Here is a 1,153,433-nt window from a genome sequence, read left to right on the forward strand (position 1 = left end):
AGGGAAACCTGTGAACTCAGTTCATGACAGTTGAAAGGGACCATTTAATGCTAATATCTGCATTACATGCTGGACAAATGGAAATGTGTGACTTTACCCTGAGATCCATAATATTAGGGAACAGATAAAAGACCCAATCCCAGGAAATCTTCTGACACCAGTACAGTTAGTGAAGATGACATGCCTAGACAGCAATGTCTAGCAGAAATTCAGTTTCACCCAGGGATGCTAATTAAGCCAGGGAATGCTGATGAACCTCCACATCCAATCAACTAGAGTTAATGCAAGAAACTACTTCAGATATATAATGCAGTCCAACAAAATTTTTGGTGAATTCTCATTTGATTTGAAACCTTATTCTGCCATATCTTTCATGGGTTAAGAGACCATTGAACTTGTTCTCAAACTCAAATGTCTCTGAAACATCATCACCCCTCCTATGCAACCTTACCAGTATCTTTAGCCAAAACTCTATGAGATAGGAATTCTTTGTGGATATGCCATTTCATGATATTTAGAAGATAGTAGATTAGAGAAAAGGTATACTTCCCAGCAGCTCCTCAGCACTAGTCTTAAAAGCAGGAAGACTGTGCCTCATCAAGGTGGGTAACAAAGGGAACTCACTGAAACTTAACACTGGGTGGTAAAAAAAGACTGTAGAAACATAGAAACTTTGAATAGAATATAATAAATAATACGTTAGAGATGTACCAACTTTGAATAGAATATAATAAATAATACGTTAGAGATGTACCAGCTTGACTGGAAGCAGTGGCAGCCATTGTGGGGAGGGGAGCACAGGCAAAGAGATAAATTTTATTTTTTAAAAAATGGTTTTTGGCTTGGGAAAATCTGTGGATTAGAGATGGAGGCTGATCTTAATGAAAATAGAGTCAGGGTGGAGAGTTAGGTGGGAACAGAGCTTGCTGGCCTAGAAAACAACCAGGGTGCCCAGGGAATATCTATAAATGCCATGCAGCACCAAGCAGAGACAGATAAGGGACACATAAAGGAGGTAGCCAGCAGTCGCATTTTATGACCTGCAGAGTGCACCTGAACCAGAGTGCCTGAAATAGCCACAAAGAAAATTCTACCTGGCTCACATGGGCTCTGAATACCAAGGGGAGAAAGCTCCCTTGGTCACTGGCACTCCTTAAGAGACTGTAGTGGCCACAGGAGTGTCTGCACTTCAGGGCGCATACATACCTGGTAATTCACATTCATAGCAGTGAAGGTGAAACCTGTGGATGGTTAGTCCCTATACCCTAGAATTGGATTATTAAACCAGAGACCCCAGAGACCCAGATATCCAGCAGAGACAACATCTCCCCAGCAACAGGGGGCATGGATCAAATCTCAGATACACACCAAAGCAGTTCCAAAGGTCAACCAAAACGCAACTATTGGAACTTCCAATTTAGACCTCTGCATCACCTCTGCCATAGGATTACACAATTTATACTCCCTCCCCAGGCTCTCCCACCCTATACTGGGAGACTGGAAGCTGAGAGCTACAACATCCAGCTGGTAGTTAGGTGAGGAAAACAAAGACATTAGACTTAACAACCTCCAGTCCTGGATCCAAGGGTTATAGAGCCAAAAATAAATATAAAGAATGAATATCCATCTTTGCCAACAGCTTGACCACCACAGCAGAAACAAGGGTTTTTTTTATTTGTCATCAAGATTTTTCTCTTCTTTTTCCATATTCTCATTTAAAATTTTTTGTATACTTTGTTAAATTTTAGTTTTTTAAAATTTTCATTGTTTCATCATAGTATACTATTTTTTACTTTTTTCCATTATACATGATTTTGTGTAGGTGTAAGTGGGTGTGTTCTCACTGCACAAGTGTACACACACACATATATATACACACATGTATATATATATATTCATATAATTTTACTTTCATATTAACAACTTTACTCAGCACTTGTTTATTATTTAGCCTTGGTTTGAATTAAGTGGGGTACAATTATATGAGGGTTTAAGTTGTTTTGATCTTACATTTGTAGGTTTAATCATACCTTTGTTCTTTTCCTCCTATCACTCATTCTACTCTCTTTCCCAAATAACAGCCAAATTTTCCTTTCCCTCTTCTTCTCTTTAGTTCATTACTTTCATTTAATTTTTTTAATTTCTTCTTCCTTATAGCCATGTTCCATCTCCTGCCTCTCCTCTGATCACTTTTTAAAATATTTTAAATGTTCTCTCAGTTTCCTACCCTATTTTCTCTTACTTAAGAAACTGTAATCCCACTAAATAGTAGGATTATATAGTTTATGTCATTCCTACCCCATTCACCTTGTTGTGGTTATTAATGCAGTGGACAACAAAGTAGATATCTGCTGTCAGATGCCTGCTCTAGTTCAGTTTTCTATTGTTGATCCTGATGTTAAATGCTTACCCCACCACTCCTACTTAGGTGTCAATTCATGTTGATGTCAGAGTAGACACTAGACATTTACCTCAAGGCTGTACATTACTACCATTGCTGCCCACCCCACCACGAGGGGCTGGAAAGTGATTGGGAAACTTTAAGACCACAGAATAGAAATCCTGCTGCTGAGAAATACAACTCAGCCAAGCCACACTGATTCTCATGAACCTAAATTGAATTTCATGCATGTATGGTTTTCTCTGGATGAACCTAACTCCAATGTATAACTATAATGCTCTAATAAAAAAATGAATAAATAAACTTAAACAAACTTTTTAAAAAGAAAGAAAATGACATTTCTTTTTTCTGTCTTATCTCTCCCACCCCAAATTCCTGGCCAAACACAACACCAAAACTACTATTTTGTTCACATTCTATCTCGTGTTGCTCATTTACCTGGGTTATATCAATGGCTCTTTGCTTGATTTCTCAGTCCTGATTTATTTTACAAATATTGATTCAATACCTAGTACATATCTGACTTTGAAAATACAGCAATAAATAAAGGTAATTATCCCTCTGTACTATCCATTCCCAGTTTTGAGTCCATATATTGAGCATTTACTATTGCCAGTCACTAAACTGATAGATTTACATACATTTTTATTTAACAATATGAGGCATGCAAACTGCGTTATTTACAGGTAAAGAAAATAAAACTCAGGTAAGTAAAATTTTTTCTATGACTGGTAATTGAAGACCTTAAATTAACACTGAGGTTAATGTTTATGAACATCATAAAATAAGAGGTTGGCCAGTCTAATATGGCCATTACATTCTTTAGTGTTGGTTATTAAATTTAGTGACTCCACCCTACCAGGCACTCTTTAAATTAACTCAAGTTAGCTATGTAGGCAAGCATTAGATGACTTAGAACCTATTGGCTTATATAGCTAGAATCTTTTAAATGTAGCCTTATCTTATCCATTCTGATCAACAACTCAATTCTTTTTATCCTCAAATAGTTTGTTTCTATACCATTAGTCCCAACTGAATAATCTCATTTGGCTAAATATACATTTACTCTCAGATCTTGTCCTTGGGCATTTTTCACTTTGACAGTAACTAAGTCACAATTCTAGATCCTTAGTACTATGAGAATGACTAGCCTAACCAAATCTTTGAACAACCTCCCCACCAAAGAAGATGCCAATGAGATGGAAAAATGTATCTAATTTACTATTTTAAAAGAACCATTTGTATCAGAAAACTCTGGAGTGGTTCAACTCTGCTTTAATTTCTTCTGTGATAGTCATGCCAGATAGTCCTCCAAGAAAATCTTGCACAACACCAATATGGAAACATCTGCCATTCCATCTCTGGATACCTCTTTCTTATACTGATTCTACTTGATTGTGTGTGTATGGGTGGTCTTTTAACCCCTGTGATCAGAAAAAAAAAAACTCTATTCCTTTTTGCATAGGAATGTTACTCAATACTTGTGTGCTGTATCATGCTCCTTGTTGTGCCAGATTATTTCCCTCCACTCAAGTCTTTTCTCCCTGCCTAGCCCTCTCCCATGCATTCAACTTATCCTTGTATCAGAGGCTCCAGGTTATAACTATTTGCATCATTATCTTCTAAACACTCTCTAATGTATCTGAATCTCTCCTTAAGTATGATGCAAAATCATACACCATTTTTCAAGTCTTCAAAATGCATCTTTTTAAAAAAATGATTATGAAGTATTCCAGGAAAACAAAATAAAGAATATTACAACAAAAATATATGTATATATCACTAAGTTTAAATAGGATGTGTTCAAGTAGATGAAACTGTGTATACAGCCTCCCCTTCCTATCCTCCAGAGGTAATCACTACAGGATATCATTGTAATCAACAGAATGATAATTACTGTGTATCTGGCCAATGTATTTTTTACATCACCAAAGACTAGTCTTTATTATCCTTTATGCTGCTCATGCTGTTTCAAGATGATAACTATCTATCTTGCCTTTATAAATCTTCCATAAGAGTGAGTTGAATAATAACTCTTAACTTTGTTCTCCAGCTTTTCACATTCATCCTTCTCAATGTCTTCTTATATTTATGTTTAACTTAAATTCTTACTATTATTTATTAATCTAGAGATAACAACAACAGAAATGGAGGATACTTGTTCTCCATTTTCTGATGTATCCTTTCATATTTGAAGATGTTTGAAATCTTCTGTACAAATACCTCTTCACCAATCTAGGCAGGTACTAAATATGATCACATTGTGTTTTCTTTTCGGAAAGTTTGAGTTATGAGAATTGTAATCACTTCCAGTATCAGAGGTGATATTCGTTTGGTAGGCTGAGTCTCTCTTGGGAAGATTAAATTTCCCCCCATATATCTGAGGTCCTGAAAGTCTATTAATAGATTAATCTCCAAGCTTGATCTGGCAGATATAAATGTGGTTTTCCTGAGAATCCTTAAAAGATTGCATATATAACACAATGTCTGTTCCTAAGCTGGTAAGAAGGAGCTAAGTTTCCCCAATATTAGGGACTGTTGGCTCTTTTAAAATATCAAATTCTTTAAAGTACTTGATCTATAAAATACCTAGAGAGGCCATAAGTACAACTACATTATAGATGTTTAACATTGTAGCTTTGAGGATATTCTGAAAATGTACTTAAGAAGAAAATGTTCTCCATATTTCAATTTTCAACTGCTTAAAATAGACTCTTCAAAGAAATGATGTTTGGTTTAGTTTGGTTTTATTTTTTGCAATAAAAATAAAACTAAATCTAAAAGCATTTTTTTCCATATATTAAAGAAAAATAGTTTTAGTCTTTGTTACCAAATGCATTCTATCTTCATTAGACAGAAGGCAACAGATAAATCACTTTTGGCAAGGCAAGTTATACAAAAAAAAAAAAAAAAAGAAGTTAAATATAAATTATACCCTTGAGGAAGATTATATCTGAACCTTTAATATTAAATATCCTGGAGAATGTACAAATCTTTGTAGACATTAAAATGAATACTAATCAAATGAATTATATAGGTTCAATATTGGTAATAAAACTGTGCCTTTTATTTGTCCAGAAGAGAAATTTATTAAGTAAAATAAAACATTTCTGGAAAAAATGGATTAAATTAGCAGGACCTCAAAACCCAAATAATATAGTAATTAAATAGTCATGATTTTTTCCATTTTGGGGAAAATTACTAAAATAAAAATAATAATTAATAAACTCCAATGAACTCATCACCTAAAATCAGCAAATACTGTTAACATTTTAATATTTTTGCTCTAGCCTTTTAATTTAATAAAGGAAATATTTCAAATGAAAATGAATTAAAATTCCTTTTGTCTGAATCCCCAGTCCCAATCCTTTTTTTCTTTCCCAGAGGCAACTCTTACTTCAGTGATCATGAATGTAATGTATGTCCATTAATCCACATTTTTATACTCAGTACATTTTCTTTGTTTTTAACTTACAAAACTACTCTTTGTGGCATTTTAGATGTCAACTTGACTGTTTTAAAGAATACCTAAATCCCAGAAAAGCATTATTTTAGCTGTTTTTGAGGGTGTTTCCAGTGAAGGTTCGAATGTGAAACTGACCCTTGGGGGGGTGGGGCACGCAACAGCAAATTGTCTGGGGGTCTGAAAAGAACAAATACAGAATGCACATTGGTCTTTCCACTCCCTATTCTATCCCCAAGAACTGGGACACACCTCTTTCCTTGGATATCAGATGTTCACATTTTTTAGTTTTGGGACTCCAAACAGACCAGTAAACCCTTCCCCAGGTTCTCTTTTGGCCTCTAACCAAGAGTTACACGTCTCCTTCCCTGATTCTGAGGCCTCCAAACTTGAACTGAACCACATTGCCTTCATCTCAGGTCTCCAGCCTTTGGAGGATTTGTCACGGGACTTCTCAGACATTATAATTGAGTGAGTCCACTTCCCAATAAATCCCCTCTCATATATCTATATGCATATGTTACTGGTTCTGTCTCTCTGGAGAACCCTGATGAATATACTCTCAAATTGTATCTATCATTATTTCTGAAATAGACTTTTTCCCCATAATATTATTGGAGAAAATTATATTGATTAATGTGGACCCATGTCATTCTCTTTCTTTTGTTATATTCTATTTCATTTCATGACCCTCTATATTGACTTGCTGTTAGGAGGTCAGGTTATTTCTTATAGTATGCTATTTTAAACACTGCTGCAGTTATATTTTATATATCTTCTTGTGCACACATACTGGAGTTTCTCTAAAAATATATACTACTAGGTGGGTACATTTTAAATTGTAATACACATTACTGAAATACTCCCACATTGGCCACACCAATCACAGCTCTACTGGAGAGTTATTATCTCTATGCATCCTCTTCAGCTTGTGGTATCATTGATACAGAAAACATTTGTTATTCTTTTTTGGCTACTCAGTACTCTGAACATCCTTACCATGTTGGAAGAATCTCCAGTTATGAGTTTCCACCTCCCACTACAGATATTAGATTCTTTCTTTCCCACCCTTCCTCGGGTTTGCAAATTTTATCATGAGTAAAAAGCCAGTAATTTGGGAAGCAGGTGCTTCTTGGAATCCACTCTATTTGGCAGTAGCTACCTCCGTTTGTCAGACTCTCAGAGACAAGAGGTTCTAGAAGCAACATTCTAGTGTTGGTGCTAGCCCTGGGGACACAAACAGTGGTCTGTATGCAGGATTTCTGATGTTGTGGAGTTTCTTCCCTGATGTTGAAAGGTGTGATTTGGGAGGTGGTTCCTGGTCCACCTATAGACTCTTTGGGTTTTCTAATAGTTGGGTGCAGCTCTGAAGACAGCAAATTCTGGAAACAGGCTGCGTATGGTTAAACTTTTGTCTCTTGGTAGTTGACCAGCCCTGGACAAATGATCTATCAGATCCTCCACCTCCTCCTCTGTTAGATGTGAAAAATAACTGTACCTACCTTATATTGTTGTTGTGAGGATTAAATGAACAAATACCTATAAAATATCTGGAGCACAGAGTCCACAATCAGTAAATGTTATTTACTATAATTTAATACTTTTTTCCCTCTGTTTAAACTAACCATGGTTGGCTTCTATAGTTTTTAACAATAGAACCATGTCTCATCCATTCTGATGTTTTTATTCTTCCTAATCTGATGGATGGACAATGGAATCTTTCAGATTTGATTGCATTTTCCTCAATATTAGTGAATCAAAACCTTCTTTCATATATTTATGAGTCATTGGAATTTTATATTCTTTGAATTGCTTGTTAGTAGCCTTTGCATGTTTTCAATCAGGTTATTTTTCTTTTTTTTGTTGTAATGGTAGGCTGTCTTTACATATTCTGGATAGTAAACCTTTGTTTGCTTTATGTGTTGCAAGTATCTTCTCCTAGTCTGTCACTTGCCTTTAACTTTGTTTATGGTATCTTTTATTGCACTGAAGTTTAAAATTTTGATGTGATCCAATTTATTAGGCATTTCCTTTATAAGTTAGATATTTTGTGCCTTATTGAAATTCTTTTCTGTCCTGAGATTGTAAATATATTATCCTATTTTTCCCCCTGAGAGGTTTGAAGTATTCTTTTTCACATTTCAGTGTTTATACTCTATGAACCATGATTTTTAAGAGTAAATTATGAAAAAGGTTATAGCAATTGTAGCTTTCCATTATTTCCAGCTGCCAGCTTACTAACAATGAGTGAGGCAGGGTTGTCTATTCAGAAAGTGCAGAGCCATTTCACCCAGACACAGAGGCAGGCAAGGTGGAAAGAGGGATAACTCAGGCTGGCGAGTATGGTTTTGACCAATGTATTTAGTAGCACACTAATTTGCCTTTCTTTTTCTTTCTTTCTTTTTTTTTTAGTTGTAAGTAGAGATAATACCTTTATTTTATTTATTTATTTTTATGTGATGCTGAGGATCAAACCCAGTGCCTCACATGTGCTAGGCAAGTGCCCTACTACTGAGCTACAACCCCATCCCCTAATTTGCCTTTCTTAAAACCTTTCCAATCACATATAAACACATTTTGGACTCATCTCACCAGAGGTCAGCAACTTATGGGATGACACTTATGCTAGATTAAGGAGCAGTCAAAAAAAATCCATGGAAGTTCAGAGCTTCCAATAGCCTTTCTTCAGCCATATGTAGAGTTAGGGTGATGATGTTATCTAGCCATGGCCCCAGTGTGCTCAGCAGAGACTTGAAATGAATTGTGTCATTTTAAATTAGTCATTTCCAAACTTCTCTTCATATCTGTGTTGGCCCAGAGTAGAAGTCTAGTCTTGCATATTCTTTCTACCACTCAAATAAAATGACTCCCTTCATTTACTTCCATCTCTCTCCCCCAGGAGTCTATCTAAAGTTGGATTTTGTGCGTATACTATATAAATATTCATTTCCTTAAAACTAGGTTAGTTTTGCTTCATGTTGAAATTGGTGGGGGGACTTTGGTACAGATTAGAAAAGCATAATGGAGACTTGAAGACCTCTGTAATTACTTTGTGGCAATCTGCCCTGAGCTTGAAATCCTCAGTAGATATTAGAGATTTATACTTACATGTTAAGGTTTTGGTGTTCAAATTTTAGGGACCAAAAGAAAAAACTAGACAGCTGATGATTCTGAGCCTCATTTCTACAGATTCTGATTTGGCAAGTCTGGAATAAAGCTCAGGAATGTGCATTTTTACATACACTCCTTAAGAACATGGTCCAAGAATTTTGCTTTGAGGAAATGTAGGTCATGGTACATCATCTCTAGGAATCTTCCACTGCATTCTAAGTACCCAGGATCAGGGTGACACATTATACATTCATGTGAATCGATCATTAGTTTTGCTAGTCATCTAAGATCCCTGGGGGAGAGTGATTGAAGAAAAAGTATCTTTTGTTGAAGCGAAAAGCAGAGGGAGGGATAGATTTAAAGTGTAAAGCAAAAATTTCCTGGAAAGAAAAACTTGGTGGATCAGTAAATTGAAAGTCCTAAGAAACACACAGGAAACATGAACCTATACCAGGGAGTGTCACTAGGGAGGACTCACTTGCTAATACAGGCTTCCCATCTAGGTTTGTAAACATGGCTGTGTTTCTCTCTCTCTGTCTCTCTCTCTCTCTCTCTCTCTCTCTCTCTCTCTCTCTCTCTCCCTCCCTCCCTCTCTCTCCCCCTAACATTTTTACTTTCATTTTTTATTTGTTCTTTTTAAATATATAAGACAGTAGAGTGTATTTTGACATATTATACATACATGGAGTATAACTTCTTCTAATTAGAATCCTATTTTTGTGGTTGTACATGATGTGAAATTTCACTGGTGATGCATTCATACATGAATACAGGAAAGCTACATTCAATTCATTCTACTGTTCTTCCTTTACCTGGCCCCCTTCCTTTCCCTCATTCCCCTTTGTCTAATCCACTTAGACTTCTCTTCTAAACTGCATTCTTTCCCTCATGGATCTCACTTCAGTGGATAATTTTATGGTATGTGACTTATATATCAATAAAGCTAGAAGTTGTTTTTGTTTTTAAAGCCTGGGGTATAAAACAAAAGAAAAAATTAGTGAACTCACAAAGACAGGTCAATAAAAAAATCAAAAATAGAACAAAAAGAGATTTTTTAAAAAGAATAGCAGAAAAGAGTATAAGGGATATGTGATAGTAGGCCAGAAGACCTCAAATACATGTAACTATAGTCCTATGAGGAGGAAACAGAGTGTCTGTGACAGTAGCAATATTTGGAGAAATACTGTTGTGTAATCTCTGAAGCTGGTAAAAAAAAATCCACAAATTCAAGAGTCTTAGTGAACACAAAGTGGTATAAATACAAAGAAAACTAGATCTTGGCATTTCATAATCAGATTGCTAAAAAGAAAGTATTAACAAAATACTTAGAAATACTGAAATGACATTAACATGTTCCTTTGTCTCTTGGCTGGATTTTGCACATTGGTTTCAGAAGCCGTGGAAGAGAGAAGAAAGTGTTGAGAGAGGCCGAACACAGTGCTGACATTCATCTTGTGACTGGTTGCAGACCACATATCCACTATGTTTAAATAGGATCAAAGAAACTGGAGCTGAATGGCAGAATACTCACAAAGCCAGGTTGGCACCTGTCCAGATGTTTTCTGCCCTAGCCCAGGAAATTTGTGGACCTGTGCTTACCTGAGTGCATTTTGTTAACACCTGCAATTTATACTCATTGATTTAAACCAATTTCAGGGGCTCCTGGTTATAGGATGAGAGACAACAAGGTGTGGTAGGAAGAAAGGTTAGCTCAATAGGGTTATTATCTGACACACACCAAGAAAATAAAGAGCTCCCTCAGCAGTAGTACCTCACGCACCAGGGCTGGATTTCTTGCTCCAACACTGACTGGTCATATGATTCTGGGGCTTTCCAACATTGGTTTCTTCATCTAGCAATATTTATTATACTAATAATATTATCACCTTGCAAAACCATTAAGAAGATTAGAGAATATACTGTATATATAAAAATGGATGAAAATATGTATAATCCTACACACTGGGTGGTTTACAACATTAATTTGACTTCAACTAGAAACCGAGAGAATTCAAATATCCAGGCTCCATTTCCTACTACCACATCATGATGGCATAGCTCTTTAGTATACTATGCCAGAGTTAATAAAAGTCACCATTATTTTAAAAGAGGGATTTATGGTTGGTTATTTGGTATTCATCTTATTCTCCAGAGGCCTGTCTTTTGTCCAGTTAATTCAAACTTGTCAGGGCTGTCACTATAGCCTTGCTTAAAAATGTTATTTCAAAGGAAAATTTTAGCTTTGGGTCTATCCAACGAACAGAATAAATGCATCTTAAAAGAATTCCATCCTAGGACCCCTTTTTTTTCTTTCAAAAGCAAAATGCTAAAATCATGTACTCTAGAATGGTTGAACTCCTTAAGTTTTGATAAATATGACAGAACTTGAACATCACTCATTACCCTTCAGGTTATGGCATAAATATAGAGTTACCTGTGACTTTTACCTAAAAAAAAATCAGATTTAAGAACTAATAATTTTTCTTATTCAGCATAAATTTAAATGTACTGCTCATGATAGTTGAATTTTATTCACTACAAATAATATTCAGGTGTTTCCTTCAGAGTTCTGAATATTTTGGCATACATTTTCTACTTCTTTGCAAAGGAAGTAAAATTTGAATGAATTTCTCATTAGTCGTATTATAAAGATGACTCAAAGACAGCTCCAGGTGGAATTTTCCCTGTGACATTTTCTGTGGTAGATGCAATCACTTTCCTATGGATATACTGCTATATTTGGAAATTTATTTTTTGTGATGTCAATTTCCTTTCATACATTGTTGTTAATAAAGTTATCAAAAGATTAAAATATCATTAGAGGTAAAAAAGAAATCTCTAAGAGGAGTTTTCATGGTTTCTGAATTTAGGAAAGTATTGAGTCCTTAAGCTCACTCAAACCATTATTTTCTCAAATTTCCTTAGTATAGTTTGGTTTAAAAATCTCTCATTCTTACTATGTGTTTTTTGCAGTTGGTCATATTATTTAATCTGTGACAGTGTTCTCTACCATGAATAAAACATTTAAAATGCAGTTCTTACCTAGTGAGGTGACTTTTTAAATTCTAAATATTGAAGGAGTAGGGATCACCCTTTTCCTCTTGTGATCATTGTTGACAATTCCATTATAATGTGTGATTCAGCAAACATATTAACCATAATGATGCTTGATAGTTACACAGTACTTTCCTCCTGGGGAAGGTTCCAACCACTTTATAAGTTAAAAGAAGTGATAAACAAATCTCAGAGATCACAGCATTCACTCCTGAAATGCTGTCGCCCCTAGGGTGAAATTGCCACTGCTTAATAGTGCAGAGGGATGCTTCACGCTGGTTACAGGAAGTAAGCAAAAAAGAACAAGCCAAGTCACATTCCCTGGCAACTAAATAAGAGTTCCTTATATTTCAGCAAGGTGTTCAAAATCTCTGGGATACCTCAGACCATGAATCAGGTCTCTGTCCTTTGTGTTCAATTGAAACAGCATGCATACTTGAGCTGGCAGAATATCAAACCCATATATAAGCCAGGCTTCACTTAGGGACACAAAACCTAAAATCTATATCTTCAGCCCATATTCACATTATTGAAGCAATATGGAGAGAATTTAATTCACAAAGTGGAGAGAAAAATAATTTGGATATTTCAGAACAAATTTCTAAAGCAAATATGATTTTATTTTTCTATTACTTCTGAATAGAAAACAGTCTTCCAATGTGAACTGAAATTACAGTGCCAAACTAGAGTTTACTCATTGTGGCAGACAAAATCTAAAATGACCCTCAATGATTGCCTACCTCCTGGTATTTGTGCCTCTTGTAACCCCTTCCCTCTGACTGCGGGCAGGACTTGTAATTTCCTTCTCATTGACAGAATATGATAAAGATGATGGAATGTCATTCCTATTTTATATCATATTGCATAAGACTCTGCATTTGCCACTGGAGACTCTTCCTAGATTGATGAAGTAAGCAGCTATTTAAGAGAAACCCATGTGCAAGGAACAGAAGGTGGTCTGTAGGAAATGTGGGCAAATTCTAGGATCTGCGCACAACCTCCAGCCAACCAATAGCCAGCAAACACTTTGGCCTTCAGTCATACATCAGGACAGAAATGAATTCTGCCAACAACCTGAATGACCTTGGAAGCAGATCCCAGCTGGTCAAGCCTCCCGATGAGAATATAGCCTGGCCAACATTTCATCACAGCCTATAAGAAGACCCTGATAAATTGTACCTTTCATGCAAAGAAACAGTGATAAATACATTTGTATATCATTATTAGTCTCTAAGGTTGTGGCAATTAGTTATGCAGCTATAGAAAACTAATAAAGCCAAAAATGAAATACAGACAATACCAAGTGTTGGCAATGATGTGGAACAATGGTAATTTCCATATGCTGTTAGAGGGAATGGAAATTAGAAATTGGTTCCATTACTTCAGAAAACTGGCAGCATCTGTTAAAATTTATATCTTTGTCCAGATCTGTATCTCCTATGAGTCAGCAATATCGCTTCAAGGTATGACTAAGATAGATGCACACATTGACCCAAAGACATTTTCAAGATTGTCCTTATTTATACTGTTAGTAATAACCCTAAACTGAAAACCACCCAGATATCCATCATTTGCGGGTGCACTGCTCTTGGACTTCCCAGCCTCCAGAACATGGATAAGCTTCTATTATTTGCAAATTGTCCAATCTATGATATTTCTGTTATATCACATTGAAAAAAACTAATGCAATATATATAAAAGCCACCTAGAAACAAGAAAATACAATTAAACAAACAGGGCTTCCTGGCAGTTATGTTGCCTCATGACTTCTTCAAGTTGAATGAATACTTAGCCTTGCTCCTAGTGGACAAAGCCAGCCTTCCCAACATAGACAGATGCATTTATACAGTGTGGTGCTTTGTAGTTTATGAGGCACTTTCACAATCATTATCCCCATTGGTACTCATAACAACTCTCTGAGAGTGCTAGGGCATCATCATTATCAATTTATAGATGAGGACACTAAAACTTTTAGAAGTTAAGTATTTTAGAGTCCCACTGCTAATAAGGTTCTCAAATCCCAAAGCTAGTGTTATTTACATTGGTTCCCACTTTCCATTTAGGAAAGTGCTTCGGTCCTTTAGCATGGCTGGACACTTCAGGACAGATAATACAGGAGGAAGTCAGGAGTTCCCTCCACATCTCTGTGACTATTCAGCTACCAGCTTTATCTGACACCTACGCATGTGATGGGTGAGAACTTAGCTGTTCCATTCAAACTTTTATTGAACAATATAACCTCTCCTCCTTAATTCCTGTCCAAAATAACATGGTAAACAAGTAGCACTTTAAAACACATCATTTTGAAGATAGTGGAACCTGTCCAGAGGTAATGAAAATATGGCATAAATGTAAATGCAGTCAGTATCTTTATGAAATCTTAACAGAAAGATTCCATGTTTGATCATTTATGAACTTAAAAATGCCCTGTCCAAAACGCAAGTTACAAGAATGTTACTTTTTGAGCATAGTGTCAGATATCTGGAAACAGTGATTTTAGGCACAGTGTTCTAACAGATGTGTGTGTGTGTGTGTGTGTACACGCGCGCGCGCGTGCGTGTGTCTAATATCTTTTTTTCTACACAGTGGTGCTGAATGAATTTAGTCCTATATCCATGTTTATCTGTACTTTTATAACCCTGACATGTATACAAAAGATGAAATTTTATGTGACAGTTGTGAAAACCATGTCTTCTCACATTCACATCAGATTTCTTATAGGAAGAGATCTTCCATGGCATAGAAAATTGATTTTATTTGCTTAAATAATGGGACAAACACAAAAATTCTCAAAGCATCTTAGCCAGAGTAATTTTGCTATAGGGGGCTCATGGCTTTCCTAAGGAAAAAATAGGACAACCTATATTCCTTATAATTAAAACCACTGGGCTCCATTAGAGTTTCCTTATGCCTCAACTTACCTGGAAATATCTATGTCATTCTAAGTCATTTCAGTTTTCTGAGTGTATCTATACACCATTATAATCATGATCCTTGAAGTTATTCAAGCTCAGGAATTCTGGCTTCTCTTTTACATATGAAGGTATATACTAGTTTCATAGTAAACACTTCAGTAAAAGGAGGCCTTCTACTCTGCCTGATTCAGATATGTGCCTGTATGCACCTAAATATCAGGTCCAAATAAGGCGAAATACTATGTTTCCCACTTAAAAAGAAGAACAGTGAGTATAAGGGAAACTTCATTCATTCACCAAACAGTTATTGAGATCTTTCCTTCCATGAGCCAGCTACTCTGCTGGTCTCTGAAGGTTCAGCAGTAAACTTGACTGTTAAAGAACCCTGTTCTCGTGAAGCTTACATCTTAGAATGCTCAGAGGGACAAAACCACAAATGTATAAAGAAATTAAAAGAAAAATACAAATTCAAATGATAACAAATATTATTTTAAAAATGTAACAGAATAATGGGATAAAGAGTAGCCAGGAAGTTGGGCAGGTACTTTAAGATGAATCATCAAGGAAGGCTTCTCTAGGGAGGTGACAGCTAAACAGAGACCCGTGGACAGTCTTACGTAGATCGGGTATTTCAGGAAAGGAGCAGCATGTGTAAAGAAAGGTTTTTTAGATAACTGTTTGTTGGACAAGAACAAATGCCAATGTCATTGCAAGGTAGTCAATGATGAGAGGTATCTGCAGTTGAGGTCAAAGAGGTGAGACAGGCAAGAAGAGCCAGCCAGGATAGCAGAATACCTTTTTTGTAAAAGGACAAGGTTTTACTCCTTTGGGGAGAACCAAGTGTGTCACCAGTGGGAGATCAGTGACACTGTCAGATTGACTGGGCCAAGCACTGATTTAGATTTCTTTTCCCAGAAATCCTAAATCCAGTCTGAAATCCATGTTTCAATCTAAGATGTTCACTCTATTTTTCCTCTGAAAAGACCACTTATATTCAGCTGGAAAAACTTCACCCTTTCCTGGAAAAATGGATCACAGAGACACAGTAATCAAGAGAGAGAGAAGGAGAACATCAGCATGACAGATGACAAAGAATTAAATCATGCAGCTAACTTGTTGGGAGGCTGGGAAAGCACTTTACCTCTCCTGATGTCTGTTTTGACAACTGTAAAATGAAGGCTTCGACAAGATAATTTGGGAAGTCTCTTGCCCACTCTAAAGTGGAATTGTTTATTTGTACCTCTAAAATGAATTTTTAAAATGAGTTTTCTTGTTATTTAAGCAATCTTTTCCATATTAAAGAAAAAAATCTTCTTTTTTTCCTAAAGCAGACCTCACTTTACACTTCTCTCTCCCTTCTTGTATACAAACAATTTGTATTATTTAGGTGATTTATTTCCATTTGCACATATGTTCTCATTAAATTTTATTGTTAGCTTAGAATCCATAATTTGAATATGATACCATATTTCATCACATAACCATTACAGATTTTATGTCATTTTTTTGCAAACTGTTGAATATGAACATTACGTGAAGCTTTTTTAAAAAATATTATACCAGTATTACTTACAAATAATTTATTGTTAAACTTTCTTTGTTGCAAAATTAGAATGCACAGAATATTCTTGAATATATGCTAATGCAGTCGTGATAATTGTGCAGTGTAATACAGGTAAATTGAGGACTAAGTCCAACATACATCAACATTTGGAGGTCACTTATTTAATCCAGATGGCAATTCAAATATTTCTTTTATTACTGGCATATCATGAGCTATGCAAATTCTATTCCTTTTTTTCCTTTTTGATAGCTCAAAGCAACATTTGCCAGTTTCCCAATATCCTGGAACTCTTTTGCAAGATGCCCTAAAGATCCACATCTAAATCAAAGAACTCATACTTTGACAATTAAATGAGTCCCAGAAGGATAAACTGACTTGAAAATAAGCTCTCTAAAAACTCAATCTAGATGGGAATTCAGTTCTTTTGTAGCAATGTCTAACATCAATTTCTGGTCATAAATCTCCATCATAGAGAATATAAAGTAAATGTAATATATTGTTATCTTATCTTTAAGTTAGATAATAAGAATGCTCTTTATTGTTTTGTATAAGCTTCAATTATTCTGGCCTTTTACCTTTATTATAACATAATTTGGTCCATGTCATTTATTTAATGTGTTTTAAAACACATGTTCTTCCTTTCATGTTTTGTTCATTTGCATTACAATGCCATTTTATTTAGGAGGCAGAGGATATTTAATAGGTAACTCATAAAAGGAAAATACAAATTTGGAAAAAATATGGAAATACATAGTTCATATCACTGGTAATCAAAGTAATACAATCTTAGTGCAATAAAAAGATACATTTGCTTCTCAAATTGGAGAAGTTCAATAGCTATTGTTGGAAAGGACGACATCATAAAGATATTGTCCTGTTTTGGTAGTGAGAAAGTAAACTTCTATAATCGTGTTACATGACAACACTTTATCTGCACCTTTGATATGACTCTTCATTTTGGAATAATTTATCTTAAGGAAATAATCAGTGATGTGCACAAATTTATGTCTAGAAGTAGACTTATCATGGGACTGTTAGTAATTCAGAGAAAACTAAATGTCCAACACTAGGGATTGTGCATTAGGTTAAATAAATTATGATATATCCATTTAATTGACAACTATAAATCTATTAAATTTAAAATGTATAAAATGATAGAGAAAAAGTTTATAATATATTAAAATACAAATTTCAAGATTATTCATATTTGTGATCAAATTTTCACAAATATTTATATATGTAGTTCATTTATTCACTCATGACCTTAGACTACATACTTGAGATATACACCAGTCATAGACTCGATAGCTTACCTACATGACTGTCATTTTTCTTTTTTTATGGCAGAGTTCCAATTTAGTTCAGTTGACTATTTCTTTATCATGTAAATCCTAAGGTTAAGCCCTTCACAGTAATCCTACTTTTGCAGTGTTTAAGAGAAGGTCTGTGGATATGTATGGGAATCATTTCTGAGAAAGCCTTTCTGCTCTTGAGCATAACACTTTACAAGACAAACTCCTTTACTTTGGATTTTATCTTATTTTAATGTGATGAAAGGACATGTTCTAGAAATTATTGCCCATGAGGTAATTAAAATTTTCATCATTCTTCATTCCTTTCTATAACCCATTTTTTTCTGTACAGAATTATTTTCTTCTGCTTGATATACCATTTTTTAAATTGTTTTTAGTTGTAGATGGACACAATACCTTTATTTATTTATTTTCATGTGGTGCTGAGGATTGAACCCAGTGCCTCACATGTGCTAGGCAAACAGTTTACCATTGAGCCCCAACCCCAGCCCCTGACGTACCATATTTATAACTTTTTTTGAAGGGTGAGTCTACTGAAGAGTAAAACTCTTCTAACTTTTACATATGTAAAAAATCTTATCTCATTTTTATTATCAAAAGGTACTTTTGCTGGGTATAAAATTCTAGGCTGAAAGGTATTTCTCTTTAAAACTTTCTACAATTGTATTTTCTCATATTTTGCCTTCAACAAGAAATCTGTTTTCATACTTATCTATGTTCCTCTGTATAATGTATCTTTTTCTTCAGGCTGTTTAAAGATGCTCTCTTTATCACTGGTTTTGAGAAAATTAATTATGATGTGCCAGGGTATGTTTGTCTTGTTTCTTATGGTATGGTTAACATAGTTTCTTTGACTGTGAACTTACAGTTATCATGAAACTTGGAGTATTTTCTGCTATTATTTTTTTCAAATATTGTTTTCTGTTTTCTCATCTTTATTTTCTTTGGAGACTCTAATGATCTATGTGTTAGGATGCTTAAAGTGTCTCATGGATTATTGATGTTATATTTGGTTTTAAAATTTTTCCTACATTTAATTTTGCATAGTATCTGTTGCTTTATGTTTTAAAATTTATAAAACTTTTCTTCTATGGCATCTGCCCCAACATTAATCCCATACTGTGTATTTTTCATCCCAGATACATAGCTTTTATCTCCAGAACTTTAACTGCAGTCTTATTTCTTTCATATCTTCACTTAACTTTTTGAATGCATATAATATAATAGCTTTATTAATGTCCTCATCTCTTAATTCTATCATCTGTTCGACCTCAGGCCATATTTAGTTAATTGAATTTTCTCCTAATCATGGTTATATTTTTCTGCTTTTTCATGCCTGACAATTATTTTTTTGGATTTCAGATATTGTGATTTTAACTTGTGGTGAAATGGTTATTTTTGTAAACTTATAACTGTTTTTTGAGACTTGTTTGGTTATGCAGCTAAAATACTTGAAAAGAGTTTGATCTTTGGAGTATTGATTTTAAGATTTTAAATTGACAAAATACAGCATCCATTCATGATTAAAACACTAGAATATAGAGATAAAAGGATCATACCAGAACATTGTAAAAGCTATCTATGACAAACCCAAGGCCAACATCATTCTAAATGGAAAAAAACTGACAGCATTTTCTCTAAAAACAAGACCCAAACAGGGAGACCCATGTTTACCACATGTATTCAACATAGTCCTCAAATCTCTAGCCAGAGCAATTAGGCAAAAGGAGGAAGTAAAAGGGATATAAGTAAATAAATAAATAAATAAATAAGAGCTAAAGCAAACTCTATTTGCTGACAACATGATTCTATTTTTAGAGGGCCCTAAAAACTCCATTAGAAAATTTCTAAAATTCATAATGAATTCAGCAAAGTAGCAAGAAACAAAATAACACTCTTAAGTCAATTATGTTTCTATACTCCAATGATGAATCAGCTGAAAGTGTAATTAGAAAAACCATCCCATTCACATTAGCCTCAAAAAATAAAATACTTCGGAACCAGTCTAATAAAAAAATGTGATAGAATAAAATTGAGCCCCTATCTCTCACTCTACTCAAAACTCAGCTCAAAGTGAATCAAGGATCTAATGAAAATTACAGAACTCTAAAGAAATTGAAGAAGATCTTAGAAGACAGAAAGATCTCTCATGTTTTTGGTTAGGCAGAATTAATATTGTCAAAATGGACTTAATACCAAAAGCACTATACAGGTTCAATGCAATTCCCATCAAAATTCCAATGGCATTCTTCATGGAAATAAAAAAATCAGATAATAAATTCATTTGAAAAACAAGAGGCCCAGAATAGCCAAAACAAACAAACAAACAAACAAACAACCTTAGTGGGAAAAGCAAAGCAGGAGGCATTACAATACCAGACCTAAAATTATAGTATAGAGGTATAGTAACAAACAAACAAACAAAAAAGCATGGTATTGGTGGTATTGGTACAAAAATAGGCAAGAAGACCAATGGAACAGGATAGAAGACATAGAGACAAAAACAACAAAAATACAGTGATCTCATACTAGACAAAGGCACCAATAACATATACTGGAGAAAAGATACCTTCTTCTTTGGGCTGGGGATGTGGCTTGAGTGATAGCACTCTCGCCTGGCATGCGTGCGGTGCTGGGTTCATCCTCAGCATCACATACAAATAAAGATGTTATGTCAGCCGAAAACTAAAAAATATTTTTTTTTTTAAAAAGGTAGCTTTTTCAATAAATTGTACTGGAAATCCATATTGTGGGGAGTCTCCCAGCTCCAAAGACTAACTTCCCCATCCCCCACCCAAAAAGAGCCATCCAACTGTGAGGCCTGCTGGCTCATATGATCCTTACCCACCAATCAGACTGGCCCTGCTGACTCACATGATCCTTACCCACCAATCAGACTAGCCCTGTTGACTCACATGATCCTTACTCAGCAATCAGAAAGCACCCCATGCCAACTGTCAAACCCTTCAACCATTAAACTATCATAACTGTCAAACCACCCCCAGCTCTATAAATATGCAGAGCTGTTCCTCAATAAACGGGCATTTTCTCTGTCGATAAGCCTTGTTCGTTCTTTCACATATTTAATAGAATAAAATTGAGCCCCTATCTCTCACTCTACACAAAATTCAGCTCAAAGTGGATCAAGGATCTAGGTTTTAGGCCAGTAGTCCTGCACATACTTGAAGAAAAAGTAGGCCCAACACTTCAATATATTGGCTCAGGAACTGACTTCTTGAATTAAAGACTCCTAAAGTGTAAGAAATAAAATTAATATTCAATAAATGAGATGGTATCAAAATAAAAAGCTTCTTCACAGCAAAGAAAACGATTAAGAACTTGAAGAGAGAGTCTACAGAATGGGAGAAAATCTTTGCCACCTGCAGTTCAGATAGAACATTACTCTCCAGGATATACAAAGAGCTCAAAAAACTGAAGACCAAAAAAAAAAAAAAAAAAAAAAAAACCAAATAAGTTAATCATTAAATGGACAATTGAACTGAACAGATAATTCATAGAAGAATAAATACAAATGGTCAACATATATTTGAAAAAATGTTCAACATCTCTAGCAATGAGATAAATGCAAATTAAAACTATGCTGAGATTTCATTTCACTTTAGTCGGAATGGCAATTATCAAGAATAAAAGTAACAATAATTGTTGGTAAGGATGTGGAGGAAAATGTACACTCATACATTGCTGGTAGGCCTGAAAATTGGTGCAACCACTCTGGAAAGCAGTATGAAGAGTTCTCAAAATCTTGGAATGGAACCACCATTTGACCCAGTTATCCCACTCCTCAGCATATACCCCAAAGACTTAAAATCAGCATACTATAGTTATGCAGCCACATCAATGTCTATAGCAGCTCAACTCACAATAGCTAAGCTATGGAACCAACCTAGGTGCCCTTCAACAGTTGAATAGATAAAGACCCGCAATGGAGTATTAGTCTACCATAAAGAAGAACAACTTTATAACATTTGCCAGCAAATGAACGGTTCTGGAGACTAACCATTGTGCTAAGTGAGGTAAGCCAGTCCCAGAAAAGGCTGAATGTTTTTTGTGATATGTGGAAGCTAATTGACAATGGGGGATGGGTGGGTGAGGGGAACAATAGAAGTGCAGTAGATTAGACAATGGGAAATGAAGGCAAGAAAAAGTGAATAGAAAATTGACAAAACAAAAACACAGTGAATCTCACCATCACAGACATCCATAAGAATGGGATTCTAATTTGAATATATACTACCTGTTTGTATAATTATATCAGAATGGATTCTGCTATTGTATATAACTAAAAACAATCAATAAAAAGCTAATGAGGGCTCTTTATAGCCTACATTAGAAAATCATTAATCACATTTTTTAAAATGTGACTAAATGTAAAAGGTTCTGATGGACTGCGTCTCACTATACATGGAAAGAACTTAGGCTAAAAAAGAAAAAAAATCATTGTTTACTTGAAATTCAAATTTGAACAACTTGTATTTTATCTAGCAGCTCTATCTATATCCAAGACAGTGCCTAGAATATTGCAGATGCTCAATAAGTACATACTATGAGACTGAAAAGGAAAAAAAAAATATATTTTTTTTTTATTTTGCAGTACCAGAGAAACATTTAGTCTAAGGTAAACTATTCCTCATTATGGAAGTAAATCCTTCTGAGTACTCTATTAATGCACTGTGAATTATAAGGTTTTCCACTCTGGTTGATAATAATAAGCACTATTTCCAGCCATTTCTTAGTACTGTGCACAGTTACCTCTAATCCTTTCAAATGGTTCTTTCCTTAGTCTCAGGGAGTTTCTACACAAATGTGTGCTGTCTGTACTCTGCGAAACACTAGAGGGGAACCTCTGCAGATCCCTGGAATTCAATCTCTTTGCAGCTCTCTCCTCTCATGTACTTAGTTTTATGAACTCTAGCCCTCTTAATTCTCCCAAATCCTCACCTCTGCACCCACAACCCAGACTTCACATGGGTTTCCTTTCCCAGCACTGCAGGTTGGAAATTCTCTCAAGGAGTAATCTGGGATAATTACAGGATTCACTTAATTTTTTAAATGTATTTCTTATGGATCACTAACCTTAGTTTCCTGATGTTCAATTTCTAAAGTAGCCTTTTCATATATTTCATCCATTTGGTGGGCAGTTTAAGGTCAAGGAATAACCATGGTCTTTGTACTCCATCCTTTCTTTCATATTTTTTAATTGTTCTTTTCAGTGTTCAGTTAACCAGAGAAATTTCTGCATAGTTACATCGTCTTACTCTTTTACAATAAAATATCTGTGCAAATGATCTTCCTAACATCTAATCTCGCCTCATTATAATTTCAGTGTAATACCCCAAACCATTTTTCATTTACATTAATGGATATTTTTGCAGGCATTTTTTGTCCTCTGAATTTCCATTTACTTGAGCACATATCCCTATAGTTAGGCAGGGCCATATGATCAGCACTAATGCATAGACTAGGAATGGACATGATATCTGTTACTTTCGGGTCAAAGATTTTAAAAGAAAGAGTGAGCTTTCCATACATTCTCTTCCCTTTTACAGTGAAAGCTGAAATCACAAGTTGAGATAATAGGATCAAGAGATGGTGGACATTCCATTTATGTGAACCCTGGAGTAGAACTCCCTACCAACTTCTTATTCACATATAGATAGCATAATGGAAAATAAGTGTTTGTTGGATAAAACCACTGAGATCTTGGAGTTAATTTGTTAATGCCATAAACTCTGCTTAAGATGACTAATACACTCTGAAATAACAGCATATTTTCTTCATGTTTAAGTTGTAATAATATTTGAAACAAATTTCAATTGCTTGGAAGTAGCAATAATTTTTAAAACTCTCTCTGAAATACTTTTGGAGAAAAAAAACAATGTAATTACAAACTATATAGAAAATATTAACAGTGAGAATATTTTGTATTAAAATATATGGGATGCTGTGAAATCTGTATGCAAAGTATTATCAGTAGCTGACTGACTACTATAAAATGCACCATGACAAATGGAGCTTATTTCAAGTATGATTTAATGTTAGGAAATTTACTAATATAAGGCATCCACATCAAAAGGTTAAAGAAGAAAAATAATCTCCACAAATACTAAAAAGAGTTCCAATATGATTTTAAAAAAAATAATCCTCATAGCAAATGAGGACTAGGAATTTGCTTCTTTGAAATTATGATGAAAATCTAGCTGAACACAATACCATCGTGTTTAATGGCTAAACACAGAGCAAAGACAAGACAAATTCATGTAAAGCAATGAAAAGGCAAAGACTTCCTCTATCTGCACTCTACTATTTTTCTGCAAATTTTGGCCAAATGCAAGGAGAAAACAAAAAAGAAAAACAGCAAGAAAACAAAACAAGCATCATTTGAATCTGTTATCTGAAATGTCAGGAGAATCAGTTGAAAATATTTTGGAAGGAATAAAAAGTTCAGGAGTCTATAAATATATAAAAATTAGACTTCCATATTCCAGGAAAATCCAAAACTTTGAGCAAACAAAGGCAAATTGATAGATATCCCATAAATAGGCCTCTGGGACACCATTTGTTGAAGAGGCTCACAGAGACTGAAGCAGTAGCATGGAGTATGGAGTTTGATAGTACTCATCACATTCTGGAAAAGCATATGAGATCTAGTACATTAACTTGTCAGACACTAGGAGATGTATCCTGGTCCTGGGAATATGGAACTTCCAAACGTTGGGAAAACAGTAGTCTCTCCCTCACCAAGATTATGATAGAAACTTACCCTTCTCAGTTTGCTACCAATTTAGCACTCCCAGCTTGAGATGCACCAGAATTTTCTATGATATTATTTGCTACTATAGCAGATTCTATTTTACAAAAATGCCCTCGGCAATATTTCTGATCCCATATTCTCTTCTAAAACCTTGACAGACCCCACCAAAAGTAGAGTCTATTTAGCCTTTCCTTGAAGTAGGGTGTGCTTTTGACTTCTCCAGCCAACAGAATAAAGAGGAAATGATGTTGTATAACTTTCAAAGCTAGTTCATAAATCGGACACAGCTTCCATCTGGTTCTTCTTTTTTGAGGCACTGGGAACCAGCCACCACACTGCAGAAGTCTGAACTAACCTATATGGACATACTGCATGAAGAGACCAATGTGGAGAAGAACTGAGCCAGCCAACTGCAACCATCATCTGAGAGACATGTGAGTTACTAAGCCTTCAGGTATACCAGTCTCTAACATTAGAATCCTCCAGATGAGCTCCCAACATCAAGCAGAGAGAAGCTGCATCCTATTAAAGTTTCTGACTCATGAGCATAACAAATGCTTGTTTTATGCATCTAAATGTTGGGATAATTCGTTATGCAATGATAGTAACTAGAACCAAAACAAGAGTTTAAGTCTTAAATTTGTAGCTTATATGGCCAGTTACCAGATCCACCACCTCAATATTATAACATAATTGGTTGCTTCAACAACTGACTTTATCCAAGTTCTTTGACATTCTGCAGAAGGCCTATTCTCTGAAAACCTAACTACAAAAGATCAATCAAATAATGCTTTACTTCTGAACCAGATAGAAAAATATAATGGGAAAACCATTTCATAATAACAGTTACCAAAATCTCTAGAGGTTAACAAGAAGTTTATAGGGGCTAAATAAAGAAAATGAAAGGAAACTTTCTAAAGAACATAAGGGAGGACTGGACTGGTTAATTTAGAATGAAATGTTCCATGTGGAAAATCTCTCAGTTTTCACAAATTAATATGTAGGATTCTTGTGATTCTAATGAGAAATCCAAAAGGATTTTTCTTGAAATTTACAAATAAATTCCAAAATTCATTTAGAACAGTAAGATGATTCTGCATAAAATTTTTTAGTAAAAAAGGTGTCATTCAAGGTTTAATCAGGAGACAGAAATAAAACAATTATTTGAACATGGAATATTTAATATGAAGAATGAATAACCATAAAGAAGGTTAGAGTAATAAGGGAATAAGTAATAAGCCAATAAGAAGTAAAGAGAGCTAAAGGACATACAATAAGAGCACATACAATAAGCTACGTATTCTACTTCAGCTGGAGGAGCAGCCTCTTACCCTCCACACCAACCTTGCAATGTCTCTTTAGCACCCTCTACCTGCAAAAGTTATCATGCCACCTGGCAAAGAAAAATATTTAAAGAACCCAGCTCCTTTTCACAGAGCACTCACAGAAGGGTGAATTTGGAGCAGAGAGGTTATATATTGATTACCTGAATGGACAGTAACTTGAGTCATAATGATCTGATACTAAAATATATTATAAACCTATAATAGTGAAAACAACATGAGAGTGGCACAAGGCAAAAATACGTATGTATGTGTATGTAAGCCCCCCCCCACACACATATAAATTTGGTGTGTGAAAGAAGCAGCATTTCAAACAATTGAGGAAATAAAGTAGTTCTTTTTAAGGAAATTGACATAAGATTAGATTCTCATTTCACACTATATACCAAAATAAATTACCAACATATTAAAAATGCAATTTCAGAGAACTTGAACTTCCAATGATGATTGGTTACATCAATTTTCCTTGTCCCAGCTACTATTATTGCCCTTCCTATTGTCATCTATGACAAGTAGAACTCTGATGGAGAAAAGAATCTTTTTTTGATTCCATTAAAGGAACTTTATGTGGATAGCAAGAGCTCTACTACCGCAGAGTTTCCATAAGACAAGGGAGTATTATTTAGCTATAAAAAGAATGAAATCATGTCATTAGCAGGAAAATGGATAGAGCTAGGGATCATCGTGTTCAGTGAAATAAGCTAGCCTCAGAAAGACAAGAATTGCATGTTTATGGTGACATAAAAGTAGAAAAGAGACTACTGGAGAAGGGGAAAGGGATCAGGCAGGGAGGAGGGTCAGGAAAGGGAGTGTAATGATTTGATTGTATATTATATGCATGTATTCCACCATGAAAGGCCAAATTTGCCAGAAAAATTCTTAATAAATTTTGAATATTTTTAATAAAGAATTCTTGAAAATTATTAGGAGAAATGAAAAAATAAAACATATCATATAAAAATATATAAGATATTTAAAAATAAATCTAAGTAGCTAATAAGCATATTACCTTACGAATACCATGGTGATTGTTTCAGTCAGCTTTTTCTCAACTGTGACTAAAAGACCTGACTATAACAATTTTAAGGAAGAAAAGTTTATTTGGAGCCTCATTATTTCAGAGGACCTAGTCCATAGACAGCTCCATTCCTCAGGGCTTGAGGTGAGTTAAAATATCATGAAGGAAAAGTGTGGTGGAGGGAAGCAGGCCAGGACATGGCCACCATGCGGCAGAGAGACTCTGATTGGGTTAAAGCTCTTATAACCCAACCATTTTTCCTCTAAACCTTCTTGCATCATCTCACACATGAACATTTGGAGCACACCTCAGATCCAAAGCATAATAGTGATTAACTTGAAAGAAAATAATAAATTTTCTGTCAAACTGGCTCACATATTTTCACTATAACAAATGTCTTTGAATTACATATAATCTTTCATCCAACAATTACACTTCTACAATGTTATCTTAAGGAATTTATAATGAACATTTACAAGAGTTTATGGCCAAAGTTGTTCATGACAAAATTATTTAATTTGTGATAGCTTAAAAATTGAAACACCGTTGAAGTCCAACAATAGTAGATTGGTGGAATAAATTTTTGTAAATTCCTACAATAAAATAAATACTGTAATGTAATCGTTAAGACCATAGACTCTAGCTATAAATTACCTTGATTTAAATATGAATCTTCTAATGCTCACTTTTAGAGCCTTGAGAAAGTTCTTTTCCCTAAATCTCAGTAGAAAATGGGGATCCTAATAACACTTAATAGGAAGACTATAGCATTCTATGAGAAAAATCTAACAATGAACTCATCATATAGTGTCTACACATAGAGATAATGAAAATTAACTATTGGTATTTTTATTCTGATAGAGTATCATGTAAATATTAAAATAATGTCTCAGTAATACACTTAATAAGATGGGAAAATGTTTATGATGTATTATCAAGGGGAGAAATCAAAATATAAAATTTTATGCAAAGTGTAATACAAACTGTATAACAAAAGACACATGATAAAGGAAGATACAAAGCCAGGAAGATATACATCAAGATGTTACAGTGTTATCTCTAGATTACTATTTTGTCCTTTGTAATGTTCTATATTCTTTCCCAATGGATACCTTTTTTGTAATTTTTTTAAAAATGTCATATATAAAAATGTATCATGTTCAGTTTTCCCCCGGGGTTATCACATCATACATCATTTTATTTTTCCAAAGTTGAAGCACACCTACATTTTCAACAAATTCTTCCTTGTAGGCTATGATTAGATTCAAAGTAGCTGCTTCCCTTCACTGCTTTCCTTGCCTTTTGGCAGATAAAATTGTCAGGAAGGCTTGTCAAGAATGCACTTTCCTGGTTATAGTTGATTTAATGCCAGTCTCTCATTTAAAGTAATGTTTTGATTTTATTCCTGGAGCTCTAACAGGAGTAAGAGTAAAAATATAACGATCAAATCTATTGATTTGGTAATATTCAGAAGGAATTTAAATGAAAATTCAACATAACATTCACTGGTGTGTTTGAGTATTAACTATTCTAAGTTGTCTAGGCTACAAGTAAATAATACTGTGAATATTAATAACGATAATGATAAAATCACAATGTTTTACATGCCAAGAACATAGTAGTTGATCAGCAAATACTTATCCAGCAAAATGGAACTGAAAGAAGTATCAGGCATTGTGTACAAAATTTTCTTATTGAACTTAAGTTGTTCTTAAACTTCAGAGATGTTATGTATTTCATTGTTTATGAAAAAAAGCTTTTTTTTCATAAAGTTTTTGCCTAGGAAATTTGGGGACCCATATTTTAATTGTCACTGGGCTATTTAATAACACAGAGTATCTGTGTTAATACACATTTCACTGCTATAACAAAATACTCAACAAAAACCAACATAAAGGAGGAAATATTTGTTTGAACTCACAGTTTCAGAGGTTTCAGTTCATTATTGTCTGACTGCATTGCTTTGGGCCTGAGGTGAGGCAGAACTTCATGACAGAAGGGCATGACAGAGGAAATCTGCTTGCTTCCTGGCAAGCAGGAGGGAAAGAGGGAGTAGGGGGAATGGGAAGAGGCCAGGGGACAAAGTATATCCTCTAAGGATTTAGCCTCAGTGACCCACGTCTTCCAATTAGGCCCCACCTCCTAAAATTCCTACCACCTCTCATTATTGCCACCAACCGGGGTCTAAGCCTTTAACACATGAGTCTTCGGGGGACCATCCAGATCCCAACTATAAGGAGCATGTTTGACAACAGTAGTTTGTGGCACTTCCCTTCTCTTATAATAAACATCTTGCACTTGCTGTTCATCTTCCAGGAGTCCCAGTCCCTACCATTAACTCTCTTACAATCAAACTTATTCTTTTCATCATTAGTAGAGTCTTTGTTCTTATTACTATCCACCTGTAGTATAGATTGAGTTCAATATTCTAGAAACAAGATAATACCAGTCATCTTAGGAAAATTCAAGTCCAGAGGTAGAAGCAGTCCCTAACCAATAAGCGAGTTCTATGAGCTCATTCTGCCAAATCCACAGATGTCCTGGACTTCATGATTCAAGATGGCTGGTGGGACTTCACCCAACACAGCATGTTCCAGGCAGCATGGTACATGGTGGCAATGCTGTCTTCCTTGAAGGAAGCCTTCTGGAGGTGCCTCTTGGCTCTGCCTTTGAGTCTGCATTAATTGTCTTTTACTATGTAACAAATTACATCAAAACTTAATAGCTCAAAACAACAAATATTTACTATTTCACAGTTTCTTGTGGGTTAGGAATCCGCATGTGGCTAAGCTGGGTGCTCCTGACTTAGGGTATCTTGCAAGACAGCAATCAGTGTAGGCAGGGTTTACTGTCATCCAAAGGCTCACCTGGAGTGGTTATATTTCAGATGACTCACAAAAGATGTTGGCATGCCTCAGGTCCTCACTGGCTCTTGGATGGAGATACTCAAATCCTTGCCATATAGGTATCTCCACAGAGTAGGTTTCAGCAGTAGAGTAAATGTGCCCCAAGTTGGAAGCTGAAGTCTCTTCAAAACCTAATCTTGGAAGTGACATCCCTTCACTTTTGTCATATTCTGCTCATTACAAATGAGTCACTAGGCACAGCCCACTCTAGCAGAGGATGTGCCCAAGGAGATGAATATTGTGAGGGAGAGAACACTAGGGAGTAGTTGCCTATCACAAAATCTCATTACACTGAAGATGGCCACATATGCTTCCAGGGACCTGGAAAATGTAGTTTTCAATTATGTAATGACGTACTTAGCAAAATTCAAAATTCTGCTACTAAATGGAAAGGGGAAAATAAATATTTGTCAGCTAAGTAGAATTCTCTGCCATCCTCACCGGCACTTTGCTCTTCACTCTACAATTTCCTTTTTTCTCCTGTCCTTCTTTCTCTTCTTTAGTATTACTAGAGACTTCATCTAAGCTCTTTGTTTAGTAGAACCCTCCATATGTATTATTCTTATGCAAGAATCTTGCACCAAAACAACCATCCTCCTGAATCAGTTATCAGGATGCTCAGGAATTAGAAGTACCCACTTATTTTACTCCCTAAGCCTCTCTTATAGATTTGAGTTAATGTCAAAAGAGTTAGGTTCACTCTTCCTAAAACTGCTCAAAGTCATCTCTTTCTTTTCATTTACGCTGTAACTACCTTAACATGGACCCTCAATGTATCATGTCTGGAAATAATACCCTATTTGCTTTTAGTATCTTTTAAAAATCCATCCTTAAAAAATCCTATAAAATCAATCTTTCTAAAAGGGTCACATAAAGGCATAACAAGAAGAACTCTTGGATAGAAATTTGGGAGTTTGGAATTTAGTCTCAGCTTTCCTCCTTATACACTATTTGACCTCAAGACCACAAAATCCTCTGAGACTCCATTTCCTCACCTGTGATTTTAATATCAAATCATGATATGAGTACAATCAAGTTCCTCAGTGGAGAGGGGGAATGCAAAGAGTTTGTCTGGCAATTTCTTCTCTTCAGTTAGATTCCACAGTTGCTTAAATGACAAACACAGTTTTCAGTGGCTTTAATCCGGGTGAGATACACTCCCAAGCAAATAACTAATAAAGTTATGGGGAAGGGGACTTCCCAATTTTATTGTCTTGGTGTGCTGCATTTCACTACCACATGGTTTTCCTAAATCACATGATTCTCAACTTAGAGGCCATCAATGGCTTCCCAATGTCCATTCACTCATTTATTTAATAAATATGTATTAAACATTTACCATATGCCAGAACCCTTGTTGGGACCTAGAGACAATAAGGTGAACACAACCAATGTTGTTCCTGTCCTCAGAGAATATGAATTTAATGGGAGAAGTCACACAATTTAAAAAGCAGTGACAATAAAGTGTTATATGTGTTTGATAAAGGATATTCTATGAGCACTTAGTAGGAGCCTCTAACCTAGACGGAGTCAGAGAAACATTACAGAAAAGGAAATCTCAATTTATTTTCAAACTCTCCTTGTTCTTTTCACACCTATGGTTTTTACTATGTTTGCCCCCCACCTTTTTTTAAATACAATCACATCTGTGGTGAATATATTCTATAACACCATAAAATCACTGTCTCCCTCCAGAACCTCTCTCTTCTTCCTATTGCCAAACCATAAGTAATTCCAAGTAATATTTCAGACACTGGGAGCTTTTCATTTTGGCCTATCAACAAAGTTTTGGGGCCATATTTTTTTCTGACTTGTTTTATAACTGGCTTGTCTTCTTTAAACCCACTTCAACCTCTATTATTCAGCCGCCACTGCAGGGTAGTCTATAATCTAAAAAGGAACTTACAGTCATTTGCTCCAAGAAAGTTCACCAATGGACCCCTCAAGGATTCTGGGGATGTTTGAAATCCATTGAGATGGAAAAGTATGTTGGAAGTTTCGAAACAGCCTAATAATTGTATCAAGGTCCTTTATCGTAATGTCAAGCATGGGTGCATAAAATAGATTGAGTCCAACCGTGCTCATTATTTACTTGGGCTACACATCGTTAATGAAGGGTGAGAAATCAAACCAAGTGTTCTCAGCACCACTTCAACAAGCAATTCCACCAGGAAATCACCTTGGCAGTCTAGAAGGCAATTTGAAGTAATTTCATGTATTTCCATCACCCTATTTTAGCCGTATGTTTGATGTCCTTCCGATAGTACAACTCTTTATAAAAAGAGTTTGAGATACAAATTGATATTTGAAGGATTAGATAGGACCATAGTTGAACTCTGTTCTTGGCTTGAATTCTGCTGGGCATTTGCTGTGGGACCTATCAAAAGTTACCTGCCCACATACACCTGCTTTCCCATTATGAAATTGATAGTTCAAGGGAAATCTATGGCTTAAAAAGTGTCTATGAATCAATAGAATGCCTTGAAGAGACTATAATGTAATTCAAGTTCATTACTTCTGTTATCAATCACTTCTTTTCCTGATACATTATTTTTTAATATTTTTATTTTGTTTATTTATTTTTATGTGGAGCTAAGGATTAAACCCAGTGCCTAACATGTGCAAGGTAAACACTCTGCTGAGCCACAACCCCAGCCCTGATTCATTATTCATAGCAGCTAAATTAATATAATTGGTAATACACCTTAATTTTGTTTTTCACAATGACCATAGCACCTCTCTTGTTTTTATTCCTTCTTCCTTGTTTTAGCCTTGTACTTAGAAATAATCAACCATACACATTTCACTCATGGGGAAAAACAATAATCTTAACTAGATTTTCTAAATATTTTTTTAGTTGTAGATGTACACAGACTTTATTTTGTTTATTTATTTTTATGTGGTGCTGAGGATCAAACCCAGTGCCTCACACATGCTAGCTCTCTACCACAACCCCAGCCCCTAAATTTCTATTTTTGAGAAAAAAATTTTCCCCAAACAATTCCTTCTCTCTGCCATGCCAATAAATCGGCCATTGATAATCGTTCTTGCCATTTTTGCCCACAAAAAGCAGAGCATCTAAAAGTTAACAGCATTTGTTTATCTTTTTCATGCCTGTTTTTAGTGAGCTTTTTCAACTGCTGTGACTAAATGCCTCAACCAGCACACTGATCACAGTTTCAGAGATATCAATCCATAGACAGCGGGCTTCATTCCTCAGGGCTCCTGGTAAGACAGGAAAAACATGTCAGAAGCATGTGGCAGAGGGAAGCAGCTTACATGTGATGCGGAAGCCGAGAGAGTCTCCACTCTTGAGATACAAAATATGTACCCCACAGCCAAGCCTCAATTCCCACCTCCACCAGCCACACCCTACACTTCAGTTACCACTCAGTAAGTCCCTATCAGGGGATTAAATCACAGATTGGGTCAAGACTCTTAGAACCCAATCATTTCTCCTCTGAACCTTCTTGCATTATCTCACGTGAGCTTTGGGGGAACACCTCACATCCAAATCATAACAATGCCATATGTAACAGTTCATTCACCTTGAAGAAAACACTAGGATTGGCCTCAGTGATGAACTGAAAATTCTCTTCTGTACAAGACTGAAGGATATACAAGGCCGAGGTGGTTTCACAATCTGGCGTGAGCTGGGCACAGTGGCACAATGCCTGAAATTCCTGTGACTCTGGAGGCTGAGGCAAGAGGATCACAAATTCAAAGCCAGGCCAAGCAACTGAGCAAGGCCCTGAGTGACTTAGCAAGACCTTGTCTCAAAATAAAAAAAAATAAAATGGGCTGTGGATGTGTGGATGTGGCTCAGTGGTTAAGTGTTCTTGAGTTCAATCCCCAGTACCAAAAAAGAAAAAAAAAATTACATCAAACTGCAGCACCACCATTTAGCTGGGAGTTAGAGAAATACTGAATCAATCAAAGGTAAAATCATATGGAAGGTAAAACCTACTCTCTTACCTTCTACTTTTATCCCATCCCAGTATTCTCATGCTACCATGTTTTCCAATTTCTTTTGAGTTCTATCCCCTGGTAGTTCTTTTCCCTTGTGAAGATTCATCTATTCTGATATTGACTAGAATCCTAGAACCTCAGATTGGGAAAAGAACATGAACTCATCAGCTCTATTTAGTGAATAAATTCTGCTGTAACATTTGTCAGTATTGTTTCCAGCCTCTGCCTAGAAACCAAGAAATTTACAATCTCATGAAGTAGCCTTTTTCATTGTACAAGATGTAATTAATTAAAAGAATTGTTTTCTACTGAATCAAAATTTGCTGACTATTCATTTCCACTTCTGGCATTCTGTTCATTTGTTTGTTGAGGAGGAGAAAATTATGAAGAATATTTAAGGGTAACTCTAAGGGTTTCCAGAAAAAGCAGAAAGATCAGTGTATGAAAAAGCACAGTAGGTCTAGCTGCAAGTCATTTGGGGTAGATAGTTTACCCCTCTGGATGTTTGTGTCTCCCAAAATATGATGTGTTGAACTCCTAACCCCTGGCCTCATGGTGTTGGGAAGTGGGACACTGGGAGGTAATTAGATCGTGAGGGCTCTGCCCTCTGGAATTGTTGACCCTAGAGGCCCAAAGGAGCTCATTTTCCCCTTCCACCATGTGATGACTGGGCAAGAAGTCATCACTGATAGATCAGGAAACATGCCTTCACTAGACACAGAATTCTGTGATGCCTTAACCTTGTGGTTCCTGGCCTCCCAGAAGTGTGAGAGACTATTTCTGTGGTTTACTAGCCATTCAGTCTATAGTATTATTTAAAACAAACAAACAAGTGAACTGATACTTAATTCTCTGTGTCTTTTCTGTCTTGGGGAATTTTTCAGCCTTTACCATCCACACTTTTCTCTCTCCAAAACCTTGTACTACACTACTACATATCACCTCTTACATTTTCTATCACTCTACATTGTGCAGCCTTTTTTTGTTTGTTTGTTTTTGATACTGGCGATTGAACCTAGGAGTGCTTTAACATGGAGCTACATTCCCAGGCCTTTTTATTTTGTATTTAGAGACAGGGTCTCACTAAATTGCTTAAGGCCTCTTTAAGTTTCTAAGGCTGCCCTCCAACTTGTGATTCTCCTGCCTCGGATTCCTGAGTTGCTGGGATTATAGGCATAGCCCAGCATCTCCTGTATGTAGCCTTTCAGTCTGGTTTGAGTCATTTCCAACATCAACCCTGCTGGACCTCATGTTGTCACCCTGCTTCTCTTCTTTTCAAAAATAATGGAAAGAGGCTGTTTTCAAGATGGCAGAATAGAGGAGGTCACTTTCCTGGTTGCTCCATGGTGTGAAACCAAGAAAGCAGACAGGCAGCTTCTCATCAAAGTGGGTGAAATAAAAGGGGGTGGATACTTTACAGGGAAGTACTTCTGGATATTCAAAGCAGATAAGGGACTCAGGGAATGGATATAATAAGATAATGAAGAAATCCCAGAGCTGCCAGCACCAGTGGCACCAACCAGAGCAGTCCCTCCAAGAACAAAGTGGAAGGATAAGAGAATTAAAGAAACCCACACTTTTAGGAGGCCTGAGGTGTGTCTGGGCACAGAGAGATCAGATATCAAAGACACTACCCGACTAAACGGAAAGGTGTGCTGTACAATATGCAGAAAAGAAGCAGCATCTCTCCTGCTGCCTGCAGAGGATAGAGAAAGGAACCATATTACTGGGGGGCCTGCAACTGGGGGAGCAGATTCTCAGCAAACCTGAGCTTGGCCTGAAATATAGGCCTCACAAAGCCACACCACATGATATAGAGTGTGCCTAAGCAAGCAGGAGAAAATCAAATGTGGAGAGGAGTTTACACAAGGGAATAGAGGTCATAGAAACCCACCCAGCTCACCTACTCCCCCTTCTGACTGGTGCTATGCAGGACCAGCTGGGAGAAATGCCAGGCCAGTAATTCAGAAGGGCAGAGGCAGGCGTGATTGAGTTTGGAGTCTGAACCTGAGACCAGGAATTCAAGGTCCATGGGAGATGAACTAAGGATTGGCTCCTCCATGGCATAAGTTGAACCCACGGGAGATCCCTAGGGTAAGTCTTCCAGTAAGGAATGGCAATTCCTAGGCCTGGGAGGTGCACTGATTCAAAATCTTTAGACCAATTGCCATTCAACAAATAATGTGGAGCCTATCTAAGCCTAAACTCCACCTCCAAGAGCTCCAGCTATAGCATTTCCTTTCACACTGCAGCAACCCAACCTGAGACTGCTGAGGAGGGAAGCCGAGAATCTTTTGAACTCTAATGGAAAAAATTCATGAACTTTTCATCAAGATCTTGTTTTCTTTCTTTCTTTCTTTTTTTCTTTTCTCTATTTAATTGTGACCTGAATAGTTCATGGACACTTATACATATTTGTAATTGTTTCTTTTTTCTCATTCTACCATTTTTTAAAGAAAATTGTTTTTCATGGTTCAATATTTTTAGGATGTTTGATTAGTGTGTTTCAGTTTTGTTTTGTATTCTTTTATTTTTAATTTTTAAAATTTTTATTTCATATATTTTTTCTCTCACTTATCTGTTTTCCTTGATTCTCTTTCTTTCTTTTCTTTGCTAATAACCAATCTCTATTGTTCTCTCCTTCAATCTTCTTTTAATTTTTTATTTCTATTTTCTCTCCTCCTCCCTTATAATCATCACTTCCTACATCACTCTGCTTTCTCCCTGTTCACCATTCAAAATTGTAAAACCTTTTGAAAACTTACTGTTTGTTCTGTGGGAAATAATTGATCACATCATTTCTGTTTATTGTGACAATTAACATTGTAGATGTCATAGCAGGAACTATTTGGTTTAATGCTGTATATCATTTGCATTGGTTGTTGTTATTATTTATTACCTTTTAAATGGTGAGGTACTGGAAATATTTAGGGACCTTATAGGACCACAGTGTAGAAACTTTGCTGTCTCAGATCAATATTGTTAGAAGGGTAGACACACAAACAACATGAAAAAGCAAGAGAATAAATCATCCCAAACAGACAATAATACTTCAATAACAGAATCCATCAACAACACGGTGGAAGAAACGTCATGGAAGGATTTTGGAATGTTCATAGTTAAACTGATCTGCCAGGTAAAGGAAAATGTAAGAAGCAAAATCAGAGAAAGAATACAGGACATGAAAGATCACTTCAGTAAATAAACATTCTAAAAAAATCAAGCAGAAATCCTAGAAATGAAGAAACTAGTAAACCAAATTAAAAATTCAATGGAAAACATCACCTGCAAACTAGACCACTTGGAAGACAGAGTTTCAGGCAATGAAGACAAAATATATAATCTTGAAAATAAAGTTGACCATGTTGATAAGATGTTAAGAGACCATGAACAGAACTTACAAGAAATATGGGATAACATAAAAAGATTAAATGTAGGATTTATTGAAATAAATGAAAGCTTGGAGATACAAACCAAAGGAATGCATGATCTTTTCACTAAAATAATATCAGAAATTTCCCCAAATCTTAAGAATGAAATGGAGTATTAAATATAAGAGGCTTACAGGACCCCAAATGTACAAAATTGCAACAGACCCACATCAAGGCACCTTATTATGAAAATGCCTAACACCCAGAATGATAGAATTTTAAAGGCTTCCAGAGAAAAACAACAGGTCACATTTACAGGGGAACAAATCTGGATCTCAGCTGATTTCTCAACCCAGATCCTCAAAGTTTGTAATAATACATATCAAGCTCTGAAAGAAAATGGATGCCAGCCAAGAATACTCTACCCAGCAAAATTAAACTTTAGAATTGATGATTGTTATGGTTTGAATGTGAGTTGTCCCCCAAAAGCTCATGTGTGAGACAATGCAAGAAGATTCAGAGAAGAAATGATTGGGTTATGAAAACCTTAAGCCAATCAGTGAATTAATCACCTGATAGGATTGAGTGGTGACTAAAGGCTGATGGGGTGTGGCTGGAGGAGGTGGGGCATTGTGGGCATGGCTTTGGGGTATTTATATTTGTATCTTGCAAGTGAAGTAAGTCTCTCTCTCTCTCTCTCTCTCTCTCTGTCCCCCCACCCCATCCCCCACCGCTTTCTGACCATCATATGAGCCGCTTTCCTCCACTACTCTTCCACCATGATGTCCTGCCTCACTTCTACCCCCGAGGAATGGAGCCTGCTGTCTGTAGATTGAGATCTCTGAACCCCCCCCCCCCCCCCCCGCAATAAACTTTCCTCCTCTAACATGGTTCTGGTCTTATTTTAGTCACAGCAGTATATAAGCTAACTAAAACAGAAATTGGCACCAAGAAGTAGGGTCATTGTTCTCACTAACCTGACCATGTGGTTCAAGAGCTATTGGAGCTTTTTGGAGTTTGTTGGAGGAATTTTGAGATATGTGTAGCATTACAAACTGGAAATAGATTAGATTGTTGTAAATTGAACTTAATGGCTGATTCTGATGGGTAGCCTAAAGACCAGAATGCCAATAGGACAGCGGACAGTGAAAACAAGGCTCAAGTGTAAAAGGAGGACATCACTGGTAATAAGACTAAAGGCCATTTATGTTATGCTCTGGCTGAGAAGTTGTCTGTATTTTGCCCATGTCCTGAGACTTTTTGTGGGGCTGATTTTAAAAGTGATGGACTTCTTAATCTGGCAGAAGAAATGCCTAGGCAGCATAACATTCAGGAAGTGGCATGGGTATTGCAAGTGGCTTTTAGCCAAGTTTATTGTGATATTCAGAGAAGAAAACAGCAGGAAGATTTGAAGAACTTGGACTTGAAAGGCAGGAGTAAAACTGAGCCTAAGGGAGTTACAGTTGTTAAAGACATTACTGCCACTAAGAAAATCCTGAAGCCTTTTTAGAGACAATAAGAAAGATGACTTGAGGGCATCTCAGGAGCTGGCAAGACCACACCCATCTCAGGTTCAAGGGAATAAAAGTGAAAATTTCCTTGAGAAAAGATCATTGGGGAGTACTTCTTGCACAAGGGGGGCTAGGGAGCTTTTTTGAACTTGCTCAGCCACCCAGACACTCAGATCCTTCTGCAGCCAGGGTCCCTGGAGGCTTGGCTGCTGCTCAAAATGACAGCAGACCTTGGCATCAACCGTGTGGTGCTGGTTCTGGAGGAATGCAGGATACTAGAGTCAGGAGTTCATGGAATCTTCCACCAAGATTTCAAAGGAAATCCTGGGAGGCTAGGCAAAATGCAGCAGGGTCAGAGCCCTTGCAGGCAGCCCATAAAAGGGGAAATCATGGAGGTGTGAGGAGGAAGCTGAAGTTGCAATGAAGACCCCCAAGATTAAGAAATGTGAGTAATGTGGGTCAACATCCTAGGAAGGTTGAAGAAATTGAGCAAAGGCAAGCCAACAGAAAGTCCACTTGGGCTGCAACCAACAAGGCCACAGGGTTGCAAGTACAGAAGTCCTTTGGAGAGGGCATCATGCCATGTGCTGCAGATGCCAGATCCTGTAGAACCATTTTGTCCAGCTGGATTTCAGTCTTGCTTTGGTCTCATCCCATTTTTCTATGCCTCTATTTTTGTAAATGGAAATGTTTACTCAGTGCCTTTATATATTGGATATTTGTAAGTTGCTTTTAATTTTACAGGAGTTCATAATGTGAGATTGCCTTGATCCTCAGAGAAGACTTTGGACTTGAACTTCAAGCAATCTTTGAACTGTTAAGACTATGGGGACTCTTGGGAATGGACTAAATGTATTTTGCATTGTCAGATGAGTGTGAGCTTTTGGGGGCCAGGAGCAGAATGTGAGGTGTTCCCTAAAAGTTCACATGCGAGACAATTGCAAGAGGATTCAGAGAAGAAATGATTGGGTTACAAAAGCCTTAACCCAATAAGTGAATTAATCACCTGTTGGGATTAATTGAGTGGTAACTGAAGGCTGGTGGGGTGTGGTGGAGGAGGTGAGGCATTAGGGGTGTGATTTTGGGTTATATATTTGTGTCTGGCAAGTGGAATCTCTCTGCTTCCTGATTTTCGTGTGAGCTACTTCCCTCCACTACACTCTTCCACCATGATGCTCTGCCTCACCTCTAGTCCTGAGGAATGGAGCCTGCTGTCTGTGAATTGAGACTTCTGAAACTCTGAGCCTCCAAATAAACTCTTACTTTAATATTGTTCTGGTCTGGTCTTTTAGTCACAGCAGTAAAAAAGCTGACGAAAACAACAATGAAATAAAAACCTTCCATGATAAACCAAAGTTAAAAAAATTTACAACTAGAAAGTCTGCAGTATAAAACATACTCAAAGAGCTACTTCATGAAGAAGAAAGGAAAAATAAAAGTGAAAACCAGCAAAGAGAGGAACTACACTAGAAAAATGGTCATAGACATATGACATATCAATCAAAAGACATAGACTGGGAGATTGGATTAAAAATAAGACCCAACAATATGCTGTCTCTGAGAGACACACCTCATAGGCAAAGACATCCAAAGACTGAAGGTAAAAGGATGGGGGGAAATATAGTATTTACATGGATCTCAAAAATAAACACAGGTTTCTTTCTTCATATCAGTAAAGTGGACAAGCCAAAGCTTGTCCAGAAGGGGAAAAGAAGGTCATTTCACACTGTGAAAGGAATTATACGTAAACAAAACGTAACTATTATAATTATTTATGCCCCAAACAATGGAGCATTTACATACATCAAACAAACTCTTCTTAATTTCAAGAATCAACACAATAATCAACACACAACACAATTATACTGAGTGACTTTAACATGCCTCTCTCATCACTGGATATAGATTCTCCAAACAAAAACTGAACAAAGAAGCTATAGAATTAAAAAAATATAATCAATAATTTAGACATAGCAGACATATGTAGAATATTTTATTCATCAATGAATAAATACACTTTTTTATAGCAGCACATGGATCTTTTTCTAAATAGACCACATCTCAGGCCACAAAGCAACTCTTTATCAAATACAAAAAAAATAGAGATAATACCTTGCATTCTATCAGATCATAATGGAATGAAATTATAAATCAATGATAAAATTAAAAATAGAAATTATTTTAATAACTGTAGATTAAATGATACACTATTGAATGACCCATGGATATAAGAAGAAATCAGGTATTAAATAAAAAAATACTTAGTGGTAAATGAGAATAGCAACACATCATATCAAAATCTCTGGACAATCTTAAGAGGAAAATTCACTGCACTGAGTGCATTCATTAAAAAAAATCATGAAATAAATAATTTAACTACATATCTCAAAGACCTAAAAAAATAAGAACAAATCAACATCAAAAGCAGAAGGGAGGAAATAATTAAAATCAGAGCTAAAATCAATAAAATAAAAGCAAAATATTTTTTTAAAACTCAATGAAACAAAAAGTTTGTTCTTTGAAAAAAAATAAATAGAATTGGTAAACCCTTGGCCAAGCTAAGCTAGAGAAAAGGGGGAAAAAAACTCAAATTACTAAAATTTGTGATATAAAAGCAAATATCATTATGGACACTAATGAAATAAAGATAATAATCAAAAAATATGAAAATTCATACTTCAATAAATAGAAAATCTTGAGGACATTGACAAATTTCTAGAGACATATGACCTACCCATATTGAATCTGGAAGACACAAAAAGTTTAAACAGGTCAATTTCAAGCAATGAAATAGAAGACACCATCAAAAGCCCACCAACAAAGCAAAGCCCGGGACCAGGCAGATTTTTAGCTGAGTTCTATGAGACCTTCAATGAAGAACTAAAACCAATATTCCTCAAATTATTCCATGAAATAGAAAAGAAGGAAACCCTTCCAAATTCATTCTATGAAGCTAGTATCACCCTGATACTGAAACCAGACAAAGACACATCAAGGAAAGAAAACTTCAGACCAATATCCCTGATGAACATAGATGCAAAAATACTTAATAAAATACTGGCAAATAGCATAGAGAAATATATTTAAAAGATAGTGGACCATGATCAAGTGGAGTTCATCCCAGGAATGAAAGGTTGGTTCAACATACAGAAATCAATAAATGTAATTCATGACATGGATAGACTGAAGACAAGAATCAAATGATTTTCTCAATAGATGTAGAGAAAGCATTTGACAAAATACAGCATCCATTTATGCTCAAAACACTAGAAAAACTAGAGATAGTAGAAACATACCTCAACATTGTAAAAGTTATATATGTTAAACACAAGACAACATCATTCTAAACAGAGAAAAACTGAAAACATTCCCTCTAAATACTGGAACAAGACAGAGATGACCTCTGTCACCATTTCTATTCACTATAGTTCTTGAAACTCTAGCCAGAGCAATTAGACAAAAGAAAGAAATTTAAGGGATACAAATAGGAAAAGAAGAGTTCAAAATATTCCTATTGCCAACAAAATGGTTCTATATTTAGGAGACCCTGAAAACTCCACCAGAAAACTTTTAGTACTCATAAACAAATTCAGCAAAGTACCAGGATATAAAATTAATGCCCATAAATCAATTGCATTCCTATACACCAATGAAGAATCAGACGAAAGATAAATTAGGAAAACTACTCCATTCACAATAGCCTCAAGAAAATAAAATGCTTGGGAAAAAAAATCTAACAATAGAGATGAAAGTCCTTTATAAAGGTCTACAGAATGCTAAAGAAAGAAAAAAAGACCTTAGAAGATGGAAAGATCTCCCATGTTCTTGGGTAGACAGAATTAATATTTCTCAAAATAGCCATACTACCAAAAGCACTATACAGATTTAATGCAATTCCCATTAAAATTCCAATGATGTTTTTCAGAGAAAACAGCATGAAATTCATTTGGAAAAATGAATTAACAAAGCAATTCTTAGCGAGAAAGGTGAAGCAAGAGGCATCACAATGCTAGGCTTAAATTATAGTACAGAACTGTGGTAACAAAAATATCATGGTATTGGTACCAAAACAGAAATGAAGACTAATGGGACAGAAAAGAAGACATAGAGGCAAACCCATTGTAATACAGTTATCTCATACTAGACAAAGGTGCCATAAACATACACTGGAGAAAAAATAGCTTCTTCAACAAATGGTTCTGGGAAAACTGGAAATCCATATGTAGTAGAATAAAATTTAACCCCTATCTATCACCCTGAAGAAGACTCAACTCAAAGTTGATTAGGGACCAAGGCATTAGACCAGAGACCCCACACCTACTAGAAGAAAATGTAGGTCCAACTTTTCATCACATCAGCTTAAGAACCGACTTCCTCAGTAAGACTCCAAAAGTGCAGGAAATGAAATAAGATATCAATAAATGGGATTGCATCAAATTAAAAAGTTTCCCCACAGTGAAGGAAACAATCAATGATATTCCTTCAAAAGCCCAAACAAAATATGAGGCCTCATCCTGAAATGAGGTGGCTTCAAGGACATGTTATTTCTGGCTAGAAGTGTGCAGTCACCCGATCTGAAACCACATTATGTAGACTGGTTCGTGGGGTTTTTTAGTGATGGCATATTCAGAATCTTCGATCTCTAATTTGACTCTATTAGAAATACTTAGAAACCTTGGAAATTAATGTTGGTTTTGTATAATAATGACTTCCAAGGTGAATTAATAGATTTAGTAAAAATATAGATATATCTCTATCTCCATCTACCTATCTATCTATAAGAATGCAGCCCCCAGAGCTCCAATTACAAAACTGTCTGCCATTTTCCTTGTAAAGCAAAACTACTCTAAAGATGGAGAACCACCAAGGTACCTAATACTCCCAGCCTCCTCAGTCCATTGTAAACAAGCTCCTCTTCAATCTGTTTACTAACACTACAGTCTCAGGGGCATTCATGGCCTCTCCTCTGTAGCAATTTTCCACCATCCTTCAGTGATTTCACTCCTTGCTTTTGTCTACTTTCTTGCTGTCCTTTCTCTAACTCTCCATTCGCTCATGCTGAAAATGAAATTGCTTCCCAGGCATTTATCCATAGCTCTTTTCTTAATCTACATGTGCTCCTTGGGAGTTCTTCTAAATCCTGGCTCCAACTACCACTTATATATCTATGATTCACACATGCCCATGTTCTGCTTTACTGCTTTTTCAAGTTTCCTGCTAGTCATAACAAATCATTGAAGTTAAAATTTTTAGAAATAAAATGCTCCCACTGTATCCCCCCACCAACACATGTCCCCATTTGGGAGTCGGGGTAAATAAAATACCAGTGTGGATGTTTTCAACTCTAATAAAACCCAAACTCAATTATTTTAACAATAAGGAAAATATATTATTTCACATAATGAGAATTTTGGAGAGAGCCCAGTACCTTGGTTAGTTAACTCAGAGGATAAATGACCTCAAGCAAGACCCAGCTTCTTTCTATTTTTACTTTCTGCTATTCTTGCTCTGTTGGTTTAATCCTTAGGCTACTCACTCGTGAGATGGCTTCCTAATTCCAGACATCACAGCCAGATAGGATGATAATCGTTTGAAAAAGATAGGGGCCATTTCTTTTCCTGTGTGGTTTCTTGTCAGCAAAGAAAATCTGCCCCAGGAGTGGAGACTGCTCACTTATCTCAGTGGCCAGAATTGCATCACATGCACTTTCCAATATCATCTACTATAAAATAAAAATGGAGGAATCAGTGTGTTGAGCCTGCTTCCCTTGCCTCACCTTGAGAAAAAGGTGGGTGTCTGAGACAAGCAAGAATTCTTTTTGAAAATAGAGGAAGTATTGAATCAGTAATGATTAGGTTTGGATGGTATGAACAAAGACCCAATGCAACAGGCGTTTAAAATTTATAAAGAAATCCAAAGGCAGATAAATGTCTTGGCTTCCTGAAATGAAGAGGGATATTAGAGATTCCTTCTGAGCTTTCTGCTCTTCTATATGAGGCTTCCATACCACAGTCCAGCTACCTCTTCTGCATTCTAGGCAGCAGGATTAAGGAAATAAAAGAGAAGGGCGCAGCCTCTCTCTTTGTGGTATAGGGGATTGAACTCAGGGGTGCTCAACCAGTGGGCAACACCCACACCTCTTTTCATTTTCATTTTGAGACAGGGTCTCATTAAATTTCTGAGGCTGGCCTTGAACTTGTGATGCTCCTGACTCAGCCTCCTGAGTTATTGGGGCTACAGGTGTGTGCCACCCTACCCAGATCCAATCTCTCTCTTTTAAGGAGAGCTCCTAAATATTTCAGATAAGATTTGTGCTTACACTGTAAAGGAGAGTTGCTAAATGCCATCTTCAGCTTGTTCAGGGCTTTGTTACCAAGGAATGAGGTCTACTGGGAGGTAACCAGCAACTTTTCTATGGTGTGAATGGCTGCACAGGCAGCCAACTGAATCTGCTGCTCTCACCATTCTCCCAAGCCATTCAAGCTCGAATCCAAACATTTTAAATTAGTTAAGATACTGAAGGGGACACTGAGCCCCAGTGATTTAGTCTACAACACATTTAGCAAACCTTTTCCTTTATCTCAAATCCTATTGCCGTTGATCAGATCTTGTGCCATCTGGATGTTGTAACAGCTTCCTACCAGTCTCTCTATCTCCACACTTCCTACTGCAGACTACTCCACACATTTCCTCCAAGTTCTTTCTTAACCCATTAAATTCCAAGTTTTGGGCCCTGCAAATCTTTCAATGAAATTGACACAGGTGCATTAAAATAAATTGGAAATAATAATCTAGAGCTTACATATCCCTTCTTACCATTAAGAATGAACATACAGATTATTCTATAAATAGAACACTGGAACAGTACAGTATATATACACATAAGCCATCCAATATATACAACATTGGGAAAATATGATATCCATTTGTACATTACACAATATACAAAGAAGTGACTTTCATAACCTGTTCAACAATTAATTTGAAGGAAAGAAGTAAAACACTTGAAACAAACAGTGCATTACATTTTTTGACAATATGTTGCCAGTTTTACATGATAATGCTTGCTTTGACATCAGCTGTTCTTGCCCTTTGAGAATTATACATCTTCTCAGGTCCTGTCTGATATCTTAGATAATAGTAAGTCTGGGCATGTTGTGCTTTCTTCCTCTCTTTCCTTTGATCGTTTTAGGTATGCCAAGTAGATGTCTCTCAAAATCCAACAAATCTGTGAGTTATTTCTTGTTTTTGTTCACAAATTCATGAATAATCAATTATTTATTTATTTACTGGCTTTTAAAAATAGTTTTACTAAGGAGGTATAACTTGCATAAATCATAAAATTCACTCCATGTTAGTTGACAGTGATTTTTGGCATATTTATACAGTTGTGCAACAATCACAATTAGGTTTTGAAACATTTCCGTCAATTTGAAAAAATATAAACCATGCATTTATAATACACATGTCAATTATTCAAATGAACAAAGGTCAGTACCATTTTTTAACTCTAGTAGAAGTTGAATATTTTAACTAACCAATCGTGTTTCTTCATACCAGCATTGAAATTGCTTAAATACCTACTACCTTTGGTTGAGGCACATTGGTTCTACTCTTTATTTCTTTTTTCCATTATTGAACTTTGCCAAGGGGTACCATTATCATAGTTCATTCTAACAATAACATATTTATTATATAGGCGTTTTACAATGAGAATCTGTATCAAATGCGTGATCATACAACCCTCTTGCTTGTCTTTCATCAATGTTGTCAGTTTCAGAGCACACTGATTTAATCTGTTTTCCCTCATGGTGCCTATAGGTTGTAATCCAATATTTTGAAGATGTACCAACCAGTTATAACCAATGAATAGGTTATTGAAAAAATATCAGTGTGATTGTAGATTCTTGACTGCTTTCATCATTTGTAGAACTGCCTTATTCCCAAGCGAAAGAACATGATTGGGTCCCTTTTAAGCACTTTTTCCACAATACAAATCAAAATTCTAGCAATATCCCACTACACCACACAATGACCAGTATTTATAACCAAATCTTAAACACTTATCTCTTATAACGTTTTTCAGTAAATGATATCCATAATATGTGCCATGTATTCTTCAAAAATAACCAAAATTTTACCAAAATATTCATTTTTCTCAGGCATTCGGTTTAAGTGTTTTTCCTAATATATTCTTTGGAATATGAAAGCAGCTCACAAATGATCACTTGTCAACAAATGACCACCAGCATCAATATACTCAAGTTTATCAATCAGCAGTGCAGTACACAGCACATTTTCATACAGTGCACATTGTCCCCATGTCCTCTTACTAGGATGGCTACTTTAATGTTGATAATCTGAAATATAGTGCATTCCTCCAAATAAAATGACAACCTAGCTCCAAAAATACTTTCATGAATGCATTCCTTATGTTACATCAGTTATACATGTAATATTATGTTCTCTTGAACATTTAGTAAAAGTAACTTTTGCAGTAAAGTTTATGCCATTTTCATGATGAATTTAAAAATATTTTCAAACTCTCTAATCATTCAGCTATTACTTTTCTAAACAACATGGAACTCTTGAGGCTGGGGCTGGGGCTCAATGATAGTGCACTTGCCTGGCATGTGTGGGGCACTGGGTTCGATTCTCAGCACCGCACATAAATAAAGGTCTATCAACAACTAAAAAACAAAACTAAAAATTTTTTAAAAAATGGAATTCTAGAAGTATAATATTTTGACGTCACCACTAAGTGGCTTATTTATAGCTCAATTTAAGTTTTTTATAGGTTTTCCACATTTAGGACAATGGCACAAGATGTTAGACACAACAGTGATCCACTGAAACCATTACAACAGCACTCTTGCTTATGGAATAACACTAGCCTGCTTGGTATGCCAAAGAAAATCCTCAATACACTGACCTCAACCAACTTCCCACCAGCAAAAAAGCCTTTTACAGCCATCCGTGTAATGCTGATGTTTTTTTTAAATTTCAGTTTTGATAAAGTATTATGGTATGCGCTTGCCAAATAATTTTCCTCTTCCTTAAAAGGCTGCCAAACACTTTTGGCCAGTGAGATTTGAATGTGCTTTCCTAAGTTGTATATATTCTGCAGTGTGTGGTTTATTCCAATATGGGCTTTCTGTCAGTCATTTATTTTGATGGTCTGGCAAACAGTTTGGACCCATGATGGCTAATTAGAGATATGTATGTTGTATCCTTGAACTGATCACAAAGGAATAGGGGAAAATAACTCCCTGGACTTAACATTCAGGTATCTGCAAGGCAACGATGGAAACTCCATACAGTAATGGCCATCAGATCATTAGGGATTGGTGAAATTCTCTTGACATTTGAGAAGTGGATGTATATAGTATTTTGTTCAATTGAACATTTAGTAAAAGCAACTTTTGCAATAAAGTTTATGCTGACCAAGAGGATTTACCAGCATTTTTATGTTGGAAAATGCTTAGGCTGGACACACATCATGACTCCAGAAGTAGAAGACAATAAAAGAGAATTACCAGAGCAGGAAACTGGAAACACATTTTTACAAATTTATGCTGTAACAACCTGTATATATGGATTTAGTTAGTGCCTTTATTTCTAGGAGTGTATCCTCTGTTCAAGTACTTATGGGCAGAAACAGATTGATCATAAAACTCATAAAGATTATGGGTAAAAACACCCACATATGTAAATCCATTCTGAGGGACTGTAGCTACATATTCATGTGTCTGTATAGCTATTTTTAAATAATTTTAAATGACAGAGAAATTGTAAAAATTGATACATTGCTACTAGATGATCCTGAGATCCAATCTGAGCTTTGACGATTTTTCTAATCGTGTGCTGTATAGCAAAGGGATTCAATTTAGGATCATGTGTCGTATCTACTTTTCAGTCTATTTAGATTCCTTCAGTCTGAGACTGAATTAACCATTCTTATTTTATTTAGTGAAAAATAATCTGCTGTTATCATGCCTTATTTTGATCTCAAATTGTTCCATACTTGGCCAGTGGAAGCCCTTTCAAGCAGGCTCCTCTAAATTCTGACACATCCCATCATTCTGTGAGTACTTTTTGCTTTCTAAAACAACTGAATGTCCAAGTTATCTTGTAATTTCCCTGCTCTGAACCTGAAATGGTATTGAGATCTGGGCACTAGGGCTGTTCATTCCTTTGAGGTATCACATCTCAGAAAAGGCTAAACAATTGATGTATATATGCATGCTCAAATCTATATTTATATCTTTCTACATATGAATTCACACCAGTACCTCCCATTCTAACCCAATACTGTAAGGCTCATTTTAATTGTCAGTTAATATATTATAATTCTGTTCTCTAACAATGAAAAACTTTATTATCAAGACTTTCATTTATTGAGCCATTGGATCAATTCCTCCTTCATACGCTCAATTTTCTCTCCTTCCCACCTCCCAGCCACCTGGATGCTTCCTCACCCCTTGCTTGGACACACCCAAACATGCATTTTTCCTCATCTTACTTGGGCTCTGATACCCTACTCTGGGCAACCATTACCATTACCTCATCTCACCTTACCCCAAACTCAGATTTCCTTTTTACTCCTGGACTCCAACCTGCTGGACAATCCTCTCACCATTCCTGGCTCCATGGTCTACATCTACTCATTTCCCTTCACCTTTCACCCCCTTTAGGCTTTGCTACCCCATGCTGGGCTGCTGCTCCTGCTGCTACCATGTCTAATAAGTACCTGCCTGAATTGGTCCTGACTAGTGGATTTTGGAATAATTATTCAGGAAATAAGGGAGAGAAGTAAGGAACAAAGATAGAAGAGAGGAAGGAAGGGAGGGAGGAAAGAAGGAGAGGAAGGAAGTAAGGAAAGAAAGAAGTTTTGAGTTTTTATAAGTAAGGTTATTTACCTTTTCATAAATTTGGAAAATTAAGATCTTTTAACCTCAAAATCACTTAAGTACATTGCATCTTTCTACCAGAGCTTCTCCTCTGTCACAAGACACCTCGCGTTCTGTGGCATTTGAATTGACATAAGTATTTGGGGAAATAGCTAAGAAATTGAATTATAGTTATATTTAATTTGGATATAGTGGACTATAAATTATGTATTTATGTTTATTTTGCTAAATTAAAAGCACCCATGTGACTTGTTCAAAGTGAAACAAATCTATTGCATTATAACATGCCACTATGCAGCATTTGCAATCAAAGATTGTGATAAGTCATCTGCTATAAAGGTGAAGATAAAGATCTTTTTAAAAATTTATTCTAATTTGTGCATACAGGACAGCAGTATGCATTTCAATTCATAGTACACATATAGAGCATAATTTTTTATGTCTCTGGTTATACACAAAGTAGAGTTACACCATTCATGTCTTCATACATGTACTTAGAGTAACGATGTCTACACAGGAGTGTGGAGGTCCTGCACATGGGCAGTGGCCGGGTGTCTTACATGGGATCAGAGGCTAGAATTCCTGCACAAATGGCAGCCAGGAGTCCTCTGTGGGTGCTGATGCTGATGATCCTGCTTGGGCAGCATAGCGGGAGGTCCTGTGTGGTCAAGTGGCCAGGAGTCCTGCACTGACACTGAAGCATGAAGACCTGCACGGGCACAGCGGTCATAAATCCTGAGTGGGAGCAGCTGTCAGGGCCCTCTAATAACTTGCAGAGAAACAGTATTCCCACTCCTTGAATCCCAGGTCATGGAGCAACACAGAATGCAGCCTCCCTCTAGCCTGCCATCTTGGATCTCCAAGGATAAAGATCTTATTGTTCAGATCATCAATAAGTTTGCAGCATGTCTTGTATGCTGCTAATTCCTTAATCTTGTTGAAGAAAAAGATGGCCCCATTATTCCTGAGGTTGCTGATTACTTTGATATTTTATAAGTTGTATGGTTTTCAGCTCATCTCCTAAAGTGGGGTATTTAAATTTGGATTTTTTTTGGTGGGGGGGTGTTAAATGTAGCAACCTGGTTTGCCCATTTATAGAACTATTCAAGATGCAAAGAATATACAAAAAAAAGCTTATTCACAATTTAATAAAGCTCAAAAAATCATTAGGAACATCTTAAAACAACAAGTAAGAAATTACAGATTTCTGATTTAGATGTATATGAAAACACCTTTAATCATCTGTAAGGCTATTTAGTAAAGAAATATAAAATATTCAAATAAAATCAATAAAATACAAAACATGATAAAGCTATGTGATAAAATCTACAGAAATTATTTTGTCACTGAAAAAGCAATTTATTCTTAAGAGATAAATTTTGAATAAAATTAATAAAAGGTTTTAGATCTTGTTTGATAATCTAATTAATTAAAAGGAGTGAAGCATGTGGACATAGTGAAAAAATATTAAATTTATTGCTGATGTGACACAAAATAACTGACATCAAGGAAAATAAAATAAAGCTCATGATATACCACCATAATGAAGACACTAATGACAACAGCCTAATGATATCATTAATTCAAAGAGACTTAAAGATTAGCCACTGTTGAGGAAAAAAAAAGCCTTGAAATCTTATAACTCATGCATAAAAGGCACTTGATAGATGTTTCCCCAGATTTGACATAACACTCCTAAAAATTTACATGACTTTGCTAACAAGAGTTGTGAAATTGGAACATATTATTTTAAACCAGTAATAATAAAAATCAAATGTAATCAACATAGCTGTTGTCATATGAAAAAGCTATTAAACAATATATCCCTTTAAGATGTTGGGAAGTATTATAGAGTTATGTTAGAATGCTATAAATACAGTATTATTTTATTTCCCTGAAAGCATCCATATATCTTATCTGTAATAAGGTATATAATCATATCCACTGTCCTCCGATGGTGGAAAGCTCCTTGAAGGCATAGTGCAACATTGTTACTCAGTAAGATTTAGTAAATACTGGTGACAAATGAATTTATGAATGAGTTGTAATATGACACAACAGGGTGAAATTGTAGGATTTATAGATGTCAATAACCAGAGAGAGTATAATGCTTTCTTTGTTATCTTGCTCCTTAGATTCCTAGGTCTTCTCTGAGTTCTTTTGTGCCTATAGTACAACTCTTAAGGATGTTTTTCTATTGATGGAAAAACGCTTGCATCTTCTAAAACTGTTGTTAAGGTATCTCTTACAAAAAAGAAATTTATGGGGGTGTGTATTGGGAAGAGAAAGCAGGTTCCACAATGCTCAGGGGGAGCTTATCATTTCTTTGTATTGTGAACAGAGAAATAGAAATTTCTTTCATTTCCTGATCTATACAACTGTGTGTTAACTTCCTTCCCTTCATATACAATGAGCTTTTTTCTCCTGGTTGCTTTCTTTCTTTCTTTCTTTTTCTTTTTCTTTCTTTCTTTTTTTTTTTTTTTTTTTTTTTGGTATCTGGGATTGAACTCAGAGACACTTGACCACTGAGTCACATCCCCAGCCCTTTTTGGTATTTTGTTTAGAGACAGGGTCTCACTGAGTTACTTAGGGCCTGGCTAAGTTGTTTAGTCTGGCTTTGAACTCACCATCCTCCTGCCTCAGCCTCCCAAACCACTGGGATTACAGGTATGCACCACCACATCCAGCAGTTTTCTCCTCTCTTTGTAATATATTTCATTTCCTCCCTAATATTTAGCACATTCACTCTTTCTTTGTTTCAGCTCTTGTACTGCTTAATGCCAACACACATGTAACTGCCGAAGCCATTTGTCAGGCCTGCCTACGCTGCAGTTCCTGTTGTCACATCATTGGTTCATGTCCAGGCAGACTTGCACAAAGCCATACATGTCTTTGCTCAGGCTTTTGATGCATATTGTGTCCTAGATTGGATATGTCACCCCTCCCAGGATTCTCCTGTCCATCACCTTCTGCTGTACATTGCAAAATTAATTGGAGCTTCCATCATTCATCAACAACATGTTCCCCATTGTATTTCTGAAGAGTATTTATTGAAATGGGAGCAGCCCTTTTATCAGTGAGTGGTTTCATTATTGCCTTGTGCTTGCACTCAGTATTCATTTACGCATGTATTTATTCAGCAAACTATAATTGAGCACTTCATATGCATTAGTGACCATTAAGATATTGGAAGTACAAAAATTCATAGGATGGGATTTTGTCCATCAAAAATTCTGTCTGTAATTAAGGAGCTATGGAAAATAGGGACATTGATGTCAATAAAACTTGAATTGTATCCTAACTCTGCCTTCAACTGATTTTGAAAAAGTTAAACATATATGGTCTTAGATTAATAAGAGAAAAACAATATCTACATCCCACTGTTGTTGTTTGATTCAATATCATCATTTTCAAAGCATCGTTAAGTGATAGTTTAGGGAAGAGAGGGTTCATGTGTGATGTTTGTGTGAACATTCCAGGGTTTTGTTCATATTAATGGGAAGCACAGCTTTTTTACTTCCAAAGAAATGAAAGAGCTAGAACTACAAAGAAGCACCAAAGACAAGAAGTGGTCCCAGTGCCAGATCCCAGTTGAGCACCAGAATACAAAAGAAGCTGACCCAATGCAGGGCTTAAATACCTCCCTGTTCCTTCTTGCCCAGCATCAGGCTCCAGGTTCAGAGCTGACAGCAGCCTCCAGAGTGGCCGCAATATTGACAGAACACAGGAAGTGGTGACTCTGGGTAGAGTGATGCTCCGCAGGTTCCTTACTTCCAGGCACTTAGTATAGTGATGACCTTGACATCAGCACTCAGCTGCTACAGGTGGGGTCAATGATCTACCCACTGATTCAGAAGGAAGTATGAGTCTAGGGCTGGGGCACAGGAGGGAAGCTGGATTCCAGAATGATTTTTTTTTTTTTTGGTACAGTCAGGAGCTATTTGTTTTACTCTCTTCTCCTGAAATCACATACCACTGTTTTCCCAGTTTCATAGTCAGGAATTCATCTGCTCATGTGCAGAACTGCAAGCCAAATGGTTGGCTGGATTTATATATATTCCACCCTCACAATTCTTCAAGGTAAGTGTTATTGTCCCTGTTTTACAGATGAGGAGTCCAAGTTCAGAGAAAAGATCAATACAGGGGGAAACTTGGATTGCAACCTGAGGGTCTGACATAGCCGGACTGCTTCCAGCTCCCACCTTGTGAGTACTTAGCTTTATGGAATGGATTTTGAATGAATCCAGGGCCTGATTTCTCCTTCATAGTGCCCAAGAGATTCAAATATGGGCACTTAAAGTTTTCATGGCTATTACTTACTTTGTCATCTCCTGAGGAGGGCAGTGGAAATGTGGATTATACCCTGGGGAATTGCTGGAAGTGCTGCTCAATGACCTTACCCACTTCAGATAACTCCGTCTTTTATTGTGTGTTTGCTCATGCATGTGTGTGTGTGCACATAGACATATATCTGACTTCCTGCCTGAACTAATATTGCACAGAGGGGACTGGTATTTCTTTGTCACAGGTAGAAACACAAAAACATTCTTCTCCAAACATTTTTTTAACCTTTCACTTCTTCCGAGAATCCTTTCCAGAATGAATCCAATAGTAACACAATAGTTACACAATCCAGTGTGACACAATGCCCACATAGAATCCTTTATCTTAATTTGTACTTCTTGTTTTATTTTCCTTTATTATTTTTAAAGCATATATTCTCTCTTCAACTATATTGAACAATTCTAAAGTAAGAGACATGTTTCAGTGTTGTTGTATTCCCTTTGAATCTTGTAGAGGCTCATTAAGTATTATCATTTTTGAGCACTATGAGTGTGTTAGGGCTGGGGAATGGAGAGGAGAACACAGTGGAGGAACTGGGCTTCCTGAATAAAAGGTACTTTCATACATAACCTGTACTTCTCTAGGCCACAAAAACCTTGGGAGGATAGAGGGTGGAGGCTGAGGAAAAGGATCAAGAAGTCTTAACAAAAGGGTGTCTGTCTGATCTGGCTCTTCCAGAGGAATCTTGGGAAATGCTAGCCCCCTCCCAGACCTCTTGGAGCAGCTGACGAAATCCAAAAGTGTGTCTCTTCATAGGCTACGAATTTCCACCCCGTGGCTATGGCATGGGAGCCTTTGCTCTCCCTTTTCTCTGGAGCACTTGCTCCGGTGTCAGATTATTTTGATATCCAGCAGCCAGGTGGACGTGGTCCTTCCCCTTTCACCCATAAAACACTAGATAAGGGAATCCCAGCTGGCTGATCCAAATGGCATTCCTAGCATATAGTTGCTATAACATGTGCCAACTGCCTTCAAGCTGATCTTAGTAATCCCTCATACACACCACACACACACACACACACACACACACACACACACACACACACTTGGCTTATATTGTTATAGGCCACAGAACCACACTGCTTTGTCTGTGTCTTATAACACTTTTGATCAGATTCTTATCAGACACTCTTTCTCCTAGGCACTTGTACTAGTCTGGACACAAGGAGGGCCAGAGAGTAATCTAAGCAATATAATCCTTGTTAACCTCAGAATTTCCTCACCCCCCACAATGACCCATTGTCCTTGGGCCAAGTTTGTACACCTTGACCTTCTTTGGGTGAATTCTTTCCTGTAAGACCCCACGGTTTCTCTAGCAAATTATTCCTTGACAAGACAGACGGCCCTGCTGGTCCTCCCCACATGGTTGTGGGATATCGGGATTTGCAGTGGTTTCTCAGACCTAGAAGCTGCAATGCATTGGCTCCCTTATTGTCACTTTAAACAGTGAATTCTAATAAATGCCTGTGTTCCCACACAGCTGTTCACTCAACTGCCACTCCTCATTCTCTCATCAGAGTTACAGTGGGTTTGAAATTATTTAGGTTATATCATAGACTCCTATTTAGAAAGCTATTTCATTCCTTAATTTTTTGTCTTAAAAAGAGTTCTGAAATTATTTAGGAAACCAGATTACACACCATGATCAAGTTAGTTTCATTCCAGGGATTCAAGGATAGTTGAGCATAGACATATTAGCAAACATAATACAGTGGATAAATAGAATCAAAAATAAAATTTATATCATCATCTTGATAGATGCAGAAAAAGCCTTTGATAAAACAACATTCTGTATGATAAAATCCTAAATCAGTTAGGTATTGAAAGATTGAACCTCAATAGAATAAAGGCAATGTGCAACAAACCCATAGCCAACATCATACTGAATTGGGAAAAATTGAAAGCATTTTTATAAAATCAGCAACTAGGATGTCCATTGCTACCACTGTTATTCAACATAATAACAGCAAAATTTTTGATTTTTTTTTTTTTTTTGGAAATTTTAGCCTGAGCAACCAGGCAACAGAAAGAAATAAAAGAGGTACAAATAGGAAAGGAGGAAGTCAACTTATCACTGTTGGCAGTGATAGGCTTCTATACTTAGGAAACCCTAATGATTTCACCAAACAGCTCTTGGAACTGATGAACAAATTCAGCCAAGGAGCAGGACACAAAATCAACATTAAAAAAACAATAACTTTCCTATTCACCAATAATGAACTCCTAAAGAAAGAAATCAGGGAAACAACAGCCTCAAAACAAAAACAAAAACAAAACTAGGAATAAACTTAATCAAGGGGGTGATAACTCATAAAATGAAAGTTATAAAACAGTGAAGAAAGAAAAAGACACTAAAAGACTTCCTATATTCACAGATAGAGAGAATTAGCATTGCTGAAATAGTTGTACTACTGAAAACAATCTTGCAGATTCAATGGAATTCCCACCAAAACACCAATGACATTGTCACAGAACTAGAAAAAATGATCCTAAAATTCATATGGAACCATAAAAGATCCTTAATGGTCAAAGCAATCCTGAACAAAAAAGCAATGCTGGAGACATCAAATACCTGATTTCAAACTATACTAAAAAGCCACTGTAACAAAAACAGCATGGTAGTGACATGAAAATAGATAGACAGGGGCTGGGGTTGTGGCTCCGTGGTAGAGTGCTTGCCTAGCATGTGTGAGGCACTGGCTTGGATCCTCAGTACCACATAAAATTATAAATAAACAAAATAAAGGTATTGTGCCTGTCTACAAGTATAAAGAAATTTTTAAAAAATATATATGCAGACCCCAATGGAATAGAATATAGGACCCAGAAATAAACCCATGCCTTTACAACCAACTGCTTTTTGATATGGTTGCCAAAAACATGTTAGAGGAAAGACAACTGGGAAAACTAGACATCCACATATAAAGACTGACATTTCATTCCTATCTGTCATGTGGTGCAAAAATTAACTCAAAATGGACTGAAGGCTTTAATGTAAGGCTTGAAACTACTAAAGGAAAAAACACAGGAGAAATGCTTCAAGATATTGGCACATGCAATGGCAATGATTTCCTGAGTATAACTCCAACAGTTCAAGAAATAAAAAAGCAATAATTAACATATAGGATTACATCAAATTAAAAAGCTGCTGAACAGCAAAGGAAAAAATCAGTGGATCAAAAAGAACCTACAGAATGAGAGAAAATATTTACTATCCATTCATCTGATAGAGGACTAATATCCAGAATATAAAGAAAAAAAGAGCAAATAATTCAATCAATAAATGAGCAAATGATCTGAACAGACATTTCTTAAGAAAAGTAAATATATGAAAAAGTAAAGTAAATATATGAAAAAATGCCCAACATCTTTAGCCACCCTGAAAATGTAAATCAAAACTATATTGAGATTCCATCTCACCCTAGTCAAAATGGCTGTTACAAAAAGTAAATAAATAAGTAACAAATGCTGGCAAGGATGTAAAGGGAACTCTTATGAATTGGTGAGAATGTAAAGAAGGAGGAGGAGGAGGAGGAGGAGAAGAAGAAGAACTATCATATGATTAAGCTATACCACTCCTCAGTATTTACCTTAAGAAATGAACTCAGCATACAAAAGAGATACCTGCACACCCATGTTTATTACAGCACTATAACTCACAGTAGTCAAGATATGGAGTCAGACTAGGTTCCTGTCAACAGATGCATGGATAAAGAAAACATGATATACATACATACACAATGAGGTATTATCCAGTCATAAAGAAGAAAAAAATCATGTCATTTGCAGGAACATTGACAGAACTAGAGATTATCATGTTAAGCAAAATAAGTCAGACACAAAAATTCAAGAATCATATGTTTTCTTCTGCATGTAAAACATGAAATTGTTGTTTCTTTGTTTTGTTTTGTTAAATGACCTGAAACTAGTGGAGAGACCACTCGGGGAAGGGGAAAGTGATCAGGAGGAGTGGGTGAAAGAAAAGGATAAGGGTAGTAGAGAGGGAGGAATTGATCAGAGTACCATGTATTCACTTATGAACTTATGAAAGTGTCACAGTGAAACCCATAAATTTAACTAATATGAATTAAAAATTTTAATTTTAAAAAATTATGTAAGTAACCAATCCTTGCTACTAAATCTAGCTTAATAATTTCAAGCTCAAGGTGAAATTGGTTCTTTTTTTAAAAAAAATATTTTTATAGTTATAGATTTTTGGACAGAATGCCTTTATTTTATTTGTTTGTTTTCATGTGGTTCTAAGGATTGAACCCAGTGCCTCACTCATGCTAGGCAAGCACTCTGCCACTGAGCTATAGCTCCAGCCCTGAAATTAGTTCTTTTTTTCTTAATGTTTATTTTTTAGTTGGACACAATATCATCTTTATTTTATTTATTTATTTTTATGTGGTGCTGAGGTTCGAACCCAGGGCCTCACACATGCTAGATGAGCGCTCTACGGCTGAGCCACAACCCTAGCCCCTGAAATTAGTTCTTAGTAAGGGCTATCCTATTTACAAAAAGTTGCCAAAGAACTGGAAACTTGGCAGTCAGCCAGGATGGAGCAGTACATTTTAATTCTTTTTCTTTTGGAATTGAGTTCACATTACCAATTTATAAACTTTGAAGATTTCCCAAAGATATACCTAAGTGTGTTGGGGGGAAGGGTAGTATTCTCACTGATGCCGGAATGAAAATTTGGAAGGACGTCAATATTTTTTGAGAATTTTTTAAAAGTCCTGACATTAGGAACTCTTATAGGGAAAGAAAACTAAATTTCAATTGTTTCTCCTGTAACTTTTATATCCTTCCTCACAGGAAGGAGACGGAGAAGAAAAGGAAGATGAGATAGGAGGAGGAAAAGGGGAAAAAAAGAAAGTGCTCAGAATTGTGTTTCATTGGCTACAACTTATTTATTTGCTTGGTTTTTAGTTTGCAGCATTTTGAGGAGTCTGCTTCAATTTGTGAAATATTTAAATTAAAGAGCTGGAATCTTGAATGCATAATCTTAGTTGTTATAATGTGGCTAATCTTGGTTAAGCTTGTAATGTGTGGCTTAGACAAAGACAATTTAATCTTCTTATTTCTTATCCCCAAGGAGAAGATTATGCATACGAAATCAGAAAAATTCTAGTTAATAACTAAACCAGGGGTCCTCACACTTCATGATATTGTGAACTCTCCCTAAACTCTTTCACTGTCTCTAGTAGTTTCCTTAATTTAGATCTTGTCTTAATTTTGGACCTGGAAACAAGTGTGGAGAAATGAATTGTGATATGTTGCCAGAGGTTTTTTTTCTCTAACTCATTTGACTAGTTTTTTAATTGAACTAAATGAAATAAACCAAGAGGGAAATATCCAGGTGAGTGCTGGTCTCAACAATTTGGTAGAGATAACCCTACTCAACAGTGGACAAATGAAATTGCCATATGGTCCTAAGCTACTTTGGTAGCTTTGTTAGGCCTTTGAAAAAGATCACCAGAGGTCAGGTGGTCACTCAGAGAGGCAGACAGAGGGAAGTTGAGACAGACCGATCACAGCTGGTAAGCACAAGCCCTACTAGGTAGAATCATTTCATTAAATGATTATTTTAAATAATTTATACAAATTCAACTATGCTTGCTTGGGAGTGAAATAGATGTTAAAATAGCACTTTCCTGCCATCCCCCTCAGTGATCATCCTCCATAGAATGAGGCAAGTGATATGGATCTGCCACTAGTTAAGTCTATCTCTGTTCCCTTGTAAACATCCTTCCATATTTAAACATTCAATGTGGCCTCTACACTACAAATCGACTATTTTATCTGTGCTACTCAACCAAAGAAATCCAAATCTATTCCAATGCCAAAAGAAAACCTGGCAGCGCTCAGCTTGAGATGGTTTCCCAAAGGCACCTTTTAGAGGAATGTTCAAGGGTAATTTTGAACATCTCCTTTTTTTGTCTGGAGCTGATGTTCGGACACTACTCCTGAGTAATTTGCTACCCCAATGGACAATCATCTCATTACCGTTTACCTCTATCTCTGTATCTGTCTTCTCTTGTAGAAAAAAAAAAATCCTTGATCTCTCTTCTCTGTTCTTTTCATATTTGTTTTAAAATTCCAGCTAAGTTGGAGTGTAGTACGCATCACACTGAAGGCTGTCTGGTCCTGCTCAGCTTCATCTAGAACCTAATTCCAGTTTCCATAGTCTGAGGCTCTGTTACCTTCACCATGAGGTCGGCCTTGACCCTACCCTGTCCAAACTGGTAGTGTCACCTGTCCACATTCTCAGTGCCTCTTACCTGGCTCTTTTTTTTTTATTCTTTTTCTCAGGATACATTCACCTTGTCACTTTTTTATTGTACCTGTTTAACTCTGATATATCAGATTTTTAATTCTGATGTATTCAGAAAACATGTCTGTTTTCCATGACCAGAGAGCAAACTCTGCAAGGTAGGGATCTTTTTCAGTCTGTCCATCTGTGTCTTAATCACCAGGAACTCTGCCTGGCCTACATAAGTATTGAATACATATTTGCTGAATGAATGTTTGAGGCTTCTGCATCTTAATTCCCTGAGTAGAAATTGTTTGAGGGGTTGTTACTTTCTTAAAGCAGGTCTTACATCTATGCTTAATTCTCTCCTTATCATTATTGAAAACAGGCCCTGGGTAATTAGTGAGACTTCTCTAGTTACTCATCATTACTAGACCTATGTGAAGAGAGGTACAACACCAAAACAATTGACCGCTTGACAATAAATCAAAACCTATTATAGCAAATAGATTTGGAGCAGAAATTTGTATGACAGAAATGTCTAAATCTAGCCAGTGGCCCATTTATTTTAAATTAGGTTCTTATCCTCAAAATCCTATTACAGCAAAGTGATTTAAACAGATTCTTTGTCTTCTCTTTAATGTGACTTAACCTGGGTATTAAGAAGATTTCAATTAAAGAGTTTGATGAGGAATCTACATTTTCTAGACCACAAGAGTCATTTAAAACAAATGACACGTTTCTTAAACTCTTCTATTATCCAACTCTCAATAATGTCTGTCTCTTCCTCAAGTGATTTTCCTAGTGATGTGGACAAGGCTTAAATATTTTAAATGTTTACCTGCAGGTGCCCTCAAAGGGCACAAAAAATATATCTTAAAGAGTTATTTAAAACACCAACCTACATTTTCCTTAACGTTTGAAACTTACGCTGCCTGCTCACTTCAGGTGTGACCGGAATCAAACTGAGGGAAGTGAGCATTAGCAAATCGATGAAGCAAACCATTTCAGCACTGTGGGTCACATTTTTCTCTTTTTATTAAAATTCTAGTTTGTCCAGAGTCTCATTTTGTCGTGTTCAGCCATTATAATTTGTAACAGCTGATTTGAACCACAAAGGTATGGAGATTATATTTTCCAAGACAAAAAAAGAAAGAAAAAGAAAAGAAAAAATAGGCAGCATGCTGTAACCATTTTTTTTGGGATTCAGACAAACATTGATTGGAATCCTGGACCCACCCCTTCCCAGCAGAGCCTGATTTTCAGCGTGCTAGTGAACTATTCTGAGACTCGGTCTTTTCATCCATAAAACAAGCCTATTAACACCTACTTTGCAGAATCACCAGGGGCAAACTCCCCTATGGTGCCTGGCATGTAGAGGCAATAAATTCTTATTTGTCACAATGTAGATATATTAAGGCCAATTGCACCACAAGTCACAACTATCATCATGATTGTTAACTCCTCTGATTTAGCCATTTGTTTATTTGGAAGTTTCATAAAGGCACAAAGCCTAAGATATCTTTTAAATATGTTTAATCTTTTGCTTTTATTGAAAAGCATTATATAGAGTACGTGTATCCTAAAAAAATTCAGATCATGAAATTCCTGTTCTATAGGTCCTGGTTCTTGCCTGGATCCTGGAAGTAATCCTGACATTTTCAGAAGACCCAAATATCACTATTGGTCATTATACAATGGGATGTGTGTGGGGGTGTGTGGGTATGAGTTCCTGATGGTTATGGTTGACTTGTGTCCCTTAAAAAATATGTTAAAATTCCAGTTCCCAGTACTTTGGGACCTTATTTAGAAATAGGGTCTTTGCAGATGATCTCTTTAAGATGAGGTCATTAGGGTGGGGTCTAATCCAATGTGACTGTCCCTTTAAAAGGGGGCAATTTGAACACAAACACACCCACAGGGAAAATGCCATGTGATGTTGAAAGCAAAAATTGGGGTTATGTATCTAGTCACTTGCCAGACATGACCAGAACTAGGAGAGAAACATAGAACATTGTCTCCCTCCCAGTCTTCAGAAGGAAACAAACCTGCCAACACCCTGATCTTGAATGAGTAGCCACCAGAGCTGTAAGACACTTCATTTCTGTTGCTTAAGCTACCCAGTTTGCACTTTGTCACACAGTCCCAGCAAACAAATGCAATCACTCAGCACACCACAGCTGTTCAGGGAGGAGGGAGCAGCTTGTAGGTTGCTTCTAACATTGCTGCTCCACCATGTGTTCAACTCCTAGGTCTGGGAGGGACTCAGAATCCAGAATGCATATTTTACTTGACAATTTAAACATACCTTGTTGTCTGGTTCCAGGGTAAAGACAGGGAGAAGCAGAGGGAGGAAGAGGGGGAGAAGGAAGGCAAGGGATGGAGAGAGGGAGAATGAAAGGGACAGGTAGACAAGTGTTGAAATGCTACGAAGAAGAGAATGTGTACACAGATGTTTGCAAGTTCTGTCCCCTCCTCAGCTGGACCCCAGGAATCTTGCTATCACCAGGAAGATGATTTTTTTTTCTCTTTTTTAAAAGGTAGAAAGCTTTAAGCATCCCTCCTTCCCACTAGCTGTGTCATCAAGCTGCATGGGTGGCAGCTGAGTAATTGCTGCAGTTGGGCCCTCTGGTCAGCCTTCGCCTGCAAATCTCCAGGAGAGCCAGAAGAAGATTTGTCATTTCCTGCTTCCCTACGGCAGACCCCATTCAGGTCCTTTTGTGGCTAATGAAGCCAGCAGAGCCATCAGCTGTTGGTGCTTACTCTTGAATTAGCCAAAGCAGCACAGGAAATCATCGATCTGCCACTTATACATATAAATATGGCTAAGCAGTGGTTATCATTTACTGACTACCAACTATATGCCAAGCACTGTGCTAAGCATTTTTATGCATCATTTAATAAGAATTCATTCAACAACAAACAAGAGCCTACTACGTGCAAGTTGCTGAACTGGATGCTGAAGATATGATGAATAGTACAGATACAGTCCTACGGGCGACACTACTTTTGCTTACCAAACTGCCACTCCATCTTTCCTCCGCTATTTGGATTGTGCAAAATCTTACTCTCTTAGCCTCCTTTATAGCTTGGAGCTGTAAGCCACACAATTTTTGGCCAAGAATATAAGATGTGGTAAATGTAGATGTGATGGCTGGATTTGTAATGGCTATCTTAATCCCATGAAGTAAAAACCAGGTCCATACTGGGTGTGGTGGCGCAGGCCTGTAATCCCAGCAGCTCAGGAGGCTGAGGCAGATCCTGAGTTCAAAGGCAGCCTTAGCAACTTAGTGAGGCCCTAAGCAAATCATATATACCCTGTGTGTACATGAAATACAAAAAAGGGCTGAGGATGTGCCTCAGTGGTTAGGTGTCCCTGGGTTCAATCCCCAGTACCAGTACCAGGAAAAAAAAAAAAAAAACAGGTACAAGAGACATTCTGACATGCTTCTAGAACTTACCAGCAACCACAACCTCTGAACTTCTTATTTAGATGAGGAAAGCGAATCTGTATTTATCTAAGCCACTATAATTCATATTTTCTATTATTTGTAGCTGAACACACTCCAAAACTAATAATCTACCTTGATAAAGATAATATCTATCTGGGGAGACAGACATAACCAGTTTATTTCACAATAATCACTTGGTTGGATTGTGACAAGTGCAATGAGGAGATTCAGGACACCAGGACCTGTGTATCAGGTGTGTCCAATTTCAGAGGTCATGCTGTCCAAAAGCAGTCCTGGGTATAATTGTGATTCTGTCAGTTACTAGTTACATAACTTTGGGCAAGTTGATTGACCTTTCTAAGTCTCTGTTACCTTTGTAATCTGATAAGTAAGAAATAGAGTATTATATCTCATAGTTTTGTCATGAGAACTATATGATAAAATGCCTGTAAAATGGTTTGTAATTTCCTGCTATGTAGTAAGCCCTCAATGATAAGCCACCATTATTGTATTATATCACGTTACTATCACCTATGTATATTAATACATATTTGTGGTAGGCAGAATTCTAAAAAGGCTTCCAAGATTCCCACTTCCCTGTTTATAAACCTTGCACAATCCCCTCTCCTGAATGTGGCAGAACTTGTGAATATGAGAATAGATGTCTCCTGCAATAATACTACCTAATAGAGAAAAAGGGAGATTATCCCTGGAGGGCCTACCCTACTCAGGTGAACCTTTAAAAATAGAGCATTTTTTTTCAGCTGTTTACACAGAAATAAGTCATAGATGTATCCATGTTGGCTTGGAAGAAGAAATAGAAAGGTGTTATGAACTATCTCCAGGCCCACATGGCAAGGAACTGAAGGCTCTGAGAATGTTTGCTGACCCAACAGCTAGCAAGAAAATAGGAACTTCGCCCCACTCTCCAGGAGCAAGTAAATAACTGTGCCAACAACATGTGAGCTCAAAGACTCTTAACCTTAAATGAGGTGGCAGCTCCCACTGACCCCTAGGTCTCAGTCTGGGGAAACTTAAGCAGAACCTCACCAGGGCTGGACCTACAAAACCATGAGATAATAACCTTGTGATTCACAGCACTGTGGGTGGTAATTGAATATGCAGCAATTATAGAAACCAATATATAATTATATTGTATCATAGGGAATGATATATTGTATAAAACTATATTGCATCAGGGTAAAGTCTGATATATGTGGTCAAAGAGATCCCCAAATTCAAAATGACTAGAGAATAATCTAATGTACAAGGAGTTTGTTTCCCTCCTGCATTGCAATCCTGAAGTGAGCAGAGCAGTTTCAGAGGTGGCTTGAATTTACATGGGCATTCAGGTGCTCATATTTCTCTCATTTTGTTACCCAGGCAACCCCCAGTAGGACCTCTGTCCTCATCTGCACGGTCAAAGATGGGTCCCTGACACCAGTGCAATGAAAGAGAGACCAGGTCTGTAGCATCAATTTTACCTTCAGCAAATGATGCAGGAATGCTATTCACCCTCTGCGCTCACATTCAGCTTTTGAGAATTTTGCCTCTTGATCATACCTAGCCTCAAAGGAGTCTGGGAATCACAAACACAGGGTGGGATTGGGCATACACCCAGGAGAAGAGGAAAGTGGATTTGGTCAACAATTAGTAGTTTTTAACCACAAAGATTATGAAATAATAGTAGCCAGTATGTTATGCTATCAAATTCCTCTCCAACTTTGCTTTCCTGCTGATCACTTTGTTTTGATTATTTCAGAGAAGGCCAAACTTAATTGCAGAAGAGACACCTCACAATTTTTTAATGCTGACATGAGGCTATGTTGACCTCTGCCTGGAACAGAGGTAGCATTATGGACTGTAATGCTCACTGCTAATTATTGCAATTCATAATCAGATGTACTTTTCTTAGTGCTTTGCAAACAGGTACAAATATGTTCCGGTCCACAAGTTTTATCCACCTACCCATCTCCACCTGTGACATGGTGCCAGGAAAGGGAGATGACAAAATATCAGAATATAGAGCCCTTCCTGCACACAGCCTGACATTTCCCTCCTTACCCCTCATCTTTTCTCCTTCAGAGAACTGCAAGAAATATTGCTGAACAGAACATGGTCATTTTTGCTGTGATTTAGTCATCCGGTCAAAAGGGTTGTACACTGCTGTGTAGTACTTTCCTAGTGATGAGAAAGGCCATGAGGACAGCTTCAGATCCTCTTTGAGAATTAGCTTGATCTAAAGACCCCTTTTTCTGAGACTCCCCAAAGACATCAAGAGGATGGGTGTCTTGCAGGGATTCAGATATTGTAAATCTACAGGGTTGAAACAGTAGCCGCTCAATAAGTGTTTACCCATGTCAGCGACAGCATAGATGTACAAGATGATTCATTTTAAGAGAAAAGAGAAAATTCCTCACAGATTTTTCAAAATTCATACCACAGAATCTTACTCATTGTTTGTTTCCTCTCCTCTGAAACTGGAGCTTGGCTTTGAAGGTATTTTTCAAATGTTACATATTTTGCTAACTGTATGTACCTCCATGTGTCATTCCTCCAGAAACTTATTTCTGTGGTGGTGTTTAGTCTGAGCTCCAAGCTGGTGGTGTCCCTGGGTCTTGAGGGAAGTCTGCCTTCTGATAGGATTTCTACTGAATAGCAGAATTTCCTGGATTCGGATAGCATCCTTTACACGGGAATCAAAGCATCTATCCAAATTATAAGCCCCTTGTCTTATCTGACTCTATGTTCCCACAGCAAAAACAACATTTAATTATGTTTTCTTCTAAGAACATTTCTCCAGAAGAATCCTTTTTATTTCAAACTAACCCACCTAGATTAATGGTATAACTCTCCATTCTTTCAATCCATGAAGAGACAAAAAACTGATCTTTATAAGGCCTGATTAGGGCAGTCACATTTCAAAAGGTAGATCATGAATCTGTGGAATGACTCAAAGAGTGGCTAATCTACTGGTCAGAAAACCTGACAACATGGAATGTCAGGCCCAATAATGAATAAATAAGGAAACAGGCCCCCTTACTCCTGTCTCCTTTTCAGCATTCCTCATTTCACAGATGGATCTGTGCTTTGTTAAACCAAGAAGCCATTTAAGCATCTTTGGGGCCAGGAGCATGGCTGCCACAATTAGGTCTTTCCCTGACCAGACATGGGAAAATAAGAGATAACATTAAAAAATAATACGTGTTGCAGGAAACTACCAGGACTCAGAAGGAATGTTCTTTTCCAGTAGGGTTTGAGGTTTCCTTCAGATCTCTGATGAGCTACTGAGGTGGGTCTATTTGAGAACTAAACTCACTATGTCTTGAGTTAGTATGGCATTTCTAGTCTTCACATCTTGTTCCCATCTTTTATCTCAGATGTTCTCATAACAGCTCATGCAAATAGTATACTAGGAGCTCTATTACTGAGCACTCATTTTGTGCCATGTGTTCATATACTCACTTGCTGAATCTTCACCATAATCCTTAGAGTTAGGTTCATCAGCCCCATTTTTCAGAAGAGGCTTAAAAAGCTGGAAATGCTCAAATTTATACAGTAGCAAGTGATAGAACAAGCACTGTGGACCTAGCCATCTGGCTCCAGAGCCCAGATGCTAATCACTCTATTATACTGGTCCAGTGGCTTTTAGAGGATGTAAGTGACCAAGACCCAATAGCACTGGAACTAAAACCATCTGTCCTGCTTCTTTCTCTTGTCTCACAGGAAAGCTCATAGGCTTTGTGCTTTACAGGGACTTCTTTGCCTATGTCCACTGTGCCTGTGACTTCCCCCAGGGTAGTCACTGAGAAATCAACCTTTTTCCAAGGTCAAGCTCAGGATTTAAAACCTTTAATTTCCTGCAAGTTGACATTTTACCGTTTCATAGTCCCCAAGCCTCCTGCAGCTTTTTAAAGAGTGATTTCAGATATTCACTCCCCACAGCTCCAAGAACAATTCATTTCAATCTTGGGACATTGCCCAGAATTCAGGAAAACTAGCACTAACCTTCCAGTCTGGCTTTTTATTTCATCCACTGTCTAAAGCTCTGCTGACAAGCATCAACTACCAGGTAAGAAGTAGGAAAATGATTTGTTTTCCAGGTGATTGATATATATATAATTTTTTTAAAACAGGTATTTTTGGGAAAACGAAAGGCCCAGGTAACTTATGTGTTCCTTTATTCACATGAATGTTTTGGGGTCATGTAAACAGTAGAAAAATATGTTCAATAGGTTTAATCACCATTTAAATAATGGTAGAACAAATCCATCTAGTCTTATCATAATAAGAGTTACTTAGTAAATTTAAAATAAACCTCAGGAGCCCAGGAAAAAGAAAAGTTTTAATTATTTGTATCAGAGAACAGCTTTAGAAGGTTAATGTTAGAGAAGGATCTGTAATGGTTTTTATGTAACCCAAAAGTATGTATAGATTGGAGATAACAAATAGAAATAACTTTAGCAACTTAGCTTGAAATTAACAAAATTGCATCATTCTCTTGGAAATTCATTCCTGATAAGCTGTCTATCGATCAAAGTTGCTCTTGAAAAAATGTTAAAAGGGCTACTGGACTAAACATTTATTTTCTCTTTCTCTCTCTCTCTCTCTCTCTCTCTCTCTCTTTTTTTGGGGGGGGATACTGGGATTGAACTCAGGGGCACTTGACCACTGAGCCACATCCTTAGCCCTGTTTTGTATTTTATTAGAGAGAGGATCTCACTTAGTTGCTTAGCATCTTGCTGTTTTCTAAAACTGGCTTTGAATTCTTGATCCTCCTGCCTCTGCCTCCCGAGCTACTGGGATTATAGAAGTACACCACCACACCCGATCTTCTCCATTGCTTTAATTTTTTTCTTTATTGGTGGAATTTTTTTTTTAGTAAGCCAAAATTTGGGTTGTTACCAGATAACCTAGTAAGATAGTTTAAGTTAAATTTTATAGTGGAGATCTAGTCCAATAAACATTGATGAGGCGATTCTTTTTTAAAATGAGCATAAAAGCTAATGGTTCACAGTGAACCACAAGTCTATAAATGATTCTAGTGAAAAGTAAAGCTATTTCTTTATAATAGTGAAGAGAAGCACATTATTTGCAAATTTTATTTTATTTAGACATTTTGTAAAATTATCAGCCAATCCTTCAATCATCTCCAAAATTTGATATAGAATGAAATAATAAGAAGAGCTCACATTTTGTGAGGAGTGTCTTTATATTCAGGAATAACATTAAAAACTGCAAAGATCATTATAATAAATAAGAAAAAATGTTCACAATCTGTTGTCTTCCACTTTCTGCCACTATCTCCACATACTAAAGTCCACATTAGAGCAGAGTACCCTCTCAACCTAGGTTGTTCATCTAGAACCTATAAAGTGTGAGGGCAATAAACTCCTAGCACATTACATTATCTTCTAATTTTCTGAAATGTTGCATCTCTTTGAAAGAGCATTCTGGACTTTCCCTCTAATTTCCTCCAATTAAATGCTATAGAATGTTGTCCTTATCCCAAAACAAAAGAATCAACCTGTTTTGTTTGTTTGTTTGTTTGTTTAACATGTATCATTAGGTGACTTCTTGAAAGTCTGATGCCCAATCTGTTGGTAGTGTTGAATGTCATGGGACAGAGAAACAAATCTTTTGGACAAAATATTATCAACAGGAAATTCCCATCCTACTCCCTTCCTTCTGTCATTGATGGTAAGAAGTTACCACAGTGAAGAGACTGGGCAAGGTATTGTAATGTTTTGACTCATAAAATTTTCATGAAAACAACTCTTTCCCAATCAAGTTTGGACAGGTTTAATATCTGACTTTCTTGTGTGTGACATGCTATTAAAATCACCTAAGACTCTGTTATCCCACAGTCTGTTTGGCTTTCCATTTATCCCAGGATCCCAAATAGCCAAAAGCAGTTTACAAAAAGAAGGGGGGAGCTTATATCTAGTTACTTTAATATTATATTTTATAATTCCTCTTAAATTTCATTTTTACTATAATAATTGATGATAGATTTTTTTATAGATAATAAAATAGATACTCCAAAAGGATGTGAAACTTGCCAGAAACCAGGGAGCTGGGGCAAAATAACTTGGCTCTAACCCAATTGCGTTTGCCTTCAAGTCCTCAGCTCTCCACAGGCTCTTCCCTCTTCCTCCTCTGTGTCACATTGGCCCTCCTCTACTGCTGCTCAGCAGGGATGCCAAGAGGAGAACCACACCAAGATAGAAAACAGAAGTGTTTGTTAAATCACCCTCCCAGATGCCCTGTCAGTGCAATGAGCATGGAGGCAGAGTACACAATGCAAAAGCAGCACACTTTGAATTCAGAGCAAGACTCAAACAAAGTTCATTCCCTCCATTACTGAATGGTGTCTACTACCTAGATCAAGATGAGACTCCTAGGAGAACACATAATCAATGTGCCACAGCCTTTCGCCAAGTTGAAATCACTACCTCCCTCCAGTGTATGCTCCAAACTCTGGTCTCCACTCCAACTCTATCTCAGGGTGGAGCCCTCTTCTTACTAGATTGGTTACCATGGGCCCTCTCTTCAAGTCCTGCCAGACCTGAGAAACCTTCATGGTAGCAACCTACCCTCAACCTACTTAATTATTGTTCAGGATTAGAATTAGACTTGCCATGTCTCAAACTCCCAGTTTGGATTGCAGATTCCTTCCTAAGAATCTGGCAGTTCATGCCTCAGTTTCCTCTCACGTTTGCTCCTTTAGCAGCAGCTTGCTCCCTCCTCCCAGTTCTCCTAAAGAATTACCAGCAGGAGACCTGGATGGCTCCCCAGATCATTCATAGGTAACCCTGGGGCTCCTTCTGTGCACTACTGAGCTCACCTGGTATTTTTACAAATTGGCTCCAGTCTGGGTCACCCACTCTCCTCCAAAGTGATGAGGACAAAGTGAGGATTCTCCAAAACTAATCCATAAATCTGCCATTCTCCTAGCAAACACCTCTCTCCCCACCCTCCAGTCACCTGAAGTCTACATTTTATCAGACACCACATTTTATGAAGATTTTGTATGTTGAAAGCATCACTCGAATCCTATAAAATAGACACCATTTAATAGGATATGTGTTTTAGAATCAACTTCTCTCTTGACAATTGAGTTGCATTTTATCTGTAAAGAAATGAATTAATAACTGAATCCTTTAAAATATTTTATTATGAGTTGCAGGGAGTTTGGAAGAATTAGATGAACTCTAGATAGAGCAAAGGGGAGGGAGGGAAAAGGAGGGGGATGGAGGTAAGAAAGATGGTGGAATGAGATGGAAATCATTGCCCTAAGTACATTTATGAAGACACAAATGGTGTGACTCTACTTTGTGTACAACCAGAGATATGAAAAACTGTGCTCTATATATATAAAATGGATTGTAATGCATTCTGCTGTCATATATAACAAGTTGGAATAAAAAAAAAAGAAATAACATGCTTTGTTCTAAATAAATTCTCTCTAAAATTAAAATATATTTTTTTATTATGAAAAATTGTAAACATACAAAAGTGTACTGAAGAGTATAATGAACTGACTTCAGTGAGGCTTCATTCAGGACCAATATTTTGTCATTATATCCCATCCATATCTTTCATGTTCTGGATTATTTTATATAAATCCTAAAATGTGTATTATTTTAGCCATATTTTACTATATGTTTTTAAAGACAAAAATATTCCTTTAAAAATAATCACAATACCATTGTTATACCTAAAATTAATAATAGCTTCATATTACCAAATACTATAAAATACTCAGTCTGCAGATTTCTTTTACTATTTCCTAACACAATATTTTTTTTACACTTGCTTTGTTCAAATCAGGAACCAAAACACATGCATCACATTAATGTGTATTTCCAAAGTCCCTCAAAACATATCTGTACAGATTTATTTTTTTATTTTTCTAGAAATTTGTTGAATAGAGATGATAATTTGCCCTGTAGAATTTCCCATTCTGGGTTTTTATTATTGCCTCCCTGTGATAGCCTATGTTTTCTGCATCTCCTATGAAATTGGTAGTTAGATCTAGAGCCCTTGGTAAGAATCCCATTTAATTTTTATAATATTTGATAGGGTATATTTTCTTTCATATTGTACAAGGGAGCATAGAGCATGTGGTTGTTTCCCTTTTTGTAATGTTTAATTGATCAGTGGGTTCTGGGTTGTCAGATGATTCATACTTCATAAGGTTCCCCATTAGTGTTTTCCCTAATGGTTTAGAAATCATTGATGCTTATTGCCCAGCTTTAAAATTTCTTTTTTCTTTTCTTTTCTTTTTCTTTTTTTTTTTTTTAGGGATTGCAAACTGGTGATATTTAACTTCTGCTATTCCTTCTGCATTTATTAGCTACAATTCATTAAAACAACAATAAAAACTTTCCCTCATCAACTATTAGGTGACTCTGAGATATATATTTTTTTATGGGAAAAGCATGATAAATGCTTGTTCCCTTCTTGGTTACCAGTTTCCAAAGATGACAGATGAAGATTTTTAGGTATCATTATAAACTCTTATATATTTAACATATTTAATTCACTGCATCATGCGTTAATGTTTCTATATAGATGACATTCCTTACACAGTTGGTATGGACGTGTAAACAGACAAAGGAAAGACAAAGACTATATGCTAATCTCAACTTTTGTTTCTTTGGTTTTCATAGTGATGGGGATTGTACCTAGGGCCATGCTCATGCCAGGCAAATGCTTTACCACTGAGCTACATCCTCTGTCCTGAGAAATTTTTAACACTAAGAAAAAGACAGTTGGCAGAAATTTGATCAAACTACAAAAAGTGGTTAACAAGGGGTTGGAAGTGTAGCTCAGTGGTAAAGTATGTGCTTAGCATGCAGGGATGCCGGGGTTCAATCCCTAACATCACACAAACAAACAAACAAAAAACAAGATAAACAATTGTGGCAACAACAACAATGAAAGTCTGAAAAAAATTGGGGCAGAGTAGAAAGGACTGTCTGGCACTATACAAGCAGAAAGGCTTCTCTGCTTAGGAGCAGTGGAAGTCTGATGAGTGATGGGTAGACCGTAGAGAAGGCTCAAACACTGAGTCAGCACTGGGCACTTGCAGTGAGAGCACTTTTAATCTGGAACTAAAGAGGTAGAGCTGAAAGCCAGGGAGAAAGGTGTGAGTAAGCCTAGGGTGGGAGGGAAGAATATGAGCCAGCAAATGCAGCAGGGACCCATGAGGAACACTTTTTGAATCAGAGTAAGCAGTAAACTACAGCAAAGTAATTCAAGTAAGAACAAGGAGGCATCTGTATGTTGGCAAAATGCATACAGCAAGTGTGCTGTGTGCTCAATTCTGTTGCTATGCAGTCCTGCTGGCCATGTATCACAACCCAGAGATATTAACAGAAGGGTGAGGGCAATACAAAGAGGGGAAAAGGGGAAAATCCCTGGGTTCAAGAATATAACCTTTGGAAGAGAAATCTTTCAGAGTCCTTTTGCTCAAGCAGCAACCCACCAGAACTGTCTTTGGAGATTGTATAGGATTGCTATAATCCCTGCAGAAAGTCATAGCTGATTCAATGTCTTCATGTCCTTTTTTAGGCTAATAAAGCTATGTATATTACTTAACAATATTATAAAGATTTTTTACTACTAATTTTAATGGAAGGATTAATAAAATCAGAGATAATAGAATAGAAAGAACCTTAAAGGTTATAAAGTTGTTGTTCTAAATGAGAATATTAAGAAAATTTTTTATTCCATTAAAAAATAGTTCACATTGAGAACAAATTCAACAGAGGCCAAACTCTTTTGCCTCCTGGGAACAGAAGAAATAATAGCTTTATGAAAGAGTTTTAGTAATAAAATGTAACAACAAAAACAAACAAAACTCCCAATCATTATAAATTTTTCTTGTAAGGAGCATTCTGATGTCTTATGGAATTGGAGACTGGTTACTCTATTTACTTCCTAGAATTGGTAGTTTCAAACCAATATGCAAAAGGTTAACAATGAGATGATGATTTAGCATAAATACAGATTTTTTTTAAAAAAAGTAAGAAACTCAAGCATGGATTTGGGTAAGATTATATGTCCTTGATATTTTCCTTTTTATTAAATATAGCTTACTTTACCTACCCTTAAACAGAAGGGAGTTTTTATGTTTTTAGCAGCTGTTTATTTTTCAGCCTTCTTTTATCTTTACCTTTACTGGAAATACAATATTAAGATCTCTGAAAAACAGAAAGATTATGAGACCTGGTACATTTTCTCTTGAAGTGTTGTGACTACATGTGATATGTGTTAGGACAGAACAGTCAAAGCTTTAATTTCAGCCTACCTTTTCCAAAATGCCTCCAAATAGTCACATTTAATGGTTAAAAGCCTAACTTTACATTTGGAAGTACTTCCACTTAATAACAAAGTTAATTCTTATCAGGAATATTAAGCATTTGGGGCATATTCACCAATAATCCTCCCTACACATGCAATTTATTGTTCTTTAAGGAAAGGCTATAGATGAACACCAGCAAATACATAGAGAAGTCTAAAAGTAAACATTTAAATATAACATATTGGACCTGGGGATGTGGCTCAAGCGGTAGCGCACTGGCCTGGCATGCGTTCTGCCCGGGTTCTGTTCTCAGCACCACATACAAACAAAGATGTTGTGTCCACCAAAAACTGAAAAATAGATATTAAAAACATTCTCTATCTTTAAAAAATAAATAAATAAAACATATTGTTCAAAAGAATGTATTTAGGACAAATTATTTTATTATCTCCTAGGCAAGATTACCTCCTCACAGAGTGTATTGCGTGTGTGTGTGTGTGTGTGTGTGTTCATTCCCAGATGATGCCAGAATAACCATTAAAGTATCAATTTTTTGAGTACTATTTTGAGAAGACAAATAAAGATTCTATAATCACTCTCTATACAAAATTTGGACTGACTTTGCCCTTACAAAAGTTTAAAAATATAATTGTAATATCTTGTACAGACACTTCTGGGCTTAAATGGACCTGATGATATGTCTTTGCTTTGCATGTCAGGAGATTAAGGGACAAATATTGAATGTTCCATTCAATCAACACTAAAATTCATACGCTGAATGCCTCATTGTTCTTAAACAGAAATAATACTGCATTCTAACTGTTTCATGGAAATAGTACACCTCAATAGCCATAATTTTGAAATTGTCTTAACATTGAAGTAATGACTTATTTACATATGAAATATCTTCAGATATGATATACTTATAGAATATAGGACTAAAAAAATAGCTACATGAGGGCTGGGGTTGTAGCTCAGTGGTAGAGCACTTGCGTAGCATGTGTGAGGACTTGGGTTTGATCCTCAGCACCACATAAAAATAAATAAATAAAATAAAGGCAATGTGTCCAACTACACCTAAAGAATAAATATTAAAAAAATAGCTACATGAATTTCATCCCCCAAATTGAAAATACTTGTCTTATTATTATAGTCACACATTTAAGGACCTAAGTTACTCTGTAACCACCACCTGCCTTGCTAAAGTGTTCTAACCCAAGGAACTAACATTCTTTAGAAATGTTTACTCTTGGGAAAGATTGTTACATTCTTTGTCAAAGTAAAAAGAATGTGGGAAAACTGATGCTCTGATTTAAATAAGAGTTACTAAGTGTTTCAAATGGCCATCCCCTTTACTTTGGTGAACAGAAGGGAAATACTGGACAGGAATAGAGCATAGTCACGATGGTAATAGAGGTATATATGTGCTTGTGTGTGAGAGGTGTGTGTGTGTGTGTGTGTGTGTGTGTGTGTGTGTGTGGTATGGTGTGTATGTTCCTGAAAGTTTACCTTAAACCAGAGATAAGATTAACCATTCCAAAGAGAGTAACTATGTGTTTCTCCATGAATCAGTGAAGTGATATGGTCATTTTGACCTCTTGCAGCATAGCTTCAATCATTAAAAAACTAAGTTAGACTTGTCATTCATTCCAAAGTAAAACTGACTTTCAGATCATTATCAGATTATAAGCTCAATAAACAAACTTTGGACCATGAAACAAATAACTCCCTGGCAGTATCTCCTAGAGGCGATTCTAGCATTCATTTTGGGAAAAGAAAAATGTTGCCAAACAAGCAAACCTCTGTCAATGTTGCAGTTCTATTACTTCTTTCCCCCTTCACCTTGAGTGTACAGAAGGGTGATGTCTAAGGCAGGTTCTAGATGGCAGTAAAGGCAAGAAGAACCTTCTCCCCATGTTGGTGGTGGTTGTTAACGCAGTCATAATCACTTCTAAGTAGGCTTTGGGTATATCATCATGCAGCAATATATGTTTTGAGGCATGTGTAAGGAAGAGAGGCAGAGGAAATATGTTTCTGTTGCCTACTTTATAAGGATGGGATATGGGGTTTAGTAAATTTCACATTTGGACCTCAAGCAACTAGCAGAATCACTTTCCCACTATCTGGTCATGCTAGCAGGTCTCCAGCTAGCATTGAATATTAAGCCAATGCATGGAAGTGAGTTCATCCTTTTCAGCCTGGATTCACTACACCACAGACACAGCCTGCCAATGACCCCCTGAAGAGGCCAAAATGCCTCCCAAGCAGCCAGTGCAATGAAGAGAGTAAAACCAGGAAATACAAAATTGAATGGGATATGACTTTACTGAAATTTCTGACTTCATTTCATTGATTACTATATTTTATCACTAAATATACTCATTTGAAAGCATTGGAAGACCACATACTGTGTTACATGACAGTTTTACATGTGATTGCATAATAATCTGCACCAATAGAGAACTTTAAATTAACACTGCAGCATTTCATTTTTAATGTTGCCTGTGTTTAGTAATGATTATGTATTCACAAGTTAGTCTTGCCTCCCCAACTATGAGATATATTATTTAAGGGAAAAGACTAGGGTTTATAATCCTTCATAAAGTACCTATCCCAATAATAGATACCATACAGACATACGGTTCATTGATTATGATTTATTTGTTCAATACTTTGAATGATACCTGTATATAATTATAATGTTATGAAAATTTTATGTCACAAAAACAAATTCTAGTATAATAATATTTAATTATATAACCCTAATATCTGCCAATTTCTGAAGCACTTATTATACTCCACAAATAAATGGAATTATCATCCTCATATAACAGAAAAGAAAACAGACTCAACAAGGTGGTTTGCATTTGCAAACCTTGGATTCTAATGCAGTTCCAGCTGATTCTGTGCTATTAAGCACATTATTCTACCTCCCATATTTACATATTTAATGTGACCCTTTTATACTTAAATTTTTTTCTCCAATTTTAGCTTTTTCTATTTAAAACAAGTTGGGTGGTAAGGTATTGTTGGAGAGCATTTAGTATGAGCAGGGAGTGAGATGGCTCTCAGTTGCCCTCAATCCCTTAAATTTGTTCACCCATGAGGACTGGAGTGTTTTCTGCACTTTCCAGAAGAATAATGCTGTCTCATCAGCAATGTCAGAGTGTACCAAAAAAGATCAGGTTGCAGAATTTTAGAAGAATCTGGGTCTCAGTAAATACCAATAATTTTTATCAGATTAAGAAGTCAGGCAGTCTACTGTTATCCTAGTCAGAATCAAATCAAACTCCAAGTTGGGTGTAGAACTGAGGGGGGGGGGGAAGAAGGATGTTATAGCTGATAATATTTTCTCCATTTTACTGCAGACTCTGGATATTTTATTTAAAGATCCAGCTGAGCACCAGTAGCTTCAGAAGAACTGTTTTGGGCAATGTCTTCCTCCTGCCTATCCAGGGAGCTTCCCACCCCCTCAGTGTAAGTCTGACTTAAGAGCAACTGTATTTCTTGTTTCCACCACCTACCTAGTCTCCTGGCAGTTTTTACATACGGAGCTGGTTATTTATTGGTTAGAATGCAATTAATCAGTCTCTGGCTATGTTATAGCTAGTGCTAAAAAATTAGTGTGTTATATCCATATTTCAATGTGGACTTCAAGTAGACCAGCCTTGGCCCAAAGCTGATCTTTCTAGGATGGAGAACCATAATCTCTATAATAAATAAAGAATAATACTATGGTTATCTAACAGCCTGGAGGATTAAATTTGGAAACAGAAAAAAAAATGCTCAGAAGGGATCACTCTTTGGTGCTTATTCCAAATAACTGGGATCAATGAACAGATGAACTGCAAAACTTAAATCTCTGGATCCCAATCTGTACTTTAGTTAATTTTTTTTAAAAAAGAATCTATACTATAGCAAATCCTTTAAAAAGATTCTTTCCCCCCTCCTTTGGTTAGCTCAATAAATCTATAGCTGTAGCATAATCATGAATAAAAGTTCTTATTCTTGGTTAGAAGATATAGATTAATAAATTATATTCTTATGAGCAGTCACTGAAGCAGTAAAAATTGCTATTCTTCCATTTCAACTGAAAGCCTTCCTCTGAACAAGTTGTTAGAACATGTTCAGAGCTGCCTATCATGGGAACATATAATAGGGTAAATTGACTGTGGGAGTAGAAGGCGGGATTAGTCACTCAAAGTTGGCGGCATAAAGACAAGGTAAAGGGCTGCATACCAGGCTAAAAACCCTAAGATGAACTGGCAACCTGCCTTGGCTTGGGTGGGCACTTATTTCTTAATGAATTCAGGAGTTTTCCATAGACTTTCATAATAAAGCTGTAAAAGCAAAGAAAGAAGTTTAATTTATAATTTATTTGTTTTTAAGTAATATGCAATTTAAGAAGTAGACTTTAAAAGTTTTTCTGCTCACAGTATGTTCCTTTAGGATTATTAGTTTCCCAACAGGGTAATTCTTAATCAGATAAGATATGAAACTATAGACAAGCGAATAATGAACACGACAAAAATAAAATGCTAACTTTAAAAACATATTATTATTTTGTTATGCAACTGCCTGGTGATCTCAAACATACCTAGTTTGGGATAAATTCTTTCTAAATAACCATCCAATATTTATGTGTGTAATGATTACCAAGATAAGCAATCTGCTTCTATTATGGTTTGAATCTCAAAATGTCTCTCAAAGAGCTCATATGTTAGGCAATGTAGTAATGTTCAGAGGTGTGTTATCAGTGTATTAATCCATTTCATGAATAAATAATTTGGATGAACTACTAGGTGGTAACTTCAGGCAGGTGGGGCATGGTTGGAGCAAGTTGGTCATTGGTGGTATGGCCTTGAACTCTACACTGCCCCTGGCTCCTCAGTCTTTCACTCTACTTTCTGATTAGATAAACTGAACAGCTTACCTCCACCAAGCCCATCCACCATGATGTTCTACTTCACCTTAGGTCCAGAGCAATGGAGTTGACTGACCATGAATTAAACCTCTGAAATCATGAGCTCAAAATCAAGTTTTCTTTCTCTATGTTGTTCTTGTCAGGTTTTTTGGTCACGAGATAGAAAGATGACCAACACAGCTATTTTATTTACTATCAAGTTGTTTTATTTACTCAGTGCTTCTGAGTTAAGGCTTACACTAACAAATATCTCATTACTAGCACACTTTCTCTGGTCTTCCACAACATCTCATGGCTCCACAGACTAGTGTGTGTGTTTAAAAGGATGGTGAATTGAAACTTATCTTAGCTAGGAAATTACCTTAGGAAGGAAAGGCTCAGTCTAAAGCTGAAAGAGTTTGGAAGCAGCTGTGACTGTACGAAAAGGAGAATAGAATTTTCTTCCTGGCACAGAGGCCGGTAGAAGCAGACACGTGCAGAAGTTGGTATTCTTTTTTTTTAATATTTATTTTTTAGGTGTAGATGGACACAACACAATGCCTTTATTTTTATATTTTTTTTAAAGTGGTGCTGAGGATTGAACCTGGGTCCCGCCCATGCTAGGGGAGCGCTCTACTGCTGAGCCACAATCCCAGCCCAAAAGTGGATATTCTTAAATCCCAATCCACTCAGTGTTTGCAAAAGCTACATGAGATCAAAGACTCCCAGAATTATTAATATGTATGATCAGAAGAGGACATATTCAGAATATGAAAACAAAAGTACATGATGGTCTTTTCTGTTACCAGTCCTTCCTTTCCATTCTGTTCTTAGCCTTGTTTAACCTAACAGAATGGACTTCTAAGTATTGCTGCTGGGATCAGCCAGTGCCCAACTCATTGCTCATTGTTTGCATAAGGCATGATGATTTTCTTCATAATGCATATAAGCCCAGGATAGCAAACTTTGCCCCTGACATGTTAGACCAATTTCAACTTTCTTGTTAAAGTTTGTTATGAAGCATGTAGATTTATTTGAATATTTCTGGCATTTTGCTTTATGTCTCAATTTTGTTTTTTAAATTCCCAGGAAAGAATAGATTCTGAGTGGTTCCTCTCTCAGGCTTCCTTATTCTGTCTTCACAATGTGCATCACAATAAAATGACTGACTAAGGACTTTGAATACAAGTAAATATAGAAGCTCTATGTAAATATGCCTGTCAAATCAAGGAAAAGAAAGAAAAAGCTCTGAGGAATTGTTTATGCTTTCTTTCATCTGAAGTGCCATTTTCTCTGTACATCAGATAACATATTGATTTCAGTGTACTTCAATTCTCAATTTTCCATAAACCATAAAAACCTTAATGACTTTTCCAAAGCCCAAGTGAGAAACAATCAATTAATTTTCCCAGTAGTTCAACTCTGTCAAAATTAAAGGACTATTTTAATGAATTTTTCAGACATTTATGCTCTACACAATATTAATTTAATGCCCAAAGTCTTTCTTTTACCAGTTCAAGTTTAAATATATGCCTATTAAATAGAGAGTTCAAATGTTTTAACCTTTATTATAGACATGAAAATGCAAGTTGCATTGCATGACATTTTTTTTTTCCTAGGATTTAACCTAATGCTGAGCCCATAGCAGCTTTGAACAGAACTGTTGCAAAATCATCCATAATATAGTGGTCAAATTCATCAGCTACTACCCACGGGACACCATTCCTTCATATGATTTGAGGAACAACTTTTAAAAGCTATCTTATTTCTCCCCACAGATCTGATACCTTACCTACAATTCTTCCTGCTAATACCTCGTCTTTGAAGTAGGGCATCTGTTAAAAGACCACAGTAAAAATTCCCAGAAGGGAAAAGAGGACAGGAAAGTAACATCCTCTTATTTGCACAATGAAGACCAAGAGCACCTTAGCATGCATTAACATGGATCAGCTCACTTATCTGTCCCTTAGAAAGTAGAGATTACATTTGGGGCAAGTGCAGTTTAGGGATAGTGGAGAGAAGGTGAGAAGTTCTGTGTCTTGATATCATACCTAGGAGCAGGGGACAAAGCAGTGATAGAAGGGAGTGCTAAAGTGATCTGAATTTCAAAAGACTACAGGCAGCTTCCAAGTAAAATTTATTTCAGGCTGCTCTGAATATGACTAAGACCCAAACACTAGAAAGTTAATTGGGATTGTGAACTGAGTTAAAAATAGAACTACATTACAGGCACATAGGATACCTAACCTAAGTTTCATTAGTAGAATATGGACTATATTTTGTTGAAGTGAAAGTTTGGTGATGTTGCTTGCTTGAAAAAACCCAGTTTGTCTGGGGCAAGAGAGAATCCACTGTGCTTCATAGAAGACCTCTTTATGGCATTTCATTAAGGGTCTGCTCAGGTTTTTGTAAATTCTGCTTTCATTTTTTAAAAATTTTTCTGCTTTGTTTTTTCACTGGAGTTATAATCTAAAATTTACTTAATGACAGTGAATGTAGGAAAGTTGATCAAAGTTTCTTTGTTTGTAATTTTCTCTTTATACAAGACTGGATCTGTTTCCATCCCTTCATGAAGAGGGGGCACTATTTCTCACATGTAGAAATGAAAGAGACTGATTTGCCATTTGGCCTTGTTTCCTGTTAAATTCCCAAGTGGCTATAGATGTGTACATTTCTTGGTGCTCATCTAGTCTACTGCTTCTTAAGATTTTGGACTAATTCCATTGTCTACCTGTTAAATAGTACAGGTCTTTTCTAATCTCACATGGTGCTGACTGAAGTACTAGGGTCTCTTCTGAGTCAAACCCTGGCACTTTTTCACTTAGAGAGAGCAGGTGGATACTCCTTGGAAGCTGGCCTGCCTCATAGTTTCTAGGCTGGCTGTTGCCTTTCTGAACTGAATGCAATTATTTCTCCCCCCACTTTCACTCCCAGCCACATCTAAAGCTCAGGCAACTGTGTGGGTGGGCAAATGGAAGGACTGATTATCATTCAGGACATAAATAAAAATCAAGAGGCAACCCAGTCATCAAGTGCAAGGAAGTAAATCACATCATAAATCTTGTGAGTTATTTTCCATTTACATAACCAATAGCAAATATCACTTGCAGTGCTTAAATAATGTAAATATAAACTAGGAGCGACTTTATCCATGGATCTTAATGAAACATCATATGTAATAAGTATTGAGTAAAAAGGCTCATTGAACAGATTTTAAAAAGTCAAAGAGAACATAAACAAATGCTCATACATGCATAATACATATGTGTCAGGCACTTTGTGTTCATTGCTCAGACTGAATTTTGCAGGTTGTAAAAATAAATAAGCTTACAAATCCTTAGGGACATTGAAAAGAACATCTTTTGGTATATCAGACAGAAACTGATCTGAGGTTGCTGTTCCTGGGGATTTCAGTAGATTGGCTGGTCTGGGCCCCACAGCTAGGGTGGAAATGAGTGTTGCTTAGTGATAAGTTAAAGGGGAAATAGATTTGTCTTCCCAAAATGCTTTCTTCATATTTTTTGCTGAGACTCCCTGCAATTATTATATAATCTATTTGTTTCATTCCAGATGTGCATTACTTACACATTTCTTACACATTTCTTCCTATTCCCAGGAATAGGAAACTTCTAGAAAACCACATAGTTTGGAAGTGGCTAGGTTGGCAGAAACAAGAATGAAATGTTTTCAAACTTCCGTACTTCAGTTCTTAGGCTACTTATTGCAGAATTACTGTGGTAGTTTGGAAAAAAAATTCAATCTTTTTTTGTTCCCATCATTGTTTATGGTTTGTTGTTTTTAAAAACAACATAAACTGGGGCTGGGGTTGTGGCTCAGCGATAGAGTGCTCGCTTAGCATGTGCAAGGCCCTGAGTTCGATCCTTCAGCACCACATAAAAATAAATAAATAAATAAAGATATTGTCCAACTATAACTAAAAATAAAATATTAAAAAAACAACATAAACTAAAATTTTCCTTTAAAATGTGATATCATCTTGAGCATAACAATGTTTCAGTCAACAATACACTATGTGTACCATGGCTGTCCTATAAGATAATTATGGAGCTGAAAATCTTCGATCACTTTATGACATTGTAGCCATTGTAAAATTATACCACAGTGCATTACTCTTGTGTTTATAATGATGCTGGTGTATAAACAGACCTATGCTGCCAGTGGTAGAAAAATATAACACATATAATTTAGGACTTCATAATAATAATTAATAACTGTGTTACTAGTTTGTGTCCTTACTATACTACCCTTAGTGTGTGCTTAGTGTGTGTATGTGAGGTGGTTTGCTGCTGGATATTGAACCCAGGGGTGCTCTGCTGCTGAGCTACATCCTCATCCCTTTTCATTTTTCATTTTGAGACAAGGTCTTGTTAAGCAGCAGAGGCTGTACTCAAACTTGTGGTCCTTCTCCCTTAGACTCCTTATACTTCTTTTACTTTAAAAATAAATTTTACTGTAAAACAATATGCTGTGTTGTACGGCAATGGCCTTATACATCTTGTGTTAACCAAGTCTCTTTATTGGATCCTTTTCTCCCATGTTTGATTTAATCTTGTGTTGTTTTATTCATCATGGCCCTAGGACCCTAGAAGAAATAGGTCAATATGTATATATGTATGCATGTGTACTATATAACTAGGGGTTTAGCAGGCTATATGGTATCTAGGTTTGTGTAAGTCCTCTATGATGCTTGCACAATAACAAAATCAACTATTGATGCAGTTTTCAAAATAAATCCCCATCATTAAGCAACACATGCCACTTTTTTATAAAAAAGTGAAAATTATAAAAATTTATAAAAGGAGAATAAAACTCACAGATGATTTCAGTAGCCATAAAAAATGTTTGGTATATCTCTTACCATCTAAAAAAAAGTTTGATTTATACTCTATATGCATATTGCTTCTCATTAATCTAGTAGGTCATCTATGTTAATAGCCACCATTGTTTTATACACTATTAAAATAGTTCCCATACCATGACACAATTCTTAACTACTAAGAATTATTATTTTATACTTGTTGAAAGGAGTCCTTTAGACATACAGTTTATCAAATATCTTGAGCTTACATAAATAAAAAAAAAGTAAGTGGAATTAATTGCCTAGGTATTACTGAAACTTTTACATTCAAACTTCAGGACTTGTGACTCACTTCATGATTCAGACTCTTTGATGCTTGTGGTTTTCCACAGCATCTCTTCTGCCTCTGCTTAGGTATTGGTAATGCAGTATTTCTTGAAAAAGTATCTTGCTATTGTCTCTGGAACTTGCCTTCAAGCTGAAGCCCCTCCTCTACAAGTCTTAATACAGATATACCTTCAGAGAAAATACAGGAAACTTTCTGATTTTATGTATGTAAAAATATTTAAAACTGTGCTTCATAGAATCTACGAAATATAGTATATGTAGCCTCTTTGCTGAACTTTATACCATGTAAATTTTTTGCTATCTTTTAAGTCGGAGGCTTTACAACAATCAATATAATTTATGTAAACAATTCCTTATTACTGGAATTTAGAACCTTTCCCATTTTATTTTTGGCCATCATAAATAAAGAAGTGATAAACATCTTTGGATACAAACTCATAGCCACATATTTGATAATTTCCTTAGGAGAGAATTCCAAAAATAGCATAAGTAGGTAAAATGATATGTAATTTGCAGTGTCTCTCTATTGCCAGGTAGCTACCCAAAATGATAGAAGATGGGTACAAGCAGAATATGGGTACACAGGGTTTTCTAACCTGTAGTTTTCACTACTTATTGACATTATATATAAAGTAAATCTTGCTTCTTGACTAACCTACACTTTCCTTTTATTTCTATCTTCATTTTTATTTATCACTTGTCAATGTGTTAAATAATTCCTTTCCCTGTTTGTTATTTATTCCTAAACTGATCCTATAAATTTCTACCCAAGAAAGCTCTTACTCATTGCAATCTATAATAGCCAGCTCCCTTAATTTTCCTCTGAAGTAAGTTTTCTTAATCACTTTAGTGCTCTAATTTTTTAGATACTCAAGGGACTAAACCTGAATCCATTATTAGTAGCTTTTTGTCATGAAGGTAGGAATTACCTATTTAATTTTCCTGATGAAATGCTTATTTATGTCTAGTCTTCTCTTCAATCAGTAACTTTTGCCCTTGTTCACCATTGTCATAATAATAGTTATCACTCTCCATTCTGTCTTAAAAATTTTCTTTTACAAATATTGTCAGACTTTTAAAAAATAAACAAAATTTTATCATTTTATCAAAATTTTATCATTTATGGGCCAAATCTTCCTGCAGATTTATTTAGGAGATGAAAACTAGTTTTACCATATACCCTTTTAGCAAGCACCTATTGAGTACAAACTATTTGTGGGGTTCAATCATTACTACCTCTGACAATGCCAAGCAGTCTATGGAACATTCCTGGCCCAATGATAATATGTAAAAATTTTCAGATTCTCTCTATGTTTTAGCCATAGGTCTAAATGCATGCATGCATAATTAATCTAACTCATCCAGCAATGATGTGAGATTGGTCCTATCATTATCTCCATGGTACAAATAAAGAAAAGCAGGGAGAAATCAAGATCACGCAGATGGAGAACATAGGATTCAAATCTAGACCATGAGACTTCAGAATTTGGTCTGTTTAATGCATACTTCCCCATAGAAGGTAGCATTTAGTAGACTAGATCAGATCTACACATCTATAAGAAATACCATAAAATAAGGAAATATGGTTAGTATGAGGGGTTGGGGAAATAAGAGAAGTCAAAATCCACAGAAAAGATAGAATAAGTTTATTGGGTAGAAATCAAAGTGCGTTCTTCAATATGGGATGGAAAGAAGAAAATGTTGAGCCCACCACCCCTGGGTTCAAATTCTGGCTCCAGCACATATTTGTTAGAAGACAACGTCTCAGGTGCAGACACTTCACTTATTTTAGTTCTATTATGAGCAGGGATGTAAAGGTGGAGATATATGGCATACTTAGGGGATGGAAGTAACAGAGTAGAAGAAATTTCAGGAACTTGGGGAGCAGTTCAGGAAGGAAGGAGGGAAGGCAGGCACACATATGGCGCGGGATGGGAGGGATGATTGTGACAAAATGGAATGGGTAGGAGGAATTTGGGAAAGACTTAAAGACAGCAGAAAGATAGCCTGGTGTTTCAGTTAAGGAGAAACAACAACAAGGTTGATAGTTGTGTAGTTTGAGATAAAGAGAGACTGAAGAAATGAGCCTAAGGAATTGTCCAGTTGAAAGATAAAATAAGGGCATGAATCAGGTCAGTGTCATGGAAAAAGGAGAGATATTCCAGAATTATTTCATCAGTAAATCTGAAAGAATTTGGTGACCAACTGGGGACTTAGGACTGAGTCAAAATGTTCCTTCCATTTTCGCCCCAAGGGCCAAGAATGATGATAATGCCTTTTCAGAGAAATTGCAGTAACTTAGGTGTGAATCAGAGTTGAAAACTTGGGTGTCAGCAGTATAGATGACTTTGTAAAAAGTTTGAATGCAAAGAGAAAGAGGGGAGGTTTGAGGTGTTGGCAATCCTAAAGTTCATTAGGAAGGAAAAGCTTTTTTTGTGTTAACACTTTCCTTTCTTTAGCAAAACTAAAAATTAATTATATGTTATGGAATGTCTTTTTATGTTTATCAGGAATCTTAACACTCTTTTTGAATTAGGAATTCCTTTAAGATCTTGATGAACTCTTTGGTCTCTATCTCACTGTATGTATGATCATAAACACACACAAAAAAATTGCATTCACTAATAGGGAGTTCTTATATTTACAGAAGCCCACGAATCCTGACTCTACCCTGCCTCACTTTTTTTTTTTTTTTTTTTTTAACCAACATCTTTTTTGCCAACTATGATTAAATGCACATCAGGTACTGTGCTAAGTACTTAGCTTATATTAGCTCATTTAATCCTCACCACAACTTTGCCACATAGGTTTGGTATTTTAAACACAGGGGGACACAGAGCTAGTTTTCTTGTCCAGGTTCACAGAGTTAGTATGTGGCAGAACCAAAATTTGGTTTAAGGTCTCCATATTAGGGTTCTCCAATGTATCAGAACCAATAGCTGGGACATATATATGGGAGGAGACTTGAGGAATTGGCTCTGTGACTGTAGGCTGATAAGCCTCAAGTTCTGCAGGGTAAATGGGTAGGCTGGAGACCCAGGAGAGCTGATGGCATGGTTCCCCTATGAATCTAAAGGCCTGAGGCCCAGGAGAGTCAGTGGTGTAGTTCCAGTCTGAAGACAACGGGTTTGAGACCCAGGAAAAGGTGAAGTTTCAATTCCTATCTGAAAGTAGGGAAGGGCATTTTGGCAGCTAGACAGAGGAATTCTTTCTCCTTTGGAGGAGGGTCAGCCTTTTGTTCTATATAGGCCTTTAACTAATGGGGGTGGGGGGCAATCTGCTTTACTCAGCCCACTGATTTAAATGTTAATATTTATTCCAAAAACACTCTCAGAGACACATCCAGAATAATGTTTGACCAAATATATCTGGGTGCCTAGTGGCACAGTCAAGTGGACACAAGATTAAGCAGCTTTGATTCCAATTGCTATGCCCTATATAATTTTAAAACACATTGATAGTTTTCTCAGATGAATGTTCTTTTTGTTTTCATGTGTGCCTTACTTAAATTATTAACGTTGAAGCTTCTGCTCCCAAGTTTATCCTTTCTTCTGTTAAATTTTTCCAACTGAAAATTTTAAATAAAAACAACTTGGATTCGTTTTGTTTGTTTTCTGTTCTCTCTCTATGTTTTTCCTCTCCAAGAAGAAAAAGTATCCAAGGAAACTTCTTCCACTTCAAATGTTCAAAGAGGATTTTTCAGGTGAAAGAGAGTTAACAACATCTAAAAGAATCCATAGGTACCCTCCAGGAGTGCATATCAGGTGTTAAAAGTGTTTTCAAATTCACTGCATGCAATAGAAAATAAGTGCTGGCTTTTGGTAGCACTATTGAAACTTTCAGGGGCCTACTTAGTAAGCAGTGTCTTCATAAAGTCAATACAAGATTTAAAAAAATATATATTTATATATAAAATATATATAAAAAATATATATATAGATAGTGTTTTAGGCCTTGGAGCAAATCCAGAATAACAGCTGGGATTTTATATCTCCTGGGGGACTCTTCAAACTCATAAAATTCAGTCCCAAGAAGCCATAACACTGTTAGAGTGAAGACCCTGTGAGCAGAGATTGGAAGCTCAGTTGTCAGACTATAAAGGAAATGAAAGGGAAGCCGCTCCTTCCCACACACATTTCCAGTTCTTTAAAGGACTGAGTGTATGCACATAAGCTTGAAAAAGATGATCAAACAATAAAATTAAAGCTTTTAGTTTACAATTTTTTTTTCTTTCTTACCCGGTGAGGGAGGCACTAACAGTAAGAGAACATAACTTCATTTCCCTTTATTCTGAAAATTGTACATAGAAAAGGAAATCAAGCCAGGTCATACTTAGGAGTATGCTCTATGGCCTGTACAACTGTGCACACTGGATAGGGTAAAACAAATTAAATCAAAATTTGAATTCTATAAAACCAAGCTATAAAAGCCATTCATAGTGCATTACTTGGAAGAATTTATGTTCAAATAAGGTCCAAGAATTCATAATAAAAGTGAGATGATGTCTAGAGGTAAAGGTTGTAGTTACAGGTACAGTCTGTAAAGGGCATTAATTTTCAGATTGGTAAAATAGAAAAAGAATATATCTCATAAGATACTGGCTGGTCAATATCTTTCTCATAAAGGTCCAGATAGTGCTATAATTTTCTTAGAATAGATTTTTATATATAATGCTTTGACTATAAGGTGAATTTGGATAGTAGATCTGAATATATCAGACTAAGTTCTAAATGATCTATTTGTTGTTATTGTTGTTGTTGTTTTTGGTTTGATATTAGCAAGTAATCTGAACAGTAGAATAAAAAGGATTCATTAAAGGCTGATTTTTCTGCCATGATGTATGAGGGTTAGCCCAAATGAGGTTAAACACCATCTTCAGCAACCATCATTGACTGAGTGCTTACTGTCTTTGGCTCTGGGAATGAATTGAGTAAGTCATATTTCATTCTGACAGACTTTAGGGTCTCATCAAAGACTTAGCTGTACATTCAAATATGTTATAAGGCATTGGATATTAGTGAATGAGTGTTTAGACAACTAAGGGGTGGGTGTTTCTTGACTACTCTCAGTTCACAGTCCATAAAAGAATATCTAACCCCAATGCAAAAGAGAATATATTAATATGATCTTTCACTACCAAACTATGACTTCTTGTATCCTTGTCTTTTAGCCCAGAGTCCAATATATGGTAGAAATTGTGTATATCAGAGTTAAAAGACAATTAACAGTTATGAACTAGAACTCCCTGTCAACCTGTTGCTCATCTTGGTTAAACAGTTGTACCACTGAATGCAATGTAAACATTATGAGTAATGTTCAATCATACCAGATGTTTATTGTGTAGGCCTTCTAGAATTTTGCTTGTTAGAACAATCACACACATATAAGATATTATATAAGATGTTATAAAAATGTTGTGGTCATTTTTATGTTACCAAAACCTATTTCTTTGCCTTTATGTAAAACTAGATGATCTGGATATGATGGTCTTATCCTTTTTGGAAATCAATGACAGATACCTTCCCCCCTCCCCCATAATGTTGGTAGGACTAGGCCTTTAAACAAGTTTATGACAAGCAAAGTACCCAATGACTCTTGCTTATGTTAGGAGGAAGGTGGACCCTTTAAAGGTGAAAGGCATGACATTCATATTAATTTTCTGGATTTTACTTCTAAGAGAATCTGGAAAGAAGATTTGAGCAGCTCAGACAGGATTTCTACTGATAACTCCTTGGGATGGTGTGATTCTGCCCTTCTTTGAACTCTTAAGTTTTTCTTCTCTTGCAGTTTCTAGACCTGAGTCTCTTCTTAAGAGACATAGCCACTTGTCTTTGGCAGCTAGACAGCTGCACAGTTCTGTAATGACAGATGACCACCCAGGCAAGGGGCACACAGCAGGTGCAAACATCCCTGCTTAGTAAGACTGCTTACAGGATGGCACAGGAAAGAGATTCTATTTCTTAGTCTTTTATAGTTGTTATATTTCTTTGGAAATTTTATTATAGTTCCAAGAGAAGAGAGAGAGAAGGCTGGCATGAGCCATTGTTCTCAGTTTGGAATAGCAAAGTGCATTCTCTTCAGAGGCTAAAATAGGCTGCAGGACAGAGTCATAACTGTCCAATGGTTGGTCCCCAACAACCACAAACCGGTAGTTATAGCCTCAGGGGCTCAAAAATTTTCAGATAGGAGGGGAAGACACAAGTATTAAATAGCCAACCCTAGCCTTGAGGCGATGGATGTGATACTCCTGCAGGGCAGACAATTGCCTAGTATTCTCCTTCTAGCATTACTGAAATCACAAGCAAGAGCCCCCATGTCTGGGCAGAATCTTCCAGGGTTTATTTCAAAGCTCTCCTCCCCACACCCTTTATTCATTTTCCACTGATTTTCTATGAGCCTGTGACAAGAGGAAGAAACTAATCATAAAACCTGATCGAAAAATCCTTTTTATACTAGAAGACAGTTATTAAATATTCACTAAGCCAAGGTCTCCTTGCAACATTTAAACAAAAGAGGCTCTCCGCTCACGCCGTCCCCACCTCGCCAGAAAATGTGTTCCTGGACAAGCGCTGACCATCCCGAAAGTTGCTATTTCCCTCAGTTGAGGGTGAAGTTAGCGATTCCGTAGCTGCAAGTCTCAACTTGGGGGAGGGGGCGACAGCCAGGGCGGGGGTAGAGCGGCGAGGAGGAGGGACTAGAGGGAAGGACACTGCCCCCTACTTCATCGAGGTCGTCGCTTAAGCCGGTGGAGCTGCCAGTAGGGTTTGGGAGGGAGGCCGAGGTCGGGAGGGAGTGGCGGCCGCGGTGGGGCGGCTTGGGCTCCGCACCCGCGGCTGGGTGCCAGGCTCCGTACCTGGCGGGCCGGGCGCGCCCCGCAGGCCGGCCGCCCCGGGCGCGGAGGGTGTGAGCGCGCGCGCCCCCTCCGTGCCCGCTCAGCCTCGCGCGCGTCCCGGGGGAGGCTCCGCCGAGAGGCGCCCGGGGAGCCCGCAGCCTCAGTCCTGCCGCCGGCGGAGCTTTGTGCGGCATCGGCGGCTCCGAGTCCCACCTGCTGGCGGCTGAGAGACGAGGAAGGGGAAGAAGAAGAGGAGGAGGGGAAAGAGGCGGCGGCGCCAGCTCTCTCCTGCTGCCGGCGCCCACCTCTCGGGGGTTCCGCAGTCCCCAGCTCACGGCCTGCACCGGCCCCCCGCCCCCGGCCCGGCCCGGCCTCCCGGCCACACCGCGGCAGCCGCTGCTGCAGCCCCCCAACCCTGCCCGGCGCGGCCCAGCCCGGCCGCCACCGCCACCGCCACCTCTAGCCCCGGCGAGTTTGAGGCGAGCGCTGGGCGCGCGGCGCCGCCTCGATGTGCCTGGGAGCCGCCTTGGCGCCCCAGCCCCGCTGAACAGCCCCCTCTCGCAGCGGCCGGCCCGAGAGGGCCAGCGAGGAGGCGCGGCCAGCTCCAGAGAAAGAGCGAGAGAGAGAACGAGCCCGATCGCGAGCGCAGGGAGCAGACACCATGCCGGGCTGGAAGAAGAATATCCCCATCTGCTTGCAGGCGGAAGAGCAGGAGAGAGGTGAGTGAGGCGACCGGGCCGGGGAAGGCTAGGCTGGGGGTCCCGGTCAGGGGCCGCCCCCAGTGCCTTCCTGTCCCCCGGCTACTCCAGACCGGTCCACGGCCGATCGGGGAGGGGCGCCGCGCCCTCTGGGGCCGCGGGCGAAGCCAGGTGGCGTCTTGCGAACTCTGAGAGGTTTTTCGGGGGGTGGGGGGTGGCGGGAGAGGGGGAAAGGAATGGTGCTGCAGAGGGAACTTTTTACTTAGGGAAAGATTTTCTGGCGAGGATGTGGGGGAAACTCCTGTTTCTCCAGGGCCGGCTTGCACGTGGAGCCCCGAGCGGCTGTCTGTGGGGTGGGTGCTGGGGATGATGGTGGGGTGGGGGGAATATTGCACTGCTTTAAGTGACTTTTCAAACTTTCCTCCTCCTCTTGCGGACGCCTTCATGGTGTCCCAGCCTCTGGCGGGGCTACGATGGTGTTGCCAAGCGCAAAGTTGCTGGGCATTCGTAAAGGAGGAGGAGGGGGCAGAGTATGGGGGAGTGAAGGGGGCGCTACAAAAGGTTTCTGGAGGGGGAGGGGAAGTAGGAGAAGACTGTTCCCTGGCTGAGGGTCTGGGGCTGGAATGACTGCTGGGGAGATGAGTTATGCCTCAGCGCAGTCCCCGCTGTCAAGTTAATACCGCAGGACTGCGGGCTTTTCATAATTACTGTCTATTTTCTTTATAAAAGGCGTGCCTGTGCCTGGTGGCTTACAGACCTTTTGTGCTTCAGCCTGATAAGTGTACTGGGCACGATGCTATTAAGTGACTTGTGGAGAGGAAAGTTGAGGGCCTTTTGCACATTGAACGCTGGGTTCTGTTGAGGTCATTTTATGGTGTTTGGATCGTGCATAGGTTGGCCAGAAGTTCAGCTTGGTAACCTGGATATGATGTACTGTGTGCACCAGAATTTCCTATACAGGCCTCCTGGGGCTAGGGTGTGTGTGTGTGTGTGTGTGTGGTGTCTCTGCTAGCTTCCAGAGGGACCCTGACTGTCAAGGTTCATCAGGTTTAGTCCCCTGCTCCTTCTACCTCAGGCTGTCCTGAGTTTGAGGAAAATGTTTTAGAATTGACGGGATTTTCAGGATGTAGGTTCTGCATGGGTTGTGGCAAACAGTTGGTGCTGGAGGTTAAATGGTGCTGCAGGGATGGGTGGGTGGGTGAGGAAAGTGGGGAACCAATCTGGTGTGTAAAGGCAGAGTTTTCAAGGAAACCTAATCCTGGCAGCTTGATGAGCTGGTATGGACACTGGCTTGGTTACTGAGCACGCCAATAGTTTTGGGCTTTTGAAATAATGCTTACTACATAAGAACAAATGTACAATTTCCAGTTTTTCTCTAGGTGGCACAACCTGTCTTTGGTTTACATCCTGTTTAATGACTCAGGGAATTTATCCCTTTTAAACCACTTCCTTATTAGATTTGTGCATTCATTTTCCAGCACACTTTCTGACAGGTGACCTTATGTTTACCCACTCAAAAGGCAACCCTGCTGTAGAAATGCTTCTGCTTCTCTCTTTAGTAAATCATATCTTAAAAGTAGCATGTAGCAGTACCAATAATTTACAACCAGGTAAAAGCACTAAATGAAAGCATTCTGTCAAGCATGGAGTGTCTGTACTATCAACTAAATGTCACAATGCACTTGACGTTCAATGTATCCATTTGATAAAAAAAGAAATCAAATTACAGTGCTGCCAACAAGTTTTATCAGAATGCTGAAGTGGGTAGATTTTTGGATTGTGACAAAATGTACTTGTATGTCTTTTAGAAATATACGGTAACTTTGAAAGATGATCACCTAATCTGCTTGGTGGAGATAAGACTGAAATTCCTCCAGAACATAAAAATCTGAGTCACAAATTGGGCTGCCTTAGCTTGTCCAGTAGGAGGAGATGGAATGTTTGTTAACTTGGTGTCTTTTTTCACTTTAAAGGTTAGTTATTTCTTGCTCATATTATAAGATACTTTTCCAAACAATTAGTATTAGGAGGAGGGGCTGTGATTTTTTTTTTCTTTTTCTTTAAGGTTCTGTTTTATTGGGGCTGGGGTTGTGGTTCAGTGGTAGAGCGCTCGCCTAGCACGTTCGAGGACCTGGGTTCGATCCTTGGCACCACATAATAATAAATAGAATAAAAGTAAAAAAAGGTTCTGTTTTATTGAGAATACACAAATAGATGTTTTTGTTTCTTTAAAATTTTTCTGTCCACCTAGTATGTGTGTTTGTGTTTCTCTCTATGTGTGTGTGTGTGTGTGTGTGTGTGTGTGTGTGTGTGTGTTTAAACAAACTGAGATGCCCACATGACTTTTTATGCATCTGTCAGAGGACACTGTTTGAGCTTGTCTGATCCTTTTTGAAGAATTTTATTGTAGAGTGTTGAGCAATATTTTCTATTTGCATTTGAAGTCTGATTTTGTAGGGATTTTCCCCTTGGATCTTAAAATATTAACATTTAGGCAGTGTTGAATTATGTTCTTTTAAAACAGAAACAGAAGATTAATTTGTCAGGTCATTCAGGAAAATAATGAACATGGAACAAATACTTTTTAGATTTTGTTGGGGGATACCATTGACCAAAGAAAAAAAGAAAAAGAAAAAGAAAAAGAAAAAGAGAGATACTGAGGAATGAGACTAAACAAATTATATTTTTATGTTTTGTGCATGAATTTATAACAATGAATCCCACTATTATGTATAATTATAATGTATCAATAAAAATATGCAGAAAGGCCAATTTATATTACTATTAAATTCTAAGGTTGGTTGTGCTTATATAACCACTGCTCTTTCTATGTATTCTCCCCAACCCCAGTTTTCATCTAGACATTCTAAAATCTATTATGGAGACTACTCTAGCATAACCTTTTATTTATATATATATAAAATCTGTTTGAATTATAGCACAAATTAATACAAGATGTTAGCTTCCTAAAATACCACATATATGAACAAGTCTATATCTTAGCATTATTCTCTTTTAAAATGCTAGTTTTGATTCAAAGGCTGAGTGAACATGCTTTCTTGGTATTATTACAAACAAAAAGAGGTTTAAATGAGCTATATAATTTCATGTCGTACCTGCATGCCATTCCAAATGGGTTCATTTTGAAGGCCTCTGTCTGGATGATTCTGAATGAACTATTGCTATTGCATGCAATGTTAAGCCTGAGAAACTGTAACATATGGGTTATTGTAGCAAATACAGTCATTTCCAAAATGCCATGTTAAGATTCACCCATGTAGAGTGACATAGTATTAAAATTCAGGACACATTTTTCTGTCCTACCCCCGATTTTCTGCTTGTGCTCCTAAACCCAATCCATTCAGAGGCTATCAAATATACTTTTAGGTAAATGGTTTGGGAGAAATGATTCTCAAAAGTGTTCTATTTAATATCCCTTTCAATCAAATTAAATTAAGCAATTTATTGGTTGTTTTACATCTGCATATTAGCTGATGATGTGCTATAAGAATATAGTTGTTGAGTAAAATCTTAGTAAAAAAGGATAGGTTCATCTGTAATTAACAGTGCCTTTCTTTTGCTTTGTAACTTCTCTTCTAATTTGTGTGTCTCCTCTTAGTAAATGTTTATTGTGGCTTAATAATATGTAGTTAGGCTATGAAATCAAGTTGGTTAGGAAGATTATCATTTATCTCTGCAAACATTCTAGCTAGTTTCGGGGGAATATAAAAATATTAATTGGTATTTTTCTTATTTTTAAATTGTATCTATAATTACAATATATGAATATTATCTAATTATAAAGATATGATAAATGCATTTCACATCAGCATATCCAGGGGAAAACATATGCATTTTTGAAGTTCTCCACACCTTGCCTTTTTGTTTTTCTCATAAGTTTTGGGGGTCTACAAGTGAACTTGAGAACGTCCCTTTGAATTTTTGTTGTAGGAATTATTTTGTCTGTTTTTTAGCTTGTATTTTGGATCTCTTTAGATATAAATAATGAGCTTTTTATAAAATATCTATGAGAAAGCACAGGGGGCTTAAAAAGTGTGCCTGTACTACACCCTTGGTTTGTTTCAATTTCTACATTACAAGATCTGATGATCCTACCCGACAAACTATTTAATAAAAAGTCCAATTTGAAATTTGAGTTTTGATTGGGAAATGCTATGGGGAAAAGAGAAGAAATCACACACACCTAAATGTTTTACATGAAAAATTATTTGGTACAATTATTTGGTACCCACATGCCTGTAAGGGTTGTAAGGTAAGTATTATTAGATCCCTGTCTGAGGCTCAGAATCAATAAATTTGCTTAATGTTACAAAGTCAAGATTAGGGAATCAGTTTCTCAAGAGATAATTTGAAAAAGAAACTAAGTTACAATCTAAGAGTAAATTTGTTGAATTTTAAAATTTAACATTATAACATTTACTTTTTTTCTCTTGGAGTTTTAGTGCTACCACAAAATCTTTCATTAAGGATTCATCAGAAGCTGGGTGCAATGGCACATACCTGTAATCCTAGCAACTCCAGAGGCTGAGGCAGGATGATTGCAAGTTTGAGGTCAGCCTTAGCAACTTAATGAGAGATCCTGTCTCAAAATAAAATAAAATAAGATGAAATAATGGGCTGGGTACCTAACTTGGTGTGCAAGTGCCCCTGTGCTAAATCCCCAGTACCTACCCATTCCTCACCAATTCATCAGAAAAGTTTTGGTTTAGTTACATATATTGGGAAAACACTTCTAAGGTATACTTTGGGCATTTGAAAAGTTGACTTTGTAAGATTGGTATATTAACTTCAACAATAAGAACAGAAACTTCAACATAATTTTAAGTATAATTATCTGATTGAACTTAATGTAACTCATCTAAGTGAATGAATTTTTCCACTAAGGAATTGGCATGGTTATATAGTATTTCTTCTTTTAAAACAGTATTCACCATAAAGGGAAGAATTGGGTGTTGTTTCTTCATGGGTAAAGGACTGTGTTGTCAGTAGCCATTGTGCATTTGCTCTGTTGCCAATGTTTTATTTAATTAAAGCCATATATTTGAACTTTCCTGGCTACCAGTTGTCAATCAAATGGGCTTCAGAATTGCTTTCTTCTGCAGCAAACTGATAGGGTTCTTTTCTAAAGAAAAAGAAATATCCACTCATATTAGTAAAGGAAATTGAGAATTGAATACCATGGGTTTTAAGTTTATATTAGATGTTGCATGATAGGGGACTGTTTAAAGCATTTAAGATTTGATTTATTTTTAGTTAAGTTACAATAGTAGTAATATAAAATAAAAAGGTAATAGCAATATAACATGTCTAACAGAGAGCATTATTCCAATGCAAAGTCAAAAACCTGTAGTCCTGATTTTTCTTTTAAGTTTAAGTCTACTTCTTTTTAAATTGAAAAGTTTTCTAAATATAAATTTTAAAACTTATTGATACAAATTTCCTTATTCAAAAAGCCTAGTGGAGCTGGGGAGTGTAGTCAGCCTAACAAGCTGGAGGCCATGGGCTCAATTCCCAGCACTGCAAAAGAAGCCTAGTTTGGCCATGTTAGCGGCTAAAGGGGAGCTCTCAGTCTTATGGGAAAGTTAATCTTGTCTAAATATATCTACCAATTAAAATGCACCTGATGTAATTTCTTATCATCCTTCATTTCAACAGTGATTAAACTTTAAGCATCAAATGAGGAATGTGGAAAAGATATGGTTTGTATCCTAGAGAGATTTCTTAGCCTGGGCATGGTGACTGATAACAAAAAATTTGAAGTCAAACAGCATTGAGTTTAAATCCACTCTAGCATTTATTAGCTCTGTGGCCTTTTAACTTCTTAAAGCCTTTTTGTTCTCTTAAGATAAGGACAAGTAACATCTCTCTCATGTGAGGATTAAGTGAAATTAACAAATGTGAAGGAATTCATAATAGTATTTTTATATAGTTAGAGCTCAGTAATGGCAACTCTTATTATCATCAAATTAAGATATTCGTAAGTTTAACACCTTGGTTTATTCTGATGATGAAATGATAAGAGTTTTGTTTTTTGCAAACTTCATAAGCTAGCAGGAAAAATAAAAAAGCATTTTGTGAAAAGGTACACTGAAACATAGACTTTTCTGAGACCAAGTTCTTTGATATATTCGAAGAGCCTAACTCTCTTAGAGAAGAAGCTCCATTGTGGAAAGAAAAGCACCCAAGGCCATACTTCATACCCTTAGCAAATGTTTATTGAGCACCACCTGCCATAATGGATGCTGGGGATGCAAAAATGATGGTTTCCATTTTCAGGGAGATGATTAAGTATAGCTATAGAGTCATGGCATGACAGATGGCTGTAGTGTAGCCTCTGTACTCTTGTGCAGAGCAGTGTTAAGAAAGCAGAGAGGAGGGACTGATTATGCTGAGGGTGGGTGGGGAGAAAGAAGGTTCTGAAGACAGCTATCAGAAGGGGTGGCAAGAGGAAGTGTTAAAAGACTTGAAAAGAGGGCTGGGGTGAGGCATTGGGTTTGATCCTTAGCACCACAAATAAATAAATAAATAAATAAAATAAAAGTTCTGTGTCCACCTACAACTAAAAAAAAAAAAAAAAAAAAAAAAAAAAAGACTTGAAGGGAAAAGAAGGGAAAGCCTTGGAGGCCTTGGTGCAGACTTGTGGAAATGTATTTCAGGTGAAGGACATGCTGTGTTCTAAAGCATTGTGAAATGAGATATTCCATAGGCCACTACTGATTTCTTAAGGGCCTGAAGTATAGAAAATGAACATGCATATGGAGTATAGACTGTGAGTATTCATTTCTCCCATGAGTGGGTAAACTGGGTGGGAGAACATGAGACTTGGAGGTATGGATTCAGAAGGACTTCAAATATCAGATTAGAGCTCAGAGTGCAGGAGATGAGGAGTTAATTGAAGGATTTTCAATGGAGGAGTAACAAAATGAATTGTCTTCTTGTAAAGATCACCTTGGCAACATGGAGGAGGAAAGATTTTAAAAGCAGAGAGACTTGGATGAGTGGGGGTCAAATAGATGACTGTAGCCCTTTTATAGACATGCAGAGATACACAGGAAAGGGATTTGGTGAGCAGTCATTTAGGAAATATAGAGGGTTAGTTCTCCAGTTCAGGTACTAATTAAAGTATTGTCTCCAGACTCAATATCTTGATACAGAGTCTGGTATCTTTTCTACCATATAGTGCTTTTTTTTTTTTTTTTTTTAAGTTATACATTCCCACCCCCAATCTGTGTAGGGGAAAGAGTAAACATAATTTGGTATAATAATGAAAAAATAAAGGACTACTAGAATGGTTGGTTACCAGCATATGTCAATGTTAGCTTGTTGTGTATGCACTATCTTTTTTCTTTTAAAACTAATTGGAATTTAAGTGATTTTTTAAACTTAAAGAGAAAAATGGTAGTAATTATTGTATAGAACTGTCTTTTCTCTTGGTAGAATTGGGTAATATTTTAAAAATTATTTTTCTGAAAACAATAAAGACTGTGTCAATGGGTTCAATATACTTCTTTCACCAGACTCGGAGTCAGAAAATAGGGGTTAAGTTCTTTTCAGCCATTTTCCTGGCTATTTGGCCTAAGCATAAATAGCCCCTCTTAATTTTGTTTTTTTCATTTGCAAAGGGAGGATGATTCTTGGCATACTGATGTCCTGGGATTATGTTAAGAGGTGAAAGCCATTCTTGCTACATTGCTATATAAAGCTATTATTGCTACATTGCTATATTACAAAGGTGAGAAGTTGGCAGAAGACTAAGGGTCTTAAAGTACATTATTCTATTAGTGTGCCATCTCTGGATGAAGGTATTATTTGCATAACTTTTGTTATGCAAAAATTTTGGAAATTTTCATTAAAAAGTTAGCCTTTCAAAATGAAGTTCAATTATGTGCTTTCCCCATTGGATTTTTATACATAACGTTAGTAACAAAATCACAAAACTCATTTATAACAAAATAATACAAAGGGATGCAACTAAGTTACAGTGCATACAATGTTGCCCAGTTGCTTTCTACTGCAGCCTCATTCCTGGCTGTGGATGGAAAAGTCCTGCTCAATGCTGAGTGGACTTTGACTCTTTCTGTTTCTGATTCTCTCCATCACAGCCTTCTGACCTCAACACAGTATCCAAAAGACCATTATTTTTCAAATTGAAATCATGTTTGGAACATTTTTGGAGAGAAAAATTCTTGCAGATCTCTACTGCCAACTTCATTTATTTTTATTATGCTACTTAAATATATACTAACATAAAACTAGGTATGAATTCCTGATGCTTACAGTGCTTACACAACCACAAAAGCCAAACACATTTTTAAAAATGTAACAAAACAATACTACCCCCAAATCAATAACACCTAAGTTGGCAACATTAATTTCATGTGACTTGATATTATTTTCCTGAAACTAAATTCCCTGTTGCATTGTGAATATTGTACTTGCTGTTATATAAGGTAATGTTACCATTTTTTCCTAGTTGAACTCATATGGAAAGTTGGTTGGTTTTAAACAGCCTGCTGTTACTTAGTCTTTCCTGGGCATGAACACGTTATACATGTATGAAGTCTTCCATCTCATTATTCTACTTGGCACCGTTGCTATCCTAAATATGAAATCCAATATTAGTAATGAATTTGATGGCAGATTTAGGCTACATGTGTGTCTATATTTGTTCTTCATAAACAATTCATGGTGAGGGACTATTTTTCCCCATTTAGTCACAGGCTGATATGTGGTTCTACAGCATGGTGCATTCTGTGGAACTTACACATTTAAGTTTGACCACGTCTGCTCCTGCCTCTGCCCCATTCGTTGGGACAAGTACACCAATCACAGACTCAGATGTGGCCATGTCAGATTGCCATAGAAAATTCTAATTCTCATTTTTACCTACTTGTTGAGCCATGCACAGGTAATAAAAAGTTCATTGACCACACTTTGAATAGTACTGGTTTAGAACAGGCTTACATATTTGGGATTGGAGAGAAGGGTTTAGAAGATGGGTGTATGTGTGTAAACATTTACATATTCCTTTTAAGATATACAAGTGAAACATTTTCTATAGCTGCTTTACTTTGCCATTAAACTCCTATTCCCACCAAAAATGGAAAACATCTGATCTTGCCAATTAAGAGCACATTTAGTCTGCAGTTTTAAAACTCTTTTAGTGTTTCTAATTTCTCAAGAGTTTTCCCTTCCCTCATTCCCAAGGTGGTGTTTGTATGAAGGGAGAAGCTTCGTATCCTGGTGGCACTGGGCGAAAGGCATTTTATTCATTGTGTGACCCTCACTGTGTCCACTGCTCTGGACTTGGCATTCTTGGTGACTGGGCATTGTGCCCTTGTATCCACGGAAATTAGACTGTTCCCATTTGGTCTTTTGGATGTCATTCTGGCAGCTGATTTGGACTTCCTGGACCTCACTGTTGTGTCTGCTTGTGAGATACTTGTAGTTGGTGACCTTCCACCCAGACCTTTTTAGGTCCTAGTCCTATCATCATTTCTATCTCCTTCCTGGGAGCCAGAGAATGCTTTTCTGTTTTTCCTGAATTATAGTGGAATTTGTGGGATCTTTGGAGGCATCCTGGCTTCCCCAGTTTGAAGCACCTTCTGTGAATATCACCACTCTGTTAGTCCAGTGCATGTGGGATGCTGCATGGGCCAAATAGGAGACCTTCATGCTAGATGATAGAGCAATTGGCCAAAGTCTTCTCCAGTGCCCTCAGAGCCTCACAGGAGTTAGCTTCCCCCCCCCCCCCCCTTTTGCACTTGTTAAACAATTTTGAATCCCATAGGGCATCCTTTACCTGCTCTTTTGTCCACTTCCCCTTCTGCTGTCCTGGATATCCACAGTAGCTTAAGGGACTTGAAAATATCAACTAGAGGGGACAGGGATTAGAGGCATAAATGAATGGTAAGAAGGGAGAAAGAGTCCTGTTCTATGCCAGGTGGGCACTTCTCCCTAAAATCCAAATATCAGGGAAGTAAGAAATAGATATGGAGGTCAAACAGCCCAGAGGTGACATGGCTTGAAGCCGGCAAATAATTTTGATTAATACCTTCTACTAGTATAAATTTTTCTCACTTAATAGCAGAAGCTAGAAATTTGCCCTTTATTTCATCAGCAAACATGTGAACATGAGAAATGGCATATTTATTCTCATAGTTGGTAGTGTAATTGCAATGTGCTTTTTCTATTAGATATTGATGTATTTTAAAGACTTGCTTTTAATTTTGAGTAAAGATGCTTAGATCACTAGATATATTCAAGACTTCTTGTATGAATTGATAGAATTAATAAATCTCTTCTTTTTAGTGTTCAAGTGTTAATTTATTTATTTTCACAGCTGTTGAATACAGCAGACAATATGAAAATCTTACACACAGTTTGACAGCATAAATTACTAGAATTTGTGTCTTTTTTGGTATAGTTCATTATTTGAGAAACAGGTAATGAATGTAGTTTTCACCTGTTGGTACATTTAAAAAATAGCAGTAAAATAGTAGAAAATAACAGCTAAACTTTCAGATGATGTTTTAGATAATTATTTATTTATTCTGGTATGTAATCTGTGAATACCTTCTCTCTTTGGTATCTTTTGATGTCTAGTATTTATATCACCTATTACTGATATCGAAACTTCCATTTAGAAAGACTGACATGAATGCCCTAATCTCATCATAAAACCAAAATTATTTACTCATAAGGATTTCTACATTGCATTCTTTAGAAGTGTCAGGATTATTGACTACAAGAGACTGGCATTTAAAATTAGATTTATCAGATGAATTCAAATGTTTCTTTTCAAATGTGTAATTTCAAAAAGAATGTACAGAGTACATTTTCATTAAATGAAACCTTGAACAAGGCCATATAAATTTAGCTCCTTTGTTACTATTTCACATTTTCACCCTATAATTTTAGTTATGAGAATGAAAATTTGCCAGGCTAGAATCAGGCACCTGTAGTCCTACAGCTGCTGAGAAGGAATCTCATCTGGCTTTGTTAGTGAGTATGAATTCTGATAGACATATGAGAGTCCTATCACAAAAGGGTTGCCCTGTTTTCTTTTTTATGATGATTATGTTGTTGTTGTTGTGTGTTTTTTTTGTTGTTTTTTTTTTTTTGCATACCAACAATCTTATAAAGTTATTGAATATAATCTTGGTGCTGCATTTATGGCTATATTTACTTAAACTTCTACCCTCCTAGACCCTAATAATTCTCCTGAAAAAAGAAGGAAGGGCAATGTATTAGTCTGCTCAGGCTGCTGTAACAAAATAAAATAAACTTCGGGGCTTAAACAATAAGTTTATTTTCTTATCATTATGGAGACTAGAAGTTTATTATCTAGATGCCAGCATAATTGATTTCTGGTCCTATCCTTTGCTTGTAGATGGCTGTCTTCTTGCTGTGTGCCCACATTAATTTTCCTTGAGTTGGGGGGAGACCAATCATAAGCTGTCTAGACTTTAAAAAATTTTTTTTTTAGTTGTAGATAGAAAAAAAATATCTTTATTTATTTATTTTTTATGTGGTGCTGAGGATTGAACCCAATGCCTCACTTGTGCAAGGCAAGCGCTCTACCACTGAGCTACAGCCCCAGCCCTAGATTCTTTTTTATGAGGACACTGATCCCATTGCATCTGGACCCTGCCCTTGAAATTTGATTTAGCCTTCATTACTTTCTTAGGGGCCTCATCTCTCAATACAACCACAGTGTGCTGCTGGTAGAGTTGTGGTGAGTTAGTGCATACCTATGAATTCGGGGAGAACACAAATATTCAATCCATAATAAACACAAACAGAAGATTATTTAATGGTTTTTGAACAAAGTTTTTATTTGTTCTTTTTAGGTATACATGATAGTAGAATGTATTTTAATATATTATACATACATGGAGTATAACTTCCCATTCTTGTGTTTGAACATGATGTGGAGTTACACTGGTTATGTATTCATATATGAACATAGGAAAGTTATGTTCAATTCATTCTACTCTCTTTCCTATTCCCATACACCTTCTCTTTCCCCACTACCTCCTATCCAGTCCAGTGAACATCCATCCCCACTCCCCATTGTAAGTCAGCATATGCATATCAGAGAGAGTATTTGGTCTTTGGTTTTGGGGGAGTGGCTTATTTCACTTCCCTTGTGTATATATACCACATTTTGTTATCTATTAATCTGTTGAAGGGCACCTAGTTTGGTTCCATAGCTTAGCTATTGTGAATTGAGCTGCTATAGACATTGCTGTGGCTGCATCACAATAGTATGCTGATTTTAAGTTCTTTGTATATATGCTAAGGAGTGGGATAACTGGGTCAAATGGTGGTTTCATTAAAAGTTTTCTGAGGAATCTTCAGACTGCTTTCCTGAGTAGTTGCACCAATTTCCAGTCCCACCACCAATATATGAGTGTACCTTTCCCCCCATATCCTCATAAACATTTATTGTTACTTGTATTCTTCATAATTGCCATTCTGACTGGAGTGAAATGAAATTTCAGTGTAGTTTTAATTTGCATTTCTCTAATCGCTAGTGAGGGTGAACAGTTTTTTTCATATATTTGTTGATTGATTGTGTATCTTCTTCTGTGAAGTATCTGTTCAGTTCCTTTGCCCATTTATTGATTGGGTTAATGTATGCATGTGTGTGTGTGTGTGTGTGTCAACTTTTTTGAGTTCTTTATATCTCCTGTAGATTAATGCTCTATATTAGGTGCAGGTGTCAAAGATTTTCTCCCATTCTGTAGGCTCTCTCTTTACGTTCTTGATTGTTTTCTTTGCTGTGAAAAGCTGTTTAGTTTGATACTATCCCATTTATTGATTCTTGATTTTACTTCTAGCTCTTTAGGAGTCTTGTTGAGGAATTTGGTTCCTAAGCCAACATGATGGAAATTTGGGCCTGCTTTTTTTTTCTAGCAGGTGCGGGGACTTTGATCTAATGCCGAGGTCCTTGATCCATTTTGAGTTGAGTTTTGTGCAGGGTGAGAGATAAGGGTTTTCAATTTGCTATATATGTATTTTCTGTTTTCCCAGCACCATTTTTTAAAGAGGCTATTTTTTTCTCCATTGTATATTTTTGGTGTCTTTGTCTAGTATGAGATAACTGTTTTGTGTGGGTTTGTCCCTAAGTCTTCTATTCTGTACCATTAAGTTTCATGTAGTTTTGGTGCTAATGCAATCCATTTGTTACTGTAACTCTGTAGTATAATTTAAGGTCTGGTGTTGTAGTGTGTCCTGCTTCACTTTTCTCACTAAGGATTGATTTACCTATTCTGGGCCTCTTATTTTTCCAAATGAACTTCATGACTGCTCTTTCTATTTCTCTGAGGAATGTCAATAATATTCCTGTTAATTTCATCTTTCAGTGTTTGAAAACTACTCCTTTTGAACAAAAGAAAAATACGCTGGTTTTAAAATATGAGCTCTAATTTTTTTATTTGTGGTTTTCCTATTGAGTGCCTATTGTCCTCTCCACTTGGATCTGAGCAGACTTGTGGCTGCTTTAACTAATAGAGTGCTCTAAAAATGATGTTGTGACATCTGAGACTTGGATGCAAAAGTTGATGCAGCTCCCCCCTTACTAGCTGGAAACTTGTGCTTGGAACTCTGAGCCACCATATGGCATATAGTACTTCCTGAAGCCATCATCCTGTGAAGAAAGCAGTTCACATGAAGAGGCTGTGTGTAGCTGCCCTTGTTGGCAACTCTGGTCTCCTAGTATCTTCACCATAGGTACCAAGTAGGGAAGTAAATGAACCTTCAGATGATTCCAACCCCCAGTTGTTGAGTTACCCAAGGCTTTAGGTTTTCTTAGTTGATGTGCTAGATATCATGGAATAGATAGAAGCCACTTTCACTGTATCCTAGATGAATTCCTGACCTACAGAATCTCCAAAATTGTTCTTAAAGGCAGCTAAGGCTTTATCTATTCTGGGCCTATTCTAGATACTTTTAAAGGGTCTCCAAGGTCAAAACTTTCTCCATAATAATAGCATAATACTATAATTTGTTATACAATGATAGTAATGGGAACAGATACTGAATGGCCTTTTCTTGATTTCTTAAGTTTCTATATCAGATAATGCTGTTATTAAAAAGGACTTTAGATTGAGTAATTTATAAACAATAGAACTTTATTTTTTATAGTTCTGAAGGCTGAGAAGCATATGTTCAAGGTGCCAGTAGATTTTGCATCAGATGAGTGCTGCTCTCTGCTTCCAAGATGGCACCCTTTTGCTGTGTCCTCATATAGTGGAAGGTGGGAGGGCAGAGGGCACTAGTGTACTCCCTTCAGTGTCTTTATTTAGGAGCATTAATTCATTCAGGAAGGCAAAACTGACTTAATCTCTTACCAAAGGCCCTGCCTCTTAATACTATACATTTGGTTTTAGGTTCCTAGGTATACATTCTCAAGTCATAGCCATCCCTCTTCTATTGTACTCTCTGGAACTCATTGTCTCTTATCAGCAAAATCATTTATATCCTCGGCATCCTCCATTAACTTCCCCTTTCACCTTCTTTCTCTGACTGAAACTTGGCTCTCACTTAGATCTGTTCTTTCCGTTTGATGGATTCTCTGTTCTATGTTGTCCTCTCTTTCAATTGTTACATCCACCACTGTACCTAGGTTACTTGTTCCATGTCCACATCCCAGACCAGCAGCTCTGAAGTGGGATTCAACACCTACCTTTGGAGGTCCCTTAGATACTTTTAAAAGGTCTCCAAGGTCAAAACTTTCCCCATAATAGTAGCATGATACTATCTTTTGGGCTTCTGTCATAAGTGCACACTAGTTTTTCAGAGACTTACGGGTCTTGTGGTGACATCTTAATTCCGCAAGATAAAGGAATGTGTATTTATAGGTTGTTAAATTTAAAAAATTTCTAATGTGATAAATATCAATACATATAACCCATACAATCAAAAAGTCATTGGGTCCTCAGTAATTTTTAAAAATGTAAAGCAGTCCTGAGACCAGAATGTTTGAGAACTACCATCCTGGATTGTGTCATTACCAATAACTGCACTGCTTTGTCTTGCTTCAAGCATCTTGCTCTCCAGTCAACACCTACCTTTCTTTCTGACTTAGTCTCTGGTATTCTGACTCCTATAATCTTCCAGTCTCATTGGGACCTGGAACCCAGTGACCCTAAGCCTCCTATATTATTTTGTGCTTCTCTTATGTCTCCATTTCCCTTCTTCCCAACTTGAGTTCCTTCATATGTCATGTAATCCGTCTCTTGGGTCCACCTTTCATTTCCTCATTCCTCTCTCATTTTGTAGCACTTGCCTGGAAAATCTGATCAAACACACTTCTCTTCTTCTTGCACAATTTAATATGGTAACTTACTTCACTTTAATTTCATCATCACCAATCTCAAATGGGCCTTCAGTGGGCTGGCTACACTCCCTCAGTCACTTCATTTATGCCTGTGCTTTCCTAGATGACTGGTACCTTCCACTCTCTTCTCTTTCCTCAAATCTCCAACACCTCCTCTTCCCTTCTCACTCTCAGCTAAAGAATTTGCTTCTTATTGCACTTAGAAAATAGAAGCCTTTAGAATAGTACTTCTGCTAACATCTGTGCCTATTTACTCTGTCTTCAGTGCTGTTACTATGGTTGAACTGTGTGCTGTTACCCAGAACCAAACCTCCGCTGTGCATGTTCCCCACCCATAGTTGCAGCATACTGTCTTTTTCTTCCAGCATCATCAGTTACTCCTTCTCTGCAGGATTATTCCCAGTGGCCTATAAACATGATCTTTTACCTACTTTAAAAAATAATCCTTTCTTGATCCACATTTTTTCCATTTACCCCTTTACTTTTCTGCTTCCTTTAATAGCAAAATACATTGAAAGAGTAATGCATATTCACTATAATAATATGTATTCTCTTGAACCTAATTTAATCCTATTAAGCTTTCATGTCCCATTCTATCTTCTCCCAAGATGAAGATGGAATGATCTCCAATGAAATCCAATGACCTCTACCTTGATAAACCTAGCAGCCAGTTCTCAGTCACATACTACTTAACCAGTTAGCAGCATTTGAGATAATTAATCCCTTCATGGAAATACTTTTTTCACTTACCCTCTGGTATATCACATTATTCTGCTTTTCATGTCCCTCACTAACACTCCTTTTTGGTCTCTTTCTGGGGATTTTCCTTCATATTTATGATATCTATTTATTGGAGTACACCCAGGTTTTGTCCTTGTACTGTTTTCTTTCATATTTCTCTTCCAGTCTCATCAGTATGCCAATGGCTCCCAAATTTATAACTCCAGCTTGGTCCCTTTCCTGAACTGTAGGGTCCCTACTCACCCAGCCATTTACAATCTCCACTTGAATGTTGAACAGACAGAGATCTTACACCTAGCAGATCCAACTCCAGATATTCTCCTTCAAACCCAACTCTTCGTAAATGGCAGATTCATCTTTTTAACTGTTGATGACAAAATTTAAGAATAAGGTTTCTTCCTTATTCCTGTTTCTTTCACACCTTACATCTACTCTGTCGTCAACTACTGTTGACTCCACCTTCAAAATATAGCTAGAATCTGCTTATTCTTACCCCCCCCCCACCATTTTCAACTCAGTTCAAACCACCATCGTCTAGAATTACCTGGATTATTGCATTTAATTCTTATCTGGTTTCTCTGTCCCCTTGTCCTCTGTTCCTACAACTATTTTTTGCAGAATCACCATAGTTACAGTGTTCCTTTTAAAACTTGTTAGATCTCATCGAAACACTTTAATGACTCCCTTCTGACCCAGTGTGGAGATTAAACTTCAAGGTGCGACATATCCAGACTCCCTGGTAGCCCATCAGTCCACTATCCTTATCTCCTCATGACTGGCTCCAACCACCCCACCCCACCACACTGGCCTTAGCAACACCAGCTTTGCTACTGCTTTCCTTTCTGTGTGCTTGCTCTTCACTTTGCCTGAATAACTTGCTCTCTGATCTTCTCAAAATATATGAATAAATGCTCCTTTCTTAGTGAGGTCTTCATTTACACCTTATTTATTTTGTGTATGCCTATGTTTATTGTTAATGGAAGCTCCCTGAGGGTAGATATTTGTATCTGTTTTGCTATTGCTATATCCCCAGCACATAGAGGAGTACTTGGCTCCTAGCAGGTACCTAGTAAACATCTGTTGAATGAATAAAGTCTGTGTCAGGTGGTGTTACAAAGAGGGGAAGAGAAATTATTTGCAGATGATGGAGTGGTTATGGTCATTAGCTTTTCCATTGCTTTCAAGATTTGTGTTTGAACTTTAAGCATCTTGATTCTAGTCGAAGAAGAATCAGGAGTAATTTTGGTACTGCATCATTCTTGATCTCTCCTATGGGTTTGGAGAAGAATCAGGCACTGAACAAACATTGCCTCAACATCTCCCCATCAAAGAGGCAGATGAGCAAGGAATTTCTCGTCCACCACTGGCAACCCAGAGGCTGGTCCTGGAAACCAGCTTTTCAATGTCTAAGACTACAGATACTTTCTGTTAAAATACACCTCTGTCAATGGTACAGTTGATGCTTTAAAGCAGAAAAATGAAAGAGGAATGTTCTACAGTGAAAAATCCCTTTTCTTGATATTTATTCTGAGATGATTGCTATGTCAGTAATTGTGAAATAGTTGCCTCTACACTGCCTATCGTGGCATAGTATAGATGTTTAATCTTTGCCAAGTAAGGGAATAAATGATAAAAATGAGTTGGCTTTATAAAAAAATAATGGCATGAAGTAGGTCTATCTTCTCCCATCCATTCAGAGGTAAAACTATGTAGACAAGGGAAGAGTTTATTACCACCCAGAACTAGGACATATCAATGAATTACAGTGTGCAATAGGTCTAGGTGAAAAAAAAATTCTGGTATTATTCGTAATATTTAAAATATTTATGCCAAAAGCAAGGTGGTTTTAAAAACTGAATCATTTACATATTTTCTTATCTAGACTATTGTCTGGACTATTTGTTCACTCTTACTTCCTAGAAAAGAACTGAAGACATTATCTTTCTAACAACATTAGAAGAAGACATTATCTTTCTTATGGTCTCCAGATTGCTTTTACCAGTGTATAATAACATGTCAGTTAAATGAAGATTAGTATTTTTTGCCCTGTTTTCCCTAAACCAATTCATTGTACTATAATGGAGTGAAATAAAAAATGGCTTTTAATTGAATAATTTATTGTTCCATTTGTTTTTCTATGCATATCAAACATAGGAAATAAGTTCTTAATCAATTTCCTTGCTTCTTACTGAAACTAAAGGACAGCATACTTACAGTGCAGACCCAGTAGGGAATGTTTATGTATGTATTTTAGGAAAACATTTAGAATATTATTATACAGTGTCCTCACTTTGTTTTAAGGCTCTGTTTTATACGTACATCTCTTAATGTACTCTTAATCACAGATTTTTAAAATTTTGACACAGTTGGTTGCATAGTGGATAATCTCAAATTTCAACATAGCTATTAATTGTACTTAGATTAATGCAACTGGTTCAATGCAGTAGTTTTTGCATATCTTTTAACAGCAAAATTTCCCAGGCTCTCAGTACATGTAAGCTCTCATTTTGTCATGTATGTTTCTTCTTCATCCTTACAGGATCCCAACCCTATTTCTTCTCGGTTCCCTACCTTATTTCTCCCTGAATTCCCAAGGTAGATACTTATTTTTCCCTCTAAGCCCCCAACTTTAGAACATCAAAATTAGTTCTACTAACTCCCTTATGGTTTGTTTATTTGTTTGTTTGGTCATGCCTGGCACCACAGGCCTCAAGCATTGGTATAGATACTTGTTGATTGATTGATCTAATCCCTCACCCCTCCTGTAGACTGTTAACCTAAGGATGATTCCTGAATGAATCAAAGACCTCTCATGGACTCTTCCTCAGGTGATTAGATAGATTAAGAATGTACACAGTGGATGAGGAATGAATATCCACTGGTCAAAATTTTAATTTATATTATGAGGAAACAGTCTAGAAAACTAGACTTTGCTGCAGGATATAGATTTGAGCTTTTATAGTCAGAACTGGATTTGAATACTAACTCCTGTACTAACTGCTCTATGACTTTGGAAAATTCTTTGATCCCTCAATTTCTTCCTTTGTAAAAGGACCTTAACACACAATATTACAGTAGAGATTTTTAAATTACAGTATCTACAAAAGTACCTATCAATGGTGGGGCCTGAGGAGTGGTAGTTAAATATAGAACAGTGAAATTTAGGTAATAGTGTGCTAATTGTAAGATCAGATGCAAGGCATGGGCTAGGTTTTCAGCTTACTGTTGATGACACAGTTAACCTGAGGATTGGTTAAAAGGTGAGATTCATGATGTTTCGGGATTCTTGTACTTCATTAGGAGTTTAGAAGGGATGTTTTCAAATTTCTCATGTTAAAATAAATGTTTGGTAGCACATTTGTTAAAAATGATTATGAACATAACTCAGAAACTTACCTAGGTTAATTTTTATCAGACTTAAGGACCCCAAATTCAATATAAAATTATATATACCTGAATAAAAGGATTGAGTTGAAAGCTACATGTCTTCGTTTGTGTTGTTGCTGATATGTGGTTAAGCTGGACATCAAGCTCTTGAATCCCAGTTTTCTTTTCTCTTCCTGGCAGTGCCTTCATTTGAAGAATAGCTTTGTGCAATGTGATGCTTTAAATATAACGTTAAACCAAAATAATGAAGATACCAACTAAATGATTATCTTTTAGCATAACAAACCTGCAAAAGGATGTAATGATTTAGATTTTAACAGTTCAATTAATGTTTTACAGATAAAACCAAAACAAGACAAAAAACAAAACCAACTAACAAAACAAACCAAATAAAGCAATAATGCAGCCAGACAAAAAACTCCAGCAAAGCTGCTTTCTGATCTGGAGTGTGGCAAACCTAACTTGGGATCTGAGGCGATGATTCCTTTTGCCAGCTCAGATCCCCTGTGCCACTGGAAACTTGCATTATTTACAGCCATTAAGAGCTGCCTTGCTTCCCAACCCACCGACAACTACAACTACGCCTACCTCTTTGGCCCTCTGTGATTATTGTCTAGCCCAGTTCAGCTATGTCTCTCAGCACAGAGCATATAGGGACCCTTCCTGTGAAAACTAGATTTGGTATTGAGATGAGTGCTGATGATCCCATCTATTTGGTACCTAGTTCCAGTCTCAGTTGATTTAAGCAATCTGCTGCCAGACTACTTGAATGCACATATCACTAAAATCAACCGTAATCATTGTGCTAGTTAATTCAGGTCTTTGCCCATAAGTCTTTTTACCATAGTGGACAGACCCTCAAGTAGAAATTAAAAAAAAAAAAATTGAGGAATGCATTAGTCATGCCCTCAGTAAATGTATGTTGAATAAATAGCACATCTAGGAAGCAAGTGATTAGCATCCCTGGGGATCCCACATGCTGTGGTCCAGCCCAGTTCTTGGTAATTGGGAATGACATTGCTTCCAAGTCCCTCCATTCCATCTTCAGGCTCTATGTGGGTCCCAGTTTCCTGTTCCTGGTGCCTGGTCAATGATTTTCTGGGATCATTTGCTTCGTGCCCATGCCACCACATATCCTAAGTCCTGCCTGTGTCCTCAAATGTCTCCTGCTTTTTCTATGTCTCCTCCAGACACTGGAATTTTCTATGTCCCAAATGCATGCCTTTGTGCAATATCTGTCTGGATCCCAGAGTATTGGTTTTAGTTTTTTTTACTGGGACCTGATATTTTCCTCCTTCTATCCTATCTACCTGAGCACCCCAGACAAACTCTGACCTTAGCTTCCTCTTTGTCTCCTGTGAAAACTGGTCCCTGCAGAATTTCTCAGAGTGTTTATGAAAAAGTTCTCTGTGCTTTGGTATGTAGGTGAGTTGAGGAGGTGGGTAAACCAGTGTATAGGGGTTGCCAGATTCCTTTGATTATAGGATTCCTTTGCAATTAGAGCACCTTATAGGGTAATGTAGTTCAGAACAAAGAGAAATGTTGCCAAATAGAGTGGTAGTGATATTTGGGGCTTAAAAAATTCGGAAGAGCAAGTATTATCCTCTCAAAAACAAAAGAATATTAAAACTATGGGATGTTTGATTTTAAACTTTCTTGATTTTTTTTTTTTTTGGTGTGGTTCTGTAGTGTTACTCTAATTAAAATCTTTCCTCTTACTCTGATGTTTGGTTACTGAGTTTGTCATTTCTGAATGCTTTTTTCTTTCTAATTGAGCAAATTCAGCATTTATTGAGGACCAACTACAGGTCATACAGTGTGCTACTTGCCAGAAACACAAACATAAATATGCTCAGTCTGCCCTTGAAAAACAAATGATAGCATAAAATGAACCTTTTTATAAGAACTGGTCCTGCATCAAACCAATTATTTTGTGTTTCTTCATTTCAGGTCTAAAACTTTTTTTAACAGGGCTTTATTCTCTTACCACTCCAAATAACAAAGGATCCCCTAAGGGTAGAGTAGAAATTCCTGAGCATGTTGCAAAAAAAAGAAAACAGAATGAGTTGCATGAAAATTTAATAGTTCTATATGTCAAAACTTACCATAAACAAAATTAAAAGGCAAATAGTAAACTGGGAAGAACATTTGCAACATTAAAGACAAAGGTTTAGTATCCTTAAGAAAATGAGCACATAGTGGCTTTTAATAAATCATTGGATGAATGAATAAGTTAGAAGCAATATGGAAAAAAATCATTCCAGTAGAGAAAAGAGAAAAGATGAAAACATGTCATAGCACAAGTCACACACACACAGATTTATATCCAAATACAAAATAAACAAAGCAATGTAAAAATTAAAGCAAAATACCTTGTTACCTATTCATTAATTTGACAAAACCCCTGTTATTACCATATTGTTAATAGCTTATAAACTTTATTATTTTATTTAATTTAAACAACAATCCTTCTGAAAATGGTATTGTTATCTTCATTTTATCAATGACCAAAGGGCTTCAGGAAATTGAATTTATATCTGTCAGGCTTCAAAGCCATGCCATATTTCCTACTGTGGTCTTCTGGTAGCATTAAAAATTTAACAAAGGTTGTTTAATGATATGAGAAGTTGTTTAAATAAAAAAAAATTCACAACAGTATGTACATAGGATTTTACTTATGTTTCTTTAAACATAGTATATGCACAGATCAAAATTTGAAAAGATGCACTATACTTGTGATTAGGGCTTATTTATGACTTAACATTTTGACTGACATATATATATATATATATATATATATGTATATACAATATGTATATATTATATATGCTTATGTATTTGTGCATATATATGCATATATATAATATATTGAACTCAGGGACTTATACATGCTAAGCACGTATTCTACCACTGGGCTACATCCTCAGTCTCTGTTTATATGTGCTTTCTAATTTCTTTGCAATGTGTGTGTGTGTGTGTATGTGTTATAATTAATGTTTGATCTTATCAATCTAATCAAATGTGTCTGTGTATGAACATAACAGAATATTTTGAAATATATTTGGATGTATACCCAGAGATCAGAATAGTACATGCTGTGGGTGCAAGGAATATATTGATAAATGATATGACCAAACAAGTCAGAAAACAAGAAATACAAATGTTTAATACAGATTTGGAAAAATAGTTCATTTTAATAATTAAAACTTACAAATAAAATCATCACAAAATAACTATATTTCACATAGTGATTCAGAAAGTCTTAAAAAAAAAAAAAAGATTCCCAGTGCTTCCAATGGTATGCTGGAAAAGGTAACCTTAAGGTATAGCTTTGGAGAAAGCAATCGGATCATAGATACCAGAGATCTTGAAATGTTTATTCCAAACTTGACCCTACAATTCAAACCCTGTTACTTGAATCCATGTAAATAATCTAAATACCAAAAAAGCTTTACCCACAAAAGTATATAGTATTGTCTATAATTTTAAAAATGTGAAAGTAATCTAAATGTGCAGTGTGACTATCATGGAGTTATAAATGATAGGGTGAACTACTTATTTGTTGAATTATTCAACAAATATTCTTTGAGTATTTATACTGTACAGGAATTGCTTTGGGTGTTGAGGAGGCTGCAGTGAACAAAATAGGGGGGGTACCTCTTCCCAAATGATTTTTCAAAAGAATTTGCATAGCATGCATAATTGCTAACTTTTAAAATGTTGGGTGGATAAACAGAATATTAAATTGTATATAGACCTCAACTGTGTTAAAAATAGACAAAAGTATAAAAGAAAGTACATGAAAATATTATCTAGCAACTGGATCATGGATAAATTAATTTTTTTTGTTTTGTCCCAAAGTTTCTATAATAAAAATTTGTTGCTTTTTTTAAGTTAGAAAAATAAACATAACACTTAATTGCCATTATTTATTAAATGTTTGTAGCATTCTCTTTACATCAGAAAACAGGAACTTATGTCCAAGCAATGATGAGAATTTAATAGATCTAATTAAAACTACCAGAATTTGTGATTTTATTGAGCTTCTAAAACATCTTTGGTTTTACTGATATGTTTAAAGCCTTTAAGAAGCTGCTTCCATTAAAACACTTCTGTAGTAAATGGTAATTGTGTATTGAACAGATAAAAACTTACATCCAACAGATCAAAAAGTCCAACACAATGGTAGTTTGATAAGGTAAATCCAAATTTAACAGCCTAGTAATTCTTCAGACTTCTTATTTTACATGCCATAAAGCCAGCAATAATATAATTAAAATTCCAAAAATGGCTATTTAGGATAATGGTGGTTTTTTTTTTTTAAATCTTTTCCTTTTCCTATTTTAAAGTGAGATGAGCCAATTTAAATTTCTACTCGAGCATTATTTCCTACAGTGAAGGATTGATTCCACTACTGTAATTTTAAGTAAACTTTAATTATGTTCCATACTTATGTGTACATTTATTTTGTGTTATTTGGTTGTTTGTTGAAACGTTTTAGATAGATTCCTTTAAGTTCTGGAATTGTTTTTATATGTTATTAGAAAATAGGTTTCTATTAAAAATAGAAAATTTTGAAGTTAATCTAAAACCATAAAAGATTTCCGTAACAGCTTAAAATAGGTCAGAAATTTCTGTGCTTTGGTTTTTATCAGAGGTCATCATATCCAGCATAAATTTATTGTTAAGACTTAAAATCCAAGATTCAAAATTATTATAATTAGCATGAAATTCAAAGTTACTAGAAAAGCACAAAGCCCCGAGAATTGAAGCACCATCAAGAATCCTGTGTAGACTAGAATGCTCATGAATTGGGTTTTGTCAGAGTCTTGTTCCTGTGCTATTTGATCACAGGGATCCTGGGTTTTCCAAAGGCAAGTTGCCAGAGAAGGAAGAGGCCAGCTGAGAAGACCTGCCTCCAGAGCACTGCTCTTTGAAACACATTACACACATTCCTCTTTCTGCCCCTTTCAGAGGGGGAGGGAGTAAAGAGTTGCTGATTTTGACTTTAGGACTGAACCCAGCTGGGAACTGGAGGTCAACCAAAGACATCTCAGTTCCCCCCAACCCCAACCTTGGTTTAGCAGAAAATAAAGCAGCAGCTGCCCCCAGCCTCATCTCTTCTCTGTGAGATGTGTTTCAGATTCATGTTTTCCTATCATGGAGTCCATCCCTAGGGCCAGGCAGTGCAAAAGCGTCCCCCATCCCCAATTGGAGCCTTGACACTGTCACTGGCACTTAGCTGGTACTGGAACTCATGGAACAAAACACTTGGCCAGTGTGGGGTCTAACTGTTCGCCAGCCCATCCTCCAAACAGGCTGGTCTGCACTGCCACAAGGAGGTTCTTTTTGGCTCAGACTTTTTCTTAATATATCCACAGTTGTGAGTTAGGACTTGAGACTAATTCCTTCATGTGCTCAGAATTCCAGTAGGTCTCCCTGGCTTACTCTGGTATTTATTCCAAGTGTATTGTGTGTCTTCCCCAGACTCAGACAGTGTGTGTGTGTGCCTCTCTTTGACCTCCAAGAACTAAAATGAAAGTACATGGCTTTCATTATGGCCCTTCAGGAACATTGCATCCTGTAGACAGGCTGTTGGGACAAAAGAACGACAAAGCAGAAGGAAAATTTTCTGAAGTAAGATAGCTTTTCTTGTTAGCTTATTTGGTCTCTAATCCGTAAAGCAATCAGGATTTTCCAGCTTCCTTAAAATTTAGCAAAAGAACATACAGAATCTGTGTTTGTCTCCCTTCCTCCTTATCTTTGCCAATGCCCCATCCCTTTCCCTATTTATCTTCCTTGACTCAGAATCAACATTTGACTTGCTGACAAAATTAAATGAAAAAAAGATAAGAGAATACAATGGCATACCCCTCCCAGTGTACTTATAGATCTTGGTAATTTTTTCCAATATGATTTTAAATCTATGTGTACCGTCCTATTTTATTTTCTCAAGTATCACTCAGGCAGGTTGGGAGCACAGGCTCTGGAGATGGCCTGCTTCCATTCAAATCCTGACTCTACCATTTATTATCTATGACCTGTGACCCTAGGGAAGTCTTTGAGTGTCTCTGTTCCTTGGTTTGCTAATGTTTAAAATGGAGATAATTATTATACCTTCTTCATTGGATTATTGTGAGGGTTAAACCGACTAGCATAAAAATCTTATTGCATAGTTAAGTACTCAATATGAATTATTATACCACTGGCCAACTGAATTGCTCCTTCTTGAATAGTACATATTTTTCAATTGCAAAAAGCATTGAGAAATATGTACCCAGTGCATGGATTTTGTTGTATGATTTTTTTTGTGTGTGTGTATGTGTGTTTTCTTGATGTAGAATACTATATTCCATGAATCTGGAATGTTACAATGTGGTTAAATTCTAAAACAGAAACATTATGACAGTCACTAGAGGAAAATTAAAAGTAGCTGGTGTCAGGCTGAGCACAGCAGAATGAGATAAAGAGCAATTGTGATGCATAATACACCCTGGGAATCAACAGGAATTTTATAGTAATTATGATTATGACAATATTTGTTGTAGATTTTCACAGTAGGTTTTTACTTCAAAGATTTTTAAGGGAAATATGGAGCCACTTAGAAAGTCTATAAGGGGGAAAAAAAAGGCTTTTTATCACTTTTGTTTTCTATAGAAGGTGAAAGGGAACAAGAAAATTGTTGAGCAGCTACCCTGGGGAATAATACCAGATCAATAAGTGGCAAATCCAAGTAGCTTAATTTCTGATTTGCTTCTTTGTATCTACAAATCCTAATTCTCTCAAGATGGGAGCAATTTGCATGTGAGAAGGAAAAGTTGTTTTTTTTTTTTTTCCAATTAAATCCCATAGGTGAATGTAGCATTCTTTTTTCTTTCCTTCTGTAAAGATGTGTTACATAGAAGAAATGCCCTAAACACACATCTACTCCCTAGGAATGAGCCTACGGAAAGAGTTCTTGGGACAAATTGGAAGCATCATTAGCTTTTCTCTAAGTATTAGTGTGCTTTTCTAGTTCCTTAAGAGATGAATGTTTAGAATTAATAGGCAAATCTTTTAAGATTAAATCTCACAGCTCTATTATTAAAGGTTCTCTCAGGGTCAGCTTTACTGGTGGGTGGAGTGGGCCCTAAATGAGTTATTTCAATTCAGCGGCAGAGAAATGCCTTTGAATTTCTTCCAAATAGCTTCTTTATCTATTCACTGTATGAAATTCCACATTAGAGATTCTCCCCCTCCTACTTTTTAAAATAAACTTCATGTTTCAAGTCTTCTGTATAAATGCAAGTATCCCAGGCATAACCCTGCACAAGCATATTCAGAAATATGTTAGTAATGTGCAGTAACTTACAGTTATGTGTTAGTGAGTTTATGAACTATTTGATGGATTAGTGGGTTTTGGTGTGGCCTTTGATGCTATTGGTAAGGAATAGCACACCATGATTTTTGGTTGTTGAGAGAAGGGCTGATAGAATAAGGAGGTGATGTCAATGGTGAGAAAAGGGATATAGAAGAAAAGATGGTGTCTGGAAGTCAAATGCCCCCCAGTTCCTTCTTTTGCTCTGGGCTACGCCTTCTTTCTTGATCTTTGAATAAGTGGCAGAAAAAAATGTTAGACTTTATGCCTCAGGATTTTTAGTTCTCTTAGGTGATGCTGACATATTTTGCTTTTAAGAGCTTGGGATCACTCTCTTGTTCTCTGAGAAAAAAGGAAGAGTTTGGGAACTAAACAATTATAGTTTTAATGAAACTGGGATTTTTAGATTCTTCCCAAGTCCCCTTAGGAGAATTGAAGACTTTTCCCAATGTTTAGGCATTTCTCCTTTCAGCGGACTCGAGACAAGAATTCTGCACAAGAAAGACAAATTCTTAATCTGTGGGGCTTAAGAGAATGAAAACAAAAGGAAGAGTATATGCTCTATCAATTTCTATGATGGCAGTGGAACTGGAAGGACTCCCCAGACGATCTCTCAGCTGTTATCACATGCACCTGCAGAGCTAGCCTTGGCCTGTCAGTGAGCTGCCAGGCCATATCTGCCCATCCAGCCAGGCCATTTAAAGCCAGGATAGTAGGCAGATGGTGCTGCCCTGGGATTCTTTGCCATTCCAAATTGTGCTGTCAACTGGACAAGTCCATTTGTCCCATGTTAGGTTCTTCTCTGCTGACTTCTTGCAACTCGTATGCAAGGCATATTCTACCCCTGTCTCTATTTTCCCTTGGGACAGGCCCTTTCCTTCTGTGTTGCAGAGTCTTACCATGTGCTGTACTCTCTCCCAGCTCCTGCTGTGTAATGTTTTAGATGTGGTGTCCCCAAAGAGCTCGCGTGTGAGACAATTCAAGAAGGTTTGGAGGAGGAATGATTGGGTTATAGCCTTAACAAAATCAGCAAATTAATCCCTGATGGAATTAACTGGGTGGCAACTGGAGGCAGGTGGAGTGGGGCTGGAGGAAGTGGTTCATTGGGGGCATGGCTGTGGGTATATATTTTGTATCTGGAGCGTGGAGTCTCTCTCTGCTTCATGATCATCATTTGAGCCACTTGCCTCTGCCGCACACTCCAGCATGATGTTCAACTCGAGCCCTGAGGGATGGAATTTGCTGTCCATGGACTGAGAACTCTGAATCTGTGAGCCCTCAAATGAACTCTTCCTCCTCTAAAATTGTGCTGGTTGGGTCCTTTAGTCACAAGAGTGAAAAAGCTGACTAAAACAGGCTGCTTGAGCTTCACCCTTGCCTTCACGGCTCATGGTCATGACACGCCCCCTGCCCATCAGAAATGTCCCTTTGTCCTTTGCTTCTCTGATCTGGCTCTGTCCTAATTGTTCTCATGACTACATTGTCCTTGGTCTTGGCCTCCTGACCACTTGGAACCTGGCCTTCTCAGAGCTGTGTTTCTTATCATTAAAAAAGTAAAGATATTTAAAGCCAAATGCCAAGTAAGTGACTGAAAATTTAGGACACATCGGCTATAAGACAAGAACAAGTAAAGAATGAAAATGCCTGACAGAGAAATACAGATATTTATATCCTGTGAGTTGAAATAGAATGAAATTACTGGGTTTCAAGATCTCCTTTGACCTCCTGCTGAAGAAAAAAAAAACATGAAAAGAGACTGTGGAAAATTTTGTACTTCAAAGATACAAAGCTATTTTATTGTATTCCCTTATATGGAAAAAGGAGTTTTCATTTTAGGATGGTTTCATGAGCAAAACCAAGTCTGATAAGCATATACTTAAAAAAAAGTCAGTAGGCAATAAATGAATAATCCATGATTAATATTACTGTAAGTTTTGCTGGGAAGTTGTAGGCCTTTCATAGGCCCTCTAGGAGCTTACAATCCAACAGCAATACAGCATTAAAACACAAAACAGGGCTGGGGCTGTAGCTCAGTGGTAGAGTGCTTGCCCCTCACATGTGAGGCACTAGGTTCGATCCTCAGCGCCACATGAAAATAAATAAATAAAGATATTGTGTTTATCTACAACTAAAAAAAAATTAAATATATAAAACAATTTACTAATTTTAGGACTTTTTGGTGGCCTTTCTTAAATCGTCTAAAGAAGAGACAAAAATTAAAATTGTCAAATTTATTTGCAATAACTAGGAATGGGTTCAGAGTGATATTTTGATACCAAGACATACTTTTATACCAAGGTGAGCTACTTTGGAGTATTTACTTGTCTGGTTTTGCTGAGGATCATCCATTTTTTTTTTTTTTTTCTGTTTGAAGAAGGGAGAGGAACGATTATTTTTCTTCCAGCCTCCTTTGTTGTTGAAATCAAAGGAAGACCAGTGCACTGGATTTAGTAGTGTAATAATGATGATGATCTTAAATAAGAAAGTGACCATATTAATAGAGTTTTCCAGATTAATAGAACCAACAGGGTGTGGGGAGGGGGTGTGGTTGGAGATGGGGTTAAGGGGAAGAGGGAGAGAGAGATAAAGATAGCTACTGAGAGATTGAGATTGATTAACTGATTTTAAGGAAATTGGCCCACAGAATGGATTGATGGATTGTGGAGTTGTGGAGACTTGGTTACTACACAGTCTGCAGTGTAGGCAGGCAGATTGGACATGCAAGGAAGAGCTGTAGTTTGAGTCCAAAAGTAGAGTGTTTGTAGAATTTGCTCTTGCACATAGGAGGTCAGGTTTGATCTGTTAAAAATCTTCAACTGATTGGATGAGACGCATCCACATTGTAGTTGCGAGCTGCTTTACTCAAGTCTACCAATTTAAATGCTAATCTCAACCAAATATCACACAAATGAAAACATCCAAAATTTGTTTGAACAACTTTCTGAGCACTCTGTGGTTCAGCCAAGTGGGCACAATAATAACTATCAGAGTAATCAGACTTTAATGGGCATATTCTTAGTGCTAAGGCTCTGTGCTAAGTTCCTCTGACCATTGTTTCACTTAACTTTAAATTATGTCTGTCAATTGGATGTGTCCATTCTACAGCCAAGGAAACCTTAGGGATGAAGTGGATCCATTACTGGTTTAAGGTCACACAGATAGTAAGTGTTAGGATTCATGTTTTTTACCTCTCTGTTAAAACCCTAAAAGGACAGGTTGCGGAAAACCATTTAGGTTCCCTTAAAGTTGTGTTTCTTAGAACACTTGTTGAGTGTGAATTGTATTTTTATTTACTGAATTTGTGACTCATTACCATGATAGTGATTGCAACAGGGATTTGCAATCAAGAATTCTAAGGCATGGCTCAGAAGATCACTTGAAAATGTTATTGACTTTGTAAGCACAAGTTTAGAAAAAATATATTTTGTGTCTGAATGTGAGACAGTCTCTGTGATGTTGAGTCCAGAATTATTTCAATTTTTTGGAGCATGGACTGGCCACATGCTGTTGGAACTCACTCATTATACCTTTCTGGGGAGGGGCCTGCAAAAGGCAGAGCTTACAATGCACCCTAGTTACCCCTCAACTATCTAAAACTCTGAAGTTTTGAAGATGATTTAGTGCTTGGAGGTTAAGCATTTATCTAGAAAGTTATTTCTCCATAATGTTTCAGGATCCTGAGGTTCTGGATAGGTATCTTTATTAAATAATAATTGCCTAAAACTCTGAAGGTAACCAGAGTGTGAAAAAGGCCCATAAGTGCCATAAAATACATGGCCTGTAACCCTGTCACCCTGTGTATTCTTACCTGCCACCTTGGGTTCCAAGATGAGAGCAGGGTGAGAGGCTGTCCATTAGAAAGAGGAGGGAGGAGAGGCTTCGCAGGGGGCACTCAGTTTCGGAATAGTTAGAAATAACTGCTGGTTGGCTAAACTGGGCTTGGGGATCTTAAGAAAAGTACACATAAACCTAAAATAAACTACAATTGGGGTCCACTTAGCATAAAGTAAAACATCTTTTCACACCAAAGATCATTTGACACAGTCTGGTAATTGTCCTTCCTAATGAGCCACTAGGTGTTCATGTCAGATTTTGAGCACTCTAGTTAAGAAGGCCTAGAACTATGCAGCACATTCTAGAAGGATCCCTTGGAAAATAAGAAGATGATTTAGTGCTTGAAGGTTAAGCATTTATCTAGAAAGTTATTCTCCATAATGTTTCAGGATCCTAAGGTTCTGGATAGGTGTCTTTATTAAATAATAATTATTTTCCTGAAACCCTTTTAAATTCCTTGCTTTGGTACAGAACAAGTGTTGAAGGGCTCTTTTGGAAATGGGACTTTTGGCCTTAATTGACTTTTGACTAGTACCCTTACTGGCTGCAGTTTAAATAGAGTCTGAGAACTCAACTGTGCAAATTCATTTCCAGTGTGATAACTGAAATTCCTACTGATTATGCAGCTAAACTGACTGCCTTTTAACCTGCCTGAAACAAATTTATTTTTTATCTTGTGTATTTTAAATCAAAGAGTCACCATTTGGTTTACTTTTGGTGTCTATTTCTGGTAGTATGTGGCACGTTAAAAAAAAAAAAAATTAAAAAACAACCCAGGTCTGCATCCTTTTATCTAAATTTCTCAGATATCTGAAAGTAAGCTTGGTATTTAAGTTGTAACTATATTCAAATGATATATTTACCAGTTGTACTTGGGGGAACTTTCCAAACAGCAAAAAAAGAAGAAAAAAATTCCTCCCAACCTCAAGTATAAATCTTGTCTAACTGCCGATTTTCAGTTTGGGGAACAAGTGCTCACTGTGTGTGCATGTGTATGTGTACAGTTTAGGATTGTTTCTTGTTACTTATTTGTAGGGATTTGAGGATGAATTGGGCCATGTTGTCAAGTACATATTAAAGCCTGGCCTAGTCCTGTTTGTAGTATTGATCTGCAGCAAGTACAGAGTCATACGGTATTAAAGTATTGATTGATCATATTTTTAAAAGTCAATACTGGATCGCCTAAGATAAAATGTGTATTTTTGGCAATTGAGCTAATTCCAAGGGGGCAAAAATGCCCCTTTGATATGTAGAGATAATCTGCTCTGCCAAGAGGCAAAGGGCAGACACCTGAGAGGTGAAATTTCTGGGATTTCTTCCTCTGTCTTTCCCTCTCAGAATTGTATTTTGGGTTCACATGCTTTGGTTGTTTTATAAGTTTATACTGATGTATACATCGTGATTCTTGAAGACAGGCTCTGTGAAACACTAACTCAAAAGTTGTTAGCAGACATTATGCAAAAAGAAAAAGAAAGTTCTGGTTACTCTTAAATTTTGAAACTACTGTGGGGGAGTTTTCTGATAATTAATATTAATATACATTCTGAAACTCTAAAGAGAGGGCATGCTTTTTAAATAAAGATCTTTATTCCAAACAGACTGGAATTAAATTTAAAAGATAATTTATTATAAGGACTCAGAGCTATCTCATGGAACATGAAGGGGGAATAGAGCTGGGTGACAGCATTGTCTGGAAAAACCAAGGATCCTCTCCTTGTCCTTCTGCTTCTCTGATCAGTCTCTTCCCTTTCTGCACTGTCCGCCTCAGAAAGGACTCTCCTTGGAATCCCTTCTGCTTTTAATAACAATAAAGAAGCTTTGAAAGTCATTGGTAGGTCCTTCATATTGCATAGGCCACAGTGGCAGACATAAGAGGGCTAGTGTGGATTTTATTGATGAGTTTATGGTTGTCATCAATTTAAGTATGTAAAATTGATAAATGGCTTTAGGCAATTTCAGTATATTTAGGATAAACACATGTTTTAGTGCTACTAAATCCCCCTCTGTTAAAAGGTTATAAAAACCTGTATTAAGCTGTAGATGACCCAATATTTGGCAGTGTGGATCAAACAGTCGCGGCTAATGCCCAGCTGATAGGCTGAAATGTAATATGAAATAAAGTTGATAACATTTGCTTGAGAACAAAAGTTTGAATAATTTTTTTATGGTTATAACTCACGATAATTGCCATTATACTTTTGATGATTTATGACCTAGATTTCCTTTTTTTACATGTAAAGAAATGAACTGCTTTTGCTGGAAATACAACTCATTTTCTTTACCTCTGTTTTGTTTCGCTATGATAGACAACCTGACTCCTTTATGCCAAAATGCTGTATAGTTCTATTTATTCAGAATCTAAGAGCTTAAGTAATCATGTTTTCTTTGCACAGCAATGTATATAGAGAATAAGTGTTCAAAATAATGCCCTCTGGGCACTGCAAGAACTGGCTTCTGAATCTTCAAGGGAAGATTGTATTATGTTGGTATAACATCAGCATTAGACCATTTTATTCATAGAATATTAGAACAGCATTTAAGTATGCGCTCATATTCCCCAAACCGTACTGGTTTGCACACTTGTCAAAGATTCCTCAGGGTTTTCATGCTTCCAGAAGTGGATGGAATGTTTATTTAGTGTGTTTATATATTTGGGTTCATAGTTTTGTGAGATGGAGGAAGTATGGGGGCAGGAGGTAGTGGGGAGACAGCCTAGAAACTCTGGGGAGAAATCTAGTCCCTGGGCCTGAAAGAAATAAGTAAAAGCCTGGATTAGCAGGTTTAGTAACTTGGAGCTATGTGAGAAAGGAAGGGTTTTAGAGGCCAGGAATGAATAAAAGAGGTTTAATTATGAATCCACAGCAGGGGGTGCTGTGAAGATTGATATCCTCTGTGATTATGATTATACTCCTTTAGTAGAACATAAGGTGAGTGGAAAAGAACACTATTCTCAGGATGGTTGTCTTTCTCAAAGTAAACAATCCTGTGAAATACAAACTTGGCTACTAAGTTTTTTGTCATTGTTGTTGGAGTCAAGGCTAATGAATTACAAGCCTTTGGATAAGACACTTAGCTAACCCACACCTCTGGTTCCAATGGTGAAATGATGATAATGAACTTAATGTTATCCAGCTATAGGAACTAAATGATTTCTATGAAAATCTTGCATGGAGAGATGTCATATTTACATCAACTGTCTTTAGTATATGTTACAATTCATTTGTTCCATCCATTTCTTTATTCAGCTAATACTTTTTGAGAACCTATTGTGTAGGGAGACTGGGCATTGTTCTGGTGTTGAAGATATAACATTGTCTCTGCTGCCTTAGAGCCTGTGGTCTATTGGGAAGGAGGCACCACACATATAAGTTAAAAAATGCGTAGGTATGTATAATTTGTAGGAAATAAAGAAGGTGAGGTAATAAGAGTGGAGGGCTATTTTATACATGTGGTTAGAAAAACTAGTTTCCAAGAAGAATCCAGTTTTATTCACTCTCTGTTGTTTTTATGATAGTTTTGATGCGCCCCTTGGCAGCCTCACATTATCGCTAACCTCTCCACTCTGTGGGATCACATTTTCCAACAAACACACCATGAGCACTTATTTAAATGCCTAATCATTGGCAGGAATGCAGCTGTGTTCATCATTGTCAATTCTGATTTGTATGATGTTCCCATCCAAACATACCTTAGGGTACATTTGCACATCTAATTACAACATTAAAACTAATAATAGCCTGATAAAGTACTACTCAGACAAATGTCTAAGCAAACAGCTGGCTGTTTCATTGTGTCCTGAAGGACAGGCAGTTTGAGATTTTGTTCCCTAACTCCAGGGCCTGAATTCCAAACTACAAACCCTCCTCTGAAGGGAGGCACAGGCAGGAAGTATCTTATTCAAAGGATGTCCTTTAATAAAAGAGCTTCCATGAAACCTGCGCTTTAGGGAACTGCATGGAGGAAAGAAAAGTTTGTGTGTGTGTGTGTGTGTGTGTGTGTGTGTGAGAGAGAGAGAGAGAGAGAGAGAGAGAGAGAGAGAGAGAGAGAGAGATTCATTCTACCCAGAAATAGACTGACCAAATTCAAATTGGACCAAAATACAAAAAATAAAAATAAAAAGGGGGAAAAATGCATATGGTGCTAAACCTCCCTACAGCACTCAGAAAGTTAATACATAAAATTGTTGAGGATATAAGGGTAGGAATAATTTATGCTTTTCAGGTGTTTGAAGGGGCTCTGTTGTTATCACATAGGAAACAATGGCCAACTCTATTTACCAGAGTGCTTCTCTTGTGTTTTTTATTGCAAGTGGTGAATTTATTTTTATGCTCCCAGCACAGTGACCTCCATATTATCCATACCAGTCAAGGTGCACTATTTAGAAAATAAACGGCAGTCCTTTTTCCCATGGTAAGTTTTAGTGCAGTATACAAGCTTGATTCTAGTTTGTAGGTAGGAAATTTTTCCAGGAATGATGTCTAACTTTTCCTTCAAAATTAATTAAGCTAATAATTAAGCTATTTGATGCCTCTTAGAAATATTGACTAAAAAATGTATTCAGGTAGGAAAACTTTTGCATTATGAGTTATCCCTTATTGAAATGTATTGAGTGTATTGTCGAGATCAGTTGTATAGACCTTAAATCCCTTAAATAACAATTTAAAGTTTCATCAGCCTTGACAGATTAGAAATAATACTCCTAATAGGTAAGAACAGATTAAAATAAATCTCCAAGTTGCCCCTTACCGCTTTCTGATTCTGTTATTTGCTACCCTTTCAGATTCAGCAAATATGTATTTACATATATTAATTCATTTAAGGTAACTCATAAAAATGTAGATGTCATTGTTTCTGTGGTAGACTTGAGGAAGCCAATATTTCAACAGGTGAAGTTACACATTGAAAGTTGCCTAGCCAGGGTAAGCTGGGGAGGGGGCTTGGACCAGACTCAGAGATCTTGGATTCTGGCTTAGTCCACTAATAAGCTCTGAAATCTCACACTGATTTCTAATCCTGTCTAGAGTCCAGTTTCTTCATTTGTAGAGTAAAGGGGTTGCAGTGAAAAGATTTGAAATATGTTTCTCTCCCACCTCTGTAACATATAACCCAGGGGAAACTTGAATGAGATTAATATTTAATGAACGTGGCTTGGTTTTTGTATATTCTATGAAACTCCTGGAGTAGGATGTATAGATGTGTATTGTTCCCGGGGTGGGAATTTTGGGTGTGGACACAGCAAGTAAAAGCTGACCTCTTTATATTACCTAATGACTGCTGAACTAGGAGAGTAGAATTCTCTTATAGGTCTTTCATGAATTTCCTTATTTTTTCCACATCTACTTTCTTGTCACTGATTTCCTAACATCTGTCTCATTTGAAATGTGCTGTTTGTCTGATCCTGAACTTTTCTATACTTGATTATAGTTATGAATAGTTAGGGGACAAGAAAAGAAAAGCTTTCTTTATTCTTCTTGCAAAATGAGCTCTCTCTCAGCCTAGGGAAAACTCTCTACATCTGAGGTTTCTAACCTAGTAACCACTTGCCACATGTGGCTAAAAAATTGAAATTCAACCAGTGCTATGCCTCTAAAATACATACTGGAGTTGAAAGACTAGAAAGAAAAAAAAGAATGCAAATTATTTCATTAGTCATTTTTAGATGGATTATATGTTGAAATGATAATGGTTTGGCTATGCTGGGTTTACTAATTCAATCTTTTTATTTTTATGATTTTTGTTGTTGTTTTGTTTTGAGATGGATACTTACTATGCTGCTCTGCCTGTTCTCAAACTCCTAGGCTCAAGTGATCCTCCTGTCTCAGCTTCCCAAGTAGCTGGGTCTACAGATGGGGATCACCATGCCTGACTTGTTTCTTTTCATATTTTTAAATTTAACTCCTGGAATAAAGTTACACATGTTGCTTTCATTTTTAACTTACTTTGTACTTCTATATTGCCAGTCCTGGCTAAGATCAGTGGGTATATCCAGTGTAGAGGCCAGAGAAGCTGCTGATGTCCTGCAGTGCACAGGACAGCCCCTTTCTATCTTCAAAGAATTATTTGGTCCAGAATGTCAATAGTGCTGAGGTTGATAACTTCTGGTGTAGATGGTTCAGAAAGGAGGACTAGAGATAAAGATTGGAAATTTAGGTTAATTTGATGTGAGACATAAAAATGAATAAGCGTTCCATATACATTAATAGAATATGTTCAAATTGATAGTAAATGAGTTTAGATGTCTATGAGAAAGAATGTTAAACTTCAGGAATGAGCAAGTAAATATAGATTAAAACATTTTACTTATCAGATTAGCAAAAAACTGAAAGTTATCAACATTGCTGTTGGAAAAAAATATGTTCATACTGGTTTTGTGCAGTGCAAATGGGAATATTCTTTCAGAAGACAATTTGGCAGTTTGGATGGAGTTTTTGTCAGCATATTTTCACCATGAATTTCATTCCACAAAAGTATTAAAAAATCATTCATGTAAATGAAGAATAGATAGAACTGTTTTGTGAGTAAATAAAAATTAATTTTTAATAATTCAATTATAATTAATTTAAAATAATTGAATTAAAATCTAATTTTTGTTAAATTTGTGTACAGTCATATCACATGGCATTCTAAACAGCAGTTAAAGTGAAGTAATATACCCCACATGGATATTGATATTGAAATATCCACAAGTCATATATGTTAAATATGATAAATAAATGCCAGAAATACTCTATGATACTATATAATACAAAACTAGTTTATTTGCTTTCGTATATATTGAAGCATAAATACTTACAAAGTAATTTGGGAGAAAGTAAAAGAATTATGCCAGACACAGTGGTACATGTCTTTAATCCCAGCAGGTACTGGGGAGGTTGAGGCAAGAGGATTGTAATATTAAGGCGATTTATTGGCAGTTTAACTAACCTCTGTCCTGCCCACCAAATTATAATAAGAGAAAGAAAGAACAAAAGGACCAGGGATTTAGCTTAGTGATAAAATATCCCTGGATTCAAGTCCTTGTGTTTATAAAAAAAAAAAAAAAACGAAAGGAAAGAAAGAATAAAAACAAAGAGAAGTATTATTTGATACTATTTGAAATATTATGGTATCCTTAAAATAAAAACGAAAGGAAAGAAAGAATAAAAACAAAGAGAAGTATTATTTGATACTATTTGAAATATTATGGTATCCTTAAAATAAAAACGAAAGGAAAGAAAGAATAAAAACAAAGAGAAGTATTATTTGATACTATTTGAAATATTATGGTATCCTGATTTCAAATTATAAAGGAATGCATTTTTTCATACAAATGTTAAAAATGTTGCTTATTTAATGCAGTATGCAGTACATAGAGAAATGAATAGATGACTCATAAGTAGGATTATACTATTATATCGAGCATAGTTTTCTTTATACAATGATAGTTATTAAGAAGTTGAAATAAACATTTGAAATCAATAGATTTCTTGCTTAGGAAAGTATATGAATGTTTAAACACATTTTCTAATATAAAGCACATTAAAAACAACTTACATTTGTAGAAGTTCAACAACATGTACCTTACCAAACATTTGAGCTCTTGTAAATGTACTTTCCTCATCATTGTTTGGAGTCATTGCAACTTTAAAGAACAATTTTGTTGAGTCTGTCAAAGTGGGAATCTCATGATTATTCTTTAGATTTTAAATCAGTTTGTGTATAATAAATTTGTAAAATGAGGCAAACAACTACAAGCTAAAAAAAAGTAGAATGAGAATAAAATCACAGTCACAAATCATTTGATTCAAATGTATGATATGTCAAGATCATTGTATTGTCATGAGCAACTAATAAAATATATATATATATATATATATATATATATATATATATAAATAAAATATTTCACTACTGTGGAAAAAAATGAATAAGCATCTAACAGTATTAATGATGGGCTATTATTATAGGGAAGAATAAAGAAACTAGAGATAGTTTGGATAGACAAATAAAGCAACAGGTTTTGTTAGACATTTCAAAAATATTTATTGAATGATTGCAAATCCTTTTTGGAACAAGATGAAGAGAGAATAAATACACATTCAGACATATACAAATATTGAATTCTGTATGCAAAGCTTCTACTGGGGAAACAAAAGCAAATAAAATATGGTTCTGCCCTTCAAAAAGCCTACAGGATAGTAGGAGGTAGCATAAAAAAAGTACATTATCTTGTAAGGCAGCGCATTATGTTGGAAGAGAAATGTAAGAGAAATAACAATAAAAACCCTATGGATTTCAAAGGAAAATATATCATGTTTGGTTGGGGAAGTCAGAAGAGGCTCCGTGGAGAAAGTCCTATTTGTAGTATATTCCTAAAGATGGGTAGGATGGCAACCCATGCAGTTGGTATAAAGGCACACAAAACAGGGGGAGCATGGCCAGAGGCAGGGAGGAAGGAAGATAAGGGTCAGATTTGGAAATATTTATAGGCAAGGTGTCTAATGACTAAAATCCCAGTGGCAGGCAGTTGGAAATGAGACTAAAAATGAAAATACTCAACCAAAGAAAGCAAACAAAACCCAACAAGACTGAGGTCCTTCATAACAGACTGGCAAGGTTAATAAAAGGAGAAATGAGAGAGACAGAGTGTGTAGTTCTAGGCAATTGGTTCCATGTAGGTAGAAAAAAGAATTGAAGGTGAGCCTGGAGTTTTAAGCTTGGGTGCCTTGGGACATTCATATATAGAGAGAGATGAGGAGGGAGGATAGGCATGACAATAATGGGAAAATGATGAATTCAGGATTGTCTTGTTGAGTTGGAGGTAATAATGTTCATCTAGGTGGTGGAAAGAATGAAAAAGATTCTGGGAATCTGATCTGGAGGCCAAGAGGGTGGTAAGGTTCAGAGAATTTGGAGCCATCTCAAAAAAAGTGATCAATGAAGTTACTCCAGGATGATGGTGTCTAGTGAGAAGACCAGAACACAGGACATGGATGACTGTCTTTGGATGATGAAAGGAAAGACAGGAGTCAGCGAAGGAATTGAAAGACATGACAGAAGATGCAGAAGAGGATTTTCAAGTTAAGAGAAATTTCCATGGGGGACGCTCCATCGTGATATAAAGTACAGAGAATGGATGAAGCTGAAATTGCTCAGTCTTTGGATTTCACCCTTAGAAGGAGGTTGGGAGCTTCTGGGAGCTGAGGTGGAAAGCAGATGGTAAGGAGTGAGGGAGTAGGTAAGCTGGTTCCAGGGGACCCTGACTGCCTGAGAAGCCTCTGCTGGGAAATTAGGCTCTAAATTTGTGACAGTCTTTCTCTTGGGTCTTTCATTCCTTCAGCAGCGATCTACTGATCACTAATCTTTTATCTACTGGGAGGGGGTGGTTAAGTAAACCTATAATCCCTATCATCTCCACCTCAGGGCTCCAGAAGGCAGATCTAACAGTCATTGCTTGAAAAAATGACAGGAAGAAATTTTGAGTAATTAACCTCCTAACTTAGATTTGTTGCTCTTCCCCTGCCCCCCCCCCCCCCCCCCAATTTCTGGCAGCCTTAAGGTTGATTTCTTGAATAAGGGATCATGTCTAATTCTACTTTGCTTTTTGCAGTTTAGGCTGAGGATGTTTTTGGTAAGACAAGTAAAATAGAAACAAAAGGGCAGGGGGGGGGGTGTTGTTCCAAGTATATAAATAAACTCACCCTTGCCTTGATGGCATTTTAATAGAAGCAAAGTCATTTTATTTTTAAATTTTATTTATTAATTTCAGGGCATTTGGTGAACCCTAAAGGCCTAACTGCTTCATTTTAATATTTATGACTGAGGAGTAGAAGAAATAGCTGAAAACATTTTTTTATGTGAGAAAATAATATTTTTGAAGTACATTTCTGAGTTGGAACTTTTTGCTGAATATTAAACTGAATATTTTAAAAAATCTTAAATAGGTATTTTTGTTCTTTGCTATACACACCTCCTGGTTTCAGTTATGCTACCACAAAGATAGGTGCTTCTCAATCTGGGCTGGGTGGGATGTGTTTGCATTTTATCCTAATGCTTAAATGTTTCTGTGCATGTTGTTATTGATGACACCTTTTATTTCCCTATAGCAATTATCATATTATGATGACAACTTGTATTTCCCTATAGCAATAATCTCTTGATGTTCTAGGGAAAGTCTCTAGTAAGATTCTGGGTTAGATTTTGATTTTTTTTCAATATTATTATTATTGGAAATGATAAAAGCACTAAACAATTCATACTTGAAAAACTCAAATGTTTTAAAATACAAAAGTACAAAGCATACAAAAATAGAAACATCATTGCTACATATTGACAGTAGTATAAATAGTTAAAGTTTCAGTCAGCATGACTGACACACATCAGCTATTGCTTTTGAAGAACTTTTGTTCTAAAAATAGGTGGAAAAGTCAAAGCAATGTTATGTAGTTGCCAGAATTTTAGTTTGAGGATAAAAATATATTAGCTTTACCTCTGGATTTGCCAAAGGTTCATTAATTTGGCCTTGATTAAATTTTATGTAAGTCTATTTAATATTTAAGCTCAAGATTTCATGTTTATAAAATGAGAACACCAATGAATCTCATTATCAACTTTATGATGATTAAGAATCCAGTGTAATCTTAGGTCCTATAATAAATAACAAAGATTTGAGAAATTCTTTAACAAATGTTCTCCACAAATGCTGTTAACTAATTAATTTAAAAGTCAATTTGTAAAGTTCTGGTACAGTAAAATATAAAATGTTCATTTACTAAGACTGCAGAAACCGTTACCACAGGGACTGTTCTCTGCTTTGGGAATATATTAAATCATTGACATGAAAAACATGGTATGAGGAAAAAGGGGAAGGAGGCACAGCATATAATCTTATTAGTAAACAACACTCAAGACATATAAACTACTGAATTAAAAGAGTTCTTAAAATTTATTCATGAATCTCTATCAGCCATGCTAGCTATATTCTGTGCTAGAGTAGATAATAGACACATGGATAATATTTTCTTTTCCAACAATCTTTTTATGGTTTCTACTTGTACAAATCTTTTGGAAAATTGATATAAGTAACCATTCAATCTGAAATATGCTCATGAAGAAATTGATAAAAGTAAATCTATTTAAAAGTGGTTCTTTTCATATATGGTACTTTAATGTTCAGGTTTTTAAAAATTTTATTTTTATTTTTGGTATTTATTTATTTATTTATTTAGGTGCCAGGAAATGAACTTTGGGCCTCACGTGTGCTAGAGAAGCACTCTACCACTGAGCTATACCCCTTGTTCCTAATGTTCAATTTTAAGAAGAAAATATATGAAACCTCTGGATTTGGTTCTCGCCAAGATCCTAGTGGAATGGCTGAAAGGATGTAGAAACAGGGGAAATCAGCATTAACAAGGGAAACTGGCGATAGATGTATTATTCCCTGTGGCATAAGGTGAGGGGTTCTTTGGAGGGTCCAGGTTGTAGGAGAAGCCAGAGAACACCTTCCCCTCAGAGGCATTAGTGAACCCAGAAAATAACCAGGTGACCCGAGAGCTCCAGTGTTTGGGGGTGAGAACAGAGTGAGGGGCAGCTGGTAAACATGTAACCTGGATACCTTGAGGTTTACATTGCTTCCTGTGTGTCCCCAGCATCTATCTTGCCCTCTTCCAAATCCTTCTCATTAGACTTCCATGATCTTTTTAAGAGGCAGATCTGGGCATATGATCTCCTTGCCTAAACACTTCCAGGGATTTAGACTGCTTTCAGGATCAAGGTGGACATTCAGAACATGGCCCTTCCTGTCTCCCTAGTCATACCATCCCTTGTGCGTCTCCTGTGACTTACTGTATACCTCTGCCTCTGAGTGTTTGCACAGGACTGGAACTAGTTCCACTGGGGAACATTTTTCTTGCCCCTCTTAGTCATTTCCTAATCATCCTTTAAAACATAGTTCCATCACTATCTCCTTAGGAATCATCAGGGATCTATACTCTTATGATCTCATTGTATGGTCATTTTCATGGTATTTGTTCCTCCTATTAGACTTTGAGCTGCCCAAGGGTGGAAGTGGTATCTGATTATATGTACCATTGTAGCTCTAGCATTTAGCATAGCACTTGGTATGTGTAAATCTTCAGTAGATATTTACGGAATGAATGGGTGGATGAATGAATGAATCAATGAATGAATTGGTGGACAGCAGCATTTAGATTTCCATAGCTTCACGGGGCGGCCTGATGGTTGATTCCTGCACAGACAGCTACTGGCAGCAAAGGAAAGTTTGTGTTGACTGGAAAGTCCTGCTTGTTGCTCCTGGCCTGTCTGCCATGGCAGGCAGAAGTTTTGAAAAGTAAAGCATTTCCCAAACAATGAGATCCACATTGGGGATCCAGAGATGCTCATTCTGGAACCTTTGCTGTCCCCTCAGGCTGTTGAATGTCCTTACTAAAGACATATTGCCTCCCTTCTCACCTCACCCCTTTTCTGACCATTTTCCTTTCAGTGCAGACAAGGATATATCTCTAAGAATGATTTGGATAGAAATCCACATAAATTCTGCCAGAGAGCAGCTCAACTCTTATTAGGAAACCGTTTTATCAGAAAATAAGGTTCTCTCTTAGATTCTATTTTCTGTAATTTAAAAGAAAGGGGTTACCATTTTCTAAGGTTTCAGGGGAGTTATTTCTCCTTTAATAGATGGACTGTGAGAAATGAGATGATGTTAGAAAAAATATGTTGTTCTGCTTTCAGCAACGCTTGAGAGGATGTTGCAGGTGAGAACTATGACTAGCTAAGCAAGCCATCAAGCAGGGGGAAGAAGAAGGATTGTACAGAGTTGAAAACTCAAGAGCCAGCTTCAACTGGAATAATATAGGAGCTTGCATGTACTGAACATTCACTAGATGTCAGTAATTCTAATGACCCTCCTGTCTTAACCCATATAATGGCAACTCTTTGAGGAAGACACTATTATTAACCTCATTTAGGAAATCTTTATAGAGAAGTGAATAGAAAATGGGGCACTGTGGAATATTAAAAATAGTGAAGTAGAAATCAAATTTGAGAAAAAAAAGTTTACAGACAAAAGAAAGACAAAAGAAAATGTAGAAAATTAGAACTGTAGGAGAAATCAATAGTTTTAAATGGTGTTATTTGGGGTAATGAGATTATACATAGTTTTTATTTTCTTCTTTATACTTTTCAATGTTTTTAAATAGAAACTTTTATAAAATTATTGTTCTTTTAACAAAGAGCCTAGTTGACAGAGAGCATAAAAGCTTTTCATTAAATCTTAAGTCGGTGAAATTGAATTGCATTAGAAGCAGTAGTCAGTGAGTTAACAGGAGTGAAGGCAACCAGGTAGGAAATAAACCTCCTACATGGGAAAAGGGAACAGAGATGCATGCTGCTGAAGGAGCCCTGTGCACTTTCAGTCTTCCAACTGCATAAAACAAACCAAAAACCCCATAGAAGAACAGTGCTGGTTTGGACTATTTTGAGAATTTAGATTGAAGTGCTAAGTAAGCAATGTTATATGTGATAATTAAGAGCTAGAGAATAATTTATGCTTGTAATTTTAATACATTGTTCATTTTCAGTGAATGTGCATAATTGCCTGGATCATGTATGCTTTCATTTATGTACACCTGGGGCAAACCTATGTTGAGACCCAAGATACCACCTGATGGCAGGTATAGAACTTGCAGGTTAAACCCTGGGGAGAAATAAACCTTCCATGATAGTCCTGTTGTGGAAATTCAAATCCATGAGGAGATACTAAAGGTAAAGAATTTTTCTAGGACTGAGTTTGTAATGCTCATTTACTTATTCTCTTATTTATATGGAATTAGAAGGCTGAGTGTAAACTTACCTAGAAAAGGCTGTTTGAAATGGAATGGAATTTAAAATTTCTTGTTTTCTTATTTTTAGATAGTAGTCTTCTACTTTCTGAATTGTAGAGTTTTATTCAAAGGCTGCTTTGTTTCCTTTTATTATTCACATAGAAAGTATTTTATGCATTCTAACGGTAGAAATAGCCTTAAAAAACAAAAAACAAACAAACAAAAAAAAAAACATTGGCATAGATTCTCAACTACTTTGCTTGAAGGGATCCCCTGTACTAAATGAAAGAAAAACAAATGCCAGTGAAAAAAAGCCATGATTCTTTTAAATTGAAATAATTTTTGGAAACTCTTAATGGGAGAACTACTGACAGGTCATTATTATGGAAAACATTATTGTAAAGAACTCCTGGTTAAAATGCATGTATATCAATCATTTTCAGTCATTGAACTCCTTTGAGGCAGTTTCCTCCCCTGAAATATACATGTGTTGTCAGTCATTTGGACCATCCTGGTGGTAATTCTTTGTGTTGCATCTTTCTCAAGAATTGTGGAAAGTAAAGAAAGAGAGGACAATGGGAGAAGAGCATTGCTTGTTTGTTTTTGTTATTTTATTTATTTATTTATTTATTTATTTATTTATTTATTTATTTTAGTTGTAGTTGGACATTGCACATAATACCTTTGTTTTTATTTATTTATTTCTATGTGGTGCTGAGGATCGAACCCAGGGCCTCCTATGTGCTAGGCGAGCACTCTACCGCTGAGCCTCAACCCCAGCCCTGTTTTTGTTATTTTTGATGACTTGTAACTAACTATTACAAAAGGATCCAAAGATTCCCAATGGACGACAGTCCCAAGCAGGCTCTTTTCGTGTTTCAGGAACCTGTGAGCTGCAAAACAGCTGTGAAACACAACTCTGGTTGGAGGGTGATCATACTCTCAGTGGAAAGGGAGTTAGTGTGTAATAACTTCATATGGAAGGAAGGGAGAGAAGGCAGGAGGAGAAAAAATGGAAATAAAAGAAAAAAACAAAAAACAAGAAAAGGGGAGAGAGGGAACTAGCTTTGGGTCTGTGGAAAGTTAATGGCAAAAGATACCTTGTCTCTGGTTTTATCTCACTCTCCATCTGTGTTAGAGCCTTAGGCATTGGAAACACCATTGTAGTTACATGAGATGGCCAGTAGGGAGGGAGAAAAAAGTGGGAGGGAAGTTCCAGGTCCCGCTGCTTAACCTATAGATTCAATGTAATCCCAATCAAATTTCCAGCAGACTTTTTAAAAATAAAAATTAACAAATTGATTCTAAAACTCATATTGAAATACAAGGACTTAGAATATTCAAAAGAACTGGAAAAATAGAAAGAAAAAATGTGACTAATAATAAAAGGTTCCAGAATTTATTGTAAACCCACAATAATTAAGGCAGTTTGGTATCAATATCAAGGCAGACAAGTCAGAGGGACAAAAGAAAGAATCCAAAGCAAACTTGCATGTTTAGCACATTTATGGAGAACTCCCTTTAGATAAGAGTGCACAGGCAATTCAGTGGAGAAAGGATCATCTTTTAACAAATGGGACTTTAAAATAGAGTATCCATATCGAAAACATATAATTCAATCCACACTTTGTGCATATCTTATTAAAAAGTAATTGAGGGCTGGGGTTGTGGCTCAGTGGTAGAGCACTCGCCTAGCACGTGTGAGGCGCTGGGTTCCATCCTTAGCATCACATAAAAATAAATAAATAAGGTATTGTGTCCAACTACAATTAAAAAAAATCGTTGAAATTTTGTCATAGAATTAAATGTGAAACCTACAACTTCTGTAAGAAAACAGGAAAAAATAAATCCTTTGTGACTTTGGTTGATTAAGCAAAAAAAAAAAAAAAAAAAAAAAAAAAAAAAATTCTTAGATAAATCACCAAAAGCACAATCCCAAAACATACAAATTGAGAAACTGGATTTCCTCAATATTTGAAATATGTACTTTTTGAAAGACATTGTTAGTGAATGAAAAAACAAGCCAAAAGCTGGGAGAAAATAATTGTGAAGCATATATTTATCTTGTATCCAGAGTATATAAAGGACTTCCAAAGTGCAATAGTAAGAAATTAGACAATGTGATTTTTAAAAAATTGTGCAAAACATTTGAACAAACACTTAAGGAAAGGAAATGTATGGATACCAAGTAAATACATAAAAAGATGATCAACAGTGTTAGTCATTAGGAAGTAAAAGTTAAACTCACAATGAGATACTGTAAGCACCTATTATAATTGTTAACATTAAAAAGGTTGACCATACTAAGTGTTGGCAAGCATATGGGGAAACTAGAATTCTCATACACTATTGGGAGGAATGTGAGATAGTATAACCCTGTGGAAAACAGTCTGGTACAACTAACATAAATAAATATTTAAAAAGTTAAAATTTCATTCTATTTGTAGGCATTTATGTCAGAGAAACCAAAACGTGTAATACAAAGATTTGTACATGAAGATTCATATGAACTTTATTTGATAGACAAATAACCCAAATGTGTATCAACAGCTGCATGGATGGATAAACGGTATATATCTATAAAAAAGTACAGTTGGACACAATACCTTATTCATTTATTCAGCAACAAAAGGAATGGACTATTGATACATACTGAAGTGTGGATGAATCTCAGAATAATTAAGCTGAATAAAAGAAGCTAATGATCCCTGCAATGTGTAGTGTATGATCTCATTTGTATAAAATTTGAAGAAGTGCAAGAAGTTGTTTGCTTGCCTAGGGACAGGAAGAGGGAGGTTTTGAACCCTGGGGTTGGGTGAGGCACTAGCAAAAGAGTTTCATTTGGAAGCTTGGGGGAGATGAAGTACATGTTTTACATGCAGATGTCTAGTTTTATTTCGATCATGGTGATGATTTCTTGGATGCATGTCTAAGTTAAGTCTTATTAAATTATATATTTCAAATACATGCAGTTTACTTCACATCAATAATACTTTATAAAGTTGAGAAAAGAAAAAAATAATAAAGTTTAACCCACAAGTGTCAGTTTACTCTTACTGGTTTAAAATGTGCTTTTTGGAAGTGTCTGCTCTGAGGTTTAAATTTTCTGACAATTTAAGTTGACAATTCCTTTAGTGTTAATGTATGTAAATGTTTATACACATTCAATGTTATATAACATTGAATGGCTCAAAATGACACAAACATTGAAGGACCAACATTTCATGAGAGATAATGTGAAAGGCATCACAATTATGTATTAAATCAAACCTTGCTCTACAAGACACTGCAAGGAAGTGTGTGCTTTGTGCTAGTGTTGAAAACTCTGTTTTCTGTGTTTATTCATTCCTTTAAGTATGTATTAAGTGCTTATTTTTTCATTTAATACATAAGATGAGAAAAACTGAGTTCTAGAGGACTTTATACTTTGGTTGCAAAGATAAGATTTATTTATATAATCAAGTAAATGACAATTAAAAGGAACCCTTTAATTGACATCAAGAACATGGTAGTTAATATTTGTTTCCTGCACTCTTAACTTTTCAGGTTTTAATTGAGAGATCCAAATTTCTTCTACAAAATATAATGATGTTTTCTCATTTCAAGTCTTTATGTTAATTTTTTGTGTATGCATATTTTATCAAGAACTCCCTATCTGTCTTCATTTAGTAATTACATGGAATGATTATAGGAGAAATTGATTCTACATTATTCTGCTTTTGAACATACTTACCCAAGACCTGATTTGAAAATTGCTAATGCTGTTTCTGTGCTAGTCACCCTCACTTGAAATTAGAGCAGCAACGCTGAGTAGCATTAACATTTTTTCTAGATGCTACTTACTTCTCTGGCCATGAAGATGATTCATGTGAAGCGTAGAAACTGAAGGTACTTCCTAGAGAAGGACTTACCGTTTCTGCTGCTTTTATTTTGAGTGTCTGGACAGCAACCATTTTTCATGAGGTCTGTCTTTAACATATTTTTTTCCCCTCTTTCGGGTTTCATCCTTCAGTATGAGGCCTCTGTCTCATCAGGGCCAGCCAAGGGGCTGAGCCACTGTGTGCCTGCTGCTCTCTGGCAAGCTGGTTGAGGAGGAAGTGTCTGTATTTACATCTTGTCCTCATTCAGTCCTCCTGAGGTACTAATTTGCACGTTTGCATGGTGTAACTTCTAAGCAGCTTCTTGGACTGCCTGCTTCTCCTGTAGATATGCGTATGTGTATGTGTGCCAGCTCCAGGCAAAATCGATTGCCTTTTATGCCGTAACCATCATTTTTGAAATAATTTCTCTCTCATCCAATGAAATTCCCTTTTTAATACTGTGTGTGTGTGTGTGTGTGTGTGTGTGTGTGTGTGTGTGTGCTGGGAAGGAACCCATGGCCTTGGTATGCTGAACCACTCTACCACTGAGCCCTACCCTCAGACCCCTGTTCCATTTCTGGCTCAGTTTTTTGTGCTCTGTTCTCTCTGTCAAATTCTGCTTTGAGGGGGAAAATGAAAGATTCCAAAATCCAAAAGCCTGTTATCAACCCCACTGAATGTGAATTTAAGTCAACTTCTCCTTGAAGTGTCTGTATTTTCAACTTTCTGAGTGTGGTGTGAAAAAGTTTCTCTCTTTAAATGGAAATGAGAAATAAGTAGAGAGGAGGTAGTTTGAGGGAAAGGGAGTGTTTATCCAGTGCTTCTCAAACCATGCTGTGGGTCAGTGGTTTTCCAGCTATTTTTAGTCATATATCCCTTTTTGTGGAAGCTCAGTATATAAAATTACTTTTTTTTTTTTTTTAATGAAGCCCAGTGGCTAAGATAGGACTAGAGGGCTCATGCTCATGGATTCTCTCCATTTTTCTGGTTGCTGACCCCAAGGGCCCTCTGTGGACTTCTTAGAGTTCCCTGGATTGTAGTATAAAAACCAGCCATGTACTTCTGGTTTCCATCTGAAATTTGGAAACCTGACCCCAAAACCCATTGTACAGCTGAGGTTGCAGGGGAACCAACTTCAACCTGCATCTCTAGAGAGATTGAACACAGGCCTTGGTTTATTTGCAAAACTCTAAAGGAAGGCAGGGGTACCACAGAAGCAGGTAAACTCAATTTAGCTCAAATTGTTAACGAATTGCTAAAAGCCAAACTTGGAACATTGTGGGTGTGGGACCTGGGGATTGGTAAACAGTGATTTGCATCCTCTGGAAGACCCCCCTCCACATGCTTCCCTGGGAGCTCATGGGGAGGTGGGGTGGAGAGGTGGGGCAAGGAAAGAGACCTCAGAAATGAAGACACATAATTCCTATTCATGAGCCTCTGTTTGATTTTTCCAGTTGTGAGAAGGAGACTCTCTTGGTGGAGTAGGCCTGGAGAGCAGGAATCTTGGGTCCAGATTTCTGAGATCCTCCTACCACTGGATAAGTGGCAGAATCACCATTCTCGAGGCACAGGGATCTGGGACTTTGCTAAGACTGAGGCTGGACCAGGACAGCAGTGAGCACCTCTCATCAGCCTCACTCTGCCAAGCTTAAATCTCATGTTCTTTTCAGTGTTCCAGCTATTTATTGCAGTGTAGCAAACCACCTCAGGATTTAGTGGCCTGACATATGTGCAATTTATTCTTACTCAGAATTCTGCATCCTGGGCCATCTAGACAGTTCTTTGCACTCCATAGTGCCTGCAGGTGCTGGCACCACCACATTGCTTCCAGTGCATTCTGATTCGCTGGTCAAGGCAAGAGGCAGGGCCAGCCCAGGGGAAAGGAAAAGGGAGAGGAACAAACAATGGCAGTCAACTTTGTAAATTATCTGCATATTTAATTTGCCATCCATTTCCCCCCTGCTTCTGTCTTTGGTTTCCATGTTCCCTTCTATCTTTTAATAGTTTCTTTCTAAATCTTCACCTTTTAAAATATACCTCATTCTCCAAGGTCCAACCTAATTTCACCACCTTCACAAAAAGGCTGATCACATCATTGATCATGGAAACTAGGACACTGGGAGAGTGAAAGGGGCCACTGATAGGACAACAGGAATAAACAGTGATTTTTTTTTTTTCCTGGCAAACTGAAACATATAATACCTATTCAAGAGCCTCTCTCTGATTTTTCCACTCATGGATAAATCTTTCCCTTCTGCTGAATTTGTTCATATCTCTGATGGGACACAATTCATTCTTCCTGGTATTTTGAGTACAAATAACTGTCAAAGCTTTCCTAAATTGTAAATTCCTAGAAAGCAGATTCACGGTCTTGTTTGCCTTTCCCAGAGCCCTTGATACAGCATTGTGCACACAGTAAACACTCCACTGAGGTGGAAGAAGAGAAGAGCAAAGGAGAATACCAACATTGATAGTCCTGGGTCTTTCAAAGTGTCTTATTGAATAGTCACCTTCCAGTCTCACATCTAGCAATGCTACCCTATTCTGAGCTGGTGATTTAATATCCAGGCATCTCAGTCTATTGATCTAATACATGGGGGAAATTATACCCCTGCTGCATATTTTACAGGGATATTGTAAAGGCCAAAGGCAATGATGTATGCAAAATTTCTTTGAAGTATTACACATGAAAGTGCTTCCACAGATATAAGGCACTATTACTATTTCAGTTTTCTTATTTGTTTCTAAAAAGGATATCAGCTGAGTGGGTTTAGATAACTACTTCCTCCATGAAGTTGCTCTTTTCAGTGGGAATTCAGACTTTAATTCCCTCTTTCCACCATTCTTTGCTCTAATTTAAGATAAGGTGAAGGGGAGAGTAGGTCAAGAGTGATCAGAAGTCTCAGTACATCCATTTCCATCCACTGCTGTGTGTGTGAACAGGTCACTTAGCTTCTCTGGAGTCTGTTTCCATAACTGTAAAATAAAATAATATCTATTCTGTCCAGGGTGATAGAGTGAGGCTCATATTAAATACATGTGAAAAATCCTTTGAAATAACCATAAAGGGTCATGATATTAGTGATTATTTCAGAATACTCCTTTTTTCCCCCCTGTGGCTTCTTGCTTGAAATATGATTGTCTGTTTGTCTGTCTATCTATCTATATTTATCTTTTTGTGTGTACATGTGAGTTTGGAGTTATCAATAGTTGGACTATTGATGTGTCTCAATGCTCAAATTTCTCAAGTGTTTGGGATTTCTTCTGTCTTCTTTAGAGAAAGAACTACTTCAACCCATTTTCTTACACTTCCAAAAACACGTTATAAAACCAACTGTTGTTTCCCCTTCTGTCTCAAAGGATGTGACCTGTACATCTTAAATAAATAGCTGGACTCCTCAAGCTCCTACAGTACAAACAGCACAAAGGATCTTAGACCTCCTGTGACCTGGGAGTTACATGGTGTCAGATTTAAGCTATTGTGTCCTTCAATCCTCACTCCAGCCACCTGCAGGTGCCAGTCGGGAGCCATGGTGCTGGCGGTATGCCCAGGGTAAACCATTGTCAAGGTGGCTTCTACTTCATGCTCTATGCTAATGAAATGTGCTTGTTGCCTCTCTTGTGGGGCTAGTACTATTTCAGGGGCTCGGCATCATTTGCTGATTTTTTTTTTTGCCAGCGGTTCTGTTGTTAGCTGCTGAGAATCCTTCTGAACATGTCTCCTGAATCTCTCCTTCTAGAGAAATGGAAGGGAGGTTGCTTCCTTACCACTACAATGTGGTCGAAGCCCTTAAGCCCAGGTGTTGACACTCAGTATCCATCCCAGGACATTTCCTTCCTTGTGCAATTTTAGGCATTTGACGCCCAAGTCAAGCCACACATTCTCTCCCCCTCCTCACTCTCTCCATTTCAGATGCCCAATGTGGAATTCCTGTCAAAAGTCTTTTTAGAGTGCTTCCCCAAAGCTCTGAATTATAAGAATTCACCAGGCCCAAGTTGTAGTGAAGATGCCAATCTGTCTGCCGGAAGCAGGATTTATAGTAGGGCATCTCTCAAGCTTTTTGTTTTATTCTACTCAGAGTCAAGAGAACTCCCCTTGGGGACAGTGAAATATGCCCTGGCACATTTCTCCTGAGCACATGTTTATATTTCAGCATGAAAGAGCCCCCTTAGCTTGCTAAGAATTTATATAGCAAAGGTTGCAATTTCTCAAGTCCCGTGTAGTCATTATGGTTGATGTGACCTCTGGGATAAAGCACATCTTAAAGTGCTGCAGAATATCAGTGTATACACTTCTTGATCAGTGTAGAATTCTACTTAGATATGATTACTGGTGTGTATGTGTACATGCTCTTCAAGCTTTTTCTCCTTCTAGATGGTAAGATTTACACAATTCAGAAAGCTATAGCACCAACAAAGGTTCCACTTTACTTATGCAGTAGAGATAATTTCTGCTGTGCAATGCTTTTATTTCATAAGCCATTAAGCGAGGTGAGTTTTGTTTTTTCATTTATTTGATTATTTAATGCTTAAAATTTTATCCATTCTGAAAGGAAATCTTTGTAGAATACATTAAGTATTTTCAACCTTTCACACCAAAGACACTAAATGCAATTTGATGTTGTTTTTTTTTTTTCTTGATGACTCAGGGTTGCTAATTAATAACTGCAGCTTTTCCCAAATTGGTGTCAGCAGAATAGTTATCAACTGTGTACTATTAGGTATCTTTAAAAAAAAAAAAGTTCTCCGTGATCAAGTAAATTGGTTAAATACTGGGTAAACAAAGTTAAGTAATTTTCTTTTTTTTTTAGGATTACTCTGAGGTTTTTTCATGTTGATGTTTATCTAGGGATTATAGAATAGAACTCTTTTCAGATATAATGAACCAGAGAATGTCCTTTGCATTATATTTGTTATAGTTCCAACAGAGAATCTTTAGAACTTTTTTGGGAAAACACTACTCTAATGTGATAGTCTCCAGGGCTGTCAATATGTATGAGCTATTTACCTCTACATCCCAAGATCCCAGATTGCTGCTGTCTCTTGAGACACATTTTATGTTTCCTTACCTTCCTTCCTAAATTCCTCTTCCTTCTCCTCCTTCCCCTGCCCCACCCCTATACTGTGAATGTTTTGGCCATTCCTAACTGTCTGAAATCCTCCCCTTACCTCACATCAATTATGATATGGGAACTCAGATAACTTATCTTTGACATCAGAATTCTTTTGGATATGAAAGGGACTGTGACTCTCTAGAGCAAAGGAGGATTGTTACAGGTAATTTTTCTTTTTCTTTCTTTCTTTTTTTTGTAGTACTGGGGACTGAACCCAGAGGCACTCCACCATGGAACTAGATGCCGGCCACCCCCCACATTTTTCATTTTAAGATACAGGGCCTTGCTAAATTACACAGATTGGCCTTTTAGAATTTGTGATCCTCCAGGAGGCAGAGTGGCTAGGATTATAGATGTTCAATACTGAGCCCACCTTGGGTAACATAGAATCTAAAAACAAGCTAACATAAACAATGGAAGGAAGCATTTTCTTGGCTCAGAGGCTGATAGGTTTGGCCTGGTGGGATCAGGAGTCTGGCTTCATTTGCATGGCTCCATATTTACCCTGGGCTGGTCTATGTCATGGTGCAAAATAATGGTAACATTTTCAGATTCTATCTTGCTATCTATGGCCATACCACCCTGAATGTGTCCCATCTCATTGGATTACATCTTGCTATCCAGGTTGTATAGTTGGTCATCAGAAGAGCATCTTTGTCCCAGAATTCTTGCAAATTCTGAGCTAAGTGGATTGGAGAAACTTTGGAACAAATTCCCAAGACCCCGAGAAATCTAAGTGCTGTTGGTTTGGATGTGTTGCAGCCATATATATGGAAGGACGGTGGGATTATTATATTACCATGTTTGTCAGAGAGTATCCTTGGAAGTGAGTCTCAATTCCACCCAGATAGAATGGCTGTTGTACATTTGAGGCTAGATAGAATGGATCGGTGGGATCAGCCATGTTATCTGATAGACATTGTTTCTTATTTGTTTCCTCATTTCTTCTTCTTTTTAAAAAAATATATTTAGTTATAGATGGACACAATATGTTTATTAATTTATTTTTATGTGGTGCTGAAGATCAAACCCAGTGCCTCACATGTGCAAGGCAAGTGCTCTACCACTAAGCCATAATCCCAGCCCTTGTTTCCTCATTTCTGTAGGAGACTTAGAAAGGAGCTATCCAAGTTTATTAGTTTATTAGATTTACCTGTAAAGTAACAAGTGCTCAGAAGGCCTTCCTCTAATGAATGTGCATGAGTACTAGATATGTCACATCTGTTTGGGCTAGTCATAGTTTTTTTTTTTTTTCTTTCTTCCTAATTCTCAGTTGTGTTCTAGGTACAAGAGGCCAAATAAATGGCCAATAGACAGATGGAGTAATTAAGAAGGATTTGGCAAATAAATTACAGAGAAAATATTAAGAAATACATCCCAGGGTTGGGCCTGGAACTCAGAAGTAGAATGCTTGCCTAGGATGCTCAAGGTCCTGGGTTTCATCTCCAGCAAAGAAAGAAAGGAAGAAATCAATCAATCCCTAATCACATTGGTTTTGACACTTTTAGAAAGCAAGTAATATATGTTCATCATTAGAAAAATAGAAAAGATAGATAAGCAATTTAAAGGTAATAAAGAACACTTGCAATTCCTTAGCTCTGATTTTAAAATCATATTAATTTTTTACTCTTTCTGAAACAAAAATCGCCCATTTTTATATAAGCATTTGATTATGGAAATGGAAAGTCTAGTCTGTCTTTGAAAATCAGAAAAAGCAATGTTTATTCTGTATTGTACCTGAGATTTTTATTTCCTTATCAAATGTTGCCCAAATTATGTGATTCAAAATTTATCATATTACTTCAGTTATCTGTTTATCTTCTATTAAATGCAATTGAAAAATAATAGGTTTTTTCACAAAGATGAAAATATTTCTCTTAGGCATAAGTTATTTTGTATTTACAAATCTTTTACATTTATTCAGCGTCTCTCAAAGGAAAATTATTTTTAAACATGACTCTCTTAAGAAGCATGTTTCTTCATCATCCTATCAGAGCCATATAATGACTTTGATTCAAATTACTTTTTGAGAGGATTATCTTTTATTTCTGACTATATAGATGTAGGGGAGGAAAAACTATCCCATTGGAGGGTTCAGTAATTGAGTCTGTGAAATGAATTGACAACAGACAGATTAACAGGTAAAAAGATTTACAAATTTATTATGTGCACAGAGGCATCACATGGAAGAAAAGTGAATACCCATAAGCTCAATGAGGTCTAGCAGTTTACATACCCTTTTTATGGCAGGAAGGGGAGAGGGAATATAAGCAATTTAGGGGAAAAGAGGTGACTTGGGAAAGATGAATAGCTCCGGAAGCATTGGAAATAGCCTGTGACAAAGCCTATGGGTGTGGTGTTGACCTCTTCCTCCTCTCCTGTACTAGCAGCTAATCTGCCCTGGTTAATGAGATTCCCCATGAGGGACTCAGGACAGTGGGATTCTTTTTGGAGGCTGTGTGTCTAGGCAGGTAAGAAGTCCAGAGAAAGCCCCCTCCCTGTGTTTGCTGCTCCCAAGGTGCCCTCCATTTGAAATCCAAAGTGTCATATTTTGGGGTAGCATTTCTGAACTCCTTCCTAGGGACATGTTAGGAATTGCTTGTCTATAAATTTGAGGTTCCTGGAGTGATGCTGTCAAAAGGAGGGGTGTGGCCGAGGGAGGCTGTGGACTTTGTGATAAGAGCATAGTCACAGTCCCATCCTTCCTGGTTCTGCCCCTTTATCTTAACAACGGCTCTGAGTCTGAATGGAGATAAACCTGAGGGGTGTTTCAAGAACTAAACAAATCATAACATATAAAGCTCTTGTCACATTAGTAAAGGTGCTGTTATTCTTAGTGGGTAGGTCCTAAGGGGAATGGCTTAGGTCCATGATGTTGGAAGGCATCTTGGAGGTCTTCTGGTACAGCCTCCTCTTAATGCAAAAATCTGTCCTGGAGCATTGCTGGTAGATGGGTCTTTTGACCCACCGTGGGACTCCATCAACTCAAAAAGGGCAACCTGTGCATATATTTGGTCAGTTGTAATTCTTAATGATAGCAACACACATTTTGATTGAAGTTTACAAAATGCTTTCACATCTATTGTTTTAGCCTATCTGTATAGTAAATCTATAGAATTGATAGAAATCTTAGGAAGCTGCTTCTTACTTTGAACCCAAATCTGCTCTCCTATAATTTATACTTATTTTATACACACACACCCATGCATAGATAGTTAGATAGATAGATAGTTGTCAGTGGACCTTTATTTTATTTATAAGCAGTGCTGAGAATAGAACCCAGTGCCTCACACATACTAGGCAAGCGGTCTACCACTGAGCTACAACCCAGCCCTAATTTGTACTTATTGATCTGTAGAATGCAGATAAAACAACTATTTATCGCGCAACTACTATTTTGCAGGCACTTGTCTAAATAGAGATACAGCATTGACAAGAAAATAGTCTTGTCCATGACTCTCCGGTAATTATTGTTCAGTATGAAGGTCTGCATACTACAGTCTTTAAAATCCAGCCCACTACCTGTTTTTGCAAGTGAAGTTTTATTGGAATGCAGCCATGCCCAATCTTTGGTTTTTGTGCTAAAACAGCAAAGTTGAGTGTTTGCAACAGAGATTGTAGGCCTTGTCAAGCCAAAAATATTTACAGTGTGGCCCCTTTTAAGAAAAAATTTTGCTGACACTAGGCCTGGTGGATGAGGTAGATATTAAATTATTGTGTACATCAATAAACACATCATTTTGAACTTTTACTGTGAAGAACAATAACAGGGGACATTTAACTTAGATTGAGCAGTAAGGCAGGCCACCTTGAGAAAATAAAGTGTAAGCTGGGTCCTGAAGGACAAAGAAAAAACTGAACAATTGTGAGGATGCAAGGAGAAAATAGGCAGAGGGGCAACTTGCATCAAGTCCCTCAGAAGGGAAGAGGTTAGTGAATTAGAAGACTTGAAGGAAGAGCAGTGCGGCAGGAGCCAAGAGAGGAGTGAAGTTCTGCGGGAGAAGGAGGTGGAGGCCAGGTCACGAAGGCTCTTCCAAAAGCATTGCTAGGGTTTTAAGAAGACTTGTATTTTAAATCAACTAATTAGAGGGGGAGAGAAGTGGTGGCTTCAGTTATTTGGTGAACCTGTTGCTTCCAGGTGTAAGAAGAGAGGGTGAGGAGTCTGGGATGCTCTCCACCATCTAGTTTAAGCAATGAAGTGAGTGAAGTTGCCGTTGATGAGATGGAGAACCCTGGAAGAGAACAGAAGCAGGGCTAGTGAGTGATGATGATGTAAGTTTTGGAGATGTTGAGTTTGAAATGTCAGTTTGAGATTCTATCTAAGTGGAAATGTCAAGAGGACAATTGGATGCACAAATTTGAGATTTAGAGGATAGTACAAATGGTAGGCTGAATCTGAAGTCATCAGTATTTGTAGTCCTTTGAAATCATATTGGCAATGAGATTGCCTAGGGATACATGTGCTGGGAGGAGGGTATGAGGCTCAAGTTATCAGGACTCAGATGTTCAAAGTTTGGGTGGAAGGGGAGGAAGAGCCTTCAAAGGAGACTGAGAAGGAGCAGACAGAGGAGAATTGACATCCCTGTATAAGAAGGAGGTATTTCAAGAAGGAGGTCTGGTTTCATATATTGTATTCTGCTGCTGATGTAAGGTGAAGATTGAGTATCCACTAGACTGGACAAATGAGCATAGTGGTAACCTTGGTAAGAGCAGATTCAGCTGAGTAGTGAGGGCAGAACCAGACAAGAGTAGGTTAGGAGGCACATGATTAAAAGTGAGAATAAGGAAACCATTTTCTTCAAGACATTTGGCTGTGAAGTGTCAGAAAAAGAATTTACCAGTTAGAGAGGAGAGAAGATCCAGGGAAGTTGTTTTATTTGTTTTTAAGATGTTGGAGTGCAGATGGGAAGAACATAGTAGGATGGGAAGGTGAAGACACAGAGTTAAAGGACAATAGATGAAGAATAATAATAGATGAGCACATCAGAGGAGTGCAGGCCTTGAGCTCACATGGATAGACTGGTTTTCCATCGGAGAGAGAACACTTCTGTGGTTACAGGAAGGGAAGCAGTTGTTTTAGTCAACCTTTTCACTTCTGTGACTAAAAGATTTGGCCAGAACACTTTTAGGAGGAAAAATTAAGGGCTCATGGTTTTAGAGTTCTCAATCCATAGACAGCAGGTTTGGCTTGAGGTGAGGCAGGACATCATGGCGGAAGAGTGTGCTGGAGTGAAGCAGCTTCCATGACGATCAGGAAGCAGAGAGAGACTCCACTCTCCAGATACAAAATATATACCCCATAGCCGTGTTCCCAGTGCCCACCTCCACCAGCCGCACCCTACCAGTCTTCTGTTACCTCTCAGTTAATCCCCATTAGGGGATTAATTCACTGATTGGGTTAAGGCTCTCACAACCCAATCATTTCTCCTCTGAACCTTTTTGCATTGTCTTACACATGAGCTTTTGGGGGACACCTTGCCTCCAAACCATAATGTGGTCAAGAGGGATACAGGTGCAGCTTGTTTTGCCCATATGTTGGCAGGGAGTGGGGGAAATGTAATGAATGGCTTCTGTTTTCTTTGTGAAATATGAAACAAAGTCACCTGCTGGAAGTGGGAGAAAGAAGGAGGTCAGGAAGGAAATGCAGAGCTGGGGTGTAGCTCAGTGGTAGAGCACTTGCCTAGTGTTCAGGAAGCCTTGGGGCCTTGGCCAATGCTGAAAAAAAAATGCAAAATATGACATAGTTGTTGCTGAGAGAAGGAGGGCATGTTAACCAGCAGTTGATTGCTCATTAGTTGAATGTGAGGTTATAACTTTTTTGGGAACTAATTTCTGGTTTTGTGATGATTAGTGAAGGTGAGATCAAGGAATAGAGATACCAGGGTATTAGGTCACGTAGACTGATGTGGTTAGACAAGACTGTAAAGGAATCCTTAAATCTTTAGTGAGTGCAGTTAATTGATAGAAAAAAGGAGGGGAAAGTTGATATGCACATTACAGAAGCCGTGATATGGAAGTGCCCTTGGCAGACCAGACACACAACAGTGACATGATAGTGTGCTGGTAGGAGAGACTAGGCAGCTTCAGGGCACCTGAATCCTCTGATAATCAGCTTTCAGTGTTGAGAAAAGAGGTGCAGGGTAAGGGGGCGTTCTGGTCTCTGGAGTTCTAAAAGTCATAATTGAAGGGTGTAGGAAGGTGGGGTATGGGTGGAGCAGAGAGTACCTTTTGAGTAGTTAGGGAGAAGACAGTGGTGGTCATCTGTACCATTAGTGGAACAGTATCTCCCTGTACTATGTCCTTTTAAGATTGCATTTGATTCTTGTATGTGTCTTGCTTTAACCAATAAAATGTGCAGTGCCAAGCTAAGGTTAAGCTTCCACTCTCTGCAAATCTTTGGATGCCATTAAATATGTCTGCCTGCCCTATTGAGGAGACGATATGGAGTAGCATAGCAAGACCACATGGGGAGGGAAACCTCTGAGGCTACATGGAGAGAGAGAAGTAAGTGGGATGGAAGGAAGCACCCACTCCTCTTAGCTGAGCCCACTCTGTCTGCTTGCTGAATGCAGCCACTGAGTGGCAACCAACAAAGTCAACAGAACTGTCCAGCTAAGCTGAGCCCTGATTGCACAAGAGAGGGAGAAGTAAGTTGTTTTCAGCCTCTAAGTTTTGGGGTAGTTTGTTGGCAGCAATAGATAACTGAAGAGATATTTTAGTAGATAGTCCTGTATTTAGGAGTAATCATGGAAGCAGAGGATGTATGACTTCCTGTTGGTTTGATTCTTAATATTACCCTAGAAGACAGTGGGCTCTGAGACACAACCCGGTTCAGCTGTGGCCTACGTAAGTGATGCTTTGGACTTAGAGTGAGGGGCCCTATTTTTCCCATTGCTGTACCCAACTCTTCTTGACAGGAATTGGGTTTGCTATGAAGAAGAGGATAACAAATACCTGTTCTTGTTTTTTTTTTTCCCCTCTTACTAATCATCTTGATTTCGTTCAGAACTTTCTTGCATCTGGTTTAGAGACTCCTTAAAATTGCTTTCCTCAGGTATATTCAGCCTGTTAGTGACTTTTTAAATGTGGCACCCAGAACTGAACTCATCAATTCATGGTATGATTGTAGCCAGATATGATAGAAAAGGACTATTACATTTTCTTGCTTTAGACATTATTCTTTTTAACTGTACTTTCAGATTGCTTTAGCTTTTGGGGGAAGCTATCATACTGTTGACTCATATTTAGCATAAAGGCAACTAAAACACCTATGTCTTTTTTTAAAAAACACAGATTGCTATTGTTATCCAATCTTATTCTTGTGTCATCAAGTTTTTGAAATTAGGAATGAAGAATTAAATTGAATATGCTTTGTGTGAGTTTATTCATCTAATCTGTGGTTGCCTTTTTGAATACCTTTTACCTTGTACTAGTCCCAAGTTCTTTGTTTGTTTCTTTTAGTTCTAGGGATTGAACTCAGGGCCACTTGACCACTGAGCCATATCCCAGCCCTATTTTGTATTTTAGAGACAGGGTCTCACTGAGTTGCTTACTCTTTTGCTTTTGCTGAGGCTGGTTTTAAACTCCCTATCCTCCTGCCTCAGCCTCCCAATCTGCTGGGATTACAGGCATGTGCCACCGTGCCTGGCACTAGTCACAACTTTGTTGGTATATATTCTTTTATTTTCACCTGACATACTGATAAAACCTATTGAAAATAGGGCTTGGAGTCAGTCCCAGGGTATACCCATAGAAACTCGAACACCAAATCATTAAAAATACCACCTGAGATAATAGTTCCTTGCCTAAAAATATGATCCTTGCATTCACCAAACCTCTTTTGTTTAACATGAACATATTACTTGAAAATCAAAGAGAAGTTGGGCATCTTAACAACTGTTCCCTGGATGGCTCCCATACTTAGTCCTCAGCTAAAATTTCTTCAGTCTGGCCTCAAAATGTAGCCTAACTATTGTCAAAGGGGGTAGAATTTGGTTTCTCCAAATTATCTTTTTGCTAAGTACTCTTTTAAAAATGTATTAACCTTCACTGTGTCCTCTGCTTTCTCCTGGGTGAGGAGCCCCAGGTTGTAGTCTGTATTAAGTGATGTTCAGGAGTGCTGCAGGCCCTTCATAGTCTTCTTTTAATCCCTCTATCCATGTCAGTCTGTGAATCCACAGACAGGAACCATTTTAGGGCCAACTATAATTCAGCCTGCATCACAGGTGTTCATGCTTCTGAAAGGCCCAGTCGCCTAAACTCACTCTGAGAATGATAGTGGGTAAGAATGTGCTTTGTAGAACAAATTCCATGCCTAAATAACAGGAGATAGGAATGTCTTCTAGCAGTTTTGCCTTTTTACAGCATCAAATAATTCAGTGCAGACTGTAGATGAGCTGATAGCATGTCCTCCTGCCAAAGTTAATTGAAAGATAAGCATCTCCCTCCATTTTGTTAGTAAAGTAGGTGAAACCAGTGGCTAATTAGTCTCAAAAAGAAAGCAAAATAATCCTCTCTGACAAAATTTTTAGCAATTAGGTAGACAATATCAAATAAATTGCAATTTTTCTTGCTTGATTCGTAAGGGAAACAATTCATAGCTAGCTAACTCAATCTGGGAACACAATAGGATGCAGTTTTTTAAAATAAAAATTGGGTGAAAGTAGCCAGCTGGTCTTTTTCCTGCTCTTAAAATATTTCAGACCAAAGTCTGAGCTTGTTAACTACTTTGCTCAAATGCTGTTTTATCAGCTCTAATTTGATGTGTTTTTTTATTGTACATTAAATTGAATTCTTTTTTTTGAGAGTAAGCAGAATGTAAATAATTATGCATTGAGTGGCCTTCTGTTAGAATGGATTCATAACCTCATTGTTGGAAATCTGCAAAATGAGTCTTTATGTGCAATATGTTGAATAAACTTAAGACTTGAGTACCCAAACTCCACATTCTTTTCCCCAAAGAGTTGGCTACCTATACAAGATTTTCTTCATTTTTTCCCCCATATTTCTCTGTGTAAAGCTGTATTTTGAACATTCCTAGAGTAGTACCCTTTATCCTTCCATCCTGCACCACACATAAGCAGAGGCAGCAAAAGTTGACAGCATTTAGACTGGCAATAACTTTTCAATGAATATGGAAGAATTTGATGATATTCAGTCATTTGTCAAAGAGAAAAGTTTAAATACAGGCATATTATCCTATGTCATAGAAGCCTTTATTATGATTGATTCCTTCTGAAGCAGTATACTATGCAGATGTTTTATTCATGAGTTATTTCTGCAAAAACTCTGTGGGTTCCTATTTCATTTTCCTCAGCTGAATATGCTATGATTTGGGTTTTTTGTTAAATTTATCCTTATATAGGCAATATTATTTCTGAGAAGTTGATGCTTGCTGTAGGCTTTAGAACACAGCTGTTTGTAAAATTTAATGATTGTTGACTGCAGTTAAATTCCCCGAGTTGATAGTATAGATATCAAAGGCATTGATTGTGTAAGAAAATTTTGTCTTTGACATACATGGCAAGATTGCTGTCATACCATGACCCTAATTTTCCTTCACTGGCAGGATTATTTGTTGGTAGGAGAACACTGAAAGTAAATGACACATGACTGATAATAGTAACAAGAGGAATAAGAAATGTGGAGTGAACTCATCTGTCTAATAAACCTTTAAAAAGTCCATATTTAATAAAACAATTACATGTGGAAGTCTGGACACCAACATCCTATTAGCCCATCACTACTGCTATTTTATTGCCTTACTCTTCTTCTTTTGTTTTGTAGAAGGGTTCCTCTTTGTATTGAATCTTTTCCATATAAGAAATGCAATGGATTGTTAAAAATTATAGAAAAGGATTTAAAATTTAAAAATTTCAGGATTTAAAATCATGGATTATTAAAAATTGTAGGCTGTTATCTACTGGTAACATATTTTATGCGTTACTTTTCGGAACAAATGTTGAATGGATTCTTTTGTTCCCCTTAGTTTAATCTTATTGCCTTGATTTTTGGCAGAAATTGTATTGAATAATGGTGCAGAGAGTCCTTTTGTGCTGTGTGTGTGTGTGTGTGTACAACCACAGACAACACTATGATGATCTAGTTAGTAACTTAAAGTAGTTTTTGCCCTCTCCCCTCTTTGCAGGCCCTATCACCAAGTGCTCTTCCTACGAGAGTTTTATTTCCCGTTTTAGATATTCCAGGGAAACAGAACGTGAGCAGTGGTTGGTCTAACTGGATTCCAGCTTTGAATTCACAAGAGGAAACATTGTACATATATGTACTTGCTCTACAAACTGAGGCAACTGATGGCCTTTATTAAATAGTTTCACATGGTCAATGGAAAAGCAATGTGTGCAGGTGAGCATGCGCGTGCGCACACACAAACACATACACACACATACCCCATACACCTTTTGTTGTTGTTATTTCTGAGTTGAGACATTATTTTTTTCTATTTCTTCCTTTGGAGTCTGTTTCCTCTGTCTTGAGGTTTGCACCACCTGGCAGCCTCTTAGATGACCAAGAAGTCCTCTCAGGGGAAGACTGCCAGTGTGGTTTTTTAATGCCACTGTCCTCTTGTCACACAGGCAGCTGTGGGTAAGGGAACTTTGCCTTGACTTTGATGCTCACATTTCTTCTGTCTTGTTTTTGGATGCTTCTTTCTAGTCCTTTCTCTATATATTTACCATTTACTGTGTTGGGTCTTTAGAAAAATTGGCGCTATTTTTCCTGTTACAACATATTAAAAATGACGATGCTACCTAATTCTCACCTTGGAAAATCCAGGAAACTGGCATATGCCTGGGAGTCAAGGGAGATGGAGGTTTAAGGTAGTCACCCCTCAACAGTCAATTTAGATGACAAGGTTCCTTTCCTGTACTGGGTCAGAGATTGTCATATAAAATGTGACCTAAGCCACTGTCTTTATCATTGACACTGATTGTTAAGTATGTTTTTGAGTGTTCCTTGTGTGTGTGTGCTGATTTACCATTTACTAATGTGTGACTCTGGGCAAGTTGCATGGTATTTTGTGCATCAGTCTCCTGAGCTGGGTTTAGTAATAGTACTTCCCTCCCAGGAAGGTTGTGGGCAGTATTGTCACCTGTGCATGAGATGTCTAGGACACAGTAGACATTCTGCACATGATAGGTGCTATCACACAGCACTGGCAATGGATAGAGTTCCACAGACTACCTGTCTTTGAATTCTGGCTCTGTTACTTCTTGTCCTAGGATCTTGACTTCATTTTTCCTTACAGCAGAATTTCCATACCAAAAAAAAAAAAAGATCTTTGTGAAGATTTAAAGATCATGCAAGTTAAGTGCTTCATATGGTGGTTGGCCATACTAAGTAAATATTAGAGAAGTTTACCATTGTAGTGAATTTCTGGTAATTTCGTTATTGTCTTTATATATCACAACATTTTTAGTGGCATCTTTTTTGAGTCATCAACATCATGTTTATCACAAGATGTTATCACAAGACTGTTCTCTTTCTAGCCTCCAAATTTAGATTAGATGTGGATGAAGGGAGAAAAAGTTTCTGCACATTTGAGTTTGTTTCCTGAGGTATATGCGTTTTGTGAAGGAAAGAGGGCCACAAGTTGCTACATAAGCTTTCACATGGTCCAGAGAACACTACTTATGATGAGACTATTTTGGTCAGATCTTTATTATAGAAAAGTGACAATTCTTTCCTGTTTATTTCCTGTCCACAGTAATGAAAATAAGTTCATATTTTGTATTCTTTCAAAGTTATGCAGAAAGGCTTGTTTATGGCTTTTAAAACATGTTCTCATGATTTCACTTGAAGATGGTTTTTTCCCCCATTGCTGTTATTTCTTTGAGAATCTATTAAATTCCTTTCTCTTTCCAGGGTGTACACATTTCGAATGTTCGTGACTCTGCTCTATCCTAGATAAAATTTAATTAAATTTGTCATATTCTCTATTTTTAGTCTTCTCAAAAATGAATCCCACTCCCAACTCTGATTTTTATTGTTTCTCTTTAGCATAAACAAGTCATTTGTAGTTTTACTGCCATGTTGTGTTCAGCTTTTAACTCATGGTTTTTCATTTGGTGTCCCCAAATGCATATTTTGTCACTTCACTTTTTCTTCCATTCCATCCAACCAGAGTGGTCATGGGAGGATTGCATTTCAACACATTATGTCCCCCTTCTCTACATGAGCAGGCCGTTGTTGGTTTCCTAACAATAGAACTTTGTCCTGTTTGTGGAGGGCCTTCTAAATTGGGTCCTCATCAAGTTCTGAGAGAAATGGTTTTACCCAATGCATAATTTCTTAATTTAATCCAATTTACTGGGTCATACAGGTGACTTTACAGAGTATGACTTTTGAATCTTCCAGCTACCAAGTGCTAAGGGTGATGGTCACAACTGAACCTGTTTAGTGAGAATATAGGATCTGTATTCTGCTATGTAATTGAAAGATAGCAAGTAGCTGGCTGGTGATTTTCAGCCAATTAAGAATTTTATATGTAGTACTGTACTTATCTATTAGTAGGTTGAATAATAGCCACCCATAGAGGTCAAGTTCTGAATACTGTAATTTGTAAATGCTACCCTATTTCGATAACGGGTCTTTGCAGATGTAATTAAATCAAGGATTTTGAGATGAGACAGTTACCCTGGATTATTCAGTGAGCCCTAATGCCATCACAAGTGTCCTTATAAGAGAGAGTCAGAAAGATTGCACACAACAGAGGTGAAGGTGATGTGGAGATGGAGGCATAGGTTGGAATGAGGCAGCCCAAAGTTCAGGAATGCCAGGGTGGCGGGAAGAAGGAAGAACTCTCTTCTTGGGCCCTTGGTGGGGTTATAGCCCTGCTTGATCAGACTCCTAGTCTCCCAAACTATGAGATAATAAAATTCTATTGTTGTGGTAATTTGTTATAATAATTTCAGGAAATGAATGTGGCTCTCTTCTTCTTTTTCTTTCTTGGTGTTTTCACTTAAAAAGAAAATAAGAGGAGAGAGTGAGAGAGAGAGAGAGAGAGAGAGGATAAAATGATATGAGTTATCATTTTTGAGACATCAATATTATAGAATTAACAACGCGAAATTATATAATCAGGAAATTGATTGGAATAGTATTAATATAAACAACAAAATGTAATCATCTAAGTGTACTAGATTTACCCTTCCTGTAGCAATAGTTTGACATAGAATGTGATGCTGTTTAAGAAACTTGGTATATTGGGGTTGGGGCAGAAAGGAGGGGTTTGATAGTGGAGGAATAAGAGTGCAATGACATAAATTACTGAATGGTGGTGTTTGCATTGGGATTTAACTTTTTCTTAAGTTATGTGTTTAGGATTTTAGTGCTTACTGGGAAAGAAGATAGGTGCTTACTTCCAGACCACTGCTGCCATTTTTTCATAGTACCTAGAGCACAGAGCAACCTAACAGCTGCTCTTACACCGCCAGGGAGAACAGAGCCAAGGGTCAGGAAGAACCAAGGTACTGATGGGTAGGGGAGAGCCGACGGGTTCCCTTTCCTAAACAGTCTTTCCATATGGCAAAAAGCCTACCAGAATTCTGATTTAAATCTGATAGGAGCAAAATACTTTTTTTCTTAGAGAAGTCTAAGAAAGCCCCAGAAAGGAAAAGAAAAAGACATGAATAAAGGAAAGCAAAGGAGAAAACCATGCTTCGTGGTACAGTTCTTCAGGACATGGCAAGGTTCTATTAAAAATGATGGCATGACTAGAAAAGAGAAAAGAAAATAGATACGCATACCATATCCTGCATCACGAGGCCAATTAATCATGGGTGGCTGTTATGATAAAAGAGGACATTTGGTTTTGTTTCTTTGAACAGATTAGGGAGTTTTAATTTACTTTGTTTTGTCAATTGCCTTGTGGGAATGGCCAGCATCATCCTGTTTAGCTCCTTGAATAATTGAGCCTTTGTGAGAAGTTGAGGCAGCTGCCAAGTGAACATAAGGTGATGGACCACACCAGCATTCCAGGGTGTTCTGATACTGATGTGCAGCATTCACTATTTATTCTGTTGGTATAATTTGTAGCAGTGTCTCATTTACATCCTTTAATATTTAGGTCAGTGAATCTGAACATGAAGATTTGCTGACTTAAATAGTTTGCTTCAGGTTGACTTCAGTTTTTGACAGAGTGTACAATTGACGAACACTGTGTTTCAGGCAGGAAAAAATAGTTGTGTTACAATTTTGTCGAATAAAGAAAATTGGTTGCATCCATCAGTGCTCTAGTAATACAGAAAAGTATTGCATTTGTTCCCACTGAGTTTGAATCTAATATTGTTAATTTAATATGCAGTATTTTCAGGATTCTAAAACTCATGTTTTTCTCTTGATTTATAGCTCGGTGCATATTTTCCTCGGGGTGTTTTATTCCTAATCTTGTGTGTAAAACACTATGTGTTGTGATGGATTCAGATTTATTTTACAATTGGGTGAACACACTCATCTGTCTAGGTGTGACAGTGGACAAATGACTAGAAGAGATGGTGGACATTGGGATGCTTAGGTACAATGGGCCTGATTGGCTCATTGAAATCTTGGCAGAAGGGAGGAGGAACCAGGCTGGTTGGTTGTGGAGCCTTGCAAACTAAAGGGTTGATATGGAAGGGCACAAACTCCAAGGCTTCATTTTGTTCCATGCACTGCAGATGAGATGATAGCCAGTGCAGGGGGCTTAGGAGCATGGAGAGCACACATGCATGCTCAATCTTGTGGGCAGCTGTTGCTCAGCCCCAGCTTTCACTCTGTAGGAATGGAGGCAGGAAAGAGTTCCTGCTTTTTTTTTTTTTTTGCTAAGAGAATCTACCTGAAAAGATTTTAAGTAATATCCTGATTATTAAGTATATGTAATTAATCGAAAAACCGCATAGGATTATACTGTGTGGGACAAATAACACAATGGCGTCTGTTGGCTTGTGACTGATGGTCTATACCCATCAACTGCACTGAGCAGTGTTTTCCAAATTCAGAGTCTCACAGAAGAAGCTTGATGATTTGCATATGTGCCTTCCCTCTTCTTAGTGATGAGGCACATATTATGATGCTCTTTCCCCTTCTTTCTTTCACTCCTTGTGCCTGCAGAAGAGAATTAGACAGCTCACATGCTCTTGGTATAATTTATGTAGGGGAATCACTGGTAGAGACGTCACTCTTTTAAGGCAAAGAGCTGAGCTGAGCAGTATCTGAAGAGACAATCAGTAGTTATTTCAAAAATATCCTGTAGGAACAGAGCTGGGATAAGCAAGAGAGGGGGAGATTGGATGAGCCAGGAAGCATTCTACAAAAGCACAGGTTCAAGAAGCCTGATGTAATGCTCAGTGAAGATGATTCCAGAAATATGGGAAGTCTGATTTCCTTTTTAAACAATTTTATTTATTCATTTTAGTTGTGGATGGACCTTTATTTTTTATTTATATGTGGTACTGAGAATTGAACCCAGTGCCTCACACATTTGAGGCAAGTACTCTACCACCGAGCCACAACCCTAGTCCCAGGGAAGACTGATTTCTATGTGTTAGAGTTGTCATTCGATAAAATACAGGATGCCCAGTTAAATTTGAATTTCAGATAAATAATGAATAATGTTATAGAATAAGAATATCCTACATAATATTACATGGGGCATCCTTAGACTAAAAACTTTTTTCATTGTTTATCTAATATTCAAATTGAAATACTGGCATCTTAGGCTCTTATTTGCTAAATCTGGCAACCCAATACCACAAGCCTGGCAGAATATCCCAAATCTATAAGCCGGAATACCCAGATGAATTGTAACTAGTTCTTTCAATAATGTTTGGACTGGTTGTCTGATGTGGAAGTATCCTTATGAACTAGCTGAACTTTAAGATGCTCTTTGCATCTTAAAGCTCTTTGCTGCAGGTGAAGAGACAGACCAATCCAAATGCATAGACCTAATGCAGAAGCTTATAGGAGAATGTAGTTTAGGTGTTTATTCATAATTAACTGACACTCTGCAAAGGAATTCACTTTTAAGAATGCTCTGGAGGAAGATAGAAACTATTGGTTAGACATGTTAACGGATGTACAATAATGGAAAATAATTAGACATTGGTAGTGGCTAATATTATTCCTATTATTTGGCTAGGAAAGAAATAGAGATTTGGAAGATTCTTACACATTCCATAGAAACATGCTGTTCTTCTATTTTTATTTGATGCTGTCCTAGATGTTAGATAATTAAACATGTGAGGTTAGTCTTTGAGGAGAAATAGAGATGTCCAAGACAGAGTTGCCTTCCCCAAGAGGTCCCACGTCAGAGTGACAGTAAACATAGGGAAATCTAAAGAGTAATAGAGGATGTAAATATGTGCAGTCACATGGCTTGCTAGTCTGTGAGTTGTAGCAAAGATTTTGAAATGAAAGAAATCTTTGAATTCTTGACTCCAGCTAAACTTAATTGGAAGAGGAAGAAATGTTAGGAACTTTGAAATGAGAACAGAATGAGAAAAGTTACAGGTATTTATACAGGAGGTATGGTCAATGGAGCAGGTAGGATCATCTGTTATGAAAATATTCTACATTATGACCAAAGATTAACGAATATTGTGAATTGATGAATCCAAGATATATAATTATGTCTTAATTCTCTTTTCTTTTTTGTTATTTATAGTAACAATCCTCTTTTGCCTTTTTTTCTTTTAGTCTTTTCTCTTTGTTCCCATAAGTGCATTAATTAATTAATGCTATATTTTCCTTTTTGGTAATTAGTGCCCTTTGCCATTATCTTTATGACTTTTAGTTGGTTTCAATGTTGACTTTCTTAATATTCTCATTATTGAGTTTTAATTTTACTTATTTTGATGACTTAGTCAAAATGTTCATGTAATAAACAAACCAAAAGTGTATTTTATACCAACGATGTAGACAGGCAGTAACATGTAGTGATTGAAAGTATAGGCCAGCTTGGTTTTCAACCTGGATCTACCACTCACCAGCCATGTGGCCTTCGGCAAGTTACACACCCTACCCGGGCCTTAGTTTCTTAGGCTGTAAAATAAAATGCTGATAGCATATTTCTCAAAGCTTTGGAAATTGAATAAGGTAACCCATGCTTACCTGGACCATGGTCCATTAACTGTTGTTATTTACTGTATTTGTGAAATGGCTATGAACCAGACAGACAAGGTTTCTGCTGTCTTGGAACTATTTTTTCCCACTGTTAATAAGTATTATGAAGAAAACATCTCTAATGTGATAGAGACTCTAGAATGTGAGTCGTGGGAAGCTTTTGGTGGGCTTGTCAGCAATGGGTACCATGAAGAAGGGCCATTTGAACTGAGACCTAAATGAAGGGAGAAAGGAGAGAAGGGAAAGGAGGTTATAGTTTAAGAGCACTAGAGGCTCAAACAGTACCCCCTCCTTTTTGGGGGGTGGTGGTGGTGATGGGGATTAAACCCAGGGCATCATGCCTGGCAGGCAAGTGCTTTACCACTGAGCTATGTCCCCAGCCCTCTAAGACCATTTATTTTTAAAGAAAGCATTAGAGCATGTTTTAATGCTGGTGGACATGGCCCTGGAGAGCGGGTCGTTCATGTTGCTGGGGAGATGGAGAATGATGACAGAAGGGCTCTGGGCTCAGCTGAGGGGGCTGGTTTTCCTTAGAAGCTGAAACTCTTTTTGTTTGTGAAGAAGACAGTATGGCCTGATGCAGGTGGGTTCCTACTTGTCTTTTTGCTTTCTGTTTGAAGAATGAGGTAAGGTCTTTGGTGACTGGGAGGGGAGAATGGCCACTGGGCTGGGGAAATCTAGTTTGAAAGTTTGAGGAGAGAAATGAATGTGTGGAATGAATTTGTCATGGATCTGCTGTGGGATTCCAGGCAATTCTTATGGCCCACTTGGGATTTGTGGTCATGAATTTAAAATAAGACTAGCCAGCAGGATTGCATGCATAAACAAACATTTTTTTTTTCTCAGAAAGGTGCATTGGTAGTATATTTTCTGAGATTTCCACAGAAGTAAAAATTATATTCTCTAACCTTCAAACAGAATTTCCAACTTCCCTATGTAATTATTTGGGTGAGAACTGAGAACTGCCTCCCCCCTCCCTGAAAAAAAAAGGAAAAAATGAAAATTTCTATGGTCCCCACTGCTTAATAGAGTTTTCTGCAATGATAAAAATGGTTTGTACCTGTCTGTCCAACACAGGAGTCACATGTGGCTTTCAAATACTTGAAACATGTCTAGTGCCACTGGAAAACTAAAGCTTTTATTTTAATTGGTCTTTATTCTTTAAAAAGCCACATGTGGCTAGTGGCTAGTATTTTGGACAACATAGTTATATATATTACCTTATTGCCTTCTGACATTTACTACTGCAAAAGAAAATCCAAACTGAATTTGTCTTGCTTTTAGAAGTTTGATATTTTATAAATGATGGATTAGCTTTAGATTTCTTTTTAAATGAAACTTGTTGAGCACATGGCAATTACCAGGCCTTACCCAGGTTTTAGAAGTTTTCTTTTAGTGTGTCTTTGGAAGCTGTGTGATTAATAAAAATAAACATGTAGAAGCCATAAAGACCTGGGTCTGTACTTCTCTTTGCAAATTATAAGTTTGAGACCATTGGAAAATGCCTTACCTTTTCCCAGAATTATTTTTCTTCAAGAATTTCAATCAGGTCAAAGTAGAGGATTTATTCCTTTTCTCTACCCTACTGGATTCATCTGTCTTGGTTTCTACTTTTATTCATAGGCAGGACTTCTGATCAGACCTTCAAAATAGTTATTTTCAGGCTTATTCTTTTCCCAACTTTATTTATCCTTTTGGTTACTTTCTCAAATTTGTTCTTCATCCTTATTCCATTTTCTGTGATATAAAGAATGTTTTATATTGCTTCTGGTGTGAATTTAATTTCTTCTGCTGCACCTTTTATTTTGATATTCACTCTTCTTATTCTGTCTGTTGTCATTTAATAAAGATGGTATGTTCTTGAATCTTGGTGGAAACAGCAAACGTGTATGCTCTACGTATTACATGCCCAGCTGTAAAAATACTTTAAAGGAGGATTTTGTATTAAGTTCTAGGGAAATGTTCTTCTGTACTGCAGGTTTTTTTTTCCAGGGGTTTCATTTTTAAATTCTTGAGCAGTGGCAGAACTTGTTAGGTCTACTGTTGGAGATTTGGGGGATATCTTTTTCAATGTCTCTGTCCAGGGGTGTCCAGATACAGCTTAGGTCTCCAGCTGGAAGCTGTGTGGTCACTCTGGCCACAGTTCCAGGGACTTGACACATCTGTGTCAGTTCCTTTGCCTTTCTTTTAAGTGAGCAGTCTCTAGCAGATCCTTCTGGAAAAGTAAAAAGTTCTCAGGTTTGGAATGAAGTACATGGATTGGTGAGAACCTCTTTCCGTTGATAGAATTGCACTCAAAGAAGTGAAGGAAATATCTGTATGATTCCCAAGTGCTCTTAGGAAAACGGGAACAATGGGGACACAGTTTTTGGTGAAGTCCTGACCTTCTCTTGCTGTATATTCTTGGATAAGTCTGTCTCTGTCTACTGATCCTAGTTCCTCTTCCTCCACATGCTTTTGTGGTTAGGGGGAATATAATGGATGAATTTGGTCTGGATTTTTTTTTTTTAATTCCTTCATGCTGGTGAGGTGAAGATAATGGAGGAGTTAAAGGGGGACTTCAGGAAGACCACTCTTGAGATTCCAGGATTCACATGCCTTGTCTTTTATTCTTTTTTCTTTTTTAGTAGTGAGCACATTTCAAATCTTCAATTTATATTTTAACAGCTTTACTGGGGCTAATTCATATACCACACACAATTCACTCCTTTAAAATGTATCATACAATAACTTTAGGTTATTCAAAGTTGTGCGGCCATCACCACGATCAGTTTCTGAAGAACATTTCCACTACTTCAGGTTACTAATTTGATGCCTGTATTTTTACAGGTTTATTCAGGTTTTTTTTTTTTCTATTTCTTCTTGAATCAGTTTTAATAGCTTGTAGTATCTTTCTAAGAATTTGTCCATTTCATCTAAATTATCAAATTTCTCAGGATAAAATTTTTATAGTATTTCTTTATAATTTTTATTTTCTTCTGTGGTCAGTAGTAATGGTTAATCATTCAATTCTACTTTGAGTAATTTGAGTCTTTGTTTTTTTTTTTTTTTTTTGTCAATCTAGCAAAAGTTTATAACTTCTGGTATTTTCAAAGATCCACTTTTTGGTTTTGTAGAGTTTTCTCTGTTCTAAAAAATTTTATTAATGTCTTTTTAAATCTTTATTATTTCTTTCCTTCGGAGTGCTGTCTGTTTAGTTTTTTTTTTTTTTTTCTCTAGTGTTTTAAACTAGAAGATTAGGTTATCGACTTACGATGTTCCTTTTTTTTTTAATATAGAAGTTTCTGGCTATAAACTTCCCTCTTGGCACTGCTTTTGGCTGCATCCATAAATACTGATGTGTTGTATTTTCATTTTCATCCATATCAAACTGTTTTGTAATTTCCCTCATGATTCCTTCCTTGATCCATTTGTTATTTGGAAATATGTCTTTTAAATTATCACACATTTGTGAAGTTCCAGAATTTGTTGTTGTTGTTGTTGTTATTGATTTCTAGTTGTATTTCATTGTCCTCAGGAATCATGCTTTATGTAATTCTAATTTTCTAAATTACATTTTCAGGCTTGTTGTGTAGCAAGCCTTCTGGTCTGCCCTGGAGAATGTCCCATGTGCACTTGGGAAGAGGGTGCTGGTGGAGTGTCTGTAGATGTGCAATAGATCTTGTTAGTTTGTAGCTCCTGCTTCAAATATTTGTTGAATAGATTTATCAAGATATTTAATCAGGACTTGTTAGGATTATAATGTTTCTGAAAGAGCTAATAGCCTATTTTTACTTTCTCTCTGAATTGACATGTATCTAAACACACCAAAGTTAAAATTATATTAAGAAGCAAAACAAAACCAAATATATATTTTTTAGAATCTTAAAATTATTGCTCTAGGTGGAGGTAATATCTTCCAGCTTGGTGAGGGGTGATTGTCAAGTGCAGACTGATTATTCATTCTCTATTAGTGAACTGTCTTAGAAATGAATAGAACTACTACTTCTCTAAGAATTTTACAGCACAGGGAGAAGAAATTCAGAATTAGAAGAGATTCACTGATTGAGGTGAATGTGAGTTATGCTTTAAGGTCCTGCATTTATCCCCGATATCCACATTAGCAGAGTATTACCCATTATGTGGATAGGATTCGAGAATTAACTGAGTGCAACCTCAGTCTATAAAGAGAATACACCACAGTATTCTTGTGAACTTGAAGAGGGTTAAAAGTATTTCAGTATTATCATGAAATCTCTGAGTCAGTTCTGAGTAGTATTTGAATGTATCTTGTCCTGTCAAACCATTTTCTCTTTCATGAAGCTTCTGAAATTGAGGCCAACAGCTCCCATTAGCATTGTTGATCTGGAATCCAAATTGAGATGGTCTCTGGCTGAATGCACCCTAGAGAATCTGAGTTGTTCTGTTTGACAAATACCAAGGTTCTCATTGCTATCGATTAAAATATACTGATTATCACCAAGTATATTTTGGTGTGGGTTAAATTGTCTTTGCACTGCTTTTATATCACCATTAAAAATCTAACTGGCTTTATTTCAGCACTCTTATTAATAAATTATTTGGTTTTCACAGTGTGAATTTGTGAACATGTTGCCTGTTATTGAAAAATGGTTGTGTCCAGGCTGTCTTTATGTTGCCCTGTACTCTTTCTTTCATTCAGAAATAATGATTATTTGGAGAAATGAATAAAGTATGTTGATGAATAATTTTACATTTTTCTCTTACATTGACATTATTATATGTAACTACTTGATTTCCCCTCACGCACCCACATGGAAGAAATATTTCTTTCCTCCCCTACTTGCTCTGACAGTGCCTTATTCATCCTAATTTACAAAAGAAGTCATCTGTCTAATCATTGCTAATTGATTTTTTTTTCTATTGTAGCATTTTTGTAGAATCCACATATGGATTGGTTATACAGTAAGACAAACTGTCTTTAAGCCACCCTGCCTCCTGGATAGGTTATATGTGGAAACATTTGTTTCTATAGTGAAAGGACAGATAACAATAGTTTTACATCTCAGTTAAATCACACTACTATGTGATTTGGGGCGAGAGAGGCAACTTTTTGGTGAGCACTATTTAAGATGGGTATAGTGCCGCCTTCTCCAGGTTGCTGTGAGTGGGAGATGGACCTTGTGTCTATAAGGTGCATAGTGCAGTATATAGTACTTAGAGTACTCCACTGTTTATAGCCTCTTTCCTTTCCTTCCCTGTGGCAGATAAGCAAGGTCCTTAATTTTAGTAGTTTTATATGCATTACTTCTATATTTTTCAAATTTGACCTATATCAGGAGATTAGTCAAGTGCTAAATACCTTACTTTTTACAACTCTAACAACCTTTATGCATTCAAAGCAAATCTCCATTCCCCTAGGTTTCTAACTTTTTTTAGAATTTGAGTCAGTATTTCCTTCATTCTTGTCATGGCCTCCGCTATTAACAAATTACACTTACTATGTTGCTAGTCAAGAATAAGTATAACTATACTATTGGGAGCTTAGAACTAGCATTAATTTTTTTATTTATTTTAGTTCTGTAGAATGTTATCCAACAACACCTAACTGTATATTTGCAGTTGTGTCATTTTCTCCTGGATGTATAGTGCCTCTGAAATCACTTACACTTTTTTCTGCATGCCTCCCACATTGCAGCAATCAATACAGCTGATTGTATGTATTTCTTCAGTTGTAACTCACATTCCATTAAGGGTTTTAGTACTGTCAGCTATAGTGTACTGGAGCCAGGGATTCCATTTCCTACTAACAAACTAATATCATCCATTATTTTCTTCCTTGTCTAGTGGAAGTGTTTATTGCTGTTCCAAAGCCAGTTGGAAGCTTAACTTTAGAAACACTGTGCTTTAATCTGAGCACGTTTGGCCTTTAAAAAAAAAAAGTGAGAAAGATTTTCTGTTTAATGATGATTAATAACCTATTTGGATGTATTCATCTGAGGAACTGAAGACAATTTTGCCATCACACCCCTTGTATAAGGGCACAAACAGATGGATGGGTCTTACTCTAAACCCTGAAGGTAAACAGACAAGACTCCCCTTTAATTGCTTGGGGAAGAAGGTTTCCACAGCCATGTCTCCCTCCCAAGGACACACTGAACTTCACTGTGACAACTCCCAAATTTGTTATTTTCAATACAGCAAAAGGCCTCACTGCAGTCATTCAGTAAAGCTTTCCTGTACTGTGCTATACAAAGAAGAGTCTTTAGTGAGTACGTTTGCATTTAAACTATGTAGCTGCCACAGGTTTACATACAGGATTATCCAATTAACACAAATTTAGAAGTGTTCGAATCTTGGTTGGAGATTGCTTATGACCCTTGAAAATGACAACTTTAAAGCAAGAATCCTGGGCAGTCTCCACAGTTGCCTATCTCTTGTAATCTATTCTGTGGGACTAATAATAGCTTTCTTAGGGGACTATTGTAACAATAGGATTTTGCACTAGTCCATAGTAAGTGATTCACAAGTGGTAGTTAGGTGACATTTAGTTTCTGGAAATATTTGTCCAATATTAGCTAACTTGTCCATCATTCTAGTTTATAGAGATAAACATGTTAGCAAATCTTAAAAGTGGAGCATCTTTCATTAAAAATCAATCAAACCCATCCTTTTGTGTTGAGAGTCAATCAGTGAACACTTAGCTTCTTAACTTGTCTCTTGAATGACTGGATAAATGAACAAATCATATAATCTATAAGAATTTGAAACAAGAGCTTAAAATTCCCCAAATAATGATCAAATCTCAAGCAGATATCATTTAAAAATACAAATTTTGGAACATCAGAGAGGTAGCACAGTGCTATGATATAGTGAGTGCCTAGTAAATATTTCCTTATTTATTGATTAAATAAATAAGTGGCATCATTAGATTACAAGAAAGAATTAACTAGCACCATTATTTAACATTATCAAAGAAGATTATGGTTGGAGTCCTTTCTTAATTACTTATTGACCTGAAAAATTTGTGACTAGAAGGGACTGTTCAGTTGATCTATTCCCAACCTCTGGTTTTATAAATGAGGCACCAGAGGCCCTGGAGCTTAAATGATTTGGCCACAGGTAACTACTTAATGACTGAGGCAAGTTTAGAAATCAGTCTAGATTTATAGAGGGCATAGGAGAAGGGAAAATGTTCATTCCATGGCCTTCCCAGACTTATGCACATGTCAGTGCAATTGACAGAGGATTCCTGAAAGCAAGCTTGTCAGCAAGATGGTCAGAGAAAAGGAGAGCTGAAATAGAATGTTTCCTAAAAGAGAAGAAGAAGAACAAAAAGACTATACATGAAGGACAAAGGTTCTCCCTTCTCACTTTCACTGGGCCCCATTTTACTGTTTGGATACTACTTTGTGGCTGACATTAAAGATGTGTCTAACAAGTTATTAAAAAGGCCAGGCTCCAAGTAATGCTTCTTTCCAGATGGGATTGCAGAGATGACCCTGTGTTGATGCGGGTAGATTTTCTCAGGCAGATGTATCTGTATTTCTTTACATTTGTAATAGGGAGACCCAATTCTACACTTTAGTTGTCCAGATGGAGGGAGAAGGTTAGTATCTGACTTCAGCTAAGACTTGTACAGAAGGATAGAGCATGAATAAATTGATAAGGCCGAAATACCCTTGATGAACCCTTTATTTGCCTAGAAAACTCTAAATAGATAAAGCTTGTGTGTACTGTCTCTTTGGCTCTACTTGGCATCTCTAACCCTCTGGAAATTTCCATTAAGAATTCCAAACTCCAGATAATTTTCCGGCAATATCTTTTGCCAATACGAAAGGATCACTTGCTCAGATTTTGGATGTGTATTCAGAAGGAGTATAGAACTTAAGTTTTGTGATTGGACTAAATAAGATATAAAATTTATGTCAGTTAGAGGATGGGCATTTTAGGTAGAGAGTAACATCTTGGGGAAAAGTGATAATGAAGAGAGGAAGTGAAAAGATGGCCCTGAATTTTAGACATAAAAGAAATTCTGAGTACTTGTAATCAGAATGGAATCAATAACTGTTGCTGACCACGACCAGAGGCACATGAATCACTGTGATGGGGTTGTTTTCTAGTGTCCTCAGTGAAGGATCTACAAATGACATGCCATCTTGGCAAGGTGAAAAAAGATTTTGATTTACAGTGCTTTTTTAGGGCAAGATGAAATGTCTCAGAGGTGGTAGGTGTAACTGAAAGTGACATTTTGTCTTGAAGGCTTGAGTGACAGTGCTCATTTTTCCACTTTAACATGATGATGGGAAAATCTAATCTGTAATGATATCAGCTCTTATTTTCTTAACTATTCCCATTAGAAGAATGATTTAACCTCAAATTTGGTCCCCAGGAATTTGAAATTGAATCAGAAGCAATTACATTGTAAATTGAAATGTCTTAGAGCCCTATGACAGAAGAAAATTTATACAGTATAAATTTTATTTTAAAAACAACTCATGAGATGGTTAATTGTAGTCGGATATTGTTGATATCACACAGGTCCATTATACTTATTTTGTAAAGCTCTGATTTCTTTATTGTGACATCACATTTTCCAGAGATGGCTGCTACAGCATACCCCAAGTTTTTTTACAAGTTATTTTTACAATATGGCACCGATATTCTTTCTGTTAATGGAGTCTCTGTCTTCTTTGGACCTGGGCTGTCTTTGTGACCACCTTGACCAATGGTTGGAAATGATACATTTGACTTGTGAAGTTCAGTCATAAAAATGCCGTGTGCTTCCATAATATTCTTCTGGGATGCATGCTTTTGGAAACCAGCCAGCAAGCTATGAGGAAGCTTGGAAGCATATTGGCTAGCTGCCCAAAATGAAGTCCTACCTGACAGTGAACATCAACTCAATGGCTTTCAGATGCTTCTAGCCCTCAGGCAGAGAGCCACCCTCATGCCCACAATCTTTTAGCTACCTCAGCTGACAATATGTGGAGCAGAGAGGAGCCCTGTCCAGATTGCAGATTCATGAGCAAATACAATGTAATTATTGTAGTGTTAAGTCACTAAGTTTGAGATAGTTTATTTCACAGCAGAAGATAACCAGAATAAATTAACATACTCTAAGATAAATATACCTTATTAATCAAGTTTCTATAAGAGAATCTTTTCATTTAGTTTGTCCATACTAAAGAACAGTTCTTATCTCTCTCCATGGGTTCTAGTCAACAGCTAACAAGATCTGGATAAGTTTTTAGTGTAATGGTTGAGGGTGAGACTATCCACACAGCTCTTTTACCTCCTAGTTTGTGGGCAAGTTACTTAGTTTCTTTATCAATAAAATGGGGATAATGCTAATGCCCTTAACCAATAGAGTTGTTATGAGGGTTAAATGAGTTACTGTATATAAAGCTCTAAGAAACAATACCTGGCACCTATTAAGGGCTCAATAAATGTTAGATATGACTAGCATCATTTTAACTCATATGCTTTATGAAAACAATGTCAAGAGAAAATTGATCCCCAAACCAATTATTGGGTGTCATAGATTTCTATGTGTTCTTAACAATGATAAATTGGACAAGTGACACAATGGCTTTTATTAGTCCCAGGTTTCTCTTCAGTAAGATGCTCTGATGAGTCTTTAGCCAGTGGGGATGTGGGAATAATTCTGGTTCAAACTGGATCTTCCTTGTGATTATGCAGCTGCTGGAATGTCTGAGTTTTGCTCTATTTTCATTATAACTAGATTTCCCTGATTACTTATGTTCTCGAAATACAGTTTTGGGGATGAAAGGCTGGATTTATCTGTGGATTTCTAAGCATGACTTTGCTTTTCTTGAATTTCTTCTGAAAATTGTTGGCTGTGGTCATGTAATGCCATACCTGTAACCTGAACATCCTCATCTGTGTTGACTTTGCTGTAATTGAGGTATTCTATGTGCTGTGAAGATAAGAGGCGGGCTTTCAATCTCCTTAGAGGGAAGAGGTGCTTCCTCCCTGGAGTCTGATTTGAAAATAGATACACCATGGTGCAAAAACAGACAGCATGATACTTCCTGGTTGACACCATGAAAATATACCCTCAATAGCAGCAGCCAAGGGTAATGCTGCTTAATCACATCATGCACAATACCAAGTAGGTTATATAGATGTTACTGGCTGATGAAGTGTAGGTATTGAATTTAATTGTTTATTTAGTGGGCTTATAATATTTTGTGAATTATTTTAAAACAGATACAATTCCATCAAATCCATGTATAAAGAAAAGATTTAAAACTTTATATTGATTTAGTTATTGAGTTACAGTCAATAGATAAGCTTTATTATGATGTGATTATTAAAATAATTACCTACAAATATCTTAGTTCCAAAAATTTATTTGTAAGCCATTCTAAAAATATTGCTAAGAATTAAAATTATTTAAACTTGTCCATTCATTGTCAGTAATATCACACCTGATTTTTCCATAACATTTTGAGTGCTTAAAAATGTCAATAAGGTCTTATGTTCAAATTGCATTTCATAAGAACAAAGAGAGCATATCTGAGAGAGCAAAGCACTTCAGCTTATCTGAAGAAGGATGTTATCAGTCTCTCATTATATAGAGAAAACTGAAGCTCCAGATCAAATTGGGAAGGGAGTAATTAGTCGGAATTGCATTTGGTTTCAAACAATAGAACTCCAAGATTTCTTTTTCTTTTGTAACAAAATGTCAAGGGGAAGGCAAGTCCAGTGTTGGAATGGCAGCTCCATGATGCCACAGGGACTCAGGTTCGTGTGGGGTTTGTGCTTATGGTAATAAGATGACAGTTCTGACTTAAGGCATGAAATCTATGTTCCAGGAAGGAGAAAGGAGAAGGGAGAAGTGCAAAAAACTCACAAAACCGATTTTGTCCCTTTTCTTTTCTCTTTCTTTTATCAAGAAAACAGCACTTTTCCAGTTTTTCTTTGCATCAGACTTCTGCTTACTTCTAATGTGGCTCCTACTGACTTCAAAGGACATGTCACAGTAGTGTGTTGTTGCATAGCCTATTTTACCACCCTAACAGCTCTAAACTACTAGCTGATGGTCTAAAATTCCTGACAGATGCTCAGCTGCATGCCTCTGTCTCAAGGTCTCTCACAAGGTGTTGACTGAGGCTGCAGTTTCCTCTGGAGACTTGACAGAAAGGGAATCTAATACTAAGCCCACTTACATGGTTGTTGACAGGCTTCAGTTCCTACTGGATTGTTGGACTGATGACTCCTGTGCCTCGCTATCTGTTGGCCAATGTTCTATATCTTGCCATGAGATCCTGTCTATAGTGTAGGTCACAACACAGTACATCGCTTCCTTCAGAGTGAGCAAGAGAGTAAAAGGGTGGGGAACAAAATGGTAGCCACAGTCTTCTTAAACCTAGTTTTGAAAGTGACACATGACATCACATAATTTTTGCATGATTCCATTTTTATACATGTCACTGGAGCTAGCCTAGCCCATGCTTAGTGGAGGGGCTTTATCCAAAGGCTTGGGAACCAGGCAGTGAGCATCCCTGGGAGCCACCTTAGAGAATGCCAACCACAGTAGTCTAGGCACATGAATACTCTTAATGATATGTTACCATCATACAAAAATCAAGAAGACAATGAATATTGCATATGTAGTTAGCCACTTCTATTACAGAGAATAGATAAAAAGTATAGAATTTGGAGATACTAGGAACTGAATTTAAGCCCTGGATGTGCTACCCATATTGACATTTTTTTTTGACCTTGTTTTCTCCACAAAGTCACAAATTCATTGTGAGTTAAATGAGAGAACATAGCATAAAAGTATGCTTGATAATCTCTCAATGCATGATAGCTTGCTTATTTATTTATTTATCTATTTATTTATTTTACCCAGCTAAAACTAGAATGCAGTTTTCCTTGGGTAACAGCAGTAATTTTCCCTCACAATGGCACAATGTAGCCCAGACATATGTGCTATAAGATTTAGAGGGATGCTTGACATCCAGGCAGTTGACTTTTTTTTTACTTAGGATTCACCATCTTTTTAAATTAGGCTGGCTCCCTATCTAGGCAAATGTAAAGGACCTGAGTACAGTAAAGTCCAGTACTCTTACTACTGTGCTGTTAGAATACCTAGCCCAGTCCAACAGTATGTGCTTCCTTTAGCTCTGGAAACTACTGTTTCTGGTTGTCCTTGTAAGTAGAGCCTTTATCTTTTTGACCCATCTTTGAGTTAGATAAAGGTATGTCAGGACCTTGCTGCAAAGCTCCATTTTTTTCTTTTCTGCTCTGAAACTGTAAGTCTAAATTATAGTTTTGATAATAGATAGGAACTGATTCTTTAGGTGAAAATTCATTTAAGTTGCTCTGAGTGGATTGAATAATCTATCTCTAAACTTCAGCATATTATTCTAGTAGAACCACTTGCTTAATATTATAGTCATTATGTATTTACCCAATTTTTATTTGACAAATATGTTTTGAACACTGGTTTTATGCAAGGCACCAAGGAGGTTGATATGGAGGAGATAGACATAAAATGTAATTTTGTTACTAAGGCATTTATAAAGCAAAATGAAAAGTAACCACATGAACACAAATAATTGTAATAGAAGGTAGTTTCTGATAAACATCAAAAGAAGCACTAAATGTTGAGGGGGATTAGGGAGAAGAAGGGATCACTTCCAGCTTGTGCATCTTGAAGAAAATCACTCAAGTGAAAATCACTCCTGGTAAGGGATTAAGAATTTGAAAGGAAGATTTGCTGACATTGTCACCTTCTGTGTTTAAGTGCTTGGTTGACATAAATAGGAGCTTTGTTTACCATAATTCAATTGAAATAAAAGGCCTTTAAAATCAAAATACCTAACCTCTCTGCTCTAGGAAAAGTAGGAAACAGCACATTTGCTGAAAAACTCAGCCCTGCTATCCGTGGTCCCTTTACGTCTCCTACTGGTAATTTGGCTAATACCCAAAATTGGGTAGTGAAGAGCAAATCAGTAAGAACAGAGGAAGACAAAAGGCACGCAGTAGAAACAGCATCCTGGATGTGCTGAATAGTCAACCACATCTAGTGTAGATTTGTAATTGTGACACTATTGCATACTAGTGAAAAAACTGGCTCTGGAGTCGGAATACTTACAATTGTCAAACTGTGGTTCACTTGCTTTCTAAATGTGTGACCTTGGGTAAATGAATTTCTTCTTGTTTTAATTTCCTCATTTATATAATGAGGACAATAATCATGTTTCCTAGTGCTGTTGTAAGAATTAAATTAAGTAGTTCACAGGAACACTTAGTAAGGAGTCTGGTACACACTAACCACTCAAGATATGTCGGCTATGGTTGTTGTTTAAAGTGTGATGAATTTCCAGGGTGCCAATCACATTAAAATAGAAGTACAAAATGGTTTTGCAAAGGCAAATTGATTGAATGTTTTTTTAACATGCATCTCTTCATAGATGACTGAGAATTGAAAAAATTCAATGAATGGTAGTAGACTTTCACTATTCTGGTTGGGCAGTCTGGAGTCTTATAAAAGAAGGGTACTGTAGAAGCTTTGCTGCTGCTCTACTTAATAAGAGTCATCGTGATTTGTATCTTTTACCTAGAGATACCACACAAAGCACTGAAAACAGAATGGCTTAAAACAAGAGAAATTTATTCAGAAATTTATTCTTTCAAAGTTATGGAGGCTACAAGACCAAAATCAAAGTGACAGCAGGGCTAACCGCCCTCTGAGACCCTGGGAAGGCTTCTTCCTTGCCTTTTCCTGGCTTCTGATGTTGGCCACCCATTCTGGTGTTCCTGGACTTGCAGCGTAGTGGGCTTGCAGTTCTCTGACCTCTGCCTCGGTTGTCATACTGCGTTCTCTCTGTGAGTCTAGATTTTCATATAGCATTTTCCTCTAATATAGACACCAGGTCATACTGGATTAGGACCTAGCCTAATGATTTCATCTTAATTTGATTACATCTGCAAAGACCCTATTTCCAAATAAGGTAACATTCACATAATGATAAGGTACATATCTTTTTTGGTAGGGAGCATGACTCATAACACAGTGTCTATCAAACCTAAGGTTTGGAGTTTTAGGAGGAGTTAGGAGATGTTTTGATGAGTTGGTTCATGAAGACAGAATGCTAAAGGCTCTGATTAACTTTTTAATCCTGGCAAGTGTGTTTGATTGCCTAGCTAGGTTGGAAGTCACCTTTACTTCTGGTCCGTTCATTGCAATTTTCTTTTAATTTCCAAGATATATGGATTCATATAAGAGTAAAGCAGTTTCAGAATTCTCTAGTACTGATGGTACCTGTAAGATGACAGGTGGCTCTTTTATTTTTATTTTGCTTTCCTTTATTATTTAATTGAAGATAAGTTTTGTGGTTTGGGGATGTTTTTTGAATCCTCAGGTGGAGTCATGGGGATCAAAATGTTTTGGATTTATTACTGTGCAGGGAGAGTAATGTACTTTCTGTTTAATTCCTTGGGAAGAGTTACACATGGGATCCCAGTGGGTTTAGTAAATCATATAACCTGGGGGAGAAACCCAGATGGCATAAAGTTATTGACCCGCCGCAGAGGGGAGGCACGCTGCTAAAGGCGCAAAGCCTGGCCGGCTTCTGAGGGCTTGTGCAGGGCTGTGTCATGGTCTACCACTTTGCCATTTGTCCCTGTGGATCCTGAAAGCTGCAGATAAAATTTTCAAAGGCTTAGCTGCCTGTAATTTAAGAATGAACTTGGTAAGAAGTCAGATCAAGTAAAAGAAAATGAAAATGTCATTGCACAAGAGAAAAATGAACCATCTGGTAGAAGTGCAGTATTTCTAAGATAGAGTTTTCTGGTTTGTCTTTATTTTTGTTTCCTTTTGTCTTAGCTTTTGAAGCTAATATTTCTCTTGTTGGCTGTAATATAGTAATAGTTAATGGTTGGGGGAAAATCAGAAAGCAAGCTAGTTGGAGACCATGGGAAGAAAGAATGCTGAAGTGTGAGGAAGGAGGTACTATCACCTCTGCAGGGGCATTTCCTTCTTGGGAGACTGGAGCTGTTTATAATTACCCAAGACACAGGCTTAGGGGACAGAGAGTGCTTAATTCAATTGAAACCAGATAAAGCAAAGTTAGGTGCTTTTGATTTGATATGCATGTATTGATTTGATCTACAACTTAAAGTACATACAGTTTGTTTCTATGACAGTACTTTTAAATCAAACTTTCAAAAAATCCAGACTATAACACTTTATTATTTTTAGTGTAAAGGATCGATCCTTATGTGTATGAGTTATCCACAAGTCATCCTAATCATCAGGGTTGAGTTTGTTTGTTAATTCTTGTGGAGATAGTTTCTAGATTTGGGTTGAAAGTTTAAAAAACAGAACTTTATGAAATGTTTTAATTTGTGCTTTTTGATTACTAGTAGTACTGAACACACACACGTTATTTTTTCTAATTTATTCTAATTTGTTATATATGACAACAGAATGCATTTCAATTCATAGTACACATATAGAGCACAGTTTTTCATGTCTATGATTGTACACAAAGTAGAGTCACACCATTCATGTCTTCATACATGTACTTAGGGTAGTGATGTCCATCTCATTCCACCATCTTTCCTATCCCAATGCTTCCTCCCTTTATCTCCCTCTCCTTTGCCCTATCTAAAGTTCTTCCGTCCCATGCTTCTCACCATACCATTATGGATCAGCATCCACATATCAGAGAAAACATTCAACATTTGGCTTTTGGGCATTGGCTAACTTCACTTAGCGTAATATTCTCCAACTCCATCCATTTACCTGCAAATGCCATAATTTCATTCTCTTTTAATGCTGAATAATATTCCATTGTATATCAAAAACTAAAACAGCATACTACAGTGATGCAGTCACATCAACGTTTATAGGAGCACAATTCACAATAGCTAAATTGTGGAACTAACCTAGATGCCCTTCAGTAGATGAATGGATAAAGAAAATGAGATAGATATACACAATGGAATATTACTCAGCATATATGTCATTTTTATATCTTTCCTTATAGACTGTCCAGCCCAGTCCTTTGTCATTTTTCTATTAGAAAGGTGGTCTTTATCACCTGACTGGCAAACAAATGCTCAGTAAGTGTCAGATTGTATTTATACTACTTATCTTGCAATTGACCAGAATGACTGAAGGAAGCCACTCTTTGGTGGTACATTATAAAAATTGAGTATATAAATTATTATTATTATACATAATAACATAATTATGAGAAAAATAAATCAGATTTTTAAAAAAGAATGTTGTACTATTCCTATTTGTATAAATTTTAAAAATGAGCAAAACTAATCTATAGTTAGGGGAGATAGACTTGGAGGAAGCCTGATGGGTAATTGTTAGTTCATAATCTCGAGCTAATGATATGAATGTATCCGTTCTGTGAACTTATCAAGCTGTGTGTGCAATCATTTGTATACTTTTCTGTTACTATTATGTTACATTTTTCAAATGTTAAAAAGGTATATTATAGAACTTAATGGGCATTCAAAACTTTTCTTAAGATAATTTTATTCTGAAGAAGTTTAAATTGTGTAAGCTTACTGATGTATCTTCATGAAAGTCTGACCTATTGTTAATGATAGCAGATTTGGGAATGTTAATGTTTATATGTACTTTTTTCATAATTGCACCAAAATTGATGAATGCTTTTCTGGGAGCTGTCCATTGATATTCCTTGTAATTAGCAACCTGCTTGTGTTTCTGAAATTTTATTTTTCAATCATATAATTGTGTTCAAAAGCCTCTGTCGGGACCAGAATTAGCTACAATTTATATTCAATTCTGAACACAGAATTTGTTTCTCAACTTTCTCATTCACTTGGCAGTTCATAAACTTAAATGTATGTGCTTGTGGATGAAAGTTCTAGGAATCTGAGGATTGGCCAAAAGAGAAAGATTAAGATACTTGGAGGTGGTATAGAAGAGCTTGAGAAGAGTGGGGTAAGTAGAACTATAATACTAAAAGACACTAGTTTTTAAGTATTTGCTCAAAAGCAAGATGATGAGATGCTATTTTGCTGAAACACATCACACTTTAGTTAGCCATTTGTATCTAACTCCAGTTGATTGAATGGACTCAGCTGTAGATGTGGTGGAGTGGTAATAATAGGAGTTTAGATTTTGTTTTAAATATCACTTAATTAAAATACTTTGGTTCAATGCTGGGTAAAGGATAAGAAAGTATAAAATACAATATGATATGATATGTCATATTTTCTGCCAAGCAGGAATTTACATCTGCAGTTGCATAAACAAGGCATTTAAAGGTAAAATGTGTAAATTAAAATATATTTGTGAAATAAGTGGTATAAATATACAACTCTAACAACATTTGACACTTAATCATATGCTTATTTGTTTGCCAGTCAGGTGATAAAGACCAACTTTCTAATAGAAAAATGACAAAGAACTGGGCCACACAGTCAACAAGGAAAGATATAACAATATCAATACATATATAAAACTATGTGCAATATCACCAGTAATCCAATATTCATGAGTTAAAATTTCAACTATCAGATTAGCCGAATTAAGAAAAAATGGTAATAGCCAATGTAAATGAAGCTTCATGGAAACTGGGAGTGCCAATTCATATAATCTTTCCAATGTGAAATTAAGCAGCTTGTACCAAAATTTAAAATGTACATATTGTATGACCAGAGAGAGGTACAAGGACAGTGGAGTCTAAGCCTTATGCAATTGAGGGAGGGAAGGTTCTTTTTTTAAAATATTTTTTTAGTCGTTGATGGACATTTATTTTATTCATTTATTCATATGCGGTGCTGAGAATTGAACCCAGTGCTTCACATATGTGAGGCTAAGTGCTCTACCACTGGGCCAAAACCCAGACTGGGGAAGTTCTTTTTGAATAGAATTCCAAAGTTATAAATACAAAATTAAGTATGAAAGTAAATAGTTTGGAGGAGGAAAAGATTTTTTAAAAATATTATTTTAAATATTTAAAAATATTTTTAAAAATATTATTTTAGTTGTCAGTGGACCTTTATCTTATTTATATGTGGTACTGAGAATCGAACCCAGGGCCTCACACATGCTAGGTAAGCACTTTACCACTGAGCCACAACCCCACCCTATCACACCTCCTTTTACAAACGTCACAAAATTCATCTCTATGTGGCACCTTGAGTCAGTCTGACTCCAGGGCATGACTCTTAATGGCTGTGCTCTGACTTTCTCAAAATGTATCATTCATATATGTCTTTTGACTACTAATGACAAAAACATATTTGCAACCTCTTGGCACTTCTGCTCCTAGTGTCCTGGCCCAAACCTCTACCTTGTCTCTCTTGAATAATTGGAATAGCCTCCAATCTGATCTAACATTTTTAGTAATTAACTTCTGATATTTCTCTGTAATACCTTATCTCTCATATTATTTTGGTTATTCTTTGATTACCTTTTCATATGACAATGATTTTGTACTATTTACTACAAAGATATAGAAAAGATAATTAAGTCCTCCAGCATGGTAGATGGACATTTTTATTGTTAATAGCCAAGATACACAAAACTAGAAAATTCATACACATACCTACTTGCTGTTTATAGTAGTGCTACAGATTTGTTACACTTATAATTACATATACTGTATTATTAAACATATTCCTGATAGGAGAGACCTTCCATGTAATCTAAGCACTGATGAGAACTGAATACTTTGCTTACAATTTTAGACACCTGATGATAGAACTTTTTTTTTTTTAAACAGACTAGCTCCTGGCTCAGTACATTTCAAATTGTTTCTTCTCTACTACCCACATATTTCTGGTGCCAGCCTTGGCAAGAAGCATTCTCATTATAATGTAACCTCCAGCTCTATCGAGTGAGTTGGAGTGATGGGCAGTAGGAAAATTCCTGGTTACTTCTATTCTGGAACAACGATTGATAACTATCACTGGAAATGACTTCAAAACCTCTATATAACAGCCAGTAAACCAAAATAAAATCCAATTCCCAGCCCATTTTTCTCTACCAGATTCCCAAAATATTCATGGCCATTCAATATAAGAAGTGGTGAAAGGAAAATTAGGGAGGAAGGTGACAATAGTCATAAGTGCAGTTAAAAGATCTTATTTTTTATGAATTTTACAAAAACATAGGCCATTAAATACCTTTTGAGGATCTCTTATATCATGAAAGAGGCTGTGGCAAATGGGGAACCTGAATTTAATCTTTATTAGATACTTAATATATGTGCCTCTATGACCAGCAATTTTACATCCAAGGATTTATCTAAGGAAAGTGTTCAGTAAAATCAATAATAGGAAATAGTCATTGGGTGCTTACTGTGTGCAGATACCCTGCTAAGACTTCAATCTTGATTTTTTTGTGTGTATGTGGGGTGGTGGGGTTCTGGGTTTGAATCCAGGGCCTCACACATGCTAGGCAAGCACTCTATCATTGAGCTATACCCCATTTTGACTTTTTATAATGAGCTTTTGATTAATATAATAAAACTATGTTTTATATTTTCTAATATCAAAGAATAATACCAGTATTTAAATGAGAATATTCATTTAAACCGTGATAAAAATCATGGTCATTTCGCCTTATCTTTTCACTTCACCTTCTGTGTGGGACTTGTGTTCATTAAACTCATACACTATTTATTGAATGCTAGCCAGTATTCTGGATGTTCAAATCCCCATGGTCGTGAATTTTACACCCTAGTTGAGGCAGACACTAGGTAAGTTCATCCACAATTGAAGTATCTAAGTAAAGCCTATTATATATTAGATATTTATAAATATTAAGGGGAAACAGTGCAGCAAGTGAGAAGGAGAGATGTGTGTGTCTGTAGAGTAGGGCTGAGGCCTAAGATGACTCACTACATAGAGGGTAACTTTCACCTGAAGGGGATTGGGCACCTTGGAGGACCACAGTAGAGATTTTAGCTTTTCCCTTGTGTGAGATAGGAAGCATTTGAGCTTTGTTAAGAAATGACATGATCTGACATGTTTTAAAAGTACCCGCCCTGGCTATTGGGTTGAGAGTAGCAAAGTCATGGGTAGAAAATGGAGAGAGGTTAGCAGGTATTATTGTAATCTGGTGTTGGAGCAATAGAGATGTGTACTGGGAAGGCTGTGTTATAAGTACTGAGAAGGGCCATCTTTTCTGTTTGGTCTTTAAATAATTCTGTAGACATCAGATTTGGGGAATCCAAGGCAGTCATAGTTCTTAGGAACTAAGCCTGGCCAGTCTGACTCCAGGTTCTGCCACTCATGATGGGGATGATGACGTACAGGGACTTTTGTTCATGGGTCATACTAACTCTTCCCTTTAGAACTGGGAAGGTAAGGATTGGCTGGGGCTGTAGCTCAGTGGCACAGCACTTGCCTAGCATGTGTGAGGCACTGGGTTTGATCCTCAGCAATATATACAGCTAAAACAAAGGCATTAAAAAAATACTTTAAAAAAAAGAACTGGGAAGGTAAAACAAATACATATTCTGAATCACAAAGAGATGAATTCAAGTTTTTTATGCCTTGTCTTCTACTCAATTCTTATTTAAAACAAACAAACAAAAACCCAGTAAATATGGATTTGGGATAACTAATGTCAAGATGGATTATTCTTTGTCTAGAATTTTTATATTATGACTATTTGAACTGATGCTTGATATTAAAAAGAATGAGAATAAAAATGAACAGAAGAGGAAAAAGAATGCCTTCAAACCCTGAAAACCAGAGAAACTCGAGAATTGAATATTTGATATGCCACAGGGTCTTATGCAAGTTTAATGCCTGAATTACATTAGGATGATACTAAACAGAAGCCACAACTGTCAAATGGCTGAGGCACTTCTACTTGATATGTACTTTCGGAAAAGGCAATATAGTACCTACAAAATTATTTCAGTGTTATGTTATACTTGATCTTTTATTGAATCACATTGGAATGAATTACCACTTAAGGCAACAGAATTATCCTTCCTGAAGTCTTTTAAGCATAGGATAAACACTGGCAGACCTGTGAGGCCAATAGAGGTCAGATTTCTGGGCAGACTACACATCCTTTGATGTAGTAAGATGAATTCATTCAGAATTCTTTTCAAAATACACCCTTCTACATGGAGGTAGCAGAATATGAACCAAAGGAATTACAAACGGCTTTAACAGACTGAAAGAAATGTTTTGAAATGCACTTTTCTTTTTTTTTTTCCTCCTTTGAGTTGTCATGTCAAAAGAGAAGAAATTTGAGGGAGGAGGAAACCAAAATGAGCCCCTGAATGACTTACATAGTGTGTGTGTGTGTGTGTGTGTGTGTGCCCACGCACATGTGTGTATTTTAGTGTTAAGGAATGCTTTGTGCATGTGTATGTATATTTAATAATTTTCAATCATGGTTGTACTGAAGAAAGCACAACTACATGACACATAGAAATGGATAAAAATTATGTTACCGTGTTTATAGGAGAAAAGTGATGGCTATGGTATAAAAAGAAATCGAAACAACTTTTGTATGAAATTGCATACGTAATATTAGAACAGAAGGAAACTAGGCTCTAAGGAGTCCTGAGGCCTGCTTTCATCTCAGATTCTCATTTGTTATTTGATATCTCACAGTTAACTTTAATACTACCATTGTGTTCCATTTTCTTTTCTCACCTCTTACCCCAGCTCTCATTTGGGGGTCAGAGATTCCTTTGAGAATCTGAAGGCAGCTATGAAAGCTCTCCCCTCAAAATTATGCATATTTACACAAGAGATTTGCATAAAAATTCAGGGGTTTCATGGTTTCTGAAAACCATCTGTGGACCTCACAGGAGTGTGAGTAAATGAAAATGTCAGTAAGAACATGGGGGCTACAAAATATGCCACATGAACAATGGTTAGAGCATCACAGTGTGATGATTAACTAGAAGAAAAGCTTGCAGGACGGGCCAATAATGAACTGCCACACATATTTGAAGAATTATTACGTGGAAGTAATAAGTTTATTCTGGGTTGTTTTAGAGCAGTACAGTCCAACACTGTAACTACTGGGCACATGTGTCTATTTAAAAAATAATAATAATAAAATAAGATAAAATATAATAAATTCAGTTCTCCATTCATACTAGGCACAGTTCACATGTTCAGTGGCCACATGTGCTTAGTAGCTACTGAGATGGACAACAGAGATATAGAATATTCAATCACTGTGGAAACTTCCGTTGGACAGACTTGCTCTAAAATTGTAAACTTTAAGTGGAGTGAATTATGGAAAGTCTGATTTCAGCTCATTATAAACAAAAGCATTCCATCAACTTTAACTACTCAGTTCCTGCCTCAAAGAATAGTGAGCTTTCTGTCTCTTGAAAAACTCATGCAGAGACAGGTTCCTACCTATGGGGAATGGTGCAGAAGAGATTCCTTCAAAGAAACTTAGGGTATTTAAGTGTGAAGAGGTCTCAACAATTCAATTCTTTTAACTAAAACTGAGGACACAGAGTCAAAGCCCGTTGACTTTGCCCAGGGTGAGTTGGAAAGGCTAGTTGTCCTCATGAATCCCAGTTCAGTACTTATTCCTTTCTGCCCACTGACTAGATCCTTGTGGTTCTAGTTGAACAACTCATTTCTGACTCTGCATCAACCAGCTCTCCTACTTTTCTTTCGCACCACTCTGCAATGAAAACTATGCTGCAGCCCAGCTGAAGTGGCTGTATGGAGCACATAATTCTCATCCATCCTCAAATGTTCACCATTGCTGTGTTCTTTATCAAAGTGACATTTGCTCACAACCTTAGGTCTACTTATTTCCTAACTTCTGTCCAAATCCCAGAATACTCAACCCCATACCATTCCTTCTCTTTGGCGAACTACCTTACTAAACTCTGCTCAAAAATACATATTCTTTATCATTATTACATTTCAATTCTCTGGTTGTACATAGTATAGAGACGCACCACTTGTGCAATCATACATACACCTGGGGTAATGATGTCCATCTCATTACTCCATCTCTCCTACCCCTATCACCTCCCCTTTGCCCAATCCAAAGTTCCCCCATTCTTCCCATGACCCCCCCACCATCGTAGATCAGCATCCACTAATCAGAACATTCAGCCTTTAGTTTTTGGGGATTGGGTTACTTCACTTAGCATAATATTCTCTAACTCCATTTACCTGCAATAATTTTATTCTCTTTTAATGATGAGTAATATTCCATTGTGTATATATACCACAGTTTCTTTATCCATTTACCTATTCATGGGCATCTAGGTTGGTTTCACAGTTTAGCTATTATGAATTCAGCTGCTATAAACATTGGTGTGGCTATGTCACTATAGTATGCTGATTTTTAAGTCCTTTGGGTACAGAAGGAAGAGTGGGATAGCTGGATCAAATGGTGGTTCCATTCCAAGTTTTCTGAGGAATCTCTACACTGCTTTCCAAAGAGGTTGCACCAAACTGCAGTCCCACCAGCAATGTATGAGTGTACCTTTTCCCTCATATCCTCTCCAACACTTACTATTGCTTGTATTATTTTTTTATTTAAATATTTTTAGTTGTAGATTGATACAGTACCTTTGTTTATTTATTTATTTTTATGTGGTGCTGAGAATTGAACCCAGTGCTTCATATGTGCAAGGCAAGTGGTCTACCACTGAGCTACAACCCTAGCCCTTATTGCTTGTATTCTTGATAACTGCCATTCTGACTGGGGTGAGATGAAATCTTAGAGTTGTTTTGATTTGCATTTCTGTAATTACTAAAGATGTTGAATAGTTTTTTATATGTTGATTCCTTGTTTATCTTCTTCTGAGAAGTGTCTGTTCAGTTCTTTATTGATTGTGTTATTTGTTTTTTTGGTATTAAGTTTTTTAAGTTCTTTATATATCCTCTATCTGATGTATCCTGATCTATCCTCTATCAGTGCTCTATCTGATGTACATGTGATAAAAATTTGTTCCCCCACTGTAGGCTCTTTTCGAAAAGTATAATTAGAGAGGAGGTAAAATGGTATCATATAAAATACTTTAAGAAGTATGGGAGCAAATAATGTAGCAAATAGAAAAGTTACAAACATAGTAGATATTAATCCAATTATATAATCACTTTGAATGCAATGTGGATGGTCTAAATACACCAATTAACCAAATAGGTCACAGAGATTATCAGAGTAGATTTTAAAAGATCCAATTCTACTTATAAAGCCTTAGGTTGAAAGTAAATTATACTATATTAACACTAATTGAAAGAAAGTTAGATTATCTAAATTTCAGGTAAAGCAGACTAAAGTACAAGGAAAATTATCAGATAAAGAAGGCCATTCTTCAAAAAGAATGATAAAGGGCTTGGGTTAATTCTCCAAAATGACATAACAATGCTGAATTTGTAGGCACCTAACAAAAGATCATTAGAATACATAAGGCAAAAAATAAAGGATCTGCAAAGACAAATACACAAGTTCACTATTGTAGTTGCAGACTTTCAACACCTCTCTTTTAGTAATGGATAGATCACTTGTACAGAAAGTCAGTAAGTATATAGTTCACCTAAATAACACTATGAATGGACTTGATCTGACATTTATAGAACATTTCATTCAACAAATAGCAGAATCCACATTTTTCTTAAGATTTTTTTTGGAAATTTACCAAGGCAGACCCCATCTTGGCTCATAGAACACCTCTTAACACTCATAATAATTATAGCTGTTACAAACATACCTCAGCCAGATAATCAAGGTTGACATCAGCAGGGACAAATTGTGTTGATGATATAATGTGATAAGATAGCACTTTTCATTTGTGTTCTTCCTTTCCAAACGCATAACTTCAGTCTAATCATATAAAGTAACATCAAACAAATTTCAGTTGAAGGAACATTCTACAAGTAAGACTACTGCTCAAAATTGTCAAGGGCATACAAAACAAGGGAATTTAAAGAAATTGTTAGAGCTAAGAGGGGCTTAAGGAGACATGACAACTAATCAAATGTGTTATTTTTGGATAGGGTTCTGGAACAGAAAAATATTAGGTAAAAATAAAGACTATCTGAATAAAGTGGGGACTGTCATTAAAAATAATTTATAATATTAGCCTATTAATTTTAGCAAATGCACATGTGGGATGTTAATAGGGGAGACTCGCTGGGGCTATGAGAACTCTTTGTACTATCTAAGCAATTTTTCAGTACATCTAAAACTGTTCTAAAAATATATTTTATTTAAAAAAAATCAAGTATACTTACATATATGTTCATTTGTAGAACTCCTATCCAAGCAGACATTTTTTTCCAGTTTCAAGAGTTTCTGCTAAATAAAACTTTTGGTATTTATGATATTCAATTTATTTTTAGAACACAACGATTCTTTTATTTTCCTTTATAAACATACACAAAACCAAAAATGTCAGTCATTGAAATCCTATGACTTCCATGTATTTTTCAGTGACCATGTTATTCATGTTCACTTTGTAACTTTCTCTTTTAAAGGCAAAATATGTAGAATTACAAATGGAAAATAAAGAAGGACCATCTCATCTCCTCCTTATTTTATCATCATGCTGTGAAGAGTCAGTATGGAAAAGGCATCACTTTAAATGAGACTGGCAGAAACTGCAAAACTGCATTTTGTAATGGTGTCATCCAAACTCTGGGGAGTTCTGTTGTTCAGAAGTCTCCCTGGTTCATTCATGCATTAAGAGGATGGGCCTTGCTACTTTCTCATCCTGACAGGGGAGCATGTTGCTATGACAGCTGTTAGGAGATGTGGGATGCTGTTAAAGACATCCATAATGAAAAGAGAAAGTATCTTCTTAGATTTCACGGATAGTGCATGGAGTAGCATTCATGGAGTCTCAAAATGCATCTTGAAAATCTGTTAGCCTCATTTTAGTCTTAATATGTACTGCAATGGATTGAATATGGTTTTTGTCTCCCAAAGATCCACTGTGGTTGAAGGCTTGGTCTTCAGGGTGGTGCTATTGGGAGATGGGGACTACTGGGAGACCTTAGTTCATTGGGGGTGGTGTGTAAGATATTTCCTGTGCAACTCCTTTGTTAGTTCTTGAAATAAAGATGGACATTCCAAAAGATGAACATGTCAATTGTCATTATATAAGGAGCAAGCCTGTTCCTGGTTGTACACTCTCTCTGTGTTCCTGGTTTGAGATATAATCACTTGCTTATTCCTATATTAGCTCTTTCTATGATGTGCTGTCATTGGCCACTGTCACCAGAGGTTAAACTAGTGAGACTGCCTGATTATGAACTATAAGTCTCCAATACTTTGAGCTAAATAAACCTCCTCTCTAAGTAGCCTGTGTAAGGTATTTCATTATAGTGATAAGAAGCTGACTAACACACGTGCATGTGTGTACATGCAAACACACAGTTCATTTTTCAATAGCTCAAGCACAGATAGAAAAACTTCAGTTAAAACCATCTGGATACTTACTGTTTGATCTTTCAAGTATAGAATGAAGGTCTATCATATAGAAGATTTATAAAATTTGTGAATGATTGTTATAAAAGGAAATATTTTCTAAACAGAAGGAATCTTTTGTGAAAAGGTCGATGCTCCTCAAAACTAGAAAAGATGTTAGGTGTTACTGAAGAGTTTAAGAGGACTACTCTCCTTTTTGACACAAACAGAAGTATATTGTCTTTATTTAAAGATGTTAAAAAGGGGGCTGGGGTTGTGGCTCAGCGGTAGAGCACTCGCCTAGCATGTGCGAGGCCCTGGGTTCAATCCTCAGCACTACATAAAAATAAATAAATAAAGATATTGTGTCCAATTAAAAAAAGAATTAAAAAAAGTTGTTAAAGGAATATTTGTTAATTAAAGGATATGATGTTTTGCATTGCTTCAAAATAATATGGGATCAGGGAAGTGACAGGCTGATTGTACAATTTGTTTTTCTGGCTGGATTGTGCCCTCTTAAAATTCACATATTAAAACTCTAACTTCCAGTACCCCAAAGTGAAATTGTATTTGGAGATAAGGTCTTTAAAGAGGTAAGATAAAAAGAGGTTATTATAGTGGTTCCTACTCCAGTATGACTGGCATCCTTATAAGAAGAGGAAATTTAAATAAAATATTTTAAAAGGGACTGGGGATGTAGTTCAAGGTTCAATCCTTGGTACCAAAAAAAAAAGGAAATTTAGACACACAAAGAGCTACCAGGGCACCACATACATAGAGAAAAGATCATGTAGGTACTTGAGAAGTGGACATTTGCAAGCCAAGAAGAGAAACCAGACCTGTCGATACCTTGATCTTAGACTTCTAGCCCCCAGAACTATGAGAGAATACATTTCTGTAGTTTAAGTGACTTCATCCATGGTATTTTGTTTTGACAGTCATAGCATATGAATACAAATACTTATCATATGATCAAAACACTTTTTTTTTGTCTCTGGGCACTTATAGTTGAGAGAGGAACAGATGAGTAATTATGCAATGACAGTGTAGAGTGGTAAATACTATAATGGGGAAGTTTAAGTTGCTTTGGGAGCCTGATGATAGATTACAAAGCCAGAACTGGGGGATCTGGGACCGCTTGCTATAAATGGGTAGGAGTTAGCCTATGAAAAAACAGTGGGAAGAGAATTTTAAATAGAAGAAGCAGCATGTGCAGAGGCCTGGATACAGGACCGTGGCATGTTTGGGAAATTAAAAGTAGTTCATCAGGGCTGTGTGCCGATGAGGCAGTAGTGAGATTCTATATCATAGTAGCAAGATTTTATCACCATCTAAATGTGCACACACACACACACACACATGCATCATGTATCACATACACATATGTACACTTTGTTTCATTTCAGTTAGTGATGTCTTTTTTTTTTAAAATATTTTTTTAGCTGTAGATGGATACAATATCTTTATTTTTATTTATTTATGTTTATGTGGAGCTGAGGATTGAACCCAGTGCTTCATGCATGCAAGGCAAGCACCCTACTACTGAGCTACAACCCCAGCCCCTAGTGATGCCTTTTTGTCTCCTTTTTTATTATTGTGATTTTCACTCTCTGGCACAAAGAAGGTGTTCAACAACAACCAAAAAAAAAAAAAAAAAAAAAATTGCTAAATAAGTGAATGAGCAAGCTGTCTTTTCATAGGCTAACTCCTACCCATTTATAGCAAGTTGTCCCAGATCCCCCAGTTCTGGCTTTGTACTCTATCATCAGGAAAATCACTTTGAGAAAAATGTTTGAATATGGCCCCAAGCAGGGATAACAGTTAGGATAACAGGTAGGTGGCTGTGCTGTTGCCATAATCCTGCTAAAGCTGATGATTGAGGTGTGGATGCAAATATCACTGAATGTAGGGCTTGAGAGGGAAGGATCACTCTCAAGTTGGAAGAGTCATTTCCTGAGGTGAACAACTCATGTAGAAGAGTTAAGTTTGGGGCATGAGTTGGAGATACTGAGTTCAGTGTAGGTCATGTTTACTTTTAGGTACAGGAAGATATCCAACTCATGATATCTACATAACAGTGATGTAGAGGAAGACCATCTGGGCTGGATCTAGTTAGAAATCTCCAAGATAGAAAACTGAAGCCATGGAAATAAATAGAATAGTGTGTAGACACAGAAGATAAGAAAAAGGAGCACCAAGAGTGAAGTGGAAACAAAGTCAAAGCAAGCAGTGAGAAGTTCAGTGCCCTCCAGAAAGTTCTATGAATTCTTTATTTTTATGTTTGTCATTACTTTACAGAACCTTCAGAAGAATGCATAGTTCAAATTCTAGCTCTGAAGCTATAATCTTGGTAAGTCACTTAATCTTTCTGCATCTTATTTTTCTTCATCTGTAAAATGGATTCAATGATTTTACCTACCTATATTACAGATTTATTGTGAAGTCTAGAAGAAATGGATGGGAAGCCTTTAGCATATAATATGCAATCCACTTAGCTCTTATCATTTTTAATTATTAGAATTAAACTTTAATTTTTAAGCCTAATTATGAAGTTTACTTAATCAGTTTCCAATTTAGAACACTAGCACTTATGGATTCAAGACTTAACCACAGGTTTCTCTAGTGTGGATTGTTAATAGAGACAGAGCACTCATTATGCTATATTTGTGAGTAGGTATATTTGTGAATGATTGTTAAAACAGTGAATTTAGTTAATAACAAATTATTAATATGCCTACTAATTACTGATTACAAGTTGTAAAACAAATGGTATAAGACTTAAAGTCACATGAAGAAAAATATGAACTGCAGAATAGTATTGAGTGTGCTATCAACTAAATCTTATTTGCTGCTAATTGGCATTTTACTATTTTCTCCTTTTCATTTGCAGATGGATGTCTATATAAGTATCTTGAATATCTAAAAGTCCTGGACCCCTACACATTTACTGGCTTATTAAAGTGTGCATTTCCAGTTTGTTTTTGTTTTTTGTTGTTTTTTTTTTTTTTTAATATCCTGTATAATCAACATCTTGATGGCATGGTTTCCTGGGGTGCCTGGTTCTGACTGTTCCCTGCCTACTTTCAGCAGAGTCTCCTTTCCCTTTCTAATGCCATTCTTGTTCTAAATGGCACTGTTTAGAGAGAAGACAGGCATGCTGCTACAAAGGCCTTGTGCTTGAGTGCCCTGTAAAATGTTCCCCTGTGACCATCATTTCCTAATCAGGAAAGTCCTCTCCACTTGACCCACTTCTCCTGTCTTAACTCCATTCTCCTTTGAAGTCCAATGTGGAAGTTTCTTTGCATAAAATTGTTTACGATAATACATTAATCCTGTTAGTAGGTTTCCATACATTTCAAAAACTCGCCTCTCCTGAAGATTCCCTTATATTTCTGAAGGAAATAGGATCTTTTCTTTCTAAATTTAAAACGCATCAGCTTGTGATGCGTTTGTATCACTATTACCACAGCCATAGCAAAAATGGAGATGTTTTAGTATCTCAAAGGGAGGAAGAGACCCGTGAGTATAATATGTAAATGGGGTATAAATGTATGTGTGTGTCCATTATGTGCATGTGTATGTATGCTATTAAATATATATATGTGTGTATATATATGTGTGTGTGTGTATGTGTGTGTGTGTGTGTGTATTATATATATATATATATATATATATATATATATATATATATCTCAAAGATACTGTTTGAGAGAGGCAGATTCCAGTGGTAGGCTCCCTGGCTGGACTGAACTGTTTATGGGGAACATTTCTCATTCAAAATATCATTCTTAACACTGCCAGGCTGCTTTCTAGCAAGTTTATAGGGTAATCCTGCATAAAAATTTACCCTTTGGAAATATAAACATCAAGTTTGACCTTAAAACTACATTCATTCATTTGTTCATTACTTAGATTCATTTGTTCATTAATCATTTTTTTATCTTTTGGATGCCAGGCAGTAATGGTAGTTTCTTAGCATTTGGTATCGAGTAGAGTAAACATGGTGCTTGCTCACACAGAGTTTAGCATTTAGAGGGGGACCCGACACTAAGACCTATGTAAGCATGAATCAGTATTTGATGAATAAATGAGCTCTAAAAAAATTGAAATTGTAGGTATTTTTAAGAAAGAGAGATGAATCAGACATAACTTTCCTATGTTCATATGTGAATACTCAACCATGTAACTTCACATCATGTACAACCACAGGAATGGGAAGTTATACTCCATGTATGTATAATATGTCAAAATATATTATACTGTCATGTACAACTAAAAAGAACAAATGAAAAATTAAAAAATCAAAAGAGGAAGGCAGCTGACTTTTTAAAACCATCCCAAACCTCCTGAACTCATAGACTTCTTGAACTGTCAGTAGCATCAAAAGAAAGATGTTACAGGTTAAACAGGTATTTTTATTTTTTCCTTAAATGTGATACTTGCCATAACATCATCTTCATCTCCGTAGGGAAGATGCATGCAGAATTCCAAATAACAGGTTCTTAAGTGATCATTTGGAATGGTTTGTATCTGCAAGTGGGGCCTGTTTATATTCTATATAAAGTATTTATCCTTTTTATTAGTCCAGATTCCCTCCCTCCTTCTTTCCTCCCTATTCCTATTCCTTCAATCAGTGGTCAGCTATCTCTCCTTTGAGGTAAGCCTCTGCAAAATAGAGAAATATAGGAAGGTGACCAAGGTTGGGGATTAATGGAAAGTGATGCAGAATTTCATTTCTCTTTTATGAATAGATGATTATTTTGTAGCCTCTTAAAAAATTAACAGGTTGGAAAATATTTTCAGAAGAATAAAAATAAAGTGTCTGTATGAATTAGAATCTAAATCAGTATATATAATGCTTTCTTGTCCACAGTTGCCCAAACTTTTTTCTCTCTGTGTTGGTGACACCAGACCCACCTGGTGTACTCTGTGGTTGCTCCTCCTCAGTCTGTTCTGGATCCACTGTGGTCTCTAGATGGAGCCCTCATGTCATTGCACTCTATACCAGGTATCTCAGCGTTGACACTATTGACATTTAGTTCTGGAAAATCTTTGCTAGGAGGACCTGTTCTGTGCATTGTAGGATGTTTAGCAGTGTCCACTGTCTCTCTTCTTTAGATGCTCCAGTTGTGACAATCAAAGTCTTCAGACATTGTCAAACATCCCCTAATGGCAAAATGCCTACAACCAACTTCCAGTTGAGAGCCACTGCTTTGTGCTTTTTCCCTAAGCAATCCTGTCCACACTCGAGGTGTCAACTATGATCCACAGCCTGGCCTTTTTTCTTAGCTCCAGTGACATGTCTTGTATATTTCAAAGGAATTGCAAAACCAAACGTGTAAATGCTAGTGTTCTTACCACAGGGCTGCCCTCAGTGTTTCCTGTCTCCTGATGAGACACTACCACCCACTTATCTCCACTTCTCTGTTTGTAGTCAGCTGCTAAGTGCTGTTTGTTTTGCATTTCAATTCTACCCCAAGTGCATTTTCCTCTCTGTATATTTAGAGTCCCCGCCCCTGCAGTTAGTCATTATCTATTACTGGGACTGCCAATGAGTCTTAGGACTGGACATAGGGAACTTTTGCTTTCCTTCAATTGTTCTCTGCATCATTTTAGAGTCTTATAAAGCAATGGATTTAAACAGATCACTTACATGCACTTCCATCTACTTTCAGTTTAAGACTCAAACAGGACAGGATGGCCTGTGTGATTTGGCCCCTGATTGCCTTCCCTCTGTCTCTTGAGTATACCATATGTCTTATCGTTGTGTCTCTGTGCATGACTAACATGTTCCTAGTTATCTCCTCCTCAACCCTACCATTCCTAGCTATTTCCTATTCCTAGAAACTTATATTTTTTTCTTTCCTCATTTGAAATTTCACTAATGCTATTATAATGAAGATGGTATCATTAGTTTCATTTTTTTTGGTACGTGTATGTTTGTTATAATCTATATATATCCTTTTCTTAAAATGAGAAAAATGTACTGATAAAAATATGAAACTAGTGTGAGAAATAAGAAAGTGGAGAGTGAATAATATACATACACCTGTCTACATGTGCATTTGATATCACTTTTTAAATTTTTTTTATTTATCAATTTTTGGTGCATTTCCTTTTTTATTTCTTTAGAAGGTATCAAGATGTTTGAAAAAAATGTTCTGGTAAGAAAATGTACTATATCATAAAGATTCAAAAGGAGATAATTTGTGGCTACTGAGCCAGAAATGTGTATGAGTCATAAATTAAACCTGACAAACCTGTCATAAAATATAAATTTTAATAGAAGCATAATCTGTCCTTTCATGACTGTGTCAGAATCAATAGTACATCATCAGCTCTTTTTTAGATTAGCTCACATAATGCAAAAATGTGAAAGTAAACACATTTTTTAGTCCATGAACATAATTGTAAAATGTAAATATGGCTTAGGCAAAAAAATAATTAATTTAAAAATACACACATACACACACACATATATATATAAAATTGTAGAATATGGAATATGGGAAGCTATTGTTTAAAAAGAAATAGGCCATAAGACAAATTAGAAGGCAAATGGCAAATTGGAGAGAGATAGGTAAATATATACTATAGGCTAAGAGTTAATCTAAGAGTTAATTTTTTTAATATATAAATGCTCTTACCTACGATTTTAAAAAAGTATATCAATAGAAAAGTGAACAAAGAAAGCATTTTAAAATGAGGATTCATATGGAAAATGTACATTTAAAATATTGTTCATTATAGCTTGGAATCAGTTACAACTACAAAGAAAATTTTATCTATTACATAGGAAATTATTTTTAAAATAGCAGTAATAATAGATAGCAGACGATGGAGAGTTTGCAGGGCAGTGGGTACTTGTTCTCTGCAGGTGGGACTATAGGAACTTCTTTTATACCATGCATTAAAAGCCCTAAGTTCACAATTTACCATTCTACAAATTTATCCTGAGGAAATAATTAGTTATTTGTATGGTAATTTTATCTAGGCATTGTTTATAATACTGAAATATAGAAACAGGATCAATGTCCATCACTAGAATACACAGTCTATTCCCACAGTGAATACACACAGTGTTTTATGCAGTTGTAAGAAATGATCATGTTATTCACATGGAAAAAATATTTATAATGGATTATTATGTTGAAAATCTAGGATATATACATAGGACCCATATCTTTGTTCCTAATACTGTTATCCAGTAAGATAAACCTGGGCTTCTTGCAGAAACAGCTGATTCTGGAACTGGGGGATAGGAAAGAAAATGAAGGGCATTTTGTCGTGCCAGAAAGGAAGTGTTGAAAAACAAACCAAAGCACTGAGCACACGATGATGTGATATTTCATTCAAAGTGACATAGGATCCAACTGAAAAACTTTCAATGGCTAAAGCTGGGACAAGTTGAATGACAAAGTAATATTGGATTAGCATCCAGTGAGTAAAATAGATTTTCATGAGTATATACTAAAATAAATGGTTGAATATATAAATAGAGGACAAGAGAGAAATCTATGCAGAGAAATTTCAAAGAATTTATATAGCTACTCTAGTCTCAAAGAGATGAAGTTTAACTCTGCACTGTTATGGTCTACTCATAGTGACTTCCTTCCAAACCATACAGAATGGAAGTGGGGTGGGGGAGAACTCTATAGTGGAGAAATCTGACCAACACTACCTCAGCCATATAAGGCCGATATCAACAGTGATAATTCACATTCACGGCATATATCCTCGATATGATGTGAGGCAAATGGCTCTCTGGCCCTCCCCCTGAAACCCATAAACCCGTGCTCATCATGAGGAAACCATCAGACAAATCCCTGCTGAGGGACATTCTGCACAATATCTGGCTTATAATCTTTGAACTGCAAGATCATCAGAAACAAGGGAAATCTAAAAGATGGTCATATCCATGAAGAACAAGAGACCGGGTGATTAAATGTAATGCAGTAAAAGCAGAAAAATAATATTAGGTTAAAACTAAGGAAATCTGAATAAAGACTTTAGTTATTCATAATGTATCAATATTGCTTATTTAATTTTAATCTCTAAAAGTCTGCGTTCAAGGTATTGCAGGGTTGATTCCTTCTGAGGGCCACGAGGAGAGGACGTGCTCCAGGCCTCTCTCCTTGGCTCATAGGTGGCCCTCTTGTGTCTTCACATTGGCTTTTCTTGTACATATCTGTTCAAATTTCCTCTTCTTATAAGTGCAGCAGCTATATTGGATTAGGGACTACTCTATTGAAGTCATTTTAACTTACTTTTCAAATATGGTTGCAATCTGACATACTTAGGGATTGAATTCAACCTGCTAATTTTGTGGGGGACACACATCAGCCTATCACACCAGGTTTCTGTCAGAGGAAGAAGAGGAAGAGGAAGAGGAAGCAGAAGAGGAAGGCTTGAATGAGCCCTGTGGTGATAGAATCAGAGGACTCATGCTTACTTTAATAAGTGTAAAGATAGCTACAGTGATGAATACTGACACGTACATACAAAGTGGTTAGTGTGTGTGTATATGCTGCATAGTGCTGTCTGTTGAGAGAGCCTAGATGCAGTAACATCCCAGTAGCAATGACTTGCCTATCCACTGGATGGCCTGTAACCCTGATGTGATGACATGACAAGAGCCCTTTATTTACCACATTCTTCCACAAATCCATAACCCTATTCTATTAATGTAAAACAACAACAGAAACAAACAAACAAAAAAAATGAGGGACATTCTACAAAATACCTGACCAGTTTGCTTCAGAAGTATCGAGGTCTGCTGGCAATATAACTCAGAGGAAGAGCACTTGCCCAACAAGTGAAAGACCCTGGGTTGGATCCCCAGTACCACAAAGTAAAAAAGAAAAAGAAACCAAAATCTGTCGAGGACATGAAAAACAAAGAAAGTCTGAAAAATTGAGAAACTGTCATGAACCAGAGGAAACTAACCAGACATGATGACCAAGAGCCACATGCTATTCTGAACTGCAGAAGGACATTATCAGGAAGACTGGTGAAATCCAAATCAAGTCAGAGGCTTAGTTATGTCCATGTTAGTGTCATAGTTTTGATAAATGTTGTTTAAGATGGTAACGTTAGTGGAAGCTGCTTGAAGGCTGTATGGGGACTCTAGCTTGTATGGGGACAACTCTTCTGTAAATCTAAAACTTTTATAAACTAAAAGGTTAAAATATATGATAGCATTAGTTCACCCCAAACTGTTTTTTTTTTAATACTTAATATGTGCCAGTTACTCTTCTATGTGATAAGAATACTCCAGTAGGTAAAACTGATAATCTTGCTCTTATAAGCTTTCATTGTATTGCAAATTGATATAATACATGTTTATTTGTAAGTTTCAAATCTATTTCATATTATGTATTTATTCCATATTATACATGCTATTTATTTTTAAGGCTTAATGGAAAAAATAAGTGGAAGTGTTTGAATGAAAGTATTACTATTGGAAGAGGAAGTATATAATTTTGACCAGAATGTAGGATTTTGGAGACAGAAAGGTCTTTACATTGGTAGTTCTCTAAATGTGCTCTTTGTTGAGCATTCTCAAGAGTAGACAGGATGTGGAGGAAGTCCCAACAGCAGCATGGTCTGATAACTTGCTAAAGATACAAATCCTCAGGCCAAACCCCAGTTTTACCAAATTACCAGCAATGTTTTAATAAGCCAACCAAGTGATTCCACTGCTGCAAATCACGGTTTTCTGTCTGTAACATGCAAACATTGGGTGGTTTTATGTATCTTGGGGATTATGCAATCCAATTTAGCAGTACCTGGCACATTTTAAGTGCATCAGTATGAGACAGCAATCAAGACCAGATAGTGTCACCACCCCCTCAAATATGTTCATGGTCAAATCCCTCATTTTTATTGGGGCTTTGCTTGAATGGCGCTTTATCAATGGGGCTTTCCTTGACTATATCTTTACAGTTAGACCATGGCTCACCCTCTTGTCCTGCTATCTGGAATTCCAATTTCATTTTCTCTCCTTTCTCGCTGCAACAGCACTTATCTCTAAATAAATTATATAATGTGGGCTGGGGTTGTGGCTCAGTGGTAGAGTGCTCATCTAGCATGCATGAGGTACTGGGTTCGATCCTTAGCACCACATAAATGTAAAATAAAGATATCGTGTTCACCTAAAACAAAAAAAAATATTAAAAAATTATATAATGTGTCTGTTCATTATGTGCATTTAACAATGTCTGTTGCTTCTGCTGGATTGTAGCTTCTTCAGGGCAGAGGATCTTTGTATTAACTGATGTAGTCCAATTGCTAAAATCAGTGTCTGGCACATAGTAAAATGTTTATTTCCATAATGCATGGTTAATATCATTGTCTGATATAAGTGAGTTGCAAACTGTTCCTCAAACACTTTAGGAATTCTGCATATTTAATTTTTTTCAGGAGAAGTTTCCATAATGATTCACTTTTGGTACTGAATGGCAGTCTCTGTACTCAAAGCCACCCTAGCACTGCTATGGCTAGGGTGCATGTCTGCCTGCCTGGCTCATTCATCTGTCTCCTAGATAGCAAGTTCTAAGTGGCTGGATTCTGTAAGATATTTCACTCAGAAGTACTGTGCAACTAAAAGAGTTTGAAACTGACTTCTCTATATCATTAAGTTAGAATGAGTTTGTTTTCCCAAATATTGCTGAACTCTACAGCCATTTTTTACTGATGAAAGTGGCAGTTAAGAGCTACAAAGTTGTTTTTGGCAGGAGGAACCAAGTGGAGATGTCATGAAGAAAGAATTAGAAGGGAAAAGATGAGACAGAGGGGATTTAGATGGGTCGGACACATCCACAGATAGTGGGTTAATAAAGTAGGAGAGGTGATAAAGGCAGAGCCCACATCAGGAGAAGGCTGTGAAACCCAATAAGAGAAATGTGAACTTTGTGCAAGGGAATCAGTGGAGAATTCTATGAGAACCATTGTGACAGCTGCAAAAGAGATGGGTTTGGGCATTGTTCTGTTTTATTTATTTATTTTTAGCAGTGTTGGGCACTGGGAAGTGCTATTGTAATCTGCTGAGACCAGATTCTGAGTATGAAGTTTTATTATAAGGTAGAGAAAGCTCAGACCCTCATTACTAGGTTATAGATGGTGTGTGTGTGTGTGTGTGTGTGTGTGTGTGTGTCTTAGACATACTTTCTTTGATCTGTCATTCAGTAGCTGATATGGGGTTATCCAGTGTTGTTCAGTCTCATCTACTTCTTCTTGTCTACTTCTTTTCTATTTTTTCTAATCCTTCATGGTACTACCTTTTAGTTTATCATCATGGGTGAGACCAGGAGTCTTCACAAGTAGTCACTAATACTCAAAATCATCAGCACAGTAACAAAATCATTGTTACTTTGGTGACAGCATTTCTAAAAGCCTGCTTTCTCTATTATTTTTGTGAGCAGAATTTAAATTTTTTTTTTGAGGTCTCAGGATACCCTTGTGAGTATGGGGGCTTGCGGTAAAAACAAACAGAAACAAAACAACTTTCTAAGCTTTAGTTTCCTTGTCTTAAGTGATGATAATGACATTACCAGCCCCTTCAGAGCTGCTGCAGTGGTCAAATGAGATGGTCAGATGGAGCACTTCCTGAGTCCTGACCGAGTAGGAAGTACTGAATGAATGGTGGCTTCAGGAGTCACCACTACCTTCTGACCTCCCCAGACTGCTATAATCCACCCACCTTATTGTCCTTTTCCTTCATAGTCTTGTCATGATTTTGATTTTCCTTTCAAGTAGATTATGTCTGTTCTGTTCACACCTATGGTTTAGTTACCCAACAACAGTTACACTATTGTTCAATTAAATAATTAAATAATGACAAAATGAATCATTGAGCATGATTATTTTGGATTTCCTTTCTTCTTCTTCTTTTTGGTTGAAAGACAGTCCCTGTTGCTAGCTGAGTGATTTATTTGGAGATGTGGTTTAGTTTCTGTGATTTGGAGTCTACGCAGTACAACATTTCCCCTTCTGATTTGTGTTGCAGCCATGTTCAACCAATTTTGGAATTTAAATTTCTATGTGTGGCATAGTCAAGCTATGCAGAATATTTATAAAAGCCCTCATGTAACTCTAATCATAAACTTGAATAACTTTGCAAGTGTGCACAATAAAAATGAACTAAAAATGGCATATGTTTACTCATCAGAATCATGTTCCTTTCAGTATTCTAGGGCCTGGATCATGTGTGCAATTTATGAAATCATTCATCCAGCACCAAATAGAGAATGGTTTTAATAAAATGTTAAATAAGATTGGATTGTGGTCATGAAAGATGTTGAATATATTGAGTAATAGAAATTTGAACTCTACTGAGATGAAACATTATGCTTTGTATTAAAAAAGGAAAGTAAATGTTTATCGGCCATTCATATTTTGTTTTAAAGTCCTATTTTACCATAGCTGAAGGCAAGATGATATGTTTAATCATGGAAAAATGTGAATGAAATCTGGTATCATTTGTACATTTGTTATAAAAGGGGACGGTTGTTTACCCTATTACTGGGTCTCAGTTGTACGCCACTTGCAAGTAGTACTACCTGCTATTTCCATTCCTATTATGCAGTTTTGAAACTCTTGACATTTATACCAGGGAAATGTAGTGCCCTAATAATATTATCTCTTTCTGATTACTAGGACCTCTGATGCCCTCAGAGTCTAAGATTTAAGAAGTACTTTTCAGTCCTCATGTTGTGAAACCCCTCAACAGTACCTCACCTGATGGCCACTCCCTTCCTGAAACTGCCCCTTCCTTGGCTTTGGCACATGCTTTTCCTTTAGAGTTTCTGGCTGCTCCTTCTCTGCCCTGCTCAGCCATCATCCTGCAGTTCCTCAAGGCTCAGTGTGATGCTTCTTCTGTTCCCTTTTCCTTCCCTCCCTAACTCCTCTGCTGCCCTTCTCTCTTCTCACTTGTACTCTTTCTGAAGCAATATCATCTATTTTCTGCAATAGATTGTTAATTTTCAAAATAAGAATCTTCCATTCAGATCTCTTTTTTAAAACCCAAACCTCCTTATCCAAATATCTCCCCTTTTCCTCTAAGGTGTCTCTGATGCTGAATTTAAGACCTTCTTTCACATTGCCACTGTCCATCCAGGGCTATATGCTGAGACCTAGAAGATATCCTGAGAGCAAGTACCTCTTTTATTATCCTTCCAAGTCTACCCAGTCACCTGTTTATTTCAGTCCATAAGAGCTTTCCAAATCTATCTGGTTCTCTTCATCACTACTGCCAGCAGAACTTTTCAAATGGACTAGAGAAGAATTGATATTATAAACAAGAACAGTCTTCAGACCAGTTTTCTCACGTCTATTTAGGTTTTTTAATTAGCTATAAACACATTGCACATGGAGTGATCTTTTTTAAAAAATTAATTATATTTTGTCCTCCCTATTAAAATCAAAATCTTTAATAGGGTCACAAGTTTCTACATGGTTTGGCTCCCACCAACCTCCGCAGACTCATGTAAGATGCTTTCCTGATGGTCTCTGTTACAACTGAATTTATTCCTTCGGTTCATGGAGATGTGCCCTGATGCCTCCTGGCACAGAACCTTTAAACCTCTATTTTCTCTGCCAGAAATGTTCTTCTCATTTCCCCTAGTTTACTACTTCTCATCCTTAAGATTTCAGCTTAAATATCAATTCCTCAGGAAACTTTCTGAAGGATATATAATTGCACTTTTAAGTATGGAAATGTTTATAATACATAAGAAACTACTACTTAAATATTGTCAGTATCAGTAAAATATTATCGCATAAGATGTCATATTCACTCAGCTGTCCATATCCACGCATCCATGGATTCAACCAACATGGGTTGAAAATATTTGAAAATATTTTTAAAAAAATGCATCTGTACTGAACATGTACAATTTTTATTTATCATTATTTTCTAAACAATACAGTATGACATCTATTTCCATTGTATTAGGTATTATAAGTACTCTATTGATGATTTAAAGTATAAAGGAAGATGGACATAGGTTTATGCCATCTATATAACTATGCATATACACCACCCTGTAAGGCACTTGAGCATCTGTGTCTTTTACTATCTGCAAGGAGTTCTGGAACCAGTTCTCCCATGGATATCAAGGAATATTATCATTACAGGCTGAGACTCCCTAATCTGAAAATCTAAAATCCTAAATACTCCAAAATCCTTTGTTTCATGCACAGAATTATTAAAATATTATATAAAGTTACCTTTGTGTTATGTATATGAAGTCTAAAACTTAAATGAATTTTGTGTCAAGTCTTGAATTCCATCTTTAAGATTTTGATTAAAGTAGTCTTTAGGAAAAAATGGGAAATAGTACGGAATTGGAGGGAAGGCACTTCTTTTCCTAACTTGCTTTTCCTGTAGGTCAACTATATGCTTTTCACTGCAAAACATCATTAATAATTTATACCAGAGATTCTCTAACAACTGACTTAAAATGGAAGTGAAAATAAGTATAAAATGAAATTCTACAATTTTTATTTTCTAAGGTGGTAAGTTAGGAACTTGTCCTTGATGAAAATGGAAGAAAGGATGGAACTCCATGACCTTTCCTCTCTCTCCTTTCTTCTTCTTCTGTTGTCCTTGCCTCCTTTGAAATCCAACTCAAAAGCCTCCATTTGAAGCCTTCTTCATTTTCCCAGGCAAAATTAGTCCTTCCTTACCTAGTGTTCCCAGTATATCATGTTTATTCATCTCTTTCCACACCCTGTGTTACCAGGTCATCTAGTCACACCTCTGCCTCTGGACTGTGAGCATCTTCAGGACAAATACCATCATTTCAGGAATCCCTTTGTCCAACATGTGCTTAAGACATAATATCTGTCCTATACAATCTGATGATTGAGAAATACATTTCTGTACTTAAGAGTTCTAAAGCACAGTCACACTATACCTCATTCAGATAAAAGAATGGGAGAACAGTGAAGAGACAAGCCCAGTGTCTGCAAAAGGGAATAAAAAAATATTTAAGGATCAATCTAAAATCCTATACTGCCCCAGAAGGATATATAATTGTACTTTTCAGTATGGAAATGTTTCTAAGACATAAGAAACATCAATTTTCTAAATTCTTTTAACATAAACCGTATTTATGCTCTGGATTTGGGAATCAGCACATTATCTGATTTTTAGATTTAAGCTTTTTCTGCTGGAGTGGGAGTAGCCTGTATATCTTGATACAACCTGACACACTGAGCAGGTGAACTCATGAAACAAAGGCGTCTTATGAACAATGAGGCCCTGCGCGCGTCCTCAGAGAGAGCTCTGAGAGGAACTAAATATGTGCCAGAGGAGGTTAGCAAAATGCAGGAGCATCTCCCCCTTCTACACTGAGACATGGAGATGGTCCCTTAATTTCAGCTGCAGATGTTGTTTTCAGAGCCTGCCACTGTGTATGTGTGTGTGGAGGGGGGGCTTTGTGTCACACTTGATTATTGATTAGGTCAGTAAATACAAAGAATCCTGCAGAAATTGCCTGTCTCAGGAGAAACCTCACTGGGAAGAAGATACTGAAAAAGTGGCTAACATTTTGGTTACAGTTCTCATCCACACTGCCTTATCCATGGTGTTGTGGAAGCAGCCATCTCATCAGAGCACTAATCTTTTCCATGCCAGAAGTCACCCATCTGTCACCTGCTCAGAAGAGTCCAAAAGCTTGAAGCTGCATGTATCATATCAACTGTTTTCATCTCCTTCAAAACTTCACACTTTTTGCTTATTCACTCCCCTCAGCATTCAGGAGCAATCAGCAACAATCACCGTGATTAAGGAGAAACTAGGGGGCTGAAATATGAGCAGCCTCTTCTAAGTTTCATGTTTACTCTAAGCATACCCTGTGGCCACTGTGATGACAGGGGTCTGGGAGGGATGATTAATATGCAGACCATAGTGGCTCTGGCTCAGGAGATCTTAGAGGAAATAGAAGTGGGATCTGTGGGGACAGGATGATTCATCACTAATGTGGGCTGAAGGGGACAGGTGAAAGTGTTCACTACCCACACCTTCAGCAGAAAACTCCAGCCATTATGTTAGTAACAGCTTTGAGATGTACTTTCTGCCCTTCTCAGGCAAAGAGGACAGGAACTTCTGTTAAGCATTGGTTCTTTTTTTTTTTTAAGCAGCTGTAAAAAATTTTTTCTTAGTTTTAGATGGATGCAATAGCTTTATTTTATTTATTTATTTTTATGTGATAATGAGGATCAAACTTAGTGCCTCATGGGTGCTAGGCAAGCACTTTACCACTGAGCCACAACTCCAGCCCCTAAGCACTGGTTCTTAAATACTGGCAATATCTGGCACATGTTTGAAGTACAAACTCCTGAAACTACTGCAGCAGAAATCCTGGAGATAGGGCCCAGTAATCTGTTTTACCCAATCCTCCAGTTGATCCTGGTAATAAAGTTTGAGAATAACTATATTAAAGTATATAAAGAATAATGAATTCCTGGTGCCACTTTTTGGAAATCATGATAATACATTTAGGCTAACTCTTGATGTCCATCATTCAAAATATATATATTTTTTAATATTTTTGTAATTGAAATGTCATTATTTAGAACCACAACTACTACCTAATTGTCTTTTTTTTCTTTTTTTTAGTTATAACATTAGGAATCATATTATTTTATATATATTATATATTAGGAATCATATCATTTTATATGATTGATTATAATTATAAAATAATTATAAAAGCATGGAATATAATTTGCTCTAATTCAGTCTCCAGTATTTCTCCCTTCCCTGTACTTTGCTGATCTTTCTGTTCATCATCTTTAAGAAAAGTCTACAATCTTAGGCTCTCTCCTGCATTTGGGTTATCCACAACTGGACCTGGAATTGATTTTATAAGATAGATCAGGAAAATACTGAATTGCTTTAAATAACAAAGTGAGATTATTTAGAATTTCCTTGAGCATTGTGGGAATTACAGGGAGAAAACAGTGAGCAAATAGGGAGGGACCCAGGTAGAATGGCCCAATGAGAATTATTAGGATGGAAAGAAAGCTTTTTAAGGAAAGATTAGTCTCCTCCCTCAATCTCTCAGCAAGAACAGTGAATAATTGTGTGGCTGGAAGGAAGGGACATATGGTGGTGAACCAAAAGGAATTTTGCTTTTGGATCTGTGCTGAGGTTGAGGAAAAGAATAGCTGCCAGGTATTGATCAATGAATAAGAATTCAGTAGAAGTGGAAAAGCAGGGCCAGGGCACATGAGCCTCCAGAATTTACTATAAACATTGAGGAAGCTAGTGGGTTTTTAAATAGGATGCAGACTGGAGGTTGAAGCCAAACTTTTCTGAATCTTAAATGGTGTCATGGTCAAATTTAATATTAGGGCTCCATTTTTATTATCACGGTTAGATGAACGTTGTTATAGTGAAATTTGCTGTCTTGTGAAAGCAAATGGTAATTCCATATTAAAAACCTGTTTACTTTGACTTCAACACTTTTGTTGAGGAAACGGTACGGTACCAAAAGGCTCAGAAGCAGCCCTCTGTGTGATTGCCCAGGCCCTGAGGTTAGGAGGGGATGCAGCTTATCTTTTACTTTCTTACCCTGTGTCACTCTCCTGTCTTCCATGCCTTCCTCTTCCCATCAGAACTTTCTCATTCACAGTCCTCGAATCATTTACCTCTTCCCAGAATTCCATCCTTCCCCTTTCTTCATTGCTTGGAGTGAATGTGGCACCCGGTTAATTGAAGTCCCTGTCAAAGATGTGAAGTACTCTAACTGAAATGAATCAGTATTCTGCTTCATCAACTTGAATTTCAAGCTGTATGTCACCTTTACCAGAAGGACTTAGCCTTTTACATAAAAAAAAAAAAAAATTATAGTAGCCTCAGGCTCAGGCTACTGGTCATGCTCTAATTCTACAAAGGAGAAGAGTAAATCATTCACAATCCACAGAATCAGCATATCAGTAGGGAGGACCTGTGGTATCACAGAGTCCCTGTAACTAACAGATGAAAAGTCTGAAAGGTAAATGAATTTCCTCAGCTAAAATGAGTGCCCTTTCATAGCCCAACAGTCTATGGAAAAATGCATAGGATCCCCTCTGCCACTGAAGTTTTACTTGGAAGAATTCAGCAATGTAATCCATCACATGAGCCCTGAAAGCCCGGAGTTGCGATTATTGAATATCACCAAGTATCAGAGAGTGATTGGAAATGATAGGTTTAAGGAATATTCTTATTAGTGTTTTAACCTAGGCCAAAGTGAAACTTCTAAAAAATACTTAAGCAATGAGAATATTAGGTAGGACTCTCTTACCTGCTTCCAGCTGAAACAAAGGAAACTTAAAAATTAAGCATTCACTGAATAGAATAAAATTTCCCACCATTTTAGTAGATTTTTAGTTACATTGCATTTTTAGGAACCACTGAAGATTCTTTTGAATTAAAAGAACAAAACAAAGTAAAAAAACGTTCTAAGTGTTCTATGGTCCAGAGATTAACAAGATGACATGGTGCCTCGCAAATGAAATTTCACAAGCCGAATGAATGATCTATGGATATATTTACTGTTACATTGCTTCCCTTTTAAAAATTTTAATCAGGCATCACTTATTGCCTTTCTTTCCTTTTGCATTTGATATAAACAGAAGCAATTTCATAGGAAAGAGTAAGCTTTCCCATTGATTCTTCTGTGCGAAATGCTTGCCATGGTCTTTGTGTGGGACATAGCCTGTTGTTGGTGTGTCATCCTTGTTTGTTGTGTGGTTGGATGAATTCTATAAAATGTGAAGAGACTTGATAATTTTATTATTCCTAACATAGTTTGTGAGTAATCTTCCCCTGAATAATGCTACATACTTCAGAACAATGAAGCATTCAGGCAGATTGTGGTTATGTTACTGGCTTCCATTTAATGGTATGTCCTTTTAATTATCAGTGTGTTTATGATTCTGTTTTGTATACTTGGGAGTGGTTTGAAGTGAAAATGGAAAGGCCGTGGGGGTAATGAGAAGGAGAAATGAGCAGGGATATTGAGGCCTGGTGCCTTGAGGATACCTGTAGCGGGGCCTCCTGGTAAGCAGATGAGTTGAAGGAATGTTCAGCTTTGAAGTGGAGAATGTTTTAAGGGACCAGCTCCTTTGTGGCAGGGACTAGATTTATGCTTGTTATAGCTCAGGATAGGAGGATAAAAATAACTGGAGAGAAGATTTCAATTCATTGTAAAGAAGACATTTCAGAAATGGCAACAGTGACCTTATAAAAGGGGTGAGTCATTGGAACTGTTTAACAGAGACTAAATAACCACATGTCATGAATGTTATTGATAGAATTCCAGTGTGTCTGGGAGACTGAAAGTGAATAATTTCCAGGGAGTGTTCCAACACAGAGGCTTTATATTCTTTTTGTTTTAAAATTTTAATTTATTTTTTAATTGGTCCATAAAAATTATATGTGATTGTGGGGGTGATGTTTCAATACATGTGTACATTGTGTAATGTGTATATCTGGTTCAACACATTTCTCAAACATTTCTCATTTCTTTATGGTAAAATCCTTCAAAATCCCTTTGTCTGGCTTTTTAGGATACGAAGTACTTCATTGTTATCTATAGTCACCCCACTGTGCAGTAGCACACCACAACTTCTTACTCCTAACTTCAGCCTAGTACCATTTCCTTCCTTCCTCTTACTGACCTCCTGCTTCTCCCTACCATTCTACTCACCTTCAATGAGATCAAATTTAAAATATATATATATATATATATATATATATATATATATATATATTATTTTTTAGTTGTAGTTGGACACAATACCTTTATTTTATTTATTTTACTTTTATGAGGATCGAACCTAGGGCTTTGCACATGTTAGGTGAGCACTCTGCCTCTGAGCAACAATCCCAGCCCGAGATCAAATTCTTTATGTTCCACATGAGTAAGGTCATATGATATTTGTCTTTCTGTGCCTTTCTTTTTTCTTTTCACTTAACATGATCTCCATTTCTATCAATGTTATTGCAAATGTCAAGGTTTCATTTCTTTTTTTGCCATATAGTATCCCATTGTGGATATGTATCATGTTTTCTTTATCCATTCATTGGTTGATTGACACTTGGGTTGTTTCCATTTCTTGGCTCTTGTGAATCTCTTTATGATACTGATTTCATTTCCCTTGAATGTATACCAGTGGTGGGATCGTTGGATTATATAGTAATTTTAATTTTAATTTTTTGTGAAGCCTCTATGCTTTTCTCTTCAAGGTGGTTGGATGATTTACACCAATGTTATGCAAATCTTTCCTTTTTTCCACATCTTGGCATCTTGAGTCTTTTTGACAGTAGCTATTCTTACTGGGATGAAATGATAAACACATTTTCAGGCAGCGAAGTGGCTGAGCTGATTTGGGTTCTAGTACAGGATCTGCCACTTAGGGAGTGAGAGTCTGGGTAAGTCCAGGCTCTCAGGTCTGCCCAAACCAAAAGTGGACATCAAAATACCTGACTGCCTGAATGGAATTTTTTAAAAAATTACATGAATAATGCATAGTCTCCTCATCACATGTTGTTAAAGTATATTTGCTTTTAGTGCTTATTTGTCATTTCCTGCACATTCATTAAGTGCCCCATTCACTGGAGAGTGTACTCAGCATGATGGTTTATTTTAATAAAATGCACATTCTTTTATTTAGGGATGTTTTGGTGGAAATTCTACTTATTCAAGTATAAAAAGGGACTGATATCTTTAGTAAGTAAAAGATTAAAATTTTATCTTACTTCTTTACAGAGTTTTTAAAGTAGGTTATTTTTCTGATTAGAAGAAGAACATGCCGTGTAGGGGTATTATGAGACATTATTCTATTGAATTTTATTTTATTTATTTAAAACTTCCTGAGGGTCTCACTATGTTGTCCATCCTAGTCTTGAGCTTGTGAGTACGAGCAATTCTCCTGCCTATCCTGAGTAGCTGGGACTACAGGTGTGCATGCACCACCATGACAAGATATGGAATTTTAAGTTGTTGGAATTTAGTGAGCAAAGTTTATAAGCCTTTACTCATGCTGATAAAGACAAGATTCTCATCAAGCCTTACTATAATTTGTTCTTTTAGCTTTACAGAAACTGAATCAATAGTCTGTCATGACTCTGATGATGTTCCTGCTTTTCAAAGACTATTCAATTAGCTTGGATTAATTTTGCTACAAAATCCTCAAGCATTTAATTTTTAATATAAATTAATGAGAATTTTATTGTGAAAGCCATGTTCTTTCATTTTAGTATGTAGTATATGCTCAGCTACTTTGCTGCTGCCCTGGTGCCTTTAGGAGAACAATATCAGAAAGCAGTCTACTGTGTTGACTGAGGTAATTCTGTCATTCTTTGGTGGGGCAGGCTGTCATGACCAAGCTATTAGAGGCAGTGGGGTTTGGAGGAAAGAAAAAAGATTAGACTGTAACGCTTTCTGAGCACACCTACTGTGTGCCCAAATTTCATTTAATTTTCACAATGCTAGGGCTGTGTAGTTTATTGTCCCCATTATCTTGGTGATGAAATTGAAGTTCTAAGTTCTAAGAAACTAATAAAGAATTTATAAAGCCTAAGATACCAAATTTAATAATCAGTGGTGAGATTTGGACCTAGGTTTCCCTGAACCAAATGCTTAATGTCTGTTGCTGGTATGGGCCTATTCAAACCAGGCTGCCCGAGAATATCAGCTTTTGCCCCCGAGACTTTTCACTTTTGGTATCACTGTGCATGTGTGTGGGTGCATGCATGCCCATGTGTACACACACACATACACATACACACACACACACACAGGTTGTTTTCATTGCTATCTTCACCTTTGCTTTGATGCCTTTGAAGAAATGAGAAGAGGGTCACATAAGCTGATTTTTTTTTTCTACTGATGAATTTACTCTTTTAAGAATTTTTTTTTAGTTGTAGATGGACACAATACCTTTATTTTGTTTATTTGTTTATTTATTTTTTTATGTAGTGCTAAGGATGGAACTCAGTGCCTCACACATGCTAGGCGATCGCTCTACCACTGAGCCACAACCCCAGCCTAATTTGCACTTTTAAGATTACACCTTTAAGAAACAACCCATATATGTTTTGAAGGAAACTGGGAAAATGAAACCATGCAGCATCTTAAAGATAGATTATACAGGGCTGAGGCTGTAGCTTAATGGCAGAGTGCTTCCTTACCATGTGTGAGGAACTGGGTTCGATCCTTAGCACCATATAAGAACAAACAAATAAAGGATTCTGTCTATCTACAACTACAAAAAAAATTAAAAAAGATTATACAGGTAGCATCAAATACACATTTTGTTTCATATAGAAGTGCCTAAAAATAAAATCATAGAATATAAGCTGTCATTTTAAAAGTTTTTGAATTAGGTGTAGGTATAATTTAAATGAAAGAAAATAGAATACATTTGTAAACTTTATTTTCCTTGATGCCTATAAGTGGTTTCATGGGAGATACATTTTTCCCCCAGACAAAAGCTTTAATGATTTTAAGTAAAAGAAGGCATGACCCCTTTTTGTAGCTAGAACTGAAGTTACGCTGAATGGACTATTTCTTCAACCCATGCCCCAATAGGAATGGTGGCATACAGAAGTCAAGTGTGTATGTCTCTCTATGTTCTGACCTCAGGACCTAACTTATACTTAATTACTGAATTTGCCAGGATACGTATTGGAGTTTATCTATTTTTATATATTCATCTCCCCTACTAGTCTGAGAGCAATTTGAGGGCAGGAACATCTTCATCTTTAGGTTCCTACAGCCCAGGAGACATGAAGTCTGCCACAATTTGTTGTGTTATAATTGCATGGCTCACTCATCTTTAGAGTGAAGTTGTTCTTAACTAGAAGAACTGGTCTCAGCTCTAGAACTGGCATTGAGTAGATGAACTTAGGTATCTACCTCTCCTGTGATTAGATCTACCAACCTGCCTCTGACACCTAGATTATACCTTTTCCCCAACAACCATTTTACCTCTTTCCTGATGCCAGAACTCTGCTCTCTCTTAAAGATACTCCTTCTCTGGCAGCTTCTCTACTGGGCTCATGTCTTCTCTCCTTTCCCTAGATTCTTAGGGGCTGATGTCAAATCTGCAGAATTCTTTATATACCCTTGAGATACTACTAGTTCAGGGTCACCAACAGAAATATGATGATAACCACGTACATCATTTAAATATTCTGTTAGTCACATTAAAAAATGAAAAGAAACAATGAAGTGAATGTTAATTGTGTTTTGTTTAACCTAACATACCCCGAAGTATCCTTTTAACATGTAATTTATACAAAAATTGTTAACAAGATGTGCTACAGTCTTCTATTTATATTAAAACTTTGAAATTTGATCTACATTTTGAACTTTGACAGCATATCAAAACAGACTAGCTACTGTAGAAATGCTCAGTTGCTCCGGATGTCTAGATGTGTAGATCAGCTGTTTTAAACCACTATTTCTCTGCAATTTCTCAATATTTTAGAGACTCTATTTTATACTTCTTGTTTCTTGTAATCTTCACTGTGACCAATAAGATAATTTTCTATTTTTCTGAATTAGAGTAGCATTATTTGCTATATAATCCATCCTCTGTCCTTTTTCCTGCTACCATTTTTGAAACTCTAATACTTGTGGACTTAATATTTCTCAATATCTTATCATATTCACTTCACATGGTATCATCATCTCCATTCTTTTATCCTTATTATTATGCTCAAATCTTTTAAGCCCCATGGGCACTTTCTCTGGCTACATTTTCTACCATTCTGCTATTATCTATCCTTATACTTTTTCTTTTTTTTTTAATTTTGGGGTATTTTTCTTACAAGTACTTTAGGAACGAGCATGTGGATTACTTATCTAAGCTGCAGAGCCTACCAGACCTCAGGAAAGCTAATTGTTGGTGCATGTGTCACATATTTTTTAAACACCCTTTATTTATTATGCATTCTTCTTGGTGCTAAGGATAAAGCAGTGGACAAGCAGCCATAGATATCTGCCCACATGGGGATACAGATGAGAAACAAGTCATCATCATATGGAGTATGTCAGTTAGTGATAAATGTTGTGGAGTAATATAAAACACAGAAGGTGATAGCCATGTGTTGGGTTGGGAGTTAAAATTGCAGACAACATGGCCACTAAAGAACAACAGGACATTGACATTTATGAAAAGCTTTGAAGGAAGTGAGACATTGAACCACACAGATGCCTGAGGGAGGACTATTTCAGGTAAAGAATAGAGGAAGTGCCAAGGTCTTAAACCTATCTTCTGCCATTGTTAATACAAGAAGTTATAAAGGGAAATCATCCATAGGGAGAAGAGATTATGATTTTTCCTCCAAATGGAGACTAATGGGAACACTGTAAAGATAGGAAATGGCAGAAGCCACTGGGTCCATCCTCATTTACTGTTGAGAAAACTGATACTCTATAACCCTATTAGTTTATAATTTGCTCAGGAACACAGCTATAAAATGGTAGGTTTGACCTTGGACCCATGTTCCATGACTCCAGGCCTGCCATGTTTTATTGATGCTAAATAAAGTTATGGTTACCATGGTGGTACAGTGTATTATTGCAACATAGTTCTGATGGCAACCATCCCCAAAGTTATCACAGATCCTACAGGATAAGTGAAGAATCCCCAACAAGATCTCCCTCACTTCAGATGCCAGGTGCAAGCTTGGGGGCCCTCTAGCCACCTGCATTTCTGACTATAAATTCAGGGGTTCCCACATATTGAAGATTTGATAAGTTTCTAAAATGTTCCACAAAACTCAGGAAAGCACTGTGCTTATATTTACATTTTTATTATAAAAGATGCAAATCAGCTGGGGTTGTGGCTCAGCAGTAGAGCGCTCTCCTAGCATGCGGGCCACTGGGTTCGATCCTCAGCACCACTTGAAAATAAAATAAAGGTATTGTATCCAATTACAACTAAAACAAAAAAAATTTAAAAAGCTGCAAATCAGAATCAACAAAATGAAGAGACATGTAAGGCCAAGTGTGGAAGAGTCTTAAACCCAGAATTTTCATGTGTTCTCCTTTTAGAACCAGGACACGTTGCCCTCTGGGAACATCAGTGTGTTTGACCTCCCTATCAAAGAGCTCATCTGGGCATTGATGTCCATAGTTCTTTGGGGGGTTTTATTACATAGGCATGATTGATTGAATCATTGGCTACATGATTGAACTCAATCTTTATCCCTTCTTCCCTCCTCAGAAGTTGGGCTGATGTAACCTGACTTAAAGTTCCAATCCTCTAATCACATAGTTGGCCATTCTAGCTTGGCGAACCACCATCCTAAAACTTCTAAGGGCCCACATGAATTACTTAATTAGCATAAACAGGTGTGTTCTGAGGACCTACATGAATAACAGACATTTCTACTTTTTTGGGGGGTAGAGGAGGATTGACCCCAGGACCTCAAATTTACTAAGCAAACACTCTAAATAAGTATTCCACAGTGGCTTAGATAAGTAATCCACATGCTCATTTCTAAAATACTTGTAAGACAAATACCCCAAAAGAAAAAAGAAAAAAAGGAGCTGATCTTCATCCTCCAGCCACAAAGACACTTCTATCACGTGGGAAATTCCAAGGGTTTAGAAGCTCCATCCCAGGAACCTCAGACAAAGACCAGGCACATTCTTTATTTATATGAAAGACAAATTAAAAATGTTTGGCTTATTAATTTTATTATAAGATAGCTAGCACAGAGATAAGAAAGTGGTAACAAATTGAGGTTAAAAATCCTATCAAGAGAATTTCCACAAAGGTCAAGTTCATCTCTTTGTTAGAGGAGCAGCTGGTAAGGATATAAAATAACAATAAAGGAAACCATATTTAACTCAATCTTTTTCACCCAGGCCTCTTCTAGAGGACATGGCATTGTAGAAAGTTAAAGGATAAAGTTGATGTCACCCACTGCTTGGCCTGAGGGTTTTGGCAATTCCCCTTTCATTACCTCATAGATGAAGGAAGATCTTTGCTAATGAAGTTCTTTCTGGTGTCTCCTGGGCAGAGGGTAAATCTCACAACACATATTTGTTCAGTTGCTTACTGTGCTTCCTCCATCATCTTCCATGATCCCTGAAGGATTTTTCAAGTTTAAACAAGCACTTACTTGTGTTTGATATCTAGTTAAAACAGGAGAAAAATAAACAGACAGCTTGTGTTGAAGAGAAGAAAAACATTGGACAGAGAACTAACAAATATTCCTTGGTTAAAAGAATTTAATAATTTCCTAAGTTTCTGTCACTTGTTACTTTTACTATTAAAATTTTATTCAAGTGTACTTTTAATTCATTCAAGTATTTATTGAGCCAAAGTCTGATTATTTGCCATATTAAAGGCCCTCTATATTTCCCTAGTACCAAACATGGCCAGGACTCATCTGTCCTTTTAGATCTGCAACTAAATGATTGCAATACAGTATGGTAAGTTTAATTGATGAAATCATTTCTTGTGTATTGTGGAAGCACAGGGGAGAACTTACATGATGATCCCCAGGAAGCAGAGATGTAAAGGTCAGGGGAAGTTTCTTGGGGGTGGTGGTGGTAATATCTGAAATGTTACAGAATGAATAGACATTTGCCTGGGAAAGCATATGGCCAAAGACCATTCCAGGTAGTGTGTAGATCATGAGCAAAGGCCGGGAGGGGACAAGTGGCATGCTGTGCTTGAGAAACAAAAGCAATTCTGTAGAATATAAAGTGAGCTATAAAAAAAGATCTGGGGGAAAAAAAAGAATGATTACATTGTAAGCCACATTAGTAGACCTTGGAGGTCTATTAAAAGAGGAGAACAAGGACAACAGGAAAGTACCATCCAAAACAAAGTGCTCTCATATAAGAATATGAATAGTGAGAATATTTTTTGTGCAATTTGGAACAATGAGTAATTTTGTTCAGGAGGATGGTAGAGTTAGGAATGAAAAAACAAATAACAAAAAACAAACCTACATTAAAGGTAACAAGAAAGGCAAATGAAGCAATCTATTGTAGGCAAAAGCAGCCCAAAGTTTATTATGTAAATCTAAGATTTAGATGTGAGCTATAATTTAATATTATGCACAATAGAACTTGCTTAGAGACTTGTGTAGATCCCTGACACTATTAAAATATTTCCAAGTTTAGAAGGGAAACACATTACACTTTCGATTGGATAAACATATTGGACTATATAGATAGGTGGTATGTTTATGGGTATGAATGTGCATTTATATGTACATCCATTAAAATGTAAACTCCCTGAGTGTAGAGATATCATTTTTCTTATTCTATTTTATTACTATGTCCTCAGATCCTAGAAAAAATGACTGGTATAGAGTAACCCATCCATTATTTTTGCTTGACGGACTAAATCCGAAAAAAAAACAAGAGATATATTCTGGTAAAACTGTATAGATGAAGAAATTTAATAGTAGATAATATGCATTGAGCATGGCAGATGAATTTCAAAATCAACAAAATGATATGCTGATTTTACGCTGAGACTAGAGTTATGTTTGGAGAAAATGTCAGCAGTAGTTTCCATATAAGACAAAATTTATTTTTAGTTCAATTACACAGAAGTGATCTCATCTTTTATTGTAGATTTCTCTGGAGAATCAACATGTTGATGATCCTGAATCCTCTGCAGCTCCTCTGGGAAGAAGGATGCACTTAGTCATGTCTCTATATTGGATAAGACGTGGAAAGGTGTTGCCAACCTCAGTTTGTGTTGCCTATATTCAAGAAAGAGGTCAGGTCATATTCTCAAAAGTTAGTTTTCTATAGAAACTCATGCTCCACCAATAAGTCCAGTATTCAGGAGGGAAAGAAGACTAAAGGCTAAAAGATGTCACACACAGGAAAGATTGCTAATAAAAATAGAGGTCATCACCTACAGGAATGCTGTCATCCGGGCTAGGTTCATTGTCATTAAACCATATTAGTAATCTGTGAAACTTTCTCCCTTTATCCCCTCTGATTTTAGTTTCCAGAGCCAAATGCATTGAAAATATATATATATATATATATATATATATATATATATATATATATATATATATACACACACACACACACACACCTTTGCTCAAGTCACTAAGAGACTCACAAACTGTTTTAATGTCAAACTAAGTGACCTATTTGCTTGTCTCAGAGCACTGTTTTAGTTGAGTCACTTTCTAAAATTTAAAATATTGAAACAGATTGTGAATCTTTTGGATGATTCCTTTCCAGGACAGGAGTTAGTTCTTTGGAATTTAAAGTTTTCAATTCATTACCTTTTCCAAATGACCAATAGAGTAAAATAATTAGGCACTAGTAGATGTTTAGACCAATGGAGTGAGCATCTGTGAGGCTTGAGGGGGATGTGTCTTATAACTGAGATAACACTTAGTTCTTGGGTTATACTGCCTTTACCAAATTTGCTTTCAATCGGAGCCTTCTGTTACTCCTTAGTCTTATTAGGTTGTAGGTGGTAAGAGTATATCTTTGGCTGGATCTAGTGGTGCACAGCTATAATCCTATTGCATCTGGAGGCTGAGGTGGGAGAATCACGAGTTCATGGCCAGCTCAGGCAACCCAAAGTAAAAAATAAGAAGGGCTGGGATGTAGCTCAGTGGTAGAACACCCTGAATTCAATTTCCAGTACTACCAGAAAAAAAAAAGAGAGAAAATTTTAATACTGACAGCTTATAAGATATGAAAGGAAATGTTTAATAACTTCTCCTTGCCTATAAAATGCATATATGTTTTAATGCTATTGAAAAAAATTTCACTTTCTTCTACTATAATGTACATATTCAATGAGTGTTGTAGTATCACATTTCTGTATCTGTGACAAAATACCTAAGAAAAACTGCTTAATGAAGGCAAGATTTATTTTAGCTCATGATTTCAGAGTTTTCTGTCCAAGGTCACTTGGCCTTGTTGCTTTGGGCTTGTAGAAGTACAGTACCTCATGGTAGGAGCAGACTACTGAGCAGACTACTCACTTCATGGTGGTTAGGATGCAAGAGAGAGAGGGAAAGCGGAGGGGGAGGAGGAGGAAGAGGACAGGGTTTCAATACCCCTGTCAAGGGCACACCCCTAGTGACCTAACTTCTTCTACCTGGGCTCCACCTCTTAAATGTTCTAACACCTCCCCATGGTGCTATAGACTGGTAAGGCCTTTAATATGAGCCTTGGGGTTGGGGGGGACTGTCAAACCATACAAATTCACTGTTTTATTTAGTATTAGAAGAAAATTTGGCATATAATCCACTTTTATATGGAGATGTTCAGAAATCCCATGGTGATTTAGCAGAGTTAAGAAAAAAAAATGTTCAACTACAGCATTGGAGTAATCATAGAACCTCGAGGAGGCATAACGTTTCTTCTCTGGTATTTTATCTAATCTTCTCAGATTTCCAAATTCTGGTGTTGAATTCATCTCCTTTTGTGCCCCTTTATTTATAGGACGACTTACAGAATGGTTACTCTCACTACTTTCTAAACCTGAGATAATCTTCCCACACTCAAAAAAAGCAATTATGTCTATTATTTTGCTTAGAGATTTAAATAGTGCTGGTAGGATTTAATGTCTCTGGTGTTTAATAGACGACTACTATCTATCTCTCCCCGTATTTCACTGTCAATCTTCCTCAGCAAGCATGCCCTAGTTTCCCTTTCTTCATCATTGCACTCATTGCTTAATCACCTGCCAGAATGATATTCTTTGTTATCGCTCTTCTGGTAATTCCAGGGACATCAGGGGCCTCCTAATCATGCAGTATTCTTTCTTTTTCCTTGATGAAATCCTTGACATTGATGGTATTCAACTCTCTCTCTGCTTCAGGTCATCTTATGGGATGACTTGGTTATCATTTAGCTCACACTGCTGCCCCTCACTTTCTTTCATAGGGCCAGCAATTTTTAAGGTTTAATTCTTGGCCTCTTGCTATTTCCCTTTTATTCTGTTTTCCATGAAGAGATTTTAGTTCTGTTCTTTTGACTTTGTCCATTTAAAGGCAACAAATGCAGAAAATAACAGGGCAGAACATTGTGTAGCAGGAGCTGGAGGAGAAGTGCCTTGAATCTTAGGAAATGCTTTAGCCTGTGTGTGCTTTATGTATAAGTGCATTGCATCTTAGGAAGGAAATATTTTTCCTTGTAATGAAGTTCAAGAGCATAGGAACGAACCTATTCTTGCAGTAGGGTTGGGAAAAGATCCCACCTAAGTCCACCTGCACTGCTCTAAATCAGGCTAGTTTATGGAAGCTAGAATAGATCTGGCATGCCAATTTTTCCTTTGTTTTATGCCTAGGAATCAATCTGTTCTCTGGTCAACAGTGAGTGGGGGCTAACACCTTTCTAAATCATCTGTTTGGTCATCATGTGAGTCTGTTTAGAACTCTCTCTATGGTGAAAACAGAAGAAACACTAAATTTGGGGCCCATAAAATAATAGTGCAGATAAGGGAACGAAACATCAACCCTGATGATCAAAGGAAGTGGATATTTCAGAATATAATTTATTGCAGAAAACGGCATACTATGTTAAGTAACTTTTAGTCGTCCTAAATGGACTAGAAAGAGATAGTCTTAATGCAAAGAGTAGAAAGACCAAAGGAATGAATACATTGGGGTATAAAGAGAACTTGGATAATAAAAGATGACAAAAGATGGCTAGGGAAAAGAAAAAACAAATGAAACAACCAGAGTATATTTTGCATTGATGTGTTTTAGGAACAGAATTGACATAGTGGAAAAAATAGTCGATCATGAGTAGGATAAATTTTGAAAATGTTTCTAGAACAGAGAGAAAAAGGACAGAGATGAGGAAGGCAAATGAGTAGGTGGTAGAAGTGAAAGGCTGGGATGAAAGGTCCACATCTTTCAACATCTGGGAACACAAAGGTGAGTAAGACAGGTTTCCTGTTCTCAATGTCCTCACAAGCTAGTCAGTTATGTAGATCTCAAGGAGTCTTCCCAAGAGCCAAGATTTGAGGTGTACTTGGGAGAGTGTTTTAGTCAGCTTTCCATCACTGTGACAGATACCTGAGACAATCAACTTAAAAGAAGGGAAAGTGTATTTTGGCTCACGGTTTCAGGGGTTCCCACCCGTGGTCACTCGGCCCTACTGTTTTGGGCCTGTGACAACATAGTGTCTCATAGCTGCTCACCTCACACACTCAGGAAGTTAAAAGGAGGAGAGGTTAGGGCCAGTCCTGATATTCCCGCAAGGGCCCCCAGCAATCTAACTTCCTTCCATTAGGCCCACCTCTCAAAACTTCTGTCACCTCTTAATAGTGCCACAGGTTGGAGAACAAACCTTCAACCCAATGGGTAATACTTGAGCAGGCAAATTTGGAGGAGGAAAGATATTTTAGGAGAGTGGTAGCTTGGGTAAAGATAGAAAGGAAAGAGAGTATAAAGATTCATTTGCTTTTCAAAAAATAGTTTTCAACGTTCTTCTCTGTGGGAACCCCCAATTTTGGTGTGAGCAATAAAATGGATAGAAAAAGTCTCTTCTTTTGTGGAGCTTATAATCAAGAGTGAGGAAACCAGACAATGTAAAAAGGGAATGCATACACAAATAAGGTGATTTCAAATTGTAAGATATCTTATGAAAGGACCAAATCAGATATGGCAGAGAGAAATGGGGGTGGAGGAGACCACTCTAGAAAGTGCAGTGAGGGAAGGCCTCTGCTCTGAAGTGGTGATGTTTGACTGAGATGTGAGTGATGGAATGAAATTAGCCATGCAGTCAGAAGAGCCTTCTAGAAAGAAGGAATGCAAATACATTGGCATGAGGCTGGCATGGTCCAGGAGTGATCTGTAGCCCTGTATATTTGATTAGAGCTGTAGCTGAACTTTTGGGGGTTGTTTCCATTTGCATATAAAGATTAAAAGAAGCATTTGGAAAGGGTACCAGTCTTGGGGGCAGAATGGGCTTGGTTCTGTTCAGAGCTCTGCCAGTAACTATCTTCAGAACTTTTAGCAAATTATTTGCGTCTCCTGGCCTCAGTTCTCTGATCTGTGACATGAGAGTAATGGTCTATGGCTGTATGCTTGCACTTGGGTAAACATACCATCTGTCCCTGGGGATGGTACACAGTAGTGTGCCAGTAGAGGTCAACCCAGTGCCACAGTATAGATAGACACTGTGCAACTTTCTGAGCTAATAATTTCAATAAGAATTTGGAGGAAATTTATATATAAATATCACTTTTTCACTAGAAAATCCAAGTTCCCTTGCATTTTTTAGATTAAAAAGTCAAATGCCAACATAGTTCATGTTTTTGACAAGCCACTTCAGACCCAGTTTCCAAGCTTCCAAAAATGTTTCCCACATGAACATGTGGGAAAGTGGAAAAGTTTCAAAACTATTCACCCAACAATCTTTAAGGTTGTTTACACCCATGGGTCTATGATCCCATGATTCTTTCAAAGGCTCTCAATTTTCAGATTATTTATTATTAATACTTTTCTTCTATGAATGTATGATTTAGCCAATGCAGATTGTTTTATGTTGCTTTTTATTTAAGGGAACTCCTTTTTAATTCAAAGAAAGAACTTTAAGACCATAGCACTTGTAAGTGTCCTGGGTGTATGAAACACCAGGTTCTCTCTTCTCTCACTAATACACAAGGGTCTAGTGTCAAGCTGAGCTGAGATCGGAGGCCAGGCAATTCTCCACATCACGTCTCTAGGAATTCAGCTCTGCTCTCTTCTGTGTGTGACCATTTTTCTCAACTCATCTTCCACACTGGTCTTAAGATAATTGTCACAATTAACAGGAATTATACTTAATTGTAGTCAGAGAAAGGTCTTGTTCTCCCATCAAATTAAAAATCTTTTCTTCCAGTTGCGGTAGTTTAGGTCATTTGCTTACTCCTGAGCCATTAGCATGCAGACAAAGAGATGACCTTAGTAAGATATCTGGACTCAGCCTTGGATAAGGAGATAGGATTCCTTACATGAGAACAGTGTGCCGCATCAGAGAGTACAAACTACTGAACTAAATCACGACTCCATTAGAAAAAGGAAGAGGAAGATGGATACTTGGTGGGCAACCACTCTTGTAGGGAAAGAATTTATGGAAACAATTGTAGATATTTTTAAAAACTAAATGTTTTTTAGTTGTAGATGAACACAATACCTTTATTTTATTTATTTCATTTCATGTGGTGCTGAGAATCGAACCCAGTGCCTCACACATGCCAGGCAAGCGCTCTACCACTGAGCCACAACCCCAGCCCCGTTGTAGATGTTTTAATGACACGTTTTAATTTATTTTTTTTATTTATGCCTCATCCAAGTTTTCTTTTCTTTTCTTTTTTTTCCCCAATGCTAGAGCTTGGACCCAGGGCCACACACATGCTAGGCAAGCATTCTACCACTGAACAAGTTTCTAATCCTCATTCAAGTTTTGTGGAACAGCAGTTTCCTGATTGTCAAGACAAGCAGAGAAGGATTAAAATTTTTCATTTATTTAGAAAAGATTTGCTAGGCTCCTGTTGCTTTTTAAGAACTGAAATCTGCAGGCTACTCATATAAATAATAACAAGAAAATCACACAAGTAAGTTGTAATAGTAGATGTGGAGGTGACCATGAGCAGAGGGATGTGTCTTTTAGTTGTTATTCATCTTTAATCAATATCTACTTAATTATAAGTTCTGTGACAATAGGGACTTTTCTTCTACTTTGTTCACTATGTATTTCTAATGCCTAACACATTGCCTGACACATACTGAGCAGGCTGCACATATTTATTAAGGTAATGTTTCTTGGAGCTAAAATCATTAATGATTTTTTGAAAGGATAATAGGATAATAGAGGCCTGTACGACAGTAGCTTGGTGGCAGGCTTGAATACTTGGATGGTTCTGTAAGGTAAGAAGTCTGAGGGGGAAATTAATTCCTTCTTACTTGGAGGGTGAGAGCAGGTAATAAAAGACATTTGATGTCAGAAAAGCTGTGAGCCCTTGATATAATGTGACAAGTTGGAATGGTATCTATGCCCTAGAAGGCTTTTTAATCCATAAGAATATTTAGCACAGCACCTTACATGTAGTACACATTCAGTAAATAATTTATAAATCAATGAATGAATGGTGAGCTTTCTAATTAGATTTGGGAGAATATTATGATTAGATTAAGTGGTTCATATCCCACTGTGCATACATGCATTTATTTATTTATTTTCTTTGCTTTTAGTGTTGTAATTTGTGATAGTATTATTGTGTTGTTATTTTAATGAAGAGCTATATTTCTATCTTTATTTTCTTTCTTTTTTTTTTTTTGTGGTGCTGGGGATTGAACCCAGGGCCTTGTACATGTGAGGCAAGAGTTCTAACAACTGAGCTATATCCCCAGCCCGAAGAGCTATATTTCTTTTATATATATGTATGTATGTGTGTCTGTGTATATATATATATATATATATATATATATGTACACACACATATATATATATATATATATATATACATTTTTTTTAATGTGGTGCCAAGGATCGAACCCAGTGCCTCACACAAGCAAGGCAAGTGCTCTACCACTGAGCCACAGCCCCAGCCTCAAAGAGCTATATTTGTAATGGAAAAGTGTAGCCCAGTAAAATGTGCTTTGGCTCAGTATTCCATGCCAAACAAAATTCGGCTTCTTTGGAGCACATGGGGGTTGACTTCGCAACTAACACAATTGCCTCTTTAGTGTCTGAAAGGGAATTACATCAACGTCTGCTAACTACATATGCAAACAAAACTGATGGTTAAAGTCATATAGAATTACTTAATTTGCAAGGAACTTGAAAGACCATCTAACCCAAATCCTCTATTTTGTAGATAGCAAAACATGAGAACAGAGAAGCAGGGCAAAGGCCAACTGCTTTAGTGCTGGTAGACAGATGTGGGAGAACTTGAACTCAAGATTCCTCAACTTAACTGCATCCCTTCAACTATGTGAGGAAATAGAGGGTAACTGAGAGCAGCTGGCTTCCTTTAAAAGTCTACTTTTGTAGGAAATAGGGGAGACACTTCAACATATAGGTATAGGTGAAGATTTCCTGAATGGGAAGTCTTATAGCTTAGGAATAAGAACAAGAATCAACAAATGGGATGCCATCAAATTGAAAAACTTCTGCACAGCAAACAATTAGCAGAACAAAGAGAAAGAATGGAAGAAAGTCTTTGCCAGCTGCTCTTCCCACAGAGGATTAATATCCCGAATGTATAAAGAACTAAAAAAGCTCAACATTAAAAACAACCCAGTCAATAAATAGACAAATTGAGAACAGACACTTCTCAAAGAACTACAAATGGCCACAAATTACATGAAAAAAATCCTCAACATCTTTAGTCATCCGGGAAATGCAAATTTTTAAAACTTCATTGAGTTCAACACATAACAAGGTGGGGGGGAGGGTAAAAATAGATGTTGGATTAGACAAAGGGTAATGAAGGGAAGGGAGAGGGGTAAGAATAGGAACGACAGTAGAATGAATCTGATATAACTTGCCTATGTTCATATGTAAATACGCCACAGTGCATCTCCACATCATGTACAATCACAAGAATGGGATCCTAATTAGAATAAGATATACTCCATGTATGTATAATATGTCGAAATATACCATACAGTCTTGCATATAAAAAAAAAAAAAACAAATAAAAAGCAAAGAGGGCTGGGGCTGTAGCTCAGTGGCAGAGCACTTGCCACTGTGTGAGGCACCGGGTTCGATCCTCAGCACCACATGCAAATAACAAATAAAATAAAGGCATGCTGTCCATCTACAACTGCAAAAGAAAAAAAAAAAATTAAAAAACCCAACTATGCTGAGATTCCATTTCACTTCAGTTAGATTGGCTATCATCAAGAATACAAATAAAAATAAACATTGTCCGGAAGGGTGGGCAGATCATACATTCTTGGTGGGAATGTAAATTAGTATCCCCACTGTGGAAATCAGTATGAAGGTTTTTCAAAAAACTAAAAGTAGAACTACATTATAACCCAGCTATGCCATTCCTTGGTATTTATCCAAAAAGAGTTAATGTCAGCACACTTCAGAAATACATGCATACTCATGTTTATTGTAGCACAATTCACAATAGTACATTCAGCCTAGGTGTTCATCAACAGATGAAAGGATAGAGAAAATGTGATACACACACACACACACACACACACACACACACACACACACAATGGAGTTTTATTCATTCATAAAAAAGAACAGAATTATGTCATTTGAAGAAAAATGGATGGAACTGAAGACCATAGTTTGAGCATATTTCTCAGACAGAAAAGCATCACTGTTTTCCCTCATATATGGGAGCTAGAGGGGAAAAATCAGGAAAAGAAAGGGATGATGTGAAAGTAGAAGAGAGACCATTAGGATCCAGGAAGGGGATCCAGGGAAAGAGAAGGAAGGATGTGGGAGGTTTGTGGGAGTGAAATTGATCAAATAACATTTTTATGTACATTGCAAATTTGACACAATGAAGCATACCAGTTTCTATAATTTTTATGCACCAATAAAAAGTTTGATTTCAGGCAGTAGCTAGCTTAGAGCTATGGGGGTTTTCCAAATACTGAATAGGGCTTTTTCTTTTCTTTTTTTTTTTTTTTTTGCTAATAGGCCATTTGGAATAAAGGAAGAAAACAAACAAACTGAAAGTAGCAATCTCCTTAGGTGGTAGAGAACATTATTACATGTAAAAAACCAAAGTTATTGTTGGTGGAAGTGGTAACATTGACTGTAGAATACAGAGCATTTTAAACAAAAACTCCTCAGTGACTCCTCTGAAGCCCATTGTGGGATAATGACTTTGCTAACAGTTCAGGAAAGTACTCTTTGGAGAATGCTGGTTTACTTTAGTTGCCTCTGCTGAGGAATGTCTGTCCATCTAACCTCTTAAAATGTTTATTATTATTATTATCATCATCATCTCTGTATTAACATGTCTAAGATGCTTAGTCTATTAATTTGGCATAATTTCTACTTTTCTGCCATTTCTCTTTATTGTTCAGAGACTGTCTGAAACAGAATTCACTTTAGTATGTATGGATTTTAGGATATTATCCAGGTTTAGAAATCCCTGACATTGTGCGTCCCCTACATGTGACTTCAGACAGAGGAAGACAATGGTGGTCACTGGCACCTCTGTATGGTGCAGGAGGGCTTTTGCCTTAGACTGCTCAGAGGACACACACGCATGAGCGAGTGTTTCGGAATCCTTTGTGTTTTTTAGCAAACATATTATTTTCCTGACTTCATTCATGGGAGCTTTGGGTAGTGTGCCTGCTGCTTGGCAATCTGCTCTACCCCCATTTCATTGGTGCATCCACACTCTGTTTCCCTGGTAGGCATGAATGTGTATGCATAGATCTTTATTTAGCTATTTAAAAAAATTCCTCACTGTGTATGGATGGCAATGTGAAAATACTTTTGGCGTTGTGTCTTGAACTCATTTAGAGAGCCCTGGGAAGTTATTTATTTATATCATCTTCCTATGCATCTTATCTTCCCAAGTGCTCAAAACCAATTAGGAGAGTCTGATCATTGATTTTATAATGATATGTCATTATAATATATGAGTCATAATCTAACGTGTATTTTGAAGGAAAAACGCTTATCTTGCTGTATTCATTTTTATCTGGCTTCTCTTATGAGCCCAGAATCATTTGTTTTGTGAAGCCTCTCAGTATTCTCTCAATTAGCTCGTCCAATACCAGATCACTGTTAAAAATCAGCCAAGCTGGTTTCCATTCCCAGTTTTCAGGAATTCTACTATCCTATGTTGATGTGCCTGGAGAAGACAAAAGGCATTTAGGGAATGTGATTATCTCTCTTAGCTGATGTTGTAACTCTAGAAAAGTTACACAGACATAATCTGTGTCTCTTACTGACCTTATGGGCTTGATTATTATATATATCAATATTTATTTTCTATAGATTTTAAATGGAATCTGTTTAATGTCTAGGTCATTCAAAAATACGTATTATGTGGCCACCAGGCGTAAGGTTTTTTGCAGTTTGATGATTTTGACAGCTCTGATAGACAATTAAAATATGAACTGGCATCATTTCAGTGCTTCTTGTGTTCCAGGTATTTAAAGCATACTAAAAATTTATCGCGTTTAATCTTCTCCAAAGCTCATAAAGTGCAGAGGTAAAAATCATTCCCATTTTATACATGGAGAATTACAACTTAGACAAGGTATGGGAACTTCCCACTAATTCTTAGCAAGAAGTTAGCAGAACTAGTGCTCCAACCAGATGTTTCTGAATCTAGAGTCTAGGCTCTTAACCTGTCCAAGTGGCTTTGTGGGTTAGGTGGAGGGAGCTGTGGCATTCTTTATCTGGTGATTGGCTTTTTTCTTTTTCTTTCTGAAATGGGTGAGATTTGTTGAAAGTTGAGGGAGGCAATAAAGGGGGCAGAGGCTGGTAAAGAGTTGAGAAGCTTTGGAGGAATGCTTGTTGGGTGAGGTGATGTAGAGACTGAGAGGTTCTGCCAGGCATTTCCAGGGAATCTTTAGCTCCTGTGGAGCATGACTCAGTGCACATCAAACTGCCAAACAATATGCAATGTTGTAAGACAAAATTTTTTAAAAGGAGCCAAACTAATAGCTGCTTTTGTCAATTGAGATTAGGTTCAACTGCAAATAAAAGAGACCCAGGATGCTACTAACTTGAGATAGAGGTTCTTCTTCTTTTTTTTTTTTTTTAATCCTGCAAAGAAAATCTTGGAGTAGGTCACCAAGTTAAGAGTTTGCCTGATACCTAACAGTGATCATTGGCCCAGGTGTTTCTATCTTCTTCACCAACTCTTCTGAGGCCATAGTTTCCATTCTCAATGCTATCTTGTATGCACACGATAACTGCTGGGGTTCTAGCCATCATGCCCACATTCCATCCCTTTAACTAAAGGGAGAAAAGAAGGAAACATAAAGGCTGTCAACAATTTCCAGCCTTCTCTGAAGCATTTCCCCAGAAGCCTGTCAGTGCCTTCTGTTTAAGTCTCTTTGGGTTTTCCTTAATACAACAAAATTTGCAAATTTTTAGATTTTAAAACCCAAGCACATTGCCACCTATAACAGTATAAGGACCTGCTATTAAAGAAGAAAAGGAAACTGCATATTGAGTAAGTAACTGCAGTCTCTGAAGAACTTTTATACTTACATTTTATGTTGTACACCAAACATTGGAAACCTTAGGTGAAATTAGATGATAGATACATTCTGAGCTTTTCTCACAAGCTTGGAATTGAAATAGCTGCTACTCTTTTCCACTTTGAGATGATGTGAGAGCATGGAGCCCTGGTTTTGTAAAGGAAAAAAAGGCAAATAATACTTCCTCTTTTATTTTTCCCTAGGGCGAGCCTTGCACCATGTAAATTGCTTTGGGGTTACTCATGTGTTCTAGTAGCAGGAAAGCTGGAAATATTAAAAAAGTGTTTACTGCTGATTGTTTTGTGTATTTATTAATTGGTTTTCTTCATTCTTTCCCAAAGAGAATTTCACAGTTGTTGGTTCTTTTTATAAGTAGTTGGTTTCTAAATGAAATATAAACCTGCTATATCCTTATAAAAAGATAAGGTAAAGTAAACACTTTTGAAATAAACACAATTTGTTCATAGTAATACATTTGCAATTTCTGTTCATGGAAGCAGTGGTTCCCTTTCTTGTAATCCTCTTTTCTTACAGATGACAAGCAAGTGGAGAGATGAGCAGGGGCCCCTTAGCTACTATATAGTGGCAAAGGGAAAAGTTATTACAGATGCCTCAAACCATAAGGTCATGCAAAAGGTTAACGTTCAGCATAGAGAAAAAAAATAATAGCTTTATATTTATAGAACTGAGCCTTCAACCACTTCTCTGTCTCCTGCTGTGTCTTACCCAGAGGCTGTGTCTTACCATCCCAAGTGAAAAGAAGTGATAGGATATGTCCTGGCTCCACGTTACAATTTTGCCATTTCTTTGGATGATTTTGAGCAGATTCACATGGAACCATTCTTCCTGACTCAGGTATTCAGCCCTAGTTCTTTGGTGGTTGACATTTGACTATGTCATGTCCTCCTGCCTCCAGAGTACAGATGGGTGAGTTGGTACAGTTTATGGTGCGAGGCCACCTGGGTTCCAAACTAGGCGTTGTCACATCAGCACTATGGGGAATCAGTGCACAGGGCCCAGAGGCAGGAAGGTGGGCTCACCTGGGAATTAGAAGTAAAGAACAAGGCCAATGAACTGCTTAGGAGCCTGGCTGGAAGGCAGCCCAGATATCCTCAGATGATCCAGTTGGGATTTTTGTTTTCCTTTTTTCATGCCCATACTGAAGATCCAGGAAGCAATCCCTCTCTTTATATTTTTTGTGGACTCTTACATGGGGCTTTAGGCAGTTGACACGGTAGCAATTACCGACAACAGTTCTCTAGGCCTTTTTGTCCATCTCCCAGGATGACATATCAGGTCAGAGGCTATCCTAAGATTTTCTTTGCAGTTATAAACAGTTCTCTAGACTGCAAGGCTTCTGAAGTCAACTTTATTTCCCTCTGGGTGGGATGTGATGTCTCATGACTGGTAACAAAGCTGACATATTACCTGACTTTGATGGTAACATCAGGGTGCCTCATTTCCCACTAGTATGACTTTAATTTTCTGAAATCGGGATGGCTGTGTTCAGAGGCTGTGTCTTACCATCCCAAGTGAAAAGAGGTGACAGGATATGTCCTGGCTCCATGTTACAATTTTGCCAGAAGGTAGTTGGAGGAATCTTTTAATGCCCTACTCCAAAATAACAGATTACGTTTTTGCATTCCATGGTTTGTGTCTGTATTGAGGTGACAGGTATTTGTGCCAAAATAAGCAAGAGTTGTCACAGGACTCCAGTGTTCCTCATGGATACTGATAGGGCATGAATAGCAATTAATAGCACCAGAATGCCCTGAAGTTAATACTCAAGGAATGGGGGAAAAAGCTGTAGGGATTCCCCCCCACCCCCAAATCGTTAAAGTTTTACATAAAGCCTTTGGGATTGGGACCCCAATAAATAATGACATCATTATTTTACCTTGCACAGTTGTCTATTAGTACTTAAAGCACGTGTAAGTTACGTATCCTTTCTCCTAGAATTTTGAAAATCTTAACTAAGAGTGATCAGTGATTGGAAAGTGATTTTTTTTTTTTTTAATTTATTTATTTTTTAGTTCTCGGCGGACACAACATCTTTGTTTGTATGTGGTGCTGAGGATCGAACCCGGGCCGCACGCATGCCAGGCGAGCGCGCTACCGCTTGAGCCACATCCCCAGCCCTGGAAAGTGATTCTTAACCAGATGCCAAAAGGTGTCCTTAATCCTTGGGTTTCTTCCATCACCTCTCTGATGGTACTTTTCACTCAGGACAGCTTGTGTTGAAAACTCTGAGAGTCACTGGGCAGTGCCGAGTGCTGTTTGGAGTTGAGATATGAATGTGATGTGTGTCTTGTCATTGCGGTGGTGGGTTTTTAGAGAGAAGACACATGCTTGGGTGTTACCAGGTGATTGCCATATTAATCAGGGTGATGGAGTGGACCTGGGTTGAGTGTGAAGGAGTGGTGCTAGCAGTGGCTGGGGCTGAGCAGGGGCGATGCAGGGGGCTGATGTGCAAACCTCTGACACCTTGTATCAGCCTAGGTGAAGAGGACATGGCTCGACAGAGCGTGACCGCTAAGATTTTACTAATTAATATGGGCTAATTAAAGTCTGCCATTTTTTGAGTAGTTTTAATTTTTTTCTTGCCTTATCTTAATACTTAAAGTTTTAAAAATTGACACATCATATTGTACTATGGAGTTCACTGTGGCATTGCAAGACATGTATAGTACATGTATAATGATCTCATCTGGACAATTGGCATGTCTATCACCTCAAACACTTACCTTTTTTTTTTTTTTTTCTTTTTTCTGGTGAGATCAATCAAAATTCTCTCCTCTACCTATTTTGTTATATACAATGAATTATTGTTAACTGTAGCTGCCCCACTGTGTTATGGAACACTAGAGTATATTCCTCCTATATAACCAATTTTACACCCATTAGCCAGCCTGTGCCTGTTACCCCTTTCCTAACTATGAGGCCTGGTTTCTGGCAACCATTCTACTCTCTACTTCTGTGATGACATCATTATTTTACCTTCCACATTCTGCCTCATGCTAATTCCTGACAATTCTTAAGTTTTATGAATCACATTGACTTATGATTGATAAACATAACCACATGAATAATCTTTTTTTGCATAATTTTCTTAAGATACTTGTAAAATCTTATCTCCATGAGATTTATCTTATTGGTAATTATTTTATTTTCTGATATTTCCAGTTAACCTACATTTTTTATGTGAGTTTATGTTGTATTCAGTATACCTATAAATATTCCCACCTAAAATTCTTTAACTTTACCAAGGTAAAAATTTACTTCAGCTGTTTTTGTATGTGAGGATTTATTTTAAATCTGTAATATTTTCTCTTCAGATCTATAACTTTTTTATTTGTTCAAACATCTATTCCACCCTACTTTAGTGAATAACAATAGTATACACATTATGACACATTTTTCTGACTTATCTCACTTCCTTTTCTTTCTCATTGGAATGGATAATTGAGGTGATTATCCAGCTGGGAAATCAGCCCTAAACCAAATTCTTGCTTTACTTCACTGGTGTCATTGAGATGTCTCCCTTTACATCATTAGGAAGCAGACAACAGTCTATTATGCAATCTAAAATAAGGGAGAATGATGTAATGATCAGTGCAAACAAGTTCCTGGGTAGTCTAGAAAAGAAAACCGAGCTGCGGAGAAAGAATTTACAATTTTTTTTTGCCTGCACTGCCCAGAGGGCAGGGATTCTAATTATTAATGAATTATCTTGCTCTTTGCACAAAAATATCCCCAAGGTAGAGAAGGGTAGTTCCTGGGCTGCACTGTTCCCATTCCCTAAGGAGGGTACCCTTTGCTCTTTCCGCTTTTCTCAGGCCAGCTGCCAACTGCTAACTTTGCTTTTAGGTAAACACTCTCCCTGTCACTAGTCCCCCCAGGAAGGACAGATACATGTGGTTTTTTTTTTGTTTTTTTTTAATATTTTAAGTTTATTCCAAGGCACTAAAGAAATCCTAAATGATAAGATTCTGTGACATTTATATTAATTTATTCACATTTTTTAGTTTTCATTTTACATTTTTATAAAACATCTTGACCTTCTAGAATTAATGACATTTTGGGAAGTTTGGGTGACCTTGCCAGATGAAAATTGGTATTTGAATTTATTTTTAACATTTTCTTTTATTTTGATGATGCCAATATTTCATTGGGAGAATTAACATAAATAATATGGACACTTATAAAAATGAGAAAGAAAGATCATTTTTCTGCTTGATAAAAATAATTTATTCCTGCTGATAAGGCTTCTTTTTTGATAATTGTTGCTTGGAAATATTTTAATGCTTTATAACTGAAATTTGGAAGAATTAGGAGTAAGTGCATTGATATGATGGCTTATTTTATGTGTCAAACTGTTTGGTTCATGGGGAAGCCATGATATTTGTTCAGCCATTATTCTGGTGTTCCTGAGAGTGTTTTAAGATTATATTAACATCTGATTCAGTAGACTGTGTAAAGCAGACTGCCCACCCTAACCCTAATGTGCGAAGGCCTCATCCAATTAATTAAAGGCCTGAATAGAATAAGAAGGTTGACCTTCCCCAAGTAGAAGAGTATCCTCTTATTTAACTGCCTGTCAACTAGGTCTTTGGATTTCTCCTGCCTTTGGATTGAATCTGAAACATTGGTTCTTTCTGAGTGGCAAGCCTGCTGTCCTTTAGACTGGAACTGCACCACTGGCTCTTGGTCACAGGCCTTATGGGTGAAATTGGAACTAGACCATTGCTCTCCTGGGTCTCTTTCTTGACTCACATTGCAATCTTGGGTACTGTCAGCCTGTATCATTGTGTGAGCCAGTTTCTTATAACGGATTTCTCAATCCCTGTCTTCCTGTGCACACACACACACACACACACACACACACACACCTTATTGATTCTATTTCTCTGGAGAACCCTGATCGATACAGTTGGCCTAAGTAGTTGTGGTTCAGAGATATAAAGGGAGGGATGATGGAATGCAATTATTGTGAAAATTACAAGCACTAGATGGACCATTATGTAAAATGACTTAATTTGTCCAGTTTAATATTTTCTAGAATATCTGATTTAAAAAGAATGATGCTGAGAAAAACGGAGGAGACTGAAATAATGTTTCTAAAGTGTTTCAGAACATTGTTTAAAATGTCTAGTGTTTGAAATTAATGCAGTAAATTTCTCCTCTGGCATATTTTAGGTGTGGGATAGATAATGATTAAAAGTGAAGCAATATGCTTGGTGTATGTTTTACTCAGCTTTTTCACTCCTGTGACCAAAGGACCTGACAAGAACAATTAGAGGAGGAAAAGTTGATCTGGAGGCTTGTGATTTCAGAGGTCTCAGTTCATAGACAACCGGCTCCATTCCATGGAGCTTGAGTTGAGGCAGGGCATCAAATTAGAAGGATATGGTTGAAGAAAGTGGCTCAGAACATGGGTATCAGAGAGCAGAGAGAGAACATTTTCCTCTCATCAAGATATATATATATATCCCCAAGGCAAATATATACCCCAATGACCCACCTCCTCCAGCTACGGCCTACCTGTCTACAGTTATCACTCATTAATCCCAGGGAATTAATGCACTGATTAGGTTGAAATTCTCATAACTCAAATTATTTTACCTCTGAACTTTCTTGCATTGTCTCACACCTGAGCTTTGGAGACATAACTCATATATAAACCATCACAATGTATGATAAAAAAAATCATTAATTGACCTTCCTCTTATGAGTTAAGGTTATAAACCCTATTTCATTCTTGATATGCACTATGTCCCTGTAATATGCTGTTTTTAGGTCCTTTGGGTATAGTCCAAGAAGAGGAATCTGGGTCAAATGGTGTAGGTAGGATAATCAATTAAGAATAGGTGGTCTTTATTAAAACCAAGAATCAACAAATGGGATGGATTCAAACTAAAAAGTTTTTTCTCAGCAAGAGAAATAATATGTGAGGTGCATAGGGAGCCTACATTCTGGGAACAAATTTTTACCCCTCACACACAGATAGAGCTCTTATCTCTAGGGTATATAAAGAGCTCAACAAGATAAGCACCAAAAAATAAATAATCCAATCAATAAATGGTCCAAGGACCTTAACAGACACTTCTCAGAAGGGGCTATACAATCAATCAACAAATATACAAAAAAAGGCTCATCATCTCTAGCAATCAGAGAAATGCAAATTAAAACTACTCTAAGATACCATCTCACTCTAATAAGAATGGCAGCCATTATGAAGACAAGTGCTGGAGAGGATTCGGAAAAAGGTACACTCATACACTGATGGTGGGACTGCAAATTGGTGCAGTCAATTTGGAAAGCAGTATGGAGATTCCTTGGAAAGCTGGGAATGGAACCACCATTTGAGCCAGATTCCTCTTCTCGGACTATACCCAAAGGACCTAAAAACAGCATACTACAGGGGCACAGCCACAACAATGTTATAGCAGCACAATTCACAATAGCTAAACTGTGAAGCCAACCTAGATGTCCTACAATGGATGAATGGATAAAAAAAAATGTGGCATTTATACACATGGAATATTCCTCAGCACTAAAAAAAATAATAAGATCATGGCATTTGCAGGGAAATGGATGGCATTAGAGCAGATTATGCTAAGTGAAGTTAGCGAATCCCAAAAAAAACAAATACCGAATGTCTTCTCTGATATAAGGGAGGGTGACTCAAAATGGTGTAGGGAGGAAGAGCATGGGAAGAAGATTACCTCTAGATATGGAAGATGGGTGGGAGGAAAAGGGGGGGAAAAGGGGAATTGCATGGATGGTGGAAGGAGACCCTCATCGTTGTACAAAATACATGTATGAAGATGTGAAAAAATAAATAAAATAAAATGATCAAAAAAAAAAAAGAATAGGTGGTCTTTGATAAGACTTTTTTCTCCAGTTTCACCCATCAGCAGCTCATTCCTGGATTAAGGACAATACCTTCTTAGTGCTTAGAAAACAGCCTTTTTCTTTGCCATGTAAGATGAACAGTATTTGAAATAAGTATATTGGTAAAATGTAGACATGATTGGTTATTCTTTTTGTTGTTTTGTTATTGATTAGAGTGGCAACATGTGAACGTATCCTAATTTAGGACTATGGTGATAAAATTATGGAAAGGTTAAAAATAAGCATAGGTAAAACATAAAGAACTTTAAAATATTCTTCAAATATGTGGAAGGCAATTTTAAGACTCTCCACATTAAATTCAATAAATCCTCTAAATATGTTATGGATCAGTGGAAAATGGCTAATAAATTTGAAGCATTTGTAAGGAAAAACTACTTTCTAGTTTAACCAAATAAACAAAAATCCATCCTTATTTATTTTGTAAAGATATATACTCCTAGTGTTATGCAATGTCTATCTTGTGCTGAACAAGATTAATTTTTATGAAGCAATGGCTATGCAGGCAATCTCTTTAAAATATCAAGCATGACCAATGTGATTCTGCAACCTGTATACTCAGAAAAATGAGAAATTATACCCCATCTAATTCAAAAGTATGATATGTCAAGATCATTGTACTGTCATGTGTAACTAATTAAAACAAATAAAAAATTAAGAAAAAAATAAATAACATATACTAAAGAAAAAAAAAATCAAGCCTCCTGATAAAGTGAATGCCTTTTCTGCCTTTCCATCCAGACAAAAGGGCTCAGTAGGAGGTCTTGTTTTATCTTACAGTCTTTATTTTTTTCCCCTTTTCCTTACTGGAGGCTTCACATCAGGATATTCTTGACTGTTTTCCCTGTAACATTTTTGCAAGAAACAGAGAAGATTTCAAATCTTTCTTGAATCTCTTAAGCAACCTGTTGGAATGGGAGAATTTGAAGTAATGGAATGTGCATTTTTTGCTTAAAAACATAATGCTTTTAATATGTTGTATTTGAATCTTTTTACTTTTTGATTTTTTTAAACACAAGGTGCTTTTTCACCCACTGGCAGCCTTTGGCGGGTGGGGCGGGGCTGCTGGAAGGTGAACTGCTGAAATTGTCTGTAAACAGTTGGGACTTCCCAGAGTAGTTGAGCTTTACCTGCCTAAACCTGACCAGGTATAAACCGTGTGTGGGTATAGGGGAGCAAGAACCCAGCCTCCTCGCCACCCTTCCAAATAGGAGCAGCTCCACCCCCAAGAGCCTCTTCCCTGTGGCATTCCAGCTTGTGAGGGATGATGCAGTATTCCAATGCTCCCTGTCGGGACCACAATCTAAAATATCATGTGGGACTCTGTCCTTAAATTTTGAATTTAAAAAGTTTCATTTATGATTTTCCTTCTTATTTGGCTTCTTATAAAAATCATTTTATGTTTAAAGCAGAGGTGGGCATACTGAGGACTTGCAGGCTCCACAGCCCAGCGCTGCTCTGTGTGCGCGCATGCTCATACGTGCCTGAGGTGCCTGGGAAGCTTTGGCTTCGTTGGTCCAAGACCCACCTACCTTGTCCTCATAAAAACATGTCCAGCACTTTCCAGGGACCTGTAGGTGCTTTTTGTCAGTTTTCCCACAAAGGACTCCTGTGGGAAGAGTGTTCTGAGCTGTTACTGTTTTGCTTTCCTTCCAGTTTTGCACGAGTGTTAATAGGTGCTCAGCACCCTGAGGGTGGATCTGTGTTTTATTTTTGGTCTCACCCTCAGAGTCTAACCCACCGACTGGCTCACACGCCTAGCTCATTAGACTTACTCAAGGAACACAGGAAATATTTCTGAAAACAATCCTCAACAGTCAGACTTGAATTCTTGCAAGTTCATTACTCAGTTTACAAGCCTCAGCCCCACCCTGATTCTCCTCATTTAATTCTTCTTGATGGAATACCCCACATGGAGAAGCTTCATTTGGGAGGTCTGTGCCATCCCCGCAACCTGCCTGGTTGGAGCTCCCAGTGACTAATGACTAACAGTACCCATTCTGTCACACTGTCTGGTTCCCACCCACTTCTAGCGAGTGCTGGGAACAGACTCTGGCGCAGTTCCCATCCTCTTTCTGTCTCAACTCTCTTTTGTCACTGTACACCCTTCTTTTCTAAAACTAGCTGTCTCCTTGCCTAGACAATTCCATCTTCCCTTCCAGATGGGCTTGTCTGGGAGGCCCTAGACGTTCCCATACTCACCCCAGGGTGCAGAGACAGTTAGCTCATGTAACTCCCATGGAATTACTCCAGTTAAGACTTCCTCACTGAGCCGTTCTCTGGGATGTTTATTCCTTTCAATGGGACATATCATGAAGGGCACATCAAAGCAAGTTTCTGGTCTGCTAAGATTCCTATTGGGCTTTATTATTATTATTATTGTATCCAATATAGGCTTGATTTACCTGCCAGGGGACCTGAATTTTAGGAAAAGAATTGCTTCAAGAACATGTAATTGGGACATACAAAACTGGGCCAGCCAGAGGCATGATTTATGTCTTATAAAATAGGAAAGCTTGTTTCTCTCTAGGCTTAGTCCGATTTTCATTCAGCTTTCTTATTAGATGGATCACCCTCAATATCTTTCTATTTGTTTTTCTCCTGCCAAAGCATATGCAGATTCTTTGGATTTTTGGTCTTGGGTTTATGATGTTTAAAACTTTTTTTTTTAAATTTTTTATTGTTGGTTGTTCAAAACATTACATAGTTCTTGATATATCATATTTCACACTTTGATTCAAGTGGATTACGAACTCCCATTTTTACCCCATATACAGATTGCAGAATCACATCAGTTACACATCCATTGATTTACATATTGCCATACTAGTGTCTGTTGTGATGTTTAAAACTTTACATATTGTGTGAATTTCCAGGCTCTCAGTGGGAGAGGTTAGATGCAGAAGGCCTCTTCCAAGGGCTGGCTTTAATATGGGCACTTCTTCTTCTTCTTCTTCTTTTTTTTTTAAAGAGAGAGAGACAGAGGGAGAGAGAGAGAGAATTTTTTAAAAATATTTATTCTTTAGTTTTGGGCGGACACAACATCTTTGTTTGTATGTGGTGCTGAGGATCGAACCCGGGCCGCACGCATGCCAGGCGAGCGCACTACCGCTTGAGCCACATCCCCAGCCCATAATATGGGCACTTCTTATAGTGTGACCTCATACACCAGCTCTGTAGGACATGGGATGTTTGCTAGAACATCCTTGACATGTAGCAACCTTGTCATCCTGTGACTTCATTGTTCTTGTACCTTAAAGTAGGCTCAAATTTATGCCCATTTTGTTGTGATATGTTTTCTTAGGTGGAAGGGGAGGAGACAGGATTGAAATCAACACACCAGGGGTGGGCAGTCCATTGTGGTCATTGCTGATGTGCTAGTAAATGTTTTAGAGGTTGACAATTGTATTAGGATCTACATCACATCTCTGATGAGCAAAATGAAGCAGAAAAGATGGTGATGCAAGGAAAGTTTGCAATAACATGATGCAGAGCCATTACAATTAACAAACCTATACATTCTATGTACTATAATTTGCAACAATAAAATAATATATTCTTAATGCTTATGTTTGTCTTTCAGTAATGTGTATCTTTTGCTTAATTAACTTCATCTGTGAGGAAAAGAGACTCACATTTTTAAAAATTATTTAAAATAATAGTATCTCTGTGTCTCTCTGACTCTCTACATGTATATCTCTCTATGTATACATATATGTGATTATATAAACTCAAATATATTCATTTTTTTCCACATAAAATGATGAATTTTAATGTCTTTTATTAATTTGTAACTTCTTGGCCCATATATGAATAAAATACTTTATAAATAGCCATAGCAAAAATTCATTACAGTTTGACTTTATCAAAAACAGTTTGTCTCTTTCAGCAGGAAGCAACTTGGACATGCCGTTGCCCATTTTTCCAATGAAATGTAGAAATCAACAGTGGGGAAATATAACAGTGGTCTACTTTATGCTTTGAATATAGCCCTTGCTGCTCTGCCACCAAAACTTATTTTTTAAAAGGGACATGTTTCCTTCTCTTCCTCTCTCTCTGTTTGTCCCTAATCTCCTCCTTCTTAATCTCAGGGGAAACAAGGATTATATTTCTTCCCCATTTTAGGCAGATTTATCTGTCTTGGAGGAAACATCCACCATAGGAACAAAGTAATCCAGACTTTGGGTTTGGTACAGAAGATCTCAGAAATGACTATCTCCCAAATTAACAAGTTAATACAACTCCAACAGAGAATAGTGGATGGTAGCCTTTGAGTCACCTCTTTAATATCCCCCCACACCCCCACCACACCCCCATGTTCCTGCTGATGGGCAGAATTACAGCCTCTGGGACAGAAGTGCCACCTGTGTTGGTACCAAACACAGGTACCAACTCTTGGATTTATAACTTAAATGACCTCTTGATGCAACTGAATGGAAATTTTAAAAAATATTTAAAAAAAGAAAGAAGGAAAGAAGGAAATAAGCCCCAAACAAACAAACCACAACAAAAACAAAAACAAGTTGTGTTTTGGGGAATATGTTGCATGTGAATTTCATTTGTCAAATGTGCTGGAGAACATTAAAGTAAATAAAAACATGTTTCTAGACAATCTGAATAAATCAAGGAGGCAAATGCCTGCTGAAGAGTATTTAAAAGCTTTTCCTATATTGTTAACAGCAACAACAAAAAAAGTATGTGACCAATCTGTGAGAAATTCTTTTATTACTAGAAATGGTATTATTATTATTATTTTTTAGAGAGAGAGAGAATTTTTTAATATTTATTTTTTAGTTTTCGGTGGACACAACATCTTTATTTGTATGTGGTGCTGAGGATCGAACCCAGGCCACATGCATGCCAGGTGAGCGCTTGAGCAACATCCCCAGCTCCTAGAAATGGTATTATTGATTGTTTGCTATCACAGTCTTTTGAGATACCTATCTGGAATCAAATAAAAAGCAGTTGCCCTCTCAGAATTTGCTATTTGCACAGTGAGAAAGGTGGTTAAAATTTAGATATAAAGAAAAAATCTTTTCACAATATCCTTCCATGTTCTGTATAGCCCATTTCTCATTGGTTAAACAAGAATGGCAATAATGCTTCATAAGATGATTTAAATTTTAAGTATTAAATGATTTAACATGAGTATACCCTTGCCATATAGTGCAGTAAATTTTGGTTGTTATCATTATTGACAGTAGGCTGGTGATGATTCTTCAAAACCAGCATTTAAATACTTCTTCAATGAAGGGAATAAAAATGGATTTTCTACTAATAGACTAGTTTTCAATGTCAGATGGCTTAAAAAATCTAACATTTAAATATCCTTTTATTTTAAGTTATCTTATTATTACAACTCTTGGATTTATAATTTCAATGACCTCTTGATGCAACTGAATGGAAAATGTTCTCTTTTAGGGTGGAGATGTTGAATTTCTGTCTCCAGCTGATCTTGTCACATTACTATCTTAAGGAGCATCTTAGTATAAAGTATGCCACAGCTATTGTTATTTTGTTAATAATTCTTCAGTGATGACCAGCAAAGCCATCTGAAGCCTGCCTTGTTCTGTTGTCAGGGCTTGTTTTAAGTTTAATCTCCCCTGCAAGATCTTTGAGGAGTCAGTGCTACTAAGAACCAGATATTTCACTGGAATAGCACTGAAGTTTGTTTTTGTGATGTTTTTGGCTGAGGATTAGGTTTATATCAGCTCTGGTGGAATTTTTCAAACTGTGTTCCATGGGACATTGGTCCTGCAGGCTGTTCCAATAAAGATTACTGTCTTGTGCTTGCTTTGGGATTTCTACACTGCATATTAGTTAAACAATATTTCTGAGATATTTGAAATAAAGATATATTTCAAGGAGCAATATTCTTAGTTTTTTGTTGTTGTTGTTCTTGTTTGTTTGTTTGTTTTATGGTACCAGGGATTGAACCCAGAGGTACTGAGCCACATCCTCAGCCCTATTTTTTGTTTTACTTAGAGACAGGGTCTCACTGAGTTGCTTAGTGCCTCACTATTGCTGAGGCTGACTTTGAATCTCAAGATCCTCCTTTCTCAGCTTCGGGAGTTCCTGGGATTACAGGCATGCGCCACCACACCCGGCTTCTTAGGTATTTTTGAGTTTCAAAAAAGCAGTTTTTTCAAGTACTAGAGAAGATCCAAAGCTGCTTCTTGAGGCCAATTTTGGCCTTAGGTGCTGCTGTGGCTGGCTGACTTGTGTGGTAACCTCTTACCTAGTTTTTCAGCTTCTGTAATGGTGTGTTAGTTTTGCACTTTTGCATTTGACTGGAGGTTTCTTTCTTAGGACATGAATACAAGGTGCCTGTGCGGTAGGCTATATGCTTAGAATTTAAAATAGAGATAACATTCATGTGTGTCCTGTTATAGCCACAGCTGAGGAGAGTAATAAAGAAGATTGTAGCCATGTCTTCTTTTAATTTAAGTTCTTCTCTCAAGTAAATTGTTCACAAAAGCATTATATTCCTTGGCTTTTTCAGAATAGTACCCACCCTGAAAATACCCTTACTAAAATGACATTCATTCTGTTCCTTCAAATTTTATTGAAGGTCTAAGTAATATGTAACATTATTAGGATTATATTTTAGTTTTCTGTTGCATATTTTGGTAAATAAATATTGCTAAATGTCCCTTGTTTAAATTTCTTTGGTTAGTAGATGATGAATTCTGTTTGAAATTTAGTAGTAAAAATGTTTGTTTTTTTCTTTAAAAAAATGTAAATATTTTATCTCAGTAGATGAATCAAATATAATTAAGTATCCTTTCATGTTTTTCTTTTTGTCTAGGCTGCAAGGAAGATCAAAGCAAAATTTAAAGCACATCATTATAATACCTATTCATGCTTTTTTCTTTTATTCTTTTTTTTTTTAAACAGGCTTATATATTATTTCAATTCCCTTGGAAGAGCAGGTGGCACTTAAATTTTATGCTAAAAGTGAAACATTTCTTATGCAAACTTGTATTCAGAAAATTCATGTTCAAAACATTCTAACTGATGATTTTTTTTTTTCAGTGTTATATGTGTGTTAGATTTCACACTGGGCTTCATAGATCCTTAATCCTTTATATAGCTAAATTCCCATGTATAGAAATTATGGTTCAAAAAAATACTGAAATGTTTTATAAAACTAGATATTAAATCATTTTGGAATGTTACTTAAGTCTTGTAGTTTTCTAAAAGTTTCAATAAGTAAAAAGCAAAATGATAAAATTTAATAAGTAGATAGTGACCATGAAATCTCAGTAATACTACTTTAAGAAAATATTGATCTTCCTTCATTACTTCTAGGGGACACTGGATTATTCTGTGAAAACCAGAGTTATAGTTATATTAGGCAGCATTTCTCAGATGGCTTGCACCTGGGATGGATGGAAGTTGGTAACACACCAGATTCTTTCCCATCTTGCACAGTACATTGAACTGTGCATTACTAATGAGGCCAGCACTTTGAACATATCATTTATTACCTTCATATCAATAAAACATTTTTATGTATGTTCTTGTATGTTTTCAGCCACACTCTAGATTTCATTAATTCTGAATGTGAAAAATGAGTTATAATGGTCTGTGGTAACATTTTATTATATCTTATTTCACTTACATATTTTCCTTGATTTCAGGATAGCTCCAGGACTGCTTTTACAATTATTCCAAATAGAATTCTCACACAGAAGGAGTCATTTCATCAAGCTTTCTTTCTCCCCAAGTTCTTCCTTTTGCCTTTCTTACAGGAAACCATGATGTAGTTAGTGTAAACGAAGGTTGTGTGTCTAGAAGGCAGAAACCTGAAGGGAACAATGCCTATATTCAAGTCTTAAAAGACCATCTTTTAGAAATACTAATGGACCTACTCAGTGCACCCTTAGTTAACAGAACAAGAGCCAATGGGCAGAAACTTTGAGAATATAGATTTTAGCTCCCAACAGAAAAAGTTTTAATAATTAGTAATGTTAAAAATAGAACCAAATACCTTGTAGAGTTTCCCACCACTGTATATATTTTTAAAATATTCAAACTCAGTTTCCCCATGTTAAAAATCATCTACTTTATGAGACCTCAAAGCTCCATGTTCCTCCTTGTTAAGGCATCTGATAAATTACTGGCCCCAAGTTTTGAATCATTTTTCTATTTCCCTATGTCCAGGAAGAACCTGTGAGGACAGCAGCTATGTACTCCATATTTTTGCATTTTAGCAGTGTGTGTATGTGACATATAATAGGTGCTCGACAAATGTTTGTTGAATAGACAAATGCATACATGGCTGTAGATGAAAAGCTGATTTTTAAGCTTTTTTTTCCTCTAAGCTGTAGGAATTAAAGTTTAACATGGAGATTCAATATGTTAAAGAAATAAAAATGGAGCAACCCTAGGTAAGTGGAGTTCTAGGGTCTGTAGACCTACCCACAGAGTCCTTGACACATCTCTGAGGAACCTAGGGGGCAGTTTCAAAATCATTGGTCCACAAAGTTGAACTTACAAGGTTTTAGTTTACTTTTTGGCTTCTAATTTTTTGATGCTTCGTCCCTGTGTTTCTAGCTTTCTGTATTTTATTTTCAGACGTACTCTCTCTTTTCTTGTTCTTGAAGTGTTTCCTGAGTCTCAGAGCCAGATACTAAATAGGAGGAGCCTGTGCTGGATTTGAACCCAGGCTCAGTGTCATAGGTTGTTAAGTAGGAAAGGTCCTATGACCAGTACATTCCTCACTCCTTGCTTTTACAGTTTTGCCTCAGGCCTTTTTGTCTCAGTAGATTTTGGGTGGTAATAATATGGTCTCTCTGTTCTAGCACTTGGCTTTCGACTATGGATAAACTAGGAGTTTTGCAAATTCATGGTCACTACTTAAATGTGCATTATATAGAACCCTGGAGAAGAAAGCAAAGGAAAGGACAAGCCCTGAAGATGGAAATAGGTTTCTAAAGGGCCCCATCCCTGCTACATCTTCTGCTTTTAGGCAGGGAGAGACAGTGAGAATTTGATCCTAATGTTAATGAGGGAATATCAGCAAATGGGCCAGAAAGACTGAGGAAAGGAGAACTTGAATCGCAGGAAGAGAGGGAAGAGATGGGTCCCTGGCCAGAGTAGTGTTGCTTCCAAATGAGAGACATTCATAATCCAGGTGGGTCTGTGTCTGCAGTTGTATTCATTACTATACAGCCATCCTACTTAATAGTGCTCTTCAGCCTTGAGAGTCCATTAAGGGAAGACCTTAATTAAATTCATTGACCAAAGATAAGGGAATATTGTGATTGATTATGATCTGCTCAGATGAGATGAGATGAAACATTGAAGCTATGGGTATGAGATATTTTGGATGTTATTAGTTTACAAAAGGTCTTTGATCCCATTTCTGTGAGATTTGATATTATTATGGAAATAATATGGGACCATTTTATTGTGTTCAGCCAGTTAATGAGACATGGTATTTTAGACATTAAAAAAGAAATAGTCCCAGATAAAAAGAAAGAGAGTAAAGAGGAGCTAAAATGAAAGGAAGGGAGCCAAGAGATATTGTAGAAGATCATCAAAAACCTTGTTTCCACAGACCCTCTATCCACTTCCATTATAGCAGCTTTCATATAATTTCTTGGATGCCTGAATGCATTTAGTAGACACTCTAAATCCAATTGGGAGTAACTAGGAAATATGTGAAATTGCAGAATGTGGCAGCATAACTGACTACTGGCAACAAGGTCCTAGAACAAAAGAAGCCTTAAAATGACCATGTGAGCTTTCAATAAAACATCCTCACTGAAATGTTCTATCAACAGATGTTAGGTCAAAACTGTTTTGCATATGGAATTATTTTCAAAATCCTTATCATTCTTAAATAGATGAATAACCCATTTGTCTGAACCAGCCTGAATTTAGCATTCCGTTCCCTTTCCCTGACTCTCAGCACATGACCTTTGCTCATACTTTACAGAGAGCACTGGAAGGGTACAGTGACTGTGGTCCTAGAGGTCCTCTGAAGGGGAGGTGAGGAGGAACCATGAATGAGCTCAGCTCCCTGGGACCTACAACAAAGGAAATGGGTGAGAACAAGGGCAGAGAGAAGGTCAAAAGATCACAAAGGAAGTTAGCAAGAAAAAATTTAAAATAAGTCAGTAAATTGTACTAGTACAAAACAAAATGAGAGAATGGAAAATGAAATACTGAATAAAATGAAATTGTTGGTGCAATGTGAAGTCTGAACACCTTTGTCAAAGGGCAGTTACTGCCTGAGGAAGTCTTAGTGGTGGCACTTCAGGCTTCCCTTGGGTCCTCTTCAATTGGGGGTTGTTCTTAGGTTGGAAGTTCAAGATGATATGTCCCCAGACAGAGACCTTTTATCTACTTGTCCTAGACTTGCAATGAAGACATTTTCATGACTGAAAATTACTGCAGCTATTGTTATCACCGGAGGATCCCTGCCACTTTGCAGACCCCTCTCAGCAAAGGCTCCGTGTCACTCCTTCCCCTTGGAACAGGATACCCTCCTTAAAGATATGTCCTGCATCCTGCAGGCAACACACTCTGGTCTGGTTGCTTTGCCTCCTGGAGTAACTGTGGAGGAGGGTTTTCAATAGGTAAACTTGTATCTTCAGATCATATTTGTTCCTCAGTTTGTTTTAATATAGTGTCCTCCCCGTTACCTCTCCAAAGGTCACCCCTGACAGCCAGCCTGCTCAGGGACAAATGGCATGAATTGTTTTCAGTATTCACCCTGTTCCACTTCTCTGGGGGAAGGAGCCCCTCTTATTGACGTCCTCTCCTCCTCTGATTCCTAGGACTGAGTTTTTCCAGGAGATTTCACTGTTCTCTGCCTGGGCCTGCTTGTCATCTCTTCCATCCTACATTACCATCCTACATTAGGGTCTTCACCACCTACTGTCATACTGCACTCTGCACTCTTCTCCGTCCCGTGTTCTTGTTGGTTTTGAGACCCATCATCATCAACATCTGTATTTTCCAGCCAAGACTAGGACATTTAAAAGCCATAAACCTTGAAATTTTACCTCCTATGGGATATAATTCAAAAGATAATGCTGAGTCATTAAAACAAATTTAAAGACATTTTAACAAAATTTTTACAATTTCTATGATGCTGAGACTTTGGGGGTAAAATAATAAATCTCCATTTTTCAAAGTATTTTTTCTTATTCTGGCACCCCAATTTTGCCAATGCCTTAATCTTTATCTTGAAGAACAGTCCTATTGCTCTTGTCATCCTGTGTCTCTAATCCTTTACACATCCTGTTTTCAGGTTGAGGTGGCCTCTAGTCCTTGCTCCAGCCATCTTCCTCCTACATAACTCAAAAACTGAATGGAACTTATTGTTAAGCACCTGATGTGGGAATCTCGGTGCATTTCTTTTCTACTCATCTTTTCTCTTCTTTCTTGGTTCTTATTTGAAGTTTCTCATCTTGTGGGCACTTGGCAGTTTCTCTCTTCCCAATCCCATCCAGTCTCTCTTCTAATGTTCCAGTGGCCTGGCATTTGAAATTACTGGAAAATGATAAGTGCTCCTGCCTCTGGGCCTTTGCAACTGCTATTTCCCCTTCCTGGGGCACCCTTCTTCTCCCTGCACTTGACTGGGCCCAGGTCAACACTCAGATCCTGGCTTCCTGCTATTTCCTCAAGGAAACCTACCCTGTCCTCCTTACCTCTTCTTTGTGATTCTCAATGGTCATGTCGGTTTGATTAATATCTAACATAATACATAAGAGCAGAGGACGTTTATGCCTTGAATCAATCACAATGCCTAATATTTCTACTACTGTAAATATATGTTGAGTTGGTGAGACACAAATTGGCAAAATCCTGCTTTTTCCCCCAACCTAGTTCAAGTGTCACTTTTCTGTAAAGCCCATCCATCCAACAAAAATATACTTCCTTCATAGTACCTACTGATTCCATTATGACTGTTTAAAAGTCAATTAGTGGAAATGGCAAGATCATGAAAGACAAGGAAAAATTGAGGAACTGTCACAGAATGGAAGAGATTAAAGGGACTGATGACTAAGTGCAATGTGAGTTCCTGGAGCAAATCCCAGGATGGAAGGACATTAATAGAAAACTGATGAAGCAAAGTGTGTAATTGAGTTAATAGAATTCTACCAAGGTCACTTTCTTAGTTTTGATAATTGGTATGAAAGGTATATGGGAACGTTTTGTACAACTTTTGAAACTTTTCTCAAAGTTCCAAAATTATTTCAAAATAAATAGTTTAAAGCCAGGTGTGGTAGTGCATACCTGTAATCCCAGTGGCTCAGGAGGCTGAGGCAGGAGAATACAAAAGTTCAAAGCCAGCCTCAGCAATTTAGTGAAGTCCTAAGCAACTTAGTGAGACCCTGTCTCAGAATAAAAAATAATAAAAAGAGCTGAAATGTGATTCAGTGGCATCCCTGGGTTCAATCCCCAGTACCAAATATAATATTAAGAAGAAAAGCCAATTACCATAGACAAAGAACATGCTTTCAAATTTAGATTCCTAGCCCCTAAGAGTGTCCAGTCTAGTAGATATTCAATAAACACCAAATTGATTTGCTCTTGCTTGCTCTCATTCTGGTATTTTCAGGCTGTATTGTCTCCTCTCCCTTCCTGCCTTACCTAGCAACAGTTTGGCTCCTTTAGGGAGGACCTGGTCCCAGAGTGGGTATGCTAGAGAGGCCAGCATCCTGCCTTTTGGTGGCAATAATACACTCATCCTGTGTATTGGTAGTTTGCTTTCATTGGGACTCGGGTAATAAAGAGATGTGCTAGAGAAAAATAAACTAACAATGAGGAGTGTGGCTTCTATCTTGATTTTAAATAGTACATTTTTTAGCTTTCTATTTAAATTTTTCATTAATATTTACTGTTGATAATTCCAGTCAGATTTCCAACTTGGCATTTTTTTCCAATGTTTAAAACAATTTAATATGTTCTTTTTTGCTTTACATATTGAGGGTTAACCACCTTTTCCTTAATAGTACCTCATCTCAAACCTTGTGCAGAAAATGTCTCTTTAAAATGTTAAATGGGTAAGAGGATATCCTTATACTAATAAATTATAATAGAAATCTAAAACACTCTGGCTTTTATTAAGATAATTTGTAAATGTTTAAAAAAAAAGTTTCAAACCTCAGAAGTTCTTGTAAAAACCTCCCTGAGCATTTCCAGGAGCATTCTAAACTTAATCCCTCATTTAAAAATAACTGTATAATAGTCCATGTGATTAATAAAAGCTATAATGAAACATTCTAGTCAACTGAAAATTTAAAGAAGACTTTCTACAGGTTGAATTCTTTATAGAAATTTAGGGTCAGCACCTAGTTATTTTCCTTGCTGATAACCCCGTGGTTTGCAGTTGTCTTCTATTTAAAACATAGTTTCCCTTTCAATCATAACTGACCCGTCATATGCTCTTATAAACCATGTACTACAAACAAGAGTTAAGGTTGTCTTAGCAAAGAAAAGTCCCTCTTGTCTGCTTCTCTGCATCCTTCCCTGGGGCTTTCTGCTGAGCACAGCTACCTACCCATGTATTTCTATGGCATCTATCATCTTTGTAGCTAGGCGCTCACACTTCACAAACACAAACATCACACATGGGAAGTATGGAGCCTGAAGCAGAGGCTTCCCTCAGAGAACACTTTTACAGTGCAAGAAGAAGGCCCCTTGCCACACTCTTGCTTTTTAGTATGAAATACAGGTTACCAGATGGGACAATTTCTACTTGAGTTTTCAAAAAAAAAAAAAAAAAAAAAATCAGAGCTCCCAGTGTTCATATATATTGCAATTTTTGGAAACGTTTACTCAGCGCCTGAATGCTCCCTGCATTGTGAGGCATTGCAGATGTTTTTGCAGAGCCAACATATGTACAGACTCAATAACATCTGTAGAATATCAGGACGATGTTGAATTTGTCTTTGAGTACACTGCAGAAGTAAGCGGTCTTCTAAACCCTTTTATTCTTTCATTAAAAGGATTTTTAAAAAATCTTAACAAGTTTTGTACATTTAAAGGGGTAGGGTGTCCATATGTAAAGAACTAAATAGATGATAAAATTCCTACTGGATATATCTTTACATTCTCAAAAGTTCCTTACTTTTATTGTTTTAATTTGTAATTGAGCACACCAATACCCAGCTCCCAGCTCTCAAATTGACTGTTTCTCCATTGGTGGTCCTTGCTCCTTATCAAGAGGACTAATGAGCTCAGTGGTAGAGCACTTGCCTAGCACGTATGAGGCACTGGGTTCAATCCTCAGCAGCACACAATAGATAGATAGATAGATAGATAGATAGATAGATAAAATAAAGATATTGTGGTTTGTTTTTTTAAGGTCTGATACGTTCATGATTTCCATTTCTCCATGCAATATTATTAAAATTAAAAACAAAACAAAACAAAAACCAGAGGCTATATGGATACTCAAATAAGCACTGCAGCTCACTTCAGTACTGGGAGGGATAGCACCACCATGTATGTTCAGTAACTGATGTGCTAAGGTCTGGTTATTGAAAGGTTGTAGACATCTCCACTAAGATTATACTGCAGTGCCCTCTAGCCTATATAGCAGGAAGAAAAATGCTTCCTCTCCCTGCTGTTTGCTTCTAGTGGTATATTATTTGTTATGTAAAAGGGGTTCATCTTCTATTAAATGCTCCCTAATTTTTTTTCTTATAGCAGGCAAAAAATTGCTTTCTTGAAGAGTCGGTACCTTCTTGCAGAAGAAATAGTCAGTATCTAAAGTGTCAATAAACGCAGAAGTACTGCACTGCTGTGTCTGGGGCTTTGTCATTGAAGCTTTTGCTTGATTGACAGATGGTAGAGAAAAGCTCAGCTTCTCACCCCTCCTCCCTATCCCCCAACAAAAAGCAGCAGTCCATAAACCCTGTCCTATGGCAAAGACAGGTGTCCTTGGCGTTATCTAATTATCATTGATCTCTAACTCTTAATTATCTATTACTCACATTCTCTCCCTATGTATAATTTTGGGAAAGAAAAAGATCTATATATTTAAGCCTTCCTGGCCGTGTTAAGTTCAATAAATAGACTTTTGAAAGAAAAATTAGATAACTTAGAACCTTTCCACCATTACTTGATATCTGTGGTTTTCTTCTTTACCTTCCTTTCAGAGAGAAACCTTGAAAAACTACAATTTTAACCCCTAGAATTTCATTAAAGAAGACAACAACACAATACGATTTTTCAGATTTTTAAAAATTAAATGTCTTTGTCTTTAAAACTCCAAATTGTAGAAATTGATGAATAGTAGAACATGATTTATACTGTTCTGTCAATAAATAACCTTGGAAGCTTGCTTAAAAGGCAGGCTTTTCCCTGATTATTGAAAACATTTCATAGGAAAAATTATTCCTGTGATAATGGATTTTTAACTTAAAAATGTACTACAAGACATTTATACTCAGCCATAAAATACTATAATGAATAATTAAAGTGGAACTAGAATTGTCAAAATAAATGATAACTCTGGGTTGTAGTGCAGTGCTCTGAATTTTTTCATTCTTTTTTTTTTTCTTTTTGATTTGCATAGCGTAGTAATAGGCAGAAGATTCCCAGGCATTAAATGTGAATTAACAAGTTTGTATCTTAATGAATATTTTGGTCTTATTTCAGAATTTGGCGAGTTATTTAATTCTATACTCTTTTCTTACATTTACTCTAAGGAAAAAGAAACTTAAGTATTTGTATCAATAAGTATTTGAATGTAAACAGATCAGAACTCCATGGTCTGAAAAATAAAATTTGGCAGTTAATTTTTCACATAGATGTGAAGGTATTCCTAGTGCTCAATGCTGAGCATTGAAGAGAGAATTTAAGATAAAACATATATCGTTATTGTTAAATAATTTAAAAGCAGTAGCAATACTAAACATTCAAGGGACTATATTTCACTTTGAAATATAAGCTCTTAAAACATTAACAACATCAATATTTCTGTGTCTGTATCTAAATATATTAAGTGATTTCTAAGTGATTTTTCCCTAAAGATTGTTCAGTATTTCCTATATTAGGCCATTGGTGATTTATTGGTGGATTCCAGTTCATTTTCAGTCTCTCTCTATTTCTCTTCTGCAGTGTTTCAAAATGGCCTTACCTGTGCCTTCAGTTTTTTTGTTTTTTTTTAAACTGATGAATGGAAACTGGAAGTTTTTACTAGTTGTCTCCTAGTCCTAGAGCAAAGCCCTGGGCATAGGATGGAGATCACCAAACAACATCTGAGGACATGCTCAGGCAACCTGAGCTGGTGTTCTTCACATACCCCTGCACCTTCCTAGAGTCTTTGCCTGAAATCATCCCTCAGGCCAGCTGTTTCTTGCACGTCTATGCCTAATGTCACATTCTAAAGGAGCAGATGTTTCTAGCTATGATGTTACTGTCATTTTCATTTAACTCCACGGTGCATTGGTATGATCAAATTGTGCCAAATATGTGAACTTAAATTTAAAAGAATAAGCTATGCAAGTGGGAAGGAAGGTGGCCTAGGGAGTTGAGAGAATGGGATTCTAACATTTGTTGAATACTTACTAAGTACCAGGTGCTTGATGTGTATTATCTCATTGAATCATTGCAACATCATTGTAAGGAATTAGTTTCCCAGTTTTACATATGAAAAATGTTAATTGCTTTCCCAGTGTTCTTCTTGTCCAGTGAATCATAGATCCTGAATTCCTGAGTATTTCTGGCTCCAAAGTTCATGCTTTCTACACGCACAAGGCTCAGGAAGATTAGCCTGGAAAGAAATACATACTTTTGTTATTGCTATTGAATACATTATAATACTCAGAAGGCTTTATATATGGCAGTGGTTCCTAAACATTAAAATGAAGTTGTGGAACTTTAGCTAGATCATTAGTTCATTATTGTAGAGGAAAGGTAGAAATGAAATAAGACAAGCATATCTTTGTTTTTCCTATCACTTATTGTCTCTTGCCTTGACACCAGGTCTTCCTTAGACCAGCAGTAATACTTGGATTTCTAGATTTAGCATCATTTCAGGGCAATAATTCTGAGGTAAGGAATCTGTCTAAGTCTATTTTGTGTTGCTATAACAAAATAACTGAGACTGGGTAATTTATAAAGAAAAGAGATTTATTTAACTCACAGTTCTGGAGGTTTATTACCATGCAACTGGCACCTGCTTGGCCTCTGATGCAGGCCATGTGCTGCTCTATGAATGGAAGAAAAGCAGAAGAGCAAGCTGGTGCACTCAAAATGATCACATGGCAAGAGAGAAAGCACTAAGGTGAGCCAAAGAAGCCATACTCAACAATGTGTTTTTGAGGTAGCTAAACCATTCTCATGGATTAACTTTTTGTTAACCTGAAATAAACAACTTAAAAGGAGGAAAGGCTTATTTTAGTTCATGCCTTCAGAGGCCTCAAAAATCAAATGTTGAAATCCTAACCCTGCAATGTGATGATATTAAGAGGTGGGGCCTTCAGGAGATAATCAGGTCCTCCTTTAGCTCCTCTGTTTTGGGACCTGTGGCAAGGCCCCAAAATTGTGACCTGGGAAGGTGCTGGGATTTGTGAAAAACACAAACTTAAAAGTTCAGGTCACCTGGGCAGGCTCCCATTGTTTGGGGACATGTGGCAAGGCAGAACATCATTTTGCAAAAAAAGAAAACCCCTTGTCAAACCCTGTAATCTGAATTTTCCACTCAGAGATTGTGTTCACTCTAGTCACAAGGTCTCAGGAAGAACAAGAACAACTGAATAACATATGTAGGGTCCCCCCATCCAGCAGATGCGTCACACACATGGTTGAATGAAGTCATCCTCTGTGTCATCAGGAGTGACAAGTCTTAGGCCTGATTCTGCTTTCACTTTTTCTTTTGTCTATTGCTTAAAATAACGGAGCCTTATATTTTCTTTTTCCTCCACATAGGAAATTGCAGACATTTACTGGTTTCATTCTTTCTTTTGTTGAACTAACTCCCCCTCTAATGGATGGTTTTTGTTTTGAAAACAAAGCTCTACATTTCCGCTTGAATAGCTCCCTCTGATATGATAAAGTTGTAAGTTTTCTCATGTAATCAGGATTTCCTTTCATTTCAACTTAAAAATGTTCTAGAAGATGTGAGTGATAAATTCCCAAGCAATTGATTTAAATGCCCTGCTCCATTTTCATTCCTGGCTCTGTACTCCCCTGGGAGAGGTGGAGAATCAGGGAGATGGTGATGCATTCCTTCCCTCCCTGCTTTCAAACATGCAGGATTAAGAGCTGAGATGAAAAGTATTTTATCTTGGTTTTTTAGCATAGAAACTGCTAGTTATCTACCCAATATCCATTCTCCCTTTACTCACAGAAATCTGATTTCCTTCCCAACTGGCAGTGTGCCCAAATAAACACTCTTCCTTCCTGGCTTCCCTTGGGCAGTCAATAAGATTAAGCTGGAGTCCTTGGGTGGTCTTTCAGGAAAGTTATGTAAAGCAGGCTTACTCAGCTGAGCCTTACACCTTTTTGATCCTTCCCTTCTTCCTCCTATTTTTTGCCTGAAATGTGGTATTTGAAGCTCTACAGCCACCTCGTGCCCTGGGGATGGAAACCTTGTGGAAAGATACAGTTGGGTGTTTCTGATGGCTTTGGTGCTGCCTTGCAGCATGTATTTCTGTCTAGTTGAAGTTGAGATGGAGTTAAGACTTTAAGACATTGGAGGCCGGGAAGTTCAAGATCAAGGTGCCAACAGAGTCCATGTCTGCTGAGGGCCCATTTCCTCATTCCTACAGGGCAGTTTTGTCCTCACAGGACAAAAAGAGTGAGCTCTCTGGATTCTCTTTCACTAGGGTACTAATCCCATTAATGAGAGCTCTGCCCTCAGGACCTAATTATCTCCTGAAGGCCCCACCTCTTAATATCATCACATTGCAGGGTTAGGATTTCAACATTTGACTTTTGAGGGGACACCAACATTTGTTCTATAACAAATGTTTACACCTATACTTCCTTCATCTGGCTTATTTAAGCCACATATTTCAGGTTTCCATTATATGCAGAAAAGCCTAATCATACCTGATATAATTTTCTTTAGTTTTCCATGGTTAAAATACACAACTATTCATCCTACTTCACCAGCCTCTTTACTCTACCAATCCTACTTTCCTCTTTTTCTATTTATTGCCGGCATTGAAGAGGACATTTTCAGGCAGGAAGTGCCCACCAGAACATCACATATGCAGACTGATCAGGTCCAAGAATGGAGGATGTATTTACAGCTATTTCTACTGTTTCTTTTGTTCTTCTTTAAACACAGAGAATTTCAAAGAAGCCAAGAGACTTTTCACAGAAGCAGTCATTATAGTATTTGTGGAGTTGAAGTTGTAGGACAAAAATCTTATTTTTCGCACACATTCTAGTACTGAAGTCTAGAATTTACCCTGTAGCAAAGTTGAGTAGAGAAGATCAGAATGTCATATGGGTCAGGAACATAACACCTGTCCAATGATGTCTACAGGAAATAGGCTTATTCTTGCCAGCAGTGTTTCCCCAATGAGTATTTCATTGACCAGTAAATGAGAAAGCCTTTGTTGGATGTGGGGGCCCTTCCCTGCCTTCAGAATCTTTCCAGGAAATTGATAATGTCAAAGAAGACAGAGATCAAATTCAGCCTGAAGAAAACTAAAGGAGTGATCCAAGTAAAAACAGAAAGAACAAAACACCTCAAAGCTGCAAGATGCGCATACTTTGAGGAGGTGGGGTGGTTTATTCATGCACAAACTGGAAGAGAGATGCAGGGACACAACATGTCACAGAAGTAAGACAAGTGGGAGCCTTATGCTACCTGCCCTTACTGAAGGAGAAGACACTGATGCTGTCACATGCATGCTGTGTCACCTTGTTCTGTCCCCCCAGTGACTGTCTGGATCTTTTGTATTGAGGCCTTACATAAACTTTCCTGTTGTGCAACCCAATCTCTACCAGCACAGTCTGTTACCCCTCTAGGCATGCAGCCTCTTGGCATGCTTTAAGAGAGTAATTTCAAGGTTAGAGTATAATTGTTGATAATAAACACACTACATTGAGCACAAGCTGGACTGGGAAAGAGTGCGGTAAAAAGAAATTTTGTGATGATAATGCGTTATAAGTTGAGAATGAATATCCTAAGGAGATAAGCTATTATTAAACTATGCATCTCTCATGTAAAAGAACCAGGAGTGGATTATTTCAGCTTCGTTTGGCATAGGTTCTTCATGAATAAGGGGATCATACATATGTAATATATATGTGCATTTTGAAGGCAACATGAAGATCCTGGAAGAGATCCAGACAAGAGCAAATGCAATTATCAATAGGTTGAGAAATCAGGCCTTCAACAAGAAGTTAAAGGAGCTGGATGCATTTTGCCTGTAGTAGATATGATTTAATTACTGTTAAAGAGATATTACTAAGGAGCATACTGCCCAGTGTTCCCCCTTCTCAGAGGGGATGGAAGGAATTGTTTAATCTGGAAGATTAGAGATGGACTTAGATTACTTGTTGGGAGGCATTTCTTGAAAGTGGGCAACACTAAAGGGAGAAAATGGCACCTGAGAAGGTTTGGTCACCTTGCGTTTCAAGATATTAGTGTGCTGGACATAATACAGGTTCTGAACTCACCAGAACTGACTTTGAATCTCAGGTCTTGCTCCAGCCATCATGAACAAAACGATCTTTAAAATTCCCCCACTTTGTAAGGTTTTAGAACTCAGTATTTGGACAAGTATTTAGGAGATCAAAGTGGGAATGTTTTTCACCTTAACTGCTGAACTGTTATTTGTTTGAAATTGTACAGCATGCAAGTTAAGCAATGGCAATGTATTCCTCTCAGTGTTTTTGTTTGTTTGTTTTGTTTTGTTTGCAAGGTTTTGACTCCTACTTCTGTGTAGAGAAAACCCCTGCTCTGTCTGGTCTCATTTGCTACCCAACGCAGGCCCTCCTATGGACGCCTGTGGTGCTTCTTGAAGAACACATTCTGAAGTGGCTGCTGGCTTGACTTGCCTGTGATATCTGGGTCTTAATTCATCTCTGGTGTATTTTTCTTACTGGAATGGTCTATAAGCAGGCACAGTAGTTGTTAAGCTAGTGTCAGTTTTTTTGTGTTGCCAGGGGCTAATAAGAAAGAGGCAGAAACTCTAAGAGTTGTCTGTGCCTTGAACCTCATCTCCATGGAACACTCCAAAAATCTTAGTCTAAGACCCAGCTTTCTTGCCAAAATAGGAGAATCTGGTTCCTTGCTCTGAGGGCAGAGCTTCAGAGCACTTTCCCAGTGCTGTTAGAGCCCTGTGACTAAAAGAAAGCTTTCATATACCGACCGCCTCCTGGGGGCGAGGTGCCAATCTAAGTGCTTCATGCTGTCTTCCCACCAGCACTGTAGCTCTGTCACTATGTATTATTGTTCACATTTATAGATTAAAAAATAGAGTTGTAGGGCTCAGTGGTAGAGTGCTTACCTAGCATGCATGAGGCCCTGGGCTTGATTCCTAGAACCATAAAAAAAAAAGTCATATAGGAAATATGCCTGGGACCACTCAGTAGGTAGGTGGCTGAGTTGGCATCTGGACACAGACAAGCCAGCTCCAGAACCTGCCCTCATGACCACTGTGACACTCCGCCTTTCAGTTTGAGCAGCATCCTGTTGCTGTTGAAGCAGGGCTTTGGAAGAAGAGCGTCTGGAAAATGCTTTGACACATTCTAATTATTTGTTCTTTTATTGAGGGAATGTTTTTGAAATTCTGGAACCAGAAAACTATCACACTATCTTCTTAATCCTTGTTTCGCGACACTTAACTTGGAATGAAGAATGTATTATGGCTGGTTACCTTGGAACTCTCTTGATTCTAAAAACAGCTTCCTGACTTACTCTGCAGTCTGCCAGAGCAGTTCTGGGTGCTAGTCTTTTAACCCTTCAGATCTTTCCTCATGTCACCACTGCACTAAATTAGGCTGCTCCCCCACTTCAAAAGGGGGTGTGCATTCACGTGCAAAGCATGTCACCGATGACAGCTAAGGAGCCCTTCTTTGTCTGAATTCCTAAACCACTGACTTAAAACCTCTACTCTACACATAGTGGGGAAGCCAGACCCGCTAAAAATTTTTTGGCAAATTCCTTGGAAGTAATGTACTCACAGTCATGTCAGACTTTTAGTTCTCTCTGTAGTGTTGATCTCTCTTGCCATTTTCTTCCCTTTGCTCCATATTGACTCTACTTGGTTCCTTCCCACCTCTAGACTTCCCAGCAGGTTATTCATGAAAGGTCAGCACCAAAAGGAGGCAGATTGAAAGTTGCTGAACAAGGCTTTATTGAGATTTGCTCCTGGGTGAGATCCTCCAGTCCAACAGAGCAGGTCTGTGAGAATCCCATGGAGCTCAGCAGGACTGGAATTTTTATTGGGCTTAGGGCAGGAAGGGAGGGCTTGGGACAGGAAAGGGAGGTTTTTAGAGTCCCTTGTCCTACTGGGGTTGATCAGGGGATCCAGGATTGGTCAGGAGACCCTGCTGATTGACAGGTGGTTCTGTTGGTGCCTGATGGGTGGTTCTTTGGCTCGAAAATTGCCTGGTGCTTTGTTCCTCAGCCACCTCAAACCCACCTAACAATTCATATGAGGTATTTTAAGTATCACTGTCTTTATTGCATATTTGAGCCAACAGGGGACAGTTGGCAATTATGTCATCACAACCCAAACAACCTCCAACTGAATTTAGACCTTTCTGTTCCTAAATGCCTTTCTGTCATCCCATCTCAGTGTTCTCGAATCTTCCTTATAGGAAGCTCCTGTCTCTTGCTCAGCCCTACCCCCTCCAGTTCTCCACACACTTCAAGTTCAGGTTTTCTTACCTTCTATGCAGAGTTGTCTGTCTGAACCCCCTATTTGACTCCATGTTTGCCTTTGTCTAAGGCAATAAACAAAATGGCCATTAATTCTTCATTGGAACAGCAGAATATGTAGTGATTTTGGAGTTTCAGTCTTCCCTTTGGTATCTCTGTCCCACCTCTTCACCTCTGTTTAGGTTATGAAGGTGAAAAGGATGACAGGAAAAAGCATATTTATTCTTATCAAGATGAATTTTGACATTCCCCTTAGAAGTGGCCATAGTCAGTTTGAGATTTGAATACACTTATTCTTCAGGTTAAATAAGTAACAAAAACATTTTAATGTTATAATTAAGACACAATAGAAAGCATAGAGTACTATAAAATGTCTATAATTTCCCTTTTTTCTGATAAATGAACATGGATATGAAAGTAAAACAATAGTACTCTTACAACCACTGCAGGAGGGAGTGGCAAGTCTGGAGCTGCCTTTACCTTTGGGAACAAATCCTTGAATAAGGCAATGATTGGCAATCATACCTCATTTTTGCTGATTATTGGTTCTCAATAGAGCATGACCGTAAGCTGGAGACTTATTGGGCTCAGGCAGAGACAAAGAGAGAGAAGGGATTCAATTCGAGGCTTTAACAGTGGATTATTGCAAGGGTATCTGAACAATTAGGCAGTTCATGGTGTTAGGCGTTGATGGTTTGAAAGGTGCAGTGTACTGGGGGCTCCAGGTGCAGCCCAGAGGGCAGAGTCAGGCACAGCTGAGACACATCAGAAGAACTTGTCTGTCATGGAAGAATGGCAGCCACTCACTCAGGGAGGGGCTCAAGACCTAAGCCCAGTGGTTAAGTTTCTAGTCTTACAGGGAGCCTAAGTTATTGATCAGGATATCCAGGAAGACTGTAAAAAGAAATGGTTTCCCCACAGTAGCTGGAAAACTTGCCAGTGTAAAGCCTCAAGGATGCCTGGTTGGCCATTGAGACCCTAACTCACTTCCTAGGTCTGCACTGGGAGGCCGTCCTGGTTTCTGTTCTAGTTCTCACCATTGTCATGATTTTCTCAGACTTAATAACATCTGTAGTTTAGTTAATAACTATTGTGCCAATGGCCATTTCTTTATTTGACCATGTATTATGGTTTTATAATATTTTCATTGGTGGGAACTACATGAAGGATATGCAGAATTTCTCTTTATTGTTTCTCTCAAAGTTTTGTTTTGTTTGTTTGTTTTAAATGAAGAATCTCTCCAGCAGTTATGTTGTATCTACATTGTGGGGCAAGAGGGGAAGCAGAGAGACCAAATAAGAAGCTATTATGGGTATCTAAATAAGAGATGATGGAGGCTGGGACCAGGGTGGATTGGTGGTGGAGCATCTCCCTGCCCGCTCTGGACCAGGCAATGGAGCAGTTTTCAGAAAGGCTGGACCCCCCCAGCCAGCATCACCATCTCTGAATCCTGTCTTTCACTTGGTGCTGACCTCAATGCCATTTTCTGCCATTGTGACTCCCTCATATCAAGTATGGTGCTACTTCTGTAGTGATGCCATGGATTTCTTCCTCTTCATTGCCAGGCTTGTCCTGAGCCATCACAGGTCCTCGACATCATTGTCTGAGCTGTTCTCTGACCATCTGTTAGGAAGGAAACTGCCATGTACCCATGTGGTTTGAACTGGAATTTCCCACTGTTTCCCTCTGCAGGTGTTATCATGTCTGCTCCTCCCACTCCTGCCTTCCTGGGACACATACTGGAATACTGTCAAGAAATTTCTAATTCCTTTTCTTCACTCATAGGGGAAAAAAAAATCACTGCAAGGATATTTTCCAGTGGTGACTCTTCATCTCTCAGCCCTTTCCTCAAGACATGTTCCCATTTGAGAGAAGGAAGGAAAATACGAGTGTCCAAGCATTTTCCTTCCTACCAATCCAATTTTATGGTATTTATCCTCACTCTTTTGCAGGAGTATGGCTAGCTCAGTGATCTGTGGGGGAAGTACCAAGCAGAGGCTTAGTCTTCCCAATTTCCATTACCCATGGTGTGGAGGATGCAGCTACTTCCCATTTATCTTTGGTGCTCCACCCTTTAATATCAACACACCTTCCCATACACCTTCAGTGCATCTTTCTGGTGGAGACAGACCCCTCCTGTTGATTCCTGATTGCAGCCAGGTCCTGCACAGTCCCATCTTCCTGGAGGCATATGCTGATGACTTTGTGACCATTCGGATGTGAACACATTTCCAGGGCTGGCAGGCTTTGCTAGGTCCTTGATACAAAAAATTTACATTAAGCCCTTGAGTGGTTCTGGACCATTGAGTCACAACTGCAGCCTATTTCTTGGTAAGGTTATGCAAAGCCTTGCATGAATTTTGAATCATCTTGGCATTAACTCAGAAAATGGTGGGGACTCTAGCTAGTTGTTTTCCAAATATAGACTAAAACCTTTATGGAGAAATATAAAAGCTTTAGCTTGATTTGAGATTCTTTCACTTTTATTTCATCAAAACCAACTCTTTATTAGAATTTATGACTTCTAGGCACTTTATAACAATCATAAAATTGCTATTCAAAAACCAATTACATAATTTGAGAGCAACATTAAAATATAAACACTTGTTTCTCTCCTCCTGCCCCCATATGGCTTCTATGGTGTTGACTCTGAGAAACACATAGTGAAGCCTAGAACATCCATTGTGATCGGGTAGGTGAAGGATCGATCCCCAGTCTTTGTGCTCACTCCAGCATGGATGCTGTTCTTTCTATTGCTCTGTCACATTATGTGCCCTCCTGGTAAAATTTATGTTAAGCCAGATAATTTCTTGTTCAGATCTCAAGACAGTTGATGCAGTAACATGTATAATAAACTCATCTGTATTCTCGTTGCAATCATCTGAATTATTTGCATTTATTAAAATTTTCCTGTTTCTTCTCTTTTCAATTTTATATTTCACGGTGCTCACTTGTAGACACAGAGCGTAGTATTTAGTTCCTGGGATATTACTTCTGAAGGCTGTCATTTTTCTCTGCCACTCAGGATAGCAGGGAGATTCTTCATTGTTACTACATCCACTGTATGTGACTGTAAATCTTCACCTATCTTAACAGTATCATTGTTTTCACAAACAATTGTTTGGTAACCTAAATTATGTGTAAATTCAGTTTCACCTAAAAATTGTAATTCACATTATTTTTTGTTCAATAAAATCAAACTCAGGTCTCAAAATCAGTTATTAAATTAGAATATGTTTGTGCCTTTGAACAAAACTGATCTGAATTGAAATCCTTAATTTGCTACCAAATGGCTATGTTCATGAGCATTTTAAGTTCTCTGAACCCCAGTTTACCAATCTGTGAAATTTACTAATAAACTTGCAGGCTGTATGTGTAAAACAATGCAATGTGTGTTACATGACAGGTACTTATGAAATGCCCATTATTATTGTTAGAAGTGCAATCCCAAATTCAATGAGAAATACAATAGCTGGTAACCCATGAGGACATCTGTGTTAGACATTTAAAATTATGCAAACAGGGGCTAGGGTTGTAGCTCAGTGGTTGAGTGCTTGCCTCGAATGCATGAGGCACTCAGTTCGATCCTCAGCACCACAGAAAATAAATAAATAAAATAAAGATATTGTGTCCATCTACAACTAATTTTTTAAAAAATTATGCAAATAGAATAAATTCTAAGCTTAAGTAAATTACTATTATCTAACTTTTATTAAAATTAGAAAGACCATTAACTATATTCATCTGGTCAGAAAAAAAGATACATCTTAGCATACTTACCATTGAGCATAATAACTTTGATTTATATGAACACATTTTCACATATTTGACATATACAATATATAGAGTATGCAGTGTTGGATCACAGTTCTCCAAATCTTTACAGTTACAAACACAATACTGTGTGCATCACACCCATGAACAGACAAATAGATTGATAAGAAAGGAAATGTGGCAGGATAGGTAAAAAAACAGGATTGAGGATGGACCGTCACTGGCTCTATTCGCTTACACAAATCATGTAGTTTCTTACAGCTTAATTTTGTTCTGATCAACTGAGTTTTCTAGCATTTCTTCCACATTAATGTCCCATTGTGATTACAGAAGACCAGATTGTCTATTCAAATGCTTAAAATGCTCATGAACATAGCCATTTGGTAGTCTTTAAGTATTTCTAGGTCACACTCCTTCAAAATAGAATTTATTTATTTTTATTTATTTAATCAGTAGTATTTGGTTTGTTTAAATGTGGCTTTTGAAATGACAACAACTATGTGGTTTAGTAAGAAAGCCGTATCATAAACAAAAGTTTTGCTCCTGTTAGCAAAATAGGAACTAATAGCAAGAAATTGTTTCTTAAGAATCAATTTTGTGAGTAAATCAGACTACAGATTCGTATAATTTAAACAGGCTTTTAAAATGTCAGTTCTAGTGTGCCCACCCCTTAGCCAGCCGAATCAGAATTTCCAGGGCTAGAACTTTGTCTCTGTGTTTGTTAAAAGCTCTTGGACCCTGGATGATTCAGATGTACACAGCGGACAGACAACTGCTGATTTGAACCTATCCTTATCTAAATTAAATTTACTTTTAATTAAAGTAGCATTTTTTTTTCCTGTTCTGGTAGAGGAGGACATCTGGGAATAAATACCTTCTTTGACAAAGAAGAAGCATATTAGCAGGGAAGCCACATTTCCATTTCTTTTAATAATGTTAACTTAGAGTTTATTTTAAATCTGTAAACATTATCATTTTAAAACTGTAAACTTATAATCACTTATTAGTCATCAATTTCTGATGCAGTTTTGTACCTGAAAATCTCAAAATGCAAAACATAACAACCCAAACATACTGTCAACACAATGTATGGAATTCCAAATTCTTAAAAGGCAAACAAATATTTCAAGTAAATATCTTCCATCATTCCAAACAGAAGAACAAAGGAAGGAAACCCCAAACAACCAAATGAAGACATCTATAGCTTATTATTCTATCATTAGAATGGTAATGCTAGTGGCCAACATTAATGAGTGTCAGGTGTGCCAGGTGGTATTGTAAGTGCCTTAGGGCAGAATCTCACTATCTTTGCAACAGCCTGTTAGATGGGTACTGTAGTACCCCATTTTACCCATGGCACTTGAGGCACAGTGAGAAATTTTGGCTCTACAAATGTTTTATAAATATTAGAACTAGTCATTATGATTTTTCTTAACTCTAAGCCTTTTTTTTCTCAAAAATTTCTATTTCAGTAATCTTTGTTATTTCAACATGCTGCCATAATTTAAAGTGGTAACTTTCATTAGAATATTTTTTTTATTGCTAAGGCAAAGCCAGAAAGGCAAGTCTTCATATAATTTAAACTTCTATGCTGACATAGTTACCAAAGTCAGAAAAACAAAGGACAAGATCAACTGGTTCATATACCATAGTTTTAATTGCTTTGCTTTCTCAATTTTCCCCAACTTCGAGGATTTGAAATTCATTTAATATCTGGAGAGTGATACTAGGAGATAGTGGGGTGCAGTGCGGAGAGCACAGGAAGTCTTATACTTTTTGTTTACATCTCATTAGGGAGTGTGCCCTTGCAAAAATTCCCCAATTTTTAGGTCCTGTGAATAGTGAAAAAACTAGTGATAATAGTAATGAACTACAGCAATGACAGCAATATCTACCTTTGCTTCTTCATAGTATTTTCATGATCAGATATTTGTCAAGAGAGTTCTTTTTAAAAAATTTCCCTTTTTAGTTGTAGATGGACACAATACCTTTATTTTGTTTATTTATTTATTTTTATGTGGTGCTGAGGATCGAACCCAGTGACTCACACATCCCAGGCCAGTGCTCTACCACTGAACCACAACCCCAGCCTCAAGAGAGTACTTTTTGTGGCATAATATATAGATAATAGCTTTTGTTCTATTTTACTTTGTTATTGTTGTTGCTCTTATTATCTTATTTTTGCTTATGATTGCCACTGATCAAAAGTTGGTCTCACATGTTTAGAACAGATGGAATATGTTGCGGGGAGACAGGTGCCAAGCTCAGGACACTCCCATGAAATTTTAAAATCGGAAATTTAAAGGGGACATTAAAGTATTTTCTAAAGGGAAACCTCTTAGTTACATTTGCATTCACAAAAGAAAAGTTTGCAAATAGACAAGTGGGGAAATTGTAATTGGGCTTGAGTTTTATAAACAGAAATTGAAAAACAGAAAGCTTTTAAAATATAGGTCATTGTTGATTTATCAATTCTAATGCCCAGTTTTTCACTTTTAAAACTAGTCTTTTGTTATAAGCATCTTTACCTTAAAAGCCTCTATTATGTAAGATTTGAGGGTAATCTTTTCTTTTCAAAATTGCTCTATCACAAAGTCCGTATTCAATTATAAAAACTCTCAGCTTATTAATTTACATCTTAGTGCATATTTTCACTTGAGTTGGAAGGAATTCATGCTTAAAAAGTTAATGATACTTTGTCTTATAGTTACACAAGCTAAATATTTACATCAAGGAGGTAGCAAACTCTAAACCTTGCAAATATAAATAATCTTATTTCCAATGTATACCTCATTATGAGTCAGAAATTGCAGTTTTCATTTATTAAGAGTTATAACTCAGTGGCAGTCATGTTCATATCACATGTAGCAATGCTCATACCTGATTTCTTTTCCTAAGCCTTTACCCCCCCTAATTTTCAGGGATTAACATCAGTAAGTTAGATTCTGCTTCAATACAAAGAGAGCCTGGGGAGTCAGGTCAAGCTGTATTTGAGTCTGGATTTTGCCATATTATTTATATATATATAAATATTAGATTAAATATATATATATTATATATATATATATATATATATATATATGAATATATTATTTATATTCTTATATAAGTTCATGTACTTCTGTGAACCTGGGATTTCTCCATAAAATGGGGATAATATGAATTGTCATGAAGTTGTGAGGATTGAATAGTGATTATGTTGGCCTACCCGGGCCGTAGAAAGTCCTCAGTACATTTTACACTCTTACCCCATGTTCTGTCTTGTGATTTCTTATAGTTTCCTATAATTTCTTATACAGTTTTCCCATGAAGGTAAGGGGAATGAAAGTTTGTTCTGTGTTGAACCTCAAATCATCTTTCTAGTACGAATATGCTAGTGTTTTAGTCAGCTTTTCAACATAGTGACCAGAAGATCTGATAAGAACAATATAGAGAAGGAAAAGTTTATTTTGGTTTATTGTTACAGAGGTTTGTTCCATCGTCAGCCAATTCCAAAGCTCTGGGTACAGGGTGAGGCAGAACACCATGGCCGAGGGGCATGGCAGAAAAAAGCAGTTCAGGACATGGCCAACGAGAAGGAGAAGAGAAGACAGAGAAAGAGTGGGGGAGCAGGAACAAAAAAAACCCAAGGGGACACCCCCAATGACCTACTTACTCCAGTCAAACTCTAACTAACTACTGTTATCACCCAGTTAATCCATTCAAGTGCATTAATCCACTGATCATGTTACAGCTCTCAAAGCCAAATCTTACTTCTGAACATTCTTGTATTGTCTCACGTGTGAGTTTTGAGGGATACCTCATATCCAAACCATAAGATTCCACCCCTGATACCCAAAAGCTCATGCCCAACTTGAATTGCAAAATATGTTTAGTGCATTTTCAAGAATTCCGTAGTCTTAAAAGTTCCGGAATGGTCAAAAGTACAAGTTCAAGACTCAAGGGAAACATGACTTGTGAACCCCTGTAAGGATCAAAAGTAAATTACATATATCCAATGTATGATGGCACAGAGTAAACATTTCTATTCCAAAAGGGAGAAATAAGGTCTTCAAAGGAAGGGATGGGACCAAAGCAAGACCAAAATTGAGCTACACAAACTAGTCCTGCAGCTCCACTTGCAGCATCTGGAACACATGGCATCATAAGTTCTCTCCAAAGGGTTTATGTAGCTCTGCCCCATGGCCTTGCTGGTTCCAACTCACATGGCCATTCTCTTGGCTTAATTCTGCTCAATTCTTGCAGCTCTCCTCAGCAGACATTCTACATAACTGGCATCTGTTAATTCCAGGGTCTGTACTGAAGCTTTGGCTTCCCTCTCACATTTTCATGAATCACCCTCTCAGGGACTTGCTTCAGAAATTCTGACCTTTTTACACTCTGCATGGTCTCCCAGGTTTTCTTTTGAAATCTCAGTGGAAGCCTCCATGACTCCTAACTCCAGTATACTGCATGACGTGATATACCACCATCATGTCAACATCATCAAGGTCTTCCATCATCTCTAATACTATCCAGGCCTCCTGGAACTCTGGCTGCAGCAGCCTCTGAATGGCTGGGCAGCACATCATGGTAAAACAACTTCTTAGGCACTCTTATGCAAGATGGTTGCCCCCATAGTGTCTTCTCAAAGGAATTTTTACTCTCACTCCATTATACCTGCAATGAATGGTTGTGGTTTTTTCAATTTCTGAGATGCTCTCAAGTTATTCTTCCTGGTGTCTTTGTGCAAAGTACCTAGCATCTCTTTTGTGGCTATAATCTCTTTAATAACCACAACTTTCTTGGCCCCAGTTTTACATGCACTTTTCTAGCAAAATTGCAAATTTTTCAGATCTCTTTGCTCTGCTTTTTGCTCCTAATTATCACGGTAACTGTGGCTAAAAGTCAACAGCAATAGTCATGCTACTGCCTGAATGCTGTACTCTCTTAAAATTGCTTTCACCAGTTTAAAGCACCACCTTTAAACTCAGCTTCACAGAGGGTCTCAGGACATGGGCAAAATATAAACAGCTTCTTTGTCAGAATGTAACCCAAATGGTACCTAAACCAATTTCCAATACAGTCTTCCTTCTCCTCAGAAAACTTGTGAGACCAGTCTTTACTGTCCACGGTCTTGTAAGCATGTAAGCACAGTCATGTAAGCACGGTCTTCTAAACTCCAATCAGAATCACTCATTAAACTCTGCTTACAACATGCATCTCTAAATTTTGCCAAACTCTTCCCATAAATCATGCTTCTGAACCACATGGTCAGGTTAGTCTCATCAATGACTTCACTTCCAGTAACAATTTATATGTTAGTCAGCTTTGTGTCATTGTGACTGAAAGACTTGACAACATCTTAGAGGAATAAATATTTATTTTGGCTTCCAATTTCAGAATTTCAGCCTGTGGTCAGCTGATTCTATAGCCCGAGGTGAGGCAGAACATTATGACTGAAGTCTGTGGAGGAAGAAAGCAGCTCAGGATATGTTAACCAGGAAGCAGAGAGAGAATGAGGTGCTAGGGACAAAATATTAACCCCAAGTCAAGCTTCCAGTTACCTATTTCCTCTAGTCCATCCTACCTGACTACAGTTATCCCAATTAATCCACTGATTATGATACACCTCTCATAATCTAATCATCTCACCTTTGAATGTTCTTGCATTGTCTCATGCATGAGCTTTTGGGGGACACCTCATATTCAAACCTTATCATCTAGTATTTAATATACTTTGATAACAAAGATGGTATTAGTTTGATTTTCCACAGATTGGATATAAAATATATTGGAGGATTTCAAATCTGGAGTCACATACAATTATTATTTTTCTGTAACTGAATTTCATGCAGCTCTTGCATCTCTATTTCCTCATCCCCTCATAATTTCGCACATACAAGGTAAAAAGATCAGTTCCATGCTGATCCAGTTCTTTTGTGTAAGGGCACAGCCTTTCAGAGGTCCCCTTTCTCTTAGGGGGCAGAGTTGGGTGGGAAGGCATCGGGGAAGAGGCAGCTTAGGTTCATCACCTGTTGTTTGGCTTGTTCTGCCTTCTCTGAGATCTCCCACTACCTGTCCTTTGGCCCCAGCCCTTGCCTTTGCTGCATCTGCTATTTAAATGTCTGTGATCTGATCTTAGCACAGATCTATCTGCTAATTTGGACATCACATTGACTTTTGTCTAATGATGTTTTCCCTCTGAAATTTAGGCATATCCTCCATCCAGTCCTGACTTTGTTCAACTTAGTGTTTTCTATAGGTTTTTCATCTTAGATCACCCTGAGAGGATAGTGCACTGGACTGTTCCTCTCAATCACCATCTAAGCCCTTGGGCTGTCCTCGCTGCCCTGCTGATGTCAGGTGGAACAGGTGTGCAGGAAAGTAGGAGTCCCTTGTCCTGTATTGAAACCATGCACTGGCCACAATGTCACAGCCTCGTTGAGTTGATGAGCAGCACCACTGAGAGTTTACCTTGGAAAGGGACTCTGAGTCTCCTCAGCTTTGGAAGCTTAGGTCTCTCTCAGAGTTCCTGGGTCCCCCTATGGGGTTTTCACCTCAGTTGGCCCAGCTAATGGTAGAATTTTATAGTGAATGCTTCAAGTTGGTTTTGATGTTTAAAATTTAGAGTACCCAGCTCTTACAGGGAAAAATCGATGTTTTCATGATTTTTTTTTTAGAAACAGGTCTGTTTTGAAAGCCTTCAGAATTGAATGGCTTCAATTTTCTTGCCTGACCCTGCCCTCTTCTTTAGGCATTGGATGCCCCAACTTGAAACACTAGAGGACTTTGAGACAAGAATTTCTGGAAATGATGTATACTTCAGATGATATTTAAAAATATTATTCTATGACCTACACTAGTAATATTTTACTTTTTGTGCTTTTCTATTCTGTTGTGCATTTCTTTTCTTTTTACTTGCTATTCTGTCCAAATTATTATACATGGAGTATTCATTGGATAGGTCTTGTATTCAAGATTAAGTTATCCATTTACATTCTTTCTCTTAAAGATCTTTTATTCTAACTTCCACATTTAATGACCACTCATTTCCAGTTGCCACCAATTCTGCCAGAAGGGAATATTTTAAGCTGCATTACCTGTTCAAGCAAGTTTCTTTACTTTCAAAGTCCTGTGTTTTTGTTCTTATTCCTCTAAAGGCAACATATCATTTATCCTAAGAAGATTCTTGTAATAGTCTCATTTTCTAGTTTTAGCCTTCAGTACCAATTATAGATCCTCAATGATATGCTTTATATAATTATTAGAGACTGGAGAGAAGCAATTTCTCAAATAGCTCTCTATTCCCTTGTGGCAGACAAGAGTTCTGATACAGCAGTGGGAGGTACAGATCGCAGCTCCCTGTTGTTAGCAAAAGCACTAAGTGGTCTCACTTAAATTATTAACAAAATACACAGACCAAGCATGCAGCCTCTTGCCCTGCTTTTCCCCGTTTCTCTGCCCTTAAAAATAGCTATTGTATGAAAAAGGAATAGGCACATGGTTTGAATTAAAAACCCGATCAATTTGCTGCTGGAATGTGATGTGGAACTAACATTTCATAGTTGCAGTTTTTTTGCTTATACATGTATGCTCTCTGGAGTGGTCAAATTTTTTTAAAAGTCAATAAAAATAGCAGTAGTTAGTGTTTTTGAACAATGTACCATTCATTATGCTAACCTTCTTGCAAGCACTATCTTATTTTGGGGGGGTTACCAAAGATTGAACTCAAGGGCCCCCACATCCACAGCCCTTTCTGTGTTTTATTTAGAGACAGGGCCTCACTGAGTTGCTTAAGGCCTTACTGAGCTGCTTAAGGCCTGAGTTGCTTAAGGCCTCACTGAGTTGCTGAGACTGGCTTTGAACTCACAATTCTCCTGCCTCAACCTCCCAAGTCACTGGGATCACAGGCGTGCACCACTATGCCTGGTTTCACTATCTCATTTAATCTTCACAATTCCTTGAGGTGGATACCCATTTTCCAGAGGGATAAACAAGAATTTAGAGAAATTGAGAGCAAGTTATCCGAGGACACACAACTGGAATGCTCAAACCCAGTTTATCCTCTTCCTTACCGTGTAATGTGGTATTCAAACTGAGATGTCTTTTCGATTTAGACAAGGCACTATTGCCCTTTACACTGTAATGACAATTGTAAACCAGGGCTTTTCTGTGCAAACAAGAGTGTATGTTCACCCTGATTACGTACCCTCCCAGTGCAAGATTTCAATCACTAAGACATTAAAAAAGATGCCAGAGGTCATTCTCAATGTCCTTTCTTCAAGGGTGGAAAGTCCCTCATTTCTAACTGGACTGTTAGACTGTTAACTGAGAAGCCCACCTTCCACGAGTGTGTTGCCTCAGGCTGCACTGTGTGAACCTTGCAGGGTTGCATCCCAGTCCCTCTCTGCTTACATTAGACAATTTCAGTTTGTTTGGTATATATTATTATATGAGCAATTTGGTCCTTTTGTTGGGTACTGGGAAAATGAAAAGACATCATCCATGCCCTCAAGGAATTTATAATGCAGTTTGAAGACAAAAATGAACGATTAGAGATTAGGATGGACAGTGCTGTAAAGGCAAGGGAGTGCACACATGGAATGGGGTCACGACTGGAGGACTCTTCCAGGGCCAGCTGAGGTTAGCCCCGAAGGAGAGTGACACGATGGGTTTTTATGTGGAGAACGGTCCTGAAGGACAGAGACCAGAGACAGGATGAACATTAATTGGTAGTTGTCCAAGTAAGAAATGATAAGGGCTGTGGCATTAAGGATGAAGTGGGGTGGACTGATATGAGTGACCTTTGGGGGGGGGTCATTGATGGAATGCGAGGTTAGAGAGGGAAAGTCCCTTCTTCTAGTTTTTTTCTTACTATTTTTTGCATGTTTTTCTTCCCTATTTCTGGAGCCAAAAATCAATAAAGGTGTCTCTTTAGTTATGAACCCCATAGGGAATGGCAGAGGAGAGCCAGTACTGATAGCAGCCTTGGATTTCTTGTCTATGAAATAGAGATCATAACCCTCCTGACCCACAGAGCTCTTGTGAAGCCAGGAGGACAGCATGAGGAAGTACTTCTTGAACTGTAAAGCAACGTAGGATACCAGCAGAATGCCATGGTTATGTTAAAGTGATGATAATACTCAACCTAGAGTGTCTTGATATCAAAAGATGGCGATGATGATAATGATGATGATCCTAATAACAGAGGATACTTTATTTGGCACTTAACATAATCAATCCTGTTTTCAATGCTTCAGATGTATTCATTAATATGATTCTCACAGCAGCCTCATTGTGCAGATAAGAAAACTGAGACATAGAGAAGTTAGACAGTTGTCCAAGGTCACAGATATTTAATAGGTGAAAATGGACTTTTGTTCAGGTCTTCTGACTCCTCTTAGCTCTTTTTTTTTTTCCTTCCAACACTTGTTAGATCACTACCTAGTACAATATAGTTAGTAGTTTGTGACCAATTTTTTTCAGATGCTCTTGGAAGCATCCTGCCTGTGTACAATTTCCTGTCTACCAGCTTCTCAGGCAAAGTCACCTTTTGAACTTACGACTCACATATGCTAAGATCTGTGTTGTTTGAAGAGTGGTCTTTTAATCAGTAGTAGACTATGTTTACAAAGGGGGCAAAGGTAATCAGGCCCCAAAGGTTCAGGTCTCTGCTGGATGTTTAATGAAAAGGTTCAGTGCCTGTTCTTCTTTGTGCTCACAGAGGAACTGTTTGCCTGTGCATGTGAAAGGTAGCATACGAATAAGAAGGGAGATTTCTATCACTATAACAATACCTGAGGTAATCGATTTAATAAGAAGAAAGGTTTATTTTGGTTCATAGTTTGGGAGGCTCCAGCTCATGATTGGGTGGACCTGATGTCTTTTGGCTCCTGGGGCAGGGTGGGATAGGTGGGCAGCACATCCTGGTGACAGCTGTGGGGTAGCAGTCTGCTCATTTCATGGGTCTGAAGTGAAAAAGAGAAAGAAGAAGGGACTATGGTCCCATTCTCCCCTTCAGGGACACACTCCCAATGACTTAAAGACCTTCCATTAGGTCCCTCCTCTTAAAGGTTCCACCACCTTCCAATAACACCACGCTGAGGACCAAGCCTTTGACACATAGGCCTTTGGGGAAGATTCAAGATCCAAACCACAGCATAAAGAAAGATATAGAGTGGAAAGTGAGGTAAAAGTGAAGTAAGATGAACTAGAATAGGAATCAGTTGCCACCTGTCTGACTGAATGAAAGAAAGAACAAAACTTAAGTACTTGCTTAGTACCCAGCATTCTCTTAGCTCTTTTAATACCAATTATCTCAGTTAGTCCTGACAATGACTCCAAACTTTGTGAAGAAAATGCAGTGTGACCACTTTGTAATAGCTGTGTTCTTATATGCCTTTTATATCTGACAGCCCACACATTGTGATTTCAAGTTTTTCTTCTTGTTGAATCCAAGGGTTCTTACATAGGTAACTTTGCTGGGAGTTTTCAAGCTGTTCAGATCTCCACAGCCTTGTGTTTTACCCTTTCCCTCCTTGATATAATATCTGTGGGATTCATTTTCCATCCTTAGATTCTTTTAACAAGATCTTTAAAAGCTGTAAAGCTCAATGATGCATGTAAGGCAGGTAAGATAGTTAAAAAAAATTCTCCATTCCTACCAGATCTCAGGAAAGAAACGTTGTGAATAATGGGTTAAATAAAGCTCTTAAGTTCTGAAAGTCACAATTATATATGCATGTAATTTTTAGCACAGAGATTTATTAATTTGCATTCAGATCATTAGAGCCAATTAGCAGCTTCAGCTTCTCCAGCTATGCTTTAAGCTTTTACCCTTTATTTCCCGTATCACGTCTTTACAGATGAGTACTTACAATTGACCTCTAGTAATAATGCCCAGCGAAAAGGAAGTTCTTCTTTAACCCCAACCCTCTACCATACATAATACCTTTTCTCCTCTGCCCTCTTTTTCTGTTGTGCTTCTTTCCATGGGAGACCTTTTCTTTAAAGGAAATCTACCATTGATTACATAGTCCATGTGGAACAGTAGCTGCAGGAATTAATAAATAAAAGGAAAAAGGTGAGAACTCCCTTTTGTTCTCTTTCTCCTATTTACCTGAAACACATGTTATTTGTAGGAGAGGAAAAGAACAGAAGGTTCTTTTCCTGCTTGAAAATCTGGCTTCTTGTCTGGAGTTCCTGGTGAGGACTCCACCACCGGCTTGGAGAGGGTACTTATAGAGACTGCATGGGAGATGAATTTGAGAAACCTTGACAAAAGTCTATTTAATTTCTAAGAGTTTGCCTATGTAACTGCAGGTTAGTTAATTCACTCAATAATCTTTTTATTTTTTAAACCAGGGATTGAACCCAGGGGCACATAGCCACTGAGCCACAGTGCCTCCCTCCCCACTCCTTTTTTATATTTTATCTAGAGACAGGGTTTCTCTGAGTTGCTTAGGGCTTCACTAAGTTGCTGAGGCTGGCTTTAAATACACAATCCTCCTGCTTCAGCCTCCATTATTCAACAGTCTTTCAGGACTCATTTGGCTAATCTTTAGCCGATATTAGGTGGTTATACATAGTCTGCCATGTGCTGCTATTTATTTTCCATAGCTGATGTTTTCTTTCTGTGCTTTTGCCCTGTTCTAATTGCAACATAAATTCTTTGAGTTGGAGGCAAGACAGTCTGTTATTTCATAGTAGGCACCAAATACTTAGACATCATTTAAAAACAAGTCAAAAGAGTGCATCATGCCCATTCTGGTTGTCTTTGTTCTCTGGCTATTCTTGTGATCTCTCTGCTCACAATGTTGAGAATGGATAGGGGATGGCCCTGTCGTGATGTTGACCCATGTGAGTGTTGACCAGTGAACTTCAAGACAAGGCATTTGACTCCACTGTATCCTCAGTTTTGTCATGAAGTATTCTTTTGCATGTTAACTTCATGTCTATTTAATTAAGCATGGCTATTTCTGACCTTCTGTATCATAAAGATTTCATTCACCCTCACCTCCGTTTCTTTTAGTGGATGCTTTTACCACCTGCAACCTATAACATGTATGTTTCTCAGATTCCTTTTGCTTCTTCCCTTGTACATTAAATTCTCTCCTGATTACACTTACCCTTAGCTGTTTCCCTCCTTTGCAAGTCCTGACCATTCCTACCTCTGTCCGTCGCGAGCTAACCTTTGCCTTGTCTCAAACTGTGTAGCCTTCTCTGTGTGACTGGACTCTGTGCCTTATCATCCAGCAATCTCATTTCCTTCTTTCTCCCCCACCATCTTAACCACTTGCATTCCTTCAAGTGTGTCTTGATGTCAACATGGTGAATGCTGCTTACCATGAGCATTTCAACTTCTCCTTAATTGGCTTCACTCTTCCTCACCCCAAAGTTGGCTCTCAAGTCCGGGTCTTAAATACATCTCCCCCAGCCTCTCCTTCCCCTGCATGCATCCCTTTTGTATAACACTAGTCGTGCTGTATTCCAGTTTCCTTATCCATGTTCATACTGCCACACCTAGCCTAGTGCTTGGCATGTGAGCTTCAAAAATGTGCATTGGAAGTTCAAGCATGAAAAAGTGGGTGAATGAAAGACTCTTAGAACTTGCCATTCAGTCCATTCTGCCTGGCCACTGCCCCTGGACTCTTACTGCCTTTGTCTCTCCTCTTCATTCTTCAGTGTCTATTTAGCCAACTGAACATGAACCATGAGGTCAGGGATTCTTGTGTGCTTTGTTTTTGCTGCATCCCTACTGCCTGAGTCTGATAGGTTCTCTGTTGTGTTTGTTTAATGTATGGTGAATATACAGAACCTCGTCCCAGCTCCTCAGCTGGCTCTCCCATTTATCTTTATTTTCTCCCTTACCTGACTCCTGCCTCTCCAATCTCACTTCACTAACATCTATTCACTAACTATTCTAATTTATCCTTTTTTTCTTCTTCCAGACCTTGGTTCAGCTTGTTTCTCTGTCTGGTACCTCCCTTCTCCCACTTATTTCTCCTCATTGAAGCTCTTCCTTCAAGCTCAGCTAAAATTCTTCCCCAAGAAGCCTCTTCAGATCCTCCAGTTGAAATGCATTAATCCAGAGTTCTACAGTCCTTTACTGCCCTCATACCATGTTTCAGTCTTCCTTTGGAGCCTGGAGTGTAGGGCTCATTCCCTCTCTACTCCATACCTCACCCTCCAGGGGCTGCTCATGTTACCTTTGGTAGCCAATTGGATCTCAACCTGAGAAGGGTCTTCACCAATGTCACTCATAGTTTCTTTAGAGTTCTGAATGCCTGCTTCTTAACTGTAGACTAAGTGACTCTTCTAGATGGCAAAGCACCTTAGAAACTTTAAACTCTGCTTTAGATAGAATTACAATCCTTTGTTGTAATTTTCTGAATATGTCTATAATGGTTCACAATACAGAGTAATCAAATTATTTTAATTCCACATTATTTTTCTCACTTTTTATCCATTATTTCTTTTCTGACTTCTGTTTTTTTTATATACCTGTTTTATCTAAGATAAATTTATAAGCATAATTTCACTCCATTTTCTAGTCTGACAGACTTTCTGCCAGGCATATTTTATGTGAGGGGTAAGAGAGAAGAATAAATATGTGGTATGTGTGTAGAATGCCATTTTCTACCTCACGGACTAGGAAAGATGTTTTCCATTATAAAAAATATGCAAATTAGAGAATTTGCAGAAACATAAGTATATGTTCTGTGAGCAATAACACTAAATAAAAGATAATGTGTAATTTATTTTGGTTTTTGGCTGCAGCCACTTTTCAGAGAAATTCATTGATTGTGGCTTTATTTAGTAGGATGGAATAGAAGCTTAAAATGGTATGTGACCTTAGACATGACTTAATCCAACTTTTTCTATTTTATCAGAACTATTGCATTCTTTTTTGATAAATACTTAATAACCACCTTAAAATAAATATCACCAATAATATAATTATCATGCATGGATTTTAAAATAATCAACATAACACCCTGACTGAAAAACAAAGGCAAAATAACATTAAAGTAATCCATAATAAACTATATATTTATATGTAAATAAAATTATATGCAGTACATAAAATTATATCTCACACGTGTGTGGGTGTGTGTATACTTATTTATTATTGTCAGTGTATAAATAATTAAGCATGACTCCTCTGAAAGACACAATGGAGTCAGATAATTTTCCCTGTATGTAGAATCACAACCATACAATGCTGTCTGTCCATACAGGACAACCACACATTCATTGGACACTAATGTATTTTATTGGCAAATTCATTGCCAGACTGTTCTATATCAATGGTATGATTTTTTTTCCCCAGATGGTGACCATCATTGATTAAGTTTCAAATGACCCAATTTCACTCATGCAAGCATAGTCACACACATACAAAGTTACTGAAGCTGCCTTCTTAGAGAAAGCCTTGTACATTAAATTAGCACAATGCTGGGGGCAGTGGTGCACACCTGTAATCCCAGAGGCTCAGAAGGCTGTGGCAGGAGGATAACAACTTCAAAACCAGCCTTAGCAATTTAGTGAAGCCATACGCAACTCAGTAAGACCCTGTTTTTAAATAAAATACAAAAAAAGGGCTGTGAATGTGGCTCAGTGATTAAGTGCCCCTGGGTTAATCCCTCATACCCCGCCCCCAATAAAATAAAATAAAATAGCACAAAACACAAATAGTACTTTGGGTTTACATGTAAAAAAGGAGTTAATATATAGGCTTAAATAATTTTACAACGTGTCTATTGAATATTTGAGTGTCTGTGGGACATTTAATGATATGTACAATATGGAGCCATTTTTTTCTTTAATGGAATTATTCATTTCCACCTCTGTGAGTGGCTCTGTCTGCCAAGTGCCCACAATATTGGTCCACCATCATTGTGATTCCACTTCCCCATGAATGTCCTGATTACTATCTACTGATTAGTGTCCCAGTTTTGAATATCTGTCTTACTCCTACCACCTCCTTAAGGAATTGGAAAACCAGAAGAGTTAAGGATACCTGAAACTACTAATAAGCCTATTTGAAGTTCATGGAGCTCTGAATTGCTTGATGGCTTTGTTGTGTCTATAGCTACTCTGCCCATCAGAAACATAATTATGAGAAAATGCAGAATCAGACTGTCTTGGGCTTGAACCTATCACTTGATAGATTTAGACAAATACATGTGCTAATTAACCTGTCTCAGCTTCAGTTTCTTCACCATTAAACCACATATCATAATGGAACCTAACTCATAAAGTCCTTATAAGGATTACTTAGAAAATATATATAAACTGCTTGAAAAATTAAGCTTTTGTTAAAGGATAGCTATGATGATGATGGAGGCCATTGCAGTGAAAGAGAATTATTCAAGTTTTTATCTTTGATTTTCTTTCTTTCCTAACTAGATTCCCCCCCCCCCCCTTTAAGCTGCTAAATCTTCTCAATTTTATTCCAGGTTGAATCTCATTTTCACTGTTGCAGATTCTTTTAAGTGCTCATACTTTTCCAGTTAACTAATACTAAAATTTAAATTGCTTGACAGTTTAAATCTTTTCTTCATGAATACACTGGAGATTTGCATACATGACTTTAAAAGAAGATATACTAATAAAAGCCTTTTTTCATGGGTAGAGAATAAATATCTACATTTTATTGCACCACTATTTTTGAATGAAATACTTCCTTTTACTTTTTCAGAGGCTGAATTCCCAGAACTTAGCTGTTGTAATGATTTCTTTAGTAGCACACAAATTCTGTATTAATCTCTCAGCAGTTTTCTGAGTTAAGTGCATTTTTATGCTTGGCAGGATTAGGGTAGTCTAGGAAAATTAGTTTTCTTTTCTTATTACTTTTCCCGTTTATTTTGTAACCAGTTAAAGCACCACAATATGATGGATGATTGATCCAAGAAAAACTGCAAAATTGCAAAGTTAAGGAATAATTGGCAGACTGTGGTTAAGCAATGAAGTCTTCTACTACCTTTCAACAGCCTTTAAGACAACCTCATTATTAAAACATATATACAAGCAAAACTTTGGATGTGCATGGAATTTAATTACTGACTAAGTAGCAGTGATGCCAAGTTTTTATTTTTATGGTGGATGTGTAATGTATGTGAAGCAGCCTGTAGAATGCATGTGCGCTAGCAACCACAGAAGAACTTGCATGAAGATGGGATTTTATAGCTAGATAGTCACATCTGGGCCACTTCCTATTGAGTTAACAGGGAACTTCAGAGGAGTACATCCAGTTGTATATAATTACATTCAATGCAATTAAGTCATTCCTAGAAACCTACCTCAAATTCATGTTTTGGTTGTGGGAATTAAGTCCTATCTTATGATGACTTATCAGGAGGTGAGCCAATTATTTTTTAAAAATACTAAAATCTCATTTTGTAACAACTTTGGTTTTGGATAAGACTGGTCAAGTTAATGAATAAACAAGACAAGGTGAACTAAGATTGATATCTTTTCATCCTTTTATTTATTTTTAAATTGTAGGTGAACATAGTACCTTTATTTAATTTATTTATTTATTTCATGTGGTTCTTAGAATTGGACCCAGTGCCTCACATGTGCTAGGCAGGGGCTCTACCACTGAGCCACAACCCCAGCTTCTTATTTATTTAATTATTATAATATTTTACAAATTTTAATTGAATATCTACTGTGTATGAGGCATTGTACTAGGTGCAAGAAATAGGAGGTAGATATAATTCCTACATTCATACATCTTATTGCCAATTCTGATAGGATTGACTTTTGAAGCACACACACAAGGTATGTATACATGAAATGTAATGTGTCTTCAAATGTGAATGTAGTGACCATCTCATGGAATATGAGACACCAATAGTTTAAAAGTCTAAAATCTTAGCTAAATGTAAAAGTATCAGCATTGTGGAACATAAATTATACATTCATGGAAGCAATACATAATCATAAGATTCTGTCCGCAGACCTTTATTGAACAGCATCTATGTAAACGTACTGGACTAGAGATCAATGGATAAAAGCTAAGCTTGTCCTTGCAGAAAAATACATGTTCCATTAAAATATGTACCTCTATATTTTTCTTTCTGGAAAGGACTGGTACTTTTTTAAGAGTAACAGTTCTCAGGTGTTACCTTTGCAATCAGATAGTCAAAGTTTTTATATTTCCAAAAGAATAACTGATGAGCCTGTATCTTGAAACAGCATATATCTGCTCCAGAACACATACTAAGGAAGAGAAATGTCCTTCAAGAATCTTAAGAGGTTCTTTGTAGCGGAACTTGTTTTTGCCCAAAAGCGAGTCAGGAAAGATCTCAGTGTATCTTTTGGCAGTGGTTTTAAAATGTAGAGAAATGTAATTGAAGTTTTCAATAGAAAAACTCAGCTGCAATGCTCTGCTCAGTGAGTATTATATAAATTATCATGCTATTATCAACGCCATCTTCCATCTATAAAACAGAGGAAATACACAAGCATCATAAAAACCCTTTTATCAAAAGGATTTTGTATTCATGACAGTGTCTGAAAGCAAACACAAACTTTTTCAAGAGATTTTTAACTATTTTGCAGAGGAATCACATTTCCAAGCATTTATGATAAACCAGAACAAAATATAAACTATATATTAATCTGGACTGTGACTGGGAGATTTTAGTAGATTCTTTTAGGTAGGTATTCCACATTATGTACTGATGGATGAAAAATGAAAAGTAAAATTGGGAATTTCACCATATCCTTTTGTCTATACCAGCTCCAGGGTGTTATGATGGTATAAAGACTCAAAGTACTCCATCAATGGAAACTTTTGACTATGATGTCTATACATCTGTAGGATAATATTTGGGATTGAAATCCATTTTGCCAGCACCACTGTGGCCGATTTCATTTTTCTAAAGATAAATGCAGCAGTATCTCTATCCCACATGCTCTTCTACAATGTGATTTTGCCACTTTCTCTCTAGAAGGTGGAGTTTGATTCACCTTCTCTTAATCCCCCCCCACCTTGTGACTGCTTTGAACAATAGAGTATACTGGCGTTATCACTTCCAAGATGGGTCATAAAATGTAATGCACTTTTTTTTCCTCCTTATATTTTTGAATACTTGCTTTGGGCCTTGAGATTACAAGTAACAAGTCTGATTGTCCTGAAACCACCTTATTGTGAGGAAGCCACACTGTATAGAAAGACCACCTATAGGTGCTCTAGTTTGTTGGCCTAGTTTTTGAGTTTTATCAGCCCTGGCAATGTAGAAGATAAAGGAACAAGAGATTGCTACATAATTCCAGCCCTCATCAATAAGTCACTTTTTGAATCTTCTCTAAGAAGTATCATCTCTTGGAACAGAAAGAGGTCCCTTCTGTGCTCTGTTCAATTTCCTGACCCTATTGTTGTTTTAAGTCACAAGTTTTGGGGTAGTTTATTTTATAGCATCATTAACTGAAAAGATCAACAGGGCAAACAGCATTATAATGGCAAAGTATTATTGTCAGCTGCACTGTAATTCCTGAACAGTCTTTCCTTCTGGTAGAAGCACTATTTATTGAAATTGTTTGAGAAGAAATTTTAATATTTGGGGTAGGCATCATTACAGTAACTGCCATAGTTTTGCATCGGATATCATATATTTGTGTATGTGTGTGTATATACATACGTGTGTGTGTGTGTGAGTATTGGTTGGTACCTGGACATCCTTTATGTATGTGCAACTTTTGGGATTCCTGGAATTTATCAGTTTAGACTTTTAACTGGAAGAAACCAAAATCATCATTGACTAATTAGTCAGCAAATGATTTTATTATAAGAATATTGGGTAGAGCACAGAATTGTGGGAAAGGCTGGAGACTAAACCTTAAAGAATGATAAAAGTCTAAGTTGATAAGAACATTCCTAGAACCATACATCAGAATTGGCCTGATAAGGAAACTGTGTCACTGCCATGGCCCAATAGACCCTTAACCTGGGGGCAACTGATTTGCTGTCATCAGTGTCAACCAAAATGGCTCCTCCCAAAGCTTCTCTTTTCAAAGTTGATTGTTTCCAAACCAAAGATTTAAAGCATATAGCTCACTAGGAAGACCTGCCCCAAGCGCCTGTATTCTAGGTACAAAAGAGGCTGAAAGTTATGTTTTCTGGATTCTGCCCCCAGGATGACTGATGAATAAGACAGCAGATTTTCTAAACATATTTAGGGTGTTTGAAAGCTGCTACGTAGGTTGAAAACATGAGAATTCTGTAGGAGATGGGACACATTAAGGAAAAGCAGAGACTAGTTGGCCATAACTAACAGGATCATATTATACTGGGGGTGCCAAAACGCAAGACTGGAGACAACTGATGGAGTACTGAGATCCACCTCCAGGCTAAGACATTAAATTTCCTACCAATTTATATAGGGCAAGAAAAATCCCTCATTCCAGCATGACATTGCTTAATCTTATTTTAAGTCTCAATGAAAAGCTTCTCTGTCACAATTTGCAGAGGAGGAGAATCTTATCAAAAAAATGAACTAATCAACGTAAATTTGCAGTCTTTGCCTTTTACACCGGGGTAGAGGTACTTCTTGCCCATCTCCTGATGCATGATGAACCAGTGACGGCAATGATGACAACCACGGAAATGAGACCATTATTATGTGCTTATTATGTGCCAGGTACACTTTGAAGCACTTTGTAGGAATTATTTTAAGTCCTTACAACAACCTATGAGAGGAGTACCTATTATTATCTCATTTCACTGATGAGGAAACTGAGGCACCAACTGGCCACACAATTAATAACAGGCAGTACTGGAATTTGCACCCATGTGGTCTGACACTTGATCTTCTTCTTTAAGCACTGATAGGGATTTTAATACGTTTCATGCTGTTTGTGCTTTCTCTCTATGCCTAAGTGAATTCCAGGAATATACAGCTCTTATGTGTTAGCCAGGAAAAAAGGAAACATATTCCAAAACGATTTTCAAAGGTTTTTATAAGGTGGTCCTGTTCAAGAAAGGAAAACAAGCAAGAAAATTGTAGCATTGCCTAACCCTTCAATAATCCACACTCCAAAACCTAATGCCTAAGAAAAAGGCTCAGGGTAACCTCTTTTCTACAACCTATAGCAATTTCAGTAGCAGCTTTCAAACCTGTTACCTTGTTTAATCTCCATGTCAGTCTGAAGAACTTTATCATTAATTACCTGCATTTACATGTGGGGAAAAAATTAGTCTCATAAAAGAGTTATGTTATAAGCAGGTTTGAATGCAGATCTCACATTGTCAACCACTGTGTAAGCTATGATCTTAAGGTTCTCAGAGAAATGCAGCAATTCATCACCATGGGACAAGGCTACAAAACGATAGTATCAGGGAGATCCAATTGTTATGCAGTCTTTGGAAATGGAGTGGCTCTTTATGAAGTAACATACAGATGCCATGACCACAGATTCTAGCATTTATAAACAGTTTACATCCTTTTGATTATACACCAGTCTTATTGATCTGAGGGTACTTGGTACCAGTAATTCTATCAGAACCCAATTTCTATCTCCATGTTCATGCTCACATTTGGCTAACCCCATAAAAGATATAATTTCTGAAGTTAAGCTAGATACATCTGGAAAAATCCAGAACAAATAGAAATAGAATTTCAACATTAGAACCAAAGAATACAATGAATCTCAGCCTGTCATTTTAAACTTTCATACTATTTGAGACTAAGTGTTCTGTGGAGAAACAACATCGTCTTCAAAGACATTTCTTCAGCTTATTATTTTTCTTTTGTAGGCCACTGCCTGAGATGAAATTCAAATCCCAAGTTTACATCCTACTTAGTAATACCTCTGTGATTTTTGCCTTAAAAATGCCTCCCTTCAGCTACACCTTCAGTCCTGGAATTTGGCAAATAGATGGATGTTTATATGAACTCTTCCATTAAATGTTTATCTCTGTGACGGACTTCTCAGATTCCATCTCCAGTTGCAGAATCTAATGATCACTTTAAAACAATGGTCCTCAAACCAGACAATTTTGCTCCACAGGGAATATTTGAGAATATCTGGAAATATTTTTTTGTTGTCTCATGGGGAGGGTGCTACTGGCATCTAGTGGGGAAAGTTTGGGAATAGTGCTACACGTTCTACAGTGCACCAGGCAATCCCCAACAACAAAGAATTATGCACCCCATAACGTCAGTAGTGCAGAACTTAAAACCCTGCTGTAGATGGGTTTCTTGGGATCCTTTCTTGCTCTCTTTGTCTGTTAGATACAGTTACAGAATCTGGATTTGGTGCAAAAGGGAAAATAATATCCTTTGCTTTTTCAAGCCCTGCGTGATGATTTTGGCTTGTATGTGTGGAAGATGCCAAAGCTTTAGAAGTGCTTTCTTCCCTTCCTTAAATTGCTACTAATGGCTCAGGGTCCCTGGTCCTATGTGATACTTTTGTATCTTAATTGTTAGTTTGTACTTGTCCTCAACAACACACACCTGTCACTTTTCACTCCACTCAACTCTTTGCCATTTATGCTCATCAGCTTGACACTTCCTTATCTGCAATCTGGAATACTTTATGGCTTCATCAGCCAGATGGTTTACATTTTTTTTAAAAAAAGTTAATTAATGTCAGCCACAGAGACCTTGTTGTTAACTTCTTTTCATTTAGAGAAATTATACACTTATCTTTCCTTCTTTACATTTCTTTATAGCAATTTACTTTCCTTGACAAATCATGCAAATTACTTGGAAAGGTATATTCACAAGTTTCTCTTGGCCACAGATTGCAACCTCTTAAAGAATTCTAGTGGATCAATGAAGCAGTACTTCTTTCAGCAGAAACAACCGCTGCTTTTCTACCCAGCAGTAGAGTTTACTTATGTGATCACAGGTTGATGAAATTCAAGAAATACTGGTAACTCTTAAAGCACAGGTCAGTGCCAGTCTTAGGGGGATATAGATCAAAAAGAAATAGCCCCCACTAAGCAGTGTAAAATCTAGGTTAGAGTGGTGAGATAGGTACATATGTAACGGCAATATACCATGGAAAGAGATGTCAGAGAGATGCAGTTTTGATGGTGTGCCTGGAGCACCATGCCTGCAGAGCCTGTCAGCTGTGCATGAAGGTTCAGGCTGCTGATCGAGACCTCTGGAGCCCATATTCAGGATCAGAGTCATGCTAGCAGTCTTCTAGAATCCTCGTATAGGATATCTTTGTAAATGACAAGCTCTGCATTTTGATCCCATGCTTCACTGTTTCACCTAAAGTTACTTGAGACCTCCTGGTGATTTATTTATGTCTAGTCTGTTAAGTTGATGCAGAATACCACGGATTCTTACCATTATTTTGACCTCTTGCATTTCAAAGGTGATTTTAATTTTGGGATTTTCCTAATAACTACTGCAGTTAAGGATTCAAATGAAGTTTTAAATTTCTGTGTTCTTTGGCTTTACCATTGGGGTGGTAAAGATAGTTTCCCTCTTTTCCTTCCACCTCAACTATATTTGGAATTTTTTCTCTTCTTGAGGTGGCATTGTAGAAAGATTACAGACTTTGGAGTCAAAACATACCTGGATTTGAATACCAGCTATAGCTTTCTGTCTCTTTGAGAAATGTTTCCAACTTCATGGAACTATGATTTCTTCTTCTAGACAGACAGCAGGATAATAACATCCACAACTCATAGTTTTGAAAGGATAGTTGAGGTGACATGTAAAATCCTTGCCAAATGGTGCCGCAGTGAGTCCTCTGATTGCTCATTTATCTCCATCACATACAGGATGTTTCTAAAGGAAGCTGTCTCCTTCCTGTGTCTCAGTGGTGGCTTCTGTGGCTTCTCTTTATCAGTTAGAAGTTTCCCCCTTTTAAAAAGCCCTGCTCTTTCTGATCGATAGCATCAATTTCCTCCTGATCCTCTGATGAGGTATATTTAATTTAAAATTTTAACTAGCCCCATATTTTACCAGTTGCCTTCATTTAAATAGAGCGAACTCCATGTTGGAATTTTACAGTCTTCCTGTTGTAGCCCATACATGGAAATTATCTGAACTTATTGTGATCTCATCTTTACTAATTCTAATTTCTTCTTCCTATTCCTATATTTACATTAGAATTAAGTATCATATTCTCCCTTTCATGTAGAATCAAAAACTTAGTATCATTTAAAGCCATACTCTTTTTTGCAGATGTCTCTGCAGAAAATTGTTTCCTATTCAGCTCTGTAACTGACTCCATGGACTTCACTGAGTCCCAGCTATATAAGCAGCAATGTAGGAAGGGCTTTTACAGTCACTCACTCACAACCCTGTGAAAGTCATGTAGTATCTTTATCATGCACAAAGTTTTTTAAGACCAGATATTTTTTTTTTCTGGTGGATTTATTTTTAATTAAAAGTGCCTACAGAAAATGGGTGATTTTTTTTTCCTGCTGTTTACTAAACAAATATATATATATATATATATATATATATATATATATATATATATATATATATATACACACACACACACTTATATATTTTTTAATTTATAGTGAAAACAAAGATGGTAATTCAAAGTTTCAAGCTTTTCTGGTATTGAATAATTTCAGTCAAGGGTCACTAATTTCAGTCCAGGAAGCACAATTTGCTTTTAATTTTTTAATGCATGATATAAGAAAACTGCCTTTTCTTTAAAAAACAATTTAGGAGGTCATCCTCTTACTTTTTATAGATTTTTTCCCATAGATTTATAGATTATATCATCTGTTTTGTTGTTGTTGTTTGTTTGTTTTGTTTTTTGTTTTCCTGGTCAAAATGTTGGCACAAAAATCCACCAAGTTAGGGACATCTATGAAAGTCAGTCCCAGGAGGAGATCAGAAAGAAGACCTGGCAAAGGAAGTCTTTCTTGTTCTCTTGTTGCTTTACACAGATCCCTGTGTACAAGTGATGTGATTCATTTAAATTTCCTTCTATGGCTTGACATTATTTTTTAAAAAAGTGTTACACACAGAAAGAAAAGATTAAATTTTGGGAAAGGAGAGAAGGAGAGGGATTTGGGTAAAAAGATGGTAATAAAATTGCCGAAGAAAGATGGTAATCCAGGAGTAAAGGAAGATAAGGATGATGATGTGTAATGGTTTGCTTTAAATTTTTCAATGCCAGGAGAGAAAATTTTTTTTCCACTCTGAATATTATGAACAGGAGAGAGAGCGAGAGAGAGAAAGAGAGAGAGGGATAGGATGTAACTGGATGGTTGAATAGTTGGATGCAGTAATGAATAGAATATGGTGCTGACCTTTTAAAACTTTTTGTGTCAAACTAAGGATGTTCTTTTGCAGCCAGAGATACACCCATTTATATCTGTGCAAAAAAGCGACAGCAAAGAGCTGCTGCTTTAGGAAGTCCATTTAACTATCTTTTTACTTTTAAGATATTTTTAGTTTTTTACAAGGGAGAAATTTATAATTTTGAGGAAAAGAATAACATTCTGTGATTAGAAAAAAAATTTTTAATCAGAAATTTCATTATAATAAATCTTAATTCAGTAGAAAGAGACAGATACTCAAGAAAGTACAGCCAACTCTATTTGCTAGTAAAAATAGACTCCACGTGAACTTTACATATTGGATTTTTAAAAATTTTTATTTATCCATTTACTTATTTATTTTTATTTCTTACATACATGACAATAGTGGAATGCATTACAATCATAATTATCCATTCACAGCACAATTTTTCCTAACTCTGTATATAAAGTATGTTCACGCCAAATTATGCAATTATACGTGAGCTCTCTTTTTGTTTTGCGTTACAATTCTTAATACACTTTTATACCACAATTTATCATATCTCTGTTTGTATATAAGTACATATTGGATTTTAGAACAATAATCTTCCTGCCATAGTTCTTTGGGCTAAAATGTTGAAAACCAAATTTTCAACTTGCTGCTGGGTTTTTGTCTTTTAGTTTCCTAATCCAGATGTTTAATTACCCTCTTACTCATTGAACACAGCAGATCATTACTTTTCATTTGAAAATTGACTGTCCGTCTGGGACATCTACAAACACTACAGTTACTTGGTCACTGAAGATTTAAGGGAGCATTTAAATTCTTCAGCACTTAAGGTCAAGTTGCATTACAGTACGTTTCATTAGAAGAGATAGTGGAATGCAATACATTCCACTAGGATGGTAGCAGTTCCACCCAACAGGCTGTGTGTTTCAAGAAATATGACACAGATGAGAGATTAGAACCCCAAATTTTCGAAGCAGCTAGAGTTTTCTGGATTTGGGAAACAAGGAGCTTGATAAAGGCCAATGCCTTCCAAAATGCTATAAATAGGTCTTTAAATTTTGCTGTATATAGTCACATCATGCTATTGATAACTGGTCACTATGGGTCTAGTTTAGAATTCAAAAACAGGCTTTGAGTATTATGTTAACATAATAAGTATAAATATTTATAAAAGAGTACTTGATATCTAGGAATTTACAAATTGTCCAGTGATCAGGCATGTACTCAGAAATGATTATACAGCATAGATGAATGTCATGAAGAGTAGACAGATGAACGAAGGAAGGGAGTTAGTTAGCTGAAATCAATCCCTTTTGGGGAGGGGGAGTGAGGAGAAGCCATGGGACCAGGTTGGTGCACAGGAATGCATCCTGCTTAGGGCCTCCTGGCTGAAGCTACTCTGTCAGTGGTGGTGTGATTCAGGCAGCTGAGCAATTGCTCACCAAGTATGGGAACGGGCAGTTCATTCCAGCCCAGAGAAACTGCCTTCTTTCTGCTCAGAACCTTCTAGTGGTGGTGCTGCTTCTTCAGAAGAAAATTCAAAGAACTTACCCTGCCTCACCAGAGCCCTCTTCTGTGCTGTTCCCTGGGGATTCTGAATCTCTGCTGATCTTAGAGTTGTTTCAGTCTGTGAGGAGATAGTGTAAGAAGCTTGTATATTAGTAGATGTTGCTGTGACATTTCAACTGCATTTTATAAAATTGCTGATATGAAGTGGATCAGGAAAAAAGAGACAACCAGTTCTTTACCATAGAGCTTTGGGCACTGCCCTGTGTACCTTGGTTTCCACTGTGTCTGCTGGTCTGCATTCCATTCTCCCCTTTAATCCTGCCAGTGCTGCCACCCAGCCTCTTAGCTGTTCCTTGAGCACAGAGAGCATGCACTTCTCACCACATCTGCACTTGCTTTTCCTTCTGCTTCTCTGCTTGGAATGCATTTCCTCCATATCACTCTACCGCGCCCCCCCCCCCATCTCACCCCAGCTTCCCCCTTCCTTCCTCCCTCCAAATCTCTGTTCAGATGTTATCTTATCAGAAAGGCCTTCCCTGATGACTTGAACACACCTGCCTCATCACTGTCTCCTTTCCTCTCTTTATCTTTCTTCTCATAAATTATTAATCACTGATATTGATTGATTGATTGATCAATTATCTCATCCTACTAGAAATCAATTCACAAGAACAGGGACTTGTTTATCTTATACATTGCTGTATTCTTAGTTTCCAGAGCTGTACATGATACTTAGGGGATCTGCATAAATATTTGCTTAGTGCACACATGCATGAATGAATGTCAGGATCAATTTCAGTGAGGTTCAAAACTGCAGAAAGTAATTTAATTTGGTTAGAAAAGGGAATAAGAGAAAAGAACATTTGGAGGTTTGGTTAGAATGGGTAGAGCCATATTTTGGTTTTAGACTTTAGAACATATAATAAAAGGACTTTCCACTTTTTCTGAGTCTGACAAGATTGCATGCTGCTATTGTGATGCCTTCTCCTAACCAATTTCACAGTGTGCTTGCTTTGTTTTGCCATTTCAATCTTAGTACCCCATTCATCTTTCAGTTTTAATCATCACACCCTTTAAGAATTTGCTTATTAAACTCTGGATCATGGGCTGGGGATGTGGCTCAAGTGGTAGCGCGCTCGCCTGGCATGCGTGCGGCCCGGGTTCGATCCTCAGCACCACATACAAAACAAACATGTTGTATCCGCCGATAACTAAAAAATAAATATTAAAAAATTCTCTCTCTCTCTCTCCTCTCTCACTCTCTCTAAAAAAAAAAAAAAGCATTTAAAAAAAAAAATAAACTCTGGATCAACTCTTCTGAAACCAGCACACTGGGAATTCTTAGGGATACAGAAGAGAAGAGCCATGCTGTATGAACCTTTCCTAGAGATGGAATCCAGGCTGCAGTCTCAACAAGGACAGTCAGGCCCTCAGGCAGTGTCAGTACAAATTTAAAGAGAGATATCATGCCTCGGAGTGGTGAGGATGTAACCGAAAGCTCAGTCCTCATCCTCAATGCCAATCCAATAATGAAGACAAGGTCTTGAGAAAAAGGAAAAAGAAGGTTTATTGCTTTCATTGTTTTTCTAGCAAAGGAGAAACACAGGGGACTCCTGTCCCAAAGGCTGTGATTCTGCCCATCAGCAGGAACAGGGGGCTTTTATAGAGGTGATTCAGAGAAAAGAGATTAGGGAGGAGAGTTGGGGAAGTAGAAGAAAGGGAAAAATAAATAAGGGACAAGTTTAGGTAAAAGATCAGGGAGGAGAAGTTTAGGGAAAAGAAAATAGGGAACAAGAAAAAAAAAAAAGCATGTATATTTCAGAGCCACAAAGTATCAAGTGAACCCCTGTCACAAGGGGACTGGACAATTGGAAAGAAAGGTCAGTTTTCCCAGGACCACTGAGGAGGTCCTGCAAGAGGAGATAAGTCAGCAGGATAAGAAATCTTTGCCCCTCTTTCACACTCCAGCCCCCTTGCTGCCAGTCTGTCTTGGCACTATTGCTCTTTCCTTCCAAGGGGCATTCTTCACTAAGAGGAAGAGTCCCAGCCATGATAGCAGGGAAGCCATTTTCTTCTTTTGAAGTGGCCTGGTGTATAAATAACTTGCATAATTCATGTGCTCCATCAAGCTGTTTAAATTAGTGATGAAACTTGGCCCCCCAAAAGGAATTCATAGAAGGAAGTACTTTGGGTGTTTTAAGTTCTGGTTTGGGAGTTCCAGGTTCTTTCTTTCCTCACCATGAGGACTTCGTGACCTAAGGCAATTTACTTAATGCTCCTTTAAAGTATCTATAAGACACTTTCTTGATCTATATTATATTCATACTTACCACTTCTGAATCTTAGGTAAGCCTAAGTAGAGGCCCTCTGGATTCACTGAGTGAAGGGTGGTAAGGCCTTTTGAGATTCTCCATAGAAAATTTCTTACAAAGTCTTGATAACATACATTTTATCTAGCATCCAAAAGTAGATATTTTGTGACACTAATCATTATTCTTTAATATGTCCAATTAAGTTTGCTTAATTTTTGAAACTGAAATCTTCCTAAGACACTAGGCTTGTACTAATTCAGGTAGGAAATTGTTAAAATCATTTCAAAATTGTGCCATTATTAGGATAGACACTAGGATTTTCCTTGAAAGATGTCAGTAAGAAGGGTTTATGTAAAACATGTGTTTTTCTACTCATTGTTTTTTTGCCGCTTGTACTAATTTTTTTTTTTTTTTTTTTTTTTTTTTACCAATTTTAGGATTGAAAAGAAACTTGTATTCAGAGGTGAACTAGATTAGAAATTGGTAATTTTTACTTGATTATATTACTTTCACTTTGTGCAAAATAGTGCATACTGCTGGAGACTCATAAACTCCAGGATACCCAGAAAAGAAACAGATTTTTCTTCTGGAGAAAGAAACAATTCTTTGTTCCTCAGGGCCACCTGGGATATATGTGTTCAGTCTTTATCCCTGGTCAAAGTGCACATTTCTATAAAACTATCCTACTTTTGAAGGTAAAGGAGCATAAAGGCTATAAAATCTTCTTTTTTTCCAAACCAGCCAGTATAGAGCTGTGGTAAGTGGCTACAGTTTGTGCAAATCTGGAAAGTTGCACAAACTTCACATTGTTTTTCCAGAGCTCAATCTTGCATGTTTTCGGCAGCACATTGGCAGATGTCCAGCAGATGGCGCTGTGTGGCAACTGGATGACAGCTTCCTTTTGCAAATATGACAGTGCATTTCTGGCATGTACATTCATAAATAACCTTTCTGTTAACATTATAGTGGAAAGTTTGATACTTCTATTTGTAAATACAAAGTATTTAATGTCAGTGATTTATATATCTGTATCTTATACTGGAATGTAATTATGTTTCGTTACTCTCTAGAAGTATAATGAGATTGATGATGGTTCCTTAAGGGTAGGTTTACTTCTGTGACTGTTAATGTTGCAGTTCACTTAATAGGTTGTCTTAATAACACAGACATATCATCAAATAAGCTCCACATGCTATTATTCCAGATACCTCTGCCTTGTGTGTGTCCAGAAAAGGACATGGGAACTGGGGCTGTAGCTCAGCGGCAGAGCGCTAGTTACCTAGCACATGTGAGGCACTGGGTTCAATCCTCAGCACCACATTTAAACAAACAAACAAACAAACAAAATGAAGATATTCTGTCCATCTACAACTACAGAACAAATTAAAATAAAAGAGAAACGGACATGGTTGGCAAGATGTGAAAAAAGTCACTCATGAACAGCTTGCTATTTATTGTGACTTCAGGGAATACAGTGGTAGCTACAAAGTTAGGAAAGGAAACCAGCGCCCAATTACTCACAGTGTGATTCTGGAAGCATGGGTCTGCCTGGTGCTTAGCAGACTTTGTGAATTAGAACATGCATTTAAAAAAGATTCTGAGGTGATTTCCATGCATATTAAAGTTTGGAAGCACTGACTATTAAGACCTTCTCTTCCTTTCATGTAAAGCAGAGCCCCTACCAGGTGTCAAGCAGGGTACTCAGGGCTGGGGTTGCAGAGTGTTCGAAGGCACAATAGCAGCCATCAGGGAGCTTACAATGAGGGTATAGACAGCATATTAACAAACATACATTCAGGAAGGTAGATGCAAAGAAAGGTATGTATAAAGTGTATTTATGTATTTAATAAGCACTTAAATACATAAGTTTACTGTGCTAAGGTTCACACTTAATCTTTATAACCTCTGATAGATATTACTGTCCATGAAGGGGAAACACTGCAAAGTCATTTACACAGCCAATAAATAATGATTCGGAGCTTAAACCCAGCTGTAGCAAACTCTAAAACCCAAGCTTTCTCACTAAGACTCCTGCCACCTAGGCCTTTTCAACAAGTTATCTCTTCTTCTAACCCTTGTTGAAGATAACAAAGGAGTGTTGATTTCCAGACCCAGGGTTTGAGGACCTCACATTACAATGTAAATTTTGGAAAGTTTGTAGGTTAAGCACTGAAGGGCACTTTCCCAAATGAGAGCCAGGATCAGATAACACATACATGTGGGTCCTCACTACCTCTATTAGGACTCTGGGGAAGCTCATGGAAGCCTACCAACGTGGGGACTTAGAAACAGACTGCAGATGGAGGACCTTTGCATGGAGAATTTGTAATAGAATAGGATTATATTAATGCCAGGCTTAGGATAGTTAAGAGTACAAACATTCTTTCCTAAATCCAACTAGGTGTCTCTTGTAAGTCACCACTGACTAGGACCTGGAGTAATGCTGAGACCTGCGCTGCCCACAGGGCCCCTCTTTTAGAAACTGCCCAGACTGAACACTGATTTCTTCAAAACCATTGTCAGGGGTTAAACCAGTTGTAATTATCTACACACATATGATTCTGATTGGTTTACTTCAGTTCACTGAGGAATCTACCACTGAGAAGGGAACTGGGAGTCTCAGTAAGGTAAAGAAGATTCTGGTTTGTTGTTGTTGTTGTTGTTCTTGTGTAGGAGGATTGTTGTTCAAATTGAGAAATTATTTTATTCAGAGCCTCTTCCATTTGTATTGTATTTGTTAATTCATGTATTATACGTATCTGAAAACAGAACTTAATATTAGAGTTTGAATAATGATTCACAAGCAGGAATCACATGCAGTTGGCAAAATAAGTCTTGCTTTTTGTGGAGAACCTGTGGATAATCTACTAGTGCTAATGAACTAAATGGCCTAAATATCAGTGATAGCTTATAATAGAAAATTGCAGAGTATATTTATAATATATAACTTTTAATGACATACATTTTATTATAATATTTATGCTATATAGTCTTTTAAGCCTCCTTTTGGTTTTCCAGAGAATTTGTTACATTGCATATTCTAGAGTCAAGAATGGTTTTGTTTCTAATTTGGCAAATATCAATGGTGACTGCACATTCCAAATATGACTCACATTTCCAAATGTGCAAGATAGGATAGGGCATAGTAGAAATTGTTAGGAAAAAAAATGCCAGCACAAATTCACAAGCATTAGGTAATAGATAGAAAAACTATGTCAATATGGTTAGTCATGATGATCTGAGTGATAATTTGTGGGTGAGCACTATTGCCTCATCCTCTGAAGGAATGACTCTGATGCACCAAAATTTTCCTGAAGCAACAAACATCAAAAAGACATGAGATTAATGCTACAAATACTAGATCTTTTCCCTAACCAATTGGGACTTCTCTCTCCTGCACCTCTAATGCCATGAGCTCATCTCTTAATTATGGTTTTGCTCCAACTCCATGCCTCTTTGGAATAGAAGATTTTACTTTAAATATAAAGAGGATAGAGTTGAGATGATAGCAAATATAAAAGAATCCTGTAATGAATTGGCTTTGGTTAATGTCTCAAGACACTTTCAAAAGTGGACTCTTGATCATTCAATCTTGTCATTATCTTCCTGCATAAGAAAACAACATGTTTCCAGAAAAACAATTTACACCATACCTGGCATTTCATCCAAGGGAAAGTTTTAGTAGCAACAGTTTGCAAAAGAGACACAAATGACAGGAAAAATAAGTCAATCTGAGCCATTTTGAGTGATTCATGTTTTTAAGAGTAGTTCTGGGATATATCACAAAGTGGATTCTTTTTTATCTTAATTTCTTAAACATACATATCTCAGAGTTTTGAAACTTATTCTTGGTGGTGAAAGTAAATTATCACAAAGATGCAGTAAGAGTGCCAGATGTATTATAAAATATGTTGATCTTTGTTTTATATAAGAGCATATGGATCATTTTGAAAATTAGAACAAAAATGATCTCTTATACATATAATAATCTCCTACTAACCATATCATTTAGTTACACAGAACATCCATTCCTTTACCATGCTGGATAACTTCATAGTACTGAAAGAGCCAAATACATTAACCACACCCCTCATCAACAAAGAGAAACACATGAAGATTTTTGAGAGGATTGCCCTAGAAAATACAATCAAAGAAAGGATGGAAAGTGTTTTTTCCATAAACTCCACAGTCCATTGAAGCTGGGATACTGAGCTCCATAAATATGCTGTGACTTTCCCACTTCCATGCCTGACAGTGATATTGCCTCTACCTGTACTGAACCACTGATACTCCTCTCTGCAGTGAATGAGCTCATGCTAATCCTTCAAGACTCAGCACAAGTACCTTCTAATCCCTGAAGCTTGCTGATCACTGCTCTCCTTTCTCTGATAGCATCTGTGATAACTTTATATTCTTATTCTTGTCTCACTATGTTGAATTTATGTGATGATATGCCTCACCTCCCTCTTACCCCCAATGAGCTCTTTGAAGACAGGAATCATATTTTGTTCATTTATGTATCCTCAGTGCCTAGTTCATGGGTGGAAAATCTGACATATTTGCCTCTGCTTTTCAATTCTGCATCTGTGGCAGATCTTGCAAATCAATCATAGCACTTTTTCTTTCTGAAATTAGCCATAACTTCACAGTGTTTCTGAGTACCACACTTCCAGAAGCCACTTACTACAGATTTATTGTGATTGACACCCTGGTTTCAATGTCTTCACTGCCAATGGCTTAGCAAAACACCTGGGTCATAGGCAATCATTACTGATTTTAATGTGAACAATAATTTTAATTTATGACTTTAAATGAAAACCACATTAAAATTGATGATTTATTTTGACTTTTTTTCCACATAATTGATCATGTGGCTTGACTTTTGATTCATGTAATTTGTTGGAGTTGACTTGAAAATGTTGTAAATTTTTCTCTAATCTCAGCCCCTGAAATTCAACTACATCTGCTTATCTACTTTTAATTATTTTGAAAAATTCTGAATTAAGTAAGGTTAAACAGGTTCTTTTACATTATAAAATGCATCAAATACTTTGTATACCAGAGCATTTTAGGAGTCTTCATGAAGATAACAAAATAATTAGTGCTTTACAAACTTATTAAAACAATGAATATCTTAGTGGATTAGTGTTCCCCAGGATCCACTTTGGGGAACACTGCTGTACCAATTCTGGGTACTTCTGTTCGTGTCTCTAGTATACTGTGTTATTAATATATTAATAGTTGGTTACTAGTATTAGGAATGATAAGAATCAACTTTTTTTTAGGATGATATAATAACATTTACAATATTTTTTTAGAAACGTGGAGATGATGACTTCCTCTAATTCCCTTTATTTGTAAATGCTTTGAGCTTTCAAATTATGCTATTTATTATTTTTTATCTTTCTAAAGCATTAAGTGATGGCAACCAACCAGCTTGGATTCAGGGAACCCAAATCCAACATTTGCAAAAGCTGTGAATGTGTCCTTGTCATTTCTCCTCATGACCCTTAGTTTTCTCACCTGTAAAATGAGAATATTGAATCCCTGAAGTGTAGCTACAGACACCAAACAATGAAAAGATATATTTTTGCTCTGCTTGATTGTAATTACAACCCTTTTAAGTCAAATATTTTTTAACCAACTTGCTTTGAGAGTAGTGTTATTTTCAGTAGGTAGAGATGTCCTTGAAGGCAACTAACAGCATCTGACCATTGATAGGTGAGAACAATAGAAGCCAGGAGAGGCCAATACTTCCAAGTCACTTTTAATGACTTAGTAACAGAGTTTGAGACCTAAGATTTCTATTGTGGTTTCTCCTCTAGACCCACTCCACATTCCCTACCTGCACCACCACCACCACCCACCCCCCCCAAAAAAAAGAAAGAAAGAAAAAAAGAAAAGGAAGAAGAGCCTGAACACATACTCCAAACAGTGATGACGATATTGTGATGCAAAGATCAGATGATACTGTTATTTCACAGTAAGCTATTTCTTCTAATAAGAAGCCATGGGATATTAGTCCTTTCTGCCTTATTGAGTAGTATGAATAGTAATGTTCCTGTCCTTGACCCCATCTCACAGATATTCCTCTTAGATCAATGACTTCTGTTTTAATTTATAAGTATGTCCATGAGTTAGTCGTGAAACTTGGCTTACACATACCTCAGTTCACATTTAATTATGCATGTTTTAGAACATGCTGACACCTTTGGAAAAATCAGGGCCTGTCTATCAGGCAGTCTTTTAATCCCAGGTTTACCACTTACCAACTATGTAATCTTACTAGATCTCTTCATCTCTCTTAATCTCCATTGTTCAGCTATGACATGGTGATAATAATATCTACAATTGTTGTGAGGGTTCAATGAAATAATATGAGCCTGATGCATAAAAGCTGCTTAATAAATAGATCCTAGTCCCCACAAAGCCCTCCTCACACTTAATATAAAGTACCACTGAAAATCCTCCACTGGCTCACAGGATCTACTTGACACTTAACTGATTTAACAAGGGCTTCCCAGGAAACAGCTTGTTTCTGGCTCCATTCCTCCCATTCTCTTCTTCATGCTTTACAACCAGTCACCCTGAATGTCTCTGCTGTCCTCTGACCTTTATGCCTTTGCTCTTCTGTCCTGTGCTTCCCTTGGTCCCCAGGAGGACTGCCCTGTCTGCTCTTTGCTCCACCTCAGTCTAGCGAGAGTGATTTTTCTCTGCGCTATCTTCTTACACGTTTTTATTTTAATACAACCTGTTCACCATTCTGCCCCCTCACAAGATCACATATTCTTTATATTTATTTTATTTATATTTGCACTAATAATATTATTTGCATTTATATTCCCAGTGTTCAGCATCTGCGTACGTCATGTTCGATAAATCATTGGTTCATGAATTCTCTCTTGCCTTATTTTGTTCCTTTTGCCTGTCAAGAAGAGCAAAAAGATTCATCATTGTGTATTAATCCTAATAGACATATTTTTGTAATTTTGTGACTCAGAAAATTACCTACTATTTTTAGTGTATTTCAAAAACAGATGATTGTGTAGAGGTTTAAGAATACTAGTTGATAGGAACCATTCATATTCATGCATTCTCAAATTATATGCTCATAGAATTAAATATAATTGAACTTTAGACATTTAAAAACTTTCTATAGCCTTGACATGGTATTTACTTATAAATATGATATCTGTTTTTTGAATGCACGCTAGTAATCACTGGTACAAGAGGTAATGAAGAGTATACACGACTCGAGGTTTAAATTTGGCCTATGATTTGTAAGTGTATAAGTGACAAAAAAGACATTTCAAATTTTTATTTTTTCATGGACATGGTGCTAGAGCTGCTGAGGACAGGCTCAGATTCTTTAGAATTGAGTTGACATTTATATACGTATAAGACTCCTGTGTAGCAGCAGCTTTATTACTTAAGAACAGATTTGTTAAAATGGCTCCCTCAGATCCTTGAGCTTTTGATTATGTGAGAAGAAAAGAAAAGATAAATTTTAAAAATGAAGTTCGGTCAAACAATTTGCACTGCTAGTTACTCTATAATTCATTTTGGGTATGACTTTTACACTTGTTCTAGGAACAAACCAAATATCAAATGTGTCACTGGCTGTTGATAAGTAATGACAAAAGCTTAGCACATGTGCTTGCACTCGCATACGCACGCTCATGTGCACACACACACAGACACACACACTCACACACACACACACACACACACACAGAGTTACTCCACAGGAGAAAGACTTGGAGACATTTATACAGACTTATGTAAGCATCTTCAAAGTTCATGAGCTCCACAGGATCTGAGAGATTAAAAATCTCCTTTTCCTGTTATTCCTTTAAAGAACCCTCTCATGCTTCCTGGGGAATTCTCCTTGTCAGAAGAAAAATCCTGTGTATTTGATCCCTGAGACATGAACACCTAGCCAACAGCACTTAAGTTGTCTGTTACCTTCCATGGTTATTAAGGGACTGTTGACTGGGAGAGCAGTTGTCTGAGAGAGTTAACAATGTGTTCTGCTAGCTTGGCATGTTTTACTTACTCTTATGCTGGCAATAAATGGAGATTGGTCTGTGTTAGGATGAGAGTCTATTCTCCAAAGGCATATATGCTGATAGCACTAATGATTTGCAATATTTAACAGTAAAACTGTTTTACTTGCAGTGACTCCAGGCTTTGAATTATAAATGGAATCATTTTATATCTTTTGGCATTAGGAGAAATACATGGGAATTGGTCCAGATTTCTCATTAATAATGTAACAAGTAAACGTTTAAAAATAATTAGAGTTGATATCTCTATTTAATTGGAATTTGGAAAATACATTTTGTTTATAAAAATAAACATAAAATTTATGTAAATCCGTGCTGATTTCAAATAATCCTGATTAATTTTAATGGATATGATATTAACTTATATATGATGTTATATTTGTGTGTGTCACCTTTTTTATTTGTTTATTGTTTGGGGTGATTAAAAATCTTACCTAAACTCTGGTGGTACCAAGAGATTATTCTCTAATGTGTTGTAGCTCTAAATGACGTTTCTTTTCATTTGACCTCAAATTTAACTTCTTGGGAGGTCTGCTAACTGTGCTCAGGTAAATCTTGGCTTCTTTCCTGACTTGAGGCAAATCATATGCAATTTTGAAAAGTTCTCAAATTTACTTCTGTTAAAAAAATACTTGGCTCAGCTAATGTGAGATATAATTTTCATTATGAAATCAGGTACAAAAGATATCCAAAAATGGAAGAATGAATTTGTATTTTTACAGACAACCTTTTTGAGTCTTGACCCAGTCCACTTTGATAAAGTTACTAACTCTATTAATAGAAGACCTTAAATATCCTTCAAATGCAATTGTCTTTATTTGAAATTTTGTCCCATCTATTTATAGATGAGGTGATGGCTTGATGAAATAAAGGAATATTAATGATGCCAAAGTCTGAATTGTTAGTGGTGTGAATTGTCATAACATGGCTTAAGTTTCACTATTTTATGTCTATAAAGACAGAGTCAACCTGAAAAATCACAAATGATTTGGAATTAAAGAGAGAATGTTCAGTTTTCTTAGTACTTTGCTTGTTTTTCTATGAGGGAGAAAAATCATAAAAAGAGACTAGTATCAGAGAAAAAGGAAATGACAATCCGGGACACTGCTTAGCCATGGACTATCAGGGACCTGGGCTAGTTACCCCGTTTCTGTGGCTAGAAATGGAATTGTGAGATTTTAGAGCTGAGTGAGAATGTATGTTAGCCCACATTACATATGAAGAAACCAAGTGTAGAAAGGTGAAGTTGGCACGTGCCAGGTCACAGTGATTAGTGACTGACCACACACTTCAACCTCATTGTCTGCTTTCCATTGTACTGTATTCACTTCTGAGAGGCCCCACTGTTAACATCTTATAAATCAGCCATGAGGTTTGCTTGGTGAAAATTTGGTTAGCTGTTTGCAGTAATAAAAGGCTGTATAAATGGCAAATGTAATTATAATAAAACCCTATATTTTGGCTGTGGGCTGCCGAGCTCTTGGATGGACAGCTGCTCTAGCATGAAAACATCCTCTTGCCTATAACTTCCTTTTTTATAGAGGACTGAGGCACTTGCCAATGTTCCTACTTTTAATGTGCAGCCTCCTGTTTCCACTTCCAGATGTCCTGTGTAGGAGATGATGGTGTTGGGAGGGACTCATTCTTTCAGATGGTGAAGACTTTTAAAGGAAATAGTATTGCTTGCTAATAATTTATTTCATGGAATTTATTCCCAAATCCCTCTTGCTTTTCAGTTTTTCTGTCACTCTCAATTCAAACAAAATATAAAGGCAAAGAAAATTAACATTTAATCAGAGTACTGCATACGTGGCATACGTTAAGGGCGTCATGGACCTCCTCACTGGACGAGAGGGCCACGCAAAAGGAGACTTAGTACTTTTCTGAGCCAGCCTCCTTCATTTTGTAGATAGAGAAATAATGGAACCCAAAGACTGAGAAACTAGGTCAGAATTATCCAACTGCAAACTACTGAACCTGAAACTGAACTTGGAAAGCTGTGATTCCCAACCAAAGGCTTTCACCACTATATTACATCTACCAACTGGAAGATACCTGATCCTTGAAAATAAAGAAGAAAGATAGATTGAAGATGTAGGGAAAATTTTGTTTCTTTCAAGTCTATTTATTCAAGGCTGGCCCATATGCCTTTTAAGAATTAGGTTAAAAATATGTGTGGATACATATATAAATATCTTTTTTTTTCATTTGATTCATCAAAAAATATGGGTTTAACATTGCTACCAAAGAGATGGTAAGGAAGAAAGATAAATAAAGAAATTTTTAGGATATAGCAGAATTTCCAATATCATTAAGGGAATAAATATAACAGCAATTATAGTTTTAGATAATAAAAACAAGGTTTCAAAATAAGTGTCACAGCAGATATTTAGAGAAAGGAATCCATGCAAACTGAATTGACCTGCAATTACAGGCTTCATGAAGGAGATTATGATGTGAGATGAGCTTTCTAGGACATATAAGAAATGGCCAGATGGGAGGAGAAGCCAAGTGTTCCTGAGCAGGAAGAAGCATGTATGAGGGATCCCAGCACTGAGGTGTGCTTGGGAAAGTCAATCCTGGGAAGAGGAGGTGTGACTGGTAACACAGTGAGATGAGATGCCATCTTGAAGACTGTAAAATATGTTGAAGGCAGAGAAATATATAGAACATATGTTACGAAGGCAAGTCTGGTCAATATGTGCACAATGAATTGATTTGGGAGAAAGTAGGCAGGTGAAAGACAGGAGATAGCGAAGACAGGGATTCGAAGGTTCAGATACTCAAAATGAGAATCCCAGCCTGGAAAGTCCTTCATCAAGTACCACTCCCTCCTATATAGACTTGGGACTGAGGAAGTTGGGATGACATCTGAGTATGACCGAAGTTAGTGAAGGAACTTAGTGTAAATACAACACCAGTAATAAGACTCTTAGTATTCTTCATTCCCTTTAAAAAAAAAAATCAAAATTTTGAACATAGGGAATAAAGTACCATTTAAATGTTTTTTAAAAGTTGTGTAGGGAGTTGTTTATAGAAGGCAATGATTTAGGTTCCATTGTTCTTTTAAAGGTTTGGCTAATCACTTTGAAATTAAATGGAAATGTCCATCTGGCTAATTCTTTCATGCTGTAATTTAAATGATTTATTTATTTTTTCCAGAAAACCTCTTGTGACCCATGGATTCAGGTTATCATCCTTCCTAGGTGCTGTGATGGCTCCCTACATTTTCCCTACTGTAGCATCTCCCATGCTGGGGTATAATTGCTTGATGGTTGGTCACTCTTTTGGACTGATCTTTTTCACGGATAGGACTGTTTTCTATTTTGTTCACTGTTTTATCCTTAGGACTGGTTATAGTGACCATCATAGAGAATGTGCCCAATGACTTCTCATTGAATTACTGAATGACTGGCTAGCAGACAGAATGAATTCATATTAGCAGATGGAGAAAAGAAGGAAGGGGAAGGGGGAGGAGACAGAGACAGGAAAGGCAGGAAAGAAAGAAAGAAGGAAGGGAGGGGAGAAAAAAGAAGGAAGGATAGATGAAGATTTAGGAATCAAAGAACTAAAGTTAATTACGAAAGAACTTTGTCTTCAACTTGGTTTTATGCATTCTTCTGTAAAGACCCATTATATAAATTTAATACCATGGCCTTGAAAAATCATACATGATTCATTTCATATCTCTTATGACTAGTTCTTTCTCCTGTAAAAGAATCAAAATTTCAAGTGAATGTGAAAGAATTATGTTAAATCCAAGGATCAAAGAAACTCACTGCTATCTCTTAAATAAATGTATTTTTCCCTAAAACAATGATAATGCATCAAACAACAACAACAAAAGAAATTAAAAAACATACTTATATCCTATTTCTACCATTTAAATGCCTTGGGAAAAATTTCATCTTGAAATGAGTTTTTCACATATTACCATTGGATCTTGAAGGCATTTATGAGTCTGATGTGTGTGTTGGACACATTGTAAAGCAGAATTTGTGGTTATATAAGCTCATAAATTTTCTAAAAATAAGAATTTTTTGACCAGAAAATTTTCATTGAAAACTTGATAATCAAATTTAAGACATCAACCTGAAAGTGACTTATTATATGGAAATAAATTCAGCCATTTTACTGATAGTATTCACTTTAATGGTGCAGATAAGTATGTATAATGGATAGCAACATCTGATTAATTAAAGTTAAGTAACATTATATAATTAGCCAAATAAAATTGAATCATATAACTGGGATTGCTCATCATGTCCCTTGCACCAGATATTTATCAGCAGGAAGCACCTCTTTGTGAAGCAAATAACAAGTTAATTATGCATAGAAAAGACCTAAGGTATATGATCAGAGGAAGCAAGGTGCAGCTAGCTGTGCCTAGAAAGGAAGGAAGGGGCCAGGTTACTATGAGGGATTCATAGACGCGTTTGAGAATTTTGTCTTTAGTGTAAGGAAATGGGAAATCCCTGAAGGGGGGTTTGGTCAGAGTGGAGAAATTAGAGGTGGAAGAGTGACAGATGGGAAACCTTTATGAGGCTGCTGAAGTTACAGTGCAGGTGGAGATGCTTGTGATAGTTTTAAAATGCTTTCCTGACCAGTTTTGGAGCCCTGGCTGGAGGCTGCTAAGTTCCCCTTCTGGAGCAGCTGGTTAAGTCCACACTCCTGTCCATCTGTCTTATTGGATTCCCAATCTCTGGACCACTGTTCACTTTCTCTTCATGCCAAGGCCAAGTACTAGACAACGAAGGCAGCCTCTATGCCCAAAGTCCACTGAAGTCATTCAAACTAACCAATCCCAAGCTTCCTCCATACTTACCCCTGGAAACTACGATCAAGGCTCTTGCCTCCTGTGGTAGTCAGCTTTCCATCACTGTGACAACATACCCAAATTAAACCAGCTTAAAGGAGAAGAGGTTCAATTTGGTACATGGTTTCAGAGGTCTCAGTCCATGGGACCTGGCCCCATTGCTTTAGGCCTGAGGCAAGACTGAACAATGACAGGGGACATGTAGTGAAACAAAGCTGCTCACCTCAGGTTTGGGAAGCAAAAAGAGTAAGAGGAGGGAACTAGGGACAAAATATCCCCTTCAAGGACGTACCCCAAGAACTGCTTCTTTTTCCACCACTTCCCAATGGTGCATTAAATTATGAATCCATAAATGTTTTATCTATTCATGTGGTCAGAGCTTTGAAGATCCTGTTGGTCTCAAAAGGCGCACCTCTGAACACTGTTGTACTGGGGACCAAGACTTCAACACATGAGGTTTGGGGGATCATTTAAGATCCAAATCATAACACTACCATTCCTTTCTCACCTTCTGCCTCATAATTGACCCTCATCATTTCCCATGTGTCCTCCTGCCCTGTGCTGTGGCATGCACTTCTTCTCTTAAGAGTCGTAAATAGAATAAATCATTGGTTTTTTGTTGTTATTGTTGTTGTTATGTTTTTGAAAACAGATGGGTTGATGTAGAATCGATAAACAAAAGTTGTCTGTTTACACCATTTCATGTTTTTGGACGTATGCACACACCTGTGATACTATTACCACCACCAAGGTGATCAACATATCCTTTGCCCCCAAATTAAACTATGTTTTCATTGGTCATCTCCAGATCTGTTGGTCTCATCATAAGTAAATAATAAAACCTTTGAAATCCTACTGGACTAGACTGTTGGTGGAGACAGCAAGAAGTTAGTGGATACAGAGATATTTAGGAGGTACACAATTCCATGATAGATCCATGTGGGGGATGATGGAAACAGGGCATGGAGATGACTCCTATATTTTTGGCTTGTGTAATAGAGGACCTTCAGCAAGACTAAAAACTGGAAGGGGTCCTAGTTGCTGAGATAATGTTTTATGTTCAGATTAGGGCATGGAGTGACTTTGAGATATTCAAGTGGAAATGCCAGGGAGATGGTTAGATAGACAATTTAGGACTTGTGAGTAGATCTTTTTGAGAGAGGAGGACATGTGAATGAGAATCAGAGATGGTAGTAATCACCAAAGATGGCAGTCTTCAAGGACAATTCATGAGGAACACTTTTTGCAGGGAGGGAGACATGAGCTTAGTTGGGTTGGGCAGGAGAAACAGTGAACAACGGTGTGGAAGCCAAATCGGTGTTTCACTTTTGGCTAATGATGAATAGCCCAGTTAAGACAAGCAGATGGTCTGTATAGGAGAGGAATAGAAGCAGGAGCAGGAGTTTAGAGTAGCTAGGTGCCAAGGTATTCTGCCCTTGAAAATTTTGGAGGTAAGGAGTTTATTAGCCTCAGTAGTCTTCTGGGCACTTCATTAAGAGAATTAAACAGAGTCCTCTTGTTCAGGCTTTTCTGTTTTTTAGAATACGTGTTCCTACAGGATAGAGATTTTCCTCTGCCTACTGATTATACTCAGCTAGACTAGAGGGTATTAATGTCGGAGGCTTGAAGGAAGATTAACCAAACATTATTATGTTAATTTTATTTCAGTCAACTATCAAAGGTTTATTATAAGTCTACTGTGTGTTCAAATCAAAGGACCTAGTCCTCGAGCCTATGAAAATTGCAGTTTTATTGAAAAGACAGGAACTTAATGATTTAAAAAGAAAGCAGGGGAACCCAAAAATGAAGGCCAGAAAACATGTGTTGTAAAAAGTCAGCTTCATAAAAACAGAAAGTAGAGTGGTGGCTGCCAGGAGCTAGAAATGACTTTAACATTTTCATTGTATATATCTTTATTTAGTTTTGTTGGTAAAATAGGTAAAGTACACAACATAAAATTTATCATCTTAACCATTTTTAACTGTCCAGATCAGTGTTAAGTACACTCACATTACTGTACAACACATCTTCAGAACTCTTTTCATCGGACATAACTATAACTCTATACCCTTTAAACTATTCCTCATTTCCATCTTTCTAGCTCCTGGCAGCCACCACTCTACTTTCTGTTTTTATGAATCTGACTACTCTAGGTAACCCATAAAAGTGGTTAGTCTTTTATGAATCTGACTATTGTTTTTAACTTAGTGTATTGCCTTCAGGGCTCATCCATGTTGTAGCATGCATCAGAATTTCCTTCTTTTTAAAGACTGAATCATATTCCATTGTATCTACATACCTTATTTATTGATGAATACTTAGAATGCTTCCATGTTTTTTCCTATTGTGAAAAACGCTGCTGTGGGGGCTGGGGTTGTGGCTCAGTGGTAGAGCACTGGCCTAGCACATGTGAGGCACTAGATTCGATTCTCAGCACTGCAAACAAATATATGCAGTGAATAAAATAAAGGTCCATCAACATCTAAAAAAAACATTTTTAAAATGCTGCTATGAGGATGGGTATAGAAAGATCTCTTTACTACCCCCACCCTCAATTCTTTTGGAAGTAGAAGAAGGATAATTCCAGAAATAGAAATGCTGATTCATATAGTAATATTATTTTTAATTTTTTCAAAACCATCATGCTGTTTTCTGTGTGGTTATACCATTTTACCTTCCTACTAACAATGCACAAGGGTTCCAATTTCCTTGCATCTTTGACACACTTATTTTTGTTTATTGTCATTGTAGCAATAATCATCATAATGGATGTGTGGTGGTATCTTACAGTTTCGATTTGCGTGTCTGTAATGATAGACATGTTGAGAATATCTTCATTTGATAATTGGCCATTTGTATAACTTTGGAGAAAAGTCTATTCAGGTCCTTTGCCCATTTAATTCAGGGTGTTTGGTTTTTTGTTGTTTAATGGTAGGAAATTTTTAAATGTATTCTGAATACTAACCCTTTATTAGATCTTGTTTGCAAATATTTTCTCACATTTTTAGGGTTGCCTTTTCACTCTTTTGATTGTATTTTTTCATGCATAAAAATTTTAAGTTTTTATATAGTTCAGTTTATTTCTACTTTTGTTGCCTATGTTTTTGGTAGCATATTCAACAAACTGTTGCAAAATCCAATATCATGAAGCTTTCCCCTAATTATTTTTTGTTTTGTTTTATTATGAGTTTTAGCTGTAACATTTAGGTTTTCAATGCATTTTTATTTCTTATTAATGCATTATAGTTATATTTAATATTTGGGTTCATTTTGACATAATCATACATGCATGGAATATAATTTACTCCACTTCAGTCCCCAATACTTCCTCTTTCCCTCACCTCTTCCCTCCTCCCATCCCCTTTCTTCTACTCTACTGGTTTTACTTCTATTTGTTTAGATTTTTTAAAAATTAGTGCTTTATAAATATACACAAAGTGAAATTCACTGTGGTATATTCAGATATGCATATAGCATAATTTGGTCAAATTCATTCCACCATTCCTCCCTTTTCCTAGACCTTCTCCGTTCTCCTTCTTTACTCCACTGATCTCCTTTCTATTTTCATGAGATTCCACCCCTTCTCCACTCTGCTGTTTTGTATAGCTTTTGCATGAGAGAAACCATTTGACCCTTGACTTTCTGTGTCTGGCTTATTTCACTTAGCATAATGTTCTCCATTTCCATCCATTTACCAGCAAATGCCATAATCTTATTCTTTTCTATGACTGAATAAAAGTTCATTGTGTATATATGCACATTTTCTTTATTTATCTGTTGATGGACACCTGGGCTTGTTCTATAACTTGGCTATTGTGAATTGTGCTACTATAAACATTGATGTGCATGTATTACTATGGTATGCTGATTTTAGTTCTTTAGAATAAATACCAAGGAGTGAGGTAGCTGGGTCATATGGTGGTTCTATTCCCAATCTTTTTTTTTCCTTCTTTTGAAATTTTTTTAAAATTTTATTTTTATTTGTGCTCTGAAGGAATCTTCATACTACTTTCCAAATTGATTGTACTATGCATTTCCCACCAACATTGTGTGTGTTACTTTTCCCCACATCCTCACCAACATTTATTATTATTTGTATTCTTGATGATTGCCATTCTAACAGGAATGAGATGAAATCTCAGTGTAGTTTTGATTTGCATTCCCTTGATGGCTAAAGATGTTGCATATTTTTTCATACAATTGTTGGGCATTTGTAGTTCTTCTTTTGAGTAGTGTCTGTTCTCAATTTGTCCATTTATTGATTTTTTTTTAATGTTGAGGTTTTTAAATTCTTTATATATTCTGGATACTAATTCTCTGTGGGAAGGGCAGCTGGCAAAGATCTTCTCCTGTTCTGTAGGTTCTCTCTTCATGCTCTTAATGATTTCCTTTGCTGTACAGAAGCTTTTTAATTTAAAGCCATCCCACTTATTGATTCTTAGTTTTACTTGAGCTTTGGGGGTCTTATTAAGGAAGTTGGAGCCTGCACTAATATGTTTATGAGTTGAGCCTATGTTTTTTTCTAGCAGTTGCAAAGTTTCTGGTCTAATTCCTGAGTCATTAATCCACTTAGAGTTGATTTTTTTATGCCATGGGAAGATATATATGGTGTAATGCTATAGACTAATCTCATTCTTTTGCTGTGGATATCCAGGTTTCCCAATACAATTTGTTGAAAAGACAGTCTTCTCTCCATGGAATGGTCTTGGCACCTATATTGCAAATCATTTGGCCATATATATGAGTGTTTATTTTGGGACTCCTTACTCTATTCCATGGATCTCTATGTCTGTCTTCATGCCAGTGCTACATTGTTTGTGTGTGTGTGTGTGTGTGTGTGTGTGTGTGTGTGTGTGCTGGTTGGGGGGCGGGTTTACCAGGAATTGAACCTAAGGGTGTTCTACCACTAAGCCACATACCCAATCCTTTTTATTTTTTATTTTGAGACAAGACTCACTAAATTGCCCAGGCTGACCTTGAACTTTCATTTCTCCTGCCTCAATCTCCTGAGTAGCTGGGATTATAGGAGTTCCCCACCCCATAGGACCTACAGTTTTGGTTACTGTAGTTTTGTAACATTTAGAATTAGGAAGGGCAAGATATCCAAATTTGTTTTTTCTTTTTTGAGAATGTTTGGCTCATAAGGTTTCCTTGAGATTGCACATGAATTTTAGAGTTTTTTGTTTTGTTTTGTTTTGTTTTTTTCTGCAAAACATGCCATTAGGATTTTGATAGGGATTGCAATCCTCTGTAGAACACTTTGGTAGTCTTAACATCTTAATAACATTAATTCTCTTAGTTCCTAAATATGTTTATATTTGTTTGTCTTCTTTAGTTTCTTTCAGCAATATTTTATAGTTCTTAGTATATATTAAGTGATTAAGTTTATTCCTAAACCTATGATTAAATCCATTTCTGTGTGATTGAGTTGTTCCTAAACCTTCTATTTTATTTCATGTTATTATAAATACAGTTGTTTTCTTTATCCTTAAACATTTTGATACTAACTCAGGAATAGTGCTCATTTCAGGAATTAGCTTAGGAAGTTTTGTCCTCAGTCTTTTTTTGCTCTTGTTTCCTCTCTGCTCTCCCTGGGTATTTTCTTTGGCCCTTTCAGAGTGTTTTCTTGGCAATTTTAGTTTAAAGGTCTTTCAAACAGATAAATCAATCTATTTCCAAATATACATTTATGTGTTTTTCCAAATACACATTTATGTGTTATTTCAACGGGTTTAACAATGTTCATTTAATCATAACAAGTTGTCCTACAGACTGAACCATTTCTTTTATCCCAAGGATACAAGAACCTGATGATCCTCTGTATTTTATGTTTTTAGTTTCCAGAGTAATCTTACACATCAAAGCAAATGAAAATGTGATCTATGAACCCAAACTGAAAGTCATTAACTTGTAAGTTCAGTGATTAATTCAGTCAGCAACATCATTTGAATATGAGTATGTACCATTCTATGGAAATCTATACCAAATTTTATTCATGACAGAATTGGGAAATTCCTGTCAGTCCCTTTGGGACATTTTTGCTTTATCTACATTCTTTTTCTGAATTTTCTATCTTCTTTTCCCCCAATGATATACAAAATAATTTTATAATCATAGTAAATAATGTCAAGTACTATGTAAGTATCATGCTTAATGTTAACTCTTTTAGGACTTACAATACCGTGAGCAGATCTAGACAGGGAATACTGAAGGCCACACAGCCATGAGTGGAGGTGTTAGGATTCAATGCAGATAGTTCTATCCCAGGAACAGCTCTCAGAGAGATGGACAAGTAATTCATCAAATCATGGGATATCTACCCAATACAATCATGTGTACAATATATATTTTGCATGCATAAAAATTTTGTATGAAATATAAGATCTCAATTATTAAACTGTATGTAAGAGAACTGATAGAAAATATGAAAATGTTATTAGCAGGTATTGTAGATGCTCAAGTTTTCTGGCTAATCTTATTCACTTAAAATGCTTTTCTATGAAGCCATATATTTTTATTTTAGAGAAAAAAATATTTTACCTGTCTATTCACAGTGAAGGGACTTCAAAGCACTTCAAATTAATCTCCATGCTGGAAGGGAATAGCTGCAGAGATAAAGAAAGCATCCTGATTCTACTTGGGCAAATGAAAATGATTGGGACTATAATATGGAGATATAGAAAATTTTAATTTGGTATAGCTGAGCAGAGCAATGAGGAAAGAGAGGAGGAAGGGGAAAAGGAAACACACAGGAGGCATCCATTATATCTGAGTCACTCAGATCTTTAGTTTTCATTTCTTTTTGCCATGCAGTGTTTGGAATATGCTTGTACCAGAATTTTACTTCTTCTTACCTGAAACTCAAATTTAGATGGGTGTCCTGTGTTTTATTCAGCAACTCTTAAAGTTTATAGGAATATTTTCTATATTTTAACTTACTATAAAAAAGTTACTCAATGTCTAGACAGGTAAAAAAAAAAAAAGGCTTATTGGGCATGTTTGTGTGTGTTTGACAGTATTGACAGTAGTCTTGTTGGTCAGACATTTAAAAATCAGAGGCTGCTGTAAGGCCTTTCCTGCCTCTCAAGTGGCCTGAAATTAGAGGGTTAGCACTCTTGTTCTATCCAGTCTGGCACATAGTAGGAACTTAGTTAATTTTGGTCTAAACAGATGCTCAGTACTGTGAAAAATCCTAGATATTTCTGAGTTAATACTATGCTCTGATGAGAAAGGATTTCACTTTACAAGGTGAATAATAACATCACTGGCAAGGAAAATGTCAACCAATCAGCTAGGAAAATTTTTACATATGCCTCATTAACAGCACAGCCCTTGCTGTCATTGTCTAATGATCTTGTTCCTTCCCTGCTCTTATCTAGGACAAATATTCTTTCTTTAAAGTGGTTGCTTACATTGTTTCTTAGTCACTCCTCAGTAGATTAACATTAGAAAAATAGTGAGTTTTCACAATTTCATGAACAATGAAAAGCCACCACCCAAAAAGGCACCCAGATTTGAAGCTCCTTTTTATTCCTTAATAAGAATAAACTCCATGGCTTTATACTTGAAATAGCAGTTTTGGAGACTGAAAGTTTCTGAAGGTTTGCTTTATTTGCTAATCAATGCCAGGAGCCTATTATTATTAAATTCACAAGCTGTAGAGGTTTTCCTTTGATTATATATTGAGGGGGCATTTATTCTCTGTACTTGAGTAATTCCTACTTGAGGTGTTCATATGATTGAATGGAAAATAATTCATATGCCTGTTTTAGTCAGTTTGTTTTCATTTGTTTGCTGCTGTGACCAAAAGACCTGACAAGAACAATTTTAGAGGAGGACAAGTTTACTTGGGGGCTTACGGTTTCAGAAGTCTCAGTCCATAGACAACTGACTTCACTTCTCTGAACCCAAGGTGGGCAGCACATCACAATGGAAGGGCATGGAGGAAGAAAGCAGCTCAGTACATGGCTGTCAGAAAGCAAGAGACTAAGTTTAGGTCACAAAATATATACCCAAAAGGCCCACCTGCAATGAGCCACCTCCTCCAGCCACACCCAGTTAATCCCTAATAGAGGATTAATGCACCGATTTGGTAAAGGTTCCCATAACCCAATCATTTCACTTCTAAACTTTCTTACATTGTCTCACAGATGAGCTTTTGGAGACAACTGCATATGTAAACAACAACAATGCCTAAACTATGAGACAGCAATGCAAGATCAAACTCTGCAAATAAAAATATCTAAAAATAATTTCCCTTTTTGGTCATGGATTAAGCTGTATTGAATTTTCAGCCTTATAGATTTTGTTTTCTAACTCTGACACCTGTTGAATACACTTATCAAACATAAGTGGTGATGATTATAAAAATAAGAAAGGAGATTGGTACAGGGGGACTAATGAGCAGGAATTCATCTGGCCCTCTGTTAACTTGAAGTACTTAGCTAAGGGCCTTGCACAGAAGAAGTACAGATTGTTGAGCTGAACTCTGTGTCCCCTTGCAATCTGATCAGGTAGGACACCTGTTCTCCTAAGCAAGCTGTCACTTAGCAGACTCCTACCTGTGCTGATTCAGGAATCTACTGTGCTATGTTTTTCTTTTTTTTTTTTTCTTCTTTTTTTTTTCCTGCTTTGGAAGCCCAAGCCTTTCCCTTCCTCCCTGAAGAGTCATTGTTTCTCTTGCTAGATAGTTGCTCAAATGCAGAATTTATTGAGTTGTAATTTTTAGGTGTTTTTTTTTTAAAATATGATCGTGGGTATTCAAAGCATACCTAATACGTATAAACTGAGGCATTGGTGTGTGCACGCAAATAGATATTTAAAACACTCCCAGATGAATATCACATGCCTTAAGTTGAAGAATTAAATCCTTTTGAAAATTCTCCACCCCCAGAATTGTGCCTGTTGCCGGCTGACTTCATACACAGGTAGTGCAGGACTCATCAGGCTGTACCCTTGTATTACTTTCCCACAGTGGTCTCTAATAGGTTCATTAGGGAATCTAGGATCACTGATTTGGCAATTTTGCCTGCTAAATTATTCCAAATGTCCATTACTTACTGGCACTAACTGGAAAGATTCTTTCTGTTCGTAAATGTAAGTTCTTCCATTTTTCTCTTTCCTTTTGTATTTTTCCCTCAAATATGAGTCTATTGGGGATTAAATCCAAATTAGTCTAATTTTCTTTCATAGCAGTAGTCATATTACAGTAATTCTCACTGCAGCAAGAAGCACTTAGTGTCTTGATTTCTCTGCCGTTTGCTATAAAACGTTCCAGTCTGTGGTACAGTTCTTGCAGAATTTCTGACCGAGGCAGTTCATTGTTTCTGCTCCCACTCTGACTTGCCCTTTAAGACGTCTCATTCAGTGCTAAGTTTAAAATTGGCTTTTATACATAGGAGGCTGCCCTGATCTATGAACCCAATATTTTACCCTGACAATGCTCTGATCCTTGTGCCTCTTCTGTCATCCTTTTTTCTTCACTCATTTTTCTTTTCTTAACCTCTTACATTTTCTCACTTGCTTAATCCCCACTATTATCCAACCAGAAAGAATGACCCCACTCACCTCTTTTTATCAACCCAAACCCAAGCCCATCGTGCCCCCTGCTCAGGTGAGCCTCTGTCCTTGTACTTTCCTCTCCAGTTATTTTAGCCCAGTCACTGACCCTGGACATTCCTACTCAAATTCTCTGGCTTTATTATGTCTAAGTTGATTTGTCCCCACGCATGAGTGAGTGTGTCCTGCCTCTGCCTCTGGCAGGATTCTTGTCTGGTGGGAGTTTTACACCTCCTGGGTTCACTCGGGAGGAGCAGAGTCCTGTCTTGTTAGTGGAATCCTGATGCTCCGTCCTCATCCGCCTGTTAGCTCTTTCACCCATTACCCTCTAAGCCTTTCTCACTTCGGAGTACTTTAGAAAGTTCTTAAATGGATGCTTAAAAATCATAGAAACATAAATGGGACCCAGTGATAGGTTAACCAAAAAAGAAGGGCATTTTATATATCACCTGTTGCTGTTCTTGAAAAGACACTCATTGCCCTCCCCCTGGGTTTGGTTCTCCGTTCTCAGAGGCCAAGCCATACCTGGTGCCTTCTTCATTCCACTACTAGGTCTTAAAACATTTGCTTTTCTTTTTTTTACCCCTCCACTATCACCTTTGTTCACAACCTCCTCTGTGCCTGGACCATTGCACTCTCTCCCTACAAACCTTCTTCAGTGCCCTCTCCATACAACCTCAGGAATGATTTTTCTAATGTTCATGCACATTTCTGTTAATTTTCTTCTGGAAAATTTTCAATGGCCTTTCATTGCTTATGAAGTAAAACATAATCTCCTTAATATGCTCTTCTATTACTTGGCCCTTGCTAACTTCTCTAGCCTCAGTTTACTTTTTCTGCACATATAGGCCACACTGATTTTCTGCACATAGGCCACACTAATTACAGGCAGCCTCTGGGTAGTGGTGCATGTTGTGGCAGCTGCAGGAATGCCCTTTTCCAAATGTCACTAAGTGCACATCAATGATTAGCTCAGGAACCTTCTCCACTCTGAAGCCTTCCTTGGCCCGCCCAAGCAGGGTCAATCACTTGCTTCTTTGTCTGTGTGCTTTAGATGTTTTTTGTTAATGCAACTCCTCTTTAGATCTTTCTTTCTTCCTCTACTGTGAGGACTTGGAAGTTTGAAACAATGTCTTATCTTTACATCATGCAGTCTTGTTATAACTCAGTAAAAATTCAATAAATGTGGGTTAAATCAATGTGAGTGAGAGGAAAAGGAATTGTTTTTCTTATTCTTCTTCCCCCTCTTCCTCCTCTTCTCCTCCTCCTCCTTCTCCCCCTCCTTCTTCTTTTTGATAGGAAATAGCCATGAACGGTGAACTTAGAGAAAAAAAAGTGTCAGTGACAGATTTTGATGATTCAGTGCACAATGGAAATGATTTCCGACTAGTTTGTTTGATAGCAATTATCATTTGGATTAAAAACCTGCATTTCCTCTTCTATTACCTCCACTTGAAAGAAGAGCTTTGAAGGAGAAATCAACAACATGAATGTACCCTTCTCTTCTTTGAAAGGACAGTGTGCGTCTTTGATGGTCGAGCCTCACAACTATGAGCACTAAATAGCCTCCCCTTCAAGTGAACCAATCATCACTCATGATATTGGTGGGGCAACCTGCTGCCAGCCTGCAAATGAGGCCTGTTAATGATATCACTCATTTCAAGTCTGCAAATGGGAACACAAGGGGAGGAGGACCCCAAGCACTGCTGCTGGCCATTAATCCATGTTATTAATGGAGGCAGCTTTATCAGTGCCAGTCTTGCATCCTCCTGATGGAGGGGTTCTCATTTTCTCATTATTTCATTGTTTACAAGTTTATTTATAAGGTGTATGTTCATATATATATATATATATATATATATATATATATATATATATATAATTTTCATGAATCTCTCTCTCCCTCCCCCACCTTCCTGTATTTTCTCTCCAAATTTAGTGAGATCGATTTGAGAGAGGGTGGTTATGGGGGTCCTTCTAATGACATCTCTACTTCAAGAGCTATGGCCCATTTTAAAAGACGTATAGAAGTTTGCATGCTAATGTAATTGCCACTATGTCACTGCCTGAAAGCTCCCATTAACTAGTAGCAGGCTTATAGAAAAGGGCTGTGGATGAAGGCCCAGGAAATGTGGGAGCCAGAAAAGGCATGGGGGAGGCAGGCATCTTCTGGGAGAAGGAGAGATCATGAGATTCCTGAGCTCTCCTCCAAGCACTTAGAAATGTTATCTGTGACACTGTTAACTCTAGGAATGCTTACTTGTTATATCTTAGATGGGAACATAGATCACACCAGGATGGCAACGCAACGAACTCATACTTCATATTTGATTAGACTCTTAACTCCCAACCAACAATAGTAATAAATTTACATAAAGTATCATTGTTTTAGAGATAAGCTTTATTTCTTTTAGAACAGTTTTAAATCCATTTAGAATGGAAGGTTCAGAGAGTCCCCTTTCCCACACATGCAGTCTCCCCTTTTATCCTCTACCACAGTGGTACATTGGTTATAGCTGATAAACTTTTATTGATACACTATAATCACCCGATGTCTATAGTTTACATTAGGGTTGATTCTTGGAATTTTGTCCATCACTGTGACAAAATACCTGACAAGAACAACTCAAAGAAGGGTTTATTTTGGGCTCATGGCTTCAGAGTTCAGTCCATGGTCTGTAGACTCCATTGCTCAGAGTATCATATCAGAAGGCTGTGATGGAGGAAATCTGCTCACCTCATAGTAGTTGGGAAGCACAGGGGTTGGGGAGTCAGGGGATAAAAATATAATCCCTAAGGGCATGCTCCCAGTGACCAGCCTTCTCCAGCAGCACCTTACCTGCCTATGATACCACCCAGTAGTCCATTCAAATTATTAATTCATCAAGTGATTGGGTTATGGCTTTCATAGTCTAATCATCTCAACTCCTGTGTTAACAACAGACACCTGATATCCAAACCATAACAACACTGTACATTCCGTAGGTTTTGTCTCCTACCCACCATTATAGCAGATGCAATAAAAATCCTCTATTCTCCACCTATTTGTGCCCTAACCCTTGACAATCTTGATTCCTTTACTGTTCCTCTCATTTCTCCTCTTCTCAAATAAATGTCATAGAGTTGGAATCATATAGCATGTAGCATTTTCAGAATAGCTTAGCAATAGTAATCTATTTAACTTTCTTTGATGTCTTTTCAAGTCTTGAAAACTCGTTTTCTTTTTAGTGTTGAATAATATCCCAGTGTCTGGATATGCCCACTGTTCCTTTATCCTTCATCTTGGATGCTTCTAAGTTTTGGCAATTACAGATAAAGTTGACATAAGCATTAAGTTGATATATGGTTTTTATTTGGGTACAAGTTTTGAACGCCTTTGAGTAACATCAAAGATTGACTGCTGGATCAAGCGTTAAGAATATGTTTAGTTTTATGAAGAATTGCCAAGTCATCCTCCAAAGGACAGCAATGAGTGGTGGTTCTGCTATTTCACACCCACATCAGCACTTGGCATCATTAGTGTTCTTTGGGCATTCTAATAGGCATCTAGTGATATCTCATTATTGCTTCAATTTGCATTTCTCTGATGACATATGATGTGGAACATCTTTTGTATGCTTATTTTCCATCTGTATTTCTCCTTTAGTGATGTATATGTTTATGTTTTTGGCCTATTTTTTAATTGGGTTCTTTTCTTATGGCTGAAGAATATTATTGTATATTTTGATAGTAGTCTTTTATCAGATATTATCTTTTGAGGTCATTTTCTTCTAATCGGTGACTGGTCTTTTTATTTTCTTGTCCACATAGTTCAGAGCAGATAAATTTAATTAGAGTAAAGTCTATTTATCAATTATTTCTTTTATGGATTGAGCCTTTGGTGTTGTATCTAAAAGTCATCATTAAAGGGCTGTTTTAACCTGTGCATACAGCCCAGCCAAACACACTTCTACAAAAATGATGTGATCAACAACAAACCTCAAATGTTTTAAAGTATGAGGCAAATACAATGGAGAGAAAGACTTAAAGAAATGCTATCATGGCTATTGATTTGAATATTATTAATCACCATTTAAGTAAAGCTTGTTTTTCTTTTTAAGTCTAAGAAAGATTTTCAATTTTATTTTCTCTTTGAAATAAGAGGCTTTTGTGTGCTTAATCTTGTATCTGTATTAATTCAAGTCATTGTTTGTCATGAAAATCTTCATATATGTCCCAGTGAACTAGGGGGAAGGTCAGACCCCTCCAGATGGTAAGAGAAGGAAGAAGGGAGAGGAACCAGTCAAGTTTGGGCCATTAGGAGAGAAGCACTTTTTCCCTGAAGAAAGGAAGGTGATATGGGTACTCTTTTTTTTTCCCCCTAAGCCCAGAACTAGAAGAAGAGAAATGAAGCAAAATTGCCTCAGTGATATGAGAAGACCCTAGATCCCATTTGTAGGGGGAAGATGGAAGGTGGGATTGTGGATCCTACTTGGGACTCAAGGAAAAGGGCTATCAATACAGTGATTTTTCACAAGAAAAGACAAACCCATATATCAGAATAAAGAGAGGGACAGGAGTTGGAAATCTGAGAAGGTCCACTGTAAAATAAATACAGTTAATTTATTCAGAGTCATAATTAGGGTCCCCCTGTAGATCATTCAGCCTTTGCCCCACTGATATTAGTCTGGTTTTGTTACTATGATGAAATTGCTGAGGATGGGTAACTTTATAAAAAAGGAAAGTGGTTCATTTTGGTTCTTGATTCTGGAGGTCCAAGGTTGAGGGTCTTCTTGCTGGCTGTGTCTCAAGGCACTGTAGAGCATCACAAGGGAAGACAGGGAGTGTGAATATATATCTGTGACTTCTGGCTTTCTCCTTCCTTTTATAAAGCCTCTAGGATTCAATCATGGGGACACCACCCTAATGACTTGATCCTGAATCACCTTCCATAGGCCCTAACTCTAAATACAACAGTTCAGATTACATTTCTCCCCTCCTAACATCTCACAAATAGGGATTAAATTTTAACACATGAAGCTGTGGGGGGACACACTGAAACCACAGCACCACCCTAGGCAGAAGAAGACACCTTCCTTGATACCACTACTGTGGCAGCAGCCAGAGAAGCTGCCTGTGTTATGTAGGCTTAAGGAGGAGATTGACTTCATGGAATGGGAAACTAGTTGGTAGCTTCCTCTCCTTGCTTCTGTAAACCAGGCACTCATGCAGAAAGCCATCAGGAAGAGCATATCTCAAAGAAAACCCCATTCTCAGGAGTGGGAAAAACTCAGAAAGTTGGGGAGTCTGTGGTCATGCCCTCAGGATCATGAGGCCAAGAGTTTAACTTTGGTGTCAAATACTTCCCTGGGGAGCCACCTCTTACAGTGTTTCAGTCACTGATGTAGTTTACTTAACACCATCTCACTGGATTGTCACAACATGCCTAGAAAACAAACAAGTTAGTTATCACCAGACCCTTTTCATGGTTTTGCCTAAGGTTAGATAAACAGAAAAACGTAGACTCTGTTTCTCTGTATTTCCAGTCTAGGTTTTTTTTTAATACCTTAGTACAAACAGTCGAGTACCCCTCCTTTCTCAACTTGTGCCATTAACGGGAATTAGTTTGTTGTAAATCTCTTCCTTAGGAAGTTGCACAGTTCTTGAGAGAAATCTTTTTTCATAAACAGATGGCATGGTTTTTACATTGAGTTATTCATTGGTTCCAAGGAAGGATGGAAAGAAGAATTAAGCGTTGACACAGAAGGAACGATAGCAGTTAAAGTTGAAGAAGCCACTTTATGAAGGAGCCCCTGTGTTTTTGTCAGTCTTTTCATGCTGCTGTGACTAAAAGACCTGACAAGAACAGTACTAGAGGAGGAAAAGTTTATTTGGGCGCTCATAGTTTCAGAGGTCTCCATTCCTCCAGGCTCAAGGTGAGGCTAAACATCATGGCATAACAGTGTGGCAGGGGAAAGCAGCTCACATGATGATCAGGAAGCAGAGAGAGACTCCACCCTCCAGATACAAAATATATACTCCATAGCCACGCCCCCAATGACCCACCTTTTCCAGCCACACCCCCTATCAACAGACCAGTTAATCCCATTAAGGGATTAATTCACTGATTGTGTTAAGACTCTCATAACCCGATCATTTCTCCTCTAAACCTTTTGGCATTGTCTCACACATGAGCTTTTGGGGGACACCTCACATCCCAACCATAACACCAGGTCTCCATAAGAAGATTCTGAGATTATATTTTATGTCTTTTTGACCTTGAATCCCAGGTGAAACTGGAGGCCCTGTGCTGATGACTATGGTTGGCATTCAAATCATTTACCATAGGAATCTACAGACTCTCTTTCTCTGGAGGTATTTTATACTAAGGTAGATAATTTCAGAAGGGACCAGGACACAGCTTGAAGATGAACTGAATGACCTCTTGGTATTTTCTAAGCATGAAACTAATTTGGCAGCAATGTATGGCCCTTAAGGGTACCCAAAGTGAGACTCAGAAGTAACTTGTCTCAATTTACAACCTGTCTTGATCTTTGGCAGTCTAAAATTGCTCTAAATACGAGTCTGGATAGAGTAAGGAGTAGACCAGAATGGTTGAGGGAAGTTTAATGTGTAACTCTCTGATAATAAAAATGTTTAAAAACACATACTGAATATCTTACTTTTTTCCAGTAACCTTGCATGTGTTGTTCATTTAGTTTTTACTGTGGCCTGTGTGGTAGATGCTATTGTGCTGTTGGTTTTTCACACAAAGAAACCAAGGCTTTAAGCTAAATAACTTGGCAAATAAGAGGTAATTTGGGTTTTAAAGTGTGCTCTTCCCAAAAAGCAGCATGTGCCTCCATGGGAAGTCTAGAAAGACCTGTATCTCTGAGGTACACTAACCTGAGTTTCAGCTCCTGCATGGCCATTTTCCAGCTGTGTGACCACAGCAAAATCATTTAACCTCCGAATCTCAGTTTTTTTTTAAGACTATAAATGGAAGATTAGATACCTGCTTTGAAGCATTACTGGCAAGGACACATAAATCATACACTCATTAGCTATTACAATTTTGAAATACATCCTGACAACCTGGTTGGGTCAACACATGACATATGGGTGACAGAGTCAGCTCATTCTTTCTCTTGTCATTCATTCTTGAGAGAAACTGCCAATGAAAGATATCACAAAGTCCTTGAAAATATCAATAACATTAGCATAATGCTAATGTGAATAAATCAGCAGGAACTAATCAACATTTCTGGAAAAACAGAGCCAATGTCACTTTGTAGAGATAAAATGCATGGCTGGCTGTGCATTTCTGAACCTGTCTGTGTGGCCACTGCCAAGTGATTGGTAGGAACAAAATTCAGAGGTTTCCTCCTGCTTTAATCATTTCAGATGGTTCCTGGGGCCTCTGAAGAGGGTTCTAGGATTGGGGTGGAGGGCAGATGAGAAGGTAGGCTAGGTTCAGCCCGCCACCTTCAATCAAAGATGCCTTGATTTCTTTTATATACTGAGGATTGTTTGTAAGACTATGAAAAAAAAAATGTTTTTAAAGGTAGGAAATCATACGTCAGAATATATACTGGGTTTATTTATTAAAAATGGGAATAAGGTACTTCAGGTAGTTTTATAAAATGAAAATCAGTGGTTTTTAAAAAAACAATGTGGAAAGGAGAAAAGAAATTCAGTGGAGTTCATAGAGGAGAGGCTAATACTGGGCTCTAGAGTGGGGCACCTGGGTTGAATCCTGCAGCTGCCATTAGCTGTGTGAGACCTTGGAGCACATTATTTAACTTCTCTGTGCTTCAGTTTCCTCATCTGCAAAATGGGCATGGTAATAATTTTAGCTTCCTGTTGCTGCTACAACAAATCACCACAAATGTTTTAATGACTTTATATAACATGAATTTATTGTCTTTTGATTCTAGAGGGCAGAAGTCTGAAATGGGTCTCATTGTGCCCAAACCACGGTTTTGGCATGACCCTGCTCCCTGGAAGGCTCTAAGAAGACCTTGCCATTTACAGCTGCTAGAGGTTGCCTGCAGCCCTTGCCCCGAGACCACTCCTTTGTCACTACCCAGTATCTAACATCTAATCTCCCTCTGACTCTGACCTCCTGTTTCCTTGGTCATATCTCCTGACTGACCTTCTTGCCTCCCTCTTAATTGGATAATCCTGGAAAATCTCCCTCAGCTAAGATTTTTGACTTCAGAACACCTACAAAGTCCCTTTTATTGTGCAAGATAACATATTCACAGATCATTAACATTTTAGGCCCTGCAGCAATCCATGAGGTAAGTGCTACTGATTACTGTTATATGTGAGGAAGTGGACATCTTTGAGCATGGTTGTTTGGCTGATTAAAATCAATAGCACCTACCTCATGTTGCTGCAGGGACTAAAATGTTACTGTATAGAATATGATTACAATGTTCTTGGATACTCCTTTATACATACTAAGGGCTGAGCACATATTAGCTATGAATGTAATTCTAGTGTATTTTGATGGCAATACTAAGGGCTGAGCACATATTAGCTATGAATGTAATTCTAGTGTATTTTGACGGCAATAAAATGTCCCTATGCCCCTATGACACAATATCTGGAGAGCTCATGGGCTTTGGAAATGGACCTGCATACGCCTTTACTTCCTACCTGTGTGACTTTGGAGAAGTAATTAATCTCTCTGAGACTCAGTTTCCATATCTGTAAAATAACCAACTGTATCTCACAGTGTTGTGATGAGGGTTAGGTAGACATAGCAGGTTTCCCTGCCTAACTAGCTTTGGTGGGGGTGACTACATTCTCTGGAATGTAGAGGGTGACTTGGTCTCTGAGCGTTCTTTGAAACCTGAATATCAGAGGCAATAACACCCGTTCACTTCATGGTGTGGTTAAAGGATCCAGCAGTTTGGGAAAGTGTTTTATTAATACACATAAAGGGGAATAATACTGCAAAGATATGGATTTTTTCCTCATTGGACAAAAATATTCATCATGGAGATGGAGTTCAACTAGATATGGAGGCAGGCGTGTCGGGAAAAATTTGATTTTTTTTTTCTGTTCCTCATTGGAGAAATGAAGGATCTAGTGTTGAGGGCTCTTACTAGTTTCCTATGTTGGCTGTAACAAATTATCACAAACTTGGTGGCTCAAAACAACATGAATTTCTTTTCATAGAATTATGGGGGCCAGAAATCCAAAATCTGAAATCAAAGTATCTGCAGGGCCATGCTCCCTAGGGGGCCATCAAGGAGAACCTGGTCCTTCACTCTCCCACAGAGCTCCTGGTGGCTGCTGGCATTTTTTTGCTTATGGCCTCCGCACTCCAGTCTCTGCCTCCAGGTACATGTTTCCTCCTTTTCTTCCCCTTCAGCACTCCCTCTTCCTCTCTCTCGTAAGGCTACATGTAATGGCATTGGGGTCCACCCGGGTGATCCAGGATAAGCACATCCTTTCAGGACCTTTAACCTAATCTCATCCTTGGCCATATGAGGCAGTATTTACCCTTTTGCCACATAAAGTGATACTGGAGATTAAGACACAAATATATCTTGAAGAGGTGGGGGACATTTTTTCATCCTATCCCAGAAATATAGGGGAAAGTAAGTACAGCCTTTTTGAAATGATGAAGATCCTCCTTTAGCAGCTAAATGTCCCCCTACTGGAATGCTTCTATGAATGAGAGTGTGCATGGAACATTACGGGAGTAACCCCAAACAGGAATAAAAACAAGTGAAATCTTTTCCCTCGATGAGACTCTGTTGTGATGTGATCTTAAATGTCCCCATGTACTGGAGGGTAAGTGGTCAGCCTGTGGCACTGTGGTAAGGTGGCAGGACATTTAGGACACAGGGCCTCGTGGGACAGGGGGAGTCAGGTCACTGGGGGGTGTGCCCCTCAGGGAGACGTGGGAACCCTGGCCCCTTCCTCTCTCTTTCTCTTTACTTCCTGGCCACTAGGAGGTGAGCCACTTTGCTCCTCCATGATGTTCTTCCTCACCACGCTTCCTAAGTGATGGGGCCAAGAAACCATGGGACTAAAACTGTGAACCAAAATACACCTTTCCTCCTTTTAAGTTATCTCAGGTGTTTAGACACAGTGATGAAAAGTTGACCAACACAGGCTCCCATCTAGCAAATGAAAGACAAAACACATCTGAAAAAAACTGAAATTTCAGAGTAAGAGACAAAGTGACATGAAGGTCTTCAGTGGAGAGTGCCTTATGAGAGGGTTGAGGCAGCAGAGTGCACTCTGACTTTCTCACCTGAGCAAATAGTTGGAGGTGAGTTTTGAAGAGAGGGTATGGATTTCTATTGCAAAAGAAATAAAGCTTACTACCTATACTAAAAGTCAGATTTTTAAAATGGTGGGGGTAGATCATACTTTATTTCATTTTAACTTATCTAATAGGGGATAATAGTAAAGAATGTGTTTTGAAAGTGTAAAGCTGTGGGAGGGATGAAGTGTTGGGTATTAATTAATAATGCCACTAATCTCCAAATCATATTATTTAAACCCTGCTTATTGTAGGTTAGAAAATGAACCTACTGATAAGAAGATGTAGACTTAATTTTTTTTAAAGAGAAAGAGAGAGAGAGAATTTTTTTAATATTTATTTTTCAGTTTTTGGTGGACACAACATCTTTATTTTATTTTTATGTGGTGCTGAGGATCGAACCCAGCGCCCCGCGCATGCCAGGTGAGCGTGCTACCTCTTGAGCCACATCCCTAGCCCTGGACTTAATTTTGAAGAGAGAAATCAATGTCAAGAATATAATGTAACTGCTGGGTGCTTGGGTTTATACCTGTTATCCCAGCAGCTCGGGAGGCTGAGGTAGGAGGATCAAAAGGTCAAAGCCAGCCTCAGCAATTTAGCAAGACCCTAAGCAACTTAGCAAGACCCTGTCTCTAAATTAAAAAAAAAAAAATCCTTAAAAAGAAATAAAGAAAAAAGGGCTGGGGATGTGGCTCAGTGGTTTAGTGCCCATGGGTTCAAATTTCAATCCCTAGTACCTTCCCCCTGAAAAAATATCCCAAATAACTTCCATAAACTATTAGTGTTTTCTCCTCCATATAGCTTTTCGTGATCTCTTTAACCTTTTGCTATCACATATGGCATTCTTTGGAATTGTGATTTTATCTTCTACAATTCACGAGGACTATAATTCTATAATTTAGTGAAGCCTGTATAAGAAGTAATGTTTCATGAATGTTATTGCTAATATGAAATGATTGCCTCACTACAGAGCTAGTACAAGGTGTCATCTTGGGGCAAATACTTGGTCTATTTGACCTGGAGGCATAGGAGTCCCAGATTCAGGAAATTTCAGGCTTGACAGTGATGTCTCTGCCTCCTGGGGGAGGCTGGGGAGTCTCCCCATGACAGCTCCTAGTGAGACAGCACCATGCTATCCTCTGGCCAGCAACCTCCAACCACTAATCAAACCCCAAGAAACTAGAACTGGACCCCTTATGCTGTACCAGCTGAAGAAGCAAGGCGTGTTCTAAGGAAAAGGAAATTTTATCATTCAATCATAAGCAAATGTGTATCTAGTTTTCACAAAAGGAAATATGGAATGGAGACTTTTTATGGCTTTTTTAAATCAACATGTTCATTCTTCTACTAAAGATGAATCTTCTCTTCTATTAAAGAATTAAAATAGGTGAATGTTGTAGGCAGACTCTTTAAGGTGGTCTGGCTGACGACCGCTTCCTGGCATTCCTCCCCTGTGTGATGCCTCCCTTGAGTGTGGCCTGGAGCTGTAACTGATTTCCAACCAGTAGAATGGGGCAGGATGTGTGTGATTACATGTATATAATTATGTGTTGTAGTGTCTGTCCTACTGGGTCTCCTCTCTGGGGTCTCCTCTATGTCTCTTTTCTCTGATTTTGAGGAGGCAAGCATTCTCTACAAGCTGAGGGCAGCCTGCACCTTATAGCCAGCAGGTAATGGAGACTCTCAGTTCTACAGCTGCCCCTAAATTCTGCCAACACCCTAAGTAAGCTTAGGTTGAGTTTCAGATCAGAGCTCAGTGAAGGGGCACACTCAACTGCAGCCTTGTGGAATCCTAAGCCTGGTCCAGACTCCTGGCCCACAGGAGCTGGGAGATAAGAAATGCATGTAGTTCCAAGCCACTGAGTTGAAATAATATTGTTATGTAACAATAGTTGCTGATACAGTGAGTTTGAACTTTTCTCCCCACATCCATCCAGGAGCTTTTCTCAAGCAGGAAGTCAGAGAAGTCCAAGTCACAGGATTTAAACAAGCTGCTAATCACATTGGAAAATTTAAATATTTGGGAAATGTATATTATTTATATACTGGTTTTCCGCTACCCACACTCTCTTACATGCATTTCTAAAAAATGAAAACAAAGCATATCTGTTATGGTTTAAATGTGGTGTCCCCCCAAAAGCTTACGTGTGAGACAATGCAAGAAGATTTGGAGGAGAAATGATTAGCTTACAGCATTAACCTAATCAGCGAATTAATCCCTGATGGGATTAACTGAGTGGTAACTAGAGGCAGGTGAAGTATGGCTGGAGGAAGTGGTTTTTTGGAGGCATGGCTGTGGATATATATTTTGTATCTGAAGAGTGGAATCTCTCTCTGCTTTCTGATCATCTTGTGAGCCATTTCCCTCTGCCACGCTCTTCTGTCACCATGTTCAGCCTCTCACCTTGAGCCCCGAGAAATGGAGCCAGCCTTCTGTGGACTGTGATCTCTGAAACCGTGAGCCCTCCAATAAACTGTTCCTCTTCTACAGTTGTTCTGGTTGGGTTGTTGAGTCACAGTGGTGAAAAAGCTGACTGAAACAGTATTACTTCATGAATATTTTGAAAAGAAGAGTTGAGCTTGTAATATATGTATGATTTAATAAATCTTTTTACCTTCATCCTAATTTTAAATAAGTTTAGTGGTATTGTAAATTTTTAACTTTGGAGGAAAATTACTTCCATCTCAGTTTTATTTTCCATTGGCTAGAATTTAATACATTGTTATTTTTTTCTGTTCTGTGACTTTATTTTCATCTAATATGCATTGGCAAAAATTTCTCGACATGATGTTTTGAATCTCTAACTTTTGCAGCAAGTGAAATTGTAACAGAATTTAGGACTTAGATTCAATTACCAAGCAATAACATTTTGCTAACCTTTCAGTCAATCTGCTTAGGGCTTTGTAAGTACCTTGGGATCATAAAAACTCTCAATATTAGTTGGAGGTTTAGTTCCTCTATTTATTTACTTATTTATTTTTATGGTACTGGAAATTTAACCCAAGGGCACTCTACCACTTAGCTATCCCTATAATCCTTTTTATTTTTATTTTTTGAGACAAGGACTCGCTAAATTGCCCAGGCTAGCCTTGAGCTTGCAATCCTCTTACCTCAAATTTAGAATAGCTGAGATTATAGGTGTGCATCATGACACCTAGCTTACTCAATTATTAATCCAAGTTTTATTCCAGAGATACAGATTGTTTTTATTACTTGAAAATTCCTTGAAAAAGAAGAAAAAGTTTGCTGTTAGTCACCCAAAAAGCATCCCAATTGCTGTATTATAGTAGCAGAATGACAGCTGGTGTTAGGGGCCTACTTGCCAGGCACTGGAAAGACATTTAATCCTTACATGCAGGTGCTGGTGTAGGTACTGTTGTTATGCCCATTTTACAGATGAGGAAACTGTTAAAGAAGTTCAGTGTCCTGCCTTCAGTCTTAAATGTTATCATCTGCAGAACAGGATGTCAACCAAATAGAATCTAAAATCGTACTACTCACTACAATCTTATTACTAAAACTAAACTAATATCTACATCAAATTGGTTTTACCAGGAGAAATGGCAGCTGATGCCCTTTGTACTAGATAACATGGTCATGCATATGATAACCAGATTCTACATAACTTCTCATGACTTGTGTGTAAATCACACAGAGAAAGGTAATGATAATAATGCTGTAAAAATCCCGGTTAAATTAATTACAAGGCAAAACTTGTTATGACATGGAAAAATTTATTTATTCTCTACCCTTATCTTGTAGTCTTTTTTCAGTCAGCCTCTTTCTTGTTAAGAGAACCTGTAAATATATGCTGTTACTGATTACTTAAGTACCTTGGCGGTGAAGAATAATGTGAACTGGAAATTTTGTGTAAAATTCAGTTGCATAAGATTGATAAAGATAAGTGGACAAGTCACTCACATCTGAGGGTGAATTGAACTAGTTAAAAACTGAAGATGCAAACTAGAAGAATAGTGGTAATATAGACAAGCCAAAAGAGAATGATTTCTTTATCAAGGGATTAAAAGAGGCCTTTGTGAAAATTAATTAAGCTTTTGAAAACTTTTACAAAAATGACCTGTCTTAGATTGGGCTATGAAAGTCAAATATGAAGTGAACGATGTTAAATTTCACTATCATATAATTTGTACTATTGTGTGCATTTCCAGCAATTTAAAAAATTATGTCCTTTCTCAAAAAGATTAAAGTCAATATTCAATTCAGTTTTTGTTCATTTTCCCAGCCTTCTTATTTCTCATCTCTACTATGTACAGCTTCTGTTTTAAGTGAATTCACTTTGAGTGGCCTTTTCTTGTGTAATTATGCTTGAATGAGTCCCCTGTGCTTCCTGTAGACCAGGCATGGTTATTTAATTCTAAATATGTGAGCTTCTCATCACTAGACACATTGAAGGAGAAAGTGGACAACCTCTTGTCCTGGTTGTACAGAGGGCATTCAGCTTGGCAAGGCAGGAGCTGGTAAATAGACCTTGTAACCTGTAAGGCCTCTTGCAATGTCAGAGCCCTGTGAAATCTCAGCTATGTCTTATCAAAAAGAACCCTAAAACCTTGGGGCATGCAGCAACTGTTGAGTGCCATTCAAGGAATGACTATGGAGCAGCTCTGGCATGGAGGCCTGACCTGGGCTTGGAGCTACAACAGCACATGCTTCTTTTATATTCACATTTCTTTTCTCTGTCTAGAATTTACCACCCTTCCTCTCCTCAACTCTTTTTTTTTTTTTTTGGATGGTGCTAGGGATTGAACCCAGAGTCTCACTCATGCTTGGCAAGTGCTCTGCCTCTGCGCTAACCCCAGCCCTAGCATTACCTTTTAATTGAAACAAACAAACAAACAAACAAAATCTCTCTGAGACTGATTTTCAACCAATGCATTACTCTCAACTATGATGTGCATGGTGGTGTGGGTTTGCTAGCGTGTCTCATTTTCTGGCTGAGAATTAAAATGCCTTATCCTGAACCTCTTAGTGTTTAGGGATTGTGCTCCACCCACCTTTTAAAAAATCCTGGTGACTCAGGGCAGCTCTTCCATGGTAACATTATATCACTGCTAATGCTATTAACATTTGAAAACTTGTCAAGCTTGTACAAAGAATGAAACATTAGGTCCTATGACAACTGGGAGCTGTTTCTATGTACTCTCCCAGAGAGATTAGCACTATTAACAGAATTAGCACTGGTCACACTGGGAATCGTCAGGCTTCCTGTTTGAGACTCTGAGGATGGCAGTAGATTTGCTGTTTTACATATTGTCCAGTTGATAAGGATGTTAGTGGAAATATGGCAGTAAAAAGCATGTGGTTATGTATTGGTGTCTGCAGCAAGTAGGGGGAGGATTATGCTCTCCCACTGAAAGCCTTTCACTCTTTCTCCCATGAGACCTGATCCTGATGAAGGCTATGAGTCTGAGTATGGAAAAATTATTTCCTAGTATTATAGGTAGTGTTTATTGAGTAAATACTTGATTTTAAGTATTGCTTTTATCAAATGTCTCTTTTTTTATTTTTGTCAAAGTACAAAAATCTTAATTTGTCAGCTATAAATATGTGGGATGTGCTTAGTATCAGGGTGTGTACTAAATGCTGATGAAGGGAAAGATGAATCTTTATAGGGGTGTAATTTTACAAACCAATACTTTAGCAGAGAATGAGCATTGATCATTTTTATCATGAGAATGTTAATGTGCAAAGCACTTTACAAGACATTATTGGGTAATTAACCAAATAGAAATCTAGAGATCTCCATCCTTAAGGAATTTTAATTTCCCAAGCCAAATACAAAGGCAGTAACTTGAGAACCATTACCAACATGTACCAAAGAGCACATAATTATATAAAAAAATATCTTTACAAGATTCTTAATGTTCTAGGAAATTTTGATATTCAAGATGTTCACATGTCTGAAGACACAAAATCAGAAAATCATAGAAACTTAGAGCATCCAAGCACATAAGCCAGGTGAGAAAATTGGTCTAGAAAGGTTAAGTAAGGTGACCATGATCATGCAGTTAGTTTGTGAGTTCTGCTAGAACTAGTTACTTGGTGTTTTTTTCAGTGAGAGACCTATTTCTGCTTCACTGACTTTGGCTTTCTGAAAGGGGAATGGCATATTGACCTTTGCAACCTTTCACAGATATGCTGAGAATGTGTATGTTTTTGTTAGACACAAAACATCATAGGTGAAAATAAAAACACCCTCTACCAGATACTCTGCTTTTATGCAAGTTGCAACTTGGCTTCTGGAATTTTGTAAGTCATTTACACTCAGCCATTCTATTTATCCCTATTCTATATACATGATTCAACTACATGATGCTTCCTGAATATCAAGTAATTGAAAAGGAGGCCCGTTTATTGGGTTGTTATGACACACATCCACACAATAGAAGTGGGGGTGTTCCATGACTCCTATTCTTCTATCTTGGTCCATGTAAGAAAGGATTATCCTCCGGTGTTTCTCATAGGATGAACATGGAGGACCAAGGATCTGATACAACTCCTTAAATCATGACCTGACTGCAGCGGGACCTCCACTCTTTGTTGCTGGATGTGAGGTACACAGAAGCCCACTCCTTCAGATGGGGGTCAAGATCTCATAATTTAGTCCCACCCCTTTTCATCAGGCTACCTCCTTCCATCCAACAACCAAAAAAGAGGAGAGTTGCTGATAATCCTAATTGTTATCTTATTTTCAAAACCCAGAAGAGCAAGAATGTGCAAGAGATTTCTAATTACTATGGCCTGAATTTTTCTAGGGAGACTAGTTATCACCACTGAAAATTAAGACATAATTTTGGCTAAAATGTAATGACAGGGATAACTTTTGTTTTTCTTTGCAGGTTGACATTTAAATTTTTTCTTAGCATAAGCTACAAAATTACAAAGAGAATCCAAATATTTATTTTTCATTCCAGAAAGCAAGAAGGCAAGGGAGAACCCCCAGTTACATATGCCTTGGTGTTTTGAATGGACTACCCGTGGTATCTATAAGTTTATGACAGTTATTAAGACATTTAATCATCTATAGCTTTTTATACTTTTTGCTGAGATGCAGAATCTTTTCTCCATTTTCATTACCTTAGTGGTAAATTTAAACAGCAATCTCAAATAACCATTCTTGCTTAATTTACTTGTCTCCACCAACTTTATATAAATGCTAGGGAAAGATTAGTTTGAATTTGTCTTCTTTAAATTTTATATTTCATAACAACTTTATATTCATAGAAAAAATGTATCAGAAAGCACAGAGTTCTTATATACCTCCTATATACACAAGTGTACAGCCCACCCCTACTATCAACATTCCCCACCACAGTGGTACCTTTGTTATGACTGATGGACCTACGGTGGTACATGATTATCATCCGAAGTCCATAGTTTACCTTCGGGTTCACTCTTGATGTTGTGCATTCTTTAGGTTTTGACAGATATATAATGACTTATAGTATAATATCTTTCAAAATAATTATAGTATCATTCAAAATTATTCCACTGTCCTAAAAGCCTTCTGTGTCGGGGCTGGGGCCAAAGCTCGGTGGTAGAGTGCTTGCCTTGGAAGTGTGAGGCCCACTGGGTTCCATCCTCAGCACCACATAAAAAATTAAAAAAAGAATATTTTTTAAAAGCCCTCTGTGTATTGCCCGTTGATCCTCAACCCTTGGCAATGACTAATTCTTTTAGGTTTTTTTTAATACTTATTTTTTAGTTGGACACAATACCTTTATTTTATTTATTTTTATGTGTTGCTGAGGATCAAACCCAGGGCCTCACACGTGCTAGGTGAGAGCTCTACTGCTGAGCCACAACCCCAGCCCTAATTCTGTTAGATTTTATTCTTCTCAAATGCTATATAATTGGAAATCATATGGCATGCAGCTTTCGGATTTGCTTCTTTCACTCAGTGGGGTATCATGTACGTTCCCTTTGTGTCTGTCCAGGGCTTGATAGCTCATCTCTTCTTGGTGCTGAATAATATTCCAATGTCTGAATATGCCATAATTCCTTTATCCTTCACCTTCTCAAGGGTATCTTGGATGCTTCTAAGTTTTGGCAATTATGAATACAATTGGTTTAAACACCTGTGTGCAGGTTTTTGTGTGGACATAAGTTTTGAGTTCCTTTGAATAATACCAAGGAGTATACTTGCTGGATCAAATGATAAGAATATGTTTGGCAGTTTCTTATAGAAGTAAACAATCTTCCAAAGTGGCTGTATCACTGTGTCTTTCTGAAGGCAACAAAGCAGTATTTCTGGTGCTCCACATCCTTGTCAGTGTTCTTGATTTGGGTCATTTTAATGATTTGTAGTAGTATCTCATTGATGTTTAATTGGCATTTCCCTAATGACATATGACTTGGAGTACCTTTTTATATTTTCATTTGCCATATTTGTCTTCTTTGGTGAAGTGTCTATTGAGACCTTTGCTCATTTGGTTTTTGTTGTTGTTGTTATTGTTGTTGTTTTAATTAAGTTGTTCATTTTCTTATTCTTGAATTTAAAGTATTCTTTGCAAATTTTGGATAATAGTCCTTTACCAAATATGTCTTGAAAATGTTTTCTCTCTGTGTGGGCTTGTCTTTTCAATCTCTTGACATTTCATTATGCTCAGTAGATTTTTAATGAAATTCAACTTATCAGTTACTTTTTTCATGGTTGGAGTTTTTGGTGTTCGATCTAAAAGTTGTCATCATGTCCCAGGTCATTTAGATTTTCTCTTATTATCTTTTAACTGTTTCATAATTTTGCATTTTATATTTAGGTATATAATCCTGTTAACTTTTATCAAGTTAGAAGTTAACTTTTATCAAGTGTAGAAGGTCTGTATCTAGATTCATTTTTTGATGTTGAGTTTTGTTTAACTTGACATTTCTCAAACTCTTGGGTAAAATTCTGTTTCTTTTCTGAGGAAAGAATGTCTATTCAGAACAATCTTTTGCTAATATTTCTTTAATTGTATCTCATTTCAAGGATTCATATCTTACATAGAAAAAATTGTTAACAAACCCCTAGTTCTCTGTTACAAATGTAAAACGTGGTCTGAGATTGTGGCTCAGTGGTAGAGCACTTGCCTAGCATGTGTGAAGCACTGGGTTCGATCCTCAGCACAACAAAACAAACAAACAAATAAGTTTTAAAAAATGTAAAGAGTGAAAACCCTACTAATTATAAGACAAACAATATGATTATATTTAATGATCCCAAGTGGCTGAGATTAAAGTTTTTGTTTAATCTAAAACATTTTCAAGATTCTGTAAGTTAAGTCTTTATAGCGGAATTCTTATGTGTTGTCATTTAGAAAAGTTTCGATGGTATAGGATAAAAACAAGTATGCTAGCCATCTGAAAATTCTAGCGTCTAAGATTTGAGGTTACCTTTTAAACGGCAGTCTTAAGTTTGGGTATTTACTTAAAATGTCCCAGCATAGTTTGTTGTAAGAACAAGGGATTTGAGAGGTTATTGTAAGTTTTGCTTCTAGTAGCAAGTCTGTAATTTATAAGTCTTTATTGGGTAAGTTTTAAATATCAGCACTCATAAAGAAAGATTCTCATAGGTTGCTGTAAGAAGAAGATAAAATTTATTTAACACTTTCCACAATGAATATATGGGAACCGAGAGCCCACCAGAGGCCAAGCTTTATGCTAGTCAGACAAACAGGGGTGGATAAAGCTCTGGCTCTTTGCTGAACAAACTTTGAGATCAATTCCAGGGAAGTCCAAGAAGGTCTCAATTATAGCAGAGAATGTAGCCCTGCAGCAGAGCCTGTGAGGAGAGACAGCTGATTGACCTGTGTACCAATCCTTTGCTAATAGAAACTCCCAAATTTAGCCAGACACACATGCAGCCATCCAGCTAGAGAAGCCACACTTCTCTTCCTCAGGTGGAATAGCCATGGGGCAGTGGCATTTGAAGAGAAGTGAAAGTTGCAACCTACTTATTCTGTTCTTAAATATTAACTGCTCTCTGTCCTCTTCCTTTGGGTTGGAACTTGCCTAAGTAGTGGTGAGTCATGGTCATGAGTATAAGAAACTTCCAGGGTATAACATATGAGACAGAAGGAACTCAGGTTCCTGGATGACTTCCTATAGCAGTGCCACCTCCTCTGTCCCTCCCACCCCCAACCACTATTACTACACAATACCTCTTCTTTCTCTAACAGAGAACAAGTCTACTCTCATTATATGCCACCCAATCAGTGGTTCTCACAGAAGGGAGTCATAAGAAAGGAGTGTCAGCATCACTGAGGGAGATTTTTCCAAGTCATAGTGATCCTCCAAACCCCAGGTCAGACCTTAACATGAGAAATAAATAAACCTCTCATCTTCTTTAAGCCACTTTTACTAATTTGTCAAAGTTACCTGAACTACTATCATAACTAGTTACAATAACATAGAGTGCTGTAAATCCCATGCTCAGGCCTCTTGGAAGGGACAGGGCAGGTGAGCTTCAGGCAAGGCTTGCTGGAAGAAGGGGCACCTGAGCTGGGTTTTGGAGGGTCATTGTGACTTGGAAAAATCTCCCTTAGTGATGCTGACATTCCTTTCTTATGACTCCCTTCTGTGAGAACCCCTGATTGGGTGGCTTATAATGAGAGTAGACTTGTTCTTTGTTAATAATAGAAGAGGTATTGCATAGTAATTACTTCATTATTTAAACAAATTCATATAAAACACTTACTAGATGCATATAAATAAATGTCCCATATAGGGCTACCTGATTGATTTTCCTTATTTACTTTTTCTATAAACTGTCATTCCCTTGTCTCTAGTAAATAAGCTTCATGAAAACATGTTCAATGTCTGGTTTTTGTTTTTTCGTGGTATTTCTAGTAATATGTGCAGCTGGTCACATAGTAAGTATTGAGTCAAATTTTTATTGAATGAATAAAGCTTAAACTATTCTGTTGGACTTAAGCATGAGACAGGGAAAAAAGGAAAGAAAGTTTTGCATTGAACTTACAGTTAAGTAAACAGATAACTTAAAAAATAAAGTTGTGTAACAAAGAAAGAGAAAAAAAAAGATATGTAAAGAGCAGCTATAATAGGGTTAGTGAAAATGTGTGGCTATTGCTTAGATATGAGGTGTCCCCCAAAAGTTCATATGTGAGATAATGAAGAATTTTCAGAAGTGAAATGATCAGTATGAGATATTTATCAATGGATTAATTCACTTGAATGGATTAACTATAGCAGGTAGGATGTGGCTGGAGGAAGTAGGTCATTGGGGCTATATCTTTGGGGTTTATATTTTGTCCAGGTGAGTGAAACTCTCTACTTCTCTCTGTCATGTCCTGAGCTGCTCTCTTCCACCACACCCTTCTGCCATGATATTCTGCCTCACCCTGGGTTCTGAGCTATGGAGTTGGTCATCTATGGACTGAGACTTCTGAAATCATGAGACAAAATAAACTTTTTCTCCACTAATTTTTCTTGTCCAGTCTTTCAGTCACAGCTAGGAAAAAGCTAACTAAAACAAGTGAAAATAAAAAGAGGGCTCTTTTTCATGTAATAATCATCTATAACAACCAGTCACTTAAATATTCCTTGCTAAATGGTCTAGTCTTCCAGAGTTTTGTGTGCTTACTTAATCCTCGTAGCAATCCTGTGAACTTAGTACTATTGTGATCCTCATTTGTAGCTGAAGAAACAACACAGCCAAGTTAAATAACATGTTCTTAGTCACACAGCTAACATGGAATTCATAGTTTGTAACTATATATAAAATATGAATGCATAATATACAAAATATTTTAAAGCACATCTCTCAAGCCGTTACCTCTGTCATCATTCCCATTTTAATAAATAGCATTATCTTTCCAATTATTCAAACCTAACATCACATGTCATTCTTGATTTCTTTCTAACTCAGAACCAAAGTACTATTCTTGCTCAGTTTCCAGGACCATATTAAATGTAAATCAGACCATGTCATGTTCCTGCTTAAAACTCTGCAATGTGTTCTGTGTGCTCCTAATAATGTAGAATAAAACTCAACAGTTCCTTTCAGGGGCCTGCAAAGCCCCAGCTGATCTGCTCCCTGCAGCTCTTTAGCTTCTTCTCATATTACCCTCTATGGTGGCCTTCTTCCTGTCGCTGGCACAATGCCAAGCTCTTTGTCCTTCCTGTCTTCTGTGTGTTGCAGGTACTGCCCCCAGATCTTTGCATGATTGTTCACTTTGTCTTGTTTACCTCTGTTCAAACTGTGTCTTCCTGTAAGTCCTTCCCAGATCCCCTCTGTTGTAACAAAGTCCCCATGGTCACTTTCCATCATTACCACCCTGTCACTTCTCTCTGCTGGAAAATACTTTGTCAGATGATGGACTTACCTGCATGTTCTCTGTTCCCCCTTATCTAGATTATTCGTGGGAATAAGGGCCTTTGCCCTTCTGTGCACTTCTCTGTCTTTAGAATGCGAACAGACACACAGTGAGCATTTGTCAAATGGATGAGTCAGACTGAGTGTGAGGTGAGCACACAATATTCATGGTTCATGGGAAACATGCTATGTAAATTATACAAGGGCTTTCAAGTTTCCTTCCTTAAAAGTGTGTCAAACACCAAAATCAGCCAGCAAAGATAAGAAATAAGGCCAGTTCTAAAGGTGGGTCAGAGCTGGCATGCATTAAGCATCTAGCCTGTGACAGGCACTAAATCCATTTTATAGAGTGAATAAGTGAATCCTTAAAGCCACAGACCTTCCAAAGCCTCATTTAGGTTAATGGTTTTGAAGGCTTCTCTACACTTGGGCCTGCAGCTATCAAAGAGAGTGATGGCTTAGAGTGTGCCTCCACCTCCTGCTGCACACTCACTGTGTGACAATACTGACCTGAAATAATTGCATGAGGAACCCTTGACTGAAAAATGGAGAAACAAACCAATGAATGAATCAGCAAAAATGTCGGTAAGGAAAGCACAGAGGATCAAGAGCTCCTATAAAGTAAAAGTCCTCAACACTATTTAAAACATTCCAAACCAAACCAGACAAGTGTGCCTGAAAAGAACAGCTAGGAGGAGGGGTCTGATAGAGAGCTATAAGACAAAATGGCCAAGAAGGTAGGGAAGGTGAGTCATGTCAAAGCATTTAAAGGAAAGAAAAGTGAAATTTAAGTTATATTAGTCATGAAAGTTTATAAAACTGAGACCATAGGAAAATATTTTAAATACCTAGAAAATGTTTCTGTAGCCAAATGAATCAATGAAAAAACCTGAGCATTTTGAAACTCGTTGCTTCGGTAAATCAACCACCAATCCAACCAAGAAACAAACTTAAATAGATAAATAAATGAGTGCCATTTTAAAATAGTTTTTTTTTTTTTTTTTCTTGTTCTCTAAGTAGCCTGAAAGGACAAGTGGGGGACAGAGAAGGAAGGTGGAAGAAGGAGAGAGAACAGGGTTGGAGGGGGGGAGGGAGGGAGAGAAAAGAATTTCCAGGAACTAGAAGCCATTTGGTAATTTATTCTTCCTAACCATCATGTGGCGCTTAAATAAATCCTGTAAAGTTTCACAGTTACCTTAAAAGAAATTCATAATAAGCACTATATTTTTCATCACTTGAAAGTATCTAGCTGCATAAAAATAATAACATCTTGTAGCTAGAAGAGACTTTCTAGTCTAAATCTTTCCTCTTAAGACATATTGCACCTTCAGGAAAAACGTGAACTCTGGCACAATGAACATTTTTCAAACTCTTACAGTATTCACATGGCACACTTAGCAATTCAAATTAGGAAATAATTTTTAAGCTTTTATTTTCACTCTGCTGTGCTCATTCCACACTTAGCTATTGAACAAATATATTAATTAATTCTATGTGGTGGAAGAAAGAGAAAAACTATCTTTGAGAGCTGAAAGAATAACCTCTGTTATCAGAACACTTTGAAGCCTAATATGTTTGGAATCTCGGAATGACTGCCTGACATTTCATTTTGCAAGAAGTCTAAACAACCACAATAAATTTACAAATGTGGACATGCCACAGTTAAATTTCATTTCACGCTCAGTAAGCAAACATTATCAAACCCTAAGCACAGTCCTCCACTGTCTTTTTAACTCAAAATCTTGTCATCAATGGAGGGTCAACCTTGAAATATTTCACAGATGGATGAGTTGGCTTACTTTACTACTCAATTTGTAGACCAACACACACACACACACACACACACACACACACACATACGTATATAAACTTTGTCGGCAGGTGTCTCTATGCTTTATTTATTAAACCACCCAAATAATTAGTGATTGGACAGACTCAAATTAGAAACCCAGTTGAGAGTTATTCAGGGAAAATGCTTCTAAAGCTAATGAGTATTTTTTTCCCTTAGTTTTGGTGATTTGTTCTAATACTGAATGTGGGTTGAGGAGGTAGGGGGTGGTTGCCAAAATTTGGTGGGTGGCAGTTTGGGGTGCAGCAAGTCCTGAAATAAGAGAAAGTATGCTACAAACTGGAAAAAAAAAAGTCTTGCATACTGTACAATCTCTACTACCTATATGAATAAATATTCCTGTAATTGAACCTATTTGTAAGTATTTGAATCCACATAATACTTGTTTAGAGGCATAAGGTATTTTTCAGTTGTAATATATGGGGAACATATTCTTTTTCTATTCTGGTGTTCACCTTTCTACTTTTTATTTTCTGTCCTTTGTATGAAATAGCTTCTAATCACCTCTTAAATTCAAAATTATCCATTGGAAATGGTTGCCAAGATCTAACTGCATCTTCTGTTCTAGATGCACTTATTTAGATATGTATTATGTTATTGTTAAGATACTTTTGTGCTTACATTACATATGCATGAGCTACATTATCTATGGATTTTGTTTAGCAAAGAAGGGTATTACAGATTATTTGCTGCAACATAGTGGTGCTGCATCTGACAGGGATAAGAAAACCATCATTGCCAAGGGCCAGCGTGCTTTCCCCTTCCCATTCTGCAGTCCTCACTGTGTCCTGGCATGTCCCCTGGGGCCACAGGAAGGCTGCCACAGTTCTTGGTTTCACAGGCAGATACGCTGGCATCTAAAAAGGTCTGATTATTTAATGTCTTAAAGATTTCACTAGTAGACTTTATGATTCAGAAAATACTTGTAACCATTACTCAATGTGAATATGCACAGAAGGGCTCCCTTAATCAGTAACTTAGAAGAGGAAGTGAATTAGAGATTTAATCTCAGTAGTTGGTCCATTCTTTTCCTAAAAGGGGATAGAGAATCTAATTCAGTTGAGTATGGAAGCAGATGTTGTATAGGCAACTGCCTATTTCCCAGAAGGAAAATAATTAGGCTTTGTGTGTGTGTGTGTGTCTACTAATATACATATTTGTCACACTACTAATATATATATGTATATATATATATATATTAGTAGTGTTATATATTAATATATATTTTCAATTTTTGGTTGAAGTACATTTTGTTGAATATTTTGACTTGCTTTATTTTCTTGTGTGAACATATTTTTCTAAGAAATATTGTAGTTCAGTGAACATTGAGCTCCATTACAAGGAATCTGTAAGAATAACTAGCTTTCTTTGCATGACAATATAGGGGCATTAGCATTTCTAATTAGTGTTTGGGGCTGGCTGGTTAGAATAGCACTTCAACCATGGTCCACAAGCATAAATGTTAGCAGGGGCCAGGAGGTCACTTAATGAGAGAACTGGGCCCAGAGGAGGCTACTATGGTCCCATGGAAAGCAGGTGTTTTTTTATGGGTGGCATCCACCACTCAGCTCTGATCTACATTTGCCTTGTGGAAATGGGCCCAGGGCTTGATATTTTAAGAAGAAAAAAAAAATGTCTGATTTATTTGTGAAATCTTCTGACTTTTAGATGTTAGCTCAGTTTTTAAAACACAAATACCAACAGAGCTCCAAACACTGTGTGAGCCAAACAATACATATTTGAGGGAGATATTTGTTTTGTGAAGTGCCATTTGCAACCTCTAAACTATCCATCTGTTTAGGCTATAGAGTGTGATAATTAATTAAAAAATAAAAAATAAAAACAAAAACACCAGTTACCAGTGCTTATGCTTTAGGGGGCAGGGGTGATTCTGCAGAAAGAAAGTATACCTTATTGAAAGGACTTGAACTGTGCTCTGCTAATTTGACTTTATGGTGAGATATTAGCCAACCAATGCACAACAGCAAGGCCATATAGAATTTAGGTTGGTCTTCCATTGCTAAATGTGAAATATTTAGAATAGGAGGTGGGAAAAATTCACAGATATGTACCCAAGAAGACTGATTAAAAGGATTTTGTCCATTTCCACCATCCTTCAGCCAAAGGATGCTTTTTAGATTGTGACATATACACACATGCTCCCCTCTCCCTACCCCATCTTGTTCCCTACCACATCCTTCCATTGTTTATGACCCAGGGAGGCCTCCTGTAAACAACAGCCACCCTATTCCAGCTTCCCAAGCATATGATTGCTTTAATAAAGCGTTTAAAGTCTCTACTGTACCCCTCCACGTATAAAGCTAACCTCTACACTCCTTGTCAGCACCATAACCACATTTGTTTAAAAATGGTATCATTTCAAGTATATATTGAAATATTAACCCCCCAAATAAAACCCTTCAAAAATAAGCAAATAATAGGCTCAGAAGCACAATTTGTTTATTTCTGAAAATAAACCCATATGCATATATATAATTTGACTATCTGCATTGGTTCTTGTGCAAAAATGGTTGCTTACCATTATTTAAGAAATCTGTAAACTCTTGTGGAAAGTTTTAAGTTCTTCTATGTAAAACTTATCTTTTCTCTGTTGAAGAGTAGTGCATTATATGTTGTTTTTTCCTCATCCATAGAGATATAATGATGCTTACCTCATCATACATACTGATGGATTAAGTTAAAAGATTTTATGTTATTATTATCATCATTTATCTAGTGATTTATTCAAGATCCAGACTCCAGATCTTCACATTTTTCTTTCATTAGTTTTTAATTGTCCTAGTTTATTTTGTTTGAGAGAGTCAGAATAATAAAGGAAGGATTTGGAATCTAAAGACAAGTGACTTTTTTTGTCCATAAAACATTTTATAGCATCTTTTTGTCAGTATCATGAAGTTTGTGTTTCTCTTCACAAATTTCCTTCTAAGGCATAAAAAAAATCAGAAATCTCTAGGGATAGCAGAAAATCATGGAACTATTGAAAATAAGTTTACACATTCCAAAGCTGAAATGTTCTTGGCTAATGAATGTTTGCTTCTCTAAATAATGTCTCCCTGCTTTGTCATTAGCAGTTTATATCCAAAAACAGAGAGAAGAGTCTAAATCTAGAAGAGAGACAAATTGCTTGTTAATGTAACAACAGGTTGCCACATGTAATCAGTTACCTTTGGGATGGTCCTACAATCTTGATATTACATGGATATTGAATGACTTGTATACAATAAGAAGCATTTTTTAAAATTACATTTTGGGGAACATGGTCCTGCAGAATATCATTAGTTTACTTGGTAATATGCTGTCATGTTTGATTAATTATACTGTAAACAAATCAACTTTTTCCTGGTGTGAAAAAATTCCGCTGAAAAAAAACCTGAAGAAGAAAGAAGCTACAGAGAAAAAAGATTATCCATGATTAACACTGACCTGTCTAGACTTTAGAGTACTTCCCTCATCTAGTCTGAAGTGTTTCTGATGGTCCTACTTAATTTAGGGGGGAAAAATGTGACTTTCAAAGATAAAAGGATGAATAGGGTGTGAGCATATTTTGCAACTTTTCTCCCTTTGCCATCTTCACCAGGAAGAATTATGTTTTATAGGCTCTTTAACCCATTTGTTTTCACGTTTTTTAAAAGTGTAATAACTCAGCTAGATTTATATTTGAGTTCCATGCTAGCAGAGTTGGATTATTTGTATTTCCTTTCCCTGAAACCATGCAGTTTCCTTTATTTGCTGATTATGGTATTCTGTTACTAAGCCTATGAGAAGCTTCTCTGTGAAGTGCATTTTAATATTTAGATCAAACAGCGATTGGAATACATTAATGCCCAGTGGGTAAACGTGTCATTTGAAAGCAGCTGCTGAGCCTTCTCCCTGCTGCTCCAATTAACACATACAGCACACTCTTGTCAGCAAGAGGGCTGTGCATATGGATGAAACCACTTTGCTGCTCATTAATGTGATATGTGAGAGAGCCCAAAGTTATTCAGTCCGCCCGTTGCAAAACAATAGCTTTCCAAGAAGTTTCCCAAGCATGTGCCGTGCTTTGAGAGAAGGGGAGCTAAAATCAGGTGGTGGAATTAGCAGGTAGGAAAAAGTCAGTTTCTCTCTCCCTTTGGTTCAGTCCATTGACTATGTTTCCCCGCCCCTCTTCTCCTACACACCCCCGCCCCTGGTGGTGGAGAGGTTGGATAGTGACATTCTAGTGCTGGGACTCCTCTTGCCTCAGCCAAATCTCCTGAACTTTTGTTTTGAAACTATTTGAAGTCTAAAGCTTTGCTGTTTTGTTTTTTTTTCCCTCCTAGTCTTTCATTGTCATTTCACTTTCTCTCCCTTTCCTCTTTTTCAAATTGCAGATCTGACAGTTTATTGAACTAAATGAGAAATCTTGTCAAGGTAAACTCCATAGCACTCTTATTTTTAATCTCTTCCATGGCTAAAATCTCTGCTGTGATGATAGCATAGAGGCAGATACAAGGCAGTGCATCCAGTCCCCAGGCTTGGTGTGTTGGTCATTCATGCTCCACCGGCTTCCCAAGCAGCTGGGTTGTCTCTGCACTCTGGTGCTGGCTGAGCAGGGTTGCACAGTGAGCAAGAGATGGACCGCTTTCTGGGTTTTGTCAAGCAGATCCGAAGATCTAGGAGAAGAAAGGGCAAAAAGTACCGACCAGAAGAGGATTACCACGAGGGCTATGAGGATGTCTATTATTACGCTTCGGAGCATTTTCGAAGTAAGCACTTCCCTCCACCCTCCTCTCCTGTTCCTCTGTTCCTTCTTGCTTGCTGGGACTAACAATAAACCTTGTGTGCAGCTTTAATCTCAAATGAAAAAGGTTCCCCAGATGGTGTTCTCTGGGAGCAGTCTGTAAGTACTGAAGTGCTACATTTTACTTGATTTGTTGCAAGAATAGTTATCAGATAGGATCTAGACAGTATAACCAGCCATAGGTCTAGACACATGGTTAATATTTTAGATGTAATTAATTGATTGTTATTTTAATAAGCCATTCAAAAAAGTATCTTGCAAGCTATTGTAGTAATTGGTCAAAATATGTTCTGCTGTACTTGTTTTTCAATAATGCTGTATGTTTGTTGTTGTTGTTTTTTACCTTTTAAAATTGAGAAGGCTTCTCATGGGAGAATGAATTGTTCATGTTCAAGTTGGTGCTGATGATGAACACTTCCAATTAAGACTTCTAGACAGTTTTCTGTAATCTGAAATGCTGTTTGTACAAGGGAGTTCAAATGCTTTTCTGTGATGTTTGTTCATAATTTTGTTAAATTAAGGGAATTCTTATGTGCTGTCAGCTATAAGCAGCAATAACCATAAAATAACATATTCATGTTGAGACATTCGTAAATTAGCTAATAAATAGCAGAGAACTAGGATTTTTCTTGTACCTGTCAGTGCTCTAAGTTCCTGGTGAGCTGTGGATGGGTCCCGATAGATTTAAAATGCCCAGGAATGCCTCAGGGTGCAAAGAAAAAGCAGAGATCACTGAGTTTATGTGCCCAAATGAGAAAGAGGTAGATGACAGCTATATATAATCTACATTTTAAAAATTAGAAATTATTTCTGACCTTGTTGAATAGGAATCTTTGTAAAATTTGCATTCCAGTCCTACTTTTTTCTGGCCTTTTGATCTCTAACATGAATGTATCCCATTCACAACCCCTGAGCATTGACTAATAAATAATTTAGATCCTAATTTCTATGGCATTGAAAGCCATGTGAATTAATTCTATATGTCAGAAATTCTGCTGGGATTGATAAAGGCCGAGGGTTGAAAACTCACATGTTGGCAATAACAATGCAAAATTGTCATTATTTGATATTTTCTTAAAAAATACGGCTATGATTTTGTAATCTGAGTTTTAAAGATACTTCTCTCATAAAGCGTGTATGTGAATGATCTGTTCTAATGTAGTGAGTCTACTTTTTCTAAATTTAGTTTTCCTAATGTATTCTAGAATTTAAGATTTGTATCATATCAAAAATACTGTCAGCTTGCATGAGTAATTTTGAAAATTCAGAAATTGAAAAAAAAAGAAGCTTAAGTACTTTTAATTATATTGGCATTCATTGTACAAATTTCTTGCAATCAATATATACTAAGTCAAATTCATGCCTCAGATTTCTAAAATGACATATGTTTGTACAAGTAGATTCAAACAAAATCCCTTAGATACCTGCAGATAGTTTGTAAAGGATTATAAAAAAACAACAGAAAAACTCTAAGTTTACAACAGATACCTACAAGGAAAAATATTATGGAGGTATCCAAGAAATGTCTTTAAAACAGTTAAGAGAATGATATCATAGTCATAGTCTTTATACTTCAAGTACAGTAATCATATCTTACCTGGTTTGTCAAGGTCAGGCTAAGGATAAGATGTTAATCATCAAGTCATTTGCTTTGGATATGAAACTGATGTCTTTTACCTGTGATTTATCAGAAAGCACCCATTAGACAGTCTATAACTTTGTGGAGTTAGATACATATTGAGTGTCCAACTCCAATCTGCTACATAGTAAGCAGAATGTGTCACAGTAGACTTGTGCACTAGGGATTTGGCATTTCGTCAGATGTCAAACAGCCAGAGCTTTTAAAGATGTGTCATATGGCATGATGGCCTCTCAGTGCATCTTTTGGCTTCAGTTTCAGGGCCTCTCTGAATTGCGTATGGGAGACATCCACTTATGTTTAACAGCTGTAGAAATGTATTAAAGGGCGAGACTAATGCTTACAGCCAGCCCTCTCAAATGGGCACTATGATTGAATCCAATGATATCTACTGTGTATCTGTTTTAATTAGTCTTAGGCATAATTTGAAAGTTTATGCCCTGTGTGCTTTTTCTTTCATGACTTAAAAACTGTTCACATCAAAGCACAGAATGTGGTGGACTTTCCTGGTGACATTCACATCTTCATTATTAGCGCCATTGATAAACTAGAGGTGGCATTCTTATTTTCTCCCTGTACTGTTTGTTTCTTGAAACTTAGCTCTCTGTCTTGTCAATTTTTCTATTGGTTCAGATTACCAGAGAAACTTTGTATATATAATGAAAGACTGAGCTAGAAAGAACTCCCCAGAAAATTCCCCAATAAGTCTGCCCCCTCTTTTGTACAGTTTCAAGTGGTTACTGATATTCAACTTTATCCTAAATAATGTCTCTTCCATAGTGTGTTTTGATTTAGAATTGATGTATTCATGTACATGAAGATGAATATATTTGATTCTTTAAAAGAACTGCTCTTGTCACTCATCTGTCCTTTCATAATTCAGGAGTTTAAATAAGCTAGACAGGTGCCTTGGGCAAATCATCAAACATTTCTGGGATTTAGTTTCCTAAAATGTGACACAAGATGGTTTTATTTCTAAAGATTTTCTAGGTGTAGAACTATATAATTTTAAATTTTACATGATTTCTAACACAATGCAGTTAAAGTTTTATCATTCTTTCTTTTTCTTTTCTTTTCTTTTTTTTTTTTAGATAGGGTCTGGTTTTGTTGTCCAGGTTGGCCTTGAACTCTCCATACACCTTTCTCAGCCTCCAGAGTAGCTGGGACTTGAGGCACATGCCACTGTGCCCAGCTTGGCATAAAGGTATCAACTAAAGGATTTTAACTGGGATTTTTTTTTTTTAATTTACCTGAATATCTTCAGGGAATTGACTTTCTGGCAGGGATTGTTAGGGTGGGGATTCTTGTCACTTTAAGATTATAATCTATCATTGGGTATGAAGAAGCTTTGAAGAATTTTCATAAAACTGCAGAGCTCTGAATATATTGGTAAATCATAGACCACCTCTTGTACTTAATTGTATCGACCAAGGAGTACCATTTACTCTTTGAGGTTCTCACATAGATGATTCATTTGGCATTATTCCTTAAAAGAAATTTGCATTGATTACAGAACTGCCATGATCCTGAATGTGACAAAAAAGCTAAAAAAAGAACCCTAAAATTCAATTATATTATGTTTGGTGATTTTATTTGTTTGCCACTAAGTACTAAGTTATAGCAATTTTTCTTTAAAGGATCTTTCAGATCAGATTTTATTTAATCTACCATACAAGAAAATAAAATTACTATATTGTTTATATATTTTTATTTAGCCACATTGAATAATATTCAAGTTATAAAACAGATAATGTACTTAGGACTGTTCTTATCCCTGATAAAAATTCTAACCTGACACTGACTACTTGAAAAGGAGAAATTTATTTATCCCTTTCGTAAGACCCTAGCACCTTTTGCATGTGTGCAATGGTATTGGATTAAGCATGGACTTCCTGCCTGGTAACTGCTCTTCCAGATTTCATCCTGACTCATCTTTGCAGGAGAAAAGCTGTGCAGAAAAGTTGCTGAAGATAGCTGTTAGTGACCCTTTGATTTCCTTCTGAGGTCCCTACAGGGAAACTAGAGAGAGGGAGGAACATGACTATGGTGTAAGGTAAAAACAAATGACCATGACTTGGTGTAGATCTTTTGGAGAAAGGTCATTTGTTTTTACAAATTATTTCATTTGTTGATTTGTTTTTGTTTGACTATTTCAGTAGTATTGACCAATAATTGTAATATGTGTGTGTATAAAAACATTCTTGGCTAAGTTATTTTATTAGGCAATGTATGCATTTAAAATCCTTATTTGGATAATTCAGGCTTTAAAGTACTTTACATGTTCAGATTATGTTATAAGAGGAATGATTCACTTTTTTTTCTTTAATTGGAAAATATTGTGCATTATTCTTCTTAGCAAAAAAAAATTAGCAGTGGGTGTTTGTAGTGTGAGGATTTTTTTAGGCACTGGTGTGGGTGATTAAACAATTAATTTTTTCTTACTAGATCCTTTGACTAAATTTTAACATTAAAATTTTTTCTTTATAAATTCAAAGAATTTATATACCCTCTCTGCATCTAGTGAACGGCATTTGTCTCTTAATAGATGTACCAATAGGACTGAGTGAGAATTTTTACATACTTTGGAAAGATGGTTGATCCTTGCTATAGTATGTGCAAGAGCTGACATATAATCAAAGCGGCGGTTGCCTTCCTCAGCCTTTGGGGTATAAAGGGAGAGAGGAGAGGGGAGGGGGAAGAAGAGAAGCAAGCACATTTCATAGGCTATCCTTACTTCTCCAGTGCTTAGCAGCATAGCAGCCATTCATTTCTGTGTTGAAAACAGTGATCATTGAACTGACAGGTCTTAGATGTGAGATCCTGGGTGATTCAAGCCTCGGCTGTTTGACTCAAGAAAACACACAAGAATTAGAAGCAGCATCAATATAAGGAAACAGCAAAAATTTCTTATTTTATGACTATTATGTTTATTTTTCTTTCCTAAGAATTGCTTTCTATTTACAGTACATTTTTGTTGTTGTTGTTGTTGTTGTTAAGAGACTGGCTAGCTAGTATGTTGGGTACTTTGTATCATCAACTCTATTATCCCAAACTTAATTTTTATTCTATGTGGAATAATTTAAAGGAATAGTAAAGTTGAAAAGGACCTTAGAATTTACTTTGTTCCACCTGAGTATTTCTTAGTATTTTTTTGTTGTTGTTTAAGATATTCAACAATTCAAATGGCATGTGCAAGTCCCACTGATCACTAAAAGCCAGATTCCTTTATTGGGTCTGGTCCATGCTCTAGTCATTATCTCATATGCGTGTTTAGCTCTCTTAAGATCTGATCCTTCTGATGATACTTCAGGCCCAAGATACATCTTCATATGAATTACAATGGCTGATTTCCTTGATAAGTGGTTTTACTGTTTTGAACATTTGATCATCTTATACTAAAGTCTTGGGGAAAAAAAAACCTAACTCCTTACTCTATCTTGTAAGTCAAACTAACGCAATGTCTCATTTATGGGTGATATTAATAACAGTGATTGCTGATGACTCAAAGATCAGACAACAGTATTTTCTGCTTCTCTTATTTGCACTGTGGTTTAAAAATATGTCTACTTTTCTCAATAAATATCTCTTCAGGGGATTTAAGATATCAATTCTATTTGAGACTATTAGAATTGGGACTCACCTTGGAGTTGAGTTAGCAAGATCTGCCATCCCGTGTAGGAAATCCTTCCCCAGTATCTCAGCTATGTGGTCATCCAGCACTTGTTAAAAACTTGAAGGGTAAACACATTAACTTCAAGGCAGAACAAGACACTGAATCTGTGCTTCTTTTAAGTAAGTTCTGAACTGTATGTTAAATTATATGTTAAGTTTCTGGCATACTCTAACAAATACACTGCATGTTCAAAATCTATATCTTGATCCAAATAAATATACACTATTTTGAATTGAAAATGCACTAAGACTTCATGTCTTCTCTCTACTCATATTATTTTCTCACGGATATAACATATGGCATGTGGAGGTGAGTAATTCCTTCAGTGCTATTTTTGTCTTAACTATACAAATCCAGAAGATCTCTGTATTGGGCCCACATCCATGTAGGCATTTTTTTCATTTCTTTTTTGTGTATTTCTAAAAGATCACCAAAACTTCCACTTATTTAATGAAAAATACATTTTAGTACTTTCTGTTTTCATGATGAAGTGAACATCCATTTGTCTTCCCGGAAACTCGGCCCCACTCCCCTCCACTCCCCGCCCTGGGAAGAGCTGTCTCCATATTGAAATATTCTGTTTCTACTCCAATTCTGTCATTATTGATTGATCAAAACCATCATCATTATTGTATACCATTTCTTAGCCCAGGGCAATGGGTCTAGTAATGGACATATAAACCAAGCTGGGTCTGTCAGAAAGCTCCTAAGGAATCTGCAAATTCACTCTGATGCCCTCTGCCTGAGGAGAAACCACTCTGGAGGCGGGAGGGAGTCAAACCAGCCTGAAGAGGTGGAAGGGAAAGATCAGAGGGCTCTTGTGCATGTGTGGTCCCTTCTTTTGGGTCATGGGCTTTCCAGAGCTGCCCAAATTAAAGATTCTATAGTGAGAAAAGGAGCAGAACGAGGATGGAAACTCAGATCCTAAGCTGGTAGTGTTTGTAATCTTTTAATTGGAGAAATATGACTATTTGGTTATTTTCATTGGATAGAAATAAGTGTCAAAGATGAAACATAGATTTTATTCCATTAGAATTTCTACCCTCTAACAATTAATTCTCTTACTGAAACTAGGAAACTACGTGACCTTGGATGTATCACCTGAGTCCCTCTGCTTTTGTGTCTCGGGTGTAAAATGAGAGTGCTATTTAGCAGTGTAAGACACTAAAGACCCAAGAAAGAGGTAACACCCAATGACACAGGCAGTAGCCTGCATCTCCCTGTGAAGCACATGGCCCACACAGCTGGAGGAAGGAGGTAGCAAGTGGGCACACTTGGGCAAAAGATGTTGCCCTTAGCATTACCTACGTGCATTTAACATTTCTTGCTCCCAGTTTCTGTTCAGAGTTGAATCTTGTTGTAGAGGGGACCACACAATTTCCCCATGCACCTCTCACCAGATAATTCAGCCAAATGCCAGAGGGAAACATTCCCAGTGCTATTTTTAAATATAGAAAGCAATCGATTATCTGCCTTTTTAATTTGAAGTGTTAGCATTCTATTCTGATGTCTCAACTATTTCATAATCTTATGGTCCAGAAGTTTCTCTTAAACATTCAGGTATAGAATTAAATTATTCGAATCTGTGGATTTAAACTAAATATCAGCAATTAGGTCTATAGATATGTAAAATTCAGTTGAATTTCAGTTGACATGCCAAACCTTTGAAGATCTCTGTACTAGAAATTGTTAGAACTGACTCTAAAATATTATAAGATATATAAGTTACTCATAATTAATAACATTTTAAATAAGATAGAGTATAGTTTTTGAACTTTCTTCTTTATTTCCTTACTCTATAAAAAATAGGAAGATTAAATTTATGGTTAACATTCTAACACTTTTATTCACTTAGCAAATGCAAATTGAACATTTATAACCTAAAATGCTTTGAAATCTGAAAGTTTGTGAGTGCCAGTATGATACCACCAGAGGAAAATTCCATGCCAGACCCCATGTGATATGTCACAAAGCTCACACACAGTAAAATCATTGTATAAAATTACCTTTAGCCTATTTGTAAATATGAAGCATAAATTTAGAGTTTATACTTGAGTCTCTTCTCCAAGGTATCTCATCATGTATATGTGAATATTCCAAAGTTAAAACAAAACCTGGAACACTTTGGATATCAAGCACTTTAGACGATCAACGTGTACCTGATGATGCCTGGGAAACACCTCCCTGGGTGCTAGAGATACAGACGTGCAAAGACCAGAGAAAACCCTTGCCCTAGGAGAAGGAGCAAGCTAACAGGGAAGTAGAAAACAAAAGCTGACTGAAAGTGCAATGAAGAAAATGAGATGGAAGCTTTGGGACAGAGTGCGGGAGGTAGTCGAGTGGTATGTTAGTTAAGGTGCCCTCTCTAAGAATAAGAGGTTGGGCTGGCCCATTTGAAGAGATGGAGCCACTGTATGAAGAACTAGATAGGAGGAGGCAGGGACATAAAAAAAAACCCAGAAGTTTAAAGTGTTGTATGTATCAATCCCAATACAGCATTTTCCTTGACATCTTCCGAACGCATTGCTTCTCTTAATGTTCATTTGTAATTGCAATTGTTTGAAATTCAGAATTTGCATTTCTTCCTAGGAATGAGGTAGCAAGAATAGAAAAAGGAGATGGAAAAAAAAACAGATTTAAAGCAGGCCTGATCATACCTATGTAATATTTCATTAACAGGTAAAATGTGGCTCTGGCTAACTGGGACACAGTTACTGGAGAAAGACTTTATTTTGTTCAAAAAGTTAGTGTTGCTGTATATAGACGTCTTTAAGTCTGATCTTGCCAAGTTAGGAGTAACTAAAGTGGGGATAGCATTTTGGGAGGAATGATAAAATGGTTTGTTATGCTTTTAGAATCGTGTCAGTAAATGTGTAGTAATCTTTGTATTGGGGTTCTAATCATCATTGAGCACAATTCTTAATCTAAAGGGGCACTTGCCATGTAATCAGAGTATACAAAAATGTATGATCATTTTACAGTTCATCATTTGTTTTCAGTAGGACAAAAATACATCACTCTTCTCCCTAGTCTTTGAAACTTACCACATTGTAGAGGTTTTTAATGGCTTATGCATGTTATAGGAAACAGTATGTGTCCAAAACAGTTTCCAGAGAGCCAGGAAATTCATGCAGGCTCTTTCTAGTTACAGTCCACATCATAGCTATCCTCTGTTGCTTTATGGAAAATTGGACCCTATGTTACTGTTGCTATCTTATTAACAATAGATGACCAGGGAATCTTAATTTGCTTATTGGAATATTGCTATTTTCTAGATCCATTACTGTTTATTAAATATGATTAAGCGAATTAATCTTTTATTTTTAGAAATAAATCCAGGGTAATATAAAAAAGTCTTTCTATTTTCTGATGATTGTCTGAGTTGCTTTTCATGAGAGGGGTTAAGCAACATACTTTTAAATTTATGATTAATTTCAGTACAGTGGCAAGCATTTTGTGAAACAGGTGCCTCTGATTACTGCTGAGCTGGTCTTCTGTTTTCATGTTGTACTTCTGCTTGCAGCAATATGTGGTTCATGAATTTTCAGGTGTACAAAATAACATTTGATTTGTGAAGCCCCAATTTTGAAATAAAACCAGGCACATGTCAAATGTAGCCAATATAGAATGTGAAGCCAACAGTGGCATCCTTGCTGATTCTAAAAACTGAATGTAGGTTAACAAATAGCTTCGCTGGAGAGTTTTACAAATGATCACAGTTATGGTTAACACTTGTTTTTATAAACTGTTGCCTACACGTGAAAAAAAATGAACTTTGCAAGTATGTATGTATGTATATGAGTATTTTTGCATTGATGGGGTTGAGCCCAGGGCCTTGTATGTGGTAGGTTAGTACTCTCCCACTAAGCTACATCCTCAGCCCCATCTTTGCAAGTATTTTGAAGACATGGGTATGAAATTTGATTTAGAAAATACTTTATTCAGTACATTTCACCCTGCCTATAATAATGGTCATATTTCAGGTGTACAGGTGCATAGCAGTTAGTTGGTTATAATTTTTCCCTTTATGGATTTACAGTGGCCTTTCATTATCAAGTGGAACTGGGGAATCCTCAGCATCTGGGATCTGTTCTTTATGGCTGGTTTTATCTATCAATACCAAGGTTTTATGATTTGCAGGATAAATGCCTCTTTCATTTTTAAAAATCACAAAGTTTTTGTGTAATGATATTTTCAGGACCATTTGGAAGATGCTAGGCATAAAGTTGAGAACTGTTGAAGCCTTATAGTCCATTCCTTTAGTTTTACATATTAACTATAACAACGTAGTAGCATTCAGTGATTTAAAAAAAAAATTTAGTTGTAGTTGGACACAATATCTTTATTTTATTTATTTATTTATTTTTATGTGGTGCTGAGGATCGAAACTAGCACCTTGCATGTGCTAGGCGAGCACTCTACCACTGAGCCACAACCCCAGCCACTAAGAATAGGACTGGCATAAGTATGTAAGTCCGTGAAGTTGGTGTAGCTTTTATTTTATCATCCCTCAAACCCTTCTCATGACTTCAAAGACTGCCTGCCACCAGGTGCAGCTCCCTGGCACTCTGCTCACTCTTGTAAGGATTAAACCTGGGCTCTAGTATGTGTGAGTGGCATGCCCATGTACCACCTGGTCTTGTGAGTACTTACATGTGCTTGCCACCTGAGAGTGGTACTTTATCATCTTCATGTTCCAGCACCTGGGCATTGCCTGGCCCATCAGGAGAGGTTTCTTGCTTGCCAAACTATTAAGGACACTGGTTCCCATCTTCTACCCACAGAAGCATATCTGATTACTTCATAGTTAATTTTCACATATCCAGTTGATTAGGAAGTTTAGAAAACAACTCTCTGATCACAAGAGATTCAGTTCGCCACATCCAAACTAAACCTGACTTTGGCCTCTCCTACTACTCCATATAACATAGAAAACAGCTCTTATCACAGTGTTAGGGAAACAAAATGCATGAAGGCAAAAGAGGAAGAAGGAGGAGGAGAAAGGAAACATATATTTCATAAGATTTTCTAGGTCTGTCTTCTTTTTTCAACCAGCTTTTGTTAGAAAGTTCCTGATTCTTAGTCTCCTGAGATTAGTGTGTGTTGGGTCCTGGGTGAAACACTTTTCATGCATTATTTTATTTAATGCACATAACTCTACAAAACAGATATTATTATCCTTGTTTTCCAAATATGCTGGAGCCAAAAAAGTCCAATTAACTTTCCCAATGTCACACAATTTTGTAGTCTGCTATGTATTATTAGTGAATATTATTTGAGCCCATACTTTGTGCTGAGGGCTGTGTGCAGTGTGGCGAGCCCCCAGACACTGCGCTCTGTGACCCCTCCCCTCGTGGCTGCTCATGGGTGCCCTCCAGATCCCAACCTTTACCCTCTGGACAAACTGGCCTAAGCTGGCTTGGATATAATTCCTTGCCTTTAAAAATAGAAAAAGCAGCAAATGTAGCTACTGTTAGGACTAACTGTTGTGTAATGAGATAAATTTCCTTCTTAGTCCTGCTCATTCAATTATTTTGAATTCAATTGTGCTTTGAACAGGACAACTTGCCTTACTTTCTGGTGTGACTCTGTTGATGCCTCACCAAATCTGAAATTAGAAACTGATTGTTAATAATCCACAATGTGTTTGGACCAGAAGACACTTGGATTTATTATCACCAAGGTGAGCAAGTGGATCCAGTCTAGGGTGGAGATCTTGACTAAGGCTTGTTCCTAATTCCTCAGCAACATAGAACCAAAAGCAGGAGCACTGTGCCACATCTGGCCATTGGACTATCTGACTATGAATGCATTTTTTATCTGTGAGAGTTCTCACTCACATTATTAAAGCTATATATGAAACCAATACATCATGAGCAAAAAATGTGAATGAGGGTATAAACACATTGTAACAGCAGAGTTTTCCAGGGGTCCCCAGTAAATTCTTGAGTTCATGAGAATTTGAGAGTGATATAGGAGCTAGTTTCCTTTCTTTGCCTTCTGTATTACTAAGTTACATATGAATCATATTCACCCTGCTTTCAAATAAAATAAATCCCCACATTGCAGAGATACTGATGGGAAATATTTCTAAAATAAAGCTAAAAATATTTACATGAAGTATAAATATTTCAAGTGAATATTATTCTGGTTCTTGAAGTACAGTGGCAAATTGGTGTCAGGTTCTGTCATTTACCTAACCCAGTATCAGCTTGGCTTTGTCCAGGTGTCTGTCTTACTTGTGATGTTGTAATTGTGTCAGACAATTTGCTATTTATTATTTTCATTTGGAAGATCTTTGCTTTTTGGTTTTTCCTTCTTCGGATTGAAAGTTTCCCAAATAATCAGAAATTGTAAGACTTTATTAACATGATAGTGATCTCTTTGTTTGAGATGTAATAGTGAATCTCAGAAATGACCTGATGTGACTTGAATCTGTTTCCTATTAAAAACAAAAGACAAATTTTACACTATCTAGAGAAAATTCATAGTGAAGGGCATCACTTTTTTTTTGAAGTTCTTTACTTTGTTAAGACATTTTATACCTCTTAATTTTTATCAGATTCTTCATTTTTATATCCTTTTTCTCCTTCAATATTCCCTATGTCCCATTTTCCCCCTCTCACTCTCCTTCAATTCTATATGTTAAACTCATATGTCCTTCAGTGCCCTATCTGTCCTCTCTACCAGTGAGAATGTTGTTGACTTCTTCCATTAGGTGTCTGGTTCCCTGGTAAATCAACAGGCCCCTCAAATATTCATCTCCGCTTGACACTTCAGCCTCGTCCTTCTGCCAGTACTCAACCTGAGCTGCTTCAGACCATCTGTGGTCCTCACTCCTGCTCTCAAGCTACTGGCATTACTGGAAGGAAAACCTGCACCACCATGGTGGTTGGCCACATTACAGATTTATGAGTTCCAGCCTTAGCTGGACTCTTAACACCAGTCATCAATCTCTTGTCTTTATTTCCAGTTGCTCTCTTGCCCTTTCCTTCAACAGTTGTTCCCAAATCGCACCTCCCTTCTTCATGCCTGTACACTCTCTCAACCAAAGATAAAGGCTACTTCTAGGTACTCTTGACTCTGCTTTCCCTACCTTCTCTGGTCTCCCACATATCTTTTACCAGAAATTTCATAGGTACTTTCCTATCCTCAAAGCACAACAAAGGTGCCTAGTTAATATTAGAATAATTGAATAATGTTGCGTGGCCTTCTGGATTCCACTCCTGCCATTGCACTGAACATGACCTAGCTAAGATTATCAGTGAAACTTTAAAGCAAAGATCACCAGGAGTTCTTTAAAACTTCCTTCACTTTGTTGATCTTGCTGTTCAAGTTGGCAGTTGCTCATTACTTTGGTCTTGGAGTCTTCCCTCTGTCTTTGCATCTGTGGTCCATCTCTTTCATGGTTCTTCCCCACTTTTCTGATGACCTTCTCCTTCTGTGCCTCCTCCTGATTTAGCTCTTTGTCTTTCCTGGAGTTTGAGTCCTTGCCTTCCCACTCTGTATACTCTTTATAGTTTTGCTACCACAGATGAGTTCAGGTTCTTTATGTCCAACTGTCATCTGGGTGCTCCATCATCTCAGATTTCAACTTCTTAGAAACTGAACCTAAGCCCTTTATCCCCTATCACAAACATGTTCATTCTACCTTCCTTCCCTTTTTTAGTTAAAAGCATTATCCTGTTAAAATTTGTACAAACTAAAATTCACTCCTCACTCTCTGTATTTTCTAAGTTTTTCAATTATATTTTACCTATTCCATCAACTTTAGAGTCCCTTTGCTCCTTGGTGAGCCCATAGTTAGAGCTTAATAAATGTTTATTTTAATTTTATTTTTACCAAAGTGTAGACAACTAGAGTACAACTGGATTCCAAGGGACATATTTATCTTCAACTTTGATATGTATATTAACATTTAGGCTTACTGGAAAGATACTTGGCAGTTTATGATGCCTAGAGGCTAAAATTTTTCTGAGATAAAGTATGCTATTAGAGTCATAGTATTTCATTTCATGATTTTGACCTTGTTCATTAAAAGCAAAGTGGGCAACTGGAGTCTCAAGGATCTTGTAGAGCTGGAAATATTAGCCTGGAGTCTAGAATTCAATAACCATTGATTGCTCAGTCCAAAGCAGTTTACTGTTGATATCTTTTCCCTAAAATGAAATCAATTATTCTTGCCCGTGCATTTTTATTAACAGATCTGCTATTTGGACTAGAATAATGAATTGAAGTACAGTGGCAAATTGAAAATATAAAAAATAAAGTGTTTTCCAGTGACCTCAAAATGTTGATTTAATGATTCGCAAGGAATATCAGAGAAACCTTGGTGGAGAAGGTAATAGAAGCAATGAGAACATTTAATTGATTCTAAATAGTAACTTTAAACACTGTTTAAATGTAATATCAAATAAAATTCTGTCTTTTTTTCATAGGGCAGAAAATTTTTTGCTCACAAAAGTTTTGAATTGACCAAAATGATTGGAATTTGCATGTTCTATGTATTTTTTTACTCAGTTTTCCTGAAACAATTACTATAAAGTGTCTTCTCACAAAGAATAAATTAAGATGAAAGTGTGAGACATTTACATTTAGAGAAGCAATTCAGATTGCATGGTATTTAAAGGAGTGTTCAAACCAGGTACCTTTAGAGTACAAATTTCAAATTTAAGAACATATTTAAATAGGCAATGGAAATTTTTTCACATGCTATAAACAACAAATGAATTATGAATGATTCTTATCTATTTCTCCAGTAAAGCCCATATATTATATTTTTATAATAAGCATTATAATTTTAATGATTTATTTCATTTTGACATTTTACAGTGTGTGTGTGTGTGTATATATATATATATATATATATATATATATATATATTCTTTTTTAGTCCTTTTAACAATCTTATAAGGTGATTAATCAGCTGTTATTATTGTTATTCATCATTTTATAAATGAGGAAACCAAAGCACTGAACAGTTAAATGGCTTATCTAGTGTCACACTCCTAGTAAGAGTGACTCTTCCCTTGATTAATCTGTTTCAATCTTACCTGTTTCTCTCCTCTCCTTTGAACTCTTTGCAACAGGCCAATTGCACTATTTATCTATCTATGTGTGGAACACAGCAGGTGCTCAATGTGTGTATTTGTAAAATAGACTAGTCTAAACTAGATTGGCATTTCAACTCTCAGAATTTCTCTTAAAGAATCTTACCATTCATTGGGCTGGGGATGTGGCTCAAGCGGTAGCGCGCTCGCCTGGCATGCGTGCGGCCCAGGTTCGATCCTCAGCACCACATACAAACAAAGAGGTTGTGTCCGCCTAAAACTAAAAAATAAATAAATATTTAAAAATTCTCTCTCTCTCTCTTTAAAAAAAAAAGAATCTTACCATTCAAATGCCATATTTCATCAGAACCACATAATTCATTACTATCAATATAGTTCTCTCATATCAATATAATTATGTTATTAACTTCAATATATTAAAACTGCATTTGTAAGTCCTATAAATGAAATAATTGAGAGTTGTCTTGGGAAATATAATAGAGAGGAAAAGAATGAATATTTTATTGTTAATCTACTCGGGTTAATTCCATTCTATTAGTTATATATTGCTACATGACAAATCAGCCCAAAACTTAGCAGCTTAAAATAACAATCACATTTTACAGTCTGGAGATCAGCTTAGCTAGGTCCCTGGGCTTCTGGGCTCTCGGGAAGTTGTGATCAAGGTCTAGGCTGGAGTTATAGTTACCTGTGGGCTGGACTAGGTTATGATTCCCATCCAGGCTCAGTTCCGTGACTGCAGGCAGGCCTCAGGTCCTTGCTGGCTGTTGGTTAGAGGCCTTAGCTTTGGGTTTTGTTTTTGGTTTTTTTCCTCACAAGGTTTTCTCCTTTGGGCATTCATATGTGGCAGGAGGCCTTCCTCAGAGCAGGAGAGCCAAGAGAGGGCAAGAAAGGGCATGTCAGCAAAAGCCATAGCTTCTCTGAAACTTAATCTTGGAAGTGACAGCCCATCATTCTTGGCTTCCATTCAATAGAAGAGTGTCACAGGGTTCAGCCTATACTCAAGAGGACAGGGTTACACCAGATGGTGAACACTAGGCAGCCAGAATCATCAGGTCATCTTAAAGCTACCTGCCTTCATATTAAATGTTATTGTTCAACTACAGAGTAAATCAAAAGAAATAAAATTCCGACAGAATGATCCCTGCCTTGTTCAGATTTTTTTAAGGGAAAAGTTACAGAAACTCAATTCAAAGTCACTTTAGCAGGGAAAAAAAAAAATATTTAAAAGTTCCCAGAGTTGTCCTGAAAACTAGGTCCAGCAAATTTCTGTTCTGTGGTCCTTTTGACACTCAACTCTTCTTTCTAACTAGTTTTGCATGGATTCTATCAACCTGTCTTGTGCTCCATGGTAACCCATAAAGTCAGGAGGAAAGGAAATGACCCAATTGACCAGATCTGGGTCACTTTCTCACCCCTGGAACCTGGGAGAACGTGACAGGAGTAAGATATCAAAGTCATATGAACTGAATGTAGAGGAAAGAAAAATTGAGGTGCTGTTATCACAATAAGGAGCATTGGCAGATGGGAAAGCAAATCACTTAGGACCCCTGCTCCTATCTGTCCCTTTGTGCCTTTACCTGTTCTGTCTCATGTGGTTTACTATGTTTTTTTTATTTCATTTGGCCTGTTACAACTGAGTGTCTTATAAACAGCAAGAATTTTATTTCTCAGAATTCTAGAGCTGGGAAAGTTCAAGATGAAGGTGTTGGGTGATTTGTTATATGGTGAGGTCCTGTTCCTTACAGATATCACCTCCTACACCTCTTCCTAGGGGCAATTTCCATTGGTGGGAGGGACAAGGCAGCTCTCCGAGGCCTCTTGTAAATGATCATTGATGAGAACTTCACTCTCATGAGCTAATCACACATACACACACCCAGAAGCCTCATTTTTTTTCCACACTTTCACCTTGGAGTTAAATTTCCCCATACAAGTTCAGGGTGGGGGCACAGACATTTAAACCATAGCTGTGGTAGGTATACAAGATGATGTACCTTGTCTTGTTTGTAGGAATACAAAGGGAACTACATTTCTCAAGAGTTCATGCTAAATAACTGCTTAAAATCAATAACAAAAGGTAAACCACAGTTTTGCAAGACAGTTGTGTCTTATAGAATCAAAATGCCTCCTACACCTTTTTGTGTCCCCTTTCAGTATTAGTAGAGCACATACTTAGACTAAATCCAGTCATCTAACTAGAGTTTCAGCCTGATAACAAAGCTTTATTAGTGTGTTGACTTACAGAAAACACAAGTGTGTGTGCACAGATAGTAATTGGGATCAGCTGGGGCCATTTAGGGGTCAAATACCAAGTATCCAAGGTCACTCTTGTGTAAAATTGAACCTAATAAGCTGCAGTCTCTGCTTTACAGCAGCTTATTTGTCATTGCTTTTTCATTGGTTGTATTCCTCCCCACACTTTCGAGTATCTAAAAAATGAGACCTAGGGATTTGGCCATAGCTTTTTATCTAGAGAGCAAATAGAATGGTTGGACAGCTATTGTGATTAAATTAAGTTAAATGAGGTCGATTGCAAAACCCCAAATCATTTGTCAGACCTTGGTGCAGTTTTCCACCACGCTGCAGTCTCTTGTAAACTGGGCCCTGCTCAGAATAACAGTCTTCGCCTGAAGCCTCTTGACTCCTCCTCTTCCCTGTCCTGCGAGGACCCCTGGGAGTCAGTGTGTCCCATGGCTCTCACCACTCTCCTTCCAGCTGTAGCACTTTGCAGACAGGATATTTGGTGGAGACGCTGTTCCATCAACTTTGCTTTCTTGCGTGTTTGTCACTAGACATTGTGAGGAAGTGGAGATGCTGAGAAAAACAGAACACAGGCCATGTCTGAGGATGTGATAAGAGATGAATGACATCTGGCCTGGGATCAGGGAGGAGAAGAAAGAAGCAGATTTACTAGTCCTGGATCAAGTGGCCACAGAGGTGAATTTGCCTTCTGAAACTGTCCGTTGTTCTCCTGCTGCCCACCTGTTGCCACATGGCTCACATGGTGCCCTGCCATCCAGGTCTGCCCATAATAAAATACTTATGGTCTTCATGTATCTCAAGTGTTCTACCACGATGCAAGTTCAAAATCCACCATCCTCTATCTATCTATGTACTCATTCATTCCCCGGATTTTGGCTTTCTCTATCTCCATCCCCAAATCTCAGCCTTCCTCACCTTCTTCATCCTTATCCCAATCAAAAAGGTATGCTAATAATGACATAGAATTATTTGCTAACCAAATGGCTTTCTTCTTAAAATTCACATAGGGTATATGCCTATCTGTTAATTTAGGTCATTATGGTTTCTTTTTTAATTTTTAAATTTTTATTTGTTCTAATTAATGATAATGTCAGTAGAATGCATTTTGACACATCATACATAAATGGAGTATAACTTCTCATTCTTCTGGTTGTACTTGAGGTGGAGTTTACAGGTCGTGTAATCATATATGCACATAGGGCAATAAAGTCTGATTCATTCTATCATTCCTAATCCCATACCCCCTCCCCTCCCTTCATTTTCTCTGTCTAATCCAAAGTACCTCATTTCTTCCATAGGACCCCCCCTTATTATGAATTAGCATCCACATATCAGAGAAAACATTTGGCCTTTAGTTTTTTGGGATTGGTTTAATGTTTTGCTTTTGGTTTTGTTTGTTGCTTGCTTTCGCTTATTAACCCCAATGAATCTGTAAATGATGAGACTTCAGGCAGAGTAAGACAGTTTGGGACTGGGTCACTTTTACTAAATTTTGTTAAGGGTACTCTACATAGATATGAGGACACTTAATAGATATGGGAAACTTGGCAGCTTCTTTTGACAGAAACATTTCTATCTCCTCCACTTTTCTTCTTCAACCACTTTTCAAATTTCTTCTACTTTTTCTTTTTCATATCCAGCTCCTTATTTGGAATTTGAGGTCTAGGCTAACTTAGTAGAATGTTAAATCGTCAGTGTAAGTTAATGGAGTTATAAAATTTGGTTGAATTATCAATCACCAGGCATGATAGTCAAAAGAACCAGAACCTGGCAGGTAGGGGTAGTCCTAGTGTACCCAGAGTTGGTCCAACCTTTCTGGCAGCATATTCTCTTCTTCAGGGAGATAGAGGCAACAAGCACTGCTAGAGAAGGATGGAGAACACATAAAAGGCACATATGGCCTGATGAAATAACAGAAGGTCCTTACGCCAGCCAAGAGGACCCTTCACAGGAAAATATGAAAGGGGAGGTGGGAGGTCCAGTGGTGCTATCATATGCAACCAAATAAATTGCTTTGTGTTGCCTTTAAAAGCAAAGCTGTGACCAACGAGTAGGAAAGAACTTTTATTTCTTTTTTTAAAGCAATAACATGTCTTTACTGTGACCCCCTACTTGTGATGCCAGAGAAGGAACATATGCAAGGAGACCCATGATGGAAAACAGCTCATATATTATGTGTGAACTCTGGCCAGCTGGTGGAATCTGGTTATATAGTGTTGTCATTATGACCAGGGACACTGGAGGAAAATGAACCTGGCTTTGACTGCCCCTTGAAACTGTGTGACTTCATCTCTAATTCTCTAAAAGGGGAATAATAATTGACCTCTCTTAAGATGTTGTGAGGCTATAAAATGAGGTGATGCATTTAAAGTGGTTAGTACAGCATCTTGCACATACTAGTTGATCGATGTTATTTTGGGAAAGTCTGAGGTCAGGGGAATCTGTGTTTGGAAGGCAAGCGGGCTTTTATCAGTTAATGATGTGAGTCAAAGTGTGCTATGTATTCATCATCTTTGGGGGATGGTTGAATTAAACAATCATTTATGCTCAATCTGATTTTTTATGTTAACAGTTATTTACTTAAAATATAAATGAGGAAGTATTGACTTCAACAAGGGGCTTTTCCCTTCTATTTTTACCCTTTGGTCTCTCTATTCCTACCTACCTGTAAGTTCAAAATTATGACAATGTTGTAAGAAGTAAACACCATTTCTGTTCTACTGTCCTATTAACCTTGATGGTCTTGCACCATGAATGAATTGAAAGAAAGTGCACTTTGCAATGCATAATGAATGAACCTGCACTTCTTAAATGTCTCAGTTCTACTATGAATTGGATATTTAGAAAAAATGTGAGGAAATCAAACCCTAAAATAGGCTGTCGTTTGCCAAGTCAAATATGCTTCATCTGAATGAGTTTTCTTCTACTTGCATCGAACTCAAAATAGTGTTTTTCTAGCACTTGGGGGTAGGAATGGTTACTTAGATTCTTGGGGGACCTAATCTTAAATATCCATGGATACTTAAGAAGAAAACTTGAAATTTATGTGTTGACCATTAATCTTTAGCCTAACTTACTATATATTGTTAAGAACATTACCAAGGAAATAGATCATTAAAAGACGTTCTGTTTGGAAGGTCATCTCTCTGGGTGTTGAATAACTCCTGGATCTCAAAACTCAGTCACTTCACTGATAGGTAACTGCCAAGAGGAAAACGTTTCTGCCTGTTGAAGACAGCATTGGTCCAATGGATGTATTTTCCTCAGATATAAATAAGTGAAAACAGCTGGATTATAACCTGGAAACAAAGTTACTCAGGGTTTTTTACTTGTGACATTTTAACGACCAAGAAATAATACATCTGTGTACTAATTAACTCCAGCTTAGAAACATGGCAAAAAATACTATTAATTCAAGGAAGCAATATTGCCCATTGGTTAAATTCTTATACTCTAGAGTAAGAACTAATTGGAATCCTGGCATCTCTACTTAATTAATATTTAACCTTGTCAAAGTATATTAACTTTTCTAGGCATCTCTGGTTTCACCCTCTATAAAATGTGTGTAAGTGTTAGTTAGACCTGTTGTCTCTCCTGGAGATCAGATCGGATCATTAGAAATGACTGATCACAGAGATTGCTACTAGGTAAGCAGATAACTATTATTAGTCAGAGGAAAAAAAAAATGGTTTCCATGTCAAGATGCCTAGAATCTGATCCCAGCTTTAATACTATCTAGCTGTGTAATTCTGGACTAATTCAGGATTCTCTGGACCTTAGATCCTTAACTGAAGGTGAAAAAAAAATGATTAGAAGATTTTGAATATTACTTCCAACTCTAAAATACTATCCTGTTTAGCAGAAGCATTGAAAAATCCCAACTAAAAAAAGAAAGATTCCAGGATTTCTAAGTGCTAAATATTTCAGCCTTTACTTAAACATTCCCCTTGTATGAGAAACACCTTTTGTTTTTCCCCACCTCTATTTCCCTAGGAATTTCATTACCCCCAGTTCCAGGGAAAGGTGTTAAGGAGAAAATTAGCACCTCCTTGCTACTGTTTAAACACTTAACTGTCCTTAATTGCTCTCTTTAAAATATCTCTGTCTTCATGACCTCACAAATCCTGTCTTAATGAGATTCTTAAAATCTGTTTACCAAACACAAATTCATCTAACATTTATAAAGAAAAGTGCACAAATTCTGAATGTACCACATGATGAATCTTTAAGAAGAGAACGCATCTTTGTAAATCAAGAAGTGGATCATCACCAGAACCTCACAATTCCCAGCCTGCCTATTCCAGTCACTAACTCGCCTGGAGGTAAACCACAATCTTAATCTCTAACGTCACACCATAGATTACTTCTGCATGTTTTTGAAGTTGATTTAAATGAAATCATCTAGTAAGTAATCATTTGGAATGGAATTGTTGAGCCATAGTGCATACATATGCTCAGCTTTAATAGATACTGCCAAAGAGTTTCAAAACTGGCTGTATCCCTTTATATAACCCTTCCCTTAACCACAAAAGGGAACAAGAATTCCATTTCTGATCATCTATCTCTCTTTAAAGCACCCCATATTTTGAATTTGGTTATACCCTGAATGTACTAAATTTATGCCTGTTGTTCCTGAATAATTATTCAACTGCTTTCATTTTCAATTTGCCTTAGGTTAGAGGGTTAGAAAATGCTCTAAAATTAGATTATGATGTTGTTTATATCTGACTGTGATGAGTAAACACTCAATTGTACATTTTACATGGGTAAATTTTATGGTATGGGAACTATATCTCAATGAAACTGTGTTGAAAAATGGTCCCAGTTTGGATGATAGACTATATGTTCATCCTACTTTTCCCATTTCTTCCATTTGCAAATAATTTTTCTAAAAAGATAAAAAGAAATAAATGAATCTGGCTGCTGCTTTGGGGGGGAAACAGACTTTGCGTGGCATGGTTTTTGAAGTGTTTGCTAGCAAGAGATTTTCATTCCAAAGCAAAAGAAAGCAGATTATGCTACACCAATAATTAAGGTACTTTTACTGACATTGAATTGGATTTACAATTTATGAAAATTAAAGATGACTCCTAAAATACACATTCCTTATAAATTTTGCCATGAGATTGAATATTTTAACTAAAACTATGATAGCTCTATGGGAATCAAACCACTGTAGACCTTAGTGGTGAACAATAACTATTTTATCATGCTTTCAGATTTTGTGGGACAAGAATTTAGATGGAGGGCAACAGAGATAGCACGTCTGCTCCCCACTGTCTGGGGCCTCAGCTTGTCATTGGCTTGGACTTCACTCAACTGTCAACTAGAGTAACTACACGTGGCTTCTCCCCTGGGCTAGTGTGGGCTTCCTCACAACACAGCAGCTGGGTTTCAGGAGGGAGCAGTCCAAGAGGGCAAGGTAGAAATGCATGTCATTTTTATAATCTGGACTTGAATATCATGGTTACTTTCATCCTATTCTGTTGACCAAATCACAAAATTCCACCTAGATGCGAGAGGACAGCATATGAGCCTCATCATTCCATGGGAGAAGCGTCAAGATCACATCGTAAAAAAAAACGACTAGAATGGGAGGTATTGTGAGATGTATTTTTGGATCCCACTTTTATCTGGATTTTTCTCTTTCTTTTATGACTACTGTTCCTGTCCTACCCAATTTGATCTTACTGCCGTAGTTTCTTTTTTACTTTGGGGTTCTGTTCTGGACAGGAGCTGTGGCTGATCAAATTCAAGAGTTAACAGGGGCTGGATGGCTCTGTACTGTTTGGGCCTTGCCATGAGCCCTTAGCCCTCCGAGGCTTTTGGAGTTTGGCAACTGTAGCCACATGATCCAGTTGGCTTGCAATACTCTGTAGTGTTGGCTCTTTGGGAATTCTGCTGTTCTCAGACACCTCTTTACTTCTCCCTGCTTCCTGTTGTATAGATGTTGGTATTGTCTTTCTTAGTGGCTTGTCCTTACTTGTTTGTCGTTTAGAGTTTGTGAGATACATTGTCTCTTAGTTTGGTGTAAAAGTTGGCCATAGGGTTTTGATTGCATTGCTCTCTCTGTTTTTTAGGTGGGGAGTTGGGAAGACCCAAATTATGACCCCACTGTCATCACCATGTTATCTGAATTCACCAGGAGTATCCTTTTAAGAATATGAATCCCTTCGTGTTCCTGCTGCTTGCACACACGAGTGGCATCCCACTGCAACACTTTACCTTGAGCACTGGGCACATGGGGATTCCAGTCTGCTCCTCTGCCCTCGCAGCCCATTCCTTGCCCCATCACTGCACTCCCCATACTAAGCTCTCTATTCCTCGAGAGGAGCTCCAAGTTTGCCTGAGGGCCTTTGCACAGGCCTGGCTGAATATTTCTTCCTATGCAAATTAAAAAAAAAAAAAAAATATATATATATATATATATATATATATATATATATATATATATAGTTTTTGATTGTAGTTGGACATAAAACCTTTATTTTATTTATTTATTTTGATGTGGTGCTGAAGATCAAACCCAGGGGTCACACGTGCTAGGCAAGCGTTCTACTGCTGAGCCACAATCTCAGCCCTCCTATGCAAACATTTTAACTGCCCTGTCCTCAAACAGATACTTAATTTCTTGTCATAGTGGCTCTCCAATCATATGCTCTCCAACCACAAACATGTGGTTCCATTTTATTTTCACCACTGCACTTATTGTTAGATGATATCATTTATGTTTGTTTATTGGGTCCCCTACAACAAACACTAACATGTAAGGAATCTCTTTAAACACTGTGTTCCTGGTGTCTGGCACTCAGGAGATGTGGAATCAGTGAGTGTTTGAGAAGTGAGTAACCAGCGTAGGTTCCCGGATACATACTATCATTATAATCTCTAAGCTGCTTTGTCTTGTGGATCCTCATTTACTAAAAAGCCTTTTTATCTCTAATATTCTTGGATATAGTAAACCTGTGACATTCATGAGGAACATGCCTACGGGGACTTCTTCTATCCACAGAGTCACAAATATAACGTAACACTTCCTCCATAAAGTGCAGTAAGTGTAACTGAAAAATTTAAGTGGCCTTTTAATGTTTCTTTGAATACAGAACTAAAATCATTTCTAAAGCCATTAAAATACATTCAGCCACTAAAATAAATGCTACAGTACATTACACAAGGTTTTTATTTTCAAGAGGTTCTTATTATTCCCCTCAGTGCCCTATTGTTTGGCAAATAGGAAAGTCCAGCTTAATTTGAACACTTGCCATATTGACCTAGAGTAGAAAAGACTAACTGTCCTTGGGTAGCTTAAATCATATTTCACCTTTTCATTGGGAAATTATCTGTTAACAAAGGAATATTTCTATACAGCATTACTTTCTTGGTTGAAAAGGTTTTCTGGTTCCTCTGCTTAGGGAGAATGCTTCTGAAGCTGTGTGAACAGCCCATGCGCCTTGCTGTCAATCTCCCCTCTTCCTCACAGTCTCAAGCAGAGACTGACTGGTCAGAGGTGAGATTAATTCAGGCTCTGCCCTCCCATTTTGATCACCTGTCATATCTAGACAATGTTGGCACAAGCTCCACAGCTTCCAGTGGACTCTCATGTCCCTTTCTTGTTCCTTTGAACGTTTTCACAGCTGAGCAACTTTGTTACCTTTATAAAAAACTATTTACCTATAGAATTTTGGTGTCATAGACTGGAGTGCCTCTAACTCTGCATTGAAAATCTAATCTTTTATTCCTTCACTTAACTCCAGTTTATATTTTTATTGCAAGATTTGTGTTTTTATTGGGTGTTTTACTTTCTTTTCCTTTCTCATAAGCAACACAACATGCACAGCATGCAGAAGACACCACTCTCCTGCTGAGCACTCATAGTTTTTGACTAGTTTTATAAATTGTTTCCTCAGAAAAATATTCCAGAACTTTAGTGGACATTTTATGTTCTACCTTTGTGTTCCAAGCACCTTAAATATATTTATCTCATTTAATTTATACTACACTCCTGTAGGAGATGAGGATTAAATAGATGATCATATCCCCATATTACTAGCACAGGAAACTAAGGCTCAGAGAAGTAAAAGCAAAATTGACTTCTATCCCAGATCTGCCTAACTTCAAAATCTCTTGGCCATCTCTCTCTCTCTGTAATATTATTTTTTCAAGGAGATATATATATTTAAAATGTGGGTCCTATAAAATATGAATATATATATATATGAAAATAAAATATGAGACCCACATTTTAAATAGTCAAATGATCCAGGTGAAATTAACTTTAATTACATGTCTTATACCATATATCAAAATAGCAATGATTGCAGTCTGCAACAAGAGAAGATCATTAATGGGCCATTTTCCTTTCTTTTGCACAATTCTGGAATAAAATTTGGTCTATATTTGACATTTACAGGCATTCCAATGTGATTTAACCATATTTCAAGTGTTCATTACCTATGAGTGGCCAGAGGCTACTTCATTGGATTTCAGGGAGAGAGGAGGGGAGGGGTGGGAGGACAAGAGAGAGAGAAAGTAACCCCTGTACTTCTGATTCTCATTCTCATTTCCTCAGTCTTCCTTCTCAAAGCAAAATGCAATTTCTTATGTGATTTTCAGTTATTCTACAATTATTCTATATTGGATGTATTTTTACTTACCTTTTTATACAAATAGAGACATACTGTACACATATTTTATTGTTTTTTATTTAACACTGTACCTCAGAGAGTCCATTCCTAGTACTGTGTTTGTGTAGGTATGTATGGGTGCATTGGGTTATGTAGGTTGTGTGCATCTATGTGTGTGTTCCATTTTGTTCAACAAATATTTATTGATGACCTCATTTGTGCATATACTTTTCTAGGGACTTGGTTATAAAATTGATAAATGCCCTGGCCTTCGTAGAGTCCATGCTTTAGAGAAGAGAGACAGTCAACATCTATGTAAGTTACATAGTCTGATGGACGATCATAAGTACTATGAATGAGAAGGAGGAGAAAAACATGCATTGGGGGCAGTTTTTATAGAGAATAAGGTGCTCAGGAAGACCTCATCAGGCAGGTGAGATCCTCTCCCTGTCCTGTGGGAGGCAGGGGGTTACCCGTGGGAGAGGAGCGTTCCAGGCAGGAGAAAGGAGTGTGAAAACTAAGATGGGAGGGTGCCTGGCACACTAGAGGAGCAGAGGGCCTGTATAGCTGGAGTGTAGGGAGACAGGGAGCATCTGAGTGAACAAGTCAGCGAGGGAGGGTCAGGGCTTTTGCTGGGATTTGCCGTCTTCTGTAATAACTAGACTTTCACTATAAACACAGGGCGTCTGCTATGTTCTCATCAGCAGCCAGGAACTTTTCCCTCTGTGGATGTATCTTACTTTATTTACCAGTCTCCCATTGAGATGAATACCTAGGTTGTTTCAGACATGTTTTAATTATGAACGATGGGACAGTAGATATCTTTGAATCTACATGGCTTTGCACACGTATTGACTTACATATAGGATGGATTCCTAGTTGTGGAATAACTGGATGAAGGAATTCTTATTTCTAATTTTCTTAGATATTGCCAAATGGCCCTAAAAAGAGGTTAAGCAAATTTCCATTTTCAATGTGTGATAGCAATTTTTTTCCCCTGTTACTGCTATAGTAATTAAGGGACAGTATAATTTTTGCCAATCCCATAAGTAAAAGTGTTCTCTTATTGGCAGCACTTTTGAGCAATCCCTCTCCACTCTAATTCACATAATAAATGTAGACTCTACCCCACACTCCTCTCTTCTTGGGGCTCCCACGTGGGTTGGCACTTTACATCTAGAGCAGTATATATATTGTTTTTCCTTTTTAAATTTGTTTTCACAGTAACCTTTATTCTATGTATTTATTTTTATGTGGGGCTGAGGATTGAACCCAGGGCCACACACATGCTAGGCAAGTGCTCTACCACTGAGCCTCAGCCCAAGCCCTATTGCTTTAACTGTTCATGTCTTCATGTCTCAAGAGCAGGGTTAATTTCCTATTTCTTATACCCTTGCCACTGACTAGAACTTTGCTTAACACATAATAAACAGTTATTATTACATTTTTTGCCAATTGACAAGTAAATGACTTAATTCTGTTTTAATTATGCTATATAATCTTACACTTGTGTTATCAATTTAGTAATTAAAATGACAACAATAACTGTCATTGAAACATTTTGATTTATTTAATTACATATTCTTGACTGCTGGCTGAGAACAATTATGTATTCCATCTGTAATGCCCAGAATGGAAATGGTCAATTGGTTATCTGGTTTCTGATCTCCAAAATAAGCATTTCTTTAAATATACAAAAACCTAGAAGGACTGAATTAGACACCTATGTAGGTGACAGTAAATACACTTTAACCAGGTTCCTGTAGCTTAATCTGCTTCTATCTGGTTTATCATCTTGCAACTGAGCAGCAATTTCTGGTGTGTAGCCTCAGGCATCCGGCTGCTGAGGTCATTAGGCCAGTGGCTATACTGTCACTTGGTTTTGAGAATCTTGAAAATGTGATTTGAGAATGCATTTAGACAGAGGAGTGAGTGCCAGGTCAGGAAGATGTGCAGCATTTCTTGGGCTGTTTCCCAGCATGCTCGGATCCCTGGAGATGATAACAAACATTCCATTTTGGAAAGGTTTTTCTGTGTCTCCTTCCTTCATGCATAGTAAAGGATTTTGCAAAGCCCCATAGAAAATTCTTTATCCCTGTGTTCCTCAAATTGACTTGACCACAAAAAAATTCTATTTTCCTAGTAATACCTATCAATAAGTCACAGAACATTAGTTTTCCATGAAATAGAAGAGAAAAACAAGAGCAAATTTTTCTGTTTTTCATTTTTGTACCAATGGAGGTGAGTTATATAAATTCATAAATAATTATCACTAAATATATGCCTTTTACATTTCTATCACGTAATCATCCAATGAGGGGCCACTATTGAATTATGAGTTTGTTTGTTGCTGATTGAACACAGAAATAGGCCACAGATGAATAGAACATTTTTATTTAGTGATCTGCTTTTTAATGAACTACATCCTAGGACCAATTAGAAAGATTAAAGCTAACCTGAGAGTTTAGAAACAGTCCTAAGCATGAAAATTGGCATCTGAGTTTAGGAATGATTAAAATTTTAATCCAACTCTATTAATTTCTCCTAACTGTGCAACATTTTCAGATATGTGAACTGTTTCCAGAGGAATGCTTCTAAAACTTCTGTGTTCTCGAAGATGCCAACTGCTGACTGCTCTTGCTTGTATTGTGAATTATGGAGATTTATTTAACAGACACTCAACTTTAATTTGTGCATAAAAATTCTTCAGCGCCCCTCCCCTGTGTTATAGCTTGCAGTTTTTTAGGCTCTCTAATGCACTCACCTTGCTTCTTCCTTTTCTCCTCATTTTTCTCTCTTCCCTCTCTGTGCTCCTTAAAGCCATCCACTAAGCAGGCAATTAGGGACTGAGCACAGATGCATCCTTTAATTTAATTTCACATTCCATCATCTGAAACATGACCGAGTGTGTGCTGCTTTTGGCCTGCAGAGTGCTGGGAAATCAATATGTTAATTTACCTTCATCTTTTCAAATCATCTTTTAGAGAGCAAGCCCCTCCTGTGAAGAGACTCCTGCTGCAGATGGGGCAGGGACTGTAAGAGACACTGACCCAAGTACCGGTATCCTCATGGTCCCTCAACCATGTTAATGAGTTGTGTTCTAAAGTGTATTTGAATTACTTGAAACTTTAAACATTTTCTTTTCTCCTGCTGAAATATATTCATAGTTATTATGATTCCAAGTGCCCCTTAAAACCCTCCACACCCCTAGTATATGTAAAAATACACCTGAAACAGCTAATACACAAGGTGGCAATGATACAAATGTAGTTCTAGTTCATCTGTTCTACTGGCGGGGTATTTCCATTAGTGAATTCTATGGTTGAATTCTTTGTTTGCATCCAGATCATATTGTTGATTCATCCTTACCTTGTGGTAAAGTGAAACCTCCAAGGATTTTCCTACATCAAATGATCCAAGGTTAAGGCTATACCTCCCCACCCTCTTTTACCTGTACAATGAAAGTGTTTTACATTAACAAAAGCATATCCCTGTGGCATTCTGCCCTTGCCTGGTTTGTCTCATTGTTCATGCAAGTGGAGAGCTTTAGGAGTCTTCTTTTACCTGCTGTCCAGCACATTCACTTGAACTCAGTTGTGTCACTTTCATACTGAGTTAGTTTTATTTCTGCCTTTATGCAAATCTTGAATAGAAATATGAGGTGTGGCAGCTTTAAGAGCTTCAATTTTCAGAGCATTTTCACAAGCAAACATTCAGTCAAGCCTCCTTCAAACCTTGGGAAGTGGACTGAGCCAGTTAATGGGGTCTCCATTTCTGCGGATGGCAAACAGAAGCAGTGGGTCGCTCCTGTCTCACAATGAATACATGACGGCTCTGAATAGCACTCTGGAAGCATTTGGCTTTGTCCTTTTTCTATTACATGACTAATAGCTCACTGAATTTATTCTCAGATATACTGTTTTCAGTTTTTTTGAACTTTGATAAATATTCCTTTGATCCCGTCTTCTAGTACCATTCAAGTTTCCCATGACCACGCAGAGATTAACCACAGAGTTTCTTGGATCATGCTTCATCTTTTGTATCTTCTCATGGAAACTATTTGTGTCTGAAGGCTTGAGTGCAGTTAAAATGCAGCACCAAGCTTTTTCCTGAGTATCTTTTCACCTATTATGTTTTTACGGATAGAGGAAATGAATGCAAGGGAGCTTGGGGCTTCTGTTTGCTCTTGCTATTTTCTTAACATTACAGCAATTAAATGCCTCCCCGAGCAAAAGCAGTGATTTGTTCCTTTCTATGTTCTTACTGTGACTAGAACTAATATAATTAACCTCAACTTTCCAAGGTCCCACTGACCTAAGGGTAAAGGAAGGTCTCAGTAACTATGAAGATGGCATTTCTGTGCTCTGGCCCACTTCACCCATTGAGTTCCCTTAAGAGAACATCACTCCGACTGCTTTTGGAAGTTCTTTGTCTACTTAGTGTGGAAAATTCTGGTTTCCTGGCTGCCATGTTTGGGGAAGGACCTCCTGTCTTGTAGCTTTATGAGTCTCTTCCCACTCCTAGTGCTCTGAGGCATGGCTGCCAGTATGGGCTCAGGCCTACTTTGGGTTTCCGGTGGGTTCTAAGAATCAAACTCAATAGACATAGCACTTTCCTTTCTGTTTGTGCTATGCTTTGTCACTAGGGCTTAAGAGCTGGGCTGCTCTGTGCTTTCCAAAGCCTATGGGCTCCAGGTCAGCAGTGTGTTCCTATCACCAGTCCCCAGAGCTCCGTCACAAACTAATGCAACATCAGGCACCCCCTAACATGGAGCCCTTATCTTATCTTTTAGACCAAGCCTTACATAACACCAGGCTTTTCACTTGGCACATGCTGTTCCGTTGGTTGTTTTCCACCCTTCTGTTAAAGACGTACCCCATTAACGTCTCAGACTGCCCAGCTGTGACTGAAGATGGACGCCAACAGGACTGATGCTCTCAATCTTAGACCCCATCAATAAAACATTCTTCGTGATGTTTTCAGCAATTTTCTAAAGGATCTGATTTATTCAGGGTTTTATCCCCCTCTACTGTCCTTTGGGGTCACATTTCAGTATTTATTTCTTAATTATGTTCCAGTTCTTCCATTTCTCATATAATATCTAGGCTCACCAAGGAGTCTCCTGCTTAGTCGCTCTCTCTACTGAGAGTCAGATGACAGTGGAGTGCTCCCGCTCTACATGTTATAGGGTTAGGTTTACATTCTGGCTTTGCCACCTATGAGCTCATGACCTTGGACAACTCACTCAATCTTATCAAGTCTCAGTTCCCTAAGCGCAGGGGTCTATTAGAGAATAAGTTAGATAACCACATAAAATTTCTACTCCATATCTAGAATACAAGTTTTCAATAAGCCTTGGTTATTTGTTTTTCATCACTGTTATTACCACATTTTAGTTTTCTTCTTGACATCTGTCCTTTTTTAGGAGTTTTTTTTTTTTATATGTTCAGGTGCTGTTTTAATAAGTTGGGACACTTTTCTAAAACTTATGGCACTTGTAGTGAGCCTCTATGGATTTATTTATGGCACTTGTAGTGAGCCTCTATTCTGTATTAGATCTGGGATTCTTGGCTATATGTGGCCCAGACCCTAAGGACTTTGTCTCTTTCTAGAGTCACTGAAATAACTTTTCATGTTTACTTGAGGCTTAGGAAAATTAATATTTTTCCAAACTAACAGAAGGAGACTCTTTAAAAAGCCAAGTCACTTGTATAACTATGCATATTTGGAGTGAGCCTAGGTTCTTTGAGACTCCTTTGCACTGGGATTGTCCAGAAGCAAATTGCCTCCAAATCTCTTTGGAACAAAAGGAATCCCAAATTTAGTTCAGCCTTAACATATACTTCATAGATCTGTAGCAACAGAAAACATATAGACCTTAATTTAAGATAAATTCAATGCTTCATCGTTTGCTCATACACAGTTGCTCCATCTCTGTGTATGTGCAAGATCTTGCAGGCTCATGGCCCAAGATATTCATTTAAATATAGTTGAGACTTAATGGTGCAGTGTGTTACCACATTATATTTGAGTACGAGGTTGGAAAAATCTAATAATGAGAATAAAAGTATCATTAAAAGTGGATTTCCTTTAAATAAGCATTTTCTGAATTTAAGTAGGAAATTAAGACTTCAAAAGATGAAATGGACTGTGGCATTGAGTCTTTGGCATGTCTCTGAATAATAAGCCACAACACATAGGCCAACTAAATAGGTTTTACAAATAAAGTAAATGAGGGTTGCTAGTGGGATGAGGTGGGGTATGACTTGTTTGATTAATAAACATAAAGGAGAGAAAACCCATCAATCATAGTAAAGTGAAAGGAGATTCCTGATCCATTCAGCCTCCCCTTACAAATTTCATTGCACATTGCCCTTTTTCAGTCCCCTGCTTTTCTCTGGCCATTTTGTGAACCTCTTTCATTGCCCTGCCTCAACTTCCCCAGTGGGTCAGCCTCAGCACTTTAGCTCCAGCCTCCTATTTGCCATTATCTCTTTCAAAAATATAAGCTGTCTTCTCCATCATATACAAGATTTGTATTCCTCTACTTTTTCTTGTTCTTAACAAGAGTAACTTTCACAGAATAATCTTGGGCATGACCCAGCTATAGAAAATTAGTTTTGTAGTACTTTTGTTGATGAACTTCATATGGTTCATACTATCCATCCAGGCACTCCTGAAGTTTAGCTGTCCTGAACAGGAACTCTCAGATTTTGAAGTATGACAGAAATAAAGGACTGGCTTGTCCTATTGTTCCCTTGGTTAATTGTTTGCTTATTCTTTTATTCCATTCTTTATTTAGCATTTGCCATGGCAATAATAATAATAATAATAATAATAACCATTTATCTAACACTTGCTATGTGCCAAGACACTGTGCCAAGTGCTTTTTATGCATTAGTTCATTTCAATAATCTCATGAGTTAAGCACTATTATTACCCACATTTTACAGGTGAGGAAATGGAGGTACAATGCGATTCAATAATTTCTCCCAAGGCCACCAGCTAATGAGTAGCATATTTGGGATGCAATCTTGTATTTAATAGCTCTAATACCCATCCTTCAATTACTAAAGTAGTTTTCAAATTATAAACACATAAAACATTCTATTATTCACTGCTCATTTATTAAAGCTGAGAGTGTCGGCAAGGTAGGATAGGAGAGAAAACATCTGCCTTTTCTAATTCTTCACTGTTATTTTTTGTGAGTCCAGATATGGGAGTTGGTGTAGCCAGGAAAACATAACATATATTGGGGGAAAAAAATGATTGTTAAACAGTGAATTTGCTGGGAAGGGAGAGATTTTTTCCCCCTATTTTCAGAAGGGTTGCAGCAATAAGACAGGTAATGAAGGGTGGTGTTCAGTACACTAGACTTTTCTCTGTGGCTGAGTTAATTCTCAGTGTGTTCTGAAATGCCAATTGTGACCTGGACCCCTGACCCAGAATAATGCAGTGAAGAAGCCTCACGTCAGGGAACTTACTCCTTCCTCTTTCTCCGGTTAGAGTCTGGTGGCCTTTCCCTGCCTGCTTCATTTTGGTTAGCAGGGGAGAACTGTTTTGTGTGCACACAGGAAGAGGAGATAAAGCATCATTTCTTAGAGCAGAATCACAGGGTGGCAGGGGTATTGATGTGAAGTTCAAGGGGCTTCATCTATAGTGATTGTGACCTGAAACATCTGGAGTAGAGCCTAAGAGTCTGCACTTTCAACAGGCGCACCAGGAGATTCTGATGACAGTGCTCTGAAAAAGACCAAAGAAAAAGAACATTTCCACTGTGGGAAATACTCCAACCGCTGCATATATTTGATGGAGGCCATCGGCCCTCAAAGTGAAGTCCCTGAACAGCATCCACATCATCTGGGAACTTGTTAGAAATGCCAAGCCAGAGCACTGAGTCAGAAACTCTGGGACAGGGCCCACCAACTGCCACTTCACAAGGGCTCCAGGTGATTTTCACAGACCAAAGTGTCCTTGTAGAATTCCATATCACTGGTTCTCAAATGTGGCTCCATACTGAAATTCCCCACAGAGGTTTAAAATCTGGGTCACATACCCAGAGATGCTGATTGAGAGGATCTGGGATGTAGGCTCATTATAGTATTTTTTAAAAGGATTCCCAGCTACTCTAAGGTGTAGAAAAATTTGAGAACCATTGGCTATAGTTCAGTTTACCAAAGTTTGGGGTCTCTGTTATGTGAAAACTCTTGAAGGCAAGCATTCTACCCCAGTCACTAATAATGAAATGGCACTGTATGAAGTAAAGAATAAATGTTATGTATAAACGGTATCTAGATGACATGTTTATGTTCCATAATCTACCTTTACATTTTAACATGATCGTGGAAAATGTAAATAACTTTCTCCAAGCCACTGGAAATACCAAATGAAGTTGGAACAAGAACACACCCTCCCTACCTTCCTTCCCCTACTGGCCAGTCTCCTGGGTCATTCAAGCTCTCACATCATTGGCTTCCTCAGTTCCCTCAGGTGCATCATCCCCTGTGTGGGCAAGCCTAGCTTTTATTGCCATGGAAGCAATTGGCAAGGGTGTAAGTCCCAGACAACGAGATCTGTAGCCTCTCCAGCTGCATGCAGTTGTATGTGTGCCTTTGTAGGCAAATACTTCAGTGATGGGAAGTCATTTAAAAAAAAAATGTAATTTGGTGAACTAGTGCCTGCTAAACAGAGGTTATATAAATTATTAATTTCTGTGAAGTTCATCAGAAAGTACCAGTAATTTGCAAATGGTATTTCCTAATTGAAGATGGTCTGACCAGTTTCTCAATGCTGCTCCTGGAAGCCCAAGCAAGCAATGTTAATTTCCTGCCCCACCTCCACCTTCAATAAAGTATATGGCAAATAGAGCATTTAATCAGTGTCGCTGGTTGTATAGGTCTGTGACTAGCATTTCACAAAGTGCTTCTTCAAGGACATAGAAGTTATTACTCATTGCTGAAGTGAATTGATTCTACCTTTTATAAGCCTACAGGATACACAGGGTTGACAGGAATCCTGTCAATTCTTAACCCTCCTTTCTTCCTGTTATGGAGGCTGTGGTTGTTTTAACAAGGCACGACACAAATGAGTTGTTGTACCTCAACGATGTTCAGAAGGGGAAAAAACTCAAGGCCATTATCTTCTTATAAAACATTACCTCACTCCAGCACCAAAACATGCATGTTACACCTCAGGTGGACAAAGTTGAGGACAGGCAAACAGACAGGACCACTCCATCTCAATTGACTCATGTATAAATTATTTGCTTGTCTTCTGCTTCAGTGATTATACAATTTTCTCTCATGTTATTTGCAATTTCTCAGCCTACTGTGAGAAACATGCCTGGTAGCCTATTAATCTAGCCGAAGGTCAGTTATGCTGATTAAAGCTATTTTTTTTAACAGGAAGTCAGCTGCTTGCTGGGAAGGCAAAAATGATGATGTCTAATATTGTTCTTTGACTTTTACTGTTTCAATAGATATATCAGAAAACTGTTTTGTTTGTTTTTTTTAATCCTGTCCCAGACCTTTCCTTTGAAGAAGCTCTTTAAACATCTCAGCATAGAAGATATAGATAATAAAAGTAGTTTTGTTTATTCATTTTTTCCTAAGATGCTTCTTCTGGGAACTCTTTCCTCCCTCTTCCTCACTCCTTATCTCTCACAGGTGATGGGCCTCTTCAGACTGGGAGAGTTTGGGGAGATATTCTGTTAATGTGAAGTACTTTATTGAAAAATCTGAAATTTAAAGGCAATTCTGTGACAAAAAGTGAACTTTAGACCAAATTTTCAAAGTAATCAGATTGAAGCACTTATATTAAAAAATTACACAATGACTTTCTGAGATGTGAAAATGCTTAGATTGGAAGGAGGATCAAAGAAATTATGGACCATTCTTTAAACCTCTGCTTTGTTCATGAATATTCCCTGGAAACACGAGAAGGCTTCAGGGAAGGATGTAGATGTGGGCAGTTTCTTGCTTACATATGCACTGCTTATAATTAATTTTGTCAAAGTGTTTGTTATTTCATGGATTTTAAAAAAAAAACTGAGTCAAAAATGTATTGTGTGACCTGCCCTTGGGTTCATGATTTCTAATTTTTTATTTTATTTGTGGTTGCTTTATTCCTTGAGGAATTTAAAAGTTTTAAATTTAATGGTTAGCTTTGATTTTTTTTGTATATTTACTTTTTTATAATGTTATTTAAAAATCAGCATTCTTTTTTGATATGGGAAGTATATTATAATACTTAATGTTTTGTATCTCCAATTGTAAAAATGTATTTTTGACTCCTAAATTGATTTCAAGCATTTGTCTTAAAATACTGTTGGGGGGGACATGTCAAATTAGAAGTCAATATTAAAAAGGTCCCATTTCCACTGTGTGTTCTCTAAGCACAGAAAGTTCTTACCTTTTGCTTTTTGAGTGACAGTCTTTGTTTTTTTGTTATTATTATTATTTTTTTTTTTGGTAATTACCTAAATAATGAGGTTAGCTGATCTACTCTCAGCCATTGGCTTTTCCTCATTTAGTTAATGCAATATTTGTTTCACCTTGAAGTCATTTCAGCTGTTATATAAATGGCTTAGCATTTTGATATATAGAGTTTTAAGTTTCCTATAATTTAAAAACAATCAAACCCAATCTATTTTTAATGAGTCTAAAATTCCTGGAGAAAAAGGGAAATGAGATGATTCCCCTTTTTACTTGTTCACTTCTGTATTTTCATCCATAGTGAGTATTTACTTAATGGTGGATGGATTTGGATTCTTCTATAGGTATTTTTCTAAATGTCACTTGCTGCAAATGTCCTTGCACAGACATTGAAGTTGAAACTTCATTAAACAAAAACCACAAATATTGCATTAACAAAATTTATAGCTTCATGGAAAGATTAATCTTTCTTGGCCTCAATTGTTGATCTTTAAGTTAAAGACTTGCCAATTCCCTGAGAACTTCCTGTACTCTTGTTGTATCTCACATTAAAGATCACGGAAGTAGAGTCATTGCTGGTGTGTTGGATTCATCACAGAACAACCATTTAAAAGGAAGGGGTGGTCATACAGCCCTACTAAAATGTGTTGACCAAGAGGACCAAAACCCACTATCTATTTTCAAGGGGCTCATAGTCTGGCAGGGACACAGTCACATGAACTCAAAGTACAATATGGTAACTACTTTCATGAAGTTGCATGTACTGGGGCTAGTCAAGGGAAAAGAAAGAGTGCCAACCCACCTGGAGCACCAGCCCCTTCTCAGAAAAGAGAACACGTGCAGAGAGCTGAAAAACCTTCATGTGTTTTTTATACCAACTTCAGGGGAGCCCAAGGAATTGAGACTTTCCTGGAAAGGATCTATGACCCCCAAAATACCTTGAACAATTTCTGGTTGATGAAATTCAAGACCTAGTGCTTCAGAACTTTAAGGTTTTCATTCCTGTTAAAAATATGGTTTTGATGGTGCTAATATTTCAAGTTTCAAAAATTCACATCTCTGTGTGGACAAGCTTCAGGTATTTTTTCTGAGCATATTTTCATAGTATAAGGGGAAAAAAATACTAGCTACAATGGAGGGCATTCTAGAGAAGGATGAATACTGGTCACAGAAAGAAAACTGATGGTACAGGTTGAGAATCCAAAATTCCAAACTCCAAAATGCCCCCAAATTTAAAACTTTTTCAGTGCCAACATGATGGATGCAACAGAATAAAAGTTCTACACCTGACCTCATGTGATAGGCTGCAGTCAAGGCAGACCAAACTATTGCATTAAAATTACCTTCAGGCTATACATATTGTATAAAAAAACCCACAAATGATTTCATGTTTTTACTTGGGTCCCACAGCCAAGATATTATTTATGAGCAGCTATTTCAAAATCCAAAAAATTCAAAATTGAAAACATTTTTGTTCTCAAGAATTTTGTATAAATGACACTCATCCTGTACCAGAACAATCGTGAGTGGTTTAAAAGTTCTGAAGATCTTTTATGCCTATGTGCTGTGCATCTAAGGACCTCCTCAATTTGTGTTCCCTTCCTCTTCTTTTTTCAACCTCCCTACTTCCTCTTGCCTCTTCAAACCTATTGTATACTTCTTTCACTAAAATTGAATAGGGGTAGTGAGTTATCAAAAGCTTCCACTCAAGAAAAATTCTACCTGTTGTTTGTTTCTAATGTGTTTTCACTAAGGTGGAGTGAAGCATCAGGTGTTCAACCATGGAGAAGCCAAATGAAGCTCCTAGGGAGTTTGATTCAGGGAAATGTTGGCTACTGGGAGGGAAGTTTAGCTATCTCAGTCCACCCATGAGGACTGGCCTTTGTCACTCCCTTAGAGGACATCTGTAACATCATATCCTTGATTTTAATAAAGATCTATTTAAAAAAATAAATACTGGGGTGGGGATATGGCTCAAGCAGTAGCGCGCTCGCCTGGCATGCCTGCGGCCCTGGTTCGATCCTCAGCAATACAATACAATATAATAGGATACAATAATAGAGACTTCATGAAGGTTTTTTAAAGGATTATGTGGGTTAATTCACATACAAACAAAGATGTTGTGTCTGCCGAAAACTAAAAAATAAATATTTAAAAAATTCTCTCTCTCTCTCTCTCTCTCTCTTTAAATAAATAAATAAAAATAAAAAAATAAATACTACTATGACATTGCTTCAGATTTTTTGATCTGTGTAGAATGACACTGCAAAGGAAGATCTTGGCTGACCAAAGATAAGTCGTTTCAAAGATTTTCATGGATGTGAATAAAAATGACAACTTGGCAGCCAGAGATCTCATCCATAAAAGACTGGAGATATTCAGATCAAGGCCCCAAACCCATTCAAAACGGATTATTGCCCTAAATGACTCTGAGGTCTTTTTGAACTTTAAGAGTGTTCAAGTTGATGAAGTGTCTCACCAGATAGATGAACAGGCCATGACTAGGGGCTGTTCAATCAGCAAGGATGACCAAATGTGCTTTCAGCAAAGGGTACATACTTTGTTTGATATGGAGGTCTGTCTCCTTTCTAGTTCTCTATGTACTGAAATTGCAAGAAAGTAACCTTTATTACACACATATATATAATATAATATGTATATGTATATATATAACACATGTATATATACACATATATGTATTATATATGTATATTTTTTTTCACAAACTTCAGTTTCCTCCTCTATCGAGTAAGTATAATAGTAGAGCCAGGTATCTGGTCACACCTGAAATCCCAACTATTCAGGAGGCTGAGGCAGAAGGAGCAGAAATTTGAGGCCAGCCTGAGTGAGACCCTGTCTCAAAAGAAAAATAAAAAGGGTTGGGAATGTAGCTCGGTAGTAGAAACTAGCCCAGCATGTATGAACCATTAGGTAAAATTTCCAGTATCCCCCCACCAAAAAAAAAGGATACAATAATAGAGACTTCATGAAGGTTTTTTAAAGGATTATGTGGGTTAATTCACATGAAGCACAATAGTGTCTGGAACATAGGAGGGACAAAGTAAATATTGGCTGGTATTAGTAGTGTTATTATTATATTTTTAGAATATTTAAGCTGCTCTTCTTCTCATAGGTAGAAGAGCTCTGCAGTGGCTTTACAGTGCAGGCAGGAGAGGACAGGCTTTGCTGAAACTCTAGTTATATTCTTAGTGCCAGTTTACACTTTCTTTCAAGAGGAAAGAATATAGAAGAAACAGAAGAAACAAACTCTGTCCCCAGCCCTCATTCTTTCAAATAACTGTGAATTTTAATAGATTTCAACATCTAAGCCTTTTAGAATTTGTCCAAATATAAAAATTCTTAGGTGAGATTTCAGTAATTGTAACCCATTCATTTGTTCTTGATTATAGGCAAACATCTTGATATAAAATAAAGAACATCCCTCAAAAGTTGAGCTTAAATTAAATTTTGGTCAAAGATCTCAGTATAATAAGGCAATAACTGTTAGGAAAAGAGTTTGGTCCTTTTTTAATGTCTTCCTTGAGTGACCCTGAGGCCTCAGTTGGCTGATAGGAGTACAGTGATGCTGTAGCCAAGTATATTAAGATTACTAATTAATATTGAGACGGCTATAGCTTAGAGCTGAGATAAAGGAATTCTAACTCCTTTTGTCTTTGGTCTTCAAACTAGAGTTTCCATTCCTTGTACCGGTCAGTTATTGGCCTCTGATTCATTCTCATTTATTTTTCATTCTCTGCCTAGTTTTTTTTCTGAGGCAGAAACACAAATGGAACCTATTTTCCCAAATGGTTGTTTATATCCAGTTTTGATTTGGACAGCCAAATGGCCTCTCTGCATGGTCCACATCATTCTTGCCTTTCTTGTTCACAGCTGCACAGTTCTCTTGGCACATTGAATAGTCCTGGGGAGGCATGATGTCCCATAGCTGTCTGTGGCAGGCTGCTTTTGCCTTGTTAGGCAATGTAAGTGCTTGCTGTACCACTTTGTAATTTGTGTCACTTGAATACAAGTGGGAAGACTTTAGGCGAATTTTCAGAGAAAAAATATAAAACAAAGTCTTTGAAAATGTGAGAACATAATACATGCTTAGCAGATAGCATTGTCATTGGTGATTTGTATATAATTATTATTCTGGTTTAGGTGGTACTTAAGTTCTTTGTCCGGGATGAGAAGATTCATTTGTATACATCATCATTATCCTTCCTGACATGTGCTTTGGTGACATTAATCTGTGTTTTATTTCCTGCAGCAGTAATGATGGGGTTGCCTTCCGTGGCTTTATTATGTTGTCATGTGTTTTTTTTTTTTTTTTCTCAGCGATCATTCTCGAAATACAAAAGAAATATCTCATGTGGGGATAAACTCCAAAATATCTGACATTTAACAGTCATGCTGGCAAGCATCTAGTTTTCTTCCACTTCATTCTTTTTTCCTGTCAAGCTGAGTCCTGGGGAATTATTGACTGTGGTCAGACTGATAGTTGTTTGTAATTTTATGACAGAAAACATTTCCAAGGTGGAGGTTGTTTCTAAAGACTAGATAGCTTGCACAGGGGTAGGCTGGACGGGACATCAATTCACACCTGCAAATGATTAACTGATCTGAGGGAAGCTTGAGGGTGGGGGAAGAGTGAATTGCTAGGTTACTCTGCTAAAGGTGCGGTCGGTGGCCTTTATAGTTGTTGGTCAAATTCTAAACCTGATGGTAGAAGTCCAAATGGGAAAAAAGTGTACCAGGCTCTGTTTGAAGGACAGCAGGGATTAGTTTAGCAGTAGAGATCTAGTCATAGAATTTTAAAGCTATAGTTTAAAAGAAAAAAGTTATCTTCAATCACTTTTATTTGCATTTTTGCAATAGCAGAATGAACTATGTGGGCATGGCATCCATAAACAGAATATTGGCATATGATGACAATCAGGGCTATTCTCTTGTACTTTACTTCAATGGGCTCTGGTAACAGCTGCATATACAAAACACATTAAAGACAGGGGATGATGACTGAAATCGACCTGTATTGTTTATTAATTTGTGAGGTGTTTTAATAAAGCCAGTCTCCAGGGCAGAATCAATCTGTGAAACCACTGTATATTGCCTATGTTCCTGTTAAGGCTTTTAACACATTACTTTACAGTTGTGTGTTTCCCTGTCTGTGTCCTTCAAATAAATGTGAGTTCTGGAGGGCATAGATCTTGCCTCATTTCTCTCTGATAACCCAGCGTAAGCACAGCACATAGCACAGAATGGTACTAGTAGAATTTAGTAAATTGAATTGAAATGAATGTCTCATCTATATTCTGAAGGATTTAAGCAGATGTTTGGTTATGAATTTTAAATTATAGAATACACACTGTGAAATTAAAAATAAGAGGAAAGTATGAAAGTAGATGATAGGAAATGAATACTACAGACATACCTCAAGCCCCTGCCCCTGGCCCTTCCCTGTCAGCTCCTTGACTGAGCTGTTGGGGCTTTGGCCCTCATAGCCACTCTGACCTGGGGAAATGAAATCATTGTCAAAGGTGTGTAGCAGGACTCCTCCTCCAAGCCATGTAAATTGCCTGCCTTCACAATCTCCTTGTTGGCTGTTATACCTTGACACATGATATCAAGTAAAGCTCACACTGAGCAAGCAAAAAGTTTCCCCAAGTTCAGAAAAACCTGTATCTCAAAGTAGACTGTGATCATGGAAAGAGCAAAAACATGGTGACCTAATTTTGACATTTTTTAAATTCTTTATATGCCAGGTAATAAGCTAAGTGTAATACCAATATTATCTCACTTTTTTTCTTAACCACCCTATAGGGTAGGTAATGTTAGCTTCCTTTTATAGATGAGGAAATGAGACAGAAATAACTTGCCCAAGGTCAAGATATTGCTGGGGGGAGCCAGGATCAGCTCAGACAATTTGGCTACAGAATTGATACCCTTTTTGTTCTATCACGTTTGCTAACTTGAGGACTTCTAGGCACAGAATTCCTTCAAAACTAAGCTTATAAACACTGAAGTCCTAGCAATTGCTGGTTCAAAACCTCTGTTTCCATTGAGCCCTGCTATCTACTAGATGGCAAAGGAAAGACAGAGTAAACCCAACACACCTGTCCTGAGTAGCTTTCCACTGAGTGGGGAGATTGTATGGGGCAGAGTTACCTGGTGTCATAGGAGAGGCTCAATCTCAGTACAGTAGGGATCAGTGAAAAGCAGAGCTCACATTTAGATGAGAAGAGAGATAAGACTGTGGAGACTGGAACCTTGGAGAGGGGATTTGAAGGACCGGTACTGCTAAGGGTGAGTCAGTAGGGGTACAAGGAAAAAGTCAGCAGCGATATTTAAATAAGACGAGGGAGAAGCCACAGAAAATTTTGAATAGGGAAATAAATGCTTTAAAATGAAGGAAGGACAGAATAGGAATAAGGATCTAACCCAGGGCTGTCAAGGGGTTAGGAATAGGGTGGAGACAATCTAAGAGAAAAATAAGAGATAAATATAAATGACTGATTAAATTCATGAAGTACCAACACAAGAAGAGAGACTGGACTGGGGCTGTAGCTTAGTGGCAGAGTACTTGCCTAGTATGTGTGAGGGACCGGGTCTAATCCATAGAACACATTTAAAAAAATAAATAAATAAAGGCATGCTGTCCATCTTCAATTATAAAAATATTTTTTTAAAAAGATAGACCATTTTCCAGTTGTGGGTTATGCATTAATGAATCTGAAGAAAGTGAAGTGGTATTCCATGCCATCTTACAATGGGTGGTTATTTGGGTGATCTTTAGATCTCAAAGTTTTTATAAAATTTCATGACCTGACATCTGGCCACAGTCATAAAAATGCCCCAGGCTACCTCCAGGAGCAAAAAGGATGCAGAAAAAACATTGAAATATGTTTGAAATTAAACAAATGTACAGAATACTTTTAGTGTGTAAGCTTCATTGTATATGCATTTTTATCCCAAATTAATTTCAAAAAACTCATATATTTTCTTTCTTTCTGGTACTTCCAAACCAAGTACATTTTGGAAATGTATTATTTTCACAGATCTCATAAATTTTCTATTTTATTCCTGCAATAAAATAAATGGGAAAATTTTATTTAGTTTCTAGGTTTGAGGAGAAATAATAGAATTTTTGTGCATCAAAGAGCATTTTTTCATTTCTTAGTATTGTTTTAGGAATTTAACAACAAAAAGACAAATGTAAAGCAATTAGAAAAGATCATGTGCATATCAGACTCGGGTTGATTTGATTATTTTCGAACTGATTTTTTAATAGGTCACATGGTTAATGGGCAGGCTCTGAGGACAGAGAAGGCTTGGGTTCAAATCCCAGGTCTGCCCCTTATTGATTCTGTGACCTCAGTCAAGTTCTTAGTTAACCTTCATAACCTCAGTTATTATCTGGTGATAATAAATATATCATGTGATATTAAGACTTTACATACAAGATGAAGTATGATGATGCATAGTGTCTAGCTATAAGAGCTCAATAAAGCTTAACCATCTCCACTACTACCATGTTGCCACCACCCACTATCACCCCTACCATCATCATTGCCACTATTACTGAGGCTCTAATTGCTGGCTTAATATCTACAATAAAAATGGTGATGTAAAAACCAGGTACTTATCAGAAAAAAAGCTTCTTATCAAATGAAAACTTTCCGCACTAATTCTAATATCCAAGTCAGTGGAACACTGTGTCCTAGCCAGAATTTTCTAGAGACTAGCCTAAAGCAAGGAATGAACTACTAATAATTTGTTAGGCATATACAAATCCAGGTCAACAAGGTGAGGAAAAAGGGAAGGGACAAGTGTTGCACGATTGCACTTATGAAATCTGTATAACTCATAGGCACACAAATTAAACCAGTGGTTGCCAAGGGACTGGAGCAGGGGAAATAAGTAGTCGGTTTTCAGTGGGCATGGAGTTTTAGTTTTGCAAGATGAAAACATTCTAGAGGTCTGTCCCACAACATTGGCAACAATGTGAATATACCCAGCAGTCTTGGACTGTACACTTACATATGGTTAACATGGGGAAGATACGTGTTATGTGTGTTTTACCACAATTTTTAAAAGGTGGGGAGAAGGAGTCAAGGGAAGAAGTAAAGAGTGGGAGGTGATGGTTCCAGAGCAGGTTTTACTGCTTCATCGGATCACCAAGGAACATGGCAATTCCTTGGCAACTGCATCCATTTGCCATGTGGAAAATTTCTGGATAGTTTGGGAAAAAATAACTGTGCTTCAGAGCAGTGCCTAAGACAGTGCGAGGACACTTTCTGCTCAGCTTCCTCCTGTCTCTTGGGTCAGAATTTATTCCTCAGAGAGTTAATTCTGCCACATTTCCGAGATTCACTGGGCCTCCCCAGCTGTTATGTGGGATGCCAGCTCTCACATCTATGAACAGCAGGGGAAGCCAGAAACTCCAGGTGGGTGACTGATAGGTCCAATTGCCCAGCAGCAGCTGCAAGGGAAAATTCAACATTCCCAGAGCAGGTGATGCTAGTAGTGGAAACTTAGCCCCCTAGTGGGAAGAAGCATGGCCAAGGGAATATGAAGATGTACATAGATTTCTGTTTGATACACACCACTATTCCTTTAAAAATATTTTTTTGTAGTTGTAGATGGACAGAATGGCTTTATTTTATTTCTTTTTATGTGGTGCTAAGGATCGAACCCAGTGCCTCACACATGCTAGCAAAGTGCTCTGCCACTGAGCTGTAGCTGCAGCCCACCACTGTTCCTTTTTGTGGTGATAGAGAATCATTACTATCATAATCTACCTTTTATTTTTTTTCTGATATAAAAGCCCTGCTGTTAGTCATGGTGCTTCCCATTAGAAAATACTGAGTGGTTATTACTTGTCAGAGCATGATTTTAAGTTTGTTCTTAACTGTCTTTGCCCTCTTTGTCTCTAGAAAGAAAATTTTATCAGCTCTAGTTAAATTGTCCTCACACAATGCATTGAGAGAAAGCAATTCTAGGAGATTTCATATTTCTAAAAAATATTAAAGGCTTGGTTTTTCATAGCCTTTCAATGTATTCTAGGAAGAATCATTGCAATGTGCTCTCAATTCCTACTCTAGGTGTTTTTTTTTTTTTAATAGGACAAAATCTTGGTGAAGTTTATGGATTCTATTTTGCTTTCTTTTGTCTTACTGGAATCATTACTATGTTTGGAAAATCAGATCAGTCAACATTTCTTGGGAAAAAAATAACAATGTATTGACATTTTAGAAAATGTGAAAAATATACTTGTTTGCCTCTTCATAAATGGTAGCATAGTTTTTCATGTAGGGAAATGAATTTTGTCTCATACCTGCAGACCACATTCCTGTGACAACTGAGTAGATGAAAGGGTGTCAGAATGAGGCAGACAGAATCAGGGAGGATGCCTTCCCCAAGTCCTGGGAGACAGAATTACTTCCAGGCACAGCTGGGCTTTCTACCCTCAGTACCTTCTACCCTCTACTGCCATTTCCACTACATGAAGATGAGGATTCCCTCAGAATGATTTTGGTTTGAAAAGTCAAGAGAATTCTACATTATTTTACTTATTCTGGAATAATGACATATAAACCTGGGCATTAAAGGTCAGTGGTTTAGACAATATTGTGCATTCAGATCTCTTGAACTATGTTTCATTGCTGTGTCCAAAATACCTAATGATTTAGAGGAGGAAAGTGTATTTTGACTCACGGTGTCAGAGGTTCAGTCCATGGTTGACCAACTTCACTTCTCTGGGCCTCAGGTAAAGGCAGAACATCATGGTAGAAGGCATGACAGAGGAAAGCTGTTTGCCTCATGTCATCCAGAAAGCAGAGAGAGCAAGCAAATGAGCCACAGAGAAGACAAAACCTTCCAAGACATGCCCCAGTGACATGTTTCCTCCAGCCATGTCCTCCCTAGCCACCCAGTTAGTCCATTCAAATTATTATCAAATGGATTAATTCACCAATTAGGTCATAGCTCTTATAATCTAATCATTTTGTCTCTGAACAATTTTTGTGTTAACACAGGAGCTTTTAACAGATAACTCATATTCAAACTGTAACACGCTCCTACCCTGAATACGTAGTATGGTGACAGCTTTCTCTCTCTTGCTGGGAGTTTTGATGGGCCATAAAAACTGCACTGGGATAGAACATTTTGTCTCACTATCTACACCAGGGCTTAATTCAGTAGTATTCTATGTGTGCATGTGTAGCTATTCCCTTACATATATAATACCTAGGAAACTCTCCAGTGTGATTATGCACCTTGGGAAAGGAAGCAGAAACATAATACTTATGAATGTCTCATGAGCATATGGTATTGTTTCAATTTTTGATATTCTAGAATACAATTTGAATCTCAGAATATTTTCAGTTTTACGTTAACATTTGTTTTTCAGATTCTTTTTTAAAAAAATTCTTTGCGGCTAGATTATTATTGGATGAACACCAGATGTTTACATCCATCAGTTTTTTTTTTTTTTGTCCAAAGGAAAAATAAAACTATTCTGAAAATTCACAACAGACAATAATTATTTACCAGAAAGTTGTCACGTAAGCTCTAAGGAGCTATTAGGAGTCAGAGTAAGAGGAGAGGCATTTATGGTGGTTGGATTTGATGATCTATATTTTTAAGCATCAGAAAGAGGAAGAAAAAACAAACCATGTTTATTCAAGGAAATAGTCTAGGCATGGTATTCAAGTGTAAGTTGAGTGCATTGCTGCACCAACAGTAAGTAGTATTTTCTCACTCACCATTAAAAAGAAAGAAAAAAATGTTTTCGCTCATGTTCTGAGTAAAAATCAGGCATAAGCTTCCTATTAAGTTAATATAACTTTTTCAAATACTGTTAATCAAAAACTTTCAGTAAGCATTCTTAGAATACCTACTGTGGCGAGGTGTTTAAGATTCACAGATGACTAAAAGTGTCTACCCTTGGGGTTCTCACAAGCTAGTAAATGATTTAGACAGCAATAAATAATAAATATACATAATAAATGCTCTGGGAACACAATGAAAAGGGTGATTAATTCTGCCTGAGGGGGTGGAAAAGATTGCAGAGGAGAAAACTTTGATTTATAACTAAAAGATAAGTGGACTTATTCCTTAAGGTAAATAATGCTAGCTGCTATAAAAGATGCACTCCCAAATCTCAGTGACATAATGGTTGGCTTATTTCTTAGTTACTGCACAGGTCAATAGCCAAAGCAGATCAGTTGTGGTGGAAGGTAACTTCCAGAGTGATTCAGAGATCTTAGGTTCCTCCCACTGATACTTTACCTTCTGCCAGATCTTTGGATGAGAATTTATATAGGTGAGATCAAAAAGTAGCCCCCATCACTTCCAATTACATTCTGGAATCCAGACAACATGGTTACATCTAACTGCAATGGTGGTGAGAAAATATATTGTAGCCATGTGCCCCAGTAGAAAAGGAGAACATAGATATTAGATATTAGAATACTGGTTACCTTGCTATAATGAAATTATTTTACATTGGAAATAGGTTTGGATGGAAATATGAACTAAAAAGAAGAACACGAAGGAGTTTGAGATGGAGGGAATATTCTCTTTTGGCTAGAGAGCACAGCATGGTGTGCATGGGCTGGTCAATGGGAAATAATACTAGAAAGGTAGTTCAGAGATGGATTATAAAAGACCTTGAAAACCTTACTGAGAAGTTTCTATTAGTATTATAATGCTTTACTGTTGCTTTAGTATTATAAGTAAATATTAATTGACCAATTTGCTTGGAGTCAGAGTCAAAGGAGAGGCATTTATGGTGGTTGGATTTGATGATCTATATTTTTAATTTATTATAAATATATTTATAATTTATTTTTGAAGTAGTTGTTACATGTATCAGTTCAAATCTGAGTCATTTTTTTTGAATAATACCTTTTAAAATTTTTAAGTCTCTTTCTTCAGAGTAAGATTATAATATTCCTTTTTTCTTTTTTTGGTACTGGAGATTGGTTGAACCCAGAGGTGTTTTTATTCTACCTTTTAAAATTTTTTTAGTTGTCAATGGACCTTTATTTTATTTATTTATATGTGGTGCTGAAGATCAAACCCAGGGCCTCACACATTCTAGGCAAGCACTCTACCACTGAGCCATAACCCCAGCCCATGCTTTTTATTCTTTATTTGGAAACAGGATCTTACTAAGTTGCTTAGGGCCTTGCTAAGTTGCTGATGCTATCCTCAAACCTGTGATCCTCCTGCCTCAGCTTCCTCAGTCACTGGGATTACAGGCAGGCACCACCATCCCAGGCTAAGATTATAATCTTTGTGAAGGTATGCATCACCTTCATACTTTATTTCCCTTCAGTTTCCTTCAAAGCCGAGGTACAGAGGTACGCAGTCAGTGTTTAATTAACAGCTGATATCTAAATATCAGCTATATAGCTATTATTTAAATAGGAATAAGAAGGGGTTGTGGTTGTAGCTCAGTGGTGGAGCACTTGCCTCGCATGTGTGAGGCACTGGGTTCGATCCTCAGCACCACATAAAAATAAATAAATAGGTGTAAGAAAGCAATGTCACTAACCTATGAAACTAGCTAAACAATTCACTTCATATTGTTGTCTAATCACTTATGTTAATTGCCTATACACACAAGGCTTTGAATTGGATGTTGTAGTGAAAACAAATCCTTTTTCTCTAGGTATTTAGGATTGCAAATAAATAAAATCTATGACTGTCCTGGAAAACAATGATATTTAGGGGAAGACTCTAATCATTTTGTATTAGAATGTGTTTGGTTTACGTTATTATAAAACTAAATGTCATTTTATGATTCAAGATAGAAATCATTTAAAAATTCCTAAGAATTTAGTCTCCTTAAAAAAAGATTAATGGAACTTTCAGATGGAGGAATATGCAGGTGTTTGATAATATTTGAAACCCAAATCAGTATATTTTTATTCCATGTCATGGTCCTTAGCTTCCATTGTATCTTAAATTGAAACTTACAGCTATAATAAATTGTAATGTCAAGCTTTTCCATAGATTGTAATGTGGGTAACTATTTCCTCTATGAGCATCATTTTCATTAGTGATTTGTTGAAAAATTAAGGGGCTACTTGTGAATGACAATCTGCTCTTCTTTATGCATGTCTATTAGGTGGGTCTCTTGAATCTGTGGCTTTCTTGCATTATTAATAGGAACTCATCATGACTCTGTGCTTTGCTTTTATTTGAAATTGAAGCAGGGTTATAGAAGTCACTTTAGATTTCACTTCGCACCATTGGATCATAATACAGACGTCAAGCTTTGTGATACATGTTGTCAGAACCTTCATATTATGTGTGAAATCTAAAAGCAAAATTGCCAAGTTTCTAAGCGAGGTAAATTTATATGAAATTTAAATATTTATTTTAACTAAACAAACCCTGAAATATTTCTCACTGGGGCTAGGGAAAGCACCATCTTAAATCTATATTCTTAATTAATTCAATCATGGAGCATCTGCCTAAGGACCTATCATTAATACCAAGGAGAGGCTCTATCTTTGTCCATGAGGAGCTCACAGCTCTAGTGAAAGAAAACTCTAAGGAGGATGTGGCTTTCAACCAGGTTAGAATTTAGCTGAGCAAAGACTTCAGTAATTGCTCCCTTGGCTCTACTCAGCTCTTCTCGAAGAAAGAATCTAGCATATTCTTTTACCTTTAATTTCTAAAGGGTGTGCACTAGGTTGGGGGGTTGGGTGGGTACAGAATGCAGAAGAGAGAATAGTTTTCTATTATGGTGGTTACTTCTCTTCCACCTGCACTGTGATCATCTGTCAGCATCCTCAGTTTCTCTAGTCATTTGAGTCCTCTGTGCACCTTAGTTCTCGTAATCTTCTCTTCTTCTTTTCCTCTCCTTTACATGTCGAGCTGATGAAGGAAAAATTGCGCAGTGGTGGAATATAAAATGCTGTTGAGGCAACCTCTCCAATGTCCCAAACTTAAGGTCTGATAATAAGAACTCTGGAGAGTTCCACAAACTGTATCTATAATTCTTTCTCAGTTTCTCACTTGGATAGTATTTTTATTTTAACTTAAAACATTCTTCTAAAAAAATCAATGCTACCCTTCCAGAAGCAGACTACTGTAATAAATATATGAAGATGAAAGAGAATAAAGTTATAGCAACCTTAGAATATTTTAGTCTTTATTGGTTTAAATCAATCTTCCCATTACTTTAGGAGATGAATTATAGTTCATTGCCTATGCTGTTTTAATGATCACATGTAAAAGATTCATTTTAAATTCTCTTTGATATCTTCAGTTTTATGACTTAACCCCTTTTTCACTAGCCTTTTGTTTACTCTAGGAAGCTATTGCTGTTAGAATGCCTCATTTGAGACTGATGTTAGAATTGTTTTTTCTTTAATGATGTGAATATATTTTGGCCCTTTGCTGTGATTGGATGGACATATTTTATGTTATTATTCATAAGCAGCTGTTTGCTCTTTGAAATGTGCAGAGAGTGTCAAACGGAGGTTGACCCCGTTGCCTCTGGGTACACTGGATGGAACCAGCAGGTATAGGGTAGAAGAGAATGAGTGGCCTCCTTCCTCTGTGTGTGAGATGACACTGGAGCTCAGCACCTGCAGGACCTGGCTTCCTCCCCTTAACACACAGACCAAAGCTCTGGGTTCTTGGCTTTCCCTGACAGTTCATATGAACAGTTGGCCCCTCTCTGAGGCTGCCTGTCACTAAGCACTGACAAACTGCCTCCTGTGCTGGAGAGTAAGGCCCTCTGCTGTGACTCAGACTCACTGCACAGCAGTAGACCCTGCCCAGTGCACTTCTCTGTGAAATGATAGAAGTACTGGGGACCTTTGGCTTCCATAAATTTTTCTACTGAAGCCCATTTAACTCTCTCCAGGGTGTGTTGTAGAACATGCCCCAAACCCTAGTGCTTGATAGGTGGAATTCACCTGGTGTGACAGCACTGGGCAAAGGAAAGAAACCAGTGTAGTCACCCATAAACCAGTGTAGTCACCTTTGAAGGAAAGGCCCGCATGAATCCGGCGATATGCGTTCCTAACGGGTACAGGGTGGAAGGAGTTGGCTCTAGTGTCTTGGAACTGAGTTGGTGGAGGTAGTGGAATCAGTATGGGAGGCCCTTCTGGTTCTTGGCTTACAAACTAAGAAGTAAGAAATAAGAAGAGGATGAGAAAGGGTAATCTCTTGACATAAACTGCTTTTATGTTAATTAATACCTACATTAAGTAGAGATATATTTCTCAGACATCCATGTAAACACATGCAGTCCACCATGACAGGGACCCAGGCTCCTTCTATCCTGTTGCTCTGTCACCCCCAGGGCATTTTCCTTACCCATGAGGTCTCACCACTATGATATCTACATTTCAGCCAACAGGAAGGATGAAGGGGGGGGGTACTTTCAGAAAATGTTCACATCAGTTCTGCTTAGATTCCCCTTTGCAGGGACAGCTGGGAAATGAAGTCATCCTCACTTATTCCCAGGTAGTAAACCTGCCATATTACCCTACAGTAAGTCCGACTACTAGATACTGGCTGGAAGAAATATTACAGTTTTACAAAATCAACATTTAAGAAGAACCAGTAAAACACAGCAGAAAATATATAAATTATCTGCAGACAACTCAATCAGATAATAGAAAACCCTTCTCAATCAGATAATAGAAAAACCTTCATGAGTTCGCTTTTAGATAAGCCATTGCCTAATACCCAGCTGAGAAAAGGCAAGTGGTTTGGGTAAGCAATAAGGTAAGGATCATAGAAAATTCAGTTGGTTGCTTTCATAATATGGAAAAGCAAGTGGATTAATAAATGGTGTCATCCATTCAACTTTTAATCTATGCCTTGTAGATACCAGATATTGTTTTTGTTCTGGAGTAGCTCCCATTCTAAAGGTAGATAAATATGTAATTAGAAGATTATAATGAATATATCAGGTCAAATTCGGGGTTCTATAAAATAAAATAGAATGGAAAGAATAGATACTAGTATACAACTATGAGTCTCTGATATAGTGGTATGTTAATTAATTTACTCAACAAACATTTTTAGTGTCTAGTTGGTTTTATTCCTGCTTAGGGTGCTGTTGTCTGTCTGTCTGTCTATCTATCAATCTATTGAAGAGTCTGGGATTTATCCATACAAGGTCTCTAAAGATGGTCACCCTTGGGAATGGATGTATTCCTCTACAGCACAGATCTTTTGTAGAATGAAAGTATTATTCTTGGTATTTAAAAAAATACTTTAAAAATTGTAGTAGCAAACAAATTAGAGTCTAGAGTATGAAAAGACTTAGGAACATCTGAATCAGAAAAAAAAATCCTAAGAAAAGTTAAGACAAGAAATAACAGATAGTGGGCTAAGAGCTGGTTACTCATCATTGTAATGGGAAGTTTTCTGCTCAACCAAGATGCAATTGGACATAAGTCTCTCTGGATCCTTAAAACACATCCTAAGGCTGTTAAGTATCTAAGCTGTTCTTCAAACAGCTTGTGTATGGAGAACTCTATAGGGGCCATGTGATAGAACTTTGGGATTAGTGCTGTCTGCATGGGGAGATGAAGGAACGTGTGGCTACCAGTTAGTGAAAGATAAAAGGTATCCAGGCAAGAATAAATACCATGGGAGATGTGAGATGTAGGGATTACTATGACCCTTATTTTACAGATGAGAAAACTGAGCCCAGAGAGTTAATTCTGACTTCTAGGGTTGCACAGCGGTGTATGACGATGCCAGGACTTGCTCCCAGGCTGTCCAGCTCTACAGTCTTCACACACATAATTAATATTGGTGGTTTAGAACTGTGAAGGTATATGATAAGAATGCAGGATGAAAGCCACATATACGGGCTGGGGTTATGGCTCAGAGATAGAGTGCTTGCCTAGCATGTTTGAGGCACTGGGTTCGATCCTCAGCACCACATAAATATAAAATAAAGATATTGTGTCCACCTATATCTAAAAAATAAATATTAAAAATACTACATATACTTAGTATACTTCCACAAATACTTTAAATCATCTCTATAATCTTATAATACTCAATACAGTGTAAATGCTATATTATGGAAGGAATAATGACCAGGATAAAAAAAAAAGTCTGTTCAATGCAGATGCAGTTATTTTTCAAATATTTTCAATCTTTGGTTGGTTGAATCTATGAATGAAGTTGCAGAGGGCTGACTGTATACCTGAATTTTTTATTTGCTTACTCTCTGTTTTATAATTTTTGAACTTTTATTGAATGTGAATTATAGTCTGTTTTTTGTTCTCTTTGCAGTTAAACAAAAATCAGATATTTCTTGAGTATTATTAAGCCAGACACTGGACTTTTCATGTAGTCCTCAAGAAAGCCCTGGGGAAAAACTGGGTAGGTATTGTTAAACCTATTTTGCAGATTAAGAGACAGTGTCTTGAAAAGGTTAAATACTTTAGCTCTTGCTGTGTATAAGCTTTTGCTCAAAGCTAGATATACACTTATTCCTGTGTAGCTTTCCTTATTTTGTGTGCAACCCAGACCAGTTTTCCCCCATTTTCCACTGTGCTGAAATAAAAATTCCTTTTGAAACTATTTTATTTTTCCCATAGCTTTATCTGTTTATTTACCCAATGAGAACACATAAAAAGAAATACTTCTTTTATTTCACATTTATCAGATAAATTAAATTTGGAGTTTCTTTCAAGAACGTGTAGCTTGCTTGTTCTAGAAGCTTCTACTGAAAAACATTCTTTTCACATACAAAATTACCTCTTGGATTGTGTAGGCAGTAATGCTGTGGTTATTATTTAAGTTAGAAATACCTTATTATTAAATATTCCTATTTTTAAATTTTTAAGTAGTAAATATAGCCAAGCAATCTGGATATAACTGTTATTTACTTATTTTTAAGCCCTTCTATTTTTTTCTAGATATCATCTGAAAGTATACTTTTTAGTGTCTACAATTTTTTCATTTCCTTTCAGTTCACTTTTTTTGAACATCAAAAAAAGAGATACTCTTTTACTTTTTCTAATCCCAAATCTGCTTTATCTATTCATATGTTCTTTTTTTAATGTCATATGTAATTTGATCTTAGCTGTTCTACTTAGTCTCTCATCACCATTGATGAACATGGTTTAATTTATTATAACATGATTTGGCCCATAAGTGGATTCTAACAATTCATTGTTCTACTAGAAGTGGCCAGCAGTGAGCTGGGACAATAGATACCTGGAAGCCTTCCCAGCTGAAAAATAACTCTTTCTTGTAAACTACCCATTAGAAATCCATTTGGGTTAACAAATTCCTTTAAAATGTCAGCGCTTGCTGGGAATGTTAATCCAATCAGCTTTTCACACTTTAGTGCGGGAGATATTCCTTTAATGAGATAATCATATCATTTTCCTCTTAGTACCTAATTAAGTTCAGCCACAATGATGTAGGAAAGTAGGTAATGTGGTTATTGTGAGGCATTCCAGGGAAGCATCTGGCACCCAGCAGGATTTCAGTTGAGAGAACCAGAGGGTACCAGAGGTGGAGAGGTACATGTCTAGCTTACTATCTCAGCAGCAGTGTCATCACAATCTTGTGGAGTGGGCAACTTCCTTATCTCTATAAAACAGTGCTTCTCTAATGCCATGGTGCATGTGATTCTTACAGGGATCATAACGAACTGCAAAATCTGACTCTACTGGTCTGGGGTGCAGACTATGATTTTGCATTTCTAACAAGCTTTCAGGGGATGTTAGTAATGCTGGCCTGAGAACCACATTTTGAGTAGCAAGACTATAAAATATCAATGTGCCTGTGAACACATTATTGGAGTAAGTGAACAATTCAATGTCCTTTCATCTCCAAATTTTCATTTACTTCTTTTTTTTTTCTTTTTCTTTTTTATCAGTCACCTTGCATTGGGCATTATTGTCAGGCTATGCAAGGATTCAGCAATGATTGAGTTCATCTGGAGGGGCGTTGGGCCCAGGACGTCATAGCCAGGAGTGTGGGCTATGGACTGGAGTAGAGGACCTCTACTCAGGTCCTTTTCTGTGGTACTTAAGTCACTTCTCACATTTGAGTTCCTTGGAGGCAAGGCTGCCGGTGGAAAGCACATGAGCTGTCAGTGCCTTATGAACCACAGCAGGCTCCCTGTCTTCACAGTGCTGTATTTTTTTGTAATACTGGTAGTAACCTCTTTGAGATCTTTCAACAACGCCTTTAGGGGTAATTCCACATCAATATCCAGCTTGGCAGCTCCCTATTTGGCATCCATGAGATTTTTCTTCTCTGCTAGTATAGCTGATAACCATCTTGGAGTCCTGGTGTCATCTCCTTTCAACAGTTCTTACTGTTGGGATAGGATTTAGGCGATGGTTAATTTGGTGTTTATTTGCTGCTTTCTTTAGTAACTTTCCACTGCCACCACCTGAAAGAATGAGGGCTAGGTAGATCGTTAGCAGTACTGATAGAACTGTTTATAATAATGTGGGGTATCTGTGCATAAAACTAAATTATGGTGGATAAAGAGAAGCATTCCACTTCTCTTCTAAGTTCTTCTCAGTACCCTCCGCAGCTTTATGTTTCAACTAACAAAGTTTCTGATCTCTTTTCTTCTTCTCTTCTTTTTCCCTTTTTCCTTCCCCCTCCCCTCCCCTCCCCTCCCCTCTCTTCCCCTCCCCTCCTCTCTTGGATTCAGTAGGTATGAAAGCCAGCAAATCCTGTCACTGCAAAATTGATCTTTTCTTATGGCTGCTCTGGTCCTTCTTATGATGCCTATTTTATAAAACATTCTAAGCACGTTTATTTGAGAACTAACTTCAAGAAAATATACTTTTTATTTATTTATTAATTTACTTATTTTTAGTGATACTAGGAATGAAACCCAGAGCCTCACGCATGCCAGGCAAACACTCTGCATCTGAGCTACATCAGCTGCCCTCCTTTTTGAATTTTAAGCGTGCAGTGTACTCCATGGGCAGGGTGCTACCTATCTCCAATTGGGTGTTTGGTGATAGAGCCCTGCATTTCACTGACCCTCTCCCTCTGTGCCACTTCCCATGTATAGGACACACTCTGATCATTGAACAACTCTTGGTTTTCTGGCCTCTGGTATGGCTCTGTGTCCTGCTCCTAAGTGATCCTTTTCACAGCTCTTTATCAGTTTTACGTCTTTTGTTGGCTGTTTCTGACCTTTTCTTATATTTTGAAAGGTCTCTGTTCCTCTCTCCCTCTCTTCACGGTATCTTACTCCTTTTTATATCATTTAAAGGTTACTTCTACTTGCTCCATGAAACTGGTCATGTCTCTCTGCCCCTGTACAGTGCATTTGTCTGATTTGTATATTTGTCTGATTCATTGCAATGTGAGCTGCTCCAGAACAAAAACATTTTCTTTTTCATTTTTTATTTCTAGAACTGCTGGTTCAATAACTGGGACCTACTGGGCACAGAGTAAATGTTGAACGAATGACTATATTTATAAATTGTTCTGTTTTTCCTCATTATTTACTCTGTTTGAGTTCCCAATTTACCATTTACCCCTTGCAACTTGTCTTTCTTCAGCTTTGATTCATCTATGGTGTTGAACAAACCAATGAGGTCTTTGGTGTTTTCTATATGAATTATCTGTAAGTCATTTGTATAATTTATGCAGAGTTTTACTGACTGTTCTGAATGCTGATTCTGTAAAACTGCAGTCCTTTTACTGACTATTTTATGTATGTCATAGTCAGACTTCCTGTAGAGGTAATTTGGCAGCTTTGCCACCTGGGAGCAATATACTACGCTTTTGATGTTGCTGGCTATCTATGGACCTCATGTGATGGAGAGATCCTTTCTGTTACAGCTGTCAGGTGATGCATGAAATGTTTTGTCCCTGACATTCAAGTAGCCCCTACAATGTAATGCTTCCTACTTTTGCTTTTTATAGGACCAGAATGACTGTTCAAACAGGAAGCCCAATTCATTAATTTCCTGCTGGTGATGTATAACAGCCAAATAATACAATGCATTTAGTAAACGTTAGCAGTACTGATAGAATTGTTTATAATATAATAGTGTGGGGTATCTGTGCATAAAACTAAATTATGGTGGATGAATTACTCAAACAATTAACCTTCAGAAAGTACAGAATGAAGTACTGATACTGAAACATCTGTGGGTAGGCTAATGTACAGAGACTGGAGATACACAGGGTGAGGGGTCAGACCTGGCTGATATGGAGCTTAAGATCTGCAAAAAGTTAACCATCAAGTGTAGACTGCTTCACAATCAGGAGCTTTCATTCAGAATCTTGGAGGACAGAATGCACAGTAGGATTGAAACCCAGAAAGACAGAGAAGACTACAGAAATTGAGGTAGTGAATCTCAGATCAGGATGAGCCAGAAACTCAGTAAAAAAAATATTTTAAAAATCTTTGTGAGAAAGATAGCCATGCACCACATTTCTTGATTTTTTTTCCCTTCAAGCAGCTGTCCCCAAAATGATAGGCCAAGAATTACCGAAAGAATGCAATGACTTGAATAGGAATGAAGGGAAGGGGAAGCCTGCTGGTCCTCATAGGAATTGTTCTCCTCCTGTTTGGAATAAAGGATCATCTTGATAAATGTAATTTTGAGGAATAAGGTAGAATAAGAAATATCAATGGGTTAGGATTTAGGCAATGGTTAATTTGGTGTTTATTTGCTGCTTTCTTTAGTAACTTTCCACTGCCACCACCTGAAAGAATGAGGGCTAGGTAGATCTCTAGAGAGCATGACTATGGAATGAGGATAATATTTTAATTATGACAGAGGAAGCAAAAGAAAAACACTTAAAGAACCTAAAAAACAAATCATTATTGTCATAGGTAAGGTGAGGATTTCTGTACAATTGTAACATTGTATTTCTGAGTTGAAGATAGGAAGTTACTGTCAATAACAGGTTGACTTTTCCACTTCAACATGTACTGGAGAAAAGGCCCTCTGTAAAGATTTCTATTGTTTCACAGTGGTAGTCCTTGTGGTAATCACTTAGGAACTGGTAATTTTGAATGGGAGACTGATTGATTGGCATACTAATTTACTCGCCATTAATTTTCTCTGGTTTTATTGCATAAGATTTTCTTCTGCTACTTGTTTTCCCATACTTTGGTTATTTGGGGGCTTGTACAACATCCAAGACACTCCAGGACAGGATTCTGGTAAAGATCAAGTGCCTGGCCATAAATAAATTATTATAGATATCCGTTATCCAACTTGCTTCATGGAAAATATACTTTTTGTATTGTCTAATATCTTGACTTCTTCCAGGTTCCTGGTTCCTGTTCTCTGGATTTAGTTGGATCAGTCATACCTTGGCTTCTGGTAGGGTTCTTCTCATGGTCCTACCTTGTTCGAGGTTCATAATCAAGTACCCTTGTCACTCCACCAGCTCAGACAATGGCAGGATTCCTGCTGCCATCTATTCTTAACCTTTCATTTTACAGGAGATTTCTACTATCCCAGTGGTTATATATTTATATTTTTTCTATCCTAGCTTATTTGGGGGTAGAATTGCCCACTAGCAACCTGCAGCTATAGCTGTTCTCCAAAAGTCATTTTCCTATTGCATGTTAAATTATGCTATACTCTGAGGTATATATTAGGTGAATAAATGAAGTCCTTATTTTGTAGCTTCAGAATGGTTCTCTTATTCATCTCTGTTTCATATATACTGTTATTGCTAGAGTGTATTTTTGAGGACTACCTTGTTTGCCTGTAGTAGATAACTACGGTTAGCCTAATCAGGAAAGTCTGCTGGGACTATGGTAGACTCAAAAGTTCTTTATTACAACTTGTGTCACTTGTGTCATCTAAATGTTAGCTATTCTACTGACAGAGGTATATACTGCCCTTTTCTCAATATAAATGTAATTATTACATCGACTATTTTTCCTGTTAGTTTTGCTAGTCATTAACTGCCTTGAATTAAGTACTATTTTTAATTGTCAAAAGAGAGGCAATAAACTTGACTGACATTCTCTCTTTACTTTGTTATTGTCTTATCATGTTTCGTTTGCCCTTTTCTTCTTTCAGCTTCAATTTCATATTATCATCTGGGGAAATAACAGCCATTTCCTCAAATGTTATTGTTTTCTGTTTTCCCATTCCATCTCTCACTTGAAGCAACTTTACAATGCAATCTTGGCATTTTTCTGAATAAAATGTGTGTAGTGTGATACACCAGACCTGACCACAGATCCTTCTTGCCCAAACAGTGCAAATGTATTTACTACTTTGCTCCTAATTAACCTTTCTTCAAGATAATCTTGGAAATGCTGTTTTTTTTTTTTTTTAATTGACTTACTAATTACCTTCCTGTCAGAATACGTCCTTCTTCCAGAGATGTTGGTAGTATGTCAGGATGTTCTCTGAGCAGCACAGCACCTCTGGCAGCTTCATACTGGTTCCTTGGTGTTACAAGCAAACATTTCTGTCCAGGGTCATGCTCTTACTTAGACATGGTTCTGTTCCCTCTATTCCTCCTTCCCACTGCCCCGACCCTGTTTCGGATTGACTGCCTGACTGACTTCCTCTACCTCTTTTCTGCTCTTCCTTTTCCCTCTCTTTCTTCTAAAGAAACAATTTTATTAGTAGTTTATTTGTGAGAAATATCCCAACTTCTTTGTAAGAAATAAGGTAATCAGGAAGCTTCCAGTAAAAATGCAAATAGAACAGTACGGTTAACTTCAGAGAGATCAGGCCTCTCATAGAGGAAGCTCTTTATGAAGTTTTCAGTAGTAAATCTCTGAAAAACTGGAAGCCCCTTATAAATCAAAGGCAGCAGTATGACAATAAAATAATACATAGCTTAGATATTGTATAAAGTGGAGAAGAAAAGGTACAATGGTATATTGTTTTACACTTCAGTATTGTGATCCGTTGACAGAAAAATAGTTTGCTGGTATTAGTAATGCCAGTAATGAAGTTGCCAATGGTGTTGTGCTGCCCAGAGAATATCCTGACATACCACCAATACCTCTGGAAGAAGAATGTATTCTTACAGGAAGGTAATTAGAAAGTCAGTAAAAATGATCCTAGCATGTCCAAGATCTTCTTGAAGAGAGGTTAATTGGAAGTGAAGTGGTAAATACATTTGCACTGTTTGGATAAGAAGAATGTGTGACTATGTCATTATATTACACCAAAATATAAAAGATCTTATTAAAAACTTTCAGATATTTATATTGACATGGGAACTTTTTTCTATGTTGGCTTAAATATGCTATTAAAAATTTCACTTGGATTTCTTTTTTAAGTGTGAGTATGGAAAATTTAAAAATATATGTGAGGCTCACCTTATAGTTGCGTTGAACAGTGCAGGTTCAGCGCTGTACCATGTTTATATAACTATCTTCGATCTCTGTGGCATTTCAACTTTTACCTCTGTGGCAAATTAACTTCCTTGTGTGGTGATTTAACTATCTCTTTGGACTTTTTCTCTTCTTTGTTGAATATTTTCTTTTTTAGGTAGTTGTTATATCTGTTTGGGAAATTTTATTTTTTAAAATAAGAGCTATGAATAAAAAGAATGTGCACATAATTACAAAATTATTTTTATAGGCAGGCCTTAGAGACAGCCATCTGAAATAAAGGCTTTAAAAATACTTTTTAAGTAATAATTCTTATCAAATTTTTATTATTGATAGATATACTACATAAAAAACAACTAGGAAAATTAATTCAGAATACTTTTCTTTTGTTCTTATGAATAGGAGTCAATGTTGCATCTTCCTTGAAAAATAAAAAAAAAACTTTGAACAATTGTTCAAAAGAGCTCAGCAGTTTTTCTAAGCATTATTCTTCATAACCAAGCCCCTTCCTCATAGATTCAAGAAGCCTTGATCCAATTGAACATTTTTTTTCTTTAAATGCATTTATAATTTTGAAAATTCAGTTTGCATATATTTAAAACATATGTGTCTCTATACATATGCATCTGGCTATTTTGAGAGAAAATATGAACCTTCTGCACTGGGAAGAGAAAGAGGGCTTTGCTGTCTCTGAGTTCCATGATGTGCTAGCTCTGTTTATCTTGGACAAGTTTCTTATCTCTCCCAGCCTAATTTTTCCCGAATGTAATATTTAGACCATTATAACAATTGCTCATTGGATTGTTGTGAAGATTAAATAAGATAATTGTCTGTGGCATATAGCACAGTGTCTGGCACATTAACGTCAATAAATATTAACTGGTTTTCTGACTGTAACTGTGACTCTAAAAGCAAGTCTTCATTTATCTCCCCATAGTTTGGCCCTATATTCTTCTAATGGGATGAATCAACAGAAGGCTAAGTGATTTCCCCCCCGTCTTTAATAAGTTAAAAGCACTATTGGCATTAGAACTCAAGGTTTGATCCTTCTATGCTCTGGGCCAGGTGCCAGAAATTATTGCTGGGCATGTTTCAGCTTCTGGGAAAGAAGTTGGAGACCATAGTCCTAACATACCATTGTTGAATTTGAGAATGTCATATTGATGCTAACACTGATATGTGTATCACCTATGCCACACAGGCGCTGAAAGGGCTGAGGATGACCCAGATAAATTCAGATGGCCTGAACCAGCTGAGGAAAGCATGACCTGAGATTAGGCCTTTCCCATTACAGGGTAGAGGTGGGGGTAAGAGCTCCAGCCAGCACAGAAGATGGATGATTTTGGCAAAGAGACCTATTTGTCATTTGGGATTCAATATTCATGGCATAGTAATAGGGCATCCAAATGCCAGAGCATAACCAGTCATGGTGCTTCTTGACATGGCCATATTTGAAGATCTACTCAGTTCACAGTAGGGACATCTGCCAGAAGAGCTTGAATAAAAATGGCAGGACTCAGGGCTCTGGGTATACCAGGCAAAGGTAGGGTCACAGTTCTAGGCATTCTAAACTAGAGGCTCAGCTTCCTCACCCATTTACTAGAATTTGTATATGAGGAAGACAAGGCTCTTAGCAACAAGCCTACTTTGAGAACTGAACCTCAATGCACTTTCTCAGCAAGACTAGCTTGTTGCTGACATTTCTTTAAAGAACAGTACCGACTCAGTATTGTTCCTTAAATCTCTCTTGCCTAAGTCCTAAAAGGAGGCTGGATTTTCAGGCTGAAAAGTGGGGATTGAGTAAAGGTCTAGTGAATGCCCCTCTTCTTAGGGGAAGAGAATGAAGATAGAAAAGCAATGAAATTTTGATAATCCCCATAGTCAGTTTGACAAATATGGCTGTCACTGAGAGACCAGAAATTCTCAGTAATACTTCTAACAGGTATATGGGGCTTAGAGCCAGGTTCCTTCATAGGAGATAAAGTTGCTTCTTGTCAGATGTGTAGTACCTTGGCAAACAGATAAGTGAGCTACATTGCACATTTTGAGAACAGTCATTCCTATGACATGAAAATTCTGACTCTACCCTACCCTGTTTGTGCTTTTGTGTGAGTTACTTTGTCTTTCCAAGCATTAGTCTCCTCATCTGTAAAACTGAGATAAATTAAAAGACCCACCTCACAGGGGTGCTATGAGATTTAAATTAGATCATAAAACTAGAATACCTGGTGCATTTGCAAGAACTCAGTATATGTCAGTAATAATGGTTATTGTCTACTTTCTAACCTTAGTTCTCTCATTAGCAGGAATTGCTGTTATTTCGACTCAATAACGTGATCCTTTTATCTTGAGCAAAGTAAATTGTAGAGCTTGTGTTTGGTCACTGGAAGAACATGTCCATCTGTGGGCAAATATCTCAAGGTTTCCTGGTCAGAATCTGAGTTCCTGAAGAGTGTCTGAACAAAGTGAAGTACAGGAGAATACCGTGTACTGTGAAGGAGGAGTTGGGTAGGGCAGTTTCCAGCACGAGGGGAGGAGCAACATGGACAAGGAGGCCTCCAGCCAGTCACAGGTTTACACCTTCATGTTACTACAATAGGAGAAGCATCAAGAACATTTGTTGGTCATCTTTATTCTCCACACTTACCATCTCTTGCACTGTTTCTGTTCATTCTCACTACTAGCACACTTTTGTAAGTGCCCATCACCTCTCCCCTGCACTATCTCTGTGACCTCCTCACTATTCACCCCGTGTCTCCTCTTGCTCCTTCTGATCCATCTTCATCATGTCATAGGAATGACTGTTATCAAAATGTGCGATGGACCTTGCCTCTCTTTCCTACTTAAAATCCTCCAGGGCTTTCACATTGCTCATGGGATAAAACAATGAATCTTTAACATCACGTACCAGGCTCTTATGTGCTGACCCTACCTGGCCTCACCAGCTCTTCTCCCGCTCTGCTCCCTTTTAGCCCCTCTCTGTACTTCTTTCCAGCCCTCAAACTCCTGTTATCTCTTGGCCTTGGGGCCTTCTAACCAGGACACCAGAAAATAAATCCCCAATCCTTTCCCTTCATCTTAAGCGAAGGCCTACTTGATTTTTTTCCTCTGGTTAGCTCCCACTCTTAAATGCTATCTTTGCATTCTGCCTATCTCCTTTTTTGGTGCATTAGCACAACTGCATTAGACATTCACCTGTTTAATGTCTGCCTTTTCAATGAGAATCTCAACATTATAAGGGCATGATACCAGTGTGTTTTGCTTCTTGTGGTATCCTGAATGCCCATTATGGTCCCTGGCCCATGTTAAAGGATGATTAAATATTTGTAGAAGGAGTGGACAAAAGAAAAATTAAATAGGTCCAAGATAGAGCAAAGAGATGTAGCCATATTGTTCACTTTAAAAAAAAAAATAATCTCCAAGAGAAAGTGAGTTGAAAGAAGAAGAAGAGGAAGATAGAGATTTTGCTCAAAAGAGCTGGAGCGATAAGGAGTAATGAGGTAGTTTTATGAGGTGATTGTGTAAAAGAGACAGACAGAAGGTACCCTGGGAATCACCAGAGGTGAAATAGAGGACAATTTGCCAAACTAGAAATAAAAAAGGCAGACAGTCACCGTGAACTGCAACCTAAGCTAACAAGCAGCTTGTGCAGCTTAGAGTAATAACACAGTAGCCTCCTTGTACTAAAGGGAAGGAAACCGACCCTTGTTGAGCCCCATATTTTATTTAACCCACCCAGATGCACTCATGAACTTGGCTAACTCTTCGAACTCTGCCGCTTTGCAGCTGCATCTGAAAATCCCTGAGGAATCATTGTCACTCTGCCTAGCCTGCTGAATTCCAGAATGTTAGTTTTCTTAACACAATTCCAAAATAAATAAATAAATGAAAAGGTTCGAAAAGCCACTTCATGTCAAAGCAAACACTGATGTATATTCAATTTGAAGACTTCATCTTTTTCCGGAAAATGTCATAATGGATCTTGTCAAATTCCATTCTGCTTTTATGACACCAATTTATCTACTTAGCAAAGCTCTGTCCCAGTATCTCTTTAAAATTTTCACATCACTTCCCCCTCCCCAACCCCCAGGGACTTTTAGCAGTAGATAGGCATCAATTCAAATACTCAGAGTGTATGTTCACCTTCTCTGTTCTGTCCTGGGTGTGGCACCCGTCACATCTCCATCTCTTGATTCCTCCTCTTATTCAACGGTGTAACACCCTAGGACCATCTTTGCTTACTAGTCAGCCGGAGTGGAGTGGGGAAGCCTGTGGCTCCAGTCTCATGCAGTTGCATATCCCCCCTGGGACAGATTCATGCTGGAAATGATAGGAAACTGGATTATGGGAAGATCTGTCTTAGTAATGGCAGCTTTTGTATCTGGAAGTTCTGCCACCTGTGATCAATTGCCCTGCTTATTTGGCCTATTTTCTCAGACAACTTCTTGATGGTTTTTTCCCCCCGACACCCTCCTTTTCCCCCTCCTGCACCTTTGTTCTCCAGTTCTGTCTTCTCTTGTCACCTCTATTCCTTTTTTTTTTTTTTTTCCTCCAGCTGCCACTTAAACTTTTTATCTTCCTACCAAGTTTGATCAGATTTTCACTTTTGTCATAAAGGAGTCTTAGAATCACTCCAGGCAATACGGAGCAAGTCAGAAATTGATGTCTGGGCTGTGGGCTTGTTATCCTGCCAGGCTCCCCTGCCACTGCCGCTGGGCCGCTGAGAGTGTTTGTCACTGACTTCACAGTCTTTTTTAGTGACTTTGTTCCTATAACTTTTCTTTGCTCCCGAATTCTTTCTCCTTTTCAATCATTATTCTATGCCCAAGAAAATTCTTCTCATCCTTTATTTCAACATTATAAGCATATTATTCTTACTTTCTGCATGAGTATCTTAAAACCTGGTTATTTTTTTCTTACATAAAACCATGCAAGTCTGTTACAAGGAAGCTTTCTATTCAGAGGACTTGCACATAACCAAAGGCATTCTCCTTTCTGTAGTATTGAGGTGGATAAAGGAGGTTTCCCTGCTTACTTCCCAGCCCTGTGCTGGGGACAATGGAACCTTCCCTTGCCCCAGTTTCCACATCTGTGAAATGGGAAGAATAAAACTACCTACTTCATAGGATTGTCATTGGTGTTAAAGAATTCATTCATGTAAGAATACTATCTAAAGGCCTGCCCACAGTTTATGCTCAATACATTTTAGTTATTATATCAGTTATATTTATCATTCTTACTAAAGTTGAATCATACTACCAGTTTTACTATCACTCTTTAAACATCAATTTTTCTAGTGATACTTCTTTCTAATGACGAATCCTCTAATGTTGCCTTTTTGCTATGGTTTTATAACTCACCTTCTACCACTTATAAAACTTGGGTGTTTATTCCCTTCCATCTATCGAAAGTTCTATTTCAGGAGTTACCTTCTCATGTAGATTCATTCAGAGTCTGTTCTTTCTTTTAGGGGTGTATGCGTCATCCTATGTGTACTGAAAAAAAATGAATACTTCGACACCTTGACTCTGGTTCCCATCTTTAGAGTACAGTTCAAGGAGGTGATTTTAATTTCTGAGCACTAATCATGCTGAGTTGTTGTTACCGTAGAGACCACATTTCTCATCCTGAAACATGACAGCGGTGATCACCCTGACAGTTCACAGACCTGAATTTCAGACAGTCAAAGGCAAAGCAATTTGGAGGTCTCTTCGTTGAGAATTTTCTCTTTTACAATTTCAAGGAAGCACGTTGCAGGCATTCTCCCAATTTGTCAGAAGCAAAGAAAAGCATGTAGGTGGAGAGCTGAATGCCAACTTTCAGCCCAAGGTATCAGTCCCAAATGTATTTTTATTATTCTCTGGAAAATAAGGTTGTAAAAAAGTAATTGCTGACATAACCTTAATGATAGCACTTTAAGTATGCTGCTGTAATTAAAATAGGAATTTTATTGTGCTAGACCTCTGAGAGCCTAGCATATACACCATTCAGATCTCAGGATTTACAAAGCAAGCAACTTTGATTCCTGCTGCTCTTGCTGTGTGGGCCACACGTTTCCTTTGTGCCTATCCTAGTTGCAGCTTATGTAGAAAACCAGCTCTCTCCTGGCAGAAAGCAATAAGCATCTGTGTTTAGAATGATACCCTGTGGTGATGGTTCTATGGCCTTCAGCAGATTTACCTCTGAAATGTCATAAGAGGAGCTACTTTTTCTCCTTTGATATCGCTTGGAATGAAACTTTCATGTGTTGTACAATGAGGTTAAAATCCTACAAGGCATTTTAGTTAAAATTTGAAGAGGATTCTCATTTCAGTGGGATGGCATACCCATTTTACTCCTATTCTCCCTGATGGATGGGTTAGTAATTGTATGCAACTGCTAGTTATAAAGACCCAAAGACAGAGAGGCTTTTAAAAAATTAGTGGACTCTTTTTCTCCTGTGATGAAAAATTTAGAGACTCGTGGTCTATATATGGTGATGCTACAGTCTCTGTTAGGACCAGAAGCCTTCCATTTTTCCTGTTGGATGTTCTTAACATGTGGTTATTACCTGGGCCCCCAACAGAGCTGCAGAGCTACAGCTACCTCATCTAGGTCCCAAGGGAAGAAGAAGGTAAGAGGAAGAGTTACATCCTAGCTAAGTCAGCCCTCTGTTTTAAGGAGCTTTCCCAGAAATCCATCCCAAAATGTTCACTTTCATCTTATTAGCCAGAATTTAGTCACATAGAAATATGTAGTTAAATCATTTAGAAATATATAGTTTATCCACTGAGGATATTGCTATTTCTCTAAAATATCAGTGTTCCACATTAAGGAAGAAGGAGAGAAGGGACATTGGTTTGTCTATTACCAGTCTTTGCCACAAATGAAAATTAAAAAAAAAAAAACTATAAATGGTAGATTTATGTTTTCTCCATATTGTATTACTTTTTACCATAAATATAGTTGTACCTCCTTACCTGTGGGTTTCACTTCTGTGGAGTCCACCAACATGGATTAAAACTATTTGATGAAAAAAACCTGCATCTCTACCGAGTATATACAGACTTTTTTCTTGTCATTATTCTCTAAACAACCATTTACATAGCATTTGCATTTCATTAAGTATTATTAAGTAAGCTAGAGATGGTTTAAAGTATATGGAATGACTATGTAGGTTATAGGAAAATACTATGCCATTTTATATAAGGGACTGAAGCATCTGAAGATTTGGGTGTCTTATGAAGATCCTGGAACCAACCTTCATGGATACCAAGGAAGGACTGTGCTTATTTATTCAGTATTTAAGTAATCAGAAAGTTGTAATTTCTTTCTTGTTGGGAGCAGATTTACTCTTCATCACGATAGGATCTAGGCCCAGCACAATTCTTTTTTTTTTTAATATTTATTTTTTAGTTTTTGGTGGACACAACATCTTTATTTTACTTTTATGTGGTGCTGAGGATCAAACATGCCAGCGAGCGCACTACCTCTTGAGCCACATACCCAGCCCTCCAGCACAATTTTTTAAGGACTCTTCTGAATCATCAAATATACCATTAGAAAGTATCATTTTCATGTGACTTTAATGTATTAACTTATTTGATATTGGGCCATTTGATTATGGTGCTTTGGATACCAGCTATAAAGAATGTTTCTTATCGACATATTTCTCAATTTTTTGAATTAAAGCAGATTTCTTACAAACCTACAATCTGGTACAGATGTACTTGAAATATTAAGAGTCAGGTCCTTGACACATCATGTGTACTAAACAAAATCAATGATGCCTTTATTACTAGGCCACCACAGACCACTTAATCCACTCAGTATGAAGAATTCTTTCATGATTTTTTTTATTATGGTAAAATGTATATATCCTGAAACTTTTCATTTTAACCATTTTCCATGTACAGTTCAGAACCATAACTGTCTTCCTATTATGCATTGATATCATGAGTACCCCAAAAGCTTCTATGAAAGACAATGCAAAAATGGTCAGAGGTGAATTGATTAGATTGTGGGAGGTAGGACCTAACTGGTGCATTAATCCACTTGAATGAATTGAGTGGTAACTGTAGGTGGGTTATGTGTGGCTGGAGGAATTAGTTCACTGGGGGTATGCCTTTTGGGTTAATATTTTGTCCCTGGTAAATAGAGCTTTGTCTCTGCTTCCTGGCTGTCAAGAGGTGAACAGCTTTCCTCTGCCACACCCTTTTGCCATGTTTTTCTGCCTCACCTCAGGCCTAGAGCAACATGGTTGTCCGACTATGGGCTGAACCTCTGAAACCATGAGCCAAAATAAACTTCTTCCTCTAATGTGTACTTGTGAGGTATTTTGGCCACAGTGACAAAAAGCTGACTACCACATGATTGTTGTGCAACCCCTCATGGTTTTAGAATGTATCTATTATGATCTGTTTCTTTTCTTGCCTACCTTTGTACTTGACTCCAAATAGTGCTCCATCAAGGTGTGTTCTTGCAAATGGAGTTTCGATAGCTAGTACTCATTTTCCATATTTATTTGTAATTCCAATGACTAAACAAGCAGATATTTTGTAAATCACCATAAACTGGTCTAATTGGACAAGACATTCCTTATCAGGGCATGCTCCTACCCACAACAGTGCACAAGTGATCTTATGCAGTTCTCGCACCTTCATCCCACAGTCCTTAAGAGTAAATGTAAGACATGTGAATGCCAAATGGCAAAAATCACTTATGTGACATGAATAATTTAGTATCACTTTTGAGTCCAATGTGTTAGAATACCAGTTTAATGATAGTCCAAAAGTGTTTCTCAATTTTAATCTTTTTAAAGGTGATTATAACAAAGACCTTGTTTCTTTTTCTACTTCATTCTGTTTTGTTTTAATCTATGAAACGGATTATTTTCTTCTTTAGTTATCCAACGGTTCTCCTTAAAATAATGAAATCCAACAGTAGAGAAAATACCTAATGAGAGCCCCCCAAGAAGAAGCACATATCTAGGAGAGCCCTGGGCTCCACGTGGCTCCAGAGCTGGGAGAGGAGTCTCTCAATCTCCCTCTGTTACTCAACCAACAAAGATATAAATGATTTTAATTTTTATGTTAATAATCATGCTTTTGACACTTGCTAAGCATCTTTTCTTTCCAAGATTACAGAATATTCTATTTTGAAATAATGCCATTAACTTCTCAGTGACAGGCAGGGCAATCAAAGGTAGGAGAAGAGGAGGTAGGTGGTGAGGAGGGGGTAAAGAGAGAGAGAGAGAGAAGTGGCCTCTATCCCTGCATCTCAGCCCAACTCAATGCTGTCTTCTGGCACCTTGCCCTGTATTACTGGCACAGGAAATAGCACATATGAGACACATCTCTTCTTTGTAGATGACTGTACTTGCATTCTTGGGTTAGTGTTCCAGTTAGGCTCTGGGTTAAGAAAAAGAATATTATAGGTTAACAACTTGTGTCTTCTTTGTGTGACCTACTTTGAAAAAAAAATGAGTGTGTAATTGACATATTTTTAAAATTCAAGCTCTTTTGGATAGATAATTATGACTTCTAAACTCAGGAGATGGCTATTGATCATTAAGTTTGTAACAGAACTTGTAATTTGATCTTAAATAATAATGCATTTTGCAGTCATTATTTTTGTTCCTAGAATGTTTCAGTAAACTGCATACACACAAATCCAAATATTTGCAAGCATTTCTTTATTTAAAAGCACTACTAGCCTTCAGTGATGGATGTTTTATAATAGAAATTCTGAGTGGTAAAAGTGTATATGATGTTGGGAAGTATTTGTATGTATAAGATAAAAATCATTTGTACAGGATGAATGTATTAGAAAGTTGATTAAAATTAAATTACTAAAAGTATAATAATTTCGTAGTTCATCCAGTCATTCCACAACTATCCAGTGATTATGACATATGAGTCTGCTTTATACTAAATGTGATTAATAGAGGAGAGTTTTCTGAATATGCTTTTAATTAGGATTAAAAGATATTGATAAGATAGAGAAGAAGTATAAAAATAAGGGAACATGTGTATCTAGTTATCTCCAAAATGTTTTCCTTAAGACATGTGTACTAAAGCAGGGATTAATTCTTGAGTCTTATAATCAGTGAGGTTTAAACTTGTATCCTGGCTCACTTTCTGTCATGACCACCTTTCAATTGTGTGAAAATTACCCATTTCAAGTTTCTATTTTATAAATTGGAAAATATAATTGAGCTTCTTTTTAGATTTAGTTTTGAAAAAGGAGTTAGTTAAATAAGTAACTTTAAGTGCATAGCATTGTGCAAGGCATATAGAAAGTATTCACTTTTTGCTCACTGTCTTCATATTTTCACTATGAAAAAGGCATATACTTTTATTGGGAAAAACTTCCAATAATCTACATTATTATGTATATTCAAAATATTTCATATGTAGCGAAAGATTAATATCAATATGATTTTTCATAATATACTTAGATAAAGTTAAATATGACAGGGCAAAAGATAACATGTGCCTCTCTGCATCAAATTTAGACCATTGGTACTAGCAATCAAGATTACCATGTTTTTGTATGAAGAAAACCTAATTAACCCACAAATCATTTTTAATTGACCACTGAGTTGTTTTGGATAATGGTAGCAATAACTTGGACTTAGCATTTTATGAGCACCAATGAAGAAAGGAAGGAAGGAAGGAGGGAAGGGAGGGGCTTACAGATGTTGCCTTAGTGTTTTATATATGCTGGCATTTTGTGGGTTAATGCTATTAATGTTTTGTTTAGGTCTCAAAATGAAATGCTATTGTTTTATTTCTGTAAAGTTCATGTCTCACTTGCCATAGTGATTTGGGGCAGGGTTGTTTCTTACCTGTATGTTGCAGTCTCAAAACAATAAGAATTGAGGCAGAGGCTACTGGTCCCCAATACCCATTTTTCCCTTCTTTAATAAAAGAACCACTAGTTGGTCTTCCTTTCCTTTCCTTTCCTTCCTTCCTTCCTTCCTTCCTTCCTTCCTGTCCCCCTACCCTCCCCTACCCTCCCCTACCCTTCTCTTCCCTACCCTTCCATCTTTCCATGTGACTTTAAAGCTACCAGTGGATCTAAGTTTTGACTGATGTGACATGGGCTATTTCATGGAATGTCTGGAAAGTGCCCATACAAAGAAGGTGATCCTGGTTATCTTTTCCTCTATTCTGGTGGCTGGATTCTGGGAGAACATTGTAGAGCTTAAGGAGGAGAAGGAACCATGTGCTGAGCATTGTGAAGCAACAAGCCAGAGTCCTGGGCCTCTGATGGACCCTCCAGCCCCACATTTATTGCCTCTAGACTCTTTTATGAGAAAGAAGAAATCCTGTAGTGTTTAAGCCACTCTTGTTTGAATTATTTGTTGCTCATAGTTGAAACCCAATCTTAAAAAGGTAACATGGGAATTTTTATAGATGGTAGACTATGAACCCAAATTTTTAAAATCCAAATTGTTTTTCCTCATTTCACTTTTGCAAATGTTAGCCCTCGAGGTGGTTCTTTTATCTGGGAAGTATGTCTATTGTAGTGTTTTTCTCTTTTGAGTGTCTAGTTTCTTCAGTAAACTCATATCAATATCCAACAGTATTAGTCTTTCTGAATTAGAGGAATCATCTTAAAGTCAAGATGTAGCATCATCAAGGACAGTCTTATCAAAGAAAAGTGAGGTTCTTTCTTGTTTATGCTCTTAGGAAAGTTAAACCCTTTTTACATAGAATTTTTGCAATCTTCTTTAAGAATATCAGTAGCTCCTTAGAATTTATATGCATATTACCAAACCCATTCCATCTATTTTGTTTATCTCACAAATACTCATATGTCTATCCTCCTTAATTTTGTTGGTATTTCTATTCTTTTTCTACCTGCTTTCAAGAGGCTAGGTTTTTAAAGAATGCAGAATTTGTAGTAGCTTTGGAAATACATTTTTTTAAAGAGAGAGAGAGAGAGATTTTTTTAATATTTATTTATTTTTTTTTAGTTTTTGGCAGACACAATATCTTTGTTGTGGTGCTGAGGATCAAATCCGGGCCACATGCATGGCAGGCAAGCGCGCTACTGCTTGAGCCACATCCCCAGCCCTGGAAATACATTTTAAAAAGAGATTCTGTGCACCCCGCCCCATCCCCCCACTTTTTTTTTTTTTTTTTACAAGTGAGGCTTGCTCTTTATTACGCTCTATAACAGATAACCCTAAAACCTCAGTATAGTACTTAAAATAACCTTTGCTTGTTTCCTCATCTCGGGGTATATGGGATGGCCAGATTAGCTTTGTTTCAGATGCCAGCTGGTTTCAGCTCTGCTTCACGTGTCTTTCATTCTGAGGTGGCAGCCACCCCGTTCACGTTCCTTCACTGGCAGATGGCAGAGGAGCACGAGGACTGAGTAGAAGGAGGCGTGTGCTGCCTCTTAAGATCTCACCTCACCACTGTCTGTCACTCATGCCAGAGTCCCTGGCCAACTCAGTGAGGCAGGAATATGTACTCTACCTATTCCATGGAGAGGCATGGCAAGGTCACATGGCCAAGGATCCAGCTCTGTAGTCCTATGACAGGAAACTGAACATTTTGACATAGTACTTCATTCTACCATGCCATGATGAGTCCATGTGTTGATACACACCACACACATCTGTGTGCACTTTTGAGACACATGCACAGAATTATCTAATTCTGACTTTAAAATCCAGAAGGAGTATATCTACTTGGAGAGGTTTGAGCTGTGTATTAGAGAATTCTTTATTTTTAGAGTCTTTAGAAACAGAGATTTTTTTTACCTTTTATACTATTACAATGTAAGTGGTTTGGTCAGTTAACCTAACTGCATACTGTATGTGTTTAACTAGCTCTAAATGCCAAGGCTGTCAGTTAATATTCTTTCTTCAGGACACATTTGAGTGGCTGGTGGAAATTTGCTTTCACGTCTGATAACTGGTGTCACTTTTTGAGGGTCCAGTTGATCTTAATGGACGAAATGAAGATAGTGGTTAACTTTACTGCCTCAGATTCTTCCAGCTCAGTGAGGCTTTGAGAACTGTGCTAAAAATACCCTGCTCAATAGAGTGTAGTTTCTATATAGATTGCAATATACTTTGGGGCCTCTGTGGACATAAAATATTACAGCTCCGTGACAGGCTGCTCATTCATTGTTAGAGGTCAGATCAATTATAAATAGGTGCTTAAGCTTTTAAAATTTTATTGTTGTTGCCCCCAGATCACAGTGTGAAAACAGAGACACTAATCATGATGATAGGTTGGACACTACAGTTTTATACTAGTGAATATGCACTAATATAGGTCATTATCATTAGCCAGTTCCTAGCAATTCTGTATCATTCTCTGTAGGGAAGACATTTACTGCTCATGTGTATCCTTCTGCTCCCCTACATTTCTGGTTCTCTTGAAGTTGGATAGAGCCAGTTATTGGATCTAGACAAAATGTTCAACATTTTCAATGAGAAAAATAAATTAACATAATAGCTAATTTATGAACCATGAGTTAATTTTCACACAGTTTTACAATTTTCTAAGGCAGCAGGTCTAGCAGTTTCTTCAAATGAATAAAGATCAAATTATTACAGGCACAAATCAGTAGTTAGAATAACTTCAAGCCATAGCACAGTTGGATATGTGAAATTATCACTCTACTGGTTGGATAAATACCTCTACTTTATGACCTTCAGTTACTTTCCTTATCTACAAAATGGAAATGACTACCCTTCACATGGCAAAGAACGTAGGGCGTAACTCCAAATAAGCTTTTTTGTTTCACCAATTCCAGTACAGGTATATGAGACTCCAGGGTGTCTGTCCTCTAGGTGGTAATTCCATGACCCAGGCACTTTGATCTGTGGCACCACATGTGGCTTCCAGGAGAACACAGAAAGAGAGAGAGCTGCAGGGTGATATACTAGCTTGTAAGTGCATTGAACAGGCTGTGTCACCTCACCTCTGAGCCTTTCTGCCTGGCTCGGACCCAGCAGAGGTCACACAAGTGCTCTGTTCCTATAGGTATCAATGACACCCATCTGCTCCTCTTCTGTGAAAGTATCATAGAGGCAGTTTGCTAAAAAATGTGCTGATATGTGTAAAGCAATGGCTGCCAGTACGCTGTTCAGATATGTCAGAAACTTCTCACTGTGGGAGGGCCAGAGCTGGCTTTCCAAAAGCTATTTCCAACTTAGCAGATCTGCATACCAACCATCTTCTCTCACTACTCAAGTGTGAATTCCCAGAGTCTCCTAAATGTAATGGTGGACTGAGTCAACTCTCAAACTATTATTTTGGTTTATAAGAATGTCAGTGTATTATGACACAAGGGCATGATGCTCTCCTACCCTTGTATATTTGTACAAAGCACCATTTGTATATTTTATTTTGTTTTAATTTTCTAACCCATATTTTTTTCCTATAACTGTGCAACTGGATTTGTAGCATGTAGACTTAATGAAAGAAATGCCCATTTCATGAAATCAATGTGCTTTTTACTCAACATCTGTAATTGCTTTGTACATACACAACTTGCTATTGTGTGTTGATTTGCAGTGCCTCAGAAAACTCCACAGTGGAACTAGGTGTCTGTGCACTCTCAAATTTAAAGGGAAATGAAAAAATTTGTTTTGCAGAGGTTTCCCATGTGTAGAAATTCAACTGAACAACTTGCATTTGTTCTTTGCCCCTACCCAAAAGATATTTACTGAACACTGCTCAAGACCAGATCCTTGAGACTTATTGTCCCAGTATCTTGGTTTAGGGTAAGTGAAGACCTGAGGACAAATGGATCCATGGATATAAGGTTTTTGTTTTGATTTTCTTTTTTTTTTTAATTTTTTATTGTTGGTTGTTCAAAACATTACAAATTTCTTGATATATCATATTTCACACTTTGATTCAAGTGGGTTATGAACTCCCATTTTTACCCCATAAACAGATTGCAGAATTACATCAGTTACACATCCATTGATTTACATATTGCCATAGTAGTGTCTGTTGTGTTCTGCTGCCTTTCCTATCCTCTACTATCCCCCCTCCCCTCCCCTCCCCTCCCCTCTTCTCTCTCTACCCCCTCTACTGTCATTCATTTCTCCCCCTTGTATTATTTTTCCCTTTCCCCTCACTTCCTCTTTTTTTTAAAATTTTTTATTGTTGGTTGTTTAAAACATTACATAGTTCTTGATATATCATATTTCACACTTTGATTCAAGTGGGTTATGAGCTCCCATTTTTACCCCATATACAGATTGCAGAATCACATCAGTTACACATCCATTGAATTACATATTGCCATACTAGTGTCTGTTGTGTTCTGCTGCCTTTCCTATCCTCTACTATCCCCCCTCCCCTCCCCTCCCCTCCCCTCTTCTCTCTCTGCCCCCTCTACTGACATTCATTTGTCCCCCTTGTATTATTTTTCCCTTTCCCCTCACTTCCTCTTGTATGTACTTTTGTATAACTCTGAGGGTCTCCTTCCATTTCCATGCAATTCCCCTTCTCTCTCCCTTTCCCTCCCACCTCTCATCCCTGTTTAATGTTAATCTTCTTCTCATGCTCTTCGACCCTACTCTGTTCTTAGTTACTCTCCTTATATCAAAGAAGACATTTGGCATTTGTTTTTTAGGGATTGGCTAGTTTCACTTAGCATAATCTGCTCTAATGCCATCCATTTCCCTGCAAATTCTATGATTTTGCCATTTTTTAATGCAGAGTAATACTCCATTATGTATAAATGCCACATTTTTTTTATCCATTCGTCTACTGAAGGGCATCTAGGTTGGTTCCACAGTCTTGCTATTGTGAATTGTGCTGCTATGAACATCGATGTAGCAGTGTCCCTGTAGCATGCTCTTTTTAGGTCTTTAGGGAATAGACCGAGAAGGGGAATAGCTGGGTCAAATGGTGGCTCCATTCCCAGCTTTCCAAGAAATCTCCATACTGCTTTCCAAATTGGCTGCACCAATCTGCAGTCCCACCAGCAATGTACAAGTGTACCCTTTTCCCCACATCCTCGCCAGCACTTGTTGTTTGACTTCATAATGGCTGCCAATCTTACTGGAGTGAGATGGTATCTTAGGGTAGTTATGATTTGCATTTCTCTGACAGCTAGAGATGGTGAGCATTTTTTCATGTACTTGTTGATTGACTGTATGTCCTCCTCTGAGAAGTGTCTGTTCAGGTCCTTGGCCCATTTGTTGATTGGGTTGTTTGTTTTCTTATTGTCTAATTTTTTGAGTTCTTTGTATACTCTGGATATTAGGGCTCTATCTGAAGTGTGAGGAGTAAAGAGTTGTTCCCAGGGTGTAGGCTCCCTATTTACCTCTCTTATTGTTTCTCTTGCTGAGAAAAAACTTTTTAGTTTAAGTAAGTCCCATTTGTTGATTCTTGTTATTAACTCTTGTGATATGGGTGTCTTATTAAGGAATTTGGAGCCCGACCCCACAATATGTAAATAGGAGCCAACTTTTTCTTCTATCAGACGGCATGTCTCTGATTTGATATCAAGCTCCTTGATCCATTTTGAATTAACTTTTGTGCATGGCGAGAGAAAGGGATTCAGTTTCATTTTGTTGCATATGGATTTCCAGTTTTCCCAGCACCATTTGTTGAAGATGCTATCCTTCCTCCATTGCATGCTTTTAGCCCCTTTATCAAATATAAGATAGTTGTAGTTTTGTGGATTGTCCTCTATTCTGTACCATTGGTCCACCCGCCTGTTTTGGTACCAGTACCATGCTGTTTTTGTTACTATTGCTCTGTAGTATAGTTTGAAGTCTGGTATCGGTATACCGCCTGATTCACACTTCCTGCTTAGCATTGTTTTTGCTATTCTGGGTCTTTTATTTTTCCATATGAATTTCATGATTGCTTTCTCTATTTCTACAAGAAATGCAGTTGGGATTTTGATTGGCATTGCATTAAACCTATAGAGAACTTTTGGTAATATCGCCATTTTGATGATGTTAGTTCTGCCTATCCATGAACAGGGTATATTTTTCCATCTTCTAAGATCTTCTTCTATTTCTCTCTTTAGGGTTCTGTAGTTTTCATTGTATAAGTCTTTCACCTCTTTTGTTAGGTTGATTCCCAAGTATTTTATTTTTTTTGAAGATATTGTAAATGGAGTGGTTGTCCTCATTTCCATTTCAGAGGATTTGTCACTGATATACAGGAATGCCTTTGATTTATGCGTGTTGATTTTATATCCTGCCACTTTGCTGAATTCATTTATTAGCTCTAATAGTTTCTTTGTAGACCCTTTTGGGTCTGCTAGGTATAGAATCATGTCACCTGCAAATAGTGATAATTTAAGTTCTTCTTTTCCTATTTTTATGCCTTTAATTTCTTTTGTCTGTCTAATTGCTCTGGCCAGTGTTTCGAGAACTATGTTGAACAGAAGTGGAGAGAGAGGGCATCCCTGTCTTGTTCCAGATTTTAGAGGGAATACCTTCAATTTTTCTCCATTCAGAATGATGCTAGCCTGAGGCTTAGCATAAATTGTTTTTACAATATTGAGGTATGTTCCTGTTATCCCTAGTTTTTCTAGAGTTTTGAACATAAAGGGATGCTGTACTTTGTCGAATGCTTTTTCCGCATCTATCGAGATGATCATATGGTTCTTATTTTTAAGTCTATTGATGTGGTGAATAACATTTATTGATTTCCGTGTATTGAACCAGCCTTGCATCCCAGGGATGAATCCTACTTGATCATGGTGCACAATTTTTTTGATATGTTTTTGTATCTGATTCGCCAGAATTTTATTGAGGATTTTTGCATCTAGGTTCATTAGAGATATTGGTCTGTAGTTTTCTTTCTTTGAAGTGTCTTTGTCTGGTTTAGGTATCAGGGTGATGTTGGCCTCATAGAATGAATTTGGAAGTTCTCCCTCTTTTTCTATTTCCTGAAGTAGCTTGAAAAGTATTGGAATTAGTTCCTCTTTAAAGGTTTTGTAAAACTCTGCTGTATACCCATCCGGTCCTGGGCTTTTCTTAGTTGGTAGTCTTTTTATGGTTTCTTCTATTTCCTCAATTGATATTGGTCTGTTTAGGTTGTCTATATCCTCCTGACTCAATCTGGGCAGATCATATGACTTAAGAAATTTATCTATGCCTTCACTATCTTCTAATTTATTGGAGTATAAGGATTCAAAATAATTTTTGGTTATCTTCTGTATTTCTGAAGTGTCTGTTGTGATATTGCCTTTTTCATCCCGTATGCTAGTAATTTGAGTTCTCTCTCTTCTTCTCTTCGCTAGCATGGCTAAGGGTCTGTCGATTTTGTTTATTTTTTCAAAGAACCAACTTTTAGTTTTGTCAATTTTTTCAATTGTTTCTTTTGTTTCGATTTCATTAATTTCAGCTCTGATTTTAATTATTTCTTGCCTTCTACTTCTTTTGCTGTTGTTTTGCTCTTCTTTTTCTAGGATTTTGAGATGAAGTATGAGATCATTTATTTGTTGGTTTTTTCTTTTTTTAAGGAATGAACTCCAAGCAATGAATTTTCCTCTTAGAACTGCTTTCAATGTGTCCCATAGATTCCGATATGTTGTGTCTGTGTTTTCATTTATCTCTAAGAATTTTTTAATTTCCTCCTTGATGTCTTCTATAACCCATTGATCATTCAGTAACCTATTGTTCATTCTCCAAGTGATGTATGCTTTTTCCTTCCTTCTTTTATCATTGATTTTTAGTTTCATTCCATTATGATCAGATAAGATGCATGGTATTATCTCTACTCCGTTATATTGTCTAAGAGTTGCCCTGTGACATAATATATGATCTATTTTTGAGAAGGATCCATGTGCTGCTGAGAAAAAAGTGTAACTGCTTGATGTTGGGTGGTATATTCTATATATGTCAATTAAGTCTAGGTTATTAATTGTGTTATTGAGTTCTATAGTTTCCTTATTCAACTTTTGTTTGGAAGATCTGTCCAGTGGCGAGAGAGGTGTGTTGAAGTCTCCCATGATTATTGTATGGTGGTCTATTAGACTCTTGAACTTGAGAAGAGTTTGTTTGATGAACATAGCTGCAGCATTGTTTGGGGCATATATATTTATGATTGTTATGTCTTGTTGGTGTATGGTTCCCTTAAGCAGTATGTAGTGTCCCTCTTTATCCCTTTTGATTAACTTTGGCTTGAAATCTATTTTATTTGATATGAGTATGGACACTCCTGCTTGTTTCCGAAGTCCATATGAGTGATATGATTTTTCCCAACCTTTCACCTTCAGCCTATGTATGTCTTTTCCTATCAAATGCGTCTCCTGTAGGCAGCATATTGTTGGGTCTTGTTTTGTGATCCATTCTACTAGCCTGTGTCTCTTGATTGGTGAGTTTAAGCCATTAACATTTAGGGTTATTATTGAGATATGGGTTGTTCTTCCAGCCATATTTGTTTATTTCTGTTACTAAACATGGTTTGTTTTCCTCTTTGATTATTTCCCCCCCCCCTTTACTGTCCTACCTCCCACTGTTGGTTTTCATTGTTATTTTCCATTTCCTCTTCCTGTAATGTTTTGCCGAGGATGTTTTGAAGAGATGGTTTTCTAGCTGCAAATTCTTTAAACTTTTGTTTATCGTGGAAGGTTTTAATTTCATCTTCCATCCTTAAGCTTAATTTTGCTGGATACACAATTCTTGGTTGGAACCCATTTTCTTTCAGTGTTTGAAATATGTTATTCCAGGATCTTCTAGCTTTCAGAGTCTGTGTTGAAAGATCAGCTGTTATCCTGATTGGCTTACCCCTAAATGTAATCTGCTTCCTTTCTCTTGTAGCTTTTAAAATTCTCTCCTTATTCTGTATGTTGGGCATCTTCATTATAATGTGTATAGGTATGGATCTCTTATGATTTTGCACATTCGGCATCCTATAGGCTTCTAGGATTTGGGATTCTGTCTCATTCTTCAAGTCTGGGAAGTTTTCTCCTATTATTTCATTGAATAGATTGCTCATTCCTTTGGTTTGGAGTTCTGTACCTTCCTGTATCCCAATGACTCTTAAGTTTGGTCTCTTAATGTTATCCCATATTTCTTGGATGTTCTGCTCATGGTTTCTTAACAGTCTTGCTGAGCTGTCTATGTTCTTTTCAAGTTGAAATACTTTGTCTTCATTGTCTGATGTTCTATCTTCTAAGTGTTCTACTCTGCTGGTAGTATTCTCCATTGAGTTTTTAAGTTGGTTTATTGCTTCCTGCATTTCTAGGATTTCTGTTTCTTTGTTTTTTATAACCTCTATCTCCCTGTATAGTTGATCCTTTGCTTCCTGGATTTGTTTGTGTAATTCATTGTCGAAGTGATCTTTCATTGTCTGATTTTGCTGTCTAATGTCTTCCTTGATACTCCAGATCATCTGAAGCATGTATATCCTGAATTCTTTATCTGACATTCCATTTGCTGCAGCTGTTACCTCTTCTAAAGTTGAGTTGACCTGCATTGCTTGTGGTCCTTTCTTTCCTTGTCTTTTCATACTGCTTGCATTTCTTTCTGCTTGGTGAAACTGTTGTGTTTTTGAAATGTTTTTTTTCACCTATATATTTATATTGCTCTTGTATAGTTGAAAAGTCTCCCTTGCAGGGTCGGGCTGCGGTCTGCCTACCTTGCAGGCGCGGGCGGAGGCTCTGCTCTCTCCTTACTCCAATTGGGGTGTCGTGACTTCCACGCCGGCAGGTCACTGGGCCTGTTCCGGGCGCGGGCGGCGGCTCTGCTCTGCCCCTACTCCAAATGGGGTGACGTGTCTGTCGCACTGGCAGGCCACTGGGCCTGTCCCGCTGGTCGGTTGCAGGTCTGCCCACCTTTCAGGCACGGGTGGCGGCTCTGCTCTGCCCCTACTCCAATTGGGGTGTCGTGACTACCACGCCGGCAGGTCGCTGGGCCTGTTCCTGGCCCGGGCGGCGACTCTGCTCTGCCCCTACTCCAATTGGGGTGACGTGTGTACCACGCCGGCAGGCTCCTGGGCCTGATCCGCCGGTCTGTCGCAGGTCTGCCTACCTTGCAGGCGCGGGCGGTGGCTCTGCCCTGCCCCTCCTACCACGCCTGCGGACCGCTGGGCCTGATCTGCAGGTTGGTCGCAGGTCTGCTCACCCTGCGGGCACGGGTGGCGGTTCCGCTCCGCCCCCACTCCAATTGGGGTCACGTTACCACCACACTGGTGGGGCCTGATCCGGGCACGGGCGAAGGCTCTGCTCTGCCCCTACTCCAGTTGGGGTGACGTGTGTACCACGCTGGCAGGCCGCTGGGCCTGACCCGCCAGTCTGTCGCAGGTCTGCTTATCTTGTAGGCGCGGGCGGCGGCTCTGCCCTGCCCCTCCTACCACGCCCGTGTACCACTGGGTCGCAGGTCTGCCCAACTTGCGGGCGCGGGTGGCGGCTCCGCTCCGCCCCCTCTCCAATTGGGGTCACACGATCACCACGCCTGCGAGCCACTGGGCCTGCTCCGGGCGCGGGCAGCGGCCCGGCTCCTCCCCTCTGGCTCGACGACAAATCGAGAGAGACTCGGGTGTCTGTGCCTCACCCTCCCTACCAGGAGACCAACTGTTTCTGTCGCTGCTGGTATTGATGAAGTTCTCTCCTCCGCCGCTTTCTGATGACATCAGATCTCTGCCATGTTGGTATCCTATGCGAATGGCAGCATTTCGTTCCCTTTGCCGGGTAACCAAAGCAACGGGTGAGTCCTGACCGGCCCTCAGCAGGACCCGGACCGAGAAGCAGTTTCCGCGGGCTCCTTAGCCCTGGGCCAGGGCAGTTCCGAGAGCCGGAACTAGGCCGCTCCATGCTCGGTGTATGCTCTGATAAGAGCAGTCTCCAAGAAGCACTCAGGCACTGAGCCTAAGTAATCTGTCTGCAAGCCGCAATCGAATGGCAGCCTGAAATTACCTGTTCTATGGCTGAATGAGCTGCGGTCAGTCGAAAACAGGGATGGTGACGTCAGCTCTCCAAGATGGTGGCTGCTGGCCTCCTCTGTGGTCTGACCGGTGCGGAGAACCGAAATGGACCGCTTCCTTCCCCTGTCTCGAACCCAGAATTCAGCACTGAGTATGGTGCTTGCACGGCTGGCAGAAACTACAGCGCTGTATCCCTGTGTCGCTATCTCCTCGTTTCCCAGCACGCGCTGCAGACTCTAGCCACGGGGCGATTTGCTGAGTAAGCAGTGTTACCCTCCGTGCGACAAATCTCTCGCGTTTGAGTCCCCGTAGCCGATCCTCGTGCAATGGAAATCCTTCCTCCAGGTTCCGGAGCACCCCACTATTGCTGGAAATTCCTAACAAGATAGCCTTTAGCCGTCCTGACTCGTCATAATCCCACACAGTGACGCAGCACACGGGGGCAATGCACTCCCCTCGCCACCATCTTCTCCCCTCCTGTTTTGATTTTCTATGTTAAAATGCTTCCATATAAAGAAATATCAGAAGTACTTTGGCAAAACAAAAATTTTCATAGAGAACAGGCAAGCACAATGGGAATACTATTGTACTTGTTTTCAAATAATGTAATGGGGGTGAGAATTCCAGTTCTTCTGATTGTAGCTATTTGATTTTGGTAGTTGTTATGGTTTAGATACGAGTGTTCCCCAAATGATCATATCTTAAACAAAGCAACAAAGTTTAAAGGTGAAATGATTGGATTATGGGAGGTTTTACCCAATCAGTGTATTAATCCGGTTGAATGGATTAACTAGGTATGTACCCTAGGCAGATAGGGTGAATCTGGAGGAGGTAGATATTTGTGGGCATGTTTTGGGGGCTTATATTTTGTCCTTGTCAAGCAGCACTCTCCCTCTGCTTCCCACTTCCATGTCCTGCAATGCTTTTCTTCTCCACATCTTTCTACTATGGTGTTCTACCTTAGCACGGGCCCAAAGCAATGGAGTCTGCCATCCATCAACTGAGACCTTTGAAACTGTGAACCCCAAATAAACATTTCATTCTCTAAATTTTTTCTTGTCAGGTATTTTAGTCACAGAAACAAAAAAGATCACTTGCCATTTCACCTACAAATGGGGTATTTTGATCCTATATTACTATATAATATCATTAGTAAAGAGCATTCACGCTAAAAAGATTATTACTGTGTTATCATTATTTTGAATTTCCCTTTCTAGGAAGTAGAAGGGTTAGAGATTTATTCCCAAAACTACTACATATGTAACTACTTTTATATATATATAATTATCTATCCAGAATTTATAATTTAATAAAAATTAAATCTCAATTTATTAATATACTATTTTCCTACATGAGAATAAGAATAATTTTAACATTTTGTTCCTGTCCTAAACAGATCCGTATCTAATTTATGATTTCAACTCTGCTCCTAACTTACTGTGTGGTATTGAGTAAGATACTTTATATCCATGTGTTATTGTTCTTTGTGAAAATGAACAAATTTAATTTGAAGGACATCCATGGTTCCTTCTGTTGTTTACCCTTTGTTCATCTACTAGTTGTTCTTAAGTGTGAACCTTCAAAATCTTTAATTCTCACATCACTGCCTCTGAGTATTTTCAGAGCAATGATTTTTTACACAGATGCACAGGTGACTTCAGAGACGAAGGCCTTGTGACAAAGTGTTCAGTGTGATTTTAACTTGTGTGAAAGTCTGTTACTCAAGCTTAGTGATGTTTCATTTGTTCAGTAGTCTGTTCCTCATATACCTTTGGTCAAATGGCATATTGGAAAAAGTTGGATTGTAAGACATTTTGAGTATTCCTTTTAAATCATTGCATTTCTTTAGATTGAAATGTGTTAATGTTTCAGTACATTGCCAAACATTCCTATTAGTCAAATCTTAGAATCATAAAAATGTTAGCTGATTCTTAGAAGTCTTTACTTCTAGCCAATACAGCATCCTTCACTGGTTAGCATCTATCTCTGGGGAAGGAGGGGAGTCCTCACATCTTCCTCATAGAAATCATTCCCTTTTTAGTTGGATCTAATTGCAGAAGATTTGTTTTCACATTATGTAAAAGTGTTCCTTCATGTGATTTCCCCCTATTATTTTTATTATTGTTGTTATCCTCCTAGAGCAAAGCAGAATAATACTCATCCTTCTTGTACAAGATAGCCTTCAAGTTTAGAAATCAGTACTGTGATTGCCTTTCTATTAGTTTTAGCCCTCAAATGTTTTGTTTTATGCCTGTGTAGAAACCATAATCTCATCCAAGACAGTGCCAGTGTGCCTGTTTTCCAGTAAAAAGTATTAGTAGTGCCTCCTTTCATTCTCAAACATTTCCTAATTGGTCAATAACTTATATAGTCATCCCTTATCTCTATAATAGTATATGCCAATTTTCTTTCTGTAGATTCATAGATCTCATGGGTGTTAAGTAAGAAAAGAGCAAAAATTTGTGTGTATATAATCCTTCTTATAGATTCACAAAGAACAATATCAAGAATTTCTACAGGAGGGAAATCTGCTTTGTTTATCCCACTGTTTTCCATACTTATTTAGTCATAGAATAACCTATTCTTCTAGGCTGTACAGTTTTGAATTCTTTTATAAAAATAGTTTAAAAGAATTTTAACTCTAGTTGCAATTATTACATATTTTTCTAAAATGTTAGAGAACCCTCAATATTAACCACACTGGCTCTCTCTTAGTCCATCTGTAAAATGATGGGCTCTTAGGCTCAACAAATTGGGAGAAAAAAAAGCCTTGGTAATCTTCTTAGGAAAAGGTCCTCCATCTTAGTTCTCCAGTGCTGGTAACTGATAATGACTCCAAATCAGCAGAACATTAAGGGTAGTAGTAATCCTTGAGCATTAATGAGTGCCATTATGGCAGTCTGGGAGGACTAACAAGCTACTGTGTGGATAGTAGTGAGAAGAGTCTACGGCTGCAAACTAGTTAGGGGATTTAAAGGAAATTGAAGGGCAATCAGCAAGAGACAAATCTCCATGGAAACTGTGTTGTGATGACCCCGCATAGCACTGATTTGATCAGTGATCCTATGTCCAGGAGCACACTGTCCCAGGAAACAGGGTGTACCATTTACCTGTTATCTCCTACACCAGAGAACTACCAATTTGTTGTCCTGTAGTCCAAGAATAGCTGCATTAACGAAAACACACAAAAAATGGGAGACTTCTAAGACACCTAATAAGATTGAAAATCAATATCTTTTAAACTCCACTAATTTAATTTTGTCAATTGGATACATTGAATTTAAGTGCCATATCATTTCTTATTGAAGGAAAGACCAATACAGCTACTGTTCAATATGAATCACCATTTTAAGGCACAGACAGCCATAGAATGTTAATTGTAAAATGATTTGCTGAAGATTACATTTTTAATTCTCTTTCAACGGCACTAATATAAATCACTTTGGCAATACATGTCTTTGATTTGCATAATGACAGCATGACAAGGTCGGTTATCATTTTTAACTACTGAGTTTTCTGGCATCACGCTCGTCATCACATCTGTGTGTGCACCCTTTCCAAAGCCATGGTGATATCAAATACATACATTTTCTGAAGCAAAGAAATAAACACCTCCCTGAGCTATGTAGTAATATTTTTGTTGTTGTTGTTTTGTTTTTACGCTTAGCAGAAATTCCAGGCTACCATAAGTGACTAAAGAATCTTTTGAGTTTTAAAATTACATGAAGATATCTTAAAGAAAGCATTTTCCATAAAATCTGTACATACACTTTTGCCTGTACAGTTGGCTTGTACATACTGCCCTCTGTCTACAAAATTCAAGAAAAAGATAGCTTTCTGCCACAAATTGTCTAGTAAAAAAGAACAGGCTGTTATAAATATTTATGTTCTGTAACTTACTGGACTTTTCTTTCTAGGGTAACAGAGACCATTTTCAATCTAAGAATAAGTTACGTTTCTAAAGAGGACTAGGATTCTTGGAACCTGGAACATATTGTGTCATAAAAACACAGTTATATAAATAGTAATCAGTTTCTCAGCAATTTTATCAATTTCCAGCCTGGGCTATGTGTTTGTGGAAAGGGTAAGGAGAGGAAGACAATTAAAATAAATAAATTAGAATTCTCAGAACAATTTTGAGTTTCCTGTCTTCAGAGTTAGCAACCATTGGATCTATGAGGGTGTCAAAAAGATGAAAGTGTTTCAAGAGGTAAAATGTGAACCTTCCACCTTCCATTCCTTCCCATTCCTTCCACTCCTCAATGCCTGCACCTGTAGCATCACCCCTGACCCTGCTTCAGTTACTCCACCGTCTCTAAGGGTGAGGAGGGCATGTTGAGCATCTAGATTGTAATTCAGTCTGTCAGGGACCAAATATCTATGTTCTTAACCCATGACTCCACTTTCTGAAAGAATATTACACCTTAACCAGTGATATTCCAGCTAGCTGATTACCACCACCCGACTGGGAACATTTACCACTCAGATTCCCAAGGCATTTTCCAAGATTTCTGATTTCCCAGGTCTGTAGTGGGCCTGGACATCTGTCTGTCCCAGATGGCTCTAATAAATGGTCAGGTGAGTGAACCAATAAACTCTTAGAATCTCTTCTTTTCTGAATAAAAACCCTGTTTCTTCAAATCAGTTAAACTTGACTAAAGAAAAAAATCGATCATTGAATATATTTACAAGTTGTATAAAAATAATCAAATTATTTGAAAAGAAATTCTTGCAAATACTGGGCATTATTTCCATCAAAGCTTACACTGCAGAATCAGTAAGGACAGGAGAGAGAAGAGAGTGTGGGGAGGGAGGCAGCAGAAATCTCTATATCCTAATCAAGATCTTGTTTATCACTCTGCCTTTAGAGCCTCTTACTACATGTTTTAACATTTGCATAGCTCCTGGCTCAGCTCTGAGCAGGACCAGTCCTAGGCACAGGTAAAGTAGATAAGCATTCATTTTTTCAACCTAATTTACTGGCTATCTTTCTTATGCCAGGTAATTCTTTTGCTGTGGGAGCAACAAAGACAAAACAAAGCACTCTTGCCCACAAGGTGTTTAATCTAGAGGGGAGACAACAGACAAAGATAGAACACACACACACACACACACACACACACACACACAAATCAAACTATAAGTAGAAGGTTGTGAAACTATGCTTAAGATCTCATTCAGTGGATCAAATAGAGCTTGTCAGTTCAATAAGTGAGGAGAGGATCCTAGGGACAGGGGCAGCATGAGCACTAGCTGAAGAGGAGCAAGACCACCTGACAAGTTCCAGAAGGTACAAGTAGCATAGCAAGTACTCTTTGAGGGTCCAGAGCCAAATATTAAGTGAGCCTGAGAAGCAGATCATGAAAGATGGGATTTACTTTGCTGAAAACTGAATTTTTATGCCATTGTCAATAGAAAACAGTTGGTGAATTTTCAGCGGGCAAGTTGGAAGAATCACTGGCCATACCTAAAGAGAGAGGTGAAGAAGGAGATATGAAAGCCTACACCAGAGAAGTGGACATAGTCATAAGAAGGAAGACAGAATCATCAAAGATGTTTATGGAGCACGATCCATTGGACCTTGATTTGACTAATGGGTGGGTGGATGGATAGATGGCAGGCAAGGGAAGAATCAAAGCTGACTTCCATTTTCTGTCTTGACCACTCAGAAGATGAGGAACACCAAGTGTATGTATGGAGTAACATTATTGAAGAAATCACATTGATAAGTCTGTACATCAAATAAGATTTCATGTATGCAATTTTCTTGTAGTATATTGAAAAGGTAATGTTCATTGTAAAGTATAAATGAGAAAATTGCAATTATTATTATCTTTTGATAAAAGACTATAAAATGAACTATTTTGTGCTGATCTTCTTTGAAATGGTAATTTCCTTCACAAATTACAGAAAAAATTGAGATTATGTTATGTATTTATTTTGGATAGATTCTGACACAAATATTTATAGCAACTGAATTTAAAGTGAGAGATTTAGTGGACATATTTGGTGATCAAGTTGATAATTAAACCAGTTCATATTTTTTCCTGATCCTCCATGCCTTACCTATTTCCCTTAATTCTTGTAATCTCTTGAGTAGCACAAGCATTTCAGAGTTAAATTATCATTTTTAATGGAACTGTGGATAGAAAATTTTTACTTCAAATATTTCACATTCTGAATACACACAATCCTTAAGTTTTGAATTGGATTCTAATTTTATTCGCTAAAAATTCTCTCATTGGGTTTAAATCAGACCACACTGAACTGGCAGGTGGGTTCAGAAAGTGAAACAAGGTAATTTTTCACATTGATTTGGAATATCAAATAGTGCACTTAGAAATTACAATTGAATGAATACATCTAGTAGGATATATTTAAATAATTATAAAATTCTAAGTCTTGTGAAAACAACTTTATAATTTAGTGAACATTTCCTGGCCACTCACTACCTATAGGCTCCGGGCTAGGTACCAGAATGCAGAAGAGAACAGGGCTGATTGAGGTTGACAGAGCCCAAGAATACTAAGGTAAGCAGATGTTTAGACCAGTCAATTACACAACACGGTAGGCTCATCATTGATAGAAACGGGTTCAAGGTAGGCAGTTAGAGAAGAAAGGAATTAACTCTAGATGAGGAAAGGAAGGATCAGTAAAGATCCTCAGAAGATGGAGCTTTGGATTAAGACCAAGAAGGATGAGCAGGGAAGTTGATGGCTAGCAGAGCATATTTCAGACAAGCATCTCAGCATGGGCAATGGTACTGAGAGTGTGGGATTCAGTAAACACACCTATCAACCTCTGTCCCCCCACTACTGGAGATTCTGATTCCACTGTTCTGAAGGGGAACCCAAGAACCTATAGTTTGATAAGGTGACTCTGAGGCAGACTACAGTTGCTTAGTACACTCATTCTTTTCTTTTCTTTTTTTTAAGAGAGAGAGAAGAGAGAGAGAGAGGGAATTTTTTTTTTAATATTTATTTTTCAGTTTTCGGTGGACACAACATTTTTTATTTTATTTTTATGTGGTGCTGTGGATAGAACCCAGCGCCCTGCACATGCCAGGCAAGTGTGTTACGGCTTGAGCCACATTCCCAGCCCAGTACACTCATTCTTAAATCCTAAATTCCTTGAGTAGAGACTGTTTTGCTTATCACTATTTTCCAAACCTTGCACACTACCTGGCACAATGGCTAGGTGATCAATAAATGCATGTCGAGGAATGAAATCACTGGCTAATAATCATTTGAATCATAAGAGACAATTCCTGCTCTATTTCTTATTTGTATACTTTCTGCTTTGGCTCTTAGAAGGTGAGTTTACTGCTGTCCATCATGCTTTGAGAGAGTAGAAGGATTGACGGTCCTAAGACAAATTAAGGAAGGATGTTTTTGAAGAAAGGGTTACAAGTGATTTTAGCCAAAGAAAAATAGGCCACTATTCTATTTCCGTACTGTCTGGCTCAAGAGCTTGTAAGAGAAGAGAAGAAGGCCATGAAAGGACTTTGAGATTTTTGAACAGGCAGTATTTTCTCATCATTCTTTAGACACCATTTGTTCCGGACTCCAAAATTTGCTGACAAGAGACCTAGGAATACAGAGTTAGAAAAGACATGTCCCTGCCCTCAGGGTGCTCGCCACCTGGAGGTAAAGCCAAACAGCTGCAGTAAGTGCCAGACTCAGAATCAGTGCTGAAACACTGGGCTACACACAGTCTCCATAGGGCATCTCCTTTCATCCCCCCCCCCAAAAAAATATGTTTTAGGAAGAAAGAGACATACCCAGGTCACAAACTTGCTGTCTTTTGTCATCATTCATCTTGTTTTGCCCATGTTTGGCTTCATTTTTCATGCCCTAATAATCATGCAATATATAGACCTATGTATGTACCTATGTAAGGATGCACTAACATTTTAGACTGCATCAAAATTCAAGTTCAAAGTTGAAAGCTGTTCCAGAGGAAACAATATCAGTGTCATGACAAAAACGCTGACTGCACAAGTCAATCTGTGTCCTTACAAACAGCATTTTAACTTGTTTTATGCTGAAAATCAAAGTTTTGCCATTCTATTAATTCCTCTGGGATATTCAAAATATTAGTAAGTTTTATCATTAATTATATTCATGTAATTTGACCAAAAGTATATAAGTGCTTGTAATTTTATTAATATGTAATTTTTTTTTGTCCACTTGCAAAGTAACAGGTTTAACTTAAACCATCAAAATAAGAATTGAGGCCATAGATCACACTACATGGAAATGGTGCATCTTGTTGCCTGTTAAACAAGATATGTAAAGGATTGTATTAAATTATAAGATTTGAAGGTTCCCACATTAAATAAAAAGAACTTGTCACTTTTTAAAAAAATTGTCACTCACGTAAAAGTAAATGGCAGTTCTTGAACTACTAAATTCCATTGATTTTCCCTGATATGATAGTTCTGCATGAATAATTATTTTTAAAAAATGATGAGTTGTCCTAAACCATTTAAGATTCTTTCTGTTGAACTGAATAATCCAGATTTGATTTACCCATTTAGGATCCATGACTTTAAATGTTCATGATTCTGCACAAATAACAATTTGTCTTCTCAAACCCAATCTAATAATGCTATTAATCAAGTTTTCTCAGGAGTGACCCATGTGGCAGACCCAAGCAATCCAATTCTAAGTTCTAAAGGGACATTATTGGAAGTTTATCCATTACCCATATATTGTGCCCTTGGATTTACATTTATTTAATTTACAGAATTTAAATTTACCAATGTTTGGATCAGTGTGCAATTATTCCACTAGAAAAATCTCAAAGTTGAATATAAATATGTGTCATATCTATCACATTTTAGGCTTTTTAATATCTAAAAGCACAGTGAATTTTATTTTATTGATGTATGTCAAGGCCTAAGACAAAATTTAATTTTCTTGATGTCAAAACATTTTGTTGATCTATGGTGAGATAAAATTTACTATGCTCAGAAAACATTCTTGATGATTTAATTATGCTCATAAATTCTTAGACATCAGTAAATTTTTTATATATACATATACAAAATTATATTTCTGAGACATATATTTACTAATGACAACTGAGATGCATCATTTCTAAACCATTTTTAGGAAATTTGGTTTTCATTTTTAAAATGCTTTCAGTAATGCCCTTTATTGAAATCCTGTGGTCTCATTATTTTGCTATTAACCACATTTTAAACTGAACATTTTGAAAATACTTTGTTTTCTAAAGCAGGAATCTGAGCAAGCAAGCTCTAAATCAAGTTATCCATCTGACTCTAAATCAATAGCAAGAGCTATTTTATTGCTTTAGTAAATTATTTCACTATATATGAAGAATGAAGGAAAAGATATCCTCTATAAAATCACAACAGATTGCTTGAAGACAAATCTACTGTATCTGAGCCAAGCACACCATATTATCTAGTATTTTCAGAAACGCTGCACTTTGTACTACTATCATAAACTATGCTGAAATAATCCAGAAAGACAGAAGCCTGTGGAAGAGTCTTCTATAAATTTATTTCAGAGAGAGATATTCAGACTCATTCATAGATTGTATCCCTTTCCCTTCAGAAGCCTTTGTCTGAATTGCAATTTGTGGTTTTATTTTTTAAAAAGAATTGCATGAATATTTTAAATGCAATTTGGTATACTACGTTATTGATCTTGCATTATTTATGTTAAGATTCTCTTTAATCATAAAGGCCTTGCCAAGTGCATGACAGGGGGAGGGTTGGATTTCTTCTGTGTATTTAAGGTCATTAACTCTGGGGTCATAGCAGCAGTAAATTCCTAGGGAAAGTGGATTGGGTCCTCTGCATTTTAGTTAGAGGAGAGGGAGAGAGGGAGAGGGAGAGAGAGAGAGAGAGAGAGAGAGAGGGAGAGGGAGAGGGAGAGGGATAGAGATAGAGAGAGAGAGAGAGAGAGAGAGAGAGAGAGAGAGTTAACATATAGGTTTGAAACAAATCAATGGGGCTTAGAAATACCACATCCAAAGCTTTTAACAAATACATATTAACCCACTCTCAAGAATAAGATTTGCAACAGATGAAGAAGAGTAATGACTAACCCACCTGTTTCCAATGAAAATGAAAACCACAGAGTACATCTCAGTTGAAAACGTCTTGGACAGTACAGTGTCACTTATATTGCCAAGGTGCTGTTATTGTTAGAGTTCCCAAAGCCAGTTTTTAATCTTCCACAGGAAAGAATGCCTCTTGTTTATCTTACCAAATTCTTTCTCTTTTTAATTAAGACAGTTCTATATTTTTATACTTTTAAAAATACCATAGGGTGCTGGGGTTGTGGCTCAGTGGTACAGTGCTTGCCTAGCACATGTGAGACACTGGGTTCCATCCTCAGCACCACATAAAAATAAATCAATATGATAAAGTATTGTGTCAATTGACAGTTAAAAAACAAGGAAGGAAGGAAGGAAGGAGGGAGGGAGGGAAGGAAGGAAGGAAGGAAGGAAGGAAAGGAGGGAGGAAGGAAGGAAGGAAAGGAGGGAGGGGAGGGAAGGGGAGGGGAGGGGGGAGGGAAAAAGAAAAGAAACAGGGAGAGGGAACATAAATCTCCACTCCTTGATCTGGGCTACATAGAGTGGCTTCCTTCCAAAAAAGGAAGAGAAAAAGAAACTCCACAGCAGAAAAACCCCACAAGCACTGCCTCAGCCAGGTGATCGGCAGCAGCCATGAGTCTGGTTTCTAGTCTGTGTCCTTGATGTGGTGTGAAGACGAGGGCATCTTGTCCTTCCCATCCTCCTCCCAGTATTGTGGAATTACAGTCTAATCATGAGAAAAACATCAGACAAATCTCAGCTGAGGAACATTTCATAAAATATCTAACCAGCACCTCTCAAACCTGTGAAGATCATCAAACCCAAGAAAAGTCTGAGAAACTGCCACAGCTGAGAGGACCCTAAGGAGACAGGACAACTAAATGCAACATGCTATCCTGCATGGGATTCTGGAGCAGAAAAAGCACCAGAGATAAAATTAAGAAAATGTGAATATAGTGTGAATTTTAGTTACTTGTAAAGTACCTGTATTTATTCATTAGTTATGACAAATATTTCATACAAATATAAGATGCTAATAAAAAGGAAAACTAGGTGTCAAGTATTGGGGCACTCTCTGTACTACCTTCATTATTTTGTTATAAGCCTAAAACTATTCTAAAATAAAATTTTATACTAAAAAACACTAGAAAGTTATGTCTACGAAATATTTATATTAAAACGTAAATATATGCCTAAAGGAACCATATTGGTATAGGATTTATTGGGTTTTCCCTCGTTTTTAGAGAGACACATCTAGTTCCAGTTGTTCAGAATTAGTATTCTGTATAGTATGGTCAGCACTATCTTTAGGTGATAATGTTGTTGTTTTTGAACCTTAGATTATTGAGATTTATACTTCTAGTCCTAGAGATGAAATCCTGGGCTCAGTTCTGCTTGTAGTGTGATCTCAGGTATTAGCTCTTCCTTTGCACCTGAAGAAACAGGGTTAGCTGCACATTGTTAGGCAAGATCTTTTTTACTAAAATGAAATGTGTAGCACAGCAAGTCAGAGTAACCATTAGGAAACAGTTCTATATTCCTTCATTCATCTGGAGTTTACTAAGCATCTGTTCTGGGCTGCCAGTTTGCATAGATACTGAGGATAAAAGGATAGCACATTCCTGGCTTAAATGGCTGGCCCTGTGGTAGGGGACAAAATCAGCAGTTACACCCAGTGTCTGGAATGTAGGCAAGGAAGCCATAGCTGCTATGCTGGGAGAGGCCACTGCTGAAGATAGACCATGGCCTCTCATTTCTTGTCAGCTCATTTATTAGTTTAATGAACATTTAAGGAATAGCTTGCTACATAATTAATTGTCCATGTTCTAGTCCCCTGGAATCTGTCAGTAAACAATTAAGACTAAATATCCTGTCCATGTGTAGCTTACAGTCTGAAAAATCACAAAATGCCTCCTGAACTTGAACTGAATTCAAAATCCCCACAGCTCCTGTTAGGAAAGAAAAAGGTTTTATTATTATTATTTTTTACATGAAGCCTTATGTTTGAGGAGAGCTCTTGTGCCTTTGAATCTCATCCTCCTCTAATCTCAGCAGATGCTGTTTTTTAGCCTCTCCTACCCTTCCTCCTGGTATTCTCAGCCTGATTGAGATTCATTCCCATTCTGTTTTGGATGGCAGAAGAGTTCCATCAAGTTCAGAGGCACAGGGCTCAGAGCCTGGCTCCTCCATGAAGTAGCTATGATCTTGGCTCGCATCATTTGACCACACTGAGCCTTAGTTTTCCCTTCTATAAGGTGATAGTGGAACTTTTATTTTATACAATTACTGTGAAGATTAGAGATAGTTTATATAAAATGACTAACCAAGGACTGGGAACAGAGTAGGTATTTAAAAGACAGCAGCTCAGTATAAAACAACCAATCCCTTATTATTAAATATTCTACTACACTAAGTCTCTTTTCCTACATTTGTGCTATTAATTTTTTTTTTGCCTAGCTGTATACTGAAATTTGCTTCCTTTAGTTTTATAATTTGTTCACAATCACTAATTTAAATCTTTAAAGCAGATGTATTGTCTTGGGTTGTCAGTCTTCAGAAAATAACACAGTCTCCTCATACTAATATTACCTCTATGTTATATAATATGCACTTCCTGCCCCCAGAGAAGTCTAGGACCAGCTCCCTATAATCAAACAGTTAATATTAATGCAGTGAAATATACCAATGTTCACACAGATCAGAACTAATACTTATAGAACCTCTTGTCAGCTCTGGTCAGGTCTTACTATCAAAAGAGTTAAAAGGAATCGTGGATAAGGGATTAAATTTAGCCAACCCATTGTTCCACCAACCAGATAATTTGGAATCCTAAGTCTGTTTATCACCAGAATATGAGCATTTACTTTTTAAAAATATACTTTAGAAATCTTTCAAGAGACTGATAAAAACCCACTAAGCAGAAATGTTTTCCTTCTCATAAATCTCTGAACTAATCCTGAGATGTTTTTCATTCAGTTAGAAAAAATATTTGTCCTTGAATATAATTGCAAGACATTTTACTAAGCACCAACATTTATTTCAAAATGCTTTGAATATTAATTTTTCCATGCTGTGTAGTAAATAGCTTTTTCTTCTTTTTTATTCTATTCTAATTCATGATGACATGTTCTCTTTTATATAAATTTCCCTCTGGTTATGAAAATCATATTGCATGATAATGTTATTATGAGAAGTTTAACAAATTATGTTTATTTTATATCAAATCTTGACCAGAATGTTTTCACACACACACACAAAAAAAATCATTTTTAGCCAGTAGAGGGAGTCAACTACAACTAAATGTAGTTTCAGATAGCTATTAAAAGAAAAAATAAATATACACTTTAACTTGTAGATTTTGAAATTTATAAGTATAAATTTTTAAGAATATACACATTATTTAACCATATATATAATCTAACTTCATGTATTTTCATTGTGGAGGGGGCACAAATGTATTTCTTCTTAGTTGCGTAAGTATTCATCTCTGTTCTTATGTTCATTCATCTAACATTGTTTTTATTTTTCTTAACATAAACTATAACAAAGATATATAAGAACATAAAACATGTTTATTTTCAAGAGCAGTATAAAAATAATTTCTCTTAATATTCTAAAAAAGTAAAAATATTATAAGCCCTAAAATGAAATCATTGAATTATTCCTTTGAACATATGATTAATTGTTATCAAAGGAATATTTAAAACTATTCTAAAATATTAAGATGAAAGGCCTATTGTCAGTTTTCCTTTAGTACTAAGTGCAGCAGGTACAGGCTGCTCAAGGAAGCATCTGTCAACTTTGTAAGGGGGAGCAGCCAGCAGCTCAGCTGCATTCTCTCACTCCCTCTGCTCCTAGCCACTGTCCCTTAATATATGACAGCCCTCCACGACAACCCAACAAGCCAGTCTGTTTGATTTACTGCAATGATGCGGAAGTCTATGAGTAGTTTAATTAGCAAATATGTGATCAGAAAGGACTAGGGACAAATCCCTGATTTCTTGTCAAAGCTGTCTACTCCATAGGCTTGTGCAAAGTGAACACTATAAAGTACCTAATGTTGTGTGTGTGTCCACTATCTCCATCTCTGTCTTTCTGTAGGACCACTCAAACCAGAGGCTGTTCCTCTGCCTGACAAAGTTCTATCATTGTGGCTATTTGCTGGTTAAATTTATATAGTGAGAGAAGTTCTGAGTGGTTCATTTGGTTATTAGTAGAATGCACTGGATTATCACTGCTCTACCAGGCCTGAACTAAGAAAATAAGTAATGCAAATTAAGCTTTCCTAATAGAAAACTTGAAATAAACTAATAAAAATAATTCTGGCATTATAAACTTTTAGCATTGCCTTGGATTAATCATCATAAAAACAGTCATTTCATTAGATACCTAAAATTTAAACAAAATTTTCAATGGGGTTAAGGGCCAGTCTTCCTTCCTTTCTTCTTTCCTTCCTTCCTTCCTTTTTTTACCTTTAACTTGTCACATGTGATTCTTTTGGAAGCTTTGTCTGATAATGTGTATCAAGTTTTGATATAAAAAGTCACTTCAAGTGTCCTCATTAAATTTTTCCCACTGGGTTTGTAAGCTGTGTGTCCCTGGAGACATTCCACTTCAATCCCCAGTACTTTTTCTTTCCTTCCCCTTCTTCCTCCTCCTGACTCCTTCCTCTGCTCCATTAATCTTCTATTTATTTATTTTTTAAATTGGCACACATTGCTAGTCAGCTTTTTTGTCAATATGACCAAAATACCCAACATGAACAACTTAGAGGAGGAAAAGTTGATTTTGGCTCGCCATTTCAGAGATTTAGTTAGTCCTTAGTAGACTGAGCCCATTTCTCTGGGCTAAAGCGAGGCAGGACATCATGGTGGAAGGGCATGGAAGAGAATATTGCTCACCTCATGGTGCCCAGGAAGCAGAAGGAGAAAGTGAAAGGCCACAGGAAAGATGAACCCTTCCAGAGTCCCTCCTCAATGACTCCTGTCCTCCAGCCATGCCCCATCCACCTACAGATACCACTGAGTCCATTCAAACCAGGATGGACTGATTAGGTTACAGTTCTCACCATCCAGTCATTTCACCTCTGAAGGAATTCCTGCATTAATACAGGAGCTTTTGGGGGATACCTTGTATCCAAATCAGGACAGTACATTATAGTTATATATAAAACTAAAATATGTTATGATGTATTCATACCTACACACAACATAATTTGGTCAGCATCATTTTAAAATATTGTTACATAACCTCTCCTAGGCAAAATGGATCTTCAATTAACATTCATTATTACCTATAACTAGAGTATTCTCTCTCTCTTTTTTTGAATCCAGCAAATTTTTTCAATTTTTTTTTTTTCAATTTTTTTTTTTTTTTTTTTTTTTTTAGTGGTACTAGGGCTGGGACTTGACATGCTAGGAAAGCATTCAATCACTGAACTTTATCCCCAGCCACTTTTTTCTTTTTCTTTGCTTCTTTCTTTCCTTCTCTCTTACTCTCTCTCTCTTTTTCCTTCATTCCTACCTCTCTGCCCGCTTTTGTCTTTCAACGGGGTCTTGCTAAGTTACTCCTGCCTCAGCTTCCTCTATGCCTAGGTTTACAGCCAGGCACCACCACACCCAGTTCAAATTTAATGACAGCAATAATTTATTTTGTGTTCTGAAATGTAACAGTAATATATAACACATTAAAACTGATGGAGGCTTTTGCAAAAATGTGTGAATTTTCAGTACATAGTTTTTTGGGATATTGAAAAGAATGTTAGGAATGGTTGAATTATGGGGACAAACAGCAGGCTCCAACTTTGTCAAGGAGAAAAAAGCAGGAAAGAGGTAGAGGAGGGAGGTTGCCACCACCTTTTTCCCCCACTTGCACACTCACAAAAAAAAACAAACCCTACCTCCTTATAAGAAAAGTGTTACTTGAAAAGCTCAGAACAGATACCAACATTGTAAGTCTGTAAGTAAGCCAGGAACAATTTTTGGAACCTTTTTCTTTTCAGTGATTGGCTCAGGGAGTATAAGGCATACCACTGCTACTCAGAGAAGAAAGATTGTGTTTCCCATTTTTAAACAGATTTTAGAGACTGAGTATAAGCAAGTTTTTATTAGTTGTTTACATAGACCCTTAAGAGAAAATGAGGAACAGATTGATTAAAAAAACAAGAGTTTATTGGGGTTGATCAGAGTTGCAACTCAAGACACTCAAATTTCAGGTAGGCTGAAGTGTACTCTGGGATCATACAGATTTTGAACAAGTTTTAAGGCAAAAACAAGTTGGAAGGGAGTTTATGTCAGTTGTTTGTCAAGAATTTAGATGGTATAAGCAAGATAGCAAGCTGCTTTATAAAAAAGGGATTGGTTAATTTAAAGAATGCATAAAAAGAAGTTCTTAGAAAATGGGGGTGGAGAGACAATCAACAAGTTTTTGATAAAGGAAGGATGGGAGGACCATAGTGGCGATGTGCAGGATTGAAATGTTACACTCTAATAAAGCTGTACAACTAGGTGCTGAACTATAGGATCAAAAGTCTGGAGGTAGACTTGATTGGAGTCCTTCTTTTCCTCTGGGCCTAGTATTTTGGATCACCTCAATCTGCCTTTATCTGTTTTAGTTTTTCCACACTTACTTGAATTGTATATCTTAACCTGTCAAATAAGTGTGTAAATCAGCAATAATAATAAATAATTCCTTAGGTCTTGCCATCTATGGACCCATTCCATGAAACCCTTGAAGCCACAATTATAGCTTAGAAGACATGGTTCAGGGCTCAATGGCTCTACCATTTTAAGTGTCCAAGAACATGTGGATTAGGGAACAAAGTGGAAGACTTCAGAGAGAGCAGCTTTATTCTTGGGAAGCCAATTTGAAATTTGAAAGATGATTCAGTTTGTTTTCTTCTCTTCCCTAGTAAAAATATAAAATGAATCTTAAATGGATATTTTGTATTAGTTTCTAATCCTACAGAGTAAGTATTTCACAGTTGAAAGTATCAACTTTTAGTTCAACAGTTACATCATATGAAACAATACTGGAGGGTTTTTTTTTGTTTTGTTTTGTATTTGTATTTGTTTGTTTGTTTTTGTTGTTGCTGTTGTTTTCTATAGCTTCCATTACACTTACTCTTAATTTTAAAAGTCCCATGACAGCATGGAATCTTAGGGGAGAAAAGAAAAGTGAAAATGCTTGTAATCCTGCTTCTCTGCAAGAATACATTCATTTATTTTTTCAAGCATTTGTTCAACAAGCACTTCACATTGAGGACTTCACTAGGCAGTAGGTATGTAATGAAGATCTTCAGGAAACTTGCTAGCTAGATAAGACATCTGAGCAAGCAGGCAATTTCAGCATGGTGAGCCTCATGGAGGGGTCTGCAGGATGCATCAGCAATGTGTAAGAGGGGCAGCAGTGTGTTCAAAGTGCAGGACAGGCTGAGACATGCAGAAAAGGGGCAATTACCCAGAGGAAGAATGGGAGAAAGTATTTCTGGCAGAGGTTATCAATGAGTCCTTTACTTTTAAGTAGATTATAATGACATGTAAAAATGTGAGCTATAGTTCTGAATATTTCTTTAGGATAGATCCTGCCCATGCAATCACTGTATCAGAGGACAGAAGTATTGTATGCCTCTTGATACAAAGTCTCAGGGAGTTCTGTAGAAAAGTGGTGATCAGTTGCCCAGCTCCCTGTGGTATCTGGCATGTGTGTTGTAGAGTGCTTGGTTGGAAATGTCGAAGAACTCCACATTTAATAGATGAAAATCACATCTTGTTCTGGTTTGAAGTTCCATGATTATTTTTAATTGCCAAAGAGATTTTCATTTACTTATTGGTTATTCATGTTGGTTCTTAATTGCAGTTTCTTCATATCTTCTGTCCATTTTTCTGTTTGAATCTTAGTGATATTTTTATTTATTCTCATGTTCTCTATAGAGTAATGTTAATCTTTTTCACATTTATTTCAAATTATGTGTAATTCCGATTACTTTTTAACTTTTAAAAAATTCTTTTAGTTGTTGATATTTATTTATTTATTTATTTATTTATATGGTGCTGAGGATCAAACCCAGTGCCTCACACACGCTAAGCAAGCACTCTGCCACTGAGCCCCAACCCCAGCACAACTTTTAACTTTTTAAACAATTTGGAATATCAAAATCCATTGATTTTTCCCCTTTTAATGTTTTTTATTGCTTTTGTGCTTTGAAAATTTTTCTCCCTCCAAAGATTATAGATTCACATAAGTGTTTATTGAGATATTTTGTATTTTCCATGTTTACATTGTTATGTTTATCAAACCAGAGTTCTTTTTTTTAATTTGTTCTAATTAGTTATACATGCCAGTAAACAGCACTTTGATGCATCATACATCAATGAAGTATAACTTCTCATTTTTCTGGTTGTACACAATGTAGAATCACACCAGTCAATTAGTCATATATGCAAGTAGGGTAACAATGTCAGATTCATTCTACTATCCTTCCTACCTCCATATACACTCCCCTCCCTTCACTTGCTTCTGCCTAATACAAAGTAACTATTTCTCCCTAGGTATCCGCATATCAGAGAAAACATTCAACCATTCTTTTATTGAGATTAGCTTATTTTGCTTAGCTTGATATTCTCCAGCTCCATCCATTTACTGGTCAATGCTATCATTTCATTCTTTTGTAAGACTGAGTAATATTCCATTGTGTATATTTGACCCAATTATCCTACTCCTCAGGTTATACACAAAGGACTTAAAATCAGCATACTGCAGTGACACAGCCACATCAATGTTTATAATAGCTCAACTCATAACAGCTAAACTATGGGACCAATCTAAGTGTCCTTCAACAGATGACTGGAGTTCATTTTGATGCTTGTGTGACGTATCCAAGTTGACTTGTTTTTGGAGAAGTTAGTCAATTTCATTCTATTTGCTCAGTATTGACATATCATCTACTACATCCCTCTAATAGGATCTGCTCTAGGTCTTTCTGTTCTCTGACACTGACATATATGTACCCTTTTACCACTTTCTCACATCCTTCTTCCTTCCTTTTTTTCTAACCATTTCTAAGTGTATAATATAGTGGTACCACGTACCTTCTCAGTTTTATACAACCATAAGCACTATCCATTTTGAGAGTTTCTATCATCCCAATTGAAGCTCCGTGTCTGTCAAGTAATCATTCCACACACACCATTTTAAATATGATAAATTTGTAGTAAACTTTAATATCTAAGCACAGTATCACTCAAACCATGGCTCTTATCTAAAGTTGATTCTCATAGTTTTATGCATATGATTGTTAGTTTTATTTTAGTGTTGTTTTCATTTTTAGTTGACTCGTAGTAATTGTGCATATCTATGGTATACAGTGTGATATTTCAATACACGTATGTAATGTGTGATCAGCTCAGGGTAACTGGCATATCCTCGGACACTTGCCATTACTCCACGTTGGGAACTGTAGTGTTGTTTTAACTGCTTCCCCTGGTGTAGCTTGTATCCCACATGTGAATGCCTCTTCCTTCTCCAGCCACCCAAGCACACGCATGGAAAGCTTATGCCCCACTGAACTGCATTCACACCCCAGCAGGGCCTTTCTTGTCAAGGTGCCAGACCTTTCTTTGCTCCTGCCTGGAAAACCCTCCTCTCTCTCTGGGCTTCCTCTCCTCCCTATTCCCACCACTACCTCAAGCTGTGGGTTCTCTGCTTTTCTTCTAGCACCATTGCCAACTCTCCCCTGGAAGTCACAACACCGCTGTGTAATTAAGTATCTGCTCTCTAAAGGTTCCGTGAAGGCAGGACCTCAGCGTATCCTCAGCACAGCACAAGACACAGTAAATATGCTGGCTGGCACGTCAGTCAGCTTGTGGCGTTTCTTTAAAACTGATGGAAGTTAATTGAAATATTTTCACAACAGAAAACTATTGAATTGTTTTCTTCCTTGAGTTCTAACTGCTACTTTTTATTAACCACAGAAGAGACCCTTGGCCTTTCCTTGTCCTCCTCTTGTTAAATAGATTCCTTAAGCTTGTGCAGAAAATGTCTTTATTTTACCACTCATTCTGTAGTTAGCTTTTGAATAGGCTATTAATGTGCATTGCACTGTGTCTCATTTTTGCTTGGTTACGGTGACTTTTAATTAAGGTTGTGTTTTAAACTGCCTGTATAGCCACTTTGTTGGAACCCATTTGCCAGTAACTAGAGTGATTTTCTTTGGGCTTATAAAATGCACAGAGCAACCCATACACATGAGCTTTCTCATAGAACTTTTGCTGTCACTAAAAATAAATAAAGATCAAAAGTTACTACCCTGGAAGCAGAACTCTAGGTATTTAAACCATGACTGGAACTGGCAAGAGAACAAAAGAAATGAATTTAGCATACGAGATGCCAAATTAGGGGAGGGAAATGTAATTCTAGAACATCATTAAATGAAAAGTTTGTTGTATCATAGTGGAAAGGAGCATTTGGTGTTTCCCTGACAGATTATTTGAGATTCATTCCTTTGAGAAGTATATTGAAAGTGTCTGGTGGTCACCTTTTAGTGGAATATCATGAATATAATAAAGCTAATTTTAAAATTTATCCCAGCTGAGCATATAGCATAGCATAAGTAGAAAAGGCAGAAATAATACTCTTCTTGGGAAAAAATAGGAGGAATTCCCACTTCCTTTTCCCAACTTTTATGACCAGACTTCTCCAAGAAGAGTTGTAATTTGTGTTGTATGACCAGCTCAATGAGACATGTATATCTTAAGGATTAGATTTTTGAATGCCTACATTCCTGTAACATCAACATCCATTGAAATAACTTTTTAAAGTGCTTGTACACTTGGAGCTCTAAAAAGAGACTGATGACCAATTGTTGCCCAAGAGCTATCAAGAGATAGCTCTTACAAAAACAACCCTTTATAATGATGTGTGTGTTGGTTCTGCTAAAGGTTTGCATGAAATATGCCTTTTAAGTTTGTGTGGAGTTAATTCAAAGTTTAGTTAGTCAGAAGGCATTTATTGAACACCTGCTATGTGTCTAACACCTTCATGAGTATGTATGAGCCATTAGCCTCAATGAAACAAGACTAATACATATGAAACAACCTGAAGCTAACTGTATGCAAAGCTGTGGGTCATTGCACTATGGATAATAGGAGGAATCCAGAGAAGGAAGAGAACAGTGAAGGGGGGAATCAGAGAAGCCTTCCTAGGGGCCACCTAAGCAACCAGCTACCTAGGCTCACATACATTGTTCTACCAGGGTTCTATAAAGTGAGAGTAGTACTTGCCTCTGAAGAAAAGGATCTAGGAGGCCTTACATGTTACTGAATTTCCAAATAGATTGTTTGGATTTCTTGCCTTGTGTAGGTATTTCCTATTAACAAAATATATGATGTGTCATTAAAGTATGTAGGTCAAGTTACTACTTGATAGAAAAATATCAGAGCAAGTAATGGCCAAGAATCAGCTGAGAAAAAGGAGAGAAGGTAAGGTGGGACAGGAAGCCCAGAGAGAGCACTTTGGAACTAAGATGACATTAAGAAGTAGCTATAGGATAGTGGGACCATGTGAAAGTATGAAAAGTGGAGGCAAGTCTGTTTTGGTTATTTGTACAGGGTTTGGAGTCATAATGCCTAAATGTGAATGCCGACTCCATCATCTACTCACTAAACCTTCTTAGACTTAACTTCTCTGAACCTCTGTTTCTTCTGCCAAGCAGGAGTTATTCACACTGGCCTTGGGGTGTTACTCTGAAGATGAATAAGTCATCCAGAGGATGAGCAAGTAATTCAAGCATATGCCACAGTGCTGGCACACAGCAGGACCTTAGGCAGGCTACAGGGATTTAGTGGCCAGTTTGGTGACTGGAAGCTCAGAAAGCAAATGAGTATTTCCTAACTTCTGCCAGTTCTATTTTCAAAATATTTCTCAAACTTGTCTTCTTCTGTTGGTCCCTGACACCAGAATCCTGGATCAGGCCCCTGCCCTCTGTTGCTGGAAGTACCAGGATTACCTAACATTTCCCCTTCATTCTATCCTCGACAGTCACCACAACAATCTAAAACACAGATAAAACCATTGATGGTTCCCATCACCAATGATAAAGTTCATGCTCTTTAACATGCCACATGAGGCCATACAGCCCGTCCCTTTCCTGCCACCTCACCAGCCTCAGGCCTTGCACTCTCAGACTGAACTTAAACTCCAGCAACATCAAAGTGCCCGTGGTCCCTGCTCACACCATGTCCTCCCTTAGATCCCTTTGCCTAGGATATATTTTCTCCTAACTCCTGCCTCTCCCTAGAAACTCCTCCTGGGTTCTTCCCCTCCCACAGCTTGCTTATGTTCTCACTTCCATTGCTGCTCTATACTCTGTGCATATCTTTGAATTCATGGGCAGGGGAAAGGAAAGCTTTCCCCACCTTGATGCTTGACTCAAGCCCCAACTTGCCCTTCTCAAGAGGTAGACACCTGTCCTGACTGACCAGCTTGCTGTGCTCATCTCCCTCTCTGCTCCTTCTGGGAGCCAGCACTCCTTGACTCCATCATGCCCTACATTCTACAGGCACAGACAGGCCTTCTACAGGGGGCTAAAGTTGTTTAGCTCTGCTAGTGACACCGACAGTGAAGTCTGTCTGACTCAGAGGATGCTAGCCAGCCTCTTGGACTCTCCCACTAAGCCACTTTCTTCAATAACAGCTTTATTAGTTACAGAGGTGATATTTTACTTTCCATCTGCTTGATTCCATTATGCAAATCTATTGTTTCTGACCTTGGTGGAGGAAAAAGAAATGTTAGTTATTGAGCCACTCAAGTATGACCTTGCATTGTAATCATCTATATGTGCTTGTCTTCGGCTCAAGATGTATCTCCTTAAGAGTGAAGACTCTTATCTTTATGTGTCCAGCACCCTACACTCCAAAGGAAAGTGCTTAGTCAAGATTGTTTGCTTGCCAAATACATGTGGTAATCTAGTGTGACATGAGCCTGGATGAGGGTTATGGTGAGAAAGAAGACTTAGTGGGTGGCAATAATGTTAACAGCTAGCATTTATGGAGCCTGCCACAGGTTCCACTTAAGCCTCCCAGCAACTCTCCAAGGTAGGTGCTGCTATTTTCTCACTTATGAAAATCTGAACTTGCCCATGGTAGCAATTGTTCAGGAGTTTCAACCCAGGTAGTTTTACTTCCAGAAACTGTGCTTTAAAATGTCAAAGAAAGAAATAACCAGTTTCTATTAGCCTGAGAGGGCATGTGCCATGCTTCCACCTGGAGCCAACAGAGAAGGACTCTGGGAACAAGACCATTATTATCTTCACTAAACAAATAAGGAAATAATACCGAGAAGTTTTAAATGAGTTCCCCTAATATAAACCTGTATATTTTCTTTTAACAATTCAACTCATGACAAGGTTCTAGAGAATGTTAGCTAGAGAAAATGCTTAAGACCAGATTTCTAGCTTTGGATACCAGCAAGTTGGTGGGCAAACTGACAAAACGAAGATAGTTGGAAAAGAACTATATTATGGGAAGAACTCATTAAGCTCTGGGGAACTTAAGATAATGGTAGAACTCCCAAGTGTTGACATCCTACATGCAAATGAGAAAAGGCACAGGCACAGTACAGCTTTTACTATTCAATGAATTTTATTTGAAAAATATCTTACACCCTCAGATATAAAATTCATCTTGTAGGTAGGTGAAACTGTTTCTACATACAGTTCAATTATGATCTAAATTTTCTTTGCTCACTCCCCTAGTCATATTTTTGATGTTTTGATTCTTTCTGGTGGATATTCAAGTTCAGGTATATATTGACAGTATGATGATTGAGAAAAACTGAGACAGATCTTGTGAGCCTGTGAATCTGGTGGCATGAGTCCCATTCTTTTTCAAATTCCTAATCTTTGATTGTTTTACATGTTGTAAAATGCTTTGCTCTTGATATTCTCTTTATTTAATTCTGTGCACAGGAGATTTTCCAGTTCTAGAATCCTGATGGATCTAGATGTATGGTCGGGATCAATAGCAAGACGATCAATAAGCTTTTTATTCTTACTTCACTTCTCTTTATTGAGGGTATCTTGATTTGCAATTGCTGGTTAGAGAAATTTGTTTGCAATGTGCAGATGAGAAATGTAGCTTGAATTGGGCCAGAACTTCCTATAAAGAGAATAACCGGCTTAGAATATCTTCAAATCCATTGCTTTTCATCTCTCCTACGTCTTCTCTCCTTGAATTTAGTTCAAAGCCAGGGCTTTTGATGGTCAGAGAAAGATGGCATAAATCTCCTCCCCATTCAGCTGAGTGCAGGCAGACAGGGTACTTCCTCACACCTCACCCACCATACAACCCAAATAAGGTTTTCCCCCATAGTGAGCCCAAAGGATTCTGAGGTTGAGGGGCAGACGGGTTTGTATTCTTGGCAGTCTCCTATGGGCACATAGTCCATTGCCTCTTCTATTTGAGGATACTTGAGATATTGTCAGAAATGTTAGTTTAAAGGTACGACAGCTGTGTTTTCACAAGAAGCTTGTTATAATGAAATTAATACCTGTAGTAGCCCTCTCCAGGAACTCCAGCAGCTTTGCACATATTAACATGTTTATCCAATATGTGAAGTGAGGAAAAGGTCATTGTCATTTTTTTTTTAATTTTTAATATTTATTTTTTAGTTTTCGGTGGACACAACATCTTTGTTGGTATGTGGTGCTGAGGATCGAACCCGGGCCGCACGCATGCCAGACAAGCGCGCTACCGCTTGAGCCACATCCCCAGCCCCTCATTGTCATTTTTATTCTTTTCCTGTTGCAGGAAAGTAAGATACAGCAACAGTGAAGCTTGAGAAGGAAGATTGGTCTTTATCTTTTTTTCCTCTACATTTTAGCCCTTTGGCTCATGATTGTTTAAGTTCAAGCTATACTTCTCCTCTACTCATTAGTCTATCTTCCTCCATTCAATAATATATGCCTGCTCACTGCCAAAGGTTTTTAAAGCACCTGCTGAATAAACTAGGAACTCAGATCAAATTTGTCTTCATAGCAATTTGAAACTTCATCGTTGCACAGAAATTACTTGGTGCTTTGTGGAACCCAGAACTGCCTCCGGGAAGTGCAGTTTATAAACCACCGAAATAGGACATTCCTTCAATCATTCATTCAACAATTATTTTTTGAGCATCTGCCAAGTTGTATTAGGTACAGGCTGCCAGACATCCCTCTTGGCTTTGAAATTCCATAACCATAATTATTTTTAATCTCTTTTTCATGTTGAGTATATTCCTTGTTTTCTGATATGCTCTTTGCGGCCCCTGACCTTTATGACTCTAGGGAAGGAGTAGTTTGTAGAATTTCTTCTTTGTAACTCTGTCCTTAATAATGCTTAGATTGGTATTTTACTTTAAGCCAGCAACATACTTACCAGGAAACAAATTTTAAAACAGCAATCAGAACTCAGGATTAGAATTTCCTGGCTTGTATTTTCTGTGTATTTACTGGTTTGAGAGACCATGACTGAGATATGGGCATTCCCTAAAGAGCCCTACAAATGGTACATCATGAGGTAATCAGGATGGGATTTTGAGATAACACTAAATTTGTCATTAGCTTCTTCCTAATTGAGAGCTACATTGTAATTTAGTTTTCCAATCCCCTCTTAGTTATTTCAGTTTCTTTGAAGCTTCCTTCCCATTTCCCCCCACTGCAAGCTGTTTCTCCCCACTGGACAGACTCCTGCTATTCATCCTTCAAGATCCAGCTCCGGAACTTCCTCCTCTGACAATCTCTCCCTTAGTTCCTTTCGTGCTTCACTTATCTATTGGCTTCAGTAATTTGCTCTTTCCTTTTTGTTTCTGCACATCCTATTGCTAGTTTCAAAGAACACATGTCCCACCAAATTGTTACCTAAAGTAACCCTGCATATATGAATTATGCTGGAGGAAAGACATTCACTACATCCTACCTGCATTCCATTCTGTCACCTTTGCAACCCCTCCTTGAGGATGAAGACCATCATGGTCATTGGTGCACTTCTGGTACCTTACCAAGTGCTCGAAACATTTGCTTGAGAGTAGCAGCCACACACAGCAATGGTGTTGGATGAGATAACCTCCCACACACCGAGCAAGGTCTTTCAGATTTATGCCCGTGGCTCAATGCCATTAGCGGTAGACATGGACTGCAGCCAAAAGCAGGAGTAGAGCCAACGGCTGACAAGGCAGCAGGGTCCTCTCCTCACGTGTGGCCCCAAGCCCGTGCTGTGGCTGCCAACCTTGGGCTAATCAGTCCATTTCTAGAACAGGTGTTCTCTGTCCTGCATCCTGTTGCTGAGAGCAGAGGGGAAGAGTGTGCCACCTGGTCAGAATTTGTATAAACAGATGCTGGAAAGAAAAAGCTGAGCTTGCGTGCTGAGTCAGCAATGCAGGAGTGCCTCAAGCCACTGTCTTTCTGGAGGAGTGAGGTTCTTCACCTGCATGTCCTGTGCCCTTCTCCGCCCAGAGGACTCAGAGCTGGCTCCGGGAACCAACGTCTTTCATAATGCTCATTTTTCTTGTTGAAATCTCACCCAGCTCTCAGAACAGGCAGCTTGAAGGTCATTATAACTTTGATAGAACTGTGATTTAAAACAAGAAGCTTTTCTTAATTTTAATAAACTTTGCCTTGGGCTGAGGGTGGTAGCTCAATTGGTAGAGCAAGGCTCTAGATTGCATGAGGGGTGATTTCTTTCTTTTATAAAATTAAAGCAATAACAGCAATATACATCAGTAAGACTTTCATATTCCAGAGAGGTGTCAGCCCTCAGTAAGATATGAAAGCAGGTCCTGTTTACCTGGAGCCACATCCTCAGCCTAGAGCTGGTTCTGGCCTCAACCACTGGGTAGTTCCTGGTCTCTGGTTCTGATCACCTACCCCTGCAATATGAGTCCATTTGCATAGTGCTGACTACTTAATTATTGTATATATAGAAAACTAGGGTGACCGTGCACTACATATCTGTGAGTTAAGGAGAGCATTAAACCATAGAAACAGCAACACTAATCATCACCAATATCAACAACTGTTAGTATGTAGGTCAAGCACTGTGCTAAATACTTCTTTACCTGTAATTTAATATAAACCTTACTATTTTTTGTATCTTCATTAACACTTAAGGAAACTGGTTCTAGCAGATGACAAAATAACAACATGGATATCTTGAGCATTTATTATGTACTGGCACTGTGCCCATCTGCCAAGATCTTGTCAGAATAATAAAATTCATATCTGGTTTTTATGGCTATAGAATTAAAGCTCCTTGAGGGAGAAGTAAAGGGTATGCAGATACTCTGTTCTACCTTTTCAGTTTTTATAGAGTCTAAGAGTAGTTTTTTAAAAGATTTTAAGAAACTCTAAGCAATGAAACTTGTGACAACCACTCTCTGCCTCTCCTCTGGATAGCAGCCTTCTGCAGTTTGAGGGATGCTACAACTCCTCTGCTGGAGAGTGCCCTGCAGGGTACAGTACTCAACACACTTTGTCCAGGGGTGCCTCCCCATCTCAAATATAGTGAGTGTGTGTGTGTGTGTGTGTGTGTGTGTGTGTGACTATTCTCCCAGCAGATGGCAGTAGAATGTCTTAAAAAGGGAACACATTTTTCTAACACTCAGGATGGTACCATCTGGGCTACAGTGACCCTCATAATGATAAAAGATCTGAAGAAGAGGTGAGAGCTGAGAAGAGCTTGGGAGGTAAAATTAAATAGCAATCCTATTTGACATTTTTATTTTAAAGATGACAAATTTGACTGCAGCCAAATCAACCACTAGATTAATCACTTGTTCAAAGCATTTAGTCTATCATACTTCTTTATTTTAAGCATCAGCATGACATATTTTTGAATCATGGTCTCCCCTTTCCCACAGCGGAATCTAAGGAAGAGTAAGGAGCAATGGAATGTTCTTGCTCACGATTAAACCCTTAAAACAGGACGTTTGGCCCTGAGTGGTCATTAGGGGGTCCATAATCAACCTGGAACTGTGGTATGCTGTGAGCACATGAACTTGTGTGTGTTTTACTGTGGAGAGCTTCCCTAACTTCATCAGATACTCAGATGAGTTCAGGGCTTTAGAAAGCCCATTCTACCTGAGAGCATATCAACCAAGGAGGCCTTGAATAGATTTGGAGGAAGAGGGCTCAAATACCTATAAGGTCTAGGCAGATAACTGTGAAAGAAGAAAGCCTGGTGGCCTGGAGAATATATGCACCAAATATTGAAAAAGGGAGCTCTTACACAATCCAAGCTATGACCTTCCATGCAGGAATCATAGACCCAGTATGGTTTAGGCTCCTGTTTTTTTGTTTGTTTGTTTGTTTTGTTTTGTTTTTAATAAAGAACCCACAAATCAGTCTGGGGATGTGGCTCAAGTGGTAGCACGCTTGCCTGGCATGCACGGGGTGCTGGGTTCGATCTTCAGTACCACATAAAAATAAAGATGTTGTGTCCACCGAAAACTAAAAAATAAATATTAAAAAATTCTCTTTCTCTCTCTTTAAAAAAACAAAGAGAACCCACAAATCCATAATTCTAATAGACTACATAAGTTTCTTAATTGTGCAACTAATTCTAATCATTTCTAAGCATAGCTCAGGCAAGATGAATGTATTTATAGGTCACGTGTGGCCCTAGAACCACCAGTTTGATAACCCGAGTTAAGATTCCAGCCTGTGACTAAGAAGTTCAATATTTGGCATTCTTGGATAGGTTGAGAAGACAGACCATGTTAAAGAATTTGAGGGTTAGTAATTACTGTTGTCATTAATGACATGCATAATAATGATGGGTAACACTATAACATCACTGTGTACCTAGGACTGACTATTCTAAATAGTAACTTCTTTAACCTTCTCAACAACCCTGTGAATTTAGATTACTAAAGGCTTTGCAGACACTTATCTAGCAATGGCTGCATGTTCACCACTGCTCTCGGGAGAGGCTTCTAGGTACAAGTCTTGATTCCTGTAATCCTCATAACAATTTTGTGAATAGCTAGGGAATAGCACTGGGATATTTAGCCTTGTGTCCTATCTCATATCCTAGACTCCAGCCTAGGCATTCTGATCCCAGACCTCACATTGCACTGTCCTACCTGCTTTTGAAATGTTCCTTGTCATATGGGCCACTCTTGAAATTACTTTCTCCTATGGAGCTAATCCTAGACACACCCCTCCTCATTAGCATGGCAGTATAGTACTTCTGACCCAATGTAGTCAGCCTGAGGCCATCTGTGAAATCCATCTCATTTTTATGCATCACTAGACATGCTTTATTCAATCTTTATTTTTTTAATCTCCTCTGAAATGAGCAGATCATAAATCCTTTGCTAGATGAGATTTCCAAATAATGCTGATAGATGAGCTTATCTTTTGTCTCTGGCAAGTTTGGCCCTGACTGTCATCACAGCAGTCAGAAAAGTCGTATTATAGTAAGATGACACCTAGCTGCTGTGCTGAAAAAGAAAGCAACAGCTTAATTCTTCACTGAAATTCCTGTTTCATGTGAACTTCCTCAAACAAGTGAGGCTTCCTGAAGTTTTGCACAAAAGAAATTCCTAAGGAAAGTGAGAAATGATAGGTGCAATGACAGAGAATCGACTTCAATCTGCACGGAACCCGTGTCTGATGAAAGATGATGATATTATGGACATAGCAACATGCAGTGAGCTACTGGGATGTGCTTATTTCCATTTTCCTCTGTCTGTGCCAATGCTGAAATCCAAATCCTGCTGAGAGACTGATAATGGAACACACAGGGAGGGAAGAGGGAGAGGCAGGGTGCAAATTTACTCCAAAGCTGTCATACGCCATATATCAAATAGTCTCTAATTTCTAGAATATACTTTTTACTATTTCTTTTTTAAGAAGAGTAAATTTGGTTGTTTCTTTTGCAGCTTTGCGCTTTCATAAGCTCACCAGTTTTAGGATAGTTTCTGTAAGCAGTGGATCTTGGAGGTGGGCGCATTTCCATTAGCATATGCTTTTGTTGAATATTTCATCCTTCTCTCACTCCCTTTTGATCAGTTAAGCTCCTGTATTTCCTTCTCTTAAATAAGTTCAGAGAGAAGACCTGTGGAAAGCCTCTGTTCCTGGAACTGCTTATAATGTCATCCATGCAAATAAAATAGTATACATGAAGCCACAGGAAAGGTAACTTTAGAATAAACAATACCTGTAAAGGGGACTCTTTTTTACTAATACATCTCAAAACTGAACACATGGAAGAATGAGTGGGCAAAGGCGTGCTGGGAGGTTTGCTTAACATCAGGCTTGATAATACAGACAACCATTTACAAACGTTCAGACATCTATCCTACAGCAAAGGTAGAATTTGATGGATCTAGCTAGTGTTTGGAAAATAGATGTTTTTCAAATACTATAAAAGCTTGAAAGCAAACTTTTCCCCATTTACTTTTATTTAAATATTTTTTTACTTTTCTTTCTTGCTCTGTTGAAGAAAATTATGTCCATTTGATATTTTTTATTATTAGGCCTAAGTATAAGTCGTAGCATGTGCACAAACCTAATGTGTCATATAGTTTGTGCTCTTGTCCTCAACCAGGACCACAATATAGATGACTGAAGACACATTGCTTAAAGAAAGTCTTTACCATAAGAAATGACAAGTCAGAATTGGTTTATAAGGTCTGTTAATTTAATAGCAATCAGACTCGAGTTTGGTTGGTAGAAATTAGTTCTAGTGTTAGGTGAGGCCAAAATCTCATAAAATGAAAATGGCCCTTGACCAATCCTTGTGTTTCTTGGATTGAACAAATAGAACTGCTGGCCAAAATATAGGGGCCAGGCCATATTTAACTAGAGGATTATATTCAGTGTAGAGATGCTCACTTTGTGAGAGGCAGATAAGAACTGAGAACTCGTGCCAGGTATGGTGATGGATGCCTATAATCCCAGAAGCTTGGGATGCTGAAACAGAGGATCATAAGTTCAAAGCCAGCCTCAGTAAATGTGAGGCACTAAGTAACTCAGTAAGACCCTCTTTAAATAAAATACAAAATAGGGCTAGGGATGTGGCTCAATGATTGAGTGTTCCTGAGTTCAATCCCTGGTACCCCAAAATAAAAAATAACTGGGAGCTCATATGGAGTGTGTGTGTGTGTGTGTGTGTGTGTGTGTGTGTGTGTGGAGAGAAAGAGAGAGAGAGAGAGAGAGAGAGAGAGAGAGAGAGAGAGATCCAAGTTACTGAAATCATATAAGTTAAATAGTTAAATGTGTACAACTGACTCCATTGTATTAAATTTTTGGCACAGTGTAGTAATGCATTTTTTTCTAATCATGCATCCAAAATTTGTGCTTTCTTCCATGAAGAAATTTTGCTTTTTACAGGAATCCTGCCTAGAAAACCTGAAATTCCAATCATGTTTTTACTCTGAATAACTATTACATTGTGTATTGCATAATGCTGGGAAATAGTCCATGATTCATTTATATGGGTCCACTTTCAACTAGAGCTGACTCCTTAAGACAGGTACCCATCTCTTCCTTCTCATTTATATCTCTAAGAATTCCTAGAAATGCTTACCATAAGATAATATGTGTCTACTAATCATTGAAAGAAGCATTTTTAAATATTTATTTTTTATTTATAGGTGGACACAATATTTTTATTTTATTTTATGTGGTGCTGAGGTTTGAGCCCAGTGCCTCACGCATGCTAGCCGAGCGCTCTACTTTTGAGCTGAAACCCCAGCCCTGAATCATTTTTCAAAAGCTTTCTATTAAACTTTTTTAGTTTGAATATGTATTGTATGCTACCCCTCATCTGCTGCTAAAATTAGTATTTATCACATGGACTATATTCTGTATCTGAAAACTTCTTATTGACTTCTATTTCAGGGTTTATATTCATAAATTATACTGGAATATCTTTTGATAGAAACTAGTCTGAATAATGCATCAATTAAAAGTATAAAGGAAAAGGAAAGGAGTCTAAAACAAATAAATGTTCTAAATCATCCATGTTTCATGCAACTGGTATCAATTAACTTCTTTTTGGGGGTGGGAAAGAGGAAGGGAATAACTTGAGAAATTAAATTTGTCTGGAGATAGACACATATATGAATATATAATTTTATATTTTATCTATACAAATCATAAAATATATGTTTACATGTATTTTGTTTGTAAAAATTTTATATAACTTTATATATGATCTATTATATAACAATACTTAAGCCTGTGAAACTGGCAGGGCAAGTATTATAATTCGAATTTTGTGAGTGAGTAATCTGAGGTTTAGAAAGGCTTAAGAGATGTCCCTGAGGTCTTGTAGCTAGAAAATGGTGAGGTCACATCTCTCTAAACTAAGGTCTCTTGCATTTTGCTATTCATTCATTTATCAAGTGCCTTCAGTGTTTAAGTTATACGCTCTGCCATACCAATTGAAAGACAAACCAGACCATATCTTCTTTAGGGAACTTCCAGCCCAGTAGAAGAAATTAACTGGTAAACTCATAAGAACAGTCCACAGCACTCACAGGCAAGGGTGGTAGAGAAAGCAAAGTCAAGGATTTTCGGGAACACTGGGGTGTCGTGGGTGCTTCTTGTCATTCTGTATGGCTGGAACTTTGTGAACCTTAGTGGTGAGCAGGACTTAGAAGCAGGCTGGCATCCCCTTCATGAAGATCCTTGAAGGAAACACCACAGAGATTGAAAGTATTTGAGATGGGCATAATCAGTCTTTTTCTTTTTTCTTTTTGAAGCAAAACTCAGAAAGATGAAATAGAGTTATGAGGATGAAGAAGACTTAAGAAAAGTTAATTCTAAAACTAATATGAAAGTCAGGGCAAGACATGAAGTTGTAAAAGAAGCCAGCAGCCATTGGAGAGTGGAGAAGTTGGTGGCCAGTGGGTAGTGAAGGAACCCAAGATGACATGCAAGATTTGGGGCTGAAGGGAACTAAATGTGTGATGTGTCATTTAACCGGATAGGAAATGCTGGAGAAACTGAGAAGCAGGATTTGTCCTGTGACAAAATGTTGCATCCAAGTAGAAGTTCTTTTCAGAATTATTATAATGTAGATTATATTAGGCCTGAGTGTTATTCACTATTGTAGCCACATGTGGCTAGGGAACATTTAAAATATAGTTTTATGAGCTGAAATGTCATGAGTGTCAAATAAACACTGAATAAGTGTCACATGTATAAAATGAACACTAAATTTTAATGACTGACAATGGTAAAAATGTAAAAGTCTAACACAATTTTTATATTAATTACATGATAAATGATAATATTTTAGATATATCAAGTTAAAAGATTAATCAACATTTTATCAATTATTTGCAAGTTTGTTTTTATTTATAAAGTGGTTTTCCATTATTGGCTTACATATTTACATTGAATAGAATTGCTCTAAATGTCAGCATATAATTGATGTCTAAGGGCAGCAAGGATTTGGAACAGTACCTTGCAAAAATATCCTTGTGCCTCAAGATATATTTAAGAGTTTTCTGTGGCCAAAGTGGCATAGGGTAGGTTTTGAATATAATAGTGTTTGAAGTTTACTGCTGCGGGTGTTTCTAAAACTTTCTAAGAAAACCCCCTAAGCAGCTGAAATCGTACGGCCCATGCACAGAAGTATACTGATTCCACAGGGAGGAATCAGAAATGTATAGAAAGGCCCTGGTACTGACACTGTTCACAAGAACTCTGTCAACCAGTCCCCTGAATGGTCTTGAAGCATGTTGATCCTTCAGGTGATTTCCCACCTGAAATCTACAGTCTGTTCCTGAATGCTTTCTACCAGACCCATGACACACTAAGCTCTTGGTTGACATAATGCTTCCTAAGGTATCTGTTCAGCTTCCCTAGTACTGCAAAGGACTGCAGAAAGAAAAGTCTAGGGGTGAAGACCTCCTGCAAGTGAAAGTGCTACATGACCCCACCACCGAAGGTGAGGAGCTGAGATGAGGTTTGGTTTCCTAGCACTCGAGTCTGAGAGTTTGAGCTCCTTTGTAGTTAGTCCTGCCTTTTATATTCCAGTGTCTCTTAGTGATACACACTTAGATATAATGCACTCTTATTTTCCCAGCCCTCTCCTCCAGTGTTCCCTTTCTTCATTCATTCTTTCATTCAAGAAGAACCTACTGTTTAGCTGGGTGTGGTGGCACACGCCATCCCAGTGGCTTGGGAGGCTGAGACAGGAGGATTGCGAGTTCAAAAGCAGCCTCAGCAAAAAGCGAGGTGCTAAGCAACTCAGGGAGACTCCGTCTCTAGATAAAATATAAAATATGGCTGGGGATGTGGCTCAGTGGTTGAGTGCCCCTGAGTTTTATCCCCAGTACCACGCCCCAACAAAAAAAATACCCTACTGTTTTTCAAGTCTGAGCCTCTGAAATCCCACAGATGGTAAAACTGCCTGTGTTTTTCAAAAGTTTTCAGTGCCCTGGGAAGTTGACTATGCAAGTTCCAGATCCTTGCTCCAAAGCACGGTGGGTGAACAGGAGACATTCTCTCAACTCCAAAGTAAGGATAACAATAGTTCCACCTATCTGAATAGACATTTTTCCAATGAAGGCATACATATGGTCAGTAGGTATATGAAAGGTCTTCGACTCACTAATCATAAGAGAAAAGCAAATCCAAACCACCATGAGATATCATCTCTTGCCTATTAAGGTGGTCATTATAAAAAAGAAAAAAGATAAGTGTTAGCAAGAATATAGAGGAGAAAAGAACCTTTGTGCACTATTGATGGGAATGCAAATTGGTACAGCCTTTATGGTAAATAGTATGGAGAGGTTCTTCAAAATTTTTAAATATAGAACTACAATACAATCCAGTAATTCCACATTTGGGTATGCAAAGAAATGAAATCAGCATCTTGACCAGACATCTGCATTCACCATGTTCATTGCAACATTATTTAGTAAAGTCAGGATATGGAAACCATCTAAATGTCATTGATAGTTGAACTGACAAAGAAAATATAGAGTATCTATGCACATGCTTGAGTGTGTGTACACACACACACACACACACACACACTGGACTGTTAACAGTCATAAAAAAGGAAAAATCCTGCCATTTACCATAACACAAGTGAACCCGGAAGTATGTTTGTCAGCTTTCTGTCACTATGATGAAATACCTGAGATAATAAGCTTATAAAGTAAAAAGATTTTTACTGGACCCATTGCCTTGGGTCTGTATCAATTTAGCACATCAAGGCAAGAGTGCACAATGGAGCAAACCACTTACATCATGAGCCAGAGAGTGAAGAGAAAGAGAAAAAAAGGTACTAATTTCCCACAATATCTTTAAGGTCACATCTCCAAAGACCTAATGACATCCTACAAGGCTCCATCTCTTGAAAGTTCCCCTGCCTCCCATGGCACCATCCTGGGGATCAAGCCTTCAACCCATGAGACATTGGGAAAAAGCCAAGATTCAAACTACAGCACTAAACTAAACAAGCCAGACACAAAGGCAAACATTGCATGATCTCATTTATCTGTGGAATCGAAAAGGCGAATTAATAGAAGCAGAGCATAGAACAGTGGTTTCAGGGTTTGAGTGGAGTGGGAGACGTGGGGAGATATTGTTCAAAGGGTACAAATTTAAGAGGAATAAGTTCTGAAGAGCTCGTGTACAGCATGGTGACTATAGGTAACAATACCATATGGCTTACTCGAAAATTGCTAATAGAGTAGATGTGAAGTATCCACACACACAATGGCTAATAAGCAGTGGTGGGCGTATTAATTACTTGGATTATACTAGTCATTCCACAAAGCATTTATACATCAAGTCATCATGTTATAGATTTTGAATACATATAATTTTTTAAATCAATTATACCTCAGGGAAGCTGCAGGGGGCAGTGTAGTTCCTCCTGCATGGGCCTTTTGGGAGAAGTAAATGAGGAAATGTGTGTCCATGCTTAGACCATGCCTAGCACACATGGAGCTCCAAGTATGTTAGCTGTGTAGAGGAGGATGATGACAAGGAGACAATGAGACGATGGCAGCAGCCATCAGCACGATCGACCAAACTTGCCAGAACCCAGTGTCCCTGACCTCTGACTGCCTTTTCCTGACTTTGTCTTCCCTTGGTTTTCTCCAGCACTTCTGGTTTTGGCAACTATCTGCCTCTGCTCCTATCACTGGATTCTCTGGTAAGCCCTTGGATTGCTGTTGACACAGGCTTTGCCATAAGCTATAGAAGAACTTTGAGGGGCCCCTGCCAGGTGAACCTTCCTGCCTCATTGTGAGAATATGGATTGAGGTCCCTGGCTCCTGGCCTCATTTTGGTCACCTGGTCAGTTCCCAGCCAGCCTGCCTGAGCCCTGTCCTTCCATTTCTTATCCTTTGCTGCCCTCTAGTAGTTATTCGCCCCACTGCGCAGCCAGATCACAAAAAAAAAAAAAAAGAGCTCCAGCTGGCTGGATTGTAGGGACTCCCATCTCCCAAAACCCCTGGTTAAGATGCCTGACCCAATTTAAAATGTCCCTCTAAAGGGTGGGGTTGTAGTTCAGTGGCAGAGCACTTGCCTAGCATGTGTGAGGTGCTGGGTTTGAGCCTCAGCACCACATAAAAATAATAAAACAAAGGTATTTAAAAAAAAGTCACAGTGTCAGAGCATGTCCCTCTATACTGGCTTCTTATTTTCTTTTTCCTCATTTCTGTATGCTGCTATCTTTATAGAGCCTTTTTTCTCCTTTAGGCATTACAGGGCTATTTCCTCCTTTGGAGGAAAACAGAAGAAATGCCTTAATTTTTTTTTCAGTCAATGATCAGTGATTGAAAGTGTTTACACTATATCCCCAAGAAATCTTTTTATGTTATTTATATGGAAATTAAAGTGAAACATAATGGGCATTTTTTAAGGCAGAGAAAAAGGATCTTTTGGCTTGTGGTAATGAACTTAAGAAGACAGGATATGGTTAATAGAAATTGTTGTGATTTGGTAAAACGTGGATTTCCTATGAGAGAAACACAGGAGTAAGTTCTGTCCCTTATTCTCCTAATCTGTGCTTCTTAAATAACTGTATTACAGATGGGTCAACTCTGGAGCCTCTTACCTTTATGCACATGCACATATACTTATTTACATATATACATAGCTGCACACACACACACACACACATACATACGTATACATATATACACATTTATAGTTTCAAATATTTTGCATATAAACCCGCATACTCTTCCTACAGCACTCTAAAGTTAACAAAGTACTTTTCATTATCTGATGTCATCATCACTGCAACTCTGGAAGATAGGTGAATTCTGTATTATAATAGAATTGAAGACCCATGAAGGATCAACCTCCTTATTTCACAAATCAAGTATCCAGATTTAGAACCATATCAGTCAAGAGTCTTTTGATCCCAAGTGATGGATCAACTCAAACTGGTATAGCAGAAGGGAGACCATATTGACCCGTGTAAGTAAAAAGTCTTATGTGTCAGTTTCAGGAATGGATGGATCCAGATGTTCCTATAGCATCTCAGGAATCTGTCACTGTTTATCTGGACTCTATTTTCCACTGTCATGCTATGAAACAAAGTGCACTTCTTCTAAAATGGTGATAAAATGACAACTCCAAGCCCATAACCTACAATTCCCAGTAGAACAAGAGGATCTCCTTTCCAGTAGTTCTAACAAATGTTTTGAGATTGAATCTTATCACCCTGCCTTATAAGACAGGACTACTTATTTCTGGACCAATCCCCCTGGCTAAGGAGTTGGTATGCTCTACTTGGTCAAGCCTGATGGGGAAGGGGTGAGGGAGTGCCACCTCACTCACACCATGTGTACTGAGATTAGATCCACAAAGAAAATCAAGGCGTTATTACCCTTTAAAGAGGAGAGGAGCCTTCTTGCTACATAGATATAGTGATTCATATAGATTAAATGGCGTTTTGTACTGAGTGGTTCTGTAGCTCATCGATTAGAATTCTGAACTTATGTATGTGTACAGTGGTCTGAGTTAGCATTTCCCTCACTAATGTACCTTGCCGGCAAAGCAATTCTTTTTTTTTTTTCTTCACCTTTATACTGGGCCCCATCATGGTGGCCAGCATGAAGAAGATGTACAGTAACTTTTACCCAAGAATAAATAACCAACAGGTAACTGCATCAGAACCTTAACCCAAGACTTCTGATGCCTTAGACACCTGGCAACTTTGCTATTTTATTTCCCACATTTAATTTTTCCATTTATGTCTTGCTGCCCTTGCCATCCATGTTATTTGGTTCAGTTATTCTAGTGGGTGGTGGCATTGGTCATCCAATTGTGTGTTTTTTAGTGACCCATAATATACATTACTTGGAAAAGTGATGGAGTTTATCTATTTTATTGTATCAGAAATAATAATTATATTGACACTTTTCTCTCTTTTTATATAATTTTACTACATTTTAATATTTCTATAGGATATCTTCAAGTGTTGTGAGTACAATTTTATTTGAATGAGTAGACTGTCACAGAACTGAGGAGGCTTTTTTGAGGTAGTTTGTTTTTAAGGCATGCATTCTTAATGCGGAAAACTTAACTCCCATGCTAAAAAAAAAAAAAAATGCAAGTTACCGCAATATCAGGAAAAACAGCAAGAAGATCTGTGTGGAGGTGGTTATAGTACAGATCCCTGCTGAAGTTGAGATTGCAAGGTGTGTTACCCCTGTGTAACACAGAAACTTTTAAAACGAGACACATCCCTTCCTCTAGAGTTACATTACATCCTCGGCAGGCTATAATTATGTGTGTGAGACCAGAATCTACTCTCAGAATGAGTATGCATTTGCTACTTCCTTTATTTACCCAGCCACACCCAAGAGAATTCTTCTAGTTTCAGCACCTTGTACTTTGCCTTTTTGTGTGTTCCTCTTGCTGCCTGTAAAGAGTGAAAAACTAGATGGGTTGTATGTTCCCTGGCAGTTGGAAAACAACAGAGTCCTTATGAATCATCTTGTCAGGAGCACCGGGAATACATTTGAGGTGTGCTCATGGCACCTCCCTTTCCCTTTTTCCCTCCACAGACAACATTCAAGAAATGTGTTATTTGGAGGAAGTTCTTCTTAAAGTGGCAAAGCTTTGTCTTTGATTTTTAAGGTCATTTGTTAATGTCATCCTTTGTGGAAAAGCTTTTGAAACTGTGGATTATAAAGGAAGGCCACTAGAAAGGAAACCGCCACCCCCAAACTTATTTATTCAGTGAAAATTTATTAAACATTGGCTGTATGCTAGGTGCTGTTCTAGGCAATAAGCAAAACAGGAAAAAAAAAATCTTCCCCTGATTAAAATAAGAACAAAAATCTATCAGGAGAAAGAAGCAGACAATAAACAAACAAATTGTTAAAATGTGTGATATATGGTGTTTAGTGACATGGAAAAAATAAAGCAGAAAATGATGATGGGTTGGATGCAGAAGAAAATACTGGGAATAACTCACTTCAACTAACCCTTTTTCAGAAATCTCACTTGGTCTGACCTGGTTCCTGGGCACTTAGCACCACTCCTTACAGTTAGACATTTTAACTAGTTGTGTTTCTTGCCTTCTCATGAGCACATAAGCCCACCATAGCATTCTGGGAGTGTGGGAAATACATGTTTCTGTAAGCCAGCTTTTGTCTATGCTCTTATGATGAGTATTTTTAAAAATTCTATTTTAAAAATTATAGATGTTATTCCTATTGGGTTTCCCACTTCTTTTCTTTAGGCTTCAAATTATGTACTTATCTTTCAAGTGTTCTGCAAATTGTTGGTCACAAGTATCTAAGATAATTCAGATTGTAATTTTGCCCTTAATCTATGAGATTATTTATATGAAAGTACCCTTTAGTTTAGCCTAGAGGGAGCTGGGGAATAAAACAAAATTTGGCACTACAAAAGGTGAAGAGTAATGCTTCCCTCAAAGAGCTACTCATATATCCCTAAAGGTTAAAACGAATGTTGGCCAATGATTAAGGGGGGACATATCCCCTTGAGGGGCTAGTGTACCAGAGCTTAAAGAAAAGCCATCCATAAACAAAGCAATCAATTGATTCAAAAAACTCCTGGGAGCAATGTCCATGCAAGAATCACCTAGGATACTGGCAATCAGAGTGGGCATGTCTCAAGAGGGGTGTCACTGGTGAGCTTGAAAGGGGTGGACTGTTGAGGAGGAGGGTGATGTCACTGAAGCATTCTGTGGAGAAAATGGGGAGCTCCATTTGGCCCAGATCTAGTTTGAGATGGTCGTAACAGGTGCCCACATGTCCTGGAATCAAGGATCAGGAATGGTGATTTCAGAGTAAGAGAGAAAATTTGGGTTGATGATCAAGATGTAGAAATCAAAGCAGACAGGTAGCTGGTGGAGCCTGGTCAAGAGGCTGTGATAGAACTTAGGGGAATTCCATTGTTTGGGGCCAGGAAAACAAAGAGGCCTGAGAGGAAGTTCTGGGAGTTGAAGAGATCACTTCTTGCCATTGTGAGCTCAAAGACTTCATGAAAAAGGAATCATTTTGGTTGTTAATTCAAACACCCACTTCCTTGTGATTTCTCTGACCAAAATAATCAATGCTGATCACATGGAGCCAATATAAAGAAGAGAGTTGACTCTGTAACCAAGCCAGATGGTAAAATTGCATTTCCTATGAAATATATAGAGATTAATAAAGGTTTTTACTACTCTGTGCCTAGAACACAAGTAAATTCAGTCACTGAAACAACCCTGGAAATGATTTTCACCATTTTACAAATGAAGAACAAAGAGGTTAAAAAACACTTGCCCAGGGTTACACAGCCATTTAATGGAAACAGCAGGATTCAAAGTCATGCATCTGAATCTCAAGCCTGTACTTTTGGCCAATTGCCATCCTCTCTTCACCTTGCACCCCATAAATAGTTAGATCTAACTGGGCTTTTGGGGGATGATTTTTTTTTTAGTAAGTCTCCTCTTGTACTGCAGTTCTCCATTTCTATGTTTTCTATTCTTAAACATTTCCCACCACAGACTCTTACTTCCTGTAGCTTTCTTGGCTTCCTCATGTTAAGTGGAGGCAAGCTTCTTTCCTTGGCACCATGAAGGGCATTAGAGCTCCAACTACATAAGCAAATAACACAGGGATTGTGCATTATACCCGCTCTTGTCTATCACCACACACCAGAGGCTCAGAGCCACTAAGTGCTTTTTAATCACCCCAGATCTGCAAGAGTATGTCCTAATAACATTTACCAAAGGGCATCGTTGCTTCTACAAAAAATGTTTTCTTAGGTAGTATTTGTTTTAAAAAGAAATGTTTAATAAATCCTATCTTGAGCAATTATACCATATCTTCACTTCCTGAGAACTCTGTTGGCAGATTGGATCTTGCTTTTTTGTGATGACCCTCTGCTACAGGAGAATCCTCTTTGTAACCCATGTCTTGACTGTTCTGAATGCCTACTCTTACATTTACACACTCCTTGATTTAAGTAGCAGACAATGCTCAACATAATTATAACATGTTTGAGGTTCACAGTTGCATCCTCTTTAAAAAGGAACATAAAAACAGCTGATTTTAGCTAAATATGAGATTACCCATAAGGAGCTGGAAAGATGTTAGTATGGGGACCACTTTTTTAGACTGCAAATATATTATGTTGGGCTGGGGTTGTAGTTCAGTGGTAGAGCACTTGCCAAACATATGTGAGGCATTGGGTTCGATCCTCAGCACCACATAAAAAAATAAATCAAAAAAATAATGTCCATCTACAAAAATAAATCCCCTGAATATTCAAGGAATACCTAACAATTATTAATTATTGAGTAAAAAAAATCAGTGTATTAAGTACTAGCCAATTCAGGATGTCCTGTGCTGTTTAAATAATGACCTAAGCACGTTAAGCATTTTGAAGAAATTACATTCAAAGAAAACAAAAATATGTGAGCCAATGAAATCTATCAAGTGTGTTTTGTAACAGATTCATGAAATTAGTTGAAATGATGAAGAAAGTGCAAAATATTGTAAAATACTATAATCACATTGATTCTAATGATATCAACAATTAGTGGGGTTTTTATTTGTAGAGTTAATTCCATGGATTTTTTTTTTTTTTTATGAATCCTCGGGTGGAGGTATATTGAAGAAAAATTGTGGCTTATAATGATTCCTCCTGTGAATCAGAATACTCTGTAGACAATTTATTTTGTTGGTGGAAATATTACAAAGAAGAATGAATATAATGGAAGCTATTCAAGGACTCAAGAAAAAATTAGCTGTGGGGGGTGTGGGTGTGGGCATGCACGCCCACTCACTGATGGCTGTGGACCACTTTCTCTCAAGGCAAGGCATTCTTAAAATCAATCTGAAGGTTTGGTTTTGGTTGTTTTGTTGTGATTCTTGTCCATGCCCCTCCCCACAATCCTACGATGAAATTAGTCCCATATGTCCGTGGAGGTGATAGTCAAAATGTCTTATTAAAACAGGCCTGACAAAGACCAGAAGAAGGGACAGCTGTTGTAAACACTACTCTGTTAGTGGAAAGGGAGCAGTGAGAAGGCAAAGATTAGAAAGAACATTCAGCCAGGGGTGAGAAGCTCTGGTTCTTGTTCTTTGCTATTTACTAACTGAGTAACCCTGATGAAAAGCTCTCTGAGAACCAATTTCCTTATTTGGAACAACAACAACAAAAAAAATAACAAAGTTCCTCTATTGATACAATATATGTGAAAGTGCTTTGTAATCTGTTCAATTCTATATAAACAAAGTACACTTTTGTTATATCTTAGAAAAGCCTTTATTTTAAAGAAAGTCTGAAATCAGTAATTATTTTATGGGGTTAATTTGCCTCAAATCCAGCAAGTCCATGTCCTCATATATTAAGGGTTTTTGTTTGTTTTTAAACAACGGAAAACCTCTTGAATTAGCTCACTCACTCTTCTTCAAGGTTAGGTTGGAACTTAAGTGTGTGTGTGTGTGTGTGTGTGTGTATGCACGCGTGTATATTTTACCTGATTTACATTTCCCTAGCCCCTGTTTGAAGATCCCCAAAGGACATGTTGTTTGAGCTATCTAGAAAGCTGAGTCAACATAATTGACATGAGTTGAATACAGGGTCCAAAGACATGTGCTCATATTAATCAAGTAGCCAGAAATGTAGGTCACTCTGTCCAGAAGGGGCTCATGTTAGGAGACTAAGGTATAGTTCCACCAGCTGCCTTGGCTACTTGAGACTTTTGGCCACAGGTCAGTATTGTGAGATAAAGCTTACTTTCTGAGGCAAAGCTTATATTAGGCAGAAAACAAAGAGTTTAGGACAAGAAGGCTGACCTGGGAATGGCTCCCAGGGAAATCTCTGAGCACAAAGGAGGTCAAAATGGAAAGAGGTGGGAAAGCTGAAAGATTCTTTTAGTTCCTGAAAAGGGGTTCTTTCAGGAGGATTTTCTCTAGAGCCCAGCCTGAGCTAGATAATAGAATGTATAGGGACTGGCTTCACCACATCCAAAGGAGGGGAAAAATTCCTTAGTTTGGACCCTCAGGAACCTTTCAAAGCACTTTAGGATGGATTATTTCTCTTACAGAAAAATAGGACATTTTAATAGTTCTAAGATCTTTCCTGGGACCAGGGGACAGAGTTTAAAAAAAAAGGGGGGGAAATATTTGATCATTTTAGCCTTGAGGAAGAAGCAAATTAGATCTGAGTCTGCATAATAGCAGAGGGGCAAGATTTTGCTGTATGATTTTGAGTTTTATTTGAATAGACATTAATAAAAATGGACCAGAGTGGTGATGTTCCATGCGCAAGATTTTACTAATACTATTTGACAGCTGCACATTCCAAGTGTCTGGATTTTAGGAAAGGTGGTAGATTTGGGGAAGAATCTTAAAAAGATCTAACTATAAATATTTATCTCACTTTCGTGAATAACTCAATTCTCTAGCACTGAGTTATATTGTTATTTAGAGCAAAAATATATTAAAAATATTATATATATACAGGAATGTGTGTGTATATATATAATATTTCTCGAGCTGGCCTAAAAGATATGGAAATTAAATCAATTGAAATTTTTTTAAAATTCACATTAGTGGAAGTTATTATAAAAATTTGGTGTGCATAGCTACCCATTTTGTACTGTCTTTTTAGTGGTGGCTGATTGTTTCAAATAGACTATACTTGGTAAGGGAATTGTGTTCTTTACAAAACACCTTTGAAGTAGATGCTTATTATATTCAGCTATTTTTCACATAAAAATATTTTTTTCTATTGGGCTCAAAATAGAAAGCATCTACATTTCAGAATCAGTGGATTGAAATTATTCAAGTTAATATTGAATTTATGAATGGAGAGGAGAAAGCTCTATTACTAAATTTGGAATATTGGAAACTATTTTAGAATCCCCTGCTTAAAAGGTTTTTTTTATAGCCTGAAGAGGAGAGAATAAAACTGTATGAATAATTCATACAGTCCTAGAAATATTAATCAAATAGTTTAGACAGTGATCTATCTTTTCATTTTGACTAATTGACTGATTTGTGTTTTAAGTTCCTGGCCAAGTGTCTGATTTTTTTTTTTTCACCCAGAATGTTTGTGTTAACTCCTCTGGGAGATTTCTAGATTTTGATTAAAATTCCATAGCAAATGTCAGTTTGTATTGACTACATCATGAGTAGGCTGGAGCTGGCAGATGAAGAAATGCACTCCGCCTTCTTGTCACTTTGTGAATGGATTGTGAAGGGTTTGTTAATTTGCTCTTCACTCCACTAGAGCAGATACTCAGGAATATCTGCTATGCAGCAAGACCATTTTATTAGCATAATCAGAAGGATGGTTTGGGGGAGGGCTGTTTGGGAAATACGATAATAAGGTACATTAAAAATAGAAATACTTGGCCTTGTTTGCTTTTATGCGTGGTATCTTTAGAAACAGTCTTGACTGTTGCTTTCCAGCCAACTCCTTTTTTGGGAAGGGTGATTAAAGGGGCTGGGGCTCCATCTGCCTGCTGATCCACCCAGCCTGAACCTTCCCTTTGGGAGTCTTGCATTCCATCTGTAAACCTACACTGCCCTGACCCCTATAGGTTTGTAAAGTGACGAATAGATCTTCCTGACTATCAAAGGGCTGCTTCTCCTCTATAAGCAAAAAATGTGGTTGCCTTTTGAATCCCAAAGATAAACTGCCTCCCTCCCTCCTTTGCCTTCCTTTTGTTGTTGTTGTTGTTTAAATAACATAGTACATGATGCTTGTGTTTCTTCCTAAAGTAAAAGTGCAAGCATTCCACTTGCATATCCTATTAAATGAGATCCATAAAGGTTACTAACTTAATGCTGAGAAGAAAGGGGGTGGTGGTGGCCAAATTGGCTGGAGTCCATAGCCCTGTGGCTGAAACAGTGCTTAGTGTGAGATTTATGGAGTGGCTCCTCACCCAGCCGTGTCCCTGCTTTACACAATTTGGTGCTTTGTTGCTATCGAAACAGCCTTACTTTCTAAGCCATTGTGATTGTGCAGGGGGAGGAGGCTGGCAGGCAGGGGTGGTAGTAGTAGTGAATGACACAGCTTTGCCAGATGACATGTAGCGGACCTCTGCATCAGCCAAGAGGAATTAAGCTTTGTCACTCCCCACTGGGACTACCTTTCTCCTGGTATGTGCGCAAAGAATTCATATGCTGCTGCCGCCGCAGCCACCAGAGCAGAGCCCTGAGTACACTTTGCCAGAGAAAGCAGCGAGCAAGAATGATAGCTGTCTCTTTTAAATGCCGTTGTCAAATTCTGAGGCGACTTACTAAAGGTATGGTGCTTTCCTTCTCATTCAGTCCACGAGTCTGTTGCAGTAGCCTATAAACACAGTTTAATGGTTTTTACTTTCAAATATGCTTGCTTTTACAATTTATTGCCAGGCAACAAAGAACTCAGAGAAATATGTATAGATGCATATATACAGGTAGGCACGGCTTTGCTTTCTGTCCATACATCCCAGCTAGGTTCATGCTGAAATGAGGAAACTGTGTGTGTGTGTGTGTGTCTGTGTGTGTGTTATGATTTCATTCCTTGCTGAAGAGAAAATTGTGTTTGGGTCCAGTGCTGAAGTTATTATGAGAAAAACGTCATTTTTGCATGCTGATTAACTGGTCAAGAGGAGTCAAGTGTGTGTTACTGTCCTTGCTATGATGCATGTATTAAATGCAGCTGGCAGCTCCAGGACTCACACAGCTGGCGAATTTACAGAATAATTGTTTCTTCTATTAATTTTCAACATCTCATGAGCTTTTTCCCAGGACAGCTTTAATTTTTTTTCTGTGTTAGAATTACATGTTCAAAAATGAAGGTAATTCAAAAATGTTTTGGTCCTGTGTGACATTTAAGGAAGTTTATTTGAAAGTAAAAAATCATTGCTCTGCATCTTAACATCAAGAATCATTGGCTTGAGATGGTCTCTCTTAGAACTCTAAAATATTAATTAAATCTCTCCATAATGTATAAAATATGATTTTCTTTGAAATCAAGTCTAGCTGTGCCATCTCATTGACTTTGTTTGCTATCTATTGCAAAGTTCGTGGATGGCTGCTTTAAAAGCCCTTTCCTATGCACATAGAACTATGCAAGTTCCCTTGCCTTATTTCCCTTAGAATCTTCTTTAGATAAAATTTATTATTGAAAAAGAAACTTCACTTTGAGTAAAAGTATAGCTGCAAAAGCCTTTCTCTTCTAGCCTGTAACAGAGTACTGTCAAGTAATTAATGGATGTAATTATGCTCTAGAAGCTCTGAACCTATAAATATGTTAATGGATGCTATTTCTATCAGTTTAGCTTGACATATCCAAGTTCTTTGAGCACCAGCAGTGCAGCTAAAAATGCAATTAATATTTTATTTGGCAGAAGAAGGAGCACAATGCAAATAGTAAGAAATAGATCTGGAGTCAATAACAGGAAAGAGAATAAATACTATAGCCCAACTTACGGAATGCATTTGCAAGTTCTGTGGATGGCAGAGTGAGTTCTTTCAAAGGTACTTTGGAGAAAATGTAGGAAAGACTGTTCATTTTAAATTAGGCTCTTAGCATGGGGCTATAAATTCTGTATTGACTGTATTCTATGCAATTGATACACATATACAATTTCTTTTTATTATTCATAATCAATAAACTATCCTAAGAGTTTTGAAGACAGATCTCTGATTCTAAAAAGTTCTTAGCTCATTTTAGCATCTGTTTATCTTGATGTTGAATTGATGGTCTTCTTACTTTATAATTATGAAATGATATTTTCTATTCTTTTGCATTCTAAATTCTTTTCTTTTTATTTTTTCTGTAACAGGGATTGAACCCAGGGTCACTTAATCACTGAGCCACATCCCAGCCCTTTCTTATTTTTATTTTTTTAAACTTTGAGACAGGGTCTAAGTTGCTCAGGGCCTTGCTAAATTGCTGAGGCTGGCTTTGAACTTGCAATTTTCCTGCCTCAGCCTCCATAATCTTTTATAAGTCTTACTAGGAAGAGAGTGAACCCAACAATTTTTAGTTCATATAAATATTTTTAAGTTGTTACAGTTTCCCGAGTCTTACAGAAGCATTGATCTGCTGCATCCAAAGAAGATTTAATTGTTTACTTACCTAGTTACTAAACATCTAGAAAAGGGCAGAAAGTATTCATAATTTCTTTATAGTTGCTACTTCACAATTCTTTCCAAAATTTGGTATTTAGCTTAAGATTTCCAATTCACAATTAATTTAAAATCCATCTGGTATCAATTTGCCATAATTGCGTTCCTCTTTGTATCTGACTAATGTTCAGAGTTTTTCAATAACATGCCAGAGTAATGTAATGTGTTACCTTGCCATTCCAAGTACAGTCTTGTCAAAGTTCCAGTCCACCTGTTGTTACTTCCAGCTACCTGTTGTTTCAAAGTGCCTTCATTGGAGTTCCAGAATCCCACTCCTACCATTATGGTAGGTTCTTAACACTATAGTAAATACAATCAAGAAATGCTTATCATTATAATCTTAAATTTCCCTTCTTCCGTGTTTTGGGGTGGGGATGATATGAACTTAGAAGAAGTTTCTTTCTTTCCTGCCCCATTCTCCCTACCCATCATTGAGGGCTGCACCTCATTCTCACTCTCAGATATTTAGCACAGTGCCCTTCACAGACGAGGCACTTAGAAACTGTTAAAATAAATTGAATATATGTCTAGATTAAAGTAGTAGGAATTTGAATTTTCTGGGAGTTCATGGGGAGTGGTTCAAGAGTTTTAATAGAACCCTTGTGGCTAAACCTTACCTAGATCATAGAGGGTTAAAAAAAAATTGGCTTCATGTCTTCAAAACTGCCTTGCTATATTCATGGTTGTGGTCACCCATAAGGAGAAGCAGTATGGCAATTACAATATCTTTTTGAATTCTCGTAAGAAGGAAAGGATGCAATCAAAGGGAAATATTTTCTTACAAATACCCACATTCTTGATATTTTACTTGTTTTTTTTTTACACTCTTCCTATATTTCTCTGTTATCCATGTAACAAATACCTATTCAATACCCATTATGTGCCAGGCACTGATATGTTTCTTCTAGAATCCTAGGTGGGGGCATTTAATAGGTCTATCAAGCATTTTTATCAATATATTGTTGAACAATAATTTCTTCTTGATTTGAGGTGAAATTTTAAGAGGTGGATAAAATCTGTATTTTCTAGACAAATCTTTGGATGGCCCTGCATGGATTGCATGTCCTATAGTATTATGCAGAACATATTTCAGGTGAACTTTTAGCATTTCTCAGACTTGGGACTTGAATCTTTTTCTTATTAAGGTTTCAAGCATCAGATTGAGTTGTTTTGCCTTTTCAGTCCCCCACCAATGGAGAACAGGAAGAATAATTATGACAGGAACATTGAGTCACCGAAAGACCAACCACTCTCCAAAGTATTCTTTTATACCCCATACTTAAAAACAGACAGGAGAGGGCTGGGGATGTGGCTCAAGCGGTAGCACGCTCGCCTGGCATGAGTGCGGCCCGGGTTCAATTCTCAGCACCACATACAAACAAAGATGCTGTGTCCGCCGAAAACTAAAAACTAAATACTAAAAAATTCTCTCTCTCTCTCTCTTTAAAAAAAAAAAAACAGACAGGAGATGCCGTCTTCCTCCAGCACCCTCTCCACTCCACTCCCTCCAGAATTGGACCTCACCTTGTCTACTGATTCCTTCACCTTGGAGCCAAATCCCAAAATAACATTTTCTCAGCTTTCCAGCCACGTCTGACAAAAAAGATTTTCTTGAACAAGTCAAGCCAGGGTTCTTGGCGCTTACCTGCACACCTGCTGACCTCAGAGAGCCCTGCATTCTCAGCCAGGGGCTTCTGTACCTCAGGAGAAGTGATTATGCTCTCAGAGAAGGGAATATTCCATCATGGCTCCTGCAGGCTTTGTTCCTGCTCTCTTGGAATGATTGTGTCATTACTTTTCCTTGAGATACGTTGGCCTTGTATGCAAGGAATCCTTTTCTGGTGTGCTGTCTGGTCTGGCTCTCTCTCAGGCACTATGTTTTCAGTTCAGAGATATGAACTTTTTATGCTCTGCTGGCCATGGCATTTCCCATTCACATGCTTTGTTCTACCAAGGTCAACGTCAGCCAATTAATATTTACTGACATTCCACAGGGAGCATGGCTCTGGTCACCTTTTATTTATTAATGCCACCCATGTACCTACCTTCTCCCTACTGGCTTTGAAACTCAAGTCCCAAATCTCTGCTTTTGCTTTAGCATAGATATCAAAAATTTTCCTTACAGCTAGCTTATGTATCATTTTCAACTTCCTCTCTGTCCCCAGATAACTACATGGCCTGGAATAGAATTAACTATCCCACCTCTTTCCCATTGACTTTCTCCTGCAGTCCTGCTGACCTTCATCCCAGTGGGGCATCTGAGTGAGATGTCTGTGGCTGCATCCAGCTGCTTCCTGCTGTGTATTCGACTTTCTTTCCCAATCCCTCTTTCTTTCCCCTAGTTTCTGCTCCCAGCCTCAACATCCTTTCTTTATTTCTGTGCCTGGGCATACAGAGGTGTTGCTTTATCCAGTGGCACTGAGCAAAATAAAAAATCTGTGTGTTGAGGTCACACCCACATTCTTACACTTACCCCACATGGAATCATCATCACACTTGAAAAGGAAGACGAAACATTAATATAGGACTTGTCTCTAGAAGAAACAAACTCAACCATCTTAGCCTGCCAGCAACCTTATTCTTAATTCTCTCCAACAAGAAGAGTCTCACAGTGTGTCTGGTTATCTTTCAAAGGATTATTCCAGTGACCTCTGAGTTCCCTTAAACTCTGAGATTCTTTGACACTCATCCAATGTTTAAAAGTTCTGCTGCTCAGAAATTCACTTTCTATATGTAATCTCAATTAAAACAGCAATACGTTTATTTATGTATTTAGTCAATGGAAGAGGAAAAAATATTTCCTCTCTCTTCCTGTCTGCAAAATCTTTTAATCCAAGCAACTCTGCATCAGTCATTTGAGTTCAGTGTCAATGTTTTAAACATGATTGCTCCCTTTTTGATAGCCTTAAATTTTCTGCTCAAGTCCCCCTGCCCTTTCCCATCTGTCTGTGTCTAGTCTCAGAGCTCCTTCAGCACTCTCCTCTAATGGCTCCTCATCCGCTCTGTGATATGATTCGGAATTGATTATCATCTGGGTGGAGAATGCTGTCTCTCTGCTGGATCTCATTTCTCCTGTCTCCCCATCCTCATCCCTTCTGCTAACCCTCACTGGCCTCCTCTGTCAGATCCTGCCATCTGGAACAGCTTGACTGTATCTCTCCACCTCATTAACTTTCCATCCCTTTTCAAATCTCACCTGAAAACATATCCTTTCTCCTTTACTCTACCCTTAATTTCAGACCATCAAAGCTAGTTTATTGAACTGATTTATCATTCCAGCCTACAAACTTTTAAAAATAACATGCACTTTAAAAATGCTTCACAAAATAAGGTTGTCTTATTTTGTTGAACTGTGATCTATTGCTAGGTCATGGGGCATATTTCTCTCACAAATAGAGAGACTCCACTTGAATAAAAGAATTCTGCAAGGGGTTGGGGGGTGCTGTTCTCACACAAGTGCTGGGGACAGTATTGGCTGTGCATGATGAATTTCTTGCTGTGCTTCTAGACCAGGGCTTTGAGGGGGTTTAGATTGAACTGTGGCCTGGATCACTTTACTCTCTGGTGGCCTGAAGCTTTTCCTTTCTAAAACTGATTAGGCTAATCATAGTGGCATGTTTATTTCTCCTCTGTTTTCTGAATGGGAATTGCATGGTAGAGATGTATTTCCTTCTTCCAGGAGGTGCCCCTCCTTCTGAGGAAATATTTGGCAATACCTTATATAACCTCATAGGAAGAAAAGCAAGTTCACTCCCTCCTGGTATGATTGTGAATGACCATGAAGAGAAAGCTGATTCATTATGAGAAGAAGGAAGGTTAATTTAGGATAGGTATTCTAATTTATTCACTTGTATACTTCAAGAAAATATGTAGGAGGAGATATAAAAAATAATGATAGCTCACATTTATTGAGCACTTATTATGTGTCAGGAACTACTCTAAATACTTTACATGTACTAGTTCCTTTAATTCTCACAGCAATACTATTGGTAATATCTCCATAACACAGATGAACAAAGCAAAAGTTCAGAGAAGTGGGGCATTTCTAAGATTGTGAGATTAGAAGAGAAGTGGAGCTAAGACTCAACATTTCATTTTTGCCACCACTTTTTCTACATGAGAAGGAAAGGGAAACCATCGACCTACCAGGTAGACTACTAAAGAGAAATCAGCCAAGGTAGTGTTTTCCAAAACCCTCAGCATTCCTCATGATGATAAGGGGACAGAGTAGAGTTGGAAATGAGATGTGTGAATTTTTACATGTGTGCAAAACCAAACAAAAGAAAAACCTACTGATCCTACTCTCCAAATCTCAGTTTCTTCATCTGGAAATTAAAAATCACATGGGAAAACTGATTTGCATGGCTTTATGCATATATTAACTTTAACAAAATGATTTCAACTTTCGATGGCAGTTGATCTTTTTGAAGCTTTTATCTTAGCAAATTCACTTTGTTTTTGACAAATATGTTTTGTTAATTTCACACCATTTGAAAGAAAGAATGCTTTCTTCTGAAAAAAAAATGGCATTCTGTAATTTTCTAGAAATAGAAGGAAAACAGTCAATGTTTGGATTCTTTCTTTTTTCTTTTTCTCATTTCTATTTAATCTCTTAGCAGTACTTTGCCATATTTATGAGAATTATATGTCAAACTTGAAATTAATATTCTACACTTTATTAAATCAACAGAAAATAATATTGGCTAAAGTTTTTGTAATTACACTATTAAAATGGTTTCAACATCACATATATCTATAAGAAAAATGTCTTACCCTAATGTTTATTATATGTAGCTTCTTAAAGAATGTTACTTTTCAAATTGCAAAGAGAAACTTTGATCTTGCCTTTACAAAAGGCAATAAAACAAAATTATCTCAGAAGTCTCAGCCAATATATTAGTCAGGTTTTGCATTGCTGTGACCAAAAGACCTGACAAGAACAACTTAGAGGACCAAAAGTTTATTTTGGTTCGTGATTTCAGAAGTTCAATCCATGATCAGCCAACGCCTTAGCTCTGGGCCCAGGGTGCAACAGAAGGTCATGGTGAAGGAGTGCTGCTCAATTTATGACAGCTAGGAAGCAGAAAGAGCTGGAGTACAAGGAGCCAGGGATAATAGAATCCCCAGGGGCATTAGATCCATGTGCTTTTTATAAGAGTTGAAAACGTGCTGTATATGTATTTTCATTTTCAAGCCTCCTGATACATATTTCCCAAGAAATGTGTTTTGGATACATTTCCCAAACATTTTATTCAGGACTTTTTTAAGCAACCAAGATGGCAAAGAGGAAATCAGTGAGAGATGCAGTGTTTGGATACCCTAATCTCCTCTGGGACCTACTTCCTTCTGTCATACCCTAGTTGCCTATAGTTACCACCCATTAATCCATTAAAATCATTAGTCCATCAAAAGGATAAATGCACAGAATAGATCACAACTCTCATAATCTAACCATTTCACCTGTGAACATTCCTGCATTGTCCCACACATGCGTTTTGGGGGACATCTCATATCCAAATCATAACAGTCAGTGATGACCGCCTACTTTCTAGCAGACTTTCTTGGGTTATTAGAAAATTGGGGGAAAGCTTATTATTAATAATTCAAATTAGGTTATTAACTAGCTGAATATATGAAGAAGAATACAATAAGTAAAATTTGTACTAAGGAAATTTCTACTTCATTTCCAAAACAAAGGTGAATTAGAAGAAAAAGTAAAACAATGTCAGTAAAGATAGGTTAATAATAATGAAAATTAATGGAGGGAAACAAGTTGATTCCTTGTGCTTTTTGTCTTTGTTTTGTTTCATGGTGCTTGGGATCAAATCCATGTGCTTTTTATAAGAGTTGAAAACATGCTATATATGTAGTACGTATTTTCACTGTACATTTTCTAATACTCTACCTATTTGTGCATGTTAGCACACACTTGCCATACGATGTTACTGTCTCTATACTATACCATTATGTGAATTGCTATATTGTACATCTCTAGTTTGTTTTCAGATTTTTCAGTTTAGTATATGATAGTGTTGTCATTAAAGAATTTCTTTTTTTTGCTTTAAAGCACTGCCTTTGTGTATTTTCATTTTCAAGTCTCCTGATACATAATTCCCAAGAAATGTGTTTTGGATACATATCCCAAACATTTTATTCAGGACTTTTTTAAGCAACCAAGGTGGCAAAGAGGAAATCAGTGAGAGAGGCAGTGTTTGGATACCCTAATCTCCAAAAGCAATGTGAGAATGAGAGAGAAAGAGAGGAGAGAAACAGTCATTTGGTTTTGTAAGAGGGTTATTGACAACCTTTGAGAGAACAGTGTCAGCAGAGTAGCCATTTCCAGAGTCAGATTGTAAGAACTTTAGGCATACTTTAGGCCAAGTGAGGACAATCCACTCTCCCAGGAAAGCTGACAATGAAGAGGAGACTACAGATGGACCATGCCCTGGGCAGGTGGTTAGGGGGATGGAAGGCAGGGCCACAGGGAGTAAGGGATCTATTTGGGGAAGGAGCCAGTTAAGAAGCAAAATTTCAAGATGCATACTAGAGGAGGGATAATTCTTTGAACACAATACATCAGGGTGGGGGTGGGGGAAAACCAGGATGCAGATGAAGCCAGCTGAGGCAAGCGAGAGGAACACTCCTATGTTAGAGACAAAGATCCTCAGGTAGACATTAAGGAAATTAACCTAACTTGACTTTCTCAGTAAATTTGAAGGAGACTAACATTTCGTATTTTTTATTCAGGAGTTTCTAAATTTTGCTCTGCATTGAAATCACCTGGGGAGCTTAAAAAGATAATAATGCCTGGGTCCACCTCCAGATATTAGGATTTAATTGGGTGGAATGGTGTGGACTGTTGTAGAATTCTAACAAATTCCCCAGGCAATTCTACTCTGTCTACTGTGCAGAGTTGAAGAGTCACTGACCTAACTATTTATGCAGTTGCAAAAAGACACCTTTATAAGACAGAGAGCCTTTGGAATCAGAGGCATTTCAGCAAGAGGCAAGCCCAGGGATTTTATTCAGCCACTGGGAAGGAAAAGCAGAGCAGATGCAAGGGCTGGAGGGGCTGGAACCTGCCTGTGACTGTGATGGCAGAGACCAAGTTCAAATGGGGCCAAAAGCTAGAGAGATCACGTCTGAGTGTCATCACTTGGTTAGGCTATCCTCAGAGAGCTCCCAGCTCTCCTAGACTTCCTCATTTATGCTAACTAATGCATTTCTTCTGTACCTAAGCTAATTAGAGCCAGCTCTAGTGTCATTTGTTATCAAATGAGGCCTGGTGTGGGTTATAGCACATTTATGTGTATACGTTTTGATAAGAGTGTTTAAGATCTAGTTTTTAAATGGCGATTAGCAAACATTTGTCAAGTGCACTCCAGAATCACTTATATTCCGCCGGGCACAGTGTGAACAGGAGGAGCACATCCTCAACAGGTCTTGGTCCCCCAGCTCTGTGTTAGGAGGTCACTGGTGCTTCGGGCATTCCCACTGGGTCACTGAGTTTTCTGGTCCGCTGGCCAAGTCATCAGAACTTGGCAGTCCACATCAGCATGAACTAGAAGAAATGGCCAGAGAGGAAGGAAAAGAAAGATTTTGTTTTCATGTGATTTCTCTGTCCTTCCTGTTTAGGGAGCAAAGGACTGATTCCCTTCCCCCAGAATGCTGTTGTTTAACATGAGAATAATTGAAAAGCAGGGTGACCAGTTGCCCTGCTTTGGTGTGTGGAGAACACTGTTTCCTTGGGCATCATCAGGTCTTCTCTTTACTTGCTCTCTCCTCCTGTAATCTTTCTTCTTGTAATTTTAAATGGCATTGACCTACTTATGGCTAAAGATTTCATCCTCATTTGTACCCTGCAGGAAGTCTGTCACTATCAACTGTAGTTAGGGGTAGATTCATCCTGGAGCCAGCTAGTATGGAGCCAATGGCTGACTTTTTAAGAATTTTGTAAGCCAGTTGTTAAGCACAGCTGTTAGTAAAAATTTTATAAATTTATGACTTAATAAATTATATTAAAAACAAAAGTAATAAATATCTTCAATACCTTACTTCCTAATTATTACTTCATTCCATTTTATTAATTATGCTCCTAAAGTCATCTGCATCTGTGTGGTAAAAGTACTGTGTGGTAGCATGCTGCTGCCTATCTCCTACCTTCTTCACGTTTAATGACATAAGTTGATAACCTGAAATTGGCTAGGGTAGGAGTATTTATACTAGGGAAATTGGCAGATATTATGAATCAGTACTCCCCTTAACTCCTCAGAAAACCAGTTGTTCAACATTTAGCAAAATATCAATGAATAGATAATGTTGTTCTGAGTAATTGGATGGTAATTAGATGCTTATCCTTATACAACCACCAGATTATGAATTTCTTGAAGCTAGCATTCATGTTTTACCTATCATTTATGTCACCAGCAAAGTATTTGGTGAAAAAAAAAACCCCAGTAAATATCTATTGAATGGGTAGTGTTCACTTCTAAAGGTCTCCTGAATTAACCACACTTACACATTTAAGACTGAGCATGCCTCAGGAAATGCCCTTCCTTTTCACCTGAGTCTTTGATTTTTGAAAATATTCTTTCAGGTTTTCCTCACACACAATGAAGTAAGCTCCAGGGATGTTCTGAGGAGCTTGAACATTCTCTAACACCTGCTAATTTCCCAATTTCCCTTTAACTAGAGGGGTGTTCCCTTGCCCTCCTCCTGTCCCTCCTCCTCTCCAAACCTGCTCAGGGCAGTCTGGAGGAAGGTACTGGCAGGAGGCCAGGAGCAGCACCAGGGAGCTGTAGGCTGAAGGACAAACTATTGTTAAATTCTGCACGACACAATTCCCCCTTGAATTTAATCTGGGGAATATTTAGGGCCCCACAGAGTTTCTGATTGAATTGAATCTTTCCTATTCTATCAAGCTAAGGTGACTTCATAGGGATCAAAAATGAATTTCATTTACTGCCTTTGTTTTCTAAATGGTTCGTTGATAAATTTGGTTCATAAACTATGAAGATTCAGCAATGAAACCTGAGAAGACAATTTCTAAGAGTGATTAATTCCTAATAGTATTTTATATAGATGCTATTTTTTTTTTGTTTGTTTTAAACCTATGCTTCCAAAATGCCTAAACCTATATAGAGATTAGCAGCTCAAGACACACTGACCACACACCTTTGCTTCAGTTACCTTCCAAATAGCAGTATGAAAATTAAAAGGGCAGTTTTAAAATGGGACACAGGGCTGTGGCTGTGGCTCAGTAGTAGAGCACTTTGCTTGCAAGTGTGAGGCACTGGGTTCGATCCTCAGCACCACACAAAAATAAATAAATAAATTGGGACACAGATTGAATTCTAATAAATGTTGATGTTCTACTGTGAAGATTGATTAGAACCATAGTTTGACATAGCTACCATTTGAAGAAATTGGACAAAGGGTGCATGTTATCTCTCTGTACTCTTTCTTATGGTTACATGTGAATTCACAATTTTCTTAAAATAAAAAATAACATAAAATTAAAAAAAATAAAAATGGGACACAGAGGGGCTGGGGCTGTAGCTCAGTGATAGAGCGCCTGCCTTGCACATGTGAGGAACTGGGTTTAATCCTTAGCACTACATAAAAATAAATAAAGATATTGTGTCCATTTACAACTAAATTTTTTTTAATGGGCCACATAAATATCAAGAAACCAGGGATTTTCACAAACTTGGGAAGACGGAAAATAGAAAAACCAAAGTCAACGTTACAGTCCAGAGCAAATACCAAAAAAGTGAAAGCGGGGTGGGGTGTCACACTTCCTGACAGTGGTGCCACAGAGAGGCTGCCAAGTTGTGCTGCTTTGGGGAGGTCAGGCAGGAGAAGAAGATAAAGAACAGGTGAATTTTTGAAGGAAAGAGCAGATGGAAAATTCAATACCACTCCTCCATCATCTCCCATTATAGTGGAATTCCATAATTGAAATCATAAAGCCAGTGTTTAAGGAAATTCATGAATCTGCAGGGATGGTGACCCCCAGGGGAAAGCCCTCCCCATTTTTGGCAAGGAGCTTGTGAGGCATAAGCAAGTGAGTAGCTGCCATGCCACCTGAGGCCTTCCTGGTGTGCCTGCCAGTACTATGCCTGCCGCTCTGGGTTAAGGCTGGTTAGGAGAGTCATGCAGCCTGCACTAGCTACTCTAGGCTGCCTGGCTCTTTACTATAAATATAAATCCATAATCAGGTCACTGATGTTTGAACAAACAACTACCATGCAGAAAACAGAGGCAATTTAGAAACGTTAAGAAACACTTTTAAAAATTCTAATCAGTGCCCTTAGAAGCATTTAAGAAAGTATTACCTCCACAAAGCAAGACCAGCTATAATGATCAGGGACAAAAGAGAAACATACAGAATTTTTTGAATATAAAAATATGACTAATAAAATAAATATTCATTAAAAGAACAAGCTGAGAAAGTAAAGGCAGATATTTGAAAAAATTAAGTACATAGAAGATCAATTGGAATGAAATTATAAGCTAAAAGATACTGATAAAATAGGGGAAAGAAGAAGAGAGAAATTATAATAGAAATGATTGCTATATAAAGTCCTGTGATTAAAACATGTTTTCAGATTGAATGGCCCTTTGAACCCTAAGCATGATGACTAAAAAGAGACCTAAACAAATTCCCCTGAAATTCCAGGACATCAAAAAAAGATGGAAGATCCGAGGAGATTTTCAAGACAAACAAAAATAGGTTTCCTACAAAGGAATTAGAATCCGACTTTGTATCAGACTTTTATCAACACTAGATCCTAGGAAAATGTTTTTGAGGCTTTTAAAGTTCTGAGAAGAAAAGTTTTGAAGCCTAGAATTGTTGACCAAGGATGACATTTTTAGACATGCAGTGAATCAGAAAGTTTATATCAAACCCACACTTTCAGAAAAAATTACTGGAGAATATAGTTAAATTTCAGGAAAGAAGAAAGAATGAAAGTCAAGAATAGTGGATCTGCTAATAATGGGTGGGCATGCCTGTAATCCCAGGAACTAGGGAGGCCAAGGCAGGAGAATCACGAGTTCCAGGACAGCCTCAACAACTTAGTGAGATCCTGTTTTAAATTAAAAAATAAAAAGGACTGGGGGTATAGCTAAGTGGTAATATGCCCCTGGGCTCAATCCCCAGTACCAAAAAAAAAAGTAGTGGTTCTAATTTAAGAATGATATAACAAGAATGACTGTTATGTTATAAGAGAGCAGTTAGTCTAAATTAGAACATATCATCATCACTTCACTGCCCTTTGGCTAACAACAAATGTAGAATATATCATCAGAGTCAGAGACCCTGAATAACATCTTCCAAAAAATATGAATTTCTTATAGCAATTAATAAGTAATAGTTAATCAATTGTTGTTATTATATATATATATATTATTACTAATATATATTTTCATTAATGGATAATAATTATGAAATGAAGATAAAAATTATTATTTTGTTCACAAGGAAAAGAAAGGCAATTAGAAACTCCAAGTAGTATGAAAGTTAGATAAGTAAATAAAAATCCAGATATGAAGCAATATGATATGTGTCATGTTTTTAAATAATTGGCAAATGAACTTAACCTTTATACTTGGAAAATTCTCTATTGAGTGGCATAGATTTAGTAACATAGAATTGTAACTCCTGCCTTTAGGGATCTCATAATATGATTTGATCCTATAATGAATAATATTCATATAATTGTGGTTTTGTAATTGCAATTCTTTGTATTTTATAGTTTACACAAAGAAAGCACAAAACAAATATAATTAGAAATATAATGCAAATGTTATAAACTCTTGAAAAATAAAGATAATTATGTACTTGTTAATCTTAGAGTTATGGAGGAAACACAAATGGGGGAAGTCTGTAAGGCTGCTACTTTCCTCAACTTACGTAGAATATATTATAAAGTTGACATATGAAGAATATACGGTCAACAAAAAGACCGACTGTATGAAAAAATGGCCTAGATATGAAGTTATGGGAAGTTTCATAGGGGAATATAGTTTGTTACTACTACAGTTTGGGAAAGCTGTTATATAGTATCTACTGAAGCAGAACCCGTACATATCCTATGATTTAGCAGTTCCACTCCTGGTTTCATACCCAACGGGACTCAAAAGACTTGTCAAGAGTGATCCTAGCAGCACTATTCATCCTAGCCAAAGACATAAACAACCCAAATGTCCCTTACTAGTAAAATGGATAAATGAATGCTTTACAGTACTTAATGTCATACTGTATGGAATTTTTTTTTAATAGCACCTTGCTACATGAGCAAAAAGGGATGACACAAAAGCATAATATTTTGTCAAGGAAGTTAAACACAAAAATATGCATGATTTAATTCCTGAAAAAAGTTCAAAACCATGCAAAATTATTTCACAAGAATAAAAGACAGAAGAGTCGCTAACTCCAGCGGTGAGTCAGAAAGAAGAATCACAGGATGCTGGCATTGGTCTATTTCTTAGATCAGTATGTCCGCTGGGTAAAGATTCTTCCAGTTTTTCACACTCAGTTGGTGCTTTCTATGTACGTGTTATATTTTAAGAAAAAAAAATATTTTTAAGACCTAAAATTCAAAAAATAACCTTTAATGGTTCTTTAAATTTTACAAACATAACAGAAGAGTTAGTAACTAGCAGAACTGAGGAGCGAGGAAAGGAGGGTTATGTAAATTAAACCAATTTCTCTTTCACAGGCCATTGACAAATAACTGTTTAAAGTACTAAGTAAAGAAATGTTAACATTTATTTTAGCATTTTCATAACTTTGGGAACTGACACGGTAAAAGAAAATTCTATTAAAGAATGGGAGTGAGGAGAAGAAAGAAGGGAAGAAAGAATTTTTACTTTTCTGAACTATCAACATTAAAAAGAGGCAAAATTATTAAAAGTAATATTAATATTACTACTAATAATAGCTACCATTCATTTCATGCGTGCATTATTGAGATACTAAATTGGATATTCTATGCAACTTATCTCAATTAAATCTTCACACCTCATATTCTTTACCACATTTATTAATATGAAACTTATTAACCCAGTTTTAATGAAAAGGAAGCTAAACATCAAGACAGACTACGAGGATACAAATGACATAAAACTTTAAATTAGGAAGAAAAAACTTTCAACAACTTAGACTATGTTTCTCATTATATTAGACACACTAGAATTGGGGTTCCCTAGCATTCAAGGAGTGTTGGGTGAGGAACTCTTATTGTAATAAATCTTATTGTCCATTAAAAAGCCTGGCAAGATCATTAGTACCTGGCAATAAATTCTAAAAGAAATGCTGAGTAAAAGCATTTATCTAATGTATATTGGATACTACAATTATGATATGGCTAAAAGATAATAAAGTTATTTTTAAACTTTTTCTCTTGTTGACTCACTCTCAAAGCCAAGGGCATGCATGATATTATATCATCATGCAGGGAAGTGATTTCTTCAGATAGTAGAGTCTGAGCATCCTAATTGCTGGAGCTCTTGCTTACTGTTGCCCAATTCTGTTGTTCAGAAAATTAAAATTCTGCTAGATATTAATCATTACTTCATGGAAAATGGGCTTAAGTTTAATTATCTTGGAAAATGCAACACAGTGTAATCTTCCCTTTGTAGATTCAAAATTATATTAGCATATTAAAGACCCTTAGAAGTCCAGTGGGAAATAAAGCTAATTAGTTTTGTTTAACCCAGTATTTCCCAATTTATTTGGCAGTTGGACTTCTTTTCCAGTAACATTAACACTGCGGAAACAGATTCAGAGACACGGTAGTTTACCTCCATACATATTGGAGCACCTTGTATTGAGGTTCCGGGCTTTAGTATATCTTCAGAGAGTAATTTCCATATACTAGTCATTTCAAATGCACTCTTGACAAGTGCTAAAAGGTGGGGAAATCACAGTTGAATTTTGAGAATTGACCTTAGTGCCAGTATTCTCTAATATTGCTTATAAAATTAGACCCATTTGCATTGGAGTTGAGAAGTATAGAAGGCAAAATTTACACTCATACAAAAATTTAAGAATTTGACAAATTCTTTCCTGGTCAGAGTCTTTCCACTCGCACCCTTACAGAAATAAACTGCAGGAATGTTTACAGCTGAATTAGACTCTTTCCCTGCCAAACCCTCTCTCCCCCACCTCATGCCACCCATCCCAACACCTCCCAATGCAGAGCTGGCTGCATTTTCAATCTGTGAAATCAGTTCAAGTCAGTTGCATCAAACCATTTGTTTCTTTGTCATGATGCATGAAAGAGATGACTTGAATTCAAAAACTTTAAAAGGGAGCTATCATTAATTGACTGCCCAGAATGATCAAAGAGCTAGATGATCCTCATATACTATCTAGTTTTGCATAAACCATTTTTGAGGAGCCAGGCAAAGTACGTTCTTAAGTTCTGTACCTTTTCTATATAGTTAAAAGAATAAACTTGGATGGGGAAGGTGTTCAATTTTTCACTTACATAATAAGGAATGTTTACCAAGTATAAATACTTTCTCAGTAGTAAATCTTGTGCAGAATTCTTTAGGACAATAATTAATCAATACATCCTGATAATAAAACACTTGCATTAAAGATGATAGTCATCTTTCAATTTGGCAGAGCCTGTGGGCATAATTCCAATTGATCTCAAAACACTATCAAGTTGTCTTGATAAAGGTTAACAAGAAAGGGGCCGCCACACCATTTAGAATTAGAATTTGATCTGTCAAACAAGCATTCTTATCCGCGCTGATTCTGACAGCAGTATTATGGTGCACCCTTTGAAAAAGCATTAATAGCCTGGGCTTTAATCCAAGATTGTACAGCTTGACTCATAGATAGTTCCTGTTTATGGAATCAAAGGCAAAAAAGATCAATGAACATGACAATAAGTCTAACCTATCGCCTCAGTATGATAAGGAAGAGTAGAGCCATAATCAACTGAAGCTCCTTAATGTACCATATGAGATGGAGTGATTTGGGCTTACTGTTTTTTTTTTTGTTGTTGTTGTGTTTTAATAAAGGATAGAATCTCACTGTCTGGGAGAACAAGGAATTTTATAAGATGTTCTTCAACATTTTAGTAAGTAATAGAAAAATTTAAGGCATTATTTACCAAATCCTGAAAGAGTACAGGCCTATAAACCACAAAAATGTGAAAAAAGCCTCATACAATCATTCTCTCAATTATCTGAAGATATGCAAGCTTCTACACTTCTCCCAGGAGAAGTTATAACAGGGCACAAGAATTTTGACACATAAATCAGAAGTCTTTGGAAGGAATTTATTACAACTTTTATCCCCACCAAAGGAATATGATATTCTGTAAAGATTTGAATTTTAAAAGTTTTGGCATAATTGCTGAGTGTGGTGGCGCACCCCTGTAATCCCAGTGGCTCAGGAAGCTGAGACAGGAGGATCTCAAATTCAAAGCCAGCCTCAGCAAAAGCAAAGCACTAAGCAACTGAGTGAGACCCTGTCTCTAAATAAAATACAAAAAAAGGGGCTACTATTGTGGCTCAGTGGTTAAGTGCCCCTGAGTTCAATCCCTGGTACAAAAAAAAAATTAATAAAGATTATCAGTTGGTCAACCTTGGTTAGAGGAAAATCTGTCTAGAAGGACTTCCCCCACCCCCAATAATTGGGATCAAGCCCAGGGCTCTATTAAGCTAGGCACACACTGTACTATTAAGCTATATCCCCAATCCTAAGAAGGATATTTTGTTTCATTTTGTTTAAATAATAACAACTTCATATGGTTACTGCAAAATTAAATGATATATGTACCATTACTAAGTTTTTTTTTAATTTTCTTTGTTCTTTTTAGATGTATATGACAGTAGAGTGTATTGTGGTATATTATATATACATGGGGTATAGCTTACTCTAATTAGGATCCCATTCTTGCAGTTTTTCCATGATGTGGAGTAACACTGGTCGTATATTCATATATGCACATAGGAAAGTTAAGTCAGAATCATTCCACTGTCTTTCCTATTCCTGCCACCCTCCACTGCTTCCCTTCATTCCCTTTGTCTAATCCACTGAACTTCTATTCTTCCCACCCCACCCTTACCCCCACCCCTGCTTATTGTGAGTTAGCATCCACCTATCAGAAAAAAAAAATATTCAGCCTTTGATTTGGGGAGGATTGGCTTATTTTACTTAGCAGTTCCATCCAATTCCATCCTTTTACTGGCAAAAGCCATAATTTCATTAAGAAGGATATTTTTTTTAAAGAGAGAGAGAGAGAGAGAATTTTTTAATATTTATTTTTCAGTTTTCGGTGGACACAACATTTTTATTCTATTTTTATGTGGTGCTGAGGATCGAACCCAGCACCCCATGCATGCCAGGCAAGCGTGTTACTGCTTGAGCCACATCCCCAGCCTATAAGAAGGATACTTTGAATGAAGCAAATCCCAATCATTCTCAGCCTGAGGTTCCTTATCTGAACTTCAGTCAGAGTGCTTCATCTGATAATGTTTAGAGTGACTATTTTCTTAATTCTTCCAAGGACACAATTAGTGTCATTCTACATGCACTGGAGTATGAGTACCACAGAACACAAGTGCCTGATTATCTCACTCAACCCAGGTGGACTGGTTGCAATGTTACTTGAAAGTGGGGTGTAAAACTCCCTTGCTGTATCTAAATCTTATCTAGCTGAAATTTCCCTGTGCTAACTGATACACTGATGAAATTTTGGGAAGGTTATGTCAAGTGCCAAAGACTGTTTTTAGGATGAATTAATAATCTTATTTAAAATATCTTAAGGAAAGAGATGGGAACAAAAATGGGTAGATAACTATATAAATAGTGTGTGTGCAGCCACTGTGAAGCTTGAGATGGTCTTTCGCAGTCTTCACTAGAGGATAACTCAGAAATATCCATTGAGGAACAAAAACAAAATGGGCAAATTATCTGATCTTCCCCATCACTTGAGTAAAATTGTAAACAATACTGAATATAAAATGTCTTGTGCTTTCTTATAGTCAAATAAAGGCCTTCTGAGGTTTTATGAAAATTATGCTGAATTTTCCAAATGGGGCTTCCACCAAGTCAAATTGAATAGTAGTAGGTATTATTTGGGGGGTTTCTTTCTCTCCTCCCCAATTTTGATAGAATCTAACCAAGGTTTCCTAACTTCAACAGGATCTTGTTCTCACAGCTATCTACATAAATGCATACACACACACACACACACACACACATATTTTTTTTTTTTTACTTTTTTTTTTTTTCATGGAAATAGTCACTCCTTTGAGAATGAGCTCCTAGGAACCTTGTTTTTGTTTTTGTTTTGTTTTGTTTTGCTTTGCTTTGCTTTTGTTTTTCTCCCCTCCAAAAACATGGCCTTTTTTTATTGGGAATCCTGCATGAGCAAAGCCCCTCCCTCATAAAGATTTGAATCTCCAGGGGTGGCACTTTAAACCCTAATCCACTGACATTCAGTATAGAAAGTTCTTCCTGGAGTTTCTCAAATTAGTAGTGAAGGTCACATCCTACCCTTAAGGACAATTCTGTTTTCATATTAATTCATAGAATTCATTTATTCAAATCCCATTCAATTTCTACATGTATCACAACAGGAAACTTGAGCATATTTCCAGCGTTTCTAGGAAAGCCACTATTAATCATTATTTCGAGTGTTTATCTTTCTAAAAATATTCTTATATATTCAGAGTATACAAAGTGGATCAAGGACCTAGGAATTAGACCAGAAACCATACACATAATAGAAGAAAAAGTGGAGTAGGCCCAAATCTTCAACATGTTGGATTAGGCCCCAACTTCCTTAATAATACTCCATAGCACAAGAATTAATATGAAGAATCAATAAATGGGATGGATTCAAACTAAAGAGCTTCTTCTCAGCAAAAGTAACAATCAGTGAGGTGAAGAGAGAGCCTACAATTTGGGAACAAAATTTTACCACATGCACAGATAGAGGTTTCCTAACTTCATATATCTCTAGGATATATAACTTTATATATCTCTATGATATAACTTTATATATATATATATAAAACTTTATATATCTCTAGGGTATATAAAGAACTCAAAAATCTCCATCCAAAACCCAATCAATAAATGGGCCAAGGAACTGAACAGACCCTTCTCAGAAGAAGATATACAATAAATCAACAAGTATATGACAAAACATTCAACATCTCTAGCAATTAGAGAAATGCAAATCAAAACTACTCTAAGATTTTATCTCAGTCCAGTCAGAATGGCAGTTATCAAGAATACAAGCAACAATAAGTGCTGTCAAGGATGTGGGGGAAACGCCACACTCATACATTGCTTGTGGGACTGCAAATTTGTGCAACCAATCTGGAAAACAATATGGAGTTTCCTTAGTAAACTTGGAATGGAACCACCATTTGACCCAGCTATCCCACTCCTTGTTCTATACCCAAAAGACTTAAAAATAGTATACTACCTTGAAGAAGTCACTTCAATGTTTATAACAGCACAATTCACAATTGCTAAACTGTGGAAGCAACCTAGATGCCCTTCAATAGATGAATGGACAAAGAAACTGTGGTACATATATATAATGGAATATTATTCAGCATTAAAAGAGAATAGGTTTATGGCATTTGCAGGTAAATGGATGTAGTTGGAGAATATTGTGCTAAGTGAAGTAAGCCAATCCCAAAAACCCAGGACTGAGTGTTTTCTCTAATAAGTGGATGCTAATCCATAAGGTGTGGGGGGGGGGGCGTGGGATAAGTGGAGGAACTTTGGATGGGGCAAAAGGGAGGGGGGAGTGGGCAAAGGGGTAGGAAAGATGGTGGAATTAGATGGACATCATTACCCTAGGTACATGTATGATGGCATAAATGGTGTGACTCTATTTCATGTACAACCAGAGAAGCGAAAAATTCTGCTCCATTTGTGTACAATGAATCGAAGAGCTTTCTACTGTCATGAATAACTGATTAGAACTAATAAATTTAAAAAGTATTCAGAGTATAATCAGGGCTTGAATTTTAGGGATAATTTTTAGATATTATATTTATACATAGTATATAATACACATTTACATATGAGGCATATGTATATAATTGATATATGTATGTATATATGAATGCACACATATATCCATAGACAAACAGAACTACAAATTTATTGAATGTTCTGCAAAAAATACATTTACTTTTGCCATACCTAAATAACTACTACACTATTGCACATGGCCCATATGGTACTCCCCTCCATATCTCCAGTATCTATCCCATACCATAGCAGACATTTGACAAATACATAAATATCTAAATGGAATTGAACTGACAATCAAAGTACTGACTTGGCCTTCTGTTTACATATCATTCCCAAAACCAGAAATGTTTTAATAGGTATTGTTATATGGAAGAGTGGATTAGAAATAATTTATAAGAACTTGCTTTGGCTGGGCATGTGGTCACACACTTGTAATCCCAGCGGCTTGGGAAGCTGAGGCAGGAGGATCGTGAGTTCAAAGCCAGCCTCAGCAATGGTGAGGAGCTAAGCAACTCAGTGAGACTCTGTCTCTAAATAAATTACAAAATAGGGCTGGGGATGTGGCTCAGTGGTTGAGTGCCCCTGAGTTCAATCCCCAGTACCCTCCCCCCAAAGAAGAAGTTGCTTTGTAAAATTATATTTAAATATTGATAATTAATAGTGACATAGTTCCATGAAATATAAGTATTTGAAATGTTATAATATAGTTGTACAAGTATTATTTTAGTAACAGATGCTTGATTAATAATAGCTAATAAACATGAGGTCATTAGCTAAGATATAACTTCTTGATTTAAAATATCAGTAAAAGGATAAAGCATGAATTTAATCATTTTTCCTTGTTTGAACAGCACTGAATGTTTGGCTATGATACAGGAAACAATTTGGTAAATATTTTAGTGTTAGTATCTTGCCATTCATTTGAATATGGAAGCACATCATTTGTAATAGGAGGTATGCTATATGATATTTATTATAATATTTAATATTGAGCTTTTATTTTAGGGCATAGGTGTTATTTTAGTAGCCAAATTAAGGTCTGAAGATGGATGAAGAAAATTCTAATGAGAATGCAGTATTGATTCCTTAGTTTCACCAGAGAATATTTGGGCTGAAGTTGTTGTATCTTATACATTTTAGGTACAAACATGAAAATTGTAGAAAATAATAGATGGTTTAGTTTCTATCTCTAGAGAAGCATGTACATTGATTTATTTTAATGGCTATCTTTGTATGGTGAAACGGAATCATTTTAATAGAAAAACATTCCTTTTTTTGTGTACAATCTGTGTTAACTTGATAGATTTTTGTGGAGTTACACTATATAAGGTCATTTTTTTCTGGTCTAAAGCAAGGTAGAACTTTTTTTTTCTTTTCCATCAGAGACAGTTTATGGAAGAACTGCAAGACAACAATTCACCAAGACTTAATAGTTATTGAGCCTCTAGTGGTTCTGTGGAACAAAACTGAGTCCTTCAAGAAATGTATCTTTTAAATATCCATGTTGAGAAATCATAACAGATACACTGTCAGAATGAAAAACCCTTTGAAACAAGAAAAGATTTGTTCTGTTAGATTGAGTTTAGTATACAATGTACAGTTGTATTAAATTAAAATCCATACAGATACTAGTGCATCTGTTCTTTCTAGTATCCTATGAAATGGAAAAAATATATTAATATTCATATCCTCAAAGATTGTGTCATACTGTCCTACACGCACATAGGAATGCGGCTTTTATATATTCTACTTTATAGGAAATAGTACAAAGACTTTTTCAAAAAGAAATATACAGTGAGTGTTATTCATTCACAAATATTTTTTTGAGCATCTGCTACTATGTGTGAGTTAAAGTTCTGCATGGTGAGTGTTCACACAGCAGCACACAGAACAGGCATTGTCCTGCATCCTTGGAATTTCAGTTCCAATGGGAGAGTAAGACAATAAATAAATATTCAAATAAATGCACACTCTGAATAGTACATGGAAGGTTGAAAGAGGGTATGCGGTTGCCGACTGAGGAGGAAGCACTCTTTGAGATGCGGTAGTCAGGAGCAACCTTTGATGAGATGATGTTTAAGTTAAGACTTGAAAACCACAGGAGTACCCAGGGAAGTGTGTTCTCCATACAGACAACAAATGCAAGAGCACGAGGCAGGAATGAGCTCAGCATGTAAAGATCATCAGGGTCTAAGATTGCTAAAGAACAGGGAGTAAGGCGGGAGCTTGGGAGCTGCTTGTAAATAAGGGATTTTAAGTTAATTGATTATCATATACATATGCAGTCATACCTCTGAGATGGTGCCAAAAGGTATGGAATTCAAAACTACAATTTTACTTAATAGCTTTCTCTACTTATGAGGCATTTCTTCACATTTACAAGAATATTTTCTAGCTATAAAGAGAGTCCTTATCCCAGATCCACAGTTAACATAGTTTGCATTAAGTTCTCAAAGTAATTTGCTAATTAATAGTAGCAATAATCTTGTGCATTGTTTGCCTTATTCTTATTGATTTCTTTTGTCTTGTCTTTTGCATTACCCTGTCAATTGTATAAACATTCTTCATCATATGTACTGTTTATTAACTCCTGAAATAATTGTACACCATTGATTTCACCACTAACTACATGTTGAACTTGAAAAATTTAGCACTTGGGGATTTATTAGAAAGAAATTACCTCCTTATGATGAAGAAAACACTGTTAAATATTCACTGATAAAATTTAAAATATCTTGGATCTTTCTGTAAGAACCAAAACTTATATTTCTGAAACAATGACTTTTTTAGATGTTTAAGTGTAAACATTAAAAATCACCCAAAACAATTCCTCTTGTTGTCCTGAAGCGTTATATGGCCATAGAACTTTATGCATTGTCTTTCTCTTATCTAGGTAGAAAGGTTTTTTTTTTCTCATTTTCATGGAAGTTGGGAACGTGCTAGATGTGGAGAAAAGTCTTTAAAATGCAGTAAAGAAGAAACCCATTGTAGGTGAAAATAAACTCTCTAAATATGTAAGCTTGGGATGAGGGATGAGACCACTTTTAGAATCTGCTTCTCCAACAAGGAGCAGATTTCCTCTACTCTTGAGCCTAATGAGCAGTACTTTCTAATCAAGGCTTTTTTTTTTTTTTTAATCTCAACAAAGATAATCTTCTGTTAATATAAAGAACCTTAAAAGACCTATTTCATTTAAGCAGTGTATTGAAGTAGAGGTTGAATGCAGATTTATTTTTGGACACAAAGACACTCACTTGGAGCCAGAAAGCCAGCCAGGCCCCATCACACTGAGTCCCCCTTCTGTTGGGCTATGAGGTTGGCCACCAAAGCTGCTGTCTTTTCTCCCTAAGACAAAAGGCATTCAACTGCACGTGGGGTCCTCCTGATGCCTGGGTGGCGACTTGGCTGAGGGATCACAGCACAGGTGGACAGCTACTCTCATTACCTTCCTCTTCTTCTTCCTTGCTGGTAATAAATCCTCAATTGAAAAATTGTCATTAGAGAGCCTTAAATTGGCAACAATTTAATGAGGCAAACCAAACATTTGATTAAATCCCTACAAGTGACAATGCTAGAGTTATAAGGAACCACTCCCATTTTTTCTTATAATAAAAGTAAACATCAAATTACTTACAACTTTCAGAAACATTATGTATGCTGACAATAAGTTCTGCCAGACTCACGGCTAGTCCTATTGAGTCAATATAATGGAGAAAATGGAGATTAGGAAGGTTTCAGGTTTTTAGAGAGAGTTTTCTATTGGGATGAAAACCATGTGAGACTAAATTTTAAAAACCTTGGGGCTGGGGATGTGGCTCAAGCGGTAGCGCGCTCGCCTGGCATGCGCGGGGCACTGGGTTCAATCCTCAGCACCACATAAAAATAAAATAAAAGATGTTGTGTCCACCGAAAACTAAAAAATAAATATTAAAAAAAATTCTCTCTCTCTCCCCTCTCTCTCTCTTTAAAAAAAAAAAATTAAAGGGGAAATTCCTTTCTTTAAAGTTTATTCCTAAAAGTATCTGAGTAAAAGGTGTTGGCTTGCAAACTGAAATGCCTAGAGGAGACAGACATTTAAAATTTATTTAATAAATAAGTAATACCATCCCTATAAACTTAACTATCTGACCTATTCACACTAATGATTTGTTAAAAACCCAAGTATGTTGCATGCCTGTAATCCCAGCAACTTGGGAGGTTGAGGCAGGAGGATTGCAATTTGCAGCCAGCCTCAAATTAGTAGTGAGGCCCTAAGCAATTTAGCAAAATCCTGTCTCATAATAAAAACTTAAAAGGGCTGGGAAAGTGCCTCAGTGGTAAAATTCCCCTGAGTTCAATCCCCAGTACAAAAAGCAAAAACAAACAAAAACCAAAGTCTTCACCTTTGCAAAAAAAGTGCACTCTCTCCCAGTTTCATAAAATACTGGGCCCTCTCAGCCTATCTTAATTTTTTCCCTCTTCCTTAGAACCAAGGTACAATGAAATGTGTCTTATCACAAGAAAAACCACCATGGAAACAAAAGTTGGTGCTCACTGACCATTAGTCTTGGTGTCAGAGCACAAGGGTTGGTGCTGGTGACATGCTGGGAACACAGGGCCTGTTGGGAATTGGCTGTTAGCTGCTCGCCTTGCCTGTTCAAGGATGAAGGCAAAGCCAGTGTTGTCAAAGTCTTAGATTTTGCAACATAGCCCAGGAATCTGATTTTTGTCAGGAAATCTCCCAATTAGAAAACATTCATTTCTACTAAAAAAAAAAAAAAAAAAAAAAAACTTTATGGTTAACAAAATTTGCTTACAGTTTGAATTTTGCCTGTTGTTGCCAATTTCCACGCTGTGTTGCATATTCTACTAAAGGGAAAAAAAACTGTTTATTCATTCACTAATTCAACAATCATTTACTGAGTATCACACCATGAGTGGTACTTCAGGACTTTCAGAGAGAAATAATACAGGATCATTGTTCTCAAAGAACTGAGTCTAGTGGAAGCTTCACCTTTGCCAGGAGGACAAATCTGCACTCACAGTGGTCCCTATATATTTGTAGGCTTCAAATCAATACTTAGAACTCCAGTCTCTCGTCTGAATTTCTGTATATCTAACTTTCTTCAAATATGGTTTAATCAATAAAGTAGCTCTTTTTATATCAACATGAATACATGTTTAAAGAAAATTGTGAGGGAAAATAAAAGAAAAAAGTTTCAATGAATACATATGGATGTTGAACACATGTTACCACACATTTGTCTAAATTTTCAGAATGTACAACTCCAAGAACGACTCCGGTGTCCGTGGTGTTGTTTGGTAATGATGTGACTGTATGTCCATCAATTGTATGAAGTACCACTCTGGTGGGGGATGTTGGTAATGAGGGAAGCTTTGTGTTCAGAAGCAGGGGGTATATGGGAAATCTCTGTGCCTTCCTTTCAACTGTGTTGCAAACCCAAAACTGCTCTTTAAAAAAAATTCTTTAAAACAGGTATGCAAAAGGAGTTTATATGAATACTTATTTTAAATTTTTTAAAAATTATTGGTATGTTACAATTATACACAACAGCAGGATTCATTATGCCATATTCATACATGCACATAATGTGATCAATCTCATTTCCCAATACCTTTTCTTTCCATCCCCTCCTGCCTCTGCATGAGTTAATATGAATTTTTAAAGCACACAAAACAATACTATATATTATAGGGACATTCGAATGTGGAGAGAGTATAAAACTCTGTAAACCTGGAGGATAGCAACATCCATTTGAAGATAGTGGTTGCCTGTAGGGAGGAGAGAGAAGGATTGGGAGATAAGGATGTTTATCCAGAATGAAGCTGCAGCATCTCATTTTTTAAAAAAAATATCAGTCACAGTTTGGCAAAATGTAAACTTTTGTGACCTCTTGATCATGGGTGCTTAGGAATCCCCTGTCTTCTCTGTGTTTAAAATAAAAAATAAAAGCAAATTTCTATTTAAAATAGAAAATAAAAGCAATATGAGAATGTGAAAAATGTCTAAAGTAGATTATTTATCCCTAGGGGGAATGCGTTTTCTAATTTTCACCATTGCTTGAGTGGTTCTAACCTCCCTGCTGACTTAAAATATTTAACTTTCCCCCAGTGGCTAACCCAGTCTGTTGTATATGAAGTGCCTCTTTCCGTTCTTACGTAATGGCCTCAACGCCACCCTGCAGTGTCTGAACCACTCCTTCACTTCCACATCCCTCCTCTTGCTGCATCTTTTACATTTCTGTTACTCCATTCTTCACACCTTTGTACTGCTCCCTGTGTTCCCAAATCAAATTCATCTTCCCTTCCTAGTGTTTTGCAGCACCATAGTGCAACTCCCCAACTCTCCCTAACCCTTCTCTTCTCAATCCTGCAGTGCACTCCTCCCAGAATCCAAGCACCCATCCATGATTTGTCATTTTTCTTCTTTACCACATACCCCTTACTTTTGTGCCTTTCCAGACTCCCTTCTGCAAGCCTATTTTCCAAATTCACCTCTTCCATAGGACTTGGCATAATTTATTTTCCTAATTGTATTACTGGCACTGATTGCACTCATGCCAGTACTTTATTAAGCCTTTTGTTTATAAATTCATCTTGAGTAGAAGACTTGTTTTGCTGTTGTTTTGAGGTTTGATTTGTTTTTTTTTTTCCTTTCCTTAAAGAACATACTTTATATACAAACAGAGATATGAAAAAAAGTCTTCTATATGTGTAATAAGAATTGTGATGCATTCTGCTGTCATTATTTAAAAAATAAAAGCAATTAAAAAAAATAAAGTCACTTCTCCTGTTCATACTTTTTCTAGTTGTCTCCTTTGGGCCTTGGAGGGTCAACAACTGAGGAATTGGTTGTCTTCTGACTTGTAGGAATTGCTCTCTTTGAGAAAGTTAAATCTACTGTCTAGGTTTTGTGCATGTAGCTCAGTGCCTTTCCTCTCCCCCAGCCAGTCAGTGCTCCGAGTGCTGGCGGAGATGTCCTGCCCTGGCTCACTGGCTCTTGCAGTGATTCTATGCCTTTTGACTTCTGTGTGTGAAGGGGTTTTAGTCCCTGCTCTCTCAGGCTGTGAACATCAGGTTACTACAACCTCTGTCTGATCCAAGATTCCATAGGTTTGCTCCTGTAATCCCATCCAGGATTAAAATGATGTACATTTCATTTTAAATATTAATTCACAAAGATAATTATCTTGTTTTTAAGAGTGGTTATGTCCCCTTAATTTTCTTATGAATCTCAATGCTGTACATTTAACATGGGCAGTGAGTTCAGTGTGGACTGACATCACAGTCTTTATCAGAAGTATCTGCTGAATTGCAGTGAGAGTTCAGGCAGGGGATTCTCTTGGATGGGGTTTATGGTGGATGTGCTAAATTCTTACAGCACATAGGTCTAGCAGGCATAAACAACTCTTGGGTTCGATATCCTCTCACAGTGAGAGAAATGCTGACTTGACAATTTAGACATCTTAAGAAGCTAAAGAAAAGGCTGTACTGAGATGAAGCTTCTCTAGCAAGTTGGAGTACTAAGTGGAGGCATTGCTAATCCAAGGATGTTAAACTGTTCTCTGGTTATATTTCCCAAATTAATATGCACTCTAGTGATATGTTCAGTTGGCTAACATGGTAAGTTGGCTAATACAAAGTCACTAAATATTGTGCCAAAATGAAAACTGTTCATCTTACAGGGGCACCTAGCATTTATAAAGAGGCTGGTTTTAGCTACATATCATTTTTCCCAATATGGACAGTTGTAACAAGGTAGTTTAAGGATTGATTACATCCTAGAACTTGTAGAAAAGAGACTTTTAAATTTCCTTTCAAATTTAGAAACTCAGTGATAATTGTATGTGGCAACTGAAGAGCCCAGAGTCTAGAAACCACTACCAAGGAATCCCAGGACTGAGCTTTTACCAGGAAGTGCAAAAGTATCACACATTAACCAGTCATAACTTTCCTGCCACAAAATCTAGTTGTGAGCACAATAGAATTTATTTCAGAACAATCAGTGGTCCTCTTTACCTTTGGAGGTTTTTTTTTTTTTTTTTTTTTTTTTAATTTCAGAATTGGGAATTGAACCCAAGCACATTCTACCCCTGAGCTACAGCCACAGCCCTTTTTTACTTTTTATTTTGAGACAAGGTCTCATTAAGTGGCCCAGACTAACCTGAAACTTGCAATCAATCCTCCTGCCTCAGCCTCCTGACTAGCTGGGATTACAGGCATCTGCCAGTATGTCCAGCTTTGCTTCTGGCATCTTTTAATTAAGCAATTGGCATTCCTATTTTGCAGCTAAAACAAACAAAAACTCCTGAAAATGAAAAGCTGTTTTATAATACTCATCTGGGTCTTTCCACCATATGCAAGGCCCTAATGAAAACCTCAAATGAATCCATAGAGTAGAACTCTTCCATCAAATTCTAAGGGGAGCTGGGCATAGTAGTATATGCCTGCAATCCGAGCACCTCTGGGGGCTGAGACAAGAGGGTGAAATCATGAGTTCAAAGCCAGCCTTAGCAAAAGCAAGGCACTAAGCAACCCAGAGAGACCCTGTCTCAGATAAAATACAAAAAAAAAAAAAAAAAAAAGGGCTGAGGATGTAGCTCAGTGGTTAAGGGCTCCTCAGTTCAATCCCCAGTACCAAAAAAAAAAAGTAGGGGAAAGGCTAGACTTCTTGTTATTCAGATCAGCTTTGGTTAAAGGGGGCAACACATGGAGTGATGAGGGCAGGTACATCACAGCAGCTCACCAGTGGCACTTTCCAGCACTCTCTGTGCAGAGCCCCCACTTAGCAACAACCACATTCTGGCACATCATTGACTCTGTTCATTGACAACCTAGTACTACCTGCCCAGTACTTACTGCTAACTTTCACACAATTTTTTCTCTCTTCCAACATATTAGAATCCCCTGAAGGCAAAGCATTATCTCCTATATTTCCTCATTTTCCTCTATGGCTCCCACTGTTGGACCTGTCATAAAGGAATATGCTTATTTCATGTCTTCAGATTTTTCGTTCAAAATTGCCTCTCCCAAAAAGTGGCATGCTTTTCTTCCATTGAATTAAACATAGGATCCCTCTTTCCTTCTGGATATATAAACTTTTCTCCAGATGCTACAACCTTTGTTAAGAAAACCCTTAAAGTATGGTGTACATTACAATAGGAAGCAGGTCTAGGCAGCCTATATGCTCCCTTTCTGAGTCGAATATTTTTTCCTTAATGAAAAAAATTATATTCAGAAGTGATGGATGATATTATTTAGTTTAGAAAAAAATAAATAAAAGTTCTCCTTTTTCCTTAATATTATGTCCATAGAGATTTCTAGCAAGCAAAGGATTTTTCCCCTCATTACCCAATATTGTAAGATTCTATTTAACGCGTTGCCACTGTGCCAGTGAATGGTTATAGACCCACACACATAATCCTAATGTGCTTGTTTGCTGTTTTCCCCAATTAGTCATGGTGTATTAAAGTGAATAAAATCTTTCAAAGTCGTTTGGCAGCTATTTCTGCTGAAACGCTCATCTCCATGTTAAAAAGAACAATAATTGTACGTATTCTGAATCTGAAATAAAGAGAAATTGAGAATGTTGGGGGAAAAGCTAAATGGCATGGGAAGAAAAAGCAGTCCCTAGAGCAGAACACAATAGCTCTTAAAGCTTAAGATTTAGGAAATCATTTAAATTTTGCTGATGCCTCTTCTTCGGCCTCAGGCTTTCCTAGGCTGTACAAAAAATTGTAAGATGTGAAATGAACCAAGTATCGATCCAGCTTTAGGATAATCCTTTCATCTATGGGATGTGAATTTAAGGAGATTAATGGATACAATGAATAAAATTCTAGGTTTCTTTCTTTTGTTTTGGTGCTTAATATTCCAAAGTTGCTATATACCACTTGTTGTCTAGGCAAAATAAATAATCCCCTAAAACCAAAAACTATGCATCCCAGTGGGAACAAATGTTCTAGCAGGAGGGCCTAGTATGTAACTACTGTGTTCACTGAGCACTTTCCATGTATGTTACTCATTGTTCTAAGTGATTCACCTATATGAACTCTGTTAATCCTTACAAAAGTACTGTGTGTTGGGTATTATAACCATGCCCACCTTAGAGGTGAAGAAATTAAAAGTCATACTACTCAATCTGAACATGGTCAACAGGGTATCAGCACCAGACTCCTAACCTCTCTTTTGTGTTGCCATTCTATATTGACAATAAAGTTCTGATAAATAAATGAGGAGGAGGAGGAATTTGAGAGAAAAGTTTTAATTCTCAAGTGTATAAGGGTTGCCACTAAGTTTGTAAAAGAATTTTCTATAACACTGCAATCACTTGTTAATCTAATTTATTACATACCTCAAACCATAAATTATAACACAAAAGTAGCACCAGTATATGTGCTCATTGGATATCATTTCTCTGTTTACTCACAGAAAAATCTCAAGAGTATTTTTGATCTCTATGTGTTTAAACATTGTTTTAAGTTTTCTTTTTCCTTCAATTTTTTATTTTCAATAATTAAACCAGCCTGTGGTCTAAATTCTGAATCACTGAGAATGGTGGCCAATATGTATAAGCCATGTTTTCAAAGAAAGCATTACTTGTCACAGTGTCTGGTGATTGAGATGATGTTAATAGTATATCCGTCAGGTCTTTTCCCTCTAGAAAAACATCACTGATTTTATTCTACCAAATTCAAATCCCATAACAGTATATGCATAGCTGGATTCTTGAAGGCTCATAATTGCTCTGGAAGACAGAACAGTTAAGATAATATCTCCAATAAAATATGCTTTATTTTGTTACTAAATTCCTTGGACAAACCCCATAAGACAAACCCCATAAGATCCTGCTGCTTCTTATTTCCCTAAAGCATCCTGAAATACAGCTGATCACTGTAGTTTGGCTCTCAAAGGACCCCCAAAGGCCCCTGTGTTGGAGGCTGGGTCCCCAACCTGTGGTGCTGTTTAGAGGTAATAGTCATTTTAGGAGGTGGGAGAAGTGGAAGAAGCTAGGTCATTAGGGTTTGCTCTTGAAAGAGGCATTGTGATCTTGTCTTTTTCCTCTCTTTCTCACTTTTAACAGCCATGAGGTGAACATCTTTGCTCTGCCTCACACCTCCCACCATACTGCCTCCCCATAGGCATGAACACCACAGGTCAATGGCTCATGGACTGACTCTTTCAAAGCTGTGAGCTAGAACAAACCTTTTCTCTTTTTGAGTTGATTATCTCAGATATTGCTTATAGTAAAAGAAAGCTGATAGACTTTGGCTAGTGAGATTGGCCAGATGACCCAAGTAGACTTTTAAAAGGATTATTCCATCAATGGCTTCAAGTGAGGTACAAATTTCCCTTGAAATCTGTAGGTGGGGTAGGGTGCCCTCACTTGGGTTTGGAGGTACCCACCATGGTGTCATGGAAGGAGGTAGGCATAGAAGCAGGTGGGCTTCCTTGGGAAAGGCAGACTGAGAGTAGATGTTATGGAGTTGTAGAAAGACTATAAACTTTGAAGTTTCAAGTCCCAACTCTTATCACTTGCTAGATGAATACTCTTAGAATCTGCTTTTGGAAGATACCTAGCCATGAAACTTACCACCTTGGCTCATAACATGGTAGTTCCAGCCTCTGTCTGATGACTCAAGGAAATCCTATGTATTTCTACGTGGGTGTGTTGGGGGGTGGTTCTCTTTAATGCTTTTGATGATGTTGTTCCTTCTTCCTGGCATCTCCTTTTCCCTCATTTCCATGTGTCTGATACCTACTTCTTATTAAAGGCCTAGTTTAGGGCTGGGGTTGTAGCTCAGTGGTAGAGCACGGGCCTAGCATATGTGAGGCCCTGGGTTCAATCCTCAGAACCACATAAAGATAAATAAATAAAGGTGTTGTGTCCATCTACAACTAAAAAATATTTTAAAAAAAAAAACTGGTCTGATTTAAATAACCTGTCTACAATGAAACTTTTCTCAGTTCTACCAAAGAGAAGTAATATCTTTGTTTTGCTGTGTTCCAGGTACTCTTGGGGCTCTTGAACACATTTAGTGTGCTCTTCCTTGGGTTGGACTCATTTATATTCTGCTTTTATCTTTCCTCCTGGACCACTAGCTCCTGGTCTGATCCTCCATTGTTTCCTTAGCATATAGCTCCTTGCACATTGGCAGTCAATAATTGTGTGTTTAATTGAATTGAATGTGAGAGGAAGGCCGAACTTTGTGGAAATCTCTGGACCCTTCTCTATGTAGGCTTGAGGGACTCAGCTTATTTGATGAGTCTGATTTAGCCTAAGGGATAAGGGACACAGAGCTGATAGCTTTTTCTAGCCCTCTTGTTTCTGGTATTCCATATTCTTCAGGAATCCTGCTAGTAGATGGGCATACCCTAAGGACTTTATAGATTGAATACATTTTTTAAAGATACTATCAAAGAGAATCAAGCCAGGCCAATTTCAGACATGAAATTGCAAGGAGAAATAGCCAAACAATCCACATTTTATTTGATTTACAGTTAAAAAATGTATTAATTCTTTTTTTCTTAGTTATTGCATATGATCCTCTCCTCTTGCTTTCTAAATTACAAGCATATTCATTTCCTTTTTTTGCTTAGTCCCTTGTGACCCATTAGAGTGAAAAACCAAGAGAATGAATTTGCACTTTGCCATATGTATAATCCAATAAAAGTCATAAAATAAGCTGATAAATAGTGTTTAATTTTCAGGATCACTGACATATCTTCCACATTGACTTTCTAAATTATTTTAGAAATATTTAATTATCAAGTTTCCTTAACAGTGTTATTTATGCAAATGGGTAGATACAAAACACCTTGAATCTCCAGCTAAAAATTAGACTTTGAACTGCTGGTATACATTGGGCAATCTGGTGCTAAAATTTTGCCATAAATGAACTTCAAAAATATAACCAATACAGGTGAAAATCTCACTCATTCATTGACTTCTTGTTCTCTGTGCATTCAACCATTCTCTGACTGAGTTCTTAACTTGAATACATGAATGCATTCACCTATATTGTTGCTTCTCAGCAACTACTAATAAACCCAAAAGACTGTGCTTTTCAGAACATTTTCATGACACTAGTAATAACAGTGGAATGCCTTATAGTGAAAGAAACATTTTGGCTGAAACTCAATTCAACAAACATTTTATCGAGCAACTGCCATGGGCTGTAATCCGAAGATAACCCATACATTCCTTATTTTGTTTTTGCTTGGAAAGAGAACAAGACATACAACCAGCTGTCCTATAGGTCAAACCATGATGAACAGTCAGAGTAGAGAATGGCAGAGCACCAAACAACAAGACAAGGAAAAACTCCAACAACTTACTGCATACCGCATCCTGTCAGGGATGATATTCAAAACATTTAACAATCCCTGTGGCCAGACACCAGACAAAATGGGCACTGGCTCCAGCTCAGGGCAGATTCCTGCAGAACCAGACAGTACCCTGTGAGCAGCTGGATCATTGGCTGGTCTAAGGACCTCTGGGGGAGGTAGGCCAGGGCTTGGGCAGCAAGGAGCATTTGGTGTGGGAGTGGAGATGAAGGACAGCAGCTTTTACCAGTTGTTTTGAAAGTATTTCAGTATCTTAACCCTGATGCAGCCCTCCTGGTACAAAGCAGCAGGAGTCAAACAGCCACTTTCTAAGCTAAATATTAAGCATAATTTAAAACAAAGAAATCACACATTAGGGAGGGGATTGAGACACGGCCAAAAAAGACTAAACTGAATTCTATCCAGTTCTCCTTTGTTTCAAACCCATTGTCTTTCATCTGTAAGGACAAGTCATTCTTACTGACAAATTCAGAGAAGGAGCAGGAATAGATGAATATGATCATGATTTACAAAGAAAGTATTTTTTGAACTGGGCTTTTAAAGTCAAGAGATATTTTATCATTATATCTCCACGAATATATGATATTAAGTTAGGTTTGTTCTAAGAATTTTCTTCTTGTTCTTTTCCTAGTCTTTTTTCTCTTCCTTTATTTCCACATCTTAATCAAAGAAAGTAATTTTTTTCTTTGACTAAGACCAAAATTTGTAATTTAGGGTTCAGATGCAGGGGGACCACAAATGAGTTTCAGGGATCCTAGAATCTGTTGTGTCTTTTGGCCAAGGTGCATTCTCATGGGAAGGTGAATCATGGTTTTTGTCCAATTCTCAAAGGCCTCTGTATAAAATATTCCACAGATGCAAAGTTGAGTATTATGATGTCATACAATCTAACATTCTAAAAATATAAGATCTGCCCTTGAATTTCAAAAGACTTCAACAGTGAGTATTTGCTCTTTGGCACTTACATATTTATTATCACAGGAACAGCATCCCCCCCACCTTACCCCTGCAAATACCAATGAATACTCCAAGCAATGTAGAGAAATTAGGGACCACAGAACTTAGCCATCCACCTTTGTCAGGTGTTACCAGTCTGTTAGCTGTGTCAAATGTCAAACCGTTAGAGATCCCAGGCCCTGTGGGCAATTACTGCACACTGGAGATGAGGCAGTGGTTAAGATCAAACTCAGGATCCACTGCTGAGTTTCAGCCTTAGCTGTTGCTTAATTACTCTATACCTTTGTATAAGATGTTCTCCACTTACCATGGCATTCATCTGGGAGATGAAGGTACTAATACTACCGATCTTTTATAGATTTTGTGTAGAGTAAGTGATTGATGTACAGTGGTGATGAAAACATCTACAGCTGCTCAGAGTGGCAGAAGATCAGAGGACCCATTACCCTCCACTAAATTCTCCTTTCACTAATTACCTCTTCTTTATTTTCCTCTCCCTGGCTTCTATTTGTCATCAGTGTCATGCCAGGGAACCCTGTCATCCTTTTCTTATCTTCGTGTATGGCTTCTCTATCCCATCTGTAGAAGGAGAAGACGACAGGGCGTGATTCTAGATGCTTGCCTTGTGGTAATATGGCAAGTAAAAGTATCTCAAGATTCCAGAACAACTGATTCAATTTAGGAAAGCTGAAAGGAAAGGAAAACAACTACTCTATTTTATGCTCCACTTAGCAAGTCTCCTATTCTGAGTTCCCTAATATATTTTAGAGTACAGATTAGACTTGTAGTTATGCCGTCAAAACTAACCATCTCTCAGTCAACAAGCATTGCTTAAAAGCCCACTACTCACACAGCCAAAGAGGAACAAAGAATAATTTCATATCTAGAAAGTAATTACACATGATGAAAGATTAAAAGGATTCCATGAATATTATCATCTATTCCTATTTAACTGAAATCTTGTGTACCATTTTTGTGTTTAGAGTTTTTTGAAAGATGAGTGGACATTCCAGCCCGTCTTAAGAAAATCATGGCAAAGTCACTTAAGAAACATCAGGTTATCACTCCTGCATCTTGTCTTCCAGCAACGTTAATCCTGAACAGCATCTCCTTTAACACTGATGGTTCCATACAATACAAAGAAAAGCCATATTTCTCTGCCTCTGAAGCCCTAGATGCTTACATTGATGATTTCCTCTTAAACTATGAGCCTCCTGATATTAATGATACAAAGGTTAGCCTGGATCAGAGTCCTCGTGAATTTCTCACTAAGCCAAACAGTGGTAAGCTTTCATTATTCTCTGAGTTCAATTTTTAATTATCTGTAGAAAGCTGATGCTTTGAGAGAGTATATGCTCTAAAGGTTCCCCCCCCCCTTGGAAAATAATTGTCTTACAATTTGTGAATCTTTTCATAAGATTGTTACAAAATTTTATGGTTCCAAAACTTATTCAGCAATGGGTTCCTTTGATTTGAGAGTTAATCACAGAAAACAAATCACGGCATTAGTTTTAGAGAGGCAAAAAAAAAAAAAAAAAAAAAAAAAAAACTTGGGCCTTGTGACCGAAAATGTTAAAAAAGTCACTTAAATTCTTCAAGCCAAAGTCACCCTTTGTGAAATGAGAATAGCAGTAAGTATTAATACTAATTCACAAGATTATGGTGGGAAATAAATGAATGAGAAAAAGCTGTCAATTACTGCAGATGCAGTGACCTTGGATGCTTTCTATGGCACAATGAAAAGAACACTGTAACAGAGGTCAGGCGGCTCAAGGTCTAATTCCACTCCTGCTAATAACAGTGGATATGAGAAGAGTTGCTTACTCTCCCTAGGCTTTAATTTCCTTGTCAATAAGATGAAGAGATTGACTTGTGTGGGCTCCATAATTTAAAACTCTGAATTATGTACATGGCAGAAAAGTAAAATTGGTCCACTCCACTCTTTCTCCTTTAAAAAATTGTCATTTGTAAAAGCTAAAAAGTATCATTATGAAAGCAAAACTGGGTACAAATCTGAATTTGTGGTAGATTAACTTTGAAACCAATGGGGAAATTAAGTTCTCTGAGAGTAACTTATCTATATGAGTAGAAAAAATAATAGTGCTACTAATAATGAAGAAGTCTGATCTTCCACTAAACATGGTCTTTTAAAAATTATATGTCAAGGCACCCAAACGACTGTTAGAAAACTATACATTACAAAAGTAAGGTGGCAATTATTATTATTGATTTTAGACTCTTACAGAAACTTTTACCATGTTATTATATGATACACTGGATATGCAAAGATAGAATAGGTAAAACTATTTATTATTTTTCAAATTAGAAAACATAGCTAAATGAGGATCCAGGCAAGTGAGATATATTCCTACACAAGTCATATTTTTATGATAAGTTATTTGCTTATGATATACAACATGTTTTGATAAATGGGTATTGAGTGTGGAAATGGGTTTAAGTGTCCACGTTATCTATGCAGTCAAAGTGCAAAATAAATTATAATTTATTCAGTAATACTGCTGGTTTTCCTGACAAGAATTTTCATTCATTATTTTTGAGGTTTGGTTTTCTGTGTTAGTTTTTCTCCTTATTCCAGCAAGAAGAGCCTATTTAACTGACACTTATAAATGACTTGGAATGTGATACAAACAGTGGCTCTTTCCTTAGGTCATCTTGGGTTATTAATTCCCCCATCAATGTTATTTCTTGGCACCTCTTTACACAGAAAAATGTATTCCTGCTTTTTTGGGGATTATAAAAGTAATAGGTATTCATGGCATGAAAATTCCAGAAAACACATAAGAAGAAACAGAAACCAAATGGAATCTAGTACCAGAGAAAATTATTAATAGTTCTACATAAATTTCCCTTTTTCTATTCAAATATAGAATTAATCTACCCTCATCATTCTCTAACCTTGCTTACTCACACATCAATATTTTGTGAATATCATTTTATGTCATTAGAATTGTTCTATATCTTCACATTAAATGACTCTATTATAATCCATTATCTATATCAGGGCATTCTGGTTGTCACTGATGTCTTTATTATTCAAAATATTGCTATTACCATCATCACATATACACATCTGGGCAGCTGTCCAGTTGTTTTCTTGGAAAATTTCTAGGAATGGAGTTTCTAGGTCATGCAAAATGCACATTTTAAAGATTTTTGAATCATGTTGTTAAGCTGCCTTCCAGAAAGAGAGTACCTTTTTTATCTACTCCCAGTAATGTAGTAGAAGGTCCTTAGTCCTCTGTACTTACTGCCTATGGGTATTATGTACCTATTTAATCCTTGCCAATCTGCTGGGTAAAATGCTATGTTCACTTAGCATCTGCTTTTCTTCTTTTGTTAATTGCTTAGTATTAGTGTTGATTGACATTTAAATCTTTATTTCATCTCGAATTTGTTTTGTTAGATAAGGTGAAATTTTAGCTATTTTGAAAAAATAATTCCTCTGGCCACCTTTGACAGCACTTAAATTACTATATAAACTTAGGCTATTGAATTTTTTCCATTGATCCATTTACACCATTTCTCTACCATTCCCACTGTATTTTAATTGCAGTAATTGTTAAATAAATACCTTGGTTGGGACAGGGGTGTAGATTTTAGAAGAAGTTATATCTGTTCACTTCTTTTTTCAAATGGACTTTAGAATCCTTCTTTACAATTTCCAAATGCTGGTATTTGAGTTACTTAGAGCCCTAACTGCCCTCTTGGGCCTTGCCAACCCCATTCTCCACCCTGAAGTCATATCTTCCTAAAGAATATGTCTGCTACAGTCTTTGTGGGCTAAAGGTACTGTAACGACTTCCCATTATTCTCAAGATAAGGCTCAGTCCCCTTAAAATGCTCTCAAGGCCATGAGTGATCTGGCTTCTACTTAACAACCAGTTAAATTTTTTTCATTACTGCTATAGCGTGCATGGGCGCGCACGCGTGCACACACACACACACACACACACACACACATACACCAGACACTGTGTTCCAGCATCGTGACCTGACTCTAGCCCCTGGTTGTAATGTGCACATGATGCCATTCTGCCTTTTGCCCAGTGTTCCTTCTAGCCAGAGATCTCTTCTCCCTCATTCTTCCCTGTTTTCTGGTAAACTCTTCTTTCTGGCTTCAATTTAGATATCTCTTTCCTGACACCTCCCTTCTCCTTACAAAGTCTGGTTTATTGCTTCTATTGTGTCTTCCCTTAGCACCTGCAACATGCCCTGAGAAAGCATTTAACACTGTCTTATAAGAAGCTGGTCCCTGGCTTGTCTCCCTCCCTGGATTGATAAGGTCATCTAAGCTCTGTGCCTTGCCTACCACTGTAATTCACCTTAACAAAACAGTGAGTGAAACCATCATTGCTATGGCTGTATTGTCTATGTCTACAACATCATTGTCTGTATTTTCTTTTCTCTGCTGTGGACTACCTTTCTGTTGACAGTGTGACTATTATAAAAATGCTTGCTTTCCTCTGCATTTGTTAAATTGTTGATCTAGTTTATGAATTACTTTCTCAGAATAAAAAATAGTAATATTTATTTCCACTTCTTATCTGATCCGTATGAACACAATCTAATCAATGCCAGGTGTCAATACCATCAGGGCCTTGCTAGGTAGGTCCACAATGAGGCAGAGAAGTGGAGAGAAGTGGCCCACCACATTAATACCCTTGAGGATCCCTTCAGTTATTCACAAAATTCTCCATTGATGATCCCTTCGAATCAATTTCTCAGACTCATACCCATAGCTTCTTCCCTTGATCTGACTTATTTCAGCTCATTCTTTAGGCCTGGCCTCAGACGTTCTGGCCTAACTGATGTTGCTGTTGGGAGCACCTGTGCAGGCCTTTGTGCTCCCCGCCCTTTGACATATGTCTGTTTCTGTGAGTTCTGTGAGCCATCAGCGGTGTCTCCATAACTGCTACTTCCACGGAGCCTGGCACAGCTGAGTAAAAGGAACTCAGCTGACAAATTACCCGAAGGATACCTCTCTTGAATGTGCCAGATAAAGAAAGCTGTATTGGGAGCTGGGGTAGTGGCTCAGCAGTAAAGTGCTCGCCTCGTGCGCATAGGGCACAGGGTTCAATCCTCAGCACCACATAAAAATAAATAAATTAAATAAACGTTTAAAAAAATAACTTATGAGTCAATAAAGAAAACATAGTAAAAATTTTAAAAAGAAAAAGAAAGCTGTATTTATCTAAAATGAGGAAAATGTGATTATATCTAGTATGTGTACTTATAACTCAGCCTATTATATATAACATTTTAGTCACCCCACAGAAATTTGAGTGATCCTCCAGGGGGTTAAAAACATCAGACATCCTTACCTTGGATCTTTTTTATTCTTAATTCAATGTAATGTTCTTCCATTTTCATTGTATAAGAACTTTCTCTCCTTCAATGGGTTTTATAAACTATTTCCAGGCAATATTTTGTCTTTTTGTCTTAAAAGTCAAGTGATTTTCCTTTGCATGCAAAATGTGCTTTGGGAGACCCAGAGAGAAGATTCTTTTGAAAGATTGTGGTAAAGCCCTGAAAGACTTTTGCTTGAAACATTAATCCCGTGAATGTTCCTCTTTCAGTTTGTATGCTCACGTGTGGAGAAAATGATCCGACCATGGTATAACAGCCTATTTTGTGGATGAGAGTTATTCTTCCTTCACAATAATAAAAAATCAAAGCTATTGATTTGAAGGTGGATTGATCTGAAAACCAAAGTAGAGTTTCAATGGGCATAACAAAGAAAAATTTTTATCACTCTCAAAATCAGCTTTGAGAAACAGTGTTTGAGTCAAATTTCATCCTACTTTGATTCTCTTTGGGGCATTTTTGTCTTATAATCTATATGTAGTTTTGAAGTAGAGAAGTAAGAAATCTATGCACAAGACATCTCATTATTCTAAAGATGATAAATTTATTTTTCAATATGTGCTTTCTTGAGACTGAACCCACAAACTGTATATGTTAGAATTACGGGTGTAGAGTTGAGTGTGGTCTCTGTTCTGAAGAGCCATGGTCTCTGCCTTCAAGAACCTCACAGTTTGTGGGAAATTCAAATATACATGACTTCATCAATCATGTTCTAGAGTAGAGTAGAGGATGCTAACATGGAAGCATGTGTGGGTGCTCTGGACATCGGACGGTGGAGGGGGTTCCCAAGATGATCCGAGCCTACCCCTGAATTCCTAAGACTAAGAAGAGCATGGACAGAGGAGAGGGGAGGAGACTATTCCAGGGACTGTGGGAAGGCACCACTTCAAGAGAGGTCCCTGGAAACCCGGGATAGATAGAAAGAATGATGTTTAATGTTGTCTCCTTCAAATTTATCTCCACTTCTATTTCAATTCCACTGTCATGACAGTGCTCATACCAAATCTATCTGGTTTCTTGTACTCATGAGAAAATCATTTTTACTTATTCTCATGCATGGTATTTTTTAATAGAAGAATGGCCATGGGGACATCAGATGTAGGTGTTTTCTATAACATTTATCTCTGATAATTTAGCTTCATCCTAGAAAATACAAAACATTAAAAATTAAGTAAGAATTTGAGGATAGTTCAAATGGACATTTTGTGCTGGATTATTTGTCTCTTCTATGACTCTTCCTAACAGGATAACTACTTAATCTCTTCATGTCTTACCTACCTTAAAAAGTCATATTTTGCTTGCTACCTAGCCCTTCTAGGCCTCCTCAGTTGGGTCTTCACTCCTGTTACTGCACCGTAACAGGTCCCTCCATGCAGACATCAGGCCTGACCAGTCCACCCTGTACATCACACTTCCATGCTGTGTGCTTCCAAAATGCCATTCCCTCTTCCTGGAATACCCTCCCCACAACATAACACCTCCTGTGACTAAATCCCAGTCACCTTTTGAGATGCAGCTAAATTTAGCCTCTTCTAGATCTTCCTAATTTTCTTCTTCCTCTGGGCTCAGAACCCCATGGCACCTGAGAATACTTACTGGAGTGCCCTTACTAATAATAATGTTCTTAGTCCTCTAAATATGCTAATAGTAATACCTAACGCTTATTAGATATGTGTTACAAAGCATCATACACATGATACATATTTGTGAATATATGTGTATCTGCTACTAATAGCAATGCCTCCCACTTATTAAACTCCTATTATATTCAGGACTTACGACTTGCTTTATTCACTTTATATCATTTAATCCTCACAACCAAAATATGAAGTATTAACCTCATTTTTACAAAGAAATGAAGACACAACGAAGCTGTTTAAAATGGACAAGGGCACAGAGCTATAAATATTGTCCCTTGGTTTGTACCCAGGCACTCCTGCTCCTACTCTGGGCCACAACTACAGCACAATTACTTTATGTATTTATAAATAAAGCTTTAGGGTTTAAATCTGAAACAAAAATAGAAAAGAAAATGAAAGAAGAAAGAAAGAAATTCTAAGTCTCATTTTAGACTTGATAATCTGAGTTTTAAAGAAGGTCCTAAGTTGATAGACTCAATTCCATATTTTACTCCTTAGTTTGTCATGGTAAAAACTAATTATCGAGCAGGAATTGAGCCAAAACATTAAGAAAAGTCATTAAATCGTGGTGGGGGAGAAGTATGGGACCTGGATGATTAGCTCTTGCCTGGTTAATTATTTTGGCTGTTACTCTAAAAATTATTTTTAAGGCAGCAAGAAGGAAAAAGTGTAGTGGCCAAAGTATGGGACTTCGATAAGAACAAGTCTTGAGAGTCCCAACACTCTGACTTGCCTATACTGTAACGCTAGACAGGTTATTTAATCTTTCTCTTTTTTCATATATAAAAGGGAAAACTAATACCTATCAAAGATGATATATGGAAGATTAAAAAGATGATATATGTGAATGCACCTAAAATAGTTTTGTGTCACATCCAGTGTCCCCAAGATAATCTGTTTACCTTATAGAGTAAAATGTAAAATATGGCACTTCTTAGTGGGCTTGACATTCTTTTTTAACTGTTTGCTCTCATTCGTCCTAAGATCTCACTGTTGTTCTCTCTTCTAGCCATATAGGCCAACTGCATTCTTACCCCAAGGGCCCTTGAAGACCATCTATATGAGTGTGTGGCATATAGCTAAATGGCCTTTAAACTTTCCATGTAGGATGTAAAGTCTTGGTTGACGGTATACAATATTTTTTTTTTTTTTTACTGTTCACAGTGCATTTATTCCCAGCATGGATTTTGTAGCACTTGTGGTAAAATTGTGATTTATGCAGCCCACTCTTTTAGGCAGTTCAAGTAATTTATTATATAGAATTTTGCTTGCTTAGTTATCTGTCCCAGTTATGCCCTGAAACTTGAAGTTTTATATTGTATTTATTTATGACCTTCCATTTTTCTCTCTCCTGCATTGTGATATGATAGACACTTATGCTGGGAAACTGTATAATGCGTCTGAGCAAGACTAAGACTACTTATGAGATCAGTAGAGCATCCACGGTTCTTGTGGGAAATTGGCTCCCAGGGGGCTCAGCTTTTTAATGGACAAAATAAAAGGTTGAGATCTTTAAATTGAATAAAATTACTTTCCTTTATCTCTTTATCATTGTAAATTTTAAAAAGCATAAGAACATAGCAAGAGGAAAGATATAAAATTATTAGCAAACAATATTCATCCATCATGAATGAAATAGAATTAAACTATATGCTATGGATATTGTCCTTAATTTAGTTTATTTAATAAATACACACAGAGAGACTGAGAATATGCAGATGGATATGTATATTTTAAAGAACAATAAGGCATCTACATGCCCACTGTGGAGATATTAATGATCATATAAAGTTCCTCTACACCTCTCAAGGAGTTCATCATCCTTTATCTTCCCAAATATAATGCTACCTGTGTTTTTAAATTTATTACTTACTCATTTCTCTTTATAGCTCCTATTCTATTGTCAATGTGGATTTTTGTTGTTTCTGGATTTTGCCAATACAGATGGGGCTCTGGTTAACTTCCCTGCCCTTGTCTCAAGTCACACACATGCTGGGGTTTCTCTAGTGTGTGTGTGCACTAGTTATCTGTGCACTAGTGTGCACCATGTAGGAGACTTGCTAGGGGTGAGCATCTCTGCAGCTCTGCGAGGCAAGGCACACTTTCCTGTGTGCATGCCCGTCAGGCATGTGACTGCCGTTGTTCTATGACCACTGTCCTTGTCTGCTCAGGCTGCCATGACAACATATCACTGACGGGGTGGCTTAAACAACAGAATGTATGTTCTCACAGTTCTGAAGGCTGAAAAGTCCAAGTTTATATTTCATTAAGACCATTTTTTTCTGGTGAGGGCTGTCTTTGTAGCTTGCAGATGACTACTTTCTCTCCATGTCTTCACATGACAAAGAAAGAGAGGTGTCGGGTATCCCATCCTCTTTTATAAGGACACCAGTTCTATCAGATCAGGGATCCCCCTTTACAACCTCAATTATCTTTAATCAGCTTTTTAAAAGCCCTATCTTCCGTCCGATCACATGGCAGGGCTGGGGTACAGCTAGAGCTCCAGCATATGAATTGGGGTTTAGGGAGACAGAATTTAGTGGATAACAATTACAAATATGTGCTATTATCAGAGATTTGAGGATTTTTTTTTTCAAAATGATGATATAGAATGATACCTTAAAAAAAAAAAAAAAAAAAAAACGGTGGCACGAGAAAATTGACCATTTTAGCTTTCTTTAAGTACACAGTCCTGTGCCATTAAGTACATTCACATTGTTGTCCCACCATCACCACAGTCCACATCCAGGCATTTGCATCTTCCAGTACCCATTGCACACTAACACCCCACTCCCCTCTCACCTGGCAACCACAATCTCCTGCCATCTCTAAGAATTTAACTGTGTAAAGTGTCTAATGTAAGTGTATTCATACAGTGTCTGTCTTGTTATGCCTGGTTTATTTCATTTAGCATAATGTCTTCAAGGGTCATCCATGAGGTAGCATGTGACAGGATTCCTTCCTTTGTAAAGCTGAGTAATGTTCCATTGTGAGTGTTCCATCTGTGAACAAAACATTTAGTGTATCTGTTCATTCACCTCTGAATACTCAAGTTGCTTCCTCCTTTTGTCTGTTGTGAATAATGTTCCTGTGAACATGGAGTACAAGGATCTCCTTGAGTTCCTGTTTTAAATTGTCTGGGGTATGTACCATTATGGTTTTTAATTCACATCTCCCTGATTATTCATTGAGTTGGATAGCTGATCTTGCTTTTATTTCTCATTAGCCCTTTGTGTGTGTTTCTTTAAAATGTAAGTTCATACATTTTACCATTTTTTTGAATGGGTAATTTATATTTATATTCTGTACTGATTTTTAGGAATTATTTATGAATTCTGTATACAAATCCTTCATCTCTTCTTTTTTTTTTTTTGAAGTTTGTAAAAAGAAAAAAAAAGATTACAGTGCTGGGGATCAAATCCAGAGTCCTATGCATGCTACGAAAGTGCTCAGTGGTAGGGTGGGGTTGTGGCTCAGTGGTAGGGTGCTTGCCTACCACGAGTGAGGCACTGGGTTCAATCCTCAGCACCATATAATAATCAAATAAAGGTATTGTGTCCACCTACAAGTAAAATAAATAAATAAATAAATATATACACACACACACACACACACATATATATATAAAAGGAAAGTGTTCTATCACTGAGCTATACCCCTGCCTAATCTTTTATTTTCTATATATGCATGTGGCTTCTCTTGATTTGTGATTTAAATTTATAATCTATTTCTGGTGGGTTCTTGTTGAGGAGCAACACTTCACTTTATTGTAATACAGTTTATCATTTTTTAATGATCTCTTACCCTGTTTAATAAATCATTTTCCTTGAGGACATTAAGATACCTAATTTCTTAAAATTCTGGTTAAAGCAAATATGGGTATTTCGAGATATAAATGTAAACCTACATGAAAATCTTTAAGGTTAAATTTGAAATTTCATTTAACAAGTATTTATTGAGTCCTACTATATGGCAGACACATTGGACACCTCACATTCTTTGTCTTCAAGAAGCTTATGTTCTTTGGAGGAGAAAGACAATAACCAAATGAGTATATTTATAATATGATGTCTGCTTGACTGAAAACTAAGAAGAAAGGTCAAAAGAAATCTCTGTTGCTGGGGCCAGAAAAATTTCCACATGAGTTCTGCAAAAAAAAAAAAAAAAAAGAAGAAGAAGAAGGAAGAGGAGGAGGAGGAGGAGGGAGAGGAGCAGGAGACCACATTGGAAGCAGAGTGTAGCTGAAAGGGTACAAGTGGCAGCCCACAGACCAAAGTTTAGTACTGCTCCACCCCAGTTCTGTAAATTAGGTAGGACTCAACTTATTGGTCAGTTAAATGGGCAGATTGAATGCGATAATCTGTACAACCCCTTCACCTTGAAAATTTTTCTAAGATTCTGACCATCTAAAATGTTTTGTGACATTTACCTTTTGGGGAAAACTATTTAGAAAGAAAGAATATGATAAGTTTAAAATTTCCTAAAGCTAAAAGAATATAATTTGCTTCCAATCCTGATTCTTAAGTCTGTGTCCCAGAAAGTATAATTTTTCATCATTTCCAATAAAACCAACTTTAGATTCCAGCTGAAGCACTTGTAAATGGAAAGCCATTTGTAACGGGATTTCCCTATAATTAAGATGACTCTGCAGAGAAAGCTATAAAAGCAAGTCTTCCATGATTGGCTGCAAAAAGTAAAGCACTAAAATTGCTAAGTAATACTATAGATTTCAAAATTTATATGTGTCTTTAGAGCTAGTCTCATAAAAGGAATGATTATTTAACAGTCTTTATTCCTGAAAATGATTTTCATAGTGGAAAAAAAATGTAACACATACTGCTATACTTCTTTATCTGTGGATATTAAAATGTAAATTTCACCTTGGAGCATGTGGAAAATCTTTTCATGGAATGGATGCTAAATTAAGTGTGACAGGTGATTGTGATTAATCACTACATATTACCAGGAGAGGAAGAAGTCTTTGTTGCCTAATGAAATATAACACAACACAGAAGGAAAATGCAAAGATGGGCCATTTTTTAAGTCAAACCTGAACCTTTTCACATCTCTTTGAAAAACTGAATGAAAGTATGTGAATGTTATGCCTCACCAAATTGAGGATGAAAAAACAAGGGAGGAAAGTGCCCCAAACAAACCAGGATATTACAATAACAGAACCCATGGATAACACAGTTGATAAATTGTCAGAGAAGGAATTCAGAAAATTCATAATTAAAATGACTTGTGAATTAAAGAATGACCTAAATGAGCAAATACAGGCAAAAATTGATCACTCCAACAAAGAGATAAGAGAGCAAATGTAGGCGACCATTGATCACACCAATAAACAAATAAGGGATCGAATACAGGCATCCATTGATCACACCAGCAAAAAGATAAGGGAACAATTACAGGTAGCAAAAGATTACTTCAAGAAAGAGAGATTCTTAAAAAAAAAAAAAAGAGGTGTGTGGGGGGGAATCCTTTAAATGAAGGAAACAATAAACTAAGTACAAAAATTCCATAGAAAGTATCACTAACAGGGACTGGGATTATGGCTCAGGGGTACAGCACTTGCCTAGCAAGTGCAGGACCCTGAGCTCAATCCTCAGCAGCACATAAAAATAAATTAATTAATAAATAAAGATATTGTGTCCAACTACAGCTATATATACATGACAAGAAAGTATCATCACAGACCAGATCACTTGGAAGACAGCACATCAGATAATGAAGACAAAGTATACAATCTGGAAAATAAAGCTAAAAAAATGAAGATGTTAAGAAACCATGACCAGAACATCCAGGAATTAGGGGATAACATCAAGATCAAATCTAAGAGTTATTGGGATACAGGAAGGCACAGAGTTTCAAACCAAAGGAATGCAAAATCTCTTCAATGAGATAATATCAGAAAATTTCCCAAAAATGAAGAATGAATTGGAAAATCAAATACAAGAGGCTTATAGGACACCAAATGTACAAAATTACAACAGATCTACACCAAGGCACATTATAATGAAAACGCCTAGCATACAGAATAAGGATAGAACCTTAAAGGCCGCAAGAGAGAGGAATCACATCACATGTAGGGGAGACCAATTCCTATCTCAGCAGATTTTCAACTCAGATCCTCAAAGCCAGGAGATCCTGGAACAACATATACCAAGCTCTGAAAGAAAATGGATGCCAACCAAGAATCTTATATCCAGCAAAATTAAGCTTTAGATATGATGATGAAATAAAAACCTCCATGATAAACAAAAGTTAAAAGAATTTACAACTAGAAAGCCTGCACTACAGAATATCCTTGACAAAATAGTCCATGAAGAGGAAATGAAAAACAAAAGTGAAAATCAACAAAGGAAGATATTACACTAAAGGAAAAACTAATCAAAGGAGAAACCCAAGTCAAGTTAAATGCCAAAAATAAACAAAAATGTTTGGGAATACAAATCATGTCTCAATAATAACCCTGAATGTTAATGGCCTAAACTCGCCAATCAAAAGACATAGACTAGCAAATTGGATTAAAAAAAAGACCCCAACAATATGCTGCCTCCAAGAGACTCATCTCATAGGAAAAGACATCCACAGACTAATGGTGAAAGGTTGGGAAAAATCATACCACTCATATGGACTGCAGAAGCAAGCAGGGATTTCCACTTCATATCAAATAAAGTAGACTTCAAGACAAAGTTAATCAAAAGAGATAAAGAAGGATATTTCATACTGCTTAAAGGAACCATTCATCAACAAGACATAACAATAATAAATATATATGCCCCAAACAATGGAGCATCTACGTTCATCAAACAAACTCTTCTCAAGTTCAAGAGTCAAATAGACCACAACACAATAATTCTGACTTTAACACACCTCTTTTACCACTGGATAGGTCTTCCAAACAAAAGCTGAACAAAGAAACTATAGAACTCAATAATACAATCAATAACTTATACTTAACTGACATATATAGAATATTTCATCCTTCAATGAGTGAATACACTTTCTTTTCAGCAGCACATGAATCCTTCTCTAAAATAGACCATATATTATGCCACAAAGTAATTCTTAGCAAATATAAAAAATAGGGATACTACCCTGCATTCATCAGGTCATAATGGAATGAAATTAGAAATCAATGATAAAATAAAAAATGAAAGCTACTCCAACACCTGGAGACTAAATAATATGATACTAAATGAACAATGCATTGCAAAAGACATCAAGGAAGAGATTTAAAAAATCTTGGAGATGAATGAGAATACAAATACAACATATGGAAATCTCTGGGAAACTATGAAGGCAGCTCTATGAGAAAAGTTCATTGCATGGAGTTTATTCCTTAAAAGAAGAAAAAGTCAACAAATAAGTGACTTAACATTACATTCCAAAGCCCTAGAAAAAGAAGAACAAATCAATTCCCAAAGCAGTAGAAGATGGGAAATAATTGAAATCAATGAAATTGAAACAAAATAATTGAAAAAGTTGATGAAAAAAAAGTTGGTTCTTTGAAAAAAATAAATGAAATTGATAAAACCTTAGCCATGCTAACAAAAAGAAGGAGAGAGAAAACTTGAATTACTAACACACGTGATGAAAAGGAAATATCACAACAGACACTTCGGAAATATTGAAGATAATTATAAATTATTTTGAAAACTTGTACTGCAATAAAATAGAAAATATTGAAGGCATCGACAAATTTCTAGAGTCATATGGTCTGACACATTGAATCAAGATAATATACACTATTTAAACAGATCAATTTCAAGTGATAAAATAGAAGACATCATCAGACACCTACCAACCAATAAAAGCCCAGGACCAGATGGATACACAGCTGAGTTCTACAAGACCTTTAAAGAAGAACTAATACCAATACTAACTAATACCAATACTCTTTAATTTATTTCAGGAAATAACAAAAGAAGTGAAAGACCTCTACAATGAAAACTACAAAATGCTAAAGAAAGAAATTAAAGAAGAACTTAGGAGATGGAAAGATATACCTTGTTCTTGGATAGGCAGAATTAACATTATCAAAATGACCATATTATGAAAAGCACTATACAGATTTAATGCAATTCCAGTCAAAATCCCAATGACATTTCTCATAGAAATATAAAAAGCAGTTATGAAATTCATCTGGAAAAATAAAAAACCCAGAATAGCTAAAGCAATCTTTAGCAAGAAGAGTGAAGCAATGGCATCACTAGACCAGACCTTAAACTGGTATTATAGAGCAATAGTAACAAAATACAGCATGGTATTGGCACCAAAACAGACTGGTAGACCAATGGTACAGAATAGAGGACACAGAGACTAACCCACATAATTACAGTTATATTATATTTGACAAAGGCACCAAAAATGTACATTGGGGGAAAGATAGCCACTTCAACAAATGGTGCTGGGAAAACTGGAAATCCATATGCAAAAAAAATAATATTAAACCCCTATCTCTCACCATACACAAAACTCAACTCAAAGTGGATCAAGGACCTAAGAATTAAACCAGAGATACTGCTTCTATAGAAGAAAAAATAGGCTCAAATCTCCATAATGTCAGATTAGGCCCCAACTTCCTTAATAAGACTCCTATAGCACAATAATTAAAACCAAGAATGAATAAATGGGATGATTCAAACTAAAAAGCTTCTTCTCAGCAAAAGAAGCAATCAGTAAGGTGAATAGAGACCGTGCAATTTGGGAACAAATTTTTACCACACGCACATCAGAGCACTAATCTCTAGGGTATTTAAAGAACTCAAAAATCTTAACACCAAAAAAACAAATAACCCAATCAATAAATGGGCCAAGGAACTGAACAGGCACTTCTCAGAAGAAGATATACAATCAATTAACAAGTATATATGACAAAATGGTCAACATCTCTAGCAATTAGAGAAATGGAAACCAATCTACTCTAAGGTTTCATCTCACTCCAGTCAGAATGGCAGCTATTAAGAATACAAATAATAAGTGTTGGCGAGGATGTGGTTGGAAAAGGCACACTCATACATTGCTGGTGGGACTGCATATTGGTGCAGCCAATATGGAAAGCAGTATGGAGACTCCTTGGAAAACTGGGAATGGAACCACCATTTGACCCAGCTACTCCACTCATTGGTCTATACCCAAAGGACTTTAAAACAGCATACTATAGGGATGCCCCACATCGATGTTTACAGCAGCCCAATTCACAATAGCTAAACTGTGGAACCAACCTAGATGCCCTTTGGTAGATGAATGAATAAAGAAAATGTGGTAAATATACACAATGGAATATTATTCAGCATTAAAAGAGAATAAAATCATGGCAATTTGATGGAGTTGGAGAATATAATGCTAAGTGAAGTTAGCCAATCCCAAAAAACCAAATGTCAAATGTTTTCTCTGATTTAAGGATGCTGATTCATAATGTGGTTTGTGGGGGTGGGAAGGCATGGGAGGATTAGATGAACTCTAGATAGGGCAAAAGGGAAGGAGAGGAAGGAAGGGGGAATGGGGTAGAAAACACAGAGGAATGAGATGGACAACATTACTAAGACTAAGTACATGTATGAAGACATGAATGGTGTGACTCTACTTTGTGTACAACCAGAGATATGAAAAATTGTGCTCTATGTGTGCAATATGAATTTTAATGCATTCTGTTGTCATATATAACAAATTAAAATTTAATAAAATAAGACAGTCTTGTACCTATTATGAAGACTGTTAGATTCCTTATTCTTCCTATAAGTGACAAGTCTCTTATGCTCCCTGAATTTCAGGTTTCTTATTTATAAAATGAATTGATACTAATTCATAGGGAGTATATGTCCCTTTAGACTCTACAATATACTTTATCCATTTTGGTAGATTAGAACAGAAATATTCAGTTATCTTAATGTTTTATACCTTAGCTTCAAGTATATGTTTTGAGGAATCTTGAAGTCCCTCAAATTATCTTGAAGTCCTTCAAATTATATGTATTTGTCTTTGTATATGTGCTTTTCTCTGAAAATCTTTAGCCATCAGAACATTCTTAAAAGAACTTATGGCACTCAAAATGTTAAGAACCTTAATATGAGAATAAATAACTTCTTAAAAGAGAGACTTAACTGTTGCCTAACCAAAACTATTAATATAAATTGATATGGAAAGTATGCATCAAAACTGAGGGTTGTTCCTTACCAGAAGCAGGAGGGTCACAGGAGTAAATATCAACACCAAGTTTTATGGTTTAGATGTGAGGTGGCCCCCTAAAAGCTCTTGTGTGAGACAATGCAAGAATTGGGTTATAAGAGTCTTAACCCAATTATTGAATTAATCTCCTGATAGGAATTAACTCAGTGGTAACTGTAGGCAGGTAGGGTGTGGCTGGAGGAGGTGGGTCCCTGGGGGCATGCCTTTGGGGGATTATATATTTGGTGAGCTGGGATTAGTCTCTCTCTGCTTCTTGGTGGCCATGTCCTGACCTGCTTTCCTCTGCCACACTCTTTCGCCATGATGTTCTGCCTCACCTTGAACCCCAAGGAATGCAGCCAGCCTTCTATAGACTGAGACCTCTGAAACCATGAGCCCCCCAAATACACTTTTTTTCCTAAAATTGTTCTTGTCAGGTCTTTTAGTTACAACAGCGAAAAAGCTGATTAAAGAACCAAGCAAGGAGGAGAGGACATCAGCTAACAGTCTTCAGGCATCTCAAGCTCCATTGCTAGATCTTCTTTGACACAAAGTGGTTGTTGAGGGCTTCAGGTGCTCTTGGGACAGTGCCATCCCTTTAGATTTAACTCCCGTTGTTTTAATTTCCTGCTCACCCAGCCACTTTCTGGTTGTATTTTGTCTCCTACGAAGTTCTGCTTACACAGAGTATCCTTATACCTGTGACAACAAATGTCTCTTTATACAAAGTGTCGTTATACACCCATCTTCTCAGTTTGGCAGTATAATTTTTGCCTTTTATAAATGTAGGCACTCTTGATATGTTGACAAGGTAAGTTCCTACCCTTGCAAGGCAAATAGATGGCCAGAGTAGAGCCCTGGTAAAACCACCGTGGAGTTGGAAGCCCTCCTCAGGGCCCTGGTAAGAGAAGGGCTCCTGAGATGGGCTCAATTCTCACCTCCCTTCACAGAACTGCATATTCATTTCCCATATTGAACTTGTGTAGGAAAAGAATACCTACCTCATGAGGCTGCACAAGTATTAAATAAAACAAGGCACATAAAAACCTTAGTATCCCTGGCCATATAATCAGTGGTCATGTATGTTCTATTTTCTTCCTGTCACTTCAGAACTCTTCTGCTGGTAATCCTCTGGTTACATAGAAATTGATGTATCAACTGGCACCCAAGGCGGGACCACCTCATGTAATTTGTTGCCAATCTCCCATCATAATAACGATGGTATCATTTGTACTTTTCCCTTTGTTACACTGAAAGCCAAGTGTCCACGATGGCTGAGCAATGTATTAAAAAGAGAGAAAAAAAATTGCATCCTCCTAATGATTACTAAATGGAGGAAACAACAACTACAAAAACGGCGATTCACTACGTATGTCTTTAGGAGTGCTGTTCCAGTCATCAAAAAGGTGGAAATGCATAGTGTTTATTTTTCTTGTCAATGAGTTTTCAGTTTCTATTTGAATACTACTTTTGATATTTTGCCTATCAGGGCAGTAAGCAGAATCCATGAGCAACTACTTGTTCAGCACCTGTACTGAGGAGAAAGATAAATAAGCAATAGCCCCACCTCCGATGACTTTTTTCAATCAAGTCCATGCCCAAGGAAAGCCCTCGTCTCCTGATTATCTCACGCTCATTTGCAGCTCTTCTCTGCCCACATGGACTCTGTGTGGCCTGTGCGGGAATCTCACAGGACAACCACTTTTAGACCGTGTGCCCACAAGACCCAGGAGCATGTCCTTCACGGTGCTTTCAACTAGCTTCTCTCCACCTTTGTTTTTCCATCTGTCAAACAAGATTCATTCTCTAACTCAAAAAAAAAATTTTTTTTTTCAAAAAATAAACTCTTAAGTTCTTATATTTCTGCTTTATTAGAGTTTAAGCTCCTTGAGGGAAGAGACCAGAGGAAAAACTCCAGAGAGTCTTGGAGTTGGGATTGGAGGAGAGGGATTATGTATTTTTCATGTCCTCTTCAGTACCTAGATAGAAAGGCTTGGTTATATTGTAGTTGTTGAATTTTAAAAAATAAACAAAAAAAATCAGAAAGGTGCCTAAAGATTCCCAAGCCCTGGCCTGTTTTTGATAAAGTAAGAATCAGAGACTCAAGGACTTTCAGGGAAAAAGAAAAATTGGGTCAAAGTTAAAATGTATGATAAGAAACCAGAATCTAGAAGCAATTTTTTCACACGATTTTTCAACATAGAAATATAAAAGATAAATGAGTTAGCATGCTTTCAAACGAAGGCTTCATGTATATTTAAAGAAGTCACTGCCTCATGGAGAAGGTCAGCATCTCTTGATGAAAATAGTTCCAATGTGGGTTCGAAGCTTGCTCTTAAGGGTATGCTCCTGGTCAATAAGCAAGTTACATTTTATTTTTATAAAGTAGTATATTTTACTGCATTATTTTGGCTTTGGTTTAATAATTAAGCCTGGCCTTTTCTCAAAGTTTTTGTACTGTAGCTCTTTCAGAAGTTGACTTCCATGTAAAAAATACCAGCTGAATGTTCACTTGAGTTGAAGCTTTAAAGCAAATGTTATGACTCAAGATTATAATTAGAAGTGTTAGCACTACCAGCCAATCACTAAAGACACAGCTCTGCGGAATCCAGGCTTATTGAGAGCAGGGAGCTGACATGCAGTATAATTACCTCTATCATCTCTTGCTTTAGGGAGATTTCATGGTGCCACTCTGAATAACTCTGTGAAATGCTGGTCATCCCATTTTGTTAAGAATCATGCCATTTGTGTCACTCAGGCTTGTCAACACTACATGCCTAATGTAGGAGGGACTACTGACTACTGTCTCCAGAGCTGTGCCTTTGAATAGGTCTTGTTAACACCCAAAGATATCCTAATACAAATATAAGTATAACTCCCAAGGATATCCTAATATAAATAAGCAATACAATGAAGCCTCCTTTATTACACCAGAACACATCCATGCAACCTAGAACCCTTGTTTCTAGAAGATAATAAATGAACATAAATTTTTTTTTCTGCTAATACACTTCTTGCAATAAAGAAGGAGCAATGACTTGAATGCTGTATTATTTTTCAGAAAGTAGATTTGACGTTTCTTTGATGACAACATTCAGCAAGTGATTGTTGAGTCCCCACTCACTACTCCTATGAGTCTTTGGGCATATAATGGTGTAAAATAGACTTAGTTGTGCTGCCCTTTTGGAACTTATGGTTTAGTGGGAGGAAAGACATTAATGAAGAAAGACAAAAGTTGATTTAAACTATGATTATTTATATAAGTACATTAACTTCTGCATTATTGACATTTTGGGCCAGATAATCCTTTGTTGAAGGGAGGCTGCCGTGTGCATTGTAGAAAGCTTAACAGTATCACTAGTCTTCACCTACACGATGACACAGCAATCTCCCTCCCAGTTATAATAACCAAAATGTCTCTAGATGTTGTCAAATGTCCCCAAGTAAGGGGAGTAAAATCACCCCTTATTGAGAAATATTGATTTATATGAAGGAAAATTGCAAGGTATTTTGAGAACATGTGGCAGGGAAGCCAAACCTGAATTGGCAAAGCATTCTCCTAGTGGCAGGGTAACTTTTGTAGTAAGCTCTGATGGTGGGTTAACAGGAATAAAAGGACTGAGGCTGAAAAAAGGGAAAATGAGAAAAGGAGCACGTTATTTCAGGTCTCTTTCTGAAGGCCAGTCCTCTGTACATATGAGTTATGGAGAATCTGTCAAGAAAGAGCAGTGTTCAGATCCTGTCAAAATACCCTGCATTCATTGCAGGGCTAGATACCTAGAGGCATTCAAGGAATTTTTGTTGAAATCATATTATGTATTTAATCTAACAAGCACAGTGCCAAGCACTAGGAAATATAAATATGACCAAGCCACAGTCCCTGATACCTGTGGGTTCAGGGTTCCTACAACTTAGTAAAGGAAGTGAGCCATTATTCAAGGGAAGGATATGCAGGTTTCAGGTGGACATGGGTAGCCCAGTTGCTCCAGGTAGAGTTTGTTGCTTCTCTACAGCTCTCATTTGGGGGCCTGTTAAGGCTTCTACCCTTGACCTTGGAGCTTTGGCCACAATTAAACCTAAACTCTCAAGTGCTGGAATTTGCACACATACTTGTCTCTCCATCTTCCTTTCTCTTTACCGGCCTCCCTCTAATCCTGGATTCCCACCATAGGGTCCTCGCATCCTCTTAGTTCTCCAGCCAGCAGGAGATTTTCTTCTTTACATCTCCAAAAAAAGGCCCCACATGGAATGGTGCTCTGTCTAATCATCCCTGAACCAATCCCTGTGCCCAAGGGGAATCAGTTCTGATTGGCAAGAATGAGGTTTCAGCAACCTCCTCTCCAAATCTGCAGGTAGAATCAGATATACTCCAATGGCATAGAATCCGAATGGGGAAAAGATACCTCCCCAGCTAGGACCCAGATACTGTGAGGAGAAAAGGAAGCAAGGGCTGCCCATTGGACAAGATCACCACTTGTCTGCCACAGTGAGCTACCTTTTTCACCCCTCTCCAACTACATCGTGAGCCCTGCATCAGTGAACTTTGACCCTTGTCAGAAGTGAGCTTGACACATGGAAGACAATATTGTAGATACTTGTTGATTTCAGGAGTGAAAAAGCAAGTAGACTGACATTTTCATTTGTTTTCTGGATAGAGCTCTGATAGATTGAAAAGGAGTTGGGAAAATCAGGAGTCTCTTTGGTAGTCCAGGATAGGGAGTTGGTAAACTTGCTTGTTGTGTTGAATTTCAGGATCACAATCTCCTTCCTAGTACAGAAGCATAACATGTTTGGGACAGCAGCCGTGTCTGCCCCAAAGAACTTGTCTAAAGAAGAGCCAGTAGTAGCACAGTCTTCCTAAGGGGAGTGAGGTGAGCTTTCTTGAGTGCACCTAGTGTTCTTGATTACAAATAAAGGGTGCAGGTGACCTGATACTCTGAAAGACAGATGATGACCCAGCAACCAGTGGTGGGTTGGTTAAGCAAGAACCTGGTCTGTAAGTACCCATGGTTAAAAAATGGAAAGGCGTAGTGTGTGATGACATTTCGAGTTTAATGTGCATGCATATGAATTAGTTGGACCAGGCAGAGATGGTCAGAAAGCACATATCCTCTGCAGGATAGCATGGGTACCAAGTCCCCAGGTGTCCCAGCTCAGTGTCCTTTCTTCTTGACACCTGCAGGGTCATCTCGGTAGAAAAAGCAGGCCTCTTTCTTTTTCTCATCAGATTCTATGCTCATTTTCAGACCTGGGCAGTGTGGAGTTGTGATGATCCCTCTTTCTAATTGAAAGAGTAAGGTCCTCTCACCTTTTCCAGCTCCCCATGGAAGGGTACAGAATGTGAGACACCGGCAGAAAGAGGGGAAAATAAGGTCAAGGAACGCTTATTAGCATAAATTGTAAATAAATGTTTCCAGGATATAGGTTATACAGATACAACTGGCTACTGCCAGTTCTACTCAAAGCTTAAGGAATTTCTTTTCAGTTTTCTCTAGAGAAATTCCACTTACTTGTGTACCCATTATTCAGTATTCATATTCTGAACTCATACAAACATACACATACATAAGTGCACATACATCTTAGTTATACATATATTAATTTCTAATCAAACTTTGATTATTTTAGCATTTAGTTTTAAAAACAAATATAGTTTTGCCAGATGCAGTGGCACACGCCTATAATTCCAGCAGCTCGGGGCGCGGGGGCGGGGGGGGGGGGGACTGAGGCAGGAGGATCACAAGTTCAAAGCCAGCCTCAGCAAAAGTGAAGCACTAAACAACTCAGTGAAACTCTGTCTCTAAGTAAAATACAAAATAGGGCTGGGGATGTGGCTCAGTGGTCAAGTACACCTGAGTTCAATCCCTGCTGCCCCCCAACAAAAAAAGGAAAAAAACAAGCATACTTTTAAGGTGCTTTTGAGATTGATATGCTTATTCTCGCCTCTGCCTGGGACATTCCCCCTTGGAGTGGGGCTGGCTCCTTTCCTTCTCTTCACTTGGGTCTCCACCTCCACAGAGAGCCATTTCTCTTCTCAAAGTACCACCTTCCTTCTGCTCAGGATTTCTCAACATCTGAAATTTTTAGTTGGTATGAAATAAATATTTAATTGAATCCTATATGTAAGATATTTGCAAATGTCTATATTCTTTATACTTATTTAAATAACATCTAAATTTGTTAGATTATTTTAAAACTATTCCTTATTAGGAAGCTCCATTTAAAATTTACATTTGCCAAACTGTTCTTCAGTGATAGTTTCCATTAAGCTCTAACATTTTTAGAACTATGTATATTGGCTCAGAGCTCAAGGATAATTCCATAACTTTGAAATTTTTATTGTGTAAAGATTTTCAGAGATAATTATGACAAAAATAAATAATGTCAATAACTTTCCCTATAATCGTATAAATTTAGTAGTATATTTCAATCTAAATTCTGGGCATTTTATTACTTTAACGGAGTATGTTTAAAATTTGATATAGTAATTGTAGAATTATAAAATTCTCAGATGACCTACTGGTCATCAGTTCATATGGGAAAGTACATATGTGAAAATCTGTCCATTTGCAAGTACAATGATAACCGAGGCCAGGGAGTCTTCAGTTTGGGGAAAACATAATATAAGCTACCCATAATAAACGCTTACAGGATGTAAAAGACAAGATTTGAGCTATATGTGGTTAACAAAAAATGAGGCTATTATAATAACGTAACTTAGAGGACATGGTAGCCCATCTGGTCATAAAAAGACCTGTCTGCAAATGGCAGATTTATGAGTATAGGGTCATGACAGATTTAAGCATGTGTCCCTTCCTTTCTGAGCCCTTTCTACCATGAGATTTAAATAAAAAATAACATTAAAAGCTCACTACCTACACCAAACCTATTTTTCTGGGAAAGGAACTTAAATACACAATCTAAAAGTAAAATATAGTTTTACCTTGGTTTTGATTTGCTTTTGGCTTTTACACATGGCAAAATCCAATCATGGGTTTTCACTTTGAGCTATTTCTAAATGTTATGTTGGAAATTAGCTGCATATGTTACATCCTCTGGAACAAGTTAAATTGGAAATGTTGTCCATGCTAAATGAAATATACCCATAAGCGTACTTAACTATAAATGAGAATCTCAAAAGAAAAATGAACTCTTCACATAACTTTTAAAAATTTGTTACATTGTATGAGAAATTTCACATGAGGAAAACCAAATAATAATCACTGTCTTTCCTTAGAGATATATTTAAAAGGGCAAGAGGTATGAAAATACTATTAACCATTAGCCTAGGACTTGCTGCAGAGAGTAATTTCTTTGCTGTATGTCCTTAGCATAAATGATTATTTTACATGCCTTATCTCTCTAATATATTCAGAGAGAATCAATAAATTATATTTATTACGCAGAGGCAAGAGACATTTTGCAATCTATCCAATGGTGAATTTCTAATATACCCATTTTGCTTTAAAATGTTGCTTTACTTCTACTTTTTTTCTTTCTTCAGGGATTAACTCACAACTATAACAACCTATTACATATTTTGTCTTAAAATTGTAAATGATCTTGTTATATATTTTTATACTTTTTCTAAAAACAAGACGTCTTGTTTAATCATTCAAGCTAAAGGAATAGTACTCACCACTATGCAATATAATCTAGCCCTTTCAAAGGGCAAACAAAGTATGGGAAAAGGGGCAGTAAGTCAAATTATTGACTTTCTTTTGAAATGTTTTTTAACTATCCAAAATCAGAGAAATGTTTAACGTTGATGATATTGCAGAAGAATTTTTACATGCAGAAGGCATTGACTCCTATAGGGTAAAATTGTGTTCCCATTGTCTAGCACAGTTGCTTGCACCTTTTAGTTATTGAATTCATGTTTGCATGAATTGATTAGTGAATTAGCAAGGAAGAAACAAAAGAAAAAAGGAAGAGAAGAAAAGAGGAAGCTGTGTTTAAATACTTAGCTGTGCAACAATACTGAAGTGGGAAAAGATCAGTTTTAACACAAGATAGCCAAAATTTAAAAGGAAAATTGAAAATACGCCTATAAAGTGATAAGCTGAGCTACCACCAACTATGATGGAGGAAAGGATCTAAGAGTCATTTTGGATACATTGATCATTTAAATACATTGGTCATTTGAATACATTGATCACTTGAAACAAGAAATCCGTAGAAAATTTTGGTTTTAATCCTGAAAATTAGCATGGTTCATTTGTAGTCCGACTGTGTGGCGCTTCCCCCAGCAAGCCTACAGAAAGAATGAAGAAGTAAGTGTTAGAGGATAAAAGGCCTTTGAATACCAGTTTGGATACTAGACTCCCAGGACGAAAATCAGACCTTAAATCTACAGGAACATGGCCTCATTAGGAAAAATTATAAATTTCATCAGCTTGACCATTCTTGTAAGACTGGTAAGTATATATTGTTTCACTTTTAGTTGGAATTCATTACAACTAAGGAATAGTACTGGCTGAACAACTCTAAATAAGCTAAAGCTCATTTAGTAGCTGTGTGACCATAAGCAAGTTACTTAACATCCCTGTGCTTTGTAATCATTTTCTAAATATTATAGATAATAATGGTAGGCCTCTCAGGCTATTGTGAGGATTAAGTATATTAATATTGATAAAGGGTTTAGGATACTACTTGATTAAAGGTTTCTTAGAGAAACTTCATAGAAGAGAAATTATTGAGAAAAGGAGGGAATTTAGGCTAGATCACTGAGTTTTAGACCTTCTTATGAAAGCATTTCTTTTAATTACTATTAGAATCAGAACTCTGTTGGAAAGCCTGATTCACCCATTCACTCATTCAGCAGATATTTACTGAGCATCAACCTTTATCAGAAATTATTCTTGATAGTAAGGATAGAGTGATAAAAATAAATTATAGATATGGTTAATGGCCTCATCGAATTTAAAAACTGCAAGGGAAGACAGCTAAATAAACAATAATTCCATGTTGTGTATCTTGTGGTAAACAATATCTGGGGTGCCAGGGTGGCTCAAAGCAAGCAGCACATCAACTCCTTGCTGGATGGGAATGGAGACAGATCATGGGAGACTTCCTGGAAAAAGTGATGCAGATGGGAGACTTTTGAATGGTGAGCATCAAAAATGGCAAAAGAAAAGTATTTCAGAGCAAGGGGGAAAGATCTAAGAAAGTGAAAGGGGACCAGGGGGGGAAGATCTAAGAAAGTGAAAAGGGACCAAGGGGGGAAGATCTAAGAAAGTGAACAGGGACCATGTCATGAAGGAAAACCCAGACCCTAGAGTTGGGCCTGAACTGAAAGTCAACTAGAAGCCAATGTTAAGTAGCCCACGTATGTTTGCACTTGGGCCTGTCACAATTTATTCAATTGGGATTTATTTGAGTCAAGGTAGAGTAACTCAAGAATGCTGCTTAGAAATGGTATCAGAGGGCAATCAGAATTGAATCACTACAGTGACTTCCTGGATATGACACCAAAAGTACAGTAACCAAAAGAAAAAAAAAAGATAAATTGGACTTCATCAAAATTAAAAATTTCATACTTCACAAAGGACATTACTGATAGTGTGAAAAGGCAATTGTTGGATGGGAAATAAATACCTGCAAATCATATATCTGGCAAAAAAATCTATGTCCAAAATATATAAAGAACTCCTACAACTCAAAAACAATAAAATGCAGGGCACAGTGGCACACACCTGTAATCCCAGTGGCGAGGGAGGCTGAGCCAGGAGGATCACAAGTTCAAAGCCAGCCTCAGCAAAAGCGAGGTGCTAAGCAACTCAGTGAGACCCTGTCTCTAAATAAAATACAAAATAGGGCTGGGGATGTGGCTCAGTGGTTGAGTGCCCCTGAGTTCAATCCCCAGTACCCCCCAAATCAAAACCAAAACAAACAAACAATAAAACAACCTAATTCCAAGATTGCAAAGTATTTTAATAGACATTTCTCTGAAAATGTTATACAATGACCATAAGCACAAGAAATGATTCTCAACAACACTAGTCATTAGGGAAATTCAAATCAAAACCACAATAAAATAGCACTCCACACACATGAGGATGGCATTTCCCTAAAAAGGAGAAATAAATATTAACAAAGAAAGAAATTAGTACCCTAGCTGAAGCCTTTTGGGAATATAAAATGGTACAGCCACTGTAGAAAACAATTAAGCATAGAATTACCATATGACCTAGCAATTCCACTCTTGGGTATATAACCAAAAAGTTGAAAGCAGGATGTCAAACAGATGCTTTTACAGCAATGTCCATAGAGGCATTCTTCACAATAGCCAAATGGTGGACACCACCCAAATGATCACCAAAAGATTGGATGGGTGAACAAAATGTGATCTCTGTATACACACAATGAAATATTTTTCAGCCATACTAAATGAAATAAGCCAGTCACAATGGACAGGTGCTGTAAAATTTTTCTTATGTGAGGTACCTAGAATTTAGGCCAATTCATAAACACAGAAAGAAGATGTTGCCAGGGTTTGGGGAAAGAGGACAATGAGGACCTATTATTTAATGGGTACAGAATTTAAACTGGGGACAATGAAAATGTTCTGAATATGAGTGTGATGGTGGCTGTATAACATTGTGAAGATACTAATGCCACTGACCTGTGCCCTTAAAAATGAGTAACACAGGGCTGGGGCCGTAGTTCAGTGGCAGAGCACTTGCTTTGCACCTGTGAGACACTGGGTTCCATCCTCAGCACCACATAAAAATAAAAAACAAATAAAATAAAGGCATGCTGTCCTTCTACAACTGCAAAAAAAAAAAAAATTTAAATGAGTAACATGGTAAATCTTATCTTAATGTATATTTCACTATAATACAAAAGTTGTTAAAATAGAATCACCATGATTTTTATAAAATGCTTTCCTAAGATAGGGTAAAACTTTCTTAAATACAATCATCTCTTTGGAAATTTAATTCATTCATTATCTGCTGCTGTTGGGACTTGGGAGTGGGAATCTGAGGCCATTAGGGAGGTTTGGACAAGAAGAGGTGTTCTGAGTAAGTAATCTCATGCTTCAGCTTCCACACTTCAAAAGAATTTCTCTAGCTCAAACCTTCATTCATGATGAGGAAGAAGCCCCTTACACCAACCATTCCTACCCAGCCTTTTAGGTCAAGAGGCTTTGGGGATGTGGGGAAAGCAGCTAGGGTAAGACCAAAAAAAAAAAAAAAAAGAAAGAAAAGAAAAGAAAAAGAAATTCAAAGGCACTCTGTACATATAGCTTGTGAAGTCTTATTCTGGTTCTCATTCTCCAGCAAGGCACAGCATCCTCAGAGAGCTATTACCTGGTGGAGAATATCGACCCTGCTTCTCTGTAGTTAGATTTATTGTTCTTGGAGCATCTCTGATTGCCAACATCTGTTATTGAAATAACATTTGATATTGAAATGGCATGGCCAGAAGGTGAGAGGGAAACTTTCCCAGGTTTTCAAAGCAGCTCACTTAAGAATTTGAATCAAAGGACACACCAACTTATTGCTCAACTCATGGCTGAAAGTTATACTGGCCTTTTGGGTACAGGGAACCCAAGATACAGGATGGTGATGGATGTATCTCTGTGTCTTCATAACTGACACTGACCTCTCTCTGCCAGCCCCTCAGCAGACCACTGGCAGAGATGGTCAAAGTATCTTTCATCCCTGGCTAATCCCTCATCTTTCTGAGACTGCTAGGGTGCTGTTACTTGTACATATTCATATTTTTAGGACCCATGCAGCACAGAGCAGAGAATTGGTGAAGTCATGAACTGGTTTTGAATCTCTACTCTGCTACTTTGTGCCTATGTGAACTTGAGCAGGTAGCTTAGTGCCTCAGGGCTTTGGCCTCTATATATTATCTGTATTATATGGAGGAAGTCAGCTCATCAAAGGGAATAATGGAAGTAAAATTGCATTGAAACTACAGAATGCTTTCTAAAGAAGAATGTTCTCATTACAGGTTTGTAAAAGACAGTAAGTTCAACACCAAATGATCAATTTCTTTTATTCCTTCAACAATCAAAACCATCTAGTAGTAAACTAGTGTGTTTTAATCTCATCTTTTTTTATCCTCTGTACATACAGAATTGTCTCTGGATGTTTTCTCATTCACTGGAGAATGAAATTAGATGAGTATTGTCTGATTACCTGCTCTAGTAGCCATTTTTGGAAAGCCTTTGCTTCATAACTGCCCTCAGAATTTTCTTTCTTCCTTTTGGTTTTCATATTCAAGACAGATAAAAGTGAAAAAGTTTAATAGGTTGGCCATTTTGTAGTCTTCATTGATTTCACCTTCAGTGTTCACGTGTGACTCCTTCTCTCCTGGTACATGGCAAACACTGGAAGCTTAGTGCTCTCTTCTTTCTGAAGTGGGCCTTGAGTACAAATTTTGCGCTTCTGATTTGGCAAAGATACCACCAGGAAGAAAGCAAAAATTCCCTAACATGAGTTGTTCATTCAGGGAGTCAAAAGAAAGATACCCATGATGGCTTTCTCTATTTATATGTTTTATTCTGACTTTACAATGCCCCTTTAGGCCTCATGGTCTAGTATCTATTTCTCAATATACAGCTCAGTTGGTAGAGTGTTTACCTCTCATGCACAAGGCCCTGAGTTCAATCCCCAGCACCACAAGAAAAAAAAAGTCAATATGTCATTCTTAAATTGTGAATTGGGAATATTAGGTGCCCATCTAAAAATATGTTAGGTAGGGTTTGTCTCCCTTGTTAAGCAAGAAGTAGAACTCTGTGATGCAGTGCTGCTTACTTATGTAGAGCACCTTGACTATTTCTCCAGTCACACTGTCTCATTTGAATGTTAATTTATTCATTTCAGTCTATCTTATTTTGTCTTGTATCTTGATCTTGATCTTGATCCCTTGGGTTCTTTTTTTCATTTTTGATTACCCAAGATAATCAAAATAGTAAGAACAACAAAAAATCTTGAGGGAAATGTCTCTTGTGTACTTTTCCAAGTATTTCAAATACCCTTAGTTCATATCTGTGTGGACATCATTTTGAATAGCAATGGAGTAACAGGAATGTGAACTTCCTGATATTAGGAACTTGTTAGGAAAATGAACTTATCCATCTTACTAAGATTCTGTGTGTACCTACTGAACATCCCAGTTTTTGACTCTCATTGCAAATGATTGTGGTATTTTTCTTTTTTCAGAAGACTCTGTCTAATAAGCTTTAGTTCCTAATTATTTTACAAGTATGACATTTAATCAATGTTAATTTTCAGGAAACTTAATTCACTACATGTGCCAGTGGATCTTTATAAGTGTTTCATTATGCATATGCATTCACAAAATGCCTTTCAATGTTTATATTTTATAGTTATTAGACTTCCTTGCCAAGGAAATTTGCTAAAGAAAATTTTAAGTATGCTCATACACACACACACACACACACACATAATATGTTTTGGTAAATCCAGAAATTGTGACTCCTAATCGATCATACTTTATGCTTTACAGGTTTTTTGATAGGTATATTCAAAATAAGTGGATTCTGGTACAACCATATTATTTAAAGCTTAAAACATTTAAAAAGTATATAGTGAGGAGATTCACTATCTCTTCTGTATTCCCCAGCCAGCCAATTCTCACTACATGAACCAATTTTATTAGTTTCTTATAATTCTTCCAGATGTTCTTTATGCAAATATAAATTCATGTTTATAAGTTTCTTTTTTAAAAAAAAACACAATATAGCATTATATGCTTTGTTCTACCTTTGGTTTTTCACTGAAAATATGTCTCAAAGACCTTTCCAAATTGGCAAAACAAATGGTTTATTGTTATTTATGTCTACATGGTATTGCATTATTACATCCTAATTTATTTAAATGATTCTTTCATTTATGAACATTTGAGTTATTTGTTATACGGTGCTACTAAGTTACTAAAATGGATATCCTTCACATATATCATTATTATTAATATGTATACAAGAGGGAACGTATCTAAAAGACAAATCATGGCAGTGAAATCAGAGTGTGCATGTATTTACGGTGTCAATGAGTATTCCCAGTTTTCCCTCTTTACAGGACAGGCATAACAGTTCATATTTCCACCTGCATTTGTGTAGGAGTTTTATTTCCTCACAGCCTCAAAAACATGTATGTTGACCAACTTGTAGGTTTGGCTAATTTAGAAGTAAAAACATGGCATTTCATGTGACTTTAATTTGCATTTTCTATGAATGAGATTGAACATCTTTTCTTAGTTTTAAGAGTCAGTTTTATTTCCTTTTATGTGAATTACTGTTACTATCACAAGCCCATTTTCTTATGGGTTTGGTTTATGGTATGTTAAAATGAAAATTATATAAACATCCCAGATTAGAACAAATCTTAGCAATTGATGCCTCACCCAAACCAGTTTTTCCGAGCCTGCCAGATTCTTGGAATATGTCTACTGTGGTTAGAAAAGTAGGCAATCCTGGTCATCCTTGGGACTTGCACTTTCTTTGGGAAACGATTCTAATTAATATTGAGAGAAATAAAGAGAGAATGTGATGAAGCATTCATATTGCTAAATTAATTCATGTGGTGATTCAAGTTCCCTGATGTCATTAGCTTCGATTAAACATCATTCATGTAAAAATAATTAAGAACTAAAGCTTATTAGAGGGGTAGTGTCACTAAAAAAGATGAATAGGGCCACCATCACAATAATTTACAAGCAGCTCTTTCTTTTGCTCTGTGGAAGAAGCAGCCAGATCTGAGATGGAGTTTCTTTAGATAATTAAAACTGAGTCATCTTGCATGCCCAACATGGAGGTAGATTTCTGAAGTTGAAAATGAACTCCAGCTATCTACCTGTTCACTTACTTCCCCTAGACAGACAGACACACACACCTGCAGCTTGCCAAGTTGTTCCCGAACTGTTGAGGAGAGGAGCTTGATTTCCTTTCTCCTACTACTTCCTTCTCAGGGACAGACAGAAGTCTCCAAAAACCTCTGCAACTCTAGTGAGGCCTGTGGGATTTATGCTAGTACACAGGTCATTGATTTGGTTTCTGTCCCTGCCTGGAGTGTGTGTGTGTGTGTTAGGATTTGGCCATTTCCAGAGCAGTGATCCTCATTCTGAGATAGGCCACTGTAAATCCCAGACAGTTACTTGAGTTCCCCAAGGAACAGAAAGTCAGTGGACTGAGAGAGAGGAAGATGGTCCTGTCCGTTGGTTGCGCTTGTTTGGTTGGTTTTAAAGTTCTAAAACTGGAAAGGTTCTGTGCCTCCCTCACCTTTTGTATATTTGGCTCCAGATGATTTTCTGTCTCCATGTCTCCCCATCTTCTCCCCACCCCCTTGCTCATAGATGGAGTGAGGCAGAAAGCAGAGTGAACCAGCTACATAAGACCTGATGTACTAGGAGGGCCACTGGGCCAGGAAAAGCCATCTTCCTAAAGAGCTTCACACTGAGACTTTTACCACCATTTGCATATGAATGTATGGTCACACACATACATATATGTATACACACACACACACTCACACACACACACACATATCAATCACAGGATTTCAAGGAACAGGGGCATAATTTTATAATGCATGTACCTGCAGGAGACCATAGAACCTTGCCTCTAGTACAATAAAATTAACATTTTGTATGAATCTTAGTATTATAAGTCAGTCTTTAGGGGGAGTTAATGTTAGTTTTTTCAATTTAAATACTTAAATGTTTTGTAATTTGAGTGACTTCATTTCAACATGTCCTTATTAAAAAGAATAAGAAATACCAGAAGTCCCCAAAATTTAATATACCTAGGCTTTTTTCAGTTTCCAGGACATGTCACATTAGAGCTTTTAGCCTTGCTGTTTCCTTCTGCCTAGAACATTAATTCCCCAATCTTTGCATAACCAGGTACTCAAGAAAGAAATATACATTAGTATGTCCCTTAACTGAAACCACCCAGATAATGAGAGAGCGCTAGGGGGATTTGGGACAATGATGGTCAGGAATGCATTCAAATTATGCAACCAACAAATACTTGCTGAATACCTACACTATGCCAAAACACATCCACAGGATCCACAGACTCCTGCTCTTGTGGGGTTTACATTCTAGTGGGGGAGACAGACGCTAAGCAGGCAAATAGACATTTCAGATAGTTCTAGGTTTTAAGATGAAAATAAAAAGAGTCAATAGATGTTTGGGGAGAGGGGGACAGTTTGGAAAAGGATGCTCAAGGGCGAAGAGATGACATTTTACCATGATAAGAATAACAGGAAGAGATTGCTTGTGCAAAGAAAGACCTGGGGGAATAGTGTTCCAGGCAGAATGCATAGCAAGGCTAAAAGCTCTCTGGTGAGAATGACTTTGGCATATCGAAGTTGCAGAAGGAAAGCCAATTTGTCTGGAATATTGTGAATGGACAGGAGAAAGATATAAAAGAGCTGAAGAAGAATGGATAGGGGCCAGATCACTAGGCCATGGTCAGGTGGTCAGGAGTTGGCATATTATTCAAAGTATTATAGAAAGTCTCTGGGAAGGGACCTGGGGAGAAATGCAATTCTTTTTAGGTTTTGGAAGGTAACTTTGTCCTGTCCTATGGGCAGGTTTTGGGAGCTGTCTCAGTAGTGCAGGTGAGAAATGAGGATGGTGTGGACCAAGGTGGTAGCAGTGTAGATGGTAAGAAGAGAATGGATTTGGGGATAAATAGATGTCACTGACTTACAAAGATTGAACTTAATATTTTTCAACTTTAAGATGCACAAAAGTAATATGCCGTCAGTAGAAACCATACTTTGAATTTTGAATTGTGATCTTTTCCCAGGATAGTGATATGCCATTCACTCCTCTTTCCTGATTCTGGGTAGCAGCAGGGAGCCACAGCTCCCAGTCAGCCATGTGAGCATGAGGGTGAACAGCTAAAATCTACAATGTACTGATTTGCTAAGCTAGGCTGGTATCAGGCTAGGTGTTTTCAACGGGAGATATTTTTAATTTACTATGAATTTATTAATATGTAACCCACTGAAAATTGAGGAACCCCTGAATCCCAAGGAAGCATCTCTAGATCTTACTTATGGATTTATGGTGGAAGGAAAGGGCAAGAGAAAATCCAAGACAAGTCAGAGGGTCTGGGCTGAAGTAACTAGCTGACAGGAAATGCCATAGGATTTGGCAAGGATGTTGGAAAAACAATTCTGTTTTGTCATGTTAAAATTAAGACACTTTTAGATATCTAAACAGAGATACCACATGGACAGGTGTATAGACTGAGTGCCGAGCTCTACAGGGAGGGCATGGCTATAGACATAAATATGGGAATCATTAGCATTTGGCATGAAAATAGGTGAAATAATAAGGAAAGAAGAGGTGTAGATAAGAGGAAAGGGACAAGGACTACAATATATCCCTGTTTACAAAAAAGGAAGAGAAGAAGTGGGGGTCACCAAAGGAAGCTGAGAAGGCGTGGTGAGTGATGTAGAGTAACTGTGTGTATCCAAAGCCAAGTGGAAGGGAGATTGACTCCTGAAATGCTGCTGAAATGTTGAGAATGAAGAGATCGGGAAATATTTTAAAATAACATTAATGATGCATTTTCTGACACAGTTTCTAAAAGAACCTTCTGACTAGAGGCAGATGCTACCTATACTGCATTTTAAATGTGTGCTATTTCTATCGTTTGAAGCTCCAGGATGCAGAGCATCTTATTTTATGCTTGCACAGAACAAACCTAAATTCAATGAAAAGTAATTGCACCCTAATAGAGATTCGGGGAAAGACAACAAATGGGTGTGCCCTGGGCAGCTTTCCAGCACATTCTCTGCCTAGCTGGAAGATGATTTATAATACCCAAAAGTATTTGCCTTTTGCCATATTTCACTTTTTAAAATAAAATTTTATAGAACAAAATTAGGAAGTTCTTATTCTTTCATAGTTGTTTCCAAACTGTCCTTTGTCATCATTGATCATATAAGGCAAGGAGACTGGAGCATTCTCATTACGTAAAAGCTGTAGTTGCCTTGTTCAGTTGTTCCTCATTATATGTAATTAAATCTGAACTGGATTGTAACATGTAGGGAACTTTTTGTGTGTGGCAGAATGCAGCTCAAGAGTAAGCTGTATAAAAAACAATGTATTTGGAAGTACTTAATGGAATAAAAACAAGCCAGATTTGTGTAATTAGTGATAATTATGCATAAAGGACTAGGTGAGCAAATTTCTGCCTCATTTTAACTTAAACCTTTGCAAGGAGCATTAGTTTTAGGGCCACCAGGGTCCGATTAAAGTGGTAATTTAATAAATGATCTCCTAGTACCATGGAAAAGATGGCATTTGCCCACCTGATGTATCTGGTTTAAGGAACTAACTTATGCCTCTGGGAAGATTTTCCATATTATGTTTTAAATATATATTTTATACATAATAGGTTTCTTTTGTATTGGGGGGAATTACTTAAATACACTTTTAAGGAGTCATTTTTAGTCCTCTCAAAACTCATCTCTAACTCAAATTATTGTGGACAGCAATGCTTTTGTTCTCTGCTGTTTGGGTTCTGTCTTTCCCTCATAATACAATAAAAACATGTGAAGAAGAAAATTCTATGCTTTTAAAAGTCTCCATTTGTATGATTCCTTATTTCTGCCAAATATGATTAATTCACATTTATCATATGCTCAAAAGGTCCATGAAATCATGAGACCCAGGTTGCACAAAGAAACCAGTATTTATTGAGTCTATGCTAAATACCAAGGTCTTTACATGCATTATTCTGATTAACTCCCACAAGTTTAAAAAATAGATATTACCCCATTTGAGAAATGAGAAAATTTGAGGCTTAGAGGATTTACATAACTTGCTCAAAGTAAATGGAGAACAAGTTGCAAATATTTTATGACCATACAGCGCGGATACTTTCCCCAGTTCTGTGCTAACTCTCTACAGAAGAACCTCCATTCATATTTCAAACTGTTTGCCATGAGAACAGATTAAGATAAACTGAGAATGCTGGGCTTCGTATTCAAGTGATAAAACACAAGTGTGTACTCCATGGATATAAACCCCAAGAAGAAAAGTTCTATATGAAAAATAAAGAACTGCTTTTTCTTGCTTATTTACCATTGGCTTATCTTTGCTGATAAATAAAAAACCACAGAAAAATAAATGTGGTTAATGTGTTTCCTCCTTATACTTACAAAATTTGTAATAGATCTGCATGATTCACAATCTAACAAGAGATCATTTTGTGAATGTACATCTGATCCTTAAGTATGATAGACAAAATGCACTGGACAGCTAGCTCTCAAATAACTCTAAGGGCTCATAGCATGAGCATTCAGCCTTTGCACTATACTTCATCAATTATACACAAATATGCAACGCAAGAAAGAAGTTCTAAGGTTGAAAGAAGAAAAGATAAAGGAAATGGGAAAAGATGGTTTAATTATGCAAGATGCTTGAGGCTTTCTGGTATTTCTTCACTAAATTTAACATCTTTTCAATTAAGTTTTGTAGATATTTAACAAAGGTGGCAAAGCTTTCTAATTAGTTTAACAAAGAATTTTTTGACCTAACAGATTTTTAGTTAAAATTTCTTATAATTGGAGTTGTTTTTTTTTAAATCCCTTTAAATCATGTCCTCAGGGGAAGATGCTGAGAGAGTAGCACCGAGGTGCTTATATATCTCAGTTTTATGATCTCCGTTTACATAGATGTGATGGTTCTCAGATAAATACACAAATGCTTTTCCTTATTTCAAGCAATGCATTCCTAATTGTCAAAGAAACAAGTATCTTCGCTCTATATTGTACCCAGACTAGCCATTATGTGTTGTTTACTCTTTCTAATAGCAAATGTTTTGTTAAGCTTGTCTTAAGCAAAATACAAGCAAATGAAGGCTGCAGTTATACACTGGAGAAAAACAAAGGCAAACTACACTTAAAATCAGTGCCCAAATTGTTCAATAGATTTCTAGCTACTTCTTTAGGCAGTGAATGTGTGCCTAATACACGCTAAATTTTATTCATACTCACCCCTACAATGTCTGTTGTGTTGTGCTTCAGTTACTCTCTTTGGACCACTGAGATAAACTAATTTCTCACATAGTTCTTCTTCTACAAGCTGTGGACTTACATTGCATATATGTTCATATTTGTAGGATGCCTCAAAGCTTAATTACAATTTCTCTTAAAGCATGTCTTGACATCTTGTGGCAATACTAAATATAAAATTTCAAAGTCTACTGATTACATAAATTAAATCTGGCATGCATTTTCTGAAATTTTGAAGTTCCAGGAATATTACAGAAGTTCTGTGCCATCTTGGTTCTTGCTATTGATTTTAAATTCCTGGTCACTCTCTTGCATGTATCCACAAGAAGTCTCTGGGACAAGGGTGGTGATTTCCAACTTCTGCCCATTGTTTTTTACCCTGTAGGATAGGAGAGGATGTCTTGGGGTTGAAGGATCCTTTTGGAACTCCTGTTCACATATGTACTTTTTCTTGGTAGTGCTTATAGATAGATTACTGTATCTATTAAATATGTATGTATGCATAAACTTGTATGTGTATGTGCATCTATGAGTATTTGTGTGTGTGTTTGTATTCCTTTCAGAGATTTTCATACAATTAATCTAGAAACCTAAACTGTGTTTACAATTAAAAGTACCTACTGACTTACCTGTAGGTAAGTTCTCTGTTTCAAAATGTACTGCGGTTCAGAGTACCCTTCGAAAGCTTTCACTTTGTGATTTGAAAATGCCTTAAGGCAAATAACAGCAGATAAGACTTAAGAGAAAGTTTTGGTGTTCGTAAATGAACCTCCCCTAAGGTATTATTGCTAATAGAATTCAATATAGTTTTACATGATTACTTTCATGATTGAAGTGTCCCAAAGCAAGTGCAAATTCAATAATGAAACTGACAAACAATGATGGAGGGAAAGATTTCTTTTATTCTAGATGTTTGTAAATGTCAGTAACTTGTTAATTGGAAAATCAGAAGAGTCTTACTGAGAAAGATGCTACAAAACCAGTTCTAAATTAAACATTCACATTTTGTGGAGTTGAATTGCATTTTCCTCATTTATCCTAATTAAGTGTAAAAGCTGAATCTTTGTTCAGGCAAGATTTATGGAAAAAGTAGAGAAGTTGATGAAGTAGACATAACCCAAGGAGAGACAGACAAGCAAGGAATTCGTGAGGAAATTGTATGTCTGAATAATTTGTCTCAGAAACAAATCAAGATATTTTGATAATGTGTGACAATTAAATCTAGGTACCCAAGTCTTAATTTTTATTTTGCCACTGACAAATTAAGTTATAACACACCATTTAGTTAGTACAAATGAATTTCTCCCAACTATGAACTTACCAAATGGTAGTCCATAGCTTAAAATTAAAAAGATAGATAGATAGATAGATAAGTGTCGACATCTTCATGATGTTAGGAGGTGGAGCTGCAGGTTGGGGCAATGTGAAACTCCATCCACAATGGTGAGATGCCAGTTTCCTGTTCTGCAGGGGCTGTTTGTCATGCAATCCTCTGGGTTGAGGCACTGTGGCCACACTGGGGAAAGAATGTCTTTGGTATCAGGCAGACCTAAGGAAGAATCCCCTCTGATTCTTATTAGCTATTCAGCCTTGGACAGATTTTTAACTTCTCTAAGATTCAGTTTTCTCATCTGTCATCATTGGAATAATATTTGTGGCCCTGACATTAAATCCCTGCTCACAATATTACAATATACTATGGAAAGTGCTATCAAAGAAATTTGCTGCTGCAGATCTCCACAGCTCCCTGTCATTCAGCTTCCTCTTCTACTGGGGAGAATGGAACCAGCACCTCTTGAATAGTGAGGGTTCAAGTCCTGGTGTTTTACTCAATACTGTTTTATTCGCTTTTTATAGGAAACCTATAAGATTGATACTATTTCCATTTTACAAGCTAGGAAATTGAGGCTCAGGAAGAATAAGTGACTTACCCAAAGTTACACATGAACCATGGCATTCCATTGAAATCCTAGTGAGGTAAAAGTGGGTTTTACATTTTCCATACAAAATTTATTTCTGTCCTAACATGCTAGTTAAGGTTTTGTTTGTGTCATCAGTACCTCTTACTGCAAAACCGCATCTCCAAAGTATGGCTTTAAATAACAAAACCACAGACTCTCTGGATTCTGACAGCCATGACAAATCCTGCTTTAATCATGCATTAAAAACACATGTCATCTGTTTGATAAGCAGTCATCTGCTCTTGCTTGACCTAGCAATGAATTAATAAAGCAAAATATGTGACAATTCCAGACATGTGTGAAATATGTTATTCCCAAGGCATCCAAATGTGATTTCTGCCCTCTTCCCCCATCTGGGCAAAAAAATATTGGTTCCAAAATAGCATATAATGACACCAACCCACACTTACAATTCCAAATATGGGAATTCTCTAAAGAAAAAAATATGAGTTTAGAGATAGCTCCTGAAGTGATCTAGGACTAGGAGAGGTGAACATTCTGAAAAGAATGGCTAGTAAATGTGTCATTGCCTTGTTTAAAAAAGCTTCCTGTGAAAGTCTTGTCTAGTAGAGTCTGGGCCTGTCCACCGAGTGGCTCAGTTGCATGAACCACATCTGAGTCTGAGGCTCAATTGCAGTCCCTCCTGCTCTAGGGCCTGGCTGTTTGTCAAGATGGGTGTGGAGAGCCAAGGGCCAGGAACAACAGGCTTGATCTCCTCATCCCCACAGAAGCCATCCCACGGTTGTCTTCACTGCATTTTGCCAGATGCAAGATCTATTCCCCACCCCTGGCTGCAGGAACACCAATGAAATGTTGAAATATTGTAAGCAGCAGGCTATGAATGTGCTGTCTAGAATACTAAAGGAGAAAAGAGTGCCTCAGTGTTTATTCATTTTAAGACGATGAACTACTTGTGGGAACCAATTTATAAATGCTCTATCAGTAGAGAATGGCTGGCACGGAGTGAGAGTCAGAGAAATCCAGCCAGATTTCATCTCCTAAAGCTTGGAGCTTCTTGGCTAAAAGGCAATCTTTCAAGGGACTTATTTATGTGCTGGGGCGGGGGAACAAAAAAAAACTTAAATCTTACATTATAAATGAAACCAGGAATTCATTACAAAGACATGAGATCTAAAAATTGGGTGCCCGAAGTCCTTATATCAGTGATATTTAGTAACACAGAATACACCCAATAGTGATAACTATGTGAAAGTATACCTCTTTTTATACACACATACACACAAAGAATTATAAAAAAGTATGTGAATCAAATTTTGGTAAACAGCATATCATGGTGGTTAAGAATAGATTCTATGCAACTTCAAGTTTCATGGAGTCCTTGTGAGAAGGACTATGATTTTGCATGTAAAGGATTAAACTCGTGCAGGCATATAACAAGTGTTCAATAAATATTAGCTATAATTATTTACAATATTACTAGTATTATTGACATTAAAATCTTTTGGTTGACTGAGGTATGCTTAAACTACTTATTAAAGTAAACACAAACTCAGAAGTAAGAAAAGTTCTGTAAAAATTATTTAGATTACTTATTGAAGAAGCCAGTGACATTGATATATAATGAAAGAACCATATATTTTTAGTTATATGATTATAATCCAACCACTCATTTTCCTTCCATTTGCTGATAACTTCTGACTTGGTCCATTTTCTCCATTTCCACAAAGTCCCATCTCTTTGTTTCACTGTTTTAATGAAAATAAATGCCTGGAAAAATCTTTTTTGAGTGACCTTTGTCATCATATTGGACACACCCTTTGGATCATTGTTTTTTCAGCACTGTAAACTTCAGACATGAGGTACGAGTTGAGAGTCACACAGAGACAACCACCTGCAGCCCTGTTTTTGAGTCAGGTCAATGACCTTGGCAACAAGGATAGCAAGGGCTCCTGACTCCAAAATGTTGCTCAAGGTTATGAATATACACTATATATGTCTCTCTTTTTATTATTCCAGAATGCTAGATATGGAGACAAATGTTCAGCTTGTTTATTGGAAACTGAATTTAAATAGGAGTAGTAATGCTTCTTTATTTCAATTTCATTTAGAAATTTGTCAGCAATAATGACTATCTAACCATTTATTTGTATTAAGCAAGTCACCTACAGATGACATTTGTTTTGGTTTATGCTGGTCAATAGAGAAACAAATCAAAAAAAGGAAAAACCATACCAAGCCACTAAACTAGGCTTTAAACTTACATTGTTATAAAATTTGATTGTTCCATTAATTACCACTGACCCTCAGAGCAACAAGTGGGAGTCTTAAAGGCTATTTTCACAATAATCAAACCAAGGCATGCATGTTCCACCCCACAGACACCTGTGGATCACTCTATTTTTTAATGACATTTGACACACTGACTCCATATTTAGATCTCCTAAAATAAAGTCATCTTGTTGTATATTACTTTCTCTTGTTTTTTCATCAACCTTGACCTCATTCAAGGAACTATCATAGCGGGGATTTCTAAGTATAGAAACCTTTGCAGTAATATCATGGAAAAGAAGTACTCTTGGAAAACCCTGATTTAACAAAAATTCCATTATTTTATCTGTAATTTACATAAGAAATGGGGAGGGGAAACACGTCCCAGATTAATTGGGGATGTAGCTTGGTGGTAGAGTGCTTGCCTACCATGTTTGAGGCCCTGGGTGGAAGCCCCAGCACACACAAACACACACACACAGTCCCAGACAAGGAGGGGTAAAAAAAGTTATTTAAATAATCAAGAGATATTATCATTTAAATAATCCAGTTAGAAGTGGTTATTATTATCATTATTGTTGGAATATTTGGAAAACACTGTTAATCTCTTCAATGAAGACAATATTTTTATTTTTATAATCTTAAACATTTATTTAGTTATATATTATATCCCTTGTTTGAGATCAAAGTCATCTTTACAACAAAATTCAATCTTTTGAACCCAACTTTAAATGATCTCCATGAAGACATTTTTAATATTTTGTTTTATTAATTATTTCAAGAAAATTTATGTCGTATTTTAAATTTTTTCCCAAATTTATTTCAGGTTAAACTGTGATCCAATGTATAAGAAAGTGAACTCTTATATTGTATATGACAATATACATTGGTTAAAGAAATTGAGGAAAACTTAATTTCTTCAAATTTCTTACTTGTATCTATAATTCCTACTACATAGCTTTACTTCTTAAACATAAAATCAAATACTGATTCCATGATCCTTCAAGAATGCTTAGATATGGTCAACCCTGATAATACCCATATAAACTACCTACTTCTCTCCGCTAAAGTTTGGTGTAGTCTTTAAACATAAATATAAAATGTTGTTTTAAATAGCCCATCCTAGCTACCCTGAGGTTATTCTTAGTTGTCATCTGTCATTCTAATGCTAAGAATTGTTGACTCTATGAGTATTTAACAGTGTGATATACTGAAGATGTCAGCTGTCATAATCTAACAGATAAAATAAAGGTTAAAGCTTATATCCCTCCCTACATACAGAGAAAGTGGAAGCTGTAACTGAATTTATATTTTAAGGTGTTAAACTAGGATCTGATGTGGTAATGAAAATGGGCCTCCTGGGTAGAGTCCAGTCCTCTAGAATTGTTGATTCTTTGATGATGAGGCAGTTCACTACTACCATGACTCTGTTGCAACTGTCCTTGCTGGAAACATTAAGAAGCAGAGGAGTTATCATTTGTGATTCAGACACATTAACAATAGGAATGCCAGAGGCAGGAAATGTGCAATTTCATGCTCATTACTTTCCAAGAGGATTTACAAATTAACCTGGCTAGAGATATTAGTCTTCCAAAGGCCTGCAGACATCGGCAAGCAGCATGGTTTCCATGGACCACTTTCACAAAGTTGACCAGATGTTCTGGGCCACTGCAGTTTTTTTTGTCTCTGTGTGCAGATCAGAGGTCAGGTTCTGTGCTGGAGATCTTCCTAGTTCCAAGATAACTGTGCAGATTCAAGGAAGTGATTCTGCATCTAAAGGGGAAGAATTTAAGGAGATAATGCCAAAGAAGATTCTTACCCCATGTTGCTATCATAAGGCAGTATATAACATTATAATTCATCATGTTCCCTAGAGAGTCTGACCTTAGATATATCCACCAAATTCAACCATTTTAAGATTGTTGAGAGGTTTAAAATTGATCAAGAGATGGTACAATTTAGTCCAAACCATAACATTAAAAAGTTTTATTTCTATTTGAGGAAATCATTCCATATGCAACTTGATATTTGCAGTCTGAGGCCTGCAGATTCTTTTGGAGTTTACTGATACGACTGGCATTCTGCCGGATCCTTTGTGGGCTGCCACTGACATAACCAGATGAGACATGAGGACAGGTGTAACCTCACTATTTGTATAATTGCTTGCTGTTGGTAATGTTGATTGGAGCAGGGCTTCCCAAATATTACTGTGCATGTGAATCACCTGGAGATTCACATTCTGATTCCATAGGTCAGTGGGGCCTGAGATTCAGCATTGATGACAAGCTCCCAGTTAATTTTCATGCATATTGGCTATGGACCATATTTGCAGAAGCAAAGATTTAGATAATAATGGAAGAAAATGTTTTTATAAGACAGGGACTCTGAAACAATGTGGGTGGTATAGTCGGCATTCTTTTTGGCTGTAATATTTAATTCTTGAAGTGGCTATGCAACTATGATTAATATAATTTAGAGGATATCCTATCATTGTGAAGAAACTATTATTTGTACCTTTAGGTTTTTTATTTTAATATTTTTTTGTATTTTATGAGTTTTAATTTGACAGACATAACCTACAAAAATAAAAACTCTTTAAGGTACTTGGTGATTTTTAATTTTTTTCTTTCCACATTTTTATTAGTGCATTATAGTTATACATAATGATGGAATTTGTTGTTGCATATCCATATATGCACATACTATAACAATATAATTTGGCCAATATCCCTTCCTTCCCTTCCTCCTCCCTTCCCTCCTCCCACTTCATGGTCCCTTTCCTGTACTGATCCCCCTTTGATTTTCATGAAATCACCTCTGCCCCCCCCACACACACACACACTTACACCTTTCTTTTCCTTTTTCCCTCTCTAGCTTCCATATTTGAGAGAAAACATAAGACCCTTGACCTTCTTAGTTTGGTTTATTTTGCTACTTCACAGCTTTAGTTCTTACTACATAAAATCAAATACTGATTCTATGATCCTTCAAGAATGCTCAGCTATGGTCAAGCCTGATAATATAAACTACATATTTGTCCCCTAAAGTTTGGTGTATTCTTTAAATACACTTTAAATAGTAATGGTCTCAAGTTCCATCCTGGCATCTTTGTCTTTAAAATGTATTTGTGCTCTATTTGGATGATTTGTTTTTTTTAATGTCCAAAAGCAGAAGACCTGGTCCCTTTAAGAATATAAAGCACATCTGTGTCTAAATTAGAAAACTGTAAGGAAACCTGCAGAGTCAGGATAGACATTAGTGCCATGCAGATGCAAAACAAATCACAGAAGAGGGGAGTGAGAGTAGATGGAGGGACGGAGGGAAAACTCTTATCTTAATGGGAGAGGGATCCTCATGGAGCAGCACCAGGCCTCTGTCTCTGCCATTAAACTCAGATAAGTTGTATTCCCTTTTGGTTCAAACCCAGCTGTGTGGACTACTTTACCAGATTAGGAAAGGAGATGAAATTAACTCATTCCTTAGGATAAGTTGTCAGCTATTAATCATGTTGCAGCCTTGACATGCCAAAGCAGTATTGCCACAGCCTGCATAGGAGCTAGAGCCTTCTGACTGTAGAAGGGTCCAGAACGTAACTTATGCTTGGCCCTAGAAACATAGGATTATTTTAATCTGGAGGGGAAAATCATTTAGGTTTGAAAAGGAGTACTAGATTATATCTTTGTGTTTACCTTTATGTGGGGCACTGTGATCATAGTTACACATCATTTTAATAAGAAAAAAAACCCGACATAACTCATTTCTGTTAAAACCCTTTGACAGCTATCCTTCAGGAAATATTGCATAAATTGTAGAATGTATCATCAAATCATCAAGGCAGCAAAATGAACTGGAGGGTGAGGGTCCAAGAGAGAGAAGCAGCCACAATATGTACGTGCTGAACTGGGATAAGATGCTCTGAGGACCAGAATTCAGAAAAGAACAAGGTTCCCACCAACGCAAAATTTTTGTATTAGCTGAAAGCTCAAAATGTTGTCTTGCTTCTTGATTTTTCTGATTGCAAAATTCTGGATGGGTCATTGTGGTGAATCCCCCTCTCTCTTCCCATGCCCCACCTCCACCAGGGCCTAAGCCCATGCTCAGCCTCCCTCAGGAGAATCAAGCACCATGTCTCATTCTCACATCTAGCAGGTAATAAGATTCTGCAATCAACATTCCCCTGAAAGTTTCATTACCTTTTATCTATTTTGATTCTTAGTTTGCACATAGTAGGCACTAACATTTGTGGAAGGCAATTGAATTCAAGGGACAGATTATTTCCTTCCCAATGGACTTTGTTTTGTTCCCTTATGGAAGATGTTTTCTTGTGTGTTCGTAATGACATGAGCACTGCGTCATGAGCTGCCTGTCTCCCCATTGCTGGAAAATGGTCCTAATGTTTAAGTGCACAAAAATGTCTCTTTTTTTTTTTTTCTAATCAAGAAGTTAAGGGATCTGCTGGCTTAGCAGGTGCCTCAATTTTGCATAATTAGTTGCTAAGAATTGTTTAGCAGAGGCTGATTAGTCTCAGCCAAAGGAAATTGAATTTTTTTCTTCAACTAAACACTGAACACAGCCATAGATTTCTGAAACCATAGTCATATCTGCTCTTCCGGAGAAGCCCAGACCCTGGGGATGGGAGAGGCAGGAGATGGAGAGACAAAAATCAGTCTGATTACACGTGGATACCGTTTGATGCCAGGCAACCATTGCAGGATACAAGAGTGTGAGGGGACCTGAGCCCCTTGGAGACGTGTTTCTCCAGGTCCAAAATTTGTCTGTGATGCACAGTGGAGTCTTCCTCTGTAGGCACCTGCTGTTTATTTTTCAAGTTTATAAACACCAGCTTCACTTACAATATATAATCAAATTAAATGACCTGTGTTTGCCTTTCCTGTGTTTAGCACATGAGGACACTGGCCAAATTGATGTATATGAGAGGGACAGATGGTTCTCCCCATTGTTCTTCCGTTTAAAGTGTATGCTTGACTAAACCCTGTCTGAGCCTCTGTCACCATGTCAATTGTCCCTGTTAATGGAGGGGCATATTCCCTGATGTCATGGGATGTCTCTGCAAAAGGACCCATGTTTTTCCTTGTTATTACCAATATTCAAGCCCCTCTGAAAGTGGGAGGCCATTGTATGTGACAGCGATTATCTAGCCGCTAAGATTTCATTAGAAAAGGCTGGCAGTCCTGATGCCCTGAGATGCCCTTTATGATTACTGGAAGCATTCATTTCAGGGAGCAGCAGCTCACTAGCTCTGTGTCTGTTTTGCTCCCACGGCAACTTGCAGGAAAGATCTACCATGGAAGTCAAGCCTGAGAGTTTTATATGAAAATCAAAAATTATTTTGTTGAATTATATTAAAGGTTCTTTGAGAAATCTTTGTTATGATTTGGATAGGAGGTGTCCCCTGAAAGCTCATGTATGAGACAATGCAGGAATGTTCAGAGGTAAAATGATTCGATTATTAGAACTGCAACCTAATCAGTAGCATAATTCATTTGATGGATTAATGATTTTTAATGGATTAATGGGTGGTAACTATAGGCAAGTGGGTGTGGCTGGAAGAAATAGATCACTGAGGGATGTGACGATGGGGATTACAATATCCCTGCTTCCTTGCACTCAAGATTTCTCTGCTTTCTGATTGTCATGAGCTGAGGTGCTTTCCTCTGTCACACCCTTCCAACAGATGTTCTGCCTCACCTTGGGCCCAGAGCAATGGAGTCCAGACAACTATGGAGTAAACCTCTGAAACTGTAAACCATGATCAACTTTTTGTCCTCTAAGTTGTAATCAGACATTCAGGTCTTTTGGTCACAGTGACGAGAGCTGACTAAAACACTTTCTATAATCTGAATAAAAATGAAAGGAAATATATTTGAATATTAGTTTTATAAAGAGTCACAGATTTTTAACCTACAGTAGGTCAATACTTAATAACTGTTGGGTGGTGATGTGACTTTATAAGGAATAGGTTATAAGACAAAAATCAGAGATGGGAGGAAGCATAGCTCACATATTTCAGGCTACTTGTTTATAATAAATGTTCTTGTTTGAAAATTGAATATAATTCATTCATCCACCAGCAAATATTTAATGAATGCTTACTATGTGCCAGGTCCTATTTTTTTTATACCTTTGCTTTATTTACTTAGTTTTTTTTTTTTTTTTTTTTTTTTTAATGTGGTGCTGAGGATCAAACCCAGTACCTCACATGTACAAGGCAGGTGCTCTACCACTGAGCAACAACCGCAGCCCCTGTGACAGGTGCTATCCTAAACATGTTATCTATTCATTGATTCCTTTCCTTATTTGACCTAATTTTTAATTCATTCATATATCTGGATGGAACTCCAAATTCTAGTTTGTGCCTCCCTCATAAACAAAGAAAAAGTATTAACATCTATATTATAATTCGATGACTCTTAGTAAAGCCAATGCTGAAGAGCAATGAATTGAATTGGTATTTCTTTTAAATATTTATCTTTAAAAGAGTGAACTTGAGAGTATTAAGTATTATGCACTTTAGGCAGGGAGGGGAAAGGATATTTATTCACATGCATGAAGAATTGACTACAATGGCACATTTCAAAGGTTTTGCCACAGGAATTACACCATGCAAAGTCTTGCTGGTATGATGGGTCTAGTCACTTCCTTGTGTGATACAGTAACATGTGAGCCAATGTCCTAAGAAATCAACTTTTCTCTCCAAGAGGAAATTAGATAAAGAAGAAAGAACATGAGAATGAAGATAGATAGTCTAGATTCACTTTAAATATGTGTCCTTCTTTAAACTTATCTCTCGGGGCCCCACACCTTACCATAAAATGAAAGAGTAGTTTAGATGGTCTCTTATAAGTATATGACTTTAGTATGTATCTACAAATCCACTCAAGGACACAAGGAAAGACCATGATAGAAACCTCCATAGCTTTCCATGATTCATGCAGAGGATTAAAAATACTCCCTGGACATTTCTCTCCTTTGGAATCCTATTATGGAGCCAGAAGCCATTGACTCATTCAGCATCCTACTCCATTTCTATTTGACTGGCTAAGATAATCAAAACCTGACTTTTAGTAAATCAATGAAAAGAGTGGAAATCCATTCTATGATGAACAACTTTTTATAAAAGGGCCATGTTGCCTTTTCTATGTTTAAAATAAAAATATAGGGGCTGGGAATGTGGCTCAAGCAGTAATGCGCTCGCCTGGCATGCGCGGGGCGCTGGGTTCCTCAGCACCACATAAAAATAAAATAAAAATGTTGTGTCCACCGAAAACCGAAAAATAAAAATATTAAAAAAATTCTCTCTCTCTCTAAATATATATATATACCAAGTTCTCTGAAAACCAAGGTTACCTTGCACCATACTTCTCTGTTGCTATGGTCTCCTTAACTCTACTGAGAGATGCTGCCAAGCTTCCCCCTCACACACACTTCCATTAAGAACTATTGCTTTCAACATGGTTCACTTTGGCAAGCTATTCTTAGATAATATCGAACTTGTTTCATTCTGGTCTTTTGACCAAGACAACTTTTGGCTTCTAGATACTTATTTACTTTTGCCTGTGCTCAGGAAGGACACTGGATGCTGGGACTGGAGGAGGGGTGGGGGATGGTGATGTAGATGCTGGCCAGGTGGCCATCTATAATTCAGTTTCAACCTTTTAAGGATGTGCATAACTAGACTATTTCAGCTCTAAATCAAGGAAATTGCTTTCAAATATAAATGAGAAAACCATTTTACCAGGGTTGACTACATCCGTAATGCAAGCTGGGTAAATTTCTAAAGGAATGTTTCCTTAAAATAGAGCATCAAGTACAGATAACTTTAGAGTCTCCCGGGCACATCTCTTACTGCCCTTTAAGAAAATTCAACACTACATTCAAACTAAGACTTTAATGGGCAGTAACCTTCACAAATTGAAAACTGAGGAAAGCCTTTAAATTTCTGAGATGCCACCTCTAAACCTGGTTGTTGTGATATGTATCACTTTGCTCAGAGCTCTGTACTTTTAAAAACCACACACTTTCAAAGTTTTAGATAATGAAAGAAAATACATTTTTAAAGAAGTCTTATGAAGAATCTCAGATTTTTACATAGAGTCTGTTTTTACAGGTACTACATATTGCTTGGCTATTAAATCAACACTGTGATAAAAAGCACTAAAATTCCCAGGTGTCAATGATGGGCAAAGGGAGACTTTGAAATCTAATGCTTAGGTTTTGTTCTGTGGTTTTTGATTATGCTCTAAATTGTGTTTGGAAAGAAAAGAGTCAGAGACCTGCCTGAGATGCTACTTTAAAAGCAATCGTGAGCTGGACACAGTGGCACACACCTGTAATCCCAGCACTCAGAAGACTGAGATAGGAGTATCGCAAGTTCAAAGCCAGCCTCAGCAACTTATTGAGGCCCTAAGCAACTCAGCAAGACCCTGTATCTAAAAAAATTATAAAAAGAGGGCTGGGGATGTGGCTCAGTGGTAAAACGCCTGTGGGTTCAATCCCCAGTAGTCCCCCCCCCCCAAAAAAAAAGCAATTGTGAAGCAATTAATTGATTTAGTATCTGAAAGCTGGTAGTTCTTTTTTGGTTGGAAGAATGTAAAGAATTGGGCAACAAATGGAATATAAACATGAAAGAGTGTGCCTGTCATTTTTTTAAGTTAATTGCAGTTTAAACCCGTGTTAATCTTTATTTTTTGCCATTATTTCTAAAGACCTTGTTAGTTTTATGAAGAAATCATGAATCATTTCAACCAGAAGAACATCCTAAAGAGGAAATGAATTCCTCACTTTTGAAACACTAGCCACCTAGGTGGGAGAATTCATGTCCTCCGATGATACAACTTTGTTTCTGGATTAAATATTCATTGTGTTTAATAGTTTGTCATATGCAACACAGTTTTGTAAAATTCTTTAATAATTTCCTGTTTACACAACAACAAACAAGCATCACAGTGTGACCAGGGTGGCACTTGGGTCATTTAGCTGGACTAAATATGCTGGGCAATTACTTTACATTATATTTACTAAGCTGTATACATCCTGTTCTTGAAACTGAAGATTTTTTACTCTGACATCTCTTACTTGATATAAATGCCTCCACAGAAGCTAGGAAGAATCATTCCTTCCTATATTTTAACCCTAATATTTGCCATCCTAGATCACTCTTCTGTATTCCAAGACAGAGCAAATCCTAAAGCAATCACTGTACTTATAATTTAATAGACCCATTTCCTCTACGATCTTGTCACTTAGTGTATTAATCATTCAGCTTCTTGCCTAACTCCCACTACAATGAACTTCAGACCTTCTGTCTTTTCAGTTGCTCTTTTTATTGCTCTGCAGGTTGTTTTCATCTCTTTCTAAAAGAAGGCCAGTCAGCTTATTGCAATGTCCGTCTTCTTCTTCCACACCATGGTTCTGCCCTGTTCCCAGACTGGCTTCTCTGGTCTCACCTCTGAATGACCCTATCCCTCTGCTTTACCCTGGATGCCAATTCACACTGCCAGGAATAACCTACTAACTCTTTCTTTATTCTCCTGCGATACTAATGCTCTGTCATCCGCTTATCTGAAATATTGCATTTCTTTTCATTTCCTTTGTTCTTCTACCTGATTTATTCTTAGTGCCCATTGAGCCATTTTATTCCTTCTTTGTCCTCCAGCTCTACATATTCACTGATATTTATTTATCAATGAATGTAGGTGACAGGCAAGTAATTTATATACCACATTTGCATTCTGACAATTTTTTTAAATGTCTTCATGTGCATTTATAGCTTTTGAACCTCACAATCCTGTGGTAAATGAAAAATTTACCCTCTTTTACAGGGGAAGAAGCTGATGTCCAAAACATTTTTCAGAGCTTGTCCCACTGTTCACCCAAATTCAGGACTCAGGTCTATCAACTCTTTCTACTGTGCCATGTCACCTCTCTCTGGCAGAAGGATTGCAATCCATTAAAGATCTTCACTGTGCCAGAAACCTGATGGAAATTAACCAAACCCTTCATTGTACCTTTGCAGATGAGAGTCCCTACACTAAATCCGCCAGCCAGACAAAGCCGCCTGATGGAGCATTGGCTGTGAGGAGACAGAGCATACCAGGTTAGACCAGACTGTTGGATTTTTCAGCTGTTTTACCTACTTTTGAATCCTGTTATTTGGTGATCCTAAATAATTCTAACCTGGTACAAAAAAATCATGTTATTTCATAGTGTGTAGACTCCATTCTACACAACTTGTTCAAACAGTAGTCAGAAGCTAGACTTTGGAAAAACTTGCCAACTTGTGAAAATCTATTTTATAATCCATCACAGCAAAAATCCTTTGTGAAATGACTTGAATTTATTTCGACTCTCACTCATTTACTCACTCTCACCTCTGTTTTCAGCCGGATGACTTTCACAGCAGCATCCATTTCTTTACTGAGACACCTGGCAGGAAAAGGGGGATGGAAATTGCAGTAGCAAATCATGCATGCTGAATAAAAAAGTCACTCCTTTCTTCTCATCTCTTTGAACCTGAATTTGCTTCCACTGAGCAGCTCTTGTAAAATTCTGGGACTTTGCTTTCCCAGGAAGGTGTGATTAAGATTCTTCGACTGCCGTGAGAGTCGCCTGTGTTTTTCCAGCACAATAATGTCTCTAGCCTACAACTTCAGTGTTTTTGAAGCTTTGATTTAAAAAAAAAAAAGACACAAAAGCATGCAAGTTCTCAAAAAGGAAAGGAAATTCAAAATATTATTCAAACTTTATCTCTACTGGATAACTCATGGAAAACCCCCTTAGGAAAGCAACTGTGTACTTAAGAGCAGAGTTTAAAGCATTAATACATCTAAATATGTATCAAAAATAATGCATTTGTGCATTTGATGTAAACAAATTGAGTACAGCTAAACCTCAGCTATAGGATTTTAAAGTAGCAGTGTTTCCTGCATTAAATTGAATGGGCCTACAAATCTGTCAATGAAAAGAAAATATTTCCATTTGAATAAAAAGCAGGATGGGCCCACTTTCTGAGCAACTTTGTTCATGATTATTATTTAGTTTTATAATTTTTAGATGTGGTTATTTTTACTCTTGATTCTGAAGGCTTAGATTTATTATGAAAGTACATGGCTTATAAGGAGACACGAATATGTTATAGATCCTTGTTGCTTTGAAGATTCTAAAGCAATTTGAATTCTGTAATTAGATGGCATCACCCAGTGAGATTTCTTCTATTCCTTCCTATAAAATAGCATTCTTAGTGCTGGTCACGTTTAGGAAAAAAAAAAAAAAAAAAACTATTGCAGTCAGCTATGGGCTTTGTTCTCTGCTTTCTCCTTGTCAGCAGTAAGATAGTATTCAGCATTTGAAGGTCAGGAATGTCAGTTTTCTATCAGTTTCTTCCTGTATTCATCTGGTGGGAAGACACAAGAGACTTTTCCCACCGTCCTTACTACTTTAGGTGATATTAAACAAACCCACCAAATATTATTAATGTTTTCCTTTTAAAGGTTTTCTAGTGTTACATACTAAATTGTAACACGTTTTGAGGGGTGTACTTTGTCTTAAAATCAGTTAGTAGTCTTCCAACTTACATGTTAGGCAAACAAATTGGTTAATCATAACTTTTAATTTATAACCTGCCAGTGATTCTTCATTATAGGATTTTATCTTTTATTCCTCTATGTGTCAGATTTAAAAGTCACTGTAATTATAAACATTTTTGTAAGCTTCATAGGTTGTTCTCATGGAGTTCAGCCATGGAAAAATACCCTTTTTTGTTCATCACTTGTCAGGAAGAAGCCAAAGGGGTCAGGAGTCTTCAAAATCTTCTCAGTTGTTTAAAACAGCACCCCCCACCTCCACCACCAAAGACCTCATCAGCCAAAAAGCTAAGAAACTAAAGTGGTTAATAGCTGATCATACTCACTATTATCTGAAGGAAAAAAAAATAATGAACTTCTTGGAAACTGCTTCATAACTGACTAAAGACTCTTGGAATTCTAATCCTTACTTTGATGTCTTACTTTAAAGTACCTATGAAGTCTTGCTCTGGCCAAAAGCTAGGGGAGAAGAAATACACAGAGGGGAAAGCCAGGTAAATGCATACTCTAAGACTTGCTGGAGCTTTGGTGAACAATTCTAAAGTGGCCTGATAGCCTACGTTGGACCACATAGAGCTGGAAGAGCTAGATAAGAGTTTACTGCTTTTCTCTCTTTCTCCTGCTCATCTCCCATCTCACTTCCCTCAAGGGCTTATTGCCACCCTGGGAGCAAGGGAAGATGCATTTAGAGAAAAGTAAACCAAGGAAAAGAAAGCCTAAAGGAGACCTTGGCTCATCTACCAGCCCCTGGTCTTCACAGTGCAGAGGTATCTTCCTCCACCACACCCCCACTCCATTGATAGATGGGGTGGGGGTGCGGTGGAGGAAGAGTACACAATAGCAGAAGGGATCCTAAGCCTGTCTGTCCAAGTTTTGTGGCAGTTTAGCTGTTATTTTAAATTCACTCTATAAATGTAGATCCGGTACTTCCCAGAGGAAATGTTTATATATGTGTTTATATATAAAATAAATGTTTATATATTTCTTAACACAAGCTCCACTATTTTCGTGGCATAATAGGCAGTAACTTTTAACGATACCAGATAGGTAACCTTGAATTTTAACAGAAGTACAATTTGCTTTTCATTCATATCAAACTTCAGTACCACTCTCCAAATTCAAAATTACCACAGCAATTATTTCATAATCACAAGTCAAATATGTATCTTTCATTAAATGCCAGTTCTAACTGTAAATCCTTTCATCTCCCTTCTCTTCCCAAAAAAGGGAATGAATTAAACATCTCTTAGGAGCAAAATACATTTGCTTTGGATAAAGGGGAAATGCATTATTAATGTTATTTGGGAATTTGTCATTTTAATCATGTCTCTTATGGCAAAATAGGTAAGAATAAAAAGATGTATTAGTCTTTCATAAGCTTTTGTAACATTTTTAACAATTATAGTTAAAAAAAATGACATGAGTTTCCCTATGATGCTAAGGTTCTAACTTAAATTGGAAACAACATTCTATTTAAAATGTGAAGGAAGTTTATTTGCACTCTTATTTCGGCCCCTTTTTTGAACAGTATGATGAATTCTAATGATATTTTGAACAGATTTTACAGCAGATCTATCTATATTAAAAGGAATCTGTTGTTCTGATATTTCTTAATTTGACAAATTACTGGTGAGTTGAAATGCGACTATGTAAGGGAGTGTCCAAATTATTAGAAGAAATCTGTACAGACTCTGGATTTGACAGATTTTTTTAAAATAATTTCTGAGTTTACCCCCTTACAGATGAAGTATTTAGCTGAGTGTGGTGGCACATGCTTGTAATCCCAGCGGCTTGGGAGGCTGAGGCAGGAAGATCACGAGTTCAAAGCCAGCCTCAGCAAAAGCGAGGTACTAAGAAACTCAGTGAGACCCTGTCTCTAAATAAAATACAACAAAAAAAAAAACAGAGCTGGGGATGTGGCTCAGTGGTCAAGTGTCCCTTTGGACACTTTTTAAAAATGATGATGTATTTAATCATGTTTGTCTAGTCTTTGTGAACAGAAAAGACAAGATACTACCCAAATCTTAGAGTCAGGATATTATTTGACTTGCCTCCTCTTTCCACATAAGATATCTTTCTTTGATTGCTAGTCTTGAAAAAGAATCCTAAATCCATTGACAAATACAAGGTGATATCAATCACTTGTATCTATCACATTTCCAAAGTTAGATGCACTTAGGAAAAGTATCTTAAATCTGCATCCAAACTGAGATCATAAACATTTACACAGGATTTTTTCCTCTTCCTAAAATATTATAAAAGATATTTATTAATTTGATCATGATAGAATGACATTGATATTAGTCTTTCTTAGCTGTCACATTAGGTACTTGGGGATAAGTGAAAATATTGGAGCTGAGTTTTAAATGCCCAGAAACCCAAAATATATACAGTCAAGTTGTTTAGAATGCATCCAGAAAGGGTCAACACCTATTAAAAAATTCAAGTCTGGAAAATAATACCACACTCTTGACATCACACAAATTAAAGGGGTAGACAAGAATTTTGAAGGTTCTGCCCTCTCTGTTTAGCCTTTTCCTATCTTTGTTATGCACACAATTTGATGCTTCATCGGTCTAAATTCTCATTATTATAGCAGATCTCTAGTGTGACTTTTAGACTAGGATTTTATAGCTAGATCCCTGTCCAGGTATATGAAGGACATTCACTCTAAATTTTGTGCCCAGTTCTACTTCATCTATTTAGTTCTACCATTGATCCTAAGAAATGAATGAGTCTCACAGATAGGAGGAGTCCAAAGTCTATTGAACCCACCAAATATGAAATATCATACAAAAAAAAATGGAGCTATACATGCTATCCAAAGTCACCAAGTCAGGGCTGTGCTGTTAGTGAGACATGACCAGCATCAGGAAATACCAAGCAACCAAGCATCTTTGCCATGCTTTCAAGCTTCCCTGCATCCTCATAAGCATCCCAGGGGCAAGAGGAGCATAAATATGGACCTTACCAAAGCCCCTCACTGGCAACATGATAAAACTTCAAAATAATGGAGTTTCCAGTGTTACAATTAGGATATTGGAAAAATTAGCTAAATTATCTCGCTTCTTTAGAGGCAGGTTTCTAAGATAAGAAAGTCACAACTATATGGGGCACTGTGTATATGCCTGTGGCTCTGCCCCTCCCCGACTTTTCTATATGACTCCTCACTGTCTAAAATTAACTGATAAACATATTCTCATTATCTCTCTTAGTCCATAGGTAAAACATAAACTCCATGCAGGCAAGTATTGTAAACGTCTTCTTCACTACTGTATCTGTATGCATAGAACAGTGCTTAGCATATGTTAGGTGTTCAACCAGTACTTGTGGAATGAATGAATGAAAAAGCAAAGACCACCAGGCAGGTCTCTGTGCCAATTCTATGACCTCATCACTAGTAAATGTTCCCACATGTTTTCTGCCTCATTGAATGCTTCTCCAAATACAGGCACATTGGCTTTGAAGAGGCACCAAATATCACATTTCTAAGGAAACTATCTGCTGCCCAGGACTAATGAATGAAATATAGTTCAGCTCAAAGCTAAGAACTTTTTAAAGGCCAGAGATCTCTCCCCAGCCTCATTTGTTTCTGTTTAAGCAGAAAATGTCTGGGTAGTCCTCCAACATCTGAAGAAAACGTTTGAACATCATTTAACAATAAACTTGACAAGATGAAAGTGATTCATTCTGCTGTTCTGCTATAGAAAAGGGTTTTTAAAAATGTGTGAAAAATAGCTCAAGTCTATAAATAGAGCAATGCAAAGTAGAACTTATTACTTATCATGGCAAGTACACATTAAGGATTTCCCCCAGAGACCTGATCCAGTTTGCTATGTGACTGGGGTATGTACTGAGTTCTCAAATAGCGCTGGGCAAAATGAGCAGCTTGATTTGTGTGTTCAGTGTTGTAGTTTTCATTAGCAATTCAGAGCAATGGCAGTCTATTCTGTTTGAACTTCTCTCATGCCTTAGTAAGCATGGCTGAAGTACAAGAAAGTGGTACATATTCAGCAAGTGATTTTAAAATAATAATTCCTCTAGTGTGCAATTTAGTTGAAATTTATTTGTGATGACATAAGACTATGCCTTGAGGTTCCCTAAGAACCCTGTGTTAAAGGAATGGTGGCACAGGCACAGTGCCAGGCTCTTGGTACACTCGGTCATCTATATCTGAGAAACATTTTATAAGAAGGCTCGAGGATATGAGGACCAAAGCTACATGGAAAGACTTTTCCTTCAATAGCTTTTGCTCTAAAAAAATATTAATTTTCCCATTCTCTAGGTTAGAGAGACCTTCAATTCAGTGTTTTAAAATTAAGTAACTTTAGAGACTTAGGCTCGGTGAATGTCTTATTGCTTGACTGGCATTGGGGAAGGTGAAGAAGTATCTTATACAGTTTACTATAGCATTGTGTTCTGAAGCCCACTGATAACTCTTCTTTTATCCTTCCACCTTAAATGACTTTGAACAGCTTCCCAAAGTTCAATCACTCCTATATCATGTTCATAAATTTTGTTACATATATTCTGCCTTACTATAATTAACATGATTTTCAGTAAATTTAAATTGATTCATTTTCTTAGTTTTCTCTTAAACCTTAATATCTGAGAATTGGTATGTTAATATTATTTTTCCCAACATAATTTTATATGTTTCCAACTAAAAGTTTAAAACAAAGGTTTATAAGTCCCCTGAAATCATCTGGCATCCATCAGTGTTTATATTCACCATACTTTGGGAAACATGAGATTCTTCTCAGATGGAATGAGTTTGAGAACTCCAATGCCATGCACTTTATTGGTACATCAATAAGTAGTTGTTGATTTTTAGTGCAGAAACACGTCATTTAAGCAGGAGCAGGTTCTGCTAAAAAATGGGGAAAAAAAACCATCAACTTATAGTTAAAAGATAAACACTGAATAATATTTACCCAAATTTTAGGAAATAACAAGTATATTTCATAACTCATCAATGTTTTTACACATTTCTAAAACCTACTACTGAGCTAGATATTGAGCAGTTGTTCTAAGGACTACCCCTTCAGATTTTAGGTGGAAATACTTTACACAGCAGGCAACCCTGTTCTGGTTGTTCTGATAGCAGCTTGGTGCTTCCCTGCTTTCGGCATGGAATGTGAACCACTATGCATCAGTTCTACACCTCACACCCATGTGTGCTTCACAGCATTGCTCCTTTTTTGTCCAACCAATCCTTTACTTGCTCCTTATGTCCATAATAATAAACCTCTCATTTTTTGATCCTAAGCATTCCTCCAAACTGAGCCTCATATACTCATTTAACGTGTAATTATCCAGCACCCACCGTGTGCCAGGTGTCATTCTAGGAGCATGGATGTGAACTCAGCCTGTAAACCTCCACGCCCCTATAGTTGGCATGGTAGTGGGGAAGACAAACCTGCAGCAAACAGTGCATCTCTAACATTAGATGAGGCTATGTTGAGCACAATGAAGGGAAATAAACTAGTATAAGGCGTAGAGTGTGGTGGAGGAAGAAAGGCCTGGGCTGTGTTCCAAAGGAAAGTCAAGATGGCCTCTATGCCACCATGAGGGAGTCACATTTGAGTGAGCCTAAAATGATGGGAGACACAAGGCTGACATTGGTAAGAGAAGAGACTGAAGAAAGAGACAGGAGAGATCCTGTGAGTCTGTAGGCTGGAATAAGACCTTGGATGCTGAGTGTGACAGAAAGTCATTGCAGCCACTGAGCAGGTGAGGTACTGATGGGGTTGTTTTTTGTTTTAACCTCTCTAGCTGCTATATGCAAAAGAGACTTTAAGGAGACAAGGGTGAAAACAGACCAATTAGCAGGCTTTTACAGTATTTGGGGCAAAATATGATGGTGGACAGAGAAATAGTGAAAAATGATTAAAATTTGAAGGTGGATGTAGTGAAAAATGGAGGCAGAAGTAGAGCTGGAGGTAGTAGAAAAGGGGCCAAATTTTGAAGAAGACAGAGACAGAGAGCTACTGAGGAAGAAGAGGATGAATGCAAGAGGTGAGTGGGGGCCTCAGAATAGAGCTTGGTTGGAGATATGCATTTTGGAGCTATGAATGTGTACCTGGTATTTTCCCCGGGATTGGGTGAAATCGAGGTAGAGCCAATAGGTTGAGATGAGATCCAAGATCCAAGCCGGGTACAGACCAACCCTCAGAGATCAGCAATAAGGGACAACCAACACATGGCACCAAGGAACAGAAGCAGTTAGTGGAAAGCTAGGAGGACTTGGTACCCCGGGAACCAAGCTAAGAGCCACGTGCTGCTGAGGAGGAAGGGAAACACTGGGTCAAATAGTGATGATAAAATGAATGTGATGAGTCTGAGAATTGACCATGAGACTTGGTGGGGAGGGAGTTTCAGAAGACCTGATGAGAATAATTTCCATGGAAATGTGTGAGGGAAAGCCGACCTGAGGTGAGATCAGGGCTTGAGTAAACAGAGGCAGAGAATGTAGACAGCTCTACCAAACAACTCCATCAAGGGGAACAGAAATGGGATGGCAGACAGAAGGAACATGGGATTGGGGGGAATTTTTTAAAAATGTGTGTGTATATATATATATATATATATATATATATATATATATATATATACACACACACACACACACACACACTTATTTCATATATGAAAGGGTTCAACAAGCTCATGTGCTGATTTGATCTAGTGAAGTGGGAGAGCGCTGTATAAGGGAGGGGGAGCAAAGGAAAAGAAAAGCTTTTGAAGAGGCTCTGGGGACAGAGACTGGGGGCCCAAACAGAGTCTGCAAAAAGAAAGGCAGGGCAGAAGGCAGGAGGGTGCCAAAGTTCCCATGAGACGATATGTGAGTCCCCTCTGATGGATCTATTTCTTAGGGATAAAAAAGGTGAAGTCACTCACAGAGAGCTGGAGAAGAAAGGGCTGCTGAAGGCTTACCAAGGGAGGAGCAGGTGTCATTTCAAAGACTGGGAAAGTGGATTACCTAGGGCAATGTCAGAGGATTACCCTGCACTACAAGTACATTCCCATCTAAATGCCACACTCTTCTCTCTCACCAGCCCTGCCTCCTCAAATCAAAAAGGGATAAAGCTGACTTACCCCTCTAATGCTCCTGCCCCGTGTCATCTCCATGTAGCACATTCCATTTCCATTTGCAGCTCTCCTACTACAATTTCTTTCCATAAGCATTTCTGTTTATGAACACCCAGAGCATTTTGTGATTTTTCTGAAGGCTTTATGCAGCTTAGTTCATCCTGTTTCAAGTTGCCCTGCAATTGTTTTCCTGGATTCTAGACTTATCTCTGATTTAAGATGGCAGTTCCTTGAATTCAAGAAAGCATTTCTTTATTAAAAATTCCCCCACAGAGTTTTGCCTAGCAGGATTCATAGCTGGGTGCAGCCCCTGTTTGTTGAATTAAAGATTCTCCTTTCATGACTTACTGTAAGATCTCATCATTATTGTCCATCATCCTTACAAAGTGATGAGAGGGAGTGTCAGGACATGGCATGCTCTCACTAATCTCTCACTAATAACTCCCTAAATCTACCACACAGAGATGCTCATACATACATTTTCTTCCCTTTGTATTCTGCTTTTTGAAAACTTCACATATAACTTCTTTTACTTTAATATTTTTAAAGACAGGAAATTTACTATCTCACAAAAACTTTTCTGAATCTCTGCCTGTTAAACATTCCTTATATGAGGGGGTTGAAATTTCCCCTTTTGAACCTTGACTCATTGGCTTTTCTAATTCTTCTGAATCTTCCTAAAGTAGGTCATTTGATTCTTCAATACACCTAAAACCTTTTTCCAGAGTTGTTGTTACTAAAACAAGGAAGATACAGTCCTTCTTTCAGTATTGATGTATGTAACACTGTTTCCATACCCTGGTTGTCTTTTTGTAGTTGCCAGTGCTCTTTAGCATAAGATATCCAAAACTGAACATTTCCTTCAAGAGCTCTGGAATGATTTACTTTATTCCTGATCATCACATATATGATGATTATTCTTAGCAGTGAATGAGTCACAAATTTGATAAACATTTAATAGATGTTAAGAAATTTGAGCATTGCTGTACCAATACAACCCTATAGCATCCCACCAAAAACCTTGCTTCTCTCTGCAGACTTTGGGTATCATTCTTCATGAGCCTCAAAGCCACGAATTTTCAGCTCACAATGCTGCATCCTGTCTACAGGTTATTAGGAAAGATCTTCATGAAGAGTAATGCTGGGAGCCATTAGCCAAGTAGGTATGACAATTTCCTTGCCAGCGTACCCCATGTTGCTGACATGTTGCAGCGACATTGAATGTAGGTGACCTTGCTCAAGGACCAAGGCAGATTAGGGTGTTCCCGGTTTTAAGATAATCGTGTTTAGGGCGTTCCCAGTTTAGGTTCCAGGTTTAAGGTTTAAGATTATTCCTGCTGGGAATAGGGCGTATCCTGCTGCCTGAGTTCCCCTTGAGTTCTCACAGGATTCAGACAGTATATTTTGGAGATAGAAGCCCAGTGGAGGTGGATTTGGGCAGAGAATCTACAAGCTGTGTGGTGGCTCGTGATTTGTGCCCAGCCAGACTGTGGCAGAGTAAGTTGTTAAATCCACAAAAAAAATGACAAAAAGGAATGTCAGTGCATTGGAGTTGCCTGGCTATTACCATATCTTGGTGGGCATATAAAACCCAGCCCCAGAGATTAAAAAAAGAGAGAGAGAGAGAGAGAAGGAGGTATCTCTGTCAGCTGATACTACACAGAACCAACAGTCTTTCTTACACTTGTATATGTACAAGAAGACCATCTGCCAAAAAGAACAACAAAAATGAGATGCTCTCACCATTTGTATGAGCAAGAGAAATTAGAGGATTAGAAACAAAAATGATCCATGGTTTCAGGTATTTCAAGTCATATAAAAAAAGGGTTGACATGTTCTCAATGATCTTAGAGGCAGAACTAGAAGTCATATGCTACCAGTTAATAAACTATCATCATTCCCCTGGCTGAGGACAGCCCACAAGGTATCACATATAGGGCTGGGGATGTGGCTCAAGCGGTAGAGAGCTCACCTGGCATGCGTGCGGCCCGGGTTCGATCCTCAGCACCACATACAAACAAAGATGTTGTGTCCGCCTAAAACTAAAAAAAAAAAAAAATAAACGAACCTTTAAAAAAAAAAAAGGTATCACATATAACTCCTGGCCTTATTTCACACCCGTACCCCACTGGTCAGTTTACACACAGCCTTCTTTGTTTAGTTTATCTAACCTGCATTCGGATATATGACTCATGCTGTTGTGATAAGTTATAGGAAATTGGGTTTGGATACAACTTAAGGTAGAACTTTCTAAGAAGTACAGAAGGGCAGTGCACCTTGCTGGTTAGGAACACAGGCTCTGGAGCTAGATGCCTTGTTTGAATGTTGGAATGCCAGCCTTGCTACATGGAATTAAGCTGCTTGCTTACGTCTCATACTCCAGTTTTCCCATTGTGTGAAATGAGAATATAATGGGGATTATATGAATTAATAATATATTATATATATATATATATATAAAACATCTGTAGTAGTTAGCCACTGCTGTGTAAAATATTACCACAAATTTAGCAGTTTAAACCACACACATTATCTCACAGTTTCTTGGGTCATAATATTAGGCACAGCATACCTAGCCCTCTCTGGGTCATGCAAAATTCTAATCAATATGTCAGCTAGGATTGCAGTCTCAGCTGAGGCTTCACTGGGGAAAGATCTACTCTCAAGTTCACTCAGGTTACTTGCAGAATTCAGTTCAGGGCTTCACTTTCTTGCTGGTTGTGAGCCAGGGGCTGTCTTCAGTCCCCCACAGCTGCCTGCTTCCTCCAGCCTGCAAGGCAGGGAAGTCTCCAGCATGAAGTGCAGAATCACATACACATGATAACGTACATCTGGAACCTTTGCCATATTCTTCTAGTTAGATACAAGTCACATGTCATGGCCATACCAACAGCTGGGAACAAAGCCAAGGAGGAGTTAGGGACATTAGGTCACCAAAGCCTACCTATTGCAGCATACTATGTCAGTCATATAAAGTGTTTCATAACTATCAGTTATCCTTCAATGAAGCTACCAGAAAGTGTTAATTTCTCCCACTGCAGTGTTCACAGAGGAACTGGGTATGACAGTAGGTACACGGTAAAGGAAACCAAGTGGAGGCAGGTCTTGAACCAGATGATGCTAAAGGTCATCTGTGACTTTTGTTCAGCTGCCAGACACAGTGGATGAACTGCCTTCTTTTTTCCCAGCCTCCTCCAGAATCTTTCTGACTTCATTCCTGTTTTTCTTCATGTATGCTGTCTTTTTTTCTTTTTTTGATCTGATCTTACCTGTGGAAAAACAGGGAACTACAGCATCCTATATGGTTTTCTCTGAATATTCTAAGAGTTGCCCTGGTGCTTCATAAAATAGCCAACTTTTAGGGTATGGTGGGAGAAATGAATGAAATACTTTTTACCTCTACTACTATTTGTCTTCTAAGGAAAGAAACCTGTGCTTTATTTATAGTTTCTGTATCTCTCAAAATCCTAACCATGTTTGTTTACCTAGGCTTCATGCCAAAAGGGCACCTAACATCACTAGGAAAAGGAGAGTTAACCAATTGGACTTCTAGGCTCCCTGGATCTTGCTGTTAAAGGACAAGTGACTTTACCCATCTGATTCACTGCCCAGTTTATTAATGTGCCCTGCTATGTGTATAGAAGAACTGATAAATATAAACTTTCTATTTAGTAGCCCAGTGCTGAAAGAGGACTGATAAAGCCTCTATGGATGGCAGCACAGAATCCAGAGATAGGTTCTGTATGCCTGAGAGGTTATTGATTTACAACATTCATAGTCTTGCATATTAATTTTATCAGTGCATGTGTCAGCCCTATTTCTGAATTTAGTCTCTGAAGAATGTGACCCAATGATCATATGCACCCCCTGCACAAACACCCAAACATACCATCTCATGCATACACACCTGTCCATGGCTCTGTTGGGCTGGGGAGGGTATGTGGGAATGACTGAGGGACTCTACATCCATTCTAATAACTAAATATTAGAAATACAAAAACCATGAAGCATTCCTGTTATTTCTCTAATTTAGGCAATTTCCCAGTAGAGTATTAAGGTGTTAATTGCTTCTGCACTTCTTAGGTTGACAGATACGTCCTTTTTCACCTAGGTGAAAGAAGTAATTATTGTAAAGCTCTTGTGGGCTTGGTGAGATATTCTCTAATGGATTTTAAAGGCATTGGTAGGGCATTGTGCTTTTAAAGAGAAACTGTCCTCTGTTCTGTTCATGCTTGATAACAGGAATTGATATTATATTTAGCCCACATGATACATCTATTAAAGGAAACATGCAATAGAAAAAGGAAATAGAGTAGTAATATATTTTCAGGAAATATGTATCCAGATTTCAGAGATGAGAAAAATATGTTCTTGTATGTGCATATATCACTGAGATGAACAAAGATTAAGTAAAACAAACAAAGACAGTAACCTTTTTCCTTTAGATATTCATTAAGGCATATTTCCCCAGAATTTTAAAACAAAGTTATTATTCTCTGAATCTGGTGTGGCCTTCCAAACAAAGGTTTGACAAGTCACTAACTCAATACAAATCAGAAAGATTCTTTTATCCATTGTGTGAAAGTGACTTACACGATTCATGCATGAACAATATTTTGTTCTAATATTTTATATTTACATAAAATATAGTCTTAGAACTTTTTATTAGAATTTGGAACTTTTTTGATAAGAGTCTAGCAATTTGGTCAAGCCAAGACAATTCATGTTAACTGATGATATTGTAGAAAGAAGGATGAATATAGAATTAAAACAGGTGGTCTAAAATTCTAGCAAAATGATTTGCCCATTATGTGTCCTTAGGCAAGTTATCTAACCTTGAAAAAAAATCTTCATATTGTCATCTTAGGATTCTGGGTTTCTAAAAAATCAAATGCATGTAACTCTCCTGGCCAACTTAAATGCTACAAGGATGTAGACTTAGAATATCAAAGAAAGATCTAGGTTTTGTGGTGCTCAAGTTTATACCATTTGAGAATACAAAAGTTTCTTTTTCAAGTTTGACAAACCCAAAGACTATATGAATACATTGTTGGAATCTCTTAAGACCTTGTACGAAGCTTGTGCCAAAGAAGTTCTTAGAAATTATAGAGTCAGTAACTCAACCTGTGCATTATTATTATAGACCTACAGGATGCCACAGCTGGGAATAGCCATATCTGTCAACTGATGGCGGGGGGGCAGGAGGGGGTCCCACTTTTTTTTTAGCAATAGAAACATTTTTAAAATCTTACATGAAAAGAACAAGAGAGAAAACAGATAAGAGTAGCAGAATGTGGGACCAGATACTTAGGGATGGATATACCTATTTTTTTTCTACCTTAAGAATTTCAGTTGAAAACAGAATTTGGAGAAACACATTTTATATATCCTAAGCACCACTCACTTGCAACCCCAATACATTTCAACACCTGTGAGACTTGGATGTGTTTGATAGTTGTACTTAAGCCCGTAGGGGTTATGATGTCATCATTATTTTCTGCATATACTTTTACCAGCTATAACTCATGGAAATATGATTAAATACAACCTCTTAAAGTTTCAAGCAATGACCCTTTAAGGACCATTTTAGAAAGAAATTTGCATTGTTCTCTAATGCATTATGTTGACCTTGTCCCACAAGATCAAGGAAGCACATGCATCAAAATTTGGTGTAGGATTCTCATCAGCCTTGAACAACATCCAGGGACAATTATAGAATACCTTCTAGTCAGTGCTTTGTCACCAGTGTTATCAATGGCACAGAATAACAATATCATATAGAAAATGTAGACATCAATGACACTGATTCAGAGGATGGAGAAGTTGGATAAATATCTTAACTGGTTTATTTCATTTACATTTTCTTATCCATTTATACATATTTTGTTCTCTTTAATAAGTATAAAATTTTAAGATCTTAGTGGCAAGAAATATTTATGTTGTAATTTAATTGACAATAAATTTTTTCTTACTGGTAAATAAAATAAGTGTCTTACAAGTGATGGCATTTTGAAGTCAACAAAAATATGGTAATTTTTAATTTTTATTTTATTTTTAAAAATGTTTTGCAATACCAGAGATGGAACCCAGGGTCTCACACATACTGGACAAATGCTCTATCACTGAGCTACATTCCCAGCCTGAAATATGATAATTTTTAAAACATATAGTTCAGTTTTCTTATTTTAAAGTTTAGAGATTAAGGCATAGGGAGGGCCTAGTGACTTTCCCAAAGCAAAATGGTCAGTTTTTCCAGGGCTTAATGAATCATTTGCAAATATTTGTTAGGTGGCTGTCCTTAGTTGTCCCCAGACTAAGCCCTTGATCATGTTGTTAAGCTCTTCAATGGCTTGAGAACTTTAATTTTTACTATAATAAAAATTATTTGAGAGCAGGAACTAAGTCTGTATCTTTTTTTAACAAGATATCAATGTACCTGGCATTTAGTAAATGATCCATAGATATTCAATGGAAAGGTAGATGGATGGATAGATGAATGGGTATATTGAAAAAGACAAAAACATCTCAAACAGAGTGAGACTAGAAGATAGTTTTATTTGGGTAAGGTGGTGTTACATATGGTGGTTGAAGTATTAATATAAAGAATGGAATCAAAGAGGAAGTAGCAGTGACTGGTTTGTCTACTCATTTCCTTACTTTTCACTCTAATGGGAAACAATTTTCTAGGGGCAAGAATATAATTGTTTCTTATTGGAGAATAAGGTAAACATTTGACCAGAAAAGGGGCCAGAAGAGAACACTCCCTCCCCCCACCCCCCTTAGGGTAAAGGAAGCCAAAAGTACTATATGAGAGTGTCCTTGATATGGATGGCACAGCCTCCTCCATCCTGCATCCTGGTGGGTCTCAGTAGGACTATAATAAAACTCAAACTCACTGTGCAGCAGGCTTCCTGGCTCCCCTGTGGAGAGTCTGCAGGGCTCCGCGATGGCTTGCCTCTTGGTTATCTGCACCGACTGCACTATTAGTTTTCCATCTGTTCCTTTATTTAAAATGGATCAAATCTTATAAAACAAGTGGAAGTCAAATACATAGTCCTGACATACAGGCATCTGTAACAAATGAGAACTACTGATTTACTGTTACCCTTGTGGCTTGGAGTCTGCTAGAGGCCAGCCTTATTTTTCAGTCCTTTTCTCAATAGTATTTCATTTACATATTCCTATGCCTACTGTTCAGCAATTACTTTATGATGAGTCTAAAAATGTGTAGCATCCAGTTTTATGAGGAGGTAATTTCATGGACCTAAAATAGATTCAAAATGCCACTTAAGAAAAGAACCCTGATTTTCAAGTGTCAGTTTCCCTAAACCCCCAAATGGGAGTATTGTCTTCCTTTCAGGGTTATTCTGAAAGTTAAAATAGATAATGGGGCTGGGGTTGTGGCTTAGCGGTAGAGCGTTTGCCTCAAGTGTGCGAGGCCCTGGGTTCAATCCTCAGCACCACCACATAAACATAAATAAATTTTTAAAAAGATGTTGTGTTCAACTACAACTAAAAAAATTAAATAAAAATAGATAATGGACATGAGAACATTATGAAATGTATAAACTGCCTTAAAATGATGGATAATCTTGAGAAGTAGCTAGAATTTTTTATTTTAATTTCTGTTTTCAGTCAGGTAGTATAGCTCATGCTAGATTGGTGGGTTCTTGGATATTCCTGAAAGGAAGAGGCCAACCAAGTATCCACTTCACCTGATTATTTAAGATGTTTGATTCATGGAAGAATTTACCTTTTTTCCCTTTCTTTTCCATGGTGTATGGGACTCCAAGCATTGTTCTCTCAGTTTGAAGAAACAAGAGCATGGAGGCATTTAGCCTCTTCTCTGGGACAAAGGTTCAGCTACCTAACAGAGATTCCTTCTCACTATCTGCAGTACACATCTGATGTCTCTCTGTCTTAGGATAGTCCCTCACTTCCAAAGTGCTCCTTTTTTCTCACCTGCCCACCTGAAGGAAACATGCTCCTTGCTGTTGGCTGGACTCCCAGACCAGGGCATCTGACCATTCTATCCCTGGCACAGTAGCTCTGTTTTTTTTTTTTATATCCAAATAATTATTCAACATAAGATATTGATCAAAACAAGACATACAAACAGATAGGCAAAATAAATGAATTTTTCCAGCAATATTTTATTAATTTACTAAATTGATTAATCTACTATTATTAACACTAACTTACTGAGCAATTTTTAGTACTTCCATTTCTCTTCCTATTAGGTAGAAATGATAGTCATATTACAAATAAATTTCCTACTTTCATCTAAAGAACTTAAACCTCTAAATATACATCTGTAGTCTACAGGAGACTTTCCCAGGACTACAGGTAGAGCTCTCAGTCTCCCAGGCTTTGTCATGGACTTCATTGAAGTTGTTGGTATAGACATTTGTCTTTTAGATATTTAGAGAGTGACCCACAGAAAAATAGAAACTGTGATCATTTATCTTTGAAATGCTAGTTCCTAACACAGAGTCTGGCAATTACAAGTACTCAAAAATATTTTTGGTCCAAAACAGTCTACAAGTAGTTATAAGAAGAATGTAGCTAATTTCTGTAAGGGAACACTGGAAATCAAGAATAATCTGTAAATAAGTTGGAACAATATGCTTAACTTGGAGAATCCAATTTTTAATCATGCCAACAACTTTAAAAATGAAACTTACAAGTTAAAATCACAGATCATATGTTTTCCCAAAGGAAAACTGCTTGGGATTCTAGAAGTAGGCACCATTTCTAGATCTCCTGCCAATGCCTTTTCTGGGTTATGGACTCTTGTGACTGATTGTGTATCACTTGGCCAGTCATGCTCTGGAAGAGAGGAGGTTTCACCAAGGTGAGCCACTTCCTATCTCTTAATAATTTGAGTTCTGGTTTAATTTAGATCACTAGCTGATTATAGGAATATAGGACTAATAGATTTGGGTGCTATTACTATCGAGTTCTTAGACGGACTCTAGAGTAATCCCTACTTAAGAATGAATTTCCCTGAAATCATATATAAAACTTTTCTAGGATGAGTTCACAAATTTCATTACATTCTCCAAATAGTCTGATTCCACCAACAGTTAAATATCACTGCTAATTATTTTCTTATGTTCATAGCAATCAAAATATAGTAGAAGATTGAGAATCTGCATACTTATAATCTTCTGATATAAAAATAATAATAATGACAGTAATGTCATGGCTTAGATAAACACTATGTGACAGATTATAAGTTACTTATAAGAAATATGTCACTTAGTCTTCAAAATACCCTGGAACATAGGTACTGTTGTTATCCTTATTTTAGAGGTAACTAAGCTTCAGAAAGATCAAATGCCTTGTTAATCGATTATTAACACCAGGAAGACTAATAGCAAATTTTGACAAATAACTGATTTTTGAGAAGTGGAAGACAAAACGAATTCTACTTTTCATATTTTGAAAACAATGATTTTTTTCACTGAATGCTTTAGGAGATATTTGGTATTGAATCAGTTGTACCAACAATAGAGACCACATCTATGTATTCTCTTAAAAACTGATCTAATTACAAATTATATTCTGTGCTTTTTTAAAAATTATATCAAAATGAATTCTAATGAAATGTATCACTAAAAAGAAATAAAAAAAATTTCTAGGATAATACATTTGAAAACCCTGATCTAAATGTCACATACTTTAGGAGTCACTGATTTTTATATTTGGCACTGCATGTTTGTAGATTTCCTTTTTTTTAATGCTCCAAGAAGAAACATATAGATATTAATCCATCCTTCCCCTTCACTGCATGAGATAAATTCTGATCATAATTTTATTTCACGCGAATATTTGTACTGGGTAATATTTATATACTGTTCATCCCTGCCACTAATCTAATTTATGCTCATGTTCCCAGGGGATGAGGAAAATTCTGGTACATCCCTCATGTCGTGACACAGCAGTGGAAAGTGCCAGAAGACCTTTTCTCTGTTAGTCTGTGCAAGAACTGAAAAATGCCGTTTATCACAGAAACCCAGCTTTGATCCCTGCAGCTTTGCTGAACCAGGCAATATTAAGAGGCGCTTGAAATGAATATTGGAAAAAGCATCTATTTATTTCCTGAGAGGGATACACTTCTTAGTGCTACCACTAAAAGTAATATACAGATAAAATTGTAGCGTAAGCATTGATATTCTTTGCAAAATTAGTACGCAGATATAGCGCTTGTATTCTGATATAAGCCCCAGCCCCCTTGCTATGGCATCAGTTAAAATGACCAACCAACAAGCATAGGAAAGGAACTCTTGCTTCTGTTTAGACTCTGCTCTTTATCATTCTGCATCTGCACCATGAAGCCATAATTCTGTTTGTCATAAACTGCTCACTGCCCTGTCATAATGCCCTGTGTCAGGACTGATGTGCTCATGCCCTCAGCAGTTACTAGGGTGCAAACATTCCAGGCACCATTCCAGACCCTGGAGACACAGCAGAGAACAAAACACTATCTCTGACATCAGCATTTCAAAATTTGTGACTTACTATAGGGAGTTCTCATTGATGGCATTTCTGTTTTGCTGTTCATGGTATTTTAAAAAATGTATGCACTTGATGGAACTTCAAAGAGTAAGGAGCATTACCAGTGCCTCTTTTGCTGAACATGTGTCTATTGTTGCTTTACCACACTTTCTCTCTTATTTTTTTCTTTTTCACACTTTCTCTTTTTGTGGTGTATCTATGGAGTGAGGGTCTTACCACTTTGGAAATTGACAAAAACTAAGGTTAAATATCCAGCCTGGTATTTAATTCTCAGTGAGATTCTCTTATTCAATACTGTGCTGAATATTGGCTTCTGTTCCAATCATTCACAACTCTACAAACTTCCTTTGTTTCCTAGCTTCCCTTTCTCAGTGATGGACATCAGCACCCACCAATCATGCAAGTTGGAAAACTTGAGATCTTCTTGACCCTCCTCTTCCTAGCTCCCCACTTCCTAACTGGTTTCTAATTCAAAGGAATTTCTCTTCATTAACATATCTGCAGTTCATGCCACCCATATAACTAGTGGTATATTTTAGTCTCTCAGGCATTACCTATATATGACATAGTCAAATACCCATCCCCCCAAATCCACCCTACCTTATTGCCTGGGAACCTGTCAAGACTCTAACCCTCAGTCTTCTTTGAAGTTAGGTGTGAACATGGAATAAGCCATACCCTTGAGAATATCTGCAGGCCAGTGATGGATTTTACCTCAGCTCTCTTTCCCCTCCACTCTACTGAACACAGATAGGATATGTTCCTAGTGCAGAAGATCCCAAACTTTCTCTATTCACAGAATCCTAGTGTCTCAGTAAAATTTTTACAGCACCCCAAGCCAAATGAAATACAATAGTTCAATTTATGAAGTAGTTAAATCCAAACAACCTAATTCATATTTTGTCCAAACAACCTATTTACTATTTGAAGAGAGACATAAATAGAAAGTTTAAAATATGTTTATTTCATTCTTAAGTAAACCACAAGTGCCTAGTAACCATAAAAATGTGTTTGTTGGACATCATACAAATTCTCAAACCCACAAATCAGATTAAGCATTGACAACCTCACTTCTTGTTTCACATTGATTTTTACATGGAATTTGCTTCTTATCATTGCACAGAAATCAGCTTTGGAAAGACAGGACATCACCAAAAGCAATGTATTATGATCAAATGTTGAACTAAACTGCTTCAAGTAAGGAGATACTGTTGTGTCCAACAGATATCTAGTATGGCTGTGTTTCTCTCAAAAATATAAAATGACCCAGAGTGGACCTGTCACTTCACCATGAAACTTAAGGTATCTCTATGTTTTGGGGAACCAAAGCATTAAGGGATAGCAGAGACACAAAGAAGTTGACTGCTGATCAGAAACACCCATCTAGATGTGGATTATGAACAGAAATATAAGTTTCTGTTATATGTGAGCTATTCTTTATTTTTGGATTTGCTGACATAATCTGACCTAACTTAATGCATTATATTACTGCAGTGGCTTTTTAATGGTTCTCTTTGACACAGCTGAAATGTGTTTCTCCCCAACACTTCATGCCATTAATGCCAAACTATTGCTTCAACTAACAACAAGCCAAAGGCTAACCTTTTATCAAACTCTAATCAGAGCACTTTTCTTGGATCCTTCATGGTCTAAATCTCTGTTTGCTTTCCCACGTCTTTTCTGCCAATCTCTCCTCATACGCCAAACCCTAAATTAGTGCCTCAATCTTGGCAGCATATTAGAACTTTAAAAAAAGCAAAAACAAAACAAAACACACAACAAAACAAACCCCAACTGCAGAGGTTTTGATCTAATTGAAATGGATCTGTTCTTGGAAACATGAATTACAACACACCCAATACCAAGAGGATAATTCAAATAGCCCTGTAACTATGAAGGAAATTGAATTTGCAATTTTAAAACTCCTCAAAAAGAAATCTCCAGGCCCACATGATTTCACTGGAAAATTCCACCAAATATTGAAAACCATTCTACACAATCTCTTCTAGAAAACAGAAAAAGAAATGCATTTTCCAATTCATTTTTGGAAGCTAATATTATTACCATGATACCACAACCAAAGAAAAATATACAAAGGAGAACACTACAGGCTATACTACTCATGAATATAGATGAATTTTTTTTTACATTTTTTATAGTAGTAGATGGACAAAATGCCTTTATTTTATTTGTTTATTTTTATGTGGTGCTGAGGATTAAACCCAGGACCTCATACATGATAGGCAAGTGCTCTGCCACTAAGCTACAGCCACAGCCCAGATGAAAAATGCTTAATAAATTATTATCAAATAGAATTCAACAACATACGATAGTATTACATCATATGACCAACTGGGGTTTATTTCAGGGATGCAAGTATTACAAAAATCACTCAAAGTAAAAAAAAAAAAATCAAGGTAAAGAAAAATCACATGATCATATCAACCAATGCAAAACAATTGACCAAATTCAACCCCATTTGTGATAAAAGCTCTCAGAAAAATAGAATTAGAGGGGAATGAGACATTTCCCCCTAAGACTGGGAAAAGGTAAGGATGTCCACTCTCACCACTCTTAATCAACCTGGTGCTGGGAGTCCAGTCGGTGCATAGAGCAAAAAAGGTCAGTAAAAGGCACATGGATTGGAAAAGAAGAAATAAAGTTGGTTCTGCTTGCAGATGAAATGCTTATCTTCATAGACAACCCTGATGAATTTATTAAAAAAGAAAACAACTTCCCAGAACAAATCTAAGTTCTGTGATGCCACAGAATATAAAATAAATATATAAAAATCAATCATATATCTGTATGCTAGCAATGAACATGTGTACCTTGAAATTAAAAATAAAATGCCATTTATAATCATTCTCCCAAAATGAAATACTTAGATGTAAAAGTAATTAAACATAAAAAATTTGTATGCTGAAAACAAAAAAAAAATGCTGATGAAGGAAATCAAAGAATCCAATCTAAATAATGGGAGAGACATGCCATCTTTCATGGACTAGAAGACTCACTAGAGTAAAGATGTAAATTCTTTTCAAGTTGATAAAAAAAATTTTAATACAAATTCTATCAAAATCTCAACAACAGTTTTGGTAACTATAGAAGAGATTATTTCAAAATTCATGTGGAAAAGCAAAGGAACAATTTTTAAAAGCATGCATAAAGTGGGAAGAATTGTTCTGTCCAGTTTCAAGATATTATTTAATTACAGTAATAAATACTGTATTGTATAGTGGAACAAACACGGAGAAAACCCAGAAATAGACCCATAGAAACATGCTTAACTGGGTTTTTTTTTTTTTTTTTTTTGGAGGGAGGAGTTACTAGGGATAGAACCCAGGAGTACTTTACCACTGAGCCACATCCCCAGTCCTTATTATTTTTTTTATTTTGAGATAGTATCTCAATAAGTTGCTTGGGGCCTCACTAAGTTACTGAGGCTGGCCTCCAACTTGCCTAAGACTCCAGAGCCTCTGGGATTGCAGGTGTGCCCCACCATGCCTGGCTCCAACTAGTTTTTGACAAGGTGCAAAAGCAACTTAGTGAATGTTGCCAGAGTAATTGGACATCTGTAAGCAAAAAAAAAAAAAAAAAAAAAGGAGAAAGAGGAGAAGAATCTTGACCAAAGCCTCATACTTTCAATGATCAAAATGGACCACAGACTTAAAATATACATCATAATATTATAAGAATTATAGAAAATATTTACAAACTATAAGGAAAACAGTGGAGAAAATTTGATGATTAAAGGCTTAGCACAGAGTTCCTAGACTTGATAAAAGCATGAGCCATAAAAGGAAAAAATCAATCAGTTGGACTTCATCAAAATTAAAACCAGAGTCTCAATGAAAGACCTTTCTAAAAGCATGAAAAGAAAGTCTACCGACTGGGAGAAAATATCTGCAAACCATGTATTCAACAAAGGACTAGGATCTGTAACTTCGAAGACATTCTCAACACTCAACACTCTAAAATCAAACAATCTAATCAGGAAGTGGGGAAAAGGGATGAAGAGCCATTTTACCAAATAAATAAATAAATAAACACCAAAAATTACTCCAAAATTAAAACTAGAATATCACTATGCACTTATCAGAAGGGTTAAAATAAAAAAATAGTGACAACACCAAATACTTTGTAGGATGCAGAGAAGCTCAATTACTCTTACACAATTGTTGAGAATGGAAACAATAGAGCTACTTTGGAAAATGGTTGAACAGTTCATTAGAAAACTAAATATGCACCTACCATATGACCCACAAATTATGCTCCTGGGTATTTATCCCAGAGAAATGAATATTTATGTTCACATGAAAACTGTACATGAATATTTATAGCAGCTTTAGTCATAATAGCCAAAAAATGGGAACAGCCAAGATGTCCTTCAATAAGTGTGTGGTTAAACAAACTCATATCTGTGCCATGGAATATCACTCAGTGTTAAAAAGGAGAGAACTATTGCCACTAGATTTGTCTAGTGATATTGAACAAATCACTACAGAATGAAGCTGAGTATAAAAGGTCAACTCTGAAGATTTCACTGTGTATAATTTTGTTTATTCAACATTTTGAAATTGCACAATTATGATAATAGAGACTAGATTAGGGGTTTCCAGGGTTAAGAAAGGGATAGGAGAAGGAGGGAGATGGCTGTCCCTATAAAAGGGTAACCAGATGCTTGAGGTGAGGGAAATGATCTGTGTTTTGACTTCATCCATGCCAACATGCCAGATGTGATATTATATTACAGTTTTGCATCATGTTACCATTGGGGAAAACAAGGTAAAGGGCACAAGGGATCTATGAGATAATTGTAGGTTCTCAAATGTCTTTAAAATTTAATATACAAAATCCCATCAAGATATTCTGATTGGATTGGACTGGGGTGATCCCAGGCATCAGTATTTTAAAAGCTATCAGGGTAATTCCCCCATGCAGGCAGCATTGAGGAATTACAAATGGAACTAAAAGACTTGTGTTTCCCAGAATCCATAAAATTTCCTACCATTTGTTGTTGCTCTGGTTTTAACACCTCCCCTCTTTCCTTTTGCCTACCTAAGACTGTCCTTCCTGTACCACTCCCCTGAAAGACCCAGAGTACTGCTGGCCTGGGCAGAGCAGGGCCCTTTTAGGACTCACCAGTCACAGCCCTTCCTCAACTCTTGAGTTGCCTTTGTCACTCTGTTATCACAATTTGTGTGTTTCTCCTCTTTCAGCAACTCAAGTTACTATTATCCGCTTTGCACATGTAGTTCCTGAATTTCAGGGACCTGTCAAAAATTAGGGGTAACTGCCCTTTCTGTGGTAATAGTTTTAAAAAAACATTAGCAATGAAGCAGGAGATTCCAAACACCAAGGTTTTCACAGCACAAAGTGTGATTATTATGCCATATATGATGCCATACATTTACTCTATGCAAAGTGGTGTTACAAAACCTAAGATAGTCTGATGTGGGTCCAGGATGCCTTATGCGTATGATACTTCTTTTCTTTCTGTTTTTGTTTGTCAATTGTTTTGCTTTGTTTTATCTTTCCACATATCCGAGCAAATCTAGACTCTGACTAATTTTGGGAAGCCGATGCTGAGGACTTTTCCGGCCTCCCCACTCTAGTCCCCTGCATCTGCAAGTCTGGTACTTTTTACAATCCCTCAAGGAGACATGATTTGTAGTGTGACATCCAATCACAATTCTATTACCTCTTTCAGAAAGGTGTCATGAGCAGGCTCTCTTTACTCTTTCACAGCAGTCTTAAAAGGTGAGCTAGTGTATGTTGGCAACCCAATTTTTCACAGAATCTTTGCAAGGTTATATGTTCTATTTTTGCAATAATGTAAAATATACCTTGTACCAGAAAAATCATATGGGGACTTTTATTGATAGTGTTAATGTTATAAACTAATTTAGGGAGAACTGACACAGCTTTATGTTGGGCTATGCCATCCACTGGAATATTAGTTCCTGGATAGCTGGAGTATTGTTCATTTTGTCTGGTGCTTTATCTTCAGTGCCTAGAACTGCTTGATACATGGTTAGCATTCAGTGTTTATTGAATGATGGAATGGATTGTCTTTCCATTTATGTTGATCTTATATCCCTCAGAAGTTCTTTAAGGTTTTTTTTTTCCTATAACTCTTGTACATTTTCATGATTTGTTTTTCCTGGAGATGTGACTTTTTGGCTATTGAAGGGGATGTCTTCTCTCTACCATGACTTCTAGATGACTGTTGTTTGACTATGTAAAGTCTACCTGGGTATTATTATTGCATATTAATTTGTAAAAAGCTGTGCTATTAAATTTTCTAATTTGTTTGTAAAACTTTTACATAATTACCAAGTGTCATTGTTGTTTTTCTTAAAATTTTCTAGAGTTCAGTAACTTAAAAGATTGAATAACAAGTCCAAAGAGAAACAGCAAACAAATAATCCCATTCTATCAGTGAGATTCTTGTTGGTTATATGAGTAAGCAGTGGTACAGATATAAACCTGTAGTTTCTTCTCTAAAAATTAAATATGGTGATTAAGGAAAATGTCAAATCCAGATCCATCTCATTCCTTGCTGGTTGGGCATCATCTGTTCTCTGTGCTGCTTGCTAATTTGGAAAAACTATAATGTTTGCTGTTTGGTCCTCTTCATTTGGGAAGGATTATTTGCAATTTAAATCACAAAAGAAAGAAACTGTCAGTACATATTGACTTGCCCAAGTTCCCCTGTTTTACTGCAGTGTTGATTCACTAAGCCTTGATATATAAGTGAACTCATGCAAATGAATGCATCTGTCTTCATTTCTCTTTGCCATTAGATCATTATGCAAACATTAAACACCAAAAAAGATACAAAATGATTGATTACTTGAGCAGAGAATGGAGGTTAGCTGAAAGCAAATTCCAGAAGCAGGTTCCTCCCTTTCCAACCACCTCTTCTCTCCTACCCGCTTTGGAAACCCCCATAATGAATTTAGTCAATTCCTTTGGGACTAAAGATACTTATTGGCAGTCAACATTCTTGTGATTCAGTGCATTTTCTTGCAACAATATTGTACATTTACTCCTGAATTGTTACCTAATTTATATATCCCTTCTTTGGTCTGCCCTGCTCAGCTAATCCTAATCAATAATTACAACACATCTGTCAGAAGACAAAACTGTGAAATAGATGTTGCATTAACCCCAAGTCTTTGGTTGACATTGTTTCCAGGACTATCTCCTCTGTGTCTGCTTTCCTCACAACCTGCCCTGTGGCTTAGTGGCCTGTGACTCTGCCTCTGTGACTAGGCTGAGCATCCTGAGGATAATAATGGCCTTCATTTTTTTTTTCATCTTAGTGCTTCAATGTTTGGGTCATAGGAGCATTCAGTAAGTTATTGAATGCATAAATTGCTCCAATAACTGGGGCATAAATATTTTCTTTCTTGTTATTAAAACTAGCTCTTAGAAAAAGATTTGAAATATTTTTAAATGGGAGGGTAGTTGACTGTTACCAGTTTAAAGAGTAGCCAGATCAATGGATTTATATTTTAAAGAATAAATTAAAATAGTTATTGACCTTTTTTAGATTTTTAAGATTCAGCAAGAAACCTGGGAAGGGCTTGGGTTCCTTCAAGACAAAACTGCACTGACTTCTTTCTGCCATAAAGACTGCTTCCAAACCTGTTTGATGGTGTCCCATTTTATGCAAGAAGCATTTTCTTGAAAACATGAGTAGAGACAAAATTTTTATAACTGGAAACTTACTTCTCACATGCCTGGCATTACTGTTTCATTGCTGTGTCTTTGTGAATTTCTGACTAGGCTCTAAAAAACACTATGCTTCCCATGCTTCAGGAAAGGTCTATAGCTGGGCACAGTGGTGAACACCTGTAATCCCAGCAGCTCAGGAGGCCAGGGCAGGAGGATCGAAAGTTCAAGACAGCCTCAGCAACTTAACAAGGCCTTAACCATCTTAGCAAGATGCTGTCTCAAAATAAAAAATAAAAAGAGCATTGGATGTGGTTCAGTGGTTATGCACCCCTAGGTGCATAAATAAAATAAATAGAAAAAGAAAGAAATTTCTAAAATCAAAAGTTTAAATATACAGGATTACTCTGCATAATCCAAGAAAATGCAAAGAATTCTTTTTTGGGCAAAATTGTTAGGCACTTCTTTGCTCTGTGGTGAGAATAGTCACCCATCATTTTTTTTCTGTCATCTTTGTTATTTTAATTATTAACTTTAGTTTTAAAAAATTGACACCCTGCCTTCTACCAACAGGATTTATAGGGGTTATTTGTTAAGTTCATCTCTTCAAATATCATCTGGGCCCATATGGGTATCTATGGTGCATGTGAGGGGCTATTTTGTTTTAAGGAGACACAGGTGAAAAGCACAGCAATGGACATGGTTACAAATGGTTCTGGCAAAAAATATAAAAGAACTTGAACTTTTATGCACTTGATAAGAATTTTGGTTCTTGAATTTCAATCCTTATTTGGTCTCTCATATAAAATGTAATGCATGAAGCTGACATCATAAGCATTCATACCCTCTTCCTCGGCTTCTGCATTGAAGGCAGTGTCGGCTCATACCTGTAGTGCTGTGAGACTGAAGGGTCAAAGCAGGCCCCCAGCAATGTTGGGCTGGGACAGAGCCTGGAAACCTTGACTGCCCTGCTTGGAATGACATTCTCTGTGGCACTAAGGAAATGAGTGACCTGATGACCCTTGCTTCCTTTCCCCAAGCACTCCATTCTTCTCAGTAGGCTAGATGAAAGATTCTTTCTTTCCCTGATTTGAATTTTTTTATTGCCTAGTAGAATTATATACCAGCAGCAACAATTTTAAAACCTTGATGATAAGCATTCATAGAGGTTTTTAAAATTATAATGAACTGTTATATGTAATTAAGAAAAGGATGGAGGTATGCAATAGTTTTTTTTGTTTGTTTGTTTGTTTTTTAATTTGACTTTGAAAAAGCAAGTCTGTTCTTGCATTTTAATATAAGTGTCTTTGATGTTCCAAAAGTTTATAACCTTGAAATTTGGGGTCAAAGCAGGCCTTTGATTTTGGAGAAGATGGGAAAGCACCTAGTTTCCCCATTTGTATCCAGAAAGATAGCAAATAGTAAAGAGAAGAGTAACATCATAGGAGTTCTAAAACACTATTTATCATAATTAGCCTCTGGATATGTGAATACTGACTTGTCATTGTTTTTTTATGAAAGGAAAAATATTCTTAATATTTTCTTACCTTCTGTTTTTGTGACAAATCAAAAGATTTGAATCTCTTCTTGGTGTAAAGACATTATTCCCACAAGATCTGTGAGATTTTACGATTTGGGTGCATATTGATAAATTGATAGCAGTTACCCTGAAATTCGGAGGACCAACACTGCTTTGCCATACTGAGACATATTCAGCAAGAAATCGTATCAGTCGTTGCATGAGCCATTTGGTACTTGGTTTGTAAATGACCAAAAAAGTGAAAGTTGGTAATATTTTTCTTGAACCTGTGGAGAGCTCTCTCTCCTGTCAGTTGGCTTCCTAAGCTGAAATGTGTCAGGAACTTGGAGTCTGTTACTACACAATATGCATTTGTATTGTTATTTAAAATCCTGTTCTAACTTCTTATCTTAGGACTTTCAGCTGTTCTTTTTGGAGTTACAAGGACAGAATTCAGAGAAAGTCACTAGGGAACGGTAGGAAACAGAAGCTGAATATCATCATTGGTATATAAGTCTATTTATTGCCAACCTAGAGCAAACTACCCCACTGGCGCTGGTTAATAAGCCCTTGTGGAATATCTACCTTGATGCTAACGGTGCATACTTCTTCATGAGACACTTTGCAGCTTACAATGGAAGGAGACCATGGATATCTTTTCTCATAGAAGAAAAAGTGAAAAGAGTTTCTGGGGAGAAGTCACCTAATCATGAAATAATATCTGTGGTGCTGCTTTCATTTAATAGGACAAACGCTTTTCTTTTACAGAGGAATTCAAGGGCTCCACTGTGGTTGAATTGATGAAGAAGGAAGGCACCACCCTGGGTCTGACAGTGTCCGGAGGAATTGACAAGGATGGCAAGCCACGGGTGTCCAACCTGCGGCAGGGAGGAATCGCTGCTAGGTAACTGCCTCTGTGGGGAAATGGGAAAGAGACGTGGGGTATAATTAATTCAAAAATTAAAGCTCTATCAGAAAAGGTCACTAATAAATAAATGACAGTTGCCATCTGCCAGGCAGCACGTCCCCCCAGAAGCTCAGCAGGGCACGGTTCAGAAGCTGCTCCCCAGACCTGCCAGTGGCTTTTCTGGCCTACACTGAAGTCACTAGGGAGGTTTCTTATGTCATCTAAGGGGCAGCCAGCCTCTGATAAGATTTTAATTTTAACATATATATAGACCTAGACCTAAATGTGCCATCAAACAGCAGACGGGCTGCAGTGGGGATGAGACACAGAGATCATCTCAAAGTGAAGTAGATGACCCATGTTATGTATCCAGGGATGCGTCCACAGAGGGACAGAGCTGGCCAGGAAGAGTGGGAGGCCCAATGTCCCATTTCCAAGTAAAAAAATTGCTTTTCTGATTTTCTGCTTGTGAGACTGCCCTTTCCACCAAGATAAAGAGATGGTTTCCAAAGGACAGAAGGCTTGGAGGGGAAGTTCTCACTTTGCCTTCTTCCCATGAACTGCAAATTATTCTCACATTGCAAAGGCAGAACGTCCTAGATACCGGCCAGGGGTGGGCTTGCTTTAGAGATACATTCTAAATTTACCTCAGCAAGATGGAATATTGAGCTTTATTAAAAGTGAGGTCAGGCTGGGCGTGATGGTGCATGCCTATAATCACAGGGACTTGGGAGGCTGAGGATGGAGAATCGTGAGTTCAAAGCCAGCCTCAGCAAAAGCAAGGTGCTAAGCAACTCAGTGAGACCCTATCTCTAAATAAAATACAAAATAGGGCTGGAGATGTGGCTCAGTGGTCAAGTGCCCTTGAGTTTAATCCCTGATACCCCCCAATAAAAGTGAGATCAGGGGCTGGGGATGTGGCTCAAGCGGTAACACGCTCGCCTGGCATGTGCGGGGCACTGGGTTCCATCCTCAGCACCACATAAAATAAAGATGTTGTGTCCACTGAAAACTGAAAAATAAATATTAAAAAAAAATTCTCTCTCTTCTCTCTCTCTCTCTTAAAAAAAAAAGTGAGATCAGGGGTCCTTAAATCCTAGACACTAATGTTCTTGTCCACGTAATTCCAAGTTTAGAGTTCTTGTCTTATAAAGTATCATCTGAAATAGTGACTACTTTTGATAATCAACCCACATATCCAGTTTATAAGCTTAATCTAGCTGATTGCTCCCTGATGCAAAGGTATTACTCATAGGAGAGGCTGACAGGAATATGAGCACCTTACCCCTTCTCCTTCAGACTTTGAGAGACTTTCTTTGGCCCTGGATAAAATCCCAGTGACGATATTGTAACCCATGACATGTCCAAAAGGCAGGCAGCAAAAATGAGAGGGACTAAAAAGAAAAAGATCTGAAGTATCTGGGATCTGGATCCATTCCCAGAGAATCAGCCCCTTAAGTGCTGAGCAACTCAATAAATAAATAAAAATTATTTTGTTTTATGGTGCTTTTAAAAACAAAAAGGTTAAGGGAAAATCATAAATAATGGCATACCCAGAGCAGAATTTCTAAAATGTGACAGCTGAGAAAACAGAACCCACTGACACTGAGCTACACCCCTGCCCTCAGGAACCAGTCACCTCCTGAGCAGCAGGGACTTCACTATGTTGCCATCTAAACTTGCTTATTCATGAGTGGAAAGTGAAAAATAGATCCAGACTGGCCTGTGGAGAAGATGGGCCACTGAACTAACACTGTCTATTTTGCAGAAGTGACCAGCTAGATGTGGGTGACTACATCAAAGCTGTGAATGGGATCAACCTGGCCAAATTCCGCCACGATGAGATCATCAGCTTGCTGAAGAATGTTGGAGAGAGAGTGGTTCTTGAAGTGGAGTATGAGCTTCCGCCAGTCTGTGAGTAAACACAATCTGGGGCAGTGTAGGGGGTACCACATCACTTCCTAAAGCACCTGGCTTCTGTTGTTCCCTTTTGCCACCAGTGTCTCATTACAGCAAGGTCAAAGCAAACTTGATATTTTTAAGTATTTGATTTGAGAAACATATAGCCTCACTCAGAAAAAATAAAAAGAGAATAATTAACAATGAAATTACCCAGGGCCCATGTTCTATTAATGTGATGTGATCTTTCTACAACACTTATGTATGTAAAGTTTTATTTATATAAATATATATATATATATATATATATATATATACACACACACACACACACACACACACACACATATATATATATATGTATATATAATATATAGTCTCTGTGCCTTAAGTACTACATTTTGCACTCAGATTTAGGGAAAGCATGTTTTATATTGACTCTTGTATAGATATGTTTATGTCTGAAACATAAACATAATTTCAGATCACATTATTATCAAATAATAATAATGGTAATAACAAGAGCAGCTAACACATTTTGAACACTTATTAAATGTTGAAATTATAAGAAAGTTGACTTGCATTGATTTACATAATACTCACTAGAATCGGGGTCAGCAAAGGTGAACTTTAATTTATCAAATGGCTGGGTTCAAATCCCAGCTTCCCCTTTTACCAACTACTTACTTTTGAGAAAGTTACTTAAACTTTCTAGGTCTCTGTTTTCACATCCTTAAAATGGGGATAATATTAATTTCTACTCATAAGTTTATTAAGAGAAGTAACTAAGTTAATATTTATAAAACACTTAGAACGGTGCTTGGCACTATAAAAGTTTTTAATAAATAATGATCAATCAATCAATCAATCCTGCAAGGTAGTCCCTATTATTGCTCTTTTTCTCACTTTACAGAAGCTTAAGTACCTTTCCCAAATTAATAGTCCTGGTCTGCAAAGTCCATATTTAAGCACAAGCTGCCCAATTTCAAAGCCCACATGCTTATTCACATGAGACATACCTTGTGCTATGTGTTACTGCTTCCTTGCATTTAAGCTATACTATTCTAGAACCACCTCTCCAATTATTAGCTATTCACAAGATGCTATCCTAGAAATCTCTTTGCTCTTCCCTACTGGTGAGAATACAGATAAATTATGAAGAGTTGGTAATAATTCATTTTCAGTAATGATTTATATTCCAGCCTCTGCTACATTCTGGGGGCTTGGGTACATCTGTGGAATTGCCATCATAGCAGGGGAAGACAGATAATAAAACAAAAACATAATAAGTAAATTACAGAGTAGGGTCATGGATGTTATGAAATCAGAGCAAGAGAGCGATTAAGGGTGATGGGATTGGGGAGGGATTACAATTTTAAATCGAGTGGTCAAGGAGCAGCCACTGAGAAAATAACATTTGTTCATGACATGAAGGAAAGGTGGGGAGTGACCATATTAATTTCTGGAGGAAGAGAGTTACAGAAAAATGGACCAGCCAGTGCCAAGACCAGAAGGCAGCAATATCCCTGGGTTATTCTACAAACATTAAGAAAGGCAGTATGGGTGGAGCAGAACACTCAGGAAGAGGATTAAGAAATGAGGTCAGAAATGTAAGGTGGAAGGTGTCCTCATTGGATACTGGAAGGACCTTCAGTTTTGCTCTGAATGATGCAGAAAGCCACTGTATGGTTTGAACAGAGAAAAGCATGATCTTATTTATGTTTTTGAAGGCTCTTTCAGGCTGCTGTGTCGAGAACAGACTTCAGGGTGAGGATAGAAGCTGGAGCTATTGCACTGATTCAGGGGAAAGAGAGTAAATGGAGGTAGTGAGAATCAGATTCTAAATTAATCTTGAAGATAGACCAACAGGATTTTCTAATGGCTTTAGGTGAGTCGTTTGGAAATGAAGAAGTCAAGAATAACCCCAGGTTTTGAGTCTGAGCAACTGGAAGGATGGAGTTGCCATTTAACAGGGTGGGGAAGAATATGGGAAGAGCTGACCAGGGGGGAGATCAGGAGATCATTGTTTGATATTTGAGATGTGTATTCTATATGCCAAGGAAATATCAGGAAAAGAGCTTCAGTTAAGGGACTTGGAAGTAAGATCTGGACTAGAAATGTAAATTGAGCATGATGGGAGTTGAGATGATGTTTGAAGCTTGGGGACCAGATTAGAGCACTAAGGGAATATGTACATAGCCAGTCACAAGTACTTATTCTTAACATAAAATGTAGCATGGAAAATTGAGTACTCATTTTATAACAAAATCAATTTAAGTTTATGTTAAATAAAAAAATTTTTTAAAAACTCGCTACATTTTTTTTCATTTTCAGCAAGAGTAAGACAGTAAAATAGAGTGTTAAGGGTATGGACTGGTTTGCTAGTTAAATGTCTGCCTTGTCCATTTCTAGCTTTGTAAACTCTGGATGTGTGTTTTCAGTTCTTCAAGCCTTAGGCTTCCCAGCTGTTACGTGGCTATGATTGTTGTAGGATGTTTGTTAAGGAGCACAGGCTACCATCACATAATCATTATTTAGACCATTATCAGATGCTTGGTAAGAAATTAATATTAACCATCATCATCATTGTTATTATTCTTTTGCTGAAGATACTGTAGTTTTATTACAATATTATAGTTATGCATCGTAGTTGGGTTTATTTTGACAAAATCATACATGCATGGAATTCAATTTACTTCATTTTAGTCCCCATGACCCTCTTTTTCTTCCCCTCCCCTACCCATTCCCCCTCTATGTGTTCTTGAATGTTAGAACAGTCAGTGTGCTTTGAAATCACCATCTCACACCATCGCTGAGGAGTTAAGAGAACTAGAGTCAAAGCTACTTGAATATGCATTTGCATCCCACTGAGTATATAAATATTAATCAAGCATGACCTCTTTCTAAAGGAGCTGTCAGTGTAGCTTTCAGGTTATGACCCATAATAAAGATTTCCCAATATTTGGGGGTGATTCAGACCTGGGGATTTGGGGAAAGTCTTAAAGGCAACAGGGCAAGTCAAGTGGAAAGAGGAACAACATTCCATGCAGAGGGTCCAGCAAGGGGATGAGACAGTATAGCCCAGTGCACAGGTTAAGCCCAAACAGATTGGAGTTGTTAGAGCACAAAGGGAATAGCAGAGAGGCCATAGGTAAGAAGGAGGCCAAAGAGGAGCCAAACAAGGAGGACCTTCTACACCATTTTGGTGAATGTGGGGTGGCATCAAGTGGGCAGGGAGGAGTCAGTAAAGGCTTTTAAAACTGCTTCATCAGATTGGGATTTTTAGGTTCATCATTTTGGTGGCCAAATGGAGTATAGATCAGGAGCTATTAAGCCTAAGGGCTGCTTCAGTTTTCCGAAAGAGAGGTGATATCCTAAATCAATATTGCATTGGTAGAGTTAAAGAGAAAAAGATGAGTATCAGAAATGTTTTGGAATAAAAGCCTTTCATAACCCAGTGATTATACCTGCTTTGTCTTCCTCACATAAGAAAGCTGATGGGGAAAAAAAAAGATATTTTTAAACACAAAAGTGTGAATTTTCGTGCTAGAAATCAGATAGAAGAGATCTATTCTCCAAGGATGATCTGTTTCTTTTTATTATGTTTGGAGAAATTAATAAGGTCTTTGAGTTCAGAGAGGTTGGAAGGATTAGCAAGCCTCCACTCCACTTAGCTCAGACTGCCAGAGCAAAACAGACCACCACAGCTGAGGCCCTGGAGGAGAACTGACACTGGGAGATAAGCCGCCCAAGGCCAAAGCCACAGCCAGTAACTTTCTCCAGATCACAGCAATTTGAGGTTTGGCCAACCCCAGAGTTTAGAAAGAGCTGGAGGAAGGATGTGTGCTTCCATGATCTGATAAAGGAAAGATTGAAGTTTGACTTTGGGCAAGCCACTTATCTTTTCTGAGATTCAGTTTCTTTACAAAAATGAAATGATTGGACTACATGAGCTTTACATTTCTTTTTCACTTTAAAATATATGATGCTTTGAAACTGTATTTAGGAAGAACATGACTCAACTGTATCTTAGGCATTTATGCATTAAAAGTCAGACCAGAGCTGGACACAGTGGAGCACGCCTGTAATTCCCTGGCTCTGGAGCCTGAGGCAGGAGGATAACAAGTTCAAAGCATCAACAAAAGTGAGTCGCTAAGCAACTCAGTGAGACCTGTCTCTAAATAAAATAAAAAATAGGGCTGGGGATGTGGCTCAGTGGTCAAGTGCTCCTGAGTTCAATCCTCATAACCACCCACGAAAAAAAAAAAAAAAAAAACAGAGCAGAGTAGTGCCTTCAAAATTTGTGTCACATACCACCTGCAGAACATTGAAATGTTAAATAATTCTCATCCATTTTCAGTTAACACCTAGAACTTTTTATTATAAGCTTAAATGGTTGGAAAGAGTATAATTTTTAGCAAGTTGTTTTTTTTTTTTAAATTCTGTTTCCATTCAAACCGTGGAGCTGCAGATTTACTTATTCAATAAAAATGCCTATCACACAATCTGGTTGGCAGAGGTCGTCCTTATGGTTAAACCATTGACTGAATCAGACTAGCTTTCTATGGAAAGGAGTCTTTTCTTAACTTAGATAAAGGTGTTAAAACATGTCACTGGATAGGCTTTTTCTCAATTCTAACACCAATGGAAAACAGATAGATGGTGGTGGTGGTGGTGATAGAGAACAGGAATGGGGTGTAATTCAAGGTTCCCTACATGAGGTTCATTCTGGGATTAAGTATAAGAGAGCAGCACTTCTCAGGGAAGCTCTTCCTTGGCAGAGGGGGGAAAAAAGGATAAGCCTGGCCACCAGAGCACATGTCTAGTAAGAACCATGGGCAAGTGTAACATAACGAAGGGGCAAAGTACACAACTCCTATGTTCTTGGTGAGGTGGGGAGGCAGGGGAAGAGTACATAGGTTGGAATGATCTTATCTACTATAGTTAAAGAACTGTGTAGAAGTACATGCATGTTCACATATAGAACAAGGGATGCCAATACAACTAAAATAAGTAAGGAGTAGTTTTATATTTTGAAATTAGTTTTTACCTGGCCCTTTGATTCTTTTGGTAAGCCCTTAATTGCATCTTTGAATACACATACACACATGCAAAGTAATAGGTAAAAAATTAGAGTGGCCAATATAGGATATCTGGTCCTAGGTATAAAACCATATCACCAAGAGCCTGTCATGCAAACAAGAATTATAAAGATGAGATCTGTTTCATTAATTAACATAAAATGTAGTCAGCATTCAGATTTACAATTGTAACTGATGGAGAGCAAAAGTGTAGATAATCTACAGCTGTAGATAATCCCCAAAGTCTTTATAGTGACTTAAGATTTGATTTTAAGATTTTGTGGTCAGCAAGATTTAACTAGAGCAATGTTAAAATTCCATTACTTTGCATTCCCAGAACAGACATCCAGTCAACAAGGACAGGTGGTCCAGAATTAGGATTTGGTTGAACATAATTGAAAGATGATTTAATGATTAAATAAAATAATATTTGCAAACAGTTTTGCAGAGGTCTGGGGACAGAGGAGATGCTATTGAGTATTTCTCCCATATCCTTTGCTTTTCTCACTTATCAGCTGAACAGAAAACATCATGTTCCTTAACCAATTTCTTCAAGTGGCTTGTTGGGTCATAGAAATAGAAAAAAAAACATTTGGTTTGAACCCAATTTTGTTTTTCATTTAATTAAAACTATACCTCAACTCTTTTCAGTTGTTTGCACTGTTCCTAGTTGATTGGAATAAACTGTAATTCCCCTGGTAGCAAGAATATGACATTTAATTAAATCAGCAGTGTACCAAAACATTTGTTCAGCTGCAGGTTTATGTTGTTTTTCAGCAGATCCAAGTTATTTTTGCACTTTATGTCCTAGCCTGTTAAATGTGCAGTTCTGTAAATTTAAATGTCTACTTTTCATAAACATTTCTACAGTATTCCTTTGAGGGTTAAGATTTTCTGATAATTAAAAATAATTGTAAGTAATGCTTAATTAAAACCACTAGCTCTTCCTATAAATGGCAAGGAAAGTATATTATCTCACATATTTTATTGAATACTGCACTGAATGTGAAAAGCAGAGTGACAGTCTACATATACCTTCACCCCTGTCATTCAGGTTGAGAAACTAAGTGAAGTCATCATAAGTCAAGGACTATTATTGATAGTTTTTTTTGTAATAAGTAACCCCTTTAGGATCTAGTAACAATGTAAAAATGTGTTATTTATAATGAATATGGCATTAGATATCATTGTACAGATTTTTTAAAAGTCTAAAACCATCCATTTCTATATATCACAGGTTTTTCTGTCTCCATGCATAAAATACTCCTATATTCATAATAAAAAATATTAATTCGTGCAATTTTGTTTTCTAAATGCAGCAATAGTGCAATATACAACCAGAACTACTCACTTGTTTCCTAAAAATAATCTTACAGGATGTCTTAGCGACTGTGCCTTCACATAACTTGTACCCTCACGCAGATGTCTAACATGACTAGAGATCTCAGCTTGTCAGTGCAATTTCAGTTTGTGAAATGAGAGCAACCAGCAGGCAAACAACACAGGCATGGAGACATCAAGTAAAATTAAGTAGATCTTTATTTTGTTAGTAGTAATATTTTGAATGTACTTAGCATTGTTTTGTTCTCCACGTTTCCCTAGGGTTGCTAATATCTTCACTTAATAGCTCTTTATATATCAGAACACCTATTTGTATCACATACATATATTGATAGCAGTCTGAGAGTAATACTTTTTTTTCTGGAACTAGCTACAAAAATAAAAATAAATGTTGTCCTGATTGGCTAGCAACCTAGGTAAAAAAAAATAAAATATGTGTGTTAATGATTCTAAGACATCTCTACTTTTGTCTTATCAACAAATTTAAAGTAGCTTAAAAATAACTGAAGAAAATATTTCATTAATTTTTCAAAAATCATTGTTTTTACATTTCACAAAGGGAAAACAGTTTTGCTTGTTACATATTGTCTCATTCTGTAGAGTTCAAGCAATGTAACTGTTATTCTGTGTAGAAATGTTCTACACAGGAAGGGAAGGAGCTATGATTTTGGTTCCTTTTGGATAGATAACTCTTTTATGGTATTTGCATGTCATTATAATTACTTTTTTCTAACATTTTTTGGAATTGTTGATTTTTATTACACAAACAAAAATATTTGCAAGAGGGATCTATAATATTTTATGCCACATTGAAAAATTTAGAAACATTATTATATTTGAAAACTTATACCTCCCTCTCTTTCCTATATGCAGCTGTACAAGGATCAAGTGTTATTTTCCGAACAGTGGAGGTCACGTTACATAAAGAAGGCAACACCTTTGGTTTTGTAATACGAGGTATGTGACGATTAGAACCATCAGAAATTCTTGGAGAATTAGGCATGATAGATTGGGAGTTTACAGGAACATCATCCCCCAAAAAACTTATGTTTTCATTGTATTAAGTTACGTTTTAATATTTGAACCCACTGTTCTTTAAATAAATAAAACGATGGGAACTCAAGTAGAGTTCAAATGATCAGCATTATTTTAGTCCACTAATACAGAACAAGCAGCCAGTGTTTGTAAACCTTGTCATACACAGTCATGCTACTGATCTGTCACTTTTCAACACATCTCTTTCCTTTCCCTTTTCTATATCACTGAAACAAAAATGTTGATGAGTTGGCTTGACTTGATTTAATACATAAGGATTAACCAACTTCGTCTAAATTAATTTCTCTTGAAATACATTTTGTTATTGTAGCTTTCTAAAAATAGATTTAAGATGATCTAATCCCTTGAGTACCTGTGTGCATCAGCTCAACTCATCTTATTATGGGATGGCATTGATAATAAAGATTTCAATTGACTCCAACTTTTCTATAAAATTGTTCATTCTAAGCTATGATTCTGATTTTTATTATTCTGTTTTTCTCAATAGTAATTTCATCCCTATAATACTATGTCTCTATTAACAGCTCTCAATTCCTCATGTGACAATGAGGTTTAATAGGGAACTATACAAGCATCAGGAATTTGTTAACATACATTTCTTGATTTTTTTGTTGTTACCTATGACATTCTGTACTTCACCAGAGTAAAAATATATATATATAAAAATTATTGAATTAACATTTAGCATCTTAATAAATATACATGCATCAAAGATTAAAGGAGGTATGTTGACTTCCATAGACTTGTCGAAAGTGCTGAGCTTTAAACATTAGGTCTCACTATGGACCAGTCAAGTAGCAAATCAATCAAGCAAATATTTTCAAAGGATGTATTGATGTCAGCATAGATATCAGTACAATGGAGTCATAAGACAAGATCTTTTTCTATAGGAAATAACAGTCCAGTGAATTTAAGACACAAACTGACAAAGTACCCACGTGTGTCATCTGTTTTTGCAATGTAAGTGTGGAAGGGAAGTGTTCTTGAATCACAAGTGTTGAGAGCCACAGCCAAAGGGGCCCCAGCAAACTTTCAGACTGCCAGCTGATGATTGGCTCACAGCGGCCCCAGCAACATCTAGCTGATTGGCTCCTCTGTGGTGATGCTCATTGGGCTGTTTCCCTGCCCTTTCAGACTACGAAGCTGCTCATTGGGGACTTTTTTGGTTCCGCCCATGCGACCCAGCCAATCGGCCTCAAGAGCAGGAGGAGTGGGGGAGGGAGAGAGGCTTGTGGGAAGCCGGTGGTGGCAGTTGGGCTCTGAGGGTTTTTCCTGAGGAGCTGTTTTGTTTGGCGTGTGTGGTTCTAAAAATAAAGTTCGTTTCTTTTGACAAGTGGCTCCTGAATTGTGCCCAGCCAGACTGCGGCAACAAGCATACAAACCTTATTATTGAAAGGATGCAGCAAAAATTACTGGTGTTGCAACTGAATTCCTCAACCACCTCAAGAAAACAAATGATGTAATATTACCAGAATATTCCTTTCACACTTTTCAGGAATTTTTAAATATCTGTGTATACGCACAGGAGTTTTATAATATGAGCCTACAATACTGGCTTGTGCATAGTGGCACTCAATAAATGAATGAATAATTAAATATTGCCTAGATTTGTGTGAACATCGGACTGCTTGGCATTAATCTGATTTTAGTGATAATAAACAAGTTTAGTTGATAAGTACCACATTTTTTAGGCTTTAATAACTTTGTTAATACATTGGTAAAACAAAAGTTCATAGAATTTTGTTTAATTTCTCAATGTGAATCAAAGAAAGACTTATACTTTTGGATCCTTTTGAAATCCATCTGTAGAAGGTTTTTCCAGCTCAACAGATGACCACTATCCATCCCTTAAGAATCATTGGTTAATCAGATTGAAAAGATACAGCCAGGCATGGTGGCACACATCTGTAATCCCAGAGGCTCAGGAGGCTGAGGCAGGAGAATCATGAATTAAAGCCAGCCTCAGCAAAAGCGAGGTGCTAAGCAACTCAGTGAGACCTTGTCTCTAAATAAAATACAAAAAAGGATTGGCATTGGGCTCAATTGTCAAGTGTCCCTGAGTTCAATCCCCAATACAAAAAAAAAAAAAAAAAAAAGGTATGGTGGGTAAATATTAGCATGACTCTTAAGACATTTTGGCATAGATGGGATGTGAGCTACTCTGAGACAAAGGGAGATTACCAGGAAAATCAGGAAGTGGAGCTGATAGCACAGAAGGAGTCTATCTGTTTAGTGCTGGAGAATTACTTCATAACCTGATGGAATAGAACTTTGGATGTTAAAATAAGCTTTTAGATGGTGAACGGACTTATTTTTCTAATAATATAAGTGACAGATTCTAAAAATTTGACCCTCTGAACAATAGAACTTGTACCCATAGGGAAAAAAAGTGATGCTCTGGCCTGAACATAGGAGATTTCAATTTCCATTCATTAAACACATTCCATAAGAAACAAGTAAGACCTTTGAAGCCATTGCTATATGTGAGAAGGCAAATTTTGCATGTTTTCTTCCCTACATCAATAAATATTCTGCAGTTTCTCAGCTGGCATTTTGTAAATGAGTTTTTCTTAATGGCAACAATGAACATATTATTATTATTATTATTGTTTAGGGGGTACCAGGGTACCTGAACTCAGGATTACTTGACCACTGAGCCACATCCCTAGTCCTGTTTTGTATTTTATTAGAGACAGAGTCTCACTAAGTTTCTTATCACCTCGATAAATTACTGAGGCTGGCTTTGAACTCACAATCCTCCTGCCTCCGCCTCCCAAGCTTCAACGATAAATATATTTTAAAGCTGTATTCCTTTTCTTTGCTAGGGGGAGCCCATGATGATAGGAATAAATCTCGCCCAGTTGTGATAACATGTGTTCGTCCTGGAGGGCCTGCTGACAGGTAAACTTCATCTTTCTGTGTTATTGTCCAAAACAGATTAAATAGAGTTGGAGACTTTGGCATAGAATTTGATTTATAGAATTTGGAGAGAATAGAAAAGATCTCTTAGACATCTTTCATAGCAAAGATAGATATTACATAAATATGTTAGAATGTGAAAACTAAAAGAGTTTGAAATAATAATGTTTCTCTCTAGATTCGGCATTTAGCATACTTTATTCCTGGTAAGTAACTTGGTTCTGAGCTCAATTTTCTCCACTGTAGATGTTGACAATAATATCTGTCTTTTGGGTCTGTTAACTTTTATCAAAGGTCTGAGATGCACGGTTCCTTCAGGGGGGGCTTTCATATAGGAGGGACTTATGACAGGCATCTGGCCCCTCAACTGCTACCCTCCTGACCTGGAGGCCCAGATGGTTAAGTCACATGCCAGCTATTAAGAAGAACCAGGTCATGGTTGTTTGATTTTTGTAATTATTGGCATTCTTATCACTATTGGTATTACCTCTAGATAATGACATTCATGTCAGAATGGAAGTGACTTTTAGCAAAATGGAAGGAATTTTGCCAGTCTCTCGAGTTTTCACTTCCTTCCATTTCTTTTCCTTGAGAATTTGAATATGTGAAAGACAAGTGCCTTCAGCCTTCACATCATAAGTCTTGTTGGGTCCCAGGTACACTCACAGTTTAGGTGTCTCTGGACATACTTATCTCTGTATTATTTTCCCACAGCAAAAGTCAACTGCATAATGATGGAGGAACACACTCCTGCCATGAGATATCATTGCAAGATGGGAGGAAAATCTGTCTCTCTGTTTCAGACCAGAGAGAAATAGAAATTATAAACCTTTTTTAAGAAATAGAAATTATAATAATAAATACAATTTATTAAACACATACTGAGTGTCAGGAACTGTGCTAACTTCTTGGCCAACACTGTCTTATATTTTTAGCCTTACAACCATCTTGTGAATGAGATATTTTTATTGTATCTCAGCTGGCCAAATGGAGGGCCCAGATGGTTAAGTCACATACCAGCTATTAAGAAGAACCAGGATACAAATTCAGGTTTATTTTCCTCAAAGCGTTTGCTGTCGGCTCACTTTTAAGAAAGATGATATTTCATATAAAGAGAGGAGGGAGACACTGTGCTAGGGTATATTTGCCTTTGTAAAGGATAGCACAAAGTTAAAACCTCCAGGGAAGTTTTGCCTTTTTCCTTCTCATTTCTCTCTTAGGAATTATTCTTTCTGATGAAAATAGACATCTGTTCATTTCTTATCAACATTTAGGGTTAGGGTTAACAAGAATGTCAAAAACAGACCATAAGTTTGTGAGCAATACATTATCAAATTAGCTTAGGAGTCAAGGAAACCTAAGTGTTAACGATAAAAACTTAAGAGTCAAAATACTTAGTTGCCTAAGTGAAAGATGTCTAAGAGATCTTTTGGGTAGGGAGGCTGTAATCCTGAAGGCACTCTGGTTCTGCCTCTATCATGTCACTAACATCCTGGTGTCATCTCCCAGTGCCTGAAGACTAGTCACAACAGGGAAAATATAATTTGCCTGCTTATTCCCAGAAATGTGAGACTGAATTCATTTATTGATTGCCAAACAGCCTTATAAATCATTAGGGAAATTTACAGAGTAGTGCAATTTCTCACCAGCACTCCCCATTCCACTTGGGTTCACTGGTAATAAATTGAATGAAATTAAAAAGGCTTTTCTGCTCACCTGACTTTGGGAAAATAGGTGAATGCTATTTCCTGGGTACCAATAAATCAATTTTAGACTTTCAGGCAAAAACCTAGAAAAGAAAAAAATATGCCTTTCTTACTTTTGTACTCAAGAGTTAATTCTGAGTAACTAGATTACCCGCTAATGTCTGGTTATCTTCTCATTACTGATTTTTGTATTATAGCAATTTTCCTTGCAGGGCTTCCTCTTTACACTCTTACTGTGATACCTGAGGCTTACAAAGAGTGCAAATGGGATGGATGGCAGCACGTGTGTGGAAGAATGGCTTTGGCTAAGTGACTATAAGCATTATGCTACATTAATCAAGACCTTGCCTTTATTTTCCCTTTAGAGAGGGCACTATCAGACCTGGAGACAGGTTGCTCAGTGTGGATGGAATTCGGCTTCTTGGAACCACACATGCTGAAGCCATGAGTATTCTTAAACAATGTGGACAAGAAGCAACGCTGCTGATAGAATACGATGTCTCAGTAATGGGTATGTTGGAATCCCAAGCGGGTGCTCTCTTAAGCTCTAGATCCTGTCACTGCCCATCCCTGAAAACCCACTGTAGATAAGTGCATATTTTTCGGCCCTCCTGTAGCAGACAGAATTGCATCAATACTCTATCATTGTAGTCTGAGTTCAGGAAAAGGTGTGGTATTTTTCAATGGTGTTGAGTAGAGTTCTCATGTTCTATAATAATGTCTCTTTCTGTGGGTGTCTCTCATCCAGCAATCAACTGTTCTGTATGGATTACCCTTGGCAGCAAAGTATCTTTCTCCTCCAAAATCACAAAAAATAGTGTTATTAACTAAAGGACTGCTACTGTTGCTTTTAATATTTGGAGACTGGCAGCAGTGGGAGATTCCTTTCCTTCTTATGTAACTTTACAACCTGAAGCCAGCTAATCAGAATTAATAGAAATGATCATTTATTTCATGTTAGACTCAAAGACAAGAGAAAGGAAGAGCACATATAGCAACATTGATTGAAATTAAAAATTAAATGCAATGTTTTTTTCATTAAAAGGGGATTCTAATAGAAAGGGACTACTCCTAAACTCATAAAAATTAGCAAAATGTTCTAATTTGGCTTCTAAATGTTTGGAGGTGTGTGTGTGTGTGTGTGTGTGTGTGTGCATTCTGAGGAAGAAAAATAATGAAAGAATGGATTGGACCTGGAAATTGAAACTTAAATCAATTTGTTGCAGGTAATCCTTACAATTATCAGACTTGATTATGTGACCCGGCTTTGCCAGCCAATTTTATGCTGATAAAATATAGGAAAGAAAAAGAGACTAATTCTATAACTGCAAACTCCTTTATGTCCTAATCTATATGATTCATATAGAACAATGTCATTTGAGAGTATTCATAATCTGTTTGCTGACCTACAATGTCTTAGAGAGGTATGAAGTTTTCTGACAAGCATAAAATCTGAGATTTAAGGAGTTTTTAGCATGGCAAATGGAGTGATATGATCTTGACATGAAATTTTCACAAAACAATGTTCCCTTTTTTACTTTCCTACCTTCCTTTGTCTTTCCTCTTTTGTTTTCTCCCTTTTACACTTTATTTCTTTTGTTATATGGCATTTGAATTCGATTTTAGTAGATGGTTTTGGTTTTGTTTTCAATGCTTCTGATCTCCAGTTATTGATTGAACCACGTCACTTGATTTTCCTCTGCTTTCTTTGTCAAATGGGAACTAACAATGCCTATTTGCAGGGGCAGTTATGAAGGTATTTTAAATGTGACAAATAATTATCATTAAAAAACAAATAGATGTTGGACATATTTAACTCATTCAGTCTAAAAACATTTATAAGCTAAATGGCAGGTATCAGGAATGCAGAAGTAATACACAAAACTGACCTGGTTCTTACCCTTTGAGGACTGCAAGGTAGGAAGAACAGCAAACAGAATATTGCCAAGTAAACAAGCACTCATGAAGTTTAGTTATTATGAAGAGTATGGTCAGGATTCTGTACTAGGAAATAAGGGTAGGCACAGGTAAGGATTGACAGGTGCTTTAAATAGAGTGACAGACTAAAAACCAAAGCTTTAGTAGAAACCAGATCCCATACTGAAGACAACAAATATCTGAAAGGTATGAGCATTACACTTCAGAGAAAAGAACTCCCCTTCTGGGATGAATACCATATCAAAGGTGTCTGAGTTCATGTTTCAGCATTGCCAAGGTTCTCTCTCACGCTCACCCTCCAAATGACACCTGGAAATCTTTACAGCCCAGTGTTTCCATTCAGCCCCCTTAATGTAAGGGTAGGAAGGAAACTCCTTGAGTTTCTCAAGGTGGCTGGATATAAGATCAGCATACAAAAATTAGTTGATTTTCTGTATTACAGCCAAAAACAGAAAATTAAATTGTTAAGATACATTTATAATAGCACTAAAATCATAAGTTTCTATAAGAAATAGATCTAACCCAAGTTGTTTGAACCCATTATACATATACACATATATACATTCATATACATAAAAGAATACTTAAATACATGATGATCTAGATCATGTTCTTAGATGGGAATGTTAGTATCTAAAAGATTCAATTTCTATCAAATATATCCACAGATTCAATTTTATTCAAAACCTCAAAAAAATGATCTTTGGAGTTATAAGAACAAGCTGTTTCTAAGATGATAGAATGAATCAGACCTGACTTTTCCTATGTTTACATATGAATACACAATCAGTGTAACTCCACATCATGTACAACCACAAAAATGGAAAGTTATCCTCCATGTATGTATAATATATCAAAATACACTGTACTGTCACATATATTTAAAAAGAACAAGTAAAAAATTTAAAAAGAATAAGCCATTTCTAAAATGTATATGGATTTAGAAAAGGGAGAAGGGACACAAAGCCAAAATGTTTTTGAGACCATATGAAGGGAAAGAATCTTTTTCTACCCTATATCAGGTCTCATTCTAAAATTGTGCCTTTGAGTTTTTGCTATAATAACATGGGGTAATAGAGAGACTAGTAGAAGAAGACAGCATGCCTAGAAATAGACCACTGTAGATTGAAAATAGAAGTATGCTTATACAACACTGGGGAAAGTTTGAACTAGCCAGTAAATGATGCTGAGACAATTAATTAGCCACATGACAAAAATGATATTAAGTTCCTACTTCAGGTCAGGCCCAAAATGAATTCTATACTTACTTATTTAATCTCCAACAGATTGCTATCATAAATAACTTTAATGAATATTTTTATACCCAAATCTTTGTCTACATTTATGATTTCAAAAGACAAATGGCATATTTGTTTTATCGTAATTTCAAATTGTTCTCCAGAAAGTTTGTATTGTGTTACATTACTATTGGCAACATTCAAAATGAACCTATCTCAGTAGAGCTTGTCTACATTGAATATTTTCATTTTTAATATATCTTATTGTTAGAAGAAATTCTATTTTGTTTACACTTTTAAAATACTCTAGTCAGGTGAATAAATTTTCATATGACTCCTAGTCATTTACATTTTCTATTGTCTGTTTATGTCCCTCATTCATTTTTCTATTGAAATTGCTTTTAGTTTTTTGTTTATTATTCTGTATTAACTTACATTGACTATTTTTATGTTAAGGACACTAGGTATTAGTTTTTTGTAAAAACTTTTCTCAGTCCATAGTTATTTATGGATTTGTAATCAGATACCCTCCATCACACTCATGTAAAGCTAAATAGACACAAATTTTTCAGTAGTAAACTTTATATCCTACCTCAGACACAAATTCAGTAATGTCATAGGAGTTATGTTTCTCAGATTTTCTTGCCTGAGATAGACTCTCTTTACATCATGACAAGACGACCTTTTCAGTCACAAGTCTACATTATCTTGAGAGTTCATGATGACAGAGAAAGAAACAAGATCAAATTTCTCAGTGATTTTCAATGACTTAGCTTGGGGCAGATACTGACCACTACTTTAACCACTGCGTCCAGAGATACTGTGCACTCTTTATTCCTATGGTAGGGGAGTTTCCTTTGCTTCATGTCTTCACCAGTATTTGGAATTGTGTGTCCATTTCATTTTAACCATTCTGATGGGCATGTGGTGGTATCTCATTGTGAATGTGGTGTACATCCCCTAAATGAATAACAATATGGAACACCTTTTCATTTGCCAGTGGGGCATGCTTTTTTCTTTGATTTACTTTTAGTACTTACATTTATTTACATACTATTACAAGAACACAAATTATCTCCTGGGAAGCGTGTATGTGTGTGCACATGCATGTGTGTGCATGCAAAATAGATATCAATATTTCAACCCTGGAAGTACATATATTTTTAAATAAATATCAGGTCATATATTTTAGCAAGTTCAGTGATATGTTTTGAAAAAGCTATTGGCACTATTAATTTTATTAAGTAAAGCTAAATTTAGTCTGATAACATTTTAAGGAAATATGTGGGAAGAATAAGTTTGAAGAAAACAGTAGTTCAATTTTGGATCTGTTAAGTGTGAATTCTTGCTAGAAAGAATATTTGGGAAATGATGTGTTTGGATCATTTTATTTCCTAAATGTTCATTAGAATACTTATTTTGCTTAAACCTTTGCTGAAAATATTTCCAAAATGTTTCTGAGAATGTATGTTCAGTTAGATACTTGAAGCTTTGGTGAAGTCACTTGATAGTTATCTCAGGAACATTTTCTGAATGTCAATCCCTAGGTCAGTGTTAAAGTATCGAGAGAGATTGAGAAGATGATATCAAATCTGTACTGACGGGTAACTTGCTCTGAATCTTTAAAGATTACATGATTCTCTAAAAATTTGTTTTTTTGTTTTTTTTTTTCTTTCACAACTATTTCTATGGAAGAACCACAGAAAGCAGTCAATAAAAGTGGGATTCTTGTTGGGCAGTAGTTGTAGCTCAGAGGTAAAGCACTTGCCTCACAAGTGTGATGCACTAGGTTCAATCCTAGCACTATATAAAAACAAATAAAGGCATTGAGTCCATATACAACTAAAAACCAAATTTTTTTAAAAATGGAATTTTTGTTAGTTGTATTAAACAAAGCTCACTGTTGTATAATTTAAATGAGCTTTCTTACTAAGAACCAGTTAATGTCTGCAGTGATCTTAGCAGATTTTTTAATGTAAACAACAAATTATTGTAGTTGATAATAAAGTTGGACAAATAGCTGTTTCTCCCAAAGGCCCTGAGCTTTCCCACTGTAGTGCCCAATGTCTAGCTTTACCATATGTGGTCCTTTCAAAAACAAGCTATACATTTGTAGGCCCGGATTAAATCACTTCCTTGTTGGTTCTGCTGTTACCTGGATCATTATCTAATTTTCTGTCCCTCTTGAGAAGTCACTCTGTGTAGCACTTTCTTGGTACCTCTTGAGGAAATTGATAATTTTTTTGTCTTGGTTGCCTGTGTGTTTCTGTTGTGACACTAGGTTTCCCATGCTCTGTGGAAACAGTAACCAAATCATCGTTATTTCCTTATTTCCATGACACCTCACATGGAGGCTTCAGTCACACACAGAAGGCACTTAATGATAATTGTGAATTGGACCATGTGTTCATCCATAAGTTAGCAATCCTTATGACCAGTCATCATTAAATGGGTGTGTGTAGAATGTGGCAAAACATTAATGATCTTGCTGTATGTTCAAAGAGCAGTTACTTCATGATTTGTGATCCATCTTACATTGCAGAATGACATCACAAATCCTAAAATCACAACACTTCCGAATCTACCTATTATATGTTTCTCAATTCCTCTAAGTCTCTGACTCTCCTTTTAACTGTCACTTTCTCTACTCATCTTCGAACATTTCCTTATGTTTACTTTGATGGTACCAGCAAGCAAAACCAAAGATACTGGAAAAATAAAAGCAAAAACCTTTAGCCTTTCTCTAAAAATGCACCCGAGTGGGCTGGGGTTGTATGTAGTTCAGTGGTAGAGCACTTGCCAGGCACATTGTTCAATCCTCAGCACCACATAAAAATAAATAAAATTTTAAAAAAGGTATTTTGTCCATCTACAACTGAAAAAAAAAATGTATTTTAAAAAATGCCATAAGGTTTTGACATCTTTGTCCCCATTACATAGATAGTCTTTCCTCATAGACATTGAATTCTGAGCAAACAGAAAATAGTCATTTCCAAGTTATTGTTTTATCAAGGATGGATTTGGATGTGATGAGCCCTCAAAAGATATGAATATATAATAAAACATATAGATCTATTATAGATCTGTTATAATTAAACATATAGATCTATTTGTATCACCACAACTGGATTTAGGCTATGCTTTGCATTTTACTCTTTTGGAATGTTAAGATCAAGATATGAAACTTCCACAAGTGAATTTTTAATCCCAAGTCCCAAGAGTAAATTAGCATTTTTTGTATTTTCTTCATTGATTTCTTTTAAATAATCTCTGTAAAGCAAAAGGAGTTTTCAAGGCCTACTGAAGTGCTTATAACATAACACATGTTCTCCCTGAGGGTCACTAGCATAACTTTCTCTTCTTCCTAGAAAATATCGTAAGTGGAAGACCAGAGGGTTCCACAAAAAGCCTATTGTCTTTAAGTAGCAATAGTCTTTTATTTAGAGTGTTGGTTTTCTAAGATAAAAGTTAGGTGTTCTACTCATTCTCCTTTTTTATATAAAAAATGAATTTTTGCAGAATACTCTTTACTGTCACCTACATCATTCCTTTTTATAAATACAAACTCAGAGCCACTTATCATATGTGAGTAAGGAATTTCCCTAAATTAGAAAACAGTATGCTTTTTCTTTAACTTTTATTTTGCTAGTTTAGAATAGGGCATGCTTTAAATTTACTTTTGTATTACAGTACAACACACAAATGGAAAAGTGCTGAAATCTTATTTACACATCTTGTTAAATTTCCACTTGTGTATTCTCCATTCAGATCAGGAAATAGAACATAATTATTATCACCAAAAGTCTCACCATGCCTCCTCCTAAACGCTACCCACTCTGTTCCCAAAATATAACCTTAAACCAGAACTTTATTTTGCTGAGTTTGAGCTCTATATAAATTGAATCATATTGCAGATTTCTTGGTGCCTTGATTCTTTTACCCACATTATGTTTGTTGCTGCAGTCTGGCTGGGCACAAATCACGAGCCACTGAAGCAGGAACAAACTTTATTTCTGAACTCCACCAGCACACTCCACACACGCTCCGGGAAATCTGCCGACTGCCACGGGCTCCTCTAGGAACCAGCAATTGGAAATATCTCCTCTGGAAATCCCTCCTCCTGCACTTCCCCAACCCATGGGAACTCTCCGGGAATCCCCACGAGAACTCCAAAGTAGCACCAGAACTCCAAAGTAGCAGCCAAGGCGGATAGTAATGCCTCGCCAGTCAACCAATACTGTTGGCAAAATGCCAAGGGCCATTCTGACTTGGCTGTGGCTCTAAGAAGTTTGTGAGATGCACTCATATCATTGCCAATAGTCATAGTTCATTACTATTATTGTATAGTATTCTGTTGTATATAATAATTTTGAATATTTTCCTGTTGATGGTCATTTGAATATAGTCCAGTTTGAGATTTCTGTAAATAATGTTATTATAAGCACTCTAATATATGTCTTCTGGTAAACTATGTATACACTTTTGTCAGGTCATACCTAGGAGTGGAATTTCTAGACTGTGTTAATTTTCCATTACAAATACCCAAGATAATTTAACTTCTAATAGAGAAAGGGGGGCCAGGGTTGTGGCTCATTGATGGAGCGCTTGCCTAGCACATGTGAGGCACTGGGTTCAATCTTCAGCATCACATAAAAATAAATAAATAAAATAAAGGTATTGTGTCCATCTACAACTAAAATTTTTTTAAAAAAATAATAAAATAAAGAGAAAGGCTTATTTTGGCTCACAGTTTACAGTGAGTCATGATCAGTTGGCCTCATTTACAAGGCCTATGGCAAAGCAGCACATCATGGCAGAGAATGCATGGTGGAACGAAGCTGCCCACCCCAGACCAGGATGTGAAAAAGGAGAGGAAATGATCGGGGTCCCACATCCTTTTCATGGCAGACTGCCAGTGACTGGGTAGCCTCCCACTAGACTCTATCTCTTAAAGTCTCTGCCATCTCCCAATAGCACCAGACTGGGAACTAAGCCCTTAGTGGGCTTTGGGGGTTTTTCTAGATCCAAACCATAATATAGGCCATAAGTCACATGTATGCTCACTTTTGGTAGAGACTCACAAAGTTTTCAAAGTGATGGTTGCAGTTGGCACTCCATTAACTGTTTTGCTTCCTCCACACCCTCATCAGTACTTGGTATCGTCAGTCTTTTTCACTTTAATCATTGTAATGGGTATGTGGTGGTAGTTCTTTATGGTTTTAATATATGTTTACCAGATGGATAAGTATGTTGAACTCCTTTTCAGTATAGGCCATATTCTTTATGATGTGTCTATTCAATTATTTTGATCCATTTTTTCTATCAGAAACTGTATTGTTGTTATTGATTAGTATGATTTACATTTTGCAAATACAAGCACTTTTTTGATTAATATGTGTTACAAACTAACCTTAACTACTAAATGTAAAATAAGAGCCAATTTGAGGAGACATGAAATATAATGTTCCAAAAAAAAACTTCACCAAGTTGTTTTAGGAAAATTTTTTTCAAGAATTAGACATGCAGAAATCTAGAAGAGGGTATAAAATTTTACCTAGTTTGCTCTCCAGCATTCAAGTAGATGATGCCATTGGATTTTAGGACTGTATTCATTTTCTATCGCTGTGTAGCAAAACACCACAAACTTGGTGGCTGAAAACAATGCCCTTTATTATCTCACAGTTGTACAGGTGAGATAGGCAAAGTGACAGCAGGCTAAGCCCTTACCCAGAGGCTCTGGAAAAGAATTCACCTCTGAGCTGATTCACAGTATTAGCAGAATCAGGCTCCTGGGAATTGAAGTTCTAAGGTCCTCATCTCTTTGCGGGCTGTCAGTCACAACCACCCACATCTTTCTTACATGTCCTACTCCATCTTCAAGCAGGAATGGGTATATTGAGGTTTCCCACATTTAAAATCTCTCCGATTCCCTCTCCTACCTTCCTGTTCTACCGCTAACTGGAGAAAGTTCTCTTTTTAAGAAGTCATTTCATTACATTCTGTCCACCCAGACAGTTTCTCTTTCTTAATGATTAGTTATGCCATACAACATGATACACTTCATCAGTGAAACAGCATTTTATTGACAGGATTCTGAGGTTAGGTTGTAGAATCTTTGGGGAATGAATTCAGAAATTCTATATACCACAAGGATTACCTACTGAAGCCAAGAAGATACAAGAGCAGGCTAGAAAGAATTGTCAGCTGTTAGAAGTCTAAAACAACTTTGTAGAAATGATCAGCTACTCACTTCAGTACCTAGCAAAGTGTCTGGCATAAGCTCTCAGTTACATTTATTGAATAAATGAGTGAATACCTTTGGAGGTTTCCTTTTACCTTTACATCAGTTGCTGCATGTTGTATCATTTTCCCCTGAATATTCTTGAACAAATAAACTGACACAACATCTCAAAACTTTATTCATTATAAATGAGGTGCATCTAGAATAGGGAAAATCAATAATTTTCCATTTTGATGTCAGCTCTGATTAACTGACAGTGGCCAGCTGAAGCACTATGTTAAGGATTTTGAAGTTTGACCCAACCTCAGTGGACAAGAACATTGTGATCTCTTACATTTTGTACCTGAATACTCCAGGTACATGTGATGACACATGTAATTATACCCATCTAGAGATCCAAGAGGCACTCCAGCCTCTAGTCCAAAGAACTAGTGCATAGGTAATTCAGTTTGAGAGCCTGGGCTCTCAAACTGAATTACGTATGCACTAGTTGAAAAATTTCACATGCACATTTGAAAAATATGCACATTTTGAAAAATAAAACCCTTATGATCCTTTTACTGTCACTGTATCTCTTTTCCCTACAACTGCGCATATTAGTCCATGGTTTCATACCCTAAAGTACAGGGAGCAAATTGTGGAGGGCATGGCCACAGGACATGTATTCTTTGGTCTTCAAACTGTTTTTGAAAAGTCAGAGTTATTTTTCAACATTTAAAACTATAGGAAGGGGAAGGATGAGATGTGCATCAAGGACAGCAGGAGATGGTCAGCCTACATTTACTGAATCAGGTAGGATGGCAGAAGTTTCCTGCTAGGTACCCTGGTACTACTGAAAAAGGAAGTGTAGGGTCTGTTGAAAACAACAAATTGCATAATTTGATTTTCAGTGTTCTATGAGATATGAAGAAGGAAATAACAAAAAGAGGCAGAATGCAAAGTTGTAAAGTTTCAGATTTATTACATCAGAAACTACCATGAAGAAGTATATTGAAGGAGAAGAAAAAAACGGGCTGAGGTCAAAACTGAAACTTAGGAAAACTGGCATTAAGTGGTGGACTGAGAAAAAGAAGCCTGCAAATCAGACTGAAGTCACAGCTTTCTAAGTGTATAGCCTTGGGCAAGACATTCTGCCTCAGTGAACTTCAATTTTCTCAACTTGTAACTTGAGGATGATAATGCATAGTTCACAGGACAGGTAACCATCTTGCATGGCCATGTGGACACTCAGGTTCAACTAAATACAATAATTCCTAAATCCTGACTTGAAAATTTATTTTTATAAAAAGTAAATTCATATGTGATGGAAGGCATAAAGTTCTAGAGTAAAATGCATTTGTATTAAAAAAATAATAAGTCTAAATATCTAGTTACTCTTAATAATTTTGCATTACTGGAACCAATACAACCATTGGCCTGAGTTGAATCTCATGCTGGCTTTTTGAGACGTTCTTTCCAGTTTGTTCAAGTCATTTCCCTGACACCAATAGCAAGTCTGTTTTACCTGTCCCCTCGGGCATTAAGTGATTCCTTAAGTTTCAGCCAGCCTAGCTCCAGACAGTCTGATGGGCACAGTCGCTCAGAAAGAAGGTCTCAACTGGAGATTCTATTCCCAATTGTCCACATTCTTCTCTGCCAACCCTCATGTTTCCCAAAACAGGCAATTGAGGGCTTCTGGGAGGAATGTGAAGATTTGTGGCAGAGCAGCAGAGTCAAGAACTGGGATGCACAGCTTAGCTCATTGGCACTAGTGTGGGCTCTCTCTCAACCCTTCTCCTGAGCCTCCTAAGGTTCTGCATTCCAGCATGAGGTTTGTCACACCCACTCCTGTCTTTGGGCTTTGAGAGGGGGCAGACGTGTCTTGAAGCTCTGCCTATTACATTAGTTGTTAGTTTCTGGGCCTCTAAAGTAATTTGGATTTTAGTGTAAGAGATATTCCTAAATATTTTTTTTGAATACTTGAGTAACACCAAAAGAATGTAAAATCTTGTAGAATACTACTCAGGAGCTGTTAGAAGCTTAGGTGTAGGAGCTAAGGTGATGAATAATGGTATCAGAGTACAAATAACATAGATTGATGATTCAACGTGCAGATTATCCCTAAAGGACCAACTGATTATAGTTTAGGTGGTACCCTTTGTGATAGAATCAGAAAGGTCTCTCAAGCCTTTTGGACCACTACTCCACATTTGTAATATGAGGAGAGCAGAGGATCATCTCAGAGGTGATACTACTATTCTATCTCTTTGAATTTAATAAATTCTCTTAAAAGATTTGAGAAGCTATCCCTGCTACTTTTTTTCATTGATGTAACTGTTAATCACTAACAGAAATGTTATAAAGAAAAATATTTTAAAGAAATATTTAACTCTAGTTTAAACCCATTTAAGGTGGTTACAGCTAAACCCACTATCTAAAAAGAGAAAGCTTGTCATTTCCTTGTTAGTTACATCAATCCCAACAGTCCCATGACAGTTACAAATTTTCCAAAGATTACTTCCCAACATCCCTATCACAGGCACAAGGCCAGAGTGCTGCTGTGAAGCCATTAACTGTAAGGATTTTGATCTTGGCATTCTGAGACATTTAAGAAATTAATGGAAAGTTGCTTAAAATTCTCTCATTTTCAGACCATATATGATGCTTCTAAAATTAAATATGTTCTTTAAGGGGAAAATTAGCCCTTTAATTTTAACATATTTTAGAAAGATGAAAAGCTGACAACTCTGTCGGGGGCAGTCTCTCTGCGTGGTAAGTTTCTTTGAGGTCATGTACATGTATTAGGTAGACTAAAATGGCTTTTCCTTTTGAGAACAGTAGCAGGCAGGCATTTCTGTTGATCATAAGGTCAGTGTGTGGTCATCTTTTATAGACTGGCACCAAACTACTTATCAAGATTACATGTCCCTGTAGCTTTGTACTAACTTCATACTCCTTTTTGTAAAATGAGCTTTAATCTTTCACTAGGGAGAAATTACTGTTCTCTGTACCTTCCATTACCTGTTCTCATGCATAACCAAAGCAACTTACAAAGAAACAAAAGTTTGCAGGATTCCCTGTGTCAAGCATGCAACTATTCTCTTTACCACATATTTTAGCTATCTTTGCACAATAGCAGTTACTTCAGAATTTACTATGTAGTAAAATTATTTTTTTTCAGAATAAAATTTCAGGTTAACTCCAACAGTCATACTGCTAAGGGAATACACTCCATTACTACTTTTCTCTGTGGCTTCAACAGTGAAAGTAGCTACCAGATGCCCCTGCTGAATAATTCAGGAGAATGCAATCACTCATTATAATCATACCCACTGTAATCTCCCTGCCTCATCCTAGACCTTATACCTGCCAGTCTTTATAACTGCAGTTATAATGATGGAAACAGTCCTGAAACTGTCTTGAGGTCTGGAGGTCAGAGCATTTTGGTAAAGACCCTCTGGTTTATTTTTAAGATAAGCAAAGAATTTCTCAATGTTGAATTCTCAGAAATACGTTGAGATCATAATTTTAATGCAAATTTCATTGAGAATACACCAATACTCTGCATCCTAGTTTCCATTACCTGAAGATACTTTGTTGATAGCAATAAAACAGGAAATGGGAAAACCAGCAGACTTTCCTCTGATCTCTATGGAGGCACCATGGCTCAGCCAAAATCCCACTTGAAACCACCATGTATCTAATAGAATCAGACACAAGGAATATTGAGTGATTGACTGTTACACAGGCCACCTCTTCTACAAAATTGTTTTATTTTAAAACAAGTAAAATGCAAGTTGTCTACTCAGAAATTCTTCCATCAGCCTCCTCATCTTTCTTGTCCCTGAAAACACTCTCTTACAAGTTGACATCTATTCCCACAATTTCCACCATCATCTCTTTTTTGGACATGCTCCTGTTGGCCATAAAATAAAGGTTAGAATTTTTATTTTATTCTGACAGTAAGACTCTGAGCTTTCCCTGGCTGACCTCTCCAAGTTGCACTTCTGTTGCACGTCAGCCACACATGCACTTAATGATTCATAACCCAGGTTTATTCATGTGTGTGTGTTTGTGGTTTTCATCCTATTTGGAGGCATAGTAGTGCAGTGATTAAGAAGACCCAGGTTTGAATCCTTTCTCTGGAACTTACTAGATGTGTGATTTTTCTAAGCCTCCATTTTTCCATTTGTTCAATGGAGTTAGTCGTAGTAGCTCCTTCCTGTGGCTACTCTAGTAATTAAAGTTGTTCATAGGTTTAAAGCACCTGGAACACAGAGAAATTTTTAAAATATCTTTTTATTATTGTTTTGTCATTGCTATTATGAGCTTTCTTACTTTGTTATGACAACCTTTCCATTTTATTCCTGTTTCTTGAAGATAAACTTGGTAATCCAGCTGGAAGAAAGCCTTCTATCCTTTTAATGCCAATACTGATTTTTTTTTACATGACTTTATAGTCTTCATCACATTCAGTGTCGAAGTCTAGCTGCAACCCTGTTTCCTCTAGAATTCATAATCTCCTCAAGGACAGAGACTGTTTCAAATCCATTCTGTTTCCTCTGTAGGGCCCCAGACACCAGATGTCATTTACCTCTTGGCTGAATGAATAAAGGAATGAGGAGTATTTAATATGGAGCCTATCTTTTCCCTAAATTTAATGATATTCAAAATAACTAGCATATATTTAGAGTACTTTCTGTTCATGGTGCACTTTCCCAAACTTCATCCTGTTTTATCCTCATAATAAATAACCAGTTCAGGAAACCAGGCTACATCTTATTTTCTGAGAAAGGCCAAAGTGCTATGTTCTCTGTGTTGACCACAGGAGTCTCTGGCACTTTCTGATTAATGAAAGAACACAACTTCTACAGTAGTAGGTCAGTTCACACAATGACAGTGAATTCATTTGCAATTTAAGCTAACAAATTTCATTTTCTAAAAAAAAAAACATACAGGATATTGTAAGTTTCATGGTCATCATGCATTTAATGTTGAATGTTGAAGGTTATATGTCTAGAATATTACATAAGAACTTTGTGATTATAATCTGAACATCCTAGTGAACTTTCTATTGCATTCTTAGTGAACATACATGAGACTGCTCTCAAGTAAGACCTTCCCCCAGTTCAATATTCTCTTTACCACATTGTTTTATAAAACATATTCTTTCAAATTGACACAAAAAACCTGTACCTATTTATATTATTGGTTTTTTTTTTTCAGAGTTCCTGTAGTCACAAACTATAAATAGTCCTAATTTTCTCTTCCTTTCACACAAAGAATCTTTCATTCTAAGGCTTATCATCACTTATGAATAGGACCTGTAAGTTCAAGAATAAATCACAAATGTTGGAGTTAATATACCTTGTGATGTAGGAAATAGGGTATTAGGCTAGTTTTAAAAATAGAAATCTAAGGTACATTTTTTTGCCTGTTGACACAATTTATAAATACCAAAGTCAAATCTCAGTGTTTTCTCTAGCTTACATTGCTATTAGCAGATTACAGTAATAATAACTTCCATTTACATAGTGCCTATAATACTCATTTCAAAAACACCATTTCATTGTATTTTTACCTTAAGAGATAAGCCTCAGGATTCCAATTTAAGGAATCAGAGGGAATAAAATAACTTGCCTAAGAAGAAAATAAGAAAATCAAAATGCCAGAATCTTTGCTTAAAAGCAATTTAACCAATAAGAGCAGTTTAAGTGTCACATTCATAGGATAATTCTGAAAGTTAAATGTTTGGATCTGAACTCTTTTTTCTCTTAGGCCCTTTTCTCTACCATTTTCCCCTTCTCAGGCAATAGTGCCTCCGTTGAGCAGTTTTCAAACAAAAAGCCTGGGACACCCTTTGTTTCCCTTCCCTACTCAAGCTAGGTCCTAACACAGGTTCTGACTCCTCCCTCTCCAGCCTGCTAGTCTCCATTTTTGCTTTCCACCCACTTCTTTATGCCTCTCCCTCACAGACTCCATCTCCCCCAAAGAACAGAAGTCACCTCCGGCCTTCTGTCTCTCTCCACCCTTCACACCACTTCCGTGCAAATTCATGCTTACACAGGCCTTAATAGAGCATGAGTTGAGTCTGGCCCTCCCATTTTATGTCATCTCACTACAGCCACCCCCTGCCTGTGAAGCCCTACAGGCCCTGCCCCAGAACAGCCTCCCCTATCTCCACCTTCCAGGGTCCGGGTTGACCTCTTCCCTTTGACTTTCAAGGCCCTCTTTTTTAAGCTCCTCCCATATACTGGGCTCCTGCCCTCAAGGACTTTGCAAGTTCTGTTCCTCTGCCTAAGAAGGGATTCTCCAACCTTGCATGTGTGCAAACAAACTCTTCACCTAGTTTTTTGTACATGTCCTTTAAGGTCTCAGCCTAAATGTCACTTCCGTGGAGAAAACTACCTTCCCTGAAACCCTATGTAGCTTAGGTCTCCTGTTTTACTTCCCCAGGGAACCCTTTCTTTTTCTTTTCAATAATTATCTCAATTATAATGTTAATTTGTTGGTAAACTAACCTTTTTGGCCTCTTCATCAAACTGTAAGCACCATAAGGGTCTGGACAGGGATATTTTATGCATACGTATATATTTTAATATATATGTTTGATATATATTTTAATATGTATTAAATATTTATGCATATTATATATATATAAACTATGTATATATGTGTGTAGATATATATAAACCATTGTATGCACAGTATGTGTCTGACATCCACAAAAATGTACACATCAAATATTTGTTTGAATGACTGAAATGCAGACAACTGAAAAGTAGTGTGTTCCCGGTGTTTCATCTAAATTGAGAGTAGATATTTACTGGTCCCTGGAGAACTCCAAAGGTAATAAGAGATGCAAAAAGACTTAAGTAAGCAATTTGTTTTATTTTTTTGATGTTCTTATTTATTCTGTCTTCCCTTGCTTTTCCGTACCTTCCTCTCTAGTCCTTCCTTCACCTTTCCCCCTCTCCCTTTCCTTTCCTCTCCTTCCTTTAAATAAGCATTCCCACCAGTTGTAGATAGAGGCCTCAGGAAGCCTGAATCCCAGAGTGCTACATGGCAGTGTTTTAAGTGACACCCCTGGCCCACACCAACAGTTGATTTCTTGCCCAAGTTGTCATTAGCAATTGTGAGTGATTTAGAAACACCAGAGTCTAGACCAGCTGGACTTCCAGAGTCTAGCAGTAAATATTAGTCTAGAGATTCATTCTCTAAAGAAAAGTGGGAGACTCTCCCACAGAGGGCACACTCGTACACAAGTAACAAATTATTAATCTCCAATTCTTTGGGAAATTCTGGGATGGGATTATGAAGTGGCCTCTATCACCCTGTGTCCAGTATCCTGTTTTAGAAGATCCCTATTTTAACAAAGTAACAAATTCTAGATTTCATGGTAGAGATCCCTAATTGTATGGCTTTTGAATCTAATCTGCTGTGGTATCTTGGCTAGTTAGAAGCTCAGGGTTCTGTAGGTCATTTGAGGAACACAGACTCTCTTTAATTTCAGTTTTTGCTGCTGATTGAAGGGTAAATCTATTGGATACTCAGTGCCCAACCCCTATCATATTCCATATCTTCCACAGAACCTGAACCTTGTAGGTAAAGGTAAAAAGGAGATTCTCTAAGATGCCAGTAAGTGTAGCTTCAGATAAGCTTCGTATCTTTCAGTAGCAGAATATTGAGACTGCATTTTTCAGATCATTGGAGACATCACTCAAGTAAGTTTGTGGCGCTTAAGAATTTATTTATAAAAATAACTGAGCCACTCACAGTCTTTCAGACAGTGGAAAAGAGTAGTCATCATTAATTCATCAGAATTGGCTCTAGTACTAAAGCAGTATTTCAGCTACACTCATATAAAATCCCACCGGCCTTTCTCTCTCACTTCTGGGTTCATCGCTGTGAGTTGCCTGCTTCTTATGATTCCTTTGAAGTTTTGCTACAGACTGGATCTGAGACATCTCACCCAGTGGAGACCTGATTTGGGTGACCATTGGATCTCTTTATTTCTCAAAGGTTATTTCCTTAGCTTTCATTCTTCTGATGGGTCACTTAAAAGAATGTTTGTGCTGAGTGGTACATTCTCCTTGTGGAATCTGCTTCACTGAAGTCTTACTATCCAAACAAAACCAGAGCAAAAGCCCAGAAGCCTTTCTAGCAGAATTCTCACACTTGGGAGGACATATGGGGGCTGAAGATAGGTTTCAGTCTGGTTTGCAATCAAGCTGAAGAAATCATTTGGCAGAAATATTAAATATGCCACCTGTGAAAAAAAGTAAAAATTAATTTAATTTTCATAGTTTGTGTAGTTCAGATGTTCCACATGTAGATGTCTTTTTGAATACCTTATCCAAGATATGGCTTCATTAGTTATAGATTATAAAACTCGATCCATAGCAATGTAGATAATCTAAAATTGCAGATAGGGTAATACTGAAATCATTCACAACACTTAAAGCTAAGTAAGTGAAACGACACATGAAAATGTACCTAATGATACAGGAGAAGCTGTCCGGCTCCCTCACCTCCCCTCCCTTCCCTTCTTGCTGTTATAACTTTTACCTTAGGGAAAATCTCACTGCATCTTACATAGAAGCAAACATGAGCTTAAAGTTCTGGGTCATATAAATAAGTAATTGAATTTTTTGGCTTTAAGTGCCTCTTCTTTAGTTTTCTCTGGCCAAGGGAAGAAAGTAATTTTTCACATCAACTAGGAAACTAATTAGGCATCATAGATGTCATCAGTGTGCCCTGGTATTAACCTAAGAAGAAGCCAAGAATGAGAGAACCAATATTAATTTGTGCAGTCAGTATCTGCCAAGCATTGTGCAAGGCACTTTATACATTTTATTAACTCTGTCAAAACAACTCTATGACATACCACATTATTAACCTTATTTTTTTTTTAAATAGATGAAGTTACTGTGATTTAAAGAGGTTAATTATCTAAGGTGACACAAATCACATGATGTTATATCTAGGATTAAATCCTGATGGACTTCACAGATCTGATATTTTACCCACAGCAGATTGAAAGAAATTATAGCAGATATAGAAAATAATAAAAGTTTTAAATATAGATGAACATTTTGAAGGCAGCAAATAAGTAATGAAATGCAACCTTATATTTTCTAAACTTAAGATTCTGAATTTGAAATGTTAAGACTCTGTTAATATTCTTTCAGTAATAGGAGTTTTACAAAGAGCATTTAAAAATAAAAGTGGAGTCTTACCATTTAAAATATAGTAATTTAGGCCTAAGTGAATTGTTGAACACCACCCCCCCACACACACACACACAAAATCCCAGAACATCAAATATTTAACATTAAGTACATAAGGAAGTTCTGAATAAGAAGGAAGAAAGTGAGACAAATGAATTAATTATCTACTGAAGTTTAATCATTTGGGCATTTTTATTGATCCAGATTATGGTAAAGCTACTCAGACTAAAGAAGTGAAGCATAATTTTCCTGGAAACCTCCTACCTCTTTTTTTCTTTACCCTGCTAATATCTCAAACATACCCAGAGATGCCTTCACAGATTCCCAGGCACTACCTGCTGCCCAGGTTTCCATAATGATTCAGGAGTTTCAGAATTCAGCTTGCCTCAGAAGACAGGAGAAGAATAAGTAGCCTAGAAAAAGAAACACAGATGTACTCCCAAGTAGAGCCTACTTCTTAGGACAATAATGATATCTGGAGTGTTCCTATGTGTCATTATTAAAATAAAAGTTCTATAATGAGGATTTTAAAATAGATGAAGTTTAAAAAATAGATTTTAAAATAGATGAAGAGGTCTACTACCTCTTGCCCTTTGGCAAAGGCTCTTGCCTCTATTAATTCTATGGACATGTCCAAAATGTATGTTGCATTAGTCCATTTTGTTATTATTATTAAATAACCTGACATAGGCTACTTTATAAACATGAATAAAATAGGTTTCTTTACCTCACAGTTTTAGAGGCTATAAATCCAAGATCACTCAGCCCCATTGACTTGGTCTTTGGAGGGACATCATGGGGGATGACATCACGGGAGAAGTGTGTGTGCGCGAGTGAGCAATTGGATCACCAGACTGGGAGGCAGAGAACCATGCATGGGTGAAAACTTGCAGTCATGAGTACTTGCTTCAAAAGACCAGCATTCCCCACAAGGGCAGCACTCTCAATGACCTCAGGACCTTTCACTAGTTCCACCTCTTAAAAGTCCTATAGCCTCCCACATTGCCATATTGGGGACCCCAAGCTTCCAACACATGAACCTTTGAGGAACAAACCACATCCAAAGAGTAGCATATGGGGTTAGACACCATGGATCCTCATGTTCCCCAAAGAAAGAGTCGGCTCTTTTCTGTGCTGTGTATACAGATGTAGGAGAGTATCTTCCCCTTTGAAGTGTTTCAGGAGTTCCTCAATGTCCGTCAGTGTAAGTGGCAGAGATTGCTTTCATCACTTTCAAATACACTTTCTATATAAACCAGGGTCAAGAAACAGATGCCTAGAGAAGACTTATCTCACAAATCAGGTGAAAATATGATGTCCCAAACATTCTTCTAAAGACATCTAAGCCTCTGTGGAGAAAAGTTAACACCCCAGAATAATCAAATCAGCACCATTTACTAGGACATTCAGCAATTCTGGGAGGCCTTCAGGACATTCCTTATGAATCCAGTATGAACACTCATGATAGTAGACAACTTACTCCTAGCCAAGCCTTACAGCCTATAGCAGTCATTTCTACTCCTCACTGCACACTGGAATCACCTACAAAGCATTTAAAATGCTGAGGCTCATCTCAAAGGGGGTTTGTGAGCATGAGGTAATATATGTGAAAGCACTTTATAAAACTGTAACTCTTCATAAAAATATAAGGGATAATAAATAAGAATCTTTAATTATTCATCCATCATTCCAGCCTATCTTAATTCCTTTGGTTCCGATATCCAATTTATTTGCTATTCCTTCCAGCTATAGGTCAGATTTTTCTAATTGGAGATTTTGTTTATGATTAATAAATATTTACATTAGATTCAAGACTCTGGACTGTGCATTTATTTTCCCTGTCCAGTGGTCACACTTGCCCAAGCTGCAGGGCCGTCTTAGCATCTTTGCTCAATGGATACTCTGGTCAGGCTCACTTTACTTCCACATTGGTTGTTTTAATGCATAATGATCAAGCTGCTGATTATATATATTCTCCATATCTTTAAATCCATGAATTTTCCCATTGTTTATTTGTTTTTTAATATCATGTCTACCTCCTATAAAAACCTGAGAAGGTTAGTGAGAAATAAAGATGCCTTAGATATTCCAAAGTATAATTTTTTGACAACTTTCAAATAAACTGGCTTTAAGAAACCTGAGTGGTTGGTGTAGAACTAGGAGACGCTCTTTTTTAAACTGTAATCATATAGCCAAGTCTGGCACAGGATGCCATGGAGAATTTGTGCCTTGCTATTGAGCCATTAATTCTTCTGACTGACAGTTCCTTTCCAGTCTTGGGAGGTTAAGAATCCTGAGTAGTAAGAGTCCATTCTTAGGCTGCCAAGCACTTACTCCTACTCAAGCAGTTTCTCTGCTTCAGCAGAGCCTGATGGAGAATCATTCCATTTTCAGTGTGGATCTAGCCCTGAAAAACCTGACAGTAACTAATTTTAGACTGAGAAGAAATCAAACTTTCCAGAGACTAATGACATAAAATAGGATGATTGGGCAGTAGCCATGTGTAATGTGCCAAATCTTTATAGCCAGCAGGGCAAAGGATTTTTCACTTATGTGGTAAATAGTTCCACTTTCCTTTGGTAGTCCTTACTTAAGTGACAGATTGATTTGACTATTTACCCTTTTCGAATCAAATAAAGACTTAAACTTTGAGTTTCCTGAAAGGTTGCTCTTGATAGAATTAGTCCCTCTTTCCAAAATCTTCACATTAGCACTGACAATGGAAATGAAAGCCTTTAGAGCTTGTGCAGTAGGGACATACTAGTATCTGAAAGTCTGCCCCAACTCACTATGCTGAGCTTAGAAGGTCAGTGTAAGTATATCCCAAAGTGGCAGAGAGTGCTTTCATAACTTTCAAATACACTTCCTATATAAAACATGCTCAAGAAAATTAAGAAATTTTGTAATCTACCTTTTCCTACCTTCTATTTTTAAAAGTTTTAAATTTCTTTAATATTTAACTACATCAAGGCCCTAGGAATTGAAGATAATTTAGTTAATGCTCGACAAAGCATGTTAAATATCTATCAAAACTATGTCAGAGTATCAAATTTAATGCTGAAATCTTTCATATAAATCTTTTCATATAAATCCTAGTATGATTATTTCATATATTACTCTTCTCTTGATAGGAACTTCTACTCCCTGTCTTATCTAATTGCCGCACTCTATAGTTTACCCTGAACTAAATACAGGGGCAAGAAAAGTCAAGGCTATCTTATAACAAAACTGGAGAACTTATATTGTCAGATAGCAAGATCTATTAAGAAGCTAAAATAATTAAGATGGTTTAGTTCCAGCACAAGAAGGACAAACAGAGCACAATGTCCACAAATAGAAATGTGTATATTTTGTCACCCGATTTATGATACAGGTGACATAGCAATGCAGTAGGAAAAATGGCCTCATCTAAAAATGATGACGTGTAAGTTATGTCCATGTAGAGAAGATATACCTTGAGCCTTCCCCACACAATACATAGAAATCAACTCCACATGGATTCCCAATCAAAACAGAAGTTAAATGATAAAGACAGTAGCAAAAGTTTAGGAGACCATCATGGTTTTAAACTAAGCAAAAGTTTCTTAAACACAACTCAAAATATAACTATAATAAACTGAATAATCAAGAGCTGATCTTTGTCAAAAGATGCCAATAAAAGACAGAAATGGTAAGCCATTGAAAGGGAAAATATATTTGCAAACCATATATCCAACAATGACTTATAGCAGAATATGTTTTTTAAATTCTCACAAAGCAATATGCCATGTAACTTAATAGAAAACTGGGGAAAATTCTTAGACAATCTCCAAAAGATAATATACAAATGACCAATAAGTATATTTTAAAAAATCACTCAACTACCTGAGTCATTGGGAAATGCAAACTGAAAAACTACAATGTAAAACCGCTAATCACTCAACTGAATGGGTCCAATGGAAAAGCCCGACCATAGCAAAAGGTGGCAACATGTGGAATAATCAGAAATCTCATTCCCTGCTAGAGGGAAGATTAATTCATATAAATTCTTTTGTAAAACTCTGACAGTATCTTTAGATATGTCCCAGTCATTCCACTCCCACTTACAGCTCCCACAGAAATGCCTACCCATGTTCACCAAAAGACATACTAGCATACCGTGGCAAAAATATCCATAATAGCCAAAAACCAGAAAATACCTAAATAGTAGAGTAAATAAATAATGCACAATTGCCCCATGCAATACTATACAGCAATAAGAATAAACTGTCTACAACTACTCGAACAATATGTGCAAATTTCACAAATGTAATATTGAGCCAAAGAAGTCAAACTAAGTAGTTTTTGAACCACCCATATCAGCAGCCTAACCTATTCTAAATCAGGCTAATGGTTGGTTGCTTTGAGTGGGGGCGTGATTTAAAGGAGTACATGGGGTGGCTTCCTTGATGCTGATGTTCTATTTCTAGGTCTGGCAATGGTTACATAGATATGTTCAGTTTAGGAAAATGTATCAATTTTTAATTTATAATTTATGCATTTTCTGTGTTTGTACACTTTAATTAAAAGTTTTTTATAATGCCATAAGCTAATAAGCAATATTATTATTATTTTTGGTTAAAAAAAAAGACATGTGAAATGGGAGGTCAGGTTATTCCAAAGTTAATGAAATTACCAATATGAGCCTGTTGCAGAGAATGGGTTTCAGTCGCCGATCAGGCTGTATAAAACTCAAGTATGCTATGAGTTTTCACTTGCTTTGACTCTTACAATACAATAATGTTCCTGTTGTCTCCTTTAACAAGCTTGAAAAGTTAGATTTAAGATTAAGTTCATTTGAATCTGAAGATATACTTCAGTCTAAGTATTTGGTAAATACTACATTTTAATAGACAAAAATAAAAGAAATCAGCAATTAAAATTTTATTGGAGTTTTGCTTATCTGAAAAGGGTAAAAATTATTAGAAGCATTATTTGAATTGGATAGCTTTAATAAAAGTATTTTTGACTAATGGTAAGTTGAAAAGCCCCCAACAGGTACTTTTTATCTGCAGGAATATAAGGTAGACAAAGCTGATTTACCATGTATAGTCTTTCTGCTACCCCCAGGAGGTTCTAATCAAGTCTTACACTCATTGAAATTCAGGGCTTAGAAGAGGGAAAACTGATTAACAAAATAAAAAATCCAGAGTGTTTCCCATGCAAACAGTCATCAGCATATCTCATGTAATTATGTAACCCATAAATCAACACAGCATGCAAGGGTTTTACTTGTGGAGTAAATATCTTAATGACTAAGATGCCTTTAGCCATGAATAATTTATATATGCATGATCCATTTTTTTTCAACTGTGCTTCATTTTGGCTGGATGAACTAATCATCTATTTAGGGATGGGCTTTTGATTATTTCTTCCTGATTTTTCTTTTATTTATTTTTTCTCATTTTGACACACTCCATTTTTTTCCCCTTGCACCTTCTTAACTAAGAGTGTCTCATTCATCCACCCTGTCTGCTTGTATTTATTTTTTCCATGCATCTTGTTAGACATGTTGGAACCAAGCCAGAGCTTTGGACTCAGCCTTTATAATGCTCTCTCTGCATGGAATTGTACGGCAGACAGGGAAGCAGGCTGAGCCCCACAAGGTAGTATGAGCTTCTCAATGTTGTTGTGGGGAAACATTTATTATGAAAAGCAATTGCCAGACAAGGCTAATGATCAATTAAACATTAACATTTGTAGATCCCCTTCTGTGATGCAGAAAGTAACTGCCATGTGGGTAAATGCTGGAAAGCTGTGCTTGCTAAAATAGTTTTGTTGTTTTCCTGGGGCCCATTAAGATAAAGTCAACTGAGAAACATTCAGATTAAATTCTATCTCATCTAATAAGCTCTTACCCACCATGCCACCTCACCTTACTCAGTTGTCTCTGCCATTCTTTGATGCTTGGCATACTTATTTGGTAATAAGAACTGCCTTTCTATAAAATTTATAGACAGGGAGCATTAACCACCTTCTGTGGACCTTTCGACACACTTAAGTAATTCTCCTAGAAGCCTTAAAATCATAGCTTAGTAGATAACCCATTATTTCTTATGAGCATTTTTAACCATACTTATTAAAAATTTTACTGGGCAGGGTGGGAGCGGGAAGGATTTCAAACACTATGGATCTTGCAGTTAAAAGGACAAAATATAACTAGAAAGTTCATGAGGTTCAACAGAATATATTTTTATAGTAGAATCCAGAAGTTTTGCACACACACACACACACGAGCGCACACACACACTCACTCACAAACCTTCGTGGCATGAGACCCCAAACAAAGAGTTTCTAGAAGGAAGGGATAATAAATTTGAATTTATTCTTGAATCCCAATACCCTCAGATGTGTCTGACATGTAGTTGGCACTCAATAAATGTTGAGACAACATTATGAATGACATGAATGACAACATAGCCTGCAGTCTTAGAAAGGCCATTTCTGTGGGGGCTGTGAAGTGGGTGGTCTTCTACTCTGGTGAGAATCTTCTTAAGCTTCTCCAGCCTTCTGGTAGTAATTATGCTGCCTTTGACTCATCTAATGTCTAAAGTGTATGGATCTGGTCCCAGTCACTTATATAAAATGCCATCACACCATAGCCTCATCATGGGGGACCTTCTAGAATCGTCTAATACCTAGCTACTGTTACAAACCTAAGTGAGAGAAAAGATTAGTATCTAGGAAAGATCCCCAGAGAAATATTCAGTGTGTCTTCTCTAGAATCTGTCTTTAAAGCTGACCAACACATCTGCTTGTCCTGTTCTTAGGACACCATCACTGAATTTCTTTCTACTCTTGCCTCAACTTTCATCCAGGAACAACCATTGGAACCACCTTTGCATCCTGGCATAAAAATGTGTTGAGGGCATTAGCCATTATCATTTAGCAATACTATATGTAAAACCCCACCGGGGAGATATTTTTTAGAGTTCCTTGCTAGAAGAATCATTATTTCCACCATTGGAACTAATAGGCTTTCTCCTTCCCCAAAGTGGGAACTACATAATTGATCATGTTTCTTTTATTGTCTTGGTTGCCAGGAAGTCCAGAGTCACTTCTTTTTATTGAAGCAAAATTCATACAGCAAACAATTAACCACTATCAAGCATACGATTCAGTGGCACTTAGTTCATTCACAATATTGGGTAGACATCACCTCTGTCCAGTTTAAAAATGTTTTTATTATCCCAAAAGGAAACCTTATAACCATTAAGTAGTCATTTCCCCTCTCCCCCCAGTCCCTGGCAACTACTAATCTCCTTTCTGTACTTATGGATTCGATTACGATTCAGTCAGTGTGTTTTTCTTTTCCTTTTTTTCTTTTTAAATTTTTTTCTGTAGCTGTAAATGGACATCAGGCCTTTGTTTTATTTATTTTTTTATGTGGTGCTAAGGATTGAACTCAGTGTCTCACACATGCTAGGCAAGTGCTCTGCCACTGAGCTCTATAGCCCAACCCCTTAGAATCGTTTTCATAGTTCAGTTGAAGTACCTGTAATTAACCCTTGTGGGTAAGGCATTTATGGGCTCTTCTTCCTCCTGAGTATTTCTTACATTTCATATTTTGCTTAAAGCAAGCAGACTCAATATGTACGTGAAAAGACAAGGGGAGATACAAACGAGTGAGGTTATCTCCTTTTTTAATCCCCAGAGCCACTCTTCTCCCTTCATCCTGATCTACGCCATAATCTACATAGGCTAATAAGAAATCATGGCTGGAGATCAGCTGAAGGGAGGACACTGATGTTGTATTTCCCTTGGCTTCTTCCATGTGGATTCACTGGAATTGGCTGCATCCCTTGACTGAAGGTCCCAGCTCATGTCAGGTAGCCCTTGCCACTTAGTAACTTTCTGAATCCCCATTCAACTAACATGTCTATTCTTGGCTTCTCTAAGCTTACAGGGTTATGGTGCTCTATGGTTTCTGGGCCCAGAGAACTCTACTATTTCTTGTGGTTTCCCTATAACCTTTCTACTCCTTTCTAAATAATTCATTTATTAAATTCACCTCAAATTATCTTCATTTGAGTATGTTGTCTATTTCTTGCCTGGACCCCGACTTAAACAAGCATTCTCCATCCCAGGGTTGTGTTCAGCTGTTGGTCCTCATGACTTGCTTAGAACCCTCTGCAGCTAACCCAGCTCAGTGGATTCTCCTGAGGTCAAGCAATGCCCTCTCCCAGCCCTCCAGTGCCTGCATATCTCTTCATGTTTTTAAGGTGCAGGTCCTCTGTGCCAATCCCTGAATGATGCCAGTCTCTTTTAAAGGGTTAATGATCCTGACTATGTATTTACTTATCTATCAGATGTTTTAGTGTCCCCCTATATAGGATGAATGACTAATCCGTTCATTTTTCATCTGGAATAAGGTGGGGATACCTTTTCTTCAAAGCTCTGCGCACTAATGCTTGAGCTATCCAATAAATTCAGGTAGTTCACAGTCTGATGTTATGAAGAATTGGAGGGAGTTCTTTGTGCAGAGTTAGAAGTTAGACAAGATTTTAAAAAAATATCCCTCCACATCACCAATGACATCAAAGTATGTATTGCACCCTGTTACAAGAGCAGTCATTGAAAGTTTGAGCATGGAATTAACATGATCCCAAATACTCTGAGAACTGTGTCAAACAAAAGAACATGACTTAAATTTCTGTGTCAGTATTATTAACATAGTGACTTGAATAACATAATAGGTGTTCATTCCTTAACTCATTGCATTAACAAATATCACTGGGCACCTATAATGTATATATCTGCTGTTTAGATTTTCTGGAGCATCACGGTCAGGAGCAGTACATACACAATTCCTGCTGCATAAGCTTATATTTTTAATCAAGGAGCAATTAATCAATAGCTAGTTACATAATTAATTGGCAAATTGCATGTATTATGAGTGCTGTGAAGGAAAAGTACAGGTTTTATGAAAGTTTATAATAGGCAGATTGGTGTGGTTTTCACTTCAAGGCAGGAATCCCTGAGGATGTGATCTTTGAGCAGAACAGTGGTAATAAAGCATGTGAAGGAGGACATAGGTGAAGATTTAGAACATTCTGGGTGGAGAGAATAGTATATATAAGGGAACTGAGGCAAGAGTGCCCATGGCATTCGTGTGTGTGTGTGTGTGTCTGTGACTGTGGATTGAACCCAGGGTTGTTCAACCACTGAGGTACATCCCCAGACTTTTTAATTTTTTATTTTGAGAAAGGATCTCGCTAAGTGTCCCAGGATGACCTTGAGTTTGCAATCCTCCTATCTCAGCCTCCCAAGTAGCGGGAATTACATGCATATGCCCCCACACCTGGCTTATAGAATTTTTGAAGAATCAAAAGAGGAGTAGGGACCTGGAGCTGAGAGGACAACAGCAGAATGGAGGAAAACAAAACTGATAGGATAAGCAGAAACAAGAGCATGAAGGTCCTCATCAACTTTCACCCTGTTACCTGGACAGCTGTTGAAAGGTTCTAAGCATGGCATTAACATGGTGGAATAGTCACTTTTAAAACACCACCCTGGACTGGGGAAGGTAGAGGGCATGAAAGGATGTCGAGATATAAGATGATGGTCACTTGGGCTAAAATAATGATCCTGGAGTTGGAAAGAAAAAAATGAAAAAGGAAGTAGTCAGGAAGTAGAATCAAGAGGAATGCATGAGGTTGAAAGAGAAGATGGAGTTGGGAAATAGCTCCTAAGTTTCTGGTTTATGTGATGTGGCCATTAACACACAAGGGAACTGGGAGAAGCAGCAATGGAATGGGTGAACTCACCCTTCAGATTTGGACGTAGGTCTGTCCTGCCTGTCAGACAGAAAAATTGTTCCAGTGGCAGTGGAAGTTCAGAGGAAGACATGTGCTGGACACATAAACTCAACCACAATCATGATAGTGAGCGGAACTGCAGGCTACTAAGGAAAGTCCTTACATGAGATACACACCCTCCCCTCCTCACCATGTTTTTCTGAATAAATTAAAACCTCTTTATGATATAATCTTGTTAGAAAGTTGTAGTATCCTGGAAGCTCCTGAATGTGAAAGCTTTATATTATATGCTATATATAAAGTTTTGGGGGAGCTAGGATTGTGGCTCAGCGGTAGATGCTTGCCTCGCAAGTGTGAGGCACTGGGTTCGATCCTCAGCACCACATAAAAATAAATAAACATAAAATAAATAAACAAAATATCGTGTCCCTCTACAATGAAAAAAAATTATAAAAAATAAAAAGATTCGGGACCATCCTTCAAATCAGTCTTTAAAGGATGTTATTGCAGTCATCAAAATTTTAAAAATTTTAAGTTTATTTTCTTGCTTTCTTCATACACATCAATTGTCTAAAATTACTTTTCTATCTAGCAATTCACCTCTTCTCTTTATTAGCAGAATTTGGGGTTTCCCATTCTAGCAACTGTGTATTTATGCAGGTGATTCGCCTTCCTTAATTTTCTCTGTCTGGCCTGTCATCACCACTGTTTCTCTGTGGACTCACTGAGTCAGGTACCTCCTTATCTTACAAATGAAGAAATGAGGGAAAAGGAGATGATGTCTTGGGCCACGTGACAAGCTCGTGGTAGAGAAGGGCCTCCCTCCAGCCCTCTGGTCCTGAGCCACACTGCCTCTTCCCTCAATCATGACTTCAAATTTTTCTCATCTCAGAATTTTGAAGTTTTCTACTTTAAAATTTAAGAGACTCATGAATCGCACATTTGCTTCCCCCACCTGGAAGTAGTGCACTCATTCCTTTAAAGCCTAAATGGGAAAATTACTACTAGAAAAGAGACTGTTGTTTGGGGCATGTCAGGCATCTGTGGGGGCACTTCCCTCCCCTCTCATTCAACAGTGCAAAGGTCTGGTTCCTTTTTTAATTATTTGTTCTAATTGGTTATACATGACAGTAGAATGTATTTTGACTTGTTATACACAAATGGAGCACAACTTTTCATTTCTCTGGTTGTACACAATACAGAGTCACACCATTCATAGAATCAAACTCAAACTATCACTATTTGCTGACGATGTACATATACCTAGGGTAATAATGTGCGTCTCATTCCATCATCCTTCCCACTTCCATAACCACTCCCCTTCTCTCACTCCCCTCTACCCAATCCAAAGTTCCACCATTCTTCCCTTGCCCCCCTTTTTATGGATCAGCATCCACATAGCAGAGAAAACATCGGGCCTTTGGTTTTGGAGGATTGGCTTATTTTACTTCACATGATTTTGTCTGTTTCCATCCATTTATCTGCAAATGCCATAATTTAATTCTTCTTTAAGGCTGAGTAATATTCCATTGTTTATATATACCACAGTTTCTTTATCCATTCATCTATTGAAGGATGCCTAGGTTGGTTTCACAGTTTAACTATTGTGAATTGAGCTTCAATAAACATTAATGTGGCTGTGTCACTGTACTATGCTGATTTTAAGTTCTATGGGTATAGACCGAGGAGTGGGATAGCTGGGTCAAATGGTGGTTCCATTCCATATTTCCTAAGAAATCTTCATACTGCTTTCCAAAGTGGTTGCACCAATTTGCAGTCCCACCAGCAATGCATGAGTGTACCTTTCCCCCCCACAACCTCACCAACATTTATTCTTGCTTGTCTTCTTGATAATTGCCATTCTGACTGGAGATGAAATCTTCGAGTAGTTTTGATATGCATTTCTGTAATTGCTAGAGATTTTGAAATCCTAGCCAGAGCAATTAGACAGGCAAAAGAAATTAAATGGATACAAATAGAAAAAGAAGAACTCAAACTATCACTATTTGCTGACAATATGATTCTGTGTTTAGAGGATCCAAAAAATTCCACCAGAAAACTTCTAGAACTAATAAATGAATTCAAAGTAGCAAGATATAAAATCAACACCCATAGATCAAATACATTTCTAGACATCAGTGATGAATCCTCTGAAAGAAAAATTAGGAAAACTACCCCATTCACAATAGCCTCAAAAAAATAAAAATACTTGGGAATCAAACTAGCAAAAGAGGTGAAAGATCTACAATAAAAACTACAGAACGCTAAAGAAAGAAATTAAAGAAGACCTTAGAAGATGGGAAGATCTCTCATGTTCTTGGATAGGTAGAATTATTATTGTCAAAACGGCCATACTACCAAAAGTGTTACACAGATTTAATGCAATTCGGGTTCCCTATTCCTCAGCTTCCTGATATCCCTGTTCCTGAGATTTCTTTCCAAAAGAAAAATTTTAATATTAATTCTTCATTGTAATTGGAACATGAGAACCATACAAGAATATAAGTTTCCATACTTAGATACAACAGGGAAAAGAAGAAGAAGAAGAATTTTAGAATTTATATTTAAACAATTTTTGATTATCCTAATAACTTCTTTTGAAATTCTGATATTTCATTATGATACAGGATGAATTTCTTATTATAATATTTGGGACCACTAGGGTCATAGATTTGGGATTGATTTTTAGATTTACATATACAAAATGAGGTATATTAGGGATAGGACCCACGTATAACATGAAATTCATTTATATTTCATATATACTTTATATACATAGCTCGAAGGTATTGTGACAGATAGGAGGAGCCAGCATCTTAGTCTACCAAGGGTGCTTTTTTAAAGATGAAGAAATTAAGTTATAAGTAACATGGAAACTTTATTATTCTCCTCTGTTAAGCAAAATAAATTTATCTTCAGACATGAAAAGACCATAAGAAAAAGCATAAGTGATTGTCATCCCACAGACCTGCCTATTAAAATCCAATAAGACTATAGGGAATTATTTGAAAAATAAAAGCTGCTTATCTTTAAGTTCTAAAAAGATGATATGGTCCCTGCTAAGTCAGAGTGTTGAATGGGATTTGACCAGAGCAGAAAGAACATTCACTAGAGAGCATGCTCAAGGAACAAGACAGCCAACTTCGGGGTGGAACTAGAGGCATCGATTGTGTGTGGCTGGCTCAGCTGCTGCTATCTTTGCTGTTAGAATGAGGGGTGGGCAGAATGAACCACCCTACTGATGGAAGGAGGCTACAGGTATCGACCAGAATTCTCTGCTGTGGTTGGAGGGAGGGACATTTGAGATATATAAGGTACAAACCACTGCTGCATACAGCATGGGAACCATTCATTATAATCTCCAAGGTGAAAGTAAAGGGGAATCTGGGTAGCATCATGACCAAGTGAATGTCTGAACAGAAACAATCCTGGAAATGAAAGAGAAGGGGAAAGAAAAGCAGGATATTGTTAATTGCCCTTGGCTAATGTCTGTGAGACCAGGGGAATTAATACAGCAAGAAGAGCAAAACTAAAGAGTAGCAGCCCCCCGAGAGTTAGGAGCGTGGGCAAATTAACCATGGGCTCTGGGGTAAATAGCCATCACACCTGAGAACCAAAAAAGCACCCTTGGTAGCCTAAGACCGCTGGCTCCTCCTAACTGTCATTAATGAAACTGCCCTGCAATTGACAGCAAGAGATACAAGACCTAATGTTCTCTTCACCTTTTCTCAGGACCAAGTTTTTTGGTTATTAATGATCATTTAGGAAACATGGTATCTATAAGAATTCTGAGCATAGGAATATGCATGTTGTTGGAATGGATGTTCTCATTCTACCTTATTTAAGAAATATCTTCTTTCATTTCAAAATGAAGATGGCTCTCTCACATGACCCTTTAGCTTTATGAATCAGTGCAAATCTCTAGGCTTCAGCCATAGAGGCACTGGTTTCTCAATTCGCTATCCCTGACTGGTGTCTTGATGATGAAGATACACTTATGGAACAACTAAACTAATTAATAAGTTTCAAACACCAGAGCAGCAGAAAATCAGAAAAATATTACAGACTAGCATGTAGTTTTGAAAAAGGAGATGACCCAAACGTTGGAGGTAATAATATCTCAATAATAATAATCTTTTATATGCATAGAAAAGTGTTCAAGTGTATTTTGATGAAATTGTAATAAACACCATGGAAAAGTACTGTTTATAGGTAAGTAGTCAGGCTTAGAAAATTTTAGCCACTTGTCTAAGGAATCATGACCCAAATATTGTGAAAATAAGAATTAAATGCAGGTGTTTAGCTTCAGGTCCAGAGCTCTGTCCCATATGACACCTGCCTCTTCCAAGCTTTAAGTGACATCAAAGTGTTCTCGTTGTTCACACATTAATGCAACACCTACTCACTGCAAACCTATGTGTTAATCATTATATCAGGCACTGCAAATGCTGTGATTGACAGGATATAGTATCTGTCTTCAAAACAAGCCTACAATCTGACAAAGGACAGAGGCAAATCCAAGCTGGTCATGATGAAAGAGTGAGGTGTAAGCTACACAGAAGGAATAGAGCAGGTTGCAGGAGCACATGTGTAAAACATCTTACCAATCATGAGTTAGAGAGGCATCCTACAGGAATTGATGTTTATACTGAGTCCCCAAGGGTAAGTAGGAGTTGAAGAGTGTTCCAAGCCAAAACTGAAGCATATGAAGTCACTCCTAAAAGGGAGGTGATTCTAAGACAGGCTCAGGACAGGGAAAGACCTGAAGGTTTATATATGCCACTTAGGTTACCTATTCCTGCTATTTGACAAATTAGAGACATCATCCATCCATCCATTCATTCATTAATCCATCAATGCATCATCCATCCACCTATCATCCATTCTTCTATCTCCCTGCCTTCCTCCTTTTCTTCCTTTCTTCTTTTTTCATCCATCCTTTCTCCATCAGCCTCCATATACCCATCCATCAGCCTCCATATACCCATCCATCATCCATCCATCCACCCTTCCTTCCATCCATCCATTTTTTCACAGTAGGTGCTAGATAATTATTGAATGAATTAATTTTTAAAATGTTTATTGAGAGACATTTATGTGTCTGGCACTGTGCCAAGCAATGTGGAGGACATAAAGATACAAGAGGCATTATCTTAGTTGGCAAGATGCTTAGAAGCTAATTGAAGAGATTTACACATGCACATATCGCTATAATGGAACCCTGATGGATTGGGGGCCCCAATAAATGTCCTCAGGTCTTATAGATTGTGGAGACATTATTTGAAGAAAACCTAAGTTTCAGTGATAAAATTAACAAGCTGACATCAGACTAAATATTCTCTTTCTTTTTTTTTCTGTTTGCTTATTTGTTTTATCTTATTTATTTGTTTGTTTGTTTTCCTATAATTTGCTCTTTGACAGATTCTGTGGCAACAGCATCGGGGCCATTACTAGTTGAAGTTGCCAAAACTCCTGGTGCCAGCCTTGGGGTTGCCCTAACTACCTCGATGTGCTGTAACAAACAGGTCATTGTCATAGACAAAATCAAATCTGCAAGCATTGCAGACAGGTGAGTGTCACAGAAAGCGCCTACCTTTAAAATTGCATGTGTATTTAAAAAATTATGCATATATACACACACACCACACATACACACTTACATAACACACATACACAGTAAAAAAAAAAAAAAAAAAAAAAAAAACAGCTCTCTTGCCAGTTTATACAAGTTTAAGGTAAGAAAACAAGTCAATATGTGGGACTTAAAAATTTACCTACACTATTGATCACCCTGGAATGTAATGTGATTTTATTCAATGGTTGGAGTACTCTTTATCAACTAAAAAAAAAAGTCAAGCAAACAAGCAAATTGTCTTACTGTGGAGCAGCTGACCTGGTCTTCATTAAGTCCAGTAGAGAGAAGTCAAATGTTTTCCTGAGTTGTTATCAGTTCAATCCTGCTACCATAAAATTGTATTCCTTTTGTTCTTACGTAAATAATATTTTAAAAAGAATATCATCTTTAAAGACAAGTCTGAGGGGCTGGGGCTGGGGCTCAGTGGTAGAGTGCTTGCTTAGCATGTGTGAGGCGCTGGGTTCAATCCTCAGCACCACATAAAAAATAAATAAAGAAAATGTGTCCAACTACAACTAAAAAAATATTTTAAAAAGACAAGTCTGAGACTACCATAGTAAATTAATCTTGGGTTTCACAACTTTCCAACGTCTCTTAAAACATCATTCATTCCAGCGTCATAATAAAAATCGTACTTATTTTCCTAATTAACATTTTAGACTTGTAAGGTAAAAAGGGAAGGGGAAAAAAAGATTGTCTTCCCACTTAATGAATTATTTTACAGCTCCTGAAAAGAAAGTCCTCATCTCTTGTAGTGGAAGCACTTCAAGTAAATCAACATGGAATATATGTTAGATGGAAGGGATGGCTTGAAATCTGGAGAAGTACACTACTCACACCAGTCTCCCCTGTGTTTCCAGCCCTCTTCTCCTCGTGGCTCCACAGGGATCCGCAGCCACCCCCACTGGTGGTCAGTCTACAGCTCCACTGTAGTCTTACCCTAACGTGCAGTTCTTTAACAGTGGCAGCCATTGATCCAGGGGTGTTCTCCAGTCCAATGGTGTAGGATGCTTTAATCGTCTCCCTCTGTTTTTTCCCATTCCGCAGGGGGTAACCAGTTTAAGGAGCTGTCCACTTGACTGGTACGTCGGGATGCTGACTGCTGTGTTTGCTTTTCTCCACTCATCCAGTAGCCAGCCCCTTGAATTCAGCAAGATGTAGCAGCTAGCCCCACCCCCAGCTTTCCCCTTGACTCACCACACAGGCCTGGTTTTATTACTCACTTGATTCCTGAATAATTTCCATTGCCATCAAGAGCTTTTGTACTAATAAATGTTTAACTCCAGAATAACAAAATAAAGCAGAATAATAAAGACCTGGTGCTCTGAGAGCTTATATGAAGGAATTCTGAGGAAGTAGTAACCGAATCTCCTCAAGTTATTCTCATTCACATATAAAAAAAAGACCCTATTCCAATTCTAGGAGTCATGTCTCTAGATTCTGAATAGCAGCCAACTCAGATTTATAGATAGAAACTCGTAGGAGGAAGAAACACAGAAAAAGTCAAGGGGAAAATTCTCCCTGTGCTACATTGTCCTCTTGCTCACTTCACAACATGCAGCATCGCCCATCCCCAAATAATATTTTTTGAAGAAGGACAAGAGAAAAAAAAAATGTTCCTTTGCATTTTTCTGCATTCTCTACAAGACTTTACATTCTGATTCACATCCAAGGTGCCTATAATTTGACAGATGGTGTTTCCTATAACACTCAAACTTTTCCTTTTTTTTTTTTTTTTTTGAAGTAAATGAAAACTGTGTGAAACTCTAACTATGAAGGACATGAAAGTCGTATTCCAAAGAGGAAGACACTTCATGGTACCCAGTGTTTCTCCTTCCCGTAGATGTGGTGCGCTGCACGTGGGGGATCACATCCTGTCCATCGATGGCACTAGCATGGAGTACTGCACGCTCGCGGAGGCGACTCAGTTCCTGGCGAACACCACTGACCAGGTCAAGTTGGAGATCCTTCCCCATCATCAGACCCGCCTGGCCCTGAAGGGACCTGACCATGGTGAGAGGATCCATCTCTTTATTTTGGTCTTACCCTTGTCACTTCCTCCAGAGAGTTAGAAAGCAGAAAGACACTGAATTCAATTCTGCCTTTATCGCTTCTTTTCAAAACAATAGGTTATCTTTGTGTACCCTGTTTCCTCTTCCAAATCTCTTTTTTCAAGCCACTCGTAATTTGCTGGAAATCCCAAAGTTGCAGAAAGAATCATTGTTGGAAATAGAATTTTCAGGGCTAGTACTATTTGATATTTTTTTTAAATGTCTTTGGTAGAAATTGAGTGTGGTAAGAAGGGGAAATAATTTGACTTCCCTATAGAAGTATTCATATTGAATTTCCAGTCTATATAAAAGTTAATAAAGGCAAATAGTAAAATTCACCTTTTAAAATAAAATATATACTGATAGAAAACTCCTCAAGTGTTTGGTAGGGAGCCCCAGTGGTAGGAATGGCTGAGCTCCTATATATTTTGTCTATTTTCTACAGTGGTGTTTTTCTTAGAAGAGAGAACAACCTTTCTGATCAAACATCTGACACAGGACAATCAATACTTGACTCCATTTATTCAATTAAAAAGTATCAGCTGAGGGGATCTGCATTTCAGTCTTGAAGTTCACAGTTATGTCTTCAGAGTATTTATGTATCATCTACCTGTTCACCTTCAAACAAAACCTGGTGTAAGAGGCTGGGTGTAGGGTCTCATGCCTATAATCCCAGCAGCTCAGAAAGTGAGGCAGAAGGATCGAGAGTTCAAAGCCAGGCTCAGCAAAAGCAAGGCGCTAAGCAACTCAGTGAGACCCTGTCTCTAAATCTACAGCTAAATAAATAAATAAATAAATATTTTTTTTTAAAAAATACAAAATAGGGCTGAGGATGGGGTTCAGTGATCGAATGCCTCTGAATTCAATCCTCAGTAATGAAACAAAACCTGGTATAAGTAAAAGGACTTGAGCCACAAATCAAATGATGTCAGGCTCTCCAGTAAGGTCTTTGTCCCAACTCCTGCCTGTGCCTTAAGCCAGTGCTCTCTTTATTTATTTCTTGAAGCCAGGAGCCTCACTTGCATTGGCCTAAAAGAGGGGAGAATACATTTCTGTCTATTTAAAGAAAGCACATTTTCATGAGAATTGAAATTTTGCTTATGCAGAGGTCATTTGTATTATGTGTTTATCACCTTCCAAAATGTGCTGCTCTTCTCTGCAGTGAAAAAAGAAGGAAACAAAAAAAGAACTAGATAATTTTCATACTGAATGAGTCAGCTGGATGCAACCTTTTTAATTAAATGGAGCTTAGACAGCCCTGGAGCTAATGAAAATCTCTAGTACACATTACCCTTATCAGATTTTAATTTTACACATCGGAGTAGAGAAATGATGCAGCATAGGCAGGTTAAGAAAAGAAAATCAGCATCATTTGAATAGAGATGCTAAGGAACTATAGGAAGGTGAAGTTCATGGCATACACACCATTCCTACCAGGAGCCCCAATGAGCCTTTCCTGCAAACAGGCCAAGAGGAGAGAACACTAAAATTGCCTAAGTTTCTTGAAAGTGGATCTTAAGTTGCATTGGATTTGGAGCATCGAGTGTAAGAGTGGGTGCTGGGTGGTGCATGTTAAGCATGATGTTTTGCTTGCTCCATCCTGAAACCAGTGAATCAGAAATGCATAACAGACCCTCTTAAAATGCTATTGTCTTTTCAACCTCATTTATTTTACTTTGATTTTCCCTGTACACAAATTATAAATGGCTCAACTAGTTTCCAACTCTTGAAATATTAATTAGTTTTACCTCCTTGCCAAGACAATTTAAAAAAATGAATATAGATACTAAAATGTATAGACCAAGAACACATGTTTTTTCTTCACTGTGGAAAACCTGATATTTATATTGGAGGGGCAGGAGGCTGACAGTTTATGTGACTCCAGCTTATACTTCCAATCCCATCATCAGCCTTTGCTAAAAGTTGTTCACCATCTTCCTAACCTAACATATTGGCATCTCCCCTACATTGTAAAATCAAAATCAGACTTGTATTTCCAAGAGGATATAAATACTAACTCCCAAACTTAATTAAATCATGGTCAAAAAAGAAAAATAGTATAAGAAAAATTTTGTTGTGTTTGAAATTTTCAAACTTCTATTTTTGTATTAGTCAAGTTTCACATAGTTTCAGTCTTTTTCCATAAGACAGTTCTGGTTATTGTTTCAAGACCTCTGATGCCAAAACAGCATGTCTCCCATCCCACAGGTAGATGGAGATACATTTCTCAAATTTTGTTAGCAACAAAGCTTTCACCACAGTGTTTTCAGGGCAAGGTGAAAAAAGAAATTCATGGTACCTTTGCTAGTAGAGAACCACATTAAAGAAGTTGACAAAAGTGAGTTTTCAATGAGGTTAAAAAGTATTCCCATTGAGGGTCTTTGGGAAATATAATGACAACTAAAGAAAACTGAGACTTTGGAAAAGAAAATGTGGCCAGTGTCACTAAACTAGTTACATTTAATACAAAGAGAACATTCCATTTATGAAATCCAGGGGCAACCAGAGCAACTGTTACCCTTTTTCTCAAACATCCTGGTCTGGGCAAGGAGAACAAAGGACAGCACCTTCCATGTTATATACCTCTTAAGACTGCCCCAGTGATGCCACCATGACATGACATGAAAAGCATTTTATATTAAACTTGCTGTTTGCTTATCTGCAATAAGGTATTCAGGACACACATAGGAAGACGCAGTAGAGTGTGGTGTGGCTGAGGGCAAAAACTCTAGAACAGACTTCCAGAGCTTTAAGGCTGGCTCCACCACGTGGGACTTTAAGCAAGCTTCCCAACTCTTCTTCAGTTCAGGTTTTCATTTGTAAAGTAGGGGTTATAATACCTGTCTTATGGGAATAAGATGGGATTATCGGAGATGATACATGAAAAATTGCTCAGCATAGTGTCTGGAATATAGTAAGAACTCAGTGGAAGCAGGCTGCCTTTTTTTGCAAAATAAGAGAATGTGTCTGAATGTGCTTTGCAAAATGAAAGAGCATGCCAAAAAATGTAACCTCTGATTATTAAATTCCTGAAATATTTACATAATACATGAAAATTAAGTGCACCGCTATAAAGCACAGTAGATTAGGAGTGTACATTCAGAAAAGAAGACTCTCTCCTCTGCCCTAAGTTATTTGGTGAAGACTTTTTGTACTCATTATCCATGGCATGCAATTTTGTGTATCATCTTATATAATTTTGTCTCTAAGTTATTTCATTGTATATGAAGATTCAGCCCCTAGTAGTAGTTCAAAGTCCAGGTAAAGTTTACAACAGATATTTAACCAACCTGCAACAATGGGCACAGTGCTAGGCACACAACAGGTAGTCAATAATAACTTTCTTATTGATTTATTAATTGGGCTTGACAGTCCTTATGAATGCTGAGGAATGTTCAAAGCAGTCAATTAAGAACTGGGTCAAAAGGTGGGTGTGGAATTCTGAAGCCCATTCACTGTGCCCTAACTTTATTTTAAACACAGATAATATTTTGTTTAGAGTACAGTAGGGTGGCTGTGGTTGTAGATTAGCCAGACCCAACAATAACTGCTTCTTGCTAAAAAGTTATCTTTTATACACCAAAGTGAATGAGGACGGTGAAAGATCCACTAGGGACATCCCTGTGACACTTTTTTATCCAAGAGAAAATGCAGCTGCTGTGTGGATATGGACACTGACTGCTATCCCTGCTCCCCTGTGCATTCATTTACTGATTTATTCCCACATCAATCAGTATGTACCAGGCACTAGTCCAGTTGCTAAAATATATCTAGTGAGTAAGGCAGTGGATCCCTCTTCTTGTAGAATTTAAATTCTTGTAGAAAGAGACCAACATTAAAAACTGTATTATATAAATAACGCCATTTCAGACAGTAGTAAGTGCTTTGAAAAATATAAAATAATACTGGGATACCATTTGAGAGGCCTCTAGTTCATCCAGGGACGTCAGCAGTCACTTCTCTGAGAAGGTGGCATCTGAGCTGAGACCTGAATGATGAGAAGGAGCCCGCTGCACAAATAACTGGGGGAAGAATAGCAAGGTAAAGGCCTGGAGGCAGGCAGGAAGCCTGGCTTGTGCTAATAACAAGAGTTGAGGCCAGTGAGGCTGAGAATATGAATGGAGAAGGCGGTGATGCAGATGAAGCTAAAGAGAGGAGAGCCTGCGTTGGATTGTGGGTATAATGATAAGCCCTCTGAACAAGAGTGACACGATCCAACCTAGATACTTAAAAGCTCCGCCTGGCTGTGTTGCGGATACTGAAAAGCAGGTGTGCAAGAGACGAATCAGGGAACCAAGTCTGGAGGTGATGCCAAGCTCTAGGTGAAGGAGGTGGTGGCTTGACCCAGGATAGTGGAGAGGGAGAGGAAACCCAAACAGCAATGGAGTGGAAGGAAAGGGCGGGATGATCTAGGACTGCACAGTTGGCTTTGAAAGTGTTTTGCAGATTTCTGACCAGTCCTCTGAGACTTAAGTGTTCAGTGAGTGAAATTTGTTGAGTGACTCACATCTATTTCCTTTGAAAAGTCCATTACTATATAAGTGGAGAGAACAGTAGGAGAATCAGTGTAACAACTCCCAATTCATTTGTTCTTATCCACGTCAGCACTACACTGAGCTCCTTGCGTGCTTAACCCTCACAGCAGTCCTGGGGAGCAGACGCTCTGATGACCTCCAGTTGGATATGAGGAAACTGAGGCTGAGCGGCTGAGTAGCTAGCCAAGGTCATACAGAGAAGAAGGGCAAAAAGCATCCAAAAACCAGATCGTCCTCATTGCACAATGACTGTCCATGCTAGGGCTTGTGTTCCATGTACTGTCTCACTCCAGAAAGCACAAGAAGCACATGGAAGCTGGTTTCATAGACAGTGTAACTTAAGTTCTTATCTACATAAATATATACATTCAGCCCCTCTACATGAATAACTACTGTTAAATAATTCACATGTAAGACACCTAACATTAGAATCCTGAAAAACTGAAAGAAATAAAACCTCATAGTTATTTTAACTTTTTCAGATCATTCAGTGAAAAACTTCCTGTCAATAGCAAACGTAATTACTCATATATCAGAATGCTGGGTAGAAAATCACATCAAAACTAGGATAGAAGCATGATAAGCACTCTTTAATAAATAAAAGGGGCACCAAGTCTTTGAAATAAACCTCATATTTTATGAAATAGATAGAATATGTGGAGTATTTCAAGAATTAACTATTTCTAATGGAAAAGCACTTTTTCCAAAAAAAAAAAAAATTTAAATATATTGAGACTTTTATCTTCTCCTTTTCAGTCAGGATACAGATAAGATTCTGATACTGACCGATGATTAGAGTGGTTTATTGCTGAGGAAAATCAAGTCCAAGTGATGGATCATGGCGTAATTAAAATGTCAGAGCAGTAAATTGTTATGTGTGACTAGTAACCCACACGAATCATGAGACAATGTGATTTATTGTTCCTTCTTTTCTTTTTCTCCAAACAAGTGCTACTAAATGGCCAATATTTGCAAATCTTTAATTACTAATCGTATACCATAGATCTTTTTGGAGCTGACTTTTAAGTTTAAAAAAAAATGTTTTTAATCTCTACTGCAAAACATAGGGAGAGATTAGAAATTGATTCAATGGCCATCCTAAAAGGAGAAAAAAATGGGTCCGACCCAGACATGCATTAGTCTTGGGAAGATGAAAAGTTTCCATTGCTGATGTTAATCATCTCTTTCGCTAACCACTGAGAAAAGGCAAAAGCCAAGTGAATTTTTTTCCTTTGCAATCAGCTTTCATTTTGTTACACTTTTTCTTTTTTATTTGTGCAATTCAGTTACTTTTTCCTCTTTTTTTTTTTTTTTTTGGTTCTTTGTTTGTTTGTTTTTCTTATTTCTCATCATCACTTCATGTGGGCAGTGAAAATTCAGAGGAGCGACAGGCAACTTCCCTGGGATTCCTGGGCCAGCAACCACTGCAGCCTTCACACCAACCACCACTATAATACGCACCACCCTGACCATTGCAGAGTGCCAGCCCTGACATTCCCGAAAGCGCCTCCTCCAAACAGCCCTCGTAATGTTCCAGGCTTTCTCCTCTTGGTCTTTCATTTAAATTATATTCTTCTCGCTCCTTCCACCTCTAATTCATTCCATCTTCTGCTTTGTGGGTGTTGCGTGCTTTTTTTTTTTCTTAGTAACGATGTGTTATTTGCAATATCTCCTTAGTCTTTTCCATCAGAAAGAATTTGTCGTTAAGAAAGGAAGTTAATGTTCAGAATTCTTGATACATGATTCAGGAAATAACAGTTCAGAATATTATATGGAGTATGGTGTTCTCAGTTCTTTGTGTGTGTGAAATCACTTATGCAATCCGTGTCAGAAAATATCTATGAAAATTAAATCATGTATCAGATGCCTTGGGTTGTTGTTTGTGGAGAACATTGTTTAAATGTCTGTTTTTTTGTTGTTTGAAGCAAACCTCATAGAGTCTCTGTTTTCCTGTGTGCTTCTGAGGCTCTTGCTACTCCTCAGCACTTCTAAGCTCTTGTAACTCTTGAGATTCCAAAGTTCTGTCTCCTGGCTCCTGAAGCCTTGTCTCTGTCTGGATGGGTAGTTACTAGCCGCTGCTGTTCATCATGTGTGTCTTTCTGAATTAAAGCTGGCTGGCAGGGGTGGCAGCTCAAAGACCATCTGCGAGTGCTCTGTGCCAAGTCTTCACTCTCTTACAGCAGCTGTGGTGTCTTCATCCTTCTCTCCTACCTCCATGAGTGCGTACAGCCTGAGTTCCCTGAACATGGGGACTTTACCTCGAAGCCTCTACTCTACTAGCCCACGAGGAACCATGATGAGGAGGAGACTGAAAAAGAAAGACTTCAAAAGCTCACGTAAGTGAAATGTTACCCAACGTTAGTCATTTGGCCTGTGGAAAACAAGCAGGCACTGGAGTCTTCAATTCGTTGAGACCTGTGGGAAGAGCATTTGAATGCCTAAGTGATCAAGTAGATATAAGAAGCCAGAACTCTGGGCCAAGGATAATGACATGGTGCCCATACTCTGCATGATAATGATTGGCTGGGTATAATTTCGGACAGCCACTGGTTCATACTATCTTTTCCTACAACTTTATATGGACATTTTTTTCTTCCTCTTTTGATGTCATGAAGTAGTCAAAGGTGTGACTTTAGTCAAAGGTGTGACTTTTAAGACTCCTTCTTATATTCTGGATAGCTTTGGATGAAACCTTTATTCTTAGTTTCTTATTCCCTCTAAAGCTATGTTGTAAAACTCTGCCCCCCTTTTGATAAAGGTAATAATCTCATACATTTTTAATGCTATTTCATATAACAAATTAAATTTAACAAGTTATATAACAAATTATTTAACAAATAATATAACAAGTTAAATTTCATACTAAATTATATTTCATGACCTGACTTAGCCCCCACCAAAATCAGTGATAAATTTGAACATGCTTTTTCATATTATATCTCATTCCCAAAGTTCCCCTTACTTTTCTCACTAACTTACCCCAGTGAGACTCACTTCTCTCACATGAATTTCTTATTACCCTTTGCAGCATTAAGAAGGTAGGAAGGATGCTCATATTTACAGCAAACATCCTAAAGTCTAGGAATTTTAACTATCATTCTTGGAAACTCTAGCTTCAGGGACAGCCAAATAAAATATAGACTAAGCAAGACTAGAAAGGTGTAGTTAGCTACTCAGTTTAAGATAGCTGGCTATCTGTACAAAGGAAGAAAAAGGATGATAGAATGTTTTAACAGGGGAGAAACACAAATCACTCCTTAATTTTTCTTTTCTGTAGAGGAAGATCATATTCTATCACCATAATCACAAAACTTTGAGTGAAAGAGATCACTAACATCTCCAACCAGGTCTAATCATGGTTTAGAGAGGTGTGTTTCTTGCCCCTTTTATCTTTTTGGTGGTTGTGATTGTGATTCCTATAAATAAACCTAAAGAAGATGGGGTTTCTTCCTGTGCTGACCGTAGAAATAAAAATAAGGAACAGCCTCAAGTTATTTAAATGAAACCAACCCTGGTCCTTCCAGGCTAGTACTGACCAGAATGCTCTTGTAAGAAGGACTGGTTTGCTAGAGATTTGTCATCTCCAGAGGACCTCTCACCAGTCCCATCAGTGCCCCAACATTGAGGGTCACCAGCCATCCCCCACACTGGAAAGTGGTTTCTTCATGTTAAAGGAATCCAAGTGCTTCCTTACAAAGAAAATCATAGAAAAAGAGGGTCACTACCATGATGGATGCATGATTTTGACTTGCGTGTCCTTTCAAGTATAAGGAGATTTGTCACCTTCAATATGTGAAAATGACAATGAATTTGAAATTAGTAAAATGGAAGATTGAGTTTAGTCAAAGAAAGAGCAAGAAGCATCAAGAGTTTCATTCATTTCTTAGCTAAGACTAGAGTAAATTATTTACTTTTAGAAGAAACTAGTTGAAGGCAATGAAGTAAAGTGATCATGAGCCTGGACTCTAGAAGTAGGAAGTCTCATTCCAGCATCATACACTCTAGCTAGGGGACCCTGAGCACGTTTGCTTAGCTCTTTATGCCTCAGTGAAAATTAGAGATAAATGTAGTGATTACTTCTTTGGGTGATTTTGAAGAAAAAAAAAAAATATATATATATATATATGTGTGTGTGTGTGCGCTAAACAATATCTGGTGAATAGTAAGCACTACTTAATTGTTAGTTATGCTGCATAGTTATATTAGTGTTATATACCTGAACCTGAATTGTCCAATGTGAAAATCTGTTGCCATTGCTTTCAAATTTAGGCATTTTCTACAATGGTACACTTTGACATAATGCATAGATCTTGAGTCTTTCATTTAATGCCTTCAGATTTGAAGCAGATATTTGTATATAAATTTATATAAATATATAATGGCTTCATGTACAGTACTCATTACTAACAGCCCTCAGTAGGGAAGAACAATTAAAATGAATTCATTGATGTTTGTACTTCTGCTTCAAAGGCTAACCATTTGTTTGTGTTAGGCAAGATTTGCTGTGTTGATTAAGGCCATTAGTAATACAAATGAATGATAATGTGTTTGGCTAGCTCAGGTTGATATTGACACATCTTGCATTTTTTAGTAGGGAACAAAGTCGAGGGCACACTGTCACTGACACCCATAACCAACTCAAAAATCAGCATATTGTTCTCCAACATAGTAGGAATATAAACAGAAACCTGGTTCAGAAAATTTCTAATTCATGTTTTCTGTAGACATTAGCCACAAAAGCACCACTGATCACATGTGCATAACAGGGGGTTTATAAATATATCTCAGGATACCATACATTTTATATTTTAATCAGACGACAAAGCCCCAAATACTACAAACTTTTATTCCTACTTCAAAAAGACTTGAGAAAATTATGATAGTATTCCAAATTCCAGAAAAAAAATTTTGAGAATTTCTTTTTTCTTTTTTAATTGCCTAAGTTTGGTATGGTCACATTAGATGTAAAGATCTTCCCAAGTAACTGAGGATAAAATTTTTATTGCCACTTTCACTGTACCTTGGTTTATTTCCCCCACATTATTTATGTCTTTATTCTGTGCCACTGTTCGCTGCCACTTTTTGGTACTTATGTTTCTATAGCAACCAGGCCATTTGTATGGATGGTGAATCATGGCAAAAGTCACAAATACAAGAAAAAGTCTCTCCGCTTTATTGATGATGAGTTGAGGCCAGAGCTTGCAAAACAGAAAAACAATAATTCTCACATGTGTTTCCAGTACAAAGTAAGGACATGACTAGGAAAGAATGAAATATTCTCACATAAATATTAAAACTTTCTGTACCATTGACCAAAGAGGAAAACACAGAAAGTCTGTAACAACATGTGACAAGGATTAAAACAGCAAGGGCCATGTCTGTTTCACATAGAGACTAGTGTGCACACTGCACTCTAGGCTTTGAGGAGAGTCACAAAGCCCTGGGAAGGTCTCAGAGCATGTCATAGAGGAAACTCTCATCCCTCTTCTGGAATCTTCCTGGCCTTTCTCCCACTACCTGTGTTCCCTCAGAGGCCAAGCCTCCTCCAAAAGTCTTTTCCACATGTCATGGCTGCATGAGGAGCAGTGGATCCGGCTCATTCTTTCCTGTCCCTGTATTCTCAGCTAGGACAGAGACTCCACCTGTTCCCAGGCTTCCGGAATTGCAGCAGACAAAAGTTAGAACACATTCCCAGAATGTTCTTTGCTTCTTTGCTTATCAGCACTTATTGCTAGAGAGGGTAATCTTGAAAAAGTCTGAAAAGAAGAAAATGAGAAAACCTAGCAACTTTCATGGTCTTTTTCACCAACCCTTGAAAAAACAATGGACAACAAGAGCAGCTAATGGTAAGCTTTTCTAAGTGACCATGTGGGGAGCTGTGGGCCACCTCTCCTGCTCTTCTGAACTGGATCATATGATTCACAGTGTGCTGGGTCCACAGCAGGTCGCCACTTCTTTGGAACCCTAGTGAGACAGAAGTCTCAAATAACATGATCAAATTGCATAGATATGTTCTATTAATAAACCCTTTCAGGCCCCATGTTCTCTATACTTTTAAAATTCTTCTCATATCTGATAATAAACCATACAGCCTCGTAAATTAAATAAGCCTTTCTAGAATTTTAAAAAAATCTTTGGCTGTCTTTTGTTCCCCCTGACCTTCCCCCTGACCTTTGCAACTATTCCTGCAAAAACAGAGCTGTGAACAGAACCATCCCTGTAAGAATGAGAACAGAACAGAGCAGACTGAGTCCTGAACACAACGTGGATGAACACTAGTGAGCTGATTTCAAATGTAGGGTGTCAGCAACTTAATCATTTCCATCTTCACCTTAGTAGAAGCCCTGAGCCAGAGCCAATAGCTCGTAGCCTTTGCAGATCAAATACCTTGCAGGAGGATCCGCTACTGCAGCAAAAAATTTATCACACAAATCTTAAACTACAGGGTTATAATTCACAAATCACCTTTATTTTCTTTCGTGGCTGACCGCATTAATGAAGCAAGCTAATCAAGCTCATCTTTTTTCTCCTCCAAGTAATATTGGTTATTTTTTTCTTTTGGCTGCTCATTTTTAAATCTATAATTTATCTTTTTCATATCTGGTAATAGTTTCTCAGACTTTAATCTGTGTAAGTAATCAATATACTTTCAAATGAAATTTTACCATTTCAAAGAACAGATTCCAATACATCAGAGGATTATTTTAGAGTTAATAGTAAAATCCTAAATTACTTAATATAATCCTATATTTATGATATAAATTGCAACCTTATATAATTACATAATCAATGTAGAGTACATGAATTTCTGTTAAATTCTAAATTAAGTTGCCTAATAATTTCTATCACCTCAGCTTGTCTCCAGATAGAGCTTATAGATTTAATGATACCCTCATTGAATTCATGCTTCTTTGTTAAAAACCTCGAGAGAATGAAATTCCCTCAATTCTCTTCTCTGTTCCAAAAATACAGCCAGTGTCCTCTGTCTTCAGTAGACCTAACCTAATCCTGGCTGTTACTAGGTAAGTCATCTGGCTCTTTCTGAAAGGAGATGGGAGATAACTGACTAAAACCCAGCTTTTAACTCCAGTTCAGTAGTCCCCAAAATATTTCAAACTGAAATATTGAATGGAAGAATATACTAATATGAACCCATGGAAAGATTCACAAGCCGGGGTGGGGGGACATTGGTATTGAAATCCAAGAGGCTTACTAGAAGATAAATGAAAGTAACCCTCCAGGAAGGTGACGCCTGGCCTTATCATTCTGGGTATATAGCCAGAAGGAAATGCAGCTCTCCAAATCCTCACTGACAGGAAATGGTGTCTTCTCATGGTTTTCTGCCTCTGATAGCAAAAGGCAAGGACTGGAGAGCAATTGAAACACACTTGACATAAATGAAGCCACACCAGAAAATGTACTTGAATCAATACATAATAGTCCCTGAGTGGAACATTGGGATTATGAACCCCATGGTCTGTGCAAAGCCTGTGGTGGAGGCTCTCTCCCCCACCTACCAACTGCAGCCTTTTTTCACCATAATAATCCACAGACAGAATGATGAGGTACCTAGTGAAAAAAAAAGCAGGGGGTTTTGCCCCTCTTAGTCATACCTTCCCTCCCTTATCCTGTCATTAATGACCGGGAGGCTTTGGGTCCTCAGGAGTAGCTTCTAGTTCTTTATGTTAACTCAGCACACCTATGTGAAGTGTCAATACCAAAGAGGAAAATGTAGATGATATCACAAAACTTGACTCATTCCTCATTTATTCAGCATTTACTGAACATTTCAGCACCAAGATATCAAGATAAAAAGATCTATTCCCAACCGCTCAACATCTCAGGGTCAAGTGGAGAGACAGGCAAACAAATAAAAACCTGATAAGTACCAAAATAGCACTATGTACTAGAAATGTGTAAATGTAGAAAAGTAAGTAAGTACCTAAGTCTCCCTGGATTAAGCCAGGAAAAGGGACATTAAAAGCTGAGGGGAGTTGCTAAACAGGCAGAGGGCACAGCATATACTAAGACACAAAGGTGTGTCAAGAGGCTTAGAGCATGTGGCCCATGGAGGGATCATGGAAGAACATACGACCTGATGGCAGGAGAAAATGAACTTACAAAGAGTCTTGCGTGAACTGCTAGAATTGAAAAGTTTGTTTTCTAGGAAATGGGAGATGTTAAAATATTCTAAACTGGGGGATTACCTTTGCTTATTGGAAAAGCCTCTTGGGCAACAAGTTGAAAGCCTACAGCATGAGACAATGGACCGAGACACTGATAGGAGATCTACACAGTAACCTGTGCTATGATGAAGTCCTACTCTAGGGGAGCAGACCAGTCAGGGCCTCACTGTGAAGGAAAGATTCATCTCCAATATCTAGAGAGCATTCAGCAGGAGAGGACCTATAAATATGTACATTACAATAGTGGAAATAGAAAGTAATGAAAGCCTGAACTCAGGTATTGAAAGTTAAAAGGGGAAAGAGGGCTTATACATGTTATATTATAGGGGTCATCTTATGAGAAATCAGCAATTGATTGATGGTGAGACGATGAGCAGTTGTGAGTCAAAGGCTGCTTTGAGATTTCAGCCTGGATTGACATGATGGTGTTTTCATAGAAACAGGAGAGGAAATGAGGAAGAGAAGACAATTTGCTCAATTTTGAAAATATGAGAAGCTAATGAAACATCTTTGCAAATGTATTAGCTATCAAGAAAAGAAATTTATCACTGAAACTTGAAACTAGAGAGATTTGAATCATCTTTTCAAATGTATTAGCTATCAAGAAAAGAAATTTATCACTGAAACTTGAAACTAGAGAGATTTGAACAGGTGCATGCAGAGGTCCTATCATAGGCAAGTGGGAAGTGATGGAAAAAATGAGAGAACATAGGACAGAACTATGGGTGAGTCCAAGCTTCTTGTACAGAAGGAGGCAGAGTAACCAGCAGAGGCTGAAGATGCAGGAGACTCAGAACAAAGCTTCATCAAAACTAAAGAGTGATTTCAGAAGGGATGGTCATGAAGCCAGTCACTCTGGAGTAGTTAGAGCAGATGAGGCCGTTGTTTTGGATGGTCAGGGAATCATTGGAGAAAGTATTTTTGGCAAAAGGTGAAAGAAGCCAAATTCTAAGCAGCTTCAGAATCAGAATCAGTACAGATCAATAGATTGGATAGAGCTAGGGGTGTGATTGGGAAAGTTTAGAAAAGCAGCAAGAAGAGTTTTTTATGACTCAGAAGCACAAAAGGCAACTTTTAGGATGCTTTCATTTGAAGAGAGAAAAATCTGTTGCTAGAAATGTTGTCTGAAAACCAGTAGGGCAGGAGACACGTGAGAGGGGATTGAGACCAGGAGTTAGAAAGAGGAGAAAGTGAGAGTGTAGAAACTGGGAAGTACGGCTCAGGAGGGATGTGTGATCAACAAGGGGGATTCAGATATGGATATCTTGGAGATCTATCCAGGTTGATGAAATGGAGAGCCGGGCTGGGCCCATAGAGCGCATTAGGGTGGAATTGCTAATAAGCAACACTGAGAGCAAAGGACCCAAAGCCAGCAGGTTCAAAGGTCATCACCATGACAAGGACAAGGAAAAGTCAGGGACAAGAGCAAGTTGACTAAGAAAAAAGACCCCAAGTCAGAAAGTAGATGAGAGGGAATTTTGAAAAAGTAGAAAACTATGAACTTGCAGATGAGACAAAGCAGAAATAAGTACAGACTATGTAATTTTGTTTATTTTTACATCTTTACAGGACTGGGGATTGAACCCAAGGGCACTTTGAATCCCCAGCCTTTTGAATTTTTTATTTTGAGACAGGGTTTCATTAAATTGCTTAGTCTGGGCTCCAACTTGCAATCCTTCTGCCTCAGCCTCCCAAGCCTCTGGGTTTACAAGTATATATCATTGCACCTGAGGACTATGGGATTTTAAACAGGAGCCAGGAGTATTATAAAACTTTCTCTTTCTTTGTCCAGACAGGGGGAGTGAAGGAAAATGGGTTGTGGTTATAGTGGGTTTTGAGGTATCTGGTGTCATCAGGCTTTAATTACAGTACAGGGGCTATAGAAACTTTTTTTGGAGAAAATAACATTTCAACATAGAGCTATGCAGGCAGAGAATGTGCTCTGAGTGCACAGGTGGCCAGCTCCAGTGGGCATGGTCCAGGGGAGCCAACCAGGAGAGGTTCAGGTCTTTTATGATCAAATCTGGGCTTGGGAATAAGAAAGAGCTGTCTAGCTGAAGGCTCAGATGAGTGTTAGAGAAATGAATTAAACAGGAGACAACAGGTAGGCTTGAGAACCAGAGGAAAACACTGAGGAAGTAAAATGTGGGGATAGGAGGAGTGCATAGTTTAAATGAGACTTCATTATGCCAACTCAGTGCTGGAATAAGGTTGAGGACCAGCACAGCTTCAGTGGCCAGATTTAGATTAATTATGTGTTCAAAGTTGAAGATCAGGTTTTTTGTAAAAAGTCATTAAAGCTCCAGCACAGATGTCTAAAGTAGGAAAACATTAGACCAGTCCGCCGAGTTCCCCTTTCTCTAGATAGGACCCAGACACACATAGAGATGGAATAGCCTTCCCCAAGGGCCCCCAGATGGTGCTCAATGATAGAGCCAGGACCACAACCCATATGCCCATATCCCAAGGCCGTCCTATTCCTGCAGCCCCCATTTTAGTTCCCGGTTTGTGGGTATAAAAGAGGGAACACCACTGGTGTTATAACTAAAATATGACAAATTGGGGGAGAGTCATTTATCTCGTTTGGCTCTAGCCAACCTTCTTGCTAAAAAGCCAAAATTTAAACTCTCACCATTACCAATGAGCTTTTGTTCAGGGACATGACCTATTTGGGAAATGCTGGTATTCCTGGTACTTGCCTAAACCTAAAATCATTCTTTTTCATGTTTTTTTCCTCCAGTGTCTTTAGCCTCTAGCACAGTGGGATTGGCTGGACAGGTTGTTCACACGGAAACCACAGAAGTTGTGTTGACAGCAGATCCTGTCACAGGATTTGGAATCCAACTGCAGGGCAGTGTGTTTGCCACAGAGACTCTCTCTTCTCCACCTCTGATTTCCTATATTGAAGCTGACAGCCCAGCAGAGAGGTGAGATGTGTTTCTTTCACAGCATCTTTTTCTGCTGTGCATTTCTGGTGCTGGCTATCTTTGAATGGCTAATAAATTATGGAACAGTGCTCAATGCAGGTAATGCAAGATGCAATGAACTCTGTTGTGATAATAAAATTTTATGTTCTTGATCATATTTAAGAAGAATTATAAGCATGAATGCCTTAATCTAGCAGATTCTTGTTCATCAGGAGACCAGAGGCTATATTAATTAAAAAGGAGAAAAATCCATGAAAAAAAAACTGAAATTCAAACCTCAGTAATTTCTCTACCATGCAGGAATGTATCAGTTCTGATCAGATTATAACAATACTATGAGCATGGAATATTAATTACTTCCCTGGAGTACTTCAGGATTCCCTTGTCCACATTTGTAGCAAAGAAATGCAAAAGTGGAAAATATTGCAATTGACCTGATATGATTCCCACGGCATTGAATAAACAAGACCAAACAGTCATGCTATTTTGCAAGGATCAAACAAGGTAGATCTGGCAAGTTCAACTTGATGATTATGTATTCTACCTACAACCTCTAACATGTGGCTTTAAATTAGATGCGGGGTGCTACAGATTGGAGACAGAGTGATGGCCATAAATGGAATTCCAACTGAAGACAGCACCTTCGAGGAAGCCAATCAGCTCCTCCGAGACTCTTCCATCACTAGCAAGGTCACCCTGGAAATCGAGTTTGATGTCGCAGGTATAGTCCAAATCTCAAGTCAGTGGCAGCTTTGGGAGCTGGCCACATCTGAATTATATTGTTTATGTGGCAAGAAGGGGAATTATTTTTTTATATACGGACCATGTTTTTGTTTAAGGGGTTTCAGGTGTCATTTTGAATTGCACATTGTTTTTGTATTATTCATTAAAATGTCACCACCAGAACAACCGAAAATAAATGTGACATATTGAATAAGTAATAGCTACTATGGAGGTGATTTCAAAAAGTCCTGTTGCCTTTATCCTAACCTTCCCCTCTGTGCTAGAGAAACCAAATTCTTTAATCCCAGAAATGAGAAAAGCCTATTTGATCTTTCCCACTGCAAAGAACACAGGGAAGTTATATAGGGAGCAATAAAAATTCATTAAGTAAATTTATACAAGCCTAGTAGGTAAATATTTGGCCTTTAGTGTTAGAGAGAAATTGCAACAGACACTCATTTAAAATAACAAACAAAGACTTTATTCAAGACTATGTCAATTGGGTCAAGATTATTGTAGTAAGAGAGAGATTGAATTCCATCCTATGCAGCTGGGACAGGTAGGGATTTCTATTAGCTAATGGACAGGTGAGGGTGAGAGTGTTATTGATGGGACATTTCTAAAAGGATCCTGATTAGATGGGAACAGGGTGGTGTCTATACACTGGCTCAGGAATTTTCTTACTAAAACTGAGCTCCCAAGTCAAGGAAAAGTCCTAGTCAAGAAGAGGGCTCGGAGGAGTCTAACTAGAATTTGGTCATGGGTGGGAGTCCTAGTTAGTAACTAGCAGGTATGTGGCTGATAGAGATTGATTCTACTTCCCATTTAAGAAAGTTGGATATTAACAGTGAAAATCCACTAACATTCACCCGTCAGGAAAGACACACCTTTGGGAAGCAGGAATCAGATAATTCCAACAAATATTTGCTGAATTATTTATTCTATACTCCCACACACAATGTAGATATAACAATAGACAGGAAAGGAAAAAAAAATACACCTGTCTTCATCAAGCATATATTAGCACAGAGGGTTAATTTAGAAAGCAATGCATGTAAACATAGATAATAGTATGTTCTCAGCAGAAAATAAAGCAGGATGGAGGGCTAGGGAATGACTGGGGGAGCTATCTTGAAGGATGATTCTCTGAGGAAGTGACATTTGAGTGGAGATTGGAAGTAGAGAAAGTGTCAGCCATCAAAGACTCAAGAAAACGACATTCCAGAGAGGGAGCAGCCAGTATAAAGAACTTGAGCTTGAATAATAAGCTTGGTGGGGAAGCAGCCAAAAGGGCTTCTTCTGCTGGAGCATATAAAGGGGTAGAGATGAGAACTGGTTTGGATTTGGAGTTGGGGTTGGAGAGGCTAGAAGGGGCCGCATTATACAATGCCCTGATAAAGAACTAATATTTAAGTCTAATGAAGCCAAGGAGCATTTTATGCAGGAGAGTAGTTGGTAAGCTGATGAATGTTTCAGAAAGAGCCTTCTGAAATGTAAGGAGGAAAAATTGGACAGGTAAAGAATCATGGTGACTTGACAAGGGTATAGCGCTAAGAAGTGGTGACAATGGAATTCAGACCATGGCATGAGGCAGGGCTTAGAGATTAGATATGGAAGATGAAGGAAAGGAAACTATTTTTTTTTTCAGGGGAAAAAAAAAGAGTTCTATCCTCAGGCATGAGTTGAAAACTCCATTGCTAATACCGGAGACAATTGCCAATACCAACACAAGCACGACTCTTAATTCAAAAGGCAGCTACTGAGCACCCTTACTAAATGGTAGGCCCTATGCTATGTTCAGATCAATGGAAAAGAAAATAGGAGAGATCAATATCCCCAAGAAGTTCATATTCAAGTGAACAGGAATAAGCACTGCTGAAAGACAAGAGGCTTGCTGAATTTGTATGGCTACTGGAGGACAGAGGGAAGGGCCCAGGAAGACAACACCTCCAAGAGCTTGGGATTGGGGTCCAGGCTCATGAGCAGGACCAAGGAGTGGCCAACATATATATCAGTGATGGTTAAAGTCATGGGGGAAAAGATGAGCATTAGGGAGAGTGGGGTTAAGATAATATCACTGCAGGGAATTCAAAGCAGGAAGGGTCCTTTGTTTTGGCAATTAGAATTTAAAAAAAATACTGCCAGGGTAGGTTTAGGGGTGTGGGGGCAGAAGTCAGATCACAGTGAGCTGAGTAAGGGAATGGTGAGAGTACAGACATACTGTGCCTATCGTCTGCCTTGGGTTTGGGTTTGGAAAGTGAGGTTAGCAGGAAAAATGCAGTAAACAGGTGAAAATGGCTGGGGGCCCCTATAGGTTCCTTTTTATAAAACTTTTACTGTGTTTAGTTATGTGCTCATTGCTCTGTTGTATGCGCCTTATCCTTTATTCAATAGTTCTCAAGCAGGTTTAATTTTGTCCCAGGGGACATTTGGCAAGGTCACAAAGTTTAGTCATAGAGAAAAGAGGTAGGACAACAGATAGAGGGATATTTGTAGTTCAGAGATGGCTTATTTCATTTTGTTGAGATTGGAGATATTTGAGCATGGCTGGGACCTAAAACGAATGAGGGAGAGAAAAGATGATTGGCAGAATCAGGTCCCCAAAGGAATGAGAAGGAGATGTTGTCTAGAACATAAGTAGATAGCTACCCTAAGGCAGAAGATGGAAGACCTCTTCTCATGAATTTGAAGAAAAGGATATGAGACTGTAAATACATTTTAAGCTATGTCTCAGTAGTTCATGTAAGCAACTGTGAAAGGGTCTGTAGCTTGGGGAGTTGAAAAAAATGATGTTGGTTTGTACGTGCAAAGAATGAGTGAGAAAACCAACCTGAGGCACAAAAAGGAATTTCCAAGTTAGGTGGGGGACCAAGCAGAGTGTGGAAGCTCTGTGTGTACAGCAGAGTCAACCTGCCTGATGAATATGGATTTTTGTCCTATTTCATTTTGGTTTGAGGAAATCTTAGATGCCAAGGAATAAGAACAGAGAAACAGAGCATTGGATTAGATCAGAGACTGGGATTTCTAGACAAGGCTAAATAAAAGAACCCAAATCAAGGAGGTACAAACCACTGCTGAGAGAGAAGATGAATAATTCTGAAAATAGCACACTAATTACCATGATGATATTTACCAAGTGCTCACTGTGTAGCCTGTCACTTTCCTAAGTACTATGTGTGCATTAGATCATCTCACCCACATGACAGCAATGGCAGAGGTCGCTAGCGTTACATCCTCAGAAAATCAGAGCCCACAGCAGTAATGGTGGGGCTGGCATTTTAACCCTGGCTGGCATTTTAACCCCAGCTGGCTGGCTTCAAAAGACACACTCCACCACTACACTAAACTGCCTGTGTTTGAAAGAATCTGAGTTGGAGACGGAAAGAATCAATAAAGGATCGGCCTGATAGACTGAGAGGAAAGGGGGGACTTAAGGAACTGGGGTCTCCAGGAAGAAAAAAGGGTACATTGAGAGAAAACAGCTTAGAGAGCTATAGCTGGGAGGTTGAGGCCAGTGATGTATTAGAGTTTTGAATTTCAGGGAAGGTTAAGCAAGGCTTAAGGTACTGATGTTCTAAAGTGGAGTGGAGGCAAAGATCATTCCACCCAGTAGACCTGGGAATGGAGAATGCAGAACAAGGGAAAGACCATCCACACTGTGAAATTTTCCAGAAGAATGTTGGGACTGAAATTAGGAAGGGAGTTGGAACCACCTGTACTTGACATGTGGTGACTGTGTCCTCTGTCTGGACAGTTCTTCCCTGATGTGTCTGGGTGGTTTGTTTACTTTATTCAGGTTCAAAGGCTACTCACTCAGAAAAGCTTTCCTTGACCCTCTATCCCTCTTCTCCTGCCCAGATTGAGGGTTCTTACCCTGATGCTTGATACTGTGTTATAGATTTATATATAGTCTCTCTTCTCCAGTAGAAAGACCAAGCAATGTCAGGATTTTGTGTTTTTGTTCATGAATGTACCCTCAGCACCCAAAAACATGCACGGAATACAGCAGGCTCTTGGTCAGTACTTGGTGAATGAATGAACAAAAGGATGAAGAGCAGTTGGGGGCTGGATCAAGAACTTTAGTTTACATCAAGAACTGAGATCAAACCCACTTTCTCTTGGGGAGTTGAAAAGAATGATGTTGGTTTGCACGTGCAAAGAATGACTGAGAAAACTAACCTGAGGCACATAAAGGAATTTCCAAGTTAGGTGGGGGGGATCTAACTCTCTGGGTTTCCTGGTCTTAGAGCTGCTTCTTTTGCAGTCTGTTCTATTTGTTTTTATAGAGAAGCGCTCTCTCTCTCTCTCTCTCTCTCTCTCTCTCTCTCTCTCCATATATATAGTCAATGGACCTTTGTTTTATTTATATGTAGTCCTGAGGATCAAACCCAGTGCCTCACAAATGCTACACAAACACTCTACCACTGAACTACAACCCCAGCCCCCTTCTCCCTGACTTTTTGTTGTACATTTTGGCCCCATCTTTGCTAAAGTATCCAGCCAGTTCTAATTTCTAACTCCTAGGAAAGCAAATCTAATAGGCCAGCTTAGGTTGAGTATCCTTCCCTTCTAGTCAGCTGTGACCCAGCAGGAACCAGGTAGAAGGACCAGGGAGAAAGACTCTGTCATAATCAGATGGCAGTGAAGTTAGGGTTCCAAACAGGAAGGTTGCCCACCTCCCCCAGATGTACTTACTACAATGACAGAACATTAGTGGTAAAAAGAGTCTTATACTCCCATACCTTTGTTTATTTATAAGCGGGGAACTGAGGCTCAGCTGGGCTACTCTAGGTCATACAGCAAAGTGAATCGTACACCCTAAAGCAACTGACTTGCAGCCCACAATGCCCATATCGTATCACACTGGCTGTTTAATTAGAAAAATAAAATATGAACAGATTCCTGTATGTCTGCCCTACTGAAAGCCTGTGTTACAGGGAGTTGTGAATCCCGCACACAGTAGGACAATCAGCAGCACCTACTCACTGCATTTCAGTACTGGAAAGACCAACACAATTTGACCTTCTTCATAAACAGTATCTAAGTATTACCTTGTGCTATCAATGCATTTTTATTTTATATGGATCCTTGAAATTTGTTCATTGCTTAATGCATACTTAATGTATATTTTAATATTTGCTGATTTAATGCTTTAATATCTTAAGTTTAAGGTCCTAAAAAATAAGAGCTGCATCTATTAAAACTTCTTTATTCAGTACCCATATTTGATAAGGGCCAAGAACAAGAAACTTAAGGTCATCTTCCCAGCCTTTGTTTGTTCCAGAAAGCAACCCATTTCAGATGGAGATGATCTAAAATAGAACAAGAAAAAAAATGTATTCCCATCGTCATTCCCTCTTCCCTACTCATGTCAGACATCACTAATGATATGGCTGTTCTCCTGCAGACACAACATCCAAATTTGAAGGCTGAGGGACATCAAATTTTTATTGTGTTCTCTGTGGTGAACCTTCCTATTTAGTCATTACTCATCGACTGGAATCTAAAATTGTTTTTTTTTAATCCTTTTTAGTCAGTCAATAACTTGGGAGAGTGGTTAGGGAACCCCTGGATGTAAGTGGTTTCAGGATGGCCCTGTCCTGGATTCACTCTTAAATGTCTGGATGTGAGCTATCCATTTCTAAACTTGTTCCCCAGAAATAGTTTATACCCTGATATTACTTCTCCCACACTTGGGTCTCACAGGGACTACCTCAATTTTATAAACATTTTAAATGACATAAAGGTGGTTAAAAGCTTAACTCTGAATATACTTTTGCCCAAATCTTTCTCTGTTAGTAGATAGTAGTACACAAACAACATCATAGTAACATTAATAAAATTTTTTTAAGTCAAAAGTGCTCATAACACCATCACTCTAAGAAATAAAAGTTTAAACTCTTTACATTCCTTTACCAAAAATCCTTTACTATATGTATAATTTTATAAAGTTGTAGCATGAACACAATTTACATTTTGCCTCGTTTGATTCTTTTAAATACCAAACTACCATGAAGTATATCATGCCTACTTGAAATTTCTTCTCTAACTCTGAAGTTATTTTGTTGGGGAAAATAAATCTTTGTTCTGGAAAGAAGTCTCAGTGCAAATCCTATCAAATGATGTTTATCACCATTGCTGGAGTCCCACGCTTTCATCTGAGGGGGGCAGTTAAACATTTGCACTCCTCACAAGGGCGCCCAATGGATGAATTATGATATGGTGCTTATCTCACTGTGCCAACAATAAATGCTTCAGGCAGAAAATCAGACCAATGGGAAAGAAGCAAACCTTTTTACCCAAATGTGTTTTTAATTATAGTATTAACAAAGATAAAGCAAAATCAGGGAAGTGCAAAATAATCACTTGGGAGTCTAGCAAAATAAACATCATCTGTTCTCAGAATTATATTTATTTACTCTAAACCTGTTGTTTTTCCAAATATTGAAACCTTTTCCCCCTTAGTTTTTTTTTTTGCTTATAAAACCTCAAATTAAATATGCTTTTGCTTTAACAGCCAAATAATTATATAAGGAAAAATTACAAATATAAAACAAATCATGTTGGCATTTAGGGATTAAAATGAAGCCACAGCTTGATCAAAGAGATTCATTGGTTGATATTTATTTATCATTATGAATATTTCACATTTTATGTAGTCAAAGTGATCCATTACTGTTTTCCAGGAAGTGATAATATCCCTTCCAATACCATTAACAATATTAATCTTGGTCAAGGTTCCCTGCTTTAAAAATTTATAAAAGCAAAAGGTTGCTATAGTAACTATTCTAGATCAGTGTTCTCTGGCCCTGTTGATTCTAAAACCCTCACTTGTATTTGTATAAGGACAGTGTCGCAGATAAGATGTTATATCCATACAGAGATCCATAAACACAAACATACAGTATGCTCCCCTCCCCTTTCACAGTAAGACTTTTCTTAAAACAGTCTCTCTCTCTCTCTCTCTCTCTCTCTCTCTCTCTCTCACACACACACACACACACACACACACACACACACACACAAATGGGTTCCACAAGTTGTGAGGCTTCATATGCCACATGCAGTTATGGACCACATGTGTGCTCTGTCCACGTAGCCAAATCATTTATTCATGCTGTGCCCATGAACACTCGGATGGTAGATTTCTGCTGGTTCCCATCCAATTTCCTCTACTACATCAGTGTGTTCTTCCAGGGTCTTTCAGTTTCAACAACAGAAATGCACTCCAGCTAGTTTCGACAGAAAGGAGGCATTTGATAGAAATATAGCTTGATTTCACAGGCAGGAGGGGCTTTAAGCAGATGCCAAGGACTACGGAGGTCAAACACAGGCCCTGCTTCCAAGATCAGAGGCTTGATGCTCTCTCCTCATGCACACTTGTCTCTTTCTTCCGTCTATCTGCAGATTGACTACTGGTACTTATGGGCAAAATGTGGTCACTTTCAAAGGCCCCATCTGCCTGCCACTGTACATGCTAACTTCAAATTCTTAAACAGTCACTTTTTGGGGAAATAAGGGGCCAATTAGCTTTATGTTGTTGAAGTAAGGAATAATCCAGACTCAGGAAAGATATGTCTTCAGGAAAAGAAGGATTTGGAGAAATATTTAGGAAGTACTTGTAGTTCCACTGATCAGGCAGGAAAAAAAAATCTATGTGTTTTTTTACCTTCTTCATTTCTCTTTTTTCTATCCCAGTTTGTCAAAATTAGTTGATCTTTTTTTGAAATCTATTGAAATAAATGAATAATTGTATCTATTTCAAGTCCTGTTGGAAAAATGAGAAAGATAAACTCTCAATGAATAAGTAAACCAATATATGTGGGTTCACTTCCTGGCACATCAGAGTGTTAATTGGGGGCAGCAGAGAAGCCACCACTGTCCTGGTCTTGGAAAAAGTTGAGACTGAGCAAGTGGGAAAGGTAGCCAATTCCCTCCCATCCCTTAGAGGTGAGTTGAAGAATGGAGGGAGGAGGCCAGAGAGAGAAGATTTGTCTGCACCACTGAAAAAGGTAGGAGTAGTGGGAGATCCTTTCTTACAGGTGGCCTTCTAGAAGTCTGGAGGCTGAGGGAGCTCAAATTTTTATTGTGTTCTCTAGTTTAACACTCTATGGTGAACCTTCCTAATTGCAAGATCAGGTTCTGGTCTTGTAAAATGTTTACTGCCTAAACTTCTCGTGGGAAAGGGCAAAAGGCCAAGAAGAACAATTGAAGTCAGGACAAGGAAGGGAGCACGACTTCCAAGAGTCCAATCCTGGCTTTCACCTCTGCTGTGCAGAGACTCAAAATGTGTTAAACACACAATTAACAAATTGGACTGGGAGCCTGAGGGCCTACGCGTTCTGTCCACATCACAGATGCTGTACTCAGTTCTTTTTTCTGGGTGAGGAGCCAGCTTAGAGCAGAGCTGATGAAGCTGTGAAAGGGGCTTAGTTTGGCCATCCCACAATCTCCGCTTCTGCTCACATTTCCTTTGTTCTTGATGCCTCTTCCTGCACTTTTCCAAAGCTGTCAAGAAGAGATTTTAGTCTTTAGCAACTTAATATGAGTAGAGTACATATTATCCTTTACAGGTTATTTCCAAGTATCACTAATTAAAGCTTTCCCAGACTGTTGAAATAATTTCAAAAGTATACTTTAAAATATGTAACAATTTCTTCTCCCAGATAGAGTCAGATCTTGGTAAATCAACTTAGTTCTCTCAAGGATTGAGAATCAGCCAGTGCACTCTAGTTCTCTTTGTGTTGCTACAATACTAGTTTCCCTATTTCTATACTGGCTGGCAAGTATCTAAGCCCACCTCCAAACTGTTCTAGGGCCTTCTGGATCTGTCCGGGACCTCCTGAGATCCCCAGGATTTAGAGACTATTGGGTCACTCTGGCTGCATTTGGGGCCTCTTGGTCAAGTCACTGTGTCTCAACTCTACAGTCAGCATTCTGTATATAATTGGTTATATGGCAAGGTACTATTCTGATTGCAAAAAGTTTTGAATAACATCCTTGTTTTACTTCTTTGATTATGCCTTTCACTGTCAACACTATAAACTAAGTCACTTCTCCACCCCTACCCCCCGGATCAACAACTATCCTACCAAACTCTTTGTTCTGTTTTGAAATACAGAGTCCGTCATCCCAAGCAGTGGAACATTTCACGTAAAGCTCCCTAAGAAGCACAATGTGGAACTCGGAATAACGATCAGCTGTAAGTAAAAAATGGCTGCTTTTAAAATATGATGCTGTAAAGACATTAGAAAATTGGCTTGTTGGATGGTTTACAGGCATGGCACATTTTCAGCATGAGGACCGAGTGTTGCTGTCATGCTGCGAAATGGTGGAGTTGCTCAAACCTCCAGCACTTACTCACCTTTTGAATGGGGCCAGTCACCGAAGCTCTCTCTGATGTTGTTTTTCTTTATAACATGGAAGTGTGAATATCTACAAAATACAGTAATTTTAAGTATTACATAAAATCATAAACTCCCATACCTTGTACAGTGCCTAGTAAGAAATCAGTAAGTTTTTAATAAGTATGTTACACCTCCCCCTATGAATAATTAGAGGGGCAGAAAAGTGCATATAAATTCTTTACATTTTGGTATATTATGGATTAAGTTTTACACTTAATCAATGCAATAAAACAAATGATCACATTTATTTATTTACTTTCAAGACTATCTTCTTGTGTCTACTGTGACTCTATAACCCATTTCACAAGACTAAAACAAGGTCTCTTCTTTGTTAAATCCCTGAATTCTTCCATGGCGTTGAAAGGTGTGTTGGGAACCAAATGAAAAGGAAAGGCAGAGTATATAAATGTGTTTCATTCCTTTTCTTCCTCAGGCTCTCGTTTCATAACTACTTTGGTAAAAGAACTTTAAAAATTTCATCCTCAGTGGACTTTCATAAAATGGAAATTGGGGGGAGGGGGCTTGTCCTTTTAATATCCACAGACTCAGTTCATCCATAAATGCCCCAAGAAAATGAAGCAAATGATCAATGCATAAAGATGAAAGGAGCACAGAGGCAATGACTGTGACCAGGAGGTGGCTGCCTCAAGAAAGAATGATGAGGTTACATGAAAGGGCCTTGCCACACTGTCAGATAGCATTTTTGTCAGTGGTTAAAGTAAAATAAATAAAAGGAGTTCTCAATTGGGCAATATGAAGGGCGACTGCCCAGTCCCACTTTGATGATATAAATTTAACACTAAAAATGCAATTTTATTTATAACTGATAAAACACGCATATCTACCGCAGCACTAGAAAGACTGGTTCTCCAATTCAGAGTCATGTTAAGAATAAGAAACCATATATATGAGAGGTGATCTATAGCCCCCCACGACCCAGAGCTGCCTATTAGGAAGAAAGTAGAAAGACGAATGAGATTTTGGTGGCTCCATCCCTGTTTTAGGTGCAACTAAAGTCATTTATACTCTAAATTGGGTCTCTCAGCCTCTTAGAACTCTGTGAAGCAAATATGGTTTGTGATTATTCTGTCAACAGCCGTGGCTCTTGAGATTGAGGGCACATCATGACTTACAGTCCCCAAAACATTTGGGGTTCAAGGTGGCTTCTGCAACCCTATGTAACTTTAAGGCAGTTCATTTATTCTGTTGATTCCTTCCATCCCTTTGTTCCATCAGACCAGGCTGCTCAGGTAGTGTCTCTTGAGGTGTATAGTGTGTAATCTCTTGGCTCTCCCCAGAAACCTGCCTGCACTTGTCTTCTTTTTCTTCCCTTTTTCTACCTTCACGCATTCAATACATCCTGTCCTCTGTGTGTCTGTGCTAAATTTCAAGAGTAAATGCCCTGTCCAGAAGATGCTTCCTGCCGGTGGGTATTTTGAAGGCATCAGCTCTATGGAAACTTCTGCTGATTATTTTACGTTCAAATGTTTTATTTAGGAAAATGGTCTTGTATTATTTTATATAATAAATTTATTCTCAAAAATTAATATAAATAAAAACATAATGTATCCAGTGTCCATCAAAAATAATCCTGTGATATATCTTTTTCAAAAAAAAATAGACATTTATATGCTCAGTTTGAGATGTAGTTATGTACATGCAGCTGCACAATATTTGTTTATTCATATGTAGAGTCATTTAAAATTATGTCTTATGATGTTTTTGTGTGTGTGCCAATCATTACTGCTGAAACTGACTCTAACAATAATAATGGCAAAAACCCAAACTCCTGCTCTCCAAGAATGGCTTGAATTGTAGCCAGCCACAAGCAAATGCTATTTATGGAAGCTGGAAGTGCTGTGCCACTCCTAGATGGAGAAATGATACACAAGCCTGTCACACATGCTTGTCAGCCCTTCTAGAGCTACGGCTCCATTTACGCCACTAATCATCACCATGCTGAGTTTGTGTCTCTCATGGAACATGCATATATTTTGCCAGTTGAGAAAACACAACTTGCTATAAAAGGGGGAAAACAAGGCCAGAATCCATTTGTGTTGCTACAAAATAGCAAGTTCCTGATGCCTGTCACAGTCACTGGCACATACAAGGTGCTCATTTAATACCTGTATCTGTTAAGTTAATGAATAAGAAGACTTTATGAGCAAACAATGTTCTACTAATAGTAGCCCTCCAGGAAACAAGCCCTCATAGGAGATGATGAATACACATGCTTGTGCATAGACTGTTGCATGAACTGAGGAAGCCTTGACTTGGACAATGATCACCTGATTCCCTCCCTCTGTCCCCAGTTTCCTTACCTATAAAAGGGGTACATATTTCCTCCTGCACAGCATTGACAAGATTAAATGAGTTAGTGTATGTAAAGTCCCTAGAACATGTTGTGAACCCTCATGAGTATTAGTATGATGACAATCCTTAGTTACTTTGCATACAGAGCCTTGTGAAATATTTTAAGCATACCTCCAGACCACAAATTCTAGTGTCCACTCTAATCATACCTCCTACGTTAGGAAATCCAGGGGATCCACTTCTCAAACACAGGTACTGTGAGTGAAACTGAGATTGATTGATTTTCCTCAACATCTTAACACAAAATCCCTTTGTATCTTCTCCACCTTGTGAAAACTCAGAGTACTAAAGAAGGGCCCTCCATCCCAGAAATATCCTATCAAAACCTTTATGACTCACTCTCCAGGCCTGATCAACTAAGAGTCCCTCTGAGTGTGGACGTAATGGGCAGTTTTAGACTAATTGTCTTAAGTTCCCACTGAAACACTGATAGAACATTAGCATCAGGCATTACTTTTATGGATGTTATTGCCATATTATGGAGGGATTTACTGTACCAAATAAAGTGGATGCAGTTTGGAACTGGAAGCCACACCCCAACACCCTCATACCCAGCCAATCAGATCATAGCTGTTACCTTCCTGTTTTCAAGACAGAGAACCCTGGTTGTCTGTATCATGTGCCTTCATCCATAAAGTCCTTCTGACAATGGATTTCTGGGGTTTATAACTACTTTATGCTGTGCATAGCACTGCACAGTTTTATACCTTTTCTTATTTAATCCTCAAAGCAATCCTGGGATATCTGTCCCCATTTCATAGACAGGACAGTCTGGTTCAGCTGTGTAACCTGCCCAAAGACCCTGAGCTAATAAAGGGCCAAGCAGGTGCCAAATCCATTCCATCTGCCTTAACCTTGGCTTTACTCTCATGGCACCTCTCAGCCCTGTCGCCATCTGATTGATGAACCTTCCCAGATTCTGTACCAGAAAAGCAAAAGGCAGCATTTTTTTTTTTTTGAGTGCAGCTAATTTGTTGCATTTCCTTTTTGGTTGTGACTGAATTGTTTGCAGAAATAAAGGCTTGCTTTATTTTTTAGAAAATCATGAAATAGCCTTTATGACAAGCACAACAAATCTGTCATTCCCCCACTAAGTCTTACACACATTTAGAAGAGAATGGTTCATGGGTTTTGCCAATTTTGCAATAAAAAACTACTCAGTGCTCCATTTCAAATCAAATAAACTGATTTACTTTCCATGCATTGTGTATATGGTTGCAATTAAAGCAAAGCTTAATGAGAGAGACAGAGCGACAGGGAGTTTCTCTATTGTAGTTTGGTTTCTTCATCAGACTCTTTGAGCCAAGTGCCTTCACTAGCAGAATAAGTTCCACCAATAACTGGATGTCTCAGAATATTCTTGAACCATTTCATTGATTTCCATTTAATTTCAGAATTCGCAAGAGTTCACTTGTCTTCAAAAACAGGAAAAGTTTTCAGACAGTATCATTTCCTCCAACACATTTTTTCGTTTATGTTGTTTTGATTTTTGTTTTGTTTTGTTTTGGAGTGTGGGTTTGAATCTAGGGCCTCATATATACTAGGCAGGCACTCTGTAGCTATGCCCAGAACAGTTTGCAATTCTGGATTATGACATGAGTGAAAAATGGTAGATGCTTATATTTCTCTAGAGGAATTTTATCAAATCTTTGAGTGAAGGTTTAAATTAATAATAAATTAATTGCAGCGAATAGAATAGTTTGTATTCTTTGCCAGAAGCTAAGTATAACGATTAAATGAAGTCTCATTAATATTTACTGTGAACTGATTTAGACAGGTATTGGTATCTATGTTTGCCTCTTTTTTTTTTAATGTAGTGTTAGATATTAAACCATCTGTTCTCCTGCATAAACATTTTCCTGGAATTCAGATGGGATTATGGGATATGATATGGTTCTATGATTATTATGGGTTGATCAGACTGTTTATCATAAAATCTTACTTCAGGGACCTTCTAATGGTCCCTAAAAGTATATCATTCCAGGCTTCAGGTCGGCAAAACATCTCTTAGAGGCCAATTGTTTTTTTGCAAATATTGAATATGGTTAGTTTAGTATCAAACTCCTAAATTACATATAAACTTCCTAAGTCAAGATGATTTTTTTTGTACTTATATGGACTATAACTCATTTCCAGAGGTAATTCTAAGTAAACTCAATTCTAATTGGTTTTCATATTTATCACATGGAAATATTCCTAAGAAAATTTATAAAACCCAAAACTGACTACTGTGCAGAATAATAGTTTCATCTGCCAACCTAATCAAAGTTATATCAGAATATATGAAAATTTAGTTAACTAGCAATAAAATATTTACTACAGCCATTAAAATAAAATAGTCACATTCCAGAACATTTCAGAATGATATGAATTTGTGAGCAGAATTTAAAGATTTATAGCACAACTATCAAAAGATTTCCTTCTGGAAGAAAAAAAAAAAAGAGAACTTCAAATTAGCACTTCTCCATTCTGTCTCCTGGTATGCTTGAGTAACAAGACACATCCCCATCAGCATGTCTCTTCTCTGGAAAGAAGTGCAGGACAGGGTGGGAGAAAGGGTCACCTGTCAGCACCACTAAGGGAAGCCCCAGTGGATTCTAATATTCTCCTATTGAGGTACCAGTCTGTCAGGTCCTCCCTGGAGAATCACTGATTAAAATAGATTTAAGCCTGATGGACAGTTCTCCAATTGCTTTTTCCAACTGCAACTTTAAATGACTTTGCTTTAGGTTTTCAGTTTATAAATAACAAACATTGTTATAGATATAATGTACATGTTTTCTAATTCATTTGACTCATAATGTTTGCTTTGCATACAGACTCTAATTGCATTAATGAAAGTTATTATAAATCAGGGAAAATGTACTGGGAAATCATGGATATAAAGATATGATTGTCCTATGTTCATTATTACAGCACCATCAAGTAGAAAACCAGGGGATCCCCTTGTCATTTCAGATATCAAGAAAGGGAGTGTGGCACACAGGTAAGGAAATCATATTTTCTGGTTTATTCTAAGACCTCTCTTAATTTAAGAAAAAATGACCCCTTCCATCCCAAGGCAGATGTTGTTAATGGTCACTATTCTCATATTGTACAGACAGTCCCTATTAATCAATCATATCTGATATCCCTGATAGCAATGGTTATGTAGATATTCCCCTTATATCAATTTACTTCGGTACCCAAGGCAGACAAGAATCCGCTAAAAATGTTTTTCAGGCCCTTTTATGAGTTTAGTGTGGGCTCTTCTTCACTGACCATCATCCATCTTGGATTTTCCAGCTAAAACCCTGAAATTAGCTCCAATTATGAGAAGTCCTCCTCACAGACATAACAGCTGGTGGAACAGTGTTGCTAAGTGTCCTCCCTGGGCACACAAGATCCTTGAGCATTAAGCAATGTTCATGTCTCCTATTTGGTTCATATACCATTAAAATAAGGGAGTCTCAAACTTTTATTTCAGAGATAAAAATACTTCTTAATTGACTGAAAATACTGATGTAAGACTATTAGGTTTCCTTTCATTTTTCCATTAAGGACTTTTTTTAAAAAATCCCATTTATTACACAATCATGTCATTAAAGAAGTAGTTTAACATGCAAAAGGAAGGAAGGACATTGTGTAAGTTTAAGTGGATAGGTATATAGGCTCAGCTGTTGTGAAAAAGAAATTTACCAATCGCATGGATGAAACAAAACAGAAGTTTGTCTCTCTCATAACAACTGGGAGGTAGGCAGGCCATCCAGGACTGGAAGTCACTGCTGGGGGAAGGTAGCCATCCCTCCTCCTTGCCAGTCATCTGCCTTTCCTAAACACAGGCAGGAGGTAGGCATTGGGAAAGTGCTAAGAGTCTGGAGCATACATTTTTTAGAGGGTTACTCAGAAAAACAAAGAGGCAAATAGATATTAGGAAACAATTAGCATCCTCTATCAAAGACTTAATGCACAGAGGACAGTTCTTGCAAATATCTGGGTCCATACATGTATACACATACAAACACATATACACAACATTCTCATTATTTTTCTCATTTCATAATGGTCCTTAAAAACTTTCAACAGACCTGTACTTGTCCATTGCCAGTATTAGATTCTAAGAGACCACTTTCTAAAAAACTAGCATCAGGTTCACCTATACCTCTTCTCCCTACTCCAGGCACATGCAGAAATGGTAGAGATTCCAAGTCTCAGGTTCCCTCCAACTCTGTCCCTCCTTGACTACTCCCACTCTCTCATCCTCTCCTATTGCTTGATTTCCAGGGACCAAAACAGGTACAACAGTGTGGAAGAGCATAAGGACTTGGAGGTCTCTGCAGACCCCAGCCCATTTCCCCCCTTCCCAGGAACCTTGGACTTCCTTAGTGAAGCTTACATGGATGTCCCCGTTTAATTGACAAAAGCATTTTTAAAACGTTGTAATACTCTGCAATTTAATGTCACATCAGCGATCCCAAACAAGGCTGGGAAAAATGGGGTTTGTCAATACGTGCAATTTAAAAACAGTTTGAAGACACTCTTTTCCTCTGAAGATTACCATAATGCTGCATTATGCTTAATGCCTCTTTAAATGGCCTGCTTAAGCATTTGTCATTAGTCATGTGTCACTCTGCATTTACTCACAGAACTGGAACCCTGGAACTTGGGGATAAATTACTTGCAATTGATAACATCCGGCTGGACAACTGTTCCATGGAAGATGCAGTTCAAATCCTCCAGCAGTGTGAAGACCTGGTGAAGCTCAAAATCCGCAAAGATGAAGATAATTCAGGTATTGATGGCATCCTTACTTATGACTGATTGTTCTGACTGCCCATCTGTCAAAAACGTACTAGTGCTTGATGTTTTACATACAACAGCTGGCTAGTGACATTGCGACACTGTTTTTTTTTTTTTTAATGTAGTTAAAAGAGACTTTAAATTGTGCATTCGGAGTATCATACAAATTTTAAATAATGGTGCTTTAAATTAAATAATTGAGGTATTTTCACTGTACATATTATTGTGTTTGTATTAACTTTTCAGGGTGAAACTAGATCATCACCCAATATCACTCTAATACAATGAAATTAATCATTTCCAAGTCTTGGTTAATATTTACATTACATAATTATATCCATAGCAGATGTTGCATTTTTACTTAACTTTACAGACATTTTAACATTTACAAGCCCTTAATATCTGTTATTTACCGCATATAATTTATTTACCATTCTTTTATTCTTAAATTGTTCTCAATTGCTTCATTATTGTGGATAGTACCATCATAGACATATTTATGCATAGATACTTTTGTTCCACTTTTCTTCTTAGAAGATTGCTGAGGAAAAAAAAAGAAAAAGAAAGAAACTTGTGATCCTTGCACCATGTTGCTTTCTTGAAGGGCTATGTCCATTCTCAGGTGTCCAGTATCGTGTGAACACAGCAGGAGTAGAGCAATGTTTCTCAGAATCTAGTAGGCCTCAGAATCGCCTCTGGAGCCTATGAAAACACAAGTTCCAGGACCCTATCCCCAGGTGGGGCCTGGAATTCTGCATTTCTAACTAACTTCCAGGTGATGCCGCTCAGTCATGCAAAGAGCACACTTTGAGTTGGCACTGCCGAGGGAGCCCATTGTCTGTGATAACAACTTAGAGCCAATTTAAAAAAAAAAAAAGTTCATTAATTGAAAAAGTCAGATTATGTGGAAAATTATAGAAAATGATAAATATTCAAAGCATAAGCATTTAAATTTTGCCAATCCTATGGGTAAAGTCAAGGCCTTTTCTATGAATAGGATTCTACTGAGTATAGTTGCAAATCTTTGTCTAAACTATACACATATAGTTCATGATTTCCGATTTTATTTTACTTTTAAAATTAAATGTATTTTAACTGATAAATAAAAACAAAAATTATACCCATTAATATGGTAGCATAATGTTTTGACACATGTATGCTTTATGGAATGTTAATTCAGGTTAAACATCTATCTCCTCAAACATTTATTATTTTGTATGATAAAAACTCTCAAAATCCTTTCTTCTACCTTTTTGGAATGTATAGTATGTGGTTATTATAAATAGTCCCCTTACTGCACAATAGCACACCAAAACTTTTTTGCAGTCTTGATTTTAACACAGTGAGAATTTAAAGCAATCTTATCACTTACTTCACCTATATTTTTATTTTCTGCAATGTTTTAGAGTTTTTCTCCTATTTAATTAACAATAGATCTGTACCTAATGTATTTGTGTTTGCTTTCATGGAATAACTACATAGATTCTTTATACAATAACAAGTAAAACTTGCATAAACAAACTTGGGAATAAACACAATTCTAAACTTTTAAGGTTGTAGCTCTGGCAGGAGCAGAAGCAGAAAGGTACAGGGGAACTAGAAAAAGAAACCTATTTCTCAGGAGAATTTTATGGCATTAGTCGGTATATTTTATAATAGAAAGCCACAATGAATCCAGTAAAGTGAAAACTGGTTACAATGTAGTTAAATTGGTTAAGTGAGGACTCATTAGAATATAGATATAGATATGTAATTTCATCCCAACTGCATTAATCATCTTTCTATCAGTGTGACAGATTACCTGAGAAAGTAAACTTAGAAGAAGGAAAGGTTTGTTTGGGCTCATAATTTCAGAGGTTTCAGTCCATGGTTGGTAGGTTGGTTTCAGAGTTTGGGGGCCTGTAGTGAGGCAGAACATCATGGCTGGGAACATGTGACAGAACAAAGCTGCTCACCTCAATGTGGCCAGGAAGCAAAGGGAGAGAGAGGAGAAGGGGGCCCTTATCCCAATATGCCCCCAATAACCTAACTTCCTTTCACTATGCCCCACCTCCAAAAGCTTCCACCTCCTCTCAACAGTACCACAGACTGGCCACCAAGCCTTTATCATGTGGGCCTTTGCAGGAACATTTAAGATCCAAATCAACCAGCAGTGAACTATCATCCATGTTCTGGAATCTTCCCATAAACCACCTAGATCTAGAGTTCATGGTCATGTCAGACCATGTGTTAATGCTTTTTATACAAAGTTTTTAAAAAATTAGTAGTTGCATCGATCAATACAGTCGGTAATGATGATTATATACAAATATGTTTTATAACCATGTTTTAAAAATACGTACTCGTTTGTACTCATTATTTCCCAAGCAACTGATTTTCTATGCCAACATTTGCATTCCTTTTGTTCTGAGTCTGCTTCAATTGCACTTGCTTTCGGGGATTTATTTCAAGAGAGGGCTAACGCCTCCAGCATCATCTGGGTTCCCTCCTAGCAAAGAGGCAAAGCTCTGTGGAGAAAACTATTTTACATGATTTGTCCAGCTAAGTAGATCTCAGCTACTTCCTTGCACAATGAAAAAGCAGAGCCTGAGATGAATATGCATGGTGTATACAGTTGGCAATGTGTCCCATTTCAAAGCCCAGCTGTGCAGATGCACTGGCAGGGATTTCAGAGACAAAACACAGCACTTGGAAAGCTAAATCTTAGTTTCAGTTGCCGATTTCCTTTGGCTTGCTTTTCAGCTTTATACCTTTCTTTTTATAATCCTCATACCAATATTATGGTAATTATCATGTTTATCAAGAGTTTTTTACCTTTAAAAATGTACTCTTTTAAAAATTCTAAATTTTTCCATTGAAAAACACACATAGACAAAAATAAGACTATAAATACTAATGGGAGGGATATATTTACCCAAACCAAATTTTCTCAATGGTATACCAAAATATAGATACATTTACACATGTTTTATACCAGATCACTATTTGAAAACTATCATCTGATCATTGGTTTAGAAGAATTAGGATGGGCCTAATATCCTCTTCCATCATGAGAGTGAAAATATAATTTGAGAAACTAAAATTGTTTTTTATTTAGAACAAATCAAGTGGGAGGAACCCCCATTATTAAAAGTGTAAAACCTGATTACAGATTGGTTCAAGACAGTCTGTGTAATCATAAAGCACAACATTTAAAATCAGACCTGAGTTTAGAGTTTAGCTCTACTGTACCTGAGCTTTGTGAGTCTGGGAAAGTTACTAAACCTCTCTGATATTCAGCTCCACTTCCAATAATGTGCATGTAAAAGTATGTATCCCCCTCAGTGAGCTGTTGTAACTTGTTCTGGCACAGTTGGTGTTCAATAAGTGGGGAGTGTTTTTACTATAACTGCCTCCTGAAATCCCTTTCCCTGTACCCATTCTAATCCTTAGTCAAGATATAACTCAGTGGAAGATAAGCACTTATCATCAGGTCAGTGACTTATTTGGGAACTGTAATATTGTTCCTAATCTGAAATTATGCTGGTAATTTGAATTGTCACTCTGAATCATTCCCATCCTTTGTCTCAATGATTTTGAATGGTAATATCCAGTATACATCCTCTACCCCTGAAATATTTCTTATACTAATACTGGGCTTTCTCTACCCTAAGAGTTTTCCATGTCTTTCTTTAATTACCTGTTCCTTGCCATCCTTTGCCAATGGGAGTTTATGACCATGCCTGATGCAACCCGATTTCCTAAGGTTGCCTCAAAGATGCTGCTTCACAATGTCAGCATTTCTCCTAGGTGTACTCGTCTCATTGTTCTGCCATTGACCTTATGCTAGGAGACAGTGGAACTAACCCATGTGTTGGCCAAGTCTTTGGTTTTCAGCTATGCCATCGGCATCATTTGGTGTCTGTGCCATAGTAGGAACTGGGCAGGGCCCAGTCCCTGCCCTTAAATCAGTCATTGCTCAGTAGGAAAAACAGAAGAAAACCCACATTTAATACTACAATGAATATTCTCTAGGTTTGCATACATGTTAAGAGAAGGTGGTGGTATCCATTTAGGCATGGGGAGTTTGAGGAAATGAGTCTAACAAACTTAGCCTCCACAGTGTTGGTCCTGTCCAGGCAGGACAGGAGAGTGGAGGTGTGCCATATCCACATAGGCAGCTGTGGCTGAAGCTTAAAGTGTAAGGACATTGTAGTGGGTGAGCTTGGAAGGCCACTGGAGACAAACCCTATGGGCCTTGTACAAACCATTTTAAGAAGTGGGAATTTTACCCTGAAAGCCCATGGGGGGCGGGGCTACCATAGGAGTGCAGCTGGGGAGTGCAGCCATACTGTTGGGTTAGTGACCACTCATTTCCCATCTGACAAGCTGGGAAACTTGAGCCACTCAACGTCTCTGAGCATCAGTTTCCTCGTCTGTAAATGTGCATTTGATGCCTATTTTGCGTGGCTGTTTTAAGGATCAAAGGAGGTAATTATTTTAGCAATATTGTTACACCCAGTGAATGTGTTATCCTTATAAGAATGTTGATAAAATCAATTTTAGTTATATTTTAGGATGGCAAAATCTATTGGAACACTGGGGTGGTAGGCGTTTTTCTCCCTCTAGATTCAGTTACCATTCTGCCTTTGCAAGCTTTTGTGTTTGACATCTTTCATCATCACAGGAACATAACCCAACGAGAGACAAAGGGTTCTTGCATGAGTCCAGATCTCCAAGATGATGGCTGCTACTCAATCCCCAAGTCCACAAAGATGCAAATAACCCTCTCCAAGAAAAACCTGTTGTTTCACCTTGACTGCATCTGGGTCCAATGTCAGTGAAGAGGGGAGAGTGAGATCTGGCTGGGTCTGGAGTAGCAGCCCTGAAGCAAAGCTGTAGAGACTTTTGGGAGTCTGTAGGAAGAGATGAAGGTTTACCAATCTATCCTGTATAGTTTGCAAGGATCTGTTTTATATTACTTCTTTCCTGTCAATCAAATTCTCTCTTGATTTAAATCATCTTACTTCATATATAGTGCTTGTTATTAGAGACCATAAATTCAGTACTTTACTTTCATGGACTTGAATTTATGTTGAAAAATATTTCCAGGCAGCAGCTTGTCCCATCCAAAGCAAATTATCTTTATACATTCCCAAGCTGAGTCTCATGAAAATATAGCCTTATTACCAGTTAAATCTGTCCTTCAAAGATTTGAGCTTTCAGGTTTTTTTTTTTTTTTTTTTCAGTTCATCAGTGTTAAGCCAAGCCAAGTAATGTGGAGTGGCTTTTTTTCCCTGAAAACCTAGATTGGAGGAAAGATACCTCATTATAAGCTCTCAAGAATGATCCTGGCTTATGCTAGAAGCACTGGAATAGTGTGTCAGCAAGAAGCTGGCTGCAGGAAGAACTTATGATAAACAGAAGTATTCTTCCTTTTCTTTGTGCTTGATCTCTCAAAAATAATACCACTTAAATTTGAATTTGCATAAGAGTCACCAGAGAGCTCGTAAAAACAGAAAAGCAGCCATGGGACACATCTGTAATCCCAGTGGCTCAGGAGGCTAAGGCAGGAGGATTGCAAGTTCAAAGCCAGCCTCAGCAACTTTGCTAGGCCCTAAGCAACTCAGCAAGACCCTTTCTCTAAATAAAATAAAAGAAAGGGATGGGAATGTTGCTCAGTGGTCAAGTGCCCAGAGGTTCAGTCCCTGGTATCAAAAGGAAAAAAAAAGAAAAGAAAAGAAAACAGAAGAGTAGGCCCTTTCCACAAAGTTTCTGATTCCTACCCATTTGGGAGCAGACTGGGAATTTGCATTTCTAGCAAGCTCCCAGATGATGCCAGAACTGTTGGTCCCAGGACCTTTTGAGAAGGGCTGTCGCAAAGGGTCCTATCTTTGAGACTTAGAAATTATCCCTCACATAAAGAAGTTTGAATTTCACTCTTAAACACTCCACAACTCCTTGGAACTCTTCTGATTCATTACTTTGACATGACCAGGTGAAATGACCCTGTGACAGGAAGGAAGCTGTAGAGAGTGCTTCTCTTAATGGTTTCTCAGGCTTACCCAACTCCAAGAAATTTAGCCACACTCAAAAAAAAAAAATTCATCCTTTTTTTAGAGCCATTATGTTTAGTTGAAGTGAACTTTGATTGACCTGCACACGTCTGCCTTCCAAAGACTCTCTCCCGAATCCAAGCCTCCTGTTTGGCCACAGAAGCAGCTGCCATTGTGGATCCAAGCCAGAGAGTGTTCATTTTGTTAAACAGGCAGTGCTCAAGAAGCCTGAAAACAACATCGTAGATAAGTAATGCAGCAATTTTGCATCTGTTCTGTGGTCCCATTAATTTTCTTAACTAGAGCTGAGCAGAACAAACAAGTAGGCTGGCCTTCTTTCCTGTATTTCACTAATAGTTGTAAACCTTCTGTTGTGATATAAAAGCTGCGTATAATATCATTAACATCTGTTTAGGCTCACGTTAAAACTTACTGGTAATTCTGCCTTTTTCCTTCTCAGAAAGTTTCTCTTCTGGCTGTATGCTCTAACGGCTTCTTTCTAAGCTTTTAAGCTGCAGCGGACTCAAGGAGAGAGGACCTTGGAGTGTTTCCACCTCCAAAATGGTCTGAGCTTAGCCTTCTAAACTGCAGTTAGTACTCTCCTCCTGAGCGCAAGGCCTTTCAGATGCCAGTTGGGCTAGAGCCCAAGAAGGCAGATGGAACTGGAGGTTCTGCCTGGAGCTGACTCTGCACTCTTGGAACTGGGGCAGGAGGGAGTTCTAGGTTTGCTGGTCCTCGGGGTTATAGTCCAGGTCTTAGTTTCACAAGAGTTGCAAGAGCCAGATTGGCTTTGTGTTACCTGCCTTGGAGAAGGAAGGTAGACCTTGGCACAGCAAGGGTGCTGACTCAGGGTCTCCTAGAGGTCTCTTCCTAGGAACCAGTCTGCATGCTGGATTCATCTACACTTTTGCTCCTTTTAAGCATTTACTGAATTCTCCCTAGTGCCAGATATGCTGGGGGATATGAAGATAAAAACCTATATTTTCAAGATGATCCTATCGTAAGGAAGGAAACAAAGAAAGAGATCAATTAAGATGTAGAATGAAAAGTACATGCTAGAACATACATTATTGATGAGGACAAAAATTGGTTCTGAAGGAACAAAGAATCTTAGATACTACAATCATGACAATAGTTTGAGGCTCTCTGAAGCTCAACCCTACCTGACTGAGTTTTATTCCTTATTATTTAATTTCTCTCATTCAAGGGAATTAATTTTTTTCTCCTTGGAGGAAAGAATGAAAATAAAAAGTTGAAAAGCACAAGAAGAATGCATTGGAGTTGTGAGGTGTCATAGGAAAGGCCCCTAGAGAGGACCGGAGGGGCCAGATAGGCTCCCTGAAAGCTAAGACATCTGCACTCAGTCTTGAAGTAGAAGAAATTATCCAGAACAGATGGAAGAAGGATGCCTGTGCACAGGGAATAACGTGTGCAGACTGACAATGTTAGAAAGGTGCCTTTTACAGCCATCAAGAATGCAAACTACAATAAATGCTGGAGAGGAAGTAAAGAAAAGGAACACTTTTACACTGTTGGTGGGATTGCAAATGAGTATAACCACTATGGAAATCAGTATGGAGGTTACTCGAAAGACTAGGCATGGAACCACCGTGAAACCCAGCAATATCACTCCTCATTATTTATCCTAAAGAATTGAATTCATCATAATACATGCATACCCATGTTTATGGCAGCACAATTTATAATAGCCAAATCATAGAAGTAGCCTAAGTGTCCCTCAATGGATGAATGGATAAAGAAAATGCGGTATATATACACATTTATTGAGCCATAAAGAAGAATGAAATTATGTCATTTGCAGGAAAATGGATGAAACTTGAGAACATTATGTTAAATGAAATAAGCCAAACTCAGAAAGTCAAAGTTCATATATTTTCTCTCATATGTGAAAGCTAGAGAGAAAAAAAAGGAAAAGAAAGGTTGGAGGTTTGACCTCATGAAAATCAGAGGGAGATCAGTAGAGGAAAGGGACCAGTAGGGTGAGAGGCAGGAAGTTTGGAAAGCAGAAGTACTGGGGAATGATATTGACCAAACTCTATTGATATAAATTGTGTGCATATGCCAATATGTAACAACAAATCCCACCATTATGTACGACTATAAAGCACCAATAAAAATATAGGAAAGAGCGTCTTTTAAAGAAAGGCAGTGATTCTGCAAGAAGTGAATTAGGAGGTTAGACTGGGGAGTGTGGATGGTGTGACCCTCTGGAGAGACTGAAGGTCCCCCTCAGTCCCTTCAAAAGGGTTGCACTTTATTCATAAGGAGTCAAAGAACCAGTGAAAAGCTTCAAGTAAAAGAGTTACCTACCCAGGTTTATGTTTTTAAAATATTCTGGGAAGAGAAGGGAAGGAATTATGGGTCAGCAGCACTCGTGAAAATAGATGTGAGGAGAGAGTAAAAGCTGGAACTCAAGCAAGACAACCACTGAGAAACCCTGGGCAGAGCCACACAGGGCCTCCTGGAGAGAACATGACAGTGGGAGGCCTGGGAACCTTGCCTTGTGACCAGATGGGCCAGTGGTCCAGATAAGACCATGTGTAGGCAGCCACCACCACCCATCACTGATGAAAAAAGAAAGAAGAAAGCCAGACTAATTAAATACTTGTTTACTCATGGTATCACATGGGGTTTTCCAAGAGAACTAAGATTACTTTCTTTTTTAAAAAAGAAAACTTACAAAATTTCAAGCGTATACAAAAATAGAGGAAAATAGTGCAATAAAGTACCAGGTTACAATTATTAACCGTCGACCAGTCTTGCTTCATCTGTAATCCCAATCTAGTTTTTCCATCCTTCCCACACCCTGGGTTATGAAATTCCAGTTACCCTTTCATTTCTTCTTGTCAATGGTACTAATGTATCCCTGAAAGATGCTCTTTTAAATACATAACTAACATCATCATATTTCAAAGTATTAGCAATAATTCTTAATCAGATGTTCACTCAATGTTCATGTTTTCCAGAAATGTGATTGAGATTTTCACATATATGTACATTATAGATGAGAAAAGACTATAGACTTGCATCTCCATCGCTACCTGAACTCACTGAGCTCCCTAATTATTGCTATAAGAGTTATAGTGATGCCTCAAATGCCTATGAAAAAAATCCCCTCATAAGGTGACCTGAAAAGGACTTTCCTAAACCCCTCTGCTCCACTTCTGATGTTATGTTTGTCATCTTTGTGATGCAAGGTACAGAATTGCCCACAAATAACAGTGCTCACTCTGGTTGCCTGAAGGATTAGCTAACTAGAACTGGCTCTTCCCCATCTCCCAGAAAGTGGAACTGTCCCTAAGTCACCTGCACACAGAGTCAGTGTTTGTTTTCACCTGACTGAAGTTTCAACTGAAATTTCTCACAAGGTCCTGAGACTCCAGGTATTGGGAAAGTGTCATTCCCCCCAAATCCCATAAAAAGCTGATGCCCAAATACAGAATGCCTGGGGCCCACCAACAAGCTTGTGTTCATGCTTCCCTATGTAGTATGCACTCAAGGGCCAAGTCTTTCCAGTGTTATATCCAGCCACCTTGAGAGAGTGCCCCCTGCAGTAAATAATACTTAACTATGCCAGAATTTATCTAAATATACTTATATATATACTTATAATATACTTGATGCAGGCTGTAAAGTACATGCAATCTATTCAGTAACAACCTATTGATGTAGATCAAAACCAGCTCTGAAAGGTAAAAAAATATACTGTAGAAAAATATAGATCTTGACCTCTGTCCCTGATTTGATGACCCTGCACCCTGACACTACCTCTGGAGGCTTTGTAGATCATGACCAGCTTTTTGGCCACAACTTAAGCATGGAAAAAATTTGTGAATCTTATTAAGCTTTATATGGAAGATTCTCACTGCTGATATAAATTTAGGTCAACTATTATAGATTTGCAATGCCCTGAGAGGGAATGTTGATTTGATCATTGCAGTGTGTGTAGATGGTCTTCAATTGTGAACATATGAATTTACAGGAGTAGAGCACTCAGGAAGTGGAGGTAATGGTCACACCCCAGAACTCCCAGTGTAGGGCCAGAGGTAAAGTAAATGTTGCCAGGAGAGGGCATATTGTTTCCCACATTACTCTCTGGAACTTTCATTTTATGATCACCCTAATTCTTCACTGCACACACAGATAATTGAATTGTTAACTCAAGCTTTTTTTTTTCCTCCTTCTTTAAGGGTTTCATATCGTAAATGAACAGCTGCTCACTGCAAAAATGTGGCTGTGTTAATGCTTTACTATGATACAGTTGGACTGTAAAAGCTGTTTGGTTAAAATAGCTACTGGACCATTTCATTGTATCCTTAGGTACAAAATGAAACAGCTCCTTAACCATTCACAGTTCCTGGCCCCAAGGAATAAAACAAGAAATGCTCAGGAACTTTAAGCATGTCACAAGCAAATAAAATCCTTTGAATTCTGAGACTTCATAATGCAACTGGGACACAGCCACAGCACCCACCTATAGTGGGTGGCCTGTGACATCTTTCTGGCCAATGCTTGAGGTAGACCACATTCAGAAATGTCTTCATTTATGCTAACACTAAATAACCAAAATTAGCATGGGACAATGTGGCAGCCTGGCACGAGCTCCTGAAACATAGCTTAGGACAGTTCTTACTCTCAAGAGCAAAAGATCATTCAAGCCTCTGTTTTAATACCCATGAATTCATCCATAAGACTCACATTTCAAGACACTGTCAGGAAGGATATGTAAGAAATTCTAAATTTCCTTCAGGTTAACCTAAGTCTCACTTAACCATGTCTTATCACATGATCCAACCCTAAGTTTTCATGCATTGAAAATTAGTTTACTTGTAGCAGGGTACGGTGGTACATGCCTGTAATCCCAGCAGTTTGAGAGGGTGAGAGGCAGGAGGATCCCAAGTTCAAAGCCAGCCAGAGCAAAATTGAGGCACTAAGCAACTCAGTGAGACCCTGTCTCTAAATAAAATACAAAATAGGGATAGGGAGGTGGCTCAGTGCTCAAGTGCCCCTGAATTCAACCCTCAGTACCCGCCCTCAAAAAGAGAGTTACTTTACTTGTAAAGCTTGAAAATGCAAATTCCATAGCCCAAGCTCTTCTCTGTGACAGAGTAACTCTCTCCTCCCATAAACATCAGCCAGATGTTTATTCCACAGGTATTTAGCACATGCTTAACAAAATGCTACCCCAGCACTGTGCCTGAAAGTCCTGCAGCCCCAGGTGGATGAATCACTCACAGTTTGAAAACACAAATTGATAGGCAGTATTCCCCTTTGCTGGCACTGACGACGACTGTGTCTGTATATTACAATGTAAAATCCTATTAAGAAAATGCTACTTCCTAAAATCATTATTTTCTGAGACATAATGCTTTGATGGTGATGTTTTGAATTTCCTACCTTACATATGAATATGTGTCTTATTATTTTGGTTTTTCCAAAGAAACCAATTATGACTTCTTGGCATTTATTGCAGATGAGCAAGAAAGTTCCGGAGCAATTATTTACACTGTGGAGCTGAAGCGCTACGGGGGGCCCCTTGGCATCACGATTTCAGGAACTGAAGAGCCATTTGATCCTATAATCATTTCAAGCCTCACTAAAGGGGGATTAGCTGAAAGGTAAAATTTGAAAGAACTGCTATAATTACCTGCATCTGAGAGGGTCTTCCTTCCTCCCAGCCACACAAAAACATGCTTCCCTCTCCTGTTTGTTTATCTGTTGACTTTTAAATCTGCACAGAGGATTGATTTCAGAGCTGGAGAACTCTCAGGAAGATCTCTGACTTGACTTTCAGGGGCATTTTGCCGGCAGTAAACGATGTCATGGGCTTAGCATTGATATCAATCTACAGAAATGTATCAACTGACCACAGTAGATTTATGTTGTGTTTATTTTGAAGAGACTCAAGTTCAGGGAGGTTAAAAGGCTTGTCCAATTCAATTCTGCAAACCTTTGCTGAGCCTCTGTTCCCTGACAGGTTCTATGCCTAGCTGCCATGTTTTCCAGAGAGAATGAAACAGGCTTCATCTTCTAAGATTATGGGAACAAAGTATAGTGACCCATCTGAACAGCATCCTATAGTGTGGAATGTCCACCTATTCCTTTGCCAATGATGCACACACCCCACCTGCTCTCTATCCTCTCCTGAACCACATTTATTTCTGAGATGTGTTGTTGGGCATAGAACAAACCCTATAACTAGTTCTGTTCTTCAGGGACCCAGCTCAAGAATGCACACAGTGTTCATGCTGACACTCGAAGACACTGGCTTGCAAAATCAAAACAGCATCATGTAATTTTGGAGCTTCAAATACCTTAGAGATCAGCTTGTCCAACATCTTCATCTGAAGGATGAGGATATTGACCCAGCTCATGAAGGGTTACTCTGATAGAATTTGATATTCTGATATTAATCCAGATGAAACCCAGTATTGCCAGGTGGCCTCCTGTCCTTCAGAACTCTGTTAGGGAGCCAACAAAGAAAAGATTGATATTTATCTGATACAGTGAAAAGTTTATGGTTTATGACCTAGGTCTTTTATAAACTAAAACTCTTTACGAGAGAGCTTTTTCTCCTGCCTCCCCCACTCCCGGGGGAAAAAAAAAATCCTTAAGACTAGATGCAATAGTAGACTTAAGTACCCCCTCCTAGCCTGTATGCCCCATGTCACCTCTGTTGCCCCAGTTGCTGCTGCCCAGCACCTCTGCCACTGTCCTGGAAGCGAGCTATGCCCAGAACACCAACCACCAGCAGCTCTATGAGTTGGGTAATTCCTTCACTCACTGTATTTAGAGTGAGCCAGTCCAACCAGAGGCTGGCCCATGGAATTCAGACTCTCCAACCTTCATCCCAGAGTAAAGAGCTGAGTTTTTATACCATCCCAGAACTTCTCTGCTGAGAGTTTATTCCTTCCCCACCCAGAGCTTCCCATGAAGACAGATGTGATGCACATCAGAATTGTAAATGCCAATTTACTAGTTCAGAATTGGATGTGGATGGGAAGAGAAAAGATCTAAGTTTATTAGTTTGTTGCCAATAATTTATTTTCTTAGTGTACATCTCAAGCAGTATACTCAAGCCTTGACATTTCTTCCTATTTAATCCTCAGGGTTTCCTTGTGAAATGATTGTCCCCATCATAGTGATGGAAAACTGGGGCCCAGAGAGGTTAACATAAGATACCATGTCACACTGAAGGTGCCCCTGCTGGCAGGTGGCAGAGACAGATTTAAACATAGCACTAATTGATCCTTGCAATTTAGCCTTTTGCAACCTTTAGAATCGTTGACAGGGGAAGCTCTGCTGCGCCAGGGTCTGGTGTATGTCCCCATCTCCCTGAACATCACTTCTTATGAATTAATAAACACTTAAAATCTGTATAAAAAATGTTCCATGCAGCCAGGCATGGTGGCTCACACCTGTAATCCCAGCGGCTCAGGAGGCCAAGGCAGGAGGATTGCAAGTTCAAAGCCAGTCTCAGCAAAAGCAAGGGCTAGACAACTCAGTGAGACTCTGTCTCTAAATAAAATACAAAATAGGGCTGGGGATGTGGCTCAGTGGTCAAGTGCCCCTGAGTTCAATCCCCAATACCAAAAAAAAAAAAAAAAGAATGTCCCATGTCACACATCACTACACTGATTGTCCAACATAAATCTTGGGAGGGGGGCCTTCTAATGGGATATTAAATGACCCAGCTTTCTTAGAGTTTAAAAATTATCCAAGTCCATTTTCAAAATAATTAAAATAATTTTACTGATTTTATTTGAAACTATAAAGTAGTTCACAGCAGATGCAGTTATCTTATAACATTACCCAGGAAAAAGGAGTGACCTCTGGAGACCCTTGTCAAATCTTTATTGTTGCAAATAGATAAAGTATGCAGGGATTATTTCTACCTTCCCTGTTACTGTTTGATGTTTCAGAACTGGTGCAATCCACATAGGAGACAGGATCCTCGCCATCAACAGCAGCAGCTTGAAAGGGAAGCCTCTGAGTGAAGCCATCCATTTGCTACAGATGGCAGGAGAGACTGTCACCTTGAAAATTAAAAAACAAACAGATGGTGAGTGGGTCGAGAGCCTCAATTAAGGATCTCCAGTGTGTTTCCTTCCCTAAAAGAATGTGCCAATGTCTACATGTGTGTTTCTAAGGAAATGACTCTCCAGTGGCAGAGTATTTATGGATATTTTTCATTTAAATTTGCTCTGACCCTTGACCTTCTTTCCTGTCTATAAAGCCCAGTCAGCATCCAGTCCCAAGAAGTTCACCATTCCCAGCCACTTGAGTGACCTGGGAGATGTGGAGGAGGACTCCTCTTCAATGCAAAAGCCCAGCAAACTCTCTGACATGTACACCGCCGCGGTGCCCAGCGTGGACAGTGCCGTGGACTCGTGGGATGGGTCTGGAATAGAGGCCAGCTATGGGAATCAAGGTATGCCCTGCATTGTGGAACAGAGGATTTGTCACTGGGGAACCATATGTGTTTTCAAAGATCCACCCTCTGCTCTACAGCTTTGTTCAACCTGAGTCTGTCTCAGAGGCACCACATGAACACATTGAAAACCTCCACCCGTTTGGCCTTGCATTTCCTCCTCCTCGGTGCTGACAAGTTATGAACATTTATCAAACACTAATAGACCTCCGTTAGATCTTCTCATGGCCAAATGTTCAATGCAGCTCTTTTCCTGGTTGATGTGAGGCAAAACCATACAATGGAGTGGTTCCCTGAAGACAACCCCATTATCTCATTTTTTAGCAAGCTTTCCACAAAGATGGATTGGGGGGTTCTGACACTATGCATAAAAGATCAGCCAATGATTTGTGACACCATTTATTCTGACCTATTCTCAGCTTTAAATAGAAACTTGTAAAGTTTTCCCTGAGTACTCAATATTAGAGAGTTGTAATGACAGTACATGAAAGTATGTAGTAAATTTTTCTTCACAGATGTCATCTTAACTGTCAGTCAAAGAGTAAAATGCATCAACAAACAAACAGCTTGGAGAACACATGTTCAGGCATGTGGGTGGCTTTACAGCTTGGTTAGCTGTACTTTAAGCAAAGTCTGTGTCTGGTTTGCTCTTGTCCTGGTTTTCCCAGCATTTTTCTCTCACCCTACCTTTGTTGTGTTGTTCTCTGTTAAGTTCTTTGATGGGTGAAAAAAAAAATGGAAAGGAAACAATATTTCAAAGTTGTCAAGTTTTTGCCTATTGGAGTTTGGTAGAGAAAATATATCGAACACCTAAAATAGAATTGAGGCTTTCATTTATTTGGCAATTAATTTTTTCCAAGTCATAACACCTTGTGACAAGTTAGTTATGTCACTCAATAACAGACATTCTCATTGCCTGAAAATTGATGGGCCAGCAAAGAACACCAGTTAAAAGACACAAGTCAATTTCTATTAGAATAGAGCCTGGGATTCATTGATGAATGTGTTTGGTTTTTGTTGATTTATTAATATGAAGACATTTTTGTAAGGAATCTGTTGACATTAGTAAGTTTCATCCCATCATGTGAGATGTAAGAACTAAAGTTATTCCAGTCCTTTCTCCTTAGGAAGAGGACCGTGATCAGCATACTAAATACAGGGCCTGTCTCTTACTAGTGAAAGATGAAGAAACATTTATTATTTATGAATCATTTCAACAATTTGAATAGTGGTTATAATAGTAGTAAATTTGGCATTGACAAATTAGGACTCTTTATGAGGTTGAAGGAGCTAAGGGATAAGTAGAGATAATAATGATCAGAGTGGAATTGAAGTCCTCCAAGTTACTGAAAAAAATTGTAGCTGCACCTTATGTTTGTAGAACACTTGGAATCTACTGAGCACTCACAGATCACTAAACTCGGGTGATTCTCAGACAAAGGCTTTGAGGTTAAAGGCTGGCGTTGATATGGCAGGTTCAGTGTTAAGAGAGGATTTAGAGTCAACTAGGCTGATGTCCAGTGGAGCTCCTGGTGTTGTGTACAGCCTTGCTGTAGGCCAGCAGGTGGCATGACCTCGAGTGCCAGGTGACAAGTTCCTGCCACAGCCCTCCCATCCCCACACAGCTCTGACAGCTCAAAGGTCCTTGCTTGTATTGAGCTGAAATCCATCTGTCCCTGGCTTCTGCCTATTAGTCTGGGTTCTGCCTTCAAGATGATTCAGAAGGAGACTAAAGCCTCTTCCACTTGACAGCCCTTCGGGTACTTGAAGATTGCTATCACTTCTCTTTTGAGTCTTTCCATCACCAAGCAAAATAGCCTCCAGTCCTTTAACTATTCCTTGCCTAACCTACTTTTCAGTATCTTTATCATCCTGCGGTATATTCTTCTGATTATGTTCAAGTCTCTATACTTGCTAAAGTGTAGCACTCAGAAAGCAGAGTCGTACAAGTCGGACAGCCCAGGGCCCGGCAAACCTTCTTCAGTGATGCTAGTAGAGCCTGTCCAGGTGGCCTACCTCCACATAAGGGTTTTGGGGGGTGCGTATCACATCTATCATTCACTTTTAGCTTACTGCTTACCAAGTTCTCAGAATCTGGATTTTATTTTCTTTCTTGTGATGAAAGTGAAATGAAGGGTTAAATGAGGTCTCTCCAGATTGTGGTGGTTGACTTTTTGCAAGCAAGGCATGAAAGTGTGCTTTTTTCCCTCCTATTGAATGGAGAGGGCCCCTGACCTCTCAGCAGGCTCTCTGTTCTTCCCAGGAAGACCTTTTACATCCTCACTGCTCCCTGTAAGTCACTATCACTGTTCCATTGCACCTTCCTGAGGCATATCTTCCTCCTTGGGCCCAGAATCCATGTCTTTGTAGCGATGTTCCTTATTGTTCTCCACTGCTTCTCCAGCGTGTCACACTTCATTCATTCAATGAGTATGTAATGAGTGGCACAATTTAAGGTCAATGTATAATGTGTACACACTGTAGGACAATAGGGCCAGGGTCTTTGTTCTCATAGAAGAGGTTACCCAGCTGAAGGGCCAGATGGTTAACAAATTAAAAACAAAGAGCAACAGCACTAAACATTACTTAGTTAATGAAAAGGAAAGTAGGTTGGATTGATCAGAGCTGGTGGGGAAAGAAGGAATATGTTTAAGGAAGTCCCACCGTGGATGACCCTCAATGATATATTGTGTAGCTCTAGGATGCAGACTTTCCCCAGTCTGCCTCTGGAGAGCTTCCATTCCCCGTTCTCTAGCTCCCTTCTACGTCTCCTGCTCTGCTGCCTTATCCAAACCTTGTGTTTTGGGCTCTTTATGTGTTAAGTACTCCTTCTTTGAGAAATCCACGATTGCTGTACCTGGATATATAGCAAAGGTCAGCAGCAGGAGACTGAGAAACCTTGACTGTGCTGTTCTCATAGACAGTGTAGCTCTAATCCTTGGCGCTACTCAAGTGTCATGGTACTGTCTGATTTTTCTCTCTTTTGAATTCATTTTGATCATTTGTATTTTCTCAGGGGGAAAAAGAATTACAACAACTATTTTATCCAGATTTTCAGATGTAGTTACAAATAAGTAATATATTAATTCCTTTTATTTTCTCAGTTTCTAAAATTGTATCCCCAGTATTGTTCTTAATTGGTGTATTTGTGTTTTTATGGTTTCCATGATTAGATTAGGAATCATTTTTCTTATTTGGCATTTTTTTCTAGAATATTGACAGTTGCATTTATTTATTAGTTCCTTTCTGGGTCTTTTTTACATAAAAGTTTGCTTTTAATTTAAATTTCATTCCGTTTCTCTTCAATTTTGTTCCTTTTCTGACTTGAATTGGGTGCATAATTAATTTGTTTCCATACCTCCTTGTAGTTTCCATACAGTTGACAAAAGAAGATAAAAGATGCCAACTTGTACAGCTGGAGCCCAACTCTCTCTAAACATAGTTAAGGATAAGCCTGCTGCACACAGAGAACAGCCCAGATGATGGGATTTATTTTTCCTTCCACTTACTCTCTGATCTCTACATGCTCATGTTTTATCTCTTTTTATCATTTTCTCTTGCACAATTTCCCCTGAGCTCTTATATTTCTGCTTTGATCCATTGTTCTGTAGAATGATGGACTTGCTCTGTATTTTTTTTTAATTTGGTGGTGATCTATTTGGTCATATTTATCATTTGTTCCATGCCAGGCTGATGTTAACTTGGCATACCTCATATGACAGTGATTTTTCATTTCTGCCCATCATTTTATCCAGTGAGTTCCTCCTCAGCTGAAGCTTGGTGGAGGTTCTGAGGAAGAGGAGGCCAGGTCGTGCTCCAGGCTAGCAAAGCTTGGCATTTCACGGTGTGGCACTTGTGAATGAGCCCCTCTGCAGCTGGCAGCAAGCGGTGCTGATGTGGCTCACAGGGCAGGACTCCTAACTGCCACCTGGCAGATCATTTCCTGAAGGTTGCAGCTTGTGTGAAGGTGCTGCCTCTCAGCCCACCTCCCTGACTTGAGCCTGGTGCCGAATGGGGTCGAGGGCACTTCCTGCCACCAGTCCATATGATACACTCTAGTGTCCCAATCCACGGGTTGCTGTTGGCCTGGTGTTGTGGCCTCTGGCTGGGCCCCCTCTGCAATCTCTGACCCACCCATGTCATCTCTCAGCTTCCTGCCACCACCGCCCCAGCACCTCTCCCCAGTGACTCACTACATTTGGCCACTTTTCTTATGTATTATGGTTTCTTATGTATTATGAGAAATGTTCTTATTGTGTTGAACATAGAATATGGATTCAATTATTTGTCAGCTCTATTTATTTTGAGGTGATTTCCAAAAGGAGGTAGAATGATCTTTGCTCTGCCATTTGAATAGCAGAGCTCATCTAAATGCTGAATATTTATTTCTTGGCAAGGACAATTACAAATAGTTACACAAATGTAAGATCTGATTTTCTCATTCTTAATAAAAATGCATCTTTGGGAAAACAATTTGCCCAAGAATTATCTAGCTGTCTTTCCTATACTAAAATTAGCTTCCAAAAATGCAAGTAACCATAAGAACTAGAGGCCTAAATCGTGAAGAGTATATTCCAAAAACCATCCTCTGATTTCACACTTTATGACTATAAGCCAACATTGTTTAGCTTGCTTTTCTACATTAACACTGAATGTGAAGTAAGAGCTATAGATAGATGATTTCATCTGCATTAGTACAGAAAACCAAGCCACCACTATTGGAGTATCAGGACTTTACAAATATGTATTTACACTAAAAATAAAAACATCATACCAAGATTCCATCCCCTTTTAGAAGTACCTACATTTTTCATTATGCAAATAACTAAAACTCAACATTATTCACTGTGAAAGGAATCTAGACTGAATTTTATACCTTACATTATGACACACAGTATAAAACTAGATAGTGACACCCAGTTGCAGAAGAAATAAAGAAGAAAAGGAGGAGGAAGAGGAGGAGGAGGAGGAGGAGGAGGAGGAGGAAGAGGAGGAGGAGGAGGAAAGAAGAAAGTTTTCCAATTCTAAATCAAAAGAATATTGACTTAGAACATATTTTTTTTAATGGTGTCTTTTTTCAATGTGTTTCTTTTACCAAGTTTTAATCTAAGATGTAGTTTCTGTTGTCATACATGTATTTTAGTTTAATGTGCTGATGCTGCCATTCAATAAGAACAGTTTAACTCTATCTCTGATGGGTAATTTTTCTTACACTTGGGCTTCCCTAGCTTGGAAATTTGACTCCTGAGATTAGAGTCTCCTGAACCTGTTCACTTCTTCCTAACTCTGGCAACCATCTTGCCTTTGTCCAAACCTAACTTTCCTCAGATATTCCTTATTTGAAATCATAGTGTCACCGTTCACCTGCATCAGGTAGGGATTGAGTACAGCTGCTTATAAAAGAAAATCCAAGTAATGGCACTATAAGGAGCCAGGAATTTATTTTTCTTACACTGTGACCTGGAGTCTGGAGCAGGCAGATCAGCCCATGGTGTCCTTAGGGCCAGGCATGCTCCTGGATCAACCAGCTCATCACCTCTGCCTGTCACACAACCTCACCCAGGCCTGAGTGACTAAGTACTTCTCCACTTTGCTTCTTATTTTCAGCATCTTATTCTTACTTTCAGCATCTTATCAGCTCATATTTCTATCAGGGGTCTTTAGAAAAGCCAAATAACACTCCTTAAAACAAACCAGAAACCTCCCTTGCTGGTTCTCTATTGTTACAGGCTAAAGTCAAAAGTCGGCAGTTTAACACAGAGTTCTTTGTAAGCTAGTCTTCCTCACAGCGCCCTTGACTCCACATAACACCCAACTCCTTACTATTCTCTAATCTCTAAGCAAGCTTTGGTCCTTGGTTCTTTTTGTTTATTTGTTTTCCTAGAAAAGCTAGATATAGAAACAGGAATGTCAGGATTATGATCTTATAAAACAAATTGTTACCCAACTGATTACCAATCCATTGGATTTGTTGAAGCTGAACTGAAAATTCTAACAATACAGTGATTTAAATTATAAAAATGTAGGCATTTCAGAGTTGAAACATAACTCTACAATGTTATCAAGGACCTATGCAGTGAAATATTTCTGCCTTTTTATACTTAGCACTTGGATTCCATCCTTGAAGTTACCTCTGGGTCCAAGACAGTTACCAGTGCTCCAGTTATTTCATTTGCAGTCCCAGAATCAGAACAAAAGCTGTAAGGAAACTTCCCTGAAGTTCCCTCGATCATGTGATTGGCCAGAACCTTTATCAGGTCACAGTTAGCTTTGAGAGAGGCTAAGAAGTAGTTTTAGTCTGATCCATAATATTCCCACCTCAAGACTGGCATTCTGGTACTAAGAATGAAGTGGGGAACAGGTGTTCTCGCAGACAACAGGTAGTCTGCCACAGTCAGGTAACTACCTGCCATTGGCCTCCCAACCTCCACCAAGCTCAGAAAGTCTCAAGAGTAGCACCCAGGTTTGCTAACTATAGCACAGCAGCAGTGGGAGAGAATGAGCCCAGAGAAAGGCAAGAAAGGGTGAACGTGCAGGCCCAGAGTCCTTTTCCAAATCTGACTGATTAGGCAAATCACATTCCTCTTCTGAGAAAGGAGTATGTACAGGTAGTAGAAAGGACCAGGATATCCTAAAATACTTTTTCCTCCTTGGGAGTGAAGTAGAAACCACTGATGGAATTAAGGACGGGAATCAGGGTTCATGACAACAGCTAGCGCTCTCTCTCTCTCTCTCTCTCTCTCTCTCTCTCTCTCTCTCTCTCTCTCTCTCTCTCCTTCTGGGCAACACTTACCCAACATTTCCACCTGGTCAATGCCAGCCTGTTCTCCAAGCTTATATGCCATCTTTCATGTGGCACCTTTTATGACCCACACTCCACCTCCAACAGGGGGGCTTTCACATGCTGTTAGAACTCACACTTTCTCCTCCTCCTTCTCCCATACACATGGCCAACAGTGCCAGTTTTGAGGGCAAGAACCTAGTTTTTAATTTTCCCATACAGCACCTGACACCCAGGAGGCTCTCAAATGTTCACTGCATGAATATGCTGGGGTTTACCTCCTGCCCTAGTCTCCCTACCTCATTAGTAAGGAAGCTGAGATCTCAAAGAGTTGAAGAGTATAGTAAATAACAACAATGGATGGTTATGTTCACGGAAGCCTCCTTGGGTTTTAAGCCCTTTTGTATGATTTATGTATATTTATTCCCTTTAAATGGCCCATATCACCATCCTTATTTTATACTAAGGGTAGCTTGCCAAGGCTACCAGGGGAGGAGTGAGTGGCAGGGCTGGTGTGTGGACTGAGGTTTTTTCTTACTTTGATCTTGGGATCAGCATAGCATAGGGAAGTGCTGGGACCAGACTCAGGTCTTCCGACTTTATCAAAGAGATCTGAATCCTATTCTCTTCTGCTCTGATTTCTACTAATGCATCATTTTATAGCACTCATTAAAACAAGGCCTCCTAGTTGGGCGCGGTGGCACATGCCTATGATCCCAGCAGCTCTGGAGGCTAAGGCAGGGGGATCCCAAGTTCAAAGTCAGCCTCAGCAACTTGGCAAGGCCCTAATCAACTCAGCGAGACCTGTCTCGAAATAAAATATTTTTAAAAGGCTGGGATGTGGCTCAGTGGTAAAGCACCCCTGAGTTCAATCCCCAGTACAAAAAAAAAAAAAAACCCAAATGTAAACATGGCTGCTAGGGATGCATGTGCCTTTCCTGGTCTGCACTCCTACAGATGGGGCTGCACATCTGCTCAAGCCCATCCTCTTACTCCCACCCAAGTCACCAAGAACTACTTAGAAATAATGGGAAGAACATCAGAATATTATTCTGCCCAGTCTAAAACATGTTGGAATTCCCTAAGAGAACCTAACAGTCTTACAGGTTAATGCTTATCTGAAAAGAAGACCCCCGAGAGGACACCACCAATGAGTTTGGTTCTTAATGAGTTTAAAGCCAGTTAAAGAAAGTGGAGTACTAGTCTCTGCCTTTTGTATAAGAAGAAATGAGACTTTGCATACGAGGGGCTGGTTGGTTTGGTTTGGAATGAGAAAATGAATAGCCCCTCAAAGGGGGTTATAAAAATGACTAGCCACACTTCTGCAGTTATCCAAGAGAATGAGATAGTGAACTGTTAATAGTGTTGCTGAAAGCTTGGTCCTTGTCCCCAATGCCAATCCAATAATGCAGACATGAGTTTGAGAAAAAAGAAAAGGAAGGTTCATTGCTTTGCTAGCAAAGGAGAAATACAGGGAACTCCTGTCCCAGCGGCTGTGATTCTGCCCATCAGCAGGCTATTAAAGACGTGATTCAAAGGTTACCTTCCACGTGTTCTCTGTTGGAGTTGTAATTAACTCATTAATTTGGGAGACAGTTACTTCTGAGATGGTCCACTACCATCCCAAAGTCTGGATTACTTCCTTCCTGTGGTGGGTTAAATCTGCCTAAAATGAGGAAGAAAGGTAATCCTGTTTCCCCTGAGATTAGGGCAGGGGAGATTAGGGAGGAGCAGGGAGGGAGGAAGAGAAAGAAACACATCCATTTTAAAAATAAATTGCAGTGACAGAGCAGCAAGGGCTATATTCAAAGCATAATGTGGACCACTGTTACTATGTTTCCCTTGCTCTAAGGACTGGAAGCAGAAGGTTCATAGAGGATTTCCATCAGTGGGTATTGGGACTTGCCCTAATTTCTTGAGATCCAGTGTTTTGATCAGGGAGCACTATGCCTAGACATCCTGCTTTCCCTGGTCTCTACTTAGCAGCCAGAGGAGCATCATAGGTTGTGACCTCAGTGGAGGGAAACTGAATGGGAAGATGCAGCAAGGATGTCAATGGAGACAGTCCTCTTACATGAGCAGGCCATTTAACTGTATGTGAAAACAGGGGCCCAGGCCTGTTGGCTATATTAAATGCTTGAAGAATTTCAATGTATATGCCTTGTATTGCACACATGTAAACACATACACAACACACAAACATACATCACAACCCAAAGTGGTGGGCGAAGCAATTGTGATGACTGTGGAGTCAGACTTAGAGTCAAGTTTCTATTGTCGCACTTGAACCCACAGAAGAATTTTGGGAAAACTTCATACCCTGACACATAAAGTTATCATCAACATTTTTTTTCTCCTCCAATTTAAATGTAATTTCTAGTTTGTTGTAAATAAGCTTTAAATATATTTCTGTCAAAATCTTGAAGCCACTGCCTTAACTCAAACTCATGGGAAATGTCCATTATGTAATCCAATTGCCAGAACCATCCCTCACTCCCTTACCCACCAAGCTAATCAGACTTAATTCCTGTAACAAAGAAGTCAGTCTTCATTTTGCAATTCAAATAAACACTGATGCACCAATCTTCTCAGGCTGGCATCTTACTTCTGAACTACAGTCCTGAGAGACAGAGAGATGGATGAAAAAGGAGTAAAAACCTTTGCCATGTGTTTGCCTGGTTAAAATAAGACCTAGGTTCTAAAAGACCTGCTCATAGGAATGAGTGTTTTTCTAGATTATTCCTTGATTTAGCAGCTGGAGGGTTTTTTTTATCCCCCAAGCCAAGCACCTTCAAAGGTTTGAAATGGATGATAAATGTGTTTTTCATTTGTAACGTGACAAAGAGCAATTAAGAGAGGGGAAGTTAGATGGAGGAACTGGCATGGTATCAGCTATGTCAGCTGGGGAAGAAGTGCTTATGGAACTTGGGGATCTGAAGATTGATTCTCCTAAAGTTATGGCTTGAATCCCCAGGAAAGTCGGCAAGTCACCTTGGGTACCTGATGTGGCTATTCTAACCCTTTGGTATCAGCTATAAAACACAATAACAATAGTACCTATCTTCAAAGTTGGCTCTGAAGATTAAAGAAGGTGCACAGAGCACTTTGTACATGATAAGCACCACTGTATGCTCAAGGTTGTTGCTGCTGTTGCTATTGCCTTGTGCCACCTCTCTGCTCATGGATGAGGTCTTTTCTTGATGGGGTAAATAATCTCCAGGCCCCGTCTTAACACTTTGTTTATATTTTAGGCACCAGTTTTCAGGCCTCAGGATACAATTTCAACACCTATGACTGGAGGAGTCCAAAACAGAGAGGAAGCTTATCCCCAGTCCCCAAACCTCGAAGCCAGACTTACCCAGATGTGGGCCTGAATAATGAAGAGTGGGACCGTTCCACAACCAGTGGGTAAGGTTTCCATCCACTGCTGCCCCATCTAAGATCACTTTGTGGTCAGTTATTTGGGTAAGATTTGAAGTTCTCAATTTGCCGTGGCGCATACTGTTACCATTGACTTCCTGAAGCTACCATAATCATCCATGGTGGCCATAAGGCAGGTTCTAAAACTTGTGCCTGACTAGTGACAGCCTGGCACCACCATGCAACACAACAGCTAGGTTTCCTCCAATGAAAACAGTGGTAGCACTGGGGTAAGTCACCAGTTTTGTGTGTGTGTGTAGGTGTGTGTGTGTATGTGTGTGTGTTTTCTTTTTTGAGACAGGGTCTCACTAAGTTGATGAGGCTGGCCTCAAATTCACTATCTTCCTGCCTTAGCCTCCTGAGTAGCTGGGATTACGGGTGTGCACCACTGTCTCTGGCTCTGGAAGTCAACTTTTATAAACTACGTCCTCAGTTTGTGCGTTACTCCTTCTCATTTCTTATTGATTTTTATGTTTTTCTGTACTGGGGATTGAGTCAGCTAAGATATGCACCCATGTTGAGCTCTATTCCAACAGGGCTATGTCAATAATGCAGCTCATTTAGCAGTAGCTACGAATAATCTGCAAGTCAGAGATAAAACATGGACCAATCTTTTATTCTTTATGACACTTTGCATTTCCTAAATATCCTTACACCCAAGCTGGCTTTACTCAGAGGCCACAGTTAAAAGAAAGCCATATCCAAATGAAAGTCTCTCTCTCTCTCTCTCTCTCTCTCTCTCTCTCTCTTATTTTTATTTTTGTTTTTTGTGCATTTGAGGTAAAAGAGAAATGTTCTGTATATGGAGAAAAAATTATGTTTGGTAAATTCATAACCCTGACTGTGTTTCATGGTGACAGTTTTGCAGGGACTTCCGACTGTGCAGAGGCTGAGCAAGAGGAGAACTTCTGGTCTCAAGCGCTGGAGGATTTAGAAACCTGTGGACAGTCGGGAATTCTGCGAGAACTCGAGGTAGCCTCGGTCCTGCTATTTGCTTTTATTGTTTCTACATTCATTTTTTGGTCCTTTTAAGTTTGCACTGATCACACCAGTTCATTTAAAAGCTTTAACCCCTTTCCACAGGAGAAAGCTGACAGGCGTGTGTCTTTGAGAAACATGACTCTCTTGGTAGCTACCCTTTATGTTTATATTTTTGCTTGTGAAGCTGCCTCCCCTGCCTCCTTGCCTTCTGGACAGCAATTTGATTTTATATGATGCAGTTGAAAGTATTATTTCCTGTTCCCACCCAAGCTTACTGACTTGTGGCTTCTGCCATTGCTCCCTGCTAACCCTGACTGTTCCCTACCAAATGGCTAAGGAGCGAGCTAAGTCTCCCGGCAGTGGCGCATCTCATTCTCTTAGTTGCTTTAGAAAGGTTTCTTTGGCATGTTTTCATTTGTACCTGGTATAGAAGTTAATTTGATCGTCAAGAGGAACATAAGAGGAAATTTTATTCTATCTTGTTTTGCCTTTAAAGGAGATAATAATGCAGCTGGCGAAAAAAGGCCGCTCTATTTGATAAGCAGGCAAAATATTACAGAGTACTTTGTGTTAATTGCAAATTCTGATTCCATATTAACTTCAAGTGAACAAGACGGAGTGGAACAGCTGAACTCCTGACTGTTCTGTAATCAAAGCCATGAATTTGCTGACAGTATTCACACTTTAGTCTGGGAAGTCCTGGACTATTTCCTTTTATGTTCTTTTAAATTTTCTAAGCTGTTTAAAAAAAAATAAGTGGCAAAGTCTCATTTTTATTTTGATGTCACATGAGGTTCCCAAGTCACCATAAGGAATGTGAATGGCATAACTGGGTGAAACTCTTGCAATTCTAAAATGATTACTCATCTTTATATTATTTTGCTTCTCGATTGCATGTGTGGATATTTTATGTGATTCTAATGTTTGTGAATCTGCAAAGAGAATTATAAAGAAAAACATTAGTTTGAATTTATAAACATCATTGTATTACCTGGCATGAATTTCAGCTTCAGAGCACAGTTAAAGGACCTGGATATGGATAATTCTATATAATTTAAATGAATCGAGACATGAGCAATTGATTTCTTTTTATACAATTAAAAAAAAAAACAGGATGCTTAAGTTTCAGCTAGTTTATTTGAACATTTACCACCTCCTGTATGTAGAATAATGAGTCAGAGTGGCCCAAAGTGAGCAAGAAATTGACAATAGTCACACTTCAATTCATAATTCTTGACTGTTCTCTTCTTTCAAAAAGCATGTTTGTCTCCTTTGCCTTTTTCATTTTTCATTTCGATACTTCTCTTCCGAAAAACAAACTATTCTTCTCCTTGCTTCTTTTATGTTAGGCAAAAAGAAGATGATATTAAAAGTAATGTGATGAGGTTGTGTTTTCCCCCAGAAATTGAGTTATCTCATGAAAACAACATCCATTAGCATAGAAGTCACATCATGACATTCTTTCTAACATAATTCCTTGCAGGTGTGGCCCTTGAAATTACATATGCAGAAAGAAAATGGACTGAATGCTAAAGAGAAATTAAATCTTCGGCTAGTCAGAATGATTGACAAGTTCACAAATTAGAGTCATATTTATACTTTTATCACAAAGAATATTCACTTGCTAGTTTAAATGAACACCATTCCCTTAACTGAAAATGCTGTTATAAAAAATATATATTATTGGAGCTAGATTCCTGCATGTGAAATTTGCATCCAATTTTGAAAGTTAAAGTATACTATAGCACTAAAAAGTTTAAATTAACTAAGATAAAAAATGATCTCAATTGACTTGAAAATTAAAGTCAATCAATTTACTAATCATTTCTCTATTGATAGCAATAATTTAGGTCCAACTTTTGCACTGAAAAATGTATAGCTTTTACCAAAAAAGAAAAATTCAAACTGAGACTGAGCAAATTTTCAACATCTCTTATCAGATATTCCTTCTATAAAATATGGAGATTAGAATAAGCTAATACTACGGTACTTAAGAACATAGAACTTAACAAATGTTAAGTAAAAATTAACTATAATTATGTTTGCCATTTCTTGATTAATGAGCACTGCTCTTTTTTTAATATTATGAAGGAAGAAGGTTTAAAACTAAATGTCAGAATCTAAGTTACAATGTACTTTAACTTTTTTATTCCTTTTTGGATGATACTAATTTACCTGAAGCTCACTTTAAACAAAGCAATCAAGCCATGTTTTGAAAACTTGAACTGAAGAACTATTAGCATCTCATTTCTTCCATTGGAACTCTTTGAAATCCATTTGTAACTTCTTCTGTGGCAGCTGGGACTCATCAAAGCAGAACTGTCATCTCCCAGATGTAGTGATTAAGTGTTATACTTCCAAAATGTTTCCTGCTAGTCCTGTGAAAAATCAATGTAAAATATATATATATATATATTAACAAAGCAAATAACTAGTCTAAGTAGGTAAAAATAATAGATGAATGGTCACCACAACAGGAAAACAATCATCGAGTACTGTCAGTTAGAGTGGATTAAACACAGAAATGATATATGTAAGTGCCAGAAAATAAAGGATGTCCCATAACACCAACACAGCTGGCCATGGAAAGGTTTCCATAAATTTTAGAAAGGTATCTATCTGAAATAAACTATAAAATGGATGTCTACACTTGTTAAATGTTAAGGGCCTTTTTACCTACTAAAAAGGAAGTTGGGGCTGGCGATGTAGCTTAGTGGTAGAACACTTATAGCATCCTCAAGGGCTTGGGTTCAATCCCCAGAACTTCAATATACAAAAACATTTTATATGGTTAATGCTGGACTGTGAAGCAACTCACCCAGGTCACCAAAGGTTCTGGAGCCATATTGCTGGGATTCCAAGCCCAGTCTGACAGGGAAATTGCTTAACTCTTTCAGGCATCTCTTTCCTTATTGCAAATGGGGAGGCATAATAATTATAATACCTACCCTATAGGGTTACTTAAGTATTAAATGGTGATCAGCACATAATGTATAGGGCACTTAGCATGGGCTAATGTTCAATGATCTGCAAAAAGTTTTTTAAGTTATAATTTTCCTTTTCAAAATTATCAATGAGATAACTCATCCAGTCAGAATATCAATAAGTTTGCTGGTATTGTTTCTGTTTCAACATAGTTGTTGGATACATATACATGTCTTATTAGTAATGCATGCATCCTAGAGAGCTGGCAAATGAAAATACCCCTCACTTTGCAGTATTCCCTTTGGTAAATAGGTTTAGATAGTGCCCTCTGCTCTAAGATTGCGCATGTGACCTGGAGTAAGTCAGCCTTTTTGAGTCCCAGTCCCTCACCTGTAAATCAGGAGGAGTAAGAGAGCCTACCTCATAGAGTTGTTGTAAGACCTGCATGAGTGAGTACATTCCAAGGACTCATCAAATTAAATTCTGCATTGCTGTGAATATAAATAAATCAAGCTTTAGCCAATCACATAACACAGTGAACTTGTTTTCCATTTCCATGATTATAGGCATATTTACCAGTGCTAGTTTACCTCTATGTATCCATCTTATCTAGGAGTACAAAGCTGGCTACAGTCATATTTTTAGAATCTTAGCATCTTCTTATCATGAGAAATGAACATTCCCAACATGATACTGGTTTTATATTCTCTTTTGTTCCAGTTCTGAGACTCAGTCATCTTTGGGATCTAATATTATCCTTGCTTAAGTATTATGCAGGAAATATATTTGAAACTAAACAAACTTCCTAATTCACTGGTAAAATCCAATCCAAGTTGCATAGCTTTTGAACAAAGGGTTGAATTCAATAACATAAAAAAAAAAAATGATTATCTTCTGCAGATCTTGCACAGACCATTTCTAAGAAACACTGATCTATATCAAATGATGTAGAGGTCAACCTAGTCTTACTTCTAGGATGAGGCACTTGACAGACAATATATAGTGCTAGGTGGGAAGCTTGAGGATACACTGCCTGTGTACCCATAATCCCATTCCAACCCCTTGTTAACTCCAGTTGGAGCTAGAAAGCAGCCTGGTTCCCATTGAGAGGTTCTTAGCTTATTTCTACAAGAGCCCACTCACTGGAAAGCTAATGCTTAAAATGCAGTTTGCAGTAAGCAAATGTTGTTTTTAAACTGCTAGGGGTGGTATTTGATTAAATAAACACAGGCTTAAGTACTTACATTGGATTTTAAAAGGGCATTACAAATGTCACTTGAAAAGCATTTTCCAGACTTTCATAGTTCAATTAGTATGTCCATTCTCCAGCCTTTGCCTCTGCCCTGAAGAGAATGTATTTGGACTGGGAAGAAGGACAATCATGCTTAACGTTGAGCAACCAAACCCTTTCCTCACCCATGGCTTAATTATTTCTGAAAATTGTCAATGCCACAGGCAACAATCATGTCGGGGAGCACTATGAGTCTGAATCACGAGGCTCCAACACCTCGCAGCCAGCTGGGGCGACAGGCCAGCTTCCAGGAACGGAGCAGCTCACGGCCACACTACAGCCAAACAACTCGGAGCAACACCCTGCCTTCAGATGTGGGCAGGAAGTCTGTGACCCTGAGAAAAATGAAGCAAGAAATAAAGGAGATTATGTCCCCAACTCCTGTGGAGCTGCACAAGGTCAGGAAGCTTTCTTCTCTTTCCCGGGGGGTCAAATTTAGTTTTTCACAGTGTGGTGCAGGCATAGGGCAGCCCTCTCCATGGGCTTAGTCAAGGAGACAAACCAGAGCCCAAAGGCAGATCTCCAGAGGCTTTGGTCTATCTCAAAACATGATCCCTACAAAGTTATTCTTAAAAGCAAGGAAGATTTGCTTTCAAGCAGAGTAGGTGTCAGAAATGTATTTATGTTCAAAATCTTATGAAAATGTGAGGCTCCAATATCACACGGAGCTATTATTAGTATATTATTCCAACCTCATGAGAAGGGGGGAAGGAATCATACACTCATAGCTTCTCTGAAAAGGGGTTCCGGCTTAAAACCTCAAGTACAGACTTAGAGTAGATGGTAAGGAAGTTCTCTTGGGCCAGGACAGGGTGGGCCCTGGTGATGTTCCATCTCTAACTATGACAGTTGCTTCACTGTTCACTCAGAGCTGAATCCGGAGCTGTTGGCAGAGTTCAGACAAGACATATGTATCAATGTCTATGGGAGCCTGGCTGAGGAGAGCTGTGTTCAGGAGGTGTCTTTGGCTTCCTTTCTAGAGATAGTGCTTTAAATTTGTTAAAACACTAGAATGTATAAAATAGTAATAATCTCGCCCCCACTTTTCTGAGAACCAAGACTCTCCCTTAATTAATAATCTATTAACCGAAGATTCGTCATTCATCTTACCCAGAAGAACAAATAAGGTCAGATTGAAAGTAGACAACAGGCCTCTACTCCCCTTTTCCTCTTAAGACTTCGGTTTCCCTAACCACCCCAAAAAATCTGTCTATTTATTTTATAGTAGACAAAAAGGATATCGTAAAAGAAAAAGGATAGTATGGAAGTTGAGTTCCAATCCTGGGTCGTTCTTTCACCACACACTCATTCATTCATTTAATACATAAATTGGGCATTCATTCACTAAAAGAATGTATTGCAAATCCTCAGGGAGCATGAAGCTGAGTGGGAAGACAATCTTGAAAACAGTGGGGAGATAATGGGATAAGTACAGTGGTAGAACAAGTCAGAGCAGCCTGGGAGTGCAGAAGGTGAACCCTAATTGACTGTAAAGGGGACAAGAAAGGCATCTACAAGTAGGTGTTGACCACGTGGAGAAAGAGGCGGAGGAGGGAGGCGTTCCTAACACAGAAAGAAGCATGTGCATAGGGATATCCAAGGTGGTACATTGAGGGAATGTATATCTTCCCATATGTTCAGAGTCTAGAATTGGAGCTCTGAGCATCAGGAGAAAATTAGACTTACAGAAAAGCAAAAATGTCTCTGGCATTTTAGAAAGGGAAACCTGGGTCAGCCCCATACAGCAAGATAGCTCGTTCACCTGTTTACCATGCAATAGTTACGTCGGCTTGGTAAGTCACATATCCTGATATGCTAATTGAGGCACACCATTAGGCTGTGGAAGCCACATATTCAGTGCTAATTCTGCTATGCCAAGAGGGCTGGCCCCTCCTGATTTTCTCTCCTCTCAATTTCTACACATGCAGAGAAGAGCATTCTTGATAACCCATCCTCCTTCAGGCCAAAGAGAAAGAATGCCAACATGTTTTGAGTTCCTACAAAGGGCTATGTATATATTGTATACTTTTAGCCCTCACAATAGCCCTCTCCTTTAAGAGATATTTATTATCCCTATTTATAGGAAAAGGAAATAACAAGTACAAAATAGTCGTTTTTCTTTTTATTGTTGTTTTTCATCCTGGAGTAAGGCTGTCTGCTCAAAGGACAATTATTGATGGCCAGGAATACAAAAGATCTGTCTCCTATCCCACCTGTGCTGAAAGCATTTAGTAGAGATAATGACAGTGAATTGGATGTGCAAGTTATTATAGTTTTTATTTTTAAGTAGCTATACTAAAAAATACATCTTGTTCAAAAGGAAAAAATGTATTATCCACTTATTGACATGATGAGCGGAAGTGGATGGACTCATTGGGATATCTGTGTAGCAGTTTGTGAGTGGGAGGCTACAACATCACAGACATAGATGAGTCAGCGTGAAGAAATGACATGCTTTCCCCCCCCCCTTCACTTCAGTCCTTTGTCCTAAATAGCAGCAATACGTGCATTTCCCATGTAATTTCACTTTTTTTCTAAACTGATTCCCAACAAAACAAGACTCTCAAAAATAAATGGTGTCCTAGAATTAATAAGACCTAACATTTCCTAGTTAAGTGAAGAAACTGAGGAGCCTGGGGCCTAAAACTATGGACTTATTGGAGTGGTTTATGCCCACATCTCGAGTATCTTCTTTCTAAAGTGAATTTGTTACTCTGGTTGGGCTTGCATCCAAGGTGTTTGTTGCTTACCATCTTCCAATGCCGAAGTGCTTGAGAAGGAGAGCAACCATCATTAGATAAGATTCGGAGCTCACAGCCAAGACTGTTAATTGTGCCTGGGTCTTTTGAACACCGAAAGATTACCCAACATCGTGAAAAGGCACAGTGACTTCTTGTTGGAATAGAGTTATTGTTTCTTTGGGATGTTGCTAGACTGTCATAAACCTTTGTGAAAATTAGGGAAAGGCACCTTGGGGTGGTGTCATGGAGAGAGGGCTAGGGAATTAGAAAATGTCCCTTCCTCAAGATGAAGATAGCTCAAGCCAGAGTGCCTAGGTTGGCAATCAGAATGAGGACTGGCTTTCAGTCCCCAAAGCCCCATTGCAAACTGTCCTAAGCAGATCTGGTGGAAGAGTTCCTACAGATCTGCAAAGGCCAGAATGGGCAGGCCAGGTGGGATAAACAGCACACCATTCTAACCATGCATGGTGCTCACTCTGTTGCTGAGTTTCTGTTTGCCATGTGATTAAGCTTTGGACCTGTTCATATCCAGGCCAGCGCCTGCAAATATATTATTTTCCCTAGAAGTTGGATTACCTGAATGAATGAACAAGGACCCCTTGCATTGCTATAAAGTAAAAAGAGTGGGGATAAAAGCTGAAACCACTTTATTTCCTGGGGACAGGAGTAGAGTGGGTCACTAATACCATCATTGTAAAGAAGGAATGAAGTATTGGCTTATCTACCAGTTTCTCATGTCTCATTTTGCTCTCCTTTCTTTGCTCCTCATTGTCTACCCACCCTTTCCCTCCATTCTTTTTCTCTCTTCAGACCTTTGGAAGTTCCCCAGTTGTAAATGGTTTTTGTTCATTTCCTGTCATCTATTTCTGATGCTGTACCAGAGTCTGGCAAGCTTTTCTTCAAGTCATCCACATTCATCCTGAAAGTAAAGGAAAAACTAGTTGTTATCCTTCCAACTACATAGAAGTAGGAGGAAAGAGGAAGTTGGTTTGGATTGGCACTTAGTATCAGAGTGAGAGAGAGTCCAGGGAAGTGATGCTAAATCCCCATAGGCCACTGCTTCTCCAACTTTCTCAGCCGAGATGCAGTCTGAAATACGTTGTATTCATTAATTCAACACACCCTTACGCCCACACTAACATATGAATGAATGAATCCAAAAACTTGCTGCACAGTATACACTGACATTTTTGGTTTCTTTTCAAATGCTAATTGCATTAAGATGATTTCAGGACTTATTCATCAAATCTCAACTTGGCCAGGCATGGTGGCACATGCCTGTAATATCAGAGACTCAGGAGGCCGAGGCAGAAGGATCACAAGTTCGAAAGTCCTTATCAATTTAGTGAAACCCTCTGCCCCTTAGTAAGATCTTGTCTCAAAATAAAAAGGATTGGGGATATGGCTCAGTGAGTAGTAAAGCACGCATAGGTTCAATCCCCAGTACCAAAAAAAAACTACACACAATACAAAAATAAGTCTCAATCTGTAGTTAGAGGACTACAGCAATAGAAATAGTTTGGATTATGGACCCCTTGTAACCTTTACTGAGGGCTGCTTGTTAAGATGCACAATCTTCCTAGGCCCCACCCAGACTTACTTTGTCAGCATTTTCAGGAGGAGAAAAAGAACTATATTTTAGCAATCCTTTCAGTAGATTCTTCAGTGCAGTCTAAAGGTTGAAAATCGCCCCCTTAGGTTTTGCTAACAGCAGATGATTATTCTGTTTCAGGAAAATCATAGGGAGCAACAGAGTGTCAGTCTAAAGAGGGAGGGAGGAAGGCTCATCTTAGCCCAGCAGTTTCTGTATTTTATCTTTAAAATGAATTCTGTTTTGTCCTGCAGCTTATCGCAGGTTCTTTCTCTTTGCAGATAAGGAGCTTGTGATCTTAGCTACAGTTCATCGATAACCCTTATTTCCCTTCTGAAACTTAAATATCCTTTGGTGTCCACTTAATCTATTTCTGAAATGAATTCTAGCCTCACTTCCTTTCACACCTTAAGGCAAAACAAAATCTTCAATAGAATAGAACGTTCCCCACATTCAGAGCATTTGAGCTTTTAAAAGCTGTATATTGACATTCCCTTTTCCCCTATCATTCATGGTTTTCAATAGAACTGAACTCCTTAATTGTATGCCAGTAGTTATTTTTCTTTTTACAGAAGTGTTTTTAAAATAATTGTCAGCACCTTCCTCTATTTATAGCTACTGGTGGCACAAAGCTGGAACATCTGAGTCACTCCTAAGTGACCTCTGTTCTTCCCAACTGGTTTTGCTAACATCAGCTTTTCCTCCACCCAAGGTCACCTTGTATTTGCAGTATGTTTTGAGTTTTCTGAGAGGGGAGTTCTGCTCTTCATAGTACAGTAAAGCTGTTTTACTCTTTGGAAGAAGTGTCATTTTCAGTATTTAAAGCCAGCTCCTGGTGCAACATTCTCCTGAGGCAGTAACAGGCACAGCCCTAGGAACGAAGATGAAATGGAAATACATGTCTTATTCTGGCACACGCCTCTTTTTCTTCACTAAATATTTGGAGCTGACACTCAATATCACACGTGCCCCCATGCCAGGTGTAGACCATCTCCAAATAGCTAGAGGAGAACTGTCTGCTGTGAAAATCAGTCAGAGCTAAAGCAACACCCTCAGCATATGAATTTTTTGCTTTTGTCTGTCACTTTTTACTAGGTTGAGCCTCTCTCTCTTCAGGCAAGGAATGATAAACCAGAGAGAAAACAGGCTCTGTTGTGAGGCAGACCTAAGTTAGGCACAGTCTGCCACTCGGGAGTCATGTTACTTCTGTGCACCTCCAATTTCTCACTTAGCAAAGAGGGGGCAGGGTCACCTGTTATCAGGAGAGGAAGACCTCACAAAACAGCCTTTTCCAGGTGAAGTCACCATCATTCAGACTTCTACCTCAGCCTTGGTGTCAAAAACTCAGAAAGTGAGATTTCCTCAGGAACCCAGACTCACACAAGCTTCAGACTGCCACTGTAGGGCCACCAGAGACAGACAGAAGCTGGAGTGGGATCTGAGAAACTGGTGTGTTACCAGTCCCTATGTCAGTCTGAGGAGAGGTTCTCTCACTATGAATTCAGAAAACAAGGACGTATAGGTGGGGTGTCCAGTTGGGGTTCAGGTTCTTGGCATCCCAAACAAAGAACTGAGAAAAACATGCAGAAGTAAAAAGAAGAGCATAGATTTATTAAAAACAGAGGTCCATGCCATAAAGTAGGGCAGAGTGGGCCTAGCGAGAGGGTGTGCCTTTTATGTGCTAGCAGTACCTAGGTCACCTCCCCACGGACCTGATTGAAGACCTTGCCCCATTTGTTCCCAGTGGTTCTTTGATTTTTGCCTGGTTATAGACAGAAGCTGTGGCTGGAGTAGCCATGAGTGATAAGCCCTCGGTGGTGGGAGCTGTCCTGGTAATGGGATCTGTCATAAACAGGGACATGATAACTCATCAGTCTTGAACTGCAGCCAGCATTTTTTTTTTTTTTTTTTTTTTGTGCCCTGTCACCACCATCTTGATGTCTCGATATCCTACCTCAGTTGGGGAAACTAAAATTGAGGACCAAGGGTCAGAGTGTGGATTGAATGTTGCAAATAAATAATGGCAGCCAGCCCTGACAATCCTCAAGATGTACCATTTCCGTTGGTTTTCTGTATCTGTGATTCTGTCCAAAGATACTTTTTAAAATATAAAAAAAATATATATTTATTTTTATATGAATGATAGGCAGGTGCCAAAAACACTTGTTTGCTTGAATCAAAATCAAAGAATGACAGCAGGAAAAAACACTCATTTAAAGAAGGATAAAGAAATCATACACATATAGATAGAGAGATATAGATACATCTCAGTGAGAAATGAGAATGTCAGAGTAAGATTTCTAAGTTGGAATCAAACTGCTCAGTGACTTGTAGAGGAATTAGGCAGGCTTCAGGGCTATCTTTTTTTTTATTTTTAATACTGGGAATGGAACTCAGGGGCACTACTTAACCACTGAGCTACATCCCAGCCCTTTTTTATATTTTATTTAGACAACATCTTGCTGAATTGCTTAGGACCTCACTAAGATGTTGAGGCTGGCTCGAACTTGCAATCCTCCTACCTCAGTCTCCTGAATCACTGGGATTACAGGCATGTACCACTGCACCCAGCGGTGACTATCTTTTCTAAAGGCAGAGCCGAAATCATTTGCATCCCTCCCAGTCAGAACCCAGTTTGTATCTTATCACTTTCCCTGAGTTGCTGTCACCTTTGCAGCCTGTGCTGTGAACAACAGAAATGAAACAATAAGTCCAGCAGACTTGCCATCCCCCAGCCACCCATGATGCTCAGGCAGGCTGGCTGGACAGCCTTCTAATATGCTTTGCTTGTGGTTTGATCATGAGTCTTATCATAGCTGTCATGGGCCCACCACCACCTCTCTTCAGAAATTTTAATAGTTTCCCTTGAGTCTGACTGTTCATCTCCCTCTGATGTCCTTGTGCATTTCCGTTGTGGTCAAATATGTTTATTTATAGGGTGTAAAATTTCATGTTATCTACAAGATGGTCACTTACAAGTGGTGTAGCTCTCTAGGTCATTCTGTTTCCCTAGTTTCCAGGTTCTTAGAGAAGAGCCCTCTGCACCTGTTCCTCCACCACTGCTCTGCCAAATTAGTGGGGCTGTGGTCCTTAACTGGCTAACAATCCAGTCCTGGGCTTGTGTCTCTCCTTCCCTAAATGGAATGTAGAGTTCTTTCCTTGCCTCGGGCTCTTTGTAATGTCAGAATTCAGTGATCCCTAGATTGAGGAAATTCAATCAAGACAGCTGGCACTCAGTGCCCTGGAAATCTGGTCATTGTAACTTGTCATCTTTCCTGAATGACAGCAAGCCTCGGCCCCAGTACCCATAGGCTCAGGGTGTGGGTGGACAGTATGCCTCCTAATCAGAACTGCAAGTGGTCCCTGAATAAAGGAGGCCCACGTGGGCCTATGGGAATGGAAGTCTGTAAATGGCAAAGGAGTCAAAAAGGGTTAAGAGTTGGAGAAGGGCCAAGTCATGGTGACCGGGAGGCTAGGAAGCAGAGGTAGAGTGGAGGGCAATGATGCTGTGAGGAGAGGCAGCAGGCAGTCCTGAACAGAGATGCCAGGATCGGGGACTCAGCCACACAGCTGGCCAACTTAGAAGTGACTGAGGCAAATAGAAAGGGTCAGTGATGGAGCTGACAATGACTAGGTGACCAACAGCAACCCACGACTGGGTTTGAGCACCTGCAGAATGTGGAGAATAGTCTCTTTCATCCTTGACGTTATGTGAAATGGTAGGTGTGCCGAAGGCTCACTGGAGCTAATCAGGAAAAGAGCATGTAAATCCACCACAGCTGGTGGGAACGGTGTGCTCCCTTGCTTGGGACTCATGCTCCAGGGACAAGTCAGCCCCTGACCTGCTCACACTTCGAGCCCAATCCCAGCTCCTGGTTCTCTCCTTGGTGAGCCCTAGTTTTTCCAGCTCTGTTGCCAGAGAGCAGCAGAAGGCAATGTTTGAAGCAGCTGTCCCTTTCTGTCCTCTGCCAAGGAGACTCCCCAGACAGGAGGCAGCAGCTGCCTTTCTGACCCAATTTGTCTGGAAACCCAGGAGTTTCTAGATTGCTTCCTCTTGAGTTAGAAAATTGCAGTTGGGAAGATGGCATCCTTTTTTTTTTTTTTCTTACAGCCCCACCAGTAATGTAGGACTGTCCTTAAAATTGACATTACTTGAATTGTCAGGTTTAAAGGAACAGGACTGCCCCAGTGTTGCCTCCAAGTATAAATCCAAGTCCATGGTGATTTGCAGGAAAACCAGCATCATCTCTGAGAGGGTGTTGGTTTGCTTCTTGAGGCTACTGGGACCAGAGGTTGAGACATTGGGAGGCTGTCAGGGTTTGGGAACTATTTCTAGAATGACTGTCACTTGCCATGACTTGCTCAAGATGCTAGAGCAATTGCCTTTAAAATCCAAGTGAGGAGAGAGTGGGCTCAGCTGGCTAAAGCTTTTCACATGCATCAAAACTGAAAACAAGAGCTGTGAGTTTCTGATCTTAGCCTGGAGGACTTTATGCAGACATGCATAGACTTGCTTAGAAATGTAAAACAAGGCAAACTTATCATTTGTTGGGGTAGGTGGGGTGGGGACTGGAAATTGAAGTTGGGGTGGGCTTTACCTCTCAGCATCATCTCCAGGCCTTTTTACTTTTTATTTTGAGACACTTGTTCTTGAAAAAATTACTTAGGGCCTTGCTCAATTGTTGACACTGGTCTCTAGCTTGCAATCCTCCTGCCTCAGCCTCCTGAGTCCCTGGGATTACAGACATGCACCACCGCACCTGGCTACAAGGTTGAACTTGAATCCAGGTGAATGCCCTCTGCCTACTGCCACAGCTTCTGCTTTGAGGTGGGGGTGCCATTAGAAGCAATTACAACATGGGCTAAGGAGAGTTCAAGTTCAAGGGAACTCTATAGAACTGTATTCCAGCTCAGAATGTTATGTTCCAAGAGGTATATTAGCTCTTTCAGAATAGGAAGGAAAAAAACAAAACTTGCAAATGTGTTTATGCTCCAGGTTCCCCAGAGGCATCCTCTGATCAATACTGAATAAGACCCTTCAAGAAAAATCTTGCTTCACATGGGCTGGGGGATTGCAAAAACAACTGTCAGAATGATGATCTTTAGAAAAAGAGAGCAGGAGTTTGCCTGGATGTTCCTGGAAAACCACAAGAGGGCTCTGATGAGAAGAAACAGCAGACATGATAAATTATTTATCCTTAGCTTGTTGAGTTGTTGGAAATGAATGAAGACTTCCCAGCTGGCTGGGAGACTATATGTTAAGAGAAAGGGAAAAGAAAAGAAAAATCATGATTTTGAGGAAGGAACACAGCAAATGAGGTCAGGTATTCTAGAGCTGATGCTTTCTATCGAGACAGGTCTCTCCATTACCTTCTTTAAGGCTTGGTGTCCTTATAAGTAGATAGGGAATGCGTTTGTTGTGCAGGGTTGTTGGGAGATCAAAAGCAATCATATCTAAGAAGCTGCCTGGGTAAGGGATTCATCTGTGGGGAGAAATATGTGATATAAACTTCAGAATCCTTAGAACTGTTTTTGGACTAGAAATAAATCAAAAGTAACCATGACCAACCTATAGGGAAACAGAGCTATGCAGCATAGTTTGTGGTGGCTGCTTTGAGAGCAGCCAGCTTTGTTCCCCTTTCTTGTGATTGATTTCTAGAATCTTCCCTTCTGTATGTTTTTTACATCATTTAATTTTTGTTAATTTACTATTATCCAAGCTATTTCCAGGAGAAGGATACAGCTGGCTATTAAAATTCAGTACCCTCTAACCTTAGGAAATCTTCCCAGAGAAACAGATTACTTTCCATTTTAAACCATTTACTAGCCTCTCATCCTGAGGAGTTTGACAGAGAGATATATCAAGTGTGAGCCTTAGGAAAGTTGAGGATCTTGGCTAGAAACTGAGACTTTAAAGTTAATGGGTGAATCTGCTAAGCCACTCTGGTCCGGCATCCCTTCCAATGTTTTGGTTAATGTGTTACCATTGATTGGTATCAGCAAAACCAAGTATGGTTAGCCATGCCCATCCCGGGTTCTGGCCTGGGGAGCGGTACTCAAGAGTCAGAGGCCAACTGAACAATGAAGAGCTTTACAATTATTCCAAGCCTATACCAAATGTTCCCCCAAATACAAGAGTTCTAGATTACTGCATTGGAAAACATGTCTCAGATTTAAGACCACAGTGCACTTCCCACTATCCATTGCAAGATTAGGCAAGGAACTCTCACATTCAGATGTGCCTCAAGAATGTGGCTAAGTTTGCAGGACAGATGCTGATCCACTTACCCAACAAGCCATAGGTACAGGGTCCATACTGCTGCACCCACGTAGAACAGGTACACCTAGGAGGATGCATCACACTCTAAGGAGTAGTAGCAATGTCCCCTGCCCCAGGTACGCTGCTTGTCACATTAAAGACAATATGGCTAGAAACAAAGACAGAAAAGGAGCAAAAGGATAAGAGACCCCACAGTCAAAATCAAAGACAGGCATATAAGCAGGGACCTCAAGAAGAGAGATTTCATCTACTAGTAAACAGGGCCCAAGAATGTCAGTCTATCAGAACCCTATTACCTATTTGCCTCCTCCTCCTCTTACTCCTTTTCCACCTTCCCCACTATTCCTACTTTTCCTCCCTTTGAAGGAAGAGCATGGAGATAAAAGGAAAGGGGCTAAAATATACAATAGCAGCATTTCCTCCAATCAAGGCTCTTTGGGGATTGGCTGTTACCAGAAGAGGGGCATGAAGTATTCATGGTGAGTCTGTGATATCTTATGCTATCAGAACAGAGGGTTCTATCAGAAGGACCATGAGTCCACGTGAAGGACTCCCATGCCCAAAGATGATGAAAGCATTTTGAACATCCAAAAGAATATTGATGCAGTTGACTGAAATACAACAAATAAGTCTGGGAATGTAGCTCAATATAGAGTGTTTGCCCAGCATGCACAAGGCCCTGGGTTTAATCCCCAGCACTGCAAAGCAAAGAAAAATGACAATTATACAAAAACCCTTAGAGTCATATTGATACCTTACTTAACAGAAGTCCCCCCCACCCAAAAGAAATTCTCATTGGGAACACCATTGGAACTATTCAGAGCACTCATTCTATGTTCTGAAATTGAAAAGAAAGAATTAACATTCATTCTGCCTATCTTACATGGATTGCATTTCAAAGTAATCAAACAACAATAATTGAAGAAAGTATTCTCCTTTACAGAATAATTTTAGGTAAGAAATATATGAGATTCATAGGATTAGAAAAAGATTATCACTTGGCAACCCTAATGAAATTATTGATTCAGACAGTGGTCATGTCATGTATGCACAAACCATTAAAGTTGATGAGGAGCCTTACAGTGGAGGCATTAGGCTGCCATCACCTGACCATCCCCAAGTGGGACAGGGAGACTCTGAATGACTAAGTGATGATACCGCCAGTTCCTGCTCCCTTACATGTTGAAGTTTGGACATTAGAGAAGCACAGCATGCCGAGGCAAGCATATAAAGCAGGGTTTATTTTAAAAAGGGGTAACATAGGGCTGGGGATGTGGCTCAAGTGGTAGCACGCTCGCCTGGCATACGCGAGGCACTGGGTTCGATCCTCAGCACCACACAAAAATAAAATAAGATATTGTGTCCACCTAAAAATCAAAAAATAAATATTAAAAGGGTGGGGGGGGACATAGACTTCTCCCAGGAGGGAGAAAGGGGTTATAGCTGGTATCCCAAGAAGCGAGGTGTTCTGCCCTTTTTGTATGTCCTAGGCTTCCTTTGTTCTCCTGCCATTTCCCCCTTATCTTTCTCCTTCCTGCATATGTGACTAGCCTAGGAAATGCTGCTGGGTGGGCTGGCCAAAAGGTGGGAAACAGGTGAGCTGAAGGGGGAAGGGCAAGATGGAGCAGCTCCCTATACATTAATTAACAACCTTATGGCTCCCTGTAGGCAGGGGCAAGTCCTGGGACAGGTTACCTTAGTACAGGTTGGAGCAGGGGGAGGTTCTTGATAAGGGAGGAGGAAGGGCTCTGAAGGAATTAACATTTCAACCCTTTTCCAGGGACAGTCTCCAATTTCCCAGACTCACTCAAAATCGGCCTCCTGGATCTGACCTGACTCGATTTACCTATCTATATTGACTGCTTGTCTAATTCCGGCTTCAGTGATATGATGCCATAGGAAGCACTGTGCACCTGTGATCTGTCCATACCCCGCAAAGCTTACTCTGACTTAACCAAGCAAGGAGCTAATTTCCACTGAGAGAAATATGTGAGATAGAAGAACATGCTGCAAGACAGACGGCAGTGTCAGCCCAGTAGCTCTCTCCCTTATCTGCAGTTTTATTTTCTGCAGCATTTTAGTCAGCATTTTTGTAGCTATGTCCAAAAGACCTGACATTAACAACATAGAAGAGGAAATGTTTATTTTTTGGCTCATGGATTCAGAGGTCACAGCCCATAGATGGCTGACTCCATTGTCCTAGGCTAGATCTGAAGTAGTGCATAATGACAGAAAGACCTAGTGGAAGAAAGCAGCTCAGGACATGATGCCAGGAAGGAGGGAGAGAGAAAAAAAGAGAAAGATAGGGGGAGAGAGAGAGAGACAAAGAGATTGCACTCCACTCACCAGGGACAAAAAATAAACCCCCAAAGCACACTCCCAGTGACCTACTTCTTCCAGCCACACTCTACCCGCCCATAGTTACCACCCAGTTAATCCATTTCGGTGGCTTAATTCACTGATTAGTTAAAACTCTCACAATCTAATCATTTCACTCTGAAAATTCTTGCATTATCTCACACATGAGCTTGGGAGGGGGCACCATAACATGAATTTTTCAGATATCTGCCATCATCTTTGACCTGAAAATATTAAATGGAATATTCTAATTGATTCTTACATTTTAAATTGTATGCCATTCTGAGAAGTATGGAAAAATACCACACTGTCTTATGAGGGATGTGAATTATCCCCTTGTCCAGCTTACTCATACCCTACATGCTTCTCGCCCATTAGTCAGCAAGTAGCCCTCTTGGTGATCAGATTGACTGCCACAGCATCAAAGTGCCGTAAATGGGGTTTGGTATTTATCTATATAGTTGCAAGCACTCACTGAGGTCTTGGAACAAACCCCCCTGAGTAAGGTGAGGCTGCTATAAGAGGATAACACTGGGGAGAAGGAATGGCAGGTGCTTTACAGAAAAGGAGGTCGATGAGACCTAATATAGATGCATTGGGTTAAAAAAAAAGTTTTAAAATTATTGGGGGACAAAATCCAGTTTTGAGACAATTGGGAAAATTAGGGACAATGCGGAGGATATAGAAGAATAAGAGAGTTAAGAATAAGACTGGGTAGGTGAATTAATGTCACTTAGCTTATACATGAAATTTATTATATTTTCTCTTTCCTATATCAGCAGCCTATGTAGACTTCTTCTAGTTTTCCCTAATAGGAATAATTGCTATTATTTTTTTAAATTTATCATTGACACATAATATTTGTACATATTTAGGGGGTACAGTACAATAATGTGATATATGTGTGCAATGTATAATGATCAAATCAAGATAGTTAGCATTTCCATCTCTTCAAACATTTATTATTTCTATGTGTTAAGAACTTTCAGACTCTTCTAGTTATTTAGAATTATACAAAAAAATTGTCATAGAGGATAATTACTCTACTGTGCTATGAAACATTAGGACTAGTGCCCCAGTTTTCCTGAATGTTTCTTGGTCCCCATTATCTAGCCTCTATCTCCTCTCCCTGCCTCCAGCAACACCCATTCTACTTTCTTCCATGAGATCAACTATTTTCTCTTTTATAAATGAATGATAGCATGCAGTATTTGTTTTTCTATGCCTGGGCTTATTGCACCTGACGTGATGTCCTCCAGTTCCATTCATCTCACAAAAAATAACAGAATTTCATTCTATTTTATAGCTGAATAATATTCCATTGCATATATAGCACATTTTCCTTATCCATTCATCTGTCAATGGTCACCTTGGTTGATTTGATATCGTGGCTATTGAGATGAGAATAGTGTTGGATCAGGGGGGACAACAGTAATTCAACAGCATTGTGGGGAAGAAAAGGCTCCCAGTCTACAGAACAGAATAGAGACCTAACACAGATGTAATGTGGACCTTGAACATGGGAGTTCTGGTATCTATTTAATATAATGATTTAGTTCCCTTTATAAAATTGTAAGATCATACAGTAGTTCCGTTTTGAGTTTTGAGGACCTTCCATACTGACAGTCATAATAGGTGTCCTAATTTACATTCCCACCAACAGTATATGAGTTCTCTCTTCTAGACATCCTTGACAAAATTTGTCATTTTTCATCTTTTTTATACTAGCTATTCTGACTGGGATGCCATATCTCATTGTGGTTTTAATTTGTATTTCTCTGATGATTAGCAATGTTGAGTATTTTTCCATAAACTTATTGGCCATTTTTATGTCTTCTTTTGAAAAATGCCTATTCAGAAGAAAGTGAGCATATTTTTTAGAGATACATATGAAAGTATGTAGAAGAGAAATGACAAATAGCATTTGCCTTAAAATACTACCCAAAGGGAAAAAAAAAGAAGGTAAATGAAGTAAATGTAGCAAGACCATGGTGGTTGTTGGATTTGAGTGATGAGGACTCATTGTTGTAGCCTCTTTACTCTTGAATAAGTATAAAGTTTTCTTTTTTTTTTTAAAGAGAGAGAGAGAGAGTTTTTTTAATATTTATTTTTTATTTTTTTAGTTTTCGGCGGACACAACATCTTTGTTTGTATGTGGTGCTGAGGATCGAACCCAGGCCGCACGCATGCCAGGCGGGCGCGCTACCGCTTGAGCCACAATCCCCAGCCCTATAAAGTTTTCTTAAAAAAAAAAATTCTCCTCCATCTTTCCATTGGGAAGGAAGTGCAAAAATATCTTATGGTCTGGGATAAAATAATAATAATAATAATAATAATAGAAGCACCTAAATATTCCTATGATGAGGGGTTTTTTGTTTTGTTTTTGCTTGGGTTTTATTATGAGTTTTGGGTTTTTTGTTTGTTTGTTGGTTTTTTTTTTTTTTTTTTTTTTTTTTGAGGTACTCAAGATTGAACCCAGGGCCTTGGGCATGCTAAGTAAGTGCTCTACCACTAAGCTACATCCCCAGCCTGCAATGATTATTTTTAAGCAACTCCATGCTAGGCAGAGTGTTCCAAGTAAAAATTTAAGTTTGCAGTCAGAAACCTTGTTTTGGGAGGGGGGAAGAAAGGAAGGAACCTACCTTGTTTTGAACCAGTTCTCCATTGCTTGCTCTGTTTGACCTTGGACAATCTCTGAGATTTCATTTTCATATCTATGTGGCTTACCTCACAAACTTCATTGAGACAGCAACACCCTGTTAACATTCTAAACTACTCCCTCAAGTCCTACAAGCTTTATTAGTGGGAAGTCCAGCATCTACCTTGGAAGGCCCTCTTCCCACCTCCCTTGCTGCCTGGGAATCCTGGTTTCCTACTAGCAGGCCTGGCTCCAGAATCAGAAGTGTCAAGGCCACAAGGAGTCACCATTTCAACTTCTTGTCCAGCCACGCTGTCTCAGGATGGCCTTGCAAATACTGACCAAGGCCTTGAATGAGTACAAGGGAACATGGTTTGAACTCCACTATTAAATTCCTTCCTTTTAATTGACACTCACATGCTTTGCAATGGCTTGCAAAGGCACAGCACAACATGACTGGTTCTTGACCCTGTGGCCTATTAGAAAGAGCCCTTGCTATTCCACCCAAGACCCTACTACCTGGCAGGCACTGTTTGGGAATATCAGATAGATTGGTGAACAACAACAAAAAAGAACTCTGCTCACCTTACAGAGCTAGGGTGGGCTGTTGTTTGCCACATAGCTGAGCCCAAGTCACCATCAAAGACTCCCCCCCCATGAGTTTTTGCTTTGGGGGGGTACTCTCTCAACCATGCAGTTTGAACCTAACCTACCCCCATGCATCATCGGTGTGCATGCCACATTGGAGGCCTGTAGGATTTTACTAGGCTACATACACACACACACACACACACACACACACACACACACACACATACCATGTCATCCCAATGATGTTGGGGTCTGCGATGGGGTCTGAGACTGACATTTTCACAGGCTACTGTCTCATACTCCTCTTCAGGAGGACACTACCTGGCAAGACTGATTTTCCCCATGAAACAAAGGTGAAGCAAAGATCTGGCATTTTCCTTCTGGTGGAGGGAGAGGGGAATGCTGATATGCCAAATGCCCTGTTTTACAGATACAAGATGCCATCAATTAATTACAAAAGGATCTGATTTCAGAAATTTTAAAATGAGGGCAAAAACAAAACCCTGCATTGTAGAATCAATGGAATAAAGCATTTGGAGCGGCAGTAGAGTATGGTAGTTAAGTATTTGGTGTCTGGAGTCTGACAGACATGGCTCCACCATTTATTACCTCTGTGGCCTTGGGCGGATTACTTAACCTCTATAAAATTGAATTTCCTCACTTCTAATATGACCATAACCACAAGGGCTGCCTGGTGAATAGTATTGACCCATTCAGCTTGATATTTTAGCTCTCCAGCCAGTAAAATAAAATTCACAAACTGACCATTTCTGTATTTCCTCCAGAATTCCATACCTCTCTGAAGTAAAATAACTGGACATAAAAAATAATCCTGCTGTGAAAGACCTAATCTTCGTGTTTTGCCCAAATGGTTCTGAATTTTTTACTACTTTGTAAGAATGTATTCATCCATTAGTTCTTTTTTTAAAATTAAGTAAATATTTCTTTTAAATGGCAGTTTAAAAAATAAGCCCAAATCATTGTTTGAACTGTGCGTCAGTTTTTAGGTTGGGCTTTGAGTACACCTTCATGAAAACAACATCCACCTTATACACTAAGTGGATGAGATGTGCTGAGTATACCACTCGCCTTCCTTACCCAGGGAGGTTGCAGTGACTATTCAAGGTCATGGATTTGCTCTTGAGGACAGACTCCACTTTCTGTGGTTCGCTGGTGTTTCCAGCATCCGTACCTGTGCTTAGAATATGATAGGGATTTGATGAAGGTACAAATGATTTCTTCTTTTAACCTCAGACTAACTCTTGCAGGTGATCAGGTGGAGCAGGGAGGATTGGGGAAGCATTAGCTGGCAGTGGCTGGCCATGGGTGCAAAGAAAACAGGCTGAAATCCCTAGTGTGAAAGGGTGCACACTTTGAGCTACTAAACCAAACCCTAGGTACATCCTGAGGGAACCTGTCAAGCCCAGTCCTAGAGCAAGGTGTGTGTTACAGGAACACTTTTCTTGATGGGACTGACTTGGGTACCATAGCAAATAAAATAATGGACTTTATGGTCCTTGCTCATAGAAAAGAGGGCAAATTGAGAATTGTGTTTAGCACAGGTCTGAGCTGGAGTGGGGAGGAGGGACAGGCCTCTGGCTGTTCTTCAGTATCTCAGAAGTACGTGGCTGCTCCTCCTACCAAATGTCAACCTGTCCTAGGGAATTTCTCCCCTACATATTCCTGGTGACTGCAATTTAAGAGAGACAAAGAAGAAAAAAAAAAAAACAGGACTCTCCAGTTCTCCTCCTTTTTTACCAATTCTGGGTAGAACTTTACAAATTGCAACAATTTTCTTGGGGTGGCAAACAGCAGCAGAGGTGAACTTGGGAACTACCTGTGTTCTGTAAATCATTGTTACTGGAATTAGTTTGAAGAGATTATTCATCCAGAAGTTTCAGAAGCAAAAGTCTCCAGCCTGCTAACTTTTCCCTTCCCATTTTCTCACATTTCAGGTGACCTTGTACAAGGATTCTGACATGGAAGACTTTGGGTTCAGTGTAGCAGATGGCTTGCTAGAGAAGGGAGTCTATGTAAAAAATATTCGCCCAGCTGGGCCAGGCGATCTGGGTGGCTTAAAGCCCTATGACAGACTCTTACAGGTAAGACCTTGGGTGAGATCCTAATTCCTTGCAACTGACTCATGACTGGGGACTTCCTCAAAATATCCTTGCAGATGTGGAGTTCTTTGCTCTCTTGCCTTCAAACATTGTCACCAAGATTACGGAATTATTGAAAATAAACAGCTAAATAAAGAATTGTCAGCTGTAGTAAATTCTATCCCAGCCTAAAGAGTTCTCTGATTTCTTAACAGTGTTTTGGCTCCAAGCCATCTTTCCCAATCTAGTGCCTATTTTTCAGACTCCACCCATCCACATGGGTCACTAATATCCAACTGTGGCATGTATTAATATGTCAATATTATATAGTTTTGTCCCTCCAGCTCCCTACCATCTAGTCCTTCCTTCTACTCTTCTTCAGTATAACCTAAAGTATCTTTCCTTGCCAGTATCTTGTCCCTCTCTTCATTTACTCTCTGGCTACAAATGGACTTGTTTCAGGAAGGGCATGTCTTGCCACCACCTGGCTTTCTATCATTGGGACATGAGCCTTATTTCCTACCCAATTATTTGTTTACTTTCTTGCCCACTAAAATGTCACTCCATGAGGGCAGTGATTTTACCACTATCTCATCAGTCCCAAGAACAATGCCTGTCTCATGGAAAGTAGTCAATGTTGTACAGAAGGACAGAAGCATTTTGGCCCTGAACCTTGCAATGCACTATCACCTTTCCCCACAACCCTCTCCTATTTTCCCACCCTCTTTCCTACCTACCCAACTCCTACTTAACCTTTTGGCTTCACTCAAATCAGGTATTCTCTACCTTGCCTGAAAAACAGAATTGGAAAAATTTATCCCAATGCCTGGACCAAATCTCAGAACACTGAAATCATCATCTCTAGGAATGAAAAACAGCATCAGTGTTTTAAAACTCCAGCAAGTGATTCCAGTGAGCAGTCAGGTTGAAAACTACCAACTTAGTTTTCTCCTCAAAGTCTTAATTGACCAATGCTCACATACTTCTAAAGACATATTCTATATTCTGTCTAGGATAGAATCTTTTTTCTTTGGCAGAATTTGCCTTATTCCAATTGCCTGTTTCCCCGTTCATATTCTCCAGCAGATTACAAACTTCTTGAGATCAAGGCTAGTACCTTATTCTTCCATTTGCCATGATATGATCCTTCATATCTAAGTATCTCACACTATATCTGAAACCAAAGAGCTGAACCGTAAAACCAACTTAATGTATTATTATGGTTAGTATAGCTTCATTTGGCAAAGCAAATCCCTGACCTTTGTACAGATTTTGGTAAGAGTATTTTGCAATCAAAGCAGTAGATTGAGCTGGACACAGTGACCCACACCTGTAATCCCTGGCTCTGAAGGCTGGATCCCAAGTTCAAAGCCAGTTAGTTCAGCAACTTAGCAAGGCCCTAAGCAACTTAGTGAGAGACTGTGTCAAAATTTAAAAAATAAAAATAAAAAGGGCTGGGGAGGTAGCTCAGTGGTTGAGCACCCCTGGGTTCAATCCCTGGTATCAAAAAAAAAAAAAAAAAGCGCAGTTTGTTTGTATCTGTCTTAGAAACATATTCAGCTGGAACAAATCTGTCACTAACAGTGATTTTCAAAGCCTGAGACTGCCCCTGGTTTGTTGGTTTGTAGGGGTGTATTCCCTGAAGCAAGTTACCTTTGATCAACTACATAGTTTCAATACCAATTCTGGTGGTCATTTTTACCTTGGCAATAGAACAATTAGTCTTGTCCTAGGATAGTTCATTTTCCATAGATATTCTAGTAATTACTATGGACAAGGTACTGAGCTTCTAGGAGTAATCTACTGATTGGAGCTATACCAACTTTCATGAAAGCTGAAATACAAAAGTAGTCTGGATTCAGATTGTGATGGGCTTTGAATGCCATGATAAAGCTATTTTGGAGGCATAATAATTTCTTGAGCACAGAATAATGACATAATTTGTAAGTCGTAAAAGCAATACAATATGATCATGGGTGAATGGGGCCAGACAGGTAAGGAAACCAGGTAGGTATGGGTAAGACAGACGTGTTTAAGACTCACTGAGTCTTTACAGTGTCAGCACATTCTGGCAGAGCAGCCTGGGAGGAAGTGGACAGGTCGCATCTGCTTAGCAGAGATGCTGGAGCAAGATCTAAAGATTCTGGATACTGAAGGTGAGGGTTTATATAAAGTTGATTTATTATAAAGGAGAGAAGCATAGATAGAATTCTGACAATAACAAAATTTAAAGGATAGGAAGCAATAAGGCAGAAAAATTATTAAAGGCAAATAGTTAAAATGGTAAGAGAAGCAAATGGAGTGGTGTAATAAGAACCTAGCATCTGGAGACCCCCCAGCTAAATTGGGTTTCCAGCATTAGGAACAACCCTGCCAGCCAGAAAAAGAAGAGTATGCATGTTCACAGTGTGCTGTTTGCAGAATAACTCTTTCATCTGGAAATGGCCCAAGGCCTAGTTGTCTGCCCTGTGACACAGGGCACCTCACATGGGAGACTCCTTTATACTGGTAGAGGCCCTATGGCTCTTGGGGCAGTCTCAGTGTCCAGTTGATGCTGTGCCTGGCCATCACCCTGGTACACGGAGCCCACCCTTCAGTTCTCTGGGGAAACCCAGCCTGGGACAGCCTCTGGTTCTCCCCATGGAAGGTGCAAATTCAATACACCACCACAATAGGAGGCAAGTTTATGTCTGTTTACTGATAGATCCAGGGCTGGGAGGGCACAATGGGGTAGGTAGACAGTCCAACTGTTCCCAGGTCACAGATAGGTATGAAGGGCCAGGGAGAGAGAGTGACAGGTAGCATTATGCACAAAGGAATAGTGTATGAGCCAACCTATTCCTGTGGGCCGCCCTATTCCCTTGTGTGTAGGTTTGAGCTTAAATGTCTGAATGGTCCATTTAAAGGAAGTGCTGGGGAAAGCAGGGAGCTGGGCCTGCTAGCAGAGAAAGATGCCTCTAGGTTCTTATCTCTGGCCACCAGCCTGAGCTTTTGGATGTGGCCTTTGCATCCCAGGGAAAAGAGTTAAAGGTTGAGAGCAGAAAATGCTAGAGGCCAAGGACAATGAGGACTGGACACCATTTTGAGTTTGACAACAGGGTCATTCTCTAGCAGTACAAGTGAACAGGACCAGACCTCAGGAGATGGAGGAGAGAAGGGGAAGTCAAGGAGTGGAAGCAAAATGGAGATGCTTTTAAAAACTCTTGATGGTGGAGGAGAGTGGAAGATGAGCACACATAGGAGCTGAGGAGAGCATCAGCTCACTTTTAAGGGTCATGGTTAAGAGCATGGGCTGTGGAACCTGCAGGACTCTCTGGAATTACAGCCTATTACCAACCACTCCTCTAAGACAAAGCTTTTAGCCCTCTTTCTGCCTCACTATCTTTATCTGCAAATCGGGGTAATATTTAACAACGGGGCCACCTCCCATCAGAGAGGCAATTTGCCTGCTTGGGGAGGAGAGGGTGTGTACTTGTTCCTGATCTTAGAGGCCTTACAGTTTAGCAGAGAATGATTGTGCACCAATGGCCACATTACAGCATAATCAGAACAGGGCTGGGGGGAACTTTGCATGGTATGCACATTTAAAGCACCTTTCTGATTCATCAACTTGCTACACCAGAGGTGCACTCCAGGTTTGGGAAACAATGACTGTAACAATGACTCTTCTTGGCCTTTCAGGTTAATCATGTCCGAACTAGAGACTTTGACTGCTGTCTTGTCGTGCCCCTCATAGCAGAATCTGGTAATAAGCTGGACCTGGTTATTAGCAGAAACCCACTGGCTTCCCAGAAATCCATAGAACAGACTCTACCAGGAGGAGACTGGAGTGAACAGAACAGCGCCTTTTTCCAACAGCCTAGCCACGGTGGTAATCTGGAGATGCGAGAACCCACTAATACATTATAGCAACACTTTTATAAAGCAGGACAAAAGACGATATCTACATGGTGCTAAAAATCCCTTTAAGATTTCTGTGACATTTGAAGCACAGATAATCACGTGGCATTAACTGCAAGCACAGGGGTCTTTTAAAATCTCTCTCATGGCTCATGTTCACTTCCCTTTTCAAGTTGAAGATTTCTTTTTAGGTGACCACTATGATATATAGCAGGCAATTCCCTGCCAAGCCCATTGGTAGAGAAAAAGAGAAAAATAGGCTGCCCTCCCCCCCAGAATTAACATCAGAGGAAATTTTTTTACAAATTCATCTTAACGATCACTTTTTAAAAAGAGAAATGTTTGTCTGAAAATATTCTCAATGATGATTTCCTTAATTCACTTTGAAATCAGTTTCTTACTATGAAGTCATTAACATAAGAACATGACCAACATGAAGCTGGCTCTACTAGGGGAACTAGTATTTGGTACACTGCAGGGACTGCTGCAATGGGAGGGGTACGGGTAAAAAGTTATCTTAAAATGTTTCAGCAATGATGCACGTAGGAGACCATAATAGGTGGTGGTAAATGTTTGCCCAAATATAGGAATGATTTTAACTCTAAGATGTATGCTATTCCCTATGCAACAAATTATCAAACAGGATATGTCTTGTGACCTGTTTTTTTTTTTTTAAGGACACATTTTTTAATAGCTAAAAAATCTCTGATAATGAAATTAGAGTGTGTAGGAACACTGATAATTAGTTATATTATCCTATTTTTAAAATTCAAGACTAAGAATTTAAGAGAGAATGAAGATTCTATTAAAATGAGATTCATCTTATTAATAGGCAAATCAAACTCATACTGCTTGACATGTTTTGAAAACTGGTTAATATTGAGGGGTGTACAGCACATGTACTTAAAAATGACACTGGACTATCTTTTGTTCTGAGCCATGCCACTTATGGAAATTGTAAATACATTTTTCACAAAATGCATTGCCAATTACTACCATCCCTCAAAGCAATAAATCGTGACAGTTGCTTTTAATGATTGTTGGCAACTGTTTTCATTTGTTCAGATATTTTGAATAGTACACTAATAACTGTTATTTGGTAAATATTTAAAAAAATAGATCTGTATATTGATGGTAGAATGTTGAAACAATTATTTTCCAAACATTTTCATTTTGGTTAATGATTCAAACAACCATTTAGGCAAAGCATTCAAACACTGTGTCCTTTGTTTAAGGAAAAAGTTCACCTTTCTTTTTGTGCAAAGAAATATATAATTTAAATCACATTTCAGAACCGCCAGGGCAAGAAAGTGTAAGGCAGAATCATGTTAAGGAAGAAAAAAAAGATCATGAGTCACTTAAATATGTATTTTTATTTGTAACAAACAAGTATTAAACTGTAAAGTATTTTTGTACAAATTTAATACTTTAATAGCATGGTATTTATCGTCTATGTATGGTTTTGGGGAATTCAAAACTGTTGCAAATATTTGTATGAAAAAAAACCCTCTACAAATGGAATAAACAGTGATTTTAAAAAGTCAAAAAACTATGACAAGCATTTTTTTTTAGTACACTGAATTCATATTTCAGTGTTCCAGCCTGAGTGCCATACAGTGCTGCTCATCTTTACACAATTTTCACAGAGGAGATGCTTTGCTATACACTTGAAAAGCACCATAGACCCATGAGAAGAGCATGGGTTTTAAAATCATACTTGGGTTTGGATTTCAGCTGTGTTACTCACTGGTGGTCTAAAATTCACCTGCCTGAGTTGGGAGTCGGCTTCCCCACCTGCAATTCTGAAGGTCATGTCTGCACTACAGAACGGCTGTGAGAGCTGGGGTCAAGTACAGGAGGAAGGGCTAAAACCACAAAGAGAGCCAAGGGTGCGTTTACTTTAGGTAACAAAGATTTCAACTCAAGGATTACACCTGCCCTCAGAGAACATTCCATGTATATACATTGACATTAACTGTTAGCATAATTAAAGTTTGTATATTTTATCTTTAAAAGAAAAAAACTACATCTATAGTCCCAACACAGGCTCCATAAATTCATGTTCATTTATTTATATACAGTTACATTCAGCATGCTTAGGGTTACATTCTAAAAGATGGTATTTTCTAACACATTGCAGAACCCAAAGAATTATTCAAGTTTTTATTTCATTGGATATAGCGTGGCCTAATTTCTGCATAGAGCCAATGATGTGTGATTAGCACTGATGATGTGAATAAATACAAATGAGAAGCTGTATCTCATATGAAAGACTCAGGTATCTCAGTTATAACTAACTGATTCAACAACATAAAATGGCTGCTAAGAAAGAAAGAAAAATAAAACTCAGTGATTTCAGGTGGTACTTTATGAATCCAGTGACCAGGCCTTTAGGCCATGGTCAGTCCACAAGTTTTGAGGATTCCTCTAGAAACAGCCTTCTGCAAACTGAACTGAAAGGATTCATGCTACCACCCAAAGTCTAGTAGAGGGAACTGGGCAGAAGAGGCAAGGTCTGTTTTTGTATCATTAGGTCAGAATCAGGATGGAGGTTCCAAGGACACAGATTTCAGTTTAGAATAAGGAAGTGGTTTCTAACCCTAGATTTATACAGTGGTCATGGCTTCCAGTCAAGACTTTTAGCACTAGCGATATGTGTAATTCTGATGACTGATGGGCATCCAGGACAGTAGTAAGCTGGACTATATGACCTGGGGAGCACTCTGGAAATACAGGCCCTTAAGTCCTGAGCAAGAGGTACTGAACAAGTATTGTGCCCTCCACTTGGATAATGAGGCATGGCTCCAGGAGTAGTGTTGCCTCGTGGGGTTGAATTACACTCACCTGTTCCTTTGTAATCCTACCCATTTGCCCTTTTGGGGATAATGTCCCCTTGTGAGTCCCCTATATAAGAATGAAGAATTCCAGTGGCTCTCTCTCTTTCCATGGACCCCTGAGGTCAGAGTCATCCTGGATTTTGAAAACGTACTTCTGTGGTTTATGTGCTTTCTTTGCCATTTTCTTAAGTTTTTGGAATAGTCAAATTTGTGAACCCAGCATAGGTCACCAGCTAGGATAGATGGCGATAATGACCCCACAATCTTTCCATGCTGATTAAACTCTATTTGCTTTAAATTCAAATCATGGTTTCCTAGAAGTGTCCTTTGGAACATTCAGTTACAAAGTATTAGTTTTACTGTGTTTTAAGGAAAACAGAATATTTTAAATTTCTTTTTGACAATGTTACATTTTACCTGAGCCCTGTGCTCTGAAATACAGCCAATTAAAGGAATTTTACTTTTATTTCTATAAGTTTGGTAGTAACGGCCCTCTTCCCCACCCTCCAACCTTTGTATTCCAGGAAGTGGTTTATTGCAAAGAAACTTTCTTCTCCATATTGCTTCATAACTGATTAACTGAATGGTTTGTATCACACTGAGCCATCCAGAAAAATAGTAAGCTTCCTTCCCACAGGTCCCTGAACTTTGGCTAACATTCAGCATAAGCCAGCATACACCCCCACTAAACAGCCCTTTCTAAGAGTAATGAAGTCCAAGAGTTAACATTAATGGAATAGAGAAGAGCAAAATGTAGAGAAAATCCGTGAAACTAAAAAGATCAACTGTTAGCTACACTGACCAAGGAAAGGAGAACCAACTCAAATTATTAATATCAGGAAGGAAAGGGGAACTTTACCACCAATCTTACAAAAATGGAAAAGACTGTGTAAAGGAATAATAGAATGAACTGGATGACAGCAGCATAAATAAGATAAAATGGATAAATTCCTAGAGACCCAAACTATCAAAATTGACTATCTGAAATGGAAATCTAATATAGAATATAAAGTCTAAATATACCTACAGTAAATAAAGATTTAATTAGTACTTTTAAACTCCCTACAAAGAAAAGCCCTAGGCCCAGATGACTTCACTGGTGAATTCTATCAAACATTTAAAGAAAAAATCAGTACCAATTCTTCACAAACTCATCCAAAATGGAAGAGAAAAGAATACTTCTCAATCAATTCTGTTGTGATCACTATTGCCCTGATACCAAAACCAGGCAAAGAAAACTACAAATTAGTAACTCTTATGATTATAGATATAATCCTCAACAAAAGACTAGCAAAGTGAATGCAGCAGCATATAAAAAGGATTGCACACTCTGACCAAGTGGGATTTATTCTGGAAAACAAGGTTGGTTTAATATCCAGAAGACTGGTGTAATATCATATCAGCATGACAAAGGACAAAATTATTGACACAATTCAATATCCCTTTATGATAAGCACACACTAACAACAAAAGAGAACTCCCCATCTGGATAAACGGAACGGCTTCAATGAAAAACTCACAGCTGACATTGGAGTTGAAAAATACACAAGCAATATACAAAAATAGTGTTTCGGTACAGTGGCAATGAATAAACTAAAAATAAATTCAAAAAATAATTTCACTTATATAAGTATCAAAAAGAACAAAATACTTTGGAATAAACTTAATAAAAAAGAATTGTAACTTTAAAAAAAGTTACACTTTCAGAGTATTACTGAAAACAACAAATTTTAAAAGGCTTAAATAAATGGAAGAACATTCTATATTCATGAATCATCAGACTTAATATTGGGGCTGGGGTTGTGGCTCAGTGGTAGAGCGCTCGCCTAATATGGGTGGGACCCGGGTTCGATCCTCAGCACCACATAAAAATAAAAGGCATTGTGTTGTGTCCATCTACACCTAAAAAATAAATATTAAAAAAAGACTCAATATTGTTGAAATAGAAATATCCCCCAATTCTGTATATTTCATAACATAATCTCCCATCAAAATTCTAGTTGTCATATTTGCAGAAAGTAACTAGTAGTTCCTAAAATACATATGAAAATGCAAGAAACCTAGAATGACCCAAACTGTTTTGAGAAAACAGCAAAGTTGAAAGACTCATGTTTCTAGATTTCAAAACCAAGTCAGTGTGATACTGGCATGTGGACAAGGATATGAATCAGTAGAAGTGAGAATTCATAACCTTTCACATTTATACTCAATTGATTTTTGATAAGGGTACCAAGACAAATCAATAAAGAAGGAATAATCCCTTCAAGATGTGGAGCTGGAACAACTGGATATCCACACGCAAAAGAATGAAACAGGATCTCTACCTCACACTGTATATACAAATTAACTCAAAAATTAATGAAAAGTCAGATGTAAGTGTGGGGGGAAGTGATATGATGGCCTTGTGGTTGTGATGCGCTTGTGCTGGGATTCCCCTGCACAAAAAGTAAAAAGTTAACATTTCCCATTTGCTGTGGTGACTCTGGTCCTTGGTCAGTTGATAAGCACTCAAAGTTATCAGTTTTGACCTTGAAATGCAGACATTAACTCCTAGGGATAGAGGATTCTAAGCATAGCAAGATCACCGCACTGTTTTGTCAGCGCTGTGAACTTCAAGTCTGCTTTGCAGAAACTTTCAAATAACCTTTTGATGACAGAACCTATATAATAAACATGTGGGGCCAGCTCTGGGATGCTGTTCTCTATCAGTGTTCAGTTTCCCACCTGATCCCATTTTTCTCTCTCTAAATATTTGTGTGTCTTTCTTAATCCCCCATTGCCCCTCACCAGTTTCTGAATTAACTGTCGCACAGGTCTTGGTATGCTAGAGCTAAAATGATTAAATGCTTAGAAGAAAAATAGGAGTAAATCCTCATGCCTTTGGAAAGGCAATAGCTTCTTGGCTGTACACCAAAAGTACAAGCAATAACAACAAAAAATAGATACGCTGGGTATTAGGGTTTAGACATTAGGTGTCCCCCAAAAGCTCATGTATAAGACAATGCACGAAAGTTTGGAGGTGCAATGATTAGGTTATGAGTCTTAACCTAATCAGTGCATTAATCCTTTGATAGGGATTGACTGGGTGGTAACCAAGTCAGGTAGGCTGTCGCTGGAGGAGGTAGGGGGCTGGGGAAGCACCTTTGGAGTTTATATTTTGTCTGTGGTGAGGGCAGCAGTCTCTCTTTGCTTCCTGGTGCTATGCCTTGAGCTGCTTTCCTCTGCCAAGCTCCTCCTGCCATGATGTCCCACTTCACCTGGGGCCCAGAGCAAAAGAACTGGCCATCAATAGACTAAGACCTCTAAAACCGTGAGCCCAATAAACCTTTCCTCCTCTAAAAGTGTTCTTCTCAGATCTTTTGGTCACAGCAGCAAAAAAGCTGATCAAAATGCTGAACGTCATTAGAATTAAAGATGTATATTTCAAAGGACACCATCAAGAAAGTAAAAGATGAGTTAGAGGCTATAGCTCAGTGGTATGCACCTGTTTAACATGTACACAGCCTCAAATTTTTTTTTTCTTTTAAAAAGAGAGAAAAGAAAAAAGTAAAACTCTATGGAATAAGAGAAAAATTTTACAAATAACTTTTACGATAAAGGACTTATACATAGAATTTATATGGAACTCCTACATCTTGATAACTTAAAGAAACCCAACGAAAAAGCAGGCAAAAGATGTGAATAGATATTTCTCCAGAGATATATAAATGACTACAAATACATAAAAAATGTTGGACATCTTTAGCCATAAGGAAAATGTAAATCAAAACCTCAATGATATACTACTCATACCCACTAGGATGGCCATTATCAAGAAATTAAGGGCTGGGGCGATTGTTCAGCAGCAGAGCACTCTCCTAGCATGCATAAGGCCTTGGGTTTGATTTCCGACATTGGGGGAGGGAAAAAAAGAAACAAATGTTGGAGAGAATATGCAGAAATTGGAATTTTATTATTGGAATTATTGCTAGGGAGAATATAAAATTTAACAGTTCCTCAAATGGTTAAATATAATTACCAGATGACCCAAACATTCCACTCTGGGTTATATACCCCAAAGAAATGAAAACATACGTCCATAAAAAACACTTGTACATGAACATTAGGTGCAGCATTAGGTACAGTGGAAACCACCCAAATGTCTATCAACCAATTAATTGGCAAATTTAATTTGCTATAGCTATAAATGGAACATTATTTGGCAATAAATGAGATGAGGCACTGGTGTAATAGGATGAAATGTGAAAACATTATGCTAGTGTATTAATCAGCTATTTTGCTGCTGTGACTAAAAGATATAACCAGAACAACTGTAGAGGAGAAAAGGTTTATTTGAGGGCTCATGGTTTCAGAGGTCCTCATCCATAAAAGGTCAGCTTCATTTCTCAGAACTTAAGATGAGGCTGAACATCATGGTGGATTGTGTGGAAGAGGGAAGCAGCTCACATTATGCTGATTAAGAAGCAGAGAGAGTCTAAACTCTCAAGATACAAAATACATACCCCATAGCCACACCCCCAATGAATCACTTCCTCCAGCCACACCCATCCGCCTCCAGCTACCAGTTAATCCCAGTGGGGATTAATTACTGATTATGTTAATGCTATAACCCAATCATTTTTCCTCCAAACCTTCTTGCATTGTCTCACACATGAGCTTTTGGGGGACACCAGAACAGCTAGTCAAAGAAGTTGCTAACAAAGGACCACTTATTATGATTCCATTCATAGGAACTGTCCCAAACAGGCAAACCCATAAAGACAACTAGATGAATGGTCGCCTAGGGATGGAGTGGTTTAGTGGCTCTTGGCTAAGGGCATGTCATGTTTTTTGAGGATATGAAAATGTTCTAAAATTGTGATGAAAGTTGCACAATTCTGTGAATATACTTAAAGTTACAAAACTAAAAGTTACTACATAGAACATTTCAAATGTTTGGATTGCAACAAAGATATTTTGAAAACTGGGATAACAAGTACATCTTTCCTCTTTACTTTTTTTTTTACATTTGTCTTAGACTATTTTGTGTTGCTATAAATGAATACCACAGACTGGGTAATTTATTTTAAAAAATAGATTTATTTCTCACAGTTCTGGAGGCTGGGAAGTTCATCACAGTAGTCTCAGTGATATTGTGGATTTGGTTTCAGTGCACTGCAATAGAGTATTGCAAAAAAAGTCACATGATTTTTTTTTTATTCCATTCATATAAAATTTCCTTAGACTACATTTAGTCCAGTAAGTATACAATAACTTTATATCAAACAACATACACAATTTAAAAAAAAATACTTTATTGCTAAAAATTGGATCATCTGAGCTGTTGGAAAAATAATGCCAATATATTTGCTCCACACAGGGGTGCCACAGAACTTCAACTTGTAAATAACACGGTGTTTGAGAAGGTCAGTAAAGCAGAGTGGATAAAGCTAGGTGTGCCTGCATTAAGGTAATGAATCTGACAAGGGTGTTCTTGCTTTGTCATCTCATGGTACAAGGCAGAAGGACAAGAGAACCACTCCAGCACGCAAGACAGGGCTGGACGTACCTTTCATCAGGAGCCCATTCCCACAATCACTAACCTACTGGTGACCTAGGCCCCACCCCCCAATACTGTTGCACTGGGGATCAAGTTTCCAACACATGAAGTTTGGGGAACACATTCAAACCATAGTATCATTTAACAATAAAATGTTTTTAAATCAAATTGCTCCAAAAGAAATTTCCTAACATGAGATATACTTAGAACAACGTGTTCCTAACTCAGAAGGCATTTCCAGGAAAAGTCCCAGGTGTGCTAGGCCCAAGCAGCAGTGATGGAGTGAGCAACAGCAAGTGAAGGACCACATTGCCGAAGACCTGATGTCCTGACTGTGTGTCAGTGACACCAACAGATACAATCACAGTTCTTTGCCGCAGCTTCAACTGTTGGCAAAGGCAACCAGCAATGATCATGGCAGTTCATAAGGAATTATATAGAAAACAAATCATGTTTTAAAATACAGGGTTTTTTTTTAAAACATATAGTATCTTTTCCCCTTGTTTTTGTCCATGATTACCAGTTCTCATGATGATAGATGCTGAATCATTAGTTTTCTTTGATCAAGTGGATTTTAAACATCTGCTAACACAAACATCTTCAAGCAAAATTCCAGTTATAGGCATGCTCTTTTATCTTGAAACTTTGAAGGTAAAATGTACATATTTGTCTTGAAACAAAGAAAGGTAATTATTCTGAGCAATCCCAGGGAAAGTTAAGTTTCTGGATTGTCCGTGGGTTTGAAAAGTTGCTTGGGGATTAAATAGTTTAGTCTCAAATTCTGAAGTCTAGAAGATACTTGTGGAGATGATTCTTCCACCTGTTAGAACAACAATAAAAACAAGTTTTATAAAAATGTAGTTAGTCTGTCCTATGTGCTTCTATTCCCCTTCACTGCTCCTGAAGAAAAAATAATACATATCTCCCAACCCTGGGGAGACTTAACAACCAGAACCATTATCTGTCGCTCCTGGGAGAGTCATGTATGTTTGTGCTCACCGTGTTATTGCCAGCACCCAGCTCTAGGTCTTTATGTAGAAATGACTACGCGTCTACCTCCTAAAAGTATGGACAGGGCTTGACATATAATTTGGCTGAAAGTAAAAAATTAAAATGAAAGCCCCTGTTCAAACATGAAGAATTTTAATATGACTATGACTGAGCATTAAAAATGTGTGTGTCTCCAAGTGCACAACCCTGTACAAATGCCCAGGTTGTGTGTCCAAGAAGACAGATCTGCATGCAGTTAAGATGGAACACTGCAATGCTATGGTCATATTCTTCATATAACTGCTAATTACCAAGAGCCAGTCAGTGGGCCAGGATGGTCAAGACATTTCACCACCAGAGGAAAACGAGCAAAGTAAACACAATTCATCCTTTATGATACTGAATAGTTCATTTTAGAGCACTGTGATATCAGGTTAATTTTATGTCAACTTGTCTAAAACCAAAGTACCAAGATATTTGGTCAGATATTATTCTAGATGTTTCTATGAAGATTATATTTTGGATGAGAGTAATACTGAAATTATCTAACTTCCAGTAAAGCAGATTATCCTCTATAATGTGGGTGGGCCTGGTTCAATGAGTTGTAGGTCTTAACAGAAAAAAGACTGTCCTCCCCCAAGGAAAAGGGGATTGCATCAGCTTTCAGACTCAAGGTGTAGCATGATCAAAATCTAAGTCTGCAAATTTGAGACCTGCCTGTCTCCTTAATAACATGAGTCAATTCCTTGAGATAAATTCCACTCTGAGAGATATGCAGGCAGATACACACACACACACACACACACACACAATTTCTTTAGACTACATTTTAGTCTATTAAGTATGCAATACTTAATATATGTATATACACACAAATAAATACACATACTACATGTATGTGTCTCCTAATAATTCTTGACTAACACAGGGACTGTTCTTTATTCAAGACTAATATATCATACATAACTAATTAAAACAAATTTTTAAAAATTATTTTAAAAAATTATATGACTATGCCTCCTTTATTTTTTATGTTAATATGTGATTTTTTTAAAAAAAATCTGGAAATCACTGCTTCTGATAAATTTTAGCAATATTTACTGAGATGCTTTTACCTAAAGGTACATTTCATTTTTGGGGAACGGGGACAGGCAAAATATCAAGTTAAAATTTCTTTTAGGACTTTTTTCAAAACCCAAAACTATAAATCCATTAAGAAGCATTAAAGCTTTCATCTGAGAGGGGCTCAGACATTAGACATTAGTACTGCTATGCACCCCATAATGATATTTTAGCCAACAGAAAACTCTATATAAGAAGGTGGTCTCAAAAGATTATAATGAGTTGAAAAATTCCCATTGCCTATTGCAATATATTATCCCTGTATTTGTGGGATACTGGTGTAAATGAACCTTCTATACTGCCAGTCCTATAAAAGTATAGCACATATAACCATGTAGACTATATAATACTTGATAATAACTGTGTTACCAGTTTATGTATTTACTAGTTTTTATTGTTATTAAAGTGCACTCTACTTACTAAAAGTTGTTAAGTACTACTTTAGTAAAAATTTTTAGTAAAACTAAAAGTTTACTATACAATGGGATGCCATATCATGCCAGCAACAGTCTTAGCCACCTCATTCTTTGTATCTCTCTCCTTCCTTCCTTCCTTCTTCCCTCCCTCCCTCCCTGTCTCCCTCCAGGGATTGAACCCAGAAGCACTTAATCACTGAGTGATATCCCTAGTACTATTTTTTATGTTTTACTTTGAGACAGGGTCTCACTAATTTACTTAGGACCTTGCTAAATTGCTGAGGCTGGCTTTGAACTTGTGATCCTCCTGCCTCAGTCTCCTGAGCATTCTCATCATGCCCAGCTCTTTTTGTGCCTCTTGACTGCATCAAAGGGCCACATCAAGTGACTGACCTACACCATGCAGGCTGGTTTATGTACACTGTGACATTGCACAAGGAAATCATCTAGTGACCCATTTCTCAAAAACTTATCCTTGTAGTTAAGCAAAGCAAGACTATCCTGGTAGGATTTAAATGCAGGTGTGATTCTTATGAAGGACTGTGAAGAAAGAGTTTGTGGGCAGCCCTTGTCATTGTATTAACAAATGACAAATCTTTGCCAGGTGTGGTGGTGCACAGCTGTAAACCCAACTACTTAGAAGGCTGAGGCAGGAGATCCCAAGTACAAGGCCAGCTAGGGACTCTTGACAAGATCATGTCTCAACACAAAATTTTTAAAAGGGCCGGGGATGGAGCTCAGAGGCAAAGCGCTTGCCTCGCATGGGAGAGGCCCCTGGTTCAACTTCTAGTACCACAAAAGCGGGGCTGAGGGGCTTTGCAAGTGATGGCAAGTTTACTTTCAGAACAAGATGTTTCCTGAGATAGAAATTCCAGATTAAACAGTTGATCTTGGGTATAAAATGAAACTATGAATCGGCGGGGATTCTAATATTGCCAAAATAGGGTGGGTTATGTCCATTTTAGTTTTCTGACCAAAGCTGCCCCTCTGCCCGTTCTCATGACCCTGATTTATAGTACCTGGATTCACCTGCATACTCAGACCGGAAGTCTAAGAGTCATCCTCACCCCAAGGCAGATATATAGATTAGGTCTCATCAGCTCTGTCCCTTAGCATCTCTTCCCCATTCCCATTGCTAGTTGACTTCAAGCTAATCATTTTTCCCAGGCTACTGAAATACTCTTTATGCTAGGAACTTGTCTCCTAGTCTCTCCCTAACACCATCCACGAAACCATAATCAAAGTCATCTTCCTAAACTTCAATCCACGGAGCACTGTTCTTGCTACAATCAGAAGAATGGATAATCCCTGTAGGAGACCCTTCGTCTGTCCTTCCTGAATCTTCCTGTGACCTCAGCCTCAACTCTCATTTGCACCCTGTGCTCAAGCCATGCTGTTCTATATTATAACTGACCCTTCAAGGGCTGAGTCCTTTGTCAGGCAGACTCTTTCAGACAAGAGTAAAATGTCCCCTATCTGGGGAACAGAGGACATGACTATTACCCCTCCAGAACTCAGTCTGGGACAAGAGGTTACATGAACACTTTCTTCTCTGAGCTCCTAGTGTGGCCCCTTAACTTTGGAAGATGATACACTCATCCTACTAAGTCTGCTGCTGCACATTAAGCAATTCTTAAGCTCCTGTTGGAACTATGCTTGGAAGTAATTTATAATCCCACGTGTCTAACTGGCATCTTAAACATAGCCTGCCACAGGAGACCCACATTTCCCCAAACAGGTTCTATTCATGTCTTTCTCATTTCAGAAAATAGCACAGCCAACTCCCCAAATTGTTTCAACCAGATATCCAGGGACCATTCTGGATTATTTTTCCTCATACCCTTTATATCTAGTCAGCAAGTTGTAAAGTGTCCATCTCTAGAACGCAAGAGCCGAAAGGAAGAGAGAAGAAAAAGTCTGATTTGTTTTAATCAGTTTAGACACTAGCTTGACTAAAGCCAAAAAAAGAATAGTGGGAAATGAAATGATGCTGGAAAAGCTGGAATGAAACCAAGAGAGGTTTCAAAGGTCAAGCCAAACATTTGAGAGTTTATACTGCAGGCACCAGAAGTCACTGAAGGCTTTTGAACAAAGAAATGAGCTAGGCACCCAGAAGCCTAATAATGTGATCACAGGGTAGGGAGTGGATTAGCAGAATGGGAACAGGCAGAGGAGGGTAGCAAGGTCACAAATCACCCAAGATAAGATAAGGACCTAAAATAGGACAGACTAGAAGGAATGGAAGAAATCCCTGAGAAAGATATTTTGCAATAAAGCTAACTCCCTGGAGGTAGAGTGAAGGCAAGGTGAGTCTGAGGTGACTCCAAGATATTAAGCTGTATCACGAGGAGACTGGTGATTGAAATGGAGAAAATGGAAGAGAGAGTAAGATGTTAGGCTGTGGTTCCAGAAAATTCAATCTCTAGGAACAAAGAAACAGATTAGGGAACAGGTTCATTAACTGCTCCCTGGTGTCAGAGCAATCACCAAGTCACTTACCTAGCTGTCTGTCTCCACCATAGGCAATCAGTGAAAGAGGGAGAATTGTCACCTGCTTATCTTTGAGTTCCAAGTACTTGGGAAGAAATAGACAGTTGAAGTTTCACTGAATGAGACACCAGTGCAAAGGGGCTGGCTCTCGTGGTGAGAATATGGTGTGTTCCCAAAGATTAAAAAAAAAAAAAAAAAACTGAGCCTTGGGAATATACCATAGGTACAGGAAATAAGGGGTGAGGAAATGAGGTGGGGGGTGGGGGACATTGAGGTAAGGGGGATGTTGTATAAGGTACCCCTGTAATCAGGGGAAGGAGACACAGCAGGAGTTAAAACTATAATGTGTCAAAGGGAAAGTCAAGAAGAATAAGACCTGAGATAAGGGCCTGAGGACCGGAATAAGCCATTTCAACAGAGGTGGTGAGATAAAGTCAGATTATGGCCTGCAAAGCAGGGGTGGGGAAGAGAGAGAAAAAATGACAAGGAAGACGTTGGGAAAAAAGGTGTCGAGTAACAGTAATTTTTTTCCAGAATATCACCTCCCATTAATTAAGGCTACATAGAGTGGAGGCCTCATGCATGAGTAGGAAGGACCAATTAGGAGCAGAAGAGGGGAATTTTGACAAAGATGAGAAAGCAGCTGTGTTTAAATCTGACACCATAATGCAAAGCTAACAGAAATACAGACTCATTAGTAAATGAAATAAAATATGAGCACATTTGACAGCCACTCCTACCATGAGAACTTTTTTTGGACTTTCGGAGTCATTTGTACCACAGGTTCTCTTGGACCCTCGCAATTGTGATAGATCCTCATCTGCACCCACTTCATCAAATGATGACAGCTGCCATTCTCCATCCCACGCAAATGTCCCATCTTCAGCTACAGAGGACTTGCTCCTGGCGACATCAGGTGTGATTGTCCTGGATGAGACTGCAGGGAGGGGTGATGTTGAAGGTGGTGTGCTGGGACGTCCACTGTCTCCAGAGTTCTTCAACTGGGATGGAAGGTCTGCCACAGAGACCTGGCCAGTGGAGAGCTTGTTTTGCAAGAAATGTTTTAAACGAGTTTTCCTGGGAACGCTGTTTTTCCTGATTGCATTCTGGAGCTGAGACTCTTCTGCAATGACGTACACTCTGCAGCGGCCCCTGGTCACTGCAGTGTAGACATGCTGCCAGTGTTGGCGGCCTGCCTTCCCCACCACATAGACCACTGTGTTCTCCTCGGACCCCTGAGAGGCAATAACAAGGGATGAAGACTTAGCACTGCAGATGGGTTCAGAAAGCTCACAAATCGGGAAGACAGATGAGTCCACACAACTCTCTCACGCATCATGCACCCTCTGTTGGTCAGAGCACTTGTATGAACCCATCTCTCGGACTCATGTTATTCATGACCTAAGAACTCGCATTTGCTATACATGCTGCTGTGTTTGGATCTCACAGGTCCACAAGTGTCTTGTGGAAACCCTATAACAAGCTTCAAAGATGGCATGCAGAGGCTGGGTAAGGGGCTCAGTGGCACAGTGCTTTCCTAGCATGTACGAGGAACTCGGTTCAAGTCTCGGCACCACGTATCAATAAATAAAATAAAGGTCCATTGACAACTAAAAAAATATTTTTTAAAAAAATGTAAAATGTTAAAAAAAAAATGGCATGCAGTGACAAAGTTTCCCTAATCAAAGACTTAGAGATGACTGCATGGACTTTAGGTATAAAAGTATTATTCTAATGTTACCTATAATGACAAAGAATGGATACCTAAAATATCCTTTAATAATGGAAATAAAAAATGTACATATGTATTTGAATATACACATGCACACACAACACATGCACACACACACACACACACATACACACCCCTCTGACAGCAAACATCAAATTGCTTAAAAATATAACAAAAGTTTAAAAACCAGACACTATAAATAAAGAATGGTGGTTACAAGTACGTGGAAAAAAATAAAATTAATGATTTACAAAAGTGCATTAAAAATCAACATAAATATGGAACACAAAACAAAATAAATCTAGTAAGATTTTTTGAAATAAAAAATAAGGCAGAAAACATCCACAATGAACAAAATATAAAATTCTGAATGAAGACAAGAGCAGCACAGGCCACACCAAGCCACATGAAGAGTGTAGGAGGGAAGGGAGACCCCATGTAGCTCATTGGTAGCAAGAGTACTCAGCATGTACAAGGCTCTGGCTTTAATCCCCAACCTTGCTAAAATAATAAAAATAAAAATAAAAGCAAATAAAATTAAAAAGAAAACAAAGAATGGCTCTCAATGACTTGGTTCTCGATTTAAATAGTTTTGTAAGAATCCACTCTTACCTGAAAAGTATGAATAGTTCTTGCCCATGCATGTCTTATGTTACAATATTTCATTAGTTTCTTAAAATCCACTGTTACTTCCAAGCCAGCCATGTTATTAATAGTCAAATACCTTCTCATTCCAAAAGTTACATCAGTTTTATCCTGCAACCAAAATAAAGAATTACTTTGTATGTCTTCAAATACACACACAGTAAAGATATCCTCTTTAGGTTGAACAGAAAATATAAGCACCTTAAAAGTAGAATGTACATTCATTACAGTTACGAATTTCAAGAGGCTTGGGCCTGGGGGTGGAGCTCAGTGGTAGAGCATGTGCTTAGTGAGCATGCACGAAGCCCTGGGTTCAATCCCCAGCACCCCGGATTTTTTTTTTTCAAAGGACTTAAAATGTATACCTAATTGAATATATCCTCACTCAAATATTTTAACAAACACAAATAGAAATTTTCAGTCTTGAAAGTTCTCAAAGTATTTTTTCTCACAGCTTTTTAAAAATACAAGTTTAGAAGAAGTCATTATAATGAGAACAAATTTGGCGAGCTTTTTTTTTTTTTTTTCCCCTTTGGCAGTGCTGGGGATTGAACCCAGGGCTTTGTGCATATGAGGCAAGCACTCTACCAACTGAGCTATATCCCCAGTCCCCTTGGTGAGCTTTCTATAGTTTCTATATTTAAGCTGCCAGCCAAAGACATGATGCTTTGCAAAATCTAAGTGTCTCACTTTCAGTTTTGTCTTGGTCCTTACAAAGTCTTCTGGAAAAATATAAAATGAAACCCTTTCCAACTCAACTATTCTCAATTATTCCAGCATTCTGCTACTAAAACTAGACAAGACATTTCAATTATAGGACAATGAAAACTATAGTTCTTGTGGCTGGGGCTGGGGCTCAGCGATAAGAGTGCTCGCCTAGCACATGCAAGGCCCTGGGTTCGATCCTCAGCATCACATATAAATAAATAAAACAAAGATATTTTTTAAAAAAACTATAGTTCTAATTGGTAAAAAGGTATTATTTTTCTGACACTTACTCCAGTTATGAAAAATACTTCTCCATTGCACAGGCGAATATCACTTTCAAAGTCATGCTTATTCTTGGCAAAACCACGAGGAGTCCCACAAAAGCCTTCTCCACTGGCTTCTAGATCATTATCAGGCTGACTTCCGAAGGTATCTCTAGAAAGTAACTCCGAGAGGTATGCATTCCTCGTACAACAAATTTTATCACCAACTCCAAATATGAGTCTCTTCCGATGGTCTCTGGGTTGGAAAATGATAATATATAATCAAAGCTTAGAAAATTACAATTTTATTTTGTTCAAACAGTAGCTCCTACTTAGAACTGATTCAATTATCAAAATAATTTCCACACTTTCTTTATATTGCTTCTATTCTCCAAAGGTCAACAAGAAAATCAGATTTTCACAATTATCATGTGATAATTTATATGTGCCCACTATATCACCTCAAACTCAATGCCATTTCCTAGCCAATTTTTTTCAAGTTAGTAATTTTAGCTTAGATGCTCTTTCCCCTCCTATTTTTAAAATTTACTAAAAAACTTATTGATTCTGTCTTTAAAAATAATTCTCTCCTCTCCTTTTACTACCTATTACAACCCTATTTCAGGTTTTAGATCACTTATACATATTTCTATAAAAATAATTATGACCATCTATTAGAATAATAGCAGCAAATTGAATAAATATTGGTTATATGCCAGTTACTGTGGTAAGTGTTTTAGGTTTATTATCTCATTTATTCTTATTCCAGCTTGGTAAAGGAAATTCTATGTAAAGAGTCTTCATTTATATACATGAAAAGGTGAAATTACCTTCCAAGATAATAGTTACAGGGACCCAAAGGGTCCAACCCTTTGTTTTTAACCCATTGTTAGGATACCTTACACAGTTTTTTTGTGTGTGTGTGCATCTTTCCTCAGCAGACAGGAGCTCCTGTGCCTTAAATGGCCCTAGGATCTCTACACTGAGTAATGAGTAGGTGTTGGTAAATGCAAGATAAATGAATTAATTTTCCCTATGTAAAAACAGAGGGCCCTTCTGCACTCCTAGTTCTCTGCTGGCCATTTATAAAAGCACTCTCCAGAGGCACCAGGTTGCTCAGGTTCTTGGAAGCACTAGAAATTCTCCTTGACTCCCCATTCTCATCTCGGAAGAGCTGAAGGTTGTCAAACTTGAAACCATAAGGAAAATTTCATTCCTTATTTTTCTTCTTAATACACTCACTACCATACATGTCAATTCCTATGAATATATATTTAACTGAAGAAATCATTATATTTCACAAATGAGGACGAGGAAAAAAAGTATACTTGGCTACAGCAAACAAAAGAACAGGGACTCAAGGGAGGACTGTCAGTTCTTGGAGATGCTCACTTGATGAGGTGGCCTGTGTAGTGCTTGCAACAGCAGTCATTGATGAGGTTACAGTCCTGCCTGAAACACAGGAAAATGCAAGGGTCACCTTACCGGTGTCTATTATATGATCATCTGTGTTATCAAAAATTTTGACATACTGGATTCTATAAGAAGTTTCCAGGACTTTCTCCAGCAAAAGTATTTTACAATTTTATATTCTCACATAAACTTTTGTTCCACTTAGCTTTTCTGGGAATGTCTAAATATAATATTTGGTAGAAAGAGCCAGGTTTAGAAAGTGACCTCTGACTAGTCTAACAAAGAAATATTCTGAAGTAAAAATGAGAATTAACAGTGACGAATTACAAGAGTCTCCCCCATTCAAATGAGGTTTACATTAATAAGTTATTAATTCAAAAGCTAGATGAAAAACATTAAAGTACTGTAAATGTTTTACCTTCTAAATGCAATAAATTGTGATGTTTCTGCGCTTTTAAAGTCATTTTCTTCCAGTAAACTTCTAACTGCAGAATATAAATCTGTTAATGAAAAAGAAAAAAATTAATACAGAAAATTACCAAATCATAACACTGTTTCTATGGACAAATTAAATCAGAATTCCCACTAAGGGGCCTAGAAAAATATCTCCCCAAATGGAACACAAGCTCACCATGGGAATACCTGTCTCATTCCTCACAACAGCCAGAGCAACAGGAAAGAAAATTAAGAACAGGGTTCCAGACTTTCCACCCTCAACAGAGAGATCAACCAATGGCCAGGATGGCTCCTAATTATAATAAGCTCACTATATATTTACTGATAATTTGTGAATGCTGAACTTAAGAAATGAGCAAGAATACAATATGTGTAACAGAATTAGTAATATAAAATTTTCTGTTTGAAGTCCCTGTGGTACTAGTGGTTAGAAAGAAAATTTGAGAATTTATATGCTTTAAATGTTATCTTAATATACTCATATGAGATAGACATTATATTCAAAGCAATATCTAACTGGCCCATACCAGTGTATGATATTGAGATGTTTCCGCATTGGCTGGAAAAGGACACTCCCCTAACACCACAATATCCCCAACCTTTTCCTTCCTTCCCACTAGACCTCTCTATGATTCAGTCCCTAAAACATTAGCCCTGGCACAGCAGAAACCATTCCAATGGAGCTTGTGCTGACTACCAGATATTAAATAGTTTGACCACTCACTATGTACGTATTATGAATGTGGAAACGAAAGCTCGTGGACATAACCATTCAAATGGAGAGTGGGGCGACAGCCTGCCCTTCCTCTTTAGAACTCAGATGACTGACCACAATGACATCCACTTAAAATTTCTCATTTCACATGGAACACTGACAAACAGGCTTCCTTCAGTCTCAGCAATGGTACAAAAAGGCAAACTTTTCTCATGGGACAGAAGGTAACCAAAAATTTATGTAGGAACATTCTAGGCTTTGTGCAATTCACTAGTAGGAAAAGAATCATGGGGGAATTAAAAAGCCCAGGCATTGTGATCACCTGCTCTAGAAAGGCTAAGTTAGTTGCTCATTGAACCCTTAATTTCTCGGATAAAGGGAGGATTATTTTTACAAAATGGCCAAACTTAAGCTTAGCCTGAGCCAAACCTTAGCCTGCCAGAGCACAAATCTCCAAAAGTCTCTCAACATTTTATTTTCATTAGCACATACAGGATTGTGCTGTTTTGCTGTCTGCTTTTTTCACTCTCTCTACATCCAGTACATCAGTAGGTACACTATATTTCATTGATTCTAAGATGTACATTTTAGCATCTTTGAAATTCTAGCCCACTATGAATCTGGTCTCAGGTTTTTGTATACTTTGCAGTACTAGGTATAATTTACTCAATAACACAATTATTAATGAAAAGGTACTATAATGCCTCTCTGAAGAAAACATTTACCCAACTTTCTTAAAGAAGAGACTAATTTTCCAGCAGAAGTATTTAATTAAGATAGAAAATCAGCATCAACGGCTCCGCTCCCAGCTCCATAGGCAACGTCACTCTCACTCCCACTTTACACATGGCTAAGTGACATGCCATGGGTCCTATGTCTCTAGGAGAATGTTCCCCATCCCATGCTCCTCTCAACCCTGTCATGTTGCATCCTAGCATCCACAATTAGAAGTAATGTTTATCCAATTTGTAAAGCAGAATGTTAGGGACTCAACGTGACAACAGTTTAACAACCATAACTCTTACTTCACAAACACACTCAAAGTAAAAGTATGTGCTTTTCAATTTGAAGAAAAACTTCATTAACTAAAACTTGCTTTCTCCCAAAATAACTGGGTTATGGCAGCTTTGCTCTATTTTAAATAAAATCATCTCTAACTATTTGTTCACTCAACAAGTGTTTATTCACTCCTATCGTATGTCAAGAGCTTACTTCTTTACACACTTGTAGGGTGTAAAAATTAGTAAATTCATTTATTTATTTTCAGTGCCCCATTCTGACTGGCAATATTTATGTTTATCATCAAATAAAATTATAACTAGTTGCTTAAATAAATTATAAAAATGAAATACATAACTCTGTGACATAGAAGCTTATACTTACAGGAATGACGATCACTTTGAGATAACTGAGAACTGGCATTCTCTTCTGGGAGTCTGACAAAGATAAATGTCTTATCTTGAACTGAGATGGGGATTGGAGGGTTATCAGAGATATTTAATTCTGCATCAAATCTTGGAAATTCACGTTTTGAGATTCTTGAATAAAGATAAAATACATAAACCAAGAATGTTATCATCTAAAAACGTCTTCATATATGATCAGACTTATAATAATTAATATCTACTAAAGATAATAAACAGAGAGAAAATGCCACCCAGATATGCATTATAAATAGTAAATAAGTTTTCTAATAGAATTGGAAGACCATAAAGTTAAGGTGATACATTTAGCATGCCATTCCCCACCCCGCTTTTTTTTTTTTTAAATACCAGGGTATACCAGCAATTGAACCCAAGGGTGCTTAAACCATTCAGCAACATCCCCTGCCATTTAATTTTTTATTTAGAGACAGGGTCTTGCTAAGTTACTTAGGGTCTTCCTAAGTTGCTAAGGCTGGCTTTGAACTCACGATCCTCCTGCCTCAGCCTCCTGAGCCACTGGGATTGCAGGCGGGTACTACCATGCCAGCCACCCATAATAAGTTATAAGACTCAGACAAAACTATCAGAGGATATATTATGCACCACTGAAAACCTGACCTACTTATCTCCAGATCCACAAGAACCATACAAGGTAGGTATTACCCTCATTTCATAGGTAAGCAGCAATAGCAAGCTTAGTCGAATCTGGACAGTGGTCCCACATCACAGAAGTAGCCAGCAGGGGAACTGGAAGGCAAATCTGAGTCACAGTGGTTCCATATCCATTTCCATTTAACTTAATTTGGACTAGCTGAGGCCTTTTCCCTACTTTCTACCATACTCTTCTCCTTTCATCTGTGTTTTGTATATATGTTTCAATTTTCCCATTTGGGTCACATATCCACATTTGTTTGGTGCATTCCCTCCTCATTCTTCCCTTATTCTTGTATTTTCAAGATTATCGAATCATATCAGAAAAACACAGTAAGGTACATGGGCCTTGTCATAACAGAGCCTCTCCTTGGTCCTTCAGAAGAAGACTAATTAACTCTGGGAACAGACCACATGGCACCCTGGCTACCTGAGGTGGGGGTGCCCTTCTGTGTCATCTTCAATCTTTGCCAAATGAGTTGAAAGGGAAGAAAGGAAAGGGAATGATATGTAATTCTGGGGGCTCCTAGGAATCATTGTTGATTTTGTTTTAAATCTGACCCAGGACATGTAGCATACTTCTATTCTTAGAAGCATTTGCCTGGCAGAACACAGGAATCCTCCACAGTAAATAAATAGTAGGGGATGGTGATTAAGATGAAATGATGAGGGCTGGGGTTGTGGCTCAGCGGTAGAGTGCTCGCCTAGCATGTGTGAGGTGCTAGGTTCGATCCTCAGCACCACATAAAAATAAAAAAATAAAGGCATTGTGTCTAACTACAACTTATATTATATATATATTCTTATATTCTTAGTAGCATTTCATTCATATATATATATGAAATGATAACAGGAGCACAGCTTGGACCAATTGATACTGAAAGGGTTACTAAGAAGAATTCCTGAGTTTCAGGTAAATTAACTTCTTAAGGAATGTGATGTGGTTTAGATTCCTCCAAGTTTGGGAACTTTAAAATGACCAATCATCTAGCACAAATGAGGTGCCCTTCCCCGTGGCTTGGGAGGCTAAGGCAGGAAGATTGTGAGTTCAAAGCCAGCCTTAGCAACTTAGTGAGGCCCTAAGAAACTTAGTGAGACCTGTCTCTAAATACAATATAAAAAGGGCTGGATTTGTGGCTCAGTGGTTGAGTGCCCCTGGGTTCAATCCCCAGTACAAAAAGAAAGTGCTCCTCAGGTAGAAGCAAAAGAGTTATAGGAAAAGAATATTATACATCTAACGTCATTATTTTTCTTAATGTCTCCATACAAATCCATATCACCGACCCTACTCCTGTCAATTATAAAGTTAACTTGTGGTCCAATGAATGAAACAGTTTCTTGGTATTTCAAGGTCCCTTTACATCTATACATTTTAATATTAAAATAAATGTCATGAAATAGTAATAATCATGATTCTTCTGATACATAGATCATGAAGAAAGCAAATGCTGAGTGCACAGAGGCTCACTCCAAAGGTCTATGCAAAGTCTAAGGGAAATAAAGGATTCTGTCCTACTTTAAGAGGAGTAATATGCTGTGGGTGCCAGCAGGATTCACTTGGGAGCAAATACCAAATTTAATTTTTATACGTTAGACTTCCCCCCACAAAAATTAAAGGAAAAATTTTCCCCAATTCTCCTCTGAATATGAGTGAACTCATTATTGCCAAGTCTCTGATCTCCTTGTTCCAGTCTCTAAGCTTAATGCAACTTAAATTCAGATGTAATTGCCAGGGATTTGTTCTAGGACCCCCATGGTTACCAAAATCCATGGATGCTCAGTCCCTTATATAAAACTGCAGAGTATATGCATATAACCTACACATATCCTCTCACATATTTTAAATAATCTCCTGATTAAGTTATATTACCTACTACATTGTAAATGAGATGTAAGTAGTTATTATATCGTTCAGGGAATAATGATAAAATGTCTATTCATATTCAGTACAGATGTGATTTTTAAAAAAATATTTTCAATTCATGGTTGGTGGAATCCACAGATGTGGAACTCACAGATACAGAAAGCCAAATGCACATGCATTTTAAATCAGCAAAACATATCCATTCTTAAATTTCAATAATAATTAATGCTGGATCAGCATTAAGAATATTAACTTTGTTTTTCTGTGAGCAAAAGGTATATATTCTAAGATTAAATAGGTTTGCTAAAAGGTACAGTAAATATGTTGTATTAATAAATCATTTAACTCAAAAGTTAATATATATGTTCACATATATGTGTGTATATATACACATATACACATGTGTATATATACTCAAATAAGCTTTTGAGTTAAATGATTTAATATATTTATTATACCTTTTAGTAAACCAATTCTATCATAAACCTTATCTATGTGTATATACACATGTGTGTGGGTATATATATACACACACACACACACACACACACACACACAATAATTATTATTATTATTCCTATTTTACTTTCTATTTCTAATCTCATAGGAAAGAAATAAAAAATTTTCATTATATTATACCGTGTAGCATTGTCCACAATTAACTGAGATTCTGCTCTATGGTTTGTCTTCAGCTCAATTGCACACTTTCTTGATTTAAGAGTCTCAAAAAGATCTTTCAGCAGATTACCAGGTTCAATACTAGGTAACTGTCTAACATCACCTAAAAGGGGGGGAAGAAAGACACTGTGGGTTTTAGTAACTGGCATCTAAAACTTCAGAAATTATTTTGATTTTTCCCCATTGATATATATACTATAAACATGGACTTGCTATAATTTAGAGAAAAAAGCCCCCAAAATCTATAGTCAAAATTATTTAAGAACAGTAAATATTTTAAAAATATAAAAAAACAACATTCAAATTAAACAGTAAAAGATTTTTTAAAAAGATGAATACACCATAAGGTAACAAAATATGAACTGAACTTCTTTCAAATCTGTAACCATGGGCAAACTGTAGAGGAATATACATTTTAACCCACATGTTAAAAAAAAAAAAAAAAAAAAAAAACTTTAAAAAACGAGTAATTTGTCATTTACTCAGTCTTGCTCAATGTCTTATTGAACTTGGAAGAATCTATGGTCTCAATTACCTAAATGCATAAAATATAAAATAAATAAGCATTTGATAACAGACAAGTTCCACAAATCTAATGACAACAGATTTCACTGTTAAAAAATTCTCTTTGCTTGAAATAAACAAAACACAAACCCAAAAAATAAGAAATATATGTACTGAGTAGAAATAAGAAGAATTCTTCAGCCATTAATACAATCAGCTGTTTATAAAACATCTTCAAAGACCTAAAAAATAATATTTATATACAATTTGATTCTCAGATTGTGATTTGTTTTTTTTTTTTCCTGCATTAAATCATATAGTCCACAGATTACTACTTATTAGAATCTAACTGAACCTCAACAGAATTAGAGGACTTTAGAGGCTGGCACGTTCTAATTAGCTTCAAATCATAAAATTTCTTTTAAGTGGTCTATAATTCAGATATTTTACTCTTTTCAAATAATTCACAGTCTAATTTCTTTTGACTCTCTGGCACTTTTACTATTCTAATAGCCATCATTTAGGTGTTTAGTAGTGACAGCTCTATTTCTTTCATCATTACCTGCTAGTATCTTGATCAAAACAAAGTCCTACCCAAGGTGATTAAGAGTGGTCAGACTTAACTCAGTGCCACCTTGAAGAGGACACTGAAGATGGCTTCCCACCCTAGGAAATGGTACAATGGAACGAGGGGAACAATATGCTGACCGCAGTGCTTTCAACTAAACATTAGAATTCCATCAATATTGTAACTTACCAAGGATGATAAGCTTAGAAAGTTTAGAGTGCTCACACAATAATTTTAAAACCGACTTGAAGATGCCTACAGACACCAAACTCCCTTCATCCACAACCAGAACTCTAACTGAAGAAAACTTCCATGGCAATTTCTTTTCCTCCGACTGCTTTTTGTCCCAAAAATAGAAGCTATAATTGACCTATAAGCAAAGTATGGCATATCTAAAGTCAGGTTGATAAAAATTAAATGATTTTAAAACAAAACCCTTACATATGAAGCAGGAGTAAAGAAAGACAAGGAAAGGGATAGAGAAATAGAGAACAGAGAAGTTAGAGGGATGAATACACAAAAAAAGATAAATCAAATAATCTAAAAACAAAAGGATTAAACAGTTCAAAAAATTGCTTCCCAGCAAGGAGTGTATTTAATTTAATAATCTTCAAACATAGTTTTATTCCAAAATATTATACTTCTCTAATTGACACTGAACCAGAGAAAGCTTCCTGTTCTTTTTCATTCCCAAATTAAACTTCTGGACCTCCTGAGATATTCCAATCAATCCCTCAAACCCTTCTCTTCTCTTGTTCTGGAAATAAAAAGCTGCCTTCTTAACCTAATTGTAAAATTACTCCTTTTTTTCTTTCAAGTGTTCAAAACTTCTGACCTCCTCATTTTAAAAACCACCATTACCGCCACCACACCAATTCACCTAAGGATGCTACTTTACTACCAGAGTGATACTAGTATTTTTATAATATAAATGAGGAAAAAAATTGTCAAATTGCAACTAGAGAACATTAAACATTTTGGTTAATGCCAGAAAATATTTCCATTTCAAGGTTGTGGATATATGCAATATGCATATTTTTATATGGTATTTCATCATGTCTTATTTAATTTTTCTATTAAAACTAGAATGAGCAAGTTTATTAAAGAAAGCCTTCATATTTCTCATTCAAATGCATCAATTCTGTTGAACAAAACCCTCATTCTCTCAGTGGTCTTGTCTCACAGCAAAACATTTGAAATTACCTCTAATCGTTTCCTTTCTTTTGACTGTTAGATCCAACTAGTGATCTTAGAAATGCCTGACACTTTCCACTGTACTTCTAGTACAACCATCTCAATACACACCCCCTCCATAAGCACTCTGATCACTCCAAGAGCTCTGTAGCCAGGTATCCCTACATACTAGCCCAAGCTGGGAATGCCAAATTAAATACAGGATGTCCAGTTAAATATGAACTACATAATATACAATAAATGACCTCCTCATTTTAAAAACCACCATTACCACCACCACACCAATTCACCTTTAGTTTTAAGTATGTCCATGCAACATTTGGTGTATACATATATTAAAAAAATATTCATATTAATATCTGCTATGTCTGGTAACCCTAATTCAAGGATGATAAATAAATGCAATAATTATCACTCCAGAGCTCCTCCTGTGTACTTGCTCTCCCTCTTGAACCTAAACATGGCTTCAGAAATATTATCTCAATATCCAAACAGATAGTAAGATACTACCAGTCGATCAAAGTTGATGTGTAAGAAGAAACTTGGTCAAAACCCATCTCTGAGAAACACTGTACTTACTGTTTTAAGTAAGAAATAACTGTATCTTTATGGCAAAGGTTTTATCTATAGAAAAAAATGCCACAGATTTTACCTGGCAAAGAGTATAAGCAGGAAGCCCAGTTTTCTGTCTCAGTAAGCCAGTTGCCTTCCCTGTAGGTGCTGTGAGCAGAACTTCTATGGCCTTGTCTGCCCCCATATGACTCTGCTCAAAGAAGGTACTCCATTCTTCTGGGACATCCTGGTCTTGTTCAAAATCTTCACAAGCTTTTTTTACTTCTCTTTCTTCCAACTTCTCTATATGCTTAAAAAGGCGGCTAACAATTGTGGTCTTCCCACAGCCACCTTTCCCACTGATGATTGTCACAGCATTGGAGCAAATCATTTCCAAGGCAGCCATCTGATCCTGATCCAGCTGGACTTCATTTACTTCTGCGTTAGTTTCATTGTCACCATTATCCCAAGTAAGGTTGTCACTATCCCCTGGGTCCACAATGCCCTTAGAATTTTCTAACCCTGTTTCATTGGGTTTACTTTCTTCATCATCACTTCCTGAATCCTCGGGTTTGGGGGTATGAATAGATGCCAGGACCTTCTTGACATCGACCTGTAAATGCCATGGAGGTCTCTTCATCAGGTCACTTATTGACGAGGCAATGCCTTTCTCAGCCTGGTAAAGGTCATAAAGAAAGATCCAGCCCTTCTCACATGTCACCATACCAATGTCCTTCAAAAACTTCAGAGATTGCCAAACATCATGAAAACTCATGTGCCCTGACAATTCTGAAGTCAAGTTGTCCTCTTCAATGCATGTGTGGCCGAGTTCTCTACAGATCTGCTTCAGCTTAGAGTAGATGACCAAGGCATCCTTCTCCAAGTTAGTCATCAACTGCAGAAGGGACGGGCACTGACAAAAAGCCACCCAACTGGCTTCACATCGCAAAAGCTTCAGCTCTCTGTAGGTTATCTTTGAGGAAATGAAGGTCAAATTTCTTTTACAGAAATTGTAAATAATTATGAGATTAGAATTCCAGTAAGAATTATATTACTTGCTAATAATTTTTTAAGTCCCAGAATTATATATTTCAACTAAATTTTGAGGACAAACTACATACTTAACATACCACTAATTTTTTAATTGTCTGTTCTGTGGTTGGAGACCTACATAATTTTTAAGTTAAAATTATATTTTATCCAAGAAATAAACACATCATTTTTAAAAGTCAAATAATACTCCAAGGCTTATTATGAAAAATAGGAATCCCCTGGCTTACTCTTTCCTAGGCCTTCTAAAGGAATCACCATCAACTCTTTGTTTTTCCTCCCAGAATTTATCTCTACATTTCTAAGTAATATTTATCTTATTCCTTGAATTTAAAAACAATATTTTAGATATTTATCATTAACTCCCTGCTATGGAAAGAGTTTCTCTAAGGAAGAGCTCGCTCTCATGCACTCTCTCTCTCTCTCTCATGATCACCTCCATGCATCTTGATAGGATGCCTAGGGCCTTACTGAGTTGCTGAGACTGGCCTTGAACTTGCCTCCGCCTCCTGAGCTACTGGGATGACAGATGTGCACCACTGTGCCTAGCTCTATAGGATACATTTTCTTAATCAATCTAGTTTATTAGTTTATATTAATAGGATTCATAATCAAGTAATGTGTTTATTTTGGTAAGACTTTGATATATCATGAAGTGAATGTCTACCTTCTTTGATTTTTTTTTTTTTGGCTTAATTTCCTATGTGTCCACCAACAATTCTGCCAAAAAATTGTAGAAGAGGCACAGAACTCTCTTCCCAAGATCCACCAAGATCAGTGGGTCAGCTATCAGCTCCATTGTTTTCATGGAGACATCCCTCCTGAGCTCTCTATATCTTTCGCTGGCTGAATTGTGTCCCCATAAAGGCCATACAATGAAGTCCTAACCCCTAGTATCTCATAGTGTGATTGGATTTAGAGACTGGGCCTTCAAAGAAGTAATTAAGGTTAAATGAGATCATAACCTCATAAATGGGGCCATTAGAGTGGACCCTCATCCTATATGACTGGTGTGCTTAGAAGAAGAGATGGGGACACACATGGGCACAGAAGTAAGATCACGTGAAGACACTGGGAGGAAAGACCATCTACAAATCAAGGAGAGAGGCCTCAGGAGAAACCAACCCTGTCACCATCAGAGCCCAGACTTAGAAATCTTCACAACCATGAGAGAATAAGTTTCTATGTTTAGGCCCCCCAGATTGTAGTTTAAATGGCCACCTAGGAAATGAACACCGTGGAGTGGCAGGAATTCAGACCTCCTTATCCCACTTGAATCCCAGACCTCAGGAGCCAGGCCTCAACTTCCCACATATGACTCTTCTCTAAGAACAGAGACGGGCAGAAGACAAGACTTCCAGATACTGACCAGGAAAAAGGAGAGGCCTCTTCCCTAACTGAATAATCTGTCACCACCAGATAATTTTTGCCTCAATATCACCTGGTGTCCCCAAGTGTGGCATCTCTCAGTTGAACGTCAATAGGGTGCAGCCCTGTTCCCATGCCAGGATAAGAAACAGTAATCATTTAATGCCCACTCTAGGGAAAGAATCTGGGGCTCTCACAGCTTCTAACACAGAGTTCCACTTAGTCCAGAAAGTAAAAAAATAAAATAAAAATCAAGTAACTGACAGCTAATCCTTTCTAAAAACAATTTCTTTAAAGAAGTGGCAGAGGGAAAGGACACAGAGAAGGAGGAAAGCAGGCTGGCCCTAGTTTGAAGCTCTGTCAACTGACTCCAAAGAAAAACTCAAGTTCTATTCCTCACCATGAAGATGGTGAGCCCAGATAGGGTGAGAGTCTGATCATATCTCTGTTCTTCACTGGTAAGGTCTCAGTACATGTTTGCTAAATTGTATCTACCTAACACAATGTACACTTTTAGTAGTAACTCTGTATATATTTAATTCTTGAAATGTGGACAGTCATAAATTTTAGATCTCTCTTAATATCTTATATTTACAAAGATGGGGGTTCAAAATAAAGGTAAAATATTATCTGGCTCTTACAACTCAAGAGCTTTGTCTCCATTCTCCACTAAATAAACATGTAATGATTATTTGATGTTTCAGAATCTTATCTTTCAAAGCCTACTGAATTTATAGTCACAAGATTTAAAGGACGAATTCATTTTTCCAATTATTTCTCAAGCTAGGAGTCTGCAAACATTTTTGAGAGTCCACGAATTCTTAAGAGAATTCTTCAATTGTATTTTCATTTACAAAACCCCTTATAACCAAGTAGTACCAAAATTTAAGTACAGCATTTGGTTTCACCACCATGGAGCCTCAGAGTACCACTTTTCCACTCTTAGCCTCTAATAATAGGAACAGAAGTGAATTAATTTCTAAATGACATTATCATGCCAATTAAAAATCAAATGAGCAGGGAGCGGTGGCACTCGCCTGTAATTCCAGCAGCCTGGTAGGCTGAGGCAGGAGGATGGTGAGCTCAAAGCCAGCCTCAGCAACAGTGAGGTACTAAACAACTCAGTGAAACCCTGTCTCTAAATAAAATACAAAATAGGGCTGGGGATGTGGCTCAGTGGTTGAGTGTCCCTGAGTTTAATCCCTGGTACCTCACCAAAAAGAAAATCAAATGATATCATGATGAATCATAAAATAATGAAAATTTTATGTTGTTCCTATTGGATAGTGAAAAATTACATTGCATAGCAGAATGGAATTGCCAAATTCATAAGAATTTTTGTTTTCAATGAGATCTATGCAAATGGCAATTTTGTTACAAGAAAGATTTGTCAGATTAAATTAAATGATATGATTAAATGAATGCCAAGAATCTGAATGTCATGCATTTTGTTATTTTGGTTTTCATTTATAAATTTACCGATTTCATAGGTGCAAAAGAGCAACAGGCATAAGAAGTTTGTTACACTCCAAAAGAAAAGTCAACACTGGGATCCATATAAAATATTTTCCATTGAAAGGCAAAAACTGTCAAATTTGAAAAATTCTGCTTTATATATAAGATCACACAATGTTGAACAAATTTCCTACTTACTTTATTAAATCCCAGCTTCCATGGATGTATACTTAAAATCTCTTCAATCTTTTCCAATACCTCCTTAGAACCTGAGTTTATGAGCCGCTTAAAGTGTCGAGGCAGAAGAACTGGAAGGAATTCCATTACTTTTGGAAACTGCAAAGCTGTCATTACATACATAAATGGAACTACAAGATATGACAAAAGAAGAAATTAAAACATTCAAATGAGCCCAGAGAATGACTAACTTGAAGGACTTTCTCATTTAGCACAACAAGTTCAAGAAATCTAAATCAAAGAGAAATTAATAAATGTACTTTAACTAGTATGAAAATTTATATTATAGCAATCATTTTTATATTAAGAAGGTTTTCAATGTATTCAACACCAAAATCTATGTTCTTTAAATGCATAGATAACTATTTCTTAAGCCTTTTGTTTCCCTTCACTTGTAATAAAATCAGAATAAAATTTTGACTCAAGTAGGAACCAAAGTGGAGGCAGGAAAAGTGGAAGAACTAGAATACAAAATCAACCAAATTATGCTATGTGCATGTATGACTATACCATCACGAATACCACTTTGATTTTAATTCACTAATGAAAAAAATAAGCATGTAAATAAATAGAAGGAAGATCAGAAGAAAAATTGAAGAGGAACAGAGGGCAGGAAGCAGGGAGGGGAGGGCCAAATACTGTGGAATGAACTGGAGCAAATGAACCCCACTAATATGTATAATTATAATACACTCATAAAAGTTAAAGAACGTATGATTATATAAAAAGAAAAATTCTGACTCAGTTACAAAAAGATAAATTTAAAGCTAAGCATAAAAATAATTGACACATTACCTTTATTATTGGTTTTTCAACTGCAATTATGATTGCTTTGTCCTTAAAGTCATTTATTGATGTAACACAAAATTCAGTAAAACTAAGAAAAGCAATATTCCGCATATCTGAATATCCAGGTAACAAACCAAATTTAAATCATTTTGAACTGGAATCTTCTCAAAATGCTTTACTCATAGCCTTGCTTTTCTCTTCTGCCTTCTTAAAAAAGAATAATTAACAACTTTTTCTTAAGGACTCAAGATAGTCTCTGAGAACTCAAAAGTCAGAGAGAGAGAGAGAGAATGAATTATAATTTTAGAGCCAGAAAGGAACTGGGAAAGGACCTTAAGGATAATTTCATGCAGTCCCTTCATATTACACAACTTGAGCTGCCCATGACATCCTCCAAAACCAACCAAATACATTTCCATTAAACTGATTTTAAAAAGGAATCCAAGTGTAGGATGTCTTATCTGAAATGCTTGGGAGAAGTGTTTTGGATTTTGTATATTTTCAGAATTTGGAATATTTGCAAGTACATGAGACATCTGGGGATGGAATTAAAGTCAAAACATGAAATCCACCTATTTTTCCTACTCACCCTACACATATAGCCTGAAGACAATCTTATATAATACTTTTAGTAATTTTGTGCATGAAACGAAGTTTGAGTATAATAAATTATCAGAAAGTGTCACTGGCACTGTCAGGTTGGCGCTCAAAAAGTTTCAGATTTTTGGAGCATTTCAAATTTTCAGATTTGAGACGCTCAATCCTTACTAAGCCAAGATGTGACAGTGGTATTATTTCAAACACTCCAGTCATTCAGTCTCTCAATTACACTAAAACTCATGATCAAATTATACTTACTTTTATTGTCCAAAGGAATGCTTATCTCACCATCAGGTAACTCCTCCTGTTCATTCTGTGCAGATTTCTTTTGATTTTTCCTTGCTTCTGCCTTGTAGAAAGTTTTTAATGTTTCTCTGATATTTTCAAAGTTGAGGTCTTTATAGCTTGATACACTGTTTACCCATGCTAAAAATTTTTGTATGTCATCAAAGGAGAAATCACACTCTTTAAGAAAGAGGGAACAGATATTTTTTTGATTTGGTGGTGACATATCAGACTGTAAAAAGTATGACGGAAATCCTTGGACTTGATAGCTCTTCGATCCCATAGGCTTCACCTGGACCTTCACTCGCCACCATGCACCAGTTATTGGAAAACGTCCAAACACCTTACATTCCTCTTGAGTATTTTCATCAGGAATTAAAACTAAAGGGGAAAGAAGTTAATTTAGGAGATTTAAAAGCCTCTTCCCTGATATTTTAACAAACCCACCACTCTTTTTAATCCCTCCACAGCAACCCATACAGATATATGACCTACAGGGTGATGTAGAGGGTGCTTAAGTGCTCCTAACATACCTACAGCAATTCGTCCTGCCTATCTGCTTATCTGCCTTCCTTTACTACACTACAAGCTTCATACATCTTTGTATTCCAAAAGATAAGCACAGTATATGCATGACAAGTGTCTGATGTTTCCTTTCTAGAACAGTCTTCTCCTTGCTACTCTGATGTTGGAATAACTTTCAGTTGCAGCAAGCAGCTATGAGAGGCTCGGAGTGCTTGAAGAATCCACGTTCATTCAGGCTTGACAGGAACACTTGCAGGATGGGGTGAAACCACATCCTCAGCACGTGTGGTTAGCGTTGCCAAACTATCGGGCCAGAAAACCCGAGAATCAGGGGCTTCAGGACATGAAATCCCTGACTCAGTAAGCCCCTTCCCTTAGGGACAAAGACCCTTCCAAATTGCTTTCCACCAAGACAGCAATATTTAGAGTTTCCTCACAGTGCGGTTACATTAGGCAGAAGATGATCGGCTTATGGATATCATCTTGCTTATGTATTATTGACGGGCACACCCACTCGAACCCTATAACAGTTGTGTACATTACAAAAATACGTCGACTGAGGTTTGTCACCAGCCAGTTTTCTCACCAGCTCCCAGAATCTGTTGTTGATTCTGCGTCTCTACCCTCCTGCCACTGAGGTAGGTGAGTGACTAATTGACCATACCAGTGACAGGAACATGCGTACTCTGACATCTGCCAATAGCAGTCTTTATGCAGCATTCTTTATCAGCATATTAAAAAAATCCCTTGGTGCACCACAGGGCCTTTGCACAAGTTATTCCATTTGCCTTAAATGTTCTCCCTACTGATTATTACATCTACTACAGATCTCAGCTTAACTGTCACTTCTTCTGGAAAGCCCTGCCTGAATCTTATGAATATAAACTCTCAAAGCACTATTTAATGTTCCTTTAAATACTAAGTAATATATTTCTTCTGTGATCAAAGAATCCCTATTTAATTCACTAGAGGGTGAGCTCTACTAAGATAGTTACCTCATCATTTTACCTCTGAGGAACATGCCAGCACCAAACACCTCAGTTTGAACATAGTAACCAGTTGATAATACTTCAGAATAAATTACTAAACCATCCACATACACTTGAATTTTTCCTGTCTAAATCTTAATTGCTTACCTACATGTAGCTATTTAAACTTATAGTTTATATCAAACTTAAAATTCAGCTCCTCAGTAGCACTAGCATTTCAAGTTCTAAATCGCCACATGTAGCTAGTAGTTATTAGACTGGCCAACATCTCAGAAATTTCTACTGGACAACAATGGTTCTACACATCAAAATAATCTTAAATACCAGTCACTACATAGACACAACAGGTATAATCCAGCACAGAAAACGGCAAAAAAAAGTCAACAAAAATCACAAGGTTATTAACACAAGTTAAACATATTCAGAATATGCTGGGATGTTCCTTGTATATTTTCCCCTAAGTAGCTAAAGAATAACCACGTGTTTCATTCTGGACATTCTAATTAAAAGTCCTGATGTTGGTGGCAATTCAGGCTTTACCCTATTTTCTTAACTATACAACCACCTCACATAACTAGAACATTAAATGAGATGACACGTTAAGTTCAAGTTTAACACACAGCATTGCTGAGAGATATTATCACTAAGTAGGAATAAAGAAGTTAAGCCATCCCAAACTAAGACTGTGGGCAGCGACAGGGCACCTAGTTCGGTACAGAGTCAGAAGGAAACACTTCCTTGATTCCTCCCAACCCACCCCGCCGGGGCAGGGTTCTTCCCAACCTTCGATGCGCCCAGGGAGGCTGCCAGCCTTGACGCCGCCACTGCAGAGCTCCTCGGCGTCCACGAACACGGAGTCTTCATCCTCCTCCACATCTTCCTTTAGATAGTCATCCTCCTCCTCCACCGGGTCCTTGGGCGGGAGCAGAGGTCCCCGCAGTTCCCGCAAGTGCTCACTCATCCTGGCCACGCACGCTTTTCTCCACCTGAACCCAAACAACTCGGGAGAAGTGCATGACCACAAGAGACCAATCAGCTCCGCGACCGTCAGACCGACAGCTTCCGGGACCGCCCACGCGGCGTCGGCCTAGGCGGAGGGGCGTGGCAGCGGCGAAGCCCCGCCCAAGAGCCCGGCGGGGCGGGGGGGCCGGGGAGGGGAGAGGGAGGGGATAAGGGAGGGGTAAGAGGGAAAGGGCGGGGCGAGAAAGGCCCAGTCGACGGAGAAACCATCCCTCAGCAACTGTCCAAGCTGGAAACCAAAATAACGGGTGATTTTCCAAACCTCCGGCCTCTAGAGAATACTTCATCTGGAGGCTTTAGTGGTGCCTGTTTGAGGCCCCGTTTTCTTAACTATAAAAAGTACACAGATTTCTGGACTCCACTGCAGACCCACTGAATTGGGAACTAAAGCTGAGACCTAGTATTCTTTTTAATGCAAGTCCCAGTTGTCTATTGGGATGCTCTGCCAGGTTTTGAAACTACTGGATTTGATAACATTCAAAGTCCTCTTCGTCCTTTCCTCTGTGAGTACGTGCTGGTCTCCCAAACGTGTTTGCAGTGGGCAAAACTATGGAGTTGCAGCCCAGAGGTTAGAAGGGGATGGAGAAAAGGGAATTATAAGAGGGAGGAGAACTTTAAAAAAATTATTCTGGAGCATTGGTTTTCTTGATGAGGATCGTATTTGAAAGAACACTTTAAGAAACACTATTAAATACATTTTTCAAAAATATTTTTCTGAATATATATATATATATATATATAGCCCTTATTCTTGTCATTATTACCTAAATAATACAGCATAACACCTATATCCATAACATTGACATTAAGCATAAATACTCTGGAGATGCGGGCTGGTGGCAAACGCCTGTAATCCCAACAGCTTGGGAAGCAGAGGCAGGAGGATCGCGAGTTCAAAAGTCAATCTCAGCAATTTAGCGAGGACCTAAGCAACTCAGCGAGACCCTGTTTCTAAATAAAATACAAAAAAAAAAAAAAAGACCGAGGATGTGGTTCAGTAGTTAACACCTCTGGATACAATCCCAAGTACTCCTCACCCTCAAAATACCCTAGAGGTGATTTAAAGTATATGGGAAGATGTGGCTAGGCTATCTGAAAATACCATGCCATCATATGTATGAGCATCTCCAGATTTTGGTAAGCAGAAGGGGCTGTAACTAATCCACTATGTATACTGAAGGGCTAAATAATATCCAGCACCAAAGATGTAAGAAAAAAAATGTGGGAGGAAGAACTGAAATAGTCTCCCCGCGATACATACACACAAATTAGCAAATGTATACTTCTGTTTGTTTTAGAAGAAGAACTTTGTTGCAGCTGACAAAACCCCAATGTTTCCAAGGACCACCTGTAGAATATTAAAATCCTTCCTAACCAGAGGTATGGCTACTATTTCCGACACATCATTGAATCTGCTCCAACAATGGGCTAAATCCAGTAGATATCTTTTAGCCTTTGTTTTACCTGACCTGACAGGATTTGACACAGATAATTTTTCTTCTTGAAACCCTTGCTTCCTGAGTGCTTCCGGTTGCGGTGGCTGGTGACTTCTTGGCAGTCGCCTAGCAGTCGGCTCCTTCCCCACTCTGCGGTCCTGTGCACTTTTCTCCCTCGCTTCCTCCTCTAGGCTCGCCTCCTGGCCTCTGTTCGCTTGGGCTCTTCCTGAGGTCTGTCGCTGCGGGCAGGAGGAAAGATGAATGGGAATGGCTGATTTTCCAGAGTTGAATGCAGAAGTTCCAAGACCTGTTTCCCATATAGGGGCTGATCACATTCCAACAGAGGAAGAAAGAAGAGTCTTGCAGAATGCAATGATGAAAACCTTCTAGTTCAGAGGTCTTCACTAAATTGCTGAAGCTGGCTTGGAACTTGTGATCCTTCAGCCTCCTGAGCGTCTGGGATTACAGGCGTGGGCCACTGCTCTTGACGCAATGACCTCTTAGATAAACGAGGTGTACGCCAAACATTGATTATACAGAGAATTTTGGATGTAACTAGATGCTGTGCCTTGGCTGCAACAAGTATGTTGATTACTCAAGGATTGATTAGTAAAGGAATCCTTTCAAGTCATCCCAAATATGGTTCCATTCCTAAACTTATACTTGCTTGCATCATGACATACTCTGGTGGAAAGCTCTCTTTCATGGAAACTTGCCAAGAGAAGTTCAAGAACCTTAAATTTCCCCCTCTGGGAGAAGATTTATGATCAGGGCAAACACAACAATCTTTGCCACCTGGGCATTATTTTCAAAAGTCAAAATATGACTCAAATATGAGTGGTCAGTCCTCTTTTGTGACATCCCTAGCAGCAAACAACATAGAAAAAGAGATGCTGCCTCATTATGAGTCAATTCCGTGCAGTGGTTCTATGAATGGATCCACTCCCACTGGTATTACTGATTGTATTGCTCTAGGACCTGATCTCAACCTTGAAGAAAATCCCCAAAGAAAAAAAAAATATTACATATGAGGAATTAGGGAATAAAAATAGAGAGTCATATGAAGTAATTTTAATGCAAAAGACTGCCCCTCAGTCAGGCCTATGCAGGAAGGAGTGCCAAAAAAAGAAGTCAAAGTAAACAAATATGGAGATACTTGGGATCAGTGAAAAATTACATCATCAGCTCCAATGAAGGAATTTCAATATCCAGCTTTATCATCTAGGTGGTCATGAATACCTGCATTCTTTTGAGCTCAGCATCGGTTGTAATGTCAGATTCATGAGACCCCAATAGACCTCCAGGAGCCAAATCCAATGCAATCACACAAGAGTCTTTATTGCAAGCTTGAGCCTGGACTTACAACCGTTCCTGACGCAGTGGTCCCAGGGAGTGAGTCCCAATCCTTTGTTCAGTGAGATTTTATAGGTTTTAGGGGGATACTCTACACGTCACAGCATCTCACAGCAAATCATTCTATACCTCGGGAAAATCAAACAACAACTCTTAACATTAATTAGCACATTCACTGGTGGGAACAAGTTGGGTAGGGGTGATTGGTTAGTACAAGAGGGGGATTCCTTTGAACTGATTGGTTTAGGCCACAAGGGGTGTACGTGCTAAACTACATGGTTTCCCAACATGTTATCAACCACCATAAACTACTAGGGGGTCATCTGGCATCCCAGGTATTTTCCCTGTCTCATGCTGATTGGTGGTTGCTAAGGGGTTGCTATGGGTCTTCACCTAGCCTAACTGAGTCAGGGACACCTGTCGCCACAGATCTCTCCTGTTATTTGCAGACAAACAACTCAGCAGTGTGGGTATGTGCTTAGGAGTGGGTTTTTCCCAGGACAAGGGTCACACCCCTTTCCTTAGGACAGGCCTTGAGGTAGAAGCTGGTTTCTCAAAAATGGAGTCACATCAGTTTCTCATGGTCTTCATAAATATATTTGAAACTAAATCCTGGATTTTTGTGGTTTGACTTATTACTATGTTTTCTAAAACATAGATTTTGGTGTTGATATTGTGTAAATGTAATCACTATGGGGAATGCTATGATTGATGATATTATGCCATGATAGTGTAAAGTTTGTGAAATTGTTTTTAAGTTACAGAGCAAAGATTCTCAAAACTATCAAGAGACTGATACTCAAGAATCATCCTATATAAAGATAAATGATATCTGCATGTTGAATTGGGGTGGGGAGAGCAAGCATTATTTTAAGTGCTCAGCTTTATATCATCAAATTATTAAAAAGCCTTTCTCTAGTATTTGCTCTATTAATGTTTATGGTAAATAAAATGTAAAGAAATATGCAAAAGAAAAATAAACACTTCTTAAGATCTTGTGACTTGACTTCTCAGGTTTTCCTCCTTCTTCTCTGGCCATTTATGGTCCCCTGGGGGCTCCTTTTGTGGCCTCTTAAGTATTGGTATTCCCCAGGGATGGATTCTAATCGCTTTCACTCCATAATTCTTCCCTCAAATAACCTTTACCTACTCTATAACCTACAAGTTAATGCATCCTGCTCTGATCTCTAGTTCTATGCAAACAACTGCCCTGTGGCTACTTCAGAGGCAACATAGCCAAACTGAAACACATCTGCTTGTGTTTCACTTGTGTAAATGCTGTATACATCAGATATCCTCCTTACCAACATGATGACTTCGGCACAAGATTCCAGGTGTTAAGTGTCTGTTCACATCATTCCATTGCACTTTACTAGGTAGTATAGGTGAGGATTCAAGATGGTGAGAACCTTGCTTCTTTATCTGTTCTTTATTCATTTAAAAAAATTTTTTTTCCTAATTTTTGGTTCCTGGATATGCTTTTTACTATACCTAACTATGTATCAGAATCACTTGGAATGTTTCTAATAATGAGATTCCTGGAACTAGTCTAAAACTACAGCTACACACACCTACACACACATACAGAAAGGGGGGGGGTATTATTTGATATATTACTTTTCTAATAGAAAATGAGTGGAAATAGCAGAAATGTTCATCAATAAGAAACCAATTGAATGAAATATGTTACATTTCCACAAAGAAGTAGTCTTCAGCTATTTGAAATTAAACAGTGGGGAAGAGCTCTATAAACTGACAGGGAGTGGTTTTCAGGACATTCATTATCTTAAATAAGAAAATGAAAAACAAAAAATAATGTATAACCAGTTTGGAGTCTTAAATGTCCCCCAACATCCCCCAAAGGTCCACATGCTAAACTTTTGGTTGCCAGTGTAGGTGCTGTTAGGAGAGGGTGGAGCCTAGTGGAAGGAAATTAGTTCATTGAGGGCATGCCTTTGAAGGGATATTGGACTCTGACCCCCTGTTTCTCTCTTTTTGCTTCCTGGCCACAACTGGTAAGCAGTTTTGTTTTACCACCTGCTTGCTGCTGTGATGTTCTGCCTCACTACAACCAATCGCTACTAAAATCTCTGAAACCAGGAACCAAAATAAACCTTTCCTCCTTATAAGTTGTTTATGCCAGGTGTTTTTTGTAGCGACAGAAAGTTAACACAACAATGCATATAGTTTTAATAATGTGCATATATGTATATTTTTTGCAAAACAAAACAAAGTGAAACAGCATAGGAAAGATAAATTCCAAATTAATAAAAATAGTTAGTATAAATGGGGTATAAACAGGATACAGAAGACATGGAAGGGTGACAAGAGCTCCAATTTTAACTTACATAGCTAGACTTCTGAACCATGTAAATGTTTTATATATTCAAAAATAAAAGAAGCAAAGACAAAACCTAAAATTGAACACAGAAACAAATGAATCTGTCTATCAAATATACAACATAAACTCTAAAGGAAAATAATTATTTCAAGTTACTTTTGAATAATTTGAATAATTATTTAAGATACTCTGACTATACCCCCTTAGTAGGTTAAACCCTGAAGACAAAAGATCTACAAAATAAACTTTACTCACTAGGGTTAATGTTGGTTGTAATATTGTTGTTGTAATTTTGAAATTGTTATATATTATAGGTTAAAGATAATAAGTAAAGTGTATTCACATTTTTTCAAAGGCTTTAAATGTGCATGAAAAGACATTCAAATATAAAAGAATCTGAGAAAAACATAATATTACACTGAAATTAAAAATGTCAATAATATATGCTTCTGATTTCTTAAAATATACTTTGTAGCTTTGTCTACTGAAAAAAAAAAAAACTAAAAGCAGGGTAACCCCAGTAATCACACCTATAGGTGATCACACCAATTACCCTCATCTTGATTTTTTTTTGATAAAGATTATTGTTAATTTATAGATCATTTTGTAAACCTTTTCAGTTTAACAATATTACATATTCCTATTCATCTCATCTTGATTTTTGAATACCATTTTGTTTATTTGTTTGTTTTAAATGGAGACTTCTATGAAATGGCTGATTTCACCTCTGGGACAGAGAAAGAATTAGTTGAACCTGAATTTCTTATTCTAGAAAGAAGGGAAACATTCAAAATTAACAGAGTTATGACAAAAGATTTAGGACCCAGCTTCAAAGTCTCCCATTAGCTAAAGATTTTAATTGTATAGCATTTAATCATGTAGTCATGATTTGTACAGAAATGTGATTATCAAACAAATAATAACCATAATGATCACTTGATTGTAACATATTGATTAAGCCTGCAGTGTAATAACTGACTCAAGCCAGGGTTACAAAGGATACCAACACCATTAAATGAAAAGTCATTGAGGAATGAATAATCTTGTGACTGTAATAGATTACAAATTGCAAAGGACAAAAATGAACCTAAACACTGTATATTCTTCTCAGTTGCCCCTTAATCAGGTTCAGACACAGTGTTAGTAATAATAGACATGGAAGATGTTGTGCCTTATACTAAGATTCAATGTATAAATTCAATGTGAAGTATTCTTGCCCAAAGTTTTTAATCTGACTTTAATAAAGACTATATATAGACCATTATTGTCATAGAAATATAACATGAACCACATATGTGATTTTTAAGTTTCTAGAGACCACATTGAAAAAAGAAACAGGTGATGTTTTAATGATACATTTTATTTAATTCACCCATAATATTAACTTAACATAGTTAATCAATGTGAAAACTGTTGATGAAATATTTTACATTCTTCTTTTTCATTCTAAGAGTTTGAATTCCATGTGTATTTTGCCCTTACAGTACACCTCAATTTGAACTCGTCACATCTCCAGTGTTCAGTCCCCACATGTGGCAATAAACTGCCATAATGGATATCACAACTATATACCTAATTTCCAATTTTCCCAAAATCCAAGAAACCAGGAAGAAAAAGAGATTTCAGAAGACCAGTGAGAAGGATAAAACAGAAGTCAGAAAACTTCTTTTGCCAAAGGCCAGAGAGTAAACATTTCGGATCTTACAGGCCACACATGGTCTCCATTACATCATTTTCCTTCTCTCATCATCCACTTTCTTTTTCCTTTTTTTTTTTTTTTTTACAGCCCCTTTCGAATATAAAAACTATTCTTAGCTCTGGAGCTATACAAAAACAGGCCACAGTTTGCCTATACCTGATCTAAAAGATGAGATGGAGCATTCTATGAGATAACGTGACTCATATTTTCCAAAAAGTCATTGTGAGGCAGAAACAGGTGGGGAAAGAACAGAGGAATTCCAGAACTGCTGGGGCGGGGGGTGGGGGGGGTGGTCACTGAAGTCTAAAGCATAAGCATTGGGTATGAGATGAGTGGACAGAAGTGGGCTACAGCCAGTACTTGTAGTGCTTCAGGGGGGCACAGCAAGGGCAGTACAGTGAAGTCACTATAGGTGTTAGGCAGAAGTGTAACGCTTCTGAAAACATAACTAACTTATCTCTCATAAACTAAGTTCTCATTTCCTTGAAATCTATCCTAGGAATAGTACTTATTAAGTACCTAGGAAGTACTTATTAAATCAATCAATTAATCTGAATCATTTTGAAGCAAAATCTTCAAGTATCTCATGCATTATGCTGCTTCTTTGCAAGATGTTTTCCTGTTACATAATGTGTTTTCTGTTTTGTTCAAAATATATTAGTTTTAATGTGCCTATAAAGTATCAAGGCAGGTAATACAATGTGAAATTATCATTAGTAAAACTTTTTACCGGGAGAGTGGGGAGAGAATAAGGTTTAGTGGTCTGTTTAATCAATGTAATGGGGTAAAGGGTACGATTAAGATGTAGTCATGATAACAGTGGTTTCATGGTTATGTTGAAAGTATTTCAAATTAATTTATTCCAATGAAAATTTAACCTACCTTTTTTTTTCTGTTTTGTTTGTTTAAGTGGGATCCAAAGAGGAATGGTAGAGTTAGGGCAAGAAATGAGTCAATAATAGCATTACCATAGAGATTGGCAATTGCATACACAACAGAAATTAAAATAAAGATGTGTTAAATTTTATTTAGTCAACAGATATCTCACACATGGCATGTAGTGCTATTGTCCACTAATACCTGGTTCTCCTCTTTCTAGGCAACAGGTAGGACCACACTCGCCATCTATTTGAAGGTCATCATGGCAACCTGCCTCGCTTTGACCAATGTCAGGAGAGCAACACGACACTTCATGGTGGAAGCATTTAATTGTGGGAGCTCAGCTCTCCACTCTTGATGGTTCCTTGCCTTGTAATTGGAAGAGACTACAAAATGCAACAGTAATATATCATGTAATGGACAACTACTCTGAGAATATACGACCCACTGGAGATTTTGCAATATTAATCTACTTAGACTGTGGTGGGGTTTTGTTTGTTTGTTTTGTTTTGGTGCCAGGAAATCAATCCCAGGGTCTCATGCATTGGGCGTGCACTCCACTACTGAGCTACACTTCTAGCCCCTTGGAGTTGCTTCTTATTTCATTAGAACCTGGCCTATCTGTCCTAATACAATACTGGATCATGAACTAGATGGTTGTGTTTGGTGGGTACAATGAGAGACATAAAGGAGTAGTAAGAGCTCTTGCCAAAAGAAGTTTCTATAATTTTACCAATTTTAAAAAAATGTAGAAAAAAATTTTTGTAATTTAATTGAGAATATTGGGAGCTAATGGAACAAGGACCTGGAATACTACAATGGAGGCTGGATTCAGAAGGACTTTGATTGCTAAAATATTGTGATAACGTTGTGCAGTACCCAAATGATACTACCCACAAAGAGCTGGCACCTAGTCCCATAATTCACACGCTGGGAACCCAGACTCCCGGTAGGTAAGTGGTGATATTCCATAAGGAATGGAAAGTCTCAAGATAAAATGTTTTCCGGAGTGTCCAGTTGACTCAAATCACTCAATGGGTTTTTATACTAAAACAAATAAAGATTTTTAAAATTTTATATTTATTCTTTTTAGATATACAGGACAGCATATACTGACATACACACATGCAGTATAACTTATTCTAATATTTTATATTAGAATTTAAGGAAAGAATATATTTTATAGAATGAAAAAGTAACATGACTCTTTTTAAAAAACTTTTTTGTAGTTGTAGATGGACAGAATATTTGTAAGTGGTGCTGAGGATTGAACCCAGTGCCTCATGCATGCTAGGCAAGTGTTTTGCCACTTAGCTAGAGCTCCAGCCCCAACATGACTCGTGAAGTAAGATAAAAGTAATTTACAGGTGTTGTAATACCTCAAGACCCTTGGGACATTCATGTCCTCTTCTTGGCCATGAAGGTGCTTTGGTGGAAATATTGATCATATTAATTAATTCTAATTTTAAGCCTTTGTACCTAAATTTTACAAGCAAAGTAATTGACTTTAATTACTTCTATTACAATTCAATCTAGTTTATTTATATGAATATTTGTTCAAGCTAAAATATTTCTCGAGCTAAGACCATACTCTTATATTTCTGTTTTAACATATGAGTTTATAAGTTATAGGAGAGTATGTTAATTTAATATTACTGCCTCCTTAAATACATTTTATAGAGGCTCCTATGTTAGCAAACTTGCTATTATTGAGATAAGCACTAAAAGAAGAACCACATCAACTCTGCTACCAGGGCGCCAGCCCGGCCCGGACCAGAGGAGGAAGCCCAGCGCCAAGCCCAGACGGGAGGAGGAAGCCCAGGCCCGCCCCGCCTGCTAGTCCAGAGGAAGCCCATCAACCCTTAAAACTCATCAAAGGGGGTGTGGCTACCAGCATGGTTCTGCGGCTGATCCAGGGACCTGGTTTCCAACTCCCCCACCCTTAGCTGTGATAACTCAAAATATTTCCCACAAGCTTTTGGGGGTTGTAGCTATCAACGCAAAACAACAACTGTACAGGCACCTGGTTTCTACCTCAGAGACTAGAGTAGGGAAGATACAGGTGGAAGCTCATGTCCTTTCACACTGGCTATACCCACCACCCTGAACACAGAGGCTCAAGCTAGGAATAGACAACGCCACCTATTGGAAGCAAGGAAAACAGTGTTCTGAGAGACTTTTTTTTTCTCTTTCTCTCTTTTCTTCTCTCTCTTCCACAACTTCAGCATATGTGAAACCAAGAACTGTGCATGAACAACCAAATTACCAAAGTAATATAATATAGAGGAATTGCATATACCCCACCTTCCCCCCATTTTTTTTTCTTTATTTCTATCTTACTATCCTTTTCCTTCTCTCTTATTTCTCTTTTCTTCCTTGTTATTGTTTTCTTTTCTTCATTCGTATTCCCTCTATCCCACTTTCAATCTCCTAACTTTTGCTATCTATACATAGGGTAACTATCTAAATACAGATAGGAGGTTGAGTATATACATTCTTCCATAAATTACCAGTCTATTGGTTAGAGTTCTCCAAAGGTGCTAAGTTATTTAACCTCATACCCTCACTCCTTTCCCTCTAAGTATAACATCCTTCATCTGAAATTAAGTTTTCTATTTGCCACCAGATATGGTATGCCTTTTATGAAACTAATGACTATATTCTTAAATAATAATTAAAACCAATATCTATAGACTTAGAATCTAACTATAAATGTATTAATAATGAAAACTTGTGCTTAGATGATGTACTATTGATATTGGGAATTGTTAATATTGTCTTTCTCTGCAAAAGAGGGATTTTGGAGCTATACAAGAACAATACAAATATATAAGGGGAAAACCATTAACGCAACAGTTTCAAAAAGCTAGAAAGAATCATGAGCAGTATGAAAAGACAAGGAAAGAAAGGATCACAAATAATACAGGTCAATTCAACATTAGATGAGGTAATATCTGCAGCTGATGGAATGTCAGACAAAGAGTTCAGGATATACATGCTTCAGATGATCTGGAGTCTCATGGAAGACATTATACAGCAAATTCAGACAATGAAAGATCACTTTGACAATGAATTACATAAACAAATCCAAAAAGCAGAAGATCAACTCTATAGTGAGATAGAGGATTTAAAAAACAAACAGAAATCCTGGAAATGCAGGAAACAATAAACCAAATTAAAAACTCAAATGAGAGTATTACCAGCAGAGTAGAACACTTAGAAGATAGAACTTCAGACAATGAAGACAAAGTTTTTCAACTTGAAAAGAACATAGATAGCTCAGCGAGAATGTTAAGAAATCATGAGCAGAACATCCAAGAATTATGGGATAACATAAAGAAACTAAACTTAAGAGTTATTGGGATACAAGAGGGTATAGAGGCCCAAACCAAGGGAATGAGCAATCTATTCAATGAAATAATACTAGAAAACTTCCCAGACTTAAAGAATGAAAAATAAATCCAAATACTAGAAGCCTACAGGACACCAAATGTACAAAATCATAAGAGATCCACACCAAGACACATAATAATGAAGATGTCCAACATACAGAATAAGGAGAGAATCTTAAAAGCCACAAGAGAGAGGAAGCAGATTACATTTAGGGGTAAACCAATCAGGATAACTGCTGATCTTTCAACACAGACTCTGAAAGCTAGAAGATCCTGGAACAACATATTTCAAATGCTGAAAGAAAAAGGGTTCCAACCAAGAATCATGTATCCAGCAAAATTAAGCTTCAGGATTGAAGATGAAATAAAAATCTTCCACAATAAACAAAAGTTAAAAGAATTTGCAGCTAGAAAACCAGCTCTTCAAAACATCCTTGGCAAAACATTACAGGAAGAGGAAATGGAAAATAACAATGAAAACCAACAGCGGGAGGTAATACAGTAAAGGGGGGAAAATAATCAAAGAGGAAAACAAACCATGTTTAGTAACATAAACAAACAAATATGGCTGGAAATACAAACCATATCTCAATGGTAACCCTAAATGTTAATGGCTTAAATGCACCAATCAAAAGACATAGGCTAGTAGAATGGATTAAAAAAAAAGATCCAATAATATGCTGCCTATATGAGACTCATCTGATAGGAAAAGACATACACAGACTGAAGGTGAAAGGTTGGGAAAAATCATACCACTCATATGGACCCCAGAAGCAAGCAGGGGTGTCCATACTTCTATCAAATAAAATAGACTTCAAGCCAAAGTTAATCAAAAGGGATAAACAAGGACACTACATACTGCTCAAGGGAACCATACACCAACAAGACTTGAGGATCATTAATATATATGCCCCAAACAATGGTGCAGTTACATTCATCAAACAAACTCTTCTCAAGTTCAAGAGTCAAATAGACCACAACACAATAATCATGGGAGATTTTAACACACCTCTCTCACTACTGGACAGATCTTCCAAACAAAAGTAGAATAAAGAAACCATAGAGCTCAATAATACAATTAATAACTTAGACTTAATTGATATATACAGAATATACCACCCAACATCAAGCGGATACACTTTCTTCTCAGCAGCACATGGATCCTTCTCAAAAATAGACCATATATTATGTCACAGGGCAAATCTTAGCAATTACAAAGGAGTAGAGATACTACCATGCATTTTATCTGATCATAATGGAATGAAATTGGAAATCAATAATAAAATGAAAAAGAAAAAATCCTACATCACATGGGGATTAAACAATATGCTATTGAATGAACAAAGGGTTACAGAAGACATCAAAGAGGAAATTAAAAAATTCTTAGAGGTAAATGAAAACTCAGACACAACATATTGAAATCTCTGGGACACTATGAAAGCAGTACTAAGAGGAAAATTCATTTCATGGAGTTCATTCCTTAAAAGAAGGAAAAGCCAACAAATAAATGACCTCACACCACACCTCGAAGCCTTAGAAAAAGAAGAACAAATCAGCAGCAAATACAGTAGAAGGCAAGAAATAATTAAAATCAGAGCTGAAATCAGTGAAATCAAAACAAAAGAAACAATCGAAAAAATTGACAAAACTAAAAGTTGATTCTTTGAAAAAATAAATAAGATTGATAGACCACTAGCCACGCTAACAAAGAGAAGAAGAGAGAGAACCCAAATTACTAGCTTATGGGATGAAAAAGGCAACATTACAACAGACAATTCAGAAATACAGAAAATAATTAGAAATTATTTTGAAACCCTATACTCTAATAAAATAGAAGATAGTGAAGGCATTGATAAATTCCTTAAGACATATGAACTACCCAGATTGAGTCAGGATGATATAAACAACCTAAACAGACCAATATCAAGTGAGGAAATAGAAGAAGCCATCAAAAGACAACCAACCAAGAAAAGCCCAGGACTGGACGGATATACAGCAGAGTTTTACAAGAACTTTAAAGAAGAACTAATACCAACACTCTACAATCTGTTTCAGGAGATAGAAAAAGAGGGAGAACTTCCAAATTCATTCTATGAGGCCAATATCACCCTGATTCCCAAACCAGATAAAGACACCTCAAAGAAAGAAAACTACAGACCAATATCCCTAATGAATTTAGATGCAAAAATCCTCAATAAAATTCTGGCAAGTCAGATACAAAAACATATCAAAAAGATCGTGCACCATGATCAAGTAGGATTCATCCCTGGGATGCAAGGCTGGTTCAATATACGGAAACCTATAAACGTTATTCACCACATCAATAGACTTAAAGATAAGAACCATATGATCATCTCGATAGATGCAGAAAAAGCATTCGACAAAGTACAGCATCGCTTTATGTTCAAAACACTAGAAAAACTAGGGATAACAGGAACTTACCTCAACATTGTAAAAGCTATCTATGCTAAGCCTCAGGCTAGCATCATTCTAAATGGAGAAAAACTGAAGGCATTCCCTCTAAAATCTGGAACAAGACAGGGATGCCCTCTCTCACCACTTCTATTCAATATAGTTCTCAAAATACTGGCCAGAGCAATTAGACAGACAAAAGAAATTAAAGGCATTAAGATAGGAAAAGAAGAACTTAAATTATCACTATTTGCGGATGATATGATCCTATACCTAGAAGACCCAAAAGGGTCTACAAAGAAACTATTAGAGCTAATAAATGAATTCAGCAAAGTGGCAGGGTATAAAATCAACACGCATAAATCAAAGGCATTCCTGTATATCAGCAACAAATCTTCTGAAATGGAAATGAGGAAAACCACCCCATTCACAATATCCTCAAAAAATAAAATAAAATACTTGGGAATCAACCTAACAAAAGAGGTGAAAGATTTATACAATGAAAACTACAGAACCCTAAAGAGAGAAATAGAAGAAGATCTTAGAAGATGGAAAAATATACCCTGTTCATGGATAGGCAGAACTAACATCATCAAAATGGCAATATTACCAAAAGTTCTCTATAGGTTCAATGCAATGCCAATCAAAATCCCAATGGCATTTCTTATAGAAATAGATAAAGCAATCATGAAATTCATATGGAAAAATAAAAGACCCAGAATAGCAAAAGCAATTCTAAGCAGAAAGTGTGAATCAGGAGGTATAGCGATATCAGATTTCAAACTATACTACAGAGCAGTAGTAACAAAAACAGCATGGTACTGGTACCAAACAGGTGGGTGGACCAATGGTATAGAATAGAGGACACAGATCAATCCACAAAATTACAACTATCTTATATTCAATAAAGGGGCTAAAAGCATGCAATGGAGGAAGGATAGCATCTTCAACAAATGGTGCTAGGAAAACTGGAAATCCATATGCGACAAAATGAAACTGAATCCCTTTCTCTCACCATGCATAAAAGTTAACTCAAAATGGATCAAGGAGCTTGATATCAAATCAGAGACTCTGCTCTGATAGAAGAAAATGTTGGCTCCGATCTACATATTGTGGGGTCGGGCTCCAAATTCCTTAATAGGACACCCATAGCACAAGAGTTAATAACTAGAATCAACAAATGGGACTTACTCAGACTCAAAAGTTTTTTCTCAGCAAGAGAAACAATAAGAGAGGTAAATAGGGAGCCTACATCCTGGGAACAAATCTTTACTCCTCACACTTCAGATAGAGCCCTAATATCCAGAGTATACAAAGAACTCAAAAAATTAAACAATAAGAAAACAAATAACCCAATCAACAAATGGGCCAAGGACCTGAACAGACACTTCTCAGAGGAGGACATACAATCAATCAACAAATACATGAAAAAATGCTCACCATCTCTAGCAGTCAGAGAAATGCAAATCAAACCACCCTAAGATACAATCTCACTCCAGTAAGATTGGCAGCCATTATGAAGTCAAACAACAACAAGTGCTGGCGAGGATGTGGGGAAAAGGGTACACTTGTACATTGCTGGTGGGACTGCAAATTGGTGCGGCCAATTTGGAAAGCAGTATGGAGATTCCTGGGAAAGCTGGGAATGGAAACACCATTTGACCCAGCTATTGCCCTTCTCGGACTATTCCCTAAAGACCTTAAAAGAGCTTAATACAGGGATACTGCCACATCGATGTTCATAGCAGCACAATTCACAATAGCTAGACTGTGGAACCAACCTAGATGCCCTTCAATAGATGAATGGATAAAAAAAATGTGGCATTTATACACAATGGAGTATTACTCATTACTAAAAAATGACAAAATCATGGCATTTGCAGGGAAATGGATGGCATTAGAACAGATTATGCTAAGTGAAACTAGCCAATCCCTAAAAAACAAATGCCAAATGTCTTCTTTGATATAAGGAGAGCAACTAAGAACAGAGCAGGGAGGAAGAGCATGAGAAAAAGATTAACATTAAACAGGGACGAGAGGTGGGAGGGAAAGGGAAAGAGAAGGGAAATTGCATGGAAATGGAAGGAGACCCTCATTGTTATACAAAATTACATATAAGAGGTTGTGAGGGGAAGGGGAAAAAAAACAAGGGAGAGAAATGAATTACAGTAGATGGGGTAGGGAGAGAAGATGGGAGGGGAGGGGAGGGGGGATAGTAGAGGATAGGAAAGGTAGCAGAATACAACAGTCACTAGTATGGCAGTATGTAAAAACGTGGATGTGTAACCGATGTGATTCTGCAATCTGTATACAGGGTAAAAATGGGAGTTCATAACCCACTTGAATCAAATGTATGAAATATGATATGTCAAGAGCTTTGTAATGTTTTGAACAACCAATAAAAAATTAATTAATTAATTAATTTAAAAAAAAAAACTCTGCTACCACAAAGAGTTGGCACTGGGGATCAATCCCTAGGTGGTCAGGTTGGACTTTATTAGGCATTTTATAATCTTATATGATTAATAAAAAAGAAAAAGAAAGAAAAGGAAATAAGGCAGCAAAATGTTAGGAAATTATTAGTAAAGAAGAACTAGGTTATTATAATTCATTTATTCAGTCAATAAATATTTTAGGATAGTTTACTGTTCTGGATACTGGAGAAGAAAATAAATAATCAAAATAGACCATATCCCTGTCAAACAGCATACAAAAATAAATATTAAGTGCAGATGGGTACTAGGAGCAAAGATAAAAGACACTAAGGGGATAGAGAGTGACTGCGGGAGGTTTGCTGTTTCAGAGAGAGTGGTCAATTGAAATAGATGCAGAGATACTAAAAGTGACAGGGATGAGATATTGTGTTATATTGGCTATGGAATTAATTATTGAAAAGAAAGAATGAAAATCAGAGAACATGTGAAAAAGACATGTTTATGCAATCTGTGATCTGTAAAACATGAAATAGACGAACTTGGTGGGGCAGAAATATATTTGAGCATTCCTCAGGTCCGTCTCACACAGAAGACAAACTGCTTTCACACTAACAGGTAAGCTGGAAAACCCCCTCTATTTGCTGGAAAAATGGCTGGAAAACCCCCTCTATTTGCAAGAAAATTCTAAATATAATATCTACTTCTGACCAAGGAGAAAAAAAGAACCTTCATCTAGCTTATGAAATACTGGAGTAAAGTAAGTTCTGATCAACTAAATTGGAATTACAAGGAAGAAGGGGGCGGGGGGAGAGAGAGAGAGAGAGAGAGAGAGAGAGAGAGAGAGAGAAATGAATGACTGAAGAGGGACAAGGAGGAGAATACAGAAAGTTACAGGATAAAGGAAGCAGCTGCAGAGCAACTTTAAAAGAATATGAAAAATCTCCTTTCAAAAAGAAAGCCTCAGTGCCATAACACATTTTACTCAGTGGCAGACTTCTTTAAGGTACTCAACAAAACCCTGAATTCCATTTTGGATGAAAGAAAACACAGAATGTTTGGAGAACCTCCTCAAATTCCCAGGTGAGCCCTGGAGGCAGGAGGCTCACACTGCAGCACAGTGGAATCAGCCTTGATTTGCTACCTCTGTTGTATTTTGATACTTGTCAAACAGATACACACTTCTCTGGGACCTTTGGCCAAATTCAAAACAATTATAAAGACAACACAACATCACATTATCAATAGATGATAAATAACTCACATTGCAAGGAGGGTTTTTGTTTTGTTTTTAAGGAGGTTACTTGATTTTTCACAGCTGTTGGATCAATTTGTAAGAACTCTAAACACCGGGTCTAAGATTAATAGTGCACAGGTAGGAGAAATGAATGTTCTGTACTTTCCTGGCTGGCTCTGTTTGGGACAGATTATTGTTGATTGACACCGTTCCCTTAACACTTGACCATGACTTCATATTTCAAGAAAAAGGTGCTTCCTTACAGCTCCTACACTGCTTTTGAAAAAGCTTCATCTATTAGTGTTTTGTGAAACGATATTATTGCCAAATGATGGTTATGATCATTTTTCGGGACGTTTCTGAAGTAGGAGAATTCACCTGAAAAGATGACAGTAAGATATTAGTATGTGTAATTAATCCCTATATCGTGCCTGTTCTTTTGAACACTCTTTGAATTATCCATTATTATGTTACATGACACCTTTCCTAAGACACAAATACTTTTTACTGGGCTCCCATGTATATTAAATAATTTAAGCTATTCTAAATTAGCATGTCAGTGCCATGACAATAATTTCATATAATCCTTCTAAAAATATGCATTATCCAGTGGGAGTGACTGGCTTGCCAGCACCCCTTCTAGAACTGGGCCTGATGTCAGAGCCCCAGGAAGACTGCGCAGGCATGAGTCATATAACCCCCTCAGAGCAACTGGCTCACACCATCCCTAGAACTGGCCAGAGAAACTCCAAAAGGGAGAAACAGACTGAGGTCCACATATAACCCCAGTCCATGCTTGGGGCACACCACCCAGAAGGCCTTGCCAATCTCAGCTGGTTCCATGTACCAGAGGAGATCGTAGAACTGCTTTGAAAGCACTTCAGAGTAGGGTGACAAAAAATCAAGTAAGGATTTTCTGGAGTCTTTCTGTAGTGTTTGCCGGAAGATCAAGGCTCCACAAAAGATTAAAAACCACCAGATTAGAATATGGAAAGCCACAGGTGGAAAAAAAAATGATAGAAAAGGTCAATAAAAGCACAACTCTAAGGTTAGACTTTAAGAAGTACTTAATCTGGAAACGGTGATAATGATAGTACCGCATAGGACTATTTGGAGGATTAAATAAATGGCACATAGTGAATTCTCAGAATTAAAATTTTGATTATCAACATCATTACCACTACATCTGTACACAATCACTCTGACAATGGAGTGGATGAGGAAGACTTCTTTGGAAACTTGTGCAATAGTCTATGCAAAAATGGAGGAGAGCTTACACATGAGTTGCAAACTGATCAGCAAAGATAGAATCTACCCACAGGCATTATGGCAGGGGCTGGGTGTGCTTTTTTCCCATCCAAACTGTTTGTTTTTTTTAAATTAAATATGGGCTAGTGTTGTGGCTCAGTGGTAGAGCACTTACCTAGCATATGTGAGGCACTAGGTTTGATCCTCAATACCACATAAAAATAAATAAAGGTATTGTGTCCACCCACAATAAAAACAAAAACATTTAATTAAATAACTTGGCATGTTTAAAAATCAGAAGATTTCACATTAAAAATATAAGCTTCTCCTAATTTTGGAATATCTGGCAATAGTGGACCAGAATTCCCTCATGGCAAGAGTTTGCTTAAACTAAGTGTTTTATGTCTCCTTTAAGTGAGGCCTGCTGACTCTATTTGGGCACAGTCCTCACTCACCCTTCTTAATGACGTGTTCTCTTTCTCTTATTCACTTCCTCTAGGCATTGGAATCTCTGACTCCTGGCCTTATCCAAGGCAGGAGGAGTGAGAGGAGGTAATGGGGTCAAGGAATTTTAAGGACAGACTTGAAAGAGCTTGGTGAGCAATTATAGGAATAAAGGGAACAAGAAAATTTGGATGAACAATGATGTTACTAGCAAGACCTGGAATACAGGAAGAGAAAACAGCTTGTGCAAAAGATAGAGAAGTTTTGGACGTTTGAGGAATCTGTGGAACATCTGAAAAGAGATATCTAGATAAGACTTGAATGTCTAGATCCTAGGGAAGTGTCAGAACTGAAGATAGAGTTTGGGAGTCAGAGAGGTGGTTTTATGGCAACAAAACAATGGTAGTTGATGAGGTTGTGGAGGGAGAGTGATAGAGTAAATTCAAAGGAACATTCCTTCTTCAGGATAGAGAAAGACATGAGCGAAAGAGGCAGAAAGAGAACCACCAGAAGAGGAAATGGTTATAAAGTCACGGACCTAAAGGGTTTCATGGGAGAAAAGAGTTACCAGCCAAAGGACGCTGAATCCTATCTGGTCCTGCAGAACCTAAGTTTAGGCACATAAGAGCCCTTGCCAGAAAAGTGTCTATAATCTAATTAAGGAGGATGTATATTGGGAGTGAATGGAATAGGGGATTGGAAAACTGCACTGGGGGTCTGGCCCAGAAGAGCTTTGAATGCTAACGCATTGTGACAGCATTTGTAGTACCAAACTGAATGCAAGGAGGCATGCATAAGAGTTCAAACCCCAGTCCTATCACAAGTTCTGTGTGAAACTTGCTGCAAGCCTTTACATTCTGGGCCTGGCATTCCCCAGCCATATTTGAGGAGACTGGACCAAATGCCTGATTCCTAGGTTCTAACATCTTAGGATTCATAGATGCAGAGGATCTCTACTCTGGTGTCTAGTGATTTATTTTATTTAGTAAGAATTTATTTATTTATGTACCAGGGTTGAACCCAGGAGGATGCTTAATCACTAAGCCATATCCCCCACTCTTTTTAATTTTTTAAATTACTTTATTTTTACTTATTTATTTTTATGTGGTGCTAAGGATGGAACCCAGTGCCTCACCCGCGCTAGGTGAGCGCTCTACCACTGAGCCACAACTCCAGCCCTCATTTTTGTTTTTTTTTTTATTTTGAGACAGGGTCTCACTAAGTTGCTTAGGGCCTCACTAAAGTTGCTGAGGCTGGCTTCGATCTTTCAATCCTTCCTCAACCTCTCAGGTGGCTGGGATTACAAGTGTGTGCTGCCATGCCTGGCTTAGAATAAAAGTTTCCAAATGGTGAAAACTCCAGCCCTCTTTTTTATTTTTATTTTTTATTTTGAGTTGCTGAGGCTGGCTTTGATCTTTCAATCCTTCCTCAACCTCTCAGGTAGCTGGCATTACAGGTGTATGCTGCCACGTCTGGCTTAGAATAAAAGTTTCCAAATGGTGAAAACTTTCTTCTACACAGTAGATACTCAGTATATGTGGACCTAAATGAATGTGTGTTTCAAATTATTCAATGTTTGTGTTTATCAATTGAATTAAGAATGAATATCCTCATCTAATTAGAGAAAGGTATATTTAACAAAGCGGAAGTATAGGAGGTTTCTCAAAAGAAAATGAGCCTTAGGGAAGAGAAAATGTTGCAAAAAATTACGTGGAAAACTAAGATTCTGGAATAAGGGACATGGATTGTTATGCAAATTGAAAAACCCCCAAGGTCAAGGAAGGGGGGTTATTACAAGTTATAATTGCTAATGTTTCCAGTTAAATAATGATTACTTGATCTGGAATCACATACTGAGGTTTTGCATATTTTATTTCCACTGTCACCATTTTTTGCATGGCATGCATAGAGGACCACACCCCATACAGGAGGTGACAGAGGAAGGCCATGTCACCCTGATCGTTCCATTGTCCACTGTAGAGTCTGTCCTCCAGGGCAGCCTGTGATATTGACTTGAGTTAGCCAATCCCTTGTACGATAAGCATTCACATTTGCTTTTTGTAAGTTCACCATATGCTGTCCCGGGCAAATTCCTGCTAATGTGTTTCTGATAGCCACTTCTTGAGTATCAGGTTCATGTGCAATAGCACTTGTTGGGGTTTCAGGAAAAATGTGGGAAACCTAGGTGAATTGAATTTCAGAAAAGAACAAATAATTTTAATATAAGTATGTCCCATAGTATCCTGTGTTTTTATTTGCTAAATCTGACAACCACCCACTGTATTCCATGATGTGTCTGGCTACAACTTGGCTGCAGAACTTCAGCAAGCCCCTCCAGGGCCAGTGCTTTTGTGTTTCTGCTGTCCTCTACTGGCCATAAGTGGTCACTGGCACTGAAGGGAAAGGCAGGGTAGCTTGGGCTCTGATCCCTTCTCCACAATGCAGCCAGTGTCATCCTATAATTAACCTCATCTAAAGAATGTTGAAGGAACGTGAATGAAACACATCCATTTAGCAAACATTCATGAAGCATAATCTTAATACGCTGCAGGCACTGAGATGAGCGACCTAACACTTCCACATCCTCAAGGACCTCTCAAGATGGAAGAAGGAGATTTGGACAAAACATATATGGGACTGGAAGTCAGAAGTCTCAAGAAAAAAAAAATGCTCTGCTCTAAAAGTTATCACTGACAACCTATTGAACTTTGAAGTCACTTAGGCTTTGAGGATTTCTGTGTTCTTATAAAATATGGAGAGCAGGAAGGAAAAATACGACTGGGAAAGTATAGCAGAGTTCATTTTGGGAGCCTCTTGGTTATGCAAAGTCAAGACCCAGAGCCTAGTGGGAATTAAAAAAATAAAACTGGTGTGGATAAAATGGAAAGGGGCACTGTCCTGTTAGGACTTCTTTGAATGACAGCTAACATGGGAAAGGAGCAGAGGACAGAGGATTGGGGTCTCAAGGAATAGGAAGGACAGGCACCAGGTGAAGAGATCTATTGTAAATGAAAGCACATCTAGCCACATGGCAGCTGGCAGGGACAAGGACGCTGGACACAGTGGGCTGTGGGTTAAGGGAGAAATCTGCTACCTCATTCTGGTTTGTATTTTGTGCAATAACTCCACTCTATTTTCTTTCAGTCTTTTGTTGTGAAGCTGCAGGAAACAGCACTGAGTTCAGAACATCTTACAAGTGGAAGGTCATAGCTGTGTGGTCAAATTAGAGTGAAGTGGTCAGGAGAATGTTAGAACATTCTGGAGAGTGAAGGAGGTGATGGACAGAGGGTTATGTAGAAGACAGTAGCACGGGTGGTTAAGGGGACAAGAGGCCATGGAGACATTCTCCTCTGAACAGCCAGAAATAGCCATTCACAATGCATCTAGGGTCATCCTAAAATTAACCCCATCAATATCTCTCACTGTCCACAGCATAAAACATGATTAGAAGTTTCTGAGCTAGTATGAGTCTAACTCCTGAGTTTATATTCTCTCCTGTTGCTGCTGTCTTTCACATCATCCTAAGCTCCAACCACACTGAACTTCATGCAGTTCATCCCATTTGATGGGCTCTCTCTTGCCTCCAGGTCTTTGTACAGGTGCAAATTCCCCTGAGAAGGCTTCCTTATTCCCCCCATTGGAAAAGTTTCTCATTCTGTGTAGGCATTTTTCCTAATGATGATATTTATCATGATAAAAATTATAATGCCTACTGCAAGCCCTACACTGTTTTGAGCTCTCCGTGTGTAACAACACATAAATATTCCTATACCATTTTTTTCTATCAAAGTATTCATAATATTTCACTTAAATAGCTTCCTTAATTATTCAATACCCTTATTTTAATGTGGATTCCTAGAAGATGAGGAATTTCTCTTGTTCACCATGTAGCCACAGCACCTAGCACAGATGAACATCATTTGGGTTGAGCCTCAAATAGCTAAGACTTAGGCCAGGTATAGTGGTGCCTGCCTATAATCTCAGCTACTTGGGAGACTGCCCTCTTGGGCAATTTAGAAGATGCTATCTCAAAAAATAAAAAGGGTTAGGGATATAGTTCAGTAGTAGAACATTTTCTTAGCAGGCATGAAGCCCTGGGTTTAATTGTCAGCACCGCAACAAAATAAAAATTAAAAAATACAGTAAAAAATTTTAAATCTCAGGCTTTAGAATCATTAAAATGCCTCACCCTTCCTTAGTAGAGGTTGCTACATCACTAGCCACTTACCAGCTGTGTCTCTTCAGGTGAATTCCTTGACTTAGGGGTCTTAGATTCCTCATCTATAAAATTAGGAGACAGTAAACTTGTTTCCTAGGGTTCTCATGAAGATCAAATAAGCAATGTACTTGCACACTCAGACTGTATTCTGGATTAGTAAATGATGTCAGTAGTACATGGGAGAGGAGGAGTAGCATTTTATCTTTCACTTGGTGACATATTCCTGAGGTGACATATTCCTGAGTAGGGATTCCTCCCTACTGAATCCCCTTTCCCATCTATCCTCTTCCTTGCACTGAGAATTCCAAATCACAGATTTCTTAGGCTGCAAAGGAAAACACTTAACATTTCTGTTTCTTTATCATAGAGAACATTTTGGCTTTCTTTGTCTCATACCCACCCATCCAAAATAATCCAGGACCTTTTTTCCACTTCCAGAAGTTTCCTAAGGAATCCTGCATTCTATAGTTGGGAGTACTGCCTCAAAAGAATGGGAAGACACTGAAGATAGAATTTTTCTCTAGACAGGGTTCAAAGTCAAAATACTTCTGCCTATGTCTGTCATCTCAAGTCTTACTAGGAGAAACAGTAACATATATTTATTCTCTACTGTTTCATAACAACTAGATGGTATTACAGGTTAAATTATTTATTCATCCCTTGTAACATTCATGCATGCACTTATTTACTCACTTTATGCATTTATGTATTGAGTGTTTATTTCATGCCAGACACTCTGCTGGGCAAAGACTCACATCCAGCTCTCCTGGAGCTCTCAGCTGAATTTGACAGACAGTTATTAATCAAAAAATCACCAGAAACTCCATGTAAATAATAAAAAGGAGATGTATATAGAGTTAAAAGAGGACTTAAAACAAGTTTAACTTAATCTGAGAGGTGAGAGAAGGTTTGTCTCTGAGGAAGGGATGGAGCCAAACCTATAGTCACCCTGCTGTTCACGTACAGAGGAAGAGGAAGAGGTCGAGGTCGCTCCTTTGTGGGCAGCTTGTTCTAGAGATTCAAAGCAGAGCTCAGACTGGCTATGTTTGCTCCAAGAATTCTTTCTGGAATCGATGCAGAGATGGGCACAAAATCCAAGAGTAATAACAGCAGCAACAATGACAAATCAATGTTAAGAAACAAAGACTTGCTGCAGTTAGGTAAATGTGGAGATTTTTCCAAAATGGCGAGAATATTCCTAATAGGAAAATTTCTGTGCAAAATGCTCACACACAGAGACTAAGTTTATTTGGTGTAGATAGAATTTTCCTGGCATACAATAAAGAAATGACCTGCAACCATGGACATTGGAGATTAGAGACTTCTGTGATGAGAGGGAGACGTCTCATAGGAAGGCTTTCCCAAAGTTTATGGAAAATATTCCTCACAGCCCAATATTATCAGGCGACCATCCTTTTAGTAATTCCTTCCCTGTGCTCTTGCCTCATGCTGTTTAATCATTGATTGATGTCTCTGTGTTTTCTAAACCTTTGACAGAGAATATAAGCTCTGTATTTAGCCATTCACTGTGCCATTACAAGTTTAATGTTACCAAGAACAATATTTTTCCTTAAAAACAGAATCTTGGTGCCATGGCTGTTCTGAAGATGAGTCAAGAATATTGAATTTGAGGAAATCAGCCCAAATATTTAAGCACTATGTCTGTGCTAAGGATATTTGTGTTGTATTTAAGTGGCTATTAATTGCTACTGAAATCAGCTTCTAACTGATCACCTACTCTTATTTTTTTCATATTTTTATTGGTGCATTATGGTTGTACATAATGGTGGGATTTGTTGTTACATATTCGTACATGCACACAATATAACAATAGAATTTCATCAATATCACTGCGCCTTTTCCTTCCCTCCTCCCTCCACCTGGTCCCATTCCTCTGCTGCTCTTACTTTGATTTTCATTGTCACCTCCCCCTCGCAAAAGTTCTGGGGTAGTAAACAGATCAAGATGATCAGTAGGAATGATCATTAATTTTGCAACTGATGTTAAATGAGAGTAAGTGTGGAAAATAAACACTTAGCACAGGTCTTTGAGATCATTTAGAAATATATTTTAAATGAACTAATTAAATATGAACCTTATCTAAGGATAATCACTTAAAAACAGGCAGTAACCTTTTATGTGAGTTCAGTGATCTGAATTCTTAATATGCAAAATTAAATGCCATATTCAATTTCATTTTTTACACAAACATGAATATTGACATTATCCATAAAATCAGATAGAGCTGACATTCATACAGTGCTTCGAGGCTTGTACGACATGGCAGAATTTCAGTTTCCATTAAATAAACAACAAATGACTTTAAAAATTAAACACAAAGCTGAATTTTTCATAGAGCTGATTCACCAAGCGCCTGAACTATTTCTGCCTAACATGTAGAGAAAGTGACCCCTAGTGGAATTCTGTGAAGCATTTCTCCATTGTTTTTTATTTGGTCAATCCAAGTACGGATGCTTAATATCTGCTGTATGCCCAGCATTGTGCTGGGCTCTGGGACAAAGACATGACAGAAAAATAAAGTTCAGGATGGTTGATAAGTAGGCATCAGTAAAATTTGATCAGTGCTGCAGGAGAGATCGAGTGGGAAGCGGTCAATCTACTAGTGGGCTGATGGAGAAATGATTGGGGTGGCTGGCAGAGGAAGGTGGCAAAGAAGAAAAGCCATTCACATAGAGAGGCTAAAGCAGCATGGTGCTTTCTGGAACTGCCAGTGGTTTCATTGGGTAAGGCAAGCCTAGGTGGACAGTGCTCCCCAGATATGCTTTCTGCATATTAAAGGAGTTTACAGACACTGTACATTAACTGCGTTCAGATTGTTCCTGTTAACTCGTCTTACATAGGTATGGGAGACTGTTTCAAAATGGACTTCTTTGACTATTTGAAGGCCTCCAAAATTTTGAGTAAAATAGACTAGAAGATTTATTTCAAGTCAGGGAGCAAAGTTAGAACTGGGAAGTAGGTCAAACATAAGCCTAACAGGTATATTACTAATCTCATTTACAGATGAGGAAACTGAGGCTTATGGAGCTGAACTGAGTTTCCCAATTCAACTGGCAAACTTTGTGCCTGATTGATACTACGCGGATTCCGAGAACCGGGAGCCCAGGGTTTTGGGAGTCATCAGAAAATATAGTGGGTAGTTAAAGTCACAGGAGTAAATGAATTTATCAAGAGAGGTCATGAGAGAGAATAAGAGAGAGGACAGGAGAAAAAGGAAGGGGGGAGAGGAGGAGAGCAGAGCAAAGCAGGGGAGGGGGGATGAGAGAAGAGAAGCAGGGCAGAGGTAGAAGCCCAGAACATGGCAACCTCTGAGGTAAATAGCAGAGGAGGAAGAGGTGAAGGAGGCAGTAAGATCAAAGTGGTGGAACTCTAACCAAGGGAGAGCTGTATTCTGGAGGGGGAAGAGCAAGGGGTTGGCGATTTGAGATTTTTCAGAAGAAACTGTTCAACGATGTCAGCAGCTGAGAGAACCGAGTGAGGCGGTGCCTTAGTATTGACCCTTAGGTTAGGATTGACCCTTAGGAGGCCATTGATTGTCTGAAACTGGAGTATAGAGGATGACAAACCTTTTACCGAAGGAGCTGAGGAATAAAGAGGAAAGAGGAAGGGCGAGTCAGTAAAATCTGCTTTCTGAAGAGCCCAGCTGAGAAGACAAGGAAGTTAGATGAAGATCTGTGTTTAAGGAAGGGATTTTCCTCCTAAATATTGAAAAGTTATAATCAGGTGTGTACATTGTGGAGAAGCAGATATATAAAGTAAGTGGTGGACGGTGAAGCGTAAAGGATAATTGGCTGAGCAAAGGAGAGAAAAGGGATCCAGAGTGCAGGAGAAAATCCTTGGGTTGGCAGGGAGGGAGTGCGGATGCCTGGGATGTTGATCTGTTGATAAGCAAAGGAGGGGCCATCTGATGCCTGCTTTTTCCCCTGTGAAGTTGAAAGCAGGCTCAGGGGCCAGGTCGAGTAGGAGGATAGAAAGGCAAGGAGGCTGGAGGCCGGCCTTCCAACAGCCACTGTGCAGAAAGGGGCCGGCATGGCCTGAGACATAAAGGGCTGCTGAGCAGCAGAGAGGCCAAGGTGGGGACTCTAGATGCCAGGTGGCCCGGAGTCAGCACAGTGCTACAGGTGATTCTAATAGTGCTTGGGTACAGCGAAAGTACATCACTGGGCTGGCACTTTGCAGATCAAATAAGGCAGAAAAGAAACTGAGGAGGCTGCTGTCTTAAAAATAAGAAGTGAAGCCTGGTGGAGGTGGGCAGGGGAAGGGTGTCATGAGAGACTGAGGGAAAAGGAAGAAATGGAGGTTCTGAGGTCATGGTGTTAGGGGCCAATTCTGATAGAAGTCAGAGAGTGACAGCCTGATTCAAAGGAAAGCACTCACCACCTAATGAGAACGTCTTCAGTGCCAGGCATCCTGCTAAGCACATCATCCATATTATTTTATTTAACCCTTACAACAAACCTATAAAGTCAACACTATTCTCCCTACTTTACAAAGAAACTGAGGCTCAAATGCAATAGCTAACTTACCTGGTGTCCTACTTTGGTTGATTTGCCCCTAAGTCTATGCACTTGGTCTCAGTGCAAAGGTTGAGAGGCGGAACTGTAGAGTGATGAGAAAGATGAGGGTGGCCATAAAGGAAATTATTTGTCTACACTGGATTTTGAGGTCCATGAAACGGACAGTTAGCTTTGAAGATGGCTGGCACATTAACAATGGATGACCACACCATGGTGACTGGGAGGGAGATAAGTATACTAGGTGAAGGGAGTAAATTGAAAGTACAGAGGAGAAGTGGAAAGGATGAAATAACCAGATTGTATGAGCCCTAAAGTGGTGACATTTTCTTATGGGGCTGAGCATGGCTGGCTTTATGTAACTTGAGGGACCCAAAGTTAAAAGAAAATGTAGGAGCTAGAATATAGTGCTGTTCAATGTAGTAAAGTAAAAAAGGTTGCCTTTCTCCTACAATCTCTCTCCTCACTTGTTTCTATTGCTATTTCATGTTGGGTTGGCTTGGACATGGGGATCCTTACAGAGGTAGCTCAGACGCTGACAGATGCCCAGCAAGGGCTCTGTCCCATGCCTCAGGGCATAGCCCGCAGACTTCTGAGCTCTGCCTCCCCTGATGTACTACACCCCATTTGGAAGCTGAGAAATCAGTCTCTCCTTCCCACAGCCTATCATCCCAATCATCCCAACTGTTATGGTTTGGATGTGAAGTGTCTCCCAAAACCTCATGTGTGAGATAATGCAAGAAGGTTCAGAGAAGAAATGATTGGGGGTTATAGCCTTAACCTAATCAGTGAATTAATCCCCTGACAGAATTAACTGAGTGATAACTGAAGGCCATTAGGATGTGGCTGAAGGAGGTGGGCAATGGGGGTGTGCCTTTTGGGTATATATTTTGTATCTGGTGAGCGGAGTCTCTCTCTCTCTGCTTCCTAATCATGTGATCTGCTTCCCTCCACACATTTCCCCCATGATATTCTGCCTCATCCTGAGCCCTGAGGAATGGAGCCTCCTGTCTATGGACTGAGACCTCTGCAACTGTGAGCCCCCAAATAAACTTTTCTGCCTTTTGTAATTGTTCTCGTCGGGTCTTTTAGTCACAGCAATGAAAAAGCTTACTATAACACCAACTCACTGCAAAAAAGCAAAAAAGCAAGAATGGGTAACCTCTATCCAGGATGCACATTGGACTGGAATCAGGATGGCAAGTGGCTCACTCCTGCCAAGTCACCTACCAAACACATCATGGTACTATCAACTTGGAGGGGAGATGTACTGCCATGTGTTACCCAAAGATGCCACAGGAGCTGCTCACCCAACTTCTACTATTTGTGTCTGCATTCACACCCAATCCCCTGTCTGGCCAGGGCAGAGGGCAATGGTGGAACACACGTGGGCTTACTCCACTCCCGGGAGTGGACCAGATGGGGAAGGTTAGTGGGACCAGAGGTGTAGAGTGTGGGGAACAGGATGCCAGAAACCTGTCCTAGGAAGGTGGGGAAGTTGTAAGATGGACTCCATGGCTAGCTGAGACTCTGAATCCCTAGTCCATGCTCCATTGTTTCATCAGAGTTCCCTTAAAAAACACAAATGAGAACATTCAATCATTGTATTACCTTGCAGCAAAGCACCATATACTGCCCCTCTGTCTTTTTTTTTTTTTTTTTTAAAGAGAATTTTTTAATATCTATTTTTCAGTTTTCGGCGGACACAACATCTTTGTTTGTATGTGGTGCTGAGGATCGAACCCGGGTCGCACGCATGCCAGGCGAGCGTGCTACCAAGCCCCTCTGTCTTTACACAGTCTTTTCTCTGTGCAGTCTGTTTTCATCTCTTAAAGACACCAATCATAGTGAATTAGGACTCACCACAAAGACCTTGTTTAACCTAATTATCTCTTTAAAGATACTATGTTCAAATACAATCACAGTATTCTGAATTAGTGAAAGGTGTGGACTTCAACATATGAATTTGGGGGGATATGTAATTCAGCCCACAAGAATTGTTGTGAATTTCAAGATGGCAACCGCAAAGTATTAAACCCCAAGAATTGCAGGAGCCTGTGAGACTGCACTAGTGAAGCCAGCCCTGGGCTAGGAGACCAATGGTAGAGAATCAATAGCATGGAGCTAGGGGGATCTGACCCCTCCTGTCAAATCTGTAAGTGTCAAGCTTATGGAAAAATGTGCATCTTTCAGCAGAGTTGTAAAGGAAGCTAACAGCGTCTTCTGGGTGAGAGCTAGGTTTTGCTAAGATAATGAAAAGGGTGAACTGACATTGAGCAGGCTGAAAATGAATGGTTTCTTTGCAAACAAATGAACAATCCGCTGAACAGAGTAGAAATGTCTGGGAGGGAGGTCAGAAATAAGCAAATAAACCCTGGAGGAAAGAGAAGGGTGTGATGATCAGAATAGGAGAACAAATACCTGACCAGAGTCTTTTGCATTTCATTACTTTTAATTACACTGGCTTTATATTCCTTGAATTTAGAAATTAAATTAGAAATTTAATTGAATTTAAATTAAATGTTAGCATCCCTGATCCAACTGCAGCTGTACTTCACACACAAGCATGGTGTTTGTTATGGTTTGGATGTGAGGTGTCCCCCAAAAGCTCATGTGTCAGGCAATGCAAGAAGGAGAAATGATCAGGCTGAGAGCCTTTATCCAATCACTGAATTAATCCCCCTGATAGGATTAACTTGGTGGTGGTATGGCTGGAGAATGTGGGTATTGGGGATGTGCCTTTATGGTATATATTTTGTATCTGACAAATGGAGTCTTTCTCTCTGCTTACTGATTTCATCATGTGATCTGCTTTCCTCCACCATACTCTTCCACCATGATGTTCTGCCTCACCTCAACCCCAGAGGAATGGAGCCTGCTGTCTATAGACTGAGCCCTCTGAAACTTAAGTTGCTAAATAAACTTTTCCTTCTCTACAATTGTTCTGATCTGGTCTTTTAGTCACAGCGGTGAAAAAATTGACCAATACAGTGTTGCTGATTGACGAGGGGAAAGACATTTCAGGACGATCCTCCCATGTTTTCTCTGGTTCTCCATTCCAATCATAGTGGCATTGAACAGGATGAACTATGAAGAGGTACAGTCTGTGGCTTTAGCACACAGCTTACTCTCCCACACTGGAAACAAAATCATAATTATTATCACATTGCTGTAGTACCCTAACAAATTAAGCTATTCCTTGAATACTTGCTTAGGGGTCGTTATCCTCAATATCTTACAATAATCTCTCCCAGAGAACAAGAAAAAAGCCTTGTCTGCATTTTTATGGATAGAAATACAGGCAATTAATAAGTTTAAAGAGCTACAGCAGTGGAATATCACTACAGGAAATTAATAATATGTTAAGTAGAGAGATAAAAGCAGCTTTCTTACATAAGAAATCTACATAATGAAAATACCAATATATTGTTCATATGTGGTTTTTATTATCTACCCAAATCCCATCAAATAAGATTCTCGTAGTAACAGTCATTTTTAAATTAAAGTAATACATTCTCATTGTGTAAAATTTGGAAAAATATAGGTAAGCCAAAAAGAAAGGGGACATCATTTTAATTCTAACATATGCTTTCTTTGAGATACATTTATTTTATTCTCATCTTTATTATGCATCCATGCATTTTATTTTTGCAAAAAATGGATGCTATTTTCCTCAATGTCAAGTAACCTGCTTTTTATCACTTAGCAATCTAGGGTGAACAATCTTGCAGAACATTATATTAATAACTATATTTAGTTATATTTAATATATTTCCTATTGTTAGACATTTTTAGGTTCTTTTCAACTATTTGCTATTATAAAATTGCAGTAATAAACATTTTTTAACTGTTGATTTTTAACTTTTATGCTTATTTCCATATGATAAATTCATAGATGTATCAATAATCTGTCAAAGTATGTGCGTGTTTTAAGCCACTTGAAAAAAAAATGTTAAAAACTAGTTTGCCTAAATAATTATTAGGTATTTCCACCTAGAAAAGTATAATGGAAAGACGACCAGAATTGAATTCCTGTCTATTTTACTGACAAGCTATAAATGTTGATTGCTCACTCAATCCCTTTAGATCTCGTCATTAAACAGGGTTGGCAATTAGGTAGAAATCCAGTTGATCTTGGAATTAAATTAGTTAAATCCATATACAATACATGAGAACAGGAGTAAACCAAAAGAGCATCAAGGTATATAAAAAGGATAACTTAATTATGAATATACAATAATGTCCAGCTATTTAACAAAAATTCTGTGGATCCTTTTCAGGCAGAGAGATCTTGCTTGACCACAACTGCACAGAAAATGGAGTTTGAGCAGCCAAGTTGAAGGTGATCCTCTAGACCCTGTCCAAGGAGCAAATGTCTTGGCTAAGCAATCTCAAACATCATGATCTCCTTGAAAGAAGTTATTTCTCCAGTACATGAGACAATCTTAAATCTCCTTGAGAGAAGTACTTAAGATCAAGCAAGATTTCCTTTGTTTCTGCATCATTCCAGTCTTCTAAAGCCTACTTGGAATTTACCTTGTCTTTCCTTCAACCATTTCACCAGCAATGTAATACTTATGGAATGTAGAATTCTTATTGTTTGCAGAATTCTTCCATGAGCACCAGGAAATGCAAAGGCACACAAGACAATACTGTTCAAAACAACTCATGATTCAGTGCCAGAATGAGTGATTCTAGAGTAAGTGATCCATGGTGGTCATGGTAACAGGGATAAAAGTTATAAGTGGGCTTCTCCACCTCAGAGCTGACTGATGTGGTGACCAAGGCTGTGTGTCTAACTGCCAACAGTAGAAATCAGTTCTGAATTCATGAGCTGGCATTATTCCCGAAGGGAAATTTCTTCTATTTGCAATACTTAATAGGGGTTCTACATCCCTGACAGCACAGTTACGGATACAGGTGAATCCTTGTCCTAGCCAAGGCAAGGAAAAACATGGAGTAGATTGAGATGGTAATTGATATATCAGAAAAAAATAGAAAGACTGAATAATAGGATGTCTTTATAAAGTAAAAAACAACATAACATTATTTCTGATGTGCAGCAGTTGCAGGTGGCAATGAGGTCTAGAGGGTGGCCTTAGGAACAGGAACTAAAGTGAAATGGAAAGCTTGTTTTGTTGTAATTGATGAGACATTTTAACCACAAGGCAATGGTGCTACTTGATTCATTCAAATGACTATTGAAATCAAGAATGATAAAGCCAGGATATGAGGTAGACAGAAAGATGGGAACATGTCAGAACACATCTTCTAAAACAGAATGATAACTTTTTTTTATTAGGGAAATACATCTTAATGGCCAAGTAGGTATAAGTAATCACATAAATTATTTCTCTCTCTTCAAACTGCTAGACAAATGCATAATGAAAGTGTCAGGGATTGCTTTGCCTCCTGTCTCAGGCAATAGCATCAGAGCTGCCAGTGAGTTAATATAAACATGCATATTTGGATTCATAAGCACGCTGGAATCTTAAATTTTTCCTCCAGGGTACACAAAATAAAAACAATAAAAGGTCATAGATTAATATTTACCCTTGGCTATCAGTGCAGCTCTTTTTGAAAATCCTGAGTTATCATCACAAAAGAAAAAGAAATATCATAAGATTCAGTATTTAATGGTTTGGCAATTGCACCAATAATTAGGCTGTACAATTTCAGAATGATATGAAATTATCGTTAGTGAATAATGGAACCCAGAAGATTATGACAACTGGAGATAATTTGTACCTGAACATGCTGTTTAGAATGGTTCCATTTTACACTGTGAATAAATTAAATTTCCTAACCTTCTCTTTTACTGAAATCTCTGCAGTGATGGTACAACTGGTATGGAATTTCCCTTCCAAGAATCACAAAATAGCACTAATGCTTTAATTTGGTATCAAAAGAACAAAATTTGTGGGTGTGTTATGCTCTTAAAAACCTGGCATTCACTTATCTTTTAGCTGGATTAGCCTTGGAAGTGTTTTTGTCATATTTACACACTGTGTAACTTAGTTATGTCCACAAAACAGTCCCTCCAGATAGAACTCATTAGAACTGGTATTTTACCCTGGTGTATACTTTGCTATTTCCCTTTATAATTAATGCATTACTGTGGATCCCATTAGCAGTGTTACATAGGCTCCATCTCTACCTGCTACAGAAAAGCATTGTATTCAGTCACACTCTCTGCACTGTTTTATTTCCAACCGATAACGACAGCCCAGAGTCTACTAAATTCAGCAAGTTAAAAAATTTCATGTAGGCTAAAAATGGATGGTGGAGCACAAGTCTGGAGAGTCCATACCTCATGGTGGAAAATTTATTCTCCCCAAAGATCTTTTCACTTAACTGTAGGCAACTCCTTGAAGTCCTGATTTGTAAGGATGAATTTTAAGGTTAACTTTTAAAAGATGTTTTTGACCAAGATCAACCAATATTTAATTATAAAATGCCCTTAGTTGTGCACCATGATCTGTTCTCTGTTCTGTATTTCAGCTTGTCTGATTTTTTGACTTAGATTGCTTTTTCATTTGTGCTGTTACAGCTACCTCAGGGGACACCAGACAAATCCATCTTATAACTGCAGTCACCAGGTAGAAAGATAAAAATAATAAAGGACAATGGAACAGAAGCATTATTACTAGTTGCTGACCAAGGGTACAAGAAAGCAAGAAGCCAAGCAAATGTAGAAGGGTAGAGAATGATTTATTTTTCCAAAATAAAAATAGCTTTATTCTTTTCTGAAAATAAAAATGATACATGCTCATTATCAAATTTTCAAAGACATGAAAGTCAAAAGAAAGTAAAGATCTCCCAAATACCACAGCCCAGAGTAAAAACATCATTAACATTTGGCAAAGAGCTCTCTGAGAAACATATATCACTTAAAAATGTCCAATGTTACAAATGGCTCCTAGTAAACATGCTAGTCTGTAGTCCGCTTCTTCACACAACAATATTTCAGGGACACATTTCCATAGCAATAAAAATAGATCTAAATAATTTTTAATGGCAGTCATATGCAATTTAATTTTATACATGTTTTATTTGACCCATCTTCTACTGGGGATATTTAGGTTACTTCCAATGTCTTAATTTCATAGACATCATGCAATACATCTTTGGGCTCATGGTTAGACACTTGTGTGATTTTTATCAATTAAGATAAACTCTTAAACAAACTGTTGGGTAAAATTGTGTCATCATTGAAAATTTTTGCTGCATATTGCCAAATTGCTTCCTAGAAAGGTTGAACCAATTTTCATCTCTGCTGGCAGTGAACAAGGAGGCCCATTTGCATGTATTCTTGTCAACAGCTTTAACCTTTGCCAATATGGGAGGACAAATTTAAGAAGAGGAAGAAGAAAATAAAAGTCACACATATATTTATTAGTTGTATTCATTTGCAAATTGGAGATACTTTTAATTTTTGTTATCTATTTCAGGGCAGATGTTTTCTGAACTTGGTTAAAAAAAATTTCAGTTTGTATTCCCATGCCAACAGTGATGTGACTCAGGACAAGAGTCAACTTTTCTCTGGCTCATTTTTCTTGATCCCAAAGTAACAGAATCCAGCTCAATAAGTTGTCTAAAGCTTCAATGATATGTGAATAAACCGGCATACTACTAGACATGATGATGTTAACTGAGCCTTATCTCCTGCATATCAGATTTTTCTACTTTCTTACCTCCTATTTTAATTAATGTTGGTGTCTGAGAATATTTTTAAATTAAGGAGAAAAAAAAAAGAAACTGTGACTTTTCTCTTGCTATTTATAGAGGTGACCTTAAAATTCTCCAACAAGGTCAGTGACAGCCATAACAAGGTTTGTAAGTTTGACAGGCAATATAGATCTTTGGCATAAAAATGCCTCCCAGGAAAATACTTGCAAGTCAAGGCCATGGACCATCAAATATAAATAAATAACTGGGACAAAAAGACAGGCACAAAACACAACAACCCCCTTTATTCCCTGCCAAAAATATTGTTTTATCATTGCTTAGAAATGGGTTTGGAAATATTTTCCACTATAGAGCAAGTTGATGTTAACATATATAATATCTATTTTCAAAGATAAATCAGATATTAGTATTGGAAATTCATGAGTTTTATCCAAGAATGGTGAAATGATAATATTCTGGATACTAGAAAGACAAATTTTGGGTACAATCTGGACAGCGGTCTCAACACATTAGATACCAATGAGTTTGAGGAAGTCTTGAAGAACTATTTGATTCGTTCATTTTACAGATATTTATTGAGCCACATTACATGCCAGGTGCTGTGCTACCCAAGGGGGATACAAAAATGAGCAGGACATAGCCTCTGCCCTCAGGGAATTTGAGTTTTGGGCAGGAGGAAAGATAACCCAACAGGCAATTCCAGCATTGTGTGAGGTGAGGTGAGGTGAGGTTTGGGGGGTGTTTTAGACCCCTGGAAAGAAGCATGCTGAAGAAGCCATTGGTAGCTAAATAATGCCCTGAAGAAACCAAGAGTTAACAGAATAATATGGGCTATCATGATCACCACAAAGCATGTCACAGACTGCTTAGTGCACACTAATAGAGAACCGACAGGCCACTCAGCATTATGAGAATGCAACAGGACAAGAAAAGTTCTCAACCCCTTAGGAAGAGCTTATAGAGGGACCTAAGACTGGAGAACATGCGTTCACTCAAATGTAAGCTCTATGAGGACAGGGTTCCTGGTGGTTTTGACTTTCACTGCTACTACAACAGTGCCTGACACAAAGGATGCCACTGATAAATAAATTTATAAATAAATAAATTTATTCAATGCATCAACAAATTCACTTAACTCATATCAACTCACAACAGAGGCCATGTGTACAGCAGAGGACCAGGATAGTGAAGAAAGTAGATGTAATAACAAGGTTTGTGTGCCTACTAAAAAGTTTTTGGATCAACAAATGATTTTTCATACCCATCCCTTTGAATCTGATCTTGAACCTGCACTGGCTCCTTTGTGCAATGCAGAGTGCAAGAAAGAGCACTATATTTGAAGTCAGACAGATCCTGCCTCCTCCTCCAAATCTGGGAGGACCTTCAGCAAGTTCTTCAACTTCCCCAAGCTAGCTTCCTTGCCTGTGGGTGGGATTCACACCTTCCTGTGGCTGTGAGGGTCAAACATGTAGAAACAGGCTCCAGGCCCAGATCCCTTCATCCTACCCCATCCTTCTAGCCCCAGAGATGGGTTGTGCAGATATCTAGGAGAGCTGGGGGTGTCTGTTCCTGGGATGCTTCTTTAGTGACCCTTTCTTAGTCCTTCCCCTCTTTTCAGGAAACTATTCCAAGAAGCCTTCTTTTCTCCCTTGAAAGTACACCGTAATCTATTCTTCATCTTCTCTTTCAGCTTTAGCTTTGAGTTCCATTGATGTGTGTTTCCAATAACACTGGTCACTGTGCAGGTAACTTGGGTAGCTGTCCTTCGTTTTCTTATTAAATTGTTTGTTGTAACCTAAGCAGCTAACACAGTACCTTGATTCTAATGAATGCTTAGTAAATGCTACTCATAATAAACCTCACTTCCTATCCTCATTGGGCCACAAGTCTTAAAAGTTGTCTGACACAGGCTGATGTACAACCTCATAAAACTACACTATTATGCAGTGAATCACAGATCATTATGACTCTCAAGAAGTAGATAAAATTGATTATGTCAGAAATCCCATATCCATTTTCAAAACAACAGAATATTTTCTCCATCTTTTGGGGCATTATAAAATGGGACCAAAACCCTAAGAAGCATAATAAATAGGATCTGCCCAGAAGATTGCCCACAGTATGTTACCAGAATGAAGATAAGTAAAATTCTTTACTGAAATTCATCTTTGCTGCTCAGAACTTGGAGGCTCATTCTTAGTGTCTTCATGTATCTTAGTCTGCACATAAGTAAACCACGGAGGTATCCTCTGATGACCCATAGCAAGATGCAAGATTTAATTACTATCAATTAACATTCATTAATTCTTCCCCCTAGAAGGCAAATCTAGTCAGGAAGACTGAACCATTCAATAGGAGACTTAGGTACTTTTCGACCACAGTTGCATCTGCTCGTCAGATCATTAATCAGATCACTGCCAGATAATCTGACTTGGTCTTCAAGATGTGCAAAATAATCACACTTTTGAAAGTTAATCTAGTCAATAAGATCATTGGTCCACCATATTTCTAGCCTCTACTCTAAGATAGCCAACATCCTAGGTAATATGTGAATATAAAAAAAAAGAATTTTTTTTCATAAAACATAAAACTAAGATCCACAGTTAGAATATGCCAATGTATAATAATTGGAGAAAAGTTTAATGCAGTGATTTCCAAGGAGCAGAATTCCTATCAGCAGGTCTCCTGGGAAGCTGTTAGAATGCAAACTCCTAACCCCAGACAAAATGTCTTAGAAGATGGTAAGGGCATGGCTTTATCAAGACTTCCATGTCATTCTGATGCACACTGAAGTTTGAGAAACCCTGCTTCAGTCAACTAAACAAGTTCAAGTCAATACAATACCTACAGATTACATGAATGCTGAATAACTGTACAAGCCTTTTTTTATGACATTTCACAAAAGGTACAGGGGGTGTCTGCAGATTCAAAGTAAAAAAAATTAACATATCAGTTATTGATTTTGGATTATGAATGGCAATTTTACATAATTCTAGGCTATTTTTTTCTGTTTTTTTTTTTTTTTTGTGTGTGTGTGGTACTAGGGATTGAACCCAGGGTATTGTGCATGCAAGGCAAGCACTCTACCAACTGCAGGCTAATTTTCTCAGTTTAGTCAATACACTTTCAAACTACATCTCTGAGATGGAGTACATTGCCTCAGAATGGTTTGCAACATGTGAGCCAAATGCTGAAGACTTTGGCTGCTTCGTTTCATTAACATGTATAATCAAGAGTGGCCAAACTCAAACAAGGCAAAAGAATTAAAGTTTTTAGTCAACATGTGGGCAGTTCCAAAGCAGTATGAACACATATGTGCTGATCACATGAGAAGACAGCACCTGCAGACCAGGTGTCCTGCAGCCTGTGAACATTGATGCTCCTAACCGCTTACCTGGGGCTTGCATTAGACCTGTCAGTCAGGCTAAGTTCTACTGTATTTTTTAACCTCAGTTCATGCCCTTTTAGAGAACTTTAACTCCATGTTTTTGACCTTAGTCTATTTGCCTGACCCTGTTCCTGATGATTTTCTTCTGTGATTAGTGGTTCTTGAACTCGGGTTCCAATCTGAGTATAATTAACCCAACTACATTGTCTCTCCAAAGAGTAAAATTCACAGGCCCATTCCTTTCTGACACAGAAAGCTAGAGCTTTTACAGCAAGGTTCCTGGATGGGGAGATTCTGTAAATCCTCTGGAAAAGGTTTTCTTTGAATGTTTCTATCCATTATTCATTATCCCTACTTCATTAATTTACTCAGAAAGGTTACTTATAGTTGAATTATTTATTATGTGGGTTCATATATATATATATATATATATATATATATATATATATATATATATATATACATATATATATATATATGTATATATATATATAGTTTGATTCAACTTAATTTATAAGAATATACCTGCTCTGAGGAGGCTGATGTTAAGTTCTGAGGAGGTTGCCCTTACACACTCAGGGAGTGTGATAGGGCAATGCCCCCACAGAGACGTCCATGTCCTAATCCTAGTGATCTGTGAATATGTTGTTTTACATGAGGAAGAGGATTTATAGATGCAATTAATTTAAGAATCTTGAGACAAGGAAATTTCCCTGGATTATCTGAGTAGGCCCAATGCAATAACAGTGTTTTTATAAGAGAGAGGCAGAAGGGCCAGAGCAAGAGAAAGGTAATAAAGAAGAATTAAGAAAGAGAGAGAGTATGAGGGGAAGTGATGGGGTGGGGAGAAAGAGAGGTTTGAAGATGCTACATTGGTGACCTCGAAGATGGAGAAAAAGACCATGAGCCAAGGAATGCAGGTGGTCTCAAAAAGCTAGAAGAGGCAACAGGCTCCCCTAGAGGCTCCAGAAGGTTTGCCAAGGACTTCTGACCTGCAGAACTGTAAAATAATTAATGCTACTAAATTTGTGATATCCTGTTACAGTGACAACAGAAAACAAAGGGAGCTAGCAATCTAGTAACAGAGATAAGATTGATTTTGATACATTTTGGAATGTGACAAGCCTAAAAATTCAAAAAAATTGCTATGGAAATGCTGATAAAGTGAGTCCCTCGGTTGGAGAGATTTGGGAGGTTTTTTGGAGGATGACAGTTTTGCAGAGCCTGATGACTGGCTAAGACATCAAAAGAGGAGCTCCAGGAAACAGCAAGAGGGGAGACACAGGGTGGAAGGCACAAGTAGTATCAATCAAAAGCTGACCTACACTGCTGACCAGTCATTTTCTGGAACAAAAATTATTTGATTAAAATATCACATATTCTGCTCAAGATATGACAGGTCTCTGAGTTAGTAAAAATCTATAAGAATAATCAACAATTAGATTATATAGAATAGGCTATCTTAAGAGTTTAAATATAGAAATATAGATCTTGGGCAGGAATCTTGCTACACAGAGCACACCCTGGCCAAACGTGAACTTGGCTTGTTTTTAGACAGTGATGAACAGAAGAACACTACAGTTGATCACAAAGTACATTGACAAATTAGACATTTCCTGCTACCCTCCTAAGTAAGCTAAACCAAACAACAGAATGCAACTGAAAGTCCTTTGCAGTGGGAGGTTCCCCAGACTCACTTCAACAGAGATGGAGAAGACATGAGAATCTTGTCCCTCTTTGGTAAGTTTGAATTGTTTTGTTTTGCTGAAGTCAGACCAAGGATGTTGAATAATTTTGAATGGCTCTAATTTAGTTTGGATTTGGTCATGAGGTAATCACTCTGAGAAAACATTTGTTTAAGCCTCTCCGTTTTGGGGGTTTGAGAAGGAAGGAATAGAATTGTCCAGATTGTTTATCTGTATTACCCCAAATTCACCACCAGCCATTCTCTGGGCCTAACTTAAGGAGATGATGTCTTTGCAAGGCGGTGCCTTTGCTCAAGTGCCTCAACAACACTTGCTTTTTTCTTTACCTTCTGGTGAACTTTAATCCTTTTTGTATGGTTCATATTTATTACAGAAAAATTCAGAGGAGCACCCTGGCTCCACTAGCCTGCTGCTGGAAGGATAGCCTGGGTCTTCTAAAAAGGAGTCCAAATTCACCTCGGTGGCCTTGAAGCCCTGGGATGAAGCTGCATGCTTTGGAGACAGACTTTCTTCACAAGAACTGGGCATGTTGTAAGCATCCTCATTTCTCTCGCTGCCTCTCTTTCTGTCCAAGCCCAGAAATGTGACCTCAGACTGGCTGCATTCAAAGGGAATTTTCTGAGTCAGTCCATCTGTCCTCAAACCTTTATCACAAGGTGGCAAATGATTATTCTGGCTTTCGTCATCTTCCACTGGAATACTTGGTACATTATTCAAGAATAGAGGAGAAGGACACCTGAAGGATTTCAGGGATGTGGGAGGATCTTCTGTAAAATATAAGCTGGCTTGCGAACTTTCAAGAACATTCAGGACCTAATTAATGAAGAACAAACGAACATTGAGTTAGGCTTGAAAAATATCCCTTCTTGCCTTTTTTTCAATTATAAGAATATTTTCTCATTTTCATAAGTTTAATTACTGAATTTGCATTAGAAGGGATCTTAAAGACTAGAGAAACTCCTTCATTCTGAGGACAAGAAGCAAAAGAAACTGCATTGAATTAAACATCATGAGACCCAATTTTAGTTCTAGATTTCCAACAGCTAGCTTTGTGGCCTTGGGTGAGTCTTTACATTTCTGACTTCAATCAGAAGGGAGGTAACCCATTAGTAGTTCTCAAAAGCCAAAACTGCCCACAGAACTTTCTGAATACAGATCCCCTCACCCCTTAGCTCCAATGTACAGATTATCATTCAAAAAAATAAGGAGACCAGGGTCCATGGATGTGCATTATAAAAGCTTCCTAGATGATCTGAATGTGTAGGCAGATTTGAGACCCCTGACCTATATAAATCTCTCTCTTCCTCTGTCTCTCTCTTTAAAAATGCATATAGTTTTACAATTAGTAAAGTCTTTTCACATATATTTTCTCATTTAACACACTCAAATAATAATATAATAATGCTGTTCATTAACAAATAATAAAATGCTCATTCTGAGTTTATAGATAATAAAGCTGAAACTCAGTAAAAGGAATAAATATCACCAGCAAGTAAGGAGGAGCCCTCTCCTGGCTCTCAATTCCATTCCAAAGCCACAGTTCATAGCTCCTTTATGGTCCCAGGTCCCCACACAGCTCTTCCTAGTGGTGTCAGCCTGGAATATGCTCTCCTGATTCCCACTCCATTTTTATTATATTGAGTCCTTATTTAAAACCTGTCCTTGGTTCTACAATGACTTGGAATAAAATCCAAACCCTCAAAATGGAATCCATGTCCCTCTATTACCCAGAAGTCTCTGATATTTTAAGTACTGTGGGCTTCCCTCACCCCCACCTCACATCCATGATGCTGGCCTACCTGTGGTCTTAATGCCGGACTCCACCACCTGGAGCCCACACTGGCTGACTCTCTCTGCAATGTCCTTCCATCCTTACTGCTGTCTCCATCCAACCTGCTGTCCACATCATAGCTAAAAGGTCACCTCCACCAAGAGGCTCCCTTGATTACCATAGGCTAGTGTATTCTGACTCTACGATCTCATCAGCCTGGGCTTCCATCTTGCTGGACCAATATCCCAAGTTACTCATCTGACTCCTTATTTGGAGTTTGAGGGTTGACACTGTATAGTGAACACTGTTGTATCTTTAGCACCAAATACAAAGTCTGCATATAGAAAGCGAGATTAAGTAAGTGTTTGTTTACACGCAAATAAACAAATCAGTGAATGCATGACTACACCTATGGACAAAAGAGTGAATTTTAAAATGAAAAAGGGAAATATATGTTGCATTTTAATGGGCCAGATATCTTAATAAATGCTGAATAAGTATTCCTTCCAAGCTACATTTCACTATATTTTTTTGTGATGCTCTGGTTCTACTCAATAATGACCTCTACCAGAGTACCAAATGATATAACTTTTGATCTATAAAGGAATATCTATTAGGCTGGTATTTTCTGTTGAAAGCTTAATTTGTCTCACTGATAAATAATTCACCCAGATACACCACTTATCCAACATAGATACTGCATGATAGGCTCCATTTTGAATAAAACCACATAAATACGCACTTCATCCATAGATGGTCTTGACTTTGCCCGAGTTGTGGCACACTGGGCTGCCAAAGAGAAGAGCTTGGCAGAGAAGTTCCGAGGACAGGGACGTACTTTCTTATCTAGAAATGAGAGGCATGAATCGAGGCCTCTCTTCTCTATCAATTCCATAAGGAGATCTCGCTAGGAAGAAGAGGAGAAAATCTTATTACATACAAGTGGGTCAAAAAATGAGAAAATGGGTGTCAACAAAAAGATAGTTCTTACCAGCTGAACATGTTTGGGATCATCTAACACCACTTTGCAGCCTGTCAAAACTTCCATTATTACCTATGAGAAACATATAGAAAGTCAGCTACATACGTTGAATGCATACACAACATTTGTTGCACCTATTAACCATGACAATGAATATAGTTCTTTCTAATAAATGTCTTTATATTTTATTACTTCATTGATGACACAAATTGATATATTAGATAATGAGTGGCAGAAATCAATAAATCAAAAAGTTAAAACTTTTATAAAGTTTCTTCTTAGAGGAACCATTAGGGAAGGGGATGGGGTCAGGAACAGGGAATAGAGAGGATAAGAGAGGGTTGTAGGAAGGATGGATACAATTCAAACATGACCTATGCATATATGGAAAGGTCACAGTGAAACCCATTAATATGTATAACTAATACGAGCTAACATTTAAAATAATAATTAATTAAAATTTCTTTTTAGAATTTAGAACATTCTTGGCAATAAACTCTCCCCTGCTTATTAGCCAGCAGTGTACACTTACAATTCCAAAGCTGTAGGTGTCTGTTTTAACAGAAAGCTTTCCTTGTCTGATATACTCTTCTGGCATGTACCACAGATGTTTCCTGCTGCTGTTGGTCACATTTATGGTAGAAATCTGATTCTCTGGGTGGGGTCGGAAGTGTGCCATGGCAAAATCAGTTAGTTTGGCTTGAAACTGATCATCCAAAAGTATGTTTGTGCTAAAATGGTGCCCAAGGACAGACAAGACAAAACATTATGATGGCTTTTCAACCAAATTCAACACGGAGAGCTCACCTTCTGTCTGGTCAATTCAGAGACAGATAAATAAAGCCAAACATAAATTTTCATGAACTAGACAACACTATTTTTAAAATTTTTTTTCAAAGCATAATCTATGTGTTGAATAAAAACAAAAGCAAGAACCTGACCTCTGAACAGTGAGTATTTCAAATATAAAGAGATGGTGGGTAAAGCCGAGGTTTTGTGGATAGAATAAACTAAAGTTAATCAAAGCAGCTTTTCTTGTGCTCTTCTTACACTTAATGAGAATGTGAGTTGAGTTAAAACCAGCTGATTAAAATTAGCAATAATTAAGTGTCTGCTGTGTGTGTAAAGCTGTGCCGTGCAGGGCTCAGTCTATCAGCACAGAGCCACAACCCTGGAATGATTGGAGGGATCGTTGGTAGCTCCTGCTTGAATGATAGCCCTACCCCTGAGTCACATCTCTATTGCTGTTTTTGTTTTTGAGTCTTATTTAACTACAAATATCTGTGGAAGTAAAGGTGAAGTGCTTATATTCAATTTAAGCAGTTGTCTCATAAAATCCTTAATAAGCTTTGTTATGTTGGCTCAAAGTATCAGTTTACTTTTTTCTTTGAAGTGCTGCTATGATGGGGATGGGGAAGAATGAGCCAAGAAGGATGTGCACTTCACTTGGGCAAAGCCAGCTCTGCCTTTTTCTGGTTCTGAGATTGTTAGCAGAAACTGCACCCGAAAGCCTCAGTGTCTTCTTTCCTCAAATGTGAAGTGGGGAGAATAAAAGAGCTTCTAAGCCCGATATGGGGAATATAAAGTGCAACTATGCCCAGCCCTAATCAATGAATGGTCGCCAGGGTAAAGTTTAGTAATCAATAATGAGAGAAAAGACAGAGATTGATTGATAGAGGAGTAGGTTGGCCATGAGAAAGTTTCCTACTTCTCAGTTTTGCTTAGGAGTATCCAGAGCTGGCTCTTTGTCTCCTGAAACTAAAGCATTTACCACTAGGCCTCCCCGTTCAAAACACCAAGTGACATATTTGTACTACTACAAATTGTGATTAAAAGTGGTCACAGCTACTGAATAATAAGAAAGTCTTAATCCTAAACAAATACTGGAACTTAACAAAAGTTCTAAAAGTCTCTGCTGTCCTGAACAAGTAGGCATACAGGCAGAACCCAGTTTCACAGGTTTGAATTTCAGGTCTTATTACTATTTAGAGGATTCAATTATAGGGTGGGTAAGGGGAAGTCCAATGTTTGAAGCTAAGGCCTCAAGAATTCTGACTTTGTCTGGGACTGATATGACAACAGACAAAATGAAGGGACATGCCCCTCCCTATAAGGGTGGCAGGAAGATTGCAAAATCCAAAGAGCCCACCATATGCATGAGCCTTAGGGCCCTTCATCTGTTGTGTGATCTCTGCATTTATGGGGAGAAAACCCAAGAGGCCTGGTCACCAAGACTTGTATCAATGAACTGGGGTAGACACACCAATGCACAATTTGCCAGGTTGGCCAGGAGAGAAGGTAAGCAGAAATGTTCACCAACTCTCACTGCCAGGACCCAGGTTTCTGTCCCTCCTGCTGCTCCTAATTCGAGAGCCACTGCTGCATACTCTCACTTCATTTCAGCACAGGGGGAAGATAGAAAAACTCTGAATGCCAGAGGTTCAATGTCTTCCTTCTCCATCCCAGCTGTAAAGAAGGCATGAAATTCTAATTTGTAATTCCAGAGCCATGAGAATGCCAAAGCTGCATCTGTGAAATACTTAAAAATCCCTAAATAATTTCTAAGTACAAAAGAAAGGGAGGAGGCCAAGAACAACAAACAAAGCCCATAATCTAATGCATTTATTTGACTCTCAACAAAAGATTCCAGCAACTGAGCAATCATACATCTGTGAATGTCAGAGGTGATCTGTGTGACCACGAACAATATGTTACTCAAAAACACCCACTGAGGACCTGGGGTCAGTGAGAGGCTGTCGGTAAGATGTGGAATTATTTGAGGGCACTGCATTTACACAATGAATAGTGACACTTGGAGCAAAGACAAGTAGTTTGCCAGCAGATTTTAGTGTAGAACATAAATTTTGAGTCCAGTGATTTACTCTGTTCTAAATAAAGGTTATCAGTAGCTGGGGAAGAAGGATATTCTGTCTTAGGAAAGTGGAAATTGCAAAAGGGCCTTCAACGATCAATTTCTACCCTGATTCTTCCCCCTGCTTCAAACTTGGAGAGAATGTTCAAACACAACGTGACTTCAGCTACCATGTAGGTCAGCTGAGTAAGTTTATTCTGTGGAGTGAGGATATACTAACAAAACAAAGACAACCTGGAACAACTAAATTCATAAAAATACAACAAGTGAGTTATTGTGGCCACCAAAAAACAAATTTTGGTATACATCAAATGATTCACACCTTCAATTTAGTATTTCTACAATGTATTTTTTTCTACTCTTTGCCATAAAGCTATTTACTGTGATCAAAGAGGCCATCAACTCTCTAGACAATTCTTCTAGTGTACCCTGAGGAAATGGGGAGAACTCTGCACAGGTGGTGAGTTTGTATCCTAATTCTGGGGTTGTTACTCATCTATTTGGAGGGGTTTCTAGGCTAACTCTTTAGGGGGACCTGAATTTCCCCAAACAATGCTACTTTTTAGTGAGAATTGCTTTCTTTGCTCATCAGTTTGTCTCCTAATTTAGTTGAAGCCTTCAAGCCTTAAAAATAAAGCAGATGAGGGCTGCAGTTGTGGCTCAGGGGGAGAGCACTCGCCTAGCATGTGTGAGGCCCTGGGTTCGATCATCAGCACCACATAAAGAAACAAATAAAGGTATTACGTCTAACTACAACTAAAAAATAAATATTTTAAAAAATAAAGCAGATGATATGTGTGGCTTCTCATGCAAAACTTGCATTTAAGTACAACAATCATGTTTGACATGTAAGAGTTTGACTAATTTTTAAAGATGTGTGTGTGTGTGTGTGTCTTAAAGAGGGTTATTGTTGCCAAGTAGCCCAGCCAAGTGTCTTCCAATCCTTAGGAAAAGTTCCAACTCCACCCAATTGACCCCTGAGAAAAAGAGGACCCAGATGGCCTCTGTGTAACAGCCTGGGGCAATGGACACCTGTGCCATGTTGTAGCCATTGCAGCACTGAGACAACTTGTCCCAGATGTCCTGCTGATCGCAGATGAGGCAACACCCAAGTTTCCCCAGGACCCACAAGTGACTGGAAAGTTGCCTACAGCCCCACCCACAGTTACCTCCAGCCTGCAGGGCATTCTCCCTGGAATAGCACGAAGCTGAAACGTTTTAGTCCCCTGTTGTGGAGCTTTCTTTTTATTCTCCATAAAACCTCGGCAAGTCTTGAAGACAAAACTAAAACTTGTTTGTGCCTTATAAATGACTGGTGACTCCAGGCACTGTGAAAAGGCCAACTTAATAAGAGGTTTTCCTCCTCAAAATGTGAAACTTCAACTCTAACCTAACTAGCCCAGACTCCCTAAGCCTTGGCTTCCATGTAGGTACAAAGAGCTGGTAATGCTTACTTCACCAGCTTTTATAAGGATTAAATGGGAAAATGTTAAGTGGAGCTCAAAATGTGCTTTATAGCATGTAGATAGACCTTGGTTCATCTTACACCCATTACCTTACCTTAAAATCCCAAAAGACTGGGTTGGGTATCTCTAGGAGTGTAAGTGCACTGATATAAGTAACAACGACACAGATTGCAGGATGGCCTGCAGACTGAGCACCTTTAAGTTAATCATTACAATCAAAATAATTCCAAAGACATTCTGGGCAAACCTAAAGTAACATTTCTAGCTAGTTTAAGATAATAGAGAAGGAAAAAAACTGTGTACTGTGCATGCACATACATGTTTATACATATTAATAAATTAATATTGAGGTTTGGATATAGTGGTGGCAAATAGAATTGACAAGGGAAATTTTATCTTATGCAAAATTTAATTGTTTTGGCATCCCTTAGAGAAAAAATTGGACATATTTGGATATCTTAAAAGAGGAAAGGAGTGGAGGTGTTTATAAAAGTCTGAGGAAACAGAATTGTTTGTATCTAAAATATTTATGAAAAATAAAAATAGTGTTTTTTTAAAAAGCAGGAAGAGGAAAACAAAGAGACTGGTTAATTAAATAAACAATGAATCAATCAGATTTTGCATTCCCCACAGACTTCACACTCCTATTAATTATGGAGCTGGAGCCTAATCTTCCAGTCTGTACCACACCAGCCCACAGACACTCATGTCTGAACTGAAGGTAGGAGAAAGAAGAACTTGAGTCCTTAGGCAAGAGTGTCATGGTTGCTGGAAGGGGCCAGTCTATTGCTCCCTACCTCCTCTTCCCAACTACTCAATCTTTGTAGTCCTCACACAAGAAATACTCCAAGATTATTCTCCTTACTTTGGAAACATTAGTAGGAATGGAGATCTGAGATGAAAAATGCTGAGGATAAAATGCATTTCAATTTAAAATTGTTTATAAATGTGAAAACAATTAAGTTTGCTGAGGAATAGGATGGAAATAACAAGGAGGTTGACTGCTTTCAGATGCTCTTATGTGTACTTGCAATTCAAAAACATCTTCGTTTCCTAAATAAAATTGTGAGGGTCTTTTGCCAAGAATACAGACTGCAACTCTTCAAACCGCTTTTCTTTAAATTCTTTTCTCCGTAAATTCCACCATCTGGAAGTGAATTTTGTTTATATAACATTTTATTTGAAGAGTTCAATTCGCTAAGACATTTCTGGGCTAAATAAACTACCAGACTTGTTGAAAATACCTTTGAAATGTGGGCTTTGCTTCCTCCTGTGGGTGTTCCTCAGCTGTGTCCTTGATAGTTTCTTCCTTAGAAAGCAATTTACTCTCAGTGCTAAAGCAAGTGAGATTGCGAATGAAGATCTTCAAGGTCTCATCTCCCTCCTCAAAGTCAGCTGCTTACTGCCATTTTCACTAGGAGTCCAACGTCGACATCCCCATATTTAAGCACATTAACTACACCCTCCTCTCCTTTCCAATATCCATGTCTGCAAATGAAGCCAATGTGCCCACAGTAATCCCAGACCTTTAATTTCTCTAATAAGAGCATGATTGTTGGGATTCACACAGACATGGAATGACACCTTCCCTTCCCACTGCCTCCATAAGACAGAGGCCAGGTCCTAATCTCTGTAAGCCTCAGCTTTCTCCTGTCAAACTGAGATAACAATAATGCCTAATCTCAGGGTTGTCAGAAGGATTAATAACAAGTTATTAGGTGGGTGTTTATGTCAAGCCTAAAGTCCTTTGGCTTTCACTGAGCTCCCTAATCAGCCTGCAGTGTATCTGCCACCCTCAGTGTGCTCTTAACCAGGGCAGCAGGGTAGACCATAAACTGTGCTCAGAGCCATCTTGAAATTTGCTTTCTGCAGTTCCCCTCATCTTGAAAATATTCCCTTCTCCCTTCTTTTATCCAAATTCTCGAAGGAGCCCCAAGAATCACTTCCTCAATGAAGTTTTCACTCAACCACTGAATTCCAGCATTTCTCCTTCCTCCAGACTCCTACTGGACAGCCTGAACTACAAAGACTATTTGATTCTTAAAGGAGATCATCTCATATACTTTACATAACCATAATGCTGAACCTATAGAAAAAAACTTAATCAGTGACATAATCAGTTTCTTAAGAAGGTTAGAAATCAGAATAGGCTGAAACCTCTCATCATGGAAATGGCAAATATGTGGCCCAGCTGCTGCCAAAACATCCTCCCATATTATTGCAGACATAACTAATCAAGTTCAGAAAGCATCCACCCTAGATTTCCTTTCCATACTACACTTGGGAAATCATGACCAAACAATCCAAGATGGGATGTGAGATTAAATTGATTTGTTATGGCTGCTATAGTATACTGATTCTTTTTCAGAGGAGGTAAATGAGGCCCACCTGGTTACATAACTTGTTCTATATAAAATAACTTAATGGCAGAGCCAGGACTAAATCCTTGCCCTCCTATTTCCTTGTTGGTTGTTCTTTTGATTCACTGCAGTTCACTTTAAAAAAAAAAAAAAAAACAACAACAACAACAAAAAACTATTTATTCAGCTTCATGAATAAAACGCTAAGAAACTGAACTGTTGATTACAAAGAATGATGAACTTTTCTCTCTTTTTTCTTTAACTGTATTTAGGTGATTCTAGAGGCAAAATCAATTAAAGGGTGAGTCACAGGATTTTACCTCAATGAAAAAAAAGAAGTCCTGATAATTAAAATTGCACTCAAATAGAGCAGGATCCCCATGTGCTGGCCTCTCCAGGATAGCCAGAGTCCAAAGCAGGTTGGACGAAAACACTTAAGAGGTAAAAGAACCAAGTCTTACATTAGGTACAAGAAAATACTGCTTAATGCCAGGCCATGGGCTGTACTTTCTATGTATTAACACATTTCTTCCTCACAACCATGGAAGGAGGTGTAATAGTGCCCAGATCTAGATGAGGAAGGAGACTGAGCCTCAGGAAATTAAGTGATTTGCCCAAGGTCATATACTAGAAAGTAATGGAACGGGGATTTGTATCAAGATCTGTGTGACCCCAAAGGCCATACACTTTTTTTTTTATACTAGGGTTTGAACCTAGGGGCACTTTACCACCTAGCAACATCCCCCATCCTTTTGAATTTTTATTCTGAGACAGGGTCTTGCCAAGTTGCTAAGGGACTCCCTAAGTTGCTGAGACTGACCTTGAACTTGGGTTCTGCCAGCTTCAGCCCCTTGGGGCACAGGATTCTAGGCATAATCCACTATAACTGGCTCCAAAGGCCATCCTCTTAACCAGTGACAAGAGACAAGGATAACACTGAGATCATTGGGGTGACTGCTGAATAAAGGGGAAGGACAGAGAAAAGACTGAGGAAAAGGTGTTTTTGGAAACCACACATTTGGGGATTTTTTCCTAGGCGTCACTCCAGGGTGTGAAGGTGGCTAGAGGTGTCTCCCTATATGTATCTGAATTCCTCCTAATTCAGAAACTGACTAGGGTAAAGCTTGGTCAGGATTTAAGAGAATATAGGGATCTTGTCATTCTCTTATAAGTGGAACTCAGTACAAAAACAGGCAGGTGTACATTCAAAGAATTGTAAAGCAAAAAGTCAACTTGAGATGATCCTGGTTGGCTCTGAATATGAAAATAAGCAAATTGTGGTCAGACAATGTGAAGTAGACTGGGCTTGAACCCAGAGTTCCTGTGCTCTTCCAACAACATCATCTTCTCTCCTCCCCAGTGACAAGATTTCATTTTGCTGGGACAATAGGTGTGAGTCATACTTTGAGTAGCAGGCTGCTAAATAATTACTTTATAATCTTCATTTTTAAAGTTACTTTAAAAATCTCAAACCTGTAAGATTATCAAGCTTTTGTCTAAACAGAATTAATTATAGAGAATGACTGAAATGATAAACATTTATTTGGTAACTAGAGACTGTCTCAAGAGAAAAAGATCTGATGCCAAGTTATTTTTTTCTTCTAATAAGATTTATTTTCAACATAAGAGTAGAGTATACTCTTTAGACAAGTTTCTTAAAATCACAGACTAGAAGTAAAAAATAAACCATAGTCTCTGAATCCAAATAAAGTATTGTTGATATTTCGGTATGTTTTACATTTAATCTTTTTAAAATAAATGAATTTGTAGTTCTACAAAGTTATAATTACATACATATATACTACTTCAATTTGCCTTTTTCCATTTAATCTCACCTTATACACATTGTTCCATGTTATTTCCTACTATTAATAACATTACTTAAAATTGTTAAATGATTGATGATAAAGTCTTCTATGATCCATTAATCTGAAATCCAAATACAGAAAAGAAAATACAGGTAATAACAACTTCCATTTTCCACTTCTCCAGCAAAAGCACAGCCCTGACTTACTCATGGAAAAGGTCACAGTTTAACATAGATTTTGAGATGCCCTTTTTTGAGCCAATTATCAGGGATGTACAATAAAAATGGCATCCCTCCTAGAAGCTGTCTTTCCTTAACAAAGATTTTAAAAATTAATGTGAGAAAGGCAGAAGAGTCGAGGATCACAGACTTTCTTAAAAGCATTAGGATGAAGGCCAAGACTCAGGGAAGTCTAGGTTCAGAGCAAAGTGAAGGGTTCACTAAAAGAGATATGGGAGGGTAACCTTGGCCAGCTCAATTTGGCAGGACAGCTGGGGTCTGAATGTCATTAACCATCTGACAGATGCTCAGTGGCCTGAGTTAACTGAATCGATCTCGTTGCAGTTCTCCAAGAACAATTCTGCAAATCACCAAATGAGAGGGGGAAATCTATGGTTAGAGATGGCATTAATTGACATCTTTGATGACATCTCAGCAGAAAAGCAGGTTCAATGGCTGTGGACGGGGCTGATTTGCTCTGGAACAGGCACTTGATGAACCTTGTGAACCCACAAATCTTTCAAACGAACATCCACAGCCTTGAAACTCCTCACTCTGGACACATGCCTGGGTGGATGTTGTTTATGGATGGACTATGTTGAAATCCTCAAACTCTTTGAAAACACAGTATACTAGTTAGCTTTTCATCATTGTGACAAAATACTTGATGGTAAACAACTTAAAAAAGAAAATTTTTACTTTTGGCTTATGGTTTCAGAGGCTCTAACCTGTGTTTGCTTGTCCTCGTTGCTTTGGGCCTGTGGTGGCATGGTACATCATGGTGGGAGCATGTGACAGAGGAGGCCTGCTCACCTCATGTTAAGTGGGATGCAAAGAGAGAAACAGGAAATGGCCAGGGTCCTAATATCCCCTTTAAGGCATGCCCCCAATGACCTAACTTCCTTCTACTAGGTCCCACCTCCTAAAGATTCCAATACCTCCCAATAGTGCCACCTGTAGGGACCAGGTCTTCAACACATTTGCCTTTGGGGAACATTCAAGATCCAAACCATAACACCTAGAAAGGCAAGACACATCAGCAACCTTCCCTCCAACTGAAAAAGTATATGTTGCTAATTGCATTTCCAGTTCAAGTCCTCCATCTTGCATAATATCGTGCTTATTTTTTTTTATCAGATCTCTTTTGTTACTCTGCCTAGTGATGTTATTTAAGGTATTTTATAATTTGCACAACCAGACAAGTACCAAGATACTGGCCTGGAAGAACTGGTCTCCTTTTAAGTTGCAAGAGCATCAAAGACATTCCAGAACATTCATATTCCCATCTGTATCCCAGATAAACCTTGGAGCCTCTCTTTAGAGCCTGCTTATCAAACCTAGTTCCTCAGCCTAGGTAGCACTCAAGGACCTATCCAATCCTTTACCTACCACATTCCTTATTTTTTGAGTTTACCTTATTTGCCAATACTGTCCTTTCTTCTCCAATCAACACATCTTCCTTGCTTTTATTATACACTCGGCAATTCTCTACTCTGTTCCCTTGAAAAAAATCATTGCCTCCACCAGGAAGATTCTCTTCCCCTTCTTTCAACCAGTCCACAGCTGTGACCCACTTCCTCCAAGACTTAGCTTGAAACTCTGTAACTACAGGAAGCCTTCTCAAACCATCCACATATGGCACATGTTTTTTTATGTAATTTTTTTTAAATTTATATATGACAGCGGAATGCATTACAATTCCTATTACATATATAGAGCACGATTTTTCATATCTCTGGTTGTATACATAGTATATTCACACCAAGTCGTGTCTTCATACATGTACTTTGGATAGTAATGATCATCACATTCCACCATCATTAATTATCCCATGCCCCCTCCTTTCCCTCCCAACCCCTCTGCCCTATCTAGAGTTCATCTATTCCTCCCATGCTCTCTCTCCCTATCCCATGTGATATGAATGAATGTGATTCTTAGAATGTTTAACAAGCACATATTAAGATAGAGTGATTTTTCTTAATATAGAGCTTAGGTTGTGGGTATATTTTTCAAATCCAATAAATTTATGATGGAGATAAGTACAAGACTCGTAAGTAAAAAGACTGGTCGGCTACCACATCATTTGGCCTCTGCCACCGTTATGCCTGCCATTTTGGCCCCAACCATAACAGGACTTACTATCTGATGAGTGTGAACTCTTTGCTAAGCACCAAACATACCTTAAGAAACACAAGAAACTTTAGAAACACAAGCTGCTATTCTATTATTACCATTTTACACAGGGAGAAACTGAGTCCAAGGGAAGTTCAGCAAGTTGCTCAGAATCACATTTACAGTGGACAATCTACTTCTAAAATCAAGTCTCTGGTGTACACATTAGAGAAGACTGAGTTATGAGAAATGAATGGAAGAAGTATGAGAAGGAAAATGCATGAGAAAGAAAAATCCTTGGGTCACCTTTTTTAGAGCTCTATTCAGTCAACTCTCCCTCCATAACTGTGGTGGCTGCGTGTTGGTCTCCCCTCTCTATCATCCCTGCCCAGTGCTCCCTTGGGTTCCAGGGAGGCTCTTCTTTTCCAGCAGACAGGGTTGGCAGCTGAGCCCAATCTAGAAACTGTCCTTGGTAGAAGGAACCCACCTCACTCAAGTTACAGTCCCACTCTAGAACTGGTCAGGCACAGGGGTGCAAAGAGCCACACATCCTGCCTAACTTTGGGATAGCTTAGAAGACCCATCCCAGCTTCAGTGCTTCCTGGATGCTGGCTGAGGCCTCAGAGACAATAGCCCAGCTCCATCTCTCCGCCTGCCAAGTTCTGCTGTCCTCCTGACTTTCTTACATTTGTTGTTTCTGAGAAGTCTCCCTAAAAATCTCCTGCTGTTAAGACTCTCCATCTGAGCCTATTTATTGGGGACCTACCCGAAATCATGAACCAACAGTGAGAAAGTGGGGATCAGGGTCCACAACTGTGTTCTCACCAACACCAGGAGAGAGAGGATGGGCAGGCACACCCCAACCATTGCTGCGACCAGCACGGCCAAACTAGCAGGTTTTGACGAGGGGCAATGGGAGATTAGAAAAAATAGTCAACACATGCAGATCTTGAAGATAAAACAGCTGGGGTGAGGTGGAGCACTGCTCTCTGATGGAGAAGCAGGTCTAAAAAATTACACCAGCAATCTTTATTATATATGTCTCTAAATCAGATTAAAGACTGTGCAAGCATTATTCTTTGTATTCATGAAATTTACAGAGTTAACAACAGTATGCAGCTATTTCCTCAGTTACATTCTACAGCTGCAATGTGCAGTGTTAGGAGCATTGTGCAGCAATGTTAGGAGCATTGTGCAGCTCTCAAGAAAGTGTATTGTTTAAAGTTAATAATTCCAGGGCAGATTCAGGAGTAGCAGTATTGGTAAATATTGTGGCTATCTTAACAAGGAAGTTCCCTAATTCCCAGAACTTCCCTGCCTGAGAATAAGGTTGAAGCTGAGAAGACTCTAGCATGCAGGACATCTCCATAGCAACAGGGCATCCTATGCCATTGCACAGAAACTTTCCCAGTCACCAAGTATGCCACAGCCATGAAGTCATCAGGGACCCCAATCTCAGACACTGGTATCCCAGTCACTGTCACTGCTGTCCCCAAACCACCTCACCCTGTGACAGGCACTGGGAAGTAGGCAGAATCTGCATCTGCTTCCCTCCCACACTGAGGCCACTTTGCTCCAGCCTGTGGCTCTGCTGGTCCCTCTCTCTCCCACCCAGAACCAGAACCTCAATGTCCTCTCCTTCCTCACCTCTATCTCCTGCTAACTCTTGCTTCAGGAAAGGATTTGATGAACTCAGTCACACCAAGGAAACTTAATAAAATCAATGAATTACCATGTGGGATTTAAAATAAACTAATGCTTACTTTAAGTTAAACTAATGAAAGAATATATAGAGCAAAATTCCAGAAACTTGTCATTCAGTAAAACATATACTTGAGCACCTACTATACCAGTGTTAGATAGACAGGGGATAATTTTAGGTTGGGGATGACCACATCAGCCCACTGGAACCAATGCCAATGGGTGACTCCATCAACCCCTGAGACTTGCACTGGCCCTCCACGTCTAGGTTCTGCAAGGGTGCATCAACATTATGCTGACTCTAGGGAGCCACCAACAGCTGATGAATTTCCACACTACAACAGGAACAGACATCTGTGGATAGTTCCCACTACTCCCTTAGGACTAAGTAAAAATCTAAAGTCTTTTCATGTGGAGTTCATTTCCATAAAAACAAATAAGCAATCAGCTCTTCTTCTGTTCAAGTCAAAAGTACACTAACAGCTCTTTTTTTCCCCAAAAAATAGTAGAAAATGGTTCAAAAGAGGCAGCACCCTTCTCAATTCAGTCTCCCCTAATATTTAGCAAAGGGAATGTTCATAGACTTTTCTACAGGTTCAAGATGAAGGGCACACAGGAAAAATTCACCAGGGGGATTTTCCTATAGGGTATATACCTTATCTAAATGAGGCATTATGTCCACTGATAAAGAAAGAAAGGAGACTCTACTTCTGACTTTCTCATGTCTTAGAAGTAAACACTAGGGCTGCTACTTGTCCTATCACCTATTTATATATGAAGTTATGAGATAGCAGTCTCAGTGGGATAAGCAAGACATTAGATTAAAGGACCAAGAATTTTAATTGCTGTTTTCTACTGTAATCTTAGAAATCCCCTACTTTTTCCTTAAACCTCAGTTTAAAAGAGGGAGGAGATTAGTCCAGGTTCATGTCACATCCTGCTATCAGGCATAATTAATAAGGTACACAGAATTGTTCATTAGGAATTCCCAAAGATATATAACCTCTCTCTTTGTCAATATAAATGCAGCTTTTTTTAAACTCTGATAGACACATTTTCATTTATACAAATGTTTGATTTTTCATACTTAGATGAGAATTCTTCATATACCCATACATACCGGGAAAACTATAGTCAGAAAATACTGTGAAGGATGACTCACCTGTGATGATTAAAGGGACTAGGAGGCGTGATTTAAAGCTCTGGGGTCAATTACCTTGATATATTGCCACAGATGACTGAGCACGGCTGGGTGTTGTGCAAGTACCCAACTGCTTTGGACACTCCTATTAATATACTGATTCGAATGTGCCACGAGAGTGCAGCCGTGTTACCCTAAAAGAAACAAACATCATTGGGTTTCATTGCACTTTCTGAGTACAAGCTATCTATGTATTCATGACGTGGAAGCAGGCTACAATACAAGCAGGGGTGAAGCGGGGTGAGGGGTGAATTAACATTTTGGCTTATTACAACCTATTTTTAATTCCAGATGTGTTTCCTGTACTACCAATAATTGTTACAGGTCTGTCTATAGATGATGGAAATACCACAAAATTTTTATTATTAACTTAATCAAAATATAGCTAGTGGACTGGGACTGGGGGTGTAGCTCAAGGGTAGAGCCCCTGCCTAGCATGCAGAAGGCCCTGGGTTGATCCCCAGCAGCACAAAACAATGACATCAAATGTGGCTAGTAAGATGATGCTGTTTAAAAGTTCATTAAATAAGATTTTATTTGTGGCACAATAGTGTAGGTAATTGAGAATAATCTGCTTTTATTCTCATCCTAACTGAAACTTAACCTATTTGGAATCAATTTTTAGATTTACCCTTTCAAAATATGAGAAATTACAACATATTTAACTTCTTTCCCTTTAAGTAGTTCATATCACTTTTATGTCTATCCTTGGTATTGAAAGATACTTCATGTAAAGTTATGCACATTAAAATTATCTGAGAAGGATACAATATCTTTATTTTTATGTGGTGCTGAGGATCGAACTCAGTTCCTCCTGTGTGCAAGGCAAGCACTCTACCACTGAGCTACAGCCACAAGGGAGAGAAATGAATTACAGTAGATGGGGTAGAGAGAGAAGATGGGAGGGGAGAGGAGGGGAGGGGGGATAGTAGAGGATAGGAAAGACAGCAGAATACAACAATCACTAGTATGGCACTATGTAAAAACGTGGATGTGTAATCGATGTGATTCTGCAATCTGTATACGGGGTAAAAATGGGAGTTCATAACCCACTTGAATCAAATGTATGAAATATGACATGTCAAGAGCTTTGTAATGTTTTGAATAACCAATAATAAAAAAATTATCTGAGAAATAAGGGAATGTAAACTCACTCAGGGTATAGAATCAAGGAAGGATGCAACAAATCTTTTGACTACAACCCTGCACAAAACCCAGTAAGTTGGGTGTTTATGCAACCTTCCAGGAGTAAGAAATCAACTGGGGGAGTAGCCTTCTCATTCCTGGGGAAGCCCATTGGTGGTGATTCTTTCAGATACCCCCATCTGGCCTCCCAGCTTCCCCAGAAGGCTGTGGCAGCTAATCCCCAGGCCTTAGAGGGTCAGAGGACAATGGCAGATGTGACTTACTACACACTGTAATCTGTCAAAAAGTGTTCCATTCCTCATATATGGATAAACCAGGCAAAACTTCTCAGTCTCTGTAAAATACGCAGTCAGCTCCAGTATGTTCGGATGACGAAACCTTGAAACACAAGATTTTTAAAGCCATCAAACTGTTTATTCAAATAAATCATGAGAATACTTTGGAGTGGCAAGAGGAGTGGGGAATAAGACAAAAACAAATAAATTCAGCCAACAGAAAAGTAATTTCAATGGACACAGACTTGCTTTCTAAATTGGTCTATGGAGTTCAACAAATACTACATAACTCTTTTCGACTATTATCATGCAAATAAAAATAAAATTTCCAAATACAAGGCAGAAATTTTAAAAAGTAAAATTTTCTTAAGATCTGAGATTTTGGAAATTTTATAAAAAAAATAGACAACACCGATATTAATTTATTTTTATCTACATGAAACAAAATATGGCTATTAAGTAAATAGATAAAGGAACTAAAAAGTTTTTTCTCAGCAAAAGATACAATAAGAGAGGTAAATAGAGAGCCTACATCCTGGGAACAAATGTTTACTCCTCACACTTCAGATAGAGCCCTAATATCCAGAGTATACAAAGAACTCAAAAAATTAGACAATAAGAGAACAAACAACCCAATCAACAAATGGGCCAAGGACCTGAACAGACACTTCTCAGAGGAGGACATACAATCAATCAACAAGTACATGAAAAAATGCTCACCATCTCTAGCAGTCAGAGAAATGCAAATCAAAACCACCCTAAGATACCATCTCACTCCAGTTAGATTGGCAGCCATTATGAAGTCAAACAACAACAAGTGCTGGCGAGGATGTGGGGAAAAGGGTACACTTGTACATTGCTGGTGGGACTGCAAATTGGTGCAGCCAATTTGGAAAGCAGTATGGAGATTTCTTGGAAAGCTGGGAATGGAGCCACCATTTGACCCAGCTATTCCCCTTCTCGGTCTATTCCCTAAAGACCTAAAAAGAGCATGCTACAGGGACACTGCTACATCGATGTTCATAGCAGCACAATTCACAATAGCTAGACTGTGGAACCAACCTAGATGCCCTTCAATGGATGAATGGATAAAAAAAATGTGGCATTTATACACAATGGAGTATTACTCTGCATTAAAAAATGACAAAATCATAGAATTTACAGGGAAATGGATGGCATTAGAGCAGATTATGCTAAGTGAAGCTAGCCAATCCCTAAAAAACAAATGCCAAATGTCTTCTTTGATATAAGGAGAGTAACTAAGAACAGAGTAGGGTCGAAGAGCATGAGAAGAAGATTAACATTAAACAGGGATGAGAGGTGGGAGGGAAAGGGAGAGAGAAGGGAAAATGCATGGAAACGGAAGGAGACCCTCAGAGTTATACAAAAGTACATACAAGAGGAAGTGAGGGGAAGGGGAAAAATAATACAAGGGGGACAAACGAATGTCAGTAGAGGGGGCAGAGAGAGAAGAGGGGAGGGGAGGGGAGGGGAGGGGGGATAGTAGAGGATAGGAAAGGCAGCAGAATACAACAGACACTAGTATGGCAATATGTAAATCAATGGATGTGTAACTGATGTGATTCTGCAATCTGTATATGGGGTAAAAATGGGAGCTCATAACCCACTTGAATCAAATTGTGAAATATGATATATCAAGAACTATGTAATGTTTTGAACAGCCAACAATAAAAAATTAAAAAAAAAAAAAGTAAATAGATAAAGGTAACGCAACTGGAATTGTTCATTTGACTGATTTAAGTACACAAGTGTAAGTCAAGTCACCCAAATATAGGAGTACAGAAGACCGTTCAAGTATCTATTGAGCTCTGCTAGGTCAGATGCTGGGTTACACAGACCAAAAGAGACAGCACCTACTCTTCACAAAACTTGCACTGTTATCAAAAATCCACAAAACGAGTAAAGTTCGATGTTGAAAAATATATCATTCAATTTAAATAACAGACTTTTATATCCCTATAGTATATATTTCTCAGGCTCCTTTCATAATTGATTAGGCTACTAATAAAAATTCTAGTATAAAAGAAGGCTTCCCTTAGTAACATCATTGCTACAAAGAACAGTGGAACCCAGGTAACCACTATCAACATAAAACATGTGAAGCTCACACACATTGCAAACTCAGTTTAATCCAATCATTTTCTATTGAATACTTGCTATGTCCTAGGCATTGCTAGGATATTAAGATAAATTAAGCTGCAAAAAAAATGGTTCTATTTATAAAGGCTTATTATTTGTTTCTTTAGTAAGAGAACTCGTATAAACACACACAACCTATGTATAGGTGTATCTTGTGTGTTCTTTTTATCCTTGTTACTTCAACAAAGGAACCATGCCTGCGTACCTGTGTTCACATACACATACAAAAACATACAGACTTTTATTTTTAAATATGTCAAAAACTTCTATGTTACGAGGTCCTTATACCTATTATGATTCAGACCAAATCTATAAAATGAAAAGAAATGGACTGAAAAGAAATTGATGAGGTATATTTAGCTGCTTAAACAGTTGATCTATAACACTGGTTGGCTGATTCTCCTGCAACTTAAAATTCAAAGAGAAAAATCTTTTGAAAGGCAGCAGATGGCAGACATCATACAGACCCAGTCATGGCCTGGGTGTTCTGCTTTCTTGCCCACAGAACAGAAACAACCATTTTCTTATTTTTAAGTAGTACTGATCAAGCAGAAATACCGATACTACAGAAGTCAGCAAAAATGGGACCTGGAGACATCATGGAGTCTATGGGCTCAGGCCACCCATCCTTTCTCTACAAATTTTTCAGTCCATAAGTTATATAGATCTGAAGGTCAGTAGTTTTGAAATCAACTCAGCAAGCATCCCTGAATGCCTACTGCAGACAAAATGCTGAAAGTGGCTCCTAGTGTGATACAGCAGACAGACTTGAGTGATAGATTTGATCTGCGCTTGAATCTCTCTGGTCATTTTCCAGCTGTGTGAACTTGGGCAAGTTATTTTGTGTCCCTGTGGACTGTAAGATAAATTATTCTCTTCTTTCCCTTCCCTTAAGGAAGGAAGAGGAGGAGAAAGAGCAGCAGCAGCAGCAGCAGCAGCAGAAGTCATATTCTAAGGAGTTTGTAAATTTGTGTAAGTAGTTTCCTCAATACTAAACCTTAAAAACTCCTTTAGGACTTGGCTTAGATGTGCATCTTCCTAGAAGCCCATTCTGCTGCTCACCTTCAAGCTCCCATCCTTTCCTCCTCTATATTTTCTCACATTATCACTTACTTTAGTGAAACTACCCATCTACTTATGAACTTCTCTCCCAATCCCACTTCAGACTGTACAATATAAGAGAAGGCTTCCCTTAGTAACATCTCAGTGTCTGAGAAGAGGAAGACTAAAGATGATTTAGGAAATAAATTGTACCTCGTAGAAAATCTAGGATTTTCCTGAGTTTCCTCTTCTTCAAAATGGGGATCTATAATAGAATTTATCTCATAGGATTGTTGTGAGAATTAATGCATTAATACACATAAAGCACTTGGAATAGTCCCTAACACTAAATAAATATTAATAAAATGAATAATAATACCAGTACCTCATGAATATTCAACAACATAAATTTAATCCTCCCAAGATTATTTTGGGAACCCAGTAAACACTATCAGGATTGTTTCAAAAGAAACAGACAAGCTGTAGTTCATGTGTAAAATACCTCATCAGATAAACCAAATGGATTAGATATATAAGTGTGAGAAATCAAACTATAAAAGTATTAGGAAAAAATGGGAGGATTATTTTATAACCGTTTAGTAAAGACAGATTACCAAAAAAAAAAAAAAAAACTTAGAATCCACTAAAAAGGATAAACTCAACTACTATAAAAATCATTTCTACTTGGAAAAAAAGTAGAATAAGCAAAGACAAAATGACAGTATGGTAAAAATAATTTATATCTAATATTGTAAAAATAGTCTAATTTTTTCATATATATATATATATGAGTTGTATATATATATATATATATATATATATATATATATAGTATTTTATACACACACACACACATACAAAATCTTCCTGCAACCCATTAAGAGAAAAACTAATAACCTAATTTTTTAAATGGTCAAAGGATGTTATCAGATATTTTGTAAAAAAAAGGAGGTATATATTTTTTAAGGATTGTGATTCTCACTCAGAAAAAGGAATTGAAACTACACTGAGATCTTTCTCTCTAGAGAAGGCTCAAATAAGTTTATAAACAAAAGAGAAGACATTGCAATTGATACCACAGAAACAAAAAGTATCATAAAAAACTATTATGAACAGCATGTGCCAACAAACTATAACTTAGAAGAAATGGATCAAATCCTAGAAACCTACAGTGTACTAAGACAGAATCATGAAGAAACAGAAAATCTGAACAGACTAGTGATGATGGAGATTTATTCAGTCATCAAAAGCCTTCCAAAAAAGAGAAAAAGAAAAGGAACAGGAGGGATTCAGAGGTGAATTCTATCAAGCATTTAAGGTGAATTCTATCAAAATCTTCCCAAAAATTGAAGAGGAGGAAACATTTACCAATTTGCTTTACTAGGACCAGCATTAATTACCCTAATAACAAAGGACCCTACAAGAAAAGGAAATTACAGGGTCAACATCACTGGTGACCATACATGCAAAACTTCTAGCAACCCAAATGCAATAGAAAATTAAAAGGATCATATACCATGACCAAGTGCAGTTTAACCTTGGGATTCAAGAATGATTCAACATGTGCAAATCAACACATCATCCATCACCTTAGCAAAAAGAAGGAGGAAATTCATATGATCGTTTCAATAGATATTGAAAAACATTTAACAAAATTCAATATCCCTTCACAATAAAACTCTCCACAAATGAGGTACCAAAGGAATGTACTTCAACATAATAAAGGCCATATAGGATAAGCCCACAGCTAACATCATACTCAGTGGTAAAAATATGAAAGCTTTTTCTCTAAGATCAGGAACAAGCCAAGGATGTCCACTCTTGTCACTTCTATTCAACATGGTCCTGTATATCCTATCTAGAGCAATAAAGCAAGAAAAAGAAATTAGAAATATACAAATTGGAGAGGAGGACATTACATTAGCTGTTCGCAGATGACATGATCTTATACATAGAAAACCCTAAAGAGTCCACTAAAAAAACAGTTAGAATTAATGAACAAATTCACCAGATTTTCCTGATATAAAAATCAACATACAAAAGGCATAACGCTTCTATACAATAGCAATAAACTATCTGAAGCAGAAATTAATAAAATCTCCCATTTATAATAGTATCAAAAAGAATAATATACTGAGGAATCAATTGAACCAAGGAAATGATAAATCTGTAAGACAGTGATTAAAGAAATCAGACACAGTAAATGGAAAGATATCAAATACACAAGAACTGGAAAAATTGTGAAAATACATATACCACCCAAAGTGATCTACAGATTCAATGTAATCCCTATCAAAATTCCAATGACTTTTTTACAGAAATAAAAAAAACAATTCTAAAATTCATATGAAACCATGAAAGACCCCAGTCAAAGTCAATTTTGAGAAAGAACAAACAAAGCCAAAGACATCCGCTCTCCAACTTTAAACTGCATTACTAAGCTGTAGCAATCAAAATAGTATGTACTGTTTTGGAATACAACAGAGCCCATAAATGAACTTATATACATATATGGTCAAACAGTCTTTGACGAGGGTGCTATCATGGTCTAGACATGGTGCCCTCCAAAAGCTCACATGTGAGACAATGCAAGAAAGTTCAGAGGTGAAATGATTGGGTTTTAAAAGCCTTTACCTAATCATTATGTGAATCCACTTGAATGGATTGACTGGGCAGTGACTGAAGGCAAGTAGGGTGTAGCTGAAGGTAGTGTGGTCATTGGGGGTGTCTCTTTGGGGTACATGTTTGGCTGAGCTTAGTCTCTGTCTCTCTGCTTCCTGGTGACATGTTCTGAGCTGCTTTCCTCTGTCACTTTCTTCTGTCATGATGTTCTCGGCCTCACCTTGAGTCCTGAGGAATGGAGCTGGCTATCTAGGGATTGAGACCTCTGAAACCATGAGCCGACAAATAAACTTTTCCTCCTCTAATTTGTTCTCATTATGTCTTTTGGTCATGGCTGACTAAAACAGATGCCAAAAATACACAAGGGGTAAAGAATGACATTAATGAATGACATTAGGAAAATTGGATACCACTTATAAAATAATGAAGTTGGACTTGTCAGACATCATACACAAAAATAAACTAAAATGCACTGAAGACTGAAACCTTTAAGCTCCCAGAAACAGGTACAGGAAAAAAATCTCTCTGACATAGTCTTACCAATTTTTTTATTTTTGATATGACACAAAGAGAACAGGCTTTCCTGTTGCAATTTTATTTTTAAATAAAGAATTAGAAAAAAAATATCTCAACAGGAGAGAGGAACAGTATAGCACAGAACATGAAAATGAACAATGTACTAATGCTACCTTTTGTGTAAAAGAAGGGAAATAAAACACAATGTGTGTTTGCCTGTGCATAAAATATCTCTCATACACAAGAAACTAATAACACTTTGCCTTGGAAAAAAATCAGTCTGGTAGTGGTGGAAAAGCTTATCTTCAATTGCTCTTTTATATTTTTTGGAATTTTGAAATGTCTGAATATCATTGTCATAAGCAAATAAATAAATAAAACTTAAATGTAAAAACCTACTATTGCAATTTTGAATCCAGTTCTTTATTGACTAAATGATATCAAGTTTTAATGACTAGCCTCTAATATTTTGATTTCTGGTCTTGGGTATAAAAGGGAGAGAATTCAGCACAATATCTTACTCCCCACCTGCCTTTCCACCCCTCACTTTACATATCTATGCAGAAAACATCTGAAAAGGGCCTTTTCTGTTTATAAAGGGTGATGAGTGAGCTCTCCAGGGGTAGGGGCCTCCACTGAGGATGCACAGCTGCAGATATGAATATAGAGGACAATGAAGTCATTTAAATTTGTCTCTGAGGACTCTTGATTCATGAATGAATTCCCAGAAAATAATATGCACATCAAAAGCCCTTGATTTCTTTGTCTAAAACTCTCTTTCTGAAGACAGTTATACTGAGGAAACAGCTTCTAGACTGGAATGTCTCTGAGGAAGGGGAACAGAGTGCCATATATATAATTCTAATGTTTGAAGAATTACTATTCAGGCATGTTAGTCACACACTATTTAACCCACTTTCTTGTGACAGTTTCTTGTTCAAATATGTTCAAGTGAATTATGTAAATGGTCTATTTTTAAATGTACTTTCAGGAATATACTGAAGCAGATGTCGAAAACTTACAGATTGTTGGAATATCCAACCCCCGTTAATTAAATGCCAACGACGCTAGGCGCTGTGCTGTAGAATCAAAGATGAACATAGATGAACCCCAGACAAAAGGGGGGATTCCAGACAAAATATACTCACAGTAGTAAAACTTCAAGCTCAGATAAAAATCTCTTCCAGTGTTTCTTAGATTCCATTTTTTTCTCCTAGATATTATATAGAAAAGATAAAAATAAAATTAAGAAAAGAGTCTCTATTTCTGGGACTCTTAACCCAGAGTCTACAGTTTTCCTGAAATTAGATCAGCTTTTTATTATAAATGCATTTGGAGATTTTTTTCTGAGGAGAAGATCCTTAGCTTTCATCAAATTCTCAAGAATCCATTAACCCTAAAACAGATTTAGAGCTACTGCTTTTGAATTAAATTTTTCATGTGATATATCGTGTTGTCAAATTTTATATTCAAACTCTTTGGAACCATATTTTCACACATTTAAATAAATTCAGAAGTATTATGTGTCTTCAAGGAAAATTCCCTGACAGAAACTTCTCACTTGATCTCACAAAGACTTCAATTTATGTCATCTGTATTATCCTGCAAGTGGTCACTAATCTGATATTTATGAATTTGGTCATTTGGATGTATCAATTCACATTTACCTTTGCACACTTTTGAAGAGATGAGCCTACTAATCAAGTCAAAGTGTGAATTCTTACTACAAACAAGCTTCAGAAGCTAGTCTAGAGCCTGACATGTGAATAAATGAATACTGAAAACAATTAATAAATTCAATAATCTTGTAGTGAGCACCTACTCTGTGCCTGGCATTGTTGTTGATGCCTTCAAACATGTTATGTGGCTGCATATCCCTTGGTCTCAGGTTCCTAAATTCTACCATGAAAGAGTTAAATTAAGTATGCTTCTAGGATGTACAAACTCAAGGTTCTCATTTGCAAACTACTATAGAGGGAAGAATTTTTAGAGTTCTTTTCTCAGAAATAAAATGTACTTTCTGGAAAAATTCTGGAAGCTATTTTCCAAGTAAAATCAGAAACAATAAACTAGGCTAAGAAATCACTGCTAAGAACTACTTTATCAAATTTTATGTCAGCTATCCTGAGCGTCAAGTAGATTTGGTCTGGGGCTCATCCCTACTGATTGCTATTTGTGACTTTCTGTTCAATCACTGAATCTCCCTAAAGTCAAAGTTTTCTTAATCTGAAAAATGAACACTTTTGTGTTTCTGCTAGTATAGCACTCACACTTTGCTGCTTCAAGTTTGGTTTATGCACAAAAATCTTCAACTACACTGGGAGGTGTTAAGAAACACTGAATCTAATACTGGGCTCCTCCTCGGATCTACTCAGTCAAAATCAGCACTGCAAGATGACTAATAGTGACACTGTGCACATGAAAGTTTGAAAAGCAGCTCTAATACATAAAATTCCTACTTCAGGCTTTCTATGAAAGGTTATTGAAAGCAATGTCCCAGTGTTACAAAACTGCATGTCTTCAAAAAGTGTTCTGTGGCCAAGGCTTCATTAAGTGCTCTCATTTTTCCTGGTAAGTGTATATGAGTGTGTGTGTGTGGAGAGGGGGTGGGGAGTGGCTGGTTGGTTGGCTGCGCTTTAGGTTAGAAGGCAAGCGGAAATAAAAGTAGAGGGCAAAAGTCCCAGAATACTTCCATTTACTACCTTAAGAGGGAGTTAAAATGTAGGGTAGGACCAGGGACACAAGGAGTTTGTACAGTCCTTTGCAGTATCTAGGTCTTATTACTCCTAGTGTTTAGCAACTAAGTTCTTGAAAAGGACATATGGGCTTCATTCGGTTCATCCAACAAACATTTACTGAGCAACCACTATGGAAAGCCCCTGGAATAAGGCCTGGATACATGGACCAATAAGAGTTCTTCAAAAAAAGCCAATTTATCCACTGGGAGAAGCAAATGAAGAAATCAATACTACAAAATAACGGAAACCACACCCAAACCACACTAGAGTGGTAAGAGGCTATGAAGGAAAAATAGTTGTTTGGGAGACAAGAATGAATGGAATATCTACAGGCAAGAACATCCTATTCTAAAGTCAAACTAAGGGAAAGGAAACTCCCCAAAGGAGTGTGATTTGGTGGCAGCTGCAGAGAGAAGATTAGAGAGGACATTTGGGGAGGTGGCCCTGGGGCTCAACCACAAATGGGGCCAAGGCCAGTGACACATGGGCATGAGAAACAGGCTTCAGTTAGAGCAACCACATTTTATGTGTTGAATGGTTTTTCCAGTAGAATTTTTTTTTAGACTCTTCATGTTTACAGGAATTTTGAGATGTCTATATAGCATTAGTGGCACAAGATGCAATGTGGAGAAATGAAAAAAAAAAGGTTAATAATTTCTTAAGGCTCTGTTACGTAAGCTACAAACCAGAAATCACTTCAGACCCCACCAGCTCCCTCACTTCCAAGTCCTACCAGTCACTAGATCCATTTCGCCTCTTCTCTTACACATACCTTCTCACCTTCCATATTGACTTAGCCCTGATCATGACAACGGTTCTCAACACCAGCTACACATTTGTACCATCTGGGGACCTTTCAAAACATACTAATGCCTGCCACCACCCATTCTGACTTAACCACTTGCTATGGAGCTTGTTTTTTAAAAGCTCCCTAGGTGATTCTAAAATGAAATCAAGCTGGGAACACTAGTTCAAGTGTTGTCCATCTCTTAGTTTACACATCTAAAATATCCCTCAACCAGGTCTTTCTTCTTTCAGTCTAGTTATAGCCATCTTTTTCCAGGTCCCAGGCCAACTTACAATCCATCACCTACCCTATAATCAAAGTTATATTTCAAAACACAAATCTAAGTCTTTCACTCTTCTACTTAAAAATCCATGTGTTAAAAAGCAGCTAGCAATGAGCAGTGAAGTGCATGGAAAGGCCACAGATGTTCTTTAAATTACCTTAGGGTCTTCTTTAAACTACTTTCAAAGTAGGCAGGAAAGCAAACAGTGGTAGTTAATTTGTAAAAAAAAAAAATAAATAAACAAAGCAAAGGAGCCAATGGGAAAATACATCAAAAGAAAAGGATTAATGGGACTAACTCTTGACAGTGTTTGTTGATGTTAATGTGAAGCTAGGAATTATGGCTATAGGTGTCTCCATTTGTCTAGGAATGAAGATTCCTTTAGGAGCACAGATGCACCAAGGTAACTTCTAACCAGCTATCAACCCCAGTGCCTGTATTAACATGGGACTGACTCGTAGAGGAAGCCTCCCTAAATAGGATGGCCACCATGATAGCTCCGGAAAGGATCAACTAAGGTCAAAAACTCCACTGCCTGATGTGAAGAAGGAGTTGAACGCCTGACTGGCAAAGAATACAGAAGGTGGTGCCCAATTCTCCTGGTAACATCAAACAGTAATAAATCTGGAGATAGTGTTGTCTTTTTTGTCATTCTCTGCTCAGAGATGGTTCTCTCTCTCTCTCTCTCTCTCTCTCTCTCTCTCTCTCTCTCTCTCTCTCTCTCTCTCTAGTGCTGTCTGCCTAAGCCTCACTTTGCTTTTACTCTACTTTCACTTATAATAAAGTTCTCTTGCATGGCTTTTTGTGTCTGACTTTAAATTTTCTTTCATTGGAACACAAGAACCGAGTTCTGGAATTTTGGTTCCCTGCTTTCCTGTGACACATTCGCTTCACCTATTTTCATATCATTTCTTGCCACTTCCTTGCCACTTCCTTGCCACCTGCACACTCCATTCCACCAAATGAACTGTTATTCACATGTAAGGTACACATGCTTGCAGACACATACCTCTAGACCTCTGCATCTGCTATATTCCACCCAGAATATACTTCCCCTCCTTACTGTTTGCTAAAATTCTACTCATTCTCAAAATCCAGCTGAAAGAGCATTGTCTTTCACCCACTTTTACATTTATATATATAATATATATATATATATATATATATATATATATATATATATATATATATATATATATAATTTTATATATATATAATTTTGTGTGTTTGTGTGTGTGTGTGTGTGTGTGGTGCTGGGGATTGACCCAGGGCCTTGTGCATGCTAGGCAAACACTCTACCAACTGACCTATATCCCCAGCCCTCCATTTATTTTAAAGAAATGTTTATTGAGTGGTCACCTGGGCCCCATCCTCTGCTGGGTACCAGATGCACCCCTCCTTTGGGTGGTAAGAAATGCAACCTTTTATGTGCTCCCAGAATCTTTTGTACAAATCCCTGTTAAATAAGCACTTCTTTACGATCAGTTTCACTCTTTTATTGACTTGATTATTTCCCCCCCAAATACTGTGAGCACCTTGAGAACAGAAGTAAGCCTTATTCACCTCTACACACTCAGATTTCCAGGCCAAGATGGAGGTTAGTAAATGTTTCCTGATGCTTGACCAACAGTGAAGAGAATGAAGGTCAGCTCTTTAGTGTGTCTGCCTAGGTAGTTGTCGCTAACTGACGCACAAATTTGATTTGCCAATTCCCTCTCTGCTTTACTGGCTACAGTCAATCAACTGTCTTCTAAACTGCTCTGATCATTGGTTTGTAGCTCCTATTTAAAGCCGCTTCTTTCCCACCCTCCTGAACTGTAAAAGAAGACAATTTATAAAGTCACACTGAATGCTCACGTGTGGCACTAAAGCTGCCTGAAGAGCATGCCGCTCACCCTAAGCAAACTGGCACAACCTGATCCTCTTGAACAAAGTCCCAGAGGCCCTACAAGGCTTTTCAGAAAAGTTTTTCTCATGCAATATATCTGGGGATCTGAAGGATTTAATGTCCACATTCCAAAAAGACAGGCATTCATTTCTCAGTCATTTCTCCAGTCACCTGAGCTCATATATCTTATTTCCATTTATGAAATTTTATGTTCAAATACACCTTCTTTACTGTTGATGAAAAATGACACATTTTAATATGAAATATGAGAAAATACATGGAATCAATATTCTGTGATAGTAATTCTTGCCATACCTGTTTAAATAATTTAACAGCGTATGCTCGATTTTGAATCTCCACTCTGTATACCTCAAACATATCCCCTTCTCCAATCAGGAAGTCTTTGTGGAAATGTTTGGTTCCGTCTATGATGTTCTGAAATCTGATGGAGGATTCAAGCAATATTCCTTAGGAAGGAGAGTAGAAAGGGAGAAGATAAGCCACCTTTTCTGAAAGTCAGTGTTGCCATATTGGAAACATGTAAGAGCCAAGGGGAAGGCCAATAGAAGAAGGCCCAAGAACTCAAACTATAGCCTACATTAACTTGGGTCTGGATCTCATCATCCCAAAGAGCAAATGGCATTTTAGGTATCTGAACACTAGTATTGTGGTTTTGTCAACTCTCCAAAGAAATCTGCCAAAGAGAAATTTGGGGAAATTTTTCCAAGATTCTGTTTCCTTATTCTTAGGTCAATGTGTTTCTGTGGAGCCATTATGAACCTAAAACCTATTTAAAAAAAAAAAAAAAACTGGAAATGAACTGGTGCAGTGGCACATACTTGTAATCCCAGCAGCTTAGGAGGCTGAGATAGGAGAGTCGCAAGTTCAAAGCCAGCCTCAGCAATGGCGAGGCGCTAAGCAACTCAATGAGACCCTGTCTCTAAATAAAACACAAACTAGGGCTAGAGATGTGGCTCAGTGGTCTAGTGCCCCTGAGTTCAATCCCTGGAACAAAACAAACAAAAACTCTGGAAATGAGACTCTTCATATGACTAAACAATATTTTTCAAACATGACTGATAGAGATACTTTTCATGAGCCCCTAAAGGCCTGACTTATTTCTCAGAACAAATCAGAAAGATGCTTCAGCTGTTTTTATTTTGTTTGTTTGTTTGTTTTTATTTTTATTAGTGGATCACAGTTATACATAACAATGGCATTTATTGTTACATATTGATATGTGCATATAATAATATAATATAACAATATAATTTGGCCGATATCACTCCTTAACACTTCTCAACTCTCCCCATGCTTCAGCTTTTTGAAAAATCACCCAAAGGAGAGATTGGGAAAAAACATTTAAAAGTAATCAAAAGAAAAAAAAAGAAAGAAAGAAAGGTTGGCTAAATCTTTCAGAGCCCAATCTTGGCTATATTTCCACAGTTACTACAAAATGCTCCCTAAGATATTTAAAGGTGATTTAGAGCTTATTATTAAAGAACTAAAATCTTATTTAACTATTCTAATTTTCTTTCAAACCAGAAAAGCATCAGATCCAGGCAAGGCAGGCTTAAGTAGTCTTCCCAGGTGGGACTAAATTATTCTCCCTACTAATAAAATAGGAGAGTTAATACAGAAAATAACTGGATTTTCACACTGACCTTCAGCATTGCTTTATAATCACCTCAAAAGATCTTTGCAATTGCTATGAAAATTTCTAAAGCAGTGTAAAATTCATCTTAAGTTTTTAAATGTTTTATTATGGTACTTAAAAGTGGCAATTTTTACTAACAAAGAAAGACCACAATTATGTTTTTCATTAGCAAATGGATTCTTAAAATAAATGTCATTGATTAGAACTTTGTCAATGAGAATTTTGTTAATCAAAATTGAAACTACTTTTATATCTATGAAAGTTTTATACTGAATCTGAATATAAACAGTTAAGGTATTTATTGGGCATTTCCTCTTCTAAACTCATTTATGTAAAAGGATGATTTTTATAAAGCAAAGTTGTTGTTTATTTGTGTGTGTGTGTGTTTTGGGTTTTTTTGTTATTTTTGTTTTGTTTTGTTTTTTACCTTTTTCATTATGTTCAGGTATAAGAGCATCATCCACTGTGACATTGGCTTTTCTCTAAAAGAAAGAATGCACACCAGAGTAATTCCATTTCATAAATCTAGAAAGAACAGAGCCTCAACAGAAATGCAAAGCTCCCTGGGAAACTATACAGTGCAATAGAGTGGAATATAACTTTAAAAAAGCTAATAAAAGCAAAGTTATTTTTACTTTATTCAATAGCATTCATTGCGGTACATTTTTAAAGTTTCCACATTGACTGTAAAAACTCAAGAATCAATGCCATAGTCAGTTATAGTCTATTTAAATGACTTATAATGCTACAGAAATGAGTACTGCTTATTTGCTCTAATAAAAACTCAAAGCAACATACAAAATACCAACTAGAAAAGGAAAGTTAAAAGTTAAGACAAATGAAGAACACATAGTTCTAAATCTCAACTCTGACAGACCACAGATAGGTGAAAGCTCTTATTCTGAAAATATTTATAAATCTCTAATTTCTTGTGTCTTCAATTCAATAAAGGATAATGAGAGTTTTAAGGCATTTCTGTGCCTTAGTTAAGTGCCTGCATAGCCAGCATCTTTCTGCCAGAGAATTTCATTCCTTCTGCTCAACTATATACACAATGGAGTTCAAGGATCATTTTCTAAGCACACGTGATCTACCTTGGATATGTTTGGAAATCCATGCTCCTGATGACTCTGCTCTAAAGAATTCAATCCTGCTCCTGAAAGAGAAATAAAGGGAACCAGATACAAAACAATTTTAGGTCCCAAATGTGATCTTTGTTCCCCTTTCTGAGACTGTGAAAATAAATATTTTGCTAGTAATGTTCATTTTTAAAGTTCAATTTCATTCAACTGTAATGGTTGTAAATTTACAAATGTGAAATAGCTTTCTAATGAACCAACATTATACAAACTAACTTTCTTCACTTAAAACATGAATAGCTACTTAAAATCATTGGTAGACATAATAAAATATTAAAGTGCAAAGTAGAAAATTGAAAGGAAAAAAATGTAGAATTGTTACCAGCTTTTTGCACATATATTTTAGATTTTTACAGTTATAAGATTACATCTTCCTGGGTTTGTTTATCTTCTGTACTATTTTGTGTCATAAATGATTAGAGCTGGTTGTGATGATGTTGATTGTGTGTATGTGTGTGTGTGTGTGTGTATTATCAAACACCAACACTCACTACCCCTTCCCAAATAAAGAATTTCCTGTCATTTCTGACATTGTGATTCAGACTTTGGACAATTTTTATTTTACCTTCTAGTTTTGCTTAGCTTGTGTTCTAGTGTTTTTAAAATTATTTTGCTTATAAAACCAGCACCAAAACATAGTCAATTAATAACACACCTCCTTGAACTACACTATAAATCAACTAGACCTAATTGAGATCTATAGAACATTCTTTCCAAAAATAGAATACACACATACTCCTCCAATGCACACTGAACATTCTCCAGAACAAACCACATATTGGACAAATGTAGTGATCCTTGAAACATCTGGAAGTTATGAAATCATATGAAGTACATTTGCTGACCACAAGGGAATTGAAGTAGAAGCAATAGAAGAAAAATTTAGGACATTCACAAACACATGGAAATTGAACAACAAACTCATAAGTAACCAATGAGTCTAAGAAGAAATCACAATTAAATTATAAAATACATCAAATGAAAATGAAAACACAATATACCAAAACTTATAGAATGCTGAACAAGCAGTTCCTAGAGGAAAACTTATAGCTGCAAACGCCTACCTTAAAAAAGAAGAAATATCTTAAATCAATAGCCTAAATTTCACAGTGAGGAACTAGAAAAGGTACAGAAAACTAAACAGATGCAAGCAGAGGAATGAAATAATTAAGATCAGAGTGGAAATCAATAAAATAAGAGAATTTTAAAAAGAGAAAAATCAATGAAACCAAAATTGGTTCTTTGAAAAGATCTGCAAAATTGACTATTCTTTCGCTAGACTGACCAGGAAAAAAAGAGAGGATACTCAAATTACTAAAATCAAGAACAAAAGAGTAGGTATCACTACTGATGTTACTGAAATGACAAAAATTATAAGGAATACTATGAACAAATAACACTTATGCCAAAAAATCAGATAACTTAAATGTAGATTCCTAAAAAGACAAGAACTATTAAAACTAACTCAAGAAGGAATAAACAATCTGTCTCTATAATAGGTAAAGAGATCAACTTAGTATTTTAAAAGTTCCACAAAGAAAAGCCCAGGCTTAGATGACTTCACCATTTAATTCTACCACACATTTGAGTTTTACACAAATTCTTTAAAAACACAAGAAGATAGACCAACTCCCAAATCATTCAATAAAGTCAGTATTCTAATACCAATGTTACATGAAGACACAGGAAAAGTGCAGTCTAAGATCCTTTCTGGATATAAATGCAAAAGTCCTCAACAAAACACTATCAAACCAAATCCAGAAACACATAAGGAATACATATTTTAACCAAGTGGGATTTATCCCAGGAGTCTAAGATTTGCTTAACATCTGAAAATTAATCAATGTAATACACCACGTTAACAGAATAAAGGAAAAAATCCACATGCTCATCCTCAACAGACCGTGAAAAAGCGTTTGATAAAATCCAGTACCCTGTCATGATTAAAAAAAAAAAAAAATCCCTAGAACGGAATTTCCTCAATTTGATATAGGACATCTATGAAAAGTCCACAGTTAACATTATACTCAATGGCAAAAGACTGGATATTTTTCCATTAAGATCTGGATCAAGACAGGAATAATGTCCAGTTTTGCAACTTCTATTCAATATTTTTTTTATTTTTTTTAGTTGTAGATGGACACAATATCTTTATTTATTTATTTTTATGTGGTGCTAAGGATCAAACCCACGTGTGAGGCAGGCGCTCTACCACTGAGCTACAGCCCCAGCCCTCTATTCAATATTACACTGAAGATTCTAGCCAGGGCAACTAGACCAAAAAAAAAAAAAAAATAGTAAGGAAAAGAAGAAGGAAGGACAAACATCTTCAAGTAGAACAGCATTTGAAGTATGGAGGCTGTAAGGGCACTAAAAGTCATTGTCCCCCACTTTTTTTAAAGAAAGATAATACTTAATTGTCATAAAATCGAAGGTTCAAAATGGTTCTTCTAAGAAATTGGTAGAAAGCTGTGGATTTCATGTCAAAACTGGAAAACAACTTTCAATCATTGAAATGCAAATACAAAATATGTCATGTATGTATGGACAGAAATCTAATAAGTAAAGATTCTAATTCCTTGAAATTTTTGGTTATGTCTTGAGATCTAAGGAAATGTATGTGGATGCAAAGAAACTATCTAATGGCAGCAACCTGAACTGAAGGAACAGGGAGGAAACTTCTCAGTAAGACTCAGAAAACAATCCAAACATACAAAGTGATCCTGGAGGGTAGAAGACAAAAAGGTCAAACATTACTCTAAAAATAAAACTAAATAAACAACAACAACAAAAATCCCACCAAATAGAACATACCCTAAAGAAAAGTAGGCATTATTGGGATACCTGATATATCTGTCCATGCTGGCAGCATAGAAAGACTAAATCTTTTCATGTGTTTTCCATTAGGAACTCCAACCTCTAGTAGCTGCCACAGGACACATATTTTCAGCAGACATGCTCCCAGTGAATCATCACTGTCCACTTAGCAGGCTGTCCAATTAACTTTCTCCATATTATGATTTAATTCAAAGCATCAATTCAATAAATTACATTTACTTTGTTATATTATATATTATATGTTATATTATATGACATATATACTATATTTTCTTTGTTAAAAGACTCAGAGTGAAGTACTATCTTTTTTCTTTATCTCAAATTTACCTATTTTTTTTTAGTAGAGTAGTAAATAATTGTCTCTACTAGTCTGCTAATCTCACATTTTAAAAAAATGAAATCAAATTTGCATGTGTAGCAGACTAGGAGTCACCCAAGAACATGGAATGTTTGTCTTTGGATAGTCCAAATCATTCTCTGCTGCATAAATAAACAACATAGAGAATGAAAACATACTCTGAAATCTATTCCAGAAAACAGAATTATAAAACAAATCTGGGCGTCCCATTAAATTGTGCTAGGTTGAGCCTGTGAACAGCAAGCCATGTGGTGGTTTGTGAGGTTGGAAAAGGCTGAGATAATGAAAGGCACGGTATTTACAGTTCCCAGGGACTTAGTGCATTCCACTTGCTCAGCGTTGAGTAAGGCATTATGCTCTACTAAACCACGTGAAGAAATAGTGTAGAAAAGGTAAAAGGAATTAGCCAAGTTAGGTAATATCATGGCAGAAGCTTACTGAGAACCAATATCCCAGGAATGAATATCTATTAAATAAAAGTCATGCAGAAGCAATAGTTTTCTGGTACAGATCTCTCACGATTTCTTTGTGTGTGTAAATCTTCTCTGTGTAAGAAGGGACAGGCTCATGCACATTAAGTATGTGATCAAAGAACCTGTGTACAATTATATAAAACTGAAAATATGCCTGGATGAAATGAGCCAAAGAATGAAGATGTTGATTCAAACGCTTTGGACCCATGAGTCTTGAATCTATAATGCAAAGGCCCAAGTGTGGAGAGCCATCCTCACGTGTGACTGGGTGACTCCCGGTTTGGGTCTGAGGCTTCTGGCTGTGTCGGAATTTTCCCGGCCCTCTCCTGATGAGAGAACCCGTCCGTGTGGGGGTGTTACTGACCACTGACCTCGGGGGCCCAATCACTGACCCTGACCTTGGAGTGTGGCCCCCCCTCAACCTTCATTGGATGGAATTCTCCCCTGAATTTCTTGTTCCCCAATAAAAGGCTACTCCCTGGCGTGCTCGCTCTCTCTCTCTCCTGCTAGCCCTGAGTAATCCTTGCTGCCCTGCTGGGCGGTTAGAGGAGGGAACCAGAGAGGGGAGCCGTCTCGGACCTGGCAATAGAAATAAGGTAACTGAGTCTGTGTGTTTTATTTCGATCTCTTCTAGCTAACTTTTATGCCAAGAACCTCATTAATGAAACCATTGCGCTGGCCGCATGGTGGACCCAAGATCAATCACAATCATTGATGAAGTGAATAAATTCAAGTGGAAGAAACAGAACAAATGATGTTAAGAGACTATTTACTGACAAAGAATAAATGGAGAAAACTTCATAGGCATTATTTATTGGATTTCTCTGACTGTAAGGCATGACAATAGGACACACAGGGAAGAATTATAGAATGAATGACAGAAAAGTGAGGCAGAGTTAAAAGCTATGACATAAAAACAGCAGTGAATATAAAAGACAAATTCCAAGTTTATTCTGCAGGTATTATTTGCACTAAAATATGGGAGAGAGAGAGACACTTATTATATTTCTTATAACAAAACAAAGGATAGCATTACCATACTTTACTTAAACATTGCAATTCTGATTATACTTATGATTCAAGGAGTCTGAGTTTTGGAAAGAAAGCTGATTCTATTAGCTGATAGAAATAAAACATTTCAAACCTGCAGTTTGTAAGTAAAAGTTAAGAAAAAAAAATCTCTAAAACCTCAAAAAGTAATGTGTTGTATAAGCAAGGCAATAAAAAAAAGTGTCACACACAAATACAAAGCTTCAAGTTCCCCTGAAGATAAAAGTGACAAGTAAGGAATCGCTGACATACAGCATGATGTCGTGTATAAAACACAACATTTCCATTTACAATTTAAAATTCCTATAGGATGGACTGAGAGCCATATTATAAGAAAGTGGTTACCGTAATTTGTAATTAAATGTATCGCTCGATGATGCCCCATCTCCTGAAGAATTTGTAAAAGGTCACCGATGGTCTTGTTTTTCTGTGCCCAGGACCACAGCAATTCTCTTGTTCCACTTTTACCTTGGTCTACGTATTTTTCAATATGACGAACATCCAGCCAACTGTTAGAAAGTCTCTCTGCTGTGGAAGGTACAATAGAAAGAACCAAAGAACAGTTTATTTTTTATTGAAATACTCGTATATTTTACTTATCAATGAATAATTTGAACTAACTATTATTTTGAATAATTTAGCAGGTACTCCTCACCCACCTTCCACTAATATTGACAGTAGTAACCATGATACAATTATCAGAAGTAGTAATAACAAAACTGCAGATCTTATTTACTTTTATTCGTTGTTTCACTAAGTACTTTTTTTGATTCGGATCCTTTCCAGTTTCCCACATTACATTTAATCATTTATTCTCCTGAGTCTCCTCCAGTGGGTAGAGATTTCTCAGTCTCTCCTCATCTTTCCAGACAGTGAAATGACACTGTGCCCTGTTCAGTGTGTAATATCCAGGGGGTTATGATATGATGTCTTATCACCATTAGTGTGTATCTTGATTATTTGGATAAGGTGGTGTCTGCAGGGTTTCTCCACTACTGAGCTATCTTTTTATTTATAATTAATAGCTCTATGGGGGAAGATGCTTTGAGATTGTGGAAATTCACTGCTTCGCTGCAGATTTGGTCTACTAATATTTGCACCCACCAGTACTTTTGTTTATCAGAATTATTACTGTAGTATTTGCTTCATGGTGATTTTTCTACTTTGTCTTTTTTCCTTCTATGTTCATGAACTGTAACTTTTCTGTAATAAAGAGTATCCCTTCATTCTCATGTATTTACTCAACTTTTATGTAGAACAGAATGGATTTATGGGTATTTATTCTATTCTAATGGTTAAAATTCAGTGTTATCAAGGTCTAGATCTGGGATGTCCCCAAAAAGCTCAGGTACTTCAAGGCACGGTCCCTAAGCCAGCAATATTCAGAGATGAGGCTTTTAGGAAATGATTGGATCATGAGGGCTCTAACCTCATCAGTGGATTAATCCATTTGGTGGATTAATCATATTAATCGACTTCTAGGAAGAGGTGGAAATAATATGCAGGTGGGGTATGGTTGGAGGAAGTGGTCACTGGGGGTATGCCTTTGGGGAATACATCCTCTCCTTGGCCCCTTCCTCCCTGTCTCTCTCTGTTTCCCAGCTGCCGTGAGCTGAGCAGCTGTCCTCTGCCACACCCTCCCACCATGTTCTACTTTACTTCAGACCCAAAGAAATGGAGTCAGCTGACCATGGATTGAAATCTCTAAAAAACATGAACCAAAATAAATTTTTCTTCCTCTAAGTGATTCATTTTTCATTTTTGGTTACAGTGGCAAAAAACTGACTGACACACTATCATTATTTATTTTGTTGCTGAAGCGGTTCTAGCTTTGTCTGTCTAGGTTGGCTCCTATGTTCTGACAAGGCCTATCTTTATTTAAGTACTTTCTTAGTTGCTGACTCTACAAGATGCTCAAGGCTTATTTTGTATTTCCCCTTCCCCAGCACTGGAATTAACTACTTGCCCAAGTTTTCAGTGGTGATTAGAAGCTAAGATGCAGGTACCAAATGTGCTCATGGTGGCTACAGTTCCATTGCCTGGAGGCTCTCAAAGCAGACAGAGCTAATAAATAGAGATGTACACTAGTCCACAAATCCACATTTCTCTATCTGTATGTATACATATTACAAACCAAGAGCTTATTCTAGTACCTCTGATTCTAATCCAATCCCAGAGGTTCACATTTTAGTCATTCCTCCTTAGTAACTTAATCTACTCTTATCATTGATGCTATATTTACTTGTTCATTTACTTCTACTACACTTTATAAAGTACTTTCAGAATTGCTAACCTACCCCCATGAGAAACACATTCACTAAATTAGAGCATAATAATTCTTTTTGTCCTTAGCTTAAAGGCATCCAGTATGATGCTGTTTTCCAAAATTATTTAGGTTAATTCTTTTCCTCCTCACCCCTTTCAGGGTGGGTATTATTTATTGGTAATACAGTTAGGTTCAGATGTTGAGGTTTTCATGCAAGAGTGTTTTAAATGCTTGTTCCACATAGTTTTGCTGTTGAATATTTTTGAGTAATTAAAAATTAGTATCTGGGTAGGTTAGGAAAATGTTTCACTAAGGATATTAGGCTTTTCTTCACTGCTCGAGACCCATGTATATGGCTTGTTTTGGATCTTGTAAAAATACCTTAAAGTGGTACTAAAAGTGTATTTTTTTTTGTACTCTGAGTTAAAAGGATTTTTCAACTGAAAACTTATTTCACCTTGCTGTACAACTTTCAAATTTTAAAGTGTACTGTAGGCAAGGGAGGGTGAGAGAAGGCAAATGATAGAAAGGTAGCTTTCTTGTTCTTATAATAATACAAGTTCCTATAATAATATAAGTCATTTTGAGTTCTAAGATTAACAATGTGCTTTTGAGTCATTGATGGTAACAGCAGCTTTCCCTCATTGCTTTACCTTCCAGAGACTCTAAAAAATGTAGGATCCCAGATAATGATCTGTGGATATAATTCAACTATCATCTGAAGTTGATCATGGTGATCCCAGTATACCACAATAACTAGTGATGGAGACTCAGTACCTTTTTCTCCCTGCCACACATGAATATGGAAAGAACCCTCAAAGAGCAAATAAATCAACTTTGTTAAAGGACTCTCCAATCTACCAATGATATTCTTCAAAGGCTGATGTCCTTTCAAAAGACAAACAGATGCTCAGATCTAAGGAAGTGATTAGCCTTATGGAACTTTCTTCTGTTTAAAGTCTGTTTCAGGGTCCAAAGTTTGTGTTAAGGAGTTGCTATACAAGTTATAGTATTTGAAATCAAGACATCAGAAAGGCAAGCATTTTCTGCTTTAATATGGTAACCTCTTTCCCCAAATTTTCGGTTCTATCTGGTTTGCTGTAATATTCAATTTACTTCAACTTTATGTTCTTGCTGGGACTCTCAACAAAACCTGAAAGTGGAAAAAGTTCAGAATATGAAACCACTACTTCCCCCAACCCCATTCTTTGAGCCAAAAGTTGATATTGTAGATAGTTCCAATGCTCTCCAATATTTCCAATCCCCCACCCCATTACAAAGGATTACATTTCCCTTCCATGTAAGGTTAGGTATGTGTCTATTCTAGCAGAAATACTAAAAAGTCAAGGCACAATTTACCAGGTTCCCAACCCTGCTACAGCAATGGTAGAAGCACATGCTGACCTAGGGTTGTCTCATGAATAAAGAAGCCTAGGAATCTGGGTCACCACATGCGGGACAGATGCACTAGACTCTGAGTGCTCTTCCCAACAGCAAAAAGCAAACTTATACTATGTCAAACTACTAAAATTTTGGTATTGTTTATTATTGAAGCACACCATAGTCTATCCTGACTAACACATACAAAGTTACATCTTGAATTAATCCAGTCACTTCTTGTAGGAGAATAGAGTGAAAGAGACTGGCAGCTTTTGTGATCACATATCAAACAGGGAGGATAAATGTGACTTTCAGTTCGAATGCATGTTTAGGCTACAAGGGGGAAAAGAAACTAGCTTTAATGAAATAGCTGACATTATTGAGTTGGAATGTCTTTACTTGTCCCCCTTATTTTAAGTTCTGGCAAGAATATATTATTAATTCCTTATTTTTTTATGGAGACAGTATCTCATGAAGAGGCAAAAAAACTATCCAAATGCCAAATATGTTTTAGATTGCTATCTTTACAAAAAAAAGGGAAGATTGTAGAGCAAAAATATTGGTAAGATCTGGTGTGTGATGCTCTTTAATATACAGATTAAATATCTGTTGGGTTTGCATCTGTAAATTCAACCAACTATGGATCAAAGATATTCAGAAAAAGATTGTCTATACTGCCCAAGTAAAGACTTCTTTTCTTTGTCATTATTCCCTAAACAATACAGTATAACAACTATTTCAGTGGCCATTTACATTGATGTAGGTATTTTAAATAATTTAGAGATGATTTTAAGTATGTGGGAGGATGTGGATAGGTTATATGCAAATACTATCCCATTTTATATAAGGGACTTGAGATCTATAGATTTTGTAATCCCATAGGTCCTAGAACCAATCCCCTATGGATAATGAGAGATAACTGCTATTCTTTTTTATATATGTGGTCTGGCTTTTTGGTTGAGACACATTTGTCATGAACACTTTAGCTAGCTATTTCAAGAAACCCTTGAAAGAATACTGTGGATTGGGGTGTTCAAACATTTGCTGTTATCTATGATGAGCCAGGGTACAGTAATTGCATACACCAGTGGGGCATGGAGATAGGTCCCTAACTAAGACAAAGACCCAGGAAAAGTTCCACTACAGAAGTGTTTTACAGACATTGAGCCATGTTTAAGGCAATGAGTATTTCTAAAGGGAGACCAATTCTTAAGGATTTGAAGCCACTACTGCCCGTTCTTTGAGCCAAAAATTGATGTGGTGGACATAACCAATGCTCTCCATTATTTCCAATTCCCTACCCCATTATGGAGGATTACATTTCTCTTCTCTGTAACATTAGTAATGCGCCTATTCCAGCAGAAACACTGAAGAGTCAAGGCACAATTTACCAGGTTCCCAATCTTGCTGCAGCAGTGGTAAAAGCACATGCTGACATGGGGGTATCTCATGATGGAAGAAGCCTGGAATGCTGGGCCACTGGATGGGAGACAGATGCACTGGACCCAGTGTTCTTCCCAATAGCAAAAAGCAAACTCATACTATGTCAATACTGTAAGTATTGTAATATGTGTAAATACTGCATATAAGACTGACAGGGTATGCTAGAATTTAGAATTTCATCTGGAAACCAACAAATAACTCTCAGCCCTGTAAACTGTCCTATCTCCCAAGAACAAAAGACTTCAGTCAAAACAGAGCATGGCTGTGGGCCTCGATGTGCATGCAGGAACATAGGTGTTTAGTGGTAGCCCTGGACCTACAGGAAGACTTTAGGCAAACCACAGTCCCACTGAACAATCTCAAACTTCCCATTAGTAACTGTTCTTTGAAGCTCTCCCACCTATAATATATCCTAAATTTGTGTTATCTTTCTTGGCCTGCTGGTTATAAAAGCATGGACTAAAACATTTCCATTCTTTAGGGCTGAGGGTGTGACTTAGTGGTAGAGCACATACTTAGCATGTGGGAGGCCCTGGGTTCAATTCCCAGCACCAAAAAAACAAAATGAAGCAAAAAAAAAAAAAAAAAAACCACTTCTAGTCTTCAAATCATTTTGCATTCTCAAAATTCACATTCCTGTAAGGGAACCCTAAATATCAAAAGAATATTCCCTTCCAGAAAAGGGGAAGTTTAGGTTTCTGCTTTTTCTACTAGAAAATTAAGTGGCAAATATTTACCCAATATTAGGCATAAGGTACCATATAAATGAATAATGATGAATATTTACATAACACAGAACAAATTCTGCCTTCTAAAAATAAAATAGTTCCTTCTATACCTTTTTCCTATATTTTTCTAAAAAATAAATAAAATAGTTCCTTTTATACTTCTATACAATCTGGGAAAAGACGTATTGGCACATAATTTCACAGGGGCCAAAAGGGAAAATGCTCTTGTGGGAAACTGCAGTCAGGGAAGGAAAAGGAGGGTGACCAAGACTTCAGCTAGACTTGCAACTGAGACTGGAGCAAGGTTTGCCTAGACTGAGGGAAGAAGGGAGGTGATTCAGATAGAGAACTGCTTCAGAAACAATGAAGAGGGCATGAGAGGGCAGAGCTGAGCACTGCGCCCTGAGCAGAGGTTCATATTAAAGAGAACAAGCCCCATGAAGTCTCCATGTTGCTTTTGTATATCCAGGAACATGCTTAGCACCTAGATGATCAGTATATATTTGCTGAATGACAGATGGAGGACCTGGGTTTTTGCACAAAAACTTAAACTTAATTCTAAAAACAATGGGACCAATCTCAGATTTCTGAAAAGTGATGGCAGTTTCACTTTTTTTTTTTTTTGAAAGATCCATCAGTGGCAATAGTCACAGGAATCTCACATACTCTATTTACCTATAAAAGGTAAAAACATTGCCGGGTACAGTGGCACACATCTGTAATCCCAGTGGCTTGGGAGGCGAGATAGGAGGATCTCGAGTTCAAAGCCAACCTCAGCAAAAGTGAGGCACTAAGCAACTCAGTGAGACCCTGTTTCTAAATAAAATACAAAACAGGGCTGGGGATGTGGCTCAGTGGTACAGTGTCCCTGTTCAATCCCCCCTACCCACCTCCCCACAAAAACGTGTAATTTTATATTCACATAATTCTCACAATAAGAAAGGAAAAGTTTATAACTATTAGGGGAATCTAGATTTAATGCTCTAAATTCCAGAGGGAGTCCATTTTCCTGCATAATTCCACTTCCAATATTTCTTTTTCTTAGTTTGTGACTGTTCCTTTTAAAAGTGCAGTGGGTCATAACTCTGTGGTCTCCCATCCCTATATGTGACTGAGGAACTGCTAGTGTAAGATGTTCTCTATTAAGCACATTCCTGAGATTCAGCTGCAATATGAATGAACAGATGCCAAATGAGCTAGGGCTTTTAGTTTCCTAATGCTGACCAAAGCAGTCTGAACCTGCAAAGCTGGATTAGGCAAAGGCATTTTTCTAACAATAGTTCTCAGTGAGAAACTGATCAGGACTCTGTCAAAACAAATACTGCCCACATGTATGGATTGCCATCAGGACAAGAGATGAACTATGCTTTCTCTAACTGGCGATTCATGGTGCAGCCTTAAAAGCTTTTCTCTAAGGACGATGCATTCTGAATAGACACACCACTACAGAGTATTCCTAGCATTCATAAAATGTATGATTCTGTTAGATCCAATTCTACACAACAATAGCTCCTACATGATGCAACAAGAATACGCTTCTCCACTATTCCTAGCTTTTGCCAAACCTTCATTGCTTTTTCCCTTTCAGAATACAGGACTTTCTTTATGCACAGTACAAATCAAATAAAAATAAAATGGAAAGTTTCCAATGACTAGTAGTGTTATTAAAGTCAAGAGTATTCCAAGTTGAAAAAATAAATTAGAAAAAGAAGCTGTAGTTCAGCATTATTTTAAAGCATTTTTTAGAAGGCAAGTCTGTTGTTGAAAGGCATCTTGGTACAATATAACCCAAAAGTTGATCTGCTAAGTTGAGAAATCAGTTTATATGAAGATAACCATTGCTTAAGTGCTATTATTAGTAGATGCTCAAAGGTCCTTGGAGACTGTTTTGAGAGTGCAGGACTGTCTAGGTAGTGCTAACCACTGGGGAATTCGGTTGCAGAAATCATGTCTCCATATGCAAATATGTCTCTGAAGGGGTTTTTTAGAATATTGCAACACACCCCTATTTGGAACCTTTGTATTTGCATATGACCACATGACAAAAGCCCTGGGAAATTAAGACAACATCTTACAAAGTTTGTTTTTAGGTAACAGAAAGATATCTGTCTACAAAGAAATTAGGCATTTTTAAAATGACCTATAAAATTAAAAATATTTTTAATTCCAAAAAAGTAAAATAAGACTCAAAAATCTAAGTTAGTTCTATCCCTCACCCCAGACTGTAAGAATGAACACTCTGTAGTGAATACATTTTACAAGAGATAATACTTAGTCATACCTAGGCTTAAGTTTCTGTGTACATTTTAACCCATATCTGAATAAGATTTATTCTATAGCCAGGTGTGGGAGTAAACATGCATGTTTGCTCAGGTCTCTATCTGTCTGGTTCTATCAAAACTAGAAACCAGTTAAGGACCTAACATAAATACTCTGGGAGACAATAAAAGAAAAGTTCACTCTCAAAAACAGCACTTCAGTGTGCAATTCAGAATTTGTAGAATTTCATATCCAGATGATGATCAATACAATTTTCCCATACATCCTTCCCTTATTTAACTTCTTTGTAACATGTATATAGGTCTGTTGCTTGCAAACTGGAAAATCCTTACAAGGAGGAGCCCCAATGTTGCATCTAATATAATGCTTTGTCTAAGATTCTGTCCAAAGAGGTTTTAGACATTTAATAGACATCTGCTCATTTGTTAGTTCATTCAAAACAGAGATTTACCAAATGTCTACTCTATGCCAAGTGTAAATTTCAGATGTTAGGAAAGTCACTATGAAATTTAAAAAAAAAAAAAGTCCCTGACCTGATGAAACTTATGTTTAGGTGGACAATACGCAAACAAGAAGTATGTGAGAGAAAATAAAAGTGATAATAGAGAAAACTAAAGCAGGAGAGGAAAGGTATGGAAGAGTATCCTTTTTAAAATGGTCAGGGTAGATAATAGTTACACAAAACATGATGCTAGAGAAGAAGCCGTCCCTAAGGTTACCTGCAGGGAAAACTGCCATTGCTTATTCAAGGAACAGAGGCTAATGTGTTAAAGTTAAGCAAATAAGAGGGAGAAAGAAGCAAGAGAAGCCATGAAGAACTTTGGCATTTACCTTGAGTGAGTCAGGAAGCTACCAGAGGTTCGGAATAAAGAACCAATATAATATGTTTTACCTGTTTAACAGGCTCAATGACTGCTGCACTGAAAAGAGTTTTGAGAAGCTCAAGAGCAGCTAGGAGACTGTTGAAATAATCAAAGTGAGATCTGATGGTTTGGACCAAGTGGCAGTGATAAGTAGTGGTTAGATTAGTAAATAATTCCTAAAGGCAGAGTTAATAGCATCAACTGCTGAGAGACAAGATATGGTTTGTAAAATAAGCAAGGAGTCCCAAAAGACTAACTTTTTTTTGGCGGGGGGGGTACTGATCAGGGATGGAATCTAGGGGTGCTCAATCACTGAACCACATCCCCAGCCCTTTTTTATATTTTATTTAGAGACGGATCTCGCTGAGTTGCTAAGTGCCTTGCTAAGTTTCTGAGGCTGGCTTTGAACTCAAGATCCTCCTGTCTCAGCCTCCTGAGCTGCTGGGATTCCAGGTGTGCACCACCACACTGGGCCCAAAAGACTAATATTTTGACCTAAATAATGGGAAATCTTTGGGAGGAGGGGCATTTCTTAGGTTAGAGATACTGTCAAATAGACAAATAGATAAAGAAGACTGACATTTAAGAGAGAGAGCCAGGCTAAAAGTTTGGGAATTATTGGCATATAGATGGAATTTTCAAAATAATTGGTATAGTAAACAAACAGAAGAGAAGAGATCCATGGACTAAGCCCAGGGGCACTCTAAGAGACAAAGAAGAATTTGTAAGAAGAATATCAGAAAGTATAATGTTCTAGAAGTAAAGAATGTGCTTCAAGTGATCAAATAAGAATATTGAGAAATGACGGTTGGGTTTAGCCATGGTGAGGAGGAGTTTCAAGAGGAGGAGGGGGAATGAAAACATGATGGGTGAAGTTTCAAGGAAGAAAAAGGGACTGGACTATAAGTAGCCCTTTTGAGGAATTTTACCATTTAGGGGAACAGAGCAATGAGATTGGAGCTTAGAGTATAAGTGAGATCTAAAGAGAACATTGGAAGGTGGGAGAAGTAGTATAGTATTTAAAAAAAAAAAAAACAGGATCTACTCTATTTTCAGGGAAGGAAATATATCTCTCTCCTCCTTAGGAGTTGGGGGGAGCTACGGGCTACATACAATGACTGCCTTCCAAAGAGTACAACATGGAGAGAGGAGGACAGAGTCATTTTAGAGTGACAATACCTGACAGACATCCTCAGCTCTGGTTAACAGTGATAACTCACATATACAGTACATATCTGTGATTAAAATGGTGCTTTACCTCTATGGTCTTCACCCCAAAATCCATAACCTGTCTACTAATGAGAAAAGCATCAGACAAATCCCAGCTGAAATACACCCAGTACTCCTCAAAGCTGTCAAGGTCATCCAAAACAAGGAAAGTCTCAGAAATCATCACAGTCAAGAGGAGGTGAAGGATAAAACTAAATGTAATGTGGCAACCTAGAAGGAATCCTGGAACAAAGAAAGCACATGAGGTAAAAAATAAGGAAGCACAGATAAAATGTGAACTTTAATTAATAATGTGTCAATATTGTAACAAAGATACTATACTAATATAAGATGTTAATAATAGGAGAAACTGGGTATAGAGTATATGGGAAGGATATAGAGTAGATATAGGAGCTCTTTATACCAACTTCTAAATTTTTTCTGTACATTTAAAACTATTTTAAAAATAAGGATCATTTAAAAATTTAAAAAGGAGGAGGAGGAGGAGGAAGAGGAGGAGGAGGAGGAGGGGACCTAAAGTCCAACCATTTGATTAGAATCCTAGTCTGGCATTTAGTAGACTGTGACTTAAGGTGAGTTACTTAAATTCTCTAATAATCAATTTTCCAATCAACAAAATTAAAACAGGGAAAGAATCTATCTCAGAGAATTTTGTGATAAGTAAATAGATAATCCATGTCAAATGCTTAGGATAGTGTCTGTCAAATAATAAGCACTTCATAGAGGACAGCTATTGTTATTACTGCCATTATTTGAAAATTTTATTCAATGTTCAATATTCTAAGATGATTTTACATTTTAATTGTTTTAAAGTAATTAATAATAACTTATACAGTTTTCTTTCCTTTTTGAAGAAGATAATTGAATATCACCCTGTATATAGAATCTAAAAAATGACATCTCCTTTAATCATAAGTGCTACAAGGTTTTATAGTGTGAGCTGCTCCAATTTAAGCTAAATATCTGTGTAAGGTCATGTAATAATAGGAGTTGTTACTGTAATGCCAGATTCATGGGACCCCAATAGACCTCCAAGAGCCGAATTGGATGCAATCACACAGGAGTCTTTATTGCAAGCTCAAGCCTGGACTCACAACCGTTCCCAACACTGTGGTCCCAGGGAGTGAGTCCCAGTCCTTTGTTCAGTGAGGATTTATAGGTTTTTTGGGGATACTCTTTGCGTCACAACAACACACAGCAAATCATTCCACACCTCAGGAAAAGCAAACAACTCTTAACATTGATTAGCACACTCACTGGCGGGAACAAGTTGGGTAGGGGTGATTGGTTAGTACAAGAGGGGGGGTTCCTTTGAACTGACTGGTTAAAGCCATGAGGAGTGTACGTGCTAAACCACCTAGCCTAACTGAGTCAGGGACATCTGGCACCGCAGATCTCTCCTGTTATTTGTAGACAAACAACTCAGTAGGGTGGGTATGTGCCTAGGAGCTCTCTGTGGGTTTTTCCAAGGACAAGGGTCACACCCCCTTCCTTGGACAGGCTTTGCTCTGAGGTAGAGGCTGGTTTCTCAAAAATGGAGTCACATCAGTTTCTCATCACCAGAGGTTCTGTATATCTATTATGAAGTCTATGAAGTAAATAACATTTTCTAATTAGGGCTCTTGCTCCTATCATAAAGCCATAAAGTCATTAACATCAACCTGGTATCATATCAGGATCACACTATTTTTAATAACAACAATTGACAAAATGATGTGAAGAGTCATGTGTAGAATATTCTTAAAGGTAAAAAGAATTAAGTGAAGTAGAAGAGAATTTGGCCTCACCCATGGTTCCCAAGCCAGGCCAAGCATCAGATTCCTACTCACTTGGCATGCAACAAAAGATGCTGGAACTCTGCCCAGACTTACTGAATTAGCTTCTCCAAGAGTGGGTGGGGCAATTTTCTATTTGAAAGCTGATAGGGGTGATTCCAGTGTGTCAGCCACTGGCCTACCTTATCCTGCATCATAATATGGGGGCTGCAAGGATCGATGTCTGAGCCATCTCTGTCAATGTAGCCTGATGTTCACATCACAAGAATCCTGATCAGCTTGAGAGAGTTTCACCTATTATTATTACAGTTATTGTTTTCCATTTAAAATTGAGGTCCCTCTGTACCTTCAGAATTTCACCTGGCCTAAGCATAAAAGTGCAGTGTGTGTGTGTGTGTGTGTGTGTGTGTGTGCGTGCGTGCACGCGCTCACCCTGAGGATGGAAACCGGGGCCTCTTCTGTGCTGAGCATGCATTCTGCCATTGAGCTACACCCACTACCCCCAGCACAGCCTTTTGGTTCAGTATTTTCTATCATTGTTCCTTCCCCTCCTAAAGGTCAAGTTTTCCATTCCTGCATCCCACTGCCACTTTCTTCCTTCACTGTGTCAATACGCAAACAGCACATTTAACTCAGTTACCCCGAACACCCTGAACTGGGCATCCTTCCGTAGTGCTGAGTTAACAGTTTGTGAAGCAGTTGGTCAGTTTCCAGCTACAAGATTCAGGCAGTTAATATGCATAACTCCCTGACAGTGAATTATAGCTGGAATATCAAAGAGCAAATATTTTAGATCCCTCCCCTAGAGAATCAAAGGGACAATGACCAGACTATATGTAAAGATAAAACTCTGGCCTATAATGAGTATCAACTCAAGCTCAAGAAGCTAGCCTTCTAGCTACAGTAACCAGTCCAAGACTACTATCTGTAGCAATGAGTCTAGGGAGCCAAACAATTAGCAATTGGCCCCAAACTGCCAGGACTTGATCAATATCTAAAAACTTGCTTAATTTCTGCTCCTACTTTCAGCTTAAGACCAATTAGAGAAAGCCAAATATGCACACCCAAACAATCAGAGAGGATGCTGGCTCACCTGGAATTAGCCAGTCTGCAGTCAGACACACCTGAAAACTTCCCACTCTTCTGCTTGCCTTTTGTCAAATGTAATAGCAATGGTGGCTGTTTCGCTTGCTCTGAAGAGATAGCCTTTCTTGTCCTAACTTGAATCATCTTCATTTATTGCCACAACTAGGAAAACTTGGCTGTATATTTAAATAGCTCACAGAATTTTTTTTTTCTTTTTGAAGCCAGAAATGCTATAGTTTAGGGAGGTTGTGAGGTGCAGCAGAAAAAAGAGGACACAGAGGGGAAGTATAGAGTTGCTGTGGTTAAGGGTGCAAACCTTGCATCTACTGTCATGGCTCAAGTCCAAGCTCTGCCACTCACAGCTGTGTGAACTTGGGCAAGTTACAGAACCAATTTATACTCCAGTGTCCTTACCTGTTAAAACACTGGTGGTGGTGATAGCATCAAACTTTCAGGGCAACTGGAGAGGGTATATAAGACACCTATTTAAAGCAAGAATATCTAGATTTCAGTGTTGTGGAATAGAAAGATCTCCAGCAAATTAAGCTGCACTTGCTGGAAAGCAGCAATGCCCAGGGACTGAATGCTGATTGCCCCTTTTTAATGGGACTTAGGTTTTCATATTTTCACTGTCTCCATCAACCTGCTTCATTCATTTATGATATCTACCTGGCCCTATTCACTACTTGTGCACTGAACTAAAACATGTTTCCTGCACAAATTCAATGACTCTAGGAAATCTATAGGTACAAATATATATGTCCTATCTCAAAAATATCTCAGACATATTTGGTGGAGAAGAGCTCTTGTCTCTCAAATGCACGCTGAAAATCTATGCTTTCCATAAATCAGAGTCAAATGCCCTTTCTGAGATGTTTTACTGAAGGGCCATAATTCAAGATTATAGAGCTTAAAATATACAAATTATTTTTATATAACTTGAAGTCCAGTGCTATAGTTTCAGAAAACGTACACATTTTGTTTATCCAAAACCAAGAAAACTTCCTCTTCATAGGTTTTCTGCTATTCTCGGTAAGAAAAATTACTATTTCAGACAATGAAAACTGTTTTGACATAATCACATTTAGCATGAGCTATCAAATCTAATCCAAAACACCGTACAAAACAAAGATTTTTGTCTGAAATTATTTCTGATGATTACACTCAACACTTCCAAAAGGCAGTTGGTCAACTTTCCAATCTGCATAAAATGGAGTTTTGAAACCAATTTTTCTAAATAGTCATTCTTCAGAATAAACTTTCATTCCACTAGGTTGTTAAATAAGCAAGATATGTTTAAGAGCTAGGATAGTAAAGTACAGTCTAATTAACTTTAGCGTTTCATTTGTAAGTAAGTTGGGGACTCAGAAGCGCACTGTAAACATCAAAGGATAAACATGTTAAAGTTCTCAAAATGATTTACTATGAAAATTCTATTCCGGATTGATTCCGCAATGACAGACATCATACATAAGTTCTTATTTGAAGACCACGAACCAAAAGGCAGGAATAGTTCGATGCTGTCCTGAGGTATCTTTCCCAAGTTCACTTGATTATGCCGCAAAGACTTCCCAAGTTTCTTTGGACGGGAAGGAAAGCGAGCGAGCGTGAGGGTCTCGGGAAGCCTGTGCCCGAGATGGGGCGGTGCGGGTGGGAAGCTCCGGGCCGCGCAGCTGGGCTCCCCGCCGCCCCGCCCCGCTCCGCCCCGCACTCACCCAGGCCGCGCCAGCCCAGCGCGCCATCGCAGCTGTCCAGGACCGCGCACAGCTGGCCCAGCAGCGCGGGCGGCAGGTCGAACAGGAGTGTGTGCGCCGAGAGCGCGCCGCAGGCCCCGCAGCTCCCCGCCATGGCGCTGCTGCTGGAGGCACAGCGGGGTGCAGAACCCCGGCCTCTCGATAGCACCTCGCCCCGTTACACAACCGCGGAAATCTTGCTTCCACGACCGCAGCCCAGACCTCGGAACATACCGTGCCCTGGCGCCACAAGGGGCGGTCCTCACGTGACGCAAAGTGCCGCTCCCTAGAGTGCCCCTAAGGACCTCGGGCCTGGCAATGAGGTTTCCCTGCCTCTGGCTCTTGTTTGGCTTCCTGTTTTGAAGGGTTCTTTTGTTCCGCTGGGTGGAGTGTGACCCAAGAGAACAACCAAAGAGAAAGATCAGGATTTCAGGACTTAGGAACTTGTGCGCCCACCATCCCTTCTGCCTGTCCTGGGATGGGCTGTCTTCTGGCCTGGATAATTATGAGTTCTGTCTTCATGTCTTTTTTTGTGGGGGAGCGGGTGGAATAACTGGGGATTTAACCTTGGAGCGCTTTATCCCTGAGCTACATCCTTCAGCCCTTTAAATTTTGAGACAGGATTGCACTAAGTTGCTTAGGGCCTCGCTAAATTGCTGAGGCTGGCTTTGAACTTGTGATCCTCCTGCTTCAGCTTCCCGAGCTGCTGGGATTATAGGCGTCCGCCAACACGTAGGGCTGTCTTGAGGTCTATTAAAAGTTTATATCTTGTTGTTCTGTCAGAAGAGATATGTGTTCATTAGGAACACTTAGAAAACCCAGAAAAATTAAAAGAAGAAAATAATCACTTGTGACCCCACTCAACTGAAGACAGCCCCTGTCAAGTTTTGGGCATATTTTCCTCCCAACTCCTAATCAAATTTAAACAGATGGAAAAAAAAAAAGTGCATTCGTGGAGTGATTGCTGGGAAAGATGGGCATAGAGGTCAACAATAGAAAAACTAGAGGCACCAAGCAAATCAGAGTAAAGTGTTTCAGAAGGCAGCCCCTCCTCTATACTATGATTTAGTTTTAGTACATTTTCTTCTCCTTAGACTTTCCTGATAAAACTTTGACCATCTTTTCCTTTCTCAAAGTGCTTCACCAAATGTTTCTTTTACTTCATCATGGAATTTAAGAAAAATAGCTGTTTTAAAATCTTCAATCGTTTATACCATCATACCCTGCCATAGGCATGATACAAGTGCACTGACCAAAAAAAAGAGAGAGAAATGCTTCAAAAATGGTGAGAAAAATCTCAACTTTAAAGACTGGAAGAGGAGATGGCCCAGTTAGCACCCCTACCTGAAGTTCCAAAAAAGTAGTATTCCATAAAAACATACTTGAAAATTGAGAAAATCTGTGCTGTTTGGCAGGAGTTTCCATATCCCTTCATTCAAATGACTAAGGTTTTATTGTCAAAGTGTAAATGCCTTTGAAATTCCATCTCTTAAAGGGGCTACCGAATATGTTGAGCATCAGAGACAAAATACAATTAAGTACTGTATTTAGAAAGTCTTAAATTTCTAGAACAGGAGAGGCAAACTCAAATATGCAGAGAAACCAGGAAGTCAATGAAGGCGAGTATATTCATTAGCTTCCTGTCACTGTGACAAAATACCTGACTTGACCAACTTAAAAGGAGGAAACTTTTATTTGGGGGTTTCAGTTCATGGTCCTTTGGCCTCCATTACTTTGGGGTCTATAACAAGGAGGTACCTGGTGGTGGGAGTGTGTGGTAGGGAAGGTTGCTTTCCTCAAGGTAGCTGGGAAGCCAAAAGGGGAAAGAGCATGCCCCGCATGTCTTCACTTCCCTCCACTAGGCCCTAGTTCCTAATCCACCGTTGCCCTGTAGCACCAGATGCTGGTGAGCAAACCTTTATCATGTGAACCTTTATGGAACATTGAAGAGCCAAACCATAACAGTGAGGGAAACACTCAGAAATGCCTGCTTTGCCAATTCACCAAGAATCAAGGATTTTAAGTGAAAGCTAGGTTATGTAAAATCTGCATTTCCAATACTGGGTTATTAGACCATGTTCCCTCCCTATCCTAAAATTGTCTTTGAGTTTTCAACTTTATGTCATCAGTTTCAGCACTCACTAATCTTCCCTGTTGCTGTCCCCCAAGGGTTCTCTCCCAACCTGATTCCTCTTCCTCATTTTTGGACTCTAGTTCCTGACTTACTGTCACTCTCTCCAATACTAATCCTATATTACTTCTAGGGGATTTAACATCTATGTAGTATAGATGATGAACTTTTCACTACCCTAGCTTCTCAGTTCCTTGATTCCTCTCCTCCAGTGACCTTGAGCTCCACTCTACTCTCTGTTTCAGCCACTCATGTCAATGATTACTCCCAGTCTTGTCATTATCATTAACTTTACGCTATCCCTAACTTCTGTTTCATGATTCTGCTCTCTCACCACACCTCCTATTCTTCTAAATCATTCCCTCTAGTGCTCTGACTTAAAAAACCCTTCCCTTTACCAGGATATTGAATCCAAAATCATGTTGCCTCTTTTCTGTCCCCACCCTCTTGACGTCTTTTCTCTTTATCCATAAAGTCCACAGTCAATTATTATAATCATTTCCTTATGAATGACCTCTGTTGCCTGAACTCTCACACTCACTTTGCTGAACTCTCCTGGCAAATCTACCATCTTTTTATTATTATTTTTTTTTTAGTTTTTAGTTTTCGGCGGACACAACATCTTTGTATGTGGTGCTGAGGATTGAATCGGGGCCGCACGCATGCCAGGCGAGCTCCCTACCGCTTGAGCCACATCCCCAGCCCCCTACCATCTTGATTACATCTAACTTTCCAAGTTTTGGCTCTGCATCCATGTACTGTGCTGTGGCTATAAAAGACAAAAACAATTTTTAAAAATCCACTAATCCTGCTATTTTGAACTCATTTTTAAATCAGTTATGGCTCTTTTTATGATGCCAAGGATTAATACTATGCATCTTTATTCCATTTATTCTTCTAGTGTCTGTGAAAACTATATTATGCTTTCTCTTCTCTCCTCAATCCCCATAACCTTCCCCCCATCCTCATGCTCAGTTGATGACCTTGAGAATGTTTACTGAGAATACTGATGCATCATGGGGTGGGGGGGAACTTTTGCAGAATCTCCCTACCACATTCACCTATCTACTAACATATGTACTAACATACAGTTTTCCTCTTTTCCTATAGATGGTATGTCTAGGCTCCCATCTAAGTCTAATTCTTTTACTTGTAAACTCAGTCCTATTCCTGTCCCTGAATCAAAGGCACCAAAGGCAGCTATTTTCCTTATCTCTACTATTCAGTTCCAATACAATACAAATATGATATCATTTCTTTCACCTAAAAAAACTAAATTATTTGGTGCCACTTCTTCCTTCCATTCACCACACCATTTTTTTTTTTTTTTTTGCACTTTTTGGTGGTGCTGGGGACCAAACCCAGGGCTTCGCACATTCCAGGCAAATGCTCTACCACTGAGCCACATTTTTAGCCCCTTTGCTTCCTTTTAGGGTAGAGTTGGATGTTCTCATTATATTCAAATTTTCTCCTCCTATGGTCTCTTAAACCTACTCTCCATTGAAAGTGCTATCTTTCAGGTTCAGCCATGTCCTCCACAATGTAACCAAAATACTGTAGGATTTTCAGTCCTCATTTTACCTAATCTGTCATAGTTTTTTTTTTTTTTTTTCTGATATTGGGGATTGAACCCAGGGACACTTTACCACTTAGCCACATCTCCAACCCCCTTTTTTTTTTTTTTTTTTGAAACAGGGTCTCATTAAGTTTCCTAGGGCATTGAGCATGCAATCCTCCTGCCTCAGCCTCCAGAGCCACTGGGACTCCAGGCATGCACCACCATGCCATCCTGTCAGTAGTTTTTGACACACTTGATCCCCCCTCCTTCTTGGACACTTTCTTCATCTGACCTCCAGGATATCACATTCTCTCACGTTTTCCACTTACCTCCCACTGCATATTCCTCTTCTGTTCCTCCTCTTCCTCCTGAACTGTTAAAGTGGAAATGTCATGCAGCTCAACCTCTGGTTCTATACTGACTCCCTTGGTGATCTCAATCAGTTTCAAGGTTTTAAGTACCATCTGTGTACCAAAGACAAATTTATGTGTCTATCCCAGACTTCTCTTTTGAACTCCAGAGACAAGAGCAAAATTCAACGCTTGATCCTGTCTCCTGAACCTGTTCTTCCCATATTCTTCCTGTCTAGGTTAGCACAACTCCATCTTTCTAGTTCCAAACTAGAGTCATCCTTGACTCCTCAATTTCCTTACAGTGCATATGTAATTTGCAAGCAAATACTGTTTATTCAGAAAATATCTAGAATCTGACCATTTTCCTGACTCTGCTTCTCCCGGTTTGAGCCACCTTCCTATCTTGTCTGGATTATTATTGTAGTCTCCAAGAGCAGCTTCCATACAGCCTTTCTTCCATATTGCAGTGGATCGACCCTTTTAAATCTTGACTAATAATGTCATTCTTCTGTTGAGAAGTCTGCAGTGACTCCTAACCTCAGTCAATAAAAGTTTGACTCTTTCGGTGAACTGCATTCTACCTCCCCTTCCCATTCCGCTCCTTTGCCCTTTACCCTGTGAACTTGTTTCTTTCTCTGCCTTAGCTACTTTCTCCCTGCTGGCCCTGAGCAGAACCAGGAAAGTCCCACATCAAAGCTTTTATACTTGCTATTTGCTTACCAGTATATTTTTTCAACATGGCTAAGGTCTACTGTGACTTCAAATTTAAGCTTACATAGATCCATATGCTCAGATTTGGGCTAAGTTATGACTTAATTGGTTCAATACATTTATAGCTTGGGGAAATTCTATCAGACCTCTCTTACTCTCTAACTCTGTCTGAACAGGAACGTATAGCAGCTCTGGTCATTTCTGGGAGCCATTTTTGCAATCACATAGAGGTCAATATTAGAATGAAATGAGCCCTGGGGATGATCTAATAAGAGGAAAATCTGGGTCCTTGATAAGGTCATTGATCAGTTCATTTGTTCTGTGTCTGAATCCTATCTTGCTTATGGACTTATACAAGCTAAATACCCTTCTTAAAACAGTTTTTAAGGGGCTGGATTTGTAGCTCAGTGGCAGAGCACTTGCCTCGAACATGTGAGGCACTGGGTTCAATCCTCAGCACCATATAAAAATAAATAAACAAAGGGGAGGGGAGGGGAGGGGAGGGGAGGGGAGGGGAGGGGAGGGGAGGGGAGGGGAGGGGAGGGGAGGGGAGGGGAGGGGAGGGGAGGGGGGATAGTAGAGGATAGGAAAAGGCAGCAGAATACAACAGACACTAGTATGGCAATATGTAAATCAATGGATGTGTAACTGATGTGATTCTGCAATCTGTATACGGGGTAAAAATGGGAGTTCATAACCCACTTGAATCAAAGTGTGAAATATGATATATCAAGAACTATGTAATGTTTTGAACAACCAACAATAAAAATTTTTAAAAATAAATAAATAAATAAATAAACAAAATAAAGATATTGTGTCCATCTATAACTAAAAATAAAAAAAATAAACAGTTTTTAAGCTAGGAATCTTACTTGCAACAAACTACATCCTAGATAACATATTGACAGAAATTCAGTAATACTCTCTGGTTTGTTGGCTCTTATAAAACTTATGAAAAAGAGACTAAACCCTGTTCAAAACTGTAGTTTAAATTATACAACTATATCTGGCAGAATGTGAGACAGACATGGAAACTGGATTGCAGAGAGAGGCAACAAGGCCACTGAAGAATGATGTAATGGTAGATGTGATTATTATTGGCTAGAGGAAGGTCATTCTGGCACGGGCAGTCTCTTCCTTGAAACTACCGAGGTGCTCACTACAAATCACATCATTAGATAGATTCAAATACATTGGAACAGGCCTCATTGTTAATAACAAAAACACTCTTATTACTATAGAAATCCCAAGGAGTTTTGAAGTTCTGTGGCAAAAATCAGAAACAAAACCCAAACATTTTTAAAATCATACCATACATTCATTACCACAAGAGTACTCCTCAAAGAAGGTATCAGTGCAATCTGCTCATTACAGACAGGAAATTTGACTAAGTATGAAACTACATGGCTGGGGCTGGTGTAATGGCTCAGTGATAGAGCATTTGCCTAGCATGTGTGAGGCACTGAGTTTGATTCTCAGCATTATATATAAATATATGAATAAAATAAAGGTCCATCAACAACTAAAGATATATTTTTTAAAAAACTATATGGCCTTTCAGCTTAGCTTTCTCCCAATTCGTTTTATCTCCAAATAAATCCACATTAAATAGAGTTTTCATCACATTATTTCTTTAAAAGAGGTGTCAGTGGCTCTCCTTACAAAATAGAGTCATACCATTCAAGATTCTTTAGAAGACTATTTTCTGATGGTTATGTTCATTCCTACCACTGGCCATTCTCACCCCCACTCCTTTCCTCCTGCCTTCTGATAATCTCCCCATTCCTAAATAGCAATCATTCCTATCTTTCTCGAAAGATTCAATGAGGGAGAAAGGTAACTTTATTGAATACCTACAATCACAGAGCTGAAAGCTTTACACGGTATCTCCTTTAAAACTCTAGCACTCTGCAGTTTACATATTCAAATTTTTATTTTACATTGGAGTAATGCCTGGAGATATTGATTTAGGTGCTTGAAAGCAAGTGTATTAAGTTTCAGACTCAAATTTATTTGACTCTAAAACCTCAGGCTCTTTTTTAGTAATCCATAAGACTTATAAACCTCCTATACTCTGGCCCTTAAAGTTGAGTTGTAGATAAAACAATTTTAAAAATGGAAAGATAGTTGCATTTTATATCTCTACTGCCTTTAGTATTAAATGCAGGTTATTATCCACAAGCAAAAACAAAAACAAAAAAAGTATGTGTTTTCTAGCTAATCCAGGGATAAGGACAGAATTATAGTCCAAGAATAGTCCACAGTAGATTTTAACTAGGGGGTTGTAAAACAAATATTAGATGACTAGAGGAGAAAGAGGAGCAGACAGAAAGAAGAGGAAGCATATAGACAGGTCTTTAAAACTACTAAAATTTATTTTAGAGCAGAGATTTTATTTACAAAATACTTTCCTTAAAAGTATAGCTTTAGAAGAAATAGAGGAACAATACGATACTAAGCTATTGGATTCCATGCCTGTAAGTAAATTCTTTATTGTCACAAGATAACTTTCTTATCTAAACTGAGGGAGCAGATTTTGAGAAACTAATGATAAAAGCTATTGATAGCATTAAGGATTTAATTTCAGAATAGATTGTTCCTCAACTATTCTGAGTCTCATTTGCCTTTTGACCTTTTGGGTGCTTAGGCTAAAACAAGGACTGAACAATGTGTGTGAAGCAAAGTAAATGCATCAAAAACATTTCAAGATGTTACAGAGCTGGGTTCTTCTGGGAAATTGAGACATCACGAAGAACCACCCCTTCCTCAAATCCTGATTCTTGCTTTCAAGTCAGAAAGATTCCAGACAGGTCATTTAGTAATAGGCAATGTATTTATTAGAAGGTATAGGAACAAGTAAAGGAGACATTCTCAAGGGAGAGAATGGGTCCTCTCAGAGAGGAGAGGGACAGTGTGTCTTTCCAGTACTCCAGTTTTATTGGCAATCCCAGAGAAGTTTTCAGAGACTCCCATGCAGGTCCACCTCTTGACTTCTTACTGACAGCTAGATGACATCAGACTTTCAAGTTCCCACTGCCATGACAACTCTGGCCCATGCTGGTTGGTTCTAATTGGATTCTTAACCATAAATTCTTACAGATCATATGATTAAAAGGAATTATTCTTATCTTTCCCCAAGTTTCAGGATCTGAACTGTGAAAGGGGTTGCAAAAGTATCCCCCTTCAGGGTAACTTGTGTTCTTATTGACATTATTTCTAACCTGCATTTCTCCTGCAGAAAACAGGTAGTTTGTTGAAGAATGTGACAAATCCTGGCCACTTAAGCCAACCTAGGCTGAAGGTAAATTGCTTCTTGGAAAAGTAAGCATGTGGGGTTCAGGGCAACACAGGAGGCCCATTTTATAGACTTTTCCTCTTAATCTCATGTTCCCACTACTTGCATTTGTCTGTCCCCTATCAAAGGGAACTTGGGATGGTATTATTCTGGGCATGTCTACACCTCATGTTTGTACAGAAATGACAATAAAATCATGAATATTTTGATCCACTGTATTTGCCACCATCTTCTCTCGTAGTACACTATCCTCCTTTCCCTGCTTTTGATTATGACCTATTCCAATGTGCTGTATGTACACTGGCAGTCAGGGATCTGAACTTTATCCAGTCTCAGTCTTTGCCATCTGTCCCCTACACTGACTAAGCTTTGTCCTCTCAGTCTTTGCAAATGGTTCCTTGAGGACCTACCCACATCACTGTTCTCTAGTTGGCTCTTGTTGCCTTTCAGGAATAAGCATTTTTTCACTCAGAAAGTATGGTTAATAGAAAGTGCCCAATAAATGTTGGATTATTATTAATAATGATACAATTAAAAGCTCTCTGGTATGATTATTGAAGTGAACGAATGAAATGGGTATTTATACTCTTTTAACACTTTTAGCAACTTTCCTGGAGAGAGAATCTAAAAATTTGTTGAGAAAAAACTGAGAAAAGTTTCCCTGTAAATGACGGTGGAAGTGCTATCCGTTTTCTCTCTTATCCGAACCTGCAGCAGTCTCCTTTTTTCAGACTAACTGAAATCTTTAAGGTGAGGTCATCGACCAGCTCGGGGCTCGTCCCACCGAGGCAGCTCGACTAGTTCTGGCTGATCGCTTCATCCCGGAAGCAGGTTGAAGGCCGTTGTGGTCACTGTTGTCTCCCTGGCTCGGTCCGCCCAGGAGTGAAGGGGTTTTGTTGTCGCCATGGGCGACCCTGACCCCCGCTACCCTTGCTCCTCAATCGAGGATGACTTCAACTATGGCAGCTGCGTGGCCTCCGCCAGCGTGCACATCCGAATGGGTAGGTGCTGTCCCGCCGGCCCGCAGAGGCCGGCGTCTCCCCTGGGAGCTGGGGCTCCCGGGATTCAGTTCCCCAGCGTCGCCCGGAGGCGCTGGGTGCTGAGCTCCCGAGCAGAGCCGGAGCCCGCGGAGCAGCAGCGGGCGCCCGAAAACCGCAGCAGCCTCAATTTGGCATCTTTAAATTAAGAGAAACAAAGGGTCACTTTGATAAAAATCAGTTAACTATGTGAGCCTTATGACGTCCACCCATATGGAGCCACTTACTTGATGTGTTTGCTTTAAGGGGCGTAAACACGTTGAAAGTCTTTATTTTCTTGTCTGTCTGCTTTGCTGGACTGCAAGCTCCTTCAGGTCCAGACCTTATCTGTTGCTCTATTTTCTTTTTTCAAGGCCTAGAATTCAACATGTTTGACTATTACTGGGGCAGATGCTGGAAATAGAAACTTCCTAACTCAGTCTAAAGGCCCATGTTAGGTTTAGATTGTTATACAGAATCCTGTGGGCCGACATTATTTCGAATTTAAAGTGCTCAGTGACATGTAAGTGGAATTCATTGTCCGCCCTAGTTCATCCTCTTGATCTTAGAAGCTGGCCCAGATTTTCAGCCTGTCTGGGCAGCTGGCTCTGGTTCTGGAAAAGGAATTATGAAGATAGCTCTGATACATTATAAAAAATCTGGATGCTTAGCATTGATATTTCAGGGATTGAGTTTTGAAATTATTTTAATAAATGAGCTCAGCATTAAATTTGTTTTCTAAATTGTGGCAAAACAAATATAACAAAAAAATTACCAAATTACCATCTTAACCATTTTTAAGTGTACATTTCAATAGTATTAAGTATTTTCACATTGTTGTACTTCCAATCTCCAGAACTTACCACCACCACCATCACCATCACCATCATTATACTTCCTGTATATAAAATTTAACTACCCTGAATACCTCATATGGCCAGGCACCCTGGCCAACTGCCTGTAATCCCAGCAGCTCAGGAGGCTGAAGCAGGAGGATCACAAGTTCAAAGCCAGCCTCAGCAAAAGCCAGGCACTAAGCAACTCAGTGAGACCCTGTCTCTAAATAAAATACAAAAAAAAAAAAAGGGCAGGGAATGTGGCTCAGTGGTTGAGTGCCCTTGAGTTTAATCCCCCCCTAAATAAATACCTCATGAATGGAATCACAAACACATTGTCTTTTTGTTAACTGAATTATTTCAATTAGCATATCTTTAAGGTGCATCCATGTTGAACACATGTCAGAATTTCCTTACTTTTTAGGCTGAATAATATTACATTGTATGTATATAACAAATTTTATTTATCCATCCATTGATGGAAGTATTTGCATTAATTCTATCTCTTGCCATTGTGAAGGCTGTTATGAATATAGATGTGCAATTATCTCTTGAGACCCTGTTTTATTTTGAATATACACCCAGAAATATAATTGTTGGATTATATGGTAAATGTATTTTTAATTTTTTAAGGAACTGCCATACCATTTTACATTCTCACCAACAACATACAAGGGTTCAGATTTCTTCACATCCTTGCCAATACATATTATTTTCTATGTTTTTTTAATTGAAAATTGTCATCCAAATGATTGTAGAGTGATAACTCATTTTCATTTTGATTTGTATTTCCCCAATGATAGTGATATTGAACATTTTTAAAGTATGCTTGTGGGCCATTTGTCTATATTCCTTGGAGAAATTTTATTCAAGTCCTTTGACTAAGTTTTTAGAAAATAGGTTTTATTAAAGCAATTTTAGGTTCATAGCAAAATTGAGCAGAAGGTATAGATTTGTTACATATCCCTTGCTCCCCTACAAAGTCTCTTGCCTGAATCAACATCCTACACCAGGGAGGTATATTTGCTACAGTCAATGAATCTAGTTGATATAGAATCAGCCAAAGTCCATAGTTCATTCTAGGGTTTGCTCTTGATGTTATATGTTTTATGGATTCTGACAAATGTATGATGACATCTGTTTGCCATTATAGTATCATACAGGATAGTTTTCACTGCCTTAAAAAATTCTCTGTGCTCTGCCTGCTTATCTCTCCCTCCTGCTAACCTCTGGCAACCACTCATCTTTTCATGTCTCCATAATTTTGCCTTTTCCATAATGCTAAGACATTCCAGAATCCTTTGGAAGCATAGTTGAAATCATACAATGTGTAATTTTATCAGATTGTCTTCTTTTACTTACTACTATAATACCCATTTAAGATGGTTCTACATGACCTTTCATACTCAATAGCTCATTTACTTTTAAATATATATATATTATGGTAGATAGACACTATACCTATATTTTATTTTTATGTGATGCTGAGGATTGAACCCAGTACCTCACACATGCTAGGCAAGCGCTCTACCAACTGAACTATAACCTCAGCCCTCATTTCCTTTTTATTCTGAAGAATATTCCATTGTTTAGATATACCAGTTTATTGATTCACCTTCTGAAGGACATCTTGACTGGTTCTAAGTTTTGAAGCAGTTATAAATAAAGCTGTTTTGTAAAATTCATGTGCAGGTTCTTGTGTGAACATGTTTTCAGCTCATGTGGGTAAATACCAAGGTGTACAATTGCTGGGTCACATGAATCAAAGTATATTTAGTTTTGTAAGAAAGCACCAAATTATATTCCACAATTTGCATTCCCGTTAGCAATGAATGATCGTTCTTATTCTTCATCTTCACCATAATTTGATGTTGTCAGTATTTTGGATTTTGGCTATTCTAATAGGGGTGTAGTTGTAGCTCATTGCTTTAATTTGAAATTCTCTAGTAACATGATATTGAGCATCTTTTTATATGTTTATTTGCTACCTGTTTTCTTTAGTGAGGTGTCTATTCAAGTCTTTTATCCATATTTTAGTAAGGTTGTTTTCTTATTGTTGGGTTTTAAGAGTTCTTGTTTAGTTTGAATAATATCCCTTTATCAGATACCTCTTTCACAATTATTTTTCCCAGTCATAACTAGTCTTCTTATTTACTAGATGTTGTCCATTTTTGAATCAGATTATTTGTTTTCTGTTGTTAAATTCTAGAATTTCTTTACATAGTCTAGATATTAACCCCTTATCAAATATATGATTTGCAACCCATTCAGTGAGTTGCCTTTCAACTCCATTGATTATGCCCTTTGATATACAGATTTTTTTTTAATCTAGTCCTTTAATCTAAGTTTCCTTTTGTTACCTGTATTCTTTGGTGTCATGTTAAGAAACCATATTGCCAAGCCCAATGCATGACATTTTTTCCTTGTTTTCTTCTAAGACTTTAATTGTGTTAGGTATTTCATTTAGGTCTTTGATCCATCTTTAGGTAATTTTTGTATGTGGTGTTAAGTAAGGGTTCAACTTCATTCTTTTTGCATGTGTATATCCAATTTTCCCAGCATCATTTATTAAAGAGACTTTTATCTTTTTTCCATGGAGTGATTTTTTTGATATGTACAAGGTTTTATTCCATTGGTCTATGTGTCTGTCTGTATGCCAATGCCACGCTCTTTTGATTACTGTAGCTTTGTAATGAGTTTTGAAATCAAGAAGTGTGAGAAAGTTTGTTCTTTTTAAATATTATTTTTAAAAAATTTTTTAGTTATAGATGGATACAATATCTTTATTTTTATGTGGTGCTAAGGATCAAACCCAGTGCCTTACACATGTGAAACAAGTGCTCTACCACTGAGCTACAACCCCAACCCTTAAATATTTTTTTGCTATTTGTGATTCCTTGAGATTCCATGTGAATTTTAGGATGAATTTTGTGTTTCTGCAAACAACGCTGTGGAAATTTTTGATAGGAATTGCATAAAATCTCTAGACCGTTTTGGATAGTATATCTTAATATTAAGTCTTCTGTGAACATAGGATATCTTTCTATTTTTTGTCTTTTGTAATTTCTTTCAGGAATGTTTTATAGTTTTCATGTTTGTCTTCTTGGTTAGGTTTTTCTCTAAATGTTTTATTCTTGTTAATGCAATTCCAAATAGAATTGTTTTCTTAATATCCTTTTCAGCTTTCTCCTGTGAGTGTAGAGAGTTGCAAATGACTTCTGCAAGTTAACATTCTCTCTCACGACTTGCTTAATTCATTTGTTATGAAATTTTTACAGTTTTATTTATGTAAGATCACATTCATATTAATGTGAACAGACATAATTGTACTTCTTTCTTTCCATTTTGGATGCCTTTATTTATTTTCCTTGACCAGTTGCTTTGGTTGGGACTTTCAGTGCTATGTTGAATAGAAGTGGCAAAAATAGGCACCCTTAACTTATTCCTGTCTTAGAGGAAGAACATGCAGTTTTTCACCATGTGTGATGTTAGCGTGGGCTTTTCATCTGTGGCCTTTATTGTGAAAAGGTAGTTTTTCAAGACTTAGTTTATTGAGTACTTACAACATGAAAGGATGTAGAACTTTTGCCATATGTTTTTTCTGCATAAATTAAGTTGATCATGTTTCCCTTCCACCCCATCATTCTGTAACCACATCAGTAGATTTTCATATATTGAACATCTCAGGAATAAATCCCATTTGGTCATGACATATAGTCCATTTAATGTACTCATGAATCCTGTTTGCTAGTGTTGTGTTGAGGATTTTTGCATTAATATTTATCAAGCATATTGCTTTATAGTTTTCTTGTAGTACCTTTGGCTTTGATATCAGAGTAATGCTGGTCTCACAGAATGAGTTTGAAGTGTTTTCTCCTCAATTTTTTGGAGGAGTTTGAGGAGGATTGGTATTGTATTTCAGCTTTGTAGTACATGTTTTTTAAACCATTTTTTAGGCATTCTCAGATTATATTCAACAGTAACATAGACCATTACTTTAGAGTAACTAAGAACTGGTCCACAAGTACTAGGAGTGGATGAGAATTAGCTAACAAATAGCCATTTTGTCAAACTGTTCTGTTTTTAATCATTTGCTTTTTTGTATGCTATTGTGTACAAATAGGCATTTGGCATTTTCCTTTTGTTTTGATGAAAACACAATCTGGCCAGTTAATTTAATTTTTTAAGCTCATATTTTTGGGGAGGATTATATATACCCTTTGGGTTTTTAATTACTTTGGAGGCTTTTCCTTTTTTACTAGTGATAACTCTAAGATTTAAGAAAGAATGCATGTAAAAACAATTTTTCTAAAGAAATTTGGTCTTATAGTTCTCTATAAATCCTTAAGAAAATAATCACGTGTAATATTTTTCTCTTTTAGCTTTCCTCAGAAAAGTCTACACCATACTTTCTCTGCAAGTTCTCTTAACTACGGTGACCTCTACAGTGTTCTTATCTTTTGAGTCTATACGGACATTTGTACATGAAAGGTAAAGTAATAGGATAAATCATTTTCAGACATTACATATGATCAAAAGGATATATACAAACACAATTCAATTCTTTTCTGTAAACGCCTATAAAATTAGTTTTGTTTTTGACAAAATATACAGATAAATTTTATTAAATTGGCTAACACTATTTATGGTCTTTTTAAACTTGAAACTTTTTGTAATATTATGTCTTTCAGTCCTGCCTTGATTTTGGTGTTTGCCCTTGGATCTCTGGGTTTGATTTTTGCATTGACCTTAAACAGACATAAACATCCTCTTAACCTGTACCTGCTTTTTGGATTTGTGAGTACTTTGGTGATGTTTGCTTCTTTAACAATAAGGGTTTTCAAAATATTTACTTAATTGGATGCAAAAACAGACATAACGATGACAGAACAAAATGGAGTTTTATTTTAATTAGGGTAGTATAAGAAATCACTTGTAATTTTGTAGGATTTTAGAATTTTAAACACTTGTCACTGTCAAAATTTGTGGGTTTTTTTTTTTTTTGTTGTTGTTGTTGCTGTTGTTTTTAGCTAGGATAAGATGGAAAAAATACCAAATCAGGGGCTGGGGTTGTGACTTAGTAGTAGAGTGCTTGCCTAGCACATTTGAGGCCCTGGATTCGATCCTCAGTGTCACGTAAAAATAAATAAATAAAATAAAGGTATTGTGTCCAACTTCAACTAAAAATAAATATTAAAAAAAAAATGACCTAGCTTTGTAACTAGCTGTTAATGTGACATGTGGCAAGGCATTTAACCTTTCTGTACCTCATTTGTCTCAAATATAAAATGAAAATATTAACAGAATCCCTGTGATACTTTCTACCTTTATATTTTATGATTGGGGGAGTATTTATTATTAGAACCTTAATTTTATAGAAATTAAATCAAATTCTTTATTTTTAGCTGATCAGTATCACTTTTTCTTTTTTTTTTTTTTTTTAGTTGTAGGTAGATCCAGTACCTTTATTTTATTTTTATGTGGTGCTGAGGATCAAACTCAGTGACTCACGCATGCCAGGCGAGCGCTGTACCACTGAGTCAAAGTCCCAGTCCCCAGTGTCACTTTTTATTGTTGCTCTATTCTTTTAAAAGACCATTGTCGTCAAATGATGTGCTTTACCAACTTGTTTAAAATTCATAGATAGGAGAACCTAACTTCAAGTCGTGTTTGTTGAAATAGAGGTAGAAATTAAAACCCCATTTGTCACCTGTAGACAGATCTGGGATATTCGTAATGCTATGGCCATACTGCCTATAAAATCTCTTGAGTTTGAGTAAGATTGGTAAAACTCAACATATTTTTACATTATTTTGTTTCTTCTCATCGCCAGTATGATTTTGGTTTCTAACTTGAAAATTTACTTCAAAACATTCCAAAACTAAAAATAAGAATATTTGTAGTAAATAACAGCCACTGCTATTAATTCTCACTTTGCCTTTGTGATGTGGTCTATCAAGTGGATAAAATCTAGGTAGAGTGAGTCTACTTTTTAAGACAAAGTAGAGGTAATGTAATTAAGGAGAAAAAGAGACTTGAGGACATGTCTCAAGTAATAGTGAAAAAGCTATGGATCAGATTAAAGTGCTTCGAACTAAAGAAAGTTGTGATTTCTGATAATGAATTTGGGTTAATATAAGAAGAAAAAGCTCATGACTTTGGAAATTTCAATTATAAGAGAGGTTATTCATTTAAATTTTAAGCTCTTTTGTTTGTAAGGTTATCAGTTCAAACGCAAGTTATCTCAGATACTATGAGTTTATTTTAAGAATATAAGAGTCTAAGAACCAATCCAAACCCATCAGATCTTAACAAGAGGAACTAGAGAAAGGTTCTAGAAATTATGCTATTGTAGGGAATTCAGTGGTACCAGTTTGTGGTCCCTTTCCCCTTGTCCTGTCACAGCTCTCTCACAACTGTCCTTAAACATTGTTTTCTTTTTTTGTCTTTCATTTTAACATGACCATCGTTGGCCCACACATAGTTCAGTTACCTTTCAGCTTTAGCTCCTGCTGCCATTGCTTCATTATCTAGAATTTGGTTTCCTGAGTGAGAAAGAACCTGATGGGCATAGTTAGTTTTGGTACAGGTCCCATTGTAGATTGTTAGACAATTCTGGATTGCTAGTCCATGGGCCAGATTCTAGCTTCTGGCCCAGTTAGCTATGTGCTAGGACAGATGAAAGAGGCACCAAAAAATGGGATCATATGGATTTCCTTTTCACAGTTTCTTTTAACAAGGACTGATTTCTATGAAGAAAGAAGTCATAGGCAAGTTTTTGCCCAGTGGAGAGGCCTCACTTGAAAATCATCAGCCAAATGCTTATAAGAAAAATGTTCACTTATTGCCAAACCTGTTTGACATGCCCATAACTAGAAGTGGTTTCACTGATAAGGAAATATGTAAAATACATCTCTTCAGATTATTCAGTGACCTCTGTCTACTAGATTTTTGGTCTTTTGTTTGTTCAATTTTGTTTCTGTCTTGTTGCACCAAAATAAGAAAGAAGCAAATCTTACCCTGTCCTATAAAATCTGTGTGTGTGTGTGTGTGTGTTTTAAAGGAGGGTGTTATTTTGGGGTGACATTATATCTTTCTAGTTTTATCTTTACTACTACTATTTATATTATTCTATCTCCTTCATATATTTGAATATGGTGTGGGATTTCTTTCCTAAAATCACGTCACAAATATCAAGAATGTAATACAGTTATATTGCCTAGGAAAAAAATGTTTTTATCATCTTTGCCACCATTTCCCTGGCAATACCAACAACATTAAAATATGGCAGCAGCTTCATTGCCTCTGTATCTGTGTACAATTTTAAATACCATTTTTGCTCTGATTCTGATAATTTGTTGATTTCAGGTAGGATGAAGTACAGGGAATCCTTCTACCATAAGTATGATTATACAGCCACTCCTGTTACTTTGGGCTTTGCCTTTGCAATGTGGTTGACCCGATGGTTGATAACAAGTCTATCTAGAGTAAGAATGTAAGACAAAGTAAAAATAATATAAATATAATTAAGCGGAAAGAGAGGCTAGAGGACAAGGCTCAATATCCTCCAATTTTTATTTAAATATGGATTCAGCTTCTTGTTACATGGCTTAAACAATGTCAGAATAACAGGTTAGGACTGGGGTTGTGGCTCAGCTTGCCTCACATGCCTGGGGCACTGGGTTCCATCCTTAGCACCATAAATAAAATAAAAGTATTGTGTCCATTTACAACTAAAAATGTTTTTAAAAAGTTAAAAATAACAAGTTAAAAATAATAACAACTTAGTTTGTTTCTCTTTTATATAAAAATTTGAATGAGTATTTTGACTATTTAACAACTCCCAGGTTCCTGTTCCAGTTTATGCATTCCTAACATATTGCATGGTATAAGACAGCTCACCACCATATCCACATAGTGTCAGTTACAAAAGAAAAGAAAAAAAAAGAAGGAAAGAAGGAAGGAAAAAGAAAAAGAGAGAAGAGCAAGTTATGTTCTTTTAGAGCACAATCTGGAAAATGTATCCTTCTCTACTCACCTTAAATTGGCTACAGTATAGTTATATAACCAGGCCTAGCAACAAGGGAGACTGAAAATGTAATGTTAAATCTGAACAGCCAGGTGTCCATGTAAAAATTATGTTACTAGGGAAGAGAGAGACAGTTTTAAGACTTACACACCGAAGTACTACCTAAATATTTTATCTTTATGTTTGTATTTGTTAGATACTGAGGTTTTTATAAAACATATGATTTGCAGTATCATTTATATTTCATTATCTTAGTAAGAAAAACAGAATTTCCTGTATTATTTCCGCTATTACAGATATGAAAAATTTGATTAGGGCTTAGAGGGTCATGGAACCATATTTAGAGTTTAAATATTCTCATATAATTTTCATTATGGTGGGCTTGATAACTGTCTCACATACTTCACCAGACTGCTCTGAAGCAAAAATGAGATCATGCACACAGAATCCCATTGACCTACTAGAAATTAGAAAATATACATGAAGTGGTATATATTTTACATGCATTTTTTAATTTCACTTTCTTTTTCTTAGACACTGTTGGAAGCTCTGACTGTGGCAGTTGTGGGTAAGTCATAATTGTGCTTCTTTTTGTTATAGTAACCTTTTATAATGTGGATAAATCTTTCAGGTAAAAAAAACTTGGGGTTAAAGTTTAATAGCATGGAATGTTGTATTTTAAAAATATGGCATAAGATAAATATTGCCTAAGATATAAGCAAAAATCAAATGTTTATACTTTACATAGTTCAGCAGAGCTTAGAGGAAGTGGAAAAGTTTAAGGAAAACTAAAGGAATGAAGAACAATATTTCATTTCTGTTTACATATTTATAAAAAAAAAAATAAGACAACCATGGCTGATCTTTTCCCTAATTTAAAAGAAATTCAGAAGAATTGAGAACATTTGTTTTGAGCTGTGTGCTTTTCATCACGAGTTTAGCTTCCTAAGAATTGCCTGCATTGAACCACGTCTACTGCTGTACCTTCATGTTTTATTCACTAAGTGATACTACAAGAAACAGCAGTAATTTCTGTTTCTATATTTTGTATTAAGTGAATTCAGAGGCCAAATGTCAAATTTGTTTCATTACACAAATGTACTCTGTGTAATGCTTCAAGTAAAATATTTCAGTGAGTTAATAACAATTCTGATTATTTTTAAATGGTTAGCATTGGGTACCAAAAAAGTTCGGCATTAACTATTACTCTCAATAATGGCAAATTGTTAATCTTTATGGTTTATATATTTCTCTCTTCCTATTTTGACATTACTATTTTTAATATCATTTTTGTTGAATTTATATTTTTGGTTTACCTTTTGAAAAAGAATTAGAATATTAAAATGCTAAGAAATACCAAAATAAGTAGAATTGAAGCTTCTCAACATAAAGGAAATATTAAAATAACTTACTTTTAGTGTTGTTATCTATTAATGTTACGTAATGTTAGCTAGTCCATCTCTGAATAAGGAGTCTTTTTTATTGGTGAGTAGTATAGGAGAAATGAAACATTTCTGTTAAATAACATGAAATATTATTTTAAATATAACAGTTTTATATTGAGGATGTTTATGTACATTTTAATCAATTTCTTAATTTTACAGTTACTTTCTACGATGTATATATAATTCTGCAAGCTTTTGTACTGACTACTACAGTATTTCTCGGTTTAACCATATATACTCTACAATCTAAGAGAGATTTCAGCAAATTTGGAGCAGGGTGAGTTATATATTTTGGGATATAATAGATAGATGTCTTTAATATTATAGGTGGTTTTGAGAGAGTGTTATACTGTTAGTTTTCTGTGCCTTAAAATTTAAGTAAATAAAGTACTAGGACTAGGCCCTACTTTCCCAGAGCATTCAAGGAAATGGAAAGTGGCTTTGAGTCATTTTCTTCCCTTTTATAGTGAAAGGAAGTGAATTAAAAAAAAAAAAAAAAAAACGTAGATCAGTTTTCCAGAGAAGCTATACTTATGTGCTGTATGAATAGTGTGGAATTTACTAAAATTATTTCAGTCTTTGTTTTGGCATAAATGTTACCAAGACCATCCACATCTTTGGCAAAGGCAGAACAGTTGTCTCCAAGAACTTTAAAACCTTTTTGATCTATCTAGATTAACTTGTATCTTTCCTGAAACAGATAAATATATGTAATGATTCTTTATATTAGAATAATAGTAGTGTGTTGCCCTCATCTGGTAAGAAGTATAGACACTTCTCAGCTCACAGTGGCCTGTTCCCACACAGTCACTCAACCATTTTCTGTTCTTTCTCCTATTAACAATACTAAATATTTACAAAAGTCTAGTCTTGCAAAACTTTCTTTCCTCTTCCCTTTTGTTTCCTGGTAGACCAGATTATCAGAAATCCTTGTTGGGATTAAGTATAGTCATGCAATTTGCCTAAGTAGTTTTATTAGAATCAAGTTTGGTTTAGGGAGAGACAGTATTTTCTTTTCCTTCTTTTGGGAAGATGTTTCATTTATATTTTGTGGTATACATGAAGAAAGCTTTGCTCTGTGTTCTCTTTCCATCCCCATCTCCCAACTGCACCTCTCCCTCCAATTCATTCTAGTATCTCTCCTGAATTCCTAGTAAACAATTTCCCTTGTATTTCAGCTTTTTCATAATAAATGCATCTTTATTGATACAACCGATGTTAAAATTATCATGTATCAGTCTAAGACCAAACACTTATGAAGTCTGTGTACAGCTGGCTGCTATTTCTGATCATTTTTATATTTTCTTTTCTTTTTTTTTTATTGATTGTTCAAAACATTACAAAGCTCATGACATATCATCTTTCATACATTTGATTCAAGTGGGTTATGAACTCCCATTTTTACCCCAAATACAAATTGCAGAATCACATCGGTTACACATCCACATTTTTACATAATGCCATATTAGTGACTGTTGTATTCTGCTACCTTTCCTATCCCCTACTATCCTCCTCCCCTCCCCTATTTTATTTTCTTGTGTGTTAGGTTTTTACTAGGTAATTGTCCTTAAAAAATTATGTTGAGGGCTGGGGATGTGACTGAGTGGTAGAGTGCTTGCATAACATGTGGGAGGCACTGGGTTTGATTCTCAGCACCACATATAAATAAATGAATAAAATAAAGGTTCATCAACATCTAAAAAAATATATTTTAAAAAATTTATGTTGAATTTCTTTAAGCCCTACACTGCTGGTGCATTTTTTCCATAATATTTTGGGTTTCCTGCTACCTGGCATCTAGAAAATTACTAGATTGAGTCCACTTAAAACTAAATTCATGGTTCACAATATTTTCCCAACCATTCAGGTGTTGTGAATTTGAACTAGAAATCTGTAAAGGGATAGCTTGGATATCAATTACTTAGGAATGATCCCTCTGCCTTTTCCTTGCTTTATGCATTGATAACTTTCCTTATAGTCTCTCCGTGGGGATGGGGAGGTGATTGATACATGGTTGCCCTGACATTAAGGTTATTCACTTTAGGTAAATCCAGCTGTGGTACCATGATTACTTCTTTGGATTTCTACTTTTATCTAGATTGTGGCTTGATAATTCCCTTCCATTTTGTCAGTTATTTGATACTTGTAAGAAGTTTTTCTTTTTTTTTTTTGGTTTCTTTTTAATTCATCACTTCAGTAGTTTTTGAGGAGATGGAGGATGGTGTCATAATTGGTCTAAATAGCCTTGTTTGCTATAATACTGGGAAAAGAACCCTTTCAAAGTTGTTTCTTACCGGTGTTACTGTAACCATCCTTGCTATCTCCAGTCTTACCAATTTCTAGTCTATTTTTCATAAAGTAACTAGGTGATAATTCCAAAATGCAAGTTCAATAGTGTCATATTTAAAACACTTGAACACTTTACTATGGCTTGAGGATAGCCTGATTCTCTACTGACGTGCTTTTATTGCCATCCACTATGGGATATTGCTATGTAATAATTATCTAGAAAAATCATAATATTGACCATATTTTTGGAGTGGCATTTTATTGCATTTTAGACAAAATTTAATGGCACTAATTTTTGTGAAGTATCAAAATCAAAATGGTTGTGGAGGGGGGCTGCAGTTGTGGCTCAGTGGTGGAGTGCTTGCCTGGCGCAGATGAGGCACTTGTTTTAATCCTCAGCACCACATAAAAATAAATAAATAAATAAATAAAAATAAAGAAAAAATAAAGGTATTTTGTCCATCTACAACTAAGAAATATTTTATTTATTTATTTATTTTTGGTACCATGGATTTAACTCAGAGGCACGTGACCACTGAGCCACATCCCCAGCCCTATTTTGTATTTTATTTAGAGACAGGGTCTCATTGAGTTGTTTAGGGTCTCACTTTTGCTGAGGCTAGCTTTGAACTCAGGATCCTCCTGCCTCAGCCTCATGAGCTGCTGGTATTATAGGCATGTACCACTGCACCCAGCTAAGATATATATATATATATATATATTATATATATATATATATATATATATATATATATATATATATATATATATATATTTTTTTTTTAATTTTTTTTAGTTGTAGTTGGACACAGTACCTTATATTTATTTTTATGTGGTGCTGAGGATCGAACCCAGCGTCTCGCATGTGCTAGGCGAGCGCTCTACTGCTAAGCCACCACCCCAGCCCAAGAAATACATTTTTAAAAAACTTAAAAAAAATGGTTGTGGAGGCTAAGTGCCAAAAGGGGATACAAAGATTGAGCAAAAAGATTTTATTCAAAAAGGTGTATAGGCTATTCATCCCTACCTGTTTATGGGAGTTAGTAGGGACTAAAGAAGTATATTTGAAATGTGTGAATATATGGTAGCAGCAGATAATGGTAACAGTGCTTTATATATTGACTTAGAACTATAATGGGTTTTGCAACATCATTTTTATTTATTTATCGTCACTTATTATCCTATAGAATCTTGTCACAAAAGGAATTGAATCTTAGAACTACATGTGGCAACTTTTTTTGTATCACCTTAAATATTTTGTCTTGCAGGATGTAGAACAAAGTTAAATTCCTTGGAAACTGTCTGAATCTCCTGAGACTCTGTTAGACAGAAAACAGCTTTTAGTTTTAGAAATAATTTGGCCCATTTCCAACATAGTACATTTCTGAGGAGTATTCAATCCCCTATGATTTAGGAGATCTTTGTACCCTGCTTGATATGAATACAAACTATCCTACCCCTATGTGAGCTCGAAGGATTGTTCTTCCTGCCTCTCTTTGGTGCATTTTTCCACAGCTTTGGTCCAGTCTTCACATGCATGTATTGATCAGTATCCAGCTAAAGATTCTAGTGGAACCTTACAATACATATCACCAGAGATTACTCTTTCTTTCGGTACAGCTCTTTGGTCCCTGTTTTTTTTTGGCATATTCTAGCCACCTTGACCACCCAAACCTCTAATTTCTTGTCTCTTCAACTCGAGAAGACTAAAAGGTTCCATAGGGTTCCTGACCTGACATTGTGACCTAAAAATTCTCTAGCTGGGACAATTATAAATTTCTGTTTCCCTAATTTTTATTCCTATGGAATGATTGTCCTGTGCTGGTTGTTGTTCATTGTGTGAAATCTCTTGTTTCTTATATTTTTCCTGGTTTTATTTAAGGAGGGAGGCTTGTGTAATTTCTTATGCCTGAAGCAACATATTGATACCAAAAGATAGACTTCTTAGATGTTCTTTGTCACATATTTTATGTATATAATGTGAATGATAACTCATAAAATTATAGAAGTGGCAGATTTGTCTGCATAAGTTATGTTCCCTAATACATAAAAATAAAATAAAAAGTACATTGTGAACTTTAATATGTATGCATGTTCACAGAATAACTTGCTATTATTATTTGGTTTTAAAATGCAATTATCTTTATTATTATTTGTGTATATGAATAAACTAAAACTTTTTATAAATCTCAATGAAAATACTTCTAATGGTTCCTGCCTATGTCAATATTTTCCTTGTGCTAAAATTGAAAACTTGAAAAATAATACTCTTAACTAGTTTTGTATATCATAAAATTGTTGGATAGCTATACTTTCAATAACAGTTTTTAAAAAATAAAATGGGTATTATTTTCATTTGTTATTTATGAATTCCTATGCTTTAATTTCTTTTCACATATCTGTATGAATTTCAGAAAATGTGGAATGGAGCCAGGCATCATGGCACACACCTGTAATCCCAGCTGCTTGGGAGGATGAGACAGGAGGAGCTAGAGTTCAAAGCTAGCCTCAGTAACTTAACAAGGCCCTAAGCAACTTAGCAAGACCCTGTCTCAAAATAAAATATAATAAATAAAATATAAAATAAAAATAAAATATAACAAAGGGCTGGGGATGTGGCTCAGTGGTTGAGCACCCCAGGTTCAATCCCTGGTACCAAAAATAAATAAAGAAAAAAATGTGGAATGGGTTTACAGTTTTTGGTTTTTTTTTCAAGGAACTCTAAATTATTAAAACTTTCTTTTTATAGGCTTTTTGCTGTTTTGTGGATTTTATGCTTGGCAGGATTCTTGAAGGTAAGTTGTTTTTTGAATAGTTAACCTGAAACATAATTCCGGCAATGACAATAGAAATAACCTCAAAAAATTGGAGGAGTTACTCTTAGATGACACTTAGTTGTAATTATCTGGAACATTTGTATATAGAATGATTATGGAATAATCTCATTTAATAATCAAGGCCTTATGTTATATTATGAATGGGTAAATGAGTTAAATTACATAGAAAAAGGCTCTCACTTAATAACTGACAACCTCCAAGTAGCACATTTAATTCTGAAAAAGAAATACATATTAAAATAACTTGTATTTAGAATGCTGCTATTCATAGTCGGTAATTTAATTGAAAGGAAGAATGAACAGATATTCATTCATACATCCATCTTTCCATCATACAGAAGCAAGCTCGACTTGCCTTGCCTCTTTCTGCTTTTAACATTTGTATTTGAAATTGTATAACATAATATGTATTAACAATAGATCATTAGGAAAAGTAACTAAAGTACTGTTACTACCATTCTCAAATATATTTCTTTAATCTCTTGCCTATAGATTTTTTTTTATAGTGAGACAGTGGAGTTGGTCTTGGCTGCTGTAGGAGCCCTTCTTTTCTGTGGATTCATCATCTATGACACACACTCACTGATGCATAAACTGTCACCTGAAGAGTATGTATTAGCTGCCATCAGCCTCTACATGGATATTATTAATCTATTCCTGCACCTGTTACGGTTTTTGGAAGCAGTTAATAAAAAGTAATTGAAAGCCGTATACAGAACTGTTTATTAAGTAATAAAGGTTGAGACGTAATTAAATATCAAGTACTTTTATGGTCTTTATTGATATTCTGTATACTTCTAAGCTTTAAAATTGTACCATTTTTATGGTTTATCATTCTTAATACTTTGATTTAGAATCTCAGGTAAGAGATATCAAAATTGTCTTTTTTACTTTTTTCAGTCCTAAGTTAACTATGCCTACCTATTTGTTTATAATTCTAAATAATTTTATGAGCATTTAAAATATGTTTCTTTATTTAGTGATTTAATCTAAATTTTCTCTTAACTAATATTTATTTCTAAAGTGTAGTGTCTTTACCGTTATAAACACTAGTGTTAATTAAAGTGTAAATCTTTTACTAAGAGATTTTAATCTCATTTAGTAAGGAAAAAAATGGAAAAGATAAATTCCAAAGATAATTACTCAGTATTATATTGAAATTATATTGAAATGTTAATGATGTCTCATTATAAAATGATGTATTAAAAATTAAAGGTTTACTTAAAAGCCAATATAAAATTTTGATAGTAGTTATTTATCTCTGTAAGTAAAGGTTTCATTTTAAAATTATAGAATGGTCGTGTGACTAAAGGACCCCCAAAGATACTGGTTCATCTGACATTAAGTATATGTATTCAAAATAAAAATATTTGAAAACTAGTGTCTTGTGGTTCCATTTGTGTTGGTCCATACAGCATGTAGATGAGTGTACCAGTGATCAATGGAACTTTGGCAGATTCCCTTACTATATAGTATTCCTTCATTATTTGCAGTTTTATGTTCTGTGGTTTCATTTACCTGTAGGCAATTGTGGTCTAAAAATGTTAAATGGAAAATTCTGGAAATAATTTATAAATTTTAACTTGCATGCCCTTTTTAAAATTTTTTTAAGTTATAGATGGACATAATATCTGTATTTTATTTATCCATTTTTATGTGGTGCTGAGGATTGAACCCAGGGCTTCATGTATACTAGGCAAGTTCTCCACCACTGAGCTACAACCTTATCCCCAGTCATATGCCCTTCTGAGTAGCATGATGAAGTCTCATGCTGTCCTTCTCCATCCTGGTCGGGACATGATCTTCCCTTTGTCCAGCATATCCACACTGCATACATTACCCATTTTTTCATGGCTCAGTGATCCAGGATCTTCTTTCTGACACATTGTCAGAAGACCAATGGTAGCTTACCTCTACACAGCACAGTGCTGCATCATCTCACTTCATCTCATCACATAATCATTGTATTGTCTCACATCACAAAAAGAATGGTGAAAACAGAACAATAAGATATTTTGAAAGAGACTATACACATGACTTTTACTATACAGTACATTGTTTCAATTTTTCTATTTTATTATTGTTGATCTCTTATTGTGCCTAATTTATAAATTCAAGTTTATCAGAAGTATGCATGTATAGGATAAAACATAGTATGCATAGGGTTTGGTACTATATGTTTTAGGTATCCATCAGGAATCTTGGAATATATCCCCCAACAAATAAGAGGAGAATATTTTATTAAATAAAGTTTGCTAGGACAGCCATAGCAAAGTACTATAGAAAGAGTGGCTTAAACAGTAGACATATATTTTCTCCATAGTTCTGTGGGCTAGAAAGTCCAAGATCAGGTTGTAGACAGGGTTGGTTTCTTCTGAGACCTCTCTTCTTGTAGATGGCTGGCTTCATAATGTCTCTACCTTGTTTTCCCTCTGTGTTTGTCTATGTCCAAATTTCCTCCTCTTATAAGGACATCAGTCATTGAATTAAGGTCCATCCTAATGACCATTTTTCCTTAGTTAACTCTTTAAAGACCTATCTCCAAATACATTCATATGCTGAGCTACTGAGAGTTAGGACTTCATAATATGAATTTTTAGGGACACAGTCCATAACACTCACTAAGTACATCATTTCTTATGTACTAAGTTGAATTCAGTTAGTTATATAGATTTAGTCTCCAATGACTTTTAGATGGTAATTGACTCTATCATCAATTGATTGTTGAAAAACCAATTGTGTGATACTTTACAATCAAGTTTAGCATAGCATGTTAGGTATAAACATCTAGATTGGAATCCTTATTATATGTGACCAGTTACATGTTTGTAAAAGTTACTTCCCTTCCTTATATAGGTCTTGCCTCATTTTTATAATGGGAATAATCGTAACAAATCCTGCCTAATTGGGCTTTCAGAAGGATAAAATGAGATAAATACAGAAACTAAATGATTAATTAATGTAAGCTGCTGTTATTAGTATCATTTCGATCCAAATGCATAATAGACTGAATTGTGACTAAAGACAATAAGCAAAGGCAGATTTGACATTTTAAAATGTAAAACAATGCCATTCTTTTTACTAAATTATTTTTTATTTAGGAAATAGTTATTTAATATAAAAATGCCACCTAATGAATTCCCTTTGAAATGACTTAAATTTTCAAAAAAGTTTTTTTAATTTCTGATATATACCATAATTATTAAGTCTAAAGGGATCACACTAAAAGTTTTGAAAACCACTGGTATAAAATATTACATGAACCAAAATCATATATTTTTCTATTAATGAATTTTATATGGTTGCTCCTTTCTTACTGTCGCCATTAACGCTACTCTGTACATCTTTATGTGTCCTACTGTGCATAGGCATGACAATTTTCTAGGTACAATGACGTGCAATTTTCAGTTTTTTACCAGAGGTGAAAATGTGCAGATTTAAGAAATACTAAGAAAGTGGCATTAGCAGGTTGACAGAGCAACTGGCAACTCAGTGTACAAGGGACAAAAGAACAACAAGTAGGAAGAGAATGAGAGAAGAGCAGGAAGTGAGAACTGTGTTTATTGAATATCATTCAGCTTAAGAGATGCTGTGGGTCCCATGTACCTGCCTTCACTTCTTTACAGGTCTCAGACCTAGCTTCAATTCACTTCATGTAGTTCTGGCAATGAGTGATAGCAGCAGGCGTTTTTGGAGGAGCTGGGAACAGATTTTTTGTTGTTGTTTTTACTTAGTATCTTTGTAGAGTTTAGTCCTGAAGTATCCATGATCTAGGGAATTGGCAATATGAAGTCACCATCTGAATTCCAGAAATATTCTTGTTTCTTACTAAATCATTATGCAGATCAGGGACTCCACTCACTGGATGAAGCCAGTAGTTTAGCATGCCTTTTGGATGGAGAATCAGTTGGTATTCAACACTACCCACTGTGCCTCTAGTTCCATAAACTCTTTCCAGCTCTCTTGAGTTATAGCCATATCCAGGTTGACCCTTAATCCTTATTCCTCCATCAGGGATTAAAGTGTCCCAAACACAGTTGTTTGTTTTCCTTCACCTTTGTATATCCAGCAAAGTGCCTACTGCAGAGTTTATACATTGAATGTATGAATGAGAGTGGCTTATGAGTTTTTAAATATGCTAAGGCCATTTATTGTTAGAAATTCATTTGTACAAACTGGACATGAGTTAAAACTTTTTTTCCCCTATTTCATAGTCCATGATTGTTTTATAAAGTATTTGTAATGCTGAATTGTGACATGTATTTTAGCACAACAATTTTCATAATAGGTTATTGTTTCTTTTGCAAAATTTCTATTCAAAAGTCTTTGCCAGGTATGTTAAGCAAGAGGCAGTCATTTTTGACTATGTGAAAGGGAATTTACTGTAGTTTAAAATGCATTATGCATGGGCTGGGGATGTGGCTCAAGCGGTAGCGCGCTCGCCTGGCATGTGTGCGGCCCTGGGTTCGATCCTCAGCACCATGTACAAATAAAGATGTTGTGTCCGCTGGAAAAAAAAGTCATAATAAAATGTAAATATTTAAAAAATAATAAAATAAAATGCAATATGCAGATATATTTCTGGGGAAATGAGGCTAAATTCTAATTTGAAAAAACAGGTATACAGTTAACATAAGATAGAAACAATCTTCCATTTAAAGAAATTAGGTTTTCTCTTTTTTTTTTTAAGCCTAGGATTTTTTCAGCCCAATGTTTAAAAAAAGAGGGTGGGGGGGGACTTGTTCTAAGAAATCCAGACTCTCAATACCATATTATTCTCAAATGTTCTAACCAAAAATACAACACCGACCTGTGTGGTTCTAATGCTTATACCATAAGAAGTATAAGTTAGGGACAGCCCAGTGGTACACACCTGTAATCCCATTAACTTGGGAGGCGGAGGCAGGAGAATTGAGAATTGAGAATTCAAAGCCAGTCTCAGCAATTTAGCAAGGTGCTAAGCAACTCATTGAGACCCTGTCTCCAAATAAAATACAAAAACGGGCTAGGGATGTAACTCAGTGTTTAAGTGCCCCTGAGTTCATTCCCTGGTAGTACTGAAAGGGAAAAAAAAAAGTATACGTTAAATAACAGTGTTGTTCATGAGCTCAATGTCCTAGGTGTAGCACTTCCTGGTATGGAAGCATTCAGACAGGTAAACATCAACTTGAAGTGAAACAATTAAATTTTATACTTTAAATTCTCCTTTGGAATAGGATTACTTTCTGATTTTGGTGACAGTTTTGAGACATAACTGACAAAATAAGTTGCAAGTATTTAAAGTGTACAATTTGCTGAGTTTTGGCATATGTGTACATCCGTGAGATTGTAGTGGCACCCCCTTTCTCTACAGAAGTCTTAACTGGGCTTCTCCAGAAATCTTCAACATGGCTGATTTGGGGACTGTCAGCAAAAGAGTTTAATGTAGATAAACTTCCTATTTTCCTGTTGTTCTGTTTTACTTGGCCACTGGCAGTGAAGATATCAGCACTCCACTGCTGGACACCCCATTACTAGTTTTTCACAAACGTATCAAGTATAGTAGTTTGTAGCAATGTGCAAACAAGGCCTTGGCCTTGAGCTGGGCTTCACAGAGATGTCTACATTTTAAGGTAAGAGAAGTTACCAATTGGGCTCCGCAGGAGGAGGAATAAAAGGGGAGAAGAAGCTCTCCCTGGCTCAGGCGTTGTCCTTGAAGGGTTAACTTGCCCAGAACAATAAAAGAAAAAAAAACTGCTTTTATGTGAACTTCTGCAGACTGTGAACTTCTGAGTCCCTCCCCTTATATAGTGGGTATAAAATTCTGGAACTACTGACCTCGGGGTACAGGGTATTGATTGATTACAGCAAAAGCTGTGCCCTCTGAACCTGGCTGCAGTCAAATAAAACTATCTCCTGCTATCTTAGGTGCCTTGCCTCATCTGTCCCTACAACAAGATCATAAACCAAGATGGGAGTGAGTTTCCAGGCTGCAAATAAGGATGACCTCAATACATCTCTGAAAGAACACGTGATCTAAGATGATTGGCTTTAAGCAACCTCTAGAGTACCTGGTGCCAGTGAGGTCAGCTTTTAAAGGTGGGCTTTGCTCTACCTGGGTGCACAGTTCCCAGGCGGAATTCACTCCCTGTGATAAGTTCCGGGTGCTAATGCGCCCACTTCCCAGAAGCAGGTAAACACACGTCCAGACCGCTGACTGGAACTGGAACGCAGTTTAGAATTGGCTAAATCCTACTTCTGTACAGTTATGGGACCAGCCAGGGTTCAAAGTCTGCGCAACCCTAAAGCAGAAGGCGTGTCAGCGCCTGCCCCGCCTCTGAAGCTTTAGCGGCCGTACTGTCTCCCGGCATGCACTGCGCTCACCGGCCGGAAGCCGGAAGTTGGGGGCTTCCATTCGGTGGCGTGCTGCTTGGAAAACGTGATCTTGTGAGTTTGTTGTTGCGTCTTCCCTCCGGGGAACAGTGGGGTGTGAGACCTGGGGCGTGAGACCTGGGGCTTGATTTGCTGCCTGTGGAAAATTTCGTGCCAAGCTTTGACCCTCTTGCGCCATGTTTGATCTCTTCGGTGTGAAAAGCCAGGACTCGGTCAAGGACGAGAGTCCCTGGCTCCTGATGGCGGCCCTTTGACTTCCTCATTTTCTGTGTAAAATGAAGCCTTTTCTTGTCTCTCAGTCGTGCTAAGGTTAACTTTGACCCTCAAAGACTATTCCGCAATCCTGTATGCTGTCCCCCTGCCGGGCTTGGGTCCTTGTAGACAAGGTGGTCAAGTAGGTTTGTGATTGCTGGCATTCGTGTTTTGGTATTCAGCTAGTCACCCTTCATCCTTTACTGTGCGTGAACTGCTGTGGACTGAGGAATTCAACGGTGAATACAATCTGTAACCTCTACTTTCCTGGTACCCACATTCCTTTGGAGGGCAGTTTGTCAAAGTCATTTCCTAATTAGTAAACTTAAGATGGTGATGCTCTTTGCATTTGGGGGGAAATTACTCTATTTTGTAGGGAAACCAAGGAGGTTTCAGAATTGGCTTTATTTACAGTTTGCCTTTGACCGCTAGGAGTTTGATTTAACGTTCTTAATTGTTATTTATTTAGTGACAATAGGAGCCATATTGACCCTCACATAAGTTGCACATTAAGCTGTCATAAATCTTGAAGAGTGAAGAGTTTATCTTCTATTTTTTCCTGTTTTGTAGAGAAATACCTGGTGTCTTGATTTCCCAAGTATATGCCTTTTTTTAGTAGTAAACAATTTGCTTTTGAATGTATATTTTTGTTAACTGCCAGGTAAAAGATGGCTAAAAGCTTACGGAGTAAGTGGAAAAGGAAGATGCGGGCTGAAAAGAGGAAAAAGAATGCTCCGAAAGAGCTCAACAGACTTAAAAATATTCTCAAAGTTGGCAGTGATGTTTTAATGAAAGATGTTGAAGAAATAGCAACTGTGGTGGTACCTAAACATTGCCAAGAGAAAACGCAGAGTGTGGTGAATGATGAAAAAGGTGAGTTTATGTGCTTTATTAAAAAATATATATATTAGTTTCTTTTTGTGGATTTTTTTTTTTTTGTAACTGCTCTGTGCCTACCTTCAAATCTGCTCACGTTTATTATTGAAGTCTACATTGCTACAAGAAATTCTGTGCTAAACTTTTAAAACCAGTTCATGTGGATAGTCATATTGTGGATTATTCAAGATGGATCTTGTGTAATTAAACAATAATCTGCTTGAGGAGTAGATGATACTACAGGAAACAAACCTAGACTTGTTGGAAGGGTGCACAATTCAGTCAGTCCCCACAGAATAGAAAGAGGGCTTCTTTGCAAGCTTAACATACTGTGAGTCTTATGTACTTATCAGTTATCCTGAAAATTACAGTTTCACTGGATTTTATTTTCACAAATTCCAGGGACCTCTGTGTCTTAACCATAGTCTTAAGGTAGAGACTGTATAAGGTGCTAGTTTCAGCAGAGCAAAAAGTTTCTTGGATCTCACATCCTAATGCACCAATTTGGCAGCAAGTTGAATTAAGCACTCTCAGCATCCATACTCTAATTTTTTTTAAAAAGAGAGAGAGAGAATTTTTTAATATTTATTTTTTAGTTTTCGGCAGACACAACATCTTTATTTGTATGTGGTGCTGCGCACATGCCAGGTGAGTGCACTACCGCTTGAGCCACATCCTCAGCCCAGCATCCATACTCTTGAAATAATGTTTATGTGGTGTATATGGTCAGGGAAGAGAGCAGTATTCTTCAACCTTACAATCCTAAAAGTTTCCTTTCCCATTCTTCAAAATGACCATTTTTAAATTTTCTCTTTCTTCTCAATCCCTCTCCCTACAGTATACTATTCAGTTGCACTTAGTACATTTACAGTTTTATGTAACCATCATCTCTAGTTCCAAAACATTTTCACCATCTAAAAAGAAACCCTGTACCTATTAAAGAGCCTTGAACCCTATGCCTCCAACAACCACTAATGTGCTTTGTGTCTTTATGTACTTGTTTTGAATATGAAATGGAATCATACAATATGCAGTCTTTTGTGCCTTTCTTTTCTTACTTAGCATAATATTTTTGAGTTTCACCCATGTTGTAGCATATATCAATACTTCCTTTTTAAGTTAATAGTCTGCTTTGTATACTGTATTTCATTTATCCATTCATTTTATCCATATCCATTTCATTTGGGTTGCTTCTACCTTCTCACTATTATAAATAGTGCTCTTGTGAACATTTGTGTATAAGTTTTTTGTTTTTTTTTTAATGCCTGCTTTTGTTTTTTTGGGGGGTGGAATATACTTATAAATGGCAGTGCTGGATCATATCATTCTTTGTTTATTCTTTTCCACCTCAGCCACACTATTTTACTTTTGCACCAGCAATGTACAGGGTTAGTGTCCCACAATTTTGATTTGTATTTCCCTAATGACTAATAAAGCCAAAGATTTAAAAATCTGTATGCCAGATTCCCATGCACTCCTGAGTCTTGAATTGTTCCTTTAATTTTCTTTTCTCTCCTGTTTCTCTTTTCTCTCCTCTCTTTTCTTTCGTTATATTCTGTAATTTCCTCAACTTTATTTTCTAGTTGTTGTGTTATTTAATGTTACTAATTTTCTTTTTAATATTTTTTTTATTTTTATTTTTTTAAGTTTTCGGTGTTTTGTATGTGGTGCTGAGAATCGAACCCGGGCCACACGCATGCCAGGCGAGAGCGCTACCGCTTGAGCCACATCCCCAGCCCTAATGTTACTAATTTTCATTTCCAAAGTTTTTTCCCCCCTTTTATTGTTTAATTTGTATAACCTCCTGTTCTTAATGGATCTATATTTTCTTTGATCTCACTGGGGGTATTAATTATAGTTGTTTTTGAAATTTGGATCTACTGTTTGCATCATCTATCTTTCTTTTGGGCTTCTCCCTATCTCATCCCCACCCTTCTGTTCCTAAATTTTTATCTCTATCTCTATATTGGAGGTTTTTCGCAAGTATCTGGTGATCAGTACTCATTGCTTGTATTTAAGTGAGGCACTAATATGATGATTGGAAGCTGGAAGGAGTGAAGGCATGGAGGAGGGTCTATTAACTGCTAGACCTGTAGAGTCATTGGAGTGAACACAGGAGGTCCTGTTAGGAGATCTCCTATGTCAGAATTTATGGCTCTTTTTTCTCATCATCCTCAAAGAGGCATTCTCTCATCCATCTCCTGCCTAGGGAATGTCTAGGGAATGCCCTCATTCTTAGAGTATTTCAGGAGCTAAATGGGGACAGGACTGAGAGTGAGGAGAGTCCCACTTAGTAATCAAGATGGTTCTTTATCGCTGCCCTTAAAGTTCATGTTCCTTATTTCTATTTTTTCAGCTGCCTACCCAGTTTCTTAAGCCACAAAACTAGTAGTCATCCTTTCTTTTTTCCTCTATATCTAAACCATTAACAAATCTTATTTATTATTTCAAAATTTCAGCAGAATCTATTTTTTTTCCTTCATTCATCTTAATTCAAATGACTATTGTTATGGTTTGAATGTGAGGTGTCCCCCAAAAACTCATGTGTGAGACAATGCAAGAAGGTTCAAAGTAGAAATGATTGGGTTATAAGATGTTAACCCAGTCAATGAATTAATCCCCTGATAGGAGTAACCGAGTGGTAATTGAAATAATAGGGTTTGTCTGGAGGAGGTGGGAATTGGGGTGTGGTTTTGTGGTATATATTTTGTATATGGAGAGTGGAGACTCCTTCTGTTTCTTGATCACCAAGTGAGCTGCTTCCCTCTGTCACATACTTCCCTCTGATCACCATGATGTTCTGCCTCATCTTGAGTGGATTAAGATCTTTGAAACTGTGAGCCCTCAAATTGTTCTGGTCAGATCTTTTAGTCACAGCAGCAAAAAAGCTGACTAAAACAACCATCATCTCTTGCCTATACCATTATAGTAACCTTTTTGCTTCTGTCTTCTTCAGCTTTTTCCTTTTTGGTTTATCTTCTACATATTACCCAGTGTGATCTTTTTAGAATATAAATCAGATTATATCACTGGCATGCTTAAAATCTCAAGTCTTTTTTCCATGTTCTTAACAGAACCTACCTAAAGTAATCACTCAACTACTAGTTACTGAGTAACTATTAAATACTAGCACTATTTTAGGCAGCATGGAAACAATGGTGACTATCAAATATAACATCAGGTAGTAAATATGATAGAAGATCTTGTATAACTTGGTTAAGTACATGAGAGGGACATTCTGGGCATGTTCCTTACCAGCTAATAAGATTAGTGGCAGATATGCCATAGCATAGTTTCATGGAACTTCAGCCAAGTTCCCTGTTAGTAGAGCTGGGTCTCTGGGTATTGCCTGGTTAGAAGTGTGGCAACCCCAGCACACAGCCCCAGGATGTGTCCAGGTCTTTCTTCTCTGTTGTATGCTTATCTTTGTTACCACAGCCTGCTGTTGAACCATTCCATTGACTTCATTTAAGTTCTTTCTAAGTTCATTAAAATTTAGTTCAAGTTCATAAGAAATGGCCAGTCATTCCTCATCATTTACTTATAAGACCTGTCCATTAGAAGTATGGGTGCACTTCTTACTGGCTCAACTGTCTTATGTAACTCAAGGAATCACTTAATATGAGAATTCTTATTGTAAGCATTCTTACAATTGTAAGCATTCTTACAATTCATATGTGCTCAGAACCATACATTTATCCACTAATTCAGTAGCTCAAAGCCATAAATCCTAATGCTTCCTTTTTGACTTTATTATTCCAAAGCACAATCAGGACAACATTCTTTAGAAAGTTCCTCAGTGAGTAAATAGATGGTGCCTATAGTTACAAACACTTAGGTCATTCATGATTATAGTAATATATAGCATGTGTCTGATTTTGTCAAGTTTGCTGTGAGGAGTTTTGTTTGAGTGAATGAGAGCATTCTAGAAAAGGGTTTTCTGTAGTTTCAGTCTGCCTTCAGTTCTGATAGGCACAATGCATTCATATGCTTTCACGGGGTAAGTGTTAATAGTTTCTCCATATTTTTTTTTATTCAGATGACATGAAAATGGAGACTGAGATTAAGAGAAACAAAAAGACTCTTCTAGACCAGCATGGACAGTACCCTGTGTGGATGAACCAGAGGCAAAGAAAAAGACTAAAGGCAAAGCGAGAAAAAGGAAAGGGGAAGAGCAAAGCAAAGGCAGCAAAGGGTTTGGCCTGGTAGACTCTTAAAACTTGAAGAATTCTACATGGGACAGATGTTTGATTGGAGAATGTATACATTGATTTTGACTGTCACTAAATGAAAACTATTCATTTTCATATTTTAAGTTGACTTTTTGTCTTCAATTCAAACCCAGAATAACCCCTCAAGTTTGTTTTAGGAACTTGAATAAAGTATTTTCTTTAGTAAATGAAAGGTATATTGATGTTTTAATTGGATGTCACTCAATATCTATATACTATAAGACATCAAAATTCTGTCAAGAATTAATATGGTTTACCAGGTGTGTTGGAACACACATGTGATCCCAGCAGCTCAGGAGATTTAGGCAGGTGGATCACAAGTTCAACGACAGCCTCAGCAACTTAGCAACTGAGACCATGTATCAAAAAATAAAAAGGTTTGGGGTGTGGCTTAGTGGCTGAGTGCCCCTAAATTCAATCCCTGGTGCCAAAAAAAAAAAAATTGATGTGGTTGTAATTGTTGGATCTTACAACTTGGTAAAATCATCCAATAAAGGTAAAACGATAAACTGACAAATTTGAGCAAACTCAAATTTAAAAAGCTATTATGTGGTTATATTTTTTAAAAATGTGACATCAGTGGGTCTTATAAATAGTACTAGATTGAAGTTTTGATTTCTGTAATTCAGAATAAAAGATATTTTGTGTGTAAAACTTTGATCTTTTCTTCTTTTGTACATTATGAAGGTTTCCCAGTACTAGAGAAGACCAGAAATTTCCATTAAATTTTTTAAAAGTCTTAGGTGGAATATGTGAATTTATACAAATCAATGTTTCAAATTAAAGTACCTCAAATTTTTCCTAGAAACTTACTTAATGTTCTTCAGTTTTAATATTGTGTAGCCTAAATATAATATAGTACAGCTTTCCCAGCGTATGTTTTTCAGAATCCACTTCTCCAGGTGCTTTTGGGAGAAAAAAAAAATTTGTGGTCACATCAATTTGGGTAATGCTATATACCCAAAGAATGACAGGAAATGTTACTTTATTATTATATGGTCTTATATAGGTCAGTTTCTGAGAAATAGAATACACTATCGAAAATGTTGGTACTATAATGGAAGTTAGTTTTAGTTAAATATCTTGCTATAATTTGCTAATTTCAGTCAACTTTAATTAATCTAAATTTCTCATTTCCTCTGAAATTTCAGTCTAATCAGATTAATAATTTTATTTGTTTACTGACATAATGAAATATTTATTGAGTACTTCCTTTGTGCCAGGGACTTTTCTAGGTACTGGGTAATATTATTACCTGGGTACGTAGAACTGAGAACTGTGCACCTGCTCAGAAGACGTTAAATACACCAGAAAATCAAGTGAAGGGTGAAAATTTTTAGAATAAATTCACTTGGCCATGAGGTCACAAACTGTGCCAAGAGTCCTAGGAGGCTGGGGCACAGTATAGATAGATAGGATATGACCAAAATCCTATAGAATATTGGAATCTATAAAATTTAATGCCAGTAAAATAATTGAAGTTATTTTAATAGGCTTTTCTTAATTAACTATTTCATTTCAGAAGTTAGTGGATAACTTCAAATATTTAAAATAGGTTGGACATGTAGGTCAGTGATAGAGCACTTGCCTAACATTCATAGAGTCAGGTTCAATCTCCAGTACCACATACACATACACACAGAAATTTAGACTGACGTTTCAAAAGTAGTGCAGGGTGTGATAAATCGAGAAGTATAGTATAGCACTTATATCTATTATTAACTTATCTTTTTAAAAAAATTTTTTTAGTTGTAGATGGATATAATACCTTTATTTTATTTTTATGTGGTGCTGAGGATCAAACCCAGGGCCTCTGCATGTGAGGGGAGCACACTACTGCTGAGCTCAACCCCAGCCCTTTATCTTTTTAAAATTTGTCCTCTTAATTTGACGGATGTTTTCCAGAGAACTGTAAAACCACCAGGTGGAGCTCAAGCTAAATACCAAATCATTTTTGGAATTAGGTTGAGCTATTGCATTAGGAATTGAATGTAAAGTTGTTTTTTTTTTTTAATTCAAATATTTAAGAATAATCAAAATAGCATAAAGTATTAAATCATTTAATTCATCCAGCAATCCTGAGTTGGGTGCTAATATTCTCTCTTTACACAGAATGAAACTGAGGCACACAGGCCATGTATACAAAACCAGGAGACCTGCGATTCAAATTCAGGCAGCTGGGCCCTAGAGCCTATACTCTTAGAATGACAATCTGCCTCTTCAGGATGCCCAAAATTGCTAAAAGAAAAAGGTGATTTTAGGGTAGAACACTTAATTTTTGGTTCAACCCATGATGGGTTAGGTTGATACAGACTCAGGATCAGATAAAGAGCAGACTTTAGTAAAGAAGTGATTCATAGAATGCTCCTCAAACCTCTGGACCTAAAACAGATTGGATTTCCCTAAGAAACTCTTCATTAGGAATGGACCTACCTTTTCCAAAAGAAGAAGGTATGGCCATGATCATCATTGCACAGGCTGCTACTGAAAAGAAATGTGAACTGCAGTTGAAGCTCTAAGTAGTGGTTTTGACCACATTATTTTTTCTGTTGTCAAATTAATGTAGATGCCTATCTTTTTCCACTACTTTGCATGCTATATAAAGTGTGCAACAGTATATATTTGCTTGTTAAGAAATTTGAATGTTTTCAAAATTTGGACCTACATATCTAGGATTTTTAGAAGCTGGAGAAGAAAAACTATCTGGCTATAAATGACTTGATTCAACCATCTGAAATGTACTGGTGGGTGGTGACAGAGACAATGGTGTATAGTTTAGGCTAGTGAAGTGCTAGTCACAAAATAAAATTAGGGGCCTCTAAAGAGACATCAAGGAATTGCCAGATCTATCTATCTATCTATCTATGTGTCTATCTATCTATCTATCTATCTATTTATTTATTTTGTACCAGGGATTGAACTCAGGGGCACTGAACCACTGAGCCAAATCCCCAGCCCTATTTTGTGTTTTATTTAGAGACAGGGTCTCACTGAGTGACTTAGCGCCTTGCAGTTGCTGAGGCTGGCTTTGAACTTGTGATCTTCTGGTCTCATCTTTCAGAGCCACTGGGGTTATAGGCATGCACCACTGTGCCTGGCCAGAATTGCCAAATTTATAAGCACTACAATTGAAATTCAGATATTAGACTTGGGTAATCTTACTAGCTAAGTGGCTGGCAGATTGATTCAACTATGTGCTAGGCACAAATATAAATAATTCTTTTTTCCTAGTATTTGCTGGCATATGAGAACACTATTACAGCAGACACATACCTGTTTTACAAGAAAGGGTTTGTGGGTGAGGGATGACCTTTAAAGGCTTACAAGAGTTTAAAAGCCATTCTGCTGTCCACAGGGGCTATCAGGCAGCTAGAAGGACCAGAGCCAAGGTTGGGCCTTCTTAGGAAAAAAATGCTAAAATTTACATAGTTGAATGTCAAAGGTCTTTCACACCTATTTTAGAACAGGGAAACAACACAATTTCATGTCACGTAAGACTCATTCATTAGGGTAGTAGTAAACAACAACAAAAAGGGCCAACATTTAGAGAATGCTTATTGTGCTAAATTCACTTATATAAAACAAAGAAAGGTGTGGGAACAATACTCTTATCCCTAATTTCAGATTAGAAAACCGAATAGGTAGTGCAACTTTTAAGTAGTGAACAAAACTGTTCTGAGTATAGAATGAATACCTATGATGCAAAGTCATAAAGAGGGCCTGACTGCATCTAAAGAGGAACCTTGTAATCAAGATAACTGGGAGAAGTAATGAGCTGAAGTGGGAGTAGTACCCTGTCAAGCTCAGGCTGGAAAACCAAGTGAAATATAGTAGAATGGGTTCAAATATTGTACTTGGAATTCAGGTCAAAAGTTGCTGACATTCTTTTAAGCCAAGAAATTCCTTATATAAAAATGTTGTATTTGAAATGTATTGGGTTTATTTTGCTCTATTCAGTCTTTTGGTGCTACATGATTGTAGACTTAAGTATCTTTTTTTGATGGAAATAACAAAATCTGAAATCTTAATTTTATTAATGTTAAGTCTGGTACTCATTCAACCAAGTTTCAAATTAAAGTATGGAAAAAACGTTATAAACATCTGCTTTAAACAATGAATGGGGTAAAGACTTTCGAATTTTAATTTAAAGAATAGCATAGCTTTATAATATATTAAGTTTATAATATGCAGAATGTATTTTATTTCCTAAAGCGATGAATTGTCTTGGCATTATGCTATCTTATGAAACACTTTCTCACTCTCACATTGTGTCTTTGTAGTTTTCAATATCAGCAAAAACCTTTAAGTGGTCTTAGTTGGGTGTTGTGTATCATTGTACAGTAACTGCTAGTACATATGGAATTTCTGATCCGTGTAATAAAGTACATTTGTCATGGATCTTGTGATCTGCATACCTTTCAGCCGTTACTTCATAAATCTGTTCCATCGGAAAACTGCTTTGTACAGCAATGGTTGAAGCTGCTTTTAATAAACTAATATTTTGTGTCTTTTATATGTAATCAACAGGGAATATTATAGACTTGTGCCTCTGTGGAGAAACATTCCACTAAACTTCTTTTCTCTTGACAATAATGGAAAAAAATAGCTCAGGAAAAGCACAGATGTTCAAGAACATATGTTGTTTGCTCCTCAGTCAGCTGAGGATCTTTTGTATAGCTCCAGATTTTTTCCCCCCAATGCTTCAGAGAAGAAACCATTTGAGGTGTGTGATGGGGAGAAGACAGTTACAAATTTCATTGAGAGACCAACATTGGGTGCTATTTGTCAAAATTCTCAAATGCCTCAACTTGCTCCCACAAAGAGATGATATTCTTGAACAGAACTGAAGGCAGTTGGCCAAAGATTGGTCATTTCCACATGCTTCCCTCTTCAGATGTAAGCACTCTACTCTTCTTTTAGTTTTCCCCCAAACTTTAATTTACCAGCATCTTCAACAAAGCAGGTATTTAATCATTATTAAATACAAAGTGGTTGCCTCTATGCCCTCTTCTACCTTGAGTTATTGGATAAGGGCTGTTCTTTCTTGAGCTGTAGAAATCTCCACAGCTGAATCTGAAATCTCAATGAGTCAGATCTCGACAGCCTGGGCAATTGTTTATTAACGTATGTACAGGAAAATATTCTTGGAAAAATACTTTATAAAAAAAAGGAGCTATGTGCCTTAGGTGAGGTTGGTATGAATGTCCTTTATAAGCCTGTGAATCTTTAAGAAGACTTGCCATAAAGAGAATGGAAACCAGCTGTTCCAAATCTCCACTGAGGAAACAGGTTTTAACTAGCAGAAAGGATTTAGGTTAAATGTAAAGAAGAACTTCCTGAATGTGAGCATTATGTAAAGCCAGGTATGGATTGAAAAGAGGCTGTTGAATTGTCTCTGGAGGAGATATGAGAGAAAGAAACGGAAGGGGACAAGCACAGAGATCAATACCCATTTAATTAAGGTAGTTTCAATGTAACTCTACCCAATGGTCTTGAGTGGTTTATTCTCCTTTCCCACACCCACATCTCAGGTTATGAGGTGCACAAGGTCAAAACTGAAGACCATGCTTCAATCCTTAGAACCAAAGTGCCAGAGTACTCCCAGGTCTGGAGATTCTGTTCATATAGTTCTTAATTGAAAGGTAATGGCAAGGTGTGACGAATGGATGAAGACACTGATTCATATTAATTTCCCACCCTTGTCTTTAAAGACCAGTGCACACATTGAGCTCACAGCAGAGGAATCTGACATTGGCTGAGGAATGGCTATGATGGCTGTGTCATTGCTGGGTATGCTGCAGCTGACTGTTTTGACCAGGAAATCCCCAGCAAGATCAAAAGGTCTCAGCTCAGACTTGGCACTTGGAATTCTAAAAGCAAAGACTGAAAAGACAGGAAAAAATGGACACTTTTCTTTTTCTTGCTTCCTGGCCCACACCCTGCTCCTGCCTCCATTTGGCACTCTTTCCACCCCTTTACTTTTCATCTTTCACCTTCCATCTTTTTTTCTTGCATTTTTTAATTGTTTTGAAAAAGATTTTAAGCTGTGAGTCAAACATTTTTTAAAACCACTGAATTCAGTTATACATGTTTTTTGTTTTTTTAATGATCTCTAGCAATTCTCCTTATGGACCAGTGACCACGTTAGAAATGGGTTTCCTGCTTGTTATTTTTCTTCACAACTTGACTACTAGTTTCTCTGCATTTCTCTTTTTTTCTTTCTACATTGGCCTCTTCAGTATTACTTTAATTTCCTCCTTGGGCTCAAGCCACTGATGAGTAGTAAAACCTACTCATTAGGTTTTTCTTCCTCTTCCTCTTCATTCTCATCTCCTTTTAGCTGGATTCAATATGAATAGAAAGTATGCTTTCCAACAGGGGTAGGCAAACGTGCTGATCATCTATTCTTGCAAATAAAGTTTTGTTGACACATAGCCACCACCACTTTTTCATGCACTGTCTATGGTTACTTTTGTGGTACAATGGCGGAGCTGAGCTGGGCCCAGTAGTACATGTCTGTAATCCCATCGGCTCAGGAGGCTGAGGCAGGAGGATTACAGTTTCAAAGCTAGCCTCAGCAATTTAGCAAGAATGTAAGCAACCTAGTGAGAACCTGTCTCAAAATTAAAACATTTTTAAAAGGGCTGCGTATGTGGCTTAGTGTTTAAGCAACTCCTGGGTTCAATCCCTGGTACAAAAAAAAAAAAAGGTGGAGCTGAATAATTGAGACCCAGACCTTTCAATGGCCTGCAAAGCCTGAATTATAATCTGGCTTTTAGAGATAAATTGCTGACTCCTGCTTCAAAATAATGTCTGTATTTAGTAAATGAAGGTTATCTTTATTTGAGAATTCAGGTGAGTTGAATCTTATTTCTCCATCCTGAAGCATTTTGCATTTGGAAGTCCCCCCACCCCAACTTTCTAGCTTGAAGGCAATTGTGTCCAAAAGAAAAAAACTCACTGAGTATCAAAGCACGTGTTTTAGTCAGCTTTTTTGCTGCTGTGACCAAAATACCTGACAAACAATTGTAGAGGAGGAAAAGTTTATTTGGGGCTCACAGTTTCAGAGGCCTCAGTCCATGGACAGCCATCTGCTCTGGGCCCGAGGTGAGACAGAACATCATGGCAGAAGAGTGTGGTGGAAGGAAGCAGCTTAGGACACGAGAGCCAAGAAGCAGAGAGGGAGCTCTCTCCCCTCACCAGGAACAAAATAAATAACCCTGAAGGCACACCGCAATGACCTACCTCCTCCTGACACACCCTACCTGCCCATCTCACCACCCAGTTAATCCCTTCAACTGGATTAACGCATTGGTTAGGTTAAGGCTAACATAACCCAATCTTTTCACTTCTGAATGTTCTATTATTGTCAAATACATGAGCCATTGGAGGACACCTCATAGGTAAACCATAACAACAGGCAGGTGGCACCAAAAGGTTTTCATTGTGTTGTGTCTGTGGGTTTAGGTGTGTTACCCACCTGCTAACAAAGATGATTTTGTTGTAAAGATTTTCGCAAATCTCATAGCTGACTTCCTGAAAGTTTACAAATCATTTTTGAAAATGTTAAATTCTGGAGAAAGGATTCTGTTTTAATTTCATATGGCACCTAGAATACTGACACGTGTAATGGCATTCCAATATAGTTTGATTAGGTGGGTGGTCTGGCTGAAAATATTTTACACAAATTCACTTACAGGTTGGTTTCATTAATATGAAATTAATATAGATTAAAATAGTCATAGCATTTTAAGGCTTGGAAATACTGTAGAGATCACCCCTATTTTAACCCTGGGCTTTTTAGCAGAGAGGAAATAAAGACCAATTTTCCCAAGATATTCTTAGTTTGTGGGAAAGTAGTCCTGGGGCCCAGGTTGCTGTATTCTCACACCAATCTTTTTTCTAAACCATAAATCAGTGATAACTAGCCACAGAATTGGTAACATTTGGACTAATGTGAAAATCAATTTTATTCTTTTCTATAAAAAGAGAAGCTGCTAAATGAAACTATGATGTGTAACTAGTGATCTTTTTTGCAGGTCTATTTCTTCTGTAATTAATAACCAAACTTTTCCCATTGGTGACTGTGCTCTTTGCCTCACAGTGTATTTGAATGAAAACAAAATAAAAATAAAACAATAACCAACCTCTCCTTATCCCCTATCCCCACATAAAAGATCAGATTTTTAATATCTACTTTATTCATTCTAATTCATCCTGTGTGGTTGTCAATTTCTTTCTCTTTTATAATTTTTATTATCTTTCCTCATAAAAGTAACACATGTATATTGTAGAAAACTTAAAACTCAGGAAAGTCTAAATGAAATGAAATCACTTGTAATCCAACCACCCAGATGATGTATAGCTGTGTGTATATTTTCATAATTGTTTTAAGACTGTATAATTTTATATCCTGCTTTCTTAACTTTATAGCGTGAGGATTTCCCCCATGACGCTGGGGATGTTTTAAAAGTGTTATTTGAAAAGTTACCTCATAGTCTATCTTGTGGAGAAACTATACATTTTCTTATTTGCCTTTTGGACGTTTAAGTTCTCTTTCTGATTTGTTTTTGGTTTTTTGCTATTAAAATACTTCTCTGTAATATTAGTGGCCTGACACTCAAGTCTAATCATTATCTGATTATATTCTTGTGGGAGAGTTCTAAAAGGGCATGAACTTTTCTGAAAAAGCTCAGATCCATGTTGCCAAACTGATTTCCCCCCAACCCAAAATAATTATTAATCCTTCCAGGAGTGTAGTAGGGCCTATTTGGAGTACCTTTGAAGGGCTGTAAAAGAAACCTTTTAAAACATTTCTTTTAGTATGTTACTTTCCTGCTAGGAAGCTTCCAGTGACTGCAAGATGGGATTCTTAGTATACCCTCTTCCATTTCTTCACATCCAATTGATCTCTCAGCCCCTGCAATCTAGCTTCTGCCTCCATCTGCCTACCTAGAGGCATCAAGGAAACAGCCTGGAACTGGACTGAGTCAGGAAATGAGGATTCAAATCCCAGTCCTGCCACTTACTAGTAAAAGACCTTGAGCAAGTAACTTAGTTTTGTGCCTGCTTCCTCAGCTTTAAAATGGAGATAATAAAACAGAGCATGATTTGTGAGGCTCTCATGAGATAATAGATGTAAGAAATGCTTTTAATCTCTATAGGACTATGTAAACCTTAGGGGGTATGTTGTTATTCAGAGTAGTGTGTGTGTTATGAGTGCTGTCTCCCAAACATTTCTGATTCCTTTTAGGTCTGTGATAGATTTCCACTTGCCCACCCATTTCACTTGGATGTGCTCATGTGACTGACTTTGGCCAATGTGATAGGAATGGAAGTGACGTGTTCCCTCAGGGGCAGAATCTTTTGAGAGCTGGGCCTTCACCTCTCATCTCACTGTCTATTTTGAGACAATCTTTTCTTCTCAAAACTCATTTACAGGAGCTGGGCATGGTGGTGCAGTCCTGTAATCCTAGTGGCTCCAGAGACTGAGGCAGGAGTATCACAAATTCAAGGCCAGCCTCAGCAACTTAGACCCCCTGAGCAACTTATCAAGATCCTGTCTCAAAATTTAAAAAAGGGAGAGGGGATGTGATTCAGTGGTTAAGTGCCCTGGTTCCATTCCCTAGTACCACAAACAAACAAAGTCATATGCAGTCTACCCTTATCTGCCTCAAAGTCATATAATCTCTGAACTTTCCTGTTAATGTTTCCCAATCTGGCCCCTATCTTTTCACCACTGGACAGATGACTTTGAAGATACACTAGTGATTTCCTTCTGCAAATAAATCAAGGATTTTTAAAAATATTCTTGGTAAATAAATGTAATGATGACATAGGTTTCATTTGAGGTGGGGGTTAGCTTATTTCAAATGTGTTAAGTACTTTCAACTGCTACAAATAGCTTTTTATTTTTTTTTACTTGAAATGTTGGTGGTGGGAGATATACAGTGGCCCTCCATGCTGTACTTATGCTGACTTGTGACATCTATTAATTTGGTGATTTAACTTCTAAATTTTGAGGGGTGGTACATTTCATATCCTTGGCATTATATTTTAAGTTTCTTAAGGGAGGAGACCATTCCACACTTTGATTTACCAAACATTAAAATCAGAAAAGAACATACATGTTTTAAAGGACTTGATGCATATTTGGCACCCCTTAAAACATTTCTTTTTCCTTTCTGTTTCTTCCAGCATCATGCGACAAAATATGCAGATAGTAGTCATGCTATCGTTTAGAACTTTACAAATTGGTTGGTCTATTGATTCCAGCTTTCCAGAGGGCCTGCTATCTATCTTCTTTTATTTGATACTAGAATATGTGGAATAGTCATCTTCACTGGTAAATACCGGCATTGTAATTATATTCAGTGTTGATCTTCAGCTCTAACACAAAGCTATCAATTTATATCAACTCTGCTGATAGGAAAAAAAATGTCAGGGGCAGAGTATGAAGGTGTTTTTTTTTTTTTTTCCCCCTAAATTTTATCTTTCTCTGTGGGCCAGTGCTAGTTTGCATCTCTGGTTTGTATCATAAAATATTTTAGTGTCTGCTTATTATAGTATCATAACTCCCTGAGATTTACCAAGGACAAATATCATCTTAATATTATATTGTTTTTCATTTCACCAGGTTTGCTTCATAACCTCAATAGTTATTTCTAGTTGCGATTCTGTTTCCTCTCTAAATGTGTTAATAAAATGCTCGCATTAAGATTGGCTTTGCTCCAGAATCTGATATGGTCACGCTTCAAGTAAGTGATAAAACTTGTGACAATATAGCACTTGGAGATCTTTGGATGCATCCTAACTATACAAGTGGGGAAACTCATAGTTCCTTATAGAGTTAAATTAAGGTCAGACCTGGTTTCCGACATGAAGTTCAGATGTATTGGCAGATCCCCATGCTTGCATTTATTATACTGTAATTTGGGGCTTAAAGAGTTATATCCAGTCCATCCCCAACATCTGGATAGTGTTTATAACGATCACATTTGATCCTAATGTAATTTTGTTGGGGAATTCACTAGAATTCCTCTGTTGGCTACATTACAACTGAACATGAGATCTGCTAAAATATTACCCCAAAACGAGAGAATATCCATAGAGAATACAAAAATAGATAGATTTCATTCCTCCTTTCTCCCCTTCCCCCACCTCTAGCCACTAACCCACCCTGTCCATCTATCTGGGCTTCCTTGCCTCCATTGATAAAATGGGGATGATGCTTTAACAGCAGCCAATATCTGTCAAGGGGTTTGAACCTTGAAAAGCAGAGCAGGCACAAAAAATCTTTCAAAGATGATTATTGTACATGTGCAACCACAATGGCAATGTCACAGACTGCTGATGTTTTGAAGACATGGGCTTGAGGGCAATTTTCCCTTTCATTTTCATTTTGATTTAGATGCTATTCCTTAGGGTTAGGAAGACATTATTTGGAAAGTAGAGCCAAAGGATTGGTTTAACCATCTTCCCCCCATCAATGGGACCCCCCAATGAATCAAGCTGAACCGTTTAAGGGCTGTAAAGGGAGACTTTAATTGTGGGAGATTGACAAGGGGACATTGGGAAGTTTGGCAGTGCTGTTTCAGGACCTCCCAGCCCTGCCAGCAGGAAGATTATTAGCATATTTCATGTAATTTGTGCATAGCTCTGTACCCTTCCCATGAAATAATTTTAACATTCAAAAAGAGACAGATGGGAAGGGGAAAAAAAAGACAGATAGGGAAGGACAGAGACTCTAACAGTCTTTGGAGAGGGAAAATTATTTCATTAAATCTAAAGAGCATATGCTTTTCTGATGTATAGCATATGCAAGTCTATGCAAATTATTTAATAGCAGTGCACTCAGGGTAATTTCCATTTCCTCCCTCGCTTGTGACGGGAATATTCCTTTTAATCAGATTAGATGACATCCTCCTCAAACTTTTGGGGGTTTCAACTTAATTTACCATGCTAAGTAGTTAGGGTAATTTAAAATAAAGCAATCAGTGGGCTGAAAAGAATGAAGCCAAACCTCATTTCTGTGTTTGCGATGCCGGGCTGGCCGGCTGTGTGAGCCCCACAGGACTTCGTTCCCCCCCACTCTCCTCTCCCTGCTCCCCAGCACCCTAGACCTTGGCAGGGTTTCCAGTGGCCAGTTGTGTTGTTTTGATGGCACCTAGACAGATCTGTTTCCCATCCACCAGGAGCGTGCATGTGATCCTGCATTCCTTTGGGTCTCCCCTGACTGTCACAATTTACAGTTCTGCCTGCAGCAATGATGGAGAGATGAATTCACACCCCTTCAAAACTTTTTCACCTGGGGAGGTCATGGACTCCTGAAGGGGCCTTTGGAAGAGTTGGAAGGGTCCCTGTAGATTTTCCACTTTAGATGTTGGAGGGAAAGGGAGCAGCATTCCATCTCGTACCAAGGATGGACAAGCGTTACCAAGGGATGTCATGGCAGCCAAAAATTCATGGGAGACACACCCTGAAAAGGACAGCCACTTATCCATGGCACCCGTGCTGCCACAGTAGTGCTAGCCCATGGCAAAGCTGTAAAACTGGTTTCAGGGCATTGCTTTCAGTAGGGCAGGCTGCACAGGGAGGTTTATCTTCTTGAAGTCATAAGGGAATTTGTGTGATATAGGTACAACATTCCAGCAGGTGGCGGTAAAGTGTCTTGAGGAAGGAGTTACTTTAAAACCGCATCAAGTTACAGTTTGGATTAGACTAGAGGCTGGTTGGCCTCCTCTTTCACAGCCCTCAGTTTTATGGGCGGTGGTGTTTGGGAAAGGGGAAGATTTTAATTGCTTAAACTAATTCCTTGCAAAGTGTTAGCAGATGAGGTTTAAATATCATCCATATTAAGACTGCTAGGGATTTACTAGCCACCAAGATATAAAAGAGTGAAATTTAATGGTGAAATTTTATGTACCAAGACAAAGAGTTAACCTTTTTTTTTTAAACTTCATTTCTCTTTTTCTCTTTAAACTCACCCCCATTCCAAGGCAAGACCTCCTCTAGGATCCTGGTTTGAGATCTTCTCCTAAGACCTGCTCCCTCCTAAGACTTGCCCAGGGAGATGTTCTTGATCAAAGGCTTGTCCCCAATCTGGAGTGTGACAGATGGAAAAGACAGGCTGTCCTCAATTAACTTTTATCATTATTAAGGCCACAGCAGGCTGTGGCTTTCCAAGTGGCCACTGTGTCTTTCCATTGCTTATTTTCATGAACCTTCCCCCCGCCCCCTGCCTAAGACAATCCTTTCAGATGATTGTCACTTTCCCCACTTCACAGAAGAGATGACATCAGGAAAGTTGAGGGGACATCTCCAGTTAACAAATCTTAACCTGTCTGACCCTAAGGCCAACTGCATGTTGGTAGGCTGCTCTGCTACATGACAACTAAAAATGGGATTAAAGTAGGCTTCTTCCTTATTATTTTGTGGGCTTTTTGTTGTTGTTTAATAGATAAGATTATACACATGATAAAGTCAGATACACAATCACAGAAGGTTTCTTTTCTTCCAGACATTATCCCTGCCTGGCCACCTTCCCCTAGGCAACTGGCCATAACTTACATAAAGTAGATTCTTTCATAAATATTTTGGGATTTTATGTTATATAAATATATATATGTTATATAAATATATATATTTGGGATTTTATGATATATATATATATATATATATATATATATATATATATATATATACACACACACACACACTATATATATATATACATACCTTTGTTCTCACATAATGGTAGTTGGGTAAACACCCTATTGTGTCTTTTCTCATTTAATGATACTTCTTTAGGTGAGCAAATACTTGTTTGTAGCAGCCTCAGAGTTGGAAATACTTCCTATTGTAGAGACCATAATTTTATTTAACTGGAATTAATTTATTAACTTATATATTTATTCAAATGAGATTGATGAAACTTATAGATGTGTTTGTGTATGTGTGCAAATATATGCCTTTAAAAATTTTTGCTGGACAAATATGCCAAATACTCCAAAACTAGTTTAACATCTGGCCTCCTCCCAGAGCAATGTTAATTATCAAGTATGTTGTTGAAGAATTTGTTTTGTGCTTTAAAAATACATTACTATCACTTTTAACATATGTATGTGTCTACATACATACACAGGCACACACACACAAGTTATTTGAACTAGAATTAGAGGTTACCAAAGAAAGATACCAGAGTCTCCAGATATTCAAGAAAAGTTAGCCTCACTTAAGGGGTCCTTAATCATTTTTACAGCACTTAGACAACTAGATAGTCCATGGCCTGTCCAAACCTGTTTGACTTCTTTGGAGGAGGATGAGATAAAACAGTAAGAATAAAATAAGAATAGGTCAAACTTCCAGGAGGGAAGGAAAGAAATAACAAAAGAAAAAATTTTATACTCTCTACAGATAAATACATTTCTTTCTGATCCAGTAAACTTTAAGCTCTTTGGTTAGGAAAATTCTTTCTGGGCTGATGTGAATACTGGTCTCCTTTCTCGCTGACACCTTAAGATGAATTATAACTCTAAAAGTATTCAGGAATCCCCCCAAAGATGGAATTTATAATTCATTAATTTTGTATGCTCCCTAGAAGTTACAATGGGGTAAGGGAGGGGAGAAAGAAAGAAAAAAATATTTTATAGTAGAGAGACCAGGCAGATACTTGTGTGAATATGAAGAAGATATACCTTACACCTCGTCAGTCAGACAAGTTGTCCTGTTATAAATAATAAATATAATAACTTAGTAAATTGAATATTGCTTAAAGGTAATAATTATTACAGAAAATCAGAAACTAGAGTAGGTTAAGGGGAATTGGAAGAACCAGATCAGGGTTGGGAAGGTGACCAGGTTGCAATGTTAAATATATTGGCCAGTGTTGCTCTCACTAGGAAGGTAGCATCTGAGCAAAGACTATGTAGATGTGAGGGAGATCTGAGGCAGATGGATAGCAGCATTTGTTGAGAGGAAGAGGCTTTGGAAAGAGCCAAGTCACTAAGGCAGGAGAATGGATGCTGTGCTCAGTGACAGCTAGGAATCCACTGTGGCTGGAGCAGGGTGGGTGAGGAAGAGGGGATGGATGTCAGAGAAGTGAAGGTAGAGAGCAGTTGATAGAAGGCATTATAGGGAATTGCTAGGATCTGGGCTTTCAGCTTGGGTGAAAGGGGCTTTTGAGAAGAATAATATCATGTAAATTACGTTTCCAAAGGATTCTTCTGAATAGAATGGAGGTGGCAAGGTAGAAGTAAGGAGACAAAAGAGGAGGTTATGTCAGTGGTCTAGGTAAGAGATGGCTTTGATAAACGGAGTCATCAATGAGGGTGCTAAGAAGTGGTAAGATTGAGGTTCTTTTATGAAGGCAGAACCAACTGCCTTTGCTAGAAATTGGATAAGGATGTAACAGGAAGAGAAGACTCAGTGACAACCCCAAGACTGTTGGCCTGAATGATCATAAGATGGATTTTCCATTTTCACACGTGCCCCAACCCCCAAAAGCAAGCTGTAGATAGAGCAATTTTGGAAGGGACATAGTAAATTTGAGATATTTGTGAGAAATTCAAGAGGGTATATTCCTCTGGAGCTCAGGAGAGCTGTCCAGAGGTATAACTGTGGGTGTCCTCAATAGTGATAGCCCCAAGAAGAGTAAATAGAGAATAATGCAAGGGAATGAGTCCTGGGACTCTCCAGTATTTTACCACAGGAAAAGTTGAGGAATATCCAGCAAGGCCGATAGAGAACCATGAGTGAGATGTGTTGGGAACCAGTGAAGACGGAGTCCAATTCTCCATTGCTGTTTCTTCTTTGTGTCCCCTCCAGTGGGACTGGGTGCTTCTATAACAAGGCTTTGCAGTGGGAGCTACTCCCCTCTGGCCCTTCAGCCTCTACAATGAGAGGACCCAATGTTCCTCTCCTTGGTAGTATGCAGTCCTCACCAGACACCAGACACTGGTGCCTCGATCTTGGCCTTCTCAGCCTCCAGAACTTTTGTTGTTTATAAATCACCCAGTTTCAGGTATTCTGTTATACCAGCACAAATGGACTAAGGTATTGACTCCCCTGTAGTGAGATTACATGTCCACACCACTTGCCATGTACCTTTACAGAGCTCTCCTCTGTGGGTAGAGAGACTTTCCTACCCCAGTGCCACTGAGCTTGAACATATGACTTGCTTTGGTCAGTGTAAAAAGCAGAATCCTGGGGCAGGAAAGATGGTGGAATGAGATGGACATCATACATTACCCTAGGTATATGTATGACTACACATAGGGTGCGACATGTCGTGTACAACCAGAGAAATGAAAAATTGTGCTGCAATTGTGTACAATGAACCAAAATGCATTCTGTTGTCATATATACCTAACTAAAATAAATTAACTACTAAAAAAAAAAAGCAGAATCCTGGATGGACTTACTTTATTTTTTGCATTCCTGGACAATTTTCCTGAGAAGCACATGTCTGGGTAGCTGCTGGTTGAAGGAGAATGAAGGATGCATGGAGCATAGACCACGTAGATGTGAGGGAGGTATCTGAACTTAGCCTAGTGTCTGACCATATCTGCCCCATTTGACCCACAGACCCGTGAGCATAAGAATGAAATGCTAATTATTATGAGTCACTGGGTTTGGGTTTATTGTTATAATAGTAATAAGCTTACATCTTGCTGTAAGCCACTGAGCTTGTTATACAACATCATTGCAACAATAACTAACTATTATAATCCCATAAGAGTTCCTCAAAATATTTTTACAACCCATCAAGAAGGAGAATCTCCCTACCATGGTTAAAACTGCCATCACTTGACTTAGCTAAATGATGTGACATTGTAGTAAAACTAATAAAAGTCATTAACAAATATTTTACAGTAGATACTTTGAGACTATAAAATATTATTCCACTTTGACTCTCTAATTTTTGCATTCACCGATGTTTCTTGCCAGAGTTAATTATTACTATAATGATGGCCAAATGGTGGCTTTCCAATTCTGTTTTTCTTTCTGTTTTTATTGGCTAGCTTTCTACTTCAAGGAAGAACATTCTCTTCGCAGTCATTCATTCATATCAATTTAGACTCATGAATTCTTATTTATCCAATTGGTTATATTCCATTACTGTTATTATCTATTGCATGCTCTCATTGTCCATATTTGAATGTTTGGGAGCCCCTTCAAATTGGTTTTGAATTCATGTCTAATAGATTTAGAGTTTCTTTCATTGTACCATTCATATTTCTATAAGAGTGAAAAAGAGGAAAATAAATGCAAAATTAGAAAAAAAAATGAAGTAGGCACAGTTTTGGCATAGATTCAGTGCTCAGTTAAAATTATAACTAGTTAAAATGCTAGCTGTCTTGGATTTTGGTTAAAATTCTAGCTGTCATGTCTTAGTTGAATGGCATTAAAAAGATTTAATGAAGTAGCATCTGTAAAACCACCAATCACACATAAGCATCCCCAAAAATGCAAGCACTGGGACCCATATTATTGTTCTGTGAGTTTCAGCTTCATCATCATTAAAAGGGCAATGATATCCACATCACAGATTTGTTGTGAAGATTAAAGGAAATTACATATGTAAAACTCCCAGACCAGCACCTGACATTTAGAAAGTACACCATAAATGGGAATTATCATTATTGCAAAGCAGACCTAAGAGCATCTGGAGAAGTTTTACAGATGCAAAAATACCATTTCACCTGAGGATAATCGTGCATGCACTTGTGAGCCCATGTGTGTCTGTGTGCAAGTGTGTGTGTTATGTGTGTGCGTGAAAAGCCAGTGACTGTTTACCACTCTCAGAGTTTGAGTCTCTTGTTTTCCTTAATCATCACTCTCTGCTTTGGATTGAAGGAGAAGCTATACTTAAATGTCATTGGTCTGGTCAAGTGCAGTGATTTAAAGATGCACTCACATTCCCTAATCTCATTTTTATCCACTTGCCTCTAACAGGGATTCTAATCAGCCTCCCCGCTGATTTACTTCACTTCCTGTAATAAAAGAGCACTCAGAAGTGACATGAAAGCCACAAAGGCGGTCACAGAGGGAGCAGCACCTCAGCTGAAATGGATAGAAGGCTATTTTAACAGTAAAAGCAACAGATCCACATTCATGTTTATAAGTCAGTGAGTCCTGCCTTAGTTTAAATTCTCTATTTTCATTTCAAAACAATAGCATTCAGGGGATCTGCAGCCAAGCAAGTCTGACTCCACATTGTTTATCCTTCACAACCAAGATTGGTGATTTGGACATAGAGTCTCAAAAAAAAAATGGGTAAATAATGCTTGGCACCCAGTGGCTATCATGGAGAGAGGTTTAAATGGCTCAATGCCAGCCTAGTACTATCCCTTCTCATTTATTCATAATAAATGCCAAAGGCATTTTATAATTGAGCATGTTACAAAAAAACCAAAATGAGATCATCAGTTCAATGCTTTAAGCAAGTTGGGGTGGTGCTAAAGTTCAAATAATCCAACAAAGAATCTAGAAAACATTTGTGTTTAGCTGGGTATTGTACTTAACACAGTACCCGGCTGATTTTATTTAATTCTCACAACAATAATGGGTGCTAAATACGCTTATTATTTCACTTACGGACTAGCAAACTGAAGTAAAGAAACTGCTTTTGCAAGGTCATCCAGCCAGTGGTTCATGAGGTTTCCCACTGAGGCAGCCTGACCCCAGAGTTCAAGCTCTTATTCTCCTCTAAATACCAGAGGGATTAGATTTTTGTTATTACTGCTCTTTTGTTTTTGATACTTCTATTTGATTATGAAGCTGTCAGTTGCACTGGGAATTCACTTCAAGCCAAGTAATGACATCAGACGATGCTGAATGAGGATTGCTTCCGAATTCTTTGTGGATGTGGACCACTTCCTGATACCCTATGCCCACTCCCAGACCAGTGCGAGACATCAGTCCAAGGCATGGCGTTGCCTGTCAAGCATTTAATTTTTCAAAAAGCTACCCATAAGTGCCTATTTGGATTGTACTATGAAAGTTTTTTTTTCAACTGCAGTATCCAGCTATGTGGCTTCTGTTTAGTCATTTAACCCTCCTGGTCCTCATTTCTGAATCTGTACTTTGAAGGGCTAGATGAGACCTTAGATAATGTTCCTTCCAGTTCCGACCCGCTGAGTTTCTAAATGGCTGAATAACTATTCATTTATTTCAGTTCCTCAACCTCTGCAGGAGTCACCCCTCCCCACCACCCCCCTCCCCTGTGGAGCTTCCATTTTTGCCCCTGCATTTCAGTTTCCTCCCTTTTTCTACCCTTTCTTTCTTGATTTTTAAAATTTTCCTTTCTCGTGCCCTATTCTCTCCTCCTGCTTTTAATTTCTATTCTCTGCCCCTTTTGCTATCTTGCCCTCACCCCCCTCGTTTCTTTTCTTGTCCCTATATTTCTTTCTCCGTCTCTCTCTTCTGTATCTCTCTTTTCTCTGGATTTTCTCCCCTGCCCCTTGCTTCCTCTCCTTTTCCTTTGTCTTTCTTTCACTGAGTTCAACATGCCTTCCATTTCCTTGGCTGCACTTTTGAGATACAAATAGATCCCTGGAATATAACAAAGGAAATTCAGAACCCATGGTACATTTCTTGCAAAAGAGAGCAATGAACACTTGGGATAAGAGAAAGTTTGGGTCTTGGAAATAAATTCTCTTGGTTTCTCTGTGGCATACAGAGCTTCTCTTCATTATCTCTGCAAATATGATTGACGTTCTAACTCAACAGAAGCATTTTCTTGAGTGGGTCAGGTTCTGGTCCTCTTCTAGAATAATCTGGGGCATCTTCCTACAGTAAAAATAGCACTAAAAAATTGTTAGCTTTGTTTAGGAAACTTGAAACAGAATGATGATCCTTAAGACACATACTCAAACTCATACCACTGTTATGTTGGTAGGCCAGGTTGAGAAGACATAAATCTATCAGCTAGATATGGGCTCTGAATAGACACAGCTGACCGTGTCAATACTGTATTTTTGTATACTTAATACTTCACAAATATGTTTTGTATCCCTTCATTTTGGATTAGATTATTAAAGGTGTATCCTTTTCTAATAGGCCTCTTCTAGAGCCCAGATATTTTAGAAAAATAACAATTTTGGGTGATGGACCTTTCATTGACTTGTTGGCCCATGAGGCATTCATTAGTGGGTTGTGTCAGTATCCTTAGTGACAAAATCTTTCTTGGAGATAACCAATTTTTTAGGTATTTTTTTTCTGTGCCAACTGAATTGGGATGAGCTTTTTAAAATAAAACATGTTTGCCAACAATCTTTATTTTAAAAATCAACCATGTTTATAGAACTTGTTTGAAATTCTTGATGGGATCTGGGACTTCATACCATGTGCTGTTGAAAATACCTATATCCTTTCCAAGTTGCCAGTCTTATTTTTCAGGGGGAAAGACCAAATGCTAAAATTATCAGTATGCTTCTGGTATTGTGCATATGCTGTACCAATATTTTTAAGGACGTTCAAATTGACCTATGTTTGATGGAAAAGAGTGAATGAATTATCTTCGATTCCTCATTTCTGCCAAATAGTTTACATACCTTTTGTTAGAGACCTCAAGATAATCACAGCATTTAAAAGGGGCTAAGTTGATATTTGGTTCAAGAGGGCTCCTACCCTTCTCTCAGAAAGTTGGATTCTAGCCTCAACATATACATTAGATTTGGAATTTAATTTAATTCTGGGGAAACAGTTTCTGCATAGATTTTTTTTAATAAAAAAGAGATTTCAGAAGTGCGATCAGGTGGTCTCCACACAGAGACCTACAGGACACTTCCTGATCTGGGGATGACCCCCTTGTGTAAAAGGACCATGGCTGCTCAGTCCCTGGCTTAAACAACAGCTGGGGCGGCTCTGAAACAGCCCGCTGCGTCTGAGGTGGGCTTACATTCAAAAGTGTCTGGGCCCATGGGAGCTCTGAATTCCGAGTTGTTCCACAGGGGGCCGGTCAGCATGATAAATGGCCTCTCCTCAGTGATGTGTGGAATATCCACAAGGGTCTTTTGCACCTGAGATACAGAAAACGTTAGGGGGTGGGGGGTGTGCTTCTGAAAGACAAATCCAAGAAAAAGATTCCGTGAAAAGAGCATGCGCTCCCTGGGGTTGTGGTGGGCCCTGCTCTTCAGGAACTGACCTCCAGACCACTTGCCAGAAAGTGAGCCCCCAAAATTCACTGTCTCCTGCAGCCTTTAGTCACCGCAGGGTTCCTGAAGGGGAGGAGGATGCTCTCTCTCCACTGCAGTCTTTCCAGAGAGATGATATTTTGACACCAACACCCATCACCTCCTTGCTCATCAGCTTCACTGTACTGGGATCTTTCTAAGCTTCTGGAATGGCATTTCCAGAAAGAAATGTAGTTAGCCAGGCCTGCTCCAGTGTCCTCATTCTGATGATCAGAGACAGCAAGGCAGGCTTGTGGCGAAATCTGCTGTTACTTGTGCAGAGGCTGCTCAGTCTGCATTGTTAGCAATATCACTGTTCAAAACTGTGACGTGTAGGGCTGGAGCTGTAGCTCAGTGGTAGAGCCCCTGCCTCGCACGTGGGAGGCACAAGGTTGGAACCTCAGCACCACAGAAAAAGAAAGGAAGAAAGATATTGTGTTCATCTACAACTAAACAAATATTTAAAAAATGAGATGTCTTATCCTTCCAAGGAAACTCAGCAATGTGGATTGTCTTTGTGAAACAGGAAATCCACACAGGGAAACAGGAAATCCACACAGCTGGCATTACCTTAAAATTGGGCCACCATTGGAGCTGCGGATAAATGGAGAGATGCGGTTTTGCTTTGTATTGAAAACAAAACTTTCCAAACCCAGGTTTCTCACTTTGGAGTCATTTAACAAATGACCAGTAGATGGCACCATGAGCATCTGCTATAAGATCCAAAGCAAGCTGTAGCTATTTATCTTTACAAAACTCTTCTCAAAATGTTAAGCAAAGCTTTGACTGAAACGCAACTGTATTTGGACAAGCAGGTTTATTTTACTTTAGTGTTTTGTTATTAGAAACATACATATGTATGTATATATTTTACTATCAAACCTTTAAGTTATGGAAAATATCCTTGATGGTTAGGATAGACTGTAAACTTTTACAGTATTATTTGCAGGCAGAGTTTCTAATCTCTTATTTAAACTTTTTCTTCATATGAGGCTTAGTGGTTATGTATCATACCATTGCTCAGTAAAACTCTGGAAAATATTTTTGATGATCTAAATACCCCTATGAGAAAAACACTCATGTAAGGGAGAAGTTGAAATGTAGTCTATTTAAAACAAAAACAAAAACAAAGCACATAAATGTTTTATATTTAATATATGCAGCTATGTGGAAATATGTACATAAACACATTCAGCTTTTTATTAATATTAGCAAGTACATGGATATAGATCAGTATAGGAATGCACACTATCTCAGATGTCACTGTACCCTTTGACCTAACGTTATTCAAATAGAAAATGACCCTTAGAACTCAATGGTAGATGCAGTATCTGGAGAAAAAGCTGTCTCCTCACTAAACAGACTTGGGTGGGAAGCCCAGATGCAATCTTCTACTCTCTCTTCGGATATTCTCTTACCTGGTCAGCAGGCAAACAAGTCACGGCAGAGTACAAACAAAGACTAAAGGACAGAATCTGAGATGCAGGTCAAATACCCAAACTGTTACTTGGAACAGAAATAAAATTTTGGACCAGTGATCAGAAGAATATTAATGAGACACACCAATGTTTCAAAGGTATGTGTGTGAAGAGAAACTGTGGGAACATTTAAGTTGCATATGACATGGTGACTCCAGCTTGGGGGGTGGGCATGATTGACAGCTTGTTGGTGATTTTGTTCCATGTGAAGAGGCACAAGAGCTGCCATCTGGGATGCCTCTCTGCAACATGGAGGCTCTCATTTCCTTTTTCCTTGTTTGTTTTTGTATGCAGCATCTGACGGAATTACAGGTCTCTTTTCAACCACAGCTATTGACTTCAACATTAACTCAGAGTTTATTTAAATGCTACATTTGATGAAGTTATACCTTGCCGAAAATAAAACAAATAATCATTCTCTGAGGCAACCTGATATCCCAGGGGAGGAGAGGTCCTGGGAGTATCCACAGAAAGTGAGCTGGTATTGGGGGTCCATGGGAATTTTAATCATTTGGGTTGTAGGTTGGTTGGGGGGAATCTCTCTGGAAGTTGAGTGGGAGAGGAAGACAGACTAGAGATGCAGAAGGAGAGCAAAGCTGGACACATGGCATCCGTGCCCAAGGCTCTGTGTTAACAGCAATGGGAGTCTGTTAACACTAGGGATGTCACTAGGAACACTGACCTGTTGGGGGGCAATGCCTTTGCTTAAGGCACCAGGAAGCAGATGCAAATATAGTCAGTTTCATCTGCTTGTAAAATAGTGATTACTAGAAGCTGGTGGAGAGAGAATGGAAGAATGGACAACAGGTACCAAAACACAGAGAGAAGGAATGAGTTCTACTGTTCCACATGGCAGGGCAATCATAGTTCCCAACAACCTATTGCATATTTTATGATGAACCATCAGAGAGAAACCCCACGACTCCAAACACAAGAAATGATGAGAACATGGGAATTCCAATTACTCTGACTTCATCAGCATAGGCTGTATACAAGCCTTGAAATATCGCACTGTGCCCCATAAATATGCATGATTCTTGTAAGTTACTCGGAAATCAAAGATCAAACTCAAATGTGTCACGTCTGAGAGGCTTTGTAAGGTCCTTCCCTGAGGCAGGCGTGTTTCTACCAGCTTATTGCCTGTCCTGCACTAGGAAGAGAACAGCGAGAAGAAAAAAAAAAAAAACAAAGCCATGTGGAGCACACTTGAATTCGAAATATGAGGAGAAAGAATATTAGAGTTTACCAAATGGAAATAGGAATAAGTCTGTGGGAAAAGCAGTTTTATTTTCAGTCTTCCAAATAGATATTGCCAATGGCAAGCCGTAAAAGCAAATATGAAAACTATTGAGGAACTGCTGACATACACAAAAAGGGACCAAGCCATTGTTCCAGCAAACAGTTAATCATGAAAGTGATATATGGCAATGGGGTCCACAGGAATGTTGGAGCCTTTTAAGGAGAGAAAGCACAGAGAGAAAAATACATCTAATTGCTTCTAAATGACCAAAACAAGCTAAGTCTGATTCTGTCCACCTTCCGGGGTGATGCTGGAAAAATCTGAGAGTTTGTTCAGTTTATTCAATAAAGAAGATGATTGTATAGTGCTAGCTTTGGTATTAGGTCTGGTTTTGAGTTCATGTTCCAATGCACATTAACTGTGTGACTTTTTAAGATGCCGCTTAACCTCTTTGAATCTTAGTCTGAAAATCTCTCTTTATAAAAAAATTCTTTTAGTTGTATATGGACATAACTTTATTTATTTATTTAATGTGGTGCTGAGGATCGAACTCATTGCCTATCATGTGCGAGGCAAGATCTCTACGACTGAGCCACAACCTCAGCCCCCTTAGTCTGAACATCTTATCTTCCTCAAAGACTAAATGAACACATGCTACTAATGAACATAAAAATATTATTAATATTAATTATTAATAAATACTTATGGAATGCCTACAATATTTTACACATAGCTCATCAATTTTTAGAAAATTTTCATAATTATGTTCTAGATGCTGGTTGAAGTCTTTGTATCACTGGGGAGAAGCTATTTTCCCTAAAGATTGAGTATACATATATGTCAGACCAAATTTGCAGGGCATTCTGAAGATGGAACTTATTCTTTCCATAGCAAAACCATGAGAAAGTAAATGATTGTTGATATTATTTTACAGAGAAGAAAGGGAGAAACATATTTTTGGGTTTCCTTGGGTGTTTCCATTGCTATTCTTGCTAAATTTTCTTCTGCTCATTCTGGACACAAATTACCTTACAGACACAAGTAATTAGCAGGGACTGTGGCTCAACATCCTAAAATTGAACTGCTCCTTAAAATGACTATGCATTTGGAGGCTCTACAATTTGTTAGCCTTGGCCTCAAGTCACAGAACAAGTCACAAGGCTAGACTTGGTCTTCTGCTGCAGGGAAGAGAGATCAGGAAAGCTCGGGAGAGGACAGAGTAGAGTTCATGTTTGCATATAGGCAGTTTTTTTTTTCCCACTATGGCTTGAGTTGTGCACCAACTACTAGAATTACATAGAATTCAAAGAATTACAGAAATTCTATGTTGGCTGCAATAATTTTGCTACAGAAATTTGTCAACCCTGGAGGAAGTGTAATGCCACAGTCTGTCCTGCATCTGATATAGATAGTTCCTTATGTTTTTCTAAGATCTTAAGTTTTATATCTTTAGTATTCTAGTTTTGAATTGGCAGAATTTCTATTTGGTTCTTTTTCAAATCCTGTCACTTCATAGTTTCTATTTCTCCAATAATATTTTCAGATTTCGTTTTTGTTTGTTAAAAGAAAAATAAGCATGATTGCTTTGAGGTCTTCATCCAGTCATTTCTATATCTCAAGTGTTTGTGGATCTGTTATTTGTTATTCCTTTCAGTTGTCATTTGTAGTGTTTTGTTTTCTTGTGTACCTGGTTATTATTTGTCTATGTGCTAGACATTGAATTTAGAAAAATGTATTAGTGGGACAACTGTGAGGCCTTTAAAAATTTTTACCTTCCTCTAGAGCACATTATTTTGCTTTGACCAGTTGCCTGCAAACACTACCAACCTGGGACCATTTTAATTCGTATTCAAGGCTGGAAGTTTCCTGAACAACCCAGACAGTGCTGGTGTAAATCCAGGTAAAGACGGGGTTATTTCCGCTTCATCCTTACCCTGATCCAGAGTAAGGGAGAACTGATCAGAGTCTTTGCCTAAGTGGACCCCAGGTTTTTACTTTCATCCTCTCAAGCCCATTCAAAGAGCAGTTTCCTTTCAAAGCTGTTTCTTATGAATCAGTAAGTGCCCTCTGGGTAAAACAGTTGAATGCTGGGCTTACTTCTCTGGGGTCTTCACTTGGATTCTGGCCCAGTAATTCTTTACTATTTTGTTAGATTTCAATACTTTTTAAGAAGATAATTCTGCCCTTTTAATTTGCTTCAGTGGCAAGACTCATCTACATGGCTTAATTCTGCTGTGTTTGGGAAATTGCTAATGCTTTGGTTTGTAAATATGGGATTCTGAAACTAGCGCTCAACTCAGAAAATGGTATCTATATAAGGAAAACTGAATGCAAATAAGCAACATGGGAATGTCATTGTAGAAGGGAGCATGAAGCCTCAACCTTCTTCTCCAATGTATAATGTTCATATAGTGTGGTATTTTAGGGCTCTTTCTCAAATTGAATTTGGAAGTACTCTTTTAAAAATCTGTAAGCATATCAGTTAGTTATTGCTGTGTAATAAACAACCACAATACATCACTTACTTATTCAATAAGCATATATATTTTTTTCACATGGTCTATAGGTTGGCCTAGGTGCAGATAGAATTCAGGTCTTCTCATCCTCATTCCAGTGCCCAAGCTGGAGGAATAGCAGTAACTGGAGTATATTGTTCCCATGCAAGTGTTAAAAGCTCCCAGAGGGCTGAATGAAAACAAGGGATGTCTTTTAAAGCCTAATCTGGAAACTGGTGCCCTGTTATTTCAGCCCACATTTCACTGACCCAAACAACTCATGTATCCAAACCCAACACCAGTGGGGTTAGAGTGGAATCAGAAAAATAATCTAACCTACCACAAGTAGGTATTCCAATAGACCTCCAGATGCCGTGAGTTAATGGCGACTGCAAATTATCGAGCATTTGGTACAGATTGGGTAATATAAAAACCAAGCATTCAAGTATTAAAATTCAATAAACTTGTTTCTATTTAAAGTCCTCCATATTAATGGTCTTTGACATTTTCCCTCATCAATTCCTATTTGCTAATGAGTATCTCAGAAGTATTAGAAGATCATTTAATAAACATTTCAAGTGTCTTCCACATCCTAATAGACACAACACATTAAACATGCTCTTAAAAATGTGGACTTTTCATTCAGTCCGACTGAATTCTTTCGATTCAGTTTTTATTATATATTTTATATACAAGATTTCTATTTTATCTTGTATTTATTTACAAGACCCTCCTTCCCCAAACTCCAATTCTTGTGCTATGAATGGTTTTTCTTCCTTAAGATAGTAATGGTGGTTTGGGGTACATTTTTCTACAGTTTATTTCAATTCCTCCTTATTTTCTCCTCTTTGATAGGGCCCCCAGTTTTACACATCAGATTTCTGTAAAAACTTGGGGATACTTATGGTTTGCTCATATTTAATATTTGAACTTAGAAGCAGTTTGGAAGCCCTATGCATGTAAGAGACGTTTGCAAATTGTAAAGCCATATCATTTTAAATTGGCAAATGTAGTTTACAAATGCAATAAAACTGGGTAGATTTCTCAATAAATTAATAAAAATGTTTTAGAAAAGCAATGTGATATATATATATATATATATATATATATATATATATATATATATATATATATATATATATATATATAAAGGTTTGGAGGGCAATCTGTCTCTAGTCACATAGTGGCAGAGCTGGGATTTCAACTTGGATATTGATTTCAAATCCTATGTTTTCATTCCTCTGCATATGCTTTAACTTTTTTTCTCAGTAATTCTACTTTAGGAAATGTAACTTAAGGAAGAATTTTTTTTAGGAAAAAACTATAAATACACAGATGTTTATTAATAGCAGACTACATAACAGAACAAATAGTTGCAAGTATTAGGAAACCACCTACATTTTGCACAATAGGAGAATGGTTTTGCTCAATGGAATATTATGTAATTGCTGAACTGAATCATTAGGTTGTTTTCCTAAAAATGTAGAAAGATGTATATAATGTCATAACTTTAGAAATTCTAAGCTTTTAAATGTTGTTTACTACTGAGATTTCAACTATGAATATGTATGTATACATAAAACAAGGTCCTACAAAATAATTCTGAAGCATGGGATTATGGGTATTTACCCCTCAATTGAACATAAAGGAATTTATGCCTCAAAACAGTAGCAATTCATAAAAATAGCAGTGAAGTAAAATAAGCTCTTGCAAAAATTATTGCACAGATGTACTTCTTAGGGAAATATTGAGAAACGCAGGGCTTCACAAGATTGGTAATTATCTGTTCATGTGCATATATCCATCACAAGGCTTTTGGCTTCTGGGGAAAGGAAGACCCTGTCTTCTTAGTGGATATTTGCTTTTGTTTTACCCATTCAACATTTATCCCTCCTTTCTCTGATAACAACTCCCTACTTTCCTATCTCTATTCTTACTTCATGTAGTTTGTGGGGAGCTGACTCCACTCCTGGCTTCAGGGATGGGCAAGTGACCCAGACCTAAATGAACACAATATTTTATTATTGGTCATAGTGAATAGATGTAAGCGGGGACATTGAACTGAGTCAGATCCATAAACTTCAAAATTTCAGAACTTTTGACCCAGCAGCTTTAAGAAGAAAAAAAACCAAAACTTCCCTTTCCATTAAGATTGATGGATTGGAGTGCCAGCAGGTGTTTTGACACCTGAAGGCAGAGTCTGCATGAGAATGGAGAATACTGCATAGGAAACCACTGTCAAAAGAGAACAAATCTTACTGATGTTATGAAAGTCCGAGGATGCAACTGTGTCTAATAATATAACACCCTTTACTTGCATGAGCTAGTTAAATGATTTTTATTTTCCTAATTTGAGTGTGTTTCTGCCTTTTATATATATTAGTTTTGATGGATCTTTATTTTATTTATTTGTACGTGTTGCTGAGAATTGAACCCAGTACCTCACACATGCTAGGCAAGTGCGCTACCACTAAGCCACAACCACAGCCCTGTTTCTGACTTTTATAGCCAAGAAATTAGTGCAATGTTACATACCACATTTCCTTTTAGAGAAAAAGGAACAGGGATAAAATGGCAAGACAAGGAAGGGCCGACCTCAGGTTGGAGACTAGGATGCAATCTGAAGGTAGAAAGTACCTGGTGACCAGGTTCTGGAAGCCTTGGAGGTCAAGGTGTGATGTAGATTATCAAGGATCAAAGTGCCCAAGTGTTCTCTGGGAGCCCAGCCTTTCACTCAGGTTCATTGTAAACTAGCCCCTGGGAAACCAATCACCCGGGGCTATTCTTAGCAGAGCTGCTAACACCAGAGACCTTCTTGGAATTCTTTCTTTTACCAGATCACTAATAGTTTGAGTTCTCTTTGAACTTCTGCTTGACTCAAATAGTCAATTAAGTAGCCATTAATACGTTCATGGAGCCTTCCATATAGAAAGCCTATAGCTTAACAGGCCTTGTACAGAACAGCAGCTCACTTGAACCCAACTTCATCATAGCAAAGCAGGGGTGTCCACAAAGGGCCAAGGTGGAAGAGAGCTTGGGGTGGGGATAAAGTCACCTACTCAGGGACTGGCAAGCTCCCCTTTAATCCCGACCACGTCCCACGAAGGCGGTTGAGTTGGAGTTCCTTTGCACGGGGCGAACTGGATGTGAAATAAAGCTAAGAAAACGAAGCGCCAAGAAAAGACCACACGACACAGAAGTAATTTTGAAAAGGGGGGCAGGACGGCTCTATGACCTTAGGGGTCCAGCTTCCACGCTGAAAAGAGAGAGCGCCCAAGCGAGCCCTTGTTTGGTTTATTTATACAAAGGAACTTCAAAAGTTTTCTACAGAATGTTCTTTGCCAATAAGGCAGGAGGTGGGCTGTCCAGACCCAACGGGTTACGCCCAGTTCCGGCGCTGCCCCATTGGTAGAGTGAGGGCAGACATCTGAGGCCTTGGACAGTCTACACCGGGAATGCCAGGATCGTTCCCAAGGGGAGACCTAAGTCCCCCATGGCTCAGTACCGAGTAAAAGAGCACTCAAGTAGCTCTACAGGTGGAGCACCACACTTTAAAGTGAAAAATTTTTTCTCACTGGGTTACATTTTGTCGTAGCATTTACTCAAGATATTTAGAGAAACCCAGTTTCTTCTTCTTCAAGGAAAAAAACTTAGTTTTATCCTTTTGTGCTACGAATTTTGTCTTTTTAAGATGGGGTGGCTGGTATTACTGGCAATGTACACACTTAAATAGCTCAAATATCTCAGAGGAGATTTTAAACCATTCAACATTTTTATTTAAGCATGAGATTTATTAAATATTTACTTCAACTCACGCATATGGGATTTTTCTTCCCCCAACTCCTTTCCAACCTCCCAAATCATAGTTCATAAAGACCATAAGTTTTAAGGGTTTTTGATTCACTTCATTCTTCATCTCATGAATATATAGAATTATCAAATTGTTTAGAATACAGATTTTAAGGTGAGTGAGAGTTCAGGTCCAGGATCCTCAAAATAGCGACAGTGTGATCTAGAGGAAATTCCTCACCCTTGACTTTTTTCATCTGTGAAGTGAAGCTATCACTGTTTCCCTCAGGGACTGTTGGAAGTCAGTACAAAATATTGATTGTCAAGCACTTGCACAAATGAACACCGAGTGAATTAAAATATAACTGGTATTACTATCAAGCAAAATAAAAGGCCAAATTTTCTGGTAGTTCCTTCCATCTGTAAGGGATCCAGAAAAGAACAGCAAATTTGGGGGGCTTCCAAAGTTTTTTTTTTTTTTTTTGGTTTCTCAATATGAGATATAACCTCTATCTTCAAGAGAGGTTTGTGTGCATATCATAAAGATATTGTTTTAGACAAATCAAGTATAAATTAAATTTATTTTGTAATAAAATTTGTTTCAAATATGCCTGTGGCCACTAGCCAATCATACTAACTCCTATTGAAAATGGCAGAGTGACGGGCTGTCTGTGGTCAAATCTGCATCTTTGTCATCCCTCCTCAATTTCCTATGCACCACGTGTCCCAGAGTGGTGTCTGGACTTGAGTCAGCCAGAGGGCAAGATCCATGGGAGAAATCTGGAAGAGGGAAGAGAAGGAGTGGTTGTTTCTCTCCAGAGGTAGTTTTAGGCAGATGTGTGGGCAGGTAGGTGGCTCATGAGTGCTCCTGGGTGAGCTCCTGCTAATTGTCTGTACTGTAGGTGGCTGCTATAGATGGTGGTGGCTTTTTGAGGGTCATTTGTTTAGGGCAGGCTAAAGGATCAGGAAGAGCTCCAGAAGGGATCTGAAGATAACCAACAGAGAGTTACAGACGGAGATCATTTGCAATGGCATCTCTGACTTTGCTCCTCAGCCTTACCCCAGTTATGTAAGCCTCTACTTCCTTATATTACCACCTTTCCTACTTGGAATACTTAGAGTGACTTATGTGTTCCTGATCAGCTCCTGACGGTAATGTGTATTGAATACTAAACTTGGAGTTCAAAGACTTCATATGCTATGGTTATTCCATATCAGCCTATATTGACCCAAATCATTTTTAAAGCAATTTTGATTCCCATTTTTGTGGATGTATTATAATTTACTTAACCAACCTCCATTGAAGGATACTCAGTTTCTCGTTTCTAGTTTTCCTCTGTTGTGATGAATACCCTTGTACATGCCCTTTGCACACCTGTGTTATCTATAGGATAAATTCTTGGAAGTGAATTCTTGTGTTCCCAAATAGAAGCACCAATTTCAACAAAATGTATGATTTTAATTTTTGTCCTTTAGAAACCATCTGTGCAGCCAGGTACTGTGGCACATGCCTGTAATCCCAGTAACTCGAGAGGCTGAAGCAGGAGGATCATAAGTTTGAGGTCTGTTCAGGAATTTATCAAGACTCTGACTCAAAATTTAAAAAAAATAAAAAGAGCTGAGGATGTAGCTTGGTGGTAAAGTGACCCTGGGCTCAATCCTTCATACTCACCTGTGGAAAATAAAATAAAATAAACCATTTGTGTAATTGGATAAATTAATTAATTAATCAGTTTCACTCTGTCAGAAATCCCATATCTAAGAAAGATGTTTTTATATTCAAGACGATAATAGTAGTAGTGATAGTACAAGCACTAAAATGTATTTTCTTTCTAGAAAACACAATTTAAAACATTATAAAAATGCTTTCCACATTTTATATTTTAAAAAAATACATCATATAAGGTTAGTTGATTGAATTTTAAATAAAGTGTGTCAGAAGAGTCCCATTACCATGTGTCAGCTGGGACACAAAGAGGCCATGAAATGAGATCCTTGTGTTTTATGCCTCCTTCCCTCTGTAATGCCAGCACTATGTGAGAAGACAGGGTTTATGTTAGTGGCCAGATATATATTTGTGTGAGAAACAAGATGCTTGAAGCATTATTTCAAGTTCATATGAAGTTTTGTGTTGCTCTTCATTGCAACTGGCATCAATTCATGTAGCTTCACAATAAAACTTACCCCTTTTATCTTTGGTATGAAAAGACTTTCATGGTTGGATAAGACACATACCTTAATACTAAGATTATACTTCTAGTTAGTGAGGTAACCAAACCTTTGTTTATTTCAAATCTCAATTATGAGGTTAAATTGGGAGTTTGGTAGTGTTTAATTCATAACAAGAATTCAGCAAGCATTTGTTAAAAGAGTAAATGATTATATTAATACTGAATGCATTGCAGTATGTCTTTTCATTAAAAATAATTTCTACCACATTGAAGATATCAGAAAAATTTCCTGCATTCCTTGTCATTGACTTCATGTTATCAATTAAAATGAAAACTCTCATGATTAAGTACAAGGACACTTACATGATTTCTGAGTAGAACTTCTTTTTCAAAAATACTAGAAGACATGATAGTTGCTTTTTGAATGAATATTGTTGCACTTCTGTTTTTAAGAAGGATAAACTATGGTTGGCATGGCAAAATGAGTGACAGGAAGAGCTTTGAACTATAAGGGAAGTGATATTGAATGGACTCCTTTCTGTCCACCGTCATTCTTGGATCTGATTTGTGGATAATTTTGTTTGGTGACCTTTCACCAAACAAGGATAGTGATATTGGAATTGGAAGATGAGTGGGATAAACAGTAAGGGCTAGTTGATGATAAGCCCTTATGTGGCTTAGGGTGTAAACTGTTCCTAATATGGGAATTATAATTGGAATTTTTACATATAAACCCATAGTGTATTGGAAACCAACACAGACAAAACTACCTTGTGACTGAACAAAAAGAGGCACTGAAGCTAGTTTTATTTCACTTTCAACTTATACAAATTGTGTGACTTCAGGCAAGTCCTTTTCCTCATCCAAGCAAGAAGGTGATAATTTTGTCCTCATAGGGGTATTGAAACTGGAATAAGAAAAGACCAACAGCCCACAATAGATAGATACATCCCGACACTTTCTCTTTTTGTTATCATTGAATATTTCTGCATGTTCAAGGACCCATGAAAGGAATGAGTTTTCTATATTGGTTCCTTCAGTATTAAAATTTGTAGTTAGAAGAGCAACAAAACAGGCTCAATGAACAAATCTTAAGACAGTAGAAATTGTAACTAATCTGTCCTGACAAATTTATTTCTTTTTTTTCTAAGTCAATCTTTTGAATACAACTTATTTTTTTTAACAATTTTTTGTTTTAGGCGGACACAATAATCTTTATTTTATTTTTATGTGGTGCTCAGGATCGAACCCAGTGTCTCCTGTGTGCTAGGCAAGTGCTCTATTGCTGAGCCACAACCCCAGCCCACAAATTTATTTATTATAATTGGGTTTATGAAAATGCCTCTCATTTTTAATAGTTTCTCCATTGTAAAGTGAAGGTATTGTGATCAAAGAAGCTTCCAGCTTTCCACAATTCTGAGAGGAGGCTTATTCTGAACACATTTGGGACAGAACACAACTTTGGGTAGTTTCCCCTCCTGGCCCAGAACCCTCTTGGAAACACACCCTATTCTATGTCACTAGCCCTCTTTCATCTTGATAAAATATTCAGTCAGATTTTATCTTCAGGCTTTCTATAGTCTCTTCAAAACAGAGGAGCTTCAAAAATATATTCCTAGAACTTAGAAATAGTAACTCGTCAAATTGTTGGAACAAGTCATAATTTATGTCAAAAAGGTAAAAGCTTATTGATTTCATTCAGGCTTTAAAAATATTTTATTATCATTATTTTTTAACCTCAGTGTTGGAAGGGAAAGATAAAGACTGTGAGACTAGTAAAATGTTGAACTTACATTTAAGGCAAAATACACTGTGGTCTTCTCCAAGTGCAGTAGAGAGTGATGCTGGTAATCCTCCAGGATGAGCAGACTACACTATTTGCAAAGGAGAAGTCTCTGCACCTAAAATGGTGAAACTGGGACCCTAGTCAGGAAGTGATTTTTTAAAAAAATATATTTTAGATGTCAATGGACCTTTATTTTACTTATTTATATGTGGTGCTGAGAATCGAACCCAGTGCCTGACACATGCTAGGCAAGCGCTCTACCTCTGAGCTACAACCTCAGCCCCAGGAAGTGATTTTTAATTCTGTTTCCCTTTTTAGGCTACAGCATTTTCTAAGAGCCTGCTATTTGTGTTCCTTTCTCATCAAATTCCCTGAGGAAATGGGCCTAACGAATGCCTCATGCGGGGGGTGGGGGTGGGGGTGGGGGGTGTCCTCCACTGAGGAAAGAGTACCTGTGAACATTCCACCATTTTGGAGCTAGGCCTGAGCAACTAAACAACAAACCCAGTTATCCTATTCCTGTTTGGATGCAACCCCTGAGCTATTTAAGTTTTCTGCTACAGGTGAGGCGGGCAGAGAGATAAAAAAGCCAGAACTCCCAAGATTTGCTGGGGTTGAGGGTCAAATCCTTAACCCCTTCCTCTCTTTCTTCTGTACCACACCATTAACCCATGACAGTGGGGGTCGGTCTCAGGTGAAAGCACTCAGGGCAAGGCATGTTATAGAAAGCCAGGATGGTGTCGGGCACAGCAGCATATGCCTGTAATCCCAGCATCCCGAGAGGCTGAGACAGGAGGATCACAAGTTCAAAGCCAGCTTCAGCAATGGTGAGGCACTAAGCAACTCAGTGAGACCGTCTCTAATAAAATACAAAATTGGGTTGGGGATGTGGCTCAGTGGTTGAGTGCCCCTGAGTTCAGTCCCTGGTACCCAAGGAGGGAAAAAAGCCAAGATGGTGATGCAGCTTGGGGCTACCTACAATGTGGAGCAGGGTTCCTCTTAACTTTTGCACAATAGACGGTTCTTTGGTTGGCCTGCAATTGCACTGACCTAAACTCCACTCTCAGCTTTAATCCATCCAAAACAATCTTGCCATATCCACATCCTAAGGCACAACACTCATCTTAATGTTTCTTCATCAAAACCAAAGATAGAACTTTGAATAGCTAACTATTATTTTCTGAGTTAAGTAGCAATTTCTCAGGGCCATCCAAAATATATTTCCACTGGCCTTTCCTTTTGTTTCCTGCTTCTTACCTTTTTATCCTCTTTATATACCCTTTATTTTAAGAAATATCTTTACATAGTTCTAGAAATTACTCCATGTTTCCCACTAACATGCTATTGCTCTTAAGTCCCTTCCCTTCATTCTCTCTCCTTGACACTAAGGCCGTTAAAAATGCATTCTTTCTTTATAAAAATCCTCTCTTTCAATTTGGTGGGTAATTTTTTTTCTTTTATTTATGTATTACAGTTGAGCATCCCTAATCTAAATATCTCCAAACTCCAAAATATTTCAAAATCCAAAACCTTTTGAGCATCAACACAATGAACTTAGTAAATCAAAGTACACAAAATATGTATCATGCACAAAATTATTAAAGATATTTCAAATAATACCTCCAGGTTGTGTGTGTAAGTTATATATGCAGCATGAAGAATTTTGTCTTTAGACTTGGGTTCCATCCCCAATATATCTTAAATGTAAATATTTCAAAATCTGAAAAAGAGTCACGAAATCTGAAATACTTCTGGTCCCAAGCATTTAGGATAAAGAATAGTCAACCTCTATTTTACCATTTATGGCATATAGTCAGAAGTCACTTATGATGTCAGGTTTGTTTTGTTCTTCTTTGTATACCCAGCACGCATGTCATAGTTTATTAATAAATAGCTATTGTGAAGAATTGAGCTAAATCAACTTTGCATACCACTACTGTAGATCTTGAGAAGTATAATCTAGTGTTCCTGTTTTACTCGACTTCTCTGCTGCTGGGACCAAAAGACATGACAAGAACAATATTGAAGGAGAGAGTTTATTTGGCACTTACAGTTTCAGAGGTCTCAATCCATATATGGCTGGCTCCATTGCTCTGGGCCTAAGGTGAGGCAGAACATCATGGTGGAGGAAAAAAGCAGTTCAGGATATGGCCACCAGGAAGGAGAGAGAGAGAGAGAGAGAGAGAGAGAGAGAGAGAGAGAGAGAGAGAGAGAGAGATATGTATGGGGTAGGGAGAGCACAAGAGAGTGCAAGCGCCATTTTCCATGGACACTGCTACATCGATGTTCATAGCAGCACAATTCACAATAGCTAGACTGTGGAACCAACCTAGATGCCCTTCAATGGATGAATGGATAAAAAAAATGTGGCATTTATACACAATGGAGTATTACTCTGCATTAAAAAATGACAAAATCATAGAATTTACAGGGAAATGGATGGCATTAGAGCAGATTATGCTAAGTGACGCTAGCCAATCCCTAAAAAACAAATGCCAAATGTCTTCTTTGATATAAGGAGAGTAACTAAGAACAGAGTAGGGTCGAAGAGCATGAGAAGAAGATTAACATTAAACAGGGATGAGAGGTGGGAGGGAAAGGGAGAGAGAAGGGAAATTGCATGGAAATGGAAGGAGACCCTCAGAGTTATACAAAAGTACATACAAGAGGAAGTGAGGGGAAGGGGAAAAATAATACAAGGGGGACAAATGAATGTCAGTAGAGGGGGCAGAGAGAGAAGAGGAGAGGGGAGGGGAGGGGAGGGGGGATAGTAGAGGATAGGAAAGGCAGCAGAACACAACAGACACGAGTATGGCAATATGTAAATCAATGGATGTGTAACTGATGTGATTCTGCAATCTGTATATGGGGTAAAAATGGGAGCTCATAACCCACTTGAATCAAATTGTGAAATATGATATATCAAGAACTATGTAATGTTTTGAACAGCCAACAATAAAAAATTTAAAAGAAAAAATATATATATATACCACAAGGCATACCTCCTCTAGCCACACCCTACCTGTCTACAGTTAACCCCTATCAGGACATTAATGCACTGATTAGGTTAAGGCTATCAAAACTCATTTATTTTACCTCTAAACTTTCTGGCATTGTCTCACACATGAACTTTGAGGGGGGACCTAATATCTAAACCATAACCATTCCCCTTCTGGTCAGTCTTAAGAGACATAATGATGTGATATGACATTCAGAATGAATGAGCTATCCAATGAGAGCCAATGATAAGGGCCAAATTGGGGCTATAGACAGTAAATCCTGGATGAGTTCATGATGGAATGAATTTCATCTGGCCATAGACTTGAATTTAAACTTAGTGAATAAATGGATGCACCAAGACAGTGAGAAAAGAAATTCTAGGCCAAGGCTGGGAGGAGGGGCTTTCTTCTGCCTCTTTGTAACTTCTATCCACTGGTCCTGGTTTTGCTCTGTGGGCTACAAAAGTGTGTTTGTGCTTCAAATTTCAGCTTGTCTAACTGCTTTCTTCTTTTCTTTCTTTCTTCTTTCCTTCCTTCCTTTTTAGCAAAACACCCCCAAGTTCCTCTAACCATCCCTCATATGACATCATTTCTAGACCCCTTCTCATTCTGGTGGCCTCTGAGGACATGCTTCACTTAGATGAGGTACTTCTTTTCAATGCATCTCCCAAATTGGGTGCCCTGCCCCAGATGGGATATTTCTGAGTCAGAGGGCCATGACCCAGAAGGCTCTCCCTTCACCTCTCTTTTGTCCTAAATTTATGCTTCCATTCAATCAGTCCAAGATCACATTTACGGAGTCTCCTACAGACAAGACAAACCTGTGGACATTGCCGCCACTTTGCATCCTATGAGCATTTTAAAAACTGAGGTTCTCCACATGCTTTTACGAGCCCTAATTAATTAAACGTTACCACACCTTGGTGCGGACTAAGAAGGACTCACTTCTTCCCAGCATGGAATTACAGGCTGCTCCTCCGTGGAATGCTAACCACCAAGCCGGGCAAAGTGGTCGGTGAGACGCAGGCTTGAGACTATCGGATTCAATTGAAACTGCAGGGGGAGTTTTAGGGAATGTAATTACTTTAGTTGGACCCAGGCCAGGATTCTGGAGTTAACACAACTGCTCTTAGAAAGTCTGCCATAAGATCTCTGGAGACCACAAATGGTTAGGTCTGTGGTTTTAAGTTTCATCCAAAAGGTAAACAGCTCAGTACTGCACACTGCCCCCAACACCATGCGGGGCATCGATTCACAGGGACCCAGAGAGGAGAGGCCACCTACTGAATAAGAAACCCCATTTCCTGAAGTACCAACTTGTTCCTGGGAGGTCTCTCATCCTCACACCAAAGCAGGCCAGCCTTTACTTAGCTAGTAAGAACTGACAGGCTCACAGCACTGAGTGGTATGGCTGCCAGACTGAATTATGTGCTTGTCATTTCTCCCTGTGTTGTCCGAGATCCCAGCAACAAAACAGTAGGGAACTCCCCATACACATTTTTGCTCAAAACACATTCGTTTCTCCTCTCTTAAAGTTCCCGGATTGCACAGTCCAAGTTAAACACAACTGGAATTTCCCTATAAGTCAAAAACAATATTAATTCTGAGACCACATATTTTTCTTCTTGTAGGGTATGTACACATTTAAACACAGCACATGTTGCGGACAGTCTGCAAATGGTAAAAAGCTCTGGAGGAACAAACAAAAAAGGAGAAGTACAAGAAAACATATTTTTAACAAGAGAGCAGAGATTTGGTGGGGGTGTCTGACCCAGCAATGAGAATTTTCCTCTGTGGTCTGTTGAAAGAAGCGCAAAGACTGGCATCATGCCGTGGATTGAAGGTTGAAGGTTTCGATACCACACAAATCTTCAGCGAGCATTACTCCCCAGTGGAAAGAGAGGCGATTCTCACAGATGATTAGCATGGCATAGGGCTGAACTAAAGGGTCCCCCCACTCTGGCTGCAGAGGAATTGTGGAAGTCCCTGTTTATCTGAAGTCTTGAGATTCCCATAGTCATCTTTTTCAAATTAAAATGGCAATACAAAGTTTTGTAAATGTTAGCTCTTCTAATTGACAGTGGCTTGTAATATTAAAATAAAGTCACTAATATTTTCTCCTGTTTTCTTTTTTATCACCGAAAGTTCATTTTTCACTAACTCAGACAAGGTCTTCATTTTTATGAAGACCCCTGCTGACCCCTAAATATCTGATTTTTTTTTCAGTTCATGTTTGTGCCCATCTGGTTTGAATTTAGCATTCTTATGAGTCATTTCACTGTGATAGGAACACTCTGCTATAGAAAACTTCTGTTAATATTTTAACATTTTAAATCAAACACCACACAGAGCATTACCTAAGTCTCCTTGCAGTTATGGAAAACCGTGTCCTCTATTTGTTCATGATTCCTGCATTCACGTTTATTTTCTTTAAATTGAACATAGTACATAGTAAATAAGTGCATACCCCATACGTGTGCTTGAACACTTAAGCATCTTGGGCATCCTGCTGCTGCTCAAAAGCCTTTTGGAGGCAGCATTTGCCTGAGGAAGGAGGAAGAATTCTCTGCAAAGTCAGAGGGTCTTTGCTTCTCATGGCCAACACTTAACCCATTTAAAAAACCTCGATTTATTTTTTGCTCAACATTGACTTTATAACATACATTTTACTACCCAAATTTCCTGATTTTGAAACTTGAACTCATTTTCCTTTTACTGCTGGGCAACATTTCTCAAGGTAGTCTTTAAGGCTAAACGAAGGAGGAAAAAATGCCAGGAATCTCTTTAAGAAAATACAGCGGTGTCTCCTCTACCTTCTTAAGCAAATGGATGGTTCCCAGAGAGGCTGGGCTCCGTTGTGTACTTAGTCAGTAAATTGAATCTGCACATGGGGTGGACATAATTTAACTTAAAAAAATAAAAAAGAGGATTTTGAAGTATTATTTGTCTATATTAAAAGTGAAGGAAGTATGCCTTAACAAGCCAAGCCATTTTGTCATTTATTTGCTATATGTAAAATATTTCATCTTAATTTTGGAAGGGAAAAAAAATAGCAGTGGTTTAAATCAAGTGCGTCAGTAAGGAGCTTGCCATTGGTAAGGGACATATGAGTTCCACACTTCAACGTAGATACAAATGAGCTCCTGCTCTGAATGAATAATAGAGTTTTACTCCCCTATTCCCCCATTAACGTTTCTTGCGTTTATTTCCTAATCTGCAGGAATAAAGCTTAACAAAACAAAACGCCTTACCTGGGCTCTGAGCACCAATTCCTTAAGACAACTTTATTCTAATTCTCATTACATTTTAGTTCACTGATGGCGCTTGGAGAGGTTTAAATCAAAATAGAAAAAATAATAACCGTTGACTCACAGAGGTGGGGCCCAGTTTCTTAGTCTTTGTTCAGGCAAAACATGTGTTAGAGGCTATGAAAGCTTTGCAAAATCCAAATCTGGGGATTTTAGCAGCCACATGCCATAACTGTAGATCCCAGGCTCTGGGCATGACGAATACGTTTGTACTTCCCATTTAGCCATATTGTTGTGACTGAATAAAAAATGTAGTCTTTTTCACACAATTTAATTAGAAGTACCAGATGTGGTGTTGTATGACTGATGTCAAAATATGACACTTTTATGTAAACACTTTAACTTAATCAATCAAGTAAATAGCTTTCACTATTTTAAAGCATTTCAAATGTGCTTGGTACAAATACATTATTTTCATGTTATGCTAAATAGATCATGGCCAGCTGCAGCATTATTAAGAGATTAGGGGAATAAAGTTAGATTTTACTATATTATTTTTCAAGGGCCAGCCTTTACAATTTCCTCCTCTGGGAAAGACGGAAAGAAGACAGGGTTACAAAATCCTTTAATTTTGTGGTGCTGAAGAAAGTTCTCCTTGGGAAAAAAAAATGGTTTCTCTCCGTCCCCATAAAAAAATTATTTTAAAATATACCTTTGCATTCTTCAAAGCTTCTGGAGATAATTTTTTTTTTCTTGTTCCCTATCTGCTAAACAGTCCGTTGCAGAGGGAGTGCACCTTTACCAGCAGATTAAGTGTCCCAGAAGTTTGATATTCCCAGGAGAACAGCCTGGGAACAGAACGTTAGTTTTCAAACACCTCTCCTTATGCTGCCTAGTTTGAATTCCTCTCAGTTCAAACAGCCCTGTGTCGCTAGGGCCAGTTTAACTTTATCCAGCAATTTAACTCTTATCAATTTAACTTAAAAGTTGTGCCCCAAGTTGTCTTTGAAGAGCAAAAACTTGGGGGAAGTGACAGACACTAAATGGAGACAAGAAGTTCAAGATTTCTCCTGTGAAGGGAACTCAAAGTTTCGCATTGTGAAAATCCTGTGAATCTTCATGTGATATTCCGAAGGGAGGGTGGCTGAAATGGCCCTCTGTGGAAAAATATTTCCATTTAAGAATTCTTAGATGCACAAAGGAAATTGGATTTTAGGCTTCTTCAGGGCCACAGTGGCTCAGAAGGATGATTGGGTCAACCTGTTTCTTAACCTGGTGCTGCCTCTTCTAGTCCTCTTTGTCCTTTGTACAGAGCATTGGAACAAAAAAGAATTATTTGGGAGAAAGAGTAGTTGGGAGAAGCACTGTGGAACTATAGAAATGGATTACATCAGGCCAATATTCCAGAATATTCTACAGTCCCTAAACTTGATTTGCTTTTACCACAGTTCTACATTGTACCATTCATCACTGTGGTTTAACCAAAAAATACGGTGCTCTCCACTGTTGGGCGACACTGTGATTTACTCTTGTGGAAGCTAAGAAGAGGATAGTATGGAAATGAGAATAGTATTATGGAGACTTGACTATTCCTGCTGTAAGGACTATTGACAGAGGAAATCTAAAGAAGAGAGAATTTGACCTATCAGGTAGCTGTTTTTTACCTGCAGGTAATATTTATTTGGCTGAAGTGAAAACTTTTTTTTTGTTTGTTTCTTTTTTTTGTTAGAACAATAGCGTTGCTTTAAAGCTGGAAATGGAAGGAAGAATAAGTTTAAACAGTTCACAGTTTCTTTTAAAAGCCAGTCATAAACAGGAATGGATCTGTGTGGCAAGGTGGGCAAGATTAAATCTCCACCTGGACCCTTGAACAAGGATTGAGGCTGTTGAATAACCCTCGTGTGGCCAGTAGCTACTTTGCTCTATTCCCACAAGCCAAATTGGGACTGTTTTATCAGAGTAGTCTCATGGGATTCAGAACCAGGCAAATGCTGGGTAACCCGTGATTCAGTTTTATAATAACTTCTAAGCAAAACTTTAGTAACTCTTACCCCTGTGCTTTGGTAGTGCTTTCCCCAACTGCTGTCTCCTTGCAAGAACACTTAGCCTCAGAAGGCCCTGATCAGGCTCCTCCTAGTATTGGAGAAATGGAGGCTTCCCCACAGCCTCTGCCCTCTCCTGCACTTCCCTCCACCTCCTCCCTCTTATGTTTCCTGTACTTTATCAAGGGCTGCTTACTTTCCTGATCCTACTTAGGTTGCAGGCATTACCTGAAGAAAACAATAAGTGAGGAAACCGAATGAACTTGCAAAGAGGAGGTGTGGGCTTTGTCCTCCAGATGGATTGGTTTTCTGGACCACACACCTTGAATGCAATCAGTTAGTGGGGATGCTTTCTGTGCCACTTAAGCTGGGTGATGGGGTCGTTGTGTGCTTTGAAAAAATACAGGAGCTGGGTTGGCATTCTGATCATTTTGCTGTGTGAATCCCAAAGGGCGAGACGTCCTGGAGGGATTGACTTTCCTCTTTCTTCCCCTTTTCCTCTTCTTTTTGCTCTCTAAGCCATCTCTGTTTATTTTGGCAGATGCATAAGTCTAAGTGAAAAGTGGGTGGAGGTATGGAGGGAAGGAAGTGTGTGGGGGGAAATGGAAGCGCTGTGCAGTGAGCCGGGTTACTACTTTATTTTGCTTTTCTCAATAATTATCACATGAATATTTTGGAAGAGATTCATTTTAATGCCAGAGACGAGACTATAGGATTCTTTCTCTTCTCTCCCCTTTCCCTCTGCCCTCTCATTTTTTATGATAGTAGAGGCAGCAGGTAGGCCTGACAGAGGCCATAGGGTTTTAATAATGGAGCCATGAGCCTTTCAGAGGTTGTTCCTAGAATGGTGATTACAAAGAATTTCTCACAGCACAGCCTATTGGTGGTCTGTCTTTAGTATCTTATTTTCTAGCGCTCAGTTTATGGGTCAGTTTCTAGAAGTTAGTACTTTATAGGCAACCAATGAAGAGTCGATTATTTAATTATAGAAGCCAACACCCATGCTGCATCCTTTCCTTCTTGCCTCAGAGTCTTTGCACATGCTGTTCCCTCTGCCCGGAACATCTTCCCTATTTCTCTCTTCCTCCTGCTTTGGCAAACTTCCATTCATGTCTTGGGTTAAACATCTTGTCATTGAAGTCTCCCTCACTCCTCCAAGCTGGGCTGGTGTCACTTAACATTTCTCATGCATGATGTAATTCTCCTTGATAGCAGGTATCTCAATTTTAATTTATCAACTCCTGGGCATAGTTTTTAGTTTACCACTGGGCTTTCTTGCTAGTCTGTAAGATACTGTTAGCGGGACTGTTTTTTGTTCATTACTATCTCCCCAGGGCATGATGGTCAACAGATATTCTATGAATATCTGGGCAAGTGAATGTTTAGGTTACTACTAGGTAGCTGCTGCTTTAAGGGAGTTGCTACTATTTCTGGGTGCAGTCATCTCGGGGATAGTTATTCAGAACAGTAAAAAGCCAGTTTAAACACACTCATGTGAAATTCAAGCACTGAAAAAAAAGATAAGGGGGAAAGGAGGGTGTGTGATGGGCACCGTGTCAAGCCTCAGTGTGTGATTAATCCTTCTCCACTGTTAAGCCATCCTACTAACTTTCAAAGATCCACCTCAGCACTTTCATGGTATCCTTTCCCTTCTGTTCTAGTAATATGTGAATATGTTCGGAATTTGTGGGTGGGAGAACTAAACTCCATATTTAAAATGCATTCACTTATTCATTCACATATTCACTCAAGCACATATTGAATATGAATTAAGGCATGTCACAGTTGTCAATGGGTGACACTGGGAACAACACTCAACCTCCATATGCCTCAATTTCCTTAAATATAACATGGGGTTCTTCAGATTAAATGAGATAATACTTGTAAAGCTGTTAGCACACTGCCTAGCATTCAGTAAGCCTTTAACAATGTTAGTGATCATCTTTGGTTTTATATGCTGAACTCTTGCCATCCAAACACTAAAAAAGAGGTGATCCTGGTTCTCCATAAGTTCATGGCTTGTGGATGATTGGCATGACAAGGCTCAAGAGTATTTTTCCCTTTCCACAATCAGCCAAGTTGATACAATGACCATCAACCGGAGTTTCTCAAAGCACTCACTCTGTGTGATGGCCCACAGCTTTGCAAAGGTTTCAGCAGAGCTGCAGTGTGCTAACACCAGCAGCAGCGACATTTGTTTTTCTGCCTCTTCAGGCAAGTGAGTCCTCTCCTGCATACCCTGGGGCTTTGGAGTGGCAGGACAGATGGCCTGCTGGCCATTTGCTGTTGTGCTCAGATGATATTGAGCTTGGGTGCTGCTGGATACATGGTTGAAGGTTTATAGAAAAATTGTTCTCAATCTGTGAAGCATGTGAATTATATTCCTGTGACATTTAAAAAATTCTTGGCAGAGGAAGAAGTGTTGAGTGAAAGGTAATAATCCACTGTTACCTTCCCCTTCTTTTGACTGCTATAATGACGGTTGGAAAGGCCTCTGAGAAATCTTGTCTTTGTGCTTCCCATTCCTTAGACAGCCTTATTCTTCTGTGCCATTTCTCACTGGCGGTCTGTGATTAAAAAATATCTTGGACACAGGGATGCAATTGATGTTTGATCCCCCATGAGGTTTACCTCTTAACACAGTGGATTCTAAGTGAAATTGAGAACAAGTTTTGGCCATTACTTTTGTAGGTGAAAATGCTCCACAAGTGTCTGCTATTTCTTTAAAATGCTATCTCGGCTTTGTGGGAGATTGTTTTTATTCATGGGAACATTCAGAAGACATATAGAAATCTTCATTCAAATATCCTGGAGACTTCTATCCAGACGGAAAAGAAAAGAAAATGCTGGAAGTTTGTAACTTCAAACCACACATATAATCTGTAAGTTTTTCTAAAATAATTTTTTCTATACTATGGGCAATTGTTCTTTCTTCCATCTTGATTTTTTCTCTCGCTTGTATTTTCACACTGACTGTATTTATGCCTATAGTTAGTACTTGACAATTTGCTATGCATCCGTCATTACTTTAACAGTTTTACATAAATTAACTTTGTTGTCACCTTATAACAGTGTTAGGATATAGCCCTAATATTATTCTCATCTATAAGCAAGGGCATAGAGGCAGAAAGAAGTGAATTAAGTCATCCAAGATCACAAGCTGGTAAGTAGAAGATCTGGGATTTGAACACACAGAGTCTGGCCCTTAACCAGGATGCTTTGTTATCACTGCCATCCTGGTCTGTGCAAAACAGACCACAGAGAGGGTGTAGCTCCCTCCCAAGATCTGCCAGTGAGTGACTAGAGAATCTTGCAGGGTCACCAATGGCTCTGGGTCTCAGTGTTGGAAAACACTGCTCACGTACCTTTTTTACTGCTTAAAGTAATGTCTTTAAAAATTGATTCAATATTTACAAAAAACATTAATGGAATAAAATATTAAGCAAACAATTTTCTGAAGAGGAAAATTATCTTTTGTTGTATTATTCAATCTTACAAAATATGAGTCCTGAAAATTAAAACAGGCTGATGCGTACATCTCTCTCCTTTTTCTGATTAGAGTTATTTTACAGCATCGTATATCTGAAATTGTGTTTTGTACGTTAAAGATTGCCCTTCACTGGAAACCTAGAAATTATGCAATGAGTCCACTCAGACTAAGTCTAGAATCACTCAGTTCTATCATTGTTTTTTTTTTTTTTTCATGTTTGTTTGTTTTAATGAGTTCAATTTCTCAAACTCCTATTTGGTCCAAAGGGATGATGTGTTTGACATAGACTGAGTTTACTGACTTCAACATCTGTTTTTAGAAATTTCAGCACTTCTCACCTTTAGTTGGAAGCTGCTAAGTTTTACCCCTAGAATGAGGTACACTTTGAGCAGTTAAGGTGAAGATTTTACCAGGCCCTCTTAAACATTCATACCTTTTATGCCTTCCTGAACAGAGCTCTGGGGACAGAGCAATGTGGTCTCTGCTATTAAAGATAGTGGGCCAGGAACACCTGGTTACAATAAATATAGGTTCCTTCTTTCAGCCTTGTCTGTGGTCTTAAAATGAATCTACAAATTCTAAAACTTGTCATTTCCAGAATTATTATAATCCTAGGTAATGAGACATTTTCACAGAGTCCCACATTGTAAATTTGATACTTGCCTATTTAAAAAGCCATACCCAAATGAGACTGAACTTTGTTAATTGCATAGTTTCTTGGGTTCCATTTATCTCAACACCAAATAGACTTAGAAACTGAAAATATTTACAAGACAACTAACTATAAAACCATGAGAACAAATGAATTCATTGAATGTTATTTTAAGAAATCGTCCACTTGTATGAAAGCAGTTAGGCAAATTCCTGAAGAAATAAATTAGGGTGAAGCCAAAATATCTGTGGGCTTCAGTGAGTCTAAAATATTTTCCCCCAAATAATAGCATTTATTAGTGTGTTTCTAATTATAAAAGTTATTCATGCTTACTTTAGAAAATAGGGGGAGGCGGATAAAACCATCTTCAATTTCTAACTCATGTTAGAAATTGTGACATCCAGGAAAAGAGCCATTGTGTATTCTGTCGAGGGTCCTTTTACAAAGCCATCAAACTATTGAACTTAATATGAGCTTGAATTTAAAATATAAATAATACCTTACAATAGCACCAATTCTAGCGACTCGATACTGTATTTCCTAATAGTGGGGCCATCCAGTTTAAGATACCTTGTTCCTTACTTTTATTTTTTTTTTAAGTTATTTTTTCCAATGATGAATCTTACATTTCAGTCATGGGACATTTGGAGGGAACAGAAAAAAAAAATCATACTTAACCACTGGACTTCTCCTCAAGGCAATAATGATGTGGGTCTCTTTTCATTCAGCCCCCAAACTCATCCTTACATCAGCGTGTCTCTTTAGCTAGGTGGGCAAATTGGCAATGTCAGACCATGGTCCAAGGTTTGGCAGACTAGAAGTGCAAAGGGAAGAGTTTCCAGTAACCGTTCCATTCTGGCCAACCACAATGATGATGACAATAGAGAACGAGGAAAATAAAGAAAATGGGAAGGATTTATGGGGAGACCAGCTAGGAAGGGAACTGAAGCTAATCTGTGCCTCAAAGGCAAATTCAAAGCTGTTGGGACAAGGTCTCTGCCTCTCTGCAGCTCTGGCTAGTTAGCCCTGCTTCCCTGGTGTGAACAAGCGACACCTGGTCCTCATTCCAATGGATTCTTCAGGGCAAAGTGGTTTTCATTCCCCTACCCGCTGTGAAACAGCTTAATAGAATCAGGCACATAGTAGGTCCTTCATAAATGTTGATTGAGCTCAACTGAAGAAAGCCAACTTTACAATCTGGATGGCAATCTTACCCAAAAATATAAAATTGTTTTCATGAGAGAGCCTGAATTGAATTGAATTGAGGGATATATCATTTGAGCAAATATGGGCATAATTGAATATATATAGATGAGGTGATTATGATAATAGAAAAGGAGGAAATGAAGGCAAATGTGGGGGCCAGGAAGAGATATTCAGCAAAGCATTGTGCTTATTTCAACGAATAGAGATATGTACATACGTGCATACGTGAGTGTGTAGGTATATATACACATCACTATGTATATATGTGCAAATGAATTTTTTTTTTACAGAAATTTCCTGGGCTAAGGTGCTAATGAACTTATTTTTGGAGAAAATCAAGAGGAACTGAAAATGTCAAAAAGCAGAGAATGTCAGATGCCAAGAAATATGCTCAAGAAGTAGAAAAAACATAATAAGAAAAATGTCACATTTGTATATTAGCGGGAATCTTGTTTTTTGCTTCCATGAATTTTAAAGTTGCATTGATTTGACTCAACCAATTTCATTAGCATCTCATATACACACAGGACTTTTAATGATATGCTAATGATCTATCTGAAATAACGTTTGGAAAAGTGTCAGCTGTGGATATCATCTACTTAGCATCAAAGAAGTGAATGTTCTTCTTCTACAGATGCTCTTTATAATCTCCAAGGTCCTCAGACTCAGAGAACCTGCATTTGGAAAGGGTAGTCTACCAACTACCTATGCAAGAATCACCTGGGTGCTGATTACAGGCAGATTCTGTAGGGAAACATGCATATCCTTGGGCCCTAACCCCAAGATCTACAAAAAGGGAATATCCAGATACAGTGTGCCAGAAATTCAGGTGACATTTATGCATGCCATGGTTTGAAAACATGGTACAGAATAAATGTTAGGAAGCATTTTTTTAAAATATATTTTTTAGTTGTTGAGGACCTTTATTTATTTATATGTGGTGCTGAGATTCGAACCCAGTGCCTCACACGTGCTAGGCAAGTGCTCTATCACTGAGCCACAACCCCAGTCCAGGAAGCATTTGTTTTAAGTTCTCAGGATATGCAAGTCCAGAAGAGAGAAGGGAAGAACATTGGTTCTCCGACCAACAGAGGTCATGGACTGTTTATTCTTAAAAAATTAGTTCTAACTGACTAATAGATAACAAAATCCACGTGAGGAGGAATGAACTGATATTCAGTAGAGGAGAAAACTAGGAAGTCTTCTCTCTAGTGGATGAATCAGCTTTTTGGCCATTGTCATAATAATGATAAATGCTATTTTTAATGACTACTTTGTGTCCAGCACTTTCCATGTACCGCTGGAAGGGATCTCATGTGATGTTCTTAAAAAACACAGTGAGACTGATGCATTTTTATTTTATGATGCATCTGCTGAGACCCAGAGAGGTTAAATAACTTAGACGGGTCTCCCTGCTATTAAGTTGTAGCAATGGTATCTTTTTGGTTCTGAAACCTGGGATCTTAGCTCTCAAACCACAATGCATTTACAACTTTTATAAACCACAACTTTAAGTGCACCTCCAGGAATTGAGTTTGAATTGATGTATTTCCCCCTTTTTCTCTTTCTTGGATCCAGCTTGAGAAGTTGGGGCCACCCATGCCATGTTGGTACCCGTAGCCCTGTCAAACACATGAGCAGAGAGAACGTAACACTGGCTCTTGTTATTCTCCATCAAATTCCAGGTACAGGGCTTCACCTTTCTTTCATATCATGACACAGAGCAAGATCTAAATGTCCATCGTGAGGAGAGGTACATTGTTTAGTTTAAGGGTGCTAATAATATTCAGTTTCTTACTCTAGGGGCTGGTTTTATGGCTAGATTCAGTTGGTGAAAATTCAGCAAACTATATACTTATACAACACACACTCTTCTGTGTGTTGCATATTAAAGGTAGATAAAAATAAATAAAATAAAATAAAATCTGTAGTCTCAGATTGAATTATGCAGTTTAACTACTGAAACTCACTCCTCTCTGCCATCTTCCAGCTTTCTTTTTCATTTCCAAATCAAGTTTTTTGGTGAGAAAATGGTAGGGTAATTTGTTTCAACGACTACTTATACAATACCGGCTAGACCCAAGACTGAAAGTGGAAGTTAACCCTGGTGAGGGAAATGGGCTGCTTCCCTGTTAAACCCTTTTCATCTCTTGGTTTCTGTAATCTTGAAAGTTTAGCACATTTTTCTATTATGTTAACACATTGTGTACTAAATGGGCAGACACAAAGCATCTTGAATGTGCTTTAAAATTTTTTGCTTAAGTAACCTCATAAGACTACCACATTCTTGAGTTTTGCCTGTATTGAGAATCAGCAGTGACTTTTAAGTTTTAATAAGTTTCACATGTTTTGTAGGGAAACTGTGTTTGGTTAATTCCAACCTTTAATTAGTAGCCTCTGGATTGGTGTACACCAGACACGGGGATGTTATTAGTGCGAACTGAAAGCGATGTGTGTTACTCCATAACAGATCAAAACAAACCTTGTGTGCTCTGACAGCATTAAACCCCACTGAGACCTGACCAGGATATGGTTTTCAGTTGTAAAAGAAAATTGTAATTCACAAGTCCATGCCAGATGTTGTACCCCAATACCTCAACTTCATTACATCTACCCAGGGTAGGTGGTCATATGAGTGTTCGCCAAAGGGACCTGGTTTGTTCTTTTTAATCATTTAAAAAAGAGATTTGTTGAAAATATTTAAAGTGGGAAAATTGGTGCTTCTTGTTTTTCGAGCTTTTGTTTTTAAAAAACATTTGAAATGGTAAAACTGGAGGACTTTAAATAAGTCTTTCCAACTTAGTAAATACCTTCAAAAGCCTCACAAACAATGTAATTTTTTTTTACAAAATTAAATCAAGAAGAAAATTTTCATCCACAAAATGTAAAAAGATGAGACTAAGATCATATAACTGGATATGAGCAAATGTGAGTGAAAACAGATTTAGGAGCTGGTGTCTGTTTCAAGAAGTGAATAAAAGAATTCTAAGATTTTTCTTGTCTCAATCTTATACTATACTGTGGCTGCTACCAAGTGTAAAATTATAAAAATGTTACCAAGTTGTTCAAAGTGGGGGGGAGAGAGAGAGAGCCAATGTATAATGTATTCTTAAAAACTATTTGATTGTCAGTGGCTTCTGAAGTGTTGAGAGGTATTTGATAAAGTTCAAATGCTAATGCACATGGTATATTTATAAGTGGTTCATGTGGTTATGTCAGAACAGTGAGGAGATTCTACCCAACTTGGAGTTCCACATATGGCCAAGAACTTCTGGGCTTCTGAAAAATTCACTTGCTCTTTCCCCAACAATTCTGTTATATGACTTTAGCAAAATACACATTTTGTACCTTACATTTCTCATATCCTTTCTGAAACTATTAGATTTGCAAATGTTTTCTTTGGTTAGACAATTGGTCTTATTTTAAGATTTCACTTTAACTTCAATATAATTTTGCAGTAATATGTAATACAGATGGTAGGATATAGTGGTAGATTTCGCCTTACAGGGAAATCATATTTTATCTGACTATAACTATAAAAATTATTCCTGAGGGAATTTTGTAGCAAGATCCCTGTCCCTCAACTGGATTTTACTGTAGTTAAAGGTCAATGTTAAAGCGCAATGATTTAAAAATGTAAATTATTATATTATTTTTTTTCCTATAAAGGAGTATCTACAGAAAGCAGTTTTGCAGTGCTGGCTATATACATAATTTGACACTAAGTTCCCTGTTGACTAATTTGAAAGTATGATACCATTATGTTTCTTTGCTTTTAGAAGCCCCTGACTGCCCATCATTGACAAAAGAGCAATGTTTTAAACCGTGGTAGAAGGAAATTCTTTTAAAGAAACTTCCCTCTCTGATCACACATCTTCAAATTGTAAGAAGCTAGCTTACTAATCACTTATTAGAGAAGGGCATGTCCATTCATCAAGATTGGGAGTAAAAGTTTTGTTTTTTTACTTGCTTTTAGGAGAGTGCTAATTTGTGTATGTGAACTAAGCAATAAAACCACACAGGCAAACATGACCTAAGCTGTGAGGTTGGAGAATAAATTTGAACCTTCTTGGGAATTTTCCCTTTGGACTTGTTTTCTTCTGAGATAAAAACCACAGAAGTGGAATTTGTTGCTTTTCATGCTGTGTATCAATTGTTGTTGGCGTTGACTTTTTGAAGAATATTATCCTCTAAACACCCTTTGGAGGGACAGAGTTTTATGCTCTCTTCTCCATTTTAAATCTTAAAATGTCAACTTCAAGAATCAACAAGACCCAAAGGTCCCTTCTTGATTTGTTTTCTTCTCAGAGTTGTCGTTAACAATTCATTTCAGAAAGTTGTTCCTTTTTCAGATTAAAATGGGTACATAATGAGTTACTCCCCCTGCCATGGTTAAAAAAATTTTTTTTTAAATTACTATCTATAATTCTAAAACGTCTCCACTGTTTTTTTTTTTAAATTTTTTAAACTTGTAGATGAACACAATATCTTTCTTTAAATTTATTTTTATGTGGTGCTGAGGATCGAACCTAGCGCTTCACACATGTTAGACAAGCTCTCTACCACTGATCTACAACCCCAGCCCTGCCTCCACTTTTTGAAAGGTCATTAAACAGGCAAAATATAAATATATAACCTTATATTCAGTAAAACCATACATTTCATGAGTATTTATAAATAGGAGGATTTTTTTGCCTTTTGTTATTAGGCTTGTTAGCAGTTTTAATCACTACCAAGTTATATTTTAAAAGTTGTGATGTTTTAATTTGAGTTATCATTTCATTAGTACAAGGAGAGGTAGTAGTACCTCCTTAATTGTGGAGTGTGTGTGTGTATATGTGTGTGTGTGTGTGTGTGTGTAGGGCAAACTTTTCTAGCATTTCTCTTTTTACCTCTTTGGTGTATGAAGTGGTGTAGTGGGAATAGCAGAAGTCTTAGAGTCAGGAAACTTGACTTCTAGTCTTTATTCTGCTTCATATTAGTTGTATAATCTTTAATTTATTTAATTTTATTTATTTTTGGTACTAAAGATTAAACCCAGGGGTACTTAACCAATGATCCACATCCCCACCCCTTTTTAAATCTTTTTTTTTTTTTTTAATTTTGAGACAGGGTCTGGCTAAGGTGCTTAGGTTCTCACTAATTTGCTGAGGCTGGCTTCAAACTTGGAATCCTTCTGCCTCAGACTCCCGAGTCACTGGGATTCCAGGTGTGCACCACCACGCCCAGCTTTAATTTTTTCAAACCTTAATTTACTCAGCTCTAACTTGGAGGACTTAGAGCACTTACCTAGCAGGCAAAGGGCTCTGGGTCTGATCCCCAGCACTGTAAATAAGGAGAAGGAGGAGGAGTGGAGAGGGGAAGAGAAAAAGGAGATGGAAATTGAGGAAACAGAGGAAGAAGGTAAGTTAACACTTACCTTAAGGCCTGTTAGAGAAATTAGGCATTCCTGAGTTCAAAACCTGGTTCTGAGTATGATTAGCTTTAATAAACTTTGACAAATTTTTTTCTCTCTTGTCCTTGGACTCCTCACCTATAACAAGGGAGACAATGAACCTAACTTAAGGGGTTACTGAGAGGGTTAAATAAGATAATACACATATACACAGAATACTTAGTATGTTACTGGTGCTTAGTTGATTGCTAAGTATATGGTAACATAATATTATTATAATTTTTCTTTGCCAGTGGTAATCACTCAGTTCCCCATGGGTCATTATAGTCATTCCTTCTTTTAAAAATGACGTGTCATGTATTTTTATCTGACAGTGTCTATGCAGATGAAGCATTGCTGACTGAATATACATAATTTTCAACAATATGGATCTTAAAATGTAATCTGTATTATCTAATTTGCTCAACCTTTTATGTTATAGGATAGTTATTAATTAAGGCGTCTCTACATAAGCTTCCAGTCATTTCTTTTTTACCACAAAACTTCAAACAAAGACATACTTGTAATTGCTCATTGTTAAAGGATTTTAGCCTAAGCTAGATTTTTAGACAGAATGCAATTATCTTTATATAGTATTGCTCCTTGCAAATAATGCCAAAATTGTCGATTGTTTGCTATAGGGAGCTCTCTCACAACTCAAGGACTTCAACAGGACAGTAACCATCCAACAACTCTGCATAATTGTTAGAAATGTTTTTCACCAAAAAAAAAAATTACAAAAGAACAGTCTGATGATAACGTTAATTTTCTATAAAATGAAATAACCTCGATTTTCTGTGAAATGGATCAAACTTAAGAAAATCCACAAATTATTCTCGAATCTTATTGCACTCCTCCTCTGTAACTTTTATTAATTACAAAAAGAAACACTAGCTGAAAGAGTGGAATTACACAACCAATAAATTGTGTGCATAAATGCTAACAAAAGAACAAAATATCCGCATAGTAAAGTGCAGAGGAATAGACATCAGTCAGCTGCATGGCTAATACACATAGTAAGCAACTCTGCCCTGGGATTTTGACCATAATCTATCATTCAAGAAGGTTCTCTCATGAGTCTAACAAGGACAACACCACTGTGGATGAGGTATTGCTGTGTATCTGGTCTTAGGGATGAAGTGCAAGGCCTTTTTTTCATGTGCTTGAGGAGTTAGAAACAGACACTATCATTATGTGACAGAGGAAGACAGTGAGACAGGGGAGGAGTCAGAGGGGTCCCCGAGACTGCATGTCAGGGGAGAAGATGCTGGAGCACATTCCATGAGCCGCGTCCATTGGTTTCTGACTCCGCTTGCTATGCAGAGCCTCTTGTAGACGTTGCCCCACTCTTCAACCTTCTCAGGACGTTTTCTCTTTAAGGGCAGACTCCCAGGAGACTCCCAAATCATGCCATTTTTACCTTTGCACATGCTTATTCTTGTGCCTGGAAAAGTCCTCATCCTCCTGTCACCTTGGGGACCTGTTCTTTCAGAAAGTGCTCAAGCCTCTCTTCCTCCATAAAGCCTTCCTTCCTTCGGCCACCCCCCACACTCACGTGGTACATGATGTCCCTAGGCGCTGTTCATATATTGTAGGTATGTCAACCACATTCACCTCACTGGTGTCTCTGTCTCTCCTCCGCTTCACTGTCTGTCAGGACTCGTGCTTGATGCCTTTTTTTTTATGCTCAGCCCATACCTTAGAACTTGGTAGATAGGAGGCCCAAATTTAGCATCAAATAAATGTAAATTCAGCAGTGTTTATTTGTATTTTGATGATCTAATTGTTTTATAAGGGAAGGTCAAGTACAATGACTACTTTGTTATAGTTAAAGCTTTGTCCCAGGGTTTCATAAACTGACTTCCAGACCACTCAGGAATCATTGAATCAAGCCTTTATTGAAGCACACCGGTGGCGGCTGACCAGAACATAAAGCTGTTCCCTTGATCAGCCCCTGACAATTGCGAGGGTGCTCCTTGTAAGCCTGAAAACCGCAAAAGGGATGTTGGGGGGGGGGTCTAACCAATGCAAGCAAGCCAGGTTACAGAAGCGGGACAGTGCAGTCAAGCAGTGGGAAGCCTAACCAATCACAGTTAGCCCAGTCACCCCAGTTATAGAAACAGAGCCCCGTTACCCTAGTTACAGAAACAATACCCCATTAGGTACTTTTGTGTTCTTAAAGATTTCTATAGCAAAAGGCAAAGAACATCTTGCTCCAGTCATGACTCTTCTACTTGGCATGATTTTTTTATAGGATGAAGTCATAAAACAAAATGGAGTCACATTTGCTCCTACTACTACACTTAGGAATTTCTCAACCTGAATATTGAGAAATTTTAATTTTAAAATGGAAAGAACAAATGATAGTGGCATCATTAGGTGCTTCTTGAAACTATTTCAGGATTCAAAAAGTTAAAAAAATATGGACTCGGCAAAATACAAAAATAACATATTTACAAGTTTTATCAGAGGAAAATGTATTCTGTTTCTTTATGTAAACTCTAAATTCCTTGAGGGGAAAAGGACAGTACTTTTACTTTTGTTTTCCAACAGGTAGGTACAAAATGCTTGATTTACAATGAATGTGCAATAAAGGTCTAATTTGCATCCCCATCCCCCACCTTTACCAGTGCACACAAACACCCAAGTCTTAAGAATCAACAGGCAGCCTGGCACTATTTTTGGCCAGGACACATACAACATCAGCTTTTAACTGAATGCCATTAACGCACAGTCAATTCATGAATAAGTAAGTATGTGTCATCATCTGGGAATGATTTAGGGTCCCCCCCCCAAATTTGTGGCAGCCCAATGACTACAATTAGAGAAATATAATCTCAAGGGTGTTTTCTCATATGGATTTGTCATTGGCTTTTATTTTTAAATTTTTTTAGAAATGCTATAACTGGGACTGTACCTCAAAGCAAGTGTCATGTGAACATGCCTGTCATTGCAGGAATGATTTCAGCTGTGAGAACATCACTAGAAAACCTGCTTTCTCTATTTGCAGGAGGAAGAGAGAGTTCAAATACAATAATTCCTCCATAAAGTACTGACTTCCTCTGTGGCCCCAGAGAAGCCATTTGAACTCTCTTCCTTAGTTCTTCCAGCTGTAAAATGGAACTAATAATGACTATTATTGTATTTCACAAGGTACCTGTTAGGATTGAGTGGTCATTGTTTCAAGGTGGCAGGCCACATGCATGGACTATTTGTATAATATAAAACTTGGTTGGACCAATATTTTTCCTAGCTGAGTATGAGTGTTTCCTATTAGATAGGTTTTCAAATCCCCTAAGTTCATCTAAATTCCCAAATCAAGTGACTCAAAAACAAGGTGCTTTATTTCTATGTTAATAATTCCATTTTTTAAATAAAGAAGTTTCTAGAAAACAATAGCACTTAGTATTAAGAGAAACAACATGAATTCTTACCCCAGCTCTATTGCAACTGTGAGTAGGTTACAGAATTTCTTTGCTTCTCTGTTTCCTCGCAGGTCCTAAAGCAACGTATCTGTGCCCAACTGTACATGATTGTGGAGTAAAGAGGTAACATGTGGTAAAATGCTTTAAACTGGGTGGTGAAGATATCAGAGAGTATTAATCTACAGATGGGAAAACTGAGTCCCAGAGAAGCAAACAGGCTTGTGTTAAATCATGTGTCAAGCGAACCTCAGGAAAAACACTTGGTGCACAGGGTTATAACCAGTTATTTTAGGCTTATGGCTTCTGTAGAGAATGAGTCCTGATATGGGTAGAATTTTCTTAGAGGAACCACCCTTCACACTTTCACAATATTCAGTTTTCTTTCACCTCTTGAGATAGTTTTTGCCTCATTCTAAAAGTGAAGCACTTTTCTTTTCTTTTTGAGTTGTCTGTACCTCCAGGATGGAAGAGGAGGTGGCCAGGGCTTGTTGCCAGGGAAGACAGCCTGATAAGTATGTTCAATTGAAGACTTATTATTGACTGCAGAGAATGCTGTATTATGGTTTATAGAAATCAAATAAAATCTGGAGAGGAGGCCAGAAAGTCAAAGAAGTGCTGTTAAATCTCCAGTCCTATATGACACAGCATAAGTAAAGAGAAAAATATAGGGTGTAAATTGAGTTGTAATTCCAATCAAGTCAATGCAGTCAGTTGTGATGGCCACACAACAGATGCATAAAGGTTGAAGGGCCCCACGTGTTACAGGCTCTGGCTGTCACCCAAACACGCTTGCAGCTGAAATCAAAGAGGTCTGTATTCTTAGACAAAGTCTTAAAGACAAAGCAGCAAACTCTCTTGACTAAAAGGGTTTGCGATGGATAGATATATTGTTAATGATCTTAAACCCACTCAGCAGAGACTGGTAAATTTGGGAAGCAAACAGCTATTCGCAGAATGATGGAGTTTGAATAATGCCTAACATATTCTTGAAACTCAATGGCCTCATTATTATTATTTTTTCGAATATTAGTTATGAGGCACAATAGTATATAAACATAAGACTCCCTGGATGGCGAAGAAAAGAAACTGGAAGAAATTTCCTCACATCTTCCCTGTTGGTTCCATCTTTTGGAGTTTGTGATGAAAGGAGAGGAAAATAAAGGCAAAAAATAATGGCTGACATATTTTTTATTGCTTATTATACCCCAGGCTCTCAGCTAAATACATGTGCATCATCTCATTTAACCAACTAATTATTATATGTGGCTTATATGTTACATTTTTTTTAAAGATGAGAAAACAGGGGGTTAGATAGGTCAAAGAGCATGTAGTCTTTAAGAGCTGTGCTCTGGAGCCAGACTGTCTGGGTTGGAGTCCCAGGTCCTGCACTTTTGAGCTGTGTGACACTGAGCAAGTGACTTAATTGCTGACTTGTATATAAAATAATGTGAAAATGGTACCTATCATCACTGTGATGATTAACTAAATGAGTAGACACAAAACATTAAGAAGAGTAACCCTGCACATAACAAACATTTGTGCTACTTGGTTTTGACCATAACCCAACATTATTAACACAACTTTAAACTGTATAGTGGCAAAGCCAGGTCTGGAACTCAGATCTCTCTGAAGCCAATCATCAACCATCACAGTCAACTGCCTATATAAGAAAAAAAAAAAAAAAAAGGAGAAGTCACCTAGGAAAGGCAAAAGCTATGTTCTGAATTAATGTCTAGTTGCCCACAATAGGAAAATGCCAGAAAACAGAATTTCTTCTGCAGTCTTGCCCTGACTCACTCTCACCACCATCAACCATATTTGTTACTTGCTATCATTGAAAGCCAAAAACCAGAGCAGCACAACAGCTCATATTTATTTTGGTGCTGTCTCTTTCATGTTGTCTGCCTGGGGTGCTTCCCCCCTACCCCTTCTTCCCTGTCATTGCATGGGACACTTTCTGAAAATGAGGAAAGAAAGAGGGTCTGCCTGGTGTTCCTCATGAACAAAGAGCTTCAGGGAGAAAAGTCATCAATGCTCCTCAGGGTTTTAAGGCACGGGAGTTTGCATGTTGCAAGGGCCCTGTCTAAAGTGATTTCCTGGACATAACCCTTTGGGCTTGGCTTCAGCTTTGACAAAACATTCAGGAAAGCTCTCGGCAGCGTGGACACACATTGCCTCCCTCACAGTCTCACTGTGTTGACCACACAGAGAAAAAAAAGAAAACTGTGTCCTCCTAGGCAGCTGTCAGCCATTCTGCTCTGAGGCCAGCAAAACCAAGCTTCTGTGTAGGTCTTTGGTAGATTTCAAGTTAAGATTGGGAAGTTTCATGGCTGTTATCAGAGAAGGTTGTGTAACTCACGCTACCTGTTCAGAGGACTAAGGCCGTTACTAGGTTTTTTCATTTTCATAATGATTTTATTTTTTTTTCAAAAATTGAGGACCAAAAATATTCACATGACGGCATTCAGAGCATTTTCAAGTTTTCACGTGGGAAATTTGAATCAATTCCGTCACGTTGGCAGGCCCAGGCTGAGGTGCGCTCTTCTTTGATGAGACTAAAAAATCAGCCTCAGGCAGGTCTGTTGTTAAAATGATGCATGCAGGTGGGGGCTTACCCAGAAGTCCCTGAGACATCTTCTCTGAGGCCAAAAGCATCATGGTATTATTCTGTGGCAGGCAATACTCCTTTATTTTTTCCCATCTGTTAAGTGGGAAAACTGGCCTTCAAGTTGTGAGTTTCCAGAGAGATGCCAATTCAGACACACTGGGATGGTACCTGGATTACACCCCAACCCATGTAGTGGCTAGAGGGTGGGAGAGTAAGGTTTAATTTGCCAAAAATGGATGCATTCAAGAAGTGATCTCCTCATGGTCCTTCTTAGTTCAGAAAACAGTCAGTCACACCATCCTATTTTCTTTATGCTTTTTGCATTAGTATAGATTGACTAAAAGTCTACAATATTTATTAATGTTGCAGCAAGTGGAGCCCACATTTTACGTCAAAGATCAGGAAATTGGCCTTTTCTGGTGAACCCCAGAGAACACTAGGAAGCTGCAGAACAGTCTCTAGGGGTGTTTAGACCTCATTCTCTGCCTGTCCCCACATAGTGAATGTTCACCTGGAACATTTTGGTGACTGGGGCTACTTGATGCTTTCATTTGAGAAACCTTGTCAGAAATGTTTCGGTGGCCTTCGGTCAGGAGCAGTCTTCCCTCTGTCTTGGGTGGGCCTGTTCATCTGCATATCCAGCATCTTCTACTCAACATCTGGAATCAATTAATCCAAAGGCCTGTCCAATGGGAAATCCCTTCCACCATATTTCTGATACTAATCTGATACTGATTTCTGGGGCAATATTCACCACTTTCAGTGGGTCACAAGAATAAATAATTTTTATATTAAGTCAAAGCGTCTTAACAGAGAAAGGATAGTATGTAAGGCTGATCCATTGTCAATTCTGAGCTAATATCCAATGTGCTGCATCTGCCTTCTTTTTTGCTATTCTTATTATATTCGTCTTCACCTTGCAGATTTGGGTCCACCTGGAATGCTATTTATGATAATTTTCATGCTTTGTAGAGTGCTTGACCAAAGATGTTTCCTGTTTGTTTGAGAGAAGCCAAAATCAATAACCTAAATGAAACAGTGGAGTGATCTATTTTTATTACATAAGCTGTTGTCACAGCCAACATTGCTAAAGAAAAAAAAATCCATTATTGAAGATTACTAAAAGGGTTTCCTGATCAGCAATCCACATCTTCACCTACCCCTTTCTCTTAGAAATGTGAAAAGTCACCTATATGCTGGTGGAAGAGTATTTGTCCCCTGGAGAAATTGACGAAAACATGTTACCTGCTGGATAATCAAGACCTGTCCAAAGTAAAACTGCTTTCCATGAAATGTTTTGTCTTATATCAGAGACAATAAAGACATACTTCTCTTCAATTGCTGAAATCTGGGTAAAACTCTCCAGGATATCTGAATGAAGATTTCTAAATAATAATCCAGATTTTCATTGGCTCCTCACCTCCCTAGATCTGTCAAGTACTTATCTTTGGTTTAGAGATTGGTGTTTCCCATACTGGAAGAAAATGGTCCAAAATTGTTTCTGTTCTCAATGAGTGATAGATCATGCCGTCTACTTAGACATGAGAACAAAACTGCTAGTCAAAGTTTCTCTTTGTTGCAGGTTTTTCATGTCCACGTGGTCGGTGTGGTAAAATAGTTACTAGTGAAGGGAGAGTCTGATTTGTGGCATGCCCGTGACACACATGCATTACAGATGGGTCAAAAAGAAAAAGGCACAAATACTTTAGAGCAATGACCATGTGTCAAAATGAAGTTTCACCCATGAGAAATCAGAAGAATGTAAGAGTTTGGGTCTCAGGGAATCTAGAGTTTTCATCTCTGTTCTACCTTTTAAAAGTAGAAAAAGACAACATTTTTTTAAAAAGCACTTTTCATTGACCCTGTTTCAGAATTTACAAATTGAAACAACAATAACAAAAGAACATGTCCTTCCTCTCACCTACAGCCACTCTGAGAGGCAATCCAATGAAGGGCTGCGTGTTAGTCAGCTTTTTGTCGCTGTGACCATAATACCCGAAAAAAACTTAAAGGAGCAAAAGCTTATTTTCAGCTTACAGTTTCAGAGGTTTGGTCCATGGTTGACCATTGCTCTGGCCCTGAGATGAGGCAGAACATCATGGCAGAAGGGTTTGGCAAAGGAAAGCTTCTTAGCTCATGGCAGCCGGGAATGAGGGAGGGGGGGAGGGAGGACACCAAGAACAAAGTAGAATTCCCAAGGGCACTCCACCAAGTGTGTCCTATCTTCTGTGGCCACTCCTTGCCTGTCTACAGTTACCACCCAGTAGTCTATTCAGATTATTAATCCATCAAATGGATTAATCCATGGATTGGGTTGCAGCTCTCCTAATCTAATCATTTCACCACTGAACATTCCTATGTTGCCACATGAGCTTTTCACGGGACATCTCATATCCAAACCATAACAGGCTGGGAACTTTGGCTTTGGAGCCAGACTTCCTAGGCTCATTATTGGACTCCTCATTGTGTGACTTTGGGTCTCAGGTTTCTGTATTACAGGAATAATACTGTAATTACCTCCCGAGGTTGTTATGGGAATTAATTGAGATAATACAAGTAAAGTGCTCAGTATAGTACCTAGACCCTAGTAAGGCTTTAATTGATAGCAATGCTTAGAGTAAAATCTTACTGTATTTACATAAATGTACTCCTAAGGTTTTTCAGTCAATATCTACTTATTGCAAAAGATACACAGAAGACTAAATAGTGCAATTGACCATTTGCTGAATTAAGAAGGTCCCTAAGGAGGTCTCCTCTTGAATGCATCCTCTTCCAGAACAGGGTGAAGGGAAGTGTTGTTGAAGGTGTAACTTATTATTTGGTGGCTGTCTCAAACCTACTTTTGACCTTTCTAGTTGGTGTCGTAGCCCTGGATGCACATTTGAACTACTCAAGGAGCGTTAAAGACATAGTTTTAAGACAGGAGAGAAGCCGCTAAATGTAGTCAACAAACTTTGGCTCAGATCCTGTCTCCACCACATTTGGCCATGTGACATTTGACAAACTATGAATCTTTTTCCTAATCTCTGTAATAGGGATCGCTATAAGGATTAAAGATAATGTACCTAGAGCTCTGAGTACAAATCTTGGCATGCAGCAGGTGATCAAAAAGTACTTGTCACTAATTAACCTATTTTCTCTAAAAAAAAAAAAAAAAAAAAAAAAAAACAACAACTCCAGCTGGAAGAGTCATCTACCTCCACTGAACTTGATTACAGAAACATGCTTACCTTGAAACACACTATTGGATTAAAAAAAAATGGTGAAGATCTCTTCTTCTAAAAGTGAGAAAACTGAAGCACAGAAACGTTACTCAAGGTTACACAGTCAGTAATAGGCTAGAACTTGAACCCTCACATTTCTCCTTCCATCACGGGGAACCCCTAAGTCCTTCCAGTGTTTACTTCTTTGGTGCATAACATCATGTTGGTATTTTCTGATACTTGTGACTACTATTGCTCATCTATTTGTTTTGGCTTTATGTGATCATTCCTACTGGAAATGCTCTTCTTACCCTCATTTTCTAACAACCAACTTCTTGTCACTAATCATGCAGACCTAAAGACAATGGAAAGTCATCATTTAAGTGTTAAAACAAACAAAACAAAAAACAAACTACCAGCCTAAAATTCTATACCCAGTGTAGAAACTTTTCAAAGATGAAGATAAAATAAATTGTGCAGGTTAATTAAAAGAATAAGAAACCTTCACTTTAAGAAATGTTAAAAGAATTTCCTTTAATAGAAGGCAAATGACCAGAGGGGTTCTTAGACCAACAGAAAGATCAAGAGCACTCCAAATGGTAAGTATATGGGTGAATATAAAAATGTGGTTTTCCCTTCATTTTTCATTTCTTTCACACCTATTCCCTAAACAATTTATTATTTTTACAAGTGAACTTATTCCTAAGAAGAAAATTTATGCTTCTCTAACACCTATTCTTATGTCAGAAGTGAAAAACTCAACTGCTTATGTAGACCTAGATTGATAAGATAAATGAATGGCACCTTGGTATCTTGGTAAGAAATACTGGAGAAAGTAGTAAATAGGATAACACATGTCTCATTTAAAAGGAGCATCTGTTACTCAATTTCAGGTGGCGGTTTTGGGGAGGGAATTGCGTGCAACTATTCATTTATTAAATATGATTTAATAAATCCTGAGGGTGCCTGCCCCTCCACTTCTTTCACTTAACCAAAATGAAAAATCCCAACACATACAATCCCTATGGGCCATATTCATCCTTTGGACCATAGGGAAATAATTAATATTTTAAGTATTCTACACTTGTACACTCATAATATGTATTGGATATCTGCATTGCACTTACTAAAATGCTTTACTATGTTTTGTTGATATATATGTCTTCTAGACTGAATTAATATTGTTTTATGGCCAAGAATTATCCTATTTATTTTTATATTCCAAGTGACAGATACATGATAGCATAGTAAGCACTTAACAAATTTTTATGAAATGAAGGTCATTTTATTATTTTCATAAGTGACTCATTCTATTCTGCATCTCAGGGAACTAGAGAACAGTTTAAGAGTTAAGCATGGAATTTAGATTTTGGTGGAGTACTCTAAGAATGTGTCAGAACAATTTGGTTAACTTCCTTGCATTCAGTCAGTAAGTCTTGTGCTATTCTTGCCATGGAAATTTTCTGTGAGAATCATAAGTATGAGGGTTAAGGCCATGTGGTATTTTGGTAGCTGCAGTTTTACTTCAATGCCTTTTTTTTTTTTGTCTAAAAAAAAAAAGAAACCACAAAGTGTGTCCCTCATCTTCTTCAGGAAATGCCTCTCCTAATGCAATTTCATGGAGATGCATCTGTCACTGGGCATTCCTTCCCCCTGAGCATGAATGAAAGCCTAGGTGGAGATTCTTCTTTTGATTCTTTCCAGCTTTGTGTTTGTTCTCACCACTCCACCTGCTCCCACCCCCACAGTTCACCTCATATTGCACACCTTAGTCTTACCATTGAAGAATCAAGTTGACAATAGATATCAGTGTTTTTGAAATTGCCCCCATGCTCAAAACAATAAAAAGAAAATACAGATAGTATTCAATGGAGTCTTTATTATGTGCCTGGTAAATATCATGTCATTTAATGCTCACAATAACTTCATGAGCTCACAATACTCTGATACAATAATATTGTAGTCCCTACTTTATGGATAATTCATTTCCCCTGGTGCCCAACTTTCTTCTCAGGAGGGTTTTTGAGCAGCAGGATTTTACTTGCATCGTATCTACATGAATATTCATCCTGAGGGTGCCCACCCCTCCACTTCTTCCTACTCTCAGTCAATCATCATGTCTCAGTTTCCACTTTTAAACACAGCCCCAGGCCATGAACAGGGAGGTCTCTGGTGTTTACAGAGAAGTGGATGAGCCATTGGGGGTTTGTATGGATGGCACAGCCAGGGAAACTTCACGGGAATTATTCATCATGCAAAAATCTTGGCAGACCTGAAGCTATGGAAGTGGTTATGGGTACAGAGGTAGATGGTTGCTGGCAACTCTCTAAAGCTTATTTTTGCATTGATATCACCCACAAACAAAAGTTTAACCACTTCATACACATTTTTTTAGTCCAAAATACTGCAGAACTGAGTTATTGTAAAAGTGGACTCTCAAAATACTACATGAAGTCAGAGTTGTTGGATGGGTGATGAAAAAAGTATTTTCCCAGTTGAAGCGTTTCATACACATTCGCTTTGGTATGGCAGTGGTGACAAAGGATGCTTTTATGACATTCTTCTAAGGGCCATTATGATGTTAATAAATAATTTAATTTTTCTCTTCTTTTCAAGAGGTAGGGTGTCTCCAAGCTTTCTGTTTGCCAGTTCTCTCTTTGGAAACCTTTTGTATTCATCAACACCCTTCTGTGAGGGTCTGAGTTAAGCAGAATGGGCTGCTGTAGAAAGATGGGGGGAATTCTTTCCTCCTGAGACATGGCCAGTTGGGGCAGAATTCTGGGACAGAGGCCAAGTTTTCTGCCAACAGTGTAGAGCATGAAACTGTAGCATACTCTTTAATGTTGTTATAACTTTATTTTCCACGTTAAATTAATGGAAATACTTCATAGGAATAATGTTGTTTTGTAAAGGCAGTGTGGCATAGCGGACCAAAGCCATATCTCTGGGCTTTCATCCACTGGGTAGCCAAGGGATACTCTTCACAAGGCTCCAGCATTCATAATATTAAAACATGAGAATATCTTTATCCTACAATCAAAGCTCTCAAAGGGGGCGCTGTAAGATCATTTTATATGTTTTCTTCTTCAAAGATAGGCAGACCTCCAAATTTTTACAGAGATGAGAGGCAGCGAGGTAAAAATATAAAGAACAAGGCTTTGGCTGCAGCAAATCTTGGAATGAATCTTAGACCTATTATTTACTAACATGACTTTGGGGGTAATTGTTCAACTTCTCTGATTTTTTAATTTTTTTTTCCTATTTGAAAGTGAGGAATTAGGCACTTTTATACTTTTGATCCTGAAAACATGTTCTCAATTTGATTGTAAGGTAGTGAAACAATGGATTTAGTCTAAAAGGCAGGGAGGGGGAAAGATCCTGTTTCCATGGAAATTTTGCTTTCAAACAAATTATTTGAATGTTTTAAATTTTAGCATCTCCTATATGTTCTGTAATTATTTTATTTTATTTTTGCAGTTGACAGCCTATTTAAGTAAGGGTCTGGCTGAGGTTAAGATTTATCACTTTTAACCTGATGAGTAATTTTCATCTTTTTCTGGATTATATGAAATTTATTATACTTTCATTACTAATATCTATACCTTTATTTTTCAATTTTCCACCATTTTAGTGGCAAATTACAATGAAATATTTTTGTTTGAAACACTCTATAGCAGGAGTTATTTGTTATGGTAGTCATTGTTAATTACTGCTGTTACAAACAACATACAAACTTTCAGTGGTTTAGTTCAATTATTTTGCTCACATAGAGACCTACGGGGCTATCTTACTTGGAAAGCTATCCTTTAAGATGGGGCTCAGGAGTCCTGGCATTTTCCCTTAGTGGCTCACCCTCTATTAGGGCCTCACACAGGGAAGCTGGGGATCGATCTGTTATATCCAGCACCTGATGATCAAAGAGGGAGAACCAGCACAATCTAACAGGTCTTTTTAAGGGGCAGGGCTAAAAGTACATGCATCACATCTGCTCATATCCATTGGTCATCAGTTAGTCATAAGATCCCATATGAAAGCAAGAAAGCTGGAAAATGTGTGTAGTTTTCCTCTTGTGCCCAGAGGAGAAACAAAGTGATTTCATGAATCCACAGTACCATCAGTCTGACAGTACTTCTGCCATACTAAACTATTAGCTGTCAAGTTACCACCAGGGGGCATCTCAAAAAGTTTGTTCATCAGTTGATGTGCAAAATGGTGGTTTCTGTGTACAGCAAGTTGTTTGAAGCTATCTACATATGTTACATGAAATTTGACTTCATGATAGCTGAGGACCATCTGTATATCTCTCTTTCAAAGTTACATTCATTTCTGAGTTGTTACAAAGAGAATTAAGTATTTATGCAAAAGTGCCCGGCACAGAGTTTGATTGACCAGGGATTCTGATCACTACTCTTCCCTTAATTCTCTATCAATGTCAAAGCCATTCAGCTACCTGTAAGTCTTTTCTTCTTTTGGCTAGCTTAAAACTTTTTTTTGATATGTCTACCAATTTTCACACATCACTTAATATATTTTAACTGCTATTTTTCCTGTGGTTCTTTGTGTATGAGAACTGGAGCACTATGATAGTTTGAGATCTTGCAAACTTTCTTCTGACTTTTATTTCCCACTCAAAAATGGATGTTCATCTTTTCATTACTTTTTTTTTTCAAATAAGAATGTGTCTTATGTGAGAACAGCTCAGGAAAACAAGAATTTCTTTACAAAATTCAGAATGTGAATTTAGCCCAACAAGCCCACTCTACTGTTACCTGAAGTTGATCAGTCCTACCATCTCAGCTGAAGGTTTGTAAATCAGTAATTTTCTGCCTAGAACTTGTGAGTGATACCTTATCCATTTCTTTAATCTTGTCTCCACCACCAAAGTAGAATTTCCCCCACTGATTCCAAGTCTTCTAGCAATGAATCAGAATTTGTCCTGTGTCTTTCTTGCTGATGCACCCTATGATTCAGATCCTCATGAATCAGCAGCCACCTCATAATGCAGACACTCAAGAATGGAACGAGACCGTGTTCTCCCGAGTCTTATTTGAATTTGGGAGAGCTAACTTGCTTGGTTTCAGAGGTGTCACGGGCAAGAGGAACAGGGCCACGGTTTCCTTGCTTCTTTACCAAGCCACTCTTCAGTTTCCTGTATTGTTTCCTTCTTTTGCCTGGTAGGTTTCTGGGTATTCTCATGGATTAATGTTTAAAATGCCTTTTTGGATGAATCACTCATTTACACATTCCCAAGTTAAGATTTTCATTTCCCAGTTTTATCACAGCTGGCATAATTAACAATGTCAAGTTTTAAAACTATATTGTGACAACATTCAAACTTGTTAGGCTTTGCCTGTGGATGTAATTAAGACAGTGTGTTTGGTATCAGTTTATTCTTAAAAAGCAAAGTAAAAGCAGATGAGGTGTATTTATAGACTCATCAGCCAATGAATGGATGAAAGAGAAAAAGAAATTAATGGGGAAATGTCAGCCAGAATGGAGGAGGGACCCACGGCGAAGTTCATTTCCAGACCAAGTATTTGGAATTTATTCCAAAGACAGCTGTCCCTTGATTTACAGTAAGGGGAAAAATGACATTGTAAGACTATCGGGCCTCTAGTTAAGAAGCAGGCAAAGAGTAACATACTTCAAATAAACTTCTGCAGTTGGGGTGGGGGCCAAGGCACAATACTTGCAGTCAGAACCCCACCTGGAGGTACATGCCCTCCTACAAAGACTGGAGCTTAGAAAAATCTGGGAAAAGAAGGGAAATCTCTAAGAAACGTAGCAGCTTTGGAACTTGGTCCTGGCCACTTGAAAGCTGTTTTGATTTGGAGCCAAAGACCCTGGGGGTGGGGAGTAGAGAAAAGTGCAGAAGACAAAATTGTAGTCGAAAACCCCAACCCAGGGAATTTGGTTTTCAGAACAGACGAAAAGAAAAATGAATCGCAGAGCTTAAGGGATACAGATTCATTTCTCTTGTGTTTTCTCGTGAGCTTGGGCAGCTCATTGTGCTGATTGTGAAATGAAACACAAAGTTGCCGGAGTTCCTTGGGCACATGTGTAACATTGAACAGAACAGGTGAGGAGCACAAATCTGCCTTGTCTCATGGGCTGTGTAAAGGGCAGCACTCGGGGAGGAATGTGGTTGTCCGGCGTCCTATTTTTAACCCACCCATATTTCAGTCCAGGAGAAATGACTTGGGCCCAAGGAAAGCCTGTGATGTGTGGCAGTTCAGCAGTGGGGAGGGGAAGGGAGGGATGGCTTCACCAGTTTCCTTCCCAAAGGCTTCCAAGGGAATGCTCCCTACTGAGTTTTAGAAGTTTTTAAAGTTTCTTGAGATTTTCACGGGTAAACAACCAAGAAGAGTTCTTCAAAAATTTGGCCCAGTGTTTTGGGAGGCTGAGGCACGAGGATCAAAAGTTCAAGATCAGCCTCAGCAATTTATAGAGGCCCTAAGCAATTTAGTGAAACCCTGTCTCCAAATAAGAAATAAGGGCAGGGGGTGTGGCTCAGTGGTTAAGTACCCCTGGGTTCAATCCTCAGTACCTCCCCCCCAAAAAAAATTGGATGGAAAAAATCCTTTTTTTTCCCTAGATGGTTAAACTATATTAATAAAAGCTCTGGGGTGTGGGTGGGGGGAGATTCCTCTGAGAATTCATGCAGGAATCTTTCCTTTGTTTGGTGGACCCTTGTCTCCAGATCCTAGTTTACCTGTGTTTCTCAGCCATGTTTTTTTTTTCCTTTGCACATCGCTCGACTTTTTTCCTCCTTCCTTCACCTCAGTGAGTTTTATTGGTGTATTTTATTGATGTGTGTAAACATGAGCTCTTGGTTTAACTCTTTAAAGAGAAAGACGATAATGCGGCCTCTACAGAGAAAAGAAAGAACAAAAAGGAGAAAAGAAAAAAGGAGGGGTGGGCAGGGCAGAAGGGAGAGAGGGAAGGTTGGAAGGAAGGTAAAAACAGAACCAAGACCCAAACAATCCATTTGCTTCAATCGCTTAATCAAGCCATACCTATTCCTCAACAATCTCCTCAGCTGAAACACATCTGGAGAGACCGAGGAAACGAGTTCGTTGATTCACTGAGCTTTGAGCTTTGTTTGTGTTGAGCTGGCTAATTTGTTATATAGATAAGAATTTGTGTGTGTGTGTGTGCATGTGTGCGTGTGTGTACGCACGCATGCCTGCCTGTGTGTGTGACTATGAGTGAGCATACATGTGAATAAAAAGCTACATTTAATTCATAAGACAGTTACCTGCGTATTCAGATTGCTTTGTTTAGACCAGTGCTTCTCAAACTATCTTCAAAGGACCAATTTTTAAATTCCCAATCAGTCGTGAACTGATATTTTAGTAGAATAAAACAAAAGTGTAATTCTAGATAATATTAAACTAAAAAAAAACCCAAATCACACAAAGTGCAAGCCTCTAATATTTACTATTAGATTTGACACCCCAAAAGAAATTATCTGTAAACTTTCTATACAGCTTTCTGAATGCTCACTCTGTTTCTGTGTTTGTCTTTGCAGTGCAGTGACAGTTGGCTTCAGAGTCAGTATGTCCACAGAACACCCTTTGCATAGGATCAATTTAGACTGTCTTAAAAGGACAGGATAATAGTTGAGGTTGTGTAAGTTCAAAACTACTTACTAATGAACTGTAGATGGCAAAATTAATTCTGGTAGTTTTCAAATAATTTGGTTGCTTTGTATAATTATGTACTCTTTTCTTTTGAAAGAAAATATTTAATTGCTTGGGCAGTGTTGATTTTTAAAAATCACTGAAGTGTTTGCGTAAGTAAAATAAACCATATACAAGGAGTATCTCTGTTATGATATGGACCCTGTTTGTACTCAAACACTGGAAGAATAAATCCATTTTAATGCTGAAATAGCTTTAAGAATGAAACAGTTTCTAGAATGTAAATAAGGGTATGGTATTCTGAAATATATATACAGATGACTGACATGATATACATACATTCGTGCCTGCCATGTTATTTTTTTTCAATTGATCTTTCTTTATCCAAATATCATGAATTAATGTGGGCCATTGCCTAATCCAGTGTTGACTGAAGTCATATGAACTCACATCTTGGGTTGAAATGGCTAGGAATAGTGCAGAGAGCTGAAAAGCTTCAGAAGTGAATTGCATATTTTCTTCTTAAACTCATTTACCAATTCCCACTGATTCCAAGTTGCCCTGACAAACTTTCCATACAGAGACCAATAGAATTTATGTCCTTTAAAGCAGTAAGTTGAAGAAATAGAAGCTTGAGTCACAAAGAAATTCCCTTGCTATAAATTTATTATTTGCCAAGAAGAATTTCTTTTTTAACAAAAAAATGCAGAACAGAGCTATTGCTTATCATCCCCACATGGAAGGAGTGGTGAAAGGGCTGTGGCGTCGTGGAAATCATATTTATTGTTATCATATGTTTTCCTTAGCTGTGGCTATCAGAGAGAGCCTTTTTGGGAGGGCATCATTTACAATACCCTATTGTTTGTCATCCAACTTTATAATTCTGTTTCAATAGTAGTTTATTGCCATCACATCTTTTTCTTTTTTCCTTGCTAAATTTGACTTCAGATAAATGTCACACTCTAGTAATGAGATTTTAAGAATTACTCAGTAATTCTTAAAATTACCATGTGAATTCAATGGTCTATAGGCCTGGAATCTTTAGAAATGACTGAGTAAATAAATTCGGGGTAGTGAGCATGAAAACAGTTCACTTAAATATGTCACTTAAAAAAATGGAACTAAAATCTATTGAGCAGGAACACACTGAACTGAATTGGCTTTGCTGTGGCCAAACGAGAGGAGTTGGCCCTCTGATGGCTCCTTTAGTAGGGGCCTTTGTGGGTGGCATGGGTCATCCAGCTGCATAAAGGTTTGGTGTGTGACTTTTATTTTTTTAACTTAATTCCATTTATTTATTTTTATGTGATGCTGAGGATCAAACCCAGTGCCTCACACATGCTAGGCGGGCGCTCTACCACTGAGCCCCAGCCCCAGCCCTGGTGTGTGACTTGTGGCTCTGCATTTTGGACACCTTGGGTTGCCCTGTTTGAATGGTTTGCCCTCTTCATGAAAGTATTTTAGTGTTCCCAGAGGGCGGGAACCATCCAGCTTTGTCAAAACTCATGCATAAATCTAAGGAGTTCTGTGTTCTGTGAGAGGAGGTTTGCAGGAGAAAACAATCATTCTCTGGCTCCTCTGTAGGATGCGGTTTTGACCCCGGAGTGTGATTTGCTACCTTTTGCTAACTCTCCTTCTCCATCTCCCGTTTCCGCTCTGCATCTCGCACAGGTTAATATATAGCTCCCAGCTGGTGCTCGCTCTTTCAGTGCCAGTCACAACCCCGATTTCCACAGTGATGGTATTGGCTGCTTTGGTTTTAGGAACTGTCAGAAGTCATCGCTAATGCAGAGAAAGAGAATAAGGACAGGTCCTGGATAATTTGGTCAGCAGTGCTGATTTTGTTGGCTTCATTTTTCTTTTGCCCCCTGGAAAGTACAGATACTATGACCTACTGCACTGTCTGAACCTGGAAGGAAAATTGTGAATTCTATGTCTTGTCTTCACTCTATAGATTCAAGAGCTGCATATTTTAGGAATCAGGACCAGGTTAGGTACTCTGACTATTCTGCTTCTCATATAACTTAACACTTTTTTTTTGGCAGTGAACACATTTACAATCTACTCTTTTTAGCAATTGTGAAATATACAATATGATTATTATTAACTAGGGTCACCATGCTGTCAATAGATCTTGAAAACCTATTCCTCCAGTGTAACTGGAACTTGGTTCCCTTTGACTACCATCTCTTCATCCCATTCTCACTCCCAGCCTCTGGAAACCACCATTTTATTCTCCACTTCTACAACTTTGAGTTCTTTAGATTCCACATATAAGTGAGATCACATAGGTGTTTGTCTTTCTGTTCCTGGCTTATTTCCTTTAGCATAATGTCCTCCAAGTTCATCCTTGTTGTCACAAGTGATAGAATTTCCTTTATTTTTTTTCCCCTTAAAGTTGAGTAGCATTCTGTTGTGTCTATATGCCACATTTTCTTTATCTTTTCATCTGTTGATGAACACTTGGATTGATTCCATATCTGAATAATGCTTTCATAAACACATTGCAGATTATCTCTATTTATCAGACAGACTGATAAATATCCAAAAGTGGGATTGCTGGATCATATGGTAATTTTATTTTTAATTTTTTGAAGAAATGTTATACTGTTTTCCAGAATGGTTGTACTAATTTACATTCCTGCCCATGGTGTGCAAATATTCTCTTTTTCTCTAAATCCTTACCAGCATTTTCTATTTTTGTCTTTTTTACAATATTCATTCTAACAGGAATGAGGTGACATAGTAATTTCAGTTTGCATTTTCCTGATAATTAGTGACATTGAGCAGTTTGCATAAACCTTTTGGCCATTTGTATGCTTTCAAATAGGAAAAATCTTAATCTGACCCATAATCTACTCTTTCTCCACACACACACACACACACACACACACACACACACACTCCCCATTGTAAATATTTATTGAGATTGAAGTGGGAAAGAAAATAATATAGCTAAACCATCACTTGAGTGAATTTTAAATTATTATTTGCAAGGCTGCTTCAATTCATGTCCAAATAAACAGAAAAAAATACTTTGGTTTAGACTTTATTGAAGAAATGTTTTAAGGTGGGAAAAGTGCCTCTTCATCTCAGAAGTGGTTATAATGTTGATTATTCATTTCAGAAGTGGTAATAAGTAACACATTGTGCTTTATTGCTAAGGTGTGTAAGATATAGAATTATAGAAGTCCAGAGGAGAAAATATCTTTAGGGAAGCTCTCCATGAAAAACCTATCAAGCTATGGATTTGAAGAGTGCTAAGTGGCTTCTGGTAAATCCACATGCTGGGAAGGGTTACCACTTAACAATGTTAGCACGTGGAATGCTCCAACCCTGTGCTAACCACAGCCAACAGCTACTAAGTTCCCTGGACAACTACACAAATGTTTTCTTTTAGTGTGAAATTTAAAGTATCTGCATTAATTCTGAAGAATTTGCTCCTACCTCCCACATCTGAAACAATTCAATGCTGTTTTTGAAGTCGCTTCTCCTTGTTGGTGAGCTGACTATTGGTGATGTATTACATACAGAGGTTTCTGTAATGTGAGTTGCTGACCATGGCAAGATGAATGAGAATCACAATCACAATAAGTCTGAGGGCTGTGATCACACTTAAATCACTATCCTTGAGTTGTGTGGCTGTTGATTTATCAATGTCTTCATTTTTAAGAATGAAATCTTCTCAAGGTGGCCGTATAGCCATGTAATATGTCAAGTATGGTATAAAGTTATATTCTCTCATAACTTTATAAATAAGAATATATTGTTTTGAGGGAAGAATGAAATGACAAGCTTTGTCTTTAGATATTTACAAGGTCATGAAGAGATTAATGGTTTTTGGCTGTTGGTCAAATTTCCTTGATGTACACTATTTTTTTTTCTCAATAGAATTATGCACTTGCCACTCCCTGGATGAATTGCCCACACATTTATGTACGTAAATTATGGCACATTTTTATATCATTTCCAACCTATTTGGACACAAGCATGGTAGGATTTTTTTCCCCTGGGTACAACTTCCATTTTGATGGCATTTCTGTTTCTTAATAAATCCTAGACAGTCAAAATAGATACCCACATAGCCGACAGACAAGCCATTGCTGAAAAGTGACTACCATGTACACAATACAGCCGATTTCAATAGTAAAACTTTCTGTTCTAAGAAAATCGCACGCACTTACGCGCACACTCACCCTCCCACCCACCCACACACCAACAAAGGAAAACTACCCCAACTCTCAGAATGAATTATTTGTGCAGATAGAATTTTTATTTTACACAAGGCTTCTTCTCATTTTCTTTTTTTTATTCAATAATCTCTATTGCATTAAAAATGGTTCACTTAAAAAGTGAAGTTTTAGAACAATGTTTTGGTAAATGCGCCTGTGTGTTTTATACAGCTGATGGAATACACACATGAAGGGCTATCACTCTGTTTTGTGGGAATGTCTTCTCATTCTACCATGTAAGAAGTTCTGAGTTTTCTTTTCCTCAAAGACGAAGATATGGTGGTTTGGTATATGGTCTGATCTGAACACTATGCTCAGAGCCAAGCAAATAAAGAAAGCTTATTTACCTACTAAATTGAATCAAAGGAGACCTCATAATGGACTATGTTGAAGAGTTTCAGATATTCTGCTACATTAACATTCATCCAATTAATTCCACAAGTACTTCCTGAGGGTTTATGACAAGCATAATTCTAGGTGTGGTCAGCCCGTAGATCCCTGCTCTCTCTGACTTGTGAAACTTCCAGATAATGATAATCAGATGACAGTAGTTCGGAAAGAGGAGCCACTAGATTATGGAGATGATGGTTATGGAAACAATGACTCTATTTCATAAATTATTGCTGAATGTCTACTCTATGACAGGCCCTCCACCAGGTACCTCCTTTCTGCACTTTGAACTCTTTAAGGTATTTTTTGTTATGTTATTTTATTAGAATTTATAAGTTATAATCTAAGAAACTGGTCAACAAACTTGATAGAACTGTCCCCAGTTAGCTAAGTGTCGATCTGACCAATGACCTCCTTTCTCTCTTCCCATTTGGTAGGATACGAACACCCAATCCTTGGCTTCAAGGATCTGGCAGGCATGAGAGTAAGAGGAATCAGACAATATGCCAAAATAAATGTTAATTAGCTATTATATGGCAAGTAAGTGCTGTGGATAGGATGAGCTGTAGACTGCTAGAGGCTTTGTCATTGTATTTATTTAAATTTATTTTAATTAGGCTTATATGACAGCAGAATGCATTTTGATCCATTGTACACAATTGCAACACAACTTTACATTTCTATGGTTGTACATGATGTAGCATTGCACCATATGTGCAGTTATACACGTACCCAGGGTAATGATGTCCTTCTCATTTCATAATCTTTCCTATCCCCATACTCCCTCCCCTTCCTTTCCTCCCTTTTGCTCCATCAAAGTTCCTCCATTTTTCCCATGCTCCCTCCCCGCACCCCCCCCCCCGCCCCCATTATGGATCAGCATCCACTTATCAGAGAGAACATTTGGCCTTTGGTTTTTTGAGATTGGCTTACTTCACTTAGCATGATATTCTCCACCTCCATCTATTTACCTACAAATGCCATAATGAAAAAATGTTCAACATGTCTAGTAATTAGAGAAATGCAAATCAAAACTGCTCTAAGATTTCATCTCATGCCAGGCAGAATGGCAGTTATCAAGAATACACACAACAATAAATGTTGGCAAGGATGTGGGGGGAAAAGGCACACTCATTCATTGCTGGTGGGACTGCAAATTGGTGCAACCAATCTGGAAAGCAGTATGGAGATTCCTTAGAAAACTTAGAATGGAACCACCATTTGACCCAGCTATCCCACTTCTCGGCCTATACCTAAAGGACTTAAAATTAGCATACTGTAGTAATGTAGCCACATCAATGTTTATAGCAGCTCAATTCACAATAGTTAAACTGTGGAAGCAACCGAAAAGCCCTTCAATAGATGAATGGATAAAGAAATTGTGATACACACACACACACACACACACAATGGAATATTACTTGACTTTGTCATTTTAACTATAGGTAGTCAGAGAAGGTCTCACTATTCAGGGATATTAGAACAAAGCCCAAATGGAGCGAAGGAAGAGAGCCTGTGGCTCTCTGGGCAAGAATGTTTCAGGCACTAGGAGCAACAGGACACTAGTGCAGCTGTAGAGAAGTAGGGGAAAGGAGCAGAACAGGTGGCATGTCAGTGTGTCAGAGAGAAAAGCGACCTGGGCAGATAGATGGTCTTCTACTCAGGCTTCCAGAATAGAACACTGGAATAGGTATATTTAGATAACAGACATTTATTTTCTTGCAGTTCTGGGGCTTGAAGTCCAGAATGAGGTGCTGTTGGGGTTGATTCCTGGTGAGACCTCACTTCCTGGCTGCAGAGGTGCCTCCTGGCTGTGGCCTCATATAGGTTTTTCTTAGTGCACGTGTGGAGATAATGCTTTGATGTCACTTCCTCATCTTATAAGGACACTAGTCCTGTTGGATTAGGGCCTTAGATCTCTTTTAGCCTTAATTATTTTCTTGAAGGCCTTAATCTCCAAATGCAGTTGCATTGGGGGTCAGGGCTTTTATGCATGCCTTTTGGGGACAGGGGTCAATTCAGTCTGTTACAATCCATGGTTACAGGCCATTGTAACTTAAGAGTGAGGTAAGGTTGGGCAGTGGTGACCAGACTTTCTTTTTGGAAGAACAGCTGGTGAATAACTTACTCCTTGATGCCATTCTTACCTTCTTTTTGGGAAGCTGGGAGATCAGTTGGGATAAAATTGGGAAGATGGTGACAGTGGCAAACCACAGACAGAGGAATTTGGGCATACTCTGGATATGACATTGGTCATGCCATTGGGCTCTTCTGTGAACCACTCCATTCCTTTCTACAATAAGCTCTCTGATAAGGTTGCTCTGTCTTAATCTGTTGTAAAACAAGTAGGGGATTTCATATTGATAAAAATTAATATCATTAATAGCTATTAATTTAATATCATTAATTTACTACTGAAACTTTAAAATTCAGAATACAATATTTTACTCTATTCCTAGAAGGAAATCCCTTCTATTCTTCTGCAAAATAATAAATTATCTTGGGTAGGAGGAAATACGGGTAATAGAGGAATAACATGGGGGTTTGTAGGATGTGCCTTGGTGAAGACGTCCCTTCATGTGGCTGATGTTTTCTGGGCATTCAGATCTCAGCTCAGGAATCCCTTTTCAGAGCCTGTCTCTGACTCCTCCAGCTCAGGTATTGCCTGCTGTCGTTTTCTAACCTGTCATTCTGGTTTTTTTGTTTGTTTGTTTTCTATAGAACACTTTTTCTCTCTGACGTTTTCTTGACATGTTTGCTATGTTTCACCTGCCTCACTCCCTAGAATCTGCACCCCAGGAGAACAAAGGCTAATTCACCACTGTGTCCCCAACATCTAGAACTGTGCCTGACAACATAGTAAACACTCAATAAATATTTGTCAAATGAATGGAAGAATAAAAGAAAAACCACCGAGACCCAGTCATGTAGCTCAGCAAGACTTACACACTGTGTAAGGGGAAAAGATCCCTCTGGCTAGTGCAATGCTGGAGGTTGACAGGGGACCACACAGTAGACAAAGGGCTGGACGGATTTTGAGGCTAGAAGGTTTGTATTTTTGATGGTTTATGTGCAGATCTGGGAATCCAGAGATTGGGGGTTTACATCTGCTCTATCTCCGATGCATAGAGTGACTGTGGTACAAATCATTAACTTCCGCCAGCATTAGCTGTTCCATCTGTGTGGTGTTACCGACTAGTTTAAACATTTAGAAACCTTCATTGGCAAATAGGACTCTATTTATGCTGTTTCTTTCAGGAGATTGAGTGCTTTGTAGAAGCAAAGCCCGGCTTTTCCACTTTGGTTTCTGATCTGTACTTCCTTTTCAGGCAAGGTGATTAATTGCTCTAGATTCCTCATCTGCTTCTTTCCCAGACTCTCCCCACTAGTGTCTCCCTGCAGTGACTTTTCTGGGAAGGGCAAGGCCATGACCCCCTTAAGACGGGTCTTTGTTGCCCTTTCCTACCTTAAGCCTCTTCACCCAGCACCTCAGTTAGGTGAATTCTGCAGCTGCCCACCACACAGAGGCTTGGGCCTGGCTCATACCCTAGGGAGAGTGTGTAGCTTTAATCTTCTACTTAACAGCATTTGGAAACTAGGTCTTTGGTTTGTTTGTTTGTTTTGTTTTAACCAAATCCAAAAGGCGGCCAATTCACCTCCCACTTCTGTTCCCTGCCAATCAAACCTACTCTGCTAGGAGGAAGCCTGGCCCTAAGAACAGTTGGTGAATAACTTACTTCTTGATGCCATTCTTACCTCTTAAGTGTCAACCTTCTTTCTAGGTTTGGCTCTGGGCTTTGATCTTTGGCCCTACCCAATTCTGAAGCAGAAAGGATACCAGGCATGGTAGTTAAGGGCATAAACTTTAAACTCAGCCAGATTTGGGTTAAAAAAATAGCATTATTTGGATGCAACATTTGGAAACTAAGATCACTAATTCTGTGATCTTGGGAAAATTACTCAATCTCTATGTGCCTCAGTTTCCTCATCTATAAAACAAAGATGGTGTTGCAAGAACTAACTAATAAAATACAAATTAGATCAAGAATTCAATACAAACCAGGCATATAATACTGGTAGATGCTATTATCAATTACTAGTGCCTCCTTCAGTAAGTCGAAGAAAACCACCTGATTTTGTGAAACACCCATTCTTCTTCGTTCCAAGGGTCATTCTTGATGGTTTAATTTTTTTTTTTTTAGTTTTAAAAAGTTCATCTCTACCTTTCTGAGACCTTCACTTTGTTCAGTTAGATAATCAAGCAGTTTTTAACTTAGGTATTATCCACTTAACAGATGATCTGATGGCTAGCATTGCTAATGTCCTTTGGCTGGTACTCAGAAATCCAGTAACCCTTTAAAAAGTGTGCTCTCCAATGTCACATCTACACAAGCAAGATCAAGGAGAAATTCATGTAATTTCCTAGAGAATGAGAATCAGAGACAGCAAACCTGAGTGATTCCAATTGGGTTATGTAAGTGAATATTTTATGGACCACTTAACTTTTCTTCAAATATTTAATGTTGGCAATATTTTCTAAGAAATGATTTTATTCCAAAACTGACCTGATCTAATCTCTTCCATGCAGAGAATGTTGTATTGGCTTCCCCATATAGTGCAGATTGATGAAATATTTGCTTAGTCCCATAAATGGAATTTGTTTCCTCTATAAAAGGAAATATCTCAATAAGGGGTATTTAGTATACATTTTCCAATTTATCAAGTAGTACAGCAGGTTTTCGTCAATGGCATGTAATGCTGCTTTCTGGTTTCAAGCTCTAACATATTCTGTAGCTTAGAACAGTGAAGGAGGCCAGAACTTATTGGTGTTAAGAACTGCCAGCATGAAAGAAAGAAAGAAAGAAAGAAAAAAAGAAAGAAAGAAAGAAAGAAGGAAGGAAGGAAGGAAGGAAGGAAAGAAAAGAAAGAAAGCATTGTGAGAAATATTTATAAGTCAAATGTTACAGAGAAAACCCCAAACCAAAACCTATTTCAAAAAATGTTGGAGGAAATGGTATATCTTTTTATGTGCTTAAGAAAACAGTTAAAAAGAACTTCACAGCATTGGGTCTATTAAGTACATTTATTCCAGTGATTTCCCAGATATTTCCAAGTTCCATTTAAAACAGAAGTCTCCTATCAAGCAATCCTTTGAAATTATTTACTCTTTTATGGTTGTAAAGTATGGAAACATAATACTTTTAATGGAAACCCTAATAAACGGCACATGCTACAAAGTGTCCACTGATACGCTTTATAGGTTGGGATTCTTACATCACTCAAATTTGCCAGGCTTCACTTCTGGTCCCAGTAAATGTCCCAGTGATGTGGAAGAGGATACTTGGAGTGGCATGGGTCATTCAAGCTCACCAAAAAGATATGGTAGCCAGAATCCATCTCAGGAAGTGAACCACGTCAGTGGCCAGAAACAGAATTATTTGGATTATGGACCTTGTTTTTTTTTAAGAGATGGTGACTTGGTTAGCACCATAACTTATGGGGAAAAAAAAAAGGTTTTTTTTCTACTCAATATAAGGGAATGTTTTGTAAAAACCTGGTTGTGAATCCCCAGAATAAAATGGCATATAATATTTTTAGTACATATTTAATTGGCAACAGAAAAATTAAAACCACTTGACTTATAATGTGAAAATGGCATTCTGGACAAAATCAACTCCCGATCAAAAAAATTTAATGTGCTCCTCCAAATGCATATTTTCATACAAAATAAATATATTTTAAAGTTATATATCCTTAATTTTATTCTGGAATAGTACTAACAGTTCATGATGGATTTTCTCCCCCTGGCAAATTATTTTTCATTGAAATGCTTTCAAAGCATTCTCACTTGGGTATGCTTCGATTTAACAATTCAGGCATTCTGCATTAAATAGTAATTGATTTATTGACATATGATGGATTCATACTCACGTCCCATGGTTTAAAATCTTGTTAAAATGTTGTTAATAATCTGTGGGTATATATTTCAAATGACTATCATTAAATCTAGAATAACTATCATTAAATAGAGAGAATTAAATTTAATAGAGTAGTTACTATATATTTAAATACCAATGAATAATTAAAAACAGATTTATTGGGACTTAATCATGGCTGGATAGATTCATGCCTTTTTTTGCAAATATATTCTTTTTACTTCTTCTGCTTTTTCTATTTTAAACGATTTAGCAGGCATTTAAGTTGGTAGTGCTACAAAAGCTAAAACTTCAATTAATTAGTATTCAAAATTTACAGAATGTGTTATACTTTCCAAGACATTTCAAGAGTGTGCATTAATCCATTGTGAGGCTGGAAAAATCCACTCGCTGCAGACTCAGGAAAGCCCAAAGAAAACGGTTATTAGGAATAAAGATAAGAAACTCACCTGATTTTGTTCATATTTGCAGTTGAATGACTTCTCTTAAAATGTCTTTGATGCTATGGGTAAAATATCAAAGACCAACACTTTTAATAACATTGCTCAGAAATGTCTGTTTGATACACTCAGACTATCATGTTTTATTTTTAAATAAGAAGACATATCTCCCAAACTATCTGGAGAGGTTGGTTTCTTTTCCCTGCCCTTCAGTCTGCCCTGTTCCAAGTTTGGAGCATTTTGTTGGATCTCTTTGATCTTCTGTTTGACTTCTGCTTCAGGGAAAAATGCTCATAAACCTTCAGAGAAAGGCTTTCTTTACTTTCAGCCTTATTCAAGAATTATAAACAGTGGACAGGTCTATAGCAAAACGATTTTAAGAGCACTTAGGACTCACATGCTAATTTATTTGCTCACCACGAAAAAGAGGCTTGTTTGGTAAAAAGTTTAAAAAGTTCAACTGTGCTTAGTGAAAAAGAACTCCACTTTTAAGTGGCTAAAAGTATTATATTTTGGGGTTTTTAAAGAATATTAAGATCTCTAAAGCAACAATCTTTTTAAAGATGTTATGCACTAGGATTGGTATGACATTTGAAATGGCTTCAAGAGTCCCGTTACTCTTGACATGCTGGCAAACACTTCACAGATGTGCGTTCTCATTGCAACCACGCCAAGGGAGAATACAGAATCTGGGACTACAAAAAATTCTCCCCATGTCTAATGCTAGGGTGAGGGCGGACCGTGAGACATTAGGTTGAGAGAACACCCTATTTCTTCTAAGCCATCTCTTTTCCAGTTTTATAGCTTCTCCCCAAATTATGGGATCTCCTGCATGATCTAGAGATCATTCTTAGATGTTGGGTCACAAATGGATTTTCAGATTAAAAACAACCAACCAACCAACACACAGAATTGTAGATTTTTGCCATTTGACCTTTTGCAATGCTAAGACCATTTATTCAGTGTTGAAACAAAAAAGGGTTAAAGATTACTTACTGCCCTGTAAGAATGTAGGCTTCTAAAGCCTTGACAGGGTTGGAAACATAGGTTCTCTGAGCTGAATCAGTATGATTGAAGTATCTTATTTGGAAAGACACTTAATTTCATGTAGAAATACTGATTTCAGTTTTTCTTGAAAAATTAGATCTGACCACACTAGCATCTTCTGCAGAAATATTAACTATGGGTAATAAGCCTGTGCATTTTACAAAGGCAGTTTAAATACTATAGTCTTTTCCACTCTTTATGACACTGAGCTTCTTGACTCATGATCATGGTCTTCAAGATGGCATGTGGGTCTTCAATTCCTGAAGTCTGTGATTAATCTGAAACATAAAACCATGTTACTGGGGGACCTATATGAAAGGATCTGCAAAATTCAGGTTTCTATTCTTTCTATAGATGTTATCCATTCTTTAGAACAGGATCTTTATCTTTAGCAGGTTACTAATATGTTGATGCAGAAGGTGTTCTGGAAATTGTAGATCATTCTCCCAGTAGGTATATTTCAGTGACCTTACTTGTTACCTGTGGAACTGCAGTGGGTGAGGAATTCTACTCTGGGCTGAGTGGGTGAAGAATCTATGTGGTGGCATATAATATAAAAATCACCCAACAGTACGTCAGTTCCAGGAGGACAGAAACTTTGTTTTTTCTGCTGTTGTTGGATCATATGGAATTTAAAGAGTATTTGTGACACATAGTAGTTGCTCAATCAATCTTAAAAGAACTAGATGGATTATTTATAGAATATTCAAGTTTCAACTTAGGAAGAAAGTAAAATAGTAATAATTATTATTGTTTATCAAGTGTCTTCTATGTATTAGATACTTCATAAACATTTCATTTATTTGTCACAGGAGGTAAACATTATTGACTCTATTATGTGTATGGGCCCATTGAGATATGGAAATTTTTAATTATTTAAAGTTATATGCCTAGAGACAGCAGTGATTGCTATTCAAGTCACCTTGACTTCAAAATTCATTCTTTTCTCATGTATCCTTTCCATTTAAATATAAAATAATATTTTGAAACATTAAGCAAGAGTGATCACGGATAGTCTCTGTCCAAAAGCTTTAGTGGTGCTTGTAAATCCATTAATTGAAAAATGCTCATGAATTTCAGGGAGTATAGGAATACCATGTTTTACTAAATTTTTATTTACTTATGTCTAAAATAATTATGTAGGTATAACACATAAATAATCCTCACATACAAGAATCAAATAATGATGAAACCCAGAATGAAGAATCAGAACCAAAGCAAATGTAGAAAATGATGACCATTAGGATGAAATAATTGAACAGCTTGTTAAACTGGGATTGACTTCATTTTTAGATAATGGTTTTTCTGTGTCTCTCCCTATAGAGGGATTCATTCATATACCTAGAGACAGCAGTGGTTGTTACTCAAGTCTCCTTGATTCCAAAATTTGTTCTTTTTGCATGTCATGTAACATTTAAATACAAAAATAATATTAAAACATTAAGTAAAAAATTAAGTGATTATGAATAGGTTCTGTCTAAAAGACACTAAAACATTTGACAAATTTCTGACATTGAAATGAATCAGTGGTTTATTCATTAAAATATTAAGATATAGTTCAGGCATAGTAAAACTTACCATTTTTAAAAGTACAAAGTTCTCTGAGTTGTGTTAAATGCATATAGTCATATAACTACCACCATATTCAAAACAGAAAATAGCCTTATAATACCATATCAATTGTTATGCCTTTTATTTGTAGGATTCACCCCTCATCTCTAGCCCACTGGGTATCAGTGACAACCAGTATAAAATATTTGGATGCCCTAACCATTGGCAGATATCACCTGGCTGTCTTCAGGGAATACTCTGAGGAAATTGCGTCAGAAGGATCAACACAAGAAAATGCTAATATTCTGGCAATTGTTAATAATGCAATAAAATCCTTTCCTCTGACCCAGGAATCTTATGCTTTCTGCTAGTACCCATGAAACTAGGGCAGGCAAACTGATTAGTTTGCAAGTAGGGCAAAATTTCAGCTTTCTCACATAGTTCTTGAAAATTTACATAGTTCTTGACACTTTTCAAGTGCATTCATTTTATTTCTTTTTCTTACTTTATTGCATTGGCTAAGACTTCTATTATGAGGTTAAGAAGGAATATAAAAAAGAAATATATTTACCCTTTTCACAATTTTAGGGGAAAAAACACCCAGTTTCTCATCACTCTGTGTGATATTAGTTTTTTTATTATACTTTAAATACCATAGCTTAAATGATATTTGCAATTTGTGTCTTCTTTCCCTCTTTCTCTCTCTCTCAGTGTTATTGTTCTTTTTGAAAAATCATCTTCTATTTTTAGCAATATTCTCTATGATTTTTCTATTAGTTACATTGACTCTTACTATGACCTTTGTGACTTTTTTTTCATCTTCTTTGGATTTAATTTGCTCCTTCCCAAATTTCTCTCTCTCTCTCTCTCTCTCTCTCTCTCTCTCCTTCTTCTTCTTTTTCTTTTCTTTTTTTTTTTTTTTTTTTGGTACTGGGGATTGAACTCAGGGGCTCTTGACCACTGAGCTACATCCCCAGCCCTATTTTGTATTTTATTTCGAGACAGGGTCTCACTGAGTTGCTTAGTGCCTCGCTTTTGCTGAGGTCAGCTTTGAACTCTCTATCCTGCTGCCTCAACCTCCTGAGCCACTGGGATTACAGGCATGCACCATTGTACCCAGGCCAGATTTCTTAAGGCAAAAACTTACTCTTTATTTGAAATCTGTTTTCTTTTGTAATATAAGCATTTTAGTACTATAATTATCCTCAAAGCATTACTCTAACTGCATCTAACATTGTTTTGTTTCTTGTTTTTATTATTTATTATATTTAATTTAGAATGTTTTCTAATGACTTCCTTTTAATTCATGAGTCATTTGAATATTGCTTGATTTTCAAATATTTGGATATTTTCTAAACTTTTTCTATTATTGATTACTAGCTTAATTTTGTTGCAATGCAAAAATAGCTTCTGTACAATTGTCATTCTTTTATATTCCTTAAAGTTTTTTTAATATTTTATTTTTTAGCTGTAGTTGGGCACAATACCTTTATTTATTCGTTTATTTTTTTATGTGGTGCTGAGGATCGAACCCAGGGCCTCACATGTGCTAGGTGGGTGTTCTACAACTGAGCCACAACCCCAGCTCTCCTTAAAGTTTTTAAATGGTCCAGAATTCGATTTAGTTTGGTAAATATTATGTAGACATCTAAAGAACATAGTACTCCTCATTTGTTGAAGTTTTCTATAAAAGTATACTTTAAACACAACAAGTTTCCTCTTTTCTTGCCTTCTTCTATATATGCTTACATATGCTATGTTATGGTTTGGATCTGAAATATTCCCCAAAGTCTCATGGGTTCAGAGTGGGGCTTTTGAAAAGTGATTGGATCTTGAGAGCTCTGATCTTATTGGTAGATTAATCCATGGATGGCTGAATGAATTTCTGGAGGCAGGACTGAGTTGGAGGAAATAGGGGGTCCTTGGGGGCATGCCCTAGAAGGGTTTATTTTCTCTCCAGCCCCTTCCCCACTCCCTACCCCTCTACCCCTCTGCTCTCCAGCTACCATGAGCTGACCAGTTTTTCTCTGCAGCCCTTGTGCTATGAAGTTTCTGTCTCAGAGTCAATCAACCATGGATTGACTCTTCTGAAGCCATGAGCCAAAATGAATCTTTCCTCTTCTAAATTGTTCTTATTACGTATTTTGGTTATAGTGGTGAGAACTGACACGTTATAAAGACAAAATATTTGTGTCTTCATACATGTATTTTGGATAATGATGTCTATCATACTTTATATACAGAGATATGAAAAATTGTGGTGTATATGTGTAATAAGAATTGTAATGCATTCCGCTGTCATTTTTTTTTAAATCAATTAAAAAAAAGAATATTGCTAGTATTTTTGCTTAGGCCGTCAATTTTCTTTTAGAGCAACCAAAATGCAAAAAAGTGAATTTTATATTTCCCTTCATTTATACCATTTTTTGCACTTGTTCTTTGTGTTTATCCAAGTTTTTATCTGATTTCACACTTGTACTTGAAGGATGTTCTTCACCATTATTTTGTTGTGAAGTTCTAGTAACAAGTTCTCTTCATTTTTGTTTGTTTGAAGTTTTTTACTCTTAATTCTTCCAAAGTATTTTTACTGAGTATAAAATTCTGGGTTGAGTCAGGCATGGTGGCATATCCCTGTAATCCCAGTGACTCTGGAAGCTGAGGCAGGAGGATCACAAGTTTGAGGCCAGCCTCAGCAAGTTAGTGAGCCTTGTCCCAAATTTTTAAAAAACTACTAAAAATAAAAATAAAAAACTATTAAAAATAAAAATGATTGGGGATGAGCTCAGAGGTAAAGAGCCAATGGGTTAAATCTCCAGTACCTCCCCCACGACCCTGAAAAAAAATAAAAACATTCTGGGTACGTTGTTTTTGTTGTTGATGTTTTGTTTTTGTGTTTTGTGGTGCTAGGTACCACAGGGCCTGTTCGTGACAGACAAGCACTCTACCACTAAGCTACATGTACAGCTCATTCTTTCAGTACTTATAAAATGTCATTCCATTATTTTTAAAGCAAATTCCATTATCTTGTGGTTTGCATTGCTCATGACAAGAAATTTACTGTAGTTCTAATCTTTTTCCTACATAGATAATGGGTACTTTTTTTTCTGACTGCTTTCAGTATCTACTTTATTTTCAGCAGACAAAGTGATTTGAATAAAATGTGCCCTCTGATTTCTTTGTGTAGTTAATTGATTCATCCTACTTGATATTCTCAGGTTTTTTTTTTTTTTTTTAAGACGTATGAGTGTGGGTGACATGTGTATTAATTTGCTAGGACTGTCATAACAAAATGCCACAGTCCAGGGAGGCTCAACTTCACAAACTAATTCCCTCAGCATACTGGATGCTAAAGTTATTTCAAGATCAGAGTGTCTACGGGTTTCTCCCAAAGCTCCTTTTCTTGCCTTGTGAGTGTGCTTTCCTCTGTGTGAGCATGCTTCCTCTATGGGTCCTGGTATCTCTTGGTGTTCAAATTTCTCCCCAGGTCACTGGTCAGACTGGATCAGGGCCCACTCTATGATCTCATTTTAACTTAGTCCCCAAGTTAAAGGCCCTGTCTCCGATACAGTCACATTCCGAGGTACTAGGGGTTGGGACTTCAATATAAGAATTTTAGAGAGGTCACACAATTCCGCCCATAAAAAGTGTCTTCCATGATTTTTGGAATATTTTTTACTAGTTTCACATATTTCTGCTGCATTATTCTATATTCTCCTTGGATTCTGATTACGTGTTAGACCATTTACTAACGTCACACAGCTTTGGGAGGTTCTGATCTAATATTTTTCACTAGGTTTTTCTTCGTTTCAATATGGGTACCTTCTATTTTTCATCTTTAAGTCACTGATGTTTCCCTTAGTTGTGTCAAATCTTATCCGTCTATCGAAAGTCTTCTTCTCTATTGTCATGGTCTTTATTCTATCATTTATTTTTTTAATCAGTGCATAATAATTGTGCAGAATAGTGGGTTTTTGTTGTAGCACGTTCCTAATTCACGTATCATATAATTTGATCAATTTCAATCCCCAATGGGTCACCTTGCCCTCTCTTCTTCACTTCCCTGTCCTTCATTTACCCTCTGGTCTCCCTTCCATTTTCATTAGATAATCCCCCACCCTCTGCTTTGTTTTTTTTTTTTTTTTTCTAGCTTTGGAATATGAGAGAAAACATATGACCCTTGACTATCTGAGTCTGGCTTATTTCACTTTTTTATAATTTCCATCTTTCTGGTAAAGTTTCCCTTGTGATCATGCAAGTTGTGTAACTTTTTCACTAGATACTTTAACATATTAATCACAGTTATAAAATCCTTGTCTGTTGGCTTCAACATACCTCTCATAATTAAATGTGGTCTTGCTCATTGCTTTTCCTCTTAACAGGGTATTGTTTCTATTTGTGGCTTTGTGTGTCTTGCAATTTGGGATTGAAAACTAGATATTTTATGCAAAAAAAAAAAGTGAAGACTGAGCTAAATAGTTTTTATGCCCAATTATGGGCATGCTTCTTTCTTCCTAGGTCTTTCGTATGTGGGACTGAGTCAGTCAAGTCAAGCATTGGACTGGGTTTGGGTTATCTTCTTGTCATGATTGTGAACACTGGTGTCACAGGCTTTACTTTGTAGCATTATCTTATGCTTAGGCTGGGGAGTGGTTTGTCAGCTGGCTTTTCTGAATGTCTGCTTCACTCCTAGATTAAGATCTTCCCTTTGTGCCTGTGTCTCAGAAAATTATCTCTCCATCCTCCTGAAGACAGCTGTTGCTTTTGTCTCAAGTTTGCTAGCCTTGTGTTATGAAGTACAATGGAGGTGATCTTCTTCAGTCTCAGTCTTAGATGATGTCCCTTGGTCTTAGAGGTTGAGTCTTCTCTGTGATCCTTCTGCTCGCCCAGAAGTAGGGGATCTCTGGTAGTCTGAGCCTGGGACATATTCCTTCCCTTCTTGTTCAGTGTTTTCACCTGTGCCCTAACAGTGATGGTTTTCTTGTTCTTCCCCCTGTGGAATATGGATTTTTTTTCTATAGGGAGACAGATATGGGCAGATCTTAATATCTTGGCCTCAGCAGCTGCCCTTCCCTTCCCTATATATCACAGATTCTGTTTTCTCCAGCATCTCCAAGTAATTCTGGCTCATGAACAGCATCAGTGCATGGGCAAGGGCCTGCAAACAGATGTCAATTCCCCAGTGTCCTCAGCTCCCAGTAGCTCTCATTCTGGTCTATACTGTCATGCTCAACCTTTAACTATGTTAAAATTTTTAGTCAATTTTTTCTTATCCACTTGTATGATATTTGGGGTTTGCTATAGGCAGCAAGCACTATTTTTGGAGACTTCTGTGTTTCTTTATATTTTTTAAGAAATTCCCCACCCCACCCCACCCCCATCGGGACCACAGCTCTGAGATAGATTCAAGAAACATTGTAAGTTTATAAATTATCTTTTTTGCCTTTGGTTGTAAGCATGGGGGATTATTTCCTTATTTCTATATCTAATAAGGAAGGCAGAAATCTTATTTATTGACTCACAAGAAAATTTATCCTAGGTGTTCAAGACATTTATAGGTAAATCTTATTTTATAGGCCAAGTATCACTTAGGTCATTTTGGATCTCAAGTAACAGAAATCTAAACCCACACTGTCAATATCTCATTTGAAGAGAAAAGTGGAGGTACAAGGTTTAAGTTAAACCAGGTCAACAATCTTGTTAGGTGTCTAGTTCTTTAGTATTACAAGAATATTGTGGTGTTTCCTTTAGTAGTTTCTCCCAGTGTCTCAAGATTGATACTAAAGTTCTGAACATGGCATCCATTCCAACATATTCAGAAGCAAAAAATAATAAATAAATATTTTAAGAATACAAATACAACCGGGCGCCGTAGCTCACGTCTGTAATCCCAGCAGCTTGGGAGACTGAGACAGGAGGATCGTGAGTTCAAAGCCAGCCTCAGCAACATCAAGGCACTAAGCAACTCAGTGAGACCCTGTTTTTAAATAAAATACAAAATAGGGCTGAGGATGTGGCTCAGTAGTTTGAGTGTCCCTGAGTTCAATCCCTGGTACCATGCCCCTGCCCCAAAAATACAAATACAAATAAAAAGCATAGATTTATATCCTATTTTTCAGAGGAAAAAAAAATTGCAAGGAGTGTCCCAGTGCACTTTCTACGTGTTTTATTTGACTGGACTGGATCACGTGCTTATTGCTCAGTCAATTGCTAGAATACAGGTGGAACTACCATATTTAACCTCATCAAAATTCACCTCAGATCTGGGAAGAGAGCAAATTGCTCTGAAGCACGTGGCTACCTGATAGTGGAACAAAGTCAGGATTCTATTTTTGGCATTGAAGAATGTGGGGAGTGGCTGTTGAGTGATTAATGGTGCCTGGTAGAGTCTACAAGGCATGAAGACGACAAGCTTTGGGATCAGATATGTGTAGGTTCCAATTCTGGCTCTTTGAACTCTGGCAAAAAGGAAGGGGATAATATTTTGTAATTATTAAACATTTGGTATTTATCTTTTTTCCTCGTTAAATTATGTTCTTTGATATAATAAACATTTTATTACAGCTCAGGAAAGGGCGTGCTGAAAACCACCTCAGGATGATAAAAGATATAATTTTAGATATGGTGGGAGCTCAGAGTACAGTAGCTATTGTTGTCCCACCAAGAAATTGTTCTAATGCATTTCACTGGTGGCTTTTTCTAATCATAAGCTTTTTATTTGGATTCCAATTTCCACTTCGGGGAAAGATGGGGAAGAATTTCGTAGCTCAAGTGCAGTGTGTTGGGCCTTTAGCTGACTGTGTATGGGAGCATGTGGAAGCTTGCAGGAAACAGAGGAGGGTTCATCCTCGTGCTCGGAGGGTGCCATACTCCAACTCCTGTGCTCAGAATCTTTCTAGATTTCACCCAATGTGTTTCTTCTTGGTATCCTTTAAAATAACCTTTGAAATAAATTATGAAATGTAAATATAGTGTTTTCTTGAATTCTGTGAGCCACTCTAGCAATTTGTCAAACCTAAGGAGTTGATGGAAACCCCAATTGGTCAGAAGTTCCAGAGAGCTGGACTGAGTCTAAAGCAGAGGCAGATCTGGGGACTGAGCCCTCTCAACCTGTAGGATATGACACATCTCCAGCATTTTGTGTCAGAACTGAATTATAGTAGAGGACTCCCCCAGGTGCTGTCTGATGCAGAATTTATTGCTTGCTTGCTGGTGGGTAGAAATCCCCACACCTTTCGAGGTCACAGAAGTGATCTGTGTTGAGAGGGTAGAGTTGGAGAAACTGAATCTCAGTTGTTTTTTCCTCCTCTATGGACTTGTTTTTCTTTTTTCTAAAACGTAGCATTAGTTTTATTGAACCTCTCAAGATATTTACTTCCACAAAAACTTAGGTCATGTTAGTTCCTTTTGAATACAGTAATTTTCTTTCTATAATGAAAGGGTTACAGACATTCTGGACTTAGGCACAAAATTTGATTTGGATGTAGAGGCTGATGATGTCGCACACACACCAAGAGGGTGTGAAAAGGCTTATTACTTAAAAAATAGAGCCTTTAGGGGAAAACAGGAAAGACAAGAAATGGAGATCATGTGGGTTGTTTTTTTTTTTTTTCATATGCTTATTTGTCACCTGTAAACTTTAGACCAATATCTCTAATGAACATAGATGCAAAAATTCTCAACAAAATTCTGGCAAATCAAATACAAAAACATATCCAAAAGACCATGCACCATGATCAAGTGGGGTTTATCCCAGGGATACAAGGCTGGTTCAATATAAGGAAATCAACAAATGTAGTTCATCACATCAATAGACTCAAAGATAAGAATCATATGACCATCTCAATAGACACAGAAAAAGCATTTGATAAAATACAGCACCCCTTCATGTTCAAAACACTAGAAAAACTAGGGATAGCAGGAACATATCTCAACATCATAAAGGCTATCTATGCTAAGCCCAAGGCCAACATCATTCTAAATGGAGAAAAATTGAAGGCATTCCCTCTAAAAACTGGAACAAGACAGGGATGCCCTCTTTAACCACTTCTACTTAACATAGTCCTTGAAACACTGGCCAGAGCAATTAGACGAAAGAAATTAAAGGGATATGTATAGGAAAAGAAGAACTTAAATTAGCACTATTTGCTGATGATATGATTCTATACCCAGAAGACCCAAAAATCTCCACCAGAAAACTTCTAGAACTAGTAAACAAATTCAGATAAGTAGCAGGTTATAAAACAATACCCATAAATCAAAGGCATTTCTGTGTATCAGTGACAAATCCTCTTGAGAGGGAAATGAGGAAAACTACCCCATTTACAATAGCCTAAAAAATAAAATAAAATACTTGGGAATCAACTTAATGAAAGAGGTGAAAGATCTATAAATGAAAACAACAGAACCCTAAAGAAAGAAATCAAAGAAGACCTTAGAAAATGGAGAGATCTACCTTGCTCTTGAATAGGCAGAATTAATATTATCAAAATGAGCACACAACCAAAAGCACTATACAGATTTGATGCAATTTGGATCAAAATCCCAGTGGCATTCCTTATAGAAATAGAAAAAGCAATCATGAAATTCATCTGGAAAAATAAGAGACCCAGAACAGCTAAAGCAATCCTTAGTATGTCAGGTTTTTATGGTGTTAAGGAGGCGTGTTGGGGCTAGAGGTTCTGTGCAGCCAGAGGTCTCCCTATGGTTTGAATCTCCCACCAGTGCCTAAGGAGAGAACACCTAGACTTTCTTATCAGTGTGCTCATGTGTGGGTGGGGGGAAGAGGGAAGGGTGAGGCTTCAAAGCTTCAGGAGTCAAACATCAGAAAATGGAGTCCTACTCTTTAATAAATGAGATATCTAGAAATACAACTGCTTGAGAAATTCTATTGAATATGATGTTCCTGATAGTAGGGTCTCTTGAGAATTGGATGGGAAAGTTGCAAGGAACCTGAGAGAAGGAGAAATGAATATTGCAAAATTTTTGCTAGTATCATTTTTTTTTTTTAAATTCAAATGTATTCTTTTAGCCTAATGCTACTTCATGACCAGGTTCCTGACTGCCCATCTTCAGTCTCTTTCATTCACTAAGCTTTGGCCCTAGTGATCTATGGTTTTTAAATGCTTTAAAGCTATGAAATATTTTATATATACAAAAGCATCTTGTGCTTCTTACAAACCATTTTTTAAAATACAGTCACATATTCTTCTACACTATACATTATGCAAGTTCAAATTGTTCAAGTTTGGATTAGAATGGCAATGAATTCATAGATTAATTTGGAAAACACATTTATTTGAAAAGGCCTTCAGTACCCAGAAAAGGCATGGGTTTTTGATGAGCATCTTCACTTTTAACCAGATATTGCCAAATTGTTTCCCAAGATGATTGCACTGATTTGTGCCGCTAATATCAGTGAATATTGATGTTTTGTGGGTTTTTGTTTTTTGTGTGTGTGGCTTCACATTTTTATTTGTACAAGTGTTGTCAGAATTCTCAATTCTGGACAAGCTGCTTAGTATAAAGTACTATCTCATTTTTGTTTGGTTTGCACTTTCCTAATTACTATAGAAGTTGAAAATCGGTCCATGTAGTTTTGGGTTATTTGGTTTCCCTCAGCTGTAAATTATCTTTTTGTGTCATTTATCCATTTTTTCTACTGGATTGTCTTTTTTCCTTATTTATCTATAGATTATTAAGATGCATATTTTGTATACTAATATTTTCTTGATTGTATCTTTTTGAATAATGTATTTTAAAATTTTGTTTGTCTTTGTCATGCAGAAAATTGTAATTTCTTTAATGAGGTCAATTTTGTTTTATTGAAGAAATTCTTCCCTGCTTCAAGGTAATAAAGATATTCCTATGTATTAATATTCTTTATTTTTTCATCTCATAATTTTTAAAGTTTTTAACATTTCATACCTAGAGCTTTGATTAACCTAGAATTAATTTTTATAAACAGTAAAGGGTTTTGTAGATTTTCTTTTTTCACCTGTAAGGATAATCAGTTTTCTAAGCCTCATTTATTAGATATCTCTTTCTTTCCCTACTTTTTATTGTTTCAGTTTTAGAGGCCCCCAGGTACCAGAAGTACATTCATCATGTTTTCTACCTGTCTGTCTGTTGGGGGGTTTTCTGTCCTGTTCCAGTAGTTCACTTATGTGTCCTGGAGCTAAAGTTACACTGTTTCAAGCACTAAAAGCATTATATTAATCCTGATATTTGGGAGAGAAAAATATCATCTTCCTTATTTTTATTTTTCAAAACTGTCTTAATTATTCTTGGTCCTTTATTCTCCTAAGTGAATTTTAGGATTATTTTGTCAAGTTCAAATTGTTCAAGCTTGGATTAGAATGGCAATGAATTCATAGATTAATTTGGAAAACACATTTATTTTTACAACATTGGGCCTTTCTCTCCATTGACATTGTATCTTCCACTTATTTGTTAGTAATTTCCTTGAGTACATTTATATTTTCTATTAAGATATTATATATCTTTTGTTAAAATGGTTGTCTGTTTTGTTTTGCTCTCATTGTAATGAGGGGGCCTTTCTTTTAATTATACTTTCTGAATTTTTTTTATTATGTATAACAAAGTCATTGTTTTTATATTTTTATCCCAAAGCTTTAATAAGTCATGATTAATTGTATTAACCCAGTTACGAATTATCTTAAATTTTCTATGTAGACAAAAATATCTTTGGTTAATAATGATCATATTGTTCATATTGTTTCCCCTTCCCAGTTCTCTCTCTGTCTCTCTATTTCTGGATTTCTGTCCTGGACAGAAGTAGTGATTGTGAACATCCTATCCTTGTTTCTGACTTTAAAGCTAATATTTCTAATTTTCGCATTTGACTGATGTTTGCTTTAGGTTGTTGGTCCATACCTGTATCAAGTTAAGAAATTTCCTTTTTATTCAAAATTTACTACATTTTCTCTCTTTTTCCCTCTTCCCTCTCTTTTTCTTTTTCCCTCTTTCTTTTTCTCTCTTTCTCTCCTCTTTCTATCCCATAGTTTATTTTTGTAAAAGAAATGTGAGATTTTTACCAAAAATTTATCATCTACATTCATATGCATGTCACAATTATTTTGTCATATTATGCTGCCTTTGTGCAGTTTCTTTTCTTTTTTTTTTTAATTTTTTATTGTTGGCTGTTCAAAACATTACATAGTTCTTGATATATCATATTTCACACTGTGCAGTTTCAATATCAAGGTTTTGCTAGCTTTATAACAGAAATTAAGAGACTTTATCTCTTTTTAAATTCTCTAGAACTATAGTACAAAATAGAAGCTATCTGTTCTTTGAAAGTTTGGTAAAGCACCTTATACTCTCTGAATCTGATCCTTGTTTTATAAATGGATTATTAACAATTTTTTAAAAATATTGGTCAGTATTTTTTGAGCTTAGTTTCTTCTTGAGTCAATTTTAATAATTTATATTTGACTCCAAATATTTAATATGGAAATAATGGAGCATCCCATTGCACACAAACAATAAAGGTATTTGGCATGTCAGATATTAAAAAGTCCAAAGTGGGACAGTCTGCAGAGATTTGCCACAGTCTGGCTGGGCACAATTCAGGAGCCACTTGTCAAAAGAAATGAACTTTATTTTTAGAACCACACACGCCAAACAAAACAGCTCCTCAGGAAAAACCCTCAGAGCCCAACTGCCACCACCGGCTTCCCACAAGCCTCTCAACCTCCCCCACTCCTCCTGCTCTTGAGGCTGATTGGCTGGGTCGCGTGGGCGGAGCCAAAAAAGTCCCCCAATGAGCAGCTCCGTGGTCTGAAAGGGCAGGGAAACAGCCCAATGAGCATCACTGCAGAGGAGCCAATCAGCTAGAAATTGCTGGCCCCTGTGAGCCAATCATCAGCTGGCAGTCTGAAAGTTTGCTGGGGCCCCTTCTGCTGTGGCTCTCAACAGAGATTATTGAGGAATTCAACAATATCCTCAAGAGTATGAGTTCTCTCCACCCTTCCTCTCTGACATCTTCAGTGGGTTGGCTCCCATATTCAGACATAGCAACATTCAGAAGATGAACAGGGATTGTCTCTTCCAACTGTCTTAGGAAAAGGCAGCAGCCACCTCATCGTAATTGGCTGATCAGAAATAGCTCAAGTTCTCATTCCTTAATCAATCACTGGGCAGAGACTTGGACCGAGATTCACAAACACTCTGTAGAAAGCCAGACAGGGTGTGTTTTATTTTGTGGGTTATATGTGATCAATGTTGCCACTATTCACCTCTGTTGTTGTTAAGTGTAAAAATCAGCCATAAACAAGAGATAAATGAAAGGGCATGGCTTTGTTCCAATAAAACTTTATTTTCAAAAACAAGCAGTAGGCTGGATTTGGTCCAAGAGCCACAGTTCGCCAACATCTAGCTTAGAAGACAACTGAATGCAGAGAGGGAGTCAGCTATCACTCAGGTACCTGGATCTGTAGATTAGATGAGATTAAAAAAAAAAAAAAACTAGGGCTCTTGAAATGTTAGAAATGTGTGGTGGGCAGAGAAAGAGGAATGAGAGAAAGAAACCTGGTCCTAAGATATGTTACACATTGGTCTTTATCTTTTAGACTGTGGAAAAGAACTTACAACAAGGGAAAAGAAGAGCATTTTCCCCACTGCTAGATAGGAAAAAACCAGGGGATCTCTTCTCATCAGTCAAGGAGTGACAGGCTTAATCAGGCCAGGGGAGAGGAAGGCACTTCATCTTCCATTTTCATTTGCAAGCCTATTTTCCCTCCACTTTCTTCTTTAATTCCCTAAAATCAGTATTGCCTGGAAATTCTTTTCGCCACAATGATGCTGCTTTCTAAGAACCTTGGGAGCCACCACCAAGCAAGAGCTGTCCCAGCCCACATCAGGCCCGTGCACGCCACCATCCTTATTCACAGCTCCTGTGGGGTTTTCCAGGACAGAAAAGATTCAAAACACACTCTTTGAGGCAAAAATGGCCCCAGGACGAGATTCATGCTAACATAACAGAGTCTGACAAGGAGTAGAGCTCATTCCTACTTCTCAGCCATATCAGTATGCATATTTGAGAGGAATTGCCAAGTAATAATAAAAAGAAAGCACACAACTTCATTCCTGTGGGTTTTGTATCCTCTATTTCAGACAGGCTTGGACAAATTTTACTAAATCTATCACTAAGTGATGGGTCTGAAGCCCGTTTCCAGAAACTGTATGGGGGAAAGAAGCCAAAGAGGGAGGAGGAAGGGGAAGATGGTAAGATAAGTTTGATGGGCCCTGGGGGACCACCAAAATTGCTGTAGGAATCTTTGGCCATTCATCTTTCAAACCCTTTAAGACTTTGTGTCATATTGAGAAAGGTTGGGGTAGACTTGGGGCAAGCTCCTCTATTTCCCTAAGCAAGCACCAGATTGGAGATTAAGGAAGGGAAAGCCCTCTTCTGCAAGGTGATAAGTTCAATTCTCAAAGCTGTTGTGCACAGAGGTGAGCAATACCAGCTGCTGGCTGAACGGCAGGACAGGACCTTGGCTCTGGCAGTTGTTTAGGTACCAGGACTGACCCAAGCAGGCTCCAAATCATGAGTTTTCAGTGTTCAAAGTCTGGGACTGAAAAAATGAACAGGTATTATGTTAATCTATTTTGCATCGATAAAATGAAATGCTTGAGGTAGGCTAACTATAAAGTAAAAAGGTTTATTAGCTCATAGCGTTGGATGCTGAAAGTCTAAATGGCATAGTATAGGTTCTAGTGAGGACCCCGCCCCCATTGGCTGCATCACCTCATGACAGATGGCTAAGGAGGAGACACATGAGAGGACAAGTAATCACATCACCAAACAGGAAGTCCAAGAGCTGAATGGGACCATGCTTAGGTCTTCTTCAGATAACCACCAAGAGGTCAGAGGAGAACTACTTTAATCCTTCCCAAGGGCAACACCCTCAACTGGCCTGAGGATCTTCCACTGGGCTCTACTTCTCAAAGGCTCCATGCCACTTCCCAATACCACTATCATGGGGCCAAACTTCCAACATGTGAAACTCTGGGGGACACACCAAAACCATACCCAAACCATAGTAGCTCAGAACACCTCACAGAGTAAAACAAAGAGTTGGAATCAAAGAGTAGGCAAGTAGACCTGGCACAAGTTTTGATGGCAAGGTCTTGAAAAATTTCTCAAAGAGTGTTTTTGAAAGAGACATCACAATGACACCATGATGGGGGAAGAACTAGATCAGAGAAGCAATCGTAAGATTTCATCCTCAAAGAATGTACACACTGTAAGGAAAGACAGCCACGCGCACAGGTATGCAACCAGGGATATGATCTCCAAAATGCTAAGGGGAAGGAGGGGGGAGCCTCATTGTAGGGATAGTGCCTTAGAAAGTTTCGCAAAGGTGAACATGGGTTTGAGTGATGGGGCAGATAAGAATGTGGATGAGCCCAAGAGACTAACATGTGCAGAGACATAGATGCATGAAACAACCTGGCATGTGGGGAGCTGCAGGAATGAGGGAGTCCTGTGGGGGATATGTAGTGGGGGTGGTTGTGGGGGTCAGGACTGGTGAGGAGGACCCAGAGGTGGCCTGTCATGAGGACCTCACCTTCCATGCTAACAAGTTAGATTCATTTTCTTTTTTCAACAGGGAGTGTGGAGTTATTGATGTATTGTAACCTGGGCTGTGTGACTCAATCTGTTTTTGAGTTTTCAAAGGAACCATTCCTACAAAAAAGTGATTGGGGCCAAGAAGATTGATTTGGGGGCTATGAGAATGAAGGGACTTGTCCAGTTAAAAATGTACCATACGGGTTCAAGTTCAGCTTAATAAGACTGGAACCCAAGTAGTGGAACTGGGGTTCGGAGGGTGGGGGGGCATGGGAAACAGAGCCAAGAATGACTGGGATTGGATCATGAGTCAGATGAGAGTGATGAGGTAGAGACGAGAGTCGAAAATGACCAGCTCAAGTTCATCTGCTCTCACTTCTCATGCCCTAAGTTTCCCTTGATCTTTACATGTATTATATATGGACCCCAAAGTCTGCCTCTCCTCCTCAACCTCTCCAAACTCACTCACTGCCTGTCACTCTCTTGTTCCTTGTGCTTTGGCCACCCTGGTCTCATCAGACCCTCCAATCACACGCTTGCCTCAGGGCCTTTGCATTCATGCTTCCCATCTGCTCGTCACCCACATATCCTCATGGCTGGCCCTCTGACTTCTTTCAGGTCTCTGTCCAAATACCAAAAAGCCCTTTTACCAAAAAGGAATTCTCTAACCACCCCATCTAATACAGAAACTGTGTCCTCTCACATCATTTTTTCATATACAAACCCTGCTTGATTTTTCTACAGAGTGCTTAGCACCCTCTCCTCTTAGAAGAGGTCTGACTAAGCTGAGGTGACTCATAGTCTCCCAAATGTTAGCGGCTAAACAAAGAAAAAAACCTGTCTTGGTCATTGTTATGCCTCCACTGTCGGCCAGCAGGGGGCTCCACTCATGGTAGTAACTGGCGTCTCAGAGTGATCAAGCATTATTTGATCTGCTTTCATAATGACTCCCACTGTGCAGTGGTGGCTTGTGCACTGACTCTTAAAGCTTCTGCCTATGAGTGACATGCGTAATTTCTTCTCCTAAGTCATTTGTCATAGCAAATCATGGTTCACTTCAAAAAGGAAAGGGAACCTGGGCACGATGGCCCGGGTCTGTCATCCCACCAGTTCAGGAGGCTGAGGTAGGAGGATCACAAGTTCAAAGCCAATCTCAGCAACTTAGAGAGGCCCTAAGCAACTTAGTGAGACCCTGACTCAAAATAAAAAAATAAAAATGACTGGGAGTGTGACTTAGTGGGTAAGTACCCCTGGGTTCAATCTCCATTATCAGAGAGAGACAGACAGAGACAGAGAGATAGAGAGAGAGACAGAGAAGGGAAGAGGGCCAGCAATCTGTGGTGAACAGCACAAATTTGGTCCTGTAATACCAGTCATGATAAAATTACTTTTTTCTTTTCCTTCTCCAGAATATGAGGTGCATGGTAGCCATATCATTATTCCCTGCAGTTTCCCCTATGTTAAGAACATGCCTGGCATGCAGTAAACACTTAATAAATATTTGTTGAATGACTGAACACACATCTAAGCTCTTGCTCTAGACTAAAACTCCTTGAGGGCACACGCAATGCTCATTTATCTTTGTATCTCCTTTCATTTCTGGACAATGTCTTGGACCTCCTGAACATTCATTAAACATATATCCCAATGAAAAACAACCCATGGCTTAGGACCACACGTCTTTGTTCTTCAGAACTCAGAAATAAAATATTTTCTAGCTTAGAGAATTCTGGAAACAGAATGAAAGAGTGAAGGGAGAGGAAACAGAGGAACAGGGCAGAAACCTTTTGACTAAGAATGGTGTAGAACATGAGATCATGAGGGTTAATTCAGTCCAGACTTCTTCAATCAATGCTATTCGTTGCCCGCCTTTTGTTTTAACCCACTCACCCCCTCCAGGCCTCCAGTACACACTTTAACACTCTGGTCTCTGACTTTGGCTGGAAATTTTTTAAACTCAGAAAGGTTTGAGTGTAGATCTAACAGCTGTGTCCCTCTTTTTTGTTTGTTTGTTTGTTTTTTAACTGCTATCCTCTTTATCAGCTAGTTTTGAATTAATTTCTCAGTCAGTCAAAGGAACATTGAAATTACAACATCCCAGAAAAAAGCCAGAGTGGGAAAGTAAGCTATACGAATGATCCTTGGGTACCTAAGGATGCAGCTGAAAGCAAAATGAGATTTGAGATGGAGGCAACAGATTCTGGTTGTTTGCAACTTGTTGACTCCTGGAAATTTGATGTCAATTCTCTGAAACGTAGGAAGAGCGGAGGAGCAAGCATTCAGTCTTGCTGGAAAGTTGAGCATGCATATGAATGCATCTGTCCTTGCTTCCTAATTTATGAATAAAAACATTTTAGATGTACTCACAAAGAGACACAGCGGGACCAAGGGTTAATAAAGATCTCTGAGGCCTTTTCAAAGATCAAAACTCTGAATGTCCCATCCGACCTTCACCTGCTGAGGAAAAATCTGGCTATAGGCGGTGAGTGCTACAGTCACAGGATAGCTTGCTGGGCCTTGTTTTTGTTTTTATGTCCTAAGAGGATGGGGTGGGTAGTAGTTTATGGAAACACAAAGGGTCCAGAAGTGACCCCCAAAGGAGAGGCAGGTGAAAGGACTAGGTCTGCATTTTGGTGCTGAGGGATTGAGCATCCGGGAGCTGTTCATGCAGTGAGTCTGCATGGGAGGGACCAGACACCCACCTAAGCAGGCTTCTTTAGCATCAGCAAACATCTTGCAAAGGAGGGATTTTTGAAAAGTGAAAATGATGCTCAAAGGCAAGGTCCTCTGGCTAGAGGCTATGGCTTACTGCTGGCACCCAGCTTCTATCTTGCATTGGAATGCTGGGAATACCCACCTGCTTCTCCTGCCCCTCCTCCCTCTGGGACCACATGACCAGAGAACTGTAATAAAAAGTAAATACTTATTGCTGCAGTGTCAGGGTACAATCATTACCTGACAGAATCTTCAGATCAATGTTGTGAGGTTACAAGCTCATTTTTTTTTAATAGAAAAGAAACAAAGAACTTGATTGAACAAAGCAGAACTAGTGAGTGAGTGGAAGGAGGATTGAATTAACTTGGCCTGATTCTAGAGCAGCATTCCCACAAGCCATTTGGGTAATTTCAAAATTTCTGGTAGCCACATTTAAAACGTAAAGAAAAAGAGGTGAATTTAATTTTAACAATATATTTTCTCTGAACCACTATGCTAAAATATTTCATTTTCATATGTAATCAATAAAAATGATTAATGAATATTTTACATTACTTTTTTCATTTATTCTTCAAAATCTGGGTTTTGTTTTTTTTTATGAGCAATGCATCTCAATTTGTATCGGCCATGTACAATGAACAACTGCACATCTCTACGGGGTGACACAGCTTCCTCAGCTTTCTTCAGCAAACTCTCCCATTTTCTAGCTTCCAGCAACTGAGATTCATCTGTAGGAAAATCTCTTCATCAAGTTTTCTGTATCCTGAAAAGTAATTTTTTCCCTTTCCTCAATATTTACAGTCTTCTAAACATTTCTAATAGAGCAAATGCTTCCAATTTGAAAGGGGAAAAAGTGTCTCAACTGGATTCCCTGATGGGGCGAGTAGATGCTCAGTAACAGGACACAGGAATCCTGCAAAAGGAAGCCCTTGTCCCTTAGCCCTGTCAGTTAAATAACTGTGTTTCCTTTTGGCCGGGGTGGGGGAGGGGGATGCCTTAACCCACCACAGGAATCTCAGCACCAATCCTCGAGGTGAGCATGTTTTAGAGATGGGCCAGATGGAAAAAGTCCACACTCCATCTGTTCATCATATAGATGTGGCCATTGTCCAAATCTTGTAAAATCACCAGGAGGAAAAAAAGAAAAAGAAAACCACCATGTGGTGCATTCTGAGGGTGATCACAATTCTTTGGAGTTTTTAAAAGCAATGACTATGCCGTGTGTGTGGGTTCTATGTGCCGGGATGGGGGTGGGCACGGTGGGGGGGGAAGCAACCTTTTCCATAACTTTCTAAATTCAAGTAGACCTGGGCTTGAACTTTCACTCTATCTCTTATTAGCTATATTGGGGCTCATTAATTCATCTCATTGCTTTTTGGTAACAGGGTTAGTGTGAGAATTAAAGGAAGATTCACACAGAGTACTTAACCTAGTGATCAGTACATACTGTTATTGATAAAAAGCAGGACTCTTATTATTGATAATAATAGTAACTTGTTACTTTAATTTTTATTGATATTATTGTTCATTAGACTTCAAGGCCATGAGAATTTCTAACAATGAGTTAACAGATTCCCAACATCTCTCAGAGTTGAGACCTTGTGAAATACTTCACCATTGTACTTCCTGCAATAATATTCCTGCAATAGTGTTTTCACTTCAATTCAGCCAATATTCATAGAATGCTTCATTAATTTAAGATCCTGGGCTGGATAAAGTCATGAGGATGTTTGCACCAGGGTCCCTTATTCAAGGCATCTTCTGACATGCATGGTGACTGTTACAGATTCCCATCACTAAGCTCCCACAGAGCAAAACCCTGCCTTGTTGCACCTCCAGCATCTGGCCTAGGGCCTGGCACCTAGGAAGAGATCACAAATATATTTCTGAATGAAGAAAAGCAGTCAATGGTGAGTGCCAAAATGAGAGATCTGTATTAGTTTTAAATGTCTTTCTCCAAGCCTTCTCTCTAACTCCCTGTCCATCCATTTCTCTGTTCTCACACACTTTATGTCCAACCACGTCAAACTTACTGTCATTCACAAAACACAACCCCGCTGCTTTGCATGTGCCATTCTGTTCTTTCTTTGCCTGATGGAAAACACATCCACTGGTGACCCTCCTTGATGACCCCAACAAGGACCTTCTTGGTGGAAGCTTCCCTTCCCCTCTGGACAGAGTTAATCACACTCTTCCTTGTGAACAAGACTGCTCAAAAGTTTGAGAGCCACAGGAAAGAGCACAAACAGTCCCCTCACCACATGTCCAAATGCTTAAGTAGTTATAAATCAAGCTAACCAGTGATTAAATAAGTTTAATCCCTCTTCCTTGTCAAAGATGCCATCCTAACAGAATAAATATATGAATACATGCATTGTTTTAATTCATCCATATCAAAATGTGAGTTCTAAATAATTTAAATAAAACTGACCCATCCCTAAACTGTCCACACCAGTGGACTGGTGTTGGGTTGTCCATGGAGGGTTGACTCTCCAACAATGAGGAAATACAGTTGATCATTCTGTCAAGCTCAAGTTCAAAACTTGCTTCTCTATGATTCTGTGCCTTTCCTCTAATTTTCACATATTTAACATAAATGTTTTGAAAAGTTAGTTATATCTCATTAAAAAATTTAAAGTAAAACTTTTTTTGCAAATCTAGTGTTTGGTGTTCACATGGTCACCAGTGTACAGAATCAGTATTCCATTTCACACATTAGTTAGACTTGCATATATAAATTTAAGAGTAACACAATTTATTAAAATGTTGCCCAGTGTTTTCTGTAGAAGCCATCCACAACTGTTTTGAATAATGAGCTAATTGGTGAGCTGCTCCCAGTTGGAATGTCAAAAGAAACAAGAAGCTTGATGCTCAGTACTACTGAGAAAGGATGACATTTGTGCAAGAAAAAAAGAAAAAAAAAGGTGTGACTAGTGATTTGTCTTTCTCTCATACCTAAATACTTCCACTGCCCAAGTCCTCTTCTCACTCAAAGCAGTGTTCCTATCAGGGTTGCCAAAGGTACAACCTGTATTGCCGCAGTCTGGCTGGGCACAAATCATGAGCCACTGAAGCAGGAACAAACTTTATTTCTGAACTCCACCAGCACATTCCACACACGCTCGTGGGAACTCCACCAAACGCCATGCGGCCTCTCCAGGATCCAGCAACCGGAAATTCCCTCCTCCCGGCACTTCCCCAACCAATGGGAACTCTCCGGGAATCCCGCACAAGCGGAACTCAACGGGAACTCCGCCAGAACTCAAAAGTCATCATCTTAATGGCTTGCTAGCGTCACCTCTCAACCACTACTTCTGGCAAAAATGCCATGCGTCATCCTGACTCGGCTGTGGCGCTCAACACTGTATACCTTCATGACAGTCAGAAGCCTCTTAGTTCAAGGATATGAGGCAAGAGAAGCATTTCCCTGGGGACCTGAGGGATGTTAGTCTTGAGAGAGGATGCTTAGAGTTGCAAACCTTGCAGGCAGTGTGTCCACACCCTAAGTAACAGAGATCATAAATGTTCTAATAAAGTGTCTGTGTATGTGTGTGGTGTGTGTGTGTGTGTGTGTGTGTGTGTGTGTGTGTTGTGCCATTATTCTTTACATAGTTGTTAACTAAATGGAAACTTCTTTCTCTAGCATCCTGGACTCCTTTCTTTCTCTCACATCCTGTATCAAACCTCTCTCCGAATCCTATTGGCATTAACTTCAAAAATTATTCTTACATCTGATCGTGTATTCATCTACCTTTCACCACTGCCACGGTAGCCCGGGCCACTGTGATGGTTCATCTCTTGCTGCTGTGTTGTGCCTCTTAACTGTTTCCTCCCTTCCCCCTCTCCTCACTCCTCCTAAACTATAAAACAACTGGAACTCCTGCTCTTAAAATAAGGTAAACTCATGCCAATCCTGTGCCCAACATCTTCATATAACATTTAGAATAAAATCTGCATCTTTGCATTGGTCGGCAAGGCTTTCCTTGATTTTCCACCTCTCTAGCTTTCTTTCTTCATCTTCTGCAGTTAGCTCCTGGCTGACTGTGTTTCAGACACAAGGCCTTCCATGTCTTTTGCAGCCCAGCACACATGGCCCCCAGTGTCCTGACACCTGCCTTTCCCCATACCTGAAGACTCTACCCCAAGAGGTCAAACGCTTGCTTCCCAATCTCTTTCCCTGTTGATCTTTCTAAAAAGCAGATCTTGCCTTTCTCTATTTCTTTACTTTGCTATATTTTCAGTTAGGACATTTAGCAAAGCTGACATGATATTACACATCTCTTTGTTAAAGTTATGTGTCTGTCATCCTCTTTTTGGATTTGGTCCTAGTGGTTCAAGTGCCTCTCTTACCCTCTGGCTCCAAAGAGGGACATCTCTCTCCATCTCTGAACATCCAGATCTGGCCATCCCTCACCACAGGGATTGGTATACAGTTGCAGAATGAAAAAACAAATATTATTCTAGAAATTGTTAATGAAACATTTCAGAATGGAAGCTCTGATTTTGTTGGAGTTGCTAAATTGGAACTATCAGTGGCCATTCCAACAATTTATGTGGGAGACCTCTTGAATATAAAAACAGCAGAGAGAAAAATTGAGCTAAAATAAGAAAACAAAAATCCCTGATACATAGTTTGAGCACCAGGATTTTCAGTTAAATGATCCCATGAATTCATGGTTTTTACTTAAGCCTGTTTGATTTGGAGTAGCCAAAAGATTCTGATGACTATAACTATGTAGTTATGTGGGAGGCATTACTTCTATGTTTGCCTCAACTTTCCCTTAGAAGGATGTAATGGGTAAACCAGACTTTCCTGAAAGAAAATACCATTTGAATAATATAATGTGTAATAATATAATGTGTCACTATTATATTAACAATATATGTTTTAGCTTTTTCACTGTTGTGACTAAAAACCCAACCAGAACAATTGTAAAGGAGGAAAAGTTTATTTGGAGACTCAACAGTTTCAGAAGTCTCCATCCATAGACAGCAGGCTCCATTCCTCAGGGCTCCATGAGGCAGAATATTATGGGGGAAGAGTGTGGTGGAGGCAAGCAGCTCACATGATGATCAGAAAGCAGAAAGAGAAAGATTCCACTCACCAGATACAAAATATATACCCCAGTTTATAACAACTCAGTTCACAATAGCTAAACTGTGGACGCAACCTAGATGTCCTTCATAGATGAATGGATGCCACAGTCTGGCTGGGCACAAATGCCGCAGTCTGGCTGGGCACACAATCACGAGCCACCACACAGCTTGTAGATTCAAACAGCAACTCTTTATTCCCGAACTCACACCAGCCGTCTACAAACACGTTCTGGGGAAATCCACGTTCTCTGCCCAAATCCACCTCCACTGGGCTTCTATCTCCAAAATATAATGTCTGAATCCCGTGAGAACTCAAGGGGAACTCAGGCAGCAGGATACGCCCTATTCCCAGCAGGAATAATCTTAAACCTTAAACCTGGAACCTAAACTGGGAACGCCCTAATCCGCCTTGGTCCTTGAGCAAGGTCACCTATATTCAATGTCACTGCAACATGGGGTATGCTGGCAAGGAAATTGTCATACCTACTTGGCTAATGGCTCCCAGCAAATGGATATAGAAACTGTGGTATATATACACAATGGAATATTACTGAGCATTAAAAAAGAATAAAATCATGGCATTTGTGGGTAAATGGATAGAGCTGGAGAATATCATGCTAAGTGAAGTAAGCCAATCCCCAAAAAACAAAGGCCGAATGTTTTCTCTGATAAGTGGAAACTGATCCATAATGGGGGTTGGGGGGAGCGTGGGAGGAATGGAGGAACTTTGGATAGGGAAAAGGGCAGGGAGGGGAAGGGAGGGGGTTTGGGGGTAGGAAATATGGTGGAATGAGATGGACATCATTACCCTAGATACATGTATGAAGATACAAATGGTGTGACTCTACATTGTGTACAACCAGAGAAATTTTAAAAAGTTCTCCATTTTTGTACTATGAATTGAAATGCATTCTGCTGTTATATATAACAAATTAGAATTAATTAATTAATTAAAAATATTTACATATACCCCAAAGCCATGCCTAATGTCCCGCCTCCTCCAGCCACAATCTACCATCTTCAGTTACCACTCAGTTAATACTATCAGGGGATTAATTCACTGATTGGGTGCAGGCTCTCAAAACCATTTTCCTCTAAACCTTCTTGTATTGTCACACACATGAGGTTTGAGGAGACACCTCACATCTAAACCATAACAATAGCATAATAATCATATAATAATATAATAACAAAGTATCTAATACTGTGTATATTAAACACAATGTTTTCTACTAAGGAAAAATAACCCAAGCTTCCTCCTGGATATTCCACACCCAGTCTCTCATGCCTGTTCTCAGACAGGTGCTTTTCTAAGTAAGTGCCTCTTCTTCTTGACCCCCAGGGGAGAAAGCCCATCTGCCTTTTGGGAATCCCACTCTTGCATCCAGCACTGGTTTTTATTTCTGGTGCATCCCTCTTGCTTAGCACTACATTTCCCTGAGTCTGAGTTAATCAGCCTGTAATAAGAAGCAGAAATGAGTAGGGAGAGGGAGGGTGGCGGCAGAGGGCTCCACGGGACAATCCGAGGTGATCTCTGGCATCCCAAGTGCCTCCCAGTAGCACCAGGTGGATGTGAATGTTTCAAAACCAGACTCCTTGGCAGGTCTCCCTACTAGCGCGAGCTGCAGGATCCTGACCAGCAAGTGTTCCTCTTATCTGATAATGAACTGTTGGATCACACACACAAGCACTAGCAATTCCTAAAGACAATGTCATCTAAGCTCTAAGAAAGAAATGTTTCTCTAAACACCCCCATGGAGTCATGCAGAGTGGCATTAGCTAGATTCTCTCCACCCTACCTGTAAACTTCATCACAAAGGATCTTCTCTCAGGCATGATGGAAAAAATGTAAAGGTCTTAGTAGTGTGCCATAATACACAGGAGGAGGTGACTAAATTTTAGCCTGGGGTTATCCCTCTCCTCCCCAGTATCCTGATATGGAGAGAAGAGATGTGTCTATGGAGGGGATAAATTAATTCTTTTTAAAAAATTGTATTTGTTATTTTTTAGTTATACATGATAATAGAGTATATTTTGACATATTTATACAAACATGAAGTATGTCTTATTCTAATTAAGATCCCAGACTTGTGAATGTACCTGATAGGGAGATTCATTGTGGTATACTCATATATGTACATAAAAAATTCATTGTTTTAGTTACAATATTCTTCTCCTCTCCTGGGCCTGATGCTCCTTGAAAAAAATCATGAATTTTTCAACTGGGTATCATTAATAAATAGGTATTGAATTAACAGATGAGACTATACATGTAGACACATTGCATGAGTTTGGTAATGGACTTGACTCATAAGCATTACTAAACAGAAATGGGTTTGGAGTCTTTGTTTGAGGGGTAAGATCTTGCCTTTCTAGAAATTGCCAGCTAAAATAAAAATATTGTCCACGAAGGAAAATTAATTAGATGGTAAAGTATCCATTAAAATAGAACTGGTTCCTATAATGGCCAGAAGGGGGCAGAGTCCCTGTGGGAATGTGACATGGGACAGATTTGGATGTTGTGGGAAGGTTTCAGAGCATGTGGCACTGCCCAGGGAAGGCAGCAATAAGTGCAGAGAGATAGTCCAGTGGGGAACAGGAGAAATAATATCCAGCAGCAATAAATAAGAGACTTCCTTAAAGTCTGTTTGCATCACTGAAATTCGTCATTCATTTATTAATTGAGCACCTACTATGTGTCAGGTGCTGTGCTTGGGACTAGCAATAGAGAAATGAATCTAATAGACATGTCTGTTCCAGGGAGCTTATAGACCAGTAAGGGCTACAGAAATTAAACCAAATATAATTATGAGTTCTGATAAGAACTATAGAAGAAAATAACAGAATGCTAGAGGAATTACTTAAGTTAAGGGAGATCTGTCCAATGAATGAAATCCGGAAGATGAAGTGTGGTATGGAAAGTTGGGAGAAAAGTGTTCCCAGCAAGAGCAATTTTGCAGGAAGGCTCTGAGGTCAGAAGGAGGTTGGGATGTTCAGGGAATTAAAGAAGGTGGTTGCACAGTCCTGAGGGGGTAGTGACAAGAGTAGATTTGGAGAGAGGGAGAGGATTATGCTGGGTCTTTCAAGCCACACTAAAGAGTTGGTGAGTTCTTATAGGAGCAACGGGAAGCTTTAAGGGTTTTGACATAGAGGAACAACATTGTCTCATTCACGTTTTAAAAGATCACTCCAGCGACAGTGTGGAAAATGAATTGGAGAGAAGCACCAGGGGAAATGGATATTAGCTAGGAGGCTGTTGCAGTAGCCCCCCCGAAAGAGGATGAAAGCTGGGACAGATGATGACAGAAGGGGAGAGAATTGGAGATTCTGAGAGGTGTGTTTGAAGATAGACTGAGGCTTGGTAATTGGGTGTCGAGGAAAGGTGTCAAATGGTTTTTGACTAGTTTCTTTCATGAGCAGTTGTGGCAAGTCTAGGGGAAAGCCAGGCTGGAAATGTGAGGATAGGGTGGGGAATAGAAACACCAAGGGGTCAGCGTTGAACACATTAAGTTCGAGATCCCTGTGAAATAGCCAAAGGGGGATATTCTGGGATGGAGCTCTGAAACGAGGGCTGAGTGAGAGATGCAACTTGTGAGTCATCTACTTAGAAAAGTAGGATTTAAAGCCATGAGTGTGGATAACGTTGCCAAGTCAGGGAGAATAGAAAAATATCAAACATCCCATGACCGCAGTCTGAAGAACTGTAACAAACGCAGGGATCTCTAATATTTAACATTCAGGCTTTTGTGGGCTGATGGGAAGAATGATCTTTTAGAAACTAGTTCAGTTCGTGGCCATGTAGTCTTGCTTCTTGTGAGGTATACTAAGTTTGTATTAGTTTCCTTTTGCTGCTATAACTAATTACCATAAGCACATGGCTTAAAATCATGAATGTATTTTCTTAAATTTCTGGAGGTCAGAAGTCCCCTGGGATAAAATCCAATGTCAGTAGAGCTGTGTCCTTTCTGAGGCTCTAGGTAAGAATAGATGTCCTTATTTTTCTGGCTTGTGAAGACTCCCCATGTTTCTGAGCCTGTGACTTGCTTCCATCTTAAAACCAGTCTCTTAACTGCATCATTCTGACCCTGACGCTTCTGCCTCCCTCTTCATTTTTACAAGACCCCTTGTGATCACACTGTGCCTACCTGAATGATCCAGGATGACCTCCCCATCTCAGCGTCTGATGAGTGCAACATCAATGCCCCCTTGCAGGGTAATGTAACATATTCAAAGAGTCTATAGATTAGAATATGGACATCTTTGGATGCTATTATTCTGCCTATAATACTAGACAAACACTTGCTTCTTCTCCTTTGGACCAGTTTAAAGAATATGACCTGCTCTTTAAGAACTAGAAGAAAGTCCTCTCTGATAGTATAAAAGGGTGAAATTTATTTAGTGTCTGTGTGCATTTGTACACCTATAGGTATACTTAAGCTATATACCCAATTGTATAAGGAAGATAAATAGCTAGCAAAGTTATTGGTTAGGGACTTGTTTACAATTCCCTTGTCAATTTAGAATAGCTATTTGTTTGAAGGGGAATCCTTAGGATATTGTGATCATGAATACTAGACAGCACTTAGTAAAACATACTGTCATTTAAAAGCTATTAGAATGGATAAAAGAAATAGCAAAAACAAACAAAACCCTTAATAATACCAAGCCTTTGCAAGAATTAGGCCAACTGGAACTTTAATATGTTGTAGGCAAAAACCACAAATGGTACACTGCTCTGGAACATTCTGATAGCTCTACGGAAGGTTAAACATGGAGCAGTCCTACTTGTACTTCTAGATATTATCCCAAGAGAAATGAAACATATGTTCATGCAAAAAACTGGTAAGCAACGGTTTGAGTGGCTTTATTTGTTATCACCCCAAACTGGGGAAAAACAAATATCCCGTACCTGGGGTATATATAAACAAAAGGTGGTGCATCTGGGCAATGAATGTATTTTCCTAAATTTCTGGAGGTCATAAATTATCATTCATCCACTCTGATCCCCAAACATCTCTCAAGTTATCTCCCTGCTCTTTCGCCACGGCCCTTGCCTCAGTCCACACCGTCTTTGTCTTGTGCTTTGATCATTGCAATCACCCTATCTTGGTTTTACCCTCTGCTAGATTCTTCCTGTTACAACAACCAAAATTTTATTCTGGTAAAAATAAGGGTTTATTTATTTATCCAAAAATGTTGTGTATATAAAAAAGATGAAATCTTTCTTGAATATCTTTCTTTAAGTGACTTAAATACACTTTCTCAAAGGAAACACTTATTCATTTTCAATTCCCTCACCTTTTAAAAATTTTTTAAATATTTTTTTGTTGTAGTTGGACACAATACCTTTATTTTAATTATTTATTATTATGTGGTGTTGAGGATCAAACCCAGCACCTCACACTTGCTAGGTGAGCGCTCTACCTCTAAGCCACAACCCCAGCCCTTTCAATTCCCTTTTAAAGAAAGAATTGAGGCTAAACATTTTGTAATATTTATTGTTATTTCCTCTTTAACTCATGAATTGTTCGGAGGTGCAGTTCATTGAAGTGTGAATCAAAGTGTTTACCTCTATATACTGCAATTGTTATTGTCAAATTTAAGGATAATGCAGTTTTTGAAATGCAATCTATATGATATCAAATTTTGAGCAGTCCTTTGCGACCTGGTCAATTTTGATGAATGTTTTATGTGTGTTTGAATAGAATGTGTATTATTTGTTTGGAGAGTGCAAAGCTTCATATAGCTGTAATTGGGGTACTGAATCCATGATGCATGAGTTGCAACACAAATGTAAATTTAAATGGATTCAGTGGGAGTAAGTTTCCTTTGTCCCTGATTAAAAGTTCTGGAAAATATGGTGTCTTTTCTGTGGATTCTTAAGTAATAGATGGTTATACCCTCACTGTGGTTCTCAAATCACTGTCTCTATTAAGGGTCCTGCAGGAGTCCACACTCAGGAGAGGTTGCACCTCCCTCTGTGCTGAGGTCTGTGGTTGGCTGTGATCTACTTTGAAGGGTTCAATTGGCCTCTGGCTTCTTCCCCTTGTAGGCTTCTTTGTAATCTGCTGCTCATTCCATGCTTACCATTACTGAATGGCACCAGTACCCATCTGCCTGGGCTGGAACCAGGAAACACGTGGCCTCCTCTTCCTGTTCCTCCTCACACTTTTAACAAAGGCCAAAACCCATCCACTCTGTTCCTCAAACATCTTTCAAGTTATTCCCCTGCTCTCTGTTGCTATTGCCCTTGCCTTAGTTCAGACAGATCATCTTTGTCTTGTGCTTTGATCATTGCAATCATCCCATCTCAGTTTTGTCCTCTGCTAAATTCTTCCTGTTACAACAACCAAAGATTCTCCTAAAATATATATTGGATTTCATCATTCTTAACTCAGATATTCAGTGGTTCTCTGCAGTTCACAGAATAAATTTCAAACTTCTCAACTTTGCATATATTGCCCTTCAGGATCTGGCTCCATTAAAAAAATTCTCTCCAGTATCTGCTATAATCATTTCTCTCTTCCCAAAGCAAATCTAAATTCCAGTCTTCTTGTAGGTCCTAACAAGTGCTATACCATTTCACCTGGAAGCATAATGCACAGGACCATATATTCTTAAGTTAATAATAATATTTCTTAAGTTTACATATCTTAATTCTGAAAGAATGGAATGATGGAAGAAAGAGTATACATATGCATGCACACATATATCCATATATCCACATACATATATAAACTTATATATATCTATATATAACATTTCAGATAAACATAGGAAAGTCTATATGTGTATATATATGAATATACATATATGATGGAAATTCTAATAATCAATAAATACTTTTTAATACTGTAAATGAATATCCATTTATCCATTTATAGACAGCAATAAGCTAATTGCATTAATTTCTTTCTCAGACCCCATTAGATATACACACAAAAATATATAGCTTCACAAAGACAAAAAGAGTGGGATATGAACCCAAGGCAGATAAGAAATTGTCACCCATTTTTGGAATAGAGATTTGGCAGATTTAGGAAAGCAGAGGAAACACTTCTTTGCACACACAGGGAGATAAAGTTAAAGAAATTAGATTCACCTGGAGGGCGAAACTAACAGCCTGCTTTCTGTCCCAAGCCTGGAGTCCAAAAGTGACTTTTCAGGAGGCCTGAAGAGTCTCAGAAAAAGACCTCACATGCCTGTTGCACAAAGAGCTAATGAGGTAAAATCAAGAAACCCTCCCAGAGAGCAGACAAGAAGATAAAGATAGAAAAGGATACAAAAGAAAATTCAAGCACCCTAGAGCGTTAAACCAGCAGGGTCAACATCTGAGTAATGGAGTGTCCAAAAAGATAGAAGAGGAATGTGAAAGTGAAGAAATTATTAAAGAAGCAACAAAGGACGTCCTCAGGACTACAGCCTGCTCAAATGCCAGCTTTTCTGTGAGGCACTCCCTGACCCCTAAACCACAGTCCCCTCTGCCAGTGTTCCTTGTCCTCCCTCCTTACTTAATTTTCCTTCTCTGAGCATATAAGCATCTGCCCTTCTGTGCACTTTTCTTGTTTAGCATCTTTCTTCCCCACCAGAAGGCTAGTGCCTTGCAGCTCAGGCTGTTCATCTGTTTCATTCTCTGTGTGGCCCCCATGCCCGGCTATGTAGATGTAATGACTCAGTGAAGGAAACAAGAGATCTAAATCTCATCTGCTGAGGAAAGATGTCAACTGATAATGCCTCAGTGGTTCTCAAATCACCGTCTCTATTAAGGGTCCTGCAGAAGCCAATAAAAGATATTTGTGTGTAATTTAGATGTATGGAGGCAACCACCAGAAGGAATGGCTAAGAGTTCAAGACCATCAGTTGCATCATAAGAATAGAACTGGACTTTGGGGGCAGGAGGAGGCAAGATGTTGTTTTTCATTGCAAGTTTTTGCAACTTATATGCTATTTTTTTTATCATATGCTTGTTGGTGTGAAGACTGTGTACATGTCTTAGACAACATTTTGTATTTATTTACTGTAAATATGTCATATCGACAATCATAATACCTAACATATACTGAGCACTTATAACATGCCAGGCATCATGCTAAACATTATATGGATTATTGAAGAATGTATTACATAACTGCTGACATTTTTTATTAATTGAAAACATCTGGATCTAACCTATACATATAAAAACTTCAATCCAAAAATATAAATATTTAATGACATAAGCCTAATTGATAATTGAATAAATTCTGCTTATCAATTCTCATAAGGATATGAATTTGATATGCTTACTGGTGTCCTTAAAATGCAAGAAAGATGCATTATTTACTAGTACATTCTTGCAGAACTGCAAAAGCACTTGTCAACAGGGTTTATTGCAGCAAAAACTATAGAAACTGAAGGGAAAAAATGTGTATACGCTCTTTTAGAACATCTGTCAGTGTCATGTACGTGCCTTCTCTTCTTCTCTCTATATTTCTTTTTCAGTCTGTTCATTGTGAGCGTAATGACCTTTGTTTCGGGATATTTGTTAGATTTTCACAGTATGAAATGGCTTCTGACAGTCATTTTGAGCCACTTCATCCTATCTCTGTGCTGCACCCATGAGTTATTCAGGAACAAACTGAGACAGTTACCACAACATGTCGTTCATCAGTCAATATAGTCGTGTGATAATTGTGTAAAAATCCTTTCAACATGATCTTCTGTTTGAATGCTTCTGGTGTTTAGACTAGACTATGAATCTGTTGGCAACACCTCCCTTTCCTTCCCTTTACCTTTTGCTTGACCAGACTCCTGACCATCTTTCATGTTTCAGTTTAGATGTGCCCCACCCTTGCCGAAAACCACACCACCTAATAAGGATCCTACACTTCTTATAGTTCCTGGTGCATTGTCCTGATATGTCACTTTATATACTCTATTGTCATGGCCATTTATTTTCAGTTTCACCTGCTGGACTTAATGCTCTGTGGGCACAAAGACTGGAAAGGTATTTTTCTTGCCCAAGAACATAGCATAGTGCCAGGTATGTATAGCAGGTGCTCAGAAAAAAATTTGCAGAATGAATGAATGAACAAATGAAAGCCACTGTCACTGTATACAGTTCCACTTTAGCTTACACATATTGAGTATTGTGAAAAATAACAACCACACAGCTATGTTGGACAATTGCTAAATCACAGGCTAATGAGAATATACATTGGTACAGCCATTGTGAAAAATAGTATGAAGTTTCCTCAAAAAACTAGAAATAGAACTGCCATATAATATAGCAATACCACTACTGGGTATTTTTCCAGAGAAAATGAAATATAAAATAGACATCCGTATTCCCATTTTTACTATAGTGCTATTTACAATAGCTAAGATAAGGAATCAACCTGGGTGTCCATCAACAGATAAAGGAATAAAGAAAATGTTGTAGATATACACAACAGAGTGTTATTCAGCCATAAGAAAAGTTAAATTCTGTCATTTGCAGCAACATGGATGGAAATGGAGAACATAATATTAAGTGAAATCAGTCGGGCACGGAAAGACAAATGCCACATATTCTCACTTACTCGTGAGAAGCTAACAGGTTGATCTCAAAAGAAATAGAGAATAGAATAATGGTGACCAGAGTCTGAGAAGAGTATGCGGGAGGGAAGAAGGGAGACAGTATGGCTAATGGGTACAGAAATATAGTCGGATAGGAGGAAGAACTTCGAGTGTTCTGTAGCACAGTAGTATAAATATGGTGACAACAATTATTTTGAATATTTCAAAATAACTAGCAGAGAGGATTTTGAATCTTCCCACAACAAAGAAATTATACATGCTTGAGATAGTAGATATGCTAATCACCCTGATCTGATCATTACATATTATAAACATGTATTGAAATGCCACACTGTACTCTATAAATATGTGCAATTACTATGTCAAGTAAAAATTTAAAAAAAAATATTTAAAAAACAAAAAAGAAATCATGTTCACCAGAATAAAAGGATAATAAATTTTAAAATATTGGCCCAAACCAGAAGTTAAGGGAGAAAAAGAGGGAAGGATATGCCTGTTTCCTGTGTTCCATAGGAAATGAATATTTCCTAAGGTCTTTTCCTCCAGCAATTTCCTAAGTAAATTGAGAATGCACCATATAATTTTATAGCTCCATGAAAGAAGAAAGTAAAATGCTTTCAAAATGGTCTGTGTCACAGGCTATAACCCAGCCTGTTATTTATGGCTTGACAAATAGATGAGAGAAAGTTGTTAGATTTCCATATTTCTTCATATTAGCCTTTGAATAATGGTTAACAAAGGCCACATTGAAAACTTAACTTGTCCTATCTATCCCTAGTGAGATCAGGTTCTGGATTATGTGAAGCGAAAATGTTTTCAATGCAGTCCCCTCCCGCTCCTGTTGTCCCACCCCTAGCTGGGGCGAGAGACACCATAGAAGCATCATAGTTGCTTCGTGTTTTTTCTATTCCTCTTCATTGGACCAGAGCTAAAAGGCTCTGGTCCAATACCCTCACCAATGATATGAAAAACTTGAAAGAAAACTTTAAAGGTGCGTTTAAAATTTTAATCTGATGCTAGTTGAAAGATGATTGCTTGAGGAGGTATGGTTGTCTGCAATTATTGGAAATTGGACAAGACTTTAGTTTTTAGTTCAAGTTATGGGCAGACTAAGGCATAACATATCAAAGAGAATGCGATTCCTTGGAACAGCCTCATGGATATACAAACGAACTGTAAAAAGAAATAGAGAATTATTCTACTTTGATGGTTATGTGTTTTATGTATGGAGTTAGATTTTCAGTTTATATAACTCTGAGGGAAAATGGATAAATCAGGATGCTATTAAAAATAATTGTAGGAGGATTTTCAATGACTTATGTAAGATTAGACTCTGGCTCAATGTCTATTTTCCTATGGCAGTTGTTCCTTTTTGTTAAGGAAAGTACTTCTTCAAGAAGCACTAAAAGTAGAATGTATCTCTCACTCAAATGATGTTCCAGAGACATATTAAAAGTTGGAACCATCTCAGTCACACATCTATGTTATGTTATTCACTATGACCAGAAAAATATCCACATTATCTTACATATATCCATGTGCCGTAATTCATAATGTTTCATTTACTTTATTTACTAGCTGTACTTTCTTTATAATCTCTGGCCAGAATTTATAATAATAATTATTTTTTATGCTTAATTATGAATGAGCATTTTTATATTGCTTTAAATGCAAGAAAAGATATATCTATTGCATATATTTAACTTGAAGTAATATACATGTATCATATGCATATATATATGTACATATGTAGATACATATGTGCAGAAAGATACACATGCACATACACATATGTTTTCTGTGACTGTAATAAATGTGCTCTCTTATGAAATTCTGCTGCTGCAGTGGGGTTGCTATTGTGTTATTTGTTGGTTTCAAATGCTTAGCAGGATTTGTGACCAGTCCAGGAAGTTTCTAGTTTCTCTCAACTGGACAATGTACTAGGTAGCTGAGTGCATGGGTGTTGGGGTGGAGGCAAGAGAGTTCACTCCACCCAGGGCTCTTGTACAGGTGCTTAGTCCAAATTCTCACCACTATGAACTAGTTCCTTTGTGTTTGAGCTTTGTGGCTACTTAGTATTACAGAATCCTGGAATTTTTAAACCTAGAAAGGATATTAAAGATCAGATCCAACAACCATGGTCAGTGTTGGATAGGGAGACAAACTCAGAGAGCCTTTGTCCAAGGTCTCGTACTCTGAGAGGTGCAGAACCATGAAGGTAATAAAGAACTTCTGAAGGTCACCTTTGCTGCCTTCACTACATTCATGCATTTTTTTTTCATTCTTTAATTTAGGGGTAGTCAGGATTCTTTTGGGTGAAAGTGAGAGAAAACCAACTCTGACAAACTTCAAGAAAAGAACAAACTTCATTATCATATGTAACTGAAAACCTTCAGGCCCGACAGTATCTAGTGGCTCCAGTAATCTTTTCCACACTTGGTCTGTCTCCAGATATCATCTCTGTTTTCCTCTGTGTTGAATTCATCCTCAGAAAGTTTACCTCAAGTGGTGGCAACATGCCTCCATCCTCTCCTCCCTTCCCTCAGAGTTTTGGGCATGTATCCCATTAGCTTCAATTCTACCAGGAGGAGAAGCGCTCCCTCTCTTCGTAGCCCCAGAAAAGTGTTGACATTAAATCTCATGGGCTTACCCCTTCAGAGGGTCAAAATAAATCAACTGGTCTGTCCTGACCAAGTCACATACCCTCCCCTACCATCAGAGAGTGGATGCTACCCACAGCTGAATCTCAAAAGCTGATAGAGAAGGAAAAAAAAATTAAAACAAAACAAAAACATGCAGTTACTGGAATTAAAATAAAAATAAAATAGATGCTAAGCAGTTCAAAACAGCCACTGTCTGCTTCAGGTGCACATTGTATCTGAGACACTGAGTTAGGTGATTGTCTGTGGAGTGTCTGTTACTTAATAAATTTGTTTTTCAGATTTTTCAGGATGAACGTGCTGGCAGAAAGTCAAACTCACAGAAATGGGTCAGAGGAGAGGCTATATTGGATGTGTTAAGGGGAGGCAGCAGAGAGAGGTTTGGAGTGCAGAGCTCTGCAGAGAGGAGAGAAAGTGAGGCCCAAGTGAAGGTCAGAAGGGTTCCAGAGGACAGAAGGGATGGGGGAAAAGCCAGGTGAGAGGCTGCCAGAAAGAATTTATCTGCTTAGTCCAGTGGAAACCAGGCAAGGTTCATTCATTCAAATGGCTTTGGAGGGGTTGCTATAGTCAGCTACTGTGCCATGTGCTGAGGTGAAAAGATAGAGCTGCCTCATGACCCATGGGGACCCATTACATAACTGACTAATGACAAATGCAGTAATTGTTACCAGGGAGAACTGGTAACATGTCCCCCAAAGGTTTATGTGTTGAAGGCTTGGAGGACCTTACTGCATGGTAGTGAAGTTGTGGGAAGTGAGAATGGCAGAGAAGTCACCCTAGAGAGAGGGACCTTCAAACTGGGACCTGAAGAAGGAAGAAGAGATTTGCCAGGGGGAAGAGGGTCCGGGAGAAGGAAAAGAATTCCAGACAGTGGATACTAAAGCCTGAGGGAAAATGTCCAAGGTTGTAGTGAAGAGGATGGTGCATTCCACACCATCCTAGGAGGTCCAGTGAGCACCAGGAAGGAAGCCTGGGAGAGCCCAGACTGGAACAGGAAAGCAGAGGCCAGAGCCTATCAGGCCATCTGGGCCACAGGGACTATTTTGAATTTTACTGAGAGCATTAATATATGTGGTCCACGTTGTGTTGTTAGAAAGATGAGACTTGGCCTTTCTCACTCCCCAGCCATTTTTGATGGCTGCTCTTGATTGGAGTCTGTCTTGCACCTAAGGCAGGAAGTTGGTTGGTTGCAAAGAAGATGAAAAAAAAAGTCTCTGGATTTGATCAACTCTAAGCTCCAACTTGATATGAAGAGTGAAAGTGTATGCTGGGTATGAGCAGACTCTGGAGATGATCAGACAGAGCAAAGCAAAATTGGTTATCCTTGCCAACAACTGCCCAGCCTTGAGGAAACCTGAAGTCGAGTACTGTGCCCTGTTGACCAAAACCAGTGTACATCACTGCAGTGGTAATATTACTGAATTGGGCTCAGCATGTGGAAAAACACTAGAGTATGCACCAATGGCTATCATTGATCAATAAAACTTTCCAGAGCTTGTACAAAAGAAGAAGGAAGGAAGGAAGGAATAAGGACTGGAGGGAGGGAGGAATAGAAGGAGGGAGGGAGAAAGGGAAAGAAGGAAAAAAAAAGAAAACTTGCTATGGATAGAAAAAAAAATGAAGAGGACTGAGGCTACAGGGTGAACTCAAGGCAATGGCAGCTTGGATCGTAGTAGCAATGGAGATTAGAGAAAACAGACACATTAAAGAGGTATTTGAAAATCTTAGTATTATAAATATGAGTCTTCTGCAATAGTTGGACAGGCAGTACAATATATCTTGTGGATTTGTATTAGTGGCACATTTTCATTAACTGGTTAAATTGTAGGTTTTATTTTTCATGACAATATTAAATTGGCTGGGGATTCAGCTAAATATAATTGTTTTGTGGCTAACTGTGTCCCATTGTAATAAATAATGGCCACATATCAGCCTGTCTAGTACTGGACTTAAGAGACAGGGCCACAGGGAATTTTGTCAAGCTTACAGAATTGGGGACTAAAAATAAAAGAACTGAGACTCTAAACTCTGGTGGTCTCTCAGAATGTTCTCAATTCTGTAGCTCACTTGCTTGCTGCAGTTATGATCATCTCTTAAATCTGTTAGAGCTCATGGTCTCTTGAATGGTTAAATGGGATGACCAGCCAGAGTTGGTCTGTAATGCAAAGAAAGAATTCCAACTGATAGGGTGTGATGACTCAGAGACTGTGTGTGCTATTATTTCAGTGGTCTCCTGGAAAACCAGCTTTGAGAAATATAATTTTAGCCTGGAAAGCTAAGGTTGAATATGTTAGAGATGTGCATCCAACAGATGGTTCATAGTGTGCAGCATATGTACAAGATACTCTATAGATGTATGTAGTCTAGAAGAAAAACTATGAGAACTGACAAGGTAACACTATGGTTCTACCTAGTTCTGTCTTCTCCAGTCACTTACACTTTCACTTAACCTGCCTTTAAAACAAATACAATGATAATAAAATACCTATAGTATGATAGAAATATAAATAATACCCAAAGATGAAAGTAAATGAAATTTGTGAAAGAAGTTTGTAAGTAAAAAATGGAATGCAAAAAGAATTGTAACTGTTTGTTCCAGTCAAGATTGGCTAAACAGTACTGTGGTGTGCTAATCAGCTTTCCACTACTGTGACATAATACCTGGGAAAAACAACTTAAAGGAGGAAAGATTTATTCCGGCTCACAGTTTTGTAGGTTTCAGTCTATGATCATTTTACCCCATTCCTTTGGACTGAGGTAAGACTACCCATCATGGCAGAGAGCACATGGTGGAGTGAACCTGCTCACCTCTTGGGGGACGAGAAGCAAAGAGAGCATGAGGAAGGGACTGGGGGTGTGGCTCCTTCAAGGACAAGGCCCCTGTCACCTACTTTCTCCATCTCTTACAGTTTTTACTACCTCCCAATTTTGCTTTCAAATTATGAATCCACCAATAGATTAATCCACTGATTAGGTATGAATCTTTATGATCCAAACACTTTCCCAAAAGCCCCACCTCTGAATATTGCTACATTGGGGAGCAAGTCTTCAACACATGAGCCTTAAGGGGACATTCCAAATCCAAACTGTAAGAAAGAGCCAAGTCTCAACCTTAAAATGAAGTTCTTTCTTGCCCCTGTGAAGTCCAGGGTAGGATCCTCAGGGAATGTGTCTTCCATTCCTCCATGTAGCAGTATGGAAGCCTACACACGTTATCTCCCCTTCCACATATTCAGTGAGGATTGTTGCCTCTGCCATTGTAACTTGCAACTGGCATCTTTTTTCTCTCCTGTGTCCATTTTCCCTTCTGCAAGTGCACTTGGAGTCTTCTTTGGGACATCACCCCATTCATGTCTCACATGAGGCTGGCCTTCTTTTTCTTCCACCACACTTATAGAGGTCCCCCTTCCTGGACTGGCTCTGGGGAAAGACATGTGACCTACATCTGGCCAATCAGTACTTTCTTTCCCTTAGCCAAAGTGATTGATATAATGATCAGTTGAGATCCAAGTTGGCAGAACCATATTAAACCCCAAGATTTTGTTGGAAATACTGAATACAAAAAAAACCCTTTTTTTTTTCTGTAGAATTTGGTAGACCAAGAGGATGTGGGTATGGGGCTTCTTATCTGGAATAAAGCCAAGACAGAGAAGAGCTTAACTGTGGTTTCTACAAAGTCAGATGCCAGCCACATTTTAGGGTCCCTGGACCAAGTCATGCCCATTCTCTGGGTTTATCAACTATTACATTTTCTTTTTAGCTTGAACCATTTTGAGCTGGGTTACTGGCACTTGTAGTAGTAAAGGAATCTTTGCTAATATAGCTATTTATTTCCAACACAGGAGCTACCAGCCTGACCAGGGATGGTAACACAGGAAAAGACAGGCACTCAGCCGTTTCAACCCATTCCAGGCCTGATCTGTCATTTGGGAAAATTGAGAACAGGATTGTCTATCTCCTTATTTATGTTCCCTTTCTCTTCTAGTATTCCACTAAGTACTTGATTATTCCTTGCCCACAGAGTGAAGCATCCTTAGTTTTCCCTTTGGTAACCTAAGACATGAAGCAGGTATAGAGCATTCTAAGTTCAGTGTAGGAGGACTGGGCAGGAAAGGACAATTAGGTGACCTAAAGAATGCTAATGAGGTGCAAAGATTGGCTACAGAAATGCAGTTAGTTTAGCTCCATTAGGTGGGTGGGCTAGAGCTGGAGGCTGGAAGCTGAAAGAATAACAGGATTTGAATGCTACCAGCAGGAAGAGGAGACCACCAAGACGTTTCCTACTCCAACAGGGTGATACTTTCAACCAAGGCCAAATCAGGAAGCTGAAGCTATCAAGGCTGAGGATGGCCTGGAATGAATGTCAGAGTGAGCCTCCTTATAAGCAAATAAAGCTGGAGTGCATCAGTGACTCCCAGGACTATATTTCTAATGGAGACAATTTGCATTTTGATGATTTTTTTTAGGAGTGATTCCCTCTAATAACTAAATCCAGTGAGATCACACACAATACAAACCCCATGAAGAAAAGGAGTGTGTATATATATAATTTCCATGTGCAGAATGTACAACGAAAATGGTGTTAGAAAGCCCAGCACCTTTTGACCATGATCTGTGGATATCCTTGTATACCAAAGATAAAATTATGATAGACACCAGAGGGGGAAAATTTTCTCTAAGCTTAACTCAGCAGCCAGTGGTAGGTAGCAAAGAATAGCTAACACTATGTGGTACATTATTGATGCCAAATGCTTTTCAGCATTTCACATATATTGACCTATTTAATTTCCAAAAGAACCAATTTAGGAAGATGCTATTATTTCTATTAAAAAATTTTTTTAAATGATCTTAGTACAGTGATGTAACTTGTCTAAGGTCCCTGGCTAGTTATTGGTAAAGCCATGATTCAAACCAGGTAGTCAAGGTCAGAGTTCCCACTCTTGATTTCTTTACTCTATAGCACACGGGATATTCTGTTGGATGTCCCTAGACATTAGTCTTCACCTTTGAATATTTCTCCTTGTTCACTGCATCACTGCATCACTGTGGTCTTATTGCTTAAATGGCAACTCCTTTTCCTTGGTTTCCTCCAAGACATGGTTGACTTGCCCATTAGAAGAGCAAACATGAGTCAATCACATGGCATGGGAGGTCCTGGAGCTTCTGAGACCTCGACTCTTCTAGGAAATGTCATGGTAGTGTGTTAAAGGGCTCCTCTTTTCTCTCTTCTTCCTAGGTTCAGAGGCAGCAGACTACTATGACTCGATCTTCATCTACCATTTTCTTCCTGTGACAAGGCTGGCCTGGGTAAGGTGAGAACAGAGCCTCACATGAACAGGGCAGGTATCAAGGTGTTGAGTCAGGCTCAAAGGCAGAAAACAAGAACCCAACTTTTGCAAACTAGGTGTTGCTCTCTGACATGAGGTCTTTTCCCATTGTCCACAACTGAGTCTCAGTACAAGAGCAGAACAGACTTGGCTGGTTTAGGATGGGTGGAACCCAAATGCAGTGGGTCACACCCAGAGCCATTTCCTCCCTACTTCACAACGGGACAAGACTGCCAAGTTTTGCAGATGGCTAAATTCAGACCAGAGGTGTAGACCCCTGTTTCTGCCTTTTGATTCTCTGGTTGTTATCCATTTACACAACATATTTCAGTAGTAATTTTGATTCATTTTTTTTCTCCCCCTTTTTCCTAGATCTGAAGAGTAATGGCTCAAGAATGAGCTAACTTACTTAACTTTAAGAATTATTCCTGCTCAGTAAGTCAGGTAATGTAAATAAATCTTGAAAAGAAGCTCATCTATTCTGCCTTCTTCTCGGCCCTTGAACTTCTTATAGTTCCACTTTCCTGAAATTTCATTACAGTTGAAGTTTGCATCCTTTGCCCTTTGACTGGAGTGTTATTTTTGCTTTTTGTTCTGTTTTCATTTCTGCCCATACTTCTAAACCACCTACCTTTCCTGAATTCATCAAGAGTTGAATCCCCATATGAAATGTGACATAGGCTGAAACTCATTGTCCATGCAGCCCTAGGATTCCTTTCTAATGGTGACCTTAAAGCCCTTGGTGAGAAGGGCTACCGTGTCTCCCTGATATTGGCAAGGAGTTGAGGATACACCTGCTTTTCAGGGTAAATCAGTGAGTTTTGATTTACATAGATCTCCTTTTGGTCCAACTTTTTCGTCAGAAGTTTTGTCACTTTGTGGGCAGGAATGAGGTCTCATTGACTGTTATTGGCCCCAAACATATTAGGGATCCACTCTTACTTAAGTGCCTTGCTGAATTTTTTTGGGGGGGCATGCTCCTTGAACCTAGATATAAGTTTGTAAGATTTCTTCATATGACTTTCACAAATGTACCACTCACCGTGTGAAAACAATGCTTTAATCTATCAACAAAACCCCATAAGACCTAATTCAGAAATCATTTAATGAGGATAATCTAAAAAAAAAAAAAAAAAAAAGCAAAGAAAAAGAAAAAACTCACCAATAGTAAAATTTTTATCCTAATCATCTACTTATCCTGTTCTGGAATAATATATCTAATAATATATCTATTCTTACTTTTTCTTTTTAAAGCCAAAGATTCTCTCTTGGTTTATTTTACTTTCAAGATGAAATTGCTTCTTAGGTACTTTTCTGATAAAAACAAAGAGACTTAATAAGGGTTTTATTAAATATGTTTGGCTTCTCTATTATTAGGCTGAACTAATGATGAAGGTAAATTATCCATCCCAGAAGAAAGTGTTTTTTTTTTTTTCTCTCGAAATTCTTGCAACTTGTTACCTCAACAAATTACGTGGTTCTCTTCACATATTTTCTGTAATGTTACTATTTCTATATCTGCATGATTTTCTCCACTGTGATAGTATTTTGCAAAATCTCTCGGTCTGGGGACAACCACAGAATAAATACTTGCAGAATTCATTCTTGGCTATAGGAATGAATGAATGAGTTTGAAAAAAAATGTCAAAAAATGACAAAAAAAGAACATTTCTTCCTAGAAACAAACTTCCTCTTCTAAGACGCTAAATGGAGAAAGTATTTTTGGTAACTCAAACCAGAAATTTTTGCTTGCTAAAAAAATACTATGATTCTTCATAATTAGCAATTGAAATGTAAAGATGACCTTGAAGTTGATAGTAGAATGATTCTCAGATAATGGTTTTCACAGAATTATAAGACTCTTATTTAGGAGAAGTTTTGTGGCTTTTGTTTCTTATTCTTTTCCCCAAACCTCTGGACCTCTCTCTGAATGTTACTTCAAAGATAACTTGCTTTGTCAGTTACTTCCCTTACAAACCTTGCAGATGTTAGCTCAAAGAAAAGATTCTGTGGTTTTAAACTATAGCCTGTCCTTCCTTTATATTTCTTCTGTGGAATTCAATGTCAGATCTTTCAATGGGAACTCAAGACAGTGGATATAAGGGTATGACATTTAAAAACACACTTCATGTCAGTAGGTGCACAGGTGTGACCACATGATAAGCAAGAGGTGTTAACGAAATGACTTGTAACTATCTCCCACTTTGACCTGTTTTGACCAAACTTTATTATTTATTTAATGGAATTGTGACAAAGAGGAGGAAATCAAAACACGTGGGGATCACAGAGGCTGTTATGTTTATTGTGCAGAACAGACAGTGATAATCCACTAGAGAAATTTTTTATTTTCAAACAAGCAAGCGATTCAAAGTACAATCATAGACAGCAATTCTACATGAAGAACAAAGAATAAAGTTAGAAGACACTCGAAGGAACAGGGAGAAAGTCAACTGCAGTTAAACGTCTTGATACTTTTCTCCTGCAAACATACCTAACTTGCAGAAATGGTAGAAAAGTAAAATGTCCAGTCTTACTTAGCTGCGACCAACAACAGCAAAGAACAGTCCTATAAAATTTATCTCCCACAAAAATAAACTATATATATAAAAATTTTATGATGTTCTTACTGTTCCATTGGCCACAAGCTTTTTTTTTTTCAGTATGAAAAATGAGGTATACTGGGACGTAAGAGGTAGTAGTGTGTTTTGATTGTACAACATACAGGAAATAAAAGAGTAACTTCAGAGATGGAAATTGCTAGGTGCTCCGAGTTTGGCCAACATGAGCAATTGCTTCAGTTTTATGAGCTGGCCAATGAGGTTTCTAAAAAACCCATCCAAAGATATGGAATGGGACTTTTATTTTTATGAGCCACTGTTTATTTGATTATTTAATGCACAGTTAACAGTCATGTTGAGTTTTAATTCTCTCCATAGCTCCTTTGGTGATTCACAACAGTGAGCGATCTGCCAGTCTCAGAGAGGTATGTGGCCTTTGAAATTACCTCCCTGAAGCGGCTAGAAGAGAGATGGTTTTGAGTTTCATTTGGCTTCAGTACAAAAAGTCATACTGACACAAGCCGTCATGAGAAACTACCTCCTGGCCCAGTGGATAATACCATGTTAAAAAGTCAGCACACTCACTAGGAGAGAAAGGCATAAAAACTCTACATAAGAAGCGTTCAAAATAAATCTGGCTGAGACATATTACAAAAATCACATTTGTGTAAAATACATGAAAATATCTGTCAAGCATTTTCTTATATTCAACTAATCTTAAAAACACATATCTTTTGATTGCATTAGGCAAAAACTGAGCTTGCTGCATCTTACCTACAAAGCTTCAAGTTTCTTTGAAGGTTGGCTTTATTTTACTTATTTTTGCAAAAGTATGCAATAATGTGTTCCTTTCTATCAAATGTCTTACAAAAATCGTTTTGATTAGGGATAGCTGCAGTTTGAACTATTTCAAACACTGGAGTAAAAAAAAATGAACGCTGCAAGTAACAAGTTCATTCCTTTTGAAGTCTGGAGGTAGCTCTTTGCAAGTCAATTAGTCCATTTCCTTAAACAGTTCATTTGAGGTACAGACTTGGAGGGTAATATTTAAACATTACAGTCAAATTTGTTTTGTGATGTGTAGTGTGATTGAGAAAAATTATCCTTAACAACCTAGGAGCGACTTGGTTAAAAACATACTCAAGTTAATGTAGAAATCTAGCAGAGAAGCTGAAACAAGTATTTGTAAAATTTTAATTAAAAAAAAAATCATAGGAAAACACATAGCCATGCTGAAACAGAATAAGGAGATTGCTTCTTTAACTGTAATGAAATGTACAAAAAGAACTGCAGATGATTGGAATCACCTACCCAGTAAGATTTTTATCTTGCATTGCTTGTGTATAGCAGCATGTAATAAGACTGTAAATTGAATGTAACATTCAGAGGTAGTATTGAGTAGTGAGGATATTGCATCTCTGGCTAAAAGTGCAGTTTGAATGAAGAGATGGTGAACGGAAACCAAAGTAGAACACCTTGGTCGACCATCTTATGTCAAAATGCATTACTTGAAGTAACACATAGGCGCTTAATTTGAGGTAAGTGGTATTTAGGTCTTTCATGGAAACTGATACACAATGGCGGGGGGGAAGGGGGAGAGAGAGAGAGAGAGAGAGAGAGAGAGAGAGAGAGAGAGAGAGAGAGAGAGAGAGAGGAGAGAGAGACTGCTTTTTTTCCTGCTTTTAAAACTGTTTAACTATAGCAAAAGAAATTTAGATTTCGCTCCTCCCACCTAATCATTCAGGTGAGTTCATCATGCATTATTGTTGTACCTTTTCGTTAAATTACAAAGAGGATAATTTTACTTGTCTAGGTTCCTTAAAATGCTTTGAGACTGACAAGTATTATTTATTGCTTAAAATGGCATTTGGCTCTATAAGAAGTAGATTTCCTGAAAACGAAGTGGTGTCTTGGGAAAAAAAAAAAAAAAAAAAACCCGAATGCTATGAGTAAATTTATTACTCCTGCTGATATGTGTGATATCCATAAATATAGGAGTTGGCAACATTTATTTGCTTACTTCCCTTTTTGAAAAATGAACATAACCTTTTCTGGCTTTACTAGCTGAATGAAAGGATACATCAGCATTTCGTCTCATTTAGAAATTAAAAAAAAGTTAAAAATCATCAAGTAAGTGTCTACAAGATTATACGAGATAGAGAGAGTAGTATCTAGTCCTTATCTTTGGTGTTCTAAACAGGCTTCACTACGGGGCGAGCGGGTGGGGTGGTGTGTGGGGTGGTGTGAGGTGTGCGCAGAGCCACACACCGTTTTCCTATACAAATGCCCGGTGTCACCAGAGTGACACATTTCTTGTTTGCATGCAGCGCAGTGACTCACTAAACCCAACTCAAGAGTTTTTTCTCACCCACCCATTCTTGCTTATCTGATCAACTAACTATTAGTAGGTTAAGGGAAAAAAAAAAGAAAACAGTTATTACAAGTTGCATTGTTAAAACTGTGTCCCCTGTGTTTACAGCAGTTTTTCACTAAACCTGGGACTGTGAAGGGATTACAAAGAGAGTGATTAATATAGTCCTTTTTAAGGTTACGTGATTTCGCCCCGCCCCGCCCCCGCCCCTCGCCCGCCCCGCCCCTCACCCGCCCGCCCCGCCCCGAAGAAAGTGGAAAGACCATGGCCATAGAGAGTAAGTGGTCACTGCAGTGTCTTCTCCCTTCGAAAGATCCAACTGCTGCTGAGGTAGAAATCGAACGCTGGCGCCACCTAGTCCTCCTCCGCCGACTCTTGGGAGGATGTCTCTTCAGTCTCCTCCTGCAACACACAAGGGCACAGGGTTAGCCACCCCGGGGGTCCCCTGCGCGCTGCTCCTACCCGCAGAGCAGAAGGTGACCAGTTCCCACTGCACATTAAGCTTGTTCAAAAGCGCATCCAATGGTGGGCCAGCCCTGGTTTCCAGGGCTTCTTGCCCTGTCATTGAGGAATCAAGGTGTTGTTTTTTCCCAGAGCCCTCCCTAGCCCCTGTTGACTTAAGGCTTGACATCATGGCGGCTGGTCAGCAAATTCAATTGTTTGCAGTCCCGGAGACTGTCAGGCCAATGTAAGCCAATGTACTCACTAATTAGAGTAAAAAAGAAATGGATAAAATTTTTACCCCCGACAGCACGCCAGTCATCAGTTTTAAAAACCCACCAACAAGTACAAAAAAAAAAAAAAAATGAAGTTATGGGGATCTTAAGACATAAATAAACCCATCCTCCAGATTCGGGTGATGATAGCTGGTATTTCTACAGTGATTACTAGATGCTTTTAGGTACTGTCTGTTACTACCCCTGTTTTACCAAAACAACAGACAAGTCCACGTGCCCAAGTTTGAGCCAAGTCAGATGGGTGTCAGAATCTGTGTGGCCTCTAGGCCTTGTGTGGAGGTGGGCAAGAGCACCAGTGGACACCAAGAAAAGAGCCATAAGGGTACTGAGAATTTCCTTTCCAGGCTATATCCTCGTTTTTGCATTTATTGTAGCACATTTTGAGACAATGACCGAATTTGGCATAGCTGTTCAATCTCAATACTAAATCCATCCACATCAGCCAAACATTTAACGGTGGGCTGGCCAAGCAAAGAAAATCTAATATATATGTTTTTGAAGGGCCTCCTCTTCATATAAATCTAACTCCTCCTTCCCTTTTCCTTTTTCTGATTCCTTATGGCTCTGGAATTTGCAAGCCGGCTCGAGCAGCAAAGTTCTCTTTACTTTTGCTTATTTAACAAATGTGCAGTACCTTTCAGGACATGGGTGGTAAAGCGGAGACAATAAACATTTCTGATAAAAGCGTCGTTAGTGAGAGGATGATTTTTATCAAATGCTGCACACTGTCTCCTAAGATGGCATGTGAAAAAGATCTGGGAGAAGAGGTAAACATTTACTCTCGCAGCAAAACTGAGCCACTTTAAGGATGGCCAGCTTAAAACAGCTTATAACAGCCTTCATACTTTAATAGATTCGATTTTCCACATGGCTTCATTTTGTCTGGGTGGCTAACTGACACAATTTATACCTCTCTTCCTTTCCCAGGTCACTACAGTACACCATTCAGTAAAGCATGCCTTAGAGCTTGAGTGCATTAGATGACCAAACTTCCATTCATTAGCGTCTGAAACACTTCAGCTGTGAAGGAGCTCCTAAATGCTACCATGTGTGACGCTTTTGCGTAAAAGCAGCAAACGAGACAGAAAAAGCCCCCATGAACCGGCCACTCACACACCCCCATTGAATGTGCACCCACACATGCACACACTCATACGCACTCTAGACTGGACTCGAATCACAGGCCACTGCTAATTGCAAACCCTCTGCAAAAGGTTTCAAACATTCTCTTTCCCCCAAAGACTGAGAGAGCTGTAAATCCTGGGAATAAACACACATACAAATGAATGGATTACAGCTTAAAAAATATAACCACGGCAGCATCCAGTCATGAGATTTCACACCGGTTTTGTTTAGTCTGCTTTGGGTTTTGTGGGAAATGTGGAACATATGAAGCTACCTCCTCTCTCCCCACCAGCCCCCAAACTGCGGGCTTCACATATTTAAGCAGCAGGTTTATACCTCTTGACGAGGCAACAGGCCATGACCCTGAGATTCTCTGTGGAGTCCTGGTCACAAAGGAGGATGTAGCATGATCAAAGCCATGGACAGACGAAAGAGAGGCAAGCCAAGGAGCAGCTGCCCTGTGACCTTGTCTTTTCACTTAATATTTAAATTCCAGAAAGTCACTAAGCTGTTCGGCAGATACACTCTTTGTCTGCTCCCAAAGGACTCCACTTCTCATTATGACACGAGGTGTGGACTTGGTTTACTACTCAGAAACAGACCACAGAGTACGGGCTGGCAGGTATATTTTATTCCATCTTCTCACAGTTAACAAATTAATAGAGCCCAGTCAAGCTGGAAAACCTCCTGCATCTAGCTGTGATTAGTCCATCTCTGTTTGATTTTCCTCCACTATCTGGAAACCAAAGTACTTCAAAATCCGGAAGGAAATAGAATTTTCAGGCCATGAACTTACAAAGACCTTGTAGTGGATGGGATGTGATCAGCTTTTCAAAACATTCCCAGAAACTTTGCTTGATTTGAGCTCCTGAAACTCCTGATAATCAAACCCTTTAGACACAACTCAGCCGAAAATGACTGTCGTAGGTATTGTTTCCTTTACTTAACAGTTCTTAACATGGGTAGTTGTTTTATTTATGTATCTTTCTGCTGACCTTGAAATTCTTTGGCTAGTAACTATCAGTTAGTACTGGGAATGTAACTAGGAGATCAGGGTGAGGGTCTCACTCCATTAAACTTTTGGTGGCAATGTTGCTCTCACGTGCTCAGCACGATGGTTTTCTCAAATGTCTAGTTAGTGGAGAGCTCTCTCTTCTTGGCATGGTCTCTACTGGCCACCCTCCAAAGGAAGGCATGGCTGCCAAGCGGATGATGCTGGCGGGGCGTTGGCACTTCCCACGTCTGCAAACTTCAGTTCTCACCTCTCTAGTGACCTGGCCTTTTGCTTGATGTGTGGCTGCGGTGTCACAAATGTGTATGCAATTAAGAGAAGAAAAATCCTCCCTGTCTGGAACAAAGATAAGGTTGGAAAACCCACCCTCTGGTCTCCTAGGTGTCACAGCCTGCTTAGACTTTCACACAGGGTGCTTCTGCGGTGCAAAGAGTAGACAGAAACAAAGGATATGGGGAATAAGCAGCTGAGTCTGGAATTCCCAAAGAATCTTTTTTTTTTTTTTTTCCACAGCTGAGTAAAGTTGGTAGAGACCCCTGGGCTTCAATACTGTTTTAACTTATCATAGACAACCGTTTGCACTTCCAGATATTTTCAGAGTGCTTTCATGTTTGCAACTTACTGCAGAAGGACCTGTAAGTGCATGCAGCTCCTCAACAGCAGTCTTGAAGTAATAAGGGGATTGAAATACTGTGACCAAGAGCTGCACACATCTCATTAGGGGCAAGTTGATGGGGTGGGAAAGCCAAACAGCAGCTCTCCGGTCAAGAAGGCTTACCTGTTGGAATGGGGCTTCAGGAATGTTGTGATAAAAGGACTTTTCAGAAAGGAAGTGCACAGTGACATTTTTATGAGCACCAGCCACTAAAACCTCTAAACACTGAACAGTTCCCAGCCGTTCACACAGGTACTTTACAAAGACAACTGAGGCTGCACCACGCTGGGGTGAAATGTGTGTTTTTTTGGCAGAAAACTGATGAGAGGGGGGAAAAGGGAGTGGGCAGAGTTAGAGAACTATATTTTTATTATAGCTATTGGAAAACTGCACTCGTTTTGCCTTAGTTTTCCTTTTGTTCATGGGGGAAAAAGGGGGAGGGATTTAATAAATGTAACTCTTTCATTGCTTTGGCTAAGCTTGGAAAAAAAAATCCCCACTAAAACCAGAAATTACAGTTTGCATATAATGCTATTCTTTCAAGTTGATTCAACAGGATGCATGTGCTACATATCTCTGGGCACACTTTGGCTAAGTTATTTAAAAAGGAGAAAGAAGACAATCTAATATTCAACCTTAACTCCTATGCTTGATGGATTCTTAAAATATCTTGAGTTTCATCATGGATCTTACCACACAAGCATGGGTAAGGGAGTAACACGGGAAGGACGTTCAGTATTTAAGGCTGAGAGCTGAAGCTCTGGGTTTAATTTTCAGATGCAGACTAAACAGCAGATCTGTAGTAGAAGAGAGGCCAGTAAATCCTACATGAAACTGGGAAGGGGAACCGCTCTCCCTGTAAACTTTAGGGGTTGTGTCGCCACGGTACCCCTCTGTCTGTGTAATTAGGAGGGCAAAATCATAGAGGTCCACATCAGGTTTAATAAGTCCTCTTTTTTAAAAAAAATTCATAATTACAAAGAATTCTGCAACTTCTATCATATGATGCTGCAGGCCAGAAATACTATTGTAATTTAAGCTGTCCCACCAATACATCTACAAATACCTGGATATCAAGAAAGGGGAAGTGACATTCTTTTTGTCATTTTAATATGTTCAACTCCTTAAGGTCTAGGAAAATTCTCCTTAAGAATTTTTGTGTTCCCAATTATCTCCAGTCATTCCAGTCAGAACAGAAATAAAAGGTTTTCTTCCTCATCAGCAAGGGGCCCGGAACCAATTTTTCAAGTTTCATCTGTAGCTAAGAGACCCACAAGGCCACAAAGCCAAGTTTTTCTATTTTTTCTGTCAGATATTTTAATTTAAAATGGATTGAGGCTGTTTAACTTCATGGAAAGTGATTATTTCCTTCCACTAGGAAAACTTTATAGCAGATTTTTAAAAACCATGTTAAATGGAACATATATAACCTGGCAAGTACAAGGAATTCTGATGGAAATGCTAGGAGGGAAATATGCTTTTCTAAAGGAGATTTGAGAAGTTGGGATATTTACAGCATTTGTACTGATCTTTTCTTTATTTTAGCTATATGTACGTAACAAGACATGAGTGGCAGCATTGCTTTGTATGTGTTACCAGCAATGCCATAATTGGCTCTAAGTTCTTATGGGGCATGATTGGTGTAAAAGGGTGGATCTTAGATGCCACTGGCCACAAATGCCCACCATGCCACCAAGGGCTGTGTAACTATTGCTTTGCTCCCACTGTGTCACACCAGTAATGGCAATACCTGTCTAATGGCACTGTGGGGTTGCATGAGGAAAAAAAAAAAAAGGTGAGAACTATTATTCAACAATTCTCCCAAAAGAGAATAAAATGTCTTAGATTGCTAACAAGCACTTCTGTTTGTCTTCTCTGTGCCCTTAACAGAGTTCCGGTACTGAAAATAACGCCACCCAGGTATCACTGGTCCCCAGGATACTACAAACTTCTCAGTATTGGTATCAAAAGCTAATTTAAAAAAATTTCTTTTTGAGATTAAGAGTTACATTTTTCAAATAGGGAAATCATTTTATGTATAAACTAATTGCAAGTTTCAGGAGTCAGAATTTCTTTCTTTTTTTGGAGGGGGGGAGGTACCAGGTAGACTAAGGGGTGCTTAACAACTGAACCACATCCCCAGTGAGTTTTTATTTTATTTTTTATTTTAAGGCTGTAAGTTGCATAGGGCCTCGCTAAAATGTTGAGGCTTCCTTTGAACTCGAAATCCTCCTGCCTTAGCCTTCCAAGCCTCTGGGATTACAGTATGTAAGGAGTCACAATTTCTGAGGATTGCAGGCTTGATCAATTTTTCCATGCCAGTTCCAGTTCTTATGGAAGAATTCTTACACTTGAAAAATAATTAAGATGTAGGGAAAGGATTCTTGCATGAAGAAATCTTTCAGGGGAAGGGAATTTATTTCACTATTTCCAAAACTGTTCAGCAATGTTCTTATTTTCATGCCATGTGGCTAGGTTGAGCTGTTTCATGGTTCTATTCCAGGCATGCTTACTGATGGCAAAGGCTAGGAGAAGCTGTTGCCCTTCATTTTCTACTTGTATTAACTTTTGCTTAGCTGCTGTATTTGTTGTCAAGAAACAAATTATCCACTTCTGAATTTTTATCATAGTTGCACCTATCTTCCATTATCCTGTGTTAAGAGTTTATGAAAATATCAATATTCACAGTTAAGTCAACAAATAATTACTCAGTGGACAGTTGAGGGACTAGTAAACCTTTTCTGTATATAAAGGAAATATCATAGACAAAGCCACCTATGTCTATTCAATCATGAAGGATTTTCTTAGAAAGATCAGGTTTTAAGACCAGGTACTATTTGTTCCCTACTAATTTGGGTCAGAATGTTTGGATAATAAGAAGAAAGTTTAGATATTGAATAAATAAATGGTTTTGATTCAGCTCACCTCCAAATACAGAGGACAAGCCTTCTGCAATATGAACAGGAAAAGCAAGCAGACATTGCCATGTCATGCTGAGCCTAATCCACAGACTTCCACACAGTTAAAAGCTGTCATACTTATAGAAAACTCTAATAGCAAATCTGTCAAGTCCAGAAGTACTACAGTTTGCCTTTTAGAGTTTTATAAATTGCCTCAAATTCAGTGATGTTCTTTCCCTTCTGTTAGAATTTATCTTTACAAGACAGTGCCTGCCAAAAAACAGTTGACTTCGTCTTGCCAATATTCCTTTATTACAACTGTTAGCTGAGCTAATGACTTCATCTGTTTTTGGTTAATAATCATTTTGATATGCTTCCTTTGCCCTCCAATTTCCCTGTGCTGCTATGTCCTTGAGCTACTTTACTGAGGATTAAATGATAGTTTCTATTTTGCTCTCTCCTTTTCCCTTGACCTCTGCAATGCCAGAGGTCAGAGGTTAAATCAAAAAGTATTTCCTATATAACAAAATAGTACCACTCAGGGCAACCTTGGATATGATCCTTCATGTTTTTCCACTTGGTACCAAACATTTACTGGCCCACAAAATGTTTTACCAGCTTGAAAGAACATAAGTAGGAAAATAAATAAATCAGTACTCTTTGTGACTTAGGTGGTATAAATCACGATGCCCCCTGAGTGAGCAGACGAGTAACTGTTTGCAAGTCTGATTTATTATGAACTATTTACTGCATTGGCCAAGGTACCATGTAAAAGATGAGTGTTAGAGTAAGAATGCTTTCTCCTTTCTCCTTCTTTCTTTGTGTGTCTAGACTGAGAGCCCCCAGTAAAAATGCTTTCTTTGAGAACAAGATGCTGACTGCAATTCATCAACTTGCTTGTCCCAAAATGAAATCTCTCATTTTGCTCCAAACAATGTTTAGGTTGTCTGAAATATAAACATCCTTAAAACTGCCATTGAAGTCTCTGTAAAAACATTCAACATTTTTCTTTAAGGGGGGAAAAATCCCATGATAACCAAGGCTTACTGAGATTTCTTTGCCCAGGTGCATGCCACCCACAGAAGATGTTCCTTGCAGGTAAAAAAACTCTATTTTGAAACAGAAAGCTTTTTTTCTAGTCTTTTATGAAGTACAAATTTTCCAATTCTCTCATTGGGAAATTGAAAAGAACAGGTTTATACCTGTCCTAATTGCTACAGTACAGCTTGCCAGGACTTCATAACAATGGGGAAAGTAGGATTCACACATGAAGAATGGCTGGGAATTTTATTTTATTTTATTTTTTTAATTTTTTATTGTTGGCTGTTCAAAACATTACATAGTTCTTGATATATCATATTTCACACTTTGATTCAAGTGGGTTATGAGCTCCCATTTTTACCCCATATACAGATTGCAGAATCACATCAGTTACACATCCATTGATTTACATATTGCCATACTCGTGTCTGTTGTGTTCTGCTGCCTTTCCTATCCTCTACTATCCCCCCTCCCCTCCCCTCCCCTCCCCTCCCCTCCCCTCTTCTCTCTCTGCCCCCTCTACTGACATTCATTTGTCCCCCTTGTATTATTTTTCCCCTTCCCCTCACTTCCTCTTGTATGTACTTTTGTATAACTCTGAGGGTCTCCTTCCATTTCCATGCAATTTCCCTTCTCTCTCCCTTTCCCTCCCACCTCTCATCCCTGTTTAATGTTAATCTTCTTCTCATGCTCTTCGACCCTACTCTGTTCTTAGTTACTCTCCTTATATCAAAGAAGACATTTGGCATTTGTTTTTTTAGGGATTGGCTAGCGTCACTTAGCATAATCTGCTCTAATGCCATCCATTTCCCTGTAAATTCTATGATTTTGTCATTTTTTAATGCAGAGTAATACTCCATTGTGTATAAATGCCACATTTTTTTTATCCATTCGTCTATTGAAGGGCATCTAGGTTGGTTCCACAGTCTTGCTATTGTGAATTGTGCTGCTATGAACATCGATGTAGCAGTGTCCCTGTAGCATGCTCTTTTTAGGTCTTTAGGGAATAGACCGAGAAGGGGAATAGCTGGGTCAAATGGTGGCTCCATTCCCTGGCTGGGAATTTTAAAAACTTGTTTTCCCTTTGGGTAGGGCCAAGGTAAGTAAAAATATCTGAATTATATAAAAGGAATCACTTCTAATTTCAGTCTAACGCTTTAAAACGGGAACATCAAGGAACGATGTCATATGATAAACTAGCCAAGCCTTTTTAGAAGTCCAAGATACGGATTTATTTTAACCAAAATAAAATCTCGAGAAACAAAACTTCTTTCCTTTATCATTAATAATAACCTGATACCTTTATGGTGTTCCTTTATGAAAATAAAAAGAAGGAAAGAAAAACCTGTCACCATTTGCTTCTCAAGTTAAGGACGGAATCCATATAGCTGACTGCTTCAAATTGCTCAAGAGCTAGCTAGTTTCTACTTATTTCTAATTAGCTAACTTCCATTTATTGCTTATTTTATCACTTTAAAGAAACACAGTCGAACAGTACATCTTGTTTTTAACTGGCTTTGGAATTTAGAAAAAAAGTTTATGAGAAAATTGCACATTTTCCCCTTTAGACTTTTAAGGGATGATTATCCTTCCCATTAGGATTATGGGACACACTGGAGGTTTGCAACTAATGGCATCTGGTGTATTTTCCAAATATAAGCGCCCACAGTGGAGCTTCCCTTAATTTTTGATTCCTTTCTAGGAACAGAATGTACTTCTAGACACAAACCCAAACATATAAGTAGATGTTGAAAATTATGATAAATATAAAAATCTTCTCAGAATGATGTTTGCTATTTTGCATTCTCAAATCTCTGAGGTTTCAGAACTTGATAGCATAAGCCCATAGAATCTTTGTAATTCCACATACATGTGACATACATGCAAGGAAGCCACTGACTGCTCTAATCCTATTGATAGGATTTAACAATTACTATACCATTTCCCTTAGTTAAAAAAAATCCTTATTTTTGAAAACATGCAACAAAGACAGTAGTTTTAAATAAATCAGAATTTTCAAATTTTGGAGAATACAAATCTCAGATGAAAAACAGCCATCCAAAATAAGTCAGAACATAATAATACCTTCTGGAATTCATATAATTATGACTCTCTCATAATGTTCTGAGATTTAAGTAAGAGGCAGTTATTATTCTATTTCCTAGATGGATAAATAGGACAAAAACAGATTAATGTGCCCACTGATGGGACCAAATAAAAAAAATCTAGGTCTCCTTGAACACTGCTGAGCCCATTTCTTTACATGTAAAATATTTAATTGTGCTAAAACCTTCACCACCTCAAAGCTGGATCTGAATGTAACTCCTCAAAGTGCTTTTGATGAAGAAAGGATATGAGGTTGAGTTAATCCAGATTGCCACATGGAAAAGCCATCTGGGAGGGTATTTTGAAAGAAACAGATGGAAAAGGAAGAGATTCTTTCAAATGTAGTGTAAAATTTACATTATCCTCCACGAACTTCCATGTAGTCCCCATGTTTATATAATTCATCACTATGTCTTTAGACAATATAAATTAGGTAGTCCAATGAGCTCATATTCTTTTTTTTTTTTTCCTAATTCGAAGTCTGAGCTCCTCTCCTTTAAAGGACAAATTTGGAGCAGGGTAAAACAGTGGTAAAAGAGCCAGATTGATCAACACAATCCACTTGTGACTTCTTTGAAATTCCTGACTCTGGGGGAAAAAAAAAATCTGTGATTTCATTTAGGCTTTTTGGAGTATTAAAGCCCAATTTGCATTCAGTTCCAGATACGTTAATGATCTCTACTGTGATATATCTGTTCTTGCGTCTCTATTTGCCATCCATCTCATCTCTAACATATTCTTTTCTTTAATGAATGTTTCCGTTTTCCCTTCTACAACTAAATAACAAAATAAAACAAAACAATAAGAATTCACTCTTCAGGAAATCATCCCCTTAATAACTCAGGACATTCTACTCATTTATCTGTCTTTCCTATCTGTCCTATGTATACTGACATTCTGTGGTCATTTGCTCAACAACTGTTCAAACATCTTCTCATGTATTTTCATTAAATATCTTCATCCTAGCTACACATTAAGACTGTGTAGGGAGTTCACAGAAAATACTCATGCTTGTGTCTCCAGGCCAAATAAACAGAATTAATGGAGAGTAGGGCCAGTGGTATGTAAGTCAATGTTTAATAATTTGCTTTCCAAGAAAAAAAAAGTCTAGATTTGCAGCATTTGTCAATTTCCAGAGTGTAAATATTCTCACCATAGTGGATTTCCAGCTACCTGCTCCAGTACCCCACTGAATAGGATGCAAGCATCTCTCTCTCTCTCTCTCTCTCTCTCTCTCTCTCTCTCTCTCTCTCTGATTCTAGTACTCAGAGAAGTTTAAGAACCTCAGAGTTAGATTACATCTTTCTCTGATGCATGACTCTGTTCAACTGATCTTCCCTACAACACCAAGAGTAGAGTTGGAATCCATATTTTCAACAGACCCTCTACAGTTCATAGTCCACCATGCAACAGTGAATACTGCAGTATTCACTGACTCAAATGCATAGAATTGTCAATTCACTTTCTCTTGATTTTGTTCCTGATAAAGGATGAAAGGCTAAATATATTTGGGATCTTCTATTGAAATATCCACTTTTTGTTTATATTTTGTTTTCTCTCAGAATGCTTACAAACACTGAGTATTTTTAGTGTCCACCTACTCCCACTGCGGGCTGCTAGGTTTGGAATCAGTAACGATGATGATTTTTTTTTTCATAGTAGCTCTGCTTTTATCCCCTCAAAATACAGGGTAATTATCTGAATTCACTTTCCTGGGATTCTTACTTGTGTTTAAAAGCTTCAACTTTCTTCCAAGCAGCATTTTAAAGAATAGTAGTATCTAGAAGACTACCCAAGGGTCTCTTCCAGGCAAGGCAAGGGAAAAAGCTTCTACAGTATTTTAAATTATAAAAAGGAGATCTACAAGGAACTTGATAACATCATGATACTGCTTAATGGCTTACTTCAGTAGGTTTTCTGTAAGACACCTCCTCGGTGTCTATTTAGATCCAGAAGGAAAGAGCATAGCAGTACATTCTTATATTTTAATAGTTTACATTCACAATCATGATTAGTTTCTTCTTCAGTTTGTCTTCTTCAGTAGATATTTCCTCAATAAACGTGAATTTTATGCTTCTGCATATAGAATGTAGTTATGACAAACAGCTCCAGGCATATAGTAAAGTAAATCAAAAGTAAAGCTGGTTCCTAATTTTAGTGTTGTCAAAGACTTCAGAGACTATGATTCCTTCATGAAAGCAAGACCTGGGAATTCATTAATCTGCAAAATCACTAAAACTTAATTTCCTAGTTTCCCAGTCTAGTTGGGGGTGTTTTAGGGTCACCAGATGTTACAGAATAACTCAATGAACAAATTTTTTTCCCCCGTCATTATTCAAACAGTAATTTGCAACTCTTAAGTGCTGTATCAAGTCAAAGGGATATAAACAGCCAAGTGGGAAGGATAAAATTTGATATTTGAGAATTGATAAAGCAGGGGCTGGAGATACAGCACAGTGGTTAGGGTCCCCAGTTCCACCACCACCAAAAAAAACAAAATAATGTAGTATACATAAGGTTAAATATTAATTTTACATGTGAGATACTGTGTTTTGTTTAAAAGTACTTATATTTGCTTTTACACTGAAGACCTTGATATTTTAGGTTTTTAGTGACACAATCTCAGACTATGTATTCCTGAGCTTTTACAACACATTTTCAAGAATATTTCAATACCAACATGATCACAACTAGAAAAGTATCAAAGGTTTAATTTGGGAATCTTTTTTTCAGTATGAATTTTACTTTACTTCTTATACTATCTGGAAATGAAAAATAAAAATGATCATATTTTACCTGAGCAGGCTTCTTCTGAACGACTTGTTGTGGCTAAGGGAAAAACAGAAACAAAAACACAAATGAAAGTCATACTCTAAAAGAAAACACACACAATGAAAAAAATCAAGTACGTACATTTTAAATGTAGATGAATGTTTACAAAGCAAAGAAGAAAATTTAAAGTTTAAATGGTTCATCTAAGGTTAAAGGGTGCTTATTCATAATCTCTGTGTGTAAATACAATGTAGGTCACCTCAATGAAAATGATGCTCAATTAAAGCCTGGCATACAAACCAACTATACTGAAATAAGCTTACCCTTATTTGAAATACTTTGCTTTTAGTCTGGATATCACAACATTTAAGCAAAGGATCTAATTTTTTTAATATTTGGATTTTTAAAAATAGCTCTACTGAGATAAAATTTACATAACACACAACTCACCTATTTAAAGTATATAATTCAAAAAAATTTTAGTATATTCAGAGAGTTCTGCAAACATTATCCCAATCTAATTATAAAGGCCTTTCATATCCCCTAAAAGAAACCCTGTATTTATCAGTGGTCTCCCCATTCCTTCCCAACTTCCCTAGCTATTTTTCCATGTCTGACCAGCCATGAATCTACCTTCTGTCTTTATAAATATGCCAACTCTATATATTTAGTGTAAGAAGAATCATACGATATTCATCTTTTGTGTCTGGCTTCTTTCTCTGGCGTAGTGTTTCATAGGGTCATTCATACTGTAGCATCAGTAGTTCATTCCTTTTTATGCCAAATAGTATCCCGTTGCATACATGTACCACCATCCTCAGTTGATGAACATTTGGGCTATTTCCATCTTTTGGCTATTATGAGTAATGCCTCTATGAACATCTGTATGCAAGTTTTAATGTGTATGTATTTTTATTTCTCTTGGGTAACCTAGGAGAAGAAATGCTGGGTGATATGGCAATTCTTTTTTTCCACTTTTTGGAACAGCTGCCTGATGGTTCTCCAAAGCAGCTGCAAAATTTTACACTCCCATCAGCAACATATGAGAGTTCCAATTTCTCCACGTATGTGCCAATGCTTGTTATTGTCTGTCTTTTTTTATTATAGACATGAAACGGGGTGTGAAGTCGAATGTCATTGTTCTAATTTGAATTTCCCTCATGACTAATGATGTTGAGCATTTTTTCATGTGCTTATTGGCCATTTGTGTATCTTCTATAAAGAAATGTTTATTCAACTCCTTTGCTCATTTAAAAAATTGGGTTATTCATCTTTTCATTATTGAGTTGTAAGAGTTCTTTTTATGAATGGGATACAAGTCCTTTATCAGATATATGGTTTGCAAATGTTTTCTCCCATTCTGTAAATTCGTGTACTTTCTTGATAGTATCATATGAAAAACATTTTGTTGTATCTACATCTCTCTATATATTTAATTATATGTGTAGGCCAAAACTCTCCTCTCTTGAGTGAAACATCTGAGGGCAATCTTTTCCCTTGCTTAAATTAATTTTCCAATAGAGTTATTAAAAAATATTTGTTTCTCTAGTTTCACGAAAGGCAAATTTAAAGTCTCAGCTTTTAAATGGATTATTTCCAGTTCTTGCTCTCAGGTCTGAATATAAGCCTTTTTCATTCCACCTATATATCACTGAGATCCGCCAATACATTGAGCCACTCTGATGTGGAGAGTGACACGCTTTTATGGTACAAGCAAAAGAAACAGAATTGCTACAGTTCTCCAAGTAACAGAAGCTGGGTCAAATTCACGATAGCATAAGCACCTATGCATTTTCTGTCCTCTCACAGTTTTTGTGGTGTTGTGGTGTTCTATTGCCGCATATTAAAGATGTTAAATAAAATTATCAGAATTTAAAAAAAAGACACATGATAAAAATAAAATAACCAGCAAGATACTTCGGCTCACTTAAAAAAAAAAAATCTCCCTGGTCTCTTTAAATGGCCTTAGAGATGATGTCATCATAAAAGCCCAGGTTTTGAGACTTTTCCCCAGGTGGAATGGAATCAAGGATAACTAGGACTTCTAGCGTGTGCTGAGAGTATTCATTTCAAAAGGGTCATTTGTAAGAACAGACTACTTTTCTTCCTCCTCTTTTTTTCTCCCTGCCGATTACACCTGTACACATGTTTACTCCAAAACCGTTTCAAATCCACACACATTCTTGCAGGCTGACTGGTTCCTACTGCTCAGAAATCCCCCTCCTTTCTTGGCCCGGGATCCTGCATTCATGTGACTCCTGCACAGTGCGTCTCAATGAAATCGTCTGAAAGGGCTGCCAGCTCACCCAATTTTCCATGAATTAGGTCCTGACACTTCAATGAGGGGAAAGACAATGTCTGAACCCCTGCCAGCCCTGGCTGCCGGCCTAGTCCATGTCACAGAACTTCCCCAGCTACCCTTAGACACAGCACTTCATACTTCTCAGACCACCAAACAAACAGACCCTTGAATACTTTAGTGCTGGTTGTGGGTAGGGCTGCCAGGATGTTTTCCCTGCCTCTGGCACCCAATGGCTCCAGACTGTGCCGAGAAAGTTTTTTTTTTTTTGTTGTTGTTATTTTGTTTTGTTTTTATTTTTTATGAATGGCTTTGGTCGAAAAACGCAGACCGAAGCATAATACTACCGCCATTCATAAAAAGGGGAAGGAAACTAACTGCTGGCTGGAAGGCTTTTTGGCCACCAAGCGAACAGCAAGTCTCTTATCTTCCTTGAGGCATCTCCCAGCTTAGAACTTAGTGTTAATACCTAAACCAGCTCCTCGGGGTTCTTGGCACCACAAACATGTTGGCCATCACAATTTTATGAGGACTGAATAATATCAAATATGCATATTAATCGCTAGTGGGGTTAACGGTGTGTTTTCGTGCGCTTTAGTAAACGGGTAATGTTTTACACGTGCATTTCCTACATAGAGGCTAAAATCTTTTATGTTTTCAACATCTGCCCCTTTGTGACTGGGAGGGCTCAGACCTTACTGTTTTCATTTTCTCACAGGGAAACTAAGGCATAGGGAATTTAGATAATCTCCCCGAGATCATTTTCTAAAACTAAAACAACTCGAGTCTATTAATTCTCTTAATCCTCTGTATACTGTTCGGAGGAAACCTGTTCTCTTCCTTCAAAAAAAAAAAAAAAAAAAAAAAGTTAAATCCAGAGCCCATCCAGAGAAGCTAAATTTCCTGGCCTTGATTCCACCTCCAGATTCCCCTTTATCTCTGGGATCTGTCGGTACTCCTCAAAGCCTCACTTCCAGGGAAAGCTCAGGACTTCCAGCTCCCCCATCTCATTTGGAAATTTTTTAGTATCAACCGTGGAGGGTCTGAGTAAGATCTTTTAAGTGTGAATTTCATAATGATGGTTCTATTGAACTGACAGCAAAACTTGTTCATTTAGACAAATCTAATGACTTCATTTCTGATAAACAATGAGTTTATATAGTATAAATGCTTTGTCAACTCAACAGGTAAACCCTGTAGTGCAGGAGGTTTTGGGTTCATTATGTTGAGACTTACAACTTTCCAAAAGCTTCTCATGAAAACCCTCTCAGTCTGCAGTTGTAATCATCCTTCTAAAATACAATGGATTAGTTTCCCAGAACAAAACCACCACCAGCAGGACTCTGAAGAAATGTTTTGTATTAATATAATATTTTTAAAAACCTGTGAGAACTGAAAGGCCCTGTCAATAGAACATGTCAGTTAAGATGAAGACGTTTCGTCCTCTGGCCACATAGCCTTCAGGGTGTAGTGCTCTGTAGGTTAGCCCTTATCCAAAGTGACTAACTCAGCCACAATCCAAACTAGTAAATACTTAAGTAAATGATACTATTGTTAAAGTTCACATAAGTATCTTAGGGTGTAACATGCTAAGAAAGTGCAGAGTATAAGAGGAAAGAACACAGCTTTGAATTTCTGAGGTCATACAGCAAACCAGCATCTCTTCAAGGGAAAATGGTTCTTGAATTCTCAAAGTTGACTGTGTATTTCGGTTTTTAAGATTGTGCTGAAAAACACCTGTGTAGAAAATGTTCTGCAATTTCATCTATTTCAAAATAATGGAGGCGCTCTCCAGCCCTCTTACACCCTATGGTTCCAGGGAGTCTAGATAGTCTAAAGCTGATACTTAGACAGCTAAGCTCCCCTTCTCATAGGCATTGAAAGAAAATCCTTCATAACAAAGGACCTAGACATTAGCAGTTCAATTTAGTACTAATCTGAACATTAAATGAAAACAGGCTTGAATTCGGCTTAACCAACTAATTTTTAGAAAATGAAGTACAAAGTATAGTAAAGGAAGTATAATTGTTATGCAAAGGGTCTTAAGTTGACCTTAGAAAGCAGCCCTTCTTAGATCGTTGTGCAGAAGTGTCTTTGGGTTTTATGTCAGCAGCAGAATTTTAATCTAATTATATTTTTTGGTTTTTGCCAGCCAGTAGTAGGTGATTTTGCTCGCTTTGTGTTAAGATCAAGTGAGTATTGTTCAGTGGATAGGTACTTCTATTCCCTAACATAATCTTTATTTTTTAAGTAGATTGTTTTATCATTTTCATTAAAGTATAGGATAAGACAGATTCCCTAGGTATTTACTAGAAAGGACTTAATAACTCTAATTTCTGGGAGAACTGGCAGACCCCTAAAATGTAACTCTCAACACAGCCCCACAAAACAACATCTCAAGCCAGGCCTGGCGGTGCAAGCCTGTAATCCCAGTGATTTAGGAGGCTAAGCAGTAGGATTACAAGTTCATGGCCAGCCTCAGCAATTTAGCAAAACCCTGTCTCAAAATAAATAAATAAAAAATGACTGGGGATGTTGGTCAGTGGTTAAGCACTTCTGGGTTCAATGCCCAGTTTAAAAAAAAACAAAAAAACTCACAGAATATGTTCAGTTGTTGAAATTTAAAGTCAAATATGGTGTCATATTAAAAAAATATTTGCAAAAGGATACTTGGTTTTAAGTTTCCAAAGAGTGTTTTATGCTTAAGGCAGCTTATAGACATAGAGGGGGCTTGTGCCTGTGTCCAATGAATCCAAACAACTTTGTCTATCTTACCTGTTCATCCCTATCATGTGGAAAAATTCTAATATCTGAATATACTTGTCGCTCAATGATTTCAACTACTTCTAGAGTGAACCGATTAGTTATTAACAGTAAAAATATGTCAAAAAATGGAATAAGTAGATACAGCCTAGAGTTTAGATGAGAAATTATCAAGTCTATGCAAATACTCCACACACAGCCTTGGACCATCTAAGCGGCAGCTTTACGTTATGTGATGTACTTCAATAGGAGCTCTTTTTGACGGGGTTTGAACTGTTTTCCTCCTTTAGTCTTTGTCCCAAGTTGTTCAAGGATTCAAAAAATAACCTTTTTCTCTCTATAACCATTCGCCGAGATTCACTTTTCATTTATGTGCTGAGAAATAGGCTTTCATCCTCAGGAATCTTACAGTGCTGTTCTGAATATACTTTCTTTGAATATGACGCTAATCTGGTTGGAGGAAGATTACCATTTTCAAAAATGAAAATTCTTTTCCTGCCTTTCATGAAATGATGTAATCAACACACTTGTTCATGGTCTCTGGACTTACAGTTTTAACATTTTTATATTCTAGAAGGTCAAGGTTTGTATTGGGATCATTTTAAGAAAATGCACTCCATGCTCTAAATGTTTTAAACTATTTTGCTTTCATAAGCAAAAACATTTTTTTTAAGTCTTTACAAATCACGTGGAACTCTACAGCAAGAAGCAGACCAAATGGCACTTCTGACTGCAGTGCTGATGGAGGGTTCTAGAATCCATTCATGAATCTCTGCTATTCTTGTGAGGAGACTTTCTGCCACCTTCAGGATGCCCCTGAGGGCCTCTGTGCAACTCCAGAGCTCAGGTAAAAAATCTCTGATCTCTAGAAGCAAATCCTCCATGAAATCTGTATCACCAGGGTAGGCGGAGGCAGAGCATCTTGACAAGCTTTCACCCAATAGGCCTCAATTGCTGGGTTGAATGATCTGAACTTGCATTGTTATAGATCAAAATCCACCAAATATCAAATGGATTAGTCTAACAAAATCAAGGTAAGGTCTCCCTAATTCTGCTACATAAATTTTGTGACTTGACAATCACCTCTGTTAGCCAACAAATTTTTGCACCATCTATGTATCTACACTGTGCACTCAATTCCCCTTTTTACTGCTCTCCAACCTGGGTCCTGATCCTTATGCATATTTTGCCAAAAGCTACTAGACTCTGTGGTGAAGGGAGGGGCTTCCCTACACCAGGTGTGATGTTTCCACTTTCTCCTGTATTCTTCTGCTCTTCATGCAGAGCATAGTGCCTGTCCCTGGACTACCTGGCTAATTTCTTACTCCCCCACCCCCATGTCCTTCTGAGCTCTACCTCTTCATCAAAACTGGATGCTGAAATAACTTAATCATTAGGAATTCTCTGTGTCTAACCAGAGAAGCTCTAGAATATAAACCATAACTTCCAATTCAATTAAAATTAAAATATAAATTAGTTATTGACAACAATTTAGGAAAGTTGAGTTTAAGATATTCTATAACGCCAAGTGGTCAAAAAGTAATTTGATTTATCTAAAGAATGTATTTGGGGAACTAGATATGATAAAGGTTCAGGAATTTATTTCAGTTCAACTGTTGGTGCAAACAATATGAGGATGATCTGTGGTTATAGCTACCCAATCACACCACTATAGACCATTGCTCTTGGGTAGAAAGTTTTCCTATCTTAGTGGCTTCCTAAATTGAAAATGATCCTGCCCCCTAGTGGTGGGAGGCCTTGGTTTAAAGGAGGAACCATGGATCCTGTTCTTTGAACTTGGTTAGAAAAGAATTGGGTTGGGTCATCAATTCCATTCCTGTGCCTCCTGTGTACACTTAGAGATGACTGTGCAATGTGTGGCTGCATGTACCCATGAATGGTTATAATTGTACAATAACATCTGGCCCTTCTAGTGCAAAGGAGATTTTGTATTTCTCAAAGTCTCCTCTAAGAAGTGATAAGTCTATGAGGAACTTTGGCAAAAATCTCTGGAATTTCTGTTTGGTACTGGGGGCAAGGGGATGTGTTCTTTATTTCCTATTCTCCTTGGCTTCACTCTTGGACTCTAATGCAAATGACAAAAACAAGCATCATCTCAAAAGTATTTATTGGATTATTATAGAAAAGTGCCCTTACTGCCGCTGGCCTCATTTCATCTGTGTAAGGATCAGAATGACTAGGATCTGCTCTAGTTGGTCTTGATTAACATCTGCCTGCATGTGGGTGGTCATAAGCCATGGCAGCTCTCTGGAGGGCAACTGAGACCAACACTTTGGAGTTTTGCCTTCCCTCTGGTGTCTTTGAGACACCTTTGGGATGGAGGAGGAAGAGCAAAGAGGAAACCTTTAAAAATCTGTGTCCTGATTAGTTTCGAAGTTTGTCCTATAACCTGGTTCTGATGAAGTTATTCAGTGGCTTATCCAATACTAACTCATATTTGATGAACTAGGTGTGAGACAGGGAAGGGATATACAAAATAAAAAAGCAATGTGTTAAGAAGCCCAAAGTTTAATGGGGGAGATAAATGAGGAAACCTAGATTAAAGAATATGTGCAATTTTAGGTTAATTTTTCCTTTATTCTTAAGCACAAACAGGCATGCTCATCAAATATAGAGAAAAATTGTAGGAGAGAACAAAGATGTAAGCACAAGTGGCCCTCCATACCCACTGGTTCCCCATCCATGGATTCAACCAATCATAGATGAAAATATTTGGAAAAACAAGGTCCTTATATAAAATGGCATAGTATTTGTATATAACCTACATACATCCTCCTGTACATTTTAAATCTTCTCCAGGTTGCTTATAGTACCTAATACAATGTAAATGCTGTGCAAATAGTTGTTATACTGTATTGTTTAGAGAATAATAACAAGAAAAAATAAAATGTCTATGCCCAGTACAGATACGGTTTGAGATAATAATTAACATCCAAATTTGCTGTTAGAACTCCAAATCCGATGCTGTCACACTTGAAAGTCCATTTAAGATATACATCTTCTTAAACTTGAATGATTGTTCAGATAGTGGTTACATTAAACTGGATCTGGACTTAACTATAGGTTTACAAATTTGCACGCAACATGCATGTCTTATCTTGTATGCTTACCCATATGTGTATAAGGAAATCATGTAATTTAAAAAATAGTTCTAATTACTTTAATTTTGACTAAAGAGATTCGGGATCATTATTCCCTTGGTTCTAAAAACATTTGTCCAGGTTTTAGACTAAAACCTTTGAAAATGGTTTTACAAAATGATTAGACTATCAATAATTTCCCAGCAGCTATGACATTTACACATGGAAACTGAATTTAAAAGGCTGAATCATGACTGTAGGCATTTTCTTTCCTGAAGGAATGAGTCTGTACATTTATTGGTAATCTCTTATGTTCTCAAAGATTACCAAGGGATGGTTTATGGTTGAGAGCTGATACTTCTATGATACTTCACTGAGTCAGAGCTCTCCTAGAACCCCAACTGAACACTATTTTCTTGGCACTAGTGAAGGGGATGACTTTAGCAGTTGAATTGTTTTCTTTGGAGGAAACTTAATATTCAATTTGAGAAATGTTGACTATTCCCGAACATTCATTTATATCCTTAAACTTTTTAAAGTCGTGAAAGTGAGTTTTTTCTTCCATATCCTCTCACTACCAGCATGGCCCCTGCACCCTGGTTATCTCAGAGGCTCCTTCCTAGACCCTCCCTCAAGGGTTCCGCTGGATTAATGTCTCTTTCCTCAGAATCTGTCAATTCAAATGTTTCTGTTCCTTTTTAAGAAAACCAGTTTCTCCATTCTACTTAATTTCAAACCCAAGCAGAGCTTCAGGCATCCTCCTGAACAACCTACCTCTCAGGGAATCTCTAAAACTGAAGATTCTGGGATCCGAATTCTGTCATCTTAACAGCTATACATCTTTGTTCAGGATTGTCTAGAATCTTCCAGACATGCCTCTGAACTCTGCTTCGTATTTGTATCCATCATATCAAACATTCTTGAATTATCAATCAAGATGAGAGGACATGACTCTTTATTTTTATATTGATCCCATGATAGTAACAGCGATATAAAGTATATGGAGTGGTTCAACTGTGCACTGATTTAGTCCTCACAACAGCTCTCTGAAGTATTGTCACTCAGATTCACACAAGAAAAAGTATTGTCACTCAGATTCACACAGATTCATATATGCATTTGTTTAATTTACTGAAACCCAGCAATGTGGTGTTTCAAATATCATCCTGAATGAATCCTAAAGAAAATGATTTTCCAAAGATTACAAGGTCAGTAGCTGGTGAAGCCCCAATCCCAGCTCAGGCTGCATGACTCCCCCCTTCCACCCTCCACCAGCCACGCTGCTGCAGAAAAGAATTCTGGGTAATTTTTCAGGTTATTCTGTGCCTTTTTTTTAAATGAAAAATCAGAGTTATATGTAACCGTTATCTTTTATTTATAAAAAGCATTTGTTTTTAATAAATAATAAAAATCTAGCTTTCCAGGACTGTGATTTCACTACAAAGAAAAATGGCCAAATAAGGAGAAAAAAGTACATTTTAAAGCAACAATTTTTTTAAAAAAAATCTTAGTCCAGAAGACTGTTTCTAACATAAAGGACAAGTCAGCGTTAGGAAACTATTCTAAGAATGACGACTTTGTTCTGAAAAGTTTTTTTTTTTTTTGTCAAAAAGATCAAGCTGTCTTAAAAATATAAATAGTACTTTTTTTCTCACTATATTTTTATAAAAGTAGAACTCCTATCCTGTAATAGTCCTCTATCTATCCTTTACATAATCCTTATGTTTCTTTTATTCTGTAAAAAAACTCTGTAGAAATTTTAGGTAAGGCTATGGACACAAAAACAAACAAACAAAAAAAAGTGTTATCCTGTGATAAACACTAATTATTTTGGGTTTCCTTTCCCTTCTTGTTTATCATTTGCTCTAATATTTGATTGGGTTACAAATGTAAATTTTAAATTTCATGGTATCTACGACATAAGAAATATACAGACATAGCTCCTGCATCTGTGGAGTTCATAATTTCACATAGTTTATATCATTGTCTGTGGTCAAAATGTGAAGAAGAATAAAGAAGCTCGTCTCCCCTACACAGATGTCAGACAGGTGCATCCCATATACTCCCATGTACGTCATTAGACACTTTCCTTCTCATCCCTGTGGCTTTCTAGTTAACACATCTGCACATCTCTTGCCTTCAAACCCTTGTCCAGTCGGTTCTCTATACTCACTGGCCAGTGCCTTTGTGCATGTGTTCATGTCTTTGGAATGTGACCACCCATGACACTTATTTTTTACCCATGATATACATAAATACACGCTTCTATACAGAGGGAATAGTTTCAAACACTCCATTTAAAGCCTGCTCATATTTATATATATTTATATTAAGCCACAATTACTAGTTAAAGCTCCCAACACTGATCACTTCATGCTGCAACCTCAGAGATGTTTCACAAACCCTGAGCAGACCAGCCACTAATGGAAAATTACAGAGTGATTCTTCCCAAGCAGGGAGAATGTCCACCCACCTGACTCAGCCCCCAGCACACCTTCTGTCTTCTGCATGGAATAAAGATTCAAAACGCATTTTCAGTTAATTTCTAAAATGGTCCTGTGGCCTGGAAGAAATCCTGCTCCTCTTCCAGTCCTTTTTCCTTCCGTGCTAAGTCCTGCCTTTTACAGATCTCATAAAGGGTACTTGTTACAAATGCAGATTCTGGACTGGACTCGCAGATTCAGGAGGGGCCTAGCAACTTTTTTTTAGAGAAATACGGACCATGCTCAGGGACACCTTGTCATGGGAAAGCAAAGCTTCCACAGCCCCAGTTCTCCCTTCAACAAGGCAGTAGCTGGTATGAGAGGCCAACCTTTCAAAGATTCAAAAGTAGAAAGAGAAAAATGGGTATATTTCTAAAACATGATGAGACAAATGGCTATTTGGAACTAAAATGTCCCCCAAAGACCTGTGTCTCCAGGCCTGGTGCCCAGGCTGTGGAGCTACTGGGAGGTGGTAGAACCTTCAGGAGGTAAGGCCTAGTTGGAGGGAGCTATGTCATACCCTTGAGGAGAATATTGGGACCCTGGTCCTTCTCTCCCTCTGCTTCCCAGCCACCATGGGGTGAACAGGCCTCCTCTGCACATGCTCCCACCATGATGTACTGTGCTAATACAGGCCCAAAGCCACAGGGTCCAAAGCATACCTGGACTGAAAACATGAGTCCAAAAAAGCCTTTCCTCCTAATTTGATTCTCTCAGGTATTTCTGTCACAGTGACAGCAAACAAACACATATTAAATATGATTTTATCTGTCTGTATACTTCCCTGTAAATGAGTGTATATGAGGAGGGGTAATGGGAAGTAAGTCAATTTATAAGAACCTAGATAATGAATTCTGATGAGTTTCTTGTGGCCCAGCAAAGAAAATTCCTCTTGATGTGTGTGGGCATAAGAGTAAAGCCCAACTCAAACTGACTTAATAAGGATATTGTTTATCTAACATAACAAAAGCTTGGAGATGATGCACCTCCCAAGTTCGTAAATTCAGTGGGGCAAGAAGGATCAGAGCTTGAGAGTCTTTCCATCTATCTGTTCTACCATGTAACATTTGTTCTCAGTCTGTCGCCTTCAGAGCCATAGAAGAGTGGCAGTGGCAGTTCCAGAAATGTCAATGTCCAGCCGAAGGAGAAACAGTTTTTTCCTTCAGTCCTAGCAGATTTCCCTGCCCTCCTTAAAGGCCAGACCTGCTCTGCAAGAGGAGTAGGACAACCATGACCATTGGCTTCAAAAGGTCAGGTTTACCCTACGGACACGGAAAAGGTCAAATGAGGAAGGTACGGAATGAACAGAGTAACCACCAGTTTGGCTTTGCAAGTTTTTTTATTCACTGTGCTGGTTTTGTCTTCAGGACTGGTAAGAAATGCTTTCTTGCCTCACTTGAAATCAGCTGCACAAGATTCTCCTTTTACATTGCTGTTCTGAGCTCATACATGAAGATTTGCCTTTGCTGAGCTGTTTCTGTGGAGGCAGAAGAACGGCCCTCTTTGTAGAATGTACACATTTTACAGTTATTATGGAGGTGGTGTGAATGGTGTTTGCTTTCCTGGTCTGTTTGGAATTTTCCTCTGCTGAATCTAGATTTGAGTACATTTCATTGTGGACCAAAGGGTGTAGCTGTTCCTGACAGCTAGTTAATGAGTGTGCCATGCTGCCTAAAAGCCAGCTGTAACTCATTGGTCATGTCCAAAAGAAATTCTAGAGACGGGTAGTAAATAACTAAGATGAGTTTCTGCCCATGTTCTGGAAATCAACTAAATGTCTAGTGCCTTTTAAGGGGAGTCAACAGGAGTTCTGCTTGGTTAAACTGAAGAAGAGTAGAGCCCAAGGGTGTGCTAGGGGCCCAGGGCTGCCTGGTGATAACTACTCCCTTTGTTTTATGCTGCTCTTCGACTCCCTGTCAGTCCGGCAGGGGAGGATCCCTACTCTGTGAACAAATTGTCTATTGAAATGAGATGCTTGTCTCTCTGCAGATGCATCAGTATTCAAGTCCTTGGCTCCAGATAATACATGTTTCAGTATGTCTGGGCTTCTTGCCAGATATGTGTAGGTATCTCTGATCTTGGGAGGGACTGTTGGTGGTAGCTTTTTTTTTTTAAATAAAGGAAGGATGTTTGTAAGGTGCTCTTTTTGATTGCAGTTGCTGTTTCCAGGATATGGAAGCTACTCTGGAGTATTGGCCTTGGGAAAAATTCTCCCCAAAGAAGAAACTCAATTCACTTTTGCAAAGGTTAGGAGGCAAATGAGCAGTTCTACTCCCTTCATGTATAGGAACAAAAGTTCAAGAGAGAGGTGAAGAACAGGGCTTTGGAGCCAGAAAGACCTCTGAGATCAGTTGTGGAACCAGCTATATATAAGCTGTGGGACTTGGTAGTAATCTAAATTCCAATTTTATAACTTGTATAATGTGGATACCTTATTACCTCATTGGCTTATTAGGGTGATTAGAAACGGTGAATGTCTTTCAAGCACACATCACTGTTGCTGGCTATGAGAACTTAATAAACACTATTTAATAGAACTATGGAAGGTGGCCGTGGTGGCAGCCATAGTCCTAATAGCAGCAGTGGTGGCTTAACCCTCAATAATTACAGTTTGTGTTGTTTAGTATCAAAGAAATGGTATCACTCTGGACGATGATCAGAACACTCTCTGTATTATAAACTTAAAATCCACATGCTCCGATTTGCCAGTGTGTCACTTAAGCCTTGTCATTTCTGTGGCCTTGAAGATTCCGGTTTCAGCTGCACAGGAATACGCATGACAACCAGGACAGGGTTTTTTATGTGCTTTGTTCACCTAACTTGCACAGGACAATGGCGATTTCCTTTGTATTGTGTGATGCAGAGTTCATAGGCATACATTTCACAGAGATGTTATCTAGGCTGATTTCCTTCATTCAGCTCTAGCTTGGCTATTTAAAGCACTTGATTTGTGGATAGGGATGTCCTCCCCCCACATTCTTAAGGAAAGAAAAAAAATGAATAGAACAAAAGATTTACAGAGAGAGCAAAGAACACACGCATTCATAATATTAACAAGGAACCATTACTTAATAGTAAAAGTAAAACAGCTTAATAATAGTGGCTTGCAAACTGCATCTGACCCACAGATCTCATTTGTGAATGGATCCAGCCATGTGAACATTAAAGCTATATCTACCAGGCGCGTATGAGAATTCCCTGAAGCCTTTTTTCATAACATTACTGTAACATGACGCTGCATCAAGAATGCGGTGCCTTAAGCGCTTCACTGTGACCCTGAGAGACTTTACAACTTAAAGCCCTTCCCTTGTTCTCCTACCTGCAAAACCCAGAGGCTGCTGGGAAAGAGAGCCAGGCTTTAAAATCTACTTTGGTCAAGCATTTCTTCTGAAAGAAACTTACATTTTAGTAAATTTAATGAATGGCTACCAATTAATTACACTGCAAGATTTAAAAGAAAAACTTATTTTCTTCGAAAATGACCATTCTCTGAAGATAACTTTTTAAAAAATATTTTATTAGTTATTGGTGGACCTTTATTTATTTTTATGTGGTGCTAAGAATTGAACCCAGTGCCTCACACATGCTAGGCAAGTGCTCTACCACTGAGCCACAACTCCAGCCCCTGAAGATAACTTTTGGCAAGTTACAAAATTAGCATTTCAATAAAAGCAAACTTAATTCTTCTGTGTTCAAAGGTAGGTGTTGCTTGCAAACTACCTTTAGGAGGCTCAGGTTGTTAAAAGTGAAGAGAAACACTTTTTCTTTAAGACAATAGCAGCAAGCATTCACACTATGACCAACACAGGAAAGATAATAATAATTCAAACAGATGCCCTTAAGCTATACTGAGCATGTAGAACACACTAATTACTCATATATTTGTCAAAGAGAGTTCATTTACTTAACAAATTTTTCAGTATCTACTTTGTACTAAAATGACTAATAGATTATTCTTGAACTGCTGAGCAGTCATCTAACTGACCACATTCAACTCTTTATTTACTATTTAACAATACTTACAATGGTTGTAATAATTGAAAACATTCCCGGGATAAATGGGACCTTAAAATTAAGCTATTTTTTCCACCTACAGTGTAACATCAAACCGAATGCAGAGCGAATATCGGAGAGCTTGAATATGTGAATAATCTAATTTTTCTAATGTTTCCCCAAGAGATTCAACATCTACAGTATCAGGATTCAAAGTCATAACACTGTGTAACTTCCCTCCTGCTGAGAAGTAACAAAGCCAGCATTTCTAGCTGTCCTGACAGGAGCAGAAGAATTAAGAAAAGCAGAGTCAGGTTTGGTTGCTATTCATTTCAGAAACTGTCACTGATGGAGCTCATCTGCATCTGTGGAGCCCTGCAATCTCTGCCCTGACCACTGGTAAGAGAGACCACTCCTTCCTTCTGCTCTAAAACTCCCTCCAAGTCCTTCAGGGTAACACCTGCTCAGCTTCTGAGAAAGAGCCAAGTCTGTGTCCTAACACCTTTTGTGGAGACTCACCACTTATTCAGGATCTGCAGAGAGAAGGTGAGGAAATCAACATCCAGCAACTTGAATATCACCAGCCTCTAAGTTGAGTATGTACATTTCCAACTGCTCAACCTATATGCAAACTTGGGAACTTTCCTGCCTGTGAACAAAGGTAGGCCACCGAACAAAGGCTCCTCAGTTCTGCCCATGGCTAAGAGATGACATCTGTGGGAGTCCTAGGGTTATACAGAGAAAACGGAGGCTGGGGATGATTTGGCAGAAATCATTGCCAAGGCTCTTATGAAGGCAAATTCTGCATCCTCCAGTTATAGCTACATTACATGGTAGAATCACAGGAATATAAATGCACAAGTGGGCTGGGGTATAAAAAGAACCATTCTACAGCATGAATTCCAGTATTCTTCCAATGAAAAGCAAAAAGACCCAAGTGTAAAAAGATGCTAATGTTATTAAACAACACGGTCATTGCTATACAACTGGGGAAAGTGAGCCCAGGAAAATGACTGGATCCATACAGCACTACTTTTATCTACGTTTATTTTATCAATGTTTAGAAATGCCACTAGTGAAAAGCTTTATAAAGTCTCTTAAACTGTGTGGAATAATATCTCACAATGTGTCCATTTAAATTTGAATTAAAGCGCGTAGACCATATATATTCAGACAGCTCTTTCAAAGAAAAGGTAAGAATTCTCTTCTCTCTGAAGGGGCCTGGTGGATACACAGACAAATGTAAACATTGTCTGAGGAAATTGAACAGCTGACAGAGACTTACAGATCTTATAAAAGAGAGAATATTGTTGTAGAAAGATAGAAAAGGAGGTAAGTTATGGCTGATACAAGAACTACACAAGATTTTTGTGGCTTTTTATAGAGCTCACATCTGGGCATACCCCATCTCAGAACAGTTTTATATTTCTGATAAAATGGCCCTATGTTGGCATTGTTTTCTATGCTGTATTCTAATCATGCCCCCACGGGCTTGTGTAGATTAAGGCCAGGTCAACTTTTCTTAGAAACAGAAAATAAAAATTTAGTGATTAGAAATAATTTTCATTTTTGTTTATTGCTTATAGACAGCATGAGCCAACGTGAAAAAGATAAAGACATTTTAGGTAGAATCCACCATCTTTTTTTTTTTGTACTGCGGATTTAACCCAGGAGTGCATAATCACTAAGCTATATCCCCAGTCCTTTTTGAAAAATATTTTGAGACAGGGCCTTGCTAAATTGCTAAGGCTAGCCTTGAACTTGTAATCCTCCTGCCTCAAACTCCCAAGTCTCTGGGATTATAGGCACCCAGCTTCCACCTCTTTTATATTTATTCTTTCATCAAACAATAATTTTAGAACAATAGAATTATCTATGCATAGCTGCTGGGAAGCAGGATTATAGTATTGGGAATATTTTTATAATCATTTTATCCCTTAGCATTAATTACTTTTCATTCACCATATGGATCATTCAATATATGAAATATTATTACAAAATGGATTTCAATGAGAAACCTGGTCTATTTCGAAGACTCTATAGAGACTTTGGACAGGATGAGTCAAAGGGGTACCTTGCACTACCATATATGCTTAAGAGGAAAAATCTTAAGAAGACCTTAAAAAACCTTCTAGCTGGATATGGTGGCACATGCCTGTAAATCTAGCAACTCAGGAGACTGGGGCAGGAGTATCGCTAGTTCAAAGCCAGCCTCAGCAACTTAGTGAGGGCCCTAAGCAGCTTAGTGAGACCCTGACTCAAAATAAAAAAATAAAAAGGGCTCGGGATGTGGCTCAGTGGTTAAAGCACCCCAGGGTTCAATCCCTGGTACCAAAAACAACAACAAAAAACCTTTCTAACTAGCATTGTGTCTGGTCAAGTGTATATAATGTTCGGTACAATTAAAAAAACAAACTTACATGGAGTTTTGCAAGGCTTTTCCATACAGGCTGAGGGGTATGCCATGTTCATGAAGCACTGACCCCTCCCAGGGTTACCCACACAGCTGATAGTGGGTCTACCCATTGCCCAACACCTCGAGTTCCTTCACGTTAAGCTGGAGAGAAGAGTAGTGATGATGAAGTATTTGTAGGAATGCAACTCTTCTCTCAAGTATCCTGGCTCAAATTCTTAAAGTGAAAAGAATAACCTTTCTGTCACAGCCCAAGAATAAACTTAGTTTACGTAGGACAGAGGTGTGATGAAGAAAACAACATATTCGTGTCTGAGGTGTGTCCGAGAATACCAAAATCACCGAGTTTCTGAATGGTAATGGCAAGGAAGAGCTGTCTGTAGTTGGTACAGTAACTGTATTTTTAGTATGTGAGGAAACCCTTTTGGGAGGTGGCTGCTTTAGGTTTTGACATGAACATGAACTTTGCAGACAGTAGTGTTGTCACAATGCCCAGAGTCCTGTAACTGCACAGGTTTCCTCCTCTTTCCCGAGAAAGGGGTCAATGAAAAAGGAAGCATTCTTATATCTGGGAAACTTTTCAAGGAGAGACAGGGCACCAGTGCCTGCTGGTGATCACATTCACCCCTGTATTCCACGCTAATCACCACCATCCAACTTTACTACAGTCATTGCACTGTGGTGGTATCATACCCAAACAAAGTTTGCTCAACTGAATGCATCCTTAACCATCCATTGAGCTCATTTATTTATTCCTTTCTTTGTTTATTCTGCACATATTCATCCATTCATCCCAGTGCCTTCTATATCTCCAGGACTAGAATAGATACATAGCTCCTAGCACACAGTCAGCACTCAGGAGATGAGGAAAGAAGGAAGGGAGAATAGAGTCTTTGGTAATCAACAAGTCTAGTCATGCTTGTGCTAATATCCAAACATGATCAAGAAACACATGAAACTGCTCAGTGCATTCATAAATGTAATTTGAGACATATCATGTCTGTTAGCTAGATTTTCATGTAAAATAACATTAAGAAAATTTAAAGTTAAAATCTGAGCCGGGCACAGTGGCCTGTGCCTGTAATCCCAGGGTTTCAGGAGGCTGGGTCATGGAAGATCAAGAGTTCAAAGCCAGCCTCAGCAACAGCAAGGCGCTAAACAACTCAGTGAGACCCTGTCTCTTAATAAAATACAAAATAGGGCTGGGGATGTGGCTCAGTGGCCGAGTGCTCTTGAATTCAATTCCCGGGACCCGCCACCTTCCGCAGAAAAAAATCTGAAGTCATCAATGCAACTAACTGTAAAATTAATCCTCTCTGGGAATCTAGGATTAGATGGGCTGTTATGGTGTTAGGTTTTGACCCCAGCTCTCACTCTCCCTTCCTTAGAGAATGTGAGGGACAATAAAAATGAATGTGAATCTTAAGTGAAATACAACTACCTTGCTTTATATTTTTTAGGATGAAAATGAAGATTTCTTGTGCTTGAAAATATGAATCTTGAAGTCAAATTTATACTACAAAACAATTAAACAATGAAAACAACTAAACTGTGCAACTTTAAATAGTTCATTCACGTTTTTCAACTATTCAAACAAAACTCAACTTTTTGGCTCTCTTAAAAATTTCAGTCCCCCACTGACCATGTCAATCTGGCCATTATCAACTAATAGGTCCAATATTCAGCATTTTAAGAGGAAAAAAATGCCTAATTAGTAATGTGTATGCTAAAAATACTGTGTATTTGGACACATATCTACACCTCGCACATATACATGCAAACATATATACATATCTATAAACTTAGCTAGCTCCTGGGTTCCATTCTTGTAGCCCTTGATAAGCAGAGGAGTTATAATCATATAAAAGATATTTATAGGCGCAAGAGTCTCTTAAAGTCTTTCAACATTGGACTGCTTTATGCAGTTGGGAGATGATGGTTTGGGGAGGGAGTAAAGAAGGAAATTCCAAAATGTGAATGGTATTTAAACCTCTTAAATTTCTTCTTCAAAGGAAGAGAAAAAGGATAAAATTATGTTTTCCCTATTCAACAAGATGGCATGCAGAAGGGCTATGGGCAGAAAAATAACTAAAGAGAGTATACAGACCCGGTGACTTGAGTCCTTTTCATGAAATATGTGGGTTCAAAAAAATCCAATAACCATAAAACAACCTTTTCTTTGATGCCAAACAAAAAACAAGCTTGAAATTTAGTGCTGCTGAGCAAGTGAATGAAAAATACAGATGTCTGTACCTTCAGTTCAACTCAGATTCGCCATCTGAACGGCCCCATGCTTAACTCTTTGTACGACTAAAAGTATCAAAGCATTCAGTTACCAGTAACAGTTTAAGGTAAAATGTAAAAATATTTTTTCCTCGTTAATAAATTCAATGAATTAGAAAATTCAGCTGTGCCATATCCCTTTTCTTATCCTGTTTGAATTACAAAACTTAAAATAACACACAAAAGCAATTAGGTACATCTTTTCCTGGTGTAGTAATCCAGACTGATTTTTTAAAAATTAAGATATCGATCATTTTATTTAAAATGTAGGACCTTGACGCTATTTTCATTTTCCAAAGTCAGCTTATAATACCAGTTTCCCCAAAGGTCAAAAACAATATATTAAGGAAATACCACCTGCTACTTAGAGCTTGCACAGGAAATTTGCATTTCCACTTTGTAATGTATTATTTGGGGGGGAGGAAATGACAGACTGCTTCATTATCCCAAGGCACAGAATCCCAATAGCTGCAAAGTGGCAGAAAAATAGAAAGTCGGCCAGTGTCCATTTTCCTACTGAGTTTCATGGAAATTAAAAACTCAGTAGGTAAAGGCAAAAAGCATGTGATGAAAGGTGCCAGGCTCACTCCAAGCTCGCTCTTCTGTTCCCTTTCAGACCAGCCTTGCTGTCCAGCTCACTTGAGATGAGAGAGTGCTCTGGAAGGGCAGGTAAGAGCACATTTTTCAGTCTTTTGTAAGCAGTCCCTGAAGATCAAGGTGGTGGTCATGGCTGTCCTCTTCAACCTGACTCCAAGAGCGAAGGAAAGCCATGGAGAATGCCTGTTCAAAGTTCAGCGGACCCTTTCTACAGTTTTATTTGCAAACCAAACAAGATTGAAGACAGATTACTTCCTACTGTCCAGCCCACAGGAAAGGAGCATTCTGTTCAGATACAGAATAGACATTGAGAAACACAGCAGTCGCCGAAAGCACCTCCTCTTAGAAGCAATCAACTCTACTGGGGTTTAGCACATACTTCACTCTGCAAATAGTTTCCATCGTTCACCTTTTCTTCAGAGAATTCTCTTTCTCTCTCTTTCTTCTCAACCTTTTCCATCTTTCACGGTTTCCCTCCCTCTGCAGTTCTGGTTAGCATAGAAAACCAACCTGCCATTTCCATTGCCACAGATCCCATACTTGACGTGTATAAAACTTAAGTCACCAATGTCTGACACATTAGAAAAATTCATTTACTTGGTCGATGATTGTATCTAGGCAAGGGCAAACCACCACTTTAAATAATTGTTTCTGGTGAGTTGACTGAATATTCTCTTCAAATTACATTTTCAGTTCAGTGTAGCTTAAAGTTGAGTAGAAATGGAGATTCCTTGAGGCACTTGGCATAAGGCACTTGAAATACTTGGAGAACTGATGTGAAGTTTATTTTGTTATTTCTCTGTGTGAATTAGCTACGTAAATATACATCTCTTTTGAAATACCAAATTGATAAAGATGGTTTCATTTTTCATAAATCAGGGTGAGACTTTAAAATCAGCAATATCTTCCCTTCATCTTGTGAAGACAAAATTTATTTAAATTTTGTGGGCATGATGTACTAGTATGAGCAAGAAAAACAAATCTCTGTTCTAAAACATCAAATATGTTAAGAACACAACACTGAGATATAGAAACTATATATAAAATATTTTTTTTCTATCTTTTATAAACACAAGAAAACCTTCTATTGAGATAAACAGTTCAACAAACTATGGTCAGAGTACAACGCCAGTATTTCACCAGGAAGAGAGAAGAGTCTGAACAGAGAAAGGTAGAACTTGTCTGCACACCATCTAAACACCCATATAAAAACTTGGCCAACTCCCTGAATATTTTTATTCAGCTTCTGTAAGTCTGTTACGCACAGACCAAGTTAAAAAAATGATTTTTAAGCTGGCCTCAGTGTCTCATCTATAATCCCAGTGACTTGGGAGGCTGAGACAGGACAATCACAAGTTCAAGGCCAACCTCAGCAATTTAGTCAGGCCCTGAGGAACTCAACAAGACCCTCAAAATAAAAAAAAATAAATAAAAATAAAGAAAGAAAGAGAGAAAGAAAAGAAGAAAGACAGAGAGAAAGAAAAGAAGAAAGAAAGAAAAGAAGAAAGAAAGAGAAGGAAGGAAGGAAGGAAGGAAAGAAAGAAAGGAAAGAAAAAAGAAAGAAAGAAAAAGAAAAAGAAATTAAAAGGATTGGGGATGTAGTCTCAGTGGTAAAGTGCCCCTGGGTTCAATCCCCAGTACCAAAATAAACAAAAACATTTAGAAAATGATTTTTAAAATATTAGAAAATGAGAATCCCAAAATAAATGAAGAGGAATTGGACTAATTAGTTTGAAGAAGGTCAGGATATTTGTGACTGTGAGCTTCTTACAGATATATATCTTTGACATATATATGTATGTATACCTATAGACCCTTAATATAGTTTTACTTGAAAACCAAACAAATTTGAAGACAGATTTTATATATCTGTATCTATATTTATAAATAACATATAGGAGAGAGAGAATGAAGATTAATAAGCCTTTATCTTCTAGGAGGGCAAATCCGGAGAAATTTGTTTTAACCCAGTGAAAACATTTGGAAAGCCAAACACACGATACATCAAGATTCTGGCTTCTTCTTCACTTTCAGCTTCTGATGAGCTGTGAGATCTTGGGCCAGTTTCTTGAACTCTCTGGGTTTCCATTTCCCCATTGTAAATGGAGATGGATGTCAAATCCTGCAATTCCATGAAACACGGCTGCCTGTCCCTGTCCCTGCCTTCTCCAAAATGGAGTTAATTACCAATTTTGTCTATAACCAGGTCACTTGAAAAAAGGACTCTCTTTTTCAGTCTGGTTTCTATATTTGGCAAGGAAAGATGGACCCCAGCAGAGGCAGAACAAGGAACCAAAAGGCCCAGAGACTGAGGTAAAGCACCGGTGCATCTTCTCACAAGGTTGTTACTCCTTCCCAGAGCCAGGCGTGGCCACAGAGGACAGCTCACAGGATTAAAAATTGGAAAACACTCTTGGATTTCCGAATGTGAAGGGAATAAACTCAGTTCCTGCAAAGATAACAATTAATAGGCACCTGTGACCATCCTGCTCTGAGGAGAAAGGGGCCAGCCATCTTGTAAACAGCAATCCAGGGCAGGAACTTGGGCTGGTGTTAAGTTGTGCTTTTTAAATGAGTGATAAAACTCCTCCACACTTTACCAAAAAAAAGAAAAAAGAAAAGAAACATCCACAGTGCCTACCTAGGAGTCTTAGAGCAGCAAGAATATCCTGAATTCCTGCACAGTGGACAAGGATCAACAGCTATTCTGAAGACTAAATGCAAGGACACTTTTCTTCCTTTGCATAGATAGGAGTGGTGGTGGTGGGGTGGGGGGGGCTGCTTCTGAAACTGGAGGCTGCATTTTTCTGGCCACATACCTCCCTCAGAGCCCAGTGTGTGTGTGGGAGACAGCTGAAGGAGAGTCTAGCTGAACATTTCATGTGACAATGGGGGCGTTTCAAAGCTTCCTGCTGCTGCTGGTGATCTCACTAACCCTTCCTTTGTGATCTTGGCAGTTAATGAGACTGTAAACCAGCATCCAAGCTGATTGAAGGCAGGTTTAAAGGGCAAAAGAAAATGGTGGTTGTTTAATGATTAAACAACTTTTTACTGTTAAGCATTGACGTTGCTTCATTTTAATGTTGCAATCAATGTACATGCAGAATGAAAACCGCCTTCAGGTGGAAGCAGAACTTTGGTCACACTGTTGTGCTTTGGGGGAAAAAGTGCTGCTATCACTTTAAGTGTCAGATTTGCAATTTGCCTTGAAAGCCCCACACTGTCCTACTCTCCCCACCTCCCACGAATTAATCCTATAGAGACAAAGTTAAACACATAATTTGTAAAACTATTGAGAAGTAAACTTCTCATCCACAGTAACTGAAGTAGTTGCCAAATGCAGATAAATCTTCAGCCCTGAGTAGGAAGCCCCACACTGTTTTGAAACAATTGCTAGACTTTGCTCCTGTTGAAAGGAACTGAATGCTGTTCACTCTCACTTCAGGCTTTTAGAGGCAAAGGGAACACTTTTTCAAAAATCAGTGCTTCCCTAGTAAGCACAGTGATTTAGGGAAGATTTTGATTGTCTTGGGTTGGTATTCCTGAGAACAGAATAATTTATTTTGCTCTAAGCAAGTGTGTAACAAGAATAGAGGCTGTGTTGATAAGAGATCCCGGGAGTTGGTAATATATTATCCTCTGTAATTTCTTCCCAAAATAGACTTAATGGAAAGAGGATGCATAATATACCCCTTCTCAAAGGAAGCATTCCCCAATACAACAGAAGCAGTCATTCTAAAAACAGCTTTATGGCCCTTTAGTCAATAGCTCTATTTTCTCCCCTTTCGTAGCTTCCTTCCTTCTGCTCTGTAAGGACCTGGAGGGTGTGTGGGTGGGGGGACGCACAGTCACATCTTGGCATACACAACTGAAAATGCCCCTGAGATCTGCATCCTCCTTCGGAGGTCTGCAAGACTATTGGAAATTTAATAGTGAGGAACCACGAAACCCCCTCAGTTTCCCTCAGTTCATGGAGCAATTCCGAAGTGCCTGCTATGTTTGAAGCCCCATGTAAGACACAAAGACAAGTGAGGAACGAGGTTCACATGAAATGTGATGAGTGGCAAGCAGATCACATCCCTAAAGATGGAGATGACAGCAGCAGCAGAATTCAAATGCGGGTGGCCACATTGCCAGTCCTCAAGCCTAATCACACAGCAGAGCTGTAGGTCCTTAATTTCTAAGACCCTGGAAGTGAAATTTCCTCATTAAGAAGTTTTCCTAGGGCTGGGGTTGTGATCAGTGGGAAAGTGCTCATGTAGCATGTGTGAGGCCCTGGGTTCGATCCTCAGCAGCTCATAAAAATAAAACAAAGGTATTTCTTGTTCACTTACAACTAAAAAATGTATATGTACATATATACATATATATAAGGCATATTATACATATACATATATATGCATATTTTATATATATATATATATATTTTTTTTTTTATTATTTTTTTAAAGGTTTCCTATCTATATTCACAAACCAGAAGAACATTTCTTCTTGCTCAGGGCCAGCCGAATCCTTATTAGAATAGAAGCAGTTCAAATGTTGATTTGGGTGTCAATTTTTTTTTTCACATTGGGGACATGTTTCACGATGAGGGAACAAAAGGTATGAATGGTGATTCAGATCCTCAGAGAGGCTAATAAAAACAGACCACTTGAAACGTAGCACATTTACCCTACAAGTTGTAGAAAAAATATATTTTTGACCTCTTCATAAATAACTAAAATGGTTAAACAAAAGTTTACATGAAATATTTTTAAAATTCATCTTGGAATTTGGCATTTGAGGAATACCAGAGTTTAATAAAAGACAGTAGATGGAAACTTTTAAGGAGGGTCTGAATGGAAGCTTCTGGGCATTTTCAAGGGCTGAAGATAAATGGCATTCTTTCTTTATTCTGTTAAATTTTACCTCAAAACATATGGTCTCTCTCTTCTCAGATACAGTTACTGCCAGGGCCACTCTAGAAACATGATAAAATGGTAGAAGAGGCATGGAAAAAAAAATGGGAAGAAATGCCTGAAAGATCTGGAAAAAACTAGAAAAAGAGAAAGAAAGAGAGAATCAACTGGATACTTGTATGTATAAAAATACGTGCAGGAATAAAATGTGGAGGGGGTGTAAAGGCAGGATGAACCTCTGAGGCACACGGCACTATCTTCTAGTACACAATGAATACCATCTGCCAAAGACCTCACAATTACCATCCGAATGACTTCAGCCACTCAGTGGTGAGTGCATTATGCTTATGGGTGTTGTGATAGACTGAGGAGAAGGCAACTGGGAATTTGCAACTCTAGAGAGCATTTGCAAAATTTAAGTTCCTGTTCTATATCTAATTTACAGCCCAGAGAAACTGTAGACTCTCTTCAGATACGGGGGTGTGGGGGGGGATTAAAAACAGGTCAGATTAAGCAATATGAAAAAATGATTTTATATTTTAATTGAAGTTGGTTCATTTAAAAACCCACTTCTGTAACATGAAGGAGAGTAGCACATCAGAAAACTTCCACTGCCCTGAATAAATGGAGGCCACTGGGCCTCAAAGACAGCATGAGGAATTTAAGTTAGGAACAAATAGCATCCTTCCCAAGACAGTCTGGGGTGGCATCTGAGAATGGCTTTATGAGGAGGGGTGATACATTTGGGCACCTCTCTCTGATTAGACATTCTCTAGAGCTCCTATTCAAAGTCATACAGTAGCATTGATATTGGTGTCCTAACACTATTCTGGGTTCCCACTGAGTACAGAAACCTACATGAGCCTACATTATTCACTAAGCTAGTCAGGGAGTCAGTCCTCAGTCTTATAATAGATCTTGTTTGACTGGTCAAGTGCTATAGCTGGCAAGGGGAGCCTATTGCTCAATGAGTACATTCCCCAGAATCCAGGAATGGACGCTGGGCTATGTGTAATACAGGGAAACCCAAAGTGGGGGATGAGCATCTTTTGACCAATCCCCCACCACAGTCATTACATATAAATGATAAAAACAGAGCTGCTCTGGTGGGATGGGAAAAGACCCAGAACCTTCTCCTTTTGCTAGTCCCTGAGGAGCTTTCTTTACAAATGGCCAGAGACTTTTTTTTTTTTCCTTTTCTTTTACTCGACTGGGCCCAAGTTAACCAATTAGGTCAGCAAGAGTGGCAAGCCACCTTTCTTTGGGGGTATGCCAATTAGTGGGGAATAGACAGTTCCATCTCATTTCCAGCTGAAGAAACCAGGGAAACAGTCCTGCAAGTCAATTTCCCCAGGTCATGTGGTTAGGAGCAGAACTGGACCTAACATGCACATTTTCAACAAATCCTTTTCATTGTGTGTTCCCTCCTCTTTTCATAAGAGTTTTCTATTATATTTTAATATGCCCTTGATGTTTTTGAGGACTTGGCAAACCCCCAAATTCACAGTCTCTAAATTTGGGAATCCAGGAAATATTTTGCTCCAGTTTGGAGGTTTCCTCTGAAACTGTATTACTACCCAGAGGCAAGGGTTTCCTGCACACATCGCCACACCACGAGTTAACTCCATTTCCACATCTATCCAGCCTCTTGCTTGGTGGCTGTGTTCCCAAGGAAAATTTTTTAAAAATCTTGAAGAGAGTTACGATATAATCTCAAATTAGTTAACAATGAAGCTGGGTCATAAACCAAATTATTTTCTCCTGGACACCAGCTTCCAGAAGCCAGAATTCAACTCCATGCTTGAGACAAATAACAAATTACTAAATGCCATGGATCCTGGGTCCATCTTTGGCCATTGAAACCTGGTTGCCCAGGGCTCATTGTACTATCTGCAAGCAGCCTTGCGTCCTTTGTGGACAGAGGGAAAATAGCACAATAGTAATCAGGCCACAAATAAATAGACAGCAGATCTGCACATTACCTAATGAAAAAAAATTTTTGCTACATTTTGCCATTTACATACACATTTTACCACTTATTTCGTTCTGTGGCATGTCTTTCAGTGGTACTGATGGATTAAGATACCTTCAACCTCATCAGTTTAACAGTAAAAAATCTACCTTTCACCTACTTCTCCTTCTACCTTCCAGAGTTGGAAAGAATAGCAAATTTATATAAATGTTTATGAATTACTGGATTATCCTTTGAAGTAACATTAAACTTCTACTTCTTAAATTTTATTTCATTGGTAAAAATCTGCTCTTGAAATACCTGTCCTTCTTACTAAGGCACCTCCCAGGTAGCCAGCTTATTCACTCTTGCTTGTACGGTTTGGGGTTAACTGACTACAGGTGCTGTATGCTGCAATTCTGCTTAAGGGCCCTCTGAAGTCATCCATTCTTGTGACAATCAGATTAGGAGCAGAATCAGGAGGTGGGCCAGCATATATTTGGGCTTCCATTAGGATGGCTACCATATTTTTATTAGATATCTTGACTGATTCACATTTGCCTTCTTTTGAATCAAGAGCTCATTAGTGCTATGTTTTATGTATCATTCAACAAGCTCTCCAAAATGCTTACCCCATTTATTAGGATGAGTAGTGAAGACCGGCTATTGTTCTCTGGGTATCAGTCTAAAATTTTTTATAGTGTTTTCTATCTTCCAACTTTGGCATTTAGCAAATCTATGTTGAATAATGTTTCCAAAGGGATGTGGCTGCAAAATCTGTGAGGTGTGCTAAACATTCTTATCTGGTATGTCACCCATCTCCTGTAGAAAATTCTATGAGATGAGTAGAGACTGGCTAGACCTCCCCGCCGCACCCTTTTATTTTTATCTTGCTGAGATTTACTCAAGTGGTACCCTTCTCTTCTCTCTTGTAGAGACTTCTGTCTTCTTTCTCTTTTTAATATCTTAAGGTGTTTTGAAAGTTACCATCAACCCACCAGTAGGCATCTCCTTCTCTACAGCATCACTGACCTTACTCCTAAAAATAGGAACTACTACCAGGAAATAGGTACAAACTACCTTCTCTTTTCAACTTTGTAGCCCTCATAGGAACACCCCTGGTAGAACATTATGAGGTTACATTCAGATATCATCCACAAGACAGTGTTCAGTCTCCAGCCGCCTGGAATTTGTCAACACTTTGATTTTGATCTGCTCCACATGGTGAATTTTGTTTCAAGTTTGAGGAAAAAAAAATGTGTTCAGATGTTTTTGAAGTATAAGATGAAAATTACATTGCTAATGTCTTAAAGGCCATTTTCTTATTCATATCATTATTGCATACAGATCAGTTAATTAAAAAAAATTTTGTTTCAAATTTTCCAAGTGTCCAGAATAAGAGCATGTGTAAACTAATAGTGAGGTATTTCCAAGGTTCTAAACTCATTAGTTGCCACCACCACATTTTGTTTTTAACCAGTACTGCTTTTAACCAATACTTCACCTTACCAACCAAGCTTGGCCTCTCTTTGTTAGTTCTCATATCACAAAATTAAATGGACACCTGATTTCCCTCCAGAATTATACCACCTTTAGTTCATCTGCAAATACTGACAGGTATTCTTATAAAAATGGAGCCCAAAAGTAGTGAGAGAAGAGAGAGAAACTTATTCCAAATCATTTGGACCCATTTCTTCATTTTGCTAAGACTAGGAAGGACATTTTGTAGCACAAACATTTGCTTGCGAAGGAGACTTCACAAGCATCACATCTAAGGTCGTTTGCAGAGATAAGAGTTTGAGTAAATTATTCATAAAATCCACATTTAAAAATCTCCCCTGAGTGTGCAGAGAGGATGCTTTAGTTTCATTGATCAAAATTGGATGTTTTCTCTGATTAAAGTTCTGGGTAACTACTCCCTTTCAAAATTTACTGAAAGCTTATCTCTCAATGTTTTATTATGTGCAAACCCTTCAAGACTTGAATTAGATACTGAAGAGACACACAAAAGTAATTCTTATCTTCTCTAAGAAGCTTAAAGTTCCTTTAGCAAGAAAAGAGGAATGTCTAATAAACAATTGAATATACAAACGAAGAAGGGCCAAATCTATAAATTTAGGTTGTTTACCTCCAGGGCTGCACGTTCTGGAAGCCTCCAGCCCTCTTCCCTCCCTGTTGCTCTCTCCCCTGCCCTATCTAGGCTACATCTTTTTCTCAACTCCTTTTCTGCCTGTCCCTATTTTATAAGTTGGGTCTCTTAGTGATGTTTACAGACAACTGTTTATAATGCCACTCTCCTCTCGTTCATGGAAAAAAACAAACCGTGATGAGCTGTATCTGCATATTGGTTGATTCATTCACTCATCCCTCCCACGCTCATTCATCACACAAATGCCATCTTACAAAGCACGGCGCCAGGCAGCATGAAGGGATCAGATCCACATTCTGCCCCAGTTCTGCCTCTCTGAGAAAAAAGATCCAGCTTTTGTTCTTTGCTTTTACGAGAGCTATCAAACACCCATTTCTAGGGATACCTGCTGCCTTCCATGCTGGGCAGGGTTTCTCAACATTCTCAAGGCTTCAGTGGTAGGACCTTAGGGTCTGCAATTCTCAGATAATTCCATCAGCCTTCTCTTTCTTCTTTTCACTTCTCTCTACTCCCTCCCTGCATGACCACTTAGTGCCCCCAGGGCTCAGCCAGGGGCTCCTCTCTCTCCTTTTCCTTCTCTACACATTCCCTTAGTGTGTACCCACATGGATTCAATTAGCACCTACTCACAGATGAGCCCCAGATTCCTATCTCCAGCCCTGACCTTTCATTCTCTATCCAGTCCCATATTTCTCAGTGTCTAGAAAATATATAGACTAGATATTTCACTGCCATCTACAACAAACATGTCAGAAACAGATTTTATTATGCCTCCCTACAAAGGCTGCCTCTGCTGGCCCCCTCCCCATGAGCAGCACAAGCTCTCGTGCCTCTATTCCCGAGTCTGTCTTCACCAGCCTCCCCTTCCACGGAGTGTCCCCTGTTCTGTGCACACTCCCCTCCAGTATTCTATTTATGACCTACTAGCTCTTTTTCTCTATTATTTTCTCAGACCCCAATTTTTACCACAATCTCTACAAAGAACTATTCTAGATATTAATTGCTTCCAAGTCAAATACGTATGCGTGCGCACTCACACACACACATGTACACATTAATACACAGGAAGGTAATAAATAGAAAAAATTTCTGGGGATATCTTACTCCTCCTAAGACAGATCAACAATGGTTCCTGTCCCATGCTTTTTTTGTGATTTTTAGAGCATAAAGAAATGCTTCAAGCTGGAGATATGTGAATATTTATTAGGCTTTTCTATTTACTTAATAGTTGTTTTATTGTTATGTGCTCAGGGAGGTACTGGCCTCAACAGGCACACTGAGAAATAAATGAAGAAAAAAAAATGCAGACAAGGTAAATTTAATGGCATTCCAAGCATATCCATCAAAAGACCCATCTGTATTCCAGTACATCATGCTGTCAGGAAATTATGCCTATGACTTATCTTTAAGTTTCCTCTTTCTTAATTTTCATTCTTTTTATGCTGTTCTTGTCTTGCATTAAAGGAGTCTTAGAGCTCCTTGAGATGAATTTAAGAAAACCTACCAGTTACTGGACATGGGAACAAGCTGGTTGAGACTTGTGGCTTCACTGATCACCATCACTGACTTGGTAGAGCCCTGGAAAACATGCAGAGCCCACAATCCCCATTGTTCTTTGTAGGATTTGTCTCAATTTGTGAGCTTGTATAAAAGGACCTTCTTCTCTGTTAGGAAGAGAGAACCTCACTCCTTACTAAACTGTCGCTTCTTGTGAAAATTACCAGTGTGTGGAGTATCTAGGTCTCCTGGATTACCCCTTCTATTACCTTGGCCTAGGTCACTTAGATGCTCATCTAAATCATCTCCAGAGGCCTGGAGGGGCAAAAGACACTGACACAAATTACCTACATTTTTGCAAATTTGCCATTAACAAGAATCTGTTATTAGAAAGTAGAAATCTTTAGCAAAGTCTATTTGGCATAATTCCCAAATGTTCAAGTTTAAACATAGAAAAAGAGTAAACACACACACACACACACACACACACATATACATGTAAGTTAAGGCAGGTATTCAAAAGTGCATTCAAAGCAACAACTAGAGATGATAGAAGTAATTGGAGCCCATCTGAAGCAGGGAATACAATGTTATTCACAAACTGTTTGGAAGAAAACAGATACAGGAAAGGGAGAAGGCCAGAGTAATGAGAAAGCAAGGTTGACTTGAGATGGCACAGAAGGGACACGGGTAGTGAATACATTTTGAGCATCTGTTTTATGAAATTAAATCATATCAGAGCCAACACTGTGATTTTTTTCAAAAAGGATAATCCTTGTACAAGGGCACTTGAGATTGAGACTACTCTCTACTCACTAAGGTACTCTCCCACGCATGGCTCTTTGACTGTCTAGTGGGTGCTTTTGTCAACTTTGCATCAGTTGTCATAGGATGGCAGAAAAACTGCATCCCAGGATGCAGACTTAAGTTGGGAGCCTAAGGATGAGTAACTCAGTGTTTTGCTATGATCTGAAGGCTCTCTGAATAGGTTCCTATACTGGAGAAAGCTGTAAATAAATGTCATGACTTCTGAGAGCAGATCTAGTGACAAGACACAATCATGGAAACATTTTATAAGGTGTATTGGGGTGGCATGGGTAAAGAGAATCATTTCAAATTCTCAATACTGGGTTCAATCCTAGGCCCCATAACTAATAGGAAAGAGTGGCTACATGTGGAGGAGAGTCACAAAGAGGAAAGAAGAAAGGGAACCAATATCTACTAGAGCATTGACTGCCTGCCAGGAACATTACATGCATCATCAATCCTGGTAAAGACCCCTTGAGAGAGGTCTCATAAACCCCACCTGACAGATGAGGAAACTCAAGTTCAGAGAAGTTAGGAGATGTGCCTGGGGTCAAACAGCTAGTGAGTAACGTGGCCCAGATTCAAACCCAGGTCTAACTACAAAGCCCATATTCTTTCAATTATACCATGCTGCTTATTAAAAGGCTGAATAATACGCCTTATGAGAAAAAGTTAAAGGAAGTTCTGTAACTCATGCTTGACAAAAAAGACTGAAAAGTGATATAATGTTTTTGAAGTACTGTCTAGGAAGGATTAACCTCAAGGATGGTAACCAGCTGTTTTGAAACTTGTTCTGAAGAAATAAGAATAGGAAACGGGCTTTGACTGCCACATGAAGGAAAGGTTGCATGTACTGACTGGAGTGAGCGGCTAAGGAACACTGGGGAATCTTCTTCCTACACAGAAGTCAAGATGAGTGGCCTGGAAGAGAAGAAGAAAAGTTTGCATACGTGGAGAAAAGCACTAAGGAAGTTGACCAGAGGAGAGGTAGAGGGAGAAAATGGCCTCAGGATGGCCTGCCAAAACAGCCCAAATGGCATAAGGGATGGGGGAACAGAAGAAATGTTGGATGAGGAAATACATAGAAAATGAGAATCATAATTATAAATAATTAATAAAAGCACTTTTGATAATGTCTAATGCAACTACAGTTGTGGCACAAAATCCTATAGCGTCTCCTTCTCTGAAGATATTTTCAAGCAATATAGATTTTTATCTGGATGCAAGAATGTAAGTGTGGTCCTGCCTCAAAGCAGGAGTAAGTACTAAATGACCACTTTAGGGGTTTCTGGAATCCTCAAAACAACTTATGTTTTTACTTTAAATAGGTTTAATAAAGTTCTCATTCTAAAAACTCTACTGCTCCATTTAATTCTTATTCCTCCATACATTAGGCATTATCATGCTGTGACCATCTACATTTTACACTTGTGAAAACTGTGGCCCAAAGAGGCTAAGGGAGTTATCCAGTTAATAACAGACAGAGCTAAGACTTGACATTAAATCCTTGAACTGATTCCAAATCCAGGATTCTTTCCAGAACCTTGGCCTGTATTTTCAACACACTGTGAGGGCTGGCTATCCGTCAACCGTACCACCTCGGGTTGCTCCTTTAACTTCCACGTGAATCACTTAACTCTAGAGATTGCTTGCATGGGTGGCAGAAGAACTACTCAATAAAACTGAAAATAGTTCAGAGTAGCAGAACAATAAAGAAGACCCACGTAGGTAGGGCACCCATGCCACTCTCCAGACACATCCATAAGACTAGTTTCATAATGGCTCTGGACAGAGCGGGAAGCAATGTCTAAAAGCTTTTGTTCTTTATTTTTCTGAAGCCCACTAAGAAGACTGCTTCCAGAGAACATTCTTTCCTTCATTTGTTTATTCATTCATTTATTCAAATTTAAAACAGATGAGGTCACAATGTTTGGTCTATTTTCGCTGCACTAAAAAATTTTAAAGCAGTGCACCCTATGGAGAAATAAATGCTGGAATATAAGAAACATATCAAGTTTAACATTTAAAAATGACATTTTAAATTGATTAACTTCACAAAATCATAGCATAAGGAAAAGCAATTTTTATATTTATCATTGGCTTTAAGAATCATTTTGTAACTATTGGATGTTTGGGGATTGTAAAGAGAATATACACAGAAAACTAATAGGATGAAAGTACAGCTATAGGTAATAAATTTTCAGGAAGTACAATATTTAAATCAGGGATCACCATTCTCAAGCCTGGACACCAGAGCTTCCATCTAATATAAGTGTCATGCCCAGATGCACAGAGAGCAGCCTTGAGTAAAGAGATGCCTCTGTAATAGCCTCATTCCTGTTTGGTCATGCTTGTAAAACAATTTCAAGCATGAAATTGTTAATAAACATACAGCTAAATGTGGTGAATCCCAAATCTAGGAGATTCAACAATACTGAACCTTTACCATCGTATATCGTAACTGCCACACAGATGTCCTGGATCTGTGTATACACTGAGTGGCAGGGGTAGCATACAGTATAAGGGATCCTATCAGCTCAAAAATGATGAGAAAGACTAAGAAGGGTTGCCTGTCATTAATGGAAATTCAAATGAACAAGTCCTGATTAAGGGGCTTGGCCCTAGGGATAAGCAGTGTTCGTGGAACTGACCATGTTAAGGGAGCAGGAGAGACAGACAGCTGAGAGCCTCTGACCCAGCCCTGCTTCCTGCATCCTAATCTTGCTGTCACTGCACAGCTTTCCTTGGAGCTATGCCAAGCAATGTGCCAGCAGAGAAGCTGCTCTGTTGAACAGAGGATGTGGATGCTAACTCCCCTCTCACCTGCTTCTGGGGAAGGCTGAAAGCATATTAAGGTTTTCAGAAGCCTGATCCTCCCAACAACCAGTCCCATTATTAAGCAATCCTTTTGTCTCAGAATTAACTTTAACATCAAGTGATAGAGATGGTACATCTGGTATCTCAACCTTTGAATATCAGTTTTTCTACAACAAAACCCAGCTACTCCCTGCATCCAACCCTTGAGCCCAGAGCCATCTTCATCTTCTAACCTTGCTTGTACCTTTTGTGGTGTGTGTGTGTGTGTGTGTTGCTTGGCACTGAACCCAGGGCCTTGTGCATGCCAGGAGTGAGCTCTACCACTTAGCTACTTCCCCATTGCTTTTATCTTAAACGCTGTAATATAAATCATCAAAATATTCCAGGTGAGCTGGATATACAGACTGTTGTTTTGAAATAGTTATGTTTATATTAGTTATATATCCATTTTGATGATCACTGAAGGTTCTACATATGCTTGAATTCTTATTTCTGAATGCTGTTTCTCACGAGGATCTCTTCCCCTGTGGCAGTCAGTGGAAGTTCCTATGAGGAACGGAAGGTGAGTGGCGGGTGGGAAAACCAGCCCTCTTTACTACCAGCATTTGGTGACTACTAATTGCTATTTCTTAGTCTACACAGTTCAAACACTTTGCCCTTTGAATTCTGTTGACTCTTGAAACAAAGGGTACGGAGCTCCCCCTTTTTTAAGGCAAAAGGAAACATGTAAGAACCAAAAGAAAACCATGGAGTTCGTTTAGGTTGGACAGAACTGCAAGAACTAATAAGGAGCTTTTTTAAGAAAGGGAGGGACGGGGAGGAAACTCTAAAAAGGATCCAGCAATTCAATACACAAAATTCCTACCTAAAGATATCCATGAAAAATCAGAGACCTCTGAAAACGAAGAGACAGAAATGCATGCAGTAGCAAAGGGAAAATGGCAAGGTCTTTTATAGAATTACCCAAAACATGCAGCTATGTTCATGATTAAAGATGTATAATATCTTAATCTATAAAATTAGGACAAAAAGCAGTTATCTTACAGGTGTGAGTCTTGGTAAGATGAGAAGATTTTTAAGTATGTACAAAAGAGTGAACACATGGCCTTTGTCAGAGGTAACTACTTTTCAGTCATATAAAGACCTGGAAAAAGCATCTGTCCCTGGTGTCAGGGACTTGCTTGTGGTAATGGCCAGACAATGACCAAACGAAGAGACTGAGCAGAATTTCCTTCCTCCCATTGGAAGCAGGGAAAGAAGCTCATTTTTAACTCTGGTGGAACATTTTCCAGACTACCGCTGAGCACAACTGAGTGTAGGAATCATCTGGAACACAGAGGGTTGGTCCCTACTGCTCTTTTCTTGGCTCCGCTAAGGTCTCTTTTTCTACTGTGCCCTTTCTGACTCCTTTCTTCTTCTTTATTTCTTTTCAACATATCTATTCTCTTTGGTACTACTAGCTTTATTTACCACTTTTTATCTTAGCAAAAGTGTTCATTCTATACTTTTAACACCCAACACTACATGTGTGCAGCAATCTCATATCAAATGGCCTCAGGGGCCAGATGGGCTGACGACAGGGCATCAAGGATGTCAGTGGGGAGAACTGAGTCACTGAGGTACAAACGCATGTGGAGAATGGCGCTTTCCTGAACAGAGAGAGCATGTGTCCCTCCCATACATGTAAAGCTAATATCTTGGTCCTATAAGCAGCATGTAAAATTTTGTTGAGCAGATTTACAAACTTAGGATTATCGTGACTATATAGACAAAAGAGAGGCAGGACATGAGTCTTGAAGCATGATGACTTATTAAATTAGGTTGGATACCAGATTCTTCTCCATCTTTTTGGGGGGAGAGGGGTTGTTTTATAAAGACTCATTCAGATATCATCTTCTTCCTCTTTCTCCATGGTTAGGTAACAATCATAATATCACTACCTTCAGATATTTTTTATTCTTATGCTAACCTGAGAGAACATGAAACTTTTTGAACTTGTCTTTCATATGAGTGCAAAATTCAAAATATGCCTGTAAAAAGATTAAACGGAAAATTATGGACACTAAATATTCCACATTACAGGAATAAACCAGAGATTTTTTTAAAAATAGCAACCTATAGCTTAAATTTCCTGCCTGCAAGGCATGCTACACCTTACATCCTCTTAAATTCCACAGGTAATATAATTTATATTAAATGGGGCAGGTCCCAGCAGAAAGTTGTACTGGTGCCAGGCAAAACAATTACTTTGATGTGCACTTTTGAAAGTATTGTAGCTCCTAGGTATGGGGTTTACATGCAGACAAATAGAAGATTTAGATGTACTTTCTGTTATTAAAATTATTTAATTGCTAGCATGTGATAATTGAACATCATATACAAACAAATTAAAACTAATCTATTTACTCATTTCTTTTTAAAACTTAGATCAACAATTAAAAAACAAGAAAAATGAAAGTCAGACAATTTAGTAGTTTGCTAAACTACAGCTTCTTAGGAAAGAAAGCAAAACAAATCCTCTGCCAGCGGATGTGTCTAGAACTAAACCTTTTTAAAATGTTGGCAGGATATGTGTAGTAAAGGCAATTATAGTGGATGGAATTCAGGCGGGGCCAAAGTACATCAAGATTACAGTTTTGTAACAAAAAGTCTTTTGCTTTTAGTTTGATCTTGTTACAGGAAGTCCTCAGTCTATGGAAGAATCGGGTTCCCAAAGTAAATTTGTTTGTAAATTAACTATCTGGAAACAGAATAAACTTTCTTCTTAATATGGTAACAGTTGGAAACATGACCATTTATTAAGTCCCCAAGAGATGCCAGGGAAGTTGCTAAAGATGAGAAGTCCCTTCAAGGCAGAAGTAGAGGCATAAACAAATAATTGCAAAACAGTGCCCCCTGTGGTATAAGAGAGATATTGTGGATGAAGGATGAATGGAGAGAGGCACATCTGACTCCACTTCCCAGCAACTCCTGGGGCCAGATTTCACTTGCATTAAGGATGTCAAGAGGGAAAGAAAGGGCTGGGGATGTTGGTTGGTGACAGAGAACTTGCCTGGCATGTGCCATGGCACATGCCATGGTTCATTCACAGTACTGCATAAAAGGAAAAGAGAGACAAGGAGAGAGAGAAAGAAAAGAAGGCATATGGAGAAGGAAAATATAAAACAAGTGAACAAGTCTTTAAAGAGAGAGAAGTCCAGAGGATATGTTAAAAGTATGAGTAAGAAATCACAAAGAACAGGTGAGGGAGAGACTGGAAAAGAGAACTACAATGCGTGTGTGAGACACCCCATACTGAGGGTATTGACGCAGGCCTACGCTTCCCTGTGTCTGTCTCCATGATGCAGACCTCCATGTGTACATAATGGCTGTTGAAAGTCAGGTATGGGTAAGAGTACCTTTATGCCATACTATAATTCACCATAAAATAAAAAACTCCTTAAAAATTATGCCAAATCTTAGGCAAGTTCTTGGTCCGTGTGAGTAGCTAATTTGGCTTTCTTCCTCTGTAAAGTGCAGCATTTCATTTCCTCTAAATTCTTAATTGGCCAACTCTAAATATGGCATCAATCTTATTTAAGGAAGTAAGAGTTGAGTAGTTTGGTGCAAGGCATCCAGGCTTTTTACCTTTGTAAAAATTGAAAAGTGATGGTAGAATTGAAATGGACGGCTGAAATGGAACTCGGGTCACAAAGTAGCTGCTTCCACCCAGGAACAGTAGAAAGAGTAGAAATTAGGTTGGAACCTAATTACAGCATTACCAACTAGTGAAGCTGCTTCACCCCATGTCCACCACTTCCCAGAACCATTTAGACACAACAAGATTGTTACCTAGAAACATCCTGACTGGAAAAAATTAAGTGCTTATCCTATAATTTCCTATTAATGACCTATTTCCCTAAGTGTTGACTTGGGTGCCTCATACATGGTCACTCCATCTTTCTGCTCCCTGTTCTCAAACCACTTTCATTAATGAAGAACTTGCTAAAGTGTGGACCTTCCAGGTGCTTCCAAAAAGGGGCACAGCCACCTCTATTAATGTCTCCATCATTTTTCCCTTGTGCCTAGTGTTGCATGATCCCCTCAATTGGGACAAATGCTGTGAGGCTCAGAACCCTCAGAATTTGAATTTTTATGGAAGTAAGTGTTCAAATCCTTGGTTCCTACTCTTTTTCAGCTACAGGAAACCTAGCTGTGGGTCTACCTACGGAGACAAGTGTTCACTTCACACATGTCCTACCTGGTAAAAGGTAAGTGATCAATAATTGGGAAAGAAACCCAATTTGACAAGGTCTTGATCTTTAATGATCACAGTAATTACAATACTATATTTGATACTGAACCCCTGGAATGACATCAGCTTCCAACTTATAAAGCCTTATAAACCTGGTTTTCTACCCTCAAAGAACTTACAAATGAAAAATTTTAAACAAAAAGCTTAATATTCTTACTCTGTAGAACTTAATGTTCAGCATAACTTGTCACCTTTAACTTCTTTCTTGTTGAACTTCTTCTTGAATGCCCTTGCCCTTGTCCCCCTGTCGCTTAGTCAGTACCACCAACTCTGATCAGCATCAAACAAAACTATCCCCAAAGAATATTCTGTGAATCAACTCACAGCCCAGAATCTCAATGTTGATGGTGGGAAAGACTAAAGGTGCCTTCTCTCTAGAGTATGGGATGCAAAACCACATCCCAACAAGGGTGTTCTGCCTATCTTTTCTACTCTAAAGTCACAGAGCCCACTAATAAGCACAAAGATGTATATAAACACTTATTAATGAATGTGGATAGGCTTCTGCAGACTCACTTTTGTAGGAATTGTCCTTCAAGGGCTCACATAAAAAAGCAACAAATCTGTATGCCCATAAGATGCTATCATCAGAGGCACTGACCCCCCAAGTGACCCCTGACAGTCCCCTCACCTCTCTCACAAGACTTCCAAAAGAACGCTCCCTCCAGCCATTGTTACATGTGACCTCATGGCAACTTCCCGACATGAGTTTAGCTGCAGGCTGATGTCTAAAAGTTCAGGCACTATAAAAACTGGTTTATTGGATGCAAAAGAGAATTAGGACTTCAAAGACTCTTATTCTGTCAAATTAAATTAACATATGGAACAGCAACTAAGCTATGATTGGTATTCATAGCATCAGCTCTTTGGTAAGGCTCTGGCTGGATTTTAATGCAGCTTGTTCACTGTTTTAAGTGAACTATTGCTGATGTATTATGGTTACTTAGAAGAATATCTAATGACCTGGGAAATGCTCACAATTCTATGCAAAATGTAAAAAGCCAAATACAAAATTATATTTAAGGTATAATCCAAATTTTCTAAATGGGATAGGCTCTATATTATACATATGTCTTTGAAATTAATTCTTTACTTCATATATAAAACTTTTGCTAAAATATTCACAATGACTTCCTCTGGGCAGCAGGATTAAGAGGAAAACTTCCTTTTATTCATTATACTTTTATAAATTTATCCAAAAAAGATTTTTTTAAAAAAAATATTCCTTATATAAGTATAAACATGCAAAAAGTACTTTGCATAAATAGGGAAAGCATTTACATGCATCCCTGACATGGGGTGGGCAATCCTTAGAACAAGTGTAGTCAGGGTTAATATGCCTATGTGACATAGATAGTATCCACTTGAAATGAAGTATTTTATTAACTTTTTTGTTTCTTTTTCTTTCTGTTTCTCAATTTAGAAAAATGTAATAATGAGTAAGCAATGTATTAGAATAGTGATAGGATTTTTCTATTTTTTTTTTCTGTAAGAGGTATTGGTTCCACAATGTAGTGGAATGCCATTGAAGAAACTTGATACACAAAAGCAGATAGGCTGAAGCAAATAAATAGACAGTGCTTAACCATTTTTGACTAATAAAAATAGTAATTTTGTTCTGTTTAACTAAACATATCAATATTGCTAATTGTGTTCAATAAATACCCATTTTAGTATTTATTCTTATCCCTTTGTCACACATACATTTAAGTGATAAAGTCAAATTATTATAATCTATTCCCAAAATAATAAGAAAGCCAAGCCTCTAAGAAATAAAAATTAGGACATGAATTTCAAAAGTCTGATATAACTGACTTATTTATCTGCAATTGTTTTGATTTTTTTTACAATGTGATTTCACTCTGTGATTCCCCTACTGAAATGCTGACTTGGCTAAAGAGTTGTACATATTCAAGGTGTTTAAGAGTTTTTAAAACAAGTAGTTGGTACCATCAAATTAGCAATTTAATCCTTAATATTAAAATAATTTTTTGAATCATTTAATAAATAGCATCTTTCAGAATCATCTGACCAACCGGTTGGGCATATCAGAAAATTTCTATGTGTACCTTGCTTTTAACTTATAAAATAATAATACTTTAGCCGTAAAGTTGCAATGAAAAATCAGTCAACGAATTTGGGGGAGATGGCATGCACCATTAACTTGATTCTGGATGCTTTCTATTATGGAAAAACAAGTTATGACAATTACATGATGAAAGAGATTTCTTGCTAGTTGCTCAATGCTTGATATTAGGAGTCATGTTTAAATGAATCAGTATGCAGCTTGCAATTGTTAGATGAATTTAGAAGTAGATATTGTGACAGCAATGCTTTGGTCACTCAGCAGATTGAGCCAACATTGGGTGGAAGCAGTGCCCAGATTCTAGTCCCAGCCTCTGAACCCATGAGTTTCTATGTCCTTGGACATATCTTTCAAACCTCCTTAGTCTAGACTCCTCTGGAACATGAAGCTAACGATTTAAAACTCTGGGTGATTAAATGGTGCTTTGCAAATTACTCTACAAATTCAAGATATTATCATTACTACATTATTATCACTACAGGATGCATCTGGTTTTGTTATTTACTATTACAGGCAAATATAACTCCACCTCCCCCAAATAAAACATTTCCTCTTTATTTCCACTAAAAAATCAAACGGCTCTAGGCATTCAGCATGAATGTCAATTTGTCAGTGTTGAGTCTATTTCATTCCAGCAACAAAAATTAATATTATCTGTGATCTGCTAATTATCCACAGAAGCCTATATCTCACCAATCAAGAAGCTTGAAAACGTGATGTAAGTGTGGGTTCCTAGAATCCGTGATTTAATTCATATTCTTTCTTGAGATGAAGGAGTGGCTGGCCTTGGAGCACAAACAGCCTCTCTAGGTTCACCAATACAGTGTTTGACAGGGCTGTCAGAAACATTTTGCTAACATCTGACCTAAATAAATATTCACTTTGACACCTTGAACTTTTTATATTGGATCCTTCTTACAGTGACACCCTTAAAAAGGGACCCTCTCTTTGCCCTGACTGCCCTGTGCTGCCTTAGTATATTCATTCTGTGCTTGTGACTACAGTCAGTTCAGTTTCCCCTCCCTAGAAGGGACTTTCTCTCCCTGCTCAGATCCTGGTACTGTGAGCACCTGCATATCTCCAAAGTTTCTTAAGAGTTTGCAATTCAGGTTGCTTCAAAATGAAGACAGAAAATCAATCAACTGATTATAAAAATGCTCCATCTCCCTTTATTTTCTAGTGTGCAATGACCACATACAGATTCAACTTTATGGCATAACTTTTCAGGCACTGCTTTAGTGAAGTGATACAAATTTCAGTCTTTTCAATCAGTACAGGCACCAGTTCCAAATTGTGTGTTTTGTGGCAAATAAGTAAACAAGCAACTTCTAGATCAACAGACAATGAAAGATAAAGCAAATAAAGGGAAATGGTGTTCCCCATGACATCAAGTCCTAATACTTGATTCTTTAAAATAAAACACACACACAAAGGCCCACATGTGTATTGAACGAATATTTATGATAAGGTGTTTTCTCTTCCTTCTTTGATATCATGCTTCACCTTGCCTTATTTTCTTTCTAAGTATACTACCTGGTTTGCATAACCATTTCACTCTACAAGATTTAGATGTGCAATTTTGAATTAATCCTGGTAAGTAGCATGTTGCCATTTTGTACAGACAAGCAGAGAGTGGGGAAGTTAGTCATCTTAGGCCACGCTCTGAGATAAGGCAATCCTGTAGCATTCACAGGTGAAAAATCTGGTTGTCAGAATGACCAATGAGATCAGAATACGGTTCTCGACTTCTTTCTGAATGTAAAGAGATACCAAAGCACACTGCTGTCTGCTCTGTTTCCTCATTTCTGGGCAGCTGTTTTCTCATACTGCGCTATCTCCTGCAGAAAATGGATCTGGCCATCCAGCTGTCACTTAGTTTTGTTCTCACACTGGTAGAAAAGCATTTTTTTCCGGGCTCAGTGTGTGTTCAGTGATAATATACAAAGGAATATAAATTTTGTTTGTTTTCTTTTTCAGGGACTTTTAGGGTAAGAAAAAAAAAAAAAACTTTTCAGGAAAGAGGATTTTTGAATCAGAAAGACCTGAATGCTAGTTCCTAATCTATCACTTAGTACCCATATGACTTTGTGCAAAATGTCTCATTTTTATGTAAGACGAAGACGTTAGAACTTAGTTCATGGAGTTCGTCAAAAGATTAGTTTTCAGGAATGTGCCTGATACAGCATGTAGCACTTAACAAATGTTCAGCACTGTTGGCTTAATATTGACATTCTTTGGATGACAGATTCTGATTATCATCCATCTTTATAAATTCATACATCTCTTAAGAAACTGAGATTGGCTCTTGGAGCTTGCTATTTATTTGGAATGAAAAAAAGATCTTTAAAGTAAGCCGGTCCATGTTATGAACAAAAATTTGAGCTTAAACTGGAAAGAAAGGACCAAAAGTCTTACTTCCAGCTCTGGGGAGCCAAGGACAAAGCTAGCTATCTAGCTGGCTTTCAAAATAAACAGGTTTTGCTTTGTTTTAAAGAGCACCATCAATTTGACAATTATGTGGACCTCACACGAAACTTGGTTTTCATATACTTCAGTACATTTCAGATAGAAGGACTTTCATTAGGTTTTCAAAAATCAAAGTAGGTTTGCTGGAGATGGTTTCCTTTTTCATGCTTGTGTGTGTGTGTGTGTGTGTGTGTGTGTGTGTGTTTCATTCTATGTGAGAAGTTCTGCTGATGTCCTTGAAATAACAAGGACCTAAAAATAGATCTCAATAGAAAATTGTGGTGGATTTATGGGTTCAGATCATAAGACTTCCGTTGTCTTTCTTTATCTAGTAAATGTTTAACACTGGGCTCTCTGGGAGGAAAAAAAATGTGTGTGCATATGTACATATATTTACACAAGTTTACTATAAGTTTTGTGATTGATGAGGGTATAGTAAATGATTTACAAATAATAAAATACACAATTCTCTGTTAATTCTATACCTTATCATTTCAGTGTCTTTCAAAATTCACTACCAGCTTTTATAATTCTATCTCCACTTAATAGTGTTAAAAAAACCAGACCACAAACAAAATGCTCAATTGTTATTCAATTCAACAAAGAAATAGCTCATGTTATTAACAAATGAGTACAGTTCCCACATGAACTGCTGGTTGATATTTTTGCCTCTATTTAATAGGTAAGACCAAAGTGAAAAGGGGAAGTCAGAACTCTTATCCATCAATAATGTGAGTGATTCCTTTGCTGAATTGGAAAAGAGTTTTTGAATACCTGAAGACTATTTTGTCAGATTTTTATGCCCTTCACAATGTGAAGGGTATAAATACAACACTTAAATTTTGCTTAATCTGAATTATTAAAAGGTTCTCAATAACTTAAGTCTAGACAAGCCTCATGACAATATATCAAGCTCTATTTGTAGTACCTGCCAATTTCTGTGATGTAGAAGCTCTTACTACAGTAAATTTCAGGCTTCCAAACTGTTTATTGAACACAGGGTTGGAAAAGGATGACAGTGACATTCCTTTAAATAGTATTTTTTTTAATACAGAAACAATAAATAAAAATAGACTCAAAAGCATAAATAATAGTAAAATTTAGAAAAAAATGATTTGAAAACAGTGAGCTTTGAATATTATATTTAACAAGTAAGACCAAAGTGAAAAAGTGGGGTCCGAACTTTACTCATTCATCAGTGTAAACAACTCCTTTGCTGAACTGGAGGAGAGTTTTTGAATACTTGAAGACCATTTCATCAAAATTTTTAACATGATTTATTTAATTATAAGTTTATAGACATTAATTTTTAATAATGGCTGCATTTAACAACCAGCTCACAAAATTCCTGAAAATTTAATAATTGACTGTAAGCTGCCTCCAGCATGCTACAAAGTCTCCCTTAAAAATTCTGGTCACTTTGTGTGTGTCCAGCTTTATTCATAAGTAGATGAATTTAATGCGTCTGTAGCAAAAATTAGTGCTTCTACTATAAAAGTGGGGCTGATTTTTCTTATTAGTCTTGTCTTTTTGAGAAAAGGGGAAAATAAAATGGTTGATGTGGCCTTCATTCCCTGCTCCATGCATTCATTAATCTACAGACTGGACAGTCTCCTTTGACCTAGTTGGTTCTTGACCAGCAGCTGCTGTGAGTTTGCTGTGGCTACTAAGAGGAAAAGTCAGTGGCAACTTGTCTGGTTCCCACCTGAACTGTGCTCAAGATTTGGTCTAATAATCCCTGCACAAGAAACAGGTCCTTCCTTGCTTGAAAACACCCTGGGAAGGTTTTTTTGGGGGAAGAGCCTTACCTAGGGCTGAGAATAAAACTGCCCTTGGGTCCAAGTGTACACCAATTAAAAAAATTGCTGTCAGAGTCAACGTGACCAAATTTGCTAATACTTGTTAAAAAAAAAAAAGATCTAAATTACATACTTAAAATAATCTGAAATAATGAAGTAATTATCCTATACATCAGGATTTTGCAAAACACAAAATATTCTGATGACTAAAACAAAAGATCTCCTCTTCTTTATTTTATTCTTTGTTAAATTCCCTGCATTGTTGCTTCTGTGTCAGATTTTGTGATAGAAATATACTACCTCGTAGCTGAAAGACTCAGGTGTCAGGAAACTAATTACTTAGGTGCCAAAAGTGTTGGCAGGTAAATGAAATGGGTGAGTTCATGATGGATGAGGAAATATCTGCTTTTCTAAGAAGGTACAGTGGGATATTTATAAATTAAAAGGGAGCTTACCAGAGATGAGAGATCTTCAATTCTCATCATAAAAATAACAATCTGGGAAATGGTCAGATTATTCCTAAGCAGAAAGGTGTAGCCTCTGATAAAATGTCTAGAAGGTAGAGAACAATCTGTAGTGAATTGGGCTTATCCTTAATCAGTATTCAGCACTCAGAAAGGTGACCAGAACATTTACATTGGATTCCTTAGGCCAGAATTCTTCTGGTCCAGATATAAATTCAAACCCTCATTTTCCTCTTTTCAGCCTTCTGCAATTCAGAAAATATCCTGTGATCATGATATTGTAAAGCAAATCTTCCAAAGAGTGTATGTGTGTCCTGTGATAAGGGTTGATTAGTGAAAAAGAAAAAATCAGTGAATTCTAAGTAGGGACAAGTAGGCTCAGAAGTCATGAGGGAAAATAGTTGAAGGTAGATTCTATAAAAAACAGATAAACATTGCAAAGGACTGGCTCCCCAAATGTGTCATAAACCACAGACTATGAAATCTAAGAATATTTGGAAACATTTGGATACTTGACTAAACTTTTAAGTTTTCATCTGTTAGGAAGTATGAGTTGCAAATCTGTGAGAAGGAAGAATAGGAAAAACATAGCCAACGCAACATCACTGCTACGCCCCATCTTCCTTCCTTCCTTCCTTCCCTCCCTCCCTCCCTCCCTCCTTCCTTCCTTCCTTCCTTCCTACCAGGGATTGAACCTAAAGGCACTTTACCACTGAGCCACATTCCTAGCTCTTTTTATTTTTTATTTTGAGACAGGATCTTGCTAAGTTACTTACAGCCCAAGTTGCTGAGGTTGCCTTTGAACTTGAAATCCTCCTGCCTCAGCCTCCCAGGTCACTGGGATTACAAGTGTGTGCCACTGCACCTAGCCCTAGTTTCCTTAACTTTAAAATAGGAATAATCATGAACAGGATTTTGCAGGATTGCTAGGAGAATTCAGGATAATGAAAATCAAGTGCTCAACATTTATTATACATGTGCAACGTTATGTTGCTAACTCTGGGATTATCAAAGATAAAAAAAACTTAAGCCCTGGGCTGGGGCTGGGGCTCAGCGGTAGAGCGCTCACCTCTCACATGTGGGACCCTGGGTTCCATCCTTAGCACCACATAGAAATGAATGGGTGAAATGAAGGTATAGTGTCCAACTACAACTAAAAAATATATATATATTAAAAAAAAAACTTAAGCCCTTGAAGACTGTCAAATATGTTCAATGATCATATGCATGAGGCATCTGAGTATTAAACAGTACTGATATTTAAAAACTCATTTTTCTTAACGGGGGGAAAAAACAATGCCCTTTTAGCACCTTTGCAGGGCTGGCGTAACCTGGCTTTACAGGAAATGCCAGCCATTACAGGGTTCTTTTGAGGCTGAAAATCTCCACTTTTCTTTTTATTTCCTATCTTTTTATCTTTCTTTCCTTCCTTTCATTTTCACTGTACTGGGGATTGAACCCAGGCCCTGGATCCATGCTAGGCAAGTGCTTTATCATAGAGCTACACCCCAATCAGAGAAGCTCCATTTTTTCAAGCTGCTGAAGTTATTTAAAAGAGGTCTTAACTGAGTTTATGATCTACAATATAGTACACAGAATAAATATAAATAGCACTATCAAAAGACAAAATCTGAAAGAAAAGAAAATGAATAAGTGAATGTTCTACCAAAGAGGGTGATTTTCTGCTCTCCTGTCAAATGTTTTCCCTCCAGTTTACAGCACTTGTATATTCAAAAACTCATGGAGGGAAGGATTTGGGGGCTATTAAACACAGCATCACCACACCTTAGCTGGAAAGCAGCCTGGTATCATGTTTGTTACCTATGAAGAAGTTGAGATCCACCCCCAACACCCTCAAGCAAGCAAGTCACATCAGGATTAAAATGGAGAATTTGCATCAGTGGCTTGTGCTGTCTTTTCTGTTGGGAGAATCGTTTAACTTTCTTATTTCTTCAGGAGAAATCAAGCACTACTCCTGGCTCACTATCCCATACATAATATTCCTTTTGAATTTTTAAATACCATTCTACATACCTACTTCCTTTGTGCTCTTCTAGATCACTCCTTTTTAAGTCCTTTAGTCTGGGCCCCAGTGTAAGCAAAAACAACAAAATGCACTGAAAATAGGTAGAATATGTCTACAAGGACACCTAAAATGTCACTTATTTCCACATTCAATCATGGTGATTTCCATTAAAAATAAGAATGTTCTCAGAGAGTTATAAGATAAACTTGCATGGTATCTAGTTTGTGATACCAGATTTTTTTCATCAAATAATAGTGGTATGTCACCGAAAATAATTTACAACAATTCTCACTTCTTTTACGATTGCCGGAACCAGGATTCAACTAACCAGTTCTGCCTTCTTAGAAGCAAAGAAATTCCAGCAACACCAGTAACTGAAGTTGCTCTATTCAGCCTGATGCTGATAGCACACATAGAGATGTCCCAGGCAGAGATGCCACATGGAGTCAAATTCTTACGCCAAGTGTTTGTTCCCACACTCATTCATCTCAACTATCAGATATTTTCAGTAACTAAATGCCAGCGTGGTAAGAAAGGTCTCTAAATCAGACTCTTTATGCAGTGATCCTCCAATGTTTAATCAATTAGGAAAAAATAGATCTGCCTGCAGGCTGCGAAGCTACTGTCCATCAGGTAATAGAATCATCTACATCCAACAAAGGCCTGCAATTGGCCACTGACTTTCACGCAGCAGCAGAGGTCAGAAGATCTGCTTCTAGAAATGGCCACGCTGCGCGCGTGCGCGCACACACACACACACACACACACACACACACAATGTACATTCGTAAAAATAAAGGAGAGGAAAAGACCAAGACGAAGAAGGAGAAAGAGAGAGAGAGAGAGAGAGCGCAACACACCTCCCGACAACAGCAGCGTTGTGATCCCTCTGGTAATGTTACCCAGTTTTGTTTATCATGAAAAGATCCCATTAATGCCTCAGCCCATCAAACAGCAGACCAAGTCCATGAATGGCACCTATCAGAGCCCAGGGTAAATCCAATGATTAGAGGGAATTTGCCAAAGGGCCTTTGTAGCTGAGAAAAATGCCTACTCCAGAGAGGAATGCAGAAAATTCCTGGGAGCACAGGCCCTTCTTTGTTGGCAGTCTGGCGGTATTCTGGAGCAAATAAAGGGACAAAAATGGGATCTTAGATGCAATGAACATTTGAAGAAAATGGTTTTCAAAGACCTCCTTGAAACATTCCTTTAAAAAAAAAAAACCCAAAACTATTACTCTGATAAACATGAATGACAGAACTTCTACCCAAACCATCATTTTATAACATCGCATAACTTCAGAGATTCTCCACCAGAATATAGTTTTAGTTAGATCCCCTTTGTTCTGCGGAGTTTCCTGGTTAAAGAGTAAGCCAAAGTTAAAACTTTACAGATAGGAAAACATACACGCACACACATATACACACGCACTAATCTCAACGTTATTGACAGAATAAGCAGTCAGATTTAGTGTAACATGAAAGCAACAGGCAAAGAAGCAGGAAGCACATAATACCAAATTGAGCATATTAACCATTCTCAGATCAGAATAAAGCATAAGGAATATGCTCAGCTATTACCATATCCAAACATGCATACGACCCACCAGAAAAAAAAAAATATGTCCGATCAACTGAATAGGATGAAGAAGGAAAGATAAGGCATGAGGACCCTAGATATCAGTAAGCTTGGCTCACATCTACTTCTGCACACAAGAGTTCTATCTGTTCAAACCCTCTGACTAACCTAAGTCAAATGTAACATGCCTATGTTGTTTTTAACCACACAATAGCCAGGTCTATAGAGCATGCAAAAGGAACATTAATGCTACTATACCTCTTTTAGTATAGTTTCCCAGAGAAAACAGAATCTTTCAGTTTTGTTTGGTGGGAGGAAGCTGGCCTAATAGAGAATGAATCAGAACTTTAAGGTACAATGGCGTTTTAAAACCTGAAGGCTTAGGTAGTCGTCATCAAGGCGTTTGGTACATCTGAGTTTCTCATTTTTCTCAAAAGTTTTTTTTTTCCCTCTCCTTCCTAAGTTCCAAACAATTTTAATGACTTTTCTGCACAATGTGCCCCTAAGTGTAATACCTTTCCTCATAAATCTTGTTATAGACTTATTTTATGTTCCATTTTAATGTTTGCTGGGTTGAGGGAGAAGCAAAGTAATAATCATGTAATTCTAGTTGAAGGTTTTCCTCCCCTTTCTCTTGGGCTGAAATCTAATAAAGTATTATTTATTTGCATCTTTGGAGAGCTATTCACTAACATTTTTCAAAACTGTAGTAAAGTGGTTGCAAAGGTGGTGTCTTTATTGCTTTGCAAATGTTGTTCATTTTACTATTTGTTTAAATGTCATTTTACTGGTACCAGTGGATTTACATTATAAAGCTGTATTAGGATGCTATTTGGGGTACACACAACAAATGCAAACCTTTGAGCTGTGCTTCTCCATACCCGCTTCTTGTTCACCCATATAACCATATAAAACACTTCTCCCAGACTTCCCTTCCAAATAATTGAGCATACATAATTGTGGGGTTATTGCATCACTGTTTACAGCCAACTTTGCCCTTTCTAAGAGTTACTCCAATAAGTCTCTACCTGGGGGTGTACTCTCATAAAGTTTATACATCTGTGCACCAAAAGGGAGAGGTCAATTTCGCTTTTTGCCTCATTCAATATAAGGTTTTGCAAACACTAATGAATACAATACTTTCTCAACATACACGATGGCTTGAAAAACAATTGACATACTTTCCTGATGCATTTTGCAAATTTCCTCCCATGTCTGGATTGAAAAAGTTTTATTATTAGAGTGCTTATGAATAAAATGCTTAGTTTTGCCAATGTAGAAAAGCCCTTTTGAAGAAAATTTCCAGAGCAGAAATAAATTTAAGCACAGAATGAAATAAATGCTCTGAAAGACCCTAATTGAGGATTCCCTATAAATGCAGAATAACTCTCTACCATGACAGAGTCCTCTGAAATCTTACTAAATGAATAACTCCTGGAAACATCTTCTTAGAAGATAAGAGTGAACTTGGAAAATGCATCATCAAAGAATTATGCAGTGCCAATAAAAAATAAACTGCCACATACATACATCAAAGAATTATGCAGTGCCAATAAAAAATAAACCGCCACATACATACACACACAGTTTTCATTTACCAGATTCTCTTTGACAAACCTAGCAGATGGTAGAGTTTTAAAACTAGGTTTTTCAAACTCTAATCTGATTTTCTGTTTAAAACAAGAAGCCATAGCATGTTAAAATAAATGCAGGGGATATAATACAAAACACCAACCATGCTCACATTAAGTTGGCCAGTGGAAGAGAAGAAATAAAAACTGTGGATTCAAAAACCTAATTCTAATCATTAGCTTTGTAATTGTTTAGACTCTTTAATACTATTTCCTTGTAGTACTACAATCTAAAAAAAAGGTGAATTAAAAAATACCATCACAGACACCGCAGTTCTGCCAGTGGCATTTTGGGGTGCTCCAAGTAAAATGTGCCACAATAATGAGGACTGGACTCCAAAAACTGGGTATCAAACATCTGTCACACTCTTTTGCTTCTTAGAGGATCCAGACTCTCCTCACCCCCGATATTAGACCAAGTAAACTTTTGTCACTTTACTTTTAGAACCACAGCTTGTAGGGACCACTTTATCATGACTCACAGGACAGCTCTGTCCATGAAAGCAGCAGTCGAACACAAGGTCCCTAGGGGCCACTGCTCCTGAAGCCCTGCCACCTTTGCCAAAAACAAATTTCAGGAACAAGGAGGTAGTTTCAAAACCAAGTTCCACTTTACAAATACTAATATGCAAGTGGACCTAATGCTACCTTTTATGAAAACATTGCTTTTCACATTTTAAACCTGGACTCTTGGGAAGAAAAAAAAAATCACTCTGAAAAACAAAGACTCTAAGCAAAGAGGTTATCTGTTCTTTTCAAAGACATCCATTTGGCCTCTGCTCATACAGGGCTGAATTCTGGAGTGCCCTGTCATGGCAGATCTTGTCATGAAACTAAACACCTCGGGTTTGAGCTGTGACCACACCTCGCGAAGGGACCCATAGATGTTGCTGTGAACAAAGCCGGTTTCGCTGTGGCCCTTGAAGGTGCTCCTGTATGAACAGCAATTAAGGAGTCGAGATGTAATTTCACCCTCCTTCGAGCCAGGCCTTGTCTCACCTTCAACAGGAAATGGGGGCTGAGTCAGTGGGGCATGACTATAATAGGAGTCCGTGGCGGGGTGCAGTGCAGCCATCAGTATAAATCTGTCATGGACACACTCGCAGAGGAAGAGAGACTTCCATGCACTGCAGTCTTTACACTTTTTGATGCAGATACAGATTTATGGCACACGGGAAGCAGGGAGCCTTTGAGCCAAAGGGGCCCTGTGAATCAAGGCCATTTTGTAGGTTTCTGCCGGTCTAAAGAACCACACATTTATAAGTGTGCTTGAAGTCAACCTCCCTCCAGCCCCGGGAGGCAGGACCATTTGGTTGAAATAAAACTGAGCACTTTTCCCAACAGCTGGCCAGCCCTAGTTTTAAGTTTTAACAACAGGATGAATGGATTGAGGACGGCTGAAGGGATCAAAAAGTGTTATGCCAGAATTCTAGAGACCCTCTCCCCTCTCCACTCCAGTTCCCATGTATCACATTCATTCCAAGATGACGGAACTCCACTTTGAAGAATTCCCTTGCTTTGTTCACCCAACACAGATGACTCTTTCACCAAGATACTTAAAAATGATCCAGCCGAGACCTTAAGGAAATGTCTAAAAAGTTTCAGGCCCGGAGGAAAAAAAAGGGGGGGGGGGAGGGGAGTCAATTAGAAGTAAATGAAAAACCAGCCCCCGAGTTGGCGTTAATTAATGAAAAACACAGTTTCAAAGCATCCCTAATAGAAGACTTCCTCCGTGTAGCTAGTATCTGATTCAGAGAGTGACTCAAGCAATAAAATCACAGTTGGGACGACTCTTATGGTGCTGGCAGGCCAAGTTCAATATTTTCCCTGTGAGGCATGCTTGTACTATAAAAAGAATGTGATGTTTGAAAATGAGTGTCTTTGCTCTCTGTGTGCTGGCATTAAAAGCCACTCCTAGCCCTCCTGCCACATTTCAAGACTACAGTATGAATCACAATCATGTGACGAGCAGCTCCTTGCCAAATTCTTTCATGCTGCTACCACGGTGCGTTCCCTCTTAGGTCTCTGCCAGCAGCCTTTGTCCCCAAGCCAAGACCATCATTGTGAGTGTCAGTGGAGAGGCAGAGAGCACTCTGCTCCAGATTCACCAGAGAGGAGACAAGGAGGCACATTCTTGTGAAAACTGTAATCACTGAGTGGATGAAGCGGGCAGAGGGGGATAAAAGTCAGCTGAGAGATGGAGCAAGGAAGCTACCAGAAAGGATGAGGCACACAGAAAAGGGACTGGCCTTGTGGGAGGGTAGTTTCTGTTGTGCTGGCAGACAACTGAGTTCCTGAAATTCATGCTCTTGTTTCAGACTCCTGACAAATGATTGATCACTGACATAGGTTAAAGAAACCAAGACCCACAGTTTTTAGGTGAGGGACTTGGGACGGGCACACAGCAAAGAGAGGCAGCTTGGGCTGTAACCCAGGCTAGGGTCCCTGTCTCGACTTTGCAATCCTGACAGCCCCGATTCTGCAGGTCAAACTGGGAGAGACCAGAAAACTGCTCTTCTCCAGACTTGGGCTTTTAAATATTTAATCCATTTGTTCAATGGATTTAGAAAATCCATTGTCTCCTAAATATCCACGTTCCCACTGTCAACAATCTATGTGTATGAAAATATCTGTCAGCCAGATTAACAGCCATAGGGCCAATCTTCCACAGTCCTGACCACAGAACCCGCCCCCAAGCCTAACAGTCGTCCCCAAATGCTTACTCCAGGGTCACAACGGGAACTGGGAGAGTGTACGGAAGAAAATATTATTGTAGTTCAACATCATGAATCACTACTGATGGAACCACTCAAAGTTTATCCCCTACTTACATCTGCATTTCCTTTGTGTTCATTTATTGCTGTGGTTAACTACAGATTAATCGACTTGCCAGTTTTCTGGCTGAGTCTCCTATAAGCCTAGCACCATCTGGCCCCTGAGAGGCAGAAATGGATCATGCAACCAGGAAACTCTCTGGAGTTACAATGCTTGTTTATCCCAATCTTCCCAAATGGCCTGTTAGGTACAAAGGTTTGGAATCTAAACAGTGTTTCAGCGGCTAAGTTTCCATACTTTACATTAGAAAGATGACTTGTTCCAGTAGATGGAAGAGGAAGTAAAGGAAGGAGTGCAAGCCTCAAGGTACTTGGAAGAATACAGAGAAGTAGTAAATTGGTCTTCTCAGTCTCCTTTCATGGAGTCCTGGTCTACCTGGAAGCAGGGTCCATGTATGGATTGTGGGGGGCGGGGGTGATGATGCTGATTTTCATTGCCTATATGGCCTCATCCACATCTTGGGCAGACTTAGGGAAATACAGAATTTAGAGTAGTACTATATGATAGCCTTGCTTTTCTTTGCACTGATCAAATTACATGAATATGTAATGAAAGACTAAGGCAGGGTTTTAAAAGAACTCAAAATCTTTAACCTATCAATTTTCTCAAGTTTATCATTCATTCAACAAGTGAAAATTGTGCAGCAATTATGTCTTAGGCACTGTGCTAAGGGCTAGACATCTGAAAGTGGGTACAATTTGGTGTTCTCCTATGAGAATTAGGCTTATTGGGATAATACAATGTTTCGAATGCTATACTTGAAGAGTGGCTGTACTTGGTAATTACTAACTTTGTAACACAGTAACTTTCAAAAATTGGGCAATTCTCACCTTTATTAGCATTTTTGCTGGTAAAATTAACTCAGAGGATTTAAGTATCTTTGTTATTTTAAAACTCAGAATTGGTGATGCTGTTGCTGCATGGATTCATACTTGAAGCAATTATGAAGAAAAAGAGGGTAAGGATAGTGAAAAGACAATTGGATTTTCTTTAGAGTACAAGGCAGACTGTTTCAGAGTCATTTGCCACATAAGTAGGATTGGGATATAGAAAGAAATGGGTGGTAATGTGATGATTCTGAAGCCATCCAACCCTACCTGGATCTACCATTTGTTAGCTGTTGACTTATCCTGTAGGGGACTTCACCTCTCTGTGCCTTGATTTCTTCATCAGAAACATGACTGTGATAATGGTATCTACCTTAGATACTGTGAGTTATCTGAGAAAGAAACTGAATCCTCACAACAGCCCTGATATGTACTATCCCATGACCTAATCTATTTTCAGATTAAGATATCTTTTTTTTTTTTTTTTTAGATTAAGATTTGTCGACAACTACCCAGCTACCCCTTTAAAGTCCAGCCCAATTCATAGACCATCTGTATAGCCAGAATGTTCTGTCCTACACCCTGCTGGCCTTTTGACTGGGTGTTCAGTTAGCATTCTTAGAATCCAGGACTCCTAGTACATTCACCAGCTTTTACCTACAGATATATATATTTGTATATTTATATGTAAACAAATATGTTTACTAAAGGGCTCTTTGTCAACATCTACAATACATCTGAGCACAGTGGATGTATCTCTAGAAGGGAGGTCCCTGGGTCCCTGTATTATGGCTGTTGCAGGAGTCAGCACACATGTGGTTTGCTATGCACTTCTGGGGAATAAACTGAGGATTCAAAGGTATAAACAAAATTTTATTAAGAGAATTCCTAAGAAAATATCTGGGCTGGGGTTGTGGCTCAGTGGTAGAGTGCTTGCCTAGCATGTGTGAGATACTAGGTTCGATCCTCAGCACCACATAAAAATAAATAAATAAATAAAGTATTTTTTAAAAATATTTTTTAAAAAGGAAAATATCTGTGCCTTCTCAATTCACAAACTATATCCTATTCCCCCAAACTGCTATGGAAAAAGGCAGTAATAACCTCAGGAAAACCTGTGGCTATTCCTTGTAGTCCATGTAAAAGGGGTGTGTGTGTGTGTGTGTGTGTGTGTGTGTGTGTAAGGGCATGCTTAAGCTTGTATGTCTTGTAAATGAGAGAGATGGAGAAGAAGTGCTAATAGATACCAATAGGGTTATCCAAAAGATCAATTAATGCTTTGGGGGTCAAAGGCAAGGGAGTGGCAATTAGAAGAATAAATTCAAATATTGTTGTTGTTTTTTTTTTTAAAAAAAAGCTTATGTATGAAAGGCTATTTTGGCTTCAGATATCTCACTATAGGGATTCTGGTGATCAAACTTCAAAGAATTTTTATTATTAATTATTTGAGTTATAGAAGTTAAGATCTAACACTCTTCAAGATTTTCAGAATTTCACAAATTCTAAGTAGTATATAAAATATTTTCCTTAATCCTTTTCCATATGGTGACTCAGTAGGACGCCAACTTTAAAAGAATAGCCCTGGTGAGGTTTTCCTAGCCTTCACTGAACTGGCCTTAGAGCTAGTCATCAAACTCTTCCGTCTCTGAAATTCCTTACTAAAATATCAACCCCTGTACAGGGGGTCATTTATGTAATGAACTCCTTTTAGAAAAGGCATCACTTAAATTGCCAAATAAATAGAGTGAGGTAATTGGCTTTCTACAATTCTGGGTCATAGGAACCATACATTGCTTTCTAAATGAGCTCAAAGTCATTAAAAATCCCAAGAATTTCATAACCTACAGTTCAAGAAAGTCTTGCTTACTTATTAAGGAGCACTGGGGAAGGCAATGAATAAAACAGGAAATGAGGAACTAATGGACTGTGCCTTCAAAAAGCAAAAGTATGTTCCAGATAAGGCAGAGAGGGAAGGTGATCACTACCAGTTGGACCCTGGCCAGTGGATCAGAAGCTCAGTCTGGACATTTTTTTGGAACTCAGCAGTGTGACCTGTTTGAATCTGTACCTCCTTCCCTGAACATCTCTGTGTTGTCTCTCCGCCAAGCCTTTCTCTGTAATGCCCTGAAAGAATGTTCAAAAGAAGCTTCCCACAAGGAGAAGGAAGAGTCTTTGATGGGAGAGTCCTTGACCTCAAGTAAAATGCCCTTGAAAGCCTTTGGGATCTGTCTTCCACTCCCCATCCCAACCTCTTAAAACTGTGCATTATTTATTCAATGGCTATTGTTTAAGAATGGAGAAAACAGAGCAATAAAAGTACATATGTAAGCCAATTTTAAGAATCTGATCTTTCTCTTGATTCAGTTTAAGGTAGTAATTAGCCTAAAAAAAAAAAAAGACATTTTTGTGGATAGATATTTGATATCATCAGATTACATCTTTAAATAATTTTGAAAATTTGACTCACAAATCATAGTGGATTAATTATTTTTAAAAAAGTTTTTCTTACTATTGTTGTTATTATTATTTGGACCAGGAAACATGGGAGGTGTAGCTAGCCTTAAAATTATTTTTTACAAATTGGCTTGAGACATTTAGTGTGTGCTATAAGGTACCTAAGTGATCCCATTGCCACAAAGCAAGCTATTTATTTCCAGCATGTTATTTATTCCCAGGGATTGTACACATCCAGATGATGTCACCATGGCTTCTAGTGCACAAGAAAATAAGCAAATGAGACACACATTAGCTCATGTGGCAAATCACCGGGTTTGCCAAATGGAAAAGAACAAAAACTTAGAGGAAAAACATTTTGTTTTCAATCTACAAGGATATTAATAAAACTCAAACCCAACATTCTGTGGCTACATTTCCCAAGAAGAGGAGTCTCTTCTAGCCAAAAGAACATAACAACAAACTTTTGTATCTGAGAAATATGTATCTCGTGATGGCATTTAAAAATCCCAGTATTTATCATGACCAGGGCTGGCTGAAAACATGTTTCTCTGAGAGCTGGGTACCAAAAGGTGGGGGATGGAGGGACAGGACTCTTTCTACCCTAAATAGTCTGTACTTTAGAGTGAATAAATCCAATAAATGTAATTTGACTCATCATGTTTCACAATTCACAATCAAAAGTTTCTCTAGATAAAGTTCTAAGGAATCCTAGGTAAAAACCTACTTGCTAGGGCTGGGGGTATGGATCAGTGGTAGAGTCCTTACTGGACATGTGTGAAGCTCTGGGTTCAAGCCCCAGAACTGCAAAACACAAAGACAAAACCCAAATCTCTTACTATAGAGTCAAAAAGGGGGTGAAATTGAAGAACATAAAAATTTCTTACAAAGCAAGACTTTCTGTGCAAATATAACTTACAGATGCCAGAGAGGAAAAAAAAAATATTATACTACTGAATAGCAATTAAAAATAGAATCAGCTGGAAGGCTTCTTGTGATCGAAAACTTAAACTTATTGAACATAATTGTAAGAAAATTCGAGTTCAGAAATCACAAGTGATTAATACTACTAATTGACATTTACTCAGCATTTCCTATGTGCCAGGAGCAATCTGAAATACTTTGCATAATGAACTCATTTAATGGTCTCAGAAATCTGTTATAATCATATGAGGATACCATTATCATTACTATTCTGTAGCTAAGGCAAGGAATCCCAGAGAGATTAAGAAACTTGTTCAAGGTCCTACAAATAGTGATTACTACCATATGTTAATCTTGATGAGTCAAATTACACAATTTCAAAGACACCAATAAATGTTGAGAATTAAGAAGCATAATCAAGTAGGATGTGAAAAAACTGTGATAGGAAATTTTCACTCAGTAAAGTAATAATGCTGAACTATTGGGACAAGTTACCTCAAGGATACCAAATTACATGCATGAATTTAACAATCTTCCTTAGAAATAAAGACCATCACAAATAAAGCTTAAATATGGCCCTGGATAGCAAAAGAAGATATATTTGTGCATTAATACTGAACAGTCATTATCAACTGACCATGCTCAGTTTGGTTAAAATGTTAGTTTTCACTAATGGCCAGGAGTATGCACATGTATTAAAAGATCGCCTGCAATTATTTTTCAGTTTTCAATCTTTTCCTGAATGCGCTGCCTTAATCAATACATGTATATGAAGAGGACGACGGGTTCACTGATTGTAACAGAGAGAATTCACTCGAAAAGCAAGATTGTTCATTATAAACTGTACCTTTCTAGAAACATTTAGAATTTTGAAAAGAAGTAGCTGTGGCAGTAGCATAGTCCAGTCTTTAATTTACAGGTGAGAAAAGAGTTCTGCATAGAGATTAAACTAAATTCAGGTTAGTATCAAGGTCACTTAAGGGGGGAAGCACAGTGGCTAAGGACATAGGAGCACTTACTAGCCCAATGACCTTGGATGCATTAATATCTTTTAGTTCCATTCTTCTCCTCACCAAAAAAAAAAAAAAAAAAAATACTTCTCAGAGCTGCTGTGGAAATTAAGTGAATAATGTACATAGTATACTTGGCACAATACTGGACATCTAGGAAAGGATGAATAAAGAGTTGCTGTTACCATGATCTTTAGTGATTGACAACCAGTTAGCATCAGAAAGAGATGTAAAAGCACTTATGGAATAAATGTTGTTATAACTGTTGTTTTAAATTGAGTTCCTTATCTCTTCTATGTACCTCAAACCTAAAGAGACAAAAGTCACAAAGGAAATGTTTTCCCCAAAAGTATTATTATTTATCACCTCCTCCCTTCTTTCACCCCTAAAACAATCCTTCAGTCTTTTAAGAAGTGTTTTTCATCAGAACATAACTTTGAAGTTGGACTTTTCAAGCTCTGTGGGAAGGTTCAGATGCACATTCACAAAGGGGAAAAACAGATCCAGGAAGTCTGAACAGACCAGACAGATGCCATGGCTCACAAAACCTGCTTCCTCCTAATTCCAACTGGGCTCTTCCTGGAAGGGGGTGGGGAGAATCTAACACTGGATTAGACTTTTCAACATTAAAACAAAACAAAATCAAATAATCAATCTGATCCTAATTCAAATTTGCTCCTTGTGAAAAGCAGTCATTTAAAAAAAAATTTCCGTAACTGTTCAGGTTATTTATGAACAATTCCCTATCTTTCCTGCATGACTTGGGTCTCAAGTTCTGTTTCAAATAAGACTAACCTACATTTAAGGAGGGCTAAGTAATTGGGCATTGTGCCAAGTGTTTCGTTTACACTTCTCATTTAATTCTCACAACAATTACTAGTAGCATTACTGGCACCCCCATTTTACAGATGGAATAACTGAGGCCTAGTGGGTTAAATAACTTGTTCAGGTTACTCAATGGTTAGCAGCTGAGCTATTAAAATTAAACAGCAGTGAGCCTGGGCCCTGAGATAACATCTTTTCTACTCCTGTTTGGGTCATTGCCCCATATGCCACATCCTCTCTGGGGTCTCAGTTTCTAGGCTTTGAGAAGATGCAACCACACTCCAAGTTGCTTTCTTGCCTGATGTCCCATGGCCTGCTGCTGCTGCTGCTGCCGCCGCCGCCGCCGCCGCCGCCGCGGGCGGGCTGCTTTGTTTCCACGGTCAGCTGCTCTGGCTGGGCCTCCTTGGGCTCTGCCCTGTTTTGTTTTTGCTGCTGGACGTACTACAGACGCAGCCCTGGCAGCAGCGCAGCCCAGAGCACAGTGGAGGCTTCCTCTTTCCCTCCTTTCCTGGCTGCTTCAGTATGAACAGAAAAAGGTGGGCAGGGGCCAACTGGCAGAAGTCACAGAAATAGCAGCGCATGATTCTCAGAGGAGCAGCCGAAAGGCCGGCAGGCAGGTCCAAGCCTCCTGCCCAGTTCTCATTGACGAAGGTTGCTTTTGGCAAACAGTCACCAGCGGTTTCCATGCTCGTTTCCCTCGGGGCAGGGCAGACCACTCCGATGATAGACTACACCGAGGTAATGCTCCGTGGTCCCATGCCAGCAGCTGACCGCCCAGGGACAGGAGATGGAGACGTTCAACTGCAAATGCCACGTAGAACCTCCACGCCTTCTGCAGCACCGAACCTACTCGGGAGACCTACCAGGGATTCCTCAGACCACCTCTGAGCACGTGGGAACAGGGTGCAGTTCACACAAGGGAATGTGTCAGTCATCGCCGCACATGCGCAGAAGGCCGGCTCTGGGATTAGTGGGCTTCCTTCAGCCGCGTGCTGCTGCTCATTAGCAACCGCTGGGAGGGAATCGGTGCGGGGCTGGTTTGCAGCGAGCAGCGGACAGCGCCGGTGACTCAAGCTCTCCTAGCGCAGTTTTCTCCGTTTCCTCCCCCTCGCCTTCCCTCTTCCTCCTTCCCTCTCTCCCTTGCCCGCCCTCTCTCCCTCTGGGTCTGGGGCAATGCTCCGGCCAGGGCAGTTCGACTCATAACTGGATCTCGCCACTACTTAGTAGCACACGTGAGGATTTGGTGGAGTGGTGTTTTGTTTTGTTTTGTTTCGCTACTATTAAGCAAGATTGCCTCATAATCCTTTAAATGTTTTTTAACCACGTCTTATTTACATATCCCAGGCAGCAAGCACGTGATTCACCCCAGGATGTCATGGAGAGAAGGCAGACGCTCCATCTGAAAAATATATCTGATGCTGTTTCATTCAGGAGACACAAGCAACTGGGCCATCAAAGGACAACTGTCTCTTGGGCCAACAGGACACAGAACTCTCCCTCTGGAGACCCTCAGAGATGAGGAAGAGGAGGAGGAGGAAGAAGAAGAGCTGCTGAGGTAGGGGCGAGATGCAAGGTTCTTCTCCTTCTCCTTCTCCCCTTTCCCTGCCTGCACTCTGGAGGCAAAACTTTATGCCCACAGCAGCTTCTACCTGGCAGTGGCGTTCAGTTGTGTATCAACGCCCGGTACCCAGCCAAGATACACCTAGAATGTGGTGTCTTCCTGCAACTTCCATACCACCCAGAAAACAAGTTATGTTGGCCTTGACAGAAAGGAAAACTGAAGCATTTCCTTTTGAGTGGTTTTATGTGATCAGATCATGTCAGATACACATCAAGGGGTTTTTCCTATCTTTTACCCCATGATAGGGATAAATAGAATTTGATTATTTACATTTCTCAAAAAAAAAAAAAAAAAAAAAAAAAAAAAAATCTAATGATCCATCAGAAGGTAAATCGGCCCTTCCTTACTGGTGATTTTTTTTTTTTTTTTAACAACTATAAGCAATCTTGACTCCAAGACCCAGACTCCAGGTAACAAGGATCTCCTCACTAAGGAGAAATCCTTCAACATTCACAATAATTTACTAGGAGACACCAGTGAGGTCTCCACTGTACAGTGACTGACTCTCAGACAAAACACCACAACCCAAACACCAACCTTATATTTCTTAAGCTTCCATACTACCTCTGAGTATGACATTACCAAGTCATTTATCTTCTCTAAATCTACATTTTATTATCTTTAATATGAAGGGATTGTATTATGGATCTAATTTCCCTTCTAGCTCTAACATGAAATATTTGTTGGATATAATAATCTATATTAACATTGTCAATGGCAGTTTCTATTTTAAGCTTTAAATACCAAGGGCAACATAATGCTTCATAGTACAAAAATATCTCATTGCCATATATCCTTTGAGAGAAATATTTCTGCAAAACTTTCCTTGCTCTCCTTGGGGGTTGGGTCATGCCACTATTAGACTCTCTAAGCCAGGAGACAGATGCCAGTGATACAGGATGGCAGGTAGGGATTTTATCGATTTGATTTGAACTGAAATGCTTTGAAAATGCCCAGGGTTTTTCCTTGGAAAATATTTTTGCCTCTAATATTATCTCCAGTGATGAAGAGTTAGTGTCAAAGGTTTGTGAATGGATTTCAGAATGTACAAGTGGCACCTCCCATCTTTAGCTGTCTACATTTTTTTAATAACCGCTTGCATATTTTTGGTCAACCACTGTAAAATAAACAGTCCTTCCCAAATGTTTTTGTTTTCTTTGACAGCACAGCAATAATTCACTTGGAATGCTGTAGAAAAGAATAGCACTTTAATGCAGTTGTAAGGCTGACTTTTTATAATTTCTATTCATCAAGTTGTGTTGAAGTTAAAAGAACATAAAACACTCTGGAGATGTGTTATACTTGTATCTGCACTTCCTATTCTAACAGACACACACACGCACACATACATAATAAACACATATATATAAATGTGCATATGCATACTCTATATAATCTCTTTAAAATAATATTCATCTAAGGCCTTTGCTGTTTTTATACTTTTGAACTTGAGAAATATAGTATCTTAGTTATGGTACAGTTTTGTGTTTATGGAAATGAAGGTATGCATTAACAATTATTCCTGCTTAAAAAAGTTTCTGAAAAACAAAAAATATCCTAGCACTCTTCCTGCTTACTTGATAAGTGCTCTTGATTATTTTTCTCTGGCTATGCCCATCCAAAAGAAAGTATAAAATATTTTTTAACAAACTTTATATATAGTTTATTTCAAATGTGATAAAATTTGGTCAGATGAGCTTTATTTTCTTTCCTTTGGGAGTAGAAATTATTGTCACAGATGTATATAACAGAATAAAATAACTATGTGTCAAAAATGGAAGGATGGAAAATAACCTAAGCAACTGCACAGTCTGTGTGTGCCACTATGCAGGATATCTTTGTTGAGGACAACACTTGGAGTAAGAAACTGGAGTCTGGGTGGTGGTACATTTTCACCTTACCCATATACTCTCTGAGAAACATATTTCAAGCCTGGACAGCATGGCTTGTAACTTGTGATCTATAACTGGCATGAATAAGTCTTGTGTTGAGTTTAATTCCAGAGGCCAGAGTTTATCAGCTGAACCATCACACCTGAATTCCTTGCAAGTGATTAGCCCTAGATGCCTGGCCTGGCTTTGGGCTTCTCCAGCAGAGAGCAGTGAAACACTGTCAATAAACCTAATTCTAAAAACCAGAGTAGATTCCAAGCTAGGAAAAAGGCAAAGGCAGAACTGGCTGGCTCATTAGAGTGGCAACGAAATTGGGAAAGCTGGGTTTATAGAATATTAAAAAACGGATATGTGTTAAAAGTTTGATGCCACTGATATTAACAGCATTGCACATATTTAGATATTTAAATGTTAATAAAAACCTCACTTGATGTTAGGTAGATAACACAAAAGGTGTATAACCAGAAAGAAAGAAAGTATTCTTTCCAAAATCAGCTTCTTCCTTTAATCCTGCAATTCCTATAGGGTTGCATTTATTAGCTTTACTGTTGCATACTTATTAGGTCACTTTCATTTGCATTCTGTTATTGCAAAGTCACTCTTCAATCTGGCCACCTACCCTGGCAGTTTTTCAGATATCTCTTGTTTATAGCACAATAAAGCCTAGGTAAATTGAGTACAAAAGGTTTATACATACCATTCTATAAGAAAGATCATTGCAGAAAAGCATTTTAAGAAGTCTGAAAATAGTTTTCTCTGTGGCTCTAATTCAAAATGAAGTTCGCAGTGGGGATGTGTGAATGGTGCTTCCAGGTAAAGTGATTTATGGCATTACACATGAACTTGTTAACAGTATAACACAAAAGTGTGAACACTCATCAAACACCTTACCCTTGGCAGAGGTGCAAATAGGTTCTTCTTCCAATAAACAATAGCATGATGACAGAGGATATTAATGAATGGAATGTTTGTGCTTGGCTGCTCTTAAAGAAAACATGTATTTTCACAAAAGAAAGCACAAACATTTTCAGTTTCACAATGTGGTATATTTGATTTGACCTGTTAACTGTTCTTTTGAGGCAAAATATCAGAGAAGATATCTAAAAACACAGACTGATCATTCATTTGCTCTACTGAAGTGGGAGATAATACCCTATGTATACATCACACAAACTTTTGGCCAGTGGCTTGATGGGTTCTCATGCTCAACCTTTTTTTTTTCCTGCCTTCAAAGCACTGGGCTCAAATGCCAGCTTCTGCGTGCAGGCTGCCAAAATACTAAGTGAAGCATGGGGCACTACACATTAAAGGGGAGAGGGCAGCATGGCAACATGCCCGAAAAACACGCTGTGTAGCAGAAAGAACTTCGAAGAGACCGGCTCACATCAAAAGTCACTGCGTTTTTTACTTTCTTCTGGTGATCAGTGTCATTTGACCCTTTATTGGAATCTCCTCTCAGCCATTCTATCTGCCACTTCTTTTTCACTCGTCCCAAAGCCCCCCTCCACAGCACCACCCCAGCAAAAAGAAACAGCTCCAAACCAGGAAACTGCTTCCAGAGGGCAAACACAGCTTCAGCCAACACATCCCAAAGGCAGGCTTCCAATGGTCCAGTGGCAGGCAGATGCAAAGACGGTATTGCTAGGGACCATGCAATGCTGTCCGGCTGCCTGAAGAGTCTACATTCCCCTCCCTTGGCTGAAGAGTCATTCCCCTCCCTTGGCGTTTCCCAAGCTCTCAGTGGGAAACCCCTTTTCTTTCTTTTTCCTTTTTATTTTCTTTCTTTCTTCTTCTTCTTCTTTTTTTTTTCCTTATCAGTTCAAACAAAAACAATGAATTCCTCAAGCCCACAAGAATGTGACAAGGTGTCAACAAAGCCAACCAGGAAGGTGATGTATGGCCCATGTAGTTCCCATAAATCACTTCACAACTAGGGCTACAAAGAATGAGCCCTGCAACCCAGAGCCCAAAGTGTGAGCTCTCTCCACCCTCAAACACCACCCCCTCCATCCTGTGCACATCCACCCTGCTCCTGCAGCCTCACAGTTGCTCACCTGTCACCAACCAGCTGGCCTGCTCAAGGGTTAGGATAAGTTTCCTTCTGTAGCAAACACTACACATATATGGTGGAGCACTGTAAAATTTAATGTGCTTGAGGGACATGTGTTGACGTGGCTTTCTTGAAGCTGTCCAGGAAGTTCTTTTCAAAACTTTAATTTCAAAGGTTTACAAATGACAAAATCATTTGTTTTTTAGGTAAAAATTCAATTTAGAGAGTTTTGACTTCAGTGGTGAAATGATTTTATGGTTTCAAAAATCAGAGGCCAGGAACTATTTTGCCTGTTTTATAATAACACAAAGAGAAATTGAAAATTGCCAATCTTGAATCCCTTTCTGGGTTTACAGGATTCAGTTTTCTTGAAATAAAAATTGAATATGTAGTTGTGTGCATGTTAAAGTAGGAGGGGGATGGCAGCATTTGAGATTGCCATATGCAAAGTAACTTACTAGCAAATACAAAATTATCAAATAAGATATTTTCTTTCAATGTTTTAATATGTTTGACTTATATCTTTACACCATAATTTGGGAGTGAGAACACAGTATAAGTTCCTAATGCAAAAATTTCTGAAAATATTTAAATACAAATGATTGACTATTTTAGAACAACTTAGAATCCATTCTGTGAAAACCCTGGTGAAAGTTCCTTAAATGAATTACAAGGCAGACCAGAACAGCTAAGTAAATAATTTGCAAACATTTATACTCATATGATAGGCTCACGTGTAGCTACTACATTCCTATAAGTTTAGGAGAAAAAATAAAGACCTTCCAAAGAAATAGTTTTTTGAAAACTAAAGACAACAACACAAAGGGAAAAAAACTCACCAATTCCCATGATGATGAAGAACAGGGTCAGCCTAGTTGAATGTGATTCTATTTCTTCCCTTCAACTTCTTTTTTAAAATAAAAGATTCTAAAAATAGCCAGTGTAGCAGAGATGAGCTCATTCTCTACTAACATTGCTCATTCTCTGATGATAGTAAAAATACTTCAAAGAAAACAGCAAATAAAAGTAGAAAGAATATACACCAAATTGGTAGTTCAAACTCATAGAAGGTTAACTGATAGTTAATGTAAGCCTTAATATTTAAAATAAAAAATTGAATGCATGAAAAGCTGTACAAAGGATTCTTAGCGGCACTTACTGGTATTTGAAATAATAAATGAAGGTTTATTATAAATTTCAAGTTCTAGTGCATGTAAATAAATACCTTAGAATAATATCATGTACTCATTCAGGAGCACAACTATTCATTTAAATAAAATGATATCTGTTATTACTGCCAATAAGGCAACCAAAGCGTGTATGCATGGAGCTACTGTGAGTACATCATCTAGGATGAGATGGAGGAGTAGACACGGAATTTGGGACTATGGTGGAAGAATTACTTGTATTAATTATTAGGTGATTTATATATATATATATATATATATATATATATATATATATATATATATATATAATTTTTTTTGTTTGTTTTGTTTTTACACATTTGTGATTTAAACAAAGCAAAGCCCATTATGGCTATGTTGTCAAGCTACTTGGGATTTCTTTCTTTCTTTTTTTTAAAATATTTTTAGTTGTAGATGGACACAATGCTTTATTTTGTTTATTTATTTTTATGTGGTGCTGGGGATCGAACCTAGAGCCTCACACATGCTAGGCAAGTGCTCTACCACTGAGCCACAACCCCAACCCGCTACATGGGATTTCTAAGAGTGTTAATTGGGGGATCTGTTTGGATAAAGGGACATGAGAACATAAAATAGAAACATGCAAAATATGTGAGATTCCAGTTTTCTTGCAATGATAAAAATTTGTAGAAACAGCTACATCTGTTTCAAAATATGACTCTATTGTCCTGAGATACAGTTCCAAACTAGAAGAGAAAGACAATGGAGCCAACCATTTAAATTCTTCTAATATTTTTAAGCATACTTGTGAAAATGTTAACCTTCGTTCAGAGACACAGAAAAAAGAGACAAGTTAGAATAATGATCCTCTATTTTTTTATATAAAAATGATGTTCTGCCAAGTCTTAAGGAGGTTCCAAGGGTAAATCTAGACAGCCTGGTGCACCCTGGTATCAGCCCAAAGACAAAGATAGAGATCACTTGTACTCCACTCAAGGAAAGTGGAAGGCACCAGGGTCACTCTGTGTGTCTCCTTCTGAAAAAGATCTAAAACAACTTCTACAAGGAACTACATCTTCAGACAGTTTCCTTCCTTCTGGAAACCCAGGCTTTGTTGTAGGAGAGCAGTTTGTTCCCACTGAAAGGAAGGCAATTAAAGTTTCCTGAGTTTTGCTTCATATCATTAAAGACTTTGATATACATTTTCACTCAATGCATCTCTTTAAGCTTGACAAAGCCTTCAACTTAGGAGTAGACATTACAAAGCTTTAAATTATACATAGGTTTATGTGCTCAGTGCTCATATTTTATATATTTTATTATTTAGATCATGAATTTTTAATTTTGGTTTTAAATTTGCAAAATAATAATCTTTATATTCATAGATAATAAATGAGACCTATGAAAGTTTAAGGGATAAGCTATTGTATTCACAATTAGTTGATATCAACAAACATAGCTCTTTTAAGATCCAACTTCAGGTTAATCCACAGTGAAGACAGGAGAATTCAAAAATTATTGCAAATTTGCCTGTTTCATTATCACTATATTTATTCACCAAATAATTATTAAATATCCAGTGAATGCAAAATGCTGCAGGAAGCTATAGAGATGTAAAAAATGAAATCTTACTTATGGTTTGCCATTAGTTGGTATTCATCAAATTGCTCTGTATGTTTCTTATCTTTTATGAGTATGATTTTTGAATCCTATAAAAGAACCATACATTAAACCCCATGGATGTCTTGACTGTTAATCATCTAACAAATGATTCTACCATTATCATTATTGTTGTACAACCATGGACAATACCACAAGCAAGACTTCAAAACAGATACCCAGTCTCTAATCTTTATTATTAAAATTTCGATGATAATTTTCTGAGGATGAATATAATAAAATGTAACTCACAGTAATGTGATCATGATTTTACATATATAATATATACATATTGCACATACATTCATATTTTATATGTCTAATAAGGTAGTAACCTTCTACCAACTTCTCTTAGTTATTATGTGGGGAATTAAACTTTATCACTAATGTATGTGATTCAGTAACAGTGACATCGGAAGTCTCTCCACTTCCCTTCTATTCTATTAAAATAAATACTAGCCTACAACACTAAAGGCACACCTGACTTCAAGAATAACTGAAACCATTTACACTTAAACTTGACTCAATTAAAAAAAAATACTGAGAAAAGGAAATAAAGTGTTTTCTGCAGATAGTTGCTCTATAAGGTTTTCACAGCTCCAGGCAAAAGAATCTGGAGGTCTCGTGGTACAGATGCAGACACATAGCTTGGACATATTTGTTCCTTGGATGCTTTTTTCTTTCTTTTTTTAAAGATAGATATTGTGCTTTTCACTGAAAATAGCAAGATGAATGATTCAGTCTCATGTATGAAAAATATGTAAATAAACAATTATTAGCACACCGTAAAATGTATTCTATGCCACGTACTCGTGTACTCATGGTGGCAAAGAGGAGGGGGGAACTAATTTCTAGAGGGGAATATCATATTTGAACTGAACCTTGGGGGATGTGTTAAGATTTTTTTTCAGATGGAGAAAATGATAAAAAAAAATGTCAATCAGAACAGCAGTGTGGGGGCAAAAAATGTAAGCTGCCGAAAACCTCATCTTTCTGTACCAAGAAGTAAAGGCTGCAACTAATGAATGGAAGGAGGCAAGATCAGAAACTAGACCTACTGCTATAATCAACATAAGCTTGGACTTTATCCCTTAAGGGGTGCATGGTAGCCACTGAACATTCTTGGCAGGGGAATGATAAGGTTTCTGTTTTGAAGATAACACTTACAGCAATATTGTAGGTGGGTGGGACAGAGGAGACTAGAGACAGCAGGGAAATTAGGAAGAGTGCAAAGTTGAAATGGGAGGAGGGTATGATAAGGGCCTGTGCAAAGAAAGAAGCAGTGAGAATGAAGGGAAAGAGAACTCAAAACATATGGTCCAAGGCATATGTAGGAGCAATAAATGACAGGTCTTTGTGAATGCTGAATATGGAGAAAGAAGAGAGTCAAGGATCACCGGGTGAATGATGGCACTATCAAGTAATCTAGGAACACAGTCATGGAGATGCAGGTAGTCACTGAAACTGATGTCATGGAGCTGACTCCATGAACCCATGGAATGAAGATGGGAGAGGGCCTCGGATAGAAGCCTGGAGATGAGCAACATGTAAAGTGCAGGCAGAGGGAGAAGAGACCGTTGAATGCAAGGAGCGTTCAGGCAAGAGAAGAAACACAAGTTAAAAGTTTTTGTTCAGGAATCCAAGGAAAGAGTGTGAAATGGGAAGTGTGGCTAACATGGTAGGTATTTCAGAAAAGACAAGAGGATGAGGAGATTACTGGTAACCTAACTTAGAGTTCCTTCTGTGGAGGTACTGAGTGAGGCATGAAAGGGGTGGAAGCCAGATGACATTCAGCTCAGGAGGGGATGAAAGGCCTGAAGAGGGGAGATATGTTTTCCTTTGTATCCTCTTGCTTTCCTGCCATGTCACAAAGGTTTCAGTCTACAAAATCTGTACTTTGCTGTGCCCAAAGACCTGTAAACCCAAGAAAGCATATGCAATAGATAGGGTACTGTGGCATTAGCACACCACAGAGGAAAGTGACATCCATGTTCATAATCAAAGGCTTTCCTGGGCCATCCACAGGAAAACTAACTGGATGAGGAATGGGTAGAAATCACACTGGAAGAGATTTTATAAAGACCCTAAACAGCTCATTTGGCATTGTTCTGAGGAGCTGACCTCCCGAGTGTGAACTAAAAATGGAGTGTGCCTAGGAAAGGAATGTAGCTCTCTAACCAAAAGGGAAAAACTACACTTTCAGAATCCCCTTCAGAAAGGGATATGGTGATGGATAAAACACATTCTACCTCATTATTTTTTAGCTTTGAGAGTCTGTATGTGGAACATTCAAAATTCTCAAGAGAAGGGGAAAAAATAATACCTGGAAGCAAGCTAAAAGTTTTTTTTGACTCTATTAATGAACTTAAATTCATTTTCCATTCACATACCAGAAGGAAGAAACCCATATAAACGGATTAAGAGGCCAGAAAGACACACCAGGGTTGGCATACGTTTTCTGCTAAGAGTCAGATGGTAAATATTTCAGGGTTTGTTAGTTGGATGGTTTCTAGCAGGTACTTGACTTTGGTGGGTAAGAGCTTATGATAGAAGGTGGTTTACTATGGTTCCCAAGGAACAAGCCTTGGACTTCTCCCTAGACACCACAGCAAATAGCAATAGGGGACTGTGAACTATGACAACCAAATTAGTCTTGGGAATCCATTAATCTACCAGGTGGAACTTTAGTAAGTATGATAATTCCCATCTTCTGAAATAATTGCCTTTCTGTTTCACTTCCATTTTCTAGTCATTGCTGACATCTTTCTGAGTTGCTCTGAGATCCACCATCTTCCTTCTCTAATTTTGTTTTGATTTAGGAATGTACATAATGATGGTGATGGTGCTATCCTATTTCAAATGCTATTTACTTGAACTTATTTGGCCCAGAAGACCATACACACACACACACACACACACACACACACACAAAATAATAATCAAAACATACTTGGTATTGAGTTGAACAGTCAGAGCCTTAGGAAATAGCTCCTCGTTTCATTCTCACTGATCTTTCCATAGATTATTTTTTAAAAAATAAAAGTTTTGCCCTCATTGATGAAAGAAATGTAATAGTTTAGCAATGCCAACCTCTTGAAGTGCATGGTAACAAAAATTTAATGGCAATCCACTAGACTCACTTATATGCTTGGAAGCTTGGAGCAGCATTAGAAATTAGAATATGACATTGTTGATATTTTGGCACAAATTCTTAATTTACTTTTTAGTCTCAAAATGCCATGATTCCATTATTCTATCAAGTACAGTCCAAAAACCCCACTAATCACCTACCTGACAACTTGCTAAAATTGACTCTAGCATTTCCATAGATTCTAGTGAGGATTTAGGTAAGAATTTGTAGTAACAGGCAAGACCGACACTCCCTGAACTTTTCACCCCTTTCATGATTTCATAACCATCCTTTAAGACGTACTGAACTGTACAAGAACCATGGAGCAAATAGCAATTACTTATATAGTAACCTATAAAAAGAAACTCTTGCTTTAGCTTTTCTCCATCTTCAAGATGAAGGGTGCTTTGGGCCCAACTGAGATGACTCACTGCCTCAGTTCTCCCTTTCCTGTTTCATGTTCAGACATCATCAAGGCTGGAGAGTAATCCGACTCCTCCCTGAATGTAATGGGCCGCTGCCAGGATGATACTCAGTTTTCATTCTCTGTGTGCTCTGTAAAACCACCTACCGCTCAGAGAAGCTCTTTGACATGTTCTGAACTCCAAAGAACAAATGAAAACGGCATTTTGGTGGGGAGAAATGAAGCCGGAACAAAGAGGTCAGAAACTTGATACTATAAGAGCGGCACGTCTCCACATGGCAAGTGAAAAACACTTCAGACTCAAAGAACCTAGCAATGTAACCACTAGTGTTCTCCTGAGACCTGACTGTCACAGGAGACCCTTACATTTCCAGTGGCATTTAACAGATTCTTGCCTTTTAAGTGAGGCCATCTACAGAAGGTTACTCCTTCTCAGATGCAGAGATTCTATTGTGAGCCATGTTGGAAGAAGAAAGAACTCCAAAAGGGAGTGAAGATCAGAAGACAAAAGGGACGGATCTATAAGGTGTTTGTGACATGAAGCTTCCATTTTTGTGCGTGGCTGGTGGTCGAGTGGAAGATCAAAACTTCAGTCAATTTAGCAACATGGTGCCCAAGTCCAGCCATTCAAGTTGCTGAACAACACCGTGAAGGAGAGTCCAACAAGCAACAAGGGGATTCTAGGAATGTATAAGAAAGAGAAGGCAGGTCCTGGCCTTCAAGGTGCTTCCAGTCTTGTTGAGGTGACAAGCTTCATGTACATGAATTTATACACTTGCTCACTTCCTTGAAAACCCCACCCAAAATTATTCTTCTGCGGGCAGCTTTAGAGTACTGACTAATAGCTCATGCCTCAACTCTATGTCCCCACAAGACTCATATCCTCCGCTTTTACTCAATTTGAATTTGGCAGAAGCGTTCTTTAGTTGATTCATGTGAGCTCAGTCCAACTGATTTGTCAGTATCATGAGGATACGGTTTCCGTCTTCTTCCTTCCTGTTCTTTTCAGTCATTAGTTCTGTAGCTTAAACATAATAAACACTCACTAAGGGAAGACTGGCCAGCCAATTCTGATGACTCCCGCTCAGATACCACTCCAAGTGTGCTGGTTCCTGGCTCTCCCCCTCACAGATTAAGTTCCTAGAAGTTTCCCATCCTGAGAAAGTCTCCAGATTTTTCTGTGGCCTTTGTATCCAACAGCAAAGATATTCTCAGTGAGCAAAAAGTTAAAAAAGAATTCAGTGTCCCAGTGGGCTTGACTTCTGCTCATCACAAAGACAGGACAAGTGGCTATTTCTACTCAGTTTGTGCTATTAGCTACATTCAGAAATTCCAATTAATGAGAATGATAGGCTTGAATTTGTAGTTGTTTTTTTTTTTTTGGTTTTTTTTTTTTTGTCATTATGTGGGCTACTAAGGTTACTCAGCTAAGTCCCATGCACCCCTTTTCACTTCTTTTCTCACAGACTCTTTTCTCTTCTGCTGTGTTTAGAAACCAGAAAACCAGGACTGATTTCTCCTACCCCCATCCTCTCTCTCACTCTTTCATCCTCACAAGAAAAACAACAGCAGCAAAAACAATTTGGCTCAGATGCATTGAGAGCACATAATGGCAAGCAATGTTGATATGTGTCAGTTATATCTGAGCTAAGTGCCAGTGAGGTTTTTTTTTTTTCTTTTTCCTTAAGTTAGCACTGCTAAAAGGAAGAACGGTTTGCATTAATAGTGGTTTTGATTGCGTTCTTAAATTTGTGATGAAGGATGTGAGGTAGGCAAAGCAGGGAGAGGTGATGTTATTTCACTGTGAAGAACAGTCTCACAGATATCAGAAAAAGAACAGCTAGAATGAATCATTTCTCCTTCTACCTGTTTAGGAGAACAGCAGCTTATCTTTAGGTGTTCTATCTAATCACATTTCATAACCCAAAGGTGAATGCTCAGATCCTAACTCTTTTTTTTACCATCTGCTGCTAATGTTACCCTTCTGTACGGCTGGCTCTTTCTTATCATTTGGAGTTCTAAATTCACACATGTTCTTCTCTGTTGAGCACACCCAAACTATCCTATCTAAAGTAGTCTCTCCCAGGGGCTGGAAGTGTAGCTGAGTGGCAGAACAATTACCTAGGATGCACATGGCCCTGGGTTTGAACCTCAGCACTGTAATAAATAAATAAATAAAAGTAAAGCAGCCTCCTCCTGTCCAACATTCTCCATTGCGTTAAATTGATTTGCTTTTCTTAGCTCTTATGATTGCTTGAAGTGATCAGCTTTATTTAAGAACTATGCCATTACCTATAATTCCTCTCTGGAATATAAGAGCCATGAGAGTGAGGCAGTGCTTCTTTGGTATCTAGCACAGGGCCTACCATTAGCAGGCAGGACTAAGTGAATGGCTGTCTCCCTAGGGCCATTCTCAATTCCTTTTTTCACCCCCCTCTCTCTCCTATATTTGTGAATTGCTTTTTTCTCTAACATAGAGGTCCACCTTCCTGGAATACAAAGTTGCTACAATGATATATTTGTCGTGATTACTCGAGTTCACAAATTTTTGATCCACCATCATTTTAGTCAGTCACCATAGCCTCTATGTTAGCAAAAAAGAGATGGGAACACAGATGAGTAAATACCTTCCCACCATGACACTGGAGAAACAGGAAGATGTCATTCTAGAGCATTCCACATTGAATTCCAGTTTAAATTAGAAAACTTCAGAAAGCCAGAAGATGGACTTAGGCTTAAATTTAATATAATAATTATTTTTAAACAATAGTTTTAGTATTTTCAGCATATATGTGTGCATTATTACCTGTTTATGTATAATATAAAACGTGTGCCCTCATAAAATCAAACAAAAATACACTAACGTGCAAAAGGGCTAATAAGAATAAAATGGATCAAACTATTTATAATCACAGTTAAGCAAGATAAGAGATATAGGCCAGGGACAATTTTCTCTTGCAGTTCAATGACCACTATACACACAATCCAAAGGGAAACCTACTATGCTTGTGAAACGGAAACAATAGAAAATCATTTGTAGTGTGTTCCTAGGAAAAAGAGGATTGGGTATAGTAACATTACAACATTAATGTCAATGTCATGAATTCAAACCATTTTTCTACTGTTAAATGTTTTGCTGTCTTAAAACAAAAATCATGAACATTCAGAGCAAAGCTGGTATTTGCTTCCAAATGCAAGGTGACCATGCACTACCTACAAAGCAGCACGTAAAGGAGTTTGTTACATAGTAGAAGACTTTGAGGAGGCAAAAGAAAGTGCTATTATTTTCCTAATAATCATGATTCTGTTTCTGGCTATGTAATTTTGTCTGTATAACACTCCTCAATTAAATTGAGAGTCAGGTCAGAAATTGTCCTCTTGGCTGCTATGTTTCATCTTCAAATCTCTGAAAACCCCCTCCATAGGTTTGCTTTTACTGAAAAGCACTCATCCTCTCTCTCGGGTGTTACAGGAATTAGGAATCCTGGAGCCCACAGAGTCTAAGCATGGCTCACTGGCTGGAAGCTAATAAGCACAATGGAAATGGGCCCTACTCGGTCACCATGGATACCTCAGATATAAAGGATTCCTATTCATGGTACTCATCAGCAACTACTAACATAAAATCCCTTGTGCTGCTTGGACCTAAATATGGTCATAAATGTTTACTGCACATATATAATATTCATGGAACTGTTCTGAGACTACAGAGCTACAGTGTGGAAACAATGTGTTTCTTTCCTTCATGTTATTTGCATATCCTGTTTTCCATCTGGAGAAGTTAAGGTTTTGTTTTGTAATTAGCTTTGCAGAATCAAGAAATTTTTTTGTTGGATTGCTAAAACTGCTTAGCCAAAATCAAGCATCAGGGCAGTTTTTGTGCCAAGCCAGCTCACCTAAAAATTTTGCACCTTACAAAAGATTGGAAAGCCTCATGTTGTCTGCACGGGTATAAAGTCACAACTACTGCAGTCTGAATACAAAATTCTTCTGTCCGTGAAACTGACAGGGAACACAGCCTAATATTCCCACCCCTTACAGTTCTATTCACCTGAAAACCTTTCAGGTCATTTCTTGTGAATGAATCCCAAATTACCACTAGTTTTTCATCAATGATCCATGCAAAGGATATTTGCCGTGATTTCAAAACTCTTTTAAATCTAACAATCCTTGAAGTCAAGGCAGTGGGTTTAAACACACCAGGGACATTTCACTCTTCTTTACAGATGCCCATGGCATGTTGTAGAAAGGTACAGCCAACTACTGGGACCAGGACTTGTTCTTGTGCCCTCTTTTGACTGAAGAGTTTTAGCAAACCAACAGAAATGCTGTAACACTAATTGCATAAAAAAAACTATCTTTTTCAGATGAAAAATGGGATGTCACTAGATATGACTTAACAACCCAGTCCAAAAGGGTGCTCCCTAGTTTCTTTCCCCTGCCCTCCTTGATTGCTGAGAGCATCCTCAGAATTTAGGGTTCTCTACTGTCTTTGGTGCACCTCAATGGTGAGCTTGGTCCAATGAGCTAATAGAGAAATAAGAACCATGCCAACTTATCATGAGCTAAGCATGTTTGAGAAGGGGGAAGGAAACCCTACTTGAGTTCTTGGGACAATGAAATAGCTGGAGAAAGATTTGGTAATGGCTGCTGGTCCACACAGCATCATTAGCAGCTGACAAACTATTCTATCTCCTTGCTGTGCAAATGGCCACCATATTCCCTTTCTTTTCCACTTCTACATTACTTCTTGGTTTTGACATTCTCCTAGGATGCTTATCCACAGCCATACTTTGGCCATATCCCATATATTTACCTTCAGTTCCGCTCCCTCTCCTAAACTTCACACACATGTAACTTAAGTACATGAGTATTTCAACTCTATCTGGATCTCTACATCCATTCTTCTTGCTGAGTTTTTCACTTGGTTGGGCACATGGCCATCCACCAAGTGACCCATGCTTCTAGTCCCATGTAATCCTTGATACTTAACATTTCTTTAATTTTTGGAATATAGGAGCTTTCTTACAACTGGCTTGCATTGTGTTCACCTATGCAGATTAATTGTTCTCAAGTAGTATTTTAAATGTACTTTCAGAAATATTTAGTTTTTCCTTAATTTCTATGTAATATAAAAATGTAAAACTACCGAAAATATTTAATGCTATTGGAAGTACCAGAGTGGAGTCTGAGAAAGATACACATATCCACAGTTGGTTTTTGTTTGTTTGTTTGTTTTGTTTTGTTTTTTGTCAACACCCTTTAAAATATGAAGTCACACTGTGGAATGAAGAATGATGCAGAAATAGATTTCTTTCAAAACCTGGCATATTAAATTTTAAAGTAGAGGCTTTTCAGAAAATAGTTACAATATATCGTGACTCAATTTACTCTTAAGATTTTGTTTACCTTGTACAAGAACTCAAATGACATGTACATAGTATCTAAGTTTTTACCAATTTAGAAGAATCTAAGATAAATAAAAAAGAGATTAAATTATCAAAAGCAGTATTTTGAAAAAGAAAACTAATTATTTTCTGTATCCAGTCTTCCATAGTGACCACACACATAGGACAAGGACTGAAAAAACAAATACATCCACATACAAGATTTGCCCCCTGAAACTCTTGTGTCCATCCCCATAAGCAAATACTTTTTTTTTCTTTAAATGACCATTTTTAACTTAATCTATTCTTGACACATTGATTTTTAATGACTTAAAGGAAAATCCCGCCAAGTAGACATACCTCTTTCCAATTTTGTACAAGAGCCTGCCACCAGGGTGTCAAATACTAGGTTTCACTGTTTCCTCTTAGATAATGACCCTGAACCAAACCTAGCAAAATGGCCTACATTTTGTATCTTTGAAGGTATTTTTCCAGCATCTGCTTCTAGGTCTATGTTCTATTTTGTAACCTTGTTGAATGCGGTAGCAGTGCTAATGTCATTTATATTTATTTCTCCAAGTATTGGATCCAAGAGATTAGCAGCAGCAGTAATTCCTCAGGGTACAGCAATTAGTGACATAATACTGTAGAAATACTTCCTTTATAAATTCCAATGACATAGCTTTAAGAAATCATTTTGGGGGAATGACCCAAGTAGAGCCTAGCCACATATGCTTTTTTACTCCATTCAACAAATGTACATTAAGCAACTTCTGTATACCACTGTCCTTGATTTGGAAGAAAATGCAAAACTCTTTCCAAGGAGTTTACAAAACTGGTAAGCAAAGATAACACACGTTTGAAAATGATCAATACAAGAGAAAATGAGTAATGTTATGAATGAGACATTGATATCATGTGTTCCCACTCCAAGAGTGAGATGGTCCACCTCTGAACAGGGCAGTCAGGAGCTAGTTTATAAACAGTGGATTAAACGGGGCTTGGAGGTTAAAGGATATTTGAAGCAGTAGAGAGTGGAACTGAAGGTCAGAAAGTGCCCTATTCCTGGAAAATAAAGTTCATTCACTTGCCTGTGTGTATGGAAGGAACATGACATCCAATGGCCAAATATTTCTAATTATATGACCTGAAAAATATATAAATGATTCAGTCGCAAATGAGGAGCCTATGGACAGTGCCAGGGCCGGAGAACAATAGGCTAGTGTAAAGATGTGAAACAATACTCTAGAATTGGCCTAAGAACACAAATGTAACAAGATCAGGGGAGGGTCAAGGTGTGCACATGAACAAGGGTGGCTGAACACACCATTCACCCACCTAAGACACTTTGGGGAGTGAAAGGAGTTCTAATGGGAGTTACACTACATGGAGGCCATAAGCCAATCCAGTGGAGGAAGGAAAGGAGTGGGATAGGAACCTGAGGGCCCATCAGGACAAGCTGTCTTAGCTTGATGCCTATTCCTTTTACTGAAAACCCATGACCTCTAATTTTTTAACTTCCCCACCAAGTTCTGGTCCATGGATGATGTGTGATACATGAGACATTACTGACAGTAGATTAAAAATGATCCCTGGGCATTATGCCTGATGGCACATTTCTTCATGAGATCAAGGGTGGCAGGACTCCAGGATTGTCAAGATTTTCCCTTCCATGACTTTTAAGAATGTTTCTTGAAAGCTTTGTAATAATGTAGAAAGATAACAATGCAACAATTGATCAAGATCAGAAGTAGAAACACAATAAGGGCTAGGTTTAAAAAAAAATCAGAAAGGAACATCATGGGCAACATTTTGACTCTTTGGCTTGGACTCTGTTTAGATTTGTCTTAAAGGATTCCCCAATACTGCAATATTTAATGTGCTTTTTAAAACCCTGGGATATTGAATAAGTGGGCTGCATATTGCTCTCTCCTGGGTTCAATGTGTAAAGATATAAATATAAGGATGCCTATTAAATGTGAGAGAAAAATCAAAGGAGCACGAAATCATTACAGTTTTTTTTTTCTTTCATTTCCTGAAGCAATTTATTCTAACAGAAAAGTTGTTATCACAAATATGGAAAGTCAAGTCTTATTCCTTTCAGACTATGCATGAAGCCTAACTATTGTTTGCAGACAGTAACAGAAACTGGTGCTTTCAAATATGTCATTGAGTCTAATACTTTTAAGCCTGAAATAATGTAGGAATTACTGAATCAAATTTTCTTCCTCCTTCTTTTCTTTTCTTTTTCTTTTTTTTTTTTTTTGTAAGTGGGAAAGAAAGGTAGAGAATCATAAAATCAATCACAAAACATATGGAATACTGAGGGATGATTCAAACAACCTGACTTACTCTTGTATGTATACAGATTCATTTTCTCGAATTAGTACATACCATTGGAAACTGCATCAACCCATAAAAATAACTCATACGCCTATTATGTTTTTCCATTTTAAGCTTATAATAGCAATAACGACCTCAGCAAAAGACATTTCCTTGGAATTAATGGCTGGCTGGGAGGCAGAGCCAAGGGCCACTGGTTCCTCCCAGCTGGTCATTAATCCTCAGGAAATGCCTGCACCTCCATCATTATTGCTAAAGCACCATTATAGAAAATTCTCACAGTTCCAATATATGGAAATTCGAGGCTATTTTGCAAGCCCTTGGTATTCGTGTGAGTTAATAGGCCACCACTGAGCACAGAGGACGTAATTATCAAAATGACAGAAGGGAAAATATTGTTCTCCTAGGTCTGTAAGATTATAGGAAATGGGGACTAGTCTTATGGGAAGAGGTATATTTGAAGCTACAAGACATTAATTTAAAGGGAAATTTGAAATCACATATATAATAAAAAGACATGGCAATCCATTCCCATTACATAGTTTCAAAACTATTCCTAAAAAGGTACAAATTAAGGTTACATGTACATTTCCTCCAACATTGATCAAATAATATTAGAGAGAATGAGGTCAGTAAAATTGTTCATGAATGCAAATGATTATATTCCACCGGTGAAGTTTGAGGGAATGTGTACAGTTGTGAATAGGTTTCTTTATTTTTAACTTTTATTTAAAATTTTCATACACACTGCTAAATATTACATGCAAATAAATATCAGTTTATTTGAGACTTTATGACTGCAGAAACAAACAGAAAAGCTTAAAGTTGTCTCTTTTTTTGTCTTAGCTAGAGGTTTAGCAGATCAAACAAGCATCTAGGAAAAGGAAAGATCAAATGATTAATATAGTGCTGGTGTTCTGCAACATAGTTTTTAGTTCTCTAAAAAAATTTTATTGGCTTCCAGGCAACACTGAAAATGAAAATGAGGTGTTTTCAGGTCTACTCATTCCCCTATAAATAAACTGGCCCCAACAAATGGGTTCAAAGGGAGGAATTAATCCAGAAATCATACATGAAACAGTCTATAAATCTTTTCAATGTGTTATCATAACAAACTACAAATGTTGGATATGATGCTTTATACTTAATGAAATTCACTGCAGTTTCTCTTTAGGTGTTACAAACACCTGCCTGTTTCTGGAGTTTGAAGTTAAGAAGGTGTTATGGGTTGAACCATGTCCCTAAGAAGAGATGTTAAAGTCTTAACCCACCTTGTATCCATGGATGTGACAATATTTAGAAACAGGGTCTTTGTAAATGTAATCAAGTTAAGTCATTAAGGTGGACCTTAATCAAATATGGCTGACTTAGAAGAGAAGAGAAGCTCAGACACACAGGAAAATACCACGTGACAGGGTCAGAAATAAGAGTGATGCACCTAAAAGCCAAAAGAACATTAAGGATGCCCAGCAACACCAAAAGCTATGGAAAAGGCACTGAATAGATTCTTGCCTACAGCCTTCAGGGAGAGCATGGCCCTGCCAACACTTGGTTTCAGATTTCCAGTTTCCAGAAATGTGAGAGACTAAATTTCTGTTGTGTTAAGACACCCAAGCTTGCGGTACTTTGTCACAACAGCCCTAATTTAAAAAAATGTGTATACACACTCACACACACACACACACACACACACACAAAGGGCTTGAGATCCTAGGTTCAACCCCAACCATCTCAAAACACACACACACACACACACACACACACACACACACACCCCGCCTAATACAGGATCTAACAGAAGATCGAACTGTGGTCAACATTGCAAATGGAAAACCAAGAAAGGACAGGTAAGGCAAGAGGAAGCTGGTCATTAAAGGGAAAAGCAGTGGACTAGGAGTCAGGAAACCTGGTTCTTGTCAGGGCTAATGAGGTTGTGTGACCTTAAGCTGGATATTTAATTGCTCTCAGCTTTGATTTTGTCACCTGTAGAACAGGAGAGAATTCTGCTATAGCAGTTTTAGACCAAGTCTAGGATTACAGTTGGGAAAATCAGAAAATCAAGCAACAAACAGACAGACATTTTAGTACTTTTGAAATTCACTGTGTGGCATAGCTTGGACCTCAGTGACAGACAGCAAGACAAAGGAGCACAATTGCAGTCTTCTCTTTGCCACTAGCCATGCCTATACTGGCAGTGTGGCACCATTTGTATGGATTAGGTAAGATCCAAAGAAGTTTACTATGGAAATAACAGCAGCCTGCCCTGATAATTTTCCTTTCAAATATAGTTCTTTCTACACTTCCAGGATTCTCAAAAATAGTTCCAGCTGATTTAAAAGTAAGCTTGCATTTAAATAAAATGATACTTACTACCAAAATTACAGAATGTTACTTGCAATTAACAGATTTTTAAGGTATCAATATGAAAGACTGGAAAATTAGCTCTTTATATGCCACCATCTTAGAGGATTCAAGATCCAACAGGGAACTGGATCCAAATGTACTAAATGTGTGTTCTCTTAAAAGTAATTACATTTAGGGTGTTCCCCCCCCCCCCCCCCGCCATTGGTCGTTATGATCAAATCTTATCATCTTTTTCTTCTGCTTTCTTGTTATCTAATCAAACACTTGCATTTCAGGAGTGACTAGTGGACTGCAACAGACCTGTGCATTCTCAAATTTTAATGTTCATAATTTAAACGATGTGTAAATCTAGCTTTTCTCATGCTGGAGTACAGGACTGAAAGACCTAGCCAGATAGACAGCCATCTCTCTGTTCAAGGTCCACATCTCAGCATGGCTTTGCTGTGTGTGTGTGTGTGTGTGTGTGTGTACACGCATGTGTGTGTGAGACACAGTTGCAATTTCTTTAAGTTAGGGAACTTAATTCTGTAGTTGTGTTATCAAGTGTGTATTCCTAAAGGTGTCAAGGTGACAGGGTTGTACCATAGCTCATCCTGGACACTGAGCCAGATGTACAATGAAAATCTGTCCTTGTAGACATTTTAAAATCTCTGTGAAACAAAAGTTTCTGAAGGAGAATAAAGATTATATATTTACAAGTTCAGGACCTTGGAGAATATATCCCAAAGGATGAACAGGTACTCAAACAGGCATGTTGTATGTGGCCTCAGGAAAAGCAGGTGTGTTGCAGTCCTAGGCCAACTCTTCACTTCCTGACCTCTGAAATTGGCAGAACTTTTAATGCAGTAGAAAAGCACAAGTTACTCCAGGCAAGTAATTAGCTGTGTGCCAAGCCCACCTATGATTCTGCCTGGGCCAGCCAGACCTTTATAATGAGGGAATGGGAAAGAGTAACTGCACAGCCACAGACAGGAGCCATGGGCCAGAATTCCACTCCCCACATTCCAACAGCTAGGCCAAGTTCTTATATGTTTAGAGGAGAACACACATCTCAGTGTCTGTCGTCATGAGACATGAAAAACTCTCAGGCAATCAAGAGTCTTAAAAGATAGTGGTGGAGACCTAAACCCACACATGTGATAAAGTTGTCTATAACTTAATACATGCACAAATACACAAATGAGCTCATGTAAAACTTTTTTAGTGGCAATATCGTAGTTGGGATATTGCACTACAATTTTACAAAATGTGGGTTAGAGTATTGCTCAGTGGTAGAGCCTGCATGCATATGAGGCACTTGGTTCTATCCCCAACACTCTTTTTTTTTAAGCCACCATTATGGGGAGCTGGACAAAGTGTATAAAGCATTTCTCTGGGTAGTTTCTTACAACTGCATGTGAATCTACAATTATCTCAAAAAGAAAGATGAGGATAAATTTTCTGGAATTTGGGGTAAAGAAAAAAAGAAGAAAGAAAGGGAGTCTAATTTTTCTACCAGAGAAAGGGCAAGAAAGAAACATTTTATTTTTAAAAATATAAATGTATTAGGCTACCAGAAGTTTCCTTTCTAATATGATTTTTTTTTATCTAGGAATTTGGAGAAAATGTGGAAGACCTTCCTTCTGACCTTTCTGTGGGGTTGGGGAGAAGGGAAGTCAATAAAATACAGTGTAGGTGAAATACAGATTGTTTCAAAATTTGTACCGCCATCAGCTATTTTTCCTAACAAATATTTTCAAATGTCTCAATATTACACATAGTTTAGAAATGTTGCAGTAAGTTAAAACTCATTAATCCTGGAAGAGATCTTATTATGATTCATGAGCACAGGAAGCCTAGCTGTAAACCCAGTGCAATCATCTTTCCTAGATTAACGAACAGGAACTGGGTCCTCACACAGCATCAGCTTTCACCATGGATTTTAGGTGGGGAACCTAATGCTTTGGTGGCATTCTCAAATTTGGCCATTCCTGTTCCCAGAGAGGGACAGGAAAAGCAACTAAATTTATTGAGCGCTCACTATGTGCCAAGCACTGTGCATTGAGCTGCCTAGACCAGGAAGGGTGGAACCCGTGTGTGGTGAGGATGCAGGCTCATGCCCCAGACATGACATCACACTGCCACTCTGCCCACTCAGAATCACTGATTCAGGGAGGCCAAAAACGATTAAGTGATTCAATGGCTAAGGTCACAGGCATCCATGGAGGAAAGGGCCTCAGGAAAGTAGCATCTCTGACTCCCTATGGAACATGTAGAATAATCATCAGGGGTATTTAATCAAATTCCACTCTAGACTATACAGACGTATGTACTTTCGGTCCCATAACTGAACATGAAATAAAACTCAATGGAGGCAACAAAACCAAAAGATTAATAATACTACAAATATGGGGGAAAGGTTTTTGCTTCTACATATGCTAACTGTATGTATAATAGATTAAAAAATATAAAGCCAATAGCATGTATAAATATTCCCGAAGCATTATTATATCCACTCTACTTTCTTTTCTTCCCCATTTTAGTGGTCTTACTCCTCATAGTTCAGCTCTTACATCTGGGGCACTCAAATTTCCTACTCTGCCATTTTCTCCAATGTCTCATTTTCCACTTCCCCACACTTCACTCCTCCAGTCTAACCTTCCCATTTCGATTGTATCTCTGCAGGCATGGCCATTGTCCTCTCTGGACCACCAAGAGTAAATGGACTGAGAACCATACAAGGAGAGATGTAAGCTCAATGTGTAAAGACCCTGTCACAGTGAGGATGAGTAAGTTCACACACCACTAAGTGGTACTCATGAAGTCTCCTTTCTAGGTGACTTTTTTTTTTATGCACATAAGGATATTTTTCTCCCAAAGACAATTTCAAGACTGCAAGGAAATTAATCTAAGCATGTTCTCTGACTTAAAAGTCTGACTCAAAAATAATAAAATCACAAAATAACACACCTAGAATTTCACACAATTTGAAAATCTTGGTGTTTGCCTCATTATACAAATTCCTGGTGTCTCTAACAGGGGTCTAGGTCATTTATTGTAACACACTTAAAGACGAGCAAATATAAATTCTGAATCTATACCACAATATAATAGTGTCAGTCAGAAAAGTCCTTTCGTTTTTTTGGTGGTGGGGTAGTACTATTCCTGCTCACGTTAGTATCTCCAATACTTTTCTTCTTCTTTTCTTTCCTTTCTTCTTCTTTTTTTTTTTTTTTAGAAAAGTCCTTTTTTCAGCAAAAATGCACTCAGTCACAAGAGAATTCTTCATACTATGATTGTATATGGCTAAATCCTCTCAGAACTTTGTGCACCAAGTATCCTATTAATCCATTAATATACATTAACTCACTTGCTTTATCATAGTTAGCAGGAAACAGTGTGGTACAAGTGATACAGCATGAAATAGTTCTCCGTGAATACTAAGGAACCCTGAGAAGTTTTGACAATTCAAGGAAGATACCAGTTATAACATTTTGTGCCCATACATTTTTTTTAATATTTATTTTTTAGTTTTAGGTGGACATACTATCTTTTATTTTTATGTGATGCTGAGAATCGAACCCAGTGCGTCACGCATGCTAGGCTAGCACGCTACCACTTGAGCCACATCCCCAGCCCTGTGCCCATGAAATGATCTCAATGAACCTCCACTAAAATCAGTGATTTAGTAGCCAAGCAAATTATATATTAGACAAAGTAACTATTTCTTGTTTATAAGGTTAGGGATTTTAAATGGTTTTATGTAGCTCACCAATTGTCTAAGCAGGATGGAAAGCACAAATTCCAAAACCTGGCTGATTCACTGATACATTTTAATAGCAACCCACACCCCAAAAATGTAGGCTACCCCTGGAGGAAAGGCGTTACTAAATTTAAAAAAATATATACAGAATCCACCACTGTCTTGGTGTGACCATCAGGAAACGAGCATTCTGTAATTGGCAAATCTAAACAGAATGTCATTAAACTCTGTACCATTGCAATGAAGGGAATTGCAGGGGGTGAATCAGGGTTGGGAATAACATCATGTCCAACCAATACATATGGGAAATTTTGGGTCCAATGATAAAAATAAAAAATGGTGGGAAATTGAAGGATTTAATCAAGCTCTACTTACTCCTAAAAGAGCAACTTAAGATGTAGTAAAAACAAACACAGGAAAATGAAAATGTTATAGCTGACAACATTATCGCATGACCTTTTCACCCTCTCTTTGAAACTCCTAAGGCTGCACCTTTAGTGTCACCAATGTCCCTCCTCTGGAGAATGGAAGACCACAGAGATGGCATGTTCCTACCTTCCAACTCCACTCCAGATCTGAGAGTGGACCCATGAGTTGGAGTGCTTCACCAAATTTCCATCACAGGAGCTGGGGGCTGTGGCTCAGCTGTAGAGCCCTTGCTTAGCACGTGTGAGGCCCTGGGTTCAATCCTCGGCACCACATAAAAATAAATAAAATAAAGGTATTGTGTCCAACTGCAACTAAAAAAATGAATTTAAAAATTCCCATTACAGAACTAAAGGAACATTGAAGTTGGACTAGCTCAGAGATTAATGCCAAGAAAAAAAAAAAAAAAAAAGATAGGGGCTCAGACCCGTAATAAGGAAATTGTGCACTAGGATCAGATTTTGACACAAAGTGGGTAGCATATATCTTCTCTGACATGAGAGTCATTTGGAACAGGGAATGAAAAGACTGCAAGACAAATGGGATTTTGTAAGACAATACCAGCTATAATCTTATGATTCCATGTTCCTCAGTTATTCTTTCACCTTTCCGGGCTACAGTGCTTCCTGTTATGGGGTGCTGAAAATATGTGGGTCGTCTGGCAACTTGGCAAACCTGCCCTTCCCTCTTGGAAATGTGAATACTCAAAATTCCAGGTCACATGGCATTGCTACCTATGTTATTCCAACTGTGGAGCACTTATTGCTGTGGTGACATAAGCCTCATATCAGGTCTTAGGTTTATGTTTCCCCCAATGAAGCCCAATGATACCTGAAATGCTTCAAAATGCCCTTGGAAGAAGTCAAAGGAACACTATGTGTTATTGATTTTATTCTGTTCTTTATTATTCACATTAGTAGTAAAAATTAAGAGTAAAGAAATGGAACAACATGAATTTTTGCCCTTTCCCCCCCAATGAGAAACAACTGTAGAAAATTATTTTATGACATTTGGCCAACAAAGCTCTCTTGTGTTTTTCTGATGATCCAAAGCTGTGACCAAAATTCTTTTAAGGTACAGCACTAGAGCCTATTTTGGAGAGCAGAAAGCTATTTCCAGAAGTGAGGGAATGGAAACATTAATCAAGGGCAGGGCATTCAAAGTCTCTTTTGGGGCTGGGCGATAGTGGCTAGCAGTTACTTCTCAAGTGGGGAGGCCTAAGCTGTAATTCAAAATCATTGCAAACACTGCTTTGATGTCTACAGGTTGTGCTTTTGTACCTATGATAGCTCAGATGATCAGTTTTTTGTTTTTCTTTTTTAAAGCCAAAGAATGTGATGCAAATCCACAGTTACTACGGGAAAACAAAAATTCAAAGACCACACTTCACCTACACTAAAGAAAAAGTATCACTTAGCCACTATACTTATCAGGCACTACAGTGTACCTATAACTACTGACATCAATGACTATGACCTATTGTGTGCTTGCTACTTGTTGAATAAGGTTTTTTTGACAGCTTCTCATATAATTCTTCAAAACAATCCTATGAGTCAAGAACTGTGATCACCCTTTGTCTTGCACATGGGAAACTGGGGCTGGTGACGATGACCAACTTACCTTAAACTGATACCTGAACCCAGGTAGTCTAAGCTCTTAAGCTGAAGGCAAGAAGATAAATATGCCACTGTTCAGAAATATTAAGGTATACAATTAAGTTGCTTTAAGACCTAGTGATTTTAAAATGATTGAACAAACATAAATTATAAGACCAACATATGTCAAATCACAGCTCAATAGAATTACCCTTGTCCTCCTGATGCCCCTTTCCCCTTTCTTCTTTGAGGCTCTGAAAATTTGATACTTGGCTTTTTAAGTCTGTCTTCACTAGATAAAATTTCACCAATTATTTTTATAAATCAGACCTGTATACATTTGATATTAGCTTGAATATTCGCTGTGATGACAAGGACAGAATGTAACCCAGGCCCACATCACATCACCAATTCACACATCACCTGTATATAGGCAAATTCAAATAAGGGTGTAGATACAAAGTATTATAGGATTTGTAAAACAATCCTATGGTTGGACTGTGAAATTCTAAAGAGCTCAGAATACTTGAACACTGTAGTTAAATTTAGCTTCAGAATATCTGAAGCATGAAATAGTAACCTACCTGCCAGGCTTCAGGGTATTCTTTCAGGGTTCCCAGATCCTGGTCTCCCCAAAGGAAGTCCCCACCTATTGTGTTGGCTTTGACATCCCAAGGATGTCACAACAGACTTAGTAACAGACTTAGTGCAGTTCTTCTAAATTTGAATGTGAGTAAAAAAATTCTTTGGGTCAAGTGTAATCTGCAGCCATTCATCAATATTAATGAAACATAAAAGAGAGACTTTCGTTTACTATAGCATCCTGAAAAAAAAATTCTTCTTACCTAACTTATAAAATTATATTTACTATAAGAATGAATAAATAAGGTGTGAAAAACAAACTTCAGTGTCTTGTCTGCGTTCAATTATTCCTGAGGACAGGGTTTGTGTGCAGCACATCAACAATTTGAAAACCTGATGTTGGTCTCCTTCCCACCAAGCCTTTTACCAGAGCTGACCCCCTGTTCCTGCCCTGCTCCCCATCTGGTGGAGGCTCTAATGAGCAGCGAAGTGGCCAAAGGGCAGGCAGCAGGGGAAACAGCAAAGGAGGAGCCAAGAGGCTCCATCATCTACAAACTCCAGGCAGTCCCTGGATAATAGAGCTGGTTGTAGCAATAAAGGATTTTATGTTTTACAACCGTAAATGCTGACAGCCTTTAGTTATAGACAGAATGTTCTGTCAGGTAACTAAAAGAAAAGGCATGGATAATTTAAACAACTTGCCCAAGAGTATTTAGCTTATACAACACAGAGGTCCTTGTTTCAATCTGGAGAAGAGGCAGTAGGTTTGATTTAATCCAATCAGATTAAAATTTTTTCAAAAATGTTGAGATATATATGTCAGATCTTGAAGAATTTGGAATCAAGTATTTCCTGATTAAAAACAACTCCTTTCTTAAAAACAGAACGAAAATGTTCTCTTGGAATATGAAGTAATAATAGTTTTGCCTATGTACCTAGCCAAAACAAACAAACAAAAAGTGGCATATTAACTTTATTTATATACAATATGGGTATTCTAATATTTTAGATATATTTACTTCCATCCATAAATACTTGAATTTGGGTGAATGCAGGTAAATATGGTATGTGAGTATGGATAATACACTGTATAAGAGTCTAATATTTAGGGCTGGGGATGTGGCTCAAGTGGTAGCGTGCTCGCCTGGCATGTGTGTGGCCTGGGTTCGATCCTCAGCACCACATACAAACAAAGATGTTGTGTCCGCCGAAAACTAAAAAATAAATATTAAAAAAAAATCCTCTCTCTCTCTCTCTCTCTCTCTCTCTCTCTCTCTGTTTAAAAAAATATTTAAAAAAGAGTCTAATATTTATATATAAACTTTTTATTTTATATGATCATTCATATATAAGACCATTTATTTTTGCATGAAATGGTCACTGAATTCCATAATATCTGTCCTTTTATTAAAATGAAGCTGAGATGACCTACTTAACAGAGATTCTATAGATCTAATATCATATTTAGAGATAGGACATTTATCTGAGCTATCTCCTATCTAGAATTCAAAATTCTACCACGAGTGGGAGTGGGAGGAAAGCCCGTCCTTCCCTGATTAAAGTTTAATAAGATCACCAGTCTACAATGGTACTGTAGCCACCCCTTGGAATGGCTGACCCTGTGGTCAATGTTTTAATAATTCCAAATGGTGTGGGTCTAACAAAGATTGGTCACACCACACTGAACTGGATTACCGAGTGGGGCAGATTATCAATCTCTTTTCTGAAAATCTCTTTAAAACAGAATAATTAAAAATAGCCTTCCAATATTAAAAGCAGCAAAAAGATTGATCTTGGATCAACATTTTAATGACCAAATCCATTTCTTGCTTTCTGGATATGACTTATTAGTGTTTTCATATTTAATCTTGTAATTTTAAATAAGTATTTTAGTAAATTTTGCAGTAAGTTACTAAAATAAAACAAGTAAGATACTTTTCCCCACCGTGGTCTTTTAGGGTTTGGAAAGCACTCCATTTTTATAACAAAATATTGTAAAGAAAGGGATAGCTTCAGAAAATATTACTCTCCAACTCTGAATGCATTATATGCATCAGAAAATTTATATTTTAATTACTAAACATATATACAATATCTGTGCACTTTAAAGAGAGCATCTACTATTTTATAAAGCATGCTAATTTAAAAATTTCTGAGGGGCATGGGTTTCTCCTTCACACATTGAATTAGCAGACAGTTTTTGATGTTATATTAAAGTCATTTTTTCCCCTCTGACTCCATTACAAAGTTAGAATCATCTGCAATCTGCATTATGGGGTATCTCTTTCTAAACACTGATATTAAATTTCAGTTTAAACAAGAGAATTGTTAAATTACAAATGGCTAAAAGTTTATTTTTAAAGCAATAAACATCTGTAAGAGGAAAAGCAATGGAAATGAAAACCTAATGCTTTAGCTTTAACATTAGATTCCAGGTTCTTTAATATATGAATGCTTGGGATCTGTGGAAGAAAATCACAGTTTTAATCATTCTGGTTATAATAGATTTTATTCTGATTTAGCTCCTCCTTCTTGATACTCAGTTCATCATAGAGATTTCTAGATTCTCACTAAGTTAGAAACACAGAAGCCCTTGTTACCTATCTAGAGACCTTAGATGTTTAACTAGCAAATGAAATTACATCCCTTGCTCTGTATCCACAAGTATTTTTTAATAAAAGAAAGACCACTGTGCTCCAACCCCCACAAAAAAAGAGGTGGGATGGAAAGGCATATTTTAAACTAAACGTACTGCACACACCCCATTACCAAATAAAGATAAGCAGCAGCACAAGAAAACATCTGGAATTCTTACTAACTTCCTAGTGATCAATTGAAGTTAAATGGTCCTTGGGTCAATTTCTAGGTCAATCTCAGAATTTCCAGAATAACTTTTATTTTTCTTTTAAAATATATTAATTCATATTTGAGACTATTCTCCTTATGTTGTTAATTTCCTTTCTTACAAAAATATTCTGAAAACAAAACAACACCTAAAGTGCTGACTATTCTCACTGATGTATTCTTCATTATCTGGTTCTTGCTTTTTTTTTTTTTTTCTTTCTTCCAGCTTTAGTTGCTTCACTGACATCTGGATAGAGCATTGCATGGATGAAGTTAACACCTTTATTATCTCATTGTATCCCTGGGTCTTAGTTCCACTCTAAAACTTTCTCCAAATATTTTCCATCACTACACTAGCCATGTGATGAGCTTCCTTTTCCAGGCAAAAATGGAGAAATGCAAATATTAAATAAATGCAGTTGGCAGCAAGACTGGCTAATGGAATCCCACAGAGGTTCTACAGAGAACCAGCACATCTCTATTTGTACATAATGAGGCAAACAGTAGAAATACTACTTTTCAAATTAAACAAGATATGCCCCAAATCCTTCACTATTAGAAGAAAAGCATATAAACTGTAACACACAAATTTCCCCTATGCAAACAGACTTAAAATGTGCTTTAATATCGTTTGTAAGCAATCTTAAACTTGTTAATATTCAGCATAGATACATGGAAGGCATAATAATACTATAAAGGAAACTTGGTTAGTTTTACATGTCATTTCACTGTATGTGGAACTACTGGTGGCTGTAAGTAAGGAGAGCTCAGACAACAACTAATATCAACATGAAAGTGTACAGGGGAATTAATCATAATTTCTATCATTTATTGAGCACTAAGACTTTTGCCTGCACCCTCTCACAAGAATTTAATCCTTACAAGAATTTTATGAGACATGTACCTTTTGCAGATGAGGAAACCGGACCTTTTAAAAGGTCATGTAATTTGCTCAAGATTACACAGTTAGCCAACTGATAGGTCAGAATTTAAACCTAAGCCATCTAAAGTCAGATCCTGAGCTCCTAACTATATATTTAAAAAAAAAAATTAGTCTATATCCGATATCAAGGTCTGAAATCAAATTCTGCTGGGGTTAAGGAGATATAAGGAAGTAAACAGAAGAAGTGTGCTTAACCAAATCTAGTTAACCAGCTTCCTGGATCACTGGATTAGCCAATTTTCCAGCCCCTCCAGAAGCAAGACTGATGGCAGTTTCTCTCCTATACCTAATATTTCTAGTTACTCAGCTTTTGATTAAACTCCCAGCTACCAATCCTAATTATATCAGATGAGGGTAACAGTGCAGATACTTTTTTCCAGACCTGTTACATGAATCTCTGAGAGTTATAGGATGTGGTTTTAAAAGCAAAAGTACTTTAAAACAACACAATCCACAAGAATAAAAGGGGAACCATCTGGCTTCTAAACCATATACCTAGTAAATCCAGTCAGTTCAAAAATATATCTCCAACTCAAGGAAATCAGTGAATGACACTGTTGGAAAGAATTGAACTTACTATAAAGTACAAGCCTGTTTCCTATGGAAATTGCAATGATTTATTTCTTCAGCGCAAGCTTTCCAGCAAAGAATGCCACTGAACGGAATGCCTGGCTGTGACTGGTTCCCCAGTCACCAACAGAAGATATACAAGCAAAGAGGAAACACGTTGTCTAGAAAAAATACACAATTTCCTTTTATTTCCCCTTCTAAGTAGAACAGCTCTTCTTGGGGGGACCAAATCAGGGACTTGTAACAATTCATCACACAAAATTTTCCATTCTCACAGCCAGCAAATATTGGAAACCAGGACGATCAATGAGGATGCCCGGCTCTTCCCAGAAAGACAAGGGTGTCTATGGTGGACATTTCCTCTGGGCTTCTTACCAGCATGAAGATCAGATGCCTGAAATCCAGGTTCTTCTCAGATAAGCAAGAACCTCACTAAGAAAAAAATATAGAGACCCTTTAATCTTGCTGTATGCTTTACTCTGGCTTGGCAGAAACATTAGCTGGGTGAGGATGAGTGATGGGAAACAAAGGCATAAAGATAGTTAGGTGTAAGCTAGAGGACTGTGAGGTTCTAGGGCAGGTTGTAATTCATTCACTCGTCAGTTGTGGAGCCATGGAAGACTGCAGAGAAGAGCACTTTTTGTGATTTCAAACTTTGCAGGTTAATTGGAGAATATTATGGAATATCCCAAAGGCAGAAGAAATGAAATGCAGAGTTAAGAGGCCCCACTGGATTGTGAGGTATTTGCCTGGTCAACTTCCTTTTGTGTATGTGTTGTGCATGGGCATTTGTGTGTGTGTGTGTATGTGTGTGTTGTTGAGGATTGAACCTCCCACACGCTAGGCAAACCCTGTACCACTGAGCCACACACATTCCCAGCTCCATGCTAACTTTTATTTTAGTTTAGACACGTTAATCCTGCGACTTCAAAGAGCTCATCTATTGTCTATCATGTTGCCTCTTGGAACAAGTCTTTCATAGTCATCAGTTCAGTAGCATAAGACATATTTTCAGAGTTCTGATGCTTAAAAAAGAGCAGACCTATGTTTTATGTTTTCCACTAACAACTTAATGAACAGTACACTCACTAGAGTATAATAGAAATAGTACTTTTTGACTTCCGAGATGATGTAAAAAAAGGCCTTGTAATTTCTTCTTGGTTACCAGAACACTTTTTCTAGGAACTCTGCATACAGATAAGAAGACTGACTTCCCTGAGACTGCCTAGCTGGAGAGTCCATGTATGCATGTTCTACTCCTAGACATGCCCAGACTTCTGGTCAATCAAAAGCACCACACCTATAAATGAAGAAGTCTCCAAATTCCAGATCCAAAAGTATTGGAGTCGTCTCCTGATGCTTAAGTCCTCCCAGCTGAGGGCCCAAACATTCTGGAGCAGGGACAAGACTTTCTGCTGTTCCCTGTCCATATTCTTAACCAAAAGAATCCAGGAGCATAAGAAAATAGTTGCTTCTTTACACTATTGTTTTGGAGCAGTTTATTAAGCAGTAACAGGTAACTGGAACCACATGTACAGCAAGAGAGATGATAAACCAACCCACTGGTTACAGAATCCACACTTGCAATGTGATACTTAGTTCTGGTGATATATTTCAAAAGATTAAAAAACAAAGCACTTGAAAAAAGAATAACAAGAATGTTCCTTTATGGAGAAAAATAATGAAAGAATTGGAGATACTTAAATCAAAAAAAGAGAACAAGTTTTTGGAGAGCTAGCATCAGGGAAAGTGAAAACAATTGCTCTGTATATTTTCATTGAGGAGACCTGGAGGCAGTGGGCAGAAGTCACAGGGAGTCAAATGGAAGACTCTAATTTAGACTCTAATAAGACTTTCCGGGAAGGAAGGGACAGCCTTGAGAGACAGTGAATTCTCTGACATTAGAGGTGATAGGGCATGAACTGGATGATCACCACATGGTAGTTAGTTTTGGAGAAAATTCATGTATGAACAGCAGGCTGAATGAAAAGCACTTACATTAAGGTTACACTGTAACACTGAGATGTTTTTAATCTAAAGATCATCCCCCTTTCCTTGTGCTAAGAAATCTAATCCCAACACATGTGGAACAGGAAAAAAAAAAAAAAACCCAAGATGAATCAATTAAATGAAAGGCAATACCAAAGTGTAAATAGAAAGTGATGCAGAACTCAAGAGTAGAAGGGAATGGCAAAATAACAGGAAAACATAATCCAGGATAGTAGGAAACTTAAAAAAAAGGTAGAACATGGAGAATAAACCAGGGAAAGAGAAGAGGAAAGACAAGGATCCCATTACAGAAAATACTGGGTACAGAGGCTGCCTTCACGCTCCTGAGAAATGGTTTGGGTTAATGTTAGGACTTGTTCCTTCTATCAGTGGGCAAGACAGACCAGAAGTCCCTGGGTAATGTGAGAATAAGGTTCAAATGGTAAAATGAGCAACCACTAATTTTCTGGCCTCAAAATTCACAGCCTGTATGTGCCTGTGGGGTCCAGCAAGCTTGCATGGATGCGACTGTCTTTAAGGTCAGTATGTAGACAATGCCTACTAAGGGAAGTAAACAAACAAACAAACAAAAACATAAAACAAACAAACAAACAAAAAAAACCCAGAAATTCAGCCCTTGTTTTCTAACAGAGACATTATGAAAAAGAAAACACAGACCACCTAGAAAATGATATATGTCCAAAACAAAGCATAAAATCAAGAAAATAAAATATTAAAATTATCTCATACACATTTCATCTGAATTTTATCACCATTGTAATCAACTCCCAAGGTTTCGTAATACCTTCAACCCTAGTTACTCAACCCACTGAACAAGTCTTCCCATTGTTACTCTATGTGAAGGAAGAATGGAAATTCCTTTGATGTTGATAAGACATAGAAAAAGGAGTCCCCTTCAGGAAAGGAAAGTGTTTGGAGTAAAACCCTGGAGCCTAATCATAAGCAGTGATAATCTGTCCTTGCCTTAACCCTTTCAAAGATGTAACACACCAGGAATTAAAAAATACATGTAATCCTTGAAATACAACTAATATATTCATTTAAAAAAATTTTTTTTCTTTACAATAAACAAACAGAAAATATATCTTATCACTCACCCATTTCCTGGGTCTGCCTCTTGGCCGTTTTTCTCCAGTGGCTTCTGCTTTCTGCAAAATGAAAAAGGAAGTTATGTAGTTTCCTACCTGACATTATTTGTAAGTACTCCATGAATAGACACATTTCAAAGAAAAATGTTCTGGATTGCAGATGAGGTATTGAGAGTGTTTTAACAACCTTTTTCCTTTAAGGTTCATCTTTTATATTTTTCAGTACATTCTCCTTCCCTGCATGATGCAAAGGGTATCTATGCAAATCCTTACCATTAAAAACTTCTCTGGAGTGATCTCTTCTGAAATGCATAAAAATCCTTTTGTAAAATCTATATTGCTTTTATTTCTGTTCAAAAAAAGTGAAATATTCCCACATTCCATAATTACATGAATTAGTATTTTAGAAATGAACATTCCTTAAATGGTCAAGATTTGCTTTCCATGTAACAACTAAAGTTATGAAAATTTCTACTGACATATTGATTTAAATTTACAAAGCACTTGTATCTATGCTGCTAGTGCAAAGCAAGTCTAAATGTAAAAAAGAAGACATAAGCATTCTAGTTCAAAATAATAAACATCTGCCCACTTCGATCGGGTTGATTTCCTGTTTCTGGCCCAAAATAATCACCTGTCAATCAGTTCACCTAAAGCAGAGGGGGGAGGTTAGAAGCTGGTAGAGATCATCCATATTTGCCCTTAAGATGGAAACTTAGGATGAATGACTAAAAATAACAATTAAACATACACATTCCAAAATAACTTAAAATATACATTATTAATAATTCCACACTCGAAGCTGACATGAATATTATTTCCAAGTATCTTCAGAGTTTGTTTCATTGCCTTTCTTCACAGATCTTTTCTAGTATTGCTTGTTGGTTTTCTTTTTTCTCTTTTTTATTTTCACTGTTTTGATGCAAATTTTAACATTATTTAAAAAGTAATTAGCCTTTTCGTTTTTGTCATCCTCTACTCTAATTCCCAAGCACACTAAGATAATACACACATACACAGCACATCACATCTACAAAAACATGTGTTTATACTTTTCAGGATAAAGAAAACTTAGTACATGTTGCTTTCTGTATAAGAATCATCCTAAGGCTAACTCCACATAAAAATACAGACAATCTGAACCAGGATAACTTGTTTTCCATTTTACTTTTGCTATCTAGCTGAGAAGCCAGCGGATACTTGGTACTGTTATACTAAAATGAGATATTCTGACTGTCTACTGCCAAATCAAACTTACCTCTTTCTCTCTTCAATTTGCCTAATAAAAATAGATGGTTAATAGTTGATACATTGATAGACAGACAGATAGATAGATAGATAGATAGATAGATAGATAGATAGATAGATAGTTGGCATTACTATTCAGCAGGTCCATTGATTGACCCAAACTCCATGTGACTGTAATGTTACCTCACATTTTTGGAGTATTTAAGTTACTCCAGGCATTGACTAAATCAGTCACATAGTTACTTTAACCCTCACAGCAGCCTTCTATGAAGGCAAGAAATTAAGTCTTAGTAACTTGCTCAAGGTCATATAGGAAGTTGTTAAGTGGCATACCTATTCTACTTGACTCCAAAGATGGTGCTCCTACCCTCTTAACAATGCCACCTCCCCTTAGTACACAGGATCTGCTATTAGAGAAAATATTTTGGAAACTAAAATTGTCATTGATTCAGCTCATTTTTCAGAACAAAAGGAAATCTGGTGGCTTTTAGGAGCTCTATCTGTCTAATTTGGGCTCTGAATTGTTTATTACTTCTGAATGGCTCCACAAAGGAATCATTATTGTTGGGGACCCCGGCATCGCATGGATTGAATTCAGTGCAAGCCAGGAGTACCCAGTGAATCACACTGCCTTTCAGGGTGGTGTCTTATGGAGAAGGAAGATGTCCTGAGACACAGACCATACTTTGGTAAGCTTAGATTTAAATCCCTTCTCTGCCACATTCCCTTTATGTCTTTGGACAGGTCCCTGAAAACCTTAATTTGAATTCACCTGTAAAATGGTGATGTTGTCTCCCATGAGGAGAAATGGAGGTACCTGGAAGTGCCCACCATAAACAAGGTACTCATGAATGTGCTTTCATTCCTAACAAGATGGAACCCTTAAAGGGAAGACTTTTTCTTTCAAGTTTATCTGGTATACAGAAGATTAAGTCAATACAAATATTCCATTACACCCACCTGTCCCCTTTAGCAGAAAGCTTTTAAGAAACCCTTTAGTACATAGAGAGTCATAGGAGTGCCAAATTCCCTGGTACAGAAGCAGCATTTGATTTAATCTTTGGAAGCAACTATAAGATTGCAATTTACCCAGTAGTAAATTACACAAGCATAGAAGATAGAAATCCTGTTTAATGGAAATGGGTAGTGAGTGGGGTTGGGGTAGGGAGGGATGGCTATTGACCTTAAAGTTAACGGTGCTCTACTAGGCTTTTCTGTGTCGTTTTTATGTTTCAGGGGCCATGATGTGATCCGGGTATATCTGAAATCTCCTGAAGAGAAGAGAGAGTTTTTCTCCTAAAAGGGTTTCACTGCATTGCCAAGTCAGAGAAAACAAATCTCTCAAAGAGAGAGAAAGTCCTTGCAAATAAGATGACTTTTAATTGAGCATCTCATTTACAAAAAGCCTATTGAGAAATAAAATTCATACCATTAACTAAAAGGCAAAATATCATGATTATCACTTGGACTTGTTAAAAGCAAACTTGCTCCCTGGCCACACAGGCCAGTGTTATATGTAAACTGAAACCCTCTTCTGAGACTACATCTAGAAGAAACACATTAGCTGTGCTGTGTGCCCTCAATCTGGGAGGTTCTCATTGTTCTTTAAAACCCACATTATTTAATGATTCTAATCAAACTCCACAAAGGCTGCAAAATGAGTTAGGATTTTAAGTTGTAAACCTGCACAGATTCAGGAGTTTTACATGTTGGAAAGTACTGGCTTTAACATTGTTTTCCTGTGTTTAATGCTCTCCAGGATATTGCTTTTCAAACAAGACAAACAAAACGTTCAGGGGACTTGTTTTAATATGTCAACATACACAATACTGTAGAAGTAGCTATTTGGTTTTCCTTGCTGGAATAGTTTGGTTCTATACTCCAAAAGCTTGTATAAGTGAGTCACAACTAGTTCCAAATACTTCCTGCTTATATAGACAAGGGGAGCGACAGTAGGGATTCTCCACTTGGAAAAAAGAAAAATTGTTTTTATCAGCACTATTATGCTAGTATTCACAACCATCTATCATTACAAGTGCTTCTTCCTCCTTGATTTTCTTTATTTATATTTTCATTTCTTTGTTAAAGTTTATATATAGAAATATATACTTCATTTTATATTTAATGTTGAATAGGAATTTGTACAATGGGAAATGTATTTCTTTCTCTAAGAAGTTCTGATGCTCTAGGCTCTTATATTTTCAAAACATGGTAATTAAGGGCTGGGGTTGTAGCTCGATCCTCAGTACCACATAAAAAATAAATAAAGATTTAAAAAATGACAAATTTTTTTTAAAAAAGGTAATTAAAAGAGGAAATTCAAGCCGTGCACAGTAGTGCACACCTGTAATTCCAGTGACTCAGAAAGCTGAGGTAGGAGGATCGGAAATTTCAGGCTAGCCTGGGCAACTTAGCAAAATCCCATCTCAAAATGAAAAATCAAAAGGTCAGAAAATATAGATCAGTGGTAAAGTACCCCTGGGTTCAATCCCCAGTACTGCAAAAAAATAAAAAATAAAGAAAAATAAAAGAAAAGCAAATACTGCTCTTGAATTTGAAAACAGTACAGTACTTGGTATTAGAGCCTAGCTTAGAAGAAATGTTCACTATGTATTTGAGGAAGGAAGGGAGGGGAAATGAATGAGGGGAGGGGAAGGGAGAGGCATTGTGTTTATATATGTTTTATTTTCTTCTTACCATCAAAATTCTGGAGCTTGGCAAGATTGCAGATATCATTTCTTAAAGTACTGTCATTTAATAAATAAGAAAACTTCTGGATGCACTAATCTCCAAATTCCCTGTGGGCTAGAAGTCTGTGGGTATCAGTGGTAGAAGGCACACATTTCCAATCCCTTTATAAGCTTGTAGAGTGGCTCTCCAAAAGCTTCTCACAACTTAACTTTTGAACTGCATTTTAGCTCACTGGAGATAACAGAAATCTACCTTGTAGCAGTCAGTTTATAAAATATTTGACAGTTCACAGTAGTGGAAAGGATATAAGCTTTGGAATTAGTTGCATTCAAACCCAGTTTTTTTCATTAGAGATGTCACAGTTTACAACCACGAACCACAGTCTGTCATTGGTAGAATGGAGATCACAACAACTAATAAAGAGATTAAAAGAGCTAAGATAAACAGTATGTAAAGTACCTGAAAAAGCTACAGCATTTGGTGGGTACTCAAATGTAATGTCTTCTTTGCTCTCCTCTTGTTTTAGAATGTTGCCCTTTAAAAGAATACCTAGCAATTCTAAGTCTCCGCAGTGTTTTTCTGGGGATAATTTCACTTTAGTAGGCCAGCCATTACTTCTGGTTTTCCACCTCAGATAAGATGAAGCAACCCGCCCACATTTGTAAAGTAGTGGAACCGAGACCCAGTTGGATGTCAAGGCAGTAAGGGTCTATTCTTCCTGGAAGATATTCCTGTATGAAACTAAATTGCCATGGGCAAATTTTAAAAACAAAAGGAAACCTTCTAGGGTGAAAATCAAATGAGTAGCCAAAAGTAACATATTTTCAATATTCCTATAAAGATATGGACAAGCACGGTGATCAGGAAGCAAGAAAATAATTCATTTCTAACTTCAGGGACTAATTTAGATAAATGTCAATTTTTTTTGCAATTGTAAATGCTCCCATCATGTTTTATCTACACTGTGATGAATGACACATGGAAGTCAGAATTTCCTACTCCAAATACATCAGTGCATCTGCACAGGAAAAAAATATATATAAAATATGTGGGTGGGGGGGTTCCTTATTTTGTTTTCATGTATTCTGAAAAAAATTCTTTTTTAAGACCAAGACCTGCATAGACCTAAGAGTATACAAAGTTGACTAATCAAAGTCTAGAAAATCAATTGCTCATTTAAAAAACAGAAACAGTGTAAATCAATGTGCACTGGCATCAATATCAACTGAATAATCAATCAGAAAAAGCACTGAGTAAATTCTCATTTTGCCATTTTGATAGTCTAGCTCCATGGGTTTCCCCATTTTAAAAGATCACTCATTTAAATCTTGAAAAGATGTTACAATTTGCTCTCATAATATATTTTGCAGTAGGAAGTAAAAATTAATTCCATCATTCATTGTTCTTCATGCTTATTTTACTCAAGAAAGCCCTCATTGTCAACTATCATTATTTCACACACATTTACAAACACTAACTTAAAATCAAGGCCCAAAATGGCAGGAAAAGTTATTACTTTCAAAGTCTGAAACTCTTCTTCTGCAAATCTTCCCTCTACCTCTTCTGTAATGAGAACTGATACAAGAGTTCACAGGGGTTACCTTCTGAGCAAACCATTTCCTCCTCTCTCCTAAAGAAAAGAGAATGACTGCACTATGACTCACTAAATTCAAATAGTATATGCCATTCAAAATTGTTTAGTGTATTAAATGAATATAAAGTCAAGCAACAGCATAAAATAGAGTCAGTTCCCCACTCATCTTTCTCTCTTGGTTGGCAGAACCAAGATTCATTAATGAAAAACTCAAGCATCTAGGACAAGGAAATTCAGTTTCTACCCTTGTGCCAAGCTATGTGGTTCTAAGATGAGCTCTGGAAGCTGCAGAAAGTCAACTAACAAGACAAGACAGGCTGGAAAGATTCAACTGGCATAAAATGCTCTTCAGCATCCAACTGTTCTCAAGAAAGAACTGAAATGCAGGGGAATGCCAATCTGGTATATTCGGTCTCCTTAGCAAAATGATCTGTTGAGACCTCAAGATAAAAATTAACCAGGGATGTAAGTCAGCCCAAAAAAAAAAAAAAAAAAGGAGTTTTGATAAAAGACTTCCGAGGGATGAGAGTTTCCAGAGAATTACAACTATGGGTCCTCTGACATAAAGTGACTACATAAAAGAATTCAAATGAATTCCAATCTCCCATATTTGGATCATAATCTATGATGATTCAAAGGCATTGCCAGACATAATTTATTGATGCATTAAGTAAGGCTTTGGCAAAGTGAAATTTAAAAAAAAGAGTCAACTGTTTAACTAAGTCAAGATAATAGACATAATAGTTGGGCTTTACTTAATTCCTCCTACTTGAATTTGTTTGTAAACTCAGATAGGACTGTGATTCTCACAATGGAACTCACCTGCCCATTAAAACAGAGGAATCAAACTAAATTATGCCAGTGCTGTAGGAACCACAGGTTGGAATTGTATGGCAGCTCCCAATGTAACCTTTCTCTGACTTACGTAACGATGATGCTTTTGGGCCTACTATGTTCTGTAAAGAAAATCCTGTCCTCGTGCAGCACCTATGCTGTAAGATTTTTCTGAATTGATAAGTAAAACCCAAATTCTCTCCTCCTAAAATTTCTGTGATTGGTGTTAGTAATTAATTTACTTTTAAAAAATCAATCCCATTTCTAGGAATGCAAATGATTAGGAATATGAATGAGTCTTTTTAGTACCCAATTAATATCAGGCTATCTTTTCATAGCAAATTGAAGATGGAAATTAAATATTTCTGAAGACTTTCTTTGAAGCATGCATACTTTACCAAATAATACTTTCATTCTGCACTTTGCTGTCTTGCTCTGGCCTTTTCACCTAAAGTCAAAAGGAAGGTCAAGCAAATCTGACTTATGAAGTAGGATTATCTTACACCTGACATTTTTAAAAATTCATTTCTCTTTTATGAAAATATAATTCAATCTCAGAAAAATACATTTTTCTTAGGAGCACTTGTATGAGAACTGGCTTGAAATTTAAAGATAAATTTAACTTGTGACTTTACATACAGAAGTAGTGTCAGTCCCTCCAATATTCTTTCATGATTAAAAAGGGAACAATAGAATCCCAAATGAAACAAATGGTATTATACCTTCATTCTTTTCAGACACGGGAATTGGGAAAATTCAAAGTATTTCTACACAGCACAATTAAGAATGAAAAGCAAAACAAAACAAAGAGGAAATTAAGAGACAACTGTGAGGCCCAGGTTGTAGCTCAGTGATAGAGTGCTTACCTAGCATGTGGAAGGTCCTGGGTTGGAGTCCCAGCATTGCAAAAAAAAAAAAAGTGAGGGGGGTTAGATAATGGTGGAGGTAGGAACATGAGGGGAGGAGCAAGAGACAACTGGTCAAAAGTGTATCTCAATCTAAAAAATAAATAAAAGGGTGAACAAACTCATATACACACACTCTCTCTTTCTCTTTCTTTTGGATAAAGTATTTATTCAGAAAAACATTAACTTCGGATTTCTTTTATTAAGGGTAACAATCTGAAACCCGTTCAGGCATACTCAGATTGGAGTTCTTAGGAATGACTGGAATTGTCACAGAATGGTCATCCATGGGAATTGGTGTTAATAGAATATAAATAGACTGAAGAATAATTTTATTCTTCCATAAGTTCCAGACATAAATTGTGTTTTTTTTATAAATTTGTTTGACATATTACATAAATCAATTTTCTATTAAATGCAGCCTAAAATTCAAGTGATGGCTAATTTGGTAGCCAGTCTCCACTTGGTCTTGACACATTCTGCATGCGTTGTCAAGTTTCACACTGTTAATTTTCTAACAAGCAGTTTGGTTTTCAGATACCTCAAGGCCAGTTGCTGAGTCCAAACACAAACTTTGTAAGTAAAATACAAACACCAAGCAGCAAGATATGTTAAACACACAATATCAGGATTCTCCTTTAACATTAGAGTTCTTTTCTCTCATATACTTACCAATTTTTATGATACATTTTTCATTATGATGAATCCAGTATGTAAGAAAACTCCCAATTTATTATCCATAGAAGACTTCTCGTATCTACTCTAGTCATTTTAGCAGGAGGTTTTTTGTTGTTGTTGTTGTTGTTGTTTGTTTGTTTTTTGTTTTTATCTTACATGTTATCAACAATATTTTTCTAAAAATATTTGTAGTTGAAAATCCTAATGAACATATACGCTTTGTTAGAATACAATATATATTTGATAAACAAGGATATGTTTGATAATCATGTCTATATGGGATAGAAGCACATTCAATCAATACTGATTTCAAAGTGAAATGCCTTAAGTTTATACATGCCATGAACAATTCATCAATGTCATCATTATTTTGCAAAGTATTATCTTCTCCAAATGAAGCTTAATTAATAAAACTGAAGAAAAATAACAGTCATGTTATGGGCAAATGTATTTATTCACTTTTATTGGAAGAGGGAATTTTGTAAATGAATTATATGAAATGATTATGTCTGGAAGAATAAAATATTTCAAAAAAGGACTTCTTTGGGAGAAAGAAAACCTCTGTTTTGGAAACTACACAAATATTTGCATACACAGGAAGAATTATAAAGGAGATGAGTGGCCTAGAAGGGTCTTTGTAAATGCCTATCACTGAAGTCACTAAAAATAAAACAAATGTTACTTGGGAATAGATCAAATTTTGTTATTTTGCTTTGAATGGTAAATTACGCACAAGTCTCAGATTTCCTTTTGTCAATAAAGATGCTATTGGTCAGTGGTAATCTTTTTAAAGAGCAGAGAAGGGGATGGGACCATTTCTACCTACTTCCTCAAAAAAAAAACTAACTAAATAAAGAAATATAATAAAATTTGGGAAATAATTCATTTTCCTTTTTTGCATCAAATTTTTAAAAATTTATTTATGGTGAGCTATAAAGATGTAACTGCATTTTTTAGAACAATTACATGGTAGCTCAAATGTTTTTTAGCTACACACAGGTTTGCTATCTCTGAGAGAAAAAATAAGTAAGATAAATTTCATGCTTATATAACCTGAAATAACTCCTATTAGAATAACTACTAAAATTAGTTCTTTTTAGTTAATTTATACACCAGGTAAAACAGAACAAATAGAAAGTATTCATATTAAGAACACCAAATTATGTTCTGTCACTTTTAAAGGTTCTTAGAGTTTTTAAAAGTTTTTTAGAGCTCCTTTGAAATTTACTGATAAATATGAGTTACAATTAAATGTTAACTTTAAGAAACAGTTAAATATATGAGAAATTTGCCCTTCAACTCTGTTCAAAACTATTAAAATAAAACAGACAAATCATAGTTACTTATAAATAACAATATGTATCACTAGAACTATGGCAGTTTACATCACTGAAAACTATCACATATAATGTGCTTGGTACCCAGTCACAGAAAAAACAAAACATTGATCTCAAAAGGATGAATACATGGTCCTTTAAACAAATACTATACATGATCTTAAGATCATGTATATACTATACTTCAGATCTTAAGAAAATTTACTTGTAATTTTTGAACCTTTGTTTTCAACTGTTATACAAACTTTCAAATAAAATGCAAACTTTTATGATTTATAAAGTCAAAATTAACTTTTAAATTCACCTTCACCTCTCTATACAACAATTTATCTTGAGATATTTCCTCTTTGCTAACTCAAATACAACCAACATGAAGTTATTTTAAGCTGCAATTTAAATTTTTCCAAAACGTTGACTGTTAAACTTGACTGGGTTCTATCCTACCCAAATACACACACACATATATTCTACCTATATATGTATGTATGTATGTATATATACATATACATACATACATATAAATATTTGAGTAGAATATTTGTTTTAAAATCTCATTGTTCAATTCAGAGAATAACACTTCATGAAAAGGTTTTAGGGATTATGATATATTATATTGCAGGTTCATTATAAAACAGTGACACATTGTCATCACATTTAAAGATGTAAAGTTCATGAAATTTTTTCCAGCATTCCATAAATGGATTAACTTCTAATTATTGTCTATTTGGCAAAACACATAACCTTAAAAGGGGGACTTGGTTTACAGTAGTCATTTAAATAAGCACCAAGTAAATTAATCTCTATTATTTTTCAGAGGAAACTGCAAAAATTTCACTACCAGACAAAATTTATAGTTTTAATATTTTTAACTCTTTAACCATTGATTCAAATATTAATTTTATCATTCACTACTCCAACCATCCACCCCCACCCCTTCACTCCTCCACCAGCATTTTAAGGTTCATATTATTTGGTAGTGTTTGTTTAAAAACAACACTGTAACTAACTGCAGGAAACTTTTTTGCTAAGCATCACTCAGAAAAAAAAAAGATTAACTCCCATCCAACTAATGTTAAATGCAGGGTTACCCATCTGGGACAAATCTTTAGGTGTGGATTTAAAATGGGAAAATTAAAAGGAGGTTCCTGCAGTCATTAATGAAATTAGGAGAGCTTGACTTGAGAATTCTCACCTTTTGAGCTGCTTTAGAAGGACTCTTGTTTTTGCTGCCTTTAGGTCTTCCCCTGGGTCTCTTAGGTGAGGGCTCACAGGTTGGCTCCTAATTGTGGGAGGAAAAAAATGCTGTTGTGGCAAAGACCGCCTGAAAGAAATTGACCCAGACTCTTTAGCTATGTTTTCTGCATGTGCTGCTCAACAGAGCTGCTGGAATACATTCAGTTCAAATATAAATGGATGATAATAGTACAGAGTTTACAGAAAGGGGAAATGACTATACTTTTAATTCAAGAATTCAAAGAGGAAACTATTTTGCATAAGAAAACTAGATTTTATTTCAAACCCAAAATGGTAGCAAAATCTGAAAAGGCTGCATGTTCTAGAAAGAAAATCATATATTTTTAAGATATAAAAGTTTACATGGTTATGCATTTGGCAATACATGGAAATAATGATCATTTTACATGAATACCACTATCCATTATTTCAAACAACAGAAATATGAAGCTAGCATTCTCAATAATCTTCATATTGAAAAGGTATCTTTTAATCATCTCTGTATATGTGCATTCTAAATTGATTAGGAGTCAGTCGACACATTCTGAGTGAAATATTGGAGCAATTACCCAACTTCTTCAGCTCAAAACAATTCCATTCCCCCTAAAAGTTCCAAATAATTATGGTAAACCTGAGGGGGGAGGTTTTGCTTGAATTATCTAGATAATTGCTTCAATTCTCCACTTCCTTTCCATGAGGCGGGCATGGTCTCCAGTCGAAATTTAAGTTTCTTTTTATAAGAATAAGCATGTTTTATTCAGGATACTTTTATGGTGATGGATTGGAGGAAACCAAAAGGAGGAAAGGGAAGATAAGAGGAAATATCTGGGAAGGAGAAATTGAAACAATCGTATCTACAAGCAAAACTTTAAATGGCTCCTATGCCAAGTAGTAAATACTAAGTGGTTAAGAAAATGTGATGATTACTATTTCAAATCTTAAATATTTATCCCGTGAATCATTCACATTTCATTCAGATTCGGTGATTAAATCAGACTAATTAAAATGCATGAAAGTTCTCAATGAAAATTCACATCCTACTTAGATAATCTGGGAACAGTTCCTTACAGGCTTCTGAGGGATACTAGTTCCAGTGGGGCACATCCTGAACACACACATCCCTAGACACATTTTTCTTTCTTTTGTGAACTCTGCCTTAACTTGAAGGTAAAACTTCCAATCACCTCCAGATTCCCTAATATTTTCTTTTAGATTTTTTTTTTTTTTTTTTTTTTTTTTGCGTGTGTGTGGGTGCAAATTAGCAGAGCTGGGTGGCTGGTGGGAAATGGGGGGGGGAGTATAGGGCAGAGACTTCCTGGGAGGTGTAAAACAGGATCCAAACGCGATATAAAGTGTCGCTTGCGCAGAGCGGGAAAACTCAGGGGCCTCTAGATTGGCTTGTTTCCTTTGATGATTTCAAATAGGTACAACCCTCTCAGTTTATGCATTGGTAAGCAAACGTTGTTCAATTTCCCTCAACTTGCTCTCGGGTAGGTTTTGGACTCTAGGATTATTTTCTCATCAGTCTATTTGCCATGAGGAAAGTGAGTTAGGAATAAGGAAAGAAGAAGTTTTAAAGTCCGAAGAAGCGGAGTTTAAATGTTCTTGTGGTCATGTTCTGCTCCAACCCCGCTGGCTGAGCCTTGGAAATTGCAGCGAACAAAACCCCCCCGCCCTGGGCGCTGCGCACAGCTCTGCAAGAGCCTGCTGCACGCTTAATTGGTTGCATCCGCAGACAAAACCCTCTGCTCCGCGGGGTCCCGGGCGCCCCTCGATTGTACCCTCCCAGCCCCCAGCCGCTCGTCCCAGGGAAGAGCATTTAATGCGAAAGAACATTAACGTGGGATCCAGGAGCAAAAGGGAGACGGGGCGCTTGGCTAGGAAGTGACCCTAGCTACTGTGCACTTTCATGGACACTCCTTCCAACGCGCCCTGGGCGAAGCGAGTTAACCCGTCCGGCTGGGCGCCTAGGATCCCCTACAGCCCCTTCCCCGGACCACCTCTGGCGGCTGTCGCAGGGAATTTAAAGATCCCTTAAAAGCACCCGGCAGCCGGGTCCCCACGCGTTCTTTGTCGGGAGGGCGCGAGCCTTGGGCCACCGAGAGCTTGGGGAGGGCGCCAAGGGGGGCGACTGCGGCGCGCCAAACTGCGGGTTAGCAGCCCCAAGAGGCGGGAGAAAGAGCCTCTGGGCCCCAGGACTCCAGCCCCTTCAACCCCAACCGGCTAAAGTGCCCTAGTCCCCAGCGACTCGCTTCCCCGGGTAATTGCAAAGGCAGCTTAGAGAGAGTTGGCAAGTCCTGATTTGTGGGACCCCAGCCGCTTCCAGTCACCAGGAGACCCCGCGCCACTCAGGGCCGTGCACAATAGCGAAAGTCCGAGGACATGCTTCGCACGACCCCACCTCCCGCCTTTCCAGGGCCGCCCGCAGCGACTCCCCACCTCCCATCCCCAAGGGGAGCTGTAGCTCCGCGGTGAACTCTAAGGGGATTCCGCCGCCCGCCCCCCTGATCAGCGGGCTATGTGAAGCCGCCGCGGACACTAGGCTCCCGCGCTCTGGTCGCCCGACGCGTCGGGGGCCCTCGCAGAGGACACGGAGGTGGACTAGTGCCTCCGCCGCGCCCGCGTACTGACTTGCTGTTGCTTCCTGGGTCGGCCGCGTCCTCTCTTCTGAGGCGCCGGGACGGCAGGTTGTCCCTGGGCTGAAGTGGACGGCTGCCCGGCGCCTTCACCGCGTGCGCTCATCCTGCCTCCTGCAGCCGCCGCCGCCGCCGCAAGCGCTGCCTTCGCCGCTACCGCTGCCGCTACTGCTGCTGCAGCCGCTTAGCCTCAGCCACCCGGAATCTGCCCAGCACCTTTCGGGAGACTGGGTGAGAGGGCTGGAAAAGCAGGCAGGGAGAGCGAGAGCTGGAGTGCTGCGAGGACTGCTGTTGCTTAGGCTGCCGCCGCTGCCACCATCAACACCGGACGTCCAGCGGCTGCCAAAGAGAGAAGAGGGGAGGAGGAGGAGGAGAGAAGGAGGCGCTGCCGGTGGCGGCGACAGTAGTGGGTGAGTGCCGAAGGTGGAGGTGGTTTTGGCGGTGGAGGTAGCGAGCGGAGGAGGGAAGCCGAGGAAAAGAAAAGAGGGTTTGAAGTTGGAGAGACTCTTTTCTCGGTTTGGGATCAGGAGTTGCGGGCACTGGGAGCACTTCGGCAGAGGCTTGGAAAGGGAAGAGACTTGGAGTGAATTGTGTCCCTTGAAATGTTAGGCGGGGAAAGAATTCCTCCTCCTCTTTTCCCCCCGCTAGAGAGAGAGAGAGAGAGAGAGAGAGAGAGAGAGAGAGAGAGAGAGAGAGAGAGAGAGAGAAGGAAGGGAGCGATCGAGAGAGAGAGAGAAAGAAACAGTGACTTGGGCAGTCGGGAGGGAAAGGGAAGATGCGGTCGAGCTCAAGTCGGGCACTCAGCGCAAGCAAGGGACAGAGGAGTGGGTGGCACCCCGCCTCCTCGGGTGGCGGGAGCAGGCAGCGGCGGCACCGAAGAGTCGGAGAGACTGGCCGCTAGCTTCTGCGTCCTGCACCAAGCGCGCGCTGCCCGGGCTGGAAGTTTTCTGAGTTCCTGCCCCAGGATTCAAGGGGGATGAGTGTGTGTGCTTGCGGCGGGGGTGGCGGGACGGGGGGAGTGCCCACCTCTAATCGTGGGCGGATAAAGGGGAGGGGGCTGCGCAGGAGGAAAAGTATGAGGAGGAGGGAGGCCAGGCAGACCGCCGAGCCAAGGCGCCTGGCCGCGGGCCAGAGACAGAGTTCGAAATACAACTGCCTTGGCGGCGGCGGCGGCGCCCGGGTGCCACCCGGAGCCCGGCTCACGTGCTCCCGCCGGGCGGCGGGGTTAAAGGGACAGACCGGGGATCCCCAGCCGACCAGCTGCGGGCCTCGCCCCTTTGGCCGGGAGGTCACTCCCGGGCGGCCGTCCTGGGAAGGCGCGGGAACTTGACTGCCCCAAAGACACATTTTAGGGCTCGGCCTTTACCTGCGCCTCCACCGCGCGGAGCCAAAACTTTGCCGGAAGCGTCTAGCTGCACGGGCTGCAGCGTCCTAGTTCACTGTGTGGGAAGGCACTGCTGAGAAGTAGGAGCTGGCCCCTGACAGCCCTACTCCACCTAGGGACTTCCTCACCCCTGGGCGCGCGGCGAGCACGCACACATACAACATTCACGAAGATACACACGCATAATCACATGCGCACTTGCACGCAGACACACGCTCACACAATATGCACTCGTAAACACGCACGTAAATACAGGCGAACTTAAACACACATACATAACAGGCATACAGACATGGCACCTTTGTAGACACAAGCACGCGGAACGCGCCAGTTTCTTCATTGAGCTTTTTTCTCCAAGAAAGACTAGGGGCAACACAAAGTCCCCCTGCGACTGGTGCTACGCACCGGGACGCTCACTCACGGTAAAGGGGACCTCACAGATTGCCAACAGCACGGTTGAACCGTCTTTTCAGTTTACCTTTATTTAACCTTCTCCTTTTCTGACCTAATTTTACAGCCTGGGCTGTTGCTGAGCTATGTGAACACCATACTGGCCACGGTCCTTTTTAAAAAGGTGGAGTACTCTTAAAAAAAAAAAAAAAATACACCTCTTTTTCATCCTTGAATAACGCAAAACCGAAAAAAAAAATTAGGTTCGGGTTTTCACACATCACACCCAAAATTATTTTGGACTAATTCCAAAATAAAAACTTTCACCCGGGGAAGAATTTTTCTTTCAAAGATACAGACCACCGTGTAATAAAAACGCCTGCTCTGCAGCCCTAGGCAGGCAGTTAGGCACCGCCAGGTTCCGCTGTGAATGTGGAGGAGGCGCGTGTAAATGTCTGCTTCCGCGCGACGGCGCTGATTGGTCCGCGTTGCCATTTTAAATCCATTTCCAGCTGTCCTTTGCAGAGTTGAGACACTACGCTGCACGTTGAGTGCTCTGCAGGAACCCAGGGTTGCTCCTGGGTCTGGGAACGCTTAGCTATGATGGAGAGGGAGAGCCCCCATCCCTCCAGATGGAGTCCAGCAGTTGACTGGGGAAGGTGGGGTCTAACAGGAACCAAAGGTTTTCTGTCAGGAGTTGGCTGAAAGATGGTATCTTCATCAAAAGGATTGAAATTTCACTTACTAACGATTGCACTGACATTTCCTAACTGCCAAGTTTGCACATTTTTGGAATATGAGCACATATTTGCACAGTGGTGTGCACATTTTACATACACATACAAAATGAGCTTCTGGGTTTGTTTTTGTTTGTCTGCTTTTTGCCCGGAGTTGAGATAAAATTCTGAGGATGAATGTAGACCAGGTCATCCAGGATTTCAGTTAGCTAGCTTTATACTAGATACCTCATTATATCTTGATTTTTTTTTCAATGCAGAGACTGGCAATAAGGTGATTTTAATATTTTATTTATGTAATCCATCCCTGAATCTAAAATAAACACAGAAAAACTGGGAAAGGGGAACGCCCAGTCTGCTGTTTTCAGGCCACTTTGCTACCAGACTACTTAATCCCTTTTGAATTTATATAGAGAGGGATAGAAAGAAAAAAAAAAAAAGATATTGCATGAAGTTTTGTCTAAGATGTTCGTCTTATATATTTTCATTATTTGGAAACCTCATTTAAGTTTTTTAGATTGCTATGTTTTCTGCAGGCAAGACATTAAAATTCATCTTCATCATAAATGGATGGAACTTGAGCCTATTATGTTAAGAGAAATAAGCCAAACTCGGAAGGTCAAGGGTCGTATTTTTTCCCTTATATATGGAAAAAGGAAAAGAAAGGTGGGGGGTGATGGCATGAAAATCAAAGAGAGATCAGTAGAATAGAGGAAAGGGACAAGGGAGTGGGAGAAGGGGAGAAAGTGGGGGGTGTGCTGGGAAGGGACTTTGGCCAAATGGTATTGTTACAGTGTGTGCATGTACGATTACGTAACAACAAATTCCACCATTATGTACAACTATGACATACCAATAAAGAAAGTGTGGGAAAAATTTATCCTGTTGATAAAAATTATTTTTAAAAATGGTGTCCTTGGGGCTGAGGTTGTAGTTCAGTGGTTGAGCACTTCCTTTGAATGTGTGAGGCCATGAGTTCAAGCCTCAGCACCACATAAAAAAATAAGAAAAATAAATAAAACAAAGATATTGCGTCCATCTCTAACTAAAAAAAACTTTTTAAAAAAAATGGTGTCCTTAAATATTTTTATAAAGCTAAATGGTTAGATTTTTCTCTTTGAAGAAAGTTGTTTTGTTTTTACATCTACATTTGAGATGTTTATTTTCCCAAAATGTTTCTCAATTCACTTCTCCTTTATTATACCATATATTACCAATCCATTCAAGGGTAAACTCTTTCTAATTTGAGAACTTTCCAGGTGGTTTCTGTCCACATTAAATGGTTTCTTTTCTTCTTCACCACCTACTATCAAATTGAACAATTAGCACCTTGGTTGTATATGTTAACAAGGTTTCTGATTATCTGTGACACATGATTTAGATTAGTGTTTAGATCAGATCAGCTCATTAGTGGGTGGTAAAATCAATTTAGTGGACTCAGAACACCATTAAAAAACAGAATAGAGATTATCCCATGTAAAATTTCTGATTTTCATTATATAGTACATATGCATAAAAATTGTTTTAAATTTTTTCCCCTACCATTTAGCATCTTGGAAACTGGGATGTGTCTTAGAGTTAAGAGTGTCCTAGCACTGTGTTATTACATTTGAGATAGTACTATTGCTGTGTTAGTGGTACACCTGATATTGGATGTCATATTTACATGTAAAGTCAATTGCTTGCTGCAAATTACAGAGAGACATGTTTAAATGCCACTGACTTAGAATTCCTTTATACCTCCACTAAGCTGGATTTTTGTGATCTCTGTGGTGTTTAACAAATCATCTCTCATCTCTGTATCTCAATGGCTTCCTTTCTAAAATGAAAGATGAGTATAATCTATGAAAGTTTTTCCAGTTCTAATAAATAAATCATGTATTAATGTCTTGTTTTCTAATTGCATCATGATGATATGTAAATTTTATCTAAATTCCTTGGACAGGTAGTATTTCTAACACTTCTTTTTTGGGGGGCCAGTTTTGTCTAGGTCGTATTCAGTTCAAAGATAAACTTTTGGTCATTTCTTCTAATTTATTGCTATGACAAAGTTACTTTTATTAAAGTTACTATGTTTACGAAATGAGAAAAGTGTTACTTATAATAAAATATTTTCAAAATTCTTTTGACTAAAGGAGATTCATCTATGATAAAGAGGTTGAAATTCTCACATTGTACTTAGTTACATTATATTTAAACTTAATGCATTCATAAGGAATGACTTAAGGATTTTTAGATTATAATGAATTATGAATTATGGGTGCATTTTATTACAGGAATTAATTATGACTAGATATTGAAAGCAAATCTATATAGGGCCACAGAAAATTATAGTATTTATTGAACAGAAATTACAAATATATATATATATAAACTCAGTGTAATACAAAGTAAACACATATCTTGCCTTCAGATGCTACCATTCTAATTTGGATGAAAAAAAAATCTCAAGTGTTTTTAAATGAGTTCTTTTGCATGGCTTAAGCCCACAATTTGTTTCTTTAAATAAGTGTAGTACATAATTAAAGGTGGGAAAGATTACTCTCAGAGTTTCCCTATAGCTTCACCACATACAAAATATGTGTTGCTAAATTAGCTTTTTTATTTGTTGTTTTTTGACAAGTTTCCTATTCCTCTAGTAAGAGGATCATCAAAGTGACTTTGTTTCTTTTTTCTATTTTTATTTTTATTTTTTTGGTACTGGGGATTTGACTCAGGGGTACTCTACCACTGAGCTACAGACTAATTTTATTTTGAGACAGGATCTCACTAAGTTCACCAGGCTGACCTTGAACTTGAGATCTTCCTGCATCAATCTCCCCAGTGGTGAGGATTACAGGCATGTGCAACCTGCTCCTGCCTGTTTAAATACTGGTTTTTAATAAGTTGAATGCACATTGACTTGGTTTTACAGGAATCACCTATTGTTCTCTCAGGACTCAGGAATGTAATTCATCTAAAATTAAAGAGAACCTCTTAAAATAACTAGTATTCATTTAAAAGCTATTTACTTATCACTTTAAGCCTTCCATTTACCTTTACAAATCTTTAGTTTTCTCTATCCAGTTCATAGTTCATTCAACAACTATATTGAGAACCACCTATGGGCTTGAGAATCATATTCTTTTTGACAAAAGTCATGGAAGCAGAACAGAAATGTAAGTTTTATTTCCATCTCTTTATCTTGGACATTATACTGTTAGCCCCAAACAATCATATGCTCTCTCTATATAATCAAACAGCTTTGGATAGTAAGAGGAATGTGGGCTTTGAAATCAGATTTAGCTGTGTGAAGTATGGCAGAGAGAACTCTAAAACTGCCCCCGAGATGTCCTGCTCCCCTGCTCTGGTGTACCTACATACATAATCCTCAGGACTATACTATGCTGAACTTCATTTCTGTGATTAGCTTGTATTAAATAGCATAGTTAAAAACTTAAGACAGGGAAATTATCCAGCAGACCTGACCTAATTGTACGTGTGTAAAGCAGAGTTTTCTCTGCTCTGTCTTTGGAGATGAAGTTAGAAATTTGAAGCACAAAATGTATATAAGTCACTAATGCTGTTATGGAGAGAGAGGGGATGTGGGGCAAAGAATATGGTCTTTAGGAGCTGAAGGCATCTTTTGACTACCATCCTTTGCCCCATGACAGGGAAACAGGGAACTCCCTCTCTAAGTACAAGAAACTAAATTCTTCCAGCAATAAGAATGATCCCAAAAGTGTAATCTCATCTTCCCCAGAGCCCTTAGACAAAAACTCAGCTGAGCCAACACCTTGATTTCAACCTTCAAGCAGAGAACACAGCCACTCCTTACATGACTGCTGACTTACAAAGCTGTGAGCTCATAAATGAATATTTCAATGGTATTTAAAGCCCTTTACATTTATGGAAATTTGTTATGCAGCAGTGGAAAAGAGGAATCTGGTCCAATAAGCTTCCACTCCTTTCTCCATTCCATGAACTGCTTCAAAACACAATCACTCATAGAATTATCTGGAGACCTGCCCTGAGGTTGCACCGCTTCTACCAAACCACTGCCCTATTTGAGCTTGTACTGAAGCAGTGGCTGGCATGAAAGGCACCACCTTGAGTTGCTTTCTACCTTCCCTGCCTCACCTCCATTTTCTCTTACTTTCATTGCCCTGAGGGTATACTTCTCAAATAAATCACAAGTTTTAATTCTTGCCTTAGGCTCTTCTAAATAGCCAGGCTAAGAAGAAACCCAGAAACTCAAACTCAGCCTCATTCGTGGTAGTTTTCAAACTTGTTCACAAATTCTTTAACATTTCTTGCGCAAAATGTGGAATTTAATTCCCCCTCCCCTTGAATAGGAGTCAACTTTACTAACTTGCTTATAACAAATGAAAGACTGTAGAAGTGAGTACACATAATGTTAAAGGATAGACGAAAATGGCTACAGGGTACCCTTGATCTCAGTCTCTCTCCTTGACTCCCTCTTTCTTTTTGGCCCTTAGAATCCCTGAGCCAATGCATAAAGAAGATACATTGAAGCCACCATGTTGATGAGACTGTGGGAGAGAAGAGGAGAGGAAAGGAGAGGGGAGGGGAGGGGAGGGAGAAAGAAAGAGAGAGAGCAAGCTAGCTGTGCCATTTCCCAAATGTTTGCCTTCCCATTAACTGCCTGACAGGCAAACTAATTCTAGGTTCTGAACCCCTGCTCTTAGGCCAACTTAGGCTGATAAGAGCACAGAGGAAAGACCTTTGCTGAGCTTTGCCCCAAATGTAGATTTATGAGCAAAATGTATATTGTTTTTGTCTTTCAGGCACTAAGTTTTTGGATGGATTGTTAGGTAGGTATAGAATCCTGCCCATCATTTTCTCTGCAAAATTAGTTTCTCTTTTTATTTACCTTTCTGATGAATAACCCCAAGTGGGAAAATATAATAAAAACCTCAAATGAGTGATTTACTTAGCCAGAAATCCTTCTTATCTGGAAATCACACTCCACCAGGAATTACTCTGTATCTTCCTTTTCTTTTGATATCAAAATATTACAAGTCCCTGTAGTTGTGTTTTCTAAATGTTTCTTGTTCTGCCCATTCTATTTCCACTGTCACTTCAGGAGTTAGGGCTCTCTGCATTTACATTTGAATTACTTCTCCCTGGTCTCCTAGCCCTCAGTCTGACATTTAAAAAAATCTATTCTCTACATTGCATCCAGAGGAATCTATGTGGGTTTTTTTTTTTTTTGGGGGGGGGGGGGCATCAGTCGTTTGTATTGTTTTTTTTTTTTTATTTTATCATTATCATAAGTGTATTAGAAAATGTATTGTTGAAGACAGGGGTGGAAATAAAGAAAAAAATTCCTTAGTTATCCTACCATCCAAAGTAACCATGAAACATTTCAGTCCTTTGAGACTTTAAGTGAACAAATATAGGTTCATACTGTACATTCCATTTCAAAACCTATTTTCTATATAAATAACATATCATGAATATTTTTCACATTAATGAATGTTCTGCAGTAACACCTCTAATGGCTCTGTGTTAGGTATTTCAATGTGTGTGCATGTGTGTGTGTGTGTGTGTGTTTGTGTGTGTGTGTGTGTGTGTGAGAGAGAGAGAGAGAGAAAGAGAAAGAGAACACCTGGAATTAAGTAAGCATTTGATAAAAATTTTTATGACATCCTTGTGGAAAGCTGAAGAAATATGGCTTGGATGTTACGCATTCCTTTATGCTGACATCAGTTTCAAAGGTGGTCTCTTCTATCAGCATCCTGGTATAATTCCCAAATTTTCAGATGTCCTAAAGATAAAAAGAATAGCTAACTCTACTGATGCCCAAATTGAGATTCAAAAAGATCTCAATGAAGCCTAATACAATTTAAAAAGACGAACATGAAATATGCTATTAGTTTCAATGGGAAATAAATTCAGCCATACCAGCAGAGGCTAGAAAAAGAACTTAAAACCAGTTCCTATGATTATGTGTAGGACTAAGAAGTAGATATTACTAAGATACCACCTCACATCTATTCCACCCTTCTAATTTAGTAAAAAGATCACACAGAAAAATTGGGTATGGCAATATGCACAACTATAAAACTCCATGTCCCAACCTCCCTTCTAGATTGGGGTCATCAGTGAAATATAAGCAGGCTTTTGGAAGTACTTCAGGAAAGCCTTCTAAAAGGACTGACTCAGCTGAGAAGCTTTTCCCGGTGTACTTCCCACAACTTCCTTATTTTCTTTTCCTGCCTGGAATGCAGACATGATTACTAAATTCCAGTAGCCGTCTTAGATCATGAGGTAACGGAAAATGGAAGCCTCATCCTAAGGCTAGTGGAGTAGAAAGACAGAAAGAGAACAGGTCCCTGGTGACTTCATGAGGCTCCTCAGCCACCTGCCCTGCCTGCCTCTAGACTTAGCCTTCAAGAAAGGATTTAACTTTGATTTTGTTTAAGCCACTTCTAAGTTAGAGTTTTAGTTCTCTGTCACGTACTGGCAATTCTTAACTGACAGAAGATTCAATCACTGTAGGTTTGGCCTGAGTTCTACTATCACTGGCTTTTATTCATTGATAAACTTTATTTGTTGAGCAGAGTTAGATTCATAGCAGAATCTAAAGCACAAAGTACAGAGAATCCTCATTTGTCTTGTCTCCACACACAACACTGCCCGAACTATAGATGTCAGCCAGTTGGTTTGGTTTGTCACAATTAGTGACCCTACATTGACACCATTATCACATAAAGTCCACAGTTTACGATAGGCTGCACTCTCGCTGATATACATTCTATGTGTTTTGACAAATGTCTAGTGACATGTATCTACCACTGTAGAATCATACAGAATAGTTTCACTGTCCTCAAAATCCTCTGTGCTCTCCCTACTCATCCCTCCTTCCCTGCTAATCCTTGGCAATCACTGATCTTTTCATTGTCTTCCTAGTTTCACCTTTTCATATAGTTGGGATGACACAATAAGCATCCTTTTTAGATTTAGATTTTAGATTCGCTTCTTTTACTTAGCAATATGCATTTAAGTCAAGTCCTCCACCATGACTTGACAATTCATTTCTTTTCAGTGCTGAATAATATTCCATTACCAGATGTACCCGTGTATTTATCCACTCATAAACTGAAAAACATCTTGGTTGCTTTTGATTTTTAGTAATCATTAATCAAGCTGCTATTAACATTGTAGGCTGATTTTTGTGTGGGCCTGAGTTTCCAGCTCCTTTGGGTGAATACCAAGGAGAATGACTGCTGTATCGTATGGTAAGAGTATGTTTAGTCTTGTAAGAATCCACCTAACTCTCTTCCAAAGCAGGTGTTCCATTGTCCCTTTGTGTTTTCACAAGCAAGAAATAAGAGTTTCTGTTGCTTGACATCCTCACCAGTCTTAGGTGTGATAGGTTTTGAATGTGGGCCATTCAGATAGCTGTGCAATAGTGCCTTATTGTGTCTTCAATGTGCAATTCCCTCATGATTTATGATGTCAGACATCTTTTCCTATGTGTACTTGCTATCTGTATATCTTCTTTGGTGAGGTGTCTGGTCAAGGTCTTTTTTTTCCATTTAAAAAATCTTATTGGTAAAAATGGGAGTTCATAACCCACTTGAATCAAAGTGTGAAATATGATATATCAAGAACTATGTAATGTTTTGAACAACCAACAATAAAAATTAAAAAAAAATCTTATTGTTTGTTCATTTTCTTATTGTTTAATTTCAAGAGTTTTTTTGGCATATTTTCAATAACCTGCATCCTTTATTAAATATGACTTTTCCAAAAATTTTATCTCAATCTACAGCGTGATTTCTCATTGTCTTTCCATTGTTCTTTCTTCCTAGAGCAGAAGTTTTTACTTTTAATGAAGTACAGGTTAGAGATTATTTCTTCATGGATTGTGCCTTTGATGTTATGTCTAAAGAGTCTTGCCATATTTCAGATCATCTAGGTTTTATATGTTGTCTTCTAGGAATTTTATGATTTTATATTTTAAGTCTATGATTCATTATGAGTTAATTTTTGTGATGGGTTTAAGGTCTTTGTCTAAATTCTTTTGTTTTCTGCACGTGGGTGTCAAGTGGTTCCAACACAATTGGTTGAAAAGATTATCGTAGATTTATATTAAATTTTGAAGTCAGATAATGTCAGTCCTCTTACTTGTTCTTCTTCATCAATTTCAAGTTGGATTATTTGGGTCTTTGCCTCTCCACATAAACTTTAGAATTAGTTTGTTTACATCCACAAAATAACTTGCTGGGATTTTGTTTTGGATTGCATTGACTCTAACGTTGGGAACTAAAATCTTGACAATATTGAGTCTTCCTATTTATGAACATAGAATATCTCTCCACTTACTGAGTTTTTTGATAATTTTCACAGGAATTATGTGATTTTCATGTGGATCTTTTAGATACTTTATTAGATTAATGCCTACGTATTTCACTTGGGGCTGCCAATGTAAATGCTAATGTGCTTTTAATTTCCAATTCCACTTGTTCATTGATGGCATATAGGAAAACAATTCATTTGTATATTAGGCTTATATCCTATAATCTTGCTATGGTCACTGATTAGTTCCAGGAGCTGTTGATTTCCTAGAGATTCTCTTGGATTTTCTATATATACTCATGTTGTCTGCAAACAAAAACAGTTTTATTTTTTCCTCCCAATCCATATATCTTTCATTTTGTTTTCTTATTTAATTACCTAAGATTTCTAGTACGTAGTTAAAAGAAGTGGAAAGCAGGGTCATTCTTGCTTTGTTCCTTATTTTAGTAAGAATGCCTCAAGCTATAGGTTTTTTTTATAGATGTTGTTCATAAAATCAAGGGAGTTTTCTCTATTTCAAGTTTGCAGAGAGTTTTAATCATGAATGGGTGTTAGATTTTGTCAAATGCTTTTTCTGCATTTATATTGATAAGAGTATGATTTTTCTTCTTTAACTAGTTGATGTGTTGGGTTATATTAATTGATTTTCAAATGTTGAACCAGCCTTGCATGCTTGGGCTAAATCCCACTTGCTCCTGGAATATAATTCCTGATGCTTTCTGTTTTGGAATGTTATTAATTATTGATTTAATTTTTTAAATAGCTATAAGCAAATTCAAATTATCTATTTCTTCCTTGATGAGTTTTAGCAGATCATATCTTTTAAGGAATTGGTCCATTTTGCCTAGGTTATCAAATCTGTGGGAATAGACTTGTCCACAATATACCTTTGTTATCCTTTTAATGCTCCTAAGATCTGAGTGATGACCTTTTTTCACTTGTGATATTAGTAATTTGTGTCTTTGTTCTTTTCATAATTAGCCTGGATAGATGTTGATTTTATTGATGCTTTCAAATAATCAACTTTTGTTGATTTTCTCTATTCAATTTCTTTGATTTCTGCTCTAATTTTTATCATGTTTTTGTTTTTTGTTTTTAACTTTGGATTGAAGTTGCTCTTCTTCTAGCTTCCTAAAGTGGAAGTTTAAATTATTTAATTTATATCTTTTTTCTCTTCTGAAAATAAGTACTCACTATGACAAATTTTCCTCTAAACATGATTTTTATCATTCTGTAAAATTTTACTGAATGTGTTTTCATTTCATTTAATTAAAAGTATTTTACATTAATTCTTTGGTACTTAGACTTTGTTATTTAATCTCTAAGTATGTTGGGATATTTCAGCTCTTTCTAGTTTATTGATTTCTAGTTTTATTCCGTTGTGGTTTGGGTACAGACAGTGCACTGTTCTCATTCTTTCACATTTGATAAAATGTTTTATCACCTACAGGGAATGTTCCATGTGAGCTTGAGAAAAAAAAAATGTGTATTCTGCTGTTTTATAATAAGGTATTCTATAGATCTCAACTGTCTCAATTTAATTAATGGTGCTATTGCTTATCTTTACTGATTATCTGATTATCTATCTCTTTACTGATTATCTGTTTGTTAAATCTATTTCTGATGGAAGGGTGTGAAATTCTCCAACTATGATAGTGGGTTTATCAACTTCTCCTAGTAGTCCCACATATTTTGATGCTCTATTGTTAGGCACAAACACATTAAAATTGTATGTCTTTGTGGAGAACTGATCCATACATCATGATGTAATGCCCCTCTTTATGCCTGACAACTTTCCTTACTTTGGAGTCAGCTGTGTTTGAAATTAATACAGGCACTGCCATTTTCTTGGGATTAGTATTAGCATGGTTTAACTTTCTCTGATCCTTTACTTTTAACCTATGTGTATTTTTATATTTGAAGGGAGTTTCTTGTATATGACATATGGTTAAGGCTTAGCCTTTGAGCCACTCCAATCTTCTAATTAGTGTATTTAGACTATAGATGTTCAAGTGATTGATATAGTAGGATTAATACCTATAATATGTATTATTGTTTGTAATTATTTATTGTCCTTTTTCTTCATTTTTGTCTTCCACTCTTTTCCTGTCTTTCATTGTTTCAACTGAGCATTTTCTATGATTCCATTTCTCTCTTTTCATAGCATCACAGTTGTACTTTCACTTTTTTAATTGTTTGCCCTAGAGTTTGCAATACACATTTATGATTAATGCAAGTCCACTTTCAAATAACACTGTACCATTTCATAGATAGTGCAAAAATCTTATAAATAAATATTCCTAAATCATCTCTTAATCCCTTGAATCACCATCATTTATTTCATGTATACAAAAGAACATATAAGCATGTATTTGCATATATATTTAAATATGCACATACTCATACTTAACCAAACACATTGTTGCTATGATTATTTTGAAAAACGTGTTACCAATTAGGGTCAGTTAAAACTATGAAAAATAAAAGTTTTTATTTTACTTTCACTTATTCCTTCTCCAGTTCACTTTCTTTATGTAGACTAAAGTTTCCTATTCCCTGAAGAGCTTCTTTAACATTTCTTTAAGGCAGTTATATTAGCAAAAAGATCCCTCAATATTTGTTTGCCTAAAATAGTCTTTATTTCTTTTTCACTTTTGAAGGATAATTTTATGAGGCACAGAAGTCTAGTTTGGCAGTCTTCTCCAATACTTTAATTTCTTTCTACCTTCTTGCTTGCATGATTTCTGAAAAGTCAGTTGTAATTCTGATCTTTACTCCCTATGATATGATTTTTTTCCTCTGCCTTCATTCACTAATTTTTTTTATCTTTGATTTTTCTGCTGTTTTAATGTGACATGCTTAAATTCAGATTTTGTTTCCTTTGCATTTATCCTTCTCTGTGTACTGGGAGCCATTAGCCAAGTAGGTATGACAGTTTCCTTGCCAGCGTACCCCATGTTGCAGTGACACTGAATGTAGGTGACCTTGCTCAAGGACCAAGGCTGATTAGGGCGTTCCCGGTTTAGGTTCCAGGTTTAAAGTTTAAGATTATTCCTGCTGGGAATAGGGCGTATCCTGCTGCCTGAGTTCCCCTTGAGTTCTCACGGGATTTAGACAGTATTTTTTGGAGATAGAAGCCCAGTGGAGGTGGATTTGGGCAGAGAACGTGGATTTGGGCAGAGAACGTGGATTTGGGCAGAGAACATGGATTTGGGCAGAGAACGTGGATTTCCCCAGAACGTGATTTTAGACGGCTGGTGTGAGTTCGGGAATAAAGAGTTGCTGTTTGAATCTACAAGCTGTGTGGTGGCTCGTGATTGTGTGCCCAGCCAGACTGCGGCATTTGTGCCCAGCCAGACTGTGGCATCTGTGTTCACTGGGCTTCTTAGATCTGTGGTTTGATGTATGACATTAATTTGGGGATAATTGTTATTGCTTCACATATTGCTTCTGTTCCTTTCTTTCTTCTTCTGGTAAATTTATTATGTATACATTGCACCTTTTATCATTGTTCCACAACACTTGGGTATTATGTTCCTTTTTTTTTTTTTTTCCTCTTTGCCTTTCAGTTTTAGAACTGGCTATTGCCATCTCCTCACATTCAGAGATTCTTTCCTCAGCTGTGTCCCCTACTAATGAGCTCATCAAAGGAATTCTTCATTTCTATCAGGGTCTCTTATCTCTAGAAATTCCATTTCTCTGCTTACATTGTCAATCTGTTCTTGGATGCTATCTACTCTCTTTTGGTTTTTTTCTTTTTCTTTCTTTCTTTTTTTTTTTTTTTTTTTTTTGTAGTGCTAGGGATCAAACCCAGGTTTCAGCCAAAAGGAAGGAAGGAAGGAAGGGAGGAAGGGAGGGAGGGAGGATGGACAGACTTGCTGAAAACATACAGTATGATCTGATTTTAGTGGTAAATGAATTCCCAGTTAGTAGAAGTGTGTAGGCAGAGACTTAGCCACTGAACAAAGGAACATTGTAGGAATGTTTAGATGGGAGGTAAGATTAGATAAATAGTTTTTACTCTTTTTTGAAGAGCAGATCCTGTCCTTCAGATGAAAGCCTAAGGAAGGCCTCTAACCTGTTCCCCATTCTTGGAAATAACCTATAGAACTTTCCAGAGCAAAGCTTAAAAACACTGGATTAGAAGAAAACTGTATCCCCCTGATGCCAATTCATAATTATAGATAACTTCAGTTACAGATGGATATTGGGCTTATACATTTTTGATACCTAAGAGAAGTATTAGAGAAAAATCTGATTTGTCATCTGAAATTTTTAAAGTAAAAATAAAGTCTTATATATAGTTGGCCCTCCATATCTATGAATTCTACATCCAGGGATTTGGCCAACCACTAATTAAAAATATTTGGGAAAAAAATGTATTTCTATTGAACATTTAGGGATCTTCTTCTAGTCATATTACTTAAACAATACAGTATAACAACTATTTACATAACATATTGCATCAGGTATTATAAGTAATATAGAGATGATTTCAAGTACACAGAAGGATGTGTATAGGTATATGCAAACACTAAACCATTTTACACAAGGGACTTGAGGATCAGAAGATTTTGATATCTACAGGGGGTCCCGGAACCAATTCTCCACAGAAGCCAATGGACAACTGCATGTATCAGAGATGAATGTTGTCTATTTCAAGCAGATCAAATACATTATTACCTCCAATGCAAATTTTGCATCTGTTTCATGGTTTACATATTTTGTATAGTATCCATTATAATTGGTATCTATTGAAAGTACAAAGAAGAGTAATAAGTAGTAATAAAAATGAATGATAGAGTACACATTTGGTGCCAAGCCTTGTTTCAGGTATTTTTTGAAGAGACAAACAAAGTCTGGGGAGGAACAAAAACCAATCAGACCTGGATGTGGGTTCCAGACTTCAAAGAGTTTACAAACTGGCCAGAATTACATATACATAAGTCAGTATAATTTAAAGCAGAAAAAGATAATCACTATCAAGTATGTGTTGAATGAGTTCAAGGAAAGAAGAGATTTCCCATGGTGTGGGGATTAAAGAGGGCTACTTGGGGCAGTGGTATTTTCGAGGGCCTTGAAGGACAACTAGAGACAGAGATGAGAGCAAAGGGATTTCAAGTGAATGGGGGGATTATGAGAAAAGTTGCTGAAATGCAAACCTGAAATGCATGTACCAGGAGAGGTTGCACTGTTAGTCAGATGCCAGCTGGAAACAATTCACTGCAGATGGTGCTTGTGAAGGCACTTAACTGCAAGGACCACGTATAGCGATTGGGCAGGATTATAGGAACAAATGAGAGAGGTGGAGGCACCTGGATACAGGCAACACTAAGGAGCCATCATCAAATGAAGGGCGAAGGGGAGCAATTCTGTTGAGGACCCTGTTGAGCATTGGAGCCCTGGAAGAGGAACTTTCTGGTAGGAGGTAAGGTCAGGGAAGCATGTGGCCATTGCCAAAGAAGAGGCACCAAAGCAGAGAGAAGGTAGGAAGAAATACCCTGACCTCTCTATTTCATTCTGGTTTTTTGTTTTTTTTTATGCTATGCATCATTGGCCAAACTCAAATTGTCAACAAGCAAAGGATCATGGGTAACTAAGCTATGAGCGTCAGACTTCAGACAGGGTACAAAGCAGGTAGAAAAGCATGAGGAATACATCTTAAGTGGGCAGTTGGTGAGGGATCAGAGAATAATCATGAGACGAAAAATTAGATATTTAGAGAAAACTTAAGCGCCACACTATGGAATTTGTAAATTATGTGATAGATAATATAAAGGCATTGATGCCTTTTCAATAAGAGCATGACAACAAAATCTCCAGAAGTAGGCAGGCCAGGTAGGGCAGAGCTCCATGATGTTATCTGTGTTTATGTTTTGTCTTCCATCCTGTGTCCCAGTTCTTAGCATGTATTCATCTGTCTGATCACTTCATGGTTCAAATATGGCCACACCTCTAGTTTTGTGCCCATGTACTAAACAAGAAGAAAATAACTAGGAAACCAACTTTTCCAGAAATCCCATGCAGATTTTCAGCACAGAGTCAACCCTAGCTCCGGATAAGGGAGGCTGTGAAAAAAGCACTTTGCTACTCTGAATAAAATAATTTTGTTTTTTAAGGAAAGAAGAAGAAAAGAAATATTGGGTAGCAGCTAGCAACATTTGATACAAAAGAAGAGAAAGTTTGATGAAAGAAAAGCACTCTAATTCTTAAGCATTAGGGCTTCTATTAATTCCAAATTTAAATGTCATTGCCACAAATGGAAAAGCTGAATGGAGGAGTTATTTGGGGGAAAGGAAGAGGATTTCTGAGATTTGAGATGCACTGAATTTCGAGTGACAGCAGCATACAGCACATAATGTCTAAGCCATGTTAGAAAACAGGAAAGATGGAAAGTAATGACAGAGAACTGAGTAGGAAGGCTTATTGGATTGCTCTTCTCTACACTTCACTTCTTTCCTTAGTAAATTATATACTCCTTCTGGTTGCCACTTCCAGCCAAGTTTACTTACCAGGTCTATGAAAGCTGTGTTTGGTGACATTAATTTTTTGGACATGGGTTTGAGAACAGTAACATGTGCCAATTCCAGGCCACAGTGTTCCTGCTTGTTTTGGGGGAGTCTAAATTGTCTATGAGAAGAGCCATCTCAGTCCTAGGATCAAGACATGAAATAGGTCCCAGCCAAGCCCCATGGAGCCACAGTCAACTTACAACTTTATGAGGGAGAAGTAGATACGGGTGGTTTAAGTCACTGAATTGTGCAGTTGTTTATTATGCAATCCTATTGGAGCAAAAGCCTAATTAATTCAGGTGGTCAACCTCAAGAACATATGGAAATATTCACCCCCACAAGGATGACTATGATCAAAAAGATGGATAAAATAAGTGTTAACGAGGATACAGAAAAATTGGAACGTTCATGCATTGCTGGGAGTATTATGAAGCAATGCAGCATTTATGGCCCCATTCTCTCTTTTTCACTCTATCCTCTTTTTGCCCTTCCATCTTCTGCCATGTGAGGATGAATTATACTTCCCCTCTGGAGGTGACAGTATTTAAGGCACTGTCTGAAATCAGAATCACAGAATCCACCAGCATCTTGATCTTGGACTTGCCAGCCTCCACCACTGTGAGACAGTAAATTTCTATTCATTATATACTTAGTCTGTGGTATTCTGTGATAGGAGCACAAAACAGATTAACAGATTTGCCTAAACAGATTAACAGATTTGCCTATGTAGAAATAAGGCAGATATTCATGACTTCATATCATAATCTAACTGCTGCAGTCCGGCTGGGCAAAATAACCAGGAGGTGACAAGCAATTTGTGAAGGTTGAAGTGGGAACTGCTTTATTGTGGGGAAACTCAGCGGGAACTGAGCGGGAACTCAAGGTAGCGGGCACCCAAGGTAGCAGGAGCCTCCTTATTGCAAAACAGCAGAGGTATATATACCTAACTGATTACACACAGCTTGACTCAATTAGCATCATCAAGTTACAGCAATCAGCCAATAAGCAATCCCTACCATCTTAATGGCTCGGTGGCATTGCCTCACAAACCACTCCTTCTGGCAAACTGCCAGGCGCCATCTTGACTTGATATGTGGTCCCCAACATCTAACCCACCAATTTTTAAACCTTTTAATAAAATACTTCCTTTAATAATGTACACAAGCTACACTTGAATAAAATTTCACTGTAGAACATTTAAATAATTTAAAAATATTTAGAGCAAAAAAAGCAGGAAATAGTTCCTCTTTACCAGCTGTCCATCTCTATATATTATCCTCCCCAGAGGGAACTGCTGCAAATAATGTATATTCTTCTAGTTCTTTATTCAAGTGTCTACATATGTATACAGGCACCTATACATTTTTACTTTAGAAATAAGACAATACTTTGTACATTTTAAAAAATCTGTCCTAAAGATCTTTCCATGCATATAGTATTATATGTATATATAGAACTGTATAGTATTTCACAATTTGCTTATATTTGACTAACTTTTCCCCTACTGAAGTATGTTACATTGTTCCAAATTTACCACTTTTACACAACAGTGATAGGGGAGCTTTGGTGTATCTTTGAGCATGTGTGCAGGTATTTCTGCAGGATCATTTCTAAATGTACATTAGCCTTCTAAAATACTTGAGATAACTGTGACAAAATACTTGAGATAACCACCTTATAAGGAGGAAAGACATTTTGGCTCACGCTTTCAGAGATTTCAGTCCACAGTCACTTGGCCCAGTAGCATTGAGCCTATATTAACAAAGTACATCATGGTGAGAGTGTGTGGTGGAGGAGGTCTATTCATCTCATGGTGACTGGGATGCATAGAGAAAGAGAGGAATGGGCCAAGGTCCCAATATCCCTTTCAAGGGCATGCCTCAAGGACCTAACTTCTTTCCCTTAGGCCCCATCTCTTAAAGAAGTGTCACCTCCCAGTAGTGCCACAGGCTGGCAAACAAATCTTTAACATATAGGCCTTTGGGTGACATTTAAGATTCAAACCATAACAAAAAGTTCCATTAGTTTTAACTAACTATAAGAGTAGTGTATTATTTTATGATAACCAATGGAGCTATTGTTGATCCGAATGACTTGTTAAAGCCATGGTAGCTTCATGGTTTTCAAAAAGGAGGACCTTAGAAGGTAAGCTGAGCAGGGGGGCTGGATTCATACTGCAGCAGCTAAACAGAAAGCTCGTAGCCTAAGGTAGCTTTGGATTGCTGAAAGTGATTGTAGGGGGTAGGATAATGCATCCTTCTTCAAACTTCCACTTGGCTTGATCATACTATAAATGTTTCATAAATCAAAACTAGATGTCAGGAAGAGAGAATAATTCAGATGATAGATTTTATACATCTCTATTGCCTTTGGTTTTGTGTTAAGTCCCAGATTCGGGAATATGAACTCTTAGAATGCTTATATTACCATCCACTAAAAGAACATACATGGGGTGCAATAAGACTTTTGCAATCCAGCACAAAGCATCAGGTGATGCTCCCAAATTTTAATGAAATCCTTAAGAAATGAAGTTAATACATCCACAGGAACTCATTTTCACAGACACCAACATCATGTAGCTTGGAAAATATCATGCAAGTTTACAATTTTAAGAGTTTCCAGGGCTTGGGTTTGTGGCTCAGTGGTAGAATGCTCACCTACCACATGTGAGGCCCTGGATTCGATCCTCAGCACCACATATAAATTAATTAATTAAAGATATTGTGTCCAACTACAACTAAAAAATAAATATTAAAAAAGAGTTTCCAGTTCAATTTAATAATAAAAAATGTAAATAATTCTAGTTAAATCTTCATAGTTGAAGGCATTGAGCATCTAAAGTCAAAGTCTCATCAATATTTTAAGAAATAAAACAAACCAGAACTCAAACACATTCAAAGATATTTCATTCCAACTTCTTGTCAAAACCACTAATTCCTCCCTTGAGAATAGAATCTCTTTTTTAATTCAGTACCCACATCCTTTCTATTGGTGCATTATAATTAGACATAATAGTGAGATTCATTATGCCATATTAGTACATGCACACAACATAATTTGATCGATCTTATTTCCCAGTAAATTCCCTTCCCCTTCCCCTTTTTCCTCCTGCTAATCTGTTTGCTCTCTAGAGTCTCTGTCTTTTATCTTTATATTCCTTGAACCCTTGTATATGATTGAATAAATGTTTGATAAATGAATGGAAAAACAAAGGTACCCTCTGAACCTGAGTGTCTCCATTCCTGAAAGGAGAGAGAGCACATCATTTAATTAAAACTTTCTGCCCCTCAAAAGCAGTTCTGAATAAAAGGACAGGACTTTTTAAAA

At 37.7% G+C, this 1,153,433-nt stretch overlaps 6 protein-coding genes, 1 long non-coding RNA gene and 1 pseudogene across 11 annotated transcripts; 4 read left to right on the top strand and 4 right to left on the bottom strand.

The window, feature by feature from the left end:
• The first annotated feature begins 91,028 nt into the window (after window positions 1–91,028).
• Window positions 91,029–721,119, top strand: Grip1 (glutamate receptor interacting protein 1). The gene is made up of 24 exons (XM_071609698.1): window positions 91,029–91,606; window positions 555,266–555,346; window positions 584,416–584,551; window positions 586,323–586,468; window positions 593,749–593,832; window positions 596,757–596,832; window positions 598,922–599,067; window positions 632,380–632,527; window positions 634,437–634,606; window positions 640,549–640,704; window positions 641,360–641,515; window positions 650,106–650,292; window positions 650,868–651,013; window positions 660,137–660,217; window positions 665,712–665,781; window positions 667,421–667,566; window positions 679,104–679,248; window positions 681,553–681,692; window positions 681,867–682,061; window positions 692,094–692,250; window positions 693,123–693,234; window positions 697,624–697,857; window positions 715,614–715,760; window positions 719,439–721,119. The coding sequence occupies exons 1-24, from the start codon at window positions 91,549–91,551 to the stop codon at window positions 719,664–719,666; spliced, it is 3,345 nt and encodes a 1,114-aa protein (XP_071465799.1). The 5' UTR covers window positions 91,029–91,548; the 3' UTR covers window positions 719,667–721,119.
• On the bottom strand, window positions 338,662–356,087 carry LOC139705183 (uncharacterized). 3 transcript variants are annotated; one of them, XR_011707060.1, is made up of 7 exons: window positions 355,998–356,087; window positions 355,455–355,568; window positions 346,206–346,295; window positions 345,300–345,405; window positions 342,524–342,603; window positions 341,562–341,629; window positions 341,284–341,383 (listed from the first exon to the last, which is right to left on the bottom strand). It is a non-coding gene; the product is annotated as an uncharacterized lncRNA (long non-coding RNA). The 3 variants fall into 3 exon arrangements; XR_011707059.1 differs by having other exon boundaries at window positions 345,300–345,413; XR_011707061.1 differs by lacking the exons at window positions 341,284–341,383; window positions 341,562–341,629; window positions 342,524–342,603 and adding an exon at window positions 338,662–340,798 and having other exon boundaries at window positions 345,300–345,413.
• Window positions 721,120–727,553: 6,434 nt separating the features above from the next.
• Helb (DNA helicase B) lies at window positions 727,554–754,699 on the bottom strand. Its single transcript, XM_027927403.3, has 13 exons — window positions 754,500–754,699; window positions 752,176–752,583; window positions 750,490–750,659; window positions 746,519–747,391; window positions 744,862–745,042; window positions 743,562–743,703; window positions 740,367–740,521; window positions 738,231–738,312; window positions 737,792–737,851; window positions 736,427–736,655; window positions 735,396–735,539; window positions 733,792–734,286; window positions 727,554–728,853 (listed from the first exon to the last, which is right to left on the bottom strand). The coding sequence occupies exons 1-13, from the start codon at window positions 754,675–754,677 to the stop codon at window positions 728,749–728,751; spliced, it is 3,222 nt and encodes a 1,073-aa protein (XP_027783204.2). The 5' UTR covers window positions 754,678–754,699; the 3' UTR covers window positions 727,554–728,748.
• A 1,740-nt stretch (window positions 754,700–756,439) lies between these two features.
• Window positions 756,440–757,348, top strand: LOC114086121 (OCIA domain-containing protein 1-like; annotated as a pseudogene).
• Window positions 757,349–789,055: 31,707 nt separating this feature from the next.
• On the bottom strand, window positions 789,056–847,639 carry Irak3 (interleukin 1 receptor associated kinase 3). Its single transcript, XM_027925526.2, has 12 exons — window positions 847,375–847,639; window positions 832,954–833,136; window positions 827,845–827,906; window positions 827,178–827,232; window positions 825,409–825,560; window positions 820,546–820,610; window positions 813,047–813,161; window positions 811,653–811,771; window positions 798,432–798,630; window positions 797,909–797,971; window positions 797,660–797,824; window positions 789,056–795,959 (listed from the first exon to the last, which is right to left on the bottom strand). Exons 1-12 carry the CDS (start codon window positions 847,505–847,507, stop codon window positions 795,486–795,488), a joined length of 1,785 nt encoding a protein of 594 aa, XP_027781327.2. The 5' UTR covers window positions 847,508–847,639; the 3' UTR covers window positions 789,056–795,485.
• An 8,621-nt stretch (window positions 847,640–856,260) lies between these two features.
• Window positions 856,261–873,272, top strand: Tmbim4 (transmembrane BAX inhibitor motif containing 4). Its single transcript, XM_027928446.2, has 7 exons — window positions 856,261–856,441; window positions 861,675–861,783; window positions 861,984–862,089; window positions 865,856–865,889; window positions 866,926–867,043; window positions 871,805–871,850; window positions 872,385–873,272. The coding sequence occupies exons 1-7, from the start codon at window positions 856,345–856,347 to the stop codon at window positions 872,589–872,591; spliced, it is 717 nt and encodes a 238-aa protein (XP_027784247.1). The 5' UTR covers window positions 856,261–856,344; the 3' UTR covers window positions 872,592–873,272.
• A 4,945-nt stretch (window positions 873,273–878,217) lies between these two features.
• Window positions 878,218–888,137, top strand: Llph (LLP homolog, long-term synaptic facilitation factor). 2 transcript variants are annotated; one of them, XM_027928449.2, is made up of 3 exons: window positions 878,218–878,318; window positions 879,178–879,389; window positions 883,432–888,137. In XM_027928449.2, the coding sequence occupies exons 2-3, from the start codon at window positions 879,185–879,187 to the stop codon at window positions 883,599–883,601; spliced, it is 375 nt and encodes a 124-aa protein (XP_027784250.1). In that variant the 5' UTR covers window positions 878,218–878,318; window positions 879,178–879,184; the 3' UTR covers window positions 883,602–888,137. The 2 variants fall into 2 exon arrangements, with proteins under 2 accessions (XP_027784250.1, XP_027784254.1); XM_027928453.3 differs by lacking the exon at window positions 878,218–878,318 and adding an exon at window positions 878,373–878,755.
• Window positions 888,138–1,012,435: 124,298 nt separating this feature from the next.
• On the bottom strand, window positions 1,012,436–1,132,882 carry Hmga2 (high mobility group AT-hook 2). Of its 2 annotated transcripts, XM_027929294.2 has the most exons (5): window positions 1,132,772–1,132,882; window positions 1,130,100–1,130,186; window positions 1,119,630–1,119,680; window positions 1,024,557–1,024,589; window positions 1,012,436–1,012,586 (listed from the first exon to the last, which is right to left on the bottom strand). In XM_027929294.2, the coding sequence occupies exons 1-5, from the start codon at window positions 1,132,880–1,132,882 to the stop codon at window positions 1,012,539–1,012,541; spliced, it is 330 nt and encodes a 109-aa protein (XP_027785095.1). In that variant the 3' UTR covers window positions 1,012,436–1,012,538. The 2 variants fall into 2 exon arrangements, with proteins under 2 accessions (XP_027785095.1, XP_027785101.1); XM_027929300.2 differs by lacking the exons at window positions 1,012,436–1,012,586; window positions 1,024,557–1,024,589 and adding an exon at window positions 1,091,500–1,091,651.
• Between the last annotated feature and the right edge of the window lie 20,551 nt (window positions 1,132,883–1,153,433).

The sequence above is a fragment of the Marmota flaviventris genome, chromosome 3, assembly GCF_047511675.1.
Source record: "Marmota flaviventris isolate mMarFla1 chromosome 3, mMarFla1.hap1, whole genome shotgun sequence".
NCBI classification, from domain to species: domain Eukaryota; kingdom Metazoa; phylum Chordata; class Mammalia; order Rodentia; family Sciuridae; genus Marmota; species Marmota flaviventris.

Excerpts from the sequence above, each read along its gene's own strand:
- Grip1 (XM_071609698.1), top strand. The coding sequence starts at position 91,549 with ATGCCGGGCTGGAAGAAGAATATCCCCATCTGCTTGCAGGCGGAAGAG. Across the intron at positions 599,068-632,379 it reads ATACGATGTCTCAGTAATGG|ATTCTGTGGCAACAGCATCG; the intron begins GTATGTTGGAAT and ends GCTCTTTGACAG. Across the intron at positions 697,858-715,613 it reads CTCCTGTGGAGCTGCACAAG|GTGACCTTGTACAAGGATTC; the intron begins GTCAGGAAGCTT and ends CTCACATTTCAG.
- Helb (XM_027927403.3), bottom strand. The coding sequence starts at position 754,677 with ATGAGTGAGCACTTGCGGGAACTGCGGGGACCTCTGCTCCCGCCCAAG. Across the intron at positions 747,392-750,489 it reads GGAAGCTGGGATTTAATAAA|ATAACCTACAGAGAGCTGAA; the intron begins GTAAGTAGGAAA and ends ATTTCCTCAAAG. Across the intron at positions 740,522-743,561 it reads ATTGTGGACAATGCTACACG|AATCTCAAAACGTGAATTTC; the intron begins GTATAATATAAT and ends TCTTTATTCAAG.
- Irak3 (XM_027925526.2), bottom strand. The coding sequence starts at position 847,507 with ATGGCGGGGAGCTGCGGGGCCTGCGGCGCGCTCTCGGCGCACACACTC. Across the intron at positions 813,162-820,545 it reads GAGCTTGAAGTTTTACTACT|GTTTCGTCATCCGAACATAC; the intron begins GTGAGTATATTT and ends TTGTGTTTCAAG. Across the intron at positions 795,960-797,659 it reads CAAGACCATCTATGGATGAA|GTCCTGAATGTTCTTGAAAG; the intron begins GTGCGTATTTAT and ends TTCATTAATTAG.
- Tmbim4 (XM_027928446.2), top strand. The coding sequence starts at position 856,345 with ATGGGCGACCCTGACCCCCGCTACCCTTGCTCCTCAATCGAGGATGAC. Across the intron at positions 862,090-865,855 it reads TGTACCTGCTTTTTGGATTT|ACACTGTTGGAAGCTCTGAC; the intron begins GTGAGTACTTTG and ends TCTTTTTCTTAG. Across the intron at positions 871,851-872,384 it reads GCTTGGCAGGATTCTTGAAG|ATTTTTTTTTATAGTGAGAC; the intron begins GTAAGTTGTTTT and ends TCTTGCCTATAG.
- Llph (XM_027928449.2), top strand. The coding sequence starts at position 879,185 with ATGGCTAAAAGCTTACGGAGTAAGTGGAAAAGGAAGATGCGGGCTGAA. Across the intron at positions 879,390-883,431 it reads TGTGGTGAATGATGAAAAAG|ATGACATGAAAATGGAGACT; the intron begins GTGAGTTTATGT and ends TTTTTTATTCAG.
- Hmga2 (XM_027929294.2), bottom strand. The coding sequence starts at position 1,132,882 with ATGAGCGCACGCGGTGAAGGCGCCGGGCAGCCGTCCACTTCAGCCCAG. Across the intron at positions 1,119,681-1,130,099 it reads CTTCTAAAGCAGCTCAAAAG|AAAGCAGAAGCCACTGGAGA; the intron begins GTGAGAATTCTC and ends TTCATTTTGCAG. Across the intron at positions 1,024,590-1,119,629 it reads GAGGCAGACCCAGGAAATGG|CCACAACAAGTCGTTCAGAA; the intron begins GTGAGTGATAAG and ends TTTTTCCCTTAG.